This window comes from Arvicanthis niloticus, chromosome X (genome assembly GCF_011762505.2).
Source record: "Arvicanthis niloticus isolate mArvNil1 chromosome X, mArvNil1.pat.X, whole genome shotgun sequence".
Lineage (NCBI taxonomy): Eukaryota > Metazoa > Chordata > Mammalia > Rodentia > Muridae > Arvicanthis > Arvicanthis niloticus.
This window is the reverse complement of record NC_047679.1, coordinates 86,983,362-88,016,949: the sequence shown is the minus strand read 5'-3', so window position 1 is coordinate 88,016,949 and position 1,033,588 is coordinate 86,983,362. Positions and strand designations below refer to the sequence as shown.

At 38.7% G+C, this 1,033,588-nt stretch overlaps 9 protein-coding genes, 1 long non-coding RNA gene, 1 other non-coding gene and 4 pseudogenes across 22 annotated transcripts; 8 read left to right on the top strand and 7 right to left on the bottom strand.

Annotated features, from left to right (window-relative positions):
- Positions 1 to 130,767: 130,767 nt before the first annotated feature.
- Irs4 (insulin receptor substrate 4) lies at positions 130,768 to 144,869 on the top strand. Its single transcript, XM_034486112.2, has 2 exons — positions 130,768 to 134,488; positions 142,639 to 144,869. The coding sequence occupies exon 1, from the start codon at positions 130,959 to 130,961 to the stop codon at positions 134,469 to 134,471; it is 3,513 nt and encodes a 1,170-aa protein (XP_034342003.1). The 5' UTR covers positions 130,768 to 130,958; the 3' UTR covers positions 134,472 to 134,488; positions 142,639 to 144,869.
- Positions 144,870 to 159,991: 15,122 nt separating this feature from the next.
- Positions 159,992 to 337,846, bottom strand: Col4a5 (collagen type IV alpha 5 chain). The gene is given in 53 exon segments (XM_076918781.1): positions 159,992 to 161,153; positions 162,695 to 162,867; positions 163,215 to 163,329; positions 166,055 to 166,232; positions 173,258 to 173,470; positions 175,412 to 175,510; positions 175,761 to 175,889; positions 177,906 to 177,977; positions 178,471 to 178,543; positions 180,526 to 180,659; positions 189,323 to 189,508; positions 190,886 to 190,936; positions 192,023 to 192,121; positions 192,859 to 192,939; positions 197,282 to 197,408; positions 201,653 to 201,792; positions 202,442 to 202,531; positions 203,781 to 203,879; positions 206,316 to 206,465; positions 207,679 to 207,768; positions 208,833 to 209,000; positions 211,464 to 211,577; positions 221,354 to 221,504; positions 222,979 to 223,076; positions 224,284 to 224,388; positions 224,482 to 224,574; positions 225,902 to 226,070; positions 226,981 to 227,096; positions 227,099 to 227,171; positions 227,446 to 227,516; positions 228,822 to 228,845; positions 228,848 to 228,913; positions 231,916 to 231,999; positions 232,318 to 232,491; positions 238,298 to 238,430; positions 240,225 to 240,266; positions 241,388 to 241,441; positions 245,715 to 245,759; positions 246,195 to 246,251; positions 246,345 to 246,398; positions 246,832 to 246,924; positions 247,090 to 247,131; positions 247,222 to 247,257; positions 250,290 to 250,352; positions 251,640 to 251,720; positions 254,077 to 254,103; positions 254,447 to 254,500; positions 259,268 to 259,330; positions 259,412 to 259,456; positions 261,956 to 262,000; positions 266,008 to 266,097; positions 271,028 to 271,087; positions 337,439 to 337,846. Coding segments are annotated over 53 exon segments (5,052 nt in total). The 5' UTR covers positions 337,520 to 337,846; the 3' UTR covers positions 159,992 to 161,071.
- LOC117694090 (DNA repair protein SWI5 homolog pseudogene) lies at positions 255,797 to 256,430 on the top strand (annotated as a pseudogene).
- On the top strand, positions 256,805 to 257,531 carry LOC117694089 (gem-associated protein 8 pseudogene; annotated as a pseudogene).
- A 1,358-nt stretch (positions 337,847 to 339,204) lies between the features above and the next one.
- On the top strand, positions 339,205 to 639,133 carry Col4a6 (collagen type IV alpha 6 chain). Its single transcript, XM_034485264.2, has 45 exons — positions 339,205 to 339,463; positions 339,656 to 339,707; positions 484,217 to 484,300; positions 567,981 to 568,115; positions 569,650 to 569,694; positions 574,038 to 574,154; positions 576,520 to 576,588; positions 578,184 to 578,219; positions 581,467 to 581,529; positions 583,019 to 583,054; positions 583,231 to 583,272; positions 585,112 to 585,204; positions 586,721 to 586,774; positions 594,398 to 594,457; positions 595,505 to 595,549; positions 596,044 to 596,097; positions 596,821 to 596,890; positions 598,962 to 599,069; positions 600,172 to 600,321; positions 601,680 to 601,784; positions 603,037 to 603,197; positions 603,880 to 604,059; positions 604,763 to 604,946; positions 609,818 to 609,889; positions 610,139 to 610,246; positions 611,243 to 611,464; positions 611,833 to 611,994; positions 613,628 to 613,798; positions 614,532 to 614,675; positions 615,584 to 615,709; positions 616,157 to 616,338; positions 620,744 to 620,807; positions 621,443 to 621,517; positions 621,968 to 622,075; positions 622,169 to 622,276; positions 624,521 to 624,592; positions 624,845 to 624,970; positions 629,451 to 629,567; positions 629,886 to 630,047; positions 630,202 to 630,300; positions 632,132 to 632,278; positions 632,744 to 632,860; positions 634,688 to 634,879; positions 635,574 to 635,860; positions 637,560 to 639,133. The coding sequence occupies exons 1-45, from the start codon at positions 339,453 to 339,455 to the stop codon at positions 637,830 to 637,832; spliced, it is 5,088 nt and encodes a 1,695-aa protein (XP_034341155.1). The 5' UTR covers positions 339,205 to 339,452; the 3' UTR covers positions 637,833 to 639,133.
- Positions 639,134 to 640,386: 1,253 nt separating this feature from the next.
- On the bottom strand, positions 640,387 to 694,423 carry Atg4a (autophagy related 4A cysteine peptidase). 4 transcript variants are annotated; one of them, XM_076918200.1, is made up of 15 exons: positions 691,282 to 691,382; positions 686,324 to 686,417; positions 684,196 to 684,292; positions 663,211 to 663,321; positions 660,176 to 660,247; positions 658,167 to 658,265; positions 655,556 to 655,657; positions 655,297 to 655,369; positions 652,397 to 652,476; positions 651,642 to 651,832; positions 651,441 to 651,519; positions 645,969 to 646,114; positions 644,713 to 644,769; positions 642,013 to 642,121; positions 640,387 to 641,366 (listed from the first exon to the last, which is right to left on the bottom strand). In XM_076918200.1, the coding sequence occupies exons 4-15, from the start codon at positions 663,317 to 663,319 to the stop codon at positions 641,296 to 641,298; spliced, it is 1,188 nt and encodes a 395-aa protein (XP_076774315.1). In that variant the 5' UTR covers positions 663,320 to 663,321; positions 684,196 to 684,292; positions 686,324 to 686,417; positions 691,282 to 691,382; the 3' UTR covers positions 640,387 to 641,295. The 4 variants fall into 4 exon arrangements, with proteins under 4 accessions (XP_076774315.1, XP_076774314.1, XP_076774316.1 ...); XM_076918199.1 differs by lacking the exons at positions 684,196 to 684,292; positions 686,324 to 686,417 and adding an exon at positions 694,286 to 694,423 and having other exon boundaries at positions 691,282 to 691,458; XM_076918201.1 differs by lacking the exons at positions 686,324 to 686,417; positions 691,282 to 691,382 and having other exon boundaries at positions 684,196 to 684,295.
- Psmd10 (proteasome 26S subunit, non-ATPase 10) lies at positions 691,517 to 699,320 on the top strand. 2 transcript variants are annotated; one of them, XM_034485114.2, is made up of 5 exons: positions 691,517 to 691,699; positions 694,398 to 694,496; positions 695,743 to 695,889; positions 695,982 to 696,148; positions 698,962 to 699,320. In XM_034485114.2, exons 1-5 carry the CDS (start codon positions 691,586 to 691,588, stop codon positions 699,128 to 699,130), a joined length of 696 nt encoding a protein of 231 aa, XP_034341005.1. In that variant the 5' UTR covers positions 691,517 to 691,585; the 3' UTR covers positions 699,131 to 699,320. The 2 variants fall into 2 exon arrangements, with proteins under 2 accessions (XP_034341005.1, XP_034341006.1); XM_034485115.2 differs by having other exon boundaries at positions 691,534 to 691,699; positions 695,982 to 696,069.
- Positions 699,321 to 713,659: 14,339 nt separating this feature from the next.
- On the bottom strand, positions 713,660 to 746,531 carry Vsig1 (V-set and immunoglobulin domain containing 1). Of its 2 annotated transcripts, XM_034485533.2 has the most exons (8): positions 746,310 to 746,531; positions 736,856 to 737,019; positions 733,590 to 733,697; positions 726,705 to 726,903; positions 720,650 to 720,805; positions 720,116 to 720,235; positions 715,926 to 716,064; positions 713,660 to 714,645 (listed from the first exon to the last, which is right to left on the bottom strand). In XM_034485533.2, the coding sequence occupies exons 1-8, from the start codon at positions 746,359 to 746,361 to the stop codon at positions 714,240 to 714,242; spliced, it is 1,344 nt and encodes a 447-aa protein (XP_034341424.1). In that variant the 5' UTR covers positions 746,362 to 746,531; the 3' UTR covers positions 713,660 to 714,239. The 2 variants fall into 2 exon arrangements, with proteins under 2 accessions (XP_034341424.1, XP_034341425.1); XM_034485534.2 differs by lacking the exon at positions 733,590 to 733,697.
- A 56,052-nt stretch (positions 746,532 to 802,583) lies between these two features.
- LOC117695481 (SNW domain-containing protein 1 pseudogene) lies at positions 802,584 to 804,417 on the top strand (annotated as a pseudogene).
- A 112-nt stretch (positions 804,418 to 804,529) lies between these two features.
- LOC117695482 (ubiquitin-conjugating enzyme E2 D3) lies at positions 804,530 to 805,145 on the bottom strand. The gene has a single exon (XM_034486370.2). The coding sequence runs from the start codon at positions 805,014 to 805,016 to the stop codon at positions 804,573 to 804,575; it is 444 nt and encodes a 147-aa protein (XP_034342261.1). The 5' UTR covers positions 805,017 to 805,145; the 3' UTR covers positions 804,530 to 804,572.
- Positions 805,146 to 818,214: 13,069 nt separating this feature from the next.
- Positions 818,215 to 875,237, bottom strand: LOC143435612 (uncharacterized). Of its 4 annotated transcripts, none has more exons than XR_013106096.1 (10): positions 874,847 to 875,237; positions 836,953 to 837,112; positions 832,831 to 833,007; positions 831,310 to 831,473; positions 830,990 to 831,047; positions 822,243 to 822,386; positions 820,895 to 821,007; positions 820,176 to 820,310; positions 819,948 to 820,046; positions 818,215 to 818,461 (listed from the first exon to the last, which is right to left on the bottom strand). It is a non-coding gene; the product is annotated as an uncharacterized LOC143435612 (long non-coding RNA). The 4 variants fall into 4 exon arrangements; XR_013106097.1 differs by having other exon boundaries at positions 831,310 to 831,420; XR_013106098.1 differs by having other exon boundaries at positions 832,831 to 832,980.
- Positions 846,662 to 847,095, top strand: LOC117695363 (intraflagellar transport protein 20 homolog pseudogene; annotated as a pseudogene).
- Positions 850,428 to 855,150, top strand: Tex13b (testis expressed 13B). Of its 2 annotated transcripts, XM_034486443.1 has the most exons (4): positions 850,428 to 850,537; positions 850,765 to 851,249; positions 851,351 to 853,322; positions 853,618 to 855,150. In XM_034486443.1, the coding sequence occupies exons 2-3, from the start codon at positions 850,797 to 850,799 to the stop codon at positions 852,110 to 852,112; spliced, it is 1,215 nt and encodes a 404-aa protein (XP_034342334.1). In that variant the 5' UTR covers positions 850,428 to 850,537; positions 850,765 to 850,796; the 3' UTR covers positions 852,113 to 853,322; positions 853,618 to 855,150. The 2 variants fall into 2 exon arrangements, with proteins under 2 accessions (XP_034342334.1, XP_034342335.1); XM_034486444.1 differs by lacking the exons at positions 850,428 to 850,537; positions 853,618 to 855,150 and having other exon boundaries at positions 850,797 to 851,249; positions 853,156 to 853,263.
- Positions 875,238 to 881,178: 5,941 nt separating the features above from the next.
- Mid2 (midline 2) lies at positions 881,179 to 978,831 on the bottom strand. 3 transcript variants are annotated; one of them, XM_076918743.1, is made up of 10 exons: positions 978,746 to 978,831; positions 964,404 to 965,119; positions 949,005 to 949,100; positions 909,771 to 909,878; positions 908,449 to 908,597; positions 898,667 to 898,794; positions 897,297 to 897,530; positions 887,586 to 887,747; positions 885,821 to 886,028; positions 881,179 to 885,454 (listed from the first exon to the last, which is right to left on the bottom strand). In XM_076918743.1, the coding sequence occupies exons 2-10, from the start codon at positions 965,061 to 965,063 to the stop codon at positions 885,052 to 885,054; spliced, it is 2,148 nt and encodes a 715-aa protein (XP_076774858.1). In that variant the 5' UTR covers positions 965,064 to 965,119; positions 978,746 to 978,831; the 3' UTR covers positions 881,179 to 885,051. The 3 variants fall into 3 exon arrangements, with proteins under 3 accessions (XP_076774858.1, XP_076774857.1, XP_034341354.1); XM_076918742.1 differs by lacking the exon at positions 978,746 to 978,831 and adding an exon at positions 978,117 to 978,669; XM_034485463.2 differs by lacking the exon at positions 978,746 to 978,831 and adding an exon at positions 978,117 to 978,666 and having other exon boundaries at positions 897,387 to 897,530.
- LOC117695702 (U6 spliceosomal RNA) lies at positions 963,260 to 963,371 on the bottom strand. The gene has a single exon (XR_004604724.1). It is a non-coding gene; the product is annotated as a U6 spliceosomal RNA (small nuclear RNA).
- Positions 978,832 to 1,033,588: the final 54,757 nt, after the last annotated feature.

The window sequence follows — 1,033,588 nt, the reverse complement described above, 5'->3', positions numbered from 1 at the left end:
AGAGCTAATGTTGGAGTTAGTGCGGCAACAAAAAGTGCTCTTCATTCTAGTGTCTCAAGCTCCCCCGGAACCAGCTAACTCACTGCTTTTTCAAGTTAAAGTAAACCCTGCCAGACCATGGTCCTGTTCTTGTACACCAGACTCTTGGTATTTTTATTTTTGCATCCACAAACATACATAGAAAAATCACTGTTTTTTATTTTTAAAAGAAACAAACAACAACAACCCCCCACCACTAATTATAAAACAATCAAGAAAGGTCTCTAATTTGAAAGAAGTTGAATTAATAAAGATGGTTTTTGAACATGAGACTCTATGTGAAAGTGAAGATAACTTAAAACAGCATGCACGCATGCACACAGACAGACAGACAGACACACACACACACACACACACACCTCAAATCCAACTAACTTTACAAATACTATGAAGAGAAAGACCCCAGAGAGCAACAGATGTAACTCAATGATAAAAATGTAAATTTTAAAAAAGAAATAAATGGGTAGGTTGAGAGGTAAAGAGAAGGAAATTTCCTTTCTTTCATGTGTATGCAAAATAGAAATGAAAAGAAAAATAAAGTTAAAACAAAAGTTAGAGCAATACAGAGAAAGATCATGTCTCTATAAGTTAAAAGGACATTTTATAAATTAAAAGGTCCTAAAACTATTTATCATAATGATATTTGTTTTTTTATTTCTAAATATTTAATTGTTTACGAGTGATCTGTCTTCAGACATACCCAGAAGAGGACATTGGATCCCATGACAGATGGTTGTGAGCCCCCATGTCATTGCTGGGAATTGAACTCAGAACCTCTGGAAGAGCAGTCAGTGCTCTTAACCATTGAGCCATGTCTCCAGCCCCTCATAATGATTTTTTTAAAGGACCATATTAAGAGCAATGTCAAGTAGAAGAAAGAGTATTTTAAGAATTTCTAGTAAAAACAATTAGGCCTTAATGAGAGAGGACGTGATTGGCATAGAATTTATCAAAATCAGATTCCAGAAGACAATAGAACAATGCCTACAATGTTCTGAGGATAATTGTTTTCATCTACAATTTTAAACTAAGAAAAAGGTATTAACTAAGTAAAATAATAGAATGGAGACACTTTAATAATGTAACCTTAATAATGTAAACTAAAAGTATGGATCACAGAGATTAAGAGGTAAGAGCTGACAAGGAGTGAGAACAAGAAGAGGATGAATCTTAATAATGTCTTTATTTGAGAAAATGATGTCAAAAGACAAACAATTAGCAACAGAGGTTGAACTACATATAGTTAGCATTGCAGAGGCAACTAGTTGTGGGCTGAGAGCAGAGAAATGAGTCATTTTGAGAGGAGCACTAGTCAGAAGTATATAACTAGCAAAACAGTATATTAATAGAAAATATCTTGAGATAATTAAGAATTCATTACATTATCCTATTACTTGGAGATATGAAGAACATGAGAAAAACTCGAATGTTTGGAAAGAGATTGAAACTAAGGAGCAAGATTGAGGGTAATGAGGTGTGGGCAGGGGAGAATTACTTTTCTTCTTTATTACTATAAATCTTTCTTTGTTATTTGATCTTTCAAAAATTATAGACTTAACCTATTACTGTGTTAAACTTAAAGTTTTTTTTTTAAAGTGAATAACTTGGAAGAAATTGATAATAACGTCTTACAGAAAATATATAAATATTCTCTTGTCCTTAACATGCTGTTTAACAATTTATGGAGCTGGGGACATGGATAAGCTGGTAAACCACTTGCTGCACAAACAAGAGGACAGGAATTGGAATCCCGAACACCTATGTAAATGCCATGTATCCATGGTAGCTCACCCGTAATTCCAGCATTCAGAAAATTGACATTGGAGATTCTCCAGCAAGGTGGCTAGCTCGACTAAACACACTAGTGAGCTCTGAGCTTGACTGAGAGACTCTGTCTCAATATATAAGGTAGAGTGTGATTGCTATGAAGGCTCTTGACATAAACATAGGGCTTATACAAACACAAACAGACTTGTATATATGCCTACAAACACACAAACACTGAGCTACACCAGCACACATAATCCACACAGAACCACATACTGAACAATTTTTTAAAGAAACACAGACAAAAGAAATTTTTAAAAAAATTCACTAAAGATCGTTGTAAGGAATATAGCACCACTCTGCAGCTAATATAATGATGTTTTTAAAAGACTACTAATTCTATTTGTCTGAGTTACTTAACTTTTGATGTGAAAGAGCAATTAAGTCTCCATAACACATGAGTACATGATGGCGTTTCATTCTTGCTCAAAGAGACTAGCATCCATAACTTGAAATAGCAAAAGTGGGATAGTGGCATATTTTGTACCACCATTGATAATTAGAAGGAAGCCATGCTTTCTTTTTCTAAAAGCCTTAGAAAAATGAATGCATCTTAATATGAATCATAGGAAGCAAGCTAACTGGCAAACTCTTTAAGATAACTTCTGGCAGCCATTTTAAGTAAAGGGTTTATATTGCAACATGGAGACTCTACAATTTTTATTGTCGTTCTAAAGAAGGAGTTTATACAATACACTATTTCTCAAATGTCTTTAAAAGAATCTTGTCCTTGCAAGTATAAAAATGTTTGTGTCATGTACCGTTTAAGCACACAATGCACAAATTAATCTAAAACCTATTTTCTAGCTATCAAACTACTCTGTAACTAACTTTCCCCTAGTTATAATGTCATAGGGCCATTGTCACTGGTAGGAAGGAATGAAAACACATTGGACAATTTCATGGCTCAAGGTTTTACCCTAGGACTGTCTAAAATTTGGTTTTAACTATGTAAATTTTATAAACAATGTCTTGCCTTATTTTCTTCCATACAAAAATCTCAACTCAGGCATAATTTACAGTCCTGTTATCTACCACAGAATGACACCAGAAACACATTATTGGCTATTCTTCCTATTTGCATTTCTCTTTAACTCTTTAACCTTCTTCCTTTTTTTTAATTGAAAGAAGAGTTGTGATCTTTATTTGTCTTGAAAAAATATATGAGACTATGTGTGGTTTTACATTAGTCTCAGTACAAATGATTTAGCTTTCACTTTCATACACTTGAATGCCCTCCCATATATTAAATAACAGAAAAGAAAACAGAGGCAAATGGTAGGCATTCTATCAGATCACATCTTTGTGTATTATGTATGCACTATATGTGTTTCTAGGATACAATTCATAGAGGAACAAGCTGGCAAAAGTCCTACACTCCTGGTTAGCAGTAGTGTTTCTAAACATCTGAGAGAAAAGTTTCAGGATCACAATTCCTGGAGCACAGTGGGCACATGGTTACCTATAAGCTTTGGACAAAGGATAATAAAAAGATGGTTTGATTGGAAGGTCTAGCTTCCATTGTTATCAACTGGGATACTTGTCTTCTTTTGTTTTTCTTTTTTTCATTTTTCTCTTTCTCCTTTTCTGTACCAATGCCCTATGCTGTGGGTCTTGTCTCCTTTGGGGGTCAAACAATCTTTTCCCAGTTGTCACCCAAGAGCATTGGAAAACACAGCTATTTACATTATGATTCATAACAGTAGCAAGATTACAGTTATGAAGTAGCAATGAAATAATTTTATGGTAGGAGATCACCATAACATGAGGTATTACTTTATCAAAGGGTTTCAGCATTAGGAAGGCCTTAAGCCTACCACTGACAACCAAGGCATTACTGATTGTACCCAATTACTTTAGACAATTACTGACCAGTAGAATTGTTTCTTTGTTGATGAAAGAACTTATAATATTCTAATTAGTGCATCAAAATTCTTCCTTAATTTTCAGATTTAGTTTTATTTATATAGCGTGAATTTGTTTTTCAACAGTGGTATCCTAAAGGTCTTTTATGTTTTTCAGTGTACAGATACTACTCGCCTTCCCTTTTCAGCATGAGATGTGAAAAATAATGCAGTGGTTTAAAAAAAAAAACTTAAAAGTCTAGGCATGACTTGGCAAACAAAGTCCAAATGGGACACTTATTAGAAAAGCCCACTCCTTTTGAAGGAAGATGCCAATGATGCGAGGAAATGGGCCCATCAGCTGAAGGAGCCCACTCATATAAATCAACAGTAGCTTCTGGTTTCTGTTTGAAGAGGTTAATTGAGAACTCCTGCTCTAGCCTCTTTTGTCTCTAAAAGGCAAAATGGTATTCTTAAGCCACTTGTCTAAAAAGATAAGTTGTAGACAGCCTAAGCATGCCAGCCTAGTCTAAGTCCCCACAAGCATAATTTCGTTTTATAACAGAGTGCAGAAGTTCTTGTCGTAGGGATGCTACCCTAAGTATATTTTGCCATTTGGTTTTCACAATTCAACAACTGAAGAAGATTTAAAAAAAGAGATTGCTCTTCAGCTACAATAAAGAGTCTTATTTCTTTATACCATTCTCTTTCTTATTTAATAAATGCAGAGGGGTAGCACAATACCCTCTATGACAGTCACCTCTGTCTAACCAGTGTGCATACAGCCAATTCTTAAGGAACTGGGGTCATGGGAGAAAGGCAAGGTATGGAGTAAGTGTAATTCCACAGGGAAAACCTTACAATCACTTTTATTCGCGTGTTTCTGCCTGTTTGCTAATCACAAGTTTTATTAGTGCCCTTGATAATAAGGTAAATGTAGAGATTTATGTTTCACTTCTTTTCTTATCCCTAATGAGCAAAGAAATGAGGAGTGAAAAAGAATAGTGGTATCTGCTAATAGGATAGATAAGCAGTCGCTAGGTCTGAACCTTTCCAGGAGTTTATTAGTAAGATCAGAAATTAGGAGTATAAATAAATAAATGAGTAATTTTTTTTACTACATATTTGTATTTAGTGTGTGAAATATAGCCAGTAATGTAGTTCTAGGGTCCAGAATTATTAATCACAATATCTAATCTTCCTCTGCAATCTTTCTCATCCCAAACATCAATTTCTAATATAGAAAGTAAGGCTTCATATTGTGACATGGCGAGTTTGAAGAAAGAGTAATAGTTAATCAAAAGTCCATTTTGTACAAAGATTTACATAATCTTTCTGCTAGTCATTCAACTGTGATCCATAGAAACTCTTGCTGCAGTGTAAGTTCCCCTGGGAAAGTGCAGGTCCATAGTTTCTGAATCACAGCCATATGAGTGTAAGTTTAGACAAGGGTCATCCTGCAGTCTTCTGTAGGGTTGTGACTGATCCTTGGCCTGAGTGCTGGATTCTCTCACCTAACACAAACAAGCAATCAAAACAATTGTGAGGGGTATGCTGGGAAATAAATAAGTATTTCCTGCTTCCACTGGAATTTCCCTTTCTCTTGGTCTCACTGTCTACCTGTAGAGTAAGACAGATGGACAAGGTGATCTCTCAGGTACCATTTGGGCGTCTGAAATTCTGCTCATAAAACTTGCAAGTTTACTGGTTTTTTCATTCTTTCCTTAGAGCTTTGTTCTTGACAGAAAGTCAAAACATCTGAAGTCAGTTCAAGCTGATGAACAGGAAGAATAAATGCAAGTTTCTCTTGTCTTTGGATATTTTTTCAAATCATCTTCTATCAGTAAAATGTTGATGTTAATGTGGATGCGAGCTATAATTTCTATATTCTAGCCCAATATCTTAGTCTGGTAATTTTACACATTTTACCAAGGTGAGTTCTTACATTAACTGGAACTTAAAAGAAGACCACCAAGATGTCTCGACAACAATGTGAGTTCAATTCCCAGATAGAATCAGCTCTCCAAGCTGCCTTCTGATCACCACAAGCACATTTTCACATTTTGGCATCCACATACATGTGCTCTCCCACTTCCCCCCTCTCTATTTTTCTCTTTTTTCTCTTTCTCTTTTGCACACACACACACACACACACACACACACACACACACACGGAATTGAAAAGAATAAAATATCACTGCATAACAGTGACTCAGATTGGTTTTCAAGACAAACACTTTTCCATTTTAAAAAAGTTTTATTTTAAATTAAGGGTAGGATACATGTTCAGAAAGAACTGTTATCTAGTATTACACAAGCATAGATACCAGGGTATCTGAATTGAAAAGAATAAAATATCACTGCATAACAGTGACTCAGATTGGTTTTCAAGACAAACACTTTTCCATTTTAAAAAAGTTTTATTTTAAATTAAGGGTAGGATACATGTTCAGAAAGAACTGTTATCTAGTATTATACAAGCATAGATACCACTGGTATCAAAGATATCAGTCAACAGAGATTTTTCTAAGAAGAGTTTAGTCATAACAAGAGACATGTGAATAGTTAAATAATACACACACACACACACACACACACACAGCAAGGAGGTGTCTTGACAAGCTAATGACCAATTTGAAACAGGTTAGAACCATGACCAGAACATAGAGCAAGAGGAAAAACACATTAGGGAGATCAAGTTCAAGGGTCAGATCATAGTAAGCTGTTATTAATCTACTATATAGTTTTATTGGTGTGTCGGCAAGTGTGCTATACATATGTAAGGTAGTTTTGGTCAATATAGATCATTTTTATAGGTTGACATTTATTTTAGTATAATCAAGAAAATAAATTAGATGTTAAAAACTATTGTTTCACAGATGTTCACTTGACAAAGTTGATTTTTAAATGAGTATTTTTTTTTAAAAAAAAATGTTGCCTAAATAATAGTATAGATGATATACAAGTATGGCAATAAATAAAGAGAAATGTGAGACTGAAGCACAGAGGACCAATTTTATGGGAAAGGTTAGACTATGGTGTCTATTGAAGGGGTGTTAGGCACAGCATGAAACTATTAGATTTGTAGTTTTGAACTATCTGGCTAGCTTGCAGGACAAATTAAAGGAGAGTGGTTGAAATAGAAAGTATTCAAGCCTGAACCAAGGGAGTTGCAATGACACTGGGAGGTACAAATAAATATGAAATGTTTTAAGTAATCATCTGTACTGCTTATAAGTGACCAAGTACACTAATTGTTGATCTAACCTATAACTAAGAAATCGTGCTAAACCATGTATCTGTGATGACAAAAATGAGAAGACTCATTTTTGATAAATAGCTAAGCTACACACAGTAATGTTAGTAATGTTAGGAAATCCTCTCAGTCTTCATTTCTTAAATAATATTTTTATTTTTGACATTATAAGTACCACATTTCCTCCTCCCTTTACTGCCCCTAACCCTTCCCTTTTCTCACTGTTTGTGTGTGTGTGTGTGTGTGTGTGTGTGTATGTGTGTGTATTCCTAAATATAACCTGCTCAGTCCTTTTAATGTTGTTGTATGTATGTTTCCCAAAGCTGACCATTTGGCACTGGACAACCCAGTCATATGCTCTACCCGGAGGAAGACCACCTTTTCCTGTTCCCAGCTTTCCTCAGTTGCCTGTAGTTCTTTGGGTTGAGTTGAGGTTGCATGGACATCTCCCACCCAGTTTGGCATGTCCATTAGTGTCATCCTTATACAGCTTAGGTAGGTGAGACTTTATGGCTGTAGCTTTTGATGTTACTAGGCGACACATTAAGCTAAACAGACAACAAAAAGAGATGAAGTAGGCACAGTCCAAATGCAGGGAGTATACTTTCGAACCTGGAGGTAGAGCAAACTTTTCTTCTAGTGCTAGCTGAAGACAGAAAGGGTTGGCTGGGACTGTAATTCAGTTGATGGGATTCTTGCTTAGTATTCACAAAGCCTTAGTTTAGGTACCCAGCAATGCATAGAAATGAGGGTATAGTAGTATATGATTCTCATCTCAGGAGGTGGAGGTGGATAGATCAGAAATTCAGAGTGATCCTGGAAACACAGTGAGTTTGAGGCCAGCCATGGCTGCAAAAGTTTCTGTCTCAAAGGGAAAGAAGAAGAAGAAGAAGAAGAAGAAGAAGAAGAAGAAGAAGAAGAAGAAGAAGAAGAGGAGGAGGAGGAGGAGGAGGAGGAGGAGGAGGAGGAGGAGGAGGAGGAGGAGGAGGAGGAGGAGGAGGAGGAAGAGGAGGAGGAGGAGGAGGAGGAGGAGACATATCTTCTGGCCTTCTTTCAAGTTTTACTTAACACTTAACATAAGGACTCACTCTGAGGACTCACAGTGATAAAATTTGTTAGACCACCAAGCTTAGACATTGTACTGGACTATAGAAGTTATAACTTGAATTCAAATTAACTTCAAAAATTTTTATCTTTAGAGCATTATAAAAGTACCCCAAACATGAATAAGAAGCATGGGTTTGTAAAAGTAATCTAACTTTTCAGGTCAAAATTTAAAACATTAACATAATTTGCTCATTGTAGATACTGAGACTATAAAGGGACAAGGATGAGGCTTCAAGGAAAATGACAGTACAAATACAGACACTGATGGGGTATAGCACAATAGCTGGGTGTTTGTCTCACATGGTTAATGTCCTGGGTTCCACATTCAATACAGCCAATTCTACAAAAGCACAAATAGGGGAGAATTTTAAAACAGAAATTTTAATAATGTAAAATTTATGTAAAATTATGGAGTAAAAGAATCAAATATATAAATATCTATCTGATTCCTATTTAACTTTGTTATTAAAACAAAACAAAAACAGGCCATTAATTTGAAAGAGAGCAAGGCAGTCCATAGAATTAAGAGGGAGGAAGGGAATGTGAAAATGTTGAAATTATATTAAGATCTCAAAAAATTAAGAACAAATCAGATAAAAGTTTATGGGCTATGGCCCAGAAGTTTACCAGTTTTACTTAGAAGAGCAGTTTCAATGGAAGCTTTGGAGTATAGAGCAATGGTTTATGAGGTGCTCTTTAAGGGAAATAGGAATGAGGAGGGAATTGGAGACAGTGGTGTGGCTCAATTTTACGAAGTCTGCTGTGATGGTTATTTCTGATTTTGTCAACTTGCCTACATCTAGAATAAATTAAAATCCCAAGCAGCTGGGGACATCCATGAGGAATTTTTTTTTTAATTAAATGATTTGAACTGAGAAGACCTTCTGTTGGTAGATGGCCATTGCAGGACTAGCTGGACCTCAGCCTGTAAGCCATTCTAATAAATTTCCTTTATGCATACATTCATTCGATAAGTTCTATTCTTCTTCTAGAGATCCCTAATTAATACATCTGTGAAGAAAAAGAAAAGGGGATAGGAGGGTACTAGCTTAAGTAGGACAGAGCAACCAGAGTGACCTACTAAAATTCTCAGAAGGAGAACAATTTAAACTTGTTTTTATGTAACAGAAAAGATATATTGAAGATCTCAGAGACAGAATGGCTAGTAGAACGAAGCGCCTGAAGCACTAGTGCGAGGTAGATACCAGAGGCAGGTAGAGATATTAGAGTTGGGCAGGAAAGGGAAACTTCCGAGACTAGAGAAAAGAAGGGAGAATGAGTTTAGTTTAATTTTTTTTTCAACTTTTGATTGGTTCATTGTGAATTTCACACCATGTACCCTAATCTTACACACCTTCCAGTCCCCTAGTACCCACCCTTGCAACCTCCCTGCAAAAAGGAAAAAAAAAAATCTCGTTGTGGAAGCTGTAGTATGTCACAGTGTATCTCACAGTATACCCTTTTGCCCACACTTCTTTGCTTGCAAATGTTTACTGCAAAGAGTCATTGTTCTGGTTTGAGGCCTCTGGCTTCTGCTACACTATTATTACTAGATCCTTACTGTGAATCCTCTCATATATCCTGTTGTTGCCCTAGGTCATGGAGATCCTATAATTTTGGATCTGTAGGACTGGGTCCTTCACTTGTTCTAGCAGTTTGTCAGTGGGGTAGATGTTGATGTTGGGGTAGTCCAACATGAAGTCCCAGATCTGGACCTGTGTGGTATCTGAGCTGGTCAGCCAACCAGCTTACCCACACCACTGGGGCAAGATCTCTTGCTCTCTCCCAGCTGGGTCATCCAATGCTGCAGGCAGCAAAAGGCAGAGCCAGTGGGAGAGTGAGTTTAAAATACAGATGATTTTATTTTTCATTATGGAAAGTTGAGAGAAGCTATCTGCACTCAATAACTTTAATTTTCTTAGTGCACCAACAGTTGAGGAGAGCTTCTTAAGAGAGCTGGGAGATGGTGAGATAAGAAGCTTTGGAACTGCTCCTTAGGGATTTGGAACTGAAAGTCACCTGAGATTGGACACTCAAATTTGACAGGACATTCGTTTGTTACAACTTCCTGATTTTCTCCAGTAGCTTTAGTATTATTGATTTTGGAAATGCAAACTGAGAACGTGGAATGACCCAGTATTTGAGGTTAGCATATTGAGTATGTCAGAACAAGAAATGGTGAATACTCAAATTGTTTTTCAAGGCAGTGGTTGCAGGGCTGTGGGTGTAACTTGATTGGAAGGATACTTGAAGTCCTGGACTCCCTCCCTAGTAGCACATAAATTACCCACTATGGTGTACTCATCTAACCCCAGCAGTTGAGAGGTGGCAGCAAGGGGATAAGAAGATTAAGACCATCTTCTTGGATAAATAGTAAGTATAGAAACAGCTTGAGGTATGCAAGACCCTACTTAAAACTGACTGACTGACTAACTAACTACCTGAATTATTAAGCAATTAATTAATAGCAAGACAAGTGAAGTGGTTGGGTGTTGGTAGGGGTGAAAGGGACTTTTTTTTTATTAAAAAATTGAAGATGTTGTTAGTCAAATCAGTCTTTTGAAATTATAAATACGACATTGGTGTTATAATGGCTTCTTCTTGGTTTATTTCTCTTCAGTTTTGTGTTCTTAAAAAAGTAAATAATGAATTGCAGAACTTTCTATGAGCTATATCCTAGCTGCAGGGTGCATTGTTTGAATAGATATTCAGTTTTACAGCAGACACAACTGAAGCACTTGAAGATTGGGGAAACTTGCTGGAATTAACCACAACTAGTCATTAACATAGGTTCCAATTCAGACCTGTCTGATGTAAAATTCAGTGCTCTTTACATTATCCCTTGCTGTCTAGGAAAAGTCAAAGGCAATTAAAAGTTGAGTTACTACATGATCAAATGAACATGGAACAGTCTTGGGAGAGTAATACTTTCCTGAATGAAGACTCCAAAAGCAACTATTCATGGTCTCCAAAGGTCACAGTTCTATAGATTGATCTTTTCTATGTGTTAATATTTGTACTATGGCAAGGCCTATACTTTGGTTTCTGGCATGAATAAGTAATTTACTTATGACATTTAAACTAGACATCACCTCATTGGTGTCTCATTTAAAGTAGTGCCAGGCTTCCCATTAGTTTTAAGAAGTTTGGGTTTTGTTTTTTTGCCTGTGGCAAATGAGAGTTGGAGATGCAGGTGATCCACAGAATGTTTCCTGGATCCATAGACACAAAGAGACAGAAAGCCACTACATCAATGTCCTGGAAGCTGTGTTTTACCCTCAGGGCTTAGTTGAAGAAGTGACTGTGTATTTGAATGAGGTAATCCTTGACACTCAGAATCTTGACTACAGTCCATAAAAGGCCTTGAGTCAGGAGCAGATTAAAGTAGCACAACAGCCAAACCTGTGAGCCAGAAATCAACATCCATACTCTAGAAACTCTTTTGGACCATCCTTGAGCTGAGTCTAATACAATACAATTGACTCCGCTAGACTTCACTGCTTGCTTCCTAAAAGAAAAAAAGGTGTCATTTTATTTTATCTTCTAATTTAGGGATCCATTCAGAAATATCTCAGTAGTTATGATGCAAGATGCTCTCTCTCCCTTTCAATACTAAGATAAAACAAGTGTTTCCTGAACCCATCATGCATGGCTAGCACCTGTTAGGGCATCACCATAATACTCTGAAACATGTGTCATTACCCAAATGTCAAATTTCAAAAACTGGACACAAAAAAGTAAATTATGTTTATCAAAATTGTGTACTAAATAAATAGCAAAAAGAGCATTTGCCCTTAACTCTATATAGTTTAAAATTTCCCAATGCCATAAAAGGCATTAAAGTAATAAGAAGGAGCAGACACTTATGATAGTGATCTAAACAAAGACATTTCAGCCTACTGTCCAAAAGCTACGTATAAACAACAATGCTATCTGTCATCTTTAACTAGCATTTTGAAAAAACAATACAAAACAAATGTGTGTATATGTAGGAACACAAGGATGCCATATACATATATTTGAGTATATAGGGAAGCCTAAGGTACATGCAAATTGTCATCCTCAATCTCCTTCCAGTTTAGTTTTTGAGATAGGGTATCTCCTTGAACCTGGACCCCACAGATTCAGCTAGACTGACTGTACAGCAGTTTCCTGGTATCCTCCAGTCTCTGCCTTTCCAGGGGTTATAGGCACACACTGACTTACCTTTTAAAAATGTTCCAGGGTATCAAACTCACGTTATTATGTTTATTTGGCAAGCAATTGACCAACTGAGTCATCTTCCAGACCCTTATAAAAGTACATTATTTTCTGTATGTCACAGACTTCTCTTGGATCCATAGATACTTGATTGATTGTTTTGGATTTGATTGATTTAGTTTTTGTACTTAAAAAAAACTTTTCTTTATTATTGTATGTGAGTGCATGGCATGTGTCCCTGAGTATACACATATGCATAGTGCCACAGCGTGTGTGTACTAGTCAGAGGACCAATTGTGGAGTCTGTTTTGTCTTTCCAACTTTAGGTGGATGTCATGGCTCAGACATAGATCACAAGATCTCTGTAGCAAGCATCTTTGCCCCCCGAGCCATCTTGTTGGCCTCTTATCTTGCTTGTTTTGAGACAGTCTTACACTAAAGCCCAGTCTATGAAACTCATCATGTGTTTCATGCATGCCTAAAACTCACTGCAGTACTCCTGCCCCAGCCTTCTGGGTACTTGGATAATAGATATAAGGTACCACATTCCAAGTCTATAAAACCCTTTTTAAAGGTCTAAAATAAATTGCATTACAAATAAAATGCATCAAACTGAAATATGGGCTTTATATGTTAAAAAATTTAAATAGAAGTATGTATGCTCTTTTTGGTATTATTTAACAGCCAATTTACATATAACTTAAAAAGTATCTGGAGAAAATAAATCCTCAATTTCTCTTGGATAGTAACAAAAAATGAAGGTGACATTTTTCTATAAAATGTTAAACTTGAATTCAGCAGAGGAGCCCCTTAAGGTATCAAAGTAATGTTTTGAGCTGGCTTGTAAGAGAAGATACTTAAATTTTCAGGAAGTTTGCAAACTGATTGTATCCACCGCCTAAAAGTAAATTACTTTTATTAGCATTTTTAAGTTTTTTAAAATTATAATGGAATTACATCATTTCTTCCCCTCCACCTCCTCTCATCTGTTTCCCTTGCTTTCTCTCATTTATGGCCTCTTCACCATCAGATGTTGTTACATACTCAGGTCCACATACATGCATATATACATACATACATACATACACACACAATACACACACAAACACACACACACAAACACAAGTACCACCTACTCAGTCCACATAATGTTATATGATTATTGGAAATTTAAAAAGTTTATTGTATATCTTAAGTCTATTGATTGGTAGATGAGCATCTAGGCTGGGTTCATATCTTAACTCTTGTGAGGAATAGAAAAATAATATGGACATGCAGATATTTCTGTGGTATGCTGATTTAGATACCTTTGAGTGCATTTGGGAGTTGTATAGCTAGATTATATGATAGCTTTATTTTGTTATTTAAAAGCCCCCATACCAATTTCCATCATGGTGGCACCAGTTTATACTCCCACCAGCAGTGAATTAGGGTTATTTTTCTTTCCCCAAACTCTTGCCAGAATTTGCTGTTATTTGTTTTCTTTTATACTATGTTTCTTCTCTACCTCTGTCTCAGTCTCTCTCTCTCTCTCTCTCTCTCTCTCTTTCATTCTCTCTCTCTTGCTTCAAGAGAGGGCTCTCTGTATAGCCCTGGCTGTCCTAGAACTTGTCTTGTAGACTAGACTGGCCTTGAACTAGAAATCTTAGTGCCACTGCTGGGATTAAAGGAGTGTGCCTTTAAACTTGTCATTGTATTCTTTGATGATGGCTATTTTGATGGGGATTGAGATAGAATCTTAATGTGGTTTTAACTTACATTTCCCTGATGGCTAATGATGTTAAACAATTTTTCTGAAATTCATTGGTCATTTGTGTTTCTTCTTTTGATGACTATTCATTTGATTCACTTGCACGTCTATTGACTTGATTATTTCAGTTTTGATGTTGAATTTCTATAGACCTTTAAAGATTTTATATATGATAACTAAACATAATTTCTTAATTTTTATTGCATTTTATTGTCTATATTCTCAAGTTTATTTATTTACATCTGTTGTACGTGTATGGTAGAGATCCTGTATATTAGCATGCTACTTACTATTCTTGATATTTAATGACTTGATAAAGTGTGGAAAATGGGATTTTAATCTTGTATTGGCAACTATTTAATGTTTGGAACCAGTCTACTGTGTTCCTAGGTTCTGGGTTAAGGTAACATACCTGAAGGTATGTCTCTATTGAACTTTTTAAAGTCAATAATCTTAAGTTATATCTAATAAAGTTTTTTTCTTTTCTTTTCTCTTTGCTATTACATCAACACATAATTCAAAAAAGAAGAGTGGACTTCATCTAAGTTAAGAACACATGCTCTTTAATGACTCTATTAGAAGAATCAAAAGACAGATCATACCCTGGAAACAATATTTTTGAATCACTTGTCTTAAAATGGACTTGCATCTAAAATATTCAAAGAAGTCTCAAAAATCAATAAGTAAACAGCCAGATGCTTATTAATGAAGATATATTAATGGCAAATAAGCCCACAGAAAGATCCAATTCATCATTAGACACATAGAAAGTAAAGCCACAATGAAATGTCACCACCTAAACACAAGAAAGGCTGAAAAATAAAACAGTAACTGCATCAAGTCAAGCAAGCGTGTGGGGCATCTAGAATTCTCACACATTGATGTTAGGACCATGAAATTGTGCATCTATGTTAGAAAACTGTTTGTTAGCGTCTTATAAACACAAACTTTCACCTACCATATGACCCAGTCAGTCCCATTCCATGTATTTTCATGACGGAAATACATGTTTACACAAATAAATATATGACTGCCCACAGCATCATTGTTTTTCCATTAATAAATGATCACATAAAAGGCCTATACTATAACTTCGTAGTTGAATATTATGCAGAAACAAAAATGAATGTGATTAGCATATATAACTTGAATGAAAGAAGAAAGCTAATTTTAAAAAGTACATGTACTATTTCACTTAAAGAAAATTCTAGAAGCTGCAAATTAATGTGTCATGGCATAAAGCACATCCTTGGTTTCCTTGGGAGTGGAAAGGAGAACTTCAGAGCATAAGGGAAACATTACAATAAGGGAAGATCATGTGACTGATAGACCCATCCATAATCTTTTGTTTATGGTTACAGTTTCATGGGTTTGCACAGATATTAAATCAATCATAAAATTGTACACTCCAAACATATGCAGTGTGCTGTATACCAATCATACCTCCAAATAATCTATTTTTAAAAGAGTAAGATTGAGACTATTAGCAAAAATTCAAAATGACACTGTAGCAGAGAACCTGCAGAGGTGACAAATAAGGTCATTGTACAAAATTACTTCATATCTTAATTGTTTTTGAAACCTCCTTTGGTATTTGGTATCACTGGCCATCAATTATTTGCAGAGATAACTGTTTTAAATTTACTAAATATTATTCTCATCAAATTACTAAATGTTATTCTTATCTTCCCTAATGTAATTCACATATTTTCTCCACATTTTCAAGTTTTATGTGAACATATTTGTGAAGTGTAAGTAGTTTTCTTTCAAAAGTAGGCAAGGTGAGATAAAGACACTAAAAAACATGTTTTAAGTCATGAAGTAGATCCACAGTGGAAATGGGACTGGAGTCCTGACCTTGGTACCTCTTCAAGGTATTTGGAATTTTTGTCAGGTTACTTCAAGGTAAGCTTGCCTATTGGAGGAGACTGTTGTGGTCAATTTTAACAAGGCTTTGGGAGAGAATTCATTATAATCAAAATAAAGTTGGTCCTCTTAAATGTTTGAAGCATGTTTTAAGTTGGGTAGCATTTTTGCATCTTAATCAAAATGTCTCTTATCACGATTCTATTGCTTGATGGTGCTAATCTGCCCATTTAGTACACAGAAAACTCACATCCATCCACAGACGCAGGAGCAATATCTGAGCCAACATTTCATTAACTTGTATATTTTTCCCAAAAGAATGATTGGTTGTGTCCCCCTTTCTCTGCACCTCCCCCTTTCTCTTTATATGTTGCTGGGGAGATTTTGGCACAGCCTAGAAAGAGGAGGGAGGAAATGGGTAGCAAAGGGGGGAGTTGGAGGGTGAGTTACCAAGAGCTGCTTCTCTCAAAACAGACAAAAAGGAAAAGAGAAGAGTGGGAAAACTCCCTTCCAGGCTGGGGCTGTGTTATGTGAATTCTGCTGGAAAATGTAAGGTAGCTCTAAGAAGGCAGGCCACAATGACAACTGAAGATGTTCCTATAGTCCTTTTTTAAAGGGCCATTTGCAGATAATATACACCAGATTACTCACAGACCCTCATTCTTCCATTGGAAGCTACACAGTCACCCACCCATGCACACACATTAGCCAACAGAGACCACAGGCACACTCTCAGGCTGAAACAAAAAGACAAAGGGGACACATCCAGGAAAACACACGTTTTTAAGCCCTCAGAAGATTAGTTAGGCACACAGGGGAGAGAGAGCCATAGGTGGTAAGTAAGAAAGGTGGGGTGGGCTCAGAGTTGGAGGTGAGAGATTGGATTAGCAGCTAAGTGTGAAAGAGAGAGGGTGAATGAGTTAGTGTGGTTCCATAGAAACCTCACCTACAGGATTAGGAACGATCGAGCTACAAATCTTCCCCAGTATTAGTGTTTCTGGGCACTAAAATAAATTCTAAGCATCGTTTAGATATCCTCTAGAAGATCCAGTTTTCTAACATAGTTGTGGAAGCACAAAATGATCATATTAGTATGTGTGCATAGGCTTCAATTTGTTTATTTATTCAAACCTCTAGAAATGCATTGCTAAGGAAATGAGCTTAAATCTCAGGTGATAGACAAAAGGCCAAATAAAGAAATAACAAGAATGGCTATCTGAGATACACAAATAAGCTGAGAGAATCTTATCACTCAATACATAAATAAGACAAAGTGAATGAAACGACAAAGCTACCCATTACCCCTTTTAGATCTGTATTTGGTGTTGGCACACATTTGAAGGCACACATAGAGACTATTAAACAAATGCTCAATATAGTTTCATAATTGTGAGTCATTGGAGACAGGGTTTGGGTGAAGTAGTGGAAAATCTGAAATACCCAATGTTTTTAAAGACATGCATTTTTATTACTTTTCAAGTGCAGGCAGTTGCTCCAACTATGTTAAGAAATTTTGTCTCCTTAAGGACCAGTCTCCACAGAGTTCAGAATGGATTGTTTAGTACAATTGTAATTACCCTGAACACAGGGTTTTTCAATGAAGCAGATTCCCACTTGGCACTCCATCTTCCCGGGAAATAACAATAACTAGAAGTTAGTGACTACTTCCTGCATACAAGGCAGGCACTGCCATAAGCATGTAATCTTCACAATTATCTTATGAGATCAGTTCAATGAATTTTCCCATCTTACTGATAGGGAAACTGATATTCAGATTTGTTAGCTTGCTGAAAACCATCAGTTAATAGAATGTACAGCCCTGATTTGAACCCAAATAAGCCAGCTCCAGAGGTTGTGCTATTAACCAGTGTACTGTACTGCCTCAGACAATCAACCATTTGCTTCAGGTTTAAAGGAGAAAAAAACCCCTCCTAGTATCACCGATTTATTCTTAGTAGAACGAAAGCAAAGTTCAGAGTGTGTTTTGGCATCAGCACTCAGTGAAACATCCTTCATCTCTGCTGCTGTATATATGGTTCCAAGGATCCCTGACTTGCAGAGTCATGAGCCTCAGGGTCTGCAAGATGCCCTGGCATGAAAGAAAGAGCCAGTTCTCTTCAGATTCTATAGCACAAGCTGGAAAGTAGACTAGCACCTTTCAGAGGAACTGGTAATGTGGATTGTAAATATAAAGGTTTCTCACTTAATTTTCAGTGAACAGGGAAAATGAATCAATTACAACCTCCTATTGCTCAAAAATCCAAGTAATCAAGGCTTTGCTGCAGTGAGCTTAACAACTGTTTATATGTGTACTAATGCAATTCTACAATAATAACAACTGCCTGCCAAAGCTTTCTTCTCTTTTATTTAGCTAGAACATAGATGGGTTTTCACATAGCCCTGCTCTACTGCAATGCTGAAAGATTGTTAATTACAGGAATCTAGATTATTGAAGATGTATGTGTTCACTAATGATAAGATAGTATGTCATTCACCATTTTATTGTTTAGTAAATGACATTGCTAAAGGAGTCTGGGATCATTATGACTATAGATGAAAATAAAATAAAATAAAATAAAATAAAATAAAATAAAGCCAAGGAAAAGGATTGAAGGAAAACCAAAGAATCATCTTTTGATAGGTTGAAAAGTTAAAAAGCTGCTGGGCAAGTTGCCATGGATACCATGTCCTGCATATAATTCTGGGCTTTTCCTCTCAGTTAAATACTAAAGCCTGACATACCAGCCGTATACCTTCTTTTGCACCCCGTAGCAACTACTTGACATAGAAGGTCTGTGTTTTGATGAATGAGAATGCTATGACAAATTTTCTTTACAATAATCCTAACCTGCTGAAACGATGTTTGAATAGGCTTAATTTCAATAGAATTGCTATCCCACTTTAATTTTATCCAAGATTTCCAAATTAAAACTCACAGTACAGTAATGTTTAAAAATCTACAGTAAAGAATCAGAAATCAGAGATTGGTTAGAGCAATATACTTAAGTAGATCCTTTTTTAAATTTTTATCAGACAACCACCCAAAGATGAACATTCTTATTGCCTATTTATTGGGCTTTTACAGGAACTTGGCAGAGCAAATAATACAGCAGATTAAGAATTCCTTCTGTGTAAAGAAGGAAAATAGGCAGCCCTGCCAGAAACATTTATCAAAAGAAGTACCTGTGTCAAGGGTTCACTGCCAGTTTCATATTTTTTGAATTCAACAAAATGATCACACTGTTTCTACTGAGTTCATCTGTCCCATCAGAGGCTCCACAGGAAGAGATAGAGGAACAGGGAAAGTACCAGCCCTGTGTGCAGCACACAGACTGCAGGGTGAAGCCTATCCCAAGTTAAGGGCTGCTTTGGGATAGGCAAATTGTTCAGTCTTAGAGTCTTAAATCTACAGGTATTAATTTTATATTACTAGAAGGATGATGGTAGTAGTACCTATATTATATAGCTGCTGGGCAGATAAAATAAATCACATGTGTAAAACTCTTTAATGCTGATTTTTCACAAAAGTGACAATATTTTAGTTATTCTCTAACATCACCAAATCAGTTATTTCACTCTTTTCCCCCTTAATTTGTTTGTTGCTTAGAATGTGCACAGGCACTCTGCCCTCCTATCATCTGATTCCTCACCTGGTAATACCTTCTTTGCAGCCAAACACTCCCCACCCCAATCCCTGCTTCTTGGAAAATGGAACTTCCTTTTTCTGTGGTCCTGCATCATTTTAGCCCATTAGTTAGGTGATATTTTCCACAGCTTTCAGCACCTAACCTTGTTCTTGGGCTCTCAGCTCCCTCTTTTTCCTTGTTTTTATCTTACTAGTCTTCTGCATAATCCCAAATGACCCCCCTTTTCTCTGTCTCTGGGGTGAGGACATTCCTAACTCTGTTTTTTATTTTTTTCTGTATCCATTTTATTGTGTCTCCCTGTGAGCTCCATGAATGGACTTCTTTCAGAATTTTCATATTGTTAGCAAGATTCTTTAACACACTTGAAAACATAAGCACAAAAATTCCAAGTTAAACTAATTAAATGTTAGCAAGCATGATCAAGAAAAATAAAGGAAATCGCCCAAATCGCAGAAGAGGAAAACTATAAATGTGGATTTTAATATTGGTAGAAAATACTACATATAATTTCATGTAAACTAAAGTGAAAGTTTAGATGCAATTTATTATAAACACGATTATATAAATCAGCCCAGAAGAAATAGAAATGTACAGAAAGCAATACTTATGAAAAGAAATGTAAACAATTGTTAAATATGCAATACCTCAAAAACACTTGATACCTAAGTGGTTTAATGCTCATTGAAAGAAAAAAACTTCTAATTAAAAAAGGACGGGCATTCTCCACTTTATTTTTCTCATGTTATATATACCCAGAAAAAAAGAAAAGAAGGGAAGGGAAAATGGAGATTAACATAAATTATGAATATAGATAGTACAACAAAATCACAAAATTCTGACAATTGGGATCTAGGAACAAAAAGACTAGTATCTCCTTATAAAGGATTGATAAATCTTAGAAACACTAACAATGAAATTTATGTATCCACAAACCCCAAAAGAAAAAAATACCATGGGATATCCACATTTATTTTTAAGTCAGAAAAGTGATTGGCTCTTTCACAACTTAAGAGTATCTGAAGACATTTCTCTAAACAAAATATTCCTCAATGCAATGTTTATTATAGCATTATTTTAAGTGGAAACATACAAAGATACAATAATTAGCTACATAATAGAAATTGATTTGATAAAATATCCTAATTACTTAGTAAAGCATCTATTAGGTACCTGAATTAAAAATTCTGCGTCTCTTATTAAAATTTGAAACAAAGCAAGGATGATGAAGATTAGTACTATTTTTGAACACAATACTAGAGTCTTGGCTAATAATTCAGGTGGAAAAATATGTAATTTATTAAAAGAAAGAGAATTGACACATGCTTAGAAAGAGGTAAAAAAAATCACACAATACCCTTTTCCCATAGAAATTTTCCAAGAAAAATGTTGATCAGGCATGGTGACACGTGCTTATAATTGCAGCTCTCAGGATGCTAAAACAAGAGGGTTTTATGTTGAAAGCCAGTTTGGGCCACATAAGTCAGTGTCAAGAAAAAATTCTGGTTAAGTATTATTGTAAACAGCTCATACAGGAGGCAGATACAGCGTATATGTACACACATACACACATGCAAACACACACACACGCACACACACACACACACACACACACATTTTGTATGTGTCGGAAATAACCTAATTAAAATAAGTCAATGGAACAGAAATCTGGAAAGAGACTAAGAATCATTTGGAAATTGTGTCAGGCTGTAATACAGTTCAGATGATACTAGCAGGAATGAAGTCCTAGGTGAGATTACCCCACACTGAATAAACAGAGCCTCATGAGTCACACCTGTATTCTCAGATCTCTATATAGGGAGTTCAGGGTCATCCTTGTCCACATAGTTGAGTTCAAGTCAGTGTAGGCTTCATGAGATCTTCTCTATTAACAAACAAACAAAAACAAAAAGATTGTATGATATAATGGTGGTATTTTAAAATCTATGTTCATATACATATATATATGAACATAGCTCACATTGTAAACAACAAATGTCAGTGGATAAAAGAAATTCAGTGTAAAAACAGAAAATATACAAAGTATATTGTTGGAAAAAGCTTTTTATATATAATTCAAAATCCTGGTATAATAAAAGAAGTACTGGTGAATTCAGTTTATAATTTGTTATATTCCACATAGACTATCATAAAGAAAGACAAATTATAAACTATGAGATAATGGCTTCAGTATATATCAGTATCTCTACCAGAAAAGTAATCTGCATATTTAGAAAATAAAAAGAGACTAAAAACATGATCATATAAAATTTTAAAGGGGCATAAAATATCTCATGGAAATATCAAAAGATACTCAGTTTCACTCACAATAAAAGAAGTGAAAATTAAAACAAATCTAATACAGTATTTCCAGCCTGTCAGACTGGCGAAAGTTCAACAACTTAATAGAACACTTGTAGAGGTTAAGTGTAAAAGTCTCTTTCACACATTACTGGGCTGAAGACAAAGTAGTACAATACTTATGGCATTGTGGATGCCTTTGCTAGAGAAAGCCTGCAGAAGCTAGAGGTTGTTGTCAGCTATTTTCCTACATCGCTTTTATTTCTTGTGATGGAACTTGGAGGTACTCGGTTTGGCTACATTATCCCAAGGCTCTCCACCCCTGTATGGGGGATTGCCAGTACACCTGCCTTTTTCGTATGTGTGGTGGGAATTTGTGATCAGGTCATTTGGTTTGCATGACAGACAAGCTCTTTACTGGCTGAATCCTCTTCCCAGCTTCCAGAATCACATAGGATTTTTGTGAAGCAATTCTACAGTAACTCCTGCAATGCAATGTTTTAATTCATTATTTATAATCAGAAAATATTGGAAACAAAATAAATGTGTATATAAGGGAAATTCATTCAGTACAGTAAAGTATTATACCTCCTTACATGAATTATTGTGTAGCTGTAAATACATGAAAATAATCTTCATACTGATATGTACTAAACTCAAGGATGATTTAAATTCTTGAGAAAGTCAAGTACAAGAAATCATGTATATATTTTGAAACATACCATGTTTAATGTTCCAGCAATTTTCTATCTTCTTCATTTGACTGTTGGACCCTCCCTTTTTGAGAGGCAGTGAAAACCTGACATGTTTGATAGATAAGCTAAAAGCTGCTGGTTTTTTTTTTTTTTTTTTTTTTTTTTTTTTTTTTTTTTTTTTTATGCAACACTTTGTTTGTTCTTGGTAAAGCAAAGGAGTGACTTCCAACTCCTTGTACACAGTGTTTCTTAAAATAGTTTTTTCCACTTAATATTTATTTTATTTAGTATGTGCTTAGAGATAAAGTAGGATGACATATAATACATATAATAACATAGAACATATAAATATTTCATGTAGTACAGAGAATACAAATATAGGTATATTTCCAAGTAGTACACAAACACACACATATATTACCCTGAAATTGGCCAGTGGTTGTTAGTACATATTTGTTTGCTTTCTCTGTCCTACTTGAAATCTATTTTTACCGTGAGCCTATATTTACATTCTACTTTTGCAGTAAGGCCATTAAGCTTAATTAAAGAAAGGGACTCCTGAAAAAATAAACTCAAGATGTAAGGGAGGGACAGTGTGGGGGTGGGGTATTCTACATGCCAAGTGCTATGCCTTTAAAGCTTGCCTCAGGGAAGACGACCTACTCTGGAAGACAAACAATATTAAGACAGTAAAGTAGACTGTGAACACTTTGCTGGAATAAATTTAAAAGGTGGCAGAAGAGCCCATGGCATATCCCCAGTGTTTCCTTTCATATTCCTTTCATATTCTGAAGAGTTGTAGCATCTATCTAGGCTTCAGAAACCGGGGATATGGAGTATATGCTAAAAATAGGGAAAGAGCATATGGAAGGCAGCATGGAAACATAAGTAAATAGTCTGGTATGGCAGCTTGTAAGAGGAATCTGTTCTAAAACAAACTCAAACAAGGAATGCATCCATTAACGTTCTTAGAATAAAACACATTCCAGTTATTTACAGGAAGAAAAAGTATTTGTAAATAAATGTTAGGTAATCATGAGTTTCGTTGATGGGGGAAGGTAGTAAAAAAAAAAAAGATTAGCTTTAACCTTTCAAGAATATTATTCAAGGCCACAGCACAGAACTGTCCAGATAAAGAAGAACTGCAGTTTCTGCCCCTGGCAAACATCAAGTGCCAAGACCTTTAATTGACTTTAACTGATAGTACCACCAGTGCCAATGCCACATCTGTGCTGCTACTGCTCCCGTGATTTAGATACATCTGCCACCACTTGTGATAGAGATATGAGACTTCCTCACAGAGCCAGTTTGTTCGTGGTACTTGCAAATCAGTGTCCCGCATGACTGTCATTGTTTAGCATATCCTAGGTTACATGACTGTTTCTTAGCTGCAAAGGAAGCTAAGAATTGGAAATCTGACTTTTATACTTAAAGAGAGAGCCTAATTACATGAGCATTTTTCTAAATATATAAAACACAGTCTGCAGATGAGGGAAATACCAACGATGCTCACTGCAAAAATGTGAATCAGACTGAGGAGAGGCCTGAATGCCTTTGTAACTAAATAGACAATGTGTGCACAATAGGGGTTCATCAACATTTCACACTGGGAGAAAGAGGGCTTCATAATGCCCATTCTTACCTGAGTAGCTATTGACAGTAACTCTCTGCTCAGAGTAGGGGAGTCGTTTTCTTCAGTTTTGTATCACTGAGCACCGGTAAATAACCCCCACCTATGTTTATGCCAGCATTCCCAATTAAACTGAGTGGCTCATACAGAAGACGTGAGAGCAGGAGGGGAACTTGTCGGGAAGGAAAATGAGTGCAGACCTCTTGTTGGGAGGATGAGAGAAAATATTAAGGTAAAAGAAGCAAAATTCATCACAGACATGGATGAAAAATAGTATTTTTAAAGTACACATAAAATTACACTATACCTACATGGGCAATAAAAAGGGTTAAAGGTTTAAAAATAGAAAAAAAATGACTTTAGGACATTTACAAACCTTAGTACAAACAATATACAAAAATAAAAGGGAATTTTCAAGTGTAAAAAGAAAATTATTTTTAAAAAACCTCTGGGTAAAAGCAAGTGGCAATGGATTGCATTGGCCTCACTGTAAGACACTTCAGTGACAGAGTATGGAAGGAAAAAGAAATGAAAGTTTCATCAGATATGAATATATATAACTACCCATAAGTGACTATCCTGCTTTCATCACATTCCTTTTTCTATTTTTCCATACTCTGTCATTGACCTAGAATGCAAGTATTTCCTTTCACAAATAAAACTGTATCCCTGTTTTTGTATTGAAAATGTTTATGCTTTCAATGTAAAATAATTATTTTTGGCTACAACCTTCAGGATGCTTTCCAATCTTTATTAGACCTCTTGGCAGTCACCTGATGATTATCTAGGGAAAAATTACCTCTCGATTATTTTTATTTTCATTAAAAAATATTTTTAGTGCAATCTATAGACCAGATTTGAATTTCAAATATCTGAAAGCAGATTATTATACTTTTTCTACTGACCATCTCAAAAAACAAACAAAAAAAACAAAAAAATTATTATATAAACATAACATACTATGAATTGAATAACATTAGGGTACAAAATGTATAAAAGGGGAAAGAGAGAAAGCATTGTGAAATATGTTCAAATAAAATATTTGGGATTTGAGAGATTAATAAATTAGTTACCTTTTTTGCTTTGGGGAAAGAAAGGCAACATGGACTGACATTTCAACTTTTAGGATAGGTAGGATTTACAAGTGTAAATATATGGGCAGAAGAGGGAGGAAATAGCATGAACATCAAGGAATGTTTGAAGAAACACAAAAGGTCACTTTGAGCTATGGCCCAGGATATGAGGGAGAATTAAAGAAGTACCATAAGACTGTATTGTGCAAGCTCTTAAATGCCAGGGTTTCACTAAGTAACAGGGGTTACTATAGGATTTGAGGTTTAGAGTGCTACATCAGAGTTGTGCTTTAGGATGTTGGATGGAATACGTATAAGTAGAGTGGGTTTGTGATTTAGAGACAGGAAAATCAGAGGAGACAGTATTGCAGTGGTGCAGATGAGACAGAATAAGGAGAGATGGAGAGAGAATGGAGAGGAAGAAATGGATCTCAAGAAGACTGTAGAGTAGAACTGATTAGATGTCGCCTGCAAGGAACCAGACCAAAAGAGACAGTGAGATTTTCAGCTTGGATGAAGAAAGATTTTACTCACAGTTAAAGCTAATTAAATAGCTTCAAAAAGGAAAATCAGAGTGATGAATACTTAAATACAGACAAAGAGCTGAAAAAGCTATTTAGATAATTCCAATGGGAAAAGCTGCTACTCAGTCTGGAGACGGCTCTGTATTTCAGAGCACATATTATTTCAGAGGACATGAGTTTGGCACGTAGGGCCCATGTCAGGCAGCTCACAACCACCTCTAACTCCAGATCCAGGGCATCCAACACTCTTTTCCTCTATGAGAACCTGAACTTACATGCACATACTCACAGACCCACCAAGACACAAATACACAGATATAATGCATTTTATTACATATATATATATTATTTAAATATATTTTACTACACATATGCATTTTATTTAAAATAATGTCTTTTAAAAGTATTTTTAAGTGTGAATGTTTTACCTGCATGCATGCCTGTGTATGATATGTGTGTCTGAAGCCTATGGAAACCAGAAGAGAATATTAAATCCCCTTGAACTGGAGTCGTAGATGGCTAAGAGCTAGGATGTGGGTTTCGGAATTTGGAAACAGGTCCTCTGGAAAAGCACTGTTCTTAACCACAGAGGTATCTCTCAAGCACCTTAAAAATAATATTTAAAAGAAAAAAGAAATATTTGCAGGTTCCAAATCATCCTACACGCCCCTTTTATCTTGGTTTGTAGACAGAGGTATGTGAACTCAGGAGATATGTACAACCATAAATTATGTTATTTGTTGGTAGGGTAAGCTAAGAGTCAACACTCTTCACCAATGAGCAATATGTTAAGTGTTGTTAGAGCATTAAAAGGGAAAAAACCTTTGCCTATGTTGTTCACAGCAGTGATTCACACACCTCAATCTGTACTTGCTTACCATATAAGAAGCTACTAAGTGCATGTTGAATGACTAGTCATACATAAACAAATGAAAAAATTACTTTGATCTCATTTCTACCACCATCTTACAGTAACCTTGTTATAATGGGGAGCCTCTGTGAACACAGAGGCAACACTTGAATAGGATTCCTTATGTATAAAAAGGAGAAACAATAGTTTGTTCTGTTCTTTTTGATAAGTGAAAATATACACTAACCCACACCAGCTGAGTAACTTACTTTTCTACCTCTTGCCTAAAAAATGAAGAAACACTATCAGATCTGAATGCAGACAGCAATGAAATTTGCAACAAAAAATGGGAAGGGACTAAATTTATAAAGCTTCCTGTTTCTTTTCTTTCATTTTTCATCTTCTGTAGTTGGCCACCTCTTCTCTCTTGACTTTCCATAGTGATTTCTAGTTGTTTTAAATTAAATCTAAATGACAATAATTAGCATAAACTTTTACCAGTCTATCATTATATTATACAATATCAATTTCAGATACAAACATAAGGCCTTTGAAATTGTCTGTGGAATTACATAAATGATACATTTTGTGTTATATGAAACTATGCCAATTTCTTAGTTCAAATTCATGTTATCTTTTAAAAAATATTTATTTATTTATTTTATGTATGTGAGTATACTGTCACTGTCTTCAGATACATGAGAAGAGGGTGTCTGATCCCATTACAGATGGTTGTGAACTCTGTAACCTATCCATTTTTTTCTTCTTACCATGAAACCCAAATCCTACCAAAATTCTTTCTTCAGCGTACTAGTGAATATGAATTGACTCAAAAGTAAAGAAACCTTGGTTTGTTCTATCTTTCCTCTTTCTTGTATACACTATTTTCAGATTAAGTTGGTGTATGCTACGAGGAAGTAACATTGAGAAGAACATCATAAGTTTCCTTGATCATGTTTTTAGGCTATTGTGTTTCTATATTAAAAGCAAGTTCTTGTAGGCAAAGAAAGAATGGACTGTTGCTAACAACATCTTTTTATTCACATTAGACTTTAGAATTTCTAAACAGAATGAATCTATAGGAATTTTGCATATTAGGCTACAAGAACAACTATGTGCATATAAAACATCATGGTGACACATATACATGTTGAATTTATGTTCTTCTGCTCACATGCATGGACCACTGTCCCAGTTGACAAACAGCCAATATATTCAAACAATGATCATGTGTTGTTTTAAGAAACATAAATATTTAAAAATGACCAAGAATGTCAAGGTAGTAAAAGCAGAGCTTTAATCAAACACAAAGTTTTTCTGAGTGTGGAGCCATTTGAATGACTATATTCAGTCATTTGCATGTGAAAATGACCCTTGACCTTATTTATTCTATCTCAAATCTTACATGATGACAAAGAATATTGGTGTTGGTATCAAACTGAAGCACTGAATTATGATGCTAAGACCACTTATCACAAAAATCATGAAAGAGAACCTTCAAGTCACTTTGAACAGAAAAAAAGAGGGTTAGAATCAGAATATTTTCCTATGACAGTTGAAGCACATATAAATGTCCTTATTTCTACATACTTAAGTAGCACCATGATATTTTTCTCCCCACCCATACAGATCCTCTATATGCATATAATCATAGCTGATCATACTCTCAGATGACTCTTACATGTATACTATTCTAGAAAAAACACAGAGTGAGCAAACCTCATAATAGGCACATTGTCTAATATCATTGGGAAAAAAGGCCAAATAAATATAAATGAAAGTCTAAAGGAAAAAGAATGAGAAGAAAAGGCAGTGAGAGGGATGGAGGATGCAAAGGAGAACAGCAGAGGAAAAATAGACAAACAGCTAAAAGAAGAATGAAAGCCAAATAATGAACTCTAAAGAAAGGACAAATAGGAGTGAGTCACACCATGCTGTCATTCTCCGTTAACAGAAAACCCTTGATAGGTTGAAAAGTCTGCCTTGTTTGATAATAAAATTCAAATTTATCTGAAGACAGGAAACATCATCTATGTCATAGATACATAGTTACTTGGGAGATCAGGCAAAATTTGGAACTAATAATAGAATCAAACACGTCATAGAGAAGAACCTACTGGTTCTAGCTCTAATAGGCTTTATTGAACTTCTTAAAAGGAAATTGCATTTCTTACTTCATTAACCATGTCTAGGTAATGTTAGCTTATTGTTTCTTACTTTATTAAGATTTCTGACATGGGGGCTGGAGAGATGGCTCAGTGGTTAAGATCAGTGTTTAAGAGCACTGGCTGATCTTCCAGAGGATCCTGGTTAAATTTCTAGCAACCATATAGCAACTCACAACTGACTGTAACTATAGTTCTATGGGACTTAACACCCCCACACAGACATATATGCAGGCAAAACATCAATATACACAAAATAAAGATAAATTTTAAAGAAGACTCCTGAGATGCCCATTAGTTTTACCTGCATCTAGGCATCTGTGCCCACTGGGTCACAGCCAACAAGAGTTGGAGGCTGTCTTCTTGGGGGAATAGGGAGATATGAGCCCTCCAAGGAAACACAAAGGACAATTGTACTAGCTTCTGTTTGGGTACTTGAAAGGCTTTCGGAAGTGAATTATTTTAAAATTGAGACCTTATTGCACTTTATAGTACATTTTCCTCCAAGGACATCAGCAAGCACAGCATTTTATAAAAGATCATTATTATCTGAGAGTAGACCAGAAGCACTGTACATTTATTTGGTTCAATTTTAGTCCTTCCTCTCTTCTCATACACTTTATTATTTTATTTTATTTTTTGGGAGGTAGTTGTGGTCTTGTTAATTTTTTAAATTATACTTTGTGTTACTCCAGAACCTTCTGTGAATCTGATCATGATGTTGTCCAGGCTTAAGTGGTTGGCATCACAATATTCAAAAGAAATTATATAAAGATTTGTTTCTTTTTTAGATTTTCACAGCTGATATAAAACAATAAGGAATATCAATTCAAATATTTGGAAGATACTGAAAATAATTTGAAAAACAATCTAAAGACATGCATGTCTAATTTTAACAGTGAATGAAGAGGCCATGGCGAAATCTTAACTATTTTCATTATTTAATGTGTACAAGTGTATTATTCCTCTTTATGTATGGTCCACGCATATGACTAGTACCCATAGACACCAGAAAAAGACATCAATCCCCTGGATCTGGAATCAGCAATGGTTGTAAGCCACCATGTGGGTGGAATCAAACCTGGGTCCTCTGAAAGAGCAGCCAGTGTTTTTAACCACTGAACCATCTGTCCAGCCCTCTGTTCTCCTTTTTAGCTTTCTTGAAGTTCTATTGTGATATATACATACATATACATATGTTGTGATACATATATGTGTATGTATGTCTTATAACACATATATTGTGATATAACTATATATATATATATCAAGTAATGGTTTGATATATATGATATTTTGAATGATCAATGCAATCAAACTAATTAATATAGGAATAGTCTGTAATACCTACCTGTGGTTTTTGTCGTGTTACCATTTAAGATCTATTAAGCACATTTTAAGTATACAGAATGTACTATTAACTATAATGAGGTGCTGCCTCTTGAGATAATTCAACAAATGGTACATTATTTAGACGAGCTCCTTTCATTAACTGACTTTAAAATAATTTATTCATTAACTAAACCACATAGATTCCCACAAGAGAGAGTAAATCTGTTTGAAGCTTGAACTCAAGATTTTACACATGCTGGGCAGGTATTTTACTACTGAGCTATACCAGTTGCCCCCAATTGGGTGATTTATTAATCCATATTCAAATGATAAACCACTTAAACAATGGTCTAATTATTGCCAGATAGTGCATAGCCAACCAAAACTAAGATGAACTAGGGAATTTAGAGCCCTAAAATGTGCTACTTTTTTTCAAAAATTCATTGAAGCATGACACACCTGGAAAGTAGTGCAGAAAAGTTACCTTTCAGCTCAAGAAACTTCCATGAATTCAACGTCCCCATGTAACATCTGTTAAATGGAAAAGAAACAAAGAAAAGGAGAACAGTCTGAGGCTCCCATCTAGAAAGCCACCCTTCCATTTCCTTCTATCATTCCTTTTTAAAGGTAGCTATATCCTTACTCATAGCATTATGTACTAGTGGTTCCTGTATTCATTTGTCACAGAATTGAATCATTTATATATGCACTCTTTTGTGTATACTTTTGGTTCATAAACCTGTATCTATCCATAGTGCTGATAAGCATTTGAGTCCAGGGTTCAACTGATTTGAATAGCCCTGCAGTGTCCATTCTTGCTCATGCCTTTTGTTGATCATAGAAGACCATTTACATGGGTTGAGTAGCTAGGAATAAAATTGCTATATTCAGAGCAGGCATTTGTTTAGGTTTTGCAAGACAGCTTAAGAGTATTTTCCAGAATAATTGTCTTAGTTTATCATCCTATCAGCTCAAGTTGCTTATGACATTTGCTATCATTCTCCATTGAGGAACTTTGGGGTCAATTTATGGTAACATTTCACTGTTGTTTTAATTTGCATTTCATTTGATACTAATAAAGTCAAACATCTCTAATATAGTTTTTGACATTTTAGATACCTTCTTTGATAGATGCTTATTCAAATCTTTGTCTGTTTGCTGTTGAGTATTTCATCTTCTGCGACTTGATTTGTGAATGTTCTTTGTATGGTCTGGATATGTCTTCTGTCAGCTACCTAGATTGCCAATAACTTCTTGTGTGACTTGCCTTTACAATGACAGTTATTTGTTAGATACCAATAATGCCTTTCAAAAATACTTTAAGTATTTCATCTACCCCTAGCTTTAGACAGACACAAACAAAAATTCTGACTATTTTATGGGTAGGGAAAGTAATGGGCTATATATAGGAACACATTAGATCTAGAAACATAGGGTGCAGGTTATTGTTAAATTTAAGTTTTGATTGAAAATTTACATCTGATTTCCTCTTGGAGGAAGATCAGTCTTTGATATATACTGATAATCAAATCAGTTTCTCAGCTGGGCAGTGGTGGTACACACCTTTAACACCAGTGTTTGGGAGTCAGAGATGAGCTGACCTCTGAGTTCAAGGCCAGCCAATTCTACAGAGAGAGTTCTAGGACAAACTTTGCTACACAGAGAAACTCTGTCTCAAAAAAAAAATCTATTTCTGGGTTTTTATACATTTCTTTGTTTCCACAGAAATTCACAACTTGCTTACCTATTTTATGTATTTATACAAGATTAAACTGGAGGCCTAGCAGGAAATTAACTCACCATTTTAAAGTACATTTAACTGTAGCAGGTAATATTTAAAAATCATGGTTAAGTCCAGGCTGTTCCCAGACAGCTGCCAATTTCCCTTGGCTCCAGCTATCTAGAAACATGGTTCCTGGCACCCATGAGATACCAGCATGGTGGCTGGCTCTGTCAATCCACCACACTGTCCACAATGCTTGACTGAGCCCAGATCATCCTGCTATGACCATGGTACCTGGTAGAAATGAGACCCTCAATGCTTAATGGTTCTCCAATATTTATATTTATATATTTGGTTATGCTCAATTAACAAGATGCCCACACAATTAGATTTGTTACCCAATATCTAACCTTAGATATAAATTCTTACCCAGGACTGTTCTTGATCCATCTGTAGTTCTCCATGGCTGCTACCTCTCTCCCTCTTGCTGGCTCCTTCTCTTCCTTTACTTCTCTCTCTCTTCACTCATCACACATTAGCTCCTCTCCAATTACTGAGCTTATTGCAAATAATGTAGCAATAGCAGAAAACCATCCTGCTACAGTTAACTCTTGCTTAATAATGGAAGATTTCAATTAATATAATGTGGTACATCTACACAATGAAATACTATTCTAGACACCATGAATTTTGCAGGCAAATGGATGGAACTTGAGAACATCATCTTGAGTGAGGTAACCCAGTCCCCAAAAGACATGCATGGTATGTACTCACTAATAAGTAGATATTAGCCATAAAATACAGATACCATGCTACACTCCACAGACCCAAAGAAGCTAAACAAGAAGGAAGGTTGGAGCAAGGAAGCTTGAATCTCACTTAGAAGGGAGAATAAAATAGTCATAAGAGACAGATGGAGGGAGGGAACTGGAAAGGTGGGAGGATGGGGATGGTCATGGGTGTTCAGAATCAGATGTGGAGAAGGTCAGAAGAGAAGAACAGATGGCTATGAAAATGAATGGAAATCTACAACTGATGGGGGTGAAGAGGTGTGGGGGGGAACAACTTCTACAGGATAAGACAGACCTGGGATTAGGGAAGCACCCCAAGAATCAATGGGGGTGACTTTAGCTGTGATTCACAGCATTGGGGATATGGAACTTGAAGAGGCTACCTCCTGTAATCAAGGCAGGAACCCCAGTGGAGCGGTAGAGACAAAAACCTACCCATAAAACTTTCAACCAAAAATGTATTCTGTCTACAAGAAATGCAGTCACGGGGGATGGAGCAGAGACTGAGGAAATAGCCAACCAAAAACCATTCCAACTTGAGACTCATCCCATGGGCAAGCACTATTAATGATACTCTGTTATGTTTGTTGACAGGAGCATGTTGTCCTCTGAGAGGCTCCATCCAGCAGCTGACTCAGACAAATGTAGACACCCACAGCCAAACAGTGGATAGAGCTTGGGAACTCTTATGAAAGAACAGGAGGCCCCAAAGGGGATAAGAACTCCACAGGAAGATGAACAGAGTCAACTAACCTGGACCCTTGGTGCTCTCAGAGTCTGAACTACCAACCAAAGAATATACATGAGTTGGACCTAGTTCTCCCCATTAGAATATAGTAGATGTGTAGTCTGACCTTCATGTAGGTTCTGAACAACTAGAGCAGGGGTTATCCCAGAAGCTGTTGCCTGTACATGGGATATGTTCTACTAGCTGGGCTGTCTTGTCTGGCCTCAGTGGGAGAGGATGTGCCTAGCCTTGCAGAGACTTGAAGTGCCAATGTGAGGGTATACTCAGAGGGCCCCCATCTGCTCAGAGGAGAAGGGGATGGGGAATAGGGGAAGGAATGTGGGAAGGGGTGACCCAGAGGGGGGAAATGAGTGGAATGTAAAGTGAATAAGTAAAGTTTAATTTTAAAAATTAATGAAATATTCATACTAAAATTTAAATTTCTCAGAAGCTAAATACTGAGATTATAAGAAAATGTACTTAAGAGAAAAATATACTTTCAAAAGAAGCTCACTGTATATTCATTTTTAGAGGAAAAGAAGTTTCTTTTGTTTCTTCATAAGCCATGGAAAAGTATAACTGGCAAGCAGAAAACACTCAATAATTAAAAATAAGATTGTTAGACTGGAGGGATGGTTCAGTGGTTAAGAGCACTGGTAACTCTTCTAAAGGTCTTGAATTCAATTCCCAGTGACCACATGGTAGCTCACAACTATCTCTTCTGGTGTGTCTCAAGACAACTACAGTGTACTCATACTCATAAAATAAATGAATAACTCTTAATAATAAGATTGTCATAAAGTATGGTACTATCACAAACTGGTAAACTACATATCATAAGGTCTCTAACCTTTGCTTAGAACAAGTACAGCAAAAGTCACAGTTGGTTAGAGGGTAAAGATCATAATGGTTTATTTCCCAGTTTTAAGCAAGTTTCATTTTCCTTATATAGATATTCCTCATGATCGAGTTAAATATATGCCTTGAATTATTTTCTACTTAAGGATTTGATCTCCATTAAAAGCAAATTTGAGAATTAAATTTAAAGCATAATGATCTATATGTGTGAAAAATACCATAGTAAAATCCATTACTTTATATGCTGCCTTGAAAATAGTAAAAAAAAAAACAAAAAAAAAACAAAAAAAACCCAAAAAACAAACAAACAAACAAACAAAACAAACAAAACCAAAAAACAATTAATAAACCCTTTAATTTTGAATATGGAGCTGTAGCCTAACAACAGTTCTTTAAAGTTCTTTCAGGCAATTACCTGAGAATAGACTTGGATGAGGGAAAACGTGTAAGAGACTTATTGGAAGCATTTACAGTATTGGGACTTTGAGGAAGGGTAAACGCCACACTTATCTGTGAGCATAAGAATAAGTATTTAGAATGTGGTTAAAAATTATACTGGTTTAGGAAAAGAGCAGCATCATTTAGAACCCATGTTGGCTAAGTTTATTGTGCCAGGAATGAACATATAATAATTAGGAAGAGATCATTTAAGAGGGAGCCATGTGGGGGCGTGTTGGAAGAGTTTGAGCTGGGAGAAGATAGGGTGGACATGATGTAAATATAGTACTTGTGAATGAAAAAAATGTAAAAATATGGAGTGGTAAGATTAGCGTATACTATGTGCCACATTTACAAAAAGAAAAGACACTGGGGCTTAAATTTTAAAAGGGGGTTTCAACAAACCTTTTATTCTAAACACAATTTTCTCTAGAAATATTCTTTTCCAATGAAGTGAAATGCAGTTCTATACGCTTATCCTATGTTGAGTTCCTTTTGTACAGTGTCTTTGCTCTCAAGCACACACTGTAATCTAAGTAGAAAAAAAAAAAAAAAAACCCAGTATACAAAAAGAAGTACTTTTGGCTCCTTCTGGTCTGCGTCGGTTCCCTGAACAGACCTAGGGTGGCAGCTTTGCACTCAATCCCAGAAACCCCAGAGGAGGTTGGACTCCCAGGAGCTCTAACACACCCAGGGACATAGGATCATAGAATCACAGGATCTCAGGAGCTTGGTCACACAGGGATTTCAGGATACCAGAAGCAGCCTGACTCCCAGGAGATCTTACACCCAGGATCTCAGGATCACAGGATCATAAGATCACAGGATCACAGAGACAGCTGGACTCTGAGGAGTTCTGACACAACCAAGATAACAGGACAGACAGGCTCCAGTCAGAGACAGTGAGTGCAGGCAGCACTAGAGATAAACAGATGGCAAAAGGCAAAAACAAGAACATAAGCAACAGAAACCAAAGTTACTTGGCATCATCAGAACATCAGAATCCAGATCTCCCACCATAGCAAGTCCTGGACCCCCCATCACACTGGAAAAGCAGGATTCAGATTTAAAATCACTTCTCATGATGATGATAGAAGACTTTAAGAAGGACATAAATAACTCCCTTAAAAAATACAGGAGAACACAGGTAAACAGGTAGAAGCCCTTAAAGAGGAAACACAAAAATCCCTTAAAGAATTGCAAGAAAACTCAAACAAACACGTGTAGGAATTGAACAAACCTACCCAGGACATAGAAATGGAAGAATAAACAATAAAGAAATCACAAAGGGAGACTACCCTGAAGATAGAAAATCTAGGAAAGAAACCAGGAGTCATAGATGCAAGCATCACTAACAGAATACAAGAGATAGAAGAGAGAATCTCAGGTGCAGAAGATACCATGGAAAACATTGACGCAATTGTCAAAGAAAATGCAAAACACAAAAAGCTCCTAACCCAAAACATCCAGGAAATACAGGACACAATGAGAAGCCCAAACCTAAGGATAATAGATAATAGCTGAGAGTGAAGATTCCCAACTTAAAGGGCCAGTAAATATCTTCGACAAAATTATAGAAGAAAACTTCCCTAATCTAAAGAACAAGATGCCCATAAACATAGAAGAAGCCTAAGAACTCCAAATAGACTAGATCAGAAAAGAAATTCCTCCCGTCACATACTAATCAAAACATCGAATGGACAAAACAAAGAGAGAATATTACAAGCAGTAAGGGAAAAAGGTCAAGTAACTTATAAAGGCAGACCTATTAGAATTATACTAGAATTTTCACCTGAGACTATAAAAGCCAGAAGATTCTGGACAGATATCATACAGACCCCAAGAGAACACAAATGCCAGCCCAGGCTACTATACCCAGCAAGACTCTCAATTACCATAGATGGAGAAACCAAGATATTCCATGACAAAACCAAATTTATACAATATCTTTCCACAAATCCAGCCCTACAAAGGATAATAGAGGGAAACCTCCAACACAAGGAGGAAAATTATACCCTAGAAAAAGCAAGAAAGTAATCATCTTCCAACAAACCCAAAAGAAGATAGCCACACAAACATAATTCCACCTCAAATAACAAAAATAACAGGAAGCAACAATCACTTTTCTGTAATATCTCTTAATATCAATGGACTCAATTCCCCAATAAAAAGACATAGACTAACAGACTGGATACTTAAACAGGACCCAGCAGTTTGCTGCATACAGAAACGCACCTCAGTGACAAAGACAGACACTACTTCAGAGTAAAAGCATGGAAAACATTCTTCCAAGCAAACGGTTCCAAGAAACAAGCTGGAATAGCAATTCTAATATCAAATAAAATCGATTTTCAACCAAAAGTAATAAAAAAAGATAACAAGGACACTTCATACTCCTCAAAGGAAAAATCAAACAAGATGAAATCTCAATTCTGAACATCTATGCTCCAAATGCAAGGGCACCCACATTCATAAAAGAAACTTTACTAAAGCCCAAAGCACACATTGCACCTCACACAATAATAGTGGGAGACTTCAACATACCACTCTCATCAATGAACTCATCATGGAAACAGAAACTGAACAGGGACACAGTAAAACTAAGAGAAGTTACGGACCAAATGGATTTAGCAGATATCTATAGAACATTTCATCCAAAGACAAAAGAATATACCTTATTCTTAGCACCTCATGGTACTTTCTCCAAAATAGACCATATAACTGGTCACAAAACAGGCCTCAACAGATACAAAAAAAATTGAAGTAATCCCATACATCCTATCAGATCACCACGAACTAAGGTTGGTCTTCAACAACAACAAAATCAAAGGAAAGCCCCATACAAGTGGAAACTGAACAGCCCTCTACTCAATGATAACTTGGTCAGGGAAGAAATTAGAGACTTTCTAGAATTTAATGAAAATGAAGGCACAACATACCCAAACTTATGGGACACAAGGAAAGCAGTGCTAAGAGAAAAACTCATAGCTCTGATTGCCTCCAAAAAGAAACTGGAGAGAACATACACTAGCAGCTTGACAACACACATGAAAGCTCTAGAACAAAAGGAAGCAAATACACCCGAGAGGAGTAGACAACAGGAAGTAATCAAACTCAGGGCTGAAATCAGCCAAGTAGAAACAAAAAGAACTATACAAAAAAATCAACAAAACCAGGAGGTTCTTTGAGAAAATCAACAAGGTAGATAAACCCTTAGCCCAGCTAACCAGAGGGCACAGGGATAGTCTCCAAATTAATAAAATCAGAACTGAAAAGGGAGACATAACAACTAATATGGAGGAAATTTAAAAAAAAAATCATCAGATACTACTACAGAAGCCTATACTCAACAAAACTGGAAAATCTGGATGAAATGGACAATTTTCTAGACAGATATGAAGTACCAAAGTTAAATCAGGGTCAGATTTATCCCATCTAAACAGATTTTACCCATCTAAACAGTCCCATAACCCCTAAAGAAATAGCAACAGTCATTAAAATCTCCCCACCCAAAACAAAACAAAACAAAAAAACCTCAGGAGCAGATGGTTTTAGTGCAGAATTCTATCAGACTTTCCAAGAAGACCTAAATACCAATTCTCTATAAACTATTCCACAAAATAGAAACAGAAGGAACACTACACAGTTTGTTAGTTTGTTTTAGGAAGCCACAATTACTCTCATACCTAAACCACACAAAGACCCAACATAGAAAGAGAATTCAGAACAATCTCCCTTATGAATATGGATGCAAAAAATACTCAATAAAATTCTCACAAACCGAATCCAAGAACACATCAAAACAATCATGATTAAGTAGGTTTTATCCCAGGAATGCAGGGATGGTTCAATATTTGGAAATCTATCAATGTAATCCACTACATAAATACACTAAAAAAAGACCCACATGATCATCTCGCTAGATGGTGAGAAAGCATTTGACAAAATTCAACAATACTTCATGGTAGAAGTCTTGGAAAGAACAGGAATTCAAGGGCCATACCTAAACATACCAAAACAACATACAGCAAACCAGTAACTAACATCAAAATAAATGGAGAGAAACTTGAAGCAATCACTCTAAACTCCAGTATTAGACAAGGCTGCCCACTCTCACATTACCTATTCAATATAGTACTGGAAGTCCTAGCCAGAGCAATTAGACAACAAAAGGATGTCAAATGGATACAAATTGTAAAGAAAGAAGCACCTAAAGAAATGTTCAACATCTTTAGTCATCAGAGAAATGCAAATCAAAACAACCCTGAGATTCCACCTCACACCAGTCAGAATGGCTAAGATTAAAAACTCAAGATGACAGCAGATGCTGGCAAGGATGTGGAGAAAGAGGAACACTCTTCCATTGTTGGTGGGATTGTAAGCTGGTACAAGCACTGTGGAAATAGGTCTGTTGATTATTCAGAAAATTGGACATAGTATTACCTGTGGATCCAGCTATACCACTCCTGGGCATATACCCAAAAGATGCTCCAACATATATCAAGGACACATGCTCTATTATGTTCATAGCAGCCTTATTCATAATAGCCAGAAGGTGGAAAGAACTCAGATGTCCTTCAACAGAGGAATGGATAAAAAAAAAATGTGGTACATTTACACAATGGAGTACTACTCAGCTATTAAAAACAATGAATTCATTAAATTCTTAGGCAAATGGATGGAACTAGAAAATGTCATCCTGAGTGAGGTAACCCAATCACAAAATATCACACATTGTATGCACTAACTGATAAGTGGATATTATCCCAAAATCTCACAATACCCAAGACATAACTCACAGAACACATGAAGCCCAAGAAAAAGAAGACCAAAGTGTGAACGCTTCAGTCCTTCTTAGTAGGAGTAACAAAATACTCACAGGAGCAAATACAATACAGTGTGTGTGGCAGAAACTGGAAGAGGGACTGTCCAGAGGCCACATCACCAGGGAATCCATCCCAGGTGCAATCATTATATGCAAACACTGTTGTAGATGTCCGGAAGTGCATGCTGACAGGAGCCTGATATAGCTGTCTGGCTATAGGTATGTCAGAGCTTGACATATACAGAGGAGGATGCTCACAGCTAACCATTGAACTGATCACAGGGTCCCTAGTGGAAGAGTTACAGAGAAGACTGAAGGAGTTGAAGGGGATTGCAGCCCAATGGGGAGAGCAACAATACCAACCAACCAGAGCTCCCTGGTTCTAAACAGCTAGCCTGGGAACACACATGGAGGAACCCATGTCTCCATCTGTATATGTAGAGGAGGATGGATTTGCTGGGCATCAGTGGGAGAGGAAGGCCTTGGTCCTTTGAAGGCTGGAAGCCCCAGTGAGGGCTAATTTAAGGGAGGGGAGGTGAAGGTGGGTGGATGGGTGGGGGCACACTCTCATAGAAACAGGAGGAGGGAGGATGGGTTAAGAGGTTTCTGGGGGAGTGGAAGGGAGAAAGAGAATAACATCTGAAATGTAGTTAAATATCCAATAATAAAAATAAAACAACAAAGCAATACAAACAAAATAGATAATGGAACTGGCTATCGCAGTCGAACATTTGAGAATTTTGGCAGCAATTTAACATTACCCATATTACTAGGATTCCTAAGAATTGTCAAGGACAAGAGACTGTGGAAGGGGCTCATGGAACTTTAAAATAATATCTTCATAAAATAAGAAAGGGGGAGATATATTCCTGTACACCACAAATTTATTTAAATCATATTCTTTTTATTTAATTTTTTTTAAAAAAATTGGATGCCAAGGAACTTTCTACTGAGTGTCTATGGCACTCTACAACTAGGCATAGGTAAAAGGGAAATATCCACTTACTGGCATAAGGCATGATCCCGATCAGGTATCTAGTATGGGGAAGAGGGCATGTTTGTGTTTTTTTCTGCAGGATGCTGAAGGAGCATGGTGGCTGCCAGACAGATTGGTGGGACATGCTGATCCCAGGACAAAGAATGATGCTGACCTGTGAGCTTGCTGAGTGCCCTGACAACACTGACTGGGAAGCTGTATTGGACATATGTTCCTGACCCACCTTTCCTTTCCTATATATACCCCTGATGGGACAAGCTGCCTTGCCTCAAGTTCTTAGACCTTGTGGAACAGAGAATCAAAAAGAGAAGTTATAATGACTCTTGTAATGTTCTTAAATGTGACAAGTTATTCAGACTCAATCATGGACTGGTCTAGAAATTAATCCAATGTTGGAAATAACAGTCTTCACTTGGAAAGCTGGTTCTGGACATTTTCAGAGACATATTTGGAAGTTAGCAGTAGCTCACAATAATATCATTATAGCAAGAGATAAAGTTGGGACAGGGTCTGGATTTCAAACTCGTGTTAGTACATGTGTTAAGGCTCTTTTAATTATCAAATTAAAATTACTTTTGTTTCTTCTACAGGATTTAATGTAATTGATTGTACACTTTCTCATTGTGCTAGTGTGTTGAAACCTGGCATGTCTGCTATGGAGGTTTATCAACCAGCTTTTGTTTTACTGCCCTGAGTATTACAGAACCTTGCTATTCTGAAAAAAAAGCTTGCAAGTACTGGAAGAAATTAGTTAGGATTTAAGCAGAAGCAACAGGGTAGTGGGCTTGATTATTGCAGGTATAACAGCTTTAATTACATTAATTGCTAGCACCACTGCTTCTGCAATTGCTTTGACACAAGTAGTTAAGAGAGCTACTTTTGTTAATTACTTAGCAAAAAATGTTACTAATGTGTTGAATATACAAGAGGATTTAGACAGACGTTTGGAACAACGCATTGATGCTCTTTATCCTATTCAAATTATTGGAAGGAGGGTCAGAGTTTAAGAGTAAGGAGCCATATTGAGTGTCATTACAAATACCATTGGATTTGTGTTACTTCTAAAATTTACAATGACAGTCATTATAATTAGGAAAAAGTTTAAAGGCACTTGCAGTGTATTTGGCATAATTCTAACACCTCTCTGGATGTTTTAACTTTGCATAGTGAGCGTATGAATTTAAGAATGCAGCTCTGCTGAGAGTTGATGCTGCAGATACTGCTGATAAAATTACCCATGGCCAAATGTCAGTATTTCTACTTTGGTCAAGCTTCAAGAATGGCATATATAGCTTGATCATGCTAGCCCCTTTTGTCCTGGGAATAGTTTTATTCTGCCCATTTTGTTAAAGCTTGTCTTTAACACCATCAACATGTTGGCAGCCAAAGTACATGGCTTGAACCTGAAAATGGACTCCCAGACAGAGTTTTTAAGTTAACAGGCTGGCAAGCCAAGGACAGGTAAGATTCTGCACAGAGCCTTACCAACCTAAGCAGAAGTGCATTTCTTTTGATAATGCATATTTCACTATGGTTAAGGAAGGCATTCTCATCAGAATGACCTAAGACAGGCTCAGGCTTGTTTTATGAAATAAAAAATGGGGAGATGTGAAGAGCTTTTGTAGCTGCTTGGCGTGAAACTGACATGGGCCAAAGACATGCTTGGCAGGAATATGACATTGGACAAGGACAAGGAAGTTGGCTTCAGGCAGGAATCTAACATTAAGCTAGAACAAAGAAGTAGGCTTAAGACGTAAAAATGACTTTGGATTAGGACAGGGAAATTGCCTCAGATATTTTGGTCATCCTGATAAGTCCTTAGAAATAGTGATCATGGGAGTGATCATGGAACTTTGTTTATTGCCTTGCTTGTTCTTTGACTATTTGTGTTTATTGTCTTGCTTATTTCTTGACTATTTGCATCTATTGTATTGCTACTTCCTCAACCTAGAACTGACCTCAATACTTGCATATAATTCAAATGGTATAAAACCAAAAAGTAAGAGGGGGGATGGGATAGGGGACTTTTGGGGGGAAATGGGGAACAGGGATGACATTTGAAATGTAAATAAATAAAATATCCAATAAAAATAGAAGTTCTTAATAGACAAAAATAATTATTGATTGTCATATCAATCTTTTTATGGAAAATAATTTTATTTTTAGGTACTTGAATACAATTACTATTATTTTATAAAAACAGATGAGAGGAATTTATATCTAACCTTGTGTCTTGTCCATCTGGGTTGTCTCAGTTTCTGAACCAATATAAATAAAATTCATGTTTTTTAATTAATTAATTAATTAATTAATTTTATGTATATGAATACACTGTTGCTCTTTTAGACATGCCAGAGGAAGGCATTGGGTCCCATTACAGATGGTTGTGAGACACCATGTGGTTGCTGGGAATTGAACTCAGGACTTATAGAAGAGAAGTCTGTGCTCTTAACTGCTGAGCCCCAACCACTGAGCCAGCTCTCCAGCCCTCAAAATTTATGTTTTTTATGTCTTGTTATATGACTAACATGTCTGGTTAATATTAGTGCATAATGTACAATATTTAGTACAATGGAAATAAAATCAAAATAGGATCTTTATCAATAGATTTTTGCAATTATTGATTTCATAATTTGTAGCATGGTATATTCATAAATTGAATAACTAAGCATCCTATAAGATAATGTTAAAAGAAACTGAAGATACAGGAGATAAAAATAAATAAATGTAAAAAATCATTGAAATGTAATTAATAAATATTATAGTTATTAAAATATATCATAAAAGTAAAAAACTGTTTGGGTATATATCATTATAGAAGCCTTCTTAAAGAAAGCCAAGATGGAAGAGATTAAAGGAAAAGCAGACGTTGATCTGTCTGGTGAAGTAGGAAATCATGTCGAGCATAGAAACCAGAATTGATTAAGGTAGGGGCAGAAGTAGGTGGTTTACATAGAAGAAATTTGGGGTGATAATTTGTATGGTAGGAAAGCCCAGAGAACTCCTCTTAAAGTGGTATTCCCACCTTTTCATACAAGATATATCACTGGTTGACAATTAGATATTTCTATAGATTTGCTTTGGAGGGCTGATTGAAGATATTAAAGTTTTAAAGCTGGATTAAACTTAATCTACATAAAAGGATGCATTTTACAAAACCCCATGTGCTACAATGATAACTGTCCTGGCATGATATACTCCCTGATGCAATACTGACATGAAAGTTATGGTAGTAATTAATTACTTTCCTATTGGATTTAAGGCCTGTTCTGTGATATGGAGTCCATATCTGGAAGCATTATCATGGCCAAGAACCTGTGGTTAGACTGGTCACAGACCCTAAGAGAGAACCTATTACTATTATTCTGCTACATAGACACATAGACGCATTATCAAACAGACTCATAATGACTTACTGTTACAGCCATAGATTAGTGCATTTCTTAACCCTCATCAGAAAAGTTTCTTCTTGTATAAAATTGCAGTTATCACAGGGCCGTACAATTGTTCAAAATGTAAAGGAGATTTCAAAGTATTTAGCCCTAAATGGGACATCTATAATATACTCTTTTCCACAAGGCTCAGAGATCATAGCCAAAGAAAAAGCAGAAAAAGTGTAAGAGCCACAGATGGAACATTACAAAGAAACACTGTTCTCTAGACACAATCAGGCAGCAGCACATATAAAGTCATACTAATTGTAAAAGCCAATCCAGACAAAATTCTAGCATGGAACGGGTTATGTGGGCATCAAGTTCCACCTATCATTGAGACACAATTGACATTTGATAGCTCCTAAGGGAAAGAAGTCAGTTTTCTTTAAGGATGTGATTCCTGGTAAGTTGGCCAAACTCCTGAGCAAGCTCCATACCCAAGAGCATTTGGGTAACAAAGACTGAACTTAATGGTTAAAAAAAAATAATGATAACAAGAATTTGAATGGAAGCAGAAGTGGATCTGGGAGGAGTTGGGAGAGGAAGATGAATGACCAAAATATATCGTTAAGAAATTCTAAAAAAATTAATAAAATATTATTTTATAAAAGAAAACAAAAAAATGTCTAAGTAATGGTTAAGCTTGGCAGATACATCCAGGTTATGAGGCAACAGGTGTGGGAAGTGGCAACCATTCCTTCCCTAGTAAAAATGACAAGCTTTCAACAATAAAGCTTTCAACATAGAAAATCACCATTCTACCTCCCACTTAAAACAGCTGATAATTTGAAAGTAGGACACATGTATTTTTTGTCAAGCAAAATAATTCACTTGTTGAGTTTCAGCAAGAGAATATGCCTCCATTAAAGTCATTTTCCAATGATCAAGCAGTGTCATATTTTAGGATCATATCAGTATTTGAAGCTCATCTATCATATATTACATGATAAGTGGTAGCATAAATACTTCCATAGTTTTCTGCTTCTGCTGCTACGATGAGTCCTATGAAAAACCTTGTGGGGAAGGAGAACATAAAATGAAACAGGTTTTGAAGTTCACCTTAAACTGCACCCACACCACAAAAGATGGAATCATAGATAATGCCAGTTCTGAGCATCTGCTCTAGTAGAGAACCGCTGTGAACTGGAAAGCTGAGAATCTTGAGAAATTATAATCATTTAAAGGATCATCATAACTTTTAAAAAGTATTTTTGAGATATCTCACCAAATAATATCAGAAAAAGAAAAATGATACGATTTGTTTTACATGGTGGCTTAGAGCAAAAAAAAAAAAATTAAGAAATATGTGGCTTCCACACTAATTGGAATGAGCAAGAAGAGGAATGTGGAGATTAAAATACATTAATATGAGATATTTTGTATTAATTTATAAATAAAATTTAGGTGTAAATACACAAATGTAATTTTATACGTTGGTCATTATAATAAAGGGGTTAGGACTGGCCAGTTGAATGAAGATGGACTTCAACTATTGATGTTTGCCTATTTTTCATGGTATAAATGAAGTGTCACTGGCCAGCAAGATGTTTTCGTGGTTAATGTATCCTATGTGACCTGAGTTTAATTCCTAAGACGTTCATGGTAGAAGGAGAGAACTGACTCCTGCAAGTTCTGACCTTCATTCACACACATTGATGAACATACACATGCATGCATGCATGCATGTGCGGGCACACACACACTCACTCACAAATAAGTAACTTAACAAATGTAATATCAACTATGATGCAGCTCCTGTGTTCAAAGTATAGACCAAAAAGATAAAATAAGGCTGATAGGTAAGAAAATCCTGTTAAATGGCACGTCATTAGATTCTTTCTAGAAAGCACCTGAGTTTTGAATAAGACAAACTGAGTTTATATCCGAATTCTGTCACTTGCAATTTGTTTTTTCCCTTGTAGTCAAAGGACTCATTCAAAATGAATGTAAGTAGCATTAACCTTCCTGTGTTACCAGTGACAAGTTGGGTGCCCTTTTGTTCTGTTTAGGTGGAACCACAGCTGACAGCTTTCACCAATGGTGGCAGCCCTGACCTTCTGAGTATTAACAGCTTAGGGGATAAAACTTGTGACCACAGAAGCTTATGACTAGATTCTCCGAACCACAGACTTGTTTCTCCAAGCACTCAAATCTAAAGACAGCTCTAGGTGACTCAGGGGCAGAGACATCTCTAGGTCTTCAAACTCAGCACCCCCTTCCCTACCAGCTAGTGTTGCACTCTTTCTCCTTCGGTTGTGAGAACCCTTGATTTTGATGCTTGACACCTCTGAAACTACTTCTTTCAGTGACTACAGTGAACTACTTCAGCTCTCTGTACCTCTGTGCCTTGGGAGTTGTAACTCTCTCACCCCTTAACTCCTTAGTACTTTATAGTCTGTATCCTCTCCAGAATTCTTTACTTACCTCTATCTTAGTCACTGAGTGAGCTGAGGGTTTACAGCTTTTGAAGTTCCTGGGGTGTGTAGCCTAAGGAATCAGTTCCCAGCTTAGTTTTAGCTGCTAGTAGGCTGCCTGTGGTGAGAAGCCAAGGCTTTCATCACTTCATCACTTTTAGTACTACCGGCTTGTCCCACTCTACCCATGATTTTTTTTTGTTTTTGTTTTTGTTTTTTTGTAGAGGTAAAAGACAATTCAAGAAAAAAGGAGAAGATTCTGGTTAACCCAACTGAGAATCCTCTTTTTATTTATCTAGGAAAGAAGTGTGGCTCTCTTGCACTTAGCTAAGGAGTCCATCAAACATAGCCTTGCATGTGGATGGATTCCTTCCTACCTAATCTCCAGTCACCAGTCTTGCCTATGAAATAATCATAAGCATCTCATTACATCTAAAGCCTATTTTACTGACTCACTGGAAAGGTGTTTTCCCCTCCTGTTCTCACGGACATAACTGAAAGATGACTTGAGTCATCTGAAACATGTCTTGTCCAGAGTAGAGCCTTTCACAAACTAGTGCAAGTTATAACCAAAGTGGCTATACCTGAAACAAAGCCTTAAGAAGCAGAGGTCTTTAGCAGTAGCCCGTGCTTATAGTGGTCCCCACAGATGAAGTTCAGTTTCCTCTGAGTTATCATGTAGTGTATGAAACAGACGTGAGTGTTCTTGGGATTGCCAAAAAAGAGCGGATTTGGCTGACAGCCCCTTGTTGCAGGCAGCTAGGCATAAGGAAAGAGTCTGTCAGAATTATTCAAGGGGCCAGATGGTCAGCACCCAACAGTTTTTCTCATTCACACACAAAAAAGAAAAAACAAAGAATACTTAAAGAAGTAGAGAGTTAATATTCTTAGCAGTATTTAAAAATGCTTAACTGCTTCCAGGATCCCTGAGGGAGGGTTAGGACTCTCTGATCTCTCTGATCTGAGCCTTTGTTCCATCACCACCATTGTGAGAGGGAAAGCTGAATTCAATGGTCAGGTATATAGTAGGTATCAATGGGCTTTCATTTCTGTTCTATTTTGTCATCAAATTTCTGGAATAAGTTGCTAATACTGTAGATTAAAAATCTTTAGGTCATTCTACCATCTAATTGGTAAGATAAAGTCCCTGAAAAACTCAGAACTACATCAAAGGGCAGCCATTCATATCACATCAGTCTCTGTTGTTGTTGACACCATGACTTATTATGGAATCTTAAACATACTTCTCAGTCTGGTCCTCAGGAACATTAGTCTTCATCTGGTTTGAATCTGATAAGTTTCGCTGCTTCTATAGAGTCTATTTCCACACTTTGACATCAAAGTATTTCCTATTGGCCTTAAGATTCTTAGTAGGTTTTTTTTTTTATTGCTATACAAATGGAACACTATCTGTTTTTGGAGAAACTGTTAGAGCTCCCCAAATCAAAAGGACTTATAGAATCTTCTCATTAGGAAAAGACGAAAGCTAGTTACTCTAAAAGCTGTCAGCAAGAGAGATGGAGGTACCTCTTCCTTGACTGAATTAATAAATCAGCCAAGCTAAAAGTGCTATCAAGAGAGATTAGCAGCTAAGTGCTCGTTGCCCATGGCATTGACTTCTGATGAAACTCGAAAACCACCATCTTGCACAATTCTGAATATGATGGGTTTACTTTGCCAGGGTCAATACCCTCCATCTCCTGGATTCAATTATCGTCTTCGTGGATGTCACACAAATCTACTTGTCTGTGCTGCACTTAATCCCTGGGTTCAGTGCTGTATAACTAAGGCAACCATATTTTCTGCACCAAAAGTCAGAAGACACATGCATGGTCTGACAAAGGATTGCCTTCTTTTTTTCTGATGTGTGAATTATTCATATGAAGAATTGCAGAGACAGAAAAATTCGATCACATTTAGTTGTACTTTTAATGAATTTACTGAAAAGATACCTAGCAGATGTCTATTGCTGTCACCATCGGCATCAACATACATCTATCCTCTGAAACTTCCTCCAGTTTAAACCTTTCCTACCATAAATAGAAAATTTGGTCATTTTTCTTGTGTCCACAGACAGGTAGCTTAAGGTAATGTTCACCTGACCAGGTAGTGTGTTCTGTAAATCTGATTAGTTTTTAAATGATCACTTTTTTGAGAAAGAAATCTATTCCTATTTTACTCTCCTTACTCGCTGCCACAGCTTCATACAGGCTGGCAAATGCTCAGCTTTCATGTGTGGTAGAATGAACTGATAAAGTGTATTAAAGTGATAAGATTCTTGGGTTTAATCCTCATAGAGATCGTTTTAGCATAACTGTGGTAGGATCCTAAGATTTGTACATATTTTTGAAGCATGGGCTCCTATAGCCCAGGCTGTGCTCAAACTCACTATGCATTCAAGGATAAATGTATTATTGTCTTTTCTCCACCTCCTGAGTGCAACACACAAGGTTTTCACAGTGTTGAGGTTGAAGCCAAGATTCCTTGCCTTCTAGGGCATGCACCCTACCAATGGGTCCCCAGCTCTGAGGTTTCAGTACTTTCTAGAACAGATAATCCATGTAACAGCATTCAGTATGAACAGTTTAGTATTTGGTATTTAAATTTGTTTTAGAAAAGGGCTGCTATTTGGGGTTATAAAAGGTTATTGAAGGGAAGTTAATGTCTGTGAGTCAACTGGAAATAAGATGTGCTTGGTGGATTTAATCATGGTACTGAATAAATAAGAACAAGTACCACAGTCAGTGCGATAGCATGGTAATCTCACTGGGGATCAAGTGTCTGATGAGGAAGAGGTAGCATAGTAAGGAACATCACATATCAGTCATGAAAAAAAAAAAAAAAAAAAAAAGCCTCCAGTGTTGATGGAGGGAAACAACATAGATCACTTGCATTGTGAATTCAGTGGTTTTAGGAAACTTTTCCCAGTATTTACAAATTGCAGCTTGGCTAATAGTAACTTTGTTTAGCCAGAAGTGTCCATGTCAACATGCAATCTTATAGATATATCGTAATGTGACTTCAGCATTGCTCCTGGGCTAAGTATTGCTAATCTGCTAAGTTTGTATCCTGTTTCTGATTTGCGATGTTGGAGGCATTCAAGCAGAATCTAATGGCAGAATAGATCTGGGTGTTTGTGAGCACCAGTTATAGATGGGATATGAAGTCTTCTCCTAAGGAGGTTGCACTACCAAATGAACCACTACACATCCTTGGCTCACACTGATCAAGCAAGTGACTTTTTTGTGACTTGCACTTTTAGAAATGACTTTCCACCCATGTTCAGTTCATTTGTCATTTGTATGTAGAGGTTACTGATTTTTGTGTGTTAAGTGTTTATCAGCTGTAGAAAGTTTCCTGGTGGAAATCACATTTTTAAATCCTTTTACATGCCCATCTTTCTTCTTTGTCATTTACCTTTTAAGGATAATATTTTAAAATATCTCTTTGAAATAATACTGTTATATCATTTCCTCTTCCCTTTTCTCTTTCCAAACCCTCTTATGCATCCCTTTGTTCTCCTTCAAGTTCATGGCCTCTTTTTGGTTAATTGTTTTGATACTATATATGTACACAATTATTTATAGATACATATTCTTAAATATATAAATATAACATGTTTGGTTTATATGATGTTACTTGTAGCAGAGTACCATTTATTTAAACTTACATTATAGTTTCTGTTATGTCTTTATAGTATACTTACTTGTTTTTCTAGAAAAGAAAAAGTATATTGGAGATGGGGAGCTGGTGCAGCACTAAAGACTCCTTACTGCTCTATGGGATGGCCAGAGTCAGAATGCCAGCACCTGCATCAGTTGGTTCAAAAACACATGTGATGGCAGATCCAATCTAGTGCTTTCTTCTGGCTTCTGTAAATGTCTGTAGACACATTCATATGGGCATACACAAGTAAAATAAGTCTTGAAAATTGAAAATATATAATCATGTCAGTGAGGACTAGAAACTGTTAGGAAGGATGGAAAGAAAGAGGAAATCTGACACATTAATCATATAAAATACAATTTCAATGTTTTCAAAAACATTTATTCTGAAATTTTCTTGGATGTGTTCCCCCCTTAATCTTTTCAAGGTTTAGATTCTGCCAAAAGAACTTCCATATCGCCCATTTTTTCCTCCCTTTAAAATAAGTGCTTAACCAAAGGTCCATACTAAAAGTAACAATTTGTGCATTTTCCTTTTAAATTCCATCCTGTGACCATAGAGACAGTTTCCCTAATTGGTCAAGGCCTTTCTGTGTTGAACTGTGTCTTTGAGACTATTTAGCATTCCTTGTGTAATTTAACATCATCTGCAAACCGTTGCTCCTCAAACATATATATCAGGCAAAACTACATCCTTAAAGATAATCGCCATCTTTATGGTTTGATTACAACTTCATTGCTTTCTGATTGCTGAGGATTTCTAGTGGCATGGCTATTTATCTCAGTCCTCGTTTGCAGCACCAAACAGTACTCCTGCTAGGCAGAATCACCAAACTGACAGTGCTCCATACAAGATAGCACAGCCAAGCCTGCTGAGATCCCAGAAGGCTAGCATAAATGAATTAATTGGCCAGCACTCAAAACAGGTAGCAGTGTCTGGGCTAAAGGTCTTTGTACTAAGAGTGCCTTCCTTTTAAAACCAATTGCTCCCTGTTTTTCACGTCTAAAGCCCGCTCCTTGTGCTGGTCAGTTGTCTCAGTTACATTTTTACTATGCAATCACTGTATAGTAAAGTGTTATCTTGTTTGATGTTATTATAATAAAAGAATGAAGACAGACAGATTTCAGTTTGTTAATTTAAAAAGAAGAAGAAGCCCTTACCATTGGGCCTTATTCCAACAATAAAACGAACTGTCTCTTGAAATAGGTAGCTCCTGATCCCCAGAGGTACTCAGGCAGAGGTTCAGATAGCTCCCACTTTCCCCTAAATTATACCATCTGTCATCATTAAAACTAATTAATTAAATTTTTAAATGGAAATGTTCATTGTGTGTTACATTGAATATACATGAATATTGTAAAACATTAAAATCATCCAGAAAAAAAATGTGTCTACCTTATGAGCATATCCTTTGGGGTCTCCCAGTGTTAACAGTTGCATCTATGCTTTGCCTGACACTTAATTTGTCTGAGTAAACATACTGTTTTTATATAAATGAGATTATACTAAACACAAATTTCTATAGGCTGATTTGTTCAGTTAAAAGCTAGGACATATTTTTATGTTAATAATAAATATTGCTGTAACTTTATATTAACTCTATTAGCACACAGAACATATGCTTAATCCAAAATCATGAAGCATCAAGAAAGAGTTCAAATATACAGGGATATTATAAAAAAAAGTCCAGTGAATTCTTATGTGTTCACTACCTTGGTTCTACAGTTATAATCATTCCACTTCTTTTATCACAGCAACCTATCTTATTTTTTGAGGCTTTTAAAACTAAAATGCAGAAATCATTACATTTTACTTCTGTATGTCTGTTTTTAACTAGAAGCCAATGTTTATTTATAGCTCTTAATAATTTCTATTTTTATCTTTTTAAAACATATGTTGTACTACTAAATCTTTTAACAGAAATATATTATCAAATATATATTCAATAATACATATGTAAAAAAGTATCCCCCATTGATGAACATCTGAGATGCCCAGTTCTTTCAGAATTACAAATAAAGTTAAACAGCAAAGAACAGAAAAATGTGTATTTCCAGTTATTTTGTTATATCCTTATAAATATACAGAAATTTTATAACAGAGTTTTTAGACAAAGTTTATTCCTATACACAGCCTGCATATTCCAAAGGAAATATATGTGATTTCTATTATTCGAGAGTGTTTTTATGGTTATCTAGAGCTGACAAGATTAAGTTTATCTTCTGAGGTTGAAGATTCAAGGATGAAGAACCAAACTTGGACTTACAGGCTATGAACCCAAGCTAAGTATCATGTAATAATTTGTTAGAAATTCAAACACTAACTTCCCATCCAAGACCTTCTGAGTCAGAAATGGCAGCATACGGTTTAAGAATCAAAGGGAGCTGGGATAATTGTTTTAATAGTACCAACCCCTGAAAACAATATATAATCAACCTTTTGCAGGAAAAAATGAGAGAAGATTAAAAAAATAATTATCTAGGGAGTTCAGAAAGTATACAAATACAGAAAAGTGGTTCAGAGACTCGCCTGCAGGACTTATTATTGTAGACTCCTAAACCGTATGCTGCCATTTCTGACTCAGAAGGTCTTGGATGGGAAGTTAGTGTTTGAATTTCTAACAAATTATTACATGATACTGCTATATTTATCAGAGAGACTAAAAAATGAGATGCACTCATTTTGAAACTATAGAATGGAAAGTAAACTCATATTTTTCTGTCTATATTGATGGAAATATTCTTCAGGCTCCTCACTGTTGCCATTATAAACAAGATGATATTATAGATAGATATCTAGTAATTACTTCCAATTTTTGTTTGAATGTGTTTCCATGTATTTTTAAAACCAAGCTAAGTCCCCATTAATTGCTGGTTCCCTAATAATTTTAGTCTTTAAATCTCCATTATTGAGCCAGTATTATAAATAAACAATTTAATAAAACAACATCTTTCTGGGCATGGTGATGCTGACCATTAAACTCAGAACTTTTAGGGCAAAGCAGATAGATCTCTGTAAATTAAAAGCCAGCCAAATATACAGAGCTCCAGATCATCCAAGGCTACATAGTGAGACACTGTCTCAAAATAGAAATGGATAAGTAAATCTCCCATTATTAAATTCATCAAGTACCACATCTGAAATGGAGGTTCAGATTTTTGTTTTGTTATATAGGACTTACCTAGATTCTATGTAGACAAAATACAGATTTGATAGGTATAGTAGAAACAGAATTATTTATTTTTTCTCTAGAATCTACATTAATTATGTTAATTTTCAGGGCTACATGCCAAAATTGAAATCATGCTGAATCAGAAAAAACAAATTAGAAGTATCAGTGCTTGTGTATGCATGCACACACTATTCCTTAGGGCTATTTAAATTTTGAGATAGCAAATTTAGTAGCTGCTCAGGAACACACCATGTCTGTATGTCGTAAGATTTTCTACAAAATTATATATATATATATATATATATATATATTGACAAATTCTATTTATTTTATATTATACTGACATCTAAAAAATCATGTCTAAATAAGAAAGGGAGCCAAAATAATAGTAAGTTGTGTGGCCTGAAATTAACTATGTTTCCAATGTTTACTAGACAGTCACAGGGTTTTATTTACTAGGGTACACAAAGTTTAAGGAGACAAAAGCTCCTTTACATAAGCATTTCACTCAGTCTAGTGGTTGAAACATGTAAATAACTACAAATTGTGAGAAGGGTTATCAGAGAAGATAACCCATGAAGAAAATGGCATGGAATTACAAAAGAATAATTTATTATTTTTGGTTTTCTGTGCAAATCACAAAAGTTTTTACAAATATAACAACTGGGTTTTGAAGGAGTTGCTTGTTCATAAAATTAAGAAAGACCATGTCAAGTTAGGAGGCTTGTATGAAAGCAGACATTTGGAATTATGAAAAGACTTAATGAGGATGTCAGTCAGTGGTATAATCCTTGCCTAAAGCATGTAAGACATTAGGTTCAACTGAAAGAAACAGAAAGACTTTTCTGTGTCTGGGTTCTAGGTGACATGGATGGAAGTGATGAAGTTGCAGGGGGAAGCAAGAAATGTAGATAAAAATTATAGATTATAGAATCCATTCTAAGGTCTTGGGTAATTAGACTGAGTATTGAATCATTGAGGAAAATACCATGTTTCTCTCTTAGACCTCAAAGTCCTTCCTGCCAGGATAGTCAAACCTTTCGTTGCTTCCTTCTCCCTTCAAGTAGTTTAGTGAGTATGACAACTTTCTTCATAGTGAAAAAAATTATCTGAGATGAGAGACTTAATGAGGGTAGGTTTTGTTCCTGGTTTCAGTCCAGTGTCACTTGGCCTTGCAATATGGGACTTCTGAGTTAGCAGAACATCATGACAGAAAGCACATAGTGGAACAAAACTGCTGCCCTTATGGTAGCTGGGAAGCAAGGAAATAGAGAGCATGAGGCTGGCATTCCAATAACTCCTTCAAGAGCAAGCCCTTACCAGCTTAAATTCCTTCAGCCCCTAAGATCAATTCTCCTTAAGTTTTCATATATTTTCCTAATAGAGCCATGAGCTGGAATCCAAACCTTCAATACCTGAACCTTTGTGGGAACATTTAAGATCCAAATCATAACCATAACCAAACCTAATCTCCGATGTGAAAAGCATTATGCCAAATCAATTGATGAGTCTGAAAAGAAATTGGATACTGTCAGATAACACTCTCTTAACTTGTAGCCTAGTAAATTGCTGTTGTATAATCATATCTTGGAAATGTATAAAGAGGGTGCTTTGGGCTGAATTGTGTCCTTTAAAGTTTATATGTTAAAGACCTATCCCCTGGTGTCATCATAGTTGTAGATAGAGTTTTAGTGGGTGAATAAGGACAAATGCATTCTTAAGGATGAGGTTATAATTTGATAGGACTGTTGGTTTTATAAGAAAAGGAAATACACTCTGCATGTGTCTTTATTACCTCCTCCCTCCCATCCTACATACAAACACCAAGGAACAGCTATGTGAATACTCAATGAGAAGGAGGCCATTTGCAAGCTAGGAACTCTATTAAGGGAATAAACTCATCTTGGACTTTCAGATTCTAGAATAAACTTATGTCTATCGTTTGTGATTTTAGAAGCCCAAAACAGAATGTGATAATGTTCTGAGCTGATTTTGCATGAGTAAGATCGAATTATGGGCTCATCTAGACCAAGTGGCAATTGTATGAATCAATTGTATACTAACATTTAACTTGAAGCAAGCTAAGGACTCTTCCATGACAAGGTAGGCCATTTCTTAATGGACACATTTTATAATTGTAAAAATCTTATAGTAAGACATACTATCTGTCTTAATTGGGACCAAGTCATTTTACTGTGTAGAGCCACCTTTTCCCCCCAGTGCTGACTGTTAAGTAAGCAGTAGTATAGGATAAATTAGACAGCTGAACTCTCCTTCAAAAACTTCATATTTATAAACTGGCATGAGGTTGAAGATTTTTGCTCCTCCTGGAAACCATACTTAAAGATGTACACTGATGAGGAATTTCACAAAATTTGCCTTAATGCTGTACTTCTTATCTGACAACAGGGATGCCAGAAACAGCTGCTGAAGGACATAACCAGTGTGCTACCAGCAGAAGTTTGGGCTCCATATGGAGTAATGTTTCTCCATATCATCGAGAACTTTTCATTGTTGATGCAATGTGCTGAAGTATGAATACATGTTATTGCAATGAAGACCTTTTCTTTTTGAAACACAGGTAATTTGATTGATTTATAACATATGTTATTAAAGAAACTCCCCTCATTATTTAAATTAATTATGAATATGTGGTGAGAATAAAATGAAAAATTCTTAATAAGTATAGTGTACAAAGGCTTACTCTAATACCTCTGAAGAATTTTGATTCTGCCACGATGAATAAAAATCTATTTTCTCCTTTCCTTCTAACGTATACATATATCATAATCAGTAGATAAGAGAAGAAGATAACTGATTAGAAATCTCAGGATATAAGGAATATCCTGTATATTTTCTTATTCTCTATCTCTCTGTCTCTATTTTTCATAAGGGCATTGAAGGAATCAGAAACCTCAAAATGGAATGGTCTGGGACATCCCCCCCCCAAAAAAAAATAAAAGAAGGAAAAAAAAAGAAAAAGAAAACTCAAGAAAATTCTTAATTGTTATGGTAAAATGACTATTATTCTTTCTTAGACTAGAAAACTTTAAAATCAATACCCAATTTATTTGTGACATATGCAAAATAATCTGTACCTGTCTCCGACACCAGCTAGGCTATTCTATTTAAACTATAATAAGATATCCTAAATATGTTTCTTGGTGGTGCCATAGAATGCCAAGTACAAAGCTTAGATTTCACTTTTGTTAGGCATTAATGAGTCCCCACAAACTCTTGTCATCTGTTAGTAGAGCCTATACGAGGAAACAATACAACATCACTTCTTTTATTGATAATATTAGAGTTTAGAAAAATCTCAAGGCTTATGGTTATATTATTAGGTATTTTCTTTTGGACTCATATTTGATGATATGGAGAAGGACAGTGACAATTATCTAATCCTTCTATCCAACGAAGTATTCCTTCAGGCCCAGTGTCAAGCAGGAACTCTCACCTTCATGCAGCCATGAATGAAGCCACTTAGGTATCAATGGAACAACTGAGCAGAAAGTAAGTAGGAAGCAGATTCAAAAAGACTTAAAATACTCATCAGAAAACTGCATCAAAACCAATTCTGCTACACTCTGGTCCTAGCACTCTCTGCAGGCAGGACAAACTGTAGGTAGAAGGTTTTATGGCTGGATTGTTGTCCCATTCCCTCCACTTGAAGCCTTTCTTGGTTACAGAAGATAACAAGCTCTGTGTCTCCCATTACTAGGAACTGTCATAAAAAAAGACCCAAAAGACTTCATCCAGAAACTGATGGGAGCAGATGTAGAGTAGCACAGACAAGCATTATACAGAGCCCTGAGAGTCCCGTGGAGGAGTTGGAGGAAGGATCAGAGGAACCAGAGTGGCGAGGGACACACCACAAGAACATAGCCCATCAAATGACCAGGACTCATGGGACGTTGCAGAGATAATGAACCATGTATGGGTCTAGGCTAGGTTCTTTGAATATATGTTATGGCTAAGTAGCTTGATATATTCACGGGAATCCCAACAGTGGGAGTGGGGGCTGTCCCTAACATTTTTGTCTGTTTCTGGGACCCTTTCCCCCTACTGTGTTCCTGTGTCCAGTTTTGAAGTGATGTTATATACCTTACACTAGTTGTGCCCTCTTCGATTGCCTTTTCTGGGAGGCTTGCTCTTTTCTGAAAAGAAATGGAGGAGGAGTAGAGCTGGGGGAGACTGGAGGTAGGTGGCAGAGGCTAGAGAGGATAGGGAGGGGAAACTGTAGGCAGGAAATAACATATGAGAGAAGAAAAACAAACAATTCTGAGCTTTTTGGGAAGGCATGGAGGTGGAGATCAGAAGTGGGAGGGGTCAGTGGGGGGCTGGCTTCTGATGTCACAAAGGAAGATGATGCTATAGAGACAGAGTGGGTCTCTGGGCCACTCAGACCAGGATCTCACTAGCTCCGTGGCTGCTTCAGTTACCCTTGTTACTCCATCCCAGGCCAGGAGCAGCCAAGTGCTGGTGTGAAAATGAAGCTGAGTCATCTGCCTGGGAGAGGGAAAAGTTGCTTATGGAAAGGTGGAAGTAGCTAAGAGATGAATGCTCATAGTTATCTGGCTTGTCTGAAGATGGCCAACCACCGGGGTGATCACACCTTGTACCTGAAGGTTCAAGAAAGGGAAGACCTCAGATGAAGAAACTGAAAGCCAACTTTAAGTGCTGATGAGAAGAAAAAGCTGTTTTAGATGTGATCACATTCTTATCGTGACTAGGTATAGATTAAACTGAATGGTAGTGCCCAGGTGGCACATGACAACTTATTCAATAATGATGCCTAAGTTGATAGATAGTTCAAGTGAGCCTGTCTTAGTTTCTCTTCTATTGCTATGAAGAGACATTGTGAAAAAGGCAACTCTTATGAAAGAAATCATTTAGTTGAAGGCTTGTTTACAGTTTTAGAGGGCTACTTCATGATCATCTGGTGGGAAACAGACCAGCTTGGTGCTTGAATAGTATCCAAGAGCTTTACATCCTGATCCTCCCATAGACAGTGCACACCCCACACACAGATACAAACTCAGTGGGGAGTGAGAGGAGAAAGAGAGAGAGAAACTGGACATGTTGTGGGCTTTTGAAAACTCAAAGTCCATAACCAGAGACACACCTCCTCCAGTAAGACTACCTACTCCAACAAAGTTGCACATCCCTGTTTTTCTTTGATTAGATGTTTTACTTACATTTCAAATGTTATCCCATTTCCAGGTTTCCCCCTGTAGCCCCCTATCTCATCTCCCCTCCCCCTGCCTCTCTGAAGGTGTTCCCCTACCCACCCACCCACTCCTTCCTGCCCTCTCATTTCCCTACACTGGGGCATCAGGCCCCCTCAGGCCCAAGAACCACTCCTCCCACTGATGTCCAACAAGGGCATCCTCTGCCACATATACCACTGGAGCCATGGGTCCCTCCATGTGTACTCTTTGGTTGGTGGTCTAGTCCAAGGGAGCCCTGGTGGTCTGGTCTGTTGATACTGTTGATCCCCTCATGGGGCTGTAAATCCCCTAAGCCCCTTCAGTCCCTTCTCCAACTCCTCCATTGGGAACCCTGTGCTCAGTCCAATGGCTGGCTGTGAGCATCTGCCTCTGTATTTGTCAGGCTCTGTCAGAAACAGATCCACATCCTAGTGACCAAGCATTCAAATATATGAACCTATTTGGACCATTCTCATACAAACCACTACAGAGCCTAATTTGCAAAAATTGTGGCTGTAGACAAAAATGTCTAAGAAATTCTGCAGCAAGTTTGGACAATCTATAGTAGGGGTTTTGGTATTGTGAAGAAAAGGTTTTCATGTATAACTACATCTGAAGATGCAGAATAGAACCAAAGAACAGTGTCAAACTGTTATCATTCCTCTGGCCTGAACCAAATTTAAAGCAAAGTTCTATCTAACAAACATGGAGAGCTGACAAACAAGATAGCATTACTTAGGGTCTAAACTGCCTGGGAAAAGTCAGCCACCAGAGTTCTGCTCCATGGTTGATTTCAAAGAGACCTAAGTGGCTGATCTGTTTGTTGGACATGGTAGAACTATTCAGTTTCGCTGAAGAGTTGAGGTCATTCTAGGAGAAGGTTATGCAGTTTGAAGGCAAAATGGAATAGAACAATGACTAGCAGAAGCAGCAGAAATGTCCTCTCTGATACCAACGCACATGGAGAACATTAGTTACCAGAAGTCCAGCAGCCAAAATATGCAGAAGCACACAGTGCTGGAGGAAAACACCCAATAGATTGGTCTTCAAGGTGAAAAGACATCTGCAAGACTGGTCCAACACAGTCTTGAGGGCATGACACAAAGAGTTCCAAAGACTAGAGTCAACATGGGGAAGGACCATGAGGGCCTCACTAGTTTCTTAAAGGGGCCTAAATGGTAATATCAGCACTGTATTTAGACCCAAGGTGATAATAGCCAGGCCATAGTTGGGAGGATCCTTTCCCACATCCATAACAACACAGTTCAACTCTGTGATCTGCTTCTGCCTCTGGTTGACCGGTCTTTGTTTTATATGAAGCAAAGATGGTCATCATTACCCCAGTGAGGAACATAAGTTCAGCTGCTAGTCAGGCATGACAATATTATACTCTAGAACAACACATTTTGCATCAATATTTTATAACTTTGCCACTGGGATGTTATTCAAGAATAATTACTGGCATATAGGTTCACAAGCATACAGTACAATATTTGAATCACTGAAAACACAATTACTAACATCCCTGAAACAATAGAAAGCCTTGGCAACTAAAATGTCAACAAATGAATAGAAAATATAAAAATGAATAAAATAAAATTGATCAAAATTTGCATTACAAAAGCAACACATACAAACTTAGCTATATTTAATATGATAGAAATGAATAACCTAAGAAGAAAATCAATATGAATTCCATTTATGATGGCATCAAAAAGAATAAAATACATAGAAATAAATTTATCAAGGGTGGATATATGATTGAATACTAGACATTATAAAAATATTGTTGAAAATTAAAGAACACCTAATTACCTAGAAAAAATTTCCTGGATTGGAAGGGTTAATGCACTTAAGATAGAAATGCCTGGTAAAGGAATATAAAGATTTAATGTACTACCTAACAATATCTCAATAATTTTTTTGGTAAGAGGACAGAAATAGCATGACTGATGTACAAGTTTATAATGTTATTGAAAGGTATACAAGTAAGCAAACGACAGCAAGAACAAAAAATGGGAGACTCACATTTGCTATAAAGGTAGAATAATTAAAAATCGATGTATCTGGGCAGATGAGATACTTGAATGGATAAAGGTACTTGGCACCAAGCCTGACTGCTTGTGTTTGTTCCTTCATATCCACACACAGTCATATACATTGCATCTCCTCACAGACATACAATAAACAAATACACACAACAGCATTAGCTAAAATATATTACTAGCAACAGGATACACACATATGATAGAATAAATAAATTTTAAAATTTTATACTCAATTGATTTTTAATGAAAGCATCAAAGACTATTCATTGGGGAAAGCACAATCTTTGACAAAACGGTGCTAAAATAAACAGCCAAATACAAAAGAATTTAAATGTTTACATTATATACAACATAACTCAACATTAGAAAAATTAACAATGTAACAAAAGTCTAAATATCAGAGGTAAAACAAAACCCTTAGAAGAGACCATAGGAATGAGTCTTTATAGCTTTCAATTTGGCAATGTTTTCTTAGATATAATACTAAGAATATTAACAACAAAAGAAAAAATTAGATACATTTTGATTTTATCGACTTATAAAATACATATGAATCAAAGAACACAATCAAGGAAATGAAACTATGACTCACAAAATGGTAGAGAAGCTTACAGATTATGTACCTGATATGGTTCTAGTATTTGGATGGCATAAAAAAAAAATATGTAGAACAACCATAGAAAGACAACTCAATTAAAAAAATGGCCAAAGATCATGAATAGAGATTTCTCCAAAGAAGACTATAAATTGCCAACAAACACAAAAATGATTCTCAGCAATATCAATTCTTTGGAAAAAAAACAAATTAAAAGAATACTAAGATGATAGAAAGAAATAGGAAGAGCAAGAGGCGTGGACAGTATCAAGGTCTAATATGCTTGTGGATATATTGGAATCCAACCATTATGGAAAGCAATTTTTACATTCCACAAGAAGGGGTTACAAAACTGGATTTGAAAATGTTACCAATATATCTAAAAGAAGCGTATATCCTTGGAGGAGTGAAATTTCAACATTTGAATTTCAAGGGGACAGAAACATTCAGACCTTGATACATGGAAAGCAAAGAATCTGGAAGAGATAAACAAACAAACACACCACCACCACTACCACAATCACCACCATCACCACCACCACCATCATCACTACCACCATCACTACCACCACCATCATCACTACTACCATCACCACCACCACCATCATCACCACCACCATCACCACCACCACCATGAATCAGCAGCACCATCAGCAGCAGCAGCACCACTACCACCACCAAAAACCTGAGGTGCTGTGGACCAAACCCAGAGTAGTGTGCATGCTAGGCAAGAGCTTTACACCTGAAGGATGGTCCTAACCCATTAAAAAAATTTTGAAAAAAGTATCCGTGGACCAATCTATCTGAGTTGAAGCCTTTATATTGCAATACTTATATCGAAATACTCAAGAAGAGTGTTTAAAATTGTTTACTAAATAGACACAATCAAAAATACAAAAGGAGAGAGGAGAGAAATATGGAGCAGAGGGCAAATTTCTTAAAGCAATGATAAAAATTCAATTAATAGATTCTAGGAAAAAAATAGAAATAGAAAGCTCTTCACAAAGAGAGAGACAAACTTGAAAGAAAAGGGCCTTGAGTAAAAACAATATAAAAGAGGAGACAAATTATCATCAAAGGAGCAATTGAGATTCAAGACTGATGTTTCAAAAGCAAGAAAAGAAATAAGAAAACAAAAGAATTCTAACCTCACTTAGCTTAATAACAGCTACTAGACTAGAAGCTAGCATTTGGCAAAAATTTTAGAGACAAAGATGAAACAAATGTTTTTTTTTTTTTTTTTTCCAAACAACTGTAACTGAAGTTATTTGTAAAGTACTCATAAAAAAGTGAAGAAACTAATAAACATATGATTAAATCTAGCACAGCAATGATACTTATTTCACCATAGAAACACAATGCAAATAAATAAAGCAAAATGAACCTATACATACACACACGCATACACACACACACAGAGACATACACACAGACACAGACAAACACACCTTAATGACATTCATGGTCCTTGTCAACCTCATTTACCTTGGCCTCCACTTGATCTACTTTCTCTTCTCAAATGGTCCAACTCCTATTTCTTTGCCATCACTTATTTTTTTCAGAGAATATTTGTGATACTTATCTTTATGATTCTGTCTCACTGTTGCTTTAAGATGATGATCTTCAGTCCTGACAATTTTCCAGCAAGCAAAATTCCTTTCTTTTTGTGACTCAATCCACTGAGCCTATTTAACCTACTTTCTTCATCTACTCATTCCTTTATGGGAATCTACCCTTTCCCCATAACTTGGCTATTTTAAATCATGCCATGATAAACATGCCCATGCCAGTACCCATGAGCTTTTCTTTTGAAATAAATACTAGAATGTAGTAAAATGACATCTCCAGTAAATTATGTTGATCTTATCCTCCAAACTTCCTCCCCACTGATCCTATTGTCCTGGACCCTAACTCCAGTAGGCTTTCTCTGGGAACCCACCAGACAAGCCTGACAGAGAAGCATGTAGACCAGCTAAGCAGGCAAGTGAGCTTCAGATCTTCACTCTTCCTCCTCTCCTCCATATCTGATGTTTCAGTCACATCCTCAGCTCTATGGCAAACCACCTATTGTAGCCTCTTCCCACTCTCTACCCCTATTCCCAGGGGACTAAGCAGATCCTGATGGAACACCCTATTTTATTCCCTCCTGAATATCTCATCAGCCCCCCACTCTTAGCCCAATCCTATTCCTAAGTGTCAGTTCCCAATACATATTTTACCCAGAAACCCCAGTGGCAACACATATCACGATCTCAGAAAAAATTCCATATCAGGCAAAACATAATGCACAGTACCCTCCAAAGAACTAGGGAGGGCAACAGAAACCAAGGAAAAAACATCTACCCAACAAGGACAAAACCAGATACTAATACCTGGAATTACAATTTTCCAATGGATGTTTTTGTTCAAGAAGATAGAATGACAGAGAGACTGCATTCTTTCTCTGACAGGTCCATATTAATGAAGATATATCTTTATTTACTCCACCCATTCAAGATTTTCATTTCTTTTGGAAACTTCCTTACAGACAAACCCAGAAATAATACTCTTAACAGAATATGGAAATTGTTTAGCTTAGTCAAGTCAGCACAGAAAATCAACCATCACAATGATGATAGCAAAAAATAGAGCCTCCCCAATCTATAATTGGTTATTGACAGGCCCAGTCTTGTGTGGACTCACTGCAGGCAACCACACGATCTCATAAAACAGAGGCCTCCTTTTTCTTTTTCTAAATTTAATTTTAGAAAATATATACATTTTTAGCATTTTTTTGATCAAATGTGTTCTTGTACAATGCATTCTGTTTATACTCATTCATCTCCCTTGAACTCTGGTTATTCTCCCACACTTCCTCCCTACAGGTCTCTCCCTCACATTTATATATCTTGACTAATACTGTTTTTTGATCCTCTGGTTTTAATGATGTCCATCTGTATAGCCATGGGTTTTGAACGATCCAATGGAACCTGGTGAGCTCACCATTGAGTTGGACACACAACTAAAGACTGTCCCCTTTCCATCCCCCAAATCCAATCCATCAGTTGTCAGTAGTTTAGCAGGGAAGAATACCGACCCATTAGCACCTCCCAAATCTATAATTGGTTATTGACAGGCCCAGTCTTGTGTGGCTCACTGCAGGCAACCACAGCTTTATGAGATCATGCAATGGCTCTGTAATGCCAGGAAGATAGCATTTTACATCTCTTTTTTGTGTTTTCTGGATTTTATATTCTTTTGGTTCTCTTATGCAATGTCTTCTGAGTCTTGAAGGGGATAGTCTAAATGCGCTATTCAGGGAGGAGCTCTCACCTGTCTCTTTTTCTAAGCATTTCAGTCATAAATATCTGCATCAACTGCTTCTACAAAGAACAACACAAACAAAGCAAAATTGTCATGATCAATGTTAAAGAGGTTCTCCTGTTTACTTCTTGAAATTTATAAATTCAAGCCTTAGTGTTTTACTCATTTTGAGTTGATGGTTTTGAATGTGGTAAAAACAAAGTGCAATTTCATTCACACATATGTGGAAGTCCAATTTTCTAGGTGTTGCTTCTTTAAAAGAATATATTAAAATATCTTATTGTTCCTCTAGTCACATATGTTTGGATTAGCTACAGACATTCTATTATATTTCACTAACAAATCTATAAGTTCCCATGACAAGTCTTTTCAATTCTCAGATTTTGTACTATAATTTCATATAAAGAAACAAATGCCTCTAAGATTTTTGTCTTTCTTTCTTTCTTTCTTTCTTTTTTTTTGCAGAGCTGATTTGGACATTCAGTGTTTTGTAGTCCCATATTAATTTTATTATTATTGTTGTTGATGATGATGATGATTCTACTATAAATTGGGCTGTTTACTTAATCTTTTTTCTGAGCATTCATGTTAGTTTATAGACATACTGCCGATGATTGCATGTTGGTATTAGTAAAATTTCTTTACTATATTTTTATTTGTTACAACAGATGTTTATTGTTGTCATTCAATCTTCAGTATGCTCAACATATATAATGTTGTTAGCTATAAATAAAGGTAATTTTATTTCTTCCTTTTCCAGTTGATGTATTTTAGGTTTTTTTCTAAGCTGATCAGTCTAGTTGATGAAAATATAAACCAACATGAATATTTTCAAGCCTTATGATTTAATGATATTTATCTTTTTTCCACTATGACACTTTTTTGTGCTTATGCTTGGAATAAAAATAACTATTTTATGTTTGCCTCACTACTATACCATACCAATCCATAAGTATTTTGATCTTGTACATTTGTTGATGTAGAGAAATTTGTCTGAAGATTAATCTGATTTTGAGTTTCATTCATACTTGATTTAAACATTTTTAAGATTAGACTTTAGATGACAAAGTTGATGTTGGTCTGAACTGAATTAATTGTTTTGAGCCTACTGAGAAACAATAAATATATTTTATTTATGAGAAAGATACTAATTTGGACATAAATTCTACAGAATTCTACAGTTTGTATATTGTGTCCCCTCAAGTCCATGTTGAAACTTGGGGTCCACTGCCAAAGTATTAAAAGGTGGAATCATCAAAATGTGATTGTATCACAGAGGACAATCCAGCATGAATGGAATTAAGCCACAAAGGCTTTACAATGTTTGGCCCTTTTACCCTTCCAATATCCTTGAATATAAGTTCACAGCATGCAAGGAAGAATCTTACATCAATTTCCTTGCCACCTTAATCTTCAACTTCCTAGGTTGTAGAACTATATGAAAATAACATTTTTTTCTGTATAAGTTACTAAGCTTGAGATATTGTCATTTAAAAGCAGAGAGCAAGGCATTCCATATGTAAGTTCCTATTATCCCCATCAGTTTCAAGATTTTTTCTTATCTTTAATAATTAAGCTACTATTATCATCATACCTCAGTTTTCTAGCCCTTTTGCTTCAAATACTCTTGCTGAGGTAATGAGAAGAAAAGATAAAGTCATGGATTTCATTTTGTGGTGCCACAATAATGCAAAGTGGAAGTGCAGGAGAAAATATCTACTTTGGAATCAAAGGCAATTTTACATCCCTATGTTGTACATTCTATTAATAAAATGTTATGAGATATAAAAAATTGGAAAACATAAATTATTTAATTCATATGTTGGATTGCTATAAAATTTCTTCATTCTATTCTGATTGTTGAACATTCAACACAGAGAATAGCATAAAGTATATAAATAAAACATGAAAGTTAACATATAAAAGATTGCAGAGTCTGATAGCATATGTGGATATATATAAAATATGAGTATTTGAAAATACAGAGGCATGATTGATAGGTAAAAAACAAAAAAAGAAAAAAAGAGAGGCAGGGCACATATTAAGGACAGAATGTTTTTAAAGAGAGAAAAATATACATACAAATGTTGAAGATGTCATTTTCATTGTTACTCATGTTACATATTGATTTACTCATAAAATAATCACTAATTTGTGGCAGCTGTGCACACAGTGGGGGCTTAAAAAGACTGTATCTGTGCGATGCTTCATTCACTGCTTCTGGACAAATAAATGCAGACTACCATAACTACACTATGTTCTTGTAGTTCACCTTATCAGAAAGGAATGACACTTCTCTTTTATCCCAGTTCATCATCCATTATCATATTAGTAACTATGGCATGGTGTTTTGTATAAATGAGTATCCTTGGCATACTAACTACCTACAAAGGAAGGGTTAATAGATGATTGATGCAGGGAAGCATGAATTCAGAATGACTTAGACAGTAGGAATAATAATTACACTCTGAGGCCCAGGAGGCACAGTTAAACAATGGATGGAAAGAAAAGCTTAGGGACCCAGGTGGGGGAGTGAAAGAGAGCGGAGTATAACAGAAGAGCCAGCCAGGGCCTGATGAATTAGTGCAAAAGTCAGTAGGCTTCTGTTATACTCTGTCTCCTTTTGTGTTTTTGATTTCTTTGTCTGGTTCTTCCAAGCTTTCCTTTTCCCTCCCACTTCATTCCCCTGGCTCTTGGAAAGATCAGTTCTTCACCCCCCATTCCATATCTCTTTGTTCTCACTCCCCCAGGGGGAATTCATCTAATTTTCCACTTTGTATATTCTTGGTATACAAATAATTCTAATATAGCCAGCACCAGGACCAACTAACAAACTTAGGATTTCTTTTTCTGTTTTCTAGTTCTATTGCCCACAAGGTATTTTCCCTAGAGCTTCATATTGTTTCCTAAAAATTTAATATGTCAAAAATTTTAATTATTTTCCTTTCTCACTAGCCTGATCCTTTTCAACACAAAACTTCCTCCTAAAATTTGGCATTAGCTTCCCAGTGTCTTATTCATACAGCAGTGAAATGTGTTTGACTCTGCTGAAATCTTTATACCATATCCAATATGCTACCAGATTTCTCATATCCTTTCTCTGTAAGGCTCCTTGGGTTTTGACATTTTTTTCCTTCTAACATCATAGAAAGTAATATCTGGTTATCACAGTATCTAATTAAATGGCTCCCTTGCCCCAGCTTCTCTTCGCCCTAGCACATCCCTCATAAAGATGCTAAATTTAAATTCTATTACTCTACTTGTCTGAACTCCTCACATTATCAAACCAAAGGCTTTTGCCTAGAATTCTGCATCTTCTCTTTGCTATCTCTGTCTTTGATTTTACCTGCCCCTTTTCTCACTTATCCCCAAAGCAGAATCACAGAAGTACACTATGTAGCCCCTCTTTATCTATGAGGAATACATTATTAAAAATCCAAGTAGATGCCTGTGGCCCATGTATAGTATCAAACCATATGTGTGTGTGTGTGTGTGTGTGTGTGTGTGTGTGTACATGCGTGCACATTTTTTCTGACTGTGAATTAATCTGTGTAGCCACTCTCTCCACAGTGACTTAGTGGCATTCATATTTCAGGGAATCTCTTTCTGGCACAACATTGTCATCTATTAGAGCATGCTTTCTGTTCATATCTTCTACCCCCTAATTTAATACTTGTTCCCTGATAACAAGGCAGTTGCCCCACCCGAGGCTATACCTTTCACAGTATTAAATGTGGCAGGAAAGTGAGTACAGTTTTTTTTCTGTCATCACCATTTCCTGGGCTGGAAACTAATTTTTGAAGCAGATCTTAGCAATGTTAGCATATGACTTTTTCCTTTATCTCACCCTTTCACTTAAGTGAATCAACTTCTTCAGCTCATCTGAATTGCTCCCATTACTATTCTACTGTTGAAAGGCAATTGCTGAGCAAAACAGTATTACTTAAAAAATGGTGATACTCCTGTGAAAGAAGAGTAGATCCTAAGTGACAAGATGGCTATACTGGACAATGGAAGGAGTCATGTTCCAGGCAGGATAGGATGATGTAGGCAGTACAATATTTTAATCATCCTAGTTAGAATGGCACACGATTCTAAATATATGAGTTGCTCGCTTCTGAAAATTGCCATTTAATATCTTCAAACAATGGTTGACTATGGCTAAATAAAATAGCAGAAATCAAAATCGTGGATTAGGGAGGGCACCTATAATGCATGGATCTTTAAACTGGAAATTCACATCAGGATTTTAGAGAAGATCCCAAGAGTTAGATATTAAAGCTGTGCAGATACATGTGTTAGATGCAATAGGCAAGGTGTTAGGGAGTATAGTATCACAATAAAAAATTCAAATGGAAAAATCTTGAGATAAACAAATCTTTGAGACGATGCAGTCAGAGAAAGACCAGCAAAAGAACTTACCAAACACAAACACAGAAAGTATATAAAAATCACTTAGTGTCTGTTTTGGATTTTACAATATCACTTAATCAGTGATTTCACATCTAGTATTCTGCATTATCCCCGACTTGGTAATGTGGATCAAAACAGTTGCATAAGCTAAATATGATACATACATGTAATCCTAGCACTTAAGAGGCTGAAGCAGAAGAGTGACATATTGGAGATCATCCTGGGCTACATAGTGAACTGCAGGCAAGCTTGGGGCATATATACTTTGAGAATATTTTTGAAAGATAAAAAGCTGAAGCTATAGCCCAATTAGAGAGCACTTGCCTGGAGTATACAAGGCCATGGGTTCCATCTACAGAATAAAAAGGAAAAATCACATAGTGATAGAAACTGGATTTTAATCCAAATCTACATTGCTTTTGATCTAATGACTGTGTTTTTTCATCAAAGCACACTGCAAATATATCAAGAATGTGGACTACCAATAAACTTTGGATTTGATGAGAAAGAGGGCATAGTACATCACAGAGTTTAGTTTCTATGTGTGTATCTATACAAATGAAAGCAGAAGCTTCAATGGGGGGGAAAGAGGAAAAAAACACATGTTGAGTAGGTAGTATGGTTAAAGGAAAGTATATTCAGTAAAGGAGGCCTATGTATACATGTCTTTCCAGAAGGGATGAAACCTATTAAAATGGAATATTTGAAAATGGAAAAAAGAAATGGGATAGAACACAAGGGGTTAGCCTTAGAATGAATAGGAAAAGCAATTCTTCTTAGCCTTTTAAAACGATTAATAGTTATTTTTATTTGTGGGTCTGTCTCTCTCTGTGTGTGTATGAGTACTCTAGAGCTGGAGGTTGTGAGCTACCAAATTAGAGTGCTAAGAATGGAACTGTGGTCTTCTGCTAAAGCAGCAGGCACTCTGCTAAGCCATCTTTCAAGCCCCAATTCCTCCTCCTCTTCCTCCTCCTCCCTCTTCTTTCTCTTCCTCATCCTCCTCTTCCTCATCCTCCTCTTCTTCTTCCTCTTCTTTGTGGCCTGGAACTCTATACATACATAGTTAGGAATGACTTTGTTCTTGAGTGCCTGTTTCCAGGGTTTCTTGTATCATTGGTAAGCACTCTATTGTCAGAGCTGCATCCCCAACCCACAATTGCTTCTTAGAGACAGAATATAGCAAGAGAGAGGAAAGATAAAAATTTTGAGATTGAATCCATGGGCATTCTCCATGTCTGTGTCTGCACTTGGTTAGAAGATTAATCATGGGGTGCACAAAAAGATTTGGGAAAGTGAAGGTAATGACAATTTCATAATAAACGAATAAACGTCTGCAAATATTCCAACCTCCTCATATCTATTTTCCCCTCCAAATTCTCATAGTCTTACTCATTAACCAGTTTAAATAAGAGGAAACCAACAAACAAGAATCCTGGGCAAATCTTACATGTACCCTTTACCATTTTCTTTGAGGATCGTGTTTCCTGCTAATGGCTTACTTGTCACTTACGTATTCCACTGTCTTGAAATTTTTCAGCATGCTCTTCCTGTTGGGCTTCTGCAGTAGCTATTTCTTCCATTGCAGAGTTCCCCACCCAGCACCTGCAAAATCTCTCTCAGCCCCTTCAAGTTTCTACTCAAATGTCTTTCTGTGAAAGCAATTCAGACAGTTCAGCTTAAACACCTAGCTATACAATTACACTCCCAATCTCTACTACTTTGTTCTATCCTCGTCCATAACACTTAGCTAACATGGTATATAATTTTCTGTTCATTGCTAGTTTTCTGTCTCGACATTAGAATATAAGCTGATGGGAAAGAATCAAATTTTTGTCCCTTTGAAAATGCCAAGAACAGAATCTGACACATGAGTAACTGTCACTGAACATTTACTGAATAAATGAACAAGTAATAATGGGAGACCAAACTCAGAGGCTGGGTGGAATCATGGAGGTAGAGGATCTATAATAACAAAGCCTCATGGTATAACCTCTCAGAGCAAGCTGAGGAAGTCAAAAGGAAAAGCATGGGTACAATGTCACTGAACTGTTAGCATTGGCATTACATAGACTGTATTACTTAAGGAACCTTATATCTTAAGTTACTTGATTCAACAAAAGATTCCTCTCTCTTTTCTTTTTTATTTCTCCTAAGACAGTTTCTCTGTGTACCTTGGCTGTCCTAGAACTCACTCTGGTAGACCAGTCTGGCCTTCCACTTAGAGATTCACCTGCCTCTGCCTCCTGAGTGCTGGAAATAATGCACCACCACCTCCAAAAGTCACTTTTTCAAGGCTTTGCCAACAGTTCTCACCTGCCTGCTCTGCGTCTATATACTAAGCATGCCTCAGAATTTTGAATCAAACCTAGAAGGATATTTCTGAGAGAAAAACTGAGGTTAAGGGTTGAGAAAAATGACACAATTAGAAATAAAGTCAAATGGGATAACTCAGGGAGTTTAAAAGCATTTCTTATGGAAGCCAGACTACTACCTGATGACCCAAGTTAAACTTCCAAAGCCTAGTATGGAAGGAGAGAACTGACAGCCTGGAGTTGTCTCTGATGGCTATGTAAAGTGAAAACTTATGGTTTCTTTAGAAATTCAATGATGTCAGATGGTGTTTTCCTGGGGCAGACATGTAAAGGGGTGTTTTCCTCATGTGGACATAAGCAAAAGGGTGTTTTGCTCAAACAGACATGGGAAGGAATGTTTCACTAAAGCAAACACAGGTGAAAAGATGTTTTGCTAAAAGCAAGCACGTGAGAGGACATGTGATAAAGGATTCTTGGCTCACAACATGCATGTGTTGGTTAACCTTACATCACATTGCTGAGCTCCACTTAGGATGACACCATAGAGAAACACTCACCAATGAACTTCTGATAAGGTTCCTGCAACTATGAATTCTGCAGACTAGAGCCAACAGACAGAATGATGTCAGCTGATACAGACTCACTTGGAGTTTTACTAAGACAGACTCACATGGCAAGGCAAGACCCATGGACACGTGATGTTATGAGGGAGTATCAATAGGACTCAACAGACAGTAATAGGGGTTCTTCCATAGCTAGCTTTGCAAATCTTGAGTCTTCGCTGATCTTTAGAGAGTCACAGCAAAGAATTTCTGGTGTCCCTGATGGTTCTAGTGGCTTCTGCTGACTCATACCAATTCAGCTGAGGCCTGGCTGTTCCTGCAGTTTCATGCCACTACTGCTGATTTGTGCTTGCTATCCGACACTACTGAACTGGACTGCTGGTGTATTCGCAAAGTGTTTGTCAGTAGATGGAGCTGCCACTGCTGATTCCTGTAAACGGAACTACTGATTTCCTGACAAGAGAAATTATATTTACTCCAAAGAACAATTTCTAAACAGATCCACTTCCTCCATATTCTAAAAACCCTTCTTTCCTACTACTTCTGATGGGCGGTGGGCTAGAATAGAGGTTAAAACATTTAAAAATCCTTATTAAAAGTAAGGCTTAAAAAATTTAAGACAACATCTCTATGTGTACAGTGGCATGTGTGTGTGCACCTACTCACCCATGCACAACAACAATAATAACAAATTTTCTAAAGAATAAGAGAATTGACTAGGTTTACTTTGAAAATGAAATGTATTGGAAATGGAAGGATAGAAAAAAGAGAGAGAAAGAGCTAATTGGATGTGAATTAGGAGAGAAATAGCTAAGAAACACAGCACATAAACTTTCTTTTATACAAATCATATACTGCTAAGTGCAAAGTTAACCTCCACTTAACACAACCTCCAATTTTCATAAACTCTAACTTTTCCCATAATGTTTATATGTTTATTCAGGTTGTTTCATGGCTTATCTATGTAAAGATACAGATCTATATAAAATCTCAAATCACTCTCTCTCTCTCTCCCCGTGTGTGTGTGTGTGTGTGTGTGTGTGCTTCATACACAAATCTACAAATAACATTTTTTGACAAGCCTAATTGAGGCATATACCATCTCTTCCATAAACAGGTACAGCCATATTCCCTCATATCTTCCATGCCACTCAATTCCCTTCTGTCCTTCCTCCCTTCTGTCAGTGTTCACAGATACAAATCTGTGCACAAACACATCTCTCAACAAGCTTCCTAAACAACACACCTCCAGTCCCTCCGCCATTGTCCCATCTGCAATAGGAAAGAGCTCCTGATCTTTACAGAGGCTGCATATTAAATAGGCATGGACTAGAGAAAGCACTACTTTCCATGTCGTACATTTTTGTTGTCACTAATGTTAGTATCCAAATCAACAAAGGTGCTTCTATAAGGGGCCACCTGCAAGGACATGGAAATCACTGAACAAAGAACCCTTATAACAAGATTATTTTACCTTCAGCTATGGAAAGGGAGGAGTCTGCTGGCAGATTTAGTATGAACATAGGGGATACAGAAGCCTATTTAAAAGTATAGGCCTTAAACAGCTGTGTTTATGTTCAAATAATTCTAATTATTAATGATTATCATCTCTTTGTTAAAGCACTTTGAAGTCTCCTAAATTATGTTCCAGTTAACAGTATTACTGACTTTACTTGAAAGCAATATGATCACATTTCTTTCACAATGTTCTATTACTTATAGATTTCCTTCATTTAGACTGATCTTTACTGTCCCTTTGTGCTCATCCCCAAGCACCACTTTGCAATTAAAGTAAATGAGGGTAGTTTTTAGTGTATGTAAAGATTTAAAGTTTTTCTCCTTTCTTGCCCTGTAATGGAAGGAAGTGAAGGAGAGAGTAGAAAGTCAACACTGGGGCCCCAGAGGGAAGAAGTCTGGGAGGTCTAAGCAGATGGAGCAGAAAGAAGAAAAACAGGAGGGGATTAAGGTGGAAGGGGAGAGACATGGGGAGACAGTACAAAGAAAGGGAGTGCACAGAACAAGAGAGAACAAAGGTGAGGAGCAAGGGGAAAGATGGAAGGAATCTGAAGAGAAGGGAGGGTAACTAAGAAGTGGGAAAGTTGGTGAAGGGGAGCAGAAATTTCAATCTCAGAGGTTCTAAGAGTCTGTAGGAGCACTGAGATGACAGTCAAAGCCAGTGTCTGCACTAAAGACTTTGTGTCTTTAGCAGAGAGAGAGAGAGAGAGAGAGAGAGAGAGAGAGAGAGAGAGAGAGAGAGAAATACAGAGACAGAGTCAGAGACTTAGACAGACAAATGGAACAGACCAACACACACACAGAGATCACAAGCATTTAATTAAAATATGAACAAATGATGCTTTCCTTGCTACTTAGTCCAAGAGCAATTTTTGCAAATAAATACAGCCCCAAAATACTGAACCCTCTTTTTTGAGAGTTTCTAAAATCATTTTTTTACCTTAAGCAGAATTAAAAGCATTCCAACATAGTTGCCTTTGACCATATTTCCTCCCTTTTATTTTCCTAACACTGAAATGACTATTTTAGCACTACTTCACTGATTGACTTTGTTTTCTCTTCATTTCTCTCCCACAATCCCCCTTCAATTCCCCTCCAAATTCTTTCCAACCACTGAATCCTCGGAAGCAGCTAAATGATGGTCCACCCCCACCCACCCACCCCCATCCTGGCCTCACAGCAAAGGATGCTTCTCTATAGGCAGCTTGTGGGTTTGTGAGGAGCCAGCTGTGGAGCTGCTCTCAAATAGCATAAACTTGGGGTCACTTCTGAGGCAGCTGAGAGAGAAAGAAAGAACAGACTGGAATACTCTCTTTTGCTCCTCCTTCACTAATATTTGCAATTTTCCAGGAGGCTCCCTAAGGGTAATCAGCTCAGTGTTCAGAGTCCCCTCTGCCACAGACTAAGAGCAAGCTGTTAGGTGCTAGGTTAAACAACAGGTTTTTTTTTTTATTTTTGTTTGTTTGTTTGCTAGTTAAATTAAGTTGTTTCCTTGAGGCAGAGCCTTATTCTGTAGCCCACAGTAGCCTCATATTTACTCATGTTTACTTTGTTTACTTTGAATGTGTACTTTGTAAACCTCATGTTTACTTTGAATGTGTAACACCCCTGCCTCAGAATCCCTAGTACTAAGATTGTATGAGTGTACCACCAGGTCTGATAATGAAATAAAATTTTAATTGATACACAAAAAAACAAGGATTAGCCAGAGACCTGGGACGGGGAGGTTCCTGTGAGTCTATGGGAGTCATCACAGCTGAGACTCTTAGCAGCTTAGGATATGGTCACGTCCTGTGGGCAGTCAGGACTTCTAGTGGAGGGAGAGGGAACATCAACCCACCTACAAAACCTTCAACCCAAAATTTCTCCAGACTACAAGATGCATAAGGATAAAGGTGTAACAGAGATCGAGGGAATGGCCAACCAATGACTGCTCCAAGTTGAGACTCATCCCATGAGAGAGAGCCAACCCCTGATACTATTAGTGATACTCTGCTATGCTTGCAAACAGGACCCTAGCATAACTGTCTCCAGACAGACTTCATCCAGCATCGAATGGAAACGGATACAGAGGCCCACAGCCAAACACCAGCAGGAGCTCAGGAGTCTTGTGGAAGAGTGGGGCATAGGGTTGAATGATCCAGAGTGGTTAAGAAAACCACACGAAGACCTACAGAAGTAACTAATCTGGGCTCATGGGGGCTCACATAGACTGAACCACCAACCTAGGTCTCCTACACATTTGTAGCAGATATACTGCTTGGTCTTCATGTGAGTCTCCTCACAATTGGAGCAGGGGCTGTCTCTGACTCAGCTGCCTGCCATTGGATCCCTTTCCCCTAGCTGGACTGCCTGGTTGAGGCTCAGTGGGAGAGGATATACTGGGATTAATTGTTCCAAGGCATGATGGTACCCAAGGTTGTCTTCCCCTTCTCTGTGGAGAAGGGAAGGGGTAATGGGTGGAAGGATTTGTGAGGGTGGAACTGGGAGGAGAGGAGGGAGGGGGGGCTGTGATCTGGATGTAAAGTGAATAAATTAATTTAAAAAGTAAACATATGACTTGGGACAACATTACATTCTCATGCATGCATACATACATACACATTACAATGGTTAAATCAGTCTTAATGTAGCCATTACCACCAAATAGCTAAAAGGACAAAAACGTTTACATTTTGATATGTACAATTCATTGCTATTCTTAAATTTAAGGTTTTTTTTTTTTTCAGTGTTGGTGATATAACCCCAGGGTCTTGCACATAGCAGATAAGCAACCTACCACTGAGGAATGTTCTCAAATTTCATTGTTGATGTCCAGAGTCACTGTGCTGTACGATGGCACACACTGGACTTTTGGGATTCCTATTCCAATCCTCCCTCACCTGCAGGTTTCTCCATCTCTTCATTGTGTCTACTTTCTCATTCCAAGTCTTTAGTGAAGAAGGCCTCCTCTCAAAAATGAACTAATGAAGACAATCTAGAGTCTTCATTTTATATCTGCCTCTTGGGAAAGTCTTTATCACTCTAGACACTATGATCACTGCGATCCACTTCCACAGAAAGTATAAAATAGTGAAAACTTTTCTGCCTTTTCTTTAAGCAGAAAAACTAACCTTGGTCCTCAAACCTACTCAGTCGACTCCTAAGGCACTTACACAGCTGACACAATTGCATACAATAATAACAGTGGCTCATATAGAACACAGGAATATGAGGCAATTTCCTTGTGTGGATACCAACTCAGACAGTTCACTATTTTCAGAACCGTTGCTTATCTTCTAGACGAACAAAGAAAAAAGTAAGAAAGTGAACTGTGGTCAGGAGAGGACAATCCAGTAACCCCAAGATTTGGTTCTGAGCTGTGTGTAGTGACACATTCTCCTACCTGGCATGGCAAAGTTATAAATATAATGGAAGCCACATAGGAGTAAAGTTCCCAGCTTTCCCCTCTCCCAACATACACCTCTCTCTATTTTTTTTTTTTTTTTTGATTTTCAGGACCTTCTTTAATTAGAAGGCTATTCACCTAGCTATCTATTTTCTTTGATCCATGGTACAGGAATTCTTGACATAGATCTTTCAGAACCTGGGCTCTCTATCTCTAAACAATGGAGCTCAGGAATTCAACTTTATATCTTAATCTATGGGTTAATGGGGAAGGGTAGAGATGAAAGAAAACTGAGACAGATGAGGAGATGAAAACTATGAAACCCTATATTAGGAGCATCTCTGGTGACAGAGACAAATGTTCACATACCAATAGTAATAAAGGAAAGACATAAACATGTCTTCTTAAAGTTGATTTCGGGAGACTTCCTCAGTACTGTGAGTGTTTGCAGAATACCATGAACTCCCCATCCTGTCAGCACTGGCACCAGAGTAGCCAATGAACAAGAATGAGCCTCTCCTATTCTTGGAAATAGAAGATGCCTGTAACTCAACAACCCCTGAGAAAACCAGGTTGAGGGATGCAATTTCCTGCCTCAAGCAAGTTACATACTGTTGTTTGAAAACACTCCCAACCAATCGGACTGTTTTCTGTCCAGCAGGTTCAGGAAGAATCTAAAGCAAAAGTGAGCTCTATGGTGGATGATTTAGCAAGTTACTCAGTCCTTGTAATATGCAAGTTGCAAGTTGAGTGACTCTGAGAGTGAGTGCCTCCTTAAATGGTGCACTCCATGTTTGTTTATCTGTGATAACTGAGTAGCAGAGACTCCTTCATTGGGCCAGATGTCAAGGGAGAGTCTAGATCATTTGTAGGCATTTTCCAATCATAAGGGTTTATGTTGATATGTCCAGGATAGGGAATGCCTCATGTAAATGCCCACAGGTAAAACTCCTAGGCTCTGAGAGATTAGTGCATATATTATGAACGGTTGATAATTTGGAAACCCAAGCATAAGTTCTGAATTTTGTGATAGACTTACATACCAGGTCAGGGCCATGTGACTACGTGTTGTCTTGAGATAGGCAGAATTTTTATATTCCCTACTGACTATAGTATAACCATGCATATGTTAGGAAGCGAATGAATGCTTCTTGCTTTCCAATTAGAATATTTTGTTGGTGGACTTGGCGAAGGTGAGGACTGGACCAGGGATCAGATGTGGGGGAGGGATGGAGTGTGAGAGTACTGGGAGAGATGACTGGAATTGGGAGGTAGCTCAGGGATGAATAAAAGGTAGCTCAGGTACAAATAAAAGTGCAATGGAAACTCCCAGAAATCTACAAGGGTGACCCTAGCTAAGACTCCTAGCAATGGGGAATATGGAGCTTAAATTGGCCTTCATCTTTAACCAGGCAAGATTTCCAGTATGGGGATTAGGACACCAACCCATCCCCCAAACCTTCCATCCACAACTTGTCCTGCCTGCAAGATGTGCTGGGATAAAGAGTGCAGAAATTGTGGGAGTGGCCAACCAACAACTGCTCCAGCTTGAGACCCATGCAACAAGAGGGAGCTCAGGCTTGACACTTCTGGAGGGCCAGGAACCAGGGGCAGGATAGCCCAGAATCCTAGAATGGAATCAAACATGACCAAAAATGTCAATGAAATGATTGCTAACATAATTATCTTCCGAGAGGCTTCATCCAGCAACTGATAGGAGTAGACGCAGGGAGACCCACAGTCTACCATTTGGCAGAGCTCTGGAAATCATGTTGAAGAAGGGGAAGAAGGATGGTAGGAGCCTGAAGGGTCAAAGATATACCAAGAACACAGCCCACAGAATTAACTAACCTGGGCTAATAGGGGGTCACAGAGACTGAAACCACAATCAGGAAGCCTGCATGGATCTGACCTAGGCCCTCTGCATATATGTTATGCTTGTGTAGCTGGGTCTTCTTGTGGGACTTCCCACAGTGGAAGTGAGGGTGTCTGTGACTCTTTTGTTTGCTCTTGGGATCCTTTTCCTCCTACTGAGCTGCCTTGTCCAGCCTTGATATAAGGAGATGTACCTAGTCTCATGTATTTTCTTATGCCATGTTTGGTTGATATCCCTGGGAGACAAGCTCTTTTCTGAAGAGAAACAAAGGATCTGGAAGAGAAAAGAGGTGGAAGGGAAGAGAGGAGAGAGGGCAAACTGAAGTCAGAACATAATGTTTGAGAAAAGAATAAGTAAAAACTTGACAATTTAAGAAATATAAGATTGTCATAGAGCATTTGTTTCTATCATTCTTGAAGTTAAGGGCAGCATCAGGCTGACATTCTTTGGCCAGGTTGTATCAATTAATCTGGGTAACTTACCTACAAACTCCCCTATTGGGAAATTCCTTTGGATAACATGAAACAAAAGTCTTGCAGGAAAGGAAATCAAGGAGAAAATCAAACCCTCACAATGAAGTGAGATACAAATATACGTTTAATATAATGCTGTATGAGGAAGGTAAAGGACGTAATAGAAGTAAGGGATACTCCAGTTTTTTTCAGTTGTAGATAATTGGAGAGTTTCTGAGGTAATTGTTGTATAAATATCTCAAGCAATTTTGTTCTCACAAAGGGAGGGATTTCTCCATCACTATTCCTCTTCTTACGTAAGGAGAGCAGGTTATTTCTGTATTTACGTTGCCTTAGGAAAAACATCACTTGAAATCTATTATTGTTTTGTTTCATTTGAGTTATTTCTAGGTAATATCCAAGGTTACACCATTTACTAGCAATGATAGTGTTACCTGCAGTTTCTTCTGATGACATGGTAGACAGTTCAAAAGAGAATGGAACAGATGATTAGCCAGTTAAACGCAGGGGTAGATTGCACAGGAAAGAATGGCTCAGTGGGTAAATGGTAACAAGTGATGTTGGCATCTTAGAAAGTTGAATTTTCCCTGTCTGAATTCTGAACCAATTATGAAATAAGACAAAGGAGTGAACCTTGATTGCTGATCAAGAGCAGATCAGAGGATTTCCTGACAATGAATTTCAGATTGAATAATGCTATCCTAGCCACAGACACTGCTTTATGGAAAGCAAGTTTCTCACCAAAGAATGTATGGGGAAATCTTTCCTTTACTAGAGCAAAAGAAGTGCAAGATCAGACATAGAACATTCCTAATAACAACAGAGAAGGATAATCAAATACAGCTTTTATTTTTGCACTCATCCACTTAGCCATATCACTCTACCTCACTTGAGGAAGAACAGTGACTCCTGGAGAGGGAAAAGGCAATGACTGGACAGAGAACTGCATGGATGACAGACAAACCATTCAAAACAATAGGAAACTCTAGAAGGGAAGAAGCACCCCACCTCAAAATCGGCTTTTAAGGGAGACAAAACCCCAATGGCCACATTAGTCATTTCTATTTACTAAGAAGTATTTTAAAAGATCAATGGTGTGTTATTACTTAAGTTGAAGTACCTAATTCCAGTTAGGTCAGTACAATATCCAGTTATGTACCTCAATGATGAAAAAAATTTTCATGGCATTTCAGAAATTTTCTACTATATATAAAAAGCTTTACCTAGAATAATCATCACATAATTAATGATGGCTTTTGCCTAGACATAAATATACATAGAAACTGGCTGCTGTTGGTAATAGACTCCAAATACTTCAGAACCTACTTAACAGCTGAATTTCCCTAAGTCACATCATTTAGTCATAAACACACAAGTAAGGTAACTTGTCCTTTAGATTTTATAATAACAGCTATCTCTCCTGCCAGCTGATAGGAAATTAATGTTTTTCATTATTCAAGAAGTCAGCTACACCAACAAGGCAAAACCTAATATCCCCGTCTATCGATCATTCTTTATAGGTGGACAAATCCAGCGTTGGTCTTAGAGTTATGGTAGAGGATGTTAGGAAACAAACAACATGACAAAGATTTAATAATACTGAATGAATTATGAGCCAATCTTCATGAGCATTTTAGGATGAATTCTGGCTGGGAGCTATTACTTTCAACATGGATATTTTCAAATTCAAAATTGAAAACACATTTTGTTAATAACCAAACACAATTATCATTTGCATTATTCTTCTGCTGCATAAAAACTCTGCATGCAATGTAAACATAATTTGGCTAGAGACAAAAGCAATACTGATATTAGAAGGGACTTGGTTATTAGAACATACCTATTATGTGCAGTGCCCCAATTTTGTTTCTCCCTACAATTACTAGGCTTCTCTCCTCTTAGATGAGGTCAAACTTCCAGATGGGGCAAATGAAAAAGACGACTAGGAGGTTTAATTTGATCGCTGTGCAAGCTATGAAGCACTGATGGGAGAAGTAATTAACAGCATTGCTGTTGGTTGAAAGGGAGTTACACTCTCCTTCGCTTCAACACCCGTGAGGAAAACCACTAGCCTGAAAAGAAAATAATGCAGCCAAAGAAATGTTACTTGTAATGCTGGTAATTAGTAGCTAATTTTAATATCTTAAAAACTAATCACTGTCAAATCAAGACTATCTACCTCCCAGAGTTTCAGAAACAACCAAATCCAGCTGAATTTAAAAGGCACTTATATTAAAGCAAATGTTGCCAGCACTCCATATATTTGATACATAATTTTAAGTATTTTATGATGGTTTTAGTCCAATACATGCAATTGACCCTGTTGATGACTACAATTCTACTTTTTCTTTGGTTTTACGAACTCCCTATCTGGCTCTTTTTACTTCCCAATTATTTATAAAGGCAACCAATATTTATTGAACACTGACAGTTGCAGACAGTATGCAGGTTGCTGGGGTTACAAAGATGAATAAGAGCCATTCCCCACCCTCAGGTAGTAAAAATACTCCTCAGACTAGTATCGTTAAATCCCTAACACCTAAGTGAGAATTAGTTTTATCGATCCCTTCCTGCAAGAGATACCGAGGGATAAAAAGGCAGTTGGAAAATGATTGTGCTCTAGATTTGAAAAGACAGTGAAAGGCATAATTTTGAAATGGAAACTTAAGTGTTTGCTACTAATACTAACATATGCCTTATCTTAGAGTCACTAGTTCCTTTCGATGTTATTAGCACTGCACCCTGAACACACACAAAATAAAGTCTTTATGTAAAACTTGTTCTTTTTTCATTAATAAATTTATTTTTGTATCTAATGAATAGAAACTGGTTTTCCACAACCACATTTTAATTATCAGTGAAGACAGCATCGGAGTACAGTGAAGAAAGTTCTTGGTGTACAAGTGGAGAGGTCTTGTATTTCAGTCTTAACTGTGTTATTTATTACTGGCTGTTTCGTACTGAATCTCTGCTTCCTTGTCTATGAGGTGAGAAAAGTAAAGTTACATGCAAAACATAATGTACACTGCCTGGCTCACAATGACTGTCCATTCTCCTTATAATGTGTGAACAGGTGTTCTAGCAGCAAGGTCTGAGGACTCTTTTAAAAGAAAAAAAAAGATTTGTTTCATTTTATGTGTATGGGTATTTTGCCTACACGCACAGTTATGTGCACCACAAACATAATAACCTAGTAGGATGGAACTCCCAGAACTGGAGTATACAGACAGTTGTGAGCTGCCATACGGGTGCTTGGAATCGAACCTGTGTCCTCCTGAGAAGCAGGTAGTGCACTTATCAGCTGAACCATCTCTCCTGCCAACATCTGAGGACTCTTGGAGGTCTCTAATACGTCCTCAATGAATCCATAGGATCCAATTTATTTTATAATAGTACTGAAATATTATTTTCCATTTCTCTTATCCCGTTACAAATTTACAGTATAGTGGGATACCACAAGACAAAAAACAGAAATAGATACTTCTTTAATAGAATGTCTTCTATTAAACCACATATCTAAGAGACTTGCACAAATAAAATAATGTCTCTCTTCTCAGTGTTGTCTTATTTTTCTTTATGAATTTTGATTTTTTTACCAAACATATGTCATGTTAACATATACTGAATAAATGAATCTGTTTAACACATCTTTGTTTTAATTGCTAATATATGAGATATTCATGAATATATCTGGTAGATTTTAAGGAAACATTTTGGAGTTTCAGAACCTTTGTAAATTATTCTAATTTTTAACCTGTCCTCAAACCTAATTTTAGGTCTTGGGTTTCTTATATTTACCTCTATAGTTCCCATGATAAGTATCAGCTATTTTAAAGTTTAACCTACTTGAATTTTGCTTGTCATATTTTGGTGGAAATGTGAATATGCCAGAAACCAACAAAAATGTCAGCAAAAGGAGAAACAAAGAGCTCCATAATTCCACCAGTAGTGAGTCTGCTCTGAATAACTGCTAACTAAATAGTTAAATAATATCATATGGTGTCCTTTTAAAGTGGCATTTAGGTAGTCAGTTTATTTAAGCATACTAAAATGCACTCCATTAGTGTCGAGCTATATGAAGTCTAACGTATGGGTACAGCTGTGTAACTATAACTGTAGTCCAAAAAGTTATCTTCCCTTTTGTAATGAACATTTTCCCAGCCCCATCTACTACCAATCACTGATCTGATTTATATTCTTGTAGAGGTCCATTTTCTAGAATGGCAAATAAACAGAATCAGACAATGTGCAGCTTTTCTAATAGAGTTTGCTTCTTTAACAATACTTACCTGAGATACAGCCGTGTTATTGCAGGTTTTTAAAGTTTTCCTTTTGCATTTCTGAGTTGTATTTCATGATATGTATATAAGGAACAGAGTTTATTCATCTATTCAAAATGGATACACATTTGAATCGCTTCCACTCTGGAGAGATTTTCAATTATAAATTTCTTCAAGGAAGAAATTTTCCAAAAGTGGCTGTGACAGTGGGTTTTCCATGGGATAAGTCTCTCTCCCACTTCCAATCTCTCTTTCCCTCTCCCTCCTCTCGTTTTTTGATAGAGTGTCTCCTTCTATAACCCAGGCTAGACTCAAACTCAGCATCCTCTTGCTTTAATTCCCTGGGTGCTGAGAATGTTACAGTATGCTCAGCTCTTTGCTACTCACATTAAATGTAATTCTGAAAAATTAAGTTTTAAAAAGTATGTAATTTCTGCAGTTTTCAGGTTTTGTTCATTATAGAAATGTTATTTATATTTAATAGCCATTAAAAGAGATGAGTCCATGCATACTGAGTAGTTTATGCTATTGTAGCAAAATCCATAAACTTTTGATGGTTCTTTTGTCTGTCATCTGCCACAGAACATAAAACAAAGATGGGGGAAACACTTCCTTTTTCTCCTAAAACTAAGGGCACAGACAATTATTTCTTATTTAAAAGTGTGAACTTAGCAACACAGTCTTATGTATGATTTTCAATAAAATATTATTGGGCCTATTACAATCAGGACTTCATGGAATTGTAATTTCTTTCACGTTGGCATCCATGCAACAGGAAAGACAGTTGTTTCTAGGACAAGAAACATAAGACATGAGAGAAAAAGTAACAATTTTAACAGTCCTTTTTTTTTCTATTGATAGCTATAGATGTGCATTCTTTATAAGCTATTATAGGAAAGGCACTCAAGAATTAAAAAGCCACCTACAATTGCAGGTGGCTCTTTCACACCGTTGTAATGAATGTCTGTGTTAGAATTTAGACTGAAAGGGGTCAAATAACAGTCAAATCACGTGGTTCTTTTGGTTAGTGATGATTGTGTGACTTCAGAATCTCCTAACAGGAATGCTGCTTATGAGAGAAACTCTCAAGGCTGTAATAAGTTCTAATTACTTGACTATTAGAATGGCTATCAGGACTCAATTGAATATGTTAGGTATATTGAGCTTTGAGAATATTTATATAGATGTATTTCTGCTTTAAAAACTTGGTTGTAAAACTTTTCTTTTTCCTTTGGCAAATAGAGATGGCTCTTCTCAAAATTCTAAAAGCTCGGACACTGATGATTCTTAAGACACTGTTAAGTTTTGAAAGCTTTGAGGTTAGACTTGGATGGCTATCCTTATCTATTTTATACAGTGTGACAATTAAGGTGTTGCAAAGGAAAGCGGGGAGGTTTTCATAACCCCTAGTACTATAGGCAAAATTGCAGATTTGGTTCTCTCTCTCTCTCTCTCTCTCTCTCTCTCTCTCTCTCTCTCTCTCTTTCTCTCTCTCTGGTCTATCTGTCTCTCTCTTGCTTCTCTCACTACTCTGTCTCTTTCTCTTTCTGTTTCCTGCCTCTGTCTGGCTCTGGCTCTCTGTGTATGTGGATCCATCTGTCTGTCTTTCCTGTCTGTCTCTGTTTTTCTCTCTCACTACTCTGTCTCTCTGTCTGTTTCCTCTCTCTGTCAGCCTCCATCTGTCTGTCTGTCTGTCTGTCTGTCTGTCTGTCTGTCTCTCTCTCTCTCTCTCTCTCTTGCTCACTCACTCTGGTTTTTCAAGATGATATTTTTCTGTGTCACCCTGGCTGTCCTGTACAAAGACCAGGCTTTCACAAACACAGAGATTCTCGTGCCCCTGCCTCCCATACTTCTCATTGCTCTTACTGATCTTTCTTCCAAATTCTAGTTAGCATCTCTCCACTCAAAACAGAGAGCCTTTTGAATTCAAAGCAACTCAGGATGCTGCCTTCAAAAGGGATTTATAGGGTCAGTGAGATAGCTCAGCAGGTAAAGGCACTGGCTACCAAGCTTGATGACCTGAATTTGATCCTCAGAACATACATAGTAGAAGGAGAGAACCAGCTCATGTGAGCTGTTCTCTTACTTCCACACATGCACAGTGACACATGCCTCACTATAATCAGTCAGTGTAAAAACTATTTTTAAATGCTCTTATACTAAAAGTATTTTTTCTTTCTCCTCCATATCCTTAAAGTCTTTTCCTTCATTAGAGTAAATAATTCTGCTTATCACATAAAATCATCCTATTATGGCATGAATAATTGATTGACTCAAATTTCCCATTCAATCTATTTTTTTTATTAGTTTTCCTAAATCTGTTTCTATCCCTCTCCACCCAGTTCAGGGGCCTGGAAATGATTGGATAGGCTGCATCACCTGGACCTCTTGTCTTTTCTTGTCCTAAGGAACCCATTATTTTTGGCCAGTGAGAGGTTCTAGATGATAAAAGGATAGCATGAGGAGAGCAGGGTATTCATTTCCTGAAGTCCTGCTCTGTTGCATCATCAAGAGTTAAGTAAGGCTATCAAAGTCTGTCTTTTCAGTCAGATAGTCCGCTCATACAGCTTCTTTTGAATTCTAGCAGTCCTCTTCTCCCTTGGTTACACTATTTCTTTTCTCAAGGTCTTAGCTGGATTAAGCTCACACACATTTTATTATTGTGTAACTTCAGTAAAGTTTCCTAGATGACGCCATTTAAGTACACCATAGCTTTCCTACTAGAATCCTGATCAGATCTGGTCTCTGCTATACCTATCCTTTTTATCACACACAGGAAATACACAATCCAATCCCCAAAGGTTACAAAATCTACAAGAGATGTACAAAGAAGTTTATGCTATTGAACTTGCTAATACATATACTATTCTTAAATATTTAAGGATCATCTCTGAATATCTATCAAAACAATAGAGAGAGACATAATAATTTATCACATTATTTAAACACTTTCTAAGGCCGGGAACTTTTTATGACATATTGATTAGTCCTCAAAATAACTTGGTCTATTATTCTCATTTTAATTTTCAGAATTTAAGTGTGAAATGTCTTGACATAGATCACTTTCAATTTACTTTTGTTTGACACTCATTCATCTTCTTGAATCTGAAAGTCTATGTCTTTTGCCAAATTTGGGAAGCTGTCAACCATGATTTTGTGCATTCCTTCAAATCCACTCCCTTCTATTCTCCCAAGGCTCTGCTGATGCAAACATTAGATCTCTTGTTGTTGTTCTACAGGCTGAGAAATCTCCTTTTTGATTTTATTTCATCTAATATCTGTATAGTTTAGATGGGTAATGTGTGACAATTTATCCTCATGCTCACTAATTATGTCCTTTGCCTTCTCCATTCTATTATTGCGTTGATTCAGTTATTGACTTCCTTGTAGACGACAAGTCTCTTGCTGGCATAGACATGGGTTAGATTCCCCTTTGCAGTGTTACTCATCCTTCCAGTTGTCTCCAGCCAATGAGAGGAATTCGGGCAAGAATAAAATGGCTTTCTGAGCCAGGCTTATGGAAGTGAGACTTCTTTTGCCAGTCTGCTACCCATGGATTTCTTAGTGGGCAAGCAGAGTTGCCTGTTGCCAACAGGACTGATCTCTATAATATAATTGAAGGAATGATTGAGCCCTTTCCCAAGAGTATGCTTCATCTAAGGAAATAATTTGAAGTCATGGAACCAAGATATATTTATCTGACTTAATTGAACCAATTCGTACTTTCTGAAGTATACTTTATTGGAAAAATAATTTTTAAAATGACCTGTTTTTATAGCTATCATTCCAATGGTTGAATGATTTCCCAAGTCTAAATGTTGGCGAATAAACTAAACTTGTCACTCCTGAGAATTCAATCAAAGAAAATTGTATTATTTTTTTTCTTGCTTCTAAAGAAGAAAAGCATTTTGCTTGTAATCTTCTAAGGCCAATTCTTATTTCTATGACTACTTATTGATATTTACTAAAATCTTGAGTGAGTTGTTGTGCTGGTTAGTTTTATGTTAACTTGACACAAGCTAGAGTAAGTAATCTGAGAGGAGAAAGCCTCAACTGAAAAAAATATCTCCATAAGTTTGGGCTATAAGTAAGCAAGCCTGCAAGGCATTTTCTTAATAACTGATTGATGTGGGAAGGTCCAGCCAATTTGGGGTGGTGCTACTCCTGTGCTGGTGATCCCGAGAAGGCATGCTGAGAAAGGCATAAAGAACAAGCTGACAATAGTAATCAGCACCCCTCCATGGCCTCTGCAGCAGCCCCTGCTTCCAGGACCCTGCCCTGTTTGAGTTCTTGCCCTGACTTCTTTCAGTGATGGACTATGATGTGGAAGTATAAACTGAATAAACCTCTTTCCTCCCCAACTTGCTTTAGGTCAGGTTTTATCATAGCAATAATAATCCTACTTAAGAAAGTTCTCATACTTTTAGTGGTTCATATTCATTACAAGATGGGGGCATCAGCAAAGAAGACTAGGGTGATGACCCTTTTGGTTCTGCCCTACAAGGGGGTCAGGCTTTCATCATGCTGATGTACACAACTGATAAGACTGTACAACATACTCAGTACCAGCATCACCCGATTTCATGTTGGTGCAATCTCGCTCTTGAAAGATGGAAATGACCTTCCCATTAATAACAAGTTCCCCATTCTCAGCCTTGACTATATTGTGGGATTTGTTATGGGTAGACTCATATTGGAACATGTAGATGAGGTGAATAAATGGGGAATGGGTCATTGATGGCACCAACAGCTATTTTGCCAGAGTTGAAAACAGCACTGTTGGCCAGCTACCCAATATGGTCTTCTCGTGATTCTGACATTCAAAATTATGGCTCAGAGTCATCACATGAGACAATGTGATGGTCTCTGGAATGGGGAGGAGCAAAGAGGCCCCAGTTCTTATATACTATATAAGAGCAAACAATTTTATATGTGTGTATGCTTAGAAAGACAAAAACACAGACTAAAGAAAAAGAGAAACTGAAAAATAGAAAGCAAACCTAGAAAAATGAGGCCTAGGGTTCCTTCCGGTCTGGGCCAGAACACTGAGCAGATCTTGGGTGGCAGCTCTGCCCCCAACATCCAAGAACCCAGAGGAAGCAGGGATCCCAAGTGCTCGAACTCAGGCAGTATCTTAGGTAAGCAGACAGCAGGGCCCGCCCTCAACAGGGAGTAACTGGGAACCAAAAGGACCCAGGAAGTCACTCCCGGCCTGGAACACTGGTTCCTTCCGGTCTGGGCCAGAGCACTGAGCAGATCTTGGGATCCCAGGCGCTCTAACTTGGACAGTGTCTTAGAAACTAGTTCTCAGATCTGAGGCCTAGATCAGACCTCTGCCAGGTCTGCTGTTGTGTGGACCCCGGATTCCACCTGAGACATACTGGAAGGTCCACTCAATCCAGAGCCACAGAGGAACAAATGAACTCAGAGCTTCAGACAACATATCCTGAGATATTCTAGAGGAGACACTGCACCCAGAACAGCAGACACCTAACTGGACTACTACCTTGGAGGCACCATATCCTGAGGCATCCTAAAGGTACCACTGTAATCAGTGCAGCTGGAAAAGATCACAGAGACATCTGGACCCCTAGGAGATCAGACACAAGCTAGATAACTAGAAAGACAGGCTTCAGTCAGAGACAGCAAGTACAGGCAGCACTAGAGTTAACCAGATGGCAAAAGGCAAGAGCAAGAATGTAAGCAACAGAAACCAAAGTTACATGGCATCATCAGAACCCAGCTCCCCCATCAGAGCAAGCCCTGAACACCCCATCACACCAGAAAAGCAGGAATCAGAATTAAAATCACTTCTCATGATGATGATAGAGGGCTTTAAGAAAGACATAAATAACACTCTCAAAAAACTTAAGGAGAGCACTGGTAGACAGATAGAAACCCTTAAAGAGGAAACACAAAAATCCCTTAAGGAATTTCAAGAAAATGCAACCAAACAGGAAAAGGAATTAAACAGAACCATGCAGGATCTAAAAATGGAAGTAGAAACAATAAAGAAATCACAAAGGGACAATACCCTGGAGATAGAAAACCTAAAAAAAAGATCAGGAGCCATAGACACAAGTATCACAAACAGAATTCAAGAGATGGAAGAGAGAATCTCATGTGCAGAAGATACCATGGAAAACATTGACACAACTGTCAAAGAAAATGCAAAATACAAAAAGCTACTAACCCAAAATATACAAGAAATCCAAGACACAATGAGAAGGCCAAACCTAAGGATAATAGGTATAGATGAGGGCGAAGACTTCCAACTAAAAGGACCAGTAAATATCCTCAACAAAATTATAGAGGAAAACTTCCCTAACCTAAAGAAAGAGATGTCCATAAATATACAAGAAGCTTACAGAACTCCAAATAGTTTAGACCAGAAAAGAAATACTTCCCGCCATATAATAGTCAAAACATCAAATGTACAAAACAAAGAAAAAATACTAAAAGCAGTAAGGGAAAAAGGCAAAGTAACATATAAAGGCAGACCTATAAGAATTACACCAGACTTCTCACCAGAGACCATAAAAGCCAGAAGATCCTGGACCGATATCATACAGACCCTAAGAGAACACAAATGCCAGCCCAGACTACTATACCCAGCAAAACTGTCAATCATTATTGATGGAGAAACCAAAATATTCCATGACAAATCCAAATTTACACAGTATCTCAACACAAATCCAGCACTTCAAAGAATAATTGGTGGAAAACTCCAACACAAGGAGGGAAACTACAACCTAGAAAAAGCAAGAAAGGAATCTTCCAAAAACCCCCAAAGAAGATAGTTACACAAACATATCTCCACGGATGTTAGTCCAAAAGCTTGGATTAGCAAAGACTCAACCCACAGACCACATGAAGCTCATGAAGAAGGACGACCAAGAGGGGATGCCTCAGTTCTACTTAGAACGAGAAATAAAAATGCTCAAGGGAGCAAATAGGGAAACAAAACATGGAACAGAAACTGAAGGAGGGGCCATCAGGAGACCTTTCCACCTGGGTATTCACCCCATGTACAGCCACCTAATCTAAACACTGTTGTGGATGGCTGGAAGTGCATAATGTGAGGAACATGATATAGCTGTCTCCTTAGAGGTCAGCCAAAGACTAAAACACTCAGAGGACAATGTTCACAATTAACCACTGATATGATCAGTGGTTTCCCAATGGAGAACTTAGTGAGAGGACTGAAGGAGCAGAAAGGGTTATTGACCCCAGGTGGAAAGCAACAATACCAAACAACCAGAGCCCCCCAGGGTCTAAACCACCAGCCTGGGAACACATAGGGAGGGACCCAAGACTCCAGAGGTATATGTAGGGGAGGATGGCCCTGTTGGACATAGGTGGGAGAGGAGTTTCTTGGTCCCATAAAAAAAATGAATGAAAAATGAATGAATGAACACACAGTGGGGGGGATGGGAGGGCGGGGAGGGGATAGTGAGGGTGGTAGGTGTGGTCACTGCCTCATAGAAGCATGAGGAGGGGGATGGGATAGGTTTCTGGGTGGTGGGAGGAAGTAGGGTAAGGGAATAAAATCTGAAACGTAAATACTACAACCAATTTTAAGAAGGGGGGGGGAAGTCTTCAGAACCAACATCTTTAAAAAAAATGTCAACCCCCTGGGGGTGGGAATTTTTTTTTCTTGATACTAAAACTTGTTCTGAGAATTGTATATTGCAGAATACACAGCCTTGGTGTATCTACTCATCAAGCATACTGAGCAGACCTGCCCAAACCTCTGATGTCCTGGAATTCCATCTGGATTCAGTGAAGACATAGCATCAGAGGCTTATCAACTTACTCTCCCCCCCCACCCCTCTTCTAAAATCTCAACGCCCTTAATCAGCATGAAGAAGTTAAAGAAGAGTCAGTGCCCCTATTCCCTGAGCTTGGGGACTAATGTGGTTAATAATGGTCTGTCTTTCTAGGGACAAGTAGTGGTTTTGTTGGAACAGGGGGGATTAGCTAGGACTTATTGCATAGCCATAACCTACTGGTAGAAATCTGTATAATTATTATCAAGATGAAGTTATAAATTCTTAAATGGTACAAAATTTACTTTGATCTCAAATTTAAGGTTTTCATTGGTACGATCCTCTTATTAATATAAAAATGAGATGAATATTGATACACTCATGGGCATTGTGCCTGTATAACACATTTAGGAATACAATGTCTAGACCCAGCCCTTTTTTAACTTTTTTAACTGATTTGGGACGCTTAGCCTATGAGTTAAGGGACTATAGCAAATTCATATTTTTGAGTTTATTGTTAGGGTGCTTTCCATATTTTACTTAGAAATAGCTGAGAGGAGTGAACAGACAACAGTCCAGGTTACCTTACATGGATAGTTGGTTTTCAAAACATCAGAAGTCCATAGAACTGATGCTACAAATATTTATATATTAATGTTCATATTGATTAGAGACCTGTCTGCTCCTGACAGCTTCCTGTCGTGGATTCTAAGAAGAAATTGAGCATCCTTGGAGTTACTCCAGTTGTGTGGTAACAGCCACTAGGCAAGAATTGCCTCTCTCCATCTACAGACAAATTACTGTCCAGAAAAGGACACACATGCAGAATAGTCGACTGATTATATCTGCCTAGACAGAGTAATCAGTCCTTAATAAACCTGCATCACCAAGGTCTGTCAGATGATTCTGGGCCAGAAGGCTGAAGATTTGATGCTCCAACATTTGGTAGTATAGGGGCTTTTCAGGTGTTCAGAGGTCTCTATAAATTGGCTAAGTTTTAGAAGCTATGCTTTGTGCTTCCCACAATTATAGTTAACTCAGTCATTCTGGATTTCTGACGGGGTTGAAAACTTATAGCTATTTACCGTAAGAGAAAAGATTTGAGTGGATGGTCGTCAGCTGACATTCATCCTAAAGCCAGGTTCAGAACTAAATGTTTTAGTTAGGATAGATGACAGAGGTGCCGGTTAGTCAACAAAATGATGGACTGGGTATTAGGACTATCTTGTACCTCACTGGTACAAATTGGCCTAATTATGCTCTAATTGTATTTTGAGAGAAAAGTTTCATTTTAACAGGAAGGGTGATGTGTAGGAGGAGCTAAGGTAGGAGGAGTACTGAGAGGAAGAAAAGGAGTAAGAAGAGGAGGAGAAGAAGGATAGAAGAAGCTAGGTGATGAAAGAGAGAAAGAGGTGGGAGACAGGGAGGCAGATATTCATGTATCTCCACCAGTCAAAGATAGTTGTTATATCTAGGTCGGTCAGTGGGTTACACCTCTGATTGAACAATTCCAAACTTATAACGCTTATGATTAACATTATTTTAAAAAAAATGTATAAATGCAAAAAGGAAACGGGGGCATGGGATAGGGGTTTTCTAAGGGGGGGGGAATGGGGAAAGGGGATGGCATCTGAAGTGTAAATAAAATATCTAATAAAAAAAAAAGGAAAAAAAAAAAGAAAAGAAAAATGAGGCCTAGTGTGCTTGCCTATAAGTTCAGCACTCAAGAGGCTGAGGTAAAATTATGAATTCAAGGGTGGCCTGGGCTAAGTAATGAGACTTGCTTGTAAATAAATGTAAAAGTGTGCAGAAGGTAAGCTGTGTGGTAGAGCACTTTCCTGCCATAAACAAAGCCCTGAAGTTGATTTCTTTTACTGGTTTTTTTTTTTTCTCAAAGCTTAGCATATTTTCAAACTAAAATGTTGGGGGAAAGTGACATTTAAAACGAGATAATTAGTGGGCATCAAGGCACATAATCTAAGTATTCTGAAGGCATAGGTTTTCAAAAAATTTGAACAAGCTTAGGCTAGCTAGGGTGTTGAAGCACAGCCTGGCTCACATACTGAGATCCGGTTTCAAAACTAAAGAGTAGAGGAAAAGAGAGGGGGAAAGGATGAATGTAGAGGGCAAAGGAGGAGAGGTGATGGGCGAAGAGAAGAGGGTAAAATAGGAACTATCCATTAATCAAAATTTAAAATGACAAAACAAGATACTTATTACTAGAGCACAATCAGGATTCATTTAAAATGTCTTATGGAAGACTCCTGGCAGATGTAAGATAAATTCATGTGCCTATCTGGTACTTGCATCCATGCCTTGGCAAATAGATTATGCTAGGCTATAAAGTGCTATGAAGCTTGCTCATTCCCTTAAACACCTGAGTCGGTAAAGCCTTTCATCAGATTTGAAGCGCAGCCTCTTCCTCTCTTCATTGCCCCATCATGCTGCCTATGATATGCTCCTGAATCTCTCCTAAAGTCTTCTCACTTCAAGGCTTGATCATGCCTGGCAGTGATTGTGAGGCCCTCTCTCCTAAAAAAGCTCATTCTAGAGAGCAGTTTTATGTCAGCTGCTGTCTACAATCCTATTCTCTCAATCTCTTTTTAAATATATCATCCTCATAATTCCCCTAATCTCTGTCTTCTTATCCTCCCAATAATAAAATGTATATTAAAAGAGAAACACTAACTTAATTTTTCTTTGAGTTCCTCATGACTTGCTCGGCTCTGTTTTTTCTATTAATCAAGTATTTATTAAGCACCACTAGCTGTTATAGAGCTAACTTGTATTTTTGTGTATGTACAGGCAGAGCAGGAGATAGAGCCAAGGCTTTCACACAGTAGGTTAACTCAAAGGCAACATTGAGCTATATTCCCTACTCAACCCTGTCATTTTGGGTTTTTTTTTTTTTTTTTTTTTTTTTTTTTTTTTTTTTTTTTTTGAGATAGGGTCTCATGTAGTCCACGTTGGTCTGGAACTCTTGATACTCCTGGTTTTGCCTCTTGAATACTAGAGGTACAAGCATATGCCACCACCACTGCATATACTGTTTTGTTTTAAAGTACTTCTTAAAATCATGTGCAGTTCAGGAGGTAAGGTGAGTGGAGCATCTGAAAAGAACTGAGGATTTTTTGGCGATTGTTGCCAGTTAGACTATAAAATGACTTTGCTACAAATGTCAGCATGCATGATATGAATTAACTAATGACTGTAGCTGACTTCATTTGTGATGAGGGCCTAGAAGTCTCTTGAACAAAACTAGAATAGATGTGGAGATGCTTTAATTTTTTTTTCTGAGACTATTTTGATGTTATTATATAGAAACTTTGGAAATAGTCATTCAATCTTTGGTGTCTACAGAATTCAAAGAGATGTGCTTCTGCTGCTGTTATTTCTCAGTTGAACATAGAAAGTCTCATTGTTTGAAGTTTTCTTTTTGCTTTTTTTAATTTGGGCACCCTTGAAATGTTTTTTTGTTCACCTTGCTTATTATTTTCTCTCTGAAGAGCGCTATGCCAACTTTCATCCATCCTTTTCGTTTAACTTGCCAAGACTCTATCTTGCCATTTCAAGATAGTGGAGTGGGGAGCAATAGCAGAAGACACTAATGAAAAAAAAAAACTTCAAAGCCTATCAAGCTCTTCATAGTCATGAATGATTGATAATCAGGAAACATGCTGTTACAAGTTTTAGTGCTTTTGTCTAATCTCAAACTACACTTATATGTAACCTAGTGGCAGGGCTGTGTTTCTGTTATTATCATTGGAAGTGGGCACAGAATTTAATAAAGTCATTGCATTGGTGTAGAAATATAGCCCAGAAGCAGAACAGTTGCCTCCCAATGCAAAAGGCAGAGTTCAATGCCCAGGGCTTAAAAGTATAAGAAATAGCTCTACAAAGCTATTGTGAAAATAGCAGTCCTCTTCTTCCACAACATCTCTACCAAAAGAAATTCTAGTTTTAATCTTTTAAATAAGTATTTTGCATGTGTCTGTGTGTGGTGTGTATGTATTCATACTGGTGTGTGAGTACATGTGTGTATGGAAGGGGTTACATATAGATTTATAAATATATGAAAACTAGAGGTTGATACTGGGAGTCTTCTTAAATCTCCCTCTTCCTCATTAACTGAGGCAGTGTTTCTCAACTAAATAACTTTCCAGCTTTGTATTTCTAATGTACTTAATAATGTTTGTTGCTGAATTGTGCTAAGTATTAGTACTAAGTAAACAATATATTCTTCATCTATCTTCTATGTTATCACTCAGAAAAAAAGGAGTTGAGTTATTTTTTGTCCTGCTTGATGCCTTTTTATTCTTTGTTCTTATTTAGTATTGCATCTATGCTTTAATTTTTTATTTTCCAAAAGATTTTTTCTGTTCTCTAATTTTTTCAAATACTACCATGCTACGATTTTACAGTCCCAATATCTTATCTAATGTCACTAAAGTTATTGATTATAGTTATAATTATTCTCTCTGCATGTGACAGAGCAAAGTCATTGCCCTCTAATATCTGGAAAAGTGTAAATGGTTAGGCAGCAGGTGGCAAGGATTGATTTTTCATACTGTAAATCTGGCAAAACTGTTAAATGTAGAACAGTTACCTGGGCTATTTTATAAGTCAAATTCCACACTGATGGCCAGCCCTGTGGTGTTAGAGGAAATGGCTTTAAACATTAATAATGTTGGGCTTTGGGGTTGGCTCAGTAGATAAGTGCTTGACACACAAACATGGTTTTGAATATGCAGCACTCACATAAAAACCAGTTGAGCATGACAGCTCATCAGTAATTCCAGCACCCAGGATGCAGAGACACGGGATTTCTGCAGTGAGCTGGCTATCTATCTAGACTAGTTGCCAGTGGTACACTTTGGGTTCAACCAAGATAATGTGCCTCAATAACTCAAGTATCAACTTTGGCTCTCCACACACATGTATACATGAACTCACACACATATATACCTCAACATATATATTGAAATTCCCTCCATTACATTCTGGAGGGAAATTCCTTAAGACCCAGGAAGTTCTAAAAGGAGGTTCCTGAAGTCTTAAAAAGTTATCAATTCACAAATCTCATGAAGTCCCTGAAGCTTACCAAATTCACAAATCCTGTTTTCCCAATATTATATAAGCATTAAGGACTACCATGGAGAAGAGACTATAATCTATGGAGGTATATTCAAGTCTTACAGAAAGCTTTTGTGAGACACCGTTCATGCTTGGGTAATGTGTTACCTTTGAGTTAATCCGTGTTTCTTTAAGTAACTTCTCACCTTTACTCCTATAAGTAACTATAGTAAAATCATTTGTTTATCACAGTGAACTTTGATGACATCACTGCTTTGATCTGACTCTGGTTCCCTAACTGGAATAAGTAGTTGGACTGTAATACAACACACACACACACACACACACACAGAGAGAGAGAGACAGAAAGAGAGAGAGAGAGAGAGAGAGAGAGAGAGAGAGAGAGAGAGAGAGAATATGCATATAAGTATGCACACATACACTACATACACAAATTTATGATGTTGGTATGTTATATTTTGTTTTGTTTTTAGATAATGATTTACTTTTGGAAGTGAGGCTGCTTTCCAGAGATAACTAAAAGAAGGAATACTGTCCTTGTAGTTTAATTGGATATTTTATTTATTTACATGTCAAATCTTATCCCCTTTCCCAGTTTCTCCTCTCTAAACCCCCTACCCCATCCCCCCTTATGCTGCTTCTATGAGGGTGCTCTCCCACCCACCCATTCACTCCTACCTCACCACCCTAGCATTTCCCTACATTGGGGCATCAGCCTTCACAGGACCTCTCCTCCCATTGATGCCAGATAAAGCCCCTTCAACTCCTTCAGTCCTTCCCCTAACTACCCTCCATTGGGGTATGGTTTAAAATCTAATTTTACTGATGTTCCCACAACTTAAAGTACTTGCAAGGTTTATACACACCAATTTCTTCTAAAATAGTATTTGGATAGGCAATGGTGATAATCTGAAAGAGAGTGTTAACAAGAGAAAAATTTGGCCTCAGGCAAAAATGCAAGTAAAGAAAATTCCTTCTCACTTGAACCTACTTTTAGGTGACTTCCTGGTATCAACTATTCAGATGAAATAGAAAGGGTCAGGAAAAAACATTTCTAACAACAAATAAAACACAAGGGAAGTAATTAAAAGCTGGGCCTGGAGAAAATCTTTGTATGTTTTTACTTTCTCATGGAACTGGCTAGAAGTGTTGAGAATAGAAGTTTTGAAGGGTATAGAGATGCCAAAGAAAGCCTTTTGGGACACTATTAATAATATTCTATTATGCTTGCAGACAGGAGCCTAGCATAACTGTCCTCTGAAAGGCTCTACCTAGCAGCTGATTGAAACTGATACAGATACCCACAGCCAAATATTGGATGGAAGTCTGGGATCCTTATAAAACATTTGGGGGAAGGATTGAAGGCCCTAAAGGGGATAGGAACCCCACAGGAAGACAGACAGTGTCAACTAACCTGGACCCTTGGGAGTTCTCAGAGACTGAGCAACCAACCAAAAAGCATACATAGACTGGTCCAAAGCCCCAGCACATATGCAGCAGAGGACTGCATTGCCTGGCCTTAATGGGAGAGGGTGCATATAATCCTGCAGAGACTTGAAGCACCAAGATGGGGGGATACAATTGTGGGAGCCCACCCACACAGAGAAGAGGAGAGGGGATGGAAGGAGGGACTCTGTGAGGGGGAATGGGAGAGGGTAATGTTTGTGATATAAAGTGAAAAAGAAAGAAAGAAAGAAAGAAAGAAAGAAAGAAAGAAAGAAAGAAAGAAAGAAAGAAAGAAAGAAAGAAAGAAAATCAGGCCTTCTGGGTATGATAGAAGTCCAGAGATTACTTCTTTTGTGTGAATTACTGAAAGTGTGAAAATAAGAAAGACTAGACTTTGTCCCAAAAGAGAAAAAAAGAAAATTCAGAAATCAATGAAGAAGTGAAAGGACATTAAAATAATAAGAAAAAAAATGTGCTACTGCCCTGGAATCTCCTGCATAGGACCAAGAAACTTAGTCTTAAAAATGGGGAAATGGTCAAGCTTTTTCTTTGGCAATGGTAACAGCAAAGGAAATGGTAGCTACACCTGGGTCATATCTGGCATCTTCTTTTGTGAGCCGTAATCCAACAGAGTCAGAGAAGGAAAAGACAACAAAGTCTAGAAGAACATAACACGTTCTGTTCTATTTTATTACACATTTTGGTTTACATAATTTCAATTTTATATCAGCTTTCTATTATATAATACGTATATGTCTCTATTTTGAAATTTATTTTTTCTCTTAGTAGTACACTCTTGTTTTTTAAGGGTTCAGTTAATATGTTAGAACCTTTATTTGGCTAGTAAAAAAAAAGCTCTCGTGTCTGCTTTTCTTGTCTCCAACTCTAATATCCATTTATCTACTAATTTTCATACTTACATGCTTTCTATAAAATTGTTACTCTGTGCTCTCTTACCTCACTCCCCTTCACTTCACTACTGGAAATTACTAAGTTCCTCTAATGTGACATTAGAAATTCTGTGTTAATCCTTACAAAAGCAAGGGACACTATCTTTCTCTGCAGAACACGAAGGCTTATGTCAAACAATCATAGCTGTTATGGCAGTCAATTTTCCCCTGTCCACTTTGGCATGTCTATTGTTATTCTTGTTCAGCTTATGTTTATGAAGTCATGTTGATGAGATTTTATGGGTATAGCTCCTGATATTACTAGGAGACACAATATTATAGCAAACTCTGTTCCTTTGGCCCTTACAATCCTCTCATCCCCCTTTTTCACAATGTCCCTGAGCTGTAAGTGCAGGATTTATTTTGTAGATGTATCCTTTGGGACATGAGCTCCATAACTCTGCATTTTCATTGCTTATGATTTTCTATGGTGATCTCTGATGCAAAGAGAAGTTTCCTTGGTGAGGGATGAGGACTATACTTACCTGTGGACATAAAGACAACTAGTTAGAATGTAGTTACAGATTGTGCTGGTTTCTTATTGCAGCAGTTTCAGGTTCTCATTCAAGAACCACAACTTTACTGGGTAGTTGGATACTTTTCTGGTACCAGGGATGATTTCTCCCTTGCTAAGCTGATCTTAAGTCCGTGGTTATTACCAAGGTGTGTGTGCCACTACTGTGCCTTTAAAGTTGTCATGCCATGCTGGTCATTGGTGTAGTTTATAGGTGCCATTATATGACTGGGTAGGGTTGCTGATTACTACCTCCTTTGGAAGATTGAATGGCACTTTCTTGTACTATGAAGTTATTTCCCAGTGTGGAGGCTTTCAGGTCAGTTCCAACTCAGGGGCTTCTGGGTCCTGTATATGAAGTGTATGATGTCTTCAGAAATATGGACATACAAAAGAGGGTCATTTGTGTTTGGTATTGGAGTTCTTTTTTAATGTGGTCTTTGTATCCTAGAGGTAAGCATTGTCAGCCAAGATAATTTTCATTTAAACTAGTTGTGTCTATTTATAGGGGAAACACACGTGTATTATAAATTTCTTTTAGGTAGAGAGTTAATAGTATTTATAATTCCTCATGACTCTCAGACATCTTTACTGTTATTTTATCCTCAGTTCTCCTGCTTCTGTATTTGTCTCTCACTCCTCCATAAATACTGCCCTCTCTTTTTTTTCACATTTCCCTAATCAGATCATACTTACCCTGCTATTGCCCTCTCAGTTGCCCTCCCCTTACACAGACAGTGTTTCCCTTTTACTTTTCTGGTTTCTGAGGTTACTCCAGAACATATACTCACATGTGAAGATTTGCAGCTAGGAGGTTCTGATGAGGGAGAACATGGGATATTTTTCTCTCTGGATCTGGCTTACCTCACTAAGTATGATCTTTTCTACTGAATGACATCCTTTTGGATGAACTATGTGTCATTGAAGAAATCAAGGAAGAAGTTCAACAATTACAAGGATGAAATTAAAATTGACATACAGGCCACTAGAACCACTAGAGAACAACCACGGCCATCTTAAAAGGAAAGTGTATACTGATTAGTGCTCTCATAAATAATCAGAGAGTTTTGCTATATTTATTTTCTGATGACTTAAAAAACCCTTTACCCAACTAGAAAACTTTTGGATCTGATAAATGTGTTCAGTAAAGTTTTAGAATGAGAATTCTAAATGTAAAAACCAGTAGCTTCTGGGAATTTCATCACAAGTACTTCCAATAAAAGCACTTGGAAGACAGAGGCAGGCAGCTTTCTGAGTTCAAGGCCAGCTTTCTGGTCTACAGAGTGAGTTACAGGAAAGCCAGAGCTACAAAGAGAAACTCTATCTAAAAAAACAAAACAAAACTAAACTAAAAACAGCATTAACAAACTCGATGAGAAAGAAATGTCCTATTTGCAATTTCCCTAAGTTCTGGAAATAAACCTAACCAAATATGTGAAAGGCCTCTGCAAAGAAAATGTTTAGATAAAAAAAGACATTGAAGAAGATAGAAGATGATAGAAAGATCTTTCAAGCTTTTGGATTGACAGGACTATTATTGTGGTGATTGTCAAATTTGAAAATGTAATGTATAGATTCAATACAATTCTCCTCAATATCTGAATGACATTCTTCACAGATATAGAGAAAAATATCATAAAGGTTATACAGAAACATGAAAGACCATGGATAGTAAAAACAAATCTAAGAAAGGAAAAAAAAACCTATATCCAGGGCTGTTACATCACCTAACTGCACAGTATACTGAAAAACCATAGGGACAAATGCAGGATGACAGTGGCAAAAAAAAAAATACACTTGCTAAGCAGTGGACCAGAACAGAGGATCCAGAGGTAAACCAACACAGGTACAGACAGAAGCCTAACAGTTGAGAGGGTGTTGAAAACATACACTAGAAAAAAGACATCTTACTCAATAAACAGAATTGACAAAACTGGATATCCACTGGAAGAAGAATGAAACTAGATTAGTATCTCCCATTCTGCTCCAAATCAGTTTAAATTGGATCCAAGACAAAGAGTTAATATCCAAGAGATATTAAGCACAAAGATTAAATACCAAACCCTTCGCTGCTCATCAGTAAGTGAGATAAGGACATAAACAGAAAATTCTTTAAAAAAAAAAAAGAAATACAAATGTTCAATAAAAGTTTGGAAAATAGTAACCATGTGAAGATGCAAATTACAACTACTCTGAGATTCAATCCCATCCCAGAATCTCTATCTCATCATGGAAACAAATAACAACATATGCTGGAGAGGATGTGAGTAAAGACTCATATTTATTCACTAATAGGAATGTAACTGGCAGTGCCAGTATAGAAATCAGCATGGAAGTTAAAAGAAACTAAACTAAAAATAGAATGGTTTTGTGACCTTGTTTAACTGCACTTCAGCATGTACCCAAAAGAGTCTGTATCTTATCACAGAGATATGTGTACATCCACATTTATTGCTTTCTTTGCACAAATAGTAAGGAAACAGAATCAGCCAAGATGTCTGTCAACAAGATAGATAATGAAAATGTGCTACATATACACAATGGAATTTCATTCATCTGTAAAGAAAAATGAAGTTATGAAACTTTCAGGCAAATCAATGGAACTGGAAAATATATTAAACGAGGTATCCAGGCTCAGAAACACAAATGGCTAATGTTTTCACTCATATACAGATCATAGTATCTGAATGTTAAATATGTATATTGGTGGAAGTATGATTAGAGGTCAGGAAACTAGAAAGGAAGATGTGAGGAAGAAAAAGAAGAGTCATTAAGGGATGGGAGTATTGAGGGCATCAGAGTACAGGAGAGGAAGAACTGGAGAGGGAAATTGCAGTGGAATGTGTGGGCAGAAAGATGGGGAGGGGGTGGCAAAGCCAGGGAATTGTATCTGCATTGAACATTTACAGACATTTGTATTGCCATTATTTCCTCAATACTACATCTATATAGCATTTACATTGTAATAAATTCTACAAATAATGATAAAACAAATTGCCAATGTCACTAAAATCAAAGCTTCAAAAACCTGGGACAAAAATGGTGTCCATTTCATATCAAAAACTGTAAGTCTGGTATAGTATGCATTTTGGTTGAAAACTATGAAAACTAATATAATTAATTCTTAAAGTTGGAGAAATGTGCCCTGTTAGTAAACTGGAAAATTAAACTATGAAATGTTGATACTTTTGAAATAGACCCAAGAAGGAGCTTTTGCAGATATCAAAAAGATAAGACGTTAGAATGGCTAAAACAAGTTTTGCAAAGAACAAGATATGGATATTTAGTATAAGCGACTGTAGTGACAGGAGCCAGAGCATGTGTCTGTGTGAGGCTGTCAGATCCCTAGAACTGGCTTTACAGACAGTTGTGAACTGCCGTGTGGGTGCTGGGAATTTAACCTGGATTCTCTGGAATAGCAGCCAAGACTCTTAACCCCTCAGCCATCTCTCCAGTTCTTTATGTCTTGCATAAATGTACACAGATACATGCAAGTAAAGTACCAAGTACATAAAGTAAGAAAGAAGTTACATTTGTAGTTATTTATATATAAATAAAATCAAACCTAAAAAAATCCACCACCACCAAAAAATAAATGTGTCATTAAAGTGAAAAAAAAAGCACATTTCTAGCCATAATTAAGAGATCAAGGGGATGCAGTGGGGCTCAACATAGAGTGGTTGATTAGCATGTCTAAGGTGCTGGGTAGGTTTGTTCTCCAGTACAGCAAGATCATATAAATGATAAATCAAGGGAATATTTTCATAAAGAAATGGAAGTGTTCAATAAAATAAAGTTTGATAAAATGTACAAGTATAAATAGAACACTGAAGCCAGTTTTTGAAGACATTCTCTCTCTCTCTCTCTCTCTCTCTCTCTCTCTCTCTCCCTCTCCCTCTCCCTCTCCCTCTCCCTCTCCCTCTCCCTCTCCCTCTCCCTCTCCCTCTCCCTCTCCCTCTCCCTCTCCCTCTCCCTCTCCCTCTCCCTCTCCCTCTCCCTCTCCCTCTCTCTCTCCCTCTCTCTCTCTCTCTCTCTCTCTCTCTCTCTCTTCAGTTGTAGTATATGGCTCAATACGACACCAAGTTACTTATAAAATATGATTTTGTTTGACCAGACTGCAAGTAAATTAGAAATTAATCACAGGAAATGATTAGTAGAAAGTTCCTAAAAGCAGAAAATTAAGACATAACACTGCCAAATAATTGGAAGTCAAAGAAGAAATTAAAACTAAATTAGAAAATGGAAACTGGTAGAAAATATTATATAAAAACCTATGAAGTCAATAGAAGACAATTTATGGCCTCTATGTCTTTAATAGAAAAGAGAAAAATAGAAAATTAAAAGTATGAGGAAATTCCTTAACTGATATAAGGTATCTAAAAATTCTTTATGGAAGTTCACATATTCATTAAAAAATGGAAAATATTTTTAAAAGATCATGTAGAAGGACAAAGCTGTCCATTATTACCACTTCTATGTTTCAATGTACTGAACCTGAGTAAAGCAATAAAATACAATGTTAAATTGAAATAAAATACTGTAAATGCATAAGAAATATAAAGAAGGGGCATAGCTGTCATTTCTCTCCAATAATAGAAGATACCCAGAGAAATCACTAAGAAGTTTAGCAAAGGAGACAGAAACAGAATCTATTCATAAAAATTCATATAATACAGGAACAAGATACTGTAAATATTAAAATGCCATTGTAGAAAACAAAATTTTAAATAGAGCTAAATTTAGTGAATGATGGATATTTTATAATAAAACTATAAAACAGGCTGAAGATAGATATAATATGAGAATTATATTATATTTACAAATCAGAAGATATTGTAAGATATCAATTCTCATCAAATTAAAGTAGAAACTTTTTGCAATCTAAACCAACTTCTAATAAATCCATTTATAGGAAATGATATACTATCTATAAAATTCATACAAAACTGAAAAGTATTTGGTATAATCAAGAAAATCCTGAAAAAGAACTGCAGTTTGAGAATATATATCACTATATTGCAAGGCTCCAAAGCTGTAGTAATTGAGATAATGTCATTTGTTAGAAAGACAAAGATCAATAAAAGAAAATAGAATCCAGAAATAACAGAAAGCTCTAGGTGAAAATAAGGCCACTGGATACACACATTTTATGCTTTTATTAATATTTTGTGTGCCTGTGTGAGTATCACATGTGTGTGTCCATGCCGTGTGGAATATTTGTTGGTCAGAGGACAACTTTTATGAGTTGGGTCTCTTTTTACACCTGGCTTTGAAGGCACTGTCTCTTGTTTCTTGCATACCCTAAGCTAGGTGGCCCATGAGCGTCCAGTTGAGGCTCCTGTCTCTGCCTCCCATCTCCCTGTGGAACTAGTAGGATTACAGGTGGGAATCTTGGCTCTTGGCTCCTTTTTTAAAACATAGATTCTAGGAACTGAACTCAGGTTATCAAACGTATGTGGCAAGAGCTTTTACCCACTGAGTATCCCATGAGCTCGAGATAAATATTTCTGAAATGCAACATAAAAAGAAGTAATAATTTAAAAATGACAAATGACTTTTTGACATTAAAAAGTCATGTTTAAAATATATCATTAAGGTCATCAAAGTATGAGAAAGAATACCATAAAGTTGAAAAGCAACAAAGTGTGAGTAAATACCCATGGTAAATACATATGATAAATGAACATGAACTATATGTGAAATGTATAAACAATTTTCTGAAGATAGTACAATACATCAAACAATAACCCATCAAAATAAAAGTACAATAGGGCCAGAATAATTATTATTCCATGATGTAATTCCCAGTACCCAAGAAGCTAACGCAGAATTACTGCTAGTTTGTGGCCAAGCTGGGCTACAATGAGAATCCCATGGCAGCCTATGCTACAGTGCGATATCCTTTCTCCAAATTAGAGAAGGAGGAGGAAGAGGAGAGAGGAAAGATAATTCAACAGTCTATGGGCAATGTGTTTGAATTTGCATTTCTACAATTCAATTGTCTCATAAGTACATGAAAATATATGCAGGAGTTTTAGCCCTCACTTAAGTCCCCACGAGATGTTAGACAACCACTTCTCACTAATAATTTTCTTCTTGGTAAAGAAATGATTGCCCAGATACAGAACACCATGGTCTTGGCTCAGTTCAATACTGAGGTGCCTACACAGGCCTTGCAGCTGAGAGAACCATATTCACTACTGTGATAACGCCTCCCTACATCAAATGATGGTTACATCTCTTTTCTCTCTCCCTTTCTGGGAGCTATTGGAGAGGGATCTCATGGTCTAATTTTAGCCACCCCAAGAGCTATCAAAGTGCTTAAAAATGAATCCCAGATTCATCACTCTTGAATTCTGCTTTGCAGACCAAAGAAAAACCCCAAGAAAGAGATCAATTAAGAGATACCCATGTTACTAGGCAGTGGTGGTGTAGACTTTTAATCATAGCACTTGGGAAGAGGCAAAGGCAGACAGATCTCTATGAGTTTGAGGCTATCCTGGTATACATCTTGAGTTTTAGAACAGTCAGATCTACACAAAAAAAAAAAAACCCTACCTCAACAAACAAACAACTTGGTTGTCTGTCCACCATGTGGCTGGCCTCCGTGCTGGCTTGCCTCAGATTGTGTGTGTTTTCTTCTCTTTTTCTTTTCCACCTTCCTCCTCTGGGCAGATGCTGAGATTTATAGCTTGCCACGCCAAAGCTTTTCTTTAAAACTGTAATAAAATTGTCCTCAAGCTTTAAAAATATCAAAAGAATGTTAGCCCTCAGAGAAACTAAAATCAAAATCACAAGATATACTATTTCACACCCACTATGATGGCTGTAACCAAAATATGGAGGGAAAGAAATAAAAGAAAATAAAACATTTTAGTGAGAACATAAAAAACTAGAACCCTCATATATTGTAAGTATGTAAATGTCAGAGCCACTTTGGAAAATAATCTGTCATGAGGTTATTTATACAGTTAAGTACAGAATCAAAATATGATCCTGAAAGTCCCACATATTTTCTCAAGATCAATTAAAACATGTCTAAAATATCACATACAAGAATATTCATAACAGTATTATGCTAGTAACTAAATAGATGAAACATGCTTTCATGAGATTGATATTCAAAAGTGATATGTTTACCCAAAGGAATATTAGTCAGTCATAATAAATAATGGAATACTGACACACTCTGTAACATGAATAGGTCTTGTTTAAGTGAAAGAAACCAGATTCAAAAGATTGAATTTTGTATGATTGTATTTACATAAAATTATCAGAACAGGCAAATTAATAGAGACAGGGAGGAGACTAGTAGGCATTAGGAGATAATGGAAGCACTTGCTAAATGGAAAAAGATTTTCTTTTCTCTGTGATGATGACAGTGTTCCACAATTTATAGTAATGATACTAAACTTAAAAAATATTAAATTTTACTTTGAAATGAGTTAATTGTGAAGGATATGAATTATTTCTCAAGCAGGCTACTTAAAAATAAGTCACTGATTAAAAGGCAAACAAAAAGATTGTGAAATGTATCTGCAATGAATAGATTGGACAAGCAACTCTATCAAATATATACAAAGAAAACCTTTAGGTTAGTAACAAAAATAAAACACAAAACCAAACAAATTGAAGAAATAGCTTTTTGTGACATTGGGAATTGAACTAAGATTCTGGCGGATGTTAGCAATCTGCTACTGAACTCCATTCCAAGCCCCCCTTTAGTTTTGATTTTTGAGGCTAGACCTCAATAAATTGCTCAGCCTCTCCTTGAAAACTATAGCCCAGGTAGGCAATCAATTTAATGTAAAATTCCTTCCTCGGCCTCCCCAGTAAGCTGGGATCACATGCCAGCCTGAGTCGCCAAGTCCAATTGAAGAGAGAGTTTACAAAGAAAATTTCATTAGTATATAGAAAAGTGGTTCTTAACAACTGGTAGTCTCAGTGAAGTACACATTAATCCAAGAATGAGAAAGGACCCAGTAGATTGGATCTAATTAAATATATTGACAACACTAATTGTTGAGAAAGATTTGAAAGACCAGCAACTTCCTTAGAACACACTTGGGAGAGGTAAAAATATATGGTTACTTTGAAAAACTGAAAGTATCATAGATACACATAGGCCTACCATACAATTTATAATGTGTTCACTTAATTTTTTTGTTTTGGTTTGGCTATGTTTTTTGGGGGGGAGGGGACAAGGTTTCTCTGTGTAACAACCCTGGCTGTCCTTGAACTCACTTTGTTGATCAGGCTGGCCTCAAAGTCACAGAGATCTTCCTGCCTCTGCCTCTCTCTCTCTCTCTCTCTCTCTCTCTCTCTCTCTCTCTCTCTCTCTCAATCTCTCTCTCTCTATATATATATATATGTCCTAATAAGTGAGTTTGTAATACCAAATAATACAAGTACTACTTATAACACCTTTCTTTATATTATTATGTTGATATAATATTTATAATGACACTAAACTAAAACTAACAAAAATATTCAACATAAAAAATGAGGAAGTAGAGATAAGACAGAGCCTCAGGGGCAGTTGACCAGCTCGACTAACTGCATCAATAAACACTATAGGAGGAACAATAATATCAACTAACTGGACCCTTCAGAGCTCCCAGGACTTGACCAACCAAGGAGTACACACGGAGGGATCCATGGCTCCAGCCGCATATGTAGCAGAGGACAGCCTTATCTGTTATCAGTGGGAGGAGATGCCCTTGGTCCTGTGGAGGTTTATGCCCCCAGAGAAGGGTGATGCTAGAGGGGTAAAGTGGGTGGGGGAGCACCCTCTCAGAGGCAAAGGGATTGGGGATGGGGTGGGGTTCATGGAAGGGAACCCTGGAAGGGGGATAACATTTGAAATGTAAATAAATAAAATAATTAATAGATAAAAAATTTTAAAAAAACACTATGTTCAGTTAGAGTTTGCATCTCAAAGAGAACATGGAGGATAATAGAAAATACCTCATGCCAACCTCTGACCTCTACATGCAGACTCAATGCACACATGTGCCTATAACATGAACACATATGCACCTATCCAAACCTGACATGTAAGTAGAAATTTATTCTATTTACTTTTGCATAATGAAGAATTAAAATTAATAATAAGGATCACAAGAATTTCAATATAGTAACAATGAATTCCACAAATAATAATGTGAGCAAAAGAAGCCCTGTTGCTTTTTTTTTTTTTTTTAATTTCTCTGATGCTGGGCATTTAAACTAGGGCTTCTTGATTGTTCTGTTACAGAACGTTACAGACAGGCCTGGAATTTGGCTGACTATGCAGCTATCTACAGTGAGCTGGAGACAAGGGTCAGCAGAGGATCAGAGATGAACAATCATATGTGACTCTAGCTCAAGGGGAATATGATACCCTTTACTGCAATATCAGCTGCAGAATAGAAAGTTTTCATTTTAGTGAAGTTCAAATATCATTCTTTTTCTTTTATATATACTCTTTTGCTGTTAGATCTAAGTAGTTGTCAAACTAATGGCCATCTAGATTTTCTACTATATCTTCTTGTAGATAGGTTTGCATTTTACATTCCCAAGGTTGGATCTTTAGTATAGCTTTTTAAAAATTCTGTTGAATTTTGTTTCTGCTCTTATTTATAGTGCTGAGTATACAAGCTCAGTATAGAACCTGAGGATACTGAGTCTTGATTATCTATTGCTTGTTTTAAAATTTGCCAGTAAAAGTTTATTGAGTGATAAATAGGTGACCACAGAAAAATGGTTTTGCTTCCATGTTTAAGATGTAGGGAAATACCAGTTGTCTCAAATAACTTTATTAACTTTTTGTTTGAAGTCTTAGATTTTTTGGTAGAAAATATTCAGTATATATTGATATTAAAGCTTCTCATATTGAAGTTTTCTTCTTTTCATAAATTTCAGAGATAATATTTTTTCAATCACACTCAAGATGTATGCTCAAGAAAGTCCATTTTATTTTTGGTGTATGTTGAGAAGACAGGTTTATATTTAGACTATTATTAAATTATGCTCAAACATTTGAAGTTCCAGATTTATGTTTGAGGATTCTAGCTGATTCCACTTTGAGAATCTCTAGAGCCTGACTTCCTGGTCCATGTCCATTTTCCAAAACAAATGTCTAATTTCATCTAGTTTGGCAAGTGTTACCAGCATCAGAGTTTCAATATCCCTGCTAATTCTAGGCTATCAACTTCTTAAATCATTAGTATAACCTCACTCTGCTTAAATCATAAAAGGAACTAAGATATTTTTAAATGTTTGGCGTAAAATATTATTGCTTTTTTTTCAAATGGAGGATGTTTGAACATAGTGTTATAGTTGTTAAAAAATGCACTGTAATGCAATTTCAAGATACTAGTAAATAAAGTGGCTTATGTTTTCCTATATTTTGTTTGCATTAAAAATGATCTAATGATTTATATTTTTCTTTAAAGCCACATTTTAATTTTGGAGCAACCATGGCCAATAATAATAATTAATCTAGATAGGAGTGGCTAGAGACAATGTATCATTAGTGGAAAACATCAATTTTCAAAAATTCATACTATCAACTTCATTTCCTTTCTTGTTGAAGATTAGATTACAAGTGACAACTTTGAAAATTTTGGCATTATTAATTGCTTCATATTTTATGAGGAAAAAAATCTCTTTAAGCATTGGTCTGCTTAATATTATACTTAAACTGTTATTGAACTTTGTCAAGTTATCTTTCTGCATGACTGAGGTAAATTAGAAGTGTGGTAATAAAGCAGTAATGATAGTTTCTATAGATTACAAGTCTTAATTTTTCAAAGTGTAAAGGTTTTCTCCTTTCCAGTCACTCCCAGCCTTGCACCTTCTCTATGTCTTCCCGACTCTTGAGTTCATAGCTTCTTTTTAATTTGAGCTGATTTTTTTGTTCTTTTTGTATAAATGGATTCAAGGCTGACCATTCCTTCTTACAGGAGCCATCAGTTGTCTTTGATTCTATTTTTCTTATACCACTTTGGAAATTCACTTGTCTTTGTAATTAGTGAGAAACTGCAACTTTTCTAACAGTGACTAAATGAAAAAAGCTTTAAGGGTGGGCAGAAAGTAGTAGAACACATGTGGTTATGAAAATGACAGGGGAAATGCTATGGTGGAAAAGTAGGAGCAGAGACTGGGGCAGAGGGATGAGGGTGGGGAATAGGGGGAAGAAGAGCAACCACAAGAAAGCAATATGAAAATGCTGTAGAGAAACACATTAGTTTCTATGCTGGTTTTAAAATTAAGTGCAAAAAAACCATGAAACATAAAAAAATACAAAACACAAACTCATGCATATCCAAAAAGTATGCTTAATAAAAAGGCCAATCTCAAAATGTTCTATGTTATATGGTTATATTTTGATAACAGGATTGAAAAGGATAAAGGTATAAGCATAGAAGACAAATAGTGTTTATTAAGGGTGTACAAGAGAAGCAGGTTTGGTTACGACACACTCCTGACTTTTGTAATGACAGTGTAAAACTGGTCAAGTCTCAATAACATAGGAAGAATGCATTAATTACTGATCTGTAATATTATATTTTGCATGGCAAGACACTATTGAAGGAAGCTGGGTGAAGTTTAATGATAGCTTTGTATTTTAAATTTAAATTTATTGTTCAAAGGCTTCATATGTACATAAAGTGTCTATCAGATTCATGCCTCACTCCCTCTTTGCATCTCTCTCCAATTCTACCTCAACTGTGATCTCTCTCCAGTCTGCACTTAGCACGATCCATCTGCACCTGGGTGCGGGGTTAAAATAAATGTTCACTTTTTAAAAAATCATTGTACCAGTGCAGAAACAGTTAAGACTTAAGTATATAAAGAATAATTCCAATTCATCAAAAGGATATTATCTCAAAAGTGGAATTTTGTTAGCCTACATGGCAGCAAAATTACATAAAATAAGTTTTGTGGAAAGTAACTCTAAAGGTCAAGTGTATTCAAGAGAAAACAGAAATGTGAACATTGATGAGAATGGCATGTTCTTATCTCCTGTGGAAGTAGCTTTGATAAAGTTATATTACACATTCTTCCTGACATTTGGCTGTTCTACTTCTGTGATGAAATACGGGGATAAAATACAAGAAAGGTGACGGTTTTCAAATAGATTTCAGTTTATCTTGACAAGATTATGGTAGCATGGTAATAAAACCTACTTGATCAGAAACATTTTTATAGATACAGAGGCTTGTTAATCTTTAGGAAACTTATGTCATAAACAAATACTGAAAAACAAGGTTTTTAGAACGTTTGTGTATAGAAATATGTCAAAGAATGCCAATTTTCTTAGATGAACTTCTTTCTACGGGGCATCCATGAATATAAGGAAGTGATAGAGGACTTGGAGAAGAGGAGGCAGACAGAGATGCCTTCTACCAGCTTACCTCTTACTCTTCAACTCATATTCCAGGACTCATCTTCATGTTATTCATTTTGTTAAGCAGCTAATTATAGAAATAAATCAAAGGATTTTTAGTGGATTTTGTTCAAATCCTAAATAGGATTATCTAGGAAAATTTTCAGTCCTGTTTTTGCTAAACTTTGAAGCTTTCAAGACATTTGGATAAATGGCACCTCATACCAACTAGAACTCACTGCCTTAACTGCTGGAATTTGGATGTTTGTAATTTGTTATTGCAAATATCAGTTCTATTATCAATTCTCTTTAGTAGCTTCCTCAGTGGTGGTGGGAGGTGAGGAACCACCATGTTTTATTGGGTCTTTATACTGCCACACACTCACACCTGTTGCATCTTTTACATGACATAATTTAAAAATGCTCCCCGTGATTCTCTATGCCACTTCCTGATTTTGACTTTTTTTGCATTGTTTCAGCCTCAAACTCTTAATAATTGTCTTGTCACAGATGATTTCTTGTAAAATATTTCATTACCATCATCCAACTAGAAAAACCTACTTAGACTGATTCTTGAAATAGATTGTGTTTTGCTACCTATGTATTCAAAATTTCTTTTCACTTTTGAAAAAATGCTCCTAGTTCCACCACTTTATCAAGACTCTTTTGCTTACATATATGCCGTGGAGAGCTCATGTTTTGTTTGTTAAATCATTTCTTAAATATTGCCTATAATCTTAGTCTTCTGAAGTGGCTTTATAAAGTACTCTTGTGGAGCTGAACTTTGTTGAAGTATGTTTTTAAAAATTAGCAACAGCAACACTTTATCACATATAATAAATTAGAAAGATGAAATGATAGGTATTTCTGGGTTTTTTTGAAAAAGTAAATTCCTCTTCTTCAGTGTTCTCTATAGCTATTTCTGAACCTCGCAATGCCATATTGTTGATTTTGAGTAAAAAACAAGTCCAAGTGGATCAATGACCTCAACATAAAACCAGATACACTGATTCTATTAGAAGAGAAAGTGGGAAAGAGCCTGGAACTCATTGGCACAGGGAAAATTTCCTGAACAAACACCGATGACTCAGACTCTAAGATCAACAATTGATAAGTGGGACCTCATGAAACTAAAAATCTTCTGTAAAGCAAAGGACAACATCAATAGGATAAATTGGAAACCAATAGATTGGGAAAAAAACTTCACTAACCCCACATCCGATAGAGGGCTAATATCCAAAATATATAAAGAACTCATGAAGCTAATCACGAAGAAACCAAACAACCCAATCAAAAATGGTGGATAGAACTAAACAGAATTCACAAGAGAGGAATCTTGAATGGCTGAGAAGCACTCAAAGAATTGTTTAAAGTCCTTAGTCATCAGGGAAATGAAAATCAAAACAACCTTGAGATTCCATCTTACACCAATCAGAATGCCTAAGATCAAAACCTCAGGTGACAGCACATGTTGGTGAGGATGTGGAGAAAGGAACACTCCTCCATTACTGGTGGGATTGCAAACTGGTACAAACACTCTGTAAATCAATCTGGAGATTCCTCAGAATATTGGAACTAGATCTACCTGAAGACCCTGCTCTACCACTCTTGGGCATATACCCAAAAGATGCCACAGGGGCACATGTTCCACTATGATCATCGCTGCCTTATTTGTGATACCCAGAAGCTGGAAACAACCCAGATGCCCCTCAACCAAAAAATGGAAACAGAAAATGTGGTTCATTTACAAAATGGAATACAATTCAGCTATTAAAAATAAAGACATCATAAATTTTGGAGGCAAATGGATGAAACTAGAAAATATCTTCCTGAGTGAGGTAACTCAGACCCAAAAGGACATACATGGTATGTACTCACTGATAAGTGGATATTAGCCAAAAAGTACAAAATACCTAGGATACAATCCATAGACTATAAGAAATGTAACAAGTAGAAATGACCAAGTGAGGAGGCCTCAATTCCACTTAGAAGGGGGAAGAAAATAATCACTGGAGACAGAGGGAGAGGGGAAGGGGGGGGTAAAAGGGAAACAAGATTAGATATAGGGTGGGACAGGCAGGATAGAACCCCAGAGGTCCAGGAGAATGAATGGAAATATGCAGCCTCCGGGTGGGAGGTGGGGGGACCCTCTAGAAAGTACCAGAGTCCTGGGAGGTGAGACACTCTCAGAAGTCAATGGACGTGACTCTAGCCAAAATGACCAACAGTGGGGAGAGGGAACTTGAAGAGTCCACCTCCAGTAGATAGACAGGGCCTCAAGTGGAGGGACTGAGTTACTAACCCACAGTAAAAATTTCCTATGTAGTATTGTTCCTGTCTAAAGAACTTTAGGGACAAAAATGGAGAAGAGGCTGAAGACAGGAGCCTAGCATGGCTGTTCTCTCAGAGGCTGTACCAACAGCTGATTGAGACAGATGCAGATACTTATACACAACCATTGAACTGAAGTCAGAGACCCCTATGTTTGAAGTAGGGGAAGGATTGTAGGGGAGGGCGACCCCATTGAAAGACCAACAGTCTCAACTAACCCGGACCCCAGGGGAGCTCCCAGAGATAGACTGGCTGGCTGGTTGGAGCCCACCCCCTACATGTATAGCAGAGGAATGCCTGGTCTGGCCTCAGTGGGAGTAGATATGCCTAATCCTGAAGAGACTTGAGGCCCCAGGGATGGGGAGGCCTGACTGGGAGGGGGGAAGCACTCTCTTCGGAGGCAAGGGGTAGGAGGAGTGGGATAAGGAACTGTAGGAGCAGGGACCAGGAGTGGGATAAGGAACTGTAGGAGCAGGGACCAGGAGTGGAGCAATGGCTGGAATGTAAATAAATAAAACAAAATTTAAAATCTCATTATATCAAAGTTGCTGTTTGATGCAAACTTTAATTGTAATTGTCTCCTGTTAACATACTTGAGTTGTGCATTTATGAGTAGCTGAAGTTTTCCAACTATAAATACTGCTGGGATTATATACTCTGAAAATTATTATATGCTTGTGAAGTGTTAGTAACTCTAAGCTACTTACTTTATTTGTATACCTTACATTAAAAAATTATTCCTTTCCACTCAGAATTTCTGTTGCCCTTTTCTTGTCTAATTTTATGCTAATAGCATATGTATAACTACACACAAACAGCAAAATAAAATCATGCCTCTATATTTGCCACATTTTGGCCTCAACTAACTTCAGAATAAAGAAGACTGTAATGCTAGGGAATGTGTAGAGTATTTTTTTCCTGACCACCACGATGATTACTGACAAAGAATTTTCATTATGTAAGGTATTATAAATAATCTAGAAATCATTAACATAATGTACATGAGTAATATGCAAATACTATAACGTTTTATGTAAGTGACTTGAACGTGAACAGATCATGGTATCCAGGATACACAGAGTCTGTTATTTCTCTGAGCATCTTGGCTGGGCCATTATGGAATGTGTAAGCCACTTTAAGTGGCTAGGTTTTCTCCTACTAGGCTACTGAAGAGCTTCTTACATGTTCTTCCCTACATGCTGGCCTACAGTTTGATTTAGCTACTTTTCCTTTAAAACTTCCAGAAAAATCATCAAACTCTGTTTATTTATATTGCATTCTTCCTTATTTTTAGCTCCGTATATATGTCAATTGGTCATTTAAAAAATTGTCATCCTAGATTGCCCCCAATTTTCTTTGTACCTCTGTCATGGCCCTGGCCCACTTTCCATGCTTTTCTTTAGTTTCTTTTACTCTTGTGGGATCTATACTAGTCTGCCTTTTCTCCTAGATTGCTTTATTGATTTTCTATTTTTTTTAAATAAAAAGAAGATTCCTCGTGACATTTTGTTCAAGAGAGGCCTAGTCTTTTTATGTCACTTCAGCTGTATAAGTTCTTTGGATTCTGGAGAATTTGAAGTATCCACTCTTTCTTTACATGAGATAAATAATAAGCTAGAAAATATTAGCACACAAATTTGGGCCTTCAGTTTCTATGTGGAGTGTTACAATGGACCACTTCAACTGTATTGTCTTATGTCTTCATATTTAAATGTGCAATGGCCTATCCTTTTGAACTGTTATTACTTGAGGCTGAGCCAGCAGACAGAAAATGGTCACTCTATAGCTTCAGGTTTCATTTTTATCATATATATTGTTGTCTGCACTGGACAGGCACACCTGCTAATATTTAATCTACCAATATAATTTCTCACTAATGTATCTCAGTAATATATTTACTCTCTATAGGACCCTATCACATCATACTGATGCTTTGATCTCATAAACTTTTCCTAAGTTAGTCCCACGTTTTAAAGGATCATTTTCTCCTCAGCACCACAACACAATTACTGCCCTCATGAAGATGCAACAAGTCCTTAGTAATGTACAATGCATTACATTGGATACTGTGTTGTATCTGCAATTTCCATTTTTATTGACAGAAACCTGACTTATTCCAGAGAATCCAAAGGCTACGGCTGAACTTTTACCTTGAAGATAGTAGGTCATAATAATTAGTGGTGTTCAAAGTTTGAAACTATCTTCAAGTGCTACATTTAATTACACTGTTTAGAAAAAGTCATTTAAATGGTTTCATACTCTATCTACCTCACAATTGTTGGAAAAAAAAAAGATTAATGTGTCCAAGTTGCTTAACATTTTACCTCTAGAACTTCACTTAGATTTTTGAACTCATAAAATATTAGTTCTTAAGACAGCCATACAGACTGTCAAATTCAAATATCAGTTTTCAAAAATGACTAATTACAGTCTCCTTCAAAGGTCAAGAATTTGTTCAATTTCACTACAGCTAGTGAACCAAAGCTGCAGCTAGAACACACATGCTCTAATCTACCCCTCTGCTGGTTTTATTATATTTTTGTTATTCAAGTCATTCACTAGGTGGTATAGAATCTTTCTTGGCAAAGTATTTGTATAACACCTAGCATTTATTAGCACATTCTTCTGAACATTTTAAGTATTTTCATATTTAATCACTGAATGACCTCAAGGAATATATCCTATTTTACACAGGAGAAGTTGAATGTTGGAAGATTATGAGAAGATGATGTGAATAGTTGAATAGATGTGATATTATTAGCACCTAAAATATAGTAGTGGGGGAAAATTAGCAATACCAGAAGCCAGCTGCAAGCTCAAGCAATTGCCCTTTAGAATCGATGGTACTAAATAGTACTCTGTTGTCCACCACCTCTCACCTATCTTTTCCTCTTTTTCCATCACTATTCTCAAAGGCCTACCTCTTAATGTTGTTCTTCTGGAGAGTTTCCTTGTGTTCTTGTTCTTTCCCCTATAATCAATGCATACCTCAGACTAGTCAATCATGCTAGGTGACCACTCCATTCATGTCAGTAGCTTTTCTCCAGGAACAAGTCATTCCTCCAAATTGCCCATCAAATCCAGGTCCTTTCACTCAAATTTCTCTGAAATCTGACCTCTGCTGGTTATCTGATATGATTGTCCAGTGTTTATCAACACAAATTTTTTCGCCTTAGTCAGGTGAATGGTTGGTCAAAACCTGATCTCATTTCTTACCTTTATTTTATTACAAGCTCTTGGAGTGTTCATCCATCACATAGGATTTCATCTGCCATAACCAATTAAAAAATAACTTTAAGCTGTCTCCAACAATAAACAAAATCTATTAGCTTATTGAACTGAAAAATGCCAGATAATAACTTTAGGCAAGGATTGGTCTAGTGGTTTAGTGATGTTAGCAAGGATCCAGTTTCACTCTGAATCTCAACTCTAGTCCCAGTGGTGTCTATGCTAACCCCAAAGATCACATAACATTGATCTAAGCTTCCACTACAAACATGATTTGGTTAAAATAGTTATAAGGCTTTATCTCCTTATACTACATTACCTGCTGGAATATACCAATCTATGTGTTTTGAGAGTGTGCAGTAGTTGTTTGCTCTGACCACATTTTTTATCTACTTCAAATTAATTACTGGGCCCTGAGGAGTAAGATGTAGTAATTGACTTAGGCTTAGGTTACATGCCCACTCTTAAGTCAGTCACTAAAGCCGGGAGGATAGAATATCCTGATTGACTTCAGACAATTATGATGCACACCTGGAGCTGGAGCTGTCTCTGCTGAAAGCATGTGGCTAAGACTTGTGGCTAAGATGCTTTCAAAACTAAGAGTTGAGTGCTGTTGCTATTTGAAAAAAGAAAGAAAGAAAGAAAGGTCATCTTATTTTCTTTTGGTAAATCCATAGGAAACATGAGCTACAGATATCCCCTGTTTCTCTTCGACACTTCAAATTATTTTATAACCAAGTGAATTTTGCTTCCTGTGATTCATACCAGTCTCTGAATCCTTATTGAAGATATGAGGACAGTATATGTTACACTTGTATTTATATGGTTTTTAATAGTTTGTATACTTGGAACAAGACTGTGTGGCATGGGTTGTGTCTTCCAACTTTCGGTAGTCTCCCCAACCCCCAGTATTTAAAGTATTTTGGAGCATCTAGCCAGTGTCACAGGAGTACTTGTTTACTTCCTGAGCTAGATAGGGTCATTTTGTTCATTTTGGTTATTGTCAAGATAGACACACATTGTTATATTTCCATCAGTCGTTTGATTTTCCACATCAATCAGGAGGATCACAAAGCAAATGGATTTGGTTAGCCTTCAATTCTTTTGTGCACTTATACTTAGATGCAGCCTTGCTGGGAAATAATACTGTTATACGTTCCCAAATCATGTTCCCGTGTTTTTGTGTATGTTTTTGAAGACATGTCTTTCTGTTTAGCTATATCTATTATTAATACCATTTCTTTGGAAAACATTCCCTAGTAATTGGTTACATTTGACTTACTGGAAAGAGCTTTCCATCTTGCAGTGTTTTCTTGTATTAAGTACTGTACCCTATTTGGTGTGCATCTACCTTAACCTTTTTCTAATTTGGTGTATTATATTTTTCATGACCAATAATCAAAGTTCTGGAAAACAGCATTAGCTACACTGAGTGCACCTCATCTTGTACAAAAAAATAAAAAATCTATTATGAATCTGATTTCCCGTAAGTGGAACACTCAACTTTTTCTCTAGATCCACAGAACTCCTTTTTTTGTGTTAAGAAAAATGAAGTACATCCTGGAGAGTTCTTTTGTCTTTTCTTATTGAGATGAAAGCTTCAAACATTGATTAGAACATGAAGTGGACAGTTGAATACCAGTGAAATTATTGCTGAACAAAGAAAAGGAATGGAGAGTATCTGGTTTGGAGTCAGGTGAACCCAGAGAAAGTTCTGCTTGTGCCTCTTGTCTGTATGACCTCATTCAATTCAACATTTTGTGAACTTTTCTTTCTACCTAATGGAGAAAATGGTATGTATAACAGGATGTGGAAAATAATGGATATGGACAGGACTGAGAAGCTTTCAAGCGCTCATGGAAAATGTATCTACTGTTATTACAACAAAGAGAGTTTTAGAAAGTAACCTTTCTAAAATAAATAAACCTTGTAAAATAAATAAATAAATAAATAAATAAATAAATAAATTTATTCCCTCCAGTGGGTTCTTATTAATCCTGTAAAGTTCTTTGTGTTCTAGCTTTAGTTTCTCCATATTTATTTTCTTTTCAATCCTGACACTTTCCCTATTATACCTGAGATTCTTTCTTATGACCAGGTCTCCAAGAATTACAAGTTTGATTTGGTTGCAGTGAAATGGTATGTACTAGAAATATCAGAAGTCATGCCCATGAAGCCTCACCAACACAGATGCCTAAATATGAGCTGAATAAGTAGGGCAGCAACAATAGACATGTTAACATGCAAGGGAGAAAGCTCATGAGGCCTCAACCCTACAGGCAAAGTTTTTGTACAGGTTGTACAAAAACTACAGGCAGCCAAGTGTGGTGGAGCACACTTTTAATTCCAGCATTCAGGAGGGAGGCAGAGGCAGGTGGATCTCTTGTGAGTTTGAGGCCAGCCTGGTCAACAAAGAGTCCAAAACAGCCAGGGCTATACAGAGAAACACTGTCACAAAAAGACAAGCAAACAAACAGAAAACAAGACAAAACAAACAACCAAACAAAAAACTACAGGCAACTAAAGAATGCATGCTGAATATGGAGAAGTAGTCTACCCCAAGGAAGAGCACACTAACTGGTTATCCAATGACAAATGGTCAGCCTTGGAAATACACATATGAGTAACATTATACAGAATGAACAGGTTACACTTCTATAAGGAGGAATATGCATACATACATATTTACACACAAATATACATATGTATGCAACAACAATGAAAGTAAAAATAGCCATTTATTTGAGAAAGAGCAAGAGAGAAGGTTTGGAGGGAGTGACGGGAAGGAGGAAATGATGCAATTATAGTATAATTTCAAAGAATAATAACAAATAAATTAAATTTTAAAATATTAAGATTTTGACTCAGATGTCCTAATAAAGCTTTCCCAGAGCTGGTGGTGCAAAATGTGGAACCATTTGAATATGCAAAAACTGGAATCAATATACCATTCCGTTCTTTCAATCTATGTCAGAAACATTTGAAGGCACATGACTATTTTCTCTCTCTCCCTCGCTCTCTCCCCCTCTCTCTAAGAATTTTATATATTCACACAATGCATTTGGATCAAATTCATACTGCCTCCTTCACTTTCCCTTATCCCTCCCTGAAACTCATGATTTTCCACCCCAGTTTACTTATTGCTACCTGTATGTGCATGGGTGTGGGGCTATCTGCTGAAGCATGGATAGCCTCTCTATGGCTGTCTGCCTGAAAGAAACTGCCACTCTATCCCCTTAGAAGTCATTTTCTAGCTTCTCATGACCCCCTCCTCATTCATAATGGAATTTTAGCTTGCTTCATTTTGTTATGTTTGGAGGTAGGCTTTCCATGGTCTCTTACTCTCTTCATGTTGGCCAATTATGTATCTATATTAATTACCACGCACTGCAAAAAGGAACTTCTCTGAGGAAGGTTGAGAGGAGCACTAATCCTTGTGTGTAAATGTTAAGAACCTGTGAGTACTCAAAACTGTAGGAGGAGCTAAGGTGGGAGGAGTAAAGAGAGGAAGAGGAGGAGAAAGGAGAAGAAGAGGAGAAGGAAGAGGAGGAGCTGAGAGGGAGACAGATAACAAGAGAGAGGAGATGGAGGCTGATGTTCGCTTGTCTGTAGCAGTCAAAGGTAGTTGGTATATCTAGGTTGGGTATTGGGTTACACCTCTGATTGTAAGAGTATCTATCTTGTTATTCATCATTACTAAATATATAAGCCTTTGGATAATCTAAGCATTAGAGTCTCATCTGTACCAAGCCCGTGTGCTTGGTGGGATGGTCTGGGCACTGCCCAGCCTTGCAGAGACAGCATGGAAGATTGTCAGAGCCATCTCCCACTCTGGCTTCTAGGGTGGCAGGGCTGGTGTTTCTAGCTGCGGTGTGCCTCTGGCCACGTGGTTGAGCTAGGGAAAGATGCCTCAGCCTAGACAGTCAGATTGGCCGGTGGCCGTTTTTAAAATAATTATTATGATACAAAACCATAAAACAAAGATAAATCATACTTGTACCATTCTCATTAAACAGTAGCACTTAGCCATAGCCAAAGGAAGACAGGCCAAAGTTAAGAGACACATTGCAATACAGCGGCCCCAAATATCTATATTATTTCCAAATGTCATAAGTGATTATATTTTAACATTTTAGACATTCAATTTGCATTAAGATTGTACATTATAAAATTAATGTATTAAAACTAATACATAACTAAAGACATTTCTCAAATACTGGGCTATTTGGGCCTTGCTTTTATTTTTTAACAAGAGCCTGCAGAGTGACTCTCTGACCAAATATTCAACTCAGATGTCTGAAAACTTTCAAAATTGATTTGTAACATGAATTTAAAAAAAGAAAAAGAAATTCTGGAGCTGGAGAGATTCCTTAGTAGTCAATAGCACTGGCTGCTCTTCCAGAAGCCCCAGGTTCAACTCCCAGCACCCACATGGCAGCTCACAGCTGTCTGTAACTCCAGGATCTAATCCCCTCACACAGACATACATGTAAGTAAAACAACAATGCACATAAAATAAAAATAAATAAAAAGTAAAAATTTTCTTAAATCATATCATTATTTAATATTTACATTTTAAATATTTGTTATTTAATGATTCTCTCCTCTCTCTCTCTCTCTCTCTCTCTCTCTCTATATATATATATATATATATATATTCTTTTTTTACATTTCCCTAGAGTTTTTTTATTTATTTTTATTGGATATTATATTTGCATTTCAGATTTTATCCCCTTATTCCATTACCCCCTCAACCAAGGAACCCCCATCCCATCCCCCCTCTTCCTCCTTTTATTACCCTCTTCCTCCTTTTATTAAGGATGTGCCCCTACCTACCCCCAACTCTCACCTCCCCAATCCTCGAATTCCCCCCCCCCAATCAGTGTCCAACCTTCATGGGACCAAGGATCTCCTCTCCCACCTATGCTCAACAAGACCATCCTCCCTTACATATTACCTCTGGAGTCATGGGTCCCTCCCTATGTGCTCCCAGGCTGGTGGTTTAGACCCTGGGGAGCTCTGCTTGGTTGGGATTGTTGCTCTCCTCATGGGGCCACAAACCCTTTCAGCTCCTTCAGTCTTCTCTCTGACTCCTCAATTTGGAGCTCCTTGATCAGATCAAAGGTTAGCTGTGAGCATCTGCTTCTGAATATGTCAGACTCTGGCAGACCTCTGAGGAGACAGCTATATCAGGCTGTTGTCAGCATGCACTTCCTGACATCCACATCAGGGTCTACCTTTGGTGACTGCACATGGGATGGATACCCAGGTGGGGCAGTCTCCACACGGCCCCTCCTTCAGTTTCTGTCCCACACATTGTCTCCATATTTGTTCCCTTGAGTATTTTGTTACTCCTTCTAAGTAGGACCGAGGCATCCACACTTGGACTTCCTTCTTCATGGGCTTCTTGTAGTCTGTGAGTTGAATCTTGGCTATTTCAAGAAGATGATATAGTCTTATGTGCATTTATCTGGATATAAAAAGGGATGAGACAAAGGAGTCACAAGCTAACAAATAGGATGCATTTGCAAGTCAATCAAAAATGTTAGGTGACTACAGAACTAAGTCACACAAAGTGCATGAAAGAGGAACAAGAGATGGTCTTTATCTTCAAGAGGTTTACAATCTTACCAATGAGAAAAAATCACCCTCAATCCATAACTATATTGTGCACATATATAGACACAGAAATACAAATAATAGAAAAGAGTTAAATCTCCCTTGATTAAATATCCCCTTGTACAATGAAATACTATACACTTTGGATTTCTCATTTTATACAACTCACTTTTGGAGTTTCCTCAGGTTTTTAAAGATTCCAGGGGAGTGTTTAACCATGTGACAACGTTTTTCTTAAAATAATTTCTCAATAAATATTTTTAAGTAAACAGGATTATTTTTCTTTTTAATAAGTATTAATATGTGTTCTAAATGACATTTTATATCAGAAACAAAATTTATTCATTAAGCACTATACTTGAATATTTACATTATTCCTTCCAGAATGTTTCTTAGCTGATAAGTATTGACTGATTTGAGTCAAAGTGAGATATTCAAGCTTCTTTCTTTGGATGGCATTTTTTTTTCCTAAACTGTCTTTTGGCTGCAAAGTGGACCTTATGTATAGAAAAATATGTGTAATTTAATTAACTACAAACAGAATATACAAGTAGCTATTAACATTTTAACAATACAATCATGACTATTTCTGGATACATCATCACAAATGAAGGGGCCAATGCACTAGGATAAAGGAAAATTTTCCTTATTCCAAGATAAAAATGAAAGTATGTTTTCCTTCTTTCTTTTTGCACTCTGTAGTCTCAAATTTCAAAAAGGACCTAAAATACATAAATATATATATTTAATTTCCTAACTCCTAAACTCAAATTACACTTTTTAATGAACAGTTCATGATCCTCCCTGATGGTGTATTTAAAGGAAAGAAGGAACATATCATCAAGAGGAAAAAATTAAATATTTTAAACATACCCTGTAATGCATTTATAATCATAATTTATTGTCCTATATTGTTGCTCTTTTAATATACCTCACCTGGAAATTTTTGTCAAGGAAGAATGATTAACAAGCTTAAAATGTGATCTCTAACAACGACTGTCTACTGCGATGGACCTAAATAGCAAGAAGTGTACTGAATAAACTGGTGTTCATCTTCTGCACAAAATTATATATTATCTTCTGGTTTCATCTCCTTAGATAGCATTTTCCATTTTGGTAAAATTTTCTTTCAACTTTAATAACTAACTCCTTTTCAATATGGAGGGGCTAAGAAATATATTGCCCATGCTTATAGGAGAGGAGCTTACAAAACGTTTGAGAAGATAAAGTACCCACTTAGAGGCAACTGAAGTCTTTAGAATCCATAATCAATTCTTTAACACAAAAGACCAAACTCCTCAGAGAAACTTAGCATAATTGTATTTTGGGAGCAATTTTTTAAGATTTAGTTTTCTTAGTTTTCTGTGTTTATTAGTTTTATTAGTATATGTGTCCATGTGTGAATCATGAATACAGATGCATATGGAAGTTAGAAATTCAGCAGAAGCTGGAGGTACAGGTGGTTGTAACCTCTCTGATGGGGTGCTGGGAACTGAATTTGCGTCCTCTGGAAGAATAATTCCATCTCTCCAGACCCTCAACAATAGTTCTTAGGATGATTATTTGGTAGGTAGAACACATTTTACTCTCAGAAACATTATAAATAATTGCTAATTAAATATATAGATTTGCAAAATGAAACTCATATTAGTCATAATATTTCAAAATTCTGTCTGCATAATTGCTTTGAAATGTAGTAGGAAGAAGGCAGACAAAGATAAATTATGAAATAGGTTGAGAATATATATACATACATATATATATATATATATATATATATATATATATATATATATATAAACATTTTTGAATGGTTTTGCTTAGCAAGAGCATAGTTAAGACACACTGATGAATATCTCAGTCCTTGAAGCTTCTCTGAACTTCAACACACATCATTTTCATTTCCGTTTACTCACTCAATAAGTGTTTTTTGTGGATGTCAACTGTGTGCTTAGGCAAGTGTTAGCACTAGGAATACAAAAGGAGCACACATAGAGAATATACGGGAAGATGGGGAGTTCATAGTTTAGTGTGAGAATGAGAAAGAAATATAATGTTGAGATTGTATACATGATTTTTCTTGATGGAAGTTTATGATCAGTATTAATTTTATATTTATCACTTGCAGTGCTGGGTTTGGAATTTCTCTTTGTTCCCCAGTGGACCTTTAGACAGGAAATAAAATATAGGAGTACAAGTATTTTTTGTGGTTTCTGACAAAAAAAAATTGAATATAGGAAAGAAATACATGTGTGAAAAAATACCCACTTCCCCAGATAGATGAAAGAAGAAAATGGGGATGATTCCGTTGTGGAGGAAGAGATTGGAAAGTAAAGTTTGAGTCATGGAGAGCCTGGGAAGTACTAAAACTGACTTGGCCATCTAAACCATCTGAGGCATTTCTTCCCTTCCTCTCTTCTTCTCCCTTTTTTTCTTCCCCTTTCCTAGCCCTTTGTGCCACACTTTTTATACAATCATGTGTTGGTGACTGTCAATCACTCTTTTATGTAGTAGAAATACATTGATACATTCAACCATGACATAGTTTTGGTCTTTAAAAAGTTGATGGTCCATAACAATGCAATTTCAAGGATTAGTGTACAATCAAGTAAGGTAATCTTAACCACCTGACAACCTGCAAAACATTAGTGGACCTACCAGAATTTATGCTGTCAAGTTTCGAATTCAGGAGGCTTTCAAGTCCCCTACAGTGTCAGCAGTAATAGTGCTACTGTCACTCTTGCAGATGCTGGGTAATGGAGAGGTAAGGGAGAACAAGGAAGGGCTGGAGTACCAGGTCAATTAGGTGGGCAAGAAGAGGGGAGCGAGAGAATGGATACTTACTGAGTGGCAGAAAGGTATTTTTGTCATTTAATAATGTCAGTCATCAATAGTGATTAGACTATATCTACGGATATCAACTAAATCATTAACATTATCAATATCCATCATTAACATTATCAATATCCAATGCTTAAAAAGATTAGGAGATGGTCATAGTTGGATTAAAGATCAAATAGAAGGGTAAATCCTAGTAGATGCAGGATCCTGTGAGAAAGAGCAATCCACATTAAACCTAATGCATACTCTTTTCACAGATTTTCCTCACCATTTAAAAGAAAATTCAGGTCTGTGATATTTGCTTAGTAAATTTGAACTGGGTTCACAAACGTAGTTTCAGCCACTTAGAAGGCTGGACAGGAGGACAACTGGAGACTAGTTTAACTGCAACCTGGACAACAAAGCAATGTGTTTATCAAAATAAAACTGAAACGTAGAATCCGTACACTTAATCATGAATCTTTAAAAAAAAATGCATTCATCAATACATGATCCTATTTGTTGAAGAAATAGAACTTTGAAGACAAATGGGGGAAGTATGAATTCCTGTTTTGTGACACATTATAACAGCAAGGACCGTTGCTGGATGCTGTTCCTTTGTATCAAGATACACGAAGTATGTAGTGTGAAATCCTTTAAATTTATGTGAAATCTATCCTATTTCATTGTTCTGACAGTTAATGCACTTAAGCAATTTACAAATAAAAGTTTTCTCTTTTGGAGGTGGAGAGGAATGCCTAATTGTGAATAGAGTTAATTTTCAGTTGACTCCTAAGATAACAGGGCAGCTTTAGGAGCCTAATTAAACCACATATTTTCTCTAATTACTTTAGCCACAGACTGCTAGGAAACAAAAGCAGAAAACAGGCCTGTGCCGTGTATAGCAGGCAGGCTTTTTCACTGTTGTTTTCTTCAGCAGAGGTTTTGAGGTGGGGGGGGGGGGGAGGGAGAACCCTGAGCGGCAGAGCCATCATCTGAAAAGAGAGGCGAGAGCCCTTATCTCTGCTTAGTAGAGAGAGCATGTTCATCATGCATGGCTTTATTTATGCTCAAACATAGAGAAATTAATCATTATCACTAGCATCATTTTTGAGCATCAAGAGTCTTAACACATTTTGATCTACATAATTGGACATTAGCTCACAAAGATGAGAGTTAATAATTACAGGATAATTTGCACATTGGGCAAGAATAATAGCTCTATTTTGCTGGTAATTTCTTATGCTTTATTCTCTTGAATAATATCTCTTGAAACTGTTCATATTTGATGTAACAGTTTAAATGTTTAGCTAAGTAAATTCACATTTTAATTAGCTACTTTTATTTTAGTACAACTTAGAATTTGAATACTGATAATCATGTGGATAAGAGTGAACTTTTACTATGGGGACTAGTCAGTCAAATGATCACTTTTTAATAAAAAGATACGTAGGAAATCATTTTAAAAGCAAATCTCATTAAATGTGTATTTTTTTTTTTACTGGAAGGATAAAGATACCACAATGGCTTATCCAGTTCCTTTGCTTTCTAGATGTAAAATACTAGCTGCATTGCTTGTGAGGTTCCCCTAAGTTAAACTAGTTAATCAAATATAAACTATTGTAGATATTATTATTTCTTATCTATTACCTTTAGAAGATGTGTATCAAACTCAGTTTAGATGCCAAATTTAAAGGTATTAATGATTTGACATGCAAAGCAACTTTGGCTTTCTTTAGCAACAAGTCAAAGAAGAAAAAAAACCAACAACAACATACAAGCAAAAGGAGAGGAGAGCATTTGTGGAAATTCAGGCTAAACACCATTTGTCTGAACCACTGAGATATCTATGTCAAGCCCGAGCTTTATTTTGCCTATGGAAACCTGACCTAAACTAAACAACTGTTCTATATCATTAAGTTGTCCAGGAAAATGAAAGTTTAAATATATGCCAGATGAGCTGCAGCATCTGCTGCATTTCAGTAATGGTGGTCTCGCCCAAAAGCTTCTGTGCTGAAACAACTCTAGGACATGGGAGCTTTGCTTGACCTATGGGAAGAAAATGATGCTCTTCTAGTCAAATATTCTCTCTGCTCACCAGGACTCACGCTTTCAGAACCGCTTCTATTGTAAGAAACATACAAAGGAAATCCCTGCATGAAACATCTCACTATTGCTCTAATTCCACTTTGCTATAGTCAAATAATATACGTTGGGCACAAAGTGATCTGCACTGTTAACCTTTCTCTGTGGTTGTTAAAAATTATTTCCACTCTTATTTTTTTTTAATACACCGGTTCCACCTACAACAGAGACTACCGTCATATTGTTTCAGAATGAGATATAAAATTGATGTAGTGTAGATTCTCTCTACTAATTAATTGACATGAAAACTAACGTGAATTTTCCTTTCAAAAAGCATACAAGATACATGATCTCTTACAGAGATGATAAGAAGGGGTTGTGACAGCTAGCTCTCTGTTAGCCTGCACTACAAAACTCGGTGACTAAAATTGAGGAACACTCTTTACAATAGAAGGGAATCAAGTTTAATGTGATTTAAGAAAATCACCAGCTGAGGAACAAAACTTGAAATTACATGACATTTTTTTAAAAAAAATCTTTATTATATAAGCAATTCAGTATGTATGATGAAAATCCAACAGATAAATCCAAGGATTTAAAAAGATGCTTCATAGAAGATAATATATAGTGGGTAGACACACACATAAACATTTTATTTTACTGACAAACAAAATTAAAATTCTAACAGTGGGATAGCATTTTGTATATCATTATTTTTAAAATGAAGAATATATAATAACAAATAATGTGATAAAAGAATAAAGTAATAAAATACTTTAAAAATCATGTATGAAATACTCCTATTTTACTCCAGTAATTCTAGTCTCAGTTTGCAAAGGTAATGATTTAAACATTTTAAAGTAGGTTCAAGGTATTCATGGGAGTAGTATTTACACTACTGAAAATGATTAATTATACAATATACCTTAGAACAGGAAATATATTGTTTTAGGACAACTCTATGGGTATCATAGAAACATGGGAAAGTATTACCATATAGTGCTGATTGAAAAGAATAAGGTACCAAAATTATGTATAAGTCTATACTGCTCCATGTAGAAACTGTTTATACACAAGTGGTAGAGACATAAGGATTCTTGAATTTTGTTCAATATTTTCCAAATTTTATTTAACAAGCACCTTAATGTGTTTGATACATTTTAAATGTTATGTTACAGTATTTTCAAATGCATTGTTTTTTATTTACAATTCTATCAGAAGCAAAACCGTGAATTTATAAAGCTGTAAAATACATAACTTCAAATTAATGTATCCATTATCGTTTTGAATTTAAGTGCATTTAATCTTGTACATATGTGACTAAGCAGCTGAAACCTGTAGGCAGCAACCCCAGTTCATTCACATTCATGCTGCTTTCAGCCCCCTTATTCATCCTGCTCCAGCCCATTTCCAAAAGCACAGTTGTTTCTAGCACCTGTGAATACACTGGATTTATAAGCGGCTGGAGGCAAAAGACATGTTAATGACTGTTCCTAATCTTTGGGGCCCAAATAAAACCACTTCCCCCACTCTGAACCTGAACATCATGAAGGTGCCATCTATTTTATTGTGTTTCTTCTGTTGCTAACAAAGAGAATTCTTAAGAAAAAAGGAAATGGAATCTATTTTTATGATGTATCCCTGCCTATTTTGCTGTTGGATTTATAAATATTTCCCCTTTGCATTATCTACGATAGGAAAGGTAAACTGACATTCCTTTCTCTGACAAAGAAATGCTATTTGTTCCACCATCTGTCTTTTCAAATGCAGTCACTTCTTTGATACTTTAATAACATCTCAACCTGTCGCTATCTGAGATGAGAGAGCCAGAGATAAGGCAGAGACTGAGAAGAGAAGAGAGGACAGTTTTTAGAAGGTTGCACTTACACCTTACACTCCGGCACTTTCTTCAAGAAGGGAGGCAGTAGATTCATTATTTTTGTGATGTCATTTGTAAACTGAAATGAAGCAAAGACCTTCCTGAAGTAAAGGATGTAAAATATATTCAAGGGCATGTATTCACACAGTCCTTTGTTGTAGATAGAAGTTTTTCTTTTCGTTAAGTTTCCCAGTCTCCTTCAAGGAAAAATAAAGTTAATATTTGTTAATTCCTTAAAGGTACAGTTTAAAGTACTGCCCTTGAGAAAAATATCACAACAGCTCAATATTGTTTTTCAGAAGGAATCAAGTCCGGCTTTTTCCAACATGGCTGTATACTTCGCAGGCCCTCAAATTTGTACTTTATAGTCGTCATCAATCAAATAGAAACACCACATCTAGCAAACCTGTGTTTTCCTGGACTAGAAATACACTCTGTGTACAGATAGCGTTAATTTTGAAGGCATCGCCGTAATTCCCGAGTCTTTAGAGTCGCTGGCTTTTGTCAGGGGTGGAGAGGGCGAGGCGGCGTGTGCAGCCTGGTGTGCAGCAGGTCTGAGGACCCAGGTCTTTACCAGGTTTCCAGAGATAACTGACATTTTCTGCTAAGAAGCACAGCTCAAAGTGTGAGGCGGGCAGAACTAGAGTAAACTGCGATCGGAAGGGAAAACGTGAGCTGTAGGGAAAAAGAGAAAGGGCTCTTGGCAGAGGGGTCACCGCGGCTCTGGGATTTGCAGGAATTTATCACCACCATTAACAGCTATTTTCCGAGAGTTGTTTACAGCCTGATCCAGAGACAACCAGATTGAGAAGCCCCACTCTGGGACCCCCAACCACGCCCCCTCATCCCCCAACTGCCCCCCTTCCGCTAAACTAATGTATTCAGGGCCATCCCCTTGCTGGACCCGCCCATTGGCTCGTATCCTAACCAATCAGAACCGTGCAGCGGTTTCACCTGGTTCCTCCCCCACTTCTTCCTAAATAAACAAACAAACCATCCTGTGTTCTGCGAACCGGGTCCCCTCCCAACACCTCTACCCCACCCCCTCTCCAGCCAAATGAGTGGGGGCTGCAGCAATCCATCTTGCCCCGGTGGCTGGCCGCTCTGTTCTCCACCTCTTATGTATACCCTCCACCCCATCCTTCTGGTACTCCGGACTAGGCTTGGTGTGGCTAGAGAGCCCCGCCTCCTCCCGTCGGTTCTGCCTTGAACCAAAGGCCCTTAGATTCACCCAAAGGGTCTCTGCCGATTTGAAGATGGCCCTGATTTCCTGGCTCCCAGTCCCCATCCCACGCACACCTCTACTGGTGGCCGCTTGCTCCCCTCCACCGCTTGGGTAGCTGCCTCTGGTGCGAGCCGCCGCGTGAGGCGACGGTCACGTGTTGTTTTGCCCACTGCCTTGAGCCCAGTGAGGTGGGCGGGGACGCGGGCCTAGGCGGGAGGGGTCTGGGGCGGGCAGACAGAGGGAGACTGCCTCTTCTCCCCCCAAAGCCCTCCCTTCTCGAGCCCCCCCTCCCCTCCGCTCACCTTAAAACCACCGTGCATCACGATGGCGAGTTGCTCCTTCGCTGGCCACCAAGCGCTAAGGAGACAGAGAGCCTAAGCAGCAGCCACAGCAGCAGCAGCAGCAGCCTCCGCAGCTCTAGCAGCAGTGGCGACCACCCCGAATCTTTCCTCCGGAACCCCGACCGCACTCATTGGGACCGGGTCGTCCTGTCCGGGAGCCATGTGGCTCTCCACAGCCACTGGCTCCCGGTCAGACTCCGAGTCCGAAGAGGAGGACCTCCCCGTCGGGGATGAAGTCTGCAAACGCGGCTACCTGAGGAAGCAGAAGCATGGGCATAGGCGTTACTTCGTGCTCAAACTCGAGACCGCAGACGCTCCGGCTCGGCTCGAATACTACCAAAATGCCAGGAAGTTCCGGCACAGTGTCCGCGCCGCGGCCGCTGCAGCAGAGGCGGCCGCCTCCGGTGCTGCTGCGGTCCCCGCGCTCATCCCACCACGGCGCGTGATCATCCTGTACGAATGCTTCTCCGTGAGCCAGCGCGCCGATGCCAGGTACCGACACCTCATTGCCCTTTTTACCCAGGACGAATACTTCGCGATGGTGGCCGAAAACGAGTCGGAACAAGAAAGCTGGTACTTGCTCCTCAGCCGCCTCATCCTCGAGAGCAAGCGCCGCCGCTGCGGCACGCTAGGCGCGCAGCCGGACGGAGAGCCGGGAGCCCTGGCGGCCGCAGCGGTGGCGGAGCCACCCTTCTACAAAGATGTGTGGCAGGTAGTAGTGAAACCCAGGGGGCTGGGGCACAGAAAAGAGCTGAGCGGCGTGTTCCGGCTGTGTCTTACCGACGAAGAGGTAGTGTTTGTAAGGCTCAATACCGAAGTGGCCACTGTGGTCGTCCAGCTGTTGAGCATTCGACGCTGTGGGCACTCGGAGCACTTTTTCTTCTTGGAAGTCGGCAGGTCCACTGTCATCGGTCCAGGGGAGCTGTGGATGGAGGTGGATGACTCCGTGGTGGCCCAAAATATGCATGAGTTGTTTTTGGAGAAGATGAGAGCCTTGTGCGCAGACGAATACAGAGCCCGATGCCGCACCTACAGCATCAGTATTGGCGCCCACCTGTTAACCCTGCTGTCCACTAGGAGGCACCTAGGCTTGCTCTCGCTGGAGCCCAGCGGCTGGTTCAGAAGATCTCACTTTGAGCAGTTTTGCCGCCTCAGAGCTATCGGTGGCAGGGAAGCGGAGATGCTATTCACCAGGCGCTTAATCGCACCCAGAGAGCCTCCGCCTCCCTTCAGGCGAGGAAAAGGGCACCTGCCCAGAGCCCGCAGGTCCAGAAGAGCCGCGTCAGTACCACCCAGCCTTTTCCGACGCTCAGCACCTAGCCCGGGACTTATCCCACAGCCTGAAGATGCTCCCAACGACAGAGCCTGTGAAGCCTCGGGTTCCAGCTCTGGCAACACTGAAGAAAAAGACAAGGAAGGTGAGGAAGGAAACGGAGGTGATTACATACCTATGAACAACTGGGGCTCAGGAAATGGCCGGGGCTCAGGAGGTGGACAGGGCTCAAGTGGCCAAGGCTCCAGTAGCCAGAGCTCAGGTGGGAGACAGGGATCTGGAGGTGGCCAGGGCACAGGAGGCCAGAGTTCAGGAGGCCAGGGTGCTGGAGGAAACCAGTGTTCAGGAAATGGCCAGGGCACGGCAGGTGGCCATGGCTCAGGTGGAGGTGGCCATGGCTCAGGTGGTGGCCAGAGACCCGGAGATGGTCGTGGCTCAGGTGGTGGCAAGAACTCAGGAGGGAGCAAAGGCTCAGGAAGTGGGAAAAATTCTGACGATGGTGACCGTGGAAAATCTGTGAAGAAAAGATCCTACTTCAGTAAATTCACTCAAAGCAAGCAGCAGCAAACGCTGCCTCCACCGCCACCGCCACCGCCAACAGCTGGAGCAACTGGTGGCAAAGCAAAGTCTGGGGGAAGATTCCGACTTTATTTTTGCGCAGACAGAGGCACAAAAGAACGCAAAGCAGCCAAAGAGGTGAGAGATAGGGAGACCCCAGAAGGTGCAACCCGGGGGCCTCACAGAGCCAGAGCTTTCGATGAAGATGAAGATGACCCCTATGTGCCAATGAGGCCAGGGGTGGCTGCTCCTCTTGCGTGCTCCAGTGATTACATGCCAATGGCTCCTCAAAATTCCTCTGCTTCAACAAAACGCCACTCTAGGTCACCCTTTGAAGACTCTAGAGGCTACATGATGATGTTTCCCAGAGTGAGCCCACCACCACCACCTGCTCCAAGTGCTCCGAAAGCATCGCATACTAATAAAGAGGATGACTCAAAGGACAATGACAGTGACAGTGATTACATGTTTATGGCTCCTGGAGCAGGTGCGATTCCTAAACATCCTCCCAATCCTCAGGGAGGCTCTTCCTCCAAAAGTTGGAGCTCTTACTTCTCTCTGCCAAGTCCTCTTCAGAGTTCACCTTTGGGACAGAGTGACCACAGTGAGTATGTTCCGATGTTACCTGGGAAATTCCTGGGGAGCGGTCTAAACAAAGACGCCTCCTTTAGCCAGGGCACCAAAGATATATTTTCAAAGCCTTCAACTGAGAGGTCATTCTCAAGACCTGAAGATAAGAGGTCATCTGCAAAGCCTTCAGATGATGTGCCCCCAATGAACAAGGCTAAGGAACCTAACCGAGTTTCCTTTACTGCAAAGGATAACACAATAAAGCCCAGACCACTAAACCCCACACAGGAGCAGAGAGAAGCTGACAGCTCCCGTGACTATATCAATATTGACTTTATTAAGAGAGAGCGCCTTGTGCTAGCTCCCTCTGCTCAAGGACTGCCAGACTTGTGGGGTGTAATTACTGACCCCAGACCCACAGCTTTTTCTAGGTACCTGAATGTTGAAGTCGGGGTGCCCTTTCCAAATCCAACAGTCCGCCTCTCAGATCTTTTAAGAGTTCTACCAGGTGCTAGGGGGCCCTTTCGTCTTTTCCCAGGCAGTGCTATAGGTAGCATCGTGGAAGTGGGTGACTACATTGAAGTAATTTTAAACCCAGCCATGCCTTTTGCGGACAGTGCCATTTGCTATGATGCTCAAACCGGTGAAATCTATGTAGTCGACCCATTCTCTGAGTGCTGTATGGATGTTTCTCTCTCTCCCGGTCGATTCTCTGAACCGCCACCTGTAGCTAGGCTGCTGCAGGAGGAAGTGCAGGAGAGAAGACGCCCACAAAGCCGCTCCCAAAATTTATTTGCCAACACTCGAGCCGCAGTCTCGGCTTTCTCGACTGACAGCTTGGACAGAGACTTTCCCGCCGCGTCTGCGGTGATTGCTGCTCCAGCTGGGGCGCCCCTCTGGGCAGTGAGCCGGGCTTTAGCGGTGGTCTCTGCGCTCGCAGCGGCCCCCAGCCTTGGCGATGTCTTTGCCGGCTTCCACTCCCCAGCAGGAGTTGACTCCGCCTCCATTCGCTGGTTCCAACCTGTTGCTAACGCTCGTGGTGCCCACGCTGTAAGAGAGGTCCAGGACATTGCCGCAGGCTGGAATCCTGGAGCCCTTAACCAAGGTGCTAGAGGTAGGGACCTAGCGGCCGGCGCAGCCGCTCCCCCACCGCCACCTCGCCAGCGTCGGGTGCTGAGACCCCGAGAGAGAGCAGATTTCGACGACAACGGCAATGAAGATGATGACATTTACGTGAGAATGGACTTTGCCAGACGTGACTACAAGAAGTGACCACTCTCCGAAATGAGGTTGGTGAATTTATAATTAAAATTCCTGAAGTTATTGGAAATTGATTAATAGCTGAGTTGATGCGTTGGTTGGTATGCTGTTAGCGATACGCGACCCTGATAGATCATTTCCCACTGTTATTACAGAGTAGAATTCAGTTTTAATTTTTCACCTTTTTGGCCTTTGCGGAAACCATTAGCTTTTAGCCGGTAAATTTACCTGACAGAGCCGATTGTTAAACTTTGGATTAACTTCTTAGGAGCGGTTAAAACTAAAAGACCCACAGCATGAGGATGTTTGCAAATGTACTTCCCCTTCCCTAAATTCTTCAGATACTGAGTTCCAGCCTACAACTAAAAGCTACTTTTCTATGTGTGTTCAACCTAAGGCGGTGATTGAAAGGGAATGCAGAGAGTTCATCAGTTATCAAGCCAACTATTAACATATTTACTTTCTAAAAGGCAGTCATTGTTTGGCTGGTTTGCCTAAAAGGTTAACACTTGGTTGTCAGCTGAAAGGGGAGAGGATGCATAAAACCCCAGATGATTAAGAGATACTCTGCTCTGGAAAGTGTTTCTGTGCTGATCTGGTTTTGTTTTTACACAGGATTGAGAGAAAACATGTGTGTTCCTTTTCTGTCATTGGTAGGGAAAGGCAAGTTTTTTCTGTGTTTCATTTTCTTCTTTTAGCTCCCTTCCCCTCCCCTCTGAAGAGGAGGCAGTGGTATCTTGATTGTGAATAAGAATATTGTTTCAAAGGTTTAGAAGGCATGTAAAACATTAAATTGGTTTGTCTTCTGAAAATCGAGAAGAACAAGATAAAAAGGCTGGAGGAAGAAGAAAGACACCCCCAGCCCCCCACCCAGGGCAGCTAACCCTGGAGCAGTGGGAGACTTTCAAGGCCTAATTTTCTGAAGGAAGAGAAGGGCTTGTAAGAACAAAGCTTAGTGAATCTGTGAACAAAACTGCCCAACTTTGTCTTGAGAGAGTCTCAAGTAATGTTTGCCCTTGTGGTCTGCCCTGCCTTCTCTCTTTAGGCTGCTCTCCCTGTGAAGGGCTGGTCCCCAGCAGTTTTCATTCCAGTACTCAGTTTGGTAAAGAGTTTGGCTTTGCTTGCTCTCTGGAATGCTTTTGTGATTGGCTCTTTGCGCACTGTGCCTGATCAGGCAGAACAAGCTGGGATTGATCACAGCAGTCACCTTACAAGCTCCCCATTTAGCGCAGGTGTAGCCCCCTACCTCCTCTTTCTCCCCTGGCTATAGAAAACTCGCCACACAAAAACTCACATTTGCAGCACAGACGGACACGTCAAAAGAATGATCATGAAAACAACAAAAGGATGATTTGGATTGCCAAAGGACTTAATTCAAAAGTCCTTTTCATTGTGAACTCCTCCCCAACACGGACAGACATACATCCACTGCCCCCCACACACATACACAGAAGGGGGGGACACACACTGAGCACTACTATCATAGGTATATATGTATTTAAAAGTCATAATTCCATTTTCAAGAACATAATCAGCTCTTATGCGGAAGCCTAATTGTTCCAGGTACTGTGTACTTTGTACAACTCTGATGTCAAATTCCACATCAGAAGAGTAGCTGCTTGGGACCCTGTGATTTTTTTTGAAATGATGCCTATACTTTGTAATATTCTGATCTTTTTACACACACACACACACACACACACACACACACACACAAATAAAAATAATAAATAAAATCATACTCTTCTTTAAATAAACTCTGACTTCTGAGGATTATGGAGATCCAATGACTTATATTTGCATAAATTACTGATTAATGGCCTTGCAGCTATATTGAGAGTTTGAATATGCTCTGATTGTATTGTTTATGGAAGAAATTCCTAACTTTATTGTGGAACTACACCATTGAGGTTGTAACTTATAGGCAGGAACTTAAATTGAGATGAGTGAATGGCTATGGAAGCATTTTGGAGCATGAGATCACTTTCTAAATAAAATGGTTTTTTTTGTTGTTGATGGTTTAATACAAAAATGAAATTTTGAGCATTTGGTTTTCTGAAAACTAGCAATTTCTTGGTACTAAAGAGCTATTTGACATGTAGTTTACTACAATATATCAATCATATGGAAGGGCATGGGAGGAGGTATGGTATTGTAAAAAAAAAAACCTATTGCAGAAAATGACTTTAGTTAGCATTTTAATGTGAATTGATAAAGTGGTGTCTGTAAAGTGTTCAAAACAGGTATTTGGAATCTGATCACGTTTTTCTCTAAAGCTATAGATGAACTTCCAGTTATTTATGTCCTGTCTTTATTTTATTATCTAACATTTAAAAACTGAATACATCATGTTAAGAAACAGTGTTGTAAACAAGACACAAAGGCGTGATGTTGAGAGTCACACAGCTCACTAAGTTAATTTCCATCTATGGAATGTGTTTAGAACTAGCATAGAGATGTAGTATGTTGTATTATTATGTACTGAGGACCAGTATCCTAGTTGTGACTCTTAACTACATTTACAAACCACAAACTAAGTTAAAATTCTATGCCACTTTTTGTGTCTTTTCTTTCATTAAAAGTATCCCACGTGACTATTCACAGTCGGGATCCTTATATTGAGATCTGTTCATAATGTAAGTGAGATTTCAATTCACTAAGACCATTTCTATCATGAAATGTAAACGTAATGAATGTATAGTATAGCCTTACTGATCTATAGTCGAGCTTCATGTATTTTGTAGTTGCTTGTTTAAACCAATTAAAAAGAAACACCCAGAATATAACTTGAGCATGTAATGTTTTGATAAATGAAGTATTTTTAGAGCAATTCCTTAATGATCAAGGCTTCAGCTTTTGAACACATTAGCATTTAGAAGAATATCATTTCCCACATGATTTCATCTAGTCCTAAATCGTTGGGTTTTTTTGTTTTGTTTTTTTTTGTTTTGTTTTTGGGTTTTTTTTTTTGTTTTTTTTGTTTGTTTGTTTGTTTGCTTCTTGTAATGCTTTACCTGGTATAAAATTGATAGGTCGAAATGATTTGGGCTGTAAATTTCCCTGGTCTTTTTATTCAAGACATAGGAGTATGAAATGGGCAGCTGTAGATTGTATGAAATAATTGGTCAGTCAAATTAGTTATATTATGATAATATTAAAAGGCCAAAACTAGTAATTAGCCTTTGACAATTTAGTTCCTATTATCACAACACAGAAAGTCCAAGCATTTTGTCATTGTCCTGCTACCAAGTCCCGTTGCTATAAATTATAGGTGCTGAAAGCAAATCATTTTTACTGTATTAGACTTATTTATTGTAAATAAGTAGAATATAATCTCCAGATAGCAGACAATTTTCAGCTATAATTGATGGTTTACTTATTTTATGCAGCATTCATCATCCATCTTCACCAAATCTGGATAGTTCTTTGGAGTAATGAGGTATTTGACCTAAACAATTAAAGAGGAACTCATCCAACTGAAGTTGTTGGCAATCATTATTCACTTGCATTTGTTCTATTTTAAGACTGATGCTTCCAGGATAAAAATGTCAGCTAGGAGCAAAACATCTCTTTGAAACCACGGCCAGGACTTTAATTAAGCACACCAGACTATTATACATTCATAAATACTCAAGCAAGGTCTTTAGCTTTCTTTCCCTGTCTCTAATCACCAAATACGAACCAAAATTCTTCTGAGTTATTGGCAGGCGTTTATCTTGGGGTACAATCTCGGTTTAAAAAAAATCAACAACAACAAAAACCTTCACGGTTGGAACAGATGTGGCTGGCCATTGCAGAGAAAAGTAAAGATTACTGTGTGTGATTTTAAATGGATTGTTGTTCAGTTGTCAACTTGTTGATTGAGGGAATGCTTTCAGTTACAGATTGATTGCCTTATATTTTTCAAAGTACATTCACATTCATTATTTTACTGCTGGTAAGTACTGGAAGTGATGCTGGAGTTAAGAATTTTCCTGTGTTCATGAAGGTAAGTGGCAGAGCTGAAAATATACCTCAGACCTGTTTTCCAGTCTAATGCTCTCCATCCAGCACACCACTGACCTTCAAGCAAGTTTTAATTTTATATTAATGAAAGGTATTATATATGAAAGCTTTGGGAGCAAAAGCATAAGTACACATTAATTTGATGGTAGCAAAATTTTGTTGGAACTCAGAGCGTTCTAAGCGGGCCATCAGTCAGGGCTCAGGTGATCTTTGTTACATTGAACTGTTTGCTGTGGCCCGTTTCAAATAAAAAAAAAAATGACCTCAGTTGGAACTTAATGTTTTAAATTATATCTAGAGAAGAGTTAGCTATTTTTACTTCCAAAACACAAATTTTCTCCGTGTGTGTGTGTGTGTGTGTGTGTGTGTGTGTGTGAGAGAGAGAGAGAGAGAGAGAGAGAGAGAGAGGCATATTTAGATCAAAAAGAAGCATTGGAAAGGAAAGAATGTGATTTGAGGGTGTAGTCAGTAGATTCCAACTAATAGTCATTTCCTAAACTGAATTTAGATTTCTATGGCTTTGCTAATAGTGGCATTTGTCAGCTATTATGAGCCTTTTAATTTTATTCTTTCTGTATAAATCTCATATCTTAATCTAAACTACTACAGTGAACAAACATAACAGGATAAAATAAGACAGAAAAAAAGGTGCTATAGATATGTATGCTGGTGTGTGTGTGTGTGTGTGTCTGTCTGTGCACATATGGAGGTGCTTTGGGCTGTTAGGCAGGTAGATTTTAGAAGTCTTGAGAATCAGATCCTCTGTGGGACATTAAATAATTTTTGTTTTAAATTAAATTCATTTTCTTTAGCACCATTTTAAAGGCTTTACGACTATGTACAAATATCCCAGACCTTTTATTGGTCGTTTTGGGAAATACATTTTGTGAAATGCTAAGTTAAAACTAGTAGTATGTGGTGATAGAGGGGCAGGTGGTCAGACTCTTAGACTGTGAGGGTCATTTACTGAATAAAAAATGAAAATGTAAACAATTAATTTTTAGAACAATGAAGTGAAGACATTACAGTCTACTTGGTTTTTTTTGATGCAGCTATTGAAATGCAAACTTAAAACCGATTGATAACATTGCCAATATCTTATCCTTGCTTTATGGACATAAGATGTTGTTCTCCAGCTACTCTACATTGATTATTGGGTACACAGATGTAGAATCATAGGGTTGACATTTAAGATTTGGAAAAATTTTAGGAGTTTTAACAAGTACACTATTTTTGATTTGTGTTGATTTAAGGAATATTTTTTCTATTTCAGACTGATGAATTAATTCCTTTTAGAATAGAAAATGGCTGCATGTGTATTTATTTATAGAAATAAGAAAGTGATCACTGTTTTCCCCTAATACTCTAATATACTTTCTTTATTGTAAAAGTTACCATTGCTTGTATGTAAGACTTATACTGTTAAGATACCCTTTACCTGACTTCTGTCCTTCATTTCAGAAAAAAATGACCTTACCTGGTTTCTCTCTAACAGAAAAGGTGGGGACCATCTAGAAATTCTATAAGGCGTATGTAGAACTACTGTCTTAGATGTCTCCGGACCCAGCTTGCTTGCACTCAACTAAAGGCAACAGCTTTTCTTGTAGGGATTCCTGTTGTACATTTCTGAGGATGTATCACCTGGTCCATTGCCATTTGTTGGCACAGAGGTGGCCAGGCAGATAATGCTTAGATTGACCACAATATGTGTGGTACTCTCCAAACCTTAAAGATTTGCCAAATATCCCATTCCCCATAAATTGTGATCACCCTAGCTAGATCTCAGAAGTTCTATAATTTGCCTCAATTTGATTACTGATTTTCTACATGAAGACTTGAAATGTAGAAAGAGTGTCAATCAAGACAATACCTCCACAGTGATCTTGAAAATCACTCACATGTGCATCCACCATGCCCTTGAATGAGTGACTAAGGAATGTAATTTTAACCTTTTGACTCTAGGAGACCTTATTATTTCTATCATCCATCATGACTAGAAGACCTATTTTCCTGGAGTTCCAATTGAAACTTCCAGTGCATCTCACAGAAATGATTGGATAAAACAGTTCCTCTGTTGGCTCAGGAAATGAAGAGGTTAAATAGAGTCTTATGTAGACCATTTTTCATAACAGTGTTTCTATGAGGTAATTTATTCTGAGTTTCAACTAACAATGAACCTGGCACTATATATCTTTTGTAAATTGAAGACTGAACATATTAAAATTCTACTAACTTGCATTCTTCACATCAGCAGTAACTAGGCAGCAGAGTGAAAAAGCCCAAGCGTGTGTTGAGATGTAGTGGAGAAACCAACCTAGGATGAAAAATAAAGTGGCGGATCCCCAAGCAGTCTTTTTCCAAATAACCAGGACTGGACTGAACGAGCTTATGTAGCCAGATGCTTGTGAAAGAAAGATGTCAGACGACTAGTCTACACTTTAAAAACACAGCTTTACGAGTGACATCTGTTTCATTCCAGATTCTTTTGACAAGTTCTCTTGGGAAATCACTGCCACGGTGGGCAAAAGCAATTTTATCATTTGATCTAAGACAGAGATACTGTGAGTAAAGATCGGCAGCATTTTCTGTTAATTTTCACACAGTAGGGACAGGACTTCCTAGTTATCAACTCATACAGGATCATCATCCTGTAGAGCCATCAAGCACAGAATGGTGTGGGAACTGTTCTTTATTGAAGAGATGAAACCTGCATATAACCCAGTGACTGCTAAGCTAAGTAGCATGCTTAAATTTTATATTTTTGGTATATCCACCATGGTAGGCCATTTCCCTTCATTCACTTTGGTTTTTTGCTTGGTGGATTTATTTGATCAAATGGAAAACTAGATCCAAATCAAATAACTCCCCAAAAGCATCACCATTCATTTTTCTGTTGGTGAGATGTTATTAAAAATAAATAGAAACTGAACACATGGTGTGATTGTCAGCGCTTTAATATTCCTTTTGTAGACTTTTTTAGATTAAGGTTTAATCCTGAATTGCTTTCTTCCACTATTCAGCAAGCTGGTGAATTGCTTCTTTTTGCTGTTCTTTGGAATGTGTTCACGAATGTAAACTCATTTTAATATGGACGTAAGAAAAAATTATAAAGGCAAATCTGCGGCTCTGGTTTCCACAATGCATTCTAAAAGCAAGTTAAATTATTTGAGGATTATCCTTGTTTGGAAAGCATTATTTCTATCTACTAACTTAGATGAACAGGAATTGACAAACTTATTTGTAAACTTGAAATTACACAGCCATTTGCTGGGTCTTACTAGGTTTTTTTTTTTTCATTCTTTACCCATTGTTGACACAAGTTTTAGGAAGACATGGAAATATGAATAAAATTTTTGGAAGAGCTGCTGTTATTTTTTGGAAGCAAAGAAAAATGACTCCAATAGCAATAAATGGTTCTAATTCCAAACACTGTCTCTTGGGTAGCTTGGTAGCTTAATTTATACATTTCTGCAGCATTGCATGAAATAAAGTGCATAGTATATGATATTCAGAAATCCCATTTGAAACAATTTTATTGGACTATCTATATAAACTTATGAAAATGAGCCAAATTTGGGAGATACCTTTGTAACATCACATTTCTGTTAAAAGCTTGTAGATAATATTTAAATAAAATTTCATGATACCTGGGTAGCCCAATTAACCACAAGTAAATGCGTTGCTAATATGCACACCCACTACCCTCTATCCTAACAGAACCTAATATTTCACAAATCCAGTGTTCACAGGAAGACTTAATAGTTTCTAAGTTAGAAACTTTTTTTAAGCTTTTTAATATGAAAGAAAAATCGCTACAATGAACATAACTAGCAACCACAGTAAGTAGGAAGGAGTGGGGACTCCGATGCTCAATCTTGTTGCATTCATCAAAATATCCATGGAAAAAAATAGGTGCTTCTAGTCAAGTGAAGATTTTTACTTGAAGCCTACTCTGGAGGAAGCTTTCCATAGATTCTTTTAGCTCGTTTTCTGTGCACAGGTAGGCCACCGTGTCAAATAATCCATGTCTATGCCAAGGCAGCATCCTCAGTGGATCTCTCAGCTACCTCTTCAAGTTTTGTTTCCTTTTGTTTTTGAACAAGGAATGGGTGACAGCTCTTTGCACTAACTTTTAAAATAACTTTTTGTCTTGTCGTCCTTTTTTTTTTTTTAGAGTGATTACACTGCCACCAAAACAAACACATTTTAGAAGAAAAATGACACAGAATTTCATCTTCATCTACTCCAGATCTGCCTAAAAGAAAGAAAATTCTGAAGCTTCTGAATAGAAACCAACCTTGATTTCTACAAGCAGACCGTGGCAGCTGAATGAGCTTGCTCATGGACTTTATTCTCAGTATTGTGCCCTGCATCCACTGATTGACTGAAATATGTGCACACTGTACACTGGCTTTGCTTCCTAGGTTCCCTGATGTATCTCTTTGAAAGGAATGAGATGCTATAAGTTAGTATCTCATAACACTTCCCCTTTCCTCTGTAAAAAAAAATGTGTAAATATAGCCAGCATCAGTTTTAAGGGCATATAATACTTGGAGAAATTTTCAATGAGAGTATCTTTAAACAATGGCAGATAAAGAGACATATATATGAACAAGAAGGTAGGTATGATCTGGAATCTTTTTTCTGAGCAGTACATACTTAAAACATTTCTTGATCAAGGAATTAATGTGAACTGAACTTCTATCTTGACAGGACATTTTCAGTATTTTAAAGACATGACTAACGGGCAAATTATCTCAGATTTTGCTCATTAACAAGACTACAAAATTCTATCGACACTAACCATCAACTAAAGTGATATCTTGACAGAGTAGTTCTAGCATTTTAAAGGCAGAGCCAAGGAACAGGTTTTCTACTTCTTTCTGTAGAACCTGTTGATGTTCTGCTATCCAATTGAACATTTCCAAACCTATTGTTTTGATTTTATTTTGAAATCTACATTTATCCCTGTAAAGAGGCAAGTATCCATTTCACAAGACCCTTTCTTTCTCTCTGGGGGCTCCTCCTTTCAACTCTTTAAACTGCCTCCCCTCTTTCTGACTTTCCCCCTAGTAACCATTCTCTCTCCCATGTCCAGGATGCCCAGCATGCCTATAAAGACATTACTTTCCCATATATAGAAATTGGCGTATACCTATCAATTAATCAACTAATCAACTGATGCCTAAAACCCAAGCCAAAAGGAACCTCTTATAAGGCCTTGTTTCCTTCTGGACAACGAAGCCAATATAAGATGTACAAAATTTAAAAGAAAAATTTCAGAGCAAGCCCCTCCCCCCCTTTTTGCTTGCCTCTGATGGAAACTGAATTAAGATTTTAGGAACCTGGACCTTTGAGAACATGATAACAACAGGTGGTGACCACACAGGATAGGTACAAAGGTCTTGAAGCTTGCTTAGAGCTTTGTTATGTGGTGGCACACAGCTCTTGGCTGTCGTACCATCACTGGCAAACCTCATCATCTCACAGATGGGTGTGAGTGTTTGAGCAAGTGTCTGCAAAAGTGTGTGAGTGCTAGTGTGTGTGTGCACACATTGTGTGTATGTACACCTTTGTGTACCTGTGAACATGTGATACATGTGATTATAGACGTACCTATTGTGTGTAACTCTGTTTAAAAAAAATTGCTTCGCATTTAACGTGCAACTTTGAAGTAGTGTGAAACTTACCTGAAGTTCTTTGCCACTCGGTTCCTACATCTTTGAACGTGTGCTTCTATCTTTGAGCAGGCTTCTAGTACATGTGGCTAAACTAACTTCCCAAAGAACCGAGTTGATTTCTATTGTTTCTCCCTGCCTACTAAGCAAAGTGATGGGGGTTGTGTGTGTGTGTGCTCCTTTTCCCCCATGTGAATTGTGCTGAAGAGAGGATGTGGCTTCAATGCCAGTCACTGAACCAGTTTCTGGTCATTGCTGGGACATCACTTGCTTTCATCAGTCCCTTCAGGCTCCTCTCTTGTTCCTACCTAATTCAGTAATGCAGTGTGGCTTTTGTTCATCGTAACAGTGTACTCCTTAGGCAGCCTTTCTTCAGGCCTTCTATTACCATTTAATATTCAAGTAAGTTGTCATAATCGTTCAGAATTGTAGCAAGAAAAGATTTGAGGGAAACGGCTGTATTACTTTATTCATGTATTCTGTTTGGAGGCTGCCAATAGACAGGGTACAGAAGGTAGAGCACAGAGATAGCACACTTGCTGAATAAATGAATGGAAACCTCATACACAACTGGACACACAATTAGTCACAGGTACAAATAGTCACAGGTACTGCATAACAAATATGCAATCTTTTAAACACGACTTCTTAGTTTACAGGTATAATTAATTTATTCAGTATTGTGCTGGAAGAATCTATGGAATATGTGTACCGAAATATCACTTACCTTCCAGTGGTCAGTATGCTGCTGAGAAAAATAACGATGGAACGATTTGTGTGTGTGAGCACTACATTAGTTTGGTGTCATACATAGTTACTTGGTCAGTAAAACCTAGAGCTTTACAGTTCCAACAGTTCATTACATTTGCTATTTCTGCTTCACAGACCTGCTTTGAGTTGCTCTGTGTTTGTCTTCCTTTGTAAATATTCTTAAACCTTCTTGTTTGTAAGCATCTGGTTTGCAGTTTTGGGAGACTACCGTGCAACTCTGTATAGTGTTTATATATATCTGCCTTGCTTTTCCTTAGAGCTACTTGCAATAAATGTGTTCATGTAAGTTATTTGTGTGAAGTCTCATTTTTTCCTTAGTTGGTTCAGCTTCATTACAAGTATATCTCCCTACTCTTGTACAATCGATTGCCAGCCATTTCCCAGAATGGAGCAGTTGGAGTAATTAAAACATGCCAGTCACATTGGCTACAAACATGAAGCCTTTTGATAGAGATAATAGAATCAACTCCCTCTCACGTCTACAAATGTACAGGTGATACTAGCTTAAAACAATCTACAAAACGACTGCCCAGAGTTTTCATGGAGATCTTAACAATGGGTAAATACTACTAATCATCTACCCTAGGAGGCTGAAGTTATAGTTATAATTCAGCTTTATCTCCTTCCCTTGCTACTATCCTTTGAAGGACTTCCCTTTCATTGCCCTATTGTTAACCACGGAACAAGAAAATATTAGTATATGAAAAATATACCAATAGATAGGTAGCATTTTCACACTGATGTGCTATGAAAGGAAAAATATATTGTATATCATGAATTCATTTATAAATTATGTCAGCCTTATTGGAATTTATGGGCTTTCAGAAACATTAAAAAATGGTTACCCCCTTTACCTATTTGGTCTTTCCCAAGTTACCTCTGCCTCATAGAACAATGACCGCAAATCTGGGACCACTGGGTGCACACAGGTCAAATGGGTCACAGGATAAAAAGGCAAGTCTCAAGTCCATGGGCAGACCATTCCATTGATTGTTCAGCTTGTGCTTTCTGGGTATATCTCAAATGATATATATATGAAAGAATATTACAATGGAAAGATATAAAGTACCTTTATCATTACAGACTCAGTAACAGAATTTTAGTTAACTTTAATTTCATGTATAAATACTAATTTACATATTGTATATACATTGTGTGCATGTATATATACATACATATATAGTTATAAGATCTTCATTTCATGGGACTATATACATACAATCATATATATGTGTGTGTATATATACATACATACACACACACACATATATTATTCATCTCCAATGGACTTTTAAAGACAAATGCACATGCTGGTGCTTTTCAACCTACATGACCATTGTATTCCCATTTAGGGGTTAATTCTTAACAACTTGAGGTTCCAAAACAGTAGGGCCAGACTGCTGACAATCAGCACAACTCGGTTGCATGAAGCACCTGTATATAAGAGTGCACAAAAGTTCAACTTCCACACTCTTCTTGCCTCATGTGTGCTAACCAAGTAGTTTTTGTAAGATGTCAAAGGGTTCTTGCATTTTTAATATAAAAATTAGTGGACATATATTCCTTGGATGTAGTGATGGGCTTTTAAAAGGCATTACCATACACATGTATCAAGTACCTTGACCCTATTCATCTCACCCTATGTTTCCCCCACCCGCCTCTTATTCTCATTCATCCCTCCAGATAGTTATCCTTCTACCTTCACATCCTATTCACACTGCCAAGTTATAGAGTCAGCCCAGGTGTCAATTAATAGAGCATCAAATAAAGAACGTGGGATATGTTTACACGATGGAATTTTATTCAGCTATAAAACATAACAAAACGTGTCACTTTCATGAAAATGGGTACTGTTTCTTTAAAACATAAAACCTTACAGAACACTTGTCAGATAAAAGATGGCTAAGTACACACTGGTTAAGCACATCCAGTGACTGTTTAGAAAAACATTAATAGGTGCTAATTGACCTCAAAAGACATCTTGGAAATACACCAAAATGCTCTTAAGAAATGTTTTGCAAACAAAGCTGACATAAGTCATAACCTGAAAATAAATGCAAGCATGAGAATGTCTGTGGGTAAGTCAGAACATGGCCCCTCATTTATAAAATGTGCAAAAGTGAAATTATGCAAAATTAATGCATGGAATGAGGTTGGGCTGTATTCTGCTTTAGAAAATCCAATTCATTTTCCCTCTAAGATATGCATGTTAATAGATGCTGGCTTTCACGCAGCTACCTTAAGTCCCAGCTTGCTGCTTAAGTGTACTTCAGAGATAAGGAATGCAACTGAGCTGTATGAAATGAGACAACTTCCCTCCTGTCTCTTGTGCATAATAAATGCTAAAGCAATTAGGAACCACTGTTGCATGCTACATTGGAATTTTTCAGCAACATACAGTGCTGTGCTATGTAAATGGGGTAAACTTACACAAAGTCTTGAGAATTTAGGAGGAAACCACTGACTTTACTTAATATTAAGCATTTGGGTTCATACAACCTAACTAGAAGCAATCACCTCCTTGAGTTTACAATCTCAGAATATCTAGTAAAGGGTCTTCTATGTCACTGGCAGCACTCCGGATTAGCATTTCAACTAACAAAGGGACCAAGGAAATATTAGATTCTTAGATGGCACCAGAAAGAAAAAAAAAGTGAGAAGCTTATACTTCCTTCTATATTTAAAACTAGCAACCCCTGAGAAAATTTTCAACATTTTGCATTGTGTATCTCATTTTCAGGGACCACGTGTACGCCCAGCCTTTAAACACTATTTTGGACTTTTGTCTTTGCTGTTTTCATCTTTTCACCAGTGAATTAGAAAACATGTGAATGAGCTTGCTTTTGTGCTCTGTCTCTTTCCCCTTATATTAAGTTTATGCTCATCCTAGGAAGACCAAAAGTTTTGGAACTTGTGTTTAGAGTCACAACTAAACATATTAGCCACAAAACATATAGCCCATATCACTCGAATACAGCTTGTTTCACAAGCCAGCCAGATCTTTTTGTGGGAGTATGACAATAATATTAGATTGAACATTTCATCTTCAAAAGCTTTGGTTTGGATTCTGAACACTGTAGAAACTAATAGTTGAGCCTTTTATATGCTGGAGTTGAGTGGAGATAAACAATTTCTTCACTCACTTTTCTTCCGTGGAAAAGTTCTTTTAATCATCTTTCCTATCTAATGAAGTTTAAGTAAAAGGTCTAATAGAATAAAATGATTGAGAAGCAGATATCTTAGTCTGGAGACAGGGTCTTGCTATACAACCCAGGTTGGCCTGGAAACCACCATGTAGTCCAGGATGGTTTTGATGTAATGATCCCTATACTTCAGCATCTCTCCCTACTGCCACCATGTCCAGCATCATATAGGAACCAAAATGATGCTTTTCTCCCCCCCTTACCATTGAAGACTCTGAACCCTGACAAAATATGTTACTCAAAACATTCTTGTTTGTAAACTCAAAGTATTTCAAACAAGAAAAAGAGGGTACTATTTGAAGGGAGGAAGCGTACAACAGGAGGGGCTTCAGAGGAATCTGGGAGTACAATAGGGCAGGAATAAAATCAAAGTATAACAACACATATGTGTGAAATGCCACAATGGACTTCATTATTTTATACATTAATTTAAAAGTAATTTTTAAACAATCTAAAAGAAAAATTTATACTTTTCACATAGATGAAAAAGTGAAACTATACCTCACATCACATATAGTTAATGAGAAAAAAAGTGTATTAATTGAAACTCCAATTTTTAAACTGCAACTGAGATAAAAGATTGAGAAATAAAAAAGCTTTCAGAAGACTTCCAACTCTGGGATAAGTGGGGAGAGGAGAATTAATATGATGAAAATACATTAGACTAAATTCTCAAAGAACTTTTTTTTTTAAATGAGAAAAGAAAAATAGAAACAAGTTGCCTCTTTAAAGTAAATAAATACAAGCAAGTAAAACTGACCAATGCTTTCAGGCACCAATAGACATCATTTAGAGGGAATTTTACTTAAAAATAACTATCTGTATTGAAAATCAGAAAGAGCAGACGAGGCAAGGGCTCAGCTGGTAACAGCACTCGCTGCCAAGCCTGAGGGTTCTGAACTCCATCACCTGTGGCCCACATGGTGGAAGGAGATGTCAGACTTCTACAAGCTGTCCTCTGATTTCCACATGTGTACTGTGAAGTTCACATGCTCCCTCAATCACAAATAATGACATAGTGTTTGAGGCAACAAGAGCTGATTGAGATTCATTAATGGTTAACAACACGTGCTGCTGTTCCAGAGGACCTGAGTTCAGTTCCCAGCACGCATGTCCGGTGACTCACAACTGCCCATAACCTCTATAAGTCCAATTTCAGGAGATCTGATACCCTCCCCTGACCTCTGTGAGACTGTATACAAGTGGTATATAATCACACACACACAATTAATAATAATAACAATAATAATAATAATAATAATCCTTTAAAAATGCTGTAAAGGCAGAAAGCACTCAAATCAAAAACCTAAATTTTACTTTAAAGAATTAGTAAAGACCCCATAGGAAGAACAACAAAATTGACCAACCAGATTGCCCCACTTCTGCAGAGCTCCCTTGTCTGGCATCAATGGGACGAGAGGCCCTTGGTCCTGTAAAGGCTTGATGCCCTAGTGTAGGGGAATGCCAGGGCAGGGAGGTGGGAATGGGTGAGTGGCTGCTGGAGCACCCTTATAAATGGAGGGGGAGAGGGGATGGGATGGAGGGTTTGCAGAGGGGAAACCTGGAAGGGAGATAACATTTGAAATTTAAATAAATAAAATAACCAATAAAAAATTAGTAAAGAACAGACACTACATTTGATCATAGCCAAAAGGGCTAGAAGCAATGCAGAGTTTGGGGAGTCCTGAGGAGGAGCAGAAGGAAGAGAAAGAAGAAGAAGAAGAAGAAGAAGAAGAAGAGGAGGAGGAGGAGGAGGAGGAGGAGGAGGAGGAGGAAGAGGAGGTGGAAGGGTCAGAGGAACCAGAGGGGTCAGCTACACACCATAAAAATAGGGCCCACACAAATATCCAAAAGATGCTCCACCATGCCACAAAGGCATGTGTTCCAGCATGTTCATAGTGGCCTTATTTATGATATCCAGAAGCTGGAAACAACCCAGATGTCCCACAACAGAAGAATGGATATAGAAAATGTAGTTCATTTACACAACGAAATACTACTCAGTTATTAAGAACGAGGACATCCTGAGTTTTGCAGGCAAATGTATGGAACTAGAAAATATCATCCCAAGTGAGGTAACACAGACCCCAAAGGACATTCATGGTATATACTCACTAGTAAGTGGATATTAGCTAAAAAAAAAAAAAAAAAAAGTACAGAATACCCAGGATATAATCCACAGAACTCAACAAGGTTAACAAGCAGAAGGGCCCAGGTGAGAATGCCTCAATACCACTTGGGAGGGAGAAGAAAATAGTTATGGGAGGTAGAAGGAAGGAGGGACTTGGGTGGGAGAGGGGAGAGGGAGGGAGAAAGAGGAAGATGATCAGGTATGGGGGGGCAGGAGAGAAGCCCCGAGGGCCAGCAGAATGAATAGAAATATGCAATGGTGGGGTGGGAGGGTGAGTTGGAGGTGGACCCTTTAGAAAGTACAAGACCTGAGAGGTGAGAGACTCAGGACTATGGGAGGAACCTTAGATGAAATGTCCTACAGCGGGGAGAGGAAATTTGTAGAGTCCACCTCCAGTAGAAAAGACATCAAGTGGAGGGATGAGGTTGCCATTCCACAGTCAAAAACTCAGACCCAGAATTTTTCCTGTTCAGGGGAACTGCAGGGACAAAAATGGAGAGGAGCCTGAGGGAAAGGCGGTCCAGTGACTGGCCCAAATTGAGATCTAGCTCAAGGGGAGGCTCCAAGACCTAACACTATTACTGATGCTATGGTGTGCTTACAGACAGGAGCCTAGCATGACTGCCCTCTGAGAGGCCCAACAAGCAGCTGAGTCAGATGCAGATATTTACACCCAACCAATAGAAACTGGCGACCCCTGTGGTTGAATTAGGGTAAAGCTGGAAGAAGCTGAGGAAGAGGGTGATCCAATAGGAAGACTAGCAGTCTCAACTAACCTGAACCCCCGAGATCTTTTAGACACTGAGCCACCAACCAGGCAGCATATACTAGCTGATATGAGGCCCCTGACACATATACAATAGAGGACTGCTTGGTCGGGCCTCAGTGAGGGAAAAAGCACCTAACCCTTGAGAGACTTGAGGCCCCAGGGAGTGGGGAGGTCTGGTAGGGTGGGGATTAGTAAGTGGTGACATCCTCATGGTGACTGGGGAGGAGGTATGGTATGTGGAACAGAGGGTGGACTGGGAAGGGGATGACGACTGTACTGTAAAAAAGGAAATAATAATAATAATAATAACAATCCACAGAATCAACCAACTGGTGCTCATTGGAACTCACAGAGTTCAGGGAGTTTATAAGCATATGACCTAGATTCTGTGCATATATGTTATGGCTGGGTAGCTTCATGTTCTTGTAGGATTTCTAACAGTGTAGCAGAGGCTGTCCCTGACTCTTTTGCCTATTTGTGGAACTCTTTGCCTCCTACTAAGTTGCCTTGTCCAGAATGGATGTGATGGTTTGTGCCTAGTCTTATTGTAACTTGTTATGCTATGTTTGGTTGGTAGCCCTTGGAGGCCTGCTCTTTTCTGAAGGGAAGGAGATGAGGGTTGATATGGGGGAGAGAAGAATAAAAAAAATTAAAGATATAGAAGAACTGAAAAAAAGGACAAAAAATAGTAAAGAAAAACAAGCTGAATGGCAATAAGCTGATAAAAATAATAAAATGTAGAGCAAAAACCAATGTAGATGACAGAGAATTAACAAAATTCTTGAAAAAAATCAACAAATGTTACACCTCTGTTTAAATTAGGAATGAATGAAATATCATTAATCCTAAAGACATAATGATGGCTATTGAGAAATACCATGAAAGACTGTATGCTAACGAATTAAAAGCATTGGATAAAATAGATCAAATTAGAGAAGGATATGAACTGTCAAAATTGACACAAATAATTGGAAACCACATAAATATAATAAATAAGAAGACAGATCAATACTTAATAGGTCAAGAGAGATAGCTTAATATGACTGGTAAGTCATATTACATCTAAAGGACAATTAAGAGTGGTTATTCACAAGAATCTTACCCCTAGAAATAAATGAAAAAGGAGGCAAAATGTCCCGATATCTCTGAGGTATAAGGGATCACAGCAGGATTCTTTGGCATGCCAGACAAGCACATTACATCTCCAGCCCTCATTATTTCAGCTTAATAGCATACTGGATTTGACACCCTGTCCAATCAAAGAAATATATAAAAGGCACAAAATTTGTAAAGAAAAAGATAAAATTGGTCCATTTGCATATCGCACAATCTTATATAAAGAAAACTTCAAAAAATTTAAAAAATAATACTAGAGCTAATAAACTTATTGACTAAAGTTTCAGAATATGTTGATTATATATATATATATATGTATATATATCATATATATATATGAGAGAGAGAGAGAGAGAAACCTGTATTCTTAAACAGTAGCAATGAAAAAAATTGTAAAAGATATTGGTAACTACCCAATTTATAGTAACATCAAAAAGATTAAAATACTTATAAACAAAATGATATTCAAATAAGACTGTGAATACTACAAAATGTAATTCAAGAAATTAAACAAACTGTACAGAAATGGGAAAATACAGGTTCAGGGGTCAAAAGACTTAATAGTGTTAACAGACAACATTTCCCAAAGTGACAAACAGGTTCAATGCAAACTATCAGAATTATAACTGTCTTCTGTTTCTTTTTTCAGTAATCGATAAGCCAAACCTAACATTCATAGTGCTGCAAGGAGTCCTGAACATCTAAAAGTCTTGAAAGTGAAAAACAAATTCAAAAGATTTACAAATTTGTTCTAAAACTAACCAAAAAGTTGTACTAATCAAGATGGCATGGTCCTGGCACAAACCAGACATGTAGATAGATCAAACAATGTATACATGTTTAAAGATAAATCCATGTATCAATGAATAATTGAGATTTATATAGACACTGATACTATTTGGTTAAGTATCTTTTTTTCCACAAATGCAGTTGGGATGCTTGGATAGTTTATGTAAAAAAAAAAAAAGTTAGACCTTTATCTCACACTATGTATAAAAATTAATTCAAAATTGAGCAAATACCTAAATGTACAAGTTACACTCATATAATTTTAGAAGAATCGATGCCCCAAGACTAAGAAAGGATTGATGGGCTATAACAGCAATTCAAAAGAAACATGAGACGATGTTTGGAAATTACCTATCTTATATGGTACTTGTGTATATCATATGTCAGATATTCTTACATCCAACAGCAGACCAATAATCCAATTTAAAATTAGTAAATCCATAGAAACAGAAAGAAGATTAGTGGCTATTAGGGTCTTTAGAGAAGACTTAAGACTGCTTAATGGATATGAGATTCTCTTTTGGGGTAAGGAAAATGTTTTGCAAGTAGATGGAGACAGTAGTTGGGAAATTTTGTGAATGTAGTAAAAACTGCTTGAAATTTTTGCCATAAATGCTTAGCTGTGTATGCATTACAGCTCAATTTTAAAAATCAAAGAATTGAGCTATTGGCACATGGCACAACACTGATGCAAGTCTTGAGCACATGACAGTATATTTAAGAAGACATTGACAAAAGACCACATACTTACTATATGACTGCATTTTATGAAGTGTCTGGAATAGATAATCTGTAAAGATGAATATGTATTAGTGGTTTCCTAGAGCTGAAGGAGCATGGGATGGAAAAACAGGGAGTACCAGCTAATGGGCATGGAGTTTCTTCGGCAGGTGATAAGAATGTTCTGGAATTAGAATATAGTGATGATTGAAACTTATGAATATGGTAAAACCATTAAATTATACTTTTAAAATAACATATAATTTGAGTTCTACATGATGACAAGGTAATACACTATTTAAGCAAAATAATATCTATGCCCTGTGGACTTGTAATATATAGAAAGTATTGTAGTATATGAAAAGAATCAACCAAACCCGAAGATCAGAAAATTGAAAGTTTGCTACTGTAATGTTCTTACATTTGTGAGATGGTATTGTATGATGTGAAAATAAACTGTTAGAAGTTAAAGGTGTATATTATACACTGTAGGGCAGCCATGAGATTAACCAAAGAAGGGTAACCAATCTGTTATACAGGTGATTAAATGGAATCAGAAAACATTTACTATGAACCAAGGCACAAAAACTGAAAAAAATCTAATAGGATCAATAGCAAAGTTCATTAAACCAGGCATGGTGGTACACTGCTGCAATGCAGGTATTTGGGAAATTGAGGCAGCAAGATTGTTAGTTCAAGGCCAGTCTGGGCTACAAAGACAGAAGCTCTATAGTAATATTGCCTAGTTCTACAAATATGTGTGTTTATCTGTACACACCCTTGAGATATGTACTTTAAATATACAGAAACAACTGTTAAGTAAAATAATGGAAAAAAAGTCTCTTGATCTTATTAACATAAAGGAAGCTGGGTGACTATATTGCTATCAATGTAATATATTTTTGCAAAATATATCATAATAATATATAATATTAAATAAATAAATAAATAAATTAATTAATAAGCCTGACCAATACAGATGCAGATGCTTGTAGTCAACCGAGCATGAGGCCCCCATGGAGGAGATGGAGAAAGGACTGAAGGAGCTCGAGGGGTTTGCAACCATATAGGAGGAACAGTAATATCAACCAACCAGACCCACCAGAGCTCGCAAGGGCTAAACCACCAAGAGTACACATGAAAGGACCCATGGCTCAAGCCACACATGGAGCAGAGGATGACTTTGTGGGACATCAATGGGAGGAGAGGCCCTTGGTCCTGTGAAGGCTCGATGTTCCAGTGTAGGGGAATGTTAGGGTGGTGAGGCAGGAGTGTGTAGGTGTGTGAGGGAGCACCTTTATACAAGCAAGGCTGAGGGGGAAGGAGGGAGGGGATAGGGAGTTTTAGGAGGGGAAACTGGTAAGGGGGATAACATTTGAAATGTAAATAAATAAAATAACCAATTATATATATTTAATATTTATTAAAAATATTAATTTTTGTTCACCACATCATCAATAGCATGCTGAAAAGGAGGTCATTTCATGAAAAAGACAAAATACTAAGACATACTTATGTACTTAGTAAAATGAGTTTCAAAGTAGATGAAGCAAAACCAGATAGATCTGCAAAGAGAAAAGTCATAAGCTAAGCACAGCTTGATTTTGATGTGGGTTCTCTCTTTCTCTTTAACCCATTTTGTTGCTCTAATCTCATAAACACCGTTTGGTCCACTTGGCCTGTTCCATTCACCTGACTCCCAGTCTCATTTTCTGCTGAGGAGATCCAAATGAGGAAGTCAAAGTACAGGTGAGTTAGGTTATAGGTAAGAAAGCAAAGTTGCTTCTCTGTGTTTATGCTGTGTCAATAAAATATAATGAACTGTCTGGTTGAAAGTCAAGAATAGCTTCTGTTTTGTCAGTAGTACCTGCTTTCAGAATTATACAAGTGGTCCTTCTGTGCACTCTAGTAACACTAGAAAGTTTGCAGACTAGAAAATTCAAACTCCTGTAGCTTATCTCTATTCAAGGGCCCCAAGGAAGCTACAAGATGGAAATCAAGGCAGAGTCACAAAGTTTTCTTTGTCTGTCGACATAGAGTGAATAGATATGATTTCCCTTCAGTACAGTGGACTCATTACAAGCTCTCTATTTCCAAGGAGTAATTTGAAAGAGTCTCATGTGCTGCAATGATGACCGGAAACACATTAATTCTTACTTGGGAACCAAGACTCTCAAAACACAATTTTCATGAGGCAAAAAATTCCTGTAATAGACCCTTATTAATTTCTACCACACTTGAAATTCTTGTGGTTTGTTTTGTTTGTTTGTTTGTTTGTGTATGTTGTGTGAGTGTGTTGTATGTGTGTGTGTGTAGTGTTGTCATGTTGGCAGTGGATCCTGAGGCCGAGCATGTGCTATACAAGAAGGATACTAATTGAACAGTATCTCCGTCCCTGGATTCTGAATTTTGTAAAAATAGGTTCACTTTAGTGTAAAAAGGTGATAATTAAATTTTGAGTGAAAATAAATTAGTAATTTGTCTTGGATTTGGGGAAGTTTAGTTAGCTATTCCAAAGCTTATCTTATGCCTCTGTAAGTTGGAGATCCATCACTTGAACACAGTAGACAGATATGGGAAGTGATATCAAGTGAGATATGGAAAGAATGAAGCTTTGATGAGGCCTTCTAAACATTAAGCTCTCCTCTCCCTGAGGGCTGCTGAATCATTTTTGGAGAGCCTGAGCAACAGTCATAATATTGTGTCAAAGGAAGACAGAAAAATTTGAAATCTGGGCTTCCATCTGTGCCTCATGGCAGAATTGGCATTAGCAAATGCCTTATCGGCCCTGAGGAAATGAACCAAAAAAACCATTTCACCTTAAAATGAAATATGTTGGGTTTTGGTAGGGTTTATGTGGCCCTGGTTGAAATTAGGAGGTAGTCTCAGACAACCTGTGGCTTCCAATCTCAGTCTTTCACCATACTTTCTACCAGGAGCTTTTTCTCTGCCACTCTACATGGGCACAAGGGCAGCAGTTTGGAAGAGCTTCTGGAGACTTACATTAGATGTTTTTGAAGCGAGAAAAGCATGAGTAAACTCCCCATTTCTTAGCTAGTAACATTTTTGGTCATTTTATTGGCTTGCAGGCATGTAGACCTAACTTGACAGATTTTCTCTTGGAGGAGCTCTCAAAGATCAGAATTCAGTCTGCTAATGGGACAAGTGAATTTTGTTTTGTTTTCTTTTGCATTTGAAATAGGACTATCCAAGCCAAATGGCCAACAGAGAAAAGCCAACGTACATTATTCAAAGATCCAATGTTTAGGAAAAGTAAATAATTTTGCACCACAGTGAACACATTTTGTCCCATTTCACCCCAAGAAATGTGTCCCAATACAGTTTGCCAAGCCAGGTTTTAAATTAGGTGGAGGACTGTCTTTCCATGCAACTGGAAGACCATCATGCATATGGATATTTTTTGTTATAAATTAATTCCAATTTACCACCAATAGGTACCATCTCTACTTTTTGGAAACTAGAGTCATTGCTGTATTAAGTACATTTTCAATAGCACTCAGACAATGCACTTATAATAATTAGATAAGAGTTTAATTAGAAAAATAATAAGTAATGAGTCTATGTCTATCAGAATAGCATGAGCCAACTTGTAGACACACCTAGGCCACCAAGGATTATTAGAAGGAGATGACTGGCATGAGACGAGAGATAGGAAGAGCATCCCTCTCCAAGAGGCATCTGGATGGTCCATTCAGGGGCACAATACAACCTGAAGTGACCCCACAGTGAAGGAGCTGTGAAAATAAATATCCTAATCCCACCAGTGTCACTCACCTGTCCCTTAGCTGTTCTGCTTGAGTATCCAGCTGATTGAGCTCAGAAGCAGAGGGCTTTGGAATCCTCTGTGTGCAAAAAGCAGGGGGAAGGATGTGGTGTGAATCGGAGGTAGTAAATAATGATAACAAGGATAACCCACCAGCTACTTGTTTGTCTGTAGTTTCAGGTATCTGGCAAGTTGTCTTCTCAGAGAGATAGAGAAATAGAGAACTAAGATTACATTAATAAGATTTTGGTCTGTTCTTATGTTAAGGAAGTTGTTGGCAAAGAAGCTTCTTCTGAATATCTACTGCTGGTAAATATCTGAGATTTATACTAGAGTTAAGAAGAGTTGGCAATCCAAAACTAGGTAGCATGACTATTTTACCTAGTATACATCCCGATGACCACAGATCATCAAGTTAGGTTTATACTGGATTGCTATCTGTTGTAGTATGTTACGTATGTAAGCATCTAATGATTGCTTGTTAGCACAAGCTTTAGAGGACAGGCTTATCTAGATTCAAGTCCTTTATGGTAGCAATGTATGAGCTATTACCACTACAGAAACCTTCAAACAAACAAAACCCATGAAAGTACTGCATGTAAAAATCAACAATAGCATGTGGTTTTTTAAAAAAACACTACTCAGTTTATTTTTGAAGCTATTTAGAGGTGAATATGGTTGAATAACTCAGCCTGAGAAAAAGAAGCCCTCTGCCCGCTAAATCCAACTGAAGCCTTGGCCAAACAAAAGCAGTTTCTTTACTTGTGTGTTGAAAGGCTAAGGAAGTGTTCTCAGAGCCAACTCCTAATCAGGCTAAGACTGGAATCTTTGACATTGAAGATGCCTTTTTATTTTGGATGTAGATACTGAGAAAGTAGGCCATATCTTCTGATTTTTATGACAATGAAAGAGCATATGAAGCTTAAATAGGATAAGAAGGTGGAGGCTCATACAAACCCATTGATACCTTTAACAATGGACTCAACTGCTCTTTACACATGCGGGTGCATTTCTTACAGGCCAACAGTGCCACCTTGTGTTAACCTCTGTATAAATTGGTAACTAAGGGCGTGACTAGTTTAGTTTTCAATTAACCATGCTAATTGAAACAAAGAACCTCATTGGTACCATAAAAACTGGAAACTGGTTTTCAACTTTTGTTGGAAGGGGAAAACACTATGGAAACACAAACTGTCAATAAAACCTCTGTTGGAAGCAAAGAGTAGTACACCAACGTGGCAGGTCTGGTCAAGCTAAAAAAGGAAGACAACTTATAGTCGTTGTCTGTCTCTGACTATCTAGTCTTCCAAAAGTTAGAGATATTCATGGAATGATTCTTCCATATAGCAGTAGAACATTTGGACTTGCTCCTTATCTAACGTGAATCATTAAATAAATTTAGTAACTTTAAGAACCCTATTTGGGCTGGGCAGTGGTGGAGCACAACTTTAATCCGAGCACTTGGGAGGCAGAGGCAGGCAGATTTCTGAGTTCGAGGCCAGCCTGGTCTACAGAGTGAGTTCCAGGACAGCCAGGGCTACACAGAGAAACCCTGTCTCAAAACAAACAAACAAAAAAAACAAAAAACAAAAACAAAAACAAAAAACAAAAAACAAAACCAACCCTATTTGGTACATAAACATGTTTTGTACTAAAACTAGCCAATTCAGCAGAACATTTTCACTGTTGGCCCATGTGGGAAATTCATGAATTGTGGATGACTGTAACACTTACCAAAGATAATTCCTAGATCCATAACAGTTTTTGAATAATCACTGTTAAGGAACAGTCAACAACATCAGAGTCCTTTACTGGGATGGGTTTGTGTACTTAACACAGCAGGGCTGGAGAGAAAGAGAGGCTTTAAAAAACACAAATGTCATCTGTGCATGGGGCATATAAGAGTGAAGACTATAATCCACATTTATTCTTGCAACTCAAAGAGTAACCTTAAAATGTATGACATGTTGAAAAATCATCTTGAGGATGGATATAGGGGGTCCAGTAAGAATTACACTTCAGTGTATTCATGGGTTGATCTACATGAAAAAATAAACTAAAACTAAAATAGTCCTTATTGCTTATATTATAAAAATTACCACTATAATCTCTAAGCTTTAGATTGCTCATAGGTTCATATTGGGATCTAAAATTTTTTTTAAAAAATTGTTTCAGTTGCTGTATTTTTTATTACACAAATTTTATTATAAAAGCTTTTACAGTCTTTTGATTATTTAGCAAGTCAGTGTTTTAGAGAGCTACATGAGGCTCATTCTTATTTATTAGGAATTATTAGCTGACTAATTTGACTAAAGCATTATTAATGGATTCTTCCTAAATATAAACTTGTTCTTTAATATCCACCAATACCATGTTATCAAGAAATTTGGTACTACAAGAGCATCTTCTAGTGGTTTATTTTTCCTCACGGGAAAAAGTTTCCCTTCCTATATGTTTTCTGCATCATAATGATCAAAGACACAGGAACCAATTGCCTGAGGAAGAAATATTTGATGTACCAATATAAATGAACATGGTTTTATTCTTATGCTAAAGAAAGAGACAATGAGCCATAATTATAACATATATCTTTAATTAAGTTGATACTGGTAAATTAAAAAAACATTCGGTGAGAAGATGACAGTTAAGGAAATAAGGTACCCTATGACTATTCTTAATAAAATGTTTAAAATATAAATGTTTTAAATGTCCATTGGCTTTTTCTAATGGGAGGGAGAAGACTAAGCAAATGTTGTCTTCTTACACAAATAAGCCCACAGGAAAATAATTCTTACATGAGAAGCACCAGGATAATGAGAATTGTTAATTAATTTGGTAATTTTCTCAAAACTATCAGGAATATGCAAAACTAAGATGTAAAACAAGAGATTGCTCATTGGATATGATACATGAACCACTAAAATTCTGATCAAAGTTACTTAAATGATCTGGTTTTTATAAGTCAGATAAGAATTTAGGGGATAAAACTCCCAATTAATTTGCTTTCAGTAATAACTCGATGAAAGAAAGGATAAATTCTCTCACATATTTATCTTGCTGTCTATTGAGTAAGATCTCATAGATTTTCAGTAAAGAAGGGCTTATACCGGATCACATCTAAATGACTCAACATTTTGAGCTAAGAGTTTGTTTACAGAATATACACATTTCTTTTACTTACAGAGCAAAATAAGAATAACACTCTTTTATTAAAATCCTGGAGTACATTAGGATTAGTAGCACCATGAAAAAGAATACTTCCTCAAACCGCAGTCAGTAATTTTACTCAGTATGATTCTTCTCTTCATTGAATTTTTAATGTGCCATTTTAGTAACTAGGCAAAATATATGAACTTCGTTTTATGATCCTTGAAGAATTTTATTCTGGACCCCCAGAAGTATAGTCACATCCCTACTTATTTCATAAGAAAGAATGGAGACCTTGCTCTGGCACATTGCTGAGGTACATCTGAATGTTCATGGTTACTAGTCAGCATGTTCTCTTCGTAGTAGAGGATATTAGCACCATTGGCGGTAGCAGTGGTAAAGTTGGGGAGAGTGAGTAAGACATTGCATCCTGGGAATCACATATAATAGTTATATATATATAATCACATTAAAAAACCACAAAGAATTCTTCAGCATATTATATCCTCTTCATGCATACTTGACATCTGCTAATACGTGTCCTTAAGTCTCCTGCTTTCAGTGTCTCTGACTGAGGTTTACTAGGAAATAAAAAAAATGAAACAATCAGGTTTGTATTTCCAATTTTAATTCTATACACTTGTGCTACTTAAATTTTATTATAGGGATGAATTCACATTTAGACTTTCTCTTTCTGTTAAGCAGCTTTACCAGGGACTCTATTTGTGTTTATTGTCTTCCTTGTTCCTTGACTATTTGCATGTATTGTATTGCTAGCTCCTCAACCTAGAACTGACTTTAATACTTGCATGTATAAAAGCAAAAGGGAGGAGGGGGAATGGGATAAGGGGGTTCTAGGGAAGGGAAGTGGGAAAAGGGGAAGACACCTGAAATGTAAATAAATAAAATATCCAATTAAAAAAAGAGTGCATTTTCTTTTTTTTAAAAAAGTCTGTCTGTCTGTCTGCTTGTCAGTATGTATAAGTATACCTGCCACAGCATATATGCAAAAGACAGAACAAGTTGTAGAAGTTGCTCCCTTCCTTGTATTGTGTGGGTCCAGGGCACATAACTAAGTGGGGCTTACGGACAAGTGTCTTAACCTGCTTAGCCATCATGTTGGCCCTTAATCGCTTAATATACATCGATTGCTATGGCTTAATATCCACTACTGATCACAGGTATGCAACAAAAGTTTTGTTGGCTTACATTCATTGCACACAGTGATGGGTTCCATAAAGAAAATTTACCATATACTCTCACTCCCCATTCCCTCCCCTTTCTATCATTCCCATAGTCCCTTTCCTTTCCCCAATCTTGTTTCCACTTCATTTCATTTGTGTACACATGTGTGCATTCACGTGTGTGTGTGTGTGTGTGTGTGTGTGTGTATGTGTGTGTGTGTGTGTGTAAAATCCAGGATACAGACATGAGAGAGAAAATATGGAAATTTGTCTAAGTATGACTTATTTTGAATACCATGTTTGTTAGTTTCATATATAACTTAATTCTTTATGGCAGAATAATACTTGACAGTATATTTAAACTTCATTCTCTATATCTTTACATGTATTTTTGTAACCATTGTCCCCACTACTGTTATTTTCTATATTTGTTTCTTTGTGTTTTTGTTACCTTTCTTAATATTTATAGGATGGGAGTTTAGCCAGTTGATGAGCAAATACATAATAAGATATTGTATAAAAATATTAATAAAGAAGCAACACATAAAATAAATATAAACATCAAGAGATTGAAATATTCAGAGATATGTGTGATTTTATTCTTCAAAGACTCAGATAAAGTGCTCAAAAACATTCATAGAAACTATGTGTTATAAGTTACAGTACATTATATAGTTCTAGTACTTGAGATAATATCACTTTAGTAGATCAACTCCTGATTTTTTTGATACTGAAAGGTTAATACTAAGTCACCTGTATCCACACTTACAAGACAAAGTAACGTTTGTTTCTATATTACAAGTTAGTTATATGTGGAGAACAAGACTAAAGAACTAGGTTCAACAAATTCCTAAAATTTACTAGGGGTCAACAACTCATTAATAGAATCACTCTATGAACGAAGCTGTAGGCCTGAACTAAAACCATAAGCAACTTACCTGAACATGTCTGACATATCAACAGTGGCCAGCCAAAAGCTGTAAGAATTGGCATAGTAATTGCATGTCCCTCGCCCATGACATTCGATGAAGGGAGCTGAACGAAATTCTTCCAAACAGGAGCCAGGAGAGGCTAAGGCTTGGCCAGAGCCTTCTGCTCCTGCGCTTGTATGCTAAAAAGATAAGGAAAATGTTCCACAACATATATGTGATATACTATTTTAGTGATTATTCAATAATATATACCTAACCTGGCCAGAAATTAGAATGCAATGAATGGGACTATGAGTAAAGATAAGAGAACAGTATCCACATCAAAAGCAGTCAACAAAAGCAATGGGCATATTATAAAAGTTGACTCTAGAAAATATGCATGGGGGAACACTATGCTTGGACAGAGGTTATTTAAGCTTCAAGCTTCTTCTTACTACACAGGTGATGGTGACAGTTCAAGTTGGGAGAAATTTACTTATATGGAAGGTCAGCTGTAATGAGAAAAGCAAGGATGGGTGTTTCATACCATCATGAAGGAATAGCCAATCCACAGAGAGTCCCATCCCTGAGGACAATGTGGAATCTGAATAGTCTGGCTGTGAACAGCAATCACCACAGCTGGCGCCTCACACACTGCACATCTGGTAAAGGAAAGGGAGAGAGAATATGAGCTACAGAGTGAGAGTGTAGGAAACAATTTCTTTTCTTCAGAATTCCTATTATGGAGGCCCTTGACAACTCTCCTCAATGATCAGAAGAGGAAAAAAATGCACTTTGAGAACCTCTTTTTTTTGCATAAGAACTCTCCTCCCTCATGCATAATGCATTTATAAGCAAAATCTGTAAGCCTTCTTTCAATACATTATAGAATTACACCTACTGCATTTTCATTTTCCATTGTGACATAAATTTGCATTCATACTTGCTGTAATCAAGGTGGTAATTGATGTAGGAGTTTGATTTAGTGTGTTCTACATACTTGCTCTTAAAGGGCCCAACTGGAGGTTGACACTTAGCAATGCTATTATTGTGGTAAGAAGAATGTCTAGTAAACTGGAAAAGACAAAAAGCATATATTTTCTCAACATCCACCCATTATTCTTCCTCCAAAGACATTTATTAACCATTTGGCCTTATTTGGGTAAGTACACCATACCCAGAATAGCTGGGCAAGTGCCCAGGCAGTGGTTGAAAACTACAACGTAAGTAAAAATGGCCACAGAATAAATTTTGATGAATACATCAAAATTTACAATTAATAAAGAACAAGACAGAACAACAAGTGAGGGATGGGATTGCCATCCCACAGTCAAAAACTCTGATCCATAATTGTTCCTGTCTGAAAAACTGCAGGGACAAAAATGGAGAAGAGCCTGAGGAAAAGGAGGTCTAGCAACAGGGCCAAAGTGGGATCCAGTTCAAGGGGAGGCCCCAAGGCCTGACAATATTACTGAGACTATGGAGTGCTCACAAAAATGGATCTATTATGACTACCCTCCGAAAGACCCAACAAACAGCTGAGAGTCAGATGTAGAGATTTACACTCAACCAATGGACAGAAGCTGCGGACACCTGTGGTTGAATTAGGGAAAAGCTCGAAGAAGCTGAGGAGGAGGGTGACTGTAAGAGGACCAGCATTCTCAACTAACCTGGATCCCTGAAATCTCTCAGACACTGAGCCACCAACCAGACAGCATACACCAGCTAATATGAGGCCCCCGACACATATACAGGAAAGGACTGCTGGGTCTAGACTCAGTCAGAGAAGATGCACCTAACCTTCAAGAGATTGGAGGCCTCAGGGAGTGGGGAGGTCTGGTGGGGTGGGGGTGGGAGGTGGGGACATCTTTGTGGAGATGGGAGCTGAGGGGGAGGAGGTATGAGATGTGAAACAGTCAGAGGGTGGACTGGGAGGGGGATAAAGAGGCAGAGGGAGGGGGGATGGGATAGGGGGTTTCTGGAGGGGAGACCTGGAGAGGGGATAACATTTGAAATATAAATAAAGAAAATATCCAATAAAAGAAGAAAATTAAATAAAAATTAAAAATACATGAAGGAACATCTTGAAATATGATGGAGGTCAATTTAGCAAAATTTCTATACATAATGCATCATATATTATGGAAACACTGCATAAAGTAGAGACTGAAAAAAATCTCCCCCCTCCACACACTTACATGCTATATTTGTTACACACACACACACACACACACACAAAGAGAGGGAAGAGAGAGACACAGAGAGAAAGTGAGAGAGAGAGATTTGGGTAACTATATTACAAAGGAAACAATTATTTTGCTACTAAAGCCAAACTACATTACATTTTTTTATTCAATGTCAAAGAAAATGGACATAGTAATGATTCATTCCTTGTGGTTACTAGATCCTTGTATCAGGATCACAATAAAAATAACATTATCTAACATCCTCAAGAGATTTTTCCAATGTGGAAAATCCCAGGAAATCTCTGTTAATGCTACCAACCTCTATTTGTTACTTTAAAAGCAAGCAAAAACTCATCTATTAATTCAACTCCCAATTTTAGCTTAGTCCATTAATGTGATGCATGTCTCCCATTGTGAGATCGAATCCGGTTCCATTAGGACCACAGCAATACTATTCAATGTAACTGGCTCTACCTGAGGACTGTCACTATGCAATTCAAGTACATTGATAGTTCCTTAATCTTTCCTGAACTTTATCTCAAATAATGGTTGAGGGCTTGTAGTGCTACTCATTATAATACACCAAATAAATTCCAAGCTATAATTTGGCAGTCAAAGCATTCTACTATCTGTGCTCAAGCTTACTTTCTAATCTTTTCTCCTATGGAAACTTTAAATACTACATTCTAGATACATCCATCCACTATGCATTCTCATTTTCTCTCCTTAGTATGACTTTCCCTTTATAACGGTATGTGTATCTAGTCTTTTCCCATTCTATAAAAGATAGACCAGTTCAAAACACATATTTTAATACAGATATCTCCAGATTTCTTAGGTTAGAACTAAACATCCTTTCCCCTATGCATTTTCCATTTTTTTCAGTTTGATCATTTGTAGCACTTAGCCTAAGATGGATGCATACCAAATTAGTAAAAAAAAAAAAAAAAGTACAAATATACACAGATATATTTGCATAGTAACCAGACTAAATTCTCTTTATATTAAAATGTTTTTCATAAGACTTGGTCAAAAGTTGATCTCTAAGAAATACAGTTCAAACTAAATGGGTTGAATATTAAAAATCTCTCTTATATACTTAACTTGTGATGGGTATCATTGATTACCCATTTTTGACTGACTTCTTACTAGCTAAAATAAGTGGGGATTGGTAAAAGTCAAAGCTAAACTAGTAGCTCACCGACTAATGAATGGCTGGATGCTCTGGCCCTTCAGGGGTTCCATGTTCATTGGCATGGGCTCTGGGGTGGAAAGCCAGTAAGAATAGTCATTTCTTGAAGCAAAGTTACAAACGTTGTTAATGTTGCAGAACATGAAAGGCATGGTACTGAAGCGACGAAGGCAGCTGCCAGCCGTCCCTATAAAGAATCGAAAAGAAAAAGATGAAGGAATGCATTATAATATTTAGTTTATCCTAAAGCCATAAAAATAAAACATTTCACCAAAAAACTGGTGCACATTTTTCAGATAAGAAACACAGCAATTTTTAAACCCTAGGATTCATTCATTGTATCATTTATAAAATCAAGATGTATTTTACAATGAATATAGATTTTGTTGTTATGGATCATTACATATTCCCCAGTGTTTTTTTTTTTTTAAAAAAAATCACTTATGGATCCTATAAACAATGGTGTCTATTGATGAACATTTATATATTTTTTGAATACACATAAAGGGGACACACAAAGTCTTTGCAGAATCTACCTATGTCTTGTTCCATAATGCCCCCTTTTCTAAGCTATGTTCAATATGTTATTTTGTGGGTTGCTAGCAATCTCTTCAAGTGTATAAATAATATTAACAAAAATGCTAACAAACTACAGACAGGTTTAGAGATAAACCAACAGGTAAATAAATGTAAAAGAAGACGGAAAAAGTAAATAAAAGGAAAGTCAAGATTAAATAGTTTAATCTAGATTTCCAACCTCAGTGAATTGAGACATCCTTCATCCACCCCTACAAAGATAGTAAAGCACATCTCTAGATGTGTCTGTGGAAGTGTTTCCTGATATTAAGGAAAGCCCATCCTGAATACTGATACCATCCAACGGGTTGTGGATGAAGAAGGATAAAAAAGATAAAGATAAAGAAGAAAGCCTACTAGCATAGGCTTTCAGTTTGCTACCTTCTGATAACTAGTAAATAAATATATCCACTCTTCCACACCCTTCTGCCATGATGTTTTGCCTCATAAAGGCCAAAAAACAATGAAGCCACCTGACCATGGAATGAAATCTATGACACTAGGGAACAAAATAAATCTTTTATTCTTTTAAACTGTTTTTCTCAGGTGTTTTTCACAGTGGTAGGGCAGTTTAAATATGCTATTTTATCCTTTTGAAATAAAAATTTAAATATTTTAAAGGTTTCTCATAGTCATATGACTTTATATGATAAACTTTTTCCTTTGATCTGTAGTTATTACAATTAAGTACTCACAACTGATATACTTTTTAAAATTACTAAACAAAGAGCATATTTTTGTTAGAAATATATTTTTTCTAATTTTGTTTTGCTTTCTTTTGTAGTGTTTGAGTTTAAAACCAGGTCTAGGACTTGCTAGTTAAGAACTCTGCCACTGAGTTATATTTCTTATATTTATTTTCTTCTAATTTTAAAGAAAATTTTATTTTTAATTAAGTGTGTGTGTGTGTGTGTGTGTGTGTGTGTGTGTGTGTGTTTGTGCATATGAGTGCAGCACTTTCAGAGGCTGGAAGAGGAAGGCAGATACCCTGTAGATAGAATTACAGGTAGTTGTGAGGAGTCCAACCTGTGTGTGCTAGAAACCAAATTTGGGTCTTCTGCAAGAGCAGTACATATTGGTGGCTATTGAGGCATCTCTCTAGATCCTCCAAAACTATGAGTTTAAACAGTCCTTTTGAAAGTGAACTCTTCCATAAAATAAAAGACAACTGATGCGCATAGGTTATATGGAAAAGGTAACCACCTCAAATACAGGTCAACTGTAGGAGAAAGTCAACATGGAAATGGAAGATTAGGGAAAAGTTGTAAGAACCTGAGGAAGAAGGTGACCCAATAGGAAGACTAGAAGTCTCAGTTAACCTGGATCCCTAAGATCTCTCAAACACTGGACCACCAACCAGGCAGCATATACCAGCTGATATGAAGCCACCAATACATATACAGCAGAGGACTTGCTTCAGTCAGAGAAGATGCATCTAACCTTCAAGAAACTTGAGGTTCCAGGGAGTTTAGAGGTCTGGTGGGGTTGGGGTGGGGGGTTGAGAACATCCTAGTGAAGACAGCGGCATGGGGAGGAGGTATGGGATGTAGAACACACGGAGGACCATTATAATATTTGGACTGTAAAAAAAAAAAAGATTAAATACAAAGAAAGAATATAAAAGCAAAAGTGTATTCTTATGTGTCTGAATGGATACATTTTCTCAAACTGAGGACTGATAACAATCAGAAACATTTGGAAATTATAGGTCTGTGGTATAGTTTAGTTGTACAGAGTTTTCCTAACATGCTTGGGATACTTGGTTTGATCCCCAATACTGATCACCTTCCACCAATCATTTGGAATTAGTATGTGATAGATTTGGAAAAGGCCTAGGGATCTTTGTAAAGGTTCCCAGCTTGAAAGTCATTGATTTAGTTGAGAAAAAAAATCCCAACATACAAAATTGGCTGAAAGAAAAGTAATTGACACAGGTTACATGAAAGAGAATGGCAGCACTGTACAACTTAAAAATGGACAGATCTAGAATTGCCACTGTGGTATCCAGGCACACAGGAGCAGGAGTAGCCATTGATTCTGTCCTGGAACACAGTCCCACTGTGGCAAGATATTCCTTGGAGACAACTTTGATGACAACTTTGATGAATGTGCCAGTCAGCCATGTCTCCATGGAGGTCTAGGTGTAGATGGAGGAACTAAGTACCATTGTGACTGCATGGGTAGTGGATTGCCAACAGATACAAAAAGATTGAAATAATCTCTTGCACCCTATGAGAGTACCATGGACTAAGGCTGGTCTTTAATAATGACAAAAACAATGGAAAGCCCACATAAAAGTGGAAACTGAACAATGCTCTACTCAATGATGACTTAGTCAAGGAAGAAATAAAGAAAAAAAATTAAAGACTTTTTAGAATTTAATGAAAATGAGGATACATCATACCAAAATTTGTGGGACTCCATGAAAGCAGTACAAAGAGGAAAACAGATAGCTCTAAGTGCCCAGAAAAAGAAACTGGAGAGAGCATACACTAACAACTTGACAACACACCTGAAAGCTTTAGAACAAAAGGAAGCAAATATACCCAAGAGGAGTAGATGGCAGGAAATAATGAAACTCAGGGTTGAAATCAACCAAGTAGAAACAGAAAGAACTATACAAAATATCAACAAAACCAGGAGCTGGTTCTTTGAGAAAATCAACAAGATAGATAAACCCTTAGCCAGACTAACCAAAGGGAACAGAGACAGTATCCAAATTAATAAAATCAGAACTGAAAAGGGAGATATAACAACACTGAAACTAATAGAAGAGAAGTTGGCTTCGAAGACCCTCGAATACCTAAGCACTGGGGAAAGTTCCTGAACAGAACACCAATGGCTTATGCTCTCAGATCAAGAATTGACAAATGGGACCTCATAAAATTGCAAAGCTTCTGTAAGGCAAAGATACTGTCAATAGGACAAAATGGCAACCAACAGTCCGATAGAGGGCTAATATCCAATATACGCAAAGAACTCAAGAAATTAGGCTCCAGACAACCAAATAACCCTAGTAACATGGGGTACAGAGCTAAACCAAGAATTCTCAACTGAGGAAACTTGAATGGCTGAGAAGCACCTTAAGAAATGCTCAACATCCTTAGTCATCAAGGAAATGCAAATCAAAAAAACCCCTGAGATACCACCTCACACCAGTCAGAATGGCTAAGATCAAAAACTCAGGTGATAGTAGATGCTGGTGAGGATGTGGAGAAAGAGGAACATTCCTCCATTGTTGGTGGGATTGCAAGCTGGTACAACCACTCTGGAAATCAGTCTGGTGGTTCCTCAGAATATTGGACATAGCATTACCTGAGGATGCAGCTATACCACTCCTGGGCATATACCCAGAAAATGCTCCAACATATAACAAGGACATATGCTCTACTATGTTCATAGCAGCCTTATTTATAATAGCCAGAAGCTGGAAAGAACCCAGATGTCCTTTAACAGAGGAATGGATACCAAAAATGTGGTACATTTACACAATGGAGTATTACTCAGCTATTAAAAATAATGAATTCAAGAGATTCTTAGGTAAATGGATGAAACTAGAAAATATCATCCTGAGTGAGGCAACCCCATCACAAAAGAACACACATGGTATTTACTCACTGATAAGTGGATATTAGCCCAAAAGCTTGAAATAGCCAAGATTCAACTAACAGACCATATGAAGCTCATGAAGGAGAAAGACCAAGTGTGGATGCCTCGGTCCTACTTAGAAGGAGTAACAAAATACTCAAGGGAGCAAATATGGAGACAAAGTGTGGGACAGAAACTGAAGGAGGGGCGTCTGGAGACCATTCCACCTTGGTATCCATCCCATGTGCAGTCACCAAAGGTAGACACTGATGTGGATGTCAGGAAGTGCATGCTGACAAAAGCCTGATATAGCTGTCTCCTTAGAGGTCTGCCAGAGTCTGACATATTCAGAGGCAGATGTTCACAGCTAACCACTGATCTGATCAAGGATTTCCCAATGGAGAAGTTAGAGAGAAGACTGAAGGAGCTGAAAGTGTTGGTGGCCCCATGAGGAGAGCAACAGTGCCAACCAACCAGAGCTCCCCAGGGTCTAAACCACCAGCCTGGGAGCACATAGGGAGGAACCCATGACTCCATCTGTTTATGTAGGGGAGGATGGCCTTGTCGGGCATAGGTGGGAGAGAAGATCCCTGGTCCCATGAAGGCTGAACACTAATTGGAGGGGGGGAGAATTCGAGGGTGGGGAGATGGGAGTGGGGCCGTAGGTGGGGGCACATCCTCATAGAAGCAGGAACAGGGGGTATGGGATAGGAGGTTCCTGGGTGGTGGTGGGGGGATGGAGTAAGGCCATACAATCTGAAATGTAAATATAATATCCAATTAAAAAAAGAAAATAAAAGCCAATCTATTGTCCAATTTAGTACAGAGCTATAAATACACATGGTCTCATAAACAAAGCAAAATGTGCCTAAAAGAAAGTCCCATAATGTAAGACTATGGTGTTTACACATGTCTGTGCTACTGGGTACCTAAAATAATATCGAATCACTATTACAGTCTGAAAGTTTTTAAACCATGATATCACATACTTCCCATATCCCAAATAACAAGGCCTTAATAGATTACTTGTTTTCAATGTTTCTTTTCTCCCTCTCAGATAGAGAGATTCCAAAATTCAATTTGTCTCCTCCAGGGAAGATCACACCAATTGGTTATCTAATACTTAATGGTCAGCCCTGAAAACGTATATACAGTACATTATATGGAATGAACAAGTTGCATTTATGAATATATGTTATATATGATATATGTATATTGTGTGTGTGTGTGTGTGTGTGTGTGTGTGTGTGTTTCATGACTTTAAGGGAGAATTAGGTGGGTTACAAAGAAAAATTTGGAAAGGGGAAAGGAAGGTAAAACTATATAATTGTATTATAATCACAAAAATCAGATAAACATATTGTAGTTTTTCTACCAATCTATATCAGAAAATATTCCACCAGGTAATTGTTTAACATTGAAGCTATCCTTGTTTATATTCTTTGTTTATTCATTAACATAACTCAAACCTTAACAAAGTTCTGTCAATACAGACCACTCTTCAATTTTAAGCTATTTTTCTAGACTTTTTTTTCTGTTTGAGGCCTAAAGAGTATCAATGTAAGAATAGTTTATAGTTACCACGTCTGAGAACAAACTCCAATTGACCAAAACCATACATTTTTGAAAGTTATAAAATAGTACTGAATGAATCCTATTTTCTATCCGTATTATATAGTAAGATGTTACAGTGATCAAAAATTGTAATATTTTGCACTTATCTGTTATGTTAGACTTCATATTTAAATTGTTTTTAATTATTATTCTACACGTAATGATATTCTGCCTACATGTGTCTATGAACTGTATGCATGCAGGATCTACTGAATTCAGAATGGGGCACTAGATCCCCTGGAACTCTGAATTGAATCCTGGTCCTCTGGAGGAGCAATGAGTGTTCTTAACTGCTGAGCTATCTCTACAGCTCTGAAATTTCATGTTTAAACCTTTGACTATAAACACAAATTAGACTTTTTCAGTAAAATCAGAATAGGTAAAGGAGTGGAGGGTTTTATGTGAGAGATAGTATAGAAAACTAGTGAATTCTTTTTTAATGTAACATTTCAGTTTGTCTAAACATTGCTTTTAAAAAAGAGTTGTCTATTTAAGATTAGGAAAAGAAGATATAAAGAAAGCAATAGAGAAAAATGTAATGAAGAAAAGATGAAAAGGAGAAAAGGAAATCAGAAGAGGAAAACAGATATAGAAGAAGGGAAAAATTAAACCAATTCTTATTTTATTCAGTTTCATTGAATAACCTATAAACCTTGGCTTCCATGTAAATGAGGGAGAATTAACTAGCAGGTGTGGACAAATACTCTTAAAACAGAATAAGTTCTGAAGTTCTGCTGTTCAGAACTAATTTCACAGCCAATAAGACCTCAGGAAGCTTCTGATCATAGACATCCCAGAACTTGAGAGCCTGGACTATCTTCTTAAACATTTTGCTGGATGTAAATTGGAGGGTAGATTTTAACATAAACAGCCTCAGAAAAAAAATGATCAGCCCTTACTGACCAACGTTGAAACTGCAAAAAGGAAATCATGGAGTTGGAGAGGTCTTGATAGTCAGTGCAGCCTCACCCCATTGACTAAGTATAGAAAAGACATGTGGGGATGCACTGAATAGTTTAAAATAAGAATTTGTCACCCATAAATTACAAACAGTGTGTAAGCAAGCAGCTGCTTTATATAGAGTACCCTGGACAACTGCTTTGTTACTAAACTAAGTGAAAGGAAACATGTCTTTGAAATCATCTTGATTTAAACCAAAAAAAAAAAAAAAAAAAAAAAAAAAGAAGAAGAAAGAAAAGAAAAGAAAATGGTACCTTGTACTAGCTACAATGCTTTTAATGTTTTTAATTTGAAGTTTAAAGTATTCATTTAAAATTTGTAGCTACTGTAGTTATTTGGCTCTGACATGCTCTTCAATTTGAAAGCCCCAAAGAACAGAGTTGTACATTTTGTCCAAGGCCACTCCAGAACCTAAGAAGATTTTTAAAATAAATACAAAATGCATAGAAAGAAATTAGATGCCAATTATCTTACCCAAGTCTTGACCATGGGCTCTTTTATTTCCTTGTACATACAGGAGAGAAAAGCCTTCATAGATATGGATTGTTCCCTGTGGGCATTGTGGTGCATCTGTTGTCTGACTATGACGGGTAATGAGGAATCCATGGGCAACAGAGGTGGTTCCAGGGGGACCTGGAGGTCCTTGCAATCCATCTGGTCCTGGGGGACCGTCCAATCCACGGGTACCTATTTGTATGAAATCATTGGTATACAAGATTAAGGAAGCTCTGAGCCACTATTGTGGCTATTAACAAAGCATAGTGATTAGTTAGCTTATTCAATCTTTATGTGATATCTATAAAAGCATTGTCAGATATGATGGGTAAAAAGACAAACGAGATTATTTTCTTTGCCTCAAAGAAAGAGAGATTTAAATGCATTTATTTCCTCCTGGTATAGGCTGAAGACATTAAGCACTAAAATTCTCAAACAAATTTTAGGTAGGAAGAAGTGATGCCTGTGGGAAGCTAGCATGTTATCTATTCTCTTGCTATACTAAAGGAGTTTGGGTCTTATGACTAAATTTCACCAGCTGCTTTGTTCAACTATAGGATAAGAAGAGTATGGTTTCCACAGCTCCTCCAGTTTCAGTGGTGAAAATGTTTTTCTTAATACATCTGGAGAAGTGTTCTGAAGGATACATAACGTATTCTTTAAAAGCCTTCAAAATGCATCATTTAAAATGATTTATTTATTTTATATATATGAGTACACTGTAGTTATCTTTAGACACACCAGAGAAGGGCATTGGTTCCCATTACAGAATGCTTGTGAGCCACCATGTGGTTGCTGGAAAATGAACTCAGGACCTCTGGAATAGCAGTTAGTTCTCTTAACCACTAAGCCATCTCTCCAGCATCCAAAAAGCATTGTTTTATATGCCACTGGTGGCTCTCCTTGTACCCAGGGTTTCAACTATTGTATGTGCTAATTTTTGCTTTTAGGATACTTCATAGCAATGCCTGTGATAAAGATGTCATTAATTTGTTCATTCTCTAGAAATATGAAGTTACTGAATTGGCAGTGTTGACTCTAAGAAGGTCCATATGTATCACTCCATTGTTTTGTTACCAAAGAACTTTTTTTCTAATATACATTATTTATGTTCATATTACTCTGTTTTATAACTATATCACCTAGAGTTACTTACATATTAACAATCTATTACGTTTATAATCTTGTATTTTTTTCAAGACAGGGATTCTTTCCATAACACTGGTTGTCTGAAACTCACTCTGTAGACCAGGATGGCCTTGGACTTCTGCCTGCCTCTGCCTATAAAGTGCCACCACCACCTGGCTTTTATTTTTATTGTAGCAATCACATTGGTGTTTTTTTACAAGTTTAATCAAATTTGTTTTGAGATTAGGTTGACTTGTGATAGAAATGTAGGAAACTGATTCTCAGCACTTAGGATACTGAAAAAAGAGGATTGCCATGATTTGTGGGCCAGTCCAGGCTATACTGTAAAGACTGGAGCAACCATGGCTATATCTTAACATGCTGAGTTAAAAAAAAAAAGAAGATGAAATACATTTAGTAGAAACAAAAGTTAATATTGTAAGAAGGTTATAGTAATGACTGACTTTTTAAAAAATCTGTATATTAATACATTTTCTCAGCATAAGACTTTACCACACTCTTCAAAGTTCTCTGATGATCATTTAAACTTTTCATATATATTTACTGCATTCTATGGGGGAAATTTTCTTCTGTAATATCACAAAATAAAGAAAGATTAAAAAATTACTATAAGGTAGTCAATGAATGTAAATAAACAACCTGAAACTTAAGTGAGTGAAGCTGAGGAGGTGTCTCAATAGTGGCCTGTCCCACACACCTACTAAAATACAATAAAACAAAAATAGTTGAAAAATAATTATATTGAATACCTGGAAAAATATCTTGGATATATAATGTTTTACATAAAAGGAAATGAAACATATTTATGCTGTCTGCTCTAGCATATTTCTTTGGATGTACCTTCCTATTTTTCCCCAGCTCTGGATTTGACAACTATTCATGCTCCCTCCATAAGAAGTTGTCAGAGTTGCAAGTACAGCCCCATATACAGAGGCCTTGAAAATATATATACCATGACCAACATCACAGTTTTAGTCATTTTACCTGGCTGTCCTGGCAGACCTGGGTCTCCTTTGCGCCCTCCTGCACCATCAAAGCCTGGGAGTCCATTGCGTCCTGGATCTCCTGGAGGGCCAATTGGACCTACAAGAAAAATACATTTTTACACAATCAAACCATTTAAATTAGCTTGCTCAGAGGAGTTCATATAAATCTGGTTGGGCCTAAATTATTTTAACATTTTTAAGAAACAGGGAAATAGGATCTGTGGTGGCCTCTTATTCTTTTCCTTGCTGGGTCTGTCATTGTCAGAGACAAACTATTCACATGTAAAAAGTGGATCAAGGGAATGTTCTGAAATAGATGGCCCTTAAATAATGATCAACTAAGGTACCTGGTAGGCCTTGAGGGCCTGGAAGTCCTGGTAGACCTTTTAATCCAGGTTGTCCAGGAATCCCTGGAGGTCCAGGATCTCCTTTGATTACAATACTCTGTCCTGAAGGACCAGGCAACCCAGGAGGACCTAAGAAGAAAAACACATAAAAGTAAAGATGAAGAGAAAATGTCTGGAGAAACAGATGCCAAATTTGCCTAAGATCAGAAGATGCATTTGTATGACATAAATAAATAAATAAATAAATAAATAAATAAATAAATACAAACTTCAAACAGAAGTGTATTCATGGAAATTGTAATCATTTCATCAAGAAAATTAAAACCAGCCCATTCCAGCTTTCTTACCCACCTTCAGGAATACCTTACCAGGATAGAAACTCCAGACTCACACAGCTACCTACATCCTTCCATGCTGAGAACGCTTGTTCCTCTCTTTTCTAGCCAAAAAAGCCTAGATTATAGCTGCCAACTCTAGCTGTCTTTACCAACTCCACCCATGGATGCCATGTACCACTGGCCCCTTGTCAATGCAAAACCAAAGAAGATACTGGTTACCAACTCTACCCTTTTCCATAATGTAAAGACTGTCATTCTTCAAGAAGTAGCATTATACACATCCTCATTCCCCATTCCCCATTCCCCTACCCTGCTCCTCTCTTTCAGGTAGGGATCCTAGACTTGTATTATCAATTCCACTAGCATCTACTGCTTGAGGATCAGTCCTGAGAACCTTCCCTCAACACGCCTGAAGATCTGCAGTAAGGCTTTTCTAACATTACAGAAGGTTTATTTGGGTGCTTAGAAAATTCACTTAGTTTGGACTGGGACTACTTTTAAAACCCCACTTAACATCAACACTAATGTGCCCAAAGACTAAACAGTAAGTCCTATACAGCTGGTCTATTACATGATAATTTGGGCTTATAGGAGACAGAGCTTCAAATATCCACTCAACAAAGGAGAGAGAACAACCTATTTCATGATTCTATCACAAATATACAAACATGAATAATCTAAATGAAAAGTCTCCACAAAATATCAGTACACCCATAGCAATGTTCCATGAGAAAAGTGACTAAGAAGATATTTCAAAATAGTAATAATGAGAATTATCAAGGAATTTGAAGAGGTAAGAATGAATTCTGGAATGAAGCACTCAAAAACACAAACAGTTAAATAAAAACAAATCAAGATATGCAAAATAGTATTTAATAAAGAGATAGAATCTCTGGCAAAATGTCAAAATGAAAAAATCTTGAAATTAAATAGTTAGAAATTCAAACAAAAATTTAGATGAAAGCCTTACCATTAGATTAGACCAAATGAAAGAAAAAAAAATATTAGGTCTTGAAGAATAAGTAGAATTGGATCACTCAGCCAAAGAAAATGTCAAATTCAAAAAATTCCAATAATGGAAAATACAGGAACTCTAAGCCACTATCAAAAGAACAAATCTAGGAAGAATAGGTATAGAAGGAGAAGAAACTCACAGAAAAGGTACAGAAAATATTTGACCAGAATCATAGAATAAAATGTCCCTAATATAAGGAAAGAGATCAAAGTTCAAGAGGCATACAGAAATTTGTACACACACACAGACACACACACACACACACACACACACACACACACACACACACACACACACACACACAAAGTTAAAATGCAGTTGCTTAATAACAGAGCAACAATACCTCTAGTAGATACCACAGGCTAACAAATGAAAAGACCAGTGCAGAGAATGAGTTACTTCTTTTGAAATTATTGGACAGTGAGTTGACATAGACCACCCACAAACATTACAGGCTCTTGGTTACTCAAAACTTGATGGTAAAACCCTATTACTGAAGACACCATAGGTTTGAGTTAAAGAATTCTGAGAAATCAAGCTAGGCCTGATCTGGAAGCTCCATTCTTACTGGCTAGCTTTCTTACTCTTGGATGAGGCTAGGCACTTGTATGTTAAATTTAATAGGGTGGCTATCAATATAATAGAACTAAATAAGGAGTTTAAGAAACTAGGAAATGATGTTGATAAAAAAAATTATGTTGATAAATTAGAAAGACAAAATGGATACTTAAAAAGACTTTCACGTTTCTAAGTATCAAGCATAAATAGCCTTAGGAGAAGAAAAATTCTTACCTGGGGGTCCAGTAAGACCTGGTTCCCCATCAGGGCCAGTTGAGCCTGGTACTCCAATGGGTCCTTTCATTCCTGAAAAAGATGACATATAAAATAAAACTGCACAAATATGCAACCAAGACAGCCTTATATAGGAAAATAAGAAAAACAAAACAAAATATACCAAACAAACAAAAAAGAACAGGGTTGTTTTTTTTTTTCCAAAGGAGTTAATATGGTCAGCACTATTTGGATTTAGGGGACAGTTTAGTACTACAACAACAACAACAACAACAACAACTACTACTACTACTATTACAATTACGACTACGACAACAACTATGACTACTACAACTACACTATACTACTATAATACTACTATATTATCATTGTCATAGTCATAGTAGCAGTCATAGTAGTAATCAATAAAGAGAACATGAAATTGGGAGAGAGACAGATACAGTGAGCTGGAGGAAGGGAGTGGAGATGCATATGATAAGAATATATTGAATATATGGAATGTTCAAAGAATAAATAAAAATACTTAAAAATATAAAGGAAAACCTTAAACCTTTCTTTGAAATACCTGGGAATCCTGGAACACCAGGGAGACCAGGATCTCCTTTCATTCCATTAAGACCTGGCCGGCCAGGGTTACCCTAAATAGATAAAAATCATTGCTGTTAGAAATATAACTAGGACAGAGTAGAGAAAGGGGAATAAAGATTCAATTATTGCACAGTGGTTTAGAGAGATGTTTTTCAAGTTAAACTGGAAGGATCCAAATTCTCACTCTGCTTATTCCCCACGACTTTTAAATATTGAACCTTTCACGCATAGTTTTCTCCTCTGCAGCATGAAGAAAATAGTAGGATGCCTACTTTACGGAGTGGAGGGAAGGATCAAATGACAAAGTTCTTGTTAAATGCTTAGAAAATTGATGATATAGATAGAGTATTTAGTAAGTAATGGTTATAGTAAAAACCATTTTCCTTTTACTCTATATCTGGAGCAATAGATGCTTAGATTAAAATTATTTATGTAGAAATTCTTGGAAATTATAATCTAGGGACTGTAATTAAGTTGAAGAGCCACTGATAGAATGGAAAGCAACAAAAAAATGAGAGAGAGAGAGAGAGAGAGAGAGAGAGAGAGAGAGAGAGAGAGAGAGAGAGAGAATAGCTCAAGAATTTAAGAGGAAGAACATATAATGTCAAGATGATTGAAGAGGCTACTGCACTACACTAACTGTAGGACTATGAAGCTTTTAATAGTAGGAGTGAAAAAAGCCTAAGGTGAGAATGTATTTTTATGTCAAAATATAAGAAAGTGTCAAAGAAAAGGCAGTTTTAGAAGCATGCCAGAATGTCATCAGATCCAGCTTGATATGGCTATCAAATCTAGAACAATGTGAATATCAAAATAAGCAATGACAGTTTCAAAATTTATAAATCACTGGGAAAAAACCATGAGCCCATATTTATAATAAATATGTGACTGCATGGAATACAAGGATTTCTCTTGCCTACAGTAGGACTAAATGGTACATGTGGAGATAGTACCAAGTTTACAAGGTCATCATTTTGCCATTAACCCAGCAGAAGTTTTCCATTCAAAACTCACTAATAGATGTTAAACTTATGGAGTAATCTTGATAAGGGCAGTATTTTTCACTCTTATAGTTTTCTAGGTAAGGATGCACAACCTGAATTCAATTAAAATGAAAAATTAAACAAAAGAAGGCTTATTCTATTTTTAAAGTGAGGAGAATATCAAAGTATTAAGTTTCAGTCATGAAATTAAAAAAGGCTAAGGAACTATTTTATATTACAGAATAAGGAGACACAGCAGTTAACTGGAAGACATGATTTGGTCCAGATACCTTGCTACAGTATGTAATGCTAAAATGCATGTTACTCTACCAACTGATAAAATAAAAATAGAAACAGAAATTAAAATATTTGATTTCTGTTTAATTTTGTAAAGTTGATAACTGCACTGTGGTTATAAAAGAGAGAAACTTAAACTTAGAAAAACAGTGCCACTGAAACCTGACCCTAACTCTAATTTCAAAGTCTAAACTATTTCCACTCATCATAATTACTTTCCTATGGGTATATTCATGCAAACTGCAATGTGCTGATGTGTATGTACAAGTTTCCTGTTCATAGGTTTGCTCTCACCAAAATTCTATTTATTTATTTATTTATTTATTTATTCTTTTTATTGGATATTATATTTACATTACAGATTTTACCCCCTTACCTCATTCCCCCCAACACCCAGGAACCTCCTATCCCATCCCCCTCCTCCTGCTTCTATGAGGATGTACCCCCACCTAACCCCCTATTCCCACCTCCCCACCCTCGAATTACCTCCCCCCTACTCGATGTTCAGCCTCATTGGGACCAAGGATCTCCTCTCCCACCTATGCCCAACAAGGCCATCCTCCCTTACATATACAGATGGAGTCATCAAAAACAATTTAGTGGGAAGATTAGGAATCTTGCCTTTTGTTTTCTTTTTACTTCACCAGTGAGCCATGTGGTAAGTGTTAATAAAATTTGGCTGCTCAGAAGTCCCATTTTTAAAGCTATCACCCACACTATTCTACCATCAAATGTCTAATCTCATTTCTTACCGGCAGTCCTGGTGGTCCTTGATCTCCTTTCAAACCAGGTAAGCCTGGTTGCCCAGGAGGGCCTGGATTTCCTCTCTCTCCTTTAATACCTCCATTTCCAGGGGGACCACGAGGACCTTCTGTACCTGGTGGACCTTGGTAATGCACAAGAAATGGCCACATATTAGTATAGTATTCCAGGTTTTAAGAATATTAGTCATCTTTGTGTTTGTAAGATAAAATACATAGATGCAAACTGAGTAAGTGTGGACTTTTTGTTACTAATGCTGGTCTGTAGACCCTTTGGGTTTACATTCTTTTCTGGAACAGTGCCTCATGTATCTCAGGTTGTTATTGAACTCATTATGCAGCAAAAAATGACGTTGAACTTCTGATTTACCTGCCCCACCTCCCAAGTGCTAGGATTACAGGGATATACCATAACATCTAGCTTATGTCATCCTGGGGATTCATAAATATTAGCCAAGTAGTCTACCAACTCAGCAACATCTCCCCAGATCTTTGTACTTTATTTTCTACTAAACTTAGTAAACTTGAATCTAAAGCAACTCTGGATATGATGTTTGCTTCTGTAATCCATGTAAAAGTGTTTGATTCAAATTGAAATGAGACATAGGATAGCATTAGTCTCAAATTGCAGTATGCTTCTGTGGGAAGGGAGATGTCAAAATAGTTTCCTGGGTCACATCCTGGAGTACTGGTTCCAGTATCATTGGAAAGGGTGCCTAAAAATATGTCCTTAGTGCTGCTGGCCACATGACCAACACTTAGGAGAATGACTATTGTAGAGCAATCAGGAATTCACGCCGTTTCTCTTATTGAGATTAAAATTAAATTACATAGGGATGAGGATGTAGCCCTTGACTCTAGTCCTGGGTTAGATTTTCAGTACAACAAAAAGTTCAACTGATTTACTTATAAGAAGATATAATCATTTATCTTTTACTACTATGCGACTTTTGTATTGTGTGGGTCAAGCATGTGCTAGGCAAACATCTAACATCTGAGCAATGATTTATTGAGCAGTTAAAACAGTTAAGCACACCAACTTTAACTTCATTTTAGTGATATGTTTGGCACATGGGCTATGTTTTAAATGCCATATATTTATTGTTCAGTATAGTACATATAAAATTTATTTCAAAATATTTCCATGGGTTTTTAAAATTTTGTACTACATTTTTAACATATCATTCTAAATAAACATATCAGTTCCCTTAAGCAACCAGGTGACTTTATCACTGAGCAAGCCTTTTGGAAGAAGGTAGGGGAAAACGCTACCTGTTTGTAGAGTGCTTAGTGGCTTTATTTTTATCTTAAGAAAATAATTTCAAAGCCCCAGTAAGCTAGCACATATATCTTCTCTTCTATGGAAGCCTTAATTTTTAAAAATTTATTTCAAGAAAAAAGTGTTTTTTATGTAGGCACAATTTTTAAAGGAATCTTAACCTATACACATAGGAATTTAAAAGAGTGGGTTGGTGTTTATGAGTAGACAAAGGGTCTTATTTTTGACATGAGATTAAACTCAATCTTTAATGACCATCCCTAATTTTTATTATTCTAAATCAATGAAAATACACCAACAAGACAGAATATCATGAAGATTAGAAGCACTGGATACTAGAATTGCAATGCTGGCTTCAAATCCCAGCTCCATCAGTGACTAGCTCTGTGACCTTAACAAGATTATCAATCTTTTTGCTTCAATTTTTTCCTTTATGAAATAGAAACAAAAGTAGCCTTGGCCTTTACCTGGTTTTTGGACTAAGTAAAATAGCAGGTGAAAAAGTACTTAGTTCAGTGCCTACCAAATAGTAAAACCATGAAATGTTGGTGTTTTATAGCTATGATTACTATTAATTATTAGCAGTAAAATTAAAGACAGAAATGGATCTTATGATATTTTTAATGTTTAAAGAATTTTTTAAGTGGTTTCATAATGTGTAATTATTTGATTAAGAGAAAGCAAGTCCATGATAATACAGTACAGCAATTAAATTTGACATTTAGACAACTTAAATCATACAATCACCTTAGCTTGGCAAATAGATATCACAATCGGAGAAATTCCTTTTGCAATTGTAAAAAAGGGTTTGGGGTTACTTTATACTTAAAAAAAAGCAAAACCACAGTTGCTTAGTTTAAATATACTAGAATGAGGTTTTCTAAATGAACTTGGTAATTTGTACAATTTAGGATAGAAGTCTGGTAGCAATTTAGGCTGTTAAGCTAAAACTGAACAGTCTCTGAACCAACCCAATGACAATGATGAGGGAAGATATAAGATAGGGGAAAATGAACCTTTATATGCCATCATTCTCCATTTAGAGTTTCTAGAACACAGCATCATTTGATGAAAAGGCACTGCTCTATTATCAACTAAAAGAAAATACTAGGAATTTTATGTCATCTCAGACATGGTATTTGTGCTGTTTCCAAAAATTAAATTAGGATTCTAGTAAAAACAGAGTTTTATTTTAAGTGTATCCAATAATGTTCTTCTTCTATTTTTGAAAACAGCTTTGATCACACAGCTTAGAGCAATTGTGGACCAAAAAATTTCAAGAAAATAAAATTCATAAGCAGAGCTTAGAAATTATCCAGATGCTTGCTTAACTAAATATCTTAATGCAGTTGACAATGTAAAAGTGTTTGTTAGGTTATTTAAGTTTTAACAGGTATTTATATAAAAGTATCAATTACAAACAATCAGAACACAAAAATATGATATTATATAAAATATAAATGAGTCAAAAATGTCAAAACCTATTAGGGTACTAATTGAGGATAACATTGCTTTTCAATGAGTTATGAATTACAATAATAAAGTGCATTTCTCTTATCACATATATAAAGTATTTAATAAAAGATAAAACTGACCAGTGAAGAGTCTAACCTTGAAAACCTGGGAAGATCAGAGTTCACCAAAGCCCAAAGATCGATGTTAGCAGTATCAGACATCACACAGTACAAAATAAGATTATGAGTTAGAAGTGGTTCACATTATAGATCAAGTTGAACAATAATTCTTTTTGTAAGTATTTCTTATACCTACAGCACAATCAATAGGCAAACAAACCTATCCAGAAATATAGAGAACTAAATATTTTTAAAATAGGGCTTATTCTGCTGGCCATTAATGGGAGGGAGGAACTATTTAAGAGATTATGTTAACATTACTACTGGATATTCCTAAACATTAGCTTCTCAAAACATTAAAGTTGGCAAGATAGTACCATTTCACCAAAAGCCTTCATTTTCGTTAACAAAACTGCGAACAAATATTTAAATCTGTGCCATCCTTTGATACAAACATGAAGTAAAAATGTATTTTGATGTTCAGACTGAAGCAATATGATAGGAACTTTCCAAACCTCACAGGCAAAAATATAATTAGAAAGCTCACCTGTGACTCAATGGAAAAATAAAAGCAGGGCACACCATTACCACTTTTGCTTATGCTTGTCACATTAAAATACCTTTTATAAAGTCATATTTTAATTTTTCATAATAAATCAGGAGGCCTTCTATTAGTATTTGTTATAAGTACTTAAGCATAAACAACCATTGAACTTAAAAATAAATATTCTAACTTTCCAATGATATGAAGACTATTAGTAAAGGGGTACTTTAAAAATATTCTAGCATGCAGTATCCTATCCCAAGTCATTTTAAGTATTACAACAACTTTCTAAAAAAGTGTTATTTAATGCATATATTATCAGACTATTGACCATTTGAAGGAACATTACATAACAATATTAAAGTGTATAAATAGAACACTCTTTGGTTAGTATCCATTAATTCTAAACACAATTTCTCTTCTCTTAGAGTTCTTGCTATGATTTATAAACATCGAATTTTAAAGAGAATAAATGATGATAGACCATTGAGGGCCAGGTGCTAAAATACCTTGGAATCTCCTCTTGACCATGATTCTTTGTAACTTGACCATGAGTAATTCAGTCTCTCCAAATGTAATGAAAACAGTGATATCTGTACTGTCCTGCCTTTCATGTTTATATAAGCCAACAAACTTGATCAAATTCAAGTTTCGAAATATAGAACTACTGTCTGCTATGTGTAAGGTGCTAAAAGAACACAATGATGATTAAAACCAAAAATTTAGGAGCATTTGAGAATTGGAAACTTAGAATAATTTATTCCAGTTTAAGTAAATAGTCTCCAAACCACATACTACAAATTAGCCAACGACTTATAGTCTAGACACCCAAGTAACTAGATTTGAATTGCTACTTGGCATAATTAAAAGTGAAGATGCGTCATATGAATATTAGTTTTAGACTGACCCAATAATAAGAATATTCAGAAAGGTGTTTTATTGATATGAGACATTTTAATGGTTCATCAGCATGGGAAACTTTGGAGCATATCATAGCAAAATTTCTAAGAGTTTAATTTCTAAAAGGCTACATATTAATGAGTTATATGCCAAGTCAATTTTATGTATGAGGCCTCAATCTACTAGTTTTCAAAATAATGTACTTATATATACCTAAAAAAAACTGATGGTAGGTTATAGAGTCAACTGGTATATTTAAATTCTAATTTCCACTCAAAGTTGCTTTCTTCACCTATTGTAAGCATCACAGAGGCTAGATTTCAATGACTACAATTTGATCATGTTTAAAACATGTGAAGTTGTTAAATTGATTTAAAAGTATTGAGACTACTTTCCTCTTTCTTCTTCAAATACATTCTAGTATTGCAGAAAAAATCCTAGCTAGTAGTCCAGTCTAGCAGTGATCAAGTCAGCAAAATTCTAGGCAAATTAGACAGAATAACAGTGAAAATTGTTTCAAAGTACCCTTCCTAATTTCGTCTTTATCTTGTTGATACTTAAATAACGTTCACTGTCTTAGTCTACTCCAGGGCATCCACTCAGGAAGAATATAAGATGATGTTATTAGAGATTGATGGAGATGTGAGATAACAAAAGAAGAAGGAGAAAAAGGAGGAGGAGGAGGAGGAGGAGGAGGAGGAGGAGGAGGAGGAGGAGGAGGAGGAGGAGGAGGAAGAGGAAGAGGAAGAAGAAGAAGAAGAAGAAGAAGAAGAAGAAGAAGAAGAAGAAGAAGAAGAAGAAGAAGAAGAAGAAGAAGAAGAAGAAGAAGAAGAAGAGAAAAAAAAATAGGAGGGGAATGAGAAACTAGATCTAAGATGTAGCTAGCTATAAGACTCCTAACATGATAAAAGCAGTTTTGCTTCATAAACTTACCAAGAGAGCAGATCACAAACATCAAGCCTTTGTGCAAGAATTATGGGGTGCAACTAGTAGAAGAGACATTTATCTGGGTACTGAGTAGTCACTAGTCAGTGCCTAAGAGTATGCATGACTTTAAGCCAGATTCTCAATAATTTTGGGTTTCAGTGTTCCTGTGTGAAAAATGACCTTCTTTTTGACCAAACTTTAAATCTGCATCTGTGAGAATTCTTGCTAGGACTCACCCTAGCATCCTGCCCCCCTCTGTTTGCATGCCAAGCCCAGTTACAGGAAAAATCCAACCAAATCAGCTTAGTACCTTTCAACCTCGAAATCTCCAGTAGTTAACATCTGATCAATTTCCTCATCTCTCACTCTGATGTCTAAATCCTTAGCCTGCCTTTAGTGAAAATCATATAAAGTCAGTTTAACACTCCTCTTCCGTTTAAGTACCTCTTAGTAAGTTTCAGTCAGTAACTTTCTCCTCCAGTCCCTGGAAGTCTTTGCTTCTGTTTTATTTGGAGCTGAGCTTAGTCCCTCTTCTCTGTTATAATGGGGTCTCTTCTACTAAAGTTGTCTTCATAAAATTGGTCTTTGGAGCTTGCATATTAAAAAGGGTTCTAATGAATAAATTCTTATCCATAAAACATTTTGCATATGTGTGTATGTATGAATGACGTGTGTATGGGTTGGTGTGGTAGGAATAAATCAAGGAATCAATTGACATAGAGATTCATGGCTTCCCTCTCTACCAACTGTGGTGACTATTTAGTTCATTTAAAGAAAAAAGGTCTCCCCATTTTCAAAAACCATACCTCAGGATTACACTTTGACCCATTTTACTTCCTTTATACAAATGAGAAAGGGACTATTTATATTGAAAAATAAGAAATACATACAGATATTCATGGTTAACTTTTCACACCAGATTAGGTACACATTATTTTAAAAAAAAACTAGAATGCAACAGGGTTTTTTTTCAATCCTGTTGAGTAGCTCTTGGTAATTTTTTTTGGCATAATTTCTTTCCACATGTGTGATGACCATATATGTGATTGTGAGCCTTTAATCTGTGATAGCTACATTAAGTTATATTTTTTATTTATGCTTATTAGTTCTTCTTCACAGCAAAGCAATTTGAAAACTATGTGACAAAGGACCTGGGGAAATGGCTCAGTGGTTAAGAGTACACATTGCTCTTGCAAAGGGCCTCTGATATTAGTGGGCACCTGCAGCCCATATACAGACACACAAATGTGCTCAGAAGTTAGAAAAAAAAGTGTAAACCTTTGAAAATATGTGACAAGCCAAAATGTGAAGCTGTTTTAAAACCTTATGGTGGTACACGCACATGCGCGTATGTGTGTGTATGTGTTTGTGTTTGTTTAGCGTATCAAGGTTTGCATCATCTACAGGATCTGATAATCCTTATTATTATTTATTATTATTATTATTATTATTAAAATACTTTTTGAATGACTTTAATTTTATTGTATTAAAAGTTTATAAGGTAATAAAAAAACTTTCTAACAAAGGAAAAGCATATTTTGACAAAATTGAGTACTATAATATTTCAATTAAAAATTATACAGAAGCATGAATTTTTAAATATTTAATTTAGTTCATTTCCATAATTGGATAATGTGGAACCATTCCAAGAGAAATATTTGGTACTACAATATTCTGACAACTTAGGTCCAGGCCACCATTTAAAAACTGAATTGGCATATGCTCTTAAAATATATTTAAAAACTTGAAAGCATTATACACTCATATATAAACAGACACATATGTGTATATACACACATATATAATACATGTACATCAATACATAGGCAATATTTCAAATTTCATGCAGTTACTACTTTGGAGTTAAGGAGCTAACCTGGAGGACCTGGGTAGGGATGGAAGTTCACCAAGGCCCAATGTCATCGTTAACAAAAAGGAAAATATCAAAACTGTTAGAAACATCAAAAAACTACAGCATTATACTAAATACTCTCTAGTTAAAGTTGAATATAATAATAGAACTCTCTGAAAGTCCATATTCATGCATCTTATATAAACCAAACTATCTCTATTTAGCATTAATGTTAAAATGAAAATTGTACACATATTATATTTTGAAAGTTCAACAAACTCAGTTTTATGATGTTCATTGTTATGAGCTCAAATTTGGAACATTCAATTTTAAGAGAAAATGATTTAACACTTTATTTTAGATCTGTAGTTTATAAACAAATCAAGAAATCAAACGTTCATTAGATGTGCATTCTTCTTTGGAGTACTTTGATTAGTCTTTAAAAACAGTGATTACAAAAGCATGTTTCTGACGGCTGCTTTTCTGTTATTATTGTAAAGAAATGTTCAACAGAGAGCTCCATTCCTAGTTACAAATAACAGCAGTGCTAATTAGAATATAAAAGGATAATAGTTTGGTTTATTTGAATTATGACAGGCAAACAAAGCAAGATGCAGGCTTCAGTTCTTTATATTGCATGCAAGACAGTTAATGGAGCTGAGAATTTTTTTTTTTTTTTTTGGTTTTCTTCAGTGGTAAACAAAGTAAAAAGCAACATCCTCCAGGAACAGTCAAGTCAGATCACTTTACATTTGACTTTAAAAGTGATGCCCAGAATGCAGTATGTTATACTGTTTAATTCCTGTTTTTTAGGGCACATATGAGCAAAATCATGTCCAATTGTTGCAATATAAATATAAGTTTTATATTTATGGTACACTTTAGAAATGAATTAAGAATATTTGAGCAATGAAAAGACAATTGTTTCATTTTTCTAACTCAAATTTCTCTTCTTTAAAAAATAATAAAGGCAACATTTTCAGTTACCCAAAAAATCAAATAACAAGTACCTCAAATGTTTTAATAAGCTATCAACAGCAATTGGGCTCAGCAACATTAACCTGGGGTGAGAATGAGCATTCTTCAATTAGGAGAATAGAATGACACAGCAGAGACACAAAATGAGAACGTGAACCTTGGATACAAAATTGATCGACTGAAGAGTGAGCACAGGAATGAGGAGGGACAGACATGAGATATGAAGAGGTTCTGAGTCAGTTTGACCATGCGGTGATGCTGAAGATAAATGTGATTGCCTAGCAGTTCCTAGAGATCAAGGGTTTTTTTTTTTTTTTTTTATTGTGCCTGGTGACATTTGCTGATCATGTGACAGAACCATAGCAACAGCTTCTGATATGGAACACAAGCAAGTATTTGGTGATCACTCGAATGATTGCTGTGATAACATGCTGAGACGCATACAATAAAAAAAGGTGCAGGTTGCATTTTGCTGTCAGGTTATCTTTAATAACAATACTAACAAAGCCTCATCATTTTCCATTTTTCCATTCAAGATGAACTTTAGGTAAATAATATATGCATTACTGAAAAGAACATATATCCTGGAACAAGCTAGGTATGAACCAAACTACTTTCTTAAAAGAAGTTCTCACGTGACAAAATCTAAAATCTTAAAGACTGAATAACCTGCCAGCAAAATGAACTAACTGAACTGGTAAACAGACCATTTCTCATACTGCGCATGATCATACCTGGTCTCCCAGGAGGGCCTTGAGGCCCAGGGTTTCCTTTGGGACCTTCCAAAGCTGGACCAGGAGAACCAGGAAGACCTGGGGGACCTGGCATACCGGGAAATCCCTGAAAGCCTGGTTCACCCTTTGAACCTGGAAGGCCAGGACTTCCTGGAAGTCCAGGTGATCCTCCATCACCCTTTTGACCTGTAGTAGTAAAGTGAAATTAGGGATACAATCAATAATACTAAATGCTGAATTATAAGCTCACATATAAGCCTGAAGCTACTTGATAAACTAATGAAATTCACCAGGGTAAATTTACTTCAAACACGTGTAAAATCTATTATTTTAATTAAACACATATATATCTGTCATCAGAAGTAATTATTAGCAATGGAGAAATAATGCTGGCATCCATTGTATTAGGACATAGAGCAATGATAACATGACCAGAAGTTATGAGGGAAAAAATAGACCAAATATAAAAAGCATAAAAATATCTTCAAGAATTGGTTCAAGATGGATGAAGACAACTATCAAAGCTTTGGGTCTAATTTTAAAACTAATGAAATCCAATGGCTGCTATTATATTCAAACCATGATGTTTAAAGTTTAAAATCTTACCAAAATTATAAAGCCTCTGGTTAACATTAAAAAAATTGTATAAAAGCAAAAGGAGAAGGGGGCATGGGATAGGGGTTTTCTAGGGAGGGGAAATGGGGAAAGGGGATGGCATCTGAAATGTAAATAAAATATCCAATAAAAAATTTAAAAAAGTTTAAAATCATAATTTAGACAAACTGTTCTTGATATTTTATTATAAAACACTAATATTTACAAACCATAAAACAGTGGAACATTAAACTTTCATGAAAAGGATACTGGAAATTTTAGGAGATAGAATTTTAGTTTGACAAACACTTTTATAGAACTTAAAGTGGTCATGTCAATGTACCAACATGCAGATCTGTAGTTATTCAGATTTGTGGTAAGTGTTTAGGACTTCTTTTAAGATCACATAATAAAGAGGGTAGATGGATATGTATCCACATATAACCCCCTCCTCCCCATACACACTCCTGGGAACTCCGGATAGCCCAGTCCCAGAGTGGCATAGAATATATATAATCCTTTTGCTTCAGCCTCAGGTGTATGTCATCATGTGTAGCTCTTAGATGAGTTTTCAAAAAACATTATTACTCTTGGTATGTATTTCTACAGAAGTGCCTCATATGTTACTCTGATATTGCTTTTGTAGAGACGACGAGTGGCTTTCTGGACAAATGAAAGCTTCTAAATTTCCTACAATTTTCTCCTCTTTTCTGTATCATGTCCTTAGTGTTTATGATATAAATGAAAGGCTATTTATTGAATTCTCCATAAGAATGTCTTTTCTTAGTAACATAGGCCCTTATATTAGCTAGGAATAAGAAGTATCGTAAAATAAGTTGAGTTTTATGGTTTTTTAAAAAATTTTTCAGGTGTATTTTATAATAGTAAATGGTAGAGGCAGAAAAAAATAAATGGGCTGGAAAATATTTTCATTTTACAGTAAATATAACTTCTTTTGTTGAGGCTTACCAGAAAGTCCTGGGAGTCCAGGAGGTCCTGGGATTCCAAAGCCTGGTTGACCTGTTAAGGTAAAAAACCCAAAACACTCAAATAGATAATAATAGATGATTGTTGAGGATTATTCTAATAAGTGTTATATATTCTATCAAACATGCTGAAAATTGAGGTTTTGTTTAGTCCCCTCTCTCCTTAACCCTAGTCTCACTCCATTCATTTTCCCCTGTCTTCTCCAACTCCTCTTTTCTTGGACAGACCAGGGCTTGCACATGCTAGAAACATGCATTACCACTGAGTTAAGGTTCTGCCCCAGAAGACTGTCTTCTAACATAGAACAGTTTCAACATAAGAAAACTATAGGGACCAGAGTTTCAGCTCAGCTGCTCTTGCATAGGAATCAGGTTTAGTTCCCTAAACCCACATGGTGCTTCAGAACCATCTGTAGCATCCAGGGGATCTGACACACTCTTCTGGCCTGAGTTCAGCAGACAAGCTCATGGTGTATATACATACATGCAGACAAAACACTCATACACATAGAAAACAAATGTTTTTGGAGATTAGTAGAGGATTATTCTTTATGTTTTCACTATATACTTGATATTTGTCAGTTGTTCTAGAAAGGAAACTAAGGAGCTGGCAGGATTGCTGTGGATAATGGTACTTTCCACCAAGACTGATAACCTTTATTCAATCTGCAGTCATTTTGAAAAGAAGAAACACACACACACACACACACACACACACACAGAGAGAGAGAGACACACACACACACATGCACACACACACACACACACTGTATATGTGATGACCCTCAGAGACACTTTGTACACTTAGATGAAAATGCATGAAGTACAGGTTGGACAATGAAAGAAACACTTGAAAATGGCTGGGTCAGTTCTTGTTAAAGGAAGTGGGCAATATAAAGAACTTTTTCCTTCAGACAAAAGCAAGTTGTTCAACAAACATGAGCTATTATCTTCAGGATGCCAAGGAAGAAGTTAATTAGGAAGGAGGAACTGTGTAGGACCTTAGAAGATTATAAGGAAGACAGTTTTACTGTAACTGTAAAAGGACCAATCAAAAAAGGCCATGAGAAAATTAGAAAACGAAAAAGAAAATGAAACAAACAGACAAAAACTATAGTACCTGGTTCTCCCTTCTGTCCTGCTGGTCCAGGAATGCCATCTTGACCTGGCTTGCCTTTTTCACCAGGAGGTCCTGGTGGTCCAGGACGTCCTCCACCACCTAAAGAACAGTAGTGCAGGTTATACTGATCCTTTCAGCTTCCTTCCACATCCTTCTCTAGTCTTCCTATTAAAGCACCAAACGATTCTCTCTAAAAGTAATAAAGTGGGCTGGAGCAATGGCTCAGTTGTTAAGAGCACTTGCAGTTCTTCCACAGGATCAGAGTTCTGTTCCCAGCATCTGCATCAAGCGGCTCATAGCCCTGTAATTCCAGCTCCAGCAGACTGACACCTGTAGCCTCCATGCACAACATCTCTCACAATTAGAAACAAACAAAAAATTCAAACCCCAAAGTAACAAGTGCTTCTGAAATGCTCCTCTAAATTATGAAATCTTTATAGAACAAAGAATAAACCAAGGTAATGATGAGCATAAATAACAATAACTCGTTTTAGTATAAGTCCAGAATATTCAAGAGGAAAGGTGTTAAGGAGTGATGAGGTGCTGTACAGGTAAGGCCCAAGACATGGGAATTATTTTAAAAGTCAATCAACAGAAAATATTGCTACACCTTGGCCTTCACAGAGAGAATTACTCTCCCTAGAAAATGTGAACTTGGACAACAATGCCTACTAGGGTTAAATTTTGGTAATTTAAAAATGAAATTTATTCAGTTCATGCCCAATATGAAGTGATAAGTGAATGCGCACCATGTTTCTTGTTCACAGCAGGAGCAGATTTGATTATGAAAAGCCTTAGTCTTACAGAACAGCAGCATTGTCTTTCTTCATACTTACCTACTGGACCAGGTTCTCCAGGAAGGCCAGGGTTACCAGGAGGGCCATTCATACCTTTTGGTCCAGGAAGCCCTGGTGTTCCTAGAATAAAAACCTTAGTTTAAGAATTTTAAAAAGTACATTCACTTATGAGCTACAAATGAAGCTTAAATTTAGAGAATTAGCATTGAAATAATAAAGTTCAAAAATAAATCCAAAACATGTTGACGATTGCTGGATAATTTCAAATAAATTTGACAGGAGTTGATATCATTATATATTCATGAATAGAAAGATAATTCCAGTGATACTGTACTAGTGATACAATTTTTAGTATTCCATTCAATGCTTGGTTTTAAGTCCAGTCATCTGTTGTTGGACATGATTTTAATGTCAAGTTTTAGGTATAATTAATAAAGTGGCTATGGACATTTTGCATGGCATTTTTTTTGTAGAAATATGCCTTTATCTCGAGTTAATGACCAAGAGTGAAATTTCTATGTCAGACTAAGATTTGTATTGTGTTTAATTAAAAAAAATAGTGAGAAACAATTTCAGATTTAAAATAGCAATGTAAGAGACAGCCAGTCATTCCAGATCTATGTGCAATATATGTTGTAATAGCATAGTTTTATTTTAAAAAACAGCCACAGTGTTAGCCATGTGATTTTAATGTGTTTACTTCCATAACGACATTGGTCACCTTTTCGTGTACTGACTGGCCATCAGCATATGTTATTTTGTGAAATATCAGTTCAAAAATTTTCTCATCTTCAAAAATTGGATTATAATTCTTCTTATTGAGTCACAGGAGTTATTTATATTTGCCAGATTTTAGTCTGTCTTATATGTCAAGAGTTTTAATCTTTAGCTTTCCTATTTATTTTTATAATACCTGCTGCTTTGATAAGCAGAGTTTTAAATTTGGCTTAAATTAAATCTTTTAATTATTTTCTCTTGAAATTGTTGTGTTTTATATTTTAAGAAAACTTCATTGGTGTCCAGAGAGATGGCTCAGCCAGTTAAGGATCAGTTCACAGCCAAAACACCAAGCAACCTTCATTGAATAGCCTTTACTTTCTTTTTTAATTGGATATTTTATTTACATTTCAGATGTGATCCAAGGGGATCACATTTCTCCTCCACCTAGGAACCACCATCCCATCCCCACTCCTCCTGCTTCTATGAGGATTTGCCCCCACCAACCCGCCCACTCCTACCTCCCCACCCATGAATTCTCCCACACTGGGGCATACAGCCTTCACTGGACCTTGCAAGGACTTCCTCTCCCACCTATGCCCAACAATGCCATCCTCCCCTTACATATACAGCTGCAGCCATGGGTCCCTCCCTATGTGCTTCCAGGCTGGTGGTTTAGACCCTGGGGAGCTCTGGTTGGTTGGTATTGTTGCTCTCCTCATGGGGCCGAAATCCCTTTCAGCTCCTTCAGTCTTCTCTCTAACTCCTCCATTGGGAACCCATGATCAGTTCAATGGTTAGCTGTGAGCATTAATCTTCAATCCTTAATGAATCCTGCCAATCCATGAGCATGGGAGACCTTTCTGTCTTCTGAGATCTTCTTTGATTTACTTTCCATATTGGATTTGTAAAAGAAATTTTATTCAGGTCACTTTATTGTATAACGGTTGGTCTTTTTCTATGTACTCTTATATTAATACGCTTACTAATCTTTACGCAGGTACTATACCACCTTAATTACTACCCACCTGGAGATCAGAGAGTGCAAGCCTACCAACAAAGCTTTTTCAACGAAGGTTTTTCTTTTTCAATACTATTTTTAATATTCAACACCCTTTCCATTTTAGAATTAGTTTTTTAGTGTTTTCTTTCTCTTTTTTGACTTAGTTTATGTAAATGAATGCTCTGCCTGTAGTGTGTGTGTGTGTGTGTGTGTGTGTGTGTGTGTGTGTGTATTACATTAGTGCCTGTTGCCCTAGAAAGTCAGAAAAGGTTATCATATGGACTGGAACTAGAGTTACAGATGGTTATGAGCCAATATGAAGGTGGTAAGTATTGACCTGGGCCTGCTGCAAGAGTAATCAGTGCTCTCAACCCATGAGAGAACTCTCTAGCTCCAATTTTTAATTGAGGTATGAACTGGAACCACTTTGAATTGATGGGCTACTCTTGTGACAACTCCAATTTAAAAAATTCTATTCTATGAATATGCTATCTGTATTATAATATGCATATATATTGTTATTTTCATTTGTTTAGGTATTTAAATTTTCTTACAGAAAGTTATGTTGTTTGCAATGAACAGAAAATACAAGCACTTATATACTCTTAAATACTAGAGGCCATCCAAGATGATATAAGCATACAAGGATCTCTTTTGCTATCATTATTATAATTTAAAAATCAGACAATTAACAAAAAGCTCTCAAAAACATATGAAAGTGACCATTAGCAGTCGGTATTGGGAGTGAAGAAAAATTGAAGTATAGCTGGAAGCGCAGTGTATTCATTTTCTATTGTTTTGCAAGAGATTACACCAAAACAATGTCATCAATCATTACTCAGTCTCCATAAGGCAATAGTGTAGGTACGGCTGAGGCAAGTCTGTTTAGTGATTCATATGGAGAAACTTAGGTATCTGTGTGGCTTGAGGGTATCTTGAAGAAAGATAAACTTCAAGTCTACTCAAATTATTGGCCAAATTTGATGTCTTGTGATTATAAAAGTAAAATTTCCATTTCTTTGGAGGCTTTTTGTTGAAAATCATTCCATTTTGCAGGCTCCTCACACTTCCACCCTGTGGATTTTTTCTATCTGAATAAGGGAGATCTTGTCTTATGTTGAATCTCTTATATTTTGACTCTTTCTGATTTGCCTCCTGTCATGAATTGAGGAAAATTCTTTGCTATTTAAAGAACTTATTTGAGGGCTAGAGAAATGGCTCAGCAGTTGAGAGCAGTCGTTGCTCTTATAGAGGACCCGGGTTTGATTTCTAGCACTCACATGATGGCTCGCAGCCATTTATAACTCCAGTTTCAGGGTATCTGATGCTCTCTCCTAACCTGAACAGGTACAAGTAACATATTTAGTATATATATATATATATATATATATATGCAAAAACCTCACATGCATGAGATAAAATAAATCTAAAGACCTCCATTACTATATCCATTACTATATGAGACACACAGAAGATGTTTTTATATATTAAAATAAATCAGTTTGAGAATTTTCTATTTGCAAAGTCATCCCACATCAGTACCTATATTACCCTTTGATTTAACAACAAGGAACTGTACATGTTCATGGGGAGAGGCATCTTAGAACTCAATGATATAATTGAATAATAAAATTTCTAATGAACGACAGCTAAAAAATTTTACTGGCAGTATATTTCAATAGATGAAAATATTGCATATAAAATTTCAAAAAAATGGAGTAGACTCATTGAACATATTCCAAGCCACAGTACAATATACTAAAGGAAAGATCAGTGTATTTTGAAAATGAGATAATCTACAACCTCCAGGTGAAAAACAAATATAAAAGGAGTAGAAGGAGTTGTAGCTTATCTCAATACACACACACACACACACACACACACACACACACACACACACACAGTCTTTCTACCTTGGATCACTTGAATTCACATCTTCCTGAAAAATGTGTTGGTCATATACAGTATTGGTGGCTCAGTTTTAAGCAAATATTTGTTAGAATACCCCTTTTTATTTATGGTTTGTAAAACTGTAAGTCTTTAAATATTTGATAGAAAGCATTATATTTTGAGGGTTCATGAAAAATGTGTGAACATCTTCTTGAAAAAAAAAAAACACGAGATCTCTAAAAGACCCATTTTAGAGTTAGCAAATAACAGGCATAAACTTATTTACAGACAGGAACACTCGTGTACTTTTCTCTACATATGTTATACTTCCATTAAAAGGTTAAAAGAAAAATAACCAACTACCTATCCATGCCACTGTGAAATTCGGAAGCCAAATTAAAAATTACACAGAAACATGAAACAACAGATACAGCAATCTAGGTCAGGCTGTCTACTGGACTACAGTGCTAAGTCTCTTTGCTTGAATGACTCAGTCCTTGTCATTTGAATGAACACTGGAATTGTTCTACCAATAGCTACCATCTGTGTACCTGTAGACAGTGTTCTAAAAGAATCAGCAGCAGGCAAGAGCCAGACAGAGTGCATTATCACCTGCAAAAATAGTAAAGGCTCCACCAAACAAGTGTCCCTGCCCACAGGATATTGTCCTGCTGAATCAAGAACACTCATTCTCTCGTTCTCATTTCATACAAAAAGGCATGTGGGCAAACAAACGTTAATATTTTACCTTGAGGTTATGCTGCTACTAGTATAGGATGCAATTTTGCTAAGAAGTTGTTTCCCATACTAATTAGAGTGGAAGAGAAAGGAAAGGGGGAAAGGAACACCTACCTGGGAATCCAGGCAGGCCTGTTTGACCTTTTGCTCCAGGGCTTCCTGGTAATCCAGGCAGACCAGTCTCTCCCACAGAACCTTTGATACCTGGGTTTCCTGGATATCCAGGCAGACCAGGTTCACCCTGAAAACATGAATAAAGAAAAATTAAAGTCTCTTCATGACCTTGGTTGTATAACAACGGAATATTATTTATAAGGCTTTTACTATATGCTAGAAATTCTACTAAGTGCTTTGTACAGATTGCTGCCCTTAATCATCACAGTGGTCTGTAGAGATACACTTGTCATCTCCATTAATAAATGAGAAGGCCAAATCTCAGAGTAGTCAAGAGCCTGAAGTCTTAGTAAGTAGCAGAATTAAAATTTGGAACAAAATCCATCAGATTCCAGAGCCCATGCTATTCCTGTGCTATGTGGCTATATCAATCTCACTAATTCTTACCAATCCTATTAGAAAAATAACATTGCCATCTGAATGTTATAGTGATGCTGTTAGCAAGCTGTAGAATCTGAATTTTGACTTTATATCTTGTAGTGTTCGTCAAAATATTCTTTAATGCAATGTATTGTTTATACAAAGCCAGTTGCTACACTAATTTCTAGTGGAAAAGATGGTTGTTAGTATAAACAATCTACCAATGCTTCAGTGAACATCTAGTAATCTGTATCTTTCAGGAAATCATTCTTGACAAGCTATCTATGTGGATCATGGGTGGCACGTAGCCAAAGATAGCTATGAATGTGTGTGGCTCGACACACACAAAAATACATGAACAGAAGACCTTTGCATTTTTTTGGTAATTTCATTATATAGTTCTTGACCATAAACTTAATAGATATAAAGTCAAAAGACTGAATACACATGTGATAGCTAGATTCATATCCCTCTATGAGTGTGACAGCTTCATATATAGAAATTATAACTTTAATTTCATTCAAAATATCTTTGTGGCCCCAGGCAATGTACATATTGCTATTTTTCCTCAACAAATATTTACATTATGTATCTTTCAATGCAGTCTTAAAAGAACCCCTACCCACTTAAATGGTTTTTAAAGTTTTCCTCAATACTTATGAAAACAGTGCAACATAATTCTCAATGTCTACCCCAATACTCACTGCTCTGCTCATGAGGATCATAGCCTCTTCAAGAGCACAATAGTGTTCAATATCGTCTATAAATTGTCTCCTTATACTTGTTTGGGTGAATAAGATTTGCCATTTGAAATGTTTGCATTTCTGTATTATGGTGATAGATGTTTTTTTAAATTAGTGACCCATTTTCTTGCCTTTTATTTCTTAAAAAACAATGTCGGGCTGAACATATATGTATTTTTTTTCTGATCCTTTATGAACCAAACACATAGCACATTTGGGGGGCACAAAATGGGTATCTAATATGACAACTTGGCTTGACTTGGTTTCACATTAGTTGTGATGTAACATTAGCATCTTAGCTACCATGGAGCTTCATCCTAGCCTGGCCTCAACTATTTATGAATGAATTAAATTTATATACCAAAATAAAACATAAAGAGAAATTCTAATATTCAGTTAGAGGCAGACCTGGAAGGTACCCAACCCACTTTTATTTATGATAAGTAAAGTATGGTAAATTCTACAAATGATACCAGTATTACCTCTATCCTTTAACACAATTTCTTCATCACCGTCCTGGCAAGAAAATTTTAAATACTTCATAAAGATTTCTGAAATGCATTAAATTTACTAGCTTAAGCTTTATCTAATATTTACTGGGGAAACTCTGGGTTTCAGAAAAGATAAGCTCTAAGAAATAAGGAGGAGAGGATTCAGAAAATCAAATGATTGGATCAGGAGTCTCACAGATCTCCATAGGAAAACAAAATTCAAGTCAATTTGTGCTTTTAGCAAAGCTAGGAGTGACTTGAATACAGTGAAGTTGCAAATTTTTGCATTCATTCTAAACTCAGCTTTGATATGGTTTTTGAAATGAAACATAGCAAACTTTAACAAGACTGATCTTAGCACTGTTTTTAAGGTTGTGATACTGTTGTATCACAATATAGTTTGTGCAGAATAGGAACTCCATTTAGTATCTTTTCTCTTGCTAAAATTCAAACTGGCAAGGTAAGTATGTTGACCAAAGTCAGTCTTTACTATATCTTATCTTCTAATACTACAATCTATGTCCTTAAATTATGGCTATAGTAGGAAAAACAGAAATAATAAATGGAAATTTTTTGATTGGATAGGATAAAACCCATATTCTTCTGAGTGGTAACATGAACCTTACAATGGTAACCCTCAGTTGGAAGTTGTAGTCCTTATCTGGTCATGCATTTCTATTGCTCTAACCACACACATAGATAATGATTAGCACAACTACTACAAAAAAGTTCTAGTTCTACCTTAGACCAAGAAAGTTAATGAAAGATTGTCAAGCAGGGCTTCTATACCATCCAGCAGGCCTGCTCTTAGCTAGGTACATAAAGAAAATAAATTATCTTCACTCTTATGCTTACCACACTCTATTCAAAATAACCAGAATATGTGTCCACCAACAGACAAATGGATAAAGGAAATGCTGTGCACTTAACTCTGAGTAAGCTCTAAAATAGCATGTCACTATGACAACATGGATGGAGCCAGGGAATGTTATGTTCATTGAAATCAAGCAGAGAATATAAGCTACGAGTAGAATGCTGGTTACTAGAGATTATGGAAAATAAACAGAAGAGGCAAGCAAAGGGTTTGGGCAACAAGTATGCAGTTAGTGCCAGATAGATGTAATAAATTTACATGGTTCATAACACTGAATATAATGAATGAGTCTTTGTGTTTCTGAAACATAGTCTAAAATAACCAGGAATTTAACAGTTTTCTGGACACAGCAGGGCAGTAGTCCACATGAACTTTAGCAGTTGTGACAGCATGTGCAAGACTTGTGCAAAATAGAGCCAGACAAACATCCCAGCATGGATTGTATGTACATTGAGGGGGGCGTGGACATGAAGTCCCACCTCTTGCAAGTGAGCTAGTGGCAATTCATGGATGCTGGGAGAGGAAGAGCCAGCTTTCTTCAATAATGTGGCCCCTGAGAGGTTACCCATGTTTTATCCATTATATGGCACTTCACCCATGCACAAATAAGCTCACTATTCTTTTTAATAACAAGAAACTGGTAGGAGATAATGAGAAAAAAAAGTGAAGGCAATTTGATTAAAATGCATACATGAAATTCTCTAACAATAAAAAATTTAAGGGAAACTATCTACCCAATGTATACACAAATCAAAACATTATAATGCTTTATTATTTATTATTCTCTTATAAATGTATATAAATATAATGTATCAACCAAAATGTAAAACAAAATTCAACAAAAGTCAGTTGATACAAATTATTTAAATACATTTTAGGTGCAAAATTCTACATATTAAATGTATACGTACTTATGAGTCTGGATGCAAGCATGTAATTGTGATATTATCCAAACGAAGTTACTGCCAATATTCTCTTTCTCACTCCCTCTCTTGTGTGTGCATGTGCATGAGGTAGTGAGTATGTGAGTGAGTGTGTGTGTGTATGTGTGTTTGTGTATGTGTGCATGTGCACGCCCGCATCCATGCACACACACACACAGGCACGCATATTTTGTAATAACAGTGCTTTAAAGAGTTGGGTATAGTAATGCATGCCTATAATCCAAGTAGTGGGAAAGCTAAGGTGTATTAGGATATAGAATTTAAGAACAGCCTGGGCTACATAATGAGTTCTAGGCCAGTCTGAGCTACAAAGTGAGAGTGCATATCAAAAACATACCAAAACCAAAACAAACTAACCAACCAACCAAAATCTACATAGCACATATGTAAAATTAATCTGAACATTTTAAGATGAGTAATACTGTTAACCATATGTACTGTATTGTACCAGAGATTGCTGGACCTCACTCATCTTGCTTAAATGAAGTTTTGAACATGCTGAACATTTTAACAAAATAAGGATGAGAGAGTATAAAATAAGTGCTTCAGGTTTTCTATGTATTTAGCTCTTCTAACTAAGGCAATATTAAGTTAATAGGGAAAAACTGATAAATAATACTGCAAAGCTTCTTGGCCAGGCCAAATAGTGCCACAAATAATTTAATACATGTATGTGAAAGGTGATGAACATAGAGAAAAATGGCACTGTATTTAAGATGATGGTTTCAGTATTGTCATTTATAACTCAAGAAAAGATTATTTATTGAGAAAAGGGAAGAAACACATCCTTTGCTCAGAACATGCCTTGTCACTCTGGAGTTCGTTTAGTGAAGAATTAGAAATGAACATAGTTAAAGAAGAGCTGAATCTTCGCAGACGCATGATCAGAATAGGATTACCTTTGGACCAGGAAGACCTGGAAGACCAATGCCTGAAACTCCAGGCTCTCCTTTACTTCCTTTCTGGCCAGGTAACCCTGGAGAGCCAGGTTGTCCAGGAACTCCAGGAGGTCCAGGGGGGCCATCTAAACCTTGAGGGCCTGTGGAAAATATGTAATGGATAATATTTAATAGGATAGTCTTTATTCATGTCAAACCTAAGATGAATGTGACCTAGCAAAACAATCTTTGGAAAAAATTCTGCAAACTGGGTATGTATAATGAGCCTCACACACAGGCTTACAAATCCACCTATTTCTAAAGAAATTTTAATGAAAGAAAAGAAGCTAGAGAACACATGTGTTAGTGAAGTCTAACCTTTTAATTTTCTTAAAATTCTGTTCTTTATTACTCACTTTAAATATTTTTTTGCAGGGAGAGACCTATACATTGGTTATTTTAGAGTGTGTCTCTATCAATGCTCAGGGCTCATATAAATTATCACTTAACTACATTTCCAGACCTTACACTTAACATCTTTTCTGATAAAAAGAGGTTGGGTCATAGGTCAGTTGGCAGAGTTTACTTGCCTTGTATAAATAAAGCTGTAGGTTTGATCTTTCATATATCATAAACATGGCATAGTGTCAAGCACTTACAATCCCAGTAATTTGGGGGTAGATACAGGAGGACTAGCTAGCTATGTAGCAAGTTCAATAATAGTCTGTGCTACACGAGACCCTGTCTCAAAGGAGGGGGGAACGGTGAATATTAATAGAACCTAAATGACTTAACTTTTTCATCACTCACCAGGAAAACCCATGTCGCCAATGTTTCCTTTAGGTCCAGGAGGTCCTGTAAGTCCTGGTGGACCAGGGAGACCAGGGTTACCCTTGGGACCTAGAAAAGTAATATTGATAAAATTAAAGCAAAGAAAGTGGCATCATGGCATTGGAAAAATTAATTCCATTGCATTATAGTCTACAGACATAAGTCAGTGGGAAATGGGCAAGGAGTACCTCAGAAGTCTTTTTAGTATCATACCAGAATATAATTATGCTAATACAGATCTTTAAACTCAACCTCATAAAAATAAAGGCAATTTTACTTGAGCACCTAGGTTCTACTCCTAAAATAATTCCATGCATTTTATGTTCTGTTTTGTTGCACATGTATAACTACCCACTTTCTGTTCTCACAGATAAATCCAATATAACAATGTTTAATAAAACATCAGCAGTAGGTTTGTGTCAAGACAGAGCCCCACTATGATAGGCCAGAGCGAGAGATAAGGTTCCTGCACTGATGAAGAGATGCTACATTGATCTGGATGTGTTTGAGGAGTCTACTTTGAATATCACCAGTGCTTGAGTTGAGCTGTGTGGTGTCACCTACACGTTTACCACTGCTACCATAAATGTATTTTTTCTCTTTTTTTCACAGTGACTTCCAGCTTTAGGTGGACAATGCAGAAGATGTTGGAAAGACTCCAGGAGTGAATCTATCTTTCTGATTCCATCAAGATAATGTGGTATATGAATAAGATGGCAAATCGTTGGCCTTCAGGGCTCTTTGAAGAGGATAAAAATCAGCTGTTTTCTATTTCCTTGAGGTTGAACTAAAGTAAAACAACTGAAAGATTTATTAGAATTAAGATAAAAACAAGGATAAGAAACTTGTTCACTATAAGAGCATTTGGGCTATAGCAGACTATAAGGAAGACTGTGAAACTTTCACCCTTCAAATTTTTAAAAATTAAAATTGTAATTATGTGTTTTACGTTGCAGAATAATGGACTTGTCTGATGTCAGCCAAGAACCAAAACCAACTGGAACAGGTGAATTAGTCAGGCTTCTACCAGATAATTATATTTCTATGTTGGAGAGTTTATAATAAAATTTAGCACCTTACTTGAATCAGAGTTCTAAATATATTATATTGTGAGAAAAATATGAATCTGAATAAGCAAAACGAAATGTCCTATATATCTTCTCTGTTAAAACTTGAGTCAAATGTCAACAATTTTTCCAAGCCTAGCTGCACTTAGCATGAACAGATCCAAATCATCATTAAATTGGAAAAAGACACAAACACTTCCTCGGTGATCTCTGTCAGTCACCAAAGTGCCACAGTGATGTATTTTCCATACCAGGTAGTCCTGGTGATCCTGGTTGTCCACTCAATCCAGGTTGCCCTGGGTCTCCTGGTAATCCCTGATAGCCTTTCGGTCCTGAAAGTCCAGGAATACCTTCCAAAGATAAGCATAAAAATCAAGTTAGGTTGATTCTTACTAATAAATTAAATGATTTTGCTAAAAAAAAAAAAAGCCGCTTAACTGTATGTAAGTGAAATGGAGAAACTGATGTTCTCTCTGTGTGTCTATCTCTCTATCTCTGTCTCTGCTCTGTCTTTGTGCATGTGTATGAGTGTATGTATGTATGTGTGTGTATTTACGTGTGTGTGTGTGTGTGTGTGTGTGTGTGTGTGTGTGTGTGTGTGTGTGTGTTGGGAGACTGCTGCACTTTAACCATTTTCCTAATTCTGTGCTCTGTGAACACAGTTCATTTTCTGACAGTCCAATTGACTTCCCAAATCAAGAAGATAAAGTTCCTAGGACAAATGAAAATCAAAAGACCACCAAAAGATGCAACAAACATCAACTTCATGATGATGTCTAGGGAATGTTATGGATAGAAACCACCCTTGACATAGAACTTGGAAGGGTAAGGATGCTCCCCAGGGTGTCAGCCAAGTTTTGGGAATAATGTAACAAACTTTCTTAAAATTGGCAGTGGTAGTTGCAGCATCTTTGCCTCTAAAATGATATAGATATGGATAATGAATTATTAAGATGCCCCTGGAAAGTAATAGGGTGGGAACTAGCCTACAATTAGATTTGATTCCCAGCATTTCAAACAAGAACAACAACAAAATAATGTTCAATGCCTGGCCCTACTTACTTGTATCAACAATAATAGTGGCCAAATTGGTGATAATTTGATGTATTATGAACTATTAGTTTTTCCATTTTTTACTTTCTCCCATTAAAAAAGTCAACTCTCTCTTTGTTCCTACATCAAAGTCTTTTATCGTTATTAGCGCCACAGTAGAATTCAAGTATATTTTACTGTCCTATAATTTGCAAAACCTGATTAAAAGATAACAACTAATAACACCAGGATCTGGTACAACTACTCAGTGGATAAGGGAACATGACACCAAGCCTAAAGACCTGAGTCTAACCTTTGTAGCCCACATAGTGGAGAAGTATAAGTTGTCTTCTGTAATTCACATGGGTATTGTAATATCTCAACAAACCAATCAGCTAATCAGAATTTAGTTTTTAAAAGAAGAGATAACTTAGAAAGACATTTCATTTTTGTTATCCTAAATTTTACCTCTTTTGGTACTTTTAGAAAAACTTTAACATACAAAATATTTTTAAGAAAAAGTTTCATTAAATCATGCTCAGTGAGAAGCTCATAACATTTACTTACACATGTGTCCACATACACACGTTTACAACTGACAACACTGATAGAACACAAAAAAGTTGCAAGTGCTTTTTCAAAAGTATGTTTCTTTTCTATATGTGCCTTATATATTAATTTATGTATATATATTGTGTTTTTTGATGAACCACATTATACTTATATGAAAAGAAACCAATATTTTTTACAATTTAAACTCATTATATACAGCGTTATACTATTATTATTATACTATACTATTCACCATCATTCGGTTTCTAGGCAAAAAAAAATATTTTCTCTTTCTATGCTTCTGTGGTACTTCTGGAATCTGAAAGTATTTAAGTTTATATTATTTATGAATGCATTTCCTTTGTATGTATTTATGTATGTGTGTATATACATGTTTATAGGTCTGTTTGCTCATATGTCTTGCAGGTGCACACAGAGGCCCAAAGTTGGAATTGATGTCTTTATAGATCACTCACCCCTTTGTTTCTTGAAGATGTGTCTCTCACTGAACTAAAAAGTCTTCCAGAGTTTGATTACCTATCTCTGCCTCAAAAGTGTTAACATTATAGGCAGGTGCCTGTGTTGCTTTTATGTGGTTCTAGGATCCAATCTCCAGTTTCATGCTTGCATAACAAACAATTCACTGAGTCAACTCCCCAGCTCCCCAAATCTGCTTTTAAAACTCCATATAGCTCATGACAGGTAAATGACAAAGAAAATATTCGAGCAGAAAGAAACCAATGAATCATCATGAATCGAGTGAAAATAATCAGTACCAAAATTTTATGTATCTAATTGATTTGTTGAACACAGTAACTCCAGGTTACTTCTCTGGTGCTTAAAATAAAATGTCAAGGTCATGGGAAGATGGCTCAGTAGGTAAAGGTGATTTGTGAAAAGTCCAATGTCCTGAGTTCAATCCCTGGAATTCACAATATGGATGGAGAGAACCAACTTCTGAAAGTTGTTATCACTTCTACATGCACACACACACACACACACACACACACACACACACACACCATACATAAACGTATACATACATGAATAAATGTGTAAAATCAAGCTTCAGGAACTGGGCATATAGTATGGTGAAAGAGCATTTGTTAGTATCCATATGACTGTGTTTGTTAGCCTGTGCTCTTCCAAAAATTAAATCTAAGATATGCAAAAAATATTTGTGAATATATCCATTCACTTACCTGGTAAGCCAGGCTCACCCTTTTCTCCTTTTGATCCCAGGAAATCTGGATGCATTGGTCCAGGAGGACCTGGAAGGCCAGGCTCTCCCTTACCACCCTTTTCTCCTGCAGGGCCAGGAAGACCTGGCTGACCTTGCATGCCATCATCACCTAAAATCAACAAAGCACATCAAATTTATTCATCTATAAAAATTATCATATGTCTCATAACTTAGGTAAACTTCTAAGCACTCAAAATATGTAAGTAACTTAATGTCTGCCAATAAATGACTTGCATGCATACTTGTTTATAAACTCAGGTAATAATCTCTCTGCTTTCTGGACTGTGATTACAGGCTCATAATAAGAAAACCCTAAAGTTCAATTCTCAAATTATGGGCTAATCATTTATAATCTTTCAGATATACAGATTCAGTATATCATCAAACTGAAAAAAAAAGACATTTCCAGCTTCTGGCTATTACAAATAAGGCTGTTGTGAGCATGGGTTTCAAATGGAGGGTCTGGGTTACTAATCCATAGTCAAAATTTCTGATGCAATACTGTTCCTGTCTAAAAGAACTGTAGGGACAAAAATTAAGAAGAAACTGAAGACAGGAGCCTAGCATGGCTGTCCTCTGAGAGGTTCTACTAGCAGCTGACTGAGACAGATGCAGATACTGACACCCAACCATTGGACTGAAGTCACGAACCCCTATGGTTGAATTAGGGAAAGGACTGAAGAAGCTGAAAGGGAGAGTGACCCCATAGGAAGATCTGCAGTCTCAACTAACCTAGATGCCAGGGGATCTCCCATCGATTGAGCCACCAACCAGGAGCATACATTGTCCAGTGAGGCCTGATTTATAGCAGAGGTCTGCTTGATCTGGCCTCAATGGGAGATGTGCTTGCTTAATCCTCCAGAGACTTGAAGCCCCAGGGAAGGAAGAGTCCTAATAGGGTGAGAGTACCCACTTGGAGGCAAGGGAGAGGAGGACTGGGATGATGAACCATGGGAGGGAGGACCAGGAGTAAGGGCAATGATTATAATGTAAATAAATAATTTTTAAAAAGAACATTTACAATGTGATTTTTCAAAAGTAAAGTCAACAAACTATAAGTATTTTTATTAGTATTAATGTCTTAAAATAATAAAAATAAAAATGTATTTTTATATCTTTTATCTTTTACATTTATTAATATATTTTATTTTTTAAAGAATTTCATAACAATATAAAATAAGACATTTTAATTAACATATCACAAAGAAACAAAATACTAAGTGTTGTTAGTTTTAAAATAGAGAAACCAGAACCTGTATTGACAGAACACAATGTTTAATTTTCTTTGTTACACATATATGTCAGTAAACTCCAGTTCTTACCTTTAAGACCAGGAGCACCACTTCTGCCGGGAATTCCCAAAGGTCCAGGTGGGCCTGGAGGTCCCATCATACCCATTTCACCTTTGACACCTTTGGAAAATATCAGTTACTAAATTTCCTGGTTTTGGACTTTCAAAAAAATAAGATGGACTTTTAAAGATATCAATTGGAAAACTATCTAGGAATGAAAGGAAAGTGCAGCGAGATTTTACCCTTTCTTACTGTAAACTTAGAACTCACTCCTGAACAAAACTCACAGATATTCACAGAAGATAGTACAACTCCCTAGGCTACATAATAACTCACCAAACAGGATGCCCTGAAACTAACTCCTCCCCCTCTCTAACTCCCTCTCCCTCCATCCCTTTCTACCTTCTTCCCTTCCTCCCTCCTTCCCTCTTTCTACTTTCTGTCTGTCCTTCCCTCCCTCCAAAAGCACACTTTTATTTTTATTTTATGTGTATAGATATTTTGGCTGAATATGTCTGTTCTGTGTACCATGTACATGTAGTACCCCCAGAGGCCAGAAGAAGGCACTTGATCCCCTGGGACTGGAATTACAGACAGTAGAGAGCTGCCTTGTGAGTGCTGGGAATCCAACCCCATTTCTCTCAAAAAGCAGGCAGTGATTTTAACCACTGAGATATCTTTTCAGGACCTTGTTTTCGTCTCATGAAATTTTTTCTTTGGGAAGCCACTTGCAATGGAGGGATGATAAAACAATGAGAAGAGGTATTATGAATGATTAGATGTCACATGAGTTAAAGAATCCCCAAGTTTCAGAAAGTGTCATCATAGAGTTGGATTCTTCAACTCTAATCATTCTTATTGGAGTCACATGAATTATAGAAAATAATTTGTTAAAGGCACTCCTTGATTTCTGACCCACAGACTCTTAAGCAAAATGTTTGAAAAGTTGCTTTCAACCATAACATTTTGGATCATTTATTATATAGTAATATATAACTGGTACTGTCACACAGTATAAAGAAGTATAGTGCAAACACCAACAAAGTTTCCAACACTCATACACATAACATTCTTCCTTAATAGATAGTATCAATTCATAAAGTGCAATATGAAAATGATTTGTCAGTCATATTAATATTAATTAGTTTAACTGATCCACAGTCAGACAGATTATTAAACATTACCTGGAAATCCAGGGACACCTGCTATTCCAGGGAAACCAGGTGGTCCTGGAGGTCCTATAAGACCGGGCTTTCCAGGGAGCCCTGGACTACCTCTCTCTCCAGGCAGTCCTGGAACATCAAACCCAGGGGGTCCTGGATCTCCCTTTTCTCCTGGTATTCCATGTAAGCCTAGTTAGCAACATATTAACATAAGTATTGATGAGTCTCCACATGATAGATCTGGTTATTTTTCTAGCAAAGAAGTCACATGATCTGTATATGATAAACTTAGGAGAGTACATTACAGAAACTTTAGCCATCATGCATGTGAAAATGATTAATGAAAATTATTTTAAATCATATTAACATTTTAGCTTTAACATTTTAAATCATATTTCTTGAAGAGAGATTTTCCTCAAATTGCTTTGGTAAACTGCAATTAAAAAAATTCTAGTTAATTTTTGACTAATTTTTAAATTTAGTACAATTTTTTTTTTACCAAAGCCATGAAAAAAGAGCCCAGTTTTCTGGTTATATTATTCAATAAATAGGATTATAGCATTAAGTTGTTAAATTTGCAAAATATTTGAATGCACACTCTCAACGTTTATCTCATTGTAGTTTTTAATATCTTATGCTTTGTCATTGGCCCACTGACCACAGGTGGATTTTCACTGTTCCATTACATTACCAATTATTAATGCATAACATGTTGACCCCTCTGAACAATTATCAAATAAGTCAATTTGTTTTTTTAATAGTATGATACAATCAGTTCTTACCATTTTGCATTAGGTTTTCTGTTGTATTATCTTGTTTTAAGTTTTATTTTAAATTAAGTTTTATAATTAATGTTATAATTTGGTATTAAATTTTTGATGCAAAAGAAAACAAGTATATAAACTGGCAATTTCTTTTATGCATTATAACGCAGGTTTAGCAAGATACTAGTAGTGTTCTTGCTGGTCGCCCTTCTATGTAAGAATCAAGATAGTTCAAACTTTGGCGATAATAATAACATTTATCTTAAAATGAATTTATATATTGAGAGTCCATTGAATAATTTTTCATGCCATTTTTTTGTTAACTGTTGGATACAATTGATATTAAAGTCTATGGCAAAGAAAATATTTACAGGCAAATATATGAAGGTGAGTTAAAAGTTATTAACTGTCACTGTTCTGATACTATACATATACTGTACATATGCTACTGGGGGTGGAAGAAAGCAGTATAGAAACAGAATAGTAGATGTTTTGACAAAACAATTGCAAAGTATTAACTGTATTTTAAAATGAATATTACAATTTTATATTTTATTCAGATGCTTGTTAACAGTGTTTTAAGTTTTCATGCAGCTGTGATGTAAGAATTCAAAATGCTTCTACAGAGTCATGTTCTTTTTCAAACTAAAAGAAACAACAAAGTACAGAAGTGATGAAATCATTCTTTGTGAAATACCAGTTTAAGTCTGTAATAGAACTAAAACTACATTTTTCTTCAAGATTCCACTTCTATGTAGGTTAATCAGAGTGGTTTTTGTTTTTGTTTCGCTTCGTTTTTTGTTCTTTTTTTTTTTTTTCATGAATGATGAAGCAACTCTTTATAGCAACCTCGTTCAAAATATGACTCCAAGTTTTCTTAAGTTTCAATCAGTAACAACAAGCCAGGGGCCATAAAAAGTACACTGTGCCTTCAAACTGAGTTTTAAAATAGCACATGAATAAAAAGAACCCTTATGGGTGTTTTATATTGTTAACTATAGTGTTGAAACTCTTAATGTAAAAACCAACAACATACCTGGTGTCATTTAAGGTCAGAAAAATACATGTGTTCAATATATGTGCATCTGAATTGTATTCAATTTTCTGATGGGTTCATAGGAATTTAAAAATGTCCCATGTTTGTTTTCATTTAATGAACATAACAATATTTAAAATAACAAAATGTAGGGCTGAGAATGTCCCTTTCTCTACCTGAGTAAAGAGATAATGTGAATTCACTCAGAATCTACAATTAGTACAGACTCATCCAAATACACAACAGCCATATGATTCTTATCTTTGGAGGCAAAACTACTAGTTATATGTTTACAAAACCTTTACAAGTATCTAATTGAAAAAAGAGCAGTTTAGTGTGCTCAGTTACAACGTTACTCCCAGTATAGGAACAAAAAGGAAGAGACTGACTTTATTCCTTTTAAATAAAAGGAAGTAAAATGCCTATGGTATATTTTTATAGAACATTCTTGTGGAACCCTAACAATGGTTTATGTGTTGACAACTGAAATAAGTTCTACAGACAAGACCTGTATATTACTGCATTACAGTTATTCTGGTCTGAAATAATAAGCATGAACAGTTTGGGGTCTAATGTTTTTAAAACTCTGTATTGTTCAATGATTCTATGGTAATGGTAACTGCAATTATCAAATTTTATTATTAGGATAGATGGATTTTTAGATAACAGAAGGGGAAGACATCAAGTATTAAATTAGCTCTGATGCTGTGATCTATAATTTACAATTTGATAATATATATGTATATACATACATACATATATATATATATTGATTACCACTTAAATTACATTACTGGAAGACATTTATATACACTGTAAGTCCTAGAAGAGGCACATTTACTATAATCTTACCAGGTTGGCCTATTGGCCCTGGAGTCCCTGGTGGTCCTGGTGGTCCCTGAAGACCAATTCCTGGCAGCCCCGGAGGCCCTATTGGGCCAGGTTGTCCATTTGGTCCAACATCACCTTTTTAAAAAAGCACAGTTTTCATATTGAAAATAACAGTAGTTTTTTCCATTTCCTTTATTTTTCTCTCATACAATATATCCCCAACAGCAGTTTCTGCCTCCCTCCCCTCCTCCCACTCTCCCCCAGTACCTCCCCTTTCACCCAGATCCACTGCTCCTCTGTTTTCCCTTCATAAAAAAAGCAGGCCTCCCTGGGTATCAACCAAACATGGCAGACCAAGATGCAGTAAGACTAGTTTATCCAGGAAGAAAAGGCCAAGGAAGTACCCGAAGCAGAAATCCCATTCCTAGTTGAAGTTTTATTTAACACAAGGCCAGAAGTCAATGTCAGTACTTGTCTTCTCAAAACAGCAACAAGATTACAACCTACTTCCTACTGGATAAGTCTTTGGTTATAAAAATATAGCTTTTAATCATTTATGCTGATAAGCAGATAAACTTCAACATCTTCTTTTTTATTAACTTGGGGTTATGGCTGAAAACATGCTCAAGATTTTCCCATCTTGCCTTCAATATTTTGACATTTAAAACTTCACTCTCTGAATTCCCTGTCATTCACACTTTTCAAAATTATTACATCTATTAAGATTTGCTTGGGAATCATTGAGGAAGAGGGATGGAAGTGAATGTAAGAGCCAGAAGTCAGGAATGTCCAGAGAAAATCAGTGTCTTCTGGATATGACAGGACAGCTGCACTTAGGGACTCAACAGTAGCTGCAGTTGCCTGCACAGGATCAAACCAATCTATTGTCCTGCTCAGGGGTGAGAAGCTTGGCTCATGTGCCCCCATTCCTGGCATAGGAGCTATTGACAGTTGATAGCTTCTAGGGAAGGGAAAGTCAGTTTTCTTTAAAGGTGTGGTCTGTGGGATGTTGTTCCTGTTCTAATAGACTTGAGTATATGAGATGCACACATTTGGACCTAGTGGATTACTTTTTAAGATGACAGAAAATTGGGAGGCAAGGAGAGGTGAGTGATAGATCTTGAGGGCATTATAGGCAAGAGTCAGAAAACTACATAGTATATATGAATTTCTAAAAAACTAATAAAAACATTGTATTTTTTAAAACCTGTTCTTTCATTACACACTTGGATGAGTTTTGAGAAATGTGTACAGTTGTATAACTGCCACTAAAATGCAGATTTAGAACCATTTCACCAATCCTCAGAAGGACTAGTGATCGGTTGTTGATCCCTGTCCACATGCCAAGTTTCTTACAACTACTAGACTACTTTATTTCTTACAGGTTTTCCATGTTCAGAATGTTTCAAATGAAATCAGGCAGTATGTAGCTTCTTGAGTATGTCTTTTTTCACTTAATATAATGCATTTGAAATTCATTAATGCATGTTGTTATGCAGATATCCAATCATTTTAGCACTGTTCGTTGAAAAGATTTATTTTCCTACTGAAATTGACTGTGTACATTTTTGAAAGATACATGTTGGGCTACAATTTATGTCAGCAGTTAGAATGTATGTTTAGCATGCATGAGGTCCTGGACTTGATTTCTAACATCACAGATTGAATATTTCATTGTATAAATACACTACATTGTGTTAGTCTTTGTTGTTTGACGGACACTTGGGCTGTTTCCAATTCTTGTGGATTATGAATAAAGCTCCTATGAACAGAGACTTACAGATTTTTATGCAAAGCTTCATAGTTTTCTTTAACAAATACCTAGAATTGAGTTTGCTGTTTCAGAGAGTAAGACTCTGTTTTCCTTTTTAATAAACTAGCACAACATATTCAAAGTTGTCCTTGGTCCTGTGCTGGAGTTTGAAGTGGCTGCACTGTTTTGGATTCTAACTACCTGTGTGAAAAACTCTACTATTCTACATATTTGTGGGCCATTTTTCTTGTTCTCAAAAAGAAAGCTAATTCTTATAGTTATGTATCTATCTCATCGTTGCTTAAACCCACATTTTGCAGATGACTGTATTGAAGATTCTTACATGCTTCTTCTTACCATTTGAATGCTTTTAGAGGTGAAATAGAAATATATTTAAATTGTTGCCAACATTTCTCAACTCTACTTTTAAATTTGGTAAATGGTTTTTGACTGTTGAGTTTTAAGAATTTATATATACTATGTTTACTAATACTTTGCTAGATACATGAAATGAAAATATTTTATTTTAATGAAGTCCAAATTAGCAGTTTTCCAATTTATGATTTTAGTGTCCTATTCAACAATTCTTTATCTAGGTTATGATCCTATAGATTTTTGTTCTATGCTTTCACTTAAAATTAAACAAAATTTGACTATACATTGATGTTTACACTGTCTATGAGCTGAGAATTTGTTTTATTTTCAAATCACATGGAACTTAATATTGATTATCAACTTGACAGGGTTTAGAGCCAAGCCTCTAAATAAGCCTGTAGGGAATTATCCACCCTAAAACTAGTTGACTCCGTTCAATGGGCTATGGTCTGTGACTATGAAAAGGAGACAATGAACCAATGCGACAAAAAAAAACTGACAAAAGAAACTTAGAGAAGAATTCATTTCTGTTCACAGTTCTAGGGTACAGTGCATCATGAAGGAAATGACATGAGAGCAAGTGCTTAAGACAGCTCTTGTTATCACATCCAAAGCAAAGAGAGATGGTCATTTGCACTTGGTTCTTTTTTTTTTTTTTCTGAAACAGAGCCTTCCTTGTAGCCTGAAAACAAGTACTCTAGGATGTCCTTGAACTTGAGACCATCCATCTGCCTCAAACTACCATATGCTGAGTCCACAGGGCAGCTAACAGGTTTTCTTGAGTTCACAATTTTATAAAAGTATTATTTTCAGAAATGGACGTTGAATTTTATCAAATAATTTTAATAATATTTCAGGTAATAGTATAGATGTAATTGGACTGTTGAAATAGCAAATTATACTGGATACTTTTCAGATGTCAAAGCAGCTTGTATTCTTAAGATCATGGTGGTCTTGAAGGTCATGCTGGGGTTGCTTTTTAGGTATTGTAATATTTGATGTGTTCTTGTTGTTTGGAATTTTTTTTTACCTATTTGTTCTTCAGAGATTTTGGTCTATAACTTAGGGGTTCTTTTGTTGTGATTTTTGTTCATTTATTTGTTTTGCTTTTTTTTTTTTTTGGCCTGGATTTGATATTAGAGTAATTCTACCCTTATAACCACTGGGAAGTGATCAATCCACAGTATTCTACCAGGTAAGAAGCTGTGTAGAAACAATACTACTGCTTTTTAGAATGTTTGATACAAATTTCCAGAGTCCTGGACCTGAAGGGTTTTTTGTTTGTTTGTTTGTTTGTTTTCTGTTTTTGATAGATAAGTTTTAACTACAAGCTCATTTTTAGAAAGAAAATCTATAATTTCATTATCAGTGGTAATTAATAAATTTTAGCAATACATTGTAACTGGTCTACTTTCTCTGTTACTGTTTATCAGCATGCACTTATTTGCTGTGGTCTTCTGCTATCTTTTAATGTCTACAATGGAACTGCAATGATGTCTCCACTTTCACTCTTAATATTGATAACTCACACAGCTCCATTTACATAGTCATCTTGGCTCAGTGCTTACTAGGTTTACTAGAACTTTCAGAGGATCTCATTTGGATTCATGTGTATATCAATTCTATTGGACTTTTGGAAGAAACTCATTTGGATTCACATAAATTTCCATTTTTAAAATTTCATATAAATTGATATATGTTATCCTGCAAACATTCTCTTCAATTTGTTCATTGTTATCATTTTCATAAAAATAATAATTTAAAATTCTTCTTTTCTTAGTATAATTTTTAGCACAAAGACTTCATTTTGATCCACTAGATATATTTTATAATCATATTAACTCAATCAGACATATTAGTTAATTTTTCTAAGGATGTCTTCTTTGGTTCATGGTTTATTTATATATTCTAGTTATATTCTAAATACATTAGGATTTTCTCAAGCATAGCTATATTCCTGGTATAATTTCCTTATTTAATTTTTCTGTTATTGAATTCTTTTTACCTCCCCCCTCTCCTCTCTGAACCCCTGCCCCTGGTATTGACTTTTTAATAAATATATTTTTAATTTGCTAAGGTTTGTTTAAGGGCCATGAGTACATCCTTTCTTGGTTAATGTTCTGTTTGTGCAAGACAAATAAAGGGTTTTCTGTTCCTATTCAGTGACATGGGCTACAAATAACAATGCTAATAAATTCCAGACACCATTCTATTGGAATTATTTTTGTACCCATCACCATAATGTCAAGACTAAAAAGACCATACATTCATTAGATGAGGGTGGCAAGTAAAAACCACCTAATAATGGACACTATAGCATTACAGTTTTCTATCTGTAATTTTGTATTTACTTTATTTAAAATAACTGCTGAAATTCTATAAACTTATACTATTTAAAATATATTTTCTTATAGTTCAAACTTACTTTTCAAATTTATAATATTTATAATTCTAACTTCTATTTTAAAATATTATGCATTAGATGTTCATTTTGTGAGATCATTTATTCATATCAATTTTGAAAGAATTCATTCTTTCCTTCCTGACTAATAAAACACCATTGTGAAATTCTAAGTTTCTGTACGCACATATGTATGCTTCAGAACACTTCTCCTATTCCAGTTGTTATTACTGCACAGGTTCACAATATCAGAGACATTATAATGTCATAATATCAGTGACATTTTAACATGCATTAATGTATATTTGGTAAATACTAAGGTTTGAAATCAGTTACATGAAGTGCTTCTGGATTATTACTTAAATTTTCATTGAAATGATTTATCTTTATAAATGGGAATAACTGACAACAGTCAGCCTTCTCACTAATATGTAGAATGTTTTAAAAACAATTTTAAAATGTCAGGTTGTTAGTAGTTTATGGTTTCCTTATAAATATATTATGTACATTTTTTTATTTTGAGAAATGAAGAATATTTTACTATCAAAAGTTTTTAATTTTAATATTTTCAAACAAATCATTTCATTTGTCATGGTACTTTCTTCATCATTTCTTTTGATTCCAATATCCTTTCAAAAGACTCAGGCATATTGTCACATCCTACATCTCCAAAAGACCTCAAATGAGATCCCGAAAACAAATAATATAAGAGGTAAACAGATTGCTCCCCAAGTCATCATTTTATTCTTTTTTAGTATAATTAAGTTTTGATATTCAAGCTTATGTATATTTTCTATTTAACATGTGTATTAACTTTTAAATTTATTGCTGGTGTCCATATTGTTTTGAAAAATGACACACCAACTTAATTATTTCAGTAAAGCCATTGAGTTTCAAAATCTGATATTTGTTCCAACTATGTCTAATATTTGAAGATTCTGGAGATGTTGGTCCTGCACCTACTATACAAGTAATTTACCACTGAGCATAAACCACAGCCATGTTGGGTAAATTTTTTATTGTAGTGTGCTAGCTAAGTTTTGACAATAATATATTGATTCAAAAATAATTGTCACACTCATTCATAAAAGTTATCATTGAGAAAACTACCATCATATCAATACTATCTACATCATCAGTTCTCAACTTGTGGGTCACAAACATTTGTGGGTCACATATAAGATGTCCTGCATAACAGATATTTACATCACCATTCATAACACTAGCAAAATTACAATTATGAATTAGCAACAAATAATTTGTGGTTGGAGGTCACCACAACATGAGGAAGGGTTGCAGCATTAGGAAGGTTGAAAACCACAGACCTAGATTTTCTTTTCAATAATACAGAGAAATTTCTGAGATTTTTCAAGAGCATAATTTATGCCTTTGTGTTTCTAGTGACTCAATTATTATATGGTATGGCATCACATGGTATGGCATATGAATATAAATGCTGGACAAATTAAGTATTTGCATAGAAAAAGTTGCCCAAATACTAATTCTTCTAGCCTGTTAAAAACTATACTTGAAGCAGGACTCAATAACTTTCATCTTCAAATCTCATCATCAGGGAGATAGGAACAGGAGAATGAGTTCAAGACCAAGCTGGGCTACATAGAGAGTTTTGTCGGAAAAAACAAACAAACCAAAAACCGAAAACAATGAAGCAAAACATTCCAAACTCTACTGTGATTTTACTATTAAAAATCTAGAAATCCTAAAATTCCTTCAAAATATCAAGCAAATGCATGGTAAAAAAGTTCATGCTTCAAATAGGCTCCAGTTCATTTCTTCATAAAAACGTGTCTCAAAACAGTTAGTCAGTATATATCTTTCTTAAAAAGACCATTGGTAGATTATCATTTGGAATACTTGATTTGTAATTTTTAGTTATGAGCTTAAAGTTAAGAAAGATAAAGTGATGGGAAACACTATAACTTTGAGTGATTTACAGTCACTCAAAATTATTTAGTCAAAGATATATAGGTATTAATAAAAGAATTTTCTGTTGTCTCAGAGTATTTTGGGAATTTTTACAACAAAACCCATTCTGGCTAAAATTAAGCTGAGATATATATTGATTCAATGAAAATCAATTCAACATGATTTGGGAATATAAATTTAATTTAGACAATTCTCCAAAATATTTATCATGAGAATTCTATTCTTGGCAAATTGAACTATGAAATAAAATCAGCTGAGTTAGTTATGTCAAACCTATTTTTATATTTAAAGATATCAAATTCAAGAAGGTTAAAGTAGTAGAGAAATGGGGAAATGATATCAACTGTAAACAGGGATAATGAGGTTCTTAAATGACAGTAATTTCACTCATAGTAGGGTACACAGACATTTGAACTATGTTGAGAAGAAAATCAAAGTAGATAGCATAGTTTAAAAAATTTAACAAGAAAACTATTTTTTTTTTTTACATTATGGGATCGTGTGTGTGTGTGTGTGTGTGTGTGTGTGTGTGTGTGTGTGTGTAAACAATATGATACTTGTTAAAGGATAGTGAAACAGATGAGTAAAACAGGCTTGTCAGCACAGAAAAGGACCAATCTACACACAGTATTTGATGTGATAGAAATGGCCAAATAAACTACTGTTGGGCTTCTATTTTAAATAAGTGATTTAAATACAAAGTATTTGAGATTAATGATACCATAGGTCAGAATGTCTTTACAGTGCCTGGCAGGTACATATTTCTTACATAAGACACAAAATTATAGTAACAAACCATAAGTAAAACAATAAAATCAAAACTTGGCATTAAAATACTCTAGGAATACAAACAGGGAAACAATACAGGAATAAAATACTCTTGAGTTTACTCTAAAAAATGACAAGTATTCAGGGTATACTAGGGACACCTTCAACTTAACCTAAGACACAACACAGCCCATCAATTCAAACTGGCAAATAACAATAATCCACAAGAACCAATAAAAACCGGTCATTCTATGTCATCAGAGAAGTTAAATTTGTAATTTATGATATTATCATAAAGCAAGTAAAACTTTAATATTGGGGAGAATCATGATTAACTGAAAATGTTATATTAGTGTGAATTTTAAAGTGGCAATCCATGCTGTACAAACATCTAATAGTTTCTTATTCAAGTGAGTACACACTTATGAGCATGGTCCTAATCTTAGCTATATGTATAAGCATACTCAAAGCATATATCCATCAAAAGACTCACAGAACTTTTCCAACAGCTTCTCTCATAATACTCAGCAACTAGACCCCAGCCCAGTGATCCTAACTGTGGGGAGCTGACAGAAGGCAGCTATCATCCTTGCAGCCATCTTGATCCATATACCCTGACAAGAGACTTGTTTTCAACAACCTACAACAGCTGAGCACACTCTGATAACATCTTGTTTTATATACCCAGGATTTTCCCTTGGGTGCATGTGACTTAAAGGTGTGACTTAGAGACAAGACTTAAAGGCATGACTTAAGAAGTGAGACTTATAAAAGGCAGACAGAAGAGGGGACTGGAAACTTGGAACTTGGAGGCACTAGTGACTAGGAACTAGAGACTAGGAACTCGAGACTTGGGACTTGGACTAGGAACAAGGGAAAGACTTGGATTTGGAAAGAGAGAAGAAGAGAGACTTGAGAATAAACGGGACTGAATCACATTCTGGTCTCCATTCTTGTGTCCGCCCTCACTCTCTCTTGCTGAACCCTGACCCACGGACTGGAGCAGCAGTACGAGCTGGTACAATTTAGCCTCCTACACTTGGGGCAGTGTGGGCTCTAACAATTTTGGCCCCCAAGCTTTTGGCAGTGCGGGTTCCAACATTTGGCAGAGTGGTCCCCGACACCTAACAATGGCATCTTCAAGAATTTACTAGAAATAAGAAGTAGTTAGGAAATTTTTCTAAAGACATGCTCAGTGAAAGATACTTTATATGAATGCACATATTTCATGATTCCACATCTAAGAATTCTACAACAGACAGAATAACACTATTTTTAAAAAGCTTCATAACGATATTGGTATGGTTGTTACACATTAATTGGAAACTGGAATAAGGACAGTTTCTCTCTCTCTCTCTCTCTCTCTCTCCTCTCTCTCTCTCTCTCTCTCTCTCTCTCTCTCTGTGTGTGTGTGTATGTGTGTGTGTGTGTGTGTGTGTGTCTGTGTGTGTGTCTGTGTGTGTGTGCCAGGACTTTGAGTGTGGCAGGAAAAAGCACTTACAATGAGCTGCATCCCCAGCTCTGGAATACATGATGCTATATTGTGTTTGTCAATACAACTGTGGATTTTATATAGAAATAAAATACATAGACACGTTTAGGATTATAGTTATTATAGACCTGCTGAGTGTTTAGGGAGAAGAGCACCACTTTTGCAACTTGTTTTGATATTCATCAAAAAAATCAATGATTATATTTAGAGATGGATACATGGACAAAATTATACAAAATATTTATAATAAAACATCATAGAACATCAGTGATGGATGTATAGCGCAGTCATGGTATTGTCTGTTCTACCTTGTATTATATGGAACATTTCCATTTCTGGGGCTGAAGAATGAATCCAGGACCTTTCACATACTTGGCAAGTTTCTTTCTGTAGAGCCCTATTTCTAGCTATTATATCAGAATTACTTTTATTTAAAAATAATTTGGAATGAGACAAAATATTGTAATATAAGGAGGGCCTAAACAGCAGGCAGATAGCCATTTTGATGTACAATTCTTTTTAAAGTTTCTGTGTATTTGAAAATATGACATTAAAATGTTTTAAAGTAAAAATTATACTGATAAAGGTACTTACTTCCACCAGGCTAGAAAAAGACAGGACATTTTTTGTTTTTGTTTTTGTTTTTGTTTTAAACCATAGTTAGGAAGGGGTTGGAGAAGACAAGTGCTTTATTTACTGTTGGTAGGAGTATAAAATGGCTCAGACAGAGAGACATTTCACACTACCCATAGATTCTTTTACCTTTTACTGAAAAAGTTATTTTCTGCTACTCTAGTCTACTGTTATACCTGCACACATCTAAATAACATGTGTAATATTAGTTGTAATCAGAAAAGGTTGACAAAAATCCATTCCTACAAGTACTAACCAATGTAATTCAATACTAGGCCATTGAATTTTTTTAAAATTTAAATTACATGGAGTAATTCTTAAATTGTACAAAACAAATAAATCAAAAGGCAAGAGGCTATTATATCCTCTGTTTTGACAAATGGAAAAAAATAAACCTAGTGGAATGTGAACAAAATTAAAACAGTGGCAGACAGGCATCATGGGCTTTCCAATTAGTTTGCTTATTACCCATAATCTTTTCCAAAGGTTTCAACAGCAATGAAAGTTTAAAACAAATTGAAAAGTAGCAAGAGCCTCCATACCTTTTGGTCCAGGTAGCCCATCCAAGCCAGTGCGTCCTGGAGGACCTGGAGGTCCTGGGAAACCACGATCACCTTTTGGACCAGGTGTTCCTTTGAAACCTGGGAATCCTGGTGGCCCAGGTGGCCCAGGTAACCCAAATCCTGGCTCTCCCTTAAGCATACACATGACAAAACACAAGGAAAAGTCCCGTGACTTTCCTGATGCTTACCATTAACTACAAAGAATTATTTAAAGCATTGAATACAAAGTAATATATTTCTTCCATAGTAAGGAGAGGATAATTAAGTTAAAAATAATGGGCATGTTAGAGAGAATAACCAGAAGGGTCAGAAACAGTGTTTAGTAAAAGTAAATTAAATGAGTTGGACTGTTTTCAAAATATGAAAGTTAACTGAAAAGCAAAGAATTAAACAACAATCTATTCAAGTGTGAATATGGACTGAGAATTAGATAATCCAAATAATTATTTTTATCATGATTAAGTCTTATACTGCCATTGTGGTTTCTGTATAAAATTTCCATTTAGTTAGACATGAATATTCAAGCATTTGTAAGTGAAATGTTATAATTTTGAGATTTAAGTTAAATGAGACCACCCCCTTCCTGAAAAACAAGAGAAGATCAAGGATGTGTTACTATAATCGTAGTCATTTCATACTTGGTTGACACATAAGTGAAAGTTCATTACATTATTTCTTTGGCTTTTGCATTTATTTGAAAATGTTCATCATAAAATAAAAACAAGCCAACAGAGATGTAGTTTTCTTATGAGAGTCTGTCAGCTGTTTTTCCCAAGGAAAACAAGTAATAAGAAGGAAACCCAGTGAGATTAAATCATTTAAGCAGAGAAAATTCAGGAAGAGCAGGGATAATTACATGCTGCAGCAGTTTGCTGAAGGCTGACTAAAAAGTGTTTGAGGTTAAATAAGATACACTGGAAGAAATATAAAAAGAGTTATTTATTAGTAGTACCAAAGAGCAGTGATTTGATTTTTGTATATTTAATGGAATTGTGACAGAGGAAACAATACAGGAAGGGCTTGATATATCCAGCATAATTTTACCAGTCATCACACATGTGCAGTAAGTACGAAATGGGATACTGTTTGTATACATAAACACAGGCCAAGCTGATCACTGAATTTTTTTCATCTAATCTCACAACCTACCAGTCTAAAACAAGGTCAGAAACTTTTTGGATCTAAGCATTAACTCTTGTTCTCTTAAAGATGGTTTGGGCTTGGTTATTTTTAAATGAAAAATGTAGCTAAGCATTACCAATATAATAAAGACTTGGGGCAATGCCTAAGATGAATAGGAACTGGGACTAAGGACAGTAGAGAAGACAGAAAAATGAAAAGGGGGTAAGTTAAAATGTTCCAGACTGGGACTGGAGGTGGCTTAGAAGTTGAGTGCTCTTGTAGAGAACACAGGTCCGATTCCTAGCACCCACATGCTAGTTAACAACTGTCTGTGACTTCAGTTTCAGGGCATCTAAAGCCCTGTTCTAATCCCCAAAGTCACCATACCAGGCACCCACATGATGCACATATATACACATGCATGCAAATCACTCATACACATAAAGGTAAAAATAAATAAATCCTTTAAAAATGTTTCAGACCTTTGGTCCTGGAAAGCCTGGTGACCCAGGAGGGCCTTCTGGACCCATTCTTCCAGGGGCCCCAGGAGCTCCTGGAGGTCCTGGAATTCCTGGAAAACCTGTAAAATATCAAGTCATTGTTTTTAACCCACAGAAAGAATAAACTTTTAGGTAGTCACAGTCTCATCTCCCTAGTCATGCTTTATACACCAACATGTTACAAGTACAGGAACATTGTGTATGTTCACGTAGAATCAGGCCTAATAGATATCGGCGACTCTCTCAATCTCCCTATCCTTTCATCTCCACAGAGTAATGGCTGTAGAGAAGATATGCTCTTCTGAAGTACGTAATACATCAGAATTAAATATAGTGATCAATGTCATACATAAATGCAGACCTTCCCTTCTGCTTACATTGTGATGTAATGTGACAGAATGTCGAACATGTACTTCTACAGATGAGCCAGATGCAACTTGTGTGCTATGTAAGCATTAACACACAAAATCAAGTCTGTCGTTCATAAAAAACTACTTGGTAGAAGTAAGGAATTGTCATCATCCAAAAGTACTGCCCTGCTAGTCATAAGAATAAATTCTGGGAGAAGTAAAGCAGAATTGTAGGAAAGAAAACTAAAAATTTCAGTAAATCAAGGGTGTATATTTACTTGGGATAAAACATTTCATATGTGTACAGTGAATCTGTTTTCTGATGAATAGAATCTACTAATTCAATACATATTTGTATACTTCTTGCTACATTCCCAGGAACTATTCTAATCTCCAAGAATACAATGAAGAACACAAATGTAATTATTCCCATGATGTTCTTTATCACATGAATGATTTTTGCATCTTTGAAATGTAGATATTTTCATCACTAGGCTGTTGTAGAAAATGAACTCCAAGTTTAGTGAGAGACTCTGTCTCTAGAATTAAAGTGCATATAATGACTTTTCTTCTTTAATATTTATTTTTATCATTTCAATTATATGTATATAGGTGGTTTGTCTGCTATATGTACATGAACCATGTTTGCGCCTAGAGTCTAAGAAACCAGAGGATGGCATTGAATCCACTAGACCTAGAAAGTTAAAAGTGGTTAGGAGCTACCATGGATATGCTAAGAATTAAACCCTAGTCCTCTGGGAGAGCAGACAGTGCTCTTAGTCACTAAGCTATCTATGCAGCCCCCAATGTGACATTTCATATACATTTTTAAAATGACATATACCAAAGAAGTTATATCTACTTTGTTTTATATTATGAAAGATTAGTATCTTGCTAACCAGGAAATCTATACTTCCCCATACCTCATTCTACATACCTTTGGGACCAGGTGGTCCAGGAGGCCCAATCCCAGGGATACCTGGTTCTCCTTTGCTACCAGGTATTCCTGGCAGGCCTGGTTGGCCTGGAAGTCCAGGATCTCCTACAGAAAAACAGCAGTGTAAGAATGGGGAATATCCAAAAGAAAGAAGTTCAGTGATAAGGATATTTTGAAATAAAATAATTCTTTGCATACCTGGAAGACCCACTTCACCATCTCTGCCTGGGTTACCTGGCAAACCAGGCTTCCCTGGCTGGGTTATGGTCTGGCCTGGATCACCTTTAGGACCTGAAAGCAAATGGATCACTCCCAGTGAGAATCATTTAATTGACTAATGATAATAATCCCACTTTATATATTCTAGGAAGGTATCAAACAGAAGGATGAAATTTCAAAAAGAAAAAGCAGATGATGCTTTTAGGTACTTTTGTGATTGATAATTTGATAATTAAATTTACATGTCAGCCTGCCTAAATTAAAGGATATTCAGATAGCTAATAAAATAATTATGTCTATTTTATGGCCCATGATTCCAGAAGAGAAGTATATTTATTTAAATCAGTGACTTAAAGAAGGAAGGTCTGTTTACACAATATGGACCATTATCATCCAATTGAAGAAGACATGGATATTACAACAATAAACAAGACATAGGAAATCTCGTTCTTCTCTCTCTCTCTCTCTCTCTCTCTCTCTCTCTCTCTCTCTCTCCTCATTCATCTGGAACACCTATCTTCTTCTTCCTTGAGCATCAAAACATGAATTGGGATGGGAGGGTAGCTCTATCAGCAAATTGCCTGCTGAATAAGAATCTGTATTAAGATCCTCAGCATCCACAAAACTGTAGCCATAGCAGCACACTCCTATAACCCAAATACTGAGGGTTTGGAGGGAAGCAGATGCTTGGATCGCACTGGCTAGTCAGCCTAGCATTATCAATGAGCTCCAGGTTCTGTGAGGGACCCTGTCTCCAAAATTAAGGTACATGTTTTTGGCTTGCAAAACATACATAAAGGCAATATTATATAGACCAAGCAGGATATTTTATGTATTTAAGTGTGTGTGTGTGTGTGTGTGTGTTTGTGTGTGTGTGTGTATGTGTGTGTGTATATGTATGTTTAGGAATGTACATGTAGGAACATACATATCAAACAACATTTACATGGGAGATAGGAGTTAGAGGGATAAAGGTAAGGCAGAAAAATCATAATTATATTATAATACCATTTTTAAAATATTAATAAAAACAGTTATGTGCATGTGCACTTCCAAGTTACATGGATACAACTATAGAAACATATATACAAGAACAAAATACAAATAACACTATCAATATTGACTGAAATAAGTTAACAAGTTAAAATCTCACTTTAAACAAAAACATTCCTTCCTATAAGCATATAGAGAAACAGAGAAACACATTTCCTGGGATTTTTTTTTACTTTCTCTATCTATCTATCTATCTATCTATCTATCTATCTATCTATCTATCTATTATCCATCATCCATCTTTCTTTCTTTCTTTCTTTCTTTCTTTCTTTCTTTCTTTCTTTCTTTCTTTCTTTCTTTCATCATTCTGCTTTTAAAATAAAACAAACAACAATAGTAAACATACCTGGTAATCCTGGCTGGCCTGGATTTCCTGCCACACCTTGTATGCCTTTTTCACCTATGGGGCCTGGAGGCCCAAAACCAACAGGGCCCATAGGTCCCCTATTTCCTGGGGGACCTGGTAAACCTGGGTTCCCAGGAGGACCTCTTTCACCCTTAAAAGTAATTCCACCCTGAAAATGAAAATGTTTGAGACAGAAAAACATTGATGTAACAACCAGACATGACCCAGCCATAAGTACTCCTTAAAGTTATGCTATATAACTGTGTTATGATGTTCTTAAATTGAATCGATGATTACTTACTCATTACCTCCTTCAACAAATATTTCTGAACTCTATCTTCCAGTGGTACAAGCTGAGAAAATGAGTGGATCAAAGTCTCTGCTCTCAAAAATCTTACATCCTACCATGAGTTGTGATGGCTATTGTCTATTTATCCTACACACACACACACACACACACACACACACACACACACACACACACACACATATATATATATATATATATATATATATATATATATATATCCCATTCAAATATCCTGTACTGTATATTGAATATAAAAAGAGGTTGTTCATTTATGCTCAGTGTTTGGCTCTTTAGTATCTTAATCTGTCTGTCTACTCACATAAATCTATAACCATTTCTATATATACAAAACAAATTAGATTTCTTTTCATGCTTGAAAAAATCCCAGAGATTTTTTGAATAATATGAATCCCTCACTGACTCCTAAGAACTTTAACTTCCTCTCCATCTAATCATAACTAGTAATAATCAATACTATACTGAGTTAAGAAGGAGTTTATAAAGCTGAAAGAAAACAGTAAGGAAACTCTAGTATCAATGTGCCATTTCAATGTAAAATCATATTTATTTTAGGCATTAGTAGAATATTTATCTAAGTAATAGGCTCCCTTTTTATTTTAATTTAGCAAGCGCTTTTGGGGGTGGAATTGAATTTAGGGATTCCACACACACCAAGTATAAGTTTTACCATTGAGATAGAACCTCATTCTGTAGGAAACATTACTAAATGACATTTTGACATAAAAGCAAGAATATTAATCCAACTCACAGGCTCTCCTTTGGGGCCAGGGAGTCCTGGCAAACCATCCTTCCCAGGACTACCAGGTAGACCAGGAAGCCCTGGAGCTCCAGGGGAACCCAGCTCTCCTTTGTCACCTTTCATTCTGGAAGAGTGAAGACATCCCCAGGGTCACCCTTTGACCCTGGAAAGCCTGGAGCACCTGGAGGTCCAGGTATGCCCTGAGTTGGAGGAAAAAGGAGGTAGAAGAAAGAAGAAAAGGAAATCAAAATTATTTCTAACATTTTTCCTCTAATTTTCCCCATTTAACCCATATAATAACATTTACCATACAAAGTAACATATGAAGTAAGGATGGCAAAACAGAGAGAGGGAAGGAATAAAATAAATTATAATTTAAACTAAATTTATATGTGTCTGTTCATAAGTGAAAATCAAAGGGCACATGGCATCTTTCAGTACTTTGCGGTTCATAATATAATAATCAAAGCTTACTGGCAATCCTTTTGGACCAGTTGCCCCAGCTTGTCCTTTGTCACCCTTCTCTCCAGGGATTCCAAGAGATCCTAAGACACACATAGATCAGGTGAGCACTGAGTCTTAAGCCCTCAATCACATGCATCTATAAATCAGCACATCACAAACTTCAATTTTAAATAGAGAACTCTACCACATTTAACTCAGATTCCTTCCTCTTTCGTGTACTCAATAGGAAGAAATCAGACTTTCTTATAAATTACTATGTAACAGCACTTACACCATTGCATTCTCATGTATTTCTAACTTCAGAGTATTCTTTTGCAAAGTTTAGCTACAAGAAATTGCGAGGTGGGGCATGAGTCCCTATATCCATCCTAATAGCACTGGGAGAAGAAAGGAAAGGAGTCTGCTTATCTTGACTTTCAGTTATACAATCTTCCTACATCTTTGCTAGCTATTTCTTTGGCTTGCCATTCCTTAATATTTGGTTTAAGAGCTCTATTTAGTACTAGACATTACAGGGAAAAGAAGTTACTAAAGCAGTAGTCGTACAGATGAATCTCTGCACTAACTGCATTATTACTATTTCTTGGTTATTAGTTTAAAAGTTAATACTTGGATATGAAGTGTTTAATCCAGTGCTACTGAATCAGAACTTGGGGATGGAATCCAGCTATTTGAATTTTAACAAGCCCTCTTTGTGAGTCTTATTTAATCTCAAGTTTAAGACAAACTAGATTGGAAGTACAGGCTATATTACTAGCTCATAGTGGAAGCTATGAAACTTGCTAAAGGTATTTCCTAACTCCTAGTGATTTTTTCATTGATAGACACACTAGACTGTTAATCAGTCTGGGATATGTTATCAGCCTAGACACACATTTTTATATATAACCTCAAGAATATGCAATATTAGCATATGTTAAAACTAATGGAGTGGAATAGTGGCGGTTCTGAAAAATGATTCAAAATTAGGAGAGAGACCATATATGTAGAAAGAATATTGGCAGCTGGTTGCCAGAAGTTTAATAGAAACCTTGTTCCTTAATGACTATATGTAATATATCCCTAGTGGCTCTGCCTCTGGAAACCATACTCATGGTCTAGATAGCATGAACATTTTTCCTAGTTCCAGAAGAAAATTCTGACCCTTGTCATTTCACTTTTGGGACAATGTAATTCTTTGAATCCCAAATGCTGTAATAGAGAATGTTGGTAGCTTCCTGTTATAAACAGAAGTACAATTTATTTCATAAGATAAGCATTTCATACTCAAAAATTCCAGACATAAGTGACTAGCTATAAAATGGTAAACTAACATTATAAAACAATTAGCATATTCCAAAGAGCCAAAGTATTTTAAAAGATTGACTATATGAAGGATATTTTACCTGGAGGACCTGGAAGACCTGGTAACCAGGTTGGCCTGGAGGCCCTGAAATGCCAGTTCCAATACAGTTGAAGCAAGTATCACCTTTGTCACCTGGCAAAAAACAAATATTACTGGAAAGGTTACTTAAAACCTTCTTTTGATGTGATTCTAAAGAAGTCAGCTGTAAGGAATAATAGCACTCCTACCCAACTGTGTGACTAGAGAAATCTATGTCTAAAATCAATTTTTAGACAAATAAATACTGAGTGCCTAGTGTAGATAGATAACAGCTTTAAGTATTTGTGACATACTGATTAAAAAATAGACAAAATTACATGGTTTTGTGGAGCTAACTTCCTACTAAATGAAAGGAGTAATAAACAATAAAGACAACAAATTGTTAAATTACATATTAAATAGTTTAATATAATATTAAATCTAGTAAGCTTTTAAATACATATGAAAATACATTTGTAGCGGGGAAGTGGAGTTAGGTGTGACTGTGAGTGTGCTAGGGATGAGTAGGTGGGAGAAAGGTTGCAATTTTAAATAGGGTGAGGTCAGGATGGATCTCATTGACAAGATATCTATGTGAGCTAAATGAAAGGCATGGCATTTGCATAAGAAGTATAGCATATTCTATGTATAGGCAAGGAATGGCCTGTAGATCAATCTTCTGAAAAGAATGAGGAAGTGGGACCAATTTATAGATTTGTAAGGGAAATGAATGGCTTATGGTGAAACAAACAGGTCACATTAGCCTGTAGCTTTCACTGTAAGTTACATGAGAAACTGGTGGGCATTAAAAAGAAGAGCCATCATTAGAACAAGCTCCATTTTCTCACAAGCAGACTTAAAATAATGAATTGCACATTCACCTGTTAGGTATACACCACTAGTTATTTGGCCTTTTATACTACAAGGGAATTCATGACCAAACTACACATTTTGCTTAAAGATTTAAAAACTATCCTACCCTATTCTACCTCTATCACCCCCAAAGAATTTGTGGCAATCTTACAAATATAGCTATCCCATCTACCTTTACTTGGTAAGCTATTCATATTATTTACTTATTTAATTTTTCATACAGTATATTTTGGTCATTTTCTTTCCCCTCTCTCAATTCCTCTGGACCATATATGAATCCTCCTTTTCAACATTTTAGGGCAATCTGGATACTTTGCATTAGTTATTTTTAAGAAAACAACTCCCATTATTAATTAAGCCAATGAAACATCCCACTATTTGGCAGCATTTTACAAGATTTCAGATGTCAAACAATATTGTCTCATAACTGCCCCACAAATACCTACACATCCATTCCTTCAATGATTTCCCTCAGCTACATCTTATTTTCTTCATCTACCCACAATTCCTCTATTATCCTAGGATTTTCAACTACAATGAAGTTATTTATTAATAAACTAATAATTAATCAAAATATAGCTTCAAATTTTCTAGACTTAACCTAGTTAAGAAATCAGTTCCCTAAATCATCTAGATATCAACATAAACCCTTAATTCCCACTGAATAAAATAGAAATAATGAAATAATTAAAAGATAAATTATATTTATTTTCTTAATTGTAGTACCTATATTTTAATTCTTATTATTATTTATAGCTTGAGCATTACTATTATTACTTGAATAATCTCAATTATAATAAAAAGGCAAGTAAGGACTAAGAATCCACACTACTACTCAAATTCCAAAGCATTATAACACAGTCATGCCTATTGCATCTTAATCAAGATCTGTTTCTTCAACTTCATAAATTATTCAATCTCTCACATTATTAAATTCAACAAAAACCTCTACCTCATAATTTGTTAATAATACAACTATAATTAACTCTATAAAAAGCCACCATTATTAATACCTTTAATTATTCAATTAGTGCATCAGAGGTCTAAATGCTCGTCTACTGACACTGATGTAGTAGTATATGCAAAAACTAGCATCACTCCTAAACAAAATACAAACCAATGCTACCAAAGACCCAACCAAATCTTAATTCTAAACCCACTACTGACACTTAACACTAACTTCAGTCTACCATAAATAGATAGAAATGTAAGAAACTCTTACAAAACAAAAGCAAAAATTAAATAATCATGTATATTACAATTTCCATGTAAAATTAAAGCAAGACTAATGGCAATAGAAAATCATTATTATTTTTCAACTGTAGAAACTCTAATGACCCCAAATTCCCTCTTGTTGATTTTCCAGCCCCAACCAGTTTCAGCATGACAAAAATCTACTCTTTTACAAAGCAGCTGCATGATACTACTAATTTATTACCACAGTCCTCTACGTAGTAATACACTGTACATTAGATAAAATGGTTACATTTTCATCTGTAATGTCTGTCTGTTGGATGACTTATCAAGCATTTTAATGCAAATAGAGCCTCCATGTTTTTCATCACCTTGATTTTCTTCCCACAAAGGCCTATACTATGGTCATTAACTTTCTTGGAAAAACTAGGTAAGAACTTTTGAATCAAAACCCTTAGGAAAACAGGAGGGCATGCAGACTACTAGGTTTTATGTACAAACAGCAACTCAAATTAGTTAAGAATGTACTGCCTAGGCACAGATATGAGCATCTCTGTGTATGTGGTGATGTAGATTTGCAAATTTGCAAGTGTTTGTTATTACTTTAATTTGTTGATGAAGAAGGAAGCAAGTTAAGAATCTTGAAGTGATAATTATTGTAAGTATAAAAAGAGAAATGAAGAAGCTAAACCTCAGTTCCAAATGAAGAAAAGGAAGCGAGGAAACAGCATAGCAGTCAAGCTTAATAATAAAGTTGATTTCAATGAGTGGTCATGTAATTTAAAGTAAATTAAGAAGAAAGAAAACATACCGTTAAGTTATGGCTAGTCTAAAGTAGGTCTCAATGGGAGATGGGCTGAAGTCAAGTTATTAGAAGTTGTAAGCTAAAGAGTGCTGAGATATGAAATCAACACTATGAAAATATACACTATTGTGAAGGAGATGATACTGGAGTGTGAGCTTGGGAATAGCTGTCTTAAGACAGAAGTTAGAATACAGAGCATTCTGCTAATGACTATAAAGAATAAAAGGATGCTTGGAGATCAAACCTTTTACTCCTTGCTCTCCTTGGAGTCCTTTATCACCTGGAGATCCTGGGGGCCCTGGAGGGCCTGCTTTACAGATTTCATCACCTGAGGTTAAAGATAAAAAGTTAATTAATTGTTGATAAATGCTGAGAAGACTAGAGGAAAAATCCAGAAATGCTAGAAAAATATTTATTTTCAATTATTTCTCTGGAAAAGATACAACACAAAAAACAATATGGCAACATATTGTTGATAATGAACACTGTTTGAAGACCAATGAATCACCAAAATCACAAGCTAAAAATAACTGTATAATCTCTTAGATATCAGGAACATAAATAACGATGCCAAACTTCAGTCAGATTCACTTATAAGTGAAGTACAGCAAAATAGCCAACTTGTCAGGATAAAAACAGAGCTTACTGGATGGCAACTGGGGGCCAGGAGGACCAGGAGGTCCTGGAAGGCCAGGAGTCCCAGGTTGTCCATCAATTCCAGGAGATCCAGGAATACAAATTCCAGGGGGACCTTCATCACCTTTCTGACCCCTTTCACCAGGATATCCAGGAGGACCAGGGGGACCCATGACTGCTGTCCCTAAATAAGAAAAAGTACATGTTAAAGTGACCAAAATGATCCTATCTTGCACACAATTACTTTGATCCTCAAGGGGACGTTAAGAATGATAAAATCTGCCTTTAATATAATATTGATTTTATTTTCTTTTTATATTTTAAAAATTGTATTTTTAGTAAACAAAACAATGGGTTGCATTATGGCATATACATATATATCTTTATATTCACTCCACACTACCTTATCCATTTCTTTTCCCACCTCCTTTCTGCTTCCATGTCACATTCTTTTTTTTCCATGTCACATTCTATAAGGCTAAATTAAATTCTGCACGGAAGAAACAATGTGCATTATTGTGTCTTTCTTCTTCCCATTTGCTGCTCATGTTTTAAACACCTTCCTCTCCAACTTAGTCCTTGTTCAGTTCTTTTTTGTCTTAAGGTTTTTATCATAATTAATATTTGCAAGGAAGAAAATTTTAAACGATATAACAGTTTGAGTATAAGGCACAATTATTTAAAGTAATAGGCAGTGGTCGTGCACAACTTTAAACCCAGCACTCAGGTGACAGTGGTAGGTGAATCTCTGTGAGTTCAAGCACAGCTTGATCTAGTGAGTTCCATGATAGCCATACTTAGTGAGAACCTGTCTTAAAATTCAACAAACAAAAATAATTTTGTGACTTTTCGAAATTACTAATAAATGATTACACTCTCCTTGATACGACGATGTTCTAGCCCTAGAAATATCAGAAAATCATTAGTAATGAGGGAGGGTGTTACTAAGCATTAAAATATTTCAATAAGGCAGGGGAGTGGGGGTAACATGGGGATGGAGAGAAAGTTTAACAAAAACTATGGCTGCATGAAGAAACATAGAGGTATGCCACAAAAGACTGCCATTCAGATATGACATGGCCATTGCAAATCTGGAATACACAGGAGTTATGGATTCTTTTGTAAGACGGGCCCTTCAACACTATATCATGGAGGAGGGGTGTTACTTTTCATTAGTAGTATTGTCACTTGAGGTGGGGGGTGTTAGGAAGAAGGGGCTCTAAGGGAAATTAAGGGGGATGACAAAAGTAAATTGAGGCTGAACATAATCACAGTATATTATACACACATATGTAACTGTCAAAATGCAAAGAGAGAGCAAGTACTTCAATACATAACTCCACTCTGGATAGTTTTTCAGCCTCATGGCCTATTTTTGCACATCAACACACTTTATGCTTTGTTTTCAAAACTACTAAGGAAACGATCACACATTTTTAAAAATTATTTTCTACATTTAAAGTTTTTCTTCTTAATTAATTTTAAGATCGACTCATAAATTTCTCTTTAAAATCCAATTGGAATTTGGCATCTGATGGCCAGGACTTTAAAAGATGATTTCTTGATGCAATGAACTTTAAATTATTGATCTCTTACATGAAGTGTATGTTGGTATATACTTAGTAATTCTAGATTATTCACTATGACTATATGTTTTAAACTCATATGTATGTGTGTAAAACTGTGTGGTTTTATGTGCACCATTTGTGTGCTGGTTTGTTGAGGGATAAAAAAGGAGAATCAGATTCTTTGGAACTGGAGTTATCAGAAGTTGTAAGCCATCCTGAATGTGCTGAGAACCAACCTTGAGTCCTCTGGCAGAGCAGTTAGCTCTCCAAACCAGTGAATCATCTCTCCAGCCCCATTCATAAATATTTTACAAAGACCTGGAAAGAGTTCTTCCCTATATTGGGGGAATAGGTTTCACCTGCTTTGTTGCTATTATCAATTTTTTATACATTTATTGTTCTATTGTCTTTTACTTTGTTAATATAATCAGTTATAGCAATGTAACATAGAAACATCTCTGATATCTTGGGAAAAATTAAATGGTGATAACATTATATGTAATTTATAGAGAGATACGGTAATTTGAATTTAGCATTATTATAGTTTATTCATAAAACTGGATTGAATAATTTTATTTATAGAGTTTTTGCTTGGCTGGTTTGTTATCAGTGTTATTAGGTTTCCTACTTATGCCTTGAAATAATACAAAACATGGGATTTTTTTTTCCAGTGTGGTAGAATTCAACTATAAAACTATTTTTAAAAGCCTGTAAATCAATACTTCTTCATGTATATCTTCAATATTTCAAAATCACCTATATTAATTGACTTATTTAGACTTCCTAATCATAAAAACTTTAATAATTTTGTTTTCTTGCTTAAAGAGTTTATTTTTCATCTAGAATATTAAATATATTAGTAAATATTTATAGTTTTCCAGTAAGTTAAAAATGTATGGCAATAGCCTTTCTTTTTTACTAATTTTAATTTTGACCATTTATGAGTTTTACCTTGATTGTATTTGTCAATCTATCCTCATTTCAACCTCTTTTCCTTACCATATTTTAGTGTCCATGTTCAGTTATATCTGTTTCAGTTTTCATTTCACATATTTTTTCATCCTAGTAAAGTGTTCCATTCTACATTTTTGTGCTTGTTTTTTCTTGTATCTGCGTATGAGTTAAATTTATCCCATTTTGTTTTCTTTATTGTTTCTAGGGATACAACCCTGTGCTTTGTGTGTGTAAGGCAAGTACCTTATCCCTGGGATACATTCCTATATCTCTCTTATTTTTGATATTTGTAGTCTGATGATAGAGTGGGGGTACTGTTTGCTCTATAGTCAAAGAGTTTTGATATGAAGCATTTTAATTGTGCTTACCATTTAGTGGCTTAGCTCTGTCATCATATAATGCCTGCTTATCTCTGGAACTGCTTTTAACTACATCAACATACAAATATTATTATAAGGATATTTCCAACCTATTTTACTGTAGTCACAGAAAATCATACAGAAGCATACACACAATAGATCATTTTCAAGTCAAAAAGAGTCTATTTTTATAAATATCCTATGTAAATTTACAGAGGACTATATATTCTTTGCTTCCTAGAACATTTTCCTTCTCTTCTATACAGATAGCTTCATTATGTTGGTGAAATTATTTATATGCTATATTAATAAACTCAGTGTGCCAAGGATCTGTCAATTGACCCCCTGAAGCTTATCAATTTTATTATATAATTGAAGGTTATTCATTAGTTGTGTAAAGGTTTGTGACTTTAATCACTATATCATTATTTATTAATATCTGAGCATTAATGCATTTTCATTGAATTTTCTTTCACGTGACATTAGAATTAAATAGCTTTCTTTTTCTATAAATCATTTAATTAATATTTTTGCACCTACTTTCAAGTTTCCTCTTTCTGCTTCAGATACACATATTCTGCATACTATAGATGTATTTTATCTCATTTTACATTACTCTCATCTAGTAGGTGTCTTATCTTTTAACTTTGGTTGGACTTAATGATTTACTTTTCAGAATCTTCTATGTCATCTTATATTTTATTTTCTATTCATCTAGGTTTATCTTTCTGTGGCTTAATTTTAGCTTCTACTATATAGATTGTTCTATTTTTCCTATAATTGGAGTTAATTGTACATTTTATTTCTATTCTTCCTAACAATGGTACCTATAAACTTTGATCTATGTATTTAAGTCTATATTTTCCCCTTTCACTCCCTCTCTCCTATCCTATCCCCCACCCCATTTCTCTTTCTGATGTTCAAGTATCACTCTCCATGCTATATTTTGAAACAGACTCTCTCACTGAAGCTGTAGCTTAACAATTAGGCTAGACTAGCTGGCAAGAAAATCTCCAGAATTCTCCTGTCTTACTTGTATGGGATTGAAGGCATGCACCACTGTTCCTAGATTTTTTACATCAGTGTTAGGGATTCAAACCTATGTCCTGATGTTTGTGTGGCAAACATTTATCCCACTGAACTACTCCTAAAGCCCTTAAATCTGTATTTTTCTAAAAGCTTATAGTGAATAATACTTATGGTTTCACATACTAGTAAGTAAAAACAAACAAATGTACCACTGGCTGACTCCTCATTTCTATGTATCTGCCCATCCCATGTAAAGAATAGTCACACACACAGTCCTGGTTTGTTACTTAAATCATATTTTTATGAACTAAGAGTTAACATAGGTTATTAAAATCTTTCTTAGTCCCTGATTCTTTTATCCTACCTCCCACCCCTGCTTTATTCTGAATTTGTCCCCTTACTGTCCAAGAAGGTCTGGAGGAGGTAAACCTTCTAAGTATCCTATCTTCACCCAAGGATGGCAGTTTAGGAGAATATAGGCTCTAAAATTCATAGTTATTTGTCCTTATTACTGTGAAAATATGCTCCATTATGTCCTACAAACTTTCTGTTCCAAAGGCAATGTGCCTTCTTCCCCTTAGGTAGGTTTTCAAGAGTTTTTGTTTGGTTGGTTGATTTTTGCTTTTGTTTGTTTATTTGTTTAATTTTATTCCTAAATTCTAAAATTTCCATGTCATGAGTCTATGAGTCTAGTTATGTGGCTTTGTAAAGTTGTTGTTACCCTACTCTTGGTTAGCATTTAACAATCTTTTTCCACAGAGGAGGGTGTGTGTGTGTGTGCACATGCATGTTCACACTTGCACAAACATGTACTTTAAGCAGGTGGAAGGTCACAGCCATTTTTTTCAAATGCTGCTTTTGTCCCATTCTTTTGGACTTCAACTCACACATGATAGTTTTGGGAAATACAATTTATCCCCTATGCATTATAATTTTCCTTTATACTCTTCAACTCCTAAACTCTTACTATATCCTGGGAAAAATGCCTCATGTTAATTTTCAAGGCATAACAAATATTTAGCTTCCCACGTTGAGATAAGGAATAAAAAGCACATATTTACACCATAATGAAACTCACACTTATTAGCTTCTTTCTTAGGAGGTGTCACTTTCTTCATCATGACAGCTTTTCCTTAGTTACACATTTTAGAATGAAAAGAAACTATAATTCATTGAATACATTTGTGTGCTAGATGCTGAAACAGACACTATTGTGAATTTTGCATAAAATCTTACAGCTTAATAAACAGGATACATAAGGGCACCTTAATTCGCAGACAAATTAATTCTAAGTGCTACAGAATACACTAAATCTTTGAAGGGAATGATATAAAAGTCTGCACTGAGCCTTAGAGGTTTCTTGTGTGGTGAAATCACCATGGAGACTTCTAATTCATCGATTCTGGAGTTCTAAGTGGACCGTGCTCATTAGCAATGTTATATAGGAAATATAGAAATGTTAGTAATTTGTTAAGTCAGTATGCTGTCCCCTGACAACATGAAAAGTGTGATGATTCATTTACATGTTCAAAGAACTGTTTGATACAATATATTTTTCATCAAAGGCAAAAATATTTATGGCATTTAAGTAGGCTTTTAAAAGTACATGTAAGGAATTTATTGGGAGATACAATCCAGATTTGGCATACTTTGTCATTTAGAAAGTCCTCATTTGGATAGCGGAGAAGTCTAAGTGTGTAAGGTGCTTTTGGGAAAGCATAAGGATCTGAGGTCAGATCCACAGAAACTCCTTAAGAGCCTGGAATGGTAATAATGGTAATATAACTTCAATGCTGGTGGGACAGACAGATCTTGGGAGTTAACTGACCAGCAAGCTTAGACTTGCATAATGAGGGAAAAAAAGTGCAGAAAGACTTTTCAGTGTCAACTTATGGCCTCCACAGGTGCTCACATGGGTGAGTTCACCCACACACAGACATATATCATCCATACCATACAAGGTGTGGAGTCTAGAATATTTATGTTATCCATTCAGGGTCAATCAAACCAATATGGTAAAATTGTATGTATGGATTGGCTAGAATACTATTAGCACAGAAATATAAACATAATCTTTTACCTGGAGGTCCAGGAAATCCAGGTGGACCTTGGATTCCAGGAAATCCTCGCTCACCCTTTTCTCCAGGCAAACCAGGTAGTCCGATATTTCCTTTTTCTCCCACAGTCACACCAGTTCCAGGTGCAGGAATTACCTTTTTATGGAAAAAAAAAATTCAGGAATTCAATGAAGAAGAAGCTTGCTCTTCTAAATGTAACTAAGCAGCTACATGTGATTATAACGCTTTATTTTCACAGTTCTTAGATAGGAAATTTTAATAATTATTACATAAATTGACTCTCCCTATGACTGTTACATAGAGCAAGTCACCCCCATCACTTAGGAAACACGTAATACCAACAACATTATTGAGCCCAAGGCTTACAAAGCTAGAAGTGTGTTTTGCTGTCTCTTATCATATTATTGACAATATTCCTGTCACCTGAAGCCTCATAATTCTTCCCCAAATCACACAATTTCTGTCCTCATCTCATACTTTAAGTTTATTTCCTCAAGTCAACTTTTAGATATGAACTACTTGTCTTAAGGACACTACTTGAGTACTTACTGTATGTGACACTACCTGAAACCCTAAACTTGGTCAAACACTTCTTTCAGTATCACTCTTTCTTATTTCTTTCCCTGTTATTTCTAGCAATGAATTATTATCACTCAAGTCTATCTGGTTATAACCACTTCACACAACGTGCACATTTCATCAGTGCCTTTTACATATATGCCTTCCAAACATCATTTGCTCACACATCACTTGCTCTTCCTTGAGAATGCCCCATCTCTTCCAGAAATACCTGTCTCCCCACATCCTCTCATGACTTACTTGTGTTCTAAAGAATTTCACAAAAAATAAGGAATTTTAAGTTGACCTGGCAAATAAATTAATACCTGCTAGCCAACTATGATATTTCACTCTACCTACATCCAATGGACGTAAAAATATTAATAAACAAGAAAAGACTTCAATGTTTTAAGATACAAAATGAGAGTAGTGGTCCCACAGGGAAAGTGTGCTGCAGTCTTAAAAGTTCCATTTCTCCTCCTGATTTTATTTCTCATTTTCTAAAGAGATTATTTTCTGGAGAACTGATTCTGAACTGGAAACTCAAGCAAAAGTGGATAAAAATGATCTAATATCTGTTAAGCATGGCCTCATTAGGTTTAGTAGAATTCTATATATTCGTATCTGAGATTATTAGAGTAAGAAGGAATGAAATGTCAGGAGTATAGACTAAGTTTTACAGCACCCACTGCTGTGGAGTCAGTGCAGTGTTAAGTCCAGAGATTTACCAAATTTCAACCCAAAACATTGGTTAAACCTCAACAGTGATTTTTTTTTTATTCTCGATACACTTGGAAATATACATGCCTTAGATTCCACAATGTAAATATGATGGAAAATCTGTACTATCACCTCCTCCCAACTATTTCCTACTTGTCATCTAGAGCCCCAGAAAGCACACACTCAGTAAGGCAGAGAAGTGGGAGTCAGACAATTTCAAACTGAGCAAACTTATTAGGACTAAATCCGTGTTTGCCCTGAGCACTGCAGGGTAAACCACCAACTCTTGTCTCCCTCTCCCCCTACCCCCACCCCAGTTCTTTCTCTGAACCCTTTGAAAGCAGCAGTTGCACCACCTGCTGGTTATTTAAGAAAGGAGTTGACAATCATGATGCAAAACAACAATGTATAATTTTGGACCTTAACTATGAAAAAATGTGGCAGATCCCTATAACAACTTTAATGTTAACATGGATGATTAAACAAAAAAATAAAACAAAACAAAACTATAATGGCTTCTAAGCCAGTAGAAGTTGATAATGACTTAGATTTTTATGTTCTGCGAGGAACTAGTAGGTCATGTATAGCTTGTGTACAAAATGATGATATAAAGTCAAATTCGAGAAACAAATTCGTAAGAGAAAAACTTACAAGCCCAGGAGGTCCAGGTGGGCCAGTATCACCCTTTTGGCCCTGTTCAAGGCAATGGTGTAACATTTAATTAGTAAGAATGACATGACAGTATGGATTTCCTCAAGTAACAATTGAGTTTCATAAAGACTCGTAAGTCATTCACAAAGAAATCAAATGCAAAGTATAACAGGAGTTAATGAAATATTTGCTTAAGCCTTCAAAGATCTTTGATCTTGCCTTGGATATACTAGTTATATAATCTTGACCAACATGAATTAACCTCTCTAGCTTACTTAAAAACTGAAGACACTGGACAGATTCCTAGCAGGAACATGCTTTGTCATAAAGGAAGAAGACAACATTCAATTGTTATTTTACGGGCCAGGACTTAAGAATTAGATTTCTCTCTGATACTTCTGGTTCTAGGAAAGTTACTCTACACCATAAGTTACTAACTGAGAAACAATCCCATTAAAGTATTTGATCTCTCCCTTTATTCCAATTAGGTCTTTTAGTCTAAACTAAAACTTGGATCTAGTTTAAAGAGAAACCATCAGTAAATATGTGACTTCTGGATAATTCAACTTTGCTTTAATTTTTTCTTAGTTAAGTTTTGATACAAAGGAGTTAGAGAACAGAGGACATGGAGGACTAAATATTTTGTGATGTGTTAAAAATAGGGTAACTGTGTGTTTCACACATGCTTTCAGAGTCACTTTTAAAATAGGTAACTAAATAAATGACCTCAGTCAGGCTGCATCAGTTCAAAGGGAAAACTACAATGAATTAGCCACAAATTAACAAACAATGATTACATACAGAATGGAAAATGTTTAGTGGAGAAATTCTAATTTTACAACTCTAAACTTTTCAAGAGAACCTCACTGGAATAGTGACCAATCCTTCTCTTAAAGGATTTTCTGATATATGCTTGCCAGAGGCACTGCCATTCTAATGGAAATGCAATCCCATGCGTGTTCTCAGTCTGCACTGTGATTTAGAGCAATGCAAGAGAATTTAAAGGACAGGGCATATCAGGAAAAAAAATGGGTAAAGAAGGCATGCACGAATATAAACGCTAAGTAATTATTAATGATTTCACTTATAATCCAGTATCAATAGGGGCACAGATTATGGTAATGAGAATAAAACAAGACACATCACAATGCAGAAATTCTTACCTTTTCACCATCCCTTCCTGGTTCACCAGGGTAACCAGGATCACCAGGCAAACCCTTTAAAACAGAGGATGGGGTAATATCAGTAAACATGACAAAGTTAGGAAGATGCCAAAAATCATGTCCTCCAACACAAGTAATGAGAACATGAACTAAAGTAGTCCATCAATAGAAGAGAAGGTACAGTCCATGAAAATAGAGCTATCTGATTTTCTACAAAGTTGCCAAGAAACAACGTTTGAAAAAGGGAAGTATTTTCAACAAGTGGTTCTGGAAAATCTGGATATCAACATTCAGAAGAATGAAACTAGATTCCTCTCTCCCCTTGTACAAACCCACCTCCAAATAGATTGGTTACCCTAATATAAGATTTAACACTCTAAAACTGCTAAAGCAAAAAAAAAAAAAAGTAGCCTTCAACATATAAGTATAAGCAAAGACATTCTGAATAGGATTACCATAGCACAGAAAATAAGACTAAGGTCTGATGTGGTAGTTTGAATGAGACTGCCCCTCCCAACCTCCCATAGACTTTGGCATTTGAAAACTTGGTGCCTAGTTCCTGGTGCTGTTTGTAGGGGCCTAGGAGATGTGGCTTTACTGGAGGAAGTATAGCACTGGAGGCAAGCTATGAAGATTCATACCCTTGCACCATTCCTAATTTGTTCTCTCTGCTTCCTGTTATCTGTTCAAGATGTGAACTTCCTGCTTGCTGTCCCAGCTGCTATGCCTGATGCTTCTCTGCCACGTTAGACCACAATCCCTCTGGAACCCTAAGTCCAAACAAGCCTTTCCTTCCTAAGTTGCCTCGGTCAGGTCATGGTCTTTCAGCATACAAATTGAAAATTAACTAGGAAAATCACCACATGGGATTCATGAAATTAAAAAGCTTACGAATAGCAAAGGAAATTCATTCAACCGAAGAGGTGGCCCATAAAATGGGATGCAATCTTTGCCTGCTATCTGACTGGGGACTGGTGTTAAGAATACACAAAGAGGGGTGGGGGAGGTGGAGGGCAACTTCAGGAAGAGACTGAGACCAGGGATAGGGGAGGTGCCCAGGAATCAACAGGGATAATGCTTAGCTGTGACTCGAAACACTGAGAATATGGAGCGTGGGAAGGCTGCCTCCTGAGTGATAGGGACACCAACCCACCCACAAAACTTTTAACCCAAAACATATCCTGTCTACAAGAAATGCAGGGATTGGGGATGGAGCAGAGACTGAGGGAATGGCCAACCAATAACCAGCCCAACTTGAGACCCATCGAATGACAAGCACAATCCCTGATACTATCAATGATACTCTGTTGTGCTTGCAGATAAGAATCTAGCATGGCTGTCCTGTGAGAGGCTCCATCCAGCAGCTGACTCAGATAGATACAGATACACCCACAGTTAAACAGTAGATGGAGATTGGGGACTCTTATGGAAGAACAGGAGGAAGGATTGCAGGCCCTGAAGGGGATAGGAACTCCACAAGAAGTCCAACAGAGTCAACAACCTGGACCCTTGGGGCTCTCAGTCTGGACCACCAACCAAAAATCATACACAGTCTGGACCTAGGCCTCCCTGGTCATATGTAATAGTTGTATATCTTGGTCTTTATGTGGGTCCAAACAAGTGGAGCAAGGGCTATCCCAAAAGCTGTTGCCTGTCCAAGGGATATGTTTTTCTAGCTGGGCTGCCTTGTCTGGCATCGGTGGGAGAGAAAGCACCTAGCTTCTCAGATACTTGAAGTGCCAGGGTAGGGGGATAGCCAAGGGGACCCCCACCTGCTTAGAGGAGAAGGGAAGGGGCATAGGGGAAGAATTGTGGGAGGAGATGACCACGAGGAGAAAAGAGAGAGGGATGTAACATGAATAAGTTAAAAATAAATGAGTAAATTAATTAATTAAAAAATACATAGAGAACTCAAAACACTACACACCAAGGAAACAAACAACCCAATTTGAAAATGGACTACAGAACTAAAGAGAAAGTTCTCAAAAGAAAAGAGCAAAACAAAAGAACAACAAGAAACCCAAACCTGCAGGGGCTGGAAAGGTGGTTAAGAGCACTTGTTGCTCTTGCAGAAGACCTGTGATATTTCCTAGAACCCACATAGTAGCTCACAACTTCTCCACCTCCTTAGGCATGTACACACACACACACACACACACACACACACACACACACACAAAACACACACACACACATACCACACAATGCACTCAGGCAAAACATCTATACATAGCAAGCAAGCAAACAAACAAACAAACAACTAAATAATAGATCTAAAATAAAAGAAAATAAATGGACAAATAGCAAGGAAATACCTTAGGCATTAGGGGAATTCAGTTTAAAATGAGTTCCGTGTTCTATCTCATCCCAGTCAGTCTTTGGGAATATCAGTACCAACAAATGCTAATGCAGATGATAGAGAAGGAGAACTCTTCTATATTGTTGGTAGGAATGTAACCGAGTATAGCAACTTTGGAAATCGGTGTGGGGAATTCTTCAAACACTAAAAACTAGCACATGACTCAGCTATATCCCTCTGAGGCATGTGAGACTTTGTCTTAATACAGAGATATGTGCACATCCATGTTCATTGCTGTTCTACTCAGAATACTTAGAAAATGGAGGCAGCCTAGATTCCCAACAACTGATGAATGAAATTATAAAATGTGTACAGAAATGAATGAAATTGAAAAAAGTCATTATTCTAGGTGAGAAAACCTGGCTCCCACACTACAAATGTCACATGTTCTCTCTCATATGAGGGCATACCTTATTATGACATGTCTCATGCCATGCATACCTTCATGCAAACCAAGGAAACAAGGAAAGAAATGGGGGTGAAGAGAGGTTACCTTAAAGGATGAGGGAGACAATAATAGACCATATGTAAAAAGAAGTAAAGAGGGGTTATACTGAGTGTGCAAAGGTTTACGCAGGGATATTGAGGCAAGAATGGAGAAATAAGGATGTGGGAAAACACTTAACACAGACAAAGGGAATATAAAGAAACCTCTTGGAAAGCAAGATATTTCCATTTGTGTGACAGCAGCTTGGAGGGTAACCAATTACCCTCTGCATGTATTCAAGACCCACTCAGCGTGAGGCAGGTGGGAAGAAGAGAACACGATATACCTGGTAATATGAACCTAGCTAACGATTTCAGCCTAAAGAGGAAGTAGGCCCATGCAGAGAGTGTGTTCCTGATGGTTAACTTAGCAGACATAGGAGTAAACGCCTTCTAAGTACCATTGTTTACACCCATAAACACAAGGATCTCCAGCCTTAATCAGACAAGCCCTTCTTAACAATGAACAGTGGTGAATGCAAATACTCACAAGCTGCCCAAGATACAGATTAGAAGTGACAGCTGTGGGCCCAGCTACAAATCAGTCACTTCCTTAGACCACTCCCTCTAAGGCTTAAGGAATATTATGGATGAGAGGGCAGGAAGTATGTTAACAGTTCAAGGATAGGAGGAAGGGCTACTAAATGCCATTCTCTTAATTCTACAATTGTAATCATTAACTCTCTTCAGCTGTAGCTGCCAGCATTAGAGCTACACATGACAAACCCTATCAACCATCAGTCAAGGAAAAAGAAGGACCTCATGGGGACCCATCCTGTCTCTGAACTATGCTATGACATTAAATAGATTCTACAAGAGGTCTTTAGTTATGGCCTCCTCTCTTGAGCCCATCAGTCTCCAAAGTATAGCTCCAAACTCAGTGTTACCAATGGCCTAGATTAATCTTTCTGAGCCATATACTAAATGAATAGACATGAACATGAGAAAGAGATTGGTGTGGAGGTAGGGAGATAGGAGGTAATAGTGGCCAGTATGAAAGAGGTGCATATATGGAATGGTAGATAACAAGGAGACAAAGGTGGAGGAAGAGGAGACAAAGATGACTACAACGATGACAACTAAGAAGAAGAGGAAGAGGAGGAGGAAGAAGTAGGAGGAGGAGGAAATTATAATGTGACCAGCCAGTCTCTGCTTTTCCACCATGCTTTCCCTGACTACTGCATGTCTTCCCCACCATGGTGGGCTGTATTGTTCTATAGCCAAATAAACCCTTTCATGTTTAAGATCCCTTTGTCAGTGTATGTCATTACAGCAACTAGAAAAGATTCTAAAGCACACCTCATTATACCTGCCTCAAAACTAGAGCCATTCCAAATTTATATTCAGAATAGTGATAATTTCCATTCATCTAAACTATTTCCAAACTCCGTACCGTGTGCCCTCTGCTTTTCCACCACCACCTACAAATAGTGCAAACACTATCAGATGTTTTTGTTAAAGGAAAGGACCATTGCTACTCACTGGGTTTCCTGGTTGGCCAGTCTCTCCATCTTTGCCTGGTTTACCCTGTAGGACACAAAGAACAAAATGTTGTTAGTTTGGTGATAGGAAATGAAAGACTATAAGCAACCATTAGTCCTGCTTTGAACTATATAAATAGACTGTTAAAGTGCTCTTTTAAAATTAATTAATTAATTAATATTTGCTTTTTTGGCTTTTTGAGACAGAGTTTCTCCATGGAGCCTTGGCTTTCTAGAACTCAGTCTACAGATCAGGCCAGCCCTGAACTCATAGATATCATCCTGCCTCTGTGTCCTGAGTTCTGGGATCAAAGGAGTGCACCACAATTGCTTGGCTGAATAGACTTTTAAAATGACAGGTATTATTATAAGTTATACCTGTAGTGATATTTTCAGGCAATGCCATTAGGAACTAGAAAGAAACCTATACATGAGCATATTTAGGCTTTTTATAAACATCGCTAATGGTCATAACACTTACTCTTTTGCCTGGCTCTCCCGGCTCTCCCTTTTCACCTTTCACAGCACCAGGAGGACCCTGCACAAAAACAGTATTCACATTGGTTTATGAAATATTGTATATCAATGTAAGTTCACATTAAATGATGCTAACGCGTTTTAGAATACTTACAGGGGGACCAGGTATTCCTGGAGGTCCAGGAGGCCCTCTATCACCAGGAACTCCCTATGCAGGTATGGGGAAATTAAAGCACATTAATACTAGAATAGGGATTCTCTCTATCCTAGAGATAGTCACAAACAGGTTCAAAAAATGTGAATTTTAGCTTCATCTAGTGTTAACAGCAGAATGATATCCTAACAAGCTTAATTTTAAAAAATTTAATTATCTGAAGTCCTTGTTATTGAAAGAATACCTTCATTTTAAAATACATTTACATATAGTGACTTTTATAAGAGTAAAGTCTTTCAGTTTTAAATTTTTCATATTGTTTTTAAAAATTGATTGAAAGAATTATAATTGCCAAAAACTGACTAAATATAGAAAGCACAAGGTGACATCTCAATATACTTTCACATTGTGAAATGATTACCCCAGTCAAGCTAATTAACATATCCATAGCACAGTCTTTGTCCAATTCCCCTCTCCGAGAGCTCACCTGATCTCCTTTCTGAAATTCTATGTCAATTGGTCTTTTCTGCTCACTGAGCTGCCCAGGTGGACCAGGTGGGCCCTGAAGACCTTGTTCACCCTATTTATACAACAAAGATACAGCAATATTTCATAGTCTCCTACAAGTAATGATATTATAGGTAAACTATGTCCATCAGTAGAAAAAAGGGAAGGAATAAAGACAGTACAGGTGTATGTGAAAGGAGCGGCATGAAGGCTGGGTGACCAAATTTTGATTACTCACTTTTTCACCTTTGGGTCCTTGAAAATTTAAGCCCATATTCCCCTGAGGAGAGAAGTTCCAGTTTAAAGTCTCATTAACAATCAGAAAAACTAATCCATAGGAAATAAATAATGTGAAGAGAAAGAATATTACCTTTGGTCCTGGTGGGCCTGGTGGGCCAGGAGGGCCCTTAGAAGACACAGAAAGGAGAAAAAAAACTTTTAATAGGATGTTTTTTTAAAACTATTTGGTTTTTTTTTTAAATGTGACCTTCAAACTATTTTTAATTCTGGGGCTATAGCTCAGAGACAAAGCAGCTCTGTGCTAAAGTGAGGTACCAAACAATCCTATTTTTCCCCTCATGATTGTATTTTTGTTAGCAGCACACAGTTCAATTGATTAAAACAACCTAGACAAATGTAGAAACTTCTGGTGACAGGAAACGAATTGACAGCAGCAGAAAGTTAGGATCGATATATGAGAGGATAGATAGCACAAGTACCAAAACCAAAGAAGTTATCTTCAGTGAACATGTTTTTATCAGAGTTATGGGAAACAATGAAGGTGATTTTTAAAAATCACATGCTCTGTCAGCAGACACCAAACCCAACACTGTTGCTGTGGTCAAGAGGCGCTTGTGGACAGGAACCAAGTGAGGCAGTTCCTGGGGAGGTCTGGCCAGCAACTGACCAAGGCAGAGGTAGATGCTTGGAGCCAACAATCAGGCTGAACTAAGGGAACCTGGTGGGGGAGCTGGCAGAAGGACTAGAGGAGCAGATGGGACTGCAACCCCTTTGGAAGAACAACATAGGCTGGTCTGACCACCCAGTTCTCCCAGAGACTAGACCACCAACCAAGGAGTGTACCTAAAGGGATCTTTGGCTCCAGATACATATGTAGCAGAGGATGGCCTTGCCTGACAGCAATGAGAAGGGAGGCCCTTGTTCCCAGGAGGTTTGATGGCCCAGAGTAGGCAGATTCTGGAAAGGTGGGGCAGGAGAGTGTGGGTGGGTGGGGGAGCACTCTCAAATAGGCCAAAGGGAAAGGGGAGGACAGATATGGGATGGGATGGTGGTGGAGGGGTAACGGAGAAGTGGGATATCATGGGATGGGGGGGTTGGTGGAGGGGGTAACCAGGAAGTAGGATATTATTTGAGATGTAAACAAATGGAATGATTAAGAAAAAAATTAAAAAGCCGCACATGCTCAATTTGAAGCCAGTTTTGTTGTATGCAGTTGTGTTTGTGTTTCTGATCATGTCTCAGGGCATGAAAAATTAAATAGGCTTTTCTTGGTTACCCTCCATAACTATATGGTAAGACCCAATTGTTGAACCCTCACACTTTAGCTGCAGGATACAGAGAAGTCAATCTCAAGCACAGAAGGAAACTTTCTCTCTAGTGGTCAGATTTCACAGTGCCAGATGGCCAGATGTGGAATGCTGGGAGAGAAAACACATTAATGTGTTAACCAATGCTGGCTTCTGCATACTGCAATACCTACCTACTAGACAAGACGTGCCCACTGGTGCAATAGTAACATGACTGTTACTGGGTAACTAATCCTTTTTCTGATTGACATTCTGGAGGAATGTCAAACCTCATATTGCAACCCTGGTCAAAAGCCCATAGCTTGGGAGGTCTTGGGCCCAATGATAGAACCTTATTGCTATTTTGCTAAATGGTCAGGCTGTCTACATGCCTTTTAGATATTTATTTTTATACACATAGACTTGGGTTGTTCTGAACTTTGGTTAGAAACACTCCCTTTTTAATAGAGCATAGTCAATGGGAGACATGCATAACTAGTCAAAGTGCTGAGAATAAGAGACTGAGTGTTCAGCCCTAAGTAGACATATCTATCAACTCTCCCTCCTAAGGCTCAGAGGAAGAGGAAGTAGAAAGACTGTAAGAATTTGAAGATGAGAAGTAGTGCTGTAAACAGATGCCTTCTAGACAGGGCATGACTATTGCACTCTTGTACTCTCAGAAGCTGGGGTTACCTACAGAAGACAGTCATAAGATCATGCCTGCAAAAATCTTAGCATAGATAGGGCAGATAACCTCCAGGCCCCTCTTCTTACTGAGGAGCTATCAGCAGTTGACAGTTGCTATGGAATGAGTAGTCACCTTTCATTGAGGATGTGGCCACTAGGATTCCCACGCTCCAGTGGATGGCCTCACACCCATTTTCATATGGGCAGCAATAACCGGACGTCATGGGTTACTTTTTAAAAACATGAGGCTGGGAGGGGAAATGTTGACAGGCATTATGGGGAGAGTTAGAGGTGAGCAACAGGGGATAAAATGATCATATTTTATTGTGTATATGTATGAAATTCTCAAGAATAAAGACAATATTTTTAAAATATTAAATAGGCATTTGCCTGCCTTTGTATAGTGCTTTTAATATCAACATTCTTTGTTTATTTACATATTATACCTCAGTGTCATTTCTAAGACTTTGCCTCCTCTGTCAAATACAGGTTAATTGAAGGAAAATTCAGAAGTGTAGAGTGAATCAGTTAATTAGTTTACAAGGGTTAAAGAAATTCAGGGTTTAATAACAGACCCAGATAACACCAATATTGTAACAGCAGAATTATGAAAAAGTGCCATGGCCTAGAGTCCCCTGATCCTAAGGCATTTCAGTAGGCTCTTCTGGAATGTAGCATACATTATTTCCCCTATTTAAGAGTAAGAACGAACAGTCAAAAACAAAAATGTATTATCCATACAAGTATAATGAAAATATGAAAATTATCATTAAAATACATAGTATATGGGATGCAGAAAGGCATATGAAAAATTACTTTGAAAGGAATACAATTGTGTTGTCTTTTTAAGAGGACGGCAGCAAAGGTCTAACTCCAATCATGACTACTATAAAATCTAAGTATTACAGTAGTGTTTATCATCTTTACATTTTCTGCACTGGATAGAGCAGGGCTTCATATGTGTTAAGCAAGCATTCTACCATCGAGCTATATGTCCAGCTTCCATTGCTTGTATTTACTTTTATGTGTGAATTTTTTTCACCTGTATGAAAATATAGGGGCTTTGCTTGCTTAGAAGGAACTCTTTGCCATAACAGAGCCTCAGCCAAATAACAAAATTAAAGGCATGAATATTGAAATTAAGTTAACTTTTAAGTAATATAATCAGTAATAATATCCATGAATCAGAAAGCAAAGGAGAAAAAATACAATTACAGAAACTTACCATTAAACCTGGTGGTCCTGGAGGACCACTTGGCCCTGATATACCCTTGGGACCAGGTGGACCCTGTTATAAATGGAGTAAAACAAAGGATGAAAAACAAACAAACAAAAAACCCCCTAAACTCAACCCTTTACCTCATATAAAGAAATAAATGTATGCAACTTAAGTTATTTTTTTAAGTTTATATCCCTGCAATATTATCAGAACTTAAAAATTGTACAAATAGAAGGGCTAAGTAGCTTATAAGGTAACTCAATAAGAGAGATTGAGTACAGATTTCAGCAAGGTTATATTCTACAATGATAGACCAAAACATTTTAAATACATAATGAAAACAAAAAAAGAACTACAGCAAAACAATATGAATGAATTTTAACAATTCAAGGAGAGTAGATGCATTACAGAAAATTACATGACTATCACATATTGTAAAGAAAAACTAATACAGTCGAAGGAATAAAGCAACTTTCAACAGTTTATTCAGGCTGCTAGTTATATATTGAGGCAATTCAGAAGGCTGTGGATTCCAGGTAACATCGTATTGATTAAAAATTATTTGTAACGTTCTGTTGGGTTTGGGAGTGTTCATAGGTGTTCATTTTGTGTTGGACTAGCATATATTCTGCATATATTCTGTTATACTTTTATCTTACATATTCATAATAAATTATATGAACATCAAGGACAAGAGGGAATGAACTTAAGAGAGTATGTCTAGTAATGTCACATAAAGAATTAAAAATGAACAAATGAAAAAGAACCCAACATTGTATCTTGGTGATCAAAGAGCAAAACTTCCTGGTTTGTATTTTTGGTAAAAGGATTTATTCTCATAAACTATAATGGACTTCTTCATCTATAAATACTCAAAAGCCATTACTGTCTCTCTGTATATTATCTATAAACTAACACAATCTTTTTGTAAGATTACATTTGATGTTTACCATGCATAAAATGCATTCCTTCAACCTTCAAAGTATGCTCAGATGTCATTCATAATTGATACTGTTATAAATGGCATTTTTAATATCTTAAAAGATAGATCAATGATTTTTATTTATAAAAAACATTTATGGTGGACTCTACTGCATAAGAAGAATGTAGGAAGTTATTTTTGATGCAAACATCTGTTGCTACATACACAAATACCCACAGACACTGGCTACATAGATAAAAGAAAGCAAATATGCCTTGTGAAAACTTTCACTTTGTAATAGAAGGAATGCATTGAGACATTAAGAGCTTCAGATGATATAATTTGTATAACTAAAACAATGAGTTGGAAGGTTCCAGACTTATATGATCCTCTGTTATAATCATGTAATAAAGAAAAAATGCCTATATGCTTACTTGTATTCCAGGAGGGCCTGGGTAGCCTTGATTACCCTTTGGTCCTGGCAGTGCTGACATGATTATACTGCCTGGTTCCCCCTAAAAGAAACCCACAGTATAAGTTATAATCATTATTATACATGAGAAACAGCATGAGGGTAAAAAAAATATTCTGAGAGTTCATTTTGGTACATAAATACAGCGAAAGATTAAGCACACCAGTAATTTCACGAACAAATTTACCTTTGAAAAGTAAATTAAGAAGTATCCATGGTAGACCAAAGTACAGTGGATTTATTAGGAGTTTGTGGCACTTTTGGTTATTCATTAATTAAAAATATGCATTAGATATAAAGTATTTGTGGAGCATTGCGTAGGCTCTCGACATTTAGTAATAAAGAAGTAGAGACTCTTTTTTCCTGAGGCTAAAAACATAATAGAGAAACATAAAGCATAGCAAGTAAACAAGACAGTAGTATGCTCTGTTACAGTCTATAAAGTAAAGCAAAATGGCATAGTGAGTGATAAATAAGTACTAAAGATAGTTAACTAGGCAGTCATATTAGAGCAATGTGAAAAGAGCATGTAAGTCTCAGCCTGAAGAATAAGCATAATTTCCCACAAGTGACTAAAAGCTGCACTGGCTCAGTGGTAGAGTGCTTATCTAGAATGCATGAAGTCTGTCATTTAAAAAGATATTAGAAAATTTAAATTCTCAAATGAGCTAAATTCAGACCAGGGGTACTAGTGATCAAAGAAAAAATGTCTTGAAATAAGGCTATTGCTACAACAATGACCAGTATGACAAGACATGCACATGTGTAAATGGTATTGATATTATAGAGGTATCCAACAGTTCTGTGATACATTTTAAGGCCCATTTCATAGGAGAAACTCTTGACTGGTAGTGTAAGTCTGACCAAGAACACATTGCTGGGAAGCTCACTGGCTCCAGGGTGTATATCTAGTAGCATAGTATCAAAATTGTTCTCTGAATTCATATCTCTTTGCCCATTATACAATCATTTTCTATCTCTACCCATTATATAATCAATATATAATCAGTTCAACCTTTAGATCACATGAGAGAAGTGTCTTTGTGTGGTGGACAATGGTTAATGCAGAAGCCCATTATGGATCAAAGTATAAAGAATGAGTGTCAATGGCATGCTCAGTCATAATGGAGACATTTGTATCACATGCCTCCTCCCAAGATTTAGGGAACTTCACAGAAAGGGGGACAGGAAAATTATAAGTGCCAGAGGTTAAGTAGGACTGGGGCAAAATAGTGTGTTCTGGACATAATGGAATTCACAGTAGTCTTGGTTGCCTGCATATGACCTGCACAGAATAATTAGTTCAACATTGCAGCATCGAGGGAGGTGGATCTCATGAGACCCTATCCACTACATGAGATGTTAGTGACAACAGATGCCATCTGGGTGAAGGAGAGTCAATTTTCTTTAAGGGCATGGATCCTGACAGTCTGATCATGCTTCAGAGGGTGGACTTACATCCATGAGAATATGGACAACACAAACTGAACTCAGTGGGCAATGAGAAAAGGGAGGTAGTGGAGTGTGGGAGGATGCAGATGGACCTGCAAGAGTGGGGGCTAGACATAATCAAAATATGTTGGATGTACATGTTTCTAAGAATTAATAAATATATAATTTAAAAGTCATGTAGTATATAGCAACACAAACTCTCTCTGTCTCTGTCTCTGTCTCTGTCTCTGTCTCTCTCTCTCTCTCTCTCTCTCTCTCTCTCCTCTCTCTCTCTCTCTCTCTCTCTCTCTCTCTCTCTCTCTCTCTCTCTCTCTCTCTCTGTGTGTGTGTGTGTGTGTGTGTATTCAATGATTGGGCGGGGTTATTTAAGATTAACTTCTGACATGTTAATCTGAGCATCTGGGAGATATTTGAGCAAAGATTTTAAGGAGACTGTTGAACACATAAATCTTGAACTGAGAAAAAAACTAATTTGAAGTTTTCAATGTAGATGGCCAGTAACTACATAGTCGTCAATAAATACCTTGAACAGTATTAATAATGCCAGGCATAGAAGAGAAGGAAGAGTCAGGTTTGTGTTTTAATGGCTGCTGAAGAGAACAGAATGAACTTGTACTGAAGAGTGAAAAACTATCAGATGCAGAAGAAATACTATGAGACTAGAGTGTTACAGAAACCAAGGATAAAGAATACACCTAGAGAGAACCAGCAGTCAGTCCTATACAATCAGATAAAGCCTGAATGTGTCAGAAAAGGGAGATTTGAGCACAACACACACATTTTTTCAAGAATTAAAGTATATAAAATTACATAGCACACTGCTTAAAGAATATACTCTCCATATGTATCCATTCGGAGGCAGAAGTTATAGTTACTATTCTATTGCAGCTGTAGACATTCTACATATTTTATTCAAACTGCTTATCTTCTTAGCATGTGATCCTTACCTTCATACCTGGGATCCCAGGAGGTCCCTATTATTAAAAGAAAGAAGGAAATTTTATGCCAATTGGACAGGGATAAACAAAAGAGCATATGATGTACATATGAATATAACATAAAAGAGAACAATATGAATACATTTTTATCAAGTCACTTCAAAGTACTTTATATTATAAGATTTTATAGATAAAATTTATATTAGCCATCACAGAATCCATGGTTTTAATCAGCAAGAAATCTTTTTGTCATTTCACCTTTGAAATTCTCTAGTTTGCTACTTTAAATATGTGACACTGTTCCATTTGAGTGAACTCTGTATTCACACCTTTTCTCTTGCTTCTTGAGTTCATTTTAATCCTAAAATTTAGAACTTACTGGAGGACCTTGTAAACCAGGAAAGCCTGGACTGCCTGGAAATCCACGTTCTCCCTGGGAGTTAAAAAAGGGAAGAGTGTAGAGAAAGAAGAAAGGTTGAATAATTATATGACAAACAATGGTTTTCTTTAAAACATACCAGATTAGCAAAATGTCATTAGCATCCACTTTCCAATTGCTTCAGAATCAACTAGCCATGGCAATTCAACCAACCAAGCAAAACACTTTTATTCCTACTCATCTACCCCAGCCAAATCTAAGGGGAAACAGTACTGCTGTCATATTCTTTTAAAAAATCTATTTTGAGACCATTTCACTACAGAGTTCCAATAATCATCACATTTAATCGTTAACGATTTGCTGCAATTTCCTGACCATGTGCTGTACAAATTCTTATTTCAAATTTACCGTTTCACTCTCCTCTTATTGTAAACTATTTCAAATTATTTTTTGCAAAAAGGAAAAGATGGCAAGGAATAGGGTTATTAATAGCACCAAGAAGACAATGACAACAGTTCTAGAAATTGCAGGCCATTAGATTTCTTAGGTACCCATTTTTTTTTCAGCAGCAACATAGACATTTGGTTTGGAATACAACAGGTAAAACTGAGATAGAAGAACATTAATTCTTTTCAAATGCCTATGTATGCTATAGCAATTCTAGAAACAAACCCATCAGATGTTTAAAAGGGCAAAGTTACTACCCCTCCTTTTGAGTCATTGCTCAATGGTCTTCTCTATATCACCTTTTATACATGGAAAAAGTAGGTCCAAAGAGAAAGGAAGTATCCTGCACTCCAAGTTTAGAAGATATTAGGGAAAATTAGTCATATACTGTGGATGCAATATTAGGATTCATATTTTACATACCTAGTGAAAAGTGTAAGAAAATTCTAATCAGGCAGTATGCACAATAAAATCACTCACTTTATGTAAAAGTTATTATATAAATGATGCCCTGAGACATAAATTGTTAGATATATGAAAGGACCACTTTATGAAAAAAACTCATATCATAAATATATTATATTTGCATATGCATTTGGTTTCCCTATTTAAAACTTTGAACATTAGTCTTCATGTTTTATAAGGCATGCTGGCAAAACACACATGCACACATGTGCACCAAACACACACATAAACACACAGACACACCACACACACACACATACCCCTAAAATAAACAAAGTAAAATATAGCTATGTCACAAGAATAGGAACAAAATAGTTCACTTTCTTGTGAAGTGTGTTATACAAACCAATTTCTTATTGACCCAGTCATCAAAGACTGCCTGAGCTAGAATGGAGAACATAAAGAAATTTCTCAATTCCAGATATTTGCCCTAAAAATATGCACATTAAAAAAAATCATAGGTGCGTGCGCAGCTGGGTGTGAGGGGGTTGGTGGTCTTCATCGTCGATTTCTAGTTACCTGAAGCGGCCATTTAACCCCAACCCTGGACCCTTCAGAGTTTAAGGCCACCCTGCTCCGGGTGCCCCATACCTTAGGGTTCATGAGGGGTGAGCCAGAATTCAGCCGAATTTACCATGGCGGCTATGGATCACCGCAACGGCCATTCCCCATGATTGATGAGGGTGATGATGTCACCGAGGAGACCTTGAGCTCTGACATTCAGAAACTGAAGGAGAAGCAGGACATGCTGGACAAGGAGATCTCCCAATTAACAGCAGAGGGCTACCGTGTGATTGAACTGAAGCAGCATATCTCCCTCCTCCATGAGTACAATGACATCAAGGATGTGTCACCGATGCTGCTGGGCAAGCTGGCTGTGACTCGAGGCATTACCACTAAGGAGTTATATCCAGATTTTGATCTAAACCTCAATGACTGAGCAGCTTCTTGGAGATTTTTATCTACAGCCCACAGGGACAGGAAGATGGAGGCATAAAAGGCAGAGAGCCCAGACAGTATATTCATGTGGTTTCTAGATTTAAAAAAAAATGCTGGAAGCCCCCCAAAGTTTGGGGTGGGTCCTAAAGAAGAGGGGTATTAGGAGCGGTGGGTATTGTCAGTGCTAAGGTTCCTAAACATACTCGTGAATGGGTGTGTGTGGTTGTCCCTTTTGTTAATAAACATATACACCGTTTCAAAAAAAATCATAATAGTTGCGGCAGGCATGGTGCACATTTAGTCCCAGAATTTCGGAGGTACAGGCCAGTGGATTTCTGTGAATGTGAGGCTAGCCAGAGCTACACAGTGGGACTCTGTATTTTAAAAATTATTATTATCCTCCTCCCCACCATGAGAACTTAGGTCCGTTGTTGCCCTCCGCCCAAGATCTTCAAGCTATGTGCCTGCGAGTACCTATTTGGGCTTTTGCAATCAGAGATTACAGCAATGGCCTGAAAATGGAGGGCTACTTCATCTTGGTATTGTCACCCAGTATATGCAAGATGCTGGCAGCATTATCATCATGCAATGCTTTGGATGCGAAGCCACCAGAATGCCTACAGAAAGTTGAGGTATTCCTATTTCACTTCCCCGTGGTTCTTCCCTCATGGAGTTCTTCCCTGGAACTCTCTTGTTTATGATGCTTGGCATCCTTGGAACTCTCAGGGCCAGCACATGGCACGGCAGGAGTCTCCCTACACTGTTTCCCATCTCAAAAGCCCTGGGCAGCCTCTGCACAACAGCAGTAGAACCCAGACATCCACAAGAGAAAATGAAGCACTGTATGAAGAGGAAGAGCTGGAGTCGGATTCAGATGGATTCAGATGATGAAGTGGAGTGCGACCTGAGCAATATGGAAATCACTGAGGAGCTCCGCCAGTACTTCCCACAGACTGAGAAGCACAGAGAAGAGAGACGGCGACAGCAGCAGCTGGACGCGGAGCGCCTGAGTGACTATGTGAATGCGGACCACAGCCTGTATTTCAGCCACCACAGGTCAGTGGAGCCCCCATCTGAGAAGCCCTGGGAGAGGCACCAAGCAGAGATAAAGTGCTTGTATGGGAGCAGTGCTTCCAAGATCCTGGCCATGGAGGCTGCTATGCAGCTGAGCTTTGACAAGCACTGTGACAGAAAGCAGCCGAATTACTGGCTGGTCATTCTCCTGAAGTTCTGAGTCCCTGGGCACCGAGACCCTAGGCAATGCCTCACAGTTCCTAGACTTTCCCTCTTTATCTCTCCTGGACATTTTTCAGAGAAAAAGGCCTGTATACTGATATGGAGGCTACAGTCTATCAGCCACTTATAATTCTGTCAACAATACTGTTGCCACCACAAGGAATGTTCACTTGACATAAAGTGATAATTGTATGTATTGGATTGGCTCTCAGTTTTCTTTGTAACAGTCCAGTTCACTGAAATTATTGCCTAGGATACTGCCTATTGTTTTGCATTTTTAATTTCCTTCTTTACACTGTCCTGAATGTCATAAAAGCCTTAAGCCACATGTCATTTGTTGTTATGGTTTTTTAGACCAGTTTTCATACAGCACATGCTAGCTACGAACTCTTAAATCTTCCTGCTTCCACCTCCCAAATGCTAGCTTATAGGTTTGCACCGCCCACACTGGGCTTCTGTCTGCATATTTTCTCAGACTATAGCTCTTTGGATCCCTCTGAAAACGATGCAAGTGAACAGTAAGACAAGTGGCACTTGTTACTCAGCTAGGTGTCAGTCCACATGCTCTACAAAAGACCTGAGAGTAAATACTCTGGGCTTGGCAGGCCATGTTGCCTGTGTCATAACTGCCTGACCCTGTCTTCATAGTATAAAAACAGCCATTGTTACTGAATAAAGAAATGAATGTGACTGTGCTTCAATAAAACTTTATTTGAAAAAAATTATTATTGTTGGCAAGGGTTACAGAGACCTGGGAAATAATGGGTCTAAAGTATTGTGTTGATTTTATGTATGTTTTAAAAATTCCCAGAAATCATGTTCATTGTATTTCAAGAAGTTAATTAAAGTATATACCATAATGTAAAAATCTGGGATATGACATTAATTTAAAAATATAGGGTAGATCTAGTTTTGTAGAATCTTATGCAGAAAACATAAAAATCTAAAAGGATAAACAAAAAGTAATAGTGCATTTACTTAAGAAAAGAAAAAAGCAAAAAATAAGAAAGACGCTACAAAATTTCATTTTACAATAAGAACATTTTCCCCATTATCTATTGCTGTATATTAATGTTAAATTGTTGACTCCAAACAAGAAAAGTACCATTATCTAAAGCTTTGGCTTTTTTAAATTGTTGAGTGCATTATTTTTGTTGATGAAAAACTTGGAGCTTTCACAGTGACAGTTAAGGAAGTTAAAAAAAAAAAGCATGAATGGAATCACTGAGATGGTTCGGTAGATAAAGTGCTTGTTGCCAGAGTGAGACAATCTGAATTTGATACCCATATCCCACATGTTGGAAAGAGATAAACACCCACAAGCTGTCCTCTGAACTTCATGTGTACTCCTTGGTATACATTGGCTCCTTCCTCCACAGCATCAATAGCATACAACAATTTTGTTTTTAGTTTAAAACATGAAGTATTGAAAAATTTAAATAGCACCTATTTTTAAAACCAAAATTGGTAAGATATTACCAAGTATTACTCATGAAAACTTCAATAGTATGTGAAACACATAAATCCTAATTCACTTTTAATATTCATAATACTTTACACAAAAATTTAAAAAAATAACCTCCAAACCAATGCACGATCCTCACTAGTTAGACAGGCTTAAATACATTACTAAATTTTAATATACTGAAAATGTTGTCTTAGACACAAAACCACTCTGTCTCTTTTTAGCCTTTGATCAACAATCTGTTCACAATTAAGTTCAAAACACCTCACCTTGGTTCCATTGCATCCAGGGATACCTTGAGGTCCTGGAGCCCCATCGTGGCCAGGCATCCCCTTTGAAAAGCATATAACACACTTATAATATTTCTTAGATTACTTCTTAGGGGATTTTAAAATAATGAAAGCCATACTTACAGGAAGACCTGGTGTCCCTGGAAATCCAGGAAGTCCAGGAGGACCCTATAATAATAAAGAAATCCTTGATCCAATGACAAGGCTATTACAAAATGTGCCTCAGTGTTACTAATCACTGTTGGTTTAATACCTAGAAACACTCTTTCACAGAGTTGTCTTTAAAAGCCCTTTTACAGAAAACTAGAGATTCCTGTTTGTAAACACATTTTCTTCATTACAATTAGTAGCAGTAAGCAAAGCAGTAGATGAAATGTCTGTCTTTATAGACAAAAATCTTTCAGGTTTGTGAATAATGAATTTACTAGGAGATGAGAGGCCAAAAATAGATCTCCCTCTGAGGACATTAACTAACCCCAAGCATCTTTCAATTAAATTCCCCTGTCAGGATCAGTAAAATACAACTTGACAACTATTTCTGTTGGTGAGGATATTGGGAAACTCTGTCTATGATGAGAACATGGACTCAAATGTTATGGCAGGGAATTTGGAACTATGTACCAAAACTGGAAACATATCCTTTAATGTAGCAATTCACTCTGTGCATCCATCCCTAAGGACACTATAAATTAGAAAACACCATATTCTATTTTAGGTGTGGTGACCGCAGCACTATTGGACCAAGACTTGGAGAAAAAGAGCAGAAGATGCTTCTGAAAGATTGCATGCCAGAAAGCAAAGAAGACTCAGTGATCAATGACTTCTGTAAAAGTGACAATGGGCAGGAAGCAAACTTGTAAAGACTCCTACTAGATCGAGGGTGGCACAAAATGGCTTTCAGAAAACTAATGTCTATAGTGGTGGATACCTTTAATACAAGCACTGCCAGTGAGTGTAAGTCTAGCCAGGTCTACAAAGTAAGAACTTTTCTCAAAAATGTAATAGCTGCAATTGATTGAAACATTATAGCATGTGTATTTGTAATTTGTAAAAGTCAAAAATCCTCCCTTGATAACACTTCAAGTAGTTATAGCTGTTCATTAATTTATTATTTTTCTAGCTAAAAAATGGTGACCCGAGGAAGTGGAGAGTAAATTAAAAGTAATCTATAAATTGTTAACATAAGACAAGAGTATAGTGGTTAATAGTCATGGAGACACACTGAAGTTTCATTTGCGAAGTGAAAGATGTGAGTGAGGGATTTAAAATGTCAAAGTGTTCGATAATTTTGAGTGTAGAAATAAGCATAAGGAAGTTGCGTATGCCCTATATTTGTCTAAACTTAACTTTTGTACTTTTAAATTTTGCATTCCAATAGTAGTCTGTAAGCTGAGATCTAAAAGTCCAGGCTACTGTATCAAGCACCTCTAAAGTTGTACTTCAGAAGAGCATCTATATGAACACTCCAAGGTATCTAGAAGTAGCCATTAATAGAATGGCAAGTTCTTTTTAGTTTCCACTGTGCTTATCACATAGTAGGTATTTATGGCTATTTGAGATGCCATGTGATTATCATGAAGAGCTTTAATGGTATATATGATATGAATTTACTAAAAAAATTAGTTATACCTTCCTAATTAAACTAAAGACTTCGACTTTCTTCTCCTTTTTTCCCAATACTATATATCCACACCAGCCATAAACACCACGTAAGGCAACCGAGATGGATTTTCATAGGGGGACCCATGGCTCTGGCTGCATATGTAGCAAAAGATTGTCTTATCTGGAATCAATAGGAGGAGAGCCCCTTGGTCCCGTGGAGGCTTGATTACCCAGTGTATGCTAATGTGGTGAGGTAGAAGGGTGAAAGGTGGGTGAAGAAGTGACCTTATAGAAGCAGTGGGGACAGGGAAGGGGACAGGGGGGTTAACTGGGAAGGGGGATAGCACATTTCAAGTGTAAATAAATAAAATAACCAATAAAATAAAACAAACAAAAAAGTGATGTGTTGAGGTGTCAGGCTGACAAGGAGTATAGTTCTAATAGTTAGTTTTAGTTATCAACTTGACAGAATCTAGAATTACCAGGGAAACAGCCTTCTGGACATGCCTGTGGGATTATCTTGGTTACACTAATTGATGTGGTAAGATCCATTTTCATTGTGGTCAGGATCATTCATTGAGAAGGGGACCCTGAACTAGACAGAAAAAGTGAGCTGAGCACAAGTATGTTGATCCTGACTTTCCGCTGTGAAAGTGATGGGACAAGTTGCTACAAACCCCTGCCTCCTTGAGTTCCCCACATGGATGAGTTGTGGCTATGAACAATGTGCTAACTTGAATGGGTAAAATTCCACAGGGCTGCATCCTTTGACACAGAACTAAAGACTCTTGAGAGAGAGTCTTCTCAAGATGATCCCCAGGAATGAACCACTTATATGATTATCCAATAACAAGTGGTCAACCTTGAAATCATATACATATAAGCAAGAGTAAATGGACTTAGCATGCTGTATCTATATATGATGAATATATAAACACATATGTGTATATGTGTTTGTGTGCAATAATAATTAGTTTCATTTTTTTCTTGCTGTCTCATACCATTTCACTTAGTTTTATCTGTTTACAACAACAAAGCATTTGCCATACACTGAATATTCCTTACTCTGATTCCTTTTGGTCCTGGTGGCCCTGGGATTCCATCATCACCCTGAAAAATACAATGTATTTAGTTCCTTTTTCCCTTCAAATCATTCATCCAATAACTACTTTTCCATTAGCTAGCCTGAATTTTTTTTTGTAAAATTTCCTAAAAGTTAGTGTTAATTTCATGCATCCAAATAATATTTATGATTAAGATTCAAGGCATTGATAAATTATATGAACAATATCAAGAAAGGCCAGTATTATACTGGGGAGACTGTTGACATGAAGACGAAATGTTGCATGCATAAAGTTATAAAGTTATACAAGAAGCACCCAAGGAAATGAATATAAGATAGAAGTACAGCTATTTCCCGAATCATTTGGGCCCCATGAGGAGAACAACAATACCAACCAACCAGAGTTCCCCAGGGTCTAAACCACCAGTCTGGGAGCATATGTCATTGTAAATAAGTGGAAAAAAAGATCAAGGTGTATCTTAAAACACAAACTGTATGCCAGGATAGGTTTCACAAGAATATTCATACAGGTAAAAAATAAATGGACATACTGAAAGAAAATTTTTGAGAATTAATATAAAACCTCACATAAGATTTGTTCTAATGAAAATCTGTATATCTTAAAGACAGAGACTCATAAATGCATATTTTTATGCACATGCCTAGGAAAACAAAAGACAAAGGTAAAATAATAGAACTCACAGTGTGTGCATGGAAATAATCTTTTTAACAAATAGCCTAGCAAAAATATGAAAGCATCAAATAACCAGAAAAGGGGCCAATGATATGAAAATACAGGTCACAGGAAGTCAAAGGACACTTTGATCTGTGAGAAGCATATTCATAATCATAAAAAGAGAAATGCAAATTAGAAGACTATTGAAAGGTCACTCTTCTACGGTAATGACAAATAGAAAAGGTTCTTAGTAATGGAGACGAAGCTGTATGACATAAATCTTCCTTGTTGCCAAATCAAAGGTAAACCATATATGTTTGGGAAATGGTGATCTGGTAATATGTGTAAAAAGAAAACACAAGTGCATACACGGGCACACATTTCCCATAATTTATTTTACAAATTCATGCTTATTTATGCAAAAAGAATTAATCAAAGTTTTGCATCTTAGCAGTTATGGTTTATAGCAGCAAACTATTGAGAACTACATAATTATGTTATAAGAAGCTGCTTACTACTTTATAGTTTACATATGCAATGAAATTGAATTTAGTAAGAATAACAATGTCCTGAGAACACTGATATAAGAAAAACACAAAATAAGCCTAATACATCTTATTTTAAAAACAAAGTGGATGAAAGTATGGGTATGTATTCAGAAACCAATGAACACAGGTGGAAAAGAGTTTTTCATTGTATTCCTAATATTTATTTATCGTGAATGAAATGAATATATTATCTATAGAAAAGGAACCACATTTTATTTAACAAAGAACTACTTTGCAACGTTACAAATGTGCATTTATGTAAACACACAGACACACTCTAAGCAACTGAGCTAACTGGCCAGTTTATTTTATAAACTTATGTGTTCATAAAAAGAAATATACCAATGAAAAATAATCATATATATTACTTTAAAATACAAATACCCAATCACACAAAAGTACACTTTAAGCTGTAGAATTGAAAATGTTTTGAAAGCAGATCACACTCCCACTCAATAAATAATGAAAAGAATTTGCAGCAAAGGTTAGAATACTCTCTAAATTTAATGTGCAAACAAGCACATTTTCATAAACTATTTTACTATTATTAAAGTGTCTCACTTAATGCTACATTATTTTAAAATAATTGTAATGTAACTTCTTTTAATAAAACACAAATATTTACTCTTAATATGCATGATATGCAAGAAACTCTGGCCCTGTTCCCAGATAAACTCACATTTGAGAAACATAGCTTTTTCTATGGTTCAAATTACATTCTATTTCAAAGCACTCATTTCCATAACACAGCTGAAAATTAATCAATTTGTGTTCCCACTTCATTTTCAGAAGACTATTGCTTAAGTTCCAGTGTGCTGAGAAGTGGAAGAATTTAGTTGTGTTGCTGTATTAGTGCTTCATGATTTAGAACTCTGCACATTCCTGGGTGGCAATCATTATACTGCCACTCTTACAGTTGCTGTGCTACAGCACCTAGGAAATTCATTTGAATGGCCCATCTATCAGAATTCTATATAGTCAGTCATTTAGAGTGTTAGTATTGCCTTAGTGTTCATGTTCTATTCAGTGTATTTAAGCACAGGACCCCTTACTGTTGAATCTTAAAAAACTCCCTCTTGACAGTTGTGTCCTCATTCTCACAGCATCTACCTTCTGGTATAGCTAGCTGTATATTAAACTGTCTCCAAGCATTTAATTTTCCTCCTTTCTTAGGAAGACTACCTGCTGATATCCATTTGATTTTCTTAATCCTCTAATGATATGGTACACCATCATTATATGAAATAAAAAATGTTATTAAGTCAATTTTTTGTTTGCTTTTTGGGAAAGTGAATAGAGCTGGACCTTTCATATACCACTTTGCCAGTCTATCTACCACAGATAGAAAAGGGCACTGAGCCAAAAGAGCCATTAAAAACTAAAAAAAATTCTTGGTCTCAAAATTTTCTATTATTTCCTCCCCTTCCCTATCCTTATACTTATAAAGATGCTACTCTTATTCATGGAGGAAATATGCCAGACCTATGATAATTGAACTTTAACACTTCCTAGTAGGTAGAGGATAAATGATTCTAGAGACACTTTTCTGAGAGATTCAAGCTATTGACCCTCCCCCATCCAACATCTGGCAAAGATTTAGGGAGATGCTAGAGTACATAGAGTTAGGAGGCTGATTCAAAGTGAGAGCCCACAGCAGCCTCTGTGAGATCATTATCCATGCTAAGGTGGAACCTTGTAGTGTTACAGCTGTTTTACAGTCACCTACACTTCTGTACATAATCCCTTATTTCTGTTCAGTTAGCAAGTCCACTAAATTCATTGGTCACCATAATTTGGACTTTGGTTAAATCATAAAATGGTTTGTCATTGGTGCTCATATGGTGAGAAGATGTTTATTTGCATCTCCCCAGGAAAAGTTTAAGGTAAAAAGAATTCCAAAAACCATATACAACAAACAACATCCTGAAAAATAACTGAATATGACAGTAATGTCCAAATTTAAACAATAGCATAACTAAGGTGAAGAGACACTTTTTCCTGAATAAGTGTAGCTACCACTATTCATCAACGAAACCTTTCATCATGGCAAATGAAGAACATCACAAACAACAACAAAACCACACACAATTAGACACAAAACAGAGATCAGTGTATTTTGAGGAGCCCAGCCTTGCATCAACATTGTTGCATCTGTGACTCAGGAAACCATCATAGAAGAAGAGGTAGAAATCTTCTAAGAACACTATTACCAAGAAGTCTGCTCCATAACAACCAAAACTGGAACAACAACAGTATCAATGCACATGTTAATGTAGAAATGGGACACTTTTATAGGGTTCTGTTCCTAGACAAAGGACTATAGATAATTAATCATTGCTTGGAGTAGAATTAGCCTCTCCCAGAAATGAGCCTTGATTAACTCTCTCTCTCTCTCTCTCTCTCTCTCTCTCTCTCTCTCTCTCTCTCTCTCCATATATATATGTATATATGTGTGTGTCTGTGTGTATCTGTGTGTGTCTGTGTGTGTATGCTTTATAATATACATACATACACTTTATATCAACTTTAGGGTCTGGAAATATGGGAGGGGTTTGAGGGAGGGCAGCTTCGAGGAACTTGAGGGGAGAAAGACAGGAGAAAAGGAATGCAATCTATTTCAATTAAAAAGATATTTAAAACAAATTCTGGGATAAATAAAGAATACAGAAAATAAGACTTCCTTCAACTCCTTCAACTTTCTTCAATTGTTTGATTTAAGCACTATTTTCTCATTACAATTCAGTGAGCTTTTAGTTGATTTGATAGCTTGTCTCCCATTTAGGTTGATTTAATTCCACTGCTATTGTGGATTGGCTACTGAAACAAATACCTTTTGTCCCCGAGGTCCTGGAGGCCCTTCTGGACCTGGAAATCCTGGTAAACCTGGATGGCCTTCTAAACCTGGAAATCCGCGTTCTCCCTGTAATTAAACAAGAATGTAAAGGAAAGACATTTGTGAACTTTTAAGCACAGACATAATTGTGTTTCAGAAAATTCAAATGACTGTCAGATGAAAGTAATGTTAATATAATGATACTCTTTGTCCACAGAATGTACTAACATGGACAAGTCTGTACAAGTGAGAAGAAAAATACAAATCATCCCAAATATATATCTTATTTAGTAAATATAACCTTTTTGCTACTTGCAGAGTTAGACAGTGTGTCAGAGATAAAGTGAGAATATAATAACAACTGCTTTAACCTCGTTCAATTATAAAGAAGGCAAGCAGGAAAAAATAAGAATTTCACAATTTTAAGAGGTAGATTATTGCAAATTATTGAATGGTATGTCACTAGCAGAACTAGGATTAAAGCTCTGACTGCAAGTTCCACTCAGAAAAAAAAATGAAAAAAAAAAAAAAAACAATCTAGTTCCACTATATTTCACAAAGTACAAAATAGCTACATGTTGGGATTTCAGCTGGCATTTAGAGCATATCTCTGTCAAATGTCCAGAGTATGCTATGTGTAGTTTCAAAGCAAAAGTACTATCTGGGCTACAGAAATAAATGGGAATAAACCAAAGACTGGAAATAGAGAATGCAGGCCAGTGAAGTAGCTAGGCAGGTAAAGCCTGACTGAGTTCAATTCTCAGGAACCACAGAGTGGAAGAAGAGAATTGACTTCTGCACTCAGACACTGTGACACATACTCATACACACATACATGCACACACACACACACACACACACACACACACACACACGCACGCACGCACACACGCACACACACAGGCACACGCACATGCACATGTATGCACACAGAGACATACATACAGAGATATACACTAAAGAAATAAATGTAAAAAATAAATGTTTAAAATTGTTATGTATTTTTATTATGTATTTTTAATTGCAGTAAAAATACATCAACTTTCCCCTTCCCTTTCCACCCTACTGCCCCTCCCACGTGCCCACCTTCCAATGCTCCCATAACCTCACTCAAATTGATAGCCTTTTTTCTTTAATTATTTTTTGTTACATACATGTATGCATGTATATGTATGCACAAGTAAAAATTGTAGAAGAAAATGGAAGATGCTAAAAGCTTAATTATGTTGATATCAATAAAATGTTATAACTTTTAATGTTATGTCCTGAAATTTCCTCCTATTATCCCAGATCTAGAGACAGAAATGCTATACAGTAGCAAAAAAGAACTAGAAGAACAATCTTAAGACTTTCAAAGGTAGAATGTTTACTAAAGTTAAAAAAAATTTACAGCTTCCCTGTGCAAGAATGGGCTATAATTATTTTTTTTTACCTAATTTCTTAAAATGAATAGTAAGAAAAACTAACACTAGTAGTGTGCTTACATTTGCTTCATGGGTATTCATATAATCCTTTTAAATCATTATCGATTTGTGCTGTAATTTTCACATATTTATAAACTGAATGTGAAGTGATTGCCTATCCCTGAAAGGCAAACTTTAAAACAAACTTAGTCTGTTTGACCATGTTTGAATTTTTAAAAAAATATTTAAAATAGTATCATTCTCCTTTTGCTATCTTTTAAATATAAGTATATTTTAGATTCTTTTATTGCCTTCTTTTTCCCTGGAAAATTGAAAATAGTAATAATGGTAAGTTCTTATTAGCAACTCTGTTAAGCATTCCACAGGCACTTAAAACTCAAAGCCTGTGAAAATAACTCACCTGTTTTGAGTGTTTTCTGTTTGCCAGAGACTGTTAATTCCTTCAGTGTTTTGTTTTATCTTACTTGTTACTCCCCATTTTAAGACAAAGAAAAATTATTTTCATTTTATGTGTGAAAAGTCATGACAGAGAAGTTTTATAATTTCCTAAGTGTAAACTTGATACACACACAGAACACAGCTCACCTCAGTCAGAAATTTGTGTTAACCTGGACACCACCTTCTCCTTCATCTCTACATGGAAACAATCATGGTTTCTTCAACATTATATTTATTCTAGTGTCCAATAGAACAAATATTCGGTAAACATCAATTTATAAATGAACATCCTTAATTTCTAGTGAGTGCTATTATTTAAGTCCAGAAAAAAAGGTAGCATTTCAGATTTTGATAAATTATACAAAGGAAAACTATTTCATAATAAGTCTAGTTTATTTATTAGATATCAAATCTACAGACTCAGATATACCACTAGGCACATCCCATCTCACCAGTTTAAAGATTAATCGACTGATTACCTAAGATACAATCCCAAGATCTGGAATTTAAAAATGCTTTAAAACAGCACCCCTTTCAAGAAGGGCCATTCATAATATACAATAAAAATGTTTCCTGAAAATGAACATAAAATAGTTGTTTGTTCATGTGTTGGGAGAGTGTCTCGTGTAAGTTGGCTAGCCTCCGACTTGCAGTGTACCTAGTATGGCCTTGAACTTCATGCTGCCTGAGTGCCAGTATGCCAGGCATATGTCACTACAGGCAGCATGAGAATAGTACTTCAAGGATAATGTAAAATTGTCTAGAAACACAATTGGTTGTGAACATAGGAAAAAATTAAGGCAAAGTGTTATATTGGTAACTAGTGATAAATTATTTTCAGTTAGAATATTGCAAAATGTGCAAGTTAAAGGCTATGCTTAATGAAGAAATTAAAAGAATGATACCTTGTTTTGTATAATACTTATTTTGTCTTTATAATTCTGTACCACAATGAGATAGTTGCCAAATTATAATTAGAAGAATTTTAGCTACTGTCAAAATGAAGATATATATATATATATATATATATATATATATATATATATATATATATATACGAAACTCCAGCTTGTAACAGAGCCACTTGGAGAGCTTGTCCAAACCAATTATTTTCCACCATTACCAGAATGAGATAGGTAACTTAGTTGTGGAGCCTGGAAATTTGCATTTATAACCAGCTCCAAGCCAAAAGTTTTACTATCACACTCCTCTGATAAACTGCTTTTTTGTTTTCAAATTTCAATTTTCTTTTTTATGTATTTGTTAGTGATCTGTGGTTACTACATGTTCACTGATTGTGAACAGGTCTTCCCTTTAAATTAATAAATATATGAACTTCATCTGCTTCAAATTCCAAAATGTAGTATCTATATTGTTTTAATAATTTTTCGTGATTCATCTTTTTTATTATTGGTCATGTTTACTTGGTAAACTTTAATTGCATACTGTATATTTTAGGTGATATAAAGAGATACTAGGTTCTCTTATTGTTTTCTAAAGAGCATTTCTTTTTTGTATGAAGTAGTTTGTGGCTGATTGGCTAAATGGAGTTTTATCCCTTCAACAGACAACAGTTAATCTATACTCAGTTATTTTAAGTGTCTACTACTTCTTTTTATTAGACTCTGTAAATTTCCCTCTATGCATATAAAATCAAAACGTAACCAAGAATTTGATTGGGATTTTCAACTTTATTCTTTGTTCTCCACTCTGTGCTGTCTTCTATTCCATCATGTCTTCCTTTTGTTCCAGCCACACTGGAGTCTGGAACCATTTTCCCTAGGTCATTGTGACCATAACCATGACTCTTTGTAAGAATTTACCCACCTTGCAGACTCAGTCTTGCCAACTGAGAAGTATAAGCTATAATAACTACATAAATGTAAATTCTCCAAGTGCACTTCCTTTCATTGAAAGACAATCCTTTTCATTTTCTTCCTTCCTCTGTGATCTTAAGTGAATTCCTTTTAATACTTTGGCACTATAGAAAGCATTTTTGTTGCAAATCTACTCCCCTAAAAATGTTACTCACACAAGTGTTATTTAGACCAGCATTTAATAACTCTTAAGATAATATGTTCTGCTCGGGGTAGTGTATTACATGACAGAATGAGACTTGTAAATAGGATTCTATAAAATAAATAAATGAAATTATTATTGACACTAGGGCTTTTAAGCATCTTTTACTACACGAATGGATACTTCTATATCTATGTTACTGGAATATTCACTAAAGATTTGGTCCCTAACTTCATATATAATTAGTAATAGTTGTTTACTCATTAAAAATATTTATTAAGTTACAAAGAGGAAAGAGTAAGATCCCTGTCTCATAATATAATTCTCTTGTCTGTAATTCATTATCTTGCCTTAAATTTCTAATTTGATGTCAGTTACTGACACACAGACAAATAAGGCACTGGAAGACAAAAGCCATCAAGTTAGATGTCCTCTGAGGTATGTTTTGTCTAGACTAAGAGGTAGAATTTTATTATTATTATTATTATAAAATTCCTGTAAGGCTGGGTATGATGGCTCACACCTTTAATCTCAGCCCTCGGGAGGAAGAGGCAGGTTGTTCTGTGTGAATTCAAGGCCAGTCTAGTCTACATAGTGAGCTCCAAGCCACCCAGGGCTACAAAAGAGACCCTATCCAAAACAAAACAGAACAGAATAATTTACTTGTAAAGCAATAGATGTTTAGAAAGGACTTTTATCCATATTTAATTTTGTTTAGTCTCCCCAATCTCTGCTCCCCGTCCCCTGCCCATTCCTTGACTTTTCCCAAGATGCATCCTAAGAATGCTTGGTGACTTTTCAGTAGCTTTTGTGGCTTTGTTGTTGCTATTTTTGTTGTTTTTTTAAGGAACAAGTAATGTGGTGCAGTTGTAGACTGCTTGCTTACATTGTTGTGCAAAGCCCTGGATCCAATCCCCAGCCAAAAATAAAATATAACCGAACTTCTGTGTACTAAGCCTATAATATTGATCATATGTTTCCTAGAGATGTTTGTTGATCCTTACACAGTCTAATCTTTATAAGTTCCCACTCTAAATTAGGCAATACAGTAGAATCTATTTTATTGGGTACTGATAGAAGCCTAGTTTGTACAATTAATTTACAAATAGTATTTGATTGTTTTACTTAGAATTTACCTTTTCTCCTTTTATACCACCACAGGCACATTTTGATCCAGGAGAACAGCCATGGCAGGCCTGGAGAAGGAAAAAGGAAAAATCATTAAATACAAACTTAACAGAAACTCTCTCACTTCGAAATCAACTTAAGGCAGCAATTCAAACTTGGAAAATCAATAACAGAAAAAATATGAAAGGAGGTGTATAAATGAAAATGGCCTTTTAGAGTCAAGATTTTTTTTGTATGCATTTCTTTTTCAACTCACAATGAGCAAATAAAAGTTTTATAATTTTAAACTAATAAATATCTCTTCATTTTCACATTTATATAAGTGTGTGTGTATGTGTGTTGCACACATGTTCTACAATATGTGTGGTGTTTAGAAAACAATATGAAGCAGTTTGACCTTTCCAACTACTATGTGAGTTTCAGGGATAAAAATCAAGTTTCTGGGTTTGGTAGACAGCTCCTTTACACGTAGAGAAATATCTTTTTGCTTTTGTTTCTGTTTTCTTAAGACAAGAGGCTCTCTACCTAGCCCTGGCCATCCAGGAACTCAGTATGTAGGCCAGGCTGGACTTGCACTCACAGAGATGCCCCTGCCTCTGCTCCTGCCCCTGCCCCTGCCCTTGCCCCCATCCCTGCCCCTGCCCCCACCCCTGCCTCTGCTTCTGGAGTGCTAGGACTAAAGGTGTGTGCCACCACGTCCAGCTTAGAAATATCTTTTTAAAGATGCTAAAATAAAGAGAAAATTCACAAGACATTCTGGTTGATACAGTTTGTCGTTTGTCTCCCTTTTTCTTCTAAGATCATTTGTGATGAATCACCTCTCAGTCTGTAACAGCGCATGACCTTGCAAACTAGCCCAAAATGGCTGCCACTTGATGTCAGCTTACTTCTCAGCATTCACAAGTGGATCATAAAGCATCTAATGCTGTATTTTATCTCCCTTTTCCCTTTGTGCCTGCTCTTTCATCACTAATAGCTCAATTCTTAACCATTCCAAGCTTCGCACAAAGGCTAGAGGCTCTGAATTCAACCACACTAGGGAGTAATGTTCTGGAGCCAGAAAAGTATCATTCTCTACTATAAAAACACCTGAGGAATGGGAAGATAGTAAGTGACATTCTAACATCCCACACCATACACTACTGTAGAGCTGAAATGCATAGGAAAAAACAATCCAACAGAAATTAGAATAATATATGCAAACAACACAGCACTTATGTACAAGAAAGCCGAACACATTTTGTCAAACTGACTACTGAAAGCATCGTACAAGAAAAATAGAAAACTCTGTTAATCAAAGTTTCATCTTCAGCATCTGTGGTTTAACAAATAAGCTAGCCTCTTACCTCATCTTCTATGTTTTCCTCCCTCTAGTTATTACTGGAGAATCTCCCTGAATCTTTATCATTTAACTTCAGCTCAAACTAGATGCCATCATCCTATTAAACCCTGTTTTCCTGATTATAAGAGTGTGTTCCAGTAAAAGCCCACTCTGACACTTCAACTTAAAGTCTGTTATTGTGTTGGATATATTTTTTTTATCAACTTGACACTTGCTAGAGTCATTTGGAAAGGGAGACTCAATTGAGAAAATGAACCCTGTGGAGCAGTTTCCCCAAAAGTGATGTATTTGGGAGGGCCCAGCCCACTGTGAGAAATGTCATGTCTGGGTAGGTGGTCATAAGTTGTATAAGAAAGCAAGCTGAACAAGCCAGAAGAACAAACTAATAAACATCACTCCTCTATGTCCTCTATTTCAGTTCCTGCCTCCAGGTTCCTGCATTGACTTGCTGCCCTGACTTCCCTCAGAAATGGACTAATTCACAGTGATTGGAGCATGAAAGCAAAACAATCCCTCTCCTTCCAAATTGCTTTTGATCATAGACTTTAGCACAGTAATAGGAAGCAAACTAGATAGTTATGCAGTCATTGCTAGTATACACAGAAACAGAGATTGTATTATTTTCAGTATTACATTTTAACTACATTATAGGTTTAGTGAGACACATTCATCAAATGAGAAGGGTTATTGAAAGCAAGAAGACTTGTTAGGAACAAGATATAAATATAAATAAACTCATATAAAACACTAAGTTTAGGAACAGAGGTTATCTTAAAATATGTAATTCTGGCTTATGCAAAGATATATTATTGATTCTAACCTATGAATTTACAAAATTTAGAAGCCACACATTTAGTAATTCTTGAGATAAGAATAGTCAAAAGTCATAATACGTGAATTAAATTGTACATATTGTCAACACTCAATTACATAATTAATAGAAGAACAAAGGGTAATGCTTTTCTACAATGGATACTAATATAATAATATTTGACATTGGAAGTGTATCTACATTTTAAGTAGGAATATATGCAGAGAATATTTTGTTATAAATTAAAAATAACATCTTTTGCATTTTCAGACATTTGTAATAAATTTTCCTCTGAATAGAGACTACATCCCCAAAATAATACAAAGACAACTAATAGAATTTTATTAATAAATATAAAAACAATATTAACTACTATTACACATATATTTGCACTTCTCAATATCTAATAATAACTCCTAAATCTTAAAATAAAATGTATAAACAAATAAAGCATTTTAAATCCTTGCAGCATTCCTTATATCCAATGTTTCTCAAAATTAATCATTCATCATATTAAAGTTAATTATCAACAAACATGAAGTATAATTTAGAGAGAAAGCTCCTTAAAACATTTAAGAATATAGGACTAGAGAGATGCCTCACTGGTTAAGAACACTGACTGCCCTTCCAGAGGACCCAGTTTTAATTCCCAGACCCCACATGGCAATTCACAATTGTCTGCAACTCCAGTTCCTGGGAGTCAAAACAATGGACATAAAATAAAATTAAATAACTTTTTTTAAACTTAAGAATTATAAAAAATTTGTTTGAATTTAATTTAAAATTTTAAGTTATAATCTGTTAATGCCAAATAGGTTATTTTTTTTTAAATAGGTCTTTGTTATTCTTGTGGGGTGGGGAGAACACCAAAAAAGCCAAGTCATTGTAACACACACCAACCACCAGATGGCACTTTCCATGCAGTTATTAATGGGCAGCCTTAAGGAAATGACCCTAAGTATATATCTCATTAGATGGAACAGCTTTTGATTTTTTAGGCAGTATCTACTCATATTGACAAAGTATCTAGTAAGCACAAAACACAATAGTATATCTTTGAGTGGTACAAAAACTGTGTAGACGTGAATGTTTGCTGCTTTTAAGGAGCTTGCAATCTAATAAGAATCTAGTCATAAATGAAAATGGAATTTAAATTAAGTGGAATAATGCTATAGCAGTAATGAAAAATCTAATAACATTTAAGAAAATACATCATGATCTTTCTGTAGCATCTGATTCATTATGAGAACATGGATATATTGTCTACATATGCTAATGTTTTTCTTGTTTATGACAGATATAAATAATATGATTTTCCTTGGTATACTAAGCTTTAACTGCAGTTCTATAGGATTCACCAAGTAAAAGAAAATGGCTGGTATCAATGGTTATCATAGTTAATAAAGAAATTTCCCTTGAGGCTTAGAATTATTAATAACACTTGAAAAGATAGGCAGAAAGCTTTCTAAAGGAAAAAAAAGTAATGATTACACCACACAATACCATTAAAGACAAATTTAGGGGAGGCCAATAGTAAGATAAAATGAATATTACATATCACAATTCAAAAGATTTCCTAAGTCCACGTGAAAAGTATAATCAGAAAGTACTGTTTATTGGCTTCTTTCTGAGGCAGAGTTATGTCTCAGACTAACTGGAACTTGTCCCTCTCTTGCTTCAGCCCCCACAAGTTCTAGTTTGATTGCTTCAGTACTGTGGGGGAAAGTTTATTTCTACAAAATCATAGAAGATTGTTAATGTATGATAATTATGGATAGTCATCTTTTTCATTTTTAACTGAGAGAAAATAAAAAAGAATTAAAGAAAAATTAAACAAAATGTATATTATAGCACATTAAAATATATCACAAAACTATAATAACTAAAACAGTATGGAACTGCTCAAAAATTTATTGCTCAAAAATAATCAATCACTTAGTGGGTATTAGGATAAGTATAAAAATCATTTTAGAACTGAAAATATGAAAATAAAACTGAAAAGATTATTACTTGCAGTGCTTTGGGTATTGTCACCTTTTGCAGATTGAAGCATTTATTTATACATAATGAAGTATCTTGAGAGTAAGACACAAGTGTAAACAAAGTACATTTATATTCCATGTATACCTTCAACCCCCTCCAAAGCAGTACCACCAATTGGGAGCCAATGTTCAACTATTAGAGCCTGTGTGAGCCATCTTTCACTCAAGCCACAGTTCTTAGACATTAGAAAAAGAGAAACCCAGATTATCTACTCACATCTTAATCTTTGGAGCTACATTAGAAAAAGAGAAACCCAGATTATCTACTCACATCCTAATCTTTGGAGCTAAGAACCTCAAATGAGATACAACATGTGACATTTGTCTTTCTAGCTTTGTGTTATCTCATTCAATACAATCTTTTCTAATTCTACCTATGTATATGACAAGTTCATGATTTCATTCTTTTATTAAAAACCAGAATGATTTTCCATAGTGCAAATATATCACATTTTCATTATCCATTCATTGGATGAAGGGCAATTGAGGTGGTTTTATTTTCTAGATATTTTGAATAGAGCAGAAATAAACATGGTTGAGCTAGTATCTGTGGACTAAGATGTTGAGTCATTTGACCACGTGCCAAGGAGTGGTATTCCTAAGTCATATGGTAGATTTATTTTTAGCTTTTTGAGAATTCTCCACACTGATTTCGAGTGGCTGAACCAGTTCCCAGTACCACCAACAGCATTTGTTTTGTTGATCTTTGCCATTCTTACTGGGGTAAAACAAAAATCTCGAAGTTTATTTGACAAACATTTCCCCAGTCGCTGGTACAATGAACATTTTTAAGCTGTTTATTTGCCAATTTTTTCTTCTTTTGAGACCCCTCTCTTTTCAGGTCCGTTATTTAAAAGGGCCATTTGGGTTTGTTTGCTTGCTTGCTTGCTTGCTTGTTCATTTTCATTCTTTGTTTTTTGCTATATTCTGAATATTAAATCTCTGCCCGATGCACAGCTGGCAAACAATCTCATTCTGTAGGCTGCCTCTTCACCTGGTTGATTCTTTCTTTAGCTAGGCAGAAGTTCCATTTGTCATTTTTTGGCATCACCTGAGAGGCTGTGCCAGAGCCTGACCAATACAGATGTGGATATACACAGCCAAACATTGGACTAAGTGTGGGGACCCCAAGGGAGGAGCTGGGGAAGGGCTGAAGGAGTAGAAGGGGATTGCAACCCCATAGGAAGAACAACAATATCAACTAACCTGGTCCCTCCAGAGCTCCCAGGGACTAAACCACCAACCAAAGAGTATATATACATGGAGTAGTGACCCATGGCTCCAGCCTCATATGTTGCAGAGGATGGCATTGTATGGTATCAATAGGGGAAGCCCCTTAGTCCTATGGAGGCTTCATGCCCCAGTGTAGGGGAATGTTAGGGCACTGAGATGGGGGTGGGTGGGTGGTAAAGCACACTCATAGAAGCGGGGAGAATGGGGAAGGGGATGGGCGTTTGCAGAGGGGAAACTGGGAAGGAGGATAAGATTTTAAATGTAAATAAATAAAATAGCCAATTAGATAGATAGATAGATAGATAGATAGATAGATAGATAGATAAAATGTAGAATTCAAGCTGAAAACATTGTGGGTAAATGGAATCTTATTCAGAAAATCCTTTCCTATACCTATGTCACAAAGGAGAGTTTCTGTTTTCTTCCATCAGTTTCAGTGTTTCAGGTTTCACACTGAGGTCTGTTGATTCACTTGTAGTTAGTTTTTGAGTATGTGGATAAATAAAGGTCTAATTTCATTCTGCATCTGGACATTCATGTTTTTTGAAGAGTACAACTTTATTTGTAATGTTTCTGATTGTAACTTAATTACTGCGTTTCACCCTTCCCCTTTATCCTTCCAAACTGCCCCATATACTTCCTCCCTACTCCCCTTCATATTCTTGAACATCTAGTTTTCACATCCCAATTTGTTGAAGATACTTTCTTTTCTCCAGGTTATATTTTTGGCATCCCAGTCAAATATAAAGTGGCTGAATATGAAATACCTATATTTAGTTCTTCAATTTCTTTCTATTTGGTCTACATATCTGATTTTTTTTACCAGCATTGTTCAATTTGCTCAAGATTGTGTTGGCTATCCTGGGTATTTTATGGCTCCATATGAATTTTAAGATACTTTTTCTTAAAATGGCTACCATATTGAAAAGTTAAAATAATGGAAAGATTAAAAAAAACATTGGAGTGCATATTCCTGATATTTGTTTAGTCAGTCCCTCTTAGAAAATTCATGAAAAGGGCCTGAGAAATGGCTAAGAAGTTAAGCATAATTTCTGCTTTTGCAGTGGGCAGAGTTTAGTTGCCAGTACCCATGTCAGAGGCTCACGGCCACCTGTAACTCCACCTGCTGGGAAATCTACAATCTCTTCTGGCCCACATAAACACACATGTACATATGCCATTCACTCACACACATACAGACACACACACACACACACACACACACAAACAATGCAAATCTTTTTAAAGACTTTAAAAATTATCAGAAAAGTCAAAGATTATTCTGAGTTAATTAACCCAGACCCAGAAAGAAAAACATGGTATATACTCATGAGTAGATATTAGTTGAAAACTGCTACAATACACTGACCCAAAGAACTTAAGACATGAGGAGGACTTGAGGGGAAACACTTGAATCTCACTGGTAAGAGGAAATAGAATAGACATCTTAGGTGGACAGAGGATTGTATGGGGTAGGGATAGAAACAGGAAGAAGCAGGTGAGGAGAGGACAGAGGGAGAGCATACTGGGAGAAACAACTGGAATCTGTGAGCATCTCTGGGAAGAGCTACACACCTAGTAGAGTGGAAACTCCCATGAATCTATGAGGTTGGCCCTAGCTAAGAATTCTATCAACGGGACACATGAAGCCTGAACTGCTCATTTCCTGTAACCAGGCAAGATTTCCAAAGGAGGGATTGGGACACCAACCCACCCATAAAACCTTCTACTAATAATTTTTCCTGCCTACAAGATGTGCAGGGTTCAAGTTGAAGCAGAAATTGAGGGCCCAACTTGAGACCCATGCTATGAGAGAGAGTCCACCTCTTGCACTATTAACAGCAACCTCGCTTAACTGTCTGTCATCTGAGAGGCTTCACCCAGCAGCTTTATGAAAACTGATGAAGAGACCCACAAACATAAGGCAGAGCTTGGGAAGTCTTGCAGAAGAGAAGGATGGAGGATTGAAGGACCCAAAAAGGTCAAGGATACTAAAAGAAAACCTACAGGATCAACTAATATGGGACCATAGGGGCTCACAGAGACCAACATGCCAACCAAAGCACACACAAAGGACTCTCTTAGGCCTTCTGCACATATGTGTAGCTTGGTCTTCATTTGGGACTCCTAAAAAGAGCTGCCTCTGACTCTGTGCTCACCTTTGGGACCCTTTCCATAATCCTGGACTGCCTTGTCTAGCTTGAATAGAAGATGCAACTTGATATGCCAAGGCTGGTTGATATCAATAGGAGACTTCCCCTTCTGAAGAGAAAGGGAAGAGGAGTGGAAGAGGGCAAAGGGTTGAGGGGAGACTGCAGTGAGAATATATATTAAATTAATTTTTTAAAAAATTAAAAACTATCAAAATTAAAAAGTGAAAATAATTAATAGGGTAAATACACACATATCCATTATGAGGAATGTGATTTATAAATACACTGTATAGTATATACACTTTCTCTATATGCATATCTATCTATTTATCTAGCTATCTATCTAGCCCTCATACCTTATTATGAAGATAAACACTTTAATTTTAAAATGGGCAAAGAATGTGAATAGTTATTTACTTTAAAGAGATATATGCAGAAAACATGTGCAAACATACTCATATTATTAGCCATTAGGAAAATGAAAACCAAAAACATTATGAAATATGAATTCATACATACTAGCTAGCTCTAGTTTTAAAAGACAGACAATAACATTACTGAGGATGAAGCCTAGATAGAATACTCATACATCCCTGGTAGGGTTTCAGAACAATATAACCATATTAGAACAGTTTAGCACTTAATAAATAAATTAAACACATTGAGCAAACTATTCCATTCTTAGGTATATATCTAAGAAAATTAGAAATATGTCAATAAAAACCCTTATATATGACTACATTACAAATTACAAAACATCATTACAAATAATATTCCAAAGCACAGAAAACAAATCAGACATACATCAAGATGAACTGAATAAATAAAATGAAGTCTATATAGTCAATGAAATATCATTTGACAATAAAGAGGAGGAAAGTATTGTTTCATGCTACCACATCCACAAACATTGGACATACTGTGTTAAGTAAAAAACACAAATACAAAATTTTATACTGGTATGAGTTCACTTATATTAAATGTTGAGAATATATTGAATTATGTAAACAAGCAGACTGGTAGTTGCCTGTGGCTGATGTCAGTGGGAAGAAAAAGCTAAGGGATGTGTTTTTCTTACCATATCAATAAAAAGGTCCAAAAAACATTTGGGGGATAGTTGTAAAATTTTGTATATATTCTATAAAACTACTGAACATATGCTTTGAATAGAAAAACTGAATACTGTGTAAATGATATATCAAAGATGCTGATTAAAATCCAAGTAAAGAAATAAAATATAGGAAGGTCATCTTGTCAACAACTAAGCAAATATTAAGATATTTCTTTACTTGAAAACTCAGTGAGCTTACCCCAGGGTTATGGGATGTTTCTAAAAATATGAGACTTCTGAATAGGACCTAAGAATGTAGTCCCATATCCTGGGCTTCCATAAGCTCCCATTTCCACAGGGCGATGCTAAGCATACACAGTGAACCGTCATACTGGTTGCATAGTTTACTGCTGCTGAAGAGAAGTTGGAACTTCCACACCTCAGAATGAGTAGCAACTCTGTTTTTATTGAGATCAAATTTTTATTATAGTGATAGGTAAACTCATCTGGCTTTTCTTGCAAAGTACTAGAGCTCTCACCAATTCTCAAGTCATTTTTTTCTAAAACATCCTTGAAAATAAAGTTTACTGGGAGGATAGCTCCTCTCTGCAGATGTACAAAAGAGGCCCGTGGAATTATTTTCTTCAAACATCATCTTGACATTTGAAATTTCAAGAGAATGAACAAAAGCAGGATATAAACAACTATAAAAGACATGTGCCTTTAAAATTATTAATTTTATTCAGGTGATATTTTATTAGGCTAATGTCAGACATAATTTGTGGTGAGGTTTTTTGTTTACAGTGTTTTGCTGTCATCTGTAAATTACTTTTAAATAATCATTGCACAAACATAGAAACACTAGTCCCCAAGAGACAGAAGAGTAAAGCAAACACAATAAAATACTGAGTCTAAATGAAGATATAATTATTTTCATTACATATTCTTATTATGTTTGAAAATGCTAGTAAAATCTTAGGTAAGAACATTGAGGAAAATGTTGAAACAAATATCCTTAGAACTTCAAAAAAGGAAGCAAATTTCAGAATGTATGATATGATGTTTATCAGAGACATCAAAAGCCTAAGATTACATAGAAAGATTGAAATAAAAGAAGAAGCTAGGCACAATAATAACCAAAGAAAGCTGGTATCACTACATTAATTTTAGACAAAATGGATTTTAAGGCAAAACACATTACAAAAGATAAAACAAGGTCCCTTCAATGATAAAAGTTTTGGTTCACAAGGAAGATTCTGTTTAAAATACTTTAAATTATGCACACTAATAACATCTCCAAGATATATTAAATAAAAACCAATAGATTGATAAAGGCACAAAAATCTATGTAGTTGGAGATCTTAAACAAACCTCTCCCGACTGACTGATATAACACATAACAAAAGAACCTGTAAGGGCATGTGAAGATTTGAACATGACTAACAAACTTATACTAATGGACATCTATAATGCAATGTATCCATCAAATGAAGAACCAAATTTATATGAGTTAAATCTCAGAAATTTATTAAAAGTGACCATATACTGTAGTCTAAAGATCATATACAACATAATTCAGCATAATTCTATTGAGCTTGAGAAAAAGATTCAAATTTAACCAAACAATCCAAGAAAACAGATAAAATTGTTCCCAAATTTACATAGGACTGAATGTGAAGGACAAATTACAGACTGTTTTTTTTTTTTTACCAACAAGTATATATGTAAAAATGCTACATAATAAATACATGATGAAGTTGGATTTAATATAAACACTAGCAATTTCTGAGAGGAAAGGAAATTTTGGAAAAGAAACACAAATGTCACACAGATTAAATGACTGGAGGGATAGAAAATTCAAAAGAATTTCTTCAGAAAATACTTTAATAAGGTCGCTGAGTATACACGGATATGTTTTCACAAATTAGATTTTTTTATATGTCAGAAAATAATGAAGAGCCTGCTTACAGAGATGCTTCAGTGTAGCCTTCTAGGCTAGAAAAAAAAGGTCAGGAAAACAAATCCACTATAGCACTTGTTGAAAGAAAAATGGCTTAATAAATGCATTGCATGGGTAACTGTAGTAACTGAGGACTATAACCAAAGTCCTTTAATTATAATAAACAGCATATCAATAACATTCACATACTCAAAATATGAAAACAACTTATTGATTTACTTGAAAATGGTATAATATTGGAAAAAACTGAAAAAAGTAACATAGGTGTTGATAAAAATATATTTGTACATCATTTGACTGATGGAGGAATTCTAAAATGATAAAGAAGAGGACTGATGATCTTCAGTATAAGTTAATCTTTTGGGCCATCCAGTACCTATGTCATTCCAGCATGCAATGGCTCTTCTTGTGAGTTTAAGACACTATTAGAAGACATTATTTTAATTTAGTTTTGTATTTTATTATGTGTATGTATTTATCTCTATCTGTACCATGTGTGTGCCTGGTGCCTATGGAGGCCAGAAGAGGGATTTGCATACCATGGTTGTAAGCTGCCATAAGGATGCTGGGGTGGGAACCTAGTTCCTGTGGAAGATCATCCAATGCCCTTAACTGCTGATTGATTCATCTCTCCAGGCCAAGACATTTTTTAAAAATTGGATTTAAAAGAAATAAGCCGTCATGAACCTGACAACACAACGTAAAATATCCACTGAAAGGACAACTGTTAAGTCACTTATTGTTGAACTCAAAGTTAAAACTTTTGAATATTTTTGTACAACTTTCTATTGATAGTCTATCACAAGCCATAAACACATCATATATCTTTGAAATAAATGCCTACAATAAAAGTGTTAGAAGAGTTGTAATAGATTTTATAAATTAATTAATGTGCTCCTAACACTTTAAATGTGAAAAAATTCAGAGCCCATCAGTAACAGAGGCAGAGCCAGAATCATTCCCTTGACTTCTCCAATATTTCAAATTGATTCTCACTTGCTTACAAATTCTGAGCAAAAGCCAAGACATTTTGCCAGATTTTCTATGAAGTGGAAACATTTTCTTCTCACTATAATGGAAGTTTTCTTTAAAAATCAAATTATTGCTGAACACATTAATCAGTTGGAAAGCCTTTTAACCAAAACAGCACCTGCCAGACTCTCCATATTCAGAGCTAAAAATATTAACTGGCTCTTTAAAATATGATGCAGACACAGGGGAGGCTGCTTAGTGGGTAAGGCTCTTCCATACAGATGTGAGGAACTAAGGTCGATCCTCACCACCTATCAGTACAGTAGTGTGAATCTGACTTCCCAGTGCTTCTACAGCAAGATGGACAGTAGAGATAGGAGAATTCCTAGAAGCTCAGAAGGCCAGCTAGGCTGGTGTGTACAGAATAGGAGAGAGAGAGAGAGAGAGAGAGAGAGAGAGAGAGAGAGAGAGAGAGAGAGAGAGAGAGACAGACACAGACACAGACACAGACACAGACACAGACACAGACACAGACACAGACACAGACACAGACACAGACACAGACACAGACACAGACAGACACATAGTGTAGGATCCTGAAGGGCTGCTATGCCCTGACTGAGACTTTCCATATGCTGCTGTCTACTAAGAAACATTCTACGGTTCCTCTAAGATCAAAACATCCCGACTAAGGCATGGTGTCCCAGGAATGGAATTTACACTTGACATCCTATTGCCCCCCAGTTGAGTTCCTTTTTTTCCTGAGTTTGTGTTTTTCCTTCCCTGGCTTGGTGTACATATATTGAACCTGCCCAGTAAAAGCTTTGGCATTCTCTCATAACAAATGACCCAAGTCTGAGTCTTGTTTTAATCCCCCAGGCCTACTGTGGCAGCACTGGAGCTGTCAACATAGAGACACAGACACAGAGAGAGACAGACACACACAGAGAGAGAAAGACAGAAAAGGACACATTACAGACATAAACACAATAATGCACACACATGTAAAATTAAAACTTGATGACTACAAGTAATTCACAATCATAGCAAATAAATTACTAATGCTATTTGTTTTCTTGTAATCCTTTAAATAGATAATAGAAGAATAAAGTATATTTCTTTCTATGTTAGGAACTTGGTTGCTGTTGTTTATTCCATAGAGTAGTGGGTAGGATTGGAAACAGCAGGGGGGTTATAGAAGGATGGCAGACCAGGGATGACCACATTGTCACCTATTTTAAAATACATTTGGGGTTGCATGTGATGTAGTCATAGCTTTTTAGGTGTAATTCTGACCTACTTATTGTCTTTATTTGGAATTCAAGCATGAAATAAGGGATATGATTGTGTGTCAAGCTGACAAAAGGTGGACTTGTGATGGTCAGCTTTGGTTGTCAAATTAACTAAATGTGGAGTATACTCAGACTCAAGCTGCCAGGCATGCCCAGAAGGGATTTCCTTAATCAGATTGTTTGAGGCAGGAAGACCCACTCTAAACCTGAACCATACCTTTTGGTGGCAGCCCACATAAAAGAAGATAAAAGAAGTATGGTTTTGCTTTCTGCTTGCTTGCCATTGTTCTTATTGTTAAGTTTATCTATCATGTTCCCGAGGCACTCCTTGGCAGATATAAGAATCTACTTATTAGAGATTGAAATATAGTGTGAAGACCAGCAGATCTCTAGGAATATTGTGGTACTCTAGCATCAGCCTGGGACTGCTAACAGACATCCAGGCTCATGTACTGAAAAAATTCAGATTCTTGGCCTTTCTGACAAGCTATTGTTTCTGACAAGCCATTGTTGAACTACCCAAACAGTAGCCTAATAAGACCCATTTTAACTGGGAAGTATTTATTCTACCAGTTCTCTTCCTTTAGAGAACCATAAGACACCTGGCTTTGGAAAAGTACTAGCATCATAGAGAAAAACAGCAAGCAAAAAGACCACAGAACCACGATTTGTAAGAATAAAAAAACTTCAGAGTTCTGCAGAGCATAAATACATCTGGAATGTCACCTATGAAGCAATCAAATTCTGTGTTCTAAGTGCATTTAAGGCAGAATGAGTCTAACTCCAAGGCTGCATGCCAGTGTAAAAATCCACTAACATGCCCTGGGCCTACTTGTTGCCTATTTACAGGAAGAGAAAAAGAAGAAATTTGTTTTGTTCCCCCCGATAACTGGACAAGAATATTTTTTATTGGATATTATATATACATTTCAGATTTTATCCCCTTACACCCTTGTCCCCACCACACAGAACCTCCTATCCCATCCTCCATGCTCATGCTTCTATGATGATGTGCCCCCACCTAACCCCCCCCGCTCCCCACCCTCCAATTTCCCCCTGCTCAGTGTTCAGCCTTCATGGGACCAAGGATCTCCCCTCCTACCTATGCCCAACAAGGCCATCCTCCCCTACATGTACAGATGGAGTCATGGGTCCCTCCCTATGTGCTCCCAGGCTGGTGGTTTAGACCCTGGGGAGCTCTGGTTGGTTGGTATTGTTGCTATCCTCATGGGGCCAGCAACCCTTTCAGCTCTTTAAGTCTTCTCTCTAATTTATCCATTGGGAACCCCTTGATCAGATCAGTGGTTAGCTGTGAGCATCCACCTCTGAATATGTCAGACTCTGGCAGCTCTCTAAGGAGACAGCTATATCAGGCTCTTGTCAGCATGCTCTTCCTGACATCCACATCAGCATCTACCTTTGGTGACTGCACATGGGATGGATACCTAGGTGGAATGGTCTTCAGACGGCCCCTCCTTCAGTTTCTGTCTCATACTTTGTCTCCATATTTCCTCTCTTGAGTATTTTTGTTACTCCTTCTAACTAGTACCGAGGCATCCACACTTGTTCTTCCTTCTTCATGCGCTTCATGTGGTCTGTGAGTTGAATCTTGGCTATTTCAAGCTTTTAGGCTAATATCCACTTATCAGTGAGTAAATACCATGTGTGTTCTTTTGTGATTGGGTTACCTCACTCAGGATGATGTTTTCTAGTTCTATCCATTTACATAAGAATTTCTCAAATTCATTATTTTTAATAGCTGAGTAATAATCCATTGTGTAAATGTACAACATTTTTTGTATCCATTCCTCTGTTGAAGGACATCTGGGTTCTTTCCAGCTTCTGGCTATTATAAATAAGGCTGCTATGAACATAGTGGAGCATATGTCCTTGTTATATGAGGGGGCATCTTCTGGGTATATGCCCAGGAGTGGTAGAGCTGGATCCTCAGGTAGTGCTATGTCCAATTTTCTGAGGAACAGCCAGACTGATTTCCAGAGTGGTTGTACCAGCTTGCAATCCCACCAACAATGGAGGAGTGTTCCTCTTTCTCCACATCCTTGCCAGCATCTATTATCATCTGAGTTTTTGATCTTAGCCATTCTGACTGGTGTGAGGTAGTATCTCAGGGTTGTTTTGATTTGCATTTTCCTGATGACTAAGGATGTTGAACATTTCTTAAGATGCTTCTCAGCCATTCCAGTTTCCTCAGTTGAGAATTCTTGGTTTACCTCTGTACCCCATTTTTAATAGGGTTATTTGGTTGTCTGGGGTATAATTTCTTGAGTTCATTGTATATATTGGATATTAGCCTTCTATCAGATGTAGAATTAGTAATGATCTTTCCGAATCTGTTGGTTGCCATTTTAATCTTATTGACAATGTCTTTGCCTTACAAAAACTTTGCAATTTTATGAGGTCCCATTTGTCAATTCTTGATCTTAGAGCATAAGCCATTGGTGTTCTGTTCAGGAACTTTTCCCCTGTGCCTAGGTATTCGAGGGTCTTCACCACCTTCTCTTCTAATAGTTTCACTGTATCTGGTTTTATGTGAAGTTCCTTTATCCACTTAGACTTGAGCTTTGTACAAGGGGATAAGAATGGATTGATTTGCATTCTTCTACATGCTGACCTCCAGTTGAGCCAGCACCATTTGTTGACAATGCTGTCCATTTTCCACTGGATGGTTTTAGCTCCTTTGTCAAAGATCAAGTGATCATAGGTGTGTGGGTTCATTTCTGGATCTTCAATTCTATTCCATTGATCTTCCTGCCTGTCTCTGTACTAATACCATGCAGTTTTTATCACTACTGCTCTGTAGTACAGTTTGAGGTCAGGGATGGTGATTCCCCCAGAAGTTCTTTTGTTGTTGAGAATAGTTCTCACTATCCTGGGTTTTTTTGTTATTCCAAATGAATTTGCAAATTGCTCTTTCTATCTCTATGAAGAACTGATTTGGAATTTTGATGGGCATTGCATTGAATCTGTAGATTGCTTTTGGCAAGATGGCCATTTTTACTAAATTAATCCTGCCAATCCATGAGCATGGGAGATCTTTCCATCTTCTGAGATCTTTTTCAATTTCTTTCTTCAGAGACTTTAAGTTTTTGTCATAGAGATCTTTCACTTACTTGGTGAGATTCACTCCAAGATATTTTATATTATTTGTGACTATTGTGAAGGGTGTCATTTCCCTAATTTCTTTCTCAGCCTGTTTATCCTTTGAGTAGAGGATGGCTACTGAATTGTTTGAGTTGACTTTATAACCAGCCATTTTGCTAAAGTTGTTTATCAGGTTTAGGTGTTCTCCAGAACCTTTTTTATTGTTGAAAATTGTTTTGGCTCTCCTGTCATGATGATCATAGAGGACTTTAAGAAGGACATAAATAACACTCTCCAAGAATTTGAGGAGAACACAGGTAAACAGGTAGAAGCCCTTAAACATGAAACACAAAAATCCCTTAAAGAATTGCAAGAAAACACAACCAAACAGGTGAAGGAATTAAACAAAACCATCCAGGATATAAAAATGGAAGTAGAAACAATAAGGAAATCTCAAAGGGAGACTACCCTGGAGATAGAAAACCTAGGAAAAAGATCAGGAGTCATAGACACAAGCATCACTAACAGAATACAAGAGATAGAAGAGAGAATCTCATGTGAAGAAGATACCATGGAAAACATTGACACAACTGTCAAAGAAAATGCAAAATACAAAAAGCTACTAACCCAAAACATTCAGAAAATCTAGGACACAATGAGAAAGCCAAACCTAAGGATAATAGGTATAGATGAGGGTGAAGACTCCCAACTTAAAGGGCCAGTAAATATCTTCAACAAAATTATAGAAGAAAACTTTCCTAACGTACAGAAAGAGATGTCCATGAATATACAAGAAGCCTACAGAACCCCAAATAGACTAGACTAGAAAAGAAATACCTCCCATCACATAATAATCAAAACATCAAATGTACAAAACACAGAAAAAATACTAAAAGCAGTAAGGGAAAAAGATAAAGTAACATATAAAGGCAGGCCTATACCAATTACACCACACTTCTCACCAGAAACTATTAAAGCCAGAAGATTCTGGACTCATATCATACAGACCCTAAGAGAACACAAATGCCAGCCCAGACTACTATACCCAGTAAAACTCTCAATCAATATTGATGGAGAAACCAAAATATTCCATGACAAATCCAAATTTACACAATATCTTACCACAAATCAAGCACTTCAAATGATAATTTTTGGAAAACTCCAACACAAGGAGGGAAATTACAACCTAGAAAAATCAAGGAAGTAATCTTCCAACAACCCTAAAAGAAGATAGCTACACAAACATAACTCCACCGCTAATAACAAAAATAACAGGAAACAACATTCATTTTTCCTTAATATCGCTTAATATCAATGGACTCAATTCTCCAATAAAAAGACATAGACTATCAGACTGGATACATAAACATGACCCAGCATTTTGCTGCATACAGAAAATGCACCTCTGTGAAAAAACAGACACTACCTCAGAGTAAAAGGATGGAAAACCATCTTCCAAGCAAATGGTCCCAAGAAACAAGCTGGAATAGTGATTCTAATATCAAATAAAATATATTTTCAACCAAAAGTAATAAAAAAATAAGGAAGGACACTTAATATTCATCAAAGGAAAAATGTACCAAGATGAACTCGCAATTCTGAACATCTATGCCCAAATGCAAGGGCACCCACATACATAAAAGAAACATTACTAAAGCTTAAAGCATACATTGCACCTTACACAGTAATAGTGGGAGATTTCAACGCCCCACTCTCAGCTATGGACAGATCATTGAAACAGAAACTAAACAGACACACAATGAAACTAACAGAAGTTATGAAGGAAATGGATTTAACTGATTATCTATAGAATATTTAATCCTAAAACAAAAGAATATACCTTTTTCTCAGCACCTCATGGTACCTTCTCCAAAATAGACCATATAATTGGTCACAAAACAGGCCTCAACAGATACAAAAAGATTGAAATAATCCCTTGTACCCTATCAGACCACCATGGACTAAGGGTGGTCTTTAGTAATGACAAAAACAATGGAAAGCCCACATACACTTGAAAACTGAACAGTGCTCTACTCGATGACTTGGTCAAGGAAGAAATAAAGAAAGAAATTAAAGACTTTTTAGAATTTAATGAAAATGAGGACACATCATACCAAAACTTGTGGGACTCCATGAAAGCAGTGCTAAGAGGAAAACTGATAGCTCTAAGTGCCTACAAAAAAACTGGAGAGGGCATACACTAACAACTTGACAGCACACCTGAAAACGTTAGAACAAAAAGAAGCAAATATACCCAAGAGGAGTAGATGGCAGGATATAATCAAACTCAGGGTTGAAATCAACCAAGTAGAAACAGAAAGAACTATACAAAATATCAACAAAACCAGGAGCTGGTTCTTTGAGAAAATCAACAAGATAGATAAACCCTTAGCTAGACTAACAAAGGGCACAGAGACAGTATCCAAATTAATAAAATCAGAACTAAAAAGGGTGACATAACAACAGAAACTGAGGAAATTAAAAAAAATCGTCGGACAAAAATATTTTAATGGAATTACTGGCTGATAATCTCAGCAACTGGTATTCACAGTCTGAGAAACTAATGTGATCTTAAACTCCGCTGCACCATTCAGTCAGACGAGTGTTCTACACAAAAATCTCTAGATTTTGTGGTTTCTAAGAAGCAGAAATCACAGAAGCACTGGTTTGACATTCTCATCCACTGCAAGAACATTTCAGTGCTGCTTGTTTCTTTTGTGGCCAAAAGAAAAAGACAAGGTATTTTAAAGTATGTAACTGGGATAGTAATTACAAACACAACAACAAAAACATATAAAGTGTGGAAAATGTTATAACATGCCCACAAACCAATACAAATTCAAAAACCCACGTATATTCTTGTAAAATTATCTATGTAGCATGCCCTACACACGGTCAAGTCAATAATTAGAAAACTAACTATTGCCTATTGAATTTGACAGTACTTTGTCCATACTCATCAGTCCTAGGAGACAATTATTTCCAAAGAAACATTTGTTTATACCCTCGTTGAAATCTATTGTCACTTTATACAATTGTGATGACAAAAGCCCATGATTTTCTTTATGAATGAATGATAACCAGTGGGCATAGGTAAAAAGGAGATGATTAGCAAATGAATATGGAAGATGGATTTGTAGAGTTCCTTATAAGAAAAAGGAACCAACAGGGGGAAAACAGCCTTCATAATAGTCATAAATAATATAAAATATCTTGTTGTAACTCTTACCAAGCATGCAAAAGATCTGTATGATAAGAACTTCAAATCCCCAGAAAAAAGAAATCAAAGAAGAAGATGGAAAGATCTCCCATGCTCATGGATTGGCAGGACTAATATAGTAAAAATGCCATCCTACCAAAAGCAATCTACAGATTCAATGCAATCCCCATCAAAATTCCAATCCAGTTATTCACAGATGTGGAAAGGGCAATTCTCAATTTAATATGGAAAAACGAAAAACCCAGGATAGCCAAAACAATTCTCAACAATAAAAGAGGTTCTGGGGAATCACCATCTCAAGCTATACTACAAAGTAATAGTGATGAAAACTGCATGGTATTAATACAGAGACAGACAGGTTGATCAATGGAATAAAGCCAAAGACCCAGAAATAAACTCACACACCTATGACAACTTATTTTTGACAAAGAAGCCAAAAACATACAATGGAAAAAAAGATATTATCTTCAATAAATGGTGCTGGTCTAACTGGCTGTCTCTATGTAGCAAAATGAAAATAGATCCATATTTGTCACCTTGCACAAAACTCAAGTCTAAGTGGATCAAGGACCTCAACATAAAACCAAATACACTGAATCTAATAGAAGAGAAAGTGGGAAATAGCCTGGACCTCATTGGCATAGGCGGGGGGCGGGGGGGGGGGGGGAAGAGGATTTCCTAAACAGAACTCCAGTGGCTCATGCTCTAAGATCAAGAATTGACAAATGGGCCCTCATGACACTGGAAACCTTCTGTAAAGCAAAGGAAATTCACAGGGAGGAACATAAACCTGGAAGAAAAAGAATCAAAGCTGGGAAAACTGCTCAAAAAAAAAAAAAAAAACAAAAAACAAAAAAAAAACAAAACAAACAAAAAAAAAAAAAACCAAGAGACTTGGTTGACCTAGTATTTGAATAACATTTGGTTTAGTTTATCTGCAACAAGGAATGTGGCCTTCAAACTTTTGAGAACAAGAACCAGTTCCTTATCTAAGCATAGACAATGTGACAGCTAAACTATTCACATTTTTAGATTCAAAGAAATTATGTCCCAAGCTATGTGAGCATTTTTATAAATATTGCTGAAACGTCAGTAAATATGGGAAATAATAAACAATATAATCCAACCAGAAAACATTTTGCTATTATTAAAAACAGATAACTTACAAGGAATACAGAAACAACCAAACAACACGGTTAGTAAGATAATAGCACATATGGGAAACAGAAATGCAGTGACTAGAATTCTCACCAAACACATACTTAATATTTTTACACATAAAATAGTGAACAAAATTAAAATTCAGCCTGATATACTGCCTAACATCCTGTCCAGGAACAATAAGGAACTCCTAGAATGTCTAAATTCCCTGGCTAGATATCTTAATGTTATTCTGTTCTCTGATTTTCTTCTGTTGTCTACTCCTAGAGTTAAGTGTAAAACTAGTGCAGTTATCCTGCATGCCTGAAACAATTTTTGAGTTCCAGGCAATATTAACCAATGTTAGGTTCAAATTTACCTGATAATTATGCTCAATTATTAAACATATGTCTTCAGAGAATAATAATGACATTCAGAAAATTATAATGGGTGGGTTATTCGAGAAAAATTGTCCCAGTGAAGCATAATTCTTATCAGAAAAAATAAGATTTATTGTAATTTGTTAAAAGTTTGTTTTTCTTTATTAGATTTTTGCATGCTAACTTTAGAATGGTCAAAATCTGGCTACAATAAGCACTGGTTCTCAACCTGTGGGTCACTTCCCTTTTGGAAGGTCAAACAAACTTTTCACAGGAATTGCATCTCAGATACCCTGCCTATCATATGTTTACATTAAAATTCACAGCAGTAGCAAAATTACAGTTATGAAATAGCAGTCATGAAGATAATGTTACGGTTATGGTCACCATGACATGAGGAACTGTATTAAAGGGTTGCAGCATTAGGAAGGTTGAGTGCCACTGCCTTAAAGGTATAGTGTGGCAATATTTACCTTATACCAAATTTGGAATGGACCAAAATTTAAGAAACAAAAACTGAAACCCACAATGTTTAAATAAAAAAAAACTTCATAAACCAACATATAAAGAACAAATTCTTATAATTTGGACTTTAAAAAGTTACCTAAGACAAAGAATAAGCATAAATAAAAGATTAAGATTTTATAAAAAAATTTGAAATTGAATTAATCAACATATATCATCTTTAATATGCCAAGTAGGCATGCCAGATATGGAAAAAATATTTTCTATGTATAATCTGACCAAAGCAAACAAAACAAAATTGTGTATCCAGGACAGAAGGCTGATTAGGTGAAATTGTAGCACACTGTGTTTTTCATTTGTATTTCTCTGGTGGCTAATGATACTGAGGATTTTTTCTTTTATATCTTTGTATATCTTCTTTTGAGAGATGCATCTTCCCATCATTTGCTCATCTTTAAATTGGATTGTTCTGCTTTGTTAAGGTTCGTAGAGTCCTCATATTATCTTAATACTTAAACTAAACAAGAGCATAATTAAAAGGTATAAAACAATATATTCAGCTGACACAGAAACAAAGATTGAGAGAGGGAGGATGGAAGAACACAGGTGATAGATATGCAGGGGAGGAATGGCAATAATGGTAGAAGGCTTGCAGTGGGGAGAGGGATAGGCAGGCATGGAAAAGGCCGACATAGACAAGAGGTTATTTGTAACCATGGGCTTTTCCACCTACACTCCAGTTCCTGAATAATGACTCAGAGGGTTAAATTTATTTTTTAAAAAAATGCCTAGGCTACAAGCTAAGCTGGTTCCCCTACTAACTCTCAACTTACTAACCCATTTTATTCTAATCTGAGTTCAGCTACGTGGCTGGTTTCTTCTCAGTTTCACAGGTCTAACTTCCTCACTGTCAAAGTTGTGAATCTCCCACCTCTGACTATCTACCAGAGTTCCAATCTCTCTACCAGAACATCCTCTCCACCTTCTATTTGCTGCCTTTTGCTAATAATAGGTGATTAACTTTTTAATGATTAATGATACTTCCACACATTACACAAGAGATTATCCATGCAATAATTAGCACTAAGAATATCTTTTAAGGCCATATGGAAAACTCTAAATTTATAAGCTCCATACACACACACACACACACACACACACACACACACACACACACACATATATATATTACATAACATGTAGATAAATTCACACACATATAAATTAAAATATATGCAGATAATAGAATTTAATTGGAGTTATCCTACACAGTGGATATGATCCTTTCCAAAATCTTAGGTTGTCAATTGAATCGCTCAGTTCCAAGTCTGAAAATGTTCCCTTTGGACTATTGGCCAGAGATGTCCTAAAGACTCCTAAACATTATAAACTATTGTTATAACCCTTTGTTGTCCATCAGAACTTGATGCTAAGATCATATTGCTGAAGAAACCACACAGTTTGATCACAGGACATGGGGAAATAAAGTTGATACTGACCAGAAAATTTCTTCTGATGATTAGATTTCATAGTAAGTGGAAGGTACTATGTAGGCTGCTAGAGAAAATGTCACCAAATGTCTTACCCAATAGTGAATCCTGTTAATTGCATTAACAACTGATGTAGCAAGATATGTTCCAGGACAGCCAGAGCTATGCAGAGAAGGCCTTCTTGAAAACAAAAATAAAACTAAACACCCTCCTCCACAAAACCCTCAATATTTTCATGATAAAAAACTCAAAACCAATCAAGTATAGTAGGCTTATACCACAACATAATAAAACATACATACAACAAACCAATAAAAAGCACCATAATGAGTTAGGAAAAACTTAGTGTTTCTTTTAAGATCTAGAATGAAGTGAGCATGTCTACTCTCATTACTGTTATTCCATATGTAACCGGAAGTTTTACTCAGAGCAATTAGGCAAGAAAAAAAGGAATTAGGATCATACAAACATGAAGCAGAAAATCAAATTGTCCCTGTTTATGCATAGCATGATATATAAAACCTATTAATATATATAAATCTCGAAATACACAATTAAAATAGATAAATTCAGAAATTTGGCAAAATTAAAGTCAAGAAACAAAATTCAACAGGATTTTATGCACCAATAACAATATTTTAGGAAATTAGTACCACTCAACGCAGTAGAAAATAAAATAATGAGTCATTAATTTACTAAGAACATAAAAGACTAAAATGAAAATTACAAAACACTAACATAACAAACTGAGGACACATGCATACTATACAAAACAGTGTATTCATGGCCAGAAGAATTTAAGCTGTTTATCATATCACAAATGATTTTGTAAATTCAATACAATATCCATCAAAATACCAATAACATCTCACAGACCTGAAAAATCAAGCCTAAAATTCATAAGGAAACAAAAAGACCAGCCGGGCGGTGGCTTTGATGGTCAAACAAATATAAAATAACAAAGACCAAGGCTGGAGGCACTACAATATCTAACTTCAGCTAGAGGTACTACAATATCTAATTTCAAGACACATCATATGAGCTGTGGATACAAATTAATGGTAAGACATTTAACTAGAATGTCAGATCCTAGTGATGGCTCTTGGCACTGAAAATAAAAAGATTGTTGATAAAAGCACCAAAAATAGGCTAGAGATAAAATATTTTCTTCAACAAATGGTGCCAGGAAGATTGGACCATCAAATGAAGAAGAGATATCTGTAACACGTATCTATTAACTGGTACAAAAATCAAATAAAAATTTATCATGACCTACATGTAAGACTTAAAACTAGGAAACTTTTGAAGCTTCACTCCCACTGGCTAAATTTCATGGTGCTAGAAGGTACTAAGCATTCTCTAAGAGAAGAAATGTATTCATCAATACTACTTAACTGTGAACTTTGTGTGCTACAATAAAAACCTGGTTGATGTCATAAGTTCCTGGTATAACAATGGCAAGAATATCATAGGAGAACCAAATCATTTTCTTATTAGATTCAAGATCTGTTCCACAAGATAGAGGTCATAACAGATATAGTTATCAGAGCCAAGAACCTATAGTTTAGCAAATCATAAGCCCTGGAGCAGAACCTACAAGTAGTATTAGTAATGAGACATATTATTAAACCAACTAATAATAACTGTTTGCTGTATCCACAGCTAGGTATATCTATGAAACCTCATCAAAAAGGCTTTGCTCTTTTTTTGCAATAGTGGGAAATTAACAAAGAGACCCATAACTAGTCAAAGTAAAGAGTAGAGGAGACTGAAGAGTGCTCAGCCCTAAGTGGGACATCTGTATCACACCTCTTCCTCCCCAAGATCAAGGATTATTCCAGAAGAGGTAGGAGAATAAGAGCCAGAAGCCCTGGATGAGTACAAGGAAACAGTGTTTTCCTGACACAATAGGACACTTGTGCATCCAAATTCCCAGCAGGTGTGACAGCATGCAGCAAGAAAAAATCTCAGTATGGAAGAACTTGGCTGCAAAGCTGTGACCCTAGCTAAGGAATTTTGGCAGTAGATAGATGCCAGGGGAGAAAAGAGACAGCTAATTTTCTTCAAGGGTGCAGAACCTGACAGGTCTAATGTATTTTAATGAAAGGCCATCCACCTAAAAGTATATAAATAGTACTAAAGGGTTAACATAAAGTTGGGTGTTTACAGAGTGGGGTACATATGGGAGGAGATGAAGGTGAAAAATGTTCAAATACAATGTATGAAGATCTTGACAAAATAATAAAAATACGTTTAAATGAGGAAACCTCTGGGACAGTGTTTCTCAACCTGTGGGTTGCAACTCTTTTGGGAATTCAAACAACTTTTACATAGGAGACTCCTAAGGCCATGGGAAAACACAGATATTTACATTTGATTCATAACAGTAGCAAAGGTGCAGTTATGAAGTAGCAACAAAATAATTTTATGGTTGGGGTCATCACAACATGTGGATGTGTATTAAAGGGTCGCAGCATTGGGAAGGTTGAAAACCACCACACTAGGAGAAAACGCTTTGAAATATAAGTAAAGGCCAGAGAAGTAGCTCAGTAGGTAAGGGCACTTGTCTCTAACCCTGATGACTAGAGTTTGATCTCTAGCACCCACATGGTGGAAGAAGAAAATGAATTTCTGTAAGTTATCCTTGAAACTCTACTTGTGCATCAGGGTACCCACTCACTCATTAAATAGATAAATGTAATATAAAAAATTTCTCATAAGATTGTGTAAGTATAAACAGTAACTTCTTGGATATGAGTTCCAAAGAAACCAACAAAAGCAAAAACAGAAAACTGGAATTATATCCAACTAAGAAGCTGCTACACAACAAAGGAAACAATTGACAAAGTGAAGAGACAACTCATAGAATGGGAGAAAACATATGTGAATTATTTATATCCTAAAGGAATGATATCCAGAGCATAAGTAAGAAAGCTTTTTCAGACTACAACCTCTTTATAAAAAGACTTGTCAACACTCCTGTTACTCAGATAAAGGAAACTGTTTTAGTAAGAAGAATGGTTAATATTGGCTGAAGCCCATTTAAATACCTATAGGTGTAAGAGTACATAACTGCAAAAATGAAAGAACCTGTCATGATCACAGGATGAGGAAGAAGCAAGTATCTTTAATAAAAATGTTATTCCAGCTTTCCAATATTAAAAACTACATTATTTTGTGCTTTCAATATGAAGAGCATAAATTTGTAATTTGGAATGTTTGATTTTTACCAATATTGCAATCATGCTAGTTCATTCTGTTTCCCAAAAGAAAATATCACAGAGTGGGTGGCTGAACTGAAATTTATTATCTTACTGTTCAGAAGGCTTAAAACTCAAAGATAAATGTTCCTTCAGGGTTTTATTTTTCAGTATCACCTTTATGTGGCAGAGAGGAAGCAAAGTTTTTTACATGTCTGTTTAAGGAACCAAATCCTATGACATTAAGGTCTTTTTGACTTTAATTATATTCTTACTCCAAATAAAGTATCACTGAATATGAAAAAATAGTGTGTGGGGGGCAGTGTTTTAGGAAAACATAAAATAATGTTTTCCAATGGCTTTTCCAAACATTCTTTGTCTCATTTATACCTCTCTCCCATTCCTCAGCCAAAGTTCCACAGACTCCATTTTTTTTTACAACTTTTAATTAGAAGGCGTGTTTAAAGCACAAGATACTGTTTTGTTTCTGCAATCAACTAAGGAACTTCCTCAAGTAAACTGTAGTTAATAACTATGTAGATGAAGTATTCATGTAGTCTCCTTTAATAAACATAATTGAAAAATCAGTATATATGTTGACTCACAATCTCTACAAACAGCATGATTCATCAAGTGGAGTATGTAAATAAAAGCCAGCATATGATACTAAAAAGCAGATGCCAAGCCACTAAATTGAATTCTTTCCTGAAAGGGCTTAATTGAGAAAAAAAAGATCTTGTCTATCAGTTCTCCAAGTACATTTCCTATATATTTGACATGAAAGTAAAAAGGATGCTGGAGAATGTAATGAGGAACAGGGAGAGGAATGGTAATGGGTGAAAAAGATCCAACTATGTAATAAACAGCATGCAGGAGGTGAAGGTGGGAAGGTTGTGACTTCAAGGCCTTTCTGAGATAGCAAAAGACCCCAGTCTCCAAAATGTCAACAAAGGAATCAAATAGATTTCTTCACGGAACATATAAAAATAATCAGCATGCACTCAAAAAGATAATACTATCAACAACCATTGAGGAAATGATGTCAAAGACAGAAAGAAGATACCATTTGCGACATGAGAATCATTACTCTAAGAAGCATAATGTGACCTGGAATGCAGAGAAATTGGAAACCATTATCCATTATTGGTTGGAATATAAAAATTGTACAGCTTTGAAATAGTATGGTAGTTTCTCTAAACAGTAACAGTGGAATTATCCTACAATCCTGAAGTGTTACTCCTGGGTATATATCCAAAATCATTAAAGCAGGTCCTCTAAATGACACTGGAATATTTCTTGAATATTTATTTTGAGTATGAGATCATCCTGAAACTTTCTCTGAGTTCTTTGTATACAACTCTCTTTGTGCTGATAAAATGTCATTTCCTAGTAAATATGATTTCTGGACCACCTTGTGAGACAATTATGATAATTTTTATACTATTCATTTTTCCCTTTTTGTGTGGCTCTTTTCTATATGCTTTTGGCTACAAATGTAGCTCAGGCATGCAGTGCTTTCCTAGGAGGTAGAAAAAAGAAAAGTACATTCTTAATATTACAGTGGAGTAAACATAAAATCATATTCACAACCATCTCCAGGGTTTCTTAACAATTCGTGGGGTCATTACTACTTGTTTGGTGACTTTGCTAAGCTACTTTTGTATTCTTGACTTCATGTTATGTGTGGTCAGTAAAATCTTTCCTTAATGTGTAACTGGAGAGCTATTAACCACTGGAGACAAACTTCTGTTTTTTTAATTGGATATTATATTTATTTACATTTCAGATGTCATCTCCTTTCCCCATGTCCCCTCCCTAGAAAACTCCTATCCCTTCCCCGCTCTTCCTTTTTGCTTTTATATCATTTTAAATTACATGTAAGTATTAAGGTCAGTTCTAGGTTGAGGAACTAACAATACAATAGATGCAAATAGTCAAGGATCAAGCAAGACAATAAATACAAATAGTCAAAGAACAAGCAAGGCAATAAACAAAATTCTGTGAACACTCCAGTGATCACTGTTTCTAAGGGCTTATCAGGATGACCAAAATATCTGAGCCAACTTCTCTGCCCTAGTCCAAAGTCATTTTCATGTCTGAAGCCTACTTCCTTGTTCTAGCCTAATATTTAGATTCCTGCTTGAAGTTACTTCTTTGTTCTAGCCTAATATTTAGATTTCTGCCTGAAATTACTTCTTTATTCTAGCCTAAGATTTAGATTTCTGCCTGAAGCCCACTTACTTGTCCTTGGCCAATGTCATATTCCTGCCAAACAGCCTATTTCCTTGTCCTTGACCCATGTCAGATTCCTGCCAAGCAGTCCCAAAAGATCGCTGCCTCTCTCCCCCTTTTTATTTCATAAACAAGACTGGGCCTGTTTTGGGTCATTCTGCCAAGAATGCTTTCATTACCTGTCATGGAATTTCCATTATCAAAAGCAATTGACTTCTGACTTAGGTTGGTTAGGCTCTGTGCAGAATCTTACCCATTCTTGGCTTACCAGCCTGTTAATTTAATAATTCTGTCTGGGGGTGGAGACAGACTTCCTATAATGCATAAAACAATGTTGTCTTTGTAAATGTGAGTAGTTCTACTACTCACACAACAATTTTCCTCTACTAGGTTAGACATCACTTTCTGTCATGCAGAACTGAAAGCTTTCAAGCCATCTCAGGTCTCCTCTGAGCAACTTTGCCCTGATTCTTCAAATTATATTATTTCTGGGCTTTCCTATTAAGTTTTCAAACTTGTTTGTCCAACTGGTATCCTTAGTACTCCCAAGAACGGAGTAGATGTTGCATTAGTTTTAAGTATTTGTCATAAATGCACCTAGGTAACTACCTACCTCATTCTTGAAAGAGTTCTGAATACTTCAAAACATTCCCTGTAAACTGACCCTTTAGGAGGCTTCTACACTGCTCAAAGTGAGAAAAACACAATTGTTTAATAATAAGGTCACTTTTACTTTCTCCTGTCCTGGGAAACTATAATAAACAGACTAATACAATAGATGTAGACTGTTACTTTCAAAGTCTTTCAAAGCTCAAGAGCAGAGAATCAAACAAGTCAGGGTACATATAATGGTACAGATCTCTGTAACTGAGATTCAACTGTTATTAGTTTTTAATCCTCAAGTATTTTATTCATTGCTTTAAACTTTTGATTATACTCCAGGACGTTGATAATCTGATGGAGCTAGTATTTCCCAGTGTGTTTCAGGCATTTAAAAAAGAAGATTCTGAGGATCTCTACTTTGCCATTTCTGCTGAACACGTGTGCAACTAAAAAAGTTACCACCACTTTGGAAGAGTTAAGACATGGGGGGAAAGTAGCTACAGAGCACTCTTAAGGCAAGAAGAGTTAGTTCTACAGTGAAAAGATCTCAGTGTGGCCACTTGGCGCTCTAAATTCCAAACCAAAAGCATCTGTGAAAAAAATTAATTCAGAATGGACCATAGACTTAAATCTTAAGACTGCAATTGTAAAACGTGTAGAAGACTAAATCTAGGAGGAAATCTTCACTATCTAGGACCAGGTAGAGAGGTCTTAATTTGTACCAGGAGCAAAATTGACAAAAGAAAATAGTATTAATTTAGACTTTGTTGTATTCATCATATTTAAAATCTTTCTATGAACAATTATAAACTTTAAAAAGCCTATAGACTCAGGGACGTTATCTGCAAATCGCATTTCCAACAGAGTAGTGGAATCTAAGATATACAAAGAGTTCTCAAGAAACAGTACGAAGAACTGACAGCTCAGGTTAAAAATGGTGGGAAAATCCTGAATGGCAGTTTCATAGAACTGAAAATACAGGTGGCAACCTAACACATAAAAGATAATATCATTAGCTACCACTGTTAGTATTCTGTCTAAACTCCACCTCCACAGTTACCTGGCAACAGCCAGGTATACTCCTCCCCACAGTTACCTGGCAACCTCCAGGTAGGCCTGGCCCACAATAAAAGGGGCTGCTTGCCCCCTCCTCTCTCTCTTAATCTCTTACTCTCTTACTCTCTTACTCTCTTGCCTCTCTGTCCCCTCCCCCCTCTTCCTCTCTCTCCATGTGGTCATGGCCGGCCTCTACTTCTCTTCTCTCTCATCCTTCCACCTTCTTCTCCCACCTTTGCCCTATCTCCTGAATAAACCTCCTCCCCTTGGAACCATGTGGTCTGGAGTGGTCTGTTCTGAACTGCAGACTTCTTCTAACAATTAACATTGGTGCCGTGACTTGGATAGAAAACTTGGGGAATTGCTGTGCTGTGGGCTGCTGCAGCCATTGGCTGCTGTAACCAGGCAGGACCCAGGACCGACGCCATGTGGCCTGCCTCTACCACCACCGCCTCTATGCCAAGTAGACTCCATCCCCGCTCCCTGCCATCACCAACCATGTGAATTTCCACTGCTGCTGCAGACTTACTAGGCCTACGGCCCACCACGTGGTACTCTGCCACGTGGGTTAGGCAGCCAGACAGGCCTACACAGACCTCACAGTTCCATTTTCCTGATACCAAATTGCATAAGCCTGCAAACACACACCGGCATATTGATTGGTAAGGAGATTCTAATTGGTGGGAGGGACCCTAGACGGCCAGATAAGGCCTGGCCAGCCTTCCCTGGGCTGAGAGGTGTTGGCATTTGTCTGCCCCAGTCCCTATGACTGGCCTCCTAGCTGAACTACTACTTAGGACATTGGCTGCTGGGTGACACCCCCCTCGAAAGCAGTTTACAGTCTCCCTCCCTGCTCTGAGCTCTTGTAGCTGCCAGAAATCCTGGTACCAGGTTAAACTGCTTTCTAGGACCTCCAGGAGTTCGAGAGGCCCCTAGGTAATCTCTTGACAACCTGATTACCTAGCCTGTTGCCTGACTTCTTATCACCTTTCTATCAGGACGCCTATACGATAGCTCGTAAGCCCTCCCTGTCACCCAATGGGTGCTACATTGTCTTCGGCCGCACCTCCAGACACCCCACTGAGTTGTTTTCTTAAAAACCTCAGATTCCTAAAATTAACGCCTGATTTGAGGCCTTCCAAATTGATACATCTCTACAATAAGGTCTGGATTCGGTATCCTCTAGATAATGGTTTAAAATGGCCACCTAATGGCACGCTAGACCCAGTCATTTTAAAGGGTCTTCATACATACATACAGCAGTGTGGTAAATGGAAAAATTCCCTATATCCAAGTATTCAGCTACTTTCGCTCTAATCCCACCATGTGTTATGCCTGTTCCCCATCCCAGGTTTTTTTAGCCATTCCCCAGTGATCAGTAACCATCCACATGGTCCCAAGAAAGATTTCTTGAACTCAGAGCTAACCCTTCCCTGCCCCTTTTTCTAGAACTCCTCTTGGGTAGACACTTTCCCTCTCCTCTTGAGACAATTTCTTTCTCACACCTGAGTACCCCAGGCTGGGCCTAGACAGACTGTTCTCTCTCTCAGGAGCACTGGCTCCAAGCTCTAGTTCCTAGAGTGTCTCCCCCAGGGGTCAGTCCACTGCCTGCTAATGTAGGTCTCTTCCCCTTCTCCTCTGTCATTTGTGGCCGACTGTGACCACCATTTAGTTCAGCTGGTTTGCCTGAAAAGCAGCTGGTCCGGGACCCTGCTTGCTCCCTTCCCCTCTGGTCCTTAGCTCTGTGTCTACTCCTTATATTCTGCCAGGGACCCTCTCTGAGATTTGCTTCCCCATGTGCACAACCACCCATGCAAAGGACTTGGCTACCTGCACACTCAAGGGAGGCTCTCTCTCTCTCTCCCTCCCTTCCTGGGACCTGTAAAGTGAGTGCTAGTGGTGCCTTCTCCCACAAGAACAGCTGTGATACAGGACTTGTGCCTGCTTTTCCTTGCCCACTGCAGACTCTAGCTGCCAGAGGCACCGGGCAGTGACTTCCGGCTGCTAGGAGGAAGTCCCGCCCTGCTGATACAATGGACCTGACCTGCAGCACCAGTGGCTCACAGCCCCGACCCGCCAGCTGTATGATCCTATCCTACTGTTGCCAGCTTTCTTATTATGGTCCTAGCCAAATGTTTCTTTGCTAATACAAAAATGTGCTTTTCTCTACCTACATAACCTGTCAAAGTTACTTAAGACTTTCCTATACTGTCTTAATAGATTTTTACTACTGCTATTAAATTCTATTCAGTTACAATTAATCCTTATGGCTCTCAATATTGTCAAAAGTCTGCTAATAATATATTTAAGTTTGTAGCCAACAGAATTCCCAAAAGCTCTAACAGTTGACCCAAGATGGTTTCAGAAAACTTGGACACCTAGAAGATACAGCCTGGATTGTATGCGATGATATTGTCACTAATGCAGTGGACTAAAGTGGATGCTCTGAGTCAAATGACTTAGCTAAACCAAGGTAAGTCATTTCTCATGTCACGCGTATCCATTCCACAGAGAAAAAGCCCTGCATCTTCTGCTCTTGGAAGCCAAACTGACTTCGCCCAAGAGACTATGGAGACCACAGGAACTGTTGGCTAGTGGACTCTGTCATTTTTTAAAATAATATATAACTGGTAGGTTATTGTTTACTCTTTCAGACTTCTGAATACATTGACAGCTAAGCTTTCACAGATGTAATCTGTTACCTCATTACCTAAACTCAGTTGCCATCAATTAAATGCTTCATATTTCCTCTTCTTGTTATGCCACTGTCCTAATATCTGAGTTTCTATAAACTTGCCTATTTCTAATAAAACATTCCACTATACCATCCAACAAAGGTTCATCTTAAAGGCTGCTCATCTTATTAACTCATGCTGTTATCTCTTTTGTAAACTTATAAGCTACAGGAAACCCACTCAGATCTACCTTTCACGGACCAAATAGACGCCATCTGGATAAGTATATCTGCCTAAAGTTCCCACTTACCTACTCCAAAGGGTGGGATCCCTTTGGGTTTCAAATGTACATATTAGAAAAATTTTTCTTTCCCCCAAATGTACTTAATCTTATTCCCTACATCTTGTCAAGTCCAGGCACATCCAGAACAGCTCCAGAGAAACAACCTCCAAATGCTCCATCTCCTGTCACATACACAGCTGCTTCTACTGGACCTGTTTTTTCTGACCTATCCTCAGATGGCTCCATAGACCCTGGACAGCAGGAAACAGCCAACTTTCCTAAGACCGGACAAACATCCCCCATATCCATTCTTCTGGGTTCCCCTAGAGACACGCCACCTCCAATGCCAGCAGGAAGTAGCCAGATATCACAACGACCCTGTTCTTGCTTCACTGTCACCTCTTTCTAATTTTTCTTTTTTAATTAAACCAAAATGGGGGAATGTTAGTATTCTGTCTAAACTCCACCTCCACAGTTACCTGGCAACAGCCAGGTATGCTCTTCCCCACAGTTACCTGGCAACCTCCAGGTAGGCCTGGTCCACTATAAAAGGGGCTGCTTGCCCCCTCCTCTCTCTCTTAATCTCTTACTCTCTTACCCTCTCTCTTACTCTCTTGCCTCTCTGTTCCCTCCCACCTCTTCCTCTCTCTCCACGTGGTCATGGCCGGCCTCTACTTCTCTTCTCTCTTATCCTTCCACCTTCTTCTCCCACCTTTGCCCTATCTCCTGAATAAACCTCTTCCCCCTTGGAACCATGTGGTCTGGAGTGGTCTGTTCTGAACTGTGGTCGAACTTCTAACAACTAACAACCACAGTACTACATATTATAAGCACACTGAAACCTTGCTATGTATCAAAGGATAACTAAAATAAAAACAGTGATGACAACAACAGATGCTGAGAATGGTGGGGAGATTTGAGGGTTACAAGGTGAATTTGGAAAGGGAATGAGGGAATGCCATATGATATAGCAATTGCAGCCCTAGTCATTTATACTAAAGACAGAAAACATGTTCACACAAAAATCTGTGCACTAATATTTATAGCACTTGGCATTTGAAAGAGCTCCAAACTGGAATTGGCACAAATTTCATTCAACATGTAAGTTAACAAGTTAATACATATGGAATATGGAATGCAATACAGCAATTTTAGAAAATGGAAAAAAACTAGGGCAACACAGTGTCACATTCCTGAAATCCCAACAATAAGGAGGTGAGCCTGGGCAATGTACTGAGTTTGATTTTATAAAATGCTCACTGTTGAGAATCAAATCCAATTCATCTAGCAGATTGAATAACTTTTATACTAGCAAGCTTGTGGATTTATAGAGAATTGTAAGAAATAATGTAGACATCCCTAATACAAATTGCCCATTCCCCTCCAAGAGTAATATCTTGCAAAATGATTGACTATGTTCATGGCTAGGATATGAAGTGTTGAATATACATATTACATACATTATATCAATTTTACTCATATTGATTTCCATATGTGTCTTAATTCTGTTAAATTTTACCATTCATGTGTGTTACAATGGCTGCCACTATAGTTATAACCCTAAAGGTTTCCACATTATAAGCATGCATCTTGACACTGTCCTCACCTATAGTATCCACTAATCTTCCTTTCTAAAATTTTATCATTTGAAAATATAATATTAAATATAATAATGTAGCATAGTACCCTTTGTGATTGGCTTGTCTTGGTCTGGTTATAAGAAAGTGTTGTTACATGACCAAGGTTAGGTTTAAAATCAGTATGTAGCCCAGGATGGCTTCGCCCTATTCACTTGCTTTCACCTCTTTTTTTGTTAGGATTATGGAAATGCTGTATTCAAATTCATTCATTTAATGAGTGCTAAAGAGAAATATAATTATATACTGTATGGCTTCACAATTTAGTGAGAAACATACACATATAAGTAATTAGTGATGAAATATCACTGACTCTGATAAGTGCTATAATGGAATTTATCTGCAGCATCATAGATAAAGCTGTAACAACAATTTCTTACTTGATGTAAAAAAAAAGTATGGAGGCATTTACGAATCAGTGAACACATTTAAATATACATTGAACTTCTAACCTTCCTGTAACAAGGCTTAGGTATTGAAGAAAAAAATTATGAGACATATCATGTTTTTAAACAATTCTATTCAAATTATGGCCATTTGGTAAATTTCTAAATGAGGAAAAATTCTATTTTTTTAGAATATAAAATACATTTAATAAGTGTGATACAATAAGAAGGAACACAAATTTAAGACAAATATCTTACATAATTTAAATCATTGTGAATTAACTGATATTCCATTCTCAGCAAACAAATATTTAAATGAAATTTATAGGGAATTTTAGGTCACTTGTTTGTCAGTTATGCTATGTTAATTGTACAATGAGTGTACTATCAGAAGCTGATGAAATTTTAGAATATATAAAGAACTCTTGGCTTGAATTTAATTCTCAGTACTATCAAAAACAGAAAGGAAGGAAGGAGAAAGAAAGGAAAGAAGGAAGGAAGAAAGAAAGGAAGGAAAGAAGGAAGGAAGGAAGGAAGGAAAGAAAGAAGGAAGGAGAATAAGTCTTATACATTGCATATTAAGTTGGATAGTGTCCCCAAGTTCATGTACTCTTTATTATCTTAGAATGTTATTTTAAATGAAAGAAGAGTCTTTGTAAATATAATGAACACATATGAATTCATACTTGATTCAGGGCCATAGGCCAGTGACAAGTAACCTGAATTCAATGGAGGAATTTCATCAGAGATGCACATATGTAGAATGCCACCAAGATAAGAGACTCACCAACTGGAAACCATAATGTAAGGATTGCTAACCATAATTAGAAGTGAGGAAGAGGAACAACAAGGAAAAGAACAGCCCAGCCAGTCTATCAACTTCAGACTTTGAACCTCCAGAACTGTGTGATAGAAATGTCTGTTCTTTTTCTTTTCTTTTTCCTTTTCTTTTCTTTCATTTTATTTTATTTTATTGAGTAATTAAAATGTACTTCATTCAGAAAGCAAGCATTTTGGAAGGCCAGAGAAGTAACTTCATCAAATTTGATACTTTTAGGCGATCATTAGTTATCATACATTATAGGGAATCAGAACAAAGGTAGACATTCATTGTTGTTCCTCTGAGATTCATGGTACTGTTTTTTTTTTCTCTCTCTTCTTAGCAACTCCTGAACTTTTCCTGTATTGTCATCTTTCTGTGTAATGGAAGTCCACAGATTCCCAAGGCTACTACCATTTTTCTCAAGCAAAATCTAGGACAAAGATCAACTACAAACAACTAAACTTTTATCACTATGTACATATAAATTGCTTTCGCACTATAAAGTAGAAACATCCTCTAAAATGTAAAATAAAAATGTTCCTATCTCTATCTCCTATCCCCTGTCAATGTTATTATTCTTGTACTCCAAAAGCAAAGGCAGGAATGTCATGAGTTTAAGGCCAGTTTTGGCTATAAAGTAAGACTGTCTCAAACAGTAAATAAATAAACAAACAAATAACCAAATGTGGTGGTTTGAATAAGAATGGCACCCATCAGCTCATATATTTGAATGCTTAGTCACCAGGGAGTGGAATCCTTTGAGAGAGCCAAGAAAATTAAGAGGCATGCATGGCATTGTTTGAGGAAGTGTGTCACCTCAGGTGGGCTTTGAGGTCACAAAAGGCTATGCCAGACCCATTCTCTCTCATTGCCTGCAGATCAGGATGCTTTCAACTGCTTCTCCAGCACCACATCTGCTTGCCACCATACTTCCCATTGCCCTGAATGGGCTAAGCCTCTGAAAATGTAAGCAAGCTCAAATTAAATGCTTTCTGTTACAAAAGTTACCTTGGTTATGGTGTCTCGTCACAGTAACTGGGAAGTGACTAGAAAACCAAACAACAACAAAACATTTTCTTAGGACACAAGGTACTATAATTCATTTACATTATTAAATAAATGTCTCCTTTTCTAGGAATACTCATTTGTGATCTCTTATTCTGAAAAAAAAAATGAAAATATGTTATTGCTAGATGAAGTCACTGTCTTACTTTATTTTCTAATGCTATGATAAGACATCATGACTAAAGCAACTTACAGAAGAAAGCATTTAATTTGAGGCTTGCAGTTCCAGAGGATTAGGGTCTATGACCATCATGGGAAGCATGTCAACAAGTTTGTGCTGTTGATATAAACCTCAGAAATTAATACACATGGAGAGATTAAGCAACCAAACCCAGGACAATAAAATAGTAAGTATTAATAGCACTACTTTCATTTGAAAAATCCCAATAATTTCCAGCCTGATTGTGGTAAGATTTTCAAGAAAGAAGTAATGATTCTTTCCACATTACCAAACATGAAGCTTTGTTAGCCAGTTTAGTCACAAAAATCAAGCCCAATCTTGTTCTCAGATTTGCTTCAGTAATTCAGCCTCTCTCTCAAATCTTCTCTATCATCGCATCCCTCCACTTGGCCATTCCACATCCTAGCTATTTCCCAAGGTTAACCTTTGGTACTCTTCAAATGCTTCTCCTGGAAGCATTCCTCAACCAAAAGAGTCCACTGTAATGTCTAGCATTTAAATTCTTGGATCTATTTCTTGTCTAATTTTAAACTCAGCCTCCAAATGATAATTTACATGGAGTTGTAAAAAACATATTTTAAAATATACTCAAATCTACTTGCAATTTCTGGGCCATTGGACTATGTTAAAGACATATCTTACATAAAATATGAATATATTTTATAGTACTGGTTGGGCCAGTCCTAAAAACATTCATACAAGTAATAGTATACAGACAGAGAAGGTTGAATATATGACTATACACACACACACACAGAGACACACACAGAGACACATGTTTATGTATGTATATACATATATGCGTGTAACAATAATTAATTAAATTTTAGTTACTTTGGAGATTAGGTCAGAAAAAAATATGGATTAAAAGACAGCATGGACGATAATGAGTACCAGGATAGCCTGAGCAGTTTAGTAAAATCATAGTGCAAAACGTTTTAAAGGCCTGGGGCTCTAGTTTAGTGTAGACCTTGACCCAGTAAATGCAAGACCCTAAGTTTTGCCCCAGTATGACACACTCTACCATATATCTATACACATATAATATGTGCTTATATTATATATCACATATATATAAACAAATATTGACATTTCATTTCATCTCATAGAATAGTACTAAGTTGTATAATGTGGTAGTTAATTTATACTGCCAGTTTGGCAGGTTTGAGAAGCACCTAGAAGATTAGTTAGTTAAGAATGCCTGTAGAGTGTAGAAGGTTCTATGAGGCAGTTTCCTGAGAGAATTGAGTAAGGATTTCAAGAAGCCTTGAATCTGGATGGCACTACTAGAAGAAGAAAATGGGGAAAAGGAGAAAAGCAGCGAGCACAGGGACTCTCTGATACTGCTTCTAGGCACTGGGGATGAACTGCTCTGTGCTGTTCTTCCCTGTCCATCATAATGGGCTGAAACCTCAGTAACAGTAATCTCAAATTAATCCTTCCTCTTTCTAAGTAGTTCTGACCAGTAATATGTCACAGAAATGAGATAAATAATAATCAGCATCCATAAGGTTCTGACAGATGTTGTAAACTGGATTTTTCAAACAAATTTTATCATAAGTCAAAAAGTGGAAAATCACATATCCTAATTGATCAATATTTTCATTCATAAAGCAAGAGTTTTTAAACTTCAGTTAAAGAGTTTTTAAACCATCAGTTAAACCTGGGTCCTCTGGAAGAATAGCCTGTGTTCTTAACCACTGAACTATCCAAGGATTTTTTTAATTGGATATTTTATTTATTTACAATACAGATGTCATCCCCTTTCTCCACTTCCCCTCCCTAGAACCTCCTATCCTAAACCCCCTCTTCCTTTATGCTTTTATACCACTTTAATTACATGCATGTAATAAGGTCAGTTCTAGGTTGAGGGTCTAGCAATACAATAGATGCAAATAGTCGAGGAACAAGCAATAAAATAAGTACAAATAGCCAAAGAAAAAGCAAAGCATTAAACCCAGTTACATGAACACTCCCATGAATATGTATTTCATCAATCAATACATGGTATTTTAAAATTATTAATTTAGTCAAACATGTAAAAAACATTCTTTAGTAAAATGGGTGTAATGATTTTCACAAAGTTCTGTTTCTCAGCAACAGACAATTGTCAAAGAAAGGTGCTTACTTCTCAGGGTTTATGATTTGAAACATAGAGTCTGCATTTGAAAAAAATCAATGATAAAAGAAAAGAATAGTGGGCTATGAGAAGGCATATACTCTCCATACAATATATGCATATAAAAGCTTTAAAAACAGTACATATTTTTAAAGCCTACATTTAGCTACAGAAGCAGTATTGCAGGCTGATTGATTCGTTGTCATAGAAACTGAGTGATTAGCCATGGTGGGCATTGTAGAATGCTCAGCAGCATCGCTAGCCTGTACTCACTAAACAGTTTTAACAGTAAAGAATATCTCCAGATATTGCCAATGGTTTTCTAGTAAATGAGGAGTGAGTCTGGAGTGAGTTACAGAGTGGAGTGATGAATGAATCGGATCAAAATACATGCATAGAAATATGGTATCCTAAAGTAATAAAGACATATTAAAATAAGTGAATATTAAACAAGAAAGATTAATTTGAGCCCATAATTTCACAGGCTTCTATCCACTCATGATTGATTGATTCAATTGCTAAGAGTTTAAAACAGGGCAGAATATCATGGTAGAGGGTAGAGAAGCCACCCTCCCTTCCCTACAATGGCCAGACAGCAAGCATGATGTGGATTGGGATTGGCAGACACATTGTGTACAAGATAAAGGACTTCACCCTTTAAAGTGAAGTCATCAGAAATCAACTTCCTCCATTTAGGCCACATCTCCATCAGGACAGTTAAATCTATTGAGGTTTGAACTATAAATTTGGAATGAACTACTGATTAAGTTAGCGTCCTTATGGGTCCAATCATCTCATGGAGGCTCATCTTTGAATGCTGGTGCATTGAGTAACAAGCTTTCAATGCATGAGCTTTTAAGGGATCGCTCAAAACCAATCACTCCAAAGTTGTGCATATAAAAATTCCTAAAGAATTTATAAAAATAATAAATAAGAAAACTAGTGCATAAAATATAAAAGACTGCTAGAAAACTTAAAGAAACAGCAAACTGAAGACCAGAAAATGTGTGAATGTATTTATAAGACAAATACAAAATTCCAGGCAACTTCTCAGAAATTGGGATAATTTTCCTCAAATTTATATGCAAACAAGGAAGTTTTCATAGTAAAGATAAACTTCCACTGGCTTCATTTCAAATCTTAATGTAAAATTATAGCAATCAAAAAAGTGTGATATTGGTATAAGGACAGAGATTAAGCAGCAAATTAAGGCTACAGGGTCCAGAAATTAGAGGTATCCATACATGGTTTGTTAAAGAACAACAAAACTGAACATACAACAAAATATCTATGTAGAAGTAGCTAAGGTGGGAGGAGTAAGGAGAGGAAGAGGAAAAGGAAGAGGAGGAGCTAGAGAGAACAGAGATGTAGGAGTGATGGAGAGCCATGCAGGTATGGAGAGCAGTTGTGGGTAGCAACTTATATTTAGGTTAGCTAATTGGGAAACAACTCTCTTTGTATGGGAATATTGTTATTGAGCATTACCAAACATATAAAGCCTTTGATTAATATTTAAGCAGTAGAGTCTCATTTTCTTACCAGGCCTGTGTGGATGGAGGGATGGTCTGGGCACTGCCCAGCCTTGTAGAGATAGCGTGATAGACTGGCATCTTGTGGATGGCAGGGCTGGTGTTTTTGGCTGGCCGTTTCTAGCGTGGCGCATACGTGGCCTCTGGCCAAGGAACATGGCAGCTAAGCTAGACAGAGCTGCAGCAGCTTAGATAGTTGGCTTGACCAGTGGCCATTTTAAAATAATTACTTCAACATCTCTTTTCAAAAGTAAAACAGTAACAACAGCAGTGCAAAACAACTGCATGTTGGAACTAGAAAAAAGTTGAGACATCAGCTAAATGGTGGACTAGGCAAGACTAGGCATATGTTTCACCATAGAAACATGGGAAAAAAATCAAGCATGAACCAACAACAACTTTGACAGAACATATGTATGGTTTTGTTTGCCCTTGACTCATCTACTGCACCTGATTCTGTGGCTGTCTGAAAGAGATCAGCCATGTGTTGTTAGGGACCCTTACCTTATTTCCTGAAAGAGCATTAAAAATGTTCATTCTCAATTATCAGTTCCAACTCCTCCGAGAGTTACTTAAAAAACTGATCCAAGACATTTATCTTTGTTTTTGAATTAACTCATAAAAAGAACACTAAGTATCTTTGGAAACATTCAAAGAGAACAATATTCAGTTGCCTTGTGTAAAAATTAAATGTAAGAAATATACTATAGAGCACCAAATCCAGGTCAAGAAAGGTAAAAAAGATTATTTTAGATATTAGGGTATTAAAAAATGTCCTGGGTACTGAGACATTTAAAAAGCTAGGTACAAACGAAAACTTCTGAAAACTCTCACCTTATAACGACACATTGTCTAGTGATGTTAAAGTACCCCAAAGCAAAATCAATACTCTAAAAAGAAGTTACTTCTTTGTTTTAAACATTCATTATTCTTCTGTCATTCTGTTCCTTCAAGGAGCTGTATATCAAAACATTGTTCTAACATAAGCTATAAGTTGGCACAGTGTGTGTCTAGCATATGTGAGGCATTAGATTTGAGTGTCAGCATTGCAAAAGAAAAGTAAAAGCTGAATTCCAGCAAATGAATGCTGATTTCAATAAAAGACAAAGAAAGGAGGATGGTCTTTGTAAAAGATAGTTGGAAAGAGTTTAAACAAATGGCCAACTGCAACACTCAGTAACAACATTAGTAGAAGGTACGGGTTTGATTTCTAGTTAAAAGAAACAAACATCTACTTGTTAATTTAAAAAAAAAAAAAAAAACACAAAGCATACAAGAAAAAATAGAGCTATGCCCAAATCAGGAACTTTCATTCCTGAAAACATTGAGACATTGGCTTTACTGGACAAAGACTTTGAAATAGCCATCCTAAGTTTGTTCAAGGAACTAAAGAAAATTCTCTAGTAAATTATAAAACTAAATGGAAACCATAATAACAATATAAAAAATTAAAATATCAACAAAAATTATACAGAACATAGAAAGTTTTATAAGAGAGTGCCTCTATATGTAGAATTATCTATTTTAGAAATCATATGTAGACCTTCATTGCCTTTAATCAAACAGAAATTTGATAACTAAAATAATCACAATATTTGAAATAAAATTTTCAATCCATGGGTCAACAAATTTAAGTTAACAGAAGAAACTGCCCACAAATTGGAAGATAAAACAATTAAAAACATTCTGTTTAAAAGGTAAACAGGGAAAGACTGAAGAAAATTGAGCAGAGCCAGAGACATTTTAAATGACCTCATTAAACAGCCCAGCATATGCATTGTGGTAGTCTGCAACAAAAAGAGAAATATAATGCCTCAGAAAAAAACATTTAAAGACACAGTATGAAAAAGATTTCCTTGTATGGTGAAGGATATGAGTGTGTACATTCAAAAATTTCTATGTAGAGTAACCTCAATGAGATCCTGATAATCTCATTATAATCCATTATAATACAACTGTCAAAAGGCACAAAGATCAGCCTGCACACACGCACACACACAGGCACACACACACACACTAAAATAACTTAAAGAAAACATATAAGTAAAACCATTAATTTTGCAGATTAAACAATGAACATATTTGACACAATTGATTGGAATCTGTTAATAAGTAATGAAATATTTTCACAATTGATTGTATAAGACCATGACAGAATTGTTTATATACATCTACAATAAAACTAAAATCAAGAAACCAATTCCAAGAACTGGAAAAATGGCTCAGTGGTTGTGAACACTGAGTTTTCTTGAAGAGGACCCAGGTTCAAGTACGCACACACATGGTGACTCACAACAATCTGTTACTTCTGGCCTCCACAGGCAGCAGCACACATGTAGTACACAGATATATGCAGACAAAGCACCCATACACATAAAATAACAATAGATTTTAAAATTACACTTACAATATAATTCAAACAACTTATACAGGGATAAAATTTAATCTGAGAGATAAAAGACACAGAAAACCTACCAAACATTGAGAACAATAATTTCAAAAGACCCAAGTAAATGGAAAGACAGTGTATGCTCTTACATTGAACAATTTAGTGCTTAGATCAAAAGATTTAGTGTCTTTAAGAATTGCAACAATATCCAAAACAATCTATATATTTAATGAAAACACTGTTAAAAATTTCAACAGGTTTTTTTTCTTTTTTTACGTGAATGGTAACGCCAATCTTCAAACTGTATGAAAGCCATTCTTCAAGTCACATGGAATTGCAAAGAGACCCAAAGACCCAAAACAATCTAGAAAAAGAAAAACATCTTATATGATTCATGGTTCTTGATTACAAATTTAATTGTAAAGTAATAAGTACACAAAACTGTAGGGAATTAGGATGATGAGAATCCAGTAATAAGCCCACATATTTATGATAAACCGATTGTTAACAAAAGTGAGTATAGTATTGAATAGAGAAATAATTTCAACAAATAGTGCTGGGCAAAAAGAAATCTATACACAAAAGAATAAAATTGAACCTCTACTTCACACCATTCACAAAATAGACCAATGACTTGGGTTGGATTTATGCATGAAATCCAGAACACTCTTCAGAGAAAGTAGAGCTAAATCTTCATTGCCTTTGATGTGGTTTAGGTATGACACCAAAGTTTAAGGAACAAAAAAGAAAAAACATTGGCTTTAAGAAAAATGTAAAATTACATATCAAAGACATTGGGACCAGGAGTGGTGGTTGACACTTGTAACTCAGCAATACAGAACACTTGGGAGTTCAAGGCCAGTTTTGTCTAAATAGTGAGTTCAAGACTAGCAATGTGTTATAGGAAACATTTTCTTAAAAAAAGACAGTAAAATAAAAAGACATTATCACAAAAATGACAAGACAACCATGAGATGGGAGAAAATATATGTAAATAATCTATTTGTCTAATATTCAGAATATATACATTGTCTTTCAAATCAAAAGAAAAACCACAAATGGCTCAATTTAAAAATAAGCAAAGGCTTTGAATAGAGATCTTTCTACAAAAATTATGTACAAATGCATATAAAACATGTGAAAAGGTACAGATTACAAAATGAAAAGTGAAACTATAACAAAGAAATGCTAATTTAATACTGTTTAATTATGATGACCATACAAAATTTAAAAGATATTGATAAAGAGATGTATAGATTGGAATGTATTATTCTGACTCTGTGAAAAATCCAGAATGAATAAATCTAAAGTTACATAATGTGACTAATGGTTTTCTGAGGCTGGGAAAGAACAGAATGGACACAATGTAGCTTTTGGATGTCAGATATTATTTCAAAATGATAAAAATATTTAGAGATAAATAGGGCCTTTATTTCATACTGTATAGAAAAGTAATTCTGATTGGCTCAAAAGCACTAACTATAGAGATTAAGTTAAATATATAGAAGAAAAATAAGCAACACTTAGTAATCAGTTTAGAGGATTATTGTACATAATGTAAAAAGCAATAATAAATATTTTTAAAATGATAAATTAGACATTACATCAAAATTTTTAAATTCTTCTAATTCAAATATACAATTAAGAAAAAGAAAATATAGTCCAAGGACTAGGCAAAATACTTTGTGTATCCTTGAATCACACACGTATGTGTAACATATATATTAATACATAAATGAAAAAGAATATGCCATGACAATATGTAAAGTGCTCTTAATATTACCAATGCACTCCATTTCTATAATACTGATAACATTTTAAGAGGATATTTGCCTCAAGACAAAAAGATTTGAATGATCTATAACCACGTGAAAAGATGATCAACAAAAATAAAAATGTTATTAAAAAAAAAAAACAAGATAACTACTTCATCTACACTACCAAGATGGCTATAACGTAAAAGATCCTGATTGAGAGATGGCTGTGGTGGAGTACACCTTTGATCCTGGCACTAGAGAGGCAGAACCAGGTCAATCTCTGTGATTTCAAGGCCAACTCAGTCTATGCAGCAAGTTCCAGGCCAGGCAAGGATACACCATGTGACCCTGGTCTCATCAATAGAAAAAGGAAAGATCCTGGTGCTGACTATGCAAGCCCTGCATTACATTCCCAGTAAGTAAAAAAAAAAAAAAAATCATATAAACTGTTGGTGGAAATGTAATATAATACAATCACTTCAGCAAGTACTTCTAGAGTTAATTATAAGGTTAAATATATCCTTATATGACCCAGCAATTTTATTCTTCCGAATTCATCCAAGAGAAATGCAAATCACATGTCCAAGATGGCTTGTATGTAAATATTCATAGTGAACGGAGCAGCAGTTCAACATTTTCCCAGTATACAGGGATAGAGTGTGATTTGCAAAGATGGGAGTCTGGGTGACTTTGTTTAGAGTGCTGAAACTGGTCAGTTTTCTAATGTTGTGAATAAACATGTTTGTCAAAATTTTCTAACACTTCCACTAAAACTTGGTGTATTTTAACATATGTAAATTATACTCCAATAATAATGATTTTAAAAAGAAAATAAAAGAGAAGGCTGAATTGAGACCTGGGCTTTTCCTGTAAGATGTCCCTGGGGCAACTCCCATGAGGGATGCTTCATTGAGGTCTCTGTTTGTGCCAAGGAATGCGGAGGCAAAACATTGTTGGAATAGCTAAGTTATTCACTTGTTTCCTTAAAATTTGCTAAATGACATGCTGTATTTACTGAAATATTCAAAGTATTTACTTAAATTGCCTTTGTGTAACATGGTATAATCAACACGTACTTAAGATATATGCAGAGACATTCATAGTTTTCCTGCTATTTTCACTCAGTTTAACCAAAAGTAATCTAGTAATGTAAGAATCGAAAAACATTTCCTAAGAACTTATGAGAAAGTCCTTTCAACAGTTCTTTCAACTCCATGGAATTGCATATAAGCATGTTAGTTCTGATTTTCTTTTTAGAATTATTCCCATTTCCCTGTTTTTCTATTTCTATATTAGAACCATTTCATTTCCAATAATCTACCACATTTCCAAAAAGTATATCTGTTTTAAAATATATCAGATATTGATGTATACACAAATGATAAGGTGACTAGCAAATATTCATAAAGGTAAATTAAAAACTTGTTTTAACACCATCTTCTCAACCTATGGTAAAGTGTCATAGACAACAAAAATGGACTGGAAAGGGAGACAAATAATTTAGGCCTAAGACTGAGTCTAAAATATTTTAATATATATATTACACACAAAATTGTAATTTGATCTAAGTTATATTTGAAAAAGGCATTACAAGAGCCCATGGGAAGTGAATTGTCATTTCATTTATGAAATATTAACTTTCTGTTAGGCATTAATATACCTTAATCTAATAATAATAGTGTCGTTGGTAGTAAGAGGAGACACAACTAAAATCAAATATGACATCAATGCTCTAAACTAAACCACTACACTACACTGCCCTAGAAACTTCAAAGCTAGCTAGTTCGTATATTTTGGACAGCCTTGCAGAGTGAGAAATATTTCCTGCCTAGTGCACAGCACCAAAATACTAAAGCAGAACGTCCTTGCATTTACTCATTCTTTGGGTATCCAAGACAGCTTCTGAGCATTCCCTCTCTGCTTCATTAATAAAGTCTAGCCTAACAGCTTGCTGTGATCAAACAAACGAAAGCAGCAATGTGGAAAGGCTAAATGTACCTCCCACACTCCCTTATGACTACCTGACAAAGGAATGGCTAAGAGACGTGCAGAATCCTCAAAGAGCATGTACATGGCATGTCTGATGGAATGCCACTCTCATTTCTCCCAGCTGTGTTCACCTACACAGTTCAAGACACAAGGAGAAAAATCTACATTCTCTCGACAATAGAGACCTTTGTTCAAACCTTTAAAAACTTGTACATAACCTTAAACAGCAAGTGTTGAAAAATTCTTACTTTAGCAGTAGCCACTGTAAGAGAATGAGTACAATAGAAAGGAAAACAAACAGACTAATGTCTTTTACTGTCTAACATCTTCTAACGCCTTTTCTCTCTCCTTTAATTTTTAAAAAAGTAATTATTGTATGGAAGTCCTGTGGTGCTCTAAAAGGCCATGCTGAGGATGCTACTGCCTTTACACACCCTCTGGACAGTCATCAGCAAACCCTCATTTTCAGCTTTATTATAAAATTGCCTCCCAACTAAATTCATCAAGGTTGGTTTGCTTTGAAAGTTTATTTTCCTTGATAATTCACACCTGAGATGAGGAAGGGTTTCAGGAGGTAATATAGCTCAACACTTTGAATGAATATTGTATTGAGGGGCTGTGACTGGAATGAAGCACATGGCCTAATGTCTGCTAAGCTACCTTCTTAAAGTGTCTACTAGAAAATTACTATGACTCTTACAAATTACAAATGTTCTCAATCCAAAATATTTAAAATTCTTCGTTTTGGGAAGCGGTTGTTATTTGCCAGAAATAGCAATTGAAACAGTAAAACTCGTGTATGGCTTGTACATCTACTCTTCCATTCCTTTAGTTACAATGATGTCATAAAAACAGTTCCAGACAAAATTAATGAATAAACTGTCTAAATCCTAAAGCATGCTAGGTTACACAGTGCAAGCTTTTAATCCCAGTACTTGGGAGGCAGAGGCAGGCAGATCTCTGAGTTTGAGGATAGAATGGTCTACAGAGTGAGTTTCAGCCATCCAAGGCTATACAAGTGAGTGAACTCTGTTTCAAAATATCCAAAAATATGGAAAAATCAAATAATATTCAATACTCAATAAATATTCAGATAACAAAATAAAAACAATATTTAATAACATTTTATGGTAAAATTAATAGCTATTAACAGAGAAAAAGCGTATCTTTTAAATGTTTCTACCTTTTAATTTTTTTAAGGGGAAAAAAACTCCAAAGCTTAGGCTGGCATAGAATATACTATGTAACACAGGCTGGCCATAAATTCATGATAATCCTCCTGCCTCAGCCTGCCAAGTCCTAGGATTACAGGCATAAGCCATCATACCTGTTCTTCTGTTTCATTTTAAATAAATGTCTTTAGCCAGATGTATTACATCAAGAGATTCAGCCCAGAGCTGCTGTCAGAAGGGACCACAACTGTTGTTACCACTGGCCAGTATACTACAATGTTGGAGTTTCTTGAAAACAGAAGTAAAAGCTCTCAGGGAAAGAATAAAGCATATCCAAGAACAAGGCTGCTGGCTTCTCGCTAAGAGAGCTGTTTAAAGGTCATAGCAGTAGCCATGTATGCCATTTGGGTGGCTTTCGAGTCACATCTCAAAGGGCTGCTAAGAAAGTTTTCCCCTTCCCTCCTTTCATCTAGTTAGTTCTTTGACATGTTCTTGTATGTATAAAATTCATTGTAATGACTTTCTGCCTCCATCCTCCCTTAGCCCAGCCCCTCTCTTATCCCTCCACCCATTCCCTTTCCTAACTCATGACTTCTATTTTTTTCCTATTTTTTTCTTGTGACCCATTTTCTTTAACCAAGGCAGCTTATATAACCACTGGATTTGGATTATCCACTGAAGTGGGGGGGGGGGGGGATACACAACTGAAGGCAGTGACAATCTTTTTCTCCAGGATCTCTTTTAAAGGGGAGTGGTAGAGCTTGCAAGCTTTTCTTTAATGTATGCCTAGATTGACATTCCTATTCTGTGTGCATCTGAAGCCATTATGAGTTCATGATTATAATTCTTTTTTTTGTTTGTTTGTTTTTGTTTTTAGGATTTTGTTTGCTGGTCTGTTTAACAGAAAACCAAGAAATATGAAGATAGAATTATGATTACCAAATACATCAAAGTTTCAATAGCTGAACCTCTGGGATTGTTTCTATTTGTGAAGGTCATTTTCCTTTTGGTATTAGATTTTTTTAAACTCCATGTTTTATTTCCCTCCTGGTCCACCCTCTGACTGTTCCGCATCCCATACCTCCTCCATTCTCCCCCCCCAACCCCCCGTGTCTCCATGAGGATGTCCCCACTCCACCAGATCTCTAAACTCCCTGGGGCCTCCAGTCTCATGAGGGTTAGGTGCTTCTTCTCTGACTAAACCTAGACCAGGCAGTCCTCTGCTGTGTATGCATTGGGGGTCTCATGTCAGCTGGTGTATGCTGCCTGGTTGGTCTTGCCCAGAAGATGTTCATTTTTTTAGCAGCCCTTTCTCCTGTTTTTCAGCCCTTAAATTCTTTCAATTTCCTGTTCTGTATTTCCCTAAGCCTGAAAGAGCATAGAGAAAATATTTTGTTTAGGCATGAGTAGTCAACCATATCTGTGGATATAAGATAAAACCATGGGTCATAAGGGTTTCACAAGGAGGTTAACATATGTGTTTTAGTTCGAATGATTTTCTAATTAGATTTCTAGGTAGGAAATGTAAAATATAATACACACTTAGATTTTAAACATGGTTCACTGTTACTTTAACAGTCTTTAAAATATCCCCATGCAGCTAAAAGATGAACTTGCATGATCACTTGTCCTGTGTGCCTCTTTTCAGATTGACCAAATTGAATAAATATCCTTTATATGCTTTACACTAAAAATATAAAAGAACTCCATATAAAAGAAATGTTGTTTTTATGCAAGCAGTCTTCACAGAAAATGTTCATTGAGCTGGAATACTTCATACCTGAAGAGGTTTCAGCCAAGACTGTAGAGAGAACTCTTTCCCATTTACATGAATACATTATTTTTCCAGGATTTCTATCTTGTCTCATCTTTCATAAAGAAGCTGCATGATGAGGTATGACTTCTGAAGTTTTTCTGAACATATCTTGCACTATGATATGGCTATAGATACATGGTGAGTGGAATGTGGTTGCTTGAACGAGATTGTTTCCCCCACCCCAGACTCATATATTAGAATGCTTGGTACCCTAGTTGGTGGAATTCTTTGCAAAGGATTAGGAGGTGCATCACTCAGGGTGGGTTGTTTTCGAGGTTTCTCAATCTGTCTTCCTGCCCTTATGCTTATGGGTCAGATGCAAGTCTAAGTTAGTGCTCCAAAGCCTTTGAACAGTGCCTGACTACCTACTGCAATGTTCCCTGTCATGATAGTCTTAGAACCATGAGCCCCAAATTAAACTCTTTCTTTTATGAATTGACTTGATCATGATGTTTTGTCACACAATAAAAAATAACTCAGATACAAGATAATATAGAAAATTCACTATTGGACTCTCACTGGTGAGTGTGTGTGTGTGTGTGTGTGTGTGTGTGTGTGATGGCTTTCTAAACTTACAAAAAAGAGTTTAAAAAGAGTTAAAATTTTAAGTGCCATAATATTTTACCTCAAAGCAACCAAGTTAAAGTTCTAATAAATGCATATTTCTATTATTAACTGATTTTGTCAGAATCTATATTGAAACTATCGTCTCCTGTAATATTTCCCATTTTTGATGTCTAAACACTCTTATAATTTAAAAATATGTTCTACTCAATATGAAGATACAACATATATTTTAAAAGTAGGCATGTAAGCAAAGCTAAGAAAGAGTACAGTCTGTAATAAAATTTTACCACTAGAAATTTCCAGTCTTTCCCAATTAAATTGAGGTCTGATTTTAAAACAAAACCTGAGTAGTATAATGTTCACAATACCTTAAAAAATCAGTAATACCTAATTTTGAACCTGCCATTGTTTTTCAGTAGATTGTTGACTTCACATTATAATGATTCACACATCTAAAGAAATACTATATCTCTGTTCTCCCTATCTCTGGATCATGGAGTATAGGTAATGCAAACAACATCCTTAATGGAAAGAATGTCATGCTACAAATGCAAAAATGGCAGTCAATTAGTCTGAATAACAAATCTAAGCCTCTGAGGAGGAATCTTTTTTCAGCCTCTAAAAAAGGTGACCTTTTCAGTTTGATATCACTTGTTAGTTTTCAACATTAGTCTTTGTGGTTTTCCCATTATACAGTAGACATAAATGAAGGCATGAAGACAGTGATAAGGTCTAATGAGTTTGTACTGTAACAAAAAAGAAGTCTGCTGGAACTGCTGAGAAAAATGGAATGCCTAAATAGGCTATAAAAGATAAGCAAGCAAATAGAATTGAGAGAAGTTACTGTTAAGAATGAATCTTTTTACCATTAACCAAATTCCTAGAACTTGAGTATACTTTCTGAAGCAAAAACATTGAGCCCAAAAATTCACCTGACTTTAAGAACTGGAAGTGGGAAATATATTATCTCTCTTATAAAGTGTTTTTAGAAAATGAGCATGTTGTATTAATGAGAAAATTCACAATCTGGGGATATAAATTTTTACAAGACAAAAGATCTAACATACCTGTATCTGAAGAGAACTGTGTAGCTTAATTTTAAAAATCTCATGTAAAAGGAATTGACTGTTTTATTTTAAAGAGAGAGAGAGAATCTGAAAATTAACATTGGTATAGACCCTAAACAAAATTGACTCATTTATAGCCAGCTAGAAAAACTACTCAGAAAAGATAACAAAGCTGAAACACATCTTTTTTTTTATTTTAGAAAGCTTCATGAAGCTGTATTAACTCCAAATGACTCAAAATATATTAACATAGGATATTTTTCAAGCATTACCCAATAAAGCTAAGTCAAAATAAAGAAATGTTAGGAGATATTTTTCTCATAGAAATAAACTGGGGTAGGGGGTTCAAAGCAGTTGTAAAAGGAGAACACTCTAAAGAAAACTAAGGTTTGAGATCAATGGTAGGAACGTTCCCTAGGATGTATTAAAGTCCTAGGTTTTATTCCAGTATTGTTAAGGCTGTGGGGCAAGGGTAGTAAATTTATCTTGGTTCACAGCTGACAAAACCATGCGCATAATGATAAAACCCTATGAAATATGTTAAAATTAATTTCATCAAACTACAGCAAATAGGTCAATAGGTAAAAAAAATCTATTGCATAATTAACTATTGCATAACTAATCTATTGCATTAACAATTAAAAACTGAATATTATTCATACTATTCAAATACATGCAAATATAAATTTAATGCACTGCATGTAAAATATACATAGATGTAATATATGAGAAAAATAAATAAAAGGGGAAAGATATATGCAAAATTACTATAGAATAAATATAAAATCCATGAATTAATGTAACTATAAAATTTGTAGAGAAATGGTTTGTGAAGTTGAGTTTCGTGCAGTTATTAGGTAGCTGTGTTGTGGGTTCCTTTTCTGGGATGAATGGACTTGTCTCACATACAAAAATGCAGTTCTAGAAAAGTTTTAATATCGAAAGTTTCTGTAATTTAATCTATTGATTTTTTATGTCATGTCTCTGGGCACATTTCAAATAAATTGACATTTCTCCAGCCAAACTATGATTCACTTAACAACTACTAATAGTGAATTATAAATAAGAAATCCATCTATATGTGGTGTGAGACAAGCATTCTGGTGTCCTAAACATCTGTCCACCTTAGAGCTTAAAAAATTGCTACGATCACCTTACACCTACTTCTGCTATGCATTATAAATGAAGAATGTTTCTTTCAATACCCAGCATGAAAAACAAAGTCTCTGATTGGCAATTCTATTGAAAATGGCAAAAATGATAAGCATAACTTCATGTTTTTATTTTCAGTCTGGTATTGGCTATGTGCCACCAAGATAAATAAGATTACAAAATTACATTCCCAGCTCTCTAATCACTAAACCGACATGAGCTAGGACAAGTTTCTGAAAAGACACCTTCCACAGCTACCTCTGCAAGGCACTAGCATCATATTTCACCAATCGCTTTGTGTTTGTTTCCTGTATAATAATTATTTTCTGTAGAGCATGGGATTACAAAAGTTATAGTTTCTGGAATTTCTTGCCATTTTAAAATTACTAGATTAAAGATTTCTATCATTATGTACCATTGTGATATGAGAATGGCACTGAGGCTCAGGCTCATATATTTAAATGATTGGTCCCTAGTAAGTGGAACTGTTTGGGAAGAACTAAGAGGTGTGGCCTTGTTACAGGAGAAGTGACCTTGCTGGAGGAGATGTGTCTCTGGGGATGGGCCCAAATCAGCCCCACCCCTCTTTCTCCTAGCTGTGAATAAGGATGTAAAGCACTCAGTTTCTGCTCCATCACCAAGCCTATTTGCTTTTCACCATGATGATCATGGACTCACGGACTAACCCTCTAAAATTGTAAAAAGACCCCCATATAAATGCTTTATTTTATATGAGTTGCCTTGATCACAGTGTCTTTTCACAGCAATCAAACAGTAACTAACACCACCATATTAAAATTAAAACTTAGTACCATTTAGACAACTTATTTATAGTGCTGGAGAGATGTCTCAGTGGTTAAAAGTATGTATTACTTTTGCAGAGAGACCAATAATTGGTTCCCACCATCAACCATGTATATATGTATATATATGCACCATACAGTCATATACTATACAGTCATATACATAAACAGAAAATAATTAGTAAATTCTTACAAAAGACTTATTTAAAATAGGTAATAAATCCACAAAAATTTAAACATTCAACCACAGAACCCAGAAAGCAATCTATCTGATATAAATTCATTAATATACCTTTCTTCCATGCAAAAAGACATCATATTATATTTATTAGATTGTGAGACTGTGTGAGGATCTCTATTTCTTTAAGAAACAAAGAATAATCTTATAAATAGAGAATATACAGAAAATATCATAAATTTTCAGTAATGTCTCAGTTTTTTAGGGAGTGGTAAATGAGATAGTGTTTCTCAGTATAGTCCTGACTGTCCTACAATTTACCCTATAGACTACACTGGCCTTTTAAAGATCCACCTGCCTCTGCCTCCTGAATATTGGGATTTAAAGATGTTCACCACCACATACCTGTGTAGAGTCTTCTTTTTTTATAAATGAATTATTTATTTATTTATGTATATGAGTACACAGTAGCTGTCTTCAAACACACCTGAAGAGGACATCAGATGTCATTACAGATAGTTGTGAGCCATCACGTGGCTGCTGAGAATTGAAATTAGGACCTCTGGAAGAGCCATCAGTGTTCTTAACCACTGAGCCATCTCTCCAGTCCCTAGTCTCTCCTTCTTAAGGCCACTTTTCTCCAAATATCTGACTAAATGTCATATACATTATAAGTAATTCTAACCTAATTCTCCTACCTGTAGGAGGAATATTCAAATGTTTTGATTTAATTTCTTAGTCTTATTTAATTACTCACTATGAAAATGCAATTTGATTAGACAGATTATTATTTCCTTATAAATGATGGTTTGCTCTCTATGTCCATCTGTAATCAATGTTAGAATTTTGTGACTAAATGAACAATGAAAGAATTAATTATAGTAAAAACCTGCTTCATTTGTAGGATTTGCCTGTGTCTTCCAATAGCAAATAACAAGGGATTCAAGAGTCCCATTTCAACAGAGTGGCAGGCGCCATCCTGCCTTTTGGTTAAAGGCCAGCAGAAGCTGCTAAAGGAATAAAGGACAATTGGACCTGCACAGATTATGAAGGTAAATATACTCAAGCATTGATGCATAAAATGAGAATCTGGATTCTTAAAAATGAAAGTATCCTATGTGACAGACATCACAGTAAAGATGTCTCTCCAATACCCCTTGAGATTTGTTTCTCTTTAAAAACAAACAAACAAACTAATTTTGTAATAAACATTTAGCCAAGTAGCTGGGTGGTTCATTTATAATGTTAATTAACAGGAATATATTTTAGAAAATGACTTTCAATCTGTGTTTGCTATATTCAGTAAGGGGATGAAATGATAGAATGATTACATTTTAAAAAGAAAATCATTAGATTATAAGGCCAAATCAGCCAACCAAATGGCTGTAAACTGAGCATCAAATCATAGTCCCTGCAGTAGATAGGAAAAACATCTTAAGATTATCTTATAGGCTCTCTTATACATTATGGGTAGAAGTTTATTTGCTAAAATCATTTTGAAAAGTAATTTGGCAAGAGCAGATACCTATCATTCAGATAGTTAAAGTTCACCTATTAAATGCCACCTGGAGAAGTAATTACTTAACAGTTTGTGACTTTGCAGAGGAAAACATTTTAATTGTAGAAGCTACAAGGTTGGCAGGCAAGCAATGAAGCCATTTATGTATTGAGAAAACGCAGAGAGAATGCCAACTAGGAATGGTACAAAACAGATAGGGAGCCACTTGTCCCAAACATCCTGACAAGTTTAATTTTCTGGTGTTACTGCCCCAAGGATAACATAGATGAACAGAGTGAAGCTTTTGGAATACCACAGAAGGTAAGATGAAAGAGAGAAAAAGGAATAGGCAAAAACACAGCCACTTAAGGAAAAACCCACTAAGCTTCTATGTATGGTATAGGAGTAGTGAAAAGAGTCAGGAAGAAAGGTAGAAAGGCTTTACATTCCAGATGCATCACAAAACTTCCCTCAGGAGGTAGACTGTAGACTGAGATCCTAAATAGACTTATTATAGGTAGGAGAAGTGTCATTCAAAATAGGCAGGCTCTATTTTTCACTTAAGGAAGAAAAATGAGGGAACATATAGTTTGCAAAGTTAAAGTCTAGGTCCTTGTGGATAAATACCCTGGGGAGTTGGAATAAAATGTTGTTAAATGATGACACAAGTCAAATGATCAATCAAAGGGTAGAATTATGGAAGGGACAATGGTAAACATAAGGTATTGGATTCCTGGAGATGGAATTATGGGGAGTTGGCGAGAATTTAACAGCCTAACTACTGAAACATCCTTTGCATTTTGATATAATTTGATTTCTCTATTTTAACATGTATAACATTAGGAATAATCTCACGATCAGATTATAGAGCCAGAATTCTTTAAACCTTGTCTTAATCACATCAACTACCTTACCTTGGACAGTTAGTTAACTTCTGTGTGACTCACATAAACACACACACATAAGGAAATGGTAAGCATTATATCAGCCGAAATCTTCAGGTTTAGAATCGAAACAATCCTGAGAATAAATAAATAGTGTACAGAATGAGACAAGATATTTGACATGGATATATCACACAAGGGGTTAGTATTTAGAATATATAATGAGATCTAAAATTCAATAAAACAAAATCAATTAACCCAGATAAAAACTGAGCATATTTATAATCCCAGAACTTAAGAGGCAAAAAGAGAGAATCATTTGATCTTGAGGTCAGTCTGAGTTACAGAATGAAATCTTGGCTTAAATAAACAAAAGGGGGCTAGAATATAACCTAGTGGGTAAGAGTGTTGGCTATGAAAGCTTGGAGAAGGCACTCTAACTTGGACAGTGTCTTAGAAACTACTTCTAAGATCTGAGGCCTAGATCAGACCTCTGCCAGGTCTGCTGTTGTGTGGACCCCGGATTCCACCTGAGACATACTGGAAGTTCCACTCAATCCAGATCCACAGAGGAACAAATGAACTCAGAGCTTCAGACAACATATCCTGAGATATTCTAGAGGAGACACTGCACCCAGAACAGCAGACACCTAGCTGGACTACTACCTTGGAGGCACCATATCCTGAGGCATCCTAGAGGTACCACTATAATCAGTGCAGCTGGAAAAGATCACAGAGACATCTGGACCCCTAGGAGATCAGACACAAGCTAGATTACTAGAAAGACAGGCTTCAGTCAGAGACAGCAAGTACAGGCAGCACTAGAGTTAACCAGATGGCAAAAGGCAAGAGCAAGAATGTAAGCAACAGAAACCAAAGTTACATGGCATCATCAGAACCCAGCTCCCCCATCAGAGCAAGCCCTGAACACCCCATCACACCAGAAAAGCAGGAATCAGAATTAAAATCACTTCTCATGATGATGATAGAGGGCTTTAAGAAAGACATAAATAACACTCTCAAAGAACTTAAGGAGAGCACTGGTAGACAGATAGAAACCCTTAAAGAGGAAACACAAAAATCCCTTAAGGAATTTCAAGAAAATGCAACCAAACGGGAAAAGGAATTAAACAGAACCATGCAGGATCTAAAAATGGAAGTAGAAACAATAAAGAAATCACAAAGGGACAATACCCTGGAGATAGAAAACCTAAAAAAACGATCAGGAGTCATAGACACAAGTATCACCAACAGAATACAAGAGATGGAAGAGAGAATCTCATGTGCAGAAGATACCATGGAAAACATTGACACAGCTGTCAAAGAAAATGCAAAATACAAAAAGCTACTAACCCAAAATATACAAGAAATCCAAGACACAATGAGAAGGCCAAACCTAAGGATAATAGGTATAGATGAGGGGGAAGACTCCCAACTAAAAGGACCAGTAAATATCCTCAACAAAATTATAGAGGAAAACTTCCCTAACCTAAAGAAAGAGATGTCCATAAATATACAAGAAGCTTACAGAACTCCAAATAGTTTAGACCAGAAAAGAAATACTTCCTGCCATATAATAGTCAAAACATCAAATGTACAAAACAAAGAAAAAATACTAAAAGCAATAAGGGAAAAAGGCAAAGTAACATATAAAGGCAGACCTATAAGAATTACACCAGACTTCTCACCAGAGACCATAAAAGCCAGAAGATCCTGGACCGATATCATACAGACCCTAAGAGAACACAAATGCCAGCCCAGACTACTATACCCAGCAAAACTGTCAATCATTATTGATGGAGAAACCAAAATATTCCATGACAAATCCAAATTTACACAGTATCTCAACACAAATCCAGCACTTCAAAGAATAATTGGTGGAAAACTCCAACACAAGGAGGGAAACTACAACCTAGAAAAAGCAAGAAAGGAATCTTCCAAAAACCCCAAAAGAAGATAGTTACACAAACATATCTCCACGGATGTTAGTCCAAAAGCTTGGATTAGCAAAGACTCAACCCACAGACCACATGAAGCTCATGAAGAAGGACGACCAAGAGGGGATGCCTCAGTTCTACTTAGAACGAGAAATAAAAATGCTCAAGGGAGCAAATAGGGAAACAAAACATGGAACAGAAACTGAAGGAGGGGCCATCAGGAGACCTTTCCACCTGGGTATTCACCCCATGTACAGCCACCTAATCTAAACACTGTTGTGGATGGCTGGAAGTGCATAATGTGAGGAACATGATATAGCTGTCTCCTTAGAGGTCAGCCAAAGACTAAAACACTCAGAGGACAATGTTCACAATTAACCACTGATATGATCAGGGGTTTCCCAATGGAGAACTTAGTGAGAGGACTGAAGGAGCAGAAAGGGTTATTGACCCCAGGTGGTAAGCAACAATACCAAACAACCAGAGCCCCCCCAGGGTCTAAACCACCAGCCTGGGAACACATAGGGAGGGACCCAAGACTCCAGAGGTATATGTAGGGGAGGATGGCCCTGTCAGACATAGGTGGGAGAGGAGTTTCTTGGTCCCATAAAAAAAATGAATGAAAAATGAATGAATAAACACACAGTGGGGGGGATGTGAGGGCGGGGAGGGGATAGTGAGGGGGTAGGTGTGGTCACTGCCTCATAGAAGCATGAGGAGGGGGATGGGATAGGTTTCTGGGTGGTGGGAGGAAGTAGGCTAAGGGGATAAAATCTGAAACGTAAATACTACAACCAATTTTAAGAAGTGGGGAAAAAAAAGTCTTCAGAACCAACATCTTTAAAAAAAAATGTCAGCCCCCTGGGGGTGGGAATTTTTTTTTCTTGATACTAAAACTTGTTCTGAGAATTGTATATTGCAGAATACACAGCCTTGGTGTATCTACTCATCAAGCATACTGAGCAGACCTGCCCAAACCTCTGATGTCCTGGAATTCCATCTGGATTCAGTGAAGACATAGCATCAGAGGCTTATCAACTTACTCTCCCCCCCACCCCTCTTCTAAAATCTCAACGCCCTTAATCAGCTTGAAGAAGTTAAAGAAGAGTCAGCGCCCCTGTTCCCTGAGCTTGGGGACTAATGTGGTTAATAATGGTCTGTCTTTCTAGGGACAAGTAGTGGTTTTGTTGGAACAGGGGGGATTAGCTAGGACTTACTGCATAGCCATAACCTACTGGTAGAAATCTGTATAATTATTATCAAGATGAAGTTATAAATTCTTAAATGGTACAAAATTTACTTTGATCTCAAAAAAAAAAAAAAAAAAAAAAAAAAAAAAAAAAGAAAGCTTGGAGACCTTGTTTCAGATCCTAAGCCCCCACATAATGTCAAAGAATGACTTTGCGCCCCTATAACTTGAAAACTGAGAAATGTAATCAGGAGGATGTAAGAAACTCAGTGGCCAGCCTTACCCAAAATTTGGACTTCAGGTTCAACAAAAGACCCTGTCTCAAAAAATAAATGGAGATAATAACGAAGGCACCCAATGCCCTTCTTTATCCTCTGCATGCATGTTCATGAACACACACACACACACACACCAGTAAGTTCGGCCATTATGGAATGTATGGGCATTCCTCAATTATTAAAACCATTCCTATTATCAGATTTAGCAGTTTCAACACTGTGTATAAAACAGAAAGAAATTAAATTTGTATGTGACATCTAAGTATCAGTGTTCACTGCAGCATGGTGCACAATACAGAATGCATTGAACCTAAGTGTCCATCGATCGATGATGAAAGAAGTAGCAATACACCTATACATTGAATAATATCCAGTCATATAAAAGAACAAACACAAGTCCTTACAACAACATGGGGAGAAATGTAATTTGTTATGTTATGTGAAAAAGTAAGACACAGAAAGACAAATACTTAAAATTTCCCCTACACAGTCTATAAGTAAGTTGAAATCCGAGGCTGCAGAAAGTACATAGGAAAATTGAATAGACATTTTAAAACACCATGCAGCAGTATATTTATGTATACACTTTACTTTATATATCAATTAAACATAAATATAACATTTTTGCTCTTGTGCTGTTTTTAATTTTATTGTTATTCTTTACATATGTTATATCCTGACTGAAATTTCTTGTAACTCCACTCCTCCCACCCCTCCAATATACCCTCTCTCCTAGATCTACTTTTCTGTTTCCCTTCAGAAAAAAAAAATTAGCAAGCTCCCAGGGATATCAACCTAATATGGTATAACAAATTACAATAAGACTAGGCACAAACCTTAATATCAAGGCTTGAGAAGGCAATCCAGTAGGATGAAAAGTGTCCCAAGAGCAGGCAAAGAGTCAGAGACACCTCCTCACTACTCTCACTTTTGGGGATTCCTCAAAAACCCCAAGCTAAACAACCAGAGCATGTATGCAGAGAGGACCTAGCATAGATCTATGTAGGCTCCATGACTGCCACTTCAGTCTCTGTGGGCCCATATGAGCCCAGGTTAGTTAATTCTGTGTACCATGTTCTCCTGCTGTCCTTGACCCTTCTGGCTCCTAGAATCCTTCCTCTCGCTCTTCAAGGTTCCCCTGGCTTCCTCTAGTGTTCAGAGAACATAATTTTTAAAAGTGAAAACAGCATTACACCCTTAACAAATGTAATTACTAAAAAAGTTCGCATAGTTTATGTGTAGATATAAGTTTTCCTGATTATCAGGGTATACTTCATGATTCAAAGAGTAAAAGTAGCAAAAGTGTTTAACAAACATTAATTACTCACGATAGAGGCAGTAATAGTTACAGATTAAAATACAAAATAAGAAATGTTCATGGAATGACTGACTAAAATAGTGAAAATCTTGAATTTTAAAAAATATATCTTACTAAAGTAGGAAGACATAGTGGTGCGTGCATGTATGTAATGCAAACACTTAGAAGTTTGAAGCAGAAGGATTGCAAGTTGGAGGGAAGCTTTGGCTAAGTAGAAAGATCTTGTCTTAACAAGCAAACAAGAAGTTGAATGTGTAATTGTGGTTTGCATAAATATAAATTGTATTTATAGAAGCTACTTAAAATTAATGTTTTTAAAATAGAATTTCCATACCCTAAGATAAAAATTTTGTAACCTAAAACTAAAATTAAATTGTTCAAAATATGAGCTCATGCTTAAAACTATTTTTAAAAATTATGTATATAAAAAGAAAAACCACCAAAAGATAATAGAAGGTATTTCTTGACTAGCAAGAATTGTAGTCAGATTTTCTTTGTTTCACTATATTTTTCTTATTTTCTAATTTCCCAATATTGATCAAATATCACTTGTCATAGACAAAAGAGACAACAAAAACTGTTTAAATAGGGAACATATAATTATTACCTCCAAATAATGATAATATAATAAAGAGAACAGATAACATTCTCTAAGATAAAATGATTGTAAGATCAAATGCAGACTAGTCTATAACAAAACTAAATATTACGTTTGTTCAATTAAAGGTATAATCAGCAAATGCTGTGATATTATGGAAAAACGCTACACTCCATTAAGGTAGGACATTGTATTAATTTTATCAATAATTGTCTAACACACACACAGAGGTGTGCGGGGGGGGGGGGGCAGTGGTGTGGGCACATTACCTAAATAGAACAGTATAAGTGCAAGTTGTTGTTGAGTTTCTGAGTAAGCATCTTCTGAAAATGTAACATTATGTCATTATGTTAGAACTGAGCAAAGGCTGATAACCAAGAAAGAGAGCCGAAATATTTATCCTGCACTACAAGTGTTTTAGAAAATCTTTCATATGGCACAATGGAAAGAGTATACTGCAAAAAGTAACATACGAGAAAGCTGAATCACAGGAAAGATCATGATATACCTTTAAAGTCACCTACAGAATGAATGGAACAGAGTTAGCAAGTTATAGGTGAGGGTGTAGCTAATTGCAGGAGTACTTGTTTAACATGTTCAGGATTCTGGGTTCAATTCCCAACATCTCCCTTGCCCTGCCCCCCAAAACCCCCAAAACAAGAGATAACAGAAAACAACCACCACAGCAAATATGTATGTTTATTCAATTATCTTTGACTACAATTTGAGATATTGTTATCAATTATAATTTTCAACATACAAAAATCTTCTAATAGATTGATGTTAGAGGCAGATATGTATATGTATGTACTGTTCCATTTAGGTACGTTGCCTACAATTGTGTGTGTGTGTGTCTGTGTGTGTGTGTGATAGGATTATAGATAAACTAAGATAGTGTATTTCCTAGGCCTGTCTGGTGAAAAGGGCTATGAAATAACAGCTCAATCACAATGAACATGCCAAATATCTATATCTTGGTTCGTAAATATCTCTATTTTGTTAAAAGAATAGACTCCTTGGAGAACTGGCTCATCCCTAAATTAGAACAAGGAAAGGAGATGACCATTTTGTGATGCCAGTGAATGAGGCAATGCTTAAAACTGATGAAAATGACATGAAGGATATAGAAACAATTGTGAAAAGACTCCAGGTCTGTATATATTTAGAATAATTTCAGTAAATACTTGCAGTAAAATAATAATTCATTATAAACAAAATAAAGCACATATTCATTTTGCTAATGTTATACATATTGAATAAGTAATTATATAATAAATTTAAAACAGTGAACATATAGTAAAATTCAATATATTTTGAGTACAAAATTTTTGAAAATTGAAACCACTTTTGGCAAATTTAACTACAACAATTATTCATGCCAGAACATTAACAGATGCTAGTATTTGTGATGAAACTATCATGAGGAATAGATTCTTTGGCTTTCTCGATTGTCTCCCAATATTACCCTGTATAGTCTAATAAGATCAGCTTATTTATAAAGGGAAGAGAATGACTTTGTAGTGGACAAACTTGGCAGACACTATTCTAACCAAGTTGCCAAAGGTAATTCAAGGAAAAAAAGAGTATCATATCTTGCATATACAAACAGCAACAGCCAAGTAAAAACATGAAAAATTATGCACTCTTACAAAATAACACGATGGGCACATACAGAAATATATGGATAATACTGTAGAGACAGAGCTGGGATGCAGGTATATTGAAAAGTCTTCAGATAGTGTGTGCAATGTCCTGAATTTGATCATCAAAACTATAAAATATCTAAAGATAGATAGTTGAGTGAACAAAATCATATATGAAGGTGCAGGTAAGTTAGTAAAACACAACAAAGTGAATTGATCATTTTTGACAATACTGTACCACCATGCATTTCCTATTTATCACAACAGGCATATTTCTGGACATTTTTGCATACTTAAAACTACTGATGAAGCTTAGAAGAAACACAGGGCAATTATTTTACAAGAAAATCATCTATCACAAGTTGTAGGTGTTTTATAAATCTAAATTTTATTGATATTGCATAAAACCATATAACCTGCAATTGCTTTTAGATTGCATTTAAACTATCTCATTTTGCATAGACATAGAGATAAAATAATCTTTAAAAATCCATCTATTTACATTATGCTATACTGCTTTACATAAAATGAGAAGTAAGAGATGTAAATTCCATTATCATCAATATTGCATCTTCTGTGTCTAAAAAATGGAATAAAGATTCATACATATGTTAACACGGCATAATTCTATAGACTGCATGCAAAGGAGACAGTATAAGAGACTTAAGGGCAAACTCTGAATTTGAAATTTCTTTTTTTTTTTTTACAATTATTTATTATATATATAAGTACACTGTAGCTGTCTTCAGACACACCAGAAGGGGGCATCAGATCTCATTACAGGTGGTTGGGAGCCACCATGTGGTTGCTGGTATTTGAACTCAGGACCTCTGGAAGAGCAGTCAGTGCTCTTAACCCCTGAGCCATCTCTCCAGCCCGAATTTGAAATTTCTACCTCTACAATTCACTACCTATGTGATATTTAGCAAGTTGCTTAACCTCTCTGTTTTAAAGTTTTCTCATCTGTAAAGTAGCTCTTAATGCGCGCGCACACACACACACACACACACACACACACACACACACACACACACACACTACATTAATAGTCTCTTAAAAAAACACAGAGCAAATGCAGTACACTTAAATCCCTGGGTTCAATCCCTAGCATCACATAAAGGACTAAATATAAAAATTTACCTTACTACACTAGCATAGTACTTAGCACATAATAAACACTGAATAATGTAAACACAAACAATAATGAAAGCAAAGATGATCTCTTTTTTCTATAGAATAGAACATTTCACAGAAAAAAAAAATTCATGGCCAAAAGTCTTAGTCATACCCTTGACACGTTCTTATAAATGGTCACAAGGTACATAGTATGGTTTAAATTGTAGAAATAATAGTATAACTTCCAAAACAAAAGCAAACAAGTCACAAACATTTGTATGCTAGAAGTAGTATAACTGTACATATTATTTATAGACATCATTAAATCTACCAGTTTATCTCTTTGACAAAGTTTTATAGCCATAATCACCTCAACTTTAAAAAATATGATTTTTCCATCACTAAAAATGATCCTTTCAGCTTGAAGTTGTCCTGTTTTCTTACTGCTAACCATTCACTACCTGGATTATTGTATTCTAATGAACATTCTACCTTAAAAAAACTTGCACATATTTTTGATATCCAAATTTGGCATGACTTCAGATTGAGTAAAATCACATAACTATGAAAAAGTAAATTAATTTAATAAGTAATGTTCTTCTTGATATAAAAGCCTCAATATTAGACAATCTTGGTGAGAAACTAAGCCAACTACAGTCAAGTTTCACTCTGGACAAGGTGACCAATATCCCTAGCTCAAGTATGGAGAGCAGATACCATTCATATTTTTGAGATGATTAAAACCTCCATTTAACTAGGGCATTTATTTGTGAGGCAGGAAAAACAAACCCCTGAATTTAAAAGAGGAACAAAATTCTAACCATAGGAAAGTGTGAACTCAAATGTCCTTTAAAAACTGTATAAGAGGGGAAAAACAATTACTTCACAAACACTTGTTACTTTGAGAATACAAAAATAAACTTGCAAAAGAGTTTTTGTCAATCAAAAAACATCTTATTCTTAATATGAATGAATTTAAATTAGCATGCAGTGCTGTTACACACACTTTTATAATTGGTATCTAGTGCACATTTATTCCTAGTAAGATCATTAAAAGGAAGGACTGCTTCAGGAATCATCCACAAAATCTTTGCCCTTGGGGCAAATGCTGTAAACAATAGGCATTAAGATGAGCTTCAAATGAACTATTTTCTATAGCACAATTATAATTTATTCTAACTATCTTTAGCCATACTGGCTGTCAAAACCATACTGCATTCGAAATGCTCTGCCCCAATAGAACATTATTAAGCTATGTCTACTTTGATAGAGGAAACTGATGGTATGCATAAGTAAAACATTTGACATGTGCAAGTTTTCCAGCATATTTTCCACCATAATTACGTTGTGATTACAATAACATAAAAGTTAATTTTTGTACCAGCAGTATACACAGTTTTTCCAGAATATACAGAGGGCAATATGATCTGAGGTGTGCTGAGTCCAAAAGGAACCCCGTCAGCTAACTTTGATAGAGACCCAGAATATCTGTAATATAGTAGCTGCATCTAAAGGATTGATAGTCACTCAAACATGATGTCATGTTTAAGTGTTTTTAAACATCTATTATGATTACTCAAATATAATACTTAAATAATTTGTCACACACTTAGTTATTCACAGTCTGTGTGAAATTAAGTAGGGTGGACTTCAAACTGGAGAACCTTTTCTGCAGAAAAGCCCTTCATTCCTTTGCATTTACCTCTTATCTCCAGAAGGAGAGTGGGTGTTGGGACTACCCAGATTCCCAGCTCAGGGACAGACTGTGGTATCCAGTCTACATTCCTAAAGGCAAGTGGAACTTTTTGCTCTGTCATTTCACATGTGCATCCTCCCCCACTCTTCTAATCCATAAAGCTCATCCCCATTTGAAAACTGAGAGGTCTTTTCCTTTAAATGGGTGAAAGGCAAATTCCTAAGTTGTTCAGGTGCCTTTCTGAGTTTTAAAAATATGCGAGCAAACAGAAATCCATAACTTATTTTTAAATGTGCAAAACTTCTGAAGCCTAAGGCTATACTATGCTTCTTTATTTCCTCCTGGTTGGTATGTTATTTTATCATTTGTATAGGAATGATGTCAACAGGACAGAAAACAGGTTAGATCTTTACAAACCTGGGGTGAGGGTAGGTTCATGTTTCTGAAGAAAAGCTTATAGGCCAAGAGAAGAACTCCATCAAAGCTATTATCACTTTGACCATAGTTCAATTTTAGAGAAACCAAGAATTAAACTATAAATCAAGTTTCAAGCGTTCGTGGGCTGGGTACAAGTAGTGAAAAAAAAAAAAAAAAAGCTAGCTGGTAGACAGCTACCCTAGGTGGGGGACAAAGAGGAAGAAAAGTTTTAAATATCCCCCAGAGTCCAGTGACCCATTAAAGTGCCTCCCCACACCCTCTGTCCGGTCCAGGCTCCACTCTTGCCCCAGAAGAGGTAGCTACAGAGAAGTAAGCGGCCCTGTTTTTAAACACTTGAAAATTTCCCTCGGACCAGCGCTGTGAATTATGTTTCTTTCTAGTAAACGCCAATTTTGACTTCCCTGGCCAAGGTCAAGGAGTGGGGAAGGTAAAGGCTCCAGTGGTTTCCTTTGGAGCGAGGCGAGCAGCGATGGGGCGGGAGGGAGGACTTACCGCAGCCTCTGCGGGCTGCCCCCACAGACACAGGGCCAGTAAGAACCAGCCGGCGGCCAGGCACACTCCACGCACTTGCATTCTTCTCTGGCTCCCGCAGCTCCGTCAGCACCCGCAGGGAATCCCAGGTCCCTTCAGACCGATTGACATAATCTCAAGGGGTTATTGGGAAGAGAGCTAGAGCTAGAAAGGGACAGTGAGTGTCCCCAATTATGCTGGTGCACTTGGGGGAAGAGATTTATAAGAGTGGAGCGATTAAAGTAGCAGAGAGAGGGAGAGCAAGAACAAGAAAGGAAAGAAGCTGTTCTTCCCTCCCCCCTCCCCTCCCCAAGGCTGGTCTCTCGGGAGCACTTTGCCTTCTGTTGGGACTTGCAAACTTTCCTCACTCACGTCCTACAAATCTACTTTCCTCTCTCTCTTCCCCGCACCGCCCCCTCCCCGCCGGCGCTGGGGAATTTGAGTATCACTCCGCCAGTGCTTTCCCCTGCACCGGCAACCTGCGAGGGAGTGACGCTCAGTTATTTGAGAGAGGGAAACTTCCAAGACGAGTTGACTGAACACCACAAGTCCAACCAAAAAGATTTCTCGTTTGTTCACTCGCAGCTTCTCTTAACAGTAGTCTTTCCTGCCAGTCCAGCTTTCCTTCGGATGTGTGCATCATAGCCATTGGCAAACAGACCTGACCCTGGAACTATTTTTTTTAGCGGATGGATTTCAGAGTACAGTGCTTTTTTATTGTTAATCATTAGAAACAAAGTTTTTGCCTCTGCTCCATGGGCTGCTGGCCTTTGCCTTTTAAGTGTTGGTAAGGACAGAGTTTCTATATACAAGCAGAAGATGAGAAAGTATTAGATATACATATATAAATAAAGTAAGAAAATGAACATATATATTTGTGAATACTTAATACGTGGTACAACAAATGTAATATAGGATGTATTAAGTAGGTTAATAATTTTATGTGGTTAAATGTTATTGTAACTTAGTTATTTTTATTTACATGCACAGGATGCCAAAATTATTTATCACTTATATCAAACTAACATAAAAGGTAGTGACTACCATAATTCTGTTTCAGAAGGACCCCAGGCAGGCAATTAAATAACATCAGCATAATTCCTTACAATGAACACAAACACCTCATTAAAAATGTCTATATGGAGTCAAAAGTAGTTGAATTGGTATCTCCCAAATAAAGAAGTCACGCATATTGCTTTGATAACTCTTATAGACATTTTAAGAACCAAAAGACCAAAAAATATACATTACATGGAGTCCTTGGAGTGTCTTTCAGGAATTTGCTCAAGAATTCTTCAGAACATTTCTATTCTCAGTCCCTGGGATTAATTACATTCTTTATATTTTGAATCAGTTTTATAAGGACCAATTCATCCTCAGTTCTAGTGGGTTTAGCGATTATAAGCTTACAACTGCAGAGATCCCTCCTCACCTCCCCAAAAGTTTCGTGAACAATCAGAAAGTTAGAATAAGTCTGTGCATTTGGGACCTTTTGCAAGGACTCTTTCAGGACAATCTGCCTATGTAGTGTTAGTGTACTCAAATCTATTCATGTGTTACTTTATGGAAATGTATAGTGCCTGCTTGCATAGATTCTTGTTTAGAGGTCTCTAGAGACCTGTGAATGAAGCTTTGGAACTGTTATGTGCAGAGGTGCTTGAAATTGAGAAAGAGAAGCAGCTTCCCAAGGTAGGGGGAGGTGATTGACAGCAGACAGCCCCGCCCCGTTCCCCTCCATTCCTTCCTCCCTGGGCGCATGGAACTATCTCCTGAGTACTAGAAGTTGTAGCGGGCACCACTGAGTGTGTTTTGCTTTGGGGGCACTTTTTTTTTTTCTAGCAGCTGATTTTAGTTTCTTCTAAACTAAGCCAATTCGCCCCCCTTACACTGTCCAGAGTAAGGAACAAACTGCCAAGCATCAACGGAGCCCAGATGAGCCCGCGCCACGGAGCAGCTTAGCAGTCTCCTGGGACCCAACTCCGGAGCAGCCACAAGCATGCACCCTGGGTGAGCTGTTGCTGCTCAGAACCCCCTCCTCTTTCCAACTTTGGGCTGCTTTCCCAAGTCAGGACTATACTTGCACTTCTGTCAATGCGGAAAAGTGGGAGTAGGCATCAAAAGGGAGCCCGGGGGCCACTTTCTCACTCAGGACCCTGTAGTACAGAGAGCCCATGTTTCTCACTCTCCCTCTCCTTTCAGATTGTGGCTGTTCCTGGTTTCCTTATGCTTGACCAAAGAACTGGCAGAAGCGGTAAGGCTTCAAAAGACCCCCCCCCCTTCCCCCTCTTGTTCTTGTGTTTATGTTGGGGGTAACAGAGGGTTGCACCAAATGGAGCCTCTCTAATAGGAGTTAATGGGCTTCTTGAAGAGGAATAGCAAGTATAACGTAGCCTAATGCTACAGTGTTAACCTAATGCTCTCAGGACTCAGCAATTTTCCTGTCTTAAAACATCCGTGTAGGTTTGGAAAACAAAAATTAGAGATGGACAATGCAAGATGCACGCATTTGTGAATGTCTCAGGACAACTTTAGATGACTGACCTCTGATGTCTTCTTTTGTGCCGATGGGCAGATCTGCAAAGCTGAAGAAACATAGCTTTCTCTAACTGTAAGAAGGTGGATTGCCGCATAAGTTTGAGAGTGGAAAGAGAGCATAAAGGACAGACTTGAATGTGGCAGCCATATGATGGGAATTAAAGTTTATATTTGCATGTAGGTCCTTCCATACATCAAAAGGTTAAATGCTTCGGATAGATAAGCTTTCTAAAACTTAACCTTTTGTGGACTGTTTAGGTATTACCCATGAACTTATAGAAACTCCAGGCAAAGGAATTCGGGTCAAGAGAAGTTTAATGGATCCCAGAAAGTAGAGAAGCATCCAATGCAATTAGTAGGATAATTTCACAAGGGTGAAGTGACTAAATGATCAGCTATGCTAGTTTTCCAGTTGAGCTAGTTAGTTATGCTGGCAAAAATAAACTTAGCTGTCATGTTCAAATAATATGTTGTTTTAAAAAAAAACAACCTCTTTATAGAAATCCAAGTCACTTAGAATACAAGCAGTAAATAAACATTTTTGAATTTTTATCTTGAGAATTGTAATTATTTTAACTGATTGGATCTTTTTAAAGTGTTTTAAATACAATTTTAGAGCCATGCTTATTTCAGTCAGTAAGATTACCAAAACACTTTGTCCTAACATGAGGTCTGTAAATATATATATATATATATATATATATATATATATATATATATATATATATATTGAAATGATTTCTTATAAAGAAAGTAAAGTACTGGAATATTGAATCATAAATTTTGTGACCCTTTAAGTCTGATTATCAGCTCTTAAATATGTTTCTGCTAATCTTTGTATGAAGAAATACTGATCTCAGATTCTTGTTCACTTTTCTGCCTTATTCTTCCAGTCAGTTTCCTCAAGGGTTTACACTACATTTATTGAAAATGTCAGCCTTTGATTTCACTTTGTCCAGGAGTCTTGTGCTGTTTTGTTGTTGATGATGTTGTTTTAATGTAGAATACCTCCAGTAAAACTTTTATTTTCAGTCTTTGACTGGTTTTATATTTTGTTTGTTAGGTTGGTTGATTGGTTGGTAGGTTGGTTTTTTGTTTCTTTTTTAAGGGAAAGCATTTGATCATTGTAAACGGACAGGCATTTCTGAGATATCATATCTTTATTTGCTATGGTAGAGAATAAAGTTTTCAGTCTTTCCAAGCATTGAAGAGGGTCTCTACATCTAGGTTGTATACGATTGTCTCATTATTTTACAAGGTAACCTTGCCATTAACTATGGTAAGTTTGGAATGAACCTTGAAGAACATTGACAATACTTATTCTGTTGCTGTAAGTCCGGAACTGCTGTATTCAATCTTCTTTAATTGGTCACAGCATCTTTGGTGTTGGAAAGTAGGTTTTTTATGGCAAAGAGAAAAAGAGATGAGTCACAAAATACTTTCTCAGAAGATGCTATTACTGAAGAGATTTTTTTTCTTAACATCCTAGCATGGTATCTCATCTAGTCTCAATTTGAGTCTATTCTCTGTTTTTTTGTGCTGTTTTCTGCTTTTCAGATGGTTGTAGGCATTTGAATTCACAGTACTTTGAGTGATATCAATACAAATAACTTATAAATGCATCGATAAGAGTTCTATTAGACTTCATTATGAGAAAGCATCTCCATACTGTGAGAATTAACTCACCAAACAATGGAATATTTGGTAAGCAATTAAAGACAGGGTTATGTAGTTGCTTTTGAGCATTTTCTTTTTAAGAATTTGCAAAACAATTCAATATAAAAAACGGAAAACTAAATGTTAAAATCCATTACTTTTGTTTTTCAGGTGAAATATCTGCAAGGTTTTTCTTAGTGAGACAGAACGTAGGATTGCAGAACACCAGGAATCCTTTAGTTAAGTGCTCAAGTTCATAAGGGGCTGCTGTAGATTAGATGCAGAAATTTAAAAAAGAAACAAAATGTAGCTACCTACGATCTAGAAACTTGGGGTTTTTTCCTATACAATGCTGCTCATTATATTTCTTGATGAAGACTGCTTTCAATTATCTTCATGTATTGTATCCTATTAGAAAAACCTAGAAAAAACTACAAATCTCAACCTAGACTGTCATGTCCAGGAGATTAAATGTACCTTAGAGTATTGTGAATCCTTATGCTTTTTAAATCATTCTGTCTGTATCCAAGAGTACATTCATAAAAGTCTCCAGTACATCCAAGCATATATGAAGTCAAAAGACTAATGGGACACTTTTTTAGGAGGGGAGGAGAATAAAGAATAAGAACAAGTTTGCCATCCATATTCAGGTAAAGATCTCATTGTAATGCTAGCATCTTTCTTTCAAAAGTGCAAGCATACCCAGGTTGGTTTTTTACACTGTCACTGGCCCAGTCATTATAGTAGCCATCAAAGGATGAATGCTGTTTTAATGTTCAGGAGCCATCAGCAGCTGGTGGCTGATGGAGGAAGTGTCAGTTTTCTTCTGGATCTGCCCCCTGTCGGTTATTCATGCTCCAGTGGTCCTACAATCACCCACATACTGGCAGTGCTAAGTGGACTCGGCATGTTAAAAAAAGAGAAGGATATATGAAGTTCAGAGGGTGAAGTAATGATGGAGTACATGGAGAGGAACAGGGGAAGAAATGGAGATGAATTTGATAAAAACACATTGTATGCATGTATGAAATGGTAAAAAAAGTAAGTTAAGATATATATTTTTTAAGAGAAAGAAATCGATAAAATTCCTTTCTCATTTATTGTTTAGGTGTCTGTGTACTTGTTTTTTTCTTTAAAAAGTTTCCATACAATCTCTTCTGATCATATTCTCTCCCCTCCCCCAACTCCACACCTCCTTACTCAATGAACTTCACGTTCTTTCAGTCTTTCTCTAAAGAAAAAAAAAACTCAAAACAAATGAGCAAATAAATAAAAATAAAAAACACTAAAATAAAAGAAAAAGTGCACATACACAAAGAAATGTGGAGTCTATTTTCTATAACTACACTGCAGGGTTGGCCTCTACCTACAGTTTCTTTTCTATACCAAGTATTCAAGTCTCCTACATTTTAAAAGCAAATCAAAAGCCAAAATCAAACTCAGAAATGGAAAAATATATAATTTAATTTTCTTCCGTAAGTATGGCCCTCTCAATGCAATTGAAGCTAATTTCTCTTTTATTTTATTCTCTTCTTTACTACTGTATTAGAGTCCAGACTGAGTCTACCCCATTCTGATTGCATTCTTTCAGCTATTAATGCCTGTTTAACTACCAAGCAAAATGATTGTGTTCCAATCTCCATTCTGTCTTTCCTACTTTCAGTTTCCCATTTTCTAACCCTGCTGAAATCTTCTTTCTGATTTTCAGAATACTGTGGCTCATTAGCCAATGGTTCTTTGAGATTTTAAAAATGTTATGTGTTCAATAGATATTTATTCAGAGACCTCTATAATGGAAGTCATGTGTTGAGCTCTAATATTCCAGTGGTGAACAACTTAGGCATGATCTTTAGTAGGGAACTTACAATTTTGATAGTTTCATGTCCTAATATTGTGACAGATTTATTCTCAATGAAACTGTCGCTCTGAGCTTCAACCCTATATTTCCAACTGCCTACTAAGCCTCATCGCTCACTTAAAAACAGCATCTGGAGTTTAGTATAAGCACTCGCCTAAAGCCAGCTATTATTTCTTGTGCCCAAACACAGCATATCTAAAGAGAAAACTATTTTCTAGTCTTTCTCTTTACACGTCAACTGCAACCTTTCTTTCCCTATTTTGCTTTCTTCACCATCCATCAGTTTCAGGAACAAACTACAGAATCAGTCACCACTCCTGTCCATATCATCAACAAGTTCTACCAGTTTTATCAAAAATCTATAGACTAATACTTTCATCCACACACTTCATTGATTCTAGACCCAGTCACCCTATATCTATAGCTTCTGAACTAACCCTTCTACTTCAATACATTTGTTATAATATCTATAATGCCACAAGGGTTAGTTTACTAACAAAAAATTCTAAGTATGTCATCTCTAGGTGTAAAACCTCTGCTCATCTCCCATTTCTCCCATAAGAAAATGCACATATGCTTGGTTTGGGAAATTAAAGACTTTCAATTCTTTCTTTGTATATCTTTCCAGGCTCATAGTTTTGTGTTTCTCCTTCTTACACTCGTAAACTAAGATTTTCACTATTCTCATACCATGTTTTTTTTACCTTTCTTTGTTATTGGATATGTTGTCACCTATGTTTATTATACACCCCTCCATATTATACCTTTGCTTCTATCCAGTGAATTCTTACCTAGTCCTTCATACCTACATCAAATGTCATTTACTTAATGAAATAATTACAGACCTCTTCAACTTGGTATTCCAAAGGACCACAACACTACCAGACATGTCATTTGTGGTTAAAACATGACTTCCTAAGGAACAAGTTTACTGCCAAAGGCCTGCAGAAATTGTCCTTTCTTTGTATAGCTTAAGAATTACTAATCCAATATAGATCATTTAACAAAACAAATAACAATGCTGGATTCAATGAGAGGACTCAGCGAGTGACAAGAGCTTGATCCCCACAGCACAATTAAGATGGAGATAACCAACTCCACAAAATTGTCCTCTGCCCTCCACATGTGTATATTCCCCCTGCACACACATACACACATCACACACACACATACATCACACACACACATACATCATACACACACCAGCACACACACATTGATAATATATATATATATATATATATATATATATATATATATATATTAAACTATTCAATGGTGAAATGTCTAAGAGATGAGAGATGATAGAAAATGATTTTGCTAAATGCTACCTCTATCCACAGTTCCTAGTTGCGTGATTTAATGTACTTTTCTGTGACTTAGTTTTTCATCACCAGAAAAGGAAATCATATCTTGCTCCTTAGGTATTATTATGCTTTGCAAAGTTAAATGAAGCCATGGGAACCCACTGTATACAAAGAAGGTCTCACATTCTCATCCCACCTCTGACAATTATCTTCTGTTTATTGCTATTTCAGTGGAATATTAAAACTAAATTCCCAATTTTGACAAATGACACATAGGTAGATGAGCAAAGGGGAGATATCAGAGAAGATCCTTTTGTTTCTAGAGTCTGTCTCCTGCCATGGTCATGTTTTAGTATTGCCCTTATTGTTTTCCCCATGTCTAGTACAATAATAAATATCTAGCAGTGTTTCCAGTTTACAAAGTGCTCTCTCATTATTTCATAAATGGCTCCAGGCTATCCTGTAAAGTAATCTAGGACAAGTATTTTCATGTCATGATATTTAAGGTTTATCCAAGCTCACAGATCTAAGAAAAGGCAGAATTAGGTAAAAGTACAGCCTAGAGTGCTGTCTCCAATTGAGGCTTTTTATCATCTCTTATCTTGAGTCTCTACAAACAAACTGAGCTGTTCTGGCTGCAGTCCTCTCCTGCTGCTCACCCCCTTTGCTGATAGCCTTCGTCTGTCTTGTCTGTCTCCAAAAGCCATGGTGCTTATTCTAAAACAAACAGGATCAGGGCACCCCTTAGTACCATCCTACCCCCTCTCCTCATATACCATGGAACTCAAATTGCATCCCAGTTATCCTTCTGATGTTGGCTCAATTTGCAAAGCATATTTTCATGCCTATCTTTTCCATTTTCAGCCTTCCTACTGTGTTTATGTATGGCTGTGTTCTTATTCCCTTAAAGTCTAGTTTAATAATTGCTTTTTTCTTTAATTTTCCTTTCTGTTTTCTTATGGCTGCCACTGTTGGTTCTTTGCCCTTCACTGTTCTTGTTTTCCTTCAGTGAAAATTTGTCTAGAGCCTACTGTGTGCCAGACATTCTGGTTGACAATGAGAAGAGAAATGTCAACTCCTAATCTGATGTGACTTAACACATTTTGAGAAATTAGCTAGAGGAATCTTAAAAGCATCATCTTAATACCTATACTCTGGCCTGTTTATCTATGTGAGTCTGTAAATTGTAATAGCATTGAAGTTAATCACAATAGTGAATCATTTATTCATAGAGGACTCATTCCTGCAAGGTAAATCTCTCTCATCTCCAGATTTACAAAGTGTAGGCAATCTGAAGCCATCTAAGCAGGAGTAAAGATATTCTAAAGAGGGACATTTGTTCTTCTCTCTTTGACTATCAGTCTACTAAAACAATGAACTCAAAGGCAATGGAATTTCCCCAGGCATCTCATACTGGAATGAAGCTTGGTACTAGCCAGAAAAGGAAGTTGTCTCTCAGGAAGAGATTTCACACAGTTCTGACAACTTATCCGATCACCTTACAGGACAGCCTGGAGCCTACAGGATGAAGGCTCAGTGCTGAATAAGATTAAAACTGGACCAGGAGTACTGAATTAAAGCATATGTCTTGCTGTATGTGTAAAGCTAAAACCAAGTCAGGATCTTGGTGTCAAGTCCAAAGGAAACTCAATTAAATGTACATTGTAAAGGTCTGAGGAAGTAATTTAAAGTATAAGAAATGCTTCAGATTTCTTTCCCCTTTGATTTGCTATCATTATATCAAGTCTTCAAAAGTTCAGAGTTTTAACATATTACTTGATGTAGTTTTCTTTAGATCTGACATTTGGAAAATGCACCTGGGAGACACTGGACTTCTTTGTTCCTCTTCCTTATGTGGCCACATTTATTAAACCTTTTCTTGCTTTCACTATTACTTATATCTTTAATATTATGTTGGTGGAAAGCTATACCTACCTTACTGAGGCTGCTGAAGTCCGGGTTTTAAACCTAAAGACACCTGGTAACAATGCCTTAATGTCTGCCCTCTTCTCGGGCTTCTTATGGGTGTCATATGCCACTCTGCAGGTCATTTTCTGGATTTTAGTTCATTATAGAATGATTCAAAACAAAGCATTTGTGTTCGGAGACAAATACACCTACATTCAAATACAAACCCCATTATAAACTATAGTCTTAGCAAAATTATTAAATAGATTCACTTTTAAATGACGATTTCTGTCATTCTTTTCCACTCACTGGAATTGGCACTTTCCTGAAAATATAATGGTGAAACCATTGTAGGAAGAGTTTAGAGGAAAAAAACATGCTTGATTATTTGTTAAATATGTTTTTCAAGCCTCCTGTGGGAGAAAAAGCTTTAAGTTTGTTGTTAAGCTTGTTCCACATTACCTAAAGCTGCTTCACCTTTCCAGCCCTACCTTTGTGACCTCCTATGGAGATCCTGGCCTCCACAAAAGATTCTTTTTAAAGGCACCTCACAGGGCATCTTTGAAATCCCTGTCCTTTTATTAAACATCAATGTGGCTGGCTAGCTTGCTGTTATCTTTCAATTTGTTCCCCTTGTTTTAAAGGGAATCTGTGCTACTCTGACAAACTTCTTTGACCATGAAACGTACATTTCACAGATGCTAGGCTTTCCTGGAATATACTGGCTTGGGCCTCCTGAGGGCAAAAGTGGTCTCCAAAAGACACAAAGACAATTTTTTTCTTGAGGGAATAAACATTAAGTGATATTTTCTGCATCTTTTAAGCTTTGAGTGAGTATTTTTTTTTTTCTGTGACGTGACTCCTTAATTCTGCTTGTGAATATAGCAGTTCCCTTAAAGTCAAGGAGCCAGTACAGAGTAATCCCAATTGAATCATGATAAAATTGCATAAATTCATTTTAGTGCCTAGCTTGAGAGAACCATAATATTCTTGTGGATAATAATGTTGATATTATTAAGGAAAAAGAAAGAATTTATTACAAAAATTTTAAGAATTCTACAGCAGTATATAGACTTTCTTCCAAAGTTTAGAATATGTTTGTACTGAAATTAAAGTCTGATAGTGTAGAATTGTTGAACTACCTCTTCAGCCCTCATTAAAAGTCATAGGACAGTATGAACTGCTAGAGACAGTTGAAAGATGAGGTCAGTGAGCACTGTAGTTACAGAAGGCTTCACAAATGTACTACCTGACCTGGTCCTCAAAAAGACAGGAAACAAAACCTGAAACACTTCTCTCTTGATTTTCTGGAAAATCCCAGACTTCAAGTTTTCTTCTCTGGATCTCTATGAATATACTCGTAAAAACCGAGATGAATTCGGCTTGTATTGAGTGGACCTGCTGCCGTTGAGCAGGGCAAGGGTTAAAAGAAGTAATTTGGGAAGTTAACATAAAGGAACAGCCTAGAGGCAAAGATTAGTTGGATGTATAGATAGTTGTATGAATGGATGGATAAATGAGTAGATGGGGTCACAGTAAGGATATAGAACACATACCATCAAATGTTCAAACAACTATGAGGTATAAGAATAGGGAAAACTCAATGACCTCTTTGCTATTTCCCCAAATAGCAGTTATTGCAGTGCTTTGTAGGTGTAGACACCACGGATGATTCATAACAGGAGATTCCATTAGACAGATATAGAATTAAATTTTTTCACCAAATTTCATCTGCAATATCCTTGGTTTTTTCTCTTTCAGAAAATTGTTTTAACATATTTGTGTCTCACTGTTCTATGTATGAAGCAACAGCACTCAATTCATTGAAGTACGAGGTAGTTAAGAAGAAAACATCTATAACACTTTTCATGTCTCTCCTGGTACCCAGCAAATTCCCTTCCATTGGAGGCACATTCTTTCATTTCACTAGTCAATTATAAAGAGTTACTTTTAAGACTCTCGAGTCACATCATCCTTTCTCTTCTTAAATACTATTTACCATGTTACTACCATTTGCATACATTTCTTTTCTGTAAAGAAAGCTTAGCACATGGAATTTGGAATTTATAATATAAGTATCAAATTTAGTGGGCTTTTCATGTTGTTGTTGTTTAATCTCACATTTAAGGCAAAAGAAAAGACCTGGGAGGAATTGGGGGAGGAAAAGAATGTGACCAAAATATATTGTATGAAAAATCTTATAAAGAAAAAGAACAACAAAAAAGAACCGCTCACTAGCATGCACATTTGTGTGTGCATGTTTCTCTCTCCTCTCTCTTCAGCACCCCCTGCCTCTGTGTGTGTGTGTCTGTGTGTCTGTGTGTCTATGTGTGCACTCTTAAGAAAGCGTGCACACATTAGGAAATCATTCTTTGCTAAGTAAATGGTGTGCTATTGACCCGTTTCTAGCCCTCATTTTTCTGAGTTTGATGTCTCAGTGGATTGATGAGAACAAAGCAGCAGTATATTCTGTGTCAAGAGCTTGCCGTTGCAACCCTTTAATTCCAGATTCTCCTGTTTCTCCTTCCTGTGAGATCTGCCCCTTACTGCTTTACACCCCAAGGTTATGCTCAGAACTGAAGGTACAGTAGTCATGCTTGAAGACTTGCTCTGGAGTCCAGTAATTGCTTTCAACCCCTCAGCTTGATTTTGCCAGTCACTAAAGTCCCAAAGTTCCCAACTTTCCTCAATGGCTGCTACAGGTGAAAGTCCTAGGAACTTTCATAGTTGCTTTTCTCTCTACTAACTCCTCATTTTCAGTATCTAAAGCAGTGTAAAGGTCAATTTTTAAATATAAAACATAGTGCTTCAGAGTCAAATTGAGTCTAACTCCTGTGATTTGAAACATTCATATACAAGCATTCATCTATAAGTTTAGTTATGCTCACCCTGTAATCAAAGAGAGTATGTGTTCATTTGAGGCCTTCTATTGGCATTATATTTGAAACTTTTCTGTAATTTATAGATTGTTTAGTAAGTTTTTGAAGTTAATCTAATATATCCAATGCTAAAGGAGTGAAATGACAATTTGAATGGATTTTTTTCTTTTACCATTGTGAAGTAAGTTGACAGCATGATGCCATGACATCCCAAGAGAATTAAATATGTATTTCCTATATACAGAGTTATTCTGCTACATGGCCATTTTCCCCCTTAACCAATCATTATCAAATATCTTAGACCATAAGAATTCTGATAGTCACCTATAATACCAACATTGGAAGAACAAAGATAAAGATTCTCGGGAAAAGCTGTCTCGCTAAAGCAGCTGAAGTAGGTGAGTTCTGAAGTCACTGAGAAATTGTCTCAGTTAATAAAGTGGAACTTGAAAAAGGCAAACACATCCAGTGTCAACTTCAGGACTCCGTGTGTGTGTGTGTGTGTGTGTGTGTGTGTGTGTGTGTGTGTGTGTGTTTATGCTTATACACAGGTGAGCATACTTGTTTGTGCTCACACACAAGTGAGCATCCATATATACACACAAACACACAAATGACATAAACATACACAAAACTGACTGAACATATAGATGTTTTCTTTATCCATTCATCTGCTAATGGGCACCCAGACTAACTGTATATCTTGGCTATTGTGAGCACTGCTGCAATATCACTTTGCCTGCAACTGTGGTCCCTTTCCTTTGGTCTTTATACCTTCTTATACCCCAGTCTCTTTATGTGGAAAATTTAAAAGCTAGCTCATGTAGTTGGGAGGATTAGCTAGAATGTCCCTAACATCCTTAATTACTGCATGTGCTCAGAAAATTGTAGCTGTCATAGACAGTGAATTGTCATGTCGCTGGGCTGTGGCTCATCCTTTTCTAATCCATTCTACAATATGTTTCTAGTAGACAGAGATCTTGACAAGAAGACAACCAACAATTACTGCCTTAACTTTCTGTGGTTTTCTTCATTAAACTAGTAATAGCCCTATATCTATTAGTAGAGCTGGTTAGGGGAGGATTTGTGTTCCTCTGAGACTTTGGGAGAAATTAACTGAGGTAAAGATTGGTTAGCTTTAAATGTTGTAGGGGTGTGTGTGTGTGTGTGTGTGTGTGTGTGTGTGTGTGTGTGTGTGTAATTTCATCCCCCAGTTTATAAAACTATTCTTAGCCTGGTTAACCTTAAGGGCCTCAGGGGATTAAAAAAAAAGTTACTTCCTCCTGTTTGTACTGCTTTTCTCACATTCTGCTGCTGAAGAGACTGACAGGTCAAGGTGTCAACTCTATTAGAAAGGATACCTGCTTGGGTCATACTGGCCTGGGGCTACTTATTCTGGATAAGCCATTGAAGAGCCGCATGACTTTCAGTCACTATTTACTTGGAAGAGAATCAGAGGAAGGATTTATATCAAGTTACCCGGCCCCTGAGCCTGTCCTATCCTGCCTGAGCTGTCCTCTTTAGTTTTTCATGTCCACTATTAACTGCAGGCAGCAGTGACACGCTTCTGCTTATATTCATAATAAAATTGAATAACATTTAAAGCATAAGCCTTTGAGAAATACCAAGGCTCTTACAGAAGCTCATATGCCCAGAGAAAAGCAGCTAAGCTAACTGCTCAGTGTTCAGTAGTTTACTCGACTTTACGAATGCCATCCCTTCTCCCAGGATAGGATACATTATGTTGCTACAGCTCAGTTCTACAGTTCAGTTGCATGAAATAACCAAGGTTCATTCCTTCTTTATATATACAGCATGTCTGTTGTGGTCTCTGTGGAGACAGTACCTGTTTCTCAGTTTGGGACCCAAATGAAGAAGATATAATCTGGCATACTGCTTGTTGTAGCAAGTCAAAGAAAACTTTGAGGGTCTTTTACTGTGTTGGTAATTGAATATTATTTACAGGTGGGATGTGTGTCATCTTTTCTCATATGCATTGATCAGCCCTGATAGAAATCAAGAAATAACATCCTAGCATGTGTCTTGATGAAGGAGGGCAGGAAATATTCAGCGAGCAGCAGTAATGACCCTCCCACATCTTTGTTTATTTAACATGTAGAAAGATGTTACTGATCTGTCTGCAAATATTTTTCTGGGTCCTTGCTTCTACAGAACCCAAACATTTTTTATCTATTTGATGACTTTGTGTATGCTGCAAGTTTTGCTGTTCAATGTTAGTCTGTGTGTGTGTGTGTGTTTGTGTATGTACTTGCACAGGATTGGGATTCCTTCTACCATTTGGTGTTGTAGCTTTTGTGCCTCCCAATGATAAAGAGATGCATTAGCTCAGGAAATGTAGTGTCAAGGAAGTAGTCCTCCTTTGACTCTCATTTGCCTCCTACTATTTATGATGTGGTAAAGGAATAACTATTATTTTGTGATCCCTTGACCATAAAGATGAGATTAAATGATTTGCCCAAGGACATGTGACTAATTGGTCCTGCATTAGAGGAAGCTAAACTGGAACTCAGGATTGTCCTTTTACTGTGTCAGGTCCTACTATAAAGAGTGTTGTCTAACTGATTGCTGTGATTTACTCCCTAAGACAAGTGGAAACAACAAAATCTGGCCCTTTAATCTCGAACAGGTGAAAATTTACAACTGAATGTCTCCTTTTAAGTATTTTGATGAATTGAATTCCAAGTCATAAAATCAGATTCCAGGAATTCTTATTTCAACAAACCTATGCTCTTTCTCCAAACAAACAAATAACTGGCCCCATGTAAATCAGCCACAGGATCCTGACTTTTACTAAGACTGAAATGAAGAATTTCTGTTACCCTTCCTGCATTTCTACCTAAAACAAGCCATTGCATAGATTGCATTGTTCTAGGTTCATTTTTTACTAGTATTTAGGGTATTCAAATAATGACAAGGAGTTATTTGAAATAGTCAAATAATGGCCAGGAATAAAAATTGTAAATAGAGTAGGTGGCTTTTTGAAAGCATCATGTAACATCACGGTACTGTCATGCTTTCTCAATTAGGAGTTACACTTGGTGTGACATGCTGTTGTATATATCATCAAGTTCTTCAAAGATGCCACCACCTTAACTAAATTTCCCCTGATGGCTTAATACAAGGGTCCAGCTGAATAGATCATTACTAAAAATCATAGAGGATAGAGGGGACAGCTCTAGTATAACATTTCAATACACAGGCACAAGATTCTTGTTAGAACACATAGCAAGTGGTCCAGAATACCTACAGAAATAGTTTGAGCAACTCTGATCCAAAATACAATATCAAGAATGCTCCAAAATTCAAAATATTTTACGTGCCAGCATGAACCCATGAGGAAAACATTCTAAACAAAAGAAAATTTGTTTCATATATAAAATTATTAAAAATATTATATAAAGTCACCTTTACCTTATGGCTTTAATGTGTATATGAATGATACATGAGCTTGCTGTTTAGACTTGAGTGCCATCCCTAAAATATTTTATTATGTACATATAAATATTCTATGTCACCTGCTTAAAATAAACTTACTTCTTCTGCTAAACATTTCAGGTAGAAGCCACTCAGTCTGTACCACATCTCTTCCTTACTCAGGATGTAGATGAGGAATTTGAGTTGTATATGCTTTATAATTTGTAGACTAGGGACCTGTCAAAAAATTTCACATAGAAACCATTTGAATATTGCCCTAATAGTTTGCAAGACTACTTATCCTCTGGTGCCAGGTGATCTTGTTATTTTTCACACTGAAAGTGGTGTTATTCGTGTAGAATCACAAGGCCATCAGTGCAATGGCAGTTTTGTTCATCACATGTCTGTGGTAATGGAGCTCTATTCCATATTTTCTCACAGAGTCTTTATTATAGTCATTAAGTAATAAGGTCAGGTTTTTTTTTCTTCTGGAAACTTTCATACATAAAGCATAGAGAACAGTACAATATGATCCCATGTTCCTATCACCCATCTTCAACAATTCCCGACTCTCTGCCAATCTGCCATGACCTTTGTGAACATTATCATAATCATTTGCATTTTGTAGCCATGGCTTGTCTTTCAGTGCCCTTTTACTTTCTACAGTAACTATGGGTTTAAATGTTAGGCTTTCACAAAATAAAGGAAAATTCATCCAAATGACTTAAAAATAGTCTCCAAAATATGCACATCATTAGAACAGCTAGATTATGGATGGTATAAGCAATTTTTGTGGCATACTTAGAGGTGAGTGAACTAGCATTGTTCTATTAGACCTACTTATTGTATCAAATCATTTAAGAGCTAGAAAAGCATTTTTTGCTTCTTATTACTTGAGTCTCAAATGTAAATGTCAGCAAGTGAGTTTGTGGGGATTTACAAATTTTTAACTTTAAGAATCATTGTTGTAATATCAAACTAATTTAACACACATACACCAATGCAAACACATGCATAAAGAAAGGCAGACACACACACAGAGAGAGAGAGAGAGAGAGAGAGAGAGAGAGAGAGAGAGGGAGAGAGAGAGAGAGAAAGAAGAGAGAGAAAGAAGAGAGAGAAAGAAGAGAGAGAAGAAAGACAGGGACAGAAAAAGAAGGGGTCATTCTTAAATTCATGAGTTAAAAAGAATAAACTAAATTTTAAGTCAGGTTACCATTGGTTAACGTTAGTCCATTCATTAATCTTAAGAGATCACTATAGAAGTGTCCCTCTTTCTAAAATTAGATCCCTCCCTTTGACCACTCTTACACATTACCCTAAATTACTTGCAACAAAAATACATGTAATTTGTACACCATTACTAATATATATCTTTCTTTCTTCCTTCCTTCCTTTCTTTCTTTCATTTGATTTTTGCTAAAAATTTGGATAGGATAGTTTTGAAAGATATAATGAATAACTGTAAAGGCTGAATCATTATTGAGGATATTTGTAAAGGAAGGCTGTAAACATATCTACTATGTATGTCAACAATAATAATAATAAATATTTTTACAGTAATGTATATCTGACTTATGCCATAAATACTGTCATTACTTCATTTTACAAATGAGAAACCTGACACTCAGAAAAGTTACATAGATAGCTTTCTGAGACTCATAATGCTACCAAGTGAAGAAAGGGAAATTTGTGACAATACCTAACTAGATTCTAATTGGTGATTCATCATTACCATTCACCCTTTTATCACTGGATGTAAGAAAAGGCAAATAGGAAGAATGGAAAAGGATGCAAAAATCTATGCATGCCAAAAATATACTTAGGTCTCTATAAAGACAGTGAATCTGTGGATTTAAATTCAACAGCAGATATTCTAGTATGATTTTTCCTTTATGACCACCACTCTTGCATTTAAAATTACTGTCACTTCATCTTCCTTGGTCCCCAATGTTATTTCTCAAGTGGAGGGTGAATGTTATAGTCAAATTTCCTTCAGATGTCTTATTTCCGATATGCAGCCCAATGTGCATTACTTAAAAGTTCTCTAATAGCCAGAAAAAGTAACACCCTTACCTACAGCACTTAGGAAGCAGAGGCAGGTGGATCTCTGTGACTTTCAAGCTAGTCATGATTATACAGTTAGACTCTGTCTCAAAAATAGAAAAGAAAAAGAAGAAAAGGAAAAGGAAAAAATTCTTTTTAGGCTAGGCTTTTAAAAGTAATAATCATACATAATGAGAACTCTTTTTTTGCAACTAATGAATTGAAATGAGTATGATTCTTCCAGAGGGAATGCTCCACACACTTCAAAGACTGAAATGATGAATATAATAATAATGATGATACTACCATCACAAATCTGGTTAAAGAGCACTCTTTTATCCGATTTGAACTAGGAATGGGCTAAGATATCCATTTTGTATATGAAAGAGACCAGGGCTTAATAATAAGTGATCACCTATATGACTGACTGAACACCATTTACACAGTCTTAAGTTGAATGGGTCAGTTTTTCTACAATCCTATATTGCCTGTTATTTTGCCCATCTTGTGACCCAATACAATCCCAGCCACACTCAACCTTTTGATACCATGCTTGAGAACTGTATGATTGAATTCTCAAAGGAAAGTAGAAAATGATCCAATAATATGTTTATTAACATGTATTAATTATACATAATAATGGTTTTCACTGTGGTATTTTCATGTGTGGGTATATTTTGATTTAAAAAAAACCATTGTTTTTTAAGTAAGTTTATATATATATATATATATTTTTTTGCTAGGCTGCACTTGTAGCAATCCTGGAACTGCAGGTTGGGCATATTTGGGAGACATTAAGTCCAAATATAATTGGTTGGAGTGACTGAGGGAAGAACCCATTTGAGACCACTATACTCAGGAAAGGTTTCTTAGCAGGATTGACATTTTGTTTGCAGCGTGAAAGAATGATTTCACAGCTTTGCTCTTCCATTTATAGATTTTATTCACAGGAAAAAATGTCTTCCCTTGATTCTGAATTGAGGCGACCTGTAGCGTTAGAGATGTGCTGTAAGAAAGGGGTTTGTGATGTAGTCTTTCTTTGGTAATATTTATTGTCCTTTAAAAATCATGTTTACATGAAATCAATTAGCTAGAAAGAAGAAAAATTGTACTCATTTGCTAAGGTCCACTGAAGTAGTGCTGCCTCCAGATAGTAAGCCCTGGCTGTTCTGGCACACTTCCATTAATCCCTTTTCTCTGAAATCCTCTACAATTGGTCGTCTAGACTGCAGTTAGAAACTGCTGAGCAATGGTCCAAATCTGCTTTAAAGACATGTTTGTTTTTACCACTGCTACTGTATGCTAGGGGTAGAGTTTCACTGGCTTCCATGGAAAGAAAAGGATTCAGAGCCCACAAGCTTGCCCAAGTGTCCATCAAAGCACTGCATGTGTGCTACTGTGATGAAATGCCACAATGTTAGGAGATTGTGGTTTCCAAAGTGTGATCAGTTGGGTAAAATAACGTTCTTCTTCCTCCATGTTGATGGAGAGTGAGCCTTAGGAATGGCCTTCGCATGCATTAATATCTTACCAATTAGAGAGAAAATTTGGAAGATGACATCAAGATTTCTGGGACATTAGATCCCCATCCTATTATATTTCATTCTTCCTTTGAGCATTTTCTATTGAAACTGATCATTCTTGTAGTTCATAGCAAATTGAATATAATCTTTTCCTCCTCAACCTATTAGTCACTGACTACAGAACATAATTTTGAACAGTTTTGTTAGAGTCCCATTCAAAACACACTGAAATTTTTATGTCAATGAATTCCCTGTGCTCTTTATTCAGTAGGCATAAATTTAATCCTCAACTCGGGCTCTTTGTCACAAATTACATGAGAGAATGGAATCTTTAATTAATGTATCAGGAGGATGTGATGCTTCTGAAAATCTCTGTACAGATAAAAACTAATAGCTATTACCTACACTGTCCCTGAAAAAATAGCAGCAATTGATTTTTAACTCCTACCTGGCCGTTAGCTTTTGCCATGGGAAATACTTGATTTTAAAATAGACAGTTCAGGCAGTGGATACTCATGGCTAGAAGCATTGAGATGCCTATCTCTTCCAATGCCTACCCTCTCATCTTTTCATCCAGAGTACTATAGACTCTGCTACATAACCTGTAGATAGAGTGGAATGACTCTAACCACCCCTGATGTCATGATTAACTCTGTAAGCCAGACCCTCCATGGAATCAACTCAATCATCTTATTTCTTTTAACATGTGTTCTATTAAATCAAGCACCTTCTTACACATGAATTGTCACATTTTGGAATATATATATATATATATATATATATATATATATATATATATAATGATTTTTTTCAACTAGCTCTCATGTAGCCCAGGATGGCCCTGAATTCACCAGGTAGGCTAGATTGACCTTGAACTCCTTCCTGATCTTCCTATCAGGATAAGAGTTAGACAAACACTCTTGTGACATTGGTACTAGCTGTTCTGTTGCATGAAGATCTCCAAATAAAACTTTAACAACAACCTACCCTTGCTTTATTTTAGTTGGCATAATAACCCTGTAATATGAGAGAAAAACATAAATGGCAAGGACTTGTCTAACATGGGTCCTACATTAAATCCTTGATATCACAAAACAAGAATCCTAACTATTTAAGGTATACATTCTCTTCAAAGTTCCACAGTAAGGTATAATTGACCTTCTATTTTCTTCAACCAGGAATAAATGAATCAAATGCTGTAGACTGTGCAGCAGTGACTAATAATCCTTTCAATAGAAAGTTGCCTCTTCAGCCTTGATTCTCTGGCACGAAAACAGCATATTTATTGGTCAGGCCTCCAGGCTGTGCAGATTTCTTTTTATATTACACCAGAAACTTGTTAACTGTAATGGGAAATTCTGGGCAGTGCCTACTAGGTCCTTTGTTATGCAGTGGTTAGTTGATCAACAGCTGTGTGCCCACTTGATTCATTATAAACTGGCTGTCAATGCCCAATTTCCTATGTCATCACGGTCTCCATTTCCCTAGAGTGGAAGTGGGGACATGAGTTTGTGTTTGACTGTCAGAATGTCCCAGTGGAACTCAAAGCATATAAGGCTCTTATCAAATTGGTGGGGTAGTAGTGGAGTGCAGAGATAGCTCCACAGATCTAACTGCCGTGTCAAGGTCATGCATCCTTCCCCTCCACTTTTGCTTGTGTGCTCTTTCTGCATTTTGGCTGCATTGTATCTACCTGAATGCTTTCTAACACAATATATTACTCACAGCAAACTAGAGGCTATCTCTATCCATATTCCTAAGGAGGAAAGGATACAGAATCTCGGGCCAGTGTGCTATCCTCTATCTGCACCTATGTAAATCAGTATCCTAGTGCTGTGCCAGATCCTCTTGTATAATTAAAAGCCCGTGTTACATGCCACTCTTGTTTTAAGAAAGCTAGTTATGGCTTCAAATTTACTGACACCATCTATCACTCACAGAGCAACCTTTTTGGATAGGTCCAGACAACATTTCCTGAGTTTCCTTTAAAAGAAACACTAATGCCTTTATTCTGAGACTTTTTTTTTCTCTCTGATAAGGCTTATCTCTTCCCTGTCTTCATTGAGATTCAGATTCCCCTTTGTGAAAATGCCTGGCTTTGCCCATAAAATTCAGCACCCCCACATACAAAAGCCACCCCTCTGGCCTCTCTTTCATAGTCTCCATAAATCTCTTTCCTCCCTTTGATCCCATCTCTAGCCTCAACATCGAACAGGCCCTTCCTCTGAATAACACTAGAAGGGGGAAATGAAGCTAAAGAGATGCATTTGAAATGCCTTCAGGATCTGCAATAAAGCTTAATGTTCTAAGCATTAATTTTGACACACACACAGGCACCTGGATTTTCCAGTCTCACATAATTGCAATTCGAAGAAGTTGAAGTAAATATCTCATTGTGTTTTTCCTACAGTTATAGAACATTGTGAATCAAGTAAATTAACAGATGACCTAATATTCCTATCTAACCCACTATTTCAGTGGCTTGAGATTAATGGAAACTCAGAACCAATTCGGGCAAACTTTTGACTCTGCCACTGTGACCCTTAGGCACTTAACTTCATCTCTCCTTGAGATGCTTCATTTCTACCTGCTGTGCTCATTGCTAGGGTTCTAGCTAAGTTTCCACATAATAATGGATTCATATACAAGACCCTAAACATTTTCATAGTCTTTATTTAAGACTTCTCCCTTCTATGTCCTAGGGAAGACAGATTTACCTAGCTCTTTTATCACCTGGAATCTTGAAATTAAATGGTACACTTATTAGCATGATCATCAATTTGTCTTGTTTTTTGTTTCCTCATATTTTTAAGACACTTTGCCAAATAAAATGTAGCTTTTCAAAAAGATGCTATGACCCTGGCATGTAATTATGATTTACTGGCAAGATTTTCAAAAGGAGACATTAACTGCTGCCTGCCTTGGTCCACCCCTGAGCTTATCTTTCCTGCACATTAATCACCACATTCGAGTGTAATTTATTTATTTTTCATTTACCTCTCCTGTGTCCAATTTTTTCATCTCTGCAGATGTTGATCATTTTACCAGCTGACAGGTTTCTCTGCCTTCTCTGTATGAGTTGATGTCTAGACAGATAACTGTTATTAAAAGTTTAGGGGAAATTGTTGTTTTGGAATAAACAGTCTCTGTTTAAACTTTAAAAACTCAACTCATTTGTCATTCATACAAAATGAAAATTGAGGTTTTGGTACCAATGTCACTTGGTAACATAGAAGTAGAAACTAGACTGTTATAAATGATTGGATATTTAGCTAGTGCAAGTTAAAGCCCAGTTTACCCTAAAAGAGTAACACTGTATTATTAAAGATACATACACCGAGAGGATATATAAATGACACTCTTATAGGCAAACATTCTGAGATGGAGTAATTATTTTAAAATCACAACATATATCCTTTCTGAAAGAATTTTGGTGCAGACAGAATTTGGATTATCTTCTAACCATGATATTTCTCAATTCTTTCACGTTTTATTTGTAGAAAATCTACTGAGAGCCAGCAAATTTAGTGTTTCTTTAAATTAAAACTCAATATTTTTCTTAAGAACTCTAAGGTAGCATCTACTTTCTGTCTGAACCCCTTTGTCCTTACTGAATGCTTCTTTGAAGCCCTGAATTGTTTTTACTGTGTTCTTAGCAACACACAAAATAAAATGGTTTTGCTCAGAATAAGTGTTCAATAAATGTTGCATCAACAGGTAATTCAAGATTATAGAAGTACAAAATTATGGAGGGTCATCAACTGAATGGTTATGGACCGTGTTTTCTTCTGGCTTCCCTGTTTAAAGCCCTCTCCACAGTTTGAAAGCATTCAATGGGCTCCACTTTGAATTCTACCCTTGAGATAGGATCTTCAGAAAACTGACTGATCCCTTCTCTATAATTCTTTGTTCTGCTGTTTGCCAACAAGTCTCTAGACTTTCTTCCTTCAAAACTCAGTTTCTCACCATCTCTGGAGTTGTTTTCTTCTGAAACTCAAAAGAGGAAAATCCTGGAGAAGACCTCAAAGGATGCAATTGGAATGAGCTGCTTGAGATAACCAAAAACATTGGTCCTTCTTAGCTTAGGGGAAACATTGATGGAGAAAGTCTCATTCATCATTCCTTGGGAGATCTGGATCATCCTCGCCTTTGATCTTTGGTCACAGTTGTTCTTGATAGGAGCATAGCCTTCAGCACAAAATTTGACATCTGATCTACTCCCAGCCTAATGCCTTGCCTACTGTCTTTGAAGGGCTATAATCAAAATGAATAGCACACTGATGCTTTTGGTTAATGAAGTGTTGGGGATTTCTCTTTGCCATAGTACTTACAAGCACAAAAGTTTGTGTTAGACTCCGGTTCATTCTAGCTTTCCCACTTCCTAGCAGTGAGACCTTGCAAAGGTGACTTTAGTCCCTTGAACTGATCCAAGCCTGAAATTAGGGTACTGGTAAGATAAGATTCCCTATCTCATAGAATTGTGAAGAAGAGTGAATGAGATACTGCTGCATACTATTTAGTGTACTAACTGAATGCTGCTGAGAGTTGTTCCCAACACCATAGTGTTGTGATAACTATTATAGTATCAAATAATAACTTGGTTTTCTATCTGGGTGGCTATTACAGTAAGTCTTTGTGATGCTGAATTGGCCACAGTTTAGGGAGAGCAATTTACTAGATACGTTTCCTCATGGTTTTAGACCCACTTATTCTGCCCAAAGTAATGTGTCCTTTGTAAATATAGCCTGCTTAAAAGTTAGGCACAGTACATGCAAAGTTCCTAAATACCAATCATGTCAATAATCTCAATAGACATTGTCCCTTATTAACTGCAAGAGTCCACTCTGTAAGTGGTCCACATCTGTGATTTGAATGGAAATCTCCCCTTTGTTACCTACTGAAACAATATAAAAAACTATAATATATAAAGATTATAGAAGCAGAGTTTCATTAGCATGACATTTTTATAAGTTCATGTATGCAGTATTTGTATGATATTCTCTACAAAAAGTAAAACTAGGCAAAATAACTTGTCTTTTATCAACACCTGTAATTCAGTTTGTTCTTCATTTTTTCTAAATGCAAGTGAAAAAAAATAAATTTCATATAGATATAGGAAGTACAAATAGCTACAAAATCAGCCTTCTGAGAAATCAGACTTCTCTTTTAGGGCTCACGGTATCATAAGTAAAGAATTTAAAAATTAACTCAAATGGAAACTTGAGGACATTTTTATTAGAGTTTAAAAGGAAAACACCATAGGACAGGCAAGCTGTAAATATTTGCAGCTGCCAGGAGGAGAAAGATGGATGCTGCCTGAGCTTGCCTACCAGCAGTCTGCCACATGGTGGGGGTGGGGCTTTTAGAGAAATAGTGACACCCAAAATGTTAGGGGAAAGTATGTTTAGTCAGGCTTATAGCAAGCTAACTTGAGAAGCTGCTTGGTTGTGGACCTATAAGCTATGGCGGTGGTTATGCGGGGGCAGGAATTTGGGGAAGGACAAGCGTAGCATCTCTTTAAAGGACTAATTATTCCATCTATCTCTTTAGCATATATTAAGGTCATCCCATCTTCCTAGAGGTGGTCTCACCCATGTAATTGATGTTAGATCTCTATCCAGGCCAGGAATTTTAGTCTCTTTACCAGGAGTTTTCCCTGAATAGGCCTTTATTGCTGCTATAACAGTTTCATTGTTTTAGTAAGTGAGCCACAAACTTAAAGTAATATAAAGATTAACTACATAGCTCAGTGATAAGATTGCTTAAACTGCCAAGAATCCATGAAGCCCTGTATCTATGTACTTCTACACCCCAAACTACAAAGAGAAAAGAGTGAGGTCTTAGATAAGCTATTTAACTTCCTCAAGACTTCTTTGATTGTAAAATAAAAACCATACAACTCTTACCATCTCAGAGGTTTGTGACAATCAAATAAATCATTGTTATATTCTTTGAGGAACATGGTAGACTTTACAGTGTGCTATGTACAAGCAATCATTAAATACTAATCGGTAACACTGGGTTGAGAAACCATCTAAAAGTCATGAGCAATCATAGCAAAGCTATTCTATAGCAATCTGCTTCTATAGTTAAGATTTCCCATAGCAAAACTCCAGATGTAATTAAGACCATGAGAGTTAGATATTGACATATATCCTTAAATTCTAGTATGTAAGATTAAATGGCCTTTTCTTAAACACTCAGAGAACACTTACCTACTTCCTTCCCTCCCTCTCCCTATCTTTTTTCTTCCTCTCCCCTTCCTTCCGCAAACATTCCAGGACCATCAGATTTTTTTTTCCTCAAGAATTTAATTTCTCAGGGAAGGTAAGCGCACAAATTGTCTCCACATAATTAGATGACATTACAGAGTAACATGAAACTTATTATAAAATCTCAGCACAGAAGCATGCAGTCCCAGTAGGGAGTTAGTGTACAGGTGAAAATAAAGTGATGGTGTCAGGTCCAAGTGACTGCATTGAGCCTAAAGTCAGAGTAACAAACAACATTGGCATATATGAGGAATGCAAACAATTCAGTGTTTGTAAACCAACAAGTGCCAGGTAGAAATCACACCATGGAGAAACATGGATAACAGGAATTCTTCATTTTATCATATAAGTGATAGTGTTCTAGCAGATGATTCTCATCTAAGGCTGAATACTGGAAGCTGAACAGAATGGTTAAATCATTTTTTCCTAATTCTTTCCAAGTAAGCAGGAGATTAAGATAAAACAAGAACTAGCGCAAAAGGGTTGTAGAAGTCAAGTGGGAAAACACACTTGAAATATTTAGGAGATAAAATTGTCAGAATTTCATGATTTAGTGCATTTGTGGTAATGGCAAAGGTTGGGATTGAGGACAACTCTCATCCTGGGTTTCTAGCTATGTGATGTCAGTGATGAATATGAACTAAAAATTGAGAAGACTTAGAAGGTATTATACAGCCTTGATTTATGATAGAAATTGGACATGTCCACTGTCCGTTGGCTTATGCAAGGTGAACTAACCAGAGAGATATTAGAATTTGTAATTTTTGGTAAAGATTTGGACTACATATAGATACCAGAATGACAAGCATATTGGTGGCAGTTAAAACTAGGAATGGATGAATTTACTCAAGCAAAATACATGGTATTAAAATGAAAGAGAGTTAAATTAGGATATAACACCATTAATTACCATGTATGTCCCAAATGATTATGCTAAATATTGGAGGCCCCAGAACTTAAGTGTGTTACACCTTAGTTAAAGATGGTAATAAATTTGAAGTGATTCTCTTATGTGCAATGCCTTTGAGATGCTTTACAAAACAGGGGTGAAGCTAAGCTTCTTCTTGCTGTAATTAAAACAGTGTGTGTGTGTGTGTGTGTGTGTGTGTGTGTGTGTGTGTGTGTGTGTGTGTTATTTTACTATTGTAGGCCTGGATGGTGAGCGGGTGGGTGAGAATGCTTTTATTTAAAAAGACATGATTAACAACCATTGGTCTAAAGGGCTGGCTAAAGTAAACTAGAGTAAAACAGCAGAATACTCAGGATGGATTCATGGTTTGAACTATGCTTCAGATAATAAGAAAAACTATTGTCAATATTTTTTAAAATGGTAATTATATATGACTAGTATTAGCTTCCATTAAATTCACATCAACATTACTAAACCAACATCTATCAATTAATAAATATCAAAGAATACAGTGAATCTTGGAGCAGTGGCACATATATTTAATCCCCACACTCAGGAGGCAAAGGCAGGTAGATCTCTATGAATTTGAGGCATTATTGGTCTATTTAGCAAGTTCCAGTCCAACTGAGGCTACATAGCAAGACTTTGTATTAAAAAAACACAAAATAAAATAAAACTTCAGGAGAAGGTAAATTATAAATTGTTTAAGGGGTGTAGGCCCAACTCTCTACTAAGATCTATAGGCAACTGAGGAAAGTTGGAATGGGATAGGTGGCTTTCCCCAAGGAAAAGGACACTAATTGGTTGTCATGTGTCAAGCAGTCAAGGCTAAAAACATACATACAGGTGGCATTATGCATACTGAAGAGGTTATATTTAGGAACATATGTAATTATATACTATGTATATATAAATGTAATCATATATTTCTAAATATATGCATACAATAACAATTAGTTTTTAAAAGATCACAAATTTGAAGGAGTGCAGGGAGGGGTATATGGAAAGATTTGGAGTGAGGAGAGGAAGGGGGAAATATTGAGTTAATATTGTAATGGCAATTTTTTTTAAGAGATGGAAGCCAAATGGGGAGTTTGGTACAGGAAAAAAAAGACTAAATACAGTGGATCATTGTATATTATGCTTTTGAGTTTGACTGGAATCAGATGAGAAGCTCTCCAGTAAGTTTCTGCCAGTATATATAGTTTCGACTCCTCAATTTCACTGGTTATATGTGATATAAAGTGAATTTACACAGCTGCCAATCCCAAGTGATGAGCTGTCTGCAAGTTATTCTACTATACTGGTTCATTATGCTTCTGCTACCTGAGGAATAGACAATCCCTGTAGCCAAATAATAATCACGGTCTCCTTCCATTCTGCTGTGGTAAGCAAATAAAATAGGTTCATGTTTTCAAGGCTTGTCCATAAGCTTCAGATACTACTGAGAGGTTTTGAAACCTTTAGAAGGTGAGGTATAGTTAAAGAAAGCTAAGTTACTTGTAGGATTTCCCGTAAAGAAAATAATCAGGACCCTGGTCCCTATCCCCTCTCTCTTTGCTTTCCAGCCTCTGGGAAATGAACATCTTCTCTACACTCCTTACTCCACACCAGCATATACTGTCTTTTTTCACAGGCCCCAAAGGGCCAAATGACCATGCACAAAAACTTCTAAAACCATGTTTCCAACTTCTAAGTTGTTTATCTCTATCTCACAAAACTAAAAAGCTCACTAACAAAGGAAGTGGCATGATATATATCTGCTTTGAAATTTATCAATAGAGAAGATAAATCCTTGGAAGTCAATTATATAGTAATAGCCAAGTTATAATTATGTGATTGCATAATAGAGATGGATTAATTAACAATATCTTTTAAAAGTAAAAACAACAAAGTAAATATTGACAAGACATTAATTTTGTTAGTTAAATAAAATGTTGGCTCTGTGCTGTTATAATGGAATAGCAAATTGGATGATTCATTTAAAAAATGATGTTTATTTCTCCCAGTTCTGAAAACTATATGACCTAGTAAATGTATGATTGGAGCACTTTTACCATGAAAGCAATATGATCATAATAAAATCTAGTTTTGTACATTTCTGGAGTCACAAGAAGCTAAGATCACAAGTACCACACCCAGATCAAAAGGAAGAAGCTGTGAGCTGAAACACATAGCTACGGGCAACAAACAGTGCAGAAATATGCACATCGAGTTGATAGACTAAGCCTAACAGAGGTTTGTTTGCAGTCTGCTAATACTTCAATACTTTTAAATGCATCAAGATTGAGGGCACGGGGAAGGAGCCTCTGAATCTAAGACTGCCTCGCTAAATAAGATACATGACAGAACAACAGTGGTCCATACATCTTCCACAACATGGATTAATAAGAATATTCCTTGAGAAAAATTCCCAATCTCGATATGTAATTTTATTGCAGATGACAGAAAGGGATAAGGAAGAATTCACAATAATCACAAACCATCAGTCACTGAGGAGGTAATCCAGCACAAACAGAAACAGTTTGTGAAAACAGTAAACAAATTTCTATCTTCAAAGGTATTCAGAGACTTTTACATATATTAAAAAAAACATTAAGGCGACATGGCAAAGTCAAGAAAGCAGGATATGAGGATAACAGCTAAATGGAAAAAATCAACTCAGTTGTTCTTCAACAGTATGTTTCTGAAATAGCAATGTAGTAAATAGTTAAGATAAAAGATCACAGGACAGGTGAAGAAAACAATGGGAACCTGTAAGAAAAACCATGTAAGTATGTACAACAAAGACAGGAAAATGAAGAGCTGAAATATTTTTTAAGAGAGTATAGTATGTGACTATTGTAACTCATACTAGTCAGAGCTTCTAGAGTGGGGAAGAGGGAGGAGTTGAGGAGTACTAGTTGTAGACATAATTCTTGAGAATTTATCACCAGAACACATAAAAGATATGAATTCTCTAATTGAAAAAAATAATATCTAGTAAAATAGGGTTAAAGAGAGAGCACCTACACTCTGAAACATTATCTTAAATCTTCCAGACATCATCAACAAAAGAATAGACCCTAAAAGCAGAGATGGATCAAATACAAAATATTGTCAACCACAATAACATATTAAAACTCAAAGTAATACGAACAGACAATCCTACAGCTACTAGAAGTGTAAGTTTAAAACATCCCCTTCAATAACTGATACTTCAACTAGATGGAAAGTTAGCAGAAATTTTGCATATTTAAGCAACCTAGCAATTACAGAATATGTATTATAGTTAAACAGACATAGAACATACATAAAAATAAGTGTAATGTATCGTACTCTAAAACAATGACAACAGAATTCAAAGAAATGGTATCCACAGAACATATTGTCTAACTACACTGAAATTAAATGAAATGGTTTTTGTTTGTTTTGTTCTTTGTTGTTTTTTATTGGAGGGGTGGTTTTCTTTTGTTCTGTTTTTTTTTCCTCAAATTTTTTTGAGACAGGGTTTCTCTGTGTATCTCTGGCTGTCCTGGAACTCACTCTGTAGACCAGGCTGGCCTCGAACTCAGAGATCCGCCTGCCTCTGTTTCCCAAGTGCTGGGATTAAAGCTAATTACATGAAATGTTAATCACCAAGAGATTATTGTCAAAATGCCCATGTGGAGCATTTACATACTAAACTATATAACTGTCACGAAGACTGAACTTTAGAACTAAGCAATGGAAATACTACATAAGAAAACTTGTGACATGAAGTAAAATGCAAACATATAGAAGAAATATGTAATATTCAAAGTTTATATTAAAAAGAAAACTATGTATTTAGACATTCAGCTAACCTAAGAAAAAGAAAATAAAGGTAGGAAAAGTAATGAAATGGGAAACATATCTGAAATGGAGAAGATCATGTACTTAAAAGTTGATTCTTCTTTAGAAAGTGTAATTAAACCAAAAAAAAAAAAAAATCCCTGGCAAGGAAAAAGAGGTCTCGGATAGTCAATATCATAATTAAAGAGAGAACATACTGTAAATGTTCCAGTTATTAAAAATATAATAAGAAAAGGCTGTGAAAACTTCGTGTGCCAGCAAATTTTAATTCAAATAAAATGAACAAATTCCAAGAATAATGTTTAAAGAACTAGATCTCCAGCAAATGTTACCAAAGTTTTATCAAAACAGATTATCCAAGTCTGCATATAAATTTATATTTAATCTAAGAATATGAAAAAGGAAGCTCTCTAGCATTTCATTCTACATGATCAAGATGATATTTTCCGAGAGTGGGCGTGAGGAGCTAATGGTAGAAAGAGAAAGGACACCAAAGCCCAGCTTATTTTTTAATTATTTTAAACAAAATGTTAGGAATCTAAACCCAACAGGATATAAAAAAGAAAGATCTATCAAGAAATACAGTAGTTTTTTTCATAACACATATTGATATAATATTAATTGATTAAATGAAAAAACATGGTCACTGAAAAGATTTTTAACACAATTCTGCAGCAATAATTCCTGATGATTCATTTGACCTCCATACAGAATAAAACTCCTAGAGTTTTTAGAGCAGCAAATGTTTTAAAATATGCATATGTAATTTATTTTTTATTGTTTATTTTATTTATTTATTTTTTAAATTTTTTATCTTATTTTAAATTAAGATTTTTTTCATACAATGTATTTTGATCATGTTTCTTCTCCTCTCTCAATTCCTCCCAGATACTCCTCACCCACTTCCTCACCTAACTTTATGCACTCTCTCTTTTTCTTAAAAAAAAACAAGCAAGAAACAGAAACAAGGAAATAAGAAAAAATAAACTACCAAAAAGGAAACAAACAGGCAAAAGATAATAAGACAAAAAAGAGTGCTGAAATGAATCAAAGCCAAAAATTTTTTAAAAATCAGCAAAATTACAATTCAGTTCAATTTGTACTAATAAACTACTCCAGGACATAAGGTCTGCCAGGAAATAGTTAATACCCAGTGGTCCGACTCCACTGGAGAAAACTGATTTTTTTCCTTTGCTAGTAGGTATCAATATCAAATAGTTTATTGCTTATGAGGAGGGCTCCTTACTAAGCTTGATCATGTACAGATCTTGTCCCTGTTGCCACAATCTTTGTGAATTCTTAAAAGTCCTGTTGTGTTTGGAAGACGCCGTTTCTTTGCTGTCATTCATCACTTCTGGCTCTTACAGTCTTTCTGACACCTCTGTCATAGCTCCCTCAGCATGGTAGAGAGGAGTTTGATGAAGAAATCCCATTTAGGACTAAGTACTCCAAAGACTCTCATTCTCTGTACATTTTCCAGATATATGTGTCTTTGTTAATTCCTGTCTAAAGGAAGAAAGTTCTCTGATGTAGGTTGAGTGAGACACTTCTCTGCATCCCTGCCCAGTATGGCTACTGGGAGTCCTAGATAGAAAGTGTTTCTGCAAATCAGGGCACTGACAGAAAAGAATGGAGATGAGCTAGAAGGGAAGGCTGAGAGGGTCCATGGAAAATAGCTAGGGAGACCCCTCCAGCAGTAAAGACATTTTGTCCTGTTTCAGTTGGGTTACTGCCTACTACCATGTGAATGTCCTGAATTTTATTTACTTGAAAATATCTTCTCTGGTGGATTATGTGGTTGGTGGTGGTTTTTTGTTTTGTTTTGGTTTTGTTATTTTCCCCCATTGGTAATGAAGCTGCTTTTGAGTCATATGAACTTCTTCAAGTAACCTCTCACCCATACTTCTGTGTAGAGCCCCAGAAAACTCATCAGTTGGCAAGTAAGAAAGAAATTTCCTGATTACAGAAAGTATATCTTAATTGCAGAAAGCACAAAGAAGAAAAATAAGCTTGCCCATTATTTCATGTTGATTATTATTATTTTTTTTTGGTACTTGTAGTTGTGTTAACTTATAGAAACATGATTATACTGTATATATTACTCTGATCATTTCTGTGCACCAATATTAAAAAAAAAATGTATCCATCTTATCTCTAACTCCCTTATACATTATTTTTAATGGCAAAATTGTTTTATATCAAGTAGATACATTATACGTTAGTAACTATTACTAAGCATTCTAGTGTTTTCATTATAGGATTTTATAAGCAATGCCACAAAAAAGCATCTTATTGCTGATTCTTTATATTTATTTCATCTCCCATATACTATGTAGCCACAAGTGAACGTACTCTAGAAAATGTGCGTGTTTCTAAAGACTCGGGACATTACCAAAACTGAACATCTTCTATTGGCCTTTGATCAATTTTCAAGTGCATTTATTTTTTTTTAATTTTATATTTCATAATATGTGTATGAATCTTTTGCCTACATGTATGTGTGTATGTATCTAGTGCCTGTAGGGGTCAGAAGAGGGTGTCTGATGCCCTGGAACTGGAATTTCAGATGGTCTTAAGCTGCCATGTGAGTCCTCTCCAGAGCAGCCAGTACTCTTTAACCACTGAGCCATCTCTCCAGCCCTTCATATATATTTCTAAGTACATATATGCACTCAATATATAGTGGATTACCATCTCAAATTATAGCTTAGGAGAGAGTTGGCTATTCATTTTTATAAAACCAAGCCTTATTTCATATGATAAACCAGAATATATGCCAGGTATCATAAATTTTAAGTGTAAGAAAGAGAAATCACAGAAAAAAAATTAGGAAAAATCTGAGCAGATAGTTTTCTACTGATTATAGTACAGGGAACAACTTTCTAAGTATTTGCAAACATATAGACAAATAAAGAAAATATACTATATTGGGCCATTTTTAAAACTTCTTCTCATAAAAAAATATATCATAAAAAGTTTAGTAGAGAAATGTTACACTTAGGTAAACCTATCACATGTAAAAGAAAGACTTAATTTATTACTATCTGAGAAGGTTATGACTAATTATCATTTATGTGTGTATATGTGCTTAAATGCATGCACACACAACGGCCTTTAAAAAATAGAATTCAAAGCTTTAACTTTTGGCCCTTTTCAGAGTTGGAATTTGAAAGGGTTCTTTTCTGAAAGCGGACTGTAAATTGCAAAAGGCTTTTTACTCTGACATTCGGATGAGATGAGGCAGAGCAATTTGACATAGTTACATTTGGACACCAGATAGAAGGTACATTCCTTTCATCATTGCTCAGAAAGATAGCTCTAGTTTCAAGTTAAGGGCAAAATAAGTGGGCTATGAAAATCTTGTGGTGACTATTAAAATGCTGAAAATGTATTTTATGTTAAAATGAGTAATGAGATGGTGCTATCTATGTATGATTTATGACCAAAGTCTTTAACGTCATAGTAAAGAACTGCATTTTAAGAGACTCTGGAAATGAACAACAAGAAGAAAAGGGATGATGGGATTAGCGAGGAAGATGCAAAATTAAACTATGAACCGAAGAACTTCTATTTTCAGGGTTAATGACAGAAAAATATTAGCTCACCAGTAAACTGGACCATGAAACTACTTCTTGGAAGATTTTCATAGATGCATTTTCCTAGCAAATGTGAAACTTTACTGACTTCCGTTTTATAATAAAGGAGGTTTAGTATTGATCTTCAGAAAAGAAGATGTTCTATTGGCAGCCACATAGTCTGGGTAGTATGTCTTCTAGAAATAGTAGGGCATGTCTTGACTGGTCGTCATGATGACAAAGACAGAATGCCTTTTAAGCCCTAGGGAAACCACACACACACACACACACACACACACACACACACACACACACACATGCACACACGCACGCACAAGTAGACTCCCTGAAATCTGCCATCTCCACTACTGTGAAAACGTCATTCCCTAGCTTACAATTTTGAGTGACCTTCACATTAGATAAGTGCGATGAAGAACTGACTTGAAAATTCAAAATCTTCTCTATTATCTTCATTTATGATTTGGATGGCTTTTTTCTACTGTTCCTTTTCATTATCACACTTTCAAACTGTTGAATAAGGAAAGATGAATCATCATGTTATTCAGTGCTTATTAAAGTCTTAGGCTTTCTCTGAGTGTCTCATTCTCTTTCCAGCCTCCAGCTTTCTATGTGTTCAAAAGAATGGTGCCTGGAGAGATAGCACTTGAACAAACAGTACACTTGGAAATAGTTCAATTGAAAACTTGGTGACATGTTCCTGACCCAAATGGGAACATATCTTATTGTCCCTTTGCTCCTGATTTGCTTGATTTGAAATCTTTAGAGTTTTCAGTTTTTGATAAACTACAGTCTATGGTATACCAACCCACAATGAAAAAAAATATCATTAAGCAGTTCTTAAAACCATTAGTTAGCAAACAGTATATGACACATATAACTGGTGAACATTTAAAAGTGTTTGTTATAATGCATAAAATAGTATTATTTCTTAATTTTTTTACTGTGTGTGTGTGTGTGTGTGTGTATGTGTGTGTGTGTGTTCTACACATGGAAGCCAGAGTACAGTTTGCAGAGATCAATCCATTCTTTCCTGGGGTTAAATTCAGGTCACCAGTGTTGGTGGCAAGCATCGTTACTTTCTTAGCCAGCTCACTGGACTGTTTATCTTCAAAAAAACCAAAATCAAAATCTGGAATGGTGTTTGATTAATAAGAAATCAAGTAATTTTCTTCCTTTTTATACCCAGAAATACTTACTAATCTGTTTCCTACTTATTAACGTTCCTCAGTCACATGGTCAATATACTAATGCCTCCCCAAAGTTTGTTCTGTGTTCTAACAAAAGGATGCTCCCCTGCTAACTCACTTAATGACTTCATTTTATTCTGTTACAATATAGAATTCACATTCTTCTAATTCTTCTCTAACACTCTAGCTCCCAAGTATTCTCACTGTTCTATTTTGACTTTCCCTCTTCTTTTGTTCTTTATGAAGTGTCCTATACTTACTGGCACATTTCTGGCTCATCAGTCTTCTTTAGTCAGTCAGATTATTAGTTCATCCAAGCAAAGAGATCCTGTCTCATACTTTCCTGAATATCTTATCTTACCTCTTATTATTTTAGGATCTTAATATTTGGAGGAGTTAATTTACCAGTCTATGTCAAGAATTAATTGTCTTCCTTCTTTCCCTTTTCTTTTTTCTGAGATACAATTTCTCTGTGTAGCCCTAGCTGTCCTAGAATTCACTTAGTAAACCAGGCTGGCCTCGAACTCAGAGATTTGCCTGCTTCTGACTCCCCAGTGCTGGGATTAAAGGCTTGCACCACCACATCTGGCTTTAGAATTTCATTCCAAGGCAGTAGATTCCATTTGTAATCTTTCAATTCTTACCTAATTTTTTGAACCTTTAAATTATAAAGTGAGTAAATCATAAACATGTAGCTCAAAAGTGTTTTGTAAGATGGATCTAAGTACTGCCAAATAATAATGGTCAAAACTGTCGATGACATCACCCTAGAAATCAAAGCTAAAACAGGTAATGTTTAGCTTGACTTCTAACAGGATATATTGTTTTTTCTTGTTCTTGACCTTTCAGTATTTGGAATTTCTGTAAAGTGTTTTGGTCCATGCATTGAAAAACATTATTCTCAGAAGGTGTTCAAACCCTTCACTGCCAAATGAGTCAGAGAAAGAAAGGACAAAGGAGGGCAGTGCCATGGACAGTCTCAGCTTCATGATCTTAAAGAGTCTATTCTTTACATAGAACAAGGGGAAATTTGCAGAAGGAATTGCAAAAGTAAAGTGACTCATAATCTGATAATGCCTAAAATAGATGGGCAGCTCCAAGGGCTTGAAAAGATTGCTTCAGTGTTAGTCAGTTCTTGCTATGAGGGCAGGGCGGGGAGAGTACCACTTAGCTTAGCCAAGTGAGCTTTGTTGAACTTGGAAAAAATACTGTTCACGGCTGTGTGATTTGTTTGGTTTTTTTTTTTTTTCATTTGCAATACTTCTATGAATTACTGATTTGTAAAGGAAACTCTTCTATAATCTAGTACAGGGTCATGTGTGTAAAAGAATTGCAATAAATAATATGCTTATCATTTGGGGCCTTGTTAACCATTTTAAAACAAAATGTCACATAATTATTCCTTTTCAGTAGATACATTTTCTGATTGAATAGCAAGGTAAAATGAAATTTGTTTGCTTTGTGTCACTTGTCCAAGGATGTGTTACCCAAGGGGAGTCAGCACAAGTTCTGCAAAGAGAGGCAGAGACTGATCTACTTAATTGGGAATAAATGCAAATGAACACCATTTGCCTGCAGTGTCTTTCTGTGCATGAGAATACCTTTCCATGGTTTTCATTTGAGAACTTATGTAGCCCCTCTTTTGTTTCTTCCTTTCGTTTAATATTTATGCTTTCTTGAATATTTCCCTTTCATTCAAATTAATCTTAGTCTGCCAAATAGGCATACTATGTTGCACTCCAGGACTATGGCAGATGAACTGGAACAGAAGCTACAAAAAGAAAACAGAATACATCAATCCCAATTGCCTATTAATTCTATACTAGTTTAAGAAATAACAAAAGAGGGGTTGGGGATTCAGCTCAGTGGTAGAACTTTTGGCTAGCAAGTGCAAGGCTCTTGATTTGGTTCTTATTTCTGGGAATAAAATAAAAATCAAAAAGGAGCCTAGAGAGATGGTGGTTCACAATAACCTGTAACTTCAGTTCCTAAGGGATCCAACAACATCTTATAACATCAGTGAACACTAGGCACATACATAGAGCAGATACACACATACATTTATGCAAAAGGCTAATAACTATAAAATAAGTGGAAATAAATTAAATATATTTAAATATTTCTTTAAATTTATTTGAATATTTCATAATTTATTTCATACTTTATTTTATATTTAATAACTTAGATATAAAATAAATTTAAAGATCTAATGAGAAATTGCAAGAGAACTAAAGAAAAGGTACAAATTTAACTATGTTTAATAATCAACAATAAAATTCAAATACACTAAATATTTTTGAGTGGTAACAGTAGCCTCCATTTAAGGAGGTTGAAGAAGGCCCCAAAACAATAGATTATCACTATTGTGGTTAGTTAATACTACCCTTGTAGGCTTTGGATATTGTGAGCAGAAGAAGCTGGGGATGAATGCCTTATGATGGAAGTGAAGTTACATTACCACTAAACATACATAGATTACATCTTGTACTGGATATCCAAGTATAGTTGGCATCTGCCTTAATGGAAAATAGAGGATCTACTTGTTTAAGGATGTAGAACCTCCTGTGGGTGTAGAATCATCGTGAAAATTGTGATGCATAAAACATATTTTTTGAAGAATGTTGCACGTTCCTTGGAAGACAATGATATGGGTAAGTACGAAGGCATAGCAAATGGAAAGAAAGCTGAGATATGTGCTAGTTGATACAGTCAATAATCAAAGGAGAAAGCGAGGTTAACTTTCACCTGGTTTTGCTATGGAAGCTTCCTGAGTTGGGTAAAACTTGTGTTAGATCTTGAAGAAAACTGTTAAGAAACGCAGAAAGAAGCAGTAGCCCAGGCAGGATTGCACCCGTTGTCACTCCCTGCTTTCCACTTGCGTTAGTTACTTTTGCCTTGCAGTGACTAAAATACCTGATATAAACAACTTATGGGGGGGGGGATTACCTTTAGCTCAGTGTTTCAGGAAGCTTAAAAGATCTGCTGGAGCAGCCCCATTTGTGGTGACACGACCCTACTACGATGCCTGTTAGTTAATACTGTGGTAGACCAGGAGGCAGAGAAGCAGACCTGAACAAGGGCAGAGTTATAATCTTCCAGAAGGTACTGCAAAATAGCTCTGCCACACAGGGTACAATTGCTCAAAATGTGACCATGAAGGGGGTCAGTTCAAATTCATACCACACTAGTCAACACACATTTCTCTTCCCGATTCACTCTCTGAATAACGCCACCTTATAAAATCTCAAGTGAATTGAACCCTGATTTTGTTTTTACCTGTAAGCCTTATTACCCATCAAGCCTATCAAATGGTAATTTATCAGTGAGAAATAATACTGGGCCATATTTTTCTGTACCGAGTCATAGGTATCTCAGAAACAGGAGTTTAGGTTTTGAGCCCCAGACTTGAGATAAGAAAAAATGCCTTTGTGCTGAAGTGCCCTTAATAAGAGCAAGGCACTTGTCCAGACACATTTGATGAATACACTGTTTGGGGGAAGTCCAGGCCAATGCACAGGCACTAAGATGAGTAAAAAAGAGGCTCCCTTCGCCTTCTTCATTCCATGGTTATATATTTATTCTTGGGAAGCCTTGAGATAAGAGTATGGAAAGAGAAGGAGGGGAGGAGGGGGGAATACTGAGATTCTGACCTGAATTCCACAAGAGAGGAAGGTATGAAGAGTGAGCAGCACAGGTACAGGCTAGTGTTTTCACATACCTGGGAGAAGAGCTTTCATCCAACTCCCATGCCATTCCCGACAGCTGGCAGTTTGCCTCAAAGAATTACCATCTTATTTTAAAACTATTTTTAGAGATTGTGTTCATTTATTATTTATTAATATTTTTATCTCATGGTTGGCACAATAGAAAAGGAGAGAGAAAATTAACATCTTCAACACTGAAGTAATCGTAAGAAAAAGGCCATAATAATGACCATGAGAATGATTTAGTGGTTAAAGCTGTCTTGGATCAGGCATGTTTAAATGACTAATAAAAAGAACAATGATCGTGTTTGTTCTCACTCCACAGAAAACTACAAGATGGTTAACTGTGGGGTAAAAATGAGGCTAACTTCTCTTATTATAGAACTCTTTGAAAAGTGATTGATGTCGGTCTTGGCAAGGGATTCTTCAGACATAAATTAGGTTCAGAACATGTAAGATATTAGCTGGCAACAACATAGTAAATTTGTTCAAGTTTCTAAGAAAGCTGGAGGATCAAACATAAAATATAGATGGGAGACATGGCTCACTGGGGTCCTTCCCACTAAGCCTGTAAACCTATGTTCAACTTCCTGGGATCCACTTGGTGGGAGGAGAAAGCCAACACATGAAAGTTGTCTTCTGACCTTTGTGTGTGGGTGCATGAAAGTAAATATACATCATTTTAAAAGTTTCAGACAGACTCTCTCTACATAGCCCAGGCTGGCTTAGAACTCACTACGTAAACCAGGCTGACATTGAGCGCATGGACATCTGCCTGTCTCTATTTCTCAAGTTCTGGGATTAAAGACACATACCATCATGTCCACCCATAATTAATCTTTTAAAAAATAGAAAACATAATTTAGAGCAGGTAAAGAAGAGGGAACTGGCTCCTCTGCTTAAATCAAACCAGTCACCTACTCTGTTTTGTAAAATGTGAAGCTCTCTAGATATTAAATAATGAAGTAACACAATGGTAGTTATGGTATATATTTAAATAATAATAATAATAATAATAATAATAATAATAATAATAATAATAATCTACAGCTCACTTAGTACAGTGCCTGCCCATCATGCAGCAAGCTTTGGGTTCAATCCCTAGCATAACCCAGGCATAATGTTAGAATCCTGGAACCTCAGCACTCTAAGGTAGAAGAAGGAAAATCAAAATGTCAAGCTCATTATTAAGTCACCTAAACTGTTTTTGTTGTCGTTTCAACTTTTTAAAATTTAACTTTTTACTCATTCCCTTTTCATTCCACTCACTGCCCCTTCCCAGTTTCCTCCCCCAACATAAACACACAGTCCTTCCCCCTGACCAATTTAATGCCAGCCTAGGATATATAAGACTATATCAAAATAAAAATTTTAAAAAGTAGACACAAAAGAATATACTTTGTTATGATTGCATTTTTATGTATTCTAGAATTAAAAATTCAAAATAAGAATTCAAAAGTAACTTATGGTGGCAAAAATAACCCTGTTGCAATTCTGAAAATGTTCAAAATATGATTTAGGTAGTTATTTTATATATGAAGTTGAATAATTATTGTTTGTATTCATTGAAGTGTATTATTTGTAAATTGAAAAATAGAAAATATGATTCTTATATGAGTACAGGTTTGGGGGGGGTGATGTTGCCAGCAGTACTTTTTCTGAGAGTGCATATTTGTTGAGATCGTTGAGTGATATTTCTTGTTATATTAATATTACCATTCTAACTAAATCTCAACAGATTTACCATTGGCCCATGCCTCTGTTATTCATTCTAATTCCAAAAGAAAAATAAAAACAGCAATACTTTCCCAAAGAACATTAATGACAGTTTTTTATCAAAGGCTGAATATATGTTACTGCATGACTTTTCACATGCTATCTCTAGAACATCAGATTCTAGCGGGGAGTTTAAAGTGGAAATAACATCAGTTTTGATTGTTCTGGTCCATTTTCCACTGCTATAAAAATATCTGATGTGTGGTAACATATAAAGAGAAGAAATTTATTCAACTCACAATTTGTGTGGTTCAAAGGCCGTGGAGCCAGAATTAACTCAGCACTGGTGGGGACTTCCTAACAAAAGGCATTATAATGATGTGCAAGGAGTGATAACATAGTCACATTTCCACTCAATTGTAGTGTCTCTAATCACTTGCAGTGGGCTTTGCCTCTTAGAGTTCCCACCACCACCTCAGTATCACCACAATGAAGATTAAGCCTCTAATGCACCAGACATTTGGAGATATATCCAAGGTATTATCAGGGGCTTAGTTGAAATAATCTCTGTGATAGCATGTTGTGTGCCACATTTTGAAACACACTCTGTTAAGCTGAATGAATCACTTACTAGTGGAGAATAAGAAGAGCCACACTCATATTTAAATAAATAAATTTCTATCCAAGTACTGTTTGTGCCATATCATAAAAATAAAATTGTAGTCATTGTGTTGGCCATTTTATTTATGGTCCTATTTTTCTATTTCATTATTTTTTGTCTTAAAAATTAAATGGTCTTGATTTGTCTTTATTTTAAATGTGAATCTTAAGGACTGTGAGTTGTCTTGAAGGCCAACAACCAAAATTTGATGTTCTAAACCCACATAAAAGCAACTCTGCCTATGCCTGCAGTCTCATCTCTAAGAAAGCTGAGGATAGTAAGATCAATCATAAGTTCAAGGCCATATTAAGCTACAGTGTGGCAACCTGTCTCAGAGAGAGAGAGAGAGAGAGAGAGAGAGAGAGAGAGAGAGAGAGAGAGAGAGAGAGAGAGAGAGAGAGAGAGAGAAAGAGAGAGAGGGAGATTTTAGTTTTTATTTTATTTTTCCATTCTCTTTTCCACATTAGCCTTTAAATAGTAATTCTTGGTTGTTTTTTGTTTCAGGTGATTGTTGTAGACTTTTTGTAGTGCTTGTTCATGAATTACATCTACCCCCCCTCCTCCTCTGAGAGGGTGGAGACACCTGCCCTGGGATCCTCTCACCATGGCACTTCAAGTGTCTACAAAGCTAGGTGCTTTCTCTCCCACTGAAGTCACACATGGCATCCCAGCTAGAAGAACATATCCTACAGACAGGAAACAGCTGTTCCAGTTGTTTAGGACCCACATGAAGACCAGACGGCACATCTGCTAAATATGTGCATGGAGGCCTAGGTTCAGTCTGTGTATGGTCTTTGGTTCGTGGTTCAGACTCTGAGAGCCCCAAGAGTCAAGGTTAGTTGACTCTGTTGATCTTCCTGTGGAGTCTCTATCCCCTTAGAGGCCACAGTCCTTCCTCTTATTCTTCCATAAGAGTCCCCAAGCTCCATCCAGTCTTTAGTTGTGGGTGTCTGCATCCCTCAGAGTTAGCTGCTAGGTGAAGCCTCTCAGAAGACAGCCATAACAGGTATCGTTTGTGCCCAAACCTTAGAGATTAATGTACAGATCAATGTAAGCAACAAAAATACTATAGTGAATATTATTTCCATTTATAAAATTCTATACCAAAAACTGAGATGGTTTTTTTACTTATTGTGGTGTTTTGAATGAGAATAAACTCCACAGGGTGATATACTTGAGTGCTTGGTGCCCAGTTGATGGAACTGTCTAAGCAGGATTATGATGTATGGATTTGCTGGAGGAAGCTTGTCCAAAGGTCAGGATGTGAAGTTTCAAAAGGTCTGGTTCTGTTGTCTCTGTTCTGCTTGTGGATCAAACATGAGCTCTCAGGTACTGTTCTAGCACCCTTTCTATCTACCTGCTATTGTGCTACCCACTATGTTAGTCATAGAATCTAACCTCCTGCCCAGCACATAGAAAAGTTCCTAAGACATACTAAATGAAGTTAAATAATATAATCAGTTCTTAGAAAAACCCACTGGAATAGATATGAATATGAATAGATATGAAAAAGACAGTTCAGTAACATTCCAAATGTCACCTATTAATTAAGAAGACTATGTAAGGTTAAAGTCTAGCAGATGATGTAATTGATATGAGAAAGAAATGATACAATATTGCTGTGGTACATTAACAGATACCTGGATGGAGATCAGATGTTCATAGACTTGTATTTTAGTATCATCTCTCTGGCTGCTGGGGAAGTGGAAAGGGCACCAAATCCATTTCCACAACAACCAGGAAAGTCAAGGAAAATATTTACCAAAATACCAGTAAAAACACTGTTGTTGCAGTTTTCTGGAGAAATAATCAGGACCTAAGAGCCATAATAGTAATGATAGAGAGGAAGATACCTGTTCAAGAGAAAAAGGAATATATTAAAAATCAGAATAACCTGATATTAAATTAGCAATGGAAAAAAGAAACAGGGAAAGAATTGAAAGGCAGTGTTTCTACTTTGTGCCTAGTACTGTGCTATCCGTAGCAAGGAGAAATTACAATATTTTTATTAAGAAATCACCAACTTTATATGATTGCAAATGTACATTAGGCTGTATGTTCATAATATTGATATTAATATTAATGTTGTCATTGTCCTGTAAATGGTGCTCTTGTTACCAGTTCCTTTTTCAATGATTGATTATGGCCATTCCAGGGGTAGGGAACCATCTTGTAGACACTATTTTAAGTTTATGTATTTATCCATTTACCATATTTAATCTCCATACATTCTTATGAATCAGGCACTAGTATATGCATCTTGTAATTGTGGAACTTGGAGCCCAAGGACAGCAACAACTGTCCAAAGCAGTACAGTGCACCAAAATCTAGCATGGAACTATTTGTGTATTTTAGTTAATACATCTAATGCTTCTATGCAAATGTTTTCAACATGTGAACCTTAAAAGAACTCACATTTTAAGAAATATTTTTAGCTTACTTTTAGAAAATATGCTAGAATCTGGCTGTACTTGGCCAGCTTTCCTAAGTAGCAATGTTCATTTGGTTAATTTGCTGTCCATTTAGACAGGGAACAGGCTTTCAAGTGGCATATACCTACCTTAAATCAGTTGTGTTACGTTACCTTCCCTGCAAAGATGCAAATTATGACCCTTGAGGTATAAGATATATCCACAATCCTCTGAGTATATGCATACACAGACAAAATGATAACAAAATAATAATACCTATAATTTAAATATACATCATGCTTAATGGTATATCATTACAAGGGAACACTGACAAGTGGAACATTTTTAATCAGATAGTTTATATTTTGAAATAACAAAGAGAACTGTATATATGGTGTTGATCTACTTCATAGTGAATAATATGGTAATAATATAATAGTTGCATTGTATCTCCCTAGTGATTTACATCAGTATATTTCTTTGAATACTTTCACTAACCCTGTGAAGTAGATTATCATTATCCTTTTTCATCAGAGGAAAAAAATAAGACAGGTGCCAGCTTAGTGATTTATTCAAGAACACACAAATATGTAATGATTCAAGAGGCTGGTGTTTCTAAATTCTGGATCAGTGTCCTTTATAGTGTAGCTTCAAAAAGTACTCAAAAGTGCACAGCTTCCTATTCCCTGAGGAGCTTTTGTAAATGAAGGAAGTGATAGTGTTATAGAAAACTCACAAGTGTGATTTGCCTCAGGTGTTCTACTATTGCCTCTAAATTTCTTCCTGGGAGCTTTTGAATAAAAGATGAGGCAGATCAGTAGTAGTAAAAGGGATCCCAAAAGTTAATCAATACCACAGATTGTTCTGGATTAAAATTGATGTTATTGCCATATAGAAAAGCTTCTAGGTTCAATGTGTATCCTGTCCCCTGTCTATTACAAAGCTCTGTAAATAACCTACAGGCCAATAGAGACTTCACTTTTCACTCTGGCCAGTGTATGATCTAAGCCTCCAGCCCTGAAGAAAACTAGCTACAAAAACGTGATTCAGTTAAACTGTTTTCTTGAAAGGCAATTCAGCCATTTGTGGGCTAGTTTACTGAGATAATCTTCTTAAGCTATAGAGAGCAATTTATACAGAAAGAAAATGAACAATTTTCTTGATTCAAAGAGATAAACCATAGCCTTGCTAAATTTAATCTATGTTAATTAAATAAACTAAGTTTATTAGTTTGTGTTTGTTTTTCATTAATTCATTTATTTATCAACTTTACATCTTGATCACACACTTCCTTCCTCCCACTCCCAGTCTCCCCCCATTACCCCTTCTTCTTCTTAGAGATATGGAAGCCTGCCATGGGTATCAACTCACTCTGGCAGCAACAGGACTAAGCACCTTCTCTTCCACTGAGGCCCAACCAGGCAGTCCAACTAGAAGGGGATCCAATGGCAGGCAACAGAGACAGAGACAGCCCACACCAGTTGTTAGAGGACCCACATGAAGACCAAGCTGCATATCTTCGTGCTCTTTGGTTGGTGGTTCAGTCTGTGTGAGCCCCCATGAGCCCAGATTAGTTGACTCTGTAGGTCTGCTTGTGGTTCCTTCTTGACCCCTTTGTTTCCTTCATTCCTTCTCCCTACTCTTGCATAAGTCCCCCTCTCCCCCGAAACTCTGCCTAATGTTTGTGTGGACTGACTGCAGAAAGAACCCTGCTTAAGAATTTCAGTAAGTGCATAAATCTTGGAGATTCCATACTGAAGCTTTAACACATTGAAGATTGTGGATTCTTGGGATCATTATTAAATTTTAAGAAAAGGAGGTTTTAAGCCTTTAAAAATCTGGTGCATTTATTACAAAAATTATTATACATAAGAGATATAACAATTACACACACACACACACACACACACACACACACACACACACACACGTGCATACATCTCTACATGTATAAAATATCTGTTTGAAAGAAGAAAAGTCTTGTGCCAAGGCAGTCCTTTGATCATTTGTAATAGTGAATGAAGTGACAGAAGCAGACTAGGCAGAATAAAGACTGTGTTCTACAACACCTGGAGAGATTGTTCTTTCTTTACAATCCAGTTTTGAAGACTTAAAAGTGTTACTATGGGGCTGGGAATGTAGCTCAATGGTACAGCACTCGCCTCACATGTGGAATCTAGAGTTCTATCCTCAGCACTGCAAGAACTGACATTGTAATTTGTCTAAATGTGAAACTAAGAGAGATCTAGTATTTCTTCACTTTAAAACACAACTGCATCTCTGTCAGCTGTAACATGGCTGTAGGTAACATATTAACAATATGATATGAAGCGTCATGGTGCTTTCTTTGATAAAGGCTTCTTTTGTAGATTTTTATTTCTAGACAGGGTCTTGCTATCAATCTCCAGAAGGTCTTGAACTCTTGATACTTCTCCTCAGGCTCAAAGAGCTGGACTTTCGGGTGAATCACAATGTCAAGTTTCAATTTAGAAAGATTCAAGAATATAAATAAATCCTAGTCCATTGTATCTCTTCTACTGATGAGGTTCTCAGCCAGAAGCACAAGGAACATGCAAAAAAAAAAAAAAAAAAACCAAAAATAATTTAATGAAGTAATTCTGTATAAATGTATAGACATTGCCCCTAAGCAAACAGAAGATGCAAATAGTAGAGAGTAGAACTGCAGTACAAACATTGCCCAGAGCACGTTTTAACATACATTAGTCCAACCAAAGCACTAAACAAACCCACATTGTGGATCCACAGCAGCTCTAAGTACCTTTCTTCTATGCAGACATTCTGGGACTCAAACTTCTTCCATCAAGCTATTGTTGTGGTTTATCAAGAGTCAGTGAGCATCTTGTGTAAAGGGCAGGCCACAAACATTTAGTGGGCCATAGTGGTAAGTTTTGCTAAATTGCTTTTGTGTTCCAGGCGGGTTACACTCCTAGCTACCAGCCAGAGCCCTCTGAATTCTTGAATCACACACACACATACACACACACACATGCACATGCACACACCGCCAATTAATTTTAAATGCCTTGACTAGCTCTAAGGCTGGTCAATTCTAATCCTTTCTGCTGCTAGCAAAAAAGAAAAAAGAAAAAAAAAAATCCCTCCAGTACTCCTGAGTCAACATCTTTTAAAATCTATATTTCATCTCTGCTACCCCAAACACAATTGGGAAATGGCCTGTGTGGCCACTTTCCCTGATTATCACGTGTTGGCAGGCCTTTAGGTCTGGTCTTTCTTCTTCCTGGTCATGGAGATCTGTCTCCTCTCTTCCAGTTCCTAGCCCGCTCCAATCTCAAGGTCCACACTTAATCTATCCACCAAGCCATTGACTATGGGTTCTTTATTAAGCAATCAAAAACCAATTAGGAGATCCTTGGTCCCATGAAGGCTAGACACCAAGCAGGGGGGAATTTGAGGGTGGGGAGGTGGGAGTGTGGGGTAGATGGGGGCACATCCTCATAGAAGCAGGAGGAGGGGGATGGGATAGGGGGTTCCTGGGTGGTGGTGGGGGAATGGGGTAAGAGCATAAAATCTGAAATGTAAGTACAATATCCAATAAAAAATATTGAAGAAAAAAAAGAACAACAACAGCAACAAAAAAAAAACCCAATTAGGGACAAGGGCCTTCAGTGTTCAGCCACACAGATTCCGATTTGGGGGACCAGATTAATGCAAAGCATTAGAACCAATCCCCAACAGTGGGTCAGTGCTTGTCACAATTTATCTCTACTGATGAGCAAAAAGAGACCATGCACAACACTTAATCAAGAAACTGTAACCACCGTGTTCCTGTAAAATTTATTTACAAAAGTTGGTGGAAGCTGCATCTGGACCATGAGCCATAGTCTGCCAGTCCTTGGGCCTTTCATTCTCACATGCGGCTCTTTAGGTTTGAAAGTAGTTCAAAATAGTATATGGAAGACTGCAGGAAAAGGTTTTATGATTCAATCCTCTCTTGCTAGTTTTTGTGTCAACTTAACACAACCTAGTGTCACAGAGAGAAGGGAGCCTTAATTGACAAAATGCCTTCTTGAGATCTTTCTGTAAGCATTCCTGTAGGAATTCCTGTTACTTAATTAATGGTTGATGCAGGATGGTGCAGCTCATTGTGAGTGGGGTTATCTCTGGGCTGGCAGTCCTGAGTTGTGCCAAGAAGTGTGCCAAGCAAGCGATGAGAAGCAAATCAGTAAGCTGTACTCCCCCATGGCCTCTGCATCATCTCCTGCCTCCAGGTTCCTGCCATGTTTGAGTTCCTGCCTTGATGTCCTTAAATGATGAAACGTGATATTTGAATGTAAGTGAAATAAACTATTAATTAAGTGTATGATTTGTGGGCTTGGTTTTTAATTTTGATATATTCTAGATATTAAACCACAGTTTTGCACCATTCTGTAGGCTGTTTTCACCACTCTGGTGATTCATCATTTGGAAAGGGAGAAGGTTTTGAACTTCATACTACCATATTTGCCAATTCTTGGGGTTATTCCCAGAACTATCCAGAGTCTTTTTACAGAAAGTTGTTTTCTATATCTATATTTGGAAAAGTTTTGTTTATGTTTTCCTGTAAATGTTTTAAAGTTTCTGATCTCTCATTTAGGTCTGTGATCCAGTTTGAATTGACTTTTACATAAGATGGAGGTATACATCTAGCTTTATTCTTCTACATTTAGAAATCAGTTTTTCCTAATCACTGTTTGTTGAACAGCCTAACTTTTTTTAATGTTTCTCTATGGCTTCATTATTAAAAATTGGCTGAAACAATATAAGTTTATTTCTGAACCATCTACTCTGTTCCATAGATCTACATGTCTCTTTTCTGCCACTAGGCCTTTATTCCTATAGCTCTGTAGTATAATTTGAGAATGCATATTATGATATCTCCAGCATTATTCTCTCTGCTTAGTTAACAATATAACACCTATGAACCAGATATATTCCAAGAAAGAAGCAAGGAGGTTTAATTTCTTTGTTTAATTCTCTAACATTGTGCCATGTCTAATGTAGTGGTGCATAGCTTTGATCCCACTTACTATAAAAACAGAAGGGGGAAGATCCCTGAAAGTTTAATATCAGCCTGCTCTACATAATGAGTTCTGGGGCAGCCAGAACCATACAGTAAGATCTTGATCAGAATATTATGATGTGCAGTATATATACCCCAGAGTTTCTCATGCAAAATATAAGTTGCAGGAACTGTATAAGCATGGGCATTGTGTTTATTGAGTTCTCTGCATAGAGATCCATGTGCATATTAACACATCAAAGCCTCATAAATGCTCAGTAGTATAAAACAAATCAAAATCCCCAAATGGTTAAAAATAGGTTTTTTTTTTTTTTTTTTTTTTTTGGACTGAAGTTACTGGCATTCTTGTACAGTCTAGCAGAAGATCAAAAGGATAGAGTCTACATTGTACTGAAGGCATAATTATCCCAAGTTTTATGCATAAGTATATTTCCTGAGCATAAAAGTCATAAGGATGCGGGTTGGTGGTATAATAATGAGCATAGCTACCTTTCAAAACACAGGTACAAAGCCATAATAAAAATTGTACCATTTCTTTTAATCCATCTCTGTAGCCTACACCAACAGATTGTTTACCTGATTCAATATATTGTCTGTGGGCCTATTGTTGTACTGTGCTTCATTGTGCCTCATATTGATGCTACACACTGTTTACCAGGCCTGATTGACTTTTCTGTTTTCAGCCACCGTTTTAGCCTCTCTGATCTCCACCCCTCTTTATTTTGCTCGGTGCCTGTAGTAGATGATCTCTAAGCTGCTTCACAGTAACCCTCAACTCCAAGTAGTTAAACCCCGTTGTGGTCTCAACCCACTTTGACTCAGGATTCATTTATATAACCAATAAAATGTGGCAGAAATACTAGCCACGTTTATGTGTGATATTAGCTAAGGTATGAAAACCATTGCAACTTCAACGGGACTGTGAGCACTCAAGGGGCCATAGGCAGAGGCCTTCGTGGAAGAAGAGATAAGATTTGTTAAGAGTCACTATCAGATTATGTGACTCATCAGCTACCTTAGAAATAGGCCTTTCCATGAAGATTACTATCCTTTGAGCATTGTACAGTGTTTACATATACTGAAACAGTGTACTGCGGTGTAGAAACGTGTACAATTAATACATCAATTAAGAAACAATTAGACACTCAAGCCTTAGGCAAGCCTTCAAATGACTGCGGTCTTAGCTAATACCTTAACTACTGCCAAGGTCTAATTTTTAATTTGGGGAATTGTATCTGGGTTTCACACATGCTAGGAAAATGCTCTACCAGAGAGTCTTTCCAAACCCTCCCCCCATTTTGGACTTTTAAAATTTCAATACAGAATGTTGCTGTTTTTCTAAGGCCAGCCTTAAACTTGTGAGATCCTCTTGGCTCACAGGCTACCTGAGATTACATGTGTTCCTAGCAATGTATACAATATTATGTGCTCCATAAGGCCTAACAAAATAAAATATATTTAAGAAACACATATATGCACACTTCCAAATTATGTCTATAACCCCTTCAGCCCTACAAATACTAATATACTCAGCTAAGTATACTTGGAGACTGAAGCAATGTGAGCAATTCACTGTGGGGCAGAGAGATCCATTCTTAGTGAACATAAAAGGTGATGACTAAGTCTTTCTTAGACAAACTGCACTCCGGACCTAACTTTATGTCTGGACAAAAGCTATTACATTTTAAGATTACATCTCAGAAATCTGACTAAGCAGCACTATCTCCTCATGCTAACTGGGGTGCCTGGCACAAAAGTGATGCTTGTTAGAGCTTTCTGAATAGAACTGAATAGAGGAGTCCTCATATTGCAAGAACTGGAGTACAGACATACAGTTAGACTAGAAAGGGCAGTGATTCATAAGTAGCATTAACTATAGAGAGTTGAATTGGGGTTCTTTAAATGCCCCCTTCTTCCTCTGTGGTTTAGACTTAACTTAGAGCTTAGAGCATGATTGAAGCTGCAGGTGGGAAGCAAATAACTGTATAAGTGCAGACTGCAAATGGTACAAATCAGGTAGGGGCCTGACTCACATGTTAAGATGCCCCGAGAAAAGGTAGCACTGGAATAGGAAAAGGTACCAGAATACAAAGAAGGATGTTAAAAGTAAGAGGCTAACATTTCCCAGGATTCTTAAATGCTGTGTTCAGTTTCTAAACTCTCACTGATTCTGATTATGAAGTATCTCTTCCACAGATATCCCAGAAAAAAAAATAATCTTTTAGCATAATACCATTTCCTTTCATCTCCCAATACAGTTTCAATACAGATTCTGGAGGCTCCCAATTTGCAGTCCTTGAGATGTTAAGAAGCATGCTTATCAGCACAGAATAGTGATATTCACTAACAAAAGATTATTACACAGATGCAGAGATGCCAGTGTCTTTCATTAAATGACAAGTTTTGTAGGGAAAAAGGGAACATCCTAATTCTTGAGACAAGCACCATCAAAATGACTGAAAAATCTACAGTTCAAATCACCTTCTACTCCCAAGAGATGCTGTTTCCCTTCAACCTAGCTGACTGAAGAAGGCACTTCCCTGGAGATGGCAATTAGATTAGAAAGCCTGGAGCCTTCCCCTTGATTACTTAAAATGATCCTAAGTTCTTGAGCTAACTTAGATGGATGGTAATGGTTTCCAGGGGACAGACAACGCAGAAAAGACAACTCCATTTCACTCTCTGTTCCGTTTACTCACTTAATTCCTTGACAATTCTTTTGTAAATTTTATTAAAGTGGCTGCAAACCTTTTAAAAATGAATCAGTGTGCTCTCTCCCCATTTCAAATAGCTGACTGAAATTCTGCCAGGAGCTGATTACTATGATCCTTCTGTGTCATGGATGGTCAGTCCTTACTCTCATCCTTAAAGTAAGTGTGAAGTCCAATCAGCATAATGAATGAAGTAGTCATTAACATTTTGGGGAAAAACAAGCTAAATTGCTGCAATTCCGTGATTATACCTGGGGATTCTAGCTCTTTTTCTTGGTCAGGCTGCTTGTCATGGGACTGTGTGATTAAAAAGGAAGCAGGCTATTTACCAAATGGATAAATGAGAGACTTGCTTACCAAAAGATTGGCCCACTACTGAGAATATTATTTATGTTGAAAATGAGAATTGGCTTATACCTTCATGTTGTATTTAGGGATCGAACACAGGATCTTTTAAGTACTAGGAAATGATGTATCATGAAGCTTCAGGCATCCTCATCCCCACACCCCTTTTCACTCTAGAAGACTAAATTGTCAGGCATACTTGTATTTAAGGTTAACTCTTCTAGTGCTTTATGAGCATAAGAATAGAAAAACCATTTGACATCTCTAATCAGACCTTGGATACCCACATGTCACCTGGCCTGGCAGTATTAGTTTCCCTGTTTACCAGTGGGACTACCAATATTTTCCAGTATCAAAGTTGTGATTTGAGAATTAAGTGTTAAACATTAGTGAGTTACTATGAAAATGGTTTGCCAAGTTTCCTGGACCTTTCCCTCGGTTTTATTCAGTTGCTATAGCAGCCACTGTAATGAAGAAGATTATATGTGTCAGATTGGCTGGTAGGGGGAGGTAAGGAGTTGTAAGGTACTTTACAGAGAGTGTTTAATGTGAAACAGTAGTGGAAAATAAGGAGAGGGAGACTCTGAGGAGGAGTGTTCAGCTGGAGTCCATGCTATGTGGTTTTAGTCCTGGTAAAAACTTCATTATTTGGTAGCTCTTTGACCATATGCTTGTATGTAACGTAGTATAAAAATGTGTTTGATTTTCATGTGAATGTATTCTTGAAAACAAAAGTTGCTGAACATATTTTCCTAGTTCTCTGCCTTTGGTTTATGTAGTGCTTGTGACTAATTAGCATTATTAATTAATCATTCTTAATGTCAGCCTCTGTTAAGGGCTAATTAACTAGTGTGTACTTTGTCAAATTGTAATGAGAACTGATAAGGAGTCTTTTTACCTTTTATTTTTATTTTGGGGGAAGGTACATTATTTTAGCAAACATTTGGGTTTTTTAAGGAGATGATACTGTTTAATTTAACCAGTGTTTACTAGACAAATTTAAAGCGACTGGTGCGGAGAAAATAATATAAAGAAAAAATGTAAAGCAGCTTATTTGCCTGAGGCACACAAGCTAGTCCTAAAAATCTGTAAGCCACAAACAATATGCACATGTGTGGAGTGTCACTAGAGTAAATGAACAGTGATGTTGACTTAAGTTGACAGCCTTGACTGTTGTAGAAGCTGTGCTTAGGATAGTAATGAAGAAGATGGTTGTGGAGGATGGACTTGGGGTGGGGCGATGCAATGTTTAATCTTAGGAGGCAGTGGGAAACAGTGAGAGGCAAGGCTCCAAGGAAAGGCATGTTGGCCTGGGTGCTAGGATACCTGGCTTTGGTCCTGATAAAAAAAAATCTCATCACATGGTAGCTCTTAGACCTTAGACTCATTGCTTCTTAGATCTGAACATTAGGAATCCCAGTGCAGGAGTCAGGAGGTTCCAACCAGGAAAATCTAGACTTTGAAAACTTCTTTGAAAGACAGGAATTCTAAATCTTAAAGCTTGCCCAACTTTTAAGTTTTCAACAGGCTCAAGAATGAACAGAAAGAGAAAAGACTAGAGCAAAGGAAAATACACTTAAATTCCTGAAGACCTAGAATGAGAATAAAGAAAAGTCTTAAAGGACAAAACATACATGAGACAGAAAACTGTATCATGTTTTAAATATCTTCCTGGAGAGATGGGACAGGTTTAGCATTCATAATCATCAAGTCTAAGATCTGAAAGACTCCCCCAATGCAAACTGTTTTGAGTACTGATGTGATGTCACAAATAGAAAATTCTACACTTGAGTTCATGTGATGAGTGAAATTCAAAACATAAGTACATTAAAAATATATACAATTGTCTTCAGGATATTCACATAAACTATAAATGAAACATAAATGAATCCTGTTTCAGACTTCTGACACATATTCCATTAAGAGTATGTAAATATACTAAAATGAGAATTAAAAAAACAACTCTGGATCCAAGAACTTCGAATAAGGTATACTGATAAGGTATATTCAACCTGTGTCATATGGTAGAAAGGTCACAACTTTAGTAATTGAATAGCCAAGGATTTAATCTCATTTACCCATTTAGTTATGGCTTCAGGCAAGTCCCTTAGCATCTCAGAGCCAGAATTTTCTAAGGCACACTTTATTTTACTGTGCTTCATTTTCTTTTATTTGGGTGGAGGGGGTAATCTTGTGAGAATCCTGGATCAGTCAAGCCTGTTGACAACATTTTTTTCAACAACACTATATCTCTGTATCTCATGTCTGAAGCTTTTAAAATATTTCATATCCAGTATGGTAGGATATAATCTTTGATGTTCTAGATAATCACTGCAATTGATTTGACATGCCACAAACCACACCCTTATTAGAATGTAAACCTTATTATTAATCGATAAATACTGTATGTTCTGACTGCTCCACCTACTGGTTGGTTCCCAGTCTTCCCTATTTCTGAATCACGTCTATCAACTCTGCCATGACCTTCAAATGTTCAAAAACTAGAGAAGAATACGATTAGTGAAGAAGGCAATGGAAAGATATGACAGACTAAAAACTGGGTTTCTTCTTCTTACCCAATAATCAAATTGTCAAGTTTTTGAGAGAAATAAAAATGCTATTTCAGTGAACATAAGAATAAGAAAATATAACAGCCTCACTGTATAGATGGACACCTTTTTAGTGCCCTTTGTAGAAGACCAAACTGGCCACATTACCTTAAGGTAAACCATAATTCAAAACATGACAGTCTAATTCTGTGAAGGCTGAAGGAAGTAAGGATACTTAGAAAGAAAATATTTAAATCTAAACAAGGCCTGTTTATAATATTCTTTTAAATCTTATTTATGTGTATGAGTACTTTGGGTGCATGTACATGCCTGTAGCCCTCAGAAGCCAGAAAATGGTGTCAAATCCTCAGATTTTCCTCTGGAAAAATCAGCTTGTGCTCTCAACCACCAATCCATTTCTCTAGCCCCTAATTCAAAGGATTTAAGGTAAGAAAGTGATTCTAAAACCTGCAAGGTGAAGCATCATGTATTTATGCAGAGGCTGCAGCCATTATACAGAAGATCTAGTATAATAGATGAGGATGATCATACTAAATAACAACTTTCCAGGGTATATGAGACAGCTTTATCATAGGGAAAGAATCTACATTGGTCTTTTATAGCAAATGAAGACAAGAACCCAATGCTGAGTTTCAAAGCCTCCAAATACCAGAGGCCTTTCTTGTTAAGGAATAAATCACAATGGATGACTATTAAAAGTAACCAGTGTTCATTGTCTTACTGTTTTATTGCTGGAAAGAGACTGTAGGCACAAATTTGTCTCAACCTACTTTAATAAAGTTTCAACCTCTCTTCTAGCCTACCACTCAGCAGAGGTAGTAGAAAAGAAAAGTTATTAGGACATGGGGGAAATAGATCTGTTTAGAAATAGTTCTTTGGGAGCAAGTCAAATCTTCATTGTCAGGATATCAGAAGTTCAGTGTAGTATCAAACACCAAATATGAATCAGCACCTGAAGTGCGCTCCTTTCACATGGACTAGCAGCTGTAGTCCAGGCTACTTGGTAGTCACTACACATGAACCAGGAAGGGCAGTTCAATCCAGAAGAAACTGCAAGGTTTGCCAACCAGTCTAAGGTCATGGAAGCTGCAAGAAGCAGCAGGAATCTCACATTTTTTTTTGGCAAGTTTCTCTCTAAAACATCACACGTGGAACCCAGCAATGCAATGTAAGCAAACCAATACATGTGTGTCATTAGGGAAGAATAGCAAGGCAGAGCAAAACTAACCAATGCTAGAGCTCCCACCATCTTTGGGGTCATATTTATATTTGTCATGTGTCCTTTCAAGTGTCTGCTATAGCAAAACATCCTTTCACCTGTGTGCTTCAGCAAAACATCATTTGACATAACTGACTTTCCAAAGAAACCAGAAGTTTCCACTTGGAGAGAGACAGCATAACCAAGATAATTCTTATCAAAGAAAATATTTAAGTGTGTGTGTATGTATGTGTGTATGTGTGTACTTTTTTACCATTCAAAAGATGCTAGAATATTAAGACTTACACTGAAGTTACTCTGACAGTGCTTTTTAAATAAATGTAATCACAACATTTATATGACAGCGATTCTGTTTGTGACACAGTTTAGTGAATACTTAAAGTTGAGACCTTATTCACCCTGTGCTTATTCACAATGCCTCTAGCCACCTGAGAGTTTTAATGAGACTGTCCAATGAGATTAATGTACCTGCCAGTGCAACATTCATAATATAGCCCATGGTTCAAGAAATAATTTTGACTTTGGGGTTTTATCCCTCAACCAATGGATTCTGTAAGGCTACAGCTGACATAAAAAGAGATCCCACTGATGGATATGTGAAAAGTAGAATGAAAAATCTTGAAGAAAGCCATAGTCATTATAGATGCCATCAAGAACATTTTTAAAACATGGATGGGATCAAAATGAATGTCAACAGGAATATGGTACAAATATTGCCAAGCCTTGTAAGTTACTTTGAGGGGTTTAAGACTTAGAAGGAAAATGTAGCTGAATATAATGGTACAAATCACAGCCGAGGCAGAAACTGTGACTGAGCTGTTGAAATATCATAATAAAATGGTAACAGACAAGGACTCATTTCTTGTAGATGAACAAAGAGGGTGGCTTCTTGTAATGGAATCTGCTCTTGGTGAAGAAGCTATGTACACAATTGAAATGACAAGAAGGCATTTAGACTATTAAATAGACTACCTTGGCAAAGCACAAGCAGGTTTTATATAATCAACCCCAATTTTGAAAGAAGTTCTATTGTGTATAAATTCTGGGAAACAGTATCTCATGCAACAGAAATCTACTTCATAAAAAATGTCATTTATTGCAATGGGCTGCATTTTTGTCCTATTTGAAGGTATTACCAAAGCCATCCAAACTTTTAACATCCACTACCCTGATCAGTTCACCATCAAAGCAGGACCCTCTACCAGCAATAAGATTATAACTTTTTGGAGGCTCAGTGGTAAGCAAAGATATACAGTTTTTAATGATATTACATACACAATGGATTAATATAATTTCAACATGATGATCATATGTTCAGTAAACAGAAAAATTCATATCTTTCTTTGTTGTGAGGGTCTGGAAGTGAACCCAAAGTATGTCTATATTAAGATGGAATGATAGTATATAATATCCTTAATATGGTTGTTTTGAAGATTAAATGATTTATTTTGAACAATGTGTACTACATTTCACATAACCTTCTATAATCACTTTATACTTGGTAGTCTTTTATAGGTCAAGATTGCCTGGACCTTAGTTTGGCTTGATTGTTTTGCTAGATAAGTCACCATATCTGAAAGGCCTGATTTAGCTCCACTTTAGAGATTGAGCTTTTATCATCTTCAGTTTGAGGACTTTGGTGTTGGTTTATCCCACAGCTTTCTCCCCAAGAAATCAAAATTTGGTGCATCAGGTTGTCATTTTCTAGATCTGTCATTCTAAATGAAAAGAATAAGACTGTATCAGTATTTTCTGAATGCCATTAGATGGATCAAATTTAACTCCTGTCAGTATAGAATTTTCACAAAACACTAAAAAAGCCTTTTTCAAAGCCAGATTCCACAGTCAGTTTCCCTTTTCACAGCTGCTTCCCATAAGTCCGTACTATGTTAATAACTACAGCTCCTTTATGCAGATATATTCAGCAAAGATCTGCCTCATGCATAGTTTTGATTAGACAGGAATTCCAAAAAAAGGATGTTTACTGTTTTAGAGGTGGTGGGACTTGGAAAAGTGGAGGCGATAAGTGAGGCAGACTACAGATTCAAGGAATACCCAACTTTATTCAGAGCATCAGACAATTTATATTCTGGGTGTTAAGAGGAGTCACACAAGTAAAGTGTGCGATCACAAGGACAAACCACATGTAGCAAAAATGGGTTTTTCCATAGAGGCATATAAACAAATAACAATAGCCCATTGTAATGAATAGTTCGAAGTAAGCTCGTTCCTATCTGATATACTTTAGGGGCAAGAAAACACATTCCAAGAACAATTTCATGTTATCGAAGAAACTGAGGTCAGTGAACTCTTGCCCCCTCCCTTTGTTTTCCCCCTTGGAGTTTTCTCACAATCACTCACAGTTTTCCTGACACAACTCCACTCTTGGACTGTGTTCCAAAAGAAGACTAGTGAATTTATTGCAGATACTGAGATTATGAGAGCCAGGTACTGCTTTGAGAAGATGCCCCTTTGCAAAGAGGGTCCATTCTTTTGATGTTATGAAGCATAGAATTCCCCAATGAGAAAAAATTTCGTTTCTTTGATGCTGTCGTGCACTTAAAAGTGTTTCAGTCATTTCGTTAGTTTTGTGAACTCCTATTTCAGGTAAGGGGCATAATTCTGTGTGGGAGAAGCAAAGAGATTTTGTTTTTCCTTGTTTTCCCTAATCTCAGCAGCAGCTTAGCTAACTCAGTCCTTCATCATTTTTTGTCCTTGTTTTCCTTGCCTGTCTCTCCCTGCAAGTAACATGTCTGTAGTGCTCCACATTTTTTCAATGCTGTCTCTTTTCACAGCTCTTACTCATAATCATATTTCTTAAATATGTATCTGGAGTTCACTGGGGCATGTGATTAAGTGGTTACTGTGTCAAAGACATCCATGAGCTCATCTCTCCCAAGGCAGAAGCAGTTTCCGACAGCCATCTCACTCTTGGTCACAGTGTAACCCATATGAAGGTTAAAACATCACCATCCCGACACAAAACAACAAAAAAGCCATACAAAGGATTATGCCAACTGAATGTGCAACAATGTTCTCTAAGGTGGGTTTGTGCTCCTTAGATGTCAGTATCAACAGATACAATGAAAGAACACTTTCTGTGAAAAAGCAGACACTTTTGTAGATGACAGATGATTTGGTGGATAACTGAAAACAACAGTCCAGAAACATGAGAAGACTATCAGATAAGTAAGGTCAGGAAACAGGGCAGAACTAGCTGAATGTTTGCCTCAATTCTGAGTGATCTCAGCTGCCTTTGTGGGAGGAGTCCAATGTTTTTCTTGTATTTAGTATCCAACAGTGTACATGTCCACTCCCCCTTGCTGGTCTTTAGATTTACAGCTCTAAATAGAAAACTTAATTTTTGAATGAACTTGTATCTGAAAACTTCTGCTTTGCTGAATCAAGTTGGTTGTTTAATTTCTGCAATAAATTGGAGTTCTCCAATCTGAAAGAGTAGGAAGGTATTGAGTATATTGTGCCTCCAATTGTACTTCATTAGTGGAAGATAAGTACCACTGCTTTCCTTAACAATTAAAGAGTTGGCTATTGTCAAAGTAATCGCTGTATATTGTCAAGAATGTGGGGAAATGGTTGTTCACACACACACTACTGATGAGAGTAGAAGCTGATGTAGCCATTTTTAAAGAAAATTTAACAACACCTGTCAAAAATTCATTTCTCTTTGATCTATCATTTCTACTTCTTCACAAACATAATATTGAATTGAGTTTATGATTCATATTTATTATATAAATGAACATTGTATGTGTATTTGAATATATCAGAGATTGGAATGCATCTTTGATTCGATGAAATATGATATTGTCTCACATTCACTGGAGAAACTTCTATAGACTTGCTGTGGTAAGATTTCAAAAAGCCTAATATGTATAGATAGAAGCCTGAATGACTGACTTATATTCATCCAAAATAATAGCCCATGCAGCTATGGAAAAGGATGCAATTGTACTATGTGTGGCGATTTGAAAAAGAAGTTTCAGAAATATATAATTAAAGGGAAACATTAAGACATACAACATTAAGCTTTAAAAAATAGAAAATTCCAATAAGACACAATAGATACATTGTTTATAACAGGTGTATATACAATTTTCTGCTGTAACAGGTAAACTATTGTCCAAGATTTCTTCTGGAGTGAGGGTTAGCCAGTGAAAGACATTTAATTTTCATTTTGTATGGTTTTGGACAATTTGAATTTTCCTACCATGCTCATATATTGAATTTTTCTTTAAAGGCCACAAGAGGTTTCATGGAGATAAATTACTATTCTTTTCCTCTTTTTATGCTTTTCTGTATTAAAAACACACAATAGATGTTATTTTAAAAAGGAAATCAATAAGACAGGCCCTGTCTCGGTAGAGTTCATAATGAGTGTGCTAGCCCAGAGAACAGATGGTTTCCTAGATCTAAGCATAAAGGTTTGCACAGAGTGCTTGGGGTGGGAGGTGGGGGATGCATGGTAGAGAAACTTACTACATCTTCTTAGAGTCATGAATAAAGTGTGAGAAGATGTCGCATTTGAGTTGAGGCTTGGTTGAGCAGAGGACATTGGTGGGAAGGAGTCCAAAGAGTACAGACAGCCCAGACACAGCAGTCTGGAAGCTGTAACTGGGTCAAGGAATGTGGAGGAATACAACAGAGACGGACACAGTACTGTGAAGCCCTGAGTGAGCATGTGAGCAGAAGTATTCATAGTATGTACTCTGATGTGGAGCTTCCAGCTCTTCATCTCTAACCCTAAGAGCAGAGTTAAGGAATCTCTGACTCTAAGAGAAGCAGTGATAATAGAGACTAGAGATATCCCAGAGTTTGAAGGTTCTGCCTGTGTCTCTTTCCTAAAGTGGTGAGGTGGAATTCTTGAGAATCTATAAGGATTCATTTACATGCAACTAAAACTGAAACACTCTGGCAGCCGTTAATAGTTAATAATCTTATCTTTAGCATTCCTGCTTCTGGACTCTGCCAATATAGTGAAAACCTCAGAAAAATCTCTGCTACAGAATGATTTGTGAGAGATTTGCTAAGATGGATGAAGAGATGTGTTATGACAGAGATCATACTTCCTAATTCTCCACCCAGCCTGATATACCATGGGATGTAGAATGTTTAAAATTCCAAGAGCCAGGTGATGGTGACCTATGCCTTTAATCCCAGCACTCAGGAGGCATAGGTAGATAGATCTCTGAGATTTCAAAACCAGCCTGGTTTACAAAACTGATTTCTAGGACAGTTAGCACTGCACAAAGAAACTTTGTCTTGAAATAAATAAATAAAAACTCCAGGAACCTGAAGAAAATAGAGTTATGTGTTCTATCTGTGACACTGATTGTTTCTAGGGCTTTCAAGGTACACATATGACAGAATAAAAAAGAAAAATTACCAATATATCACATCTAAGATGAAACTTTTTAGCTTCGATAAACAAGACAGGTAATATTAGTACCAGAACTAAAATAGGTAGGCCTCAAAACACGTGGTACAAGCTACCAGGAAAGTTGGAACACTGAGTGCCCAATTTCATTATCTGTGTGTCCCAATACAATGGTATTTCCTGTGGAATATGAAAATTAATGTTGTATTAGACTTAGAGTCAGTTAACTATAGCTAGATGCAGGTATTTACTATTTACTCCCACTCAGAGAAAGTTTGCTTTCCCCTGCACAAAACTGATGATGTAATTTCAATCCCTGGAACCCACAATGAAGGAGAGAACTGACTCCCAGAAGCTACACACACACACACACACACACACACACACACACACCATATTGTGCTCATGTGTACATACACATACACTAATAAAATTTAAAATTGTTTGCTAATATCATACCTATGCTTATTATTAATAAAACAAAGCTTTATGAAGCATTTACAATATGCTAAGTGCTATGAACTTTCCAAACTCTTAGGCCTTACCCAATTTACCAAAGGAGATAGGTTTTTCTGTTGTTGAATAATTTTATGAATTCTCAAAGAATATTGTGTATTTTGACCATTTTCACTCTCCTCTCCAAACTCCTGCCAAATCCACCCTCCCCACTCTCATTCTCATAACCATCCACTTTTGATGTTTTCTTTTCATTAAAAGAAAAAAATACCAAGTCCAATTTGTGTTGCCCAACTACTCTTGGGAGTTGGTCTTACACAGCAGTGTGGTTAGCTTAACAGATAGTTACACCATTGAAGACAAATAATATTCTTTACTAGTTGGAGACAAGGGTCAGTGGTTTAGTGCCTACATTCCTCTTGCAGGGGACTCAAGATGGATTCCTAGTACCCATGTCAGGTGACACACAATTGCCTCTAAATCCAGTTCCAGGGGATCCAATACCTCTGGCCCCATGGCAACCTACACTCAGCACACAGTCACACATATATGATACAGATATACACATGATTACAAATAAAGTAATTTTTTAAAAAACAAAGAAACTGACTCTCTGTCTCCAAGAAGCTATTAAATTATACTAGGATATATAAGAGAGTTTGGTTTTGTCTTTGTTTTAACAGGACTTCAGTGGATAATTCAGCACATAGAACAAATCATGTCATGACATTTTGCAAGATTGACTGGGTTTATATCTGGGGTCTGGAATCACCTTTATGTATTCATGAATTTATGTTTGTTCTTCCATTCTGCATATACATATAGAATTCTTATTATGTCCTACGTGCTAGGCTGGGCTATAAGCTAAAATCTACTATTGAAAAGGATGGACAAAACCTTGGTCTTTTTGTATCTTATATTCTAGAGGGGAATATACAAATGAATAAAAAAGTACACAAAGAAAAATTATTAGTTGCAGTAAGGGATGCAAGGGAAAGGAACACAGTCATATGATTAGATGAAACAAAATAATATGATCTCTTCTGGGGAAGTCAGGAAGAGCTTTCTGGGGAAGCATTTCAGCTGAAAATTGAAAGGGTGAGTAGGACCCATAATCTCTGTTTCTTTTCTTAATTCATAGAAATGGAGTCTGGGGACATGCAAATCAGTGCTCTACAAACCACAGTTTAAAACATTCCTGTTTTAAAATTCACTGGTATAGCTTTTGGTCAGCATTACCTTACTAATGCAATATAACCAACTGGATAAGGTTGAAATAGAATGGACTGAAATTTTCCAGTATCATTATTGAGGATAATTATTTTGTAAAACAATATAAAGCACATATCTTGGGGGTGAAGAGATAGCTCAGTGATTAAGAGCACTTCCTGCTCTTCCAAAGGTCCCGAGTTCAGTTCCCAGCATCCACATGGCAGCTCAAATTTGGCTGATGTTCTCTTCTCATATGCAGATGTACGAAGTATCCATATACAAAGCATACATAAATAAACAAATAAGAGAACAGTTTTGTTCTCTAGTTCCCTTCTTTTAGTGATAAAAGTCTTCCTATGTGTCTTTTTTACCTTCTTCTCAGTAATTATGGACATAGGAAAGTGCCCTCCCACCATTGACTGAGTGCCTACATTGTAAACAGAATACTATTCATTGTCCCAGTAACCCCATGAAGTAGAAACCATTCATCTTCCCTTTGTAGGAATTGGTAAGCCTGAAATGGTACTTAAGAACCTGTTAGGTTTTTATCACTTATATTTGATGATCCATGTTTTGAATTAAGTCTACCTTATTCCAGAAAAATCACTTTGTCATTCCTGTATGGACTTCAAATCATTTAATTCTGAAGCAACAAAACACATTGTTTTCAAATAGACATCAAATGATGCCTGATGATTATGTGTGTGTGTGTGTGTATGTGTGTGTGTGTATCTCCTATCAGCACCCTATTCATGCAGATATGTGAAAAAGAAATCACCAAAGAAGGGTATTTGAAGATCAATAAATTCCTTGACAACATTAGCCAAGAGCGGAGCAATATTTCTCTATGTTGGGAGACATGGTGCTTTGCAAGTAAAACAAGAGTCCAGCCTCAGGGAGGAGACACCAATGCTGTCAGAGAGAGAGTCAAACTGGCTTATTGAATTCCCCCCAAATGAAATAGGTTAGCGGGTGCCTCTGTACAGTTATACTCCAATTACTTCATTCTTCCTCAGCAAACAATGGGAACAGATGGAGGCTAAGGAGAAACCCTCAATAACTAAATAGAAGGAAATTAATAGTCTTGGGGGGTCACAGAATTAAAACTCTAAAGGCAGAGTGTACTTAGTCATATAATGAGCTGTAGTTAAAGAGGTGATTGGAATAATGTGAAGATAATTTCACAAGTGGCCTTCTTAAGACCCTACGGTTTAAAGTGACAATCTGCAGGGTGATGTGATGAAAAATTACTTTGATGGTATGATTTCTGACCCAGGTTTGAAGAAAGAATCTTCAGTTCTATGGGCCTCAGTTTCCTAGATTATAAAGTAAAAATGGCAAACTCTTGTCATTTATTGTCTCTATAAAGTAAGAAATAAGACCTTTACCAGACCTACTGAATCAGCTTTGCATGTTAACAAATTACCCTGATGATTCATCTGCATAGTACAAAATGAGAAACTTGCCTAGGCAGTTCCAGCCCACACTCCATCCTCCTTCCTGTGAACACCTTGAACATTTGGGCTTGTAAATCTTATCACCCAGTTTCTTTCCAGTTCATTCTTTTTTTCCCTCTTTTTATTGGATATTTTATTTACATTTCAGATGCCATCCCCTTTCCCCCTTTCCCCTCCCTAGAAAACCCCTATCTCATGCCCCCTTTCCTTTTTGCTTTTATACGATTTTTTTAAAATGTTAATCAAAGGCTTTATAAGCTTGGTAATGCTCAATCAGAAGTGTAACCCAATACCCAACCTAGATATATCAACTATCTTTGACTGGTGGAGACATGTGAACATCTGCCTCTGTGTCCCCCCTCTCTTTCTCTCTCTCATCACCTAGCTTCTCCTCTCCTTTTTCTCCTCCTCTCCTTACTCCATCTCTTCCTCTCTGTACTCCTTCCCCCTTAGCTCCTGCTACATATCACCCTTCCTGTTAAAATAAAACTTTTCTCTCAAAATACATTTAGAGCATAATTATGCCTATTTGTACGAGTGAAGTACAAGATAGTCCTAATACCCAGTCCATCATTTTGTTGACTAACCAGAACCTCTGTCATCTCTCCTAACTAAAACACTTAGTTCTGAACCTGGCTTTTTTTCTTGGCTTTAGAATGAATGTCAGCTGAAAACCATCCACTTAGATCTTTTCTCTCAAAGTAAATAGCCAGGATTGGCTATGAGACTATAAGTTTTCAACCCTGTCAGATATCCAGAATGACTGAGTTAACTGAAATTATGGGAATCACAAAGCATAGCTTCTAAAACATAGCCAGTTTATAGAGACTGCTGAACACCTGGACAGTCCCTATACTACAGAACGTTGGAACATCAAATCTTCAGCCTTCTGGCCCAGGATCATCTGACAGACCTTAGTGATGTAGAATTATTAAGGGCTGATTACTCTGTCTAGGCAGATATAATCAGTCGACTATTCTGCAAGTGTGTACTTTTCTGGACAGTAATTTTCCTGTAGATGGAAAGAGGCAATTTTTGCCTAGTGGCTGTCTCACCACAACTGGAGTAACTCCAAAGATGCTTAGAATCCAAGACAGGAAGCTGTCAGGAGCAGACAGGTCTCTAATCAAAATGAACATTAATACAGAAATGTTTGTAATGTCAATTCTGTGGACTTCTGACATTTTGAAAATCAACTATCCATGTAAAGTAATCTGGACTGTTGTCTGTTCACTCCACTCAGCTATTTCTAAATAAATCATAGAAAACACCCTAACAATAAACTCCAAGCCATGAATTTGCTGTAGTCCCTTAACGCACAGGCTAACCATCTCAAATCTGTTAAAAAAAAGTTAAGGAAGGACTGGGTCTAAGCCTTGTATTCCTAAATGTGTTATACTGGTACAATGCCTATGAGAGTATCAATATTCATCCACTTTTATATCAATAAGAAGCTCGTACTAATGAAAACCTTAAAATTTGTAATCAAAGTAAATTGGTGCCATTTAAGAATTTATATCTTCATCTTGATAATAATTATAAAGATTTCTACTAATGGGATATGGCTATGCAATAAACCCTAGCTAATCCTCTCTATTCCCACAAAACCACTACTTTTCCCTAGAAAGACAGCCCAACATTTACCACTTTAGTCCCCAATCCCAGGGAATAGGGGCGCTGACTCTTCATTAACTTCTTCAAGTTGATTATGGGTGTTGAGATATTAGAAGAGGAGTGGGGGTGGGGGAAGAGTAAATTGATAAGCCTCTGATACTGTGTCTTCACTGCATCCAGGTGGAATTCCAGGACCTCAGAGGTTTGAGCAGGTCTGCTCAGCTTGCTTGATGAGTAGATACACCAAGGCTGTGTATTCTGCAATATACAATTCTCAAAACAAATTTTAGTATCAAGATAATTTTTTAAGACAGCTGACATTTTATTAAAGATGTTGGTTCTAACAGCTTTTCTTTTTTCCCTTCTTTTATTGGATATAATATTTACATTTCAAATTTTATCCCCTTACCCCATTCCCCCAACACCCAGGAACCCTTTATCCCATCCCCCCTCCTCCTGCTTCTATGAGGGTGTGCACCTACCTACCACCCACTCCCTCCTCCCCATCACTCTCAGTGTTCAGCCTTCATGGGACCAAAGATCTCCTCTCCCACATATGCCCAACAAGGCCGTCCTCCCCTACATATACAGCTGGAGTCATGTGTTCCTCCATATGTGCTCCTAGGCTGGTGGTTTAGAACCTGGGGAGCTCTGGCTGGTTGGTATTGTTGCTCTCCTCATGGGGCCACCAACACTTTCAGCTCCTTCAGTCTACTCTCTAACTTCTCCATTGGGAACCCTTGATCAGATTAATGGTTAGCTGTGAGTATCTGCCCCTGGGTATGTCAGACTCTGGGGGACCTCTAAGGAGACAGCCTTATCAGGCTGCTGTCAGCATTCCCTTCCTGTCAGCCATATCAGTGTCTATTTTTGGTGACTGCACATGGGATGAATACGAAGGTGAAATGGTCTCCATACAACCTCTCCTTCAGTTTCTGTCACACACTTTGTCTCCATATTTGCTCCCTTGGGTGTTTAGTTACTCCTTCTAAGAAAGGCCTAGGCATCCACACTTGTTCTTCCTTCTTCATGAGCTTCATGTGGTCTGTTAGTTGAATCTTTGTTGTTTTCAAACTTTTGGGCTAATAACCGCTTATCAGTGAGTAAATACCATGTGTGTTCTTTTGTGATTGGGTTGCCTTACTCAGGATGATATTTTCTAGTTCCATCCATTTACCTAAGAATTTCTTGAATTCATTATTTTAATAGCTGAGTAATATTGCATTGTGTAAATGTACCACATTTTTTGTATCCATTCCTCTGTTGAAGGGCATCTGGGTTATATTCCAGCTTCTCGCTATTATAAATAAGGCTGCTATGAACATAGTGGAGCATATGTCCTTGTTATGTATTGGAGCATCTTCTGGGTATATGCCCAGGAGTGGTATAGCTCGGTCCTCATGTAATGCTATGTCGAATTTTCTGAGGAACCGCCAGACTGATTTCCAGAGTGGTTGTACCAGCTTGCAATCCCACCAACAATGGAGAAGTGTTCCTCTTTCTTCACATCCTCACCAGCATCTACTATCACTTGAGTTTTTTATCTTAGCCATTCTGACAGGTGTGAGGTGGTATCTCAGGGTTGTTTTGATTTGCATTTCCCTGATGACTAAGGATGTTGAGCATTTCTTAAGGTGCTTCTCTGCCATTCCAGTTTCCTCAGTTGAGAATTCTTGGTTTACCTCTGTACCCCATTTTTAATAGGGTTATTTGGTTGTCTGGAATCTAATTTCTTGAGTTCTTTGTATATATTGGATATTAGCCCTCTAGCAGATCTAGAATTGGTAATGATCTTTTCCCAATCTGTTGGTTGCCATTTTGTCTTATTGACAGTGTCCTTTGCCTTAAAGAAACTTTGCAATTTTATGAGGTCCCATTTGTCAATTCATGATCTTAGAGCATAAGCCATTGGTGTTCTGTTCAGGAACTTTTCCCCTGTGCCTAGGTATTCGAGGGTCTTCCTCAACTTCTCTTCTATTAGTTTCAATGTATCTGGCTTTATGTGAAGGTCCTTTATCCACTTGGACTTGAGCTTTGTACAAGGCGATAAGAATGAATTAATTTGCATTCTTCTACATGCTGACCTCCAGTTGAGCCAGCACCACTTGTTGAAAATGCTGCCCTTTTTCCACTGGATGGTTTTAGCTCACTTGTCAAAGATCAAGTGACCATAGGTGTGTGGGTTCATTTCTGGGTCTTCAATTCTATTCCATGGATCTTCCTGCCTGTCTCTGTACCAATACCATGCAGTTTTTATCACTACTGCTCTGTAGTACAGTTTGAGGTCAGGGATAGTGATGCCCCCAGAAGTTCTTTTATTGTTGAGAATAGTTCTTGCTATCCTAGATTTTTTGTTATTCCAAATGAATTTGTAAATTGCTCTTTCTATCTCTATGAAGAATTGATTTGGAATTTTGATGGGGATTGCATTGAATATGTAGATTGCTTTTAGCAGGATGGCCATTTTTACTAAATTAACCCTGCCAATCCAGGAGCATGGGAGATCTTTCCATCTTCTGAGATCTTCTTCAATTTCTTTCTTCAGAGACTTGAAGTTCTTGTCATACAGATCTTTCACTTGCTTGGTTAGATTCACTCAAAATATTTTATTTTATTTGTGGCTATTGTGAAGGGTGTCATTTCCCTAATTTCTTTCTCAGCCTGTTTATCCTTTGAGTAGAGGAAGGCTACTGATTTGTTTGAGTTGATTTTATATCCAGCCACATTGCTAAAGTTGTTTATAAGGTTTAGGAGTTCTCTGGTGGAAGTTTTAGGGTCACTTAAATATACTATCATATCATCTGCAAATAGTGAAATTTTGACTTCTTCCTTTCCTATTTGTATCCCTTTGACTTCCTTTTGTTGTCTAATTACTCTAGTTAGGACTTCCAGTACTATATTAAATAGGTATGTTGAGAGTGGGCAGCCTTGTCTAGTCCCTGATCTTAGTGGGATTGCTTCAAGTTTCTCTCCATTTAGTTTGATGTTGGCTACTGGCTTGCTGCATATTGCTTTTACTGTGTTTAGGTATGGGCCTTGAATTCCTGATCTTTCCAAGACTTTTAACATGAAGGGATGTTGAATTTTGTCAAATGCTTTCTCAGCATCTAGTGAGATGATCATGTGGTTTTTTTCTTTGAGTTTATTTATGTAGTAGATTACATTGATGGATTTCTGAAAATTGAACCATCCCTGCATTCCTGGGATAATGCCTACTTGATCATGATGGATAATTGTTTTGATGTGTTGTTGGATTTGGTTTGTGAGAATTTTATTGAGTATTTTAGCATCAAGATTGGTCTGTAGTTTTCTTTCTTTGTTGGGTCTTTCTGTGGTTTAGGTATGAGTGTAATGATAGCTTCATAGAACAAATTTGGTAGTGTTCCTTCTGTTTCTATTTGATGGAATAGCTTGAAGAGCGTTAGTATTAGGGCTTCCTTGAAGGTCTGAATGAATTCTGCACTAAAACCATCTGGCCCCTGACATTTTTTGGTGGGGAGATTTTTAATGACTGCTTCTATTTCTTTAGGAGTTATACGACTGTTTAGATGGTTTATCTGCTCCTCGTTTAACTTTGGTACTTGGTATCTATCTAGAAAATTGTTCATTTCATTCAGATTTTCCAATTTTGTTGAGTATAGGCCTTTGTAGTAGGATCTGATGATTTTTTTAATTTCCTCTGTTTCTGTTGTTATGTCTCCCTTTTCATTTCTGATTTGAGTACTGTCTCTGTGCCCTTTGGTTAGTCTGGCTAAAGGTTTGTCTATCTTGTTGATTTTCTCAAAGAAACAGCTCTTGGTTTTGTTAATATTTTGTATAGTTTTTTCTGTTTCAACTTGGTTGATTTCATCCCTGAGTTTGATTATTTCCTGCTGTCTACTCCTCTTGGGTATATTAGCTTCTTTTTGTTCTAATGCTTTCAGGTGTGCTGTCAAGTTGTTAATGTATGCTCTTTCCATTTTCTTTTTGTGGGCACTTAGAGCTATGATTTTTCCTCTTAGTACTGCTTTCATGGAGTCCCACAAATTTTGATATGATGTGTCCTCATTTTCATTTAATCTTAAAAAGTCTTTAATTTCTTTCTTTATTTCTTCCTTGACCAAGTTATCATTGAGTAGAGCACTGTTCAGTTCCCAAGTGTATGTGAGATTTCCATTGTTTTTGTCCATGTCAAAGATGAGTCTTAGTCCATGGTGGTCTGATAGGGTACAAGGGATTATTTCAATCTTTTTGTATCTGTTGAGGCCTGTTTTGTGACCAATTATATGGTCTATTTTCGAGAAGGTACCATGAGGTGCTGAGAAGAAGGTATATTCTTTTGTTTTAGGATGGAATGTTCTATAGATGTCAGTTAAGTCCAATTGGTTCTTGACTTCTGTTAGTTCCATTGTGTCTCAGTTTAGTTTCTGTTTCCATGATATGTCCATAGCTGAGAGTGGGGTGTTGAAATCTCCCACTATTACTGTGTAAGGTGCAATGTATGCTTTAAGCTTTAGTAAAGTTTCTTTTATGTATGTGGGTACCCTTGCATTTGGGGCATAGATGTTCAGAATTGCAAGTTCCTCTTGGTACATTTTTCCTTTGATGAATATGAAGTGTCCTTCTTTATCTTTTTTTATTACTTTTGGTTGAAAAACGATTTTATTTGATATTATAATCGCTATTCCTGCTTGTTTCTTAGGACCATTTGCTTGGAAGATTGTTTTCCAACCTTTTACTCTGAGGTAGTGTCTGTCTTTTTGAAAAAGATGCATTTCCTGTATGCAGCAAAACGTTGGGTCCTGTTTACGTATCAAGTCTGATAGTCTATGTCTTTTTATTGGAGAATTGAGTCCATTGATATTAAGAGATATTAAGGAAAAATGAATGTTGTTTCCTGTTATTTTTGTTATTGGCTGTGGAGATATATTTGTATAGCTACCTTATTTTAGGGTTGTTGGAAGATTACTTTCTTGCTTTTTCTAGGTTGTAGTTTCCCTCCTTGTATTGGAGTTTTCCAACAATTATCCTTTGAAGTGCTGGATTTGTGGTAAGATGTTGTGTACATTTGGATTTGTCATGGAATATTTTGGTTTCTCCATCAATAGTGATTGAGAGTTTTGCTGGGTATAGTAGTCTGGGCTGGCATTTATGTTCTTTTAGGGTCTGTATGATATTAGTCCAGGATCTTCTGGCTTTTATGGTCTCTAGTGAGAAGTCTGGTGTAATTCATATAGGTCTGCCTTTATATGTTACTTTATCTTTTTTTTTTTTTTTTTTTTTTTTTTTTTTTTTTTTTTTTTTTTTTTTTTTTTTTTTTTTTTTTTTTTTTTGGTTTTTCGAGACAGGGTTTCTCTGTATAGCCCTGGCTGTCCTGGAACTCACTCTGTAGACCAGGCTGGCCTCGAACTCAGAAATCCGCCTGCCTCTGCCTCCCAAGTGCTGGGATTAAAGGCGTGCGCCACCACCGCCCGGCCACTTTATCTTTTTCCCTTACTGCTTTTAGTAATTTTTTCTTTGTTTTGTAGATTTGATGTTTTGATTAATATGTAGTGGGAGGTATTTCTTTTCTGGTCTAATCTATTTGAAGTTCTGTAGGCCTCTTTTATATTTATGGACATCTCTTTCTTTAGGTTAGGGAAGTTTTCCTCTATAATTTTGTTGAGGATATTTACTGGTCTTTTAAGTTGGGAGTCTTCCCCCTCATTTATTCCTATTATCCTTAGGTTTGGCCTTCTCATTGTGTCTTGGATTTCCTGTATATTTTGGGTTAGTAGCTTTTTGTATTTTGCATTTTCTTTGACAGTTGTGTCAATGTTTGCCATGGTATCTTCTGCACATGAGATTCTCTCTTCTATCTCTTGTATTCTGTTGGTGATACTTGTGTCTATGACTCCTGATCTTTTTTTTAGGTTTTCTATCTCCAGAGTAGTCTCCCTTTGAGATTTCGTTATTGCTTCTACTTCCATTTTTAGATCTTGGATGGTTTTGTTTAATTCCTTCTCCTGTTTGGTTGTGTTTTCTTGCAATTCCTTAAGGGATTTTTGTGTTTCCTCTTTAAGGGTTTCTATCTGTCTACCAGTGTTCTCCTTAAGTTCTTTGAGAGTGTTATTTATGTCTTTCTTAAATATCATCATCATAGAAGTGATTTTAATTCTGAATTCTGCTTTTCTGTTGTGATAGGGTGTTCAGGGCTTGCTATGATGGGGGAACTGGGTTCTGATGATGCCATGTAACTTTGGATTCTGTGCTTACATTCTTGCTCTTGCCTTTTGCCATCTGGTTAACTCTAGTGCTGCCTGTACTTGCTGTCTCTGACTGAAGCCTGTCTTTCTAGTTATCTAGCTTGTGTCTGATCTCCTCAGGGTCCAGATGTCTCTGTGATCTCCAGCTGCACTGAGTACAGTGGTACCTCTAGGATGCCTCAGGATATGGTGCCTCCAAGGTAGCAGACCAGCTAGGTGTCTGCTGTTCTGGGTGCAGTGTCACCTCTATGATGTCTCAGGATAAGGTGCCCACTGATCTGAGTGCAGTGGCTCCTCTAGGATATCTCAGGATATGTTGTCTGAAGCTCTGAGTTCACTTTTTCCTCTGTGGCTCTGGGTTGAGTGGACCTTTTAGAATGTCTCGGGAGGAATCCGGGGTCCACACAAGAGCAGACCGGGCAGAGGTCTACTCCAGGCCTCAGATCTGGGAGAGGGGTTGAAGGGGAGTGGTATTCCGCAGGGGCAGGGGTTTGGGTATCTGCTGGAATCTGAGTGCTCACAGCACCCAGCTATGGGCTTAGGGCAGTGTGTGGGTCTTCCTACCTACAGCTGTGGGATCCATGGAGCCTCCAGAATGTCCCTGGTGTAATCCGGGGTCTACACAAGAGAGGACCTGGCAGTGGTCTGATCCAGGCCTCAGATCCAGGAGAGGGGCGGAAGGGGGGTGCTATTCCACAGGGGCAGGGGGGGTTATCTGCTGGAATCTGAGGGCTCCCAGCACCCAGCTATGGGCTCAGGGCAGTGTGTGGGTCTTCCTACCTAGGCTGGCTGTGGGATCCGTGGAACCTCCAGGATGTCTCGGGCGGAATCCGGGGTCCACACAACAGCAGACCGGGCAGAGCAGTTCGTTCTTTTATGGCCTTGAAACCATAAATATTTAGGCAGCAAATAAACATTCATGAATTTTTATGTTATAAGATCATTTTTACTGTCTTTTAATTCCACATGTCATGAGAAATTACTATGGGAGTCATTTTAACATATATAGCATGTATCATGTGAAAAAAATAACATTTTTCCTTACTTTCACTAGACAACTAGGAATTCTCGGTGGTTATCTGATATATTATCTCAGAACATATCTAGCAAAACCTTCTTGAATTGATTTGGAATAAAATAAAACCCTCTTAAGAATGGAAGCAAAGTATCGTTTAATTTTCTCTGGATTTCAAAATCTCAGTGAGAATAACTACAGTGATCCAGGAGTGAAATATACCTGATTGAAGATTCGACCCTATCTGACTGCCAATCAAAGCACAACATTAAAGAGCTGGCAAAAAAAAATTTACCAACCTACAACACAAGCTATTGTGTTTTACAAACCTAGACAGAGCATCTGGTATGAATGGATAATCACTGAAGGTACCTACACAGATTGCAGGTGTTTGGAAATGTGAGGTTCAGGTACATGTGTTTGGCTTTGAGATAAGCTTTCAGCTGAGAAGATAAATGCTTATGCTTTAGGGTCAAGACACTGAGTTTCTAAGCCTCTTCTACTTTCTAGTGTTGTGTTTCAGGATGCCTATGCTTGGGAGCTAACAGCAATACGTCTTTTGATTTTTATCATGATTCCCTACTTGGATGAAAACACTACAGTGATTGTGGCTTTAAACTCCCACTGGATAACTCCTGTAGATGTATTTCACTTATGAGTTTTTGAGGATTGTGCTAGCTAGTTTTTATGCCAACTGGATACAAGCTATAGTCATCTGAGAGAAGGAAACCACAAATGAGAAAATGCATCCAAAAGATCTTGTCATAGGTAGGTAATAACAATAAGCCGCACAGATCCTACTATTAACTACTTAAAAACCTTTAGTGCACATAACTATGTATAAATATACAAATATAGTTTTAATGAACTGTTTTCATCTGAGCTGACAGTGTTCCCTCCAAGAGCCAAATACCACCTAACAAAAAGCCAAACTGCCACGCAAATTTGAAACCCTCTTGTGATTTTTTTAGCCAGGGCTGTCAAAGAGACTCTAAAAATATGCAGCCAATTGCTGTTGCCCATGGATTACCACTCAGAGGTGGAAGGTAAGTCCCGACTGCTGAAGACATCATGTGCTTTAGAAACAGGGCTAGAGACTCCTGAGCTGAAACTAACCTGAATGCTACCTCCCTGATTACTAGCTTTCATGGAATGGGAAGGTGCCATGTAGTGCTTCCAAGAGAGAAAGGCAACAACAGTCCTATCCAGTTCTGGTGCATCCAGAACCACATCCAAGATCAGCATAACACGATAAGCCTAAAAATGCAGTAGTTACATACCAGCCTTGGTGGACTTAAAACCCACTCCACAAGAGGTAGACCTTCCCTACTAATAGCTGAGTGTAAGTGAAGTCGGCATTATTCAAGATATGCAACCACTAATTTACTAAACCAGCATGATCCCTAACAACAAATTATAAGCATATGTTCTTATGGCCACAGTTAAGTTTAGTCTTCACTTCTCATGAAGGGATCTTCTCTTTGCAACAGACAAGGACCATGACAGAAAGCCACAACCAATCATAATACAGAGTTGTGGACCCCAGTCCTAATGGAGACATCTACAAAACACTCTTGCACCAAAGCCTGGGTGTATGGAAAGAGTGTCAGAGTCAGAAGATCAGGGAGTTTGCTGTGAGATTGTGTCTCCTAATAATATCAGAAGTTACACCTATAAGGTCTCACAAACATGACTGTTCAATGTGAGCTGAACAAGGATGAAACCAATGAACATGTCAATCTGGATGGAGAAAATTCCATGTGGCCTCAACCCTACACAAAAACAATAGGCAACTGAGGAAAACTGCTAACAGGAGAAGTCATCCTTCCTAGATTAGAGCCCAACAATCGGTTGTCTAGTGCCAACAGATAAGCAGTGAAAACATAAATACAGGTAGCATTATTAGGACTGAACAGGTCATATTTGGAAATGTATATGTATATATACATATATGCATGCAGTTACAATTAGTAACAAAAAAGAGGCCATGGATTTGAAGGAGAGTGGATAAGGGTATTATTAAAAGACTTTGGAGGGAGAAAAGGAAAGGAGAGAAACATTTCAATCAAATTATAATGTCAAAAATTTAAAAAAAGACTACTGTAGGCAAGTCTGTATGGTATTTTTAATTAATGATAATGTGGGAGGGCCCAGCTTATTCTATATGAAAGTAGACTGATAGTGCTTGTATTAGGGTACCAGTAAGTACCCACTTCTTCATGGTTTCTGCATCAGCTTCTGCCTCCAGGTTCCTGTTCCTGTTTGATTGAGTTCCTTCCCTGACTTCCTTCAATGATGAACACTGACATGGAAATTCCAGGAAAATTAACCCATACCTCCCCAAATTGCTTTTGGTTATGCTGTTTAATCACACAGATTGTAACCCTGAGACAAAGATCTTTTAAAGAGCTCTTAATCATCCAGATACAGAAATGTATGAGTGATTATTGGATGTTGTTTGTTAGTGGTATCATTGATTTATGAGGTTCAAAAAGGCAACTCCTTACCTTAACAATTCTCTTTATGAGCTCTCAACAATAATACTCCTGCTCTTTGTGTCTTTCTAACAGGACATGGCACCTCTAGCCACATATACACAGTCCATTTTGTATATAGCCTACACCAGTTTCTTGACAGCCAGTCTAAGTGTGTCTTGGGGTGATTCATTGTTGTGAGCCAAAGTAACCTTAGATTACATAAATATAGGTGAATATAGCACAATTCCTTTTCCAGGTAACTTGATTGCCATGCATTCTTCTATGTTTGAAATCCCATCATAGCTCAAAACCATGTGGGTTAAACATAAGGAAAGCAACTGAGTTGTGTTCTAAAGACAATGGCTTAGAATATGTAGGGTACAAGTGAAGGAAATGAGGTGTTGGTACTATAGAGGAGACTTCTGGTTAAATACTTGGCTTTACATATTTGAAGGATGTTCTATTTGAAGGCAGGTTTCTATTGTGCTACAGTACCAGAATTTGGATCAATAGATTAAATCTGTAGGAAATACAATTTCAACTCAGTATGAGGAAAAGCTTTCAATGAGCAGTAGGCTGCTTTGAAAAGACACAATATCCCCTGTAAGTATAGTCATTCTAACATAGAGTGGGTAGGTTTCAAAATTTTCATCAAAGCCAGTACCATTGTCATTTCTTTGTTTCTTTGCTCCCAAGGAACTAGGAGACTCTATAGAATCATGTGAAAGCCACATGACTGACTAAGTGATCTTTATGATCCAGTTTATCCCACATGTCCAAGTTCTGCCTTCTTTCAACCAGTTCTTCTTGCTGATGTTTTATTATTGGTGGGAAGATCCATGTAATGGTAGAATTTCAATTGGTATTTGAGTCAAATGACCTTTGACCAATCCTAACAATGAAAAAAAAGAGTTATTGTATATATTCTTCTCTCTGTGTCCCTCTCTATGTCTCTGTCTCTCCCTTTGCCTCTCCCTCTCTCTTTCCACACATTCATGCATGCTTGCACACACACACACACACACACACACACACACACACACACACCACAACACACCAACTAAACTGAAGAAATTATGACCCAAAGATGCTAAACCCATTCTCCTAGAACAACCTAAGTTTTATTATTCTGATTATGCCTTGACTTTCTGAAGAGAATGTATATCATTTTCTATATATTCACTAATTACTCACTTCATTTAGAAGTGTGTTGCTATATTATAAAACAGTATCCCATAGCATGATTTCTTTGATCTCAAGTCATTGACATTTCACTGGCCTCAGATGCTGCTGTGATCTTAATGCAAGAGAGTTAAATGAAAATCTGACATTCCCAGGCTCTCTCCTGTGAAAAGAATTCTTTATGCATGCTGTCTACATTTTATACTTGGAAGTTGCATTCCAGATCCCTTTAAAATCCCCTTGGCTATAATCGAAATGCTGTCCTTCCAGGAATGACTTAGTGCACTGGGCCTGAGGGAGAGGAGCTTCCTCTCTTGGAGGGCTGAGTAGCTCCTTTAATCTAATTTACCACAAGTGTTCATTGCTCTGGGGCTCTGGGATTCTTCAGGATGAAAGTCCTCTATAAATATTTGTTATTGTTATGATAACCAGTATGGCTTCCTGAGTGAGATAAATTTGTCTTCTTGCTTCTGCTTCTTGTAGCTTCTCTCCCTAGCTTTTATTTCTCTCTCCAGATAATTTTTGTGTTAAAGAAACAATCTATTTGTGCAGTTAATTAAGCTGAGTACAGTGTGATAGGGCTTAGCGGACTTTTCAGGTTGTGGACTGTTAAGGGATAAAGGCCTGAGAGCTGGGGGTTCATACCATAAATATATATTTTAATCAACCAAGGGGAAAAATCCTTGGAAACAGAATTAAAAGTGATAGCAGCCAAATAATTAAATACTGTATGGAAGGGTCATGGGGACTGGTTTCCACAAAATTAAAAATGGTAAATCAATGTTTGCAATATTCTGTAGACTAAAATCAGGATAGTTCTTGATTTCAGGCTTCTATAAGATAACAGAATCTTTCTTCACTGAGAACGCAAGCCCTCTGCGATCTATCCCCATACTCATTTTCCTTTGCCAATAAACCATTCTTATTCCTCCTTAACTTCAAAGACCCCCTCCTCAAGAGGGCAAGTGACAATCTCCTCATAATACTGCTCTAACTATGCTAACTTCAAGACATCTCTTTGCTGCACTTTGAAATCCTGATTTCTGTCCCATTTTTATTTGCCATGTCACAGGTAAAGCAGGAAATTCCAGTAAGCTTCTAATGTGAGTTCGTCTTGCCTCCAAAATATTATCAATTTGAAAGCTCATAAGAAATAGAGCCCACTATAGCCAGAAATGATATGTGGTAGTGGCCCTAAATATACAATTTTGTAGTAGGTAATTGGATCAATTAGTTCACTAACAACTGTATGGTTGAAAAGAATCATAGTGAGTAAAAATAAAAAACATGAGGCATGCAGTTGGATACTGATATAAATTAAAAGATGAGGGGTGCTTAGAAATTGAAGTGAAAGAAAACAAAATAGATCTCTAGGGCTTGAGATTTCTTTAGCAGTTGTGCAAGGGCAGTCCAATCCTAGCTATCACCCAGACAGAAAACATCTGGTTACATCCAAATATGATTGACACAGCTGTTGGTATGAGTAGAGATACTTCTCCTTCTGAAGTTAATGACTTCTGCACAGCTGTGTCCAGTCTTCCAGCAGCTGCTCTGAATATAGTCTTTCTGGAGTCACATCTGTTTGATTCTACACAAGTAAGATACATACATGGAACTTTCTTTATTTCCTCAACTCAAAAATATGTGGGTGGTCCCTGACCTTTACATCCAAAAGGCAAATGATGACCACTTCTATCCTTTAGCTTTCCAAACCGCATGACCACTTAAAATGAATAGAATTGATTTGTCCATCTGCTCCCACCCTTGCCTTCTCCACTTATATACTGTTCCCACTTCAAGTCAGGAACTCGAATTAAGCCAGAAAAACAGAAGGGGGCACCTAGTAGGGGCTTAATAATTTTTTCTAAGTATGTCGGATTTAATTAAAAATCTGCTAAATAGAGTCAAAATGCTAAGCCATCTGCGTTTAATTTTAAGAAGAGATGAGTAGTGTTGGACACCATCACAAATCTCCTGGTACTAAGAAACGTGTTTCATGAATGGTGTGACAGTTACCCTCCGTTACCTTGGCAAGACAAGATAATAAGAAATTGCAGCTTGCTTGAGTTAGATAAGGAGGTAGCTTTAGCAGAGTGGTTAAAAGCAAGGAATTTGACATCAAACAAATCTGGATTAGAGTCACAGCTCTGGTCAATGAGTACCTGTGTGGTTTAGCATAATAAATTTCATTCTCTGGCCCTCGCCTTCACATTTCTAAAATTAATATAATGAAATTGCCTACTTTGTAGCTTTGATTTGAAGGTCAGAGGGAATAATGCTGGGAACCTGCACATTTAAGGAGGTGTATAAAGTGCCATTGGAGAACCAAAAGGTGACCATTCAGAAAAAAGAGAGAGAACTTATTGACACGGGCTTAGGGGAAATAATTTTTTAAATACTGTGAATGGGTTTGCTTCCACCATTTGTGGTTTGCTCTATTTTGAACCGTGATAAAGCCAATCATTTCTAGTGGTGATCCATCCCTAGAATGCTGAAAGTGTTTTTAGTATATGCCCTTTCCCCATGCTTCATCTAAAAATCCCACCTCTAGAAACTATCAAAACTTCATTTTCCATTTAACCTTCCTTGTTCTACCGTATCTTGCCACCTCTAGGTAAAACTGAGTGAACCATATTAGCCCTTAAAGGAACTCATTCTATTTTTTTTTTTTTTTTTGGTAATTTTAGCGTCAGTGTTCTTGTTCCTATTAAACAAATGTCCATCAGTAGTTGTGCTTAGCACTAGAAATACAGAAATAAATTCTATTTCACCTTTCCCTGGAAAAGCTCATACTTACAAAGGGAGGCTAAGAAAGATGATGACTTTAGTGCAGAATTCTGAGAGCTACAACAGGTATACCATGAGCATCCAAAGCATCATCAAATATTGACAGATCTAGAAAGCAAGACTTCTTAAGTAACCTGATTGTTATTAATATATACAGATAACCTTACGTCTGTTTTCATCCATTTGCAAACTTTTGTACATTAACAAATATTTGTGATAAATTATTTGCATATAGCCCATAGGTGACTTTAACAGGTCTGTGTAATGTTAGAGTTACAAGATAATAAAAATACTTTGTTCACTGGTATCCTGATCCCTATTAAATACTAGGCTGGACCATCATGTACTTAACTGCAGTCATTATTTCCCCAATGCCTCAAGGAAAAACTGAAAGTTGGAGAATGGAGACTGAGGGAGAGGGAGAGGGACAGTACTTAAGTCACTATAGAAAGATGTAAGAGTGAAAATGAAGTTTAGTGTATAATTTGTCACAGTAACAAGAGAAGGTGGACTTCTAAGGAAACAGGAAACCAGACAAGAAATGTTATCAGAGTGACCATTTTTTTTTTGTCCTTATTCTTCTCAGTGGCGATCAGGTAGGGAAACTGAAGTCTGGAATGCAAATGAAATTTTAGGAATGGCATTTGAAGGCCAGGCCTGAGATAAGTCAAGTCACTTCATCATATTTGTATTGGTAAGCCACACAACTCTGGGCTTGGGACTGTGATGGAGCTGTGGAAGAGGCTGATCGTATCAGGTGCCAGTGTGGAAATCTTGTGTGGAACCATTCCTCATGTTCATAATGATAATATTCGACCCATCATTGTAAGTATGCACTACATGGATTATCTATATTCACGTGTGTGTGTGTGTCCATGTGTGTGTGTATGTGTTAGGGAGATAATGTTAAGAAGCCAAATAGCTAAAGGAATGGAAGATAGTCCAGAAATGAATGCTGTTAAAAATATGTGTTTGTAATTCTAAACCCTTCTTTTCACTTTGAAATTAGTAGTCTTGCTACTCTGTTGTTATATTGTAAGAATGATGAGTTAATGTTTGCAGGTATTTCGAGCTTTTGTATTTTCAGATGAAACAGGCTTTGAGATCTTACGGTTTTAATGAGTAAGTATTGTAGGTGAATAATTCCAGGGAAGTGAATGCTGATTACATTGCTGAACTGACTGTCTGGATTGGTGACACATTGCCAGCATCTTCACACTTACATTGTTTAATCTGACTGCTTTTCTTGGAGAGTTTTTCAATAGGTGATAGAAACTTGGGTTTGTGGTTATTGTTTATGAAGAGCTAATATTCCTATACTCTGGCATTTCCTGATTCATTATGACACTTCTAAATGTTATAGAAAACCTTACATCTAGGAACTCAGAGATAACTCCAAGGATCAAATTTCTGTTTCAAATTTGATTCAATATGAAATGAGTTATTTCACTGCTCAAATCTCCTTACTTACAATGAACACAGCGAAGAGATTAGCTAGGTCCGCAACTTCCTAGATATTTCTTCTCTCTCTCTCTCTCTCTCTCTCTCTCTCTCTCTCTCTCTCTCTCTCTCTCTCTCTGTCTCTGTCTCTCTCTGTCTCAGTCTGTCTCTGACTCTCTGTCTCTGTTTCTCTGTGTATGTTTGTGTCTGTCTCTGTCTGTGTGTTGTTCTGTTGTTTGTTCTTACAATCCTAGAAATTGAATCTAGAACCTAGAACATTAGAGGCAAGTAGTTTATCACTGAGCTATATCCTGAGCCCTTTATAAGCACATCGGCATACAGAATAAGGTTTTCTTATGCCATTTTCATATATACTTATATGCCTTCACATGTCTTCCCTCAGCCTTTGCCACATTAGCCTTCCAAATCCTTTCTTTTATTTTTTTTGTGTAGAGACATGTTCTCACTAAGTTGACAAGGTGAGCCTTGAACTTACTTTGTAGCCCAAAAAGTTCTTGAACTTGAGATCCTCCTGGTTCAGCCTCCCAAGTTACTCGACTATCAGGTTTGAAACATCAGGCTGAATTCTGGACTACTTTATAAAAATTTTGAACTGCATTAGAAAATTTCCAACTATTTAGGAGCGGAGTGTTGAGATAGGATCTCACCATGGAAATCTTGCTGTTCTCAATCTCACAGGATATCTGCCTGCTTCTGCTTCTCATGTGCTGAGATTAAACAGGTGAATAGGTACACATCCGGTGGTGGCAATGGCAGCTTAGGCTGCTGCTGCTGTTTCTTCTTCTACGTCTTCTCCCTCCTCCTCTTCCTCTTCCCCCTCCTTCTGGCTGGAGATTAAAGTGTGTGTGTGTGTGTGTGTGTGTGTGTGTGTGTGTGTGTAAGTCATCAAATTATAAACTCCATAAGACCTCCTCTGCCTTGCTCACTACATGGATAGCATGTTTAAGTGTTATTATTGGGTCGAGTGAATAACAAATAAATGAATTCAATTTGCTAAATTTAAAACCCACGGCATTTCTTCTTTTATGAATCTTTGTAGCACCTTCTGGTACCTCAAAGCTAGTTCTCAAGAAGATCGTTTTCAAGTCATATCTAGCTTGGGGTCTCTGGGTCCTCTGTCCAAAAATAGTCTTCCCCAGGGAAAAGCACACCAACTGGTTAGCCAATACCAAATGGTCAGTCCTGAATATGAATATATATATTCATTAAAGTAACATTATACATACTAAATTGGTGTTATTTACATATTTAGGAATATAATAATAATAATAATAATAATAATAATAATAATAATAATTAAAACACCATGAATTTGAAAGAAAGTAAGAGAGAAACATGAGAGAGTTCTAAGAGTTTTGAGGGAGAAAAGGGAAGAGGGCAATAATATAATTACATTATAATCTCAAAAAGGATTTTTGTCCATCCCAAATGGACATATGTATTAGGAAAAAAGTAAAGAAGGCTTTATAGCCTTTTAAGTATAGAAACAACTGGAACATATATCTTAAATCCTAAAGTACTGAAGGTCTTCGGACACTTTTTAATAGGTAAATAGGTATAGGCAAAGAATACACCAGAACTGGTTTAGGAAATCCAATTATACCATCTCTGTCATGCCAATGACTGTTGCAATATGCGTACCTGATAATGTTGGCCACTCCCCCCATTGTTCTTAAGGATCTTTGTGGGTAGATTTTGGTATCCTAAAGGATTTGATATTTTTTGCCATTTTTATTATGCTATCTGTTGAGTACTTAGCATGGCAATGTGCATAAAGTGACTACTCAATAATTGACCACTCTGTGGATAAGCCTGAGTCTTTTAGAATCACAATATCATTTTCCAGTGCACTCTGAAGAGGAAAGTGACCACCTGCATAGGAATGTTAAGAGGCAGGGCCTATATTTGTAGGTTTGAAAAGTGGATACATTAAAAGCAGCCAACCTTTTTAAATAAGAGATTGTTTAACCCCAGCCCTAGAGATTTCTCAAAGAGACTATTGTTTGGTGATTTCAAGGTGGGCTCCCTCTCAGACATTCACGTTGCCATGGAGATAGCATGTTTTTCTTTCTAAATGATATTTACTTGTACTCTCAGAAGTCTGTTCGGCAAATTAGCACAGGTGATTTGAGAGTAGAGGAGTTGGCTCTGTCAGCTTCAAGATTTGCTGCACCAGAAAGGACTGGGCTGCCAAATTAAGTGAGGAAAGAGATTTTAAAGACCGTTCTAAAAGAAAGGCTATTTTATGAGTTCTTTCTTTTGCCTTCCTGTGAGTGAATGAGTGAGGAGTTATTAATCCAAGAAAACTAGGAAAGATTTCTAGTCATGGGGTTCAAAATTCAGGACCACAATTTGGCTGTAATGGCTGTGGCCAACATTAGTTGTATAGTTGTATAGTGTGAATCATATAGTAAGAATACTTGCAGAACCAGACTGAAGAGCATGAGAATGTTTCAGGGAGCTGATTGATCTTAGTTTACCTAGTATGAGAGCTCTGTGAAGTCAGGGACCACATCTTGCCTATAAGGTACCTTAATCTGTCTCATCTGCAAGGTCTCTCTTAATTCTTTGATCCCTTTATTAATCTTGCTGATGTAGTTCTTGGATAGCATACTTCCTATACAAAAAAAATTATGTTGTCTTACCAATTGAATAAAATATCAAATTCTTAAGTTTAATTGAAAAACCTTTCAAGACCTATCTTTCTAGCTTGCTTTCTCACCACTTCCAAATTGTAATGTAATCTTATACATCCTAGAGGGCTTATCATGTGTTTCTTGTACATACCCAGTGTGGCTTCCCTTAGCTCTTTCCCACCACTTCCTCTTTCATTGAATATTTGCTTCCTTCTCTCCTGATACCTCTTCATCACCCTATAATTTTTTGCTATTGAAATGCTTACCCCCTATTAAGGCTCATTCAAATGCTACCTCAATGGAAAATGATCTCTTGGTGTTGGTAAATTCTTGACATTTCCTCCCACTCTTTCATCCTTTTGAGGATTAACACAAAGCTTCTGGGCAGATACTGAAAATGGAAAAAATCATAGCTAAACTATAGCTTGATTTACATTTACATCTAAACTACAAATGCAGAACTTCTGGCCATCTTTTAAGGGTGGCCAAGAAGTAATCTGTATTATGAAACCTGTTGTATTATTGTTAGGCAGAATGAAGAAGGCTTATTTGAGTACAAATTAGGATATCACATTGAGGCATCACGTCTAGGCCTTATAATGAAGAGTATGGTAACTTGGAAACACTGGGACAGTAACCTTGCCTCGGCTTTAATCTTTCCAACGCTGCCCCGTGTAGCTCAACAACTATTTCCAAAAGCTTTTCTATGCTACTTCATGAACTCCTAAGCAATCACTGTTATTTTTGTAATGTGAGTCCAACTGGTAGGAGGTTGACAAGATGATAAAAAATATACAGTGATGCCTGGGCTTGTGTTGTACTCAAGAGACTTTTGCACATGAGGGAGAGAGAGAGAGAGAGAGAGAGAGAGAGAGAGAGAGAGAGAGAGAGAGAGAGAGAGAGAGAAGAACACTTCAAGGAACCCTAAAGTTCTAGCAAGTCTTGTATTAACAAGCAAAATTGTCTAACTTGCTCAAAGCCTGCATTGCATAGCAATACAGTAAGCATGTATCTCTTGAAGAAAGTCAGTAAGGTAGCACCCATCTTCAGTTTAGTTTTCATGCTTCTACTTTATCTGAAAATCCAGGCTTATTTCATAATCCTCTCCCAAATATCATTGTATTTGTTGGAATAATTAAGGTCATACTTTTGCTCCAGTTGGTGTTTCAAAAGCTTATTCTATGGTTTTCAAGGACAACTTAGAACCATCACTGTGTGCCCAAGTTATACCTTCAATAGGTGGTGAAGCTGGAAGGACTGATAGGACTCACACCTTTGTGGTTAATTCTTCACTAAGCCCATTGTCTCCTTACTTTCTGAGAAGGTGTATGCCTATTATTGAGGTGAGTAATTTTCTGTTCACACCGAGGATGCTGCTAGGTTGTAGTCACATTAACCATACTTCTTGGATTTTATATTGTACATTAGAGATGTCCCTCCCTTTCTCTCCGGGCACAATGGTATGCTTGTGTTTCTTGCTGCGTGAAGATACAGCTTCGATGGGCTTGCTTTGCATGTAATATCACCATTCCTTGATGGAAATTACTTCTCATTCTGTAAGTCTTGGCTTTTTCTCTTTCATTCTGCTCTTTTATGAGCGAATCTTTCTGTTAAATCTGATTTTAAAGTCAAGGTCCAAGCTTTTGAGACTGAGCTTTCACTGAGGCCAGCCAGCCAGTAGGTCACAGCAACAGGGTTTTATCTGCTAAATGTATGCCTGTGAGGTTCTCTCCAATCTATCATTTTACCAGACAAACACCCCTGGCTGTGCTTTCTGCTTATAGCCCCAATCTTCCAAATTAAACATGAAAACATACCTATTGCTAAAATAATTCATTTTAAAATCAAAAGACGCAAGTAATTATGAAGAGGAACAAAGAGCATCTCACTCCGTGGAAATAGCCACCGTCAACATGTCTATCTTTGCAGAGCATAAATTCATTTAATTTCCCTTCGGTAATGAAGAGGAAATTGTTGGTAGGGCACAGTTCTTTGGGGGATGGCAGTGATGTGACTTGAAATGAAGCAAAGCATTCAAGATTCCTGCCTACATACCTGAGATCTGACTGAGAATCTCTCAGATTCAGCCTGGCTCGGGCAGAATTCACTGTGGGAAAAGCACAGAATTAAATGCCAGGACAGAAGCCATTTTATAAGGATTGCCTGTCTTTGCCCAGGCTCAGTAGCACAAGCAAAACTTTCCCTGCTTATTGCTGACTAAATCTGAGTTCTGGCTCTGAAGAAAGGGAGTCTATAGTCCATACTAAGTAAGGTCCTTCAAAGATCACTTACCATTTTTGGAAACAATCTTTACTTTTCAATTATAGGTGCCTGTCTGCTGAAGAAACATGAAGGCTGATCTGTAAAATGTAGCTGTTAGTTGTGGGAAGATGCTGAGTTAACTCTTCCTTGAAGTAGAAGTGTTTTAAATATTCACTTGAATTGTCACCACCCATGAACATGTCAAGGCATGTTTACAAAGCATTTCCATAGACCATTTTGTGTAGCCATTTGAACAGAATTCGACTTTCCTTTGTTCCATCTACAACTCAGCTTCTCACATGGAAATGTACCTCAGTAGCCCCTGCCTGGCTGGAGTTCCCAAGGTGTGCAGTTCTGCTGACCAGTTTTCTGATTCAAGTAGGTTCCGGGTATGGGATTTATGAATTTGAATTTCTCACAAGATCCTAAACCATGGTGATGGTAGTGGCTTGGGATCAGATTTTTACAAGACTATCTAGGAAAGGTAAGGTCCAATCTTAAAAAGATTTAGGAAAAGATGAACTGAATTTTCTAAAACTTTTAAAACTGATTTATATTAACTTTTCTAGAGAAGTACCAGATTTATCAAGAGCAGCCACTTCTGTGTGCCTATTGTAGGTTTTACTTTGCATCCATGATACTGTTTTTGATCCAGGGTTCATTTTCACCTATTGATTTTCTTCTTGATTTTTAAATTTTTGTTTCTCAGAAGGCTTTCAACATGTAGCCACGCTGGTCTTGAATTCACAATACCATTTTCTTAGCCTGTAGAGTGCTGGGATTGTAGCTGTGGGCCTTCACATCTGGCTGTGTTTTACACATCAGTTTCTGTTTTACTATGGTCAACAGCACACTCAGGGCATGAAAAGCAAACACTCTACCACTGATGAGATATACTCTGCCCAACAGGTCAGTGGTTTGTTTGTTTGATTGGTAGGATTGCTTTGGTTTTAGTTTTGAGAGATTTTTTGTTGTTGTTTTGGGGTTTTTGGTTTTTTTTTTTTTTTTTTTTTTTTTTTTTTTTTTTTTTTTTTTTTTTGCAACAGTCTTAGTGTTGCTATGTAGCCTGACTATTGTAGTAGCCCTCTGTAGGCCAGTGTATGCTCAGACTTTCAGCAGTTCACCTGTCTCAAGATTCCAGGATTCCAGTGTGTGTGTGTGTGTGTGTGTGTGTGTGTGTGTGTGTGTTGCCACCAAACCCAGCTTCCCACTTTTTTTCAATCAAGTGAATCTGAATTTTTACCACATTTGCACTCCTTCTGAAAAAATATTATTTCCCAATCCCCTCGGTGGTGTCTGGCCAGTCTCTTGGAAAGGACTTTTGGCTCTGCAAATTAACAGCTGCAGATCTTTGAACAAGTTATCTAATATCTCAGAACCCCGATGTCTACATCTGTGAAAGAAAAGAAAACAAAGCAAACAAAATACATCCAAAGAGAGAAACACATAGTTCACCCAAGGAGCATGAGCATTAGACAAAATAAGAAGTGAATAAAAGGCCTGGCATAAGAGACTGGATTGCTTAGGCTTCATCCAGCCCCTTATGTTCTGTATTTATGTTGCATATGATGCTGGTCACTGTGTCCAGTGCTGGTTTACCTGTGTTAGCTTTAAATGACTCCCTAAAAGATCCTAGGCAGTGTCTTACAGATAGATATCATAGCAAACCAAGTTTCACCTCGTGGTTCTATGACATTATGTGTCAAGAGCAAGCAGGAACAGGTTTAATAATTATAGCAAACATTTATTGATGTCTGGCACCATGATTACCAAGAGTGAGCTCATCTAATCCTAATGACAGCCCTATAATGAAGGTATTATTACTATTATTTTACAGATGAGTGAATGGAGGCCCAGAGAGGTTAGGTAACTAGCCTGAGGTCACACAGATGCTCATAAATACCGAGCCAAGATTTAAAGCAAAGGCTGTCTTTTCTCTACAATCTAAGCTCCTAACAACACTTCCCTCTCCAGTTCAGAATAATTTGTCCCTGCTCTCTCCTAAATAGAGATGAAAGCTCGGGAGTGAGAGTCCCTGGCTCCAAAATGGCAAAGCCAAAAGCTAAACTTGGGTTAGATCCAACCTCTTCAGTTTTTACAGCAATACAACTTTGCTTTGGTACAAATAGAACTTTTCACTCCCTCTTTCAGCCACCAGACAATGGTTCTGCTGACTAGAAGCAGTGGGGGGTGGTCAATACTTGTATGTTTAACTAGCAGCTCTCTGTAGGAGAAAGGAAAGCCTTGCTTTATAGCATTCCCTGATTAGCACGGTATAAATGCCCCAGCCTAGATGGACTGGGAGCTTTCCATGTGACTAGAAGTGATGCTGACTTGGAGCTGGCGTGAGAGTCTCTAGTCTGCTACTGCTCTAGTCCTTGCTGAGAATGTTTGACCAAAGCCCCAAGTATTGCTCCAAAGTAACCTCCTGACAGTGAAGGAAAGATGAGTGTTTGTTAGACAACAAGATTACGACTGTCAGTACAATGGGTACAATGGACACCTCTTCTTTTAGGGTTTAGCACTGGCTCTATTAATGCTATTCAGCCCTGCCAAGAGCCTCCTAGATCTTATTTATAGAATCCTTGCCCCTCCATGGGTACATGAATAGGTTATGTCATGCTCTATCTTTAGAAATGCTAATCTCTTGACTGAAATGATTTCTTTGGGCACAAATGAAATAATTCCTGAAGTGTGGTTTTGTCTTGGCAACATAAAATAGAAAACAAACAATAAAACCCTCTAAACTTGACCAAAGAAACCATATTTATTTCTAATTTTTTTTTTTTTTAGAAAATTAGGAAACACAAGCAAAACAGAAAAAAAGAAAAGAAATAGATTTTAAGGACACTTATTCTTTCAAGATCTAGAGACAAGCATGGCTGAAATTTGACTATATATATGACCCTCTCCTATTCTTTTCTTCCTCCATGCAGATATCTTTGAAAAATTGCTGTCTGTGAAAGGAACACATTTTCAAAATGAAAAGCTATCATAGATTATTATCCTCTCTGTACAGGTCCTGCCACTGTATTTGTACTCACGGAAATGGTATGTTAGCTATATTTATGCTGATGTTCTACATGCATTTGAAGATAATACTACTAATGGGGATTGTTATCTATGAGTACAGATGGGGCGAAAAAGACCAGGGAGGCAGGCTCAGCCCTTTCCACTCCATAGACCACTATACATAGAGACTGATTTGGAGTTACAATTGCTGCTGTGCTGATAGGGTGGCTGATTGAGACTCTGCTTCTAAGCCCCGAGGTCACCCCAGAGCTCAGAAAACTACCACCTCCTGCATTCCCTTATTGCTGTGGGCAGGCCTGCCTGCTGTCTGTTTCCCTGCTGCCTGCAGCCTGGCTTTATTGTTTGAAGTGGGGCTTCAGAGCTGCTTTAATGGATTTTCTTCTGCCCTCCCTGCTTGGGGTTACCTCACCATACAAGGCCTGATCTGGCATCCTGGGGCCATCCATCCTTCATACATGTCCAGCCCAGTGGGAAACTGGGAGAAATGGAATTTCTTCATTCCCTCTACTCACTCTGGATATTAGTAGAACAATACCAGAGGATAATGTGGCCGTCATAGTACAATGCACGATGGCTGACTCGGGGAAATGAATGTTTCTTTTTGAATGAGACGTTCCTTCTGAACCTGAGAATAGTGGCCAAAGCTATGGTAAGCAGACATACCCCTCTGGAATTTTCGTTTAACTCTCTAGAATGCATTTCCTTGACAACTCGAGCGCCTGACATGTTTCCAGAGTTCTATTTCTTCCTTGGAGGCCAAATCTGAAAGAGAGATAACAACAGCCCATGTGAAGAGGTGTAATTCTTGATAAAGAGTTTCTTAAAATCATAGTAAATTATGTATGCATACACCAGTAGTATTTGGCCTACTGACACTGATATTTTTGCTAGAGTGTTGTTTTTGTTTTGGTAAGAGTAGCGCATCAGCTTCGCTCTAGAAAAGAGAAACCTTCTTGATTGATTAAAAACAAACTGCAATGAAAGAGAACATGGGCCTCTGTACAGTGTGCATAAGAGCCAGGGTTTGTTTGTTTATTTGTTTGTTTGTGTTTCTGCTGTTGATTTTGTTCCTTTTCAGGAGGACTCTGTACTCTCAACTCATCTTGCCTGCCCTTGTTTCAGTTTCCTCCTCGGTAAAAACATACCAACAACGTGAGGCCAGCAAGGCAGCCGGGCATGTAAAGGCAGCTTACTTCTAAGCCTGATTACCTGAGTTTGATCACTGAAGCGCGCAAAACCCACTGACTCTCACAAGTGGTCCTCTGACCTCCACAAACATGCCACGGCACATACATCCACAAGCATGCGCATACACAGTTAAATCCAATATTTGAAAATTAGCTTAAAGGAAAGTTTCCCATCTGGGCTGACAATCTTCCACTTCCACTAGAGTCACAGGCCGTGTAACAAAAAACCCAATCTCTTCTGAATTGTTGTTCAGAGATGTCTGAGACTCTAAGAACATAATAAGTGCTTGTTGTTGCCCTTGGAAGCCCTGCAGAGATGGAAAGTAAGTCCTTATTGCTGAAGACATCATACACTTCAGAAGACATCATACACTTCAGACATGATACCCAGGGAACCTGAACTGAATTTGACCTGAAAGCCTCCTCCCTGAGGACTACCTTTCATGGTACCAGAAGGCCCCATGCAGGCTTCCAAAGAAAGGAAGCAACCCACAGTCCTACTCAGCTCTAATGCTACTTTAGTTAACCTTCTATTACTATGACAAAACACTATGACCAAGGCAACTTATAGAAGAGTTTATTGGCAGCTTATAAGGGAGTGTGGCAGAAACTAGGCAAGCATGGCTCTAGAGTAGTAGCTGGGAGCTTACACCTCGAGACATAAGCACAAGGTAGAGAGAGATAATTTGAAATGGCATGTGCTTTTTGGAACCTCAAATTCCAACTCCAGTAACATACCTCCTCCAACAAGGCCAAGCTTCCTAATTCTTTGTAAAGAGTTCTACCAGTTGGGGACCAAGTATTGCAACATATGAGCATGGGAGAGACACATTCTCTTTCCAACTACCACAGGTGCCTGTAACCACAACAATAGCCAACATGGCCTGATATCCCTAAGTGTTCGATAGTGGCCCAGGTACCTTGGCAGTAACCAACAACACTCTAATTGGACTTAAGACCCACTCAACCCAGAGAAATGATTTCTGGTAATGGAAATCTAGCCAACACTCTGAGGCTAGTGAAGCCATTAGTCTTGGAGATATATCTACATGTACTGCTTTACTAAATCAGATTAATCCATAACTATATTCTAAATATTCATCCAATACCATGTGGTCAGACCTGAGATCATATACATACAAGTAACATTATATGGACTGAAAAGGTGGTATTTATATGATATATATATATATATATATATATATATATATATATATTTGAAATGAACAATTAAGGAAAGATGGCTATGAATTTGAGAGAGAACAAGGCAGTTAAGGGGAGGGGAGAGAAGGGAAAATGATGTAAATATATTATTTTTTTCAAAAATAGAAACTATAGAAAATAAATAAAAAATTTATTCTGTACTGTTTAAAAATAGTGTCCCTAAATTTAGGTTCAGGATAAGAAATAAACAGGACTGGGAAATTAGAAGGGCCCTTAAATTTTAAATTTGACCTTGTTGATGAATTAATTCTTGGTTGAAATGGTAAATAGAATTTACTACTCAGACACTCAATGGATGCTCCTTAAGACTGACATTCCAGGAAGAATGGTATCTTTCTGTGTCTTCGTCTCCCAAATTAGGATGAACATGAATACAATTTGCCAGTTATTTCTGGCTTCAAAGGCAAACATTTTCCTGCAAAAATATAGACAAGAAAAACAGACAAAAAAAGAGCTGCAGAAAATATGTTACTTTCAATTTAAAGATATGGACTCCACAACAAAAATGTCCCAATAAAACAGCTCAGAAGAGCAACAATACTCCAATTGATTGGAGACCCTCTGCCATCTATCATTAAGTGGCATGGGAAAGTACAATGGCAGAGGTTTTTGTTGTTGTTGTTTTTGATGTTTTCTTTTTATGGATGTTCTCTCCATAAAGGTCTACTCTTTACTGATTATAGTTAGTAAGTACTATATCTACTTTCTCAAACCCCAAGAATAAAAGCAACTTCACTACCAAAAGAAATGTTTCTTGAGGGCTCAGATGTGCATTCAAAATACCAAGACAAGATTCTCGTGCCTAAAGCCAGACCCTGAGATCCTCCAGAACATTAGTTTCCTCTGAGAATGTGCTTAAAGGCAGAATTTGCTTTTGCCTTTTGCTTCAAGGAAGCTGAATAAACCTTTCAAAAGCCCTTCAGATGGTAAGGTACCGATCCCTGCCAAAGAACAAAGCAACCCAGGACATCTCTCCTGGCCACCAGGAATAAACAAGAAAGGAAGAACAGCTTTACAAACAAATTAAACCTCAACTATTCTCCCCTTCTGCTTTCTTCATCCTACTTGGCAGAATCTCAGAGTTTGGGGGAAGATTTTGGAACATAGAAGATTTGTGACTGAGATAAAACTTCAATTTTGCAGAGGCTCAGCATTTAGGGCCCTTCCAGGAGGCTTTTTTTTAAAATGACATTCAAAAGGACATTCTTTTTTGAGCAACTGAAGTCCCACATTAAAAGCAACATTACCAATAACTTAGTTCTAATGAACAGTTGTTAAAAGATCCGTTGTTTTTGTTGTTATTGTTCTTTTTGTTGTTTTTGACACAGGATTTCATTATGTAGTCTTGGCTAGCCTAGAATTCCCTACACAGAATAGGCTAGCCTAGAACTCATAGATACATACCTCTCTCTGCCTCTCAACAGAAAAGAATGTTTTAGATTTATATAATATTTTATGAGCAACCATCATTTATTTCTGATACTAGTTCCTTTGATTCCAAATTGATTAATTTATTTGCAACTAGATTTTTGGGTATTCAGCCACTTGTCCAAATCCTAATTTAAAAGTCATATTTATTTTCCTCTTTCAAGAGCAAAGTGACTTATTACTTTGTATATTTTATTTATTTTTATTGTTGCTGTTATTGTTAGAGACAGGGCCTCACTATATAGCTTTGGCTCTCCTCACTCTGTAGATCAGGCTGGCTTCAAACTCACAGAGATCCATCTACCTTTGCCTCCCAAGTGCTGGGATTAAAGATGTGCACCAGTATGCCCAGGTTTCATATCAACGTTTTTTTTTTTAAGTAGTAAGTATTGGCAGAGCAATGCTAGGAGACCTTCAAAGGAAATGATGTAGGGAGAAATGCAAGTATTTGAGTGGATATGATTTATAGATTCATTTTGTATTGAAATCAACCACAAGTTAGGGTTGTTCCCTAGACAAATATCACTTTAAGTTAATGTTCCTGCATTGCTAATAAACCCTTGACTGGATTAAGTGTCTCAACTAATCCTGAACATCCCATAGGCATACAGGTTAGAGACATATTCATAACTGCTGCCCTCTCCAGGTAGGGTTTTCTTTCTCTCCAGGTAGGGTTTGGGCCTTCTACGCAAGTAAAAGTTGTGTTACTTAATCAAGCAGTGGTAGGCGGATCGCTGTAAGTTGAAGGCCAGCAAGACCTATAGAGTGAGTTCCAGGACAGCCAGGACGAAACAAAGAAACCCTGACTCAAAGAAAATAAAAAGAAGAAGTTGTGTTATTTTTTAAATTTATGCTTATTAATCTGTAAAGTACTGGATTCCCTTCCCTACCCAACCCTCATCCCATGAGACTTCATTAATGAAAACCAATCTGTTTTCAGATGATTTTCAGTATGTAATAATGAAGAGTGGATTTTACCACTTATCACCCACAAATGGACGAAAATTACCCAAACAGCTGAAAGTCTGCATAATTACAGTTTATCTAAATAAAACACATGTAGTCATCTTCTGGAACTGACAGAAGGGCATGAGTTATAGCACCATCTGGAATCATGGACAAGGCAGATACATGTTGAAGCCTAAATTAATAAAGGCTGAGCAACAGCTAACAGCCCAAGCATAGGAGATCAGCATTAATGAGATTAACTCTTAGACTACCTTGGTACATTACTCAACCTCATTATAAGACCAGTTATAAGCTTTCTAATCCCCCTCTATCACCAGCTGAATATATTTAGTGAAGAAGTGCACAGTATGGATGGGTGATATTTGTTAACTACAGGTGGGGACCAACATAAATTTCATGGATTCATAATTACCCTAGGTCGAGAGATTTGGGAGGAATCCAGGATCAAGGATGCTGCAGTGGTATTCTGCCTACTTCAGTAGTATAGCTTAGTTATTCATCATCTTTGCACAGATGTGCAGCATCTGTCTGAAATCAAGGGATAATCAACTCTGGCTGCATATTAGAATCACAAGGAGTGGGTTTGAAATGTCCCATTGCCCAGCCCAAGTCCTACAGTAGATGAATTAAGTTAAATTCTCTGGAAGTGGGGTGGTAAGTCCTCTGCGTTTAATTTCAATGTTCAGTCAAGGTTAAGAAACTCAGATCCAAAATGCGATTACTACAATAAAGAAAACCAGGAGGCCTGAGGACACATTTAACTGGAAGATTAGCTGACTCCTTTACATACACCCAGGTGCCAGGTGCCTATTGGAGTTAAAAGTACAATATTTAGTGAGGATTATATTATTATATATCAGGCAATGTGAAAAAAATGCTTTATGTATCTCCTCTTATTTTATCCTTGTAGCATTTCCATGAAGGGTGTATAATTTCTACTATAGTTTTATAATTTTTTTTTAGTTTTTGAAATTATAATCACTTCCTCCCATACTTTTCCTCCTTCTAATCCCTCCCATGCACTCTCTTGCCATTGCTTTCTCTCAGATTCTTGGCCTTTTTGTCTTTAATTGTTCTTATATAAATAATATAATATATATAATACCTAAATACAATTTGCATAATTCTTTTAATGTTACTTGTATGTATATGATCATAGATCTGGCTACTTGGTATAAGATAACCAACTGGGGGAGGGGGCTTCTCTGAGAAAACCATTTTTCTCAGTCTCAGTATTCCCCAGTTGCCCATAGTTCTCTGTCTAATATTGCAGTCCCTCAAGCTTTCCCCATTTCATGTTAATATGTTCATTGATGTCTTCATTGTTCAGGTCCTGCTTAGGCAGCCATGTTGATGAGACTGTGGGTGTATCTTCTCTAACATTTCGAGGAATAGACACAATCTCACAGCAAACTTCCAAATTATCTGGTTCTTACAATCTTTCCATCCACTCTTCTACAATGATCTCTGAGCCTCACATGCAGGAATTGTGTGGTAGATGTATCATCTGCAACTTAGCACCACAGCATCTCTCTTTCTTTGCATTTATTCTGTCATGGTTTTCTCCAATTGTCTGTTTTCTCTAATTTGTCTTTTGCAAAGAAAAGGTTCCTTGCTGAGGAGTGAGGACTATAGTTATCTGTATGTATAGTAAAAAATATTTAGAATGTAATTTGGGATGATGCTGGGTAAGAAAATTGTAGGAGACTGTACATTCTCCTCCAAGATCCATGACTTCCCTAGCCCTGGGCAGCTGGCTAAGTTTTCGATACTAGGCATGGTTTCTCTCTTATTGTGAGGGCACTAAGTCCAATTAGAGACTCTTGGTTAACTGTCAAGGAATGTATGCTCCTATTGCACCCAGACAGTTATCTTGCCGTGCTGGTGGTCATTGCTGTGGTTCATGGACATCATATCTGGGTAGGACTGTTGGTTGCTTCCTTTCTTTGGAAGCTTGCATGGGGCCTTCTGGTCCTAACAGCTCTTCACTTTTGTTAACATTTATTTAGTTATATTTCTTCTTAAAAGAGGTGCTATTTTGTAAGTACTAAGTTTTGTTGTAGAATTTGACTCTAATCCAAACAAAGGCAGAATGCCATAGATTTTTGTCATCGTCATCTACAACTTGGATTTTTCCACAGTATTGTTTTTCAATTTACATGGCAGAAAGGAGCAAGTCTTATTTCACTGTGTTATAAATAAAGTTATAAATAGTTATAAATAGTAGATTGTTTAAATGGAATTGAGTGTACTTGTAGCTTCTAAGTACAATATCAAAACCAAATTGTTGCATATATATAAAGTTTGGTGCTCAGTTAGACCCTGATGAACTATAGCACTAGTGAGTGTTTGGGTTGGAATAAGGTGAAGATTGCAGAAAGAACTTGGCTAAAGCCTTGTAAATGAATGTGTGGTTTTTGTGATACAGTGATTGGGCCTGTCATGTTTTACTAAAAACCAGAATACTATCAAAGCATTCCCAAATTTCAAACTTTAATAACAATCAAATTCAGGAGGTAGAGTTGGGGGGGGGGGAGGATTAAGAGTGAAGGCAAAATGACTAGAAGCCGTTATATAAGCATATGAAATTATCAAAGAATAAAAACATTAAAACTTTAAATCAATTTTTTTTTTTTTGTAATTCTTCAGCATCAGACAGAAATACTTTATCTCCACATGATAGGGAATCTTTGGTTTTCATATAGTCTCCCTACAAGTATCACAACGCTAGATCCTAAAACACACTTATTTATTTTAAAAGTTGGTTGTGCCTAAGCCAATGATGCAGCTCGGTGGTAGAGTGTTTAGCTAACATGCATAAGGACTTGTGTTCCATCTCCAATGTCCTTTAACTGAAGTATGAATGTTAGCGTTTTAAACTGTGACCCAATGTTTCCAGCCTCTGCCTCTCTCTAGCCCTTCATAAACGTGAGCTTCCTGTACCTTTCAGTTTAATATAGCCAGGCCTTCTGAATCACTCGTTGTAGGGGTTATAGGTAGTGAATTAAGTTCTGTGAGAATGTGCATTGTTTGATATGAGCATGACCACGGTCTGAGGAACAGTGCCTCAAACCCAGGGGAATGGCAAAGCCTTCCTAGGACGTGAGTTCAAATACTGCCAGTCCACACAGGACATGTACAGGGTAGTTTTTTTTTTCTCTCACATGTTTACCACCTGAAGAGTACTCCCCTATAGGTACTACTCCTACCAAGATTAGCTGAACCCATTTTCTCGATCCAGTTTTACACCATAAGCCCCACCCCTCATTCTGCTGTGTGTAGTCACCTTGCCTCCCTGCTCAACTGAATATAATAAACACAGTGAGCTTCTGGCAGGGAGGGGTTTCAGCTTCTCCATCAGAGAAGAGTTCCCCCATCCCAGCCTTTCTTTACATGTGATTGTGTACCTGTCCTTTCTTTATTTGCTTTGCTGATCCTATTGAGGGTTCCCACAATAAAGCTGTACAAAAGTTTCCAAGCAGTGGCCTTAGGAAAAAAATGTAATTAGATTTTTTTTTCAGTGTTGAAACATGGTCCAAGAATGGAATCATGCAAGGAGAATTCTGACTGTGAGGAAACTCCAGGGAAACAAGACAAGAGTCTTGTGACTTCAGTTTGTTCCAAACAAGGAATTGTTCTTGGAATGTGTTTTTGTGCTCCTCCCAGGTGTAGCAGATAGGAGTGATTTTACTTCAGATTATTCAGATTAACCGAGTATTGTTATTTGTTCCTGTGCCTCTATAGAAAAAAACATGTTTTTACCACTTGCAGCTTCCCTTGCTATTGGACACTTAAGTGACTGTTCTTAACGATCAGAGTATAAACTGAATAACATTGGCTATTGCATGAGACTTGAATTTGCCTCATGTATCAGCTCCATTGTCCCAGGTCCCACCACCCCTAGAGAGGATAGGGAGAATGACCTTTTAATTTACATGTGAGCAGCAGAGCAGGAACATGAATTCCCCATTTTCTTTAACTCTCCAAATATCCAGGCCAACTAGATTTTTATAAACAATTCCTGTAATAGAATTTCCTAAGTGACTTTGTATATTTTAAAATGTATTGGCATTATCATGCCTAAATATTTTTATGTGCACCACATGTTTTCAGACACCTAAGTGAATCATAAAATGGCAAAGGATCACATGAACTGGAATTATTTGTGACTGTAAGCCACCTGTTACAGGGGCTGAATCTAACCTAGGTCCTATGGAAGAGATATCTCTCAAACCCCTAAGTGACTTTTGGACAATGATTTTCCCCATTTTTTAAACCCTTAGTTCAAATATGTGAAAATTCTAAGGGAGTAAAGTAGTGATATGGTTAGTGGTATGGAGTGTGTAAGGAGTTGTGCATGAGTCAACGTATCTTCTCACCAAAGCCCTAAGTCCATATCCTTTGTCCTCATTTCGAAGATTGAGTTCAGCAAAATTAAGTCGTTTATCCAAAGCATAGTCCACTAAAGCAATTGCTCTCAACCTGTGGGTCATGACCCCTTTGGGGGCTAGTATACCAGACATCCTGCATGTCAGATATTTCCATTATGTTTCATAATGGTAGCAAAATTCCAATTATGAAGTAGTCACCAAAATAACTTTATGGTTGGGGTCACCACAGCACGAGGAACTGTATTAAAGGACTGCAGCATTAGGGAGGTTGAGAACCACTGTGCTGAAGTAACATAATAAGAACATAGCTTGGACATAGCTCAGCTCCAAAACAGGCTCATCCAACTTCACTGGGCTACTGTTTCCCTGTTGCCACTAACTGAATGCACAGAATTTTCTTTGCACCTTGTTGGTGGCAATTGAAATGTCATTCTGTCTTCTAAGATGTGTGGCAGTAAGCTTTTCCTAATACAAGCTATGTGCAGATAGGAGCCTTTGTTTTGTTCACTATTATATTTTCAATAAGCAGAATGGTGCCGAGCACACAGTAGGTTCACAATAAATATTTGCTGTATGAGGATATGTAAGTTTTACTCTTCTTAGAGGCACAGCTTTTGTGTGCAAATGAATTTTGACCTTCTAAGACAGCCAGTGGCTAGCACACTGCCAGGCCTGTAATAACATTTCCAAGACAGTAGCATGTATTATAATAGTTTACATATAAAATGCTTCAAACAGGTTCATGGGGCCCCAAGTGGGGCATTGTTTTGCAAGGTGATATGATAGAAACTGCAGGTGGGGTCGTCTATATGGCAAAAGTAAGATACTGGGAAATTTCCTTGAGTGATTATATATATATATATATATATATATATATATATATCCCCAATCTCTTTCTTTCTGCTTCCTTGCCATCATCACAAAAGGAACACTTTTGTCACATGCCTCCAACACTATATGACATGCTGCTGTCTCACCACAGGCTGAGAAACATGAAACCAAAGATTATAGACTAAGCCCCCTGAAAATCTGAAAAGAAATCCTTCCTCCTTTATTCTCTTGTGCTATTGGGTCACCGTTATGCAATAGTAACTATATATAAGTTATCTTCAGTGTTGATAGAAATGTATACCCCAAGGTCAAACTCACAGAAAATCTCAGAGTGGAAAGAGGCAAATAGTCCCCAGAGGAGGCTGTGGTGCTCTAGATTTCTCTCTGGAGAAAGCAGGAAGGATTGGCAAACCATAATTCGAAGTTTGAGAATGTGCTAGAGAACCTGTAAAAGGCCAAGGGCAGCTGCAAATCACTGTGGAGGCAGAGCGCCTCTGCTCTCTGCCCTACTTCTCATAACCTCATCCCTTCCAAATCTCCCTACTTCTGCCCTAGTCAACTTAACATACAGTACTGGAGAATGTGTGCATGCGTGTGCGTGTGTGTGTATGTGTGTGTGTGTGTGTGTGTATGTGTGTGTGTGTGTGTGGATGGATGGATGGACATGGATATATTTCATGGCTGCCCCTGAAACTGAGAAGTTGCTGCTTGGGTAACAGGACTCATATGCTTGTTAGGCATTCATTTCACTGGCTAGTCATAATAATCCTATGAGAACACAGTGATACTTTTTTTTTCAAACCCTGTTTATTACATTTATTTATTGTATGTGTATCTGTGTGTTTGTACATGTGCACAAACAGTGTATGGAGAGGTTAAAGGACAACTCACGGGAGTTCATTCTCTACTAGCTTGTGGGTCCTGAGGATCAAACTCAGGTCATTGGACTTGTTGCCAAGTGTCCTTATCCCACTAAACTATCTTGTTAGGCCACAACAGTGATTTTTTTTTACCCATTTTTAAAATGGATGAAATGCAGTGGGGCTACAGTTTGTTTGGGGCTTGTCTGAGAATATATTACTTTTAGTTGGCAAGTCTTCTTTTGTTATCATTCTTTTTTCTTAACATACCTTCTTGCAGTAAATAGTGAAAGTGATCATTTGTAGAAATAGTCATCTGCTTTTGATACACAGGCTATGAAGGATAAGGGACAGAAGGAAGTAGAGCATTATTTTAAATCAACTACATAAATTGAAGCAAGAGATGAGGAGCCTACACTGTACTGAGCCCATTGTTCTGTACTTTATAAGAACTTTCATCAGCCCACTCTCTTCCTGCATTCCTGAATGCTTCACAAAAGCAATCGAATTATCCAGATCCCCAACGGCTTGTCTCTATACCTCTCCATGTTCATTCTTTGTTTTCCTAGTCAAATACAAGTATTTGTTTATATAATCAAATGTAAGTAGTACTTCACTGAGGTAGTATGCATCAAAAGCAAATTTATATTCCTAGTCCAGATCTTTTTTTTTTTTTTTGCCATCCAGGCTGAATGGGCCTCCAAAATCTATTTATCAAGTGCCTAGTGTATATCTGGCTTTTTTCTAAGTACTTAGATTCCATTCTTTTTTTTGGATATTTTATTCACATTTCAGATGCCATCCCTTTCCCCATTTCCCCTCCCTAGAAAACCCCTATCCCATCCCCTCTTCTCCTGTTTGCTTTTATACTATTTTTTAATGTTAATCAAAGGCTTTATAAGTTTGGTAATGCTCAATAACAAGATGCCCATACAATCAGAAGTGTAACCCAATGCCCAACCTAGATATATCAACTATCTTCGACTGGCAGAGACACGTGAATATCCGCCTCCATGTCCCCCCTCTCTTGTCACCTATCTCCTGCTCTCCTTCTCCTCCTCCTCTCCTTACTCCTCCTCTTTCTCTCCTTACTCCTCTCACCTTACCTCCTCCTACATATCACCCTTCCTGTTAACATAAAACTTTTCTCTCAAAATACAATTAGAGCATAACTATACCAATTTGTGTCAGTAAGGTGTAAGATAGACCTAATACCCAGTCCATCATTTTGATGACTAACCAGAACCTCTGTCATCTCTCCTAACTAAAATAATTAGTTCTGAACCTGGCTTTTTTCTTGGCTTTAGAATGAATGTCAGCTGAAAACCATCCTCTCAAATCTTTTCTTTCAAAGTAAATAGCTGGGGTTGGCTATGAGACTATTAAACCTTCAGCCCCGTAGGAAATACAGAATGACTGAGTTAACTGAAATTATGGGAAGCACAAAGCATAGCTTCTAAAACTTAGCCAATTTATTTAGAGACCGCTGAACACCTGGACAGTCCCTATACTACAAAACATTGGAGCGTCCAATCTTCAGCCTTCTAGCCCAGGATCATCTGACAGACCTAGTGTCCAATCTTCAGCCTTCTAGCCCAGGATCACCTGACAGACCTAGTAATGCAGAATTATTAAGGGCTGGTTTCTCTGTCTTGGCAGATATAATCAGTCGACTATTCCGCAAGTGTGTCCTTTTCTGGACAGTAATTTGTAGATGACAAGAGGCAAATCAATGGTATCTTCTGCACATGAGATTCTCTCTTCTATCTCTTGTATTCTGTTGGTGATGCTTGCGTCTATGACTCCTGATCTCTTTCCTAGGGTTACTATCTCCAGGGTAGTCTCCCTTTGAGATTTCTTTATTGTTTCTACTTCCATTTTTAGATCCTGGATGGTTTTGTTTAATTTCTTCACCTGTTTGGTTGTGTTATCTTGCAATTCTTTAAGGGATTTTTGTGTTTCCTATTTAAGGGCTTCTACCTGTTTACCTGTGTTCTCCTGTACTTCTTTAAGGGAGTTACTTATGTCCTTCTTAAAATTCTTTATCAACATCATGAGAAGAGATGTTAATTCTGAATCCTGCTTTTCCGGTATGATGGGGTGTCCAGGGTGGGAGAACTGGGTTTTAATGATGCCAAGTGATTTTCATTTCTGTTGCTTATGTTCTTGTGCTTGCCTTTCACCATCTGGTTAACTCTAGTGCTACCTGCACTCACTGTCTCTGACTTGAGCCTGTCTTTCCAGTTATCTTGCTTCTGTCAGAACTCCTCAGGGTCCAGATGTCTTTGTGATCCTGTGATCCAAAGCTCCAGCTGCTCTGAGTACCATGGCTCCTCTAGGATGTCTCAGGATATGGTGTCTTCATGGGAGCAGACCAGCAAGGTGTCTGCCCCAACCACAAGGACCAAGCAAGAGGCAGAAGGGAAGTGGTATTTCACAGGGGCGGAGTTTGGATGCCTGGTGGGTCCTGAGTGCCCCCATGCTCCCAGTTGTAGCTCTGAGGTGTAGGGTAGTGGGAGAGTGTTCTTACCCACTGCTCTGAGTCCTCTAGGATGTCTCAGGATATGGTGTCTTCATGGGAGCAGACCAGCGAGGTGTCTTCCCCAGCCACAAGGACCAATAAGCTCTTTCTTGTCTTCTCAACATGGCCCTCCTCCATCATACTGTGACTGTGCCTTTCCTTTGTCTCCAATCCACCAAAGACTACCAATTTTATTCAGAGGAAGGGCTAAAATATTTACAATGAACTTTAAGACCCTTTGCCCTCTCATGCCTTTAAGTCTCTAATCTGTAACTCTGCCTCTCATTCATTTCAGTGTTGTCACACTGGCCTCATTGCTAAAATATATCAAACTCTTTAAATGTAAGCTAGTGGCTGTATTTGTTGCTTGAAGCATCCTTCCCCTTGGTAGCCTGTTTCATATTCCATTTCAACCTTGGCTCAAGTGTTATATTATATAGACAATATCTTGTGTATTTGGGGGATATCCTCAAAATTGTCATGGAGGAAGGTATGAACCCGAACTTTTCATCTTCCTGCCTCCACCTCATGAATGCTGACATTACAGGATGTATACCACCATGTCTGGGTTTTTTGTGGTTTTTTTTTGTTTGTTTGTTTGTTTTATGTCCTGGGGATCAAATCCAGGTCTTTTAAGCAGGAGAAGCAAGAGCTTTCCAAACAGAACTACAACCCTAGCCCTTGAATATCATACTCAGTATTTCGAATCACATCTCATTACACTTTAGTTCAAAATATTAAGTTATGTTTAGTATTTCATGAACTTCTAAGACTTCCTTGAACACTGTATAGTTAACATATGTTTCATCTGTTTCATTTTATAATACCAGTGAAATAAAAGTTGTTCCTCTATTTTGATTAAGAATGGAATCTAGCTGCCCCCAATTTCATAGAACCCAGAGGAACTGGGACTCCCAGGAGCTCTAACGGGGCAGTATCTTAGGTAAGGAGACAGCAAAACCCACCCCAAACAGGGAGTAACTGGGACCCACTAGGACCCAGGAAGTCATTCCTGGCCCAGAGCACTGGTTCCTTCTTGTCTGCTCCTGAACACTGAGAAGATCTTGGACCCCAGCTCTAACCCCAGTACTAACACCCACTCCACACAGTTCTAATACAACCAAGATCATAGGAAAGACAGGCTCCAGTCAGAGACAGGGCAGGTAGCACTAAGGAGATCCAGATGGCAAAAGGCAATCGCAAAAACATAAGCATCAGCAACCCAGGGTACTTGGCATCATTAGAACCTAATTTTCCCACACAAGAAAGTTCTGAATTCCCCATATCACTAGGAAATCAAAATTCAGATTTAAAATCACTTCTAATGATGGTGATAGAGGACTTTAAGAAGGACATAAAAAACACTCTCAAAGAATTTGAGGAGAACACAAGTAAACAGGTAGAATCCCTTAAAGAGGAAACACAAAAATCCCTTAAAGAATTACAAGATAACACAACCAAACAGGTGAAGGAATTAAACAAAACAATCAAGGACATAAAAATGGAAGTAGAAACAGTAAATAAATCACAAAGGGAGACTGCCCTGGAGATAGAAAACCTAGGAAAGAAATCAAGAATCATAGACCAAGCATCAAAACAGAATACAAGAGATAGAAAAGAGAATCTCATGTGCAGAAGATACCATAGAAAATATTGACTTGACTGTCAGAGGAAACGCAAAATGCAAAAAGATCTTAACACAAAACATCCAGGAAATCCAGGACACAATGAGAAGATCAAACCTAAGGATAATAGGTATAGATGAGGGTGAAGATTTCCAATTTAAAGGGCCAGTAAATATCTTCAACAAAATTATAGAGGAAAACTTCCCTAACCAAAGAAAGAGATTTCCATGAATATACAAGAAGCCTACAGAACTCCAAATAGACTAGACCAGAAAAGAAATACCTCCCGTCACATAATAATCAAAACATCAAATGTACAAAACAAAGAAAAAATACTAAAAGCAGTAAGGGAAAAAGGTAAAGTTACATATAAAGGCAGACCTATAAGAATTACACCTGACTTCTTAACAGAGACTATAAAAACCAGAGGATCCTGGACTGATATCATACAGACTCTAAGAGAACACAAATGCCAGCCCAGACTATTATACCCAGCAAAACTCTCAATCAATATTGATGGAGAAACAAAGATATTCCATGACAAAACCAAATTTACACAATGTCTTCCCACAAATCCGACACTTCAAAGGATAATTGATGGAAAACTCCAATACAAGGAGGGAAACTACAACCAAGAAAAAGCAAGAAAGTAATCTTCCAACAACTCCAAAAGAAGATAGTTACACAAACATAATTCTACCTCTAATAACAAAAATAACAGGAAGCAACAATCATTTTTCTTTAATATCTCTTAATATCAATGGACTCAATTCTCCAATAAAAAGATGTAGACTATCAGACTGGATACATAAACAGGACCAAGAATTTTGCTGCATATTGGAAATGCACCTCAGTGAAAAAGACAGACACTACCTCAGTAAAAGGATGGACAACAATCTTCCAACAAATGGTCTCAAGAAACAAGCTGGAGTAGCAATTCTGATATCAAATAAAATCTACTTTCAACCAAAAGTACTCAAAAAGATGAGGAAAGACTCTTCATATTAATCAAAGGGAAAATCTACCAAGATGAACTCTCCATTCTGATCATCTGTGCCCCAAATGCAAGGGCACCCACATACATAAAAGAAACTTTACTAAAGCTTAAAGCATACATTGCACTTCACACAATAATAGTGGGGGATTTCAACACCCCACTCTCAGCAATGGACAGATCATGGAAACAGACTAAACCAAGACAAAATGAAACTAACAGAAGTTATGAACCAAATGGATTTAATTGATATCTATAGAACATTTCATCCTAAAACAAAAGAATATACCTTTTTCTCAGCACCTCATGGTACCTTCTCCAAAATAGACCATGTAATTAGTCACAAAACAGGACTCAACAAATACAAAAAGATTGAAAAAATCCCCTGCACCCTATCAGAAAACCATAAACTAAGGCTGGTCTTTAATAATGAGAAAAACAATGAAAAGCCCACATACACATGGAAACTGAACAATGCTCTACTCAATGATGACTTGGTCAAGAAAGAAATAAAGAAACAAATTAAAGACTTTTTAGAATTTAATGAAAATGAGGACACATCATACCAAAACTTGTGGGACTCCATGAAAGCAGTACTAAGAGGAAAACTCATAGCTCTAAGTGCATACAAAAAGAAACTGGAGAGGGCATACACTAACAACCTAATAGCACACCTGAAAGCTTCAGAACAAAAGAAAGCAAATATACCCAAGAGGAGTAGATGACAGGAAATAATCAAACTCAGGGCTGAAATCAACCAAGTAGAAACAAACAGAATTATACAAAATATCAACAAAACCAGGAGCTGGTTCTTTGAGAAAATCAACAAGATAGATAAACCCTTAGCTAGACTAACCAAAGGGCACAGAGACAGTATCCAAATTAGTAAAATCAGAACTGAAAAGGGTGACATAACAACAGAAACTGAGAAAATTTTAAAAAAAAAAAAATGTCAGATCCTACTACAAAGACCTATACTCAACAAAATTGGAAAATCTGGATGAAATGGACAATTTTCTAGACAGATACCAGGTACCAAAATTAAATCAGGAGCAGATAAACCATCTAAACAGTCCCATAACCCCTGAAGAATTAGAAGCTGTCATTAAAAGTCTCCTCACCGAAAAAAGTCCGGGACCACATGGTTTTAGTGCAGAATTCTATCAGACCTTCCAGGAAGACCTAATACCAATTCTCTTCAAACTATTCCACAGAATAGAAACAGAAGGAACACTACCCAATTCATTCTATGAAGGTACAATCACGCCTATACCTAAACCTCAAAAAGACCCAACAAAAAAGAGAACTTCAGGCCAATCTCTCTTATAAATATTGATGCAAAAATACTCAATAAAATTCTCACAAACCAAATCCAACAACACATCAAAACAATTATCCATCATGATAAAGTAGGCATTATCCCAGGAATGCAGGGATGGTTGAATATTCAGAAATCCATCAATGCAATCTACTACATAAATAAACTCAAAGTAAAAAACCACATGATCATCTCACTAGATGCTGAGAAAGCATTTCACAAAATTCAACATCCCTTCATGTTAAAAGGCTTGGAAAGATCAGGAATTCAAAGCCCATACCTAAACATAGTAAAAGCAATATACAGCAAGCCAACATCAAACTAAATGGAGAGAAACTTGAAGCAATCCCACTAAGATCAGGGACCAGACAAGGCTGCCCACTCTCACCCTACATATTCAATATCGTACTGGAAGTCCTAGCCAGAGCAATTAGACAACAAAAAGAAGTAAAAAAGATGCAAATAGGAAAGGAAGAATTCAAAATATCACTATTTGCAGATGATATGATAGTTTACTTAAGTGACCCTAAAACTTCCACCAGAGAACTCCTAAACCTGATAAACAATGTCAGCAAAGTGGCTGGATATAAAATCAACTCAAACAAATCAGTAGCCTTCCTATACTCAAAGGATAAACAGGCTGAGAAAGAAATTAGGGAAATGACACCCTTCACAATAGTCACAAATAATATAAAATATCTTGGAGTGAATCTAACCAAGCAAGTGAAAGATCTGTATGACAAGAACTTCAAGTCTCAAAGAAAGAAGATCTCAAAAGATGGAAAGATCTCCCATGCTCCTGGATTGGCAGGATTAACTTGGTAAAAATGGCCATCTTGCCAAAAGCAATCTACAGATTCAATGCAATCCCCATCAAAATTCCAAATCAATTCTTCATAGAGATAGAAAGAGCAATTGGCAAATTCCTTTGGAATAACAAAAAACCCAAGATAGGGAGAACTGTTCTCAACAATAAAAGAACTTCTGGGGGAATCACCATTCCTGACCTCAAACTGTATTACTGAGCAGTAGTGATAAAAACTGCATGGTGTTGGTACAGAGATAGGCAGGAAGATCAATGGAATAGAATTGAAGACCCAGAAATGAACCCACATACCTATGGTCACTTGATCTTTGACAAGGGAGCTAAAAACATCCAGTGGAAAAAGGGCAGCATTTTCAACAAATGATGCTGGCTCAACTGAAGGTCAGCATGTAGAAGAACGCAAATTAATCCATTCTTATCCCCTTGTACAAAGCTCAACTCCAAGTGGATAAAGGACCTTCACATAAAGCCACTGAACTGAAAATATTAGAAGAGAAGTTGGAGAAGACCCTCGAATACCTAGGCACAGGGGAAAACTTCCTGAACAGAACACCAATGGCTTATGCGCTAAGATCAAGAATTGACAAATGGGACCTCATAAAATTGCAAAGTTTCTGTAAGGCAAAGGACACTGTCAATAAGACAAAATGGCAACCAACAGATTGGGAAAAGATCATTACCAATCCTAGAACCGATGGAGGGCTAATATCCAATATATATAAAGAACTCAAGAAATTAGACTCCAGACAACCAAATAACCCTATTAAAAAATGGGGTACAGCAGCGAACCGGTGGTGGCACAGCATGTAAGGCAGCCACCTACAGAGGGCGCGGGGCCCTCTGAGCTCTCTCTCTACCTGAGCATTAGAATCCTGCTCAGTCCTGTTTGTCTCCTCCCGCGTCTCATGGGAAAAAAAATGGGGTACAAAACTAAACAACGAATTCTCAACTGAGGAAATTCTAATGGCCAAGAAGCGCCTTAAGAAATGCTCAACATCCTTAGTCATCAGGGAAATGCAAATCAAAACAACACTGAGATACCACCTCACACCTGTCAGAATGGCTAAGATCAAAAACTCAAGTGATAGTAGATGCTGGCGAAGATGTGGAGAAAGAGGAACACTCCTCCATTGTTGGTGGGGTTGCAAGCTGGTACAACCACTCTGGAAATCAGTCTGGCGGTTCCTCAGAAAATTGGAAATAGCATTACCTGAGGACCCAGCTATACCATTCCTGTGCATATACCCAGAAGATGGTCCAATACATAACAAGGACACATGCTCCACTATGTTCATAGCAGCCTTATTTATAATAGACAGAAGCTGGAAAGAACCCAGATGTCCTTCAACAGAGGAATGGATACAAAAAATGTGGTACATTTACACAATGGAGTATTACTCAGCTATTAAAAATAATGAATTTGAGAAATTCTTAGGTAAATGGATGGAACTAAAAAATATCATCCTGATTGAGGCAACCCCATCACAAGAGAACACACATGGTATGTACTCACTAATAAGTGGTTATTAGCCCAAAAGCTTGAAATAGCCAAGATTCAACTAACAGACTACATGAAGCTCATGAAGAAGGAAGAACAAATGTGGATGCTTAGGTCCTACTTAGAAGGAGTAACAAAATAACCGAGGTTGCAAATATGGAGACAAAGTGTGGGACAGAAACTGAAGGAGGGGCCATCTGGAGACCATTCCACCTGGGTATCTATCCCATGTGCAGTCACCAAAGATAGACACTGATATGGATGTCAAGAAGTGCATGCTGACAAGAGCCTGATATACCTGTCTCCTTAGAGGTCTGCCAGAGTCTGACATACCAGAGGCAGATGCTCACAGCTAACCATTAATCTGATCAAGGGTTCCCAATGGAGAATTTAGAGAGAAGACTGAAGGAGCTGAAAGGGTTGGTGGCCCCATGAGGAGAGCAACAATACCAACCAACCAGAGCTCCCCAGGGTCTAAACCACCAGCCTGGGAGCACATAGGGAGGGACCCATGACTCCATCCATACATGTAGGGGAGGATGGCCCTGTCAGGCATAGGTGGGCAGGAGATCTTTGGTCACATGAAGGCTGAACACTGAGTGGGGGGAATTCAAGGGTGGGGAGGTAAGAGTGGGGGGTAGGTGGGGGCACACCCTCCTAGCAGGAGGAGGGGGGATGAGATAAAGGGGATAAGATAAGGGGTTCCTGAGTGGTGGGAGGAATGGGGTAAGGGGATAAAATCTGAAATGTAAATATAATATCTAATAAAAAAAGAAAGAGCTTATTACAATTAAGCTACTGTAACTTGGTAGCTCTGTGTGCCCTACTGCATCTCACATGGAGTACTCAAAATGACCTTTACAAAACTCAGATCTTCCCATGTGTTTTCTACAACTCAAAACCTTTGCTTGTTCAAAACCTTTGCCCTACAATTCTCAAGATAACTTACAATATCTGGCTTTGCATCATAAGCCTTAACTTACACAATCTCTTCTTTCCCTTGCTTCCTATGTTCAGACTATGTTTTTTTTCTGTCCTCAACTGCACCAAACTCCTTCTCAATGCAGGACCTACATACTGACTACTGCCTTCTCCTAGAATGTTTTTTCTTCCTCCCTATTAGTTTTCTAAGAGGAATTAATGCTTAGAATCTTATCTTAAATAAAGGTGAATGAGACTGATAATCTCTGAATACTTCTTTAACAAAAGCTTTCCCCTTGTACTCCTTTCTCATTCTCTCACAATAATTAAACCAATACCTAAGATTTTACATCAATAGAAAAAAAGTGCCTATCTATACATGTGCAAAAATACTACTTAATGACTTTCTTTATACTTGTTTCTTTGAATAGGTCTTTGGGTCATGTAAATTTCATGAGGCCAAGTACCACATCCTTCTTGTTTTCTAGTCCTCCTTGAATACTCTGTGTGTGTGTGTGTGTGTGTGTGTGTGTGTGTGTGTGTGTGAGAGAGAGAGAGAGAGAGAGAGAGAGAGAGAGAGAGAGAGAGAACATAGTATCTCTAACGCACAGTATCTCCAATGTAAGGCTCTCCAAAATACATGATTGCAAAGTTGAGTGAAGTCTCTTCATCTTAAGCCAGTTCCATACAGCTCTCTTGTTCAACCATTTTAAAAGTAGGTAAACTCACTTTCATCCAGGGTCTACTGAGAGTCTACACAGCCAAGTTCCATACTCGGTTCTTTTGCAGGCAAATAGAATTTACCAAAATATACCTGTCTTTGAAAACTTTCCTAAGTAAGGATGAATAACACATCTGTACAGAAAGATTTCTGCTAAAAGTTACTTATAACATGTGCTGTGACCATTTCCATTTACTAAACACTTCGTAGTTCTGAATACCATATAGTGTTGGTTCAAAGGAGGTGATAGCATAGAAATCTTCCCAGGAAAGAGTTTTGTAGCCTGAGAATGTCACATTATCAAGTTCTCTACATTTCCAGGTCTGACACTAGTATGCTAGAAAACAATTTTGTCAGTCCAAGGGCAGGAGTGAATGTATTATAGTTTACCCATCATGAAGGAAGTCTGTTATTGTTGTTATCATTGTTGTTATTGTTGTTTTGAAACATAAAGTGTTACAGAAACACATGACTAGTTAAGATCCAGATCCACAGAATAGAAGGCTGGAAAGATGGCTCAGTGATTAAGAGCATGGGATGCTCTTCCAGAGGACCCAGGTTCAATTTCCCAGGACTCACATGATGGTTCACAACAGTCCTTACTCCACCAGTCATGTGGTGAAACTACAAACATGCAGCCAAAATACCCATGCACATAAAATAAAAATCAATATTAAAAAGATAAACCAAGATGCAGAGAATAAATTATCATAGTATGTTCAGTCCTAATTGGTACATTTACAATGTGACCCCTATATCCATGGCTCAGAGAAAATTAAAAGAAGGGGGAGGGGAGAAAGAGTGTAAGAGCCAGAGGACCCTGAGATATTGTGTTGTAGACATGACAGAAAGAGGCAGCACACATAAAATCACAGCAATAAGGTTGCCTAAACAACATCTGCATGATGGCAACACAAATCAAAGTTGCACTGTGAATAGGGTGAATTTCACAAGGCCCCACACCCAGGTAAAGAGCTACAGGTGTTAATGGCTGCTGAGAGAAGGTGAATCAGTTTGTCCTAGGAAGGAGCTCCCTGATTATTGTATTATCTAATACCAGCTGGATAATGCCAAGCGTGCACATGCACACACACACTCACACACATTTGCAATAATAAATATTTATGTGTGCAAATGTATGCATGAAACAGTAATAAAAAGAAGTTATAACTTTGAGAGGGAGGAGAGCAACACAGAAATTGGAGAGGAAAGAAGAGGGGGAATAATTTAAATTTAGTACTTATGTATAAAATTCTCAAAAAATTAAAACTTCACATTTAAAACAATAATATTTTAGAATAGATCTCACACTACCCACAGGAGGCAGACACTGGCACTGGTTGATTTAGAACAACATCAGAACAGCTGAGAAACAGATGGTTACATGACCAAGTCTTCTGCCTGTAGGAAACTCCATGGGGGAAAGTCAGAGCATAACAAAGAGGACTCTTGGTATACTTGGCATCACTGCAAGGACAGTTAGTTGTATAATGCTAGTATTTTCTGGCAACCAAGCCAAATGGGATGATCTACTCACCCTAGGTTGTGCTGACCTCAGAGAACAGAAGGTAGTTTTCTTGAGCCAGAGGTTCTTCCTAGCCTTGGCAAAGCTGTATTGACAATGAGCTCCTTTTGAACTTCCCTCCTTTTAGAATTTCCAAGTCATCTTCTTCCTCTCTGTGGAAGGAATGCTGAAATTCACATCATATTTAATGCCATACCAGAAAGGAAATAGTTAATCATCAGCCTAGGAAATGGGAGGGCATGATGTGCAGGGGTTAGGGCATACCCAGAGGGTTATCCTCTCTTTCTAAGCCTGGGATAAGAACATTCATTGGGTTACTGTTAGATTTGGCTGTAAGCCAAGAACCTCAGCTGTCTCCTCAAAGGTAACTTTGCATCTCTGAATCTTATCTATTTCATATGTTGTAATTTCATTCATCACATTCTCAAATCTTTGGTGGGTGCATTGTTAGGTCCTCTAGGATCTTTTATATAATCAAGTACAATTCTCAAAGGAAGAAGAAAACAATACATTTCTGAGCAAGAGTCATTGCAGTTTTTGAGTGGAAATTATTCCATGGCAGGAGCAATTAATTTTGACTTGTGGAACTCAGCAAAATTTTCCAAAGGGAATGGCATTAGAGTTTACTCTCAACTGAGAACACTGAGACTTGGTTCAGAGACTTGGTAATTCCCAAATAATAAGAACAACTTGTATCAATTTTACTGAGGGTCTATAAGGTACTGTCTCATGCCAGGACTAATAAAGCTTAGCCCAAGGGGTGTTTAGAAAAGTCCTAAGTCAGAGGTCGAGATGCATCATCTATCGCCTGACTCAGTCAGCCTTACACATACAAGGACACTAAAAGTGTTATTCTGTAGGGATCACTATACACAGGCCAATCCTTGATCCACAATTTGTCAAAATCTCTAAGTATGCACACAAATAGAATAGTCATTCCTCTATAAGCTCATAAAGTGCTTTACTGTATGTCAGTAGTCACTGTTGACCTTTATTGGATAAGTTATTTTCCATATTGGGTGTTATGGAGACGAGCATTTTCAAAAATATCTTACAAAATCTAAAGTTAATTATTTTGATGGTTTCTTTTTCAACTAAAGCAAGTCTACTACTAGATTTACACATGATATGAACTGTAGAATATTGTAGCACATTTATTTGATTTCTTGTTATAAAGGTTCTTGCATTCTTTAAATATCTTGTGTATGAATATGGTGTGAAATACGTGTGGTTATCAAAGACTATCCTCTCATTTATTTTTTTCAATTAATTAATTAATTTAATTTACATCCCAATATTAGCCCCCCTCCTCCTAATCCTCCCTTTCACAGCTCCTCCCCATCCTCCCTCCTCATCTCCTCTGAGAAGGGAAGCACCGCCCCCCAGGTATCTCCCACTCCCAACACATCATGTCCTCCCATTTTATAGGCTGATGTATAACTGTTTCCTTTCTTGTATGGAATTTAAATACGATGTAAATCTCAGCCTTGGCATGGTGACACACATCTGTAATGCTAGCATGCAAGAGTTGAGCCAGACGAATCACAAGTTGAAGTCCAGGCTAGACTACAAGCTGGAACTACAGAGGAAGACCCTATTTAAACATTTTATCCTCAACAAACTTGGTTCACTCAGAAACACAAACATGGTTCAACATGTGAAAATCAATAAATGTAATTCACCACATAAACTCAAAAAACATAATTTCATGATCATTTCAGTAGATACAGAAGACACCATTGAAAAAGTCCAATATCTATTTGTAATGAAATTAGTAATGAAAAGAACATATTAGAACATAATAATATTTATGTGTGATAGGTGTGTAGTAAAAATTATACTAATTGGAGGGAAACTGAGAACATTTTCTATAAAATCTGTACTAAACACTGGCAAAGTGGCTCAGTGGATAAGAGTACTTGTCAAGACACCCTTACAACCTGAGTTCAGTCACTAGATACCACTGTGGAGTGAGAGAACTAACTCCACACAATTGTCCTCTGACCTCTACACATGTGCAGTGGTATGCACGCACCTGAACTTGTCAAACACATCTGACATAAACATACACACTACTTAATTAAAAGAATCTTATAAAATTTGGAGCAAGACACGACTTCCCAGTCTCTCTGCTGACTCAATATAGTGTGATCATTCTTAGAGAAAGCAGTAAGCCAAGAGAAAGAAGCTACAAATGGAGAAGAAAGAAGTCAAATCATCCATATTTGCGAACAACATTGTCCTATATTTTGAAGAGCCTAATTTTAATGTTCTATCAGAAAACTCTTAGTCTTAACACATCTTATAATCAAAATAGGATAAAGAAATTGGTATCTTTCCTATGTCAATAATGGACATGTTGAGAAAGAAATCAAGAATTCACTACAATTTGCAATAGTTTCAACAACAACAAAACTACCTTGGAATAAACCTAACCAAGAGAGTATAAAAATTCTACAATTAAAGCTTAAAAACTCTGAAATAATTAGAGGTGATGCTTCGGGTGGAATTCTAATTCTTCTAATTTTAATCTATCTTATAGATTAGAGGACTTACATCTAGAGGTTTTATGCACTGCCCATCAAAATTCCAATTCTATTCTTCACAGATATAGAAAGACATCTTAATATGTATGTGGAAGCACAAAAGACTTCATATACTCAAAGCACAATCCTAGAGGTACTACCAAACCTGGTTTCAAGTTATACTATAAGAGCATAGTAACAAAAACAGCCTGATATCTACAGAAAAGCAGACAGATAAATCAGTGGAATAAAGGACCAAGATATGAGCCCATGAAGCTATAGGTACATGATCTTTTTATGAAGATGCCAAAAATACACATTTTTGAAAAGGCAAAATCTTTAGTGAGTGGTGCTAGCAAAAGTTGCTATCCATTTGTAGAAGAATGAAACCAGATCCCAATCATTGTCCCTGTGGAAAACTCGACTCCAGTTGTATCAAAGACCTTAATATAAGGCCAGATACTCTGATATTGTTAAAAGATAAAGTAGAAAAAAGTGCAAGATCCAGGCATAGGGTAAGCATATTGTAATTGACTCCACTATCAGAGGAAATAATGCCAATGATGGACAAGTAAAATTTCATGAAATTCTAAATACTGCACAACAGAGGAAACAATTAATCATCAAGTGAAAAGGCAGTCCAAAGGGAGGACAATGTTTTCTAAATCCACACATCTGACACCAGCTTAATATAGAGGCTATTCAAAGAACACACATATCTTTATAACAAGAACTCAAATAATTGAGTCAATAAATGGGTTAATGAGATGAAGAGTTCTCAAAAGATAAATCACAATAGACCAGCACACATAGGAGAAAGTGTTCAACTTCACTAACTACCAGAGAAAAGTAACTAAAAATTGCTTTGACATTCCATCTTCTCCCAGTTAGAATGACAGTCATTAAATAACAAATGCTTGCATAGGTGTAAAACACTGCTAGTTAGAATGTAGACTAGTCAAACCACCATGGAAATCATTATGGAGTTTCCCCCCAAATCCAAAAATACATCTACAATTTTACTTAGCTATGTGACTCTGAGGTGTACTGTCATAAGACTCCAATTCATCATACTACAGAAATACATGAGCATTGATGTTTACTGCAGCACTATTCTCAATAGCTAACTTATCAAGAACCAACGTTACAGAGAAACAAAGGATTTGAAGGGTTTTGGGTAAAATACTTTGCATATATTACATTTTCCATATATAATAATAATATAAATAATATACTATTAAATATAATATTATATGTATGGATAAGGAGAAACTTAGCAGATTAAAGTTATAGGAAGCAATAAGGTTACATAATAGCAATTTAAAGGAGACTAATAGTGATTAGAAAGAGAAGGGGTTGGTAAGTGAAGAAGAATGTTCTCAAAATACATTATATATGTGTTTTAAATATCCTTATAGAGCTAGCTAGGTACCATGTGCAGTGAATAAACATCAACTGAAAAAAGAATAAATGGCACAAGATGATCCTAAAATTCTTGTGAAGTCATGAGTATTGAATATCCAAAGCAATCTTGATCAAAAAGAACAATGCTAGAGCAATCATTATACCTGATATCAAACTACATACTCATAGTAACAAAGCCAGCATGATTTGACACAAAAACAGAAACATGGACAAATATAATAAAATGGAGGACTCATAAATAAAGCATATAACCATAGCCACCTGACTTTAGACAATGAAAACAAAAAGACAGAAAAAATAAAGACAGCCTCTTCAACATGTGATTCTAGGGAAACTGTATGTATACATGTTGAAAAATAAAAACAGATTACTATTGCTCTGCACAAAAATCAATTCAAAATAAAAATCAGAGAAAGCTAGAGATGTAGCTCAATGGTACAACACTTGCCTGACATTCACAAAGACCTGGATTTAATCCTAGTACCACCAAAATATTAAAACTGTAAATATAGTCCCCTAGTTGCACCAGACATATTTCAGGTATTTAATGTCCAGAAGTGGTAGTGATTAGCTAGCTAATTGAATAGCATACTTACAGAGCATTTTTATCAGCACAGAAGGTTCTATTGAACTCTCTAATACCACTCTAGATAATAGCTTTATGTGTATAATCTTTGTATATGAATGACCATAAAATCATTATGGAATAAATGAATGGATGGATAAATTAGTATGGAAGTATAGCATTACAAGGCTATTTGAAAAATATAAAAAGAATTCCAGTAATAATCATTATACTGTTTAGAGATGCAATTTAAGCAGAGACCAGGGTCTTGTGCGTAAGTTTGGAAAGCTGAGAAGGGTTTTGGTACAGGGCCATGAACTGTATCATAGCAAGAGAAAGAGTTGGAATAATTACTAAGGAAGAAATCAGATAGCTCAGAACCAGAGAAGCAGTAGCAATAATCAAATCCACAGAAATACTGAGCAGGGAAGTAAGTAATGAGGTCAGAAGGCAAAAAGATTAAAAGGAGGCCAAGAGGGTAGAAAGCAGGTCAGAAAGAGCAGTTGAGGACAGAGGCATTGAAGTACATGATGACATCTGAATCCCAGGCTCCAGAATTCAAGGGCTAGACAATCTTTCATTCCTGAGATCAACATCTATTCATTTCCTAATTATATTGCTGACTCTCTGAAGAAGAAAAGCTTGAACATTTATAGTGGACACTGTTTAGAGAGTTATCTGTGAGTATGTGGAAGAACAGAATTTGGGCGTCTACCATAGGTTCTTTTCAAATTTTAGAAAGCTGAGGCTTTAACTGGCCTAAGAACTGAATTCCTGAGAGTAATGACTCTGGGAAGAGTAAAATACGAGAGAGAGAGAGAGAGAGAGAGAGAGAGAGAGAGAGAGAGAGAGAGAGAGAGAGGGAGAGAGAGAGAGAGAGAGGGAGGAACCTATCAAAGGGCAAAGAAATGAAAAGATATAAAGGGCAAAGGTCAGTCACAGAGGGAATATATTAAGAGGGAAATTTTAAGAGGTCTTAATGTTGGCTGTCATATATAATTGTTTTTTAGCAGGAATGTGTATAGAATTCTAAAACTAATGGGACTAATTTAGTCAGAAACTATAGAGAGCGGAAGCTCCAGGCTTCTGCCATTTTCTGAGTCCATTCCTAGTTTTCCTGAAAGCCTCTTTAGCTCTTGTCTACAAACATACTCACTCACAGTCAGAAGTAGCAGTTTATAAATCTAGTTCCCAGCATTTTTTTTTTTTTTTGGTGGGGAGGAGTCAGGTGTTTGGCCACAGGGGAAAGTGAGTGTAAGTAGAATATTAGAGGTCGCCATTTTCAAACTCATGAATAAAGCAGACTGGTTGCTGTTAACTCTATCTTGTAATGTTCAACCTGGCAACAAAATCCTCTCTTAATTAACTTTTTAAATATATTTTAGATATGTAAAATTCATTTACACTTTTGGCTATTTTCACTCCCAGTGTTCATATTGGTGCCCAGCTTTGAAATAAATTTCAAGAACTAAAGCAAATAAAACTGTCCCAATGGCTCTTTACTATAGTGCAGTCTCATTTTGAACCGTGGGTTTTCAGATCACAGTGTATAGTAGTTAGGGATAGAGATAGTCTGCCCAACAGAAAAGACAAACTATTCTGTCAAAACTTAAGAAAATCCTGCCAGTAGAGTTTGGGAATTACTAGAGCAGTCAGTTGTATGCCAACAGTGCATTTCATCTTCATAGGACTCTCTTCCAACGCTACTCTGACCTCTCCAGATACGGTGACAAGAAGCTTAGACTCCTACTACATGTGTGTATTGTTCATGCTTGACAAAAATTACAGATCTTGATTCCTAAGGCTGTTTCTTGTTCTGACTCCACTTATTCTTTCCGCCTCATGTAACTTCACTCTTCAGCCTCCAACTCCAGTGCCCAGGCATGAGTCAGTCTACTGAAATGTGGACAGCTCTCTTGGCATGCATGAGCAATCAAATGTCCAAAGTAAATTGATGACTAACCATGTGTCCAAGAGATCCACAGTGCTTAGGGAATTAAAAGGCTTATTCTTATGGTTAAACACTGGGAATGCCATCTCATTCCTGTCCACTGATTTTTCTATTATCAGCTGGAAAGCTGCCAGCAGATCCCTTGTTCATCTGCCAGGAGGCAAACTAACCCTTCTTTCAAGTCCCACTTTTGTTCTTAGGGTTAGGAATGCCAGAGCCATTCTAAAAGGAAATCTGGTTGGCACAGCTAATTGAAAATATAAGGTCATAATTACAGTGTTGCAGCATCAACCTGCATTTTCTTGTAATTCATTGAGTGTGACAATATACATCGTTGGGTCCTCGTAGCGTTATTCATAATCCAAGATAAAAATTTCTGTACTGTAGCTATTCAGGAGAAAGCAATGAGTGTCAGGACTATCACTCATAGCCTAATGTTCCCAAGTGAAAAAATTAAATTCCAGAGAGTGGGGGTAACTTGCCCAAGAATACATAGTTTGTAAACCCTGAATTGAAGTTTCCTCTCATATCTGTTTTGATTCAGAATGTTTTTTTCCTCCTCTAAGCAGGTGTCTGTTTATTCCTAGCTGCACTAGCAGAGCATCTGATTTTAATTGATTGGAAACTGAAAACATATTAGAATTTTTTTCCTGATGGAGTACTGTACTATACAGTCCCATTTGACATGTCTGCAATAAAATGGGAGCCCACTCTGTTAATTTGTAGATCTTTCACCAAACATATTTATTGGGAATATATTATGTGCCATCACATGGAGAGAAGATGGAAAGAAATAAAAGAAACAGGAATTGTCATTGAAGAATATGTAACCAAAGACATACAACTAATCAAGCCCTTCCCATAATAAAAGGAGAAACATAACAGTTCTTCAATAAATTAAACAGAATTATTGTGTGTGTGAGACCACAGAGCAATTAAAACTCTCTCTCTCTCTCTCTTTCTCTCTCTCTCTCTCTCTCTCTCTCTCTCTCTCTCTCTCTCTCTCTCTCTCTCTGTGTGTGTGTGTGTGTGTGAATTCATTAAACATCTCCTAAGTGCTATAGGAGACACTAACATGTTACACTCAAAACGATACTGTCAAAGTGAGCCTGACATTGGTTGTTCTGGATTTCATTTTTGCCTCAAACTCATGATCTGCTTAGCTTACTGAGAGATGAGATTATAGGCTTGCACCACCACATCTTGCCTTGGGTCTCTTGATTTAAGAAACAAACAATCAGTGAAGTCTGGATGGGCAAGGTAGTCTGTGAAGGACAGTGATGTTCAGGAATCAGAAACTCTTGGTCTAAGGAAGAATGGGGAATAAACCATAGAGCAAGACAGAAAGAACAAGAGGAACTCAAGTTTTTATGGACCAGCAAAGAAGAGACACTTATAAAGTTTGAAGAAGTATAACCATTAGGCATAGGAAAAATCAGAGGTAAATGACTTAATTGCTTTCCTGATTTAGTCCTATTATGATAAAAAATACCATTTGAATTTTATTTGATTATTTTTATAAATAAAAAGTGTTTAATCGGGATTACAGTTTCAGAAAATTAGAGTTCATGGTGGTGGAATGAAGGTATGATGACAGGAACAGCTGCAAGCTTACATTTTATGCTATATCTTATACATCCCAGGACTGCCTGTCCAGAGAGCACCACCACCACCAATGGGCTGGGGCTTGGACCTCCCCATTAATCATTAATTAAAGAAATGCTCCACAGACTTGCTTACAGGCCAATTTTATGGAGGCATTTTCTCAATTGAGGGTCCTTCCTCTACCATGAGCCTAGTTCGTGTCATGTTGACACAAGGAGAATCCATGGCTTTTGTGTCTGGCTGCTTTCCTTTAGTATGATGGCTTCACAGTTCTTCCATGTTATAACATATGCCATTCTTTTTATCAATGAGTACTATATCATTTAAGGTATGCCACATTTTTAAAGATTTCATCCAGCAACTGAAAGGCAGTTGGGCTGTTTCCACCTTGAAGTTCTCGTGACTAAAACTTCTGAGTTTTGTCTTTATAACATTTTTCCTGGATGCTTGTTTCCAGTTCTCTGGGCACATGCACTTAGCAGTGGAATTGCTGGATTGCATAATCATTCTATAAGTACTTTGCTGGGGAACTGCCACACTTCTCAGAACATCCTCTCAGTTGCTTAGAAACAAGAGCTCTGAGCTTTGAGTTGAATCCTGGCTTTGATACTTCCTGTTTTCACTTTCTTTTGAAGAACTGTATGTTCAAAATAGGAGATAGGAAATGGAGAGAAAGTAAATTGATGTTTTAAAAAGGAAGGAAGGAAGGAAGGAAGGAAGGAAGGAAGGAAGGAAGGAAGGGAGGGAGGGACAGAGGGAGGGAGGGAGGGAGGGAGGGAGGGAGGGAGGGAGGGAGGGAGGGAGGGAAGAAAAGGAGGTTATGATATCCCAGCCTTCTCATTTGCTGAATACGATATTTGGGGTATTTTATGGTTCCATGCCTAGAGGGACACACAATTGCCTGACATACTGTAAGAAACAAATACATGGCAAAGCCTCATCTAAAATACAGTTAAGTACATCCACAGCTGTCTTAGTGATTTTTCTACTTATCCTGGCCACAACCCATCCCAGAACTCGGGAAGTGATTTGAATTTCAAGAAGAAATTATCTACTTTGGTTACTTAACCCCTTAATATTTACATTTATTTATTTATTCATTCATTTATTTAACTTATTCTCCATATATCCCTTTCACTGCCCCCTCCTGGTCACCCCTCCCACAATCCTTCCCCTATCCCTGCTCCCCTTCTCCTCTGAGCTGGTATGAGCCTCCTGGGTATCCCTCAACCCTGGCACTTCAAGTCTCTGAGAAGCTAGGTGCTTCCTCTTCCTCTGAGGCCAGAAAAGGCAGCCCAGCTAGAAGAACACATAGAGGAAGTACCTGCATGGTATGTGCTCACTTATAAGTGGATATTAGCCATAAAATACAGGATATCCATGCCACAAGCCACAGACCCAAAGAAGCTAAACAAGAAGAAAGGTACAAGTTAGGATCCTTGAATCTCACTTAGAAGGGGGAATAAAATAGTCATAAGAGGCAGGTGGAGAGAGGGACCTGGGTGGGAGAGAGGATGGAGAGGGGAGGGGGGAATTCAGGATCAGGTGTGGGGAGGGACAGAAAAGACAGCCAGATGGCCATAAGAATGAATGGAAATCTGCAATTGATCTGGGTGACCTTAGCTGTGACTGACAGCATTGGGAATATGGAACCTGAAGAGGCCATCTCCTGTAGCCAGGCAGCAACTCCAGTGGAGCAATAGGGACACCAACCCACCCACAAAACTTTCTACCCAAAATTTATCCTGTCTACAAGAAATGTCGAGACAGGGGATGAAGCAGAGACTGAGGGGATGGCCAACCAATAGCCAGCCCAACCCCTTAATTTTTTAGTTATTGAACGTGTGTGTGCGTGTGTGTATGTGTCTGTGTGTCCGTGTGTCTGTGTGTCTGTGTATGTGTGTGTACTTATATGTATGTATACATATATCACTTACACAAAAGTTTCCAATGACAAAATTCTTAAACAGCTCAAACAAACACCTATGTGGCTGTTTTTGAAGAGGAAGGAGTATACTCAGTATTTAAGAAGAGGCTATGCAGACTGCCGGTGAACAGCATATGTTCTGAACAGACATTGAAGTAAAATCTACCTTGGGGTTTAGTAGCTACATATTCCTAGACAGTTTAGCTCACCCACCCTTTGAGTCTCAGTTTCCTTGCTTGCAAATATAAATCATGACTTTCAATATCTATCTGTGCTAATTGTTTTGTGAAGCTTTAATAAGATAACCACATCTTGCTGGTGACATAGCAAAAGTGTCACCCTCTCTCTGATGCTGCAGAAATTCCCATGACTTGGACTGAACTTGATTCCCACATACCACAAGCCATCAGTGCCTCGGGGGAATTAAAGAGCCAAGGGACTTCATCTAGACCTGAAAGAATATCAAATGATCATAAATATTCTTTCCAAATGAAATGAAATTCCACCATAACAAAAGCAATGCAAGACTCTCAAATAGATCTTTTCAGTTTCCTGCTTATGATTAGTCTCTGTTGGAAGTTATGTTTTTCTAAGAGAGATTAACTTTCCGTCTGTACAGATGTTTCCCTCTTGTTAACATCTGTGCTACTCTGTGCACACAATTTGCCTTATGTGATTTTTGGAACAGTCCCATTGTGTGGTATTATTTATACTTTGGAGCTGTAGGAACTTTCTCAGCAGTAGTTTATGTCAGAAGCAGAATCTGAACTGAGATCATTTCAATATTTTAGACCACACTTGTCTTAAAGAATTCCAGAGACTTCCTTTTTTGCTGTTGCTAAGGCAGAAGTCAATAGATGCAAAGCCATTTGCCTGTAGTTGCTCAGACAGGTAATAATAAAGCAGGGACCAGTTCAAAAAATGCCAGCTCATTTTACTTTATTTTCTCTGAACAGACAAATAATGCAGTGGTTCGTTGATTTGAAAGATGATTAAAAGATCGGCGAAAATTTGAAAATAAGTTCCTTCCGTACCTCAATTCCTTCCACTTGGCCTTCCTTTACATCTCATCCCCCCTTGAGCTTACTCATAAGAAGACACAGAGACATAGGCCGTCCACAGGTGGTTTCAGTTCTAGCATGCTAATGGATATTAACCAAGGTGGTGGGTAGTTTTATGTATTCACTTGAGTAGGCTTCGGTTCACAGATGCTTAGTCAAATAGCCGTCTAGATGTTACTGTCATGAGATTCTTTAGAAGAATGAACATTTCAACTGACAGACTTTGGTTAAACAGACTACTCTCTGTAATGTAGGTAGGCCACATTCAATATTTGAATAATTGAAGGATTTCCTGAAAAAAAAAATTTACTTCCAAAATGTGGTTTGGGGACCAGTGAGAATACTCAATGAGTAAAAACGCTCTTGCTCTGCAAGCCTGATGACTTGAACCTATGTTTAACAAGAAGGGCTCCGTGGCAGGCACCTAGTACTCCTAAAGGAAGTCAGTAGGCATAAATAGGAGTATAGTCTAGAAGCTCATGGGCCATTTAGCCTAGTTTGCAGCTCATCTGTAGAAACAAGAGTGACCCTGCTTCAATAAGGTAGAAGGAGAGAACCGACGTCCAAAACTGCTCTCTGACCTCTAACATGTATGCCAAAACACACATGCACCCATCATACATATACATACAACTGGCACAACCTTAATTTTTTTTAAATAGGAAATAAGACAAAATGCCTTTGAACTCCAGCCTCAACTCTTCCCTGGACCTACATACTGCCCTGAAGATTTCAAACTTGCTAGCAACTACAATCATCTGTTCATGAATTCAAGGATAGCCCTATAATTATTTTGATATACAGATGTCTAGAAATATTTTCTCTCCTCAGCCTTTTGTTGAAGAAGGTAGGTTCTTTTACCCCATGAGACCTTGATCATTTGAGTTTATTGTTTCTTAATCTCCAAATTAGTTGTACCTAAATTAAAACCCTTCTACACAGCAAAAGAAACTATCAGTATAGTCAACAGACAGCCCACAGAATTAAAAAGAAAAAAAAAAACATTGCCAGATATAGTTCAGTCAAGAGGTAAACATCTAAAATATATACAGAACTGCCATAAAATTAAGTTTCAAGGCCCCAGATTGGTAGAAAGTAATTGGGTCAATGAACTTAACAAACAGTTCTCAAAAGAGGAAATAAAAAAACTCAATAACTATTTTTTTAACTTTAAGATTGTAACATATCATTTCTCCCTTCCCTTTCTTTCCCTTAAGCCCTTCCATATACTCCTTTTTTGTTCTTTTTAAAAATTGCTTCTTTTAAAAATTGTTACTGCATGCATATATATATATATATATATATATATATATATATATATATACATATATTCCTAAATATAGCTTTTTATGTCTATACAATATTACTTGTACATGTGTTTTTAAGGGTGACCAGCTGGCTCTAGACAATCAATCAATCAATGTGCTCTTCCCTGGGGAGGGCCACCCCTTCTGCTTCCAGCTTTCCTCAGTTGCCTTTGAACAAGGTTGAGATACTGTGGTCCTTTTTCCCATGCAGTCTTGCAGATTCATTGGTGTACTCCTTCTTGAGCTCATATTTAGTGGGAATTTACGACTGTTGTTTTTGACATTACTAGGAGACATAAGCTCCAAGCAATCTCCCCAGTCCTTGGCTCTAACAGTTCCTTCTGCCCATTCTTGGACAATGATTCCTGAGTCCGGGGTACAAGAGCTGTTTAGTAGATCTATCCACTGGCACAGGGTTCTAAATCTGTATTTTAACTGGCTGTGTTTTTTGTCCTGGTCCCTGTCTGTTACAAAGAGAAGTTTCTTGATGAGAGGTGAGGACTCCACTTTATCAGTGGGTGTAAAGACAAACTAGTTTATAGGTTATAGTTAGAGTTTATGCTTATTTAGAGTCTTCTCCAATAACCATGACTTTACTAGTACTAAGTACTTATCTAGGTTTCTAGTAGTTATATAAATTGGGAGGGTCTTAAATCCAATTTAGAGAGCTACTGGTTATCATCAAGTTACGAGAGGCACTATTGTACCCTAGGGTTATCATGCCATGCTGGTCATTGTTGTGGTTCATAGGCATCATAGTTGGATTAGACTGCTGGTTGTCTGTTTCCTTTGTAAGCTTGCAGGATGCCTCCTGGTACCATGAAAGCTAGTCTTCAGGATGAAGCCATTCCGGTTGGTATCATGTCAGGAAACTCTGGACTTTGTGAAGTGCCTGGTGGCTACAGCAATAGGGACTTAACTCACCTTTGCAGGGCAGCAAGGGCAATAACAACAGGCTGCATCTTTGAAGAGTCAAAAGCATTCACTATCAATAGCTTCAGAGAAATGTAAATTCAAACTGTGTTAAAACCCACTCTCTGTCCATCAGTTTTTATAAAAAAAAAAATGTTTGCTAGAATGGACATGGGGAAAAACGAATCTTTATATACCATTGTAATTGGTAAACTAGTAGACACCATAGAAATCTGTGTGGAAGCTTCTGAAAAGGTCAAAATGACAATTATGTCAGTTCTGGATACAAATCTGTATGACTGTACTTCACGCTACAAAGATACTTTCACGCGGATGTTTATGGCTGCTCTATCCATACATAACAGCTAAGAAATGAGACCACCATAGGTGTTCACCAGCACAATGAATGAAGGATAAAGTATAATAAAAATATACACTTGAATTATATTCAGTTATAAAGAAAAAATGAAATTATAAAATGTGCAGGAAAATGGATGACTTGCAAAGAATTAAGTGAGGTAGCTCAGACACAAAGGGAATGTGTTCCTTCACAGAACTTAGAGAGCAGTGCCTGTTAGATATGTCTGTTGAGGTGAGTAAATGTAGGTAAAGTTCAGGAACCCCAAAATGATGCCGTGCAAGTAGCAAAATAGGGCTGTAAGGCATAGAGTGGGAAAGACAAGTTAATTACTTGGAATACTGGGACATAAAAGGTTATAGTGAAAAAATGGGGATAGGGAGATAAGGCAAGATGAGGGGAGAGAATCAACCACAATTAAGTATGTATTAAAATGCTATATGGAAACTCGTTACTTTGTAAGCTAATTATGGATAATAAAAATCGGTGCCAGTGGGATGATTTACCTCTTAAAGGCAAGGACCTGAGTTGAATTCCCCGATACCCCCCCCCCCCATGGTGGAATGAGAGAGCCAACTTTGGCAGCAAGGCCTCTGTCCTCCATATGAACCTTCACACATGTACTCATATACTTAAAATGAATAAATGGAATGAGTTGAAATAAAACATTATAAAGAAATTGGAAATCTAAGGTTGCCTATAGTGCACAAGACTCTGCATTTCAAAAAAGACGTAATTCGACTCCACTCTCTCCACAAGATGACTGCACAAGTTGGTTCTGTATACTTTCATCACTATTAATGAACATAGTATTTGTGATATCTACTTTTCCCCTTTTGGTAATGTTAGCAACTGTTGATATATATTGCCTTACTCCATTACTTCATTCATGTTGCTTCTATAATTCTGTCTCCTCTTATGCATTCTTGAAAAATTCATTTTAGAGAAACCTCTCTCCATTAATTTTTATGATTTACCTTGAGTTATAGTTCAGTGATCAAAATCAGGAGAAATGCTTGATTCCATTACCTTTTAAAAGCCCATTTAAAAATATTTTATACCATTTACCAAAAATGACTGGGACGTGAGTCACCCTGTGTGCCGGTGTGCATGTGTGTGTGCTCAAGTGTGTGTGTATAGGGAGTGCATCATCATAAACTTACGGAGTACTTAACATTGTAATCATTTCATTTACCACAGATATCATTATTAATGCTCACATTATCACAGTCTGGCCAGCTTAGCTTTTGCCTCCCTTTGAATGAGCCACATGCTTTGTTGTGTTTGTACAGTGCTATTGAGTTACAGTATACTCTTCATAAAATATATTCCACAAGTTCAGACACATGTACATAAACATGAACAAATCACCACAGTCAGGGAAACAGTCTTATCTTTCACACTGCCAACATTTCTTGTTGATCCTCCCCTCAAAACTCTACACTTACCTCAATCCTGGGATAATAAAAAACATCTTCTTAGCATTTTAGAATCCAATGTGTAGAAATTCAAAATGCACATGATTTCTTTTCCAACTGGATAAAATTTTGACCCTTATTTATGATGGTTGATATTCTCCTGACTTTTTCATTCCAATGTTTCCTTATTGGTTTCTTCTTGTTGTTGTGACCAAATACCTGAAAGGAAGCAACATAAGGGAGGAGGTAGGGTTACTTTGGGCTCACAGTTTAAGGGTATAGTCTACCGTGACAGGGAGGTCATAGTATGTTAGAGAGTCATGTGCTAGCTGCTCACACTGCCTACAGTAAGAAAAAGAGGGGTGAGAACTGTTTCTTAGCTTGCTTTCTCCTTTCCATTCACTTCAAGACCCAGCTATATTAGTTTGTTTCTCTGTTGCTATGATAAATACCATTATCAAAGGCAACTTTGGGAGAAAGGGGTTTATTTTAGCTTTCTGTCACTGAAAGAAGTCAGGACAGGAACTCAAGCAGGGCAGGAACCTGGAGGCAGGAGCTGATGCATGGGCCATGAAAGGTGCTGCTTACTGGCTTGTTCCCCATGGCTTGCTCAGCTTGCTTTCTTATGCAACCCAGGACCACCTGCTCATGCTCAGGTATGAAGAAAATGCCCCATAGACATGCCTGTAGGCCAGCTGATAGAATTTCTCAAATAAAGTTTCCTCTTCCCATCTAAATTTATTTGCATAAAGTGGAAAAAAGCTAACCAGCATAGCCTATGGGATGGTGGCATCCATACTTTGGGTATGTTTTTCCCTCCTCAATTAAGCCTTTCTAGAAATACCCTTGTAGATGTGCCCAGGGGTCTCTTTCCATGATGATTCTAAGCTCAGTCAAGTTGATAACAAAGATTAATGATCAGATCTTGCACAAGTAACATTTTTTAAAAAATGAATGTTGTCTAATGTCTCAGATTGTCTCATATATCATTTTAAGAATTATATAGAACATCATTGCCTAATATAAGAAAACAAAGATGGTTTTCCCAATTTTTCTACTAAAAGTTTGAAAGATTGGTGGTTATATTTTTATTTTCACAATCTACTTTGAATTGAATTCATTCCTAGATTGAGGTGCAAGTGAAAGCCATTACTTGTTTATTCTCTATGTGAATGTCTACCTGTTCTAAGAGCATTTGTTGACTCTTTTCATTTCTGAATTACCTTTGCATCTCACTAAAAACCAATTGCCAATGTATGTATAGAGATGTTTCTGGACTCTTTGTTCTGTTATATATGTCGGTCTTCATACTGGTACTGTTATTGTGATTTGAATCTGAAATGTTCCATGAACGGTTGAGCTAGGATTCATTTCAGGACATGGTTTTTACCAGGGTGAACATAATTCCTTCTACTTCTTGCTTTGCTTTTTTTTTTTTGACCAAAAACAAGACAGTAAACTTTTTTCTTCATATTTACTTTTTGCACCTACATAGATTTTAGCTAGTCATGTGTAGTTCTTTTTGTCTGTTTGTCTTTCTTTCTCTAATCATAAGTATGATTAATTACATTGATGGGTTTTTTTAAATTGTTAAGCCGACCTACAATGCATGCAATAAATTACATTTGTCCATAAGGTCTGTCACTTCTATATGTTATTGAATTTAAAGCCTAAATTTATGTGAACTTTTTACACACACACACACACACACACACACACACACACACACACATCTTAAAAAATAATATAGGCACAACCACACATATGTCACATGCCCATCTAAGAATTACAGGATACAAATGCTCAGAAGAAACGAGAATGGAAACTGAGTGAGACAAATCAAAACAGTAGCTAGTCTCCACACAGTTAGGCATGCAAAAAATGATCTTTTAAGATTGGAAAGAGACTCACTCTCCCCACCAACCTGAAACCATTTGCCACAGCATTTAGGATAAAATATGAATTAGGGCTAAAATGTACTGTTCTGCATTAGTGATACTTGTATCAGCAAGATAAGAAACAATCCTTCAGGCAGGTTTTTGACAGAATTTTTGTAGGACTGGTAAATTTTTTTCCCTAGAAACTTGATAGAAATAAACACCAAGGCCATATTGCCCAGAAGTTTCCATTATGGGGATATTTTTAACTCTCAATTCAATTTCCTTAATAGGTAAAGAACTTTCCACATTATCTACTTTTTTTTCCTTGAGTGAGATTTGATATTTTGTGTTTTGTGAAAAAGTAACAAAAGATGTAACTAGGGCTTTACCACAAACATGCTTTCTAAAATCAGATTTTTGTGTCACTTTGCCTAGAAATAGAAAGAAAAGTAGATGAGTTTTAAAGTCATGACTCAGAATGGGAACAGAGATACTAGACAACTTCTTTGTGTGGGGTTGGCTAACTCCTACATATTTGACCTAAAGTTCTAACTTCACTTTTGATATGTGAAGATTTGTGTATGAGGAGAGAGAGAGAGAGAGAGAGAGAGAGAGAGAGAGAGAGAGAGAGAGAGAAGAGAGACTTCTAAAGTCAGTTCCTGCTAATAAAGCAGACCACTTGTCTGGTTTCTATTTTCTGCAGATGAGAAAGGATTAGGCTGTTTCTCCTAATTTTAGAAATCCAGGCACATGTGACAAGTTGGTTGGCTTTGCTCATGATGCAAGCAAAATGAAACTTTACGTCTCAAAGAATTTTTATCTTAAAATTACAGCCATAAAATGAAGTAGAAATAACTTCACGTTCTTGGCAAATAAAGATTGAGGTATTGTTCAGCTGTGGCTTGGGTTTTGTACTTTGTGTGATTTTCTCCTTTTATTGAAAGTAAGATTCTTTTCTCATACAACATATCCTGATTATAGTTTCTTTTCCCTCTGCTCCTCCAAGTTTCTCCCCTATCCCTTCCCCTCTGAATTCACTCTGTTCCTGTCTCTCACTGGAGAAAAAGTAGGCTTCTAACAGATAACAACCAAATGTGATATATATATATATATATATATATATATATATATATATATATATATATATATATATAGAGAGAGAGAGAGAGAGAGAGAGAGAGAGAGAGAATATATATATTGTATATATATATAAAGGTGTAACAAAAGCCATCACATTAAAGTTGGACGTGGCAGCCCAACAAGACAAAATAGTCCTAAGAACAGGAACAAGAGTTAGAGAACCACTCATTTTTACAGTCAGGAGTCCCATAAAATACTAAGCTAATAGCTATAGTATATACACAGAAGTCTCTGTGAGTTCATATGAGCCATTTTTAGTTGATTCAGAGAGCCTTGTTCTCCTGGTGTCCTTGTGGTCCTAGAAGTCTTTCTGCCTCCTCTTCCAGGGGTTTTCCTTAGCTCCAAGGATGGGGTTTAATGGTGACCTCTCATTTAGAATGTATCTCTTTTTCTCTGTGTCTCTGCCTCTCTGTGTGTCTCTGTCTCTGTCTCCCTCTGTCCCTCTCCCCCTCTCTCTCCCTCTCCCCCTCACCTCCCTCCATTCTCATTCTCTCTCTCTCTCTCTCTCTCTCTCTCTCTCTCTCTCTCTCTCTCTCTCTCTCTCTATCTCTCTCTCTCTCTCCATCCTGTCTATATCTGGCTGTGGCTACTTGTATCTGTTCCCATCTGCTGCCAGAAGAAGCCTCTCTGATGATGACTGGATAGTCTCTGATTCCTGATTACACAAGCAGTATCAGGTATGAGTTCCTTCTGGTGAAGTAAGCTTTAATTCAAATCAGAAATTGGCTACTCCCAAAGGTTCTGTGCCACCATTGCCCTAACATATTTTTCAGGGAGGACAGATTGTAAGACAAGGGTTTCATGGCTGGTTGTTGTTTACATTTCTTTTTTGGTACCCTACAGAGTACCTTCCTCTACTAAAGAAACTAGGACATAGGGGTAAAGGGTGCATGTAGGCACCAGCTCAACTTCTCCATGTTCAATGAGTTGTGTGGGTATTGTCCCCAGCAATGGGACCCTGCTGTCACTTTGCAGAGAGCAATTTTTGTCCTAGCAACAGCCTGGGTAGTTTGAGGATTTTTATGAAACCTCCATGGTCAAGAACTCAGTGGAATGAGTTCCTCCTAGAAACAAGAGATAGCTAGTTGAGACTATATCTCCCATTACTAGGAGTCCTCACTAGGGCCATCCTCATACATTTCAGGAAGTTTCCACTGCACTAGGTTTCTACACCACCTCCCAAATGCCTCCCAAATCCAGTCATCTCTTCCCACACTATATCTTTCTAGCACATCTCCCCCCAACCCCAACACCCCTTTCCTTCATGCCAGTCCCTAAATACCCCTTGTTCACCTGTAAAATCTATTCTATTTTCCCCTTCCAGGGATATCCATGTGTCCCCCTTAAACTTCTCCTCTTTACTTAACCTCTCTGGATCTATGGATTGTTGCTTGGTTATCTTTACTTATTAGCTAATATCCACTTATAAGTAAATACACATCATATTTATCTTTCTGAATCTGAGTTACCTCAGGTTGATTTTTTTTTCTAGTTCCATTTGCCTGCATGTTGGGGGCCGACTTTTAGCAGAAAGCGGCTATCAGCTTTGCAGCCAACTTGAGCCATATACCCTGACATAAGACTTGGATTACAATAGCCTACAACAGCTGAGAACACTCCGATAATCTTGGTTTAGATACCTTGAGATTAAAGGTGCGTGAGATTAAAGGTGTGTGACTTAAGAGTATGACTTAGAAGTATAGAGATCAGAGTTAGAGACAAGACCTAAGGGCATGATTAAAGGTGTAACTTAGAGGCGTGGCTTAGAAGTGAGACATATAAAAGGCAAAGACAGAATAGATCAGAAATCAGAATATAGAAGACAGAACCAGAAATCAGACTATAGAGGGAGAATCAGACAGGAGACACTTAGAGGAAGAGAGACTGAAGAATAAACGGGATTGAATCACACCCTGTCTGGTCTCCATTCTTTGAGTCTGCCCTCACTCTCACTCTTGCTGAACCCCGACCCGCAGACCGGAGCAACAGCTTGGGCCAGGATACAGTGGCCGCCCAAACGTGGGTTGGCCCGGGCCTCAACATTTTGCCTGGGCTGCAACATTTATTTTGGCCGCCCCAACGTGGGGCTAGTGTGGACCCCAACATTATTTTGGCGCCCGAACAGGAACTCGAGCTTGGGCCCCAACACCTGCAAATTTCATGGTGTCATTTTTTTTTAACAACTGACTAATACTTTGTTGTATAAGTATACCACCTTTTCTTTATCCATTCTTCTGTTGAGAAACATTTAAGTTGTTTCCAGTTTCTTTCTTATAAATAATGCTCCAATGAACATGATTGAGCAAGTATTCTTGTGTCTCCTGCACAAAGTGCATTCAAGACTATTCCCTACTTTCTTTTAGATTTAGCCTATCTGGTTTTATATTGAGATCTTTGATCTACTTGGTCTTGAGTTTTGTGCAGGGAGATAAATATGAACCTATTTGCATTCTCCTAAATGCAGACATCTAGTTGGACCAGCACCATTTGTTGAATATGCTGTCTTTTCCCCAGTGTGTATTTTTGGCTTCTTTATTTAAAAAAGAAAAAGCAGCTGTCCATATGTGTTTATATTTATATCTGGGGATTCCATTCTGTTCCACTGACCCACCTGTCTGTTTTTATGTCAATACTATACAGTTTTTATTACAATTGCTCTGTAGTACAACTTGAAATTGGGGATGGTTATACCTCTAGCAGTTCTTTTATTTTTCAGGATTGTTTTAAGCTATCCTATTTGTGTAATTTTTAAAAAAGTTTATTTATTTATTTACTTGCTTACTTACTTACTGATTTGTTTGTTTGTTTGTTTGTTTGTTTGTTTATATGAGTGCTCTGCTGCATGTAAACCCGAAGGCCAGAAGAGGGCATCAGATCCCTTTATAGATGGTCATGAAGCATCATGTGGGTGCTAGGAATTACACCCACATGCAATTCCTAGAATTGGAAGAGCAGCCAGTGCTCTTAAGCACTGAGCCATGTCTTCGGGCCTTCTGTGATTCTTTTTTAACTTTCCTTATTCCCTCAAATTCATGAAATATTGATTTGGTTTCCATCACCATCATAATCATTATTGTGGTATTATCAATTATGCAAATTTACCACATACAGAATATACTTTTGTAACATTCACCTCACCTTTACCATAATATTTTCCCCTTGACCATTATATCTTAAAAGTAAATCTAGATTCTATGTATGAGAAAAAATGTCTTCTTTTATTTCCTAGTCTGACTTCTTTTGTCTCATATGATGATCTCGAGTTTCATTTTCTTGTAGCTGATACAATTTTATTCTTGTATGGCTGGGTAATTCTCTGTTGTGTATATATGCCACATTTCCTTTATTCATAGACTGCTTCCATAACTTGGTATTGTGAATAATGCCCCATTATTCTTACCTGTGCAGCTGTCTCTATTGTGACTTACTTATGCTAGCTTCCTTTGCCTTAGGTGCATACACTCAAGGCCAGTATATAGTAGTCTTATTGTACTTTTTCTGGAAGTCCATTACTGATTTCTGTAATGGGTGATGTAATTTATATTGCTACCAGCAGTTTATAGGGGTCAGGGGTGGATTTCTTATGAGCCATTCTGTTTTTCTATGTCAGAGTCCTTTTGCAATGTCATTTTCCCCATTTCTGACCACGCTGAAACTCGTTTAGCTTTTTCAATACTTACAAGACTTACAAATTATCTCATCATGAGCTCAGGATCTTCATTGAAATAAGCTAGTTTGTTTCCCAGTCATTCTCCTGCAACTACACTTGGGCACCCTGTGTGTCTCAACTAGACATTCATTAGATTCCTTCCTTCTGATACAAAAGACAGAGATGAAAGTGTTCTTGGCCATTTAGACTTAATAACAGAGGAACCAGCCTGTTCTAGAATTCCAGTATTCCCTGTTCCTGTAGGATATTTTTCAACTCTTGGAGAGATATGAAGTCTTCTGTCCTAACATAAGTTCCCACCTAGAAACAATACAGGATTTTGTTTTCAACTTGCCACAAGTTTTCCTAAGGGCATCATAGAATAAATGAGCAGTAATGCTCTGGGCCAAGCCACTAAAGCAAATGAAATTTACCATGTAAATAAAGCCTATCAGTAGCAAGATAAGCTAGCAGAGTGTAGAAGAGCATGCACAGCCATTCCACACATTGCACAGCTGAGGAAACAACTCAGTCCAACCACCTGAAATAATTTTGTATATTTTAGTTGGAAAATACTCAACACAGTTTCTCTGAAATAGTCAAAAGGGTAGGCTATTAGTGAAGGTGATGGATGTTTTAATTAATTACTGAGAGTTGTTGGGAAAGAAGTCAGATGACATTTAAGTGTGTGTGAAGTGTAATATATGAGTTGTATCTTAGTAAAATTATTATAATAAAACTATTACCTTCTCAGGTCAAGTAAACTATAGAAAGTCTACCCCTATTTAACTTGTTACAATTCTATATATGTTCACTTGAATGTATTTATATAATAGATAGGCAAATAGGTAGGTAGGGAAAGAGAGAGATTTAAATACATGATAGATGATATATAGTTCATATTTTTTGTAATGTCATATGAAGAAAACCAATAGAATTTCTAGTATTAAATATTTTATAAAAATTTCATAGATTCCCTAAAATGTACGCATTTAAATAATACATTGGTTAAGAAACTTCAGTTTCAAAGACACTGTAATACTTATTAAGTAACATGATTCAGATTATAAAATATTGGATATGGAGAATAAAATACAGGTTATTAAATGGTAACAGACAATGGGGGAGGTGGGAAATGAGAGCACACACTATACAGTTTCAAAGCTATAACATGGCAACTGTAATGAGGGATCAATTCTTGGTATATATGTGATACTATTCATATAATGACATCATTATATATTGAATATATATATATATATATTGAATTCATAAATTCATATAACCTGTTCAAAATCTGTATGCATTCTATAGCTTGTAGCAAAACCAATTTCTTGAATTTTATATTATTTTTAGTTAGAGGATAGTTCAGCAAGGAATGATATGAAAGCTATAAAAATTGTCCTCTCGTGTTTAAATTTTCTGTGAAGATGTATATTTTACTTAATAAAAGCACTACAGACAACTATATACAGAAAAAATAAATAAACAAAACTATTATCAAACACTGAAAAGGGGAGACCCTGACTAAGATTTCCCAAGCAGTGGGTGGAATATAAAAAGTATCCTAGGAAAATTAATTACTGCTCAATAGGCATTTTATTTCTTACTTTTCTGTTTGTAATGATAAAACAACATAACCTAGGTAATATATAGAAGGAATGGTTTCTTTTATCTTAGTTTAGAAGACAAATCCATAATGGTGTATGAGGCATGGTTCAGGCAGGTGGAGCAGGAAGCTAAGAGATCTCATCTTTAATTGCAAAGGCAAAACAATCAAAGTAGCAGTGGGGCAAGAATATAGTCTTTCAAATCCCATTCCCAGTGATATACTTTCTCCACCAAGGATACCCCTTCCCAAACAGCACCACCAACTTGGAACTAAGTATTCAAAATCCATAAGCCTATGGGGACATTCCTCCATCAGACCACCACAGACCCCTATGACCAGAACATAGCAAATCAGAGATGGGCCTGCAATAGTAAGTCAAACCTGATTTAGAAGTCTTCAAACTTGGGAAGGAATGAGTATTCATCAAATGTTTTTGAGAGAAACAATGACATGATCACATCGATGCTTCATGCTATTTTCATGATAATTAGCTCCTTTATCAGGATTAAGGTTCCTCGGGTGAATATGTCATTTATTCTTTAATGATTAATTTTTATTTTGTGCACATTGATGTTTTGCCTGCATGCATGTCTGTGTGAGGATGTCAGATACCCTGGAACTGGAGTTACAGTCTTGAACTGCCATGTGGTTGCTGGAAATTGAACTCAGGTTCTCTGGAAGACCAGCCAGTATTTTTAATTTCTGAGCTATCTCTCCAGCCCTGGGAATATTTTTTTAAAATAATTGTATTTTCCTGTAATGCCCAATATAGTGAGTTTGTAGTCAGAAAATGTGCCCTAAAGCTTATCTTCGAAGCAGTGAAGTGATCTTGGTGTGCGGAAATCTTGGTTCTACCTTGCTCATCTTCTACTTGCATCCTTCCTGTTTAAGAATTTCCTAGATCCACTTTCTCTTTAGCCAGCCTCCATATAGATCTTGCTCAGGCTGCTATCTTCTTGCACATGAATTGCTGTAGCAGACTTCTAATTAGTTTTTCCTCCTCCTCTCTACTATCCATGCTACTGCCAGAAACATGTTGGTTTGTTCTTTTATAAAAACTCAATCTGACCATGTTACTCTCTGATGAAAACTAGTGAGTTCCTCCCTCTCATGAATCAAGCATTAAGATCTTCTATGCCTTCCTATACCATATAGCCTCTTGTCATCCTTCTCTTGTCTTTCTTATTTCTGTCACTCTAACCTCTGGCTTTACTGCATACTGTGTTGTCTGTTACCCAAGAGCATCACATGTAATATTCTCTTTCCTGGGATGATTTTTGCCTTGCCTCAGCTGGTACATCCTCACTCTTCACACCACACTCTCTAAGGTAAAACTTCTCCTGTCTCAAAACTGAGTCCAGATGCTCCTGTTGGGTGTTCCTATATCCTTAAAAGAATATTTTTTTAACTTGTCCAATGTCAAGTGTAAGCTCCTGTATGTATGATCACTAGAGTGCAAGCGTGTGTGTGTGTGTGTGTGCGTGTGTGTGTGTGTGTGTGTGTGTGCATGTCAGGGTTCATGCACATGGAAGCTAGATGCTGTCTTCAACAGTTGTGTTTTGCCACATTTTTGAAGCAAATCTGAGTGTCTACTTGTCTCTCCACCTTCCTTAGGAGTACAGGCCTGTGCTGCCCCACATGGCTTTGTCTGCTGGTGCTAGGGATTCCAATTCAGGTCCTCATGCTTGTACAGCAAAAGCATTACTGACTGAGCCATCTCCCTACCTCACCAACAAATAATTTTCTAATGACAGAGTAATGCTGATGTCCTCCTGTTTTAAATTTTTAAACATTCATAGCATCTTAATTTTCTTCCCATTACTATTGGCACAGTTCTTATACTTTAAGCATTTATGTAAGTTTATTCCATCAAAGAATACAAATTCCATGATGGCAGGGACTATATTTATTGATTCGTTATATAGTCTACAAATAATAAAACACATATTATTAATGTAGAGCAAATGAATTTATACAAATTTAGTCAGAGGTGTGTAATAAAAAACATTACTGCAAGTAAAACATAGAACACATTCTTGCATTCTAGAAAGTACCCTTATGCTACAAATTGACTCCATCCCCCATTTTCAGAATGAGTAGCCACTATTACAATAATAATCATAACTTTACTTTTTCCTTCCTAGTAGTCATAATACATTAGTCCATTGGTTCTCAACCTCCTTAATACTGAGATCCTTTAATGCAGTTCCTCATGTTGCCAAAATACCCAGCCATAATTATTTTCATTGCTACATCATAACTGTAATTTTGCTACTGTTATGAATCATAATGTAAATATCTGATATGTAGATGGTCTTAGGTAATCCCTGTGAAAGGGTCCCAACTCACAGGTTGAGAACTGCTATATAAGAACATAAGTAATTAAAAAGTGACTCCATTACAGAAAGAAAGTGTGGATCCCTCTCTAAATTTTACCAAGTGAGTGTTGCAAAGTTTATCCTTTAAAGTTCTAACTGAATGTTACTTTTGACACATACCAGAACTGAACTTGACACACAAATGCCATGATACTACTGGTAAGGTTTCCAGATAAAATATGGGAAGTTAGTTATATTTGAATTATAAATAAATAATGAGAAGACTTTTAATGTAAGTACATCCTTGATATTACATTGAACATATGTACAATTTAAGGATACACGTTACTAAAATATTCTTGGTATTCCATATTTTTATTTACTATATCTGTCTACTGTGTCTGCAAACTATGAAATTTCTGCTTCTTACAGTATCTTCCAACCCTAACAACTTGAATATCCCTCATTTGTGCCCAGTAACTGGGCTTAGGAAAATATTGTATTTCATAGGTTTTCAGCAAAAGGCACCATCTATTTAAAGAAAATTCTGGGCAACGTTTAGATTGTGTGTTAAGCATTTGCTGGGCAAATTTAAGTTTTGTCGAAGCAATACTCCATCTCTCCAGGTCCTTCTTCACCCTGGATATGTAGAGCTTCTACTCTGTGCTATGCAGAATCCTCATTTCTCTACTACTCCCTGACCCTGTCCGTGATGTTTGTGTATGATGTGATGTGAATACACTTGAGCAGATGTTAGAAAGAAGTGCCTTTCATAACTGCTCAGCAGTGTCTGGTGTCAGCTCCTTCTTTAAGATAAAATGTGGCTGACAAGTCTCTCTGGTGGGGAGCCAGCTCCCACAGCTTGCTTCCTTCTCTTCTCAGCCTTTCATTCATAAAAATCATGGAGAGCTTTTCTTCAAAGGGAAATACACATTAAACCTGGGACAGAACTCAGTGTGCTTTAACATGTGTGTTTGTTTCTGTTTCATTGAGTAGATTTTGCTTTAGAAGTGTTCAAAGTCATATTGGATTCCTTGTAGTTTTAGTACAATGCTGAGAAACTGTAGGAGGCTGTCAAAGGAGATCTGATTTAGAGGAAAGGCTCTGAGATTTGGAACTAAACTTGAGATTGAAACCTTGTGACAGGTGTCCGTTTAACTCTGCTAAACCTCAAGTTTCTCTTCTGTGAAATATGATGGTAACTGTGTGTGCCCCACAGTTCTATGAGATTTAAAAAAAAACATGAACTGTTTAGCTTAGTGCATTGCACATGCTCATGTTAGAAATGCTGATGAATGTAGCTCCAGGAATATGTCTAATGCTCAAAGAAGCATCTCTTGAGCCCTGGGCCCTTGGCTCATCATCAGAGAATGAATATTATGAGATCATCTTACTGTTTTGTAATATCTTTCTCTTCTATACACTGCGCACTGAAAAAAAAAGACCTAGCCTCACCTCTTTACAATAGCCTCGACTAATATAAACTATCTTGGTGTAACTCTAACCAAGCAAGTGACAGACCTGAAGGACAAAACCCTACAAGTCTTTGAAGAAAAAAATTGGAGAAGATATCAGAAGATGGAAAGATCTCCCAAGCTCATAGATTTGTAGGATTAACATAGTAAAAATAGCCATCTTATCCAAAGCAATCTACAGAGTCTGTAGGTTTTTCGGTTTTTGAAATCCTGCATAATCTGTGCTGGTCTGGTAAGATAAAAGGGGTTATTTCAATTTCCTTGTATCTATTGAGACTTGCTTTGTGACCAATGATGTGTCAGTTTTGGAGACCATTCTGTCAGGTACTGAGAAGAGGGTGTATTATTTTGTGTTTGGGTAAAATGTTCCTTAGCTATCTGTTAGGTCCACTTGAGTCATGATGTGTGTTAGTTCCATTATTTCTCTGTTTAGTTTCTTTCTGGATGACCTTTCCATTGGTGAGTGTAGTATTGAAGTCTATTACTAACAATATGTGAAGTTTGATTTGTGATTTAAACTTTAGTATTTTTTTCTAAACAAATGTGAGTGTCCTTGCATTTGGAACATAGATATTCAGAATTGAGAAGTCACCTTGATAGATTTTTTTCTTTGGTGAGTATGAAGTGTCTTTCCCAATTTCTTTGATTAATTTTGGTTGAATATCTATTTTACTAGATCTTAGAATAGATACTCCAACTTTTTCTTGGGTCCATTTGTTTGGAAATAGGTTTTCCAGCCCTTTACTATGTGGTAATATCTATCTTTATGACTGAGGTATATTTCTTGTATGCAACAGAATGATAGATCCTGTTTTCACATCCATTCTGTTTGCCTGTGGTTTTTTTAATTAGGGAGTTGAGACTATTGATATTGAGAGATGTTAATGACCAGTGATTGTTAGTTCGTGTTATTTTGATGTCATTGGTTTGGTGTGTGTGTGTGTTTCTTCTTTTGAATTTGCTGGTGTGAAATTAGTTTCTGTATTTTCTTGGGTATATTTAACTTCCTTGGGTTGGAATTTTCCCTCTAGTACCTTCTGTAGGGCTATATTAGTGGACAGATATTGTATACATTTGACTTTGTTATGGGACACCTTATTTTCTTCATCTATTGTGATAGAAAGTTTTGCAGGGTATAGTAGTCTGGGCTGGCATTTGTGCTTAGTCTACAAGACATCTGTCCAGGCCCTTCTGGCTTTTAGCATCTCTGTTAAGAAATTGGGTGTAATTCTAAAAGGTCTACCTTTAAATGTTACTTGGCCTTTTCCCCTTGCAACTTTTAATATTCTTTCTTTGTTCTGTAAATTTAGTATTTTGCATATTATGTGGTAGAATGGACTTTCACTTCTGGCCCACTCTATTTGGTGTTCTGTAAGCTTCTTGTACCTCATATAGGCATCTCCTTCTTTAGGTGAGGAAACTTTTTTTCTATGACTTTGTTGAAAATATTTTCTTGGCCTTTGAGCTAAGAACTCCTTCTACTCCTATTATTCTTTCATTCCTCTATTCTTATATTTAGTCATTTCATGGTATTACAGACTTCCTTGTTGTTTTTTTGTCAAGAAAATTTTAGTTAATATTTTCTTCAACTGCTATTCCAATTTCTTCTATTTTATCTTCTACAAGTGAGATTGTCTTCCATCTCTTATATTCTGCTGGTAGCTCATGTCTGTAGTTCCTGTTCTCTTACTTAGGATCCCCATCTCCAGGATTCCCTCTCAATTTGTGTGTTCTTTAGTGCTTCTAGTTCCATCTTCATGTCTTCAATAGTTTTATTCATTTCCTTCACCTGCTTGTTCGTGTTTTCATGGATTTCTTTGAGGTAGTTGCTTATTTCCTCTTTAAGGGTCTCTATTGTCTTCATAATATTGGGTATAAGATTATTTTCTTGTATTTAAGTTGTGTTGAAATATCCATGGCTTGCTGGAGTATGATAGCTGGGCTTTGGTTGTGCCATATTGCTCTGGGCATTGTTGCATTCTTACTCTGTCTTCTAGTCATCTATGTTTGGGGTTATTATAGGTTTAGGTATCAACTTTGAAAATTTATATTTGTTTGGATTTTTTCATTGCTTTCTGTTTCCTCTCTGGTCTTTTGGCCTGAGTAGCCTCTAGTTCTTGTAGCCAGTAAGTTTTCAGGTCTAGTAGTATGTCTTGACTAGGGTTTTGGTGGCCTGCATGACCTCTGGGGTTTTGGATACTCATGTTGCCTTTGGGATTCTGGGATTCTGGAAATTTGCCTGACCATATAATTTGTGTATTTTAACTAAACTAATAGTACATCAAGTAGTAACCAGAACATAAATTTTTCTCTTTAACACTTGTGAGAATATACAGGAAGAAAACAGCTTGGATTTTCTTTACAAACATTACCATCTGGCTAAGGAAACAAAAGATGTTGGTCTTCAACCTAAGAACCATTGTAAAGTTGGTCCCATAGCAATATGTGATGCTTACTCAATGACTGGAACATTAAGTGCTATACCTTTTCCCTGATGCTAGGGAAGATATGAAACTTGAATGTGGCCTTAACACACGGAGTAATGGGATGAAAATGGCATTAAGATCCAAAGTGTGAAGGTATGCTCTTTACTATTATGTGCCAGACCAAAACAATTTCACTAGACCCTCATACACAAGAATTATGCTCTTATAAGATATTTTGGGAATTGTCAACAACATTTGATTGTCTTAACACTAAAAAAGTGGCAGTAAATAGTTTTGGGTCTTGAAGACTGTGGGTATGGCTGCTGGGAACGCTGAGGGTTCCTCCAGGAGGATGTTAGGCATGGCTGCTGTGGTTCACGGTTCCTCACGGCTTGGTCCCAACGACACGAGAAAGTCCATGGGTTTTTACAGGCTTTAATGTCATGGCAGATGTAGATGAATCTGGATGTACACCCCCCCCCCAAACCGAGGGCAGACCTGAGTTGAATAGGGAGGGAGGGAGGCTGGGGAAGAATGCTTAATTGGCTCTACCCTCTGGCCTTCAGGTATCTCATTAGTATGTAAATCTCTCTAGGGCCCGAGGCATGTTCCTCTTGACTGATGGCCATAGACCACTCTGTGGGAGGGGGTGTGGAGAGGGCTGAAGCTAAATGAAAAGAACCAGGGCCCAGGAGCAGAGCCCAACTCCTGCCATCCAATAAGGGTCCGGGGTTCCAAGCTCATGCTCCACCAAGCACCCAGCTGCTTCACACAGCCCACTGCCCCACCACCCCACAACTCCCCCTTTTTTCTTTTTTTTTAAAAAGAAGAAGGGTCACTGTCATTTGTAGTGAAAATTTTAGATGAGGAAGTCAAAAGAAAACACTATGAAGGCCATATAGTGTGGCACAATTAAGCCAAAGGGTAAGGGGAGCTGGGAGTGGGGGTTAGGAAGGCAAGGGATCATTGAAACAAATAAACACAGGTGGTACTGAAAGATAGAAAAATCATAAGTTGATCCCCTGAACCCTACTTTTAAAAGCAAAGACATAAAAACCTGTAAGTCAAACACTGTGTTGCCTCAGTCCCAGGAAATTAGCTGACCATTTGAACAGATGGCCCTAACTAAACAAATCTTAAGATTCATGGTGTCAGGATGCTATGGGCCCGAGATTAGCTTGGCCGGGCTTTGAACTAACAGCCCTGAGACAGTTGGTGCCAGGATGCTAAAAGTTTGAGATAAGCCTGACCCCCTTGAACTGGAGCTCATGATATATAGTGTGAAACTACTTCGAAATAGCCAATTATAAAGTGACACACCATGCATCTTAGGAATTTGAGATCAAATGTATCGATGACCTAGTGACCTGTTCCCCCTCCTTCCCCCTTCCCTAACTCCACTCTCAGCCTTCCCCCTTCCCTAACTCCACCCCCACCTGGTTTGTAGATTCACCCTTAAAAGCTGTAAACTTCTTTTTTTTTTTTTTGCTGAATTCCGCTGCCCCTGCTTGGGCTTGAAGGAAAGACAGCCCTGGCTAGCCAGTAAACCTCTTGCGATTTGCATCAAGTTGTGTTTCTCGTGAGTGATTTGGGGTGCGTCTGCAGTTCTCCACGGATCGGTGAGGTCCTTTTCATTTGGGTTTTACAGTACAGTTTGAGGGTAATAACATCTGATTAATCTAGATAGACATTATGTTTTTCTTACTAACATGTAACTTTTAGCTATTTGACTTTGGCAAAAGAGTTTATCTGTAGCTGAAAGGTCTTGGATCTGTCTTCTGTAGGACTCAGCATGTGTCAGGCTATCTTCACCTTGTAATCTTTCATCAGCCACCCAAGTAGTTGACATTATCCTCCTGCACCACTGGATCAGGCTGCTTGCATCCTTATTTTATCTTATTCCAATCACTTTTTTGGGGGGGATTACAAAGGAATGTAATGAATGCTTGTAATACAAATGATGTTAGTCTGGTACAGTTTTAAACTATTTCTCAAGTTCTTCCTGGTTTTCATTTTCTGTAGGTAAAACTGAGGGTTGTATTTTCAGAGGAGGGTGAGAGTACTCAAAGGTTGAAATTACTGATGAGAAAAACCAAGATTTGAGTGGCCCCATACAAGTCAGGATAGCGCATATGCTTCTTTAGGGCCTTTACTCTCCACACCTCACTAAAATGAAAGACTCCTGTTGATACTGCCAGGGCTAGCATTACAGAAAATTGCCTCATGGCTAATGGGACTTCTCTGATTATTTTTTCAATGACAGAGAACAGTGATAACCTTTCTGTCTGACAGCTTGTTCTGGAGTATTCCAAGGACACCTTAGTTTCTGCTGTTATATTTTTGTTCGGCCTCTGTTACTGGCAGTTTATCCTACTATCTTTTAAAGCTCCCTGACTTCTATAGAAGAAACATAGAAGTTCTTAGATTATTACAGATCTTTTTTTCACTTTTGTTTATTCCCACCCCTGGTTTGATATAATGGTTTTTAACAGGAAACCAAACAGATGCCTTATGGGAATAAACCTGTTGAGTACTCTTAGTTGAAGTATATAGATTCTCCCTCACTTAATAGCATGTATTTTTTCTCTTCCTACTAATTACAAGCATCCCATGAAGAGTGATTTAGAATGCAGGAATGTATGGGCAAGCAAATACAAAATAAACAAAATGTGAAGAATATGAAACATTAAAGTTGAAGTTTAAAATCAGTATATCAAACCTATTACTTTCTTTTCAGGATTACAAAGAAAATTAATAAACTAACTTGCACTATAACTGAGTTTCTCTCTTGGTTTTATTTTTATTCTCTTCCTGGTCTCCACTAGTTCAAGGTGCCTCCTCTCAGAGTATCTCTTCATCTTACTTTCATGAAAAATGTGCCTGTATGTATACAGTAAAATGGAGGGCAAACTGGAAAGTGTACAGTGCCACTTAGCATGTCAAAGGCATAGAAGAGAGATATACTATCTCATATTGAGAAGGTGTTTGGAATCTAAAATAGCAATATTTTGTCATAGCTCTGCCATCACGACCTTATTATGGAAGTGTTGTGGTGATAAAGTGTTGTGGGAATGTCTTAAGAGATAAGAGACTGTCTGAAAAAAATTCACAGTGTTCTCTGAGGATTAGGAAAAAGCACACATTACACACAGAGAGGGAAGAATTATTAAGTGTGAGGCCAGCTCATGAATATGCTTTTTTCATTGGGGAAAATGTCTATTATTAAATTTTTTTTAAAAATTGAATGATACTAAATTCACCCTAGACATGAAGTTCGTGATGCAGATATTAGTTAGAAATACTGTTTAGCTTTTTTCCAAGGTAGATAAGGTCTGAATGGCAGTCTTCCTCCATTTGGAGTCCTTGATTGAGGCTCTGGTAGAGAACGAACTTAGAGAACACTAAGGCCTAAATGTTAAAGTGAAGTCTTCGAGGTTATTTTTGATTCATGTCATGGTTTCATTCCTATAGTCATCAATCATTGCTTGATGCTCATCTACTGCTTTAGGCATTGTTGTTACCATGTTGTCCAAGGCAGATAATATCCTTAATGAACTAGAGTTTGGGTTCTAGTGGAAAAAGATGATATCTGATGATGAAAAAGGTAACAAAGGAAGTAACTAGGGACCACCTCAAGGTGAGTTCTCTGGAGAGACTTAACAACCACCAAACCGAGACCTGACTTATATAAAGAAGCAAAGAATAAAGAAAAATATATCTGGAAAGAACATTCTAAGAAGTGACACTGCTCCTGTGGCAAATCAATTCACTAAAATTTTTATTTTTAAATAATTATTTGACAGAATATTACTTTTAAAATAAAAGCAAATTTGCATACTTAATGAGACAGACATACTTATTTGTTTTTATACAAAGAATTAAGTCTTGGTTGAATATTTGATAATGCAGGACATACATCTTCAATATTTTTCAGAGTTGATCAATGTTTGGATTTTATAAATGCCAATGCTGAGAACACTGCGCTGTGTAAATATTTAGTGCAAATCAATGGCAGGCACATATTTAGGGAAATTCAGAACTATCTGGAGACTGCGCCTTAACACCAAGTCAAAATTCATTCAATGATTATTTATAAACCTTATGTCAGCAACCTAAGTAAGAAATTTTAAAAACCAAACTTTCTAACATAATAAAATCCAAAGGCACTAATATGTGCTGAAGAAAGATGGCAGGGAACCACTGAAAGTCTTTGTTTTCTGAAATTAAGTCATTACATGTGTATAAAATCAGGAACCTTTTCATGTCCTGTGAAAACACTGCAGTTCATAATGTACAATAGGCTTATGTGTGTGGAGAGGTGTCTCAAGCAGTGCTCATTAACACTGTGTAGTGTGGCAACATGCACAGAGCAAAATATCTGTGCTATGTGTTCAGAAACCAAGGCTGCAGTGAAGCCACTGATATAGAACAGGTGAGTGTGGTCAGACACACATGAGACTCATTACATGTTTGACTTTGAGATAGTTTTTTCATGGTTTCATGTTCAGAAACACTGTGCTGTTGCAAAAACTTTTATGATAACACATATTCTTAGTCACATGTCCCCAGATAATGTCACAGAAGCTGTGATTATTTTGGCAGGACAGTTCAAGAATATGAATGAAGATTCTGAACTGACTTGAAAAAGGAGCCAAAATACCAGGGAGAACTGTTTTATAGCATCCTATTCTGCAGCAATGAATCTAGTCCCTTGGAACTTGCGCTAGTCCATATGCTGAGTTTAAAAAAAAAAAAAAAAAAAAAAAAAAAAAAAAAAAAAAAAAAAAAAAAAAAAAGAATGAGTGTCTGCTCATGTGATTGAAGCTGAATGAGCTAGGAAGAGACAGCGATGAGTTTGTGAAGCACCATCACATAGCCCATTTGAAGGACTCTTGAGCATCAATTAGTCATCATGTTATCTCATTGACAACGTCATCAAGCAGTGTAGAGAGGGCAATGACGTTAAGGAGTTTCCGAAATAGCGTGCATGCGATGCCACCAGAGCACTTTGAAGCTGACTCATGACGTACAAGAGGATCACTATAAATTTGAATGGTGTGCTGAAAAAAGAACCTGAAAAGACAGGGTCAGGATTCAGGGGTCACTACTTTCATCTTCCTCTATATTTTTACCATATTCTCCTAGGTAGACAGCAACAACAACTGCTTTGTTCAAAAAAAAAAAAAACCCAAAGAAATTGAAATCATTCTGGAACCACACAAGAGAATGAAGTCTTAGAGAGTTTGAGTAGCATATTATAAACTCCAGTTTGTTAAACATATAAGTTCACAGGATCACAGATTTTTTTATAAAGACATGTTGAGTGTTTTTCATGGAGTTTTCTCCTCTGTGAGAATATTATCCCTTGAGAGATCAACTTGCTATATAGCTAATCATGTATGTGATTGGCATATAGTGCTTGATTGTCATTTTTGTTTCATTTTATACTTAAAAGAGCACAATTTCAAATGTTTTACTTGAAAGAATAAATGTCTATTTATATATATATATTTTTTAAAAATAAGTACAAACTCATAAGTCTCTGGACACCTTCTTCCACACCAGCCCCATATGTAACACACAGTCTCTTGTATTTTGCAACTGAAATTTCTATTAATGAAGTAATGTCTAGATCACCATTTCTCAACCAGCTACCAAACTGGGTATTTGATGAAGTATAGATTTTACTTAAAAGGATGCTAGCATAAGTCTTTCTTTCAAATAATGACATCATTGTATGAAATGAGTCCATTACTTGGTTAAAAAGAACATGACTAAAGGTTAGGTTCCCTGGGGTAATGATGTCCCCTGGTTCACATGCTCTACTAACATTTTCTCTTTTTTATTTAATAGGGACAGAAGATGTCCTATGGAAAGCCATGTGGGGACCAAGATTGCAGTAGAGGCTGTACATGCTTTCCTGAGAAAGGAGCAAGAGTAAGTTGCTTATTGCATTGTTGAAAGACAAATAGTCACAGGGGATGTTATTTGCTTTATCTGTTTCCTTTAAAATTAAATAGTGTAGAATTTGCTCTCATGACCTCATAGAAAAAGCAAAGTGCTGAGAGCAAACTGGAAAGTGCTTTGCCCACTGCTAATAAGCAAAAAGAGAGTGGTCAAACCTCTGAGGGACTATGAAGAGGTTTCCATCACTGACTTAATGCCAAGGCTCCCCCACAGTGTCATTGGAATGTCTCCAAAAGCTAGTTAGCTTGTGCAGAACCAGATTATGATAATGTTTGTAGATATGTGGAGAATTTCATAGCTCATTTATATCCACTTAGTTTCTCCTTGCCACTCTAGGGAACAGGTGATCCAGTTTTTATCTACAGATTGGGATGCAACTTGTCCCAAATCACTGGCTTAATGGGGATAGAATGAAGAATATAGGGACGTTGTAAAGTCCAGAAATACAGGCAACTATAAAAATGGTTTGCAGACATTCTATTAAAATAAAAGGTATGGTTTAAGATACATTTTACAAATCTATAGAAACAGCCATGCAAATTGCAATAAACATAGCATTTTTCCCTCAGTCCCTATATACACTTAGCCACAGTGTGATTTCTACCAAATAGACCTGTGTCTTTAGTATATAACATAGAAAATGTATTCAAAGACATTTATTCAACTAAAATTATAGGTATTCCTCAGAACTTACGGCTGCTGTGTAAAATTCAAATCATCTAACTTCTAAAATTATGTTATGTTTGCATTCTCATCAGATTCAACTAAGACAAAGAACTTATACTGTCAAAGGAAGGTGGTAGCATAGAGAGGTCAACCAAACCTTCAAAAACATAGTCAAAAAGAGAACATGGTGACCGCTCCACCTTCTTTTCCATTATCTTCCATTTGCAGTAAAGTGAAATGTCAAACCCTGCCAGAATCTGAAGGAAAAGAATAAAAAACCATCTCTTCATCTGAAAGGATTGTGCCCATTATACATTAAGGACATGAACTTAGAGAATCATGAGCTATCAGAAAAGGAATGCATTTTATCTTCATCTTTTCCCCTGATTGTACAGAGGAAACAGAGTTAGAGGGACAATGACTTCCTGGGGGTCACAAAGCAAATTGATGGCAGATTCCTTTTGATGTCTTACCTGTACACTTCACTCACTCGAAGACTCTTCCTGCCTTCTAGTGAATCTATGTTCATTGTAGCTACCAAGGCCAATGCGTTATTTTAAAAGGATTTTTATTGCATTGATTTATTTTGTTGGAGGGCACTTCATGCATGTGGAGGTCAGAGAATAACAACTGGGAGTGAGTTCTCTCTTTATTCCGTTTGGGTCATAGCGATGGAACTCTGGATGTCAGTCTTGGCAGAAAGCACCTGTAACCACTGAACCATCTCATTGGCCCCAACTGGCTTTTAATCATGTGCTAGAAGTAGAGACAAAGCAAAGACTCACTTGATGGTTTCTTAGCACCACTACTGTTTTTGTGACATTCTTCTGTATATAATTAATATTGTATACATGTCTATACCTGTCACTCTCCACCTTTTAAAATCTATTTCTCAAATAGAATTAAAAAGTGTTGGCAGGTGTGTGTGTGTGTGTGTGTGTGTGTGTGTGTGTGTGTGTGTGTTTTCAGTTTTGTTTTTGGTTTGGTTGTTTGATTTATTTTTTGGTTTTTGTTTGTTTTTTGTTTGGTGTGTGTGTGTGTGTGTGTGTGTGTGTGTGTGTGTGTGTGTGTTATCCATAAGGACTTTTCTTCTATCTCTAGTTGAATGAATGTTCCTTTTGTTAGTGACTTTACTTTGTTCTGTATGTCACTCTATAAAGGCCGTGCTTTCTTGGCAATACTTAAACTGATTTCTTTGTGCTGAGAGCTACAAGAGTACTAAAAATAAGAATTATTACGTATACATTTTAAGTTTCAAAACTGCTGGGAAAATTACCCCCACAAAGTCTCTTCAAATTTTTCCCCATTCACTTTGTATCTGAGCGTGCATGATGCCAGTTTTCGTGGGTACTTGACAGTTTTGCTAATATGAGTGATATTTATCCCCATTCACTGACAATCTGTGAATCTCAGCACATGTCCACATATTTACTGAAAGTTTGCCAGTCTTCTGTGAATTTCCTGCATGTATCCTCTAACTGATTTTTTGAGGTGATGATTCTTACCCCTAGGAAGAAATGTTAAAGAAAAATGCCCTTTGTGGAAGCGGTTATGATGTGAAGTTTAACAAAATCCTGATGGATTATGGTGAATAGCAAATGATGAGTGGACCTCAACAATTAGGGAACGTGGGAGCCCTAAGGCCACTTGTTGCACTGGGATCATTTAATAGTGACTGATCTGAAATGGGGCCCATCCTGCACCAGGCACAACTTGCCTGGGACTACCCCACTGTTGAACCTTGGCTGGAGTTGGATTTTTTCCAAGATTCTGTGAGGAGTCCTAATTAAGGTTCCAAATATCTGGAGCTCAAGTCTGCCCTCTCCCTTGCAAACATGAGTGGCTGGATGGAGCAGGGATCAACTCAAATGAACTATCACTGTGCAGAGTGGCGTTGCATCATTTAGAAGACACAGACTACACAGTTAAATGTGTTCTTAATGTTTCTTTGTGATCTCTGGGATTTCTGAGACTATCAGTCTTACTGAATTGCACCAACCTGAATTTTATGAGTCAAGAGTAAGAATGTTAAATTTTTACAAACAGGTAAGGCCCATGCTCTTTGAGACAAGCTGTGAACATAAGTGCTTAATGCATGAAAATCACTGCATCCTGTTTTGTCACCCTCCCAGCCCTCTTAAGTTCCCAGGGCCAAGCAGGATTGTTTAATGTGGCTTCGGCACTATTAACCATGCAGGACAACTCTTGGTCCGCTTTTGTGCAGATGTCAGAAAGATTTGAGACTGTTTTCCTTAGCTGAGCAGACAGCCCCATTTGGATTTCAAGCTGTTCCTCTCCAGCTGGGAGGAGAGCAGAAGATTGGATCAACTCCTGAGCAATGCTGCAGCCCCTGGCAGGCGCCTCCTGCCCTGAAGAGACATCAGCTACATAACTTGCTGGGCAGTGTGTACTTTTCCTTTGCCAAAGGCCTCTTGAACTGGCTGGGACATTTCCACAACACCTCACATGCCTACAAACGGGAATCTATCCCTTTTTGGCTGCAACTAGAGTGAACTGATGTCCCCAAATTATGCCATGCCTGGTTAAAAACTTTAGCCAAAAGTGGGAGAACTGTACTTTCTAAAGCATCGCTGTGTTTTTTTTCCTAGAGACTACACTACATCACTTGCTTAAATCCTGTTACAGAAATCTTAGCCTACCATAAAAATGACCATTTTTAAATGATGGCATATATTGCCTTGTATTAAATAAAAATGTTGCCTTTAAAACAAAACTGGATATTTAAATTTACATTTAATATTTGACTTTCACATTTCTTTCTTGGGAATAAGTTTTTGTTATCCAGAAGAATCATTTTTTTTTTTTAGTTACTCTCGGTTTAATTTTTATTTTGTTTCCCTGCCATTTGATTAATCAAATCATTTTTGGTTGTCAAATGCAAATCCAACCCTTTCATTTTATCTTTACAGGATTTGAAAACTGCTTCTGCATTGTTGCCTATTGTTGCTTATTAGTGTGTATTTGCCTGAAATTAGGGATAGGAGTAGGATGGCTGTTGTTGTTGTTGTTGTTGTTGTTGATGATGATGATGATGATGATGATGATGATGATATTTCAGAGTTTTACCTGTTTTCACAGACTCCTGGTTTTTATGTACAACATGGTAAAGCCCCCACTATCCACAGTATCTAAAGGATCACTAACATGAAACTTAACAGGATGGTGATGAAACAATAGGGAATGTAGTAGGTTAAATGCAGGGGTGTACGGGATACAGAGGGAGGAAGGAGAGAGGTACACAGCCATTGGTTACTTCACAAAAAAATGGAAATATGTCTTGCTAGCCATAGCAGAAGTCAATGGATACAAGGAATACCAGATGTTCCCAGAAGAATAAGTTGGCTAACTACTGGGTCGGCAGTGCATCTGGGTTCCAAACGCCATGGCAACCATATTTTGTGACAGGAGAAGCAGCAGCAGAAGGATGCAGATTGACAACAAGAACGAGTCATTTGGGAAACTCTCACTTCATAAACTCTCAAGCTGGGTAGGATATGACTTCCCAAGGGATAAAATGAACAAATGACTTTTACCTAGGGAAATCCAAGCATTCTCTGTAAATGACACATCAAACAGTTCCTTACACTGGAAAATTAGCAGCCATTCCTGGGTTTTCATGATAATCTGTTTCATAAAGGACTGAACAACTGACTGTGTATAGTTCCTCCAGTCTGGCTTAACATGTCCTGGGTTAGCTGTGAGATCTCTATAAAGCCACACTATCTCCTACCCAGAATGCACACAGCAACACCAAAAATAAGGCTCTGGGGCAGGCATTTCCTCATGTTTATTGGATCTCACTGGTTGTCAGGGTTTCACATTCTGGTGCTTATTGTTTGCTTTCCCTAACTACTCTGGGGTTTTTATTTTACTTTGGCTTTTCTTTTTCCTGCCACTTCTTATTTTGTACTTACAAGAGATTTTGTCACAAGAGTTTTCTTTAACTACCAGCAATCTGCTCTTTCACCAAGATAAGAGCATTCTCAAATCATAATTTTTTTGACATTGACTCTCCTTTCCACCAACTTTTTCCTTAAAGCCTCTTAATCTTGGACAAATGTGATGGGCTTCCATTTCACTTGTTTCTTCCCTTTTTGGGAAATGGGAAAAGTCAAGGCTTAGCAGGGAAGTATCTACTCGGTGGCAGTAGGGAAGGGAGGTAGGGCAAGTCCTTCAGTAGTTACATATGATTATTTAAGTTCAGGGTAATTGATGATAATCTTAGAAGTGAGTGTCTGTGCTCTGACTCAAGGTGCATTCATAGCCAAGCAGATGTTCACAGATGATCTTAATCATTTCTTTGATCATATTGGAATATACATGACATTTATTTTTCTTACTGGAAGGGAGGCTCCTACTAAAAATAAGCCATGTAGCTGGAGGGGTAGGTAAATACATAGTTATACAGACAAGGAGACTGCTTTGGCTCTCTAGAGTCCTAAGTAGTATAAGCCAATTTTTTTTCTCCTCTGAGGGATTCGCTATACTTCTCAGTAAAATGAGAACAATGAATTGTGGAATGGATCTCTAAGGACCTACCGCCTCCCATGATCTAACTTAGACACCTGTTACTGTGCTCTGAAGTTGTGTTTGCCCAAGAGTGTCCATAGTGCTTTCTAGTATTTCACTGAGATATGAAGAACAATGCTTAACAGTGTCTTGATTTTTGGGTGGCTTTAAGAAGCTGCCTCAGTCTTAAGTCACAGGCACTGGTGGTTTTGTCTGTTTTTGTTTGTTTGTTTGTTTGCTTGGGGGCACTAGAGTTCAAATCCAAGTCTCCACATCTGCAAGGCAAGTGCCTTTTATCATTGAATTATGTCTGCAACTGCCGTGCCCCCAACCATTATTTCTTTCCTGCTGCTACTGGGGGCTCTTAACACTGAAGTTTAGTGATTTAAAGATAGTCAAAGGGATTGCTATTTACCAGAACTATATACAGTCTCTCCTGCCTTGTTTAGGAATCATTCTGTCTACAGTTTTAGCTTTGAAATTCACTCTTTCTTCAGCAAAGCCTTATCCTTGTAGTATTTGAATACATCTGATGAGAAGGACAAGAGTCACCCTACTCATCTGAAGAGTTGTAGGCCCAAGACATTTGTCTTTAGAGACTGCTCAGTTTTTGTTTCACTGACTCTACTAATCCATTTGCCAGAGGCAATGGATATCAAACCATAGATAACCATCTGTACATCAATCTGTGACATTTCCTTTCATCTTAGAATCTACCTTCTTTGTCCCTTGTCAGTTACTTACCTCCACTTCTGTCTTTGTTCTCTTTTCTGACTAGTCCCTATTTTCTTCCTCCAGACTTCCCTCACTCTGGCCTCAGTTTTTCTAACTTTCCATCTCTCTTTTCCATTCTCCCCATCATGACCTTCTCACACAATATCCCTCTTCTTTTTTCTATTTCTTGAGATTGCTTCCTACATCATCAGTCTATGCCACTATCTCATTTTTCTTTATCATCAAAGAAGCATAAACATTTCATAATCAGGGTATTAGGAAAGAGTCCTTAAAATGCACTTTACAAAAGCATCTCATTTCTCCAAAGATTTGAATGCTCAGAATCTAGATTAGTGGACTTCAAAATTTGGAATTAGAGGTAGAGAATGCAAGACAATACACTAAGTGTACAAAAAATATTATATTAAGATTATGGTAAGAAAATCTAGAAAGATACTAAAAGTCTAAGGCTAAGGTTATGTGGTTGAAAAAGAAGGGATGCATGATAGCATGCTGAGACCCCAAGTTTGATTCAGAGCCAAGGAAGAAAAGAAGGAATGGGGGAATGGAAGAGGATCCTACCTGTCCTGGCTAATTTTATATCACCTTAACACTAACAGGAATCATCAGAGAGGAGGGAACCTCAATTAAGAAAATGCCTCCATAAGATAGGGCTGTAGAAAAAAATCCTGTAGGGAATTTCCTTAATTAATGATTGCTGTATAAGGACCCAGTCAATTGTAAATAGAGCCACTACTGGGCTGGTGGTCCTGACTTCAATAAGCAAGCAAGCTAAGCATGCTATAGGGAGCAAGCCCATAAGCAGCACATTCCATGGCCTCTGCATCAACTCTTGCCTCCAGGTTCTAGCCCTGTTTGAGTTCCTCTCCTTTCTTCTGATGCTGAACAGTGATATGGAAGTGTAAATCAGATAAACCCTTTCCTCTCCAACTTGATTCTGTTCCTGATGTTTCAATACAGCAATAGAAATCCTAACTAGAACACTGCCCTGTAGGCTTAGATTTTTGCAAATCTACTTTATTTAGGATTTTTGAATACTTTAATCTCTCTTCTAACTCATCCACTAGAGGTTGGGGAGAAAGAAGGTTAATGGGGAAAAGGGTTCTTGGAACTGTTTAGAAGTAGTTGTTTGGGGGCAATTCCACTCTTTGTCATCAGGATACCAGCATACCAGTCCAATAGCAAACACTAAAAATGAATCAATAGCAGTGGCTCAATCCAGCACAAAAGCAAGGGTCCACTGAATCCACATGAGTCAATAGAAGTGGCACGAATCAGCCAGAATACCATGAGAATTTCTTTGGCACATTTCTCTTTAAGTCATGAAGACCAGCAAAGGCCAACAAAGAAGCAGGACCAGTGAAGCTTTACACAGCTGGCAAAGAAGCAAAGCACAAGTGACCTCTCACTGTTTGTGGGGTTCCATCTATATTCTTCCTAAACATTATGTGCCCTCTCAAAGGTCCACTTATATGTGTTTATTTCATGTGCATGTACAAAGAATAGAACAGATAAATGATTTATATAATTACTAATATTTTATTATCAAACATACATCAAAGAAGCATGTCTTCAATGCTAGGCATTGAGCATAGAGATTTATGGATGCTAGATAAACACTACATGCCAACTCCAAAGTTACTTTATTAATTAACTGAGGGGGCTGCATAGTCAAAGGGCTTTAGAGACTCCAGGTTTAGATTGTCTCTTTTCTACTCATGTCTCCTTTTTGCCCAAGAAAATTTTGAGTACCCCAGTCAAATATATAGTATATAATATGTAACATGTAATATGTAGTATAAGTATATGATATGTGATTATATATGATATATGATAATCATGAAGACTCTTACCTTAAAAAATTCCTTATAAATATTATTTCACTATTTATTAAAGATTAAAGCAAATTTGCAATATAATTACATGGGTTTGCTTGTTTATTTTTACATAAAGAAACAAATATCATAAAGAAGCAAATATCTTTGCTGTATATTTGATACTGCAGGATATAGACTATGATGGTTTATCTCTGGGAATGTTTGTGAGAGACCATCTAGGTAAATGGTGGCGGGAAGACCCACTCTTCCTGACAGAATAGAGAGGAGAGAGCATCTGAGCATCAAGATTCATTGACCAGTTTCCTGACTGTGGGAACAATATGACCACCCACTTATTGCCTTTGCCTCCACACCTTCTCTACCAGGAGAGACTATAACTATAAGCCAAAATAAACCCTTCCCTAAATAGTTGTTGTTAGGTATTTTGTCACAGTAATCAGACAAGTAACTGATCTATAGAATATCTTCAACTTTTTTTTTCCAGAATTGATGGATATTTTAATTTTATAATTGTCAATGCTGAGAAAGACCATTTCACATAAATAGTACAAATAAGTGTGTGTACAGCCATTTCAAAGATTCTTGGAAATAATATCCTAATCCTAAGCCAAAATTCAGTTAATAACCCTTTATGAAACTAAAGTCGATAACTCAAGCATTGATTCTAAGAATCAAACATTCTGCCACAATAAATTCAAGGATACAGACTGAAGAATTGTGGTAAGACATTTAAAATCTGTTTCTTATAATTAAATCATTCTATAAGGGCTAAAAAGCCTTGTATGTATATGAAAACACTGCAATTCATAATGTATAGTAATCTTGGCCTTGGGCTGAGGTGATTCAGAAAGCATCCATTAGCACTGTGTGGCATGTTCAAGGCCTAGTACAAGTGTTATGTGTTCAAAATCAAGACTGTAGTGAAGGTGTGTGATCCACAAAGAGGAGTGCTGCTAGTAACATCTCAGATTTATTATGTATTTGATTCTGAATTAAAATTTTTTGGTCTCTATGAACCCATAAACCTTTTCCACTATTGTTAAACTTTCCCAATCCCCACATTCAGTTATAACCCACGATTTGAGAAGCTGTGGCATAGACCATTCTTAAACTTTTCGGGGGTGGGGGAGGCAGTAAACAAGCAAAAAACTTATGTGAAAGAGAAAAATAGCTATCACCAGATTGTTTGTGCTTTCCATACAGAATAGTAATGTAGTCAAACTTGAAGCCTCACCTGACAACACCATGTAAAGCAGCATAGAGAAGTTGAAATGAGACAGTAAAGATACTTTTTTAAGATTACAGAATCCTAATTGTCATCAGAGAGGCTTTACCCAGCAGCTGATGGAAACAAATGCTGAAACCCAGAGCCAAACATTAGGTGGAGCTTGAAGAATCCTACAGAAGACAGGGAGAAAGGATTTTCGAATTCAGAGAGATCAAGGACACCACTTGAAAACACATAGAATCAACTAACCTGGGTTCAGGCTCACAGAGACTGAACTGACAACCAGTGAGCCTGCATGGGACTGACCTAGGCCCTCTGTATATATGCTACAGTTGTGTAGCTTGGTCTTCTTGTGGGACTCCTAACAGTGAGTGCAGGGGATGTCTCTGACTCTTTTGCTGGTTTTTGGGACTGTTTTCCTGCTACTGGGTTGCCTTGTCCAGCCTTAATATGAGGGGATGTGCCTAGTCTTACTGCAACTTGATATTCCATGTTTGATTGATAGCCATGGGAGGCCTGCTCTTTTTTTAAATAAAAATGAAGGAGTGGTAGATGGGGATCAGGGCAGAGGGGAGGTGGGGACTTGGACTAGAAAGAAAGAAAGAAGGGAGCAGAAACTGTGGTCAGGAGGTAAAAAAATATTAACACCCATATGTCTATATGCATAAAATTATATATATACATATATATGTGTGTATATATATTGGCATATATATATATATATAGGCATATTATAGAATTTCAAGTTTGGAAAGGTTGGATCCAGCACCCATGTTATAAATTGTAATTTGAAAAGAGTTTACAGATAAAACTGGGAATATTCTTCTCATGTTAAATATGAAGGTGCTTAGAAAAAAGTATCTGAAAGTTAAGAGACCTCCTAGGGCCTCCTTCAAGTGACATAGCTGAGGCTCTGAACCAAGTATCTCATCCCCCACACATCTTGTTCTTCTTAACTACATCAAATGGTTCTTAAACCCATGTCCATAATCATTTCAACTCCCTGCCTCATCCACAGTGCTTAGACTATTGTGAATGCTTGGAGTGAAGAGAATATGCTTAGACACAGACCAGATACTAACAAATCAATTGCCTTTCTTTTTCTACCCCAGTGAGCAGTAACTCATACCGCTAGGACAACATCATATATTGGCTGCATTTTAAAGTATTTCCTAATATTTCTGTCTATTAAAAGGCTAAACAAATGAACTTCTTGCTTAAGGATAGCCTGGTTTTCCTTTGTGATGGTAAGTTGGGGGGGGGGATCGTATCATATCTCACAGCTCCAAGCAGGTCTTTTCCTCTTTGCAGACCACTCACTATATGGAATTCTCTGGAATGGACTTAAGAATATGGGATAAAGTTACTGAATATGTGTGAGAGAAGTTATTTGATATCTCTTTCAGGGGGGATCATGTATTCGTGGAGGTCTTCCAAGAATGTTCAACAAAATTAATTGTATAACATCTCTCTTGCACACTAGTAAAAGTCAATGAGAAAATGTACATTACTTTGCAGAAACTGTATTTACTGTCATCTTTTCAAAGGGGGCTTTTATTTTAACAAATGTGGCACCTGTCCAATTATTTAATGAACTCTTCCACTTAAAAAAAAATTACAGAGGTGGATATCCTAGGCTAGATTCTCTATTTCATTTTTTTTTCATTGAGTAATGTGCAGTTCAAACCCACTAGACAAACATTTATGAAGATGTTCAGGGAACTAAATATTGGTGCAGACACTGTAGGCAGTGCAAATAAATTACAAGCACCAGTCCTTTCCTCAGTGAAGAGACCATGAAGTGCTTACCTACCTGGCAATGTAGATGGTTAGAAGTCTAAAGTGCAGAGCACAAGACTCCCTTAAAGCAGAGAGATTGGTGTGATATGGCATAATATGGTATGATTAAGAAACTTTTTAAAATATTGCTACAAAATGTTTCTTTAGGAAGGTTAAGTTGATGGGAGGAAAACAGGCTGGATTGAAATGAAAGACATAAAGGACAAATACCATGTTCCTTGTTTGTTGGGTGGCATGTCCAAAACCTCTAGTGTAGAGAAATGAGGTTTACAATGTCTGGGGTTCAGATGCTAAATTTCTCTGGATAAGTCCACCTTATAGAACACACATACATTCACCTGAATTAGCAATTTGATGGAGCTTGGCTTCTATGTAGATAATGTTGTTACTCTTTGAATGCTCTGAAAAAGAGTGCTAGTTCCTTTCCCTTACATTCATCTAAACCCTTCAAAGCATTGCGGAGTTCCCACTGATCCCATTCAAAAGCATCCATCTTCAAGCCAAGTGGAATCCACATCACCGAGGTAGACTGGGAGGTGGCTTTTCTCTATGGAACACTTAAACCTCCCAAAGATTTTCTGTGGTATCCAGGGAGAAAGATCAATTCAATGCTTTCTCCAAGGTCATCTGTTTCCTACTCAATGAATTTTGTTGTGGAGTCGTTGAATGAATAATAGAGTTTGGCGCATCTTGTGGGGTCTTTTCATATGAAACAGATTTTAAAGTTTGGTTCAGTGGAAAAAATCAGCCAAGAACATTAGTCCCCTTGTAACACTAATATGGTCTGTGACCACAGCAAGCACATAGTGTGACGTTACTATTTTATTTTTGAAAAAAAAAAATGAAAAGAAATGCTCATTTCTTTATCCTACAGGAAGATTAATGTATGTGATCTATTATCATTCATATCAAGGAAATAATGGTTTCTGTTCCTGTGCATGTTTTTGCTTGTTCAAGTAATTGTAGTGACTTGGCATTCTCCTGCTTTAGTTGGGTTCTCTCACAGAGCTGACACAAGTCAATGATTTCTGTCCCTTTCCCGTGGTGCTGGGACAAATGCCAATTAAGCTTTGAGAAAAGAAGGGAGCTATAGAGAAACATGCTATGGGGCATGGCACAGAGAGAGAGGTAACCAAGGTTTAGGAGCCAGGTTTCCCCAGAGAGAGACAAAATGAAAGCAAACAAAAGGAAGACACAGGTCTAAGCAGGCTCCCAGACAGGGCCTCTTTGCTGTAAGAATGGAGCCTTACATTTCATAAAGCTCAATGAAGGGAAGAAGCCAGGAGTTAAACATGGTCTTTGTAATACAATTGAAAAATTATTAACCAAGCATACAGAGAAAAAGCTACGCATATGGTGAGTAACATTTGTTGTTCTTAAAAACCTATTTAGGCAACTCTGTGAACTAAAATATGTTCCCAAACCTGTCTAGCCACATAGATAGTAATATTACTCTCCCAAGCCACAAAGGTACCAAAAGGAGCTCAGAAAAAAAGCAGAGGGAGGCTTAGCAATGGGAAATCCCACAGAGGCTCAAAGTGTCTAACATGCTTTTTGAAGCATGTGACAGGGAGTTGAGAGACCTAGTAAAATTTATTATCAAAAAGGCAGGCACTGTGGCTTGTCCAGAATAATAATTTAACTTCTTCCTGAGTTACATGCTTTAAGTAAAATTTAAAGAAGATTGAGCTCCAATAACAGGAGGGTCTTCCCTGCTCCACTCCTGTAAGGATAAGGAGCTAGATCCCTTCTTCCCCTATTTACAACTGTATGACAAAGCCCCAGGCTTATAGTTAGACTTGCTCCATCACTGCCTCCATGAAGTCTGCAAGACTCATGACAGGAATCTGAACCAACCCTAAAATCTGCACATAGTATTCACAACATCCAAAGAAATCCTCACTTCAAAGACTCCCCCCCACCCACCAAACTGCTTCTAATCCCACCAGCAGCTAGCCTCACAATGTTTCCTGCCTGCCCATCAGGGATTTCAGGTCACCTCTCAGGTCAGTGTCAACCTTCTGAGATAAGGAGATGTGACAGCTGATCTCAATAGAGGTGGTAGTATTTTTCTGCCAGGTCATGCTCCCAGGGTGGCCCTGAAACACTGACCTGGTGGACCTGCTGCCCTAACTTGCCCACCTGCAGCCCAAGCCAGACTGGCCCTTGGTCCTTAGTGGTGGAATAAAAACAGTTTGGAAGAAATATGACAAAACAAACTCAGCCTGGGAACTTGGCACCAGTTTCCAAATTGGAAGTTCTCAAACATCTCTTGTCCCCTTCCCAAAATGTATACCTCAAGAAAACACATAGGGCATTTAAACAAACAGGACAGATGTCAAGATAGATGGACACTTTAGGGATAATATAGTCTAAACTTTGCATCTTATGTGGGGAGACCAAGGCCCATGGTGGAAATGAGATCTTGTAGCGCCCCACTCGACCAGCAAGGAAGACTCGAACAACCGGATCCTTCTCAACAGCCTTTATTGCAGAAGTGCTCTTTTAGTTTTCAGGAGGAGACCCTGAGTGCCCAGGGCGAGCTGCTTATACACCCTCAGCCCTGGGCGTGGAGATACGCGATTGGTCAGAATTGCAGTGCCTCATTAGCATACCACATTAGCATACCCCGCAGGGAGGGGGTGATTGGTCAGGATTGTGGTACCCCATTAGCATACCCTGCTCGATTGTGGAACCTCATTAGCATGCCCCGTTCGGGAGGGGTTTGGCGCCAAACTGAGACACATGCAGCAGTGCACTATTTACTAGTAGCCAATACCGGAGGCCGAGGCAGGCACCATCTTGACCAGCCGAGTAGGGTCGGTGGCCTACAAGATCTAAACTCTGAAGAATGTCTAAAAACACCTTTTCCTTCATTATGATGACCAGATGAAAGTGTGACCCGAGTGTGAGTGAGGGACAAAGAAAAATCAACAAGAGAGAGGAAAAGAAAGAAAGAGGGAGGAGACAAGAGGAGGAGAGAGAAGAACAATTATTCAATTCCCAGCAAGGAAAGATATGAGCAGGAATTCATAGTAGAGAGCAAATAAATGAATCTGTAAGTATAGCATGCATTCAATTCTAGTGGCCAGATAGCATTTCCATTTCCAAGGGACTCAGGAGTACCTAAATCATGACAGGGAAATTCTTCTTCATGAGAGTCAGATTGAGGATGGTAGTTGAGAGCATAGACTTTTTGTTGGAGTCAGGTAAATCAGTCCGTTAAGTCCTGCCTCTACTATTTACTAGATGGGCTCTCAGTAGTTCTCAACAAGAAAAAATGCCCCAGGGAACATTTATCAATATCTAGATATATTTCTGGTTGAAGCATCTAGCTGCTAGAGTACATGGAGGCTGTAGAACCCCTTATAATGCAAAGTCATACAATACAGGACTGTCCCAACCCAACCATTTAGTAGTGGCAAGGCTACTTGGAAATAATAGTACTCTCAAAGGACTGCTTTGATCATTAAACATGCTGACATACATAAAACAAAATCTTTCTCATTAATTATTGGGTAATCCTGCCAATACACATGTTCAACTCTTTCTCCTGCATATCTCCTTGGAGGGGTTGTTCATAATCAAAATCTCCATTTTTTTAAATATTCTCCCTTTATCCATTCCCCTGTTTTAAAAGTCAGAAGTCCTTTGAGATAGGACTTAGACTTTCTAGTTCTATTTTCATTTTACTTAATCTGCCTTCAACATTAGAAAAGCCTTTTTGGACTTAGAGAGATGGGTTAGTGGTTAAGAGCACTTGCTGCTCTTACAGAGGATCCAAATTTGATTCTAGCACCTGCATGGTGCAGCTATCCATAGCTCCAGTTTCATGAGATTTGATGCCCTCTTTTGATCTGGTGTGCTATTCTGACCTCCACAGGTATCAGACACTTATACAGGTAAAACATTTACACACAAAATAAAAGAAATAAATCTAACAAAAATTTTGTTTTTGTTTTTATCTCTCTTAGTAAATCAGGAAACAAACAAAAAACATTTCAAAACATGTTAGAAAAAACTTTCAAGATTCCTTTGATTCTCCTACCTTTATGGAACAAGCTTGCCATCTCTTTTGCTTAAAGAAGCAAAGAGCTTAGCCTAATTTGTTTGTGGAAGGAATTAATAAATTAATAGTTAGGATGCAAATTAAATGATATGGTGTATATAAGATGCTTAGCATGCATTAAACATTCAATAAATAGACACCATCACTACCATACTACAATTGTTATTGTAGTATGTCAATGTTACTCACACTATTATTAGTCTCCTTTACTGGCTTCTAAGTCATTTGAGATGAGATTAATATCTATTTTGGTCTGAATCTTCTTATGCAGACTTTTACCCAATAGAAGATATATGTCTGGAGATATATACATTACACATATCCAGAAAATAGTTTTCCATGGGCAGGAGTAGCTGATAAGTGCATAAGATAAGGAGACTGGAGGAATGTCTTGGGGAAATAAGCATGTAATGAAAAGCTTAACTAGGGTGGGGATGGCTAGAGGCCCATGGTAACAGGGTTCCAGAAGGGAGTTAAACACTAGCTATTTGAACTCCCTTTTTCATTAAAAAAAAATGGGACCATAAAATGGAGGGAGTAGTCATCCCTACCCATTAATCATGCCACTACCTTTCCCCCTGGGTTTGGAGAAGAAATTGGATGATAGCCAGATGTTAAAACAGAATCGTGCTTATCTATTGTATTTGACAAAATGCACAACATCAATTCACTCTTCTTATAATACTGTAGTAACTATATTTTTACTCATCTTGAGCAACTTTATACATTTTTCAGTTACTATGAACATCTTTATAAATTTGCAAATGGAATTTATATTACCCTGAGATTATGGTACCTTGGGTGATACACATTAGAAAACATACAGAAGTCAAATTTTACTAGAAAACTTATGAATATTCAAAATATGTTTGGTGTTGATGATCTAATAACATAATTTGTCAGTATTTTGAGTGAGAATGGGGTGATTACCAAATAAGATCTTTGATCCAAGTTTCTTTTACCACCAAGATTAGAATAGCTAGCTTTTATAATAATTCAAGCCATTAAGTACTGTCAAGTATGGCATTACATTATTGCATTTTCCTTTTCCTCTTACCACTCATGTACAAAAACTTGACAAGTTGTACCTTGGCTTTCCAATGTTATTAAATAAAATCCATGATTCTAGTTCATGACCATCCAAACCGTAGATCCCTGCTTGCTTGTTATACATCTGATATGCAGTAAATAACTGGTTTTCTGGGTGGATCAGCCTATTTGTACATTGTTAGGTGGTTCCTGACCTAGTGTAGAGAAAAAAAATTGTAATCTGTCTTACATGAAAAACTGAAATGGAGGAAATAAACCCACAAATCCAAACTACTCACTTTGAAAGGAATAATTAGAGCAGCTGGCATAACTCAATGGTAGAGTAATTCTATAGCATATGCTAGGGCCTAGCTCCTATTTCTGTCACTGGAGTGGAGGTAGAATGAAATTTTGGTAATATTCTTTCAAAACGGCATTTTCCCTTCCTTGAATTTGAACTTGCCAAACAACTCAAAGTTGTTCTAAATACTAACTTAATTGCTACATGTTCTTAACTTTTAAGGAGCAACAGCCTTGTATTTAAGCCTTCCAGATGATAGAATAGATGAGAGAGAGAGAGAGAGAGAGAGAGAGAGAGAGAGAGAGAGAGAGAGAGAGAGAGAGAGAGAGAGAACCCTTCCCCTCCCAATTCCCAGCTTCCTTATTAGGGATAAAATATAGGACCTTAGGGTATATTGGGAAAGTGCTCTACCCTACCCCTTCATGACTTCCTCTTGATTGAAGTGTTTGTGAGGACCAAATCTTGTGAGAGCTACTAGAGATGATTTTTGCTATCTCTTTCATCAGCACCACCATCATCAATGATAAATGTAACACATAACAAGAATTTAGTAATTTTTGTTACGATGTATAAATAAAGCTTTGTCTCTGTCAGATGTTGCACTAGGTATATAATCTCATGTAATTTTTAATGAAATAGAAGTGTCAGATTATAGAATTTACCCTTTAAAGGCATTCAGTTTGATGTGGTTTAGTATGTTCATAAGACTGTACACCTGTCATAACCCACTAATTCTAGAATACAACATCACCTCATATCATTTTAATTTTCATAGCAGCCTTTAAGTGCAGTTACTTACTTAAAACCCCATTTTACAGAGGTTTCAACTGTAATTTATAGTGTTTAAATAGCTTGGCAGATTCCAACAGCATATAGGTGATGGAGCTGAGCATCAAAGACAGATGTCTCTGGTTCCTAAACTCATGCAACTCCCCTTTTAAACTTCCTTGTCTCTCATTTGTGCCATGGAGCATTCTTATTCTTGTTAATAATGATACAAAAGGGCAGACATATTTTGTGTCTGTGTTGACTTCTTGGCCTCTTTTTTATTTGTTCCTGAAGAGACTAATGGATTTAGTAGTAGTAGTAGTAGTGGTAGTAGTAGAAGTTGTTGTAGTACTAGTTTTTGTTCTATCCAACCACACATATCTGGCCTATATCACTTCATATAACACACAGATCTCCTGAAAAAAATAAATCTCTCTGGGATAGTGATATGAATTTGCATAGATTCTCTTAAAGGTATGGTTTTATTAGTTTGTTTTAAATTTTTAGATTTTTAGGTTACAGACTGTTTCAGTCTGTAACTTAGGCTGTCCTTCAACCAAGGCAAGCTTCCTTTTTCAGCATGGTAAGTGCTAGGGTTATAGAAATGAGCCACCACATGGCAAAGAGAGATGTAGAAAACCCCAATTTTCTAGATCTTCCAAGACCTACTTTCAGTCACCTGTATATCATTATTCAGTACAATGAAAAGAACAGAATTACACTTTGTGTTTGTGTGTACGTGTGTATGTGTGTGTGTGATGTTTTGTTTAACAAATACAGGCAAGATATTGTAGCATATAATCACTGTAAAAATCATTATTAGAGATAATTGTACATACTTTGTTTCTTTCTGTCTTTGCTGTCTTGTGTATGTCACACAGCCACTTTTATTTTATTTTTATTTATTTTAAAAATTATTTTTTTATTTTTTATATTATAGTATAATTATCACATTTCTCCTTTACTTTCCTTCTTCCAAGCCGTCCTATATATACCTCCTTGATTTCTTTAAAATTTATTGCCTCCTTTTTCATTAATTGTTGTTATATGCATATGTGTGTATACATATAGATTCATAAATACAATCTGCTCAGTCTATAATGTTACTTGTATATGTGTTTTCAGCACTGACCATTTGGAATTGGATAACTAGTTGGTATGCTCTTCCCTAAGGAAGACTATTTTTGTCACTCTCAGCATTTCTTAGTTGCCTATAGTTCTTTGTATAGAAATGAGATCACCTGGACTTTTGACTCCATCCAAATGTCTATTGTTATTGTCCTTATGTAGCTCATATTTAGGAAGTCATGTTGGTGAGACTGTATGGATGTTGCTTCTTACATTACTAGGAAATACAGTCTCACAACTAACTCCATGTTCCTCTGGCCCTGACAATCTTTTTGCCCTCTCTGAGCTGTAGGTGCAAGAGTAATTTTGTAGATCCATTAGAACTGTTCTAGAAAACTCTGCATTTTTATTAGTTTTGGTTTTCTGTAATGATCTCCATCTGTAAGAGATGTTTTTTGGATATGTGGTAAGGAATTCATTTATCTGTGAGCATAAGGACAGGTTTTTAGAATGTAGTTAGGGTTTATTCTGGTTTAGTAAAGTAGTGATTTGTAGGTTCTCTTCCAAAATCCATTACTTCATTAGCCCTGAGAGTTGACTAGGTTTCTAGTCCCAATCATTATTTCCCTCATGTTCAGCAGGTCTTAGGTCCAATTATAAAGCTGTTGATGTTGGTTAAGATCAAAGTGTAGGTAATACTACTACATTCTTAAGGTCATAGTGCCATGCTAGCTATTGTTGAGGTACATAAACATCATAGCTTGAGTGGATTTTGATTACCTCTCTCTTTTAGAAGCTTGTACAGTACCTTCTGGTATTATGAAAGCTAATTGTCAGGGATGAGACATTCAGATCAGTTTCAGTTCATAAGTCTTTGAGCCCTGTTTCTGAAGTAAATAGTATCTCCAGAAACATGGACTTGCCTTACACTTCTGGAAGTGCAGCCAAAGGCAATGTTTAAGGAGTCTTTTGTACACCCCTGACCAGCAACTCAAAATATGGCTGGGGTATATTTGTTTCATGGTCTTTGTCTCTTGGAGGGAGCATTGTCAGCCCAAGTGGGAAATTTTCTTTTAAACTATATATGTATAATTATATGCAGATTTGTTTGTATCATAGTGGTTTTTTTTAGGTAGATAGTTTGAGTTTAAATTTTGAATTCTGGTCTGGTTACCCCATGCTAATTATATAACCTTGGTCATTTAAAAACAATAAGCCTCAATTTCCTCACCTGAGAAAGAAATACAACAATAGCACACATCACTGGATTGCTACAATATCTGAATTGAATGAGCATAGTAAATGTCTCTCAAAAGATGGTAGATAGTAGCATCCATCAGAGAGTGGATAAAGAGGGACATGACAAAAACTCATCATGTTACATGTCCTGGGCTCTCCCTAAGATGCCTACCTCCATGGCAAATATATATATATATATATATATATATATATATATATATATATATATATATCGTATTTATTAAGCAAGGAAGTACCTGTCATGTAGTATACCAATCAGGTTAAATTGTTCTACAAATTCTTGCCAATTTAATCAACTAAAAGCAGAAAGATCATTTTTGGCATTAAATCCTCTTTGAGAAAAGTAGTCATGTCATTTTTCCATCTTTAAGAATTAGCAGTGATTCTCAGTTGCCATCAAATAGCAAAACTCTACTTGTCCTGGAGTGTATGCAGCATGTGTAGGAGTAGCACAATGTCAGCTAAGGTATGACCTACCTAGGTCATCCTGCCAGAGAAATGTGGTTGAGTAGAAGCCAGAGGCCCAAATTCAGTTGAGATAATATTCCATGCACTACTGAGATTTAAGAAACTGGGGATAAGATCTCAAATAGAACATAAGACAGGTTATCACTTTAAAATTTATATGACCAATGTCATCTTCCTATCAAGCGGCCCATTTCCTTGTCCTTGGCCAATGTCAGATTCCTGCCAAGCAGCTTCTAAAGCTCTCCACATCTCCCCCCTTTTAATTTCATAAACAAGACTGAGCCTGTCTTAGGTCATTCTGACAAGAATGCCTTCCTTACCTGTTGTAGAATATGCATTATCAAAAGCAATATAATTCTGTCATAGGTTGGTAAAGCTCTGTGCAGAATCTTACCCATCCTTGGCTTGCCATCTGATATTGGCCAAGGACAAGGAAATGAGCTGCTTAGCAGGAATATGATATTAGGCTAGAACAAAAAAGTAATTTCAGGCAGGTATCTGAATATTAGGCTAGAACAAAGAAGTAATTTCAGGCATGAATCTAAATATTAGGCTAGAACAAAGAAGTAGGCTTCAGGCATGAAAATGACTTTGGGCTAGGACAGGGAAGTACGTTCAGATAGTTTGGTCATCCTGATAAGCCCTTAGAAACGGTGATCACAAGAGTGATCATGGAACTTTGTTCATTGCCTCGTTTGTTCTTTGACTACTTATGTTTATTGTCTTGCTTGTTCCTTGACTATTTGCATCTATCTTATTGCTAGTTCCTCAACCTAGAACTGACCTTAATATTTGCATGTAATTAAAATGCTACAAAAGCAGATTGGGAAAAAATAAAATAAAATAAATGATTTACACGGGTACAGTAAGCAGTCAGGGGAGCTGTTGCTGTACATGCTAAGAGCAAAGAAACCCAAATTTGACTATCAGTAGAAGTTGCATCATCTACTCAGTATTTAGTTTGCTCATTTAGTTAGTACTGTATCTTTTCCATTTAAAAGAAAAAGGAAACTAAGGATCTGTGCTGGAACATTGTAAAGCTAGGCTTCAGTCCCTGATCTGTCTGGTTCAAACATATGTGCTCTCAACCATCATAATATCTCCCCAAACATAATGCTGCTAGCAACTAAAGAGCATTCACTTGGCCACTTGGCCACAAGAATAAAATTGTCTCAGCAATAAAACTGACCTGTCAGTTGACCAGATAGATGTTGAAGTGAATGTCTTGCTTGTTGCCTACTGTGTCACAGTGGTGGCAATGAACCAAGTGCATGTTAAGACTTTCAGGGAAAGGCTAAGAAATTCTTTGAGTAGCATTGAAACAGACTACTGCGGTGATTTAACTCAAGATTTGATCCTTTTGATGCTGTTAACAGTTTACTTCAGCCAATAGAGCCATTTTGAGATTTTTGTCTTGATGACCTGTATAGTCTAAGTTTTCGGTGGTCCCAAACAGCATATTAACCTCCTTTACATTCCATATTTTCACTTTATCTATAAAAAATGATGCAACATGCTGAAGTAGGTATCTCTTTCTTCCATTGAGAACTCCCATTAAAACAAGTGACAACAAGTCCTCTCAGAGATATCAGACTTTACAAGGATGGAATTTGCAATAAATAGGTAAAGGAAGAGGATGGTATTGTGTTAGACTCTGTTGAAAACTGCCTGGGTCCCTTTGGAGATTAGCAAAAGCTGAGGACCTTAGAATGTTTTCTGCTATCTAATAATCAGTGAGAGGAGGAAAGAATAGCGACATAAACTGCTGCCCATTTTTTATAGTAAATACAATGCTGGATGTAACAGCCAAAGAAGATGGATGGCTTCATTGAGAAATCAGCTACAACAGTATCTATGTTTCTGACCAAGGGTACTGTACTATAGTTAGATTATGTTTGAAGTTAATTTCTAAGAAGGCAAACAAATTAATAATGAAATATTTACTCAGTGTGTATTTACTCAGTATTGCCTTGTTCATTGTGGGGGACATCTTAGATATATATTATAAAGGCAATATACCAGAGATCTCTTTTATAATCATTAGTAGTATCTAAATGTTCACCACCCAGTGTTTTAGATATGAAATTCAGGGCTGTAGTTTAAGAGTGCTTGGTATTCTTACAGAGGACCAGTTTGGTACTCAGCACTTATGTTGGGTTACTCATAACTACTTGTTACTCCAGCTCCAGGGAATCACTTTGCTTCGACCTCTACAGGCATGTGTAGTCTTGTGACTGGAACACACACTCACACTCACACACACACATACAGAGAGAGAGACAGAGAGAGAGAGAGAGAGAGAGAGAGAGAGAGAGAGAGAGAGAGAAAGGGTGTAAGAATTTCCTAAAAAGTGTTTAAATAACACCAAGAATTAACAGGATTAATTTAAGAAGCTTGTATATAGCAAAAGAAACAATAACTACTGAGGAAAACACCTACAGAATTAGAAAACATTCTTTGTTATACATTGGACTGGGGTTTAGCATCAAGAATATATAAAGAACTGCAAAATTAAACATATAATGAAAAAATCCAATCAATAATTGGACTAAAGAACTAAGTTAGATATTTTCAAACGGATTATAACTGATTTTATATTGGTTGAGCACCCTGCAGAGCCTACAAGTAGCTCAACAGATTGGACAGTCTTTTCCAAATGTATCAGTTATTTTGATATAACTTGCAGGCTACTCATCTGGCTTTTGCTTATTCCAGGCAACTTTTTTGTTCTCTGAATCTTCTTTGAAGTCTGGCTTGTGTGAGAATGACTCTCAACAGTCTTTTCTATTCACTCTTGGGAGGGAGGGACCTAATGAATCTGGTCAGTTTCAAGAACTTCCTGATGGTTATTGTGAGTTGTTTACTTCTGTCTTAAAGAGTTTCCCTGCAGGATGGAATGTCTCAATCTTAGATGAAACTGTTATACAACAAAGCTAAGGTGTGAACAAAGTACACATAGCTTATTTTTAATACCAGCCATAAGAATGGGAGAAGTAAATATAAACTAGTGACTTAGGATATACATTTGGAATCCCATTGAAGGCTCTGAAACTTAGGGCAATTACAGTTTCTCTCTCTCTCTCTCTCTCTCTCTCTCTCTCTCTCTCTCTCTCTCTCACACACACACACACACACACACACACACATTATAATCACCACACCCAAGAAATACAACATTTACACAATACTAGAAAATCTACATTACAATATCAATTTACCCAGTGTTTCCAATGATATTCTAGTAGCTGTGTGTTTTATTTGTTTGTTGGTTTTTATAAAGTTAAATTCAATAAAATATTGGGCATTGCATTTAGTTTGTCAGTTTCTTTGATTGTCGTTATTCTAGAAGATTCTCAGATTCTACATTTTTTGTTTTGTCTTTCATAACGTTGAGATTTTTATGAATCCTGGCCAGTATTTTGCAGATGTGTCTCAATTGGATTTGTATGATTATTCCTCATGAATAGGTTGTGATTAAAAAAATTTTTACCACAATGTTTTGCTCTCATCAGGAGGAATAGAATGTCATTTTTCCTACTGGTAGTGATGTTAATCATTCATTAGGATTGTGTCCAACATATTTCTCTGTTGCATTGATATCAGTAAAGCTTTTAATCTGTGTGAATGTATCCTGTTCAAGAGCAGCCACTTTAGGCTAAACGTATAAATTACTTGGTTCACTGCAGAAGCATGAGTTGAAAAGGCATTATCCCTAATTAAAAGAAAAAAATAGAACAGATTTATTTTAATCAAATAAGCTGACATTAAGCTTCTTAGCCAAATTCATGAGCTATTCACATGACTGGAGACTTTATCTATATAAGGTACATTATCCAAATTGTGAAACGTTTGTGGGTAGTTCTGTTTCATTCCTTTTGGATGGCTCTTGCCTTCCTCTTAAGTTAGTTCCCTTACACATATGGTTTGATCAGTATATGTGCCTTTATTGTTAAATATGAGCCTAGTGCATAAGCTACAGTAGAAGCTCAAAATCTGTGGAGCACATTTTTACCAAATTACAACTACTGTCATCATGAATGAGAATCTAATCACACTAAGTGGAAAGTATACTTGACTTTGTCAGCTGGTACCAGCTAGAATAAACTTGGCTGCTTGCAGACCTTTTTTTTCCCATGGGAAATGACAGAGCTTTCAGCTTTCATCCAGATCTTGAACCTTCTTGTTCAGGTGTTAGTCAAGGCTCTGGTTGTTCTGAAAAAGATAGCTTCTTTATGTTGAAAGTAGAAGCTGTCCTAAGTAAACCAAGAATCAACCCTGTACTTGTTAAGAATCAGTTTGACCAGAGTGATAGAAAACTCTAAATAACAATGGGTTAAATAATAGAGTTGTTTATTTCTCTCTGATGTAACATTTCTCACTTCTGGCCAAGATAAGATAACAAGAACCAGATTTACTCTCCTGCCGGAAACAAGGCAAAAACCAGACCAAATGAAAACAATAGCTCTCAGACATTGGAAATGAAGCAACAACAAAATACCAGTGACCTCTGCAAAACAGGAAACACTGAAGGCAAGCCCTATATGTTTTTAAAACTTAATGCCTGGAGGGCTTCCAGGCAAGGATATGTAGAAAAATACCAAAGCAGAGTTTTACAGGTGAGGAGATGATCCTTGTCCAAAATCCAGGAGGATCACAGCAACTAGAATTTACACAGCAAAGTCCTGAAGAAGGCAGGACTATGTGAAAGAACTTAAGATCAATGGCAAGTCTCCATTGAATCTTTGGCTGAGTACTGATCAACATGTTTTTGTATGGAATCTAATCTAGACCAAGGGGAAAAAACATCAAAAAGGAACAGTAATAATAATCACAATCCTCAGATACAACATAAGGTTGAAAGTAGTGCATCAATACCTAACTGGGGTGGAAAGGCTTCTTTTGTACAGAATACCAGATAGAGCACTTAAAAGAATATGCCAAAATAGCCTTTGATTCAAGGATGCACTAGAGCTGGCTAATAAAACAGGCCTGGAGTGACTCCTTTTACAAAGTCTAAGGGTATTTATAGAAATACAAACTGCCCAACAACAATCAAGATAAAATTTACATCTGGCATCCAATGAAAAGTCATCAGGAATTTGAGTAGGCTGGAAAATACTGATAACTAATGAGAAAAGTCATTTATTCAAAACTGTCCTAGAAGTAACAGATAACAGAATCAGTAGACAGATTTTTTAACAGTTAATGTAACTGTTCACATACATGTAAGCTCCTAGAGGAAAAACTGAACAAGTTAAGATATCCAAAAAATCTACATAGAACTCAGAAAGATGAAGAATGCAGTGTTGATATGTTTTTCAAGTCTACCTAGACAGTTAAATGTTTGAATGACAGCTTCATCAGCTCTTTCTATTGGCGTACACTTCCATTTATGATTTTCAGTTTGAGGTCAAAGTTGTTGCTCTAGCTTAAACCAACAAAACTTCATTGCAACAGAGTAAGAGACTAGAGGAAAATAAGACTGCCCTTCCATTTAAAGACACTCATAAATTTCATGGTTTAGAAGTTTGCTTACTATGACTGTGATAGAACACTGAGCAAAAACCAGCTTGGGGAGGAAAGGGTTTTAGTATTACAATTTTCAGGTTATGCTGTATTATGGAAGGAATTCTGGTCAGGAACTCTTGGCTGCAAGTGAATTGGAGGCTATATAGGAATGCTAATTAATGGCTTCTTACCAATGGCTTCCTCAACTTGTCTTCATAAATCATCCAGGACCATGAGCCAAATAATACTACCACACACCATGAACTGGACCCTCTCACATCAACCATCAATCAAAAAAATGACCCCACAGATTTGCCTCCACATGATCTTATGGATGTATTATCTCAACTGATGTTCCTTCTTCTCAAATAACTCTACCTTGTGTCAAACTAACAAAGAACTACTTCAGATGGCATCAGCTTTTGCTTGCATTATATAAGTGAAAACTTTAATACCACTATCTCAATCATCTAAAAAGTGAAAGAAAAACTACAGTCTTGCCTTGCCCTTAACTGCAAGAACAAAGACCATTTCCAGCAACAAGAGTGTTGATAGACTACAAAATGTTGACATCACTCAAGAGCAATACATATTATTAAGGGCCCCAGAACTCTGTGGAGGGATTGTAGTCATATGAAGGTAGAACTTACTCTCCTTAGAAAAAGAAGATACTATGAGTTGACAAATAGTGGAGAAAATATAAAGGACCTGACAACTGTTCATACTCTCTGTAGTTATATAAAGAACATGGTCAGTGTTGTTACAATGAGATTCTGTTACAAGATGAAGCCTTTTCCCACTCAATTCCTCATCAATACCATTTTTTACAGTAGAATGGATCCCTTGTTGAAATCCAAATGTCTTGGTTGAAAATACATCTTCAGGATTTGGATGAATACAGATGCTGCCTGTTAAAGATCTTAAGTCCAAAAAGATGAGTGAGTCCTTGAAAGACATGATATTGAACTTCTTTCAAATTCAGCTGCTTTGGTTCAGCAAGCACGGAGGTTAAAAATGTTCTGATATCCTTATCAGAACATTTGGGGATAGTATCTGTTTCTGAAAAGGGAACCGCGCAGTTGAGTCATGAAGATCTAAGTTATCCAGCTATATAAAGAAGAACTGGATTATTAGGCCAATCTGTGATATTTTAATGATGCAATAAAAACTCCTATTGCTTTGAGATGCATTCTTTTGTTTTACATTTTTATTGGTTACTTATTGACATTTCAAATTCCATCACCCTTCCCAGTTTCCCCTCCACAAGCCCCCTATACCCGCCTCCATCCCCCTGCCTCTATGAGGATGCTCCCCCACCCACCCACTCACCCCTGTCTCAGCGGCCTAGCATTCTTCTATCCTGGGTCATCAAGGCACCACAGGACCAAGGAGCTCCCCTCCTAGTGATGCCAGATAAGGCAATTCTCTGCTACATATCAAGCTGGAACCCTGTGTACTCTGTTTGGTGGTTTAGTTAGTCCCTGCAAGCTCTGGTGGTGGGGGCTAGTTGGTTGATATTGTTCTTCCTATGGGGTTGCAAACCCCTTCAGCTTCAGTCCTTCCTCTAACTCCTCCATTGCAGACCCCTTGCTCAGTCCAATGTTTGCCTATGTACATCCACATCTGTATTGGTCCAGCTCTGGCAGAGCCTCTCAGGGGACAGCTATACTGGACTCCTGTCAGTAACCATTTCTTGGTATCAGCAATAGTGTCTGGGTTTTGTGTCAGCAGACAGGATAAATCCCTAGGTGGGGCGGTCTCTGGATGGCCTTTCCTTCAGTCTCTGCTCTACTCTTTGTCCCTGTATTTCCTTTTGACAGGAGGAATTCTGGATTAATATTTTTGAGGTGGGTGGGTAGCCCCATCCCTCAACTGGGGGCCATGCCTATCTACTGGATATGGTCTCTACAAATTCTATCTCCCTTTGTTGGGTATTTCATCTAAAGTTCTCCCTGTTGGATCCTGGGAACCTCTTGGGTCCCTGGCATCTGGGACTTTCTAGTGGCTACTCTCAGTTCCCACTCCGTCACTGCTACACATCTACTTTCAAATTTCTGACCCTCTGTACTTCTCCTCCATCTCTTCCCATATCTGAACTGCCCCCTCTTTTTCCCTCCCCTTCCTCTCTCCCTCCCAGATCCCTCTCTCCCTTTACTTCCCAGAGGTTATTTTCTTTCCCCTTCTGAGTAGGACCATAGCATCCACACTTTGGTGTGTTCTTCTTTCTTCTTGGGTTTTACATGGTCTGTGAGTTGTATCATGGGTATTCCAAGTTTCTTTCTTAATGTCTGTAAACCAGTTGGCAAAACAAATCAACCCAAAGAAAACATAAAAGGGATCATTCAGACACCTCGTGGCATAAAGCTGTTAATCTCTTGGGCACACGTGGCAGAAGGAGAGAACTGACTCCCTCAAATTGTAATAGTCTAACTTCCATATGCCCACCACAGTGGTTTTGTACTGCTCCTAAATACATATATATGTATGTATATACTACATACATACATACATACACACACACACACACACACACACACACACACACATATATATATATATATATATATATATATATATATATATATACATATACATATTTTTTTAAAGAAATGGTCTTTTTTCTGGGAGGCTACTGTTTCCAGCTAAAATACCAGAGTTCTATCAGTTAGCAAAGAACCAAAGACTAAGAATGTGTGGGAAACAAGCCATCACTTTTTCAACTAAAAGCCTTGTCACAGTTCTGAAGAGGTCCTTGTCCAAGTGTAAATAACATTGTCTTTAAAATAATTTTAATATGACTCCCCTTAGGTATTTTTTGATATATAGAAATTTTAAATCTATGTAATTTGGTTTCAAGAATTTTTTTTTATTCCAGGTCCCACACCTCTGCAAATTTGGGGGTTTCTCTCAAACAAACTGTCAAAGTTGTTCCATTTTCTTTCAAGTCAGTGGCACCAAACTAGAAGTGGAACTTGCACCTTGTTTAACTTTTAACTATATTTATTATTTCCAAGACAACCAAGGTCATTCAGTGTGTTTATACCTTAGTCCTGAAATGGCTCACTTTCTTTCCTAATAAAGACACCACAACATCCATCTGAAGCCACCTTTGACAAGGCCCTTCATGCTGTTGAACTTCATTGCCTTCTTCCTGAAAGTTGTTGGCTTCCCATAGGTACAACTTTTTTCTCTGAACTGTGTAACACCTACAGCTACAACCTTCTTCTGGTTGTCCTTATAACTGATCTGACCAGTTGAATCCCCTGATTGCTACAGTTTATTGATCATTTGAACAACCTTGCATTATTTGCATGGCCTTTATTGCTCTCGTTATGTAAAAGTAGGTGCCATTCTCTTTCTGAGACGATAAACGGCCATACAGCTGGTCAATGTTCTTCCTCAAGCAAGAAAGTATTACTGAAAAAAAAATGCTGCACAGAACACATGTCATCGCTGGCTCACTAATGTTCCTGCAGAGCATTTTTTTCAGTAGCTCTGTGTGATATCTTGAGAACACAAACCAAAAGCTCTGTAGGAAGTCAGGCCTGGGTGCTTTCCAGTTGCTAATGGCTTTGATTGCTTTACAGCCTTCCATTCAGACACTGCAGTGTGACATTTTCACTTTCCCTCATAAAAGCTCTCTCCTCCTGCAATCATATTGCTTCTGTGTGATTAGCATCCGAACCATCATTATTCTTTAGGCCAAGCCAGAGCGAATCTGCAACTTAAAGTGCATAAAGGTTTGGACTAGCAAACTAACATCTTAAAGAAGTGCTTTAGTGGAAATTAGGATGGAACTTTCAGTGCTGATTTAGATTCCAGATTATAAACTCAGAGGAAGATGGTCTCCCTGCTGGTTATCCTACTCTATTTAGATCCCGAGGGCTAGTCAACTGTAGACCTGTCCACAAGGGTCCCAGTGGAATCTGCCTAGTAGACCTCTTACTTGCCGTGCTGTGCTCTATCTCAGTTGACTTCTTACTGAGTACCCAGACTCAACAACAGTCCTGGGACACTTGGGAAAGTGGGGATTTTTGACTTAACAAAAAACTGTTTTTGACTTAACAAAACACTGTGTCAAAAGATTCCAATTTCTTTTTGGTAAAACAATGACATCGGGTAAAAGGAAAGATAGGAGCTGATGTGAAGCAAAAATCAGTTATGAGACTAGGTAGATATTTTCATAATGATAAAATGGATATTAAGAAGTTCAGCTATCTTCAATGTGAAAATGGAAAGGAATTTTTTTTTTTTTTGCAACATGGATATTTGTAATTTGATACTGTATGATCTCAAAAACTAAAACTTGGTTCCATTTATTTTAAGGATTATCTCCTTGGCCATGACTACCAAAAGTTGGCATGACAGCTTGAACTGTCAAATACTATTAATACTATAAATTGAAAACACTTGCTAGCTAAGTACCTCACTTTCTAACTGCTTTCTATTGATTTGTAAAGTGTATCATTCTTCAAGCTGGATTGCATGAAATCTGAAGTGTCTAAATCCGAGTTGTCATTCTTCCTAGGGGTGACAAATCAAGGAAGGTTTTTTGATCTTTCAGGGAAAAAAAAAAAGAAAACAACAACAAAAAAGCAAAACACCTTGTTGAAAATTTCATCTAATGACATATAAAAGGCCAATTCAGCTTTAAGTTTCTGTGCCTTTCTTTTAGATTACGTCTAAAGCACAAGAGCTGTCAGTCTTTCAGCAGTCAGGCAGGGCGATGAAGTAGGATTACCAAATCAATAAATGTAACATTAACCTTATTGAATGTAGTACAGTTTTTTTTCGGCCTCTGTATTTCAAGCCTCTTTGTCTTGTTCACCTTTTTCTTTCTTCCTTTCTTTTTTTTTTCTTTCTTTCTTTCTTTCCTTTTTTTGACCGTGTGCACAATATATGGCTTCTTTTTTTAATTGGATATTTTATTTACATTTCAGATGCCATCCCCTTTCCCCATTTCCCCTCCCTAGAAAACCCCTATCCCATACCCCCTTCTCCTTTTTGCTTTTATACAATTTTTTTTTAATGTCAACCAAAGGCTTTATAAGTTTGGTAATGCTCAATATCAATCAGAAGTGTAACCTAATCCCCATTCTAGATGTATCAACTATCTTTGACTGGCGGAGACATGTGAATATCCGCCTCCATGTCTGGCCCCCCTCTCTCTTTCTCTCTCATCACCTAGCTCCTCCTCTCCTTCTCCTCCTCTCTCCTTACTCCTCCTCTCTGTGCTCCTCCCACCTTAGCTCCTCCTACATATCACCCTTCTTGTTAAAATAAAACTTTTCTCAAAATACAGTTAGAGCATAACTATACCAATTTATGTCAGTAAGGTGCAAGATAGACCTAATACCCAGTCCATCATTTTGTTGACTAAGCACAGGCTGGCTTCCCTTTCTGCTTCTGCTATTTCAACCTCTAGCACTGCAGCGAGCTTTTCTAGCTTTTTAAAACTTCCAAGCTACTAGTCTAGTCAAACTCCTGCAGGATACAGATGAGAAGCCCTCCAAAAGGAGGGAAGTTTAGGAGGAAGTCATGTAACAAATTAGAGGCCGGGAGCCCCATTTCTATGGTTCTAGCAATCCATTTCTCCATGCCACCTGTCAACCAAACAGAAAACACTCTGGAATGTCAGAGTAATTTTCTGTGTTAAAAATAATCACTTGTCTGAGAAAAGAGGGGAAAAAGTTGCTTTGGGGTATCCTTGGCTAAAACAAATCCAATAAAGAAGAGCTGAGTAGCACTGTTCAACCTTTACATCTGTTTAACTGCCCTTAAACATCCTCTTTTGTTGTTGGCTAAGATTGCCTAACTAGTGAAGTTGTTATAAGAACTTAGATCATATATGAAAAGTAGTTAAGACATAGTAGATGTAAGTAAACAACAGGACTTAATAGTATAGTTATTTCTTGGAAATTTAACATGTTTTCTTTCAGCACTGTGGTTTCTGATTAGTCTATAAACAAAAACAAATTCAGATTTACATCTCTGAATAAAAGAGTTCAAGGTGAGTTCACCTGGTTTGCCTCCAGAGTGTCCGTTTAGGGATTTTGATTGATAGCCATTTGGCTGTCCATTTTTGCCCCTCTGTGAAAAAAAACAGAGTACAAAGTAGTGGATGGGGTATGAGGGTTATTTTAAGCTTAAGTCTGGAAAATACTATTCTTAGCTTTGACTTTCATAATCCAACTGGCATAAATGAAAAATTGTCATAAGGAATGGTTGTTTTTCTTGGAGATGTTCTCTTCTGAAAATTCACAAAAAAAAAAAATTTTCCTTGCTTGTGATCAAAATGGTAGGTTCCTACAGAGAGACTTCAACAGAAAGAAATGTCCATTTTGAAAAAAGCATTTATTTCCTTTTTGTTTCTGTATCTTTCCCCGGAATATTCACCAAAGCAAAGCTTGTATTTGGGGCTTGAATGTCATAACCCAGTTTGTTTACATCTACCAACAATTTGATTTCCCAAATTCCAATTCTAAACAATTATTTCCTCCTAGAGGCATACAGCTTCTACTGGATTTTGTCTTAGAGATTTTAATATGCCTACTCTTCCAGTTGTCCTTGGAGTTTGAATTTTGCTCACTCTTCTCTCAATTGCCCTGTCTCCTTTGAGCATCAGTTCTGGCTTATTAAAAGTTAACCAATTAACCATAGATTAGTTAACCCAGCTAAAATTTCACAAAAGCCAAGCGTATAAAAGTGGGTTCAATGGCCTTAGATTATAAGAGTTTGTCCTCTCTGCACCATTATTCAGAAATTTCTAAAGTAAGCAGAGACCTCCTGGGTGTTGAAATCAGGAATGAGTTCATAGAGGAGACTGTGATGAAGATTGAGAGATGGATAGGATTTTTGCAAAACTAAAGTGATATAATATAAGTGTGCCATTTAGGTAGAAAAGCATGGGGTAGATGTGGCTGAGTTACTTAGTGTGACTTGAGTATGAGATGGTCTTAAGGAGGCAGTGTTCAATAACTGTTTGAACATAGTTGGAATTATACAATGCTATTTTCTTATATTCTCTGTTCCTCCATTCCTGAGGGAGGAATGATTCCCCAGAGCAAACCAAATCTTAGGGAATAACAAATAGCATATCCCAGACCACACCATACCAATGCAAACTGGATTATCTTGTATCTAAGGTACCTCTTCTTCCTGTCTTTTATGTGTTAGGAGACAACAGTCCTCTGTTTCAACCATTTTAGGGCCAGGTACAAGAAAAGTAGAAATAACCTTATATCACAGTACCCAGTGAATTACCCAAACTAGTCAACCAGAACCTGCTACCTTGCCTTGCATTTCTCTATAGAAACCACAGAAACATGGCTGCTCATGACGTCCCTTCATCTCATCTCCTCACAGTACTTGGTACTTCCCTATGTGGCTCTGTGTGGCACAGCAAACTTACTCCTCTTGGGAACTATTAAAAAAAAACTGTGTTTTAAATGGCAATCACATCTTAATCTGTGACTTAATTTTAATCAATTAAATAACCCTATACTTTAAAACAGAGAGTCCCTCAGCAGAAGCCCAGCTAAATTGTGCTGATGAAAACTGCGAATTCATACATTTTCATTGTTAATTAATCTTTGAAATGTATACACATTTGTTTTGCAGCAACAGAAAACCTGTCTACATGTAAAATTCTATGTAAGCATACTATGGTTGTTTCTAATCTACTTGCCCAAGTACTATAGGATGTATATCACCATGCCATTGGAAGATTTTGAGTAGTGAACATGAAACAGCAGTAAAATTTGGGGCAGATGAGAAGCAAAAAGTGGAGAACGCATGGCATGAGGGCTTGGGCATAATAAGGATCAATGGTTCTTATCTTGGAAGTCACCTGGAGCAGATTTTAGGACACAGATACCCAGGGCTTACCACTCTTAGAGATTTTCCTTAATTTGTCATGATAGAATGTGGATAGTCAATGTTTTATCTCCCTGGGTAGCTCCTTTGCACATCAAAGGTTGAGACCTTGAGATAGAGGTAGTGAGTGTCATTCCAAATCAAGGTAGTTCTACTAAATGAGAAAAGGAAGGAAATTGCTGAAGAAGCCATTGCTAAAGAAACCACCAATAACCAATAACTAGACTGGGAACACTAAAATATTTTTTTTTTGCTACTAATTTGTATGTGTTTAACTAGGTTCTTATTCTTCTAGTGGATATTTTTTAAGGAAACTTCCTGAAGAAACAAAAATTTCAAACTAGCTATGCCTACATTTACTAGAAAGAACCCTGAGGTTTCAGGAATACCTCTAGCAAAAGAAAGAAAGAAAGAAAGAAAGAAAGAAAGAAAGAAAGAAAGAAAGAAAGAAAGAAAGAAAGAAAGAAAGAAAGAAAGAAAGGCTTGAGTAAAACCTTAAGTTGACAAGCAGTGTTCTACACACTGGCTTGCAGTTAGTTGATGCAGTGAGCTAAGTTAGAGCAACTGAGCCACCATACAGAGGCACTGATTGGTGACTTAGGAAACTAAGGATTACTCTCATTCTTTTAAAAGAAAGAAAATAAGCTGATCTTACAAAGCAGTAGCTAAGGTAGAGGATCCAAGATATACTATGAAGAAATGTATAGGAAACGTAGGGATCAAAGAGCTTAGATTTTAAGCACTCTTAGGTGTATGTATACCTGATTACTACTGGATGACACAGGGAATTCATCTATTGCCAAATCTTCCTTGATAAGCTCGGTACATGAAGAGTGGATGAAAACATGGTGAAAATAAAGTAGTTTGCTTACTTCTCACCTTCTGCAGTAGTGGTTCTCTACCTTCCTATGACTATGATCTTTGACTAGAGCTCCTCATGTTGTGGTGACTTCCTCAACCATAAATTATTTTATTGCTACATCATGACTGTAATTTTGCTACTATTATGAATTTTAGTATATAATCAGACAGTTGCATGAAATAAGACTTAGCAATACCAACTGCTATTTAAGAGAACACAGGATTTCCCTCTTTACAGATCCCCAAAGGGAAACTTTCTGAGACTATATATCTGGTTCATTTCTGGATGTATTTCAAGATGTGCCATGTGACGTGTAAGCTAGAGCACCACATGGCCATTTCTCACTGCCTTAAATGGCTGAGTCTTACCCACCTCCTTAAGAGTATAAATAATTTACTCTCTATTCAACTGAATCCAGTTAATATCATTTCCCAAAATACCCTGCCTGTGCTTTTACATTTACTAATACTTTTCTTGCCAAGGTCTTCTAAATATCCTGTATATTTATTTTATTGGTTAAAAATACCACCGGACCCAAACTCTGAAGTAAATTGTAGAGGATAGAAGCATCGTTACTCAGCCCAATGGGTTTGTTTTAGAGTCAAACTGTCCCTCTCCCTTGGGACTGGAAACAACTGCGTGAGTCCCTGCTTTTCATCATAGGTTTATTGGCTAATGAGGCCTGTGGCTGGTGTGGTTTTCCTGTGTTTAGCTTTTGGAGCTCTCAGAGACAGTTGCTTGGAACAGAGAGCTGACAGAATTATTGCCCAGCAAGCTTGCCGGCCACAGCTCACAACACTGCACTACCAGTGACAGATTTTATGGCTGGTTTAATAAGCAGAACAAGTATTTGAAGAAGCACAGTGAAGAGCTGTTGCATCCCATTCTGCTGTCTGAAGAGGTCTAAAAGTCTTCTCATTAACCCATCCTTTATCTATGTCTTTTCTCTCAAGACTTTGTTATCCTTTCTGAAGTATCTGGACAGGACTTCCTGTGTAACTGTAGCTTCATGTGAGGTCATTGGGAGGGAAGACTGGAACTTAGCTCCTTCAGTTTCCATGTGATGAAAGGAAACATACAAGAACAGAAAATGAGTAAAGTTCTTGTTACCTCAATGTAACTTCTAGTCACACTTAGAATATGAGAGAGAGAAAGAGAGAGAGAGAGAGAGAGAGAGAGAGAGAGAGAGAGAGAGAAGAGAGAGAGGAGGGAGAGAGGAGGGAGATAGAAAGGAGGGAGAGAGGGGAGAGAGAGAAAGAGAGAAAAGGGAAGGGAGATAGAGAGGAGAGAGAGAGGAAGGAGATAGAAAGGAGGAAGAGCGGGGAGAGAGACAAAGAGATCCTTAAAGCATTTATAATGTCTTGGTCCACAAATTTGTATTGGACACTCTGGGCCAGCCTAGGCTCAGTATTGAGTCTGTGATAAGCTAGGAGTTTTTAGGCTGGATGAAGTTTTTCATCATGTTTTCCCTCCTCTTCCTCCTTTCCCCTCCCCCTCCAAACATTAGACTCAGATGTTCTCTTCATATTTGATGCTGGAATGCAAAAACAGTTACACAAGACTACCTCTTAAGCATAGACTATAAAAGTCTTGTGGATTATTTCCATAATATTATGTTAGCCAAAGAAAGTTACATGGGACAACCCAGAATCAATGCATGGGAAATATCCTCCTCTTCCAGGAGGGAAATCACCAAAGTGCAACAAATAACTACCCAACAAAGTATCAAAGTCAAAAGTGCAATCTACCACAGGTGGATAGGGCAGATATGGCGGCTCCCATGTTGTAGGTGAAAAACACAATGCCCCAAGCTAAATGGCTCACTCAAGGTCACAGCAAAAATGTGGGAAGTGGCAAAATGTAAATCCAGCTCTCAAAACTTTTCATTTTAGTTGCTTTGTGCCATCCTAAGTATCCTTACTATGTTCCCACAACATGTTAAAGCCTCCGAGTATTTGGGGAAGTGACTCCTTGAGGTCCTGTTTTCTTTCTTTCATTTGCCCTTAAGATTTGGTCCATTTTCCTGTTTCACAGTCATTACTACCTACTATTCTATTAAGACTGGACAAGGAGGATGAATGAAATCTTATCAGCACAAACACACACACACACACACACACACACACACATACAGAGAGAGAGAGACTGAAAAGCATATACACAGAAATCTTCTGTCTCTGAAACAAATGAGTAAAATCTTCATGTTTTAAACAAAAATAGGTTTAAAAACAAAATCCAAACTTCACATGGCAGTTGAACAAGAATAACCTTGATGCTGACATACTTTAGTCCTTTGAAGAACAGGAATATTAAGTCACTGGAAATCTGTCAGCCTCTTGAGTTCCTATTCTGAGTTACACTCAGATGTTAATAACCCCACAGTAGTTCTTGGTTAGAGCCTTCCCTGATGGCCAGTGGCTCTAATATCATGCAACTGTCCCATCGTGCCCTATCTGTTAGGATAGAATTTCAGACTACAGATTCTCATTCCTAGCACAAAGAGATTTAAGCTGATCTTTCTGACACTGACTAAGAATTTCTCTAGTGTAAGTCTCCATGGCAACTCTGTGCCCTTGCCTTTCAACATGCTTGCACTCCTAAATCTAGCCTCTGGCATCCTATAGGTAGCAGATACCATCTGACCTTAAATTTACCCCCTCTGGGTTTCTGGCTGACCTATACTGACAATGCGCTTGGCTCTTTTAAAGCATCTATACAGGGAGGTCCTTATAACTCCAGGCTCTGAAAGCCTCCCAGCCCCATCCCCCATTTCTTTGTCAGTTTTCTTTCCTGATCTATTTTGCAACACAACTAGCAGCAGCTGGCTGATATGGCTGGCTGGCTGGCTGGCTGGCTGGCTGGCTGGCTGGCTGGCTCTACTATTCAGTAAGGCTCAGCTTCAGATCTTTTTCATTCTCATGGTTAACGTGGCTCAGCCACAGCCAAAAGACCAAGTTCTAATGTTTTATTTCCCGTGTTTTCTTGGAAGACAAAAAGACTGATTACTTGAGGTTATTTTTGGAGACAGGGGGAAAGTGAGTATTCTCTATAATGGTATAACCAAGAGAGAATGACCACTCATGAGCCTTCAGAAATGACAACTAAATCCAGGGTGGGTAGGTGGGGATAAATAAATAAGGATAAGGTTGTCAGGGGGAAATGTTGCTACTGGAAAAAATTACTGCTGCTTCTGAAAATCTATACATTCAGACAATGTCTGCTTTTGACCCTGATTTTTGTGCTACCTCATCACTTGGAAGAGAGCTTACTGCAGCCATGTCTGCAAAGATCAGGAAGGAGAAAACTCAAGCTATGAACCTTGTCATAGATATGGGGCCTCCTGCTTTGGAATACTGTACCACTGGACTGTGGAATGGGCAGAAGGATTCTGCAGTATGTTCCTAACTTGCTTGTCTGATGCTTGGCAACACAGTATAATAGTAATGAGTGGGAGCTCCAGACTGTCTAGACCTGAGTGAGTCTCTTTTACTATGTACAATTTGGCAAGTTTCTTAACTTAGTTTATTCATCCATAAAATGGACACAATATATGTTACTTCATATAGGGTTTCGTGAGGATTAAATAGAATAACATTCATAATGTTCTTGACAACATACTGTGTTCATAGTAGGCACTATAAAATATTAACAATTATTAATCTTGGCTGATGTACATCTCAGAGAACTTTAAAAAGAATTAGCTATAGTAGTGAATTGAGATGGTGGTATCTATTGATTGTACCATTTTAGATAAATGTTTTTAATATATAACAAAAGCTTTTTCCTTATTTGTCTCCACTTAACTGAATTGATGGATTAACTTGATGGTTGCCTTCCTTCTGAAATACACATAATAACTAATGCTTGGAATACACTGGAATCTCAAGGACAATTTACCTGCTTCTATTGGCCCCTTATACTTCTGCTTCCGCACACAGAATTGAACTTAGACCAAGAGGTACTTGTGTTCCTTCCAAATCCATTATTCTAGTTATAATTAAGTAATGGAATATATATTTGTGAAGTATGAACACATAGAGCAACTGTCTCCATGAAACCTAAGTTCAGAGTTTGGAAAGACTTGATAAAGAAAAGTTGCCTTAAAACCAGCTCTACTGTTCAAAGCAAAGCAGAAGCTGGAAATCAAATGGAGATGCAGTTGGGCTATAACTTATTCGAGGAAACACCTGCAAAATTTACATATAAGAAAAAGATAGCCTTACAGCCTATGGCTAGACTGTGTGAGTAAGTGAGTTTGAGTGTTTCAGGGCCCTTTGCACCATTTTTATCAAGCACCATTCTTCATACACCCCCAAGTCTTGAGACACTCTTTTGACATCTGCAGACCTGCTATGCTCTCTTCAATCAACCTTTAAATTTCAATGCATTTGTCATCTTCCCCAAATTCTCATCATCTGGTTCTTTTCCCACTCCCTTTACCCACTCTCTTCCCCTGTCTCCCACTCCCCCCAAGTCACAACTTAACAGTGGTCCTTCTCTGTATTAGGCCTTCCTTGATAACACCCTCTTACACCTGTAGCCCCTTAGCACCATGTATTTCTTTGTAACACTAACTGACCTGTAAATTACTTGAATTTTTGTCTCCTTCTAGATAAAAGTTGTATTCTCATTGGAAGTGGATTTATGAATCAAAAATGGATGGAATTTTAGTCTCAGTTTCATGAATTGTCTGTCTCCTTCAATGTGAGCCCAGGGAAGGCAGAAGTGTTCTTCTGTCAAATTCACTGCTGCAATATTGTCAATGCCTACCTATCAATAGCATAAATCAAACCTAATACCTAAAATAACTTTGGCATCTCTGTTGTATCCAGACAAAATATGCCTTACTAGTTATCAAGTAATCAAGTATTATTATTATTCTGTTTATATAGTACAATACTACATATACAATATACAGTATGGTATATTGTATAATATATTATACATTATTGTAAATGAGTATGGAAGCACATTGCTTAGTAGTTCCTCAAACTTAAATGTGAAACAGAACCACTGAGAGTGTTTGCTAAAATAACTGGTTCTCAAACCTAAACCCAGTTTCGATTCTTCCAATGCAGAATGTAATCTAGGAATCCACATTTTGAAATGTTCCTTTGGGCTACCCAGACCCACACATACACATAGAAAGGCTAATATGAATTTGAATGAAATGTCTACAGAGAACGGTGGCCTGCATATATACTAGCTACCATCCAGTCTTACTATTAGTTAGGCACTGATCCAATCGAAGAGGCTTTATAGAAAGGCATCATTTTCTAATTTAAAACTAAGTACCATCATACAAGAAAGTACGTGTTATGATCCCTTTAGTTGTAGTTGAGAGAACAGAAGAGAGGTACTTTACTCAGAGTCACATAGCTTCTAAGTGGCAAGAGACATTCATCATATTTACCTCCAAAGACCACACTCCTTGCCTTCTTCCAGGTTGCCTGCCTCTCAGAGAGATTTTTCTCCTTTGTAGACTGGTGAGTCCTTGGCAGGTTTAATGCACACTTACCATTTGGTTGTGCTTGGTTTTCTTCTTTTAGAAGAAAAAAAAAAGCATGTTCATTCGGCCCTTCTCACATTTTATATAATTCTCATCTATGGAAGAAAAGAAAAAACCACTGAACCTTTGGGCTTACTTGGCCCTTCTCCAAAGCAAGAAACACCATAGTAAGAGACAAGTTTTATTCTGAAGGTCAAGTGCTCTCTTAGAAACCATGGCCTGAGTCTGAGATATAGATTTAGTGCATGACAGACACATGAGCACTGTGAAAAAAATCCTTTACTGGATGAAATGTACCTGGAGAGCAGATGGGAATGTGTAAACGAGGTCATCAAGGGGTCCCGTCCATAGCCATTGAGTGACCTCTCTTCATGCTTGCCCTCTCTTATACACTAGATGTTAGAATTTCCATTAACCTGATATGAATAAAACTAGAAGCATAGGCTTTCTTTGTGTAGCATGACCTGAAGTGTAGAGTCTTTCAACTGCTAGATATGATGACAGATGTCTGTTGATGGCAGCACTCTCAGTGCTGAGGCAGGAGGATCAAGAGTTTAAGGCCAGTCACAGATACATAACAAGTTCCAGTGTAGTGAATCTCAAAACAAACAAAAGTGCTTCACTTAGTAGAAGAGTTGATTAGATGGCAGAGCTTCCTCTTGTATCCATCTCTTCCTTCTACCTTCTGCTTCAGAGCAATATTCTGGCTGACAATCATCAGAACATTTAAGTAGTATGTTTAAAAATAAAGTTCAGGGGGCAGGCTCTCCAGAGGTCATTAGATATTTGCCAGACAGGATCTAAAGTAAAGATAACAAACAGAAGGTTGCCTGCCCACTCCACCCATGACTGTGGCTGGCTACAAGAAAGAGAGAAGAATTATGAGGCCAAAACTGGACACTATGAGAAAGAACGCCAGAATTGACTAGTGATGCCTGCCATGAACATGAAGGCTGGCTATATTTTCAACATTGTTGCTCCAAGCCAATAGTTCACAAGTCTGATTGCACACAGAATTGCAGAGAACATTTTTTAGAAATACTAATACCTGGGGTCTGGATCAGATAAATTAAGTTCTCTGGGGGTAAGTTTCACATACTATAGCAACCAGAAATGCTGTTGCTCTGCACGCTTTCAGGTGTACAGATTATTGAATTCTGTAGTTTCCAATGGCATTCTATTCTTTCCTAATAAGACTTGTTGCATTAGAACCATCTGAGCTTGCAAAATCATGGATTCTTTGTACCAACTCCTGAAAATACTGATTTGTAACTATAGGAGAAAGGGCCAAGAATCTGCACATTTAAAAGCCATACTCAGAAAAACATTTCATGTTTTCTCTCAGATGATAAGATCTACATTTGTGTGTGTGTGTGTGTGTGTGTGTGAGAGAGAGAGAGAGAGAGAGAGAAAGAGAGAGAGAGAGAGAATTATGATACCATAAGCATGACAAATTGGGGAAGGAAGGGATCTATCTAATGAAGAAAAGGGGAAGACAAGAGAAGAGAGTGGTAATGGATATATAAATATTAGCAGAGTTAGAGATGATATGTCTGTTTGTATGCATGTATGTATACATGTATGCTCTAGTGAGATCCATCATTTTTACAATGAGTATACACTAATTACAATTTTAAACTTACATTATGATGCAGTTTGGGAGCTTTCATCTTAGCAGAAATGATGCCCTTGGTTTGATCCCCAGCACACAGGCAGGGAGAAGCTACAGAGACAATCCAATGGGTAAAGTACTTACTATGAAAGCATGAGGACCAAAGTTCCAAGTAAATCCCAGATGATTGTGGTGGCCCATCTTGTAAAACAGAGAGTGAGCAGCTAGGAGACTAGCCATATCAATGAGCCCTGGGTTTGATTAAGAGATGCTGCCTCAGTGGCGAGGTGTAAGAGAGAGTGAGAACTTTTCCCAAAATCATCCTCAGAATTCCATATGTTCATGCACACATGATTGCACACACACACACACACGGGAGAAGGAAATATAGAATTACTGTTTTAAGCTATTTGTGAAATTTTAAATGAATTAATGAATTTTTGAGCTGGTCCTTGTGCTCTGGGGCATTGCATTTCAATCCTGCCCGCATATTAGAACCTCCTGGGAAACATTAAATATAAAATCAGTGCTTAGCTTCAATGCCAGTCCAATTAAGTCAAAATCTCCAAAGGAGAATCTGTAATACTCTAGTTAAAACTGAGAATCACTGTTCTGTGTACTGGGACACAGGGACTCTCTTCAAAGAGCCTTGCTGGGATGGCTTCATTTCTCTATCTGTGGGTTTGGTTTCTGAGTCAGTCAAGACACTTTGGCTTGATACTAGTATCTACTCACATTCTGTTTACCAAACCAGGTTTTATACTAGACTCATATCGTTAGTGACTGTTTGGGGTAGAGGTTTGGGGTTTTTCCTGGACTTGGTAAACATTTGCTAAAATGATTCATCCATTTGTGGGACGATATAAAGAGGAGAGTACTGGGGATTAAATCAAAGCGTTACAAGAGCTAAGGACCCACTTCACTGAACTTACCCCCAGGCCCTCATCCATTTCTTTTAAATTTTATTTTGTTCATTATTGTGTGTAAATATGTTCTTCCTGCATGTATGGCTGTACACCACATGTGTGCCTGGTGCCCAAGGAGGACAGCAGAGGGTGTCACATACCCTGGAACTGGACTTGCAGATGGTCATGAACCACCATGTGGGTTCTGGGAATCAAACTCAGGTTCCCTGGAAGAACAGCCAGTGCTCTAAACTTCTAAGCCATCTCTCCTGACCCATTCCTCCATCCCATGTCCACACCCAGCAATTCATTGCTTAAAGCACATAGTTACTGAATGTATCAGTATTTGTTAAGTGTAGAGAGTCCAATATCTTCTGCTTGCATAAAGGATTTAATTTTCCCACAAAATTGAATGTATTTTAAGGCCACCAACATTTCATTCTGTAAAGAAAAATGAAATCACAAAATTTACAAAAAAAACAGAATGACTTAGAATCTATGTTTATTGTGGATGGTGATGTTGACAGAAAGCAAGAGAATTTACCTCTTCTTCACAACACATTTTTGTAGTGTTGTAGTTGCTGTTGCTGTTACTATTTGAGTAATTGGTTGTTGTTGGTGGTGGTTGGTTGGTTGTTTGGTTGTTTGGTTGGTTGGTTGACTGGTTGGTAGTTATTTTCACTGTTTTCTAAGACAAGGTCTCAATATGTAGTGCACGTTGGCCTGGAACTCACTATATAGCCCAGTCTGGCCTCAAAATCTTAGTGATCCTTCTACCTGAGCTTCTCAGGTATTGGGATTAAATGCATGCACCTTTATGCCCAGCTCTCAAAACACATTTCTGAAGGTTACATTCATTTCCTAACTTATACTTGAATTTCTGCCATTAGTGATAAATGTATTTGATTTAAATATTTCCTCCTTGACTGATTGGTTTTCAATATAAAAAGAAAACACATTAAGCCCCTCTTGCTTGCAGACGTTTAGAACGTATGTGTGAGCACAGCTTAGTAGAGGAATAATTGAGAACAATAGCTTGAGGTCGATCTGGAAACATACCTAGAGCATCATAAGAACTGAGTGGGGATGGAGGCAAGATTCTCTGAAGTAGAGAGGACAAACTGATTTCTCTAAGCAAGCTGGGCTTCTTTGCATGCATACCTCTTCTGGGTCACATAGTTGAAAGACAGGACATGCATTCAAGATATGTAGCTCTTAGATTTTACTTTAGCCACTCATTCTTGGTAGTAGAGAAAATGGTAGCCAATGAAAATGTACCACCATAGAACTGTCATGGAGCTTTTGGATCTACACTTGGACCCACTCAAAGGTAATTCTGCTTCCAGAGTTCTTGGGAAGTGGGGAGAGCCTAACTGGCCTTAGAAACATATCCGTTTTCTTTATGGGACCCAACAAGCCCCTTGCTGATGCAGTGCTATCAGTGTACACTAAAAAGAGCATTGTGCTTTTGCCAGGAGTCAGCTACCCAGTGAGTAATGTGTTCCTATACATTTATACTCACAGTGGAATAGCCTAGGATGTGTTTATCATTGAGAAAAGTTAGTATTAACATTGTCAGGGGGTTAATCTGTTTTAATTGTAAATGGCAAGAAGAAACCTGCTCTTGGGGGGCCCAGATGTATGACTTGAGTTAAATATTTATAGATTAGTTGGAATGTTTACTCTTAATTCTTGAGCTAGGTATTTACTTGCATACTTGCATATTCTAACCCATCTCTGGCCCTATCCAATGTCCTCCTGATGTTTTTCTCTCTAAAATACTGTCATGTGATGAGTGGTGGAAACATCTGGCCACTGGTCTAAACCTACTGATGCTGGTGAGAGATGGTAACAAGCCAAGGAAGCACCCATTAAAATTAGTGGGAACTTCAAAACCAGGAAACCTGTATACTAATCTCAACTCTGCTACAAATAAACTATGTGACTATCTCTAAGCCTCAGTTTCCTCATCTATAAAATTAAAGAGGTAAAATTGCATTTTAAAGACTTCACATGGCAGCTTAGGACAACCACCATACATGCTTTCTGCATTGGAAGCTAATGGTCTACATTTGTGATGTCCTGCACAGTAGTCTCCTGCCATGTTTAATTATTGAACACTCTAGGGTTACGATTAGGGTTAGAGTTAGGTTTAGGGTTAGGGTGAGATACATGGTTGAGGAATTAAATTTAAAATCATTTTATTCCATTATACCATATAGGGCAACACAATGTTAAATGGCTAGCTCCCAGAAGAAGAATGTTCTCTGTGTGAATGATGGCTTCTAATTTGAGAAAGCATGGTTAGTAAAAACTGCTTGGGTATGGTTACTTTCTCCAACGTAGAAGGTAGATAAAATCACATAATCTGGATGCATTGAGATTTTTTTTAAAAGAAAAAAAAAAGAGTTATTCACTCATGTAATTTTTAAAATTATCTTTAATCTCCAGTCATTATCCCTCTCCCGGTCTGCCCTCCTATAGTTCCTCATACCATTCCTTGGGACTAAAGTCTCTCAAGGATTAGGTGCATCTTCTCTCACTGAGGCCAGACCAGGAAGTCCTATGTTGTATATGTGTTGGGAGCCTCAGACCATCTCCTTTATGCTGCCTGGTTGGTGGTCTGAGAGATCTTGGGGGTTGGTTGAGACTGCTGGTTTTCCTATGAGGTCGCCTTCCTCCTCAGTTTCTTCCAGCTTTACCCTAACTGAACAGCAGAGGTCCCAGACTTCAGTCCGATGGTTGGATGTAAGTATCTGAGTCTGTCTCAGTCAGCTGTTTGTTGGGCCTCTCAGAGGAAAGCCATGCTAGGTTCCTGTCTGTAAGCATACCATAGCATTAGTAACAGTGTCAGGCCTTGGAGCCTCCCTTTGAGATGAATTCCAATTTGGGCCGGTCACTGGACCTCCTTTCCCTCAGTCTCTTCTCCATTTTTGTTCCTGCAGTTCTTTTAGACAGGAATAATGCTGGGGCAGATTTTTTTGATTGTGGGATGGCAACCCCATCCCTCTACTTGATGTCCTGTCTTTCTACTGGAGGTGAAATCTACAAGTTCTCTCTCCCCATGTTGGGCATTTAATCTAAGGTCCCTCCCTTTAAGTCCTGAGAGTCTCTCATTTCACAGATCTTTAGTACATTCTAGAGGGTCCCCCTACCTCCCCCTCCCAAGGTTGCCTGCTTCTATTCATTCTGCTGGCCCTCAGGGCTTCACTACTGTCCCCACCCCCCTTTGCCAATACCTGGTCATGTTCCCCGTTCTCTCCCATTTCCTACCCAGGTCCCTCCCTCTGCCCACCCCCATGATTGCTTTTTTCTACCTCCCAAGTGAGATTGAAGCATCCTCATTTGGGCCTTAGTGCTTGTTAACCTTGAGTTCTATGGATTATATCCTGGGTATTCTGTACGTTTTTGGCTAATATCTGCTTATTAATGAATATATGCCATGCTTATATTCAGATCCTTTTGGGTCTGAGTTATGTCACTCAGGATAGGATTTTCTAGTTCCATCTATTTGCCTGAAAAACTTGTTCTTAATAGCTGTGTAGTATTCCATTGTGTAAATGTATCACATTTTCTGTATCCCTTCTTCTGTTGTAGGACATCTAGGTTCTTTCCAGCTTCTGGATATCACAAACAAGGCCGCTTTGAATATAGTGGAACACATGCCCCTGTGGCATTGTAGGGCATCTTTTGGGTATATTCCCAGGAGTGGTATGGCTGAGTCTTCAGGTAGATCTATTTCCAATTTTCTGAGAAACCTCCAGACTGATTCTAGAGTGGTTGGACCAGTTTGCAATCCCACCAGCAATGGAGGACTGTTCCTCTTTTTCTACATTCTCACCAACATATGGTATCACCAAAGTTTTTATCTTAGCCACTCTGACTGGTGTGATGTGGAATTTCAGGGTCATTTTGATTTGCATTTCCCTGATGACTAGGAACTTTGAACATTTCTTTAAGTGCTTCTTGGCCATTAGAGATTCTTCTGTTATGAATTCTTTGTTTAATTCTATACCCATTTTTTGATTAGGTTGTTTTGGTGGTTTTGGAGGTTAGCTTCTTAGGTTCTTCATATATTTTGTATAGTAGCCTTCTGTCAGATGTAGAGTTGGTAAAGAATTTTTCCCTATCTGTAGGTTGCATATTTGTCTTATTTACTATGTCCTTTGCCTTACAGAAGCTTTTCAGTTTCATGAGGTCCCATTTATCATCATTGTATCTTTAAATGTCTTCATTTCTTCCTTTTCAATCTTAATTGCCTTTATTTCTCTTTTTTACATCATTGTACTAGTTGAAGTTTCCAGTACAGTAGTAAGTAGCATGGCATGGAAGTCTTAACTCTCCGGATTGTCAAGATGCCAGACAAGTTCTTACTAGTACCACTAAAACGAAGAAGGTAGTTGATCATTGAACTAATTTTTTTCTTTTTTTTCTGTAGTAAATATAAAAAACAGTTTTAATCACATTGAGTTAAGCTATAAAAACAGCATCACTGTAGGGTATTTTGAGACATATATAGCAGATTATATAAAATCAACTTTCATGACCCCAAATTAATTAAACCTTCAAACAAAAAGCTTGTTTACCTAATTTGCAAAATGTTTCCTTTCCATTTAATAGTTTATTGACCTATATCTTTATGTACTGGCTGCATAAAGTTATTAATCTATCTGAAACAAAAAGTGACAGGTCTCTATTATACCACTCATTGAGGTGAAAATCATTTCTTGACTTAACTAACAGTTATCAAAGGTTTTAGAGAGTTCATAGCATTCATGGGTAAGGTTAGTAAAAAAAATACTAAGGTCTAATTACATAAACTGGGTTAACCTGTTGACCCATAGAACTTGAATATTATGTAGACATTGGTGTTTTGTGCCACCTGATTAGAAGGAAGACATAGCACCCCATTCATTGGAACAATTCAGTCTAGCTTAGCAGCTTCTGCTGTTAGAATATAGGCCTGGTAAATAAATACAACTCTTGCTCTTATCCTTAGAAAAGTTCTGCATATGTGCCTTTGTTAGTGTTTCTGCTCTTCCCTTTATAACATGTTCCTTATACTTATGTCTGAAACTCTTTATAGGGTTTTTCTGTACCAAGATTGTGTTTAATAACTGTGATAACTCTAAAAGCATTGTCAGACGGTTTCTGAAATCTTATTCCTCACAATTTTACTGGAGAAGAGAGGAACATATTCCACTGTTCTCTTGCAACACCAAGAACTAAGAACTCCTTGATATTAGTTGTTTGAGTCGGCTTTATATAGCCTAAAATTTAATTCCAAAATAATTCTTTAGATTCAGTGTTAAATGATTCGTAAGATGAAAACCACTATTATTTATTAAATAGTATAATTATTATAAATGAACAATCAGGAGAAGGGTATATTTGTGCTCTGTGGCATTATAATTTTCCTGCCAGCTGCATCTCATCTGCTTCTAAGCAAACAGTCAGTGTTTCTGTTTAGAAAACGTGTTTACATCCTAAAGTTTCTCCTGCTGCTCAACATTCCTATTAGGTTGTATTAGAGAGGCTTACTAGTAGTGACTTTTCTTTCTTTTGTCCATTTATTTGTTCTTCCTTTCTTCCTTTCTCCCTTCCTCTCCCTCCTCTTCCCTCTCTCCCTTACTCCTTCCTCCCTTTCTTTCTTTCTCTCTCTCTCTCTCTCTTTCTTTCTTTCTTTCTTTCTTTTTCATTTTTTTTTAAGAAAGAGTTCTATGTAGTGCTGTCTCTCCTGGAAACCACTATGTAGATTAGGTTGGCTTTGAATCTAGAGAGATCAATCTCCCTCTGCTGGAATTAAAGGCATGTCTGGCTCACTCTTTCTTTCTGAAAATTCTCTCATGTCTTTAGACCTTGTATTTGTTTTTTGAAATAGGTTCTTTAGACTGTTTTAAGGAAACCAGATTGCACATCAGCTCAGCTCCACTAAAGGCAACAGAATCCTGATCTTCTGTACCCTTGGGGTCTTTGAGAAAAGTAGGTCTCTCTCTCTCTCTCTCTCTCTCTCTCTCTCTCTCTCTCTCTCTCTCTTTCTCCCTCCCTCCCTCTCATGTGTAAGCTTGTGTTGTACAACTTAGGAGCAACTCTTCCAATAAGAGCTCACCTGAGCTGCAGACTCCTTTGAAGTTCATGTCCTCTTTTCTCTTTCTTTCCCCCAAGACTTAGTTTAGCTTGGGAAAGAGGTCCAGCCTAGACTATATATAAGTCTACACTCATAACAAAGTCTAACTACCAATATCAGCCTCTTGAACTTCGGACAGATCATTTCTCTTTCTCAATCTTACTGCTGTTGCCATCCTTAAACTGTGTGGAACCAGATAGCTGAGAATCCTGAAGTATCCTGATACCCACATCAAGATTCACCCATTCCAGTCACTGGCTCCATCTCACTACTGAACTTTGAATTAAAGCTTTTCTTATAGAATCTACATACAAAAGTATAGTACAAAAGTGAGCCTTCCAAATGTTAATTTTATAAAAACCTGATATTTGTCTCCAAATTGCTGAGGGAATCTGAATGAAAAGGTACTCTGTTTGATCTGAAGGGAGGGAGAGGAACTGGGAGGGGTGGAGGGAGGAGAAACTGCAGTTGGGATGTAATATATGAGAGAGGAAGAAAGAAAAATAAAAACTAAAAATATAAAACATCTGGGCTTAAGTCTCTGTCAACACTTTTGCCCTACCCTCCCCCTTTATTTTCCTAACATTTTACCTCAAATCATCCAACTGTGAAATAGTTTCAGAGTCTAAAGTTTTGCTTATACAGAAAATCATAATTGGAAAATAATATTTTATTAGTTTGGTCCTTCTGAAATTCAGACTCAAAGGGATGTGTGTGTGTCTGTGTGTCTGTGTGTCTGTGTGTCTGTGTGTCTGTGTCTCTTTGCCTGTGTGTGTGCATCTGTAGTTGTTAAATCAGCTTATCTTAAAATAGGAACAATAGCTAAACCACCCCTGAGAGGCTTAGAACTCAGTAGTTTCTGGGTCCCTGATTGGGTGTTCCAGCAGCTAAGTAGTCCTGATTTTGCACTGAACACCTAGATTTTTCCGGGAGAACTCGTGCAATGGGCTAAGTTATCTCTAAGGCCAAGTGAGCAAAGCATACCCTCGTTTACCTGGACTGATACGAGAAAGTCTCACCTACAATCAGCATGGAACTTCCTTCATCAATTAAGGCAGTCAGGACAGTGCTTCAGGTGATCCTCCCTTCTCAAGGAATTCTAACTTACAACAAGTTGAGATGAAAACCAACCAGAATAGCAAAGGATGTATTTTCTTGGCTTATATTTCTCTATCACAGTCCATCATTGAAGGGAACTGAGGCAGGAATTCTGGACAGGAACCTGGAGGTAAGAATTGAAGCCGAGATTATGGGGGAAATTTGCTGACTAACTTGCTCAGCTTCCCTTAAGCAAGTCAGGACCACCTGCACATGGTGGAACTGTTCTCAGTGGGCTGGGCCCTCCCCCATCATTCATTACTCATTGCCCACAGGCCAGTCTCTTAGAGGCAATTCTTCAATTGTGTTTCCCTGGTCCCAGGAAACTCTAGAACCAATTTGCACTTATTATTTCACTAAATACATTTCTTCAGATTGGTCCTCAATTTAACTAGAATAAAAAAAATATTTTAAGATGAAACTATTTTGTCAATGTAAAATAGAATGAATAGCAATCATCTAGGGAAAAAATTATCTTTACTACTTCAAGCTACAAATGGTTTGGCTCTCAGAAAACTTACAGTTATATATTCATTATAGCCCTTGTTTTTTTAAATAAGGAAGTTGAGATTCAGAAAAAAAAGACAGACTCACTTATGCTCGCAGAAAGTTGGCCAAAACTCTTATCTCACTGAATAGCAATGCTTAAGGAATATCCCACTGTTCTCTGCTCCTGTCTTCTGATGACTTCATAGCAGTCATGACTCTGATAGTGAGGATAACTAATTTTCTATCAAGGTTTTGAGATTTAACCTATTTTTATAGATTGTTCAAGGTCTGTGTGTTTATATCACAGGTGTTTTGACCAGAGTTGGTTATTATCATAAGAAACTGGGTTTCAAGGAAGGCCAAATATGCTGGCTTCCAGGTAATTAGGTGGAAGTATGACAAATGAACATGGGCAAGCAGAGCCAAGGTTTTTTAACAGGTTGAGGTTGTCAGAACCAGGAGGGAACTGAAAATCAGACTATGACTCGCAGAATTAGGATATGGACACTATTAAGGGAGAGAGAAGAGAAAGGAGCCTCTGAATGCTGTGTTGTATCCAGTGGGCCTTTGGCAGGCCAAAGTATGTTTTCTACCTAGAATCTTAAGTGAATCTCATTTCTCCCTCTCACTCTCTCCCATCTTCCCTTCCTCCATCCAGGCCTTCTCTTTTGGAAATGCTGCTTTGCTTTTTAGTGTTACTAGAGTGACAAACCCTAGCCACTAACAGGTCCTTCTAGATAATCTAGATCCCCTCCTTGGTCCAATTCAAACAACAGGTCATCAGATCAGAGATAAGTGGCCAGCTCTCTTCAGGAAGTAGATCCCCTCCATTCAGGGGTTCTATTCTTTTTTTCCTTTTGCCCCAGTGGGACTTAGTGGTCTGAGGAACCAGCAAAGATAATACTGAGGGATCTTTGTAAGTATGCAACTTCTGGTAGGCTCCCCTAGCATATCTAGAAAAGAATTCATACAAAATTTGGCCAAAACTTGCTCCCCACGAGGCACCATTTTCCATTGTGGCTTTAAAAAAAATACTAGAGTTAAGAATTGCAGATTTGCCTAAATATAGCAAAGTAAACAAAGTGCTTTAACCACACTGCTGGGTTCTTCAAGCTTAACTTTCCCTCCAGTCCTCTTACCTCTCCAGTCCAGTACTACAACCCTGGCATGTACTTATTTCTGAAGCATCTTCCATTCTATGCAGTTCTCCTGGAGAAGGAAAGCTCACAGGCATGTATGTATTCACAATGCCCACTGCCGTTACCACAACTGTTGTTGTAAGTCTGTGAACTGGGGCTGCAGAGATGGCTCAGGGGTTAAGAGTATTGACTGCTCTTCAATTCTCAGCAACCACATGGTGGCTCACAACCATTGGTAATGGGATCTGATGCCTTCTTCTGATGAATCTGAAGACAGCAACAGTGTACTCATATAAATAAATAAATAAATCTTTTTTTTAAAAAAGTCTGTGAACTGTGTAATATGAGAATCCAAACTAAAATCTTCTTCCTTAAGAAGGGCTCATTATTCTTCTTGTATATCAGCAAATTGATTTCTCACTATATTAAGACTAGAACTGTACTACTTTATACCAAGTAGCAAGAGTTTCCTTGTATCTTGCAGCAATCCAGGCCTTCTTTTGTTGAGTCTTTACTTAGCTACATCAGAGAATACTAAAAGTGGTTTACCTGAAAATTAAGAGTGAGCATAAGATTACAGACATCCCACCAAAGTGCTATTGAAAGCTTCTTGCTACCTGGGGTTTTGTGGCATTATTTTTTTTAGGGAGAATTATATATAATCAGAAAAAAATATCCATAAAGAAATTAGGGGCATATCCCTGGGAGTAACTTAAGCAGCCTACAGATGGTGGAAAATGCTCTACTAGGAAATGACTCAGAGGCCAGTTAGTCTTCAAACAACCAAGAAATATTTTGTGTCATCTCTGCTTAACTGTGTTTTATGAGGCAGGAAAGTTGCCTCTAACTGTTTGGAAGATCTTTTTTAATAAATGTTTCCCCCTTAGGCTTTAGTGGATCAAACAATTCTGTAAATGTCTACAGTCTCTTCTCTAAGAGTCCTCATTAGATTTGTTATAATCTCCAATAAGTGCCTTCAGCAGATAAATGATGGGGCTCACAGAAACTCACAAATCATAGAACAATACTCCCAGTGGGCTGAGATGGGGCTTTGTGATCTATCCCAGCTTGACCAGGACTCTACTGTCATGGGTACATAATCGTTATCTGTTCTTCCTGAACACTGCATGCCAATCACTGAAAGGCCTCAACAGTGGTGGTAGGGATCTGGGATTTTCATTTCAACAAATAGTTCTTGAACATCTGGCTAGGTTCTATGAAATGCAAAGATGAATCAGGCAGAGTACTTCCCTTTCAGTAGCTAACTACTAAGTAACAGAAGGCCAGGATATTAATCATCACAATTCAGAACGGTAAATGTTATTATAAAGGTGCAAACAGAGCAATGTTTGGTCCCCTAGCACAGACAAAACAGGAATAGTGTTTGTGTTTGTTGACATAACAGTGACAACAGATAAAAGAGGATTCTTTTGCTCATGACCATTTTGTTGTTATGGGATAATTTCAGATTTATTTAAACTAGAAAGAAGGAGAAATAATTAATTATTCATGAACATTATATTCATGTAAAAATATTCATGAAAAAAATGAGATAATAAACTTTTAAACTTGGACTTTAATTTACTATGTTACCATTCTTTTATCTCTTTCTTCTACTATAAAGGAAGCTACATGATGGCAGGGAACCTTGTCAGTTTCATTAACTATTGTAGCTAGGGAGCCTGGAGCTAAGCCATTGAATGTGAAATAAAGATTTATTGACTAGATGAATAAATTAAATGTAGACAAATTATGGTTACACTAAGATTGGAGACCACAGCATGAGGATCTGATATTGTTTAGGGCATTGGGGTAATTGTCCCTGAGGAAGACATGCTGGAACAGATACATGAGGTTATCATGAGGAGTGGGCTAATACAGGAGTTTTATCCTGCAGGCAACTGAAGAGATTTGGTTTTGAAGTAATTTACCTCCCTAGAATACATAGTTGGTGTGTTAAGAAACCAGTTAAATAAATAAATAAATAAATAAATAAATAGAAACCAGTTCAAAATGGCATTTCCTGTTCAAAAAATATTCTCACTCTAGTAGCTGTATCTAAATTTTCAGGTTTAAAACCAAGGGAAAAAATTCTCTTCCAATATCAGATCCCCCTTCCCCAAGTAGAATTCTGGGTAGAACAAACTCCCTTTCCGGTGGAAGCTCTACTCAGGAGGCCCTTCCTTCTTGGTTTGCCTAACAAGAGATGAGCTCACCATCTAGAGTTAGAATCCATTAAATAGTGTAGTCTGAGCTCTGGACAATGAGAACAGGACAATCGCCAACTTCTCTGCAATTTGCTGATTCTCACACCCCAGAGTGTGGGACTATACAGCCAGGACTGCTTTGCTCTGGCTCTCATCAAAGCAGGATGAACACAGATCCTGACAGGTCAAATCTTCCCCCAGACCTCAGAGGTTGCCTTACAAAGGACCTGGCTTAATCTCTGACCAAGTGTGTAATTCATTCATCTGCGAGGTCATGAATTCTGAGCTCTCAAGGCAGGAAATGTGGGCATTGGGAGGGGTTCTACAGGTCCAGGGAGTCACTTCAGCCCTGATTATACTATAGAGAAAAGGATTTTCTAGACAAAGGCCCCTGTCCTCCAGAGAGTGAGCAGACTGGACTAGGAGACTATGTGCACAAAGGAATGGTGTTTTAGGGAAAGGGTAACAGCCTTTTCCCCCCATGACCATGAATTTCTTTAGATCCTGTGAGTAATGACAAGGGAGTTAGAATTAATTATTTCATAAACTGTAGCCATGAGGAATTGAGGTATGTGAAGAGTTCATCTCAGGATGTTTGCCTGATGCTCACCCACCACTTGGTAGTAAAGAAAACTTTTTAAACACTGCAGGCCATTTCCTCCTACTGGATTCCTCTCAGAGAGTTGTTGGGAAATCTTAATCTTTGTCTGTAGCTACCAAAGCTCCTTTACTATCACACAAAATACTAAGGAAAATGCAGCGCTCTACAGTGAGCGAAGACTTGAAAGCTAATTGGAAATTGTTTGGAAATTTACAATTTCCTGACCTGAGCAGCTGGCTTTTTCTCTGATCCTCTGGACTTCCTGCCAAACAGAGATGGGAAGGGACGGACTTTCTATGATCCTGAAGTTTCATTTGCACAATTTTCCAGTCTTGGGGTCGTGACCCATCACAGTAAATCTAGCTTCAAACTTAGAGTTATTCGGATTTTGAACTACTGTATTTCGAGTTTCATGTCTTTCAGGGCACTGCAAACCACATGGAACTTACAAGAAAGGATATTTTAATCACAGATTATGTTTTATACAACTTCGGGCTCCTGGAAAGGAGGAGGCAAATATCGTGGGAGGCAAACAGCACTCAAGAAAAATTTAGTCCATAGGACCACAGAGCTTGCTCTGACTTCAGAGAGAGAGACTTTGAAGGTCTCTTGATGTGGTAAGAAATTCCTGATGCCCTACTTACATTTTTTTTGACTCTTCATTTTTGGAATGTGATGTGAAGCACATAAGAAAACACCAAACCCAGCTCTCCCCCAGATCCTGTTAGTGTGTACACTGATAATTCTCCATCACTCCAGCGAAGGTCTCCATTATGGTTTTTCAGCCATTATCTCGAATGAGGTCATGCATTAAATACATTATCAGTCATTAATACTTTCCCCTGAAATACATTTGTCAAATTAGTCTCAACAGAAAACTGAAACCCCTGGAAAAATAGGCTAGAAGGACAAAGTTCTATGAGGTGACAGAAAAGGATTTTGCTTACTTGGACTTCTTACTCTTTGACACCTGGTTTCTAGATCATCAGTACTAACTACTTTATGGGAGTTCATTCACCTGCCAACCAATAGCCTTATAATTGGAAGAAACATGGGAGGAGTCCATTCCATTGCACTGCAAGCAGCTTATTGCTTTGTCTCCATTCAGGGAGTCTTTGTCAAGCACTAATTCAAGCTCTGTGGTAGGTCCTATAGAGGATATGGAAAGTATTTCCAGTCTTCCTTTAATGAGCATGATTCCTCCCCCGTTCTTTCCCACACTTTTCAGCTGACCTATCCCTCTTTGCAAGTTTCTAGTGTTCTGCTCCTTTTCTCTCTGGGAAAAAAACTATATTTATTCTGATTCCTACTCTTCTGTACCAGATCACACAGAGGCAGCATCTAATCTTTGATCGTACCCAGCACTCCACAAGTATGCCTTCTAGTTGTGGGAGATAAGTCTGTAAAACATGCGACATACACAGTTAAGCTATCTGTCTAAGTGTGGTGACCCGTGCTGTAGAGAAAGGTTTGCACTGGATATTTCAGGTAGAGCAGTCCAATTGGACATTTGAGTAAAGGTGGGAATTTGCCTAAAACCTTGAAAAAGGAATATACTTTTAATGTGTACAGAAGAGAATGACTTCGTACACAGCATACAAACCATGGTTTAGACTTGGGAAGGAACCTGTAATATGTGTGAAGACTCAAGTAAGAGATAAGAGTAGAGACTAGAGGGGGCGTGGTGGTTAGGAGCCCTGGCTATATTTTGTGAGGACTGAATTTGATTACAACACCCATATGACTGTTCACAATCATCTGTAACTCCAACTCCAGGGAGGAATCTAATGCCTTCTCCTGGCCTCTCTGGGAGCCAGGCACACAAGTGATGACCAGACACATACACACACACACACACACAGAGAGAGAGAGAGAGAGAGAGAGAGAGAGAGAGAGAGAGAATACCTATACACATAAAATAAATTTAATTTTTTATAAAACAATAAGAGTAGAAAAAAATTGCTTCATCCTAGAGAGTGAAGAGCAGAGGACTTTTCATTTGACCCTTTGTAATAGTATTCTCAAAACATTTGTGGCAAAAGTAAACATGCCCCAATTCATTCATAGACAACACACACACACACACACACACACACACACACACACACACGGTATGCCACCACCTTAAGTCATCAGTTAAATATATGGTACCATGAATTCCTTTGAGAGTCTGGTAAAAGCTACATATCTCCTTTCCTGTCACCAAAAAATCCACGCATGGATGCTCCACTTCTTCATACAGTCTTCAGGGAGACTGCAGAGCCTCTGAAGCCCATTTTCAGACTTCAGTGTAAGTTGCTCTGAATAGACAAAGGCACCAGAGGTTTCTTAGTAGCTTACTGACTTGTAGACTTTTCTTCCAGGGACTTTGAATCTGTTCACTGTACATGAAGTGAGTTGACAAGTGTGGGATGACAGAAGCAGAAAGTAGAAACAAGAAGACACGTTTGTAAACTATTTCCATGTCTTATGCTAGAAGTGCAGATGTAATGACAGGAGATATCTCTGAGGCCTCAAGTTTTTTTTTTTTTTTCGATATTATATTTACATTTCAGATTTTATTTCCTTACCCCATTCCCCCCACCACCCAGGAACCTCCTATCCCATCCCCCCTCCTCCTGCTTCTATTAGGATGTGCCCCCACCTAACCCCCCATTCCTACCTCCCCACCCTCAAATCCCCCCCCACTCGGTGTTCAGCCTTCATGGGACCAAGGATCTCCTCTCCCACCTATGCCCAACAAAGCCATCCTCCCCTACACATACAGCTGGAGTCATGGGTCCCTCCCTATGTACTCCCAGGCTGGTGGTTTAGACCCTGGGGAGCTCTGGTTGGTTGGTATTATTGCTCTCCTCATGGGTCCACCAACCCTTTCAGCTCCTTCAGTCTTCTCTCTCACTCCTTCATTGGGAACCCCATGATCAAGTTTTAAGTAGGGAAGAGAAGGGCAATGAGTATTCAGAATTATAAACTGGTTCAAGGGACAGTCTACCATCTCAGTAACAATGGTCTGCAGGGCGATGAGAAATCTAAGGATAAATTTTAAGGCAATAATTGGCTTTGAAACACAGATTGGAAACTTGGATTAGGGCAGTTATGAGAAGGAATAACCACGGTAGGCATTTGGGTGCCAGACACCCATGTGAATCAGGCACTATGCCAACTCTCTGATTGCTAATATTAAGTATCGACATTCCTGCTGTTATAATCACTGAAAACTTTCTGTGTGGAGGACAGTATGCCAAGAACTTTGTGGGATATCGTGGGCATTTGTCATTTGTAATTGCTTAGCTTCCAACTGTCTTTCAGGTTTGAAAAGATTCTCCAATTATGTGACATTTGGTGTAAAGTTGGATTCTGCATCTCATAGTAGAAGCCAGATATTCCCTTTCTCTGTCTTTGAGTAACTAGGATGTGGGTACAGGACTTACACTGATTCAACAAGACTCACTTTATAAGACTTTCTATCTGAAACAACGGAAGTTAAGATAATGAGACAGAATTCAGTCACAGTGGTAGGCAGTGTTTGTTGTGGTGATGGTACTCTGGCCAGATTCTGTCATTCATTCACCGGTTCTCAAAGTCTTCATGTTACAGATTGGCAAATACAAATCTAGCCAATTAAGGTTTTATCTGAATAAAGGGGTTTTAGATCACCATCCTACATAGTCATATGAATGTTGTCTCTGGCTGCTTTTGTATTACAATGGAAGACTTGAATAGTTACATCAGATACAGTATGAACTGCAGAGGTGAAAATATTTACTATTTGGCCATTAGCAGAAAGAATTTGGCCACCTCTGCTGCATATTCCTCTAGACTTTTTTTTTTTTTGATAAATGCATGCAGAGTTAATTTCTGTTGCTTACAGTCAAGAGCTTTAACTGATACAAATGAATTAGCTCATCCAGTCCTTATAACAATGTTGACTACTTTATCCCAAAGCATGCCTCCATTATCCGGAAACAGAAGGTAAGAAAACTGATGCCCAGAGAGGCTATCTGCCCATGATCATATCAGCTAGTAAATGCTACTAATTGACACTGCTAAAGTACCAATATAGATATGACACTATCGAACATGAAGGAAATGAAGAAAGTGAAGATAGAACAATTGTCCCAGACCTATTTTGAGATAGTAGGAAAGACAATCATTTCTCACCCAGTTGTTCAGAGCAGCACTCAAATGATCAGTGCTTCAGAATCACAGAGGAAAAAAATAAAGACAGCAGTGCCAAAGGCCTAACCGGTTTATCTCCTTCTTGGCTGTTTTGAGGCAGTTAATTAGTATAGTGGTTAGAACCTCTGTCAAAAAAAATCATACTGACCTCTCAGTTCCTGGGTCCTCCACCAGACTTTGATTTGCTGAAAAACTAGTATATGTTCAAACTATGGTCCAGACTATGCTATAGGCTTTGGAGTTTGAAACTTGTCCTTTTGGTCTTTGGGGTCTACACTGAATTCAGGTAACAGTAGCCAAAGTAACAATTGATACTACTATAAAAAGCTACACCCTTTGAGGTCAAGGTATAAGGTTTGCCCTTTAAGTGTACCTATATATTGAAATGTGTGGTCTGTGCCTTCTGTTAAAGAGGCTCGTATGCATGTTCACACAATATTATTTCACAGGAAGCCCTTCTGTCTTCTCGGTGTGACTGTGCTGTGTGATCACCTCCTTGGTATGTGCAAGATCATGATGGTTTTGCTAAATACAAAGATACTAGCCAATAAGCCACAGCTTTATGGTAGTAGGGTGGAATCTAACACATGTAACCAGATCCAGAGTCTCTTGAGGGTGAGTCTTGCAAAATGCCGATTATGGTATATTCTCTGCACTGTTTAATTGGGCTGATTAGCAACAAAGGTGGTGAAATTTCTGTTGGAAATGTCTGTGAAGACAGAGAATCAAATTTCAGACTGGTGAAGGGGGGTTCTTGGAGAAAATCAATAATAGTGTTTCTGGTCTCATGTTGCTGCCTGCATATATATATATATATATATATATATATATATATATATATATATATATGCGCATCCTTGTGCTAAAATAATATACTTCTTATAACTAAGATGATAAGGTTTTGGAATTTCTTTTATCTTATCACATGTTCTAATGTATTTTCCTCTGTGATTTTTGCCCCCAGTAATTTATTTCTGTCATAGGTAAAGAAAATATTTTAACATTGAAGATTGGGATCTGAGAATTTATGGGGATCTTATATTTTGTTGCGTATGGATGTTCTCCCTGGAATATCTTTTTTTTACTGTCTCTTGATGCATCCAGAATGTATATTAAAGGTATCTGAAAGCAGACATGCCTTTGTTCTGGGTCAAGCCAAGTTCTGTGACCATTCAAACTGGCTATTTTCCAGGCAAGTGTCTGGAGCTACCTACCAAAGCATAAGCCCAAGAAACCCGTTAGGAATCTTCATTCTTATTTTATTTTGATATGCTTCACAGATGAACCAGCCTGAGGTTCACCAATCTTAACCACTTCAACACCTTCAAACACTTTTGTGACCTAATCACTATGCTACTACCATATTCAACAAGTTTTGAATTCTTTCCTAGAGCCCTTTCCAACTGAAGCTTCTCTAGACCTTCTCAGTATTTAAAGAAGGTACAATGATTAGGGGTCACTTTTGAGATCAGATGTTCAACAGCTGTGCCTTTCAGCAGGTCAAGTGCACAGGTGCATATGTTCAGATGCCCTGAACTTGAGGCAATGTGGTATCATTTGTCAGCCCAAGAGTAAGAATAGCCTGAAGAAACTGAGTGCCTTCAGTGTGGTTTGTTGTTGTTGTTTTGTTTTGTTTTTTTATGATCTTTAAATGTCTAATGAGAGATTTCTACTCTTTTGCTCTGACCCATTGGTTTTGCTGTAAATGTCTTTCAAATCAACTCTATTATTTCCTGACCATACTCAAGGTTGATCCTTAGCCTCTCAAGTCAAATGCTCCTTAAAAGTCAACTCGTGAATGTTATGGAAGTACAATGATGCCTGATGTGATCTGAGAATAGTGGAAAATAGATCTCCTATTGTTATCCTGGAAGGGAAGCAAAAATGTTAACAAAACTTGAGGGAATGGTTCATTCCTCACAAGAGTCCCACATACTGAGTGGGAAGGCAGTCACATCCAGAGTGCAGCCAACAAACAAAAGATACAAAACATAACACTTTCCACAGGTAGAACTACAAGGTAATATGAGTACTATCTATTTGTAGACATCATATGAACTGTAAGAGCTTTGGGGAAGGTATTCATGTCCATGGTGGCTATGACTCCATTAAACAGGAGAGCAGTTCATGTCTATCTTGGAATTAGGATATGACTTCATTAAACAGGAGAGGGGCTCATATCTGTCCTGGAATTAATTGGTTTTGTGATTCCAGGCATGAGTGATGCACTCCTATAATCCCAGCACTTGGAAGGAGGAGGCAAGAGGATCAGAAAGGAGTTAAGGTCATCCTTGGCTACAAGAATTTGAGGCCAGCTTGGACTGCATGAGACTCTGTCTCAAATACAAATTGGTGATACAGGTTGATGTTTTGCCAAGAAAATTCGTTAACTCTTCTGTTAATGTGGGTTAATCTGCACCTTTGATAACTTGTTCACTTCAATTATTATTTAGAATGGAGCTTTGAATGTTCCAATTGCACATTAGAATCACCAGGAGAGTTTTGACAACAAGTGGGTCATGTCCTATTTTAGGCACTTAAATACTATATGGTTTAAACAATGGAAATTAATGTTCTTATAATTCTGAAGACTGGATATTTAAGATCATCATGGAGGCATGGCCAAGCTCTGTTAAGTGCTTTCTTTCTCACTTTTATCTTTCTGTTGTGTTCTCATGCAGAAGACAGGTCTGGTGCCTATTATTCAAGGTTCTACATTATAGCCTTAGTTAACATGAATCACTTCTGTAAAGGTCCTGTCTTTAGTACAGCCACACTCAGGGTTAAATCCTCAACATATGAATTTGATAAAAATACCATTCAGTCCATAACATGCCCTGGGTGAGAAAATCAAATCAGAACCTCTAGAAATGAGTATTTTTCTTAAGCTTCTAGGTGATTCCAGAATGAAGCCAATTTTTAAGATATTAGTTTTCTTCTTTGCTACTAGAATGAAACCCATTGATCAGTAATGTCAACATCACCTGGGAGCTTGTTAGAAGTACAGAGTCTTAGATACCACTCTCAACTTATTGAATGAGAACCTGTGCTTTAATGAGATCCCTAGGTGATTCATGGGCACAGTACTATCCCAAGAAGCACTGACTGAGGATTTCTAACATGTTGCTACACTAGATCATCTTTTTTTCTTCTTTATGTAGTCAAATGCTTGCAACAACAGCTATATGATCTCATTAGTCACTATAAGATTGTTCCTAGTGCCAGGTAACTGACAGTATGGTCTTCAGACAGTTGCTGGATGGAACAGAACATGTCAATGATATGCTGGTAGGCGCATGTGAACCACTAAAGACATATTGGGCGTCCGATCACTCAATCAAGTGTCACATTGCTGGGTAACTTCCAGAAATATATCAAATGCAGGTTGTAGGTTCTCTTCTAAAAACAGGTATATTCTCCATGTTCCTTTAAGTGATTTTTTTTTCCTTTTGGATTAGTTTTACAAAACTGTCTTCTCTGAAAAACCATTTGCAGCTTCTTGTTTGGGCTATGGATTCCATTTATTATGCTTAGTTGAATATTGCCAAAGACTCTTTTTTTAGAGGAGTTTGCCATTAAACTAGTCTAGATGTTTCTACATGAACCACTCATATTTAGCTGTTTCCATGGTTCCCATTATGAATCAATTCCTTTGTCTGGTCTTGTTGCAACTTAGTTGTTAATTGCATGGCAATGTTTCCCTTTGGCTCCTGCTACACTGGACTACATATTTTCTTTATTGTTATAAAAATGCATTTCACTAGTTTCAGTTGTGGAACATTAAAAATATGATGAATGGTAGTGGTGGTTGCCCAATATAAATGGACTTAATGACACAGAACTGTGCATTTAAGCATAGCTAAGAGGGAGAATGTTATGTATGTTACCACAATTTAAAATGTAAATGAATTTTGCTCATTTTGTTACAGAATCCTTGTTTGGACCCTCTAGAACAAAAAGCACTAATATAAAGCTGTTTAAAAATATGAATAACGTAGAGTGCACTGTTAATAGTATTATACCAGTGTTAACTTCCTAAACTTAGGAAATGTATAATGCTTGTACAAAGACAAGTCAGGTTATGGGAATGAGGGTGGTAGCAGAATTCTACTTTCTGCATTTTTCTGTAAGTCTAATATTGTTCTTTTTAAAAATCTTAAAAGGAAACAAGGAACTCCATTCTGACCCATTAGTTTAGAAAGAAAAGAAGCTAAACCATAGGAACAATCTGACAGAAAGACAGGAGGAGCTTAATTCCTTTCTGCTTCAGAGCTTCCAGGTTAAGATCCTTAAAAATGATGGCAGCTGAAGTGCAACAAAATGCTCCTCACAAAGATATATGCTTTTTACAAAGAACAGCCAAGAGAGCACTGTTCTTTCAGGCTTCAAAGACACACACACACACACACACACACACACACACACACACACACACGTACTATTTACTGGAAAGTAGTTCAGCATGGTGATTAAGAAGGAAGAGAAAGTGGGAAAGAGCCTGAAACACATTGGCAAAGGAGGAAATTTCCTGAACAGAATACCAATGACTCATGCTCCAAGATCAACAACTCATAAATGGAACCTTATGAAACTGAAAAGTTTCTGTAAGGCAAAGGACACTGTCAATGAAACAAAATGGCAGCCTGAAGACTGGGAAAAGATTGTTATCAACCCTACATCCAATAGAGGGCTAATATCCAAAATACACAAATAGCTCACGAAATTAGACTCCAGATAACCGAATAAACTAATTAAAAATGGGGTATAGAGCTACCTGAAGACCAGGCTATACCACTCCTGGGAATATAACCAAAAGATGCTCCACAATACCACAAGGACACATGCCCCACTATATTCATAGCAGCCTTATTTATAATAGCAAGAAGCTGGAAAGAACCCAGATGTCCCTCCATGGAAGAATGGATACAGAAAATATGGTACATTTACAAAATGAGGGCCTCACAAACTTTTCAGGCAAATGGATGGAACTAGAAAATATTGAACCCAAAAGGACATACATGTTATGTAATAACTGATAAGTAGATATTAGCCCAAAAGTTCAGAATACTCACAATACAACTCACAGACCATATGAAGCTTAACAAGAAGGAAGGCCAAATTGTGGGTGCTTCAATCCCATTTAGAAGGGGGAAAAATAATCATGGGAGGCAGAGGAAGAGAGGGACCAGGTTTCAGGAGGGGATGGGGAAAGTGGGCAGGATCAAGTATGGGGAAAATACAGAAGAGAAGTTCAGAGGGCCAGGAGAATGAATAGAAATATGTAGCAGTGGGGGCTGGGAACGGGAGGAGGACCACTAGAAAGTCCCAGACACCAGGGATGCAAGAGGCTCCCAGGACCCAATGGGGATGACATTAGCCAAAATGTCCAACAGTGGGGAGATAGAACCTGAAGAGACCACCTCCAGTAGATAGACATGGCCCCCAGTTTAGGGATGGGACCAACCACCCACCTCGAAATTTTTAACCCAGAATTTTTCATGTCTAAAAGAAATGCAGGAACAAAGAGTGGAGCAGAGACTGAAGGAAAGGCCATCCAGAGACTGCCCCACCTAGAGATCCATCCCATATGCAGACACCAAACCCAGACACTATTGCTTGATGCCAAGAAGTGCTTACAGACATTAACCTGGTATGGCTGTCCTCTGCACCTGACTAAGACAGATACAGATACTTACAACCAACCATTGGACTGATCCTGGGGATGCCAATGGAAAAGCTAGGGGAAGGGCTGAAGATGCTGAAGGGGTTTCCAACCCCATATGAAGAACAACAATATCAACTAACCTGGACCCCTCAGAGCTCCCAGGGAATAAGACACCAACCAAACAGTATACAGGGCCTGGTCTGTGGCTCTTGTAAGTATGTAGCAGAGGCCTGCCTTATCTGGCATCAATGGGAGGGGTGGCACTTTGGTCCTGTGGAGGCTTGTTGCCCCAGAGAAAAGGGATGCTAGAGGGGTAAGGCAAGAGAGGGTGGGTGGGTGTGGGAACAGCTCCTTAGAGCCAAAGGGGAAGGGGAATGGAGTGGAGGGGTTCATGGAGACCTGGGAGGGAGACAACATTTAAAATGTAAATAAATAAAATAATTAATAAATAAAGAAAGTAGCTGGGGAAAAAAAGAATGAATAATCTTGAGCTGGAAAGATGACTCAGTGGTTAAGAGCACTTTATGTTCTCACAGAGGACTCAGACTCAGTTTTCAGCATGCAGTAGCTTACAGCCACCTATAACTCTGGTTCCAGGGGATTCATTGCCCTTTTCTGAGCTTTGTGCACACTACATTCATGTGTACACATACATACACTGAAGACAAATAAACAAAATGCTTTTACATTTAGAATCGGTACTCATATTCTCTTAGTTTGAATAATGCTTCTATTACTTTTTAAATATGTGAATATAGATTTATCTAACCTTCATTGTATCATTTTCGTCATCGATAAAATACTGGGAATAGTAGTACTTACTTCATAAGGGGTTTTGAGGGGAGTGATATTGAATAAAATCATCCTTTTGGTTGCTTAATACCAGCCTGACTCATAGTTAATACTAGGTGTTATTGTTACTGGTTAGGAGATAGATATATCTATGTCTGTGTGTGTGTGTGTGTGTGTGTGTGTGTGTGTATTTCTATGTCTGTGTTTATATCTAGATATATACATATATCTTTATAGATAGATAGATAGATAGATAGATAGATAGATAGATAGATATCTTCCAACAAGTCTCCTTTTAAAAGCTTCTAAATTGTATGATGCTACAGATACAATGTACTAAAGTCTTAAGTGTACAACATAAAGATTTTTGATAATTAACTCCCCTGATGATTCCAACCAATCCACAAACATTATCTTCACATCAGAAACCTTCCATCTATCTCATCCCACTTAGTCTGTTACAGTTTACTCCATTTGCTGCTGTTTCTATTCGTCCAGATTCCCCCAGTCTCCACCTTTCGTGGTTTAAGCTATTTGGGGGGTATATAAAGGATTAGTATACTTTAAAAATAAAAACCATATATTAATAATCTAAATTTTAATTTTACCCAATATTTAATTTGAAAGAATGTGACTAATTTAGTTTTAAAGGAAAATCACATGGTGTTGTTGCAATAAAATTACTTCGATAACAATTTCCAAAGCCTTCTGGTACAATTGACAATTTCCTCAATTCAATTAAGTGTCTATAAAGTATCTCAACTCAGTCAACCAGTATTTAGTGAGCAATTACTTTGGCAAAGTAGTTTCTTTGGAAAGAGATGTATACTAGAGAAGTGCTTCTAATTTTCTTAATTTTGTGTCCTATATAATGCATTAAAATAAATAATATTATTACATAATAGAAAAATAACTACTTATCATGCCTTATCAAATCTAAGTAAATATATAGGATTATGTGGATTGGACAAAATTTTTGATGATATTCAGTTTGATTTTTTTGTTTCAGCATTCTTTAAACTACTCATAATGATCTGTAAGTGTACCACTTACAGGTACTTCTTTAAAATATTAAGCCACATTACATATTATCAAAATTAAACATAGTAAAACTTGGATTTATATGTCTTATAATATTACAGTCTTATTAAAGTAGATGTAGTCTAATTAATATTAAGACAATATTTACAAGGTTTTGTATTATACAGTCTTCTTATAATAAAAATTAACATCACTAACGGAGTTCAAATTTGATTAATACACTAATATATATTTGAAAATATTTATTTTCTAAACTATTACTTAAAGTGGATTATTATTATTATTATTATTATTATTATTATTATTATTATTATATATGTCCCTAGTATCCCTTGATTATTTAGGACATTTAAGATGGACCAATGTTGAATTGTGTAAAAGTGGTTTTTCTGCATCCAATGAGTTGATCATATGATTTATGTCTTCAAGTCTGTTTATGTAGTGAAATATATTTGTTCATGTACCTTTGTTGAACTATTCCTGTATCTTTAAATAAAACTGGTAGATGATTTAAAAAAAAAGTATACTAGACAAAAGACCATCTTTAAATGTTCCAAGCTTTACTTGGAAAACAGAAATTTAGAATTTTAGTCCAAGATACCTTCTGAATATAGGTTCTACATGTGGAATGACCATTCACAATAATTACAGAAAATAAAACCATTAATATACATACACCTTTGTAACTAACTAACCCAGCAAAACACATATTAGATATTTTACAGACACAGTTCATAATTCCTCCTAACAATATGTGTAAATGACCTGGATACATGGTAGAATATACCTCATTAAAGAGTGGAAAATTTTATCACAAAAAGATGTCAAAACTTATAAATTAAATTTTACTGCAATCAAAATACCAGTAGAATATTTTAAGGAGCTTTTAAAATGTGTTTATCAAATATCCTACATGTAGAAAATACAATTACAAATATAACAGTTTATCATTTGAATCACTGTATTAAAAACTAAGTGTGGAAAAAATAAAATTAAAAATTCAAGATGTTTTGTTTTATCCTTTGAAATTGTGAAAGACTTCTTGTAAGATCCTCCAAACCACAAATCTAAATTTAAAGAACCCACAGATTTTATTGCATCGATATTAATATTTCCAAATCCATGAAGAACTATCATAGACAATGTTGTCAGATAGATGATAGACAAGCCGGGCGGTGGTGGCACAAGCCTTTAATCCCAGCACTTGGGAGGCAGAGGCAGGAGGATTTCTGAGTTCGAGGCCAGCCTGGTCTACAGAGTGAGTTCCAGGACAGCCAGGGCTACACAGAGAAACCCTGTCTCGACAAACAAAAACAGATAGATGATAGACTGAGAGAAGTCATTGGTTTCTATGGTAGCCAAAGAACTCTGGTAAATTAACAAGAAAAATAAAAGACCAAAATCACAATAGTTTCAATGGGAAAAATATATTTACAAGATGGGGAACATAGAAAGGAAACTTGACTGGCCAGCAAGTCTATGAACAGATACTTTTCTTTTACTGGTATTCAAAGGAATAAATTAAAACAGTGAGATATTTCTCTATAGTCTTATGGTTGCCAACAATGCAAAAGTCAGGCAACACCAAGTGTTTACAAGCATGCAGGGAGATAAAAGGAATGTCCACATATTACTTGTAGCAATGCAAGTGGACATAGCATTTGAAGAGAAATTTGACTGTATGTATGTGTATACATATACATATACATATAAACATACATATACACACACATAACATATATATATATATATATATATATATATATATATATATATATATATCCCAGCACTCTCACCCCTGGGTATATATTTGTTTAAAACAATGGGACACTTTCAATGGTATCTATTTCAGAAATTTTTGTCACAGAATAACATGCAGACAAAGAAGATGTCCACCAATATGAGTGAAGTATGTCAAATGGAATGGAATATAATACATGGGTCATAAAGCAGTGAATTAGTTGTATGAATATCAATATATAATCTTTAAGACAGTCTTATAAAATAACAACTAAAATATAAATAGCTGAAAGACACTTGTCTTGATTTGCGTGCATGCAACTATAGATAGTTAATAAATATATGATAGAAAGAAAACATATCATGAAAGAAAACATGTACCCACATCACAGCATTAGAGAAGGTACCTGTGAAGGGACAGGGATGGGAATGAGAATGAAGACGTATGACAGGAACGAATAAGATTTTGCATTGAACTGAAAGGTCTGATTAGTTTCGTTCTCTATGGCTTATTTCTTCCCCAAAATAGTTACTTTAAGTGACATGGAAAGGAAGACATTGACTCTACCCAGGGAAATCAGTTTGGAAGAGGTCACATTTGAGGTGAATTTTTGAGAATGGGCAGAATGTTGGTTAGAGAGTTCTGGAAGAGAAGAGTGTCTTTAGCAAGTAAACCAGTTGCTTCAAAACCAGGCCATAGGAGAGTACAAGACAAGTTTAAGTTCGCATTAAAGACTTATGTCTGAAGTCTATGGTAAGTAATGATGTTTAATAGAATATAAGCCCATGAAGACAGGTGGAAACTGAAGGATGAAGGGCTTTCAATGCCTGCTGAAAGAGTTCAGGTTTTATTTGAAAGTAATAGGTGTGATTCACAGTTTTTGAACAAGGCTGCAATCGGATCATAACTACGAAGATGGCTGTCCAGAGAATGTTAGAAGAATTGCAGCTATGGTTGGATACAGAGGCTGTTGTCACTCTCTATGTGCGATCTAATGATAGACTGAGATAAACTTCAATTATTGGTTCTTAATGAGACCAGTAAGAATGAAGTGGACGTGGGCTTGGAAATTGACAGTGCCTGAGAAACAAATAAGTATGTGATCTACAGGTGGTGAATGAAATCAGAAGTGAGTGGCAAGATCTATTGAGCAGAATAGTAGGGGCCATAGAAAAGGGCTTTGAGAACACAAACACCTGAAGGGCCCATGGGATAATGCATTGGAAGCCAGAGACAAGCTTTCAGAAAGAAAACTAACAATACTGCAAACAAAGTCTATATATAAACTAAGAACTTAGCATGTTCACTGGTTACTTCCCTAAGAAGACTCTCAAGATACAGGTGTTTGTCAATCTAAAGTGCCAGGAGTTGGAAGAATAGGAAATGGGAAAGCAGAGGCAAGGACTTTTTGACTAGTCTATCCAATAATTTGTTCTCAAAAAGTGGTAGAGAAATTATTTTGTAGCTCATGAGGAGAAAGGGTTTTGTTTCTTTGGTTGGTTGGTTGGTTGGTTGGTTGGTCAGTTGGCTGGTTAGTTGGTTTTACTACCAAACAGATAAAAACATGTTTAAAGATGAATAGAAGTGCCGGGCAGTGGTGGCACACGCCTTTAATCCCAGCACTCGGGAGGCAGAGGCAGGTGGATTTCTGAGTTTGAGGCCAGCCTGGTCTACAGAGTGAGTTCCAAGACAGGCAGGGCTACACAGAGAAACCCTGTCTCGAAAAAAAAAAAAAAAAAAACAAAAAGATGAATAGAAAATAAGATACAAGAAGAGGAAAGGTAGTTCCTCTATTAGACTCCTAAGAGCTAAGAGCCATAGAGCAGCCTTCCAGGCAAAAGTTCATTGGAAGCTAGCCTTGGTGTATCTCAGTTCACATCTTTCTTCTCCTTGTGCCCCTTGGCCTAGTCTTACCTTCCAGATGGACTCATAATAAGCATCAACCCAACCTCTACACTTGTTTAGACTGGTTGAAACCAGTCTGTCTTTGTCAATCAACGGAGCAATTTAGGTGCTTGGTTCTGAGTCCAAATGATCTGAAGCATTCAAAGCCTGTAAGGAGAAGGTCCCTGAGGTTTGTGTTTCACTCAGCTGTAGGGGACAATTGTTGCCACTCTTGGCTGAGGCAGACTTCACTGGGGTACCTTACATGTACAGAATTCTCTGTGAACTTTATCTGAAAGATTGCCAGCACCAGATCTAGAAGCTTTTTGAAATCCTCATAAAACCTGAGAATGAAAAAGGTAGAGACAAAATGGGGGCAGGCATAAATTAGTGGGGCCTCCTGACCAGTTAACCCTTCCAGTGCAGGCTCCTTTGGGTAATCTTTTTCTTTCATAAGTCCTGGCCTTTGGCAAGTTTTGCTTCCTGTTTTGCCTTCTGCTTCCTGTTCCAGTCCATTTACTTCCTGCCACACCCTCCTTTCACAATTTCCCTCCTGAGTTCTCTTGAAATGGTTAATGGATTGCCCCTAGATCTCCTTTACCTGGGAACCAGATGACAAATATATTGTTTAAAGTGTCTTTATTGCTCCCCGCTCTAAGTCAACAGTTGGCAATGGTAAGATCTTGACCAAAGTCAATGACCAAGTGGAAACAGGAATACACACAACATGAAGAACTCAGACAAAATATGATTATGTGATGAGACTCAAGCATGAAAGCTGCTTTTCTAGCTACATGGGACATTGATCCTGACCTGGAAGTCAGAATTACTATTTTCACAGCAGCGAAAAACATTGCTTTTTCAATGTACTATTAGACCAAACATCAAGTTCTTCAGTAAGGGTAGATGTGGTACGGTATTAATAACAGTCTAGTAGATTTTCTCTAGGCACACATCTCTAGAGTACTCTCTCTGGTTCATGACTCACTACAAAAATACTAAAATACTGTATATAACTTATACCAATGGGTAGTTCAGACTTCTCACTTTTGGGGGAAGCTAAAATTTCTAGCAAATCATCATTGGCCAGGAATTGCTAGCTCTTCTCTAGAAGAAGAGAATATTAGTGATAATATTAGTGGCCCAATATTAGTGATTCCCAAAATGTTCCCATAAACCTCCATTTGAGTCTGTTCTCCTGTTCACCTTCATTCTCACCTCTGGGACTCTTGATACATCTTACAATCCCCCAACTCTGGAAATCCCCACCACCTGTTTCATCTAGTCTCCTTGTTGGCTGCCAACTATTGTTTGAAGAACACCTAAATATATACAAACTCTAGAGCAGTGGTTCTCAACCTTTCGAATGTTGTGTCCCTTTGATACAGTTCCTCCTGGTGTGGTAACCCCCAACCACAAAATTATTTTTCTTGCTTACTTCATAACTGTAATTTTCTGCTGTTATGAATTATAATATAAATATTTGATATGCAGAATATCTTATGTGGGAATTTTGTGAAAGGATCAGTCTACCCTCAAAGGGGCCAAGACCCACAGGTTAAGAACCACTCCTCTAGAGTCAGTGAAGCTCCTGGTGCTTCTTGGCAAGTCTTAACACTGCTCAGTGACCTTCTTGTCATGTCCTTTGCAGTGTTTCCTCTGCACTCTAGTCACCCTTGGCTCAACACTTCCTTTCTCTCTGCCTTTGACCTAGATTCTCATGGTCACTGGGGAAAATTAGATGAATTTGAAACCAATTTTCTTCACGTCTTTTTTAGTTACCAATACTTGTCCTGAGTCTTCTTCACAATCACCTTTGACTCTCTAGTACAGAGGACTGAAGAACCTTGTCCTAAGTCTTTTCTTTACATATCTCATTTCACATTCTAGTATAAAGGACTTAAGGATGACATTTCCAAGATAAATTAATCAACAGTACTTGGCCACAGAATTATATCCCTCCTGCCCGCTTTGGCCTTTGTGTATATAGTTTATCTTTCTTCTGAGTTGGACAAAGATCTATATCTTAGTTACTTTTCATATTGCTGCAATGAGAAACCATGAACAAAACAACATATGATAGGAAGCATCTAATCAAGGCTATGCTCACAGTATTAAAAAGTTAGAGTCTATGACTGTCATGGCATGGAATATGGCACCAGTCAGGCAAGCATGGTACTGGAGCAGAAGCTGAGAGCTTACATCTGACCCACAGCCACAAGGAAAAGAGAAAAAGGTAACTAGGAATGTCATGGGCTTTTAAAACGCTGAAGCTTACCCCCAATGACACACTACCTCCAGCAAAGCCACACTCCTTATTTTTTTTACAAAATAGTTCCACCAACTGACAACCAAGCATTTAAATATACAAACGGATGGGGCCATTCTCATCCAAACTGCTACAAGCACATTGGGAGAAAGGCCTATTTTTGTAACCAACATAAAGAATCATGGTTTGTACATGTAGAGATTCAATAATTGATGATCCATAAACTGATGAGTTCTTAGGGGACAGAATAGATTATTTGAGTTCTTTTGTCCTTTGTGTATCTACATAGCTATTTAATAAGAGTACCTCTGAGTGACCAGAGAGACTAAAGAAAAATTTTAAGATTTAACATGCTTTACATCCAGGGTTTTAGATAGAATTTTGCATGAATTCCTGGTGGAAATTGTCAGCATAGAATTGACTCATCATGTAATAAAAAATTAGTGGAAAGAGCACTGGGTTGGGACTAAAATATGTCTCTGCTAACATAAGCTATATAGATATACACATAGGTACATTATTCAACCCTTTGGACTCATTACTTCTCTCTTTATACTTAGGAAAGGGTCATTTTGATCATTAGATGGAGTCCTGGATATGAAAAACACTTTTTGAAATCTGAAAGAAACTCTTCTCCAATACAGATGTGTAGCTTTTAGTTGCAATGCCACAAATAGCTTGGAGCTTCTATTTGTCATCCATACCACATCTACTGTAGCTTCTGGCTTATCTTCCTTGTGCATTCAGAACTTGATTCCAACTGCCCAGCATGTAAAGTGAAAATAAATCAGAAATGTGAAGTCTTTTCCCTCCAGACCCCATCCCTACTCCTGTCTCTTCTTTGGCCTAGGTATGTCTATCTGGATAGTTTTACTACTCCATAGGAATGACTGTATATAGTAGGAGGGAGAGAAGATAAGGAGAGCTGTAAATCATCACAGTTTTTTTAAATTCACATCTATTCTTATGCCCACTTTAGGGACACTCCTCATATGGCATTGCCTTTTTTTAGCCTTACCACAAGGAGGGAGGTACCTAGTCTTACTGCAACTTGATATGGTTATATTTGGTTGGTATCTATAGGAGGCCTGCCCTTCTCTGAACAGAAACAGGAGGGGAGGAGTAGATAGGGAACAGTGGAGAGAGGGGAGTTGGGGCAGGAGGGACTGGGAGAAGAGGAGAGGGGGGAACTGTGGTCAGGATGTAAAATAACAAACAAACAAAACATTTTTTCTTTACAAACAAAATAAAATAAACAAAGCAATTCACTGCTGACTGGAGTGTAATAATGTAAACTAAGTCAGAGTACCACCGCTCTTACTGCATTAGCAGACGCCCATGGGTATATATGTTTTGGGATTAGAACATGTATCTTTTCATCTGCATGAGTATGGATATGAATACTGCTCTAGTTCTAAAAGAATACAGGGTGTTCATTTGTGTGAGAACTACACTAGGATTATGTGAATATACCCTTTTCATGCTTTTCTCCCTGAGAGATCTCTGAGTTCTTTAATAAGTGAGTTGTGGTAGAGAATTTCTTTGATTCTACCATACTCCTGTTTAAGAAGCAGCAGTTAGTTGCTGTCTGTTACCTCTCAACATGAAGGAGTCTCTCAAGAAAATGTAGGAAGCCAACCTCGGTCCAGATGCAATCATCTCATACCACTCAGTATGAGACCAAAGACTGTGTAGTATAGCAATGAAGAATAATTTATTGTCAGCGAAAAATGCTGCAAGTATCCCTTAGCTAATGGAAGAGACACACTACAGCAAAAAAATTGCTCTAAAGTGAATGTCTGGCAGGTTATATTCTGCTGTGATTTTCATTAAAGAACCATGGTGTTTTGATAGAAAAACTGAAAGAAAAAAACATTGGCTCTCACTTGTAATTAAACTGTATATTTAAAAATAAGCCACATATTTTAGCACTAAGTCTAATCACTTTAAAACTATAATGAGAATCCTGTGCCGGATCATTTGTCCCTGCCTTTCACTGCTTTAAATTCTGCTCCTTGTTTCATTCAATCTTTTCCTGCTGAAAACTCTTCCTCGTGAATCTTTACTCATTTAAGGCCTTATTGCCTTAGGAGTCCAATAAATGAGAATTTTGTTTTGAAATTGGACTTTACTTATTCTCTTTTGCCCCCAAAGCAAAGCTTTGCAAATGGAATGAATGCATAGCTCCTTTTCACTGTGTCGCTCCAGATGCTCAAAGCGCCACAGAAAATAGGACAGATAATATAACCCCGTTTTGTTGATGAGAAGACAGAGGCCTAGAGATTAATCTCCTTTCTCCAAATCATACAGCAAAAAAAAAAAAAAATTGTGAGTGGGGACTTAAACACAAAACTCATGTTTTTAAAATGGGAAGATTTTCAGAGAAGCAGAAGAAACAGCAACGCATGTTTGCTGGCAAGCATTTTAGTTGTAAACAGGCCTGCACAATCATTCTTGAGGTATTCTTCTGAACTCTAAGCAAGAAAAGAAACTTATAACAAATTAAGTAATCCATGTCTTTGCAACAAATGTACTGGTTATAGGTTAAATTCATGCCAAATGGAGCCATATGTATTTTCTCATACACACTGGGACTCTGCATAGACTATGTATCCATTCCAAGGAATGGGCAGGCTCATTCAGCCCTTTGTAATACTTGCAGATGTGTTTATTTTGATTCTATTTATATGATCAAATATCGCTCATATTTACAATTTTGTTTGATTTATTGGTTTTTGCAATGTCCCATTATAGGAAAGATGGTTCTGCTTTGATTCCTGATACCAATTTAAGAACTGGTCGTGGGGAAGATAGACCTGCAGATTCATCAAACCATTCACCTCTATCCAGACATTGCCCATGGACAAAGGAAAGTTTGACATTTAAAAACTAAATATTCCCATTATAAAATAAACAGATTATGTCTAAATTCCCTCATCCCCCATTAAATTAACATGCGACCATTGGGACACTTAGAACATCAAAATATGCCTACTCGAGTTTTATAAACTATCCATCAGCCATAGTCTTATTAAAGAGGACATTATGATTTTAGAACAGAAGAAATGATTTAAATTTATGACACTTAGGTAGTGTCATTGCCTGAGGTACAATTTCTGACTTTATTAATTCTACTGGTACACTTGTGCTTCTTAGTTCTTGTTCCAGTGAAAAATTTTGGGTGGAGTGATGTAAATGTCTTTCATATCAATAAAAACATTAACATTTTCTTTAACATTTTCTTTCCTGAATAGCTCTTACTGTGGGTTTTATTTCTGTATTCAGAGCATTGTTCAATGGAGAAAAGTGGGGAAAGAAAATTATCATTACATTTGGAAAGGAAACTGAGAGTATTGATGGAAAGAGTTGCCTAGCAAGAGTTAAATTTATCATTCTGGGATTTGTCTTTGCCAACATTTCAACATGCTGACAACAGCCAATGGAATGGGAGTGTATGTGTGTGTGTGTCTGTAAACAAAACTTGTAGATGCATGCCTTCATGCCAGGCAGTGCTAGCTGTTTCAAACACTGATTGCAGCTGAAGAACTAGAAAAGAAGTGTTTCCATCTATGCTTTGAGAGCCAGATTCTGATACCTCTTCGTTTGCAGTGACACAGACAATCTGGGAGATTCACTCTTTGATAAATGCCCATCACTGTCTATCTACAAAATCTTTGTATAGTTATTTCTTTGGATAGGAAGGGTTATTCCTATTACTGGCTGGCAAAATGTGGATGATGTTGATATTATCAAATCAAAATAGAACTTTGTGGATGACAAAATTCTGTATATCTATATAAGGAGGTTTTTGTTTATGCTGTTACTGTTTGGGTTTTTAATACTTTTATTGTTTTGTCTGTTTATTTGTTTGAGTTGGGGTCTCTTGCAGACCACATTGGCCTCACACTACATTACCTGTGTAGCCAAGGATATCCTTGAACCTGATCCTCCTGCCTCCCCCTTTCAAGTGCTAAGATTACAGTTGTACACTACCATGCCCAACTAAACACTTTAGCTGCCAAATACTACCAACATCCTTCCACCACAGGGGTACTCCTTTAATTCTGTTACTTGGAAAACAATGTTAACAGGCCCTGACTCTTCTCATCTCAATTTGTTCCAATAAAGGACTTGATTGGAAAGCCCTAACACTAGCTCTATCACTGAATAGCTATGGGACTTTAAGGCCCATTGGCTTACTGTTTTTCTGCTTAGTGCTCACAGCCTGCATCACAAAAGTGTTCTGATGACTCAGAGGAAGGGCAGAAAGAAAATTGCTGTTCTGAAATTCCCTTAAATATTTCTGCTCTTGAACATATATTCATTAATATCTGCCTTATCATAATTATATGGCTAGTCTATTTTAGCCAGATTCTGTCATGTTTTTCATCCCCCAAACTCATACCCTATAACTAAAATAAGAATAAGAATTACAGTTATAAATTAAGGATGATTTGTGGAATCCAAGCCACCTCCTTCCTGCATTGGAACTCAGGGATTTTTATACTCTGCTCCTAGGGAGCTCCAGGGGCCTTTCCAGGATAGCAATAATTATTCAATCTCATTTGCCCCTAGTTAATAAGAGTTGGAGGAACATTTAAAATAAAACTATGTACACATTTAATTCTCTATTTTCATTTATTTCACAGTTAGGCTTTTCTTCTCCAATTTTGTTCTTAGTGTGTGCCACACCCTAGATACTGCAAAGATGCTGCAGCATCCCTTGCCTTTTCAAACCTTCCAGGCTAGTGCAAAAGCAATTGCTGGCCCTCAACTCAGAGATTCCAAGACTTCTCAAGTACAAATGGTCCAAACAGGAACACCTCATCTCCCACCACAGGGTCTCTGTCTCCTCAAGTCAATTTGGAGATCCCTCAGAGGCCCTATCAAGTAATGTGGTAATCAACCTTTGCACCTCCCTCAGTTTTACTCAACAAGTCGAGTCTAGCACAAAATCTTTGTCACCTTTACTCTCTGAAACATTGCTCAATGCTGCCTTCTCCCCATCTTCAGTCCTAAGAATCTAATACAGGCCACGGAGGTCACAACACCAATGTTCCATCTCTAGCTCTGCTGCCCATACACTTCACTTACTCTTGTGGCAAAAAGATAAAAAAAAAAAGTGGAAGTGCATTGAGCCATAGGAATCAAAGAATTCTGGGGGACTTGCTGAAATTTTGAACTCCTGATCTTCACAAGCCATTGTCTATTAAGGAATAGCAATATGCTAATAATTTTTATTGCACAATTATTCTTCTAGGTACCATGCAGAATTATCTTCAGCAGGGATTCAGCACTGTGGTCATCATTCCAATAGCATGAGCACCACCTGGGAATTTATTAAATACACATTTTTTTTTAGCCTCACCTAACTAGTCTGAAATGGAGGGTCGGGTGTGGTTGTCTGTCTTTTATCACTACATTCTGGTGAATCTGCTGCATGCTAAGGAGTAAGAACCATGGGTTTCACTAATTAATTTGCATAAGATCTGTAAATACCCTGTGAAGGAGATACTAACTTATCTCTATTTGATATGAAAATGAGTAAAATCAGGTCATCCTTTGTGCCATTATCCTCCAATGATGAAGAGGGGATGTGAATCCTCTGGGACTTTTTATTCAGAATCGTTGTCCCCTTAGCTACTATGCCAGGCTGTCTCTCTAAACTCTAAATCCTTACATTGGGAGACAATGTAAAGATTAAAATGTAGATTATGGACCATAGTAAACCTCTTAAGACCCAAAGTTGTCTGCATCTTTTTCCTTTCTCACTTTGCTCAAGCTAAGTCTGGCTCTTGCTCACAAAAGTTGATTTGCTAATTTCCACAAACACGTTGTTCTCTATATTTGGAATACATTGGCTACCATATTATCAACCCTTTCTTTATGTCTCTAACCTCGTGCTGGACCACACATCTCTGAATTCCTCTGGCACTCATGCAATACAAGTTTTAAAGTTTATTGCATACAACTTTATCCCCAACTACTTCTTATGATGAGCTTGCTCATTTCCAGGAAGCAGGTGGGTCATGTGGTATGTTTTCTTATGGATTACCATTTCATTAGCCAAACATAGATACATACCTGTCTAGTTCAGAACTTTGCCCAAGACGAAAACTGTTGAATCAGTTTGGTGGTGGGTCATGCACAATTGTTTTCAAGTTACAAAATTATAAGTACCACAAATGCAAAACCTGTTTATTACACATCATCTTCATCCAAATGCCTGGCATATGGTAGGCAATGAATAAATTCACTGTTGTGGAAGCAGCAACCAATCAATATAGGAAACAAAATCATTCTACTTAAAACTCAGAATACAGAGATTACTCATGATATAGTCATCACATATAGAAAAAAAACTCTACCTCTAAAAGATATCACAATACTGTGTTTCCAAATGTCTACAGTTGATATTGGTTGAACTTAGGCAATTCTCTCTTTCTCAACACTGAACTGGGTAATTCCAGAGTTGTATACAGATCTATTTCCTGTGCTCCTATGAGAAGTTCTTTCTTCATTGCACTCTCTTGCAACTGTGTAGACTTCCCAAGAAGATACCATCCTTTCTGAGCTACTGGTTTCTCAGTATGTATATTCATTCATTAATTTTTCCATCCATTCAGCAAACATTTATTGCCAAGCACTGAGATAAACAAATAGACAAGACTATGGGAAGTATGGCATGAGTCTCAAGGAGCTCATTCTATCTTTAACAAGGGGTATTTACATATAATGTATAATATGTAACACATAACCTAACCATGTTGTGGGATGGGACTAATCATGGAGAGCATCATGAAGAAATTTGTATCTTTGCTAGAATCTGGAGTATACATAGGAAATAGCCAGGACAACTAAATTCACATATAAATGCAATGTGTCAGGATGTTAAGAAAGAACAAAACAAGACTGAGGATGATAAGCTAATGTGGAAACACCACACATAGGGGAGAGATGAGGAAGTCCTAACATAAGATTATCAGGATATAGACAAGCACATATGTTTGACTTATATTTAAAGTTGGATGTGAGAATGGAAGTTATATGGAGAGGATTGGAGGATGGGATTGCAGAGACAACAATAAACCAATAAGCTCTTGTTAGAGTTGAATTGGAAGATCATAGTGCAGGGAACAGCCAAAGCACTGGCTGTAGGCTTATGGCACATTCAGAGGGGAAGTCTAGCTAGAGGTCCATACTGGGGGGGGGGGGGAGGTTAAAATGTAGCCTGTGTTGCTTTAGAATAAAGTATGAGCACTGAGAACCCCAGAGTCTGGGAGAACTAGGTCATAATCTATAAGGAATGGAAAACTGGTCTCACAAATGTGGGTTGTCAGTATATATACTCCATCCTCTGACAGCCCCTGCAAAGGCTTCTCAATAACATCCATGCATCTCTCACTTAAACTTCAGGTTGATAAGCATGAATTATTCAGTCCTAACTGCCCCCACTCTATCAGAATGATACCTAAAGAGAAAAGGGAATTGATGTTTTTTGTTCTCTTACCAGGAATATTTTATAAGCATTGACTCACTTAAATGCTAACAACAATCCTACACAATAGTGGGTATCATGCCCAAACCTTTGATACTCAAAATAGGTAAGAAACTTGCCTAAGACTACAGCTAAAGTGGTTGTGTGGACCTCTGAGTCCAGGGCCACATAACAGTGCTGCCACACCTCACCACCTCCTAGTATACAGCTAGATCCTCAAAAAGACTGCTGATAAAATTACCCCATGGCCTGAGGTCAGTATTTCTTTTTTTGGTCAAGCTTCAAGAATGGCATATATAGCTTGATCATACTAGCCTCTTTCAGCCTGGGAATACTTTTATTCCTGCCCATTGTGTGAAAGCTTGTCTTTAACAACATCAACATGTTGGCAGCCAAAGTACATGACTTGAACCTGAAAATGGACCTTCAGACAGTTATTAAATTAACAGGCTGGCAAGTCAAGGACAGGTAAGATTCTACACAGAGCCTTACCAACCTAAAACAGGAATGTATTGCTTTTGATAATGCATATTCCACGATGGGTAAGGAAGGCATTCCTGTCAGAAAGACCTAAGACAGGCTCAGTCTTGTTTGTGAAATAAAAACAGGGGAGAAGCGGGAAGCTTTTGGGGCTGCTTGGCAAGAATCTGACATGGGCCAAGGACAAGGAAATGGGCTGCTTAACAGGAATAGGACATTGGCCAAGGACAAGGAAATGGGCTTCAGACAGGAATCTGACATTAGACCAGAACAAAGAAGTAATTTCAGGCAGGAATCTAAATTTTAGGCTAGAACAAGGAAGTAGGCTTCATATATGAAAATGACTTTGGGCTAGGACAGGGAAGTAGGCTCAATATTTTGGTCATCCTGATAAGCCCTTAGAAACAGTGATCATGGGAGTGTTCACAGAATTTTGTTTATTGCCTTGCTTGTTCTTTGACTACTTGTGTTTATTGTCTTGCTTGATCCTTGACTATTTGCATCTATTGATGACCTTCAACCTAGAACTGACCTTAATACATGTATTTAATTAAAATGATATAAAAGCAAAAAAGGAGGAGGGGGAATGGGATGGGGGAGTTCTAGGGATGGGAAATGGGGGAAAGGGATGGCATCTGAAATGTAAATAAATAAAATATCTAATAAAAAACAATTAAAACCAGGATGATCTTTAAAAAAAAAAAAAAAGGAAGAAGAAAGCTGCCCTCTTCCTTTCCCTGCTTTGTAAATATCACTTGCATCCCTGGCCTAACGTTTTGTTCTCCATTAAAGGACAAGGCTCCCCTTGGGAAAAGTAAACCTGAAAGTTGTCAATCATTCATGCCTCAGTGGGAATGAGTTTCAGATTCTTAGGAACACATTTTAATTTTATGAGAGAGGACCACTGGAATCTTGAGGGAGGGATAATAAGGCAGAAACACAGCAAATTATGCAGTCAGATTCTTCCATCAATTTTGCCATCCCATCTAGTTTCAGGTATGTACTTCTAAGATTCTTAGATGCTGTTTGCGCATATTTCTACTATGTTATAGGTACCTCCATTAATGGGTCCATTACCCTAGTTGTATGGTTCTAATCAAATGTAACCTTATATTACACACTGACTCCAAACCACCATGATCATGAAGAGATAGGCAGCTTGAGCTGTGGTTGTAGACCTGTAGTCCCTGGCCTCGGGCACAGTTCCGAACCCTAGAGAATTAAGTCCTGCTGTGCACATTAAAAAATTTTGAGCAGATGGAGGCAGGAGAGCTTGTTGGAACAACGTAGAGGAGTCCCTTCTGCCCTGGATGGATCCATCTGCCAAAATAAATGACATGTATCAGGGCATGGCATTAGTCCAAGCCCATTGAAATTCTGTGAGCCATCCAAACAGTGATGGCGCTTCAGATTGGGTCTGTGATCAGAGTTAGAGAGAGAAATGATGAGTGAGCATCTGGCTGCTGCAGCCTACTGATGGGAACAGTCCCAGAGGAGGCTCCAGGGTGAGAGGGAGACAGCCTAAATGACCCCCTAGGACATCTGCCACAGACAGACAAACAGGGTCTAGCACCAAAAGACAATATAGTCTCATGCTGTTGCTACCAGCTATGTGACAAAAAAAAAAACAACCAAAAACAACAACAACAACAAAAACCCTTCCTTTTCACTCAGCCTCCTCCACCCAGTACAAAATAAACCCTGTGCTAAATAGTCTCCAAGGGCCTCTCCCTGCTTGAACATTCTGTGACTTCTTTGACACTGGTTTGATTTCTCTTTCTCTGTGCGAGAAAGGCCCACCCACCCACCTGTTTATCTGTAGTCTCTGTGTGCTCACACTGTCCTCTGCTGGCCATAAGGAAAACTGCCATAGAGCGCATCTGCAGGAAAAACAAAACAAAATATAATGCAGTCTATCAGTGACTCAGTATAAAGCTTAAGTTCCACACTGAAACTCTGCACTGGAGATGAGGGTGAGTGAAAACCAAAGCAATGGTAAACACAGATCAACACACGCCTCCTTTTATCATGGCTTCCTTCATCTGTTCCCGGGTGTTCTGTGCCACTGTGTGAAAGGATTTCTGTGGATGGCAAGATTTCTTGTCTTCAGCACTCCAAGGCCTTGGCACAACGCTGGGGAGGCAATTCAAGATAAGCCTCCAGACACCTTCCAGACAAGGCCCTGAGCTGCAGTCAGTCTGAGAGGTTTCCTTCTGGGCTGCTGACATATCCAACCAACCTAAACGACCTGAGGCCAGCCCCCAGCATCTTTGTTTCTCCAAGGGACTACCTTCCCAAAAGCCCCTTACGAACTTTGTTTTTTTTAATCTCATGAGTTCTTTAGGTGACTTACACGTAACTTTCTGGTAAATTTAGCGTGATCACTCAGACAAGAGAAAGGAAGCAGTTTTCTGAACCATCCCCTGCAGACTAACTCAGAATTCTATTACGGCCATCTTAGCATTTCGCAAGCCTAAGGTTCCTAGTGTACCCACGCTGGCGAGCTTGTGTTCAGGAATATAAGAGAGCAGATGTGGATGATGCCAGCCTGTGAGCTCACACTGGACACTGCTTGAACTCCCACAGCAGTACAAGCAGAATGAGAACTGGGTCACATGACAACCCACTCTCTTAGTAACTGTCAAGCAATTTATGATGTCTATCTACCCTTTATGGAAGAACCCCTTTGGTGGGTCTGATATTTGGACCAAACATTCTGTGGTCTGACTGGATCTTCTCTGTGAGTAGCTTCAGCAAGTCCACCATGTCCCCAACCTCCCACCAAGCAGTCCTCTCCTCCAACAGCTGGTTCTTATCTACTTCCCTTGTTCCTGCCTCACGCAGGCTGCCCCAGTGTCCTGATGATGCTCACATGTTCTCTACAATGCCACCTGATGAGTTACAACTCTGAACACTACTTTCTACCCAGCTGTTTCTCCAGGTCTGACCACAACACACCTTCAGTTTTCCTGCCTAACTCTCCAGGCCCATTCTAGCTGGAGTTCACTTGGCCTTCCCAAGTAGCCATGATTCCCCCCAGCCACGGGTCAGGTGTTGTCCTCCACAGGCGGCCTTTCCATGGTGTGCCTGAAGTGCTTGCTTGCTGTCTGCCCCATTTGAATGGGAAACTTTTGAGTGATAGTTGGCAGTGCAGAGAGTTGCATCTCATTCGATAGAACATCTTTCACTTCTTTGCATGACCTCTAGGTCTTCATGGGACTGATTGACACTGCAAATTATATCCCAAAGGACCAGCACAGCTGGTGGGTACAAGTATTACCAGAACATAACTCTAAACACTGTGTTTAAAGCGCTGTTTTCAGCCTTTTAAAGTGCAAATCTTGAAGGTGCTTGAAAAGGGCATCTCAGTGGGCTTTTGCAGAGTTTTTACTGAGTTTTTAGGAAATTATGGGCAGTCAGTAAAGAGGCAGGGAGGTGGGACTGGAAGCACTTTTGCAAATGCGATTTCTACCAGATACCAGGTTCTCAGATAGGTAATGGCTAATGGTTTTCACTTTTCAGCCAAAAAAGAAGAAGAAGAAGAAAAAGTCCCTATTGGGATTTGTTCTAAAGGATAATCCAGGCTATCTGCTTTGTACCTACTGGGGTTAATTCTCAGTCTCTGGCTTTTAAATGTCAGCCGGAACTCTCAGACTTAATTATTACAGACATTTTATAACCAAGGCATTCAAAATCTTCAGGCTGCTCACTCCTGCTATCATAATTGATACTTAATAGATCTTCTCAGGCTCCTTGTACTTTACACATTGGGTGCAGTACAAATAGAGGGAGGGGTTGAAAGAAAGATAGGAAAGAAAAGTGAAAAAATGAGTGTGTGTGTGGGGGGGGGGTCCCTGTAAGTATTGTCGCCAGATATAATGATGGGGTCCTGGGATCAGCTGACAAAGATGTACTTTGAAGAGTTAGGCAGTTTCAGTGGTCACTGTTCTTTGCCCCCCTGGGGCAGCATTCTTTAGACATGGCCACTTCTGAACTTAAGTGCAAGCATGTGGTTGGCCACTTGGATGTGACTTATAAAATGCCATGATGCTCTCCAGTGTTCTGTTCTTTCACTATTTTGACAATCTGATGGATGGCCTGGCATTAACTAGGAAGAGGACAGTATTATCCAGCCTGAATAACTAATCTCCTAAGAAGTACAAAGTTGAAGGATCTTGGTGCACATGAATCTTATTAAATGTGCTTATAAAATGTGTTCTATCCAAATAAGCTTAACAGCCCCTAAAATAGCCCTTTCTGATCCCTGTCTGGAACGTTGGCATGCCTCACAGATCTCTAAGCCAAAATTATTTAGTCAAGTGGTGCCCATACTTTCTATATGAGAAAATTGGAAATGTTGATGTTAAATCTTCTGTTGACTAATTTTCAGTCTTTCTGTCCATCTTTAGGGGCACCCTGGACCAATTGGAACTCAAGGTCCAGCCGGTCCTGAAGGGTTTTCTGGTCCAACTGGTTTATCAGGGTTGAAAGGAGAAAGAGGCTCCCCAGGCCCTCTGGGACCATATGGATCAAAAGGAGATAAGGTAAGGAGCATCTTTGATGCAAAGGTGGAAGGACCAACATCAAATGTTCACTCTCAGTTCTCAGGGGAATACTGTTGCTCCTAAATATTTTGGTGCCAGGGCACATACTTTAAGAAGAGCTGAGCCAAAGTACAGTATGTCCTTGTGTGAGTGTCTTTAGAAATATAATACTATGTACAATGGGTATACACCAATAAAATAAAACGATGAAGCAAACAAGAATGAGAGAGAGAGAGAGAATGAGAGAGAGAGAGAGAGAGAGAGAGAGAGAGAGAGAGAGAGAGAGAGAGAGAGAGAGAGAGAGAGACACTACCTGGGCATGGTGATGCACATCTGTAATCCTAGAACTCAAGGGGAAGAAGCAGGATTGCCACACACAGTTCAAGGGCAGCCTGACCTACTTAATAGGTATCAGGCCAGCCAAGATCCATAAAAGTGCCCATCTCAAAGACAAAGAAAGAAAGGAAGTGACTAGTGGGCTGGTGATGGAGAAAAGCATTTCTGGAGATTCTCAAAGCAAGCAACTATCAAGTAAATATATTGGTTGCTTGCATGACTAGTTGCCTCATTCATGTCAAGCCATGGGGGTTTGAGCTGGGCTTGGGTTGAGAGTCTGATCAGTAGAGATCAAGCATACAACACAGGAGACTAACAAGCAAGAACTAACAGGCAAGATTTAGAAACAAACTGGCCCCATAAATATAAGGGGATGCACTACCAAAACAAGAATGGTAATAACATAATGACTGGCCTGCTGAATTTATCAACTCCATTGAGGTACTCTGTGTATTTTCATCACCTCCTGCTAATCTCATATTTTAGGGAAGGGATTGCCACACTAAGTATAAGGTGGCTGAAGTATAACACTTTATCTGGACAAATGAGGTTGAAGGCAATCTTCTACTCACAGATGAGGTAGATGGCAATTCATGAATCATGAATATTCACACCCTGGGAAAGGGAGCCATTGTGTAGCATGTAAGGCCACACAGAGTTGTGCTTGGGAACAGAGTGAACCAAAAGGTTGTAGGTTACAGGCTTTAGCATCAAGAGGTTGTGGTGGCCCTGGTTCCTGAAAGAGGTTATAACTTGGTTTGGTTGACCAAGTCAGTGGCCTAGCCTGAACTGAAGCTGACATTTGTGGATGAGCCAGAATTGTACTTGTCCTCTGATAATAAGGGTAGTGTAGCTTAGGACCCTTCTCTGAAGGAGCAGAATGGGGATAAATTCTTTTGTTAGATTTGCCAAGGCCCTTCTGTTGTTATCCAGATATGAAGGCTGCCTGTAATATTGAACATTAATTTTGGGGGCTTACACTACACTACTTAACACAAGAACTTGTCTCAGAACATAAGCATGCTCAAGACCATTCTTAGACCAACTCCTTAGACTTGGGGTAGGAAGTATGGCAGCACAGCATGAGGAAGGAGATAAAAAAAAAAAACACCAACAAAATTTCATCACCAAACCTATTGACTTTAACAGGCATCAATTTGATTGTCATACACATTTCTCTTTCTTCTCCTTTCTTTAGGGTCCCATTGGAGTTCCTGGCTTTGTTGGCATCAATGGGATTCCGGTAAGTGTGTACACGGAAGCAACTTTAATATCACCTTTCAGGTTCTGTCTCCTGGCACAAGTACTTTGACCTTACATGTGTGTGTGTGTGTGTGTGTGTGTGTGTGTGTGTGTGTGTGTGTGTCTTGTGCAAGTATTCTCAGAGTCATTCACTGAGATAGAGTGTGGTGAGGTATGAAGAGCAGGAGTCCCACACATTTAGCCTTGCACTCAGGTTCAAGCAACCCTTAGTCAGATGGTTTTAGACAAGAAGTGCCATCCATGAGAAAACATCTATATCTTAGCCTAAGTAAGCTAGTACTGGGCAGGGGTGGGGAGACTGAGAGGAGTTTCAACTAGACATAGAGAGGCTGCCTCTGAATTGCAGAGTCACATTGGAGCAAGCATGTACTCATTACAGGAAAAGCAATAAGGTGCACAAAATTTGAATGAAATAACCATAATGATACCGTTTATTTCAGTAATGTGTTCTTATCAGCCTTATTGCCCTTCAGAGGGAATTACCCTTCAGTCATTTTGATTGATGTTTGTTTGTTTACCTTTCCAGACATAAAGGGTGGACTTTAAACTTGTAAACAGCCCCTTTCCCCATTCCATCCAGCTCAACCTCTTAGATTCCCCATTTGTAACCTATATCCACACTTAACCAACAGCTTCTGATTCCATGGTGACTGTTCCCGACCTCTGAACTCTACTGGCTAGTACTTTCTGCTTTTGTCCATACCACCCCTTTTCTGTATTTATCCCATAACCTGGGTCGTGTTTTTCTGTAAGTCTTTTCAGTCTTATTTAAGAGACCAAAAAGGGCATGGACTACACAAAGAGGAAAGCTCCTCCACCTGAGGGGGACTTTAGCTTGCCCTTATCCTTCTAACAACCCCTAAGAGGTTCTTTTGAACCCTATCTAAACTCAGTTGTGGATACTCTAGTCTGCCCATTGTCTTATGTTATACAGCCTTCTGGTATCAGCAAAGGTGATTCAGATTTTTTGTTCTGATCTCTAGGCAATATCTTGAACACCTGCTATGTGCTCATACTTTACTATGAGGGTATACAGGAAGGACATAGTTTTGCATTCATATATACTATCATCTGATCTATTTTTCTCTCAAATCTAGTAGACATTTGTAGATCTACAGAATACAAGACCCATTCTCTTTGTGTTTCTTACTTGAATCATGTCACCCATCAGATGTCACATTTTATTCAGCTGCAACATCTAGAAAATGTCCACAAATAAGACAATTAGAAAATTAAGTGGACAGGTATAGCCATCCTTTTTTGATATTCACCTACATTTTCTTATGGCCTTGTTCCTATGCCTGCATGAGGAAGAATCCCTGCCCAGAGGGTGTCTTCCAGGCTCAGGAGATGAGTGTAACTGCTAAACTGGAGGTACCATACCCAATCATCCGATAGACCTGGCTGGGTGAGAGATGCTCAAGTGATTGGAACTTGCAGTGTTCCTATGCCCTCCCCCTATTCTCTTTTTTAGGCTGGAACTGAGAGCAAGTAAATCTTGTACTGCTTAGGCTTCTTCTAAATCTAGGCTGGAAGTCCAACTGGATGCTTTTTATGCCTCGAACTTATGGCCAATGCAGGCATTGATCACTTCTCTTTGTGGTTTTATTGCTTAGGGGAAAGAGTTGCGGCTTTCCAGTGTCCTCCAAATAAGCTGGCTGCTCCCAAATAGACACACCCATTTTCTTGTCCTTTCCTTGACCAAAGGTTGTCTGTGTTTCCCCTCTCCCAACTATCGAATAAGCATCTGTTGTGCGCCTTTCGTTCATTACTTACCTCTTCCTTCCATCTTGAAGATCTTAGGAGTCTTTGGTGTGTGGTTCACTACTCTACTTCTTGATATATACAGTTCCCTGGTGCTGATTGCTTTTTGTGACAGTCTCATCTGGCTCCTTAAAATCACAGCTAATATCTTCTGTCACCCCCCACACACTAGGCCCAAGAGTCCTGGGAGGCCTAAAAAAAAGTTTGAAGACTTGACTCTTACTTCTAATATCTGTAAAAGCCAGAATTCTCAGACTAATGGAGCTACTTCAGACAGAAAAGCACAGAACCTACAGACTTTGTCCAACTAATCAAGTTATTCAACTTTCAACAATACATATTTAACACTTCATCTGAAAACAACAGCTTCTCTGACATATCTTGCTAAACTGGACCACTGTAAAGATCAAGTGCCTCTCCTAACAATAGCTGATCATTAACACCTGTCACTGGTTTGGGTCTACAAATTTCAATTTTTGCTATTATGTAGACAATTTCAACATGGAGTCACTTTCATGATAGCCCAATTCATTTCACCAAGGGCCATAACAGCCAATAGAGAGGGCAATAGGATAATCAATATCTGCACAACAGACACTGAGAATGGTATGGCTCAGGGCTTTGAGATATCCAGTTGTGTGTTAGGGCAGTTGGCACCTTCCACAGATACATATTTATAAAACACTTTCATTTAAGATGAGTTGAGCTTGGAGACTCTAATAGAAGAACAGGAGGAAAAATTGTGGCCTCTGAGGGGATTGGAACTCCACAGGAAGACTAACAGAAGCCCCTCCTTACCCTGGACTCTTGGGGCTCTCAGAGACTGAACCACCAACTTAAGAACATACCCATGCTGTACCTAAGCCTCCTTGCACAAACTTTATAATCCCTTTCCTTTTTCTATGTTTTCAGGCAACCATTGGACATCTTAAACTATATGCCACATGATTAATGGAGACCACAATATCAGAAGAAAGTCTCATTTACAATATTCTTATATAGAAAATGTTATTAGAGTTATAGGGGGTAAACAGACTACTCATACAAATATGTGAATCCTGACTAATAAAATGATGGTTTCAGATTTGCAGGAAAAATAGTCAGCATACTCATGCCTTGACTCTTTATTACTAACTGGGATGGTTAGTCTCATTCCCTTGGAAGACCTGTGCTTTTGCTGGCATAACTTTTGCAGGTTGAGGTTGGACCTTAAAACTAGAACAAATTTCCTTTTCCTGATTCACAATTTGATGGGTAGATTTTTGTCTTAGGTTAGATCATAGTAACCTCAGAACATATGTCATTTCTTAGCTCGTGAAGCTAATTTTCCCTTTTTCGTTTACGGGAAGTATTTTGCTTCTGTTTGCTGTATCCAAATCACCAGTGTCATTATTCTTCTGCTTTAGGGCCATTGTTAAGTAAAATAGTTATGGGAGCACAAGTACTGTGAAACTGCTGTGAAAATTGATCTGATAACAAAGAGAGCTACTTAGTGACTAATAGTCTGGTAGAGAATGTAGCATAAATCTCCATAGATGTGCTGGAGAAGGAGATGATTTACATCACAGGTAGGATGGAGTAGATTGACATTAGTGTTCATTAATACATACTACTCAGCACAATGTGCAATTTAAAATTCAGGAGTTATTTCCCTGGGTAAGGAGGGGCTACTGGTCATTTGAAAGGCTCATTTTGAACACATGATATGTTTCCCTCAAATTGTTAAATATACATTTACCCTTTGAAAATATATTTACGGGAACATAGAAGTCTACCCACCTTTCATTGACCTGTCCAGATGATCTAATATGGTCATCTGTTTGCACCATGGCCCACATACAACTGGCTTTTCACTAGATTAAAACATGTTCTTCAACTCGGAAACATACTGAATTCAGATGAGCTATATGAAGATGCATTTTAACTCCCCAGCTAAACAACTGCCCAGATAGTGTGTGTGGGAAAAAAGAGAAGAGACGGATTCTTAACTGAACCAATTACCTAACGTGTGATTGTGACGAACTGAGTACAAGTGAGACTTGCTAATTTGTGGCCAAGCAGCTTTCAGTAGAGGAGGTGCTGTGGGAACCTACTGTGCTCAGTTAACCAAGATCAAGCATCTGTTCCCATGCAGAACTTCCATTCAGAAAGCCATCCAGCGATCTGTCTGGTCTGAGGAATCTCAGACCTTGGCATGGTCCTCTGTTGATAGCAGTTCAGCTGCCAGACAGCTAAACCCCATTTTAGTACATCTCTATATTCAGGGAAGGTAGAAGTGTAGTGCCTTAACTATTTGGATCTGTTTATGTTTGAGCCCTTTAGTTTCAGCTTGGATATTATTAAAGCACCAGTTGTCTTTTTGAGTGGGATAACTTGAGTTGTGATCTTGGCAACATATATATAAGTACAAAGGAAACATTTGACAATATGCAAGATGAAGCTAAGGGAGTAGACAAGGAGCCAGAATTTAGCAGTGCACTTGTCTGTTCTCATTGTGAGCCTTTTAAATTAGCTAACAATCCTGTGGCTGACAAAATCCCTTCTTTTATCTTTGAACAGGGCCACCCTGGACAACCAGGTCGAAGAGGTCCACCTGGCCTAGATGGCTGTAATGGAACTCAAGGAACTGTTGGATTTCCAGGCCCTGATGGTTACCCTGGGATTTTAGGACCACCTGTATGTTACCAGATCTTTGCACCTTAATGCAAATTCACCTTCAAATGTGTTTTTTGATTGTTTGCTTGTTTGTTTGTTTCTCTTGAAATACCATTAAGGCCTTGTAGACAGCCACTGTACTACCTTGCCCAATGCAAGAGTTTATTACTGATGGCACCACAACAGCAAAATTCTTTAAAAATGCCAGTTGAGGGGTACACATGTTACATGGCTTTAGGTTACTTTCCAATGTTACCATTGGAATTGTCCAGATCGTTAAAACAAACAAATAAATAATAGTCATAGCATATTTCAGAGCAAAGCATGCACTTGAGCTATTTGACACTTTGCCATATCAGGTAACATTGGGATATTCTGGGGCTGGAGAGATGGCTCGGCAGTTAAGAGCACTGACTGCTCTTTTGGAGGTCCTGAGTTCAATTCCCAGAAACCACATGGTGTTCAACAACCATCTGTGATGGGATATGATGCCCTCTTCTGGTGTGTCTGAAGACAGTGATGGTGTACTCACATATGTAAACTAAATAAAATCTTTAAAAAGTGGGGGGAGGATATTCTTGGAAGACCTTCATGTGATCATATGCATGTTAACAAGGACCTAAAGGCATGGCAAGCTTGGTTTATACCAGTAATTCCATGAACTTGAGGAATAAATCATCAGTCAACAATTTATTCCCCAAAGTGTACCCCTAACACTAATCCTGACTTTCCCTTAGATGCCATCATCTCACTATCCTCCCTGGCACAGGATAGAATACACTCTATAACATCAAAGAATCAATTTGCCCAGTGTCAGTCATACTGAAGTTAAGAAACACTGTAATTAGTTTGTTCCCTTCTCCCACCCCACATCATCACCCTTGGTTATAAGGTTGATCTGCTATTTTTGCTCTCATGTTTCCACATGTGCTTAATTTCATTCATTCAGCTAGAGCTGAGATATTCAGATACCATGCCCTTTACAGATATCATGTAAATAGTAAGCATCATGCCCTCGCATGGAGTAATTTATGAGTGGTTGAAAAGAGAAAAATAACACACTTCAAGCTCATCATTAACCTAACTTGGAAAAATCTAAATATTTAAGAGTTGTTATGTGAGGCTTTTTGAAACTAGAAGCCATGCCACCAATTAGACAGATCTCATAGTTCTATGAGTAGCCTTCAGTGACCAAGTTGTGGAGTATGAGAATACATGTGGAAAAATTGACATAGAAGACAGGCAAAATACAAGCCCCAAACTGCCCTAAAGGACCCGGCCATCAAACGTCCAAACCAATATACAGCAGAAAAATAATAAGGAAAGGTGTAGTTCTAAATAAGTCATAAAGGCTCCTGAATGCTGCCATGGCAACAGAAGAGGGGAAGATAATAGACAATGAAGTCCAGCAAAGAAGGAGTTCCACCCCAACTAATGAAATAAAGATCTTGAGGTAATAGACATCCTCTGAAAGATAGAACCTCAGAGTGGAAACCTAAACCCAGCCTGGGGCTTTACCTTGAGCTTAAAAAGAAACTTGGGCATGTGTTTTACTAAGTTGAACCTTAAGCAGACAATGTTCAGAAACTGATTTGTTTGTCTAGGCCCTTGTTGTTTTACTAGAAGTAAAGTAGTCCCTGAACATGAGGACTCCATCATCAATCGGCAATTTATTCCCCAAAGTGTACCCCTAATACTACCTAATAATACTAATCCTGACTTCTCCTTAGACACCATCATTTGCTACTAAGACAGCAAAAAAAAAAAAAAAAAAAAAAAAAATCTGATTGAAAGACTGGAATCAGGTACATTGAAGTGGTTTCCATGATAATAATGAGACACACCAGCTTCTTCAAAGGTTCGAAGCTGAGTTTGTGTGGTAGAAACACAAAAAAGCACCTGTCCTCTAGCCTGCTTTTACATCTTAAAAATAAATAACAAGAAAAATATGTGACAGATCCCAGTTTTGACTCACAAAAACTTAAATGATCCAGAATCATAGAAACTTTTGTTGACCTTTGACCTAGACAAAGACCCCGTTAGTGATGTATAACTGTAAGGGGTAGAACTTTACCTAAACCAGGGCTCTGCTTTCTAACCCTCATCCTTTCACAGAACTCTGATTTAGAGACAGAAGAACGGCACTCAGCTTTGAGATGACCTCTTCAGAGGTTGGGCTATGACCTTTAACACAGCTAAGTTTTCCACAGCATAAGACACATAATTTCAGGTTCCCATTGCCCAGTCCTCTATCAAAACTCTGTGTGAGCGAGTGGGGGATTTTGTGTTTGTTTTGGTTTTGGTGTGTGTGTGTGTGTGTGTGTGTGTGTGTGTGTGTGTGTGTGTGCGTGCGTGTGTTCTCATAGGATTTTCATATTTTATCCAGGGGCTGCCTGGTCACAAAGGTGCAGAAGGAGAACCTGCTCCCTTTCAAGGCAGCATCACAGGAATGAGGGTAAGAGCATCTAAAGCAGGCAGCTGAGTGGGTGGGAAGCAGGGTTTCCCAGAGCCGGGCCCTACCTCACACCAAGCCATTTCCAGAACTAGTAAACCTGTGCCCCTGCTTAAGGAGCAGCCCCAGCTGATTTTAAAGGATGCCAAGTTTTTGGGTGGTAGAAACATTAGCAGAATTGTTTGCAGCTATGCTGTCTAGAAATTTGTTTTCCAGGATCTGCAACAAAAATAAGAGAGAAATTGGCAAAGAGTTTATATGATTATTTTCTTTGACAAGCCAAAACATTTTCCAGAAGTAGATCTTTTTTGTTTCTTCTAAAGCCTTAATGTCTATGTACCTTGGTTTAGATCTGTATATATCCTTAATACAGCTTAGTATGACTACCACCCCAGCATCCGGGTCCCTCCCTTCTCTAAACTCCTGAAAGTCTACCAAAATTTGCCTGTCAGCTCTCAACAGGTTAGAATCTGATCTCTTGTCAATAAAATTGTTTTATTGAGCCTTATTCTCTCTATTTACTAACTGGTAGCTGTGTCCTCAATAAACCCTGGTTCCAAATGATTGACCCTACTCCTCTGCAGACTGGGAAAGAATCCATCACTGCCTTGATAGCAAATAGGAATTTATGTGCCTGCATTTGGAGGGGAGAATATATCAAGTTTACTGAGATAATTGACCACACTCTCCCATCACTGCACAGGGCCAGAAACCTTAGAAACAGTGGTGAGAATGGAACATCTGGATAGCTAGAGTAGAAGCAAGGAAATTTGAGTTCTTGACTGTGGGTGCCATAGCAGAAGATAGAACATTAAAATTGGCAAAGGCCTCATAGTTTTTGGATCCATGTCACTCATTAGACAGATTGAAAATCTAAGGCTATATGACTTACTCAGAGCCAGATGGCCAGGTCTCTAAAGAACTAAACCTCAGGCAGTGTTCTTTCCATGCTACAGGGAGCTTAGAGGTTTTTACTGTAAGCCAAGTGGTGTAAGACTAGCAGGTGTCAAAGTACAGCCATTGTCTTAGCAAACATTGATTAAATGGTTTTTTTCTAGAAATCAAAGAAACCTTGGATCCAGTGGAACACAGCAATTTCCACAAGATGGTTATATTACAGATTCATACAGTGGCTTAAGATGCCGCAAAGTAATTAAAACGTAATCAGAGTCTGTATGCTCTGTTGATTTTCCCTTGAAATGTCTGATTTGCATTGTATACATATAGGCACAGATTCTCTGGGGATGAAGGCACATGGGAAGGTAGCTTTGCTTTCCTCCAAAAGGAGCAGAAAATCACCAGCCTGCAGAAGCATTTTCTAATTGATAAATTCCTAGCAAATGTGAAAATTAATTAATCTAGGTAAAATAGGAAATCTTGTTCAGCCAAGGCTATAATATTTATTTTCTAGAGTCCAGGATGTTCACAGGGTAGATACAGCTAATTTATGCACTATTTAGAACACAAGATCTTGACAGGGGCCCAAGTTGCAGCAATTTGTTTCTATCCCCCATGAATCTCAGGTTGGTTGTCTGAAACCCTGTGGGCTTAATTTATTAATCTCTTCCATGTGTTCTTTGCCTATTTCTACTTCTTAGGGGGATCCTGGGCTGCCTGGACTGGATGGAATCCCTGTAAGTCATGCTTCTTGTGTTGACCTCTCAATGCTTTGTCAAGATGTCAATGATATCTTTTAACTCTTCATGGTGGAATTCAAAGGTCTTTGTAGGCTTACTCAAAGAAATTCTGGAATATTGTGATAGAACTATCATACCAGCCACATTTATTTTTCAAATAAAAAGTTCTAAGAAGATGAATTGTCCAACTCAAGTTTTTAAGACAGGCAATCTTCAGACTTTAGGTCAGATCTATGTCCCGCTCCCCGCTCCCTTATGAATGCCCGGGATGGATGCCTGAAACCATAGACAATACTAAGCCCTATATGGACCATTCTCTTCCTATGTATATAGACTTATGATAGAGTTACATTATAAGTTAATCATGGGAAGATATTTAGCAACAATTGCTAATAAACTATAACACTTTATAAGACAAAATAATGAAAGTTATGAATCTCTTCTCAAAATAACTTAGTGTGTTGCCCTCGGCATTTCTCTTGTGAAGATGTGAAACAATATAAATCCTCTGTAGTGTTATAAAGTGAGGTAAATAATATAGGCTGTGAGACATAGCATTAGGTGACTATGTAAAAGTTACTTGAACATAAACACTTCCATACTTTTTCTGTTCACTGTTCTTGAACTGGGGTTGACAGGGTAGCTACAAATATGGAAAGAAAAACAATGGATGAGGAGATCCAATCTATTCTGTTGCATGTATCAGGAAGGTACCATGTCTTTCATTCAACAACCATGAACTGTCTCTTCTGTGTGTTCAGGGTTACACACGCACTTTTTTTTAAAGGTATCCCACACAGAAATTTCCTTTAGGGCACTATAGTACATGAAAGTCCTCAAGTTGTACCGATAAGAGATTTCTATTTCCTTTCAATTCCACATTTCCATTGCTTTCCTTTGACAAAGTATAAGAACTGTCTCTGGCTTCTTGTATTTGTTTTTTTTTCCTTTGTCTTGATAGTTTTCAATACATGTGGAGTATCCAGTATGAACAAAGTGCTATGAGCGATACCACAGACAATATAGACATTGCCCCTCCCACAATGGATGTGAAAACATAAGGGTAGTAATGTCTCAGAAGAATTCTAGAACCCCCTGGGGAAGAATACTGTGTATCTAAAATTCTGGTAGGAGATATGTAGCTATGAAAGAGAATGTAGCTCCTAAAAAGCGTGGGTGGAGTTTAGACATGCTGGCTATGGATGGATGCTTATACAAGTGATGTGAAGTATCGGAGCCCACACAGAAAACAAAGATGACTAAGGACCAATGTATAGAGTCCCCACATAGTTAAACACATTTAATAAACATGTGTTTATTAAATTTGTATAACAGTCACTCGATTTGCTTCGCAATTTCTCTTAAGGCTTCAACCTCCTGCCCAAAGACTTATAGTGCCTACCTGTCAATACAGCCATGATGCAATACGTACTTAGCTTTGAGGACAGGATGTCTGTTAGATAAACAACAGGTTTATGATAAATAAGGAGACCACAAGTTGTTCCTGGTTGTCAATCCAAAGTTCTCTTAAGTCACAGAAGGTTAGCATCACTCCAGGAAATTCCCTCCTACCTATTGACAGTCAATCTGTCTTTATCTCACTGTTGTGATTATTCTTCTGTTTAAATTAGTAGTAGCATCTTCATTTCTAGAGAATGTTCCAATTCTGCTTTCTCTTCCTGTTGTCTAAACCTTGACCTCTCTTAGACGTTCCCTCCCTTCCTTGGGCACATTAACATCTGTGTCCTGCTACCCCACTGGAATGGAGTCTTACGTTTCCCAGAGCAGCTTTCTCCTAATTTCAGTCTTATTTTAAGTATTGTTACTCAATTCTATACATTTTCTAATTTTCCATGTGAATTTTTCTTTTCCCTTCAGCCAATGGAATATTTAAAAGTGTTGTTTTCTCATTCCCTAGTATCTGACTGCTTTCTAGCTACCTTTCCACCATTAATTTCTAGTTTGAGTCTATCAAAATTAAGAAGATACACTCTGATGTTTTACCTCATTAAATTTGCTGGAATTTGGTTAATGACCAAAACTTACAGAGAACACATATCCAGCAGTTGGTGGTATAATTATTTAAGCAATATCTATTAGGTTAAGGTAGTTGATGGTGTTTCAATAGCCAGTGACCTAGGGTTTTTTTGTTTGTTTTGCTTTGTTTTTTGTTTTGATTTTTGCTGTTGTTGATTATTTTAAGTTCTACAAATTACTGAGGCAAAGATACTGAACTTTTAAAAACCTATAACATGTTTTATTTATTTTGCTTGAATAGTTCTATTTTTTGCTTTATATATGTTGAATCTACTGTTAGTTGTAGATACATGTAATACTATGATCTCTTCTAGAATTGACCCATTTATCATTATGAAATGCCTCCTGTCTATCTCTAGTTAATATATTGAAGTCTGGTTTATCTAATACTAATCTATCTATCTATCTATCTATCTATCTATCTAATAACTAGGTTTTTTTCCTTTAAAAAATTTTTAATAGTAAAAATTCAAATGCAGAGCCAAGTATAATGAATTTATAATAATCACTTATAATTTTAATATTTTACTAGAATCTCTATCTCTCTTCTGTCATCTATCACTGTCTATCCATCAGCTCATTGATTTTAACGAATTTCAAAATACATTGCAGAAATATTCCTAAATACAATAGCATGCCTATTATTAGTTAAACTTCAGCATTTGATTTGATTTTGATTTTTGTTTATAAAATACCAAATGTATATTTATTACTAAATTTATATTTTTTTAATTTTGACAGATGCATACTCCTAGGTAATCTAAAATTCTACTAAGCCACAGAACATTAACATTACCCCAAAAAGGAGGATCCTGCCTCTTTGAAGCCATTCCCTGTCCCTGCCCCACCCTAAAGGCAAATCCCACTGTGTTTACTTTCAGTACAGATCAGCTTTCACTTGCCCTGAGGAGTCATGTGTAGGGAATAATATCATATACAGTCTTTTGGGTCTAACTTCTCTTGCCACAGTGCTTTTCAGACTCATCCATAGTATTCTATATATGAGTAAACTTGCTGGTTTTCACTGTTGTATGTCACAGTTCATTTATCAATTCCTGGATCAGTGACTACTTGAAAGAGTTCTAACTTTTCTATTATGAATAAAAATGCTGTAACAACTCTTATACAATTCTTGTGGGCATATTTTTTTTTCTTTTTGAGAAGCTACCTTGCCTTTTGACCTTAATTAAAAAAATTCCTTCTCCAGGGTCCATTAGGATTCCCCGGATCTCCTGGAGATGCAGGACCCATAGGACCACCAGGCTTACAAGTAAGACTAACTTAAAACTAGTGCATAGTTGCACTTTCTTTGTTAGATATAATTTAGGTTCTCTTACAGAAAGGCAAAAGCCATTTCTAGAAGATTACACTGAAACATGCTTGCTCTTTTTACCCCTCCCTCCTTCCTGTCTCTTTTAGAGAAGGAGTTTCACTATATAGCCTTGGCTATCTCGGCACTGAATTTTAAATGTTTCAAGGCCAGGTTGTCCTTGAAATTATAAAGATTCACCTGCTTCCACCTCCTGAGTGCTGGGATTAAAAGCATGTTACCAATCCAGGCTTGAAACATGCTCTTGCTAAGAGCTACTTGTTGTCCTTGGTTTTTGTCTTTGTTGTTGCTGTTGTTGCTGTTGCTGCTGTTGTTGTTGATGATGATGTTGTTTTTCCCTAACCATCTATTCTGTGCCCCAAACGTTTACTGGTATAGCTCACCATGAGGTATAGCCAAGAGAAGACAGATACTTGACAGAGCTATTGGTGCCTTCTGCTCTCTCATTAATGTCAGGGATTACTAATTAATTCATTATGCGTACCAACCAATATCATCACACCTCTAAGGATCCTTCCCAATTTTTCTCAACCCCGCATTTGGACAACTGTACCTACTTGTTTTTCTGACACCAGAACTATGTATCACTGGTAAAGGAAGAGCATAGCTAGCCACCTCTGGTTCTGGCAAGGCTCTGTCCTCAGATCATTTTCACCAATACCTAAATCATGTTACTTACTTACTACTGTGTTGGAACTTCACCAAGTAATCCCTAGTATGTTATAAGGAATAACACATGATATTTTTACCACTGTCACATGAGTGTGACTATCAGGCTAATTTGAAAGATGTCAAAGAATAAAATAAACACTGAGAGGGACTGGAAAGATGGCCCAAGAGTTAAGAGCACATACAGCTCTTACAGAAGACCCAAGTTTCATTCCTGGCACCCACATGGGGTAGCTGACAACAACCACCAACTGCCTGTAAACTCCAGGAGCTCCATGGGATCCAACACGATCTAGTCTTGATGGGCAGACAGTGAATTCATGTGCACAAACCCACACTCGGGTACACACATGCACAAATAGTTAAAAATACAAATCTTTTCAAAAGAAACCATGAGAGATGGAGCTAAAAATCTACAGTAACAGAGCCAATCTGCATCACTGCATTGAGCAGTATATCTCTGCTCTCTATCATCCAACATGGCTATAGATTTTTGTTTGGTTGGTTCTGGTTGTTTGGTTAGTGGGTAGGTGGGTGGGTGGGTTGGTTGGTTGGTGGGTGGGTGGGTGGGTGAGTGGGTTGGTTGGTAGATTGGTGGGTTGGTTGGTTGGTGGGTAAGTGGGTGGGTTGGTTGGTTGGTTGGTTGATGGGTGGGTGGGTTGGTTGGTTGGTTGGTGGGTGGGTTGGTTGGTTGGTTGGTTGGTTGGGAATTTTTTCTATAATTAAGAAATTCTCATTTCTTTTTATTTTGTTAATCTAGGGTCCCCCAGGCCCCCCTGGACTTCTGGGTCCTGATGTAAGTATGCTTTGGGAGCCTGTATATCCTGCCATTAAGTTCTCTATATTTTTCCATAAAGATACTGGTTTACATCTATTTTCTAGTTAAAAAAATAAAACTAACATATGCCAATTTAACTTGTTGGAGCTTATTACTAATTGATTTTTTTTCTTCCCTGTACCCTTGTGCCCCAGGGAAATATGGGGTTAGGTTTCCAAGGAGAAAAGGGAGTCAAGGTAAATAGATTCTGAAAACACATTCCGCATCCCACAGGCTTCAATAAATGTCTGTAGTTACATATATATGCATACTTGTGCAAATGTATTTGTTTTCTGCCTTAAAATATGATCTTTTCCATCTTACATAGGTCCCCTATGGGTTCCATTGAGAGTTATATGTGCACATTCCACACATATGGGCTTTTGGAATTTTTTCTTTCAAAAATTTTTGTTTCCCTGTTTCCCATGTCTAAGTCTATATTGCCTCTCTTAAATATGCTCTCTTAAAATGTATTCTTTCCTTTTCTTCTACCTATTATGTACTTCTCTGCTTGTTTTCCTATGCTATTACCTGCTATCTTTTCTGCTTCCTGTCTTCCCTCTAACCTTCTTCCTCCTCTTCCCTCTCCCCTCCTCCCTCTACAAGCATGCATACACATAAACATCCATACACATATTTTGCTACCTTGTCTCTGTCTCTTTTATTAATCCCCCTTCTCTGTCTCTTTTAAACTTTCCTTATCTGTTTATGTCTGGCGTGTGAGTGAAGGTACCCACAGGACAAAAAAAAGAGGATGTCAGATCTCTGGGTTACGGCAGTTGTAAGCTGCTTGATGAGGGTACTGGGAATTGAACACAAGTCCTTGCCAAGAGCAGTATGTGCTCTTAACAACTGAGCCATCTCTCCAAACCTTTAATCTCTATTTTAATATTCTCTTTCCTTCCTTCCCACCTTTGGACCAATCAAATATGTCCAACCTTTTGACAGTGTGATAAAATTTTACTAAAAGAAGATCTCAGGGTGGGGAGCAGATCTCATAGCATTTTAAGCAAGTTTACAATTTTGTGTTGGGACACATCCATAGCTACCTTTGTTGGCACACAATCATATGCAGCCTATGGAATGAATACAGGTTACACAAACACAATAGAGTCTTATCACTGTTGGCAGGAGGCAGCCATTCCCCTTCCTCAGATCTCACATGGCTCCCTCTTTGTATATGATCATGCAACTGTGAATCTGTTTTGTTTTGTTTTTTTCCTCATCCATTTGCCTTTTCCCTTCACATTGATACTATACAACTCACTCTTGGACTTAACATTCTTCTTTTTTTGTTTTTTTTTTGGGGGGGTTGCATATTTTATTTACATTTCAGATGACATCCCCTTTCCCCATTCTCCCCCCCCTTAGAAAACCCCTATCCCAAGCCCCCTTTTCCTTTTTGCTTTTATACAATTTTTTTAAAATGTTAATCAAAGGCTTTATAAGTTTGGTAATGCTCAATCAGAGGTGTAACCCACTACCCAACCTAGATATATCAACTATCTTTGACTGGTGGAGACACGTAAACATCTGCCTCCCTGTCTCCCCCCTCTTTCTCTCTCTTTCTCTCTCTCATCACCTAGCTTCTCCTCTCCTTCTTCTCCTCCTCTTCTTACTCCTTCTCTTCCTCTCAGTACTCCTCCCACCTTAGCTCCTCCTACATATCACCCTTCCTGTTAAAATAAAACTTTTCTCTCAAAATACAATTAAAGCATAATTATGCCAATTTGTACCAGTGAGGTACAAGATAATCCTAATAACCAGTCCATCATTTTGTTGACTAACTAGAACCTCTGTCATCTCTCCTAACTAAAACACTTAGTTCTGAACCTGGCTTTTTCCTTGGCTTTAGAATGAGTGTCAGCTAAAAAACATCCACTCTTAATCCCTTATCAATGAATCTTTGTCCCCCACCTTGGCACAAGGATAAAGTGAGCAGTTTATTTGTGGATTGCATCCAGAAGACAGGCTGACATTGTGTAAATATTATCTGCATGATTTTCCTTTGTTCAACGGTCTCTTTGATTCTACAGGGGGATGTTGGCCTCCCTGGCCCTGCAGGACCACCTCCATCTACTGGGGAACTAGAATTCATGGGATTCCCCAAAGGGAAGAAAGGTTCCAAGGTAGTAAATGTTTATTATAGGAAAAATTAACAGACCCTTTCCTACTAATACTCTAATTCAAGTCTAATATTAAGACTAACCTGAGCCAATTCCAAAAGAAGAGTAATGGGATTTTCTTTGGAACAGAAAGCAAAGCTGTCTTTATTTTGTCCTTTATGTAAAGAATTCTGAAAATCCTGAGGGAGTTTTTTTTTCTGGTGTGTAGATACATGTTAGTGTACCTGAATTTGACTATTCATGTAAGAATTATTTTTTTTTGCCTCAGACTTGAGTATTCAATTTTTAATCTGCCAAATAACTTGAAACAGGGATTATATACTTGAATTTTTTTTCTTACAAACTCCAAACTACTCAGTATTTAAATTGTTTACTAAATACATTAAGTATAAATGTTCCCTTTTGAGGTCTCATTTTGAAAAAACTATTTGCCTTCAACAATTTAGTCTAAGAGCTGGGGCCTAAGTCAGTGGTAGAGAACTTGCACAAGGCCATGGTTGTATTGCAGCACTGGAGGACTTTAAATACCAGGAATATTGTTAACAAGTAGCAGCAAATCTGATTTGCCTTACCAGAACCATAATCTGTCCATTAGGATAAAACTGTGTCCATGTTTGTGTTTCAATGGTTCTATTCTGCTGAAGTGCACAGATATCTTTCAGAGGCCTGAATTCCTTTCCTTCCTGGGGTTTCTTTAAATCTTGTGATTCTATTTCTTTGGTGAAGGGACGCAGATGGAAACATATCAAGTCTCACTTTTTTAATTTTGTCCTTGTGGACAACCCCAGTTCCCTCTAGGTTTATATTGGAAAAATTCTTGATTTGGGACCAGTCAAAGAGTATGTAGGAGAATTTTTTTTACCCCTCCAATCCATCCCTAAGCCATAGGGAGCTTTTCCATGGCCTGTGTAAGATAAATTAGCACTTCAGGGAGAGGAACATTAGAATATTATGTGTCTCTCCAAATTTTGATTCTTAATATTTGCTTAATACCATTCTCTCCTTTGTAGCCTATATTTTATCTTTTTTTTGATTTGGTTGTTTTGTTTTGTTTTGTTTTGTTTTGTTTTGTTTTGTTTTGTTTTTTCCAGACAGGGTTTCTCTGTGTAGTCCTGGCTGTCCTGGACTCACTCTGTAGACCAGGCTAGCCTCGAACTCAGAAATCCACCTGCCTCTGTCTCCCAAGTGCTGGGATTAAAGGCATGCGCCACCACTGCCCGGCTGTAGCCTATATTTTAAAAGCTGCTTCTTCCATCAGAAATTGCAACAGCTAACCATTCTTCTATCACCCAATTCACCAGAGTGTTTGAGATTATGTTAGTCATTGAGTTTCCATAGGCCAAGGAGCTCTCTAAACTAAGGCATCCCAGCAAGCCTATAGATCTACAACACTGTCCCATAGTGTGATAGTCCCACTGCCTGGCTTCCTATTGAGCAAACCAAGTAATTTGCATGAGCATCTATCTTTCATGTTTGTTGCTTTTTGTCACTACTCATTAGCCTTTGGTTAATTTTTCAGGGTGAACCAGGGCCTCCAGGTCTCCCAGGCAAGAGTGGCTCTCCAGGTGTCCCAGTAAGTCTTCTTACTTTGTAAACATGTATTCAGGGTCTGATTAATTAAATATAAAGCACAGTATGGCTAACAGGAAGATCTCCTCCCATGGTTATATCTGTGACTGTTACCATCTTCACAGAAGGCCTTGAAAAAAAATAGTCTTGTTTCCTGACCTCGGGGAACAACTCTCCATGAAGCTATTTTCGATACCATCAGCTCAAACTTTAGAGTTAGAACACACCTAGGCTTGACTTCTGGGTCAAAAAATCTCTTACCATTTCTCATTCTTTATTTTCCTAGCCTACAAAAAGAGGACAGCAATGAGCTGTATCTGAAGATTAAATGTGATTACCCACTAGAGAAAATGTTTACATAGCTGACACTTATCAAATGTTCAGTAAACAATATCTTTTCTGAGTAATCCTATTTTTACTTTCCTATCTGCCTTTCTGGCCTTTCTGGCTTAGATGCTTACACTCAGCAGATGTTTTCAGAAGGCTTCTATGTGCCGGGTTTTCTACTAAACTCAGAGGCTATAAGAGCAACTAAATAAAAGCCTCCCTCTGTACTTAAGATTACATTCATTCCAATGGAAAACTGATAAAGAATGTAGAAAACGAGAGATGAATTCATAACAACTGCAGGGGCTCATGATGTGGCTCGTTGATCTTGCATGCCCAAGGCCCTGGGTTCTATTCTCACTGGCACAAAGAAAACTAAGCAAAACAAAACAAAACAGTCCATACAATGGTGATCTATAAAAGATGGAAGAGGAATGCAGTGATGGAGTCTAGATGAGAAACCACTTGAGAGAGAGTGGTCTACGAGAGCCTCTCTGAAAGAAGTCCTATATATGCTGAGAACTGTATAATATGGAATAGCAGGTCATATGAATAGTATAAAAAGTATTTGTAGGCTGAGGGTACCATAAATGCCAACAGCTGAGGTTGAGTTGCTCAGCACTTCAGAGGCACAGCAAGGTGAGTGGTCAGGGTCCAGTACATAACTATAGTCCTGTCAATTAGGAGGCTGAAGCAGAAGGATTACCATGAGTTCTCAGAAACCATGTGCTACACTGCAAGACCCTATCTCAAAAAAAAAGAAAAGAAAAAAAGAAAAGAAAAGAAAAAAGAAAAAAAGAAAAACAGCCAAGTGGAAAGAAAAGGACAAACTGAGAGATGCCAACAAACAAGCAGAGACTTCGGAGTCAGGTCACGACCAGCTTCAGAAGTCAATTGTGGTTTTTATTTGGAGTGTCATGAGAAGCTATTTGTGTGTGTGTGTGTGTGTGTGTGTGTGTGTGTGTGTGTGTGTGTACACATGCGTGCGCACACCTTTGTGTGTACATTCATGCATGTACACATGTGTGGAAGCCTAAATATGATATCTTCTTAGACTGCTCTTCACTTTGTTTATTGAGGCAGGGTCTCTTGCAGAACCATGGCTGTCCCAGGGATGCCTTCCTTTGTATTCTGAGTGCTGAGATTACAGGGTGTTACCATGCCTTCCCATCTGTTAAGTGGGTTCTGGGAATCTACATTCTGCTCTTCACACTTGCATGGCAAGCATTTTATTCCATCTCCTCATCCCTGGCTTGTGTTACTAAGATCATTCTGGCTGGGTAAGGGAGAGAGATTGGAGGATCTGGAGCAGTAAGCACACGTTCGTACTGCAGTCCAGGCAAAAGATGATGTTGATAGCTCAGGCCATGGTGATAGGGATGGAAATGGAGGCAAGAGGGAAAGGTAACATTTCAAACACATTCAAAGGCAATGGCATCGTGATCTTTTGGGGCACTCATTACCTTGCTTCCATAATTAGCAGCAGCATGTGGTCCGTATGAAGCATATTTCATCATAAATACTTCTGTGTTTCTCAAAAATAAGGACTTTTTGAAACCTTGACAGTTAGTTTATGTAATATTAGCTAGGCAGGCAGAGATCTATGATCATAAATATAGTTTTCAGGTGCCTTGTTTACGTGATAAACCGAACAAGGCCACAGCATTACATTTGGTCGTCTCTTACACCACAAAATGTGTTCAGAAGAAGCTGACAACATTTTCATGGATTTGGGTTAGAGACTGGAAGAAAGTGGAAGAATCCAAGATAACAAGGCCTGTCCCCACTTGTCTGCACAGTGGAAATAACTGTGGACTCTAGTCCTTCCTGGTAGTGCTTTGAAATACTTGGTGTCTCACCAAGTGGTCTGGAAGCACAGCCAGAGGAGCTGGTTTTACAGATTGCTTCCAGCAGGGTTCCTGTTACCCCACAGAAACAAAGGGCCATAGAGCAGCATTTGTTCTACGCCCCTGATTTTAGTCAGTTTTGCAGCCAGTGAATGGGGAAGGAAGGGAGCTGTGGTGTTGGAGGCAGAGCACCCCCACTTTAGACTCCACTCCAGCTCTAGAACTTTGGAAAACTGCTGAAATATTTTCTGTACATGTGCAATACAGCAGTGGTTATAGCTAGTCTTCTTTCTGAGGCCGAAATTGCACTGTGTTGATGATTGATTTTTTTACAAAGCTTTGTCATGTAATGACATTATCTGTAGCTATATACGGCTACTGAGCTCTTGAAAGGTGGCTCATCCAAAATGTACTGTAAGCAAATGTACACACTGGATGTCAAAAACACCAGGATGGAAAGAGTAATTTGAGACAGTTTCTATTTATTATCGATTTGGATAACCATTAAAATCTTTATTTCATTTTCAAAATACAGCTACTGAAAAATTGCAAGTATACTTGCATCAGATGGCATTTTGCAAGGAGGTTTGGGGATACGGACTGCACATTCACTGTAGAGGGTTTTGTATAGACTCTAGTCATATAATCTAGCATCATCCCTGGGAGGTGAGTGAGTGAGTCCAGGTTGGTCCCTTTTGTCCTGTGGAAGGCACCATGCCCTGAGTGAGTAGAGCCTTCTCCAGAGACACATAGCTACTTATTCAGAGAGCTGAGACTGCCAGTCAGTATTGAATTTTATTGTTGTTGTTTCTTAGTTGGTTTTTTTTTATTTTCTCAGAATGAATAAGTGCTGTTTAATCATTTTTAGCCAATTCTTTTTTTCCCTTTTATTGAAATGGACTCTTTCTCATATAATACATCCTGTTTACCGTTTACTTTCCCTCTACTCCTCCCAGTTTCTCCCCACATCCCTTCCCATCCATTTCTATTCCTTTTTTGTCTCCCATTAGAAAACAAGCAGGCTTCTAAGAGATAATAATAAAATGTAATAAAACAAAAAAAGAACACTGGAATTGTACAAAACAAACATAAGAAAAAGAGCTCATGACAAGTCTCAAGACAGATCTACTCATTCAAAAACTCAGGAATTCCATAAATATAAGACTGCTAAACTAGAAGCCATAATATACATTCAGAGGACCTGGTACAGAAGTACAGGCCCTGTTTCCATTCAGTATTGTCAAATGCTGGCAGTTTAGAATTTGTTTTCTCATACCACACTGCCCTCTGCAGTCCAGTTCACAATAGTCATCCAGAGGAAATGTTTTGGCTCTAAATCGCCAAGATTTAATGATCTCTGCTGCTCTGAGATTTGGGATTCACTGACTCATGCTCACTCCCTCCCTCCCTCTTTCTGTACTTAGACCTGGGGGAGGATTTCCTCTATCGAAGTATGGACACATTCCCTTTATGCCTGACGACAATACGTGTTGGTAAATCACAGTAGTGTTCCCAGCTCAGTACTTTCAATGTTCCACAGTTCTGGTAGAAAAACAGAAACCCTAGCTGAAAAAAAAAAAAAGGCATCAAAGCTGGGAAACGCTTCCTTTTACATATCACACCATATTGCGTAGAAGAAAAATCAAGGATTCGGTTCTTAGCTCATCACTACATGGATTCAGTGGGTGACGGTAGCTCAATCATAAACCATCTTCCTTCTTATTCTATCTACCCACTTAATGTGAATGCTCGTGAATACCTTAATATGCCTGACAGGAAAATTACCAGAGGAAAGCTGATAGCATATGTGAACTGTCATGAGGTTTTCAAACCTAAAGCCCCCATCACGCTGGCTTTCAATAACGAGTGCTTACTGAAAAACAAAGCCCTGTGGAGGACAGAAATCTCTAGGGAATCCAAAGTATTCCCCTTTCTTCTCACTGTAGCCAGAATCTTTTCAGGAGATAAATTGCCCAATCTGACAGATGCCTTGCATTCTTTCTCTGCAACCTCGGCAGTAAAGAAAGAAAAAAAAATCCCCAATTTTCTGGCTTTGTCCCAGGTTCACTCAGTTCACCTCTCTTGTCCCCAGCCGCATGCTCACACTTGTAGGCCATGGAGGTTGTCAGAATTGTATACACACATACACTTTAGCCAAGGACTATAGACACATAGGAGAAGCTAGAATGCCAATGTTCAGGGAGAGAACAGAGATGACACTGGAAAATCCTGAGGGTTAAGTAGTCGGTAGATCTGAGGGAATTCCTGAGTAGGTGGAGCTTTCTGAGTCTCCTCAGAAACAAAAAGCAGCACCAGGAACTGGCAGGAGAGGGGTGCCATGGGGGGTGCCAGGGAACCTGGAAAGCTAAGCTAGTGTCCACTAAGAAATCTTCTGGGCTATGGAGGAGTAGGAGGGTGGGGGCAGCCCTGGCAGGCCTGTTTGAGTCAAGGCCAATGGTAAAGGGTCAGGTCCCAGGATATCCATCTAGAACAGCTTGTTCAGCAGGGTCTCTAAACAGTGCCTCCCTGTGCTGGGAGACAAGCTGAGACCATGGGCCGGGAGCTTGCCAAGCCATTTATCTTTTATTGGCTTAATATAGAAAGTGGAGAGAGAGGAAGACAATAAAGAAAAGAAAACAAAAGAGAAGGGAAGGGAAGGAGAGAGACAGAGGGGGATTTCCTTGTTTTCATTTTTCACATTTATTTTTCTTTATAGTTTTCACAAACTCTGGACCTCAAAAACATGAAAAAATACAGATTCTCTCACTTTTTGAAGATGTAAAACACCCCCCTTCTATTTATACTCCTGGGAAAGACAGATAGAGCAAGTTACAGTTCGTAAGTGTGTGTGTGTGTTGTTGTTGTTGTTGTTGTTGTTGTTGTTGTTGTTGTTGTTGCTGTTGTTGTTTACCATTTGCCATAGTTTTATTCTCCGTGTCACTATTGCACTTGATTCAGCAAGTATTTACTGGACCACTTTACACATGTGCAGTTGGCAATAACATACTTCAGAGGGAGATGGGAAAGACCGTAAGGAAGGTTTTCTACTTACAAGACTTGCTTACATTTAGTCTTGGTGACTAAAGAGTTTGGGGCAACAATAGGATATTTTTGGACAGGTCAGGGAAGGTTACTTGAATTATTCAAACTTAGAGGCCACTAGACATATTATTCTACCAGGTGGCAGCACACCTTGATTTTCAATTTGATTGTTTGGTTTTGGGGGTGTTATTGTTGTTGTTTTGTTTTGTTTTTAGGTTTTTCAAGGCAAGGTTTCTTTGTGTAGCCTTGGCTGTCCTGAAACTAGTTCTGTATGTCAGGCTGGCCTCGAACTCACATCTGCCTGCGTCTGCCTCCTGAGTGTGGGGGATTAAGGTGGAGCACCACCATACCTGGCTTGGTTTCCAATTTGAAATATGGGGATAGAGGAGGCTAAGATTTCAAGGAAGTTTGCATTCTATTTGATTTTAAAATTATATTTTTATTTAACATTTGAGAATTTCATAGAATATATTTTGGTCACATTCATTCCCTTCCCCCAATTACTCTTAGCTGCACTCCCACCTTCTCACCCAACTTCATGTTCTCTCTCTTTAAAAAAAAAAAAAGTGGAGCTACGGAGTCCAGACCATGTTGGGTGACCATGGTTCTTTTAAATTGGACACTGCATGAGGGCTGTCTTAGTTAGGGATTTACTGCTGTAAACAGACACCATGACCAAGGCAACTCTTATAAAGGTAAGCATTTAATGGAGGCTGGCTTACAGGTTCAGAGGTTCAGTCCATTATCATCAAGGTGGGAGCATGGCAGCATCCAGGCAGGCATGGTGCAGGATAAGCTGAGAGTTCTACGTCTTCATCTGAAGGGTGCTATCAGAATACTGACTTTCAGGCAGCTAGACTGAGGGTCTTAAAGCCCATGCCCACAATGACACACATACTCTAACAAGGTCACACCTTCTAATAGTGCCACTCCCTGGGCCAAGCATATACAAACCATCTCAAGGGCTGAACTCTGTTAAGGCAGAGAAGGAAAAAGAGAAGTAGTAACCAAAACCCTATGTGAACCATAACCTTCAAAAATACCCTCCCCTCAATGAAAAAGCCATAGAAGACCCACAATTGATTATTTTAACTCTTGAGTCTACAAGGAGACACAGGGATATTCTTCCAGGTTGCAGTACTTGTGGTAATACACAGATTATCTAAAAAGTAGAAAAAGGTACAGATAGGATCAAGACAGTTTCCTCATACCAGCTGATTCAGGTGTCACCAAGGGAACAATGAGAGATATGCCACATCAACAGTTAGCATCTTTTGACAAGCTTATATTTAAGAAGGCTACATTTCCTTTTTTACTCTTAGAATGGGAATAAATGCTGCTTGATAAGAATCTATGCTCCAATATGGATAATTTTAAACAGCTTACAAATGACTTAGGTTTACATGAAAGACATTATTCACTTTGGTAATGACTATTTCTATAACTTAGGGATCTGAATGTTGGCTCTGGACCCAGACTTGACAAGGTTCTCTCTCACTCTGCTTCTTAAATTTCCTGCTTGTCTCTAGGAAGCCCACAAGTTCTTGTAGGCAATGCAAAAGGAACTAATTTCCACCTAACAAGCCCCTTTGGTGTACTCCTAAGATATGACAAGGTCCATAACAATACTAGTAAGGAGCTTTGGGTTGAATTACATCTTTCCCATGGAAAAGGATGCTGTATTTCTTGTATGTTAATGTCTTTCTTCTAGTAGAGATTCCCAAGCATTTGTACAATCTTCCATTGTTTTGTCAGAGTCAAGTTTCTAGATGGCTCAATGCAGCTGCTTCTCATAGAAAGGGCTCTGGAGTCATAGAAGACACGGCTTTCTCATTGATTCTTATCCTTCCTGGAAGTTACTTTCAAGATCTGTAATATCAGTGTGGGAGTTTAGGCACGTTACTATTCACATGCTGTTGGCTTATGATGCTACAAGGGCATGCAACAAGAGTGATATAGGGTTAAAGGTGTTACTTCTAGAGGCACATGGTAACAATCAATAGTCTAAAAAACAGAGTGTTCCCTAAGGAATCAGTAGAGCTAATTTGAAATTGCCTCCTTCCTTTGAATGGAGCCAGACAACCAGTGAGGAAATGATTGGTTGGTTGGTTGGTTGGTTGGTTGGTTGGTTGGTTGGTTGGTTGGTTGACTGACTGACTGACTGACTGACTGACTGACTGACTGATTGATTGATTGACTGACTGACTGACTAATTGATTTGTTGATTGTTTGATTGAAATATAGTCTTGCTAAGTAGCTTTGGCTGACCTGACATTCACTATGTATCTTCTTCTGCCATCTCACAATCTTTTGGCATTTGCCTCCAAAGAGCTGGAATTACAGGTATGTGCCACCACATCATCCCAATGAGAAAATGAGTGATATAATTTTCGGCTTCTCTTTTCCTTCAGGAACTTGGATCTATTGGAGAAAAAGGAGAAAGGGGGATCCTTGGTTTGCCAGGACCTAGGGTATGAACCTGCAGTGTCATTTGGAGTGTCAAGTCCCCTGATCTATTTTTTTTTTTTTTGCTTTTTCTTTAATTGAAAGAGATGTAGCTCTTTCTTGTCTTCATATATTTCTTGTTTGGTCCTTTACTTATGAAACTTGATGGCTAGGTAAGCTTCTTTCATTTCTCTTCTCAACTTTTTGGTAGGCTTGCCTCTTCACTTATCCCCATTCTCTTGACTAAATGGCTTCCTTGAATAAGGAATGATGTAACCAATACACCTAGGTGTCTGCAAAGTCTACTTGCACTTCTTAAATTCATATATAATTTTCTTCTGAGCTAAATAATGGTGCATATGTTTTCTTGCTTTTATTTTATTATGCTTTAAGGGAATACAGGCAAGAAGTAGAACAGGAATAGAAGAGAGCCAAGTGTAATCTTTATAGGACATAAACAAGTCTGAAAACGTCTAGAGCACAGTGAATAATGTTCAGAGTCAGCACTTTCTAAAAATATCTTATTTTGAGTGGAGACATAATAATCATTCCTTTGGATTTTTTGCTTTCAGGAACTAATACCTTGGGTTATAAGAAATTGGTCAACTTTTATGTTTTAGAAATTTGTGCTCTTAATTTGTCCATGAGGATGTTAAGTCTCTTTGAGTATTTAGCAATATCTCATTGCACTGCCATTTCCTTATCTGCTATCCCTTATCCTTTGTCTTGAAAAACTAATAACCACCAATAAAAAAAAATAGGTTTGTGGTAGCAGACAAGAGGTCATCTGATAGTCTGTTTAGAATCCTGACTTGGAACCAATGCAGTATAATACCATCCAACCCTTCTACTAAGGGCCTTCTAATGTTTCTTTTCTTAACTCTTTAAAAATGTTCCATGAAGCTCTTTATCCTAGTAGATTTAATGCTTAGAAGGAAGTCATTAAGCCAAGTCTAGGACGATTTTCTTACCTGGGTTTAGTACTATGCATAACTTTGTCATGTGAGTCTAGCAGGGTTTTATCCCTAGTGTGATATATTCATCTTTCTAAAGAATGGTTCTTCAATTTACAGGGTCCCATGGGTTCAGAAGGAATACAAGGACATCCAGGGATACAGGTATTTTGAATAATATCTATAAGGCCTTAATATACAAAATGCTAATCAAAAGATCATTTTGCTTTCTTTAACATGGCCAAATGGAAATACTGCTTACAATGCAAATATCTACTCTCTTTAATATAATAATTTTATAATCCTAGGGACTCTCCTTCTTTGTTGCTGTTTTGTTGTTTTCATCCAAAGGGATAGATAACCACTGTTCCATTACATTTTGTGTTTTGCCTTGCTGTTGTGCAGGAATGTATGGTGCCATGTTATCAAGGGTTAGTTAGCAAGGGTAGCCTGTTTGTTCCCACATTCTTGTGACTCTTGTGCACTTTAATATGCAAGTTGACAACCCGATGCCATATTGTCATCTGAAGAAATTTACAAAGCTGTACATACTCTGAATGACTGCAAAATCCCTGTACAATTTGCCCTGGCCTAATCCACAGGCCAGGCCACTTTGTGTACTTTACATGGACTTAGTGATAACTATGTTTCTCTCACAGGGAAAGAAGGGGACTTCAGGTTTTCCTGGGACTAACGGGTTCCCAGGAATTAAGGTAATATCATTGGAAAGTACAACTCCAAGATTTGAAAACTGAAAAAGTGAGGGATTCCTATAAATACCTATTTATGAAATACAGTATTTTTTATATTTTGATATTATTAGATGTCATATTATTTTCTTAAGAAATGCATGTACCCCATACTGTACATAAAGCTGATAACCATTCCTCAGATGTTACCAACATTTAGCCTTTAAATTCCTCTACTGACAATGCATCCTCTTACTGCCTAGCCTAACACCCACTCTGGGTATTTCTCTGAATAAGATTTTAGTTGTTGAGTCTATAGTTGTGTCGATTAGGACTCTTTAGACTTCCTTTGCCACTATTGAATCAAGGGTAGTAGCCTTTAGAATCTTAGGTCTACTGAGAACAGAAGAAAAAGATTAAATTCCGTTTTCTCCTTATCTGTGTTATCTGTGTTGTGATACATTTCCCAGGTCCAGAAACAGACTGTCTTATAGTGGTGTTGCAAAAGAAAACTGAAAGCCCTAGTCCTTGACAAATTTGCAGATCAAATTTGCAGATCCAACTACCTTGGTCGCCTTCATCTTCAATTTATTGTCCTTAGAAATTAACCTCTGAACTAGATGACCCTGGAAATCAGGAGTCAAGAAGGAAAGGACTTTCTGCTTTCCTGGTTTGCTTTGAAGGCACATAGATCTTAAGTGATGGGGTCAAGGCATCTTTTGTGTTTAATGTATTTAATCTTTTCAGGGTGAAAAGGGAGCCATTGGTGTCCGAGGCCCAGACAGTTACACTGATGCAGATGGCGCTGCGATCTCAGGTGCAACTCTTTGTTGATTTGTTTGGAGAAGCAAAAAGAAAGTGTTAAATTCTAGATGTCCTGCAATTGTTGAAAAGAAACATTGTCAGCCACTGGATTCCTGACAGTATCAAGGTCCTGAATTTACTGAATGAATGAAATTCTAATCTCTTAAACAGACAAGCCAAGTCTAGCCTTCGTGTGTGTGTGTGTGTGTGTGTGTGTGTGTGTGTGTGTGTGTGTGTGTGTGTGTGTTGATCCATCAAGACAAGAATTTGGGCTTTCCTAGACCTGAATTTAGTTGACAGAACGGTTCTCCTGGTAATGCTTAAAGAAGGATTGATATCCTCCTCAGCTGGGCTGTCTTTAGCCTAAGACTATAGAATATGCAGGATCTCATGTAGATGGTCCCAAGCACACTGCTGATCTAGTGCTAAGAGACCTGAGCAGTATGATACTCAGAAAGTTTGTCCTCTTCTATCCTTATCCTAGTCACTGGGTGTGGTCTACTATTCCTTTTTGCCTCTGCCAAATATCTAAACGCTCCATGTTGATAGCAGCTTTCTGAGTTCTACTCCCAGGAAACCTATGGCAATACTGTAAAAAGTGTTGTTAACCATCATAACCTCAACAGTAGACATTTAAGGCAACAGCAGTAGAAGAACCTTCCTAGTATTTTCTAGGTCTTTTCAGAAAGGTAAGGCTCTAACAAGACCAGGGTTTTTTTCTTTTTAGTTAATTTGTTTTTTACACTTCAGATTTTATTCTTCTCCCAGTTCACCCTCTGACTGTTCCCCAACCCATACTTCCTCCCCTCTGTCTCCACGAGGATGTCCCCATCCCCCACCCTCCACCCCCACCACCAGACCTCTCTAAACTCCATGGGACTCTTGAGGGTTAGGTGCATCATCTTTCAGTGAGGCCAGACCCGGCAGTCCTCTGCTGTATATGTGTTGGGGGCCTCATATCAGCTGGTGTATCGTGCCTGGTTGGTGGTCCAGTGTTTGAGAGATCTTGGCAGTCCAGGTTAATTGACACTGCTGGTCCTCCTACAGGGTCACCCTCCTCCTCAGCTTCTTCCAGCTTTTCCCTAATTCAACCACAGGTGTCAGCAGCTTCTGTCCTTTGGTTGGGTGCAAATGATCTGCGTCTGACTCTTTGAGCTGCTTGTTGTGTCTTTCAGAGGGCAGTCATGATAGGTTCCTTTTTGTGAGCGCTCCATAGCCTCAGTAATAGTGTCAGGCCTTGGCCCCCCCCCCCCCCCTTGAGCTGGATCCCACTTTGGGCCTGTCTCTGGACCTCCTTTTCCTCAAGCTCTTCTCCATTTCTGTCCCTGCAGTTCTTTCAGACGGGAACAATTATGGGTCAGAGTTTTGACTGTAGGATGGCAATCCCATCCCTCACTTGATGCCCTGTCTTTCTGCTGGAGGTGGGCTCTACAAGTTCCCTCTCACCACTGTAGGACATTTCATCTAAGGTCCCTCCTTTTGAGTCCTGACAATCTCTCACCTCCCAGGTCTCTAGTGCATTCTGGAGGGTCCCCTACCTACCACCTATCACACCCCCCCCCCCCAAAGTTGCCTGTTTCGATTCTTTCTGCTGGCCCTCAGTGCTTCAGTCCTTTCCCCCGACCCAATACCAGATCAAGTTCCCCTCTTCTCCACCCCTCCCCTGTCCCCCTTCCCACCCAGGTCCCACCCTCCCTCCCCCTTGTGGTTGCTTTTTTTTTCTCCCTCCCAAGTGGGATTGAGGCATCCTCACTTGGGCCCTTCAGCTTGTTTTGAAATATTAAGTAACTTGCTATGATGGTATATGTGCTTGTGATTCCAGACCTTGGAAGTCTGAAGCAGGGGGAAAGTAAATTCAACGCCACCCTGAATTATATGAGATCCAGTTAAAAAGTAAAATAGTATCAGAGCCTAATCTCTGGTAGGCTCATTGTCAGTTAAGACCATCAGCATGTAGGAGACCTGGGAATAACGACAAAGAGCCTGCCAGGCCTATGCCAGTTCCCCCACATCTCTTGTCGAGCATTTTGCAGCCAGTGTGAGCCACTGTGTTTATTTACTTCTTTTTTTCGCTGTGATACCAGGCTATCCCGGAGACCCTGGTATGCCAGGCCTCCCAGGCCTTAGAGGAGATGAAGGCATCCAAGGCCAACGTGGCCCTTCTGGCACCCCTGGCCTCCCATCGTTAACAGGTGAAACAGACTAGTCCACTCTCTGCATTGACTAGTCCTCTTTGTACTCTAATTCCTAGCATCTTCCTCTGTAACTTGGAATCCAATAACATGCCTAGCCAAAGTCAAAGGAAAAAGAGACTGGTCAGTAAATTCTCCCATAACTAGCTCAAAGCTAATATATGTGGAGAGAGGCCTAGATAAGACGCTTTCCATCGAGATAAATGAGTATCACAAATGGAAAGACAATTCCAGATGGCCATTGAGGCTGGAAGTAACTAGAGATCTGGGTGGGGTGGCTGAAGCTCTCTCACTCACTCTTCATTGGATGTGTCATCCAGTCTTATACTTGCCAAGAGTTTTTAACAAATGAGAATCTGGCCATGCCTGAATCCTCAAGGTGGCTACTAAAAGCCTTCATGGTGGGTGGCTAAAGGTGAAGCTCAGTTGAAGATAATTCCTTGGCATGTGCAAAGCAATGGGTTATATTCTCAACTTGAGATAGATAGAATATAGAGATATAGATGATATACTAGATAGATGGATAGATGAGATGATAAGATTGGATAGGATAGGATAGGATAGGATAGGATAGGATAGGATAGGATAGGATGAATCTGTACCCAGACCCTCCTGTAGCACAAAATGTCCCCAGCATCCTATGGATGATACCCTTGAACCAAGCAATGCAGGAGCTGTATGCCATTCTATATGGCAGAGAAAGAGCATGCCAGAATCTAGAAGACAGAGCTGTCCCTAATATAAATCCTCAGATTTGGGTTTATTAATGTCACTAGTTTCTAAATTCCTTAGACAGGAGCCCAGTAAGAATATTTGTGTTTCTGAGGCAGCCATTCATAGGCGGGCACAGTTGGACCCAGCACTGAAGTAGAACAAATGAACAGTGAGACTGGAAACTTAGCTTTCCCTCACATGTTAACCACAGTTTCCCTAACAGTTAGGCTAACTGATCCCCCAAAACTTTCCTAACTGTCATGAAAGAGAAGAGCAAATGATTTCCCAAATTCTTCCCTTGTGTTGATTTGTATACACACTGCTGATTGAAATATACACAAGCAGTAGGGTGCTACAGTGAGCATTTTGTGCGGGCTTCTCCTTCCAGGTCTTCCAGGTGCCCTAGGGCCTCAGGGATTTCCAGGCCTGAAAGGAGACCAAGGAAACTCAGGACGTACCACCTTTGGAGAAGCTGGCTTACCCGGCAGAGTTGGTTTGCCAGGTTTACCAGGCCTGCCAGGCCCATCAGGCCCACCTGGTAAGTTATTCTTTCCTTTAAAAAAAATAAATTTGAGACTGATATGATCTAGAACTGCTATGATTTTGAGGGGGCCCCTCACAGGAGAAAGAGTTCAGCCAGGATAGCTAATAGCAGTGGGGCAATGTATTAATTAGAGGTTTAGTCCATTATCATCATGAGAGGAAAAATGGCAGCATCCCTGCAGACATGGTGCTGGAGAAGTAGCCCAGAGTTTTTGCAACTTGATCCAAGTGCAGCCAGACTGTCTAATGGAAAGCTTAGGAAGAGGGTCTTTTTTTTGTGCACTGGTTGGAGCCTGAGTATAGGATCTCAAAGCCACCTACATAGTGACACACTTCCTCCAACAAGGCCACACCTCCTAATATAGTTCTATTTCCCATGGGCAAAGCTTATTCAAACCACCACAGGCAGCAATGAAAAGCCTGACCCCATCTGTGTCAGTTCTACCATTACTGACAGCAACAGCACTGGTGTGTACATTTGCTTATAAAATGAGCAAGCTAGCACCCTGATGATCAAACACTAGCTTCTGTATTCATCATCCTTCTGTCCTACACAGCTCTTAGTGCCCACAGAAACTTCTGCCCCACTCTCTACCTCCCATCCCATTACATACCCTCTCACCACCAGGACTTTGGCTTGCCAGATTCTAGAGAAGCAGAACTGGATTTTCTGAGTTTGTTGTACTCAGCAGACTTCCGGGTAGGTGGTCTGAGAATCTGAGGAAGGAGAAGCCATGCCTAGATCCTCAAGGTGTGTGCTAAAAGCCTTTATGAGGCTAGATGTGTAGCCCAGTTTGATGGGGTTTTCTTGGCATATGCAAGGCAAAGAGTTATAGATAGATGATAGATAGATAGATAGATAGATAGATAGATAGATAGATAGATAGATAGTAGATAAAATTGCAAATCCATGAAGAGCCTGTTCTTCTTAGATGGGATTCTGGATTGTGAGAAAAAGGTTTGAAGTATTGCCCAGCCTGTTTCTTTGCAGTCTACTGCTCTGACAACTATTGCTGGCACCTGCTTCCTCTTTTGCCCAGAGGAGACTTTCTGGGATACAGACTGACACTGCTGAGTTATTGAGTTACTTTGTTCATCTCTGAGTGCCCAGAATCTAGTGCAGTGTGTGGAACATAACAGTCATCATTCTGCTAGTAGAGTGTTTGGAGCCAAATGAGAGTTCTGTTGGCTCTTCCCAGCAGACTTGGCAGGGATCTTAGGCTGGGATTTCTTTTTTTTTTTTTTCTACTCTACTCTGTGTGTTGAGCCTCAAGGACCTAAGTCTTCAAGATTGAGGTGAGTCCTTAGGCTTACACCAGCCTCTAACATCTTGGGTTCTTTTAAACTCTGCAGGTCGTACATTTGAGACTGGACCCCTGCCTAACATAGAGCCTGGGTTCCCTGGTCTCCAAGGAGAACAAGGTCCAAAAGGACATCAAGGCCTCAAAGGAGTGAAAGGTCATTTTGTTTGTCTCTGCCTCCCCCCCCCAAAAAAAAAAATCCCTAGAGAAGCTTTAAAGGGATTGATCAAAACAATAGCCTTGGGGACCTGAATGAAAGCTCTTGTGAGGTTAAGGTATAGGGCTGTTGGAAGTGCTCTAATTAGGGCTCTCAGAATGAAGCTGGAAATTTAAGTCACACAGGACAAAAAGAGGCTTATGGGCCACTCTTTCCACCCCTCAAGCCTACTGAAGTTATTGTCAGCATCTCAGGGTGCTGACCAGCACCTCTAATCCCAGTTTGCAAGACTTTGTCTAAACACGGCTTCTCAATACCATTATTAGCATAAGGACTCTGTGTAGGTCAAGACCTCAAGCACAGAAAAAGCCCCACCTGGCTTTAATAAAGTGAATTGGGTCCCAGCAAGATGCTTCATAAACCAATATCACAAGTGGTTCAGGAAGAGGAGGTGTCTGAGATCGCCTTTGAGAAATATAGATTCAAAACACTCGAGATCAGAAATGCTTCAGAATTAGTAGTCTTTGGATTTTGAAATATTTACATAGACTTTGTCAGATAAACATTCCTAATATGAACAAAATCCAAATTCTCCCTTGCTTAGGCTTGCAGGGCATTTATGCTCAGTCTTTACTAATCTGAAGAACAAACCATTCTCTCAGCATTTCCAAGATCCCAGTTTTCTAACAGTAAGAAGAGATCCTTTGGGATCATAGAGGAATGCAGCCACCCACATTTGCCACTTCTCACTCTGGAGCCGCTGCTCATGGAATCTCTGTAGATTGTTACGTTGCGTACTTATGACTCCTTTGCGTGTCTTCAGAAGTGCTTTGCTGAAACTGATCTGTATGCCGCACGGGCGCAATCACTCCTGGTAGAAGCAGAAGGATCAGAAATTGAAGGTCATCCTCAGCTACATGAGTTTGAGGCCAACCTGCACACATGAGACCTGTTTTTTTTTTTTTTTTACACTTCACTGAAACTCCTACCATCAGTCACATAAGTATAGATATAAAATTAGATTCTAGACTTGCAGTTATTTAAGTGGCAATAGGCGGTTCTCAGCATGTGACTCACTGATAGCTGGACCTCATCTCAGACTAATAAAAACAGACTCAGTAGCACAGATGCCTTCTGATAAACAGTGAACGTAATCAGAATTTGCAAAAGCTATTTGATTTCCATCCAAGGAAGGCTACCTAAGTTACTCTTTTCCCAGGAGTTTATTTGATGTTGTCTGTTTTTCCTTCAGGAGACTCTGGTTTTTGTGCTTGTGAAGGTGGTGCCCCCAACATTGGACCACATGGGGAACCAGGCCTGCCTGGGATTCAAGGTCCCATTGGTCTACAAGGTATTAAAGGGACTAGAGGAGATCCAGGCTCTAGCGGTACATCTGGCCCTGCAGGGACTCCAGTAAGTCTTATTTAAGGTCTTCTGCACATGGGGAGAAGTTAAGGATTTCAGATGTTCTTCACTCCCTATCAATCACTTTCCTAAGACACATGGAGGAAAGAGGGATAAAACAAATCTGTGACAACAATCTCAGGAGATTTTGCTTAACTTCATGCAGTTAGCCAAATCAATTCTTGTTCACCATTGGCAAGTAACAAATTGCAGTGTTAATCAGGTACACAAGAAACTCTCTCCACAATGGAAAAGCTACAAGTACTCATTTTTAAGTCTAAGCTCTAATTGGAAATTGTGTTGATGGATAAAATGGAGAAATTTTTCTGCAGAGAGCAACTTAGAAAATGAACAAAACCAAAACAAAATTATGGCCTTTTGATTTGTCCCATGAAGAAATCTGACCAGATGGTCTCTAAAAGTCTCTTTGTCTCTCTCCCTCCCTTCCTCATGCTAATTTAGTTGCCTGACTGGGTGATTCTGCTTAGGGATTAAGATAAAGTTCAATCCTCATAGATTTCAAAATTTAGAAAAGATACAAAAAATATGAAGTAATTACCCAAGACAGCAATATAATCATGTGCCGTATCAAAAATATCCTCAAAGCACCTGTTTTAGGTCATATCTTTGCTAAGCACTAGAGTTCTATGAAGGCTGCATCTCCTGATTATTGTCTTTGTTTCATTGTCAGGGGCTATTTGGACCTAGAGGCCAGACTGGCCTCAAAGGAAAGAAAGGAGAACCAACTGTCAGTAGAGGATCAAAAATGTCAGGAGACAAAGGTGACCCTGGTCCTCAGGGGACCCCAGGTTTGGCAGGAGTTCCAGGCAAGGATGGAATACCAGGTTTACCAGGCCTCCCAGGCATTCAGGTAAGTAGATCATTCCTGAATGATTAGTCCTATCGATCACCCTACTGGACTTAGGGACAATCTGTTGGTCTTTACCTTATGGAATAAGATAAACCAGGGAGACTGAGTCTCCTGAAATGTTGACTCAATGTTTTTATTTTCTCTAACTACAAGAATTTTTTCTCAGGATACTTATTGATAAGTGCTAGGAAAGTTAAACATGGTAATTTAAAACAATTCAGCTTCCCAATAGCTCCCTCCTCCAAGTAGCCCAGTTGCTTTCTTTGATGTCAACAGTTGATCATTCCCTGCTTTCTTCCCCTAGGCCAGTGGTTCTCAACCTTCCTAACACTGCAGCCCTTTGATACAGTTCCTCATGTTGTGGTGGCACCCAACCATAAAATTATTTCTGTTGCTACTTTATAACTGAAATTTTGCTGCTGTTATGAATTGTAATGTAAATATCTGATCTATAAGTCCTATGGGGGTCACAACCCACAGATTAAGAACCACTGCCTTAGCCCCATCTAGAGCCTTTTATAAAGAGTTATCCAGAGTTGATAAGACCCATTTTCTCTAAAACTCAGAGGCTGATCAATAAACAACTAAAATGATGGAGAATTTTCACAAAACATTATTCACTGACTACCTCTTTCCTGTGGTTAGAAGCCTTTTCAGATAAGTCTTAAAATGATCTTTTGTTTTCTTTTTCTTTGTTCTCTAGGGAGATGGTGGGTCTGGCTTCCCAGGTGAAAGGGGGTTACCAGGACTTCCTGGTGAAAAGGGCCATGATGGTCCAACTGGACCACCAGGAATTGGTCTGCCAGGATTTCCTGGGCCCCCTGGACTTCCTGGAGATAAAGGAGTGGATGGGTTACCAGGGCAACAAGGCTTCCGTGGAGCTCAAGGTGAGTCATACAATCAGTTTTGGACTTGGAAAATCAACCTTTTGTAGAATGACTCTGACTCATCTGCATGAAATGCGTCATAAAAGGAGATCTGGCTAGCTGTAATCACTACAGCCAATCCTCAAGGGTTTTAAAATAGGAAATGGATCATAAGTGTATTTTGGTAAGTTCAGAAGGTAGAACAATGTGGATTTCAGCTCTGCTTAATGAGGCCCCTGATACTTGAGCTGTCTGAAAATGTCACAGAACTATCTAGACAGTTTATGAGCTCATAGTCCATAGAAAAATTCAAGGAGAGGATGGATGACTATGTTTCAAATCAAAGTAGTTTGTGGACAGTTTGATGAATAGTTCTCTAAGTTGTATGATCAGCAGACAAAAGCGCTTTCCCAACTGACAGAATTTCAGATTGGTCAGAGATTCTAACCTAGTCTTTATATGATACCTAACTTCCTCACCTTTACATAAGTTAGTTTATCACTTCTATGTTTCTATTAGTGACACTACACTTCTTACTATTAGTGGCATCACACTTCTAATTGTCATCAATGTTTAAAAATGTAAGGTTATCTATTCTCACTTGGAAATGCCTCCTATAATTTCCTTTATCTTCTTGCTCATAAGTTCTCAAGATCCCATACCTCGTTTATCAAATAGCTATATGCTTTTGGAAAACAGGAATGGATGGATGGATGGATGGATGGATGGATGGATGGATGAGCAAAAGATATTTCCTAAATAGTTTCTCTTCTATTCCTTGCTGACTTTCCCCCATTAAATTATATTTATGTACATTGTAGACAGTTTAAATGCCTTTTGCCATTTAGCCTTCCCTTGACATGTAGTTATTATTTAAATTATGCCCACTTCTACTAATGGTTTTCCCTTTAACAACATTGTAAAGTCTGTAGCTACTAAAGAAGATGATACATCTTACCCTCACAACCTGCCTAGCAGAACAGAGTAGTCCTTGAGAGACTAATACTTACTTGCAGAAAAAAAGCCCTTTCTAATAACCTTGAATGATTAAGAAATGAAAAATAAAAATATCATGTCTTATATATTCATATTTTAAAATCTATCTTAATTGATGTAGTAATCATGGTGGCACAGGCTAATACTGCATTCGAGATTCTTGAAACCAAGGGCTTGAACAAGTTTAGACAGCATTCTACTTTCCTAGGCCATATCTTATCAAACAATATTGGTTTTCCTTTGAGAAGTTCTGGTTTCAACAAGAGATTTACTTCTACTATATTCCCCAGAGATACTAGTCATGGACATTCTATTGCTCTTCAACTGTTAATGGGTCATTCTAGGTCAGCCCATTTTTAAGGCAGCCAGAGTTTAAATTTAGTTGCAATGCCTGATGCCTATAAACGTGTATGTCTTCAAGTCTTTTGGATATTATCAACAATCTATTTCTTTGAGATGAGGCTGCACCAACAGGAAGAAACCTGTGAGATCATAAATATCCTAAATATTACTAGTTCCTGGACACAAAAAGTTCTCAGGAAGACAGTGCTAGTATGCCTAGCCTGGAAGGTACCTTATATAGAAAAATCTACTTTTTGAAGAACCTGATTTTCAAACAAATATTTTATTTAGTTTTCATGGTGGGGGTGTTATATGGTTGGTTGGTTGGTTGGTTGGTTCTTTGAGACAGGGTCTTTCTACATGGCGGTGAGATCAGCCTGCCTCTACCTCCTGAGTACTGTGATTAAAGGTGTATACCACCACACACAGAAAATACTTCATTTAGAATGTTACCTCTTTTTTATCTATAGAAGCTAAATATAACTCACTAAAAGTAGTGTTCTTTCCAATCATTTAAACACAACTTTTGAGGCTTCTAGTTCATGTGTTATAGCCATTTCTGTTACCACAAAAAGTAAGATGTTCCTAACTGTTGCCCACTCCTACCAGTGGTATCCCAGGGTTAGACATCTCCATTGGCGGGGAAGAGCATGTATTCATCAGAAGCTTTTCAATCCACTGGTGTGAATTATTACAAACTCTGGGTACATTGACAGTTTATGATCCCCATAGAAGCTATGGCTCCAGATTCTCAATGTAATCTATCATTCAGGTTATTACTGCAACTGGCTTCTGTATACTTGATCATGTGTGAGTGCCAGCACTCTACTTAATCTTCACAATGAATGTGGTTGGCAGGTATATCTGGTCTGTATACAAGACTTCCCTTAGGATTCAACAAACCTGTCTTGTTTTTATTGTCTTCTATCCTTGATTGGTCTTGGTGATTATTGCTGCAGCAGGGAAAAATTCATCTATTCACCTTTGTCTCTGACCCTCAGAGACACTCATTTTGTACTCTTTTTGGAGGCAGGGTAATTGTGAGGCTGGTATATAGAGGTTGCCATTGGCAACTGATACTGCTTTAAGGGTTCTTTGGCACATACTTCCTGGGAACCATAGAAGTGGGTATGCAGTCCCTGAGAGGAGCTGACTTCCTTTTACATCACATGTTGATGGATTGACCAATCTCTAACTAATTGTATTTGCTAAGACTTATTGAGTGCAATTTGCCTTGTAAGATGTATGTGCAAGGAGCCAAACAATTCTGTTCTCTATTATTCAGCCTCAGAACAAATAGAAAAGAAAGACTCTTGAATATTAGAGGTGCTTTATATTCTAAAGATGAATTTTAACATTCATGGTGAAAATTCTGAATAATGTGGTCATCTGTTGCACTTCTAAAGCATAGCATGGCTAGAGTTGACTTCTGCTTTATTAAGAGTGGTCTGAATTGAGATAGGGGAATCCCAAAACATGGCAATAAATGGTAAATGCCAGATATGGTACAATGTAAGGTCTTTAAAGTTCCCACCATTTTAAACCCCTCCTTGGGAAATACAATACAGTATAGTCTATGTCTGAATTATAATTATGAGGGGCATAGGTTTTTTTTCTTTTCATTCAAAAACTCTGGGCCCCAGAAGAGTAAAGAATTGGACTTTGGCGCTCTCTCTCTCTCTCTCTCTCTCTCTCTCTCTCTCTCTCTCTCTCTGTGTGTGTGTGTGTGTGTGTGTGTGTGTGTGTGTGTGTGTGTGTGTGTGTGTGAAGCACCTCATTAAAAGGTGCCTTTCAATGCCATACATTTCTACAATGGGCAAATAACTCTCAGAACTAGTTCTACCACCTCAGTGTCTGACATAACGGAGGTGGGTATGACAACACATGCAAGAGGCTTCATGCTTCTGGTTGTCTTTATACTTGTGGGAATATGGCCACAGGAGCATGTCTCACAGGCAGAAAGCAGGGGATGGACTTACAGGAGCTCCTCTGACGATCTCTCCTTAAGGAAGATAAGAACTGCCATTCACCGAGCATGCGTCAGGGTGCCAGGCACCACATCAAGTATTTCTATCTCTGTGTCATGCACTCCTCACAGATGCCATTGGACACACAAGGCTCAGAGAAACTTAAGTTTTTCCTACACAGGTGTCTGATAACAGAAGTAAGTTCTGTTTGGCTCCTGGGTCCAGTATAACCAGTACATTACACTGTTCAAGCCTCAATATTGATTTACAACTAAAACACGTGATTTATTAAAAAAAAAAAAAAGCAGGAAAGTAGGAGTGAGTGGAAAGAGAAATGCCAGCTATTTGAGTAACCAGTCTGAATCATAGGCTTTCTGCATAGTTTTCAAAAATAATCTGAGGCTGTACAGGTAGTTTTTAGAGTCATGTGTTCATTTTTTTTAATACAAACAAGTGCTACAGAGTTTTATTGGAACTGTTGGTTGTGTGGTTTAAAACAGACCTTGATGGATTGTTTTAATAGGACAGGCTAATTTTAGTTAGCATAGCACTTGAGAAAGTCTGTATGTATAGAGTCTGTCACTGGTAGTTTATTAAACCTCCCTTCTGTGATCCTATAGACTATTTGCAGTATGAATGAGCAAAGACGAATTTTCTACAGAAAAGACTGTGCATGCTAATTTCAACACTTCAAATACTGAAATTGACTATCTCTATTCCCTAAGTAGCAGAGTTTATAGTTTCCAATAAGGAGCTGAGGAGTCACGATTTGTCATGACTAGGAGTCTGATGTGTTTCCCTAGTTTAGATATACACATATATGAACATGGATGGCCAATAAATTTTGGTAGACTCAAAATGAACTGCTTTTTAAAAACCCTATGGTTTGGGGAAACCCTCCTTGCAAGAAAAGTGTTAGGACTAGAGCTGACATGGTGGTTTAGAGCATTGGCTACTCTTCTAGAGGACCTGGCCTTTATTCCCAGCACCTACATGGCGGCTCACAATCATCTATAACTCCAGTTCCAGGAGATTCAAAATTCTCTTATGGCTTCCTTGGGCACCAACCACACATGTGATGCACATGCAGGCAAAGGGTCCATATGCATGCAATTTTAAAAATAAAAAAGTTCAGATGTGAACTCTAATTGTCATGGCTTCAAATTATCCACTCTAATAATACAGCATCATAAACCCTTAGTGCTAAAACCCAAGTACCCACGCTAGTGAAAGAGTTTACCTAAGGGAATGGTGAAAGACAATTGCTGCTCACTGCTGTCCCTGCACAGGCAACATCTAAGAATACTTGCTAGGTAACACCCTCTGCCTAGGTGACTGCTTGCCTGTCAGGCACCAGTGGTTCAATTAAGTAATATTCTGGCACCCTGAACTCTAAGAACAAAGATAAGCATTTGTACTGGTGTTCTCTCCCAAGAGCTTCTCAGGTCAAGCTTTCTGTGTGTCCTCCTAGCTGCTGAATGGGGAGAACACAACTGTCCACTAAATAGAAGAGAAAAGAAAGGAGCATGTAAGAGAAACTCTTCTCTGACTTGGTGAGCTCACAGTTCCACGTGTTATCATTTACAGGAGTCACCTTGCCTTGTATCATTCCTGGGTCATATGGTCCATCAGGATTTCCTGGAGCTCCTGGATTCCCAGGTATAGAATAAGGCCAGAAAAAGTAATTTAAGGGCCTTGCATCCAAGGAAGCAAGGATGGCAACAGCACATGAGGGTTCTGCTGAGGGGATTCCTTGGCAACTGAGGTAATGGCTTTTGGAGAGTGTGTTATGAGGAAATGAGACTTGGAGAAGCCAGCAAGAGTGTAGAATACTTGAGTAGACATTATAAATCTAGACTATCCATACTAGTGTTCCTTTCTACTCACTACATACATTTGGGTTTTTAGGTTCTAAGGGAGCTCGGGGCGTCCCTGGAATTCCAGGCAAGCCTGGCACTCATGGAAGCAAAGGAGGGCCTGGAAGTCCAGGGTTAATACATCTCCCAGGATTGCCAGGTAAGGAAGGGTGTTATCAGTTTCCCCCTGTGTGGCTGTCATGTTTGGACTGTTTTCATTCTCCATCCCTCCATTGAGGACAGTGAGCTAGGTCTGCACCCTGGATTGGCTGAGATGGTTTGAATTTACTTCCAGGCAAAAATGCCATAGAGCGAGAGCAGAACATGGCGCTAAGAGCCATGAAAAACCAATGGAGTCAATCCCTTAACTCTCAGATAAGGACACTGATACTTCCTAAAGCCACCAGTGACCAAGCCAGGATGCTGCAGTTGTCTGCTTACCAGTCCTGTGGCAATATCCTAGATGAACTTCTTAGAAGTCAAAGAAGGAAGTTCAAAAAGAAGCTACCCATTTTTCTCCTTTCCAGAGTTGTTCCAACCTGAGCTCCACAGGACTGCAGTGTACCACTGGTTCTCCAACTGCATTCCCTGGCTCAGCACCTACATCACCTGGGAACTTGATAAGTCATACAAATTCTTAGCCTGTTCACAATAAATAGCCAGTGAGCCGAAACTTTAGGATAGAGCCAGTAATCCGTGTGTTATAAGTTCTGAACCACCGTTGTTCTAGTAGCGTTTGAGTCTTATCCTGGGCCGCCTGCTCTAGTGTGTATCATTGCTTCATTTCTTTCTACTATTCTTTGTCCACTCAAGAAGAGGGGTGCCATGACAGCCAAAAGGTTTAAAACTGTAGGAGAGACTGAGCCTTGGCCAGAAGACCTTGGTGTGATGGTGTGACTTGTGTTCTTAGCAACTATTGAACCACAGAAACAAACAAACAAAAAAGGCTGCTGAACTGTGCCTACTCCCAGCCTCACCAAACTAGAGCCTCCTTCCACTCACATGGTATAATCCCTATGTCTGTACAAGTCCTCCACAGAGTGGAGATCACTGATCATTCGGGCTTTTGTATTAGAGAAATCCACCTCAGATCTCTAGCTCGACAGATTGGTTCTAACCATCCATGTTCTTTTCATTTTTGCCTCTTTACATTTAGGATTTCCTGGAGCTCGTGGGGAGAAGGGATTGCCTGGGTTTCCTGGGCTTCCTGGAAAGGATGGCTACCCTGGGAAAGCTGGCAGTCCAGGGTTACCAGGTTCCAAGGGAGCTGCTGGTGACATCTTTGGTGCTGAAAATGGTGCTTCAGGGGAGCAAGGCCTACAGGGATTGCCAGGGGACAAAGGATTTTCTGGAGACTCTGGCCTTCCAGGACCCAAGGGTGACTCTTCTTGACCCCTTACTTAGCAATGTACAGAAAGCTTTATAGTCACTGCCGTCTTTGCATGAATATGTACATAAATTGCATGGCTGAATCTGGCATCATTAATTAGGGAGCTAAAATGACATTCAGTTCTGTGTCTCCTGGCGGGGGAGGGGATTTTCCTTATGTGGTTGCAGTTCATTTTCCTTTCGTAGTAATTCCAAGAGTAGCTATAACCAATGTCACATTTCTTGCGATGCAGCTGAGTGAAGACAATGTCATCTGAGGTGATTCCTGGGCCAAGCCCTTCCACTGGAAGATGGTTTGGTGACCCAGCGCCTCCCTGTTAACCAGGCTAAAAACATCTGCCCCCTCCTTTTTATTAGGTTTGAATGGGAAACCTGGTATGCTAGGCCCTAAGGGTGAGCGAGGCAACCCTGGAACATCAGGACCACCAGGACAGCCAGGACCCTCAGGGTCTACTGATCCATTTGGCATCAAGGGCACATCTGGACTCCCAGGAGCACCGGGCCTTCCAGGCATTTCAGGTAAATCCATTGAAGGAAGAATCCCAACTTGACAGACTTTAGCTAGGCCTTACTTAGGCTAAGGCATCCTGGGGACTAACAGTGGCAGTATCACAAGCTCAGCATCTAGGATGTTTGACTTTCCTAACCTCTCTAGTTTCAAATCCCAGATCATCCTGCCTGGGTCAGACCAGAACACATTAGCTTCTGAACCATGATGACAACAAAGCTCTGTCAACTTCCCTCTTCCAGGGCCTCCTACTCCCTTTTGATGCTTTGGCCTGCCTCTGGCCTTTTTCTATTAAAGAAACCACCCTGTGTTGAATTGTGTTAAACCCTCCCTGGGGCTATGTTAAGCCTGCTTTGAGCTAGAGTGTGATCTCTTCCCTCCCCCATCAGTGGCCTGCCTGTCAGGAGAACATGCCTCTGAGGGTCCATGGGCAAATAGTGGCTTTCACTCAGTAACAAGGACTGACACCCACTGGTTCCAGCCTAACATTTGCAGTTCACCTTTTCTTGTTTGTTTGTTTATATTATCATCCTTACTCTGCCGCCTAGACTGCATCACTGACCAAGTGACAGAAACTGGGTTATTAATATCCCTTTTAGTTCCTTTATCCTTCTGTTTCTGGGGTCTTCATATAAATTGCTGAGGTAAAGGTTAAAATAAAATGGCCCACAAGCTCACTGACTAAGACTCCCCGCTGGAGAATTATGTGATTATCTACTATAACATGGCCTTGCTTACAAGGCCAGGGATCCCTGAACCCCTGCTATAAGGTCTGTTCCCATTGTGTTTCCCTCTCTTGTTGCAGAGTTATCCTCATAGCTTCCCATTGGAGTCCTGGGGCTCACAGTTACTTGATGCTTTTCATTTCATGGAAAGCTAAGTCAGCCATTCATTGAGGTCCTTGGGAGCCCAAATACTTCTGAAGTCATTGATTTAATCCTTTGGTTTTTTTTAATTTCCTTGCTTTGTACCTGGACATTCAACTTAGGCAGTAGCTCAGGGGGTTAATCCCATTGACCAACTTCAGGCCCTGGTGAAAGAAGACTCAGAATACCTAGGAAACCAAATGGGTCTTTGGGTTTCTACAATACTTGGCACTAGGGGGTCTTTCAAAGCTAATGCCAAGGAACTGGCTGACTTAACTGCTTGTTTAGGGGATTAAAAGGGCAACCCTGTATGCAAGACTCCCTGGGAAGCCAGAACAACAGTTCAGATTTAACCTCTACTCCACTGAATTGGCTCAGGAAACAAGCATTGTAACTTGATTCAGCATGGAAGTACCAGGAAACAGGAGCCCAATTGCCACCCTAGCTTCCCAGAGCTCCATTCAGAGGCTCCTGTGTGAACCACATTCATAAAGGAAGAAGTTATAATTAAAAGGTGGTTGTTTTTCCTACCCACCACTGTGCCATGCTGGAAGTGATGGGCATTTAGGGTGGTTCTCTGGGTGGTAGGTACTAATGCTCTGACCAGCACTGGTCAGCACTGGGCTTCTTGGCATCTCTCTTTGGTTATTGTTAAAGGACCGTGGACAAACCCCCTACTAGCCAGCCAATGAGAACCTATGGGAATAAACAGTGGCCGAAATCTGACCAGAGCCTCACTAGATGACCTGTGTTCTCTCTCCGATAACCAACCATTCAGGGCATCCTGGAAAGAAGGGTCAAAGAGGAGACATAGGTCACCCTGGGTCAACTGGAAAACGAGGTCTACCTGGGATAAAAGGCCTTCCTGGTCCTCAAGGGTCAGCTGGCTTCCAGGGGAGCCCAGGTTTGTCAGGAGTCACTGGGTTGCCAGGCATCCCAGGTCAAAAGGGTAAGTGAAGTAATTGGGAAGACCAGTAAAGTGGTCAGGGATTACCCAAAAGGAGCGTGCCAAGCTGCGCAACTTGCCTCCTCCCCTCTTCTCTGCCCAGGGACAGAAGGTAGGCAGGGCTTTTTTGGAGCAAGATATTTTAGACCAGGCTGGAACTGAAGGAAGACTGTCACCTAACATGAGTCACTTAGCCTGCTTGCTGTGTGGAACAGATCAACAGAAAAGGCCAGCTACATAGAGATCACTCAGTATAACACATACCAAAGAGCGTGACAACTCTCACTTCCTGTGACTGACACAGCAGTGCTTAGGTATACGGCATCTCTGATTTAAATAGTTGAAAATTGGCTAGTCTCAGAGCAGCGCGCACAACTAGTTAGTACAAAGGGGCAAGATTACACTCATCTCTTTCTCCACCCAGTACTAGGTGTTTTTTTTCTGTGCCCCTACATGTGCTCTGAACTTGATGAATGCAAGCAGAAGGGCCAAGTCTTCATTTTTTTCTGGTGCTCAGTGCTATGTGCCTGTTGGGAGTAACCCTAGAATAGGTAATAACTAATATGCTTGGTAAAGACTGAGACTTTGGAGTTAGAGAAACCTGTATTTAAATTCTTCCTCTGCAACTTCTTAGCTCTGTAACATTGTCCAAGTAATTCAACCTTTCTGTCCCTCCCTTCGTTTCCTTGTATGTACAACAGAAATGATAATAAAAGATAGTCTTACTTTTCAACAGGTGAAAAGGGGTCCTCTGGACCAGTAGGGTTTCCTGGGTTACCTGGTCTTCCCGGTCTTCCTGGAGCTGATGGATTAAAGGGATTTTCCGGGTTATTTGGAAAAGTGGGACAACCTGGTCAGGCTGGTACTCCTGGAGAAAAAGGTGAGAGGCTGGGGGTAGACAGAGACAGAGGCAGAGAGAGAAACAGACACACACACACACACACACACACAGAGAGAGAGAGAGAGAGAGAGAGAGAGAGAGAGAGAGAGATTTCAAAAACAACCACTTTGTTTTTCAACATGTATTTTGCTTGTCAATGTTGTCATTCATCTGATGAATGCCAACCTCATATTAGGTAAAAGTTTGGACTTCCAAATTAAGTTCTTTGAAACCAAAAGGCTACTCACTTTAGATTTAACAGTACATGTTATGGACTATGTTAGTCAGTCTTTGACAACCAAAAAAAGAATCCTAGCATAAATAGTTTTTTAAGAAGGAAAAGGTTTATCTTAGTTCTTGGTTTCAGAGCATCCCATTGGTAATCAGTTGACCTTGTTAATTTTGGACCTGTGGTGGTCCAGTGCATCATGGGACAGAGCTTCCTTTGTGGCAGCTGGAAAACAGAACTGAGGAGATGAGTGAGAGTGTTACAGTCCCCCTCAAGAAGATACATTCAAAAGGCTGACTTTCTGCCACTTGGTTCCACACATAAAAGACCCATCACCTCCCTTTGAAATCAGTGCCTGAGAATCAAGCCTTTACCACCAAGATCTTTGGAGAACGCTTACTCAAATCAAAATGGCGCCCTCCACAATACACCCCCAGATCATTCTTGAAAGAGAATTCAGAGTAGGGCCTAAAAGTCATTGGTGACTTTGGGTCTGGAGAAAGAGAGAGCATACACAGAAATGCAAGGTTAGAGGATGGGGGTGTGGAAGAGGACAGACAGGTCTCGAAACTGGGTGAGGTATGTGTGGGGAAGAAACAATATAAAAGGTCATATTTGTGTGTAGCTTTGTATGTAAACTGTCACTCTCCTGATGACTGCCTGATCTGCCTTCTTTCAGGAGACAGAGGGGATCCAGGGCCAGTTGGCATGTCTGGTCCAAGACCTCCAATGCTAAACCTTTGGTTCAAAGGAGAAAAAGGCTCTCAAGGTTCTGCTGGATCAGATGGATTTCCTGGGCCCAGAGGTGCTGAGGCAGGGAACATTTGGGAGCAATTCTCATGAAAGAACGTATATAGCCGTTGCTGGTTTCCTTCCCAAGAAAAGCAAAGTTCAGCCCCAGGAACAGCAGGGTGGGAACAAGGAGGAGGTTCACAGAGGCTGTCTTTCTTCTTCCTAATGGTTCCTTGCTCTTTGAGACTGACTCATACTATTGCCACTGTAGACTTGAAGGTTTTGGTCAACAGTCTGGTACCCTTGATATAGCCTGGTAGATAGCAAGGCATAGATACTGAGCTTGCCAACACTAGAGCTGGGATGACAACAATGGCACCACCTTCCATCACCACTGCCCCCAGGCTAGCTTCTGACTTACCTGAGAACACACTTGGAATGTGACTTTGAGCACCTGCACCCAGACAAATAGATCTTTTCTTGCCTAGGCTTTTTCTAATAGGTCTTGCTTCTTTCCCAGGTGACAAAGGAGAACCTGGCATCCCAGGGTTACCAGGCCCACCTGGAGCTCCTGGACAGTCCAATACCATCAAAGGACTCAGTGGGAGGCCAGGTTCCCCTGGATCTATGGGAAGAAGGGGATTACCTGGCCTGAAGGGGTCTCTGGGGATTGCAGGTTTCCCAGGAATGCCAGGGAAAAGTGTAAGTTTATCCAGATTCTTGTCTCTTCACCATAACTGAATCTTTACAGCATGGGCACATATTCCCCCATTCCCAGCTTTCTGATTGTAGGCTCCTTCCCAACCCCTGTCCTCAAGATAACCTCAAAGCCCTTGCTCTCCATGTGTATATGACACATCTTCCTACCTTTTCCCTCAGTATTCCCTCCTTTATGTCTTTGTTCCCGTCATTGGCCCCATGTGAAAAAGCTTCCTGCCTACTTTGCAGTCTCCAATACACCTCTCCCTGCTCTTAAAGGCACCATCTTATCATGAGTTGCTGGGCTCCTGCTAGGTTGGCAAGCCACTTTTCATTGCTCATATCAAACTGCTCCTAGTAGGTTCTTCAGAGAATCTCACTTCTTCAGTGAGATTTCTGAGACTTAAAAATAGCCTTATAAGCCTTTTGATTCGAACCTCATGGCCAGCAACCCACAGCCTGCATTAAGCTGGACAAATTGTAAAAGTTTACAGATTGTGGAGATGGTTGTTAAGGCAAGGTATTACTATGTTGTCAAGGAGATGTTGACCTCATAATACCCCTGCCTCACCTTTTCAAGTGCCAGGATTATAGGTATACAGCACCATACCCAATAAGAAATAAGTGTAGGATTTTGGTTTTTCACTCAGGATTAAATCTATAACCTCAAACGTTCTAGGCAAGTACGCTATTGTAGGCTTAGAGTTTTTTAACCTACTTTTAATAAGGGTTCTTAAATGCTTTAACCTCCCTCCTAGCCCACCACCCACCAGAAGTTGTGGAAAAGAAAGGTTATTAGGGGCCAGGCAGTGGTGGTGCACACCTTTAATCCCAGCACTTGGGAAGCAGAGGTAGGCAGATTTCTGAGTTCGAGGCCAGCCTGGTCTACAGAGTGAGTTCCAGGACAGCCAGGGCTACACAGAGAAACCCTGTCTCGAAAAACAAAACAAAACAAAACAAAACAAAACAAACCAACAAACAAAACAAAAAAGAAAGGTTATTAGGATACAGGGGAAGTTGACATGTTTTGAAATAGTTCTTTGGAACAAATCCAATCTGCATTGTCAGGAAATCAGCAGTTCAGTCCAGACAATCAACTGTGGCAACTCGATCTACTCTCAAACACCATTCACAATTCAGAAACAGTAGGTCAATCCAGAAGCAGCCAAGAGACTCTGGTGTGTGCTCTTTAGAAGTAGTTCCTTGGGGCGATTTCAATCTCCAATTGTCAGGATACCAGCAGCCCAGTTCAGCAGTATTGGCACAGTGTAGCAAAAATAGCCAGGCTACCACCAAATCGGCAGGAGTCAGCAGGAGTGACCAGAACCAGCAGGGACTCCAGGAGACATTCTCTGCAGTACCTCTCTCAAGGAAGTGAAGATCAGCAAAGAAGAAGACAAAAGACCAACAAAGCATTGCAAAGTTAGTTACCTAAGCAAGCCCACCCTCACTGTCGTTGAGTCCTATTTATACGCCCTCCAAACATCACGAGTCCTCCCACGGGTTTTGCCTTCCATGGGCCTTACCTCAGGAAAACACCATGTGAGTCTGTCTTAGCAAAACTCCACGTGAGTCTATTAGCCGACATATCCAGAAACTTCCACTTCACTCTGCCAATCAGCCCTGAATCAGCAAGAATCACTAAGAAGCTGCCAGAACACCACCAGAAATTTTTTTGGTCCTTTTCTCTCTATGGAGTCACAAAAATGATGATCAATAAACAATGGTAAGGCATACCAACATCATCCAGCATTGCCCACTGTCTGTTGGGCTACATTTATATTCCTTCTAAACATCATGCACCCTTTTCGGCTGTGTGCCCCAGCAAAACATCATTTGACATAACTGACTTTCCAAAGAAATCAGAAGTTTCCACTTCACTATCACTGAGCTACATCTTTGAGCCTGGCATTCAGAGAAATCTTGATAGCTTAATAGGAAGGTACTTGAAGTACCACAGGGGACAAGTAGAAAAGAATCAAGTTTACATTATCTGGGCCTTTAAAAGGCAGGATAGGGGCTATAGAGATGGCTCAATGGTTAAAAGTGCTTACTGCTCTACCAGAAGACTTGAGTTCGGTTCTTAGCACTTACAAGCTTCAGGCAGTCCAAAGCATTCTTTGGCCATGGGCACATGCGCATATGAGATCTCTCTCTCTCTCTCTCTCTCTCTCTCTCTCTCTCTCTCTCTTCCTCTCCTCCTCCTCCTCCTCCTCCTCCTCCTCCTCCACCACCACCTCCCTCCCTCCCTCCCTCTTCTGCCTCTCACTCTCACTCTTACTCTTTCTCACATACATGTAGGCATAGCATACATTTTTCTCAACCTACTTTAATTAGGGTTCAACCTTCCCCCTGACCCCACTACCCACCAGAGGTAGTGGAAAAGAAAAGTTATCAGGACATGGGTAAGTAGACCTGTTTAGAAACAGTTCTTCAGGGACGAGTCCGAGCTTCGTTGTCAGTATATCAGCAGTCCAGTCCACTAGCAAACACCAACACGAATGAGCAGCGGCAGGCCAGTCCATTCAGCAATCACCACTCACAAATCAGCAGCTGCAGTCCAGTCCACTCAGCAGATACACACAAGAATCAGCAAGGGCAGTTTAATCCAGAAGAAACTACAAGGCTCAGCAACCAGCCTGAGTCCACCATGGAAGTGGCAAGGAGCCTCAGGAACCTCACAAGAAGTTCTTTGGGGAGTTTCTCTCTATGATGTCACCACAAGTGGAACTCAGCAATGGATTGTAAGGCAAGCCAATACGTGCATATCCTTAGCGAAGAATAGTGAGGTGGAGCAAATCAAACCAACACTTGAATTCCCACTGTTGGTGAGGTTATGTTTATATTCCTTCTAAACATCCTGTATCCTTTCATGTGTCTGCTATAGTAAAACATCATTTCACCTGAGTCTGCTTTATCAAAACACCCTTTCAGCTGTGTGCCCCAGCAAACTATCATTTGATACAACTGACTTTCCAAAGAAACCAGAAGTTTCCACTTCACATACATGCAAATGAAATTTTCAAACCATAAATCTTAAAAGACAGAGTACACTAGAGAGTAGGTTTGACTCAGATGGACTTGAATTGGAATGTCAGACAGCTCCATCACTCATTTGCTCTGGGATCTTGTGTACCTCACTTAATTAACATCACTAAGCCTTATTTTTTTCATCCATTAAAAAAAGTAGACTAATATCCAAACTTTTTTCAGACAGTAGTGAGGGTTAAGTGAGATGAGACATACAAAGAACTTAACATTATACAAACATTATACATACAAAGAACTTATATAGACACATTGCATGTTCTATATAAGTAGTAGTCTGATCATTGGACCCAGAATACCTGTAGTCCCTACAGGCAAATTCTTGTCTTTCAAAAGCATCAGTCAATCTGGTAGAGAGGATAGATCTATGTGGCTGAAACATTAGCTAAAAGAAATCATTCTAGATTTAGGGTTCTGACAACTCACAGAGGAGGAGGGATAGAAATAGAGTGGGAATGCATTTGGGGAGGCTGGATTCCCAGCATAAGCAGAGACTCACATTAGGAACATCTCTACAGCGGTGTGCTATATGAAGGCAGGCCAGAAAACAAGCAGAATAGTGAGGGCACCCTGGGTAGTGGTCCAAAGAACACAGTGACCCAGCCCATTATTCAGCCTCCTGTGCAAAGCATTAGCTGGAGCATATTTTTACTGGGTACATCTCCAAATACCTCAACCCATACTAGGTACCCTGAAAGCAGCTGCCATAACAGTCCCCAGATTCAGAGTGTGTCAGAAAGCTGCTTGTGAGTGCAGGCGACTTCTACTGAAAATAAGGATCTATCCATCCAAATGCAGACTAGCACCTGCATGCTTTACAGCCTGCTCCCTGGTAACAGGACAACCTCGTGTTCTTTGTGGGGCCTGCTGCAGAGGTCTGGCACAGCTTAGTAAGGCAAGACTGCTGTTTTTGATTGTTTTGTTTTCCCAGTTTCGAGACAGGGTCTCAATATGTAGTATGAAGTTTCTGCCTCTATTGCTTGACTGCTGAGATGATCAGCACAAGCCATCATCACTCCTGGCTAAAGCAATGACTATGTGAGATGACTTTAGAGCTTTGGCCAGTGTACCTGCAGAGCAGATTGAGTGCCTTGCCCAGGGGTCATGTTCTATGTTTCCTGCGACTTAATAATTAATGCAGCCATACACTGATTCACCAAGATGGAATATTGCCACCTGAAAACCCAAAGCGTGTACATGGCTCAGTATCTTCCCATGTGTAGGATACACCTCCTGTCCTGCCTAACACAGTGTGTAATCAGCATCTCCCAGGCAATAGCTAGGGATTGGGGGAGAGGAGGAAGAGCATGAGCATCTCTGAGCTCTAGGCAGAAATAATGATTTCCATATTGCTTTGAAGGGTTCACAGGGGCTCATTGGGACTTCTGGTCCCCTGGGAGCAACTGGTATCCCAGGTTTAAAAGGTAAGGAACATTTTGTCTTTTGATGCATGTGCCTAGACCAAGGTGGTGTTCTACCAATCCCACAACTCAGGAATGGGGGGAGCTATGTTAAGGGGAAAAATTCATGTTGTTCGCATTTCCCATTTGACCAAACACACTGCATTCCTTGTTCTTTAAAGGCATTGCAACAACAGTGTCACCTGCCAAAATCTCTTCCCAGGGCTTGCATGGAGATAAACAAGCAAGCAAACAAATAAATATTCCTTTTGCTTTGTATTTCGACACACCAAAACAGCAACATAGAACTTCAACTCGGAGCACCTCTTCTGCTGACGAGCACAGCCCCATAAGCAGGAGCAATTCCTTGTTTAAATGAATCACTATTTCAGTATTTCAGGGCCAATTTACCATCTTCTCACATGTACTTGACCTAGTGATGTTTCCAGTAGAGGGGTGCTGTTTATAAAACATCTCATTCTAGTGGCTTGGTAGCATCCCAGGTCCTTTTACCCAGTGTGTGGTTTTTGTCAAGAAGCTCCTCTGAGCATTTTGAATCTGAATTGAGGGGGAAAATATATTGAAAAGACTGTTTGGGTGAAAAAAGTGAACAATTGTTTTTTCTGACCATTTGAAACAAATACTTTTCATACTTGCAGGAGATCAAGGCCAAACACTTGGCATTTCTGGAAGCCCAGGACCCAAGGGACAGCCTGGTGAATTAGGTTTTAAAGGTAGGGCTCATTTTTGTCCATATCTCACAAATGCTTCAGAACTGAGGACTAGAGCAATTTTTGGAGATCAGCCCCAAGTTCTTCAACTTTCATCTAGTGGATAACTATAGTTTTCCCAAGCAAAATGATTGCACCACTGATAAATACCTTTAGCATGGTGTACCGACTACCTCAAACTTCTATTTTCATGTAACCCTTGTTGCAAAAACATCTTAGCCCATCATTCTTGCTTCAAGAAGGAACCCAGAAACTGTCTACTCACTTCTCAGATGGGTAACTAACACCTTCCAAATACAAAAACAACTGTCATAATCTTTTTCAAAGTTTCTTCACTGAATCAAGTTCCCTCAACATCTCAAAATGCTTTTGCCTTCTTACTTATGTTTTCCTATGGAGGAGTACAATTCCAGAAACAGAGATTAAGCATTCATCGATTGTTTGATCTTCTAGGTGTCAAAGGAAAAGATGGACTAAGTGGTGATAGAGGTTACCCAGGAAACAAAGGTGATGATGGAAAAGTTGGTATTGCTGGAGATCCTGGCTTCCCTGGCTCCCCAGGTACCATGCTAATTGAAAACTTTAGTTTGAAGAAGTTAGGATTTGCTTCAAGCCACACCCTATACTGAATGTCCACCTTGGTTTCACACTTAGGACGTCAAGGGTCTTCAGGTATGAATGGAGACCCAGGCCTCCCAGGTTCCTCTGGCCAGCCAGGATCAATTGGCCGCCCTGGACCCTCTGGATTAATAGGAGCTAAAGGTATGTGTGTTTGGTAGCAAGAAGTTGGAGGAAGTGTCTTTCCCCCAATAACAGATGGCAACTCCTCCATCTTAGAATGTACCAGCTAGGCCTAAGCCAGGTAGAATGATGTGTTATATGAAGATCAATTAGAAAGACAGGTGTAGAATGGGCTAGAGAGATGGCTCAGGGGTTAAGAGCACTTTTTTTTAACAGAAGATCTGAGTTTGATTTTTAGCATCCACATGGTGGCTCACAACCATCTATAACTCCAGTTCTATCCAGTTCCCTCTTCTAACCTCCATAGGCACCAGGCACTTGTGTAGTACACAGATATACTTGAAGAAAAAAATCTCATACACAGACAATTAAATAAATATAAAAATTAATTGAAAAAACCAGAGCTGAGCAAGGAAGGTAAACAATTATAAATCATAATAGAAGAATGTCAGATCCACGAAGAAAAGAGTTAACAAGAAAGACGTTATTTATCCATTACTAAAATGAAATCCCTGTGGTTGGTTACTTAGAAAAAAAATAAATTTAGCTTACAATTTTTGAGGCTGTAATTCCAAACAGCTATGGCACTGGCTTTAGGGAGGAATATCTCCTAACAATGTCACCTCATGGGGATGCCATCTATGTCATCTCATGGTTCTGGCATAATGGCAGATTATGAGAGAGAAAGAGAGGGAGAAGGAGAGAGAGAGAGAGAGAGAGACATACTCTTCTGTAGCAATTCATGATTTTCAGAACTCAGCGTCCATGAGAACTACTTTATTTCTCCTCTGTGGAAAATCCCAGTGACCAAAGCAACTTTCACTAAGCCTCACCTGTTAAAGATCCCACCGCTTTCTAATATCATCAAAATGGGAGCTTTGGGGACCACATTAAAACCATATCCAAGTGTAATGGTTAATATTGTCAACTTGATAAGATCTAGAATCATGTAGGAGACAAGCTTTGGGGATACCTTTTAAAGGACAATATGGATTAGTTTAGCCTTTGGATACGCCTGTGAGGAATTATCTAGATTGGGTTAATTGAGTTAGGTAGACCCACCCTAACTATGGGAGGTACCATTCCATTGGCTGGGGTCATAGACTGAATAAAATAGAAGAAAGTGATGTGAGAACCATCATTCAATGCCATCTGCTTCATGATTGTGGATGCAATATAACCCCTTGACTCCTCAAGTTCCTGCTGCTACATTTTCCTCAACATGATAGATGGTACCCCCTACTGCAAGCCAAAATAAGAATTTCCTTTTTAAGCTACTTGTATAATGAATCTGATCATGGAAATGAGAAATGTAACTACAATATGAAGCCATAGCAGAAAGTTATTGCCCTAGCATATGTTATCTTTCCCAGTTTTAATGATAGAGCAGCAAGTTTCTAGAATCAGTTTCTGGGAGAAGGCAACTCAAGGGCCCGGCATTGCTACTCCTACATCCTATTAAAAATACCTACTGTGGGGGGCCAAGGATGTAGTTCAATTGGTAGAGTGGTTGTTCAGCATATACAAGGCCCTATGTTCATTTCCTAGCACTGCATACAGCAGGAGTGATGACACACCTGTGATCTCTACACTCTGGATGTAGATGCAGGAAGATGAGAAGCACACTCACCTAATCAGAGAGTTATAGGCATCCTGGGAAACATGAGACTCTATCTCAAACAAACAAAACCAAGAAAGTCAGGAAGACATATTTATTTGGGCTTCTGATTTTAGAGGTTTTAGTCCACAGTCATCACTTGGCTTCATTGTATCTGGACCTGTGGTAAGGAAGGGTATCATGATAGGAAGTATATTGTAGAGCTGAGCTGCTCACCTCATGGCGATCCACCTCATGGAAGCAGTAAGAGGAAGTATCAGAAAAAAAAATACCCCCTTTCATGACATGCCTCCAATTAACTATATCCTCCAATTGCACACCACTTTGTAAGTTCTACCACTCAAGAACACACTATTTTTTAGTCAAAATTGAATTAATACATTTCTAAAGTCAGGGTCATTGTAATTGAATAATTTCCTAAAGGCTCTGGGGAATAACCCTTCAATACTTGGGTCTTTGGGAGACATTTCAGATCCAAACCTTATCAGCTAATTAACTGCCATCTTACTCTAAAAGCTGCAGTGGCCTTTATAAGAATCATCAGGACCCAAGGTGCATGTGTATGTTAGAAATTGGGTATTCTTCTAGAGAGCATCAAGTAATGCCTCGATAAAGATAAATCTATTTCTGATTTCTTCTCTCCTTAGGATTCCCTGGACCTCCTGGTTTACATGGACTGAATGGACTTCCAGGAACCAAGGGCACCCATGGCACTCCAGGTAAGAAAGGCCCTGAAGGTTAACGGAGTAAAGCTCTTCCAGAACTGGAAGGAGTTGGCCATGTGTGCTTGACTGTAGTATACCCCACATCCTGGGAGTTAGATCTCCTTACCTGTCTTCAGTTGGAGAAGGAAAGAGAATGTTTTGACTTTCTATGGGGATGAGCTTTTCTTCTAGACCATAAGGAAGTCAGCTAAGCCCAGGGGCTGTCTCCCTCTGAGCTCTGTCATCTCTTTCTGCATTTCTTTCTAGGAGCCAGTATCACTGGTGTCCCTGGGCCAGCTGGCCTGCCTGGTCCCAAAGGGGAAAGGGGAGTGCCAGGAATTGTCAATGGAGATCCAGGGAAACAAGGCTCAAGGGGACAAAAAGGTGACCAAGGTAAGTGAGCCCAAGTCAGGACTTGCAGAAACTGGGGCCTTGGCAGGGGATCAGGGTTTGAGTTTTGATTGGGGCCAAATAGTTCATAGGGTAGACTTATAATTGTCTTTACATCTTTAAGAGTCTAAGAACCCTTGACAATGACTGCAAAGAAAGGGATGAAGGATATTCCTATGGCTTCTCAGCAAAGAGTAGTGGGAGCACTCTACCAAGTGGCCCCTAGCCTCCAGTTTTCCTTGGTTCTTTCCAATTCAGCTCTGGACCTCTTTTTCAGACTTGGCCAAAGCCAGGGTGAATGCTTCTAAGGAGCAAGGTTGTTCCATTTAGTGAGATCTTCGCTCCACTTTTCCTAGTGCTCCATGAGGACGATAGAATCCAACTGGAAGAAAAAACCCAAGATGGAGAAAACATGGGTCTCCTGAGACCAAGCCCACAGGCTGAACTCTACCAGGATAGGTTGTGTTTTCATTAACCAACTTCCACCCTGAACTCAGCTTCCCACAATGCTTGAAGTCTCCCTGGGTGTCCCATTCTAGAACTTCTCTCAAATTATGACATCATTCTTCAGTTTCCTTGCCAGTGTTCTGGAGTCTCACTTGTCTCCCACTATATATAAAACAGAAAATGAATGCAGTCAGTTGTGGCTAAGAGCATGGCCTTTACATCCAAATTCCAGTTCTCCCTCTCACTAATCTGGATGACCTTAAGCAGTGAAGTTACACACCTGCCCCTCAATGCCAATTGAACTCAGTTTTTTTTCTTTCTGTAAAATGGATATAACAGAACTGTCTCACAGATTTTTCTGAGGACTCTGTGAACAGTAAGGTAATATGAGTCAAAGAGCATATCTCAGTGCCCAGCAGATAACCCAGAAACACTGGGCACCATTGCTATTCCATGCCACTTGGGAAGTGGTAACTGCAGTATTTTGGGGGCCTGAGGTCTCATCACACTTTCTGTTTACATAGCATATGTTTCCTAGGAACCATAGTCATACATAAATTCATCTCCTGCTGCAGTTTGAGTTGAGGCATCTGTTGTTTCTGTGTTTAATCCTTCCTTTGGTCTGGGCAAACTTGTTCTTTTGGGAATCCAGGAGCTTCTCCAGAGAAAGGCTCAAAGGAGGGTCTGAGCCTGCAAAGCAACCGTGGTTTCTTTCCCAGGACACAGAGAAGAGGGAACCAGATGGAAGCATATGGCATTTCTTCTTCTGTTTGTAAATCTTGACTGTAAATTTCTGGTTATCAAATTATTCATTTACTTTAGCTGACATAAAATTATAATTACAATTACAGTAAACAGCACACATCAAGATGGATATATTATAGAAACATAATTATGAGGGGCAGCATGTCACAAGGGAATACTCTTGGTGTGGTTCCCTCATTAGATGTTTAAAATAAGCAAAACAACCAACATATTGTCTAGGGATACAAATATTCATGAAGAAATAACGATGAGAAGGAAGGAAGTGAACACAGACTTTGGGAATGGTTCTCTGAGAGGAGGGGGTGGAATCTATGGAGACTACACACATAATTACCAAGATAATGCCATCTTCCTTTTTCTTTAGTGAGACAATGAAGTACAGATGTGTTCATCATACCTAGATTATTCTTTACTGAAGCAATTTGTTTAAAAAGAATACAGCATGTATTGTGCCCACTAGAGGAAATGGTCTGTGATTTGGTAGTGGAAGTAAAACAGACTGAGCCTGAGAACACTCCATTCCCTGTGCTCACAATACCTTTCTCTAAATGGTTTGCAATTATATTGTTGTTTTCATACTTGCACTAAATCTTTAGAGCCTATATTTATGTATTTAAAGTTTCTCAGGGTTTGGCATTGGAATGAGTTAGCAAAATGGTTATTTAGCATTTGCAGCTCCTTACTTAGAACATTTTAGTTTTAATATAAAAAAAACATACAAGGGTGTTTCGGCCTGAGCTGCCCCATGTTTGGGGGCCAAAATGTCACAGACCGCTCTGTCAATGTTGGAACCCGCACTGCCTTGGGGGCTAAACTGTTAGAGCCTGCACTGCCCCAAGCTGCTCCGGTCTGCAGGTCAGGGTTCAGCAAGAAAGAGAGTGAGGACGGACTTGAGGAATGGAGACCAGACAGAATGTGATTCAATCCTGTTTATTCTTCAGTCTCTCTTCTTCTCTCCAAGTCCCAAGTCTTGAGTTCCTAGTCCCTAGTTCCTAGTCCCTAGTGCCTCCAAGTTCCAAGTTACTTCTTCCAAGAGCTAAGTGCCTAATTCCTACTCCAAGTTGTTCTCTCTGAAGTGTCTGATTCTCTGTTCCCATGTTCTGTCTGCCTCTCACCTTTCATTTGTCTCACTTCTAAGCCACGCCTCTAAGTCACGCCCTTAATCATGCCCTTAGGTCTTGTCTCTAAATCTGATCTCTAAGTCACGCCCTTAAGTCACACACCTTTAAGTCTCACACACCCAAGGGAAAATCCTGGGTATCTAAAACAAGATGTTATCAGAGTGTGCTCAGCTGTTGTAGGCTATTGTAATCAAATCTCTTATCAGGGTATATGGCTCAAGATGGCTGCAAGGATGATAGCCGCCTTCTGTCAACTCCCCACACAAGGGTTCACAAGATTGCTCAGTGGATAAAGCTACCTAAATTCTAAGCCTGACAACCCGAGTTCCACCACTAGAACCAAACAACATAAAGGGTGAAGGAGAAACCCAATTCCACAGAGTGACCCTCTGGACTCCACTGTGGCACACACACACCCAAACACACAGGACAGCAATAAGTAGTTAAAAACATGAGATTTTGGGCCTACTTTAGTTCAGTATATTTATTTATAAAGTCAAGAAGCAGATAAAGAGCATGCAAGTCTTTAAAAAATTGATGTGGAGGACTCTATGATTCTGTGGGCAGTCCACACTTACTCCATTACATGGGGCTATATGGTACTTTGCTTGTTGGTTTTGCATAATTTCAGCTGATATAAATACATACGTTTTCTATATCAACATATACATATATAAACCTCTGTTTCCAGGGGAAAGCATGCAAAATGTATCTTTTTTTTCAGTTCCTTACCTCAGTGAAAAAGAAAAGTCCTTCAGAGAGTCATCGTGACACAGCTGACAACACATGTAGCTTTTTTGTGCTTGTTATTTTTCTTCCTAAAGTTAACAAGAGTGTTTTCTCAAAATCAACATTTTCATCTCTAGTTTTCCTTGTGATTCAAAGTATTAATGAGCTATTTTTAAACACCTGCTTTGACTAATCTACCATCTCATGACACATTTATACCAATTTACCAGCTTTTCTTTTTTTAAGATTTATTTATTTATTTTATTTATATGGGTACACTGTGGCTGTCTTCAGACACCAGAAGAGGGCATCGGATCCCTACAGATAGTTATGAGCCACCATGTGGTTGCTGGGAATTGAACTCAGGACCTCTGGAAGAGCAGTCAGTGCTCTTAACTGCTGAGCCATCTCACCAGCCTGATTAACCAGCTTTTAAAGGATGGATATATGAAGGAAGATTGGGTATCAGTATTTTCGGATTTTTCCACTCACAAAAAAAAGGAATCTCAACCAATGGGTTTTTAATCAGTCAGATTCCACTGAACATTCCTATTTATCCATCAGAATATGCCAGGTTTGTTCCATGCTTAGCCTACAGCAGGAACTTTCACGTGTGTATAGATAGTTTTGATGTTTCCCCTTCAAGATTATCATATATGTATTTAGCATACATTAAATAAATATTTTGTCATCTGATGAAAGTTTTTGTTTTTAACATATAGTAGAAATTGTTCCACAAATCAAAAACAGGTAAAGTAATATGGAAACCTGAGCAAAGAACATAACTACATACTTTGACCAGAGTGGGACAGATATCTAGGACAATGAGATATACTCAACAGACAAGTAAGCAATAATTCTGCTAAGTCACCTACAAAAGACTGGTTGTTGCTGTTGTTGGGGTTTGCCTACATGTGCCAGAAGAGAGCAGCGAAACTTGGGCACACAAGAAGATCCATAATATCCTTGCTGCCTCCGTTCTGGATGATCTGGCCTCAGTCATACGCTATCCATAACTTTTGAGCAGCATCAGACAGAACTGGCAGTTAGGAAAGTTTGATGAACCAGTGCATTTAATAACAACACTCTGAAAACTTAAATTCCAGCTGCTCAGCCGTGCTTTCTTTGACTTCTGATCTGGAGGAAAAAAACAGCCTAAAATATTTCCATCACCACTGAAATTGAAGAGCTAGAAATTTCCACAGCTCCGTCCCAACAAAATGAAGCTCCAGCTGGAAAGGAAGAATCTGAGCCTTATTTACTGTTGTCAGCTTGCTGGGAAGTTAGGATGAATGGAAGACGGCCCTCTACTGGTGTCTTCTGGTCTTGCAGCTATCTCATGGCTTCTGTTTTCTGAATGCACTTAGCCATTTCCTGGACATGGGAAGCCCACCGAGCCCCATTTTATTTATTCTTTACAGGTTCCCCAGGTCTTCAAGGTCCTGCTGGTACCCCCGGAGCCCCAGGCATCTCCTTGCCCTCAGTCATAGCAGGACAGCCTGGTGACCCTGGGCGGCCAGGCCTAGATGGAGAACGAGGTAAAATTAAGAAACCCCAAACACAACTGGCCACCTTACTTTGATGTGGGCAGATAGGCTGTACGTAATGCAGCCCTTTCCCTGTTGCTGGACATGCATGGATCTGCTTGGCCTCGATTTATTCCCTCCCATCAAGATTTGAGGGACTGGAATTGGCTGTATTTTTGCTGAAATGTTTTAGAAAGTCTGGGTATGGGGGCTTCATGGACAGCAACAAAAGGACCTGTAGTAGGAATGGGCTTTGGCTACCTAATTCCCTGGGCCCTCGGCAGCTTCCTATCCCTTTGCAATCCATTACTTCTTCAATCTTATTCCTAGGCCGCCCAGGCCTCCCAGGCCCTCCAGGTCCCCCTGGGCCATCCTCAGATCAAGGCGATCCTGGAGACTCTGGCTTCCCTGGAATTCCAGGCCTTCAAGGGTTCAAGGGAAACCAAGGACACCCAGGTTCCTCTGGCCTCTCCGGAGATCTAGGGCTAAAAGGTAGGTCTGTCCCACCAGCTGCAAGACCCATCAGTCAGCACTACACAGTCCAGTTGCCCTGAAGAGGTCATGAATGGTGCTTTTCCTGACCAGTCTCTCTCTCTCTGTCACTATCATGCCAACACCTGACGTGTTTTCCTTTGGCCCTTACCAGGCATGAGAGGGGAACCTGGCCTCATGGGAACTCCTGGCAAGATTGGGCCACCAGGAGACCCGGGATTTCCTGGGATGAAGGGGAAGGCAGGGCCAAGAGGTGAGTGCAAGGCAATCTCTGGGCCAAGCCTGAGCTGTGGAGGGAAGTGGTACAGCATAAAGTGGAGATTCTTTTGGAAGCCATGTTATCTACCACACCACAAAACCAACTAGGGCACCATGCTTCCAAACCCAGGAGGTAGTTTCTCTCCAGGAGGTAGAGAGAACTCTGTGCCAATCTACTTCCAGAACTGAAGGTCCTTACTGCTTTGCTACCATGGGCACCTGCCCTTCCTCTGTGTTACTTCTGCCTTGCTCCTAGACCACTAACTTCATTTTCTAAGTTCGGGAAAGAAGCAAAATTTTCTCTATCTTTGAGCAATTTAACTATTCAGTCCATCAGCAGCCCCGAGGGCTCCATCCCCCAGCATGCCTAGCATCTGCTCACTTTTCTCCCTTGAGGTCTAAACCATCAGCATTTCTCATGTAGCACCCTTCCTCCCCCAATGACAATTAATTTTCACATATAGTTGCCAATAAAAAGTGAGCCATTCTATTCATGAAAAAACCATGAAAAGAAAAAAAACCATGGCCCACAAAATCATGTGTGACACCTCCCTCTTTGTTTCATGCCAGCTCATGTCCCTTTTACTGTCCATTGGCATCTCAAATATTGTCCCAATTACCCTTTTGCCACCTTATCCCCTTCCTACTAGTTCCCTTTCTGTGTTTATGTCATGGATGTATGCACCTCACATAACATGATATTCTCCGATTATATCTATTTGCTTGTACATGACGTGCTTCACTTTTCATCCTGACTGAAGAAAGTTCCTTTGTGTATTTGTGTCCTATTTTCTTTGTCCATTCATCTGTTAATGGACACTTAGGCTGTTTTCAAACCTTGGCTATTGCAAATAATTACAGGGATAGACATAAATGTGTACGTATCTCTGGCGTATGTTGACTTGGAGTCCTGTGAGTATGTTACTGGGAATGGTACAGCTGGATCATATAGCAATTCTATTTTTAGGGTATTTTTGGGAGCCCCAATATTAATTTCCATGATGGCTGCACTAGTTTACCTTCCTGTCAATACTGTATGTGTTTCATGATGCTCTCTTGCCCTTCAATTTTTTAAATATCTAGCTCCCCTGATACTTCTGATGTTTGAATAGTTTCAGTGTAACTGTCACTAGTTATAAGAAGCCACTGATAGCTCTACCCAAACCACCTTATGATCCCTCCCATTGTCACTACATCATCTATTTCCTTCCCAATCCATCTTAAGATTTGCACAATGGGGTTAATGGTATTTGACAAATTGTGCTTTGTTCATCTTCATCACTGGCCATACTCTCCATAAAGGTCCATCACTGCTCTTTTCTTCATCTCCCAAGGACCCAAGTATTACTTGATTAATGAATTAGTATACAAGCTATTTTATTTGTAAAGTGGCCGACTTGGATGGCTCTCTTAGGCTGGGATGCCAACTGTACTTCTGGAGTTGGATACATCTCTACAGTATCTTTGGTAGTGCATTCTGATCAGTGTGTACTTAAATATCTGCTTCATCCCTGAGCCAAGGCTTAGCCTACTATATTTGTAGCAGACATTTCCTAACTGCCTTCTACCTAGTGAATTCCATACTGGGCTATAAGGAACCTCAATAAGTATGACTTGCTCCCTGCCTTGCCCACATGAACCCACCAAGAGGAATATGGGAAAAGAAGGTTCTATCAATGATTGTGTATTCTATATTGGAGGCTTCAAGTGGAGATTGTGAGCACAAAAAGAAAGAGAAAATAGTTGGTGATTGCCAGGCAGAGGGAAGTCTGCCTGGGTTCCTCCTCTGCTCCAGCCTGACCAATGCTTTCACTACCTGCCTTCAGGCTTTTCTGGCCCCCAGGGTGCTCCAGGACACACACCAATTGCTGAAGCTATGCAAGTTCCTCCAGGACCCCTAGGTCTTCCAGGCATCGATGGCATCCCAGGTCTCACAGGAGACCCTGGATCTCAAGGCTCTGTGGGTCTGCAAGGTAAGAATGACACCAGAGAAAGGGGACTCATGGGAAGCTGAAAGGCCTTGGTTGAGAGGCTGAAGCTACTAGCTTGGCACAGTTCTGAGAAAGTGCCTTCACCAAACATTTCCCTAGCTACTTCCCAAGGTTCCCAAACTCCATGCCAGGGAAGGAAAAAGCTAAAAAAGCCAATGGGGCAGTGGTTATACTTGTCTTCAGAGAGCATGTGAGTCTCTCCCCTAGACAGCTTGCCATCTCTAAAGTTTTGTTTGGAGCTAGAGGAGACATGATGAGTGACAAAGGAGAACACAAAGTAGTGGAGAAAGCAAAGGGCTGAGGACAGGAAATATGGCTTCCAAGTCCTAGCTTTGCCCCAATAGGAGTTAAGTTATTATTCTCCCTGTGACTTCACATGAGTCTAAAGGAGACTCTGTGCCTTCCATATTGAGTGCTCCCCTATCCTGTTCATTTTCTCTCTTACAGGTTCCAAAGGCCTACCTGGCATCCCTGGGAAGGATGGCCCCAGTGGGCTTCCAGGCCCATCTGGAATCCTTGGTGATCCTGGTCTCCCTGGACTACAAGGACCTCCAGGATTTGAAGGTCAGGTTAACAAAACTTGGACACTTAGTCAACCATGTGGTAAATTTGCCACTGTAAGGCGGCTCATAGGCTGCGTTCTTGCCTCTTTTAATGTTCTATTATTATGAAGAGATACCATGACCAATGCAACTCTTATGAAAGAAAGCATACCAGGATTGGGGTATTGCTGTGACAGGCCTGACCATGCCTTTGTTGGAGGAATATAGAAGACTTTGGGACTTTGGACTAGAAAAGTGGTTGTATACATTAAGTAAGGTGTAATGAGCCATAATAACAGGAGCATGGAAGATAGTATTGAGGGAAAGTTGAACTTTGGGGTCCTGGCTGAAGAAGTTTCAGGGGGAAAGAATATTAGTAAGTAGGCTAGATACCATTCTTGTGATATTTGGCAAAGAATGTGGCTGCTTTTTGTCCTTCCCATAAAAATCTGCCTGAGACTACTGAAGAGATTGGATTAATGAGGTTCACAGAGGATAGCCTAGCACTGACTGTGCTGTGTGGGTTTGATGGCTCTTATACAGATCCACAATGAAAAGGAACAGGGGGAGCAAAGAAAAAAACGTATAATTTGAAAAGGAGTACCAGGAAAAAATACAAAATGTAAAGTCTGAGGAGAAAATGACTACAAGGAAATGTTTTGTTGGGGCCAATTCTAGTGTTCAAGAAGATAAAAAAAATTTTAATCCTTCTGCTAATTGAAATAAAGAGAGTGACATCAGGGCAAGACCCCACTTCTGGTACCATCTTATGTCTTTCTCACTGTTCTATTGCTTTGAAGAGACACCATGACAAAGGCAACTCTGATAAAAGAATTTAATTGGGGGATTACTTGTAGTTACAGAGGTTTAGTCCATTATCATCCTGAATGGAACATGGCAGCAGGCAGGCAGGCACTGGAGCAGTAGCTGAGAGAGATACATCCTGATCCACAGGAAGATAGAGAGAGAGAGAGAGAGAGAGAGAGAGAGAGAGAGAGAGAGAGAGAGAGAGAGAGAGACCCTAAGTTGGGTGTGGGCTTTTAAAACCTCTAAGCCTATCCCCAGTGACACACTTCCTCTAACAAGGCCATATTTCCTAATCCTTCTCAAATAGTGGCATTCCTGGTGACTAAGTGTCTTAGTTAGGGTTTTCCTTCTGTGAACAGGCACCATGACCAAGGCAACTCTTTTAAGGACAACATTTAATTGGGGCTGACTTACAGGTTCAGAGATTCAGTCCACTATTGTCAAGGCAAGAGCATGGCAGCATCCAGGCAGACATGGTGCAGGAAGAGCTGAGAATTCTATATCATCTGAAGGCTGCTAGCAGAATATTCACTTTCAGGCAGCTAGGATGAAGGTCTTATAGCCCACACCTAGAGTGCCATGCCTACTCCAACAGGGTTACACCTTCTAATAGTCCCACTCCTTGGCAGAGCATATAAAAACAATAAAATTAAGCATTTAGCTATATGAGCCTATGGCAGTCATGCTTATTCAAACCATCACATTGTTCTACTCTTCACACTGCACAGCCTCCAGCCTATGAAGGGAAGTCCTGCATGATGCAAGAAGACAACAGACTTCTCCACATCCTTGTCTCTGAGAACTATATAGCTGGGCACACATGACTTGGAGTTGTAACTCCATTGGCTTCTAGCTGTGGCAGCTCAGAAACTCATTTTCCTCAACCATAGAGTAGGCTTATATTAGTGCCAGCTCCTGGGGACATCAGAATCAAGTGTTTGAACACATGCATATGATGTGCCTTACAAATGTTTAGGATCAATGGGTGGCTAGTGTTATTATCATCTGCATCATACTTATTTTTATGTTCTTTTCTTCTCAGGAGCTCCTGGAAATCAGGGCCCCATTGGGCAGCCTGGGATGCCTGGGCACAATGTGAGAGTGGGCTACACACTAGTAAAACACAGTCAATCAGAACAGGTGCCACTATGCCCCATTGGGATGAGCCGGCTCTGGGTGGGTTACAGCTTGCTGTTCGTGGAGGGGCAGGAGAAAGCCCATAACCAGGATCTGGGTAAGTACTGGCTTTGACAGCTAGTCCTTGCTTCCTGTCCCTACAAAGACTGAGAAGTGACTTTTCTTCTCACAGCCCTTTTGATCCATGGTTTTGAAATAGGTCACAAGCATCAGCTCTGAAGTCAAAAGAAGTTTGATTCAAATGTTGAATCTACTTGAAAGCCAAATGCCCTGGGTAAATTATTCAACCTCTCCAAGCTTTCATCCTCCCTTAATGGGACTAAGCTATTTCTACTATCTGTCACATAGAGTGGTATAAGGAATTCATGAATCATCCAATGTAAAATATAGTTAAGCCTCCATTAAGTATTAGTGCTTAGTGGTAACAATAGTAACATGACCTGCAGGGCAGTGATGATTAACCAAGGATTAATTGCATTAGCAGCAGGTATGTTAACTCTAGACACGAATTCCATCTATTAAATATTGGTTTTACAAAGCAGATTAATTAGGGAGTGATTATTCACTTTATCAAAAAGATTCTCATCATTATCCAACTCCCCTGGTACCTTTACAATACAATTTGATCCTCAGACTCTAGCACTTACCAAAGTCACAGGACTGTCAGGAGAGATCTGTACTGCTCCGAGCAAGCATTTAGGTGGAAATTCACATCTTCATCTACTCCAGGCCTTCTGCTTCTGCTTTTTTAGCCAGCACTTACCTGATTCTTGCCCATCTTCTCTTCCCAGGATTTGCTGGCTCCTGCCTGCCCCGATTCAGCATCATGCCCTTCATCTACTGCAACATCAATGAAGTGTGCCACTATGCCAGACGCAATGATAAATCCTACTGGCTCTCCACTACTGCCCCCATTCCCATGATGCCTGTGGGCCAGACCCAGATTCCCCAGTATATCAGCCGCTGCTCTGTATGTGAGGCACCCTCACAAGCCATTGCTGTGCACAGCCAGGACATCACCGTTCCACAGTGCCCTCTGGGTTGGCACAGCCTCTGGATCGGATATTCCTTCCTCATGGTGAGGCCTTGAACCATTTTGTCCGTCAGTGTAGAAACAGAGATAGAGAGTAGGGGTGAAGAACTCAGGGGAAGGACCCTCCCTTTGATTCCAGGCTCAAGGGGACAAAGGTCAGAAAACAGTTTAACAGAAAGAGAGATGAAGGTGTGAATTAGAATTTGGAGGGGGGAGGGGTAGATAGCAATTTAAACCTGATGTTCTGGACTAAGAACCTGTACGTGTCACAAATCAAGGACCTACTCTATGTGTCCTTCAGTTGTGTCACTACCAAGGGAAGACTAGAACTGTAATCTGAACAAATACCAAGGGAAATGCTGTCCTCAAATGAGGCCAGCACATGTTTGTACTGATCAAGCTGAAAATAACATTTACCACCTTGACATCCACCCTCCTAGATCTGTCTAGCTCCTGCTATCTCTTTTTGCTACCTCCTCTTAAAGATTGGCATGGAGGCATGCTGTGTTTGTATGGCTTTGTGAGCCTTTTGTTGCTTCTCCAATTTTTGTGGTGTGAAGGCATGCTGTGTGTCTAGCTAGGAAAGAGAACATCAGTAATCCCAAGGAGACAGTTTTGTAACTATCTGGGGAGGTTTCTTCAAATGAAATCAGGAGTAAGACTAAGGCAACTCCCAGGAAAACTACAGCATAAAGCTCACTGAAGTCCCCTGGTTGGGCAGAGCTTCTTACTGAATCGCTAAAGACTGGTGTAATTGCTCCCACCCAAAACTGACATGTTTTCATAAGCCAGAGTCGGCATCAGCAAAGTATCACTCTCTGAAGTTAAGCAAACTGACAGCCTGCTAGCCGCTTGCTGATGCAGATGTACATAAAGCGTCTTCTTGGCCTCCTGTGCTTCCAGCTAATTTGAAGGGAGATGGCTGGGGTGTAGACAGGAGGTCTGGAGGTATAGCGACTAGAGACTTCCAGGACACCAGTGGCCTAGAAACTGAACTCCAAGGAATCCCTCTGAAGTGAGGCCTGAGACATTTTAGGTCAAAGACACCCAAACCTTCCTTGAGTTATCAGGTAACAAACACTGTGTCACTCTAGAGGGTGTGGCACAGGTTGAAAACAGAAATAGTTCTAGCGGTGGTAATTTCAGGATGAGAACTATAGGGGACATGCTGTTATTAGAAAGAGCATTGGGAACTATTTTACTCTTTCCCCTTTTAGAGGGCAGTGCACAGGAATGGGCTTAAAACTCTGTTAATTCCAAAACCTAAATCCAGCCTTGCTCAAATGTATATGTCTGAGGGTCAACAAGATGGACCCCTAGGCAAAGGCACTTTTGCCACTAAGCCTAACCAAACCCAACACAAAATAACTGTTTTATACACACACACACACACACACACACACACTATGGAAACAGGGAGATGAAGGTAAACCTAACACAGCTGTGAAGTCTGTGGGATAAATGCAGATAGGGAATCACTGGTGCGAATGTGATCACTGACCATGCAGGGTACAAAGGAGCTGGGGTAAGGCTGCAGCATCCCACAGCTGCTTCAGGGAGGATAGCCAGTGCTTGCTTCCAAAGCCCAGGTTCATCAAGCTAGCTAGAAACTGAGTGATCTGGACCCCAGTGGGGTCCAGAGTTCTAGAATGGGGGTACATATGCAGTCCTGTAGAAACAGGACATGGAGCACCTTCGTGTTGAGTCTGGCAGAACCCACACAACCCCCTCCCTTCTGTTTCAGCACACTGCTGCTGGGGCTGAGGGTGGAGGCCAGTCCCTAGTCTCCCCCGGCTCCTGTCTTGAGGACTTCCGGGCCACTCCTTTCATCGAGTGCAGCGGTGCCCGTGGTACCTGCCACTACTTTGCCAACAAGTACAGTTTCTGGCTGACAACGGTGGAGGAGAGAGGGCAGTTTCGGGAAGATCCTGTGTCTGAGACGCTGAAAACCGGGCAGCTTCACACCAGGGTGAGCCGCTGCCAGGTGTGTATGAAAAGCCTGTCACACAGCCTCTGATCTCCCTACCCACCTCACAACACTCACCTCAACACGTCTGAACAGTCTGAGAAAGGAAGACCTGAGCCCATTTGCCTGTCAAGTTGTACATCAAAGTTTCATTTGGACTGGACTACTGGACACTGGTCATCCCAACCCTCGGGCTCCACAGATGAGCCCACTGTGCTAGGATTTGCTCTCCTGTTTCCATCCATCTGGTGCTAATGTTCCATTTAGATATGTGTGTGATTACTCATGGCTACCTCAGAAAGGTGTGCTAAACTGCCATTTCCTAAGACGGCTAAAGCTCTCCTCACTGCCTTAACCAGGAAGTTCTTTATAACAGCTAAGTTATTTTTTTTTATGACAAGACATTACCACACATTATTTGAGTCAAACTAGAACTCAGGATTTCCACCCTAAAAGTATGTTTCTGGCTGAACATTATAGACAGCTGAAATCTGCCTAGGGCTAGCCCTCCCTACTGAAGGCAGCTTGTTATATCTAGACAGGCAGTATAGTATTGGAATGAGGAGCCAGCCGATAGCCAAAATTGAGCTGTGATTTCTTCCAGAGTTTTGTTAGGCCCATGCCCCATCTTATCTAGGAAAGGCCGAAAGTCCAGTATTTGGTCCTAGATGAATCACTGCCCCCTGGTCCACATCCAGAGAGATAGACAAGTTGGTCCAATCAAGCAGAACAAAGAAGGCAATAAACGTGACCAAGCTCACAGAAGGAAATGAGAATCATTTCTTTCTTCTTGGCCTAGGGCAGAGGGATGAATATATATAGAGAGAGAGGTAGCAGTTCTGCTTCTGAGTCCAGGAACAAAAAGGTAAATCTCATGTCCCCATTACTCAGAAATCCCTAGTTATTCCAAATGCCAACCAGATGTGTGCAGGTGACAAACTGTGTTGGCTCCCTGCATTCTGAGGCTATTAGAGATGTTCTGATAAAATGGCCATCCAACCACTCTCCCACAGGTAGCCTTTTAAACTATTTGACAGTTTTTTTTTTTTAATTTCATAAAAATCTAGCACTCACCATTGTTAGCAGACCCGAGGCACAGTCTGAGTTGGCCATGAAGTATATTGCCTTCTGTTTGAAGCAATTCATTTTAATTACCAGTTGTGTAGAACACAATTAGTTCCACTGACATGAAGCACCCCTTTCCAGGTGATTTGCTTTCTTGAGAACTATGTAAACTGTGCCAGCGCAGGCAAAGCATAACCAGTATATTCTAAGCTGTTGGCATCACCTCATAGATAAGAAACAAATGGTGTTAGCTTTGTACATAGCAAATAAAAGGAATGAAATGTGAACATCTGACTTTTTGAGACTCTTTGAAAGACTTTCTAATATCCACTCTCACTACACTTTGTAACAAAACATTGAGGCAGGGGAAATTAGAAAACGATTTAGTCAATGGGCAGAAAGAGTCTTCTCTTGGTCAACAAACCCACAACATGTTTCATAATCAGCACAAACTACTTTTATCTCTTTCACATGCTAGAGTTCAAGAAAGGAGATTTAATTCTTCAGTGGCCTCAGGATCATTTACCAATAAGCTAAAAAGTAGGGAAACATTAAAATCAGTAAAATGAAAATTTCTCACTGGAGAGATGGCACAGTAGTTAAGAGTGCTTGCTACACAATCAGGAGGACTGGAGTCTGGGTCCCAACACATGCATGAAAAAGCCACTAGTTCTGTGTATGTCTTAACCCCAACTTCAAGGGAAGTGGTAACAGGAGGATGGCTGGGTGTTACCATCTTCCACCCTAACCAGGAAAACATGAGCCCCAGAGAGATCCTCTCTCAAAAGATTATACAGAGAATGATAAAGGAGGACACCTGATGACCAAAAAGGGCCACAGGGCCTCCACTTCTGCTCAGAGATGACGTGCCTTTGTGAGTATGTGCACATGTGCATACACATGTACACAAATATACGTTAAAAATAAAATCTAAACTATATGTGGGCACACATTCATATATTTCATGTGCAATAACTTAAATATGTACATATGTTTACATATGCATAAAACAATCCTGTGAAAGGAGAAACAAGAATAACCCAGGAGTTTTCAGGGAAGGAAACTGACCCATGGGAGAGAATGTTATTATGCTGAATACCATTGTTCATCTTTTGAATTTGAACCTATGGAATGCATAACATACTGGCAATAAAAGGAAGGGAGGGGGAGGGAAGGTAGGAAGGAAGGAAAATGAAAAGGAAATGATGGAACCTAAGGAAACAAGTGAATTCATCAGTTTCGTCAGTGCGATTTCCAGACTCCAGATACTAGCCTCCTGTGGATCTCTGTATAGAAAGAAGATGAAATGCAGACCCATGTGAAACATACACTTAAAGGGGCAACAAAAGGAAGCTAGGTAGGTACTGTGGAGAGTTGAGCACCCTCCTTGCCACATATTCAGCACAGGTAACCTCATAAGTATATGCTTCCAAACTTAGAAAGTTCGTAGTCCTAAAATATCTTGGATTTGTATTTAATGGGCAGATCGAATGTCACCACATGAATAGTTCTTTCTACAGATAGTTCTCAACCAAAACAGTGTAATTCAAACAATTTATTTAATCCTTCAAACAAAAATCAATGCTTTAAGTGAGAGTTTGGTAAGGCCAGGCCAGCCCTCCACTTGCTTTTATAAATCACGTTTTATTAGACTACAGGCATGCTCAGTCACATGCATATTGTCTGGGGCTGGTTTTACAGAGTAGAATAGTTACGACAAAGGCCACCCGGCCTACATAGCCTAAAGTACTATCTTTACAGAAAAAGTTTGCTGACCTCTGCTTCAAGTGATCATGGTTTGATTTAAGGATGTGGTGACATCTAATGAAACTATCAGTAAGGATGGAGATTGTGACCTACCAAATAGGTTTCTCCAAAAAGGAAGACAATTAAGAAGTGTATATTTGACATCATTTTGACAAATACTTTGATAGAAATTACAATTATGTAAACTGCATATTCAGGTAATTGAACAAGAGTATTTCTCCCTGATTCATTTATTTTATTATTTGAGCAAGAAAAGAGATTTCTTCTTAGTATTTAGCCCCAAAGAGGTCACCTAAAAGGGTGAAGAAATATAGTGTAACCATCTCTCATCTGCTCATAGTTGCAGCAAGATGGGAGATGCTGTCTGTCTTCCAAATGCTCTCATTTCAGTTGCTCAAGACTTGCTGTCACCATGTAAGGCGAGCTGGGAAGCGATGAATTCTGAATCTTCTCCTAGACTCCATGACTTTTCTCTGTCTTTCAGGGATGACTTGGTGTCATTGACTTGCTGTTTTGTTTTATTTCTGAAAAAAGGACAATTGGCTCAGTCATAATTGCTATTGAGTTTGTATGCTATTGGCATATCAGGCACTTGCTGACCAGAAAAGTTTTATGTAACAAGTTCATGTTCTTGTGACGTCAGATGGAAGGCAGAAGACCACCTCATTGAGTTCTCACTATCCTACACACTGAGAATCTCAAAATCTTCCTCCAGGTCAAAGTCCTCCAGTTGTTCAGTAGAGTCTATGAATTCTGTTGGAATATAGAAAGGAGAAGAGCTTTACACTTGGGTTGATGCTCCCAATCAAGATCCTACCCAGCCACTGCCACTCTGCATGTTGGAATCAATTTGTTAAAAGCAAGGTTTGTCTGGAGGAAATATACAATTAGGCCTACTATAAAGTATTAAAATTTTTCTTTAAAATGCAAAACAATCAGGCCTGTTTCTATAGGCCTAATCACAGTATCTCTTTGTCTTTCTGACAGTTTATTCATTTTTTGAGATGAGGTCTTGGGACATAGCTCAAGCTTGCCTGGAACTCAGGATCCTTTAGCCTTCTCATTTTGAGTGATACACAACTACCAGCCCAAACATCAAGATACTTTTTGAGTTACCCAGGCCTCTGGTTTGTTTTTCTAAAACGAACTTTAGTCACCTTTACTTTGTAATGGTAAATCTTTTACACTGAGTTAATGTTCTTCTTGTTATCATTCTTTAAAACCAACAAATATCAGATTCTTTAAAAATTATAATAATTAGAAGCACCATTCTTTGCTCAGACTGGCCGAGAAGAAATTTCAATTTTCATAAATGAGATGGGCCACAGTTGCTTTTATATTCAGCAAACAGTTGTAACATGTGGGGTCTGCTGGCCAAGAGCTTACAAAAACAGCTTACCTGCCCCTGTAGTTGTCACTTCTGGCTTGGCTGGAGGTACAAAGGGAGGCCAGTGTGATGGGTGCTTCTGAACTAATTCAAACATCCTCAGATTCTCCTTTAGAATTTCCTGGGTAGACCAAGGAACAGCTGTAAATACCATGGCGTCACTACTCTTCTGTTTAGTTGGCAATTCATGAACCTAACCCGTGAGCATAGCCTGGTAGTTGGCAAGTGTGAAAAGAACACCTAGTAAACACATTCATCCTCTACTTGAATCATCGATGACCCCAGCTGACTTCAGTTCTGGATCCTGTTGACAAGGCAAGAACACTAGAACTGATAGCTAATGGAGCCTAGTATGGACTGATCCAGTCACGGGGCTTAGGGAGTTTACTGGGTATACAGGGTCAGCTCAGTGAACGGGTAAGGTGTTTCTTAAAGAGTCATTTAATTCAATTAAATATGCCCCAAGAGAACCCTGGTACACATTTGTATGCCTTCAGTTCCTGCCCAAATTTAAGAAACATATCCTAGGGGCTGGAGAGATGACTCAGTGGTTAAAAGCAGTGGCTGCTCTTCCAGAGGTCCTGACTTCAATTCCAGCTACCACATGGTGGCTCACAACCATCTGTAATGGGATCCGATGCCCTCATCTTGCATGCAGGTGTACATGCAAATAGAACACCCATATACATAAAATAAACAATTTTATTTACAAAATTTATAAAATAAATTTTAAAATTAAAAAAAGAAAAATATTTTAAAAAGAAAAAGGGATTTATCCTAATTTAAATGATACAGCTATCATTACATTGTCATTCTGGCTTCAAACATCAATACAGCTTTGCTACAGTCTGAAATGGAAACATCTTTTAAAAACTCTCTTGGAGCTCAGTGGTTAGGAGCACTTTTTGTTCTTCCAGAAGAACCAAATTTAGTACCTAGCACCCACAATCGGCAGGTCTCGATCTGTATCTAAGGCTCCAGAGGACGCAATGCCCTCTTCTGGCCTCCATAGGCATCCGAATAAGCAGGGCATGATCACACAGACACATAAAAGTAATGACAGTAAACATGAATCTTTAAAAAGTAATCCTCTTGCTTATGTATATATAGGAGGTCATATTCTGCAGTGGTAGCCACTGGTAAGTTGCCATTGTTAAAAGCAATTTAGATAACCCTAATTAAATTAGTGGGCTATAAATAACAAACAAAAAAGACATGAAAACGGAAGAGGGACATGTTGAGAAGAAAGGGAGGGGAATAAGAGAGGATAACAGGAGAGAATATAATCTATCTATGGATCTATCTATGGATCTACCTATGATAGATAGATCCATAGATAGATAGATAGATAGATAGATAGATAGATAGATAGATAGATAGATGGGAGGGTGGATAGGTGGATAGGAGGGAGGGTGAGTGGATGGATAGATGGATAGAGAGAGAAAGAGAAAGAGTGATAAAACTGGAAGAAAAAAGAAATATGTTTGTAACACATTTCACGACTTATTTGTAAACAGTACTTACACAACTACAACAATAAGACCACGCATTGCTTTTCTCACTAAAAAGGAGTAATAATTCTCTTGGGCTGGAGATATAGCTCACTGACAGCATTTCCAAGGACGTGCAAGCTCATGCATTCAATCTTCATGCTGACAGCAATAACAAGAATATTTCTCTTGAACTGGACATAGTGGCTCATATCTATAATCTTAGTACACCGAAGGTTGAAGAAGTATCACAAGCCTGAGGCCAGCCTGGTCTTCATACGGAGTTCCAGGCTAGCCTGAGCCACATAGCAATAACTTCTCTCAAATAAATAGTCAAATAATTGTAAACTCTATATTGTTTCACTAAACTATTATCTGAGGTTACAGATTCTTTTAGGTATGTCAGTGTTAATCATTTGTTCATTGTGAAGAAAAATCTTCCCTCTATTTGCATATAAAACTCTGGGTTCCTGGAATCCTTTGGTTTTAGAGATAGAGCTTCATGTCTCCGTTACCTCACCAGATGCTTTAAACAATACTCCTATGATCTCCCGTAACTCAGTCAGTGAATGTGTATCAATATATGACATCTATTTTGTATGTGTTAGAGACTGACAGTGGGAAATGGCTACGGAGATTGGTGAACCAATGTAAGAATTCTCTTTTATACAATATACCAAAAAGGGAAAATAATCACTTATCACGGACTTCTACAAATGCTGGTCCCTTTCAGTGGTCATCTGCCTGTATTTTATATAAATAAGCCAGTTAAAAGAAGGAAAAGTCCTCTAAACCATAATGCAATATACTGGGTTGTAAATGAACCACTAAACACCTAGAAAGCACTTTCGTCTCTTTACTCACTTTTGCAAACATATAGTAAGGAAGAAATACTGACTGAACAACATGAAGTGGGCAGTTGGAGGTTAAAACAGCCTAATATTATCTGCGAGTTTCAGGTGCCTTGCAGCCTTAACTTTCACTGCTGAGTCTGTCTTTCAGCTGATACACGCAAAGACTTAAAAGTCTTTATTCACTTTCCCCAAACTTACGTCGAGCTCTCCACATCTGACAGGTTCATTTTCATCTTAGTTTCCTCCTCTTGCAACCAAATTATATCAGACTGTTTTCATATTGCTATGTAAACGTAGTCTTAAAATAATACATTCATCTTTAGTAGTTTTCATGCTTATGTTTTTTTAAAAAATCCATATGTACTTACCTTCTGAACAAGGCTACACCAATTATCAAAGTCTTTCTCTTCCTTGCAGAAAAATCCCTTGGGTGGGGAAGAAGAACACTACTTAGAATTCCCCTTTACAAGATAGAGCTATTTTCCCAGGATTAGGAGGTGGGCCACCATCTTGCCATGCATCTTCCTAGCAGCATATGAAGACTGGCTAGCTGGGCTTCTCTCTCCCCTAAATCATTGCCTAAAATATGCACAACCTTGCAATTCTCTCTCTTCTTCCCTCCTCCCCTCCTTCCCTCCCTTTCTATCCCTTCCTCCCTCCTGTCTCCTCCTTCCCTCCATTCCTTACTCATTTTCCCTCTTCTAGCTTCTTTATTGCTTCCTCCCTCCCCCATCAACACTGCTGGACATTTTACCTTGGATATATATATATGTGTGTGTGTGTGTGTGTGTGTGTGTGTGTGTGTGTGTGTGTGTGTGTGTGTGTGTTGTGTGATGTGTGTACCAATTACAGCAGGAAACAAAAGCCCTAATAATACTAATAATACTTTTAGCTAGAAGCATTACTTTAAAAGATAGATTTGACTATTCAAAAAAATTATCTACTGAATTGTGAGAAGCAGCAGTGTTCCTCTGCCCTGACAGTCATCCCTCAGTACAAGGAATGGTCCCAAACAAGAGGGCACTGCTCAGACTTTGGTCACCTGTGCTCTAATGGATAAAACAGAAAATAATGTAGAGGGGACCTTTTCAGTGTGTGTTGATAGCAACCACGCTTTCCAGAGCAAGCCTGAGACATCCTGGATTGGGCATCAAGAAATAGATGCTGACCTCTGAAGGACTCTTACTCACTTATCCCTTCCTAGTCCTTTCCCACCTTAAATGTATATGCCAAAGATGTAAAGGTGATAAGGAATAGGATGAGAGATACTAATGTTACTGACCTTTTTACAGTGTGTACAGTGTGCCTGGTCCTATACTGAGTGTTCATATATGTTACAGCTCACATAACCAAATAAAGAGAGAGATAGTGTGGCCATACTTCTAGTCATGTGAAAATTGATGCTCGGAAAAGTTAAGTGACTGTTCCTACATAGTTGAGTAGCAGAGCTCGGGGCGTCATGTGAAAAGTTTGGCTCCAGGGTCCATCCTTTCCCTACCATATCAGTGTGCCTCTTTTGGGGATGCTGAACAAGTATACTCTTGCTATGCTACCCAACAACCTGAGCAATTGCCAAGGGACCTATTTTTAGTAGGTTACCATCAAAGTTCCTTGAAATACCCACCAAGGCCACAGAAGGATCCAAGTTCAGGATACTCATCCGCTGTGGAGACTGCAGGCAATGGAAAGTCTGGTCATCTACTAGCCCACTCTCTTCAGTGTCAACAAAGGTCTGGGTTGTGTGAGGGTCCAAGAAAATGAGCTCATCACCTGTTTTATGAAGGCACAGTTACTCTTTGAAGAAGCACTGGCCCTGGCGCCACTGCTGTCCTAAGGATGAGCTTCCCCCACCCACCCCAGTTCTCCTAATGGCGTCAATAGTGAGAATGGGATGACAAGAAGCCCAAAGCCAGGGTGAGCATGCTTGAGAAAAGCCACATGTGCCAAAATCTAATCATTCAAAGAGAGGCTTGACCTAACATCTCTTCTATATCCAGGTCCCCAGATGAAAAGGGATAGGTTTGGGAAAGGTGGGAATGACAGAACAGGATGACATGGCAGGCTCTGTGAGCAGCAGTTGCAGAGAGGTGGTAGAAGAATCCCCAAAGCTGTGCACTCCAATACCACTAGGGGGCACTCTACATCTTTCAGCATTGGAAAGCATCTTGAGATACACGACTAGTTCTCAGATCCATATTCAGAGAGCACCTCTCAAAATGGAAAAGGCCTTGGCCTCCGAAGAAAATTCTAGCCACACACAAACAGGGATGCTAACCTCTGTGGATCAGAGCCCAGTGAGCTGACACCTGTTCACTGATTAGCAGTTAGCTAGTGGGTTAGTCATTGTGAGCAAGCTTGTCAGTTCCCTTCTGCCACGTAAACTTCAGTATAGATGAACCACACTGGAAAAAACTACTTGTAACGACTAACTGACCTCTCTCTCTCTCTCTCTCTCTCTCTCTCTCTCTCTCTCTCTCTCTCTCTCTCTCTCTCTGTGTGTGTGTGTGTGTGTGTGTGCATGTGGCTGAGGATCAAACTTAAGACTTTGTATATATTATGCAAACATTCTACCACTGCGCCAAAACTCACGTCCAAGATGACTGAGTTTCACATGTCAGACGAAAGTCATGCTTCACTAAACTGCAAAAGCTCAGCCTCAACACAGCCCTGGAGGATATCTGGATGATAAAGTATCTTCCCTGATCTAATGGTTAAAGGGCAGGCAGTTCTTTTGTCGAAAAATAGACAAATGCCTGAAGAAGCAACTGATCTCACTGTCCAGCCCCAAGGCCACCTGGAACTCTATGACCTCAACTGTGTCAGGTGATAAAAGATTATTTACTGGCAACAAGAAAATCTCCCCTAAGTCTTTGGAATTACATGCGGGGGGGGGGGCACATTTATGTGATTCTACTGGCAAAGACTGTTACTGACGCCTGGTGCAAAGTTTAACTATTCTGTCTCATAGACAAAGACAAACTGCTTACCTCTTTCCTCTTTCAAACACTGCTGTTTTCCAATGCTGTCATGAGGCCTGTTCTAGTATCTTACATGTACATAAGAACCAGAAATGTTCACCTCTGTGAAATGCATGCAATACAATACCCAACATAAAGACATTTTAATTATCTTACTTTGAGTCCAACATATTTACTCACAAATATATAGCTAAGAAGCATGGAAATCAGCACCTTTATATGATTTACTACATGAAAATCAAAGTATAAATTCTTCACTAGACCAAGGCAAGTAAGAACAGTAGCATATCAGCCTCAGATCACACTAAAGAACAGCAATGCAAGATGTGCGGCATGAAGCCTGCCTAAGACCTTATAATAAAGGTAGTTAGAAAGGGAAGTTGGAGACACAGAAACAGAAATCCCACGAGGGGTAGAACCCAGACATCCACCAGAGTACTTTAAGGTACAGTGTTGGGAATGATAATTGCTTGTTGGACTCAAGCCATGACCTTTCTCCATGAGTGGGGAGGGGACAGCTTTGCAGGCTGCCTCTTTTCTGAGAATGTTTATAAGAGATACAGAAGAAGACATGTGGTGTTGAGACTGAGGTTTGTGTAGAAGAGTCAGGTTGGTCAACCATCCGCATAGACCATAGCTAATACTGTAGCTCTCCACATGGTAACCTGGACCCAAGAGCAAAGAACAAACAGGTCCTTCCTTCTAAGTAAGCAAAACCTGACAGGCAGAGGATCAACCTGGCCAGAGCCTCCCACGTCCCAATATTGTGACTAAGCCTTTAAACTATAAACCTCTATAATTTGCTATGGTAGAGCACTCCATTAATCCCAATACATAAAAGGTACTATGAACTCCAAATTTTCCATTAAATTGTAGTTTTAAGGCTGGGCCAGTAGGTGACAGCATTACAGAAACAGGCAGCTGGGTGGCAAGCCCCACAAGAAAGGCTCAAAGAACTAAGGGCAGATAGGGGTATTGGGTGGAGCCATCTCTCACTGAACACTTGCTATATGTCTAACTTGTTGCCAAATAGTTTACCATGAGATGACCTAACAGGGAGTCAAGTATTCATGTATTTTAAAGAGAGAAACATAAGCCCAAGTTGTTTATTTGTTTCCAGCAGTCAAGCCACTAGCTAGCAAAACCCTGATGTAGAAAGCCAGCTATGTGTGCTGCCATCCCACCTCCCCGGTCTCCACGGAATGATGCAGGGGAGATAACCAATGCTCTCTCTACACTGTTCTCTGCATATTCTCTCGAGGCACTTTACTCTACCTCTCCTTGTAAAGCAAGCAGTCTAAGCTCATGGCTTTCTTGGATCCCAGGGTCTGACCAGTCCATTTCCACAAGAGACCCTGTGCCAAGTCTCTCTGGTTACATCCCTCCTTTTCCCATACTCTTCAGCACTCATCAGGTGGCCTGGTTCTTAAAGTATGAGCCAGCAGCACCGAAAACACTTAGGAGAGCAAATCTCAGGTCCTATCCTAGACTTACTGTATTTAAATAGGTCCACAAAGGGATGTGTGAACAAGTGAAGTCTGCATAGAACAGCTAGCATGTAATGTGCTAAGGGCCTTAAATGTCTCTGGTCACAGCTAGTAAGTTAGAAGGCAAGATTTCTACCATTCACAGAAATGGTGGATTAATCATTACAACCCATATTAGGAGGTTTCCTTGTGGCTGTTTTGAGGGGTTTCGTTTTATTTTGGTTTACTTTGGTTTTGGTTTTGAGACAGTATCTCAATGTGCAGCATTAGCTAGCCTGGAATTCACAATGTAGACCAGGCAGAGCTTAAAATCACAGAGATCCACTGGCCTCTGCCCCTGCCCATGCCTCTCTGCCTCTGCTCCTGCCCCTGCCTCTGCCTCTCTGCCTCTGCCTTTGGTCCTGCCCCTGCCTCTGCCCCTACCTCTCTCTGTGTCTCTGCTCCTGCCCCTGCCTCTCTGCTTCTGCCCCTTTGCCTCTCTGCCTCTGCTCCTTCCCCTGCCCCTGCCTCTCTGCCTCTACCTCTCTGTCTCTGCCTTTGTCCCTGCTCCTGCCTCTGCTTCTCTGCCCCTGCATCTGCCCCTGCCCCTGCCCCTGCCCCTGCCCCTGCCCCTGCCCCTGCCCCTGCCCCTGCCCCTGCCCTGCCCCTGCCCCTGCCTCTCTGCCTCTGCTGTGCCTCTGCCTCTGCCCCTGGTTCTGTCTCTGCCTCTGCTCCTGTCCCTGCCCCTGCCCCTGCTCCTGCCTCTGCCCCTACCCCCTGGCCCTGCCCCTGCTCTGTCTCTGCTCCTGCCCCTGCCTCTGCTTCTCTGCTTCTGCCCCTGTACCTCTGCCCCTGTCCTGCCCACGCCTCTCATCCTCTGCCCCCTGCCTCTTCTCTTGCCTCTGCTTATCTACCTCTGTCCCTCTGCCCCTGTCCCTACCTTAGTCTCTACCTCTGCTCCTGCCCCTGCCTATCTGCCCTTGCCTCTGCTCCTGCCCCTGCTTCTCTGCCTCTGCCTCTGCTCCTCCCCTGCCCCTGCCTCTGCCCATGCCTCTCTGCCTCTGCTTCTCTGCTTCTACCTCTCTGCCTCTGCCTCTATCCCTCTGTCCCTCAGTCCCTGCCCCTGCCTCTGCTTCTGCCTCTGCTCCTGCCTCTGCTTCTCTGCCTCTGCCCCTGCCTCTGCTTCTCTGCCTCTGCCTCTGCTCCTGCCTGTGACTCTGCCCCTGCCTTTCTCTGCCTCTGCCCTGCCCATGACCCTCTTCCTCTGCCCCTGCCTCTCTGTCTCTGCCTTTGCCCCTGTTCCTGCCTCTGCTTCTCTGCCTCTGCTTCTCTGCCCCTGCCCCTGCCTCTCTTCCTCTGCCCCTGCCTCTCTTCCTCTGCCTATCTGCCTCTGCCTCTGCTTCTGCTCCTGCCCATGCCTCTCTGCCTTGCTACCTCTGCCCTGACTCTGCCCCTGTTCCTGCCTGTGCCTCTGTCCCTGCCCCCTGCCCCTGACTCTCTGCCTCTGCCTCTGCCTCTACCCCTGCCCTGCCCTGCCCATGCCTCTCTTCCTCTGCTCCACCTCTGCCTCTCTACCTCAGCCACTGCCTCTGCCTCTACCCTGTCCCTGCCCCTGTCCCTACCTCTGCTCCTGCCTCTCTGCCTGCCCCTGCCCTGCCTCTCTTCTTCTGTCTCTCTGCCTCTACCCCTGCTCCTGCCTCTGCTTCTCTGCCTCTGCATCTATGCTTCTGCCATCTCTGCCTCTCTGTCTCTCTGCCTCTATCCCTCTGACCCTGCCCCTGCCTCTGCCTCTGCCCCATCTCTGTCTATGTCTCTGTCTCTGCCTCTGCCCCTCTGCCTCTCTGCCCCTGCCCCTACCTCAGTCTTTTCCTCTGCTCCTGCCCCTGCCTCTCTGCCTCTCTGCCTCTGCCTCTGCCTGCCTCTGCCCCTGCACCTGCCTCTGTCTCTCTGCCTCTGCCTTTCTGCCTTTTCCTCTGCCTCTCTGCCTCTGCCTCTTCCCCTGCCCCTGCCCCTGCCCCTGCCCCTGCCCCTGCCCCTGCCCCTGCCCCTGCCCCTGCCCCTGCCCCTGCCCCTGCCCCTGCCCCTGCCTACCCTTGTGTTGGGATTAATGGAGTGCTCTACCATAGCAAATTATAGAGGTTCATAGTTTAAAGGCATAGTCACAATATTGGGAAAGGGACAACTCTGCATCTTCTAATTCTTACCTGCTCATGACTCTAACTATTGAGATAGCTAGTCTATTCCTGCTGGCCTAGGAAACAAGTGGATGCTCTAAGGATGTTGCCTGAACTTCAATAAGAAGGAAATCAGCAAAACCAAAATACTGAATCCCCAGTGTCCTGGGACCCACATGCAAAAGAGAACCCTTCTGGAGCAATGCTGTGACCTTGTGTCCAACTGGTAGGAAAGAGCAAAACAATCCCACCAAGAGGCAGAAGTAGATGCATTAATGGGGACCTGGTGTCCAGCAAGCACAAGGAAACAAGAATCACTCTATATAGATCAGGTTGGAGACAGAAGGAGCTGACCAGAGGCCACAGTATCCCTAAGCTAAAGCAATGCCCACTCACCAGAACCTATATCCCAGGAATACTTTTGCCCCACACCCTTCCCTGGCCCATGATAACTTACTTGCAATTCATTCTTTCTTACCTAAGAATCCTATGAAATAATAGGCGTTATTTGGCTTTCCTCCTAAAGCCCCTAAAGACTGTGGCATCTTAAAACACTCCTAAAGGGAAAGAGAATGCAAGATTCTCAACTCACTTGTGGACTGCTGCTCACGGATCTCTGTGTTGACATGTGCAGTGTGATGGGCAGGCAGCAATGGATTCAAGAAAAAAGGACACTTACTTTGAATGCTTCAATATACACAGGATTGATTTGGTTTATACCCAGGCGAAGGGGCACAATGAGCAGCAGGGGTTTCCAGGCTGGGCACGGGGCAGAGGTGCCTTTACTCTGACTGCAAGCAGCCAGAGAATCAGGAGGGCTCTCACCAGCTACGTCAGCAGCGCCCGCAGGGAGAACACAGCACATTTTCTCTAGAAATGGAAGGCAAGACATTTGGATGAGTCGGGACTATCTAGCACTAGGACCTTTCCAAAGGTAAAACACAGGAACCTTGCATGCTGCTCTCCCTGCCTGGAAGGCCCTCTCCTTTGCCAGTTCCACGTCCCATGGAAATTCCAGGCTATTCATTCAGATCCTTGATCTTCCTATTAGACATTGAGCATTTTCTTAGTGTCCAACGGGTATTCTGAACTGATTCCAAGAATCTCATTTCTAAATTAGTCTTTGAGAAACTCAGAATCAGAGACTATATATTTGGGTTTTTCTAACTTTAATTGCAAAGAAAGCAGGCCAGGGCAATGGCCAGCCTCTATGATCCATCTACCTGTGGGTCAACAGATTATAGACACTCAGAGCTTCTTTACAACGAAGATTTTCCCTTTCAGAAGACTGGAAAGGAAGGGAACAGGGCCGCTCTACTCTCCTAGGCTCCCTGTCCTTGGGGATTGGGCCACAATATCTACTGAGTTCCAGATTTCTGAATTACAAAAGGGACTACACCCACCCATGAGAAGGTTAACAGCCCAGGGACTCACTGATATCTTCAATGACCACTGTGTTATCCATTGAAACATAGACAGCCAAGGAATTCCATTCATCAAATAAAGCGAGTTTTCTGTGAAGCAACATATAATGAAATCACAATTGGAAAAGATGAGGACATCAGTTGGAAATGGTAGAATGCATTCCCAGATTACTCATGTCACAACACACTGAGCTGAGCCACAAAGTATGTGCTTCGTTAGCTCTGGCTTCTTTGACAGAATTCTAGGACATTTCATGCCCAGGGCTTTGGAGATTACCACAGAGCCACTGTATCTGAACTTCTAAAAGAAGATCTTGCTTTAAAAATGGAAGAATCTGCCTCATCAAATGTCAGAATTCCTACTGGAAGAAAAAAAATGCCATCTATGTGTTTGTCCTTAAAATTCCAACACATTTTGTTTCCTTAAATAAAAGATACTCTAAATTATTGTTTTTCCTTTTAAAAAGGAAAAAACTAATAATGTCATTAAAATATATATATTGGGGGCTTTTGTGGTTCAGTTGCAGAGTACTTGACTACTATGTATGAGGCCCTGGGTCCCTAGCACTGTGTGTGTGTGTGTGTGTGTGTGTGTGTGTGTGTGTGTGTGTGTGTCCCCGTCCCTGGGATCCTCCTGTATCTGTCCCCCACTGATGGGGTTATGGGTTATATGCTCGTTGCTCTTTTATTAATTATATGGTTTCTGGTGATTCAACCTTAAGTCCTCATGCTTGTACGACAATAACCTTATCTACTGAGCCATCTCCTCAGCCCTGTTACACTTTTAATCTACTAATTTTAATTCATTACCTTTTTCAGAATAATAGTGACATAATTTATGGTCACTGGTTTTAATTATTATTATTATTATTATTATTATTACTATATTTTACTTTAGGATAGTGCAAAGTGACATGTACTCAGTAGAAACCAAATTTCGATGTTTGAATTGGAATCATTCCCAGGACAGTCACACATAGTAAGAGACTCTCCGGTGATGCTGAGAAGTTGCAGGGAGCTTCAGCTCCAGTCAGCCAGCTGATCGTCAGGGGAAACTGCTCATTTGTTGAGCTGCAATATTCAATATAGTGTAGATACAATAAAGACATTGCGATTTACAATATTTTCACATTATGATGGGCTTACCAGGGTATAAGTCATGTGTCTTTTACTGTGTTAAAGAGCATATGTGCTCTTATTATTAAAGGCAACCATGACAAATCTGAACATACTTAAATTCTTATGAAGATGAAGATGGATGGGGGTAGGCAAAAGGACACATGGGGCATACAAGAGGAAAAGAATCTTCAGGCCCAGCCTATCAGGGAAGACAAAAATAACCAGGGGCGGAGTGACAGAGGGAAGAAAACCCATAAGAACACTTTGATTACAAATGTCATAATGGTACCTAACATAATATGCTGATTTAAATAAACAAAAAAGAAGGATCTTCCATTTGTTTATTGTTAGAAACTTCAAAATGCAGAAGAAAGAGGAAAATTCTATTTGAAACCAGATTTGAGGCTTGGATTAGTCATTCAAATGTTTTATACATTCTACCATGCTGTTTTCCCTACTGCATTTCTGGAATATGGCCAGTTCCTCATCAGCAGGGGTAATGATGCCCAGAACATACTCTGACTAAGGCAAGAAAGTGGTCCCAGGAAAGCTGCACTGGTAGCAGGGAATAAAGCCAAGATGCAAATTTTCCCTGGATCCCAGGAAATCCAGACTACTCACCTCATGTGCACATCTCCAAACATGCTATTCATTGAAGACTGGTTAACCGTCGAGACAAAAACCCCTTTTCTACTTTATATGGAGTCATAATACCAAGAAATTGAAATATGCTATAGCAAAGGAGTCCTAATGGTCTCCATCTTCTGATCCCTACATCCAGCCCCGGGTTCTGGCTGCCAATTCCATTTATTCATGGAGCACTTACTGGGTGCTTATACATAGTAGGCAGTTTTATGGACAACTATGACAAGACAAATGCAGTTTCTGCCTTCAGTTTTGCTTCGCTGGCAGATTGTCAGGAAGGAGAGAACTACAAGAGATAAGATGCCTTGAAGATGTAGGTGCTAACCATACTCACCCCATTTACAACCTGACCTTTCTACCTCATCTCTTGTGCGAGAAGACAAATTGTAAAATGTGAAGAAAAAAAAATGAAAGCATTACCTTAAACCTACTAACAGATGACAAACTGATTCCAAGACTCCTTTGGGATTTTTATGCTCCAATAGGCTGCAAATTCCTTGAGACAATGACTGTGTCTCTGTTATTTCTGTATACCCAGTACTTACATAATAAAGGCATCCAATAAATGCTAAATGAATTAGTGAGGGTTTAAAAAGAATATTTTAATTAAGGGGCAGTAATGCTATGCTTTATGTGTAAAGGTCAGAGGGCAACTTGTGTGGGTTGGTTCTCTCCTTCCACCATGGATCAAACTCAGGTCATCAGGTTTGGCAGCAAGCACCTTTATCCACTGAGCCATCTTGCTGGCCCATTAATCAGGTCTTTAATACTATACAGGATCAGAGTCTATTTCTTGCCTATGCCAGTTAAGCCTCTGTCACTTAGTATGAACCTTTTCAATTCAAAAGACCCTCAGGCTGATGGTTCCCTGGCACATGAGCATCCATCTGTAGGGTGAGAAACAGAAACAGAGTCCTGAAGTACAGCCACATATATAGATACCAGTGATTGCAGCTCTGATAGATCAAGACAGAGGTCTACGCTTATCCACATCAAAGAAGTATGTGAACAAAATGGTAGAGATGGTTGATGGCTTAGCAAGAAGGGGAGGATTGCAAGCATACTTAAGCTGATGCGAGGTTTAGCTAGCTGAGGATGGAAGCATAAGGAGCAAGTAGAACAAGCAGATGCCAAACGTTTACTTACTTTATCACCTGCGCAACTGTATTTGGTCCAAACCATTCACCAATAGATTTCCCTTCTCCTACTCCCATTTGTGCTGTTTTATGTGGAAAAATTAACATGTTAGCAAAATACCTTTCATGAGCCACAGAGTCCTGATTTTATTTATTTTTATTTTTTAAGGAAAAAAAAGTAGACGGACAACTTAGTGCAGCCATATATAAGTAAGGTGAAGGAAAAGTTTATAGGCACCACGTTGAAACTAGAAATGTGATGATCTTACCCATCTGATGGATTGAGTAGCAACAGTCTTTTCTATCTAGGAAACACTGCAGTATCCTTTGGTACTCTTTGGGTTGCTCTTTTTGTCTCTCCCAGTTCCAATCTTTTGTGGGGGAGGGAAGGGATAAAAAAAGATAAATAAATAAACCACAACTGCTTATTACCAGGCGATAAGTTAGAAGAAAAATAAGAGAGCTATATCCAGAAGGCAGGAATGGTAAGGTAGGTGTGTTCCTAAGTACCCTTCATTTAAGATAGCAGATGCTGCAAACTTGTCAACTTCTAAGGATTGGCGTGTATGAAGTAAAAGTCAGAGTTGGAGGGATGTAGCTACATGGTAGACAACTTGTCTGGTATGTGTAAGAAACTTAAAAGCTGAAGATGAAGTTGAGGCAAAGAATTAACTTGCCCCCAAAGCAGGAACTGGATAAAGTTTACATAGAAACAGTATCACACAGGTATTTCCTGGCAGCTATACCAAGAGGCTTATAACTCAGATGCCATAGTGTCTCACCTCTATACAAACAGCAATGGCTTTTGCTCTTATATTCTGGCAACACTGCCAATGGGTCTCATGAGGGGAAGTGTTACTCTAACATACAAGAGTTTATGTGGAAATAATATACACAATTCATTGCAAAGGAAGTAGTTTTTTAAAAAATGCATACTAAGAAAAGAAAGAAAAATATTATAATTCCTGCATTGAGGAGGCTGAGGCAGGAACATTTCAAGCTCAAGGCCAGCCTAGACTATATTTTGAGTTCAAGATTAGCCTAGGCTATATACAGCAAGACCTTTCTTTCTACAAAACAAAACAGATAATTCAGTTGGTAAAGTATTTGCTAACATGAGGAATATAGCCTGGAAACCCAGCACCAATGTAAAATATCCAGTGTGGTTGTAATATGCACCTATAATCCAGTGCTAGACAGACAAAGACAGAAGGATCCCTAGGGTTTGGTGGCCAGCCAGTCTAGCAAAATCAGGAAGTTCCAGGTTCAGTGAGAGACCTTCTCTCAAAAATAAGGTGGAAAGAGATTTAAGGAAGATGTGCTAACCTCTGGCCTACATACACATACACATACACACACATACACACACCCTTCATACATGCAAACAGCCAGGCATGGTGGTATAGAGCTATCATATCAATGCTCTGGGGACAGGGATAGAGGCGGGAGGATCAAAAATTAATTTTGTACTAATTTGGGTTACAGGATCAGTTCTAGGCCCACCTGGGCTATATATGTGATCAAAATATATACAATGTATAGACATTTCACAATAAAACTTACTTCTTTATACAATTAATATATGCTAATAAGATGTAGATTTATCCCTTAAAACAATAATACATCTAGATTAAAAAGTATGTATAACACTTGCTGGACACAGAGTCAGAGTATCTGCATTATATTCTGACATCTATACTGCTTCGCCCTGGACAAATCACTTCACTGCCATGGACCTCAGTTTTCCCATCTGTGAGCTAGATGATGGCAGAACACAGGGAAGGCAAGCACAGAATATCCAAAATTCTGGCAGGAAGACAATAAGCTCTAAAACTCCCCAGCCTGCTCCAGATCCTCTCCAAAATCTGGCACAGGACCTGTGAGTGTGCACAGTGAGATTAGCCAACAGCTAGCAAGGTCAGCTACTTAACAGCATAGAAAAGTGGACTTAGACTTGAATGTCTGAATGGGTGTTCATCCAAGGCCATCCCACAGGGGTCCATGAAGAAGCATGCATATGTCCCAGAGAACACAAAAACAGAATTACCAGAAAGTTCTTAACTAATAAAGCCACCTCCCTAAGGAAACTAATTTAAGGATTTCTTCAATATCAAATGGACGTAGTTCAACCAAAACCAAAATAGCACTAGCTTCCTTATTAAACACTTCCTTTAGGTCACTCACATCCTGAGCCTCATGGGTATTTTAAAAAGAATCAAGAAACAGTCTGCCCACCACACCCTTCTTCCTGTTTTCTTTATCTTTTTACTTTGTTTTTGTTTTGTTTATTGAAACAGGTCTCACTCTGTAGCCCAGACTGGTTGGAAACTTAGTATGCAGGCCAGGTTAGCCTCAAACACACAGCAGTTCTCTCGCCTTAGCCTTCTAAGTGATGGGATTATCGGTATAAGCCACCATGGCCACAGGTTTTTATTTTGTGTTGTGTTTTGAGACAGGGTCTTTCTATGAAGTCCTGGTTGACATGTAATTCTATAGTTGAACAGGCTGGCTTCAAACTCACAGAGATTTACCTACCTCTGCCTCCTGAGTGCTGGGATTAAAGCTATGTACCACCATGCCCAGGTTAGGGCCACAGTGTTTTTATCTGAAATTTTAAAAGACACTTCCAAAGAATAACAAAAATGGAAATTCTAAATTCATCTCCCCAAGTTAATTCTGTCCCAGGAAAATAAGTCTCGCATGAGGACATTTCAGCTATTTCTCTCTCATGATGGGCTTGGTTGACTTTTCAGTCCCTTACTTGAGCTGTTACAAAGCAATTCAGGATCTTCAGTTTTGTTGTGGAATGTTCTTAAACTAATACCAACAAGTAATATAGCATATGTCTCTGAAACCATTTGTAGAGCAAATGGAACTCACCCCTTCCCAGGTGTCTACAGATGAGGGCTTGAGCCAGCATCATCTGCCCACAGCGCAGCATACAGCCCCAGCCGGCATCAGATGAAGGGCCTGTTCCCCCTGTTGGCAAAATGGATGGGCATGAAAATATGTTCCTTGAGTTAATCTTTTCTCAGTCATTAGCATATTTGAAACTACAAAGCCACACATACATATACATGAACTCCGAAAAGAGAGATAATAAATGTATTTAGAGCTCACATAGGGTTTGGATATAGGAATGGAATGTGTGACAGTAATACTGAATCAGTGGAGACAGGTTCTACAGCCAAAGACAAAGCAAACAAATGACTGAACATGCCCTTAGGTTTCTTGCTTGGAGACTGCAGAGCATGCATTCTATTTTGGTAAGTGACTATCTATAACTATGTATGACTATCAACAAGCAAAGTACCTTGGCTAATGCTCAAATACTGCCACCAAGTGTGGATGTCAAAATGATCAAAGACATATGAAAGGCCCTTAACTCCCATAAATGTACTTAATGAAGTTTAAAACAATAAATAGATGATAGAACCCTGATTAGGCAGAAGACTGATATGTAGTTATACAATCTAAGTACAAACTCTTCTTACTATCAGTGGGCATTTTAAGAATTAACTGAGAACATATCTAGCAGTTCTGCAACCTGCACAGGATACTTGGTATTATGAGTTTGCTCTTACATAAAATGCTACTGATAAATTAGAAATGCATTATATCTTTAAATACAGAAATTAAGCTAATAATAATAAACTAGGTTCCATTGTATGAAAATTTGATGTAAAATCACACGTGTGGCCAGATTGAGCTCTACTGGAGTCCTATTCAAAAGGACCAACATAGTCAGGTAATGTTTTTTTTCCAACTTAGAAATAGAAAAGTATTCTAGAGGTATGAGCTCAGATGTCTAATTCAAAAAACTCATCACTCTTGTACCAAAAGGGGGGGGGCAAGTTATTCTCCCTTATTCTGATCCCTTTGTTATAGGGACTAAAGCATTACCATATCAAGACTAAGGAAAGTGAATAGATTTGTGAGCTGGAAGGAGAACATTCAGGCTCTTGCTAATGCAGGGATTAAACGTCTGGTTAGTACAGAAAAGGTAGGGTGAGGTCCACATACACCCAGCTCAGTTATCACCAAGACACTGCGAGGGTTGACTCAGACAAATTGCTCAGCTCTGTAAAGATCTCTTCCTCCAGGGCACATTAACAGTTTAGAAATGATGGGTACTAAAGACTGTTCTTTTGTATTACTACTTCTTGAAGAGCAAAGAAAATGTTTGGGTGGACTTCAGGTTTGGCCCACCATGGGAAGGTAAATTTCACTCCAATTACATGGTCCAATCCTGTATCAAAAGTGGTCAGACAAGTTTCCTTTTAGGAGAGTAACTTCCACCACTTGTGGACATCTTCCTTCTTTCCATGATACTAGAGAGTGGCTGCACTGCTCACAAACATTTTATAAGTCTCTCAGATGGAGCAAATTCATTGAACTTATTGAATTTCCTTTCCTTCCCCCATAGATGGCAGCTAGGGAGAGACTAGAATAAATTCTAAGGAAGTCTTTCTTAATTTATCTCTGAATATCAAAATGCTCTCATCTGATAAAGAAAAAAAATAGAAGAAATTATTTTTTTTTCCTTAAAGGCCCAGGCCATATAGTGATGGAAGGTAATTTAATAACTAGATATTACCCAATTAAAGCTTATGTGTTTTTTTTCTTTAAAAAGGTGATATTATCTGTTGTATGAACACTTGGTGGGTTGAAATGACTCGAGGTGTGACAGTACAACAGAATGGAGTCACAGGGGATGGGCTACTTCCACAATGACACTTTTGGATGAAATGTTAAACTTACCTGCTCCCCTAAATCAAATTCTTTGCCACAGTGAGCTGTTAATTCTGAGGTTTCTGTGATGTCATTGATAACCTCAGGCAAGCTATCTACAAGGAAAAAAAGCAGAGCACAACAAATGATATACCTACCAATAGGTGAAAATTTCCTTCTGTATGTAAACCATAGACGAGCACTTATATCAGACAACAGCTTAGATTTTTCTGTAATTAAATGTAAAGTTAAAATTAAATCACCATATCCCATCTTTTAAAAAATGCCTACATTTGACTTCTATGCCAGCAGCAACCTCATTTTCAAACAGTCAATCAAACTGATTGTTACAGGACTATGGGCATTCATAGGAAACCTCATCACATTTGAGTCTAATAATTTCAATACTTCCCTTTACCTTCATTTTGACCAGAGCTACTCTACAGGTTCTTCTAATGATAATACTTTCCTGTCTCCTTCTCAATCTCAACAGTTTTCAGGATCCTGACAGGTATTACCACTGAAGTCATGCCCAAGTGACAAGAAATAGCAAAAGCAATTATCTTAGATAACCCACTAAGGCAATCATCTCCAACCTTAATGATAATTGTGTCAGTACCCACTACCTATATCTAAAACTGGGAGTTTATATGTTTGGAGGAAGGTCATATGCAGGAGCAAAGGTGCGAATACATACATTTAAACTAAAAATGAAATGCCCCTGCTAACTGTAGTAGAACTTTATCCATAGTTACAAAGGAAGGAAATAAATGTTCCCTGCTAACTGTATAAGAACTTTATCTGTAGTACCGAATGTTCTGTGTATGCGTTTCATGTAAGTAGATGTATAACATCACAAATATCTTGCATATCTTTTCAAACGTAGTTCTTGCATTCTATGATGCAAAGTCCTGTCTATCACTACCATTATGGCTTCTCCATTTCCTCCCGTACTTGGATATGGTTCTGTCTTCTCTAGTCATCTCTCTCCCTCTTCTCAATACTATATACATATGCATATTCAGTAAGGAATCTATAGTTAATATGTTTTTGAAAGTGAAAGGGAAATCCAAACTTTACCAATAGTTTCTAATTCCATCTCTTTGAGAAAACGGAAAAAATAGAGCTGTGTGTATTTTCTTTCGTTTTGTTGTCCCTAGCACCTAACCCCCATTTGGGAAGATGTACAACATTTAAGAGTAAGAGTTCTTGGCCTGGAAAAACAGCTCAGTGGTTATGAGAACTGTTTTTTTCTCCAGAGAATGTGGGTTCGATTTCCAGCACTCATATGGTGGCCTACAACCTCCTGTAGCTCTAGTTCCAGGGCATCTAATGCCACCTTCTGGCTGCCTGGTGCACAGATCTGAATGCAGGCAAAACATGCAAATGCATAAACTAAATAAATAACCAAGAAGAAAAGGAATAAGGGTTCTCTTCTCTTGTCTGGCAGGAAGGTCAGAGAGGTGTTATGTATCCTAGGATGGTTTCAAAATTGCAGAGGATGACCTTGAATTTCTGATTCTTCTGCCTCTCCCTTCTAGTGATGAGATAACAGGAATGGCCGCCAGTCCCAGTTTATGGGGTACTGGAGATACTTGTGCATGCTAGGCCCTCTACAAATTGAGTGTCAGCCCCGATCCAAGAATGTGGTGGCACGTTCTTATAACCCTACTGCTCATTAGCTGGAGACAAGAGAATTACAAAAGCAAGGCCAGCTCATAGTGGAGTGGGACTCAACTTGGGTTTGAACTCAGATTCTGCTCTTACTGTGTACATAAACTTATTATTCAAGTTTTCTGAGCTTCTGTTCTCTTGTCTGTAAAATGAGGAGTAGCAATACCTACTTCATTGAAGAGCTATAGTATTAAACAAGATAATGGATACACAGTCAATATATACACACATATACATTTATAAAGCACTTAGTTGATATCCAGTATGCAGTAAGTCTGTGCCAAATGTTGCTGTTATTATATGCTTGTCCCTTTAAATGTTTACACAGGTCCTTTTTGCCTTTACAGGGTCTATACCTTCTAACTTGGCTCTATGCTAGGAAGGAATGAAAACAACAAGAAAAATTAGTTTGAAAGGCATTTCCCAGATGAGCACTTTGTTGAATGCCTATAAATCTCAGCATTTTGGAGGCTGAAGCAGGAGGATTGCTGTGAATTTGAGGCCAATCTGGTCTACATAGTGAGCTCTAGAATTGCAGGTAAGCTTGAGGTATAGAGTACCACCCTCTTTCAAAAAACAAAGGGAGCAAAAACATTTACAAATTAGTATCTGAATAAGGGCATATTGGCACCTTTGATTTCCCTGGTTTTTGGAAAGCAGCACTAGAAAAGGTTCTCATCGACCCCTTCACTTTAAGTCCTAGAGAAGGAAGGGAAGGTTTAGAAGGAAAAAGGCCCCTTTCCCAAGTTAGACTTCAACAAGATCTCTTCACCATTCACAATTCTCCAATAAAATGCTGGGCCTTGCTCCTGCCCTTTGAGCTTCCTCCCCTCCCTTACTCTATGCTAAGGGTTTCTGGAGATCTCTTCCTGGGAAGTAACGTCCCAGCACAGGCTTTTGGTAGTTGTGGTTTCAGAGCACCAGGTCTTTGCTACCGCTTAAGAATGCCGTGGTAAGTGGGAAAACTCAAGCCTCTTTTCTATCAACTGCAAGTAGCTAGAAGTTCTATACAAAACCTGAATCAACTAGGACAGTGCAATTATTAGAAGATCTGAAAACAGATGATTTCTTTTGTCTGATATTATTTCTGACAGCTGTGGATTTGTGGAAGTCCCTGGGTGTTTTGTCCAGAAGCACAAGGGCGTGATAAGAATAAGAACTGTATAGCTCAATGACTAGCTACTAGCTACTAATACTATGAATGACTGCATGCTTTTGAATCCTATGTCTCCTGGAATGGGGACAGAACTTCTTTATAGAAAAGAATAAAGATACATTGTTTTTACAAAACATACAAACAGAAACTCATATCATGTAAATGCCCTGCTAAGGTTTCTCAGGGTCTTGGGAAGAATTGTGAAACAAGCAAGCTTTTATTTGCTGCTTAGTAATCTGTCTCACAGTAGCATCAGCCCTTATCAAGACAATGTTCTGTCAACCCAAGAAGAAAAATGAGAAACCCCTAGCCCCAGGCATCCACGTTAGCTGGGTCCTCCCAGACCAGTGCCACCAGGCTTACCCGTCTTGAGGAGATGCTGCTTCCCCAGGATCCATACCAGCTCATCTGTATCCGGGAATTCTTCTAGGTAGTCGGTGAAAATAATAATCTGGTTTTCATACTTGGACATAACTAAAGAAAAATGAAGAGACATAAACATAATTTCAGAGATATGACTTACTCCTGTGATTTGCTGACTACTGCCTTTGCCCTGAAAGTAAAAATGTCATCAGTTGACACTAAAGAAATATTTAAATATGGATATTTGAATATTCAATCATGTGTATTTAAATATTTAAATAAGTGGGTCACAGCCAGCACTTTATTGACTGAGCCACCTTCCAAGCTCTTCATACTTCCTTTGACTTTTCCCCCCATGGTCCCATTTAAAATGATACCTGAAAATCCACATGCCCAGATTTACTTTAAAACTCCCCTTTCACAGGCCTTCTTCATAAATAGCTCCTTAGGTAGCTTCTCCCCCCAAAAGTATACCAAGGTAAAATGGTAATACTGGTATACTTGACTCTTGTCTGTTTACGTGGAAATATTTAGCTTTGGAGGAGGCTGTGTCAAGGCTGTAGACTGTGTAATTGTAAAGATGACAACATTGTAGCTAGAAGACTAGGTATTTTTACAGTGTTTTCAGTTTCTATCCAACTTATATAACGGTTTATACAAAGGCTCTTGAGGCTGATCATAAATAGAACTTGTTCCTGAGATTCACAAATGACAATTGTGATGTTGTGATATAATAAGAACTATATATTTCTTCTCTGTCCCCATTTTCTGGCACACAGCTCTGAAAATCCCTGTGATTTCCTGAGCACCAGGATGTCAGACGTATCTTTTTTTTGTTCTATTATTTGATCTTTGACCCTAGTTCCAGACTCGGAGCTCCAAATCCCTTGGAATTTCCTGGGTGATAAGAGTATCTTCTGTTCTAATAAGGCTGCTCCTGATGACCACTCAGATGTGGCTTGTCACCTGGAAAACTAAGCAACAATTAAAGGTGTGGAAACGTCATTCCAACCCCTACTCTGCAGGAAGGGAAGAGGGTAGAAATGGAATAAAACATAGCTCATGCCTACACCATGAAGCTTTCCATAAAACATCCCTGAATGCCACAGCTGGTGGAGTCCTGGATATGTTGAACACACAGTAGCACCTACAGAGGGAACAGAAGCTTCCCCTCCCCCACCTCCCAAACATATCTTTCTTTGGCTATTTATCTACATTCTTTGCAATTTTTTTTTTAAATGAATGTTTTTAGTAAGTACTTCCCAGAGCTCTGTGAGCAAGCCTTGCAAATGATTAACCTACAGGTGGGGAGAAATGGGGGCGGGAGACAGCAGCCGTCATAGGAACTACACTTTATAGCCAGTTAGTCAAAGAAGAAAAGCACAAGCTAGGACTTACAGCTGCCATCTCAAGGGTGGGCAAATCTTTCAAGACTGAAAGTTTCCTCTAAGCTCTGACCCTAACCTCAGGTGGACAGACAATGTAAATTAAATCATAAGAGGCACTGTTGGTGTTTGCTAAAGAACTGGTTCATTGAGAACCCACCCCCTTCAGACACATATGTTTTCAGGGATGCTGACAGTGGTGAATGTGAAGACCATGAGCCAGTTTTCCTGTTACATTCAGCTATTGTTATCTCTCAATTCAAGTGAAGTCAAACAAAACCCTATTAGTTCCCAGGCTATACTTTCAGAATGTACAGCCCCGTGATCTGAGAAGTGTTCAAGCTCATGTTCACTTTTGTGGAAAGGAGGAACAGGTCTGCTAAAAGACTGAAGACAGACCCATGGAGGAGCCCTGCCTCCAAATTATTTTGAAGTAATTTTCTTCTGAGATAATAACAAAATATAGGTAGTAAATAAATTTCTAAGCTAGCATGTCAAAGTCTGTTTTAATCTGTAACCAGAAAAATGAAATTGAGAGTTATACTTCACAAATTTATGTTTTTACATGAGAAAATACATTGTGAGTTGAAAGCAAGGGCACCCAACATATCCCATCACTTAGTTTTGGAAGTTCCCTAGCCCCTTTTCAAAGAGAAGCTGAGAGAGAATAGGGCCCTCTGTTCAGCTGCCAGTAGCTACGAGGGTTCTCCTAAAGCACTCCTAAGTATCCCATGGGTGTATTTTCCTGTGCTAGCAGCACTGGGGGATATGTTTAAGTCACTTGAAAGGCCAGATTGTTTGGGATTTGTTTTCTAAATTAGAACCATGTTGTCTTCATAGAAATAAACGTTACTAAGTATAAAGGAGCCCTTGCCAAACATGAAAGCAGGTGTCTGCTCAAAAGATTTTGTTGGAGGTTGAAGTCATAATCCATGCAATTACTTTTAGAAACACAGCTGAGTTGGTGTATTTTCTTGAAACATATTACAAATTCTTGTCTTTTGGGAATTTAAGTAGCCTTTCTTCTTTGGTTTGTTTTTATTACTAAGATTACGTCTCTGTAGTATTTCAAACTTAAAGAAGTTAGACATGAGATGGCTATCTCATTCCCCAGAGAGCATTCTGCCAGAGAACCTGTGCCCTCTTAACCTCTCTGCCTCTGGCCTCAGGCCCTGGCCCACACACAGGAAATACCAGGCTAAAAATGACCATTCAGGTCAAGCTCTTCCCAGGAGGTGGTGGGTGACAGAGGCAGAGCAAATCACACGGTGTACCTCTCCACTTCACCCTCGACCCATCACAGGCAGGAGAAACCAAGTGGAAATGTACACTCAGTGCTCTTCCACAGTTAAAAAAAAAAAAGAGAGAATTTTTAAGTAGCTTGAGAGGAACATGGGAAAGTGATAGCCTCATAGGCACCCTGGTAAGGGTAAAGACAGATGACACTAGATAAATGTACAGCATGTATGCATAGAAACCTTGGATCTGTTTTTAGTACAGGCTGAAGGATATGATTCCTCTACTGCCAACCCTGCCACAATGAGTCATTGCCCAGCTATCTGGTCAATTTGGTACAGCCCTTTAAAGTCTGTGACAACTGCCCTGCTTCATTTAGGATGGCTCTGAATAAAATGGTAGCCAAAGAATTTGACTCTGGCTCTTTACCCATTAGCAAGCTGTGCTAGGCATGCAAAAAGATCATTATAGCTTCTATTTGTATCCTTTCTCCTCTTAGAAGACTCCCAGAATGCAGTGTGTCTGTCCTCAGTAAGTCCTGAAACAAGCCTGCACATATAGAACACACAGAAGATGAGAGTGACAGTATCACTATGTCTAAGTGTGCCTAGGAAAGGAAGAGAATAGGTCCAACACCAGGAGAACTGAGACAAAAGACAAAGCTACCTAAGAAGTGGTTGAGGTGGTGACAAAAAAACCCTCTCATTTCTGGCACAATTACTTTGGACTAACAGAAACCCCTTTAGTTCTTCTTACTTCACAAACTACATTTGGCTAGCCTTTGGAATTGAACAAATCAAACAACAAGCTTACAAAGTCCTGTTTTTACAGGCTGTTCAAAGGCAGAGATACAAACCTGCAGTTTGCTAGTCCAGAATTAATGGCTACTCAGCCTAAGGAAAAATAAACCCCACCTTGTTACATATTACGTTAGAATAATTATTGGACTGACGTCTCTACTGAGTTAGTTTAATGATTAAACCAGGATTTCCTTTTACTTCCGGAACCAAAATGCCTCCCATCTTAAACCAAGGATCTCTGTATACATGTTGGGGCATGTCTTAGCCTCCAACCCAGCCAGGAGATATCTTCCATTGTCTGCTTGGTAAAGGACAAGAATGAGAATCATGTGCCCTGAACACATACACAGCCTTGGAAATGCAACAGCCTCCTGTATATATGTGTTTTCTAGATTCTCAGGACTATGTCAAGCTTCTAGAAATCTTCAAGGTGTCTTAATCCCTCTGTTTTTCCTTGGATGTTTTCTGGTTAGTTAGCTGGAAATGTTAGCCATTGCTTCAGGCAACTAAGAAGTTGTGTCTAATGGTTTTAAAAACACCCTGGGTAAAAGGCTTTCTGTAACCCACAGTCAGTATCAAATATATAAGACTTATAAGTGGGGTCTTCCAAGGAACGACTAGACAGATGACCTGGCCATAGGTCTCTACAACTGAAACTATAAAGGGGCCATAGTGGCTGCTAGGCAACTGGATTTTCTGTGACTGGAAGTATTGATTTTCAAGGATATTTATAGCTACGAAGTAGTAGTCCAAAGGTGGGAGGGGGACAAGTTAAAAACACAGAAAAAGCCCTTCTTCCAACATATTGCTTGTTTCTTGGATACAAGGCCCCTGTATTGGTGCAAGCCTTTTCATTTATGGAGTTCTGAAGAAATTTGTGGAGTCTGACACACACTGCCAGTTGGTTTTCGTTTTGTTTTGTTTTTGTTTTTCATTGCCATTAAGAAACAAATTTTCAGAGGCCCCTGCTCTGCCATTTTTGCTGATGTCATACTTTTCCCAAGGATTGACTATATTTTCCCAGAGTTATTTTAGAAAATTCCAAGTAAATGAAAAAAAAAAACTGCCTTGAAAAACAAGATACACACACACACACACACACACACACACACACACACACAGAGTTTAACAAAGACATTTACAAAACAAGGCTTAAAGATACTGTGAACCTTGTGCTAAAAAAAAGAAACACACAACTCTTTATCTTTAAAGTAGAGTTAAAAGGCCACAGAGTTTCAGGGCCAGGAGGAATTTGTAATAGAGGTTAGCTCCCTGTGGGTTCTAACTCCAAGCAAGGACTGCTGGTTCCAAATCAGCCTCCACAGTAACACATGCATAGTTAACATAGTACTGGTAGGTCGCATCTTCAAAACCCAATACATTCAGTGGAGAAAACACATACACACACCTGAATAACCGTTTATAGTTCATCCCATAAACTTTACAGGATACCTACTTTGTGCTAGACATGAGAGAAAAATTGTAAGATACAGTATTGGTCCTTCAGAGTTTTTTAATCTACAAGGAAAGATGGTTCTGGAATCAGATAACAGCAGAATGTAGAACATAGGAAGGAGAGTAGGTTAGAAGGTGGGAAAAAAGAAAGAACACAGGCCAAACTAGGGATGAATGGACCTTTTCAAATTTAAGAAAGATGACACGAGAGCTGTCCCCTTCTCTAAGTTACTTCATATTGTATACAACAGTGATTTTCAGGCTGCCCTGTCTTGATTTTACAAGCAGCATATGGTTTGAGTTTGAGCACAGATGCAGAGTCAAGATAACTCCAGATTCCATTATGCACATGGACACCACCACCTGTCCAGCACCACCTATGAAGCACAGACGAATAGTTTTTCCCGAAAGTACAAGCAATATTTACAAACTCGAAAGCTTGGACTATATAAACATACTAAAACTATATGAACATACATATCAAGAAAAAATAGGCACAAGAACTTACCAAACTCACCAGAATATGTACACCACCTGCACATGGACCCTGAAGGACACCTCATCCGAGATGACAACAGACCCCAGAGACCTGCTCTCTGACCACTCAGCATGTTTATTCAGGGACTAACAGGAACTCGTGACTGTCCCCAGGGCTTCAGATCAGCTTGTTCCCTACAGCTATTCAAATTGTTTCCCATACATCTGTTAGTCTGTCTAGGCCTGCTCCTGGACCTTGCCTCTGTAGTTCAACTGGCTTACAAACACTGCAGGTCAACCCTACAGCCCTACAGCTCAGCCTCAACAGCTCTCCATCTGGGAATCTATCTTACCTTACCTTACCTTACCACAGAGGGGATGAGTGTTCTTTACATCTGCACTGGTCCTCTACCTGTCTCCACTGAGGCCGTTGTGAAGCCCTTGAACTCTGCTCCAGCCTTTTTAACCTTTCTATAGTTATTCTATAACCTTCACACATAAAGGCAGAATTACTGCTTGATGTGATCTGTGATCTGAGATTTAATATTAGTAATTACATTTAGTATTAGTAATAAAACCAGGAATACTTGGCAAACTATAGCCAGCAGGCTATTAGTGTAACTGATGAATTTGTCGTTGTTCAAGAAATTCTGATTTTGTAGAAAGATATAAAAATGCCCATCTGTTTCTCATATAGCACACTCTGAACAATGGCAATAAGATAGAAGCTTGTAATGTGGAAGGGAGGAACTTCCTGGTTGAGGAAACACTGAATGGACTTGGCAAGCAACTGAATGTAGGGTGGGGTAGGCGAACTTCAGAGACTAAAAAAATAACTTGGAGTTTTCAAGTGGGAGTGATGAGATATTGACAAATAAAGGAGTGGGCTGGTGGGTAATAGGCTTGGCATATCCACAAGAGCTTGGATTCAGAGGGATGGGGTGCCAGGGTCAAAGAGAGAAGGAGAAGCCCACCTACAAAGGAATTTTGAAAAGATGCGCAGTAGATGTCAGGTTGTTTGGGAAAGCCTAAAGTCAGGAGAAAAATCCAGAACACCAACGGGCTAGCACATCCTAGAATGTGCCTTCATCTCCTTCTGCCTGGGTTTATTGGTTGCTCTGGTCTCCCCCAGTCTCTGCTGACCTCTGCACAGGCCATGTTCCTTTCCCTTTCCCTGCCTGACTACATTCTCACAATCAGGACCTTAGAACATTTTAAACTGAGCAACAAGTGTTTATCTGCCCATGCCACTATCTATCTTTGTCGCTAAAAGGGCAGCACATTGAATACATGGATGGGGTATAATAAGACTTGAGGCCCCTCTTCTGCAACTAAGGTGAGAAGGATTTTGATTCTTACAACACTTTCTCGCTCTTACTCAATCTCCCTAGTCACCTGTCACTGAGGAACTAGCCTTCACAGAGGATAGTTTCACATTGGTGCTACTCCTAAGACATGGAGTGGATTAAAAGTATTCTACTTCCATGCTATGATACTGGTGACATTGGACAGTAAAACTCAAACTAAAGCTAGGACAGTAACAACACTCCAATACTGAGCTCATGACTCCTGCAGCACCATGGAACTGACACTAAACAGTCAAAATAAATAGTATGTTAACTTGTTTTCTGATTTTTACATGATTCTCTGTTATTTTTCATACCTAGCACAGTAAAGAGAAGGAATTTCTGTTAGAACTTAACCTGTGACATTGGAGAACTGACCACACTTCTTTGAACCTCAGATTCTCCTACTTTATGATGTCAGATGTATTTTTAAAACTTCAGGCCATTATTCATCGAGGGTTAAGATATCTGCATGGTGTATTGTAGTTAGCACTGTTTGGTAGGCATGGCCACACCTTGACCAGGACTGCTTAGATGTACATATCCTTGACCACCAATTTAAATTCTGATCTCACTTCAGGTCCCCAGAAACAGACTTGTGTGTTTGTGGAACATCTTTATCCCTCTTCACAGTATGGCAACACTGAATAAATCTCCTTTTTATGCTTTCTACTAAAAAAAAAAAAACAAAACAAAAACAAAATTGAGAGCCAGAGAGATTGTTCAGTGGGTTAAAGCAACGAAATTTGAGTCTCCAGCCCTCACAACAATAAAAAAATGCCAGTCATAATCTTAATTGTCTGTAATCTCAGCAGCGAGCTATGGTGGATGGGGGACGGGGCACATTGTGGGAAGATAGGAAGATCCCAGGAGTTCATTGGTCAGCCAGCCTAGCCAAAGAGTTAAGTTCAAGTTAAATGAAAGAGCCCGTCTCAAGAGAATAAGACAGACAGCAATAGAGGGAAACACCAAATATTCTCCTCACTTCTATATACACAAAAGCCTATAAGACATATGCCCCACACACACATACAAACACACACAACAAAAAAATACCCAAGAAGAGAAGTATATAGAATAACACAGAGGGGATTACAGTATGCTGATTATTATGCTGATTATAGTGTTTTATAAAAACTTGCATATATTTACATGAACTAGATTGTAATATAAAATGTATTTTTCATAATGTGATAACCAAAATGGTTAGAATGCCGCTTGTCTAATATAGTAGCCACTAGCTACATGTGCCTTTTTAAATTAAAAGCAATTTAAAAATGAAGATGTTTGAAGTGTAGCCAAGTGAATGATAAAGTGCATGCCCAACAGATATGAGACTCTGAGTTCAAGCTTCAGGACCAAATTAAAAAATCAGTTCTTCAGCTGGGGGTGGGGGTGCACAGCTTTAACCCCCAGCACTCAGGAGGCAGAAGTAAGCAGATCTCTGTGAGTTCGAGGCCAGCCTGGTCTATAGAGCTAGTTCTAGGACAACCAGGGTCATGTAAAGAGACTTTATCTCAAAAATAAAAGAAAACAGAAAAGTCAGTTCCTATCACTCAGCTAAATTTCAGTCACTTAAGAACCACACTTAATCACTACTGCGTGGGGTAGATAGTTATGAAATAGTTCCATCACCTCAAAAAGCTATCATAAGCAGTTCTATCCTAAGGGCTCTTCTATAGACATGTGGGGTAGATGAGCTGACAGGAGGAGTACTTCAAGTCCTGAAAAAGATGAGGTCATATGTCTCTACTAAGATAGTCTGTGTGTAAGTTTTGAAGTAAATAAACTAATAATTACTGAGTTCTGAACTTGGTACACAGAAACACATAGCAAACAGGAAAAAAAGCCTCACAAATATTCACTAAGTGTTAAGTGAACTGGTTAAGTATCATAAAATAATTTAATATGAGACTTATGTGAGAGAGATAAGGCAACTCACAAGACGAGAACTGACAAGACTGTGTGCTGTCAAAATTCAACAGAAGGGAAATCAAGTGGGATGAACTTTGAACTGGTGTTTACATTTTTGATTGAATTTAACAGAGATGAAAGAAGAAAATACTCAAGATGAGTAGAAAGAACACTATGTGTATACGATTGGAGATTGAGTTCGATCCTGGACAATACTGAATTGTAAGATAAGAGAGGTAAGATGGGATTGTATTATGAACTGTAAAGCTAGTCAGTGCAGCTCAACTCTTGGTAAAGCCATTGGCAGTTTTTACAGTACTTGCATGTAATCCTGGATGTGGACCCTTTAGAAAGACAAGGCAAGAACCAGTATTTCCATCTTAGAGAGGAAAGAATATAGTCTTAGTGGAGGTGATACAACTGCCAAAGGCTAGTCAACAGGACTCAAACCAAGTTCATCTTATTCTTCAACCAGTATTCTTATATTTTGGTTGTGAGCCTAGCCTTTAATGGCTGAGCCATCTCTCCAGCCCACCAGTATTCTTACTGTGCTGTGCTGCTCATATGATATAAACTATAACCAAGGTACTAAAACCACAGAGACCAATAAAAATTAAAATGTTGTTTCAATAATTGAGGTCTATAATGTTCAAGGCCTGACTTTACATGGCTGGAAACCAGATGCCATAAAACAAACAGAAATGCAGTACTCACTGCTTGTAGGGGAAGTAGACACACTGAGTTAGAAGACTATAGTTATATTTAACTGGAAATGACCTAAAAGCTACCCCCAAAGTAATAAATACCATCAGTACAATTCATATATTGTCTCTAGAATTTTCCAGACAGCTAAAGGCAATGTTTTGAAAATGGTTCCTAAGCAAACATCATTTTATATGTTTCTGCATTTTTATAAGGCATTTCTATCTTGGTAGTATTTCTTGCCCTTGTAAATTTCAATTTTCACTTCTTAAACTGTATTGGTCATGTGGTCTGTTACTTCATGCAAGTTTTCACTGAAAAAGGAATGATGTGAAAAAGTCAAAGAGCAAGAGGCTATGGGGTTTTCTATACTATTCTCTATAGTAATTGCCTATAATGATTTCCTAAAATAGTTCAGTGACAGGTTAAAGGATCTCTGCTAGTGTCACTACGCTTTAAAATTTTTCTCAGTCTTCTAAGGCTATGCCATCTAAAAGAAAACCAACACAAACTCATCAGCTTAGTATTTAATGCTTCTCCAACAGGGGTGCTTCTCACAGTTCCAGGTGCTTCCTGTTGCTCATTACTACTTCATAGTATCTGCTCTCTTTGGGCACAGATAAACTGCACGATACATGAGAGATTCCCATCTTCACTTATTCCTGTCTTATCTGCCCTTAATTCCTTGTCTCAAATGTTACTTTCTGGTTTTCCCCATTAATTTTCTCAACAAGAAATCCGGGAAAGCTCTCTCTTCTAAATTCATTTTATTTATATCCTCTTTATGGCACCGAGTCTTTTGTATTTTTAGATTACTCCTATTTGTTTACATCTTGTATATTAAATATATCAAATGTATCTCTATATTAAAATTAACTCTGTAAAATCTTAGATCATGTAATGATCATCTAGCCCCTGTAGCTCTGGTCATAAAACTTTACAAGAACCATACCTAAAGTTAATCAAATGTTTACCAAATATTAAGGCACACTAAGGGTCTAAAAGGCCAGATATAGTAGTGTATGTCTGTAATTCCCAGTATTTAGGCAATTGAATCAGAAGGATTAGGAATTTGGTCAGTCTTGCCTATATATATCAAGCTTGAGGTGACCCTCAACTGCATGAGACCCTATGTCCAAAAAAAAAAAAATTAAGCTGGTTGATACATTCATCTAAACATCAATGTTAACCTTTAATCAGCACCTACCAAGTGTTAGGCTAAACCCTGAAAATAAAGCATACCTGTAGGTATGAGAAATAAAAAGTTAATTTGCATATAGTATGATGAAAACATAGTTGGGCCAAAGGATGCATAAATGTAGTTTGTATAAGCCCGTTTGGGACTTAGAGGAATCTTTGAAAAGAAAAATGACAGTTAAAAAAAAAGGAGAGTTCATCAAATTGGGCAAGGAAAAGATGCTAGAGGATAAAGAAGTGTAAACCAGGGCCAGAGGGAGATTTCTCATTGATAAAGTGCTAGTTGCACAAGCATGAGATCCTGAGTTCAGATGTGCAGCACACACATAAAATCTGGGTGCAATGGCATGCTCATGTAATTACAGTGCTGGGCAGTGGAGACAGATCTTTGGAATGCACAGGCAAGCCATCTTAGCCAACTGGTGAAGTTCAGGTTCAGTGGGAGACCCTCCTCAAAAAATAAAGTGCAGATTGATTGGGGGTAGACACCAAACACCAACCTCCCATGTCCGTATGTGTGCACACTCATGTATACACCCACCACCTGCATTCACTTACCTGAACACAGCAACACAAACATGGACACCTTATATACCACACACACACACACACACACACACACACACACACACACACGGAGAGGGAGAGGGAGAGGGAGAGGGAGAGGGAGAGGGAGAGGGAGAGGGAGAGGGAGAGGGAGAGGGAGAGGGAGAGGGAGAGGGAGAGAGAGAGAGAGAGAGAGAGAGAGAGAGAGAGAGAGAAACTTGAACCAAGCAAACACTGACAGCTCTGAGGCCAAAGGGACTAAAGAAGAAATGGAGAAAGGCAGAAGCGGGTGAAAGACAGGGTGAGGGAAAGGGAAACATTAATAGTGACATCATGCAGGGACTGGCAAGTGTTGAGGCTATGAAAACACTCAGCACCAGAAGATGCTGACCTAGGCAGCTTTAATAAGGATTTTTGAACTTTACTGAAGCTTCATGGAGCCTCTGAAGGATTTCTAATACCTCTGTAACTATATACAGAAATTTAAAAAATTACAGAAGTAGTATATCAAGTCATCATCCATTTAAAAATCCCCATGTCTTTTTTTTTTTTTTTTTTTTTTTTTTTTTTTTTTTTTTTTTTTTTTTTTTTTTTTTTTTTTACTATTCACCACTAAATGCTGTTTGTTAAGAAAACAAAGACAGGGAGACAAAGACATGTGGTTTTCTTGTTTTTAAAGATGGTGATGTGAAAATGGTTAAGGGTGGTCTCCCTCTGGTCCCTCTGGTAGCATACTAATTGTTAGACCACCTCAGAAGTAGAGTGTTTTCCAGAAACTGTTTTCCTCTTTTTGAGGACTTTCCCAGTTTTATGCTCATTTACAACCACCTCCACCTTCTCCCAGACCACAGGAATTTTCCCCATAGCCTTTCAATATAACACTTCATTAGAAAATATTGCCAGTAGACATATGATGTTTTAAAATTCTTAACCATTGAAATAATGTAAAAGTAAGTTGCCAAAGGCAAGTGTGGGTATTACATAAAATCACAAGTGTGCCTTCACTTTCAAAATTAAAGATGCATTCCAAGTTGATCACAAAGCAAAGTTCTATAAAGTAAACTTGGTTTAACTGTTATTTTATTATGATTTGAACCATGTTGCCCAAGAAAAGGCAATTTGACTCTATACCAAAAGATAGAGCTTGGAAGTAAATGGCTCCTTATCCCTAATGTGCACAGGATGTACCAGATACCAGGAAAAGAAATACCTACCCACAAGCATGAAAGATTCAGGTCACTGGCCAAAGAAAAATGTTCTCAAAATCTGCCAGGAAGAGAATCTCAAACTCCTAAAGAAAACGTGGCAAATTTTCATCTTTAACTATGATTCCTCAAAAAGTATGTCTTTTTATAAAACATCCAAACAAAAGTTCTTTCAGACATTCCTAAAAGAATGCTGAATTAAATATACCTCCAAAATTCCTCTTTTAGATTTAGTTCCGAGAAGCCAATGCCGTTGTCAACAAAAAATACAGTTTAAAATGTTCACAACAGCTGTAATTTATAATATCATAAACTTAGGAATAAATAAAAATCCATCAATGAAGGAATGAAGTTTAAAATGTGGCCTATTACACACAAGAATATTGCACAGCAATGAACAAACAAGATATGACAGATATTATGTTAAGCAAAAAAAAAAAAAACCCAGGTACAAAAGAGTAAGTACAAGGGGATTCTACTTAAATAAAGCTTAAATCAAGAAAAATGAATATATTATAGAAATCAAAACAGTTGTTACCTCAGGAGAAGGTATTCACTAGGAAGAAAAGACAGAACTCCCTAAGTGGTTGGAAATGACTATATCTTGATTTTGGTGGTATTTACACACATAAAATTTCATTGATCTATACATTTAAGATTCATGTACTTAGTGTGGTACATACCTAGAGTCGCAGCACCTGAGAGATTAAATCAAGATCACTACAAAGTCAAGCATAAACTGGGTTACATTATAATTTCAAGGATATCCTGGTTTACAGAGCAAGTTCTAGGAAACCCTTGGCTACATAGTAAGATAGATAGATAGATAGATAGATAGATAGATAGATAGATAGATAGATAGATAGATAGATTGATAGATATTCTAAGTGTAGTATGGAAACCCAGTGCAGTGGGGACTTCCTAAAATATATATGAAGGCAATTCTAATAAAGTCTCAAAATAACAGGAGAGATGGAGTCTCAACTGCTCATCTCTTGTCACCAAAGTAAGCTTCCAGTACCAGGACTGGGTTATATACAGTTGAGTCATTGGCCAAAGGGGTCCCACGGAAATCCCCAAACAATCCAGGCCAAGACAATAGGTTGTGCACCACACACTGACAGCCCCATTGCTAAAGGAAACACACACACACAACTCACTGAATATAGAGGTTGAGCTGGTGACTACACAGAACTCATCTTCTAGTGTCTTTGGAAGGGGAAGGAACTCTTCAGGCTATCGAAAGAGAAACATAAATAACAACCCAGCCACAAACCCTTTGATCTACAATTTGTTCTGCCTACAAAATATGTTAGGGCAATGATGACACAAAACTTGTAGGAGTCACAAATCAATGTCTGATTTGGTTTTAGGCCCACTCTACAAGGTGAAATGTATACCACCACTGCTTAAATGACCAAAAACCAGAGACCAGAGTCCTAGGGTAATACTAAATACTACTTGTCTAAAAAAATAAAGTAACAGTACAATAACTCATAATAATAGTCTGCTGTACTCATCAGTACCTTATTCAGCCATCATCAGAGAAGTTTCCTCTCATAGCCTATGGAAACAAACACAGAGACCCACAGATAGATATTACCCAAAGACAGAGGCACGGAGAAAGAGACAAGAGAGACAGACAGACAGACAGACAAATAGACAGACAGACAGACAGACAGACAGACAGACAGACAGACAGACTGACCTTGGACCACTCAGTTCTAAGTGGGATGTCTCCATAAAATCCCTCCTACCATAAATCAGGAAACCTCATGGAAGAGGAGGTGTAAAAAGTGTAAGAGCCAGAGAGGATAGAGGACACCAAGAGAACAAGTCCCTCTGAAGCAACTGAGTAGTATTCATATGGACTCCCAGAGACTTAAGCAGCAAGCACAGGGCCATCATGGGCAACACAGGCCTGTACTAGGTCCCCTGTGTGTGTGTGTGTGTGTGTGTGTGTGTGTGTGTGTAAGCTTTCAGGTATTTTTATGGGACTCCTGAGTGTATGGACAAATGTGATCTCTGAATCTAATGTCCTCTCTTGGGGTTCTTCTCCTTCTGTTGATTTGCCTTGTACAACTTCAATGTGATGATTTTTGTTTTTATGTTGTTGTGTTCCGTTATCTTTTAGAAGCCTGTTCTTTTCTAAGTAGTGACAAAAAGTGAGTGGATCTAGATGAGAGGGAAGGTGGATAGGAGTAGAGGGAGGGGGAACTGTAATCAGGATATATTATATGAGAAAAGTATCTATTTTCAATAAAAAGAAAAAACTAAGCCGGGTGGTGGTGGCGCACGCCTTTAATCCTAGCACTTGGGAGGCAGAGGCAGAGGGATTTCTGAGTTCGAGGCCAGCCTGGTCTACAGAGTGAGTTCCAGGACAGCCCAGGCTATACAGAGAAACCCTGTCTCGAAAGAAAAAAAAAAAAAAAGAAAGAAAAAAAAAAAAAGAAAAGAAAAAAGAAAAAGAAAAAGAAAAAACTAAAATCTAAACATTTACATAAAAATTGTCCTTTAGTCTTTTTAGATATAACTTTATAAGAAAAAAAACAAAATGCTAAGTTTCTATATTAGATTTACTTCCATAAAAATTATATTAGCATTATTCTTTATCAATTTCAGAAATTAAAATATAATAAATTTATTCTATTGTCCTGTATACATATACATCAAATCTAAATGCAAGTACTTAGGAAGTTCAGATGTTATTGATAAATCTAATTATGAGATCTTTTCCATTGATATCATTCTAAAACCCTAGCTATATTTGTAGACATAATTTGACTGTGAAACCATGGCTTTATTGCATATTTTCCTATCACAGCATCACTTGGTCTTTATCAGGGACGTGTATTGAATTTGTTCTTTAATAAAATGCTGGTGGGAGGGGTTAAAAGATGGCTCCATTAGTCAAGCACATGGTCTTGACAACAAGAGGGCCTGAGCTTGAGGCCTCAAACACACGTGAAAAATTACCATGTGTGGTAATTCAATTTGTAATCCCAACACTGGGGAGGCAGAGAAAGGAAGATCCCTGGGGATCTGGCCAGCCTCTTTTGCTTAGTTAGTGAGCATCCAGTCGGTGAGAGACCCTGTCTCAAAGGAGGCAAATAAAGTATTTGAAGATAATCCCTAAGGTTGTCCTCTAGTCTCCATACACAAGGGCACACACATATGTATACTCACACATACACACACATACACACATACACACATGTATACGCACATATACAAATGCATAAAAAAAATATGGGGCTAAGGCGCCAGTGTTTTTTATTCCTACCTCAGCAAACCAAGCTCCAACAATGTAAACAGGAAAATGAAATTTAATTTTAACCTAATCACTAAGGGAATTTACTAACTAGAAACTCTTACTAATCTCCCAGGGCTTTCCATTACAATCAGTCAAACGTTGACTGTCTTACATCCTTTCATGCCAGTCTGTGAAGCTTAAACCTCTTGTGGCTTGGAGCTACCCAGTTTATAAATCAATTCCTGTGGAAACAAAGTCTTTAGAATTCTAAAGTGCTAAATCATATATATTAAACAAATTTGCTCCCTAAATCTTACAGAAAGAAAATAGAGTAGACTGACTAGCCTGTTGACACAGGAAGCCAAAGAACTAGATTCTATTTTTGGTCTGCCTGTTCTAGTCATGTCCTCTTGGGCTACTCTTAGAAAGTTTGAGATTACTGCTCCATAAAATGTTGATAATACTTCCCCCAACCCTGGTTCTGCAGTGAACATCTAATAAAAAAACTAATAGGAAAGTGCTCTATCACATAATGTTGAAGAAATTATGAAATGCTCAAATTAAATACTTGTACCTGGGTGTGGCCAATGGAAACTGAACTTAGATTTCAGAGTTTGGTACAAATACCTTGCATTTCAATTGAGTCGGGGTCAGCAATACTCAAAATTTAACATGTCTGAGATGCTGAAACAATTACACCATAAATACTGAAAATGGATGCATAACAGGGAATGCAGTTAATAACTTCCTTGCTTGCTTTCCACACTTATGAGTTTTAGATGTTTCTTTAGCCATGTAACAACCATCATATTAATTTCACACACAAACTTTGAACTGCTTCTGTGCTACCCATGCAGTATACACAGTACCAGAGGGACCCTTGCAGCCTGAATTCCACAGTAACTGCCCTGAAGACCATTCTCATTCCTATTCTTTGCCATCTACCATGACCTCTATAATGCAATTTAAAAATGTTCCTCATTCTGCACTCTTTGTCAATACCCCCAAGTGCTCTTTTCAGTGTCTCAAATAGAATGTGCCTTTTCTTATTTCACATTTTAGAGTTTCTCTCTGTGAAGAAAGGAAATGATACAGGCTAGAATTACCTCAGAGTGCTTCCTGTCACCATCTGCTCTTTCTAGTAGCCCTAGCAGACAACCCCCAAATGGATAGCCCTGTAGTAAGAAGGCTGAAAAAAGAAAAAAATAGGGTAAACCAGTTTCAGGAGCCTGGGGGCTTATATTCCTGGTGACTTACTTCTCATTCCCATAATGAATTGAAGATCATAGATAACTAAACAAAATGGCCTAGAGACAGTGAATCCAGATCATCCCAAGAGCCCCTTCAGATACTGAAGGAGCTTATTGTTGAGCCTATCTAGGTAAAAGATAGGGAATAATTTTGCAAATGTAGGTTGAAAACAGCAAAAAGGAACAAGAGTCAAAAAATCATAAAATCTAAGTGTAGATCTAGGGAAATGGTTCTGTTGGTAAAGTGCCTAACAGAGACCATGAAGACCTTAGTTTTGATCCTTAGAACTCGTGTTAAAAGGCAAGCAGAGTCTATAACCTCAGCCCTAGGGAGGAGCAGAGAGGGATTGCTACATCTCACTTGCCAGACATCTGTGAGCTTCAAATTCAGTTAGAGACCTCGTCTGAAAAAGTAAAGGTTCTCAGAGAGCCATTGAGGAAGGATAACCAATATTGACTTGAGGCCTACACCCACACATACACACACCAATTCCATACACGTACACATATGCAAACACAGAGAGACCTGGCACAAACATTGGGTCAGTTTAGTACAAAAGCATACAAAAATTAAATTTATATCAAAATATCATGATCTTATAAGATTATATAAAAATGAGAGTCAATATTATGACCTTACTAAAATAAATGATTACATTATAGCCCATCTACTGCAGTGGTTCTCAACCTGTGGGTCATAACCCCTTTGAGGATCAAAGGACCTTTCTACAGGGGCCTCCTATGATCCATAGCAGTAGCAAAATAGGTTATGAAGTAGCAACAAAAATAATGTTATGGTTGGGGGTCACCACAACAACATGAGGAACTGTATTAAAGGGTAGCAACATTAGGAAGGTTGACAGCCACTGATCTACTTTAAGAAATCAAAGGATGCAGATTTGATGGCCCATGCCTTTAATCCCAGCACTCAGAAGGCTGCGACAGGGCTGCCATGAGTCTAGGCCAGCCTGGGAAATAGAGTGAGACTGTATCTCATAAAAAATCCAAAGAACATAAGTCAAGTCAGAAGAGTTGAGTTTTTTTTTAATAGAGTTCTATTCAGGGTGCTTAAATTATTAGAAACTCATGATGCTTAAAAATTGTGTGTGTGTATGTGTATGCACATATATAGAATGTATATGTCATAAAAAGACAAAGACCACCTTTTTCTCCCTTATGTGAGATATCTAAAGATCTAAGCATTCAAGCTAGTTGGAACAAAATGGACTTGTCAGGGACTAGGAATGAGGATCAGAGTGATTTTATCTACTCTTAACTTTTCACAGTGAAAGAGACTATAACTAACACAGCACCAGTGTTTTCTTTAACCACTTACACATTCTGATTCTAATCAAACATGAAATGGATTCACCTTTCCCTGTTCCTCTTATTAAAAACAGCTAAAACCACAAGGTATCATAAATAAGTATATTTATCTCTCTGAAATCTCTGCAAGGTAGAAAGGACAATGTATTCTGATTGCTTAGGGCCTAAGTAATAACATGGAAGTGACTTCCATGTGTTTGCTGGTTTAGTAATAACTAACTGAACCTTGTGACAGAGTAGTCATCAACTCAGCCATGCAAGCACGTACACACAACAAACATCCTTCCAAAGAGCTAGCTATCTCCAGCCAAAAAGACAGGAAAGTACAAGCTATAAAGAAAACCTTTATTAGACAATAATTATCCAGTAAAATACAATAGAAATTTAACCCCAATTCTAATCAACAAAGCAGGGTGGCTAGACTTTTCCCTTCATCTGGTGTTAGTTATGTACTACCTTACCCATCTCTCTGGGGGTAGTTTTAGAAAGACAGAATGATGATCTAGTACTTTCATGCATGCCAAGCATCAATGAATCCTCCAGTATATAATGGTTATCAAGACCTTCCTCCTAACATCAATGCAGTGTCAATAGAGGCCTTAAATTTCACCCTGCCTTGTAATAATGACATTCCTAATCCTACACTGAATATTAATGGATCATGAAGGCGAGAACTTAACTCCTATCCCTGCTTTCTCCCCACTATAGTGGTATGAAAGTAGGCTTGTTAAGATAGGAGAATGAAATAAGATCCAGAGTCACAACATAATGGTTTTAGGATACAATATAAAAGTATTCATGATACAAAGAACTAGGAACATAACAACTTGAGTAAGAAAAGGCATTTAACAGATACCAATACGGAGATGACATAAATATTATAATTATTCAACAATGATTTTTAAAGCACCCATCTTAAAATGCTTCAGACAAGCAATTCTCAATACTGCAGAGATAATTTTTAAAAGTGGAAAGTCTCAGTACAGAAATAAAAAGCACAAAAAAGAAGCAACTTTTTATTTTGTTTTGTTTTGTTTTGCTTTGCTTTACTTTGTTTTGAGACAGGGTTCCTCTGTGTAACCCTGGCTGTCCTAGGAGGATCTCTGTAGACCAGGCATCAGCATCTCCTGGCTAACATTTTTTTTAAGAATGGAGAAATATAATAATCACATTGAAGATTCATTGGATGGTCTCAATAGAACAAAATAAGATGATGGGGGTAGGTCAGAGAAATTAATACTAGAATGATAGAAAACATTCAATATGAGCAACAAAGAAAAAAAATAGAAAAAAGTGAACAGAGATTCAGGGACATATGGAACTATAAAAGTAAATTAAATATCCATGCAATTAGAGTTCTAGATGGAGAAGAAAAACAGGGTGGTGTTTAAAAAATACACAAAATATAATTGGCTAAAAAAAACCCCACATTTTAAAAAAGTAATTTATTTTTAAATTGGCAGGCACATATGCTTTACATTTATGGTATAAAATATGTTTTGACATATGCAAACATTTTGGAATGACTAAATAAAGCTAATTATAAAACTTCCAAGAGTTGGCAAAAATATGAATGACATAATAAATGAATAAGATATAATTAGGATACACAGAAAACTCTACATAATAACAGCAGAATATACATTTTCAAGCTTCTAAGAGACATTCACACAGAAAGTACATGTCCTGAGTCATAAGGCATACATGAACAAATTAGAAATATTTGAAATTATGCAGACTATATCTCTATCAACAGTGGGACTAAAGAAAATATTTCCAAACAATTAGAAAATAAACATCTTACCTCTAAATAATCCATTAGCTAAAATGGAAGTCTCAAGAAAAGTTAAAAAAAAATACATCTCAAAATATTTAACATTCAGATATAATGACAGAAAATAAGAAAATTAGCAGCTGTCAGGGGATATTCATGTTGCCAATAGGTGACAACTAAGACTATAAAGGGGTAGTGTAGGAGAGATTTTTATACTGACAGGATAATTCCTGGTTGTAGTATTAGTTAAACAAAACATATGTGAAAATAACATGGAATGGCTGGAGAGATGGCTCAGTCATGCAAGCATGAGGACCTGAGTTCAGATTCCCCAGCAGTCACCTAAAAATCTGGGTTTGGAGATCCCCATCAGTCATCCCAGTGCTAAATAAAGAGCCAGCTGGCCTAGCCAAATTGATGAGCTCCAGGCCAATAAGAGACCTTGTCTCAAAAAACTCGGGGTTGGGGAGAGAAACTGAGAAAGCCACTACCATTGACATCTGGCCTTCACATGAGCATACACATGCATGCATGTCTACCTACACATACCTGAATATGAATATGTGCATACACATACACCACACATATAAATGCACACATACATGAATGCACACACACACACACACACACACACACACCCCACACACACCTTGAAGCTATTCACACATGAGAGAAATGACTTAAAGGAAGACAGTTAACCTTGGCTCTCAATTTCAGAGGTTTCAGCTCACAGTTGGCTGGCTCTATTGTTATGGGCCTAAGGTGAGGCTCACGTGAGATCATGTGAAAGGTCACAACAGAGGAAAGATTCTCACCTCATAGCAAGCAACCAGAAAGCAAAAAGGATAAACAGGAAGAGGCAGACATAAGGCTTCCAAAAACATATGTCTTCCTCTGACCAGGCCCCACATCCTAACAACTCATTCAGTATGAACTCATGTAATGAATTTTTTCTCATGATCCAATCACCCTTCAACAGTGCTAACAACTAGGGATCGAGCCATCAATACATGAACCTTTTGGTAGAAGGACATTTCCCATCCCAACTGCAACACTCCAATATCAATTTCTGAGTGTTGATATTGTGTTGTAGTCTATGGCCATACCATACCATCTCACCTGATACTGTAGTATGACTCTGTACAGTGTAGAGAATGAAGTAAACCTAATGGAGAGTAGAGAGATCCCTTTTCTGTTCTTGTATTTTGTTGTGATCCTTTTATTGTTTGTAACATAAGTTAAGGAAATTTCTTACAAAGTAAATGAGCTAGAAACAAAAGTCTGAATGTGAAAAATTGAGAGTAGTAAATAAAATGCCTAATCGAAATTGCTATGGGAGCATGTCAACTTTATGATGCAATAGATTTTAGATAGGGATGTTTTGAATAGACCAATGACATAAAATAGCAAGATATTTTAATAGTGGCATCAAAATCCATATTAAAATATCTCATCTAAAACCCAGTAAATGGCAGTTGTGAAGTAATGACAATAAGACACATAAATTACATTTCTAAACAGTGGAAAGTCAGCTGCAAAAAGCTTGAGTTTCTTATTCAGGCCTTAGTTAGTAGGTAGTAAGAATGAAGGAATTTCATGCCAGATAACTCAAAACCTATTCCTGTTGTTGTCATGCAGCTAGTTGAACTATATACGTATTTGCTCCCTATATAGTATTCCCAAGTTGTGTACCACTGCTTTATCACCATTACCACAGAAAACATAGTCACATCGAGTAAACTATTTGTTGATAACTAGAAAGAAATAAATGAGGGATAATTCTCTCTCTTTACAAAATCTACAATGGCAAATACTAGCCATATGAAGCTATTTAATTTTAAATTAAACAAAATTTAAAAAGCAATTTCTAAACACATTTGGAGTGCTAACTAGCCCTGTGTAGCTAGCAGCACCATAGCAGACCAGTAGAGATACGGAGAGTTCTGCTGTACACCACAAAAATCCTGTCATTTCTCCACAGTCATGCAGGTACAGCCCAAAGCCCTCTGACAGGAATTTCTATTGTGTTATTTGGGGTTTGCATTTCCACATAACTCTATCTTCAGTAATATTTAACAGTATGTTATAGGAGCCATGTGCTAGAGTTTTGGATTGAAAACATTGTCTGAATTTGTATGTCAGTTCCAATTTTTACTAGGCATGCTATTTTACTTCTATCATCCTGGTTTTGTTGGTTTGTTTAAAATTTCATTTAAAAAATGCAAGGCCCAAAGGGTTCTTGCACCTACTTCAAAGAGTTACTATATGGATTGCCTGAGACATAGTATCTGATACTTGTTTTTTTTACGTGCTAATTATTAGCATATTCTTTAAGTCTGGAAGGCTAATTTGCTTGTTCTAGGACCTAAAATCTATGTGACTAGCAGAGAAGGCAGTGGGGAACACCCAATCACATGAGTCGCAAAGAAGCCAGACCCTAAAAGGGCCCCTTTGTCCCAAAATGGACATAAACAGCAATGGCATTGTTTCTCCAAAACTTGGGGCCAGCACCACGAAAGACACGACCTTTTCTTGTAAGATCTATTTATCATCTATCTTCCAAGACTTAAAGAAGGAGCTTTCCACTAGTGTCAAGGAACTCGGAATTCAAAGCTAACCACCACATCTACCAAATAAAATAAACCACATTCTACCATCCACAAGAGAATATACACACAAAATCACTCAGTATGAGGTAATGTTGGGTGCTGTTTTGTTCTAAGCCATTTCTAGCAATTACATGGCATTCCTTGATGAATTATTATGGTGAAATGTCAGAATACCAATCTCTTTGTGAATATAACAGGCCTATTCTACCTTCATAATAAACTGGATAAATAATGATAGACCACATACTACATATGGGGCATGTTTACTCGACACTGGTCATTAGCAAACTATAGCTACAACGCTAAGTTTAGTCCATCTTGCCTTTTTGTGGAAAGCAAAATAAAAATGATTTTAATATTTTGAAACAGGATGAAAACCACCTTAAACCACAATTGCTGAACACTGACTGGCTTGGTAAATTAGCTTTTGCTGCTGACTCAATAATTTGTCTTAATCCAACCTGAAGGTATAAAGCAAAATTCTAAATGAAATTGGAGTAAAGTCATTTTAATGTCTAATACTGTTTGAGCTACTATGGAGGCCAGGATGCTTTATATACTTTTGGTGCTGGGACAAATCAAAAGAAGGGAATGCTACTTCATACCTACTATATTGGCCACAATATTAAAAAGGATACTGATAAGTATAGTTGATTGTAGGAAAGTTTTAATCCAAATGTATTATTGTAGGAAGATAAAATAGTGGACCACTTTGGGAGAGCCTGACACTTCCTAAAAATATTAAATGGAGTTTAATAGATCCAGAAATGCCACTCCTAAATATGTAAACAAGAGAAATAAAAGTACGTGCCTGAACAGAAACTTACACACAAAATATAGCAGCCATATTTAAAAGAAACAAAAGGTAATAATAAGCCAAGTGGCCATAGACTGATAGATGAATAAAGTATGTTACTGTCATAAAATAGACTATCATTCAATCATAAAAACGAATGCAGTGATAATCTATGATTTGTATACATTTTTAAATGTTTATATTAAGTGAAAACAGCAAGCCAAAAAAGACCGCATATTTTATTTTCTTATGTGTATTAATGCTCATTAAAATGAAAGCCTATAGACTAATGTGTGGGCAAGGGCAGCGGAAGGAAGGATGGCTGACAATAGACAGAAAGCTTCCTTTTAAGGGAAATGCAGGTATTGAAAACAAGCTTTTGATGGTAGTGATATAACTCTGTAAATCCTGACAATCATTAAATTGCATGCTTAAAAAAATTATAATAAATTTTACAAGAAAAAATCAAGTAGCAGTTATCAAGAGCAGTGACTGGGGAATAGGAGCAACCACAAAGGAGTACGTGAGAGAATTTAGGGGGAGTGTAGAATACTTCATACCTTGACTTTGGCGTTGGTTACACAACAGTATGTATTTATAGCCAAGTGCATTGAAATTGATTTAATACCTGAATACAAGGAGATTTATTGTATACAAATTATACCCATAATATAGGTGCCTTGTAAGAAAAGTTAAAACGGAAACAATATCACCAGTCATACACAAATTTACAACATATATTTTTTGAGTTCACGCTGCAATTCCAACTGTAGATTTAGACCTTTAAGACAAGTGGAAAGGTTATTTCTGTAGTCCAAGATCCATTTCCCTGTGCAGCTGAGACTCTTTCACCTAATCTTCAGTTGGAAGTGATTAACCTGCAAAGTCATGGCATCTCCCAAAGCAAATATATCAAGCAACAAATATACTCAGTTAAAATCCTACACTCCTATATCCCAGTCCAATCATTATAAAAATAGACCTTTTAAAAACTACAAAATCCCTAGCAAGTGCATTTCAAAACTACCAAGATCATCAAAACAAGCAAAATCTGAGAAACTGTCACAAGCTAAAGTCTTCTAAAGAGACAGAAACACCATGTGATTCACACTGTCTTTGGATGGGACACTGCCCACAGGTAAATTAATGAACCTGGAACAAAGTGGGGGACAACAGTCGATTAAAATAGACCAATGTGTGCTTACCCATTGTGATCATGATAGAAGAGGGCATTACAATGCCAACTCAACAAAGGCTGCTAGAACATGTAAAAAGAATTGATCTTAACTAACTCAAAATGAATCAGAGACTTAAATGCAAAAGGGAAAACAAAATTTCCAGAGGAAAACATGAGAAAAGGAATCACTGAAATCTTAGATTTTTATAGTCTTAGCTAGGCACAACACCAAAAGAAGTGTGTGGGGGGGTGTAAAGAATAAATTTGAAAATGTGAGTGAGGAGGCCTGGTGAGTGACTCCAGGAACAGCAATGTGGGGGAGCTTGAAGTAGGGGAATTGCAAGCCTGGGCTACACAGTGAGTGGCAGACCAGGCTAGACTACAGAATGAGACCTTGTCTGGGAAAAATAAATCAAACCTTTCCCTTCAAAACATGTACCATTGTGACAACAACAACAACAACAACAACAAAAAACTGAGCATGGTGGCACACCCTGTAATAGCAACTTGGGAGGTAGAAGCAGGAGAATTGCAAGTTTGAGACTAGTGTGGGATACATAGTGGGACCAAAGGAAAATAAAACAAAGCAAAAAGAGAAAAGACAAACTATGTGTTGGTGATAAGTATTTGCACATTATATACCTGACAGAGATCTGGATTTAGACTATGGAAACAATTGTTACAACACACCAATTAAACAACCCAATTTTAAAATGGAAAAAAAACCCACAGAAGCAGACCCTTGTGTATTAAAGATACACTAACAACTTATAAGCACTTAAAAACATGTTTACTCCCCCTAGCCACTCCTTATGGAAATAAATGTTGACATTATATTATTTCATAGCAATTTAAATGGCTATAATTGTAAAGGGCAAGACACACACCTAAACTTCCAGCATTTAGGACACTGAAGCAGGTGGCTTGTGAATTTAAAGCCATCCTAGGCCTCAGAAAAAGATTCTGAAATAAAATAAGAATAAGAGTCCAGTCAATAACAAATGTGCACGAGGTTGTGTTGCAACGAGAAGCCTCATATACAGAATGCTTCTGCTGCCTTGGAAAAATGTTCTCTAATTTCTTAAAACAGTAAACATAAATTATCCTATTACCCAGGAATTCCACTTTCAGGTAACTACAACAAAAGAAGCAAACAAATGTTCACACAAAGATGTGCATATCAATGTTCTAAGCATCAAATAGTCATAATAGCCAACAACTAGGGAAAAAAAAACACTAAATTTCTATCAGTTGGTAAGTAGAAACCCAAAAATGTATTACCCATAAAGTATAATATTATTAGGCAACCAAAGTAAGTAAGTATATGCGCACCAATATGGTTAAGTCTCAAAACTATTACAGTGAGTGAAAGAAACCAGACTCAAAAGGCCACACATTACATGATTTCATTTAAGTGTAATGTTCAGAATGAAAAATTTTATATAGAATACATTTGTGGCTGCCTGTGCAGGAGATAAAGATTAACAGTAAATGGGCATAAGGTCTTACTGGGAGGATCAAAACATTCTACAACTGATTTGTTGTGATAGCTACATGAACCTGAAAACTTACTAATAACATAGTGTTAAATAGGTGTGTTTTGTTTTATTTAGTTTTGTTTCGTTTTAGTGCTGAGGATCGAACCTAAGGCCTGGTGCACGTGAGGCAAATACTCTACTACTGGGCATCCCTCGCCGCAGTTGGATTTTATGGTACGTAAGTTATCACAATTAAATGGTTAAAATAGGGAGAAATGGTGAAACTGGAGAACATGTGGAAATTCTGTACTGTCTTTGCAACATTTGTTTTGAGACAGGGTCTTGCTATATGTAACCCTGGCTCTCCTAGAACTTGCTCTGTAGATCAGGCTGCCCTCAAACTCAAAGATCTGCCTGCCTCTGCCTCCTAAAAACTGGAATTAAAGGTGTGAGTCACTACACTGGACTTTGCAACTTTTCTATAAATCTAAAACCTTTCTGGAAAAATGATTACATCTATTTAAATCAAAATCAGAATTTATGGCCTTCCAGATGGTTCCATAAGTAAGTCTGATATCCTGTGGGAAATCCCCAGGCCCCACATGCTTGAAGGAGAGAATCAACTCCCAATAGTTGTTCTCTGACTTCCATACTCATGCCAGGCATCATGTATATATGTACACACACACACACACACACACACACACACACACACACACACACACAAAGAGGGAGAGGAAAGGAGAAGAGAGGAGAGGAGAGGAGAAGAGAGGAGATACACAGAGAGAGAGAGAGAGAGAGAGAGAGAGAGAGAGAGAGAGAGAGAGAGAGAAGTTCTATAATACCAACACTCAAGAAGCTGAATCAGGTCACACACAGTCAGTAAGATGCAATAAAATAATTGGTATTTAAAAGAATATATTCATGAATTATCAGTATTTCTGCATGAAAAATATTGTCAAAGAGTTTTCTATAGATAAAAATCTCATTAACTAAAGAACATTTAGAATCTATTTTGATGATATAAAATAGTAACTTTAAATCTTAATTAGGCAAAATAGTACTTCCCTTAAAATGTGTTCTTATTAATATTTCTGTGTTAAAAACATATTTCACTGGGGGCTGGAAAGATGGCTCAGGGGTTAAGAGCATTGGTTGCTCTTCCAGAAGACCTGGGTTCAATTCTCAGCACACACATGAAAACTCACAACTGTCTGTAACTCAGATCTCAGGGGATCCAACATTCATATGGTGTACAGACACACATGTAGGCGGAAAACACATTCACATAAAATTTTAAAAAGCTAAAAGCATTATATATCCATATATTCCACTATTATTATATCCTAAATTCCATCAATTAACATTTGTCATAACTTGTCTTCTAGACTTGGTTTTATCATCTGCCCTGCAAAGCCTAAAATACCTATGATCCGGCATTATACAAAAAGTTTGCTAAGCCCGCTTCTATACCACAACAAAGGAGACAAACACAAACATAATCAGTCACTTTAAAAAATATGTTTAACATTTTTCAAATGTCTTCTTTGATATGTTCTACAAAAGATAAGCCTTGGATCTCTTCTGCTCCAGCACTATTTGGAAATTCCCCTTTTAAAAAATCCACATTGTTAGCTTACCAATCTAGCAAAGCCTCGATGTAATTGCCATTACTATGTTATTAAAGTGACAATATCATACCCTGGTATCCCTAAGATTAACCACTGAGGTCTCTTAGGTATCGAGTGGCTCCTATGGCATCACACCCTGTCTTTAGCATCATTCTGGCACATCATCTTTGTATGGTGTCTTGTGTATCCTGTGCTGTGACAGAGCCTTACTCTGATGCTATTCCACCGGGATGCCAGAGTAACTAGCCTGTGCTTCTTTCCACTCCTTGGACAGTGGCAGGGAGGGGGAGGGTAGCTACAGTCAATGGTTCAAGCTCAGAGGTAGTACTCTGCTCCAACTACTGTCCCTTCCGCCTGCCACTGCAAGTGAGGGCCCCGAGGGACAAGATCTGTAGGATCCCAGAACTCTCTTGCCCTGCTACAGTTTCCATTTCATGTGGCCAACTTACTGGCCCACCAAAGACAATCCACCCCAGCTTTTTCACATAGTACTACCAGAAGCCGCTCCCATTACCTGACTCCATTCTCCAGCTGTCATCCTGGGCCAATTCCACCGGCAGCTTGACTACGGTTTTCTCTAAGGATTCTGGGACTTGTAGTTCCACATTGCTAGGACCAGGAACTGAGGTGCTTCCAAAGACGCCTCCAGGCCTGGAAATGCTTTCAAACTGCAACTCCCAGAAGCTCCAGGCTATGGGCGGGGCAACAAGAAAAATAGCGATCAGTGATTGGAGAAGCTCTAGCTCTTTGATTGGTCGCCGGAACAGGAAGTGCGAGTGGGCGGGGCTTGAGTTTCGCGAAGGGCTTGGGAAGGCGAAATGGAGGGTAGTGTGTCTAACATAAAGATCTGTAACCTGGCCTACAGCGGGAAGCTGGATGAGTTGAAGGAGAGCATTTTGGCTGATAAATCTCTGGCTACTAGAACTGATCAGGTAAACCAGCCCGAGGGCCTGTCGCCTAGCAGCGGGTGTCAGGGAAGCCTTACATGGCTTCCTTCCGGGTCCTAACTTGGTGTGAGGCCACTTCTGAGCTCCTCCTGCCCACTCCTCCCTCTTGTAGCCTTTGGTTATACCACAACTAGCTGTCCAACTGTAACCCTTCACAGACTTTGGGGGCAAGGAGGAGGCTAAGCTTGCTGAATTTCATATATTTCTAGAACATTCGCTGCTTTTCTCAGAAATTCCCAGAGTTAGGAAGAGAAAGCGCGACGGAGATCTGTGAAGAAAGCTTGTTAGGCGGCTTTTTCTTTAGTTGTAATCCTAGTCAGTGGACACGTGTAACCATATGCCTGTTTTTGTATGTCAGGAAGCTTGAGAGGAGCCGGGAAATTCAGTCAAGTCGAAAAAAACGGGCATAAATGAAATAACGGCACAACATGTCTTACTACATAGTTTAAATCCCCCAGAAAGAAGTTTACATACTCATTTTAGAGCATGGAAGGGGAAGGCTCGATAGGACTAGCTGGGAAGGGCTTTGTATAGAAGGGGACGTGGTTTACACTGTGAAGAAAGAATGGGGTTCCATGTGGGGTGAGTGAACTGAGGCAAACAAAAGAGAATGGACATTGGGAAGTGTTTCTGTTCCGACCAACTAAGTCTCGTGTTTTTATCATGACTTTCTAAATCATAGGTTACTTTCTGTGTTGATAGACAGTCTTAAACATTAGTAAGACAGTACATCATACTTCAGAACTTCCATGTTGTCTCTTTTAGAAAAGAACTCGAAGACACTTTTTTTTTCTGGAATTTTCCTTTATTACTCAACAGGAGAATTCCCTTACGTTCTCCGCGTTTGCTTTTGGGATGATCTGGTCATGTGGTTTAAATTTAATAAAGTGAATTAAGACTTAATCCACTAAAAATAATGAGTCCACGACATAAAAGCACGAGTTAATCAGGATTAAGACGTTAAATACAACAACCAAATGCTATTAATTTATGGACTTTATTTGCATCCAGATTTAAACCACCTGGAAATGGGCTTGTAGGAGACTATTGGTTTTAAGTGAGTTAATATATTTATTTTGTGTAGGGTTTTTTTTTTGTTGTTGTTATTTAAGATATGGTCTCCCTATTTAATCCAGACTGTCCTTCCAATCAAGTTCCTCCTATCCACCAGCCTCCCAAGTTCTGGAAGGTTTGCATTACCACCCATGTCAAAGAGTTAAGAAATGTTACTTTAAAAGGTCCAGTAATGGTTTTGTGTGTGTTTGTTTGTTTTACAAAAGTACTTTTATTTTTTAGGTGCTGAAATAATTAGAGCTGAACAGTCATGGCCTTTAGGATTCTGTTTTAAAGAAACCTCGGCAGGACTGAAGAGGTGGCTCAGTGGCTAAGAACACATACTTCCTTTCCTCACAACTTCCTGTAACTCCAGCTCCAGGGGGATCCAGTGCATCTGGCCTCCCACGCCCATGTGGTCACATGCACAAACCCACCCACATGCACACAATTAAAAGTAAAATAAAAAGTTTTAAAAGAAACTTCAACTAATAAAATCTAGAAGTAAATATGGCAAGGTTTTTGTTGTTAAATCTAAGTAATAGGCACTTGATCTCTGTCACATTCCCTCTGTTTTATGTGTATTTGAAATTTTCATAAAGTTGAACTGCTGTCTGGGGACACTGACAGGGAAGGCCACAGGTGTCCACAGCCATGAGACTTCCATCTAGCTCCCTTCCTGGGCACCAAAAGCATCTCCTCCCAACCAAGCAACTCCCTAAGAGTCACATTCAATCAAGTTCATGCATACACACATTTATACACACAAACACTCTTATGCATACACTCTCATACACTCACATTCACACTCATATATACACACACACTATATAAGCATACATACAATCATCACTTTATATTACTCAAGACTAAGAAGTACAGCAATAGGCACAGATAGGAACTCTCTTTAAGAATCATGATTCTTAACTTTAAAAAAAATTATTGCACTGATTCTGTGGGGTGTTATCATAAAATAATCTCAACTATTTGTATAAACATACCTCATTTTGTTCTCCATAACATTCATGTGTTCAGCAGATATAGTGGCATATGCCTGTAATACTAGCACATAGGAGAAGGATTGAGAATTTCAAGCTAATGTCAGCTACATCAAAAACAAAACAAAAGTTCACATGTTCTCTGTAGAGCCTCTCACTTGAAGTCTGTGTGGTAATAGAGATTTCATAGGCACAGAGCTCGGGTAAATTGCATGACCCTGGATAAGTTGCTTATGTGAAGTAGTCTTAGTTTCTTTATGTGTAAAGTGGAAGATAATAGGCACCATATAGAATGATGGAAGTCAAAAGAAATGATGCATAGAAAAGTAGCACTGCTTCACAAGGGCGTGCATAAGCATTGTAAACAGCAAATCTCCATTTCTGCCGATGTATTGAAATCAATGCTTTCATCACTCTATCCTGCCCAGAACTACTTATATTCATGAATGTTATTCACCCCTTGTTACTAATACCTTGGCCTCCCAAATGCTAGTAAGTAACATGGTTGAAGGTTACCTACCTGAGGACCTGGTGCTCTCCATTTCTTACTATAGGTTTGCCAGCATCAGTATTTTTTCTGCATATTGGTCTTCAACACTGTTAACAGCTTTGCTCCCCTGTTTCCCATATAGGACAGCAGAACAGCACTGCACTGGGCATGCTCAGCTGGTCATACAGAAATTGTTGAATTCTTGCTGCAACTTGGAGTGCCAGTGAATGATAAAGATGACGTGAGTACAGGGCAATGCTGATAAGCTCGGGGTTATCTTTAGACTCCAGCCTTGTATTTACTGAAGCTTGAATATTAAGCTCATCAACAAACTTCTAAGGTTTATAAGTAGGAAGTTACAATATGACCTTCGTGAATAGGCATGGAGTTAACAATGCCATTCTTTTAGAGTGCTAAAGAAACTATAATTCAGGGTGAGAATATAGATCAGGGCTTATCACTGTGAACTCTAAAAGACTAAACATTTTAATGTTGACATTGCTGGTAAATATTGCCAGAATAATAAAAGCTCAGGTATATGTGTGTTACATAGAAACATTTATTATAACGATATTGGTTCTATTTAAGATAAGACTTGTAGGAGCTGGAGAGATGTTTCAGTAGTCAAGAGTGCTTGCTGCTCTTGTAGAAGGCCAAGGTTTGGTTCCAGTAACCATGATGGGTAGCTCACAACTTCCTGTAGTTCCTGCTTCAGAGGAGCTGATACCCTATTTTGGTCTATATGCATATATACATAAATAAAAGTAAATCCTTTAAAGAAAGATAAGACTTACAGAAAACTGACAATGGAACCTGTTTTATAGGCACAGATTAATTTTCAGAGATATTTACTGAAGTAACATTTATAAGAGAAAATAATTTTTATGGAAAAATGATTGAATAACACATAGTGTACATACTTTGTAAGTTAATCAGTCATTTCAAAGAATGACAGAAAAATTCTCACAATATAATGGTAAGTAGAAATTGTGGAAAACAAACCTCACAGAACTTCATATACTCTGATTTTAGTTTTATTTTTTAAATATTGTATGGGAAAAATGTATTAGAATTAGTCTAGTATGCCATACCTGTGTTATAGGATTGTGGCTACTTTTAAATGACTTATTTTGTTGCTACTGATGTGTATGTATTTGTGTGTGCCATCTATGTGCAACTGCCTGTAGAGGCCAGAAGAGGGCATCAGATTCCCAGAGGCTGGAATTACAGACCATTGTGAGCTGCCTGAACCAAACACTGGTACTTTGGAGGAGCAATAAGTGCTCTTAACCACTGAGCCATTATGCCAGCTCACGTTTTCTTTTACATACATTTTTGTTTCCAAATTTTTCCACAATGCTCAGTGTTGAATGGAAGGAGAATATTGTTAAATTATTCACACAACTCTGTAAACATTGAATAAATGCTAATGTTCATACTTCTGTCCCTTTTTTACCTTGGCTTTTTAAAACCCACCTTATATACAGGCAGGTTGGTCTCCTCTTCATATTGCTGCTTCTGCTGGCCGGGATGAGATTGTAAAAGCCCTTCTGGTAAAAGGTGCACATGTGAATGCTGTCAATCAAAATGGCTGCACTCCCCTTCATTATGCAGCTTCGAAGAATAGGCATGAGGTATGGTTCTTATCCTTGTGGTTGTTTCCTTTGAGTTTTAAACCTGATGAGAAAAACGGATTGCTGCATTGTTTACTTGCTGTCCTTTCCAGATTGCTGTTATGTTACTAGAAGGTGGAGCTAATCCAGATGCTAAGGACCATTATGACGCTACAGCAATGCACCGGGCAGCAGCCAAGGGTAACTTCAAGATGGTTCATATCCTTCTGTTCTACAAAGCATCCACAAACATCCAAGACACTGAGGGTAACACTCCTCTGTAAGTGACAAGTAGCAATTGTTTTCATTCTGATTATAAGTGCAATACATGCTAAAAGAAAAAAAACAGATCAAAAGGATACCAAACCATGACAAAAATTAAAATTACTTATCATTTTGCCACCCAAAATACTGATATTTAAGTATTTCCTTCCATTTGTTTATATGCAGCTATGTATATATAGCATATAATAGCAAAATTGAGGTCATGTAAGTAATTTTAAGTTTTAATCTCATAGCACATTGTGAGTATTTTTCAATTTCATTAAATACAGTTAAACATTTATGATGGCTGCTTACAATCCCACTTTATGGATGTGCCCTGACTTAATCATTCCTGATATTGTCTATGTAAACGTCTTTGAGCTTTTGACTATTTTAACTAATGACACATTGACATTGACCAATTTATTTCAAAACCTTTGCCCATATTGTGGATTGTGAGCTTAGTTTAGAGTCCTAGAAATCGAATGATTGTCAACAAGTACACATATTTCAAGGCGGATTGCTTCCAGAGGAGTTGTCCCATTGTTCCCTCCAAACAGCACCTTGACAGTGGCTATTACCTCCCCATCAGCACCAAACTTACCCTTACGTTGTATGAAAAAGGTAACATTTCATGGTTAAGACTTACGTTTTTGCTACTGATTTTGAAATATATTAATCTCTAAAATTGTAAGGTTTTTGTAGTCTTTCTGTTCCCTTTTAGAAGAATTCATTCATTTTCTCAGAATTTTAAGTGTTCTTGACACAGTAAAAATAGGATTTATACCGTATTGGTTGAAAATATTTTCTCAGTTTGTCTCTTTGTTCATGAGTTTTCAGCTGTCACAAGTTATTAATTGCTATGTAGCCAAACCTATAATTTCCATCACAACTAGAAAGTTTTCTCTAATCCCAAAACTCTTAAATCCACATAGGATTTATTGATGTGGATGACTTGAAACCAACTTTTACCTTCATAGATTTTTTTTTATATACCCATTTATTTTCCTTTGTTGAATAATGACCATTTTGAATCAGAAATTCTGGGTATTTTTTGTGGACCAGAATAAGGTACAGCCTTTCCCCCTCTGACTTTAAGACAGCTTTTTAAAGTATTGTTTCCAGGGCCTGAGCATGGTGGCACATACCTTTAATCCCAGCACTGGGGAAGTGGAGAAAGGCAGATCTCCGGGAGTTGGAGCCAGCCTGGTCAATATTTCAGGCTAGCCAGGGCTCCATAGTAAGACCCTGTTTATAAAAACAAACAAACCTGGCCAGCTGTGGTGGTGTATGCTAATTCTAACAATGAAAGGCCAAGAGACAGAATTCAAGACCAGCCTAGTCTACATAGCAAGCTCTTATGGTAGCCAAGGACAGATATGGAAGGTCCTGACTTAAAACAAAACCAGTATTTTTTTTTAATTGAAAATAGACTCTTCTCTCATACAGTATATCCCAACCACAGTTTCCCCTCCTCCCACTCCTCCTCATCTTATCACCTCATCTGTCTCCTAGATTCACCTATGTTTCCTCTTTAGAAAAGAGCAGGCCTCCATGAGACAATAGCCAAACAGGACAAAACAAGACATACTAAGACAAGGTGAAAACCCTCACATTGAGGCTGGACAAGGGGGGAAAGAGTCTCAAAAGCAGGCAAAAGAGTCAGAGACACACCCACTCCCACTGTTAAGAGTCCAATTAAAACACCAAGCTAAACAACCACAGCATGTATACAGAGGGCCTGGTACAGACCTTTGCAGGCCCTATAATTGCCACTTGAGTCTCTGGGAGCCCATATGCACCCTGCTTGTTGATTCAGAGGACCATGTTCTAGTGTCCTCCATCCCCTCTGACTCCTATAATCTTTCCTCCTCTCTTCTGCAAACTTCCCCCATCTCCAAGGGGAGGAACCCAATGGAGACCAAGAAAAGCATTATTTTCTTATTCTTTAAAAATCTTTCTTATAGGCCCATGTGACTTTTTAAAATGAATATTCTAACTTATTTCTCCATGAGTCAATCACATACTTCTGGAAATAGTCTAGGAATTGTATAGTATAGGACCCTTGGAAAAAGAAGGCTTTAGGACTCAAGGGATACTGTTCTTCAGTATAGATGCTGCCATTTTCAACTACGTTAACTGCAAATATTAAGAAACCTGGCTTTCTTCCCTCATAATTTCCTCATCTGTAATAATATAGTAGTAATTTCTCCCTCACTACATTAATGTGAGGGTTAAATAAAATGCTGTGTTAAGTGCCTAATAGTTTGCCTGTCAAACTGTCTAAGTGACTGGCAGAGGTTGGTTTCTTTCCTCAAGCAGTTAACTGTTGAACTCTCCCATCATAACGAGAACTTTAACCTCTATGACAACTTTTACTGCAAAACAGTGCTAATTATACCATGATTGGTCAATGTAGATATACCAATCAAGCAAAATCAGATCTTTTCAATTGTTTTTCTGCAAGTTGCACAAATTGTTATAGAGGCAGGATATAAATTGAAACCTCTCTAAAGTTCTTAGTACATGATGTATTTGGAGTAAATTCCCATTAATCTCTGTTGAAAGAGGTATTTGTGCCTTAGGATAGCATTTAAGAGCTAATCAACTGCTTGAATAGGACCAGGATTATGATTTATGATCTGGTATTGCATAGCTATTCTAGTTAACTTTAATTTACAATCTTTCTCATGCCCATTGAGTTCCCTTCCCTGATTAAATAACTTCCCAGTATTACACCTGTCCAGTGAGAAGCATTTTGGAATGGAAACTCCAACCATTCTGTAGAAGTGGTAGTGACTAATTGATCTTTGTTATCCCCAATTTCAGACACTTAGCCTGTGATGAGGAGAGAGTGGAAGAGGCAAAATTGCTGGTGACCCAAGGAGCAAGTATTTACATTGAGAATAAAGAAGAAAAGACACCGCTGCAAGTGGCCAAAGGGGGCCTGGGTTTAATACTGAAGAGAATGGTGGAAAGTGAGGCAGCTTCTATGTAGTCTGCATGTGTTTTATTGTCCTCACTGTCCTGGAAACCGTTGTACTGCTGACAAGGCATCTTGTATATGTGAAAATGTTTTCTTACCTTCATAATTTGTTGTATCACTCCTATTGAAATACTTTCCAGGCAATGAAAAACTGGTGAGCTTGGTCTACTGATGTCATTCATTAAATCTTGATTACTTTGGAGTAAGTGGTTGTGGCTGACCTGTCTTGAGCGTCCTCCCATGCACCTGCTGACCCTCTATGGGCCAGAACAAGTTCAGAAAAGGCCCACCAGCTGGGCCAGGTAGTTCTCGGGAGCTTTTGAGCTTTCCTCTGTGTAGTCACAACAAATCCTGACCTGTTTCCAAGTTCACTCAAGAGACCTATGCCAAATATTTCTCTTTTTTTCAACTACAAGGTTAATTTATTTTTGTTACAGGAGGAAGTTCTATATTTTAGAGGAGCAAATTTTAAGTTGAATTATATGTTCTTAAAATAATGAAAAACAAGAGCCTACACGCCCACGTGCCTTGTTAACTAGCTGTTCCCTCTAAAATAAGGCATATCATTTTAAAAAAAAATTAAAAGTGTCTATCTTGACTGACCTTGTATTGAAAAGAATTGTCAAACTTATTTGAGAGATGTATAACAAAATTATATTTTGTATTTCAAGTACTACAAACTTGTATTCAAGTATTATATACAATAAACTGTTGAATCTCCCAATTTCTCATTCAAGTCAGTTACACATTCACTTAAACCTTGAAATCTTGAGCTAAGATATATTTCCCAGTTTGGGATAGTTCTGAAGTCAATAAAATTAATAGAGCTTAAACTGCAGCTAAAATCCATCAAAATTAGTAATCTTTTGAATTGCCAGTTAATATGGAGTGTATGGAAGTTAATTATGCGCTTGAACTCTATTTAGAGAAGCATTTTATTTGATTAGTAGTCAGCAAATGCAATCCAAATGACTCTTCAAATTAATTTTAGTTTTCGTTTTGTGCTTGCAATTATTGCTTGAAAGATGTGATCCAAGTATATCCACATACTTTTTTTTTTTAATTTGGGGTTACAGATTTAAATGCCCAGTAACTAAAATGAGTTCTGTACATATGAGCTGTATCACTGTTACACAGAACTGTGGACATGTCTATTCTGAGTGCTAATCTTATATTTTTGGTTGTGAGCCTAGCCTTTAATGGCTGAGCCATCTCTCCAGCCCACGTGCTAATCTTTACTACACTGAATTGGAAGTAGTTTATGAAAGAAAAATTTACTAAATGTTAGTGCTAAAATTGATGAGGAATTAGTTATTGCTAGAGGTTTTTTTTTTTCCTCCCCATTATTCTGTTCTCCTCAGGAAAGGGGGAGGTTCCCATGGATATCAACCTGCCCAGCGTATCAAGTTGCAGTAAGACTAGGCACATCACATCATCTCCAAAATTGCAGCTCATTGAGGCAGCCCAGCCAGGGGAAAGGGATCCAAAGACTGGCCAACAGAGTCAGAGACAGCCCCTGTTTCTGCTGTTAGGAGTCCCACATGAGGATCGAGTTGCACATCTGTTACACATCTGCAGAGGGCCTAGGTCAGACTCATGCAAGCTCTCTGGTTGGTGGTTCAGGCTCTGTGGGCCCCTATGGCCTCCGGTTAGTTGAGTATGTATTTTGAGGTGTTCTTGACCCCTTTTGACTCCTTCAGTGCTTCCTTTCCCTCCTCCATAGAATTTCCCAGGCTCTGCCTAATGTTTGGCTTGCGTCGCTGCATCTGTTTGTATCAGCTGCTGGATGAAACCTTTCAGAGGACAGTCATACTAGGCTCCTGTTTGGAAGCACAGCAGGATATCATTAATAGTGTCATGGGTGGGCTCCTTCTTATGTCAGGGGTCTCAAGCTGGGCCAGTCATTGGTTGGCCATTCTCCCAATTTCTACTCCATCTTCGCCCTTGTACAACTTGTTGGCAGGAGAAACTATAGGTCTAAGATTTTGTCTGGGCCAGTGTCCCAGTCTCTCCATTGGAAGTCTTTTCTAGTTACAGATGGCCATTTCAGGCTCTATATGCCCCACTGCCAGGAGTCCCAGCCAGGGCCTCCCTTATAAATTCCTGAGAGCTTCCATTGTTCTAGGTTTCTAGCTCATCCCAGAGATGCCCCCATACATTGATTCTAGTTCTCTCTTCCCTGAGCTCTCTCCCTACATTCCTCTGACCTGAACTCTCCTGCTCCCCTCTCCACTCTAACCCTACCCAGCACCCTGCCTCCACCGAACCCTGATGTCCACTCCATTTCCCCATCTCAGTGATTCAAGCGTCCCCCTTTGGGCACTCCTTGTTACTTAGCATCTTTGGGTCTGCAGATTGTAGCCTGGTTATCCTGCATTTTTTGGCTAATATCCACTTATCAATGAGTACACACCATGCATGTCCTTTAGTGTCTGGGTTACCTCACTCAGGATGATCTTTTCTAGTTCCATCCATTTGCCTACAAAATTCATGATGTTCTTTTTAATAGCTGAATAGTATTCCATTGTTTTAAATGAACCACATTACCTTTATCCACTCTGTTGAGGGACACCTGAATAGCTTCTGGCTATTCCAGATCAAGCTACTGTGAACATAGTTGCACATGTGTCCCTGTGGTACAGTGGGGCATCTTTTGAGTATATGCCCAGGAGTGGTATAGCTGGGTCTTGAGGTAGCACTAGTCCCAATTTTCTGAGAAATTTGCAAAATGATTTCCAGAGTTTTTGTACAAGTTTGCACTCCCACCAGCAATGGACAAGTGTTTCTCTTTCTCCACATCCTCACCAGCATGTGCTGTCTCTTAGGTTTTTTATCCTAGCCGTTCTGATGGGTTTAAGATGGAATGTCATAAGTGGTTACACATTCTCAGATGCTGCCTATACACCAGATCAGAGAGGGCAGGGCAAAGTCTACAATGGGTGGGATCTGTAGTCTGCCCCTTCCCTCTTTGGTGTCAGACATCACTGTATGCCAGACAGAGGAACATGAAGGAGAGTCTGGGAGGAATGTATTCCACTGGACTATGGTCCAGCCTGGAATGTCAGGAGTGCTATATCTCTTAGAAAAGGAATAAAGATGTTTGGGCAGTCAATGCAGGGCAGGTAGCCAGGGCCATGGGTACCCAGATAACTTTAGCATCAGCTATGGCAATGTCAGAAGCCATCACTCTGATGTGAGCCTCTGTGAGCAAGGAGGAGCCTAGGCAGTCTGACGGACCCAAGGTCCAAGGATGAATGCTTCATAGGGGAGAGCCTTCCCCCAAGTGTTACAGCTCAATAAAAACAGCCATTCTCTGAAGGTCCTTGGTGAAATAACTTGTGCATTTTATTCCATGTGGATAGAAATTGGATGAACCTTGGGGAGTGGGCTGAGATTTGGGTGGTAAATACATTTTATTAACTGAGGCTAAGATGCTACTGATGCTCAATTTGCATGGGGAAGACTTCCGGGTGCTGTAGTATGTGACTGGCTGCCGGTAATCACCTAGGTGGGGGTTATGGTTATGTGCCCCCAAAGTAGGCATGGAATCAGGGAGGGAGTTTAGCTCTACTCCTGCCATCTCAGATCTCTGAAATTTCCAGGGTTTGAGCATGCTCCACCTGGACAGTCCCATGCCCATTCTTCTGGTGGCATGGTTCACATGCACTACACTCCTAGTCATTTTAATTTGCATTTCCCTGATGACTAAGAATGTTAAAAAATTAAGTGCTTCTCAACCATTAGAGATTCCTCTGTTGAGAATTCGCTGTTTAACTCTGTACCCCATTTTTAATTGGGTTATTTGATTTGTTGATATCTAGTTTCTTGAGTTTCTTATAAATTTTGGATATCAGCCCTCTGTCTCAGGTAGTGTTAGTGAAGACCCAGAAGTAAACCCAAACACCTATGGACACTTGATATTTTTTTTTTTTACAAAGAAGCCAAAATTATACAATGCTACAAAAAGAAAGCATCTTCAACAAACAAAGCTATGTATGCAGAACTTTTTTCACTTTTAGCACTTAGGAAACCAGAGGGGCTTTAGGAGCTGCATGTTAGAAACACAGGAGTAACAACTAGGTGTTAGACAAACGAGATGTTTGCATGTAAAAGAATCCAAATACATGCATATATATCACCCTGCACAAAACTCAAGTCCAAGTGGATCAAAGGCCTCAACATAAAACCAAATACACTAAATCTGACAGAAGAAAAAATGGTGAATAGCCTTGAACCATTTAGCACTGGAGACAACTTCCTAGACAGCTCAGGCACTAAAATCAACAATTAATAAATGGGACCTCATGAAACTGAAAGCCTTCTGTAAGGTGAAAGACACTATCAAAAGGACAAAACAGCAACCTACAGAATAGTGGTTTTTAAAAAAAAAAAAAAAAAAAAAAAAAAATAGGATCAGAATGTATAGTCTTGTCTCATAAGGCCTCATGAGACCTTTCCCTTTTACAAATTTTGAGATTTGTACAAGAAACAGTACAGATTGAAGTAAATTTTGGGAAATAAGTCTCTTAATATTACTTAGATCAATTAACTATATAAACTAGGATATTAATGATTCTGATATGATCAAATTGCTACTTGTTCCTATAGGAAACAAAACTCACAACAAAGTTCATTCAGTTCAGTAGGTCTTGAACTCAAAATGAACTCAGAGAAGATGGGAATTCAATTGTGACATCAACACAAGAACATAACATAGGAGAAATAGGTTAACAGAAACCGGAAACAAAACCTAAGGTCTTATTTCTGAGTGTAGATGCATGTGTTTGAGTCTGAGCTTATCTGTGTGAATTAAGTGCCTGCTGAGGCCAAAAGAGATCATCAGCTTCCCTAGAGCGGAGTGAGTACTGGCCGACATGGGTGCTGTGAACTGAACTCGGGTCCTCTACAAGAGGACCTGCTCTTAACCACTGAGCCATCACTGCAGACCAGAAATGGGAAGATTGCTACATAATTTCCTATTATAGAAAATTTAACATCTCAGTTAGGCTCTGTATTTGAGGTGAAGCTGTGACTCACTGTGATAGGATGCCTTGCTTCAGCTCTATGATCCCCAGTATTTTTATTCCATAACTTCTCAGCTACAATGAATTCCTTACATGGTTATGTCTATTCCTGTCTGTTTTCATATTCTTTTATTTTTAAGCCCCCAAATCAGTCTGGTGGTATGTTTGCTATAGTACTTTGGGGGTTCATGGCTTCAGCTTTACAGTTCTGTTGACTGCCTAAAATTGAAAGCAGAACTTGCTGTCTTTTAGATTTTTTTTTCCAAGTCCTCAAAGGGAACCATGATTCCCACAAAAGCTCCCCTGAAATGATAATAATTTTTTTAAAATCACTGAATCAATTGTCAGAAGATACAGATCAACAGCAGTATACCTCTTCTCTAGTTTGTAAGATTTTTAAAATATCTATTCTCATTATAATCTTTAAGAAAGAAATCTCGATTTCATAGATAAAACTTCCAGAGCTAAGAAACAGCCAATCACAAAACCCAGCTTTCCTGGAACCCAAATTGTGTGTGTGTGTGTGTGTGTGTGTGTGTGTGTGTGTGCGCGCGCGCGTGTGAGTGCATTTCATAATCACCAAGATTAGGTGTAACGCCTACCTACCTACCTTGCATTTTTCTTTTAAATTAGCAGTGGCATTGCATCTATGCATTTTCACTCCTGTGTTTCTAACATACAGCTCCTAAAACCCCTCTGGTTTTCTAAGTGTTAAAAGTGAAAAAGTACTGCATACATAGCTCCTACAGCCTTTGGAATTTCCTGGGTGTGAAGAGCAACCTGTTCCAGTGATCAGATCTTGATGGCCTTCTGAACTTCATAGTAAGTAGGGATTGTTAAACAGAATGACATAATCATGACCATAATCTTGGAACTCTGGGTTCCATCTTTTTACAATTTCCCCTATCCCCTGGTACTGAATGGTAGGTTTAAGTAAGTTTACACATGAAGATTCTATTAAAAAAACAAACAAACAAAAACAAAAAAATCCTCTAAGCTGCAGGTTTGACAAGCTTCCAAGTTGCTGAACACATCCACATGAAAGGGGAGTCATGCACCCTGACCGCATGGAAACAGACGTTCCTATGCACAAGACCCTATTGTACCTCACCCCTGGGTACCTTTTCAGTTAGTTGCTCATGAGTGTCTTCTGCAATGTCCTTTCCAATAAAGTGGTAAATATAATTCAAATGTTCTCCTGAATCCTGTGAGGCAGCAAAAAGCTTATTGAACCTCAGTAGAAAATTAGGAAAATTTCCAACTTGTGCCCAAGTCACATGGAAGTGTGGATGGCCTAGACAGTGATTTTGAGTGGTATCTGATGTAGAGAACTAGAGAACGGTTCTGTGCGAATAATCCCTTGACATATGGGGTCTGTACCAACTAAGGTAATGGCAGTATTGAATTCAATAGTAGAGGATACAGTTGTTGTCAACAGCAAATTGCAGTATTGTTTGGTTTTGTTTTGAAAATTTTGTATTGTTTGAAAAATTTGGTATCCTAAGTTTTTCAAGCAGATATAATACTTTTTCCTTTATTGACATATCTTTTAGATACTCTTTCCTGGAACCCTCATTGTATTCTGCATCCTTTTATTGTAAACTATAAGCCTTTATTTTAAACCTTTAAAGATGAATAGGGTTATTGGCTGTTTCTTTTGATTCTTTTATGATGCCTTATAACCCGTTTACCAGTATATACACGTTGTAAAATAACTTTTAGTTTTTCTGTTTTGTTTTTCAGACAGGGCCATACTATGTAGCCTTAGCTGGCCTAGGACTGATTATGTATCCCAGGCTGGCCTTGAGCTTCTACCTCAATTGATTTATGGTGATTGTCCTACCTCTCCTGAGTGCTGGAATTGAATGCATACCTGGCCTGAAAAATACTTTTCTTAATAAAACTTGTGTTTGTTTCATTGTGATTACATTGGCACAGTTGAAAGAGCAGTATTATACTGTGGGGCCATGAAAGGGGTCTTGGGTTTTGGTAGAAGCGCTGGCTGGAAGTAGCCCAGAGACCCTGCTATGGACAGGCATCTATTCCACCGTGCTCCCAAAATCCAGGCTCATAACTCGTGGCGTGGAACTCCATTAACCTGCGCCATTCAGTCACATAGTACATGCAGTCCCTCACAGAGAGGTTTACATAACCTCTAAGTGTTAAAAGTGGAAAAGTACTGCATACATAGCTCCTACAGCCTTTGGAATTTCCTGGGTGTGAAGAGCAACCTGTTCCAGTGATCAGATCTTGATGGCCTTCTGAACTTCATAGTAAGTAGGGATTGTTAAACAGAATGACCTAATTATGACCATAATCTTGGAACTCTGGGTTCCACCTTTTTACAACTTCCCCTATCCCCTGGTATTGAATGGTAGGTTTAAGTAAGTTTACACATGAAGATTCTATTAAAAAAACAAACAAACAAAAACAAAAAATCCTCTAAGCTGCAGGTTTGACAAGCTTCCAAGTGTGAGGTTTACCCTACACAGGTAGAGGGCGTGACTACAGGCTTCAGCCTCAAGAGATTTCTATACTAATGAGTTACCTAAAGGCCAGGGGGCGTGGCTAATTAAGTGACCCTCCTCCCCCTCTCCTTCCCTATTTAGGTCAGGTCCCCCTTGCTTAAGTGGGAGGTGGGGTGTGCACATCCAGATTCAACTATCATCACCATGTCAATAAAGCTCTTGGAACCCCAGACTTTCTCATGTTAATGGGGCCTGCCATCGTGCTGCTGTTCTGGAGGATTTCTCTGGTTCCAGTCACAGGAGGTGTCATTCAAGCCAAGTGAGTAGAACAAGTAAGCACTTCCCAAAGGGGCAGTCGGGGCTTCTCTTCCCCCCTTGTCTCTCTCAACAGCCGGTGCTGTGTGCAGACCAAAGTCAGTCAAGATCCCAAGCTCCTGCCACTCTGAGTCGTGACAGACAAGTGGACCCACAAAGCAACAGAGAACTCATGCCCAAGCTCAGCCAAGCACATTCGCACATGGGCCATTCAGTTTTTTCCCTACATTATACTTGAAGCCTGCATTAAGATGCAGTCTTGAATTTATGTCTTTGGCTATTTCAGCTCTCTTTTACCCTTTCCACTGGAAGCTGGGTGAGCATACATAAGGACAAGTTCAGTTTTGCAAAGCTGTTGCCCAATTCCTGATTTCCAAAACAGCAATATCATTTTGCACTATCTTGCAGATTCAGCCCCTGTCACTGTCAGGAGTCACTGAGTACTACTAAGCTCAGAGTTCTTTATTTACCTCCTGAAATTCTTGCTGAAAGTTCACCAGACTTGAATTGCACACAGGCTAGTGCAGAAGGCAAATATTAGCTTCTTAGGAGAGGTGTCACCCTATATTCTAGAGGCCACATGCAGTGTTGATAGGAGTGATTCTGATCCACTGGCCAAGAATCCTATTTTTCATTATAGATCAATAATTTGGAGTCTCTCCTCACAGCAGTGCAAATTCGAGTTTTCCTCTCCTATAGTCAACGTGTTACTGTTGGTAAAACACAAGCACTTACTTAACAGAACGCTATATTTAAGAACTTACTATAGTTAACAAAACTATATTTTTATGAGGACAAGGGCTGATCCTAATTCAGCACACCCCATACTTCCAGAATCAGCAGCAGTTCCTAGATCATTATAGCTCTTCAATTTATGCCTAGGGTGTCACTGAATAAAGGAAGAAATTAGGGTCTCTAAGGGTATGAGGAGGGAGTTGAAACGGAGGAGAGGAAATGTAAGAAGAGGTGGAGGATGTGATCAAATCTGCATATAAACATGGATGGAAGTGTTACCCTCTTTGTTACCCTCCAGAACTTAACATTAAAATCCTATTGCCAAAGACACTACATGGAGAAACCAACCTGATACTCACCTGGAAAGTTCATACCAATTCACTAGCATTATATAATGCTGGGACACATGCTATGCATATTACTTGAAAACAAAGTAATCATCAGTCTTACCCAGCTAGGAATCCTGAAAGTAACAGTAACAACCCATATGGCAAGATGTGGCCCCTGCAGCAATAGTGACATTGATATCATTGGAGTAAACAATTGTTCTTTGATTGGGTTTAGGACTCATTCCACACGTTGAAACACATGGCTGGTACTATTTGACCCAAGAACTTGTTGCTAGACAGGTCATAAGCCCTAGAGGAAAAACTACTACTATTACTTTGCTTCATAGGCTTATGTCATGAATTACTGACATTCAACCCAAGCAACAGCCATCTTGGGAGTTCAGCTGTGCCCCTTTGTAAAAAAGCATCCCAGCTGGGCTTGTTGATGGTTTACAGACCACTTCTCTCCCTGCCTGAATATCCAACTGCTCTCTACTAACTAGCAATTCTGCATATGGCTTGTGGGGAGGATAGAGACCAGGGAAGACTATATTGGGTGCTCTATCTATGCAGCTATGATGAGGCCCTCACACTGCTGGGTAAGGCTTTCCAGTATGGTCAGTTGGGGGAAGATAAGTAACCCCTGTAAGTAACCCCTGACCTATGCTCTCTGTAAGCTCAATAAATCCATTGGTTGCCTGGAGTAAAGTTTAGAAGAGTTGTGTCCACTTTGTCACTGGAACCTTAAAAGGGGTAGGCATTGCTTACATCTCCCCATGGAAGGGAATTTTAGTAACAGCATAGTATTAAACTGAATTCTAATGACTTATTATTATATCTACAGATTGTTACAATCTCAACCCATAACAGAGATGCTTCTGTTTTTGCAGTATATGGCAGTTAACGTGAAGACTCTAAGTGGCCAAGGTGCAAATAATAAAAGACTGTAAAATACTCATTCTTAAATGTGATGTCTATATCACAATCCCTATTCCCAAGACTCAGAAACATTATAGAAGAGAAAGGTGGCAAGATTGTAAGAGGTAGTGGGTGAGTACAAAGAAATGATGTTCTGCAGATGAAACAGACCAGTTCCACATAGAAATGCACAGTGGTTGTGACAGCATGCACAAGACCTGCAAGAATTTTATCAAACCAGACAAAAATCTACCACTGAGAGAGGAGGTCCATGATGTCTCACCCCTAGCTAAAGGGCTATTGGCAACTGCTAGCTTCTGGGAGAGAGTTTTCTTTAAGGGTATGGTTCTGGTAGGCTGACTATGCTCCAGTAGAAGGCCACATGCAGAAGAGTATATGGGCAGTAGACATTATAGTTAATGTTTTTTAAGAGGACACAAAGTTGGGTGGGTTAGGCTGTTTGGAAAACCTGGCCATTTCTTCAAGATCGAACTACAAGCTGCCTGGTGCCTACTTGCTGAAAGGACTGTACTGTACTGCTGGTTCATGCCTGGTATCTGCCTGTCTAGAGGACTGGTCTGCAGCTGCTGAATCCTATTTGGTGTTTGCTATGGGACTGAACTGCTGCCCAAGAAGATTGAGCTCTCCCCCGGAAGAACTATTGCTGAACAGGTCCACTTCCCCCATATCCTAGTAACTTTTCTCTTCCACTATATCTGCTGGGTGGTGGGCTAGAGGACAGGTTGAACCCTTATTAAAAGCAGGTTGCAAAAAATTTATGCCTACAGATAGCTGTGGGTTTTTTTTTAAGTCCCAGAACTGTCTTTTAACACCCTACAAAGGAACATGGACAACACATTTGAGATGCTAGGACAATTACCCACAGGACAAGCAGAATAGACTTCAAGTGTGCCTCAACTAAGGTACATCTTCTAAACCTCGGTTGCTAAAATTGAGCCTGAAGGGTTTACTGCCACTGTCCCTTGACATGTCCCTTACTCCCCCAGTGTGGAATCAAATCAGACCAAACAAGGATGAATTTCTCCCTCAGTCGTGGGACTATGGAGAGCAAACCAGCAGATGGTTAATTAGCAATGTTGTCATGGTTTGAATATGTTTGGCCCAGGTAGTGGCACTTATTAGGAGGTGTGGACTTGTTGGAGTAGGTGTGCCACTATGGGTGTGGGCTTTAAGACCCTTGTCCTAGCTGCCTGGAAGCCAGTCTTCTGCTAGCTGCCTTTGGAACAAGATGTAGAACTCTCAGCTCCTCCTACACCACACCTCCCTTGGACACTGCCATGTGCCTGCCTTGATGATAGTGGACTGAACCTCTGAACCTGTAATCCAGCCCCAATTAAATGTTGTCTTTATAAGAGTTGCCTTGGTCATTGTGTCTCTTCACAGCAGTAAAACCCAAACTAAGACACATGTCTTCAGTGAATATTGTTGAGAGACAATGGGAGAAGTTGTAAGAACTAAAATATAGTCTCAATGGGCATGGCAGAACTTGCCTACAAGTCCAGAACTTAGAAAGCTGAAATAGGAAGGTCATAAATTTGAGGCCAACCACAGCTTCATGATGAGACCCTATCTCAAATCAACAAGATGGAGCTGTTTATGCCAGCCATTTCAAAAATAACAAAGTGAAGAGGCTATGGAAAATGGTTCTTATGCATGCCTACCTGGCATTAACTAAATGTATTCTAACCTTGGTCCCTAGTTACATTCTGTTTATTTGTCAGACACCAATATCTTGCACCTCAAGACCAAGGTGTTAAAACAGAAAGTGGGGGAAGAGGAGGAGCTGGGGAGAGCAGAGATGTAGGAGGATGGAGAGACACGCAGGTATGGAGAAAAGTCGTGGGTAACAGCTTTTATTTAGGTTAGCTAATTGGGAAACAACTCTCTTTGTATGGGCATATTGTTATTGAGCATTACCAAGCATATAAAGCCTTTAATTAATCTTTAAAAAAAACAAAGTGGGGAATTGTAATCAGCCTAACAAGAATGAAGACATTTTATAGAGATACTTGTGTCACTCAATCTATCAGATTATTGAAATAATGAACACCAAAGAAATGGGAATATCCCCAGGAATCTTATGCTGTAGAAAGAGAATGGGTCCAGCTAGAGAGAGACTGTATCACTCAGAAAGACATTTCACACAGTTCTAATAATTTAGCAGACCACCTTGAGGATGAGCCTGAAGCCCTTGTCATAGGCAAGACCACACTTTCAAAGAAAATGTTTCTCTCTCTCTCTCTCTCTCTCTCTCTCTCTCTCTCTCTCTCTCTCTCTCTCTCTGTGTGTGTGTGTGTGTGTGTGTGTATGTGTGTGTGTGTGTGAGTGTGTGTGTGTGTGAGTGTGTGCGTGTGTGTGCGTGTGTGTATGCGAACGCATTCTCGAGAGCGAGTGTTCCTTTATTTAAATTTTAATCGCACTTCAAGACACTAAAGATAAACTTGGAGGAGGATTCGTTGGATCTCTTTGTCCCTCTTCCCAAAGTAACTACATAGAATAAAACTTCTTTTTTCTACTTTCTACTCTTTTTTTAAAAAATACTTGAGTGGATTACCTTATCAACCTGGGTGAGAACACTGGATAATAAAATTTCATATTCATCAGAGAAGAATAGTTACAGAGAAGCCAGGACTGAGAAGGCTAGGGTAGATGTAATTCCTGAGAACCAAATCTTGACTATATCAACCACCCCAGGGCTCAGGGAACATATTAGAAGAGGGAACAGAAAGAATGTAAGAGCCAGAAGTCAGAGAAGACTGGAGTGAAATAGTGTCCTCTGGATAGGAGAAGACCACAGCACTCATGAACACAGAGCAGCTGTGGTGACCTGCACAAGACCTGTGTAAGAGCAATTCTGAAATCTGTCCACATTCTAGCATAGAAAGGGGCTTATAAGCTCCCACCCTTAACTGAAGATCTATTGACAGTTAATGGCTTCTTGGGAGAGGAGTGCCAGTTTTAAGGGTGTAGTTTCTGATGGGTTGACCATACTCCAGTCCTGATGGGTTGACCATACTCCTGTAGATGGCCCCACACCCAGGAGTATATAGGCAGCACAAAAATGGACTTAATGTGTTATTTTTAAAGGGATATTAAGTTAAGAAGTGTGGTCATATGAGGGTGTATTTGGAAAGCATTTGAGGGAGTAATATGGGATGAATACTACCAAAATATACTCTATGAAATTCCCAAATAATAAAAAATACTGTATTCAAAAATACAAATCAACTGCATGTTGACACATTATGTGTAATAAGCATTTCCAATGGCTAGGGGGGTCCATAGTCTTTAGTAGACTCCCAAGGTGATCTGGAATCTCAAAAATGTAAAAAAAAAATCATTCACCCAACTGTTCATCAGTATTCAAATGGAACAGTTCTAGTGAAGACAGGGCTATTTAAAACCACCAGTAGTGACCTCTTCCCTAGTCAACACTGCTCCATCAGAAATTTGGGAGTATAGTCATTGACTATTTCAGGTCAATCTCTCTTCCTATGATTGATCCCATAATGGAAATGGACAAGAAAAAAATAAATTTCAGCTACTTGGCTATTATAGCAATTTTAGTATTAGTTTACAGTATCTAAAAGTGAGGTCATTCTCAGGACCTTCAGACGTTTGCTTCCTTTTGTACATTAGGCACTATATACAATGGCAGTGCATTATTCTAATGCAAAATATGCTTTAAGAATTCCCCAAAGTGTCTATCAATTGACACATCAAAGAAAATAAGTAAAGCTTGATATCTGTTTTCAAGGCTTGGTGCGAGTAATAAATATTAGTTAACTTCATTTCACCTTAAAATGTCTGTAGACTCTACCTCAATTGATAAATAGGCAGGATCTCTACAGAGAAAGGTTTTCAGTTAAGGGAATCCTTTATCTAAATCCTAGATGTGACAGAGATCTACTGAAAAGTATTTACTTGAGAAGAAAGTCAGATACAAAAGTATGTACTATAGGATACCATTCATATAAAGGTCAAGAAAAGGAAAAGCTAATGTTTAGAAATGGAAAACAGATCAATGGTCATCTTGGTCCAGGGCACAGTGGAATTGTAAAAGGGGACATGAGGAAAGCACTTTGGGCTGATGGAAACCATCTACTTCTACATAGATATGGTGTTTTCATGGGTGTGTGCAACTGTCAAAACTCACCAAATTATACAGTTAAAATAGATAGAGCTTATAGTACATAAATCACATGAAAATGAAATTACTTATTAAAGACTTTATCTTAGTAGTCACTAAATGAGATTTTATTGAGGATTATTTATTGAGCCTTAAAATTATATCTCAAATATGATTGATTACATACGTTAAAAAATAAATCTACATGTAAATTTCTTCAGAGTGGGATTCAGTGAAATATGACCATGAAAAAGCATTTTTAAAGTGAAGAAAGGATTTTATCATTGTATTCACTTACTGCTTATCATTTATGTAAAAGTGATATTTCTATTAACATGGACTATAGACACAGTAACACGGAATATTTAAATTGACACTTTAGATTATCTAAAGTAGACCAAAGTGTTCATCTGGAAAACCAACCCAGTCTACTGCTAAAACAGATAGCATCCAATAGTAATAACATATCTTATTCAAAGGTATATTCTGAATTGCCCAATACCAACACTTTATGCTCACCAAAGAAAAAGCTTATTCTAAATTGTTTGCTTGTACACCATTTAGTAGTGAAAAATAAGTTATAAAAATACTATGCTCAAATGTTGGACACTGAATTGGTTTATTAAAGATCTAATATGATAAATTATAAGACTTAGTTATCAATTGTATGCACCAATTGATACATACCTTATTTGGGGAAAATGATTTTTTTTTTCTAATTTATGGGCCAATGGTGCAAACTTTTTTCCCTCAGTGGTAAATACAAAAGAAAAGGAACAGGAAAGACATCCAATCCTAAAATTAATATTCAATCAAATTAACCCTATCTTAGGATATGTACATGTGATCCATGACAAAAAATGACTATAAAATGCAGAATATACTTTTGCAAATACTCTTCCAAGTAAATTAGAAATGAACCACTTGTCTTGGCCTTGTCATTTGTTAGGTTACATATTAGTACAGTTTTAGGTAACCTATACTAAAAAGGCAGAAACCACGGCATTTCTTTAGTAGTTACCTTGATTTCTTTATTTTGGATTAATGGTTGGAATATGCATGTTGTTGGATGAGGGTTGTCCATGATGGATGGACAAACTGGGAGCTGGTTAAGTCCACCGAATTTTAAAAGCCAGGAATGGGTTTTTTAGTGGGAACCACCATACTTAATGCCATGCCTGTCTATGCCTTAACTGTATTCTTTTCCCCCTCACGCATAGGCTCAACTATTATTCCAGACTGGGGGTCAGGCTCAAGCTCATGTTCCGGCTCAAGCTCATGTTCGGGCTCAGGTTCCTGTTCGGGCTCAGGCTCTGTATCTGTCTCCGTCTCCGGGTCCAGCTCCAGCTCTGGCTGCAGATGAACCTCTGACTCGGGCACTGGCACAGGCACTGAACCCTCTGGTTCAGGGTCAGGCTGTGTGGCAGGTTCCAGAGGGGGGTTAGGCTCATATTCTGGCTCCAAGACTGTAGTAGTAGGTTCGGTGTTGTGGCCAGCATGGATGGGAGATGGCAGAGTTCCTTCTAGCTGGATGCTATCAACTGGAATTGCCTCATTTTGTCGGGGATGGTGTACATTTGTCATTGGCCTATAAGAAAGAATCGCCAGAAAAACATTAGGGAAGATTCACAGTTGGAAATTTCACATGAAGCCATATACTGTAGCTTTAGTATCGAATAGGCTGTAGACCATTGGTTCTCAACCTTCCTAACACTGTGACACTTTTAATACAGTTCCTCATTTTGTGGTGACCTGAAACCATAAAATTATCTTAGCTTCTACTCCATAATTGCAATTTCGCTATGTTATGGATCATAATATGAATATTTTTGGAGATAGAGGTTTGCTAAAGGGGTCACAACCCACAGGTTGAGAGCCATAGGTTTAGAACAGCTGCTCATTCTGATATTTTTCACTTGCTGTCAGACCAGATGTGTCTGTTCTGGAGTTAAGAAAGGGTTGATTTCAACAATATGAAAGTCCAAGAAAGACACACCATCATTTAAAAACTAGAAAACTAAAATAAAGAAAGGGTCTGAGAAATTAATAAGGTATTTGAGGGTCAAATCCATGGTTCAGTTGTATCTCTATCTCCAACTCCTTAGTGCTTGCCTCCTGAATCCTTTTTGGAATCAAAAAGATGGAAATCCAGGGAAAGGCACACCAATTGGTTATCCAATACATAGTGGCCATCCACACAGATGACAGTACTTAGCAGGTTGTATTTGGAAATATGTATGCATATAGATATACATATATGCACACAGTGACAATTAATGAAAAAAGAGGCCATGAATTTGAAAGAGAACAGGGAAGCATATATGGGAGGATTTGGACGGAAGAAAGGGAAGGGGGAAATGTTGTAATTATAATCTCAAACAAATAAAAATAAGTTTAAAAGGAAGAGGGAAGGGAGAACAAATGAATTTGCATCACCTATACTGTAGTACTTAAGAGTGCAGGCTGTTACGCCAAGCAAATTCTGACTTCCCTGGGCCCTGTGTGCTTTTGCTTTTGTAGGTCTCCTGTTACATTAAACTATTCACAATTGTGTTTATGATTGTGTCAGTATAAAAATAAACCTGTTAATATTAGATCCTAAAACACTTGTCTCTGAGCTAAAAGGACTTCTGTGATGATTAAATTAGTTGATATACGTGCCGAGAACAGAGTCCAGCACACAGGGCTCAATAAACAGGCACCACGGTGCTTTGGGTAAAAACAGTGAGAACAAGCACAGAGCTAACCTTGATCAGTCATGCTGAAAGGGATGCTTAGGGGGAGGCTAGTGGAAGCTACTTCCCAGGAATGTTTGCATTCAGGTTAAGACAACAATGGGGAAGTGGCTGGAAGTCAAAAGGGGCTTACTCAAGTTCAGTGCTGGAATTTAAATTCTTCTTTTGCCTGGATTTAACTTTGTTCCTGGCAAAGTACACCACACAGATGATGATAGCAGCTCCTGTCAGCGCACCGATCAAGGCTCCAATGATGATTCCGACTTCCGGATCTGGAGGGCGCAGATAGAGAGTTGGGAAATCACAACACATCTCCTTCTCACACAGCTGCATTTGAGACTGGTGAAAACCACGGGAAAGATTCCCAGAGCAAGAAAGTGACAGGGAGAGGTCGAGGGAAAAGACACCCCCAGAACTGTGCTACTTAGATTCTTAGTGGATGAGGAAGTGGCTGTGTAGCTTCACGTTGAAATGTATACAAGGGAAGAAAAATATGCCCACTTGGCAGGCAGGTTTGTTTTTAAAGCAGTATTTAGGGAACAAAGTTTCCAGTGTGCATTTATGTGACCAGAGACATTTCATGGCAATCTGGAAACCAGAAACATGGTCTGTTACAGGCAAGAACATTTAATCAGCTTTTCCAAGGCCTAAGTGAAATCTAAAAGCCTCCCTAAAAAGTTTCTCCTCCACACACTCCTTGCACAGGAAGGGGCTGCCTGCATTCTAGTCACTGGGAAAGGATATGCCATCTGGATAAACAGGCATCTGGTTTATTACATCAGTCTATGGAAAAGTTTAATGAATATGAGACAATCCAGCTGAGCACCAGACCTTCAAGCCCAGAGGTGCTGTCCATGACAGAGCGTGTCTGGGTCACAGACCAGACCATCCCCATCTATTTCTCCTTAAACAAGAGGCAACAGTTTATATTTTGAAATGAGGAACGAAATTTGCATAAAAACCTTTCAACTTCTTATAAATAAAGGAATCCATGTAGCCAGGCACAGCCGTGCATGCTTATGACCCTAGCACTCAAAAGGCTGAGGCAGAAAAATCCTGAGTCTGAACCCAGCCTGGGCTCTATACATAGAAAGAGACCTGTCACCAAGGCTCAGGGAATATTGAGGAAGAGGGGGATGGGAAGAGCGTTAAGAGATAGGATGAAGAGCTAGACAGCAAAAAGATATCTTCCAGATATGACATAGCTACTGCACTCATGAACTCCCTGCAGCTGTGGTTATCTGCACAATAATCAAACAAGATTGGACCCTTTCATATTTCATCATGGATGAATGAAAGACCCACGAGGCTCAACCTCTCCCTGCGAGACTACTGACAATCGGTGGTTGTTGGAAGAGGGAATGCCGTTTGTCTTCAGTGGTGTACGCACTGATAAACCGACACTGCTCAAGTAAATCATCTTCCATCAATGCTTAGGCAAGACACTCTAATTAAACTCAGTAGGCCACACACAAAAAAGAAGACATCAAAGGAGAAGAGGGACTTGTTGGGAACCAGTTCTAATGGGAGAGAGGCGGTGAGAGAGGGACGGGGCTGTGTGAAAAGGACTACAATTCGTTATATATGGGTGAAGGTCTAAGGCAATAAAAATAAAACTAAAGGAGCACACATGAATACTTTTAAAAATTAAATGACTCTAAACTTTTGACCAAACAGCATTCTCTTGACCCACTCCGACCACTCTTGATATTTTCCAAAGCTGCTCTTGCTTCCATATTTCTATTACGCCTGCTCTCTGGTGGCCTGCCTTCCTTTCCCCAACATTCATTATTCCCTTCTGCGTTTCTGAGCTCTCTTCATCTCCCACTACATTTGCCTAATACTATTACGGCACAATTTTAATTAAATATTCAATTTATGAAAATTAAATACTGTTCACAACTCAGAAACACCTGTACTGTGGTTCTTTGTTAGACAACACTTTTAAAATGTCTCCCCCATTTTACAGAAACAATAGCCTTTGTTAGTACCTTCAAGTGCCAGCTCAAATGGTACCTCGCCAGCACAGCTGCTCTAGATCTGTAACCATAAGTGTTTCTTTTCTGATGTCCCATATACTCTGTGTAGACCTGTACTATAACATTTAATACATACAGCCTTTGTTTAGCCCTCTAGCTGAATGATGAGCTCCTTGAGTGGAAGACATATTTTTTTCTTAACCTCAGTCTCTTCATCAATTATAACCATCCATAGTAGCTATCTAATAGGTGACTTGGAAGGAAGAGAAGGATAGGAGGGCCGAGAAAGGAAAGGAGGCAAGAAGGAAGAGGAAAGGAAGGAAGGAAAGCCAGGCAAATGCTGGAGGTCATTGGAAAGAAGACTCGAGTATTAATCTTAAGTGACCGCCATCTGCAACGTGATCCTACCTGTAGAAGGGCAGACAACAAATTCAGTGAGAAGTACTGAAAGACAATGGAGATGGTCACAGGAAGGAGCTGAAAGTGAAATGAGAATGGAGAGCAGACAACAGGCTCTAAGAGTTATCAAGGGATCCCGAAAAGGTGTGACAAGACATCCCTTAGAAGGGCTTGTCCCAGGATTTGCCTTCATCTGTCAGTACCAGGGCTCTTAAGTGTAGATATCAGAAAGTAAACAAGTGGCTTTCAAGAGCAAGAGATTTAAAGGCATCCCAGCTGTGCAAGTTAGTAACTTGATGAACTTGGGTAAGTCATTTACCTCCCTAAGGTTCAGTGTACCCTTCAGGAAAATAAGACTAATGTATTTATTCTGCTTCCATAAATAAGGTAGTAGGGAAGGCTGGGAGACATACTGCACATGTAGCACCTGGTTAAGGATCTGGGAAATAATTTAATACTACTACTAATAATAACAAACATTAGGTTATGTTGATTATAGATATGACTGGTTATTATTATAAACAGATATTCATCTTTAAACTTTTAGCTTTATTTTTATCAGAACATAGAAATCAAATAAAATTATGACTATAATTATGTCTTCCCAGATGCATACCATGTAACTTTGATCATATTCTCACCCCTGCTACTTTCCCCCATTCCTCTTCCATCTTCCTCCCACTGGATTCTTTTGTCTTTCCCCCAACAGCCCCCTTCTACTCTTATGTCATTTTTAAAAATCCAGATTCTGCCTATGAGAGAAAGCATGTGACATTTGTGTTTCTCAAATATGGCTTTTTTCATTTCCATTTTCATGAAAACAACATAATGCCACTGTTCTTTGTGGCTGAATAAAACACTACATGCTCATCAGGCGATGGCAATCTGTGAGTCTGTAACCTGGCTGAAGGAAGACTGAAGTCAGCAGGGTTATACAGCTCACTTTGTGCTGTGCTGCCTTGAGTTCTTTTTAATGTAGACACAGAAGTGTTACAACTGGATCATATGGTAGCTCTACTGGTGTTTGTTTGTTTGTTTGTTTTGAAGATCCTCTAGACCAATTTCTGTTGTGGTTGCTCTACTTCACATTCCCACCAGCAGTGTGGGAAGCAGTTCCTTTTCTTCCATGGCCTTGCTCAAATTTTCTGTTTGATTTCTAGATAATAGTCATATGACTGCGGTACAATGGATGCTCACCAGAATTCTGGTGTGCATTTTCTGATGGTAAAAAACATTGAACATTTTTTTCATATATTTGTTGCCTAGTTGTAATTCTTCTGAGACTTGTCTGTACAAAGCATCTACCTATTTATTGACTGGATTATCCCTGGATTTTTTTAAGTTCTTCATATATTCTGGGTAACAATCCTCTGTGGGCTAACTGTCTGGTCAATACTTCCTTCCATCCTCTATGCTGCATTTTCTTTCAGTTTGTTATTTTCTGTGCTGTACAAAAGCTTTTTAAATTTCATACAAGAGCAAGCTCATCTATCTGTTCTTGCTCTTATTTCCTGGGCTACCAAAGTCCTTGTCAGAAAGTCCGGCTTGTACCATATCTTTAAGTATTTCCCTGTGTTTTCTAGAGGCCAATCTTAAGTGGGAAATTTGAGACCTATAAATTTGACAAAGATAGCCAAAAAGCTACGTAAGAAAGAGCATCCTGGACTATTAATAACACCACTGTTTTTATTTATCAAACAGGAACACCTACTTTCTAATGACTTATGTGATGCATAAGTAAACTACCCAGTGAAGGGATTAATAGATATATTATGTAGATATTAGAGACTTGGATAGCCATTCATCATATCAACTTACCACTAAAGCACAGAAATATCTAGAGAGGCAAGAAGGACTAAAGAGAGATTCTAATAAATGTGCTCAACTGGTAGCCCCAAGCAACTTGACTCAAGGATAAAGTATGAAAGTCATATGGTCAACTCACGTGAAGAGGTTAAGTCAATTTCACAGGAACTATTGCCAAGACTGTTGATGGCAGTACACTGGTAATAGCCTTGTTCAAAATTTGTTAGATTTCCAATAGCCAAAACTCCAGTGGCAGAGTCTGTCAAAACCAGGAAACACATGTTTGAGATCTCTTGTCATCTCAGTTCACATTGCTTAATTCCAACCTTCATTCTTACAGTGGCCTCTCCTGATGGACAAGATCCAACTAGGTCTCTTGGGATGCTCTAAAAGTAACCCTACAACACAGACCCTCCTGACTGCCTCCCAGATGAATTCTACACTCTGGAAAATAGACATGCCACAACCATCATGTTAGGAGACATGCATTATTTTAAGCACACCTCTGTCCCCCCCCACACACACACAAACACACTGACATCAAGGGAAGAAATGTTCGAGCACTTCAGACAAGCATCGGACAGCACATACTGTTAGGTAAGCACTTCAGACGCGCATCAGACAGCAACCCTAACACCAGACCAATCCAGAAGTTCTGAAAGGCAATACTCACTGAAGCTTTCTTTTACTGGCACAATGGTGTTTCCCTCAATCCTATACCAGTAATACACAGGAGACGGCGTTCCAAAGGCAGAAAGGCAAGACAAGGAAATAGGATAGCCTGCTTCTGGTCTTCCTTGGATGGTACAAAGGGGCTTGGAAGGTTTGACTGTAAGGCAATGACAAAGATTAAGATTCCTGCAAGAAAACGGCAGTCTGTGACCATTGCAGTCCCTTTCTTGATTTTGTGTCACAAACCAAGAGAACATACATTTATTTATTTAGTCTATTTAGTTTAGTCTTTAAAAAGGTTTTTTTTTTTCTTTTTAGGGGACAGTTTTCTAATTGTACCACCAGATGGGAGTAGAGCACTTCAGCTGCAGGGGCCATCTAGTCAGGAGCCCATTAAGATTCAAATAGTGTCTCTTCTGTCTGCCTCTTCCCCAGATTTATAACCATGCATTTCCTCATTGTATCCTAAAATATGCCTTTATTAAAGCAGCCAAAGGTAAGCAAACTCTGAATAGAAACATACCTTATGTTTTAAAAGCAGTCTTAAATGAAAACAGAACCCTTTTTAGAAAATAAATTTTGAAATATTCCATCAATATTGCATTCTCTATTCCTTTGTGAGGCTGTTTTTTCATTTATTCATCTATAGGTGACCCAAACTTGCTGGGAGGCTTTGAATTTGTCTCTGTTTCTCCTCAGCAGAAGCCCATTTTACATATGTGCTATATGATGCTGCAATCTTTCTGTCACTCAGCAAGCATTTAGCTATGTGCCTTCTATCTGTCTAGAACTAGACTAGGCACTGCAGATTCAAATGCAACTTGATCACAGTTCTGAAATTGGGTTGAGGATACTGAGAGATGAAGTTACAGAACATTGGGGGCCTGCACCTTGGAGGGCTCTGTATTATACACGTTTTGCACTGGGAACAGGAGACCATGGGTTTAAGAAAGGTAGGGATAATGATTTTTCTAATACTTCACATGGAGCTCTCAGATATAAATAAAGGGTTCCTGAGCCAAGCGAAAAGCCATTCAAGAGGTATTAAGAAAATGGTGTCAACAGGAGCTAGTGGCCAGCTAGCTACAGAGGATGATGAAGAGGGGAAGGATTATGGGCAGTTCCAGGCTTCTGCTCCTGGGTCCAGGATCAGTGCTGATGCAAGAATTCAGGTAAAAGAACAAGTTTTAGAGGAAGGGATGAGGAGGAGTGACATTGGGGGTAGTTTGCCACATGTTGACTTTTCAGCTATATATGACAGCACTTGGATGGAGACATTCTGTAGATAGCTGTGAGTCACAGTCTCCCCATCCTCCTTACTTTGTGTCACCTACTCTGGTCCTAAATGACATACACAGATAATGGTCATAAATTCTACACATTCCAATTAACATTTGTCCTTTTGTTTTATGTTTGGTTGGCTGGTTGGTTTGAGGGTCTTTTGAGGCAAGGTCTCATGCAGCCTAGGCTCACTTTAAACTTGCTATGTTGCCGAAGATAAACCTTCAATTCATGATCATCTGGCCTCTACCTCTCAAGTGCTAGTATTGCAGTCATAAGCCACTATACCTAGCTCTTCTTCCTTATCTTCAATTGGATTGTAACAACTATCTCTCTAGTGGTTAACACTCTCAAACTTATGAAATTCACACTTTAAATGCTTCAGACTCATGCCTTGGGTTCTCCTTGGACAATACCCACATTTTATTGTTCAAATTTATCTGCTCTAATATAGGGGCTATAACATTTGGAGCATTTTTTAAAAGATATTAAGCCTACTCATAGTTGAATGCTATGGTTAAATGGCCTAGTTCAAGGGTGGCAAATCAAGGTTTTCCCATCTCAAAAAGCCAACTCTGCAACTTTACATAATAGGTATTTGGGCAAGTTACTTAACTGAAACTAAACCTCAGTTTGACTCATCTATAAAATATAAATAAGAAATGGTCTAAGTTCTAGCTGGTCAAATGAAAATACCATAGACAGGGACTTGTACATGGAATTGATGTTGGCTGTGCCTTAGACTAATTTTTGCTATTGAAATCAATCTTTTATAAGCTTCTGCTCTGGTAAGCCATCTCAGACTCAAACCCTTGTTACACACAAAGAAGACAGATGTGTATAAGCACAACACTTCAAATTGTTTCACTCGTCTTTGAAAACAAATATCTTTTGATTTAGAGTATTTTCTACTTAGATTTCAATCCCTCTTCCATATCAATGGCTTTCTAAGATGAGAAAAACTTGATTAACCTACCTTAAACTAGGCCATTTAACCATATCGTTCAACTATGACTAGGCTTAGTGTCTAAAAAAAATAGCTCCTGTATTAGAACAGAGCAATTTGAACAATAAAACGTGGGTATTTTGATATTAAAATGTCAGGCACTAGGACTAAATTATAGACAACAATCTAGAATAACTGGCACTTGTACATTGAGTCCAAATTCAAATCCAGATTAGACCTCTTCTTTTTCTCCTTCTCTCTTTCTCTTTTTATTATTTACAAAACACTAGGTGACTCATTTTGAGACAAGCTGTAAACCTATATATCTTCTAAAACTACTGAATCAGAATTGAGCTGACATTTCATCCAGTTAAAGTCCCCAAAAGAGCTAGTATGTTTTATTGGCAAAGCCATTGATCTACCCTTTGGCTTTATTGCTTTCATCAGAATTGCGATTGAAGGAAAAAGTTCATCTCAGAAGATAAATGAAAATGCTTCCGTGTGCTCACAAAACTCCTCTAAATTAATAATTTTTACGTGGCAAACTGCAGAATGAAGATGGTGTTCATTCCAAATGTACACATAATACTTATTCAGAGTCGATCTGAGAATTTTTCAGAGATTGATTTTCCAAAGTTGTCATGACTACTGGAAACCTCTTAAATGAATGGCCATCCAACAAAACACCTGCTTCTTTGTTCACTGCTGCTTTCTTTACGTGAAGTGTAACCTGCCACTTCAGCCTGTGGTCTGCCTGACCAGGACAAAATTCTCTTTCCCTATTGAGTCTTCTCTAGTTCTCCTTTTGAAGTTATTCACACCTGACCTGTGCCTTCTCAGCTTTCCCTCAAAACACCCATTGAAAGCTTTTTTTTTTTTTTCAATCTGTCCTTTCATGAGATTGGATTTCTGGAGGGCTGAGACCCTATCTTTGACATCTTACTATTTCCTCTGCCTAGAACAGTAACTGAAACATGTTCTCTGGCTTTGATTAAGAAACTCATGAATGCAGAAAGAAAGAAAGAAAGAAAGAAAGAAAGAAAGAAAGAAAGAAAGAAAGAAAGAACTCTTGAATGCAAAGTAAATACACAGAATTGATGGCCATGTTGGGCAATAATCTCAAAGATGCATTGCTACACTATACCTACCATCACAGCTGTTTACCTATAAACATATATACATTATGGGTATAGTACAGCATTTTGTATACCATACACATGACTGTAGTGTAACATTTAGAAAGGAGACCAATGTGTCCCTCCCTATGTGCTCCTAGGCTGGTGGTTTAGACCCTGGGGAGCTCTGGCTGGTTGGTATTATTGCTCTCCTCATGGGGCCACCAACCCTTTCGTTCAACTCCCTCATAGATATTTTTCTTTCTTGTGCCGAATTAAGTTCATAATAATACAAATGACAGTGATAAGGAAAGACATAAGCAATGCCCCATGGGTTTAGCATGACCATCCTAACTTGAGTTTTCACTGAATTTGGGCCTCAGCAAGTGTTTGTTTGAATCGTTATCATCATCTAGCTATGTGGTACTTTTATTTGTGAGTTCATTATAATAATAAAGAGGGTTTTTTAAATGTAGTGTTATGAAGAGCCATCTGCAATGGAGTATCAATAATTCTCCTGAACAACTGGTCTCTCCAACTCACCCATGTCTACTTTGCCCAGTCCCAATCAGGGTATTGATATGCAATGGGATTTGAGAACTGCAAACCGACTTCAAAAATTTAGAGATAATTTACTATCACTACTTCTGGAAAGTTGAAAATCATAGGTTACATTTTTATTAATAAAATTATATATTTTTTTACTGTTTCTAGATAAGGAATCTTTAGATTGTTCAGCATCTTCAGTTTATGGGTTTTGGCTGCTCCAAGGAAGTTATGACCAAGTCATGGCAATGACCTTCAAAGACTCATAGGGCAGCAAGCAAACCCAAAACTAGCTTAGGGTAGCTTTAGCTTGTGGAAATTCACTGGGAATCCTCTGAACTTCAATTTTAAGAAAATTAACCTTCCTGAGTAGCTTAGCTCAGGGCTATTTCCAAGCCTTTCTTCACAATTGCCTCTGCTCAGATCACCGCAGAGACATAGCAGCAACAGAAAATCATTAGAGGATTAATCCCTCAAATTACTTGAACATTAAAAGGGCCTTTAATCCCCAGCACCTAATTGAATTCTTATAATAAATCAGTAAAGGAGACAGACTTAAAACCTATCTTACGGTGGTCAGAGAGTGATGGACTACATTGCAAGAGGTTACTGAGAACAGAGAAAGGCCTTCTAGAACCCAAGTTTTCTGATTTCCAGTCTCATAGTTTCTGGCATTCTTGCCACACTATATTCCCCCATACAGATGCCTGGTCTTCTGAACTGCAACATAAGCTGTTCTAGGAATGGGTTCATCTACTTCTATACCCTAATGCCTAGCACAAGGCTCAGCACAATAAAAACAACTGCCTGAGAAAACCACTCTTAAACGTTACCTCCTGGGTAACATGTACCTCTTCTTCAGGACAGTAAAGGCAATGACAGAGTTCATAGTAAGCATCAACTGGTTCCTTTTAGTATCACACAGGTAGCAAGACAACTGTGGCTAGTTCTTTTAGATGTGCACCTTGTTGCCAATTTTTAAGCCCCTCAGCTACATAGTCATTTGGCCTAGGGTCTCCATTCCTATGATGCATATAGTCAAACTCAAAACAGCTCCATTTGGGGCTACTTGTAAAGGTTTCAAGCCCTTCTTTCCCTCTAATATTTTCTTCTTTTCAGTCTGCAGTTAGGTCTTTAGTGTTCTCAAACGTTGGAATGATCCCTCAAAACCAATCAGTCTAACAAACAAACAAACAAACAAACAAATAACACCAACGACCATTGGGTGACCCTCAAGGACAACAGTCATTCCTCCATCACTACCAACCTTATTGTTTCATGTACAAAGTAGGGGCGCTATAAATCCTGAATAAATGAACTTCTCCAAGTCTATTCTGATAGTGGATATGATTTGTCTGACGTCATACAATAAATGTGTTCATCCTAACTTAATTCTTCTAATGGCTTAACAAGTATCATTTCCCCAAATAGCATTAGCATTTTGAAAAGGGAGCCCCGCCCCCTTAATCAAAATTCAAGATCATTCTCAGTTACATAGCAAGCTCAAGGCTGTATGGCTCCATGAGACTCTGCCTCAAAACAAAATGAAACACGATAAAAAAATAAATGAATGAATGAATGAATTACTAGATAGATAGATAGACACATGATAGATAGATAGATAGATAGATAGACACGTGATAGATAGATAGATAGATAGATACATAGATAGATAGATAAAAATGTAGACTCTTCTGTTTTGTTTGAAAGAATGATTTCATGGTGAGAAAAATAGTAGGTTTGGAAAAGGGAATAAATAGATTGACAATTGTTTCTTGTAGCTAAGTGTGGCTCTTAGTATAAGTTCCTCCTAAAAGTATTACTGGCGATCATTTTGTGGACCAATGAGTGTCTCACTGTATTCTTCTGAGCTATGGGCTGCATAGAGGTTATGTTATTTACTATATCATTTTAGTGGCCCCTTTTCTCTGGCTACTGTTTCGGTACATTTTATGGTAATTTTTAGGTATTACTATATGGGTTGAGTTGGAATGCTGTCTCCATTAATAAAATGAAACTTAAATAAATAAAACTATCTCTGATAATAAATGGAGGAGGGAGGACAATTACCCCCATGGATATAATTGATACCATAGCCCACTGACTTGACTCATTCACTGTTGTAAGTTGCTTCAAGATAAGAAAAGGCATGAAAATAATGTCCATACCTAAGACAGTGACGTCAAGGATGCCTTGGTTTTTGCCGGCAAAATCTGGAGGATTGTTGACATCACAGATGTAAATTCCACTGTCTGCTGGCTGCATATGCAATATGGTGATAGATGCATTACCAGGATTAGTAGCTCCTATTATTCGATTCTTGAATTGCCCAATACCTGAAGCCTGTCCACCTTCAGAGTAGTAGATCTAGGATAGAAAAATAATTCAGATGAGAATCTGAGAGTATCCAGGATGAATATAAGCTACCAGGAAGTCCCTTCTATATGTGTTCTAGGGATCCTAGATTTCTCAGTTCAATGGGGCATTTAACTTTCTGTTGTTGATAGCCGTTTCCTCGTTTGCCTCCGACCAGCTCTGTGATGTCACTGGGGCAGGAACTGCTAAGCCTATTTTACAGAAGAGAGGGCAATTTGAGTTCCAAGAATTTAACTTCTAGCCTTGGGCTAGGAGAACAAGACACTCACCTGCTCATTCTACCCCGGAGAAGCTCTTCATGTAACAGCAGATAAGATACATCTCAAGACGCATTTACCACTTTGTGAACTTCTGATTCACACTTACCTTGCCCAATGAGACTGCTTTACCTAGAATTTTAAATGTCCGTGTCCCTTTCATGCACACATACCTCTTAGATAAGTACACATGTATTTTTTTCTGTTTGTTAGAAATATAAAACTTCAAGGTAGAATATGCCTTGAGAAATCACTTAGTCTCATTCTTTCCTAGTGGTAAGATATGTCCACATAAACTAGTAAAAGGCCAACAGTGCACTTGGTCCATGTTAGCTACCATCTTTCCATGTCAAATAAGAGAATTTAAAACTTCAGATGATAGCCGGGCAGTGGTGGCGCACGCCTTTAATCCCAGCACTTGGGAGGCAGAGGCAGGTGGATTTCTGAGTTCGAGGCTAGCCTGGTCTACAGAGTGAGTTCCAGGACAGCCAGGGCTACACAGAGAAACCCTGTCTTGAAAAACCAAAACCAAAAACAAAAACAAAAAAAACAAAAACAAAAGAACTTCAGATGACTCATCTGAGGCCACAGGATTCATTTTGTTACTGTTGTCATTATTACAATACACTGGACTTGAGCCAAGCAGTGGCATAAACCTAAAGTCTCATTCTCTTTGGAAGCTGAAGCAGGAGCACTATGATTTGAGAACCACCTAATTTATATAACAAGATTGTCTTTTAAAGCACTCTCAAGCATACTCAAGAAAGGCCAAATCCTAGCATGGTGAGAAAAGGTGGGCATGAAGTCCAACTCTAGCCAAGAAGCAATTGGCAATTGATTGTTGCTGGCAGAGGGAGAGTCAGTTTTAAGAATATTGTCTCTGATAAGTCAGTCAACTGCACTCCAGTGGAAGGTCGCCCATTCAAGAACATATAGTCAGCACAAACTGGATTTGATGGGTAGAAAAAAGAGAGGACACAAAACAGAGTGGCTAGGGAAGGAAGTAGTGGATCTTGGAAAGTGGACAGGGGGTGAATATGATCAAAACATACTATACAAAGAAGAGCTACACAGACTTAGTGACTGCTGAAAAAGGGGGACTCAGGATCTCCCCACGATGAGCCCTCTAATTGGTTATTCAACACCAAGTGGCCAGCTCTAACTATATATATCACTATATGGACTCAATGGGTTACATTTATATATTTATTCATATATAATAATTATGAGAGAAAAATCACCACAAATTTAAGAGGGACCAAGGAGGAAAGAGAAAATTCGGGAGAAGATGGAGAGAGGAGACCAAGAGGAGTAATGTAATACAGTAGACATATACCAAATTTAAAAACAACAAAAAGATACTATTATATAGCACAATTTTTAAAAAAAATAAATTTTACAATAAAAAACAATTAATTTGATTTAAGAAAGATCGGAATTCTACTCTCATCTCCATGAAATAGCATGTATTTTAGGTTTCAATGGTAACCATGGGGTAAGAATCATATGGTACAAGAAAGTCTGGCCTAGGTGTCCCATAATCTAGGTTGGTCCACAGCTCTGCCTCTGACTGTGATGTGGTCACATGAGGTGTTCCCTAGCTATGCCTCCATAGCAACTTGCTGAGAGATAAGAAGCAAAGATAGCTAATCTGTCTAACCTTTTAGTTTCCACCTGTGAACAAGGAGCCAGAGCAATGTGTTCCAAAGTAGGACATTGGTTTTCAGTGATGTCTAAATGAATGCCTATTAATTTTAATGTTGAAGAGAAATACATCTAGTATAATATATGTAACTTTATGAATATTGTTGCTTAGGTGACATAAAGATTTTAATATGTTAAAAGTCCCAGTCACTAGAGAAACTATTAACTAAACAAAGTTCTGGGAATACACAGATATGACAAAAATTATGAAGCTACAGCATGAGTGACTGCAACTTGGGAACCACTAGATGAGGTAATAAAACCTGAGTTCCCTTCACAATATACATATTCTATGTAGACAGTTTGCTAAATTAATATAAATGTGTGTCATTCAGTGATTCCAATGTATGTCCCACGAATCGGGATTGCTTTAGTCTAATGAGACAAGTTATTTTCATAAAATCTTCTAGATGGTTCTTCTGGTTCATTTAATTCATTAGCCTCATTTTATAGAAGAAACTGAAGCCAAGGGAGGTTTCAAAAATGGAACAAAATCAACAGTTGAGGGGATGGGTGGGTTTTTAATGATAGAGCACTGGCCTAGCATGGCTGATCTCCTTCCTATGCACCACCCTCAGCTGAATAAAAATGGCGACACACAAGCAAAACCAGTTTAAACAGAAGTAGTTCTTCCAATTTCTTGCCCAGGGGTCTTTACCTTATCAATCTCTTAAAAAGAGAAAAAGAGTCAAAGAAGAAAAAAAAAAAACAAAGGAAGATAGTGATAGTATCCAGTAGAACTCAAATGTGCCTTTCTGCCTCTGTGCAGAAAGACCAACACAGACATTTTCAAAAAAAATGAGGATAATGGAAGTGAAAACAATTTCCTCTCTTTGTTGTTTTCTCTAACATTCTTCTATGCCCTAAACATGCTGCCTTATCTAGTTCGTTCATTTATGCCACGTTTTGCCCGAACTTAACCAGGAGCAGTGCTTGACCAACCAGAAAGCTACCAGAGTAACTCAAGGTATTCAAATGAGGTAGGTGTAGATTTAACTTATCCAAAGACTTGACTACACTGACAGGCAACACTACATCTATTTACTTATGAATGGGAAGCATGAGATCCTGTTGTGTCTTACCTGGAGCCCAACCAACTGCCATCAAGACAGCCCTTTACAACCTATGCCTCTGGCCAGTTCCTCTGCTCCCAAGAAGAAGCAGGTCAGCCCCGCTTTATGATGTTTGATGATGTCACAATGAGATGCAGCATCAATCCTGCCACAGAAAGCTCTAGAGGGGCTAGGTGAAAGGACCTTGATTGTGCCGAGATGAGGCTCCAAGAGGACCTTTTAGTCAAGGACTAAGTCATAGAAGGGTATATCTGAGACCGGGCATGTTGGCACATGCTTGGAATCAAAACGATCACAAATGCACAGTCAGGATGACTTATAAGGGTGACTTTGTCTTAATAAATAACAAATAAATAAAATTTGAAAAAAATTAAATGGAAAGAAGCAACTGTAAAAGTCTAGTGGGACCTGAATCAAGGGGAAAGTGACAGGTAAGTAAACAATGAGGTGTCAGACATGTAACTTATCCTCCATCCCTTCCATTCAGCTCCTTATACTGCAGTCTAATCAATATTTCCCTCACAGACAATAGACACTAAAGGGATGACACAGGAGACCTGGAGTTCAGGCTGTTGTCTGAGGAAGAGAAGAGTCACAAGCTTGATAGCCAGACACACAGATAAAGGAGCTTTCTGCTCGGGCAAACCCACTGTCTTCTCATTATCCTTGGGAAGAAAACAAGAAGAAAAGGTTTTCTCCAAACTGCTTATCTAATATCACCGTGGAAGGACTACAAGTTGGTTTCACTTTCCACAAAAGAGTAATACTTAAAAATCAAAGCTAAGTAAAAGAAAATTAAAGCTGAATAGTGAATATAGATATAGTCAACTTGGAGATCAGTGCAACTGAGGCCAAGGAAAAGCCTCATGTGTTCTACAGGCCACATCCTTGGCAGGGATGAGAGGAGGCCTGCTTTAAGAAAATCTATACCAATGTTTTCCAAAGTCATACTTGTTAAAATTACACTCATTGCTGCCTGTGCCCATGTTCATGACCAAAAGCCCTGCTTTCTCTCAGTATTTCCTCTTTCTGCCCTCCTTATTGGTGGCTGGTGGGTAGAGTCACAAGAGCCTATTAGTGATTACATCCTCTTCGAGATCACTTAGTTCACGTTACAGAGGTTCAGGAGCTCTCAGGGGGCTGGATGGATACTGGAAATATGAGAACAAGCTGGGGCAGGGTCTATAAGTATGGGTAGGCTTAAGAAGGCCAGAGGGGACTATGGTATTTATTACTGAGGAGCTGGCATAACCTGTGGAAACAAAATGCTGGCCTAGCCAACCTAAATACGTCTGTTGGCCAAACCAGGCCCCGAAGCCTCCAGTTTGTGAAGTCTGATTCATTCTCATCTATTACAGATGACACTGAGGCCCCAAGAGAGGAAGTGATTTTCCCCAAGTTCACACAGTCAATTTACAGTCAGACCTGGAATCCAAGCCTCAGGACTCCCAGAGTATGCATTAAGAGAGCACTCTCAGTCCTGCCCAAGACAAGGGGGTGATTTACTGTCCCCTTTGGGACCATTCTATTGCTTATGCCAGTCTCCCTTTTCTATTTGTGCCAGTCGCTGCAGTTCCCTGGTCTGGTGCTTCCTATGCTGAACAACAGTTTTGCCACATGATGCACGATGGGTTCTCCAGCTGCACTGTAGGCTCCCAGTCTCTTTGGACAGCAGCCTTCCTCTACCTCTGATGCCAAGTTTCTAGTCACACAAGGCTGTGCAGCTGGTAGCCAGTTGTTGCCTCAATTTTGCAGCACAGCTCTCAAACTAGAGGCTGGATGTATAAGCAAGAAGGCGTGAAAGGATCCCATCTGCTTTCTATTTAAGTCAGAGTTGGATTTACTAAATGCCTTTAGCTTCCAGAACTGCTTTCCAGGTTCCTTTGGGAGATATGGAAGCCTGGGAGTCCACAGCTAAACCGCACATTCTTTCCTTTGCCTCCCTTCCAGCTCCTTGTTTGTGCTCCCAAAGCAGCTAGACATGGGTTGGAAAGTGGCAAAGGGCTTCAGGCCCAGACATTTCTCAGGTCTGTGCTATGGAGGCTATGGCTATACACAATAGAAATAGAATACCACAAAAAAGGCTCTCTGCTACTGGCTTGAGATGTCCACCATTTGAGTGACTATTTTAGGTAAAATCATGGAAGATCCCTGCTTGAGGGTACTTCTTCAGCAGAAATGAAATGAAGCCCAGAATAGATCAGCATTAGTACAAAGAGATGGGAGATTTGGAAGGTTCTCTGATAGCAACAGTAGCACGTTGGGCCATTTGTTGGGTGGCTCTGTTGCATGTATTGCAGAGCATTTAACATCTCTAGCCAGCACTCACCAAATGTCACTAGAGACTCCAAGTCCTGAAAAATCAAATCAATGCCCTCTCCATTATTACATTCCCCTGAAATGATGAAACATCCCCCCCTCTTCAAGGTTACAGAAATATTTGAAATAATGTTACCTACAGAGGACAGAACAGGTTTAAAAATGCAAGAATCCAAAAAAAAAAATATGAAGACATTCAACTCTGGGGAAGGAGTTGTCCAAATTGGAGACATGGACATGAGGATCGTGAAGGATTTCTTCTATTATACAGATTGTAGGTGACAGTTGTCTAACACAACCAAACTAAGCAGTGTTGCTGTGCATTTTGTTCATGGGTAAATGTTGTCTCTAGTTTTAGCAATAGCAAGGCAGACAGAAAAGGGAAGCATCTATGGACAGAGAGGTACCAGATTTCTGAAAACTTCCTGGTTAGTCTGTTTGTACCAGGTACGTTTTCAGAGATTATCCCCTGAGGGATGGAATGAAACTGTCCATATTTTTAGACACAGGGCATTTCTAAAAGGAAGACCAAATGGAAACTCTGTCCTCAGGATCAGAGGGCTTATGGAAAGAGCAGTTTCCATGCACCAAAGGGACTTCCCTTGAGAGGACATTGAGACACAATATTTGGCCCTGGGTCCTGGGAAACACTGGGCCTCAGAATCAATTGCTTTTTAATGCAATGATTTTTGAAGAGAGGAAGATGGGGCAAAAGCTGGCCACTAGCCTGGTCAGAGCAGCTATAGGCCTCGGAGTCTTTTGGAGGAGGATTAAGAGTTCCAGGCATGGACATGAGAAGGGAAAACTAAAAAATTCTCTAGGTTTTATTTATTTTTACAAATGTATTTATGTGTATGCATGTGTATCTGTATGTGGTTGTGTCTGTTTAAGTGCAGGTGCCCAAGGAGGCCAGAAAGGGGTGTTGGATCCCTCGGACTTTGAGTTACAGGCAATTGTGAGCCATCTAACATGGCTGCTGGGAATCAAACTCAAATCTTATGCAATAGTAGCAAGCTTTCTTAACTGTTGAGCCATCTCTCAAGCCCATACTTCTCTTGTTTTTATTATCACAAACAATACACATCCCAACACTTGTAGGCTGAGGCAGGAGGCTGCTAAGTTCAAGGCCAGCCTGCATTCTATAGCAAGACCCTGTCTCCAAAACCAAACCACAACAAAACAACCTTCCCAGAGTCATATAGATCATACACTAATCTCTATTGTTATCATACAGAAACCCTTCCATCCCACTCCTAAGGCAAGTCTAGTGTCCTAGACTGCAATTAGTGCAGGGGTCTAGTAGTACACCAATGGGTTTTCTTACCTGAGAGGTCCAGCTACATCTTCCCCGAGCGTCTCTTGCATGCATCATTTTTAGACACTGACTGACTGCCTTTTCCTCCATACCCTCAGTTTTGGGGTGCGAGCCATGCTGTGTTTGAGCAGAAATGAGTGGATCTGAGAGCTGAATGCTACATGCTATATTGCTATATCAACCTATGAGTTGAACTAAATCACTCACTGGTCAGACTAGCAACACTTTACTTCCATATACCACAGAATGTCCTAGAAACAGCAGTCTTTATTACATATACATAAGCTGGGAAGGCTTGAGAGGACATTTCCTGTATCACAGGCTGGCCTTGAACTTGTTAGAATCCCATGAATGACCTTCAATTTCTGATCCTCCTTCTTCTACCTCCTGAGTTTTAGTAATACAGGCATGCACTACCATGCCTGGTTTATAAGGTGCTAGGGACTGAACCCAGGGCTTCATGCAAGCATCATACCAACTGAGCTATATCTCCAGCTTAGCCGTCTCAACATCCCCAAAATATATAACCACTCCCCCAGCATTCACTAGATGAACTTACAATGTGTTCTACAGAAGTCTGAATCCATGAAAATGCTCAAGCAAAGAAGGAATAGGAATGAAATCTAAAACTCTATTTTGAAAACTACTATCTCAACCCAGGATGTCTGCAAACTCTTAGCTGACCAAGTTCTTCTTGGGAATGAGAAGTAGCAGAGAAAAGGGTTTGGATTCTCCCTCCAGCCGTTAGGGACCTGGTAGGGACAGCAACTCGGGACCAAGACCAGGAAATCCCTAGACTCTGTCTTGGCTGAGTTATACAGTTATATTAAGTGTATCTTGTTGGGCTGTTTCTCTAGTCCATCCAATACAGCTGGGGCACGGGCAAGATAATTTTGCAAAATAAATCTTATAAATGGTGATATTAATTATAATAGCTCATATTCACTGAAAGTTTGTGCTAGAAGGTTTCCTTATGTTCCACAAAATATTCAATCTTTTCATTAAACTATCAGAGAGGTGAGTAGCTCTGTTTGACAGAAGGGAAAATTGAGTCTATAAAAAGTCAAGTGATTTGTCTAGGGTAATCCAGCCAGCAACTAGGAGACAGAACTGACATCCATCCAGAGGTGTCTACTGGGATTCTTATCCCAAAGAAAAGCCCATGCACACATGATAGAAAAAAGCTTCATACACACACGAAGAGGAGAGGGATGCAAGGGGAGGAGGAGGGAGAGGAGAGGAAATCCAGTTATCTAGAAGCAGAGGCTAAAAGAGGGCTGTGACGGGGATCTGGCAAGGGCAGGTAAGCTGAAACAGGAGGGGCAAACAAGACAAGGAACTTTGTGCTTTGGCAAGAGTTTTTCACCATCCTTGTCCTCCAGGAGCCTTGCACTTCCTCAGCATGGGCATTGCACAGGTTTCAAGCATTTTTTTTATTTGATCTAGCAGCTCAGGAGAAAGGACTTCATTTGATTTGGCAAGGAAGGAAGCAATTCATCAAACATTTGCCAATAGATTTTTTTTAAGTTCATCTAAGAAAAGTCCTGAGCTTAAACCATGCGCACTATGAATGCCTAAAGCTTTTCCCCTTGCAGTCTCTTTCTGAGAAAAGTTCATTGCTAGTCATAATTCTCCCCCAGCTTTTAAGTGGCTAGAGTTCAGACAAGAGATGGCTCTGTAGATGGCAGAATCAGAGGATGCAAAGTGGGGGATGTGCACTCTTGAGCTCAGATTTCCTTGGCCTAGACTTCAGGAAATAGAGGACATCTTGAATTGAGTACTGAGCATAAGACATCTCAAAAGATGCTGACGCCTCTCTCAAATCAGCCACCACTTGAAAACTGAGCAGGACTTCAAGTGTATGAACAATGTGTTGAAAAGACTCCTAAGAAATCAAATTTTAAAAAGAAGAGATCATGTGATTATCTTAGTGAAAACAACCTGTAGGGGAAAGCATTATTTCTTAGTTGACATAAACATGTCCAGATATTTTGGGTGATGGAAATTGCTTGTTATTTTCTACTGATAGTTCTGTTGCTGCTGCTGTTTGCATGGGATAAAAACGAGAGCACTTTATGTTTTTTCAAGTGTTTTCATATGCCTCATGTCAGATCATTTCCCATGAATACTTCCATCCTACTGTATTTTGAAGAGAGGCATGGAGTGATACCCATATTGTCTACTGTAAACAAAACTGTTTCACTCTGAATACCGGGTAGCACTGATGGAGTCTCCCTGTGGGTGATATTTTCTGAAAAGGAAATGTTCACAATGTTATGTAGAGAAATTCAGTACTTACAAAGAGTCAGTGGGAGCTGAAGCGTAGCTGGCCAAGAAGTGGCTCCTCTGAGCTCCTGGCTTCCTTCTCCACTTCTGCCTCTAGGCTTCACTCCCTTATCTTTCTAATACTACACCAAACCTCCCCTTTTTGACAAAGCCCAACTCAGGCTATTCCAATCCACCAGTGATGGTCTCTTCATTATTTTGGGCCATGAGTCATTCTGAGAACCTGTTAACTGTAGACCCTTTTCTTCAAGGAATGTATAGAGGCATGAATGGTATATGCGTTTGCATACACGTGTGCATAGATGTACACACAACTCTATGTAATACAATTTTAGCTCTTGGAATAATTTTCAAAAGGAATTACTCTCAAGGCCAAATGAAGGCAATCTGGTGATAGGCAGTTTGCCCGTGGAATCCTCCTTTCATATAGGTGCTACCCTGCCCTATGCTGGCAACTTCTCCTGAACCTTTTGTCCATCCCTTCCATCCTTTATCTTCTAACTTCATGCTGCCCTCGATAACATGGATTTCATGACTACCATGGATCTTCTCCACCAATCTGGGGAATCTGAAACTGTCAGACTCAATCAGGAACAATGTGCCAACTGCCTTGCCAGGCAGATCCCAGTTATTAAATTCGACAGAGCTCTTCAGATCCATTAGGATTTACATGTGAACTGAGATCTTCTCAAAATAATGAGATATCTGTAGAATGTCCTTTAAGAGCTCCTTCTTATTTCACCTATGAAAAGGCCTGTGGCTATTCTGGAGTACCTGACCCACACAATGCTGAGTATACAAAACTGAGATAACCGCTACACATAATCATGTGACTTGTCTTCACTAAACAGCTACCAAAAACTGTCTCGACTTTTGTCATTGATCTCAGTAGTTCCGTCATACTTCACTGTTCCTTCATATTCTCATGCCAACAGTTAGTTTCCAGTGAGAACTATTAAGGGGGAATAATTTAATTAGAGAATCCTTACGGATATGGGCTCCATTTCCTTATTGTGGAAGAAAGACCATTGGATTGAAAGCTTGTCCAGGGATGGTGCGGTGGTGGTGTAGAGGCAGAGAAGAGTAACATTAGATCCAACAGTGACATTCACGAAACTGTCTGGGACGTTCACTTGCACCATACTGACCTGACCTGGAATTATAATCATCAGATAATTAGTAGTACATACTCATGTTTTGATGACATTTTCATCACAAAATGCAAAACATCTTGTTTAGAGAATCTATGACAGGTAGAGAGCACAGTGAAACACAGAGGAAACATGAGCAGACATGGGAAAGAGGGTTTCTATCAACAAGTGATTGGCATAGAGATGATCAAACCACAGGTGATGGCGAAGTAATAATAGCACTGGACTGATAATTCCTATAAAAGTCATGTTATACACAGTTTCTTACAGTCTTACCCAGGGACACTAAAAGGTCTGGATATGGAGAACAACCAACCCAGACTTCCCATGATCAAGAGTGTTCCTTGAATATAGAGCATTTATTTAAAGAATTGGAGAAGTCAGCGCCAAGGCCAAACTAGGAAAATTTTAGGCAAACCAGGACAAGTTAGTTATTCTATCCCTAGACCACTGTGTGTGGGGGATTGGAGGGCAGAGTCGTAATGAACTTACGGAAAGATCTAAATTACATCCACGGTAGTACAAAGATGTCAGGCTCCTTATAGACTTTCATCCTTTTATGAGTATGTACTGGAGTGAACCAAAACAGATAATACTGCCATTTATCTGGTGACTGGAGGAATTATGTGTTGTGTGTGGGTTTTTTTTCTATTTTTTCAGTTTCAACTTTTAACACAGTAAAAGTTGGTAGAAGCATTTCACATGGAGAAAAATCCTTTTTGAGGGACCTCAGTACCTGTTTGTGGTGTCGAAGATGGAAAACAGCTCGTGCATGCTGAATAGGCCCTGTCCTTCTGAGCTACAAACTCCTCCCCTCATTACTAGCTCACAGTTTGGTTGCTTTGTATGATTTCACTTATTTTACACTTAGGTTTTGTGGCTGAATACTTGGTCTCTTTTAGTCAATGTTCCATAGGTGCTTGGGGGAGAAATGGGCATTATGCTGTTGTCCGGTTATGTACTCTACACAAGAAAGTATGATTTAAAGCACCATGATACTTCTAACATACACAAGACTCTAGGCTCAATAACCAGCACTGGTAAATAAAAGAGAAATCAAACCACTGTCAATACTGGTGTCCATATTTTACTAGTTACAGTGGTTCGTGTAAATTTCACTTACATTTGGGTTCACTTGTCTTCTCCATACTTAAATGTCACTGTCTGGAGTACAAGATAATGGTATAATGTCATTTTGTTCAATCATCACATGTGATGCACAGAACTCATGAGTTAAAGCAGTCACCTGTATGTACTCATATTTCTCCCTTTCCTTTTGTCCCTTCATTCTTCCTAATGCTTCGAGATCCTTCTTTTTATCATCTTTTATATCTCAGAAGTAATTCCTTTAGCTGCTTTTCAAGGGTATGCCTGCTAAGTAAAGATATTCCACCCCCTTTGATTTGAGCTCATTCAGGTTGGCTTGCATTTCTCATTATTTTCTATTAATTCTTGAGAGATAGCTTCACTAGATACAGATTCTATTTTCTGTCATCTCTGCTGTACTACTGAGTGTATCAGAATGTTTCTTCTTTTTTATTACTGTATTTTGTTAGTTCTATAATTTCCATTTGGGTTTCTTGGGAAGACAAATAATCTAATTTTACTTAAAAATAATTCAAAGTAGAGGAAAGGAAATTGAGGGTAAAGTTATACATTAAAACAGTCTTCAGGACTGGAAATATGGCTCAGGGGTAGAGAACTTCCCTGCATGAACAAAGCTCTGATTTTGATCACCAGCAATGCAGAAAGCCTTCAGAGAAATAGATGACTGTAATGTCTGACTTTTATTTGACTTCTTTGTTTCTTAATTTAAAATTAACTGAAAAATATTTGCATATGTGGTATGCATGTGTGGTTTGCATAATATTCTGATATATTACAGAATAATTATATCACTAATTGATATATCCATCATTTAATGTATTTGTCATATTTTGGTAATGAGAACATTAGAAGTGGCAACCACAGAGCCTGCATGGGTCTGTGCCAGGCCCTGCATACATGCTGTTGTTCTTTAGCTTAGAGTTTCTGTGAGACTCCCAACAGTGTGTGTGTGTGTGTGTGTGTGTGTGTGTGTGTGTGTAAAAGGAGGGGTGTCTCTGACTCTTGTAGGACTTTTTTCCTCCTCCTGGGTTGCCTCATCCAGCCTTGATATGAGGGCTTACGTCTAGTCTTATTGTATCTTGTTATGCCATATTTGGCTGAAGTCACTGGGTGGCCTGCTGTTTTCTGAAGAGAAGCAGAGGAGCAGTGGATCTTGGGGAAAGGAAAGGTGGCAGGGGTGAAGGGAGGAACTGGGAGGGGAGGAAGGGGAAGCTGTGGTTGGGAGGTATTTTGTGAGAGAAGAATAAATTTAAAAGAAACATATTCTCTTAGTCATTTTCAAATACATACTATGCAATTACAACTAGTAAAAATGGGGGCTGTGAATTTGAAGGAGACTATGAAAGGGTTTAGAGGGAGAAAAGGAAAGGGAGAAATATGAAATTATAATCTCAAAACATTTTTTCACAAAGAAATACATAGTATATTGTCTATGGTCACTTTATTTTGCAATAGGTCTTAAAACTACTCCTTCTGTCTAATTGGAACTTTGAATCTATTGAACATCAACTTTGTGCTAAATACTGGAGAGACAAGGTTGAGCAGGAGTTCCAATCTCTACCTGCCATTTCTATCACAGATCATTGTGGTAGTGGATGAAACTCAATGACATAGGCAACACAGATCTAATTCAAATATACCCCGTTTCTTTAATATTGGAAGACACATATATCTATAATAATTTGAGATCTATAAAAGCTCAAAAATTACATACTAGAATTCAGACAGTATGTCAGACTATAAAATGAGACAGTTTTAAGGATCCTACCCAATTCTCACAATAATAAAGCAAAACTGCCAGATAGATCACTTTTTATTGCCCAGATTGCCAATATTCAGAATCATAGTCAGTTCTTAAATTTTGAGGAAAAGAGTTTTCTGACATTAGTCAACCTTAATACAGTAACAACAAACATCACAGTTTAAAGCTTTGGAACTTGATACTAGTCATTAATTTTTTCAAATAAACTTCATTATATGAACCTTAGCCTATGCCAGGCCCAGTGTCTTTCCGCCTGCTGCCTGTGGAACAAGATGTAAAGCTCTTAACTACTGCTCCAGTGCCATGACTTCCTGCTTGCTGCCAAGATAATAGACTAACCCTCTGAAACTGTGCTGGGACAATTTGAGCTCATTCAGGTTGGCTTGCATCAATCCAGACTTTATCAAGAAACACCATTTACACACTGGTTTTAAGATTTAACCTTTTGAATATATTGAATGTTTGGTTGTTCCAGACATCCCTGTAATTAAGTGAATCTTAGGCAGGTGTATGGTTTCTCTGCTCTAAAGAAATCAATGAAACCAGCAGGATGCCTGCCTGAATGCAACACAGAAAATGATTTAGTAGAAGTGGATTTGACAGGTCATGAAAATGCCAAGTTTGTAAAGAATTAAATGAGAAAAGAGAGCATAATAATAAGGATGACTTAGTTTTCCTAGATAATATAAAACTCATTCACACAACAGACACAATCCAAGTGGCTGAGACAGAAACACCTTTATCTTCCGTTTTCCTATAAGTGAAGATGGATCTTTTTTTTATTTTTTGAAGATTAAAAAAAAAAACCATGGAGCATTTCAGGTACAAACAACAGCATCAAGCAGAGACTGTGTCTTATTCCTTCACACCTGAAGATTACTCTCTGCTGGAAAATTTAAGAAGTTATGATTGGGAATGAGGTCATGGTAAGAAACTCTGCTCAGACCAAGGAACACTTAAAAAATGTATACATCATCACACACTCAAGTGTTTGAACTCCCAAGTGACAAAATCAAGAGCTAATGAATAGCCTTGTTTGTAAAAACTAGCTCTTTAAGGGCGAGATGCGTACATGAGTTAAAAGGCATAGCTCCCAGGACACTACAGAGAGACAAGTCAATGTCTAAATGATCTCATCACAGAATCTGCTTTTCAATGACACTAATATAAATGGAAAAGAATATTCATGGATATTCCAAAGAAATCTGAAGACAGAAAATATCTAGAAAAATAAATCACCAGGAAACAAGAATCTTAATTAAAAAAACCTGACACTTCTAATGAGCCTTCAGAAATGGTACTTTTCTTATATTTTAATAAGGAACCACAAATATCCTTAAGATACTTCCTTCGTGGGGGCTGGAGTGATGGCCCAATGATTTAGCACATTTCTCACTCCTTCCAGCACTCATATGCTGACTCACAAAACCATCCCTATCATTCCAGAGGATTTGATGCCCTCTTCTGACCTCTGTAGACACTAGGCACATACATGGTCCACATACATTCATGTAGGTAAAACATTCATGCACATTAAATAAACACACAAATGTAAACACTTTTTAAAATGCTTCCTGAAATTCAATATTTCAGTGCTTTTTGAAACACTAAACATCAATATTTTGTCGATTTTTAAAAGCATCATACTAATCTATAGAACATGGCACAGAATTTAGAGGAAGTGTGCACATGTTGCTTATTCCATAACATCAATAGTACACTGAGAAGCATATAATTAAGTATAGCAAGTGTGGTAGTTTGAATAAGCTTGGCCCAGGAGTGGCACTATTTAGAGTTGTGGCCTTGTTGGAGGAAGTGTGTCATTATGGGTGTGGGCTTTAAAACCCTCCTGTTAGCTGCTTGGAAGCCAGGCTTCTCCTAGTTGCCATGCTCTGGCCTTGATGATAATGGACTGAACCTCTGATCCTATAAGCCAGCCTCAATTAAATGTTGTCCTTATAAGAGTTTCCTTGATCATGGTGTCTGTTCACAGCAGTAAAACTCTAAGACAGCAAGAAGACTCTTCAATGGCCATAAAATAGGATTAGTTGAGTGGAGTGACACTAGCTAAATAGAGCAGATCATTCTAACTACAACAATCATAATAACAGTTGCTGAAAAACAACTGCCCAAATCATTTTGATATTGTGAGATAAAAAACACTGTATCACTATCACTGCAATATATACATCACATTGTCATATACATATATATGTATATATATGTGTGTGTATACATATATACATACACACACACACACACATATATATATATACATATATGTATATATATACATTGGCAAGGTGTTTTCTTAAAAGGAAAATTCTAGTACCTTCAGTGCATTGAATATAAGGCATACTGATCTAGTAGTAATCAAGTAGACTCAACTTTCACTATGACCTTCACAATCAATTAAACTCCTGAGATGTAGTTCTTCATCTTTGAATAGTTTATGATTTTTGTAATTATTAAATGAATATTTTAACATTTTTCCACTATGAAGTGTCTGACACTGTTGCTTACCTCTATTCGAAGTAAACACACAAGTAGGCTGCAGGCATGTCAATTATCTATTTTTTATTTGTGTTTCATAGAGAAAATTTATGTGGATCATTTTTGCATTAAGTATATATAGTGGGGTCACTGTTGCATTTGGCAATAAAAATTGTATCTGTAAAGTATCTATATGAAATGGAGCAATGTCCTACATGTTATAATAAAATTAATCTAAAATTATTTTAAAAACAAAACAATAAAGATGTCAATTTTTACTGTTGATATTGATAGTATCAGGCTGAACTGGTTGCCAGATTTTCAAACTGTAAGGTTCAATTGCCTCTCTTCCAAATACCATTGTCTCTGTGAAGAGATCTCTCTGTGTAGCCTCTACTAGGAAGCTGCATCCACACAAACCAGCCAAACTTTTCCAACACCAGAGATTTGTGTTTCCACTATTATTAATTTTGTCCTATTTGTAAGTAATAGCATTGTGGATTCATAAACATTTAGTCTCCAATTTTTGTTATAATCTAAGCATTGTCTATTAGCTTTTTCACTTTAATTTCTTGATATTTTGGGGTTTTGGACATTCTTTTCAGTTCTTTTAAGAGCCCCCACAAGTGTATTTTACTAGCCTAGAACAGTCTTCGCTATTTTCTGTCTTGTGCATAGAATAAACCACTTCTATAAACAATCTTATATCTCTGGATTGGAGAATGTGACTGGAAATAAAGATCTGAATAGTTAAAAAGGGGTAGAAGAACCATTCTGCTACTGTATATTATTATATTATTTACTCCTCTGACATCATCCTCTAGCTCATCATTGTCCTGTGCATCTTTCTGTGATGATGAGGATGGTAGTGGTCATGGAAATATTCTGTCTCCATGCCATCCAATTCAGTAGTCACTACTCACATGAGACAAACAGAGCAAATGAAGCACTAACCAGTAAACAGTTCTACAAACATCAGGAGAAAAGTTTTTCTTCCCTTGGATTAATTTATATATTTTTATTTGCTTGTTTTCTTAGCAATCTATTTACCCACTCTACATCCCGATGGCAGCCTCCTCTTCTTCTTCTCCTCCCAGTCCCTCCCTCCCACCTCCCCTCCTCCCACCTCCCCTCCTCCCACTCCCTTCTCTCCTTTTCCTCAGAGAAGTGGAGGCCTCCCAGTTATTTATATTTGGAATAATTTTATAATGAAAAGTAGTATTTAAAATTGAGAAAATAAAAAATACCCACATTAACCGAATAGTGAATAAATAACGGGCAAAAACTAAATCACATTTTATGAAAATCCTAGCTTACAATTTTCCTCATTGACTTGACTGAATTAATGAACAAGGCAAAACTGCGGATATGGTTGAAATGTACATGACTGCTTCTAAAAATGAGTGCTTACGTTTAGATTAACATTCTAAAGAGTTTAAATATGCTCTAATTTGGTGATGATCATTCATTCCATTTAATGCCTTCTATGTGGACAAGGTGTTTGGAGGACTACTAGCCTACTACCACGCCAAGGCAGAACTACTCCCAACTGGCTTGCATTGCAAGTGATTTCATCTCTATCCACTTCCTTGTAAAGATGCTCTACGTTTTAGTTACAGAATAATATAACCAAATGATTCTATAATTTTTGTGTTTGACTTCAAAACCAACATTCAAAGATATTTACTTCTCTCAGATGCATACCTCCATTAACTGAAAACAAGCGTAACATATCTTTCCAGCAGGCGACAAATACATATCACAAGGCGCTAAAACCATACATTTTTTGCACAACAAAGTTTTAACTACAATTTGGTTTTTTTTCTGAAATGGAAATTAAGACCTCAGACATCACTGAGAATATTTTGATTAAGATAACGTCTTCCTGATTAGCTGTGCAGAAATTTGATTTTAGATGTGACTATGAAAATCATTTCCAGATGTCTGGGTTTGGGGGTGGTGAATTATTCTTTCAACACATCTTTGCTAGGGTCCATGTACCATGCTTGATACAAAAATAGCCTTTTTTATGGAACAAATGCAGGTTGAGCATGAAATTGCACATTTATAAAACATTATTAATTTTCCTATAACCATAATATCAACTGATGGCTCCTAGTCAGCGAAGTGACGTGGATCTCTGTGAATGACAGATATAGATTACCTAAATGTTCCTTTGTATGCCATCCATATGACTGTAACTACAGCAGATCACATCATATTATATCCCATTTTCGTACCACCTCCTGTGCAATCAGATTTTGCTTTGGCCCAGCTAAAACATATATCCATAAATACACAGCCCATGTCAAACAACGACAAAACCAAAAAAGTCACACAGTTGATTTAAGAGAAAATAACCAGGTGTGATGGCTCACTCTGATTGAGCCATCTACTAAAAGCTACAATCAATATACCACCATCATGCTAAATCATATTTTAAATAATAGAAAAGTGAGGTACAAGACATAGGCCCCATTTGAATGTAATGTATGTTCTTACAAAGAAAAAATTTACCCAAATCTGAGTGGTAATAGCATATTCTTATTTATAAATTTCTGTATTGTCAAATACAATAAATGTCCATTATATTTCTCATCAGTAAAATTATATAAATATATATTTATTTATAATAAAAGTCATTTGTGTACTTTTTATGATCCTATATCTAATATAGAACAGGGTAAGGCTTTACAGAAAGAATTACGTTGGCTAAAGGTGTGCTCCTAGAGGGTTGGTACATAAAGCTTAGTGTTTGAGCCAACTAGTTAACAACTGAAGAAAATGTCAGAGTTTTCTTCAACTGTTAAGTAGAAACAAAACTCTAAGATAAAGTAACTATGGCCAGAATAGATCATGGGATAAATTTAATTGTTTTTTCTGGTGACTTTTGACTCTATATAACATCTTTATTTAAGCATTTAATAATAGATATTTAAATTTTTGCTATTAACCACAAGGCAGTATTCAAATTAACATTATCCCTATTCCTAAAAAAGTTAGGGAGATAAAATCAAAACATTTAATCATACCACCCAAAAAGAACCATGATTATTGTAGAAACTTCATTTAATTTATTATAATTGATGTTTGTGTATCTTGACCTTTTACTTATTTTATCCTGAGCATATTTTTGTATCATTAAAAGTGCTTATAAAATTACATGCTAATGATAGCCTAACATTAATCATGACTTAAAAGAGCACCTGTGTTTTATAAACAATATGATTGTAGCTACCATAAACTTAACTTACCATCAGAACAGATTCAAAATATACACATTAGTTTTTAAACCCCAGCCAAGGGACTTTCCAAATCAACTGCCTCTCCTGAGCTTAACAAACACTGGCGTTTGGGGCTCTAAAAATCATTTTGTTCTGCTCAGATCCATAAACCCATCCATATTATTCATATTATGGCATGATCATATAATTTCTGCAATACATACCTAAGACTCAAAAACCGTACTTCCTAGGGAATCTTTACTGAGCACTCAGTGCGTCTTTCTCTAGTCTCCCCATACATATGTTCATGCGCTCTTGAGGCCAGGCTTTTCTTGCTCTGGCAAAGTGAGTCAAACATGGTGAGCTTAGGGGAGACACTGAACTAAAACAGAAATCTTATCTTTAAAGTGCAAAGTTTTGCTTTCTGAGCAAATTTGCTTGTTCGTCTTTCAAACTAAAGAAAATGGGAACAAAAGAAAATGGGAAACATTTCACGAGCTCTGTAAAATAATTTGGCTGAATAATGACCTCCCAATCACCGACACCGAACACATTTACTAAACAAGACTTCTGAAAATAGAAGGCATACTCATCACAATGTCTTTGAAGTCTAGGAGAGGAAGATTTTTATAAATATCTGAGATTTTAGTCTAAAAGGAAATTCTATTTCCAGTTGCCATTGGTAGTTGGAAGATTCATTCCTTACCTGCAAGGCAGTTTAAGATCAGAAAGACCTTCCAAAATGCAAACACCATCATGCTGAAAGCTGCTTAGAGCAGCAGGTGCCAGTCCGAAGGCTGCCTGAACTAGGCTGAGTTTCAAATTGGCTTCTTCAATCACAGGGAGGTTTGCCCGGCTTATCGGCTGGGCATCACCAAGCAAATAGGCCTCCTTAAGCTTGCTTATTGGGCACTGACTTCTCTCTGAAAAGATCTGTGTTTATTTGAAACACTTTTCCCCCGGGTGTGTTCCCTTGATATATTTGCTACTGTGTTAATAATAAACCATGCACTTAAATCCTTCCAGCTCTTTGTACACAGATTCTCTTAGGTTACATTGTTTAAAATCAAACCTTTAAATAAAAAAGCCTTGTACTTGCAGGGCCTCCTCCAGTTTTTCCCATAAGATGTCTTGGTCCTGCTGCTTTTAAAGTGAATGGTAGATTTGCCCCATCTCCAACCTGCTGCTTCCATTTTGTTCTAGATAGAACATTAGCCTAAAGCAGCAGCTTCCTGAATGGTGTCCTGGATTTCTTTCTCCTTCGTCCTGTGTAATAATTTGTACCAGTCTCAGGCTAATGTCCCAACTCTAATAAGGCATTTTCAGTAAGACTCTCCATGGACTAGACTGTCAGCAAGTCCAGGGTCCTTCATCTGAATTCCCACCTTTTCATGATCTGATCTTCATTACATCTGAACTATAGTCAGAGTAAATGCTGAAAAGATGTATTGCTCAAAGTGTTTAGTCAGACAAAAAGCACTCATTTCAAATGATGTTTTATGAACTTTAATTTACAAAAAACGATTTCACTTCCATCTTTTCTTTAGCCAAGTGAATTCCTCCCTCTTCAGAAAACCCTTTCACTTCTATAAAACCTAACTCCTCCTTCCAGACTTCTCTATCCTCATCTATGTCTGATGCCAAACTTTAAGGACTTCTGAACCTCGAAATCTTCCATTCCCTCATCTTGATGTCTGAGCATATTCTTAGACTTTGTAAATGTACATGCCAGTCCTCCCTGGGATACTCCTGGAATAAATTCACACTTGGCTTTCAGGCCATTGGTATTGTGCAGTCAATACTAGATTGTTCCTCCATAGTTTCCTATTATTAACTGAGTCTTACCTAAATCCAGTGACTGTGACCTCTTCTAGGGAGAGTGACCCCCTTCAGAGAGAAATATCTATACAGGATCAATATCTATTCAGGAAAGTCCTAACTTAAAAAATAGTATGTCTCAAAATATACCCAATAATTCATATTGTTGCAGAAGCAATATGATGAGTCATAGTCTCTGTCCTAACTTAAAAACCAGCTTAATTCTGGGTACCATGCCATAAAGAATGGGGCTAAAGATTTTTTAAAAAACAACAGATGGCAGAGAAAAACACATTTTTTCCCTTCACGGCAGGAATAATGCACAAGACTTTTTTTTTTCAAATAAATATTACATGCCCTTGACACCTCCTTTCCTTCCTGGGCCCACCTCCTTAGTCCTGTGAGTTTCTAGGCTGTAATTAAGGGGAATTCACTCCTCAGAGATCTCATACTCCAAATTTCTTTTTCCTTTCTATCTGTACTCCTCCAGGAAACATCACCATTTGTAAAATCCCAGTATCAAGGCAGGAAGGAACAATACTATTTATGAGCAATTTGCAATCTGTTTGCACTACTGATGATCAATGGCTGGTGTCCTCCAACTAAATTTCTGATCAGGAGAATTAATCAATGAGAAAAATTATAGACAAAGTTCTGCACCAGAGGACAGCTTGTATGTAGGGTGACTCCCTGGAGGTCTACACCAGCTCTCCTGAACCTTGGTTATTAAGCCTTGGCTTTTAAGTCCATCAAGTCTCCAAAAGACCCATAGTTTTCACTAAAAGCCACTGACATTTCTGTTGGCATGAAGGTGAAATACAGAAAGAGAGCTGGTTTAGATATAGTTATATTCTGTTTATTTTTTTCCTTTGTTGTCGTTGAAAATTTAAATATATGACCACTGTATTTACATCATTTTCATTCCCCTTTCTCTCCACTATAATTCTGCCTATTTTCCCTCCCCACTACCTCTCAAACTCATGGCCTACTCTTCCTCTTAGGTATGGTGTTTGTCAACCAGGGGCATACTATTTTTCTTCCCATGTTCCATATGTGACCATAGTAGACTGCCAATGTAACTGGTTGTCCTGGTTGGGTTTTGTCATCTTGATATAAATCTAGATGAATCTGAGAAGATGGACTCTTAAACAAGAAAATACTTCCATGATATTGGCCCTTAGGCAAGTTTGCATAATATTTCCTTGATTAATGATTGATGTGGGGGATGCCCAGCCCACTGTAGTCCTGGAGTGTATAAGAAAGCAGCCTGGGCAAGCGAGGGGGAGCATGGCACTAAGCAGCACTTCTCCATGGATTCCGCTTTAGTTCCTGCCTTGAATTCCTGCTTTGACTTCCCTTAATGGACAGTAACCTGGTATATGTAAGCCCCAAAACCCTTTCCTCCAAGTTATTTGGGGTCATCTTGTTTTATCACTGCAATAGAAACCCTCAGACACTGATTATTGTAACTAGGATACTTTGGGGGAATGAAAAGGGCATTATTGGCAATTTGCATGAAATAGTATAAACTGTGACAGACCCAGACAAACCTGGATATGTAGCCAAAGAAGAGTGCTAGGCACTAAGCACAGAAAACTTGCTAAGTACTGTAACTAAAGTAGTCGGCTCTAAGATAGTGGAATAAACAATCTGAGGGTTTTGCCAAAACCTATCTGTATGAGAGTATTACATATGAACACCAAACACACTGGAATGTTTAAATAAAGTATCAATACTGCTGCTATATAAAACCTAGGGATTACATTAAACTCTAGGAAATCATGCAAAGTCTCTTCTTGAAACTGAATTTTTTATTGTTTAACCACTGCTCAAAGGAAGTGGGCCAGTAACTGGCACATGAAATATTAGTCTTCATATTTTTAGAAGGCTTTATACTTTTTAAACTACTTCTTTGTTTTACCTCCATTTACTGGAACTAAAGTAAGTAGTGCAGGCATTATCTCCATTTTCTGTATAAGAAAACTGAAGGTCAAAAGTGCCAGCCCCAACTCGTATCAGGAGCTGTTCCCACCACAGTGCACAGTGACACACTGATTATACAGTAACAAATATACTACTACTCCCTTCAGAATTCTTTCTTGGGAACATGCAGAAATGTGTGGTATCTGATTGTTCCCTCATTTTTAATTTAAAAAAAATTAGAAAAGCAATACATTTGGAATGCAAGGGAATTTCAAAAGAACAAAGAGGTGTACAAAAGAAAGGCTCACCTCTAGTCCTTCACCCACATGTCCAACTTCATCCCCATGCTCATAGGCAGCACACATCTCAGACCTTTTCCTATTCAATAACACACAGAGACACACAATAACCTAGGTGTTGTAGCTCATGCCTTTACCTGAAGCTGAAATAGGAAGATTTTTTGTGAGTTCAAGGCCAGCCTGGGCTATAGTCTGAGACCTTGTCTCAAACAAACAAACAAACACACAACAAGCAAAACCTAGACGATCCTTTCAAGAGATGCAATCATTTTTTAACAGAAATGTGATATTATGCATGTTATTCCATAATTTCATTTTCCTGCACACAAAGAATCTCTATTATCTTTGTCTTTATGTCCAATGACATCTACAGATCTGCCCTATTTGTTTTGAAGAGTACGGAGCACATAGGGAGGGACCCATGGCTCCAGCTGTATGTGTAGGGGAGGATGGCCTTGTGGGGCATAGGTGGGAGAGGAAGTCCTTGGTCCCATGAAGGCTGAACACCGAGTGTGGGGGGGATTCGAGGGTGGGGAGGTGGGAGTGGGGGGAGGGTTAGGTGAGGGCACATCCTCATAGAAGTAGAAGGAAGGGGGATAGGCTAGGGGGTTTCTGGGTGGGGGGGGAATGGGGTAAGGGGATAAAATCTGAAATGTAAACATAATATCCAGTAATAAAAATAAAAAATAATATTTCACAGTCTAATTGTACTATATTTTCTTCTATACCAATAGAGTATTAATAATAGAATAAATCATTTTCATTTTCACTACTATAAACAATGGTGCAAGGGACATCTTTTGCTTAGATTTTGCCCATTTTTTTTAGAACATTGGTTCTGGTGGCTCACACTACCTATAAATATTTCCTCTCAGATATGAATAGAGAAAATTCCTTTATTTTCTTTCTAGTATCCACAAAACTGTTTTTTTTTTTCCCAAGGTGCCTATTGTTTACTTGCTGTTTTAAAAGACAGAGTTTTGCTCTGTAGCCCTGGCTGACCTGGAACTCACAGTGTAGATCAGACTTGTGTCAAACTTTCAATAATCCTTCTGCATCCAAGGCTCTACAGAGTGCTGGAATTATTAGCTGTTTATACAGTTTTCAACTTTGACTTCTCACCAGACTTCTAATTACCCTGGACCTTTTCATTTGTTCTACTATACAGTAGTCTCCCCTCATCTGTGTTTTTTTTCCCCAAGATTTCAGTTAACTGGGGTCAACATACCTCAAAATTACTAAATATTAAGTTCTAGCAATAAAAAACTCTTATTAAAATAATTTTCATTATATTTATTATAGTTATTCTATTTTAATTATTAATTTTAATCTCTTACCATGCTTAATTTATAAATTAAACTTTGCCTTACACTTGCATGTATAGGAAAAAGCAGAGTAAATATATATTAAGTAGCCGGGCGGTGGTGGCGCACGCCTTTGATCCCAGCACTTGGGAGGCAGAGGCAGGCGGATTTCTGAGTTCGAGGCCAGCCTGGTGTACAAAGTGAGTTCCAGGACAGCCAGGACTACACAGAGAAACCCTGTCTCGAAAAAACCAAAAAAAAAAAAAAAAAAATATATATATATATATATATATATATATATATATATATATATATATATATTAAGTGGTATCTGCAGTCTCAGGACTCACCAGGGGTTTTAGAACATAAAAAGAAGGGGATACTGTACGATAGTTTGTCCAGCAAGAGTGTATGACTTAAAAGGGTAAAAATTTATTTCTTTCACTATTCTGAGGGTTTAGCACAGTGCCTGACACATAGCTTATGTATGGGAACCTTTTGTTAATGGAAAACTTATGAATATGGATTCAATCCATTTGAATTTTTTCTGGAATATGAGATACAGTAAAACAATTTTTAAAATACTCTAATGTCCCAGATAGTGTCCAAACATTATCCCTTGAGTAAGATTTGCTCTCTGGAAATAGTTAAATCATTTGAGGCTAAGTCTCATTTATAAGGCAGGTGGTAGTGTTAAGTAATGCTGCTTTGTAGTTAAAAAATAGTTGTGATTACAGTAGAGTCTGTGTTTGGTTTAAGTGCAGGTTTAATCTGAGGTTTCCCAAGAGATCTAAGCCTCGACCCTTAGTTATTTCCATTTAGGAGATTTTGTTATTGTGGAAGCTACATGTGAATTAGAGAGGTGGGAGGGAGGGAAGGAGGGAGGGAGGGAGGGGAGGGAGGGAGGGAGGGAGGGAGGGAGGGAAGGAGGAAGGGAGATACAGAAACAAAACAGGAGAGTGGGAAATCCTGGGCTTTTCATATATATTGTTTTTGTTTGTTTGTTTGTTTTTGCCAAAAGAGTTTTGAGGAAATTGAAGTTTATGGGGCTTTTAAAAATATTTTTATAGTTCATATTTTTAATTTTTAATACTTATTGTCAGTACTTAGAAGCCTACATATTATGTTTTTGTTGAATGATTCCAAAGAAGGTGTTTCAAAGATCATATAAATGCCAGAGCCAGGACTTCCAAAGTTACTCGGCTTGAGAACAGGTGCTGTTAATATGTGGTTAAATCATTATGATTTCAAGGACTTGGTTTGATATTGGCACCTATTGGATGCTTGAAAGCAGTATAATGAATTCTATCTTTCACATTCATGATCTCTTAAACTTATTATTTTAAAGGATAACACTTATTTAGATGCATTTGATGTGGCATTTTAAAAACTCTAAAATATCATCATCCCCATAACAACAGATTGCCTTATTCCAAGTTAACAATGAGTTACTTTGCAAACAATAAAAAGAAGTATCATGTAGCATGTAATTTTACAGTTGTCTTAACAAGAAAATTGGAAATTCAGGGTAGGAACTCCAAGTCAAACTGTCAAGTGACTCTTTTGATGTTGTTACATGAGGAGAGTAATCCTTGCCCTGATCATGTTTAGGACCTAGGATTTCTATCAGCACGGAAACTAATACAAGCTTCCCATTTTCAAGTGTGTACTCTGTGTATTTGAGAATCTTACAGTAAGTTCTAGAAAAAAAATGCTTATTTGTTCTATGAAGCAGAGGCACTTTAGGTGTATATTTAAAGAGGGCTATGAAGGTTTCTGTGCAGTTGAATTTGGGAGATTTTTTTTTCTATCCTAAAGGGAAGAACTATGCAGAAAGTTCTCCTTTTACAAATCGTGTTATAACAGTAAGAATGAGTCAGCTTCCATTGAGTAGTCTGAGATTGCTTACCTAGTGATAGTAAAGAGGCTGGAAAGGGTTAGTACCAGGAACTCTATGTTAACTGATAGTGTGACTCAACTTGCTGTGTACATTAAAGGGTTTGGGGAAGCCTACTCCTAAGTGATTTGTATTGACACACTGTACAAACACATGTCATAAAGTCTGCTTTGGAAAAAAAAAAATCACACATATGAGTAGCTGCACAGCACCCCTGGGGATGACACATATGTGTACATATCCATATTTAATACAAAGGCATCCTCGACCCTTAGTTGTTTCCATTTAGGAGAAGTCAAACTATGAAGAATCACATTCTAATGCATGTCCTTGATGTTTTAACCAAATACACCCAATACTCTCTGAAAATGTCATACCTGATCAAAAGGAATCCTAAAACAGAGATGCTGAGACTGAAATGAAAATACTGAAACATTTCACAACTGTACGAGCTGGTTAAGGGATTCTGAGATTTAATACAGGCTACCTAATAATAGCAGTTTATTAGATAATAGTCAGCCACCAGGTTAGTTTATATGCAGTGGTCACATAGCTTGCCACTGGCAGAACAAGGACTTATGTTCATATGTGACTGTTATAAGACCTCTTTCTTGGCACCCAGTAAGAGACAGAAAAACTCACAGCCAACAGTCTCTGCTTTCCAAGCTTACGTTGTTGCCAAGGAGACAAAACATATGCACACAGCACAGAGATTAATACTAAGTAATATAGGACTATGATAGGCTATGCACTGTGTTAGGTGACACAGACAACAATAAGTACAAAAAGAGTAATGTGACCTGTGTCAAGAGATGCTGGTGAGTCCTCAATTATCATTGTTGCATGAGTTACATGGAGGTCTATTTGGCAGGAAATAGGGATTCTGGGAGGATTTGAACAGGATATTATTTGATTAACTGACATGTAGTAACCGTACATATTTATGAGGTGTGATGTGTTATTTCTACAAATGTGCTGTATGCAAGAGAACAGAGCAGTGTTTTGAAGATAAAGATTTATAATGTACAATAGAAAGAGAGAGAGGTAGTGTTTCTGGGGGCAGGAATAACAGAAAGGCAAAGGTCACTTATGCAAAAGTCTTGGAAAGAAACCAGGATTGAATGTATTGGAAATACAAAAATGAAGTTGGAATGGGACTCAGAGATGAAAAAGCTCACAAAGTACACAGCAAAAGCTGTGAAAATAGCAAAGTTGGTGAATCCATTGAATTCACTTTAAAGGAGAGGTAATCAACAAAAGCCTGGGGTGCTTTGTTTTGGTTTTTTGCTTGTTGGTTAGTATGCTGGATGTTAATTCTACATTCTGGGTATGCTGTGTGTGTGTGTGTGTGTGTGTGTGTGTGTGTGTGTGTGTGTGTGTGTGTGTCCATATACCTGTGCCTTTGCAAGTGGACGTCACCAGCCAGCCTTAGTTCTACAAGCACTAATGACCTTTTATTTATTTGTTTGTTTGTTTACTTTAAAACAAAGTTTCTCATTTGTCTGGTGTTTTCCTAGCAGGCTAATGTGGGTGGGCAGTGAACCTCAGAGATCTGTCTCTCTCTGTCTTCTTGTCACTAGGATTAAAATCACATACTACTATGCCCTTTTTTGACATAGTGGTGTTGGCTAGTTTCATGTCAACTTCACACAAGCTCAAGTCATCTGAGAGGAGAGAACCTTGATTAACAAAATGCCTCCATAAGATCAGGCTGTAGGCAAGCTTGTGGGGCATTTTCTTAATTAGTGATTGATGGGGGGAGGGCCCAGCCCATTGTGGTGCTGAGTTCCGTAAGCAAGCAGGCTGGGGTATCTTCATCAAATCCTTTCCCTTAGAGCTCAGGAACCCCTATGGAAGAGGAAGGCAGAATGAGAGTGGGAACCAGAGGAGATGGCAGATCCAAGGAAAAGAAGATGCTCTAAATCAACTAAGCAAAGCTCATATTAACTCACAGGCACTGAGGCAGGATACACAGAGTCTGCATGGGTCTAGACCAGGTTGTTTATATATTATAGCTTTCAGTTTAGTATTCTTGTGAGATTCCTGTAGGAATTGAGCACCTTACCTGGGGGTTCTTTTCCTTTATTTGGTTTGCCTTGTCCAACTTCAATAGGATAGTGTTGTTTTTTTCATCTTACTATATTTTATTTTGCTATGTTTTGTTATTATCTGTTAGAAGTCTGTTCTTTTCTAATGAGAGACAAAAAGGGGGTGGATCCAGATGGAAGGGGAGGAGGAATTGGGAGTAGAGGAAAGGGAAACCGTAATCAGGGTATACTGTATGAAAAAAGAATATTTTTGATAAAAGGGACGATGACAGCGATGACTACAACAATGATAAAGCAGACCGAGCAAGCTATAAGGAGCAAGCCAGTAAGCAGCACTCTTCCATGGCCTCTACATCAGCTCCTGCCTTCCTTCAATGATGAATAGTGGTGGATGTGTAAGCCAAATGACCTCTTTCCTCCCCAAGTTGGTTTTACTTCCCCAGCAACTGTACTGGATTTTGGAGGTTTTGGTTTTGCTGTGTTGGTTTGTTCTAACGAAGCAGCAGCATAATAAAGGGACAAAGAGCACTGAATCTATACAGGATCTGTCACCAATTGATGGGCCGTGTGCAAGTTACTTAACATCTTTGGCTTTCATTTTCTTAATCCTTAAGATAATATAAAACAAAGCCTACTTTATAAGAACTATAGAAGTTATTATTTGCAAAATGGGTAGGACAGTGTCTACAGGTACTAGATGCTATCACAATAATTATAAATGCAATTTATTACCAATGCAGAAATGTGAGAAATTTCTCATGTTTCTCAAAAATATCTTTCGTTTGTGGATAATAGAATACAAGGATTAAAAAATCAGAAGCAGATACCAAGAGGAAGGAAAGAAACCAGTTGAGGTGGGGGAAGAGCCATGTGGGGCAAGCAGGGAAGGGGATGAGTGAAAGGGAGGTATAACACACATAGGAAGGTGACATGAGGAAATCTATTACTTTCTATGCTAAATAATAAAAAATCTTTTTAAAAAATGAGGTTCACTTTTTGTACATGCGTTGTTTCAATTAATATAGGCCAGAGTTAAACCCAATGGTCCACAGAACAAGCAGAAAAACAAAATAAGCTGTGACCATGGTAGGATGGCAACACAAAGAGAAGAAGAATGTCTGATGGGAATGAGGGGAGGAAAAAAGAGGTGGAGGGATTTGTGTGACCATAATGTATCATATACATGTGTGAAATTGGATAGATTCATAAAAATATTTAAAGAAAGCAAACAAACGTTTTCAACCAGGAATTTTTTAATTAGTTTATTCTGAGTCACTTTACATCCTGCTCACTGCTCCCTCCCAGTCACCCCCTCCCACAACCCTTCCCCCACCCCCCATCCCCCATCCCCACTCCCCTTCTCCTCTGAGTGGGTAGGAGCCCCCTAGGTATCCCTTTACCCTGGCACTTCAAGTCTCTGAGAAGCTAGGCACATCCTCTCCCTCTGAGGCCAGACAAAGCAGCCCAGCTAGAAGAACATATTACCACAGACAGGCAACAGCTTTTGGGACAGCCTCCATTCCAATTGTTCAGGACCCACATGAAGGCCAAGCTGCACATCTGCTACGTATGTACAGAGGGGCCTAGGTCTAGACCATGTATGTTCTTTGGTTGATGGTTCAGACTCTGAGAGCCCCAAGGGCCCAGGTTAGTTGACTCTGTTGGTCTTCCTGTGGAGTTCCTATCCCCTTCTGGGCCTGCAATCCTTCCTCCTATTCTTCCCAAGCCCCATCCATTGTTGACTGTGGGTGTCTACATCCCCCTGAGTCATTTGCTGGGTAGAGAGCCTCTTAGAGGACAGTCATGCTAGACTGCTCTCTGTAAGCATTAACAGAGTATCGTTAATAGTGTCAGGGATTGGTGCTTGTCCATGGCATGGGTCTCATGGACAAGTTGGACTGTCAACCAGAAATTTGTACTCATTCTGAAAATCTCATGCAATCTATTTTGATTGTATTACTCTACCCCCCAACTCTTTCCCATGTCTACCTTTTCATCCTTATGTGCTCAGCCTCCCATCCTTATTGTTTTAAGCACACCTAGCCCTATGTGGGCTGCCCACGAGTGTATGGCCCCCACCACTAAAGTGTGGTCAACATACTGGGGGCCACACCTTTAAAGAAAACCAGCTGTCCCTCTCCCAACAGCTATCAATTGTCTCAACTGGGAATGAGACACTGAGCCCAGTCTATACTATGGATTTTGTCTGGCTTGAGCTTGCTCAGGTCTTATGCATGTTGTCAGCACCACTATAAATATATATATGTAATATGCAGTATAAGGAAAACACTGTTTACTTGTAATCACCCACTGCTTCTGCTTTTTTACAGTCTTCCCACTCCCTCTTCCATGATAATCCCTGAGCCTTGTAGGAAGTATGTGGTATAGACATCCATTTAGGGCTGAGAATCCCACAGTCCCTTAGTCTGTGCACTGTGATCAGTTATAGGTCTCTACGTTAATTGCTATCTACAGCAAAAAGAAGTGTCTCTGATGAGGGCTGAGCTATAAACTAATGTATGAGTATAATAATAAGTCATTAGGAGTCAGTTTCATATGTGGCCATTTACCAGAAAGAATTGTAGTAGTAGGTTCTCCCCAGAGTGTATGATCTGTCTAGCCATCGGTTCTTGGCTCTAATGATGGAATACATTGCGGATTTTATCTTGTGGAGCAGGCTTCAAGTACAAGCAGAAAGTAATTGGTTGCTCTCATGACATCTGTGTCATTACTGCACCAGTAGGGATATCCTGCCAAACTAATTGATACTGTAGCTCACAAGGTTCATAGCTGGGTAAGTTAAACATTCATATAAACATTCTATAAGCACTACAGAAACCTGGCCAGTAGAGATAAAGCTTTAGGTGAGTACCAGCTTGACTTCTCCACATTCTGTGGCACAAGTATGTGGTATATTTCAAGCTATACTGGAGCTCTATGAGAACTCACTGACCAACAATTCAAAGAAGTGTAAATAACTTCTGCTTCCCATAATATCATATTTCCATATGGCATTTTCAAAAGCTCTGTAATAACTTAAATATCACTTATAAACCGGGAATGGTGGTACAAATCCCTTTACTTTGGAGGTATAGGCAAAAGGATCCTAAGTTCAAGGACATCCTTGGGTACATAGCAAGTCAAAGGCTAGCCTATGCCACATAAAACCATATCACTCATATGCACACATCCACACATTCACAGAGGAAAGAAATATTTATCTTAAAACAAATAAGCAAACAAAACATAAATGGGCCATCCAGGTGGGTTGCAATATAGCAAAAATGAGTCTAGCTGAATAGTGGCTGCTACCTCCCACAGATCCAGGTAGTTCTTGGTGCCATTTGATGTGACTCGTGGTTTAAAGTAAAAGAAATATCCTTGTTCCTACTTCACTTCAATATTTTCAAAGAGAGTTCACAAAGGAAGCTATTTGAGCCTGGAACCTGGGCTTGGCCAATTTCACAGGCTGTTTGAACTCTTGAGAGCATAAAAGAAATTTCTGTCCTCCTCCCTCAACCGAGGTATGTCTTTGACTCCAGGTTTTAGGCCACTGGGTTACACAAACACCCTAGCTGCAAAAGCCACAGTCTCATGTCTTTCTACTCTGTTTGGTACTTCAGATAAGAAAGACTTATGGGTCCCACAGTGCTTTGCGGCAGCAACACAAAAAGAAGCCAAAGCTGAGATCAGCATGAACATGTGACATTCTCCTGAGTTGTCAGGCCCTGACAAATCGTGTCCTCTTCCATATGTCCACTCCATTTAGTGGATTAAACTGTGCCTTGAGGCCTGAAATACCCACAGCTCAGGAGTCTTTTGCATAGTAGCTTGTTTCAGAGCAAACTGCTAGATCAACCAAGTTTTTCTTTAGAGCAACGATCTGGTAAAACTTAATTCCTAGGCAGTGAGCTTCCTACTCAACTGATCTTGAGAGAGAGTCCTACTTGAGGCTCTCTGGGGGGAATTCTAATATTCTCAGAGTCTGTATTCTTCACCTTCAAAAGAAATACACTTTTTATGCTTTCTAGGTGAATGGATGAGGATCCTGAGCTACAGGGTCCTATGTATTACCCCTAGAGAGCATCCTATCTTGTCTGTGAGACATAACTAATGAGTATGTCAGAATATTCAGGAGGGAAGCCAGGGAAATGGAGGTTAAGGAGAAAAGACTTTGGGAGTTGAGTTAAATCTCAGATCTGTTCTGCTTTTGAATCAATAGTCCAGCTATGCCGAGCCACAGGTGGGGCAGCCTGAGGAGAGGCTTAGCAATCAAGTGATCCACCATGAAGAAAGCATGACCTGACAGCATTGGAACCCAGAGCTCAGGTCTTCCATGTTATAGGATGCCAGTCCCAAGGCTCATGGCTTGTTGCTAAGGGAATACAACCTGGGTCTCCCCACTTTTGGTATGACTTACTGAGAGAGAAAGACAGAGGTATCAGAAGTGGGAAACTTGAGGGACTTGTTCTAAATTCCAGTGTATCAGATGAATAACAGGTCTGGAGCCCTTTCCAACTGGGTGGAGGTACATAGTCTGTTCCCAGCCCCAAGCAGCAGGAAAGAACTTTGGCCACTCTCCACCAGCTCCTGATCCTCCCAAGGCAAACAGTTCCCACTCTGCTGTGCTGCCTACATCTGAGAGCCTGTTGGGGGTGGGAAGGCTCTGGGTAGGAGACATCTAAGGGAAGCATTTTATCAGCAGGGAAGGCTGTTTCAGCCCCTGGATCCCCTATTACTCATTCTAGCAAGGTAAACATTTCTCCCCGCAGTGCTTAGCCAGGCTCGGTGTTCAGTGGCAGTAGACTGATGATCACATGATCTGACCCTTTGCTTTCTCTCTTGGCTCTTCTCTCAACCACTCTACCCTTTTCTCTTTTTATAATCATTCTGGCCTCTTTGTGATTCCTCAAACGTGATCAACATGCTCTCACTTCAAGGCCTTTGTACTTGCTGTTCTTTTCCCTGATAAGCTCTTCTTTAGCTTTGTTCTTGAGTTAGCTGTTTCAAAGATCCTGTCCTCAACTACCCTCTCTGAAAGTTCAAATTCTTTTCTCCTTACAGATGTTATTGCCATTTTACATTATAATACATACTGTGCTTAGAATCTTCCTGCTGTGTGAGAGTCCATACATTTTCTAGTGTCCTGTATTCCTATCCTCCAAAGTAAGATGGCATAAAATAGGTTCTTCAAAGTTTTATTTACTGAATAGATATGAGTTTCTAGAGAAGGGGGTTTCCGTGGTTTTTTTTTTTTTTCTTGGTGCATGTTTTCATAGAGTACATGGCATATTTATTAATTTTCCAAACAAATATTTCTTACATCCTCTTATGACTCAGGCTTATGCACTCAATGTAGTAGGAAAAAATGAGTGGACAGGAAATGACACAACAGTACAATAAACACTACATGGGATTTCAGAAACACAGAGGAAGAACCTGTGGAAGCTTTTCAAAGGAGAGAGATGGCCCATAAAGAAATATAACACATTAACCAGAAGAACACTGAAGTGAAAATGTGAAGAAAGGCACTCATAGTAGAAGACACAACATATATAGGAATATACAAGGTTTTGTGGCCATGAAGGGTCAGATGAAGGAAAGATGTAGGAAGAATGAAGGCTAGCGACCAAGAAAAGGCTGTACTTTGAGACCCTAGACTGCTATTCCAAGTATAGTGGTCCCCTTCTATCTATATAGAATGTGTCTGGAGGCTTCCAGTCACAGATAGTGTCAAGGCTTATTTCTATGGTTTGAATATGTAATATTCTCCAATGTTCAAGTGTTGGTCCTAAGCTGATTGGTCCAATCACTGAACGTGGGCAAGCTCATAAAAGCTCTGCTCTAAACAGTAGGTCCATCTCTGGTGGAGCCATAATCTGGTGGCATTATTTGGAAGTGCTGAAACTCAAGAGGTAGTGTCTAGTCTGAGAAAGTATGTCACTGAGGACATACTCTAGAAAGACATACCTTAACCTTAATCCTAACCCCATCTCTCTCTCTCTCTCTCTCTCTCTCTCTCTCTCTCTCTCTCTCTCTCTCTCTCTCTGTGTGTGTGTGTGTGTGTGTCTGTCTGTCTGTCTTTGTATATTCTTACTGATAAAATTTTAAAATTTATTTTATTTCTACATCCTGGCTGTCATAAGGTGAGCGACCTCTTCTAGAGTCTCTTGCTGCTGTGATGGTCAGTTTTCCTTTTGGCCCAAAGCAATGAAAGCAGCTGACAAACATCTTTGAAACTGTGAGTCACAATAAATCATTACCCTTTTAAGTTACTTTTCTCAGATATTTTGTCATAGTGAGGTAAATATAAATAATACACTTATATATGCTGTGTTGTAGCTCCATGCATACGTCTATGCTGAAGTTTAATTTATGGGGTTTCAGAGTTGGCTCTGCAATTAAGATCTCTTCCAGTGGACCTGAATCTGGTACCCAGCCCCCATATAAGGTGGCTCTCAAATGCCTCTAACTCCAGCTCCAGGGGACCTGATGTCCTATCTGTCCTCTATGAACATCCACACATCCATGTGACAGACAATCCTACAGACACATGTACATAAATAAAATTAATTTTCTTTTTAAAGTTTCATTTATAAATTACACACACGAAGAGATTAACAATAACTACTAAAACTAATTATGTCAATATAATGCTCTAAAATCACTCAAAACTTAAGAATTGTTGACTTCTGGCATTTCATGCGTAATCATTTTAGAACATGGTTGAATGCAGACATCTGAAACACAGCATGTTAAACTTTAGATGAGGGAGACTGCCGTGGAGAGTTAAGCTTTTATGACTGAATGGCAAAGGTCAAACTCGCAAGGACCTGGCCTAAAGATGTACACAGCTAGGCCTGTAATATTCTTCTTTTGCATTTAATGGCTGACATTTTAATAATTGAAACAATGGAGGCTATCCCATTGGGCATGAGCCCTCTTTTTTGTTGTTGCCAAATTTGGTGAGACACATTCTTAGTTAAGGAGGCAGCTCAGTGGGGAGAGCACTTGCCAAGAAAGTAGGAAGACCTGAGTTTGGATCTCCAGTGCCCACATAAAAGGGTTAAAGCAGACATCTGTAATCCCGGTACTCTCACAGCAAGGTGGAGATGCTCACAAGACGGTCACAGACCATTCCATTGTTCCTCCACCCACCCACCCAAGACTCCTCTGCATACAAGTTCTCCTGCCCTCATCTCCTCCAACTCTAGCCATAAAACAAGCCATAGGTATGAAACGGGAGGGGGGGGGGAGGGGGCAGAAAAGACAGGAAGACTTCATTGAGGCAACAGTGTAATAGCTGGACAAGATTTGCCAAGAAAGATATGGATGGAAAGACCTATTCGAAGAGGAAGGCTACAAGTATATTCATTTTTCAGGCTCCTAAAGTAGCATCTTTGTGCCAGGAGCTCATTGTGTCCTAAGAAACAGTAACTTTGTATGTCAACATACAAAGGCTCAAATAAGCAAGGATCGACAAAGGTACTACAACAAACTTGCAAACTTGCACCCACACTCATACACTCATACACATAATAGCTCTCTCTCTCTCTCTCTCTCTCTCTCTCTCTCTCTCTCTCTCTCTCTCTCTCTCTCTCTCCCCCCCCCCCATCTCTCACTCTCTAGCTCTTCCTCCCTCTCCCCCTCCCACATATTCACACACATAAACTCTCTTTCACCAAACTGGCACACATAAACACATTCTGTCTTATACCATATTCACACATATAAACACACTTTTTCTTGAATCCATATTCATATACCTAAACACACACACACACCCTAACACACAAACACACACCAGAGACAGGGTCTCATTGTGTAATCTAGACTTTAGTTATGATCCTCTTGCCTCAGTGTCCCAAGTGCATGGGTTATTGATATAAACTACCACATCAGGCTGACTTTTCTTAAGATGCTACTAGATCTTACAGCCAGGTCTGTCCCTATGGCTGTCACTGCCAGCATCTGAGTAGTTGTTTCTGTTAAACAGGAAGTGCCAACACTTGGTATTTGGACCTCTGTACTTTAAGCCCACACTGTTACTTGAGACATGATGAATGCCTAGCATAAAGAATGTACTTCACCAAACTTTAAAATGAACATGCTTGTAGCACTGTCTCATTCTAGAAGATTCTTCCCTCTGTCTTGCAGCTCTTATACCACCTCCTCCATGATGATTCCTTTATTTCCTGCATCTCCCTTCCCCACCTTCACAGCTCTCACCTGTTCTGTGGCTACAAGAGAAGGAAATGAGGAAAACTGGGGTGCAGTCTTGAGAAGAGGGGAGCACAGGGATGACTGCAGTTGGACTGTGGGAGAAGGAGAATATCTGGGATTGGAACACTAAAATGTGTGCATTCAAGGGGAGGGTGCACAAATGGCTCGCTGAAGAAAAGAGGACTGAAACTCTTATGGAACTCAAAAAGTGCACGGGGCATAATGACTTCAGCCAGGCAGTGAGTTTGAGTTAATTCTTTCAATTCATCAAAAGCTGCAGTTCCCATGCTACAACAAGAAACCCAGAACCCATGCATGCTTTTCTTCTTTGCAACTTTGTCTCTCTATTTTCTGGCCTGCTTTTCTTTTGCTTCTGCTTCTTCACCGTCTCTATCGTCCCTGGGCCTGGCCAAGTCAGCCAGAGCCTTACAAAAGTTTTGAAACAACTGTTTGATGGTAGCTGAAGTGGAACTGCACCAGTGCACCTGGCCCCACCCCACCCCCATCCCCAAAAGACTCTTGATCAACCACAACTGCCTGTGAAGACCTCAATAGTACTTTGGCTCAAAGAATTAACTAAGGTCGAGGTGCTTGCTCCATTGATACACAGGGACTAAAAAAAACCTGCAATCTCTGTGTCATTTCAACTCTATTACTGAATGCTTAGGTTCCATGACTCAGACTGAGTCAAGATAGACCTTCCAGCCAACCGAGGTTTCACATAAGCACAGGCCAAGCTAAGGAATGTCCATCCTTCCGATGTGGAGGTCCCTACTGTGAGAAATGATAAGTTCTGTTCCCATTCATGTGATCTAAGTGCTTTGTTGTAGCATGAAAATTACAGGGTTTCATTCTCCAAAGAGTCAGTGGATGGGAGGCTGAAGCCACTGCCTCCGTCTTTCTTTTCCCTTTTGTGTGTGAGAGAGAGAGACAGGAGATTCTTACTCTGTGACCATGGCTGGCCTAGCACCTACTATGTAAACCAGGCTGGCCTTGAACTCAGAGATTTGCCTGCTTCTGTCTCCGAAGTGCTAGGATCAAAGACGTGTGCCACCATGCCCAGCTCTTTTTGCCTTTTGAGCTTCTCCAACTTTTCAGTTCTCAGGGAGCAAAGAATGAGCTAGGCCTTTTTCCTTTCTTTCCCATTGGCCCTTGCTTCTAATGAACTAAACAGTGTGACTTCATGGAAGGCAGTTGTGAACTTCACTGGGCCATTTGGGAGTCTCCTGATGTGTAGAGATGCCTGCATTTGCATGGTCCATAGGACAAAGTGGAAATAAGAGAGCTAATTTACAATCCGTGTCTAGCCTTTGTTGGAAATTTTTTTAAAAAGCAGAGAAAAGAAATGACTCAGAAAGCTTCTATTGTGCTCAGTCATCTTCAACAATGCCAGCTTTCCTTTCTCCAGTCCTTTCTACCAGACTCTGCTCCCACTACCTGACTCCATGCTGACAACCTTCCTACTGGGACTTCTGCCTCCTCTTTCCCTCACTGGGTTGTTTTCCTCCACCTTTTGATCTTTACCAACACCCTCTGCAGATATCTCTATTTTATAGAGATCAAAGAAAGCCCTTTAAAGGCTATCTGTAAGAGCTGTCAACTGGTTCACTGCCCAAGGAATAATCTAAGCCTGTCAACAAAGTCATATCAAATCTAACCTTAAGTTTAGGGACTGATGGAGAACAACTTTAAAGAAATATTGATATTAATTTTAACACTCTGACAACAGTCTACACCTTCTTTCATTAATTACCTGAAGCCGTAAATACCAGAGGCTATCCAGAAGCATACAATGGGCTGTCAGATCCAACTCATTTGTGACTTACAATGCGTTAAATCCACCAGTCTCTGGTCAGTATTTTATGGAAAGCATAGAAAACAACATGTGTGTCAGTACAAATCAGCCAAGAAAAACAAAAGTCCCTACACAAATGCCACACAGATGCCACACAGATGGACACAGCTACTTGTAGAGAGGAGACACTGGTTCTACAACTCCATTGCTTTGGCAAGGAAACACAAAAAAAAATCAGCTTTTGCTGCCAATTTTTTTTTTTAACTTGAGATAGGGTCTCACTGTGGAGCCCTGGCTGGCCTGGAACTCAAAATGTAGACCTGCTGGCCTCGAACTCATAGAGATCCACTTGTCTTTGCTTCCAGAATGGCGTGATTAAAAGTGTGCTTCTTGTTGCCTGGCCAGTATTGCCATATTTTACAAACAAAAGTAAAGGTAAAATTTGAATGTCAGACAAACGAGCAATAATTTAGCATGAATATTATGAAGCATTTAGTACACTGTTATCCTGAGGTGATTTGTTGATTATACTATATTTGATTAACTGGACTGCTGCCTGTACTTCATCTGGCAACCTCACACAGACCACTCAATTTGAAACAGTGATTTGCTTCTCCAAAGAAGGCGCTCCCCATTATTCCCAATCTTCTTCAGATCAGCAAGGAAAAACATCCCCATTTGTCAATGGGGTCATACATTCAGAGTCATCTGATCTAGATTTTAATAGACTCAATCATACTCCTCACCATTAACTCCTAGTTTCCTATGGTATACGTCCGAATAGTAATTTCAGGGGTAGACTTTCACTGGTAGCTTTTACCAGTGAACCAAGCCTTTCCACTCTTCAGTCCTTTGCCTGTCCAATCTTACATACTTGCTTGAGTCCGTGTACTTCCTTATGGTCTCAGGATCTCTCAATTCCCCATGTCTCCATACGCCACCTCATGGTGGCTTCCCTAAACTTCTGGGCTTTTTCCTCCCTCTTTCATTTCATTTTCCAAAACAAACCTTCTGTTACTGCCATGTTGGGGAGGACTGGATATTTACACCACAACCTTACTGTTTTGTTCAATATATATTTGTCCTTAATATCCTTACTTAATACAGCTATCACCAAGAATCAACTGGAGAACATTTTAACCCTTACAAGATCACTCGTACCTAGTATTAATCCTTGTTCATATTCCCAGCCTCAGGCTCCAATAATTGACTTTATGTTTCTATATATTTGCCTATTCATGAATTTAATGTGTGGAATCACATTGACATGGGACTTTTGTGCCTCTTAATGTCATTAAAATGAGCTTCATCTGATGTTGTGGCAAGTGTTATTGTTGGCATTTCCTCTAGGCTCCACCCCGCAGTTACCTGGCAACAGGTGTGCCTGACTCACTATAAAAGGGGCTGCTTGCCCCCTCCTCTCTCTCTTGGATCATCTCTTGCTCTTACCCTCTTCCCCCTCCATCCCCTCTCTCCTCACTCCCATCCCCCTCTCTCTCCACCTGCTCATGGCCAGCCTCTACTACTCTTCCCTCTTCCTCTCCCTCCCCCACTCCCTCTCCTTCTCTCTCCCCACCTTTCTCTGTCTCTACTACCCCCTCAACTCCACTCCCCATACCCTAAATAAACTCTATTCTATACTATACTGTACCTCAGGGGGAAGAAATGCCTCAGCATGGGCCCGCAGAGGTACCCCCTCCCCCACACCATACAGCACCTCCACCAAACATATCCCTGGCTTCTTTTTCTTTTTTATAAAACACAACAATTACTACTTATTGCTTCTTTTTACATTTTAAAGTAATTTGTTCATATGCATATGTATATGTCTGTGTGCCCTGTTTGTGGAGATCAGAGGACAACTTGCCAGAAGCAGTCTTTCCACCATGTGGGGTTTGAGGATCAAACTCAGGTTGTCAGGCTTGGAAGCATACTGTGTATTCTTTGGCCTCTTCATACTCCCTTCAACTTTTCAGCCATAATCTCAAATTTTGAGATATTTAATTTTTTTTTGTGCCTCTACCTTTGTTCATTAGTCTGACCTGAGAGACCTGATCTAACCTTGCTTTTTCCTCTTTCTTTCTTTCTTTCTTTCTTTCTTTCTTTCTTTCTTTCTTTCTATCTATCTCCCTTTCTTTTGTCCTTCCTTCCTTCCTTCCTTTCTTTCTTCTTTCTTTCTTTCTTTCTTTCTTTCTTTCTTTCTTTCTTTCTTTCTTTCTTTCTTTCTGAGACCTAAAGTCCTTTTTTGTTTTGTTTTGGGGTATTTTTTTGTTGTTATTGTTTTTATATATTACCTTTGTTTACAGTCTAGCCATTGTTCCCATCCTGGTCTCCACCCCCACAGTTCCTTATTCCATTCCTCCTCCCCACCAACACACCCCTGCTGCCAGGTCTTCTAACTCCCTGGGGCCTCAAGTCTTTAGAGGGTTAGACAAGTCTTCTCTCACTGAGGCCAGACCAGGAGGTCCTCTGCTGTATATGTGTTGGGAGCCTCAGACCAGCTCCTGTGTGCTGCCTGGTTGGTGCCTCAGTGTATGGGAAATCTCAGGGGTCCAGGTTAGTTGAGACTGATGGTCTTTCCAAGGGGTCACCCTTCTCCTCAGCTTCTCCAGCTTTTCCCTAATTCAACCACAGGGGTCCCTGACTTCTGTCCATTGGTTGGGTGTAAGTATCTACATCTGTTTCAGTCAGCTGCTTGTGGGCAGTCATGCTAGGTCTGTAAGCACATTATAGATAGCATCAGTAATAGTGTCAGGCCTTGGAGCCTCCCCTTGAGCTGGATCGCAATTTGGGCCTGTCACTGGACCTCCTTTCCCGCAGTCTCTTCTCCACTTTTGTCCCTGCAGTTCTTTCAGACAGGAATAATTCTGGGTCAGAATTTTTGACAGTAGGATGGCAACCCCATCTCTCCACTTGATGCTCTGTCTTTTTACTGGAGGTAGACTCTATAAGTTCCCTCTCCCCACTGTTGGCCATTTCATCTAAGGTCCCTTCCTTTGAGTCCTGAGAGTCTCTCATCTCCTAGGTCCCATGATTATTTTCTTCTCCTTCCCAAATAGGATTGAGGCATCCTCACTTGGGCCCTTCTGCTTCTTAACCTTCTTGAGTTCTGTAAATTATATCCTAGGTATTCTGTACTTTTTGGCTAATAGTCACTTATTAGTGAGTACATACCATGCATGCCCTTTTGGGTCTGAGTTACATCACTTTACCCTCTTCTTAAGACTTTATGTTTTAAACATAGCTATAAAGAGATGTAAAGTTTGTAAGTGTTGTGTGTGCACACATGTGTGTTTGAGAGAGAGATCTTTCTATGGAAGCCAGGCTGGCCAAGAACATAAGGTCCTCTTCCCTCTGCCTCTTAAATGCAGGAATTATAGACATGCACCCCACACCCAGCTCCTTCTGTGATTTTTTTCCCCAAGAGACTCGGGCAGAGTCACACAGGGGATGTGGGATTCGAACCGGGAGAGCGAGGGCGTAGGTCGCCCTCTGCCGTGCGGCCACTGCTCATTCGCTTCCTTCTGTGATCTTAATCATGTTACTATCTTCTGTAAACCATGAGGTCTACAGTCATCATCACTTGGATGCTTCCTATGGGAATGGAGAGCTGGGCCTTCACAGATAACTTACTTCAGAATATCCCAACCTCGACCTCCTTGACACTGCTGACTTCTGAGGTAGCATAGTTCTTTGTTGGGCAGGATGGAGGGGGCTGTCTTGTACTTTGGCTGATGTTTTGCATCTCACTGGAAGAAAGCCTGAATGAATGACAAACAAAATAACTGTCCATTACAAAATGTCTTTGGGGAGAAGAAACAAATGGCCTCCAGCTGATAACTGCTTATCTACATAATCTTTGGTGATGAACCCCAAGCAGATTAGTAGAAGGATTTAAATGCAGGGAAAAGGTCTAGATCAGAGTCCATCTTTAAAACTTTATCAGCAGAACATAGTTGTTGAAGCCATGAGCTTGGATAAGATTATCTAGGGCTAGCATTGAACATAAAAAGAATACACTAGAGAGAATTGACTTTTTTTTTTTTTTTAAAGAAAGCTAAATAAAAACTTAGAAAATTAGGAATAATAGTAATTTAAATGTTACTACCATTTGCCATATGTCAGTGGTAGTGCTAAGTACTTTACAAATATCATCTCATTCAATACCAAGCAAAAATTTATAATGTAGGCATTATCATCCCAATTTTACTGAGGTGAAAATTGAGGCCCAAAGACATGAGTGTAACCTGGTCAAGTCCATGCTAATAACTGTTAGCAATGACAGGATTCAAATACAAATTTGTTTGCTTTTGCAGTTCAAATATTTGTTGCAATGAAACTCATTGTCCTGGGATCCACGGGATGGTGGAATACAAATTCAGCCCAACAATTTGGTCAGGGGTAGATAAGTACAAAAAAAATTCAATAAATTAGCAACAAGGCTATCGAGGTAGACCCTGGAAAAGACAATTTTAGGGGGAGACAGAAACTCATGCTAGACCCTTCACAATTGGGGACAGAGAGGAACAAAACGTTCGGATTTGACAGTAAGGACCAATAGAGCTAGAGATGTTAATATAGCCTAGTATCCAGGAGGCTGTGTCTTCTCTGTCTCTCAGTCTTTGTTTGTCTCTCTGTCTCTGTCTCTATCTCTTTCTCTTCCTCGCTCCCTTTCTCCCTCTCTTCTTTCTTCCCTCCTCCTTTCCTTTCCTTTTCTTTATTTAAAGCAAGTTATCACATGGCCTTCTATTGCTTTCTGTTTTCCCTTTTATTGAAAATAGATATTTTTTTTCCTCACATAACATATCTTGATTACAGTTTCCCCTCCTTTTACTCCTCCCAGTTACTCTCACCACTCCTCCCATCTGGATTCTCCCCCTTTCTGTATCTCATGGGAGAAACAGACTTCTATCAAATAACAAATTAAATATAAAAGAAAAATTAACATACTAAAATTGGACAAAACAAACAAACACATGGGAAAGAACCTAAGAGAAGGCAAAAGAAATGGAGACCCTTTTATTCATCCACTCTGGAATTCCATAAAAACACTAAACTGGAATCCATAACATGTACACAAAGGAAGGACCTGTAGGGTTAAAAGAGAAAAAACAAAATACATATGAATAAAATAAAAATAATACAATTTTTAAAGGAGAGAAAAGGAAGAGGAGGAAGACAAAGAGTCAGAAGAGGAAGAGGAAGAAGAGGAGGAAGAGCTCTAACATCACATTGGTGAGACAAGGTCCCTCCAAAGATGCCATTGAGTTTGTTTTCTGTTGACTATTGCTGGGCATGCAGCCTACCCTTAGAAGTAGTTTGCTTCTTCAGTGAGGCTCCTTTAGAGGAAACCACATTTTGATTTGCAAGTGGCTATCAATTGGAGATAGCTTTGGGGTTAGGGATTGGGGCTCGTGTCCACTTCTCCTTTCAGCTCTAGGATCCTACTGAGTGCAGACCTGTGCAGGCACTCTGCATGCTGCCTCAGTCTCTGTGAGTTCAAGTATGTGTTGATACTGTTGATGTAGAGTAGAGGGCCTTGTGGGGTTTTGTTGTTGTTGTTTTGTTTTTGTTTTTTGGTTGTCTCTAAACTTTCTGGTTTTTACACTCTTTCTACCTCCTCTTCTGCAGGGAGCTCTGAGGAACAGGATTTTGATGGAGACATCCTATTTAGGACTTAGTGTTCCAAGGCCTCTCACTCTCTGCATGATGTCCGGCTGCGCTTCTCTGTATTTGTTTCCATCTCCTGCAGGAGAAAGTTTCTCTGATGATGTCTGAGCAAGGCACTTAGCTACAAGTATGAGGCTGTTTTTCTTCTGTTTTTATACAGATTCAACAATTAGCAAAATGTGTTTTACTTATATCACAATGTGTAAATTCAATCATTTATATCAAATTATTATGATACAAGATTCTGAAGATTCAAATTAGCTACCATCGTTTAAGTGGCATTTTTCTTACATAATATATCCTGATAACAGTTTCCCCTCTTCCTACCCTTCCCAGGCCATCCCCATTTATTTAATTTTTGTAGATCATATAAAGACACAAATTGAGTCATATTTTTTGCAGATAGAATTTTATTATTTCAAAACCTTCATTTGAAAAGGTATAACTTTTCAATTATATTAAGTTTTCATCTCATCAAAAATTAAATGTATTAAAAGGTATTGTTTTGAACTTTTTTGTGTGCTGCTGATAAGCCAATATATTCACTAGGATAGTTAGTATAGTAGAGGCAGGTAGAGTACAGTCATTAAATATTAGTCTCTTTCAGAGTTGCTTTGGGATATCATGCCCCTTGCATTTCTCTAATTATTTATAATCAGCTTCTCAGCTTTCTAACATGTTTAAGAACGAAAGTTAGGAGATGTATCTAGTTTTTCTGAAGATAATATTAGTTTTCTCAAATAGAATTTTTAGAACAATTTCAGGTTCACAGCAAAATTAAACATAAAATGTCAACAATATTTACAATTCTTTTTTTCTTTACTTACTCACTTTACATCCTGCTCACTGCCTGCCTCCCAAATCAACCCCTCCCACAATCCTGCCCCCATTCCCTACTCCCCTTCTCCTCTGAGCAGGTAGGGGCTGCCTGGGTATCCCTGGACCCTGGCACTTCAAGTCTTTTCAAGGCTAGGCACTTCCTCTCCCTCTGAGGCCAGACAAAGCAGCTCAGCTAGAAGAACATAGCCCATGTACAGGCACTAGCTTTTTGGATAGCTCCTTCTCTAGTTGTTCAGGACCCACATGAAGACCAAGCTGCACAGCTACTACATATGAGTGGGGAGGCCTAGGTCCAGGCTGTGTATGTTCTTTGGTTGGTGGTTCAGACTCTGAGAGCCACCAAGGGTCCAGATTAGTTGACTCTGTTGGTCTTCCTGTGGAGTTCCTATCCCCTTAGGTGCCCCAATCCTTCCTCTTATTCTTCCATAAAAGTCCCCAAGCTCCATCCACTGTTTGGCTGTAGGTATCTGTGGCTGTGGGTGTCTGCATCTGTCTGAGTCAGCTGCTGGGTGGAGCCTCTCAAAGGACAATGAAGTGGAAAGGTAAAGATTCTTTGGAATGTTTTGCTGGGTGGTGTTTCGCTGGGGCAAACACGTGCAGGAACGTTTTGTCAAGTAGACAGAGGTGTGAAGGACTAAGGCAGACGTGAAGGAATGTTTCACTGAAGCAGACACAGGAAAGAGGATGTTCTGCTAAAGCAAGCACGTGAGAGGATACATGATGAAGGATTCTTTGCTTATTAGCAAAGAATGTATTGTTCTGCCTTACATTGGGTAGTTGAGCTAAAGTTGTCTGGACACCATAGAGAGAAATGAACCAAGAAGACACCAAACACATCATGTTTAGAGGATATAAATAGTACTCCACTGAGTGACAGACACAGAGCCTGGTCTGCTGGTACAGCTAGCTGTGCAAAGCTTGTGGGTCTCTTCATTGATCTTTGCTTCCCTGAGAGAGACATTGCCAAGAACTTCTCCTGGTATCCCTTTGCATCCCTCCTGCTGACTCAAGCTGAGGCTGAGGCCTGGCTGTCTCTGCTAGGTCATGTCACCACTTTTGCTAACCCAACTCTACTGAACTGGACTGCTGGTGTATCTGTGAAGTGTTTGCAAGTTGATCAACCTGTAGTTGCCTGCTAACCAGTGAACTGAACTGCCAATTTCCAGACAACATAGAGTTATTCCAAAGAACAGGTTCACTTCTCCCATATCCTTTCTTTCTCACTACCTCTGGTGGGTGGTGGGCTACAAAGGAGATTAAAGCATATATGAACCACCATTAAAAATAAGGTTTGAAAACAAAGTTACAAACAACATGTTTCTCTCTGTAAGCATAAAAGAGAATCATTACTAGTGTCTGGGATTATGTTTGCCATTGGGATGGGTCTCAAGTTGGATTGGTTATTAGTGGTCATTCTTTCAGTCTCTGCTCTATCCCCCATCCCTGCATTTCTTGTAGACAGGATAAATGTCAAATCTTTTGTGGGTGTGCTGGTGTCCCTATTCTTCCACTGGGGTTCCTTCCTGGCTACAAGAGGTGGCCTCTTCAGGTTCCATATCCTTCCCAGTGTTGTGTGTTGTTGAAATTTTTAAAAACATACTTTTAATAAGGGTTTTTAAAAATGTTTTAACCTCCTTTCTAGCTCACCATCCATCAGAGGTAGTGGGAAAAAAGTTATTAGGATATGGGGGAACCTGGACCTGTTTAGAAATAGTTATTTGGAGTGAATCCAACCTGTGTTGTCAGGATATATACCAGCAGTCCAGTTCAGAAGTGTCAGGATAGCCAACAAGAATGGCAGCAATAGCATGACCCGGCAGAAACAGCCAGGCTTCTGCTGAATTAGCACGAGTCAGCAGGAGCAACCAGGACCAGCAGGGACACCAGGAGAAGTTCTCTGCCATGTCTCTCTCAGCAAAGTGAAGATCAGTGAAGATGAAGATTTGAGACCAACGAAACATTGCAAAACTAGCTACATAAGCCTGCCATCACTGTCGGTTGGCTCCTATTTTTACTCCCTTCAAACATCACTCGTCCTCCCATGGGTCTTACCTGACAATGTGAGTCTGTCTTAGCAAAACTTTACGTGAGTCTATATCAGCTGACATCACTCTGCCAATTGGTCCAAATCCAAGGAAGCAGCAAGAAGCTGCCAGAACACCATGAAGAGTTTTCTTTCTACAAAATCACCACAAACAATTAAGGAATGGCAAGGAGTACCAATACCATCCAGCATCATCTGTTGGGTCCTTCTTAACCTCATGTGTCCTTTCATGTGTCTGCTTTAGCAAAAACATCCTTTAATCTGTGTCTGCTTCAGGAAAACATTCCTTAAATTGGTCTGTCCCAGCAAAACATCTGATACAACCAACTTTACAAGGAAACCATTAAGTTTCTACTTCAGTTGTGAGTTACAGCTAAAGTCACCCCATTGATTCTTGGGTATTCCAGGTGTCTGTCTCATCCTGGAGATGCCCCCCCCACCTGCCCACTCCTGTCAGTTTCAGATTTTTCATTCATTCTCATGGCCATCAGGCCATCTCTCCTGTCCCTCCCCACACCTGATCCTCAACACCCCCATCCCACTCCCCACCCCCTTTCCCACTCAGTTCCTCCCTTCATCTGCCTCTTAAGGTTATTTCATTCTCCATTCTTAGTGAGATTCAACCTCCCTCAATTAGGCCTTCCTTCTTGTTTAGCTCCTTTGGGTCTGTGGAGTGTAACATGGGTATGCTGTACTTTATGGCTAATATCCACTTATCAGTGAGTACATACCATGCATGTCCTTTTGGGACTGAGTCACCTCACTCAAGATGATATTATAAAGTTCCATCCATTTGCCTCCAAAATTCGTGATGTCTTTGTTTTTAATAGCTGAATACTATTCCATTGTGTAAATGAACCACATTTTGTGTATCTATTCTTCAGTTGTGGGACATCTAGGTTGTTTCCAGTTTCTGGCTATTATGAACAAAACTACTATGACTACAATTGAGCAAGGGTCTTTGTGGGATGGTGGGTCATCTTTTGGGTATATACTCAGGAGTGGTATAGCTGGGTCTTGAGGTAGAACTATTCCTAGTTTTCTGAGAAATTGCCAGACTGATTTCCAGAGTGGTTGTACAAATTTGCACTCCCACCAGCAATGAAAGAGTATTCCCCTTGTTCCACGTGTGAGGCTGCTTTGCTGCAAAATTTGTTTGTTTAGTGTAGAAGAGTCATAAAATATTCAGGAACTAGAGTTATCACCCAGATCAGAACAATCACTGGTAACATTTTGGCATTTGTCTTTATGGACTATCATTGTACTATGCATACAATACACATATTTTTCTAAAAGTAAAATCAAACCATACACACTGTTTTCTAACTTGCTTTTTGATTAAAAAATATTATAGGATTTGGAGAGATGGCTCAGAGATTAAGAGCACTGGCTGCTCTTCCAGAGGACCTGGGTTCAAGTCCAAGCACCAACATGACAGCTCATAGAGAATCCAACACTTCCAGAGAATTGAACACCCTCACACAGACATGCACATGCAGGCAATACACCAAAGCACATAAAATAAAAATAAATAAATTATATTTGAAAGATGCTATGAATGCTTTTCAATGTTAACACATGTGCTCTACAAACATCATTCTAATATCTTTTTTCTATTCCTAGGATTGTAGCAAAGCACCACTTCTTACATTGTCAGCGCCTATATTCTTCTTTCTCCTCCCTTTCTTTCCGCCTCCTCTCCCTTCTGCTTCATTCCTCTCCTTTCTCCCCACCCCATCCCCCTTACAAGCTGTTATGCAGTGGAAGCAGAATAAATTCAGTCAAAGTGGGTTTAATAAATGTCAGAGAAATATTTGTTTGAAAGGAAATTGTGTTGTTTTAGGCTGAATGATACTGGAACATACTTATGAACCCCGTCTTTGTGTGTGTGTGTGTGTGTGTGTGTGTGTGTGTGTGTGTGTGTGTACATCAGATAATGTTCCAGAAATCTGAAACAGTAAAGAAGTAGCAAAGGGAAAGTAGAAGACATAGCTCGAGATCAGGGTGGGTTGTAAAACAGTACCGAAAGCTTAAGAAGGAAGGAAGACATGGAGCACAGATGCCATGACTAAATTTATGTTCCTAATTTTATGAAGATGGATTAAGTTGACTGGAAATAAGTTGAGGGTTTTTTATAGCCTGTATATCTAGAGTAAAGTGCGAGTCCAGGTGATATGTTTGTTGAGAAATATGGAGTGAAGGATTTAGGGAGATAGGGGAATCACTTAAATGACTTTTGGGTGAACAGAAGACAGTGCTAGCAATGGGCACGTGATTCCAAGGCAGTGTTGAAAGCTGAAAGCCCAGCTGAGACCAAAGCCAATTGCTATATATAAACGGCAGAATTTTTGGTATGAACTAGATATGGATTTATGCTATTTTGTCAGTGAAATAGATATATACCAGAGGCAAGACTATTGGAAATAACGCAAAGGTAGCTATTAGGACTGAAAATAATAGTTGGTTGATTTTTTTGCTTGTTTATTTGTTTTGTTTTGAGTCTCAATATGTAGCCCTGGGTGGCCTAAAACTCACTATTTAGACTAGGCTCACCTTAAACTCATGGTTATCCTCCTGCCTCATTCTTTCAAGAGCTCAGATTATAGGTATGTGATACCATGTCTGCCTGAGAACTAATGGACAGATCATAACACTAAGGAGCTAAATGACTTGGGAAAGTATCTTTGGAATTATCTCACCCAGTGCAGCAAATTTTCCTATATCCTTAGGCTCACCAACAGTCCAGTCAACCCCTAGAACCTCACTGAAACCCGTTCCTTAGGCTGCTGTTCTGCTTGCCCCAATCTCTGCTTTTAGATCATTATTTCCCCCATGTTCCTCAAACAATAAAGAAAATTATACAATAGGCCTGATCCTATGTGGTCAATCAATTATACCCCCTTCTCTCTTAACTACTGATGAATTAACCTTTGGAATCCTCCCTTTCATTAATCAATGACTTTCGTCTTTGCTCAGTCTTTTTCTCATCTCAAAGTCTACCATTATCCTGAGTGACATCAACATCCCTAAAGATAATTAATCCATCTGACATTCTGCCATTCAATTCCTTGACATCCTCTCAAAAGACATTATCTTTCACCACATAGAGTAGCCACCCCTGAAATCTTCCCCAACTCCAGCAGAATTAGGAGCTACTTAGCATTATAAATTGAAGTACCCCATCTTCTAGTCACAATCTTCTATTCCCAGATTTTCCACACTAATACTTTGCCCATTCCTTTGGTCCTCGAGTCCATTCTTTAATGCTCTCTCATTTTAAACCACCCTTATTATTTAGCTATGATTTCCTGGATTATCATTTTTACAATCTTTCCAGTCTTAATTTCCATTGCCTCTGACTTCTTTTGTAAAAATCCTTACCCTGCTAAACCCACCTCTCTGTGGTACTGCTGTTAACAAATTTAAACTATTAGGGAAGCTGAGGCAAAAGGTTGCAAGACATGCCTGGACTGTCAGAGTTACTCAGGAAGACAATGGTCAAAGACAGAAAGACTTTGAAGTACTCAGTCCAAAACAGAATGTATTTATCAAATCCATCCCCTCAGGGCTCAGGTACCATCTATAGGGAAGAGGAGGTAGAAAGATTGTAAGAGCCAGAGAGGTTGAATGACTTCAAGGAACTGTCTTCCAGTCACAAAAGGACTGATGCACATATGCACTCACAGAGACTAGCAGAATCTACAAGGACTGCACAGGTCCAAGCCAGACAGGGTCCCAGCACTGAGTAGGGGGAATGGACAAAAGCTCACATCTCTATCCAAGAAGCTGCCTCCAACTGATAGCTCCTAGAAAAGGAGTCTTACTGGGCATATTCATCACACCTCAGGGCAGACCCCCATGCCTAGGAGTAGCTGATCAACACAAATGAACTCAACGGTATTTTTGTAGATTTTTGTTTTATTTTGCTTTCTTTGGGAATTTTTGTCTTATCCATCTCTTGCTTGTTTTTGGTTTTCATTTTTGTGGGGATTTTTGTGTGTGTATGTTTCTTGATTTTTTGCTTATGTTTGTTTTTAACTAAGAGAGAAAAAGAAATAGAGAAAGAATATAAAGTCGGGTGGGTAGGGCGATGGAGAGGTTTTTGGAGGAAGTAAGGAGGGGAAAATCTTATTAGAACATATTCTATGAAATTTTTCAATAAAAACATTTAAGAATAAGAAATGTAGCTGGAACGGCTGAGGAGCTCATTATAAATTTTTATTTAACAGAAGATAGTTTCAACTGGTGTGTGCCTTAACATTGTTTTTCAAGCTTCTGAACCCCACGGCAGAAACTTTCTACAACCATGCAGGCTATTATTTCCCTTCTAAGAAAAAATTAGCATAATATTTAAAAAGCAAATATAACCAGCATGCATGCAGAAAACTTAACAGAAATTCCGACTGTAGAAGTTCGTTAAACTGTATATACTTTGTGTCTGGAAAAAAATTTTGGTATCTGGTCTTTTTAGTTTTTTTGCAAGTATTTTAATAATAAAGTTTATGTTTCCTATAGTCTGGTAAAAACATGTAACATGAAATTTACAATTTAAAGCCCTTCAATGTATCACCTTCTGGTATTCTGTGGCATTTTGTACAGTTATACTTATTTTAATCAAACAACAAAAAAGGTGGTGGTAGGCTAATGGCTCTTCACTGGTGTCAAGTTTCCAGATATTTCACTGCTTCAGAACTCGTGCTGGCTGAGATACACAGAGCATTAACACCTGTCAGTTCCTTGCTGGCAGGTCCAGGTGAGAGGAGAGAGATCCCAGTCCCACCGGGTCTCTCATGGGCTGAGCAGGATGGCAAGTGTTGATGGGCCCAAAAGAAACACACCGGGCCAAGAGTCTTGTCGAAGCAGGAACTCAACTTTAATGTATTGGCCTCTCACTTATATAAACTCGGAGCATAGGGAGGAGGAGTTTTGGTGGGGTGAAATGACATAAGGGACAGGGAAGGGTGACGGAGGGTATGGCATGACTGACAGGGCCAATGGCAAAGCTCTACATCAGCAATGGCGGGACAGAGGCAGGGCCAAACAGGTCTTGCTGAATCACCCCACTACAGAAGTGATTGAGATAGGTCTCAAACTTGAGCCAGGCTCAGGTTTGTACACAAGGCCAAAACCAGAGCTGAAATGGGGCCCAACAAACACCCTGGGTAGTTCTGGTTTACAGCCACTGTGGTGGGTGCAAGTGCTTCCAGTTCACTCAAGAAGAGGTGTCCACTGTGCTTCTTCCTCTCTTTCTTCCTCCTAGGGTCTTCCCAGCTAGAGAAGTTAATTAACCTTTCACTGCATTTATTCACTCAGACATAACATAGAGGAATACTCTCAGAGTCATGATGAGGATTAAATATATGCAGAATGCATTGTATCTGACACATTGTATATTCTCAATAAGTGGTAGTTATTGTCATAATTATGTCACAGTCCTGATCTAAGCATGCTTTTATTAGAGGTATTTAAACAGTGGTCCTATCTCCTCTGTCCAACCAATTTTATTAAAGGCAGAGATTGTGCACATTTATCTTTTAATAATCCATATACTTTGTACATAACAGGGAGTACCTATACATTTGTTAAATAGGATTCTTTTTTTATTATTTTTTATTGGATATTATATTTACATTTCAAATTTTACCCCCTTACCCCATTCCCCCAGCACCACCCAGGAACCCCTTATCCCATCCCCCCTCTTCCTGCTTCTATGAGGGTGTGCCCCCACCCTACCCCCCACTTCCACCTCCCCACCCTCAAATTCCCACACACACATACTCAGTGTTCAGCCTTCATGGGACCAAGAATCTCCTCTCCCACCCATGCCCGACAAGGCCATCCTCCCCTAAGTATACAGCTGGAGTCATGAGTCCCTCCCTATGTGCTCCCAGGCTGGTGGTTTAGACCCTGGGGAGCTCTGGTTGGTTGGTATTGTTGCTCTCCCCATGGGGCCACCAAACCTTTCAGCTCCTAATAGAAGGATTCTTTATGTGTCCACTCTCTATTCCTAGCTGGAATGTAAATACAGAGGTATGGTTGTCAAGAGCACAGGTTTGGTATCATAGATTTGAATTTTTACTCCGCTAACTTGCTAAACCATATGACCTTAGTTAATAATTTGATATTGCTGGGCTTCAGGCACAGTATCACAAAATAAAATCTACATCACAGAATTAAATGAGAAAATACAGCAAGGCCTTCCAAAGATAAGTTTTTAAATAGTAAAAGTTCATATCGCTTTTATTCCTATCTGTTTCTTTTATGAAAGGTGGCATATGCCCCGTCTATTCTAATCTTGATTAAAGAGTAGTTTGGTGAAACGGGGCACTAGAGAATGAAACAAGTCACTACTCCACTTCCAGTATTTTCAGGGAAGATTTTCTACGGTTAGAAAGGCAAGAAAACAAATGAGCCATGTGATTGAAACTCACAGATAAGGGAAAGCAACTGGGGTAAGGAAACCAAGAAAAGAAGGAAGTGAGCAAGAGAAATAAAAAACGACTAAGGCTTGAGGCTGGGGAGATGGCTCAGCAGTTAAGAATATTGGCTACAACAGCGGTGGCGCAGCCTGTAAGGCGTCCGCCTGCAGAGGGGGCGGGTCCCTCCGCCCCCTGTGTGTGTTTGAAACCCCCGCTCGCTCCTGCCCGCCTCCTCCTTAAGTTGCCGGCAAGCCTGGTCTACAAAGTGAGTTCCAGGACTATACAGAGAAACCCTGTCTCGAAAAACAAAACAAAACAAAACAAAACAAAAATATTGGCTACTCTTTCTGAGGACCCAAGTTCAATTCCCAGCACCCCTGACGATCTAAGTCTGTCACTCCATTCCCAGGGGTCCAGGTATTCGGCATCTCCACAGACATACATACAGGCAAAATAGACATAAAATAACAATAAAGGTTTAAAAAAAAACAGTCCCTACCTGCATCTTATCCAGAGTCACTGCCACCTGAAGTTGCCACTCTCAGTTCATAATAAATTTCTCTAGTTCTATTTCACATGTCTCCAGTGTAATTCTTTGCCCTAGAACATAAGAACCTGGAAATCTCAACAGTTGCCATGTGGACTCAGATCCATGACTATGACAGAAGTTCACAGATAAGAGAAAGCATCAGAGACTAGTCTTCCAAGTAGTGACAACTTCAGGCGACAGTGACTCTGGATTCAAGGCAGTTAAGGGTTGGAGATGCTAAAATGTATTATCAAAAGAAACTACTATCATTGGGAATGATATGTGAATACCAAATGGAAGGGCTACAATTTTAAGGTGTATCCTGCAGCTGTTACCACACTGTGACTAAGGGGCCCAGTAAGAAGCTGCCTATACACATGGACATTTTCCCCATCTATTAACTTGCCCCTCAGTCTACTTCCACACCTTCAATTTTCCCCACCAGGTTCTCTTATCAGTCAAAGTTTTCAAACAGCACCTGGTGCAGTTGTACACACCTCTAATCCCAGCTACACAGGAGCCCAAGGCAGGGAGACTACCTGGAGAATACAGTGAGATCCTATTAAAGGAAAGGTGAGAAGAGGGATAGAGTAAATGGAAGAAAGGAGAAAGGAAAGAAAAAGCCTTGGAATACAGATCAGTGGTAGTGTCTTTCAAACAATGGGGAAGGCCCTGGGCCTGGTTCCCTGGTACCACAAAGACTAAAAGCATGCTCAAATATACTATGTGGTGAGGAAACAGGAAGCTGGTAACTGACCACTAACACCTAACCTCTGATGAGGTTAAAGACTTAGCCCCTAGTTGGTTCCTAGGGGTCTAGCTCACACAGGGCAAGTGAGTTTTTAAGAAGAGGGAGGGGAAACAACAGCTCATCAGTGGATGTCCAATTGGACGAAGTGGGAAGAATGCAATTGTCTTGGGAAGGACAACTGTCTATTATAAATGCGCGTCCAAATCAGGAGTACTCGAGTGGCACCTGCAGAGATTTCCAGTTTCTCATATCACAAAACACAAACCTGCTCCAGAAATAAGAAGGCGAGGTTAACAGAAATAGAATTTAAATAAGAGAGGGACACTCCTGAGAATGGGGAAGAATTGCACATGTTCAAAAGCACTGGGCCAGGAGTCTGAGAACCCTTTAGGTTATTTACATAGCACCCACCTTCTCCAGACGTCTTCTGGGCTTTACTCTCATATATTCAGTTGCATGTAGCCCAGGTGGGGAAAATGCCCCTGCCTTTTGCCAAGGAACTTCTTTCACAGATTGCTTGGTGCAACTCTCTACAGTCCCTACTCTCCCATTAGGTGTCCATTCCCACATAAGCCATCAGCCACTAGTACACATTTCTTTTCAAAAGACTTTCATTATTAAAACTTGATCTCCTGTCTCTCTCTCTCTCTCTCTCTCTCTCTCTCTCTCTCTCTCTCTCTCTCTCTCTCTCTCTCTCTCTGTGTGTGTGTTTCAGACATGTGCCACAGTGTGGTTCCACCATAGGAACCATTCATTCCTCTAGGAATGAAATGGGTCATCAGGCTTGTGCAGGAAAGTACTTTCAGCTGCTAAATCATTGTAATGGCCAAACCAGTAGACAATTCTCAAACCCTGAGGTAACAAGTGCTTAGAAGCTGTTTTGTTTAAAAAAAAAAAAAAAAAAAAAAAGCATTGGCTCCTCACTTGAGCTCAAAAGCTAACTAAAAGTATGATAAAAGTCAGTTATCTTTGCCTTTACAATTTATTGTTGTTATTATTATCTCTTTTACATTGGATCAACCTGCCTGACAATATATGCTAATCACTTAAAGAATGCCTGTCTACCTAATCTATTCTCATCTCTCTCTTTGCCAAGAGCCATCAGCTCTGGCTTGTGTGCATCTCTAATCAGGATGAAATAAGATGGACCTAAGGATTGAACATACACTTAAAAAGAAAGAAATTAAAAGAACCCAGGAAAGACAAAATAATTATGAAGCTTGGGCAAAATTTGACCTCAGAGGAGGAGAAATTTAAATTGAATAAGAAAACAAAATATGACAATCCTGAATGGCTTTGCCTGCAGACCCTAAGAAACCAAAAGTGGCCTATGGCACTGTCAGAGGCATTTGATGCTATGCGAGGTGATTAGAAAGAATAATAAAGGGGAATTCCAGGAGCAGCAGCTCAGCTAAAATTTCCCTCTGCCTCCCATGTTGGCTTCCTAAAGGATCGGCCCCCTCTCCTGAAGGCAACATGGAACTAATAGCAGCCAAAATTCCACCTCAGTGCTGGAAATAAGTATAGTTCCTGGGATAATTGATTCAGATTTTTACCAGAAATACTAAAATTATACAGTTCCCTACCAAAAAAGTTTCAGATTCAGGAAAAACAAAACAAAACAACCCTGCTCTGCTGTTTTCTAGCTGTTTCACAATTCTAGAAATTGCCTTTTCTCAATTGGACATGTTCAAGTTTACTCTATGCTTCCTGGTCCTGTGTATGAAGGTAAAGATAAATTTAATTCCTTGAGAAAAAAAATGTTGCTTTTTCTACGAAGACCACTTAACAAAATCTTACATCATCAAATCACCACAGCACTCAGGGAAACGGCTCCTGCAAGCTGCCCACTCCTCTTGGGAATTAATCCCTGATGAGCCTATATCCTTGTGATTTAAAGCAGACAAATGCTACACATGTCTTGTCTTTTGGAAAACTGTCCTTTATTCTTGTAAGTATGGACACTTATTTCTCGTTGCTATTTATGCCTTTGTCTAACCTGGAAAAGCTTTCAAAGATAGAAGACAGCATTTGTTTTACTATCTTATAACTTTGGAAATGCCAAGGGCTTAAAAACAGTCAATGCCCTTGTTTATTCTTCAAAAACCTTTCAAAATTGGTGTTTGACTGTAAATATCTCACACTCCACTGACATTCCCTGTAGTCCACAGAGACAAATTATTATGGAATAAGTTTATCAAATCTTAAAAGACATCTGAATTTTAAAAATGGAGATTATAATTACTCATCTTATCATTTCAAGCCTCTACTAAAATAAAAGATCTACTACCTGGATAATAAAAAAGACCGGATGTTTTATTCCAGAAGAATCTCTGTTTGTATGTTCCCACAAGACTCTATCGATGCCAGGACTGTGACTTCCACACCCGCCACTTTCTTCATCCCCACTTCAGCCATCAACATCTGCAGGCTCTCCACCTGTGTCAGATACCCCATCAAAAGAAGACACTGAGGACGTGGTTCCTCATGTACCTGATTGTATTCTAATTCTATGTTGTTCTATACCCAGGGGATACAGGAGATATATAAATTGATAAATATGGGTCTATTTCATACAGAAATACTATTTGACTAGTTGTATAAATTCCACCATGAGTTCTAATGTTTTTTTTTTTCATTGTATGTTAGCCAACTTAGGTTTTGTTACCTGTTAATTTTTCACATTGGTATGACAGTTCTGCTACATATACATTGGAATGGATTGTTAATGTTCTCTTGCAGCCATACAAGAGTGCACTTGTTTTAGATGATGGGATCTATGTTAGCTTCTCTGCCTCTCTAATTTAACAAATGTACTCCCCTAGCCATGTAAATTTGTTATCCTGTGGTGCCAGGGACATGTTAGTGATCCCCCCAAAAGACAGACAGGAGCCAATCTTATGCAACTCACAGTAGGGTCTTTATTCTATTTGAGCTAGCTTGGGCCCCACAGCACACAACTGTCATGCAGAATGGTTTTGGTAGCAGGGGAGCCCGGAATGTCTATCAGGGCAAGGCTTTATAGGAAGCAGCAAGGAGGCGGTAAGAGTGCAAGCATCTAATTGGAAAGCTACTGTGGCCTTTAACATAATTGGCTGCTACTGGGAGTCATATCATGAACTTAACCTCTGCTCCCCTCTGCATTGGTGGTCATTAGGCAAGGGGTGGGCTTGTAACCTGGGGTGCAGGTTTGTGGGGGGAAGAACCTGGAGACGATGGTCTTGTTGAGGGTTTAACCTGGAGACACTGGTCTGGTTAGGGATTAGCCTAGAGACTGGAGGTAGGGTTGGGTTTTGTTGGGGGGCAACTTGGAAACTAATACTAGGTACCAGCCTATTAGTTTACCTGAGTTCAAACTTAAGTCTGGTTCTCTAAAATGGAGACTGAATTTAAAAGATTTGGCCTCTCAATCCCAAAATGTTCCCTTGGCATTGATTACTCAAGCAAAAATTGATCAAAGTTTGACAGATGGCGTTAATGTCTTATAGAGAGTCATTTTTTTACATAGGGACTCAGACTAAAAAATATTAAGACACTTTAATCACTTCATGTCATGCCAATCATAAATGGATTTATGTTACTCCTATTATTGGACAAGAGATGTCCTAAAAGCAAATACAAACATATCTGCAAGGTGTGTAAAATAATTTACAGCTTGCTATTAAGATGGAAACTTTACATTTTCAGATTAATACCAGGAGCTGGTTTGCTAATTTTTTAATTCAGCTGAAAATTTTGTTTAAAGTAATTTCATATGGAGTTTTCTTATAGATTTAGAGATTATTTTGATTCTTTCATCTTCACATATCTAGGGTAAGCTGTAAAATAGAGAGAGTCATGTTTTATTTTATTTTACTCGAAGGAAGGAGATGTCAGGAGCCATCTAGAATAGGCTAAGGCTGGCAGGTGGCCTTCCTGGAAGTGGCCCACCATTTTTTTTCATGATCTACTATGAGTGAGCTGGATGGCAAGATTCCAGAAAAAATTTATCTCAGGATAGCTTCTTGCAGCTGATATGCTTTCCTGTCATTATTAAATTAATATAATAATCCTTAGGCATTAGCCCACCCTATTGATTTCCTGCAGATCAATGTAAAGATGAACTTTCATGAATTAATGCTGTTTAGATGAATTAATGATTCTGTACAATTTTTGACTTGATTCAAATAATTTGAGGAAGAAAGGTTTTAGAGATGGATGGTCTTAGTTGCTTTGCTAGAAAGATGTAATAAAGTTAGAACCAAGAATAGAATGTCCCCACTCCTCAGAATAATAAGTAAAGGCTGTGTAATAAGAAATACAATGAGCTTTCATAATCACACTAAAAAGAGCAGTAACCTTGGAACAAATTTGTGTTCAAGGATAAACATTAGATCTAAGAATATAACTACAAGTGTATACTATGATAAAGCAAGGCCATGTAAAAATTGTTGCTTTGAACTTATAATGAGCATATAGAATGAAACACTGCTTTGAACTTAATATTAGCATCCTTCTGTAACTCCCATTTTATGTAACCTTTTTTTCTTCTGCGCTTCCTTGTGAATTTTTTTTTAATTTATTTATTTACATTCCATATGTTGCCCCTCCTCCATCCCAGTCCCCCCTCCAAGAATTCTTCACCCTATCCACCCTCCCCTTTGCCTCTGAGAGGGTGCTTTCCCCCACCCCTTATCCACCTTCCCCCACCTCCCCCTTCCCTGTGGCATTAAGTCTCTACAGCATTAAGTGCTTCCTCTCCCTCTGAGGCCAGACAAGGCAGACCTCTGCTACATATGTGCCTGGGTGGGTGGCAGTGTATGCTCTTTGGTTGGTGGCTTAGTCTCTGGGAGCTCCCAGGGGTCCGAGTTAGTTGATACTGTTTTATCTCTGAGGTAGTTTTCTAAAGAACTTTTCATCTAAGAAGGTATAAAAAGACCAGAGAAAGAAAATAAAGTTGTTGGCTCTGTCTCATCCATCCATCCAACCATCCATCCAAATGTCTATGTGTGTTTGTCTATAAGTATGTGTGTAGGTATATGTATATATGTAAGTATACATGAATACTTGTGGAGTTGACTGTGACAGATGGCCAGGCCCAGCCATAGTGTGGGTATATGTGTCTGCGCATATTTGACTACATAAAGCATTTTGATTCTTTTCCTTTCCTTTTTCTCTGGTTCACAAAGAGTTAACTATCCAGACCTCTGAAGGGCTTCTGAAGGGCTGGCCAGAAAAAGGAACACTAGTAACAAATCCTTTACTGAATTCCCACTGCTAAACCACATGTGTTAATCACCAGATATTAGCACTTATTTAAGCACAAGTAAGAAAGAGTTAAGTTTCCCTGGCACTTAATAAAGCACAGAACAGTAATAGAGTTTACAGCACTTAATGAAGCACAGAACAATATTAAAGAGTTATAAAATAAAGATACAACATTTAATAAAGCACAGAGCATCATAAAGAAAAAAAGCCATGGAGAATTAAAGAAAAAAGAAGCTAGCAGATTTCAGCCACAGAATAAGCAAGAGATTGTTACTTCTAAAGAAGCCATCAGCAAGCATTCAATAGAATTAGAGAGCTAGAAGGCCAGAGGCCATCAGTCTTTAAATCTAAGTCCAACTCTGTGTCCCACTTCAAACCATTCCAGGCCAGGCTGGCTCCCAGCATCTCTTCAAGGCCAAAGGCATAGAGCCAGGCATCACAGGTGTTATTGTCTTGTGTGTTGGGACACGTCCACAGCAAAAAGTGGGCACAATTTGTTCAAAATCAATACTGCAATGAAGTCACATGAGGTATCAGCAGGAAACAATGCCAGACACTCCCTGGATTCATTTTGCATTTGATTTTAAATTGATTTTGGTTATTTTGTGTCCACAACCCTTTTATTGTTGGCAAATTTTTTGTGACCCCCTCATTCAGTTACCTGAAAATACATGGGGTGACAACCCGCAGTATAAGAAACTGGACCCTAAGACACTAACTCCCCCATTGTTCACCTTCATGACTTAAGGCACAGATACATTTGTTGAGATAATTATCCAGCCCAAATAAGACTGGTCAATGAAAACACAACTCAATAATTATGAATATATTCTGCAAGCCTAGATTGGGCAGATTCACCACTTCACTACTTTATTCCCCAGATATGAGACCCTTATAACTTGAGGGTTTTCCAGACCCTGCGTCTGTCCTTCTACCTCCTGCTTCCCAGTCGTCCTCATCTGTTGTCCTCCATCATCTTCTCTCTCCTCTCATCCTCAGTATTTGCATTGGGTATTTACCGAAACATACATTGCCTTCCAAGCCAGTCTTCAATGGTTCACTAGTATGCGTTTAACAATCAGTTTTCAGGGGAAGGAATCTCCATTATGTATTCTGTTTGATAATTTATTATCATGCCTACTCTCATTATGACCAACCTCAAGCCACCAATGTAACCTCATTGAAACTTTAATTAAGGAGGAGCTATGGAGATGGATTTGTGGGTAAAATGCTTGCTATGCATGCAAAAAGTACAAGAGTCCATATCTCCAGCACACATGTAGAAGCCCATCTGTAATTCTACCACTCTGGAGATGGAGACAGAACAGTGAACTCTTGTTTCAAGTAAGGAATCATGTCTCAATATATAAGGTTGAAACTAACCTGGGGCTTCCACAAATATTCGCAGGCATGTTCATCTGCACCCTCTCACACACATGATTGCACATCACATACACATGCATGACAAAATAGTTACCTTAGGAGTAATTGAAAGTAAAAGATACTAAAATAATTAGGCAGTGATAAGTTTGATTATTATCTATATTTTAATACAATTTGTTTAATTATAACTTTGTATTATATTTTATTAATCACTGTTGAATAACTAATTTGCAAATTCAAAAAGAAAAAACAAAAAGATTTCAGCTGTCAGCTTTTACTAACCATCACAGTCATCTGCAGAACACTACTGAAAGTATTCTGGGAAAAAAATCAACCCTTTTTATTATGAATATGCCTTTCCCACAAGAATGATTTAGAAAACTGTAAAAGTCCACCAAATGTTAATCCTTTCTTTGATCTGTGCTCTTCAATTGGTATATTAAAAGGAGCAATAAGTCTTTTATTTAGGAGAGATGACAGAGGTTCTGTTTAGTCAGCAAAATGATGGAGTGGGTATTAGGTCTATCTTGCACCTTACTAACATAAATTGGTATAGTTATGCTGTAATTGTATTTTGAGAGAAAAGTTTTATTTTAACAGGAAGGGTGATATGTAGGAGGAGCTAAGGAGAGGAGGAGTAAGGAGAGGAGAGTAAGGAGAGGAGGAGTAAGGAGAGGAGGAGGAGAAGGAGAGGAGGAGATAGGTGATGAGAAAGAGAGAGGGGGGCCAGACATGGAGGCAGATGTTCACATGTCTCCGCCAGTCAAAGATAGTTGATATATCTAGGTTGGGTATTAGGTTACACTTCTGATCGATATTGAGCATTACCAAATTTATAAAGCCATTGGTTAACATTAAAAAAAAATGTATAAAAGCAAAAAGGAGAAGGGGGTATGGGATAGCAGTTTTCTATGGAGGGGAAATGGGGAAAGGGAATGGCATCTGAAATGTAAATAAAATATCCAATAAAAAAACATGCGGAAAGAAAAAAAAAAGGGGGAGCAATATCCAGAAAAAGAACACTTACATTCTTTATATTTTCTTTTTCCGAGACAAGATCTCACTGTGTAGCCCTGGCTCATCTAGAAGTTGCTGTGTAGATCTTGTCAGCTTCAAATTTGTGGTGCTCTCCTCACCTCTGTCTCCCAAATGCTGGCATTACAGGAATATACCACCATACCTGGCAAAAAACCACTTAAATTTGAATCCCAGTCTTATCAGGAATTAGTTGTGACAACCTATTTGGACCCAAGGTTCAGAATAAAGGAATTAAAGAAGTGTTGCCTTCAAATGAATTTCATGGGCAGGAAAGATGGCTCAGCAATTAAGAGCATTTACTGCTCTTAACAGAGGACCCAAATTCAGGTCTCAGCCAATACACAGCTGTTCACAATTGCCTGAACTCCAGTTTCAGGAGGGCCAACACCCTCTTCTGGACTCCTTAGGCTTTTGCATGTAGTGCACATAACTCTCATAGGCCATATACATTAAAATAAGCCTAAATTACCCTTTTAGACATGTTTGTGAGGGTATATATGAATATATTTGTTTATAAGCCATGTATTAAAGTATAGCTGGTATAAAACTGGGCATATTTTTAAAAGTAAAATTAAACATTTCTTAACTGAAATCATGAAAAGAAGCAAGACAATAAACATATCTCTCATTGTAAACATCTTCTTGCATCTATCCTAAATTCATCCCTCTTCCTAAGAAACTTCTGATATTCTTTTGAGCACTATAGAACACTTTCTGAACTTTCTAGAAATTGACAAAAGTGGAATTATATATTCTATGCTTTTATATATTCATTCATTTACCACATTTATTATGAGATATACCCATATTGTTTAGTGAGTCAATAGTTTTCTCTTTTTAAAAATTTGGTGGTTATAGCATAAATTTGTTTACCCATTCTTAATGATGGCATTTAAGTTGTTTATAAAGCTATTTTAAACATTTATGTGTAGGTTGATGTGTGTATACATGACACCACTTCTCTTGAAAAATATGTAGGAAGGAAATGGTTTGGCTGTGTGTTAGGGAAATATTTAACATTGTGAACAAGTGTAGTGGCATATTTCTATGATTCCAGAACTCAGGAGTGAAGTGGAAACTTCTAGTTTCTTTGAAAAGTTAGTCATATAAAATAATATTTTGCGGGGCATACAAGTGAAATGATGTCTTGCTAAAGCAAACATGTGAAAGACTGTTTTTCTGAAGCAGACACAGGAGAAAGGATGTTTGATATAACAAACACATGGAAGGACCTGTGATGAAGGAGTATAAATATGACCCCACAGACAGTGGGTGATGAGCACTGAGCCTTGGTTTGGTTTGCTCCGCCTTGCTATTTTTTGTTAAAGAGTCACATGTAACAGCTCACCTTACATAGCCTTGTTGAGCTCAAATTGGTGATGCTGACATTGAGAGAAAGTCGCCCAAGAACTGCTCCTGAAGTTCCTGCAGCAGCTTGCTGCTTCTGCAGCCTTGCCTTAGGCCAGTTGTCGAGCCTGGAGGTTTCTTTAGGATTGAACTGCAGCTGCCTGCTGTCTGCTTGCTGAAAAGACTGGACTGTAGCTGCTGGTTCGTGCCTGGTGTCCACCTGCCTAGAGCACTGGTCTGCAGCTGCTGAATCCTATTTGGTGTTTGCTATGGGACTGAACTGCTGCCAAAGAGGATTCAGCTCTCCCCTGAAGAACTATTGCTGAACAGGTCCACTTCCCCCATGGCCTAATAACTTTTCCCTTCTACTACCTCTGCTGGGTGGTGGGCTAGAGGAGAGGTTGAACCCTTATTAAAAGTAGGTTGCAAAAAACATTATGGCTACACAGGAGGCTGAGACAGGAGCACTGTAAGTCTCAAGTTTGAGCTGCATCCCTGTGTCAACAACAATGACTCCACAGTGGGTCAGCAGGTAAAAACACTTGCCACACAAGCCTCGAAACCTGAGATTGATTCCTGGAGCCAGCTCATGGAACACCACCATGCATGTATATGCATGAACACTGTAAGCAACTGATGTCAAAATAGACATACAATTTTACATTCCTAATAAATGCTTGAGAGTTCTGCCCATGTAAATGCATTCCACAAAGTATGTAGCAGTATCTCATGTGGCATTGATATACATTTTTCTAATGAATAGTAATACTGAATGCCTTTTCATATGTTTATTTTTAAGTGTTTATATTTCTGGCGAACTCTGTTCAAATTCTTATTTCAAAAACTGAGTTACCTTTTCACTAAAGAGTTTTCAAAATGTTTTATACATTCTACATACCAATCCTTTGTCAGATACATATTTTGCAACTATTTCCTTCCAATTTTTGATTTTATATATGAAATAGGCAATTTGAACGGGAAACACTTCACATTCCTATGAAAGCCAATGTACTGGGTTTGTTCCCATTTTCTAGCTCAAGATTTATGTCTTACTAAATATTTTCCAAACCAAGATGCCTAGATTGCTTTCCTGATTTCTTTCCAGTAGCTTGATAACTCGAGTTCTTGCATTTTGGTCTGGAATTCATTCTGTATTAACATTTAAACATGAAGTGGAGTGAAAGTTGAGAGGCATTAATTTGCATACAGTTATACAATCAGTTCAGAACTATTGGGTGACAAACACCCATTCTCAATGGAATTTGACTTGGCATCTTTATTTACAAAATCAATGATCCACATGTAGGATATATTTCTCTATATCCTTTTATACTAGTATTGCTCATGCTGATTATTGTAGCTAAGTTCCTTTTGTTATTATTTTCCAAAGTTCTTTGGACAATGCTAGGTTATTTGTATTTCCATATGAATTTGAGGTTAAGTCTGTCAATTTCTTTCCTAAAAGAATGTATTGAGAATTTTTCTTGGTTTGACAACAAATCTAGAGATGAATGTGAAAAAAAACATAGAAACCTTTATTTTAGTCAAGCATGGTGGGGCATTGCCTGCAATCCTAGCACTTGAGAGAAAGAAGCCAACTTAAGAGTTTCAGGCCAGCTTGGACTACAGAGTGAAACATATTTACCTTTATGGATATGTTCATCAGAAATAGTCATTAGAAATGAAATTGATTATCCTATCTAAGAGTTTTCTGGTGGAATCTTTATAGAGTCTTTAGATCATGGCATATTCAAAATAGATAATTTGCTTTCTTCCTTTCTTATCCATGTCCCCCTTCTTTCTGTTGTCTTTTTGCTTTACCTAAGATTTCAAGCATCATATAAAGCAGTGAGTGACTACCATTCTTTCCCCCAGTTTTAGAATAACTGCCTTCAGATTTTCCACACATACTACAATATAATTACATGTACCCTGTAGTTTGTTGAAGTATGTTCCTTATAGGCATCTATTAGATTATCCTATGACTTCTGTCCTTAAGTGTATTTATTTGTCGTGATGTGATATGGTGGATGAGTCTTTTTTGTTTGTTTACTTTTTCTTCTTCTGACTGAGAATTTCATATATACACAAAATTTGTTTTTATCAAATTTGATCCCCTTCCCCCTCTCCAATTCTTCCACTAGCCCCTGCACTTCTTTTCATTCCCAACTTCAAGCACTCTATTTTTTAAACGCACTGAGTACACATGGTACTTCCTATAAGTACTTTCTATAATGTAGGCGTGAAACCACATGCTCTTTGTGATGGTTTGAATATGCTTGGCCCAGGGAGTGGCACTATTAGAAGGTGTGGCCTTGTTGGAGTAAGTATGTCCTTGTTGGAGTAGGTGTATCACTGTGGGTGCAGCCTTTAATACCCCAATCCTGGGAGCCAGTATTCTCCTAGCTGCCTTTGGAACAAGAGATATAACTCTCAGCTCCTCTAGTCCCATGCCTGCCTGGATGCTGCCATGCTCCTGCCTTGGTGATAATGGACTGAAACTCTGAACCTGTAAGCCAGCCCCAATTAAATGCCATCCTTATACTTGTCTTGGTCATGGTGTCTGCTCACAGCAGTAAAACCCTAACTAAGACACTCCTGAATTTGGCTTGCAAGTATTTAATTGAAAAATCTTGTATCAATGTCCATCATGAAAACTGATCTATATTTGTTGTTTTTCTTAGTTCTCTTCCTATCAAGTTTTAAAATTATAATGAGGCTGGCTTCACAGAATGAGTTCAGTAAGGACTACTTCCTTTTTAGTTTACAGAATAGTTTAAGGGATTTTAGTTTTAGCTCCTCCTTAAAGGTTTGGTAGAATTCAGCAGCAGATCCATCCAGCTATAAACTTTTCTTTGCATAAACATAAATTTTTCTCCAACTACTTTAATAAGCGTTCAATCCTCCCACTAGCTCACCGTCCACCAGAGGTAGTAAAAAGGAGAAGTTATTAGGACACAGAGGAAGTAGACCTGTTTAGAAATAGTTCTTTGGGTGTAAGTTCAATCTGTGTTGTCAGGATATCAGCAGTTCAGTCCACTAGCAAACATCAAATGTGATTTACCACCTGTAGTTCAGTCCTGTCAGCAGACACCACACACAAACTAGCAGCTGCAGCCCAATTTGATCAGCGGTCGCCAGACATGAACCAACAAGAGCAGTTCAATCCACAATAACTGCAAGGCTCTCCAACCAGACCGAGGTCGCAGAAGTGGCAAGAAGCTGCAGGAACCTCAGGAGAAGTTCTTTGGCTAGCTTCTCTCTATGGAATCACCACGGTAACTCAATGTAAGGTGAACCAATACATGTATGTCATTATCGAAGAATAGCGAGGTGGAACAAAGCAAACCAATGCTCGACCTCCCTGTGGGGTCATATTTATATTCCTTCTGAATATCATGTGTCCCTTCACGTTTTTGCTATAGCAAAACATTTTCACCTGTGTCTGCTTCAGGAAAACAGTCACTCATGTGTCTGCTTTAGCAAGACATCCTTTCACCTGTGTGCCCCAGCCCCGGCAAATCATTTGACATAACTGACTTTCCAAAGAAACTAGACATTTCCACTTCATCTTTTTGTATGATTCTTTTTTTAAATGTGAGTGCTCTGCCTGCATGTGCACCTGCAGGCCAGAAGAGGGCATCAGATCCCTTTATAGATGGTGTGAGCCACCATGTGGTTGCCGGGAATTGAGCTCAGGACCTCTGGAAGAGCAGCCTTATCTCCTAAATCTTCTCACTGTGGTTTTTTTTAATATTTTAATTTTTTAACCACTGCTTGATATGGATGTTCAAATTGTTTATATCCTCTTGACTGAATCTTAGTGGATTTAATGGGTATGAGAATTAGTTACTATTTTTTCTAGATTTCTTTTTTTTCCCATGAGACTTGGGCAGAGTCACACGGGGACAGCGGGATTCAAACCGGGAGAAACAGAGAGCAGAGGGCGTGTGCTCGCCCTCTGCAGGCAGCCACCTAAGCCGCTGCGCCACCGCTCGTTCGCTATTTTTCTAGATTTCTTATTGCATAAGTTTTCTCAGTATTCTCTAATGGTAGTCCTCAGGACTTATTTGGAATCTGTTGTAATATTCCCCTACTCATGGGTAATTTTATTGATTTGGCTTTTTTCTTTCATTTGGCTAACTTAAAGTTTGTCAATCTGATATCCCAAACGAACACCCCTGCTCAGCTCCATGAACTGTTCTTTCAGCTTTTCTGCTCTGACCTTCATTATCCTGTGATGCTTCATGTTCGGGGGCGTGGCTTTTACTTGGTTTTCTAAAACCTTGAGGTGAATCATTTATTTGCCATCTCTCTGAATTTTTAAAGTATGTACCGAGAACTTTACTCTTGGAACTTTCTTTGTTGAATCCCAATGTTCTCATAAGTTGTGCCTTCCAAGACTGAAAATAAAATGTCCTCCCTGATTTCTTCTCCTTCGAGAAGTTATTTTTGTGGTTTCTCTTGTATCTTAGGGTTACTATGACTGTGATAAAACATCCTGATCAAAAGCAACTTGGGGAGGAAAGGGTTTATTTGGCTTATGCTTCCACATCACCTGTCCATCATGGAAGGAAGTCAAGGCAGGAACTCAAACAGGGCAGGAGCTGATAAAGAAGTCATAGAGAAGTACTGCTCACTGGCTTGGTCCTTGGCTTGCTCAGCCTGCTTTCTTATAGAACCTAGGACCACCATCCCAGAGATGGCACCACCCACAACGGACTGGGCCCTCCCCCCATCAATCACTCATTAAGAAAATGCTCTGCAGGTTTGTCTACAACCTGATCTTATAGAGGCATCTTCTTGAGTGGAGGCTCTTAGATGATGCTAGCTTGGATCAAGTTGATATAAACCCAGCCAGTATGTCTTGGTATGGATTCCCAAGTATGTTCTGCCTTGATAAGATACAAGTAATTCTTTTGATCATTTTGAATCTGTTGTAACACTGATGTTTCACAGAAAGTTCCATAGGCAAACCCAAGTCCTCTGCAAAAGCAACAAGTGCTCTTAACCACTATGCCTGGCTCTCAGCCCCTCAGCTTGTCCCTCTGCCCCTAAGCCCATTGGCGCATGTCTCTATCAGCCTGACACCATCTTGCCCTTGGGCCCTTCAGCCTGCCCCTCTGCCAATCAGCCTGACTGACAGGCCCTCTGCCTGCCTCTCTGTATGCACTCGGCTGCCCTATCTGTCTCTTGGAGCATCAGACTGCCCCTAGATTCCTCAGCCTGCATGCTTCTTCCCCTGAAACTGCCCCAAGGACCATTATCCCTGCCTCTTGGCCCCTTGACCCCTTGGGCTGTACCTAGCTTACCAGGTGTGCTTCTTGGCATCTCTCCCTGCCCCTGCCACCTTGGCCTGCCTCTCTGCCTCTCAAAAACTCTACCCCTCAAACTGACACGGCACATTTCTAGGCACGTTGGTCTGCCTCTCTGTCATTTGGCTTGCTCCTCCTCTCAGCCTCTTGGCACATCCTTTGCCCTTGGGCCCCTCTGCCCGCCTCTAGCCCACCTAGCGAGCCTCATGGACCCTCTTCCTGACCCTAAAACCATCATCCTGCCTCTCAGAAACAGAAAGAAACCCTTAGTCCTGGCACTCAAAGTGCCCCTCAGACCCTCTGCTTGACCCTAGAACTATCGTCCTGCCTCTCAGCACCCTTATCTGGCCCAGTGCCCCTAGGCCTATCCATTAATCTTCCTCTTGACCCCTCTACCTACCTCTCAGACCCTCCACTTGCCTTTTTCTCTCTAGGCCACTTCCTCCCTGCCTCTTGGACCCTTGATCTGCCCCTTGGCCCCTTAGTCTTTACCTCTTTCCCTTGATCCACTTCTTAGTCTAGCTGCCTGACTCTTGGCCTCTTTGCCTGCTTCTCTAGGCCTCTCTCAACTTCAGCCCCTCAATTGACACTCGGCCCACACTGAGGCCAGTTGGTCTGCCTTTCTCTCCTCCCTTGGCCAGCCCACACCCCACCACTGCCTCTTGAAACCTTGACTGCCCCTATACCTGACTGTAGGCCCCTAGGCCTGCCTCATGGACCCTCTGCCTTCCATAAGTCTACCTACCTCTCAGCAGGCCTCAAAGGCTCTCTGCCTATACCTAAGCATCTCAACCAGTCTCTTAGCCCCTGAGCCTCCTGCTGTACCCCTAGGCCAGCCCCCTTGGTTTACTCTATGGTTCCTGGTTCCTGGCCCCTTGGTCTGTCCCTGATCCATAAGTCTTCACCTCATCCCCTTGGCCTGCCTCTGAGCCTCTCAATCCCTGGTGCCATCAAACTGCCCTTCAGCCCACCTCTAGGCCATTCGGTCTGCCTCTCTGTCCCATGGCCTGCCATTCCTCCCTGCCTCTTGGCCCCATGGTCTGGCCCTTGACCCCATGGTTTGCACTGTGTCCCCTTGGCCTGCTTCTAGGTCTCTCTGCCTAATTCTGGCCCATTGGTGTGCTTCTCTGCCTAGCCCACCCTCAGCACAACCAACTTCCCCTCAGCCCACCTCTAGGGCAGTTGGTTTGCTTCTCTATCCCTTGTTCTGACCCAATTCCCAATTCCCTGGCTCCTGTCCCCTTGGTCTGCAGCTCATCCCCCTTGGCCTACCTCAAACTGCCCCTCAGCCCACCTCTAGGCCATTTGGTCTGTCTCTCAGTTCCTGCACCTCCTCCCTGCCTTTCTCATAGTCTGCTTTTTGGCCTGGCTGTCTGCCCCTAAGTCGCTTGGCCTGTCTCTCAGCCCCCTAGCTTGCCCTTGAGCACCTATTCCTTTCCCTTGGTCTGCCCCTTGGCCTCTCTGCCTGCCTCTTGGCTTCCTTTTCTACCCCTTTGCCAGCTACTAGGCCAGCCAGTCAGTCTATACCTCTGGTAGCCCCTCAGCCTTCCCCTGAACCACTAATCCTGCCCCTTTGTCTGCCTCTAGGCCCCCTGTGCCCGTCTCTCAGGCCCTGGGCCTCTCTTCCTAGGGCCAGATCTAGGCTCTCTGTCTGTGCCTGTCCTTTGGCTTGCCCCTCATCCCAGCCTCTTGGCACGTAGGTCTGCCCTAGACCCCTCTGCTGGCTTCATTGTCTCTTGCACCAGTGGCCCTTCACCCTGCTCCTTGGCCCACCTCTAGGCCCTTTGTTCGTCCTCTCTGTTCCTTGGCTTGCCCTTCCCCATGCCTCTTGGTCCCTCATCTTCCCCTATGACCCTCTGTCTCTTCTCAGCCCCTCCGGTTTCCTTTTGGTCCTAGGCCCTGTGGTTCCTTGGCCTGCCTCTCTGCTTCTGGGCACCAGCAGATTGCCCCTTGCCTACCTCTAGTCCCATTGATCTGCCTCTCTGTCCCTTGGCCTGCCCCTCTTCTACACATCTTAGTACCTCCCTCTGCCCATAGGCCCCTTGTACTCTCTAGACTCTCTGCCTACCTTTTGGCCCCTTGGCCTACCCCTCTGTCCATAGGCCTCTCATTGCCTCCCCCTGGGCCTGCCCCTCAGCCTGCCTGACTCTCAGCTCCGTGGCCTTCCCTTAGTCATCCTAGCCCCCACCCCACCCCCAGCCTGCCTCTCTGCTACTCTGCCTTCCTCTAGGCCCCCCGACCTGCTCCTCAGCCTCTCCCACCCTCAGACCCTCTGCTCATCAATCAACCTCTCTATCCCTTGGCCAACCCCTCTTCCCTACCTCTCGCCCTTCTGCCTGCCTCTAGATCTTTCAGCTTGCCCCTCTACATGCTCTTAGCCCTGCCTTTGTGCACCTAGGCCTACCCCTTGGTCTGCCCCTCGGCCCCTCTGCCTGCCCTCAGGGCTACTCTCAGGCCTGCCCTCAGCCAACCAGTCAGCCTACCAATTCAGCTGGCCACTTTGCCCCTCATCCTGCCCCTGGACCCCTAGTCCTGCACCCTGGTCTGCCTCTCAACCCCTATGCCTTTTTCAAAGCCACTCTGCCTGCCTTTCTTCCTCTGGGCCCACCTCTAGGCCCTTGATCTGCTTCTCTGTCCCTTAGCCTGTCCCTCCTCCAGGTTTCATGACCCCTTGATGTGCCCCCTTGGCCCCTTGGTATGCATCTCTGCCTCTGAGCCTAGGCTCCTGGGCCTGCCCTTCTGCCTGCCCCCCAGTCTGCCTCCTGGGCCTGCATCTAGGTCCCTTATCTTACCTCTGTAACCCTAGGCCTCTCAGCCCCTCTGCCTGCCCTTTGCCCTGGCCCTCGGCCTGCCCCTCTGCCTGCCTTTGTGCCTCTTGGCTTCTCTGCATGCCTCTCTTCCTCTTGCCCCATCAGACTGCCCCTAGGCAGTTGTCTGTCTGTCACTTGACCTATCCCTCTTCCCTTCCTCTTGTCACCTTGGTCTGCCCCTAGGCCCCTCTGACTGCCTCTTTTTTTTTCCATTCTCTGTAGAACAAGAACAGGTCACTCCTTTATTGACATGTATAAAATACATCACATTTTCTGTTCTGCTGATGCTATAATTCAATACCAATTCTCCAGCCACATCAGTTATGAGCATAAAGTATATCATGTAACCTCAATCTCTAACAGTGGAAGGTTTACACAAGAATGGATGCTGCTAGAATAATGCTGCTCCCTTTGGTGTGACAGCTGAGCATCCATCTCCCTCCCCCTCAGATGGCTTCTTCAGCATGTTAGAGCAGTGAGGATTGGTTTAGCCTCATAACCAAGTTAGAGTGACGACATTGGCCACATAATACACATGCTCCAGTTTTAACAAAAAATTCTGAATCTTGGGCAACTGTTCTCTTGTAACTACTTTACAGTTTCTAAAAGCAGTTATTGTCCAAAGCTGGAAGAACTTAAGTCTTCTCAGATGAGCATGTGAACGAATGGAGGGAGGTAAACAAAAAACAAAATTAAAAAAGATGAGGTCTGATAGGGGAGCAGCCGGATAAGAAAATAAAAAAAAGGAACAGTAATTTAAAGTTTATTCCAGGGTCAAAATTCTGTTCCTGCGTGGACAAGTAGTTTTGACCGATGGCTTGCCAACTCTCCCCAATAAACCTCTGCTGATTCCATCCAGGAGTTAATGGTTAAGGAAGAGAAACCTAGAACCTGCTCTGTCTCTGGCTGGCCTTGAACTCAGAGAAGTACTTGGCTTTATCTCAGGGGATTAAAGGATCTAAATTTAGCTGGGTAGGATCATGTCCCAAGGTCACCACTGCATTCATTCAATTTAATGTCCTTGAACCGGGTTCAGCTCCATTTCACTTCCTGGTGCCTGCCCCTTTAATACTAGAACTACATATTTCATATTTTTCCTTTCTAAGTTTGCTATGCTTATTCCCAAAGCTCTTCATGAGATATAACCAGAGAACAAAGTCTATGATGGGCATTTCTGAGACTTCCTTTGTCAATGCAATTAATCTGAGTCTCTTCACCTCAGCCTCAGGCTGACATGTCAGACAAGGGCAAAAAGCAGCCATGTTCTTCACCAAAATACTACAAAAACAGTCTCTAGGCCACATACTGCATTTCTCCTCCACAGAAACCTCTTGGGCCAGTACTGCACAATTCAAATCATTCTCAGTAACAAAATTTTTCATATTCCTACTATGATAGCCCATTAAGCCTGACTTAAAGCATTCCAGTGCTTCCAAATTTAAAGTTCCCAGATCCACATTCTTCCAAACAAAAGTGTAAGGCCCCCAAGAAGGGAGGACCTCACCCAAGCCTCAGGAATTCACAGGCACCCATTAACTCATAAGACACTGAACTTGATGCAATCAGCAAGAGGTATATTTCGATCAACATGTTGAGGTCAAGACCCATGACCCACTCAGGGGCAGTGGGGTCTGACCCCGGGGCTTTGGAGACAGAGAGAATTTAAAGCCAAAAACCACAATTCAGGGGGGAAACAACAACCCAGGAGGAGTAAAGGAGGGTTATTGGAGAGTACCTGTGGAAAGTCCCATCCCATTATTCAGTTTGTGACAGGGTCCAAGGAAGAGTCATGGGGAACATTTTGTATAGGCTATTCTCTAAGAGCCTATTCGTAAAAAATCATCTATCTTATGGTCAGCCAAGTTCCTGAAACACAGAGCTTACGACCAAGCTGACCTGCACTCTTGGTTTTGTTCAGCCTGCTGAAAAATTTTAACCCTTTCAAAAGCATGGTCAGGCCTATCACAGCAATACCCCAGTCCCTGGTACCAACGTCTGTCTTAGCTAGGGTTTCACTGCTGTGAGCAGACACCATAATCAAGGCAACTCTTTTAAGAATAACATTTATTTGGGATGGGCTTACAGGTTCAGAGGTTCAGTCCAGTATCATTAAAGCAGGAACATGGCAGCATCCAGGCAGGCACGGTGCAGGAGGAGCTGAGAGTTCTACATCTTCATCTGAAGGCTGTAGTAGAATACTGACTTCTAGGCACCAAGGATAAGGGTAATTTTTTAAATCATTATTATTCATTCCATTCCTTTATATATCAAATGACTGATTATATCTCACTGCCAGATTAGCCCTCCACAAGCCCCTCATCCCACAATCTCCCTCTCCTTTTCCTTTGCCTCTATGAGGGTGCTCCCCCACTCACCCACTGACACTCTCCCACTCCACCCTTACAGCATCCCCTACACTGGGACATCAACCCTCCACAGGACCAAGGGTCTCCCATCCCATCCATGTCAGACAAGGCCATCCTCTGCTACATATGTATCTGGAGCCACGGATTCCTCCCTGTATAATCTTTGGTTGGTTGGTGGTCTAGTCCCTGGGAGTACTGAGTTGTCCAGCTACCTGATGTTGTTCTTCTTATAGGGTTTCAATGCCCCTCCCCTCCTCCAGTCCTTCCATCTGTTCTCCAACCAGGGTCCCTGAGCTGAGTCTGATGGTTGGCTCCAAGCATTCACATCTGTATTGGTCACTTGCTGGCTGAAACTCCCAAGGAGCACTCATACCAGGTTCCTGACAGCAAGTCCCTCTTGGCAACTGCAACAGTGTCTGTCTTTGGTGTCTATAGACAGGATGGATCCCCAGGTGGGGCAGTCTTCAGGTGGCCCTTCCTTCAGTCTCTACTCCATTTTTGGGTCTCTGTTCTTCCTTGGACAGGGACATTTCTGGATTAAAAACTTTGAGATGGGTGGGTGGCCCAATCATCCCACCTGTGGCCATGCCTACCTACTAGAACTGGTCTCTACAGGTTCTCTCTCTTCTCTGGTAAAATCCATCTCAACACCTGGGGCCATGCTTACCTACTAGAAGTGGTCTCTACAGTTCTATCTCCTCTTATCTGGTCAAATCATTCCCTTGGGGTCTTGGGAGCCTCTAGTTCTCTGGCATCTGTGGCCTTCTAGTTGCTATTACAGATATACACGCAGACAAAACACCTATACACATAAAATAAAATTATAAAATAAGTTTTGTTACATGTAGTGTGTGTGTATGAAACTGCCACAACATCTGTGTGAAAGTCTAAGAACCACCTGAGAGAGTCTGTTTTCTCCATCTAGCTGAGACTGTACTCAGGTATTCAAGCATGGCACCAAGAGCCTTTTACTCACCATGTCACCCAATCAGTTTTACAGACCTACTTTCACAATTGTGTTGCAGTAAAATTGCTGTTCTCTATATGACCATAGGACAATAAAGGATGATCATGGTACAAGCACCCCAAATGATATGTCCTGTAGAAAATGAGACTTGGCCTGGTGGTGGTGGCACACACCTTTAATCCAGCACCTGGGAGGCAGAGACAGGCGGATTTCTGAGTTCGAGGCCAGCCTGGTCTACAGAGTGAGTTCCAGGACAGACTGGGCTACACAGAGTAACACTGCCTCCAACACCCCCCCCCCAAAAAAAAAGAAAAGAAAAGAAAAGAAAAGAAAATGAGACTTGACTGGAAGAACACGTATTTATTCTTTTCTTTCAATCCTACATACCAGGTTTTGATCTATGCATTTTTGATTTCCCACATGTTACTGGATATTCCTGGCTGTCAACCTGACTACATCTTGAATGAACTACAATCTAGAATAGGAGGGCTCACCTGTGATCTAATCTTCAGAACAGAAAATACAAGTTTCTGACCTGGATCTTGGCAGGGAGATCTTGAGGCATAGTGGCTGTGAAAAGCTTAGGCCCAGGCAAGATAGTACAGGCCTTTAATCCCAGGATTCTGATGTTAGGAGATCTCTGAATTCAAGGTGAGCCTGGAACAAAGCAGGTCCCAGGTCCAGGTGTGGTGGTTCACACCTTTAATCTGGGCCACACCTTCTCCTAGAGACCTATATAAGGACATTGGAAGAAGGAAGACCCAGTCTTCTTTGCTTGCATTGACTTGCCAGCAAATCTGTTGGAACCTCCTTCTACAACTAGCCTCTTGGGACTGAGAAAGGACTCGATTCTTGGACTTCCCATTCCCAGCTGGCCTTCCTTGGTTTATTTGAACTGCAAACCGGTGGCTGCAACAATTTCAGCTCAAAGAACTGCAAAGCCTAGAGAGTTGTTCGGTCAGGGCATCTGTGCACTGAGAGTTTTTTCCATTGTGGTCCTCATTGTGGAAAAGTCTTGCCCTCTGGAAGCTGTGATTTGCTCTTGAGGATGCAGAAGAAGATGACGCTCACCAGCTTTTTACCTGCGCCTACTCAGCTATCTCAGGACCAACTTGAAGCTGAAGAAAGGGCAAGATCTCAGCGATCACTGCAGACCTCTCTGGTTTCCTCTCGAAGGGAGCCTCCCTCATATGGATACAGGAAAGGCTGGATTCCACGGTTGCCGGAGGATTTTGGAGATGGAGGTGCTTTCCCTGAAATCCATGTGGCCCAGTATCCTCTGGATATGGGGCGACAGAAAAAAATGTCCAATGCTCTGCCCATTCATTTGGATCAGGAAGGGAACATTAAATATGACACAATTGCTCGACAGGGACATTCCAAAGACAAGGTCATTTATAGCAAATATACTGACCTTGTTCCAAAGGAGGATATGATTCCACATGACACAGAAACGCCAAGGCCCGATGAGGAGACTATTAAAGAAATTACAGAAAGGACAAGGGCAGCTGTGGAGAAGATTGTAGCAAAGAAGATCGGTGGGTCCAAGCTGGTTCGGGCAGCTGCAAAGCAGCCTCCTGCCCAGTATGTCCATTACACGCCATCTCAGCAAGGAAAAGCATTTAATTCGGGAGCTAAACAGAGGATTATTCGGGTCATTGAAAGGCAGATAGACCCAATGGAGCCTCCACGATTCAGGATTAATAAGAAAATTCCCCGCGGACCCCCATCTCCTCCTGTACCTGTGATGCACTCTCCTCCTCGGAAGATTAGTGTAGAAGAACAGAAGGAGTGGAAGATCCCGCCATGTGTATCCAGGTGGAAGAACTCGAAGGGTTATACAATCCCACTGGATAAACGGGAGGCTGCTGATGGAAGAGGACTTCAGCCTGTCCGCATAAATGAAAACTTTGCCAAACTGTCTGAAGCACTATACATTGCTGAACGGAAGTGTCGAGCAGCAGTGGAAATGCGAGCCCAAGTAGAGAGGAAGATGGCTGAAAAAGAAAAGGAGAAACATGAAGAGAAACTTAGAGAAATGGCCCAGCAAGCCAGAGAAAGAAGAGCTGGGATCAAAACCCATGTGGAAAAAGAGAATGGAGAGGCCCGTGAGAGAGATGAAATCCGTCAGGACAGGCGAAAAGAGAGGCAGCATGACCGGAACCTTTCCAGGACAGCTCCTGATAAGAGGTCAAAACTACAGAGAAATGAAAATCGAGACATCAGTGAAGTCATCGCTCTTGGTGTGCCCAATCGTCCAACTTCCAATGAAGTTCAGTATGACCAAAGGCTCTTCAACCAAGCCAAGGGTATGGACAGTGGATTTGCAGGTGGAGAAGATGAAATTTACAATGTTTATGATCAGGCCTGGAGGGGTGGCAAAGACATGGCTCAGAGTATCTACAAGCCCAGTAAAAATCTGGACAAGGACATGTATGGTGATGACCTGGAAACCAGGATAAAGACCAACAGATTTTTTCCTGATAAGGAGTTTTCTGGTACAGACCATAGACAGAGGGACCGAGAAGGACCAGTTCAGTTTGAGGAAGATCCTTTTGGTTTGGACAAGTTTTTGGAAGAAGCAAAACACCACCGTGGCTCTAAAAGATGCTCTGATAGCAGTCACTCCAAGGAACAAGAGCCGGAAGGCAAGAAGCAGAGGAAGCAGTAGAGGGGCCTCTTAAAACTGAAATGTGACATATACAGCAGAGGACTGCTTGGTCTGGCCTCAGTGAGAGGAGATGCACCTAACCCTTGAGACACTTGAGACCCCAGAGACTGGAGACATCCTCTTGAAGCAGAGTAAAGAAGAATGGAATGAGGAACTGTAACAGGGGGGACCTGGAGGGAAATAAATCTCTGTGATAGCAAAAAATAAATAAATAAATAAAGTTTATTCCAGCTATAATGCAGGTTATCCTGACTTTAAGGTAGCATCACATGGCATACTTCTGAGTCCATTCCCGAGATATTCTGTTGGACTTATCTCTGTCTGTTTTATAGATCCGTGCAATCTCTGGCACTAGGGGGTCATCTGGGTTTGGATCACATAGCAGTGAACAAATGGATAAAAGAACTTTAGAAATAGTTAAAGCAGGAGACCACTGTGATCTTAGAATATCAAGACAAATGCTGCCATTACTGTTAATATTTGGATGATAAATTCTTGTTGTAAATGCAACCTTAGGTGGTTTGAAGGGGTAGTCTGTAAGAAAATGAATTGTCAAAAAGAATACACCACCTTGATATGGGCTGTCATTAGGTCCCATAATTGTGGCTTGCCAATGAAACATGTCATCTCCAACTGGACCTGCAGAACATTGTGCTGGAGGGTCACGGGCCAAATCACTAAGTTCCTTATTAATCCGTTTCAGCGCCATAGTCTGTGCTTTTCGCAGGGCTCCTCACTATCCCGATGTGTACTCAAAGGTCCGGCCAAAACTCTTGATTATCCCGGCGGCGGGGAAGGATTGTCTCTTCTTCTCACACCGGCTCTGCCAGACACAGGCGCTTGGGATGGAGGCGGCGGATCTCACGAGTATCTTGTGGCAGGCTTACCGGAGCTCCGGGTCTCTCTGACTGCCTCTTAAACCCCTCACCCTGCCTCCCTGCCCTCAGTCCCTCGGCCTCTTTCTCTGCCCCTAGTCCCCTTGGTGCTTGACCCCCTCTATTTGCCTCTCTGCCCCTAGGCCCCTTGGCCTGCCCCTGTGTCCCTCAAGCCTGACTGCCTCTTGACCTTCCCCTAGGCCCCTCAGGCTGCCTCTTGGCCCCTCTTCCTGCCCTTAGGCTGCCCCTTGTCCTGCCCCTCAGCCCCTCAGCTTTCTCCAGCAGTTAAGAGGACATTTTATTGTTAATCATGAGGACAAGAATTTATCTCAGTACCATGGCTGGTATTTCACAAACATCTGTAAGTCCAGCTCCAAGAAATGAGGCATCCTTTTCTGTCTCCTAAGGGTACTGCAATACATGTATGCCTATATTTATACAGACACAGATAAACAGATAGATGGACACACACACACACACACACACACACACACACACACACACACTGCACCTAAGCCTAAGCACTAAAATAAAAATTTTAAATAAAAATGTTGGAGCAGCTTTTTTCTGGAAGCCTAAAAATTGCAGACTCCCAAGAAAATGTGGTAGGGAGGGGAGATCTGATTGAGGATTATGCTCTTGGCTTCCCTCAATTCGCTGGTGCTGAGCCTGTATTAGAAATGTGTCTGATGTTTGACAGAGCAACCTCCATTTTAATATTTCCCCCTCTTTTCATACCAGGAGCCTCTGCTAGCAACCCTCAGTGTTATGTAGTCTTCTTGGTCTCATGTCATCACCGATTTTTACTTCGCCAAGAGAGGTACAGCCAAGAATTCTTGCCACTTCAGCTGAGAGCTGACTGTCTAACCTAGGTTCTACCACTGAGGCTGATTCATATTTGTTGTCTCTACTCCACCGAACTGGGCTGCTGCTGTATCATCCATGAAGTGTTGGTGAGTGGATTGAGCTGCCACTGATGGCCTCTGAACTGAACTGCTGATCTCCTGACAACACAGATGGGATTTGCTCCAAAGAACCATTCCTAAACAGGTCTACTTCCCCTGTATCCTAATAACTTTTTTTTTTTTTAACTACCTCTGGTGGGTGGTGGGCTAGAAGGGAGGTTAAAGCATTTAAGAACCATCATTAAAAATACAGTTGAAAAAAATTGAAGCTACAGACCCACTCATTAACTTGAGTCAGGACTATTATGTTCTAGATGTAGTTTCAAAGTTGGTTCCCATACACCACATACACAGCTAGCCTGCAGCACTTTATATTGTTATGTGTTTTTCATTTGTAATCTACTTTTGTGAAAATATATATTCTCTCCTGTCTTTTACACTTAATCTACTTAAGTTTTATGTTAACTTTAAAAAGCTTTATTTTTAGTTATGTGTTATATGTGTGGGTATGTGCACCTGAGTGCAGATGCCCTTAGAGGGTGGAAGGTATCATATCTCCTGGAACTGGAATTACACATAGTTATGAGCCACCTGATGTGTGTGTTGAGAAATCAGTATCTGCTCTTAAGCATTGCAGTACCTGTTTTTAGGTTACAATGGGTTATATACTGGAGTCACTACAAATTCTCCCATTCTACCAATCTCAACTATCCCCACACTTTGCATTTATTTTTGAGGTTATAATGTAATTACACAATTTCTCCCCTCCCTTCAAACCCTCTCATATACCCCTCATGGCTCTTTTTCAAATTCATGGCCTCTGTTTTTAAATTGGGTTGCTATAACATATTAGCATGATTAAGTTTATATGTACAGTCTTATGCTTTTTTTCTGTTTCTATTATTTGAAGTGGAAACTTCTAGTTTCTTTGAAAAGTTAGTCATATAAAATAATATTTTGCGGGGCATACAAGTGAAATGATGTCTTGCTAAAGCAAACACGTGGAAGACTGTTTTCCTGAAGCAGACACAGGAGAAAGGATGTTTGATATAGCAAACACGTGGAAGGACCTGTGATGAAGGAGTATAAATATGACCCCACAGACAGTGGGTGATGAACACTGAGCTTTGGTTTGGTTTACTCCGCCTTGCTATTTTTTGTTAAAGAGTCACATGTAACAACTCACCTTACATAGCCTTGTTGAGCTCAAATTGGTGATGCTGACATTGAGAGAAAGTCGCCAAAGAACTGCGCCTGAAGTTCCTGCAGCAGCTTGCTGCTTCTGCAGCCTTGCCTTAGGCCAGTTGTCGAGCCTGGAGGTTTCTTTAGGATTGAACTGCAGCTGCCTGCTGTCTGCTTGCTGAAAGGACTGTACTGTACTGCTGGTCCATGCCTGGTATCTGCCTGTCTAGAGCACTGGTCTGCAGCTGCTGAATCCTATTTGGTGTTTGCTATGGGACTGAACTGCTGCCAAAGAGGATCCAGCTCTCCCCTGAAGAACTATTGCTGAACGGGTCCACTTTCCCCATATCCTAGTAACTTTTCTCTTCCACTACATCTGCTGGGTGGTGGGCTAGAGGACAGGTTGAACCCTTATTAAAAGTAGGTTGCAAAAAATTTATGCCTACAATTGTTCAATGTCTGAAACACTCCCTATCCCTCCACATACACACAATGTTTGAATTAGAAAAGGAGGATACATTTAGTCATTTTCACTTCAACATTCCTGGAAGCAGAAGAACTCCAAGTTTTGTTTTCTCATAGTGACTTGCTATTTATACTATGGATATTTGTCAACCCTTTATACATGTATGCTAAGCATATTTCTATATGATCTATAGAATTTTAACTTTATTTTATAATGTAACCTTTTTACATTAAGATTTTTCAAAGTTTAATATTGTCAAATCAAGTGGAAATGTCAGGCTTCTTTGGAAAGTCAGTTATGTCAAATGTTGTTTTGCTGGGGCATACTGGTGAAAGGATGTTTTGCTAAAGCAAACACGGGAAAGAACACATGTTAAGAAGAAATATAAATATAAACCCAACAGATGCTCGATGACACTGGGTGTTCTTGGTATACTTTGCCATTCCTTACTGGTCATCATTTGGCATGACTTCATAGAACAAAATGAACCAAAAAACCAAAACAAAACAAAACAAATTTCTGGCGGCTTCCTGCCAGACTTCTATGGCACTTGGGCTAACTGACAGAATGAAGTGGAAGTTTCTGGATATGTCTGCTAATACAGACTCACATGGTGTTTTGCTGAGGTATAAGACCTGTGGGAGGAAGGACCCATGGGAGGATATGTGGGGACTCAATGAATGGCGATGGCAGGCATGTATAGCTAGGTTTGCAATGCTTCCTTGGTCTTATGTCTTCATCTTTACTGATCTTCACTTCATTGAGAGGCACTGCAGAGAACTTCTCCTGGCCACTGCTGATGACTTCTGTTGATTCGGTAGGGGCCTGGCTGCTTATGCTAGGTCACACCACTGCTGCTGGCTCGTGTTTGCTGTCTTGGCTCTACTGAACTGGACTGCTGGTATCCTGAAAATTGAAGATTGATACTGCCCCAAGGAACTACTTCTAAACAGCATATAGCAGAGCCTTGTGTATTCTTCTGGATCAATCTGCCATTGCTGAGTTGTGAATGGTTTTTAAGAATGGATCAAGCTGCCATTTTAATTCGTGAACTAAACTACTGATATCCTGACAATGCAGAGTGGATTTGCTCCAAAGAACTATTTCTAAACAGGTCCACTTTGCCCATGTCCTAAAAAATCTTTCTCTTCCACTACCTCTGGTGGGTGGTGGGCTAGAAGGGAGGTTAAAGCATTAAAGAACCCATATTAAAAGTATGTTTTGAAAAAATCTAACAGTCAAATCTTCCCTTTTCCTTTGAGTTTTCTGCCATGTTTGAAAATACCTGCCCTGAAGGACAGAGAGACATAGGTAGACAAAAAAAAAAGTGGGATCCTCAAAATGTCAGCTTTTTGTTCTCATATGACATTTTAAAAAATGGAAGGAACCCCAGGCAGGGGCTATCTAAACTATAGGGTGGAGGGGAATCTACAAAACATAAAATGAGGCTTGCCAGCTTTATTTTAGTTCTTTTACTGGACTGTCAGTGTTGGTTTCAGGATAGGCTCTGAACTCAGTGACATCGCATCTAGGCGACAGGGACCCACACATCTGTAGCCATGGTAACTGCCATACATTCCAAGAATCCACTTGCCTCACCTCCTACCTTTACCTGCGAGCAGCTACATCACAATCCAAATAAAAGGCAGATCCCTCTAAGCTCTATTTCCCCTTGTCTTAATCACCATCTTTGCCCTCTTCCCCACAACAAACCCCATACGGAACTGTATTGGCCTATTGTGGTCTGTCCAGACTCGAGCCGTGCTGCTAACACAACATTGGTGCATTGGCCAGGAATCAATACCCAGGAGCACTGGGGAGACCAGGCAGCCATCACAGGCACAAACTTGAGGATCGACTGTAACTGGTAACTGCGCCAAATGGACTGCTGCTACCTCTGACACCACCATGCCACTGTTGCACTGTGTGGATTTCCACCATTGCTGCAGACCACTGCCTCCTGCTACTGCAAGACTCACAGACTTCTACCACGTGTGCTGTGCCACCATAGTCCACCACATGGAGCTAGCCTCTGCCATGTGGGCTACACAGCCAGACTCACCCACAGCAACCATACAGTTCCACATTTCCTGCTACCAGACCATAAAATCCCTCAAACACACACCAGCATATCAGAAAGGTGTTTCGCCAGTTGGCAGAAAGAACCCTAAATGACCAGATAGGACCTGGCCAGCCTTTTGGGGGGCCTAAGGGGTTGGCATTTCAATGCCGTAGTTCTTATGACCAGCCAGCCTCCTAGCTGACCTATAAGACTTAGACCCTTGTGTGACTTCCCTTCTCCAAGGCAGTTCATAACCCCTTGGGCTCTTGCAGCTATCAGAAATTCCTAGATCTAGGTTTAACAGCTTTCTAGCAAGTCTGAGACTTCTCTGTCATAGACCCTGAGTGTTCACATGACGACCTGAACATCTAGCCTGCCTGTACACTTGTAATAACCCCTTACTAAACTTTTCTCGGGATGCCTGTACAAATAGTTCAGTAACAGCCCCATCACCCAATGGGTGCTAAATTATTTTTGAACATATCCCCAGGCACCCCACTGGGATGTATCCTGGAAAATCTCAAATCTCTGAAGTTAACGCCCAACTTGAGGTGAAACTAGTACACCTCTGCAATAAGGTCTGGATTCAGTATCCGTTAGACAATAGCTCCAAATGGCCACTTAATGGCACACTAGATCCAATTATTTTAAGGGATCTTCATACATACTGCCAGCCAGTGGTCTGGTAAATGGAAAGAGGTTCCCTATGCCCAAGCATTCATCTATCTTCACTCCAACCCCTCTATGTGTTCTTCTTGTTACTCAATCCAACTTCTCTTAGCCATGAAACCAGATGATGCCACAACCCTTGATCCAGCTAACAAGCTACCTCCCTTCCGCCCCAGACCTGTTTCCACACCACCAAAAAACCCAAACTGCCACCTCAGTTTCTTCTTCTCACCAGGATACCCCAGAGCGTACTAGCTTGGCCTCTTCAGACCCCTCCCCTCCTCCTGTGCCAGCTGCACGTCGCTCCAATCACCCTATATTGGCGCCAAACTTAACCCCTCCTATCATCCACTCTAAGGCCACAGCCAAACCCCCCAGGTCCTTCTCCTCCATGGACACCTGATCCAGCATCAGTCCCTCCTCTAAGGGAAGTTTTTGGAGTAGATGGTCTTGTCAGAGTACATGTTCCTTTCTCACTGAGTGAACTTTCTCAAACAGAAAGCAGACTGGGTTCCTATACCTCTAACTTCTCCACCTTTATTAAAGAGTTCTAGTACATTACTCAATCTTATAGCTTGACTTTCCACAATGTACATATGATCCTTACTAATAATTTACTTTCTGATGAATGCAGGCAAGTTTGGGAAGAGGCAAGAACACATGCAGAAGAAATTTATCAAACAGATGGAACATATCTAGTCGGATCCGAGGCACTAAAGATCCTTGATGGAATTATAATTCCACAGGTGGTACTTTAGCCAGAGATAGATTCATAACCTACCTCCTGGCCTGTCTCCGTAAGGCAGCTTTAAAACCAGTAAATTTTGAAAAACTCAAAGAGGTCGTACAGGATAAACAGGAAAACCCATCTCAATTTTTAGAATGCCTCACAAAAGCTTTATTGCAATACACTAATCTGGACCCTGAAAACTCAGAAGGTAAGCAACTTCTGATGGCCTATTTTTTCCCAGATCTACCCCAACATAAAAGCTTAACTTTGGTAGTTGAGATGGGTCCTCTAACTCCACATGCAGAAGTTTCGGTGCTGACCTTCAAAGTATACCATGAGAGATGAGAAAGCCCAAAATACCAAAAATACCACATGCTGGCAAGGGTTGTCAGACCAGCTCCAGCCACTGCTCCAGACTCCTGGTCTTCTAAGGCTCAGAGACCACCAGGCCCCTGCTATAGATGTGGTCAACAAGGTCACTGGGTAAGGGCTTACCCACCCCCACAATCCAAGGGGGCCATGTCTTAGGTGTCATGAGGAGGAACACTGGGCTGTCAATTGCCCTCACATCGCACAGGACAGAGGGGCATCACTCCCTGGTAACTCTCCAGCTGATCTTCTAGGCTTTGCTATGGACAAGTGAAGAAGCCCAAGCTCCCTCTACCCAACCATGGCCATCACTAGCAGGGATCCCCAGGTAGCCATCATGGTATGTGGGAGGCCCATTTCCTTCCTCTTGAACACTGGGGCCACTTACTTGGTCCTGAAAACGTTTTGGGACCCACTTCCCCCTCCTGTTTTCCTATCATTGGGGTAGGAGGACAACCTTAACTTCCTCACCAGACCCTATCACTTAGTTGCATTTTAGGGGTGTACCTCTCACTTATTCCTTTTTGGTAGTGCCTATATATCCTGTCCCCTTTTGGGAAGGGATATTTTAGCTAAGTTGGGAGCCTCTATTTCCTTTGCTCCCCCATTTGCCTAAACCCAAGCTCTGCTCCTTCATCTAGCCAGTCAACCTACTAACCTGAGAAGCTTTACCAGCTTCTCACGTGGACCCCCGAGTTTGGCATGTCCAGAAACCTTCTATTGCTAAACACCATTCTCCTGTTGTCATCCAATTACTGGACTCTACCAGGACTGTGCTCTATTAAGTTCCAGAGACATCAAGACCACTCACCTTGTCCCCAATCCCAGAAAATGAGACTCTACTCTAGCAGCTGAGCTCGACCTCACTGGATTAGACATGGATTTCTCGTCCTCCCCCCTGCTGTTCGTTTCCATCCAGGGTAGCCCTTATATCTGGAGATTCCAGGTTCAAGAAACCCCCACAGATAACAAATAGTCTTTCCAAATAGGGTCAGGAAACTGCTCCATAGCCAGATGCCAGGAACCAATCCAAATTGCCATCATCTGTGTGTCTGTTAACCCATCTAAATATTATGTTCTCTATACTTGCTTTCTCTTTGACCAGACAAAAGATTATTGTAAAAAATGACCAGACTGACATTTTTGGGGGCTGCCCAGATTGGTATTGTCAGATACATATGCTAGGATCACAGACCAATCACTTCTTCTACCAACATTGCAAGACACTCTTATTCTACATACAAGACCCATGGGATCCCAGGTGGGAGACAGGAATTGTTGGTAAGCTCTACCATAAAAATCAACCCAGGTCCCCAGTAAATGCTATCCGCATCCAGAGAAAATATGTCTCAATTGCCCAACCTCTAGACATCGGAAAAATAAGAGAAGTAAATCAAACACTCCTCTGAGGTCTTTAACTCTTTGACATCACCCCTCATGAATGGCACTAACTTGTCATTTCAACTTTTGCTTCAGACCTTGACCTTGGCGTACCAACTCCTTAATGTCACCTGACCTGGTCGTTTTAAAGATTGCTGGCTATTGTACCCCACCCCCTAGAACTAACTCACAATTGCCACTTACACAGCCTCCCCAGTGATACTGCCAAGTAACCTTATCTCACCTTTTGTCAGCTGCCCTGACTCCAATGTTGCCATGACTCCATACCTTTCCTCTATCCCTCTTTTTGGCATGGCAAACTGTTTTAAGACCTCTGGGACATGTTCTGTAGGGACACTAAGCTCCCTAGACTGCAATAGAACCACAACCCTTGATATATCATCTCTGCCACAATGCCCTGCAGTCCCAAACACATCCATTCTTTGTGGCACTCAGGTATATCATCACCTACCCACCAGCTAGTCAGGAGTTTGTACATTGGTACTCCTTTTCCCTGAACTAAGAGTAATCCAGGAAAATGAACCCCTGCCAATACCAACTGTAGATATGATAGCTGCCCAACATAAGAGGGCAGTTCAGGCTGTGCCACTCTTGGTTGCTGCAGGAATAGCCATAGATGCTGGTACTGGAATTGCAGAGATAATGACTTCCATGACCCAATATGATGAGTTCACTTCCAAGTTTGAAAGCAGTTTTCAAAAAATGGCTGAAACCGTGCTTATTGTCCAGAAACAGATCAATTCTTTGGCAGCTCTGATGCTTCAGAACCAACTGAGGCTAGATGTCCTGACAGCTAAAGAAGGTGGTCTTTCCCTCTTCCTCCAAGAAGAATGCTGTTTCTATATCAACCAATCCAGGATAGTGAGAAATTAAATCCAGGAGCTACAATCAGACATACAGAATGTCAGGGAACGTGAGACCTCCAGTTCTGGGATTTTTAAAAACCCTATATGGAAGTGGATGCTCCCTTTTGTAATGGCTCTCCTAGCCATCTTCCTGGTGTTATTATTCGCTTCCTGCCTTATTATTCTTGTTTCTATATTCCTTCAATGACAAATACAAAACATTTCCAACCAAACATTAATCAGTTCCTGTGACAGGATTACCAGCCACTGTCCATAGAGGAGCCTGATGTGAACGTTTACCAAGTGGACCCAATGGTGAAAGTCAACCATACCCCAAAATTGACGACACCCCTAGACAGCAGGAAACAGTTTAAGACACAGGATACCTCCGTTCCCTTTTCACCATCAGCGTCCCCCTTCCCTTTTTCTCCTTCTCTTTATAATAAGAAAGGGGGAGGTAATCTTGGTATCAGGATCGGCTCTGAACCCAGCAACATCACACCTAGGTGACAGGGATCCACATATCTGTGGCCATGGCAACTGCCATACATTCCCAGAATCCACTTGGCTCACCCTCCCACCTTTACCTACGAGCAGCTACATCACAATCCAAATAAAAGGCAGACCCCTCTGAGCTCTCTCTCTCTTTCCCCTTGCTTTTGTCACCACCTTTGTCCTCTTCCCCCACAATAAACCCCATGTGGAACTGTATTGGCCTGGTGTGGTCTCTCTGGACTCGAGTCACGCTTTTGTTTGTTTGTTTGTTTTGGTTTTGGTTTTTCGAGACAGGGTTTCTCTGTGTAGCCCTGGCTGTCCTGGAACTCACTCTGTAGACCAGGCTGGCCTCGGACTCAGAAATCTGCCTGACTCTGCCTCCCAAGTGCTCGGGATTAAAGGCGTGCGCCACCACTGCCCGGCATTTGAGCCGCGCTTCTAACACAACATTGGTGTCCCTCCCACCCTGAAAGGATAAAGCTGTTACTCGTCAGTACTCTATGACTTGGTCTTGTCTTTCCTGAACATTCAATTCTTTGTGCCAGGGAAGTGAGCTCAGCAATTCTCTAGACAACCACGACACCCTTATTATATGCTCTTTAGCTAATCCTTTTCATTTTCTCTCCCATGTCCCTCCCCTCCCCTTATTTCTTTCTTTTCTTCCAAAAGATCTCACAACTTGTAACTTACCCAGGCTGGTCTGAAATTGAGGACACCCAGGGTAGTCTGAACTCAGCTTCTTGAATACTGAGATTATATACTTGAACCATGATGCCTACACATCTTCTCTTGTTGAGGAGATATTGGCACTTGGTAGCTGCTGGGAAAGATAAACTCAGCTTTCTTAAAGGGTAGGACTCCTGATGTACTGACCTATCCCCTAACAACCAAGAGTATTTGATCAATAAATTGAATGTTATAGGCTTTACAAAATAAGTACTCACTCAGTGGGGATGGATCTTGGAAGAAGAGTGAAGAGATCACAGTGCTGGCTTTGAAGACAGAAGAAAGCATCTCATCAAGCTCAGGAGTCAAGCAGCCAATAGAAGCTATGAAACATCTTTCCCCCAGAACCCTTACAACGCTCTGAATTTTACACCTATTGGACTTCTGATGTCCAGAATTGGTAATAAAAAAAATCCTTGGACTATTGTTAAAGAATAAGAAAAACACTCTGCCTTTGTCATTCATCTGTAAAACTCACACTCAGAAGGCTGAGGACAGATGATTACAATTCTTATTGGTGCCTGAACAATACAGAGTTCAAAGGTATCTTGCGCTACACAGTAAGATGTCATTTCAAAAAAAAGAAGGATCTGAAAAATGACTAATCAGTGAGGAGCTGGAGACATGGCTCAGAAGTTAAGAGTGCTAACTGCAATTCCAGAGGACCCAAGTTTGGCTCCTATCACCCACACTGCATGGCTCATCACTGTAACTACAGTTTCACCTACAACTTGTCTTCTGTCCTCCACACATGCATCCTGGAGCATACATGCCTTCCACAAATCACAAATATATGTAAAATAAATTAAGAAATAATAGAAGAGGAGGAATAATGAGGAAGAGAAAAGATGAAGAGGAGGAGGAAGAAAAGAAGTGGATAAGAAGAAAGAACTCTGCTATTAATTACAAAAGTAATAAATGCACATGGTCCAAAACATTAGAACAGAGTGGTACAAAAGAAAGGTCTCACTACTTTTCCCTACTTGTCAAGTTCCCCAGATGTAATCAGTCTTAGCAGTTTCTTATATGTATGTATGTATGTGTGTGTATATATATATGTGTGTGTATTCCCCATAGAAATATATATGTATATATACACAAATATATACATATTATATGTGTGTATAAAATTTTATAGACAAATTGTAAATACACATATTTATACATACAGTTTTAAAATTATTCACTTAAGTTTATATCTCTGAAAACATTTTTTCTAAGACAGGGTTTTATGTATTCTAGGCTGTCCTTGAACACACTATGTAGCCCAGGCTGGCCTCCCTGTCTCTACCTTTCAAGTGTTGGAGTTACAAGCATGTGCCATTGCAGTGGGCTCTTTGAGTCCTTATGTGATTGGCTGATTTATCATCAGATTTTTACCTACTAACAAAGGTAGTAGACTAATCACAGAACACAATAGTACAAATACTCAAAAAAGAGAAAATTCATCTTTGTAAAATGACATGAAACTTGACACATAATTGACACTCAATAAATATGTGTTAACTATCTAAAAAGTATGGAAGGACTGCGGGAAGTAAGGACAATGCACAACAATAATTCTTCTCAGGCCAGATGTAGTCTCTATACCAGGAGTCACCATTTTGTAAGGCAGCTGGGAATAATATACAATGCTGGATGAGGACAGTACTCTCTCCTCCATAAGCTTACTGCCTTCAGTATGCACATTGAGTTTAAGGGCATAGGTAACACCAACCCTAGAACAGCAAGAAAAGCCAGGAGTTCAAAGACTAGATTACTGTAGAGAGGGCATTAAGTGGGGAAAATGCCTTGCAAGGTTAAGATCACAAACCCAAGGTTCCTGCCTAGACCATGGTCACAGAATAAATTAAATAGCTTCCAGGTAGAAGTCTTAAGTTTAATAAGGCCAGCTGCCTTTCTGATGATGCCACAGCATATTCATCCTTATCTGACTCCGTGCTATTTTCCTTACCTACTAAGCCTTTTCTCCGCATGTCTCGTCTATGACTATGTGGAATGCAGTAAGAGACAGAACCAGGATTCTAAAGATAAACATTGGGCTGAATAAGGTGCAGTCAATTATGAGGAATGAGCTAGTCTTGGGAGTCCATGTACAAATACAATCATACTTGAGAATAATTAAACGTTCTGGAAGGTTGTTGACATGGGGAACTGAAGAGTTCTCTTAGGTGTTGGGGACCGCACTAGTCCCACGTTGGGGTGGCCAAAAAAAATGTTGCAGCCCAGGCAAAATGTTGAGGCCCGGGCCGACCCACGTTTGGGCAGCCACGGGTGATGGCAGATTCTACCTAATGTCTGAGATTCGTCTCTGATGATCCCTCTATAGTCTCTGATCTCCGTCTATATTCTCTGATCTCTGGTTCTGTCTTCTATCGTCTCCATTCTGATCTGTTCTGTCTCTGCCTTTTATATGTCTCACTTCTAAGCCACGCCTCTAAGTTACACCTTTAATCATGCCCTTAGGTCTTGTCTCTAACTCTGATCTCTATACTTCTAAGTCATACTCTTAAGTTACACACCTTTAATCTCACACACCTTTAATCTCACACACCTTTAATCTCACACACCTTTAATCTCACACACCTTTAATCTCATGCACCTTTAATCTCAAGGTATCTAAACCAAGATTATCGGAGTGTTCTCAGCTGTTGTAGGCTATTGTAATTTAAATCTCATGTCAGGGTATATGGCTCAAGATGGCTGCAAAGCTGATAGCCGCTTTCTGCTAAAAGTCGGCCCCCAACACTTAGGGAGTCTGGAGTAGACTGTGGTGGTTGATGAAATTATAATGTAAATATTTCTCTGTTTATTATTTTGGTGAGCTGATTAAAAACACTGCTCTGTACTACTGTAGTCTTAAACCTGTGTGTGTGTGTGTGTGTTTCTAGGAATAAAATCTAGGGTTTCATACATGCTAGTCAAGCACTCTAACACTGAGTCCTACCCCAGCCCACTAGCCATTGTATTATCACCTATCTCAACCCGAACTTTCATATTCTTTCATTTAGAACTTACAAATTTACTTAAAATCATCATCATAAGAAAAAACATGTACATGTATACTCTTTTGAAATGGAACCTTCTTATTTCATTAGAAAGTCAGTTATATCAAATGATGTTTTGCTGGGCACACAGGTGAAAGGATGTTTTGTTAAAGCAGACACAAGAGGAAGTGCATGATGTTTAGAAGGAATATAAATATAACCAGAAAGTAGATGGCACAGGATCGTATTGGTATGCCTTGCCATTGTTTATTGGCCATCAATTGTCATGACTCCATAGAGAGAAGCACACCCAGAAACTTCTGGTGGTGTTCTGGTAGCTTCTTGTCCCTTCTACAGACTCAGGCTGATTGGCAGAGTGAAGTAGAAGTTTCTCGATATGTCAACTGATAGAGATTCACATGGTGTTTTGCTGAGGCAAGACCTGTGGGAGAACACATGATGTTTGGAGGAAGCATAAATAGGACTCAATGGAAGTGACTACAGACTTGCATAGCTAGCTTTACAATGCTTCATTGATCTTGCATCTCCACTGATCTTCACTTTCTTGAGAGAGGCATGGCAGAGAACTTCTCCTAGGGTTCAACTGGTAATGGTCACTCCTGCTGGCTCAGCTGAGGTCTGACTGTCTCTGCTAGGTTGTGTCACCATTGCTGATTCACGTTTACTATCCTGACACTACCGAACTGGACTGCTGGTATGCTGACAGAGATTGAAATCGCCCCAAGGAACTACTTCTAAACAGCATACAGCAGAGCCTCACAGCTTCTGGATGGAGCTGCCACTGCTGATTTGTGTGAATTGAATTGCTGATATCCTGACAATGCAAATTGGATTTACTCCAAAGAACTATTTCTGAACAGGTCTCCCATGTCCTAATAACCTTTCTTTTCCACTACCTCTGGTGGGTGGTGGGCTAAAAGGGAGGTTAAAGCATTTAAAAACCCTTACTAAAAGTAGGTTTTGAAAAAAACTAAGCCTACATTCTGTTTACTACCTTAATTAGTTTATTTTCTTTAAATGAGCATGTGTGTGTGCACACGCACGTGTACATGTGTGTATGTGTGTGCATATTGTTTCTGCATGATTTGGGCACTGAAAAACCTGGCTGTATTCCAGTGTAGTTAATCACAATTTTCCTGAACACCATCCTTCCAGCTCAGAAGGCTCTTATGACAGCAAGTAAACAAGATACTATATACATGAAATATTGCTGGGATATTTACATTAAGGTGCTTCTGCCTGTTGCAGCCTACCTTGGGGAATGATTTATGTAATAAACCACAACCACTATTATGTATTTCATATATGTGTTCTCCTCAAAGTTTAACAGATTTGGAAAAATAATACTCTGCAGGTTTTAGGAATGATACAAGATAAAGGTGTATGTGCAATCAGTTCAGAAAAGCTCCTTGAAAACTACCAACTGAGTCCAGGTATACTCATTTGTAAAGCTTCTGGCTTCCTAAATGTATCTTCATACAAGTGATCTGTGTCAGTGCCATAAAGAAAGGAAAAGAATCTTGTTTTAACATAAGGGAACAGATGTCTCTACAGTAGCTTTCCTATTCTCTTTTAAAAGATATATTTATATGTCTGTTTACTTTGTCTGCATGTGTATCTACACATCAGAAACTAGCACCAAGACAGGTATGAGCTGCCCTGTGGTTGCTGGGAAATGAACCCAGGACCTTTGGAAGAGCAGTGAGTATTCTTAACCACTAAGCCATTTATCCAGCCCCAGCTTTTCCATTCTTAAGTATAAGGTTCTCATTCTGATTTACAACATAATAGAACTCAGTAAATCCATTCATCCAGTTATCTAACTTCTCCCTGTTTTCTTGTATCTTGAGCCACTTTATCTTTTAGAAATAGGAAAGCTACTGCCAATATCTGAAGTGGATACTTACGGCTTCTTTGAGAAGTCAATTGCGTCAGATGGTGTTTTGTTGGAACAGACACTTGAAGGAGTGTTTTTCTGAAGTGGACACAGGTAAAAGGATGTTTTGCTAAAGCAGACATATGGAAAGGACAAGTGATGAAGGATTCTTCACTAATGACATGCATGTATTTGTTTGCCTTACATTGTTATTGATGAGCTCTGCTTGTGGTGATGCCACAGAGAGAAAGAAACTCACCAAAAAAAAACTTCTCATGAGGTTCCTGTGGCTTCTTGCCGCTTCCACGGATTTGGGCTGATTGCCGGATTGATTTCAGCTGATACAGACTCACATGGAGTTTTGTTAAGACAGACTCACATGCTGAGGCAAGACCTGTGGGGGTTCACATAATGTTTGGAGAGAGTATAAATAGGACTCAACAGACAGTGACTGCTGGCTTGCATAGCTAGCTTTGCAGCGCTTCGTTGGTCTCCTGTCTTAGCTGATCTTCACTTTGTTGAGAGAGGCACAGTAGAGAAATTCTCCTGGCATCCCTGCTGGTCCTGGTAGCGCCTGCTGACTTGTGCCAATTCGGCAGATGCCCGACTGTTTCTGCTATGTTGTGCCACCTCTGCTGATTCCCGTTTGCTATCTAAACACTACTGATCTGGACTGCTGGTGTATCTGTGAAGTGTTTGTGGGTGGACTGAACTGTTGATGCTGATTTATGTGAACTGAACTGCTGATTTCCTGACAACACAGACTGTATTTGCTCCAGAGAATTTCTAAGCAGGTCCACTTCCCTCCCCTGTATCCTAATAACCTTATTTTCCCCACTCCCTCTGGTGGGTGCAGAGCTAGAAGGGAGGCTAAAATTTTTAAGAAGCCATATGAAAAGTAGGTTTTGAAAAAAGCTAATGACATCTGTTGCCTTAATTTACTAAATAATCCAAGGTATTGCCATTCATCTTCATTACCTAGTAGAATTTGATGGTAAGACATTATTGTTGAAGATGCTGTACACTGGTATTGACTTGGAAGTTTCCTCCTTGCTGGTTAGTTCTCATGGTGCTGGAAGATGCTATGTAGGCTGCAGGTAGAGAAAAGCCATCAACAGTTTTACCCAGCTACATACAATGTAAGCTACAATAATGACCGGTCTGGCAACATTTGTCTATTGGTTCAATAGTGGCATGACTTGTAAGAGTAACCATTCATTTACTGATTAAATTTAAGGCACACTCCACAGGTGCACATGCTGATACTGTAAACCTGGGGAAGAGCCTGTAAGTAGGAAAATCACAAGCCCTAGGGAAGAACCTAATAATATTGATTTGTTTAACTGACATAGTATCACATCGCTGTCTAAATATAAGCCTTCGAACTGATAGATGGGTGTATCCCTTAGTCCATAGCAGAGAAGCTTCTTTTCGCAGTGGATGGCAAGTAATAAAAAGACTCATTCACATCAAAATGGAAAAAAATAGTATTAGGCTCTAAAGGAAACACACACACACCACCACCACCACCACCACCACCACCACCATATACAAAGCCTCAGAGAACATTATAGAAAAGATGGGAAATTAGAAAGACAAGAAGCCAGAGATTGAGAACGAATGCTGTAGAGCAGTGTTTTGTGCACATGGAATAAACAGTGAACTCCTGAGCTCAACTGTAGCTGTGGTTACCTAGACAAGGACCTCAAAATATTGAGCCTGATAACATTTTATCATGTAAAGGGGGAAAGTTCATGAGGTTGCAACTCTTCTCTGAGGAACTACTGATAGGGAATGGGGGTGCAGCGAAGAGGTGCACTTTTTTTCAGGGATCTAACCTATTAGCTTAGATTTTTCAAAACCCACTTTAATAAGGGTTTCTTAAATGATTTAACTTCCTTTTCTTATTTTTAGATTAAAAATTTATTTATTTACTTTACATCCTGATTGTATTTCCCCTCACTCCTCTCCTCCCATTCTCACCCTTACAAATCCCTCCCGCAACCTCCTCCGTTTCTCCTCAGTATAGGGGAAGTCCCCCTTGAATACCACCCCACCCTGGGATATCCACTTGCAATAGGCGTAAGCCCATCCTTTCACTGAGGCCCAACCATGCAGTCCAGTTAGGGGATTAACCTCCCTTTCGAATCCACCACCCACCAGAGGTAGTGGAAAAGAAAGGATACAGGGAAAGTGGACCTGTTTAGAAATAGTTCTTTGGGGTGATTCCAAACTTTGTTTTCAAGATATTAGCAGTTCAAAAGACTAGCAAACCACCAAACACAAATCAGCCACTTCAGTCCAGTCCACTCAGCAGACATCATACATGAATCAGCAGCTGCAGTCCAGTCCGCTCAGTGGACACCACAGATGAATCAGCAGCTCAATCCACAATAAACCATGAGGCTCTGCTGGATCAGTGTGAGTTCATGGAAGCTGCCAGAATATAAGTTCTTTGGAGAGTTACTCTCTACAAAGTCAGGACAAGCAAAAATCAGAGCATCGTTAGCGGAGACTAGCAGTGCAAGGCAAAACAAAGCACAAAACTTGTCCTATCATCTGTGGTCATATTTATATTCTTTCTAAACATCATGTATCTTTTCACATGTGTGCTTCAGTGAAACATTCCTCTCACTTGTGTCTGCTTTAGCAAGACATCCTTTCATCAGACTACCCCAGCAAAACATCATTATGACCCAAGTCTCCAAAAAAAACCCCCCAGATATTTCTACTTCACTAACCACTTATATATTGATCAATAACCCCCCATCTATCCTCATGAATGCAACCCTATTTAAATTCAGATGATTACAGACAAGACATGAAGTAGGGAGCAGATTTGTAGAAAGAAGTGTTTCAATGGGAGAATGGGAGAGAAGAGTTTAACCAGATAAGAATGTCTAACATTCATTATACACATACATAAAACTGGGAAATATAAAAAATTATTTTTTAAAAATGACAAAATGGTTCTGTCCTTTCCTATCTTATCTAATAACCTGTGCCACTAGTTCATTTGATTTGATTCATGAAGGTCAACATTTCTATTTCTTTCTCTACAAATGTATCTAGCTCAAAACAAGGCAAAAAGATAGATAAAAAATAATAATTACCTGTTTTCTCCAACCCTACAAGTCCCTCCAGCTATGATTTCATGTGTTTTTCCCTACAGATTTATGGGCAAAGGGCCTCCTAACTTAATGTAGTGGCTCATACCTATAATTCAACTTCAAGAGACTGAGGCAGAGGACTGGAGTGAGTTCCAGGGTAATATGTGTATAATATGAGACCCTGTTTAAAATAAAAATGACTCATGCCACATCCAACCTCTACCCAACCAGGTCCTCCACATCCTTCTCCAGGATTTAGTCCAGTGACTCTACCTGATCCTCCCATCCACGACCCCCCCCCCCCCTCGCCCATCAGCTCTAGCTTGGGTCCTACATTCAGTGCCCTGGCCTAGTCTGACTATTGTTGCCTATAGCAAAGCTAAACTCTAGGCTTTGTCAGGTCCTTCTCATATGATACCCAACCTTTCTGCCCACCAGATCTATCCTCATACTCCAGACTTGGATCAGAACACACATCCTATCCTGTACACCAGCCCAGGCCTCTCTCTCCACCTGACTTTATTCCACCTAAGCCATTTCCAAACACTAGTCCCAACCAACCCACACATCCTCTCTTCTGCCCCAAATTGTTCTGTCCACACCAGACACAAAACTAACTAAAAAGAAGTCCATAAAACGAGATGACATTACAAATATGTGAATGATATGAAAGATTAAGGCGGTTTCTTCTCTCCAAAACCTACCAGTCCTATAGATTATTTTCCCAACAACAATTACCTAGATAAAGCATAGCACGAAATTTAGAAAAACAATCATAACCATCCAAGAATTCAAGGAGATTAAAGAAGACACTAATAAATACATAAATGAAATTAAGGAGAAATAACTTAAGGAGAATAAGTGTCTAAGATATGCCAAAGAAAATACAAACATAGGGTGATGGAAATTATGAAGATAATCCAGAATTTGAGAATGAAATTCAGTAGTGTAAAGTAGAAACTTGTGGTTCTTTAGAAAGTCAGTTGTGTTAGATGGTGTTTCACTAAAGTAGACACATGAAAGAATGTTTCACTGAAGCAGACACAGGTGAAAGGATGTTCTGGTAAAGGAAGCATGTGAAAGGATGAAGGATTCTTCGCTAACAACATGCATGTATTGGTTTGCCTTACATTATGTAGTTGAGCTCCATTTGTCACTCCATAGAGAGAAATGCACCAGAATCTTCTGCTGGTATACTGGCAGCTTCTTGCTGGGGAGCAGGCTGAAGTGCCAAGGGGCAGGCACTGAGGAGTCTAGGGGCAGAGGGGTAAGCCAAGGCCCAGGTTGAGGGTCTGAGGGGCCAGCCAAGGAGCTGGTCTAAGGGTAAGTGAAAGGGCTGAGAGGCAGGCACAGAGGCCACAGGGCTTGGAACAAAGAGGCAGGCAGAGAGGCAGAGAGGCAGCAAAGCAAGCAGAGGTACCGAGGGGGAGGCAGAGGGACTAAGGGGTAAACCAAGGGACAGGCCAAAGGGATCAGGTGCTGAGGGTCCTAGGGGCTGAAAGGCAAGCCAAAGGTTAGGATGAGGGTCTGAGGGGCAGTCCTAAGGGTAAGTGGAAGGACTGAGAGGCAGGCAGAGGGGCCACAGGGAGCAGAGAGGCCAGCAAAGGGGACAAGGGCAGACTGAGGTGTAAAGAGGCAGGGAGGAAGGGCAGGCAAAGGGACAGAGAGGCAGACTAACAGGCCTAGAGGTGGGCTGGGGAGCCTAGGTGCAACCTTATGGGTCAAGAAGCAGAGAGGGAGGCAGAGGTGTAAAGAGGCAGGCTGGGGGTGGGGGGTAGTGCAAAGGGCAGGCAGAAGGGCCAAAGGACATACCAAGAGGTCAAGAAGTGGGGAGGAGTGGCAAGCCAAGGGGCTGAGGGTGTGGAGAGACAGCACCCTCAGGTGACTAAGGAGGACTAAGGGCAGCCTAAGGAAAGGCAGAAGGACCAAGAGGCAGACAGGGACCAAGAGGCAGACCAAGGGGCAAGCCTAAGGGCAAGCTATGGGGCCTAGAGTCAGGCAGAGAGGCCAAGATGCAAGCCAAAGGGCCTAGGGAAAGGTCCAGGGGTAGACTGAGGAGCTAAGGCAGGCTAAGGGACAGAGGTGCAAGTCAATGGGCCTAGAGGTGGGCCCAGGGGCAGAGGGGCTGAGAGACAGGCCTAGAGGCGGCCTGAGGGGCCAAGGAACAAAACAAAGGGCATGCCAACAGGCCTAGAAGAAAGCTGAGGGGCAAGCTGAAAAGCTGAGACAGGCTGAGGGGCAGAGACTCAGACAGAAGGATAGCCTGTGGGCCCTAGAGGCAGAGAGGCAAGCCAAGGAGACCAGGCGCTGATGTGGTTAGGGGCAGACCAACAGATGTAGAGATGGGCAGAAGAGCAATCTGAAGAGCCAAGGAGCTGAGAGACAGGCCAAGAGGTCAAGAGGCAGGCAGGCCCAGGGGCAGAAGTGCAGGCTGAGGGGCAGAAAGGCAGGCCAAGGGATTGAGGGGAAAGCAGAGTGGGCCTGAGAGACCAAATCTTCTAGGTTTAGACACCATTTTAGAGAACTTGACCTAAGTTTGAACTCAGGTAAACTAACAGGCATTTGTTTACAAGTTACTCCACAACAAAAACCCGGACCTAGCTCCAGTCTCTAGGCTCATACCCCAACAAGACCAAGGTCTCCAGGTTATTACCCTAACAAATCTGCACTCCCCAGGTTACAAGCCCACCCCACTGCCTAAAAACCACCAATGCAGAGGGGGAACAGAAGCTAAGTTAATGATATGACTCCCTGTCTTAGCTGATCTTCACTTCCCTGAGAAAGGCACAGCCCAGAACTTCTGGCTTTCTTCCCTGGCCCCTCTTGCTGACTTGTGTGGAGGCTGAGGCCTGGCTGTCTCTGCTAGGTAGTGCCACCACTGCTGATTCATGTTTGCTATCCTGACTCAACCAACCTGGACTGCTGGTGTATCTGTGAGATGTTTGCAAACAGACTGAACTCCTGCTGCTCACCTGTGAACTGAACTGCCAATTTCCAGACAACACAAATGGGAGTTGCTCTAAAGAACCTTTCTAAACAGGTCCACTTCCCCCCTATTCTTTATTTTCCACTACCTCTGGTGGATGGTGGTTACAAGGGAAGTTAAAACATATAAGAACCATCATTAAAAATAGGTTTTGAAAAAATTAAAGTTACAACCATCTACCTGTTGTTCATATGAAACAGCTTTAAACATAGATACTGCCTTAGTATAAAAGGATAGATGAATGTACTCCATCCAATGGGACCAGGTATCAAGGATGCATTGCTAGCCTAATATATGACAAAATAGATGTGAAACTAAAAATAATTTGAAGAGATAAAGGAAGACTCGTCATTTTAATCCTAAGAATAGTTAATCAAGAAGATAATACTATCTTAAACACATGTACCAAACTGTGGTGTGCCCCTTTTGGAAAAAAAAATGTACTACTGGATTTAAAGGCACAGATTAACAACAATCCATTAATAGTAGGTGATTTCAATACCCAATTTTTTCCAATAAGTAGGTCATCTGGACATATACAGAGAATCATCAGGATTAACTAGTTATCATATATCACACAGACTTAACAGATATCCACAGAATATTTCACCCAAATGATATGAATATGCATCCTACTCTGGAGCACATGGAAGCTTTCTAAAATAGACCACATTCTGGGACACACACACAGAGAGAGACAGAGAGAGAGAGAAAGAGAGAGAGAGAGAGAGAGAGAGAGAGAGAGAGAGAGAGAGAGAGATCATCGTTATTTTCACTCCTTGCATTCTATCTTATCACAATGCAAAAAACTTAAAAATGACAATAAAGGAACCTTTACTAAATACATAATAATACTGAAAGAGTAATTTAAAAACAAGTCCAAGGCTAGATGGATTCACAGAAGAATCCTACCAGACTTCCAAAGAAGGTCTACAGTGAATCCTCCTTAAACTAATCAAAACAATAGAAACAGACAGAGCACTCCCAAACTTCTATGAAGCCAGTATCACTCTAATACCCAAACCAGGTCAAGACACAACAACAACAAAAGAAAAGTACAGCCCAGTATCCCTGATACATGTAAATTTTAAAATGCATAATAAAATATTTCCACACAGAATACAGGCATACATCAGAAAGATTATACACTGTGAACAAGTTGGCTTTCTACCAGAAATGCAGGGATGATTTGACACATTTAGGTTGATAAATATAATAAATTACATAAATAGACTTAAAGACTCTAATGGGGAAAGGGGCAACTGAGCACACACATATATATCTGTAGCTCATTAAGGGACCCCTCGACAGCCATTCAGTCTAAGTCTAGCAGTATTTACAAAACAGTGCCTGTTCATCTGTTGCAGCCCTCTCCACTCCATGATTGGCGGCCACTGTTTCCCGGCCCAAGCTGCCACTCCAGTCTGCGGGTCAGGGTCGAGAGAGAGAGAGAGAGAGAGAGAGAGAGAGAGAGAGAGAGACAGCGCGCGAGGATAAAGGGGAAGAGACGCGAAGAATGGAGACAAGACAGAGGTTCTGATCAAGTCTCATTTATTGAAGGGATATCTGGGGTATTTATAGGCTTTTGCCACATGCCTTGTAGGCACGAGGATACCACATGCCTTGCAGGTGTTGATATAACATAAGCCTTACAGGTGTCTATAACATGGATAGCACGTGCACCATGCGCCTTACAGGCGTGGATAGCACATGCACCTTATAGGCATGTATGGCGTGAATAGCACGTGGACAACATGTGAACCGCATGCCTTGCATGCGTGCGCCTTGCAGCTGGGGGCAGTAAACAGCAAAACAAAATATGTGGGATATCAGAGTGTGCTTCAGCTGTTGTAGGCTGTTGAAAACCAAGTCTCATGTGAGGGTATATGGCTCAAGATGGCTGCAAAGCTGATAGCCGCTTTCTGCTAAAAGTCGGCTCCCAACATTCATCTGTCTGCAGACCAAGACGTGGAATCATGGAGAGTATAAATGGACTTTCTGCCTAGCTGTAGAAGTAAAATTTCCCCCACCTTTGCAGTCAGTTTTGAAAAGGGATAGAGAAAAGCCTCAAAATATGCACTACTCTAAGAGGCCATGAAAGGAAGAGAGAGGAATTGCGCTCAGAACTCTGTTAACAGGCTTTACTTATCAATGTATTTGGATGGCATCCTGGCTATCTCCCCAGGCCCATTTGCCAACACACTCTGCTTTATACTTCCATGCTCCAGCAATATCACAGTCTTGTAATTGTCCAAACTGCCACCATTGAGTACCATAAACCATACTGATTACTGTCCAGGTATTTTATTCAAGTTACCTCCTAAACCTGGACTGTGCCTCTCCATCTTTACCTAACTATAGCCCTGAGATTCAACTGAGGTGACTCTTTTTCTAGAATGTATCCTGATCACCTCAGATAGGTTAGCTGTAACCTGCTATGGCTCCTTTGAGACTTTGAGATTATTTCATTACATTATTCAGTTTATTTGCCTTTCTGCTGTGGGACCACTGACCTCAGAAGTACACAGAAGATGTCTGATATCTTATTCATTCATGTTTGCAGAGTTCTTGGCATAATTGTTTATCATATAAGATATAGTCAATAAATCCTTGGGAAGTGACTTAAGGTGAACTTTGTCATTATGAGGACACAATTTCTTATTTTCCCGTAACCTTGTAAACACCCAGTCGTTTAACATTTCTGTAAACATCCAGTCTTTTAACAATTTTCATAATTTTATTCTTTATTTTTTTTATAATTTCATTATGGGTATACTTTATTTTTGTCATATCTTTCTCCTTCCCTCCTCCAACTCCCCCTATACTGCTACCCCTCTCAAAGTCATGTTCTCATTCTCTGTTTCATATATGTGTATGGAGGGCTACTTGGGCATGGGTAACCTAGTTGAGGGCTGTCCTCTCAGAAGCAAACTGACTATCCAACCCTCAGCAGTCTTTGACTCCTGTATATCTTCAGCTAGGCATAGGTCTTGTAGCCCTTCCCCCATCTTTGCTGAAATGTTGACTAATATCTAATCCTTCCGGTGTTGGAGCCAGGGCCTCACTATGCAAACCAGGCTGGGCTTGAACTTGGATTCTTCCTGCGTGAGCTTCTGAATGCTGTGATGACAGGTGTGAGCCACTTTGTCCAGTTTAGATAACTGGTTAATATTTACTGAACATTCTTTGTCTTCTTGTCTTTCTCCTAGATATCTTAATTACTAACCAACCTCTTATACATACTTCCTTATGATTTGTGCTAAAATATTTATAGAGAAAAATACAGTTTCAGGAGTAAGATTCGGATCCTGGCAAGCAGCTCATAAAAAGTACGTTTCTTCCAGTCTTTACAATCCACCGAACATCCTTCCTTCTAGGAAGTACTCCTAGATTGATTCCAGCCCACCATTTTAAAATAATCATATTTCTTTCTTTCTTCTATTTCGATAATTATGTATTTTTCTACTGATTTCATCTCTGTCAGATGAATTCTAGTGCTCAGGATTTATTTGAGGTCAGAAAATTATAGCTACTCTGTGTGATCCTTTTGTATTCCATAATATTCCACATTGCTATGACCTTGTTGTGTGCTAGATTATAAAGGCTTAAAAGTTGGCCTGAAAATACAGCATAAGCATTCTAGTGAAAAGACAAAGCGCAAGTGAATTGGGAAATGGTGGCACAATTTACATAAAAACACACAATGGCATTCCATCCCAACAAAACAACTTCTCCTTGCTCTTCTTTCAAATCTTTATTGCGGCACACATGCTGGAGGGAGATACCACTGTGCTGCTACTCTACATTTAAAGAAGCCTTAAGATGTATGTCAGTTAAGTCTATGTCAATCATGACAATAAAGGTCCCATTCACATACTTCTGAGAATAATATGATGAAAGTCCCCTACCCTTGAAGACTTAATCATGTTATGCATCATTCCCCCCTGGTTGGCTGGTAATAAGCACTCTCTTGAGCTTTTGAAACCAAAAGACATCACTTTGCCAGCAGAGCAGCAGTTTCTGATGCAGCCTTGTAATCAGCTCTTTATGCTGAGTTCAGTTCGGCTTCAATCTACCAAATTGGCTTTGGACGGTGGAATTTTCACACTAAGACTTGATTTTCCATTATGTGTTCCAGTTCGGAATACCAAACACAAATGGCCACCTGGCCACTGGTTAGCTGCCAACAGAGCATAGTTGTACTGTAATTAAGAATTACTTTGTGTGCATATCAGCCTGCTGAGCTGGCAGATGGACACTGACCACAGAAGGTGGCGACCTCCACCCTTTGAAATCTTCCCATTACAGTTTCATCTCCCTGGAGTTTCAAAGACACGCCAAATGTTCTCATTAGCACACTGGTGGGTATGCGAAATAGAAATGCAACTGGCTTAACATGTGGCATCTCCTATGCGTTAAGGGGACATCCAGCAGGGACATTTACAATTGAGTTCTCTATTCCATCCTCACGTTGACTTCAAGCAGTCAGTAAGCAGCATTATCTCTATCTAACAGTCAAGGATACTGAAGCTCAGAGCAGTTAAGTTATTTCAATCATATACATGATCATATACATGATTGAGCCAAACCTAGCATCCAGGTCCTGTGTTCTTTTTCTTCCATAATGTTGGTTTTCTTAGCAATGAGATACAAGTGGCCTGTTTTCTGCCTCTGCTCCTATGTTTATATCATAGGAGGACAAGGAGTCTATTGGTAATTGTATTTAGCATTTTGCCTAGGTTTGGCCTGCCCTCAGTTTTCCTCTTTAAAACAAACAAAAACAAACAAACAAACACTCCAGCCGTTTCTAACTAAATCCAACATGCCCATCTTGTATGCTTCTTGCCCATTTTGCCCAAAACAGTTACTTACTAGAGTGTGTCAGCTTTATACACTGGACAATTCAGTGCATTACGCAGCATCTATACTCAAAAATCCTGGAAAGCATTTTCACTCCCAGGAGTATTAGGTTCTTACCTCTGTTGAGAACACATGAGCACTGCTACATGCAGCTTTAAGGTGACACTGTGCCAACCTGTAAAGAAATTTAGGAAAGATATCAGCTTCACTAGGCATGATATGATACATATTTTAATCCCAGCACTCAGGAAAAAGAGGCAGGAGGACTGATGCATGTCCAAAGCTAGCCTGGTGTATGTGGCAAGGTTGTTTCAACCCACCACCCCAATCCTAGAGGGAAAAAGAAGTTAATTTTATCTCATATTCCTCATTGGCCATCCCTTTCATACACAGCCTCGAACAAAAGCTTCCTACACACAGACTCTCCTGGTACTTACCACAAGGTCTGTAGTTTGCAGTGAAGGTGTTTCAACCCTTCACACTGGACCCGCACACCCTTGTCACCTAAAGCATTATCATTGAGCTCAGGGCCTCTCAGACGTTGATTGCTATAAAATACAAAGCACAAATTCTGACCACATACTCTGGTCCAGTGACAGGCCTGCAATACAGAGAATGATGCCATCATCTTATCTGCTCCAGGAGACTTTAGAACTTGTCTATAAAAGCACACTAGAAAATTCAAATGACATGTGAAAAAGATCCCTTGGGCCAGGGATAAGCAGAGATTCGGGGAAAGGGATGTTTTATTCCCTTTATATTAACTCCTGCTTCATAGTTTTCTTCCTTTGAGATTCAGTCAGCTGGACAAGAATTTTAATTTAATTTTAGGGGTTGCTGTGACATCATGAACTCTATCCATACCCACAATTCATTATATCCAGGTTAGATTCATTAACTGACAGGCTGCTTTAGTCCTTCACATATCTATCAATTTCAGTCTCGAATCTCCACTTTATCATGAATTAGCATCAGTCTTGTCAGGCTCTGGGTAGAGCTGAGGACTTCTGCAAAAGGCTTACAACAAGCTACAGAGAGGGGCCACTCAAAGTCTAGAGAAATGGCAAGGTGAGTTGGCTCTTAAGATTCCCAAATGATAAAGCCCAGGAAAGACAAGGGCAAGAACATACAAAAGATTCTCAGGGATGTCCTTTGCAGGCAGCAGACTTTTCAAAGACACAGGACTCCTATGTCCCCTAGGACAGTACCAAAAATAAATAGTTATTGTAAAGTCCAAGAGTTCTAACCAGGTAGCAAGTTCAACCTAATCAAAGAAAATGAGAAAAGCAGTCATTAGAGCTATTTTGGATTTCTGAGGACATTCTACTAATATCTTTGCTTCCTCTCTTGAGGTCTGGCTCCTATCTCACCTTCCCAGAGAAGCCCCTCCTGAAATCTTCAGCATAAAGGGGCTTCTTCAGCTTCCTTAGTTCAGCTGATGTTATATAAGTGTCCCTAAGGGCAACCTTGTAATCTGGAGACACTGTAATAATACCATTCATATCTAGCCCGATATCTAACATACATAGCTATTCTTGTACTATTATCACTATTATATTTTTATTATTTAAAACAATTTTAAATTTAAATATATCTTATCATAATCTTCCCTTCCCCAAAGTAAAGTGGAAATTTCTGGTTTCTTTGGAGACTCAGTTATGTTATAATGATGTTTTTCTGGGACAAACAGGTGAAAGACTGTTTTGCTAAAGCAGACACATCAAAGGATGTCTTGCTGAAGTTAACACAGGTAAAAGGATGTTTTGCTAGAGCAGACCTGTGCAAGGAAGCATGCTGTTCAGAAGGAATATAAATATGATCCCACAGACAGTGGGAGCTCAAGCATTGGTTTGCCTTGTTCTGCCTCGTTAGTCTTTGCTGATGACACACCCACATTGGTTTGCCATATATTGTGTTGTTGAGCTTTGCTTGTGGTGGCTTCATAGAGAGAAACTCACCAAAAAACTTCTCAGGAGGTTCCTGCAGCCTCTTGCCACTTCCACGGACTTGGGCTGGTTGCTGAGCCTCACAGTTTCTTCTGGACTGAACTGCTCTTGTTGGTTTACATGTGATGTCTGCCGAGTGGACTGGTCTGCAGCTGCTGATTCCTGTTTGGTGTTTGATAGTGGACTGCACTGAGAACAATGAAGATTGGGATCTCCTCAAAGAACTATTTGTAAACAGGTTCACTTTCCCCCATATCCTAGTAACCTTTCTTTTCTTTTCACTACCTTTGGTGGGTGGTGGGCTAAAGACGTTGAACCCTTATTAAAGTAGGTTGTAAAAAATGTATGCCTACAACCAAGTTGTTCCAGATTCTCTCCCCCTCCCTACTTATACAAGTTTTTTTCTCACAAATGAAAACCCAATACAATGATAAAACACCCCCAAACCAAAAAAAGCAAAAATAAAATAAAATCACATTTAAAAACAAATACCAAACTGTAATCAAATAAAAGCACAGAAAAAGCTGCGGAGTCCAATTATATGTTGGTCAACTACTATTTCTGAACACAATGACTATGCTAGAGTAGTTGTTATGCCCAGTTTTAACTCTATTGGACAAACCTGATCTTCTTTCTCCCAGCGGGTATAGTTTGCTTGTTAATGTTCAGTGGTGCTGGACAAACTGAATGGCTTCATATGTAGAAAAACCAAAATACATCCACACTTATCACCCTGCACAAAAATTAACTCTAAATGGATCAAAGGCCTCAACATAAAACTAGATACACTGAACCCAACAGAAAAGAATATAAGAAATAGCTTTGAACTCATACAAGAAAAGACTTTATGAACTAAACACCTATAGCACAGGCCCTAAGATAATGAATAAGACATCATGAATCTGAAAAGAATCTGCACAGCAAAGGACACTGTCATTTGGACAAAGTGGCAGCCTACAGAATGGGAAAATTTTTTCACCCCCTAGAAATCTGATAGAGGGCTAATATCCAAAATATATTAAAAACTCAATAAACTAGACATCAAGAAAACAAATAACCTAGTTTAAAATGGGAACAGATAAAAACAGAATTCTCAAGAGAAAACTCAAATGGCTGAGAAACATTTAAAGAAATGTTCAGCATCTTTAACCATCAAGTAAATCAAATCAAAGTACTTTGAGAGTTCATCTTAACACCTCTCAGAATGGATAAGATCAACAAAACAAGCTCATACTGGCAAGAATGTGGAGTAATAGGAACATTCCTCCATTGCTGGTGAGAATGCAAACTCAAACAGCCACTATAAAAAAATCAGTGTGGCATTTCCTCAGGAAGATTGAAATCAATCTACTTCAAGATCCACCTATATCATTCTTGGGCATATACCCAAAAGATGCTTGCTTCTACCACAGAGACACTTGCTTAACTATGTCCACTGCTTCTATATTCATAATAGCCAGAAACTAGAAACAACCTAGATGTCTCTCAACAGAAAAATGGATAAAGAAAATGTGCTACATTTACACAATGGTGTATTACTCAGCTATTATTTAAAAATGACATCATGAAATTTGCAGGGAAAAAATGGATGGAGCTAGAAAATCATATGGTATGTGTTCATTTATATGTAGATAATGATAACCATGCTACAATCAATGAAAGCACAAATGATAGGGGCTAGAAGGAACAGATCTTGTTTTAAAGGGGAATAGAATAGATAGCTATGGAGAGATGAGGGGAGTTCTAAAATGGGAGGATCAGTGGGAAGGAGAAGAAAGAGGAGGGAGAGCAGAGGGAGGGAATACGAGAAAGGGCAGCTAAAACCGAGGGGCATTTCAGAGATAGTAGTATGGAAATCTAAGACAGTAGAACCATCCTAAAATACGTGCATATAAAAAGACAATCTAAATGAAATCTCCAAAAAAAGAGGGGAAACAGAATCCCAACTGCACATCTCTTATCATCCACAGCTACTCTTTATGTAGTTAATATATTTGTAGGGTAGATTTTGGAATACCATCCTCAGTATACAGTAGAATTAAATTTTTTCTCATCCCTAATTTTAGTAACAGTTCTCAAATGCTTTAACCTCCTTTCTAGCCCACCACCCACCAGAGGTAGTGGAAAAAGAAAGGTTATTAGAACACAGGGGAAGTGGACCTGTGTAGAAATTGTTCTTTGGTGCAAATCCCATCTGCTTTGTCAGGAAATCAGCAGTTTGGTTCACAGGAATCAGCAGCAGCAGCTGGATTCACTCACAAACACTTCACAGATATACCAGCAGTCTAGTTCGGTAGAGTCAGGATAGCAAACACGAATCAGCAGAGGTGGCACTACCTAACAGAGATAGCCAGAGTCAACAGGAGAGTTTAGGACCAGCAGGGCTACCAGGAAAAGTCTTTGTTGTGCCTCTCTCAGTGAAGCAAAGGTCAGCAATGATGCCAGACCAAGAGACATTGCAAAGCTAGCTATGCAAGCAAGCCTCTGTCACAGTCTGCTGAGTCCTATTTATACTCCCTCTAAATATCACCTGTCCTGCACAGGTCTCGCCTCACCACATGTCTTGCCTCAGCACATGAGCCTGTCTTAACAAAACTCCATGTATCTATCAGCTGACATCATTCTGCCAATCAGCCCAAATCCTCAGAAGTGTCAAGAAGCCGCCAGACCACCACCAGAAGTTTTTTTTGGGGGGGGGGGTATTTTTCTCTATGGGGTCTCAACAAATGGAGTTCAGCTATGTAATATAAGGCAGATAAATACATGTGTATCCTTTAGTGAAGAATCCTTCATCACACATCCTTTCACATGTTTGCTTTTAGCAAAACATCCTTTCACCTTTATCTGCTTCAGCGAAATGTTCCTTCATGAGTCTACCTTAGTCTTTCACTTGTGCCCACTTCAGAAAAACACTCCTTCGAGTGTTTGCTCCAGCAAAACACCATCAAACTGACTTTCGAAAGAACCCTTAAAGTTTCCACTTCACTATCCCCTGAATGCAACAGAGAGCTAAGTGACAGCAAAGTGCTGAGATCTTTATTGGAGCTGCATAATCCAGGGAAAGCAGAATGCAGCCTAGTGGTCTCGATGTTCAGATCTAACTTATATTAAAACAGTTATAGGGAGAAAGCTATAGAAATCATGTCATCCTCTGGACCTGGGCTCCGAATTCTCAGTCCTTTCTGCAGCCAAGATGGCAGGGAGGCAACTCTAGAACTGGAGCAGTCCACTTACTATCACTAACTCTGCTGTTACCCTTGAGCAAGTAGTTGGATTTGCTACCCACCTCAGAGGATGGCTATGTACCAGATGTACCTACCAAGTCTGAGCCCCCTGTTGCCTAAATTTCTCAGCGTGTTCATGTCTGACCCTCCATGTCAGACTCCTAAGTACCCAAAATGCACAATTTTTCCTATAACCACACCAATGACCAAATTAAGTGTGGTGAACTGTCTGAGATAGATAGATAGATAGATAGATAGATAGATAGATAGATAGATAGATAGATAGATAGAATACTTTTTTACTTTTGAGTGCATTTGCACGTTTGCATGTGTCCTTATGTATCACGGTACATATGTAGAGGTGAGAGGACATCTTGCAGGGAGGCATTTCTTTTTTCCAGCATGTGGATCCCCGAGATCAAACGAAAGTTTTCAGGCTTGGCAAGCACCTTTACCTGCCGAGCTGTCTCAGCAGCTCTATAAACAAACACCTTCCGTCTTCTCTTGTTCCCTGACTTTTGCACAGGCTGCTCCCTGTGAGTACCCACAGTCCCTCCTCTTTCTGCTATCATTTCTTCATCTGCATACCTCGTATTCAATTTTGTTTCTCCTCACACAGGTGCTCAAATATTTCTTCCTCATATTTCTTGATCTTCCATATCTTATTCACATTAGGATAAATTGTGTATACTTTCTGTGTTCCTACAACACAGTCTCTATTTTTCTTATAGTATTTTTCTCACTGGATTATCATCTGATTTTTCTATAATATTTTTCCTTTTAAAATGCATTTTTGAGTGAATAGTTTATATCTTAAGTATCTCTATTTTTTGAGCATCTATCATAGTAAGAAGCACCAGGTAACTTATTAAACAAATTAAAAGAATTAATCTCATTAATAAGGAATTACCTTTTACCAGAACAATTCTGTTTCCTGAAATGTCATTTTCTTCACAGACAAATTGGTCTGACACCTCCTTCACTGTCTTGTGTCCAGAGATCTCTTCTCAGTATTTGAAACCAATCAGTATCTGAGACTTGCAATTCAAGAAGAAGTACCCTGGAAGGTTCTGGAAAGAAGTGTTTGTGTGAAAGATTAAAATAGCAAGCTGTATATTGCAGACATTGATGGAAAGAACTGTAGGGTAATTTGTTATTTTTTATTCATATCACTCTTGTCCAATTTGTTTTGGGGCACATAAACAAGGCAATGAGGTCATTCTTCTCTCTAACGCTTGTACAGGTGCCTTAGCTCTTCTGCTTCCCGTGGGGTGTTAGCTTCCATTCTTGGAATCAATTAGTGGCTCACTGAGCTTGAATTTAGTGAAGCCAAATCAGAAGCCAAGCTTTGCAATCTCTCTGTGAAAGTTTAAACGATACAGACTGCAAGTTACAGAAGGCTCAATTAAATTGCAATTGTTAGTTACCATTATGCAGTGATTTTTAATATAAAATTCAATATAGATGCTATTTCTGTGATTAAGATGCACTCACAGAATCACATGAAGGAACAATAACAGTGACAGTCTTTTTAAATGTCCCTATGTAGCATGGTTCACAAGGGAATTTTTATTTCAACTGGAAACATCAATGAAAATAACACACATTTATTGAATAATTACTTTGTGCTAATTGTGGTAAATGCTCTGAATGCGTGATTTCCTTTAGTCTGCACAATAGCTCAGAGGTCTAGCTTATTATTTTTCTGTCGGCAGAAAAGGAAATGGACAGGTCACACCATTAGGCTAAATATATAGCAAAACAAGACACAATTCTAAATCCCAATGTAATTGACATTAAGGTCCATGGTATTTGTGCTAGGTAGTTTTATGCCAAAAAGAGAGGACTTCAACTGAGAAAATATCTCCCTAAGATCCAACTATAAGGCATTTCTTCAATTAGTGACTGATGGGGAGGGCCCCGCCCTTTGTACCCTTTGTGGGTGGTGCCATCCCTGGGCTGATCATCCTGGGTTCTATAAGAAGGCAAAATGAGCAAGCCAGGGGAAGCAAGCCAGTAAGCAGCACTCCCCTAATGGCCTCTGCATTAGCTTCTGCCTGTGTGAGTTTCTACAACCTTTTCCTCGGCAAATTGCTTTAGGTCATAGTGTTTCATGGCAGCAACCCTAAGACACTTGGCTTAGTGTTCCATAGCAGCAACCCTAAGACACTTGGCTTAAGGTTTTTATTTTTATTCGTGTTATTCCCTTCATCAAATTGTATTTATATTTTCTCCCTTCCTTTGCCTCACATTCTTTGTTTTTCTATTTCCTTTCTTTTATTTAACCTTTGTTCATCTTCCCTTTCTAGCTCTCTTATTTAATTCACTTATTATCATTATTATTTTTACCTTATTTAATTTCTAGCTTTATAACTTACTAAGGTGGTTTGACTGAAAATGTCTCCTATTGGCTCATATTTTCACAAGCTTAGTTCTGGGAAGGATGACGAGGTGTATCCTTGTTGCAGGTGGTGTGTCACTAGGAGTGGGCTTTGAGGTTTGAAAAGTCCACACCAGGCCCAGTGTCTCTCTTTGCCCACTGCCTGTGGACTAGGATGTAAAGTTCTCAGTTATTCTCCCAGGGGCATGCCTGGCTGCTTCCTGATATGATGAAAATGACTAATCCTCTGAAATGGTAAGCAAGTCCCTCATTAAATGCCTTCTTATGCTTTTAAAGAGTTGCCTTGGTCCTGCTGCTTAGCACAGACACCCGCCTGGTCTGCTCCTGTGCGGACACTGGATTCAAAGACATCCTAGAGGGACCACCGAACCCAGAGCGGCAGGTAAGAACACTCACACACTGCTCTAAGCCCGCCCCAGACCCATAACTGGGTGCAGGCAGCTCAGGTTCCAGCAGACACCCAAACCAGGCCCCTGTGGAATACCACTCCCCTTCTGCTTCTTGCCTGGGCCTGCTGCCTGGAGCAGACACCCACCTGGTCTGCCCCTGTGTGAACACCAGATCCTGAGACATCCTAGAGAGACCACTGAACCCAGAGAGGCAGACACCCACCTGGTCTGCTCCTGTGTGGACACCAGATACCAAGACATCCTAGAAGAGACACTGCACCCAGAGAAGCAGACACCTAGATGGTTTGCCACAGTGGAGACACCATATCCTGAGACATCCTAGAGGAGCCACTGTACTCAGAGCAACTGGAGCTTAAGATTAAAAGATCACAGAGACATCTGGACCCTGAGGAGTTCAGACACAAGCAGGATAACTGGAAAGGCAGGCTCCAGTCAGAGATAGTGACTGCAGGCAGCACTAGAGTTATCCAGATGGCGAAAGGCAAGCACAAGAAAGTAAGCAAAAGAATTCAAAGTTACATGGCATCATCAGAACCCAGTTCTCCCATCATAGCAAGCCCTGAACATTCCATCACACTGGAAAAGCAAGGTTCAGAATCAAAATCACTTCTCATGACGATGATAGAGGACTTTAAGAAGGACATAAACAACACTCTCAAAGAATTTAAGGAGAGCACAGGTAAACAGGTAGACGCCCTTAAAGAAGAAACACAAAAATCCCTTAAAGAATTGCAAGAAAACACAATCAAACAGGTGAAGAAATTAAACAAAACCATCCAGGATCTAAAAAGGGAAGTAGAAACAATCAAGAAATCACAAAGGGAGACTATCCTGGAGATAGAAAAACTAGGAAAAAGATCAGGAGTCATAGACACAAGTATTACCAAAAGAATACAAGAGATAGAAGAGAGAATCTCATGTGCAGAAGATACCATGGAAAACATTGACACAACTGTCAAAGAAAATGCAAAATACAAAAAGCTACTAACCCAAAACATCCAGGAAATCCAGGACACAATGAGAAGGCCAAATCTAAGGATAATAGGTATAGATGAGGGTGAAGACTCCCAACTTAAAGGACCAATAAATATCTTCAACAAAATTATAGAGGAAAACTTTCTTAACCTACAGAAAGAGATGTCCAGAAATATACAAGAAGCCTATAGAACTCCAAATAGCCTAGACCAGAAAAGAAATACCTCTCGCCACATAATAATCAAAACATCAAATGTACAAAACAAAGAAAAATACTAAAAGCAGTAAGGGAAAAAGGTAAAGTAACATATAAAGGCAGACCTATAAGAATTACACCAGACTTCTCACCAGACACTATAAAAGCCAGAAGATCCTGGACTGATATCATACAGACCCTAAGAGAACATAAATGCCAGCCTAGATTACTATACCCAACAAAACACTCAATCAATATTTATGGAGAAACCAAGATATTCCATGACAAAACCAAATTTACACAATATCTTACCACTAATCCAGCACTTCAAAGGATAATTGGCGGAAAACTCCAACACAAGGAGGGATACTATAACCTAAAAAAACGAAGAAAGTAATCTTCCAACAACCACAAAAGAAGATAACTACACAAACATAATTCCACCTCCAATAACAAAAATAACAGGAAGCAACATTCATTTTTCCTTAATATCAATGGACTCAACTCTCCAATAAAAAGACATAGACTATTAGACTGGATACATAAACACGACCCAGCATTTTGCTGCATATGGGAAATGCACCTCTGTGAAAAAGACAGACACTACCTCAGAGTAAAAGGATGGAAAACAATCTTCAAAGCAAATGGTCCCTAGAAACAAGCTGGAGTAGCGATTCTAATATCAAATTAAATCGACTTTCAACCAAAAGTAATCAAAAAAGATAAGGAAGGACACTTCATACTCATCAAAGGAAAAATGTACCAAAATGAACTCTCAATTCTGAATATCTATGCCCCAAATGCAAGAGAATCCACATACATAAAAGAAAATTTACTAAAGCTTGAAGCATACATTGCACCTCACACAATAATAGTGGGAAATTTCAACACCCCACTCTCAGCAATGGACAGATCATGGAAACAGAAACTAAACAGAGGGACAATGAAATTAACAGAAGGTATGAACCAATTGGACTTAACTGATATCTATAGAACATTTCATCCTAAAACAAAAGAATATACCTTTTCCTCAGCACCTCATAGTACCTTCTCCAAAATAGACCATATAATTGGTCACAAAACAGGCCTCAACAGATACAAAAAGATTGAAATAATTCCTTGTACCCTGTCAGGCCACCATGGACTACGGCTGGTCTTTAATAATGACAAAAACAATGGAATGCCTCATACATGTGGAAACTGAACAATGAATGCTCTACTCAGTGATGACTTGGTCAAGAAAGAAATAGAGAAAGAAATTAAAGACTTTTTAGAATTTAATGAAAATGGGGACACATCATACCAAAACTTGTAGGATTCCATGAAAGCAGTACTAATAGGAAAACTCATAGCTCTAAGTGCCTACAAAAAGAAACTGGAAAGAGCATACACTAACAACTTGACAGCACACCTGAAAGTGTTAGAACAAAAAGAAGCTAATATACCCAAGAGGAGTAGACAGCAGGAAATAATCAAACTCAGGGCTGAAATCAACCAAGATGAAACAAAAAGAACTATACAAAATATCAACAAAACCAGGAGCTGATTCTTTGAGAAAATCAACAAGATAGATAAACCCTTAGCCAGACTAACCAAAGGGCTCAGAGACAGTACTCAATAAAATCAGAACTGAAAGGGAGACATAACAACAGAAACTGAGGAAATTTAAAAAATTGTCAGATCCTACTACAAAGGCCTATACTCAACAAAATTGGAAAATCTGGATGAAATGGACAATTTCCTAGACAGATACCAAGTATCAAAATTAAATCAGGAGCAGATAAACCATCTAAACAGCTCCATAACCCCTAAAGAAATAGAAGCAGTCATTAAAAGTCTCCCCACCAAAAAAGTCCAGGACCAGATGGTTTTAGTGCAGAATTCTATCAGACCTTCCAGGAAGACCTAATACCAATTCTCTTCAAACTATTCCACAGAATAGAAACAGAAGGAAGAATACCCAATTCGTTCTATGAAGCTACAATTACACTCATACCTAAACCCCACAAAGACCCTACAAAAAAGAGAACTACAGACCAATTTCTCTTATGAATATTGATGCAAAAATATTCAATAAAATTCTCAAAAAACGAATCCAAGAACACATCAAAACAATCATCCATCATGATCAAGTAGGCTTTATCCCAGGAATGTAGGGACGGTTCAATATTCAGAAATCCATCAATGTAATCCACTATATAAACAAACTCAAAGAAAATAAACCACATGATCATCTCACTAGATGCTGAGAAAGCATTTGACAAAATTCAACACCCCTTCATGTTAAAATTCTTGGAAAGATCAGGAATTCAAGGCCCATACCTAAACATAGTAAAAGCAATATACAGCAAGCCAGTAGCCAACATCAAACTAAATGGAGAGAAACTTGAAGCAATCCCACTAAGATCAGGGACCAGACAAGGCTGCCCACTCTCACCCTACCTATTCAATATAGTACTGGAATTCCTAAAATAATAGCCAGAAGCTAGAAAGAACACAGATGTCCTTCAACATAGGAATGGATACAAAAAATGTGGTACATTTACACAGTGGAGTATTACTCAGATATTAAAAATAATGAATTCGAGAAATTCTTAGGTAAATGGATGGAACTAGAAATTATCATCCTTAGTGAGTTAATCCAATCACAAAAGAACACACATGGTATTTACTCACTGATAAGCAGATGTTAGCCCAAAAGCTTGGAATAGCCAAGACTCAACTAACAGGCCACATGAAGCTCATGAAGAAGGAAGACCAAGTGTGGATGCCTCAGTCCTACTTAGAAGGAGTAACTAAAATACTCAAGGGAGCAAATATGGAAACAAAGTGTGGGACAGAAACTGAAGGAGGAGCCATCTGGAGACCATTACCCCTGGGTATCCATCCCATGTGCAGTCACCTAAGCTAGACACTGATGTGGGTGGCAGGGAAGTGCATGCTGACAAGAGCCTGATATAGCTGTCTCCTTAGAGGTCTGCCAAAGGCTGACACATTCAGAGGCAGATGTTCACAGCTAACCACTGATCTTATCAAGTGTTTCCCAATGGAGAAGTTAGAGAGAAGACTGAAGGAGCAGAAAGTGTTGGTGGCCCCATGAGGAGAGCAACAATACCAACCAACCAGAGCTCCCCAGGGTCTAAACCACCAGCCTGGGAGCACATAGGGAGGGACCCATGACTCCATCTGTATATGTAGGGGAGGATGGTCTTGTTGGGCATGGGTGGGAGAGGAGATTCTTGGTCCCATGAAGGCTGAACACCGAGTGTGTGGGGAAATTCGAGGGTGGGGAGGTGGGAGGGGGGTAGGTGGGGGCACATCCTCATAGAAGCATGAGGAGGAGGGATGGGATAGGAGGTTCCTGGGTGGTGGGGGGAAGGGGAATTAGGGGATAAAATCTGAAATGTAAATATAATATCCAATAATAATAATTAAAAAAAGAGTGGCCTTGGTCATGCTGTCTCTTTACAGCAACAGTACCATAACTAAGACACTTACAACTACATTTTTTTAACCATTTCTTTGTATATAGTGGTATAGCAGTTGGTTTTAATTAATTTTAATTTTATTTCTATATCTAAATTGGTTTTGTATTGTTACACTTATATTCATTTGTTTTCTCCTCTGCAATTGGTCCTGGGAATGGAGCCTTCAAGAAAAATGTGTTCATTAAGAAGACCCCTGGGGCAGTGGTGGTGCACGCCTTTAATCCCAGCATTTGGGAGGCAGAGGCAGGCGGATTTCTGAGTTCGAGGTCCAGCCTGGTCTACAGAGTGAGTTCCAGGACAGCCAGGACTACACAGAGAAACCCTGTCTCGAAAAAACAAAACAAAACAAAAAAAAAAAAAAAAAAAAAAAAAAAGAAAAGAAAAAGAAAAAGAAAGAAAGAAATACCAGTGCTAACACCCATGCAAATCCCAACTGAGAAACACAAATACCCTGAAACAACAAAGCAACATGATTCCTTCAAATGATTACAACTTCTCAATTACTGAATCTAAACATACTGAAAAGTTGGAATGTTAGCAAAACATTTAGAAGCCTCATCACAAAAAAATGATCAATTAATTTAAAAAAAATGGTTCAAGCAAATGGATAAATGAAGTAAGGAAAATCAGTTCATGAACTGGCCAGGAAATTCATCAAGGAAATTGAAATTTAGAAAAAGAAAAAGCTACTGGAAATGAAATACTCAGTATGCCCTGTCCCACCCTCACCCCACCCCCAAAAAACAAACCCACTGTGAATAATGTGCATAGCACTCCCAAGACCACTTCTGAGATGACCCCAGACGTTCAGAGACCATGGGTGCCACTAAGAGGAACAAGTAAGTGGTGGAGAGATGGAAGAGAAAGAGAAGCAGAAGGATGTGGGCACAATGAAGAGAGGCAGAACTGGAGACTCAACGGTAGTGAGGGATAGCCTGATGTGAGTAGTTGGTGATGTCACCTGGGACCATATGTTTCTGGGCTGGGCTGCCACCCAGGGACATGTTGATGTCTGAGGGCTGTGCAGAACTGGCCCTACCCTTCATCTGGGCATATTGGAAGAGCTGTCCCTGGGGGCATGAAAGCAAGAGAGCTGACCCCATCCCTAACTGACTGCAGTACAGGGAGGAGTGTGTCCTGCATTTTGAGGGAGTTGTAGGTGAACTGGTCCCCAAGTAAAAGAGCATGGGACAGCTGGCCCTGCCACTGATCTCCTGTATGGTGGCATGGCTTTAGGAGGAATAACCTCCATTCCCCTCACCACTTGTAGCATGTAAGAGACGTGGCCCTGGGGTCACAGGAGCAGGAGAGCTGCCCTTGCCCCTCACCAGCTGCAGCACTCAGGAGACTGGGTCTTGCACCTTACCTGGGCATCATAGTAGAGGTGACCCTGGTAGTGGGGTCATAGGTTATCTGGGTCCCAAAGGCATGAGCACAAGAAACCTGGCCTCACAACTTGTCTGCTTTGTAGTGACTAGTGACATGGGCAAGGGAGAGATGACCCCCAGCTCTTATTCCTTGTCACCCATGGCAAGTGAGAAAGCTAGCCCTGGGGTGAGCACAGGAGAGCTGGCCCTGTACCTCACCAACTGTTACACTCAGGAGAGTGGGCCTTGCACTTTTTTTTAACTGAAGAATGTTACTTTTGCAGACAGCAGCACACAGAAAGTCTCAGCCAGTGCATGGCAACCCTTCCGGGTCCTACAAATTGGTCCACCAAAACATCTACCCCATTGATGAACTGCTGGAGTGCATGAAGGGGCTGGTCCTACAGATCCAAAACTACAGGATCTCTGTGACACAGGGCAACAGCAGGGTATGCAAGAGACCCACTGAGATTCCGATATAGATCAAGTAGCAAAGAAGTGTAGACAAAAGGGTATACTGTGGGACACACAGTGACACACTACCGCTTCTACAATGAGATTTGTTTTTCTGTTGGAAGGCTGTGAGTTGCAAGTGTGGAGTGTGGGTAAGAGGGGAGGAGAAGATGAGTGGGATTGGGATGTGTGATGTGAAATTCACAAAGGTCTAATAAAAAGTTAAAATATATATGTTGGACCTGGTGATCAATTACAGTCAAATAAAGTTATATAAAAAAAAGCAAAATACAAAAATTAGTTTCTGGATAATAATGAACATACCGAGAAAGAAATCAAGAAAACAATTCAATTCACAACATCCAAAAAGGAGGAAGGGTGTCTAGCTAGGAACAAAGGTAACCAAGGTGTTTTTTAAACAGTTAAAAAAAAAAAAGCTGAAGAAATTGAAGGAGCTATTAGAAGAAATGAACATTGACCTGACGAATTAATACTATAAAAATGCTTAATTACCAAAAGTAATCTACAAAGTCAATGTAAGCCCCATTAAAATTCCAGTCGTCTTTCTCAGAGAAACAGAAAACACAATGGTAAGGTTTATTATGGCAGCACAAAAGATCCCAGATCGACAAAACAATTCTGAGCAGAAATAGCAAAGCCAGAGGATTCATAGTGCCAGATTTCCAATGATACTGCCGAGACATACTATAAAAACCAGAATGTTGCTAGCAAAAAAGAAAAAAGAAAAAAAAAAAGCGTATAGACCAATGGAATAAACAAAATAAGACACTATTTAAATGCACATAGCCAAATAGCCACCTGATTTTCAAATATCTCCAAAACATACAATGAAGAAAAGACAGCCTCTTCAACAAATGGTACTGGAAAATCTGGATGTCTACATGTCGCAACGCGAAAACAAAAATCAATTATCTCTTATCCTGCATGAAAATGGATTCAAAACTGGATTGAGACCTGAATTTAAGACTTCAAAACCGATTTCCCAGCAAGCACTGCGGGGTGGGCGGATGTTAGTGCTTCTGGTCTCGGGTGTGATATGTAGTTCATAGGTCTTGTATCTGTGGCAGGAGCCAGCTGCAGTTACGGGAAAGAAGCTTCTACCCACAGTCATCTGGGCTGCAGCGCGCCTCGGAGACTGCTTGGCAGCAAAATTGTGATGCTCCAGGGCAGGCACCGTGTTGCATTCATCTTTACGCCCCAGCATCTAGCAGTGCTGGCATGTAGTAGGCACTCAAGAAATGTATGTTGAATGAACAATGCCCGTAACAGAAGCAACTGGACTTTATTTTTTTTCTGACCCTTGCTCCTATGACCGACCTCCTGATTGCCACTATCACCTCTTCAAAGCAGAACTTCTCTAGGGAGCCTGGAAGGGAAACAGCTATGGCCAAGGACATCTTAGGTGAGGCAGGGCTGCATTTTGATGTGGGTGTTAGACGCAAGGAAGAGTGCAAGGATTTTGTGGACAAAATTGGCCAGTTTCAGAACATTGTTAGTGGCCTAGTTGAGCTTGTTGATCAGCTTGCCAAAGAAGCAGAAAAGGAGAAGATGAAGGTCCTTGGTGCTCAGAAGTTGCTGAAATCCATATCGAAACAGAGAGAAGCCCAACAGCAGCAACTGCGGGCACTGGAGGCATAAAAGAAGGTGCAGCTAGGAAGGTATCAGATTAAATATGAAGCTTTGTGTAAAGTAGAAGCAGAAAACAAGATGAATTTATTGACCAATTTATTTTTCAGAAATGAACTGAAATCTTCAGTTTTATAGAAAGAAAGCAAGAAGCACCCCAACCAAAAAACAAAAACCAAATCTCTGTACCATTCCAGTGATTTGACTGATATACATCAGGGCAGTGTGTTAAGGGACCTGGAAAGCAGTGTACAGCTACTGCTGGTGGCCAGGCAGCACGGGGCCTCATCTCTTGACTTCTCAGCACAAACTAAGTGTCTGTAAACTTTGGTCCACTTTTTTTTTTTTTTTTTTTTTTTTTTTGGTAAATTCACAAAGCTCTCAAGGAAAAACCTGTCCCTGTCCTGGGAGGAGGTGGAAGAAAAGCTCAAAGTCATCCTGGACAGTAGCCAGGATGACTAGTGCCCCTGCTGCTGCTGTTCCTCCTCCTGCTGCCGCCGCCGCCATGGCTGCAGCTGCCACGGTTGCAGCCAGAGGGGCACAGACAGAGCCAGAGATACAAAATGCAGGAGAGAAAGAAGCGGTGACTCGTGGTAGGAGAAACCCACTCCTGCAAGTTGTCCTCTGACTTCTACACATGTACTATAACTCATGTGTATGAATAAACAAATACATAGATAAATAAATAAATAAATGTAATTTAAAATAAGGTAGAGAAATGATTGCAAAAGGTATCTCAGTATCAGTGTCTGGCTTCCAAATGTGTCTGCACAGGCAGGGATTCTTACATACATACATGTATACACATATACCATACACAAAAACTTCACTAAAAATGGGAAAAGAATCTTGTCAGTTTTAAGAAAATGGGTAAAAATGGAGGCCATGTTGTTGAGGAAATAAGCCATAGTTAGAAACACCAATGTTAAAGTTTTGTCGTATGTAAAATTATATATATAAATATATATGTGTGTGAAATATATATAAAATTATATTATATTATTATAATATATATATATATATATATATATATATATATATATATATATATATGACAAAGTAGAAGTGATACTACACTATCTGAGGAGATGAAGTGGACCAGTAAGAGGGACAAGAGAGGATAATGGGGGTATGGCTATGAGCAAAGTACAAAATATACACATAAAAATGTCATAATAAAAATTCCATCCTTTGACATAATGAATATGTTGATAATCATTTTAAAAAAGAATATTTATAATTATTTGATATTATCAAGAAAATTATCTTTTCTTCTATTTGGGGAAATATAATACAATACATTTGCTCATCAACTTAAAATATTTTCTCCATGTGTGTGCCTGTGGGCATGGGCTTACCATGGCTGTGTGTGTCTGTAGGTTAGAGTGTAACCTCCTATACCCCTCCTCATGTACATCTTGAGACAGCATCTCTTGTTTTGCTGTTGACAAAGTCAGACTTCTGAGTCACCTGTCTCTGCCTTCCTTCTACCCTCAGGAGTATTGAGATCACAGATGCCACCCACCGTATCTGGATTTTGTAGGTTCTGCGGCTTCAAAACTCTGGTCCTCCATCTGTGTGGCAGTTGCTGTTGCCACTGATCCGGATCTCCAGCCTCTAAACATTTTTATAACAACAAAAATCTCTTTCTGAAAAGCTCTAGCCAGGCTTGGAAGTACACACATTTAACCTAGCATTTCAGAGGCAGAGGCAGAATGATCCCCGAATCTGAGCCCATCCTGATCTATATAGAGAATTTTGGTCTATATAGAGAATTTTAGGCCAGCCAGGGCTTCATAGTAAGACCCCTTGTCTCTCTCATACATACATACACACACACACACACACACACACACACACACACACACACACACACACCACACCACCTGATAGTCCTATTGCTCAAAGAAACTTACGCTAAAATGGCATACAATATTCCAGATTTTTCTTTATTGTTGTTAAGACAGAGTTCCTCACTGCACAGGAAGACCAACGGGCTGGACCTAGCCCCTCCACTCCAATGTAACAGATGTACAGCTTGGTCTTCATGTGGGTCGGGGACAACTGAAGCGGGGGCTGGCTATCTCAAAAGCTGCTGTCTGTCTGTGGGATATGTTCCTCTAGCAGGGTTGCCTTGTCTGGCCTCAGCAGAAGAAGAAACGCCTAGCCTCACAGAGATTTGATGTGTGTGGGGGGTGGGGGGGGGCAGTGTTACCCAGAGGGCTCCAGTCTCCCAGAGGAGAAGGGGAGGGGGGAGTGATTGTGGGAGGGGTTGATCTGGAGAGGAGGCAGTGATCAAGAGGTAAAGTGAATTTAAAAAAATCCTCATCAGATAATAGAGCCTTGTTCTTTGGCTTTACAAATTCCAGAGATGTTGGATGAGTAAACTTATATTCACTGCGAATTACCCAGTCTATGCTTCTTAAATAAAACAGAAAATTGACTAAGAAAAAAAGACAGGATTCCTCTACATAGAGCCAGCTGTGCTGGAACTCACTCTGTTGGCCAGGCTGGCCTCGAACTCAGAGACCCACCTGCCTCTGCCTCCGGAGTGCTAAGATTAAAGGTGTGCACCACTGTGTCTGGCAAACGTTAGAGGTTTTTAATAATACATACATATCTACTTTCTTTATAACAAATGAAACCAGAGAGAGAACGTTTAATTTACTTTCCCCTAAACACCCTCTTGAGCCCACCTCCCCAAAATAAGAAATGTACGGCAGTTATACTCCCCTACCAAAATTTCTCTGATCGATCAATCTATGTTTATGGAAATTCTGTCTGCATGTACATCTGTATACCAGAAGAGGACACGGGATCCCATTGGGCTATATAGTAAACTGCCAAATAAGTACTAGGAATTGAAGTCGGGACCTCTGTGAGAACAGCCAGTGTTCTTAAATGCGGAGACCTCTCTCCAGCCTCCATTTTAATAGACATATAAGTACTTCTGAAGCTGGGGTAGGACCGGATTACGAACTGCCACATGGAGATGATGCTTCAAATTGTGGTGGGCATGTGGAAGTTGGAGGCGCTTTGTTCGGGGTAAAGAAATAGCCATAGATTATTACAGTGGACCATGGCAGATAGTGTTACCAGGAGACTAAGCACTCTTCCTGGGGGATTATCAGAAAACCCTTCATGGTTTGCGTTTGAGTTCTGGAACCTTCTGTCCATACAAATGGGGGTTATGAGCATGGGACAAACCATTATACTTGGGGGGGGGTTGACTTTTGAAACTTGCTTAGATTGTTAGGGTTTTTTTTCTGTTTCACTCCTGTTTCTTTCTGTCTTTAATGGGTTTCAATCCTACCAACAAATAGTTGTTTCTCGTTTCTTCCTGAAATCAGGTGCCACTCCCTACACCCCACATCCTCACTCCACCCCTGCCAGTCCTGAAAGTTGGAACAGTCCAAGAGCAAAACTCGCGAGAGTTTCAATGAGACTTGGCCTTCGATCATCCTTTTCTCCAGTGTGGTCCTCTATTGTGATCCGCGGTGAGAGGCTACTGATAGTCTGTCTCTGTCGCCCTTGATTGGCAGACTGGTCTTCTGACAGGTATGTTTGGCTTATACCTTTTCCGGGCACAAGCTCTCAGAGAGGTGAGGTCTGGTTTGGATTTTTTGGGTTGGGGGGTGTGTGGTCGTGTCCTGATGAGATGAAAAGCCTTCCGAGGATTCATGGATGAAAAGTCACAGGGGACGGGCAAGCTAAGGAATTGGTGGGGGGGCTGAAGTCCCCATTCGGGTGCTCACAAAGATACACAACAGGTTCTGTTCTTACAGGGCCAGCGGAGCCCCTAAGGCACTCGGCCATCATGAATCCCGATGACTCCACTAGTGGGTTCAGGCATGCCAAGGTGTTAACGTTTATCAACCAGCAAATGGCCAAGCACTCAAAAGGCCCCGAGTTCTACCTTGAGAACCTGTCCCTGTCCTGGGAGGAGGTGGAGGACAAGCTCAAAGCCATCCTGGACAGTAGCCAGGTGCCTCGGGAAGCTCAGGAAGCCTGTGCCTGGGGCAGCCTGGCCTTGGGTGTTCGCTTCGCTTTCAGACAAGGCCAGTTGCAGGGGCACAGGGTGCAATGGCTCCATGACTTAGCCGGCCTGCACAGGTCGGCGGCACATGCCTTGGCATCAGACCTGAAGAAGCTCACGGACCAGCAAGAGATGGAACGCAAGGAAGCGGCCTATCACCTTCAGTTGGCCCACACCAAACTAGCAGAGGTTCAGAGGGAGAGAGACCTGATGAGACTGAAGCTACTACACGCAGTAAGCTTACCTCCTAACCCAGTCTTATCCCCACCTCTTTCCACCCCTACACCCATACCCCATTCCAGGAATGTGTTTCAACTCTGCTCACTTCTCTCCAGGAGCTGAGGGCTGTTCCAGTTGCACAGATGCCAATCACGACTAGTGCCCCTGCTGCTGCTGTTCCTCCTCCTGCTGCTGCTGCTGCCGCCGCTGCTGCCGCCGCCGCCGCCGCCGTCGCCATGGCTGCAGCTGCCACGGCTGCAGCCGGAGGGGCACAGACAGGGCCAGAGATACAAAATGCAGGAGAGAAAGAAGCGGTGACAGCTAGTCATACAGCAGAGTGTAAACCAGAAAATGAGATGGAAGGGGCTATAGGCATGGCGGCCCCTAGGGCATCCACAGTGGCGCTGGAAGGAAGCACCCTGGAGGATCTTGGAGCTGTGGAGAGGAAAACTTATCCCCTGGGTTTGGAGAGGCAGGAGGAATTGGAAGGCAAATCTGACTCCATGCAATGGGGTCTCAGGTCCGCAGCCTCCCTGAAACCTGTAACAGTCCAACTCCCTATCTCATTTACATATTCATACGAAAGCCCCTTCCCAGTCACACCCACTCCATCCCCACCACCAAGCACAGTCACAGAACCTCAGATGCCTTCCTACTTCATGGCCACTGATATGAATATGTCCGAAACTGAGGGCCCAACAGTGTACCTCCAAGATCCCCCTAAAGATAGTTATGATAGTGAACCCCAGCAGCAGAGAAAAACATCATTTTGCACACCTGGGAATTGGGATTGTCCTTGGTGTAAATCTGTGAATATTTCAAGGAAGGATGCTTGCCTCTGCTGTGGGAGGCAAGGCTGGCTGCCAAACCCTCAGTGAGTTTTTAAAAATGTGATACAGAACAGAAATCTCCCAAAGAGGAAGTCAATTTTCAGAGATGGGAAAAGGCAAGTGGGAGGCGGGGTTCATGGGAATGGGAGGGGAGGAATGGGATGGGGCAAGTTTGATGATTTCTTTTGTATTCCAGATTGTTTGCATTCGATACCCTTGAACTGCTTCAGAGAGAGAGAGGGAGAGAGAAAGAGTGTATGTGTATATCCCCCTTCTGGCACAGCTAAATATAAAATACCCCACCCTTTCCACATACCTAGGCTTTAAAAGACAGAGCTATAGTAGTTATTCAACCCATCCTGAACCAAAACTTTTCAGGCTGTCCAGTGGGTAGTGGGTAGAATCAGTGGATCACTGGAAGTTGGGTCGTTGGGTCCAGGGTCATAGCCGTACTGGAGGTACAGCCCATTCCTGGTCCTGGTTAAGACAGGGAACAGAATCGGCTTTCCAGACATTTTTAGACTGATACTAGGAGACTCCAAAGAGCTGACAAATATAAAGAGACACAAAGGAGTGGAGAACTCAGCTACTTCTTATTTCTTTGCAGTTGTGTTATATAATGTTCCATTTTTACTTAGGTGACTTCTCCATAATTTAACAAGTAAATTCTCGTTCTGAGCAACTAGATGATTTTCCCATCAGCTAACTTTTATATCTTGATTTGTCAAAAAAAAAAGGGGGGGGCTCGTATGGCCCAGATTGGCTTCAAACTCATTATGTAGCTTAGCTGACTCCAGATCCTCCTGCCTCCACTCCCTAAGTGTTGGAATTGACAGGGGAGTTAAACAAGTGGCTAGCAAACAGTGGTGACTCTTATACCAAGGCCCCAGGAATAAACTGGATAGGATGTTTATGTTCTGCAGAAATTCTGTTGCCAGAAATAGCTCAAACCTGGGGTGGTTGTTCCCAGGAGTGAACTGGATAGGAGACTCAAAATTCTGAGAGAATAATATCACAAGAAATTAAATCATCAAATGAGACCTGGGATGAATTAACCTCAGGTTTATGCTTGACTCAAATTAACATGACAGAGATTTGCCTCCCATATGAGAGTTCTGAGAGACTACAGAGGATGTCAGCACCAGGTTCAAGCAAGGATTTCTGCGATTGTACAGCCTCTTAACAGCAACCTTCCCTAGCCCCAGTGGGCAGAACCAGAGACAGATCTTAACAGGAAACGTATGCCAACTGCTCCAAGGTGAGTCAGCTACTGAGAGTGCACAGAGGGTTTGCCAGTCCACACGGGCCAAAGCATAGTGCTAGCTGGTGGCATCCTCTCTCTAATCCGGCATCATGTTAAATGGAGGAGAAGGTGGATTTCAAAGGCTCTCAGTGTATTCAGAAAGTAAAGCGGAACAGAACTCTATCTCAGTGGGAGGGGAGTGGTGGAAGAAGGTGAGAGTGGTGGGGGTGAAGGATAGGAAGGGGATCAGTCTGTTTCTCTCCCTTTACGGCTATAAAGTGTGTTGAGAGGAACTATATATGTGTTTTAGTCCTCAGGTAGAAGGAAGGAGAACTGTATCTGGACCAGACGACAGAGACACAGCTGAAGAGTCCTGACTATCTCCCAGAGACTATAAACCTGGAGAATATGAAGCTGTTGTGGCCCATGGGACACCTGTAGCATCAGAAATGTGACTTTGGGTTGTCTGTTATTGGTGAGAATACAGTTTCCTCCAGGATTGCAGGCCATATCCCTAGCCTGCAATTTTTTGAACACCCTTTGGGCTGCTCTCTGTTCTCTGTTGCAGGGTTTCCTAACCTCACTGCACTTGACATCTAGATTTGGCTAGTTCTTTGCTGTGAGCTGGGAGGTCCTATGTACTGTAGGAGTTCTGCAGATTCCTAACCCCTACCCACAGTATATCTGTCTGTCTGTATGACCCACTCCCTACCCCTTCAGTTGTGACAAGCAAAACTGTCGCTGCATACTGCCACATGTCCACTAGAGGGCAAAAACAACCAGAGTTGGGAACAACTGAGTTGGCAGTTGAAGGACTTGGCAGTGCAAAGACTCAACAGGCAAGGTCACAGAGGCTGAAGCTGACTAAAAAAAGGTTCATCGGGCCTGGTGTTTACTTTGGATCTTCGCGAAAACCCAGGGTGGTGGCAGAGTAGAAACAAAATTGCCAGGACTGAGGAGTGAGGGGAACCTCTACCCTCTCCAACAGTGGTTTCAACCTTTAATGTTTCAACAGTGTAATACAGTGCCTCATGTATATAAAATTATTTTCATTGGTACTTCATAACTACAGTTTTTCTACTATGATGAATTATAATGTAAATACCTGTGTCTTGCAAAGGTCTTAGGTGATCCCTGTGAAAGGGTTGGTTGTTTGACCTCCATAGGGATTACCACCCATGGGTGGAGAACCACTGCTTTACAAGGACTCTAGGCTGTGAAGGGAAGGAATAAAGTGAGAGCCATGTTTAAGAGAGGATTATTTTGTCAGCTAGCCAACATGCTTGGCAAAATATATTAGATAAAATTTCTAACAAGCATTTAAACTCTGATAAAGGCTAAGAGTTAAGGTTAGGTACTTTTGGAGCAATTTCCTCAAAGATAAAACATTCCAACCTGCAGGAGAGCTCCTGAAGACTCAGTAGAAACTTGAGCCATTAAAGGAGATATACAGAGAAAGCTTTAAATGAAAGAAAAAGAGGAAAGATGGTCTTGTGTAATGTATGAGAGGAATAGCCAATGGTATTACAAGGAAAACAACACTATGAAAGGGACCACTGTTGTTCTGTGTAGGATAAAAACACTTAACATTCTTAGGTATGTATATGTATGCTATATGCAAATATGTTATAAATTTATGCCTACAAACTATATTTCAGTAAGCATTGAAAAGATATGGAAAAGACACTTAGTAAACAGGCAGGGAACAGAAGGCAGCAATGGTATGGCGGTATAGAATAGAGCAAAATTTGAATAAAAGGTTTTTCTTTAGTTTTTCTTTATGTACTTCTGTGTTTTGAAAGTAATAAGGTGATCACAAAAATAAAAGTTATTTACCCACTTCAGTTTGGAAAGACTATTTCTTCCTCAAAGATAGGAGGAGAAAAGGACAGAAGACACTGATATCTAGCAAAGAGGTGACTCACATTCCAGGGGGTAGCAACTGAGAGAGAGAGAGAGAGAGAGAGAGAGAGAGAGAGAGAGAGAGAGAGAGAGAGAGAATGAATGAATATATTGGCAATGCACCTGCAAATGAGTGAGGTCAAGAGTCCTGGGCAGTGAAAGGACTTCACCTTAAGGTATTTATGAATTTAAGAATAGGACATGGATGGAAGCAGAGGACCATCAAGTTGCAGGGAGGAAAGGAGGACCAAAGTGAAAATAGACAATAGGAGTCTGGTGAAAATGAATTGCTCTTTTGGGACCCAGAAGGGCACCAAATGCAAAACTTGAAGATTTACCACTGTCATTTTAGCAGGAAGAACACATACTAAAAGAGACAAGGTAAGAGGGATGAAAGGAGTTCTCAGATTGACTCATTCCTGCCCATTTAGGGCTCGTAGTATCTTCCTTTGTGCTGTTCAACAGTAGATAAACTGAGTCCTGGCTATGTTTTTCGGGTTCAATCTTCTGGAACTGTAATGTCTGATTGTGGGGCAGTAGACCCATGAGAGGAAGCCTGGTCCTCTGTTGAGCTAAAGGCTAGAAGCGTCAGCCTGGGAGACCCTGAAGGGACAGTAGGAGCTTTGCCTGCTCCCAGCACCAAGCCCCTGTCACCAGGCCCCTGTCATGTAGCTCCTCCCCCCATAGGCTTGTGGCCATCAGTCACATAAGGGCAATGTCCCAAGCCCTTCCACATACAGATGAGGCATCCCTAACATCTCAGACCAAGACAATAGGAAAAGGGATATGACCACAGGCCGCGTAGGCTTACAGAGATCTCCAGGCTAATAAGGTATCAAGAGGCCCAGAGGGCATTGCCAATAAGATTCCCTTCCTAGACATTCCTCCCCCGGAAAAAGGTATTTAATCTCAGGCCCACCCTGAGAAGTGGGGTATATTTTTCTGAGCCCACTTTCTGCCATGACATTAAACGCATCAGAACCGTGAACCATCTCTTTTCATTGAGATCCCGCTGTGGGGAGCCATGGAGAAGACCTTCAGTTACAGAACTGCTATCTACTCTCCCATAGAAGGCCTCTCTGCACTCCCAGCCACAACCACCACCAAGCCTGCAGCCCATCAAGCCAAGGACAACAATCACCTTGGAACTAGCAGGAGCTCCCTTTTTACCCCTGACCCCAGGCTACACCCAGCCTGATGGCCCCCACTCCATTCTCAGCTCTTCTGTAACTCCCAGCAGTGCCTGGATGTCCAAGAGCCTGAGAACCCCATGGCCCTGGCCTCATCACAAGCTCCTGCACCCTGGAGCCAGCTCCCAGCTTTCCCACATCTCAGACTGCATTTTCCCACCCGGAGCAGTGCCTAAGGGCTTCCCTACAGCCCAATACCCTCAGCCCCAGCAGAGGCAGGGATAAGCACAGTCAAACTACCCGAATTCTACCTCCTGGAGCAGCAGTGCCCAGTGGTGGAGCAGGCACAGGCTAACACAACCCAACATCTGATAACCCTGACTTTATCTTTAATACCTTAAGAGTTTAAAGCAACCTTCAACTTAACTGATTTTGCAGTTTGGAGTACACAGTGCTTGACAGAACAGGTGTAGCTGACACACTGACAAATTCTGCAATTTGAAGGCTCTAAAGGAGATGAAGTAAAAGTAATTTAAGAGGCTTCTTGTTGGAAGCTTTTCTTCATACCACAAAAGTATTAATTTACCTCTTAAAATTCACTCCATTTTACACATAAAGAAAGTAAAGACAAAAAGGTTAAAATAATTTGGTCAAGGGCATATAGGTAAGTTAACCAGGTCTGACTCCATACTATGTGCCATGAACCAAGGCAAGCACTTATTAATGCCATAAGAAGTATTGTAATCACTATTTTACTGGGAGATCAAGTGACTTTTTCCAACAACCTTTTACTAGATAATTTTTAAACATTTTTGTATGTGGTCAATGTATATGTTCACATGTATGCATACGTGTACTCCTGATTAGGAGATATACATGTGCATAAATACCCGTGCAGGTGCATACCAGAGTTCAAAACTGAGTATATTCCTCTGTTGTTCTCCATCTTATCTTTTAACTTTTTACTGGTTCTTTGTGAATTTCACATCATACAATCCAATCCCATTCATCTCCCACCCCTCATTATCCTTCCACTATCCTTGCAACATCCCCCTCCCAAAAACAAATCTCACTGTGGAAGCTGCATAGTATCACAATGTGTCCCACAGTATACCCTTTTGCCCAAGTAGCTTTACTTGCAAATGTTCATTGCAATGAGTGATTACAATGAGTTGTTGCCCTGTGTCATGGAGATCCTGCAGCTTTGGTTCTGCAGGACTGGCCCTTTCACGTGCTCCAGCAATTCATAGATGGGGTAGGTATTGGAGCAGGTCAACTAAAAGTCCTAGATCTGGGCCTGGGTGTTGGCTATATTGTTTATCCTACAATCTCTTCTGTACTTGCGCTACCAAGGCCAGTTCTCCTGCTTTTGATAGATGGGCCTGGTTCTCCCTCACCCACCCCACCCCACAGACAGCTCTCTAGCACTGCCCTGGAGAGGGGAAGGGCCAGCTCTCCTCCTCTCACAACCTTGAGCCACCCAACAGCACCCACACGACCAGAGCCAGCTCTATTATGCTACCCATGCAAAGTACAGGGCCTACCCCACCCCCACCCCCCAGTGCTATAGCCAGGAGGGAGTAGGTCCAGCTGTCCCACTATCAGACCCTTGGGATCAGCTCTCCCTAGCTGCTCAGGCAAGGGCTGGGTTATGCCCATGTTAGTGCATGGCCAACAAAGGGGTGGTGCCCCTTTCTGTGCTCACTCCTTTGGGCTAGCTCTCTCACTGTCCAGGTAAGGGCAGGGCTGGTTCTTCCAAGTGCTACAGCTGGGGAGGGAAGGGGACAGCTCTGCATAGACCTTAGGCATCAAGAAGTCCCAGGAGGTAGCCCAGACCAGGGACGTCCACATGGCCTTTGGTGGTAACATGGGACATGGACATCAACACAGATCCCTGATACTTTAGGGCTACCACATAGACCAGGACCTGTGTTCATGTGTGCCATGGCCGCAGGTAGTGGCACAGGCAACTCAACATCAGGCTCTTCCTCACCACCCGTGTGTTTCCAGTTCCTCCTCTCTCCATGGTGTACAAACCATTCCAACTCCTTCCCAACTCTCTAGCACACACGTGCTCATTGTGGTGGCGCCGGCCTACATACTGCTACATGATGACTGGCATATCTCTGGATGTCTTTCATATGCTGTATGGTGGCTGGCGTGTCTCCCTCCACCATATTATCTTAAGATTTATTTGTTTATTTTGCGTGCGTGGGTGTTTTGCTTATATATGTATGTCTGTGGACCATGGGTATGCAGTGCCTGGAATGGTCAGAAGATGCTTTCAGACCACCCGGGACTGGAATTACAGAGTTTTGTGAACTTCCATGGAGGTGATGGAAATTAAATCTAGGTTCTCAAGAAGAGTAGCAAGTGCTCTTAGTGAGCTTCCAACCCCATATGTGTTACTTTTAAGACGGGTTTTTTCACCACACTGGAGCTCACCAATGTAGCAAGACTAGCTGGCCAGAGAGCTCCAAGGATCCTCCTTTTTGTGTTTCCCCAGTGCTAGGATTACAGGCACAGGCACATGCCATCACATCAAGATCTTTCCATGCACATTTGGTGGTTTGTGAGAGTAACATGTAAGGAATGAGTTTCAACAGGTTACCACATAGGTTTTGTGGCTGATACACACATACACATATACACACATACACACACAAACACACACACACACACACACACACACACACACACACACACACACAACCGAGATGACTACTCTGGAAATTTGTTGTATAAGAGAGGATGAGCTAGACATATTGTCTTGCTGGTGGCATGATACATGGAAGGGTGTGAGTTTAAAAGCCTTTCCTAAGGTCCAAAAACTTGAACCCATAAAAGTATTGGACAGTAAAGAGGAAAAAAAGGAAGACAAAAGTAACCACTTAAAAGCTAAGTAAATAAAGAAAATATCTAATAAAAAAGATTTAAAAAATAAAGCTAAGTAGTGTCTGATGCCCAGTTCGCCTGACCAGATGAGGCTATTCATCCAAAAACTGAGGAGAGGTTGATTCAGAAGAGACCTTGAGACTGAGATGAAGCCTTGGTGGCTTTGGTAAGTCCTATAGTAGGACACAACCATTGTAAAGTAAGAGAAAAACTTAAATAGTGCCAAATGACTTCTAAAACTGAAGACCTCCTTCCTCTATAGTAGAGGTATGGTAGAGATTACACACCTTTGTGGAGAGTTGATGGTCAAGCTATAAGGACCAGTATCCTGGACTGAATCAAAAGCAGCATTCATCTCTCCCTGCTGCCTGACTATGGATACCTCCCATGAGACAGCCTACTTTCTGTTTCTGCTACTATGCATTCTTTGCCATGCCCAAAAGTGTTCTTTATTGATATCCTAGGTATTTTTCAACACAGAAATTTTAGGCAAGAATGTCTTAAAGGAGGAAGGGTTTGCTTGGGCTTACAGTTCTAGGAATTATATAGTCTTCCATGGCAGAGAAGGTAAGGCAGCAGCAGTATGAATTGGCTGTTCACATTGCCTCTGCAATGAGGAAGCAGGTGATATAATGGAACCAGGCTGTTGAACCCCAAGGTTCACCCCATACTAAGCCACTTGTTTCATCAAAGCTTTGTGTAATGAATGCTTTACAAGGATACAAACCTCCACTATCAACTAGAGACCAAGTATTTCAACAGATAAGCTTATGGGGGACATGTCACATTCATACCACAACAACGGATTGAAGAATAAGGCATTGCTGAATATTATTTCAACAAATCTATATAATACCTACATTCAAATAACATAAAGGAAGGAAGAAAGGAAGGAAAGGAAGGAGGGAGGCCTAGGCCCCAACTGTATTTCTAGTTAGATATAAGAGTCTTCACCTTTTAGGATCATATTCTTACTTTTAATATGGTTGAGGCAATGTCAGACCAAGTTTCATTGTTACCATTTTATGAACAATTACACCATCTGTTTAGTCAGGATTCTCCACAGAAACAGAACTCACATAATTACTATATTCATGTAATATATACTTATAATACATATATTTATAATACATATTAAAAGGGGATTTATTGGAGTGGCTTACAGGCTGTGATTTGGCTAGTCTAACAATGACCATACCCAATGGAAAGGCCAAGAAGCCAGCAGTTGCTCAATTCATGAGACTGGACTGTCGCAGCAGTCCCAATCCAATGCTAGACCCCAAGGAATTCCTAGATTGCTGCTGGACCGAGTAGATTTTGGAATGCCAAAGAAGTAGGTTCTAACAAGAGCAAAGGAACAAAAAAGCCTCAGCAACAGGACACATGAACTTGCTAATGAGAGTGAGGGCAGGCAGGCGGGCAGGCAAAAAGCAAAAGTTTCCACCTTCCACGTCCTTTACTTTGTGGGCAGCTGCCAGAAGGCATGGCTCAGATATAGGGTGGGTCTTCTCCAAGTGATCCCATTAAGAAAACCCTTCACAGGTATGCCCAGCTCCTTGGGCTTTAGTTGATTCTAGATGTAGCAAGATTAGCCATCACACAGCTCTAGCTGCATATGAGAATTACTTTCACAGCAACTTCTAAAATTTAACTTTCTTTGCACTACAGCTTGGTTTCTTCTTGGCCATTTCTTTCTATGTTATACTTACATATTGTTTGATATCATCTTTCCCAGCTAAATTGAATTACTGGGTCCAACTTTCAGCTTTGCCCATACACCTTCCAAGTCTACACAGAAAAAGGTGGTGCTGATTTTCAAAACAATGCCAGCTAGTCCACTGTCCAAAGATTAGAAATTTCTGAGGCACAGATCCTATAACTTAATCATAGTACTGCAGAAAAACAGTAGAGCCACCTCAGTCTGAATCAGAGCTGCCCAACGAGATACCACTAATCAGCTGAGTTTCAGCTGCCCTCCAAATCTGTAAGAACAAGTACTTACGAAGCAATCTTTGTTACAATTGCACCATGGCAAGAGCCAACTGATAGTTCCTGCTTGAACATAGCTTGAACTGATAGTTCCTGTGTGCCTTGACACCATTTGGAACAGAACTAATACTCATTTCATATTTATTGGCTAAACAATGTAGTAACTGGCCCACTATGGAGCAGTGGTCCGCGAGAGGCAGCGTGGTAAGGTCCAGCTAGGGCTTGAAGCCCCTGGAGACCCAGAAGAGAAAGAAGGTAGGAGCTTCTCCTCCTCCCAACTCCAGGCCCCTGTCACATAGCCACAGCCCCCCATAGAGAGAATTGGGGGCCATCAGTCACTTAGAGACAGACCCCACAAGTCCCTCCTCAATGTAAATGAGGTATCCCAGGCTAAGCCAATAGGAAGCACCTGCTGTCAGACCCAACCCACCCCAGAACTGTAAATAAGTTCCTATCCAGAAAGGAATAAAGGTCTGTGTGAGAGTTACTCCATCGTCTATGAGTATCTGCCACAAAAGCTGTAACAATGACTGGGAAGAGAACTGAAGCTTTTGCCACCAGAAACTCCTCTGCACTCTACTTACTTGCTAAATGCGCCACCACTGCTGCCACCACCACCCCCAGTCCCCAGGCAGTAGCACTAGAACAGCAGCTGGCTGCAGCAGCACCTCCCCTCCCTGCTTATGCCCTTTCCCCTTCACCTGAACCCTCCTGCCAGGCCAGGCCAGAGGTCTCAGATAGCCTCCCATACAAAGACTGACAGCATACACTCCTGATGAATCAAATCAGAATCTTTGATGAGATTCACCATTGATCTTTTGTAAAAAGCTTCCCAGGTGAGTCGAATATACTACCAAGGATGACAACTGCTTATCTTAAGGCTTCCATTGCTGTGAATAGACACTATGAACAAGGCAACTCTTATAGGGACAACATTTAATTGAGGCTGACTTGCAGGTTCAGAGGTTCAGTCCATTATCATCAAGGCAGAATCATGGCAATGTCCAGGCAGGCATGGTGCAGGAGGAAATGAGAGTTCTGCCTCTTGTTCTGAAGGCAACCAGAACAGGCTGGCATCCTCGGACAGGTAGGTAGAAACTCTCTTCCATGATGGGAGGAGCCTGGGCATAGGAGAAGACTTCTAAAGCCCATCCCCACAGTGATACACTTCCTCTAACCACACCTCCTAACAGTACCACTCCCTATGGGGCAGGTATATTCAAACCAACACACTGATGTTCTAGGTTATGTGGGGTTTCCTATAGGAGCATGTTATCAATGAAGCATACAGGTTTTAAAAATCAAGTAGATAGATTCAAGTCCAACTACTCCTTTTATGAAAATGTATTATGTGACAACTGTGTCTAAGCCTCAAATTCATCACTTTAAGTGCAAATAACAGTAGTACTTTGCTTGTGAGGATAGTATGAAAACTAAATGAGATAATGAATAGAGTGTCAAACACAATGTACAGTACATAGGAAAGGCTCAAAAATTTTAGTCTATAGCTATTGTTTGTAGTGTTTCATTCTTACATGAAATATATGAACTCAAACTTAAGTCTTATTTGAACACTGTCAATAATAACAGCTTGAGTAAATTAAATTCTCTTAAGACTCTAAGAACCCATGAGTATAATAATAAATGGGCCTAGAGGCACACATTTTTTATCTCAGCACTTGGGAGGTAGAGGCAGGTAGATATATTTAGATATATGATAATATCTATAAAATTAATGTGTTGTGAGGATTAAATAAAATGACACTCATAAAGCACATAGCATGGGGGCCAGTACAATATAAATGATAAACTTTAGGAAAAAATACTGTGGTGTTTATTATAACTTTGGCAAAAAGAGGTTACATTCCATTAAAACTTAACACCTAACAATGTTATGTGTAGGAATGTGTTTAGCATGGTGTTTTACTAAAACGCATCCTCAAGCCCTTTTCCAGCCTCTAGGTCTATCTAATTTCTCCTTGAGACAGGATCAACTCTCAAATTACTGCAAAAACAATGCATGCCTGTTGGTACATACATCATCTCCTACTTTATTCCAGAGAAATCTAAGTCACATCTACAATTTCAATTATCCTGATGGCTCTTAATTCTTTAATCCCAGTCCAGCCCTCTCTGAGAGACTGGCTTACACATTTAAAGGCTTATTTCAACATCTCCATTTTCATGTTGAAACTGCTTATTGCTATTGATTTTTTTCTCTTAGCTTTTTCACTGACCTCTTACACTAAGATGAATCATAAACAGTCCTTGGAATATTTCAGTTTTCCATCATTAAATTAAAAAAAAATATGTTATGTGTATAGGTGTTATGGCTGAATATTATGTCAGTACATGCTTGCCTGGTGCCTGTGGGGTCTAGAAGTGTGCATCGGATAGCCTGAAACTGAAATCACAGGTTTCAGTGTAAGGACTGGGAATCAAAGCCAAGTCCTCTAGAAGAGCAGACAGTGCTGCTCTCCTCTGAGCCATCTCTTCAGCATATCGCCCTTACTATTTTTTTTTTTTTTTGGTTTTTTGAGACAAGGTTTCTCTGTGTAGCCCTGGCTGTCCTTTAACTCACTTTGTAGACCAGGCTGGCCTTGAACTTAGACATCCACCTGCCTCTATTTTCTGAGTGCTAGGATTAAAGGTGCATTCCATACTGTTCAACACCATCCCTAAGTTTTTAATCTTGACTGAAGATACCAGAGACAGGGGTACTGCTCCTCAAACAACTGAAGCTCTCTGGTTCCTGACTTCTTGAGACATTGTTTTTCGAAGCATCGTCAGTCTGAACGTGAATAACTCCAGTATCCTTCCAAATATTCTTACTTTTGTTTACATTATATAAAATCAATTTCTGCTGCTTACAATGAAATAAATCTGATTCAAAATGTATCCCAGAGATTGAATTGAAGACTAGAAACCTTTGGGCAGTTATGGAGAGGGGACTTAAAGCTAGTTACTAATCTATACTAGAATAAAGGCTGTGGAATAGCCATAATGCTAGAATAGAGAATACTATGTATTGCACCAGATCTCCAGGGGAGTATATGGAATCTTTGTGCAAAATACTAAAAGATCCAAGAAGACAAATTGAACTACACTGAGCAGCTAAATTATAAAATGTTAAAATTTCTTATATAAATTTCCACAGCAACAAGAAATGAGGGCAATTATATCACGAGGGTGAGCCTAGTATAATCTAGATACCAAAACCACCAAGTATAAGAGATGACATTACAGGCCCATCTCTCTTATGACCATTGATTCCAATTGGAAACGCACAAGAAAAGTACAAGGAAACATTTTTAACAGCTGGCAATTTCCTTATTATTTGGGGGTCTCTCCTCCTTCTCTGTCTCTCTGTCTCTCTCAATGTGTGTGTATGTGTGTGTGTATCTCTTTGTGTGTGTTTTTATCTTTATATAGCCCTATGAAGTAGAAACTTCTGGTATCTTTGGAAAGCCAGTTATGTCAAAGAATGTTTTCCTGAAGCAGACACAAGTGAAAGGATGTTTTGCTAAAGCAAACATGTAAAAAGACACATGATGTTAAGAAGGAATATAAATATAACCCAATAGATGGTGGACAATGCTGGATGGTATTGGTACACCTTAATGATCATCATTTGTAGTGAATTCATAGAAAGAAATGCACCAAAAAACTTCTGGTGGTGTTCTAGCAGCTTCTTGTCACTTCTGCAGACTTGGATCAATTGGCAGAATGATGACAGCTGATACAGACTCACATAGAGTGTTGCTAAGACAGACTCATGCGGTGCTTTGCTGAAGTGAGACTGGTGGGGGGCACGACCTGTGGGAGAACACGTGATGTTTGGAGGGAGTATAAAAAGGATGCAATGGACAGTGACTGCAGGCTTGCACAGCTAGCTTTTGCAATGCTTCATTGGTCTCCTGGTGTCCCAGCTGGTCCTGGTCAATCCTGTCTGGTTGTTTCTGCTGGGTCATGGTACCACTGTCGATTTCTGTTTGCTATGCTGACACTACTGAACTGGACTGCTGGTATATATCCTGACAATGCAGATTGGATTTACTCCAAATAACTATTTCTAAACAGGTCCAGGTCCCCCATATCCTAATAACCTTTCTTTCCCACTTCCTCTGGTGGGTGGTGGGCTAATAGAAGGGAGGTTAAAGCATTTAGGAACCTTTATTAAAAGCAGGTTTTGAAATATCAAAGCCTACATCCCTAGCTAGCCTGCAACTCAGCATGAAGACAAGGCTAGAATCCAATTCATCCACCTATCTCTGTCTTCTGAGTGCAAGAATAAAAGGCATATGCCACCATACCTGGCAACACTTGACAATCTAGATAGGTCCATTCTCATTTAGCATTCCTAGACCATTTCTGCTAAATCCCAATAACGAAGTACATACAGAGATACACACATTGAATTAACTATGAAAATGAAAGTCACCTCCAGTATTTCCAAATGCTCCATAGAAAGGTACCTTTCCCACATATTAAGAATCAGGGTTATAGGCAATCACACTTATGAACACAGAAACAGAATATGCTGAATAAAATAATAGTAACTCAATTATTGCAGTACATTTACAAGAATGCATCCTGTCCAGAAAGAGTTGATCCAAGATATGCAAAGAAGGCTTAGCATTTAAGGATCTGTCAATATAGAATAGAACACTGACTCCTTATCTGCAACTAAAAGGACTTAAACACCTATCTTCTTTGCTACAGGAAGTTTATTGGGCTTATCAAATAGGGCACAGACAATTATTGCAAAGCAATTGTAACTGACAAATGCTGAGAATTATAGAATTGGAAAACCATTACTTGGAAACCCTTAATAAAATGATTTAGAGAACAGTTGCCAAATGATTAGTAAAGCCATTAAGTAAGAAGACAAAGGAAAACTTGACAACAGGGTGGACACATCTCCAATACCTCAATCCACTTGTGTTTGTACTAAAGGTGAGGCAGGCAGGCATTATAAATATAAACGTTCTTAGCCTCAATGATAAACTATTCTTTTTTAAAATAATAATAAAGAACATGAATCTCAAGACTATTTCCAGACTATGTGATGATGGGAGCAATCAGCCAAGCCAAAAACACAATACAACCTACAGGACAAATTCCAGACTTCAACAAGCCAATGGCAAGGGATTTAAAGAAATGAGACAGTGTTTGCTTTTAGCTTTGAGAAGACTTTAAATGAGCAAGGGAGATGGAGAGATGTCTTAGTGCTTAAGAACACTGGCTGCTGTTCTTGCAGAGGATCCAAGTTTTATTCTCAGGCCCCACTTGGTGCCTCAAAACCATCAATCAATCCAGTTCCAAGACATTTAACACTCTCTTCTGGCCTCCTTGGGCACCAAACAGGTAAACATACATGTAAGAAAAACACTCATGCCTGTTGTAGTAATTATTTAAAAACGTGGCCGCCAGTCAAGCCAACTGTTTAGGCTGCAGCATCTCTGCCTAGATCAGACGCCATGTTCTGAGGCCATGAGGCCACGTGCGCGCCACAACTAAAAACGGACAGCTAGAGACACGAGCGTTGCCACCCACAAGACGCCAGTGTGGGAGATGGCTCTGCCAGTCTTCCACACTGTCTCTGCAAGGCTGGGCATTGCCCAAACCATCCTGCTAACCACACCGGCTCAGTACAGATAAGACTCTATTGCTTAGATTATCTAATGCTTAGATTATAACAAGATACCCTTACAATCAGAGGTGTAACCCAATACCCAACCTAGATATACCAACTACCTTTGACTGCTACAGACAGGCGAACATCAGCCTCCATCTCCCCTCTCTCGTTATCTGTCTCCCCTTAGCTCCTCCGCTTCCTTCTCCTCTTCCTCTACTTTCTCCTCCTCTTCCTCTCTTTACTCCTCCCACCTTAGCTCCTCCTACACATGCCCATAAGATAAAAATTCTAAATTTAAAAAAGATTTAAAATGAATATAATCAGAGAGAAATAGAAGCAGAGAAGTCAATTAAAACTTGCATACTTATGAAAATGCTATAAAAAACTTTTGTTTTATACAATAATGAAAAACAAAACAAGTCACAGCAATTTGTTTATAATCACTAATGCCACATTAAATTATCATCATAAATTCCTAAAGCAGAACAGGAATACACAGGATATGTTATTCTGCTTTGGAATACATTTAGAATTGTTCCAAAATAAAACGTTAGTATTTTCCATTTTAAAACAAATAAATAAAATAAAAAGATTAGATATAATTTAATATGAAAAATTGACCTTGGTTGGATCCAGATTCCAACAAACCTCAGCATTAAAAGCATTTTGTGGGGGCTGTGGAGATGGCTCAGTGGGAAACACAGTAGCTGCACAAGCACCAAGACCTGAGTTCAGATCCCATCATTCACAGAAAAGCCAGGCACTATGGTGTTTATCTGTAACCCTAGCATTGAAGAGACAAGCAGATTCTTGGGCTTCACTTGTCAGTCTAGTCCAAAGGAAGTGATCTAGACTCAGGAAGACTCCCTATTTCAAAAACATAAGGTGAAAACCTCTGGTCCCCAGATGTACACATATACACATAGGAACACATACATACAGAGAGAGAGAGAGAGAGAGAGAGAGAGAGAGAATTTTAAAAGTATTGACTGAGAACAGTGTAATAAAAGTTGAAAAGCAGAAAAGCTGTTAAATAAAACTCCACATCATGCCAGGGTGGGTTGGTATGGGGGGGGCCACTCCCCCTCCTCATAGGAGAAGAGGCAGGGAAATGGCGAGGGGAACTATGTGAGGGGAGCTTGGGAGAAGAGGAAGGGCTGCGATTGGGATATAAAGTGAATAAATAAACAAATTAATGGAAAATCCACATCAATTAATGTTTTTCAAAAAAAAAAAAAAAAAGCTGCAAAGAAGTAAAACCTGAAGTCGTTTACTTGATAAAGGATAACTCTCAAAAACCACATCAAACAAAATACTTAATGATGAAGTGTTAGAAATATTCTCAGGTATTCTCACTTAAGGAAGTAAATAAGGGTGTATGATGTTTCTACAATCTTATAGTCCTGTTAGAAAAATATTTTTTTGAAAAGGTAATGGAATACTCCAAACCTTTTAACAAAGGAACCTACCACCCAGCTCTGTCACAGTTATATGGCTACAGCGCTGCCTAAAATGCCCTAGTTCCATGAGACATCTTTGAGTTCCCCTAATCCCTTCTGCATCTAGCTTCAGGCCTGTATACAGGTTTATTTCCTTGACCTGAAACACGTCTACTCACCCATGATTCACCTCCATCACAATCCAGCCTTCAATTCACGTCTTTCTCTGTCAGAATTTATTTTCTAATATACTTTGTTTTATTAATTAACATATAATGGGTTTCATTGTATTTTCATCTACATATATCATTGGGGTTTTGTCGGCCATCCTCACTTCTCTCTCTCTCTCTCTCTCTCTCTCTCTCTCTCTCTCTCTCTAACAAGCATCTAGACCAGTGGTTCTCAACCTTCCTAAAGCTGTGACTTTTTAATACAGTTCCTTGAGTTATGGTAAACCTCAGCCATAACATTTTCATTGCTACTTGAAAACTCTTATTTTTTTCTGCTGCTAAAAATTATAATGTAATATCTATGTTTTCTAAGGGTCTTAAGTGACCCCTTTGAAAGGGGTCATTCGATCCCCAAAGGGGTCATGACCCAAAGGTTGAGAACTGCTGATCTATAGAAATATTTTTTTTTACCTCATAGCTGTTATTATAGTTTGCAATTTTCTGTTTATAGTACATCAGGAACTGTAGCTTTAATTTTTTAAATCCTACTTTTAATATGGGTTCTTAAATGATTTAACCTCCCCCTCTAACCCACCACCCACCAGAAGTAGTGGGGAAAAAAAGTTATTATGATATGGGGGAAGTAGACCTGTTTAGAAATTGTTCTTTGGAGCAAATCCAATCTTCATTGTCAGGAACTCAGCAGTGCAGTTCACAGGAATCAGCAGCGGCTCGATCCACTCACAAACACTTCACAGATACACCAGCAGTCCAGTCAAGTAGTGTCAGGATAGCAAACACGAATCAGCAGAGGTGGCATAACCTAGCAGAAACAGCCAGGCCTTCAATCGGGGCACCAGGCAGCAGGAATGACCAGGACCAGCAGGGACACCAGGAAAAGTTCTTTGCCATGCCTCTCTCAACAAAGAAAAGATGCAAGACCAACGAACCATTGCAAAGCTAGCTGTGCAAGCTAGCAGTCGCTGTCCATTGAGTCCTATTTATACTCCCTCCAAATATCACGTGTCCTCTACGAGTCTTGCATCACTACGTCTTGCCTCAGCACATGAGTCTGTCTTAGCAAAACTCCATGCAAGTCTGTATCAGCTGACATCACTCTGACAATAGGCCCTTGTCTGTGGAAGTGACAAGAAGCCGCCAGAACACCACCAGAAATTTTTTGGTGTGTTTCTGTCTGTGGAGTCACAAGAAACAGAGCTCAACAATGCCATGTAAGATGAACCAATACTTAGGTGTCATCGTTAGTGAAGAATCCTTCATCATGTGTCCTTTCATGTGCTTGCTTTAACAAAACATTCTTTCACCCGTGTTTTGCTTCAGCAAAAACATTCCTCCACGTGTTTGCCCCAGCAAAACACCATCCCATACAACTGACTTTGCCAAGAAACCCTAAGTTGCCACTTCAAGGAACCTTCTCTGTCTTGTTACTTACTGACATCTAGGAAGAGCTCAGCAAATCTTTGTTGAAATAAATGACTATGCCTTCATTAGTCTTGCCTTTGACACTGGCTCCATTTTCCTTGCCATTCTCACCCTTGGCGTTATTGGCTGTATACGACTGACCTAACATGCTAACCTTTACTGACTTTACATCAACAATCTCTAACCACAGGCCACTTCACGTGTCAACCCTTGAAGTTTGTCTTCTTAGCATCTAGAGCAGAGCAATACAGTAAAAGCCAAGTATTGGAGTTGATTTCAATGTCAGCTCGCCACAAATTAGAATCATCTCAATAGGAAGCATCACCGGAAGAAGTGTCCTGACTGTCTTGACTGATGTGGGAGGCAACTTCAGGCTGCAGATGAGGGAAGATACCTGTCTTCCCCTGTCTTGGCCTTCCTCTTGCCACCAAGTTAATTCACCCTGTTGCTGCTGCAGCTCATTTCTCCCATGATAATAGAGCAAGAATTTCCAAGTGTGCCAGATAGTTTTGTATCAATCTGACATAAACTAAAATTATCTGAAAGGAGGGAACATCAAATGAGAAAATGTTTCTGTCAGATCAGGCTGTAGGCAAGCCTGTGGGACATTTTTCCTGATTGATAGTTGATATGGGAGGACTCAGTTCATGGTGGGCTATGCCCCTGCTTGGCTAATGACCCTGAGTGCTACTAAGAAAGCAACTGGGAAAGCCAGTAGGCAGCACTCCTCTTTGGTGTCTGTGTCAGCTCCTGCATCCAGGTTCCTGCCCTGACTGTTTTTGATGATGAACTGTGATGTGGAAGTATAAGAACCATGTCCAAGGCAACTCTTATAAGGGACAACATTTAATTGGGGCTGGCTTACAGGTTCAGAGGTTCAGTCCATTAGCATCAAGGCAGGAGCATGTTATGTGAACATTTGTTTTCTTCTTTTGTGAGTTCGAGGCCGGTCAGGTCTACATAGTTCCAGGCTAGGCATAGCTATACAGTTAAGGCCTTGTTTCAAAAAACAAACGAACAAACAAAAAAGTAGATTGTGGGTAGGTGCATAGATTATACTGAAACTTACATTTTATACGAGGCTCAACAATGTAAGACATTTTGTATGCATGGGGGTTGTTTCTGAACCAAATTCCCTAAGACATAGCGATGTCACCTGACTGTGGAGGTCATAAAAAAACATTGGGTGACAAATATAAGGTTTCTAGGTATACAGAGCCCAAAATTTAAATCAAAATTCTTACTAAATCCAACATGCTTCTGGCAAAGTTCCCCAGCATGCAATTTCACTGCAGGCTTGGCTCTGAATACACATGTGCACTTTGCACTGAGCATGCGCTCATGAGCAGAGCAAATGCTACCTGAATCACCATAGCTCGGACTGTATCCTCCCAGATACTGGGAACTGTAGTGCTTTGCTGTATGTACAGTTTTCTACTCTGTCAAAGACACAATGGTTTAATTTAGAGAAAAAAATACTTTTAATACCCCCCTACTATCATTCTGCAGCATGTAGTGAATACTTTGTATTGTGTTAGGATGTTTCATTTTTAAATTGCTCTTTGAATCGCTGACTTGAATTTTAAAAAAATCAGGTAAATTTTGGCTTACGATTAGGGCAGAATTCCCAAGAATTTCTGCAAAAGCACTAAATATATTTATGTTGTTTTGTACTATACATTCATACAAGGCAGAGTTCTTTGCATTTGATGGTCATAGAATTAAAGTTATCATTTGTCTCTGAAAACTGTAATATCATGACTTAACTGTATTTAAAAATTAAGCATATCCACCTAGAATACTGATTTCCTTTTGTATTTAAATGAAAAAATCATATGCATAGCAAAATTCTCATAGAATCAATTTCTTTATGATTATCTACCAATTTTATATATCCACAGTATCATCAAATTTTCTTGGGCAAAAATGTGTCAAAAGTGGGAAAAGGTTTTGTGTGTTTATTTATTTTTTTAGATTTACTTGTTTTATTTTGTATATAGATGTTTTACTTGTATGTATGCCACTGGCATGTCGAATGATTGCAGAAGTCAGAAAAGTGCGTGGGATCCCCTGGCACAAGAGTTCACAGACAGTTCTGAACCATCATGCAGGTCCGGCATGGGCTTGGTGAGGACAGCATGACATGGTTCCTGCCACTGGGACCAGTGTACATGGGCCTCCACAAGTGTTGACAGCTGCTATGGGCATAAAATTTGTATAATGTACATATTTTCATGTTCATCTGAGGAATGTCCTCTCTGTTAATGTTAATGACTCCATGACGATGAGAGACAGCACCAGTCTGGGTGGTGAAGGTGTGGCTGTCTCAGCAAAATAGTAACTGCTGGGAACTTCAAGACAGCCTTAAGGCTGTAGAAAAGGACTCTGAAAACATGAGTTGAAAAATATATCATTTCTCAACTATACAATATATAAGGATGCAATATGAGGGCTTCAGGAATCTAAAGGAAAAATGGCAGCTACATTAATGAGCCAGCTTGTCAGAAAAATATAAAGGCAGCCTGGGACAGAGCAGGGTTAGGCCCAGGTGTGGTGGAAATGGTAATTTCAGGACAGAGTCCCACCCAGCTAGTTTATCATCTGTGCTTAACAGAGGCAGAAAGGTCTTTGAATTCTTTTGCAATGTTAAATGAAAAGTGTGTGCTTTCTGTCTCCTAAGAATTAGGGGGCTGGGGTCATGGGATGCTGACTCATAGGATAATCAAAAGGAGACCTGGAGTAAATGACTGGATTGATATGTAAAATAAAAGACTGGGCTTTTGATCTGCAGGAGATGAGCTATCCAGAGAACAGGTTTAGAATAGCAAGAGAGAACCCCCAGGAGAACTGTCCCAAGCAGAACACACAGTGAGAACTGTCTGGAAATCTCCAGAAAAAAAGCAGATCAGAAAGAAAGCAGAACAGAGAGAAAGCAAGCTGGAAAGCTGTCTCCAGCAGAGCACAGGCCACCAGCTTGGACCCACAATTTAACTTCAAGTCTTTTGTTTTTGTCACTCCCAAACACCCCTTCTCTCAGAACCCCCCTCCAAGCCAAAGCTGGTCCTTGGCACCATCATGTTGGTGCGGGGAAATAAACCTGGAGCTCTCTCGTTGTTAAGAGCAACAGGTGCTCTTAACGGCTGAGCTACCTCCCCAGTCCTACAAGTGTCTCTTCTAGGACACAAAGGGAACACTTTTATACATACATGCATATTCCAAGATACGATGACACTTATTAAATGCTTCCCATGGGTTAGGAGTTTATTATAGTCTTATTTGCACTTCTAATTACTCTAGGAACTCATCCAATTTTGTGAGTGTAGAAGGCACGGGAACATTAAGGAGACTGCTTAGATTTACACAGAGTTACTCAGTGGTAAAGATGAGGTCAGAACCCAAGCCAGCTGGTCTCCTAGTCATTTATTCAATGAAGTTTCACCCTTGGACTCCCACACATCCGACATACTGTGTAGTGCTACAACTTTGCTTGGCAAACAGCTGACAAATACTCTCCAATACTAATGATATCCGGAGATAGACCAGAGGAGGGACAGTATATGCAGGTGCTGTGTACACTGGAATTCTGTACTTGAAGTCCATAGCCATCCTCCTGTAAGCTGGGGGTGGGGTGGGGTGGGGGGGTAGTGGAGATCATCCTTTCTCACAATCCTCTCACCCTGAGGGCACCCTGTCTCACAGAAGCAGGGTACCAACCCTAAAGGCATACCAAGAAAAAAGACAGTCCCAAAGAAAGACTAGATAACAGGAGGTCATCTGCTCCCCGTCTTCTCTCACACACTCCAAAGACACTACAATAGCAAGTAAAGTAACTAGTCTGGGTCTGTTCCTCTCCTCCCTAAGTCACGACTTGTGAACTATGAATAGCCACTGAGTGAACTCTAAGCTTATGTGCAAACTATAGGCATTTAGAGGGGGATAGTGAACAGTGTTTACACATTTACAAGTCCATGTCACTTTTCTGTCCAACTGAGAAAAAAAGCAAATAAACAAACAAAAAACTGTCGATAAGAACCATGACTTCCGGCAATCAGCAAAAGCCGCTCAGATGTGGAGTGTCAGCCCCAGGCACATATAGTGTCTGCCCCAACTTCTACTTTGGATTGGCCTTCCTGGCAGGTGTCCCCTTCCCCAGCGCATGTGCGCACACGCAAGCACAAACCTGCACACTCACACGTGTACACATAGAGCCCCCGCACCTTGCCCCCACGCAAGTACGCACGCTCCGCGTGTAAATGAATACGAATCCCCTTGCAGACACGCCCACACAAACTCCACTATAAATCCACATTCCCTTCCACACGCTTTTCGGTTGACTGCACCAAAATCACTGGGCCCACCACCCAACTCTACAGCTGTGTAAAAACATTCATTTGCATCTCCTCCGTGAACCACTTTACACACATACAAACACACACACACACACACACAGCAAGATAGTGCAGACCTCCAGCTATCTTGTATTGTTGGTTGCTGAGGTATTTCAGGACTTTTATCTCCTTGACTGAGAATTCCCCTGGAAAATCATACAACTGTACTCGAGGGCCCGAGGTTTAGATACCCCAGGTGATATATCTTTCCTTTTGTTCAACTGCTTATTAGTACAACCCTCCCTAGGCAGCTGATACCAGGATATGATTTTTTTTTTTTTTACTTTAAAAGCCCTTTGCTCAAAATGCTCGGGACCACACTTAAGTCTGGAATACCTGAGTGTATGTAGTCCCAGCCTCCCGGAACAAAACTTCCGATTGGCAATAAACTGGGTCTTAGTGGCCATCTCTGGTAGGCTCCCCTTAACAGTGCTCCCCCACATACATTCATTTCATCCTTCACACACGAACCCCCACCCCACATCCCCTGCATACCTGTTGAGAACTTTTTTCCTCCCTACCAAAAGCAAACTTTTGAGACTTACCTACTGGTCTTTCTGCTGCAAGGACCAGGACTTGCGCATGGCAAGAACACACAGCCGAACCTCAGTCTCTCGGTCCCAAGGGACTTCTGGCTGGATATCTTCTTCGCTCAAGTCCCAAGGTTAGGGAGATTGCACCTCCCCCAGGGTATCCAGAACCCTGGGGAGTTAGGGTCGCCTAGCCCTGAGGGAACTTACTTGATTGTCTGGCTGGTTGAATCCAGTAAAGGGAGAGGGGGGCTTTTCTCAGCCTCCCCGAGGAAGCACTCAGTGAGTTTGCAAAGCCAATTTGGTCTCCTTGCACTTTCTGCCAGCAGCAAAGGGATTCTGCAGGAGAGCTACGATCTCGGAGGCTAAGATCTCGATCTCGGAGGCGGGGAAAGGCAAAAAAGGCGAGGAAAGGAGGCGCTCCAGAGGGAGGTGCCTGGATAGAAAGTTAAGAAGGCTCTGCAGAGGGGAAAGAAAAGAGGGACTTGACTCTGAGAGTAGGAAAACTGTGCCAAGGGCAGTTTTCTATTTTAATTTAATCTAATTTTTTAGGTATTCACTTTACATCTCGCTCACTGCCCCCCTCCAGGTCACCCGCTCTCACAATCCTCCCCCTTTGCCCTTCCCTTCTCTGAATAGGCGGGGCCCCTGGGTGTCCCCGCCTACCCTGGCACTTCAAGTCTCTGCAAAGCGAGGTACTTTATCTTCCACAGAAGCCAAACAAGGCAGTCCAGCTAGTAGAAAATATCCTATATACAGGCAACAGTTTTTTCAGGACCCACATGAAGGCCAAGTCTGCTACATATTACACCGGAGGCCTAGGTCCAGCCCGCCTATGTTCTTTGGTTGGTGGTTCAAAGCCCCAAGGTTCCAGGTTAATTGACTCTGTTGGTCTTCCTGTGGAGTCCCTATCCCCTTTGAGGCCTCAAATCCTTCCCCCTATTTTCCCATAAGAGTCCCCAAGCTCCATCCACTGTTTGGCTGTGGGTGTCTGTATCTGTCTGAGTCAGCTGCTGGGTGGAGCCTCTCAGTAGACAATCATGCTAGACTCCTGTCTGCAAGCATAACAAAGTATCATTAATAGTGTCAGGGATTGGTGCTTGCCCATGGGATGGGTCTCAAGATGGGCCAGATATTGGTTTTGGAAATCCTCCTACTCTACCAGGATTCCAGAAAGCAACTGGACTAGACCATTTTCTCAGTGTTGGTCCTTAAACTTGATTACCCCACACTAGGGTTAGCTACTGCTGAGACCCTTGTAGGCAGTTGGTAAGACAGGAATCTGCTGAACTGGGTCCAGGACCTTTCTGTTCTAGGGAAACCTCAATCTTTATGTCATGTGATTACTGAATGGATTAAATAAGCCACCACATCTCAAGTCCTTAGCATGGTGTTGGGCACACTCTGAGAAATCCATCAATGACAGTCTTGTGGTTCGGAAAGTGCTCCTTCTTGATAATCTGCTCATCTGGTTTATGATTTCCATGAGACCCAGTGTTGGGAGCCGACTTTTAGCAGAAAGCGGCTATCAGCTTTGCAGCCATCTTGAGCCATATACCCTGATGTGAGACTTGTTTTTCAACAGCCTACAACAGCTGAAGCACACACTGATATCCCACATATCTTGTTTTGCTGTTTACTGCCCCCAGCTGCAAGGCACACGTGGCAGCCACGCCTGCAAGGCATTCGGTTCACGTGCTGTCCACGTGCTATCCATGTCATACATGCCTGTAAGGGGCAGGTGGTATCCAAGCCTGCAAGGCACTTGGTTCATGTGCTATCCATGCTATAGACGCCTGTAAGGCTTACATCATATCCACACCTGCAAGGCACGTGGCAAAAGCCTATAAATACCCCAGATTTCCCTTCAAGAGAGAGAATAAGGGAGACAATGAGAGAGACAATAAAGGAGAGAGAGAGACACTAAAGTTTCTTTAATGCAAATCCATACTGTTTAGACAAGAGACTTTGAAATCATCTGTATAAAGCCAGGCACAGTGAGACACAGCTGTAATATCAAAACTTGGGGAAACTAAGCCAGGAGACTCGTGACTTTGAGATAAGCCTGGCCTAGATAATGATACACTGCCGAAAAATAAAACAAATTCCTGGGCAGGCAAGATAGCAGAACGGCTAAAGATGATTGTCACGAAACCTAAAACCCTCCCTCCCTTCCTCCCTCCCCCCTCTCTCTGTCACTCTAGCACACACATACGGAGAGAATGAATAGATAATTATTCGTGCGATGCAATTTATAGTTGAAAACCTAAGAGGGCAGAACATTTGGCCCCTGTGATTCTCTGACCTTTTTACCGAATCTTTCAGGACTCAATGTTGTTGTATTTGGCTATTCCTTCAGTCCTCCTCAGCCCATTCCAACCTACTGTTCTATAGTGGCTGGTAATAATGAAAGGACATGTGTGACAATCAACAGAAGGAAAGGAGAACAAACATTTTCAGCAGACCCTGACTTGACTTCCTCTTGCTTCCTATGGCTCCCACCTTTACCTCAGGAAAATCAAACCTTATAGAAGGGCATTACTCCCTCCTTCTGGCCCCTATACATACTACCCAAAGATGTCCTGCAGGCAAACTTGGCTCACAGCTACTCTGAGTCTTAGAAGAATGCCTATGATTCTTTTCCAGGAGCACCAGAGAATGGGAGACTGAGAGGAATGGCTGCCAGGCCATACTGCATTTGCCTTCTCTCTCATAGGAAAGTTGTCATCAGTCGCTTTCTCTTTGCCTTAGATCATGTGGGTTCTGATGAGATCCAAGGCTTTCTAATCATTTTTCTCAGAACAGATCGTCGAAGATAAAGCCAATTTATAGTGTGTAAGTAGTGTTGGCTTCTGAGTAATGGAACATTCTCCAACACACACAGCAGTCCTAGGGCCTTTCAGAGGAAGAAAATTCTTCATATTTGGGACAAGAACAACCCAAAACTTTTTTGACTTTTTTCCCCTTTCACTGAATCTAAAAGTAATTCATTGTATCTTTACCACTGTGCCAGTCAGGCCTTGGACTCAGTGTCTTGCCTTGTGTATTTGACAGCTGCAGGCTATAAATTTCACATTTCTGGTACATTAGAGCACCTTCTTTTACCCCTGAAGGATCTGAGCTGAACAAAAAGATGTAAATTATAATGGGTTGTTTCCTGCCAGTCTGCATCAGAGGGAAAGTTGCATTTTCTGGTTTTTCTAATCGAGCCGGGAAAGGGGCAGGTCTGCTCTATAGTGTGTTATGAGGCCTGCTTCACAGATAGCCTAGTTTGCATCTCTATTTCATCATCTGAAAGATCAGTTTTGTTCCAAAATAGGTCTACTATAAGCATGCCACCACATTGCCAGCTGTTAGAGTATTTACTTTTTTTCTTTTCTTTTTTTTCAGGCTGATTTCAAACTCTCTATTAGCAGAGACTACCTTTGTGCTCCTGATTCTCCTGCCTCCACCTCCCAAGCACTGAGATGACAGGCATATGCCACCACGCCTGGCTCAGCTGACCCTTGAAAACCTGAAAATTCAAAATGTGCCCTCCTCACCTTGTCAGCACTGAATTATATCTATGTAATTGATGAGAATATGACTCCCCATTCTCAATGCCGTGAGAAAATACCTGCTAAAAGCAATTTAAGAAAGGGCTGCTTCTAACTCATAGCTTGTGGATATAGTCCACCATGGCGGGGAAGTCACTTCAACAGAACTTTGAGGCAGCTGGTCCCATTGCATCCACAATGAGAAATCAGAGAAACACAGTCCTCAGCTAGCCCTCTCCTGTGTATCAGGTCTGAGACCTGAACCTATGGAATAGTGCTGTTCAAATTTACGTTTGATCCTTCCCCGAAGGGGTAAACTTAAGGGTTCTTTGGAAAGTCATGTGTCAGATGATGTTTTGCTGGGGCAAACATGGGAAGGAGTGTTTTGCTGAAGCAGACACAGGTCAAAGGTTAAGGCAGACTCATGAAGGAACGTTTCGCTAAAGCAGACACAGGAGAGAGGATGTTCTACTAAAGCAAGCACATGAAAGGACATGTAGTGAAGGATTCTTCACTAACTACACACATGTATTGGTCCACCCTACATTTCATAGTTGAGCTCCATTTGTCAGGACTCCATAGAGAGAACCACACCAAAAAATTTCTAGGGGTGTGGTGCCGCTTCTTGCTGCCTCTGCTGCCGCTAGCAGAGTGATGTCAGCTGAGACAGACTCATGTGCTCAGGCAAGATACTTGGTGGGCAAAGACTCATGGAGGACATGTGACATTTGGAGGGAGTATAAATAGGATGCAACAGACAGTGACAGGAGCTTGACTTGCTTGCATAGCTAATAGCTTCTTAGTCTCCTGTCTGCCCTGATCTTTGTTTCACTAAGAGAGGCAAAGCTGAGAACTCCTGGCCTGGCATCCCTGCTGGTCTGAATTCCTCCTGTTGACACATGCCCATTCAGCTGAGGCCTGGCTGTTCCTGTTAGGTTGTGCCAATGCTGCTGTTGTCCTGACACTATGGAGCTGGTCTGCTGGCATAGCCATGAAGTATTTGTAAGTGGACCAAGCTACACTGCTGACCTGTGAACCCAACTGCTGATTTCCTCACATCGAAGAAGGAATTTGCTCCAAAGACCCATTTCCAAACAGGTCCACTTCTTCTGTATTCTTTCTTTTCCAGAACCTCTGGTGGGTGGTGGGCTAGAAGGGAGGTTCAAAAGCTTAAGAACTATCATTAAAAGTAGGCTTTGGCAGTCTAGTGATCAGCTTCTACTCTAATTTTATTTACCAACATTTCCCAAGAATCCACTATGCACTAGTCTCTATAATACATCTTGGTAAGAGCTTCTACTTTCATCTGTGTGTGTCTAAGAAGTATTTCCTTTCTCAATTACTAACAACTCAGCAAAATCAGAGATCTAAAACTATATTGGGAAATTATTGAATTGTATACGTTATTATAAATGTTAACAATATTTTTCATCTGGTTATCTTTTTTTTTTTTTTTTAAACGCTGCCTATGGGGAAGTGAAGGTTTGGTGGGAAAAGTACTCTAGCTATAGAGATTTTTGGAAGCCTATCTTCAGAACTGTTTGGCATAGTATGGGTTGGGCATCTCTTCATATCCTAACATGAGATTCTGATTTATGTCAATACCTTGCTCAAACTAAATGAATTTTTATTTATTTATTTATTTATTTATTTCATGTATGTGAGTACACTGTCACTGTCTTCAGACACACCAGAAGAAGGCATGAGATCCCTGTTACAGATGGTCGTGAGCCACCATGTGGTTGCTGGGAATTGAACTCAGGACCTTTGGAAGAGCAGTTAGTGCTCTTAACCTCTGAGCCATCTCTCCAGCCCCTCATCTGGTTATCTTGTTCCCTCCCAGTAATAAAAAGAATGCTAGGAACATAATGGGGAGTAGATGCTTCTTAAATGACCAAATAAATCACAAGAATATATTTGTATACTGTGCTCAACAGTTACAAGAAGACAACTTTGATCCTCCATGCTGGGAACTTCATAGTGAAAGAGTCATTCTTATTAGTCATCATGCTGTATACAAAGTCACTGACATTCTGGGATTGCTTCTGTTTCTAGGTAGAGGGACATGAAGTACCCTTGCTCTTTCTGCTGTGACACTGAAACTGGCTTTTCCAAAAACCATAACACACACACACACACACACACTCTTAATCAAAACCTTAGTTGTATACAACAGCTTCATATTTAGTAGTCATTTGGGCTATTAAAGCATTAAATCCCTTGTTTCAAGTTCTTGTCTCCTTTGTGTATTCCCTTGTTTTTGAGTTATGCATTCTTAATCTGACCACTTTCTTCAATACAATTCTCTATTACCTTTGACTGATTCACTCCATGTTACCCTTTAGCCTCAGTGCAATAGCAACTCTGAATAGGATATGGCTAATCCAGGCCCAAGGAACCTTTTAACTCTCCCAGGCTCCTCCTACAGAACTGATGTTTAATAATCAGTCAGTCAGCTCACTCCATTGTGATCGTGTTCTGGTCTTAATGGATTCTAGCAATGGGAGGTTAATCATGCTTTAATTCTTGCCTTCTGCTACATCTGAAGCTAGATGAATCATGTTCCCTTGGCCCTTGGCCCTTGATTTCATTAAATGTATTAACTATATTCTTCTCCTAAAATCGAAGTCTTCGTGTTTGGACCACAAACTTAAGACCTTCTAGATCTTCTGTTGCTGAGGTCTCTACCAATTACATGCTTATTGTGCACAGAATTCCCCTCACTCTGAGTCATTTACCAAATTCTGGAAACCCATGACCATCTTCCATTTATTTTTCCCCATTAAATTCCAATAAAAGACAACCAACAACTCATGAATACATATATATTTATTTAATTCATAATATAGCATTTAGATGGGTTGGGATCTTTAGAGAGGGTAAGACTGTGTAATCCACAGACGCTCATATTTCTGTTACTAGGAGAGACACTATTGGTCCAGAGCTCCCAGTACAAACAAGCCTGGGGTAAAGCATTTGATAAAAAATAGTCCAACAATAGTCTAATAAATATTCTAGCCAGTAACAATAACAGCATATTTCTGAAGCTGGCAGACCACACCATAAAAGGCAGTTTTGCCTGACCTGATGGCAATAAATCTGGCCAACTTGTAGTAATACATGGCCAAGTACAGCCCAATGGCTCTGAGGCTGGAATTGGCTTCAGGAGCTACAAATAAGTGTGGGAGTAGTTCATGTCTACCTGCCTCACATTTTCCATTCCTTGACAGAAGGGGTTCCAGCATCTTAAGCTTGTTCAAAAGTCCATCCATGAGCTGATCCATCCAGGTAGTCATATACAAATATGTAAACTGAGAGAATTCACCTAGAATGTTTGAGCTGAAAAGCATATATAAGTGATTTTGTTACAATATGAACTTCACTGCATCCAAAGACACACAATGGAATTACATAATAAAAACACAGCCAGATGCAGTTACTCTTATAAGTAGCAAGAACATCAATGTGGCATTAAAATTTCTTTTGTAGTCTCAAAACAAGCTTAGCTTTAGTTTGTGCTTTCTTTAATAAGACAATATAAAAAGTGGAAACAAGCATAAATTGCAGACAGAAAATAACTTTCTAGGAGAAAAAGGTCTGAATAGTTAGATCGAGAAAAGCAACAGCAATCATGTTTATGGAATCATCTTTCTTGAAGATGTTAAATGGTCATGTTCCATTTGTGCAACTGGCTTTAGCTACAGTTAGCCTCTGGTCCCTGACATTGCCAGTGTTCTATGAAAGTCTTAAGTTTACTGAAGTAAATATCTAGAACTCACCATTGCCCTCTGAGTGATTCGCTGCCACCACTTTGTTCCTTGGAAGGCATTTCATTACATGCCTCAGAAGTTAGCATCTCAGAGTCAAGCTTTATTGCTTCTCACAAACCCCATTTAAATTTTCAGTTTATTCAGTAGGCTTAACTCTGCCTGTAATAAAAACTTAAATCTACCTTCAAAGAACAACAATATTCATTGAAGTTCATGAAAATATGAAATGTAACTGGTAGAATGATATCACATGCTTCAAAGACAATTCTCCATGATAACTGCCAATCTGGAACAATGTTCATTTGTATGTATAAGCCCTGGTACATTTACAAAATAATATCAATATAGACTAAGTAAGTAACCAACTTGCCTCCAAGAGTAACAAATACCACAAATGGACATCACAGTCAAACAGAGCAATTTTGATTATTCATTTCTTCATTCATACATTCTTTCAACAAACATTAGCCAGGCAACTACTTTTTTCCAGACACTGTGCTGTGTATTAAAAATACAACAATAAAAACCACAGTCCTTACCCCCAAGGTATTCTCATTCTAGGGAAGATTATTATTATACATTAAACTTTTGTGTGATTGAGAATAACCTGAGAAGCTTATCCCAAATATAAGTTTCCTTATGTTCAGATATTTTAATTAAGTATATCAGGGACAGGGGCCAAAGAATCAATTGTTTTCAGGAACAAATAACTAACAGTGCTTCTAAAATGGGTCTTCAGAGAATGGCATTCTGAAAACAACATTCTGAGAAATACTACCACATGGTATAATTATTGCTGGGGTGGGGATGGTGCTCAGTGTGCCAGGGGAGTGCCATAGCAGGCCACAAAAGCCAATTTCGGGGGTCACTAGTTAACTGAGAGAAGATGGGATGAAGAAAGATAGTCTAAGCTGCAGTCAAAAGTAGAATAGGGAACTAAAGCGTTGTTCCCAGGACTTAAACTTAACGGACCCAAAAAGAAATGAATAGTGCTGGGGAAGAGATGAATGTTGGTGGCACACACAGTGAACACCAGGCGCTGTGCCAGGCACCTGATACACACTACCTTTTCACACCTTTACACCATAAACTGGGAATCATTTTACAGAAGAGGAAACAGGTTTGGAGGAGTGCTTTCCTGAGGTCACACTGCTAGTTAAATGGCAGAGAAGCTAGGGTTATTTCAATCTCAAGGCTGGAAGTTTTATCATACTACAAGCTAGCTACCAACACTGTTGACTTTTACTGAGGCTGCTCAGTCCCTGATGAGCTGTAAGGTACATATAATCTTTGAAGCTAAAGAAACTGACTTTGCTACCTGACATGTAAATCTGAGCCTTCCTTTTGTACTGGCACGGGTCTTGCTTTTTGTGGTAGATAATCCAAAAGGATCATTAGGTGGGATTTACAGAGATAGTTGTCTATGCATAAGAGTGAGACATTTGACAGCAAGGACAACGTTTTAGTAATTATGGGCATTCTTGTAGAAGTCATGTGGAATCATTGAACAAATTAATAAATAAGAATTCACCATGCTAGTAGAATGAGGGGCTAATGTTTGACACTGTATCAAGGCTACATACAATCCAGGGAATGGCTACTACTATCACTTAAAATTTACACAGTAGTAATCACTTTACAAGTACCAAAGAGTAGATTTGGCTTCTGGAAGAAGGGTCTATTTCTCTGGCATTTCCAATTAATCTCTGCAACAGAACTGGTAAAATCACAGACTGTGAAGTTCAATTTCTGTGATAAAAACTAGGATGGAATTTATGTTTTTATTTGTCACGGAGGGGATGCAAGTGAATGAATAGTATAAACAAAATTCCAAAAATAATAAGTATTGAACCTATCAAGGAAAACAGCATTTCGGGAGTGCTTCCTCTGAAAATATAAGTACATTTGTATGCATATAGTTGTTGAACCTGGAACACTCCATTCTTACTGTTCAAGTAAGGCGAATTCTGAAGAAACTCCATTATGCAACTCTATTCTCAAGCCTAAGTTTAGTAACTTTGTATTTGACAATAACAAAACTATATTTCTTTGAAATAGTCTATGAGAATTTTTAACAATTCAGATGAATCTCCTCAAGTAGTATCAATGATATTATGCTATATGAGACACTTTTACCAGAATCCATTTTCTATGGAACATTAGCATCTCTTGTGCAATCCTGTCTCCAGATCTCTCCTCATCTAACCAAGAGCCCTTCTCACTTCCTGTGTCTTGATTGCATGTATTTGCACGTGAGACAAGAGGGAGGAATGAAAGCCTGGAAGGGAAGGAGAGAGAAATCCTGGCTAACTGTGATGTTTCACCTAGGGGTTAGGAATCAACAGTGCTGTTTATTTTCCTTTTCCATATATTTCTTATTTCTCTTATTTTTATTCAAATTAAAGTTTATTATGTATACGTAATAGATATCTGTCATTTTGCTCATAAAATGAATTCAGTCATGTTATATATTATATATGCACATGTATGGTGTTCTCAAAACACCTCAATCATCAGTTTATTAAAAAGTGACAAACAATAAGTGATAATTTGACACTGTGCAAATTCTACCTGCTCAAACTAGCCATTACTAGAAAGGCTAATTCCTAACAGTATCATTTATACTCCCAAATCACTGGGAATTTTGAATTCTCCAATGACGACAGAAATATTCTCTAAAACTCTTTCCTGGTGGCATGGACCCAGACTATTCAGATTAATTTGTTCTGAGTAACTCAATACATGAATTCAAACATAAGTTGTAATGTACAAAAATTAAATCTACAATATCTAGTTATTTCGGGTGCTTCCAATGAACTTTAGTTTGTATCTCATACATGGAGCCCTAATGGAGTCTTAAGAGGGGAAGAAGTGCTGAACCAGAGAGCCTGTGACTTACATGCTCTCTTGACACTTAATGGCAAGCTTTCATCCCCGACACATAAGGGGATTCCTGAGGCCTGCAGTTGCATTCCTGACGCTCAGGATAATCAATAAAATCGGGGGCAGGCAAGCCAGACAGGATCATTAGGGATTTGTTCCAGATTGTGAATGTTGGACAAACTGGAAGAATGAAGGTAACATCAAAAGTATGAAGATGCAGAGAGTTAGCTGGGTCATAGAAAGACAGCATGTTGTTGTCATAATCCAGGAGGACGCCTAGACGCTTCAACTGTGGGGGCACATCCACCAGCATTTCCTTGTTGTTATGCCGCACCACGAAGTTACTGTTGCATCGAGAGAAGACCCAGGAAGAGGCATTCTTGCCAATCCACTCATTCTTTGGAGCTGATTTGTAGGCGATGCCAATCGCATACCTAAGACAGTGAAGAAGACAGAAAAACATTTATGAATGATAGGAGTTGTGCTAGACACTGTTTAGGGTCTAGGAGTCACTCACTGTGTGCTTCTTCCTTAAAGCGTTTATATTTGCATACAGAATGCTAACATATTCAGAGCTTGTAAAGCCAGCAATTAGAGTGATACAGCACTTCCCACCTCCTAGGCCAGTATATTTTCCAAAATTTTATCTTTTAAAAACTGGCAAAATTTTCTAAGACTAACTCTTATCAAATATCTCTTAACCTTGACTTACTAGTAGTTTCATTGCGCTATACAACTGAATCTCCTAAGAACCTAAGAGCAGAGAAGAGGAGAGGAGGAAAGAAAAAACTCCCACTCACCATGTTGAAGAACCCATGACCACCTCCCAGTAGTGGCAGCCACTGTCAATAAATATATTTCCTGCTGCTCCATAACACCCTGTGCCACTAAATCTCTCCGGAGTGTGGCTCTTCTTCAGGGAACTCTCATCCTTCTCCATCTGCAATCCATCATTGGAGATCTTCAACTTCTTGTGAGTCATTTTGGGATCTAGTTTAAATGGTTGGCCTGAAAAAAAAGTAAAAGAAGGGGGTGGGGGGAAACCATGATGAAACATTTCCAAACTGTCCCTCCGGGACCATCATTATTAGCAAAGGGGCCCCAATATGATGATGTAGGCCGGCTGTGGTTTGAACTATATTATGAAAGCAAGCAAGATTATCAATTTGCAACTAAGTAAGAATAGAAGTCACCCTCCCATAGAATAACCTTCATGCATTATTTTCCTACTCATGGAAAAATGTGGGTATCTCATTTTGCTGGAAGTCATATTCCAAGCACGGAGGAGAAAGCGTTCCCATCATATATTATGATATTAAAAGGAACCACTCGAAGTCTCACATCCTCAAATGTGAGAGCTTCAGAGAGCTCTCATCCTTCACTCCTCAATCCATCATGGGAGATCTTCACCTCCTTGGGAGTCATTTGGGGATCTAGTTTAAACTGTTGGCCTGAAAAAAAGTAAAAGAATGTTTTATTTCCACGAGTGGGTTGGGATTTAGGTAGATTTTTAAGGAGTGTTGAAATGTTTGAGGTAGGAAAATCTCTGTGTTAATGAGGCAATTGCTCACAAAAGAAAAAAAAAAAACTGAGAAAACCTCAGCAACAGGAGATGTTGTTTGCTTTCCTGAAATTGGAGCACACATATAATTAGGCAACTTTGTTAGAGTGGCTACTCCATCATCAATGATGAAAGATAGCATGTGCTTCACTACAGACCCTTATAACCATATGACAAAAATACTGTCCTGTGACCCCTAGTGCTGGGTATCAAAAGAGCTTTAGTGTGCAGCATGCCTCTGTGATAAAAACTGTGTATTTATACAGCACCTATTCCTTATTTTCTCTCTCTCTCACTCTGTCTCCCAGACTCCCTTGTTGCTAGGAATAGCTAATAAGAAGAAAACTGAAGTCAAGCAGATTAGAAGAAAATTCTGATTAAGCTCCTGCTTTCTTAATTAAAGGATTCCCAATGTTTTCCCTTCTTCCTGTCTTGAAGAGAAATATGACATCAGAGGTTGCACTGGCCATCTTGTGGCCTTGTGGGTGAACCAATACACAAAGAAGGAGCTCCAAGCTTTCATGTGATCTCAGAGCTACCATGCTAGCCATGAGCAGGCTGCCTTCAAACATCTTGCAATGTGTGACAGGCAGTTAAAAAACAGACAAACAAAAACTATTCACTTAAACTGATTGGAAATCCCTGCTAAACTCTGTTGGTTGTGATCAAGAGCATTCCTAAAACTATGGCTTCTCTGTGGTAGAGCTTTGCTAGATCATCACAAATAATACTTTTTAAGTCAATTTTCTCTCGAGCACGGGAGACAGGGTGGAAGGCAGAGAAAAAAATCCTTCCCCAACTTAGTTCCAAGCCATGAGCTATGCCGTGTATCTCTTAGTCCACAAACACCCATGGGCACCAACAAATCCTTTAAGTAAAGCACAAACTACAACAACAAAGCCCCTCTGCTCAGTGCCACTGCTCTGGGAGTCTACTCCGGCTACCTGTCCTCCTTGAAACAGAGAGGAAAATGAGTCTTTCCACCTGGAATCACCACAACTTACTGTTTGTTTTTAGTCTGGTGGGTTCACTGTTCCGGCTGCCTGCTTGATTTATGGCTTTCACAATAAAGATGTAGCGTGTCCCACTCTGGAGCCCATGAACTGTGTAATGGTTCTGCTTAATGTTGGGCACAATCATCCAACTATCCACTGAATTGTATAGGCCTGTGAAGTAGGAAAAGACACAGGCATCAACTAACAGGTGAAAAATCGTCAGGATTAAGAAAATACACTGAAAATCAATTATAACCCACCCAAGTGAATTCATTTTCTTTTGAGCCTTGAAAGATATAATGAGATGAACTGGCACTTACAATTCCACTAATTATTTTTTTCCATGCAATTAGACTTGTGCCAGACTTCTGGCATCTAGCAACCACAGATGAAAGCTAGGGTATATTGTTTTTATGCCAAAGAACACAAGAATGGTCAGTATTCCAAATAGTAGAATCCTCACAGTTATGGATTATCTGGATCTTTACCACTAAAGTCTGTTTCTGTGTGAACTGAATCTGGCCTTGGATGGATGGAAAATTTCCTTACAGAACTCAGTATCATGAAAACTCAGAGCAGAAAGGACACCGAGACATGAATTTCCTTCATTTTTCAGAATAAACAATAATGGAAGGAAAGTGACTTGCCCATGGTCATAGATGAGGCTTTTATCTTTTTATCCTATGCCAGTGATCTGTGCACTGCATCACTTAGTGGAGGGTAAATGACGATATGTCTTTGTCCCTGTATGACAGCCGAGACTTTCAGAGCCATATCACTCTGCCTTTCCACCTCATCTTCGCCTTTCCTTTCCAAATTTTCTGGACTTCAAAAGAAGCCAAGCTGACATGACAAACATGATAAGATGTTGTCTGGTTTTGTTTGTTTGTTTGTTTGTTTGTTTTGGGGTTTTTGTTTTGTTTTGTACCTCTTCAATCTTATATTCTTCTTGGGTCACGTTGTCCAGAATTATATTATTATCCTAAAGGTTTTTCTTTCTGCCCAAGCAAGAAAGGGACCTCAAAAGTGCTTTTGCTTTTGAAAATAATCTTGAGATTACAGATATAGTGACTTTAACAGGATGAAATATATTTAATTAAAAGTACATATTTGGCTAGATTTTGGTAAAATTAATAGCGATACTCTATTCTGATTGGCTTTTTTCTTTTTGGCTTCTCTCTTCTGTTATCTGTTTCTCGGTTCATTTAACACTTTTTTAAAATACAATTCTACTGGAAGATGGAAAGAAAAGGGCATGGAAAGTGAGGACCAATTTAAGTCATTTTTATAGCATTCTAATGAAGAATTGAGTGAGATTGGAAATTAAAAATAGTATTGTGAATATTTTACAAGGGATTTGATCAAAAGATTTATAATTAACTTGAGGTATGTAGAAAAGGCCTAAATTAATACTGAAAAATGAGACATAATTTGAGCATGGTGGTATATACCTATAAGCCCAGCACCTCAGAAGTAGAGGCAGGAGGATCAGGCTTTCATGGTCAGCCTTGCCTATAGAGCAACTTCCAGGCTCATCCAAGGCTATCTCAAAATATCAAACAACAAACAACCAAAAAACCCCCAAAATTGTAACGAGGGAACAAAAAGATGTACTATAGAAATAGGACAAAGCATTAATTGAGAGGGGGTTGGAGAGATGGCTCTTCTACAGGTTCAATTCCCAGCACCCATATGGCAGCTCACAACTGTCTGCCACTCCATTTCCAGGGAATCTCACTCCCGCACACCAATGCACATAAAATGGAATTAAATAAATTAAAAAAGAATTGATTGAGATATTAAGTGACTCTTGTCTTCTTGTGAAAAAAGGATAAGAGCCAGAACAAGACTTTTTCTTAACTGTATATCGTTGGACAGTATGGGCAACACCTCACAGGAAAACCTTTATCACAAAGAGGAAACCACAGTCTCTCAAAAATTAAAAAAAAAAAAAATCCCTACAAATATTCTCCATGTGAAGTACTGTGGAGCTGTACAAAAAGCCTGAGGATGCTCTCTATGAGCTGATGGGGAATGATTTCCAGGAAATGTCAACTGAGAAAGTCTAATTACAAAAGATCATATACATTCTATAGTATTTTGGAGAAAGGTAAATAATAAATCATATTACATTTTCTAGGACTTCCAAAAACTATAACAATGGCAATGTTAACCAAAACAGTAACAAAGTTGGTCACTTAACAAATGATGAGGGTGGTAGAAAAAAAGGAAAAGGAATACCAGCGAAAAGGTAATTTCTCTGAGTATACATGTTTGCACATTTCCCTTTTAAGAAAAATTACATTAAAATAAATGCAAAACCTAAAACTAAATCAATAAATTCTAATTTCACATTCAAAAATTACATAGAAATTCAAAGGGTTAAAATTAAATCAACAAAAAAGAGGGAGAAAGTTGGGACTAAAGGCAAACTGAACCAAATTAAAGCCACTACATTTTAAAGGAGTAATGACCATAAAGCACACAGATGAAGGAAGAACTGCTTAAGTACTCCTCCATGCAACTACATACTGAGCCCCTGGGCAAATCAATTCTGAAAATACTTTAGACAGTTACAGGGTTGAGCAAATACATATTGTGTTCTTGAGACCCAAAACTCTTACTGTGGAGAAAAGAACATGCATATGGAATGAGAGAAGGCAAGAAAGAACTTGTGGAGATGAATTAGAAGTGGTTGGTCTTGATAGGGCTGCATGTCTGGTTGCAGTTTCCTCCTATTTCAAACTCCCTCCAGGAGAAATCTGGAGGCTCATGAGACCCAGGAGATAAACAAAACATCACATGTGTAGGGAAAAGGAATGGTACTTGGAAGAGTCTCTAGCTTCTTGCCCTCACCCTGGCAGTTCTATGAAAGGAGTTAACAACTGCTGTGGGAGGAGACTTAGAGCAGCCAAGGTGTGGAGGAGACACCACTGAGCTGTGCCTGCAAGCCGTGCTGAGAGCTCCAGGCTTGCAACTTTCCTAAGCCATGACTCATTTTTGGTGGTATAGTTGCTTTTTTGTGCCAGCCCTGTTTTTCCAAGTAACCTTTTACCTATACTCTTATTATTTACTCCAATAAAAATTCATTGGTTCAGCAAGTTGGACATTGGTGCAATCATTTCTTTGGTCTATTGTGGAGTCCCTTTCCGGAGTACACTGTGTGTGTGTGTGTGTGTGTGTGTGTGTGTGTGTGTGTGTATGCGCGCATGTGCATGTGCGTGTGTTATGGCTCCTTCAGTAAAGCTTCTCACAGAGCACTGTATGACTTCTAAAATATGTACAGTTTGACCACTTTTATCTGTGCATTCTGCATTCAAGGATTCAACCAACTATAGATTTTAATGTGCTTTTAAAAAGTATTTAATTTTTATTTTGTGGGTGTTTTGCCTACATGTATAGATGTGCACCAAGTGTACAGAGTACCCACAGGGACTATAGAAGAGAATGTCAAATCCCCTGAAACTTGAGTTACAGATAGTTGTAAGTTGCCATGTGAATGGTGGGAAATGAGTCTAGGTCCTCAGTAAAAACAGCTAGTCCTCTTAATCATTGAGCCATCTCTCCAGACCCTCAAAACTACAGATTTAAAGATTTGAGACAGGACCTTACTATATAACCCAGGCTAGCCTGAAATTTCCTATATAAACTAGGCTGTCCTTTGATTCATGATCCTTCAACCCTAACAATATAATAGCTATTTACGGAATTTATATTTTACTAGACAGTATAAATAGTCTAGAAATGATTTAACAGATACTGGAAGATAGATATAGGTTGTATGCAAATATTACACCATTTTATGCAGGGATCTAAGCATTTCCAGATTCTGGAATCCTCAGGAGGTCATGTAACCAACCCCACATGAATACTAACAGGCCCTTATGAATAGATGTACACATATGTAGAGTATGCACGTATGCATATGTGGTGTTTTAATGAGAACCTCCCTATAGGCTCAGATATATGAATACTTGGTCCCCAGTTGGTGTCACTGTCTGGATAGATTTTAGGAGATGTAGTCTTGCTGTAAGAAGTATATCACTGGGCTTTTAAAAAGCCATGTGCCATTCAGAGTTCCCTTTCCTGGCTTCCTGTTTGTAGTTCAAGATGTGAGCTATCAGCCTGATATCAGCCTGCTGCCACACTTTAGCTATGCCATCAGACTCTAAGCCACTGGAACCATAAGTCCAAATAAACTCTTTGTCTGTAAGTTGTCTGGTGGTAGTACATTATCATAGCAATAGAGAAGTAACAATTTAGTATATTACTTGTATATATATATTTATGTATATATATGCATATATATATATATAGTTTTAGTGTCTAATATCATTGTCATACTAAAAGTAACCAGGGCTCCTGGGAAAAGAGCTGATTTGAAGGTTTGGACAGGATAAAGTTAAAGTGAGTCTGCAATATTTTTGTTAGGCCAAAAAGCAAACAAAATGCTCACAAAAAGGACAGGAAAATATCACACAAACCCTAGAAATGTCTTGAAAGGCTCTCACTGGCTAAATCTGGGGCATTTACACAAGAAAAATGAAGGTACTAAAGAATTCTAAAAAATTGATGAAAATGCATCCATGAGTCTCTCCTGATGAATAAATAAAAAAGATGAGATAGGGAGAGGGGCTCTTGCTACACAGAATATTGAGTGACTATTTGTAAGTATGGGAGAGAGTCCTCAGCTGGGAAACTGTCATTTCACAATCATCATCTAAAGATTGCATAGAACAAACATCATCAGTTGCTCAATCAGAGTTAAAAGTGGGGTGAGACAGCGTTGAGGAAGAAGCAGGATATTTTGTATGATTTTAAAGCATCACTCTATAGATTGCTTATTGGTAGTGAAATACAAAATACAGAAGTACATAATTTAAAAAGTCAGGGAACATAGTGATAAAGTAAGCAAAACTGGCATCAATGATGTAGTGTAAATGGACATTGCATACCTCCAGATACGACATCCTAAGAAGTAGACTGCTGCTGTTATATTCTATCACATATGCACTATTCCAGACAGGAATGCAAATAACTGAATGCATATGACCTGAATAGAACTGTGAGGAAGTATAAAATAAACCTAAATTAAGATACAGTTTAAGAAGAGACAGGGTCTTCCTATGTAGCCCAGGCAGGTCTTGAGCTGTAATCCTCCTGACTCAAACTTCTTGTGCTGGAATTAGTGATATGTACCACTACATCTAGAAAGTGGGCATTGTTTTATATGTCAAAAATTTTCAAAGACAAGGAAGGATTAAGGAAGTCTACTGGACAAGCCAAATATATGATAATTAAATCCTAGGTTATAAATGTCAATGCTGATATATATATTAGTGAATTAACTGTCAAACCTGGAATGCAAATGGGAAGCTGTGCAAGAGAACTATATGGTTGTTAACTTTTTTGAGACATGCAGCCCTGGCTGGCCTTGAACTCACGAAGATCCACAAGCCTCTGATTAAATTTCTAAAAGTCCACACATGTGTAAAGGATTAAGGAACAATGGAGAAGAGGAAGCAGGAATAGTTTAAAAGCCAGAAGACAGCAAGCAGAGCCATGGTTGTCATCTTCTGAGCAAGACTCAGCCAGTGTAAAGTACATGGCTTGAAAATGGACCCCCAGACAGAGTTATTAAATTAACAGGTTGGCAAGCCAAGGATGGGTAAGATTCTTCACAGAGCCTTACCAACCTAAGACAGAAATGCACTGCTTTTGATAATGCATATTCCATGATGGATAAGAAAGGTATTCTTGTCAGAATGACCTAAGTCAGGCCCAGTCTTGTTTATGAAATAAAAAGTGGTGGGAGGCAAAGAGCTTTTGGGGCTGCCTGGCAAGAATCTGACATGGGGCAAGGACAAAGAAATGGACTGCTTGGCAAGAATAGGGCCAAGCATTGGCCAACAAGGCACAGTCTATTTTTTTTCTGATATAGAATCTCTCAGTGGCTTAGAACTAATCAAGTGGGCTAGGTTGTCTGGCCAGAAAGCCCAGGGATCTCCTCATCTCTACCTTGTCAGCACTGGGATTGTAGTGCCACCATGCTGAGATGTATTTACATAAGTTCTGGAGACTGAACTCAGGTTCTCACACTTTACACACTGAACTATCTCCCTAGCTACTAGTCCTAAGATTATAAAAGTGAATATATGATTCTGTGGGTATCAGTAAGACTTGGTGCAATGGGACCTATACATGAACTATGGGAATAAAAATACACCACATATTCAACAAAAAAGCCAAAATATGTAAATGTAAGAGACAAGGTGAACATGTGTGATAGAGACAACTGCATTACTGAAAAGATAAACTGGTAAAGTTCTATCTTTGTGGCAATGTGCTATAGACTGCCTGACCAAATAAATGTTACATCCAATGATTTTGCAATGCAAAGGAAAACATTGAACCAAAAGATCTGTTGGAATTCTCATTCAGCTAAGAATATCGCCTGGAATCTTATTGACTGTGATCATTTCAAATTGAGAAGAGGTGGTAGGAAAGCTTGGAATCAAGGGGGAAAAGTTTGGATTGGGGAGGGAGAGCTACTTCTTTTGACTTAACTTCAACCCACAAGAAAGACATTTTTTGATCAGGTAGCGTGACATATGCCTATAACCCTTGTTCTCTGGGAGTCTTAGGCAAGTATATTACTATAAATCACAGGTGAACCAGGGTTCCATAGCAAAAACCTGCATCAAAACAAAAAGAAAAATAGGAGGGGAGAGGAGAAAGAAGAGAGGGAAGGAAGGAATGAAGGCAGGGGAGGGAGGAAAGAAGGAAGGAAGGAAGGAAGGAAGGAAGGAAGGAAGGAAGGAAGGAAGGAAGGAAAGAAGGGAGGGAGAAAAGAAAGGAGGGAGGGAAGGAGAAAGAAAGGAAAGAAGGAAGAAAGGAGTTTCTAGATAATGACAATGTGAAAATGTCTCAAGAGAAAGTAGCTGTCAGCACTGGAGTTCAGTCAGCCTTGGCAGGCCTGAGTGGCTGATAAGACCAGGACTCTGAATCAGCATTAATATTTTTTTCTAGTAAAATAGTTGCCCATTGCCTTTAATCCCAGTACCCAGGGAGTAGAGGCAAAGGGATCTCTGAATTCCAGGCCAGTTTGGTCTACACAGTGAGTTCCAGGCCAGCTAGGGCTACAGCGGAAAGACTCATGTAAAAACAAATTACTCACTGTAGTCTGACTCTTTGCTGCAAGGCTTTGCTTTTTGTCATAGCCTACTAAACGTTTCTGTCAATGTTTGAAAGCACAAAAGTCAGGCTGAGAGGAAAAGCAAATGTAAGGAAAAACAGAAACCAGCTTGAAGAGGATCCAGGCACTTGATGCAGAATCAAGATAAGGCAAAATGTCATAAGCAGAAAGTCAAAGGTGTTGAGTTTGAACTGTGTAGAGACAGAACTCATCATACATAGGAATCTCGGTTAATTATAGGTTCAGTGAACATTCAGTAATCAATGTGGCTGCCAAGAAAGGTACAGATCAAGAGAGCAGAAGCTCATGTACAAGAAATATAACCCATTGACTGGGGGCACACTTGAGTTGGTTCAGTGTTTGTCTAGTTTGAAGAAAGCCCTAGATTCCATCTCCAGCACTACATAAAACTGGGTATCGCAGTATGAGCCTATAATCCCAGAACTCAGGCAGTGGCAACAGAAGACTCAGAAGTTCAAGGTCACTCTCCACTACACAGGAAATTGAAGGACAGCCTGAGCTACTGGAGAGCCTGTCTCAGAGGAGAAAAAAATAAAAATATCCTTTGGGAAAGTCAAAACACTTTCAGAGTACTTATATTTACTTTTGACACAGTGCATGCTTTAAAAATACTTTGACCAACAGAAGACTGTCCATAAAACAAATCTCATGATGATAGAAGCCCTGAAAAGCAGAAGGTATAGAAGCAACTAGAAGAACTAAAAAGGTTGAGTCATAAAAATGAGGAAATTTAGTAGTTCCATGAGTTACCTAAAATACCTGAGCAACTGTTATGTGAAAGATGGAGTGTTTGTTAACAATGCACAGAAAGCTTAATTAAGAAACCTCAAGCTTGAAGTCTGACAGTCACAGGTTCTGATCTCAATCCCATCCTTTTTGAATTCTGTGTCCTTGGGAAAATCACTTAACACCAGCACCAATTTCTTGTATAAAAATTGAATCAATACAATCTCTGAAGGCTAAGAGCACATGAAGACTAAATGGGATAACAGATGTGCGAATGGGAAAGCATAACGCACACAGAGATATTTATTTGTGGGTAGAAGAGAAGATTAGACCAGATATCTTCTAAGGGCCATTCCAACTCTAAGATGCTTAGAACCTTGTCATTAGTAGCAACTCCTTTAGGCCTTCAATTACAAAGGATTCTGGAGGTTTGAAAACAGAGGTGATAATTTATTTTTAGGTTTCTTAGATCTTGAACCTGTTCTCAACTTCTGGGAAATGATTATTCTTCACCTATCATGAAGTTAAAGGACAGTTCCTCTCTTTAGTACTGGCTTCCAGAACTTACAGAGTATACTGTAAGAAGAAACTCATAGTAAGGCCTTAGAGCTTGTGACTTCATAATCTGAAGAAATGCCCAGGAACAATGGACTAGACTAGAGCTGTAGGAGGCAAGTGTTCTGAAAATATTTTACTCCTAAATGGCCCCTCATCTCTCCACCCCAGAACTGTCAAAAAATCAGAAGTCTGCCCAAGAATTTTCACCAATTAGAAAAAGAAAGCCCATGAGGAGACTTTATTGAATAAAGTCTATTCATGCTGGTCTGTGAAGATAGACATAAATGCAAAGTACAAAGTAAAAGAGAACATCATTTTTGCAGCTTTGCCAATGCAAATGCTTGAACTCAGTTTTGAATCTGCTTAGATTCCATCACTTCCCCTCCCCCGCCCCCCAGTGAAGTGAGGGGAACCTTTCTGCTCAATTCCTACTGACTGCAGCCCACCAGTTAAGTTCCTACTGTGCCTGCTGTTGCTCTAGTTCACTAGGAGGTGAAACCATCCTAACGTGTAGGCTGATACAGCCTTTAAACATCTTTAACTTTGTGGCCCACTAATACTGCTTTTTGTTTGGTTGGTTTTGGCTTTTGTTGTTGTTGCTGCTGCTGCTGTAGTTTTGACACAAGTCTTAGAATTACAATTCTGTTGCCTCAACTTCCTGCGTGTTGTGATTCTCAGCATGAGCTACTGTACCTGGCTCTGTCATGCTTTTATCGTTACTGGATTTATTTGTGGGAATGCAGAAGTAGCAAAGAGAAGAATTACAGAGCAGAAGACTGATCTACATGTTCATAGACACAAATAGAATAAAGGAAGCAATGGTCTTTGAACGGAATTTTATTTTATCATGATAATGAAGTGGAAGGAAGAGAGAGGGGGGAGGGAGAGAGAAGGAGGAAGGGAGGGAGAGAGGGGGAGGTGAGAAGAGGGAGGGAGGGAGGGAGGGAGGGAGGGAGGGAGGGAGATTCATTCACATGGAATGGTGGTGACTTAGCTACCCAGGAACAGATATTTAGCAGCACTTTGGGTCAATGGAGTGGTATGGATTGAAGAAAGGCTATAAACTACATAAACCATTAGGGATGATCCCAGTGACTACCCAGCAAGAAAATACACAACTTGCTTATCAACCATCAGTAATGTTTTACAATCCCCTGGGGAGCTTACACTGTCTACGAAAGTCTATACTAAACAACCTCACATGTCTTGCAAACACTTGCCTCGTGGCGCACCGGCCAATCTTGAGCAGCTTACTGCTTCCTTACACTTCCTTATCTCTGGCCACAGGCCCCAACTACACCATGACTTACTGATGAAGTTAGCCTGGCCAGTGAATATGGTGTACTGAAGCTCATAGGAGCTGATGCTGAACTCGTCATCTGAGATCCAGTGGACTGTAATGGTGTCATGGGAAGCAGTACAGAGTTCTTCTCGGATAGATGGTGGGTTTGGAGCTGAAAGGAAAAGTGAAGAAACTGGTAAGGAAATATCTTGTCTCTTCAGAAGTAGTAGGAGTTTTCGTTTGTTTGTTTGTTTGTTTGTTTGCTTCAGTCATGGGGATTTAGCCCATGCTAGACAAGCAGAGTACCCATGGAGCTACCATCTCTAGCTCGGGAGAAATTTTCTTAATAGGCAACAACCATGCAGACTGAAGCAACGGGCTGAGACCTCAGCTCCCCGCAAGCACATTTGTGACAAATATATAAGACTAACTTATTGTAATGATTTCTCCAGTTTTCTAGAATGCCTATAAAGAACACATATATAAAACAAAATTATGTTTTCTTGTTACATGGACTTAAACCTGTTTTTATTTCAAAATAATTTTTCCTACACATTTGACAGTATTTAAACTGCAAATTAATAAGAATTTCCCACTGTAAAATGAACATGATAATTACCTTATAGATTTGTTATGAGTAATAATGATACAAAATTAATTTACAGTGTCTGGAATGAAGCAGATAATAAGTAATGGCTGCACTGATATAATAACAATATAGCTATAAACAACAAAGTCGTTGTGTATAGATTTTTCTCAAGAAATGACCATTCTGTAATCCTGAAAGTAGCCAATTCCAATCAAGCTGGCATTACCTTTTACTCTCTTTTTTTCCTCACGGATATTTATTAGTCTTTATTTCAAGCAGTTTAACAATTGTAGGCTGTCACCTTTGACAGCTATTTGTTTTTATATTAAAAAAAAGTGTCTGGAAAACTAATCCTGAGTGCTAACAGCTCAGGGGAATCATGTGGTGCATTATAAGAAATAAATTTGATTTTTTTGTTAAAATACTTTTTTTTTTTTTGCTGCTCCTGAACTATATGCAACACTGGACAAGATCTCTGCTAATGAGCCACAGCCAGAGTCCACTTTTATGTCACATGAACTCAAACATACTGTTTCTAAAGGTCTATGTGGTCTACAACCATACCACATCGAACATACTAGATCTTGTCTGAAAAACTGCACATACTAGAAAAGGCTTATTTTTTTTTTAATTATGGCAAATATTTTCCATTGCAGTTTAGTCAAAAGGGTACAGAAGGGGAAAAATACAATGGGGAGGAAAGCACAGCTCTTCCACACCTGTTAAATAGTCTAGCCCCTCCAATAGTTTCTTTTCTCTAGAAAAATCTAAAGCAAAGTTTTCAAAAGCGTCATTAAAATTGATGTCTGGAATCAGAACTTGGGAAGATGCAGTTGCCATAGCGACCCTGAAAAGAAAAAAAAAAGACATCAATATACATCAAAATAGGCTTGCAACCTTCATCTAGTGTTTGATTTCTGGTTTAACTAGGTAAAAATAAATCACTTGTAAGTGAAAATACTGTATCTCTGTCTTTCCAACGGAAACAGTTTCCATTTTAATCATGAGGAACCAATTAAGAGTTATACCATATTTATACACATATGTTCGCCCCTCAAACATACTCCCCCATCCTGTCTTAATTTTGAGAAGTAAATACAGGATTTTTTTCCCCTCAGCATCATTTTCCATCTGGCAGACAGCATCAAAGTAGACCTCTGCTGGCTTGGTAAGAGCAGTTTAAGATTGCTTTTCTATGTCTGTTTTTTCATGTTAACTAACAAACCATCGTGTTGGGTTAGTGTCTTCCCATTAATACTATTCATTATTTGATCTTTTAAAATATTTATATTTCATTTTATTATTCTCTAATTGCATAATACTGTGAGAATTATGTCCCCAACTAAGTGTTTCTTTCCTATTTATGCATTTATTTGAAATAGGGTATCACATATCCCAGGCTATCCTTGAACTTGATAAACAGCCAAGAATCACCTTGAAATCTTGTTTCCCCTACTTCTATCTCCTGAAGGTTAGGAAGATGGACATGTGCCACCATGTTCCATTTAGGAGGTGCTGGGGATTCAAGCTAAGGCTCTATGTATGCTAGGCAAAGACTCTGCTAACTGAGTTTTTACGTTGTTAGGTTCAATCGTCCAACTAACTTTAGGAGACACAGCAATAAGGCTCCTATTTTACCTCCTGTATCTTCTTCTTTGGTTCCTAAAACAATGTTGAACACATAGTGAATATATGTTGGATGTGTAACTGAATGACTTACAAAAACAATATAATACTAATGTTTATAGAATGCTTAGTATATATATAAGGCCCTGTGTGTGAAAATTTTACATAAATGATCTAATTTTCTCCTTACCACAATGTTATATAGTAGAAGTTATTTCCATTTTCTAAGTGAGGAAGCATGCACATTTAGAAGCAAAGTAGGCTGCCAAAATCTCACACACACTAGTAAAAGTCAAATTTTAATTAAAGCCACATTTGTCTGATCTTAAATTCTGTTTCCATAACTATGTATCTGATTACTAATTTTAAGTATACATTTTATGTATGCCAGCAATTTTATGATCCAATGATTAATCAGACGTATCTGGGGACTCTTTTACAAAAATATTCAGGTTTTAGTTCTGTATCAGACTTTCTGAATCAGAGTCAATGAAGTTCCTTGTGCATACAGATGACAAGATGGAAGGAAACGCTACCTTGTAAACACCAGGGAGGTTCTAGTGGACAGAGGAAGGATGGAGTAGAGGAAAATCAGAACAGCAATTTTTATACTGAGCCATTTGTAAGGCAATGAGCAATTGGTAAATACGTAAATTCTTTTGCATATCTACAAACAATGGTGTTTGACTATTTCTGAAACTGTAGATGTTCCTGGGATAGATTGCATGACAGTAAAAATAAATGAGGGGTTAACTCCATACGACTGTTTTGGATTTTATTTTTGGTCTTGTTTCACTTTGTTGTTTTGTTTTAGCAGAATCTGGTGTACTTTAGGCTGGCCTTCACCTTCCTATGTACCTGAAGATGGCCTTGAACTTGTGATCCTCTTCTAGAACCTCCTTAGTGCTGAGATTAAAGCCATACAACTGCATGCCCAGCACAAATCAATCTTAAGGTTTCACACTGAACAGCTATTTTTCTAGTATTTGATGAATAATAATCTTAATATTAAGTCAGAAAACCTGTCATATTTTTTCCTGGCCTTCCCAATCTTCTTCTTTTATTCATCTACTTACCCATCCATTCGCCTACCCAAAAGTTATTAAGCAAAACGAATGTGCCACATGCTGTGCTCTGTTCTACTTGTTTCCTTGTGTTCAACGACCTCACAGGTCATGGGGATAGACATTAAATGGAGAATGGAAGTAGGCTTTGGGAAACACAAGTCATCTAACAGGAACATGGGACCAAGGACAAATCTTCCCAGAGCAAGTTTCGGTAAAGGACTAATGTGCATAAATTTGTGCTGTAACAACCGCTTTAAAGCTGTAGTGGAAGAACTGAGTGTGAGCTTCTCAAGTGAGAACCCCCTGAACGCCTTAGCAGTAGATTTTTTTTTAAGTTACTGAGAAATAAGCAGTAAGTGAGATGGTAATGAGGCAGGATAGTAGGACAGGGAAATTAGGGACTGTCTTCTATAAGCCTTCAACTGTTAAGGAATCTTACAATAACCACATTTGCAATAAAAGGCATATCTTAAAACCCTTGTGCAACCTGTGGACCATTGGTTTTACCTGAACAGGTTGAAACCTTACCCAAGGTTCCGACAGAGCCATTCCATTCTTTTCCTTATCAAAAGGAAGAAAAGTGACAGAGGATGGGTGTTCTCTTTGAAACATCTTGAAGTTTATGATTTCAAACACCTCTAAAATCTTATATTGAGCTGCTGCTAAGGCATTCAAGGTGTGTGTGTGGGGGGGGGGGGGTTCTCGCGTGAAAAGCTCAGGTTCATGCTCTTGGGTGTGTTGCATCCTTTCCCTGAACACTTTTCTTTCTATTGACACCCCCAAGTTCAAATCTATGTCAAACGCTCTTCCTAATAAACTCCAATTCTGCTTCATACTGACTCAATCTAAAATCCTGCTTGCAGTCAAGAACCTCGCTTCACTTGAGTGCAGGTCTATGAAAAGAACTCAGGCTGCTCTTGGTGATATCCTAGTGCTTTGTCTCCTGTCAGAGTCCCACTATCTGTGACAGGCAAAAAAGTGTAAACAAAACTGAAAAAGGACCAGAGGACCTATTAAGGAATCACAATCCCCCGGGGTTGAATCTACTGACTTACTGTATACACACACACAGACACACACAGACACACACACAGACACACACACACACAGAGACACACACACATTTGAAAAACAATCATTCAAAAATTATAAAAACAATGATGCCTTGAGATGGTCAGTGGGCAAAGATGCTTGTTACCAAGGCTCAATACCTGAGTTTCATCTCCAAAGAAACATAAATGAATGAGTAAGAAAGAAAGAAAGAAAGAAAGAAAGAAAGAAAGAAAGAAAGAAAGAAAGAAAGAAAGAAAGAGAGAGAGAAAGAAATGTAAAAATTAAATAACAACAGCAGCAACACAAAAACAAGCCAGATGTGTTGCACACCTGTAATTCCAGAACTCAAGCAGCAGGATTTCCACAAATTTGAGGCCAGCATGGACTACAAGGGATGTTCTAGGTCAGCCAAAACCTGGAGCTTTTTTTTTTTGAATGTTTACTGGAAGCCAGACAATCCCAGACATCTTTCTGTCTCCATACACCTCAGAGCTGGAGTTACAGACATGGGTAGGGCATTTAGCTTGTGTGGGTGGTGACATCTAAACTCTAGTCTTCATGATTACACAGTAAATGCTCTTAACTGCCAAATAAGCTCATTGGCCCCCTTCATAAAATTCTTGCAAAGCAAATAAGTGACATGTATGTAGTGATAACTATAAATGCACTAAGCATACCATATGTAACCTAATTCTCTAACACTGAAGACTGAAATAAGTATTGATATACATATATATGAAAAATTTTATAAGCCATCAAAAATAAAGTTTGTCAACGATAGAGAAATTCTGTGATATATTATTTTGAATGTCAGCTATAAGAGAGTATACAACATTATCTTCTATTTGTGAAGTGTGTTTGTGTACGTCTGTGTGTGTGTCTTACAATACTATATTCCTAAATGTTAGTGGTAATTGGAAGATTAAGACTGTGTTAAAAGTGGCAATATTGGGTGCTGGACCTTTCTGTGGTCTTCATTTCTACATTAGCATCTCACTGCAATCTCCCAAAGCCTTTATAATCATGCAGACAATATAGAAAGTTTTGAAGGGCCATATCTTTCTCAGCTAAAATTTCATTTTATCTGAAGTGATGGTACCTTAATACAATACAATGAATAAGGATGGTGATGAATTTCAGATTCTGTGAGAAAGCAGAGAATAAGTATTTATCTTGGGTTGATGATTCTCAAGTGGTATAAAATAGATATCCATCTATTCCATGCACTTGGGCTCATGAAAAGATTTACATAGAGATTTGGGAACCATCAACATAGCAGTTGATTGTAATTAAACGGTAATTGAAGCCTTAAAAGCTAATGGATTTGTAAGGAAAACTGTGTGGGGAGAGAGGAGACTTTCCTAATACTGAATCAGGAAGAACGGTATTATTAAGGAAATAGATCATGGAAAACCTGCTCTCAATGAGAGAGACAGAAGTGCGGGAGGGAGAAGAGGAGGGGGGAGGGAGAGAGAGGGAGGGAGGGAGAGAGAAAGAAAGAGAAAAAAGGAAAAGGAAATCAAAGTAAAGGAGACAGGTAATGGGATTTTTTATGAGACAAAACAGAAAAACTGCAAGTAAAAGTGGTCAGTAGGGACACAGCTGCTGAAATACCAATAAGATTAACGGGAAAGATGAAACAAAGGAGCATCTTTTATATTTAGCAACAAAGTCTTCTTCTGGTGACCTTGAAAAAAACACTTTCAATAATGTGAAGAGGGGAGACAACATTTCAGAGGCCTGCAAACTAAGGACAGTTAAATACAGTGGTTTAAATATATATCTCATCTCTGCTTTCCTAAAATCCCACTGGAAAGAAAAAGAATAAAAATAACCTAAACCCACAAAGACAATGAGAACAAAACAAATAGATGCCAACAACTAAGAGATTATCCACAAATGTTTGGAAGCTAGAAAAGGACAGATTTGCAGTAACCAACAACACAGCAGAGAAAGCTGCATTGGGAAGCCAACATCAAGCCTGATTTAGTGACATGAAGTTGAAAGTTTGTATGAAGAAAAGCCAAAGCCCCAGATCCACTCAAACAGCCTGCCCTTGCCTCAGCCTGGCTGGAGATGTGAGGTTTACTTCGGCAGAATTCTGACGTCTTACTTAAAAAAGAAAACAAAAAATCTGGAAAGACTCAGTCTTCCTCCCTGCTTGGCTCCTAGAATGCTGACAGCTGTGCTTAGAAGCTTGTCCCTCAACCTCCCTACACATACACCCCCTCCCCACAGCAGGATGGTGCAGGATTCCTTCCCAAGGAAAGAGACTCAAAAAGAAAAAAACACCTACAGTACTGACAGTTGAGATCCCACAATAAAAACCTGGCACTCCGTTTTTATAATTCTACAGTGAAGTTCACCAAGCAACAAATTGCCCCCGCCCCCTCACAGCTTCTCAGCACCTTTCAGTGCTAAAATTTCAAAAGAAGTCAAAAGTTTACCAGGTATTCATGGAAATACAGAAAGTCATGTAATGGGCCTGGCAGGAGAGGTGCTACAATACAGATACTTGGGCCTCTCCCTTCAGCTATCAGAGAACTGCAATAAGGAACTGCAAAGATTTATCATTTCCCCAGGAATTCCATGCTGGGACTATCATCCCAATGACAGGAAAAACTTGCCTCCTAGAACAATATTTCACACAGTTCTGATACCTTAACCTATGTATAATTCCTGACTTCTGTTTCATCTTTTTTATAACATCCTAACACTTGAATAAAACAGACTGAAAGAAACTAAAAATCTTTCCATGGTTCCGCTAAACTGGTAATAAATTAATTTTCATTTATCAACAACTTGTCTCCTAAATTCTTTTTAAAGTAGGCATATTTATGAATCTAAGTGCCCATTAACAGAGAAATAAACTTGGAGAAAACAAAGACACTGCAGAACTTCTAAAGAAACAAGCAAACATAGATGAAGCTTTCAGACCAGTACCTGCTTAATTTCTTAATTTCTCTATGTTTTATAACCCAAGTATGCGGTGTGTTCAGCAATAAATTCTTACCATCAAGTTTTAGAGGGTAACCAATAGTAATGGCAATTATCTGTAATGTCCTGAAGGATCTATGGGATCCAGTTGACCAACAGTTCTAAAAGAGATAACCTATTCCTTGCACTGAGATTGTTTGCTTTATGTGTTAGCCTGTGATAATCTAGCTGGGGTATTATATCTGCTCCCCATTATAGGGTAACTTAATTTAAATTCTTCCTATCTTTTTTATAGATAGATAGATAGATAGATAGATAGATAGATATAGATATAGATATAGATATAGATATAGATAGATAGATAGATAGATAGATAGACAGACAGACAAATATGCTTCTACAGTAGGTTTCCATATGTTTTCTAACAGTAGATAGCAAGCAATCAACACAAAGACCCATAAGTGGCTAATATGCAAAGAATAAGAGACTACAGTGTTATCATCCCTAAATAGGATGGCTATATCATATTCCTCTCCTCAAGGCTCATGGATATTCAAGAAGTGCAGGCATATAAATTTAAAAGTCTGAAGTACTGAAGGACTTCAAAGAAACTTTTCTGGGCACAACAAGGCTCCTGCACATGTGAACTCACAGCAATTCTGACATCATGCATAAGATATGTGTTAGCTCAATACAGACAAAAATCTCAGCATGGAAAAGGGAAGATGGGCTTGAAGTCCCATCCCTAGCTGAGGAGCTATTTGCATTTGATAACTGCTGAGAAAGGGCCTGTCAGTCTTCTTTAATAGTGTTGCCCCTGGTTGATCAACTCCATTTAATGGCAGGCCTCACAACCAAGAGTAGCTGGGTAGCACAAACTGTAGACAATGGGTTAACAAAAAGAAAGAACACAAAACTGGGTAGCTAAAGAGGTGACAGTGAATATGAGAAAAGTTGGGGGAGAGGGTAAATATGGTCAAAATATATTGGGTGAAATTCTTGAAGAATCAGTAGAATACTTTTTTAAAGGAAAGACTCTTATGAGTAAAAATACAAATGCTAAACTAAATTTAAATGTTTAATTTTAATAGAAAGATGAACAGAAAACTAAGAAAGCCAAGGGTGGCAGTTTGTATCCATAATCTTAGCTCTCAGGAGGCTGAGGCAGGAGTATTGCTCAGCATTTGATGACAGTTTGGGTTAGAGGCTAAGTTCCATGCCAAAAGGGCTAAAGTTGAGAGGCTGTCCCAAAGAGACAGAATATTATATCCTTGCTCATGTTTGGAAATGTTTCTCCTATTTTTTTCTCAAACAATATCACTGTTGCAGGTCTTGGAGGTAAAATTTATGCAAGGTGAGAGGTGTGGGTCTAGTTTCATTCTTCTACAGTTTTCCAGTCACCATTTGTTGAAAAGACTGATTCCTCCCCGTCCCACCACCAATATGTATTTTAGCATCTTAGTTAAACATCGGTTAGCTGCAGTTGTGTGGGTTTATACCTGAGTTTTTTATTCTAATCTCATGGATTTATGTTTATTTTTTTAAGTCAGGAATCATGTTAGTTAGCTGTTTTAGTTAATACGGCTCTATAGTACAACTTGACCAGTCACTCAGGAAATAATGTGAACCGTGGATAAATGGGATCTCATGAAATTAAAAGAAAATTGTATAGCAAAGGAAATAGTTAAATGAGTGAAAAGATAGCCAACAGAATAGGAGAAAATCTTTGCTACCTTTTTATCTGTCAGAGGGTTAATATCTAGAATATCTTCAGAGCCCACATTAAAAAAAAATAGCCAGCCAGATATGGCAGCACACACTTAAGATTTGAGTGCTGGAAGGGCAGACTGATAGATCCGTGAGGCTCACTGTCCAGATAACCTAACCTACTTGTTGAATTCTAGGCCAGCGAGAGAACATGCCTCAAAAAACAAAGTGGATAGAGACTAAGTAATGGCACCTAATGTTGTCCCCTGTTTGCCACATGCACACACACAAAATTGTGAGTGGGGAAACCCATGTTTACCTTCATAATACGTACATGTATACACACAATCAAACCCAAAAATAGAAAGATGAAATGCAAGCAGCCAATAATCATGAAAAAATGTTCAACTTCACTAGCCATCAAAAAGTACAAATAAAAACTACATTGTGATTCCATTGTATCCAAGTCAGAATAGTAACTATTTAAAAAATAATAAATTCTGGCCAAGATGTGGATAAAAGAAAACCCTTATATACAGATAGTGGGACTGTAAACTAGTAAATTACTATGGAAATCAATATGAAGGTTACTCAAGAAGTAAAAATAGGTATGACCCAGCTAAAACATTCCTGGATATTTACCCAAAAGATTCCAAGTCACCATATCATAGACATTCTTATACATTAATGTTTATTACAGCACTATTCATAATATCTTAGTTATAGAACCAACCTAACCAACTTACTCTGCTCAGTACTTTGCACTCAGTACTGTGATTCATCCTTAGTTGTGTGAATTTTCTCTACCATAGTTCCGAAAGTCAAATACAAGCATGAAAAAAAAAAGTAGGAATGGTTGGACTGATTCATGCATAGAATTTTGTCAGGGTGATTAGTTTAAGGGCAATGGGAAAGAGGGTTAGGGAAATATAATAGTTGGAGTAATAAGTCATAAAGTCCAAATAAGCTTAGAACAAAGTAGAAATAGGTTTCTGGTCGAAAATAGGGAAGAATAGGAATCAAGACTTAGAGGTCTTAATAAAGTAAAGAAAAGATGGATTCAAATTAAAAAGAGGTTGTGGTTAGAAAATGTGATGCTTTAGGTTATGACTGTGTGATTTTGAGTGATGATGATGATGATGATGATGTGTGGCCTAGGAAGTGAGTGGATGAAGTGGATTGGATGTGAGTTGTGAGAAGTTGTGATATCTTCTGGAGAAGATATCAGAGAAGATGAATGGCTAGGTAAGCATATTACATGGGTTAGCTGTCCAAGTGAACTCACTCAAAATGATGACAGTGCCAACAGGAAGATCATGACCTTAAAAACAAGTCTTCAGTGAATGAGAGGGGAGTATGTAAAGATCATATCCAGATTAATGGTCTACTGTAGTCCCCTGAGTAATAGTGGTTTACTTTAGAGCATAGACTCTGGGCCAATAGGTAGACTATTAACGATCCATGAGTTCTCTGATACTCTGAAACAAGGTTCATGACATTAACTTTCAAATGACAAAGAGATTAAACAAAAGCCAAAGACTTACTTCTCTAAGGAATTTATGCAGGAAAAGCTAAATGCAAACAACCACTGTACATACATCCATACACATACAGACAATAAATGAACTCAATGGGTTTGGTTAAAAAAAAATGACAGAAAGAAAGATAGATAGATCACATGAAGTAGGGAGGAAAAATTAGTGTGTGGGATAGGAGAGGAATTAGAGGCAAGAGGGTTGGGGAGAAATTGATTTAAAAAAAAAATAAAAACATGCATAGGCTTAGGAAAGGCATATCCTGTCAATGTAACCCAGAGTTTGTCTTCCCACACACCACAACTATCACAAATTGCTCAAGACCTAGCAGGAAGCTAAAGGTAGGAGGTAGCCCTATGCTTGGCTATGCATTAAAAGAGCTGGTAGGCAGCAGACAGAGAAAGGGGTCCAGAAATCTGCAGGGTAATTTGTCACTAAGGCTCAGTAACTACCTAGTTGGTAAAAATCTTCAGGTGCCAGTTACTACACAATGCCTGAAGAGAATTAAGTGACTTTATGCCAGCCCCTTTGCACAAGAGCAGGCATTTCACAAAAGAACATAAGGAGCACACATACCTCTCGGCAATATTTTTTGCAGACTGCAGAAAGCGTGCTTGGTCATTTTCCTTGAGGATATGCTCAGCTTGGTTGATGAGGACTGTTGACCGCTCAAGACACTGGCGGCAATTAGCAACCTGCTGTGCCAACTTTCTCAGTTTCATAACCTTAAAAGAATTGGTAAGAGAAAAGATGACATAAAACATACTGCGCTTAATTAAAAACAATAAAACAACATGAAGGAGATTTGCTGCAGTGATTCTAAAAATAAGGGTAATTAATATCCCATGACCCCTGAACCAATTGTTCATCTTCTCATCCTGCCTGCTAAGTCTCTTGGCCAATGTATCCCCTGATCATTTACATTGTATTCAGTCATCTGCCCTTTTACCTACATCCTTTTTGATTTAATAACATTGTTCTGATTGTAAAAGCAATGCATGTTAATTATAGAAAAATTTAAGTACAAATGTAAAAAGCAATTCTACCACCTAGAGATCACCATTGTTTACATTTTATTGGCAACGTATTTTTGCACATATTTAACAAAAGTATTTCATTTTTATTTATGAGTAGCTATATTTACATGTCTATATTTCTCTAAGTACCTATATACCTACTATGATGTATTTTTGGAAACTTCAGCTCATTGTTAGTTGCAACCATCCAGTATGACACAAAGTATTGGTCATCAAATGAGGTACCCATAACTTTACACATTGTACCCATGGGCGTATAATCATTATCATTCACCAGAAGCCTAAATACATTCAGAAGCTGCATGGAGATTCTCACCTGATGTCTTTGACTCTTAGTCTTTAGCTCCCTGCTTAGAAATCTGCTAGGTGTGGTGGTACACGCCTTTAATCCCAGCACTCTGGAGGCAGAGGCGGCCTCACACATATGCCAGCTTACAACTGGCTATAACTCTAGCCCCAAGGGCTCTTCTGGTTTCTAAGAACACTGTATGCACATGGTGCACTGACATACATCCAAGCAAAAACAGCTATACATACACAAAAACCCCAAAACATACTAAAGTAAATCACCCAAATCATAAGTAAATGATCCCATGTGTACACACACACACACACACACACACACACACACACACACGTAACCAACCAGGTTGAGGTATAGAATGTTTGCATCACTCAGAACTGCCCTCATTTTTTATCAGACTCATAGCAAAGGCCAAACATTACTTCTTGGTATCTCTCCCTATGACCTCATTTCTCGTTGATTTTATTATTCAGTTTCAATGTGCAATCATCAGGATTGAACTCTGACTTTTGTGAAAAGTCACTGCACCTTGGCTTCACTGAAGCACCGCGGTTTACCTTTGTCTCTTTGATTTTGACAGCAATCATTTGTTTCCTCTGCTGGATGATCTCCACCAACTCGTCACACTCTTCCATAAGTTTTGCCTCATGCATAGCAGTATTCACCTGCCGAGAAAGTCCAAAGTATTACACAATAATTATTGCTTTTGTCCCCTGCTGGCTCTAAAAGGTTCAGACTGACAGCTAAACATGCACTTCTTCCATACCTCCCTCGATAAGATCCACTCCTAGAAGAAGAGTAGAGATGATGATATTAATGATGCAAAGGCATTGAAGCACCACAGATAGGAAGCTCTCCAGGCCTCTGGTAGCTCATGATGGTTAATGGAAGGCTGGGCAGAAGGACAGATGAGATGGGGGCATGTTTTTCCCACTGTGCAAATCCCTTTATTCCATCAACCTGTCCTCCTGTGGTTCTTTCAAAAAGAAGGCAAGAAGATTCATGTATCTCAGGGAAAGAAGAGCCTCTTCCACAGGCACAAAGATATTAAGATTACAGTGCAACAACATATGTCTGTCTGAAAAGGTTTTCAGTTTTCTGATTTTAAATATGTGCATGTGAAGAGAGATTTTACATTAAACATATGAATGTGTAGATATTTTTTCCACATGGTTGTCATAATGTTTTACTCATATTTCTTGGCTTAGAGAAAAAAATTCTATCCAATATCTAAATACTTTTCCTATTTTGAGATGCTGTCTCTACATCAACATGTCTCTGCCACAAAGTCAGGATGGAGTTGAATAAAAAGCCACTATTCATTGTCTTTCCATGGACAGATTTCTTCACCTCCTTTCTTTGACTACTAGTGATATTGGTTAGTACAAAGTCCCCAGGAGGTGCTAAAATAAATGCAGGATCATGGGATTCCCCAGATACAATAAGGAAAGAAGAGACAAGGAGCTAACATCTTTGAAGCACTCGATATGCCAAACACTACACAGAAAAGTAGTTCATGTACTAAAATATCATTATAACTTTTTAATACAGAAGCCATTTTTCTCATTTCACAAATTCAGAAACTGAGGCTTTGAGAATTTTAGTAACTTGTTCCATATCATAATGTTAATTAAGTACCAAAAGCCATATTTCAAATTGAGCTCTGCTAAATGAATCCCTGGGCTAGCTGAGGGGGAACAGCAGCAGGAGCTGGCGAATGATGGTTCACTTCCATTTCAGCAGCACATGGAGCAGTGACTCAGAGAAGAACAATCATCCCAAGAGGCTATTCAAGGACCACTTGAGCAGAGCTCTAGAAAGCCGAGAAATAGACAATGGTTTTCTTGAGAGCATCAAAACTTAAGGAGCTAAATGAGTGATATTAGCTGGGGAGGAAGGGCTGCATTGTCTGTCACTCTCTTCAAAAGATTCCTCTACAAGATCCAACTTCAGCAAAATATCTGCCCCTGAACTCTGTTATCTCCTCTCTCCTTAGGGTCCCAGCTGAGTATTTTTAAATGGTTTTATTAATTATTTAGAATGCAGAGATTAGAAGACAATGACAGGTCCTCTGGTACTAGAGTTATGGATGCTTGTGATCCACCATATAGCATCTAGTAACTGAACCAAATTCTCTGCAAGAGCAAACAGTGCTCTTAAGCACTGAAACATCCACCCCGCCCCAGTTTTTATATTTCTTATCTAGTCAAAATGTTTGCCACTTAATGGCAACCTTGCTTTTCTTTATTACCCCTTTTCAGGGGGAATGCAATAATGACAGCTTTTATTTATTCTAAACAAACAGCTCCTCTGACCCTTCTCCATTGTTGTTTTTTTTTCAAGGTAGACATCATATCATCTCAAGGAACTCTCATTCCTCTGAGAATAAGAGACCTACCTAGTTCTCCCAGGGTCAGGTTAGCTTAGAGATCTGGAAACTTAGACATTTCCCATTAGATTTTTCAGGCTGCTACTGGTATAGCAGAGAATGGCACCATGCTTTGTTACTTGTCATTTAGTCCTTGGACTAACCTTTGCAGAACACTCATGGTATGCCAGGCACTAGTTTAATCGATTATATTTATCACCTTTCAATCCCCCAAACAATCCCTTATGAAAGGTATCAGTATTTCCATTCAACAGATAAGAAAACATGAGTCCAGAGATATTTAGTGCCTTGTTGAAGCCTACACAATTAGGAGTGATAGAGATGAGACAAGACTGGCTCCAGAGGGTTCCATTCAGACGGTACATTTTTAACAATTGCACATCCTTCCTCTCAAGTCCACTAGAACAACATCTGTGTTTGGTTTCTGATAATCACCATCCCTTTTGCACTACCCATCTTTATTCTTACATTCTTTTTTCTTTCATCATTTTGGACGTCTTACCGTTTCTGTAAAATGCCACGAATTCGCTTGTGCTATACTTTTTCCTGAGATTACCCTTTTATTTGGCAGGGCATGTCCTCATTTATTGAGCAGACTTCTATTTATCTTCCAAGGCAAACTCTGCAAGCATCCCTTCTTTGCCCTTTCCTCACTGGCAACTATACCATCAGTCACTCTCCTACTTACATTTACATAATATTTTCTATAGAATTTAGTAATACTGCTTGCTATTTCATATCACTGTAATTGTATTAGGGTGTCTTCCTCACTTAAACAGGAAGTCTGGAGGCAGAGATTATGCTTTGTCTATCTCCAGAATAGTGAATGGTGCATTGTAGACATTATGTCAGTATCTGTTGGAGTGAACTGAATGATAATCCTAAAAAAAGGCAACTTCTACTGCTTGTTTGATATGTCCATTTGGTTCTCTGTGTTAGTATAAACTCTGTATATGATATCTAATAAGGAAATTATTTTTCCTTCATGTCTACTCTCCACTTCTGATTTACTCACTTTTATCAATAATGTTATTACAGTTACTTGGATTTAGTAACTATTTTGAAAAAAAGGGTTTTTTTTTCTTTCTTTTATTTTTGATATTTTAATATAATTACAAAATTTCCTCCTTCCCTTTGCTTCCCCCCTACCTCTCCCATACATTTGCTCCATACTTGCCTTCAAATTCATGGCCTCTCTCTTCACTAATTGTTGTTCGTGTGTGTGTGTGTGTGTGTGTGTGTGTGTGTGTGTGTATTTCTAAATACAACATGCTCAATCAGTATGTTATTTGTATGTATATTTTCAGGGCTGATAATTTGGTATTAGATAAGCAAGTGATGTGTACTTTCTGGGAAAGACTTTCTCCCAATCTCAGGGTCTCAGAGTTCCTTAGTTGCCCATTCTTCTTTGTCTCATAGTCTTTTCTCTTGTCCACCTTGGGCAGTCATGTTCTTGAGACTTTATGGGTATAAGCCTCTGAGATCACTAGAAGTCTCACAGCAAACTTGTTTTTAATAGTCCATGTAGATTCTCAATAGTCCCAAAGCCCTTCTCTATTGTCATTTGGATCTCCCTAATGTTCTTCTGGCAATAAAATGAGGATCTGAGCCAAGTTGCCAATACATTGATTCCTTTATGACCCTTTGCACATTTTTCAAAAGGCTTCTTTAACTGAAGTCTCTGTTCTCAAAATAATTCTTTTGCCAGGCAGGTCCATAACTCTTTCTTTGCCTTCTTGATCAAACATTTATTAAGCATCTTTTTGTAAGATGCATTATGCAAGGCCTTGTCTTCAAACACTTAGCAATCTAGATGAGGAAGGATGGTGTGTGTGTGTGTGTGTGTGTGTGTGTGTGTATGTATGTGAAATGAATCAAGGTAGCATAAGATAAGTACCAACTGAGTTACGACAACTATAAACACAGAAACTAAAAGGAAACAGGACACTCTCAGTGAACAAGTGGAGAAGATACCACAAGGAGATGAGACTTGTACTAAACATTAAAGGAAGGAGTTAGATATCTAAAAGTTAAAAAGGAAGAAATTTAAAATCAAACAAGGTTTGAGTAAGACTCCATGTCAAGAACTTTATTCTTTATGATATTCTTGAAAATATTGATTTTTTAAGATTTATTTTTATGTATGCATATGTGACTGTCTGTACATACACATTGGTGGGCTACACATAGAGGCCAGAAGATAATGTAGGAGCCTCTAGAACTTGTGCTGCAGGTGCTTAAGAGCAGCCTGACATGAATGCTTAAAAACTAAACCCCAGTCTTCTGAAAGATCAATAAGCTGTCCTAACCACTCATCCATCTCTCCATCAAATATTCTTGAGGGGAATGGAAAGTAAAATAATGGATGTCTTCAGTTAACTTTTTAATGAAGAAGTCTCATTGGATCAGATGGGTTAATAACAAACTTAAGGATGATTTAGGAAGTTGTTAGGATGCAAACAGGACAAGTCAGACATGAGAAACCATCTCATGATGGCTAGTCTTCATTGTCAACATGACTGTGCTTAGAATCACCAAGGAAATAGAGCTCTCATTGTGCCTATGAGGGTGTTTCCAGAAAGCTTAGCTAAGGAAGGAAAACTCACCGTGAGTGTGGGCAGCACCCCTGCCATGGTCTGGAGTCTTGGACTGAATTAAAGGACAGAGTGAGCTGCTTCTTGACTGCAGACACAGTGTGAGCAGCTGTACCGCTGCTGCTGCCCTTCCTGCTCTCCTATCGCAGGCCATATCTTCCAACCACCAACCACAATAAACCTTCCTGTACTTAAATTGCTTTGGCCAGGTATTTTGTCACAGTAACAAGAAACGTAACAAATATACCCTTTGCTCAAAAATCTTCAATTAAACAGCAAGCTCCCCGAGAAGAGATTTTTTTCCACTGCATTGGTCCTTCCACTGTGCCTGGCACAATGCCTTGTACAAAATGATCACTTACAGAACATTTGCTGATAGAATTGGCCCAGTAATATACATGTGTGTGTGTGTGTGTGTGTGTGTGTATGTATGTATGTATGTATGCATGCATGCATGCCACAGTAAATACATTTTGTTGAGAAAATTTAAGTTGAAGTGTGGAACCTAGAATGAAGACTGGGAGCCATTGCATTAAAAACAAAACAAACAAACAAACAAAAAAACAAGCACAACTAGTAGAGCAGAAAGTTGGCTGAAGAGGCAAAATTCCAAATCAAGGCTAAAGCAATGACATTAAAATGTTTCCATGTCAAGAAGCAGCCCAGAAGAGCAAGGTCTTGAAATGTTTTCTGAACAGGAAAAACTCCAGGGAAAATCTGTCTTCATGATGTGAATAAAACTACTCAAATTGCTTGGAAGGCATTTGAAAGGCCAGGGTTTGTTTGCAGTTTTATTTGAATATACAGTAAGGTTATTTCAGTTACATTTTAACCCTTACTTTAAAATAACTCAGCTTGTCGCATTAAATGTCTTTGGCGGATTAGTCAGTGTGTGAGAGACTCTAGTCCTTATTTGAACTTTGTTTCAAGTTAGTGGGCTTGGCTAAATGATTTTATATAAATTTATACTAAATTTTATGGATAAAAAATTATCCTCCTTGAAGATACCAGTGGGGTATTTCTGCAAACCTGTTTGTGTGCATTTACCTACCTCAAAAAGTCTTTGGGGAGCATTCAATTATATTGAAGACAAAGAATCTTAACCTCACTCTTTCAAAGACTAAGTCCTAGGTACCCAGGCTGCCCTGGCAAGTCCCCAGGTCTTATTGGTTCCATGTTGTTTAATTTTCTTCTCAATTGCAGCAAGCACTTGACATATATTGTTTTCCAACTATACACCGCTCCTCTTTTTTGAGAGGTGTGGATTAAACTTAAGGCTTCATCCTTGCTAAGCAAACACACTACTGCTGAGAATGTCCCAGCTCCAAGACTAATTGTAAAGTATGATCTACTCTTGTTAACTGTCCACCCTTCCCCAGTACAAACTCACAGAGGACCTTTGTTGAGAGGATTTTTACTGATAGTCACTGCAAGGAAACAAATACATGGGGTGTTCACAAATGTCATAGGTTACAAAGATCTTTTCTAAGTAAATAGTTATTTTGGCAAGTGCTTCAATTCTGTATTGGAATGTAAGTGGCCTAGACCCTTAGCTCCTTTCAGAGACCTTGTATTAACACCTTTCCTTACTGCTACTGCCACTTACTTACTGCTACTTACTTTGGCTCACAATTCAAGTGTACATCACTGTGGGGAAATGCCAGCAGGCACACTTGAGACAGCTAGTTACATTCCACAGGCAATCAGAAACCAAGACTGTGCTGGTGCTCAGCTGGCGTTCTCCTTTTTTATTCACGCTAAGACTCCATACACATCCCTCCCACAGTTAGAGTGGATCTTCCCACCTTTATAAACTCAATCTAGATAATCCCTCCCAGGCATGCCTGGAGGCTTATCTCCTTGATGTTTCTAAACCCTCTCAACTGACAATCAATAAGCCATTGCAAATGCATTTGACAATTTTAAGGGGAAATCTCTCCCATCCTCATTCTCCAAGTCTTTGTTTTATTCCGTGTTTAAAGTTCCTCTGCTTTCTCTCTGCCTCTGTGAGAAATGTCCTCACCCACACCTTCCTCTTCACCCTCACATCATCCATCCTATAGAGAGTTATGCAGGAGTTCAGAAGGCACTAAGAATTCCGGCTCAGGTGAAACAATACCAATTTACTTATAAATTATCCCAGATACCCAGACTACTATCTGGCTCTTCCATCTCAGTAACCTCCACTCAACAAGTCAATGCCAACTAAGAAATGGTCTACTCAAATACATACATCATCACCTTCCACCTAGACATTTCTAAAATACCTGCATTAGAGATCACTTGGAGAACTTTTTGTTTTAGCAAACAGTGAGTGTCTACCATTTACAAGGAGTGGAATATAATGATGAAAAACACAGCTTCTGCCTTCAAGGCACGTAATGTTTAGTAGAAAGAATGAAGTGTGAATACAACTAATTATAATTTAAAGAACACTCAAGTAATATGAAATACATCAAAGCCCTATGAGAACGTACCAGGAAAGCATCTAATTTTGCCAGTCGATAATCACAGAAGATCATAAAATGTCTTCTGTAGCTCATCTGGCTTAGGTAAATATGCAACAGTTGGGCAAGAAGAAGTGGAGTTAAAGGGGGAGAAGCCCAGGCAGAGGATGATATGAATAAGGTATAGGGAGGAACAGAAGAGAATATGCCTGGTGAAGTAGGTGAGACTGCACGGGCAATGGAGTGAAGTTTGAAAGCAGCAATGCAGGGACTGGAAGACAGCCTGTCTAGACTGGTGGGTAAGCTGCTTTTGCATAAGCATAAGGACCAGAGTTCAGACCCCTAACATACATGCAAACGGTCAGGTATATCCATAAGCACCCATGACCCCAATACAGCAGGGAGAGGACAGACAGAGGTCTCTGAGCTCATTGGCCAACAAATAGTCTAACCAAAACAGCAAGTTCCAGGTTCAGCAATAAGACCATGGTCTCAAAAAAGGTGTGGAGAAATTGGAAAGGGCATTCAGATGTTTTCCTGTACACATGTACACACACACACACACACACACACACACACACAATGTTTTTAAAAGGAGATTTCAAATTGGACAAAGTGGCTTGCACCTATACTTGCAGCATTCAAGAGACTGAGGCAGGAGGTTTCTAAGATCAAGGCCATCATGAAGAATAAAGCAAGATGGTGTTTTATTAAAGAAAGAAATGGAGCTGGGAAAATGATTTTGTGGGTAAAGTGTCTGCCATGCATGAGGACCCCAGTTTAGATCCCTAGAACAAGCATAAAAAGCCATGCATGGCAGTGGACAATTTCAAGGATAGTGTTGAGGAAAAACAAGAAACTAGATGTCTGGAGCTCACTGGCCTGCTGGTACTGCTGAATTGGTAAGTTACAGAGTCAGTGAGAGACCCTGTTTTAAAAAAAATAAGGCAGAGAGGAGTAGAGAGAGGGTGAAAACCAGTGATAGCCTCTTGCCCCACCACCACCACCACCATGTGGACGTACATGAACATATACATGCTTTTACACGCAAAAGAAACCCATGAAGGTTACAGATATACTATGGAAAGATGTGCTGCCATTCTGAATCTGAATCTTAGTGTTATAACAACACCCAAAGCATATAGGGAGAGAAAACAGGCACAGGACCCAAAGAAGTGGGAGAGGACACAGCAAACTCCCCATTTTCTGTTTTCCATTACTGTTCTGTTCCTTCGTCTCACACTCCATAACATCAGACAAAAGAGCCTGAGTTGAAAGTCATCCACATGCAGTTGCTTTCTGTGCAAGGGAGATGAGAAGGGAAAGTGAGAGGTAAATTGGACAGCTGATGAATTACCAAGAAGCTGTTATGAACAGCTTTGCCATCTTACAAAGCTGCAAAACAGTATTGCTTTTTTACAATGATGCCTTCAAGAAAATGCAATGTTTACGAAGCAGGCATAGTGCTGACTGTGGTAGCATCAAAGCTAAGGTGTTAAGCCAGATCACACTTTAAGATAAATACACAACCCCCATCATCAGCACCAGCACCTCCCGCAGACAGCTGCTAGGTTCAAAGGAATAAAGGGAAGAAGAGAATCTTTTATGTTGTTTTCAAAACACCACAACATTTCAAAGACAGTAGGTGAAGATTTACATACAAATAACTAAAGGAAGCAGGACTTTTTCCAATATGTCTGATCTGATTCTTTAGATTTGGGAAAAGGTGTCCACCTTAAGAACTGAGAAATATATGAAGTTATTAATATGACTTTTAGCTCCCTGTTCTTGGGGAACTACAACCTAGGAGGAAAGCAAATGTTACTTGGGCAAAGTTAAGCAATTCTAACAGCCTCAGGTCCTAAGCTGGTTTTATTTTTGGCAAGGAAGAGGCATGAGACATTAGGACATGGATGAGAAATAGCTGCTGAGGCCAGGCAAGGGGGAAATGGAAGCTAAGCATCTCCAGCGGTGCAAGAGTGCTAATGAGTTGGGCACCAGACAGATATTGACTAAGAGACAAATTTCCTGTCAGCCTATGGGACAGATACACAATGCTTAACACTTTCTGCTGCTTATCACTTTTCTAATTACTTCATGTATTTTAGCTGCTTTAGTTCTCCTACTAGCCCTCTGCGGGAGACGCTATCATTATTCTTTCTGGAAAAGAAATTAGGAAGCACAGAGGTTGCAGAAATCTGTACAAGGTCACATAGCTAGAGTCAAAACCGGGATTTTAAACTAGGCAGCCTGTACATGTCTGATTTTAACCACTGTGTGTGTGTTTGTATAGGTGCATGCGTGCATGTATATGTATGTGTGACTGTGCATCTGTGTGTGTAAGTGACAGACAGAGGCAGAGAAAATGGGTTTCTCTACCTCTTAGTGATTTCTCTCAAGGTAACACATTTTCTAGATTTAATTGCTGGAAACACTTTGTGTATTCCTCTTAGTTTTATAGGAAAATACAATACATAATGTAACATGTGTAGAAAATATAAATGATGTACACATCTGTACACGAACATATATATTCCATGCTTATTTTACCCTTGCCTAGCTACCAAAAATCTTGACAATATAGGGATGGGCCAGTTTGCTCCACATACCTGTCTTAGGAATGGCTTTTCTAGGATAATTGAATATGGCAATTTCTGTGCTGGGTTTAGAGAACTTTCTCTCCAGGTATCAGACCATCAAACCTTTGTAGCCATCAGGTTAGCTACTGTGTCCCTCAATATGTCCCCTTTAAAAAAAACTTATTTATTTTACAAATTTACCCCAGCATCCCCTCCCTTCTCTTTTCCTCCTAATCCTTCTCCCCCACCCCACCCTCTCCCCTGCCTACCCACTCCTCCTCTGTTTCTCTTCAGAAAAGAGCAGGCCTCCCATGGATGTCAACCAGCCATGGTATATCAAGTTTCAGTAAAACTAGGCACCTCCTCTCCTATTAATGCTACACTAGGCAAACCAGTAGAAGGAGAGTCACAAAGGTAGATAACAGAGTCAGAGACAGTCCCTGCTCCCACTGTTACGAGTCCACATGAAGACCTAGCCACACAACTCTTACATATGTGTAGAGGGCCTGGGTCAGTCCCATGCAGGCTCCCTGGTTGGCAATTCAGTCTCTGTGAGCCCAGGTTAGTTGATTCTGTAGGCCATGTTCTTGTGGTGTCCTTGACCCCTTTGGCTCTGACAATCTTCCCCCCCTCCCCTCTTCAGCAGGATTTCTCAAGCTCCACCCAATGTTTGGCTGTGGGCCTCTGCATTTGTTTCCACCAATATGCCCTTTTATCCACAGCAATTGCTCAGGACATGAAAGAAAAAAGTAGAAAAGGTACGACCTAGGTTTTGCATCTAGTGTTTTATGAATGTACACAATTAAATTTTCTTTGTGAAATGAGGTAGAGATCTCCTTTAAAAAAAAAAAAAGACTCCTCAGAGTCCACCTCCTGTAGCCAGGTAGGAACCCCAATGGAGCAAGAGGAACACCAACCCACCCACAAAACTTTCAAACCCAAATTTATCCTGTCTACAAGAAATGCGGGTACAGGGGCTAGAACAGAGACTGTGGGGAATTGCCAACTGATAACCAGCTCAACTTGAGACCCATGCCATGGGCAAGCACAAATCCCTAACACTATTAATGATACTCTGTTATGCTTGCAGACAGAAGCATGGCTGTCCTCTGAGAGGCTCCAGTCAGTAGCCGACTCAGACAGAAACAGACACCTGCAGCCAAACAGTGGATGGAGCTTGGGGACTCTTATGAAAGAATAAGAGGAAGGATTGGAGGCCCACAGAGGGGATAAGAACTCCATAGTAAGACCAACAGAGTCAACTAACCTGGAACCTTGGGGCTCTCAGAGACTGAACCACCAACCAAAGATCATACACAGACTGGACCTAGGCCTCCCCATACATATGTAATAGATGTGTAACTTGGTCTTCATGTGAGTCCTGAACAACTGGAACTGGTCTGTCCCAAAAGCTGTTGCCTGTCTGTGGTATATGTTCTTCTAGCTGGGCTGCCATGTCTGGCCTCAGTGGGAGAGGATGCACCTAGCCTAGCAGAGATTTGATGTGCCAGGGTCAGGGGATAACAAGTGTGAGCCCATGGGCTCAGAGAAGGGGAGGAGGGATGGGGGAAAATTGTGGGAGGGAGTGATCAGGATGGAGGCAGTGAGCAGGATATAAAGTGAGTAAGTAAGAATAAATAAATAAATATCCCATAAGAACTATGGACAGATTAGATTTGAAAAATATTGAAAAGTCGGGCGGTGGTGGCGCACGCCTGGTCTACAGAGTGAGTTCCAGGACAGCCAGGGCTACACAGAGAAACTCTGTCTCGAAAAACCAAAAAAAAAAAAAAAGAAAAAAAGAAAAGAAAAAAAAAAGAAAAAGAAAAATATTGATTGAAAAAAATCCCCATAGATTTCTACCTTGTCACTTTATTGCTAAATTGTGAGTTCTGGAAACAGGACGGAATCATCCAACATTGTATTATTTGTAAGTGAAAAGGCCACTTTGGAGCTATGTTTGGACTGCTCATCTGGTGTTCTTCCACCTCACTACTTTTCTACTACACAGTAATTGGTTATAAGCCCACAAGGACATACAAGTCTCTAACCTGTACCTCTATGCACTTACTTTACAAATATGAACATTTATGCAAGCGTGCACACACAACTAATATGGACTACTATAATAGGCCCAAACTGGAAACAACTGAAATATTCCCTGCTGAGAACAAGGATAAGCAAACAATGGAACAGTCATACAACAGAATACCCTCCCAACCATATAAAATCATAGAATAAAACTATTGATACCAATTGAATGGATCACAGAGGCATTATGAGTGACATAGAAAATCATAATATTTTGAATACTGTATGATTCCATTTACAAAACATTACAAAAATGACAAAGTTATAATGATGAACAGACCAGTGGCTGTAAGGGAGGCAGATGTGACTATACTACAAATTGGTAGCACATGGGGTTGAACAAACAACACAGTGGTTAAGAGCATTGGCTGCTCTTGCAAAAGAACCATGTTTAGTTTCCACCATGCACATCCAATGATTCACAACCATCTGTAATGTCAGGTCTAGGGGTTCCAACAGTCTCTTCTGGCCTCCGTGAGTACCAGGCATGCAGTCAATGCATAGACATACATGCAAGCAAAACATCACACACATAAAATAAAAATAAATATGCAAATATACTTTTAAAAAGGAGGTAGCACATGTGACTTTGGAGGTAAGATAACAAAATGACACTGACTTAGTTACAGTAGTAACTAGGAGAATATATACATATGAGAAAATATACACCTTCCCCAAGTAAAAATGTAAACAAAAAAGAAAACTAAGGTTCCTATAAGGTTTTAGGCATGCCTGGGGAGACAACATTTCTGTAGTTTTCTGAAACTCTAACAATTATAAATATCTGGTAAAATAGTCAAATCCAATATAATCTCAATCTGTCTTCCTCTGTCTCTTTCTCTTCCTCTCCCTCCACACATATATCATTCTGCATCCTTCTTTATTTTTTATACCAGTCATAATTCTTAATACGATTTTTTTTTAAATTTTGTGCCCCTCAACTCGGATACAAGCTCCTTTGGGATGAGGACATTGTTTTGTTCACAACTGAATCCACAACATGTAGTCTAGTGCCTGACATGTTGTAGGTAAGCCACAAGGATCTGTTGAATCAGTCAATGAATATGACTGTGTTGACCCTGAGATCAAGATATAATGAAAACGCCTATACAGTTAGCTTTTCACATCTGTAAGTTCCGTACCTGTGGATTTAATCAACTTCATATTTAAAATATCTAAACAAATTGCCATCTGTATTGAATATGTACTGATATTTGGTCTTATTCCCAAGCAATATAGTACAACAACTACTTATATAGCATCTACACTGTGCTATTATAAGATCTACAAATATTTAAAGTATATACAAGGATATAGTTAGATTATATGCAAATGCTAAATCCTGCTATGCCAGGAACTTGAGCATCTGAGAATTTTGGTATCTGAGCCAATCCTCCATGGATACTGAGAGAGAACTGTGCTGTGTTACATTTCTTCATTACACGAGACAAATAGCTTACATTTTCTTTTTACAAGATTGCTCAAAATTGTTTTCTTTGATCTGTTTTGTCATCTCAATATTGTTTACTAAAATATGAAAAACCAGAGAAATGTCTAAATAACAACATAGGTTCTAGGAGACCACATATTTTAAAATACTTCCTTTCTTACTGTTAAAAGAAAAAATTTACCTTAAGAGGGCAATTGGCTCATCCTCCTGGGGCATTAAAAACTGTACTTCTAACAACTAGCCACCAGAGGGAACTATTTACTTAATTATCAATTTCTTAACAGTGCCAGTACTAAGCCATGTGCTGGGTATAAAAAAAGTTTACATACCCCATTTTATTCATCCATTTTTCAGGTGAGGGACATCTAGGTTGTTTCCAGATGCTGGCAATTTTGAATAAACCCACTATGAACATAGCTGAGCAAGTGTCCTTATGGTAGGATGGAGCATCCCTTTGGTAGATGCCCAAAAGTAGTATAGGTGGGTCTTGAGGTAGATTCTCAATTTTCTAAGGAACAACCAAATTAATCCCCATAGTAGCTGTACAAGTATGCACTCCCACCAGCAACGAGGACATGTTCGCCTTGCTCTACATCCTTGCCAGAACAAGCTGTCACTTGTGTTATTTATGTTTGATATTCTGGCAGGTGTGAGGTGGTATCTCAGGGTTGTTTTGATTTGCATTTCCCTGATGACTAAGGATGTTGAACATTTCTTTAAGTCCTTCTCAGCCATTTGAGATTCCTCTGTTGAGAATTCCCTGTTTAGATGTGTATCACATTTTAAAATTAGATTGTTTGCTTATTTTTAATATCTAGTTTCTTGAGTTCTTTATATATTTTTGATACTGGCCTTCTATCAGATATGAAGTTGGTAAAAAAAAAATCTTTCTCCACATTTACACAATGGAATATTACTCCGCAGTTTAAAAATAACATTATGAAATTTGCAGGCAAATGGATGCAACTAGAAAAAAAATCCAGAGTGAGGTAACCCAGAAAGACAAACATGGTATGTACTAACTTATAAGTGGATATTAGCTATAAAGCAAAGAATATTCATATTACAACCCACAGACACAAATAGTTTAGGTAACAAGGAGGTTTAAAGAGAGGAATACATGGATCTCCTTGGGACAGGGAAATCGAATAGATTTTGCTGGTGAACTGAGGGCTAGTAGGGATGGAAATAGGAGGGATCAGATTGGGAAAGATATGGAGGGACAAAGTATGGGAAGAAATGACTGGAATTAGAGGGCATTTGGGGGGTGACGTGGAAACCTAGTACAGTGAAAACTCCTTGGAATCTATAATAAAGATGACCCTAGTGAAGACTCATAGTAACGGGGGATATGGAAGCCTGAGCTTGAACTGGCCTTCTTCTGTAACCAGGCGAGGCTTCCAAGTGGCGGGGTGGGACACCAACCCAGCCACAAAACCTTCCACCTACAAACTGTCCTGCCTGCAAGATGTGCTGGGCAATGGTGGTACAGAACTTGTAAGAGTGGCCAAACCAATGACTGGTCTAATTGGAGGCCATGCCACAAGAGGGAACCCATGCTGGACAATGCCTGGATGATCAGAAACTGGATGCTGGGTAACCTAGAAACCTAGGCTAAAACCAAACATGGCCAAAAAAATTAGGAAATGATTCCTAATGATGTTCTGCTATATCCATACATCAGTGCCTAGCCCAATCATCATAAAAGAGGCTACCTCCAGCAACTGATGGGAACCACTACAGAGACCCATAGCCAAACATTAGGCAGAGAGTTTAGGTTGGAGGTCTCCACCATGTCCTTCCTCCTAGAGCCCAGGGAACACCGCAGAAGATGGTGAGGAGGAATTATGGGAGCCAGAGGGGTCAAGGACACTGGGAGAGCAAGGCCCAGAGAACCAGCTAATAAAGAGGACTCATGGGGGCTCGCAGAGACTGATGTGGTAATTGCAGAGCCTGCATGGGAATGTGCTAGGTCTCTGCATATATGTTATGGTTGTTCACTTGTGTTTTGGGGGGACTCCTGACAATGGGAGTGGAGGTGTCTGTCTTTTGCTTTTACTTGAGACTCTTTTCCTCCTACTGGGTTGCCTCATCCAGCCTTGATATGAGGGTTTGTGCCTACCAGTCTTACTGTAACTTGTTATGTATGCTCAGTTGATATCCTGGGAGGCCTGTTCTTTCCTGAAGGAAAATGTAGGAGTAACGGATCTAGGAGAGGAGAGGGAGGGGGAACTTAGAGGAGTGAAGCGAGGGGAGGTTGCTGGTGGGATATATTCCATGAGAAAAGAATGAATACATTTTTTAAAAAAAAATACAAATACCTTACTCTTAGAGTTTTGTCTGGTGGAGAAAAAATTAGTATACTAAAGTGCAGAGGTGAGAGTTTGATTTCGGTGCTCTGGGCACAGGAAAGGGAGGCACCTAAACTAGGTGGAAGAAGGGCAAGGAAGATGGATAGAACATGGGCCATGGCTTCCTGGGGAGAAAGATTCTTCAACAGAGCCTTATGGGACAAACTGTCAGCCAGAAGAAAAGAAAAGCAGTTAACACCTGTGTGGACAAGTTCTATGTCCACGTTGTACCTCAAGTGCCTGACCAAAGGTAAACATAAGCTTAGGTGTTCATGAAATTGGTGAGCAAAACTCCAAATGCTGATGCTAAAACAACATACTATATAAAGCGAAACACAGTCCTGATCACCGTGGTTCTTACAAACCTTTACTTTAAATGCAATGGGGAAGCACGGAAGTCTTTGTGGAAGGGTGTATTGGGTAATATTTAAAAATACCCCAACGCTAGCCAACTATCCCAGCGGCGGTGTGGCTCTGCTTAGCTCAGGCTGCCATGTTCCCTGGCCAGAAGCCAAGCGCATCACAGCTGGAAGCGGCCAGAGGCCACACGCACCACAACTAGACCCACAAGACGCCAGCGTGGTGTTTGGCTCTGCCAATCTACCACGCTGTCCACAGTGCTTGGCTGAGCCTAGACCATCCCACCATCCATGCGGTACCCGGTAGAAATGAGACTCTTAATGCTTAAATATTATCCAATATTTATATATTTGGAAAGCTCAATTAACAAGATGCCCACACAATTAGAGTTGTTACCCAATACCTAACCTTAGATGGGATTTGTTACTCAGGACTGTTCTTGATACATCCGTAGTTCTCCATGGCTGCTACCTCTCTTCTCTCTCCTCCTAGTTCCTCCTCCTCCTCCTCCTCTTCCTCTCCTCGCTCCTCCCACATTAGCTCCTCCCCAATCGCCATGCTTATTGCAAACAATGCAGCAGCAGCAGGAAATTTCCCATCCAGCTACAGAAGGGAAGCAACATGATGGCGTTTGCATCGTAAAAAGCCCAAACTTTTGGATAGTATGGCACCGGCATGGTGTCCGGGGCGGGGCCGGGGGAAGGGGGCAGGCAGAGTGACAGAATGGATCAGAATGAACCATTAGGAATATGTATGGTCAGGAAATTTCAATATAACAGAGTATAGTAAAGGTGTCCACTTGATGCTTTGCCTGAGTTCATGAAGGGTGTGGGTGGCAATGGTAGTCCCAGAAAGTAAGTTTCTGACTATTAGGTGAGCTTTATTCAAAGCTGCCCTGGCTGTGCTTCTCCAAATAATAGAAGGAGGGAAAGACGGGGCAAGTAATGGAAAGCTTATACCTTCTTTAGTCTCGGACTGGGCTGCAAGGAAAATTTAGTCTCTTTTGGCATCCACGTCTGTCATAAGCATTCTTCCCAAAGACCTTCATTTCTTGAAGATGAATACAGCACTCAAATATTCTCTACACACATTCAGAGGCCAGCAATCTCTACTGGAAGTTCCAGGGAAATGCCAAGTCTAACATCTAAGGCAGGCAAGAAATTATTCTGAGAAAGAGGAGATTCTTTCAGAAGTAGTGGATCCTCTTTCCATGTTCAGAAAAGGCAGGTGGCCACTAGAAAAACCACCAAAAAAAGCCGAAGAAAGCAATCAGCTAAAGCAGAGAGTGCATTCCTCTCAGCTGGACAGGTCAGGTCAAGAGTGAGGAGAGGAAAGAAGTATCAGGAAAAAGCCCTACAGACAGGAACATGAGGAGTCATGTTTGCGCACGTAACTGATAGGAAGTCTCAGAATAGTCTTCATGTCTGTGACAAAAGACAAGTATGTCTTGAGGATATAGTTCCATGGGTCTCTACTAAGTCATATGGCAGAAAGGACTAGTGCATTTGATGGGATGAGTTAAGAAAAGGAGAGAAACAGATCTATATTAATATATTGGTATATGTCCATGTATATTACACACACACACACACATACACACACACGTGCATATCACCCAGAACATGTTATAAGTACAAATTCCTAAGGACAATATAAAGGAAGAAAAGATCTCTGGAACTCCTGGGATAACAGCCTAACTTCACCATACCAAAATTCAATTAAAATTGAAAATGGATTTTTAAAAAAATGAACATTAGATCAAAATATATTGCTAGATAAGCCTCCTTTATAATTAGTGGGCTCAGTATCCTCTATATAGGATAATAGTAATACCTAATCTCAGAGGGTTCTGTATATGTAAATAGTGTAATTTAATTGTCTTATACATTTCCTAGTGTGTGATAAAATGTCAGTTTCCTTTTGCTTTTGTCTTGTTTCACCACTACATCTAACACTACAGCAACTGTGACTCCTACAGCCTTTACATCATCTGCAGAAAGAACCAAGTGTTGAGGCCCACACTCTGCCTCAACACTTTTGCCTCAACACTTTTGGGGGCTAAGTGCTCTGGTCAAGAGAGAGTGTGGCTCTTGGGGCAAGAGACTCGAAGAATGGAGACAAGACAGGGTGTGATTCAGTCTCTTCTATTTTCTCAAGTCTCTCTTATTGAAGGGAATTCTGAGGTATTTATATACACAAACAGGAGAACACAGGTGAAAACATTTTACCACGTGCACCATACAGCTGAGGTCACTAAACAGCAAAACAAGCTATGTGGGATAAACAATATATTTATCAGAGTGTGCTTCAGCTGTTAAAGGCTTTTGACAACCAAGTCTTTCATCAGGGTATATGGTTCCAGATGGCTGCAAAGTTGATCTAGCCACTTTCTACTAAAGTCGGCTCCCAACAAGCAAGTACCATTTTATCATCTGAAATACTTTTATTTGGTTTAAAAATATTATGTGCTTTGTTTTCTTGACCATCCTGGGCCAGGCATGATTTGTTTTTACCTGCAATTGCTTACCCCTTCTTTTACTCTTCCTTCTATAGCTGCACCTCTTGATCCCATTCTCCAACACAGTAACCTCTACACTGTAGGACAGGGTTAGTTCGTCTCTAAAAGGAAGACAGACTCTCTTCCTGGTGCCACACTATCACACTTCCTATCATTACTCAGAAGAAAAGGTCAATGCTGAGAGGGACTGACTCTCTCCCTACCAGGAACCACACCATTACCTATTTAGTATCATCATTCAGAGCAAAGGGACAATGGCAGGAGGCAGGAGGGAGGTCAACCACTGATTTCTGACAAAACACCAATTACATTTCATATGGTTAGCTAGAAAAGAATTTGGCTGGCCCAAACTTGTTTTTCTGCTCTGAGATACCCCATAATTAATACAACCCCCAGGTTCTAAGGTCAAAAAAAAAAAATATCCCTTAGCATCTAAAAGAAATAGGTGTCAAAGAAAGAAAGGTAACTACCATATTCTTTTAGTTATAAAAATATAGCACTGTAATTGCATTCAGATTTAGTCTTCTTTATAGTGCTTCTGGAGGGAGTTTTCCATCTGTTCTGTACTGGCAGCTCCAAGCAGAGTAAAATCTCTGTATACAGGAAGCTCATTAAAATACTTGCTAACACATCAGTGAGTGTCTACTTTCTCTCATTCAATCTCCATTCTATGTAGCATAGCAGGGAATCAACCTATTAGCCTGCCTGCCATTGCAGAGGGAAGGAGAGTCAGTTATTAAAATAACAGCAACTCTGGCATTATAAAAGTGCTGCTGGAGTCACAAGGTAATAGGCTTACTCAGGGATCTCAATGAGTGGTGCCTTGCTGTGAAAAGCCATTACATATACATATGCATATGCACATGCACATACATATACATATGTGTGAATGTTCTGTGAATATAAACAGAAAACTGTAAAGTTTCTCTAAGTTGCAAAAATATATGTACATATATTTGTATGTATTTGTGGTCATATATATGTATTTCTCTGTGTGTTTTTACATAAGTTTTATATTACATAATTCAACTACCCTTAGAGTAAGGCAAGTAAGCCCATGTCCCCCACCCTAATAGCTGCTAGACAAAAGCCTAACTTTATAGAGCCTCTTTCTCATACAAAATTGCCCTTAGTGACAGCCTTAACTTTATTCACCCATATCTACCTAGTGAGACCATGGGGAGAATAACAGTGCTGCATATACAGTCATCATGCTTTAGCATAAAGAGAGCTTTGTGAGATAGGTCATGTCTCTATCTATCTTCACAACAACCCAGGAGGTCTATGGAACAGAGTCATGTCTGCATTTTATGGATGATCAAACAGGTTCACAGGAGTAAAAAAAAAAAAAAAAATCAAATAAGCTTCTTAGTATTGGTTCCAACATGAGCTGGGCTGCCAAAGGCAGATTATCTAAGTTCACTTTTTCTGTCTCCCTCTCCCTCTCTCTCTCCCTCTGCCTCCCCCTTCCCTCTCCCTCTCCTTCTCTCCCTTCCCCTTCCCTCTCCCTCTCGCTTCCTTCTTTTCTTTTTAAACAAGGTTTGTGTAGCTAAGGATTACCTTAAACATCTGATTCTCTTGCCTCTACCTCCCAAGTACTAGGACCTTATTCAGTGCTGGACATTGAACCCATGAAGGGCTCAATTCATGTCTAGCAATAAACCTATATCCCCAGCTCACCTACGTTCCAGTAGAACCATCAAAGTAGTCCTGCTTTTTGATCATGCTCTTTGTAGCTAAAACTATTATTTGGGAAAACTGACCCCTCTTTCTTTTGAGGATTTTCATGTGCTGTTTCTGTGTTTTATTAGTACTTTTTTTTTCTACCCCAGGAGGCAGCAGAGTCAAGTAGAAAGAGCTCTGTATTTGAAGTCAAGTAGGCTTGTCTGGTTTCTAGTTTTGGAACTTACAAGACCAGTGACCTTGAACAAATCACTTATCTCTGAGCTTATCTTTCTGACCTGTACAGAAATAACACTATCTGAGAAACAGTTGTGAAAACCAAATGAACTAATAGAGACATGGATCTCACAGTACCTAGTACATAGTAGGAGTTAAATAAATACGGATTTCCTTCCCCACTCCAACTTTCTGGATTGAAAACAGGCAACACTGCTTTCGCCCAAAGCTGAAATTCAGGTTTTGATTCATGAGCCTATTTGTCTTACTGCAGCACATGGTGACTCACATTTTAGCTTTTGGACAATCACTTAAAATGGTTCTCTGTTAATCTTTTTTAAAATTCTGTGTCACACACGTGTCCATGTTCACATGTGTATGTACATTCCTGTGTGTGTGCTCATGTGAGTGCATGTGGACTTCTGAAGTTCACACTGGATGCCTTCCTCAATTGCTCGCCATGGTTTTTTTTGTTGTTGTTGTTGTTGTTGTTGTTGTTGTTGTTGTTGTTGGTTTGTGTGGGTGGGTTTTGTTGTTGCTGTTGTTTATTGAAACACGGTCTCTTAGCCATCTTATTCCAGGCATCCTCTGTCTTTGCGTCCTCAGTTCTGGGATTGCAGGTGGCTACCATGATTTCCCACGTTCTCTGTGGGTTCTGGGGACCTGAACTCCAATCTTCATATTTGCACAGCAAGCACTTTATCCAGTGAACCATGTCCCAGCCTTGCATAATCTTTTGGTAGCTATTTGACATACACTGGTAGCCTATATCTTGTATGTACACACACAGAGGGTAGCAGGGGGAGATGTACACACATACACACAGTCATGTGTGTGAACAGGAAAAAGTGTTTCTAAATAATTTAAAATTTTAAGTTATTACTTAGACATTACTTACATGTCTTTAAATTATCAGATAAGCCAGTATTCTTTCATTTATTAAACTAAACCCAGAAAGTCTGGGTTGCCTTTATTTGGCTAGGGAACTAACTTACTCACTTACTTTGATCTGAATAAATGATGATACTTCATGTCTGTGGGTTTTTGCCAAGTTCCGATTTCATGTTCTCAGAGCTAGATTCCAAAAGGGCAGTCTAGCAAAGAACACAGTTGCTACTATCCAGTTTCCCATGGGTCAGATTTAGACAGTCATTGTAACTTAACTTGTACCATATTTCTCTGTTGTCAAATTCCCCTCAATTGAGAGTTTCAGTCAGTGAACAAAAAGGAAGATACAATGGGCATAGGGGGAAAACTGAGCTAGTACTGAGGTGGTGATAATAGGATGTTGATAAAAATGGCTTTAGAGACAGAAAGTAAGCTCTTTGGAATGTGACTGACAAGAGGGTATGAAAGCTTTAAAATGCCTTCCTTTTACATTTTGACAGTTTTTAACTGCTTGCAGTGTAAACATTACTGCCATCTTAAATAGTTTTGTTATGAAATTGTCTAAGCATATTTAAAGCTAGACAGCATGATGAAACCCCAACGTGCTCATCCTTTCACTTCAAAAGCCATCAACATTTCCGTCTGTTTGATCTGTTCTCCTTCCTTTCTGCCTCGGTATTTTAACGAAAGAAATTATTTCCTTCCCCAGTACTTTAGTTTACATCTCAAAAAGATATTTTATTGCATAATGATTGACATAATTTCTTAATACCAGAATCTAATGCACGTTCCATATTTTAACTTTACCAGTTATACAAAGAAGTGCCTTGCTGTTGATTTATTTGAATCTGGTACTTTACGAAGAATTTGATATTGTTTTTTCAAAGGCTACACATATATACATATAAATAGTGACTATGTTTTACAAGGGGAAAAGCCCTAATTTTCACTATACACCCTTTCCATTAACCTTAAAACAATGAAAAGTTTGATCTGGACATGATGGATTCTGTCCATCATCCCAGAATTTAGGAGAACTTAAGAGCTCAGGGAAGACTCGGCCAAAAGTGAGCTCCAGGTCACCCTGGACTATGCAAATCCCTGTCTCAAAATACCAATTGAAATTGGGGCATGGTGGTGCACACTAGTCATCCTGGAACTCAGAAGGCTGAGGTAAGATGATTTTAAATTAGAGGCTAACCTGGGCTACACAGCAAGATCAAAACTAGCCATAACTACACACGCTAAAGATGCTGGACTTCGCTGCAGGAAAGGTAACCATGATGGTAGCACTTATCTTGTCCTTTGTAAAAAATGCCCTTGTTAAATGGTATTTCATTCATACATACAGCATTGTAATTTCAGTGCCAATGAAAGAAAACAAGTTGTAAAGCAAGCATTGGACAGAAGAAAAGAATATCCCAAGGTAGAACAGAAAGGAAGATATTCAAAGCATTGCAGAGTGACAGAAACTAGGAAAGGCAATAGTACAGTCTAACATGAGGACAGTAAAATGTTCCACCAAAATCATTTCTTATTTCACTGATTCTTTTCTGTATTAAAGCAACTCAAGTCTGGAAAATTCAGCTGTCTTATTTGTTTGTTGTTGTTTTTTATTTTATTTTATTTTATTTTATTTTATTTTATTTTATTTTATTTTGGTTTTTCGAGACAGGGTTTCTCTGTGTAGCCCTGGCTGTCCTGGAACTCACTCTGTAGATCAGGCTGGCCTCGAACTCAGAAATCCACCTGCCTCTGCCTCCCAAGTGCTGGGATTAAAGGCGCGTGCCACCACCGCCCGGCAGCTGTCTTATTTGTAACAGGATATTAGTCCCACAGGATAACACATATTTGACAGTATACACCCTAACCAAGTGGTAGTTCCTATTCTCAGCATTAGCTGGCATTCAATATCTATGTACTAGAGAACTGACCAAACAGACTTGATATCATTCTGCAATGACGTGGTAAAGGAAAACATAAAAGAAAATCCCACCTGCATGTTATATTTTTGGTACGAGAGTGTGGACTACCTCAATAAACAGAGATTATTGACAATATAATTCAATAACTTTAAATTGACAGTTTCACTTACAGGAAATAAATATTTTACAAATAGAGAAAGCCTAGAGCTGCAACTAAGTGATAGAACACTAGGATTCAGGAGGCCCAGAAATCTGCAAAAGAGCAGAAGAAAAGAGAAAGAGAAATGATAAGGTGAAAGATACGGCTACCTATAAAGCAGTTCAAGCTACAAAAAACTAAGAGGGCTGGGGAGATGGCTCAAGAGATAAGAGCACTTGCTGCATAAGTAAGGGGACCAGAGTTTGAAGCCCTAGCACCCACATAAAAGCTAGGCTTGGCCATCAATGTCCAGCTCTTACTAGCTCCAGCACTAGTGACGGGGGTCAGAGACAGTTGGCTCCCAAAGCCTTGCTGAGCAATGGAAAGCTCCAGATTAAGAAGGAGACCCTGTCTCAAGGGGGATAAGGCAAAGGGTGACACAGCAGGACACCTACATCATCCCTGAGCCTCCATCCCCATATACGCATGCATGCGCACACACACACAAATAAGAATTTAAATACTTGAATAATACTATCAACAAATCAATATAATAGTCCTGTACAGAATTTTGTAGCTTACAGAAATTTTACATTCTTCTCTTACATTCAGAAACATTCACAGTCACAAGGAACAAAATCACATTAAGATAGTAAAGAATTTATACTCTACTCTCTATGATCTCAACATTAGAAAATTTACCAACATATGGAATTATAATAACACATTCTAAAAATTTTGAAACAAACTTCAGCAGCCCAAACCAAATGAATACTCTAAATTAAAAACAAAAGTTGCTTGAATATGCTAAAAAAAAATAGCAAACATGATACTAAGGGCAACACAGTAAGGCCCTTTCCAGTAAAATCAAGAACAAAGCAGGGATATCTGACATCACAGTTCTTGATGTTTGCTTGAGGCAAGAAAATGAAGCAACTGGTGTATTTTTGTAAAGAAGATAAAAGCATTTCAGATAATCCAAGAGACTACTCTACTATAGATCCAAAATTATCAGTACAGTAAGAAAACACATAAAATCAAAAGCTTTCTTCAGCTGCTATTTTAAAGTGAAAATGGAAAAGTAACACATTCTCAGCAGGTCTATAAAACACCTAGGACTAGATTTAACAAAGGGGTACAGTAGCCATTTTATGTGTGTGTGTGTGTGTGTGTGTGTGTGTGTGTGTGTGTGTGTGTGTGTATTAAAGAAATGATCTCAAAAATAAAAAGTGAAAAACATATAAATGTACTATCATCAAATTTTTTGATTAAAAAAGCCCTATAATAAAATATATTTCTTTCAAAACTTAATATGTAATTGTAATAATAATTACAACCTAAACTGAATGTTTTATAAATGAATAAAACTATTTTAAAGTTCATATTAAAAAGTGTATAAAACATTATAAAAACAGATACCAGATGTTGAATACGCTTAGTTTTTTCTTCTTTGTTTTGTAACAAGCTTTCCCTATACAAGCGTGGCTGGACTGTATTATGTAGCCTAGACTGGTACTGAAGTCATGATACTCCTGCTTCAGCCTCCCAAGGGCAAAGATTATAGGTGTGTGCCATCATGCTCAGTCTAGTTTCTAAAATCACTATAATCAAAATAATAAAGCATTGGGAGATGAGTAGAAAATTAAATCAGTGGAACAGAAAACAGTCTAGAAGAATTCAGTCAATACAAAGACTCAATATATGGGTAAGGCAACATATCCATTCAAAGAGAAAAGGACTTTTTGTATTTTCGCAAATGGCCTTAACATAGTAACTATCTCTCTAGAAGTAAATTTCAAAATGTTATATATTCTAAAATAATATCAGATGTATTAATGTCTTAGATATGAACTATAAAATCATTTAAAACGTGACAGGAAAGTTTGTGGAACAACTGAATGTGTGGCTCGGTTAGTAGAGTGTTTGTATAGCTTGCATGAGGCCATGCGTTTTATCCCTACCTAAACTGGGTGTGGTGGCGCACATCTGCAATGGCAGCACTTGAGAGGCAGGGGCAGAAGTTTAAGGTCATCTGTGGCTGCATACCAATCCAAACTACATGAAGGCCCTATCTCAGATGGAAAAAGAGGGAGGGTGAGAAGAAGGGAGGGAGAGACAGAGAGATAGAGACAGAGAGATAGAGGCACAGAGACAGAGACAGAGACACAGAGAGAGACTGATTGATTTAGTTTGTGGAGAGAATTCCATAATAAACTCTTCTCACCTAATCAGTTTCATCCCCTTGGAAAACATTATTCATTCTCCTGGGTTTCTGCATGTGTGAACTAGGAAGAGCCTAACTTGTCTTTAATTTTGTGGTGGCCAGCTATAAGCAGAGTAGAACAGTCTTCCAACCTCCAGTCCCACCACCTTCTTCCTCACTTGCAGCAAAATCATACCACTCATACTTCAGAGAGAAAATAAGACATTTCGATGTAAACCACCAAACAAGCACATTTCTTCATCCATTTTCTCTTCCTTCTGTTTCAGAGAAAGAGAAAGGAACTGTCTCTTTTTCTAGAAAGCTCATCCCTCTTCTGTGCTCTGGATCTCATTTTCTCCTCTTTTGGTGTCCTCATTTACTTACTCAATGCTCTTCCCTGTTCCTGCCATTCAATCGCTCCCTGACAACTGGTAAATTTCCACTGGCATTTAAAGATACTTGTTTTTCATGTCATTACAAAAACTGAAAACCCATTTACTTCTAGAAATATGGTCTTCTGCCAGCTTCCATGACACCAACCTTGTTTTCTTCCTAACATTCCAACTCTCTTACACACATTTTAAATGCCAGTGTTCAGATTTTAGTGATTTCAGGTTAGGGTTTTTAACTTGTTTTGGTTTGCTTGGTTGATTTTTCTTTTTATCTCTCCTGCATTAAGGACTAATCTAAGATTTTTCATACTAGGAAAGCAATCTACTAGGAAGCTACATCAATTTTTTTTTGCTACCTTATTTTGACAAAATGTCTCATCAAATTACTCAGAGCAACATCAAGCTTTCAATATTCCCACATCAGTCTCTTAAGTGGCAATCCATGCATAGCTTCATCACACATATTGCTAATGCTTCTTCACTTGTCACTATATGCTAGGTTTTGCCTATTTATACTGAGATATAAATTACATCATACACAAGCAATACATCTAAAGTTAAGAATCCACTGGCTTTGGGTAAGTTTAAAGACTGATGCAACCATTTGCACAATCCAATCTTTTAAAGACTTTTAAAAAATAGTTTATGTGTATGTGTGCATGCATGTGCATGTAGATACCCATGGAAGCCAGAAGAGGGCATTGAATGCCTTGGAGCTACAGTTATAAGTAGTTCTGAGCCCCACCCCCCATAGGGTTGCTGGGAATTGAAGTCTTGTCCTCTGCAAATACAGCAAGTGCTCTTAACTACTGAGCCATGTCCAGCCCAGCAAATCCAATTTAAGAACAATTCTATCACATCGGAAAAAAATCCATATTTTGCCTCATCTACATTTGCATCCTATATCCCTTCTGAAATCTCCATCCATATACTTAACTACCCACTGGGATGTTTTGTTTATCTAAAAACAGGCACTACAGACTGTGTTTCCAAAGCTGAGCTCATCTACTTCCATTAGATCTAAATCATCCCTAATGTTCCTAAAATGTAATGAATGAAGTACCACATGACTCACTGTTCTGAAACACTGGCATCCACTGTTCTGAACTCTCTCTTTTTTCTTGTCTGTACATCCAATGAATCACCACATTCCATATATGTCACTTACTAAGTATAACTCCAATCTATTTCTTTCTGTCCTTTCTAATTATTGCCTCACTACATCTAACAAAAACATCTTTGTTAAACTAATCTACCCATCCAAGAAATGTGTATTGAGGGCAACATGTGCCAAGCCGTGTACAACATTCCCTAACTAGTCTGCTTCAGGTTTTTTTTTTTTTTTATCTTCATGGTACATTCTTTCCCCCACCCAATAATGGTGTTAAGTGGTTTCATACATGCTAAGTAAGTACTCCATCTCTGAGCCATATCTCCTTCTGAGCTAGTTCTCCTTCAGAATTCTCAATCCAATAGTCACATAGAAAAATTTACCCCTACAACACACACTCATTAATTCCATACTTAAAATAACTTCATGTTAAATATCAGTTGGCTTCTCTCTGACATTAGGGTAAATTCCAAACTTCTTACCACAACTACAAGCCTTTGTGACCAGGTCTCTCCATGCCTCTATAGTCTCATCTTTTACTGCTCTCCTTGAGCAAGTCCCTTATCTCAGCTGAATGTTCTCAAATGAAAACTAAGGATAATAAAAGTGTCTGTCTCAGAGGTATTTGAGGGGATTAAATGAAATAATATATGTAAAATACTTAACACACGACCTGGTGCATATTTAATATTAGTAAGTGTTAGCTAGTGGCAATAAGAATGTTAGCCTTTCTCAATCCCACTTTCTCATGGGCTCCTATTTCAGTGCTCGCTGTTGCTTTCTATCATAGGCTCTACAAATAAGACTATAAAGTCCTTAAGACAGGCATCATGACTTTCATCCTGCTACAATCCCCAATAGCACTTAGTAAAATGCTAAACACACAACAGAGATTAATGAATGCTTTTTTGATAAAAGTCCACAGAGAAGAAAAGTGGTTAAAGTTTTAGTGACTCACTGGAAGGATGGTTCATTAATTTTTTTTAAGTTCAAAGTATGGAGTGGTGGCTCAATGTTGTAATCCCAGCAATCCTAAAGCAGGAGGATTGCTGTGAGATTGAGGACAGCCTGAACTACATTGTGAGCCAAGGCTAACCTGCGTTAAGTAGTGCAAACCCTGTATTTAAAAAAAAAAAAAAAAAAACTATAAAATTATCAATGCCCCCCCACTCTCACTCAGAGACTCTTTTGCTTTTACCTTCCAGCCTAATGTGTCACCAGGATAGCAGGAACGTGGCAATAGTCACTGTTAAGTCAGTTGACTCTTTTCAAATGCTTTACTGCCAATATCCTGGTTTTGACAGAAATGGAGTCTGAAAGCATGGAGGTGCTTAATTCTATTCTCTGGCAAACAGACACTATGCAATTTGCCTACTCATCTGTGATATCAGATTTTGCTTCTTAAGTCAGCATCCAATCTAGGCTATCAAAAATACTGCAAATTCCATTCCATTGACAAGCCAATGAAACGCCTCCTGAATTCGTTTGGAGCTCTTGGCTAGTGACCAGGCAGCAATCAGAAACCTAGAAGAGCCCCCAGCAGGTTTAAAGACTCAGGGCCCTTCAGATGCTAGAACCCCCCCCCCCCCAAGCAAGGAACTTGGCAAGAACTTTGTAGCATATTTACTTAAACAAAGCAAATTCCTTTTACACTATCCTTCTCTCTAGCTACCACTGTTCTTCTTCCCTATCTAGTCCTGCCACTTCCCTGGACCTAATGTTTTATTACTAAGACATCTTTGACATTCAGATGCCTGCTGTTCCATTCCAATGCATGCTTACTTGTACATAAGTTGTATCTGAAGAACAAAGGGTACAAACATGGACTCCAATTGGTACAATGGATCTTTGAGGAAAAGCCTTATAGGCTTAAAATTATTCCAAAACCATTTTTGGCCTTTGATTTTAGTGAGGAGACGGTGAAATATGCTTGGTATATAAGAGAGAATGAGGAGTTGCAGGGGGCAAGTCAGCTTTGTGCACAGGAGACAAGATTTTCGACTAGAAGAAGCAAAGGCCACGTGTTTCCAGTGTTGTTCTACCTTTTTCCCTTATATAAAGAAAACACCAAGGAATTGAAACAAAGAATTGAAAGAACCCTCTACAGGGAAAGAAAATCCAAGGGTCAAAGCAATATCTACAAACACAAACACAAACATCTCTGGCCAATTGCTTCCTTTTCACATAGATCTTCTTTACACCTCCCCTTTCTCCACAAAGCACTAAGTAGAACACCCAGGCAGCCATCTGTAAAGTAGGGAGACCTGTAATATTGTTGCAAGGGTACTGAGATACATGCTAGAGAGATGACCACTATGGGGAAAGCAAGCCCAAATAATGCTCAGCTGTCACATGGGCTGAGATACAGAATCACCTTTCTGAGCTGAGGAAGTAAGTAGCTAATGTACTCAGTCAGTGTTCATAAACTTCTCAATTACCATTCCATCAAAGAACAATTCACCACTACCACCCTCATATTCTCTCTCTCTCTCTCTCTCTCTCTCTCTCTCTCTCTCTCTCTCACACACACACACACACACACACACACACACACACACACACACAGAGAGACACACACATTCACTCTTGCAGAGAAAATCTAAATGCTTTCACTGTGGTGATGTGTTTATTTTTAGAGTCTGTTTTCAACGTGATAATATTAAGTATACTTGAGGCAACACCTCTTCACTGCCAATTCTTTGAAACTGTTTAGAAAATTTGTGTCTCAAAGGCACTCCTTTGTGCTGTCATCATGCCCAGCCTTTAGCAGAAGGACACTGCCAGGCAATTTCAACAAGCCAGCCTAGATCCCAGAGTAAACTGACAGACTATAGGTGGGACAGTGCTAATACCTAGAGCTGACTACTTTATGTTCTGTACTTGCATGGTCCCCAAATAATCTAAGCAATAAGAGTATGAATCTGAGGCCTCCTTTATTCTCCTTCTCCTTCCTCCCCCAAGACAGGCTCTTAGGATATGGGACATAAACTAGGCTGTCAAAGATAGACCAAAGGCAAGAATGCATGTCTATGAGGCTCAGATTAAGGAATGCCAAGGCCCCAAGCATACCATCTGTTCTTCTAGAGAGTCATAGATTTAGTGGAGGGAAAAGTATGCTCTCCAGAGCTGTCTCCCTACACAAACCAGTGGCCAGTGAACAAACAGGCTTTCTAAGCTGCAAAGTACAGCGCAATGTACTGAAGGTTTGGAGCCAGAGATTTAGAACTGCACCTCAGCTTACTGTGTGACCTTGAGTAAGGCATTTCATTTCTCTGACCTTTGGGTTCATTGCTTGAAAATGGGGATGTCACCTACTCTATCACAAGGTCATCACAAATACTGAGGATGGAAACAAGAATGCCTCTAGCACAGTGTCAAGAATAAATTATTCAAATACAACTCCCTTCCCAGTCCCTGCTAAGCATACCATGCAGCTGGACTTCTCTTGAAAGACAGAGATTTTATTTTTAAAAAAGGATGTCTTGACAGCGGTGTATACATGACTGTTGTCATGGTGGTTGTTTTAGTTTTAAGCCAAAGTAACTTTTCCCCTTTAGGTTGAGATGATATAAGAGAAACTGGAGATAAGAGCTAGAGGTATTCAAGAGTACAAGGCAGGTTGGATAGATCTTTAGCTCAACTGCTAGTATTCTAATTAAAAATGGAGAAACTGGACCAAGTGTGAAGAGTTAAGCAGGAAAGACCAAAATTATACAAATATTCTAGTCATTTAGTGAATTCTGGGATTTTTTTTTATAGTACTGGGAAATAGGGGAGGAAGGCAAGTGTGATGGTTTGTATAATATGCTTTGCCCAGAGAGTGGCACTATCAGGAGGTATGGCCTTGTTAGAGTAGGTATGTCACTGTGGCTATGGGCTTTAAGATCCTTGTCCTAGCTGCCTAGAAGACAGTCTTCCCCTGTTTGCCTATGTAACAAAATATAGAACTCTCAGCTCCTCCTACACAATGCCTGCCTGGATGCTGCCATGCTCCAGCCTTGATGATAATGGACTGAACCTCTAAACCTGTAAGCCAGCCCCCAATTAAACATCCTTGTAAGAGTTGCCTTGGTCATGGTGTCTGTTCACAGCAGTAAAACTCTAAGACAGTAAGCAAAAAGGAAATGGGACTACAATATGAGATTTGTCCTATCACAGGACTGTACTAGAGCAGACTGAAAATGTATGCCTCTATGTACTATTTTGGCTAAGAAGACATGACCACACTTGAAATCTTACCTGCCCTAATATATGGAAGTTGGGGAATAGTATTAATCTAAATCCATTTTATGCTTAAACCTCATCATGTGTCTGTACCCTCAAAATATTCCCACTGCAACACTTAACATGCTCAAAAATGTTATTTTACTCCAAATACATCAAGGACTGTCACAAAGTAGTTTTGAAGAAGGATTGAATGCATTAGGTGCCTGAAAAATTATAAAGTGTTTTCTTTTGTAGTATAAAAATAGGTTGTGCCCACACTTCAGATTGCACAATAGATTTAGCTTATTCGTCTATATTAAATGTCAACTGCCATATACTTAATAAGATTGAATGTAATACTCCGAATTAGTCACTGCTGAATAGACTGACTAGGTCAGTATGCACTTATTTTCCATTGTTCGTGGAAACTATTTTCTCCACCTGTAATTCCACAGCGGTTTCAAAAGGGGTATTTTGTTCTCACAACACACTGGTAGCCCAAAGTCCTTCCTGGGATCTATCAAGTGTGCTTGTCTTGCTCTTCCATCTCTTATAAAAATGCTCACTGAACATTTTTGTCTAACAAACACTAAATCCCAAATAATTCCCTGTCTTTTGACACTACTGAAGCTGAAAGCATTTGTTCGTCTCTAAAACTTTTCTTTTGCCTTTCCTCGGAGGCAGTAATCTAGAGGCATTTGGGCATGGTAATAGACAAGTTTACTTAAGTGTCAATGGAAAGAATCCCTTAGTTATTCTTGTAGAATGGCAGTGAACTTTCACCTACTAAATAAAAACTACTTAACTTGAAAGCTGACAAGTCCCAGCTCATGGATGGTAACACATTAGTTTGTCATGGTTGTAGAAGTTACATGCAGTTTTAGTAAAAGCGCCATGGGACTGAGATACCCAAGTTTTAGGTGTTACCTAAACTTTTAGGTGTTTCATTACCACCATGTCTCCCCAAGGGAGGCTTCGGTGTATATTTGCTGAGCTTGGAATTGATTGGAAGCCTCATTGGAATGACTGAAGTTCATCTACCCAGCATATATAGTAATAAATATGTCTGCAAACCCAGGCCAAGGAGAGAAATCTCTGGCAATAAGTGTGGTACCCTAAGGAGACTACCACTGTTGACAATTGTGCTCCTACCTACCTCCCCCCCCTCCTTTCTGTCTCTCAATCTCTCCCCTTCTCTCCCTCCCCATCTTCCTTCAATCATCACTTATGGATCTTTGACCTTATACCAGGCACAGAGTCATGGGTGCTTTACCCAAATTACCCTACCTTTCAAAGCACCGGTAGAAATTGTATAGCGGATGAAACTGAGGTTCAGAGAACCTGTGTGTCCTAATGTTATGCTGCTAGTGCTGCAGTCCATTCAGCTCCAAAGCTACCATAACATACTGCAATCCAGGACCTACATAGCACGTCTAGGAGAAGCAAGCTGTAACACTGAAAGCTTTAGAGCTGGGCAAGATAGTCCTGTGTGGGAAGGGTGGCTGGATGTTAAATCGGGAGTGGGAGGTTGAGCACGCATGATTGGAAGCAGTAGATGATCTGATTCCTATTGTTCGGCAGTCGTAGATCCTATTGTTATTTACCCAGAAAAAGAACAATAAACAGCTAGAAGATTGTGTATGTGTCCAATTGCTCTGCATGTCAAAAGGATAATAACTGCCAGTCCATCTCTCTCAAGATCAAGCTACTTTCACCTTGCATCTCCTTACAGCTCGCTTTCTCCTTGACCTGTAAATCTATCTTCCAGCCTCCTCTTTGCATGTTCCCTTCTCCTTCAAAGATCATTAGTATCTTCTTTGATGTCTCCATAACAATTGACTCTATCCAAACTTCCACATCAGGAAGGCTTCTTTTCCTTTGACATTTTGTGTCTGTTTCTGATAGCTCTCATCCTCTCCATCCACTGTTCCTTCCATTTTCTCTCCACTCCTTCCCAGAGTAAACATTTAGTTCTTTCCACAGATTTATAATGCATTTCTGATACTGAAGTTTTAAATGCATACCATACCCTAGTAACCTCACTGAAAGTACCAGTCTATTTCCTTGAGGAAGGTTATTTTGTTGCTCTATTCTGAATGACAAACAATTAGGCAAAACATTTGCCTCTCCTGCACATTCTCTGTGGCTTCAAGTGCTACTTAGATAGTGGTAACTTCCAGTGTTTCCTCTTTCCACGACTTCTCTCCTGACATCCAGAATCAGCCAGCCAGATGCTTACCAGGCATTTCCTATCCGACTTTCTTATCCAAGCACAACAAACCACCAATGTCTAAAAAGAACTCCTTCTGTATTTCCTCATCTAGTTAAAAGGAATAGATGTGTTCATTCAGTCACCCAAGGAAGAACTAATCTGTGGATTACCCTAGTACTCCCTTACACCCAGTCATCCATGGCATAGACAAGTAATATTAACTCTACCTTCTACAAAAGGTTTGATTTTATCCTTCCTTCCTAACCTGACTGTCACTGCCTCTGGAAGACCCTTCTTTCCCTATGTCAAATAAGACCTGTAGATTTACAGTGGTATGGTGATAGACTTTCCCTGTATCAGTAACAATCAAAGTAGTCACTTGTGACCTTCAACTCCTGCTCCAATTACCATCCCACAGTCCTGGCTATTTTTCTAAGCACAGATTTTACCCCACTAGTCATCTGCTTAAAATCATTTCACAGATCCTCAGACTCCTGAGAATAAAGTCTAGACTTTATCTGCCCATGGTGTACAAAGCCCTTTATTTTCTAGGTCCAAGCTATTTTCTTCGGGCTTGCCTCTTGCAACGGTTCTCAAATCTTAGGTTTGGTAGAATTGAATTTCTGCTAGTCCACTGAATATCTCTATGCTGATCAACTCTTTATATTCCTGCATTCAGCCCCTTAATCATTTACCTCATTTTTGTTGGCAAAAGTTTATTCATTTTCAAGGTAAGTCCACTTTCATTTCTATTCTGCATCCTTTTCTAAGCCCCTGGATGTTTCTTCCTCTATGCCAGCCTGTCATCTTGCATTTGTCTTCATTACAACAAGGATTCCTTCACATTCAATTTACCACTTTGTCTGACAGGTTCTCAGCCAATCTGCATGGGCCTTGGAGGCATGAACAATTTTCTATTTATTGTTATACACCCAGAGCATAGGTACCATTTTCCCCTGCAAGCTGACATTTGCACCTTCATTAATATCTCTGTTGGCTGCCTCTCCAGAGGGCTATTTTTTTCCTCCTTCAGCATTTAGCTAAAATGCGTTTTCTCATTAAAAAAAATTCCCTGATTGGATGCACTTCGCTGTAATTACTCATTCATTTTTATTATATCCTTTATTATATCCTCCGTGTGTGTTCAAATGACTTAGATTCTACTCCTACTTCTAGTTCAACTACCTCATGTATTTAAGGATCACTGCTGAAATCATGATAGCACTACTTTTAAAAAATTAATTTCCTTTAAAATATCTATTTTCTTTCCACTCAAAGAAATGGTCAGACTCCAGTTAAAGACACTTTTGCCCATCCTAAACCAAGTATCCAAGCAACAGAAGCAGAAATGGAGAACAGAAAGCCTCCTCAATTTTCAAGACCAAAGAGATAGAGATTTCCAAATAGCCATTGCAATGAAGAACTGGTAAGAGACATAGAGCTTAAATTCCTCAATGCAACGGAAGTGCTCCCCACCACCACCACTCTGTCCTAGTGCCTTCTCTCCAGCTCCTTTGTTCTTCCTTGTCCCTTGTCCCGACACTGCAGTGTCACCCAGCCCCGTGAAAGGCTTGAAAAGAGCCAGATGATATCAACTAGCTCCCAGAGCTTCTAGGGTGGACTAGCGCGTGTATTGTAGCAGCTGAGAGAAGAGTAAAAGAAACTGGCTCACAAAATGTTCAGGAAAGTGTTTGTTTAAGGTGCCCAGGGTCCAGAACCTCAGAACAAAAGTGGGACTGGATACACTACCTTCACTTGTACTCTCTACACTGCATGCTGATTTACACTCTTCTCTTCTTACCAAAGGTTGTACTTTCCCTAGCCAGACTGTAAGTCCATCGAGATCACCAGCCAAGTGTTTCTTTTGTATTCTCTAAACCTTTCAGCACACCACATACATAGCGTATGCACAAGAAACACCATTGACGCACTGACTGGTACGTAGTTAACTATTTTCTTCTCTGGCAAATTTTCAGGAATGCCAAAAGGAAGTAACCATCTGTTGGTATACATTTTCCCTTAGCTATGCGTTATACAGACATTTCCTTTGGAAAAATAAACAAAGGATGCTTGATGAGCCAGAACAAAGAACTAAATATAGAGTTCAAGTGGCCAGAGTATCAAGGTCAAAGCATGCCCTTCCTTAACCAGATTAAAGGAGAGCTATGGATCCGCATAGTCCCATGACATGTTTTTCAACTACTTCTTTTCCAGTCCCCAATGAAATGATTTTCAACTATCTCTTTTGGGAATTGTGTAAGTTGAGCCAAAAGTATAAACTGAAATTCTGCTAATAAATCTGTGGTGACCTTAATCTGTTTCTATAATAATAGGAAGACTCCAGCTTTGTTTACTCTCTGAGGAGAATAGGGAACAGAAAGAAAAACTAGGATGGGAGGCAGTATTTATGGACTCTTTATGAAATGTCAATCTGTGACAAAAACACTCTCCAACAATAAGGAAGGGGAACAGGTTTGGCAGGAATAGAACCTATTCCTGCTCTTGCCAAGAGTAGCTGGCATCCTCCACCACCGCCCAATGTGAAGTACTTAGTCATTCTCTACAGACAAATCTGGATAAGATAAAATGGGGGAAAAGTCCAGACACCATTCAGTGTCTGGCTCTCATAATTAGCATTATCCTACTATTTATTTCAGTGTATAAAGTACTTACAGGTATTCTTGAAATCTCAAGTCCCTCCTTTCACTGCATTACTAATCCTGAGGTTTGTCCTGGAGCCTTTTGGACATACAGGCTCTGTGTTGAATGACTATAATAGGTAGTCTGGATGTTCCCTGTTATTAAAGGGAAAGGTAAGGGCATATCTCTAAGCTTTCAGAAGGAATGCTGGCATAAAGAACAGCCATGTACCATCTTAGAGGCGCCCTGGCCAGGACTGAATCTTATAAAAGAATCTTATGAATTCTTTAGGAATCTCATACAATGTACTCTAATCACACTCACCTGCAAACCCTTTCCCCCAACGCCTACCAGATTCACTGTCAGCTCCTTACCACTCCTCCCAACTTCATTCAGAACAGAATCCTAAACTGAACAGACTATGCAGTAACTCCTAAAACATAGCATAATGTTCTCACTGGTCTTTATTGGTTCTCAGTGTTTTTATTCCATTACCTATAGCTCCTGAACAGGTGTGACCATATCAGAGTAGATTTTTACAGTGTGTAGGTAGTATGCCGAAGCCTGTACCTAAAATGATAACATCTATAAAAAGTTAGTAACAAAAGCTGATCTTTTGTGTAGCCAGATCAGACAGTGGCTCATATAATGGGATTTAACAATCATCTCTAAGGGTGCGACTTAAATAGCTACCTTGCTGGATCACCATAGGATTCCCTCTTACTTTACTACACATGGTAGTACTAGCACTACTTCCTAAGGCACAGGTTAACGTCTAAACACTAATGTTAGTAAGCTACTTTAACTATCACTTCTTGGGCTGTGATGTTGCTCCATGGTATAGCACTTGCCTGGCATGTGTTCTGGCACCCAAAGAAAGAAAAAACACCTGCTATCCAATGACCAGAGTGCATTCTCTCCTACTAACACAATGATGGATTGTTTTATGAGGCCTGCTGCTACCATATCAAAAGAACAGTGCAAATAATAAAAAAGAACTAGTTTCATAGGCAGAGCTCAGGGAATTCTGTGGAAGAAGGGAAGAAGGAGCCAGAGGGGTCAAGGGCACCACAAGAAACCCTACAGAATCAAGTAACCTGGGCTCGTAGGGGCTCACAGATACTGAACTGTCAATCAGGGAGCCTGCATAGGATTGACCTAGGTCCTCCGCATATATGTTATGTGTGTGGAGCTTGACATTATTGTGGGACTCCTAGCAGTGGGAGCAGGGGCTGTCTCTGACTGTTCTGCCTGCTTTTAGGACCCATTTCCTCCTATTGTGTTGCCTTGTCCAGCCTTAATAGGAGAGGACAGTCTTATTCCAACTTGATATGCCATGTTTGGTTGATATCCCTGGGAGGCCTGATCTTTTCTAAATGGAAACAGAGGAAAAGTAGATGGAGAGGAGAGGATAGAAGGGATGCTGGAAAGAGAGGAGGAAGAGAAAACTGTGGTCGGGATGTAATATATGAGAGAAGTATAAATAAATAAATACATAAATAAGTAGGAGCTGGTTTCTAGCATGGTCTGCGAACAGATGGAAGAGTGCTATACTTAGGTATACTTGGGCTGGCCAGGATGATAAATTTCCCAGGACAGAAAAGGAGATTTTAGAGATTCTAACATGAAAGAGCAATGAGATAAAGTGTAACTTTGCTTTTTTGACTATTACTTTCTCTATTCTTAATAGTCTTTTGATTAGAATGAATACAATGATCATTTTATTTTTAACCACACTTTATTCACTATTATCTACTACTCCAATGTCAATCATGCAAATTCTAAGCTGAGGGACCCCTTATCCAATCTTCTGCTCACAATATTCTCTTGTCCCTTTGGCAGTGCAGATTTCTTACACTATAATCTAACAGCAAAATCAGAAGCTTTGATAAAATGTAACACAGAGGGATTCTGACTGGTTGAAACTACTTGGAAATAATAACTTTCTACTTTGTCTCTCCCTTCTTGGAAAGAATGAGGCACCACAGAAAAAGAACAAAATAAAGTAACCATTGAAAGATCCATGACCTATGATATCTGGAAAGACAGCAAAAAAACACGGTGTCATTTCAACTTTACATTTTTTTCAGGGAAGGATGCTGGTGCAGAGGTCCTAACCACTTGCACTCATGTACCCAGTTAGTTCATAGAAGAGGCAAGTTGGGAATCCAGTTTTCCAACTAACACACTCTAATGCTGCTTCATCTCATTCTTTCTGCTTCTCCCTACACTCACACCATCCCATTCTACAGTTTTACATATGAGTGTCACCTGTACCCCACATACTCCATACAGAGTGATGCCTAGTGCGGATTACACTAGTAGAGATGTTCACCACTCAAGTGTGTTCACTCTCATAGAAGAAACCCAAGACTATAAGAAGACCAAACAGTTGGGGGATATGGATTTACTTATTCATAAGGACTCATTACCTTAGGAGATATTCCTCAGTCTTAAAGAGGAACCTTGAACTAGGATGGTGATCAAATTATTTCATCATTTAAGACAAAATAAAAAACTTGATCTCTTGCATTTATCTGCCACACAAGAGTGAATTATAAGACTCTATATAGAATTAGGAAAAAATGGCCCAATTACTGCCCATGAGAAATCCTATATTTTACTGGTATATTTTTAGGTTTTAAGTATTATTAACAATTAATACATAAATTCACACAAAACAAAATAATATATAAGGAGTTTCCTATATGCTTTTAAGAAAAAGAAAAGAGAATAACACCTTTCTATTACTCTTTCCTGCCAAGAAGCACTGAACCCTTCATCTAAGCTCTTTTAATATTCAATGTTGTAATATTTTTAAACCCTAGACTTACTTGCACAGCAGTTCATAATTCACAGACAACTTAATCATAGAAAGTATTTGTTGATAACAAAAAAGACTAAGTAGAGAAAATCAAAATTAAATGACAAGATGATGAGTGAGGATACAGCATGGTTCAGGGCTATGAGATGAAGGGAAAAGAAGCTAGGCAGTGGGGAAGTAGTGATGATTGGAAAGAATGTTTACCGAGTGAACATCACCCCACCCTAAGGATTCATGATTCCCAAACTGTACAGTAATGACTTTGTAAGTGATAACGTCCAGTTTGATGAAGAATCACTTCCTGGATGGCTCTCATACCATCTACTGTTCGAAGAGGCGAGAGCTCCCTTTCATCTGTTGTTCCCCACAAACTATCACCATTACCAAATCTGAAAAATCACCCATCTTTGACATTTCTTAGAACAAAATTGTTAAGGGCATGAAAGATCATCTACACTACAGCTCAGTCCTTCACCCCAAATGGCTAAGCTACAATCTGGCAAAATCAAAGTCCCTCCACAGATCACCCAGCTCAGATCCCATGAAAGAATTGCAGATGTTACTGGTACGTACCTCAACTTGCTGGCAGATCTGTATTAGTTTGGCCATTTGATTTTCTAGTTCACTGTTGCGCTTAACCAGGTTGGTGAGGTTCATCTCGAGAGTTTGCTGCCATCACGGAGGGTATGAAGCCAGCAGGAAAAAGGAGAAAGGGGGGAAAAGAACAATGAACTTGAGAACCAATATAATATGGAAGTCCATCAGCCAAAAGACTGAGTTCTCTCCCTCTTTCTCAGGGAGGAGGCACAAAGATGAAATGGCTCTTCATATAACCCATGTTGCCTTTACACTTACAGTGATCTTCCTGCCTCAGCCCATGAAGTCCTAGAATTGTAAGTATATGCCCCTCCATGGATACAGAACTGAAGGTCTTACACATGTGAAGCAAATGCTTTATTGCTGAGACACACCATCAGCTCAATGGAGTCACATTTCAAAATTACCAAGTCCGCTACAGGCCAAGAAATGTATGCATCTGCCCTGATGGAGGAAGAGGTGCCACTCATAACTCTGTAGACTGGTATAGGAATTTACTGACATTAAGACGACCTAAAGTTTTTTTTTTTTTTTTTTTTTTTTATATTACCTCTAACTTTTCAAACCATTTCATAGTCATCTCCTCTTGCTCTCAAAAAAAAGTTCAGCAGTATAAGAGAAGTAAGGTATTAATATCAGCTTTTTATGCATGAATAGACTAACAAAACTATAATTTGTATGTGTATGTGTGCATGTGAGGTATGCAAGTGCACATACATGTGTGCACACATGCTTTTGGAGACAGGGGACAACTTTGATTTTTATTTATCAGGAGTCACCCACTTTGCATTTTGAGAAAAGATACTCATTTGACCTGGTGCTCGCCAATTAGGATAGGCTGCCTAGCCAGTGAGCCTCAGAAATCAGCCTGTCTCTGCCCCACCCCCAGCACTGGGATTACAAGGTTATGCCACCATACCCAGGATTTCTACATGGATTCTGGGGATCAAACTCAAGTCTTTATGCTCACATAGCAAGCTGTTTACCAACTGAACTGTCTCTCCAGACCCATAGTTTATTGAATGATTGCTTCTTGCCAGACAATTTAATATATTTGTATGTATGTGTGTGTGTGTGTGTGTGTGTATGTGTGTGTGTGTGTGTATAGTAACTCACAGATTTTCTTTCCATAGATGCAAAACAATTCAATCACAAAGCCTGATTATATCTAGAAAATAACTATTTACCATCATTTCCTGGTACACAGCTCCTTTTAGGTCCACATCAGAAACACTTGGCAGGTATCTTGAACATAACATAGTTTTACTAGTACATATAATTGTAACATGTTTTCAGTTGAGCAAGGTACTCTCTCCCATTCCTTGTGTGAAAATTAAAATATGCCTCTCTATATTGATCAAGGATGCTCATCTTTCCCTATCTCCAAATTTTAGCTTTGAGAGCTGCTTCCCCTGGTCTGAGTATATATTCCTTTCTTGTTCACTATCTCAATACCTCACCAAATCTGTTCCAAACATAATACCCCAATTTCCTGACCCTCACTCTGGTCCTATTCTTTTCCTGCGTCATGCTCTCTGTTTCATTGTTGTCTTCATGTTGCTATGATTTATAGCTGTTCAAAGTTCATTCTATTGAAAGGAGGAGTTGGAAGGACACTAGGAGAAAAGAAATAGAGACAAAGAGAGGGGACTCATGATCTTGGATCCTTTCCTGTCTAGTAAGTAGTTATGGCTCCTTAATAACTTTGATGTTCATTGTTATTTAAATGTCCTACAAAGGCTATATGTATATAGATGTATGTACATCTAGACCAACTAATCTGATTTCACTTGTTCTCAAATGGAATTTTGAGAACCAGCTAAACTCTTGTTTCCCTTCATGTCAGATTGTGATGGTGAAATATCTTCCATAGACTCAGGTATTTGAATAGTTTAGCACTGCTAGGAGAGGTTCAAGGGGGTGCAGTCTTGTTGGAGGAAGTGTATTATTGGGGGTGAGGGTTAAATTAAAATGGTCTCATAGGCTCATAGGGAGGTGTGGTCTCGTTGGAGGTTTGCCACTAGGGGCTAGTATTTGAGGTCTCAGAAGCTCAAACTAGACCTAGTGTGACAGTCTCCTGCTGCCTGTCAATCAGGATGTAGAACTTTCAATTACCCTTCCAGCACTGTATTTGCCTGTGTGCCACCATGTTTCCTGCAATAACGACAATGGCCTAAAAGCTCTGAAACTGTAAGGCAGCCCCAATGAAAGGTTTTTCTTTGTAAGAGTTGCTGTGGTCATGGTGTCTCTGCACAGCACTAAACCCCTAAGACTATAAATAAGCTTTGGAAGTCTATGGCCTTGCCCCATTTCTAGTTGACTCTCTTTGCTTCTCAGTAAAGACAAAGAAGTGACTTCTCAGCTTCCTACTCCTGTCTCCATGTATGCTGCTTGCTGCTAGGCCTCCCCACCATGATGAACTCTTATCCCTCTGGAACTGTAAACCAAAATAAAGTCTCTGTTCTCTAAGTTAGTTTTGGTCTTGGTGTTTTATAGTAATAGAAAAGTCTCTAGTACACAGATCTTTCTTGATTACCTTAACTTTATTTTCCTGAGAGTGACCCCCGCCACCTGTGCTTTCTTTTATTTATTTCTTGAGGTGTCTTTCTCATCTTCCTTTAATTCTGTTCCCCATCTAAATCTGTGTTCTCAATAGAAGGGATTGGGAAGATGGAAAAGGGAACAAACAACAGCAATCATTGAATTAGGCACAATCATTAAACTAAATAGATGCTAAAAGGAAAAAGAAGAAATTCAGAGATTGACTACAACAAAAACATATTGCGCATCTACTGTGTTAAGGTGCAGTGACTTTAAAAATGAGAAAGTTAAGATGGATTATGAAGGACAAGTAGGAATTTAACAGACAGAGATGATGGATGGCATGGTGCTTCAGGTACAAAGAATAAGATGAGCAAAAATAAAACTATAGCAGCCAGAGTGGTGGCACACACCTACGGTCCCAGCTACTCGGTTAGCTGAGGCAGGAACGTAATTTGAGCCTAGGAGTTTGAACTGCTGTTCAGTTACTATGTACTGAACAACATGGTAATACTTCCATACTCAAGAAAAAAAATACATGTTTATGTTAAGGGATCACTAAACAGTTTAGTTTGGCTAGAACATAGGGTACAAGAATGGAAAAGGAGCTTGGAGCCCTGTTTTGCTGAGTATGGTTGTATACACCATTAGTCCAAGCACTTGGGAAATAAAAATATGCAAATCTATGTGAGTTTCAGGCTAGCCAGGGCTAGAGAGCAAGTTCCAGACCAGCCAATGCTACATAAGTAGAACCTGTCTGGGGAGGGGGTGGGGGAAGCCCTGTTTTGGGGATTTTGAATGTACAAATGAGTTTGTACCTATTTGCCTTAGCACTGAGTAAGGAAATGACATAATCATTGGGGATATTAACCTAGCAGCAATATGGGGAACAGAGAAAAACAGGAAGGCCTGGGAGGCAGGAATACTGGTTGTGAGGATTCTGCAATATTCAAGGCAGTTACAAATACACATCTGGGCCAAGCTCAGAGGATAATCAAGGGAAGCAGGTTTCAGGAAAAGAACGATCACTGTCAAATGTACAAAGACCAAGAGAAATGTGAGAATTTATTTTAAAAGATGAGGGGCTGACTAGAGTACAAGGAGTTTCATTAGGGTTTTGGAAATAGATGCTAAATCATATGGGATCAGAGTACATCAGAAGGCTGCAAGCCTAGACTTCTCTCCAAAAGTTCGACCATAAAGTGAATAGAACAGAGCTCACTTTGATCAAAGGGGCTAGTGTAAATTAGAGAGGGGAAATCACTAATGGATCCAATCAGTCAAAGATTTCCTCTGGCTGAGTAGTCCACATTCCCAGATGAATGGAAATCCCACATATCAAAATCATTATACTAAGATATTTGATAAACAGCCCATTGATCGACATTGATCGACAAACCCAGAAAAGAAAAAAAAAATCTGTTCAAAATTCTGTGTTTCCCACTACAATGTGTTTCCATTCAAACATGGGATTCCATTGGGAGGATGGTTTTGAACAAGTACTTGCAACCTGTTGTTAACACTGGCCTTAAAATGGATTTATCATAAATAATTCATACTGCAGAGCAGGACTAAGATCCCTGCTGTGTGTTCCTCATTTGTGGCCCTGAACTGAGACTCATGGCTTGTACAAAGCTACGGAAAAGAAAAATTAGGGCTGAATACATAATTTGGGGTCTGGTTAGACTACAGGCCTCGGGTTACCATCACAAAATCATGGCAAATGGTTAGTTTGCTCTGCCCCCCTAGCAATTTACAGAATGCCAGTCCATTGTAACAACACAGCTCTAGAGCTGACAAGATGACTCTAATTTCAACCTTGCTTCATTAATATGAAAAATGCTTTGAAAAATAAATCTTTGGCTAATGAAAACACCATCTGTTGATGGCTTTTTGCCACTGTTTTCTTACATTATAAGACGTAATTTGGGGGAAAACACTGAACATTTACTTACTTCCAGTCATTTGTAAGGAATGAAAGCCTCCTTTCAAATTGGAATTGATTCTCAATAACGAACACATGCGGAGGGAAGCAGAGAACTGAAGCAATTTTGCAGTCTAGCTCCTCATCCTTTCCAAAATACCCGACACTCACAAATCATTTAAAACTAAACTTTTGGGGCCACCCTAGGTTTGAATGACATGATTGACTTGGCCACGGAATTATCTTGTCTATACCATGTTTAGTAAACAAAGATGATTTGTGTGTGTGTTTGTGTGTGCATGCACACAAAATCTTTTCATGTCAAAATAAACATGTCTCTTTGTTATTGTAACTCAGTTTTGAAGAATCACTTTGTTTTGCTCCCTTCACATGGATTCCAGTTAATGACTGGGCTAGGTTCCCCCCCCCCAACCCCCTCCGTCCAAGCCCAATGAGCACAACATCTCAAAACAGTTGAACCATCACAGCAGGAGAGCCAAAGTGGCAGGGGAGATTGGAATGGAGATGTCTGCTGGGAGGAAACAGGGACAGGAGGTTGGCAGAGAAAGCAGGATGAAGTTCCCATTTCCTGCTGCAGGAGGTTACCTCTGAGTCTCTCTGCGTTTCCCTTTTGGGAGGGTGAGAAGCCATTTTAGCGTATGAAACACCGAGACCCTCTTCACCTTCTAATGACTACACTCTAGCTCTCACAAAATTGTACGTGTGTCTAAACAGCACAAAAAGAAGGGATGATTTGGCTGACTTCCATAATTGAGATCGTAAGAGGCCTGTGTTAGCTAAATTGGCAGTCTACACTGATTCCATTTTCACCCTAATTCCGTTTCATTTGTGTTGTATAGGCTTGGCCTTTTTGAGTGCTACAGTTCCTTTACTAAAGAACATGATTTTCTGTCCAGGAAGGCAGGCACAGACCACTCTTTTTTCAGACAGCATCCCATTTTTCAAAACACCCTCTGTGACTCACCTAAATAATTGCTTTTTTAAAAAAAAAAAAAAACACCTCACTTCTTTAGATACAGGTTACTTCAGGTAAAATTTTTCTTTTATATTTATTCTCTCAATAAACTTAGTCATATCTTTAAAAAAATACATCTTCATTAAAGGAAGAGAGGTTACTCTTATGGCACACAGCCGTCCCGACTCTACACTCACCATGCTTCAGTCCACGGAGCCATAAGTAGTCACACACATATGAGCACTGACACAGGAAGTCTTAAAGCCTAGAAAGGGGTCCAGCTCTTCTGTTTGTTCTATTAAGACATCCAGTACTGCCATCAAAAGCCTGTTTTCTATCTAGCTTTCTAAAAGATACAGAGAAAATATTTTCTATATCTAGGCAAGACTACACCTTTGGGGCTTCAATATGGGAACTGAACCCTGGGACAAAGGATAGGCGTGAGAAAGAGAAAAGAATCAATCCTAAAGTTAAGTTTTTAAAGATTAAGACAACTTCCATTCATCTCCATTCATCTCCATTCATCTCCATGCATGTGATTTAGTCGTAAAAAGCAAGAGAAGGGTGGAAATAGAGACTAACAAGGTAGAGAGTGGGAAACATGGAGTAGATGACAAACAAGGACCAGAAATGACTGTTTGCATTAAAAACCGGGGGAAGTGAAATCAGCAGCAGCAGCAGCAGCATGTCTAGAGATATAATAACTCAGTGGTCTAGCACTTACTTAACATGTATAAAGTCCTATGTTCAAACCTCAGTGTGGCAAGAAAAAAATAATCTTCAAAAAAGTGCTGATATATATATATATATATATATCATATATGTGTGTATGTGTGTATGTAATGATATATACATATGTGTGTATATGTATATAGTTATATATAAGTATATATTGTGGGGACACACACACACATCCATCCATTGGTAATCCCAGAACTCAAGAGGCTGAGGCAGGAAGATCATTCATGAGTTCTAGCCAACATAGTTGGAACCTGTCTCCACAAGCAAAGCATCACTCTTTGTTTTTCATCCTATCTATATGTGAACACTCCCTGCTCCTCCAAAAACCAAAAGCCAGAATCTTAATATGCTTTGCAGTTCATGCTCTACCTTCTTCTTCTTCTTCTTCTTTTCCCCAAGTGTTTGTCTTAGAAATACTTACTTTGCTTTTGCTTCAGTCTGTCACTTTATATATCAATTACATATGGCCTTTCAACAACAGAACACACCATCTGGTCGACAAACTGAAGCCCACATCCTTATGCCAGAGTTTATTCTTTCCCCCAACACTTATTTGCTGTTGTAGAGACATAAGCCATGTCCTACAATGAGATGCAGATGATGTTCTAGATGTGTATCACACAGGCCAACTCCACCTCAGGTCTGTTAGAAAATGGCAGACTCTCAAACCAGGTGAAATGGCTTGTCACCTTCCCCACCCCACTTTCATTCAGATGTCTCTGCAAACACTAAACACAGACTCGAACCTCCACTTCTGTTATGACCAGGAATGTTACTCAAATCATTTTGCATGTTTCCATTCCTCTTCGGATGCATGCCAGAGTTAACTAAATATTTAGTTTAAACAGGTGAATTTCACTTGGACCTTCTAAATAAACCTAAATGTAGCCTTTATTTTGATAACACTCATCATAGTGAGTAAAAGCCTCTGAATTTTATTCTCCTTCCATTGCCCCTCCTCACTGTCAATCTTTTGGCTACAATTTTTCTTTCTCTTTCATCTGTTCTTCCTTCATATATAATTTCTGACCATGAGTGCGTGAGAGTCAACCCTTGACCCCCTTCTCAGCTTGCTTTTGTGTGGCTGGCCCTCCATTCTGAAGCCAATTAAATCTACTCCTCTAGCCATTTTCAGCCACAGGAAAAACTTGAATTTCAATTCCATCCTTGCCCTTACAGTTCTTATAACATTCCATTTGTTCCACCTGCCAGATGTTTGAACACATTCTGTTCCCCTAACCAGAACATCCTCATTCCCTGAGTTTGCCCCCAATTCCCCAATAAGGAAGTCCAAAACCTAACCAAAGTCTCTCCTACTGTCCTTCCAAGTCTCTCATAACTTTTTGTACATACATTATTTTGTAACCATGTTCTTAATTGTCTGTCTCCTTGTTCCAATGGGGCTTGAGATTAAGCCCTGTTTATTCCTGTAACAACATATCTTCTGTTGCCTGGCATCTAATAGGTGGTCAGCAAATATTTCACAAAGGAATGTTAAATGACTCATAATTACATGTTGTCTCTTCCTAACTTCTTTATGTCTCCAGCGCCTTTCTTTTTAAGACATCCCCAATTCAAACATTCTTCTTTATGTCTCTTCACCATCTAAAACCACTGCAGTCATTCATCAAGCTCTAGCTAGTTCTTTCCTCATGGAGCCTTTCCAATCTGACCCTTCTTTGATCACAAATCCATCTCCAATTCTCAGTTCTGAGTCTGATGGCATCTTTTCCCCGTCCTATAAACTCTGGTCTTCAGAGCATCGTATGCAAATCATGTTAGCAATCAAACTGAATTGGGTTTTTCAATTGATGCGTCTGTCTTCCCTACTAAGCTCAAAGCCCCAATGTGACAAAAACTGTGCCTTGTTTCTTGTAGTTCCTACTCCTGCCACAGTATCCAAAATGTTCAATAAGCAAAGTAAGTGTTCATTGTCAAATGATTGAAGGATTCTCTAATCCAAATCCCTGATGCTGCAGTTAAAGGTTCTTCCATCATCAGGTGAGACAAAGGGCAAAGCACTATCTCATATCAAATGTTCATGGACTTAAGAGACATCACCATATTTCCATCTTCAAATGCCACTCCTCTAACTTCAATAATTCTTGTTTCCTTACATGTGTCATATTTATATAATAGGGTTTTTTTTTTTGTCCAGTTGTAACAGACAAGATTCTCACCAACCTGAGAGTAATCTGAGTCATCCATCATCTTCTGAAGGATGCTCAAAGAAGTGATTTAGCTCAGCCACTGGTGACTAAAAGACCTGGGACAAAACAATCTCAACACATAAAAGGAGAACACACAAAATTGGAGTTTCTATTTGCTAACCTTGCTCTTAAGCTAGAGAGATGACAACAGAAAATACCTTCCAGCCCAGGCTCCTATTAATACTACATGAGTGCAGAGCCAGAGAAATCGATGAAGTCTTGGAAGGAAAAAAAAATAAGGATTCAGATCAGTTGTAGAAAGCAGTTTTAGTAGAGATGAAATTAAAATACACTTACTCAGACACCCACATAAGTCATTTACAGAATTATTCAGATTTTTTGCTTGTTTTAGAATCATGTTCTATTTTCTTATCTTTGAGACACAGTCTTGCTATGTAGTCCTAGCTGGTCCAGAACTCACTATATAGATCAGGGAGGATTCAAACGTGCAGTGCCCCTCACCCTTACTGCACCCAAGTGCTGAGATTTAGGCATATTCTAATACGCCCTTGCCTGTGTTTGCTTTCCTGTTGTTTTATTTTGTTTTGATGTTTTCGTTTTTGTTTGTTTGCAACTCATTCTCACGTATCCTAGGGTGTACTCAAACTCACTGTGAGCCAAGAATAACCTTGAACTCCGGATCCTCCTTCCTCTACCTCCCAAGTACTAAGATTGCAGGCATTCAACACCTTATCTGGTTCTAGATTTATACATACATTTGACAGGGAAGAAGTCTTGAACAGTTCAGCGACAACAGAGACTTCAGATTCATAAGCAATAGTAACTTTGGGATTTGGAGTTAAAGGGCTAGCTGAGAAACCCCTTGATGTTAGCCTTCCCATCCACATCTGGCCACTACAATCTATGCTTCAGTGAACATAAATTCCAACTACTTTTTTTTTTTTTCATTTTTTTTAACAATTTTTTTTTTTTTTTTTTTTTTTTTTTTTTTTTTTTTTTTTTTTTTTTTTTTTTTTTTTTTTTTTTTTTTTTTGGTTTTTTCGAGACAGGGTTTCTCTGTGTAGCACTGGCTGTCCTGGAACTCACTCTGTAGACCAGGCTGGCCTCAAACTCAGAAATCTGCCTGCCTCTGCCTCCCAAGTGCTGGGATTAAAGGTGTGCGCCACCACCGCCCGGCCAAACAAACAAATTTTAAAGACATATTTGTTTTATATATGTGAGTACATTGTCACACCAGAAGAGAGCATCAGATCCCATTACAGATGGTTGTGTGCCGCCATGCCATGTCGTTGCTGGGAATTGAACTCAGGACCTCTGGAAGAGCAGTCAGTGCTCTTAACTACTGAGCCATCTCTCCAGCCCTTTTTTTTTTTTTTTTATTTTTATTTAAGTTTGGTAGAAATTTTATTAAATTGAGTACTGCTTTTCAATAAGATATAGTAACAACTTTTTTACCTCTCCTTTCATCTATGGTAACCCACCCTGATCTATACTGAAGATTTTTCTAATTGAACATAGAGGTCTGGCTTATTTATTAGAGTGACCCTTAACCTTGTACGGTCTAGCTTTAGGGTAGGTTATTTTTGAGTCTCTAACCCTCCCTAAGGTGCCTACAGAAAGTCTTACACTCATGATCCCCACCTGCTTAACTTGTCAGTAGATATCACAGACGTTCATCTTTATATACAGTGACACATACTGATAGGCACACTGATACAATGCCACGGAGGCATTCTCAGTCACAGATGAAATGTACACCCTCGCAGATGATGATGCCTACATATTTATGCAAATATACCCTCTTCCCAACTCAGTCTCTCATAAAGATATGTATCTTCTCATGTTTATATTCATACTCATATTGGTTCAGATATAATCAAATGCTTACTGGTACATACTTGAAAGGGTATCTATCTGTCTTAGCCAACAGAAGTGGGTGTCAAGTGGGTGCACAGACAATTGACTGGGGAAAGGCAGTGGCAGAATGAGAGTGAGTGACAGAACAACAGAGTGACTGAGTAGGAAGGACAGTAACCAAAGTGATGTGATTTAACAATGCCTTTCTTTCCAACCTTTTAACTCTTACTGTAGCTTTCCTCTGAACAGTCTCCAAGTCTTGTAACTCCTTACTCTTTGTCTGAGAATGTTTAGCTCTGTCTCAACCCGTGTGTGTGTGTGTGTGTTTTACTTTCCAATAGAAAAAAAAACTTAATCTAGTTCCAGGTAATTTATTGTAATAACAAGAGTTTTGATATGTAAATATAGCTACATTTAATAATTATTTGCAGTGGTGAATTAGAGGAAATAGAATGAAAAAAGGAAAATGTGCTTATTTATCCCTTCCAGGAAATTCCTCTATTCCCCCTGGCTTTTATCAGCTACATTTTTGGCAGGCTGTGGGCATGGAAATGTGAAGACATCGCTCTCAAAGAGAATTATAATAATCACATCTGATTTATATAGATGTCATCATAGGGTTAGGCAGTTGGAAAATCCAGTAATCAAAATGAATAGGCACTTAAAATTATGGACATGTCATACATTTGCTCACACTCTAGGTTTGAAAATTGTCAGTAGTTCACAGGAGGCATTTTTAGACTTCCAAGGTATTCATAATGGCAAGAATGATTTATATCTACTAAGATGAGAACGAAATCAAGCTATGTGCACTAGTATACTTCCTACAACATAATTTTCGCCAGGCGGTGGTGGCGCATGCCTTTAATCCCAGCACTTGGGAGGCAGATGCAGGCGGATTTCTGAGTTCGAGGCCAGCCTGGTCTACAGAGTGAGTTCCAGGACAGCCAGGGATACACAGAGAAACCCTGTCTCGGAAAAAAAAAAAAAAAAAAACATAATTTTAACACTAGGCATAGTGGCTCTGGCCTATAATCCTAGCTCCCAAGAATCAGATTCAGGAAGATTACGAGTTCAAGGTCAGCCTGTGTTACATAAAAAAACAAACAAACAAAATCAAAACCTCACCTCAAAAAATAGAACAAACAAATAAACAAGACCCCCATGTCATTATGAAGACCTAATGTCTTTGGATTTCTGAAAGAGACACCACTGTCTGACAAACACAAAGGAAGATACTGAAGAAACAAAAACATTGGATCTGGCCTCAAGGAATTTATGATGTCTCTGTAGTGTGTTGGAGCAGACTTGTGGGGTTTGGCTTGAGATCTTAAAAAAAAAAAAAAAAATGGGTAGAGTTCCTAAGTAGGCCAGGAGTTCTTCTCACTGGTGGACACAGAAAAAAAAAACGCTAGATTGGACGTTTTGTATGCAGTTAGGAAGTTCACCCAAGTAGATGAAGCTGGCAAAATTGAGAGTTGTGAGGGAAAAATGTAAATGAGCAGCAAGTGATAAAAAGCAGACTTCAGAATATCAAGTTGAAGTCTATGAGCAAGAGAGAGGCACTAAAATTGGCCTCTTTATAGAAAGCCAACATTTGATAATACAATAATATTAGTCTTTTATAAGGGAAGAAGCTGGTATAAATAGAAATTCTGAACTGTGAAGGAGTTTTATAAAAGTGTGGCATATATCACGGACCAAGTAAGGTACATGTAACTGTCAGGATCATGAGTATTGCTTTAATTAAACTACTGGTACTCTTCTGAAGGTTGTGTGTCCTGAATCAAAAACAAATTAGATCATAAAACATTATATAGGTACCTACCCCCCGAAAGTCCTCAGCTCCGTTCAAAACAAACAAACAAACAAACCACCTTCCTATTGCTCCAGCCTTTCTTATATACCATAATGGTTTGTTTGGTTTTCATTGAACAACATTACAGGTCACTAATCCTAGCCAAAGAGTTTGAATATAAAAGTTTTAAAAAGGAACACTGCCATCAGTCAATGACAATAAAAGTCAACGTGTGTGTGTGTGTGTGTGTGTGTGTGTGTGAGAGAGAGAGAGAGAGAGAGAGAGAGAGAGAGAGAGAGAGAGAGAGAGAAACATATAAACTATCATTCTTTCCCTTTTCTGACAGAACTTACTGTTCCTCTCAGAGCCAGGGGAATGTGCTTAGGTCGTCTCCCCCATAGCTTCTACCAGCTAGCTGGCTTTCTCCATTCTCCTTAGGACAGAAGATTGGAATCAAGGTGAATAATCACAAATGCTTTCTAATCTTAAATTAACATAAAGAAGTATGTACATATGACATTAAGTCAGGCTTCTCTGTTTTATGTGAGGAAATAATACCCTTTCCTACTTGGCACTGGGTGGAGGAAATTCCCCCAAGTGTGTCTCCCTCACCTCCCTTTCTCTCTCCCCTGTCTTCCCTTCCTTCTTCACCCCTCTCTTACTCACCGTGCAGGTGTATGTGTGTGTGTGTGTGTGTGTGTGTGCACACACACACACAGACATACAGTACCCCCTTTTCCTTTTCAGACAACATAACAAACCACACAGTTGGGAATGATTCAGACGTTTCCAGTCTCTATCCAAAAATGAGCAAAAATAGTTTCCACTTAATTTATAAACAGATTTTTCTGCACATTTCCTAAAAATTAAGGGGAAACTATAAAAAATATAGCCACTCTTTCTCCAAAAATTACTGATTAGTCACAGACCAAGACATCTTTTTACAAAATACATTTGTGTTTCCCCAGGAGACTAGAACTTTAGCTGTATACTGCCAAATGCCTGATCTATCACCCCATGTTTTCTGCTATTCTGAAATAGCCAGTGTTCTGTAGACACAGGCTTATTCTACTCAGTCTCTTGTTATCTCAGCAGTACATATGGATGCCGGTATTTCTGTGTGGAATATTTTTCAAAGCCAATGCCTTATTATGATCCTAACACCTGAAAATATTTGGCAGTGATTACTCCATCCTCTCCATATCCCCCACTCTTCTTACTCCCACCCCCATCTTTTGCCATTGTGAAGCTGAAAGTTATGAAATTATGTCCTTTTCCAGATACTGCTAATCATGGACCTACCTACGGGATGTGCAGTTGCTGGAGCACAAAGTTAATTTCAGAGGGCAAACAGCAGTTAAAAAAAAAAACAAGATAGTTGACGCTGCCTGGAGACTGCTTTTCAGTGCCAGTCCAATTACTAAACAGGTCTGTTAACGTTCACCAAATCACTTAGTGGAAGACAGTCTCAATTTATGAAACTTTAAAGTGCAAGGTTTTTTAGACTTTTGGACTAGACCAGGTGCATGGCCTAACAAATTGATGACTCTAAGAGTTTAATATTACCCTCTGTAGCCCTACAAGAATGAAAGTTTCACCTTTGCTGAAATAAAACATTGACACTGACTCTTCATACATTAGGCATATACTTGCTCTTAACCAAAACGCTGAGAAGAGGGAACATATTGGAAACAACTACTTATCAAAAGAGGCACAAACCATTTTAAGTATGACCATCTAAAGATTGTATGCAGTAAATTACAGACAGAAACATGGGTCTATTCTGACTGCTGTTACCCTTACCAACACTAATTTCCATGTAAATTTGAATAAGTTTACCAGATTATAACAGAAGGAAAGCCTCCATTACCTTCTTGCCCTCCCTCCATGCTATCTGGACCTTCCTTCTAGCCTGGTAAATTCTATTTGGGGGTGGTAATCTTACTATTCATTTAAATACTTTATTTTTGTTATATTTCATTTTATTTTATAGTGAACACATAATTAAATGTATGATGATATAATACTCACTGAAGAAATAACAATTGTTTTAAATTATACAGCAATGTGGGCAATTATGCATTTAATTTTTATATAACAGCATCTAATGTACATTACAGGTTTTAGTCCTCCAGAAGTCCTGTGACATTTGACACTTAAAATTAACAAATTTAAACTTTTTTAATTGAAAATACTTTTCCATACAATATATTCTGATTATGCAAAAATATGGAATGCTTCGAAAATTTGTGTGTCATCCTTGCACTAGGGCCATGCCAATTAATCGTCTCTCTGTCATTCCAATTTTAGTATGATGTGCTGCCAAAGCTAGCACTAAACATTTTATTTAGTCTGGAATCTATGTTAAGTAGCTTCCTTCTTAAGAAAAAGTATACCACCTATCAGGAAAGCAACAGGGATCCAACAGTTGGATACATCTGACATTTGTGACCATCAAAGTGAGGAAAAAAGCCTATCAAAACTAGGCACTCAGACTTGCAAGTAAATATTATATAACATAACTTCGCAAAGTACCCACTGAACACAAATTCTGGAAACTTGTAAGATGGAGCCTGCAAACAAAGTGTGTTAGCCTAGGCCGACAATAGCAAACCCAGGCACAAAATCAAGTACTAGGTTATATATTCATTGCTTTTACTTTACTTTTTGGTCAGATGTTTAACTACACCTCTTGATTTGGTGCTCTATTGGTGTAAGAGTTAGTGCTAAGTGAAATCGCTCACTGGCAATTTGCAGTGGCTAATGCCACACTTTGCTTTCTTTGCTGTACTGATCGAGGTATTTTTGTTGTTGTTTCATGCAGAGCTGGAGCTAGAATCCAGGGACTTGGCACTTGCCATGCAAGCAACTCTATCACTGAGCCACATCCCCAGACCTTGCAAACACACACATCTACTAATGTCCTCCACAAATCTCTCATCTACACAAATACACTCAAGACACCTCCGCCTACAGCTCCACAGAGACCCACCCAAATGTATGCAAATTAACACACATGCTAATTTCGGTACACCTACACAGGTACTCACATACTAAAAAGATGACGTGGAAAGATCATAGCAAAGATATATAATGCACAGTGTGTCACAGAGGAGAAAGACTGCTGTTACCCTGGTGAAATGCACCATGGGCTTACTTCCCCAGAACTGCACATAAATACATAAACAGAAGCAGGCTTATGTAATACATAAGTCCCAGGGAAAACTTGCAGTGAGTAGGTTATTTTCTCTGAAAATAACTTGACTTATTTGACCTATAGAAAAGGTGGCCCAGTTTATTGGGGACCTTGCTAACTGTACAACTATATGTACTAAATCAAAATTGTGAGGGACAGAATACTGCTTACCTTTAGTTTCTCAAACCGATCATTCAGAGAAGCGACCTGATGGTCTCGGTGACGACCCACCAGTTTGCATAAGGCACAGATCAATTGGTCATCAGATACACAGTACATGTTCACCTTCTCATTCTCGTGGTCCAGGCAGGTAATCCCTCGAAGATGTGTGTCTGAAACTGGTTCCACCAGGCGATGGCTGGTGAAAGGTTTCTTGTTGGGGTGTGTGGCCCGAAGGCAACGGTCACAGTAGGAGACCTCACAGGTGATGCACGTTTTTACAGCATCTCTTGGAGGGTCCTGCTCACAGAATTGGCATGCAATTCGCTCACTCGACATGGCGGAGCTAGGCCTGTAAGTCCTCTCTCGTCGGCTCTCACTTGGAGAATTGGGCCCACTGACTGAAGCCTTCTGGAATCGATCAATAATGTTCTGCAGGGTCACATTCCTCTTGAGGCCATCCAGGCCCCGGTGATTCAGCGAGATAACATACCTGCATGTAGGACACTGAAAAGCAGTAATGGGTTCAATAGGTTCGCCAGAACTGCAGCTTGAGACCAAGATGCGGTGGGCACAGCTAAAACACAGGCTGTGAGCACAAGGCAGCAGAAGGGGGTCTTCAAACAACTCGAGGCAGATTGGACAGGTCAATTCAGACTCCAGTGTTTCCATCTTTAGTGAAAATAATCCTGCTGAGGCATTAAGAACCGCAGAAGCTGGGCTCTCACCTGCAAGTAACACAAAGTAAGAGTCATTAAGCATTTCCAAAGGAAAAGTGATTTCAGAATAATTATATTGTAACCAATGGAGACTTTCGGCCTGACAGACTCCCCAGGGATGCTTAAGCAATAGGGATTATTGGGAAATTAATCAGGAAGCCTTTCTGTGCCCCACTCTCCTTCAAAACTTGTTTTAGACATGTAGACATGTGCCTGAGGTGTTTTTTTTTTTTTTTGGTTTGGTTTGGTTTTCCTTCACTAATAAACAGAAGCAAATGGCTACATCTATGTCTTGGTTTCCTGATTAACCATTACCATTCCAGCTCTCAGGCTCGGCATGGATCATCTCCTCCTAAATTCTCCACTGGCATCTCTTCTCTGAGACTGAGATGAGTTGGAGGCCCTATAAATTTCTCAATCCCTATTCTCCAATATTGTTCTCTAGTTCATGTCAAGGCAAGATATAACGGCTGCTCCTATTTTACATCCAGTGGAAGGAAAACAAGGCTATATTTCAAACTAGCTCTCTCCTTCCTGAAATGATTCCATTCTAAGTGCCTGCATGAAAAAAAAAAAAAGACAGACAGCTTTGGGAAAATGCAGTTTCAGTGCAGAATAATACATTTTACCTCACAGTGTGAACTTGAATTATTTTATATTAGCACACATGGAAATCTGTTTCATACTATCTCTAATAAGCTGAGTCATTAGAGACAAAAGATGATAGTTTTCCCTTTCACTTTCTCAAACCCTAACCTTAGAAAACTCTTTAATTTGGTCAAGTTGGGTAGGGAAGAATTTCAACTGTGGACTTAATCAGTAGCAACTGTTCTTCCTGCTTCAGTTTGGTTTTATTGTTACAGATTTGTTCAACTAGCACCAACCTGTTACAAAACTCCATCTCTCAGGTGGGGTTTTTTTTCATGTTTTCTAAAACCTGACCAGATAAAAATCAAAATCTACCTAGAAAATGTAAGTTGAACAGCCAGAAATCTTTTAATCTGGTAACCTTCATTGTCATGCAGACCAGAGAGTTAAAAAAAAAAATGTCCCAACTGACAGTGCTAACTAGTTTGTCACTTTATCCATTTTCCCACAGTCATTTCAGAGTTGGACATATAGATATTGCTATGAGTCTTTGACATTCTAAGTTGGCTCTCACTAAGGACAAATAGAAAGCATGTCTCCCTGGCTGAAACTGTTGGTTCTGTTACTAAGAGAGAGAAGGGCATCTGTTGATTTTGAGTAGTCTTGTTCATCTCACTAACATTAGAAATCTTCATCAGGACCTGAAAATTTGATTCTTCCACTGGTATTTGTTCAAATATTATCAGTGAGTAGTAATGTGTACATAACCCTCTCACAGGAATCAAAAATATTGACTACAATTATGTCTAGCACTTAAGTAAAATAAATGCATTCACGAAAGATGTTTCTAAATCAAACCCACTAAATGTACTGAACTAGCCAGGTGTTTAATGGAACCACCTACAGTAAACTGGGCTATAAATGGGAAGGGTTTTCTTTATAAGGCAGCCACACCTAGTTAGATTAGTACGTTCAAAGGTTTGTTTAGCTACATTTTTTTTAAAAAAGGCAGTGGTGGCGCACGCCTTTAATCCCAGCATTTGGGAGGCAGAGGTAGGCAGATTTCTGAGTTCGAGGCCGGCCTGGTCTACAGAGTGAGTTCCAGGACAGCCAGGGCTACACAGAGAAACCTTGTCTGGAAAAAACAAAAAAAAAAATGAGGCGTGATAGTTTTACTTTACAATTTTCAGGAACTTAAACATATTCACCCATATGTCTGAAGAGGAATCTTATAATTGGAAGCCTTTAGGGAAGAACAATTACAACTTCCACACAAGGTAGGACTATTTACTTAGATAGTTTTATCTGATAGTCAAATCAAACATGGCCACAAATGAACTTACACTTTCTGACCATCCTTGCAAAAAAATGCAATTTAAGTTTCCTTAAATGGTGAATGTTAGCATCCAATCCTAGAAAGTGTTTATTACTTCAAATATTGGGAGCTTCTAGAACATTCACATTAACATATATGTGTATACAGTGTGTGTGTGTGTGTGTGTGTGTGTGTGTGTGTGCGTGTGTGTGTGTCTGTATTTCCTACTAATTCTCTCCTCTCCTGGAGAACATCAAAAATTTTGTATTTTTATTCATAGCATGATATTCGACAATGGCCAATTATGTATTGCTCAGACCAAAAGTAAGATGGTACATAGTATTTACTGATTATTTATATGTGTTCTGAGTACTATGTTAAGCACTTTATGTCCATTAAATTCTTTCAGGACTGTGAATCACTAGACCCATCATATACTTTCATATCCTTAGGAAAACGAGACACAGAATCATTACTAAGTCAACCAGAAACACAAACACAAAGCTGAAATCACTCTCATGCCCATGCCTGTGCTTTGTCTCCTACACCTTTATTTTAATCATCTCACCTCCTTCACTGAAGTTATCTTGACTAGTTACAAGAGAGCTTCTAAATGGCCATCTTCCGCTTCTATTTTTGTCTCTCTGTCCCTCTGAACCTCTGCCTCTTTCTGACTCCTTCCTTCAGGACTATCTCCATCTGACATGGTACTTCTATTACAACCCCTTTCAGAGCTTCAAGCATTCCACAATGCCTGTGTTGAAAACTACCTAGGTTGGTGAGAAGCATTGCAGAAAGTCATATTTACATGTACACACGTATATAAAATCAGTTAAGGTGCCACCACTTCCCTGTCTTAAGAGGATGCTGTATAAACTCTTCTATATGGAGAAGTGTCTCTTCAATTTCATATGAATCCCTAAAATGTGTTCCTAAATCAATATGACCCTCCAACCTCACTATGAAATTAAACTTGGGGAAACACATTCTGGGTCACAATAGCCTTATATAAGGTCAAAGTAGGAACTTTTAACCAGAGATTTCTGACCTCCTAGAAACGTCTGCAGTGTGTGAATGCCATACGCATTTGTAACCAGAAGAGTATTGTTCATAGCTTTCAAAGGACTCTTGGAGGTGTCCCTAACAGTAAAGTCTAACATAAAAACAAACAAAAGAAAAGAGCAGAAAGGATAAACAAAATGGAGAAAATTACCTAGATAAGCCACACCTTATGTTATTTTTACAGAACTGCAATCAGCTAAGGTAAGTTAGTTGAGATCACTGATGACAGACTGAGGCTGGCCTCTAACACCTGATTGTCCTGTTTCTGTCTCACAAATGATGGGATGGTTGGCATGCACTACCATGCCTGGCACTCCATTTTGTTTTATTGTGACACAGTAATGCCATTAGCCAATTTGAGAGAATGAATAAATTTTGTAAGTTCCTCAAACATTTGTTTGTTCATTTCTCCTTTATTAGGGCTCCTGATTCTCATTAGAGCTGTTTTAGCATGCCTGCAACTATCCTCCACTTCCATACCTCCATTACTATTTAAGCATCATTACAATACCAATTATTGTTTTTAGAGTCTTCTTTTAAAAATAGGTACTATCATTACAAAGAAAGTAATTTGTCCAAGGTCATACTTGCTTGCAAATAGCACAGCAAGTATTCAAACTTAGAAGAAAGCCCTCTAGAAACAAGCCTGTATATTTGCAGCCAACTCGTTTTTGACAAAGTTTCCAGGATAATTCAGCAAAGAGTGAATAATTTCAGCAAATAGTTCTGGGAGAACTTCATCTCAACATGCTCAAGAAATGAAGTTAGAAACCTATCTTACAACATAGAAAAATCATTAAAACTAGGCATGGTAGTGTGTGCCTGCAATCCTAGCACTTGAGAGGTGGGGACAGGAGGATTGTCAGAGTAAGCTCAAGGCCACTGTAGACTACATAGTGAAATCTTGGGCTACAAAAAAAAAAAAAACCCTTTACCTCAATCTAAAGATGAATACATGAAGATGGACCAATCATTTAAGTATATGAATCAAAACAGCAAAAGTCTTAGAAGAAAAGATTCAAGTAAATCTGACATTATTTATAATTATTTATAATTAGACAACAGGATTTTTTAGATAAGAGCAAAATCACAAACAACCAATAACAGATAAATGCTACTCCATCCAAATTTAAACTTTTAGGGCTAGAAACAACACCATCAGCAGAACAAAAAGGCAAAGGATCTTCCAAAGAAGATAAACAGCCAGTAAGCACATGAAAAGATATCCAACATCATCAGCCACTAGGGAAATGCAAACCAAATAAACACACTAAAATAGCTATAATAATACAAAGCAAACAAACAGAAAGGGAAAGTAGCAGGTGTCTGCCAGGATGTGGAGAAATTGAATCCCTCCTACATTACTAGTACGAATGTAAAATGGTGCAGCTGCTTTGGGAAATAGTTTGGCATTTCCTTCCAGAGTGAAACGTGAAGTTGCCATCTGATCAAGCAATTCCACTCCCAGGTCTGTACTGAATAAAATAAAAAACGTGTTTATTCAAAAGTTCATGCACACCAATGTTCACAGCAGCTATATTCATAGGAGTCAACAGCAAAACAACTAAAGCCCATCATCTGATATATGAAAAATCAAAACATGGTTTATCCTTATGATAGAGTATTATTTGGCTATAAAAATGAATGGAGTACTGATAGAACCTGCAATACGGACAATCCTTTAAAACACATTTCCAAATGAAAGAAGCCAGTATAGAAATGTAGTATGTTGTGTGATTCCCTTTATATGAAATGCCTAGAATAGAGAAATTCATAGGAATAGAAAGCATAATAGTACTCAAGGTCTAAAAGAGGGAAGGAGTGGGTGTAAGCACGGATATGTATGGACTTTCTGGAATTTTGGCAATGTTCTGGAGTTAGATAGTGGTGATGGATGCACAAGATTTTTACTACATTAAAAATCTTTGGGCTGTATACTTTAAAATGGTGACTAGTATGATATGTGAACCACATCTCAGTCTTTAAAAAGAGATTCAAAGTCAGATCAAACTCCAGACTTAATATAGCTAAGTATATAGTATACTGTATATTGTATATTGTATTCATATAGTATCAATATATTGCAAATTGTGTGATTATGTAGTGCCAATAAACTCTATTGGATTCCTTCTATTTTTTTTTCCAGATAGGGTATCCAGAATCTCAGCAGGACTTGAACTTGGTAGGTAGATAAGGATGACCTTGAGCTTCTGACTCTCCTGCTCCAGCTGCTTAGTGCTGGAATTGCAGACAAGCATCATCACTCCCAGCATGATTAGCTTATTTCTTTTTTCTAGGTCACTGATTCCCTGTCTCGGTCTTGCAATGCTCTGAGACATCTACAATGTGACACTTGTGTGTCAGAAAATTCTTAAGCCTTGGTTCTTATTTACTTAAAAATATTGAAATTGCTGCTAAAACACTTAATTCCTACCTACATCCTATAATACTTTTACCAGAGGAAGGGACACAGCAAAAACTAAACAAGTAAGTGTTGCAACTTCAGAAAAGTTTTGAGAACTGCAAAACTTAGATTTAGAAGGTTGTAAAGACAGCAAAAGAATGTGAAATCTGATAGGAGTATGACCCAATAAGCATGAAGCTTTCTCCAGAAAACACAATGGTTTGTCAAAAATGAATTAATGAAATATACAAAATGGTAGAAACAATTGACATATTAAGAAATAAATATCCTTATGCCTACAACCTAAAGAGTTCTGTTCCAAATAATTTAGTTACTGGTGTATAAACAAACATGTGTGGTTTTGCTCTTTCTATTAGATGATTCTTCCTGCATAGTTTATCTTCATGGTCTACCCTCTTCATTCTGAGCTTTGTTAAAAAGTAGGAAGGGAGGGGAATAATGGGGTTACCAATGAAAGCAGACTTATTGGTGAGGCATTAAAATGCTGTGTGCTTGTACAGAAACACAAAAAGGGCTTGCTTCTCCCTCCCCATCCTCTCTTTCTCTTTCTTTTGAGACAGGGGCTCACTGAGTAACCTGGGCTAGGCTCAATCCTCTTGCCTCTGCCTTTCAATGCTTAAATTACAGTCATGCACCATCACTCCTGCCTAAAAGGAAGAGGACACGCTTCAATGAAAGTGATTACGATTTCAAAACATAACACGTTTTGCACTTACAAGATGAAAAATTGATTCAAGTATTGCCCTCCAAATCTAGCATCAGCTAACTCTGATCAAGAGTTATGATCAAGCAGCTGTGATCTGCACTTGACAGAATTCTATTATTTCAAATGCCATTTGAACATAACTAAATGCCTACTTATCCCAACAGCTAATAGCCTATCTAGTTTTCATCTTCCAGATCTTCTGAGTATGTCTCTGGATTCTTAACTCTCTCCCTGGGGAGCTATAGTCTACCCTTCTTCCCAGAAAAGCCACAAATGTGAAAGTAAGCCCGACCTTTGGGCTGTAGATGGAGAAAAGAGCTGGGTTTTTATCTTTAAAAATAATACAAAAACTATTCTTCAGGATAATAGCTTTAACCTTCCAGGATATTAGCATTAACTTCCCATGAGACTTTCCTTAGTATACTAGAAACAATCATCTTCCTTGGAGTATGAACAAACAAGTCCTGGCCTAGTCTGTTTCTTCAAGTGCAAAATACTGTTCGAGTTGAACTAGAATCACCAGATATTCCTTTAAGATGCTTTCTAGATCAGATATCCTTATTATTATAGACTTCTTTCTATTTATTATCATGCAAATAAGGTATCTTGGATGCTATAAACTAGCTCTTAAAAGCATGACTCTTATTCACCAGAGTAACTATTCAGGCTAAGAAGTGATAAGCATTAACATCAAGAGGACTAGAGATGGACAAGGTGTATGACTGTCCTCTGTCTAAGCTACTGTGAAGTATAGTGCATGTGTTTACTTGCTGTACCTCAAGGAAGATTTATCGAATGTTCCAGTGAACAACTAAAGGGAAGGGAAATACCTCGTGAGTACCAATCAATGAAAACATCTTCTGGACCTAAAAAAATAAAAAAACCAAACCAAAACAAAACTGCCAAATCCAAGAACATTTTGATTAGCGGATGACTCACTCAAGTTCAGAAAAGATCATTTGGAGCCCCTTGAATGTTGGTGCATGGCTGTGAGGCCAGCGCTTGGAAGGCTGAAACAGGAGGATCACAAGTTAGTTCAAAGAAAGCCTGATCTACTAATGATTTCAAAGGCAGCTTGGGTTACACAACAGCTGTGAGAAAAAAAATCTGACATAAAGATAGCTGATGCATAGAATTCTTTATATTCCATATAATGAGAGCTCAAAATAGAAGGCAAAATGGAGGTTAGGTAGGTGGTCAATAACTATGATTAGTTAAAATAATATGTTCCTATAGTAGTTTTATATTTTTTAAAAAACACTATTTTATTCTTTTACTATGATGCTAGGTAAAACATTTCAATTCTTTGGACCATAGCTTCTTTATCTTTTAAATGAAAAGCACCCACTGTATGCATTGCATCTACTCTGTGATGATCCCATGAGGATAAAATAAATTAACCTGTTTTAAAATTACATTTACTTACATCATGCATTCACACATAATACACCCAGAACATGTTTTACAAGCTAGAAACACTTGGAAATTCATCACAAACATATAATTGACATGACAGAAAAGAGTCATACTTTCCCACACAATCCCAGGAAAACCATGGTTTTAACTGATGTTCATATATGTCTTACCATTTAGTTTCCCATATGGCCCTCCAGAGGGAAGAATTATTTACAGTGTTCTCTTTGTTTGTTTTTTAACAATTTATTTTTATTTGTATGTGCATTGGTGTCTTTGTGAGGGTGTCAAATTTTTGGAGTTACAGACAATTATGAGCTGCCATGTGGTTGCTGGGAATCGAACCCAGGTCCTCTGGAAGAGCAGTCAGTGCTCTTAACCACTGAGCCATCTCTCCAGAACCTCTAGTGTTTTCTTTTAAGCTCCCATCATACTTTGAGAGATCTCAGAACTGGAGGTTGATTACTGGCTAGGACAGAGAACTGATCCAGTTCCTGACTCATAGGCATTAAGGCCTACTTAGTATTCTATAGTACATGAATTGAATGCTATTCCCTTCTAATAAATAGCTCCTAAAGCTACCACTTTGAGTATTTTATGTAATTTGGTCATCATAAATATTAAAATGAATATCAAAATAACAAAACCAAAAGTCCTAATCTGCCTCAAATACAAAAAAGTAATCAAAGTATGATCAAAATGCATTGTAGAAATGTATAAAATTTTCAAAGAATAAAAATATTATTTAAAAACGATTAATCAAGGTAACCAAAAACGGATATGCTGAGGTAACTTATAATGTTTGACAAGAATTTTTAAGTATGATTCATAACGCAGATTACACTGGCAGAGCTGTAAGACTTGGGAACAAATGAAGAACAGCCTGACTTGCCTAGTCTACCAGTGTAGATTTTCATCCATTTTAAGACTGAATTTCCAATCCTCTGTTTTTTCAATGATGCATTTTTAAATATCCAGTGATTTTTAAAGTATTAGTGTCTTACTGGGATGGCAGTTATTTCTACTTCTTCATAATAAAACTTGTAATATATGTATGTAGGGCACTCTTTTGAATGTTAGGCTGTGAGGACCCCAAGTTCTGATCAGTAACAAGAGACAGAAAACAGAGGCCTATTTGAAATCAAGCTTCTACTCTCCTGGGAACCACATGGATCCTAGCAACACTGAACAAAAGGCTATAGACAAAGTGATAGAGGATTCTGGACTATAAACCATTTTTCTATCTCTGGACTGTACACACATACACATACACACACACACACACGCACACACACACACACATACACACACACACACACACACACGTACTTTGCTCTCCTAAGTCAGCATTGCCTTCCATGTGCACATATGAATGTTCCTATCAGAGCAAATTGCAAAATATTAGGATTGAAGATTTCAGGAAGAGTTGTCATTATATAATGGTTTTTTTTATCAGATCATCTGGTCTCTGTAAGAGGATGATCCAGAGCCAGAGGATACTGTTCATCATCAACCAGAGAAGTCTGACCTGCAGAAAGAGGCTAAGACAAAGCCCAAGGTCAGGCCATCAGAGTGCTGTGGAGAAACAAGAACCCACACTTTTCTAACCCAGTTACACTAAACCAGCATTGCAGTGTATACTCCAGTCAGGCAAATATCACATAGAGAAAGTCATGGTGGGATGGTGTCCCCCCCCCCTTTTTTTTCAAAATCCCTCTGCCATGTTTGTAGGCTTTCTGGAAATCTGACTATCAAAAAATGTTATGTGATTATGGTCATAAAGAATAAAAAGATAAAAAAAAAAGCAGCAGAGAGAAAAAACCACAGAACACAGAATTCTACAGCCCACAGAAAACTTTCAGTAGAGTTTCAATATATGAAAATATGGATGGTGACAGGATTATTGGCCTTGAAGGCAAGAAGTGAGAGTAAAGGGCACTAACAGTCTGCACAGGGCAGACAATAAAGGAGGATTGTCTTCTCTTGCCACCAATCATCTGAACTTCTCACTTGATGCTGTGACTCAACACACAGGGAAGCACTTTCCTAGCCTCCTGTTACCACTCACTGATGAACATTGTATTTGTTGAGTATCCAGAAATACAGAGAGCACAATATCATACTTTGTATCCAATTTTCAAAAAGGGACTATACTTAGGGCTCATGAAACTGCTCAGTGAGTAAACTTGCTGACCACCACGACTGGTGGCCAGGCCAGAGTTTGATCCACAGAACCCATGAGGTGGAAAGAAAAAGGAGATCTCCACGAGTTTTCCTCTAACCTCCACATGTATGCTATGGCACACATGCATGATCACATGTACACACATGCACACAAATAACTAACTGTAAAATGTGAGTGTCTTTAAAAGCTCCTGAACTGTGTTCTAGCCATCATGAGGATGTTATACATCAGACTTTGATGATACAGTATTTCAAGTTAGGACATTCCGCTTAAGGAGGCATGTCACAGACACAGCTTTCTTTCACACAGAAGACAAAACAAAAAGTCCATACTGAATGAAGTTGGAGCACCATCAGACACCCTCAGGCCTCCTGTAGCAGCTGAGTCCCATGGCTAACATCTAGAAATTTAGTAAGGTCTATAAAGATTGAATGACAGACATGCAAAGCCAAGCAGTTCTCGCTAAAAGCAGCCATCTGAGACATAACTGTGCCTCATCCCTGTCTTTGTCTTTTGGGGCTCTACATCCCTGTTGAAAAAGAGAAATTCTAGTTCTAAGGGACCTAACAACCAGAGACAGTATTCTTCACTCCTCATCAAGCCAGTGGGGTTTGCTGAGTGATTTAAAAAAAAAAAAAAAAAAAAAAAAAAAAAAAGCCTTCTTCTGTAGTTTCCTTCCTAATTGTTGCAGTGTCAGCAGATTTTATGGGAGGAGAGAATGGAAAGGCTCACTACTCAGAACACTACTTGGATGCAATTATGACACTCCACCGGCACTATTTTAAGACCTGCAAGTTGGAGCAAGTTGCCCTGTTCTTAGAGGAGGGATTAACCAAACCAATTTTTATCTAAGTCAATTTGCACTGTTCAGATGATATGTTCGTGAAGCAACCAAGCCACTCATTTGCAGCAAGTGCCTCTCAGAAGTGGTCTTTGCAAGGTACAACATGCTAGGTAAGAATCCCAGTAGCCATGAAAGCAAATAGGAAAGACAGCCATTCATGTCCCATAACCTCTTTCCCTACTTCACACATCAGACACCCTGACCCCATCCTAGCCATGGAGCTGTAAGTAGAGTTTAGCACAGGGTAAATATGAGCCCAAAATAATGGGTGAAGTGCAGGGCCTCACTCAACGCAGCCAGCAGAGGCCTCTGTACATTGAAGGTGCTTTAAAAAAATATTGACTCATTGCTGCTAGGTGCTAATTGTGCTTATATAGCCAGACCTAAAGTTATCCATGTCACTTTTTATTAGGCATTAACTAACTCCCCCCATTTAGGCTAAAAAAAAATGGGTGAGGTTGAATATTCAAATGACTGACTCACATTGTTAGGGTTAAGTGTAATCAATATGATTTATGACTCGACTTAAAATCATCACCATTCCTTTCTATGCCTAATTGTATATATGTTTCCATTCAGTTGCACATACATTTGTGAAACAAACTGACTTAAGATCTAAATTACAATGATATTTGAATCCCAAGAGAACTAATAATGGCAAATTAAGGTTTCTGTAAATTAGTGTTCCCATTTATACCCAGCCAATCCAGTAACCCAATAAAGGATAAATGAAGTGCTTTCATTGAAAAGTATAATGCTGAGGTTTATAGAATCCTTTTATCTTCAAAGGACCAAGTCAATACTCACAATACCCAGTACACAATATTATGCCTTTTATGCAAGTGCAGCAACTGTGAAAGAGAGGTCATACAAATGTCTAAAGGCCGTAAAGCCAGTGCAACGTCACATTTGCAATGATCTCTCTGATCTTCTTGGCTTCTAGGCTTGTGTTTCAGCCACATAAATCAAGTTTTGTAAGGAATAATCCTGAGAAATCTAATTCATATTAGGAGACTGTATTAAGCTAATTGATTGTGCAGGAATATATAAAAATAGCCAAGATTGATTCTCCCTCGAGGCAGTGATGAGTAGGGAGGAGGTTAAAAAGGGTGGGGGTGCTGAGATAGGAAATCTAGGGTACAGAAAAGCTCCCTAAGCAGAAGTGAGCAAGAGCATCAACTCTCCACTGGGCAACTCCATCGTCTATTGGAATATTGTCAGAGAACTGATTCGATTTCAGAGAGGAAATGGAATGGGATTAAAGTCAGCCCTTATGGTCCAGTTTGAGAATCGGATTAATTAATCCCCACACAATAGTTGTCTACTATTACAGTTCCCAATGTCTTGCTTCATAAACACTCTTCCTCAAAGACACACAACTAATGCCATTCACCAGCCCCACCCTCCAAAATCTTCAACAACAACAACAACAACAACAACAACAACAACAACAAACACCATTCCAAGTGACTGAAAAGCGAGAAGCTGCATTGCTGGGATGTGCACAGGTTGACAGAGAAAGGCTGAGAGTGCGGGGTGACTCTGGGGAGGAGATGTGGGTGCTTAAATATGAGGCAGGGAGAAGAGGCAGAATAGTGACAGTGCGTGAGGAGTGCAGAAGAGAGAGGAAAGTGAGGAGTCCCACCATCCCGGGATCCGAATTTCCTGCTCTAAATCGAAATGCCTCCTAAATAAATAAATAAATACTTGCTGCACGTGAAGTGCGAAACATCCCGAGCCAGCTCATCACCAGTAGTGTTACAGGAATTCTTATGAGCCCGAAATGCTTCGGTCTCTGCTTCAGTCACAGTGAGTCCTGTGGACACACTCAAGTTTTCCCTCTCCCCCCAGGGGCGCTGCTTTCTCGGCTAGGCCAGAAATAAAGAACCACCCAGACAGAGACTTGAGGATCGCTTCCCCAGTAGGGGAAAAAGGGGAGTGGGGTTAAGTTTCTCCCGGGCTCCCGCCCGCAGGGTGTCCACGGCATCTCGGGCAGCTGCGCCAGCACCACTGAGCCAACCGCCAACCTCGGGGCGCCGCCCGGGCCGAGGACGCCGTGGATTGCGGGAGCGTGGGAAGGCGGCTGCACCCTTTCCCAGACTTGCGCCTAGGCGCCAGGAGAGCCGAGCCGCTCCACTGCCTTCTCCCGGCTCGGCCTGGCCAAGCGGGAGGCCTCGGGCCGTTCCCCAGCCTGGGATCTAGGAGTGCAAACTCCTTCCCACGAGGGCAGCGGCAGGAGCCCGGGTCACTACCGTGTGACAGACAACCGGGGCCCCGCCACTGCCGACTGGAGCCACGCGGACCCCGTCTCCCCCCTTCCCACGGAGCCCAAGTGTCCTCGGCCAGCGCCGGCCCCGGCGGCACCTGAAGAGCAGCAGGAGGGAGCCGGGGCCAAGCCCTGCGCGGGAGGCGACACCAGCCAACCCCCCCCCCCAACCCCCGGGCCTCGGCGAGGGGACGCGTTTTACCCATATTGTTCCCGGGTGCCAGCCATCTCCTACGCGCGCCCGAGAGCGCCGGGCGCTCGCCGGCCTCCGCAGCAAGCTGGCTCGGGCTCCCGTGCAAGCTCCCGGGCCGCTGTCGCTGCCGCCGCCGCCGCCACCACCACTCTAGGCCGCCGCCCGCCTTCGCCGCTGCGGCCGCCGCCGCGCAGCAGCCGGGATCCGCCAGCCCGCGCGCCCCACGGGGGGACGGCACGGAGACCGCGACGTTCCCGCGTCTAGGTCTCCCGGGCTAAACTTAAAGAGTTTTCGCCTCTCAGTCCAGAGGCAGCACCATGACACCACCGCAGCACCACACTGTCATTTCCGCCGCCGCAGAGGAAAAAAAAAAAAGGCAATCCCTTCGAAAGGAGGGTGGAGTGGGGGCAAGCGGAGCCGAGGCTGACACCCTAAGGGAGCACGGGGAGGGGCCCGGGCAGTAGGGGCGCTGGGCCACCTTCCTAGGCTCACCTTCTGCCGCCCCCGCCACTCCCAGCTCTCCGTGCCCCTCCTCTGGAGGCGCACTTACATGTTTTCTCCCCTGGCAGGAGTGACCGGAGAAACCTGAGCAAGCAAAGGCAGTGGGTGGGTGGGGTTCAGATTACTACTGTACCTACCAGCTGATTCCAGCAGCCTTTTCTCCAGCACCCTGTCATCTTGATGGAAGACATAGGGAGAAGGGGCCTGAGCAGGCGTGTGTGTGTGTGTGTGTGGGCGGAGGGGTGTGTGTATGTGTGTGTGTGTGGGCAGAGGTGTGTGTGTGTGTGTGTATGTGCACACGCGTCCACGAGCGGGTGTGTGTGAAGTGCAGAGGGAAGACTGTGGCCAAACTCTTCACCCACCCACCTCCCTTCTACATCCACGAACCCCCAGATTAGTGCAAGGGAAAGACTGTTGCACTCGCCAATGAGAAGAGTGTGCCTGGATCCTCCTCACAGGTCCTACTGGGGAAGCTGTTCTATGCAAAGTTAACTAGAGAGGCAAACAAAAATAGTGGAGGAGACAGAGAAGGGCAGACAATTGAAGGAAACCCAACCCCTTTTTCTTTTGACAAAGAGAGAATAGCTATGTTCTATTGGCCTTGGGCACAAGTTGTTCGGGTGGATTAAAGCCACTGAAAGTGTAGGGGGGTAAGGTTTCTTTTGCACCTTCAGATCCTTAACCAACAAAACAAGAGGACCATTACCAAGAGGACAATGAGGCAGATGCTGACCATCCAGGAATTCAATGTCCCCAATAAGATCCATTTGGAACCCAGGAGCCTCCCATTGGTCTGGATACAGCCTGCATTTTGACCTATCATTGGCTCAAAGACCACCACTCCACTTAAAAGGTAGATGGGAGAAGGAAGCCACCCCAGAGGACACCCTTTCTAGCTCCACTCAAAAAGAGGAGAAGAGAGCAATCAGAAAACAGCCCCTCTCACATGGGCCTCTCATTACTGTGCTTGGGAACAAATCCAGAAATAAAAAAAGAAGGTAGATGGGTGTGTCTTGTCAGGCAACCAATAGCAGTCAGCCAACAGCACTGTTAAACAACCTGCTAGAGCCCTAACACTGGAGTGGAGATGAAGGGAAAAACCCAACCACATTACCTAAAGGGAAGTACAGCACCGAGAGATGTAAAAGCTAATGCGTCAGATCCAAAGCACAGACAACAAAAGCAAAACCAGACAAATGAATCTACATGGCGCCAACATCTACACAGCCAAGTATACAACAAACACAGTGGGAATGGGAGAAAATGTTTAAAAACCATATATGATAAGGATTTACTATCTAGAATATAAAAAGAAGGCCTTTTGTTTTGAAATGGGCTTAGGACTTGAATGGGTATTTCTCAAAAAAAAAGAAAAAAAATAGCAGATAATAAGATGTTTAACATGACAAATCATCAGGAAAATGTGAAATAAAACAATGGAGATGCATTGCACATGGTTAAAAAAATTTACTGTATTTTGGACATGGTCAGATGGGTAAATTCTGTACCATGGAACCTCTGACAGAATAAAACACTTGATTTCTTTTAAGTTCATGAGTCAGAAGTCTGCTGATTTGCTGGGCAAATTCACCATACAAATGTTAAAAATAATTATATATGTATATTTTATGTGTGCATCTATATTTCCATTTGTTTGGAGTCAGTCTGCCTGCTGAGAGACCCAGGCTGTTGGTAAGTGGGGGGGGGGTAAGTAATTTAACTGAGGGCGCTATACTTCTAGTAGTACGAAAAGGTAAGTAGGGCTATTTGTGTACGAGTAACCATTCTCTGTAAAGATACCTCAGAAATTGATTGCACTGGTTACCTGGAGGTCAGTCATAGGAGGCAAACACTGTTAGCTTTCTGCCACTGTGATGAAAATCTGAGAAGCTATTCAGGAGGAAAGATTTACTTTGGATTATGATTTCAGAATTTTCAGTTCCTAGTCACTGGCCCTGTTGGTTCTGAGGCTATGGTGAAACAGCACATCATGATGGGGGCTGTAAGGTAACTTGCCTCACAGTAAGGAGGAAGGAGGGGTAAGAAGAGGGGGGGGAAGAGGAGTTCAGAGTCCCAGTATACCATTCAAGGGCACACACCCAAGGGCCTACTTCCTATATAGCCAAGTCCCAGTTCCTAGTTTCTACCACCTCCCAGTAGTCCTTTAAATCATGAATGCATCAATGGACAGATCCATTGATGAGCTTAAAGCCTCCACGATTCAGTTACTTCCCAAAGGGTCTGCTTGGAACACCCAATGGTACAGTGGGGACCAAGCCTTCAACACATAAGCTTTTGGTGGGACATTTCAGACCCAAACCATGACAGGGAAGCATCCAGCACTGTATATGTTGTTTTGTATTTCTCAAACGTTTTCATTGACCTTTCAGAAACAATTTAAAAGGATAATGAACATAGAGACAGGAAGTAGAATGAAGGATGCTAGGGACCAGTGGGAGAAGAAAATGAAAAGCCATTTAAAGCATACAGAGTTTCTGTCTTGGATTTTTGAAATTTTCTAGAAATAATTTGTTTTGTGAGTGTACTTAATGCTACCAAATTGTACACTAAAAAGTGGTTAATGTGGCAAAGTATATGTTGTTAAAAAGTGAAAGAAAGAAGCACACTGGACAACTATAGATTATTCCACCTGTGTAAGATGTATCTAAGAGCCCGATAACACCTTGTACACGATTCAAACCTAGAACTGAGATTGGTTTCTATGGAGATCTTTCAATAACTGCATATTGTGCGGTAAGAATGTTTCATGGGCAGGGCATGGTGCTGCACACCTTTAATCCCAGCACTGAGGAGGCAAAGACAGGTGGGTCTGAGTTTGAAGCCAGCCTGGTCGACAGAGTGAGTTCCAAGACGGCCAGGGCTGCACAGAGAAACTCTGTCTTGAAAATTAAAAACAAAAAAAGGAATGCTTTTTTTTTTTTGATAGTTTAAAACAAAACAAAAAAATGAGTCACAAATTGAAGGAGAAATCAGTTGAGCTCCACCTTACTTGGTAAGATCCCCACAGTGCAATGGAGACGTTCCTAAAACATAAAGAAGTGACTGCTTTCATTAGAGTGTATCTGAACAAAGCTACCTCCATCTTGGCAGAGCTAACAGTAAAGGTTTAATGGCTTTTCTCACCCTTTAGAAATGATCCCACCCTTTGTATTTTGGCCACATCTCCCCTGCACCTGAGTTTCTAGTACTTCAGAAAGAGTCCCTCCTGGCTTACTAGAGCTCTGCACAGAACTCCCCAACCCTGCCTTTCCTCCCTAGGGAAAGTTCTGGACCTTTCCTTTCCCCTCCTCAAGACTTAACAGCTGCTGGGTTCCTTTCACAAAGGACCTTGCTAAGTGATTAAAGAATTCAATCAACTAACTCAAGCTAAATGTTAATAGCTTCATTTGTCTCTCTATTAGGAGATAATATTTTAATTTTAACAGAGGCCTTCAATGTATTAATTCAAAGGAATGACTAATGGCTTGTGTGGGTGGGAGTGGGGGATGGGGCGATTTTGCTAATCACATCACATAAGCAGCTGCTTTGAAAATATCCCCACTTTCAACGGTTTTATGCAAATTGCTCACTGTACATTTATTAAAGTAAATGTTTTGTATGTGGCAGGAGATGCAAAATTGGCTGGGAGTATGTGATGAAATTATTTGTTTATAATTATTTAATGGTTACCTTTGTATATAACATATGTTGATCCTATTAACAAAATAAATCTGGGCCCATAAAAAAAAGATGTTTGACAGATTCAGCTGGAGGTGTTTAATTGAATTAGTCTGAGGCTGACTCACCACACCACAGGCCTGCAGTATGAAAGGGACAGCTCATCAGGCTATTTTTTTCCAACTGAGAATGTAAGGGGGGGAGGAGTGGCTCCAGATACTTTCTTCAGAGAACAGCACAGAGGCCAGTCTGTTCCACAAGGGAAAAAAAATCACAGAAGGGTGATTTTGTTGTACAAGAACATCATTGCTTCTGCAGAAGGAGACCTTATACTGCTTTCAAAAGAAGCAGCTACTTGTCTGAAATCCAGAGGTTGTCCAGAGACTTCTCCAACCAAGCAGCTCTTAGCAGGATGGTGAGAAGAAAAGCACTTTTGGCACAGACTCCTCAATAGGACACTGTTCTAAAACTCCAGTGGTAAATGCACTCCATAGGCTGCTTGAGAGACAGACAGAGTGGTTCAAAATAATTTTGTTCCTACTGTGGAGAAATAGCGTGTGCCTGGCGCATTTGATTATTTCATTTATACTCCGCTCCCATTTTCACCTGTTTTATAACTTTTCTAAATTGTTATAATAAACATGTATGTTTGCTATCTGCAATACATTGTTTCTGGACTTTTAATATGCCATCAGATTGCCCAATCAACAGTGTGGGTTACTTACTGTCTGGCTTCTACAACAGCACACCTTTCCCTGTTTACCTACCACCTCGCTACACGTTCTGTTCTTTCTTCCTCCTGTTTTTCTATCTCTGAAGGCTGTATACCACAGAGCTCAGGCCTGGGCTCCCCTTTCCATAAATAGTCACTTCAATGGGAGTTCCTCTAGTCCTGTGATTTCCAGTGTGATTCATATGCTGATGGATCCCAGTTTTATTTTCCCATCTCAGATCTCTCCCTTGGGTCCAAGCTCTCACATTCATCTGAGTGCTTTCCGGCTCCACTTGGCTGCCTAATAGGCAATGTTAACAATGTGGCCAAAAAGGACCTCTTACTTTCTATCCCCTTCTATTTCATTTGGTAGCATCACCCAACTATGTAAAACAGACTCTGGGGTGCCATCCTTGACACTTTCTATGCCCCAGCGCCCAACATCTAACTGATAATTGAGCCAGGTTTTCATTTTCTCACTTCTGGCCAGTGATCCTTTCAAAATGGAAATCTAATCATTTAAAGCCTCAACCCCTACTGGAAACTCTTTCTGTCTCCTCTCATTCCCATTAAAAGAAATTTCAAATTGCAAAAGGTATAAAAGACCTGGCAGTAGCCATTCTCTGCCAAACTCTCCAACTTCATCTTATACAATTCCCATCTTTGCCCACAGCAATCCAAGCACACTGGCCTTCTGATACCCCTAAAATGGCATACCGCTCTTAGACACCCCCAAGAACACCACATGCTCTTTTCTTTCTTCTGGTGTGCTTTTCCTGCCACTCTCCATATAGCTGTCCAATGTCTTCTCTTAGATTACATAGCACCTGACCAGATAATCCTTGCTGATCACTCCACCTAAAGTAGTGCCACGTCTTTATCTCCGTCACCCTAGTCCTTTTTTTTTTTTTTTTTTTTTTTTTTTGGAAACTTATTACCAGGTAAAAATAGCACATGTGTTTATTTTATGCCCTCATATATTCATGCACAAACACAAATATGCATTCCATGAGAGTGAAAGTTTTGCCTATCTATCACTGGTGTATCTCCAACACATCAAACAGTACCTGGATCATAATAAGTTCTAAGATTTGCCACATAATGTAAGTAAACTAAGTAAACTAGTAAGACTACCGTCCAGAGATGACCTTTGCAACCTGACCTAGATTTACTCTAATTTTCAATCCATAATGAGAATCTAGAGAGGCTCTTTTGGCAGAACTAGTACAGTCATAACAGGCTCACGATGGGAGGCCACACACATGACTCAGAGCCTCAACTGCAGATATTCCAATCCTTAAATTGGCTCGAAAAAAATCTACTGTCCTTTAAGATATGAACTGGTATTATGGGGGGGGGGGGGAGAAATTTGGTTAAACACGTGTAGAAAAAAAATGCTACAGACTGTCTCTCTCAGAGACTCATAGCACATATTAGCATATGAAGACTCTAAGAAGCTCTATCAGAAATAAAATCTATTTGTCTTTTGTTTTGTATAATATTCTCCTCAACATGTTTGACCATGAAACATTTATGGTCTATCCACTGATTACCATATCACAGGGGGATAAGAATGTATCTCATAGTGGAATGCTTATTTAACATGTGTAAGGCACTGAATCCCATCTCTAACACTACAGTAAAACACATCTTACAATACCCAACAACCTTGAAAGAAAAGTTTTGGAAGCACTTTCATATAGATAAATGAGGAGTGTGTGTGTGTGTGTGTGTGTGTGTGTGTGTGTGTGTGTGTATGTCTGTGTACATGTGTGCATGTGATGAATACTGGTCAACATTAAATTAAGATCTAATATTTATTAATACTAATAAATTCATTAATTTATTGATACTTCAAACGATTCACTCGAGAAATGAAGTAGAGTAAGATGCAAATTTAAAACGAGGCAATGCAGGGACTGGAGAGAGGGCTCAGCACTTAAGAGCACCGCTACTCTCCCAGAGGTCTTAAGTTCAATTCCCAGAACCCATATGGCAGCTCATGACCTTCTGTAGGACACGATGCTCTCTTCTAGTCTGCAAATGCACATGCAAACTAAGCATGGATCGCCATAAAATAAATAAATATTTAAAATAAGGCAACAATTGAAGACAGTAGTCCTGTTAATATAGACCTATGAAAAGTAAACTGGCCTACAGTAGGTGGACAGAGTTGCTCTAAATTCAAATGTTATTGCCTCAGAGAAGTTTTCCTAGGTCACTGACAATCTGGGAAAGATTGATGAGTTGGTACGGTGCTTGTCATACAAATAAGATGTCTTGAATTTGATCTCTGGACCCACACAGAATCTGGACAAGGTGGAACATGCTTCTAATCCCAGTACTGGAAAGGTGGAGACAGCGAATCCCTGGGGATTCACTGGCCAGACAGCCTGATTAGTATCCAAAGCTTCTACTGGAGACTCTCTTTAAAAATAAGGTGAATGGTTCATGAAAACCAACATCTAAGGTTTAAGTAACCAGCCTCCACATGGATGCATATATACATATGTACATATACACCTAAACATGTACATGAGAACTAACTCCTAAGCTTCACTGACTCTTAGCCTCCATATGGATGCATGTATTTACATGTACATATACACCTGAACACACATGAACAAGCATACCCACCCACATGAATACACATGGATATCCATCACACACTGTCACTGGTCTTTAGGAATTCACAAAACAGGGAAAGGTATTAATATTAAATTAAAAGACTAGAGATGAGCAGCTAGTATAAGGGAAGGGTGTGGCAAGGCTTAGTAGTGCCTGTTTTCAATCACTGCATACAAGACACAAGATCAAGCAGTTGTTCTCTATGGGTATGAGGCTAGCCTGATCTACACAGCAAGTTAAAGACCAGCCAGGAATACATAGTGAGACCCTTTCTAACAAAACATAGAAGGGAAGAGGAAAAGATAGACTTTGCAAAGCAATGACCACTGGAATAAAAGTTGGCTTGAAGTGAGACACATTGTTGTCGCTCTTACCCATTTCAGTCTTTTAGGTCTTTGAATATTCTACATTGGCCTACGATTATGGCCTCTGCATGTGATGTTCCCTCTGCCTAGAGCAGAGGTAGCCAAACCTTTTTCTGTAGTAGGCATATGGAAATATTTCAGGCTTTGTGAGACATACATTCTCTATCTCAACTACTCAGCTCTGCGATTACTGCAAAAGTAACATTAACAATACATAAAAAATAAAACTTTACTTTCAGAAAGAGAATGTGGATCAGATTTGGACCAATAAAGTAATAAAGTTCTTTAATCTGGAGAAAACAACACAAATATCTTCATATGACTAAGCCTTTTTACTCAGGATTTAATGTAAACATTATTGTCTGAGATGTCACTATCTAAAGTAGTCACACACTGATTTGCTTTAAGTGTTTTGAAATCTAGCTATTTTAATTATTTTTATTGTGCCTATCCTAAAATGGTATTTTCTTGAGTGTTGATTTTTCTAACCTCCCACACACTCCAAAATAATAACTAATATTTAGTAAGCTTTTTTTGTATATTTGGCACTGTTCTGAACACTTTACATGCATTAAGTTCTGTAATCTGTATAATAACTTATTGACAATAATCCCTAATTGACTCATTTTGTAGATGAGGAAATGAAAACTGAATCATTAAGTAATTTATTCTCAGTCACATAGCTGAGTGATGGTTCCATGATTTACACCCTGGCCCCTAAACAATGTGCTACACTGAATCTCAATGATAAGTTCCCCAAGGGCATGTATCCTGTCTGTCTTTTTAAGTGATGGCCATTGTACAATGCCTAGCATCTGGTAAATGGTCAATGTCAGTGCAATAAAAATTCTAAGATTCTCTATTAAAGGGATTCAGTATTCAAGAAACTTGAAATTTGATTTCTTTTTGCTGAAGCTACTAGATGAGAAAAGAGAAAAGAAGTGCAATGTTGTATGTTGTTGTTTGAATGAGAATGGCCGCCATAGGCTCATATGTTTGAATGTGTGGCTCCCAGATGGTGAAACTGCTTGGGAAGGATTAGGAGGCATGGCCTTGTTGGAGGTGTGTCGATGGCAATGGGCTCTGAGGTTTCAAAAGCCCACATCATCCCAGTTAGCTCTCTTTTTTCAGCCTCCTGGCTGTGGATCACTTGTAAGTTCTCAGCCCCTGTACGAGCACTATGCCTGTCTGCCTGCTGCCATGCTCCCTGCCATGATGGTGGTCATGAACTTTAACCCTCTGAAATTGTAAGAAAGCCCTAATAAACTCTTATGTAAGTTGCCTTGGTCATGGCAATAGAAAAGTAACTAAGATGTTGTGTTATTTCACAAAACATTTCCATGTCATTTGATGCTGTTTCTCTTTCCCTTTTTGTTTGGTTTCCATGACATTATTTTTGGTTTCCTAGTTCCCTGCAATCTTAATATTTTTCCTTTGTTCTTTGTGACATCTTCCTTCATCCATCAGTCCCTAAACTGTGGGTGTTAATGAGGACTCCACCTCAGCCCTTGGCTCATCCAATTTCCCAAATGCTCTCAGGTAGTCCCCTCCACTGTCACTGTTTCCATTTCTGCTGCTTTTTGATAACCAGTGTAATACCTGGCTATACTTTTATTTCAAGCCTGAGTTCTCACAGGCACCTTGGGTTTACATGTCCAAAATGAAATGCCTATTCTTTTTTTTTTTTTTAAATACCACTTCCTCAATTACTGACGCCATCTATTATTTTCACACTGAAAAGCCATTTTTGCTCCCACTCCTTTTTCATTCTTCCCATATCTGAACACGTATGCCATAGCAAATTATTGCATTGCTCAAAATTTCACAGCTTATCACATATCTGGTGACTATAATCATTCCTTTGGGTTTCTTCCCTAGTTTTGCATCTATTCCATTCTTGGCACTCCTCCAAGAAATACTCTTCAGTTTATTTATTATTTGTGAGATGTGTGTGTGTGTGTGTGTGTGTGTGTGTGTGTGTGTGTATGTATGTATGTATGTATGTTAGGTATGTGTGGAAATACACATGTGTAGAGGTCAAAGGCAACCTTTCAGAAGTCAGTTCTTTCCTTCCTCTTCCTCTGTAGAACTGAACTCAGGACTTTCAGGGCTAGTGCTTTTATCCATAGAGTCATTTCACTGAGCGCAAAAGTAGCCTTTCATAAGTGAAAATCTGAGAACCAGGTATGATGGCACAAGCCTATTATATGAGCACTGAGTAGGCTGGGGCAGGAGGATAGTGAGTTTGAGGCCAACCTGAACTACATGTTCAACTACACAGAAATACTTTGTCTCGAGGAGAGTAAATATTTTCTTATGTAATGGTACATTGCCTACAAGATAGAGCACAAGATACCTTAGGACCAACACAAATCTTCTCAAACTTGAAAGCTACTATTATCATAGCTAATATTTTAGGAACTACAAGCTGCTTTTGTCACTGTAGTTCTTTATTGTTTTGTTTCATTCAGATTTGCTTTGGGGCAATTTTTGAGATATCAATATCAATATATATATATATATATATATATATATATATATATCTGAACTACACATCACACATACAAAATTTTATTTGTAAATACACATACATACATACATACATACGAGGTCCATTTAGCTTTGCTTACATGTACATTAGTTCAGAGCTGAACACTTGGGATTGGAAATTTTATGCTGGGGCTCCTCCCTGGAAGAAGCTAATTCTCTCTCAGCAGCCACTGATCATCTGTAATTCTTAATCTAGGGTTGGGACCTTGTGGGATTTCATTTGTCCATGTCAGCAAATGAACTAGTGTTGACATTATGTCATTCTTGTTCAGGCAACCATATTATTGAGATTTCATGGGTGCATATTCCCTGTCTTGTCTTGGGAACAATAGGAAGAATACAGTACTCTCCCAAAACAATATGGCCTATTACCACTGCCTTTGGTTGCCTTCCAGGATTTGAAGGTAAGACACTTAGCTGAAGATACTACACACTTTAAAAGAAAAAGAAAACAGGCATGGAAAAATCGATCTGGAACTAACTTGAAAATCTTTTTCCTGAGGTTCCCATGGTATCCTAAGGTGATATGCAAGCTGCTCAGAGGGAGAGCAATTAGCAGTCCTACCCAGCTATAAAGCCTATGATCCACAACAGTGACCGTTCTGGGAAGATATCCCCAGTGGTGCAACAGTAGCACTTACATCTTGGAGGTAACAAACAGCTGCTCTCAATAGAAAGGAATCCATGCCTGGTATTGTTAACCAAGGCAATTATCAGTGGCTAGAATGGCCATGGACCCTGGAGGAGAACGTACTGCAATACAGAGAATAAGTGACCATGGGGACAAGACTAGAGCACATTAACAGTCCTCACAACTTGTTATATAGGTGTGATGTCAAAAGACTATAATCTAAGAACATGAGAAGCTGGGGGCAGGCCGCTTGTGAGTTTGAATCCATCACAGACTGACCACACAGAGAGACACTGTCTCAGAAAAACAAAAACAAAAAAGAGGCTTCTCACCTGAACTTACCAAAGAAAATTTTATAAATACTAATTTCAGATTGTACTGTATTATAGTTTTGAAGGATATGTTAGTTTAGATGAGGTGAGAATCACTGAAAACAGGGCCCGTAAGTAAGTCTTTCCCACCCCTTAAATTCTCTAATTCCTGAAACATTTTCATGAAAGGAAAAAGGACTCAAGTATGTACGACTGTGAAGAACTACTCATCTATTCACTGAAGACGGTTATCTAGAAGGGACTTTAAATTTCCAAGAAAATCTAAATTTCAAAGAGTGAAAATGCAGCCCAGACACAATAAACAGAAATGTATCAAAATATATGACAATTAATACAGCGATCTTATATTTCAGTTCAAAGAACTTTCAATATATACTTACATAATAAAATAAGCTATACACCTGTGACTATAAAACAATTTGTTTGGTTTTTATAGGTATCTTACATACTATAAATCAAACTCATTATTATAGGGTTTACCTTTCTAATGTAAATTAAACCCCTTCCCTGAAGTAGCCTATGGTTTTGTAAGGGAAAGACAAATAAACAGACAATTTATAAAGTAGTAAAGTAGAATGGCTACAAGCTGCTACGGAGTATGTAAAATGGAGTCATAATATTAAAGGGGGGTTAATAGAAGATAGGTCTGTTCATATTCTGTCTAAACTCCACCTCCACAGTTACCTGGCAACTGCCAGGTAGGCCTGGTCCACTATAAAAGGGGCTGCTTGCCCCCTCCTTACTCTCTTACTCTCTCTTACTCTTACCTTCTTGCCTCTCTGTCCTCTCCCCCTTCTCTTCCTCTCTCTCCACATGGTCATGGGTGGCATCTACTTCTCTACTCCTCTGCTTCTCTACTTCTCTCTCTCTCTCTCTCTCTCTCTCTCTCTCTCTCTCTCTCTCTCTCTCTCTCTGCCTCCACTACCCTCCCAGCTCCCCTCTCCATGCCCTCAATAAACTCTATTCTATACCGGTGTGTGACTGGTCCCTCATGGGAAGAGATGCCTCTACATGGGCCTGCTGAGACATCCCCTTCCCCATACCTCTTCACACACCCACAGAACATACTCTCTTTATCTCTTTATCTTTTTACAAGCACTTCAAGGTCTAAAAGAATAGAAGTTACCTAGGGGAAGAAGACACTTGTGAAAGATGGGATGGTAGCTCAGAAGCCAAAGAAAATATAACTTGAATGAAGTGATGATATTCTAAGCACACAAACTGAATCTGTAGTGGACTGAAAGGAAGGTGATGAAGCTGTCACAGGATAAGTCATAAAAGTCCCACGTGACATTTCAAGGACCATGAATGCATGAGTTTCAGAATCTTTAAATGATTATGAATGTGGATTTGGCATAATGACATTTGCATGGTAAAATAAATATTCAAATAGATATGGAAAGGACAGAACCAAATGGGATGGGGAGTGAAGCAAGGGGAAGATTCCAAAACAACTTAGGTAAGTAGGAAGTACTGAAGAGGGCAATTATACAAAAGGGATTTAAGATGTAAGTAGAACTTGGAACAAAATAAGTGAAGGAAATCAGATTTCTGTTTGTACACAAGTGATGGCAGTGCCACTAAGTTCTTCAAAGGGGAATGCAGAAAGAAAAGCCAACTTATAAGGTGGCATGAGAATTAGGAAATAGAGAAGAATGGTGAGATCAGCTTTGGACTTAAGCTTTGGAACAACTAGCCAGAATTGCTGAGCGGAAAAATGATGTTCCAGTGATTCTCAGAAAAGGTGAAGGCTGATAAGACAGCTGTGGATACAAGCAGCCACACTGAAATTATAACAACAGATAAATTAATCGAGGAAGAGACTGCACAATGAATTTGAGAGCTGAGTTGTGGACCAAATCTTGGAGAACATCAATATTTAAGTAGTAGTGGAAAAAAAGTAGCCATAGGAAAAAAAAGACAGAATGGCCAGCCAGGGGTAGAAAGGTAAAGAAAAACAGGAGAGTGAAGCCCCATACAGCTAAGTGTATGTTTCCTATTACAGCTCTACAAAATGACCACAAGTATTGTGGCTGAAAATGACACAAACTTATTACCTTATACTTCTGAAGATTAGGAATCTAAAGTTTATCTCATCAAGCTAAACTTAAGGTCTCAAGATGGCTGATTCCTTCGGGAGGTGCATGTCTTTATGCTTCTCAGTGTCTAGAGATCCTCTGCATTTCTTGCTGCATGGATTCTTCATCCATCTTAAAACCAGGAGCAGTGTCCAAATTTTACTATCACTATATTTGTGATAACATTTTCTTCCATATATACTTTGTTGCCTCTTTCTCAGAATGACCCTTGTTAGTACATTAAGTCTTCACAAATAAGCCAAGATAACCTTTCAGTCTCAAGATCTTTAATCATATGTGAAAAGTCTATTACTTCATATAAAATAATGTATTCAAAAATTCTAGTGGTGTGAATACAGGCATCTTTGAAGGGTGTTATTTTGTTTACTGCACTGAGGAAGTAGAGACTTTCAAAGGGGAGGAGACTCAACAGAGTCCAGTACAGAAGAAGTCAAAGAAAATCAGGACCAAAGTGGCCTTTGGAATTAGCAAATATATTAAAAAGAAAAAGTGGTCTCAGCAAGAATTGGTAGAACTAGAACTACAAAATAGTAAATTAAAAAGCTAATATAGTGTGTGTAATGGGAGTTTTATCTCTCACCACTAATGAACCAATATAGAACAGAGAAAGAACAAAATGAATCCTGTGATGCCTAATTGGAATTAAAGGATTGATACAAAGCCATTGTTTTTAATATAGGTACATATTGGCATAGGGAACATGATTTAGAAATACAGAGATATATGTACATTAATGTTTATACACTTCGACCTAGCTGAATGCAAACCCATGCATATGTACACAGAGAAATATACACAATATATTTTGTAGCTCATTGTACCAAGATATATTACAAACAAAAAGAACAATATGTGTCTTAACTTCCAAACCTGATGTAACTACAGAAATCGGAAAATTAAAACAGGACCACTGAGGTGGGAAATAAAGAGGGAAATTACAAAGTACTCGTGATCTGTTTGGTCAGAAAAATGGGAAAAATGGAGAGGGTCTCTAATTAGGAAAGGAGATAAAATTTAAAAAAAAAACATGTGGTAGGGTAGATTAACAATAAGAATTATTAAAAAGTCATAAGAGATCATACTATTAACTATCTACCAAAAGATAACTATAAGTTGTTGTATAAATATATACATGTAGTCTAAATAAAAAGATCCTGTCTAGGCCGATATTGCTCCATTCAAGAGCAGAAGATCATCTCACAAACACCTTAATACCGGGTATGAGAAGCACTTTTCTTAGTTCTTAGCCAGGGTAGTCTAAGAGACTTCCAAAAGGCTAGGCTAATGCTACTGTCCTCAGTTGTTCCTTGGAGGTAGAAAGTTAAGTCTCTATTGCTGAAGAAACTATGTGCTTTTGACACAAGGTCCTGAGGAACCCCGAGCTGGAATGGGCCTGAAAGCCTCCTCCCTGAGGACTAGCTTTCATGGTACCAGAAGTTACGATTCAGGCTCCTAAAGAGGGGAAGCAACCATCATTCCTACCCAGCTATGATGCCTAGGAACCACAAAGACCAGCATGGCACATAACCATAAGAGTCCAGTAGTGGCATGCATACCTTGGCAGTAACCAGCATCCTTCTAATTGGATTTAAGACCTGCTCAACTAGAGGGAAATCACGCCTGGTACTGGAAACCTAGCCAACTACCCAAATCAAGTAAAGTATGGGTATTGGAGGATAGCCTGTGGCCATCACTTTACTAAGCCAGAATAATCCCTAACTACATTCTAAATATCTGTCCTCATACACACAGATAAGTGGAGTGCTTGCCCTTCAACAAGGAAACTTTCCAGAGACCATTACAGAAACCCACACCAATTGAAATGCAGAGTCGTGGGGCCCAGTTCTTACTGACACATTTACTACAATACAAGTCTCTTACTTAAAGCTCAGAGATTACTGAAAAGAAGGGGCTAGGAGAATTATAAGAGCAATGTAACAAGAAGTTTGCTGTGAGATTTCATCTTCAAGGAATATCAGAAGATCCACCCATAAAGTCTCACCAATATGGCTGCCAATATGAACAAGGACAACACCAGTACCTCCTGCCAATATGGATGGGGGAAATTTTCATAAGACCTCAATCCTAGATTAAAATTACAGCCAATAAAGGAGTTCTGAGAGCTGAAGAAATAGTCCTCCCCAGGAAAGAAGAACACATCAATTGGTTATATAGTACCAAATGGTCAGCCCTGAAAACATGTATGTATATGCAAGTAACATTATACAGACTGAACAGATTGTACTTATGTATTTAGGAAAATGTGTGTGTGTGTGTGTGTCTGTGTGTGTGTGTGTAACAACAATTAAAGAACGAAAAATACGCTGTGGTGGTTTGAATGAGAATGGCTCACATAGAGAATGTGACAGCCAAGTCCCACAGTGTTTTGATGTGTGGGGGAGAGGAGGATGACACCCAGAGGGGGAGCTTCAGAGAAGGGGAAGGTAAAATGGGGGGAGGCCTTGCCTGAAGGGTACTGGGAGGAGAGGCAGGGCTGATATGGGGTTGTAAAGGGAATAAATAAATAAATTTAATAAAAAGAAAGAGAAAGAAAGAAAAGCCCCCTTCTCCTCAGAGAAGGGGAGGGGGCAATGGGGGGGACTTGGAAAGGTGGGATTGGAAAGCAAGGAGGGAAGGAGGCTGTGATCCAGATGTAAAATTAACTTTAAAAGAATGGCTCCCATAAACTCATAGATTTGAATGCTTAGTCATCAGGGAATGGCAGAACTTAGAGGGATTAGGAAGTGTGGCCCTGTTGGGGTAGATGTGGACTTGTTGGAGGAAGTGTGTCATTGTGAAAGCAGGCTCTGAGGTTACAGAAACCCAAACCAGGTCCAGTGGCTCTTTCTTCCCGCTGCCTTTCCATCCTGATGTAGAACTCTCAACTACCATTTCTGCTGGCATGCCACCACGCTCCCTGCCATGAAGATAATGGACTAAACCTCTGAAACTGTAAGCAAGCCCCCAATTAAATGCTTTCTTTTTATAAGAGTTGCCGTAGTCATGGTGCCTTTTCACAGCAATAGAACACTGCCTAAGACAGAAGCCATAAATTTGAAAGAAAGCAGGCTGGTACATGAGAGGCTTTTTAGAGAGGAAAGGGAAGGGGCAATAAAAATGGAATTATAATCTCAAAAAAAAAAGAAAACTAAATAAGCATCTAAATATTAACCTGTAAAGGCCACTCACCACTAAAAAGAACAGTTCTTAGAGAAATGACTGTCTCTGGGCCTGGGTTTCCACCATAATAACTAAATCAGAACAACGCTGAATGATCTTACACACACACACACACACACACACACACACACACACACACACACACACATATATATGTAACAATTAAAGAATGAAAGATCATGAGTTTGAGAAGAAGTGGGAGGGGCACTGGAGGAATTGAAGGAGTGGGGGGGGTGGAAATGATGTAACTATAGTATACATACATAAAGATCTCAAAAATAAATAAAATTAAAAAATAATACTTTAATCAGGGAATAATCACCAGTGACTGCTAAAACTATCAGATGAAAGTCTGGAGAAAAATGAGATAGTTGTATTGTTTCAAAATATCTTAAACAACTGGTCAAACTCAATATGGCCATTAAAAGAACAAAAACTTATCACATGCCTACCAAGGGCACAGGACGTCTATGGTGCATAAAGTCAATATAATAATGAATTCTGAGGGGAATTCCTATAGACACATAATGCATACTGGGGGTGCATACTGTTCTACAAAACAGCTGACCCATGCTCTTCTAAGGTGCCAATGTTATAAAACACATCCAGATTAAATGACACATGAAAATTGTCCCTAAAAAATTCCCTTTTTCAGGGAGATTATTGGGACAACAAATGTAGTAAAAATCTGAATTAGACCTGCCCATTAGTTGATCCTTGTTAATTTCATGATTCTGAGTAACTATACCTGGGTCATTTAAGAGCGTGCCACTTGTCTACAGATACATGTCGATGACAGGATTCAAGAATAAACGGTATTGTTTCAGCAATGCACCATCAGATCAGAACAAAAGGTGTGTATGAGAGTATGGGTAGGTGTCTACACTTGTATAGAGAGAGGGAGAGAGGAGGAGCAAGGAGGAGTAGAGAAAATATATGGTAAATACGGAACAAATGTACATTTGAGGAATCCAGGCAACAGTAAATAATCTTTTTCCTACTACCTTCGGTGGCAACTTTCCCATAAATCTGAAATTATATCAAATAATTAGCTAAAGGAAACTACTATGAAGGTAAGAAGTGGAGAGAGCAACTTAACTTCAACCAGTCTGATTTTTTCTTTCTGACATCATCCATCAAGTTTGACTGAAGGGGACACCTGGTTTTGTAAGGCTGAGAAGGATTCTTGCCTGTTTATGGTCTCCAGAAAAGCACCAAACGGCAACAGTGTAACAGTGAAGGGGAGGTCAGACAACGTTGGCATCAGGAACATTGATAGGACACAGCCTTGGATGAGAGAATAAACACATTCTGCTCATGAAAACATGAAAGTAGGTAGAGGGTTCATAGGAGAGCTTTCCCTCCCACTAGAGCAGTGGTTCTCAACCTGTGGATGTCCACCCTTTTCCGGTCAAACAATGCTCTCACGGGGGGGGGGGTCTCATATCAGATATCCTGCATATCAGATATTTGCATTATGATTCCTAACATTGACAAAATTACAACTATGAAATAGCTATGAAAATAATTTTATGGCTGGGGGTCGCCACAACATGAGGAACTGTATTAAAGGGTCACAACACTAGGAAGGTTGAGAACTGCACTAGAGTATTTATGGAGTCTTAGCAAAGTCATCCAAGAAGTATTAAGAGAGTGGCAGTAAAGTACCCTTTTTGGAATGTGGTATATAATCAAAATAGCTGTTCTAAGGAATGGAAGAGAAAAACAAAAAGGAGATGCTGACTTATCTAGTATGTGGCATAACAGATGTGGTTCAAGAGAGTTAAACTCTAATTATAAAAAACTGACTTGAAGCCTAGCATGATGGAGCCACAAGAGGTAGGTGGATATCTGTGAGTTTGAGGCCAGCCTGGTGTACCTGAGTTCAGGACAGCCAGGGCTTTTACACACAGAGAAACCCTATCTCGAAAAACAACAAACAAACCTGACTTGCAGCTAGATATATTACCAACAACAATTAGCATGTGGAGGCAGGAGAATTTGGAGTTCAAGGCCAGCCTGAGCCACAATGGCATGTTTGCAAAAGAGCAAACACACTTCTTGACTCACCATATAAAATGGTTTTACCTCTTACTCCATGAAGTTTGTGCTTCAATGTTCATGTAAGTAAACCACAAGATTTCCAGTCCCTTTACCTGTTTGTCTCCCATGATCTTTATCTTAGTTCCAACCCACCCATCTATGTCCATTCTACTTCCTTCCAACTTCAACTCTGGACCTTGTCATCATAAAAAATTATGCCTCTTCTGCCACTTTTATTGAAATATCCAATCCTCTACCACACACCATCACTGACAATATACATTCCTTCACACACGCTGTTTACTGCTATTCTAAACATTCCGCAGCCTGTCTCCTGACTTCACTCCTTAGCCAGAACTGAATGTATGTTTCATCCTTACAAATACATTCAGCTCTCTAGGCCATTCATTCAGTCCTCAGTCTCCTGACAAAAGCCTAACCCTAAATGCACCCTGGCCTTCACTTTCTTGGAGTCTGACCCAAGCTACTGAAGAGTGCAGGAGAATATCACACAACAGAGCTGACTGCTCTCACTTCAGAGTTATGAACTTAAACTTCACACAGTAACTCAGTCCCTCTCCTGTTCTTGGAATCACATCCTATTAATCTCAAAGAATCTGTTCATTTATGATTTCCCCCTTTTTCTTTTGTGATATCAATTTTTCCCTCTCCCTTGGACCATTTCCGTCAGATTTCATTTAGGCCTCAATATTCCTTAACTAGTAAATATTCTCCCTTGACCATATTTTCAATTCCAACTTTTCATGTACTCCACTTTCGCATCAATTTCTCATATTTGGAGCTGTCTCCATATGTTATCTCGACTTCTTGACTTTAGATTCAACCCTCTCTTCATTGTAATCAGACCTCCCCACCAAAATAGGGGTCGTCATCAGTAACCTACAAGTTACCAAATCTAATGGGTCCTTACATGCCCTCATCTCCTTTGTCTTGTCAATACTCTTCAGCATTGTTGAACACTCCTTCCATTTTGAAATGCACATGACTCTTGCCTTTCTAGAAACCATAATTGCACGGTTCTTTTCTTAAATACTCAGCTCTTCCTCCTTCTCCTTTGAAGTCTGGTCTTCCTTTACCCTTTTTCAAAAGTACTGATATTCTGAAGCAATCTTTCCCATACCCTAGTCTCTTTTCACTGTATTTCACTGGAATTTATCCAGTATTATGGAGCACAACATCTTTTATTTTTGCAGCAGTCCAAAAAGATACCTCACATCCATTAGTGGTCACTCTGCCCCTACTGGTCTTCAGATGTGACTCTTTAACCAGTTGCATCTCAAAACTCTTACTTTTCAAACACAGTCAATTCCCTTATGCACTTCTTATTTTTGGTGTGATACCTAAGAAGCCACTGCCTAGTCCAAACTCTTAAAAATGTATATACTTGTGTTTTCTCCCCCCCCCCCAAATTATAGACTGTTTTTTAAATTTGTGGTTTTGATCCATTTCAGACTAATTTTTGTTGGTGTTGTTAAGTAATGGTCTAATTTTGATTCTTTTGCATGAATATGTCTAGCCATACATCATTTGTTGAATGGGCTAGTTTTAGTCAGATGGTGACACATACTTCTTCTAGGCCCAGATACTTGAAAGGCTGAGGCAGAAGGATTACTTTCACTCAGATGTTCCAGGCAAGGTTAAGAGCATCAGTTGATCTTCCAAAGGACCCAGAGTCAATTCCCCTCATCTACACGATGGCTCACAATGGCTTCTATCTCCAGTCCCAAAGGATCTGACATCTTCTCCTGGCCTCCACAGATACTAGGCGCACAAGTAGTACAGGCATACATGTAGGTAAAACATCCATACTCATAAAACAGAAATACAAACGCCAAACAAAAATCCCACTCGCAACCAGTTCCTCTCACTACTTTTCTGCTGCTCAGTACCTGAGGACTTTGTTCAAAAATCATGATTTTCCTTCATTCTAGGCCTCAACCTAGTGGTATGACCATTCTGTAAATATGGTATGAATATTCTTGGCAATGGAGGGTTAAAAAGTAGCAAAGTATATACCATCTCTTTAAGCTTCCACCTCTAAATGACACCTTTGCTAAAATTTCAGCTCTCAAACCATGTGGCAAAACCAGCTTCTGGGATTGGGAGTAGGTGTAGAGATACCTGTAGGAAGAGGCCTTGAACACAAGTTGGGTTCTCCAAACCTCCCATGAAACTCTTAAATGAAATGACCCCACACACACACTTTTGTCCCCACAATCTTAGCTGTTCTTGTGCTTCTGTCTAGATTGTACAGGGCTACTTAACCCTGGTTCTATTGCTCTTTTGGACAGATGACTCTTTATTATGGGATGATTCTGTATTGTGGGGTACTATTCTATATACTGTAGGATATTTTTCAGTATCCTTGGCCTCATACCTACACCAATTACATACAGTAATCATTTTTGCACAATTGCATACACAGACATATATACTCATAATCCAAATTACGATGAATAGAATATCCCCAGATATTACCAATTGTTCCTGGCAGGCCAGTGCAGAAGCAACTCTGGTTAAAAATTAGTGCCTTTTCTGTAGGTAATAGTTGTCATCCAGGTATTTTTTATCAGTAAAGTCTTAACGATGATTGACAATTTCATGAAACCCTGTGTTCATATAGCTGTGTTTCATTTTCTTTTCACTTACTATGATGGTCTTTCAAGGGAAAAATTTCTTTTTTAAAAAGATTTATTTATTTATTCTATGTAGCACACCATCACTGTCTTCAGACACACCAGAAGAGGGCATCAGATCCCATTACAGATGGTTGTGAGCCACCATGTGGTTGCTGAGAATTGAACTCAGGACCTCTGGAAGAGCAGTCAGTGCTCTTAACCGCTGAGCCATCTCTCCAGCCCTCAAGGGAAAATTTCAATTGAGAGATTTTTTTTTTGTCTTGTTTGATGTGAATTCAATTATATTGTTTATATTTTTAATTTCTTCCTCTACCTTTTCTCTGCTTTACATATGATCTCTATTTGTTAAACAGTGAAAATCTTGGATTAAATCTCTAATTTCCATGGGCTTAATTTATGTAAATCAGCTGTGATTACCCTGTTGCTGGTGATCAATTTAGGAACACAGGCATAAAGCAATCAGAATTGCTAATCCTGTGATAATAGTTATTCATAAGTTCGAGGTAAGTAATAACCAGTAGGGACCCTAGAGAGACTGAAATAAAGGATTTTTACTTTAATCTTGAAAGAGAGGCATGTAATGGGAACAAGCATGCATATAGTAATTGCTCCAAGCTGAACATGGTGGTGCACACCTTAAATCCCAGCACTTGGGAAGCAGAAGCAAGTGAATCTCTGTGAATTCAAGGCCAGCCTGGTCTACATAGTGAGTTCCAGGAGAGTAAGAACTACCTAAAAAAGCAAAACAACAAAAAATTGCTACAAACAGCTTTCTTGTGAACAAGAAAAACAAGGCTAGGATGACTGGAATACTTTAGACAGAAATAAGAAAGACCAAAAATCTTGTGTGGTTCTTCAGATTATCTAGCTGCTGAATTAACAAATCCTGTTGCACACACTATGTTTGGATGTCCATTATGTTAGATGATACGTTATTATTACTATTATCATCATCACCATTTCTGTTGTTTAAAATATTTTTCTCATTCATGAACTTCATTATAAAAAGTTGTAAATAAAAACACACACTGAAATTGACTAGACGCATAAATCTGCAGATCTCAATGAACATCTAGAATGAACAGTTAGAATGGCCCCTTGGGATATAAACTGTGTAGCTTCATATTTGATTTTACACTTACACTATGGAATATATTTTTTTTAAGCCGTTATCCATCACCAATCCTGAAAACCCCATGACAGGATTAGGACAAGAAAAACAATTAGCTTTCTACCATCTTTCACATGTAGAATCTAGCCATATATATAAGTAAAACTGTACACTTGGGTACCGTCTAGCATATAGAAAAGAGAACAAGAAAGGCTAAATATTAGGGGGTAAGGAAGGAGTGGCTGCTGATAATGGGTGTGAGTTCTGAAAGGGGACATGCTTTACTATCTAAAGTTGATGTGGCAAGATTTTCTGTTTCCTTGGCACTCTGATAGCAAACTTCCTACATTTAACCTTTAATTTCACCCTTCTGTTTTTCTTTCATTTTTTGAGACAGAGGTTCAAGTAGCCTCAGCTAGCCGTGAACTGACTATCTAGTCAAAGATAACTACATACCCCTCCTGCTTCTACCTCCCATGCCTAGAAATTTTTATTCTTGCATAAAGAAATTAAATCGATCTTTCATGAATTCAAACGTATGTATTCAGGGTTCATGATCTTTCAACTGGGAAGTTGAATAAAATTACTTTCTTAGTCCTAACTCCAAGTTGTGCCCCGAAGGTCATTGTCCCTGATCAATAGCACTCTTTGCTGAATCAGGAAGAAAATGGATATCGATCTGAATTTTTTTTGTTTTTGCTTGTTTGTTTTTTGGTTTTTTTGAAACAGGGTTTCTCTGTGTAGCTCTGGCTGTCCTGGAACTCACTCTGTAGACTAGGCTGGCCTTGAACTCAGAAATCCGCCTGCCTCTGCCTCCCAAGTTCTGGGATTAAAGGCGTGTGCCACCACTGCCCGGCTCCATCTGAATTTTTAAATTATCGTGTGTATGTGGGCTTGTGTGCACCACAGCATTCATGTGGAGGTGAGAGGACAAATCTGTGTAGTCATTTCTCTTTACCCACCTTTCTTCAGATTCTAGATCTCAAACTCAAATCATCAGGCTTTTGAGGGAAGGGCTTTTACCCACTGAATAACCTCAGCAGCCTGGAACATTCTTTGTAAACAAATGATTACTGTGTACTAGGTACTCAGCGTTAAAGCACAATATCACTTAAAAAAACCAACTCTGTACTTACTGCAATAGGTGAAAAAACTGAGGACTGGGGGGGGGGGTAAATACTTAACCTCATCAACTAGTAAGTGGCATACGTAGGATTCCAACCCTAAGAATTTAGTTGCAAGTTAGTACTCTTAACTAGGGTACATTATCCTATTTTCCATTTCCTTTATTCAAGGTGCTAGAAATCAGCTTCTGAGTTTTCTTTATTCTCGGAGACTCAGGCATCTCTAGCTACTCCACGCTGGAACTCTCCCACAAACAAGTATGTTCTCCTTTCTGGCTTGACTTCTAGGATCACTCAGATTCCAGTTCTCCTGCCACCCAGCCATAATCATCCTCTCTTTTGGGGAGGAGGACCATCTGTCAGTTTTTTTTCTGGCCAATTTAGCATACTCTACGTTCACCAGTGATGTTTACTGATTTTTTTCCAGCATCTTTAAAATAGTAATACACACCACACACACACACACACACACACACACACACACACACACACACACACACTCTTAAAGGATTTTTAAATCACAGGGTGTTTCTAGATGGGTTCTCCGAGGTATCTCTCAAACTCTCCCTCTAGTGGCTTCCCACATAAATTGTATCTGAGTGTGTCTTTCTAAGTTTCAGAAAAGCTTTTGACAAGGTCCTGTGAAGGATACTTTGGGATAAGTTAAGGAACTTTCTTGCTGTGTGCCTGGAAGACTCCTCTAACAGTTCTTTCAATGCACTCTTCAAATTCATGCTGAGTACGCCAATGGAATACAGGACAAAAACTACATGAGCATCTCAGCAGACTCAGAAAAGGCACTGGGAAAAATTCAATACCCTTTTTCTTGATGAAAAGCTCTTGGCAAACTATAAATAGAACAGAACTTTTTCACCATGATTAAGGGCATCTCTGAAAGTCTCACAGCTACTATCATCAATAGTGAAGACTGAAAACTTTGCTTCAAGAACACAAACAAGACGTTTATATCCAACACTGTACTGGAGGTTTCAATCAGGGCAGTTAGGCAAGATGAAATAAAAATAATTCAAATTGGAAAATGATAGTTAAATTATCAGTTTACAAGTGCTATGATCACCGGGCAGTGATGGCGCACGCCTTTAATCCCAGCACTTGGGAGGCAGAGGCAGGCAGATTTCTGAGTTCAAGGCCAGCCTGGTCTACAGAGTGAGTTCCAGGGCAGCCAAGGCTACACAGAGAAACCCTGTCTCGAAAAACCAAAAAACAAGTGCTATGATCTTGAGAAAGAGATACATATATATGTACATATACATATACATATATAGATATACCCCAAGGAGTCCACAAAAAGGACTATGAAGATTAACAGGTCAGCAAACCTACAGAGTAGAAAGTCAAGTACCTGAAACTAACCAGATTCACTAGGTCTCTTCCCAAGAACAAACAAGCCAAGGTGCTATTGAGTCACTCCAGCATACCCATAACTGTATTTTAAAAAAAAAAAAATCCAAGATATAATTGAGAAAGCATCTATGAAGGGGATTTTTTTTTTTTTTTTTTGGTTTTTCGAGACAGGGTTTCTCTGTGTAGCCCTGGCTGTCCTGGAACTCACTCTGTGGACCAGGCTGGCCTTGAACTCAGAAATCCACCTGCCTCTGCCTCCCAAGTGCTGGGATTAAAGGTGTGTGCTACCACTGCCCAGCTATGAGGGGGATTTAAATGGGAAGATGGAAAGGAAGGAAATGTAAAAGGAAAAGAAGTAAAATAAATAACATTTATTATTACTTGAAGGAGACATAGGGAATCATTATTTTATATTTACCTAAAATTAATTTAAGTATGTAGGTGTATATAAACTTGTATATAATACATATTTAAATGAAGTTATATCACTTGGGGGGGGTTAAATACTTCCCCAAGAGCCATAAACTATCTACAACAAAAACCCCAATACTAGGTATGAGAAGCATCTTTATAAGTTGTCACTCAGAGGCGACCAAGAGACTCTGAAAGCAATATAAATTATTGCTATTACCCTTGGTTGTCTCCCAGAAGCTGAAAGTAAATCTCTGTTGCCAAAGATACTACATACTTTGGACATAGAATTTCAGGGATTTGCCACACACACCCATCAAACAAACAAAAAACAAAAACAAAAAACCCTCTTCCTTTATGACACGAGAGATGATATGCGAGCTGTTAAAAGAGGAGCACAACAGCCTTACCCAACTGGTGTGCAGTTGTGTGACAAAACTTTTCCTGGGAAGATGCCACACATATTTCGACTCAGGAAACCTATGACAAACCAAAGTACTGATACCACCAAACTTCAACTTGGTGAACCAACCAATGGATTTTATTGGGGATACTTACAGGAGCAGAAATGACTCAAAGACAGTTGCATCAACAAAGCCCACCCCAGCACAGGTGACAGCGCACCAAAGCTGAGAACTTAGAGAACACTGTACACCTGGCAGGCAGCTCTGCAAGTTCAAGCATGTCCTTTCCAAGTGACTCAGTTGGTTGAAACCTCTTCACAGCAGCTCAACTGGTTTCAGTCTTTTTCCGACTTGGCTGTACTGGAGTGACTCAGCAGCAGCTTGGCTTGTTTGTTTTCTGGAGGAAGGAAGGGCTAGAGAATCTGGTCAGTTTCAGGTACTTCCTGGAGCTATTTTAAGTTGTTTACCCTCTTGATTAGAAAAGTTTCCCTGCAGAAGGAAATGTTTCAATATTGGTTATTACTCAATACCAAGTGGGTCAGCTCCAGAAACACTCGAATTCAGACAACTCTTAGTGAACTCAGCAAATTGTACTTACAGTTTATCCACTTATATGCATACTTTGGTCCGGGGGAGGGAGAGCCAGGAATTTGATTAGAAGGGGGAGGAGAGCATGGGAAAGGGAAGAGGAAGGAGGAGGAAATGATAGGATTATATTTTAACCAAATTTAATTCTTTTTCCCCCCATTAAACTCGGGGGGAGTCACACGGGGAAAGCGGGATTCGAACCGGGAGAGACAGAGCAGAGGGCACAGGCTCGCCCTCTGCAGGCGGCTACCTTAGCCGCTGAGCCACCGCTGGCTTCCAAATTTAATTCTTTAAAAGGAAAGCAACTGTGTTCATAATAACATCATTGTTATCCAAAACCAAATCATTAGCCCTAAAAACTTTTACATGCCAGCAGCATTACACAGACTCACCCGGCTTTATTTATGTGTGTTCCTATATATGTAAGAATAATAATTTAAAAAAATAACCCATAGATTTGAGAACAAGCAGGGATAGTGTGGTGTTTTGAGTATGCTTGGCCCATAGGAAGTAGCACTGTTAGGATGTGTGACCTTGTTGGAATAGGTGTGGCCTTGGGGGAAGTGTGTCACTGTGTAGGCAGGCTTTGGAGGATCCTAGTGCTCAGGCTCCACCAGAGCATCAGAGAGAGCATCTTCCTAGCTCCCTGCATTAGAGTCCCTTCCTGGCTGCCTTCAGATCTAGATATAGAACTCTCAGCTCCTCCAGCAGCATGTCTGCCTGCACACTGCCTTGCTTCCTGTCATGACGATAACTGGCTAAACGTCTGAAACTGGAAACCAGCCCCAATTAAACGTTGCCTTCGTCGGGTGTCTCTTCACAGCAATGAAATCTTAACTTAAGATAGGTAGGAAAGCATTGAAAGTGTTACCAGGAAAGGGAAAATGATATAATTATATTTTAATTAAACAACAAGAACACAATTACTTAAAATAATTTGAAATGTTAGAAAAACAATATCATTCACATTGAACTATATGTTTGAAGAAATTCCTATAAAAGTTCAAGTTGGCTTTTTTTTTTAGAAGAAATGGACAAAATGATCTTAAATCTTATGTGAAAATGCAATGGAATAGCCAAAAGTTTTTGAATAGAGCAAAGTTGAGAGATTCATACTTCCTCATTACAAACTTACTATGATATAATTAACAGTCCAGAAGTAACTTTCCCATTTGTAAACAATGAATTTTTAATTGATATTTAAATTATATGTATTCATTTTACTTTATTTATCGTTCCAGCCCCAGCCTAGAGTATTATTAAGCCACCAGTCTTTTAAACATTGTGACAGAGACCATAAAACAACAGAAAAGAAAATGTTGTCAATGCTGTTGAGATACTCAAGTACAGAAGTATAAACAGCAGCATTATGTAAGCAAAGTCTCCCTTCATGGAGGAAGTCAATAGATAACATTTCAAATTAAAATAAACAGTCATTTTATTTAGAGCTAAGAAACTCCTCCCAATTAAAAATTATTTAAAGATAAAGTTATTGGGGGGAGGGCATAGGATAGTAAGGAGTAAGGTAAAGGATTTCTTCATCAAAATCTCTTCTGAATATTTTATGGCCCAAATTAGCATTCTCATGTTCCATTGATGACTACTGAAAATTTTCATCTATTTAACTTTACGTCCTAGGAACATAGTCATAGATACCAAGCGAAGGTTTCATAACAGGAAGCTGCACTGTGCAGGACAAATCTTACCTATCTAATTTATTCCTAAAGAGCATTTCACTGTTGACGTCCTTAGGGTCTAACTGCTAATCTGGCAACCATCTTCAAAATTAAGATGACAACAAAATATGCTATTTGTGTTCATCACTTAATGGCCTTTTAGAAAGCAAAGCACATCTGAAAGATTTCTGCTCAGGAAGGAATGTACATCAAAGATGTTGAAGGATTTGCAGATCTAGTTTTGTTCTGTAATAGACTTTTCAAGAAGAGTATGCTGCAAGAACTTTTTCTAGTGGATCATTTGCCTACTGTGGATACAAACCTGATTCCAAAGCACCCTATAATAGTGCCAAAATCCTTATGAAGCTCTTTTATCTCTCCTACAGATTGGCACTAGACATACTAACTTCCTTCTCTAACTCGTCAATTCTAGTCTGTGCTGATGACATGGCTGTCTGGGCAGGTCAGTAAGAAACTGCATGGCATTTTCCACATGTTATGCGTGGTATTCTGTGAATCAGAAAAACCTACTGATTTTTGGAATTATTATTCTATCCAATCCCATAAGTACATTCTTTTTGTTTCTTCATTATCATTGCTTTTTGTTTTTTCATTATCATTGCTATTCAATTTACATTTATTCTGTTTTGGTTTTCTGGGTATTGGGATTGCAAAAGCAGGCCACTATGCCCAGCTGCTTATAACTACAATCTTGCTATCTCTAAATCCATTAAAGAGATTGCATATCTACTCTTTGATCATATAAAGGATAAGTCTGCCCAGACACAAGGTAGAGATTCCTTTCGGTATGATTTCGGGTTCATTGTCGTCTCCATGAAACCTGCTAGTGCTCAGTCCACTCCAGAAAGGACTCACTACACACAGCCCCACCCACTAGATGGGATGTGGAATAGGTAGCAAGCGGACATCTTCTCTCAATCTGGTTTGGAAACAGTGATGTGATCGCAGAAACCTTAAATTAAAAATTAAAATTAAAATTTAAAACAAGGAAGGGGAAAATGACACTCTTGGGGATACTTAAAAGATTTGTGTCCAGCTGCAAGGACAACCTCAGTTGTTCTAGGTAGAAAGCATGATCATAAAATCTGACTTTTAAAGTCTTTCTGGGGGGAAAAAGAGCCTCAATATTTGATTTGATTTTTTTTTCTGACTCAGATTTTATTTACTATTTCATGGAAGAAAGTCCCCCCCCCACCCGCCCCCGCTGTGGTTGAGATAGACCCCAAAGCCTTGTACATGCCTGGCAAGTGCTTTACCACTGATCGTCATCCACAGTCCAAAGAACACTTTCATAACAGTGTGCTCTTGGGAACTATGACATAAGACTGTTAACTGTATCAACTGTTCTCAGCTAGTGAGCCCTCCCATTCCTGAGCAAGAGTAAGTATTCGGGCCTTCAAAATGGTTCAGGAGGTAAAGGTGTTTCCCGCTAAGCCAGATGACATTAGAGACAACTGACCTGAATGTTGTCCTATGACTTTCACACACTCATCTCCACATGTGTTTGCCCCCCATATGTGCACACTCACACACAAATAAATAAATAAAAACTAATAAAAACAAACTTAAAGGGTAGGTATCCCATAGAACATATGCAATTAGTGTGAAAATAAAAGTATTTGGGGGACATATCCTAATAATTTATCAGTTCACATCTCTATAAAATGTAGATCAATATATTGTGTTTGTTAAATTACACCAAAGATCCTATGTATGCTACCCCTTTCCCTTTCCTATTTTGTGGTGGTTCCCAAATACTTGTGTAAAAGAAATGTCTGTTGAACTTAAGTGAAATGCAGATTTGTGCAGCCTACCTTTAAGATACTCTCATTCAGTAGATTTCAGTTCAAAGTCTACAATATGGGGATCAATATACTGTATTGTTAAGTCAAACAAAGGATCCCTGTATACTAGCTAGCAAGTATTCAAGTAGCTCTATAAAAATGAGAACTCTCTGATATTATAAGTTTGACCTGAATTAAGATTAGATTTTATTAGCAATAATTCTACTTGTCATCTTAGACTTTAGAGACACTTTTCATCTAATTACTTTAATAGTCAAAGTCTATTTTATGAAACTTCAGAGAGAATTATAAGATATTCTCCTTTTCTAAATTTTCTAATAGGAGCAAGAGCCACTAAAATGCTTTCATTGGAGCTGGTGGTGCATGCCTGTAATGCGAGCACATAGGAAGCACAGGCAGTAGGATTGCAAGTTCAAGGCCAGCCTGAGGATCACGATCAAACTGTATGTCAAGCAAAGATTCAATTGTTTGCCTCACTTTTCCCTCTCTTATTTTCAGTGACTCCAACAAGTTCAAAGACCCATGACAAGGGCTAAAATAATAAGAAAAAACTGCAATTGCAGGGGCTTAGCTAGGCTTCCTATAAGATCACCTGGTGAGGGAGTCTTGGGACCTTGAGTTAATGTTACACTCAAGCTGGAGAGAGAATATACAGATAATATGTAGAGGGTTCATAATTTTATTTATCAAAAATGAGTGCCATAATTTTATGTATGATACAATAATATTTCCTTAAATTGCATTTAAGGGAACTGAAGATTCATATCCTTGAGCTGTACCTGAAGATTACATTTATTATGATTTTTATATTTTATGCAGGCATTAAAAAAATTATAAGACCTCAAAGGGGAGAAAACAAATTCTATAATGAAAAAAAAAATACATGGAAAAGTAAATATATGATTGTTATAGCACACCTTTAAGAAATTCTGACTCTGTGGGTGTGGAGAGGGACAAAGGAATTGATGTTTAATGTGTCCTCTCATTGATCCAACTGCAAGCAGTTCAAGAAACTCAGTTAACAAATAATAAATAAACATGATTTTCTGAGCACTATTAGTACAATAATTGTACTCAATGAATGGAAATATTTTAGCAGTCATCTCAGGCACCAACTTGATATGACTTGCACACACAATAAACATGCAATATGGAATGAAGAAACGAATAGCTGAATGAGTGCATTCTTACATGAGGCTAGACAAGAAAATGTAATACAGCATTACTAATACTATTTTAGAGATATGTGTGACAGAGAAGAGGAAAAAGGTATCCTTTATATGGGATCTACTTTCTGGCAACTGTGTCATCTTTCTACTGCGTCACTCAGGAGAAGAAGCAGTTAATTCAGCTTACAGACAACAGAGAAGGCAACTGTAAGAAAAGCTACATGCATTGATTCTCAGAGGACCGGGAATGTGTTCGAAGAGTCAAAGGGGTTGTCTATTAGCTCTTACATGGATGTAAGAATTTGTAAAATTAGCCAGGCAGAGGACATAGATCAAAAACACAGAGACAAATACAAGCATAGGAAACTGGAATGAAAGCCTGAAGAACCCACATGTCTTAGCAACTTTTTAAATGGCTATGAAGAGACACCAACTGTCTTAATTAGTGTTTTACTGCTTTGAACAGACACCATGACCAAGGCAAGTCTTACAAAGGACAACATTTAATTGGGGCTGGCTTAGAGGTTCAGACGTTCTGTCCATTATCATCAAGGTGGGATCATGGCAGTGTCCAGGCAGGCATGGCACCTTAAGAGATGAGTTCTACATCATGTTCCAAAGGCAAACAGGAGAAGACTGGCTCCCAGGTGGCTAGAAGGGTTTTAAAGCCCACCTCCACAGTGGCACACTTCCTCCAACAAGGCCACACCTACTCCAACAAGGCTACACCTCTTAATAGTGCCACTCCCTGGGCCAAATATATTCAAACCACCACACCAACTTTTAAATGAAAGCACTTAATTTAGGAGCTCACAGTTTCAGAGGATAGTAAAGTTCATGACTAGCATGACAGGGAGCATGGCAGCAGGCCAGCAGGCATGGTGCTTGAGCAATAGTTGAGATAACAGCCAGAGGCAAGTGTGTGTGTGTGGGGGGGGATGTTAACTGGGAGTGATGAATGCCTTTGAAACCTCAAGGCAGCGAACTGCTGGTGGCTCGGCCCTTAAGGCGCCCGCCCGCAGAGGGCGCGTGTTTCTTGGTGCAAGCGTTCGAACCCCTCCTCCTTCTCCTGCGTCTTGTGGGAAAAAAAAAAAAACCCTCAAAGCTCACTCTCAGTAGCACAAACAAATTCTTTTTTTGTTTGTGCTTCTCCAACAAAGCCACACCTGTTAATCCCTCCCAAACAGTTCTATCAGCTAGAGGACAATCTTTCAAATATATGAGCCTATAGGGCCATTCTCATTCGAACTGCTACACTAAGTGTCAACAATAGAATTTTGGTGCCCTGCCTATTATACAAGGAAATATATCCTCACATACCACACCACACCATACACACACACACACACACACACACACACACACACACACTGTATACATAAAAGTGTAACTAGTTGGATAACTATAGTCAAAGAAATAGAAGAATGGTTTGCTCATACTGGAGATGAAGTTTTTTTTTTAATTGGATATTTTATTTATTTGCATGTCAGATGTCATCTCCTTTCCCCATCCCCTCCCCAGAAACCCCCTATCTCATCCTCCCCCCTCCTTTTTGCTTTTATATCATTTTAATTACATGCAAGTTTTAAGGTCATTCTAGGTTGAGGAACTAGCAATACAATAGATGCAAATAGTCAAGGAATAGTTTTAACAGAAAATCAAAAGCTTCTTCTCTAGTTATGTCTTCTTTGGCTAATTGATAATTTTGGCTCACCATAATAAGAGCTTTAAAGATGCTTACAGAAGTCCAAAGATGGAATGACTACCTTGAGAAATAATGAACACTAGACACCAAGGGATTCAAGCCAAACATGAACAGCCTATTGTCTGGTAGCCAAATAGTAAACAGGCCCTTTTAATTAGTGTGGCATTTCAAATCAAGCATGAACTTGCAGGAATAAAACAGCTCAAGGATGAACATGATGGAGCATGCCTGAAATCCTATTCCTAAGCGGAGATGAGGAAAAAGGGTTGCTAGGAATCTGAGGTCATCCTGAGCTACATAGAGATTACTAGACCAGCCTGGGCTACAGAAAGAAATCCTGCCACAAATAAGCCAACAAACAAGACCTCAATTCACGTTTCAGCTTCACTATTTACTAATAGAGCCCTGGACAGGACGTGTAACTAAATTAGTGTTAGCTTCCTCACCTGTAAGTAAAGGAATCAAAAATACTTAGCTTGCAGTAAATACTTTAACAGCATATATGTAAAATTACGAAACACAAGGCTTGGAACATCATTGGTATGTAGTAAACAGGACATCTTGTACTAATTATTTTTTGTTCAGTGACTTAGAAGACATACAAATGCATCTCAAGTCTACCTATGACATAAAGATGTAAAAGATTTAAAATTGAACTGAGTAATCTTAGATTACCTCTCCCCCAGTTTTAAAGGCAGATGAGATGGATCATCGGGTAGGTAAAGGTACTTAACACCAAGTCTATTGGCTTGAGTTATAACCTCAGGCCCCAGTGATGGAAAGAGAGAAGCAACTCCTAAAGTTATCTGACTTCCACATGCCCACTGTGGTACCTACTTAATAAATATTTTGTGGTACCACAAAATAAATGAATAAAATGTATTGGATTTTTTTCCGTGCTCAAACCGATAAAATGATGGATAACACTTATCAAGAATATGTGTAAAGCATTATTTTTATGCTCAACATAACATTAAAGGATAGAATAGAGGTGACATGATCAACAAGCTTAGAAGCTCTGTTTTAGAAATAGAACACGCAATAACTTACTCGTCTCCACTCTTTTCTTCATTTGTACAGTAAATACTTGTTGAACATTCTACTGGATCCTGCAGAAGTCATAAGAAGCAACGTGCTTGGGATAGAGAGATGGATAAGTGGTTAAGAGCACTTACTGCTTTCCCAAGGGGCTCTGACTTGATTCCCTGTACCCTGATGGAGGCCCACTTCAATCTCTAAACCTCTTCTGGCCTCCTCAGGCTCCGAATGCATGTGATACACAGACATTTATGCAGGTAAAACATCCATATCCGTAAAAACAAAATTTTAAAAAACTGAAAGCAATAATATGCTTCCCCTTTCCTCAAGGAGCTCACAGTCTGGGACAATACTAAGACAGTGTGATTATTTTAATTACAGATGCTTGTGGTGGCCCAGGGAAAGTACACTAAAGGGGTTACAAAAGTACAGGGTTGGAGGTTAAATGAGGAGATAACTTTTACAGGACATGACTCCTAAGCCTTTTTAACTCTTTTTTTCCTCTTTTAGTTATTCTTTCAGAAAATCATACATTATGTTTTATTATATTTTCCCATCCTCTGACTTATCCCATACTCCCACATACACTCTCTCTGGACCCACCAAACTTCATGTTCTTTCTCTCTCTTTACAGCAAAAACAGGAACAAACAGTCCAGTTTGTATTGGTAGTCACCTCCTGAGCACTAGTGCAGTTGACACACATTGTCATTCCAGTGGAGAAAAAGTAGTTTTTTCTCTCTCCCAGCAGTTACCAATTGCAAATAGCTTCTAGTTAGGAATGGGACTTTGTGCCCACCTCCCCTCCTTCCTGTTGAGAATTCTAACTAGCTTGAGTCTGTGCAGATCTTGCACGTGCTGTCACAGTGTCTGGGGGTTCATATGTACATCTGCCCTGTTGTGCCTGGAAAATTGTCTGAAACCTCTGACTCTTATACTATTCTTTGTGCCCCCCTCTTCCACATGGATTCCTGAACCTCGATAGGAGTGCTGTAATCAAGACATCCCCGGCAGGGCTGAGCACTGCAGAGTCGAGTCTCAGTTGTGGCTCTTTGTGTTCGTTGATGGCAAATCAAAGCTTCTCTAATGAGTGTTGAGTGAGGTCCTCATGTAGAGCCACAGCAACATGGCATTAGGAGTCCCTTTGTTGCAGAGTCCAGTTAGCAGAATAATAGTAGTAGAGTTTCCCCTAGGCCCATGACTTATCCGGTCGGGTTCTTCACTTTAGCAGTGTCTGGTATGGGTTCCATTTTAGGGAATGGGCTTTAAATCCAATGAAAAATGGTTGGTTATTTCCATATTATCCATGCCTTTATTATACCAATGTGCACATGTTGTTGGCAGATTGATATTGTGGCTAACAGAGTTCATAGCTGGCTGAAATTGGTGGTTACTTTTCTCCCATGGTGGAATGCAGAATACTTCCAGCGCCACAAATGCTAGTCAGTAAGGGTGGGCACCAGCTTGATTTTTCTGTGTTTGATGACATAACTAAGTGATAAATTTAACAATAAGGCCTTACCATTCAGTCATGGAGGGTAACCAATGGCTTCAGTAAGCCTGTGATGTTTGGGTGGGTCCGTGGAGCCCCTTAGGACAGTGAAGCCAAAAGATATAACCCATTCATGGTACTTGGAGTTTTATTTGGTAGCATATGTTATCTAGTTAGCTTATTGTCTCTCCCATATGGTGACTCCATTTAAACTTCTTTTACATATGTATATATTTTAGGAAGCTTCTACAGTAGTAGGTTTTGTCTTTTCCAAAGGCTTTTAGTGTTTGTTAGTTGTCCCTCCCCATATCTTCTCCTCCACCCTTCCCCTCATCTCATATTCCCTTTAATCCTCCTAGTTTCCCGTTTATAACACTCCATTCTATATCTTCTGCCTTGGAACATCTCCTGGTCCCTTACTACCTAAACTCTGTGGATATTCTAAACAAAACACACATATCTGAAGCTGAAAAGTTAACATCTAAATAAAGAAAAAAGCATGCAATGTTTGTCTTTCTGGACTTAGCTTTCAGGATGCTTATTTCTAGTTCCATCCATGTACCTGCAAATTGCCTGATTTCACTTTTCTTAAGAGCTTAATAACATTCTATTGTGTAGATAGAATGTATCACATTTTCATTACCGATTCATCAACTGATGGGCATGTTGGCTGTTAACAATTTCTGGGTATTAGAGTAGAGCAGCAATGAACATGAACGAACAAGTGTGTCTGTAATAGGGTGTAGAGTCTTTGGGGTATATGCCCAAAAGTGGGATAGCTGGATCTTGTGGTAAAGTGATTTTCAGGTTTTTAAGGAACCTCCACACTGATTTCTAGAGTGGTTGTACAAGTTTGCACTCCCACCAGCAACGGAAGAGTGTTCCCCTTTCCCTACATCCTCACCAGAATGTTTTAGTCTAACTGAGGTAAGTCAAAATCTCAAAGTTCTTTCTTAATTTTCACTTCCATGATGGATAAACATGTTGAATATTTTTTGATGTTTCTCAGCCATTGGGTTTCATCTTTTGAGAACCCTCTGTAAGTTCTGTGGCTCATTTTTAATTGTATTATTGGGGGGGGGTGAGAGCGTATGTGTGTGTGTGTTAGTTTGGGTTTCTATTGCTGTGAAGATACACCATTATTGTCACAGTAGAGAGCATGGTGGCATATAGGTAGACAAAGTGCTGGAGAAGGAGCTGAGAGGTCTACTTTTTTAAAAAAAAAATATTTTTTTACTTATTTACTTTATATCTCGCTCACTGCCCCCTTTCCAGTCACCCCCTCCTACAATTCTTCCTCTGACCCCCTCCCATTTTCCTCTGAGCCAATGCCTCCCTCTGGATATTCCTCCAACCTAGTACTTCAAGTCTCATCGAGATTAGGCACTTCCTCTCCCACTGAGGCCAGACAAGGGAGCCCAGTACAAGAATATATCCCATGTAGAGGCAACAGCTTTTTGGATAGCCCCATTCTAGTTGTGTGGGACCCACATGAAGACCAAGATAATTCTTCAGGATTCCAGAGTATACTGAAGACTAGCCGTGACATCCAGCCTTGTTACTGAGCAACTACTGTATTCTTAGACTTTCCATTCATAGCTAGCCATTGTTGGATTAGCTGAACTACAGCCTGTAAGTCATTCCAATAAATCCTCTTTATATGTAGACAGAAATGTTTTCTATAAGTTCTGTTACTCTAGAGAACCATGATCAAAAAAAGGGGGGGGGGGATCATAATTCAACACATGTAAGGATATAAGATAATTCACATTATTGATTATGGGGAGAAACCATGTTAGTATGTCAATAGATGCAAAGATACCATTTAATAAAATTCATCATTCTTTCATGCTTGTAAGGAAAAAGCCAAAATGGGGCATTTAGAAGGCAGAAACAAAAACAGAAACTCTAAAATGGTTCTGACATACAGCTATACTTATACATATACATGGACAGAATGGGAGCTCAAAAATAAATCCACACATATATGCCTAACTATGTTTTGATAAAGGTGCCAAGAATAAACAAAGGGGAAAGGATAGTCTTTTCCACAAATATTTTTTAGGAGAATTAAATGTCCACATGCTAGAGTGAAATTAGATCTTCATATTACACACAGATGGGAACTCAAAATAGATGAAAGGCTTTCTTTTTACTTTTGAAAGATTTGGTATACACACACACACATGCATCTGTGTGTGGGGATGACGTACAGGTGCTCATGGAGGCCAGAAGAGTACTAACTCTCCTAGAACTGGGATTACAGGTAGTGTGGGCTATGCAATGTAGGGGCTGGGAAACAAATTCAGGTTCTCTATATGAGAAGCACAGTCAGAGACAGCCCCCCCCCCCTCCAATTGTTAGGGGACCCACATGAAGACCAAGTTGCACATCTGCTAAAAATGTGTAGGTGGCCTAGGTCCAGCTTTGTAGTTGGTGGCCCAGGCTCTGTGAGCCCCCATGGTCCCAGGTTAGTTGACTCTGTAGGTCTCTTTGTGGTGTCCTTGACCACTCTGGCTCCCTCAGTTCTGTCTCCTACTCTTCCACGAGGCTCCACAAGCTCTGCCTGACGTTTGACTGAGTCTCTGCATCTGCCACTATCTGCTGCTGAATGAAGCCTCTCAGGACATAGTTGTACTAAGTTCCGGTCTTGAAGCGTAGCTGGAGGGAATTCAGGACAAACACGTAGTTTAACAGAAGTCAAGTAAGTTAAACTGCATGTTTGTCCTGAATGCCCTCCGGCTAACTGCTTATCTTAGCTCCTGTTAAACTGCTTGCGTCAAGCTGCTTGCTTCTTCAAAGCCCCCTGCAACTGCTGAGGGAAATGCTAGGAAGTGGTTTCTGCCTTTCTGGACACCTAGGTCTCTGAACACTTGGGTGTGGTCCCAGTCGCTGGAATAAACACTTTCAACTGCCTATAAACTGTGTCTGAGTTGTCATCTTTGGTGGCTTCCCTTAATACTACCTTCAGTTTGTGGCTATGATAGAAACAATTTGGTGAAAGAAATTTGTGGAAGAGAAGGGGTTCATGTGGCTTACACTTCCTGGTCATGGTCTATCATTGTGGGAAGTCAGGACAGGAGCTCCAGCAGGAAGTTTGAAACAGAAACCATGGAGGGACACTCCTCAGTGCTTGTTCACTCTTGGGCTGGTACTGAGCTAGCCCTTCTAATACAGCCCTGGACCATGTGCCTGTGGATGGTGCTGCTCACAGTGGGCTGGGCCCACCTGCATCAACTAATAGTCAAGAAAATCTCCCTGAAATATACTCACAGGCTAATATTGTGTAGGTACTCTCTCAATCTAGAGGCATTCCTTACAGATACTTCTAGGCTGGGTCAAGTCGACCGAGCAAATCAAGACAAACAACCTATACAATGGGTAAAAGTATTCCTAGTAAGAGTTGATATCTACAACAAGCAAATAGAGTAAGGACTTGAATCAGCAACTTCAGTAAATCAGCCAGTGGCAAATGAAAAGATCAGTGACTTCTCATCACCTTACAACCAGCTGTATGACTATAATAGTAAAAAAAAAAAAACCAACAATGTGTTGTGAAGTCAAAAGGGGGGTGGAACCTTTGATAAGAATGCAAACTAGTCAGGTTGTGAAGGGTATTGTGAACCATGTGGGTCAGCTCGGACTTTACTAGTGGGGAGCCATGCTAAGACTTTAATTGAAGTGGTAGAATTTTGTTTACCTTAGAGATAACCCATTCGTGGAACCCCATGTGGTTAAATGAACATAGGTAAAGAGAAGGGAAAACAGTTATTTATATAATTCAGAAAAAGACATGATGGCAATTCAAAATGGTTAACGATATAGCACCACAAAGGAGAAGTGATTCAGCTACTTCGAAGATTTACGTAATAGGTCATGCTGACTGACTGAAGGAATTAGTATGACTCTCAAGCTGCAGGGCTAGACAACTGTGAAGATAGATGTGAGTCACCAAATTGGTGGCAGTGAAATAGATAAGAAGGATAAGTAGAAAAGCAAGAGAGGTGGATTTGTGTAAAGAAAATGACATTAAGACATACTGTTTTGTCTGTAGGTATCTGTGGGATATATGTGACCTACATGGCTGGTATCAACTGAGCATATACAGTTTGAAGCTCAAAGAGAGAGGCCTGGTGATACAGAAAGAGATTTAAGGCTCAATAAAGCAACTGGAGTAGATGAGGTGGGTGATCAAGAGGAGATATAGACTGAGAATAGTCCTGAGAAAGACTGGCATTTATGGAATGCAGAGGAAGAGTCCAAAAAGCAACATGAGAAAAATGAGAATCAGGGAAGGAAATGTCATTATAAAATACAAGGAGGCGCTTCCAAGGGAGCCATGAATCTAGAAATAGGTTAAGAATGATCAATTACAGACCATGCAGCAGAAAGAATCTTTAATTTGTTCATTGGGTTTGCCAATAGGAGGCCACTATTTTAACAGGAGCAGTAAAAGTGTTGTTCTGATCCACAAGAGGCTCTTTGTCTCTCTGTGTGTCTCTTACACACACACACACACACACACACACACACACACACGTTATAAAGATTTTTACTGGTCCAGGTATGGTGGATCACAAAGAAAAAGAAAGTTGAGCATGTCTAAGTAAAAGGAGGAGGAGTTCAATGTATAGATAACAAAGAAGATAACATGGTATTTCATAATTATCTGTATTCAAATTCCAGGAGATCAGATGCCCTCTTTCAGCCTACTTGGATACTACATGCCTATAGTGCACAGAAGCACATGCAGGCAAAACATTCATGCACCAAAAATAGATAGATAGATAGATAGATAGATAGATAGATAGATAGATAGATCCTTTATTTTTAAATGCCTGGATATATTCTTTTAAAAAAAATAAAGGAAATATTCTTCAGGAAAGTGAGAGCCCATGGGCTCCAAAACATAGGTAGATGGATTACATTGGACCTAGAGAATTATGGAAATTTTTTTAAGCTAAAAAGTTTTCAAGAGAGTAGGACATGAGGAGATGAAATTATGTGACGGTATGAAGTGAAAATAAAAAAATCAGCATTTTCTTCTAGTTACCTAGATGTTTATAATATAATAAGAGGTGGTGTCTTGTGCTTGGAATAAAGTAAATTGTGAAAATGGGCTGGAGAGTTGAAGTGGGAGTAAGAATAACCAACAGGATGAAGGTTTACTCTGTAGAGTAAGCATGATCTGGGGTGTAAAGCAAAGTTGTAAGTGAGAGAAGTACATGGTAGATAATAGAAGAAAGGATCAGAAAAGAGAGGCCATACTGTCTAAACACTGGTCATTTGGAGAGGTTGGTTTCTTTATAGATGTTAGGTACCTGACCAAAGTTGATGCCCAATGAACATGAAGTGACTCTCTCTTATTTAAGCTTGTGTGATCATAAAACTATATCTGAAGATCACAGGAAGTGACAGTTCCAATGTTCCCAGCATTGGACAAAACACAGAGAACACTTTATGCATTTCTGAAAGCCTTATTTTACAGTGGATATTTACAACACATGCTGTGTCCAAAGAACATCCAACAAATCCCCAAGGATTTGAAGATGCCGTTCTGTGATGAAGCACTTGCTTAGCATGTGAAAGGCTCTGGGTTTGATCAGAAGGCCTGCAGAGATACAGAGACAGAAAGATGGATGGGTAAGGGGGCAAGAATTGACATAGGAAGTGAGTATGCCTAGTCTGTGAGAAGACACTGCGGGATATGACAGCTATTGTGACACACTTTAAGGGCTATTCCTATTCTGTGTGGTAGAAATAAGATTGCTGTATAAAAGCTAGAAGGTTGCAGCTATTTTTTTTTAGCAGTGATGAAATGTGAACTTGCCTCATTTTTCTCAGTAAACAAAAAACCAACAGCTACCTCCTAAGGGTATTAGAAAGGCTACCCTACAAGACTAACCTCCCCCAAATTAAAGAGAAGCTAGAAGAGTCGTTGAGGACCACAGACCCTTAACAAGTGAATTTGTAGATGTTTATAAAAGACTCTTTCCTCCCTAAACAGTGTAGCTTGGTTGGAGTAGAAAGCCCTCTCCCTGATGCGTGCTATTGAGGAAGAGTTAGTTATAGACTCTAAAAATAGAAGAAAGCTTGAAAAATACTTCAAAACGATCACATTCAAAACCTAAAGGGAGGGAGGTGGCAAGAAAACCAAATAACCTTCCAGGAAACAAATTTTACTGGGCTTCTGGAATTGCCAAGAGTGCTCTGCAAAGAATCTTTCCAGTGACTGCCTTAGACTAATACTTGGTACTGTTTCAACTATGTGAAAAGAGTACGGATTTGGACTCTTTAAAAGGCTAGGCTGTTTCCTGCTGCAGATGAAGGCAGTGGCTCTGAGAAAGGAAATTTGAAAGAGCTTTACCTTTATAAGACTACTCAGGGGGTAGGGAGTGGGGTAAAGGATGCTTAGAGCAGCTGTTGAGGCCTGAAGCCCTGTGGTCAGAGTTCTACCTTGTGCTAAGAAAAACTAATGAGATGGCTTGGAGCTCACAATGGGAGAATATGTTCATATATATTTAAATTAGCAGTTAAACATAAGCTGAAACAGACTGGCAGATCCAAAGCAGAGAAAGTGGCCTTCAGCAGCTTGCAGAAGAAAAGAAAGTAATTGACTGTAGTGTAGAAAGTTATTTAGAGGAAGTTAGGAGGAACCAAGTATTAATGGGTGTTTGTCATTTACAGTATATGGCCATGCTATTCAAGGTGTGGTCCTTGGACCCAGAGGCACATCATTAGCTGAAAGTTTGTTAGAAAGGCAGGATCTTGGGCCCCTTCCCAGACCCACTGAACAACCATCTGCCTTTTTATAAACACTGGGTGTGGTTTGAATGCACTGTACTGTTTGAGAAGTATGATCGCACGGTGCTTCTTACTTAACTCATTTGAAAATGTAGAACACTATATGTTTTCCTTCATAATGTTGTGAATACTAGCACAATATCTGACACACAGTAGGTGCTCACTGTATAGTAGGCATTATTATTAAAAATCACCAATTTCAAAGCCAAAATAGGAATTAGAAAAGAAGTAAGCTATGGTACTCTTCAGCCTGTCAGAATCCTTGTCTTTTGGGAAAGCTTCAGGAACTCTCCCTACCTCCTTGACCACAATGCTAAAACATTTCTTGTTCCACTGGGTTTTCTTCTGATTCAGGTGGAATTACCAAGATTTCCTACTTTTTTTTTTTTTTTTTTTGCAAATGGCCCATGCTTCTAGTATATTGGAAATTTAAAGAAACTTTTTTTTCTTCTATGGAAAAAAATGCATGTTACCTTCCAAATAATTGACTTCACAATGAACTTGGAGAACTTAGCCTGACTATAGGGTAAAGGCAACCTGTATGTTCATAGATAAAAACCAACCCTAGAATTTCAGAGATGCAAATCAGAAATACTACAAGAGCTAAAGAGACCCTTCCATTGGTAAGGTGCTTGCTAGCCAAGCATGAGAGTCTGTCTTTGATATCCTTAAAATAGCCAGGTGTAGTGACTGTGCTTGTAATCACAACACTTGGGAGGCAGAGATAGGTGGATCTTTGGGGCCAGACAGCCTAGCCTAATCTGTGAGCCTGAGGCCTCAGCGAATGATCCTGTCTCTAAAATTAAGGTGGGTTATTGTACTCTCTTCTCTCCCTTCATCTCTCTTTTCATTTCTTCTGATCATTCCTGTTCCCATCCCTATTTACTCCCAGTCCACCAGCAAAATCTATTCTATTGCCCCTTCCCAGAGAGATCCATACATTTCCCACTTGGGTCCTCCTTCTTACTTAGCCTCTCTGGTCTGGGGATTGTAGCATGATTATTACTTGCTTTACAGCTACTATCCACTTAAAAGTGAGTAATAACATCTTTGTCTTTCCGGGTTACCTCACTCAGGATGATTTCTTTTCTAGTTCCATCCACTTGCCTGCAAATTTCAGGATATCATTGTTTTTAATAGCTGAATAATACTCCATTATGTAAACGTACCACATTTTCTTTATCCATTCTCCCATTGAGGAACATCTGGGTTGTTTCCAGGTTGTGGCTATTACAACTAAAGCTGCTATGAACATAGTTGAGCAAGTGTCCTTGTGGTAGGACAGAGTGCCCTTTGGGTATATGCCCAGGAGTGACATAGCTGGGTCTTGAGGTAGATTGATTCCCAATTTTAAGTGATAATCACGGAGCCTGGAGGGGTCAGAAGTAGATCCTCTGTATATATGTTATGGCTGTGTAGCTTGGTGTTCTTGTAGGACTCCTACCAGTGGGAGTGGGGATTGTCTCTGACTCTTTCACCTGCTCTTAGGACCCTTTCTCTCCTACTGGATTGCCTTGTTCAGCCTTGATATGAAGGTTTGTGCGTAATTTTATTGTAACTTGTGCATGTTCAGTTGATATCCCTAAGAAGCCTGCTCTTTTCTCAAGGGAAACAGAGGAATGATCCGGAGGAGGAGAAACTACGGTTGATGGTTTCAGAGGAACAATGCCTGAGGTTGACTTTTGGCTTCCACATGAATGCTCACACAAAGATGTACCCAGACACCCTCAAACAGGCACACATGTACACACACACACACAGAGAGAGAGAGAGAGAGAGAGAGAGAGAGAGAGAGAGAGAGAGAGAGAGAGAGAAGTGATAAATTGGGCAAACAGATCAATCTGAGTTCATAGTATCAAGATTCAGAGAGCTAATAGAAAGGGAGCTAAAAACAGCAACAATGACAAACAGAACATTTTCTATTATATTGGGTAAGGGGCCCTTAATCGGTAGCTTAGGCTTTACAAACAATACTAGAGGCTTTGCAGGCTCCATCTCCAAAGTAGTCACCCTCTTCTTGCCGTACAAGTAGAAGCATGTATGGGCAGCTGCCCCAGTCTTATTTACCTTGATACACTGGCATCCAGCCTTCAGGTTAACTCAACTTCCTTCTGCCTTTAAACTGTCACTTTATAGCACCAGGAAAAACCAGTGTAGGTTTTCCATACAAAAGGAAGAAGACTCCTATATTGGGTAAAATGAGCTGGCCAGTAAAAATGTGGTCTCAGGATGAAGAGAAATAGAAAGCTAGTAATGAAACGCCATTAAAAAAGCAAGGAGTTCAGTATTTGGTAGTAATAAAATAAATTGTATCTGAAAGAGCTCTGGGTGGCTGTGGCAGCAAGCTGGCAGTGTCTGATGACCACTATTTATGAATGCCCATTAAAATAGTCATGAAGTTGTAGAAAGACACTAAAGTTTGTACTAGCTTAGGAAGCGTGGGTAAAGTAACCGAGTAAGGAAAAGATTTCTGTCAGATGTTGTAGGAAGATGGCATTGGATTGAAGAAGAGAGCTCTGGCCTACTTAGACTCTACTGCCTGATCAAAACATCAAAGGTACTCAAGAAAAATGAAGAACGCTTTTGATTTGCTTCTATCAATCTGCTTTCTTCAGCTTTGCAATACATAAATTGTGCTGATGAGAGTCGTGTCTTTGCAGAAAATATTTTTGAAGGCAACCAGAGTTCCGATCCACTTCTTTCATCATTAACTATTCTCTATATGCATTTTTAGAAACTACTACTTAAGCATTCCATATGACTGGTATCAGTGGTGTGGGCCAGAAGTTGTTATCAGGAAAAGCTCTAAGTATAACCACACTTGAGGGCATCATATCTGAAATAACATAACATGGCAAATGGCAGAGACAGACAACCCAGAAGATCAAAGAGAAAATTTTATCTCAATCCAGGAGAACCTAAAAATGACCATACTATTAACTGTCACCACTTAGTGTATATTTGTCATACTCCAGATACCAAATTAAATACTTTACACATTACTCATGATCTTATTTATTTCTTGTATCACATAAAAGTGAAATGAAATTTGTTTTAAAAGTTCAGGTATAGCCAAGGAGAATATAGCTCATTGATAGAGTGCTTTGTAAACATGCATATGGTCCTAGGTTCAATTCCCAGCAGCACAAGAAGAATAGGGGGACTGGAGAGGTAGCTCAGAGGTTTAGAGTTCAGAGGGTGGTTGCTCAGAACCATCTAGGACTCTAGTTCCAGATTTGTTACCTTCCTCTGGCTTCTGTGGGCACCTGTACCCATGGTGTGCATTCATAAGCATATAAAAATATTTTAAAAATAAAAAGGAGTGATTTCAAAAAGAAGTTCAGGTATAATGACATCTACCATTTATTGAACAGTTACTACACTCTGGGCACTATGTTTTATACACCTACTAGCTCATTACATGAATGTTTAAGAGGGAATTATACAATGGGCTGGAAATCCATTGTCCCAGTTACTTGGGAGATAGAAAAAGGAGGACTTCAAGTTCAAGACCAGTTTGGACAACTTAGTGAGGCTCCATCTCAAAATCCAGAAGGCTGACAATAATTAGCAAATGGAACTATGGGTAATTTGAAAGTTTCTATACACCAAAGGAAACTACTGGCAGAGTGGACAGCTTATAGAACAGAAGAAAATCTTTGCAAGCTGTACCTCAGGTTACTATCTATAATACAAGAAAAACTGCAAAAATTCACACATGCACACACACTCAAACACACAAAACATGCCAATGGATTCTTGGGGTTATTAAATGGATAGTTTTTTTTTTTTTCAAAAGAAGAGACACACACAAATGGGCAATAAGTATTTTTTAAAGTGTTCAACAGCCTTAGACATCAGGGAAATGGAAATTCAACTATTTTCAAATTCTATTTCACCCAGTCAGAGTAGCTATCATCAAGAAAATGAATGAAATCAAGTGCACGTGAGGATGAGGGCAACGAAGAACCTTTATTCACTGCTAGTAGTAGTCCAGCCTAGTACAGCCACTATCAAAATCAGTGCTCATACTACTCAAAGGACTAGCACACAGATGCATGTGCATCCATGCTTATTGCTGCATTATCTGCAATAGAAAGGAAATACAACCAGCATAGATGTCTAGCGACAGAAGAATGAATAATGAAAATGTGCTATGTATACACAATGGCATTTTATTCTGTTGTAAATAAAAATTAAATCATCAAATTTTCAGGGGAATGGGTAGATCTGGAAAGTATTTTAGGCAAGGTGAACTGTACACACACAGAAATCACATATGTGTATCCTAGCTTATAATGTTTACATGTATGCAAATAAGGTGGAAATGAATGTGAGTATAGACTATGAAAGTAGAAAGGAGACCACCAGAAACGATAAAGAGATGTTGAGGAAGCAGGGAGGGAAAGGACAACAGGATACAAGTGACTCAAAGGCACAAAGCAAGTAGTGGAGGACTCACAGTGGACAGGAAGTGAGAAACCCTGAAGAGTATTGACAAAAAAATGCTGTGCTTGAAAATGTATTAATTAGCTGGGCAGTGGTGGCGCACGCCTTTAATCCCAGCACTTGGGAGGCAGAGGAAAGTGGATTTCTGAGTTCGAGGCCAGCCTGGTCTACAGAGTGAGGTCTAGGACAGCCAGGGCTACACAGAGAAACCCTGTCTTGAAAAACCAAAAAAAAAAAAAAAAAAAAAAGAAAAGAAATTCTGAGTTCAGTGCCCAGCACCACATAAAAGCAGATATGATGAAACACAGAGACCGGGGTTCAAGATCAACTCCAGCTAGTTAGTGAATTGGAGGGGAGAGGAAGGAAAGAAGAAAAGAGAAAAATGGATTCAAAAGTACCTTCATCTTCCCAATTAATGATTAGATTTTCAAGTCAATATGCCCCTTACAGAAAGCCTTCCCTGACTCTTCCCGTGTAGATTAGGTATGCCCACTTCATGTTCCTTCTACCAATACCTGTGCGTCTTTCTTGCACTATCTTTATTAAATGTGTTGTGAATGGTTCAAGAAAAGAGCCTTTGTTCCCACCCAGAAAACACACACCTCAACACTAAAAGCTCCATTTTATACACACACACACACACACACACACACACACACACACACACACACAGTAACATTTAACCTCTGCAAAACAGTTCTATAGAGACCAGAATAGATAGACCAGAATTTGCTTCATTGAAGAAAAAATTTTTTTCTTTTTTTTATTGGATATTATATTTACATTTCAGATTTTATCCCCTTACCCCGTTCCCCCCACCACCCAGGAACCTCCTATCCCATCCCCCCTCCTCCTGCTTCTATGAGGATGTGCCCCCACCTACCCCCAACTCCCACTCCCCCCCCCCCGAATTCCCTCCCCTCGGTGTTCAGCCTTCATGGGACCAAGGATCTCCTCTCCCACCTATGCCTGACACTGTCATCCTCCCTACATATACAGATGGAGTCATGGGTCCCTCCCTATGCTCTCCCAGGCTGGTGGTTTAGACCCTGGGGAGCTCTGGTTGGTTGGTATTGTTGCTCTCCTCATGGGGCCACCAACAAAGAAAAATATTTCACATTTTATCCATATAGCAAAACATCACTTTGTGTACTGTACATGCATTTTTGTCAATTATACCAAAATAAAGCATATGAAAACAAATAAAAGTGACTATGAAGGCAAAAAGACACACTTGCAAAAGGTGTACTGATTCTTGTCTTATAGACTCAGAATTATGAGGTCTGAACCTACAGGGTACGTGGATGTCATAACTGTCCAAGGGTGTGCACTGCTTTCTTCAAGCAGCTGACTCTGATGTCCTGCACTTGTATCTCTGCAGTCTTTATCATAAAAAGGATATGAACACTCCCAGGTACCCATCCTGTACTTAATAAAAGGCAGAAGCCTCAGGTATTAGAGTTAAGGATCAGGGGTGACCTGAGTGTGCTACCATACTAGTGGAGCCTCAGCAAGGCGGCTTTGTCATCAAAGGATTTGCTCCTGCACAATGTCTAGAGAACAGAAAAAGAGCTAAAAGCAGAAACACTGGGATGTCAACAATAGCTGCCTGTGGTGGGAGTCTGTGTTCTCCACACTATTAAGTTTGTGTCCCGAAAAATCGCAGATAGAAGGGGAAAGCTGAGAGAAAACTTGCTCTTGGATAGCAAAGTCGTGGGTGAGCTGTGAGGATTCATCATCCCATCCTACACCATCAGTTTCCTAAAATCGTCTTGTATTGCCTTGCCAATAAAACTTTTATTTTATATAGGCAAACCATGATGACTCTAGCAAATGAGAAAACTAAATAAATAAAAATAAAAAATCTCTCTCCTTTCTTCTCTTTTCTCTGACACCCTATTTCCCCTCTAGAGGTGAGCACAGTCAATACTTTAATTGAAAGCCTTCTAACAGATGGGCTAGCTATGTTAACTTAAGCAACAAAAAAACCACGTGTGAATTCTGCGTGGAACAAACCTTACCAGTGATACAAGGTTGAAAAACCACCAACTTTGGAGTAAAATGAAATATTTAAAGATAAGTTGCTGGCTATAAGAGGCTGTGACTTCTCTGAAGAAAAAGGAGGGGAAAGAACAAGATGAGGATATTTAAAAAGTCGAAATTCTTGAAGACAGGGACTTGATGCCATGATTACACTCTTTTTCATATTACTACTTCCACTTTCATGATTTTTTGAGACAATATTTCTCTGTACATTCCTAGCTGTCCTAGAATACATGCATATTCATATTCTCTCTCTTTCTCTCCCTCCCTCCCTCCCCCTCCTCTCTCTCTCTCTCTCTCTCTCTCTCTCTCTCTCTCTCTCTCTCTCTCTCTCCTAGACTGGCCTCGAACCCACAAAGATCCTTCTGCCTCTGCCTCCTGAGTGGTGGGATTAAAGGCATGCACTACCAAGGCCATCTACTTTTATGATTTTTTTTAACTATCATAATGGTAACTATTTGCTTCACTCAATGAGGAAAGGGAAGCAGTCCTCAATAGAAAGCAAGAAATCTGATCTGCATGCACATTTACACACTTTTTATACAGTTTCCTCTCACCTATACAAAACTATACACAAATGTCATTCCCCACATTTACAATATCAACAGATGCATATAAAAATGGTAACATATTTCATAGAAATATATCCACAATCCCAATAATGCAAATATTCTATATATATTTAATTTTACCTCTCTCAGATATTTTTAACTTGTGTGTTTTTGCTGTGTGTGTGTATATGAGAGAGAGACAGAGAGAAAAGAGTCACAACATTTTTGTGTGTAGATCAACTTCAAGTGTCACTTATCAGCACTCACCATGGCTGAGACAGGGTCTCTCTCTCTCTCTCTCTTTTTTTTTTTTTTTCGAGACAGGGTTTCTCTGTGTAGCCCTGGCTGTCCTGGAACTCACTCTGTAGACCAGGCTGGCCTCGAACTCAGAAATCCTCCTGCCTCTGCCTCCCAAGTGCTGGGATTAAAGGCGTGTGCCACCACCGCCCGGCGAGACAGGATCTTTTGGTTCATCATGGCATTTACTATTTGGCCTGTGAGATCCTGGGGTTCTTCTAGTTTAGCATCTGATTTAGTGTTCATGTTGATTTAAAACAAACAAAAAGAAAAAACCAGCTTGAGGAGGAAAGGGTTTAGTTTACCTAACACTTCCAGGTAACAGTCCATCATGAAGAAAATTCTGAGCAGGACTCAGGGCAAGAAGCTGGAGGCAGGAACTGAAGCAGAAGGCATAAAAGAGTCTGCTTACTGGCTTGCGCCATTCAGTTTCTTATACATCTGTAGTTTGAATGAGAATGGCCTTCATGGGCTCATATATTTGAATGCTTGCTCCACAGTTGGTAGAACTGTTTGGGAAGGATTAGGATGAGTGGCATTGTTGGAGGAGGTGTATCATTGGAGATGGGCTTTGAGGTTTCAAAAATGGCCCACACCATTCCTAGTTCATTCTCTCTCTCTCTCTCTCTCTCTCTCTCTCTCTCTCTCTCTCTCTCTCTCTCTCTCTCTCTCTTGTGCTTGTGGATCAGATGTACACTCTCAGCTACTGGTCCAGCTCCATGCCTGCCTGCCTTCCTGATGCCATATTCAACTGTGAGCAAACCCCTTTGCAGCAGTAGAAAAGTAGCTAAGACAACATCCTAGGCCCATCTACATAGGGGTGACACCACCCACAATAGACTAGGTTCTCTCACACCAATCATTAATCAACAAGTGCCCCACAAGCTTGCCTTATGGTGGCAATTTATCAATTGAGTTCCTTCCTTTCAGTTGACTATAGTTTGTGTCAAATAGCAACAACAACAACAATAACAAAAAACTTCACTAACACAGACTACCATTTTTCTGTAGGGTACAGGAATGGCAGAGGCATGCACTACTGTGTTAGGCTTTATGTGGGTTCTGAGGATCTGAACTTTGGTAGTCAGACTTGTACGAATAGTCTTTTCCCAACTCCCCAGCCCCCTCTATCCCTTTAAAAGTAACATCTTGTGTCCACTCTTTATTTTTATTTAATTTTGGCAATTTGATACGTATTTGAAATGTTCTGTTATGCCTGCATTTATGTCTGTGTGCCACTTATGTGCACATGTATCCTCTGAGGCCAGAAGAGGGTATCGCATCCCCTGGGACTGGATTTACAGATAGCTGCTCACAGCCTTGTGAGTGTTGGGAATCAAAGCCCGATTTCCTGGAAGTCCACCCAGTGTTCTTGACTACTGAGCCATCTCTCCAGCACCTCGTTACTCATTTCTCTGTGCAAGTAGGTCCTTTCCTTTTAACACAGGCATATTTATTGTACCTTTTAATTTTTATGTAGAAAAGTAAAATTCTAAGAATTTTAAGAATGGGTGGACACTAAGACCATCTGGCTTACTCTTCTATCCTAGATGACGCTTATATCATCCTATTTGAGATTTGTCTATTTTCTACTTGATGGTCCGTAAAGACAACCTTAAAATTTTCCACAGTTGCCCATCTCCATATTTCATTTCTCCTTGGTCCATCAATCAACAAAGTTCTCCTTGAGCATTTGCCAGACCAAAGCACCATGTTGAAAATACGTGTGGAAACAAAGTAAGTGCCCAATGATGGATGAATGAATAGCCAGAGTATAGAGCAGACGATATAGTTCAGTTGGTCCAGTATTTGACTAGCGTGCATTAAACCCTGGTTCTAGCTCAACATCCCATAAGCCAGATGTGGTGGCGTATTCCTGTAATACCAGGAGTCAAGAGGTAGAGACAAAGTGGTTATAACTTCCAGAATCAGCTTCCCAATGAGTTCAAAGAGTTCCAGCTTGGAACTCCTAAGTCCCTGTTTCAAAAAAAAAAAAAAAATAAGTGCTTGTGTATTCAAGTGTGAGTGCATGTTTGTGTGTTTGTATGTGTATGCACATGTGTTTGTGCTCACATGCACCACAGGGAACATGTGTTGGTTAGAGAACGTGTAGAAGTGGTTCACTCCTACCATATGAGGCTGGCTCTCAAACTCAGGAACCCAGGCTTGGTGAAAACCGTCTTTACCTACTGATCTGCTTTCTCAGCCCCAAAGCTTATCTGAGCTATTAGTATTAATATTGTCCAGGGATAGGATGTGCTTAGATGAGAAAATACTAAATCTTCATTTTCATCAGTCTCCAACTTAAAATTGTGTTTCACTTATAGAGGCAAAGAATAGATCATAGTATTACTACCAGGGGCTATGGATTCTCATCAAAAGAAATCAAAAATCGTTGTGTGTCCATGTGTATCATGTATGTGTAGTGTATGTGTGTAAGTATATTATTATCCATGTGTATGTATGTATAGAGACCAGAAGCTGTTTTGTAGATCACATACTACCCTATCTCTGAAAGCATGGTTCTCTCACTGACCAGAAAGCTCTGGGGATGCACCCTCAGTGTCACCTTTCCTCCTGGACGCTTGCCTCCAGACTCCACCCAAGTCCTGCCTAGGATTAGAGTCTTGTTACTGGTATCGTGCCAGTTTTTTTTTTTTTTTTAATATGGGTGCTGCCATGCTTTCGTATTTTATGTGGGTGTTGGACATCTGAATCCAGACCCTCATGCAGTGGGCACATTACTGACCGATGCATCTCTCCTGCCTCTGAAATAATTAACAGTTTTAAGTCACATTACTATTATTTTGAGTGTCTTTAAATGTATTCACATCCATCATTCTGAAGTCATCACAGTTATCAAAGCTGCATCTACAATCTTGTGTTTTTTATATTTACAGGCACTTATATAATTTTCTATTTTGTATATTTTAAAGTCTGTACTTCAGTATAATTGATTTCCTTTGTAATCCTATGTGTTTTATTTTGTTTTATCTAACAACACCATTTTGACAAGGTGTTCCTAAGCTTCCTTACACTGTCATAATGATGTGTGACACAAAATAGAAAAAAAATGTTACAAACAGCCTGATCTAGATTTTGTACTCTTACCAGCTTTACAAATCTGTGATACAAAGGTGTTTGAGTTTTAATGAATCTGGTTTTCCCCCTGTGAGGAGAAGCTAACAAAATTAAGTATTGATGATATGAAATGAAGTCGCCTACAACTCCCTTGGAAATATTGATTTGAACCTAACTAGACTATATGTGCTTAAAGGGGAGCTACTTACAACCCAGGTGTGCTACATCTTCTCTTTCTAGCTCGGTTTTCTGATATATCAAATGAGAATGCTGCTTGCATCTAACTCAGAAGCTTGTTGGGATAACTAATTTGGATGATGCCATATAGAGCACTTAGCATAATACCTGGTTTATGGTGGTCCTTCAAAATTCCAGCTATCATAATATTATACTAAGGTCACCAATTTCCTTCTTGGTGCCCCACAGTATAAATAAAGCCTTTCAATATATTAGGCAGTAAATCATTGAATGCATATATTCCTCTGTACAATGTTCTTAAAACAGATGTTATACTTTGTAAATATTTGATAAGCTGTCATTTTAAAAGTCACCTAATGGATAAGAACATAAGCTCCGAAGTTAGAAAATTGTAAGTTCAAACCCTGACTCCATCTGGGATTCTTTGTGTAACCTGAGATCATCTTTAATTTATCCAAGTTCGCATCATCACCTAAATCATACCTACTTCATAGTATTGTTGAGAGAAGTAAATAATAGTATATACACATACATATATGGTGTGTGCATTTGTGCATCGTAGTTAGGATTCAATAAATGATATTTATCCTTTTCTTAATAATCATCTAAAGCAAGGCAGATTTGTGAGACAGATAGATTTGTGGTTCGTTGATTTTAGCCTGCCTGTTTTATATAGCCCAAAGTCACTTTGAGTATGGGATTGCAGGTGTAAGCCACCACACTAGGCTCAGGGAAATTTTTTTCTTTATTGCTTTACACTGGATCCCCTAAGATGTGGGCTCTGAATCTCTCTCCAACTCTTGATTTCTATCTCTCCCATTTTATTCTCTAGTAACACAAAAGTCTTTTGAAATTTACACAGGATTCCAACATAGTATTCTTACACACAGGCCTCACTCCACTAGTCCCTGGTTTTTAAGGATTCTACTTACAAATGTTGTTTTATGATGGTACAAAAGTCAATATGTATTCAGTAGAAACTCCACTTCAAATTTAGGCTTTGCATGATGGGCAGCTCTTAGTAAGCCAGTAGGAGGGACTAGGAGGGTCACGTGGACTCTTGTGTTGCTAAAGTATAGTGCTCGGTGAACTACATATAGCAATTTTATTTTTTAGTTTATGATATTTTCGGTTCACGGTGGATTCATTAAGATGTATCTATACTGTAATTCAACCATGAAACATGTGTGGATTGTCCTTCCATCCCCAAGCCCTCCTCCACCTTCCCTAGCACATACTTTTGCCAGCCCACAAATCACTAAGTGTCTATCGTTTAGTGGTAAGCTTGGGTTTTGCTTCTTGGTTTTTTTTTAAGGTGCTCAATTGGACCTAGAGCTTTCTTCATGTTACACATGTACTCTGCCACTGAACTCTACCCTCAACCCTTAACACACATGCCTGTGCACATATATGACAGAGACATTGACTTACCTGTCCAGGATGGCCTTGATCCTATCTATGATCCTGCTGCCCTATTCTCCCAAAAACCTGGGTTTCAGGCCAGTGCAACCAGACTCGGCTTGACTTGTAGTATGTTGTCTGTCTGTATGTCTGTTTGCCCAGCTAGATTAGGAATTCGTGGTGGGAGCTTTGGGGTTTCTCTTATTTTTCTCTGAATTTCCATTAACACTGTACCTAGCACAGAACAAGTGTACAGTAAATGGCTGCTGAATAACGCCTAAGAAGTAGATGTGTTTCTTCTCCTTTTTCGCCCCACCCAAAAAGCCACCATCTTGGTCTGCTAGTGCCCCAGACTCCTGCATTCTGAATTTATGCAAGCACATTTGCCTGGAATCTCTCCATCCATTACAGTGCATGACAGTAAAGCAAGGCTTCCCAGAGGAGGGCTCAGGAGGCCCTGTCCAGTCAGCCTCTCACAGAGGTATGTAGTCTGTCAACACAAGCTGGGCTTGTGTGCACAGAAATGCCAGCTCTCGGTACTCTATCTCTGTACTATTTAGATTTTTCTGTATCTCAACTATATTTGCTCTTGATCAGCCTTGATATGGTGTGCAAATCTGTCACGAATTATTAACAATACTGCCTGAGAGCGAGGACTACACAACAGGGAAATGTCAAGGGGACAAAAATCTTGAATTTAATGGTGCCAAATGTCAAGAAGGAAATACTTCCACCAGGGCCTCATCCCAAGGTTACACAAAGATAAGATGGCTCAGGCAAACATAGAAGCAAAAGGCCTAGCTGTTCCCAAAACGCAAATAAACATTTATGGAACTAATATATTTTATTATAAGAGGTAACATAAAATAATTATAAACAAGAAGGAAAATAATAAACACTGTCATTAAAAAACAATTCAGAAGGCTATAAGTCTACACAATACAGATGAAATTTTATATTCTACTACCTCCTCTGGCTTTTATCCAAGAACATTTTAAAAACAGCAGAAAGAAGAAGGAAACACAAGAAAATGACGTGATGGGCTTTTAAGAGAAAAAATAGAAGTTTCTTAGTCTGTGGAGATGTATATAATACTCTGTTATAGTGCTTTACGCAATAGCCACCATCCTCTTTCATCCTTGGCCTTGGGATCCTCTCAGGAACTGGAGATACAGTACGATTTGGGGGTTCTGGCCACTATAGCACAGAGTACTGCCATCCCCAGTTACCCATATTTTGGGCCTCATGTAACAGCCATGGGGAGTGGGGAATAGGAATTAGTTGGCTGCACTTTGCTCCTAATTAACTTCAGGGGTGGCTTGAGGGCTCGTTTTATATGGCTTGGATTTCTTGAGACAATCTCACTATTT

Bases quoted from the DNA above. Each gene is read 5' to 3' on its own strand.
- Irs4 (XM_034486112.2), top strand. From the start codon at position 130,959: ATGTGGCTCTCCACAGCCACTGGCTCCCGGTCAGACTCCGAGTCCGAA.
- Col4a6 (XM_034485264.2), top strand. The intron at 578,220-581,466 runs GTAAGTCATGCT...TTCCTTCTCCAG, and splicing joins CTGGACTGGATGGAATCCCT to GGTCCATTAGGATTCCCCGG. The intron at 615,710-616,156 runs GTGCTGAGGCAG...CTTCTTTCCCAG, and splicing joins TGGATTTCCTGGGCCCAGAG to GTGACAAAGGAGAACCTGGC.
- Psmd10 (XM_034485114.2), top strand. From the start codon at position 691,586: ATGGAGGGTAGTGTGTCTAACATAAAGATCTGTAACCTGGCCTACAGC. The intron at 695,890-695,981 runs GTATGGTTCTTA...TGTCCTTTCCAG, and splicing joins CTTCGAAGAATAGGCATGAG to ATTGCTGTTATGTTACTAGA. The intron at 696,149-698,961 runs GTAAGTGACAAG...CCCCAATTTCAG, and splicing joins ACTGAGGGTAACACTCCTCT to ACACTTAGCCTGTGATGAGG.
- Atg4a (XM_076918199.1), bottom strand. From the start codon at position 694,307: ATGGAGAGCACCAGGTCCTCAG. The intron at 660,248-663,210 runs GTAAGCCTGGTG...ATTTAATTACAG, and splicing joins GCAGCATCTCCTCAAGACGG to AAAAATCTAAGCTGTTGTCT. The intron at 644,770-645,968 runs GTGGGTATTTCA...TCCCCACCCAAG, and splicing joins TGGATCCTTCTGTGGCCTTG to GGATTTTTCTGCAAGGAAGA.
- Vsig1 (XM_034485533.2), bottom strand. From the start codon at position 746,361: ATGATGGTGTTTGCATTTTGGAAGGTCTTTCTGATCTTAAACTGCCTT. The intron at 720,806-726,704 runs GTATGGACATTA...ATTGCCTTACAG, and splicing joins CCTTGACGTCACTGTCTTAG to TCAAACCTTCCAAGCCCCTT. The intron at 716,065-720,115 runs GTGAGTTGACCA...TGCGCCCTCCAG, and splicing joins AATTGACTTAACCTCTTCAC to ATCCGGAAGTCGGAATCATC.
- LOC117695482 (XM_034486370.2), bottom strand. From the start codon at position 805,016: ATGGCGCTGAAACGGATTAATAAGGAACTTAGTGATTTGGCCCGTGAC.
- Tex13b (XM_034486443.1), top strand. From the start codon at position 850,797: ATGAATCCCGATGACTCCACTAGTGGGTTCAGGCATGCCAAGGTGTTA. The intron at 851,250-851,350 runs GTAAGCTTACCT...ACTTCTCTCCAG, and splicing joins GACTGAAGCTACTACACGCA to GAGCTGAGGGCTGTTCCAGT.
- Mid2 (XM_076918742.1), bottom strand. The intron at 949,101-964,403 runs GTAAGCAGTATT...CCGTGATGGCAG, and splicing joins ATCGGTTTGAGAAACTAAAG to CAAACTCTCGAGATGAACCT. The intron at 897,531-898,666 runs GTGTGGAAGAGC...TTTTCCTTTCAG, and splicing joins GGGGCTAGACTATTTAACAG to CTCCAAACCCACCATCTATC.